The 1,153,433-nt window shown below is 40.1% G+C and overlaps 5 protein-coding genes and 1 long non-coding RNA gene across 18 annotated transcripts; 2 read left to right on the top strand and 4 right to left on the bottom strand.

The window, feature by feature from the left end:
• Positions 1-290: 290 nt before the first annotated feature.
• wnt16 (wingless-type MMTV integration site family, member 16) lies at positions 291-7,445 on the bottom strand. Its single transcript, XM_048548362.2, has 4 exons — positions 7,053-7,445; positions 6,735-6,961; positions 5,065-5,360; positions 291-1,694 (listed from the first exon to the last, which is right to left on the bottom strand). The coding sequence occupies exons 1-4, from the start codon at positions 7,145-7,147 to the stop codon at positions 1,230-1,232; spliced, it is 1,083 nt and encodes a 360-aa protein (XP_048404319.1). The 5' UTR covers positions 7,148-7,445; the 3' UTR covers positions 291-1,229.
• A 15,738-nt stretch (positions 7,446-23,183) lies between these two features.
• Positions 23,184-252,882, bottom strand: cped1 (cadherin-like and PC-esterase domain containing 1). 6 transcript variants are annotated; one of them, XM_048549256.2, is made up of 23 exons: positions 251,697-252,880; positions 218,959-219,133; positions 198,478-198,581; positions 196,261-196,345; positions 188,142-188,298; positions 186,411-186,573; positions 183,291-183,433; positions 171,369-171,441; positions 156,765-156,932; positions 154,686-154,790; positions 154,162-154,331; positions 153,229-153,290; positions 151,644-151,673; positions 138,590-138,776; positions 137,030-137,198; positions 60,027-60,144; positions 57,020-57,156; positions 46,965-47,185; positions 44,678-44,779; positions 40,948-41,035; positions 30,101-30,132; positions 26,501-26,647; positions 24,164-24,278 (listed from the first exon to the last, which is right to left on the bottom strand). In XM_048549256.2, exons 1-23 carry the CDS (start codon positions 251,943-251,945, stop codon positions 24,275-24,277), a joined length of 2,889 nt encoding a protein of 962 aa, XP_048405213.2. In that variant the 5' UTR covers positions 251,946-252,880; the 3' UTR covers positions 24,164-24,274. The 6 variants fall into 6 exon arrangements, with proteins under 6 accessions (XP_048405212.2, XP_048405213.2, XP_048405216.2 ...); XM_048549259.2 differs by lacking the exon at positions 24,164-24,278 and adding an exon at positions 29,048-29,085 and having other exon boundaries at positions 26,540-26,647; positions 251,697-252,881; XM_048549255.2 differs by lacking the exon at positions 30,101-30,132 and having other exon boundaries at positions 23,184-24,278; positions 251,697-252,878.
• LOC125460999 (uncharacterized) lies at positions 243,434-246,434 on the top strand. Its single transcript, XR_007249368.2, has 3 exons — positions 243,434-243,504; positions 244,189-244,292; positions 245,906-246,434. It is a non-coding gene; the product is annotated as an uncharacterized LOC125460999 (long non-coding RNA).
• Positions 252,883-270,777: 17,895 nt separating the features above from the next.
• On the bottom strand, positions 270,778-296,216 carry ing3 (inhibitor of growth family, member 3). Of its 2 annotated transcripts, XM_048549460.2 has the most exons (12): positions 295,949-296,216; positions 295,754-295,825; positions 292,335-292,435; positions 289,452-289,517; positions 285,242-285,338; positions 283,530-283,601; positions 282,911-283,027; positions 278,757-278,920; positions 275,856-276,043; positions 273,136-273,322; positions 272,291-272,329; positions 270,783-272,085 (listed from the first exon to the last, which is right to left on the bottom strand). In XM_048549460.2, exons 1-12 carry the CDS (start codon positions 295,974-295,976, stop codon positions 271,969-271,971), a joined length of 1,248 nt encoding a protein of 415 aa, XP_048405417.1. In that variant the 5' UTR covers positions 295,977-296,216; the 3' UTR covers positions 270,783-271,968. The 2 variants fall into 2 exon arrangements, with proteins under 2 accessions (XP_059508434.1, XP_048405417.1); XM_059652451.1 differs by lacking the exons at positions 295,754-295,825; positions 295,949-296,216 and adding an exon at positions 293,308-294,865 and having other exon boundaries at positions 270,778-272,085.
• A 31,210-nt stretch (positions 296,217-327,426) lies between these two features.
• Positions 327,427-382,022, top strand: tspan12 (tetraspanin 12). Of its 6 annotated transcripts, none has more exons than XM_048549332.2 (8): positions 327,427-327,570; positions 329,991-330,113; positions 331,611-331,693; positions 336,050-336,185; positions 339,214-339,288; positions 359,952-360,059; positions 363,057-363,200; positions 377,042-382,022. In XM_048549332.2, exons 2-8 carry the CDS (start codon positions 330,048-330,050, stop codon positions 377,348-377,350), a joined length of 921 nt encoding a protein of 306 aa, XP_048405289.1. In that variant the 5' UTR covers positions 327,427-327,570; positions 329,991-330,047; the 3' UTR covers positions 377,351-382,022. The 6 variants fall into 6 exon arrangements, with proteins under 6 accessions (XP_048405289.1, XP_048405287.1, XP_048405291.1 ...); XM_048549330.2 differs by having other exon boundaries at positions 327,427-327,716; XM_048549331.2 differs by lacking the exon at positions 327,427-327,570 and adding an exon at positions 329,347-329,640.
• Positions 382,023-389,822: 7,800 nt separating this feature from the next.
• On the bottom strand, positions 389,823-846,424 carry kcnd2 (potassium voltage-gated channel, Shal-related subfamily, member 2). 2 transcript variants are annotated; one of them, XM_048549400.2, is made up of 8 exons: positions 845,700-846,424; positions 844,191-845,411; positions 428,065-428,227; positions 408,451-408,549; positions 404,063-404,158; positions 401,762-401,821; positions 395,553-395,800; positions 389,823-392,481 (listed from the first exon to the last, which is right to left on the bottom strand). In XM_048549400.2, the coding sequence occupies exons 2-8, from the start codon at positions 845,300-845,302 to the stop codon at positions 392,304-392,306; spliced, it is 1,956 nt and encodes a 651-aa protein (XP_048405357.1). In that variant the 5' UTR covers positions 845,303-845,411; positions 845,700-846,424; the 3' UTR covers positions 389,823-392,303. The 2 variants fall into 2 exon arrangements, with proteins under 2 accessions (XP_048405357.1, XP_048405360.1); XM_048549403.2 differs by lacking the exon at positions 401,762-401,821 and having other exon boundaries at positions 845,700-846,423.
• Positions 846,425-1,153,433: the final 307,009 nt, after the last annotated feature.

The following is a 1,153,433-nucleotide window of genomic DNA, read 5'->3' as shown; positions in this document are numbered from 1 at the left end:
AAACAGGCCTAGACTTTTAACCCCTGGTCATGATTTAACTTAAATTCTTTCTTTAAAAAAATGGACTTGTGGTATTTTTCGTTAGCTTGTTATTTTTCACAAATCACTACCCCACACAATCTTGAGCTTTAAGAGAAGTTGGGTAACTGTTACATACAGTCCTAGTTTCAAATAACTTAAAAGGTAATGCATTTGTTCCAAAAGAAATATTTATTGTTTTCCAGTTCTCAAAATACTTCCTGAAAGATAAATCAATGTATCAGAATCACTGAAACACTAAAACTGCCATTTATCAACAATCTACAGAAAACTAAAAGAAAAACAGACAAGTTTAAAATGCTACCAATTCACTCAGTATTTCTTTATATATATTGAACAAGTACAAGATTAGTGACAATCTACATATTTTACAGAAAGAATGATTGACACTTTTATACATGATCTGCATAAGTTAAACAATATTTACAGATAAGCTGTTAGTATGTTTGTTATCCAAAACTAAAGTTCTCTGTACATATATTTTAAAAAAGTATGAAATGCTATTCTTTTAGAACTCAGCATAGCAAGTTAAATTTTTACTTTGTAAGTAATATAACGTTTGATACATAGTTGCCATGCAACTGAAATACAGTGTCATCTCTGAGTAAATGTCATATTTTCATTTCCAACTCTGAACAGACAACAATTTGGAAGATTTTATCCTCCAGAGGTAAATATTATGCCAGGGACTGCAGGCAATGCAAGCTTCTTGGAATCTTTAATTATCTTTAAAATCCTAGAACAAATTTAGTACAACCATTTTATAATAGTTACACTATTGACACCTAATAATTTTCAGATGTTCATTGTGGAATGTTAGCATTTCTACTTTATATTGTTTGAACTGTTATAAATGCTATTACTATAAGACTTCAGTATAATTGCTGTTTCTCTGAGATTTCCTTGTTGCTCTTTTGAAGGCTCATCTAAAATGATTTTAACAATGGTTGTGGTCACTCCAAACAAAATGGCCTTTGATGTTTGCTCAGATCACCGATACAGATAATAGGATATTGGACATATTTTCTACTGAACCGAATGTCCTGTCTATTTAAATTCCTTTCAATTATGCTTGCTCAGTGTTGTAATGCGTCAACTGCTCATTAGAGGTAAATAATATCACTTGACTCTGAATATGTGTTCATTTAGCCCAAACCATTCATGAACTATCCTTGTTTTGTGCTTAGCGGCTACTTACAGGTGTGCACATCAGTCATAGTTTCACATCTCCGACAGCGCACGTAGCAACACCACACAAATTTACAGTCGCACCGTTCCACGTGCCGGACTACATGCGTGTTATATCCCCGGCCACAACACAGCAAGTTGCAACCATCAGCGGCTGGTGAGGTACGGTTGCATTGCCTCCCCCGGGTCCCATGGATCCCAAGTTTCTTATCCTCCACACAATAATTTGGTGACTTTTTAATATGTACCAGATCTTCCCTGTTCACAGGCATTTTCCGCTGCACCTTGTCTTTGCGACGCAACTTTTTCTTTGATCTGTCTAAGATCTGGATGCTGTGCTCGTATTTCTGTTTCAGAAATTGACCGATTTTGTCGAAGGAGGACATGGTCTTCCAACAAGTCTTCACAGCACACGAGCCAGAGACTCCATGACAACGGCAGTTCACAGACATCAATTTGGACACTGCCTATCGGAGCCAAAATAAAGACACATTAGCCACTTGAATCTTTTGAAAATTGCTCAGCAACCCAAGTTAATTAAAACAAACCACTAGTCGTTCATTGTCCATACTTTAAGTCTATGCTTGTACAGCAATTGCCGAAGTTCAAACACAGGAATCACTGGAATTATACTATTAACTAGTAACTATACTATACTATTAACTGCCTCGCTGCTCCGCCACAAAGTAACACTGCTCGTTTATGCTTTGACGTGCTCAGCACACCATCTCTGAACTGTTACTTTTAAAACTATAAACTGGGAAGGGGAGCCTCTGATGTCTAACATTGAAAAGTGTTGTTATAAAATTGTAACATGTGGCATTGCACTTAGCTAGGTTTATATAATACCGAAGTGCTTACTTTAGCTTTAGTATCAGTTACATATAAATTTATTGCAATTGAAAGCCTTTTATCATCTCTAAAGATGTGGGAATGTAAACCAGATTTTTACACATGACATTACTCCAAACCATGAGGAAACGTTAATCCTGTGGCATCAACGCCAAATTAAACCCTAATTTCGGATTGCAGTTGAATTTCAGTATTAACTGTGTGCTCAGTGCTAAACAAAAATGATTTATGCATTGTTACTAATAATGGTCAGGTGTGAGAGCCCACTGTTTATACTTATACTGTTTCAGGTCATTGCAAAAGTCTTACTAATTTCGCTAAACAGCATACTCCAGACTATGTTAATACGATTGTTGATTAATTAAATTTCATTAAAATTTAAGGCGTGAACAATACAGGTAAAACATTTATAACTAAATTAAAAAGCATGTAGCTTTCTGAATATTATCTAGCAAATATTAACAAGAGATTGAATGTCACGTGAAGTCAAAATATTGTCCAGAATTATGAAAACAGTAATGCATTATTGATACTGAGGAATAATTGTGAAACTAATTGAAACATATTTTCAACATGCATTGCCTCAGACAGATTGATCAAAATTAATTTGAATTTTTTAATTCTTGTCTGCCTTCAGAAGTCATAATGCAATTTAAAATTTCAACACATTCAGTCCTGCTGGTTTCATGTTACAACATTGCATTATTTACAATATAACTTGCAGCTATCTACAAGAGATAGTTTTCACATAACCCAGCCTGCTAATTCTCCCTGAATGATACTTGTAACATTCATCATAGAATCCCTGCAGTGTGGGAACAGACCCTTCAGCTCAACAAGTCCACACCGACCCTTGGAGCATCCCACCCAGACACACATCCCTACAACCCACCTAATCTACACATCTCTGAACACTACGGGCAATTTACCATGACCAATCACTTAACCTGCACATCTTTGCTATGTGGGAGGAAACCGGAGCACCCAGAGGAAACCCATGCAGACACAGGGAGAATGTGCAAACTCCACACAGTCACCCGAGGCCATGATTGAACCCTGGTCCCTGGTGCTGTGAGCCACATGCTGCCCTATTCAAATGCAATAATTATAATATCTAGATGTCACGGGAGCCCTGTTAGCCCAATCAAATTATTTCTAACTATGGCATGAACTTGGATTGAGCCTCTGGTTTAGTGGTGAAGGGGTGTAGTCTCACTTAAGACAGTCTGGTGAATGAAACTAAAACATGGTATCTAAATATTGATTTAGCTACCAGTAGGCTATTGGAGTCTGGAAGGAGTAAGCGCTGCATCACAATATATTCCTATCTGAGTCGTCAGTGGAATTGGGCTCCGATTTCAAAAAACAAACTGAGGCAAGTGCCAGGTTAATTTGCAATGGGTGGGTGAAGTCCATTAAAAAAGGACAGGTCCAGCTCTTTAGCCTTGATTGAAGGTCACCAAAAAAAACCCAAAATAAAGAAACCTTGTTGGAAGCACCTTATCAACACTGTTGATGGGATTCTTCCCTGAGCCAAAGAAAGCTGGTTAGTCCTAGGCCTGGACAAGAGTCTCGAGTACTAATATCCAGATGCATAATCCAATGTGGAATGAGTGCTGCATTGTTTATGGCACCAATTTTCAGATGACATATTAAACAGAAGCTTTGTGTGCCTGACCAGATACATGTAAAGGATCCAATGGCACTAATTCAAAGAGCAGGCAAGTTATCCTTTACCTGGACATTACTTAGCTCTCATATTGACGTCACAAAAACTGACATATTGTTTTTTGTGGGAGCTTGCTGTACACAGGCTTGTCACATTTTCCTATATTGCAATAGTTTCAAAAGTACTCCAATAAAAGCAAAATACTGCAGATGTTGGAAATCTGAAACACAGAATAGAGTTCTGAAGAAGGACGTCAGTGAGGCCTCTTCTGGAGTACCATGTGCAGTTCTGGTTGCCCTGTTGCAGCAAGGAAATGATTAAACTGGAGAAGATACGGAAAAGATTTACCAGAATGTTGCATGGAATGGAGGGTTTGAGTTATATAAATAGGCTTTTTTTTTCACTGAAGCATAGGAAGTTAAGGGGTGACCTTGTAAAGGTTTATAAATCATGACAGACAATGGATAAGGTAAATAGCAAAGGTCTTTTTCCTAAGGTGGGGGAGTTCAAAACTAGGGGGCACATTTTTAAGGTGAGAGAAAGATTTAAAAAGGATATGAGGGGTGACATTTTCTAACAGTGGTTAGTGTGTAGAATGAACTGCCAGAGGAAGTGGTAGATGTAGGTACAGTTACAACTTTTAAGAGACATTTGGGTGAGTACGAGTAGGAACGGTTTGGAGGGATATGGGCCAAATGCAGGCAATTGCGACTAGTTTAGTTTAGGAATGTGGTTGGTGTGGATTAGTTGGACCAAAGGGTCTGTTTCCATGCTGTATGACTAAATATCAACTGTTTCCCTCTCCACAGATGCTGCCGGGTCTGCTGAGTTTCTTCAGCATTCCTTGTGTTGGTTTCAGAAGTATTCCATGAGCTGTGAAAAGGTGCCACCTCAAGGCAGGTGGCAACAGTGTGAATGCCAATATTTGGTACCAACCAGTTTATCCTCCATCAAGTAATAAGGTTCCTTTCCTAAGTATGTTTTGTTTTCAGATGGGAAGTCTGCTGGCCCGCTGTTCAAGTCAGTCCTGGTGAGCCTGACATCCCTGAAACCTTATTCCCTCACCTCTCCCCATCCTTCACCTCACCTCTCCCCTCTGAAACCTTACTCCCTCACCTCTTCCCATCCTTCACCCTCACCTCTCCCCTCTGAAACCTTACTCCCTCACCTCTCCCCCTCCTACACCTACCCTCTCCCCCCGAAACCTTACTCCCTCGCCTCTCCCCTCTGAAACCTTATTTCCTCATCTCTCCCCATCCTTCGCCTCACCTCTCCCTTCTGAAACCTTACTCCTTTCACCTCCTCCCCTCCCCTACCTGGCGACCAGCCTCGGAGTTGTGCAGGATCATGGTTTCCCGAGCTTCCTTCTCTCCTGGGAGTTCGGGGCTCGAAGGTTTCTCTGTCGAGTGGATGAACTTCCTGCTGAACGCCACGCCGTACTGGATGTCGTCCGAACAGCCTCCCCAGTGCCAGCCCTCATCGGCGGAGCCGCCGCTCTGCAGGCTCCGGTCACAGGAGCACTCTGTCAGGTTCCCGGCGCTACAGGCTCGGGTCACCGAGTGAACCAGTCCCGCCGCCATCACCGCCTGGATGAAGGCACTCTCCTTCGTACCTGAGGAAGACAAAAAGGACGCGGTAGAAACAAGGCCGTCTCCAGGCTATGGTGACCCCCAAGTTCACCCACCCTTGCCCCCAAAAACCTTGGAACCAATTGGCGGGAGTTTGGGCGTCCCTTCCCGCGCATTAGGCGCGAATAAACTCAGTGGAGCGGAGACTTACTACAATATACGTGTCGGGTGAGCAGGTTACTGTGTTTTCCTGAATGAATATTTAACAAATGATGAATTCTCATCGGTTTGTTTGATGGCTCTGGTTTACATTTTGAAAGGTTTAAGGGAACAAGTGGGCGGCACCCACTTAAAAGAGCTTGACTTAGCCTAACAGATCTTCATTTCCATTTCGCTGAAATATGGTCGGGTGACTTCCTGTCTAAACTCTGCACACAATGCTGGAGAATGATACGGATCAAACATTTCACATAAATTCATTATTCTCTTTTCCCCAGCTTCGGGCTGTGCACTGAACCATAAATGCGGCCTTTCAAAAGATTAGGAGCGACATGAGCAGCAGCTTTTTTTTACTCCCCCTTCTAGATGTAACCGAGCGACTTCGTAAAGCAGTTCGAGCGATTTGTTGTGTATCTGAATAAACCCCGATTGCCTTACAAGCCACGCTTCTCAACAGTAATTGCAATTCATTACGATTTGTGCCAGTTATTAACAACCGATCACAATACTTTATACTAAAATAAGTCATTAATAAAATCTATTTTAATTAGGTAATTGCATTTTGTAATAAAATATAAATTAAAGATGAATAAACCATTAATTTATGTAATGTTTCGGTGTTTGTTGAATAATGTATTTAGGTTTATGGTTTAAAATTGTAATTTTTTTGCAGTTGTGATGCTGATAATTTTCATTTAAATATTATTTTTAACTTTATTCACGTTCTTTATATTTTTTCATGTTCTAAAACGTTTACCTTCAAAATACGGACACTTGATCAGGGTTAAAATGCTGTTGAGAAAGTTAACGGAAACCACATGGAGACTTTCTTGATCGAGCTACAGTATTACCGCAACCTATCGCAGCTGTTCGCTATGCAGAATTACTTATTTGATATTTCACGAGGCAGTTAATAGATTACCCTGAGTATCGTTAAATACAATTACGTCCAAGGTTTGATTTAAAACTAAATGAAGTATTTAGCAGCTGCTTTATGCAATATTACAAGGTCTGAATGGAATTTCGATAAGAGAAAGATTGCATTTTCACTTTTGTAAACAGTAGTTCCACGTGGTTTGTTTCCACTTAATAATCAAAACCAACAGTATCTTGCTGTTCCACTTAACTGTCTGAAATATTGAATACGGATCTCAAATCCAGGTGTAAAGACCAAGTATATGTTTGTACCGTTGACTCACCACTGGTTAGCTCATAGCCGAAGACAGAGTAGTTATTTGTAATTGAGCAGTTCCACCTCTCGTGTTTAAACTGATTCTGGCATTCATAAATACCAATGCGTGCTCCTTCTTTAATGGTCGGCAAAAGACTGGGCTTTCTTTTACATAGATCTTTCTGTTTGTTTGAAAGTGGCAAACCTAGACACCCCATCTTGTCGGTAACTCCACTGGCCGTGGATCCTAACCACCTGTTGTGAGTATATAGAAATGCACATCACTATCAAATAAACAATGTATCACAAACAAACCCGACTCTTTCAATGATCAAAGTTTACTTACATCCAATTTCCTTGACAGTAGTAGGGAAAGCGTATTAGGATTACTGCGAATAACATACAACTCCGAAATAATCCAAAAGAAGCCCCTTTCTCCATGACAGAATCATTTATTATCTTGTGCCAAGCGAAAGTGTCACGGTTGTTAATGTAATTGAGAATCGGCCCAGATTGTTGCAAATGTAAGGGGATTATCTTTCCGACTGGCCTCACTATTCATGCTGTAATCCTGTGAGGGCTTTTTACAAAATAGGATGCGGAGACAGAGTGTGAAATAGATTGAGAATAATAAATTCACAAAGAGATAACATTTGGGGCAAATCTTTGTGAAAGGACGAATTCGATTCGGCGTTGTGTTGCCTCTGTCTGCCAATTTTGTTGTTCCCGCCCACGTACACTTACCATTGGATAAAGGCGAAATTACAGTGAAATAGACCACAATAGCGATTGGTCGGTTATCACCTTCACAAGTGGTGTTTCATGGAGCTGAGCACCCAAAGTTCATTTAACCACGAGGGAGTTTAAGTTATGATGCGGGTGGTAGTAAACATCATCATATCTCCAGTTCAATTACAGTTGGGGTCATTGGTAACTCTCCTAAATTGTGAAATAGATCTCACATTACTTAACACACTCCTGAGATACACACCGCACTTTCCCCGTAGAATCTAATTATTGGAAGCCACATTTTGCCTACCTCGACAATTATTTTAGTGAATAATAATCCTATGCCAACAGTCTATACAGCTCCAGTTTGGAAAAGGGGAACTATCAGTCACTTAAAAGTCTGTCAAAATGGTGAATGAGTGCATTTAATGTAAAACAACTCTCCCTAAACATTGTACAACGTCTAGATGAAAGTGATATGCACAAAACTATTTTAGGAAAATTGCTCCATTCGTTTCTAAATAGTAGGACTGGAATTTGGTCTGAATGGGTTTGGATACAATCCGGGAGTATGTTCTAATGGCTAGGTTGACTTGGCAACATTCTTTTTAACTCCGTCAGCGTAGAATGTTACCTCGGCAATTAAATATCTCGCGTGTAGCGTTGTCATAAGCAATAATCAGTTTTTAATTGGAAATATGTCTTATAAATACTGAGAGAAGCAACATTTGGAAAGTTTGGATTAATACGTTTGCATTTTACATCTACATTTCCATTCTACTAAACTTCCTGATTTAATGTGATCTAAAACGTCGTGTTAACAAATCTACCCGGAATTTGTGAAATATAATAGATTGTTTTCTTCATGGAGCAAATGAAATTGTATTTGGTATATTTGCTTGCCAACATCAGTTTTGTTAATGCATCCGCGTAGTCACTTAAACATTAACACTGCTTTTCTTGTTAATGAAGTGAATGCTGCCTTCGAAAACCTAAGCTAACACTTGAATATCGATTCTGAAAATGTGTTGTTTAAACTACGAAGTAAGTTCGATTGAACGATGTTAGTAGCTATCATATTTGTTAGTGTTAGCTCGGTCAAGTTATTAGTGCAACATCTGTTTTCAACGATATCATTAATAAATATGTATTGTTTGCAAAGGCATCGAACGTTTCAAAACAGTTGGACTTGAAACTGTAAACATAATAATCTTTCAGTAGATAAAAAGAATAACAACAATTAACCCTTCAGTACCCACCTCTTTCCACTTTCTGGCGGAAAGGTGCCGCCGCCGCATCTCTAGCCAATAAGTATTCCAAGTTTGGTACAATTTGTTTGTAGATCTTAGGAAAACAGAAGATTGATTAGATATTTGTGTTAATTCGAATTTTAATCCAAATTTCCTTTTGGTGATGTTTGTGGCCATCTGTTTCTGTGATATACCAGGTGGTTCCAGGGTGATCCCGATTTCTTGACAAATCTTTCCACAGCACAACATCTAATAAATTGCTTAGTGAAACGAGGGGACGCGCCTAGTCAGCATGAAGCGTCTTGTGAAAGTCACTCCGTTACAAATTAGCATGTGAGCTAATATTTTGTATAAAGCACGCTATCACCGTTGGGAATACAGTATTTTTTAAAAAAATCACAGTTGAACATCCTTCTTCCATGTTACTTAACGTGCTTCATTTGTTTTTAACTATTTACATCATATATTTTCCCTCCTAACACTGTGAACCAGGTAGAAACAATTTGGAGATTCCTGTTCCTTTCCAATTAATTACATTTGAGAAGACAGAAATATGTCCTGATGCAGGCGTACAGACAGTGCAGTTAGCTGATTCTACAAACACTTTAGTTTGACGAGTGAATGGTTGGCCAGGGTTAACAGTCTTCCACATCTGACAGACTGACCCCAAGCAGCAGTGGATTTGCTTCCAAAACGTTCCGTTCTTCTCGATGAGCTATTTTGAAAACACCAGAAGTCATAAGCGGAACGCAACACTCGGGTATTACAAGTGAACGCTTAAAATCAATTTAACCTGAAATAAATTCTTTTAAAAAATGACGAGGGGAGGAGAGATGAGGAAGAGAGGTCAGAATGGTGTTTGAAAACAGTGTAGCCAATAATTTCTCAAATGTATTTATATCGGATGGAAAGTTCATCAATTGTATTTTAACGCAATTTTAGCTCCAGATTCTACAGTAGGCGTTATCGACAATGTAACTTAATCAGCCTCTTAAGAAATAGCCGATTTGATTAACCTAAAAGAACTATAGTTCAGTCATCGAAAAGATTATGGTATTATCAAAAAAACTGATTTTGCCATAAACAAAAGCTACAATCGATCAATTATACAGATAAAGTAGACTTTTTTTATCAGATTTTCAGATTTTATTATATATACAGTATATATGCATATTCTATATATATTTACGCCTTGAATGTCACATCTAACATACAAAACTGTGGTAGATTTGGGTGCAGGTTCTTGTGGATAACCCCTTTAATAAGTTACACCAATTAGCGTGAATAAATTTAAAAACAAACAAAGGCAAATATGCGCATATTGGACTTTAACTAAGTCCAATTGATCGTCCACGCCGTTTTCTCTTAAATCTGAATCTTGGCATTTCAGACCAATGGAAACTGAAATCTTCAGCAGTGTCATTCTTTGAGCTGCAATTCTAAATTCCAAAGAACTGCAGTTCTACTTTAGAGTATTTTAAGCACGTACTGGGTTCGTCCAAATGAGTTCAAATGCCAACTCTGGAATAGTACTGTATTAATCATAAAATATTATCCAAACTTTAGTTTTATAATCCTATGTATTGAAAACACGAAAGAGTTTACTTCTTTGCTGCTCAGATATAAATAGTGGAGTTAAGAAGCACATCTTATGGTAGAAGTACATCTTGCCTTTTGTGAAGTAGGTTGCTATCCATTCTACTGAAAAAAATGGAAATTTCTCACTTCTAGACGACTGCATTTCAAAGAATGTCATTTGGGTGTGGATACTTCTAACCAGACTGTTCAGAAACGTTGACTCACATCTGGGTCAGATGGAACCTGAACTCAGGTTCTTTCCAAGAGCTTTATCATCTATTGTATATTTGTAAATTACTTTGCAGTTGATATCAATTCTAATTGTTTTAAAAAGTCGCGTAGGGGGCCTACTGTCGTTTCTTATTTGGCAACATTAGCAGTAAAAGATTAGGTTCTCTATTTGGACGATGAACATTAACTGCAGTAAGTCGTTTGGTAAGGTTATTCTGTATTAAATTCGCGAGAAACTGCCACCCCTACTCCGGAAACGATTATGTGAGCCAAAATCCGATTTTAAGACAAAATGCGCTGCGATAACTGCCCGAGTCTTCCAGTTGAATCTATTGTTTGTAACTAGTCCCTATTAAATAATTATGAAAATCATGCTATATTTTTAGAGCAAGTTGCTAGCACGTCGCTGCCCGCAGTGTAGATTTCACTGACAAGGGTACATCGAATGGCGTGCAGTCCCTGTGGCGTCACTCCAAACCAGCCGTATGTCAATCTATTTAACACCGTGTCCATCCCGAGGTGAATTGTTTTCAGTCACATTTGGAAAGTTTTGTTTCCGTCCAGTGCTTTGACTTAATGTATATCTTCAACAGGAACTGGATCTTTCGGAAACTTTTGCGTGAGTGAATTTCTTTTCTGTCACTCGAATTCAGTAGGCACAGTTTCACAAGTTTTTTTTGTCATGTGTCAATTCATTTCATTTGCCATGTTGTTATTTTGCAAAAAAAAACATTTTTATTGCTATGAACTCAAAATTATAGGTGAACAGCGCTTGAAGATTTAGCACCAAAAAGCATTATCTTAAAAATGTTTCTTAAAGTTTAAGAGCCTTGTCTAATAAATGACCTGATCGTCAAATATTTTATGTAGCAATTACGATATCTGTAAGCAGTGTAAAAGGTTTTAAAAAGGGTGGAATTTGTGTATTGAGTCTAAATTTAATTTTGTCTGTGAAACGGATTCTACTAAACATATAGTATAACAATTTGTCCAGGAAGATACTAAAAAGTCATTTACTCCATGTGCTTATGTTCGTCATGATGCAATTCTAAAATTGTGCTTCGTAAACTCCAAGCCTCATGTGAAATCCACCTACAACGCTGGTATTAATTCCCTCGTTACCATGCTACATTGACTTCCATGGCATGTTAGCTGACTTTGCTAATGGTTCTTTGTGCTCATGTGCCAACCCATCAGTGTTAAAGCAAGCCTCCCCTCGCAATATCAATCCATAGTCCCACTATGTTTGCACACTAACACTTCAGCTCCAACCTGTGTTCTACTAAGTAAGTAATCTCCTAAATACATAGTGTTCCCCCCCCCCTGCAATTTCATGTTTGAATCCCTGCAACAGACTTCTGCCCAGTTCCAATTTTTAAAAAAAATCAAAGTACAAATTATATTCCACATGTCTGAAAAAGTTAAGATAATTCTCCTCATCCTTCTTGACCTTTCTGCAGTCTTTGACACAGTTAACTGCAATATCCTCCTTCAACATCTCCACCAAGGTTCAACGGGAACTGATCTCACTATGATCTGTTCTTGTTTATGTAATCATAGCCACAAAACCCCCTGCTATAATTTCTCCTCACACACTCTTACCATTATCTTTATGACCCACCAAGATCTATCTTTTGCCCACTCCCATTTCTCACCTACATTCTGTCACTTAATAACATTGTACAAAATACTGTTTTTGCTCACATGTTTACCATATCGAGTTCTATCTATTCATCACCCCTCCTGACTTCTTCACTGTCTATAAATGATTGAGCTGAGCAGATATTGCCTCCAACTAAGTAAATAAAGAGTGAAACCAATATTGTTGGTCCCTGCCACATTCCTTAGCAACTATCTCTCTTCCTGGAAACTGTCTTAGACTAAACAAGTTTATTCATAACCTCAGTGTTACCTTTGAGGCCAGGTTAAGCCCAAGACCTTCAGTTTCCACCATGTTAAGATTGCTCACTCCAGACCTTGCCTGAGCCCATCTTCTGCTGAAACCTTTATCCAACTCTTAGTTAGAACAATCAAGACTAGAATCTAACAAAATATTGAACAGCCTCCCATTTGGATCATCCATGAGTTAGCAACAAAACACAAAACAAAAATCCTAACTTGCACCAAATTCCAAACATTGATCACATATGTTCTCACGGATCTACATTGGCTCCTGATTGAACACCTCAGTCATAAAATTCTCATGCTTGTTTTGAAATTCATCTCATTCTGTTCTGTGCCTGTCTTTGCAATCTCCTTCAGCCTCTTGAATGTTTGATTTTAATTGCACTTCTTTGGTGGATGTGGCTTCCTAAACCTCTCTTTGCCTCCTTTCCTCTCATGCCTCCTTTAAAACACTCCTTAAACTTATTTCTTTGACCAGCCTATCTGGGTGGGGCCTCACTTTAAAATTGTGTTTGAAATATAGCATCAAAAACAAGGTAGCATTTCTTCAGAACCACAGTAACATAGTAATCCCACTTCTGACTTTGGGCAGAGAAGTGTTAACTCCTGAAATTAAAATACATTCCATAGTAACTTTTCTCAAAGGATCATTTATATTTGTTTGCATGTCTTTTTTGAAACTTATTTCCTGAGAATAAAGTAAAATATCTTATTGAAATAGAAAGTCATAACATACACCATATACTTTGTAGATTTATTTTCCAAAGTGCATGCATGCGTGTCTTTTTAATATGGTTTAAATGTATATTCTTATGACTGAGGCTGGAGGAGTGTTGCACGGCTCTAGTCCCAGTGCTGTACAAATCACAATATAAAATATAAATACTTCCTGCAGTTACCAAATGAAGAATAACAAGTTATCACAAGATCTATGAACACAATTTCTTAACAAACACAACTAATGGTTTATTATGGAAACAAAACTGAGTCAATAAAGAAACAGTATTTGGTTAACATACATAGACAGTAATCATGAAGTATAAATGTTAATCCTTGCAAAACCACATGTTAGAACAGCCTTCAGGAGAGAAGAGAAAAGTATTCCTTTGCAGAGATTGGCTTACTGTGTGGTGGAATAAACCATTCTGATGAAGAGTCGCTGGACATGATACAGTAACTCTGCTTTCACCCCACAGATGCTGTCAGACCTGCTGATTTTGCTAGCAATTTTTGTCTTTGTGCAGTGGTTATTATTGGAGGTCAAAGAATGTTTCTGAGTCTGTTATGCTGATGTTCTGGCTGGTGTTATCAAGTCTGTAATCATGCACAGTTGTTTTTGAAGACTTACAGACATCGTTTGCTCAGGAAATACAATCTTTAGATGTTCCATTTTTTGAACAACTTTCACCGTGAACTTATCAAGAAGGTTTTCTTTACAGAAATGGAAAAGATCAGTTGGGTGGCTTGTTCTTAACTGGTTTCCCTCCACCCCAACCAGAAAAGACAAGCAGCTGCTCGAGCCAGTCACTGTTCAAAACAGCCCTAGCAGTGTGTAGTGATTGTAATAAGGTCAATCAGATAGACATCAAAGAATATGAGTTCCCTGATTGGGGCTGTTAACCTGGTCCAATCAGGGAGCCATGGCTGACAGATAGAAACATGAGTGTCAGGGTTCTGTTCAGAATGGGAGCTGCCTCTGAGTAGGCTGGACCAGTGTCAAGTATGATGCATGTGTATGTAATGGATAACTTGGTAGTGGGATACCAGCCTCCATGGAGTTATTTCACAGGGGTCTGCAGAAAAGTGAGTAGTTGTTACCAATGAGGTGATTTACAAGAAATTTTGTAAATTTTAATGACCTTTTTTGAGACAAAATAGTCCAGATATTTCCACAAACAGAATGATTATCCATATGCAAAGATGAGGCCAGAGATGTCACCTTGTCACGACAAGACAGACTGCAGGAAATGTCTGCACATGTGCTACTGCTGAAAGATAAGGGAGGAGATGTGGAGCTTTCGGCTCTTACAGGGTTGGGACAAAGGCTATCCTAGGAATGGGGAAAGCATGGTGATCTGCTGCAATGCAGTAAGGTGAAGAATGCCTGGCTGCTTGTTTTGGGAAAGGCGAATGGACGGCTGAAGCTACCAGCTCCAGGAATGGCAGTGGAGAAGGTGGAGAATGCCTGCACTGCAGATGGTATCAATGAGTCCTACCTGGAAGCAAGGTGGTGGTGATGGGGTATGGGGATGCAGTTGGAGGCCAGCCTCCTACATTTCCTAGGACTAACGGAAAAGCTGTGGAAAGATTGGGAAGCTGCATGGAGAAAGTGAGATTAGAGGCAGCTGCTAAGTGAAAATAACCTCCTTTTTCTTCTATTGTACATGCTCATGCAGTTTGATCCAGGCAGTGCCATCTTTAGACAGACAGCTATTTCCTTTTTCTTGAGTGCTGTTAGCTTTCTTCTAGACTTTGCACCACCTGGAGGTGGCATTCAGCCCTGCAGAACTTGAAATAAGTCTGTTTTCCACAATCCTTTCAAAGCCTAACTCCTCCAAGGGCCAATGTAAATATTAACTAGCTTGGTACCAATACCTACATTTTGCCTGTGTAAGAGATAATGACACTGACCAAATTTCGGAGAAGATTGGATGTCACAGAGTGTTGTCACATTGTTCATCCACTTCTGGAGCTGAAACTAATTCAGGTAAATAAGATCAGAAATTGAACTATTCATGAGTTTAGGTGCACCCAATTCACATTCCTCAGGGTATGAATCCATCATTTTAAATAAATTCCTTGCTAAATTTGAAATCCATCCAAATGTTCCATGATGATACCTGGCATTGGAGTGGAAAATGTTTGGTGTTGGGGCTTTGTATTCTATGTATAGTAAAACTTCACTACTGATTACTTTGTAATGTTCAACAGGGAACAAAAAATCAATTTAAAGCTGCAGAAAGGCTCTCGATCTGAAAAATGAACATTGTTTCTTGCCCCAGTTGCTGCCAGATCTGCTGACCATTTTCTGTTTTCAACTCCTATTCACAGAATTTTGATTTGTTTCATCTGAAGGATTAAGAATTGGAGACAATGCTGAAGTAAGATTAAAGTTGAAAATTTCCAGTTATAGTTCCAGCAACTGTACTGCCTTTCATGGTTATGTGAAAAGTGGTCCGGACAGTATCCTTGAGCATAAATTAATGTAGCGTGGCTGTTTGAAAACATTAGATCCTTAAAAGAGTTATACCACAAATCAGATAAAAACTAACACTACTACATTCAATATCTGCAAGGAGAAATCCAACTTCTGGACCCCCATTTTACACCCATAAAATGGGTGTTAATTTTTTGAATTTTGGCGTTTAATTTTTTAATAGATTTCCTATTTTTACTTAGAAAATTGAAGTTCCTTGTAACAACTACATTTTTTCTTGTATAGACTGGCAGTTATCCAAATGCAAACCCACTTGTTTTGAGGTTTTCCATCATGGGAGGGGATCGTTTGGTCCACTGAACTTGTGCTGGGTCTTAAGATCCCCACCTTCATGTTCCTTTCTTAGACATTTTATCCAAATATTCAACATTTTTAAAAAATAGCTTATGAAATCTACTTTGATTACTTTTCTGATTTCTACTGAATAAACTCTCCTTTTTAAAAGCAAAATCTTTGAACATGTTGTTTTGGTAGTGATTGTGAACTTATGCTATCTTTCTATGAACTGACTGGTCTTTGGAAATACATTTATCCAATGACATTTTCATAACTTTTTCTCAGCTTCTGATCCATAACAGTTGGTTTTCTCCCCTTCCATTTCTCATCCTTTAGTGTGACAAAACCTGCAAGTATCAAGGTGGAGGTGAGAGACAGGGCTGGATGGAGCAACTCAAAGAGTTGTGTTGGGATCTCCAGTAGTAAGTGGCAATTGTGATGGAGAGCACTGAGCGGGATAGTTGAATAGTCCCTTTCAGAGGAAAGGGTGCCTTTGCAGGAAGGAAGCCTCAAGGAAAAAAGGATTAAATAGACAAAGGATTTCCTCCATCAAATGTAAACCACAAGCTTAATTCTATGCAAATACTGTGACTTCCTTGTTTAACCTTATTTCAGTTCATGTTTTGTCATGTGCTGATGATAGCGGAGTGAAGAATCTGTGCTTCATGATCTTTGGGCCCTCTGTATGTTTGAATATGTATGATAGGATTCCACAGCACGGGCATCAACTCATGTCAAAGATAACAAGGTGTAGAGCTGGATGAACACAGCAGGCCAAGCAACATCAAAGGAGCAGGAAAGCTGACATTTTGGGTCTAAACCCTTCTTCAGAAATTTTCTTGGCCTGCTGTGTTCATCCAGCTCTACACCTGGTTGTCTCAGATTCTCCAGCATCAGCAGTTCCTACTATCTCTGCAACAACTCATGTCAGATGAGTTTGAAAGGTGCCATGCTGAAATGGAGTGGATGGAAGATGGGTTGAAGCTGAAAATATCTATGAAGGAGGCTGAAGCTCTTCTGGTATCATTGAAGGCTCAGCATTGATGGAGGAAATCAAATCTTCAGGCCCATGAGACCCTTGAAAGACTAGACACTATCTCAGCTTGCTTGTTTCTGTTTAACTTAAAAGTCATACCAGAGACCATTTCCAGTGATTTCTTGAGAAAATTATTACAAAGGAAAGCATTACTCCTGATGCTCAAAACAGTAGAGGTTTGGTCCTGGACTAAAGCAGAGTGTGAACTGTGTGGGTTCTTTAATCTATCTAATTACTATGGGAGCATTGTGCATGGCTATGCATCATTGGCTACCTGACTCCATTGATTCACTGAAGAAATGGAAGAATGAAGGAGTGGTTGAGAAAGAATATGTAAGGTGAAGTTCTTTTGAAGTATCTTAGCACATTGAACCCCAGCATGTGAATACTCCTTTTGCAAAACCAAGCTGAAGCTTGTCTCATCACCTGTCCTTGCTTACCCAGATTTCGAATTTCCTTTCATACTAGAAACTCATACTGGTTTCATTGGCTTAGGAGTAGGGCTATTACAGGCTTAAGAGCAGAAAAGTGTGGTTATCACTTATGCCACTCAAAGTCTCGAGCCAAATGAACATTATCGAAAATTATGCCAGTATGCAACTCCAGCTGTCAAATTTGAGATGGACTATTTCCCAGGAGTTCAGAGGCATTCTAATCTGTGCAGAGTTTGAAGTTTTTACAGACAGCAACCCACTTACCCATTTTCAAATGTCTACCATGCTTGGAGCAACAGAGACCCAATGGCCTGCTGAACTCATTCAGTTTTGATTCCAGATCCAGTGCGGGTCAAGGAAAAGCAATGCAAATACCAACATCCTTAGTCAGTGAATTGACCACAGGACAGAATTCACCAGTGCCCAGCAGGAAGGATGAAGTGGCTGATACAACGTCCATGCCTCAAATCAAAGACAGCATTCTGACCTCAATTCCCTCAGACATTCAAATTAAGATTCAGTGGAGTGTCACCAATGAATTTGAGATGAGATTCATACCATATCTAGACAGGTAGAGTCAGGTGCTATCTATATTGAAAAGAAATCTCAGACAACTTTAGTTGATTGTATTGGCCATCAACTGACTGCATCATTAGTGAAAGGCCAAATATTCACCAATCCAATGCCAGCCGATGAGGGAATCCAAACCAGCATGGAAACTGTTGAGGTGTCAGTAGAGGATCAGGGAGTCCTCTGTTGGCTGGTTCATGACAAGGAGAGATGGTTGAAGTAACGCACAGTGATCAGTTTGTTGTGAAGGGTTCCATCCAGTGTGGTGGGGCTACTTCTGCCCTGGAAACTGGCACAGGGATGACTACATATCTGTAATATTTAACTTTATGTGCTTTTGAGTAAATACTGGTTCTGGTTTCTTCTTTCAAATGTTGATTGTCTGCAGTTTAACACTCCCTAAATCTCTCCATGTTTCTCTTTTTCCCTCTTTAAGACATTCCTAAAATCTACTATCTAACCAGGCTTCTGTTCTAAGGGTTCTTGTGATGCAGTGGTAATGTCCCTACTTCTGAGCCAGAGGCTTGGGGTCAAGTTCCATCTAGAGTTGTACTGCATGGAAACAGACCCTTCAGTCCAACCAGTCCATGCCAAACATAATTCCAAACTAAACTAGTCCTTTCTGCCTGCTCCAGGCCCATATCCCTCCAAACCTTTCCTATTCATGTACTTATCCAAATGTCTTTTAAATATTGTAATTGTACCCACATCCTCCTGTTGCAGAGGTGTGTAATAATACCTAAAAATTTATTTGATGCTCTTGTGAAATAGCTTAGGGTATTTTACTATGTTAAAGCTAGATATAAATCAAAGTCACATTCCAAAGTAAACCTTGGATGTTAATTTCTCCTACTCATTGCCCATTCTAATATATTTACTTAATTTTTCATAGTTTGTCATCAGCTCACCTTGTCTGTCTGTACAAGCTGTAATCTATGATCCTTTGGTCTTTCCCATAATATCTAGTTTCTCTGTCTTTTCCACTTGCAACACATTTTTAAAAAATTTTCTAGAATTAGATTCCTTGCCTGTTGTCTTTTCATCAATTGCTAGTCCATATTGTATGGGCTGTGATTCTGCATTGGGATCTTTTCGTTTTATTATAAACTACGTTCCTAAAAAGGTTGCAGTCTGATGTGTCCAGTACCGGAAGATGACTTCAAAATTCATGAGTTCAAATCATACCATAGAAAGTTAAGAAATTCAGTTCAATAAATTGTCATGAGTAGAATGAACACAAAGACTACTTGATTATTGTAAAACTAAGCTGGTTCATTAACATCCTTCAGTGAAGGCAAGGGAATCTGGTCAACATGGGTCTCTGATCTTACGGTGCACAGCTGACTCTTAATACTCTCAATATAACTAGGAATGGAAAACATGTACTGTCTGACCAATGTAGAAAAGTGTTCCTAAATTATTTCCTATATTGTTCTAGTTGACTGCACTTCAAAAAGGGCTTAATCGGCTGTGAAGCACTTAGAGATGTCCAGTGGTCATAAAAGTTGCTATTTAAATGTAAATCTTTTATTCTTTTCATCGTGTGCTCCAGAGGAAGTGAGAAACAAGATGATTGAAGGTTTGTTTAAATAAATGGGTTTTCTACTGGTTTTCTTAAAGGATTAAATAAAAAGTAGAACATGACTTAAAGAATGGGTTTCAGAGAATAGGATTGAGACATCTGAAGGCTCCTGCACGAATGCTGAAATAGAGGGAGGGAGAACAGAATGCCAAAATTTGAGGATTGGAGGACACTGGCAAATTTGAAAGGTTGCAGAGGTTAAGGTGTGGTGAGGTCACTGAGAGACTTAGAGTTGTGTACCAGACTTCAAATTTGGGAATAGGGGACCAGTGTACTTCATTGAAGTCATTCAATGCCTGAGCTGAGCTACATGTGGCACTGTTTGTGGCAGATTTTAGAAATTAAAACAAATAAATCTAATCTTGACAATTGTTCATAAAATGATGGAAGGAGTCATCAGTGCCATCAGACAACATCTACTAACAACATGATTGCAGATGCTCAATTTGGGTTTTCACAGAGCCGCTGAAGTCTGGACCTTCTGCTCTGTTGCATTGTTCTTTATCTATCTGCCTTTCCCTCCTTTTGGTGTGAGCAGGTGGTCTCCAAAGCTCAATGTCCAGGCAACCATTGTGATGTCAGTGAAGCTCAGGCCTTAAACTGAACCAAAGTTTGCTGAAGGAAAAAATGACTTCCCTAAGCTAACAATGTCTGAGAACAGTACAGTTGGATGTGAGTTTGCTCGCTGAGCTGGAAGGTTAGTTTTCAGATGTTTCGTCACCATTCTAGGTAACATCGTCAGTGAGCCTCCGAAGAAGCTTCGTCGGAGGCTCACTGATGATGTTACCTAGAATGGTGACGAAACGTCTGAAAACTAACCTTCCAGCTCAGCGAGCAAACTCACGTCCAGAACCTCAACCTGAGCTACAAATCTTCTCAAAACTCGCTAGTACAGTTGGACTTTAAGAAGAATGTGAATGCACTAGGAAGAGTGCGGAAGAGCTTTGGAAGGACAGCTCCTGGAATGAGAAGGTTCAGTTATGAAGACAGACTGCTTTTTTTGGAAAAGACAATGCTCTGAGGAGATTTGAAAGAAGCTTTAAAAGTCATGAGAAGTCTGGACAAAGTAGACATGAAGAAACTATGCCTGCTCATACAAGGATCAAGAACAAGATAGCATGTATTTAAAGTATTTGCAAAAGTAGTAAAAGCCTCGTGGGAGAAAAATACTTTTTCACATTCTTGAGTAGTTGAGATCTGGAAGGCACTGCTTGGAAATGTGGTGGGGGACAGATTCAACTGAAACATTCAAGTGGGCATGAGGTAGTTATTTGAGTAGAAACAATGCACAGGGTTAAAGGGAAAAGTGGGTCAGTAGCATTTAGTCATAATGCTCATTCAGAGAGCTGGTGCAGTCGTGATGGGACAAATATCCTTTTCCTTGCACTGGAACAATTCTGTGATTTTGAGTACCTTTGCGACATGGACTGCAGCAGTACAAGGTAGTGACTGACCAGCATCTTGTTAAGGGTAGTTAGGGGTGGGCAATAAATGTTACCTTTGCCAGCAATGCTTATATCCTATGAATGAATAAATTAAAAGCGAAATTTGCAGATGACACTAAACTTGGAAAATCAACAGTCAATGAAAAAGATAATAATAGATTTCAGGAGAACACAAACTGGCAAAATGGGCAAATACGAGCTAGGAGAATTGTATCACAAAGGGGGGGTGAAGAAGATAAGTTGAGTACAACCAATTGGGTCAAATTGCACCACACAACCAGCCCAGCTCTTCCCCTCCACCCACTGCATCCCAAAACCAGTCCAGCCTATCTCTGCCTCCCTAACCTGTTCTTCCTCTCACCCATCCCTTCCTCCCACCCCAAGCCGCACCTCCATCTCCTACCTACTAACCTCATCCTTGACCTGTCCGTCTTCCCTGGACTGACCTATCCTCTCCCTACCTCCCCACCTATACTCTCCTCTCCACCTATCTTCTTTTCTCTCCATCTTCGGTCCGCCTCCCCCTCTCTCCCTATTTATTCCAGAACCCTCACCCCATCCCCCTCTCTGATGAAGGGTCTAGGCCCGAAACGTCAGCTTTTGTGCTCCTGGGATGCTGCTGGGCCTGTGTTCATCCAGCCTCACATTTTATTATCTTGGATTCTCCAGCATCTGCAGTTCCCATTATCACTGGGTCAAATTACCTTCAGTTCTACTGAACCAGTCTGTAATATTCTATCTAATGCTGTTAGACTCACTTTTTGTTTGTTGCTATGCTCATAGGCTAATTTCATTGTTTCCAACTAACAGCTGAATTTTAAAACACAAATGAATTTAATTGTCATCACTGTTCTGTGAATTGTTCTAAAATCTAAGAATTTTCATTTCTACGAACAGTCAAAAGGAAAATAGGTAGATTGAGCTTCAGCCTAATTTGCTCTCTGATCTTGTGTGCATCAATGTGGCACTACAGCCTCTCCTCAATGTATGCCAACAAAGGAATTTCTTGTGATCCCAGGAGAAAGACCAAAATCTTACGTTCCCTAGGATTGATAAGTCTGTGCAGAATGTTTTGGCTACCACTTTCCATTAGCCATTCAGGGGTGATATCAATAAACACTTCTTCGTAGAAAAGGTAGTGGAAATCTGGAACTCTTCCTCAAAAAGCTGTTGAGGTTGTGTCATTTGAACATTTGAAATTGAGAAAAACAGATCTTTATTGGGTTAGACCACTAAAGATTTGGTAATAGAGCAAGTAAATAGAGTTTAAACACAGATCGTTCATGATGAAATTTTCATCCTATTTTCCTTTATCATGGACTAGATCAGTTGCTCCTGTCTATCATTGGTGTATGAGAGGGAGGGTAAGAAAATCAGCCCTTGGAGTTATTCCTAATCAAAATCTGAGTTTCTATGCCAGGTAAGAGATCAAATTAATTGATCTTTGATAGGAAACAGTTATTACCTGTATTTTGATAAACATAAACATAAAAGGTATTTACATTTTTTCACAGCTGAAAGAGAGCAACTGTCAAAGATATACAACCCAGCCAGAAGCACCAACTGTTTGTGCAAATCTTCTACAAGGTCACAACTTGTTGCTGCAAGGTAGTGGAGTTCTGTCACCAGTGCTGGCAGGCTATAACTTCAACCTCTCCTCAACAATGATTGATACCAAGAAGCCACTGCGTGGGCCAAACCTCATCCCAAGCTCTGCCGAACCTCTGGTTTGGCTTCAATGGATTAATCAAACCCCAGATTTCCTTTCCAAACAATTGCAGGATCAAAGGATTGAGTAGTCTTGCAGAACTCAGCAGTTACACTGCATAACTGCCAAACTCCAGTTCCCCTTACCAGGTTCTGCCAATCTCAAGAGAACTCATTAGTGCTACTAAAGTCAGGGCCAATATCTAGTACTACCAAATGTCAGCATTGGTACCACTAGCATCAAAGTACAAGATTGACCCCACACACGAGCTAATCTACTTTATCTAATGCTAATAAATGCATTATTCGTTTTTTCTGGTCCATGATGCAAACTCATATTTTAAAATGTAATGGGTTTACAATTAAATGGACAAATATAGAAATAATCCCAGAATATCACAATAAAGATAGAAGCTGAAATTTTCAGTCATAGTAACGGGTGACATTCATATTATACTATAAATGACATAAATACTCCAATTAGTATGGAACAACATATTCTTTAATTAATCTGTGGGCAATGACAGAGAGATATACTTGTTTATTCAACATGTAACAAGTTATTTTTACAGTTACGTAAAAAGATCCATGATAAAATCCACAAAGTGATTATAACTGGCTTTTAAAAACAAATTATATTCTTTAGTCCAATTTTCCAAATGTAATGATGTTCACTGTATGCCTGTATCACAAAACATTTACCTTCCATCGTACCAGGTGCTTAAGCACTGTCAACTTTCATAGAAAACATTATAAATGCATATAAAAATTATTAAAAGTAGATATACAAAATATCAAAACTTTGTAAACATAAAACATCTCTGTGTGTAAAAAATAATAAGACATTGAGAATGCAGGTTTTTATCCTAAACTACTTTTGCAAGCAAAAAAAAAGGCAATATAAATACAGGAAATGTGAGGTATATATAATTTGATATCTTCAGCGATATCTAGGGAATGTGGTTCCAAGTGAACAATACATATAAAAATAAAACTTATTCAGAAATACTGTCATATAACTGATTTCACAATAATAGTGCAGAAAGTGAATGAATATTGCACCAAAAGGATTAACTGGCTTACTTAAGGACTTCAAGTCTCTTGTGTAGCTTAATCCTCTGTAAAATACTTTGTTTCAGTTACAGCTGCTTATGCAATTCATCTGGCCAGACAATAAGTTACATCAATTTTCAGGCTTTCCATCTGCCATTCGAAACCTCAAATTTGCAGGGGCACATATTGATTTCATAAAGGTTTAAAACGTGTCACATGTCTTTGATGGTAACATTCGTAGCCAATAAGAGAGAAATGAATACATGCCGTGTGGTATTTTGCACTGATCTCCAGGGAAACAGCAAATCTTAAAACTGTCCATTTTTTATAGCTGAGGGGTCATAATATTCAATCTGTTCACACAGACTCTGCTGAGAAAAATTTCTGAATAAGCCTGGTTTATTGGACCAGTGACATGATAGTGTGATTTTAAAACAGGTAAAATGTCCTGTACCACTGACTGTTTGCTACGACTTGAAGTGCCTTTTCCCCCAAAGGAGTAGGTTGTGTGTCTTATTTTTCTGTGAATTGTTGTTTGGGAAAATTCAAACTTATCTACCTAAAAAGAAAGAAAAAAATACTAATTTATATCTTTAAAAGAGCATTTGTTTTTGACAAGTTTAGATTCAATATTTCAAGTCCAAACAGTGCAGTTTTTATTTTGAATCAACCAAATCTGGAACATATTATCCTGACACCAATAAGCCTCCTACTTGGATTTAAAATATCTAATCAGATAGTTAGGTTTTTTTTAAACTTTCAACTGTTGCACTATACCTCTTGTAATAAGACTGTCATTTCCCCTTTGTTCGTTTCTTCATTGAAGCTGAAGCATTAAAATCTATTTGTAACCTTGCTATTTCGGCAATATCTCCTTTGAGGTTATATTGTTTGTCCCTTTGTGGATATCTTTAATTCTTAACTCTCATTTTGATTATTTTATTATCTTAAAATTTTTTAAAAATTATTTTCGTATCATGTATACTTTTTGCCTAACTACTTATCCTTTGGCCTTTTTCCAAAGTTTTTTTATATTCCCTTTTGTCACCTCTTAATTGCCATGACAAAACAGTCATAGAACATAGAACACAGAACATAGAACAGTACAGCACAGAACAGGCCCTTCAGCCCACAATGTTGTGCCGACCATTGATCCTCATGGATGCACCCTCAAATTTCTGTGACCATATGCATGTCCAGCAGTCTCTTAAATGACCCCAATGACCTTGCTTCCACAACTGCTGCTGGCAACGCATTCCATGCTCTCACAACTCTCTGCGTAAAGAACCTGCCTCTGACATCCCCTCTATACTTTCCACCAACCAGCTTAAAACTATGACCCCTCGTGCTAGCCATTTCTGCCCTGGGAAATAGTCTCTGGCTATCGACTCTATCTATGCCTCTCATTATCTTGTATACCTCAATTAGGTCCCCTCTCCTCCTCCTTTTCTCCAATGAAAAGAGACCGAGCTCAGTCAACCTCTCTTCATAAGATAAGCCCTCCAGTCCAGGCAGCATCCTGGTAAACCTCCTCTGAACCCTCTCCAAAGCATCCACATCTTTCCTATAATAGGGCGCCCAGAACTGGACGCAGTATTCCAAGTGCGGTCTAACCAAAGTTTTATAGAGCTGCAACAAGATCTCACGACTCTTAAACTCAATCCCCCTGTTAATGAAAGCCAAAACACCATATGCTTTCTTAACAACCCTGTCCACTTGGGTGGCCATTTTAAGGGATCTATGTATCTGCACACCAAGATCCCTCTGTTCCTCCACGCTGCCAAGAATCCTATCCTTAATCCTGTACTCAGCTTTCAAATTCGACCTTCCAAAATGCATCACCTCGCATTTATCCAGGTTGAACTCCATCTGCCACCTCTCAGCCCATCTCTGCATCCTGTCAATGTCCCGCTGCAGCCTACAACAGCCCTCTACACTGTCAACGACACCTCCGACCTTTGTGTCGTCTGCAAACTTGCTGACCCATCCTTCAATTCCCTCGTCCAAGTCATTAATAAAAATTACAAACAGTAGAGGCCCAAGGACAGAGCCCTGTGGAACCCCACTCACCACTGACTTCCAGGCAGAATATTTTCCTTCTACTACCACTCGCTGTCTTCTGTTGGCCAGCCAATTCTGTATCCAAGCAGCTAAGTTCCCCTGTATCCCATTCCTCCTGACCTTCTGAATGAGCCTTCCATGGGGAAGAAATGAAATTGAAATTTAAGAATGAAATTGTCCCCTGGCATCTTTACAGAGCCGCAGCTGTCAAATGTATAGCTCAGCAAAGAGGCCCAAATAAGACCATTATGATTTATGCACACATAAATAGACTGCCAATCTCTGCTATGCTGGCTGCTTCTCTTGATCTGATCATGCTGCTCTCCTCTCCTGTACTATCCTGGTGCTGAATCACATGTCCAAGAAAGAAGTCACCTTATGTCCAAAGTCAATTTGATGGAGGACTAGGAGATGGAAAAGGACCCTTCAAAAGATTTTGGGAAGTGGAAAGCATTATGGAAAACTGAAGTTCATGTGTTATGATTAAATAAATATGCAGGACCAGATTCTATGGAACCCTTTAATTACTAAGAGAGATTTAAACGCTAATCAGCCCATTAACTTGTCAATAAGTGCAAAAAAGGGGAAATAAATGAAACAAGCTGAAAATTACTGCCTGTAAATTAATATAAAGGTAAATGCACTTAAAATGTTAGTATAGTAGATTGATTTCAAGAAAGCCTCAGGGGAAACGTTACTTAAAAATGCAAGTTTAGTTACCTCATGAAAATGACATGCACACTTTCCCTGAAGAAATTCTTTATGGCGTCCCATAGTGATGCTAAATGTATCAATAACATCGTAACCGTAGTCTTTTGCTTGAGAAAGTATTTCTGTGTTTTCTTTCCACAAGTTTTGTACTTCATTCTGTAATAACAAAAATCACAGGAGATGTCTTGCATCTCTCACATACTAACAAATTGTAGTCTACTACATGACATGGAGGTTCAATCGGGGATTAGTCTAAACTTCTCTTTTATTGAACATTATTGATTCTTTCTCATATTTGTTCTTAGAATGTGGGTCACACTTGTATGGCTATTTTATGGTATCCCTGTTGTTGTCCTAATTTTCTGAAAGACAAGAGTCCTTGAAAGCATCTCAGTACAAACTACTGACTTACAGAATGTGATTCAAGACAACTGCAATTTTGAACCAGTGGTACAAATACATTGTAGGTCATGCAGATTTATAATTTGCTTTCCTGTAATGAAGTAAGTCATTTCTCTGACAAGATCAGTAAGTGAATGCATTTCTTAATTTGAGAAACATTTTCCAAACGTCCTTTCAAAGGAGAGCAATAGTACTGAACTCAAGCTGTATCATGAAACTCTAGAGTATAGTGATCTACATCATTTCTACCTACTACGTTGGGGAGTACCATGATGTTGCCAAGATAACAATTTGGGAACCAATTTATGGACATGAGAGATCTCCTCGAGAATTGGTCAGGATGTCCTCATAGAAGAGCATGGCACCCTTGTATTTATGAACGAGTGGCTGAATGACAAAGGTTTCCCATTGATTGGGCAAATCAGGGTGCAACATGCTGAGTAGTAGAATGCTTGAAATTAGTACTCCCAGTGCCAAGTGTGCATCAAGTGCTCTTTGAGCTTGTCTGGGTCTCATAAACTGTGGTCATCAATCAAAAGATATATAAAGCTCAATTTCATTTGTGTGTTAGCATGGAACAAAAAAGCAAAAGTTCTGTAGAAGGTTCAGCGGAACTTAAACGATAACTGTTTTCTCTCCACAGATATTGCCAGATCTGCTGAGTTTTTACACCAATTTCTGTTTTCGTTTCTGACTTTTAGCATCCGCAGTTTTTTTTTAAAGAAAGAGAGTTCCTCTTGGCTCCATGGCTGTAGCCTGCTGCCAGCCTATGCTTGCTGTCCCACTTTCTGTTCTTCCTTCTGCCCAGGACTTAACTGCAGGCCAATACCAAGTGTAAACCTAATTCTCCAGACCCTCAATTGTTGAACTGTATTAGAAAGCTGGGTTCATATTCCCAGCAACTTAGTGAGCCTTGAGTATATATCTTTGGGTGTGAGTTCTGAGTACACCACCCATTTACTTTTCTGTGCTCATATTTAAAAGAGTATATGTGCGCATATCAGATAATTGTGGAAAAGATTACGAGCCTGAATGTTATTGGAAATTCTGTTTGACCCATACAAGGGTAGCGTTATAGGAAGAGCAGTCAGGCACCAAAAGATTTTCTTTCTTCCATTAAAACTGGCCACAGGGATACCCCAAGAGTATTATATTTTCTTGCATGGAATTCAATAGAAATGACAACATGGAAACAGACTAGCCCTGCTATTTGACATCAATGATTATTTTCCAAAGAAGTTAGTTAACTTCTGTAAGTTGGTTAATTCGTGAAGACTGTGGAGATTTATGATATTAAAAGTAGTAGTACTTTAAATTTTGGCTCTTGTCCCGCAGTACAAGATACTTACATATCTTAATCATGTTATAGGCCTTAAGGTCAACCAAGCGTTTTGCTATATGAAAGGGCAATGCAGTTAATTAGACTTGAAATTCAATCCATTAGTGCTTCTGTTTACCACACCTGCTGCTATATCCCCATTGCAACCTTGAGACTTTCAAAGGTTTGAATCATAATGTCATTAAATATTTAATCTTCTGAAATGATACCTTAGGATTGATTCTGTCAACCTTAACCTTCATAGAAAGAGTATCAAGTAACTTATAAAATGTCCAGGTGGCATGCACAAAATATGCAGTACTTCAAATGTACAGACACATAGAAACTATACTTAAGGATTTCCTCAAAGTTGTCTCCACTTTCTTCTCTGTGGTGTTGTAATGCATTTGCTATCTTGAACTTAGGGAGATTTTGTACTGATTTTGGTTCAACTGTTTGGTATGAAGAATTGTAATTTTTAATATTTGACAATTTTAGTGAAAATCATAGTACAAAATTAAAAGTAAACATCATGTGCTTAAAAGACTACCCATCAATGTTTAGTAGTGTGATAAAATTGAAATAAAGGGCTAATACAGAAAGCCTCTACTTTTGCCTATGAATTTAATGAACTGGTGCAATAGTGGGGAGAAGTCATGTAGTGTTAATGTTATGGTTGGCAATCAGGAGAACCAAATTTATAAAGCCCTGGGATCATACTTCTGAATTTCATCATGGTGGAATTTAAGTCCAATTAATTAATAATTGATTTTTCTTTTATTAAAAGTTCTGTGGTTCATTGATGTCCTTTAACGAAGGAAATCTGCCATCCTTACCTGGTCTGGCTCAGATGTGACAGCGGTCTTTTAACAACCTTTGAAACAGCAAAGTAAGGCATTCAGTTGTATGAAATGGAAGAGTCTCCAGAACAACGTATACTACTGTGTTTTGACAGTGGGGTAGTGCACAAGATACTAAGACTCAGCAGACAGAGTGTGAATAAGTTTTGCCAAATGATGAACAAAGTAAATTTCTAAACAGTAAAGGAACCATAGGCTGCTGAAGAGAACTTGTTTTGAGTGGTGATGCAGAGTTTTAATTTTTTGTTGAACTTATTTGCAGTGTGAACTTTCTATGCTGTCTATGCTTGGAAGGGTCTTGCTAGGTGTCTTCCTTGATGTAGTATTGACGGATAATTATTCAGCCATTTAGTGACCTCCTGATAACACTACATCCCTACTTTAGGATGTGAGTAACCCTAATTAAACACATCATTGCCAGATATCCCACAGCCATTTGGTTCATTTCTCTCAGAAATGATTTGGGCTGTCATGTGCTGAGCTGTATAACACAGAAACTGTTTGATTTGCAGATCACTAATAGCTTCTCACATGCTAATGTTTGAGGGTGTCCTCTCATAAAATCACATTAATGAGCATGAATGAGCTCTAAATGACTGATTGTAAGTGAGTTGAATTTAACTGTGTTTGGGGTATGTACTCCAAAGCAACTATTAGCAGTAGTGAGACAATTTGTTAGAGATACTTACATCATACATACAATTTATGTATTTGAGGTTTCACTTGGAGATAGCCCTGGTGATATTGTATGTTTGCAATACAGATAATTGTTACCTGCACCATTGTTCCTAGAAGGTGACATTACAGATTGTCCCTGAGAGGAAATTTACGAGGATGTTACAAGGAAAGGATAATTTTAGATTGAATACACTGAAGTTGCTTTTGTTGTAATAGTTGAGGAGAGATTTAATTAATGTATATAAAACCATGCAGAGGTTAGAAGGTAGGAAGAGAGGCCAATCACTAGGATAATAAAATATAAAATAATTAAAAGAAGGATTAAATGGGAGTTATGGAGAATTATCTCACCGAGAAGGTGCTGGGGATCTGGAACTTGCAGCCTGAAAGGGTGGTAACAGGAAATTTAACACATCATATTTCATATTTCATCACATTTAAAGCATAAACAGACAAATATTTGAAATACCATATCATAGAAGACAAAGTGAGGGGAGAAAGTAAACTGTGAGGAAGATGCAAAGAGGCTGTAAAGTGAAATAGGTAGGCTAAGTCATTAGGTAAAGACAGATTTAAACTCAATCTACCACTCATGAGCATTTATAATGAGGCTTGGCTGTCAATTGATATATTTTGTCAATGATTATTTACACGAAGTAAAGAGATAACATGTGTTTGTAATTCCTGCTATTGATTCCTTAAATGGTCTGGTTGATTGACACTATTAAAGGATTTTAGTTAATTCAGTTTTTAAAGAAAGTTAAGGTGTTGATTTTTACACTTCTTCCAAACATGCCATTGTGCTTACAGGGTTCATTTGATCTGTACAGAGTGTATACTGGGTGAATGGACTTGGAAAGTGCTATGAGTTGATATTGAAAAAAATGACAGATTATGGTTTGTGGTGTTAAGTCAGTTCCAGCTGGACTAGTCAGAGGGTGTGCGGTGTCAGAGATCAGGGAAGATGCAATTGGGCACAGTGTCAGTGGTAAGCTGGAGGTTGGAGGGGGTCAGTTTAATTGTTAATGAAGAGTTCATTTCTGACACACTCAAGAGGCCATTGGATGATTAGTTAGGCAGAAATAGTGTGCAAGGGTGTTGGGAATAAAACAGGAGATTAGCTCTGGGTGATAATGCTTGTTTAAAGAGTCAGTGTAGAGCAGTGCCTCATTCAGTACTTTAACAATTCTGTGGTCCTGAATTACACTGGGTTTTTAACCCTCTAATCTTTCCTGGGTAACTATTAATCTTAAACAAGTCAGGATCCTTCAAATTTTCTGATTTTAATAGTATCAGAGGATTCTAGATGTGAGGGAATTGTCCACTGGGAAGTTCAACTTTGTAGGCATTCCCATTGACTTATCTATACCTTGGTTCCAAGGTGCAACCTCAATCTACTCTGCTCCAATGACTCTTTTGGCCATTGGAATATCAGGGCCATTATTTTTCAACAACTTTACCTTCCTTTTGTTTTGTTAGCATTTATATCCAGAAAGTTGGCCTGCAGGCTGATCCAAGTCTTTAGCAATGTTTTCTGTCCCTGGCAACTGGGAGGTTATCATCTAACCCAAATGAAAAATTGTCCAATTATCAAATTAATAACAAAGTAATATGAAAAATTACCAATACAATTTTACCACTTGCAATGACAGATTGAAAATAGCATGAAATTATAACAGAAATAATGGGAACTGCAGATGCTGGAGAATCCAAGATAACAAAGTGTGAAGCTGGATGAACACAGCAGGCCAAGCAGCATCTCAGGAGCACAAAAGCTTTTGTGCTCCTGAGATGCTGCTTGGCCTGCTGTGTTCATCCAGCTTCACACTTTGTTATCATGAAATTATAAAACCTAACGCTGAGGATTGCTTTAAGTCACAACACCACAATAAAGTTTGATCAGAAATGCCTTTAGCATTGCTTAAGTGCATTAACCTTCATGGATATCACATTTGTTATGGACATGTTTTTAGATGAAATGGACAAATGTACAAGTATCTTATATTTCTCAAAATAAGAAACAGCTGTGACTAACATGTTGAAGAACAAAAAAAAGTAAGATTCTACAGCTAATGTGACTTATTGTGGATGATAATTAAAAGGTGAAATCACCTTTGTCCCAGTAGCCAATAGGACTCTCTCATTAGAGAGAAGCAGCTGGTGGTAGTTTAATTTGAAGGTCATCATACTTCAGACTTGGGGAGAGGGTGAGAAAGAAAGTCTTTTAGTAACTTCAACTGGTGCAGGATTTGAACCCACTGTTGGTATCACTCTGCATCATAAGCCAGCTGTCCAGTCAACTGAACTAACAAATTCCCAATGAATGGGGTCTATTGACTACTACAAGTGTATTTTTTTGGTAAATTTCTCTTGTAATTGTTGAAAAATACTTTGCTACAGTGATATAAATATTCAACAGTTTTAACATTTTGATATTTGAAAATGATTTTGTTTTTGTCACTGTCTATTTTGTTTCATGTTCTTTGTTTGCCTTTGGACTCTTAGCTAAGACAAAGGATTAAGCAGGTACTTTGCTCCCAAGCTTTTGGTAGTGTTAATTTGAAGCATTATAGAGGAGCACAAAAACGTCAACGGTCAAGATAGGGGAGTTCAAAACTAGGAGCATATTTTTAAGGTGAGAGGAGAAAGATTTAGAAAGGACAGGAGGAGCAACTTTTTTTTATGCAGAGAATGATTAATGTATGGAATGAACTGCCAGAGGAAGAGGTGGATGCAGGCACAGTTACAACATTTAAAAGACATTTGGATAATTACATGAATAGAAAAGGTTGGGGGGGATGTGGGCCAAACACAGGTGGGACTAGTTTAATTTGGGAACATGGTCAGCATACTAGATGGACTGAAGGGTCTGTTTCCACTACTATATAACTCTGACTGTAAAGTAGCCTTAAATGACTGGTCTATTTGGAATCCCTCCACAGAGATACAGCTGCAATTGGGTACAGTAGATTCACAGATCTTTTACACTATTTGTCTGGGGGGTTTATAGGTCTGGGTCTTATGCAAATATTTGAATTCAGAACCTAAGTTCGCAATCCAATTCTGCTGAGTGACTGCTGACCTACTAATTTGAGCACAGAACTAAAAACATGGGATGGCATTATAGCTTTTTTTTGTAAGGTCAAGATCAAATTGGTTTAAGGGTTTTCTCATTCAAATCTCCAAGAGAAGGAAGAAAATGCAAGTAACTGAAACTGTTAATATACCATCTGAAACTCAGTGCAAATATTTCCATGGTTTGAGCATTAATTCTGCATAGCAATGTTTTACTAAATTTTTCTAAAGACCTGCAGACTGTTCTACAGCAATTACCAAGGAAAATAATTGTCACTATGCTGTCAGATTCCTAAAATTTGTGCCAGTAACTTCAAAGACAGAACCCTCTAATACATCATAGCATTCTCCATTTCCCCTCCTGCCCCCACCCCCACCCCCACCCCCACCCCCACCCCCACCCCCAGCACAGTTAGTTTTAGCAGCAAGCCTCTAAAGAAACAGAAAATTGGTTTGTGGAGGCATTTGGTATAAAAACTTAAGTCTTAAGAAGTGAAACAAAACACATCCAGTGTTGTTATTTTTAATGAAGCTGTTTGGGATACTTGGCTTTATTCTACGTTCATATACAATGATGTCTACATTTCAATCACTAGAGGTTTAGTGTGATGTGGAGATGTCACTATTGGACAAAGTCAAGAGTCACATGACACCAGGTTATAGTCCAACAGACTTATTTAAAATCACAAGGTTTCAGATTGCTGCTCTTTCGTCAGTGTGCTGAAGTAACTGTTTATATGTAAAATAACTTGAGTTCAAATGAGTTAAATCGAAACTAACTTTATATCTTACAGTCAGTTGACAAAATTTTTAGCAACCCAAAAAAGTGTTCTATCACTACTATTACATCAGACTATTGAGTTGGTCCACTTGAACATCAATTTGTAAAGAAATGTACTTTTAATTGTGAAGCAAATTAAATAACTGCTAACCTTTCTATCTTTGTAATATTAATTCCAATAAGTCAAAGTTTCAGAACTTTACAGTTTGCTAAGTTTTATCAGTAAAAAAAAATTGTAAGGGTGTGGGATTTTCCTTGCTTGGCTGTAGTGTAAACAATGACAAAACATTTGGGAAAATATGGAATGAAGAAAATAGAATTTTGACATCAAAGTGTTTTTTTGAGGTTTCCCCTCAAATCTTAGGTGGCAACTTCAGAATCTCATCGTTGAGTGATGACTACCTTATTATCCAGCATTTTAATAAACTTTTAAAAAGCCCCACTCACCTTATTTATGCATGACTTTCTAATTCTCTTCTCCTTGCCTGAGAGACAAGATGATGAAAATTGTCGGCATATGAGTCAGAGTGGGCACCTATAGCTCAACAGAATGCATACCCTGCCATCATCCAACTGTTTCTTCAGCAATGAATACAGTGTGGAGCTGGAGGAACACAGCAGGTCAGGCATCATCAGAGGAGCAAGAAAGTTGACGCTTTAGGCCTAGATCCTTCATGGGGAGACCCGAAGCATTGACTCTCCTGCTCCTCTAATGCTGCCTGACCTGCTGTGTTCCTTCAGCTCTACACTGTATTGACTCTGACACCCCCCCCCCCCAGCATCTGACGTTCTTGGTATCTCCATGTTTCTTTCCGAATATGTTCCTCCATGGACAGCATCTTCCTTGATTGTGCAGCATGCAAATTGGCATCATGCCTCCTCGTCAGTCCTTTAGCACTTTACTTAGGTGATCAGGGACACCTCGTACCTGCATTCTTCTGCCAGACCACTTTGTGCACAGGAAGCATCCTGCGGCTCTGAGCCTATTTTCTTAATGCTCACTCACTTTACACTTATGTGGATGTTGCCAGTCTCTGTATACGTCACATTGCTTTCTTAGTGCACGTTCACAGTGTTCAGCACTGACTTACAGGCTGCCAGCCTCTCTACTGCTTACATTTCTTTCTTCATACGTAGGGTCAACGTTGGTCAGTTACAGTCTGACCCTTCTCTGGCTTGCATTACTTTTTAGTGTGGAGGAAAAGACAGACACCTTGTCATGTTGGAGAACATTGAACAGTCACCAGCAGTGGTCATGTTACTGTTTGGCAAAATGTTACATCAATACCACACCTACAACCTGTGCCAGCAGTTACAAGGCAGCACACCGCATGTGAATGACAGAATTGTTACAGCACAAGTAAGGGCCATTCAGCTCATTATGCCTGCACCAGTACTCTTACCTCGTGCCAATCTCCTGCCCTTTCCCTATATCACTGCACACTTTTACTATCCAAATAATCATCCAATGCCCTCTTGAATGCCTCAACTGAATCTGCCTCCATGACCTAGTCCATACGCTAATGACTTGCTGTGTGAAAAAGATATTTCCTCACTTCAAAGTCAAAAAGTTTTACTCCACTACCAAAGACCTAAACAGAAAGTTACTATGGCAACTCTGCTTGCAGCTGCTGTGTCAGCCACTTTGTGTTGTAATTTGCAGTCGACTTTCCATCAAATGTGGACTTTGAGGCCCTTTTGGGGCATTTCAGGTCCAAGTTAGCTTGTTCTCCTGTGGCGGTCAGCTGATAACAAGATGGCCCTCCTCTCAACCCGCAGCTCCAAGTCCCTGTCCACGAAACAATGAGTGAACTTTGCTTTCGTCTGGGCCATAATTGTGAAGAGCCACAGGGTGAAGGCTTTTCTCTTTGGGAATGTCTGAAATAACGTACAATTGGTCTTTAAACATGGTGCCAGTAGTGTGAACATTGAAACACCCTGGCAGTGGTGAGACTGTCAATGCTCCAACTGCTTGCTTCCTAAGAATGACACTGGAGACCACGACTGTATACATAATAAAGTGAAGACCAGAGGATTATTGGGGAAAATTGCCAATGGTGGGTCAGGTGCTATGAATCTCCCTCAACAAAACACTAACTGAAAATGCAGATGTTCTGCACAAACTGATTCAGACCAATCTAGAAACTACAGCTGGCAAAAATAACAGATGAATTTTAAAATATTCACATGAAGTTCTTTAGTTCACTTTTAGTAAAAGTTCCAGTTCATCAAAATAAATTGGCATGCCATGAATGTCATCCTTTTTTGGATCTTAACTTCATTGTTAATACAATTCGCAACTTTTTTTAGACATTAAAAGCATCAATGGGCATGCAGAGAAAGCATTGATATACAGGATCAGCCGTGATCGTATTGAACGGCAGAGCAGGATTGAAAGGCTGCATCAACCATTACTGCTCCTAGTTTCTATGTTTCACTATCAGAAGAATTGCTTTGGCAAAGCTCCAATGCTGGTGTGCAACATAGAGTTCAAAGCTGTGTGGATAGAAGTTGCAAACAGATGGAGCCTTACAGCTCCAACAGAATTAAAAAAAGGGAAAAGTGTTTTGTTGTATTAAGAATGTCAGTATAATTAAACCCATATTTGACTTTGACTTTTACGTTTGCACCAATATTTGGAATCAAGGAATAGGCTTTCATGATATCTTTGAGACTTTGCTGACAATCTTGCAGGGACTGTAGGAAAACTTTTAGTGTGCACGTTTGATCTAATGATCAAAACCAAGCTTAAAGAGCAATAACGGATGCAAATTCTTTTCTTTTCTACATGTTCAATCTAGAGATGACATAAGGCACATTTTTTGCAGGGCCTATAAGTATGCTTAGTAAGATGCAAAAGTTGGCTATGTGGAGAACCAATACTGCCAGCAACAGTGATATGCTTGACTCATTACAATGTACACACACACGGAGGCATGTATACTGACTGTGGATTTAGCTATCTGTGGGTACCAATTTCTAACGGTTGGATGTTTTGTTTTTCATTGTTCTTGGTCATGATAAGTAGGTACACATGTGGAGGATTTCCCATTGGAAAACTGCCCAAATTTGAATAAATGACTCCAGGCTTTTTGGATCTGGGAACTGTGAAAGAAGAGTGTAGAGTTGTTCTGTCCCCACCCTGATAATTGGTTTCTTTAGTTGCTCACTTGACATGCTTAGTATCATAGAGCCATGCATTCATTACAGTGGCTTATATTGTTGTCTTGGAATGTCTTCCATACTTGAAAACCTGTTTCATATCTCGATGTTCTATTTCTGTAATGTTTTATCTGAATGAAGTAATAACAGCTGATATCAATCACAACCTGAGAACTTCACAGCAGTTTGCATCTTATTCTCCAGTTGAACTAGAAACCATCTCAATTGGAGGACAGTATGTTCAGGAGAAATCACTGAGCAGATAACCCATCACAAATGAATAGGAATGCATGGAGATGGCACAGTTTAATTAGACACAAAAGAAGGCTTTGAATGGAGCTAAAGAATGTCTGTCTGCCACTTTGAAGACAAATAATGGCCTTGATCAGGTGAGTCCAAGAGTCGCAGGGTCAAGGTAGACTGAGGCCTGGCTGGTTCTTCCCCAACACCCACTACGCTTGCTCTCACTTCAATGAGAGTTCCACTTAACATCCAGTCGCTGAGACCACCAACTAGTTCATTTTTAATGGTGAAACCAATCCCATGGAGGCGACTTTCTTCTTTGTTTTATTTTTCCACGAGATGGTAGGACTGCCACCATGTTCCTTGAACTGGCCGTCCCCTGAGCACTAGATCTCACTTAAGATAGTAATGTGTGGAAATGTCTGAGATCCTGGGTGTTGCAAACAGTACACAAGTTTTCTCTGTCGCTGAGGGATTGTCTGAGGATTCTGATGTCTGTATGTGAATTCCTTTAATATAGGGTAGACAAAGCACACCAGCTACTACCTGGCCTGGTGGAGTGAGGCCTTGATCCAATGGTAAAGATATCCAAAATGACTGGATATCAGAATTCACTGTGTGAGTCTCTAACATACAAATACACATACTCGTACTGACCTCAACATCTTTCTCAACCTGTACAGATGGTCATTTCCATCCCAGCTCGAAACAGGTCCACGTAGCATGGAGCAGCAAGAGCCACAGATGCATGTGGTATGTGTATATGCTTGTCCCATGTAATTAAAGTGCATTTATAATGGAGTTCTTCACATTTCTTTTACTGCTTCCCATTTTCCCAATGGAAGGAAAAGATAAGTGAAAACAAAACTTGCAATTTGAACAGAGAAGAGTCACTTGATCTCTACATGTTAGTGACATCAAGTGCCATGGGTATAGCACAGGAAAATGGTGCTGAGGAGATCAGTCATGATCTAGCTGAAAGGCAAAATGGACTTGATAGGTACAATGATGTCCCACTACTCTCATTCCCCAGGTTTCATCCAGGTCAAGGCAAGTTTAGCTTACTTCCGATTTTCCATCCTCATGGAACCATGCTATTCGCTAGACACCCTGCTGACATTTGTCATGCATAAGAAATCCATTAAAATTAGGAGGAAAGGCTGGGCTTGCCAAATTACTTTCCTCACCTGTCAGGGCAGACTCACCCAAAGCATAGGCGACACAATCCGATTTCACTACCTTTATAAATTGTAATCTGTCTGCATTAAACAGGCTGTTTGACACACAATACCTCCCTCTGTATTTACTTATTCAACCAAAAAGAACCTGTAAATATCTGTCTTTTAATGAGCCAGATGCATAATTGCAAGTAGTAGAACAATGCCACAGAAATGCCATTAATGTCTTTAAAACAAAGTAAAAGTATATTTTTTAAGTCACACAAATCCTGCGTTAATGGAAAATCTTGCAGAAAGAACTTTTAGCTTGCTAATAATAAGCTGGAAAATATAATTTTCTTTGTGACCTAAAGTAAATTACTTAATGACTAACACAAAGATGCCTTCTGTCACTGAAACCACTTAAAGCTACATATGTATAATCTATATAACAATGAAACAAAAATAGAATGACAGCTAAACTTAATAATTTACCATTGCATTTGATCAGCCAGTGTATCATATATTATGTTGTACTGCTTACTTATTGATAACTTAAAATGAATACTTTAAGGCAACTTAAATTGAAAATGATGGCTTTAATTTGTGAAGTGTGGAACATGGGACATCAGAGGTGACATTGAAAGCATCATTGCAATGCTATAGTAATCTACAGTAACAGATTTAGAAGCCTCTTTGTACTGTACAAACAAAACTCAGATGAACTACAGCTAAACTCCATCCTCTAAAACTGCTAATAGTTTTAGGCATCAGTCATTCGAAAAGTAAAACAAATGAACTCATCATCCTGTAATGTACAAACTTCGCGTTTTCAGTGTTGAGATCAAGTCTAAAGGAACAACAGACTTCCTTATGAGGTGGTATGCCATGCTCTCGTAATGTGGACATGTGATATAAACCCAAAATGGACACTTTCCATTGAAACAAATGGAGTTGAAAGGCCATGTGACATTTTCTTTTCTGCCAATACTCATGGAACTGCAAATCCCTGCAAGTCAGTCTTAAAATTTGGACAATGTTTGACAAAGTAATTGAATGCAACTAACCCTTTCTATGGCTCATGATTTCACTTCTCTGATTAATTAAAATAATGATCTCACATTACAATTTACAGTCTCTGATTCCAAAGCTAAAATCCAGGAAGTGGGTGTGAAAAGCTCTATTTTAGTATGATGGTATGTGAATAAATAATACTTGGACTCCATTTTTTGACAGTAGCCTAGCCATCAGAAACTGTTTGTGAGGATGATGGAAAGAGCTGCTCTGAAAGACAGTGGAATTGAGAGTTATGAAATCACCATAATTTAATTGAATGGTGGAACAGACTAATGGGCTGAATGGCCTACGTCTGCTCCTATGTTTTATGGACTGAAACTGATGAGGAAATTCAACTGGCATTTTTTTCAGAGCAGACAAGGGAGAAACACCAAATCAGTGAAGGAACAAGTTTGCCTAAATACCAATAAGCCGAGATTTTCCTTGATTTTGTGGACATATTTTGGGAGTTTTGGTAGTTAATCATAAGGACTATTTAACTGCAAGAACAAGGCAAACATAATGGTAGACTACAGTAAAGGTGAGGATGGTCAAGTTGGGCCAAAAAGTCTGCTTCCCTGCATGACCTGACACAGATTTTGCATTGCTGTGCAACAGTTGCCCGAAAGCATCAGTGGAATACGTATGGTTTGACTTAGCATTTTCAGTGTACGTTGAACTTGCTAATTTATTGTTTTATATTTTAGGGTCCTAGCAGTACTCATCTATCGTGTTAGGATTGTTCACTTAAATTGTCAACAGTGCAAGATGTATATTTTCTGCATGGTAAATGATCAACTCAAACATGTTACCCCCTGATTTCTATGTGCTTTATTAGGCACTGATAGGGGAGGTATTTTGACTGCTGGAATGCTTATTTTTGTCACAAGAGGTGGCATTGATACAAAAATATCACAAAAGAGTTGAGAGACCAAAAGTTAAGTCATGCCTTAAAGTTCTTCAGTTTTGTTATATTCTTGTGTATCTTTGATACAAGACAGGCTTTTCTTTATATGTTGTGCTTTGTACCTTAAAATTCATGCTCAGTTTGCTATTTTGAGAGGAATGTTATGAAGCAGAGCTTTAAAAGTTGGTTTGAATCTCTGTTACATGTTAAGAGGCTGTCAGAATTTCAAAGTCATGCAAATGCCATAGATATAAATGATTCTGAAGATCTCTGAATGTTTCATAATTTAGACCCAATGAAAACTATGCAAGGTTAAGATGACCTTCAGAGCAAATTAAATGACAAATTCAATCTATTCAGTGAGTGAACCTTTTGTTGATCCTATCATAACTGTACAGACTTCAAAATTTCTGCAACACAGTACATAGGCTAGTGAGGAATGACTTTTCAGAGCTGACTGCCTCCTTGTGTTAGATTCCATAAAGCAAACTAGTTTATCAAGGTATTCGGATAAAAACATCACTGTGTGGGAACAGACTCATTGGCATTCAATTTTACGAAGTTGAATCATGTCATAAAATGGGAACTCAATATTGGAATAATTTACCAGTAATCATTGGTGAGGTTGAATTTTGATAAAACCATTCGTTTACCATTTTTTGAAAAGAAAATCAAAAACATCTGTAATACTGAGAGATCTTCAATATTCATATTTAATTAAGGATACTGATATGCAATTTTCCATTCTTTGAACTTTGCACAGAAATATTTACTTAATTTATTCAAGATTGGCATGAATTAGCACCAGTTTGCTTACCAAAGACAAGGATCTGATTCCATCCACTGGCAGGTGAAATCCCATTCCTATAGATTTTACGATTACAAGAATATTTAACAACTTTTCTCTGCAAAATATAAATTACAACAGAGTTGAAGATTTGAGGTGAGATCAATAATTTAAAAGGTTACACATTTCAGCTGACTTATTCTTCACTCACCATGCCTTTATATTTTGATTGTCCTTGTCATGGAGGAACACCACATTGTTGCTCCGATGCCTGTGATTCTAGATTTACCAATCTGCCCCTCACCATTTTGATATGGGGTTGGGGTGACGAAACTTGTGAGGTGCAGCCAAAGCAAAGCATGTTGCCAGTTATGGAATCTAAATAAGATCCCAATTAATCCTTTAATTACAAATTCATGGAATGTGCAAAGGACAAGGGGACACATATTCCAACCGTTAAGAGGTAAATTGGGACATAAAACTGGAAATGTATTTACACACAATGACAGAACACCAACTTGACTATGTATCCAGCTAATGCCAGGGACTGGGGTCCTTCTGAATGTATGCATCAATTAAGAAGGGCCAAATGGTTTTCCAAAGGTTTGTTGAAAGAAGTATCCATTATGAAGTGTCTTAGTGGAGGAGCATGAGGTGGAGTGGATAGCTAGGAAATATCTGTAAAATATAAGTTAAATACAACACCAACAATAAAGATGGACTTTTATTTATCAAAGTCCAAAAATGAGTATTTGCTTGTGAGCTTGAGATAAATTAGTGCTCACAAAACTCAAAATACAGAACAATGTATGTAGCATAAATCTAAATAGCAACCAAAATATGAAGAAACTTCACAAAACCCTGATCTATCTTAAATAAGAGGAATGCTTACTTGAGTAGCTCTTGTACTGGACTCCCACAAATGCTGCAGCCTATTTCAAATGCCATGATATTGAATGGGGGTTTTCGATTATTATTTTGATTTATCTTTCCTCTGACAGAAATTGAAAAATTTATTATTCGAGATGAAAGTGACCAAGCATGCTACCAATATCTGAAAGGAATTGTTTTACATCAGATGGAATTAATATAAATTCTTCTGAAATGACAGAACCTCTGGTCATGAACATCCATCAAGTTGCTTCCACTCTGCTGCCACAACTTCAATGATTTTCCCGCACACCTCTGGCAAAGTCCAAAGTTCCACAGTTCCTTTATTCAATTTAGTTTTGATACATGTAGCATTATGTCTGATCTTATGCTTTGCAATTATTTCTTAGACAGCGTAAATAGCAATTTCTGACATATACTGACCTGTGCCTTTTGCAAAATCATCTTATTCCATGACTATTCCTACAATCAATTCACTGTTTAAGTACAAACATTAAACTAAATGCTAATCTGCAAGGTGCAGGAAAACTGAAATTAAATTCAGTGCTTGGCTACATAAAAATAAAAGGGATCATTATCAGAAACTTAATAAAGAGTGCACAGTACCCGTCATTACTAGTGCAAAAATAAACAAGCACTTTGTGGTGGAAAAAAAATGTTTGTAATGGGTTCTGATTTGCCACAAATTGCTGTTCAATTTTAATGCTCTGTTATTCGTTTCACAAGAGCTAATAGTGAGATTTTGTTGTGAGCCTCTCCATTCACCACTTTCTGTCTACTTGAACAGTCCAATCATAACTTGCTGCAGTACTGCTTTCTTCCCATTAACCAAATGACCGATTTTCAAATCGAAAGCAAACATCATAATCAACACCTGCTATATTTAAGCTATATTGATATATATCTTAACATGCTACAGCTAAAGTACTTAGACTTGTGGAACCCCACTGGGAACCATATTTCTGTTATTAAAACACATTGATTAAAAGCCTTTGTTTTCAATCATTGAGCTTGTTTTGCATGCCTCTTGCCATTTTCCCTTGAATTGCATGGACATTTAAATTAATGATCAGTCAGCCACATGTGTACTCGTCAAAAACCTTGCTAAAATCCATGTAAACTACATCAAATACACTCCTCTCAATTGGTTCTTCCTTGTACCTTTTCAAAACAAATTCAACCAAGTCAGTGAGTCCCAACTCTCTTTTTCAAATCTGTGTTGAATGTTCTTGATTAATCCACAACTCTAAATGATAACGAAGTGTGAAGCTGGATGAACACAGCAGGCCAAGCAGCATCTCAGGAGCACAAAAGCTGATGTTTCAGGCCTAGACCCTTCATGATTTTGTTAAGGCCTCGTCACGGCCTCTCAACCCTTACTTTGAACAACCAGTGCAAGAATGCTCATAAGCTTCTTTGTCACTAAGATCAGTTGCCTCTCCCATGTCCCTCTCTCACTAGTCTAACTGGCCAAACGTCCCTTTGATGTTGCCTCTGTCCTATTCCCGAACTCTCGCTATTCCTTCTGAGCTCATCTTGCCAATGAGGCCCAACTGCTGTTCACTTGATCCTATTCCCTCTGAACTGCTGATCACCCAACTTTCTCTCCCAGACCCCATTTTATTCAATATTATGAGCAGTTATCAGATGTTGTCCCTCTTTCCTATAAATCTCTTGTCATCATCTTGACTCCATGTCCTTTCTCCAATCTGCTTTTCTCTTGAAAATACTTGAATGTGTTGTTGCCTCTGAAATCCTTTCCTTACCTTTTTTGGAAAATCCCCCCAGTCAGTCTGTCCCCCACAATAGTAATGAAACAACTCTTATCAAAGGCATGTTCTATTGCAAAAGTAGACATTTTCTCTTCAGCTTTCTTGACCTTCCTGTGGTCTGAAACAGTTGAACATACCCTCCTCTCCTCCTCTCGATGCTGTTGCTGGTGCTTGGATGTTAAAGATGTCCCTGGCCAATTAAATACTTTGCATACTAAAATTGAGGTACATATGTATTTTTAGGTCACTGCAGATCAATATACAGAAGTCATTACAACATCAGGGTTTTGATCAAGAAATTAAAACCCCACCCACTGTATGAACTTTCTCTTTCCATCTGCCTAACTAGTAAATATTACAGAAATCAAAAAATTGTAAAGGATTTTTTCCCCTGAAAAATAACAATATCTTAATTGATTAGTTTAATCACAAGTCATTATTCTTTTCGGAGTCTGTGAATTTGTTGTATGGAGTAAGTGTCAAAAGATTCTATTTGCAATGAAAGCAGCAATTCAGAAAATCTTTTGGCCTCATGCATAATGCTAATAAGAGGTAGAATGAGAAGTACTAGGTCTTGTGAATTGGGTTGAACTGGTAATGGATTAATTGATGATGTAATGGCTTAACTAGCTGTTCTCCAATTAGCATTTTTGGATTATGTGTAAATTAAGTGAATAGGTTTGGGTATTTTAATGACATATTAATCTTCAGTAGCAAGAGATCAGTGGAGTGTAGCTGTGACAAGATTTCAACCTCAGGTAGAGTTGAGTCTTGGGTTGTGATTGGATTAAAATTAAATTTGAACAGCTAAATTTCTGTGTACAAATTTACCCTTTTCTAAAGAAAGAGAGTTGTGTTTAATGTGGGACAGCTGAAGCCTTTGACGTATGGCAGTTATGTGGTGTGGCAAGTCCTGGTTGTAATGTGTTCCAAGTAAGCATTTGCACAAGGAAATGTCAAAGTATTCAAGGAAGGTAGAGTAGAAATGAAGGTAGGGATGCCTGTTTTAAACAAAGATAGCAGTGCAGCAAAATAATCCTATTTGCTAACAGACATTGTAAAAATGGAACGAAACCACTTTATACATTCTACATTACCTTTGTAAAACCTTTTGTATAGTGTGCAAATGATATGTGTTTAACCATTGAACGCCACCTACAACCAGAACTGTCTGATCATTGTTTTCTAAAGGATGTGACCTGAAAGGAGGAAGAAACAAGATTCTTAAATTAATTGCATTACAGTGTGTATATTTCCCCACAATTGACTTTGTAATAGTTATAGGATGTATTTACAATTTGATACAACCTTTTTTAAAGGTGAGGCAAAATTAATTTTTCTTGGTATTTTATGAATCACTTTAGGAAGTGGCTCATTGTAAATGTACTGAATGATTTTATTACAGAACTGTATGAACTAGCAGAATCCTAGTTTTGATACTTGGTCTAGATGACCTCATCCAATATAGTGATGTGGATTTTTCACTTGCTTATAATTGACATTCTAGGCCAGGGTTCTCAAATCTGACCAGCATTGAGCATTTGGTTGTCAGATAAGAGAAGATTAGCAAGAACTTGCTGCTCTCCATGATAGCGTGGCTTGCTGTCATTCTCGAGTTTCACCACAAATTAGGTGATATATAACATGACTGTTGAGAATAGCTCGGGAGCATAGGTCACTCTTCAAGAGTGAAAATAATATAAATTAATTCCAATAGTCGCTAGTCAACAACTGCAAAAATTAGAGATAATGGGAATTGCAGATGCTGGAGAATCCAAGATAACAAAGTGTGAAGCCGGATGAACACAGCAGGCCAAGCAGCATCTCAGGAGCACAAAAGCTGACGTTTCGGGCCTGGACCCCCTCTGATGAAGGGTCTAGGCCCGAAACATCAGCTTTTGTGCTCCTGAGATGCTGCTTGGCCTGCTGTGTTCATCCAGCTTCACACTTTGCTAACTGCAAAAATTAATTCCTTTTAAATTAGTAACCAAGCTGTTACCAGATATTATAGTCAATTTTATTGTCCACCATTATATGAACAGTTTTAATATGTTTTGCATTAATCAAGTAGTTTTTCCTTTAGCAGTCAAGTGCTGTGAAAATATAACTTTTCTTTTATCTTGTGCTCTGGACATATTCAAAAGTACATACTGCACTTTAATTATCTGAAATTAGGATAGATGATAAAGAATAAAATGAGTTTCAAAAAACAGTCATACTGCACTCAAAACAATAACTCTGTCTCTCTCCATAGATTCTACCAGACCTGCTGAGTCTCTCTAGTCTCTTCTGTTTTACGATACAAATACATCTCACTATTTTTTGCTAAGTAAAGACACATTTTGTCAAAGATTTTTATCCTCCACTTATCAGGATAAGCTGCAAGAAATACCAGTGTAAAATGAAAATTATGCCACATATGAATCACAGAATCCCCACAGTGCAGATGGAGGCCTTTCAGCCCATCTATTCTCTTCCAATTCTCTGACGAGCATCCCACCCAGACCCATCCCTGCATTTACCATCACTAATCCACATAACATGTACACCACATCTCTGGACTGTGAGAAGAAACCAGAACACCTGGAGAAAACCTGCACAGACATGGGGAAAATGTGCAAACTCCGCGCAGACCGTCACCTAAGGCTGGAATTAAACCTGGGTCTCTGGCACTCTGAAGCAGCAGTGCTAACCACTATGGCAATGTGGCTGCCCTGAGAGGGGAATACTGATTGGTTCATAATTGGACTCTGATTGTTGTAGAATGGAGAATGCAGAAGCTAATCATAAAAAAAAGCTGCATTTCCCAGAGCATCTCTACTAATCATAGTCCACTTGCCAACCTATCAGCACTAGCATAAATTTTGTTTTCCCTTTTAAACTGGTATTTTTTGCAATGTGTCCTGATTACTACAAGAAAAAAAATCTTTGACAAAATTGATCTTTTTCCATAAAAACTGAAGTTTGTACTACTGAAGGACAATGGTTCACTGTTATAGAAAAAGAATTACTGAAATACTGTCATGACCTTTTCTTAACCTGCACTTTTAAAATGTAAATATTATTGAAATTGACTTTTACTTCAAACAGTGTTTCTAGACATTGAATGAAGACCTGAAATTTTTCTTAGTGGCTCAGTGAGTTTATTCACAACTAATTAATCTGCACTTAATCTAGTAGTTAATCCAGGAAGAATGGATTTAATTGTTTATAAGTAGCTTGGCAATAGTCAGTGTTAAACCTTAATTATGAGTAATAGCTATTTGGGTAAGGTGCGGGAGGACGCCCATGAAGCCAAGTCCTGATAGAGTCATTGCACTCATGAGATGAGATGAACAAAGAAATGTGATGAGAGAAAAAAAAATTAGGTCAAGTTTGTAGTACCTTTGAATAAGTTGTTCCAAAGTATTTTCAAATGTAGGTCTTTGCTTTAAATTCAGCCAGAATTGGGGATAATAAGCATAACTAGTGAATGTTTTTCCTCCATTTAAATTGGGATAGAATTTAGTGTCATGAGCTTTATCCCATTCCTGAAGAGTTTCATTCACTTCTTCCATAAGATAATACATCATTCCCCTGTTAGTTGAATCGCCAATAAAAAGAACCTTATGGATGAAAAAGAAAAATGCATCAGATATGATGTTATCAAATCACAGAATTGTTATAGTGCACAGAGGCCATTCAGTCCATCATGTCTGCACTGGTTCACTGAACAATCTAATTTAGTGTCAGCCTCCCGTCTTTTCCCTAAAACACTGCCTATTGATTTCTTTTAAATAATCATCCAATGCCCTCCTAATTGTCTTAATTGAATCTTTCTCCACCATGTCTTCAGGTAGTGCGCTTAAGGCCCTAATTTGTGTTGTGGGTCATTTAGCTCAGGATAGTTTGTGATGCATGTGATACCAACAGCACAGATTCAATTCTTGCCCTAGCTGAGGTTACTATGAAGGTCCTGCCTGCTCAATCTCACCCTTCACTTAAGGTGGGGTGATCCTGAGGTTAAATTCACCATCAATCTTCTCTCTAATGAGAGAGTACCCCTATGAGCCTCTGAGAAGGCAACTTTACTTGCTGTGTGAAAGAGATTTTCCTTATTTTGCATTTGCTTCTTTTGTAAAACACATTAAAACTGTGCTGTGTGGTTCATGACCTGTTTGTAAGTGGAAATAGTTTCTCCTTATCCACACATGATTGAAAACTTCTATCAATCACCTCTTAGCCTTCTCTTGTCTAAGAAAAACAGTCTTCATTTCTCCAATCTCTTGTCACAACTGAAGTGTTTCACTCCTGAAACCATTCTTGTAAACCTTTTCTGCAATCCAATGCTTTCACATTCTTACTATAGCATGGTATCCAAAACTGTACATAATATTCCAGCTGAGATCTAACTAGTATCTTATATAGATTCACCATACCCTCCCTGTTCTTGTACTCGATAGGCCTCTATATGAGGCCCAGAATACTATATGATTTATTAACAGCTATCTTCACCTGTCTTGTCACTATTAATGACGAACGTACATACGTACACAGGTCTCTCTGCTTCTGCATACCCTTTAAAGCAGTACCTTTTGCTTTAGATAATAAAATGTGAGGCTGGATGAACACAGCAGGCCCAGCAGCATCTCAGGAGCCTGCTGTGTTCATCCAGCCTCACACTTTATTATCTTGGATTCTCCAGCATCTGCAGCTCCCATTATCACCTTTTGCTTTAGATTGTTTCTCCATGCTCTTTGTATCAAAGTGTATCACCTCACATCTCTTCACAATGAATTTCACTTGCTATCTTTCCTTCCACTCCATCAATGTGTCTATGTTCTTTAGAAGTTCTACACTGTTGTTCAAAATTTACAATTTTCACAAGTTTTGTGTCATCCACAGTCATCCCCATCAATTATATATGTCAGTAAAAGCAACAGCCTCAATACTGACCCCTTGAAAATCCATTACAAACCATTTTCGAACCCAGAAAATATTCATTTAACCATTACTATTTTCCATATTCCAGTAAATTTTATATCCATGTTCCTACTGTCGCTTTTATTCCATGACCCTCTCTGTAACTTCTTCAAAAAAAATCAGCGAATTAGTTAGACATGATTTTCCATTGACAAATCCTTGCCTGCTTTTCCAAGACAATCCAGGTTTTTTGAAGTGACTATTAATTCTGTCTGAAACAATTGTTTCTGGAAGTTTCCCCATCACTGAAGTGAAACTAATTGTCTGTTACTGCTGGGCCAACATTTAAAACCTTTTTTGAAGGAGGGCATAATGTTTGCAATTTTCCAATTCTCCAGCATACTCCTGAAGTTTGATAAATAATTGCTAATGTCTGTGTAATTTCCACTCCCATGTCCTTTAATAACTTTGGATGCATCTCATCTGATCCCAGTGCTTTATCAACTTTAAGTACAGACAAGTTATAAAAAATCTCTTCCTTATCATGTTTAACCCCTTTCGGTGACTGAATTATTTTCACTCATAAATTGGGCTATCGAGTATAAGAAAAGGGAGGGTATGATGAACCTCCATGGCCTGGGTATCATCAGCGTTGTCAGTTAAGACAAATACAGATTATTCATTTAATACCTTAGCCACGCCTCTTGCCTATAAATATAACTCCCCTAATTAGTCCTTAATTGGCCCTACGCCTCATTTTACCACCCTTTTACTATTGATAGGCTCATAGAAAACTTTAGTATTTCCTTTTTTGTTGGTTGCCTATTTTTTCTTATAATCTCTCTTTGCATCTCATACTTTCTCACCTTGTTTCTGAACCTTCTGTAAGCAGTTAGGTTCTCAACTGTATTTTCTAGATGACACCTGCAATAGGAATACTTTTTCTTCTTTAAATTAATTTCTATTTCCTTTGACATCCAGGGAGCTCTGGATTTGCATATTCTACATTTCCAAGTTGAGGAAATACACATTGGTTATGGCAAACCATCTCCTCTTTGCAGGTAGCCATCATTCGGCTTTTAATTATCCCACAAACACTTGATTCCAGTCTATCCACCCTGGCTCTGTTCTTGCTCCATTGTAGTCCCCTCTCTTCCAGTTCTCTTTTTTGATCACAGTCATTTTTTATTACCATCCCAAATCTTTTGAGGCAATGAACACTCCTGTAACTATTTCCCCAATGTGTCTTGATCTATTTGGCCTGCCTCGTTCCCAAGAAACAGATCCAGCAAGGCCTCCTTTCTTGCTGTACTAGGCACATGCTGTTGTGTGAAATTCTGCTGAACACAATCCAGGAACACTCGACTTTTGCTGCCCCTTACAATACCACTATCCTAATCGATATACTGGTAATAAAATTCCCTCATTGCAACTACTCACCAGTGTTTACACATCTGTAATTTCCTTGCAGATTACTTCCTTTATACTATTCCCACTAGCTACTGGTGTATAGATGGTACCGACTATAATAATCGCACCGTTCCTATTCCTAGCTCTAGCAAAATAGATTCTGACCCAAACCCTCTGAAACATCCTCTTTCTCCAATACGATAATTCTCACATTAAACAAAAACACCACCCTTCCTCCTTTGCCATCCAAAACTGGCAAGTAAAATAACATCTAATGGCTCTTTAACAATGGCATATTTTCAGAAATATGATTGAGGAAGAGCAAACATCTGCAAACATATATCAAAGTGGTTCAGTGATTAGCATTGCTGCCTCACAACACCAGGGACCCAGGTTTGATTCCAGCCTGGGGCGACTATCCATGTGAAGTTTGCACGTTCTCCCCGTGTCTGCGTAGGTTTCCTCCCACAGCCCAAAGATGTGCAGGCTAGGTGGATTGGCCATGCTAAATTGCCCGTAGTGCCCAGGGATGGAAAGTTTAGGTGGGTTAGACATGGGAACTGCTGGGTTAGGGGAATGGGTCTGGGTGGGATATTTTTCGGAGGGGTGGTGTGGACCTGTTGGTTCGAATGGCTGTTTTCACACTGTAGGGATTACCCCCAATAATCATTCACTGTCCTGACTTACCAAGAATGTATTTATCCCCAACTTAAAAATATTTAAAACTTTTCTTGCATTGGAATGCTGTTCGTCAAAAGGCAAAGACTCACCAAACTGACTAAGATTCCTCCTTTTCTCTGTTTTAAATGGACATCACTTCATTTTACGCAGTGATCCCTAGTTCTAGATTCACCCACAAGAGGAAATATCCTTTCCACATCCACCTGGTCAAGACCCATCAAGATTTGATACACTTTAATCATATTGCCTGTTCCAAACTCCAGCCTAGCCTGTCCCAACTATCTTTGTCTCCAGTTAGACGGTCAATACATTGCCTCCAATGCCATTAGCTTTTATTTTCCACAATAAACTTTAATGCGCCACTTTATCAAATGCCTTCTGGAAATTCAACAACATTACATTCACTTGTCCCTGTTTAATCACAAAACATGATATTTTCTTCAAATAATTTCAATAATTTGGTTAAACATGATTTCCCCTTCACAAAATCATGCTAACTTTGCCTGATTACACTGAACTTTACCAAGTACTATGCTATAATGGCTATAGCTTCTAATGTCTTACCAATGACAGGCATCAAGTTACCTGGCTGTAGTTTTCTGTTTTATGTCTCCCTCCCTTTGGAATAAAGGAGTTACTTCAAAGGGAGGGAGACACAAAAGGAAGGTGATGCATTTTGGAGGATCAAATTTAGGTGTAAATGGAAGAATCCTTAGGACCATTAATATACAGGTAGACCTGGGCATGCAGGTCCACAGTTACCTAAAAGTGGCAACACAGATGGCCAAAGTGATGAAGAAGGCGTAAGCATGCTTGGCTTTGTCGGCCAGGGCACAGAGTACAAGAGTTGGCAAACTATGGTCCAGCTGTATGAAACCCTTGTTAGGCTGCATTTGGAGTAGTGTGTAGCAGTGTTGATCGCCACATTACCAGAAGGAGGTGGAAGCTTTGGAGAGAGGGCAAAGAAGGTTCACCAGAATGTTGCCTGGTCTCGAGGGCATTGACTATGAGGAAAAGTTTAAAAGCACTAGGATTGTTTTCACTGGAAAGATAGTGGCTGAGAGGAGACCTGATAGAGGTCTACAAAATTATGAGAAGCATAGATAGGGTGGAGAGTCAGAGGCTTTTTCCCAAGGTTGAAATTTCAATTATAAGGGGACACAGGTTCAAGGTGAGAAGGCAAAAGTTTAGAGGTGTGAGAGCTAAGTTTTTTTTTATGTAGAGAATGGTAGGAGCCTGGAATGCATTGCCAGAGGAGGAGGTGGAAGCAGGCATGTTGGTAACATTTTAGAGGCATCTGGACGGTTACATGAATAGGGAGGGAATAGAAGGATAAGGAATAAGGGTAGACGATTGAGATAACAAGTTGTAGAGCTGGATGAACACAGGCCACGCAGCATCAGAGGAGCAGGAAGGCTGATGTTTCGGACCTAGATCCTTTTTAGTTTAGTCAGGGCATGATGATTGGCTCAGGCTCGGAGGGCTGGAGGGCTGTTCCTGAGCTGTACTCCTCTTGTTCCGTTGTTTTTAAACTCACTTCTTTCTATTCTGAAGGAATCTTGCAAATTAATACCAATGTATCAACTATCTCACCAGCCATTTCTTTTATGTTGAAGGCCATCAGAACCAGGGACTTGTCAGCCTGGAACTCCAACAATTTTGTCAGTAACATGTCCCTGGTGATTGCAGTTTTCTTGAGTTTCTACCTCCTTTTAACTTTCTCAGTTGCAGCTATTTCTGGGATTTTATTTGTAAGCCCCAAAATGGAGATTGATGTAAAATACTCATTAAATTCATCTGCTATCTCTATATTTTCTGTTAATAACTCGCTAGAATAACTTTCTATTGGGCCAACATGCACTTTGTTAACTCCCATCCAAACATCCATTGAAACTCTGAATAGTTGTTTTTATATTTCTCGCTAATTTTCTCTCATATTATAATTCTTCCCTCCTTATTATCCTTTTAGTCAATCTTTATTTTTTTAATACTCTGTCCGATCCTCTGTCTATGAGCAAATATATGCTTTTTCCTTACATGTGATACTTTCTTTAACTTTTTTAGTTAACTACAGATGGTGGGTAATCCCTCTGGAATTTTTTTCTATTGGAATGTATCTATTCCGTGTATTCTGAAATAATCCCTGAAATATCTGTCCTATTTGTATCAATACAGCTCAATTTTGATTAAACATCCTGTCTAATTTTATTTGGATCCAAAATTCTTATTTCCAAAAAGTGTTCACATGTAAAACTTGACCATGTCTAGTACTTCAATTATTAGTAATGTCTTAATTGTTAACAGGATGGAGAAGCAGCTTTTGTTGTGAAGAAAGCCTAATGACTTTGGGATTCTTTTCTTTGGAGAAATGAAAACAAGTTGAGATGTTTAAAGTTTAAAAGCATTGATGAATTAAAAAGGAGAAAACTCATATTAACTAAGCTGAATTTGTGGCCATAAACTTAACAATCACCAAAATAGCACAAGAAAAGGCCTTGCCCTGGATACTGTCCATAAAATTAAAGCTGGAAACAAAATAACAAAATAACAGCAGAGGAACAAGCCTTTTGGTCCATCAAGCCTGTACTGATATATGACACCTTTCTAAACTAAAACCTTCTGCCCCTATGTGGTTTGATCCCTGTATTCTCTGCTTTTTCATGTTTCTGTCAAGAAAGCTCTTAAATGTTGCATTTGCTTCTATCACCTCCTCTGGCAGCACATTCCAGGAACTAGAAATTCCATAACAAATTTTAAAAAGAAACTGGATGAATATTTGTAGAAGAAGAATGTGAAATGGAATGGGCAAAAGGCAGCGACTAACAAAATTCTTTTAAAAAGCTAGTCTGGCACGACTGCTTTCTGCACTATAAGATGATGCTTTCATTGAATTATAGTATTATGTGTAATAATTCCAAAGCTAATGTATTCACCTAACTAATGCACTAAGTACTCAGTACATTGCGAACACTACAACGTCTTATGTCTTTTTCTACCAGATTAGGTTGGAAGTCATTGTGTTTAATTTGTTGTTATTTGGCAATGTAATGAAAGGGGCATTCAGAATATACTGTAGTAAATCAATTCCATTTTTGGAATATACTTGAGATTTCACTGCATAGAACATGCAAAACAAAGTTGTTCCACAGTGGCTTTGGATGGGATATAGGTTAAAATAATTTTATTAACAGAATTTAGATTGTGAAATAAGCCATGTAGTTTAATTCGAGTATGTTGTCCAACCTAAGAACGTTTGTGTATTGGGAAATATATAGCCTGAAACATTCTACTGCTTTATCATATTATGAGATGGAGATGACTTCATATAAACTATGTTAAATCATTATTTGATGACGTTTTTGCATATATATTTTATTTCTCCATTAAACACATTGCCAAATGTTAAATATTTATTAAATACAAGTAGTATTTCACTGAATTACCAAAATTCAGGCACACATGAAACACTACCCAATTGGAATGATTCTATTATAACTTTTATCTTTATTTCTTTGGCAAAGTCAGGTGGTTAGTTTGAATTGCAAGTTGAGAAGACAAGTTAACCAATAGATTTGTGCCAATATCTCATAGTAGTCAATTCTGTGGGAGTCAAAGTGCTCTGTGTGTGAATATTAGAGGATGTTCTGGGATTGCATATTGTTGTAATTTTACGTTTGTGTTAACAGAACAGCCACAATTATTTTATCCATACTCCTCATGAGATACCCAAAATTAAACAAGGCATAAAGCACTTTAATTCACTGATCCAGTGTTAAATCTTTAATGAGCGTAGAAACAAGAGCAGACATTTGAGTACTGTGTCTGAATGCTATTTAAATTAATTTATGAAGACAGGTTTAATTAACTGTTTCAGCCCAATATCATCTTGGCAAATCTACCTCATATTCTTGATAAGATCAATATATCCTTTCTGAGATACAGTGCCCAGAACTACATGTAATATTCCAAATAGGAATTGAACTGTACAGTAAAAATTAATTAGCTTTATGCAAAATAATTTAGCTGACTATAATTATACTCTACAAGCAGAATTTAGCCTAGCTTTCATTATTGTTTGAGTAGGAAAGATCTAAGTCTCCAAGTCAAAGAGTCATGGATTTATATAACACCGAAACAGATCCTTCAGTCCAACTCATCCAAGCTGACCAAGTTTCTCAAACTAATCTAGTCCCACTTGCCTGCATTTGGCCCATGTCCCTTTATACCTTTACTATTCGTGTACCTGTCCAAATGTCTTTTAAATATTGTAACAGTACCTGTATTTACCACTTGATCTGGCAGTTCTTTCCACATATGAACCAGTCTCTATAAGAAAAAGTTGCCCCTCAGGTCCCTTTTTAAATCTTTCTCCTCTCGCCTTAAAAAATGCCCCCTAGTTTTCAACTCCCCCACCCTGGGGAAAAGACCTTTTCTCGTCACCTTATTTATGGCCCTCATGATTTTTATAAATCTCTATTAGGTTGCTCCTCAACATCTTGCACTCTAGTGGAAAAAGTCCCAGCCTGAACCTATAACTCAAACATTCCAGTCCCAGCAACATCCTGGGAAATCTCTTCTGAACCCTCTCCAATTTAATAATATCCTTCCTATAGCGGGGCAACCAGAACTGTACAAAGTACTCTAAACGTGGCCTCTTCAACGTCTCATACAACCTCAACATGCCATCGCAACTCCTATCCTCAGTGGTCTGAGCAATGAAGGCAAGCATGCCAAATGCCTTCTTAACTACGCTGTCTACCTGTGACACAACTTCCAAAGAACTATGCACTTGAACGCTTAGGTCTCTCTGTTCAACAACACTACCTAGGGCCCTAACGTTAATTATATAAGTTCTGCCCTTGTTTGTTTTACCATAATACAATATGTTGCATTTATCCAAATTAAACTCCATCTGCTACCCATCAGCCCACTAGCCCAATCGATCAAAATCCCTTTGTAATTTTAGACAATTTTATTCACTACCACCAATTTTGGTGTCATCTGCAAACACACTAACCATGCCTCTGGGAAGACGCAGCAAGTTACTGCAAGCTACTGTGGTAAAGAAAAAAAGAGCGTTACAGCAGAAGGGAGAATAGAGATGGCATATTTACAGGGAGGAAGGTGTGTGAGTATGTGTTACAATTAAACAAAACAGAAATCTCTGGAATTTGCTACTTGAGTTGGTCTCAGAAGCAGAGACTCAACTCTTCCAAAAGATACCCGCATCTGCACTTTAAGTGCTGTAAGCTGTATAGCTTTGGGTCATGTGTACGAGGATGGAATTAGAAAGAGCATCTTCATTTTGGAATGGAGAAGATAGGCCAAATGGCCCCCTTCTGTGCTCTATCATTTCTATGGTTTCTAAATCTGAAGATAGGGTTAGTGGAGAGATTGTGAATGCACAATTTTACTGCTGCCAGTTTAATTTTGCCTGAACTGATTATACCATTTGGCAGGAATTATCATGAACTGACCAGGGAGATTCTATAAGAGAGTATTAATTGGGTGACAACCATTTCTGAGCACCTGGTTGGTTGTTGGTGAACATGAGTCAAATGATAATTGAGAAAATGGGAAAGAGAGATGCTGCATAATGAATAGTAAACCTCAGTCGTCTTTCATTACAAAAAGACTATTGGTGGTGAGTTTAACCTGAACGTCACCACACATCAGAAAAGGAGAGAGTTTGAGAAGGTGGTACATTCATGGTGACATCGCAAGCTGACAAGTCAGCTGAGCTAACCAACCCCTTGCATGCCACATACCAGTTGAAGGAACTTTGGAATTGTATGTAGTACCATATGCCTGTGGGGTTTGATTTGGTTCAGCTTGTGGTTTTGAAGACTTTGTTGTATTTAGATAAATTTATCTATCATTTGAACATATAAAATTGCATACACATTACGACTGAAAGCGATCTATTGCCTTTCACATCATCTTCTTCATTTGCATTTAAAGATTAAGTAAATTACAAAGTAATATCCTTTATTGAGTAAAAGTAAACTGTTGCAAAGTTATTTCCACTCTCATATGAGCTATTTTCTACATTCATTCAGCAATGAGAACATAACAAACAAGGCCTCATAAAATAACAGTAACACTGCTCTGCTATTGATGCAGTAGGATAAAGCTTTTAGTTTATTTTCTTCTTTCTGTGAATAAATTAACCTCCATTCAACATTGCTCACACCACTGTGATATGTAATGTTTCTATAATAGTAGAATGGATTCAGCAGATTGTTCAAATGTGCAATATTATTTCATTATGGTACAGCTTTCCATTAAACTTTAACTCATTACATGCAAAAATCACTTAGAACTTTTGTCACGTATTATTCTACATTGTACATTCTATGTACATTGTACATTCATGCTTGTAGGATGATTGCATGACTGTATGATGTTGCTAACAGCAATTAAAGCCATATGGGACAAGTCCTTACCTTCCTTCCATTCATACACTGCTGAAGTTGACTTTTAGTCGGTGTAAGGTGTTGACATTTTTCTGGCTGCCATCGTGCCTTCTGCCAATCACAAGTTTGGTTGTCTGAGCAGCTTAGACAAGGGACAACCCACTGTCCTGAAACAGCAGCATAAAGGACCCTGCTGTTATTAAATGGTATTCTTAATTTATTGAAAAGATTGGAATTATTGATGCCCTATTATCGTCTGATCACAGGTAAGAACACACATTAGAATGCTTGTGTTCCATGTTGTTGGACACTGAAGTACTAATTTCACATGTCAAGTCCCTGACCTGAACAATGTTACAGTTACCCCTGATGCCATTTTGCGTTGAGTAATATTAAGGTGTCCTTGGCAGCAGCCTGACGCAACAGTAATTCCACTCCATATGGTACTGAAGATCCTCGGGCCCATTTTACAAGTTTTTTTCCAAAGGCTGACAGAACTGTTGAGTCGAGATAGTAGGAGCTGCAGATGCTGGAGAATCTGAGATAACAAGGTATAGAGCTGGATGAACACAACAGGCCAAGCAGCATTAGAGGAACAGGAAGGCTGATGTTTCGGGCCTAGACCCTTCTTCAGAAAAGAAGAAGGGTCTAGGCCTGAAATGTCAGCCTTCCTGCTCCTCTGATGCTGCTTGGCCTGTTGTGTTCATCCAGCTGTACGCCTTGTTATCTCAGAACTGTTGAGTATGCTCTTTTCAGTTTTTCAGATTTTTCTACTGATCCATTAAAGTAGCCTTGGGACTTCTTCCTTCAATGCACTTTTTTGTTGCAATTGCAAAAATTGCAGGCTTCAGATTCATGAAGAATAATAGATACATAGAAGAAATTACAACAGAGTAACTGATTTATTTCATGTTGTAAGCTTTGAGAATGGTCCTTCTTGTCTTGAGAGTTTGAAAATAGCAAGGAACGTTTTGAAAAATGGTGTTCTACACAGAGCTTCCATTTTAACAAGAGTTGTTTATTTTGTTGTATGACTGACAGGGCAATCAGGCCACTTGACAATGGAATGAATCAGAGTCCCACATCATTTTGATGGTAAGGCCTCATTTATCTATGGTTGGTGAGCTGCCTCCACATTTTCAGACAATAGCTGGGACTTTGCCAAGACATTTTCATCTACTGCGATGTAATCAAGACTTCCAAGTAACACTCCTCACAGATAATCTTGCTGAGGTCAACTGTACCTGCAGTGACACTTAAGCAAGTGCAAATCACTTTCTCAGGGGAATTATGGATAAGTCATAAATGCTGCCTTAGCTAGGATTGCCCACATGTCATGAATGGATGGATGAAGCAAACCAAAGCTGATATTGAACAGAAATGTTTAATCGTTGTCTCAGAGTCTCTGGGATATATGACATAGGTTATACACATGAAAAGTCCTTCAAGCACATAGAACTAATCTGAAAATTAATGGCAAGTATCCCACCACTACAGCTGTTTTCGGATCTGGACAATATCAGTAACATTTGTTTGACGAGCCATAATTGTCACAGTTCACAAAATGTCTGGTAATAACAATGCAGGTTTGGCTGGAAAAGCAAAGCATTAAAGATTACGATAGTTTTTGCAAAAGCCAACAGGTGAACAAACTGAACAGTAAGATCTTTAACAAAGGCAACTTTCATCCTTCCACCTACTAAATAATTTCAATGATCTAAGTGATATTAGCTGAGTCTTATCAATTGTTGCTCCATCTTTCCTATGCTATTGAGCATGTAAGATTTTATACTCTTCAACTAGTCACATGAATATAGCCAACATGAATCTAACCGAGAAAGAGGTTTGCCTGCAATTTCTGCTGAGATTTTCCAGGAAATACCTTTTTTCTTACCTAAGTGGTTTTAAGGATTAAGTATAAAGTGCATTCTGAGAAGAACAGTTTGTGTTGTCAGGGTGCCTCCTTATTCTTTACATGTATTTTAAATTGGTTCTTTTAAAATTCATTCATTTGCACCTTTCTTTAATATGATATGGAGGAAGATATCAGTAACCTTTGTCCATGACATACTTATCTCTGCTGAGAAGAAAGGCACTGAAGACACAACTTAAATTATATATAATAGAACATAGAACATTACAGCACAGTACAGGCCCTTCGGCCCTCAATGTTGTGCCGAACTGTCATACCGATCTCAAGCCCATCTAGCCTACACTATTCCATGTATGTCCATATGCTTGTCCAATGATAACTTAAATGTACCTAAAGTTGGCGAATCTACTACCGTTGCAGGCAAAGCGTTCCATTCCCTTACTACTCTCTGAGTAAAGAAACTACCTCTGACATCTGTCCTATATCTTTCACCCCTCAATTTAAAGCTATGCCCCCTCGTGCTCGCCATCACCATCCTCGGAAAAAGGCTCTCCCTATCCACCCTATCTAACACTCTGATTATTTTATATGTTTCAATTAAGTCACCTCTCAACCTTCTTCTCTCTGATGAAAACAGCCTCAAGTCCCTCAGCCTTTCCTCGTAAGACTTTCCCTCCATACCAGGCAACATCCTAGTAAATCTCCTCTGCACCCTTTCCAAAGCTTCCACATCCTTCTTATAATGCGGTGACCAGAACTGTACACAATACTCCAAGTGCGGCTGCACCAGGGTTTTGTACAGCTTCACCATAACCTCTTGGTTCCGGAACTCGATCCCTCTATTAATAAAAGCTAAAACACTGTATGCGTTCTTTACAGCCCTGTCAACCTGGGTGGCAACTTTCAAGGACCTGTGTACATGGACACCGAGATCTCTCTGCTCATCGACACTACTAAGAATCTTACCATTAGCCCTGTACTTTGCCTTCCAGTTACTCCTACCAAGGTGCATCACCTCACACTTGACTGCATTAAACTCCATTTGCCACCTCTCAACCCAGCTCAAATCAGAAATTTTACCTGTGCTTTACAATGCACTACAGGGATTTCCTGCCGATTATAATTTCTCCGAAAAGTTTCAGTCACATTGTGATGACTACCTACCCTTGGCATCGCCTGTCTTGCAGTTCTGAAGCTGCATCTGAGAAATTGCTGTGAAGTAACGGCTTGACACTGGCTGAATGCCACAAGGTTCTTCAGGCCGAATGATCAATTCACAGTCCTGCATGAAAATAAAGAACAAAATGACTAACTTTCTAGGTTATGTATTTTTAAAAGAATAATAATGTAAGACAGTCTGGTAGCTTAATAATGACTGAGATTAAACCTTTGACATAGATTGTGTACAGCATGCCATTCATGGATTCCTTCATGAACTACCGAACCTTCAAATGGAAAGGTTTCACACATAAATAGATTCTCAAAGTAATGATATTTATTCATGCAAATCTCACCATTAATAGACCTTAGCTAGTTTCTTCACAGAAGATACTCATGCTGTCTCCTTAAATCTATCAGAGCATGAACCATCATGTATGACTGATGTATTCAGTAATCCCTTCAATCATTTCTTAATATCCACATATTCAGCCACCTCGGCCCATCATTTCAACATGAGTTGGTATACTCCTGTCCATTAATATAAAAAGATGGAAAATTATGTGACATTCCTTGGATGGTGACGGTAAGCACAAGGGGGCATAGCTTTAAATTGAGGGGTGAAAGATATAGGACAGATGTCAGAGGTAGTTTCTTTACTCAGAGAGTAGTAAGGGAATGGAACGCTTTGTCTGCAACGGTAGTAGATTCGCCAACTTTAGGTACATGTGACATTGGCTCATGTTCTGCAATATTTCATCACAGGACCACATTTTCATAAAATTATCCCTATTTTAACTTATTGGGTTTGGAATGGCTTAGTTTTTATGGGAAGATTATTTTGAACCCCAACATCTCCTCATGTGTGGCTCTTGGTCAAACCCTATTCAGTAATCCTTCCGTGCAGTGAGTTGGAATTGTTTACACTGTTAAATATGCCCTGTAAATAGTGATTTGTAAATGGGCTCTATGAAGGCAAGTTGTTATTGCAGTTGTGGAATCAGATACCATCGGAACTTCCAAAAGGCGACTGAACATATGTTCCAAAAGAACTAATTTCCAGAGTTATGATGAAAACATTGGAGTGTGAGACAGAGATGGACAACCTTTTCAAAGAGAAAACCAAAGCTCAGAGGGCCAAATGGCTTCCTTCTGTGCTGTAAGATCCTGTGATTGTACTAACTAGGCAATTCATGCTGGCCTCTGGTTGCATTGATAGGTCACCGAGCAAAATTTTCATAGTAGTATTATATCACTTCTTTTCAATTAAATCATTGTCTTCTGTTCACTGTTTCAGTCCAATGTGTATTTCTATAATTTGTTTTGTAAAAATTGGACTTCTAAGAGAGCTTTACAGGATATGGATACTGAATGGACATTGACCAGATAAGAGATAAAGGTAGTTGAGTAGGAAGCAAAAGAATGGCCAAATATGAGTCTTAAAGAGACTGAAGAAGCTATGGGATAAGGTGAAAAAACAGAGTTGTCATCTGTAGGGTGAAGGGCAATAAGCATTTCAAAGGCTGAAATGTGCTGAAACAGATTTTCTGCAGTCCCTTAATCTATCTGAAATTTTGTGGGTGGTGGAGGTGGAATTGTTGGCGGTTAGGGGCAACAGAGAGCAACGGGTGAATTAATGGTAACAAGGGTTTCATTCCCCTATTGGAGGTATGTTACTCATAGTGGGGCAGGTGTAAGTGGAGGTCCTAACCATGCCAGAAGTCTGGCGACTTAAACTGCACAGGTTGATGGTGGGATCAGGGTAAAGGGTGGAGGGGTTGTTGATGGTAGTGCGAGACTCCTTTGTACACCAATAAACTCAGTGGAGACAAATCTCTCCCCTTTGAGATCATCCCGCCCCTTTAACCTTCTCTACTGTGACTTCTTAAACCTAGCCCCCTACACAAGTTGCAAGACTTCAGACTTTGCCTGGGCTCCTCAGCATTCTGGAATGACCATTATTCTTGGTGACACTGTGAGAGCTACAGAGCTGACTGCCATCCGACTGGCTTGGATCTCTCTAAGATGTGAAGGGTTGGAAGTCATGCCTTAAAGAAATTAATAAATACTGCTCCCAGTGTTAAATGTCTGCTTGGAGATGCCATTGGATTTTAGCTGGGAAAGGGAATAGGGAGGGGGGACTACAGCACACAGTGAAGTTCAGCCCTTAGTGGCTAAAGGAGTCAACACATTGAAGAATGCAGGGCGCACTGTGGATTTTTGCTGGTGGAATTTGTGAAGTAGATCACTGATCTCTGATCACTAAGCGGTGAAGTGGAGATGTCAATGTGGATCTTAACTTCAGTTTAGAAAGCTAGAAGCACCTCTACTGAGATCTGATTAACATGGAGTGAAGGAGTATAGGCTTTGCAAATGTAATCACACTGCATTTATTTAGCGGATCTGTTAACTAGCTTTTCATTACCACGTGGAAGAGGTACATAAAAGGATCTAAAATGGGGAGAAAATTAGTGATGAACTGAATATTCAGAAGGCAGGCATAGCACAGCGGCTATTTGTACTTTTGGAGCCAAGATTTTTGCATATCTTCCCTAGCTCTCCAGCACCACAATCCTCTTTTGAGGCAAGCAAAGAATGGAAGATACAGTAAGATAAAGTAGAAGGAGACATTTTGTTCAAACTAAAGGGAATTGAAATTGTCTCTTGTTCTCCAGGAAGTTCTTGTCATAGTCTTGGGATTCGGCCATTAAAAGAGAGAGACTGCAGAGTCTGAAATGATCAAACTATATTTGATAATGGACAGACTGTGCTCACTAAGTTCTCTCATGTTTACAGCTTGCAGACCTCAAGACTGAAAGGTTCTTCTCTTACAGGAGGAGTAATAGTGGTGGGAAAATGTGATATCATGACGACAAGTGTGTCCAAGGAGAGGCATGGCACCTGTGGCAGAAATTAATATAGACATAAATATTATTGGAGGTTGGAACATGAGAAGGTAGACATAATCACAGAATAATTACAGAGCAGGTAGAGACTATTTAGCCCATCAAGATCATGTTGATTTCTGCAATAACAATTTTGCCTGCCCAACATGGTAAAAACCAGAGATAGAAGTGTTGATTCAGCAAAATATGTGCTGTTATAGTTAGAGTTATAAAGTCATACAGCACTGTAACCGATCCTTCAGTCCAACCAGTCAATGCCAACCATAATCCCAAACTAAACTAGTCCCACCTTCCTGCTCCTGGCCCATATCCCTCCAAACCATTCCAATTATTTAAAGTGTCTTCTAAATGTTGTAACAGTGCCCGCATCTACCACTTCCTCAGGAAGTTCATTCCAAACATGAACTACCCTCTGTGTAAAAAAAACAATTTGCCCCTCATGTCTTTTTTAAAATCTCTCTCCTCTCCCCTTAAATATGCCCCCAGTCTTGAAATTCCCCACCCTAGGAAAGAAAAGTACCTACTATTAACACAATATACCTCATGATTTTATAAACCTCTACAGGTCATCCCTCAACCTCCTATGCTCCAGTGAAAAAAGTCCTAGCCCAACCATCCTTTCTTTATAACTCAAACCTCCCATACCCAGCAACATCCTGGTAAATCTCTTGTGAACCCTGTTAATTATATCTTTCCTATAACGGGTCAACCAGAACTAAATTTTTAATCTAACTCACAAACCACAGATCACTTGAAAATACACAACCAAATTGTCTTTGAATTAATCTTTTGAATCAACATGTTCATGTATGATATATCACTCTGGAGCAGAAGGGACTTGAACCCAGCATTCTGATCCAGAGGTAAGGATACTATACAACTGCACCATAACATTGAATTAAGCATTTTCTAATCAACCTGTTCAGAGATGCTATGGGTAGGGATGCTATCACCGTGCTACATTGAGCCCTATTCTCACTGAATTACCCTCAGTTAACATATAACCAGTACCCGTTTCCTAGTTCCATTGGGCCTTGGGCATCCCTGTTAGACCCTGCTAGAAAATAACACCACTCCCTTTCTCTTTCCCTTCATCTTACAAGTTAATTTCTGTCCTCCTGAGGTGCTTACCAAATTGCCTTTTCAAAGCCATGACCAAAACTCTCAGGTGGTGCACCCCTGATCCTGTTATTGACATTTTTCTTCTATAGTGAGAGAAAAAGGATTGAGTGAGGCAAAGTGGGTAATAGTGCTGACACTGCTTAGGGGTAAGGTGATGAGGTATCCTCTGTGAGTGAATAGGCAGCACAGACGCCATGCAGGGTTCATCATTTAGGGATTGAGGAGTGGGAAAGAGACCAGGTAGGACAAGATGTTATGTGCAATTGTGAGAGGAGAAGAACCTGAGCCTTGATGGTGCTGTAGCACAGAGTAAGAGTGAATGTGAAGTGACAGAGAGCAGATGGTGGCATTTACTATGCTGTAGTAGAGGTCATTGACCTTCTTCCTGCATTGCTGGGCTCTCCTTTGGACCATGACGACCATGCTTGGATCAGGCTGGCAGGATCTGGTGGCATGGTCTCCACCAATGGTCCCATAGGAACAGGGCATCCTTCCCATGTACCACCTTGATCACCAGGATCTTGCCTGCCATGTCTGAGGTGAATTTCTGCAACTGTGCTGGACAGCTTCAGACTGTCAGAACTTATCCATGTGTGCTAATGCCTTTTGAGTAAGGTGCCAGTACCACGGATGCTGGTATACCCTGATGTCTCGCTAAAGCAAGATGAAGAATTAGGCTAGCATTGGGCAAGAGGGGTGCTTAGCAGCATGGAATGAGGTGGGTATGGGACACTTACACAAGAAAACATTTTAGGCGGAAAGAAACTCACCATAAAACTTGTTGAAAATGACACTTAGCTAATAATTTAGTGCAGCGAGTATGTGTTACGGGAGTAGCGTTAAGTATAGAGAAACTGGTAGCATCCATGTAAGTGAGTGAGTGCTAAGAAAGCCAGCTAAGAGCCATAACATGCATTCTGTGTAATGCATGAGATGCACATGTGCTTCTGTGCGTACAGTGACCTGGCAAAAGCATGAACATCGTATGTATCCCTGAGTTTCAAGTGAAGAGTTGAAGCGCTGCAGTATTCTGAGAGTTGGTTAAAGATCAGTCATCATGATGTGTTGAGATTGTTGGCTCACTGATGCTAAACTGTGTGGATGAAGATTGGGGTGAATGGTGACCAAAAAGCCTGAAAGGATGTTACTGTAAAGAAACAGTTACATGAAGGCAGGGGGACGAATATTCTGGAAGCTGCAGCTGCCGGGTACCTACTCTGTGTTACATTTCAGGAATTTTACACCATCTACTTTCTTGGGGAAGGACAGGAGAATTAAAGTGGCATTCGAAAAAGGAAGTTGGGGCTTTAATAAGATTCAAATACATGGAAATAAAATAGATACCACTCAATGACAAAATTCTGATGTCACTATTTAAGGCGTTAATTTTGTTTTTGACATCATGAGTCTGATTTTTAAAAATTCTCTCCTGATTTTCCCACCTGTCTCACCAGTGTTCACACCATACTAGGGAGGGGAATGTGTTATCAAATATTACACTTGAGGCCAATGTTCTCTAAGGGTTTGTCATGACTTTATCGCTTTTGTATTCTATTCCTTTGAATATCATGCCCAGGATAACTTACTTTGACTTTTGCAATATGCCTTCAACTTTCAACTATCTGTGCATGTAAACTCTCAGACTCCTCAGTTCCTGTTTCTGTTTGGAAAAGTATCCTTTGCTTTGTATTACCCTTTCTTGCTTATCCTACGAAAATGCATCACTTCAAATTTCCCTGTGCTCAAATTCATTGGCACTTCATACTGCATTCCACTAACCTGTCTTGAAGTCTGTCATTGTCTCTCAGTTAGCACTAATAGTACATTTTTGAAACTGCGTATTGCCTATATTGTAGTATGTGTGTGTAAGGATGTCAAATGCTGAGAAGTGCTTAAGCATCGGCCAATATGATGACACCTTGCGGACCTAGGTTGGAGAACAGCTTTGGACATGAAAGGAATAAGACCTAACACTAAGGTCTCTCTTATAGTCTTACAAACAATGTCTGTAATTTATGGCTAGTTACCATCATGCGCCTTGTTTAAAACATGGATTTATTTTCATTAGAAAAGTGGTTTTCCTCTGCCTCCCTAGACCAGCCAGGCCCTGGAGATCTTTACCAGGAAAAAGGAAGGAGGCAGCACATTTATTTGATGCACCTTTTGCCATGAAGAACTGCGGTGACAATTCTTCATAAATACATATTAATCTAGGTGTTTACATACACATATATCAAGAAAAGCAATAAGCCTTGGAAAGCCCCAAATTTCATTTATTATATCCACTTTCTTTGTCTATACATGTAGATCCCTTAATTTTCCTTATCACTCCTCTTATCTTTCACCCATGAAAGAATTTTGAATACTTTTTATTTGTTTCCATTCTCTTCTCATACATTTCTTTTGCCTATTTTGTTTACTTTTTGCCTTTCCCTTCTAACTGGAATTGAATACTGCTTTTCCAGAGGCAAAATACTAAAGTTGGAAGATGTGCTGGAGGCAGGGGAAACATTGGAGAACAGAGCTGAGGGACTGATCAGAGAATGCCTCAGAAAACTTCACACTGCCTCTGTTGACCAGGTCAGAGGACGGTCATAACAGAAGAAAGTGAGGAATGCTAAGAGGTGGGAATCAATTACATGTGATGAAGTTGAAGTTAACAGGGATAACATGTTATTCACTGTGGAGACCTGAAACATTACCTCCTGACTTGAAGGAGTAGTGGAAGGAGGAATGTGATATAGGAGCCAAAGAAATGGCAAAAGCACCACAAACTTTTTGGGGAGAGGGGGATCTTTGTAAAATAAATTATAGAGAATGGCAAGGACTTGCTGAATTAACTAGGGTGACAGATTTTAAAAAATGCAAGTAAACAAAGTCACCACCTGAAAGTTAAAAATAACAATGTTTTCAGGGGGACCATCATTTTCTTTGTTTAAAACCTTTGAATTCAAATTTTGTGTTTGCTAATACTTCATAAAATACTTCATAAAACTCAGGAAACTCAAATTAAAATATGTCAAACTGCAATGTAATTAGAAGTGAGATCTTTCATAAGAATACCAAATTGTGCAAATGTGTTTTTGCATCTAACTTACACCTCAGAAAAATGCCATTCATGTCAATTGGTCCACACTGGTGTTTAAGTTCGGTTGAAGTGCTGTTTGAAGTATTGCTGTATTGGATTTCTCTCTAATTCTAAATGGCAAGTTGACCAGACATCTTGAATTTTGTAGTAATCATGATGTTAGCCAATATAAATATTAACAGAAGTTTAGCTCTTTTTGAATTTTAATTGCTCAGGCATGAAATACAATGTGGCACATGTAGCTGGACAATTTCGGCAGCAATTTTGAATTTGTTCTTGACACAAGGCCTCTTTTGTTTAGTGATATGTGGATAAATCAGACAAGATGAATCATACTGTGAATCAATTGTGTCAGACTGCAAGTGTTCATTTAGTGTCTAGAGGACTGAGCTTACTATTTTATTTGGAGGAATTACTCAAACTAACATGGACATTAGAAAGTTCCTGCCTTGCAGCCTAACAATTTGCACAGAGCTTCACAGGGTAGCATGAAATTTCTGAACATTCTGTGATTGCTGTCAGCAAACTGCAACAAGATAACTTAACAGGGATTTGCTTGTTCATACTTGTGCACTGCATGGTATATGTGTTGAACACAAAATCAGCATTGATTGTATGTTAGAATTTTCAAGGAATAGAAACATAAACTGAAGTACGTCAGCCATAATCTTGTTGAATTTTGGACTATTTGACAAACTGAATAACTTGTTCCTTCTTATAGAAGGAACAAAAGGGAAATTTATATTCTTATAGAGAAAATATTAATTGTAAAGGCAATTTTACTCTCAGAATACATTGTGTTCCTTTAAAGTTGTTATCCTTTACTTTAATTATATTTTGATCATGATTTGATGGAACAGAGTCTTCATTATCACTTATCAGTTTAAAAAATAAGTCAATGTCTCCATTATTCTTTCTTCATTAAAATTGCCAAACTAAGAAAATTCATTATTGTGAAGATAACATGCAATCTGGTTTGTAGACTTATTAGAAGCAAATAGTAAAAATAATACATTCTGAGAAAAAAAGTAAAAAGAGTATATTCCTTTTGGTTTAAAACATTCTATTTGTACAGCATGCTAATCTTTTCTGATCAAAGAGGTTTCTAATACAAAACGTAAAGTGTAAGAGGGGTACAGCCATTGCTGGAGGTCAGGATATACACATTAACTATCCCACGAAGACATACATTATGGTTTTTGTTAACAGCTTGTGGATTTGTCATGTCATCAACAGGTACTGAAGTGCCATGACATCCCTGTTGCCTTGCACAGAGATGAAACAGCTTACTGTCTAAGGCATGTTTGCAAACTATTATTCATACTAGAGATGTGAACAAGCAAGCTAATGTGACTATTTCCCTCTTTATGGTGACTATTTCTATCAACTCATTTTTTGAAGTCAGATTAAAATAGGCTACAGGCATCTGGATTGGGATCAAAAAGCAATATCCATGAAAACAAAATTGCAGAATAAGCACTTGCAAATGTTGATAGATGCTTCTGTGTTTATTTTAAGTTCATTCACTGCAGTTAATTGTGTATCGAGTTCCTGTTGGTGTTCCAGCACAGTGGGTGCTTATTACAATATTTTCATCATAGTTTTCATGCTGCAGATGCAAGGCTGAAACACTAATCTAAATGTAGTAATTTAAAATGTTGTTCTGACCTCATGAAATCAACTTTAAAATGGTACCATATGATGTTCCACAAACTGGCACTGTAAATATTAGTTCACAACCAAAATTGCAGACTATATAAAACTTCCCTATGGCTGAAAAAAAAGCAAAATGACATGAACGATAAAATGTAAGCTTTCACCCTAACAGTATTTCATTCAATTTAGGTTTAAAAGTAGTTATTTTGAGTGTAAAATTTCCCTTTTGATTATATTCTGGCTTTCTGACTGAATTTTATGAATATTCAACTGCACGTGATGCAAAGCAACTTTTGAGCCTCAAAAGTGTACTGTACATAGTAAAGACATCTGCAATTGCATATCAGAATTTTGTGGGAAAATAGATCATTAAAATAAAATGACATCGACATTTTCAACTTCTTTTAGCCACAGAAACAAAGAATAGAATGTAGATAGAATCTATTCTATAACTGGTGAATTGATTAACTCAGTTATATTTTATCAAATGCTAAGGGTAAGGTAGACGAAACATGAACATTTGCAGGGCATAACTGCAGAATTCCAAACACAGTAGCCAAGCCTAATCAAGACTCTCCTTCCATCTCTAATGGGAAACCTTTACTTGAATATTAAAAAATATTGCTTCCCCTAGGTGTACATTCTATGAAATAAAGAAATAGTGAAGCAACTGTCTTTGATTCACTGCTAATTTACTGTTAATGTGTTTTGTGAACTATCCAAAGCTACATTCTAGTTTCTACATTCTAGAGAAAACATGACAAACATCAGAACAAGAAATCTACCCAGGATAAAAATAAAGTATAAAACATAACATAACTGAAAAAAAAACTCACTAAAACAATTGGATAATGATGGGCTTGTCGGATTCCTTATCAGCCTGTGAAACCATCAGAAAATATTCAAGAGCATCACTGAAGCCTACCATCCATGCAAATTAATGTGAATAGCTGCTGTACATTCCAATATTTTCTCAGGGAAAACACTAGTACTGAATAAGCGTTAGGCAGAAATGGAGCTATTGTCTTTTCAAGATGAATTCTTCAAGGTGCTGTGCTGCTTTTTTGCTATCTTGATGACTGAGGGCTTGAAGTTTGTGTCCCTCAGTATTTTTGAGCAGGTGAGCCACACTTTACCGTTTGCGCATGCCTGTTTCAGAGGGAGTTGGGCAGTAAACAAAACTGGCACTTCAACCTCACCTACAAGATAGCAGTATCTAGCTAATTGGTGCCATGATATAATCTTATTCAGATTATACCCTACAGCCTTCACGAGAAATCCAGCTGCAAGAAAGATGGTCCAACATCAGGGTCCTTTCCCGAGCCAACATGCCCAGCATTGAGGCACTAATCACTCAAAACTAGATCAGCTGAGTGGGACATGTAGTTTGTGTTGCTGACACTAGAATCCTGAAGAAATTGCTCTAATAAGAAAGTGATCATGACAGTATACAATCCAAGGAGGAAAATGGAAAAACTTTAGTGGTATCCACAAATATCCCTGCACCTCATGACTTGTGACAAATTTTCCCTCTGATATTTGTTTCCATTGTGTGGACCTCTGAGGTCCATGAACAACAGCGGTTTCTGGGAATGGAAGCCAATGTATTGTCAACTGGCATTCATGGAACTGCCCAGCAGCTCAACAGCCACGCCGTTTGAATAGAACATTGCTTTTGCCTGACCAAAATGGAAAGGTTCCTCCAACAAACAAAACAGCCACTGATTGGAGCCTGCAGAGGTGAATTTGAGGTATTGGAAGTAATGCAGAAAGTTCCAATCAATAGATCAGTCCGACCCTTTGTTCACCCCCTGGCCTGCTTGTGACAGAGTTTACAGATTGTGCATTAGAGTTATCTCAGAGCCCACTCAACCAGAAAAATTGGACTTGTATTTCGAAGTACGGCTCAGAGGCAGGAATGACATTCCGCGCAACGCACAGCTTTCTTGTTTAAAGAATAAATGTTAAAAGTTAGTGGTGGAATTCAACTGTGTCTGTTGTAATTTAAAGTACAAATTACTACTTTCAAATGTTTCCCATCAAATCATCTTTGATGCTTGAAGATTTATAATGAATTGTAATTAATGTTAAAATTATAATGAATCTTCCTAGCCCTTTAGCTCATAAGCAATGGCGAATGAATTGGGAAGATATGGTGAGAACAGGTGTTGCAAATGGTCAGTCCAGGGGTCTGTTCACTCGGGACACAGGGGGAAATCAATTATGTGGATGAGAGGCAGCAGGCTGCAATGCAGTGGAGACAATATTGTGAAGGGGGGAAGCTCAGGATATAAAGAGTGGGATATGATAAAGCATGGGAATGTTTGGTACGACTATGTTGTATGCCTAAGGCTCAAGGAGTAAAATGAGGATTGAGCAATTAAATAAATAGGTTCGGTGGGAAGTTCAAAGCCAATGGGGTTGACAAGGAGGGGAAAAAGGAACATGTTGTAAGGGGATGGGGTCACCTTGATTGAAAGGCTGAACCTGTCTCTCAATTCATGAACCACTTGCTACCATTGTTGCCTTTCACCCTTATCCAAATTGCAAGTGCATTACTGAAATGAAAATGGTTTCCACCATAAGTGATAGACAGGCCAAGTGTATTTTGATCTGAGGGAGAGGGCTGCACTTTTGTGCTTTCAAGGACAACAGCATTAAACAGACATCCATGCTGTATCAACCAAGAATCCTTGCCATACGTACTCTTGAACACATTATTACAAATCAATCCTAGTAATGGCTTGTGAGGCACATGTAATGTATTGTGGACTGGAAAGTTTTTCATCATCGTTGCCGAAGTACCACCTTGCAAGGTTTAATAGTGCAGGAGTGCACAAGGTGCAGGAGTTACTCCCTTCACAACTTGGAAAATAAAACCTCCACACCATTATCCTAATGTAATGCTGCCTTTGTTGGGTACAATGGGGGTTGATGGGAAGGGAGAGGTCCTCTATATTGCTGTCATACATCCAATCTCCTACTGTACCTGCACCAAAAGGAGTCAGTAACCTAAGCCTGAATCAGGGCAATGATGTAGAAGCATCCTGGTAGATCTCGATGTCCCAATGTTTCAAGGACACAGTTCAAATTACCAATGGATCCAGGCAAAGAATCTGTGGTTGTCTCATTGGCTGCTGCAGTAATGGCTTCTACACGAATGGACGAGGAACACAAGTTGACCCTAATGCTAACCCTAACCTATTGCAAGCCCAGGAGGAGCATCAACCTCCAGGGCACGTGGTATTGTTCCCTACTGCAGAGCTTATAACAGTTGGTGCCCACGTGATGTGGTGAAGGTGCAGGAGAGCCATAGTCCCTTGTCTTCCATGCCACACAGATGAGGGATGGGCAGTGGAACTATGCTCTGTCCATAGGTGGCAGTCGGAATGCCATATTGTAGAATGGCCCTCCTCTATTCAGATTTCCATGCAGATCATTTTTAGGACTTTTTGTGCCATTACTGTCCAGACAGAGGATGTGACTTGATTCTTGGAATCTCTGCTCTGGACAACTGAAGAATACACTGAGGCTATGGGATGGATAATGGGGAGCTGTGAGAGCTGCAGCATTGTGCCAAGTAAGAAGGGGAGAAGATGGTGTTCAGATGGAGCAACACTTTCAGCACCCTGCTGCACAGGGGCGTCAGCTAAAGCAATGCAGGCAAAACTTTCTTGTGAATGTCATTCAAATGAACTAGGCTGCATGAAATCATTTTCCACTGACTGTAAACGCATTGATGCTGCCTGAATCTCTTGTTTAATCTAAACTGCACGGCCAGTTTAACTGTTTGATATTTCCATGCAGTTCATGTTTAATAGAAGTTAACATCATTTTCACAAAATCCAATTTTCCCTCATTCAATTATGACAAAGTTCATGCTCGTGCACACATTGTGGAAAAGATGGATTTTGCTCTGACAAGGTTAGAACATCACATGGAGTGAAGGATGGCAAGCTTCTCTACATTCATAAGTGTAGTTACAGGTAAGGTGCTATTTGCTAACACAGCTGATGAAAATGAACAGACATTTACAAAATTGATAGGTTGTTAATGCAATAATGTCACTAGATTAGTAATTTAGAGCTCGAGAATAACATTTTAAGGACAAGGATTTAAATCCCACCACAGCTGATAGTAAACTTTTGAGTTCGAAAGAAGTCTAGAATAAAAGGTCAGCTTAATCATAGAATCCTTACAGCATGGAAGCAGGCCCATCAAGTCCACCTCAATCCTCCAAATAGCATTCCACGCCAACCCACCCCCTACCCTATCCCTCTAACACTGTATTTTCCATGGCGAATCTGCCTAACCTGCACATCTTCGGACTGTCGGAGGAAACCGGAGCACTCAGAGGAAACCCACGCAGACATGGGGAGAATGTGCAAACACCTCACAAACAGTTGCCCAAGGATGGAATCAAACCTGGGTCCCTGGCGCTGTCAGGCAACTGTGCTAACCTTTGTGCCACCCCTAATGGTGACCATATAACCACTGTCAATTGTCGTAAAAACCCATCTTGTTCACTGATGTCCTTTAGGGATGGCAATCTACTCTCCTTATCTGGTCTGGCCTTCACGTGACTTCAGAACCACAATAATGTGGTTCGCTCTTAACTGCCTTAGAAATTATAGGTGGGCAACAAATATTGGTCTAGACAGTGATGTCTAGTCCTATTCTCAATACAGTTTGATAATCATAGGGACTCTCATCCACAAATAGTCACATGTCTGCCTAAGCAAGTTGCATTGCAGTTGTTTTTCTTTTATATCTACAGGACAGAAAATAACTGTGAAGTCACAATTGGAACAGTCCCAAAAATATGCAAGAAATAAATTATTGCTTTACCACCTCAGTGTTTCCACAGAAATTGTGACTGTTGGTTGAACACTTGAGGTCCTGAGGTGATATTTCATAAACCACAGTCTTTCCCACAGTTTCCAATTACCATGCTCAGATTCATTAGGAAGACCTTGTCATCCTAGCGAAAAGATTGAGCTGTGTTATAGACTGATGCATCTTTGTATTGAAGTGACAACCCAAACTGAGCCTGTAAAGAGCAAAATATTTATTATTTATATTTATGGCAAAGTAGGCAATATCTATAAAGTAGTGTAGCAAACTGCAACTTGATTCTTCCCAAAAACTATGTCATGATGAACCAAAAAAAGGTTACCGTGTATGTTAGTTGCTGTGTAATGATAAATATATAAGTAGCTTTGAAAATAATTTACTTACAACTGATATTTTTTCTTCAGGAAATATATTTTTGAACATCTGTTCCTACTTTCTAAAAATTATATTTATAGAATGGCATTTGTATACTCGCCCAATAACCAAACCATCACAATTATTGAAGCAAACAGTGACAGACTACCCAGATTGTAATAAAATGTAAAACCACTAGGAATAAAAGGTATAATAATAGTTTATGATTATTACCCAGCTGAAACATTATTGAGATAATGGGAACTGCAGATGCTGGAGATTCCAAGATAATAAAATGTGAGGCTGGATGAACACAGCAGGCTAAGCAGCATCTCAGGAGCACAAAAGCTGACGTTTCGGGCCTAGACCCTTCATCAGAGAGGGGGATGGGGGGAGGGAACTGGAATAAATAGGGAGAGAGGGGGAGGCGGACCGAAGATGGAGAGTAAAGAAGATAGGTGGAGAGGGTGTAGGTGGGGAGGTAGGGAGGGGATAGGTCAGTCCAGGGAAGACGGACAGGTCAAGGAGGTGGGATGAGGTTAGTAGGTAGCTGGGGGTGCGGCTTGGGGTGGGAGGAAGGGATGGGTGAGAGGAAGAACCGGTTAGGGAGGCAGAGACAGGTTGGACTGGTTTTGGGATGCAGTGGGTGGGGGGGAAGAGCTGGGCTGGTTGTGTGGTGCAGTGGGGGGAGGGGATGAACTGGGCTGGTTTAGGGATGCAGTGGGGGAAGGGGAGATTTTGAAACTGGTGAAGTCCACATTGATACCATATGGCTGCAGGGTTCCCAGGCGGAATATGAGTTGCTGTTCCTGCAACCTTCGGGTGGCATCATTGTGGCAGTGCAGGAGGCCCATGATGGACATGTCATCAAGAGAATGGGAGGGGGAGTGGAAATGGTTTGCGACTGGGAGGTGCAGTTGTTTGTTGCGAACTGAGCGGAGGTGTTCTGCAAAGCGGTCCCCAAGCCTCCGCTTGGTTTCCCCAATGTAGAGAAAGCCGCACCGGGTACAGTGGATGCAGTATACCACATTGGCAGATGTGCAGGTGAACCTCTGCTTAATGTGGAATGTCATCTTGGGGCCTGGGATGGGGGTGAGGGAGGAGGTGTGGGGACAAGTGTAGCATTTCCTGCGGTTGCAGGGGAAGGTGCCGGGTGTGGTGGGGTTGGAGGGCAGTGTGGAGCGAACAAGGGAGTCACGGAGAGAGTGGTCTCTCCGGAAAGCAGACAGGGGTGGGGATGGAAAAATGTCTTGGGTGGTGGGGTCGGATTGTAAATGGCGGAAGTGTCGGAGGATAATGCGTTGTATCCGGAGGTTGGTAGGGTGGTGTGTGAGAATGAGGGGGATCCTCTTGGGGCGGTTGTGGCGGGGGCGGGGTGTGAGGGATGTGTCGCGGGAAATGCGGGAGACGCGGTCAAGGGCGTTCTCAATCACCGTGGAGGGGAAGTTGCGGTCCTTAAAGAACTTGGACATCTGGGATGTGCGGGAGTGGAATGTCTTATCGTGGGAGCAGATGCGGCGGAGGCGGAGGAATTGGGAATAGGGGATAGAGATGCTGCTTGGCCTGCTGTGTTCATCCAGCCTCACATTTTATTATCTTGAAACATTATTGAACTGCTTTATCTTTCAAAAGTCAACAATATGCTCTTAATTGCCTATCTTTAAAGTGTGAAAAGTATATTCACTTTTAAAGTTCCCTGATACACATTCACAGCCCTCAGAGTGCAAATTTGCACCTTCATGTAGGGTAATTTAGTAGTGCGAAGGGGAAATCGTCAGCTGAGTTGGACTTAGAGAGTTATTCACTCCCTTATAGCCACATCACCAATTAGAATCTGGGCAACAAGTTATATTAAAGAGTTTGTCAATCTGCTTCTAGTTAAGGACTTTGAGTATTCAATTAACGGCCACGATAGGCCTCATCTGACCACTTCTCTGAGTATTCACATTCCCAGCAAATAATAAAGGTTGTTTGATTTACAGCTCTAGCTCTTCAATCTCTGCTACCAATTGCACAGTATTTTCCTATACAAGGTTAAGAGCTTTTAAGTTCATGTCATTTCTACTACTGATATTTTAAAGATTTGCATGACTAACTCATTTATTGCCTTGTCATAAAATAACTTATTTAACAGTGATAAGTCATAAACAAATTGCTGTTTTCTTTTACACATTGTGCTGTCAATATAGTGTTCAATGGCTCTATATAGTGTATACTGGGTAAATGTGCATGGACATGCCATGGCATGGCAAATGAAGCTTGAGGGGTCAATAGAAGCATACATGGAAAACATGGTCAAGCATACTGACACGAGGAGGACTTCTTAACGTAGCTTTCAAAAGATTACCTCATGCACATCATGATTCATGTCAACGCTGGTGTAAGCTACAACTGCCTACAAATCCTGGCCCACTCCATGAAAATTATGGATGAGTAGGACACGTCAGTCCCTGCAATGGAGCTATCAGACTATGAGTATCAGATAACCTGTATTTATATAGCATCTTTAAAAAGTAAAAATTCCAAGGTCCTTCCAGAGGACATAATCAGACAAACATATACAATAAGCCAAAAAGAATATTAAGGTTTGTGTCTTAAACTGTAATAAAATAAATTTTAACAATCATTATACAGGAGGAGAAAGACACAAAAAGGTTTAAGGAGGCAATTTCAGGGTGAAGGCCTTGTTGATGGAAAACACAATCACCTCAGAAGTATAGAAGCAGTCCATGTCCATATGCAGCAAAACCTAGCCAACATTCGGGCTTGGGCTGAAAAGTGACAAGTAACATTCACATCACACAAATGCCAAGGAATGACAGTCTCTAACAGGAAAAAATCTAGCCATCTCCCCTTGACCTTCAATGGCATTACCACAGTTGAATCAACAACCTCGGGGTTACCATTGACCAGAAAATGAACTGGACCATCCATATAAATGTTTTGGTTACAAAAGCAGCTGGGAATTCTGCAGCAAGTAAGTCGCTTCCTGTCTCCCATTGTCGTCTACTACCTACAAACCACAAGTCGGGACACTGATGGAATTCTCTCCATTTACCTGGAGTGGTGCAGGGCTAACAGTACTGAAGAAGCTTGATACTATCCTGTATGAAGTAGTCTGCTTGACTGGAACCCTATCCTCTACTTTGCACGTTAACTCCCTTCATTTGGTAGCAGCTTGTACCATCCACAAGATGCACTGCATATATCCACCAAGTGTTCTCTGACTACGCCTTTCAAATCTGCACCCTCTACCACCTAGAAAGACAACTTCAACAGATACATGGGAATAATCACAAAATACAATTTCCCTCCAAGCCACACAGCACTCTGACTTGGAAATACATCACTGTTCTTTTACTGTTGCTTGTCAAAATCCTGAAATACCCTCTCTAACAGCATTGTGGATATACCTCAACCCCAAGAGTTCCAACAGTTCAAGATTGCAGCTCATCTTCATGTTCTCAAAGGCAATTAGGGTTGGATAATTAACACTGGCTTAGCCAGAAATGCCCATATTCCCTGAATGACTTCCTTTTATAAAAGTGGGCAAAGATAATGGAGGATTCTTACAAGGTTTGAGTTGAAGGAACCAGAGTTCTGGGAATGTTGCAGTATTGGATGACATAACACATACAAAGAAAGGTGAGCCCACAGGATGATGTGAACACAAGAACGTAAACGTCAAACTTTATGGATCAATGAACTGGTAGCCATTGTAGGTTAGCAAGCACAAAGTGAATGGTGCTTGCGTGTTAGAATAAGAGAGGCAGTCATTTCAGGCATTTTTGGGGTAATATCAATATGGATGCCATCTGATCATGCAGACATCATATAGTCTGTATTCTTTTTCCAAGAGCTGGGATTTCATCCACTGACTACGGCAATCTGCAGCTTAATGGGATTCTCTGGTTTTAAGGCATCCCTAAATTTCCAAAAGTGTATGATGCAATACGTAGGATTGAATTGAACTTCATTAGCTCCTGCAGTAAACACTCTGAGTAAAATAAATACAACTACTTCTCAATTGCCCAAGAAATGAAATATATCCTTCATGTAAAATCTCTTCGAAATTGCTACGTTATGTTTGTTCTTAGGAATTTTGTCCTCCCTGAATTCTTCAAGGAAGATAATTATGTGAATAAATGAGCTGACTGGTGACAAGGAGGCATACCTCTTGCTGTCATGGCTAATAATCCCTGTAAAAACTGCCAGTACAGCATGCTGAGAAGTGTTTCATAGAACATGTCCTATCATGCTCAGTGCTCTTCTGGATTTTTGTCTTAATGTGTTCCACATAACTTTAAAACACAATGACATTTTAAGACTCAGTTGTTGGAGTGTGCACTATGTGTGATCTACACAGTTTCAGTTGGCCAAAGAGTAAGTTTTAATTTATTTTTGTGAGCTTGGGAGCAGTGGGAATGGCCATCCTGGCAAGGACCAAGCTGGGAAGTTGCTGTACCAGATCCCTATCTGTGGAAAACATGTTCCGGGTACACATTTTTCCAGACTGTATTCTCGTGAGATCCTGGTGGCCCCGACCTGGTGGACTGCCCTTGGGAAGTACTTGTTTTCCACCAAAAACCTGCTCGTCATCATGTTCATAAGACCTAATCCTCATGTGGAACGTGACAGCCAACTATTGTAACCACCCACGTGAGAATATCTGACCGCCAAGGTCTGATATAAATGATTTATTTTGTTACTGACAGCTCACAAATAAAACCACATCTTGTGCTATCATGGTTAAGTTAATTTTCTAACATTTTCTGAATCAATAAAGTAAATGTGTTTTTGGTCCTGGCAGACAGCTCTGTTTTGTGAACACATTTTCAGAATTTGGTCATGGCATCCCTATGAATGTGTGCCAGAACCTCAATGCCAGAAATGCTAAAAATGAAAAATTAACCAGCACGTCTTTTACAGCAGCTGTTCATTATGTGGAGAGCAGTAGGAAAGATTAATGGCCTATGTAGAATGCAAATTTAAGTAAATCCCTCAGGTTTCAAGACAATGTAGGCCTTTACATTACTGCAACCCTACATTTTGCTTCAATCATTCCATGAATCCTTTTGAACAACAACCTTACTTACTTACTTCCAGTTATCTGTAATATAAGTTAGTAAAGTGGGAGATAAAGTTAAAAAGATAAGCATTGCATTCTTTCTATGAAGGGCCTTAAGAAGATCAGCGCACAGGGCTTTCACACGTGGTCTGATTGGGCTCACAAGCCACTGACTACTTCACACTGGTCCCCAGTCTAACAACCGTCCCACCGTGTTCGAGTTTCCAGCCAATGGCCGTCCCTGCTCTGATTGAGCCTCCAACTGGCTGGCCATCCCGCATGTCTTGGGTCTCCAGCCAATGGCAGCAACACACACACTCCCCCCTCACCCCAGCCCACCACATGAGCCTCCAGCCTGCTCGGGACATGCTGGCCGTCCTCGCTTCGCTTCACGCTTCCAGACCGCTCTACGTCAGAGAAAGCACCAAAAGAGGAAAAAAGGGGGGAAATAGAGAAGGAAACATGAAATAAACAAAAGGACTGGAGGATCTCCAGTTGGAGTGTCCTACTCCGCGGTCACTTTGACCAGAAGCATAGACAAGACCGGTCACTACGTTGCAAATCCATTTTATGTGCAAAGAGCAAAACGCTTTAAGCCACAATAAGCAAAGCTTCATGGAACAGAAAGCGATGATGCTAACAGCAGCTGACTTACTATTAGTAAAACTAAATAAAAAGCACATTCTTTGAATAGAAAATTCAGACAGTTGTAACGTGTCAATATTTTTGAATAATGACATTCTCTATTGTTGTATGGTATGCACCAAGCTATTTCTTTCTCCAAAATTGCTGCAAGCAATGGGAAAGACAGAAAGCAAAAACAGTGTAAAAAACTCTATACTGCTAGGTATTTGGGTTTGCTCTTCGCTAAAGAATAATTGACTGTGTTAAATGTTAAGATTACAACTTAAGATTGTACTTTAGTTTTATAGAGCAAAAGAGAACCATATATATCACTTTCTTTGGAGATTTTCCATCAGCTGAAATCTCCCCTTACATGCCCTTGGAAGTAATCTTACAAGGTACAAATTACATATCTGACCCTCGTCTGCCTGAACATTGTGCCACTTACCATCAGTCAGCAAAGCTCACAAATGTAGATCAAAAGGATCAGATTCCTTCTTCTGTGGGTTTAATCTGTAAGGTTGGTGAGTGTTTTAAAGCAGTGATCCATTGAAAATTTGTATGTCATAATGTTTCAGGTAAAAATTATGGAAACTTACTTAGAACATAAACTTGTGTTATTATCAATGCTGAAAAGAAAGTTTCTCCATTCATAGAGACCATTTTTTGATTCAGTTCTTAGTACTCTTATTTTAAACTGCTTGGTCCATAGTATTGCTCCTTCACTTATATTGCCAGAACATATTTTAGCTCACGATAATACATTAAATTGAATAGGTGTTTAATAATGTTTAATTGTTGTTGTAATCAAGTGTCATGACAAAGATTATGATTAAATGTTCACTTCACAATCCATAAAAACTAAAAATCGATGTTTTATAGAATAACAATTAGGTAGACCTGTGTGCCACAACGGACTGAAATCAATTTGAACACATGGGAATAGATTATATAAAAACTGCTCCAGTAAGCAGATATAAGCTGGCAAAAAGCAAGCTATACACAACACACAATAACCCAACAACTTCAATTTCATTAAGCTGAAATGCTCCCATAAGTATTTGAGTTTTTCTTTCAAAGAAGCACATCTATTTACATAGATTGTTTGCTCTGATCATTTAGCAACCAGCAGATTTTTAATTGCTGTAACTCAGGCAAAATGGATGTGCAACTGGAGTGTTTTGTTTTGCAGACAGATGAAATTTTAACAGCTCCAAAATTCTTGAGCCAATTATTTTAATATTTAATGTGGCAAGTTGTCACTGTCAAGAATTGTTTTCCTTTAAAGAGATGGCAATTCTATCTGCTGGGCAACAGGCAATATTCAGAGCAGATGTAAGGAATCCTCAGTCGAGATTCTCCAACCTTCTATTATGGTGAATCCCAAATTGTTATGATCTGAGACAGTAGTAGTTGAAAGGGAGGAGCAGGAATTTATTGCAATGAGATTCTTAACGCACCTAGAATTTATTAAAGATAGCTTTTGTCTTTCTTTGTCACAACACAGGTTCAATGTTTAAAACATATTACCATGGGTGTTAGAACCAATAATTAGGCATGGGTAATTACTGAAAGACTTGACATATGTCTGTTACAGCTCCTGACATACACATACATTACTGTCACAGGCATTTCAGTGTATGGACTTTTATTAAGCAATGCATTTACGATTGGCAGTGCACTTCCATCAGCTTGAAGCGGCCCCCATTAAGATGGAGTCTAAGATCCTTAAATGTTCATTTCACATGCTATGATGATGTTGTGATGATGTTAGCAACACTTTTCTTAGGTTGGCTCAGTTGCCTCAAAACTGGTTTTTGATACAGAATAATGCCTACAGCATGGGTTTAATTCCTGCACCAGCTGAGGTTACCATGAAGAATTCTCCTTCTCAACCATTCCCCTCACCTGAGGAATTGTGACCCTCAGATTAAACCACACCAGTCATCTCTCACTAATGAGAGAACGCCTCTATGGTCCACTTGGACTATGGTAACTTTTTTACTGAACGCTAACAGTGACATTTTTTATCCCAGAATTTTATAGAAAAATGGGATTGCAGATGCAGCAGGTAATTAAAAAGGCAAATGGAATTTTGTCTGCCATTGCTAGAGGGATCGAGTTTAAGAACAGGGAGGTTATACTGCAGCTGTATAGGGTCCTGGTGAGGTCACACCTGGAGTACTGTGTGCAGTTTTGGTCTCCTTACTTGAGAAGAGATATACTAGCACAGGAGGGGGTGCAGAGGAGATTCACTCAGTTGATTCCAGAGTTGAGAGGGTTGGATTATGAGGAGAGACTGAACAGACTGCGATTATACTCATTGGAATTCAGAAGAATGAGGAGAGATCTTATAGAAACATATAAGATTTTGAAGGGAATAGTAAAGGTGGAGGCAGGGAGGTTGTTTCCGCTAGAAGGTGAAACTAGGACTAGAGGGCATCGCCTCAAATTAAAGGGAAGCAGATGTAGCACTGAGGTTAGGAAGAACTTCTTCACCCGAAGCATTGTGAATCTGTGGAATTCCCCGCCCAGTGAAGCGGTTGAAGCTACCTTGCAGAATGTTTTTAAGGCAAGGCTAGATACATTTTTGAGCAGTAAAGGAATTAAGGATTATGGTGAGTGGGCAGGTAAGTGGAGCTGAGTCTCAAAAAGATCAGTCATGATCTTATTAAATGGTGGGACAGGCTCAAGGGGCCAGATGGCCTACTCCTGCTCCTAGCTCTTATGTTCTTATTAAGTGGAAATGACGGACTCAATGAGCTGAATGGCCTGCTTCTACACTATAGGGATTTTATTATTCTATAGGAAACATTGGATTAGTTGCAAAAAGCAAAATGAAATCAACAATATAAGGTTCGAGCATAGTTAAAATTTGACTGTTCGGGATGTCATGCTGAAAAGCTTGATCACGTTTAAATTATTTCTATAATTACTATCTATTGTTTGGCTTAAGCCAATTGAAGACTAACTGTGAGATGTCATTTCATGGGGTTAAGGACAAGGTTAAAGATAAGACAGCTGCATAACTGAGCCTTGAAATGTTGTGAGAACCTATCATAGAAATTAGCAAACTGAACTAGTTTTACTGCGAGATGACAATTACTGGCCAGTCTATGTTTCCAATGAGAACAACATAAAAGTAATTATTGTCTCTACGTTTGAGGAAGGAGACCCAGAACAGAGACCAAGAAGGATGTTAGTGAAAAATTAACTCATAAATTTCCCAAAGCAGAAGAAATTGATCAATCTGAGTTTTGAGTCCCGCCCTATAATGTATAGATATAACTAAGCCATACTTGACTGGGGTAACGTCCTCGTGTAGCACTGTGGCATACGCACTTGAAAGGTTTTAGCTTTGATAAAATCTTAGAATTATAGAATTGTATGGAGCTGAAAGAAGCCATTCAGCCCATTGTGCTTGCACTGGATCACTAATGAATATTATGATGTAGTGCCATTCACATGCCTTTCCCCCATACCCTTGTATCTTGTTCCTTTTCAAATGATCATCCAATGCACTGTTTTGTTGAATTAAGCTGAGTGTTATCGCAATTTGCCTTGAAATTCCTGCGCTGGGGCAAGAGAAATAAAAATCCCTCATGGATTTTCCTTTATCACTCTAATGTCCGCTATTAGAAAATGTGCATTATCAAGAAAGGACAGAATTGTTATATTTACTACACCCTCTACAATTGAATAGGTGACTTATATGCAGCCTATGAATCTACATATTGTATGGACATGTGGACAGTGTAGTTTTATGAGTCAATAGAATGACATCCATCAGGAATCAATGCTCAGGAGAGAAAATGCCAAGGATTAAAAATATTAAGCACTCAGGAATGACTAGGGCATTGATTCTGAAATGAAACGTAATACTTTGTGGTTTTTTGACTTTCCTTTGCTACTAAAAGTAGGACCAAGTTTTTAAGAAATGACCTTGTGCTTTTGAGACAGAAACAATAAATCGAAAGTAAACATGTATTGAAAAAGATTTCACCTCAGTGCAAAAAAACCCTCCCCTGTTCTAAAATGATTAATTTTGGGAACGTTGTTTGGATTTTAATCTGTTAAAATGTCCCAATTTAGACAGAAACAGTTGTGAAGTAAGACATTGAATTCTATCAATGCATGTACATTCAGCCAAAATTATTCTCATCTCCCCTAACAGAAGAAGCCAGTAACCTCTCTTTCATTGTCCTATTACAAATAAATGATGGTATGTAGGATCAGGCAAGCCAGTCAACCTCCCTTCTTCCTGTCTGTGTCATAACCATTCCCAGGGACTGCTGGGTAGGTTATAGCCATCGGGCATGAGGACAATGGTAGAAATTGCAAAATCTCTTTAGTGAAGTCCAGGGACTCGTGGTCACCCATTTCTAGAATGCAACTTTTTTTGAAAGGAAGGTCTTCTGTCACAATAAATGTTCCTCTTTTTGCACTAATGCAGCAGCATACCAAACATTTACTTTCAGACAGTGACAGGCTAACTCTTTCTGATCTGGAAGACGCCAGCTTACATAAATTCCAACAGAAGAGAAAGGCTTGGAGTGGATTTGGACACACTGAGGGTGGCATATTGGGCACAAATGCTATTGCCAATTATTCTGTCATAGAAAGAAAATTGGGACCACGGCATTCCAAAGAGACAGAAACAAGGTATCTATCCACAAAGATGTGGATAGATATCTATCCTTATCCACGAAGGCAAATTTGTGCAATTAATGAAAACCAAATGGAGATGGTCAAAATCTAAAAACAAACTGGCACCAAACATTGTTTGTTTGTGTCCATATGCTGTCATTCAAGTTAAGCTAACAAACCAATGTAGTGGAGCTTAGAAATTATTGTTTGTAATACTAGCATGCAAATATCTACCTCTTTATCCACAATTTTAGCAAAGATATTAACTCACCTTACCTGCTTTAAAATATATCTGAGGCATGTTATATGAACTTGTTTTGCATTCATCTGCTGACAACCTTCAATTGCAATTTCTAGCCTCACTATTCAAGTCTTTTTTTATTCATGTTAAAACATGCATTTCCTTTGGTTCTTATTGAAAAGTTCTCATGAAACCTTTTCCTTTATGCATTGATTTCAACTTGCCCACTTCATTTCTACTTTGTATTTAGAGGCTGTTATGAAGAAATAATCTTGACTTATATAGATTCTACTGATTTGATTAAATGTCCATTCATAATTTGGCATTTATCATACATCTCAGTTCACACGTCATTTATAAAATCAGCTAACTTCCATACACTCTGTCAATTAAAGTAACTGCACAAAATTTTATAAATCTATGTTCTATCAGTAAAGAGAAATCCAAGGAGTACTGATGAGTCTGGAAAAAGGAATGACTGGGCAGAGGAATGTTGCTTGTGCAGATTGTGTGCAGAGTAGAAAGGAATACTGTTCTCCAGGTCCTTAAAGGGAAATTAAGCTTAAAATACCAACAGGTTATGCTGAAGGCCTTTTTCCAACAAGCCATAATTAGGGGATTTTATCAACTGACAAACTGTATACCACTTCTGAAGGTTTGCTGTTGAAAGGTCCTTGCAACCATCTTGCTGGGAAAATGAGGCATTGACTGTTATGGTGAAAAATAAACTTCAAAGGAAGAGGGACTTAACAAGTTTCTCTGTTGCAGAATGCAAAATGTCATCTTGCTGTTTGTTTAGGAGAAACACATCATTATTATGATAGCTTATATTTTAAGATCACCCCTTTAATCTTTGAATATCCTTTTCATCTTTGAACGTATATTGAAACGGGATATTTTGTAAAGTATGCAAAAGTATCTGAAACCCGTAATGATTTCTGGCTGATTCAATGAACATTGTTGGTAAATTCTGTATGCTATTCATTATTTGCAAAGTGCACTATAGAAACATTGAGGGTTTTGGACAATGTATTGAATATTTAATAAGGTTTGAATGCTGATGGTATCGTTCCTAAAATTTCACTTGAAACTTTAGCAAGGTAAAAGGTAGCATTTTATAATTTATTAAAATGATTTCTGAATTAAGCACTTCACTCTCAAGTGTTATATATATTTTCCAATGTCAGAAACAAAATAAAATGATATTGTACATATTTAAATACGTATTTACAGACTGTTCTAAAAACACATTAAAGAGCCCAACAAAAAGATGACTGCTATATTCACAGGACTTGACTTAACAACAATCTTCTAAAAAATTCCCAGATGTTAACATAGGCTAGACAATCAACACCCCATGTACCTCCTGATTGATATAAGCTGCTACAGAGATGATTGTCTCCAAGAAAAAAAATTCTTACACAACGGAACTGCGAGTTACACGAGTCCTACAAGCTGTTAATGTTTTTTTCATGTACCACTGCAATGGGCCATTGATGGGTGGCTGTAACATTCAGCTTAGACATTCTCTGTGCATGTTTGTAAACTTGTTTGTGATACAACACTATCTACTCCACCATGCCCTGCATCAAGGAGAGTGTTTGGATGAACCTTACTTCTGGTTTAACTTCAACAGGGTGTTGTAATGTTTCTTACAAAGTCAGGGTCCACGAATACTACAAGTGGGAAAATGCAACCTCCCGAGTTTAAAGGAAATAGTTAATTTGCAATCTGACTATGGAAAGGTAGTTTTAAAACTCATAATCTGTCCATGGTACTATGTTTCCTAATTCAGTGTATTTAGAAATTAGTCAGAGAGAAATATCCATCATCTATATTTCAGCTATGTTTAAAAATAAGTTGAAAGAATTAGTAATGGGAGCACCAATGCAGCAAATGAATGTAGGAGAACTCGCTACGACATTTCCAGTAATAGCTCTCTACAATTACCGATCCACAATGTTAGACAAGTTTCCACGTAAAATATTCATTCACTTCCTACTGAAACATCCCTATCATGATGATATTATTCATAACAGCATCAAAGAAAGGAACAGAAATGACTCCACCTTTATAAATTTCCTCTTTGCAAGCAGAATACATGGTGTAGATTTCTTAAAGATATTTTGTGTAATCGGCAATATTTCTTAAAGACACAATAGACTTGTAATATTTTGAGCTGTTTCTATGTGGAAAGACTTTCATAGGCTATCAGAGAGGAAAAAATGAACTAAAGGAAAGAAGCTATCCTTTAAGTTTAATATTAATTTCTTCTTTGTATCACAGATCAAAATACAAACAAAATAATTAATTATGTGGCCTTTTAAATGTGTGCTGCAGAGTATACGTTGAAAGGGGTGATTCTCTGAGGTTTTAATTTTAGTTATTTTAAAACAGTAATATAGTTGAAACAGTTGGAATTTATCTGTTTTTGAATGTGAAGGCTACAATTGGTAATCCGTCGGCATAGACAGGAGGCGAATAAACTGCCAGGATTATAGGACAAGGTTGAGCATCTATTGTTAAAGGTGGACAGGAGCAGAGAAACCACAGTTCCAAGTGGAGAGGAGACTGTGGGTAGAGAGAGCAGTAGGGTCTAAGAACCACCTTCAGAATAAAGTGGCAGCAGGTTCCCCATGAGGTCAATTCCTGGTGTTTGGACTTAGGACAAGGTAACAGTGCCACAAAAAAGCCATGATTTTGTGCAGGCGGTCAAAGTCAGTGAGTATATCGTTATGTAATATTTCAGACACATCAGTCCATGCGTGCTTCACATGACACACTCTCATCCCTCATCCATCCCCAGTCTGGAGAACAATATGACTCTCACTATCCAGGTACTCCACTTTGTCTTCACACACATTCCAATAATATCAGTATTACACCCACTTTTCACAGCTATAGCAGACACATCACCCAAACATTGCACAACACTCTCCATCTCTCTCACAATACAAGGTAGAACAGAAGAGAAAGGAACTGAGCAGAGCTACATGGAAAAAAGACATCTGTTTCTCCTGATCCCTACAGTGGTAATGGTTCTCTACTTGATGGGGTTGGCTGCAACAGAGCAGGTTGAAACCACTGAGAACAGTGTGGATTATAGCATGTTCCCACCATCTGGCATATATCATCTCCTCAAAGAATTCCAATAGATTGGTCACATATAGTTTCATTTTTACAAAATAATGTTGACTCTGCCTGATCACTTTGAACTTATTCAAGTGCATTGCTATAACTTCAATAGCTGCTTCTAACATTTTCCTGATGACAAATATTGACCTGTAGACTCTTGCTTCCTGTCTATCTTCCAGTCTGTTGGTACCCTCCCGAAATTAACTATCTCACTAGTCAATTCTTTTAAGATTGGAGGATGAAGGTTAATCAGAACTTGAGCACTTGTCAGCCTATACCTCCCAACAATTTATTCAGTACCACCTCTTTGATGATTGTGACTTTCCTGAGTTCCTCCCTTCCTTCTACTTTCTGATTTACCTCTACTCCTGGGATGTTATTTGTATCCTCAATAGTGAAGACCAATGCAAAATACCTAAAATACCTGTTCAATTCAACTGCCACTTCCTTATTTTCTGCTTTTAATTCTTTAGTTTCACTGCCTATAACAGCAGTGTTCATGTTTTAACTCTTCTTCTTTAAATATTTATAGGAACTCTTACTGTTCTTATATTTTTGGCCAATGTTCTTTCATGCTCTAATTTTCCCTTCCTTATGAATGTTTTGGCCAATCTTTCTTGTTTTTGCATTTTGTCCAATCTTCTGATTTGCCAAATGTCTTTGCATTATTATACACTTTCTCATTTAGTTTGAAACAATATTTAACATTGTTAGTTAACCACAGATGTTGGGTCCTTCCATTGTTGTTTTTCATACTTGTTGGAATGTTTCTATTTTTTGTATTCTGAAATATCCTCTTAAACATCCATCACTGACATATCCTTTAATCTAATTTGCCAATTCAATTTAGCCAGCTTTGCTTTCAAGCCCTCATAACTTTCCTTACTTAAATTTAAAAAAATATTCTCAGACCTAATCCTCTCTTCATCAAATTGAATTTAAAACTTAATTATTATAGTTGCTGCTGTGTGGAGGCACCTTCACCATGAGATCATCGATGAATCCTATCTCATAGCACAATATCACAATACTAGTACAGATTCCTCTCTGGTGATTAAAATTTGCTGATACACATTAATATATTTTTAAGTATTTATATTGCTGAATCCACCACAATCAGTCAATATCCTAGGATTTACCACTAGGCCAGCCATTTAATTCTGTGGCTGTGATAGCAGTTCAGAGGCTGGGAATTTTAATTGTCATAAGTCAAGAGTTGAGATGGAATACTCTCCAACTACCTGGATGAATACACTCACACTTAAGAAGCTAGACACCATTCAGGACAAACCAGCAACATGATTTGCAACCCCTACCACCACCATAAACATTCACTTTTCCCACCACAAATGCACAGTGGCAGCAGCGTGTACCATCTAAAAGCTGTAGCAACTCACCAAGTTTCTTTCCATTGTTGCTTCCATCACCTAGAAAGCCAAGGACTGTAGATGCATAAAGACACCTGCATCTGCAGGTTCCCCTTTAGCCACACTCCATCCTGAACTATATTGCCATTCCTTCCCCATGCTGTATTCCTTTCCAAAAAGCACAGTAGATTACACCAGAGAATACAATGATTCTGGAAGGCGGCTTGCCCACATTCTCAAAGATAACTAGGGGTGGGCAACAAATGTTGGTCTCACCAGCTACATTTGCACTGTATGAAAGAATATGTTGAAAAAAGTGATATGTGAGTGATTTTTCACTTCATTAATATCCTGTGATGACAGTTCAGAGGAAAGATAGTTCTTTGAAAATTTATATGCAGGAGATGAGGATCTTTGCTAATACCGACTGTATATTTTCAGGGAGATATCTACTGACACAAGATTCATCCGTTTTAATGATTTCCATTGATGTTTTTGAAATGTGTGATTTTTCAAACTAAGTTCCAAGTTACCTAGTCCAAGTGGGGAGACTTGGTTGGACATTAAATTTAGACTAACCTTACAAGAAAAACCTTAAGTCATGAATTTCCAGAGATTACAGCCTCCTTTTTTCCTCATTGGTAGTGAACTCATAAAAGGACTTGGGAAAGAAAAGTGCCAATTCATACTGTCAGATGTAACTCAAAGTTTGTTGATGGCTTGAGGATTATTTCAGAGAGAATTCTAGACTGATGACATTCATTCAGCACAGTGCACAAAATATGTTTGATTTCAAAAAGAGTTTAAAGAAGGAAGTGAAAGTTTCGTAGGAAATAAGGAGAAGTGACTCACTGACTTCAACATGCTCGAGTTAAGTAATATTGAAATTATTTTATATCCACTCAAAATTGTCAGCTTTGACTTTAGTTTGGAAATGATAAAAATCAGTAAACATCTTATAAGAGAAGTGTTTCAAACACAACTGTTTTATGAATTCTGGCTTTCCACAGGCCAATTGTCTGAACAGGATTAAAAATGATCAATGTTTCCAGCTATTGTTGTTGTAGATGCCAATTAGACCCTTGACCCAATGAAACCAGACACTTTATAGAATCAGAATCTGAATCTCAATAAGCTCTCTGCACATTTTTCCCATTCATAGGAAGTGTTCTGTTACCATCAGAGGAAAGGAACTAGGGTTCCTATAACTCTCCACTTGTAATTATAGCAGCCGTTCTTTTGGAGTCTGACTTATAGAGCAAGATTAGAAGATCTCCTATACGTATAGCTATCCAAGAAGAATTTGTAGGTTTTATTGGAAAGAAGTGGCATTAAGGAAAGTTTGAAAGAAAGTGATATCTTACAAACGGAGCTAGCGGACAGCTGCATGACACACTGAGAGATGTATGCTCAAGGGCCACCTCAGTGGCAAGATTGCTGATGTTACAGATTTGCACCAAGAAAGTACTGAATTTCAGTAAAACTGTAGTAAATAGCAGAAAATCAACCTGGATGCTAAAGAGATAAGTCACACAGCTCACTTTGACAAGTCAAAAATAGAAAAAATAATCAGAGGATCAAAATTCAGTCAAGCGAGCTTTAAATAATGAACTTCCCAAGTGAACTGTAGAGGCCTCTCAGCATCTGTTTCAGTGAATGCACTCTGAATCAAGACTTGAACTTCAGAAGACCATGAAAAATTTGTCATGAGACCAATTTTATTGAATCAACATTATTCTGTGGAATTCAAGAGGGCTATGCAATCATTGGAAGTACAACTTATAAACGATAACTGAAAAACTGCCAAAATGTCTACATTGGAGCAAGGATGTTTGCACGAAATTTACTGAGGAGTATCTGTCCAACTCCATAGTTTGCCCAATTCCATAGTTCTTTACTGTTGAAATTAAGGGACCACCTTCTGAACATGTCAATAAGGAAATGACCCTTACTCATCCTGCCCCTATCTTTCCACGACTCTTCATTTGATTTCATACCATCTGTGAAATGTTGCATATTTAATGCTATACATTAGAGTCATTAAATGGGTCATTTTTAGGATCGAAGGCTCGTAGGAATGGGGTATCGCAATTATCAGTGCTCAGGGGCCACAGCTATTCACAATCTATGTCAAATATTTGGGTGTGGGGACGAAATGTAATATTTTCAAACTTGTTGATGACACAAAATAAGTCAGGAAACGTGAGATGTGAGGATGATGCAAGGACATTTCAAAGTGGATTTGGACAGACTACGTGTTTGGGCAAGAACACAGCAAATGGAAATGTAATGTGAATAAGTCTGAAATTATGCCCTTTGGCAGGAAAAATAAATGGGTTTGCAGGTGGTACAGTGGCTAACAAAGCTGCATCATACTGCCAGGGACCCAGGTTCAATTCCAGAGTAAGGTAAATGTGTGTGAGGAGTTTGTAAGTTTTCTCCATGTCTGTGTGGATTTTCTCTGGGTACTCTGATTTCCTCACCAGTCCAAAGATGTGCAGGTTAGGTGGTTGGCCGTGCTAAATTGTCCATAGTGTCTAGTGTGGGAAATGCAGACAGAGAATTGGGGGTGGGATGCGCTTTCAAGGGTCGGGGTGGACTCATGGGCTGAATGGCCTGCTTCCAAACTGTAAGGGATTCTATTGATCTATTCCACATATTTTTTAAAATGTTGAATAGTTGGCGAGTCATGATGTCATGTACATCCTTGTTCATGAGCCAGTAAAAGCTAGGATGCAGGTGCAATGAAGGACAAGGAATGTGAATGGTATGTTGGTCTTTATGGCAAAGTGATTTGAATATAGGGATAAAGATGTCTTGCTGCAATTGTATAGCACTTCAGTAAGACCATGCCGGGAGCATTATGTACAGTTTTAGTCTTTTTATACAAGGAAAGATGTAATTTCCATAGAGGGTAAGCAACAGAGGTTCACCAGATAAATCCCTGAGATGGTGGAATTGTCTTATGAGGAAAGATTGAAGAAACTGAGCCTGTAATAAGTTGAATTTACAAGAACGAGAGTTGATCTCTTTGAATTTTACAGATGTCTTGGAGGGTGTGAAAAGGTAGATGTAGATAGGATATTTCCTCTAATTGTGTATTGAGAACCTGGGACACAGTCCCAGAATACCAGAAATGGTGCAAGCCATTTAAAGTTGAGATAAGGAGGGGTGTCTTCGCTCAGAAGGTGGTGAATCCTTGGAATTCTCTACCCCAGAAGGTTGTGGAAGTTCTAGATACAAATGGCATTGAAGATATGGAGACTTTGGAGAATATGGTGTAGAGGTAGATGATGCTGCCTGGCTTGCTATGTTCCTCCAGCTCCACATGTGTTATCATAGAATCTCTACAGTGTGAAAACAGGCCCTTCAGCCCAACAAGTCCACATTGACTGACAGAGCATCCCACCCAGACTCATCCCCCTATAACTCACCCACCTGATCTACACATCCCTGAACACTATGGGCAATTAGCATGGCCAATTCATCTCACCTGCACACTTTTGGACTGCGGGAAGAAACCAGAGTACCCGGAGGAAACCGGTTGGTCAACTCTTGCTTCTATTTCTTACGTTCTTATGTCAAAATATTTGAAAGTCTCAAAATGATTTTTTAATTATTAACGGGCACTTACTTTCAAGGTTATATTCTTTTTAATTCTTGCAGCCTGTATCTCAGTCTCATCCTATCTGAAGCAGTACTGCATGTGATAAGGAAATAGCAGTTTTATGAATCAAGTTTTACGAATACACTAAAAGCTGACCCTCCATTCACCACTGATTGTTAACTGGAGACACATAAAAATCAAAACAAATTCCATTAAAATTATGGAAGGACACTTATGTGACTGATGGGTGACTAATTTACAAGAAAGTGGAGTCAGTGTCCTTGGATATACCTTAGATCATTAAGTTAAAGAAACATGGAGATAAAAGAAATAAAGTTAAGTTGGTAGAGTTTGCCAATTGGGTGGGTAGCCCAACATTGGGAGGGAATAAATGTCATCAGCATGCTGGTAGGACCTGCCATAGCTTTACTACAGGAACCATTCAAGTGGCCACCCCTGGATTGCTGTCCCTATTGCCGTTAGTCTAATCAGAGAGTCAGGAGTGCCACCAGGAGTGATAACCACTGCTGAGGAAGGCTAGATACCAAGGATGGGACTTTCACCTCCTAGACATGTCCTGAATTGATAGGAATGGGTAAAATTAGCTTTCTGGGGCTGGAATTTCAAACTTAGACCACCATTTGTGACACATACTATCCTCTCCCCAATGGGAAACATGCGGAGGCTGTGACTCCACACACTCATTCTGAGACATTGAGGTTGTCATTATATAGGCCTTGAGAAAACTTGAATTTTTTCTCAAGGTGTGCAGTTTTTAAAATCAGTGGAAACCCCGTCATGTGAAGCAGGGCGAGGACACTGCTAAGGATCAGGAGGCTTTTGACAGTCAAATTCAAATGGCCTTGCCAATGCCCCTTACTTCTGCCACGTCTCCTCCAAGGTCCCTCATATCTCCTTTGACCCTTCAAACCCTTATACTCCCTACCAGAAAAAACAGACATCTGGTCATGCATTCAAATTGCTGGAACTCACACTTTCAGACACGGAAGGGACGACCCAATCTTGCTGTCCTTGGCAACCGAGAAACAAAACTTTGAAGAAACTTACCGGGGCTATGCTGAGGGTTGGGGCTGGGGTTAAAATCATTGGAACTGTAGGAACTATGTTCATCCACCCTTCAATCCTGAGGGAGCTTTACAGGAAGGTTGGAGGCTGAGGGGATGTTTTCTCCTGAGGAAATTACTGGGTCTAAGAGGCATAATATAAAAATATGATGGAGCTGAGGAGAGAAATTCTTTTTTCTCAAAGTGTTATGAATCTTTGGAACTCTTTTCCCTGGACAGCTGTGGAGACACAATTACTGAAAATTTCTAAAGGCAGAGGTAGATAGATTCTTGACTAACAAGTTAGTCCAAGGTAATTGGGCTGTTATTTGGAATGTTAAGGCCACAATCAGATCAACCATGTTCTTATTGAATGGCACAGTAGATTCAAAACCTCCAGCCCTGCTCCTAATTTGAATGTTTGCATACGTGGTTATCAGTCTGCAATTTAAAAAAAAACCTCCCCTGAGCTGATGCTCTGAGTCTGCCTCGATTTAGCTGGTGATAAGGGATCAATCCACCACTGGGAAAAAAAAACAGTCTTTAAGAGGAACTGTACATAAATAAATGGGCTGCTTGATGTCTTAGGATACATGGGGTGTCAAGCCAGCATCTCTCCACCCCTCTCTGCCTCCTGTGGACCAGTAAAATTCATGCTGGTGGGCCGTCACAAATACTCCCCACCCATTCTATCCCAATAGACTCAGAAGATTTTGAAATCTTATACAATCATCCAATTTTGCTTTGACATGTACAATTTACCCTTTTAAAACATTAAACCTTTAACCCCTTTTGCAAACTCATTTGTTTACATATGTTTTGCTTTGTATTATGGGACTCACCAATTCTCAGTTAAGTAGAAACATTTGTCACTCTGTAACCAGATATTAGGTTGGGGATAACAAAGTGTGGAGCTGGATGAACACAACAGGCCAAGCAGCATCTTAGGAGCACAAAAGCTGACATTTCGGGCCTAGACCCTTCATCAGAAAAGGGGGAGAGGGAGACGGTTCTGAAATAAATAGGCAGGGGGGGGAGCGTATCGAAGATAGGTGGAGAGGAGGCAGACAAGTTAAAGAGGCAGGGATGGAGCCAGTAGAGGTGAGTGTAGGTGGGGAGGTAGGGAGGGAATAGGTCAGTCCAGGGAGGACAGACAGGTCAAGGGGGCAGGATGGGGTTAGTAGGTAGGAATTGGGGGTGCAGCTTGAGGTGGGAGGAGGGGATAGGTGAGAAGAAGAACAGGTTAGGCAGGCGGGGATGAGCTGGGCTGGTTTTCGGATGCCATGGGGGGAAGGGGAGATTTTGAAGCTTGTGAAATCAACATTGATACCATTGGGCTGCCCAAGCAGAATATGAGTTGCTGTTCCTGCAACCTTCGGGTGGCATCATTGTGGCACTGCAGGAGGCCCAGAATGGACATATCATCTAAAGAATGGTAGGGGGTGTTGAAATGATTTGCAGCTGGGAGGTGCAGTTGTTTATTGCGAACTGAGCGGAGGTGTTTTGCAAAGTGGTCCCCAAGCCTCCGCTTGGTTTCCCCCATGTAGAGGAGGCCACAAGTGGTACAGCGGATGCAGACTACCACATTGACAGATGTGTAGGTGAACCTCTGCTTGATGTGGAAAGTCTTCTTGGGGCCTGGGATGGGGGTGAGGGAGGAGGTGTGGGGGCAAGTGTAGCATTTCCTTTGGTTGCAGGGGAAAGTGCCGGGTGTGGTGGGGTTGGAGGGGAGTGTGAAGTGGATAAGGGTGTCACAGAGAGAGTGGCCCCTCTGGAAAGCAGACGAGAGTGGGGGAGCTTGGCTATGACTGACGGCACTAACAGTTAACTGGCTTTTGACTATTTTCTCTGATCCTTTCATAAATCTATTATTTTTGTTTATTCATCTATAGCAATGTGGAAGTAGCAGTTTGGAAGCATGCAAGATGCTAATGGAAAATGAAGGCCATTTGGCCCATTTTAAATCACCCATTAAATCAATCTCTAAACCTTCTCCATGTCGAATCCAATGATTTTGAATTAACTGATTTTTAACTTCACCACACTTCCCAGAAATCCACTCCAAGTGTTGTTCACTATCTGTATATAGAACCGTTCTTGGTTCTAAAATGATCTTTTCTTAGTTTTAATCCATGTCCCCTTGACTTGAATATTTACAGATTAATCATTTCTTTAATTAACATTCCCCATGCGTTTAAAATCTTTCTAGTTATAAGATTACCCATTTGATGCCTCTTCTCCCTGACAAGTTGGATCATTCTGCATTATGCCTTGGCCTCACTAAAATGCCACTTTATACAGACAGGTTATAAAATTCTTCTTTATATACCATAATCTGTTCTGTAGATTTGCCTAACATTTTGTGGCCATTGAATTTAATCCTTTCACAATTGATTTTGAAGAGACAGTTTAATTAAATAGTTAGATGCAGGGTTGGAATTAGTTTACTGTGCAAGCAGTAAATAAGTAGGTTGATTTATTTTCCTACTGCTGCATCAATGATATTGCAACAAGACTGCAGGCTAAGCTCAGGAATTAATATTTCTAAGTGTTAAATGGTGATGAAGGAAACTCCTGAGTACATTAATAAAGAGAAATTAAACAACAAGCCAATAATGTGAGATAATAAAATGTGAGGCTGGATGAACACAGCAGGCCAAGCAGCATCTCAGGAGCACAAAAGCTGACGTTTCGGGCCTAGACCCTTCATCAGAGAGGGGGATGGGGGGAGGGAACTGGAATAAATAGGGAGAGAGGGGGAGGCGGACCGAAGATGGAGAGTAAAGAAGATAGGTGGAGAGGGTGTAGGTGGGGAGGTAGGGAGGGGATAGGTCAGTCCAGGGAGGACGGACAGGTCAAGGAGGTGGGATGAGGTTAGTAGGTAGCTGGGGGTGTGGCTTGGGGTGGGAGGAAGGGATGGGTGAGAGGAAGAACCGGTTAGGGAGGCAGAGACAGGTTGGACTGATTTTGGGATGCAGTGGGTGGGGAGGAAGAGCTGGGCTGGTTGTGTGGTGCAGTGGGGGGAGGGGATGAACTGGGCTGGTTTAGGGATGCAGTTGGGGAAGGGGAGATTTTGAAACTGGTGAAGTCCACATTGATACCATATGGCTGCAGGGTTCCCAGGCGGAATATGAGTTGCTGTTCCTGCAACCTTCGGGTGGCATCATTGTGGCAGTGCAGGAGGCCCATGATGGACATGGCACCTACACAGGCCCCAAACCCCACCTCTTCCTCCGGTACATTGATGACTGTATCGGCGCCGCCTCTTGCTCCCCAGAGGAGCTCGAACAGTTCATCCACTTCACCAACACCTTCCACCCCAACCTTCAGTTCACCTGGGCCATCTCCAGCACATCCCTCACCTTCCTGGACCTCTCAGTCTCCATCTCAGGCAACCAGCTTGTAACTGATGTCCATTTCAAGCCCACCGACTCCCACAGCTACCTAGAATACACCTCCTCCCACCCACCCTCCTGCAAAAATTCCATCCCCTATTCCCAATTCCTCCGCCTCCGCCGCATCTGCTCCCACGATAAGACATTCCACTCCCGCACATCCCAGATGTCCAAGTTCTTTAAGGACCGCAACTTTCCCCCCACGGTGATTGAGAACGCCCTTGACCGCGTCTCCCGCATTTCCCGCGACACATCCCTCACACCCCGCCCCCGCCACAACCGCCCCAAGAGGATCCCCCTCGTTCTCACACACCACCCTACCAACCTCCGGATACAACGCATTATCCTCCGACACTTCCGCCATTTACAATCCGACCCCACCACCCAAGACATTTTTCCATCCCCTCCCCTGTCTGCTTTCCGGAGAGACCACTCTCTCCGTGACTCCCTTGTTCGCTCCACACTGCCCTCCAACCCCACCACACCCGGCACCTTCCCCTGCAACCGCAGGAAATGCTACACTTGTCCCCACACCTCCTCCCTCACCCCCATCCCAGGCCCCAAGATGACATTCCACATTAAGCAGAGGTTCACCTGCACATCTGCCAATGTGGTATACTGCATCCACTGTACCCGGTGCGGCTTTCTCTACATTGGGGAAACCAAGCGGAGGCTTGGGGACCGCTTTGCAGAACACCTCCGCTCAGTTCGCAACAAACAACTGCACCTCCCAGTCGCAAACCATTTCCACTCCCCCTCCCATTCTCTTGATGACATGTCCATCATGGGCCTCCTGCACTGCCACAATGATGCCACCCGAAGGTTGCAGGAACAGCAACTCATATTCCGCCTGGGAACCCTGCAGCCATATGGTATCAATGTGGACTTCACCAGTTTCAAAATCTCCCCTTCCCCTACTGCATCCCTAAACCAGCCCAGTTCATCCCTTCCCCCCACTGCACCACACAACCAGCCCAGCTCTTCCCCCCCACCCACTGCATCCCAAAACCAGTCCAACCTGTCTCTGCCTCCCTAACCGGTTCTTCCTCTCACCCATCCCTTCCTCCCACCCCAAGCCGCACCCCCAGCTACCTACTAACCTCATCCCACCTCCTTGACCTGTCCGTCTTCCCTGGACTGACCTATCCCCTCCCTACCTCCCCACCTACACCCTCTCCACCTATCTTCTTTACTCTCCATCTTCGGTCCGCCTCCCCCTCTCTCCCTATTTATTCCAGTTCCCTCCCCCCATCCCCCTCTCTGATGAAGGGTCTAGGCCCGAAACGTCAGCTTTTGTGCTCCTGAGATGCTGCTTGGCCTGCTGTGTTCATCCAGCCTCACATTTTATTATCTTGGAATCTCCAGCATCTGCAGTTCCCATTATCTCTGAAGCCAATAATGTGAGATGGGTAAAAACAGAACCACCAAATCCAGAGAAAGAAAACTAAATTTTGGATGGACCCTTTCTTTTTTGAAAAATTTCCCTTTTTCAGTAAATATTACCCTTCAACCTTAATGTACTGAAAATAGTGACTCATGGAAGGATATTGTTAGCAGGCACAATACTTGACTACCTTGACTAAACAACCATTACTCAGACAAGGCTGTGTAATGCATTTGTATTCAACCATTTAGCTTCTGACAGCCAAAGGTAATTGAACATTCACCTGATATCCACACATGTTCAATTCAAACATCAATCATGAAGTACTTTACCGAAAGAATGGTTAATATATGGAACTTCCTACAATTCCTCAACTGAGAAAAATAGCATAGGTACATTTAAGAGGGAATGAGATTAAATGTTCTGAAATAGTGGATTGGGATCAGCTTTCCCTGAGATTCAGGCTTGTTTCTAGATTTGCTTCCAGATTTCTTACAGCTATTTTAATTCAGTAGTATAAGATTTTTATTCTGATTACAGTTACAATGTTTAAAAGACATTTGATAAGTGCATGAATAAGAAATGTTTGAAGGGACATGAGCCAAGTGCAGGCAGGTGGGACTAATTTAATTTTGTATTTTGGTTAGCACAGACTGGTTGGACTGAAGGGTCTTTTTCTGTGCTGTAGACTATATGACTCTACAAACAAGGTGGAAAAAAAAGATAATGCTGAGAGAATCTGGATGGAAAGACAAGGCCAATGATTTATTACACTGGTACAGATCAGCAGGGCTGATTCTCCTATTTCTGTGCTGTACATTCTATAGAGATAAGGATTGTCCACAAGGAAGCCCAATTAACATGTGGAAACTGGTGCTGTATACTCTACACTAAACTCCAATGCAGCTTTGGTGGCTAAACAGTCAAACACGCAAGCTCTCTCCAACCCTCGTAGATTGTGATCAAACCAGAGGCCACTGAATAAGTTCTTCCTACAACACTATTGTTCTATCTATTTGTTTATCATCACCCATATCCCCACTTTTGAGATTGGCCTGATATTTCACTTTTGAGCTGGAACTCTCAGCTCAGCTTCATTGGAAGCCCACTGGACTTCTCCCTTCCTCTGATTGGTAAATTAACAAACATTGTTGGAAATGCCGTACACCCATCAAAAGAGTTCTGGTTCCATTTTGTATCTCCACTGCCCTCCCAACGCATAACGTGCAGCAAACAACTACATACATATCACTTAACATAGCAAACAGTGTCTTTATCACAGATCAATCAGGAGGATTTCATTAGAGATAACAAAATGTAGAGCTAGATGAACACAGCAGGCCAAGCAGCATCAGAGGAGCAGGAAAGCTGACATTTTGGGCCTAGACCCTGCTTGTGTTCATCCAGCTCTACACCTTGTTATCTCAGATTCTCCAGCATCTGCAGTTCCTACTATCTCAGGAGAATTTCATTAGCTTTTTTCAGTCATTAAATGTCATTAATCAAGGGGGATTATAATCAATGTTTTGGTTGTACAAGAGCCAAGACTTGTACTTTCTCAGTATCATAGCAATCTAGAGCAAGGGATTGAAACAAAGCCTATTGTTTAACTGTGGTGGAACTAGAGTAATAATTTACTCCTTGGTACACATGAATAGTGCAATACTGGTAATGTGGTAAATGTCTCACAGTATTACAAGTAAAACAGTGCTGGCACCTGAACAGTCACTGTGACATAATAAAAGGAAGTGAAATATAGGTAAATATTTTCCTTTGGAAATTAATTCATTATCCAGCTGGTATCAGCTGAATATAGCATTAAAATTACTTGTCTAGTTATGATCACGAATTATCATCATTTTTGGCCTTAAAAGCAAAGAGAATCTGTTACCAATAACTTTTTGGCCACCTGAACACTATTTCAGATGTTCTTGATTTCATTTCTACCAAAGTTGACAAATGTCTGTTTCACACAGCAGGAAATACCTCAATAAACTCCAAAGGTTTTGAGCTCCATTTAACTTTTAACTTTGCTTGCATTTGTCATTGTATAGCTGGTTTAAAAAGAGAAGAGATGCTCTCTGCTTCTTCCTATGATCTTTCAACTTCAAAGTCCTCAATATTTTACTTTCCAGGATGATTTATTGTTGTATTACGTCTTGATTAGCATACCACAGAATAAACATATGCCACACAGCTGATAGAAACACAGAAATTGTTGAAACATACTTTCCCATACATGTTTTCAAACAGATTTGGCACATCATGTCTGGCAACAGTTATTTCGATAAGAATGAATTCTGAAAATGATGAACAGCACAGTAATTAGACGGGAAGGCACTTCAGCACTAATGTGCTCAACATATTTCCCCACTATTAAAACTGACATGTTGGACTTTAGACCAATAGTACTGCTCAGGGCTAGTTTGTGGTTTAGATCTATAGTGTATTTTGGGTGGACAAAGAGCTAACCACTTGGTACACTTGCTCTACCTTGGCCAACAAAAAGACAAATCCATTTTGCTTAACCTGGACTGAGGAAAACATTCCAAAAACCAATAACACTCAATTCCTTAGAGTGGCCTTTAGCAATTCCTGCATGTGATGATGATATTGTTGCATCCCATTTTTGTTGCTTTTCGGCAATCTTAGTTCACACCTCTGGGGCAGATGGGACTTGAACCTGGGCTTCCCATTATGCTGCACTATTGGGTATTTTCTAATCAGCTTGTTTAAAGGTGCTATGACACACTTCTGGAGCAGGGGTGAGACTTGAACCGAGGCCTCCTGGCTCAAAGGAGAGATAGTGCCACTGCAAGACCCTTTTTCCCATTATGTTATAAAATGGGATATAGTCTGTGCATCACCTGCAACCCTTATTTACCCATCAAAACTGTATCAGGTTTCATTCTGTATTTACAAGAATACATGCCTACCTACTTTAAGAGTAATAGATAGAAAATGAATATTGGCTGTGGAAAAGCAATAAATAATATATTTAACTTCTACTCTCTAAATCAAGTATCGCTAGGTTGATTAACATGAATATTAAATTTAGCGCCAAGATCTTCCCACAGCATTTTTTTGGACAGGTCCTCAAAAAGATCATTCTGAAGACTGGACTTGAAACATTAACTCTGCTTTCTCTCCACAGATGCTGCAGATCTCCTGAATTTCTTCAGCAATTTCTCTTTTTGTTTCAGATTTCCAGCATCTACGGTTCTTTGTTTTATTTTATTCCTTAAGAATGTTCACCTTGCATCACAACAAGTTTCTATTTTTCACTGTGAATGAAACCGACAATTATGATCAAAAACGTGGTAGCTATTATGTTATGATTTCAGATCTATTGCAACTAATCACACTCATTCCATTTCAGATGGTGAGAGAGAAAATTACAATGATATTTCATCACATTATATTCTGGGATAAATTTCAAAGTAAGGGGTGAAAGGGCAATTCAGGAAATAATCATGATGCCACTATGAATTCAATTTTGATACATTCACATGATCCTAACAATTTATATTTTACACTTTTAAGTAATAAGCGCATTCACTGTAAACAACAAGCAAACTATTGAATTGATAGGGCCAATTTTCTCGCTCACCACCTAGTGATAATGGTAGGGTAGAAAACTACATTTCTAATGCATCTCCATCTGCAACTGAATTCATCTAGAAAAAAGCCCAGGTGGGTGAGTCCTACTTTGCTCCAAACAGCACTGCCCAAAGTTCTCATCAATGCCACAAAAAACATTAAAATAGAAACAAACATTCAGTCCATATGGGGCAAATTCCATCAATTTTATTCAAATATTGCAGCATTGTCTCATTCCCAAATCAGCAGGAATGACACCAGGACTGACCGTCCAAAATAGAAACAAGAACAGGAGTCCAAGGATGTCAAGGTTCCAAAGGCATTCAGTTCATTTAATGGTCAAGATTTACACAGGCAATGTTGGCAGTTGGATATATGAGGCAATTCCGAGTTTGGTGTAGCTCAGAGACTCCTTGTTGCACACAAAGGATCACTTTGTCCCTCCAGGTCTACAAGGGTGCAACACAGAAGGTAAATTTACAAAGCTAAAGTAACTGTGCCTTTGAAAACTTCAGTGTAATCAGTACCATAAGAAAAAGATAACAAAGTGTGGAGCTGGATGAACACAGCAGGCCAAGCAGCATCTCAGGAGCACAAAAGCTGATGTTTCAAGCCTAGACCCTTCATCTGAGATGCTGCTTGGCCTGCTGTGTTCATCCAGCTCCACACTTTGTTATCTTGGATTCTCCAGCATCTGCAGTTCCCATTATCTCTGATACAACCATAAGAAAAAGGTCCTGTTCATGTAAACGAGATATAATAGTAAAGTAAATGGCTTGGAAGATAGACTTTCAAAGTTTGTGTTGGCTTTAATCTTATACAATTGCTTACAGGTGTTTCACATGACTATCTCGCATGTTCAGTAGTTATTGTACAACATGTAACACTAGGTTGGTGAGGGGGTAGGGGGGGGGCAAGATCTTATTTGCCATTGTGTAACACAGTTTGGTGCAAAGCATGAACTAATCTCACTATTGATAGTTGGAGGTGTTCATCTGCTTGCTGATGGTTTGCTTTTGTCAATGTAGTATTTAATTTCTCTTTGCACATGGATATGTTCTCATTGCCACAGTAATGTTCGAGAGAATACATGAAGCTCATCACATCTTTGTTGTTCTTTCTTTGAATTTTTTGAAAACTTTGATTTTGATTTGTTTTTTTCCATTGTTGTGGATGAGATCTCAATGCCTTTCCACCTAAGTATTTCACTATATTTTATGTCATCTGTTATTTATGTAACACTGCAACCTTATTTCCATATGTGCAGTTTATTTTATTGAATGGCTTTTTGAGTGGCTGAATACAAATACTTCTATTGTCATTCTAATCCATCTCTTAATTTCTTAACATATTGATTCAACTTTTCAAACAGTTAAGTATTTTCTCCTGTTTAATTTTTGAATTGATAATTTATACATTCTGACTAATTTCGCTAATTCTTCACATAACTATTAATTTCTCCAGTAGATTTCTAATCACAATCTGGAGAAGTCCATTTTGATTCTATCTTGAGCCAATTTCTTTTTGTTTTACAAACTAATGCATTAAATGTATTATTTCCCATAAGTTCGCGCATTGATTGAATGAAATGGACAATAACAAGAATATTGAAAAAGTTCACATTATTTGGTAATCCCACCTTTATTACAACTGATTAATTTTTCCAGCCAGCACTTCCAAAATCTTACAATGGATTAAGGGCACATTCAATGACTACAATCAACCTACAAATTTCCTCTTACTCCCAAAGTAAGCAAGAAACTGCAGCACTCGTGTTCTGTTCAACCTTGTGCCATTAGTGTCATATGACAGACACCTATAAAGCAAACTATCTAAAAGATTGCTTCTAAATCCATTATTTAAAATGAAGTTAACCAACGAAACTATACCAAGCTTATAGAATCAGCAAGCTATGTAGTTTGTGGAATGATGCTGGTTGTAATCAAAAAGTTCTTTAAGAATAAAATGTTATGTTTTAAAAAAGCAGTGGAAATCAATTTAAAGTATCAGTTGGCTTGACTGGATTTTTCAACATTGTTTATTAGATCGCAATCTTAAATTGTCTTACACTTTGATCAATTGTCAAAACATAGTTGGTCCATTTCACCAAAATTGCTCAGAGAAAGCAATCTCACAATACTCTCCCAAAGATACAATCACCATTTCTTCATTCCCAGTGAAAAGCTACATTTACAGAGAACATGGGTTGAAGAAATGGCATGATAATATTGTGGTACTGTGTCAGACTTCCATGCTTCTGGAAGTAGCTTTGCTGTGTCTTTGGTATATCATTCTTTGATAATTTTTGATGACTGCATTTAAAAGTAGAAGGGATTGAATTTCAGATCTGGGATATATTGGGTGAGGCGACCATAATGTTGACAAGAGCCCTGACTGATTTCAGTGGATGGGTTTCATTAGCTTTAAATTGTCAATTCACTGCTTGAGGGAGCAGAAGATTCACCAGGACAAAAACAAAGCCAGAGCAACCCGTAAAGTTGGGGAAAGGGTCGAGGAAATAAACACAGATAATGATTAAAATAAAACTCAGCAGTTCTTGTATCATCCGTGGAGAGCAAAATAAAGAAAGTGAATGCAACTTAATGGCATTGGTGGTAGACCCATCTACTGGCTGAACAGCTGATGACAACTCAGTCACAGCCATTGTGTTTTACCACATGATTTACCTATAACACTACCTTAATGCAGGTGTTGAAAATTCCCACCTTCTGCTGGTGAGACTAACATTGGCTGCATTCTAGACCTAGCTGCTCTCAGGCCCAATGGACTTTGAATTTAAACTGCTTAAAGCTTTTGCCAGACCATCAAGCTTCAAACAATGCATGATTGTAGCAGATAGCTCCTTTAGTAGCATTTTAAATAGCTATTATCTGCCAAATGACAGTAGATATTTGATATTGCATTTTGTGCAAGTAAAGCTGTACATCCACATGGAAAACAAAACAGAACCCTATTGGCTCAAACAACAGAGAATATGGATTGAATTCAGCATTGGAAAAGAACACAACTATCAAATAATGTTAAAAACAAACTTCACCTTTTCCTTGGCTCACAAAATATATTCCATCCCCAGGCCAATGAATGAGAAAAGATACTTTTGCCTACAAAATTCTTCTGCTCCACTACAGCCAAGAGAGAAATCATTTGTAGTTTAACTTGCATAATTCTATTTATGCAAAATTCTCTACCTTAGTGACTGGATTATTATTAACAAAGTCCACTTCTCGAAGGTACAGCAACATGATGAACAAGAAATGGTAGGACATGGCCTGTGAACTTATTTTTCTTTTGTGAATAGTTTAAGTGCAGAATACCTTGACAAGATAATCTCTTCCTGAGAAATTGTGAGTGTCAAACTGATCCTTTTGCATTGCACCACATTTTCTTTTTCAAAAACACAACAAGCTCTCTCACCCTTTGTAGGATTGAACTAAATCCTCATAAGAAAGCATTTAAAATATTATATAAAGGATTAAATCATGGTATTTTTCACAATGTCTGATGTGGTTTTAAAAGAAGTCAAATTATTCTTCCCCCTCCGTGCAATATTGCATAAGCAGAAGTAAATGATCACTCAGATATATCTACAGCAAGTGGAAACAGAGGGTGTTTCTATGGTGACTTGGTTAAAAGATTGATTTTGATTTTTGCAAAAAATAAGGACAGAACATATTTCATCTCTCAGATTTGTAAAAATAATCTGAGATATGTGAAAGGTCTGCCACATGTTTGTAAAAAAGCAGGAAACAACCTCTTCACGAGACTAAGTTAGGAATTGAGAAGGTGAATGCCTTACGGTATCTCATATGACACAAAAGACAAACAGATTTCTTGGTATCTTGCCGGAGCTTTTTTATCATACTGAACTGAAGCAGGGATGTTTAATCTTTGCACCATGGCCAGTTAACATTAGTCAAAACTAGTTACTTGGCTTCAACTTTCTGATCTCCTGCAGGACCCACAACACTATCCCCACAAACTCCCTATCTTTCTGCTTCTGTACTTTTACCTTCTTTCTGTTTGTTTATTGGTAGCTATGTCATTAGAGACTTTAGTCACTCACTAAAACCCATCTGTACCTTTTCTCTTCCTTCTTACCCATCTCTAAGTTTCTGAACAGTTTTCTTGTTTTTGGCTCAGTTTATCTTACATTTCTTTGAAACATCTTTCAGCACTTTCATATATTAAAGTTATGATATAAATGTGTGTTATTGTTATTTAGAAGCAGAATGGCATCCTTTGATTGATAGTATAATTAGAATAAATTCTGCATATGCAGGAGTGATTTAGGTTTCTGGTTTTTCTATTTCATTATTAGATATGTTTTGATTTACTCTTACAATTAATATTTTTCTGTCTGGTTCTTGTCCCCTGAAGTGGAAAGTTGTGGTTGACATTTATTATCTATGTATTCCAACCTACCATATGTCCTTTGGTTTTCCTTCAAACTTTCCTCAGTAATGTTTTCCATTTGGCATTTTATTGAGTAGCCGAAATTTTAAAAGTCTAAAGCAAGGTTTGAGACAAAATAATAATCAAAAGACTCATTAGCATGATAGCGATAACAGGAACTGCAGATGCTGGAGATTCGACATAACAAGGTGTGGAGCTTTCCTGCTCTTAAGACGCTGCTTGGCTTGCTGTGTTCATCCAGCTCCACACCTTGTTCTATCATTAGCATGAAAGATTTATCCAGTTGTTTAATGTCTGTTAACTTCTCCAAAAGTGTGAGCTTAGAGTAGATAATTTTGCCCACAACTATCACTTTGAACACTCTCCAAAGCATGTGCAATGTAAGTAATTTCTTCAGCTGCATTAGTGCTAACCAGGCAATGGTACTGACAGAATAGTTTCCTCTAGCTTCTAGCACTTGCTGATCATTTGCTTATTTTCTAACAAGCTGGATTTTGTCTGAGCAGTGACTGGCACCAACCATTCATTTGACTTGCCCAGCCTTTGTGCAATTGATTTACATTCTGCCTCCAACCCATTTCTCCTCCCTTTATCTGCAGCTTCCCCTACCCCTACATCCAGTTCTGAAGAAGGGCAATGCCTGAAATGTTGACTGCTCCTTTCCTTGAGATACTGTCTGCCCTGTTGTGTTCTTCCAGCCTCCTGTTTGTCTGTCCAATAACCTTACCTAATAAGAATGAAGAATTGTTGATGACCAGCACAAGTTTAAAGAAGGAAATACAAGTGAAGATACTAAACTCAATGTAAAATCTGACGCAGAAAGAGAAATAATATGAATAAAGCCAAATGGAATTAAGAGTGTGACATGAGAAGAAAAGGGGGGAAAATCAAAAAAAAAATTATCTGCAATTTCTTTATTTTCAAATACTCCACAATGTATTGAAGTCCCACCATTGTGAAGGGTGCATTTCTAGAGAACACAGCAATTGGCGATTTTTGCAGATGGGTTGATGCAAAGATGCACACTTTTACTCCAAGTAAGCAAGCATTTTATTTATTTGCTTTCAAACCTTGGCTAAACAAGGTATGGAGTTTGCTGTCAGTGAGAAAGTGAACATTGCACAGAGAAACAAATTTGTGGGATGGACACTTGAACAGTGGGACGTTACCATAAAATCTCAAGCATACTCTACACTTGCAAAAATTAATTGTCATTACCAAGGAGGTTATTTCGGAGTAATTAAAAATTTTAACACTAAATGGTGAGATGTTACTGTTACCAGATCCTGCTTGAAAGGATTCACAGGCATAGAAATTCAGGGCGTCATTGCTAGTCTGTCCTCACTCTGTTCTGTGACTGTGGATTGGGTTGTAGAAGGTGTCTGTTCACTTACCAACTTGTTGAAGCATTCCTTTAATACAGTCCTTGGCTGAGATGGAGGTGGGAGAAATGCTCCAGAAAGGCCTTTGATGGGCACAAGCTTTTGCTGAGGACCCTCATCCTTTCCTCTCTGGATATCTTTCCCTCTCCGCTGCCTCTGTTCTACTTCCAACTTGCTGTGGCCCAATACAGACTGAAAATTCAGCATGCATTGCTACAGCAGACTAACTACGGTCAGACAAACCAACTCCTCTGAATCTCTTGTCAAAATCCAATATCACTGCCTTGAAACGCCTCCAAAAATATTTTTAAAAATTCCACTAACCCTGCGGCAATAAAATCAAGCCAACAGCATCTCATCGTATTTGTCGTTACTAGATGAATCCCTGGAATAAGCAAGTTGTTTTAAGAGAAAAAAAATGGATAGGCTAGGCTTGCATCTGCTGGAACAAAAACAAAGTTGCTAGAAAAGGTCAGCAGGTCTGGCAGCATCTGTGAAGGAAAAATCAGAGTTAACAGGAGTTTAGTAAAGCAAAAGGCAACTTGATTGAAACATTTAAGATCCTGGGGGGTCTCAGCAGGGTGGGTGTGGAAAGAATGTTTCCTCCTGTGAAAGGATCTGGAATTAGAGGTCACTGTTTCAGAATGAGAGGTCACCTATGTAAGGCAGAGAACAGGAGAATTTTTTTTTCCACAGAGGACCAGGAATCTTTTGAAACCTCTGCTGTAGAAGGCAAGGGAAGCAGAGTCCTTCAATACTTTCAAGGCAGAGGTAGATAGACTTTTAATAAGCACAGTGATGAGAAATTATCTGGGGTAGGTGTGAATGTGGAGTAATCACACGGTCTTATTGAACAGTGAAGCAGGCTTGAGGGGTCAAGTGGTTTTTAATTCAGAAGTTCCTTTGACCTACTTTGACAGTCAGGAGATTGGGTTGTTTCTTACAGAATTTCCATCCTCTGGTTTGTATTTGCAACCACAATATCTAAATGGCTGGTACAGTTACGTTTCTGGTCAATGGATGTTGATGGTCAACAATTAAGACAGACTGTTAACCTGATCTGCATAATCCAAAATGGCAGATCAAACTTCAAATCAGTTTATAGACTGTTTGATGTTCCAGCCTATGCACTTGACATGTTTCTGAAGCTTGCACCATACAGCATGCTAGCATACTGTCAGTCAGGGCATGTCAGAAGTGTGCTGAAACATTTGATCAACATTTGTTCAGTTCAAGACTTCTGACACTCGTGATGCAATAGAATCCAATTTCATGGGCTTGGTCTTGACTCCTCACGTGCAATGCCATGAGAGATCAACGCATGCATGAATCACATTGAACCTGTCATTTGTCTGCCCTTTGACATCAGCGTTGATATTAGACATTTCACTGTTGCCTCAATGTATGAAAACCTGAATAAAACAAAAAACCCCAAAGAACTGCAGGTGCTGGAAAACAGAAACAAAACAGAAATTGCTGCAAAAACTCTGTGGATCTGGCAGTACATGTGGAGAGAAAGCAGAGTTAATGTTTTGGGTCCAGAGACCCTTCTTCAGAACTGATTTTAGCTCAGAAAATGTCAGTATGTAGAGTGAAAATGGGTTGGGGTAGGAGTAAGTGACAGGTGGAGATGAAGCTCAGACAGACAAAGAAACAGTGGGACACACAAAGGAATGACTAAAGGTCTGGGAGAACAAGAACTGTTACTGGGGTCCATTAGTAGCTGATAATGGGTTGTTTGAGGTAGCAGCCCCATGTAATAACAAGGTCTGCTGTGTGGGGAGTTGGGGTAAGGACATGGGAGTAGGTGTTCAGGCCCTAAAATTCTTGAACTCAATTTAAGTTCGAAAGGCTGCACAGTTTTCAAGTGGAACATGAGACGCTGTTCTTCCAGCTTCTGCTGAGCTTCACTGGAGTACTACAGCAAGCCTGAGACAGAGATGTTGGCCAAGGAACACGTTGGTGTGTTAAAGTGGCAGAAAACAGGAAGCTCAGGGTCATTTTTGTGGACAGAGTGTAGTTGCTCTGAAAAGTAGTTGCCCAGTCTGCGCTTTGATTCCCCAATGAAGGTGAGACCACATTGTGGCAGTGAATACTCTCCATCTTCAGTCTGCCTCCCCCTCTCTCCCTATTTATTCCAGAACCCTCACCCCATCCCCCTCTCTGATGAAGGGTCTAGGCCCGAAACGTCAGCTTTTGTGCTCCTGAGATGCTGCTGGGCCTGCTGTGTTCATCCAGCCTCACATTTTATTATCTCACATTTTATTATCTTGGATTCTCCAGCATCTGCAGTTCCCATTATCTGTGTATCATCTTGAAGGCGTGTTTTGGACCCTTGGATAGTGAGGAAGGAGGAAGTAAATGGCCAGGTATTGGACTTCCTGCGATTGCATGGTAAGGTGCTATGGGGTTGTGAGGAGAAGTAGACCAAGGTATCGCAGAGAGAACGGTCTTTGTGAAAGGCTGACAAGGGAGGGGAAGCGAATATATATCTAGTGGAGGCATCCTGCTGGAGGTGGTAGGAATGGTGGCTAATTACCCTTTGAATGCAGATGCTGGTGGGATGGTTTGAGAGGACCAGGGGACTATCACTGCTGTGGGAGGGAAGAGAAGGGGTAAGGGCTGAAGTGCAGGAGATGGGTTGGACATGACTATTGAATTTCAGAACATCCATGGGTTCCATTAGTTCCCTTTGTCTGAACAGTCTCTTTAAGGATGAGTGGTTGAGCTCAATGCTTAGTTCCATAGTAATGGGAATGAATTGGTATGGAAAATAAAATTCAACTTCAACTTCTCACCCTTCAGTATTACCAAAAATACACTGTGAAGCTACTGAATTCATTTGGATAAATGAAGTGTAGCTTAAAAATAATGCAAACTAACTGGTCTTCAACTTCTGAATCAATTTTATAGACCAACTCACAGACTGTGGAATTTTGACCTCTGGGCCCTAACAACTGGAATATTAGTCAGGCATTAGTCGAGTGAGAAGCTGTTCACTAATAACCACAGCTGCCATTTACATCCACACTGGGAAGGGGAATTTCAACCCCTGAAGGGTGTTGGGGGAGTTGTTTTGATGAAATTGCAAGCCTTTGTGCGTTAGGGAGATTGTCAATGTGGCGATGATGAGAGGAGTCTAAAGGATCAAGGTTTTATCAGAGATCTAGAAGTTGGTTGGGGGAGTTGAGGCCTAGTGCTGAGCAGGACCATCAGAGACATAGCAGAGAAGCCATTTTGAGAACCCAATTACAGTGACTCTTCTGGCAGGCAAGTGGAGTCTCGGCTTATGCACTTACCTCCTGAATTCACCAAGTCCTTGCACTGAGGACTCAGGAAGTTCATATAAGAGAAGTTAAAGTTGAAAACAGAATGACAATATGGATCACAGTCCATTACCATATCAATTCTATGTTCTTGGGTTAGGTTGGTTGTCCTCCCACAAATGGGTGTGTTCAGGAAGGGTTTGGCTGGACACAACTTTTCTGTTGCTTTAACCCTCACTCACCACAGTCTGTTTCTTCCAGTAAAAGGTTCAGCCCAAAATATATAAGTTGTTGCCCAAATTAATGTAAGTAGTGCTCAAAGTGTTATTTTGATATCAAACAGATTCCTATGGACATTGAGATTAGTCTTACATGTACTGCAGTTCAAAGTTCTCACCAAAATGACTCCCGTCTTTCTGCACTCATTCTAAAGTTCAATTCAAACAATATTTGCACACTGAATCAAATCAACATATTGTCATGGTCCTGCAAAATTATGCAAAAACACATGAATTAAATCATACTGAAAGAAAAGTACACTTGCTCTGAGTTCATTTTTTTGATTTATTTTTCTGAAAGACACTAACTATAAATTTCACAGTAGTTTAAAACATGGACAGTGTTTTAACAATGAGTTATGGCATAAATAAAACGACAATGATTAATGAAAGTGTGCAACTTCATATTCAGCTGATTTCCTTCATCGGTAGTAGAACACTCTAACATATAATACTGACTGACGGTTGCTTCCTATTGATGTAATCTGACAGCAGGAACCCTTGCTTCACTTAATTATCGTTTATAGTACTTACTCATTGCTTTGACTATTCTGCAACATTTCAATTAAAAAAAGACTACAGTTGGGTCAAAGTAAAGCTTTTTTAATAGAAATTCTGACATCTTGAATAGCCAGTAAGAAAATTTATGGGATATGCTTGACTGGTCTGGTTAGCATTGTTGAAGTTACTGGTCTTTAAATGATTATGATTGTACTTACATATTGAAAGAACTTGAAAGATTGCACATATCTTCACTACCAAACTGATAGGAATTTCAACCTAACTGGTATGAATTTCAACAAGTGAAATACATTTCAAAATCTCAAAATAGCTGGCTTTCACACTTCGGAAATGATATGTTCCCTGCACACAGGATTAAGTTTGTTCACCAGCCTTTCAATTCAGCATCTAAATAAATTATGGCTTGTTCTTTAATCTGATAATCAAAGATTGATCTACAGTCTTCCATTATGGTTCAAATGATATGTTGAAAATCTCTTGTCCAAATAATGTACAACTCTGTGAGGCAATTTACTTAAAGTATAAAGAGAATTTGATGATGCTGGATTTCTAGTAATCTGATTCTTATTCTTTCCATTTTCACATTTTATAACCACTGGTAGCATCCCTCACCACTGTATGACTATTTTAATTCTGGCACATTCTCAACTGCTCACAGACTTTGGGAAGAAAAGTTTCCCAACTCTTTATTTTGGCAACTTTTGTGCTGGTCTCTTATTTCATGACCTCTGAGCTAATCCTTCTATTCTTCCTATTAGCAAGTCTAAGCAGGAAAACTTCAAACAGCTTCTGATGGGTCACAAGGTTTAATGGGAAGATAGATAATCATCTAAATTACATTTTTGGGGCTGATGAACTAGACAGGACTACAGAGTAATTTTACCAGCTTTCACTCCCAATCAGCAGGGTTTGAGCGACCCTGTATCTGCTGCTGCCTGACTCTCCAAGGGACTGGGTCATACTGACTGATCAGCAATGGCAGCTGCAGAAGCTTTCTGCTCTCACAATATACACTGCAAAGGTCTGACAGACATGAAAGGCAACTGCTGACACATCTCAAAGACCAAAAGTTTTCTTCTGATCAATGTGTCATAATGTGTCCAATGGTTGTTGGTGATGATGATATTCAACTGACCAGTTGCTGCCAATTTTTTGGTAATCTGTTAATAGTTAGGGGCTACTAGAAAGACAGGATCTGCTTACACAACTATCGTGTATTCTCTTGGGAAAGTGTCACTGAATACTGTTCTTCCTCTGAAAGCATCATTGTTTTTCCTGCATTGTATGTGTTAGGATTTAAGCACGATTAGCTAGAATTCCATATTTATAAATAAAAAGTAAAAATTGTCAAAACTGGAGATGACAAAACAAATCCTATGCCATTGATGAAAGGATGGTCAGCCTACAGGCTATAAAATCAATATGAAAAATAAGTACAGGTTAAATTCCTCCAATTTGCCTCATGAAAAACCAATAACTTTGTTTGGCCATACAATGGACAATTTGGTTAGCTCTGCACTCACAATGTAGCTCTAGAATAGTTACCAGATTTGCCACTTTGCACAAGTGCTTAACAAGCGAACCTTGACTCCACCCAACTTGGCTTGACCAAAACCACTCCCACTAAGAAATCTGGAAGTAACAGAAATCTGGAATGGCTTTGGTCATGGGCCTAGCGTATCAAAGTACAAAGCATCCAAAATAAATGAATGCAAATGTTAAAATGTAGAACACCAAAAAAGTGCCTAATATTCATGTTCATTTGTATGATAGCAAAATTGTGTAATGCCAACTAAACTAAACTACACAATTTACTACACTGCCAGAATTTCTAACTTTATGGATCAGGATGATCCCTTTTTGTAATTTTGCCCTCTGTCTGGTACAATGAAATGGGAAGCCACAATTGCCACACTAATTTATTAAAATAAATGAGCACAGCAAGACATTAGTCAATACACGTAGGGTGTGAGAAAGGTGATATTAGGTCAGGAGAGGATCTTAAGAAACTACTGTAATACACATGGGTGAAACTGACCGAGACATAAGAGGCTTAGGCTAGAAATAGAGTGAGTAATATGATTGTTAAATAGGATAGAATCTTATAGGGGCCTGAATGATGTAAGCTATAGTGAGACTTGTGTAAGATTCATGCGAGATATCTGGTGAGGCCTATCTTGATGTTGTGAGAAACCCACAGCATCTATTACATATCTGCTGTGCGATGAGGTGAGTTTCTCACTAGGCAGTGGCAAGTTGCCAATTATGGGGAATTGTAGCTTGAGAAGTGACTTATTGATGGCATAATGTTTACTATTCAACATCCTGTCTTACCAAATGCACTAAACAAATTAGGCATTAAGAATTCTCAACATAAACATCAGGACGGGTACATGGTGACTTCAGCTCATTGCAGGTTGTGAAGAATTTCTCCAGTACTCAGTACCAAAAAGCATCTTGGCACAATCCATGGTCACCAGCCACATTCAACCCTTGTCCACAGACAATGGCATCCAATATTTGTCAATCCCTCAAGATCCTCAGGGCACCTCTCTGATCCATCTGTAGGTCGTTAGGGAGCAAAGACCTGAATTGTAGGGTGCACCAGCAACTAGTGTTGAAAGGCTGCTGTAAGGACATTTTGCACACAGGGACAGGCACCGTGCTTATGGACTGAGTAGGACTGTATCTCATGCCTACTCTCTTGTTCTCTGAGCGCCTCCTGCATGCTTGCAGCATCCAGGTTTTGCCTTGCCTTGCTATGCTTATTAGCACATTGGCACTTCAGCCAGGACCTAAACCATGTCAGTACCTAAAGGCTCTATGTGATTACATCCAGCACAGGGGCTGCAGCAGTTCAAGAAGGCAGCTCACAACCACCACCTTCTCAAGTATAGCTATGCACTGCAATAAATGCTGGCCAGCCAGTGATTCCCACACCCACAAGTAAACAAAAAACATGTACTGTACAGTTTAAAAATAAAGGGAATGACATGTGGATCTGAGATGAGAAGTAATTCTTTCACTTGGAAAGTTGTGAAGTTTTGGAATTGTCTGCCACAGAGGATGATGGAAGCTTGGTCTTTAAGTATGTTTAAAGGTAGAGTTTGATAGATTTCTGATGAGCAATAGTGTACAGGGTTATGTGTTGGGGTAAATAAAAGATCTTGAAATGTTCAATCAGCCATGATCATGTTGAATGGAAGGTCAGTCATAATCGGCCAAATGGTCTACGCGAGTTCCTATTTTCCAGAAACAGAACCAGACTAGTCTTGTAAGTATTTAGGCTCTGACCTGCTGTTGTAGCCAAGGAATCTTGCAGTGAGTAACTCAACTCTAGAGTCCCCCAAAGCCTGTCCTACATCCGTAATGCACAAGTCTGGAGTGTAGTGGAACATTCCCCACTTATTTGGATGGGTGCAGCTTAACCCTGAAGATGCTTGATACCATTCAGAACAAAGGAGTCTGCTTAACTGGTACCACATGCACAGAAATTCATTCCCTTCACCACTGATGCACAGCATCATACCATCAGTTTACCATCTACAGGATGCATCGCATAAATCCAAGAATGGAGGTCAGGTTATGTATGAACTTTCCTTAATAATTCACCAACCCAAGGAAAGACCTAAGTTCCGATACAGATGTGGGAGCCGGGGCATCTTTGCTCAGCCTCATGTTATCTTCCAGTGTGGTCTTATCAACTCTGTGGCCCAAGTAGGTCACTTGGGGTGCCTGGAATACACATTTTTCCTTCTAAAGTGTATGCCCACCTGGAAGAAACATCTAAGGACAATGTTCAAGTTCTTTAAGTGCTTCTTATTGGTCTTCTCTGATAATAGCAAGTCATCTAGATAAATGGCGACCTGGGATAGACCTTGTAAAATGTTTTCTATCGTCCACTGAAAAGTTGCACAGGGTGACAATACCCCAAATGACAGTCTCATATTACTACAACCCTTATGGGCATTAATTGTATGGATATTAATTCCATCTGGGATTCTCATCTAACCACACTAGGGGAGGCAATGAAGGTATATCCGGGGCTCTGGCAGGAATTTTCAAATGTCTCTGGCTACAGGTGAAGTATCAGACAACTGGAGGGAGTTTACGAGATAACAAGGTGTGGAGCTAGATGAACACAGCAGGCCAAACAGCATCAGAGGAAGGCTGATGTTTCGGGCCTAGGCCCTTCATCAGAAAAGGGGGAGGGGGAGAGGGTTCTGAAATAAATAGGGAGAAGATGGATCGAGGAGAAGATAGACAGGAGGAGACAGACAAGTTAAAGAGGCGGGGATGCAGCCAGTAAAGGTGAGTGTACGGGGGAGGTAGAGAGGAGATAGGTCAGTCCAGGGAGGACAGACATGTTGGGGGTGGGGGGCAGGATGAGGTTAATAGGTAGGAGACAGTGGTGAGGCTTGAGGCGGGAGGAGGGGATAGGTGAGAGGAAGTACAGGTTAGGGAGGCGGGGACAAGCTGGGCAGGTTTTGGGATGCCGTGGGGAAAGGGAGATTTTGAAGCTTGTGAAATCCACATTGATACCATTGGGCTGCAGGTTTCCCAAGCAGAATATGAGTTGCTGTTCCTGCAACCTTCGGGTGGCATCGTTATGGCACTGCAGGAGGCCCAGGATGGACATGTCTCTGAAGAATGAGGGGCGGGGAGTTGAAATGGTTCGCGGCTGGGAGGTGCAGCTGTTTATTGTGAACTGAGTGTAGGTGTTCTGCAAAGCAGTCCCCAAGTCTCCGCTTGGCTTCCCCAATGTAGAGGAGGCCACAAAGGGTACAGTGGATGCAGTATACCACATTAGCAGATGTGTAAGTGAACCTCTGCTTGATGTGGAAAGTCTTCTTGGGGCCTGGGATGGGGGCAGGTGTAGCGCTTCCTGCGGTTGCAGGGGAAGGTGCCGGGTGTGGTGGGGCTGGAGGGGAGTGTGGAGCAGACAAGGGAGTCAAGGAGTGAGTGGCCCCTCCAGAAAGCAGACAAGGGTGGGGACGGAAAAAGTGGACAAGGAAGTCACATTGTCTCATTTTAAAAATAGCTGGCAGGGATAGATGAAGAACTTGTAGGCCAATCAGTTTGTCCTCGTGATGGATGGGGAAGTAATTAGAAATGATTCTGAGGGACAGATATATATGTACTCAGAGATCATGGACTAATCAGGAATAGTCAGCATGGATTTCTTAATGGAATGCTATGATTACAAATATGATTAAGTATTTTGAGGTAATAACCAGGAGTGTTTATGAGGATAATGGATTTGATGTGGTCTGCATGGACTTTAATAAGGCTTTTTATTAAGACCCTTCATGACAGACTGGTAAAGCAAGTAAGAACCCATGAGATCCAAGGCAAAGTGGCACATTGGATCCAAAATTAGTTGACAGGCAAGTAGCAGAAGGTGTTGGTACAGGGATGTTTCTGTGATTGGAAGTCCATTTCCAGTGGGATTCTGTGAGGCATGATGCTGGGTCCTTGCTGTTTGTGGTACACCTTAATGATATGGACTTAAATGTAGAGGGTATGATCAAAAGATTTCAGATGATGTGAAAATTGGTAAGGTGATGAATAGTGGGGAGGATAGCCATAAACTACAGGAAGATATGGACTGGTCAGGTGGGCAGGCAGATACTGATTGGACCTGGGTAAAAGTCTGATATATTACAATTGGGGAGGGCTAGCAAGGCAAGGGATTACACTATGAGCAGTAGGAACCTGGAAAGTACTGAAGGTCAGAGGGGCATAGGTGTGCATATCCTCATATGCTTGAAGACAGCAGGGCAAGTGGATAAGATGGTTAAGGTGGCATGTGAGATGCTTGCCTTTGTTAGCCAAAGCATTGAGTACGAGAGCAGGGAGGTAATGCTGAAACTATATAAAATGATAGTTAGACCACAATTGGAATACTGCTTGCCGCGCTGGTTACCATATTATATCAAAGATGTAATTACGGTAGAGAATTTGCAGAGTAGATTCACCAGGATATGGTCTGTGCTGGAGGATCTGAGCTATATAAAAAGATTGGATAGGCTGAGATTGTTTTCCTTGGAGCAAGGAAGATTGAGAGAGGACTTGTTAGAGATGTATAAGATTGCGAGGGACATAGATGGGGTGGATATGAAGAAACATTTCTATTAGTGTGGGGTGTCAATAATCAGGGGCATAGATTTAATGTAAAAGAAGAAATTTGTTTTTGTCAGCCAGAGGGAGGTTGGACTTTGGAACTAAGTGTCATAAAGAATAGTTGAGTCAGAACCTCTCATAATATTTAAATAGTATTTAGATATTTACTTGTGCTGCCATAGCTTCAAAGGGTATGAGCCAAAAGCTGAAAAATGGGATTACTGCGGTCAGATCTTTGACTGTCACAGACATGATGGGTCAAATGGCCTCCTTCTCTTCTGTAAATATCAATGGACTTTTCTAAATACACTTGTGAATGCCTGTGCACCCAGCATTTAAATGAAAACATGTACAATTAAAACAAAAATAGCTAGTGGGGAAGGTGGGAGAAGCTGAAACAATGAAAAAAAAATTGAGGCTGAATCTGACAAACAGGAGGATGGGAATCAGGGCCTGAGTCTGCTGTCATTTATTTATTGGAAAGAGTTCACGATTTCCTGGAGGTGAGACCTATCCTTAATAGGTACCTCATTTACCCTAATGACAAAATAAAAGTGAAGCGTTAAATTTATTTGTATTGGTCAATCAAAGCTAAATTCTAGGATGTATGGAACTATGGATCTGAGAGACCCCGTATTCAGTGGGTGGCACGGTGGCTCAGTGGTTAGCACTGCTGCCTCACAGTGCCAGGGACCTGGGTTCGATCCCACCCTCAGGTAACTGTCTGTGTGGAGTTTGCACATTCTCCCCGTGTCTGCGTGGGTTTCCTCCAGGTGCTCCGGTTTCCTCCCACGTTCCAAAGATGTGCAGGCTAGGTGGATTGGCCATGCTAAATTGCTCATAATGTTCAGGGGTGAGTGAGTTAGAGGGGGGATGGGTCTGGGATGATCCGTGGCTCGGTGTGGACTTGTTGGGCCGAAGGGCCTGTTTCCACTAAGTACGGAATCTAATCTAACAAAAGCATTGCACATTACTATATGATTTGTGTTCCATCAATTCTACATTGGTAATATTCAAAGCAATAGGTTGCTTGGGTAATTTTTTAACTTAATAGTCTTAGATATTATATTTTGACTGCAGCAGTGAGGCTAAATTTGTCTGACCTCCGTCAAAGTATGAAACTGAAAAGGTAATTTCTTCTAGCAAATAAGGTATGTGACCTTTCAGAACTGTAAAGAATTTACAGAATTCTTTCTCAGATTGAGGATACTCCCGAAACAATGTAGTGGAGTACCTCTCCCCTCCGACGTTTCCATCACTTATCTGGTACTTCAAGGCAAATTGGTATTTCAATTTATAATTTGACCAACACATAGCAGAAAAACATTTTGGCTGCAGTGTAACCGTTCTTTTGCATGGGGGAAATATCAAAACCTACATGATTTAAGATATCAGCAAACAGAGTTTATAGATTACATAAGGAATGGTGGGTTCATTAGACACTGATCTGGAATGTTGGAGATGATGAGGAATTTCTGTGGAACTCATTACTGCAGAAGACTGTGGAGGCCAAGTCATTTAGTTTGTTTAAGGACAAGAGAGACAGGTTCTTGATTAGAAACAAAAGCAGAAATTGCTGGAAAATCTCAACAGATCTGGCAGCATCTGTGCAGAGAAATTAGAGTTAATGTTTTGGACCTGGTGGCCCTTCTGCAGAACTGAGACCCTTCTGAGGAAGGGTCACTGGACCCGAAATGTTAACTCTGATTTCTCTCTACAGGTGCTGCCAGGTCTGCTGAGATTTTCCAGCAACTTCTGCTTTTGTTTCTAATTTACAGCATCCGCAGTTCTTCAGGTTCTTGATTAGTAACGGAATCAAGGGTTATGGGGAGAAGGCAGGAGAATGGGATGAGAAACGTATCAGCCACAATTGAATGGTGTAGCAGACTCGACGGGCTAAATGGTCTAATACTACTCCTACATGTTATGGTCTTACGGTCAAAGAAATGAACACTTGAGGTGTATTCTAATATAGCAAAGAACCAGGAAAATCATACTGAATTTTTCCTTTCTGGAATTCCATGAGGACAAATGTCTCCTGATTCATGTGCATTTACTAACCACAACAGGAACTGGAACCTTGGACTTGAAGGGTTGAAATTTGTTGTGCGTAGTAGAGGGTGGGACCTCTACCTATCCACATGATGTTACAAGGTGTTGTTCGTGCTTTCTTGCAGTGGGCAAAATTCATATGTAGGATAGGTTTACAGTGGCACCTTCATTTCTAATTCCTGCATTTGGCACAAGACACAAAAAGGTTGTAAAGGTCAAGAGTACGTGAATACAAGGCAGACAGACAGAGAGTAGTAACAGACATGCAGTTATGCTAAGATGTGGAACATTAGTGCTGATAGCAGTTGCTGGTGCCCCAAATGAACCTGTGGAAGTGTTTGGGTACAGATGAGGGAAAGGAAATGCTGGTTCAAGGAAGAACTTGGCAGCTATGAATGCAAACTTCAGAGAAAAGTGGTGTTGGCTTTATGGTCAGAGGTATCAAAGGAAGTCAATGACAATGTGGCCATCCCACAGATGGCAACAGTATTGCAGAAAAGTGTTTAATGCCTACAGCAAGTTACTCAACCCAAATCAAGCCTCCATGATGTGCAACATCTCCGTCATACCCCCACAGAGTAATTTAATTGATGGATGATTACCCACAGAAAGGATCTCACACCCACACACCCTCCCTTTTCCCACAATTTTCAGTCTCCCATTGCAAATTCTTAAATGCAGTTATGTTAAAAGTGAAAAATTGAGATTGATAGCATGCACTTGAAAGCATTCTCATTGCGGAATGTCTCCCAATACCTCAGAAAAATCAGTCAAATCAGTTGTCTTCACAAAGGTCAAGATCACCAACATTCAACTAAGAGGAGGTCAGGTACATAATTATTCACACAGAGAAAGCTCTTTAACCCCATTGTATATTTGCCTGGAAGGCAGTGGGAGTTCAAGAACTGAAGTACAATTACTAGGAACAGGCTAGTAACGGTTCAGATCAACAATGAGTTGTAAGTTGTTACTTTCTTTATTCTGAGGCCTTGTATTACTTGGCCAATTTATCCAAGTTAATATGAGAATTAAACAACCTTAAGGCATTGCCTTGCATGCAGATCACTGGTAATGATGACCACTTGAAAGGACAGCTCAGCAACTCTGTAGCAACCACTTTAAGAAGCATTTTCACCCATTCTGTATTAGAATTTCAACAACAGCTTTGAGAATTTATTCCAGTAAAAGTAGACTGCAGAAAAGATGTACACTACAGCGTGATGTATAAACACAAGCAAGAAGGAGTTGAAGAGAGGACAAACTTAGATGAGGTTCAAAATTACTGTCCTTGACTGAAGTGGTTGGAAATCTAGATCCTAAAGTCAAAGACAACTGTCAAAGACAGATTGACTTTTCAGAGGCAGGAATCAGGAGATGAGACTAGTCTTGCTGTGCTAGTCCTGCCTCTGTGTTGAGACTAATGAGAGATAAGATCTTCCAGCGATCTAGGCCCTAAAAGGCCTGAAGATGGGTTTGCGGTTTCTAGTAGCAAGCTTTAGGCAGAAATTAAGGCAGACTGAGGACAGAACAGCCCAGGTTAGGAGGTTCACTTCCATTCCCGAAAGGCTTAGCCCGGTGCTGCAAATGCAATCAGCACTTCATCAATATGCAGTTGAGCCTTCTGATCACTTTATAACTCCCTTCACTTCCTCTTATCCCCTCGCACGTTAACCACTTGATGAACAGAATTCACAAGCACTAGTACAACAGTTGAAGCCACTGAATAGCCCACAAAAGTCCCAAAGTAAACAAACAGATTCTTAGACTCTTTAGCTATACAAAAGGAGCTTAGTGTCTGTGAAACAATTAGGAAGTTGGATTGTAGCCAAGAGCCCATGAACCTGACTGAGCAAACAGACACTTTAAACAAGCTGTATTAACAAAGTCAAGCACTCATAATATGATTAGGTGGTTGGAGAGCAGCTGAAAACCCACGGTGGTCCCCAGGTAAAACATAACAACAATTGGAAAATGTGAAACATTTACACACTTACTATGCTACTTAATAAACGGTAATGCACCTTTTTATCCGTTATAAGAACATTTTAACATAATTGAAATGCTTCCACATTTATAATCTTGATTTTTTACTTCAAAGCTGATAAAGTCATTATTCAATGGGTAGTTACTCCTTCCAACCACAGTATTGTCATAATAAATCTGAATGAACGTAGGCACAACTCGCTACAGTATTTCATCATAAACTGTAAAGGAGCCCATCTATTTTACTTACCTTAAAGTATTCCCATCTCCAATCTTTGGTTTGTTATTCCATGTATTTTGTGTAAAACCCAACAGCAGCTAAAGTTTAGCCATTTCTCTGAAGCTTAAGAAGAATTTATCTGGGGTGAGTTCTCAATGACCTCAGAACACTGTTAGTTATCTCTTTTAGGGGATAGGCCAGGTTCCAGGCCATGGTCAAAATACATTGCTAACGTTGAAAAAGGCTTCCTTTTATATGGTGGAGTAAGTGAATAATTTGGAGAAATCTACTACCTGCATCTATAATACTTGGAAGCAGTCTGCCAGCTGGAGAATAGTGCAGTCCAGGACATGTCTGCAGTGATGTGGCATCAAAATAAGGTATTGCATCTTCTGTATTGGCAAATATAATTACTACCATAGATTTGTTGCAAGACTTCACATCATGATATTTCAATACTTAATTGGGATACTCAATGTTTTCACCAAACCAAACCAAGAACACACTCAACTACCAATGGGTTAAAATGTGTTGCCACTGATTTATTTTAATCCTACAATTCATAGGCATGAAAGGCTTGTATTTATATAGAGCCATTTTCAATTTCAAACGTCCAGTGTTTGACAGCTAATAGTGTATTTTTGAGGTTTAGTCACTGTTGTAATGTGAAAACAACAGATTTGTACACAGCAGACTCCCAGAAAGAGCAACATGGGACCAGAAAATCTGCTTTAGTGATTTTGGTTGCAGAACAACTATTAGCCATAACTCTACTCATCAAAATAGTTCCATTGAATGTTTTGTATTAACTCAAGAAGGCAGATAGGACAGCATAAATGGTAGCACTTTCAAAAGTGCAACCCTTTGTTTAATAAGGGGTTAATAGCTGTTGTGCTAATAGCTAAAGAACATCAGTAATATCAGATGATGTCATACCACATGGAACTTGGACCTAAAGGAATTAGGTTCTAATTAGGTTCCTGCTGAGCTATGTCTCTGTAAATAGAGTACACAATTAATAAATGTACATAAGTTTGTACACATATGGTTTTCAGTTCTCATTTGTCAAAGGTGTATTTAACCCAACTGTGATATTTTTACATTCTTTAGTATCGCACCAAGGTGTCAACCCAAGTTTTACACTTCGGTCTCAGGAATGGGTTTGAACCGACAACCTCGTGACTATGAGGCAAAAGTGCAATCAACTTAAATATGACTGACAGATTGTATTGTGACTCTTCTGTACTTTCCCACCAGCCTCCACCGCATATAAAAAAGAGTCTTAAACCAGGGCCCAGAAACTGTTACAAAAACAAAAGTGTGACTCAGAAGGTGCCTCTGCAGGGACAGCAACTTCACTGAAATGAGTCTATTCACTTTGCAGAAGGTTACAACTGCAGGAGTCACAACTACTTTGTTCTGAATGTTCTGCTGTTGAGGGTGGACAACACGTTGAAGGAAGAGATCAGGAGAAAATATTTATTACAAACTGGGCACCAGGAATTGTCAAACTGATCTGAAACAGTGTGAAGTTTATTGAAATAAGCATTGTTGAAAATTGCTAGCTGAACTGTTCGGTTGTGCCTCCCAATCTGAATTTCTAGATTTTTGCTAATGTTTATTAACTGACAGCTCTTTGTTGTAGCATGAGGGTATGAACTTTATCCCATGTTTAGGCATGCAATCATACTCCCATCTGCCCGAGTGACATAGCTGTTGCTATGTTGGTCCTTGCTGATTTTATGCTGAAGCAAGCTGAAAGTAGTATTGGGTTAATTTAAATGAAACGAATGTGCCTCTGATGCTGTGTGGCGTGGGCTGTGCCCAGATTGAGAAGTTTTCCAGGTTAATATCAGCCTCAATGGGACTATTGGAGACCACTTAAAATGCATAAAGGAAATTTATTCTAAATACCCCTCCATGGTGGCTCAGTGGAGAGCACTACCGTTCACAGTGCCAGGGACCCAGAGTTCAATTCCACCCTCAGGCAACTGTCTGTGTCTACATTCTCCCCGTGTCTGCGTGGGTTTCCTCTGGGTGCTCCGGTTTCTTCCCGCAGTGCAAGAATATGTAGGTTAGGTGGATTGACCATGGGTAGGCAGGTTTGGGGGATGGGTCTGGGGGTGATGCTCTTCAGAGGGTTGCCATGGACTGGGTAGCTTGAATGGCCTTCCACAGTGCAGGGATTCTATGATCCATGGAGCCAGAAAAAGATATGTTATTCCTAGTTCCACTATTGTTGCTGCTACTGGCATGTTCTTGGGCTCCTAAGCCCCCTCCAAGACTTAGCTGAGAATCACTGTCTGTGAAGCAGAAACAGATTGGAATTCAATTTCCAATGTGTACCAATTTGTCTCTGCAGATGTGGCAGCTTGCCTCAAATATTAAGAAGCGGCCTAATTCCGGAATAGCATCAGTTCTCTGGTTTCTCTTTCACCACTAGAATCACCATTAACACTGGGCCAAATTTCCACTCCAGCTAACCTAAGGTACCTGTGGTAATATGTGTTCTGTCTTGAACATTCTAATGAATCTCCTAGAAGATAAATTTGCCCTGCCTGAACCTATCAGAGGGATAGTTAGGCTAAGGAAAGCTCCATAAATTTCATCAATAATCACCAACAAAAAGATCAATTATCAGAGACTTTGGGCTAGAAATTCAATATTCAACATCATAGGTTTGACATTTGAAGAGTTCTGGATTTTTAAAAATTTGAATGCACTGTTCCCTCACTCTTAGCAAGTCACTTTTCCATGAGAATTTGCACTTTCCTCGGCAGGTAGCTAGCATCTTTGATTCACTACTTGCACAGTTAGAGCCCGCCATTTAAATAGTAGAGTTCTCACCTACCCCACAAATAAAGGCAGTGTCAACAGCAGAGCTCCTGCTAGATGTTGAGGAGCAAAGTACCTCTGAAATTCCATTGTATATTTTGGTGTTGTAAATGTTTTTGAAGATTTCCATTGTTTACCATTTTTATCTTTAAACCTACTGTTATGAATGCCATAGAGATGACAATTTTTAGAAAGAAATCCAAATTCCCAGGGTCCGACTCGAAAGATCACACAACACGAAGATGCTGTGTCCTAGAGCTTTTGCTGTAATGGCTACACTAAAAGTAACATTAACTAAACATCAATTAGTAGGCTGCTACAGAAAAGATAACTCTCTTAAATTCCAAACATAACTGAAACCCCTATGCCATGTTTATATACCACACCATAGAATTATAATCATTACAGAGACCTGTCCAAAGTTTCTCTCAGCTTCCAATGAACTAGTTTCTCCAGGTTTCACTGAATCATAACATTCTGTGTCTACTGAAAACAATTTCCCTCTGTCTTCTGAGGATCCCGAAACCAATTCTCAAGAGCAAGGTCCATTCTGGTGACTCCTTCACCCAGGCACTCCAACATCAATCAACCAGTGTTTAAACAATCATAGGCTCATACAGTGTAGTGTGTTCTTAGATCTTTACATGTTCTGACCAGAAAATGTGGCCCCAACCACATTCTGCCTGGTGGCTAACAGAGAACATTCTTTCCACTGCTGTTCCTTGCTGTCTCCACTGGACTCTGTCTGTCTCTGTCTAGGGTTTCTGAGTGAGTCAATCTGTGAGTCTATAAGTAAACACAAAGCAGATCAGCTTTGTTGGCAGAGATAATGGGAACTGCAGGTGCTGGAGAATCTAAGATAACAAAGTGTGGGGCTGGATGAACACAGCAGGCCAAGCAGCATCTCAGGAGCACAAAAGCTGACATTTCGGGCCTAGACACTTCATCAGAAAAGGGGGATGGGGAGAGGACTCTGAAATAAATAGGGAGAGAGGGGGAGGCGGACTGAAGATGGATAGAGGAGAAGATAGGCGCAGAGGAGAGTATGGGTGGGGAGGTAGGGAGGGGATAGGTCAGTACGGGGAGGACGGACAGGTCAAGGGGGCGGGATGAGGTTAGTAGGTAGGAAACGGAGGTGTGGCTTGAGGTGGGAGGAGAGGATAGGTGAGAGGAAGAACAGGTTAGGCAGACGGAGAACGAGCTGGGCTGGTTTTGGGATGCAGTGGGGGGAGGGGAGATTTTGAAGCTGGTGAAATCCACATTGATACCATTGGGCTGCAGGGTTCCCAAGCGGAATATGAGTTGCTGTTCAAAAGAGAATCCCCCAGTCCTCACACGCCACCCTACCAACCTCCGGATACAAAGCATCATCGTCCGATACTTCTGCCATCTACAATCTGACCCCACCAAAGACATTTTTCCCACCCCACCCTTGTCTGCCTTCCAGAGAGACCACTCTCTCTGTGACTCCCCTGTCCACTCCACACTGCCATCCAACCCCACCACACCCGGCACCTTCCCCTGCAACCGCAGGAAGTGCCCCCACACCTCCTCCCTCACCCTCATCCCAGGCCCCAAGATGACTTTCCACATCAACCAGATGTTCATCTGCACATCTGCCAATGTGGTATACTGCATCCGCTGTACACGGTGTGTCTACCTCTACATTGGGGAAACCAAGAGGAGGCTTGGGGACTGCTTTGCAGAACACCTACGCTCGGTTCGCAGTAAACAACTGCACCTCCCCGTCGCAAACCATTTCAACTCCCCCTCCCATTCCTCAGATGACATGTCCATCCTGGGCCTCCTGCAGTGCCATAATGATGCCACCCATAGGTTGCAGGAACAGCAACTCATATTCCGCTTGGGAACCCTGCAGTCCAATTGTATCAATGTGGATTACACCAGCTTCAAAATCTCCCCTCCCCCCACTGCATCCCAAAACCAGCCCAGCTCGTCCCTGCCTCCCTAACCTGTTCTTCCTCTCACCTATCCCCTCCTCCCACCTCAAGCCACACCTCCGTTACCTACCTACTAACCTCATCCCGTCCCCTTGACCTGTCCGTCCTCCCCGTACTGACCTATCCCCTCCCTACCTCCTCACCCAAATTCTCCTCTGCACCTATCTTCTCCTCTATCCATCTTCAGTCCGTCTCCCCCTCTCTCCCTATTTATTTCAATATCCTCTTCCCATCCCCCTTTTCTGATGAAGGGTCTAGGCCCGAAATGTCAGCTTTTGTGCTCTGAAGATGCTGCTTCACCTGCTGTGTTCATCTGCCCCACACTTTGTTATCTCAGCTTTGTTGGCACTTCACTTTGAAAACGCTGGTGCCCTAAGCCACAGGGCTACCAGCTCATATTGGCTTACTGGCAGGTAGAACCAGTAGAAGATCACATCATGCATTATTTTTCCTCGAATTGAAAGAGACAATTTAAAATATTAACTGATAAACCTCAGATTTGTAAGAATTTTATAACGTAAGTTTCTAGATACCGAACAGAAGCAATCGTCAAAAATACAGTATTGATTTCATTATTTAGAGCAATTGAACAAACTATTTTTTTAAATAAGTATGTTTCCATGTCTGTTTTCACAGACATTGGTAATAATCACAAAACACTCCATTCATTTCAACACCAGAAGTGAAGATATTTGTCTCAAGTTAAATAAATAGCATTTCAACAAGTTACGTTACACACAAAGTCTATCCCACTAAATTATACATCTTAGAATTAAATTTAATGGAGGTTTTTCTTACATTTTTGTTGGCAAAAATTACTCAAAGTACATTCTTTGTGTGACCAAAATTTGAAACCTAGATTAAAAGAATGTCATTAAGTTTACTACTTTAAGCAGATCAGACTCTCTAATGAAGTGCAGACATTAAAAGTCTGGCAAGAATTTTCTAAACAATATTAACTTTTCCCTCACTGAACTGGATATCTCTGTATAGTTGTTCTCAGTTCATCAGAGGTCACATCAGGTAAAATTGAGGTTTGCTTGACTCACTTGGGAATGATGCGAAGAAATGAACTCAACGTTTTCTTGGGACTTGATATAATTACAGCATTATTTGCAGTTGAACTGACCAAACATGTGACAGAATCTTCCCATTTTTGAACTAAGTCCAAAAATGGGAAAGACTAACAGGGAGAATCCCATGGTCTGTTAGGCTCCGACAGGCTGGTAGAACTTCCTGCAATCTGGCACTTGATTAGTTTCTGATAGGACTTCAAGTGGGATTAGGATCCTGGGTGAGGATTTCCTACCCAAGTATAGCAACTGGCCAATCCAAGGCCAGCTGCTCCAGCACTTGGCAGAGCCATTGAGTAGCCATTTCCAGTACAGCACATCCTATGATGGAAGAATGAACAAGAGAATGGATGCGTGGTATCACAGGTGGGGTTACTTCACAGGTAAGGGTGTGTGGGGGGTGGGTTATATGTGCCAGAAGTCAAGGCAGGTAGGTGGCTGTCAGACACTACCCCTCTTATTTATGTCTTTCCCTTCTACACAGATTATTGCAGACTGAGGGAGCCTCTTCCTCCACCCCAAACTGCATCCCACTCCCCAACAACCTCCTGCCAACTCTTACCAATGATAGCCTCTCTGTGATTGTAACCAATCAGATGGATCTTTTTTGTCTCACCTGGAGTTCAGATAACTGTAGACCTGGCAGGAATAGTCCTTAATTTGTCTCTAATTGACCACTTAAGGGCCTTAACTGGCAGCAAGGCTACAAGGTTATGCTTGTATCTTCGTGCCCAAAACTTAATTCCAGAGGAGGCAAGAGGTGACCTGGTACTAGTACACTGTCAATCCACTTAATTTTAAGTTGCCTTGGAATGTCTTGGAATGGAGTCAGTTTAACTCATCATTTGTACCCTTCCTTGCATTATTTTACAGTATAATTTTAAATGAGTTCACAAGGAACAATTTAACTATCTATCTAATCAGTTTCCATGCTCTTAGATTTTAATCATTCAATAAATAAGCAGCAATAAGAAGACAGCTTATCATTTTATGGGGCAGAGAATAATGTATTTTGATGGAGATTATGCATGGAAAATATCTTATTAGCTGGAATAACACGCTTCCATTTTTCTTTCTAAGATTCTAGTGATTATATGTGTCAACAGTTTCCAGATTGGTTGCTAAGTGGGGCAGCAACCTATTGCTTGCTTTATGTTTGGAAGTAGATAGCATGTCAACAGCTCCATACATTAGCAGGAAGATCAGAGGCCCAGGAGAACTCTGCAAAGTATTGATTGCTTTAGTGAAAGAATAAAGGTGGAAGGAGATGGATGATTAATCAAAAGGAAGGAGCAAAACAAAATTACAACAGCAACAATACACCTACTTTAGAAAATGATTTCTTAAAACAGAAATGCTCTACGAAATAAAATAATAGATTAACATAGTAATCTATCAACATTAAATATTACACAAACATTGAAAGATTTGTGCTGTATCTAGAAGGAATTCTAATTGCATTGTTGTGCACCCTCTTCTACAAAACAGAAATATACCCTTATTGTGAGTGGATGCAAAATGTCATATCTGACCCATTTCTGGTGTCTTTTTAAATAAAACAATTCTGTTCACATAATTTGACACCAATGTCGAGGAGGGGAGGACCTAGTATTATCGCTGGACTGTTAATTCAGAGACCTAGATAACATTCTGGGGACATGGGTTTGATTCCTGCCATGGCAGATGGTGGAATTTGAATTCAATAAAGTATCTGGAATTAAGAATCTAGTGATGACTGTGAATTGATTGTCGGAAAAATCCATGTGGTTCACTAATGTCCTTTAGGGAATGAAACTACCATCCTTACCCGGTCTGGCCTACATGTGACTCCAGAGCCATAGCAATGTGGTTAACTCTGAGCAATAAATGCTGCCTAGCCAAGAACACCCTCATTCCATCAATGAATAAAAATAAACTTAGTATATTATTGTAAGCAATCTATAGACATGTCTTCACATCAAAATATTCATAAGTCTTCTGGGGTGGCATGATGGCTCAGTCATTAGTAATCACAGTGCCAGGGACCTGGGTTCAGTTGTAACCTTGGGTGACTGTCTGTGTGGAGGTTGCATGTTCTTTCTACGTCAGTGCAGGTTTCCTCCGGGTGCTCCAGTTTCCTCCTGCTGTCCAAAGATATGCAGGTGAAATGGATTGGCCATGCTAAATTGCTCTGTAATGTCCACGGATTTGCAGGCTAGGTTAGCTACGGGGATGGTGTGGGATGCATTTTAGAGGGTTTGTGTAGACTTGGTGGTCCAATTGGCCTCTTTTCACAGTACAGGGATTCTGTCTATTAGTTAACTTTAATGTAACATATGAATACGGCAGAAATTTTGGATTGCAAGTTGGGATGCAAACTGTGGGCCACTGGAGGTGGGCTGAAGCCTCCAAAAATAGCGCAGGTTAAAAACACAGCATGATCCCATTCACTTTCTGATCTAATTTCACAGGAGTGTAATCAAACAAATCTCTATACCAAGGAAATTTTACAGAGCCAAAAGGTTGGTCAAAAAAAGTAGGTTTTCAGAAAAAAAACAGAGAGAAGTGAAAAAGTGGAAAGATTTATGAATGGAATTACAAAGCTTACAGCGTGAGCAGCTAAAGGCACAGCTGACAGTAGTGGACAATGGAAATTGCAGCATGTTGAGAAGTCCGGATTGAAGAACTTCAGAGATAATGGAAAGTTGTCAGTTTGGAGGAGGGTGCAGAGATAGGGAGAGGTTGCGGGCATCCAAGCACAAGGGTGAGACTGTTAAATTCTAGTTGTGCTTGATCAGAAGCCAGCATGGATCTGCAAACTCAGGGATGATGGGTACGAGTTATGTAGCAGGTTGGGTTACAGGCAGCAGAATTTTGAATAAGGTTACGTTGATGGAAGGAGAAAGGAAGGGGGCTGGCCAGGAGATTATTCGAATGTAGAAGTCAGAGTTTAGTTGGAAATTAATTAGTCAAGCAAACGGATTTTAAACAATTTCACTAAAAATTGACATTATTATCGTTATTAGAATTATGACTTGAAGTAATATCAGAACTGGAGCAAATGCAATAGCAACACACTTACTGGTGAAAGCATTAACACCTGCTAGCTAATGCCAGTCTCTTCCATAGTTCACACTAAACATCAAACAAAATTTAGATTAAAAAAGTTCCGCCTTAATGGCACTTGATCCATGGACAACTATAAATACCACAGTAAAAGCTTTTGTTGGAGTCCAGTTAAAAGGCATTATTGGAATGATTTAGACTAGCTCACTCAAGCACAATATATCCTCAAATATCTCCTTCAGTGTTATCATTCTTAACACATCTTGAACTAAAACATGGAAGGATTTTTAAGTAGACAGTTTGTAAAATGTGACAAAACTTGAAGGAAGAAAAACATTTGTTGATACAATTTGTAAAAACACTTCAGCATATGTAAACTGACTAATTAGTTTGATCTTTATTGTAATGTATTTGGCATTAAACTCAAAGGTTAATAGTGAAAGAAAAACTTTGCGTAGTATCAGAACTTGTTTAAATCTCTTGAATTTAAAATATTGTTATGAAATTTACAGGCCAAATTTGACAAAAACAGAAATTGCTGGAAAAGCTCAGCAGTTCTGGCAGCTTCTGTGAAAAGAAATCAGAGTTAATGTTTTGGGTCTGGTGACCCTTCCTCACTGGACCTGAAACGTTAACTCTGATTTCTCTTCACTGATGCTGCCAGACCTGCTGAGCTTTTCCAGCAATTTCTGTTTTTGTTTCTGATTTACAGTGTCCACAGTTCTTTCTGCTTTATTAGGTCAAAATTTAAGTTGTAGAAACCTCCACGCAATATTTAAAACAAAAAATGTCACAAAGATAGAAGATAGGAGGAAGCTGAGACCAGAACGAGATATGGGGCCAGGTCTTGCTGCTTATTTTTATTATAAACGTGCAATTGGCCAGTAACAAGTGGCTAGGAAAAAGCTGTTTTGCAAAATGCAGAACAATCCCACAAATTGTTGAAAGATTTGTGCTGCGCAAACTTGCAAAAACATTTCACTCTTAACCTCCGCAAAAGTTTTATGAAGTTAATACGTTTGAACATTCATTTCTAATTAAATGCACCACACAAACTTAAATGCAGTATTAATGCCACAAGCATCCTTTTAAGCATTTGACAATCATTAGTAACTGTTAATCAGTCTCACTTGGCAAAGTGAACAATTTAAACAGTCTAGACTTATTTGTTCTGCTAGTCAGTTGACATTTTTTTTCAAAATAATAAATTTTAAAGCTTAACTTTCTTAATTTACTTTACCACTCTTGCTCCCTCTCTTAATTCAATTTTTCATTCTTTGTCTCACTTTAGAAGTTCCAAAATGTTTATAATCTTCATTGATAACAAAAGAATGAAACAGGGGCCACATAAGCAACGGCCCGTAGCAGTATCAGTCATTCCAGTCTGCATAGAGGCACTGGAAGTGATGCTACATAAATGCATTTCTTCCCCTCTAATTTAGGTAAAAACATTCTGATCAATTCTTGTACATTTCTTGGCAAATAACCATTGTATTGAGACAGGTATTCAAGGAGCAGCACATCTAGGAAACATCATTTGGGATTTGTTCAAAGATAAATTTGCTAGGTGAGTTCTTTCTTTAAAAAGTACTTATCTAAATTCACTTGGGTCAGGTCAAAGCTAATAATCTACCTTCTCCATGTCAGAGAGTTGACTGCAACCTGAGAGAGAGTGAGGAGAAGAAGAAGAAAGAGAGAAGCTATGGAGAGGGAGAAAGAGAGAAGCTATAGAGAAGGGGAGGGAGAGAAGAAAGAGCAAGAGAGAGAAGAAAGAGAGAGGGAGGCTGTATAGAGACAGAGATAGAGAATGAGAGAGAGAAGCTATAAAAAGAGAGAGAAGCTATAGACAGGAGGAGAGAGAGAGAGAAAGAAAAGAAAGAGAGAAGAAAGAGCGAGAGAGAGAGGAGAGAAGCTATACACAGAGAGAGAAGAAAGATAGAAGCTGCAGAGAGAGAGAAGAAAGAGAGAAAATATAGAGAGGGCGAGAAGAAAGAAAGAAGCTATACAGAGAGAGAGAAGAAAGAGAGAAGCTATAGAGAGGAGGAGAGAGAGAAGAAAGAGGGAAGCTATAGAGAGGGAGGGAGAGAGTGAGAAAGAGAAAAGAAAGAGATAAGCTATGGGGGGAGAGAGAGAGAGAGAGAAGAAAGAGAGAGCGATAGGAAGGGAGAGAGAGAGAAGAGAGAGAGAGAAGCTAAAGAGACGGGAGAGAGAGAGAGAGAGAAGACAGGCAGAAGCTATAGAGGGGCAGAGAGAGAGAAGCTATAGAGAGAGAAAGAGAGAGAGAGAGAGAAGAGTGAGAGACAGAAGCTATAAAAAGAGGAGTTATAGACAGGAGGAGAGAGAGAAAGAAAAGAAAGAGAGAAGCTACAGAGAGAGAGAGAAGAAAGAGAAGCTGTAGAGAGGGAGAGAGAGAGAGAAAGCGAGAGAAGAAAGAGATAAGCTATAGAGAGAAAGAGAGAAGAGAGAGAGAAGCTATGGGGGGGCGCAGAGAGAGAGAAGCTATAGAGAGAGAAGCTATAGAGAGAGAGACAGAGAGAAGCTATAGCGTGGAGGAGAGAGAGACAGAGAAAGAGCAAGGAGTTTAAGTTTCTGGTAGGAAAATGGAATACATCCACTATGGAAGAATATTACTTGTTTTGTAGTTTAACATCACATTTTCACTTACTATTTTATAGTATACAATGAGCTAACCCAATCCAATAATTAACAAAATATAAACGTGATGCTATGATTATTATTCACGCATAGTTTTACAGCTTAACTTTTTCTGGAATTGATATACTTCTAACACAAAATCCAGTGTCATTCTGCAACATTTTGAAGCCCAAGGAGATTCACATGAAGAGCATGTTAAAACCAGTGACTGAAATATGGACCAGACTGATGAGACCTTTTTGCTTGCTCCCTGAGCACACAACAAAAATTACGTCGATATCTGGGCAAGCAAACACACCCTCTCGGAAACAGGAATCTAAAGAACTCCTCACGAAAATAATCAGAATACATTAATAAGAATTGTCTAGAATAAAAATTAAACTCATTTTGATTAGATAACAATAATGAGCTTAGCAAATGTTTCCAAACATTCCATTAATGAGACGCTTGGTAACAAGCTTCTGCAGTGTTCATTACTAATTTGGTATAAAAAAAAGTTTTCAGGGCTTAAAGAAGAAAACAAAACACTATGCATGGGAAATGCATAAAGCAGCATAATGTGCTCCTCTTGGAAGCTGAGTTGCTATGACCTGCACACTTTCTGGCTGAATGGCCTTGAACTTAATCCAGGATTACTGGAATGTACCAGCAGAGGGGAAACAACATCCTTTACTTCTGTCTTTGTAACCTTCAGCGTGGTATCAGTTTGCACTGAAACTTGAATATCCAAATGGGATTAAACATGAAAGAAAGCTAGAAAGAAAGACCCTGGATTAGAATTTTAACTGATTTTTAGTGTGAGAAGAGGCCATGTTGCTGTCATTGACCTTTTCCCCTATGCATGATGCCAGTTGTGCTCAGTCAAGTGTCTAAGGAAGTCTCCATCAATTCGCACCATATTTAGCCTTTTGCTGCTGGGACAGATGTTCAGTTACTGAAGAGACGAGTGTGAAACAAGCTGTTCAGTTACACACCAATCCTGCCAGTTTGTGTTACTCACCCTGAGGGAGAAGGAAACGATCCCAGTGCTGAGGTTATAGTAACTGCTGAGGCACTGCTGTCAGTGGAAGCTTTCACCATCACTTGCATACAAATTGCTTTTACACACACACAGCTTAATTTTTTATACAGATATGATAAATTTTAATTGAAAATAGATATTTGCCAGCATTGTGCATGGAAGGATATATCTAGTTTAAAGAGCTCGAGTAATCATATATCAGAAAATTTACCAGAAATATCACAATGACAAAATCTGTAACTTTTCAAAAACACAGAAAATAGCAAATGGTATCTTTGCTAATGCATATGTACACAAAATACCTATTCTTTGAAAAGGATAATCACACATAACAGCAAACTAAATTCTTCTCTTTATGGCATAGAAGTAGCGTAGACAATAAAAGTCACAAATATACAGGGTTGAATCTTCCAGTCCTGGAGATGTGTCTGCCTAGAAACTGGAAGGCAACTTTATGATTACTTTGTTTATTCATTCAACGGATGCTGCTGGCTGGCCCAGCATTTACTGCTCATATCTAATTACACTTGAGAAAATGGTGGTGAGCTGCCGTCTTGAACCACTGCAGTCCATTTGGTGTGCGTACACCCACAATGATATTGGGGAGGTAGTTACAGAATTTTGACTCAGCGACACTGAAGGAATGGCAATATATTTCTAAGACATGATGGTGAACACCTTAGTGGGGAACTGCAGTTGGCGGTAATCCATGTATCTGCTGCTTTTGTCCTTCTAGATGGTACTGAGTGTAGTTTTGGAAGGAGTGGTTTGAGGACCCATGGTGAATTCCTTCACTGCTTTTAGCTTGTGCGCACTTCTGCTGTAGAAGAAATGGATGTGGTGCCAATCACACAGGCTTGCTTTTGTCCTAAATAACCTTAGTGTTCTTCAGTTTTTAACAACACTCGCCCAAATAAGTGGAGTGTTCGCTCACAGTCCTGACTTGTGCCTTTTTGATGGTGGATACATGAGTTACTCACTGAAGGATTCCTAGCCTCTAACCTGCTCTTGTAGCCACTGCAATTACATGGTGAGTCCAGTTTTGTTTCTGGTCAATGGTAATCCCCAGGATGTTGATAGTGGACATTTCAGTGATGGCAATGCTATTGAATGTCAAGGGGCAATGGTTAGATTTTCCATTGTTGAAGATTGTCATAGCTTAACAATTGTGAGGTATGAATGTTACCTGCCACTTGTCAAATCAAGCCTGGTTATGGTTCAGGTCTTACTGCACGTGGACATGGCTACATCAGTACCTCAGGAGTCATGAATGGAGCTGCACTTTGTGCAATCCTCAGCAAGCATCTTCACTTCTGACCCTATGATGGAGGGAAGATCATTGATGAAGCAGTTGAAGTTGGTTGGGCTGAGCACACTAACCTGAGGAACCCTTGTATAGATGTCCTGGAGCTGAGATGACTGATCTCCAACAACCACAACCATCTTCCTTTGTCCTTCCTCCATCTCCCATGCATCTACTTTTTGGGTTTCTTTAGGCAAATCCCAAAGACAGGCAAACAGGTAAAAATTGTGGAAGCTAGAGCACTAATGGTAACATGCACTGTTTGATACTGTTGGCTATTAAGATAATTTTTAAACTTATTCATCTCTCTTCATTTTATTTGAATTGATTTCTAAACCCCTTGAACATTTTTCTCTTGTAGAAATGATAGACAAAATGGTGGTGGATGCTGTATTATCTCAGACTCATGGCAGAATGATTCTGGATGACTGATGATCTGATTTTCCTCTTACTTACCCTTCAAAGTTGTTTGCTTCTGCCTACCATCAACTCCTTATGTCATAGGAGAGAAAATGAAACAGGAGTCGCAGCTGCAAATGTAATCTATCAATACAACACAGTGTCACCTTCCAAAGATTCATTTGTCTACCAAACAAGTAAAACAGTTGCTCACTATCTTTCTTTAAGATTCAAGCTTAAATAGCAACACTTTATTCATTTCAAATTCTTAACACTTATTAATTGTTTACACTTTAAAGCACAGTTGGTGATAAGAATTGGTCAAAAATACACCAAAGTCATTACCTGCACAAAACTGCACATTGTAGCCTCCGTAAGAACAGGCAGACTGGGCCGGCTGTGTCTGTAAACATTGACAGTATATGTTGCTACAATGGTCGGTTGATTGTGAGATTCATCTGATACTAATATATGGATTCTGTTATTTCCAAGGCCAAGAGGATAATTGGCAATGCTGTGGTTAGAAAAAGAGAATAAAATAACTAGTTAGGGTTTGCATTTGTTCCTGTCCAAGGAAGTGAAATGACCCTTTGTTTATTTCATGATCTAGTGTGTGCGTGGCATGACCTTCTTCAGCAAGCATCATCAGTCTTACTAAGAGGGTAACTTGTTCTTATAAGCTATTGCCATTCTTCCAACATATTTAATGCTAGATGGGAGAAATACCTCATGCTATGATTTGCTACTCATGGCTTACATGGGCCAGATTTTCCTCCAAACAAGAGAACAAAGGAAAACAGAATACAAGTCAAAAAATAAAACCCAACTCCACTTTTCAGTCCCACATTCAATTTCCCTTTTATTATTGAGAGGACTAATGGAGGAATTGTGCTTTTCTGCTGCAGTCAAATGCCAGCAGTGTCTGGAGAACCACCCTTCCTTTGTCTCTAGTTCCTTTTAAGCCTTTACAGGGGCTATCACTCATGACAGTAGTTTGAAGAGCACAACAACATTAAGTGGATTCGCTTGGTATGGCCAACCGATCTATCACATTCCCATTTATGCCCACACATTAAATAAATGATTCTTGAAAATTGTGGTAGTGGTCAGCTTCTGGCATGTAGCCATCAAAAGATTGCTGGTTGAGCCAGCAGCTTCCATGAATAGAACAGGTTAAATGAACAGTCAATTAACATTGAGCTGCACTGTGATCAATGTAGAAACAACAAGGGGATTTGTACAAGTTTTGCAGGCAGCTGTCATTATGCAGCACTCATTCAGCTCCCCACTATCAGTAAAAAGATGGCTGCATGGGGACAACACCTGCAATCTTGAGTAATTTGATAACACTTTTCTATAGCCTCGTGGTCCATGATTTGCTCAGGATTAATCAGTCATGGCACCACTGGGACCATTAATGAGAAAATGACAGGGTTATACAGCAAAGCTACAGGTGCCCTGGACTGATCTGGTGTTTTACTACAATATACCCCACATGTAGTTGACCATTTGCATCACTGCAGTGTGCTGCATGTCATCAAACATGCCAATGCAGAAAGGTTCTCAGCTGAAAGAAACTGAGCAACAGCAACTAATGAAGAAGAATCTACTGAAAAGGAGGGAGAAGGAGGATGACGGGCAAACAAATTCTAGTCAGAGGGGTCTGAACTAACTGAAAGAACAACATTTTCAGTCAGCTGCTCTTTCTATTCCCCTGAAAGGTGGAAAATAAAACCCTCTGTTTGTTATTTAGTCAAAGTGAGAATTCAATTACACTCTTCTGCATCCATTTTAGACATTGATATTGTTAGCTGAATAAAGTTACTCAAAATCTTATAATAATGCTTTGAAAAATCAAATTGGGAACTGGAGCTTGAGCACTTCTTTTTCTAATAAGCAGTTTACCTGGGTCCTTTTTTCTCATCCAAGTGTACCTGGCAGTGGCAATTGGCTGCTTCTGCTCTGATCTTCACTATCACCACATCAAAAGGCACTTCAGAATAGTACACTTTGATCTTTGGCGTAAAGACAGGATTCAAGTTCAACTGTGGGCTGGTGAAGATGTGTGTAATGTATGCCAGAGTATGTTTAGCTGTTCAAAACAAAATGCAGAAGTAAATCACTTAACATAATCAGAACATCAGATATTTAAATAAAAAGTGATCATTTAGACAGTTAACTGCAATTAGGTTTGGGTAAGTACACTCAACAAAGAATAATAGTTTGTAGTGGGAATCACTCAGTTTAAGTCAATCTCATACAGAGTCTTGTATATTTATTTGATTTCTTTTTCATTCTTCTACATCCAGAGGTACCTTCACGCACAACTGAATTACTTTTTCTTCACCACCAAACCACCCGTGGTACTTTTCACCCACTATACATCACCACTAAATTGCCACATCTCCAATGATTCAATAATATACATACAGAGTTTATTAAGGGCAATGCAATAACGCCAAAGCTGAGGGAGGCAGGGAGGGCATTAAATCAAAATGGGATGCACAGTGCCTCAGTGGTTAGTACTTTTGCCTCATTGCACCAGGGACTCCGATTCAATTCCACCCTTGGGTGACTGTGTGGAGTTTGCATGTTCTTCCCATGTCTGTGTAGACTACTGCTGGATGCTGTGGTTTCCCCCAACAGTCCAAAGATGTGCAGGTTAGTAGATTGGCTAATGTAAATTGCCCAATAGTGTCCAGGGATGTGCAGGCGAGGTGGATTAGCTGCGGGAAATGTAGGGTTATGGGTTTGGAGGCATGGGATGTAGCGAGGTCTGGGTTGGATACTTTTCAGAGGGTGGGTGCAGACTCAAAGCACTAAATGCCCACATCCTGTACTGTACAGATTCTAAATCTAAATATGATTCTAAATTGGAGTTAGAATGGGAGAGAAGGCATTCCTTCCACTACAGTGCCCACCTGTTTAAAAAAAGCCATGATGTGGAGGTGCCGGTGTTGCACTGGGGTGGACAAAGCCAAAGTCGCACAACACCAGGTTATAGTCCAACAGGTTTATTTGAAATAACAAGCTTTCAGAGCCACTTCAGCTGACGATGGAGCAGCACTCCGAAAGCTTGTGATTTCAAATAAATGTGTTGGACTATAATCTGGTGTTGTGTGACTTCTGACTTAATAAATAAGCATCATGGGTTTGGTGGCAACTGTTTATCTCCCTATCCACCTGACTTTTTTTATGGGTTAGCAGGAACTGCAGGTGCTGGAGGATCTGAGATAACAAGGTGTAGAGCTGGATGAACACAGCAGGCCAAGCAGCATCAGAGGAACAGGAAGGCTGACGTTTCGGGCCTAGATCCTACTTCAGAAATGTCAGCATTGTCCTTTGTTTGTCAGTATGCAGCTGGCAACACAGTGTTTTCCTGGTGGTGGGGTGAAATATATTAAGTAAAATCTGTTCACAATCATGTTAAAATTAAAAAAAACAGGTGATTTGGGTAAGAAAAATGTTGAACTCCTGGGGCCCTCTGGTTAAAAAAAAATCTTGACTTTTCTGTTGTAGCGATAATGTTTCTACCCTTGGATCAGGAGGCCCGGCTTCAAGCCCCACCTGCTCCAAAAGTGTGTAATAACATTTCTGAACAGGTTGATTAGTAAAATGGGTTAAAAAGAGGTAGTTCACCTCCTCCTCCTATCTCCCTTCCTTGTTTTTTGATGTTAGCATTGCCCTTAACAGGCTTTGTTTGTAAATATTCAGTCGACCACATGGGTTTTTTTTTGGTGGCAGAGCAAGAAAAGTACATATAGAACATAGAACATAGAACAGTACAGCACAGAACAGGCCCTTCAGCCCACAATGTTGTGCCGATCATTGATCCTCATGTATGCACCCTCAAATTTCTGTGACCATATACATGTCCAGCAGTCTCTTAAATGACCCCAATGACCTTGCTTCCACAACTGCTGCTGGCAACGCATTCCATGCTCTCACAACTCTCTGCGTAAAGAACCTGCCTCTGACATCCCCTCTATACTTTCCACCAACCAGCTTAAAACTATGACCCCTCATGCTAGCCATTTCTGCCCTGGGAAATAGTCTCTGGCTATCAACTCTATCTATGCCTCTCATTATTTGTATACCTCAATTAGGTCCCCTCTCCTCCTCCTTTTCTCCAATGAAAAGAGACCGAGCTCAGTCAACCTCTCTTCATAAGATAAGCCCTCCAGTCCAGGCAGCATCCTGGTAAACCTCCTCTGAACCCTCTCCAAAGCATCCACATCTTTCCTATAATAGGGTGACCAGAACTGGACGCAGTATTCCAAGTGCGGTCTAACCAAAGTTTTATAGAGCTGCAACAAGATCTCACGACTCTTAAACTCAATCCCCCTGTTAATGAAAGCCAAAACACCATATGCTTTCTTAACAACGCTGTCCACTTGGGTGGCCATTTTAAGGGATCTATGTATCTGCACACCAAGATCCCTCTGTTCCTCCACGCTGCCAAGAATCCTATCCTTAATCCTGTACTCAGCTTTCAAATTCGACCTTCCAAAATGCATCACCTCGCATTTATCCAGGTTGAACTCCATCTGCCACCTCTCAGCCCATCTCTGCATCCTGTCAATGTCCCGCTGCAGCCTACAACAGCCCTCTACACTGTCAACGACACCTCCGACCTTTGTGTCGTCTGCAAACTTGCTGACCCATCCTTCAATCCCCTCATCCAAGTCATTAATAAAAATTACAAACAGTAGAGGCCCAAGGACAGAGCCCTGTGGAACCCCACTCACCACTGACTTCCAGGCAGAATATTTTCCTTCTACTACCACTCGCTGTCTTCTGTTGGCCAGCCAATTCTGTATCCAAGCAGCTAAGTTCCCCTGTATCCCATTCCTCCTGACCTTCTGATGAGCCTACCATGGGGAACCTTATCAAATGCCTTACATATATAGATATAGAATAATAAAGTCTACACACAATGGTGTCTTCATTTTTCTGTCTCAATATATAAAAAAACACAGTTGATTGAGGAAAAAAAAATGGGTAGCTGTTGAGGTCCTCTTGTGGTATGGTGGTAGGGTCCCTATGTTTGAGCCTAAAGGCCCAAGGGTTCATGTCTGATCCACATTAGAGGTGTGCAAGTAACCTCTCTGAATAGGCTGATTAAAAATACTAAGTAGGCAGTTGTTTTTGTGCTCTTGTACTGTAGTCATGATGTCATGTACAGTTCAACTGTACAAAACGCTAGTGCGGCCTCAGTTGGAATATTGCGTGCAGCTCTGGTCGCCCCATTACAGGAAGGATATGGAAACATTGGAAAAGGTGCAGAGGAGATTTACCAGGGTGTTGCCTGGCCTGGAGCGAAAGCCTTATGATGAAAGGCTGAGGGACTTGGGTCTGTTCTCATTGGAGAGAAGACGACTAAGAGGGGATTTAATAGAGACATTCAGGACGATCAGAAGATTAGATAGGGTGGACAGTGAGAATCTTTTTCCGAGGATGATGACCTCAACTTGCACGAGGGGGCATAGCTACAAATTGAGGGGTGATAGATTTAAGACAGATGCCAGAGGCACGTTCTTTACTCAGAGAGTGGTAAGGGCGTGGAACACCCTGACTGCCAATGCAGTTAACTCAGCCACATTAGGGCATTTAAACAGTCATTGGATAAGCATATGGATAATGATGGGACAGTGTAGGGGGAGGGGCTTGGATTAGTTCACAGGCCGGCGTAACATGAGGGCCAAAGGGCCTGTTCTGCGCTGTATTGTTCTATGTTCTATGTCCTTATCTCTGAGCCAGGAGGTCCAGGGTCAAGTCCCACTATATATATATTCTAACTGTTGTGTTCAGAGATGTTATTATACACTTATGGAGCAGGTGTAACTTGAATCTGGGCCTCTTGGCACCACGGTAGGCACTACCATTGTACCACAAGAGCTCTTAGCTCAAGCTACAAAGTGAATTGTGAGATTAATTTTTTTTAAAGCGTAGACTAAGACAAACTGATGTTGAACAAATAGTGCTCTTCCTTCATTATCACTCAGTCAAATTCTTGTAGTTAACAGCATTGTTGGAGCGGGTTTATTAAACAAACTGCATCCTTTATTTATTTGTTTAAAAAGACAGAACACCATCATTTTCAACCAATCAAAAAGGCAATTAGGCTTTGCCATCAAGACCCACATTTGGCATATCATGCATTTAATTTTTATGCACAAGAATGCTACTTAGATTTTCATGCACCGTTAACTTAAAAATATAAGCCTCAATTTTACGCCTTTTAGGAAGTGCAGTGGGTTTCTGACCTCAAAAGTTCATACAAACTAGGGAACAGTGTTGGAATTGGGAGATAGCGGAATGGTTGAATTAGAACATAGAACATAGAACATTACAGCACAGTACAAGCCCTTTGGCCCTTGATGTTGTGCCGACCTGTCACACCGATCTCAAGCCTATCTAACCTACACTATTCCATGCACGTCCATATGCTTGTCCAATGATGACTTGAATGTACTTAAAGTTGGCAAATCTCCTACCGTTGCAGGCAAAGCGTTCCATTCCCATACTACTCTCTGAGGAAAGAAACCACCTCTGACATCTGTCCTGTATCTTTCACCCCTCAATTTAAAGCTATGCCCCCTCGTGCTTGCCGTCACCATCCTAGGAAAAAGGCTCTCCCTATCCACACTATCTAACCCTCTGATTATTTTATATGTCTCAATTAAGTCACCTCTCAACCTTCTTCTCTCTAACGAAAACAGCCTCAAGTCCCTCAGCCTTTCCTCATAAGACCTTCCCTCCATACCAGGCAATGTCCCAGTAAATCTCCTTTGCACCCTTTCCAAAGCTTCCACATCCTTCTTATAATGCAGTGGCCAGAACTGTACGCAATACTCCAAGTGCGGCCGCACCAGAGTTTTGTACAGTTGCAGCATAACCTCTTGGTTTCAGAACTCGATCCGTCTATTCATAAAAGCTAAAACACTGTTTACCTTCTTAACAGCCCTGTCAACCTGGGTGGCAATTTTCATGGATCTGTGTACATGGACACCAAGATCTCTCTGCTCATCTACACTACCAAGAATCTTACCATTAGCCCAGTACTTTGCCTTCTGGTTACTCCTACCAAAGTGCATCACTTCACACTTGTCTGCATTAAACTCCATTTGCCACCTCTCAGCCCAGCTCTGCAGCTTATCTATGTCTCTCTGCAACAGCATCCTTCGTAACTATCCACAACTCCACTGACCTTAGTGTTGTCTGCAAATTTACTAACCCATCCTTCTCCGCCCTCATCCAGGTTATTTCTAAAAATGACAAACAGCAGTGGACCCAACACCGACCCTTGCTGTACACCACTAGTAACTGGTCTCCAGGATGAACATTTCTCATCAACTACCACCCTCTGTCTTCTTTCAGCAAGCCAATTTCTGGTCCAAACTGCTATATCTCCCACAATCCCATTCCTCCGCATTTTGTACAATAGCCTACTGTGGAGAACCTTATCGAATGCCTTGCTGAAATCCATATATACCACATCAACCGGTTTACTCTCATCTACCTGTTTGGTCACCTTCTCAAAGAACTCAATAAGGATTGTGAGGCACGACCTTCCCTTCACAAAACCGTGCTGACTATCCCTAATCAATTTATTCTTTTCTAGATGATTATAAATCCTATCTCTTATAACATTTTCTAACACTTTACCAACAACTGAGGTAAGGCTCATTGGTTTATAATGATCAGGGTTGTCTCTACTCCCCTTCTTGAACAGGGGAACCACATTTGCTATCCTCTAGTCATCTGGCACTATTCCTGTAGACAATGATGAGTTAAAGATCAATGCCAAAGGCTCAGCAATCTCCTCCCTGGCTTCCCAGAGGATCTGAGGATAAATTCCATCCGGCCCAGGGGACTTATCTTTCTTCACCCTCTGTAGGATTTCTAATACCTTTTCCTTGTGAGCCTCAATCCCACCTAGTCTAGTAGCCTGTATCTCAGTATTCTCCTCGAAAACATTGTCATTTTCTAGAGTGAATGCTGTCGAAAAATATTCATTTAGTGCTTCCCCTATCTCCTCTGACTCTACACACAGTTAGGAATTGTCCCTAATTAAAAAAATAGCAGATAAAGAATTAGGTCCCACAGCAAGTTTCAAGTATTTAATTGAGGCTGTGGCTCCAGAAAGACACACAGCAATTTTTCAGACCTCTATTCCAAAGTGGGTGCTTGGATTCCAAACCAAGCTCGTTGTGGACAAGTGGCGGAACAGGCAGAACATCTACAGTACTATCTCAATCAACCCAAAAATGGTCCTGTGCAACAACCAAACATGCAATGGCTTCAATGCAGAAGTAATATTCTACATGGTCAAAGCAGTCATCAACACAGACCAGAAATACTGTATACAGATCCAGATAACAGCTTCATTGCTAAACTGGTATCGTTTGCCAATTTTCCTTCTGCCCAACCTTCAGTCAAATAAACTGGGAATGAATTGGGTAAATTAGCAACAGAGGTTGTCTCTCTCAAACAGAAACTGAGGTGAGAGACTTGATGGGGGGAGCGGTTGTCAGTGTAGTGTGGCTGTGGTTGGGTGATGGTGAGAAGTAACATAATGTGTGGAATCAGAAATTTGATGATGGAGGTATAAGTAGTTGAGACTGGGATAGGTGAATGAACAAAGTACTATGATCCAGTGGCAGTATTCCTATCTCTGGGCCAGACTGCCCATGTCCAAGTCCTACCCATCCTGGAGGTGTATCTTAACGTGTCTGAGCGGATTTAGTAATGTAACCACATCATCACAAGAGTGACACAAAGTCACATGATCTCATTGCTTTCTCTCACTCTCTTGCGGCCTGAAGATGTTTCTTATATTATGTTAATGTTTTACATACCACAGTGTACCCTGTATATATTCTTTAGGAGTACAGCATGGCCAAAAATATTAAAAGCAGGACCTTCAAGGCCTCATTAGCAAGAGAGGTTCTTGCAGCTTGCTGCTTGCAGCAGTACCTCACAGAGAAACTGGGTTGTTTGCTGGGCCATCTCACTTTTAAAGGGACACAGCAGACTTTTATGAGCTATTGCATTTTCCCACTGGCATCCAATAGGTCTCCTGGCCATATATTTTGTCTTAATGAAAAGGAATCTACTTCAAAAAGAAAGGTCGGCATTCCTTGCTATCACTGTAGGTGTGCTCACTGTGTAAACAGTTCCTGAAAAATGTCGGTTGCAATGTGTTGAAATTTTTTTTCTTTTGTGTCCATTAGTGCTGCAGTCAGTAACAAAATGTGTGGGAGCTGCATTACAATATAACATCCACATTTGGCATTTGGACTTAAAGGGACAAAAATAAGAAGTTCTGTTTATTCGAAAATAAATCACTAATGTTCATGTATAATTCCTTGATTTTACTTATGTTGTTTCTAAGACAGGGCAACCATCTTATCACAGAAGTTACTGTAACATCAGTAGAAAAAATAATCAATTAGACTGGCATTCATCTACCTGAAAATCTCAGTGAAAATGTTCCTGCGTCATGGACTGTTGTTGAGGGTTATTAGTGACCTGACCTGCACAGAATTCTGTTGCTGTATGAAAGAGGTCATTGTAAAAAAAGTCTATAAATGTGTGCTGTGTAACAGAATGACTAATCAGCATGACTGTTTGTTGATTTATTAGACTCCAGATCAACCAACTTTCAAGAAGATAGAATTGCTGCTTTTACATTAGAAATAGTAGGCGATAACCTTTTAAATTACTTTAGATAGTGAACAAAAGATAAGAAAGAGTGATCATAAGGAACTAGTCTCAGAGGGTTCAGATGAGGTCATAGTGACAGTTAAGCTTGAGAGGTTTGTATCTACAATCTGAGCACAGAGGAGATTATAGATTTGTAACCAGTCTAATACTATATATTGTGCATTTTTCATTTTAGTGTCTTTGTTTTGGACAACGTGGCTATCTTAAAACAAAGTACTGATAGTCAAGGTGAATCAGATGATAGGTGCACTACCTCACAGTATTAGCACCTGTGATTTTGGTAGGCATCCAAATTGTTAATAAGGTGATAATGCAGATGACTCAGGAGGATTTCCTAAAGACACCAGGTTCATTGATGCTTACAGCGGTACTAGCAGATCTATTAGCAAATAAACCTGGCCATTACTTTTTCAGATCATCACGAGTGCTTAGCCTAATAATAACCAGCCAGTGACTTGGTTTTCTGCTCAATGTGCTTTACAGATATCTCCCAGTCACTGCAGATGATTTTGAAACCAGGAATAAAGTAGCAGCTCAATTTTTAAAAGAAATCGTCAGTTATTCCAATGTTAAAGAATTTGTCACAAAATTTACTTACTAGTATTTTAGCATGTTGATCATTTTCCCCCATGCTCCCCATTTCATAACCCTCAGAAATTTAGTGCAGCACCTATGCCATTGCACACCACAAGTTCAATCACACTGTATATTATTTTGGAATTCCCTCTGCAAAACTGCTTGTTAAGACCGCAATATATTTGTGATTCCAAACTTATCAATAAATAATGGAAATCTATTCATATAAACTGAGCTTTATGTTGAAGCACATTCTTGTATATTGAGAATAGAAAGGAAAATGCTGTAGTTTCACATTTTTGTCTGGACAGAATGTTCAGTGTAGGTGACTCTTTCAGAGTTGCTGTCACCTGATTCCATTCAGGATGATCGGCAGGAGCAAAGCAGAGTTCCCTGAGACATCAAATGCCACCAAAACAGCATTATCCATATCTGCTAATGTGCTTTCCATCATACCTTTGGTTCTATGCACAAGTGACTGGAAAAGACTGAAGACTCTCAGTCCGTTATAACGGCCTGTAGATAGCCTTCACTGAAAGACGGCACTGGCTATAATGATGTTGAAATTCATTAAGTTCATGCCCCCAGCTAATCCAGACAAATGTACGAAATGTTAGCAGTGTCAGACAATTTGAGGCTCTTGATGCAGGTAATGGATACTTTATGCAGGTGGATCAAATTCATCCTCCTTTGAAAGAACGTTATGACTGATTATGCCAATTTTAATGAACTGGAAGCGTTCTGAAAGTGCATGGGATAGTGAGATGCATCCATGTGGTCATATAGACCTATCACCTCAATCACAGTATTATGCATATTAATATTTATTTCTCAGACAGTATCACAATATATTAATTCACATCAACCCGATGTATCGAATTAATTCAAAAGGTGGGAATAGATGGGAAAGATTACCAGTCAAGGACAAACCTAGCTCTTTAACCCTGACTAATAAAGTTCTTATAGCACTGACAGTCAGAGGCAGAGGGGGTAAGCAATGAAGCTTGTGCAACAAATGGATCATTAATAAACCCACCATCAAAGCATTGACATCAGATGGACAGATCTAGGAGCTTGTACAACATAGCACTTTTACAGATCTTCAATATCTTTTCCTGCTACATACTCCACAGCTTTACAGTATAAAACTGAACCATGAACGAGAAGGAAGGCAATTTGGGATAAAAGTTAGATCATGAGGCAAATACTGATCATGCAGATCCAGCTCAAACCACGCACATGCATTACCTAGTACAACGTTGCAGCCAAAAGAAGCCACTCTGTGAGCTTCATTTACCACAATAATTACCTTTAGCACTGATATGTTGTGTGTGGTAACTAACGTGTAAACAATAACCACTTCAAGTTGAATGTCTTGTGAAAAACTGTGCCTTAGCTGGGACTGAGACATTCAGTGGGAATTAGCTGGTGATCCCATTTGCCCATATAACTAATTATAGCCAAATCCATTGTTTTGTTTTAACAAATCCATCCACAGGATATGGGCATCACTGGCAGGGCCAGCATTTCCTGTGAACTCTTAATAAGTCATCTTTATCAATGCAGTTAAATGGCTTGCAAGACCATTTCAGAGTCAACCATCTTGCTATGTATCTTCGGTCACATAGAGGACAGAGCAGGTAAAGATAGCCAATTTCTTTCCCTAGCAGATATCAGTAAGCTAGATGCAGATTTACAATATTCATGGGCATCATTACTATCATACAATGGACCATGAATCAACAATAAGTTACTTACAGACGTATTTAACTTTTAATGACATGTTTTATTTTGAAAAAGACACAGACAAAAGATGACCACAGACCACTGTGAATCCATGGAATTTCACACCTGTAGAGTGTCAGGGAAGCTTCAGACAGAGAGGCTTAAAAGGAAGTGATGAAAAGCAGAAACATGATTAGCTCTCTCAACAGAAAGCTATTGCCTGTGGATGATGTTCCAAATTGCACTCAGGATATGTTAGCCCTTCTACAATTTTACAACAAAAGTGTTAAGATCCACCTGCAACCTCTGGGCTACATGTTCGCCAGCTAATGAGCTGGTGAGGACAAATGTGCCATGACAGTCACAATTTGAGGACAGCCATTCGACATCTCTGTGCTACAGGCAAGAGAAAGAGTCTCTTGTTCTGAGAGCTGAAAGCCAGGCAATTGAGTAAAGTCACCGTCAAGAAGGAAACAGGACAAAAACCTGTCAGCTAACTACACAGCCAAAAATCTTGAAATCAACTGCTTCACTACCAATCTCAGCAATGTTGGCATCATCCAAATTAAAGATGGTAATATTTCACCATTTTCTCTTCATGAAATACAGAAACTGATTAGTGTACGTTTTCTCTGCTTTTTTTTTACTCAGTTCACATTTTGCATGTGTGTCACATTTCACTTTTTTTGTATTTAATAGCTAACTAATAGCTAACACTCTTTCTTTAACTTAAGAAAGCCTGGTAAGTTTAGCTCTTTTTAAAACATGAATACATTTGGATTGAAAATAAAATCCACAAGGCAAGCAAATTAACCTTGCTATGGCCATCGGAGAGAGGAAATGGATTGAGAAGGGAAAGCAATTCACCCTCTCCACTTGAAAACATAACCATTTAGGTGCATCCCATTTGGAATTGTAACAAACTGGGGACCTTCACCTGGTGACTAATTGTACATTACTGCTGCAGAGTTCCCTCAATTTATTGTGCACAGTGGTTTGTTGCCCTGCACTGTCCCTTTAAGTCTGATGTATGGCTATGCATGTATTTTAAAGAGAACTTTGTTATGTGTGGCCTGTTTGCCTCCTGATTGTTGCTTCACTTTATACACACAAAGCTGAGAGTGAACATTGAGCAATATATAACTTTATATTTCATGTTTACCTAGTTAATTGAATTTAAATTGCTCAGGTACCTTTAGGAATGAACAAATGGGCACAAGATTACTAGTCCAGTAACATAATTGCTCAGATACCTTTCAGATTGCACAAACGGCACAAGCTTACTCATCCACTAACATAACCAGTGTGCTATACAGATGATGGTCCTCCCTGTTCTGCGGCACAATTACTATAACCTGCACAAGGATGCTGTTTAGATAAATGCGGAATTGCCCCAAGAGAAAGTGAACTCTTATGGACTGAGTCCAGCCATTTCAAATCTGCTGGGCACTTCCTGACTATATTTACTGACTGGTGGGGGGAGTAGATTCGTAGTCAACAACGATATCAATTCAATCATTTTCACATTGAAGATCATCAAGAGGCTCTTGATGCTTAGAATCAAAAATTAATATCTGAACAGGCATCATGAGAAAGGGGCTTCTGTATTCAGCCCAAGTACATTTGAACCCAGAGATAGTGGGAACTGCCGATGCTGTAGAATCTGAGATAACAAGCTGTAGAGCTGGATGAACACAGCAGGCCAAGCAGCATCTCAGGAGCACAAAAGTTGACGTTTCGGTTTCTGAAGAAGGGCCCAGACCCAAAACATCAGCTCTCCTGCTCCTCTGATGCTGCTTGGCCTGTGTTCATCCAGCTCTACACCTTGTGATCTACGTTTGAACCCAAATCTGATAATCAAATAGATAACTATGTATGTTGTAGAGATGTACAGCACAGAAACAAACCCTTCAGTCCAACTCATCCATGCTGACCAGATATCTTAAATTAACCTAGTCTCATTTGTCAGCATTTGATCCATATCCCTCTAAACCCTTCCTATTCACATACCCATTCAGATAGCTTATAAGTGTTGTAATTATACTTGCCTCCACCACTTCCTCTGGCAGCTTTGTTCCATACATGCAGTATCCTCTGCATGCAAAAAATTCTCCCTTAGGTCCTTTTTAAATTTTAACCCTCCCACCTTAAACTCATGACCTTTAATTTTGAAATCCTTTACTCTGGAAAAAAGACCTTGACTATTTACCTTATCCACGCCCCACATGACTTTATAAACCTTTATAAGATCACCCCTCAGCCTTTGATGCTCCAGGGAAATTAGTCCCAATCTATTCAGCTTCTCCCCATACTCAAACCCTCCAACCCTGGCAACATCTTTGCAAATCTTTTCTGGACCCTTTCAAGTTTAACAACATCTTTCCTATAGAAGTGAGACCAGAACTGAGCACAGTATTCCAAAAATGGCCTTACCAATGTCCTGTAAAACTGTAACATGACCTGCTAACTCCTACACTCAATGCACTGACCCATAAAGGCAAGTGTACCAAAAGCCTTCTTCATCAGCCTTTCTACCTGTGAGTACACTTTCAAGGAACTATGAATGTGCACGCCAAGGTCTCTTTGTTCAGCAACACTTTACTAATTTCTTTCACCATTACATTTCAGGTGCAAACTTATCAAAGTTATTTTGCACTGCATGGGGTTTTGATTAAATATTTCTTCACTTATTAAAAGAAAATCGTTTAAAGTTTCCCTAAATGTAGCGCACAACACATTGTAGTGCAGGCACATCAAATACACAGATGAACTCTGCTGATGAGAAAATATACTCAATCAGTTTTTTGTCTTGCAATGTCTAACATACCTGCCACCAAATGAATTTAAATATATATATATATAGGAAAATGATTGATGATGTTGAATTGATTGACTTGTGAATTGAATAACAGATGAAGAACACATTTACCTGTACTGCAGTTCTTTTGTCTGTACTGACCTGCATAAAAAAAACATTATTAGGGAAAACCAAACAATTATTCATCAGTGCACTATTCAAAGATGTTTCTTTAGTTTCTATATTTCTAGGATTAATACTATCAAATTTTAAGTGAGCATAAAAAAAGAAACTTAGCATTTAAATATACTTATCATGTTTTAGTCTTCATTGCTTTTTGTGGCACAATTGGCATTTTATCATTGCACATGTTTGTGAATTTATACTTTGCCACATTCTCTATAGAAAAGATATTTGAAGACACTGTTTAGACGAAATTTCAAAGATTGAAAGCTGCAAAGGATGTGCTTATAAACATACCATTTAAAAGCAGGACTAGGCCACTCAGCCCCTTCAAGACTACTATGCTTTTTAATAAGATCATGGCTGATCAGACATGGAGCCAATTTCATTTTCCTACTATTACTTTTTAGTTGCCTTAATAGTGAAGAGTCTATTTGCCTCCAATTTACAAGTATTCAATGAGCCAGCCTCCATTCGTCTCGAGGGAAGAGAATTACAGAGATTCCCAAACCTCAGAGAAAATAAAATCCTCCTCATTTCTGTATAAAAAGTTAGTGATCTTTTGTATTTAAGCTGTGTCTCCTAGTTCTATTATCTCCCACAATGGAAAACATCTTTTCAGCATCTACCCTATAAAGTCTCTCAGGATCTGATACATTTCAAGAATACCACCTTGCATTTTCCTAAAATCCAACAGTTGCAGGCACAGTCTGTCAAACCTTTGACATAAGACAACTAACCACCCCATTTGTTAGTTGTGTGGATCTTCTCTGAACTGCCTCCAATGCATCTGCATTGTTTTAAAATAAGGAAATCAAAACTGTACGGTACTTAAAAGTGGCTTCCCCAACATGATATAACTATAGTGAAACCTCCCTACTTATATATTCCATTCGCCTTGAAATAAACAATGACCTTCCATATTGACTCTCAAGGACTAGTGTATTCTTACTCAAATACTTAATTGTTTTAAAATATTTTTGAAATCTGTAATCAAGCGAAAAAAATTGAAAAGGACTTTTAAGGGTTTATATCAATTGTAAAGCGATCAATTATAATCTTCTTGGATAATATGAAATACTGGTCCATGAGACGTTTGTACCCCCGACCTGGAAGCAGTGCCAAGAGCTCCAGGGAAATTGAAAAGATTCCAGATATGTGCCATACCAGGCAGATTAAACAGGCAGAACCCAACTTTGGACAAGGCTGTTGCCTTTGGAAAATTGGCTCCGTTCTTACAGGGAAAAAAACACCGAAAATCTGCATGGAACAGCAGTGTAGCTGCAAAGGAGATCTACATGTGAAGTGGCTGGACCTCTGTGGGGTAGTCTCTGTTGTATCTACTGTCCAATTTGTAATTTATTGACTGGGATTTGTTTGTTAATTTACATTGATCTTTACTTGCATTTAAGTAAAAATTATAAAATTTGAAATATTGTTGGCGGTCTCTTCATTTGAGGCACAGTTTGGCAAATTTAGTTATTTTAACTGGGATCTTAACAAAATCTATTGGAAAAATCAATGGATTCCTTACCTATTTTGTTGTTGTTGTCAAACTTTTCAACTGAGTGAGAAGATATTGCTCTAGTTTGATCCCTATTAAGAAAAATGAACATTGTATAAGAAAACTAGATGACTAGGTTCACTGCTAGCAATATAGTAGATCCTCATATTCTCACAGTTACTCATCTGTGATAAAGGTTGCTGGGGAGAACAACTGAACTACGATGTTCAAAAAACACTGTTCATTTGATGCAGCTTGTCATTGTTCTCTCTTAAAGAAGACCAGTGAGGTTGTAGTACGGGTTCAAACTAACTTTTCATTTGTGAACAAATCAGACAGGAATACCTGAAAACCTTTAGCATTTCAGTCCCTCCGAGATGTTTTCAATGCCAAAACAATGGTAAATCACTAAAGATATCATTATTGACGTTATTCCTGTGCTAGGACCTGAGTGGAGCATGAGCTTCTATCAGCCTCTCAACAGTTTCATCATTAGCAAAGAAGAAATAAAAGCTAATATAAAGAATAAAAAAAATCACGATAAAGACTACAGTCATTATCAGAATATCAGAAATCCTCTTACTTTGCAGTGGAAAACAGAGGGTAAACTTAATCAAGGAGTTATAGTGGAAAAGGAAATTAATACTATATAAAATGAAGCAGGAAACAAATCAGCGAAGGCTGAATATTGTACTAGTTTATTGTACTTAGAATCTAACATCCTGGCTACAGAATGACAAATACTGACAGCAAGTACAATGCTAAATCTTTATTCTCTGTGGCATTTGCTTCCCCATTATTTAAACAGAGTCTGAATCCCAATGACAATGATAGGTCTCTGTCACACACGTTCATCCCTCACAATGGTAAAAAGAAAATTGGATTATACAAAAATGTGTTCTTTGCTGATTTTCTCAACAGTACATTCAAAACAAAGATACTTTCAAAGATTAATCTATTTACCATGTGAAATGATTCAAACTCTTCTGCACATTTGATGCTTGAAACTGGTCATGTAGCATTGAAAATAGCAGGTGCTGAGCAAACACAGATTGTGTTTTAGATGCGTAATCAAAATTGTGATGGAGTGCATATAACATCTTTTGGTATTCTGGATTAATGGATGGGTAAAGCTGTAGAAAAGGACAGGCCATAATAAATAACAAGTCATGAAACAAGAACAATTTTTGACATTTTTACTGTCATTTATAAATATAATTTCCTGCATATTAATTATAAAAACTATAAATCAGAAAGATGAAAAATAAACAAACCAAAACACCCAATCAAATAATTAAGTTTTTGGTTAAAGGATCATAAAAATGATTTTCACAGATTTTCACATATGTCTCAGTGGATTAAAGTGCAATACAGTATCAGATATTTAAAGAATATTTCAGTCAAGTTTGATAATTTTTACCAAACCCAACAAGTTTGATCCAAGGTATTAACATGACCTTAAATAAATTTCCTATCTATTTACATACCAATTCAAATTTTCCTTGACTTTTGAACTCCTTTTGAAAATTAACAATGGCTGTTATAGCTCTTGGAGTCAGACAAAGCTCATGTTTCTGGAAATGGCTGTGATTCTGGAATTAAAATAAACTGATGAAGTGAATTCAGTTACAGTTGACTTGACACAAATGAATACAGCCACAGCTACTACACACAACCGTGATCAGTAGTATTTATTTCAGGTGTTTCAAATACGAAATGTACATAGTTTGAGACTTTTGAGAACTGAAGTTTATGCATCAAAAAGTCCAGAAAGTTCCTGAAGTATTTGTCCCTAAAATCAATTGTGATTTGTACTTACGAATGCAAGCATTCACTAAATAAGCTCACCAAAGGTTCTGAAAGATTAGGCTTATGCCAGATGAATATAAAAATGCTGGACAGTTTTCTCTTTTCTGTTATTTGATCCCAGGATGTACTTACAAAGTTGAAGTGATAAATTGATCTTTATGTATCCAGTTGAGCACCATGCAGTGTAATACTGTACATTCTAACTGTGGTACAAGAGAGCTTCATGTTGGTTGTACATAATGTTGGCTAACGGAACAAAGCAGAACTCCTCCCCATGAATACCTTCCTACCCATAAAAAACAGCAAATGAAGTAATTTTTTTCTTTTGATAAGAAGCCTAATGGAGCAAATTTGGGTTTTTATTATCATAAGCACAGGCTAGAAAAGCTACTGGAAGTTTAGTGGAAAGATTTCAAAATCAGAACTTTTACTTGCAACATTGATGCATGCTTGACTTCAGCTCACTTTATGGTATTTATATTTTTTAATTGGGAGTTTTAATTGGGAGCGCTCCTGTGGCAGAGGCAAAACTGCAGTTGTGCCTTTCCATGGAGCAGGTGTTCCAGACTTGATGTTTAAAAGGTTAAGAAAATTTTTGCTTATTCAAAAGCTCAGTTTCTTTCCAGTCTGTCTCTAACAATCTTTGAGTATACCTCCCCCACAAGGACTACAGCAGTTCAAAATTGCAGCTCACCACTGCCATTTCAAGGTTATTTGGGAATAGGTAATAAATGCTGGCCTTTCCAGTGATATCTCATGAATTAACAAGAAAACAATACTTGTCCAGTAATGAAAATGGAAGTTTCTGGAAAAGCTCAGCAGGTCTGGCAGCATCTGTGAAGAGAAATCAAAGTTAAAATGTTTCGGGTCCAGTGAGCCTTCATCAGATTCAACATTGGGAATGAAGGGCTTGTCATATGAGGGCTGGAAAAAGACTCAGGTCTGTACTCATTGGAATTTAGAAGAGTAAGGGGGCATCTGATTGAAACGTACAGAATTCTGAATGGCTTGGATAGAGTGGAGAGACTAAAAGCTGAGGGCAAAGCCTCAGGGCGAAGGAACAACCTTTTAGAACTGAAATGGGGAAGAATTTCTTCAAACAGAGGCTAGTTAACTGTGGAACTCATTGCCGCAGAAGGCTGTGGGGGCCAAATTGTTGAGTGTATTTAAGACAGAGATAGACAGGTTCTTGCTTGATAAGGGGCTCAAGGGTTACGTGTAGAAAGCAAGAGAATGGGATTGAGAAACAACAAACCCTGATCAAATGTTGCAGCAGAAGCAATGGGCCAGATAGCCTAATTATGCTCAAATATTTTATGGTCTGATGATATTTTGAATCCCTTGGAATGGCCCTTGAATACACCACAAGGAATGTACAAGTGTCCAATGTTGCTCAATGTTGAAACAATTCCTTCATTACCTGGTGTGATAAAATGTAAAACATTTTCTTTTGTGGGTGACTCCAGAAAAGCAGGAATAAAGAAAAGAGAGTCAATAGATGAGGTCATGGTTTTAGGAGGAATTTCTTCACACAGAGAGGTGGAAAAATGGAATGTTCTGCACACAGAGTGTTGAAGCATAAAGCTTTGGTATTGTTAAGGAGAGGCTTGATGCATACATGAAGGGAAGAGAATACGAGAGTTTGTGCTTACGAGGAGTTCAAAATCTAACATATGTCACTTATGAATTACCTGTTTCTCTACTGCATCATCTGTATAACAAAATAATGTTGTCTGAACACAGCTTTAAAATCTTACCTTCAATCTTTCAGATCGATGTATATTTTCTAAAGCTTCATATATTTCACCCAGTGCAGAAGTGCCAGATAGCAACAGCCTGAAAGTATCTTCCAGTATGAAGTCTTTAGTGATGCGATCTGCAAAAGCTATATTGTCATCTGCTTCAAAGACAGGTTGTTGGTGCACCTAAACAAAAGAATATGGATTATTGATCTTACTTCCTCAATCTCTTCAAAGCCTTTCACAGCACAAATATGTAGGTAAAGTAATTGAATATATGTGGATTCCCGACCCACATACTTAAAGCCTATGTTATCCTGATATAATGTATACCAGATCCTTGCCCAACCTGAGTAAATTATTTACATTCACTGGCAAATTTATTCAAATAAAAAATCCTCAAGTTCTGCCAGAAAGTGCAATTAAAACATTCAGTAGCAGTAGCAGAGCAGAATTTCTCAATTATTTTGGCCATTTAATTCACAAATAATTTTTCAGATGCCATTAAAATATTTTTGAAGTCTCCATCATTATTTATGATTTATTCTCAAATCATAGACCACAAGTAATCTTCAACCAGCTTATGGTTAAAGAAGAATTTCAAAATGGCTCTACTATGAATCACAAATAACTGAAATCATAGTTTACAACCAAACTACTGGCATGTAATTTTGTGGAATTTTTAAAGCATTAACCACAATGTGAAAGCAGTGCATTGCTGTCTGTGCAAAAATATTTATGTGCAAGCAGTATACAGTGGTTTTACACCGAAATGTCTATTCATGCAAATTTGTTGACCATAATTACCAAATTCACCTCCCATGCAAAAGACACGACATGCAAGTTTCCTGCATTTATACCACTAATTGCTTGGCTCCCATAATTCAGATACATCTTGGTCTGTTGTATTGAGAAACTGTATGTTCCCACAAAAGCAAAAGGGTGGCACTCCCAAATCTCAAATCCTTTGGATGTGAAGGATCATACAAACTAGAATAAGGTAAGAAAGGGAAGCTTACATCAGTTACTGCAAGCTCAATATTCCAGAAAACTCAGATGAGTTTGGAAAGTGCAAGGATGAAATTTAAAGGCAATTGGGGAAGCAAACAGGGAGATTATAAAAGTATTCACAAACAAAATAATAGAAAACCCAAAGTTGTTTCAGGAATATAGAAAAATAAAAGAGCAGGAGAGTAACTCAGGAAAGAGCAAGCTCAACAGTGGACCAATAAGACAACTTCCATGTGGAATTGGAAGAAGTGCGCATTGGTTCTTTATGAATACTTTGAGTTTGTCTTCATGAAATGGGGATGGTATAACTGAAAGAGGAGGATTCTGAAATATTTTGAAAGAACCAAAATAGTATTAGAGGGTTTTACAACTTCAAATTAGATGAATCATGGCAGATTAATCAAGGCCAGTCTGCACCTTATGTTTAATGAAGAAAATCTTAGAGTGAAGATTGGATAGGCTGTGATTGTTTTCTTTGGAACAGAGGAGGTTGATGAAGAGCTGACAAGCTAATATTAACTTGACATGTTATTATTCAGAGGGACATATTTAACGTCTTTTGTATAAGCACTAGAGGAGATTTGAGGAGAAAATGTTTTTGCTCAAATGTTGGTGAATGTCTGGAATTCACTGTCCAGAAGAGTGATGAAGGTGGAAATCTTCATCTCATTTACAAAGAAGCTGGATGTGCACTTGAAATGCTGTCCTGTACAAGATTGTACAACATGGAAAACTGGCTTTGGCTGTTAGTATTATTCAACCAACAGAGAGATTAAGGAGGCGTGTTCTAGGCCCCAGGTCCTACATGGTAGGGCCTCCCTCCCAGCCTCTTCCTCTAACCTAATTAAGAGTCCACAGACTCGCAGCAAGAAAAAAGGGGGTCGAGGGAAGTGTCTGGTGAGAGAAGTGCACGTCTTTGGCTCTGGAGTCTTGGTGAAGAGGCTGAGTGAGGAGATTACGCCAGGGTGAAGGACATGACTGCCAAGCTGATTCAGTGTGCTTTGTGCATGATGTGGGAGGTCAGGGACACTGATGATGCTTCTTGCTCCTATAGCTGCAGAAAGTGTGAACACATTCAGCTTCTGAAGGAGCATGTTGCAGCACTAAAGAAAGAGCTAGAAGGCCTCAGGCTCATCCGAGAGAACGAGAATTTTCTGGACAGGACCTTCAGCGAGGTCATTACACAGAGGACACCAGAAGAGAGAAGGGAGATGACGATGAGGAAGGAAGAGATAATTCAAGTACAAGAGACCCCGGGGGAAGTACCTCTCACGAACAGGGTGACTCTCTTGGAAACTGTCGAGACAGATGACACTGCCAGTCCGAGAGGCAGACAGGTCTGCCAATCGAAAATTGGCGTGGAGGCAGAGCCGAGGAGGCAGACATCATGCAGAGCTGTGGTAATAGGGACTCCAAAGTGAGAGGGACTGAAAGGGGTTTCTGCGGCAACAGGCGGGATTTGAGGATGTTGTGTTGCCTTCCGGGTGCCAGGATCAAGGACATCACTGACAGAGTGCAGAGAATCCTCAAGGGTGAAGGTGAAGAGCCAGAGGTGGTGGTGGATGTCGGCACTAATGATGATGGGAAGAAGAGGAGGGACATTCTGCAGTGGAACTTCATAGAACTCGAAAGAAGGCTGAAAAACAGGACTTCCAGGGTGGTAATCTCCAGTTTGCTTCCAGTTCCTCGGGCTGGAAAGGGTAGGAACAGGGAGACAATGGACTTGAATTTGTGACTGAGGAACTGGTGCAGAAAACAAGGATTCAAATTCTTGGATCACTGGGGTATGTTTTGCAGTAAGGATAAATTATACAAGAGGGACGGGCTGCACCTTAATAGGTGGGGGACCAGCATTCTGGCAGGCAGGTTTGCCACCGCAACGCGGGTGTGTTTAAACTAAGTAGTTGGGGGGCAGGGGACAAACTGGAAATGTAAGAAGGAAGTTAAAGGGAAACTGAAAATAAGAGAAGTTAGGAAAGACAACAGAATCAACCAAGCAGAAAACTCAAGAAGGGTTCATACAGAATGGTCAGGTGAAATAGGGATTGATAAGAAGGGTGAGGGGAGTAACAAATTAAAAATATTATATATGAATGTACGAAGCATAAGAAATAAGGTAGATGAGCTTGAGGCTCAGTTGGAAATTGGCAAGTACAATGTTGTGGGGATAACTGAGACGTGGCTTCAAGTGGACAGGGCCTGGGAAATGAATATTCAAGGCTATACATGCTATTGAAAGGACAGACTGACGGGCAGAGGGGGTAGGGTGCCCCTGTTGGTGAGGAACGATATTCAGTCCCTTGCGAGGGGGGACATAGAATTCCTCATCTCTATCCATACTGACTCTACAACTCCTGATTCTAAGGGTAGAAAGACCATAATGGGAGTTATCTACAGGCCCCCAAACAGTAGTCTGGATGTAGGGAGTAAGTTGAATCAGGAGTTGAAATTGGCCTTTCGCAAAGGTATTACTACAGTTATAATGGGGGATTTCAACATGCAGGTAGACTGGGAAAAATCAGGATGGTACTGGACCCCAAGAAAGGGAGTTTGTGGAGTGCCTCCAAGATGGATTCTTGGAACAGCTGGTACTGGAGCCTATCAGGGAGGAGGCAATTCTGGATCTGGTGTTGTGCAATGAACCGAATTTGATCAAGGACCTCAAAGTAAAGGAGCCATTAGGAGGTAGTGACCATAATATGATAAGTTTTAATGTGCAATTTGAGAGGGAGATGGGAGAATCGGAAGTGTCAGTACTGCAGTTGAATAAAGGGAACTATGGAGCTATGAGGGAGGAGCTGGCCAAAGTTCAATGGTACAAGACCCTCGCAGGGATGGCAGTGGAACAACAATGGCAGGTATTTCTGGATATAATGCAGAAGGTGCAGGGTCAGTTCATACCAAAGAGGAAGAAAGATCCTAAGGGGAGGCAGGGGGCAGCCGTGGCTAACAAGGGAAGTTAAGGACTGTATAAAGATAAAAAAGAAGTATGACATAGCAAAGATGAGCAGGAAGCCGGAGGACTGGGAAAGTTTTAAAGAGCAACAGAGGATAACTAAAAAGGCAATACATGGAGAAAAAATGAGGTACTAAGGCACACAGGCCAAAAATATAAAGGAGGATAGTAAAAGCTTTTTTAGGTATGTGAAAAGAAAAAAAATGGTTAAGACTAAAATTGGGCCCTTGAAGACAGAAACGGGTGAATTTATTATGGGGAACAAGGAAATGGCAGAAGAGTTGAACAAAGAACAAAGAACAAAGAAACCTACAGCACAGGAACAGGTCCTTTGGCCCTCCAAGCCTGCGCTGATCAAGATCCTCTGTCTAACCTGTCATCTATTTTCTAAGGGTCTGTGTCCATTTGCTCTCTGCTCATCCATGTACCTGTCCAAATATATCTTAAAAGACGCTAATGCGTCTGCGTCTACCACCTCCGCTGGCAACGCGTTCCAGGCGCCCACCACCCTCTGTGTAAAGAACTTTCCACGCATATCTGCCTTAAACTTTCCTCCTCTCACTTTGAACTCATGACCCCTAGTAATTGAGTCCTCCACTCTGGGAAAAAGCTTCTTGCTATCAACCCTGTCTATACCCCTCATGATTTTGTAGACCTCAATCAGGTCCCCCCTCAATCTCCGTCTTTCTAATGAAAATAATCCTAATCTATTCAACCTCTCTTCATAGCTAGCACCCTCCATACCAGGCAACATCCTGGTGAACCTCCTCTGCACCCTCTCCAAAGCATCCACATCCTTTTGGTAATGTGTCAACCAGAACTGTACACAGTATTCCAAATATGGCCGAACCAAAGTCCTATACAACTGCAACTTGACCTGCCAACTCTTGTACTCAAACCCCAGCCAATGAAGGAAAGTTGAATAGGTACTTTGGATCTGTCTTCACTAGGGAAGACACAAGCAATCTCCCAGATGTTATAGTGGCTGAAGGACCTAGGGTAATGGATGAATTGAAGGGAATTTATATTAGGCAGGAAATGGTGTTGGATAGATTGTTAGGTCTGAAGGCTGATAAGTCCCCGTGACCAGATGGTCTGCATCCCAGGGTACTTATGGAGGTGGCTCTACAAATTGTGGACGCATTGGTAATTATTTTTCAATGTTCTATAGATTCAGGATCAGTTCCTGCAGATTGGAGGGTGGCTAATGTTGTCCCACTTTTCAAGAAAGGAGGGAGAGAGAAAACAGGGAATTATAGACCAGTCAGCCTGACGTCAGTGGTGGGAAAGATGCTGGAGTCAATTATAAAAGATGAAATTACGAATTATTTGGATAGCAGTAACAGGATAGGTCAGAGTCAGCATGGATTTCCGAAGGGGAAATCGTACTTGACTAATCTTCTGGAATTTTTTGAGGATGTAACTATGAAGATGGACAAGGGAGAGCCAGTGGATGTAGCATACCTGGACTTTCAGAAAGCCTTTGATAAAGTCCCACATAGGAGATTAGTGAGCAAAATTAGGGCACATGGTATTGGGGGCAAAATACTGGCTTGGATTGAAAATTGGCTGGCTGACAGGAAGCAAACAGTAGTGATAAACAGGTCCCTTTCGGAATGGCAGGCAGTGACCAGTGGCGTTCCGCAAGGTTCGGTGCTGGGACCGCAGCTATTTACAATATACATTAATGATATAGACGAAGGCATTAAAAGTAATATTAGCAAATTTGCTGATGACACAAAGCTGGGTGGCAGTGTGAAATGTGAGGAAGATGTTATGAGAATACAGGGTGACTTGGACAGGCTAGGTGAGTGGACGGATGCATGGCAGATGCAGTTTAATGTGGTTAAATGTGTGGTTATCCACTTTGGTGGCAAGAACAGGAGGGCAGATTAATATCTAAATGAAGTCAAGTTAGGTAAAGGGGAAGTTCAACGAGATCTGGGTGTTCTTGTACATCAGTCAATGAAAGCAAGCATGCAGGTACAGCAGGCAGTGAAGAAAGCTAATGGCATGCTGGCCTTCATAACAAGAGGAATTGAGTATAGGAGCAAAGATGTCCTTCTGCAGCTGTACAGGGCTCTCGTGAGACCGTACCTGGAGTATTGTGAGAGGTTTTGGTCTCCCAATTTGAGGAAGGACATTCTTGCTATTGAGGGAGTGCAGTGTAGGTTCACAAGGTCAATTCCCAGAATGGTAGGACTATCATATGTTGAAAGATTGGAGCGACTGGGCTTGTATACACTTGAGTTTAGGAGGATGAGAGGAGATCTGATTGAGACGTATAAGATTATTAAGGGATTGGACAATCTGGAGGCAGGAAGCATGTTTCCACTGATGGGTGAGTCCAGAACCAGAGGACACAGTTTAAAAATAAGGGGTAGGCCATTTAGAACAGAGTTGAGGAGAAACTTCTTTACCCAGAGAGTCGTGGATATATGGAATGCTCTGCCCCAGAAGGCAGTGGAGGCCAACTCTCTGGATAGTTTCAAGAAAGAGATAGATAGAGCTCTTAAAGATAGTGGAATCAAGGGTTATGGGGATAAGGCAGGATCAGGATACTGATTGTGGATGATCAGCCATGATCATAATGAATGTGGTGCTGGCTCGAAGGGCCGAATGGCCTACTCCTGCACCTATTATCTATTGTCTATTGAATGGTCTCTTCTAGTGCTGTAAAACTTGCATCAGCATAATAAAGATTTCTGGAGTTTGAGAATGAGTGTGTTTTCTCTTCTGAATTTCTTACTGAAACCTGCACAATACTTGATCAAACAGTTGTTAGTCTCAGTGCTTCTGAAATGTTTCAGATACATGTTTTCAGAAGAATAATAGCTGAAATAGTCTTCAAAAGAGTAAATTCCTGTTCTGCATAACAGTGGAAGAAGGAAGACTGATTGACAGTGAAGCACATTAATAGGAGATAGCAGTCCAATCACTATCTGCCCTATTTCCCTTTCTACACTTCTATTCTTTTACAGTGGATTTTGTATTTTAGCAGAGGCAAATGCACTCCACAAGACATTTCAGCGTAAATTTTCATTAGTAAGGTGAGTATAGAAAGCTGTGTACATTTTGATATAGTTTATATTTAACTAGTCTCAAGGAAATTCCACTCTTATTGTGCTTGCAGCTGAGAATGCCCCCTAGTATGCAATGTGGAGTATTGTAATATAGGCAAACAGCTACAACTTGCAATTATATATGTAATGCACACATAATTCTTCAGCACTTCAGATTGTTTCAGATATGTAAAACATGAGATTTTCTTAACAAAAACCTTAAGTGGCACATTGGCTGCGTTGTTAGCACTGCTGCCTCACAGCAGCAGGGACCCAGGTTTGATTCCATCCTTGGGTGACCGTCTATGTTGAGTTTGCACATTCTGCCTATGTCTGTCTGGGTTTCCAGTGCTCCGATTTCACCTCACAGTCCAAAGATGTGCAGGCTAGGTAGATTAACTATGGGAAAAGCAGGGATTGTGTGGAATGCTCTATAGAGGGTCAGAGTGGCCTGCTTCCACGCTGTAGGGATACTATGATTCGTTGCATGATTCCTCAGTCAAAGCCAATATCCTTATACAGCTTTCACTGAGTCAGGCCACTTGAATATATTTCCATTTCAGATAACCTATGCTTTGGTGACCTCTAGTGGATTTAGTTATTTCCTGCATTTTTCCCTTCATGTAATTAAAGTCAGAGCAGTTGGCCACAGAAAATAATCAAGGATTAGGAGTATTTCAGAATCCTGATCCTGCTGATGTCTTACATCCATATGGACAATGGAAGGTAACCAATTAACAAAGCTTTTGTTGTTCAATTAAATGATCAAGGATTATTATGGCCATGGCACTACTTCGGGGGTGGGGAAGAAGCAACCAATCCTTTGGACCTATGATCTTCCACCAGGAGGTCACTACCGAGTAGATGCCAGATTTTGACTTAGAAGGTGGAGAGTTCATTCCGAGGAATGATCTTTTGGTGTTGGACAGTGGCTGTTGTTTGGCACTTTGATTGAATCCATTTGCTGCATATGGTTGTAAATTGTAGCATATATTATTCTTGTCTTTAATGCACAAAATCATGCCCATATTTCTTACAGAATGCATTTACCTTTGTTGGAATGTGAAATCCAGCATAAAAAGGCGGAAAAATACAATAAAAATATGGATAAGCGAGATTAGATTCTGGAAAGCTATCTGAAGATGGGACAGCTCAGAATGCCATCTTGACTCGGGAGGGTTTCAATGACTTTCTAGCTCTCCAATTTCTAAAGCCATTCAATGGGTCTAACAAGATTACACATCCCAGACTCAGGCCTGGGTTGTACTGGTGGCTAAAGCTCACAAAAGTTTTTCGTCTGGGTGCACAGGTGTGTTTTAGCATGTGAATGGACAGTTTTTTGGAGGAAATTTTCCTCTGCACTCCTGATTCAGCATCATTTTCCTCTGGCCTTTCTGCAGGTAAGGCATGCCTAATTCAACATGCACATTTGACTGTGCTGAAGTTAGGTTCCACAATTTTTGTTTGGCAGTGCTGGATTTTGGAAGCCTTCTTAAGCACATCAGGTTACAAATAATTTAGAAAACAAACTGAAAAGTTTGGAATGCTCTGAAAGGTAAATGTAAAATCTTTTAATATCCTCAAAAGTCACTATCAGGGGCTGTATTGTTATGTCAATATATTATTATCATCATGATTCCTCTTAGGAATCTGAAATGTAAAGGAAAGATGAGTTCTGCATGGACTAATACTATATAATTTTTCAGTTGCATTACAGTACTTTAGGAATAGAGGATGTACTATATAATATTAAAAATTTAAAAACAAAACACACCTCCTTTGTCATTTTCTTATACTTAGATTTGATTGGACTAGCAGATCAGGTTGCTTTTGTGTTATTTTCGAATCAACCTGTTCAGAGCTGTTCGTACACACCTCTGCAGCAAGAAGGACTTAAAAGTGAGCTTCCTAGATCAGAGGTTACCACATTACCACTGCACCACACGAACCCTTTAGAGCTCCCACTGTTCAGAGATACATAAGTTTGCAACAGGTGAGACTTCAACCGATGTCTCCTGGCCACAGGAAGGGACACTACTACTCAGCCACAAAAACCGTCAGGGTTTTTATACGAGATAACAAAGTGAAGAGCTGGATGAACACAGCAGGCCAAGCAGCATCAGAGGAGCAGGAAGGCTGATGTTTCGGGCCTAGACCCTTTTTCAGGAAAATGTTTATATGGATGGCTTTTGTCCATTTGGTCCATTTCTCAGGAAAATACCCTGAAATAATCAGAGTCAACCTGCCTGGTTTAAACTGTAAACAAATCCTGGCAGTCAACTGTCAATCATCAGTAATTGCTGCATTCTCAATGCCAACTTTTCTACCAATCAGAGTCCACTTTCCAACCAATCAGCACTCTCCTTCATATAATATGAATGTTGATTATTTTCCTCAAATTGTTCTTCTTATAAATTGTCCTGATGAGTATAAGCCAAAAACTATGACAAAATATATCATTTTCAGCAATTGTTAGCAGGTGAGTTAATCATAGCAGAATAGCCAAACTCTGGCTTGAAAGCCAGTATATTTTATGCAGTTAAATTAGTCAATGGTTACTCCAAGAAGTTGGTGATTTATCAACTCAGCACAGTGGCTCAGAAGATTCAGGAGGTAGGAACAGAGGAGGCTCACACTTGGCAGTTCTCTAACAAGTTTGAGGTTACTGCAACTTGTGTGGAATGACAGCAAGGACTGCAGGGAGGTTGAGAAATATGATCATAGTACAGGGAACCATTCAAGTAACGGAAGTAAAAATGAGTATAGATGTATTAAAAGAGGGCATCTTTAGTGGGACAAATATTATTCCCTGCAGTTGAAAGCATGAGATTAAAATGTTACATTGTCTGCTTGGTGCCATTTTCTCAGGGCTGCAGAGGAATTGGCTAGGGAGGAGAAGTTGCTGTGGTCCATGTGGTTACCATTTACATAGGTAGGACTAAGAAAGAGATTCTGAGGGAGCAGGAGCAGCTAGGGACTAAATTAGATGCAGAACTACAAGGGTAATATTCTCTGAGTCACTTCCTGAGCCACAAAGAGCAAATCAGATTAGAGAGTTAAACTTCTGGTTCGAAAATTGTGGAAGAAATGGGTTTTGATTCATAGGGCATTGGCACCAGTACTAGGAAAAGAAGGAGATTTACCAGCTTTCACCTGAACCATTGTAACAACAATGTCCTGGCAAATGGCAAAAATATGTCTGCAGAGAGTCCGTTATTTAAACTAAATAATAGTGGGAAAGCTCATGTGAGTGGTGATTAGGAAAATTAAAGTGGTGGAGCAATAATGAGGATTATGATAACAACAATACGAATGGAGAGAACAGAGCATTCCTTCAAGGGTGTATTGAGTCAGGGTAAAAAAGGTGATTAAAAGATAGACTTTAAGGTTCTTTAAAAATGCATGAATTAATTGCACTAAAAAAATGTGCTACATTAGCAATTAGAGGGAGTTGCAAAGCGGCCATGACTGAAATCTAAACATTCAATAGGCATGTGCCATTTTGGAAAAATAGACAAGAAAGCGAGGATGCTCTGCTAATACAGGATAGATCAGTACAGTAGTGAGAAATGATCTTGGTTCAGTGGAACAAAATGTAGAATTTCAATTTGATATGAAATCGCAAAGGAAATACTTCACTTGTGAGAGGGTTTTATTGGGCCCTGACGTGACCTAGACTGTGGGACAGAGGATAAATCCAGAAATAATTGCAGTTTTTAAGAAAACTACAGCAATATTTGCAGGAGATTTTAATTTTCAGATTTATTGGACAGATCAAATTGACAAAAACGTAACTGAGGTTGAGTTTATGGAGTGTATCCTGGAGAATTTCTAGAAGAACATATTATGGAGCTAACCTGGGATCAGACTAATTTGGGCCTAATAAAATGTAATTAGACAAAATTATTCAATGATTGCCTTGTAAAGGATTCTTTAGGAAAGAATGGTCATAATAGAATGTCATTCATTTTGATGGTGAGGAATTTGGATCTGAAATTAGTGTTTGTAACTTAAATAAATGCATTATAAGGTATGCAGACAGAGTTGGCCAAAGTTGAACATACAATTAGATTAAATGGTAAGAGAGAAAAGCTGTGGCAGACTTTAAGGAAATATTTCATAACTCTGAACCAAGACATATTTCTTCAAAGAGGGATGAACCATGCATACCTGCATAATGCAGGAACTTGAGGATAGAATTTGTACTGGAAGAAAAGATATACAATGTTGCAAAGATTATTGGGAGCCCACAGATTGAGAAAACAATTCAAAATGATAAAAGTTTAATTAAAAGAATAAAGGTGGGCAAATTAGATTATGAAAGAAAACTAATAGGAAATATAAAACTCACTGTAAAAGCATCTACAAGCGTATAAAAAGGAAGGGAGTAGCTAAACTAAGCATTGATCTCTTAGAAGACAAATTGCGATGGGAACAAATGAATGATCAAAATTTTGATCAAGTATTTTGTTTATGTATTCACAACAGACTACTCACAACCGTGACATCATGGCAATATCACTGGACTAATGATCTAGAGCCCCTGGGGGACGTGAGTTTGAATTCCACCATGACAGATAGTGAAATTTGACTTGTCTGACATGTTACTCCAGATCCACAGCAACATAGTTGTCACTTAATTGCCAGGCTGCTGGTGGATCATGTGACACCCTCATCCCAAAAAGGAATAAATTAAACAGAAAAGGTACTTAGAAAATCTAATATTCTGAAAAGCTGGTAAAGCCCTTGCATCTGACAGCCTGTATCATAATGTCTTAAAGTAGATGGATGTAGTCATAGTGCTTGGTTGTAATCATCTAAAATTCCTCAGTTCTGGATTGGGAGCCAACAAATGTAACACCAGTCTTCAAGAAAAGAGGGAGGCAGAAACTAGGAAGCCACAAAGCACTCCGTCTGATAATTGCCATTGGGGAAATGCTAGAATCAATTAAGGAGATCATTGATTTATTTGAAAGGAAATCAGCATGGTTGAAAAGTTAGAGTTTTTGAGGATGCAGCAATTAAAGTGGAAAAGGAGTAGCCAGTAGATGTACTGTATTTAGATTTCCAAATAGCATTCAGATATGGTGTCAAGTAAAAATTTATTGCACAAGATAAGAAGTCATGATGTTGGAGATGATATATTAACATGGATAGAAAGTTGGCTAACAGGAAATGGGTCACATTCACTTGACAAACATTTAAGTAGTAGAATCCCACGAGGACCAGTGCTGAGTCCTCAACTATTCATAATTTGTAGTCATGAATAGTCTTTTGGTCATACTGAACTTGAGTATTGCTGAAAAAAAAGGAACACTTTATCAGAGATCATGGGAACTGCAGAAGCTGGAGAATCCATAATAACTAAGGGTGGAGCTGGATGAACTCAGCAGGCCAAGCAGCATCTTAGGAGCACAAAAACTGATGTTTTGGGCCTAGACCATTCATCAGAAAAGCTTTTCTGAAGAAGGGTCTAGGCCCGAAACATCAGCTTTTGTGCTCCTAAGATGCTGCCTGGCCTGTTGTGTTCATCCAGCTCCACACTTTGTTATCTTACATTTTATCAGGCGTTATCTGCTTGTCACTTATCAGGACAATTTGAAGAAATATAAATTTAAAGGGAAAAAAAATATTTACACTGTGTGAAAGGCGGGTGGTGATTGGTTGGTAAAATTGGCCTAGGTGTTTCCATGGAGAATGTACCAGTTAATAATGATTAACAGTTAACAGTCAAACTTAAAGTTTTAACTAGACACATTAACTGATTGATCAAGGTATTGCCCTGAGAAATTAATCAACAAACGGCTGTGACATATTTTGTTGAGTTAAAACATGTACATTGTGTGTACATTTTCTATCTGCAAAGAACAGGGCTCTGTTTTAATGTATGCAGCTTCCAGTACATACTAAGTACGCCAGACTGTGAGCTTGACAATTCTAAATTAGTGTCAGTATAATTCTTCACACACTCAGTATTATCCAACAAATATTGCTCATTTGTGGAATCACATCTAATGGTGGATAATGTTGTGCCAACTGTGATGAGTGGCAGAATTTTTAAAATGAGTACAAACAGAAAACAAGCGTTTGTGCATTGCCACTCATTATATATCCACTGGAGGAACATTGTAGAGAGTATGCAATGGGCATTGGAAAGGGTTCTTGTAGAGCAGTGGTAGCATTCCAGCTCTGAGCCATGAACCTCTAGGTTAAGGTCCCACCTACTCCAGAGATCATATGCCTGAACATGTTGATTTAGAAATGTCTGTGATAGGATTCTAACTGACAATTCCACCAAGCATAATCAATTTGTCAACTAATCAGCACTTACCATTCATACAGTGCAAGTGCTGGTTTTGCGCTTAACTTAATATTCTTGTGAGTTATCCTAATGAGTGAAAGATGATACTCTTTGACAACTGTTTTTTCTTCAGCAATACTATAGTAATGACTCAGATAAAATGACCGATTGTATTGTATTGAGACTGGCTGATTATTCAAAGTTAGGTACAAAAGCAAGTTTTGGAGGACACAGAAAATGAGCAAAGTGATATAGACGCATTAAGCAAGGAGGCCAAAAAACTTGCAGACGGGGCACAATGTGGGAAAATGTGAAGATGTCCACTTTGTCAAGAATAGATTAGCAGAATATTGTCTCAATGGAGAGGAAGACAACAGAATGCTGTCTCACAGAGAGGTTTGAGTATTGTTGCACATGAATCACAAAAAATTAACCTGTTGAAACAGCAAGTAATTAAGAAAGCAAATTAATTTTGTCCTGTGCTTACAAGGAGGATGAAGCATTAAACTAGGGAAGGCTTGGTAAAACTGTACAAAACAATAACAAAATTGTACTTGGCATGCTGTGCATGGTTTTGGTTTTCCTAATGAGGATATACTTCCATTGGAGGTAGTTCAGAGGAAATTCACAAGGTTGATTCCTTGGATCAAGCGCTTGGTTTATGAGGAAAGGTTGAACATACACTCATTGGAAGTGATCTTATTGAAACATATAAGATCCCAAGGATCTTCAGAGGGTGGTTGCTGACAGAATGTTTCCTCTTAAGTGGGCATCTGGAAATAGGGGACATAATCTCAAAATAGGTCTCCCACTTGAGTCCGAAGCTTGGAAAAATTCCTTCTCTCAGAGGACTGTTAGTCTTTGAAATTCTTTTCCTCTGGAAGCAATGGAGGCTTGGACATTGATTAATTCCAAGTTGGACTGATTTCTGATCCACATGGGAGTTGAGGGCTATGGAGAACAAACTGAAAGTAGATTTAAAGCCACAATCAGAAAACCCAAGATGTTTTTGCATTGGGGAGCAGGCTTGATAGGTCGAATAGCTTACTGCTGCTCCCATTTCATATGGTTTTATGAAAAGTATCTCGTTACACTATTTTAATCAGGTTATGAATGTAGCACAATCTCTATAACCTGAGTTATATCAGCAACGAAAATGCTACAGAATCCCATTTCATGCAATAATAGCTTTTGTATGCAGCATTTTCAAGTACAAGAAAACTTAGTTCTATTTAACTTTAACAAAAGATTGTAGGAAGGCAGGTTTTTATATAATGTTGACTTGTTCATACCTCAACAATCACAGGGTAGGCAGATGCACCAAAGCCAACATCAAAGGCCAGCAGCTGAAAACATGAACAACATCTGAAAGAGTTAAATTAACATCAGTACATTTAATCAGTACTGTACAAAGTGTACAAAACCAAATATACTCAGAGTTCAAACTACATAGAAAAGTCATGATTTTATGTTTTGGATGATCTAAACACAAGAGTATCTTTTCTTACAGATTGATAAAATGTACTTGTACCACATGCATTTCAATGTATGAATTAGGAGCAGAAGTAGGCCATGTAGGCATCAAGCTGTTTGGCTCATTGCTCATCTGTTAGTGTTACAAGTCCCACATGCCTTTCTATCCCCTATAACCTTTGATTCCTTTGCCCAACAAGCATATATTTACTTCTACCTTAAAAATATTCATTCAATGATATCATCTCCACTGCCTTCTGAGGCAGAATTTTGAAGATGCATAACCTTCAAGGAAAAAAATAACCTCTCTTCTCTGTCCTAAAAGAGTGACCCTTCAGTTTAAAACTGTGTCAGTTAGTTCTGCTCTGACCTACATTAGTAAACATAACTTTGATGTCCACTTTGTCAAGATCATTCAGGACCTTATAAACTTCAATCAAATCACTGCCTGCTTTTCTAAACTCTGGCTGACTAATGTTTCCTCAAAACTTCTGACTTGTCCAATTTAGTAAACCATCTAATGAGCTGTCTCAAATAGATTTACATCCTTGGGTAAATAAGGTGACAAAAATTGCATTTGAGATGGGGTTTCACGTGTATAGTAGAAGCATAGCATGCTTAATTTTATCTTCAATTCCTCTTGCAATAAAGGATCGTACCTCAACAGCCTTCCTGGTTATGTCCCAGCAAGCTAATCTTTTGTGTCTGCACCTTGGAATTCCATTATTCTCCATTTAAATAATACCCTGCTTTTTTTTCTTCCTGCCAAAATATACAACTTCACATTTTCCAACCTTATACTCCATCTGCCAGATTCTTCCCACTCAAACTATATCCATCAGCAACTTTCTTTTGTACTCTCTGCAAATTATTTTTCTACCTGTCTTTACATAATTTGCCAATTTAGCCAATATGCCTTCAATTCCCTCATTAAGTCATAGATACAAGCTGTAAAAAGTGAGGGTCCAGCACAGACCCCTATGGGACCCTGTTTGACATGAGTCCCAAAACTTACTAATTTTATCAACCTTGCATAATACTTGCCATGGCCTCAATCTAGGCATGTATTCACTGTTAAACCTTTAAATGTAGCAATGCTGCAGTGAATGCAATAGGTATCAGTAATCTTGGAAGCCCGAGAACAGCAACTGTCATACAAGGTACTGTTGTTTACATGATCTATAAGTATCTTAATAGCTGCTTTAGTCTTGTGTTATATTCCCTTGGAGCCTGTGTGACTGCAATAAGGAAGACATCAAATTGGCTTGAAAATGGCAGATTGGTCTCTGAGGAGCATTCTTTTCTGTCTCCTTCATCATCAACTGTGTCGGGCACAGATTAATGTCACACAACGGAAGTGTCATTTATGTGCAGCAAACTTTGAAATAGCTCCTGGTTAATGTAATAATAGTAACATTTATATGTTGTATTTTTTGTATTTTTTAAGCCTTCTTACATGGTCCTTCTAATTACACCAGGAAATTAGAAAAATATATAGCAAAGGTAATGGAGTTGCAGAAATGTAGCCTTCTAGGGACTGGATAAGACAGTGGCAACTGAACCATGGAATCGAATGGAGTCTGTTAGAACTATGTTGAGGAACCCTTTAAGGAAGAGTCTATTATAGACATAGCATGTTGTAGTGATGCAAGTTTGATTAAGAACCTTAATGTAAAATATCCTCTGAAAAGTGTGATTATAATAGAACATAGAAAAGTGCAGCACAGTACAGGCCCTTCGGCCCACGATATTGTGCCATGGAATAATCCTAATCCAAAAATAAAATAACCTAACCAACATACCCATCAATTCACTGCTGTCCATGTGTATGTCCAGCAGTCGCTTAAATGTCACTAATGACTCCGCTTCCACTGGCAAATTATTCCATGCGCTCACAACTCTCTGGGTGAAGAACCTCCCTCTGACGTCTCCTCTATACCTTCCTCCTGACACTTTAAAACTATGACCCCTCGTGACAGTCAATCCTGCCCTGGGGAAAAGTCTCTGGCTATCGACTCTATCAATGCCTCTCATGACCTTGTACACCTCGATCAGGTCACCTCTCTTCCTCCTCCTCTCCAGGGAGAAAAGTCCAAGCTCGGTCAACCTCTCCTTGTAAGACAAGCCCTCCAGTCCAGGCAGCATCCTGGTAAACCTCCTTTGCACCCTCTCCAAAGCCTCCACATCTTTCCTATAATAGGGCGACCAGAACTGGACGCAATATTCCAAGTGTGGTCTCACCAGGGTTTTGTAGAGCTGCAGCATAACCTCGCAACTCTTAAACTCGATCACCCTGTTAATGAAAGCCAAAACACCATATACTTTAACAACCTTATCCACCTGGGTGGCAATTTTGAGGGAGCTATGCACTTGAACATCAAGATCCCGCTGTTCCTCCACACAGCTGAGAATCCTGCCTTTAATCTTATATTCAGCATTTAAGTTCGACCTTCCAAAATGCATCACTTCGCATTTATCCAGGTTAAACTCCATCTGCCATTTCTCAGCCCAGCTCTGCATTCTGTCAATGTCTCGCTGAAGCCTGTAATAGCCCTCGATACTATCAACGGCACCTCCAACCTTTCTGTCATCAGCAAACATACTAACCCACCCCTCCACGTCCTCATCCAAGTCATTTATAAAAACTACAAAGAGCAGAGGCTCAAGAACAGAGCCCTCCGGGACACCACTCAGCACTGACCTCCAGGCAGAATACTTACCATCTACAGCCACTCTCTGCCTCCTGTCAGCTAACCAATTCTGAATCCAGACAGCCAAATCACCTTGTATCCCATACCTCCTCGCTTTATGAATGAGCCTGCCGTAGGGAACCTTATCAAATGCCTTGCTGAAGTCCATGTACACCACATCCACTGCTCGTCAACCTGTCTCGTGACTTCCTCAAAGAACTCAAAAGGATTTCTAAGGTATGACCTGCCCCTCACAAAGCCATGCTGATTCCCTTTAATCACACTATGCTTTTCCAAATAGTCATAAATCCTATCCCTCAGAATTCTTTCCAAAACCTTGCTGACCACAGACGTAAGACTGACTGGTCTGTAATTTCCAGGGATTTCCCTATTCCCTTTGTTGAAAAAAAGGGAACATTTGCCTCCCTCCAGTCTTCCGGTATGACTCCCGTAGAGAGTGAGGAAGCAAAGATCTTCACCAGCGGCTTAGCAACCTCCTTTCTCACTTCCCGGAGCAACCTAGGATAGATCTGGTCTGGCTCTGGGGACTTATCAATCTTAATGTTTGCCAAAATTTCCAGCACATCAACTTCCTCAATCTTGATTTGTTCAAGCCTGTTTTCCTGCTCCTCAAAGTTCTCATTCACAACAAGGTCCCTTTCCTTAGTGAAAACCAAAGCAAAAAACTAATTTAGGGCTTTCCCTAGCTGTTCAGACTCCACGCACAAGTTCCCTACGCTATCCCTGATCGGCCCTACCTTCTCCCTGATCATTCTCTTATTCCTCACGTATGAGTAAAATGCCTTCGGGTTCTCCCTAATCCTTCCTGCCAAACCTGTTTCATGCCCCCTCCTGGCCCTCCTCAGTCCACTTTTGAGCTCCTTCCAAGCAAGCCTGTAATCCTCTAAAGCTGTGTTAGACCCTTGCTTCCTCCACCTTACGTATGCTGCCTTTTCCTTTTTGACAAGAAGCGCCTCTGTACCCGTCATCCAAGGCGCCTTAATCTTTCCCCTTCTTACCTGTTTCAGAGGAACAAATTTATACATCACTCGCAACAACTGCTCCTTAAACAGCCTCCACATGTCTGCTGTGCCCTTTCTGTGATAATAGTGAATATTAGCACATAGATTTCACCATTTCTAACATTGATTTGAATCTGGCATCAAGTCAAGGAATTTTGAAGAATCTCTAAACAGTGATGCCATCAAATTGTGTGTGCAGCCAATCACATTCAAGTCTTCTCAGTGACAGCAAGTGAGGGAGTATTATGCAGTGATTATCCTTTGCTTGGAATTGAATTTTACGAGGTGAGATAAACAATTTGCCCATATATATGGATTTTAGATGAAACATCATAATCAAACTTTAAAAAGTGCAGAAAATTTGATGTTCTGAACCTAACATTTTTTTTACCCAAGCCCAAAGAAAATTTTCATCTGTAATTATGAGCTTTGAACTGTGACTACTTTGATAACTTTGCAATAATAAACTAATAGTGCAAAGGCCATGTCATTGGTAGATCAAAGATTTCTCTTTGAATATAGTCAGCTGAGGGAGAATTTCACTAACGTACCCCATGACGACACAAAAAATCATTGACAGCAAGTTTTGGATTTCTACATTTTTAGCAGTATGTGGTTTCCAGAATTTGCCAAAAGTTTTAGAGAAATAGTAACATTCAATGATGTCAATTTTGAAATCGTTACCACCATAAAAATAAATGTGAGTGTGATGCAGCCAAGTCCAAAATTAAGATCTTGAGTTTAAACAAAGCAATGTATGAAAGAATTGTAAGGCAAGTAGACTGAGTGAAATTGGGAAAATGGCTTAAAACATGACGTAGATCAGTAATGGCAAACACTTAAGAGATCAGTAGAGAACCACAATGTTTCCATAAAGAATATCAAATCTGGAGATATTAAAATTATTAAAATATTATTTAGCATGTATTAAACATCAGCATAGAATGGCCAACGATTTGGTAAAGGAATAGAATTTGAAAATGGTTTCAGGAGAAGATAACATCGTAATATCTTTTATAAGTGTGTTAAAAAGAAGACATTAACAAGGTGAATATGGGTCCTTTTGGACACAGACAGGAGAAATTATAATGGGAAATAAAGAAATGGTGAAGACTCCAAAAAATTGTTTTCATTCTAGAAAACAATTAAGCATATTAGAAATTATGAGGAATGAATGGTCTGTTGTGCAAAACTTAAAACAACCAAAGAGAAAACATTGAAGAAACTTGTGGGAATAAAAATGAGCAAATCCACTGGATGTGCTGTTTTATGCCCTAAGATTTTAAAAGAACTGATTGCAAAAATAGTGGATGCATTCATTTGGTTGATCAAGTATTTCTTAGATTCTTGAATGAACTGTGAATTTGAGGATAGCAAATGAACCCCTTTGATCAAAAAAGAGGAGGTGGAGAAAACAGATACCCATTGTTAACTTAATATCATTAGCCAAATCTATTTGTAATGATGTGGTAACATTGGAAAATCACATAGTTAAACAGAATCCAACTGTTAAGAAAGAGAAATCATCTCTGATGGATTTAGAACTTTTTGCTATTAATCACAATATATTAATATATATAAACACCAATGGACTCAAAATGTTAATTCTGCTTTCTCTCCCCAGACACTGCCAGACTGCCTGAGTTTTTCCAGCAAATTCTGTTTTTGTTTCTGATTTTCAGCATCCTTTAAAACATAAACATTGTTTTTGCACTCCTTTCAACATAATGCTGCACCACAAAATTGATGGCCTCTGAAGTGTGGAGTCAAAATAAATTAATACACTCCCTCTGTGTCTCATTGTCAGCATTGAATTGAAGTTCTTGATGTCTCTTTTTCGATCACAAAAATTTCAATAGTGGAAGCTCAATACTGAAAAATGCAGCAGGACATTGTGTAGTTTTTGCAGCACAGAGGAATTAATGATCAATTAATCCATCTCTCGCATAGTTCACTGCAAGTTATTGAGGTGACTTCTGACGCTCCCATCTTCGCCGATCATTTTTTTTCAGACAACTGCTGTCACTGGCATAACAAGGTGTAGAGCTGGATGAACACAGCAGGACAAGCAGCATCAGAGGAGCAGAAAAGCTGACATTTCGGGCCTGGGCCCTTCTTCAGATGTCACTGGCAGTCCTCCAATTGCAAGGTTTTTCTGTGTGGTCAAACTGTGTAATTCACAGTAGGCCATTACAATGTGGATGCTTGAGGATGTTTGTGAGATCTCAACCTGACTTCAACAGTATTTGGTGAGTTCGGTCATCCTGATGGTCCCATGCATATGATTCTTGTTGTTTTCCCCAGGCACTATGGAGTTGCACAGTGGGTATCATAAGCCACATGTGTACCCTTCAGCCCCCAAGCAGTCATACATCCATAACCCTGGAGGGTGGTGGGGGAGATAGTTAACAATCAGATTTTAAATGCAAAATGACAACTATTGATTATCTTGCACAAACTTGCATGATTTTGTTTCTGATGACCTGAGCATTTACAGCACACCTTTGCTGTGAATGTACGGTGGTGCCTTGAGGGCAGGATGAATTCAGTAACTAAGCTCTGGAGAGAAGGAAAGCAGTTTTCTGTCGAGCTGAGTGGGAAATCGGATGAACTGTGGATTGCCGAATGTAAACACGTGTGAAAACTGAGAGATGGAGTTGTTATGATCCCAGCTGATGTTGCTACTGAATGAATCAGATCCCAGAATGAAATCTGATTTCATAAATTAAAACAATATGATCCAATGAGGTGGTTTTCCATTGAAACTTAAGTGTGAAGGCTGCAGATTTAGTTCTGATATCAAAACAGAAGTTTATCATGAAAAAGAAATAAAGATAAAATTACAAACTCTAAACTATTTACACATAAACACAACTCGAACGATTTCAAAGCACATAGGATTTTATCTTACCATATTTTTCCAACACAATCCCTGTAAATACCAGTGAGAGTTTCACTTTCTATCACATCTATAGATTTGACTTCATTGTTTATTTAACCAGTTCTCGGTCTGGAGTATGATTCATGAATCAAGTAAAAGGCTCACAATTGAGCTTAAATTGTCTTCGCTTCAAATAACTCCTTTAGGTTTCTAAACATCACTTCTGGTCTGGAATTTTCAAGCTATACTGAGATACCCTACTTGCTAGCTGGTTTGAATTAGCTCCATTGTAAAGGAGAAATTGTTTTCAACACCCAACTTCAAACAGGTCTTCTGCAAACTAATACAAAACGCTTTCCGACCTGTGGGATTCTGACTCACTCTGTACCTCCCATAGCCCCCACAACTGGCCAAGAAAGAAATGAATTCCTGTTTCTGCTAAGCAAAAGCAAGCTAATGCCTTTCAGTGTTTACTCTCTTTGATCATAGAACACTCACCATGCAAATAAATTCCTATTATCACTTCAGCAGCTAGCCTCTCTCATATACTGCTTTAAAAGTAATGGCTCAAAAGAGGCTGACTAGTTAATTATTAAACCCTTCATTCACAAAAGCTAAAACCCACATGACACTAGTGCAAAATTCAGACTCTAAACTGAATGATATATATTATGTGTATGCACACATACAAATAAATCCTAAACCTTACATCACAACTTGCTCCAAAGCAGAATGAAAATGTTTCTTTAAGATAATAAAGCGTGAAGCTAGATGAACACAGCAGGCGCAGCAGCGTCTCAGGAGCACAAAAGCTGACGTTTTGGGCCTAGACCCTTCATCAGAGAGGGGGATGGGGTGAGGGTTCTGGAATGAATAGGGAGAGAGGGGGAGGCGGACCGAAGATGGAGAGAAAAGAAGATAGGTGGAGAGGAGAGTATAGGTGGGGAGGTAGGGAGGGGATAGGTCAGTCCAGGGAAGACGGACAGGTCAAGGAAGTGGGATGAGGTTAGTAGGTAGGAAATGGAGATGTGGCTTGGGTTGGGAGGAAGGGATGGGTGAGAGGAAGAACAGGTTAGGGAGGCAGAGATAGGCTGGGCTGGTTTTGGGATGCAGTGGGTGGGGGGGGGGGGGAAGAGATGGGCTGGTTGTGTGATGCAGTGGGGGGAGGGGATGAACTGGGCTGGTTTTGGGATGCGGTGGGGGAAGGGGAGATTTTGAAGCTGGTGAAGTCCACATTGATACCATTGGGCTGCAGGGTTCCCAAGCGGAATATGAGTTGCTGTTCCTGCAACCTTCGGGTGGCATCATTGTGGCTCTGCAGGAAGCCCATGATGGACATGTCATCTAAAGAATGGGAGGGGTAGTTGAAATGGTTCACGACTGGGAGGTGCAGTTGTTTATTGCGAACCGAACGGAGGTGTTCTGCAAAGCGGTCCCCAAGCCTCCGCTTGGTTTCCCCAATGTAGAGGAAGCCACACCGGGTACAATGGATACAGTATACCACATTGGCAGATGTGCAGGTGAACCTCTGCTTAATATGGAAAAAGTCATCTTGGGGCCTGGGATAGGGGTGAGGGAGGAGGTGTGGGGGCAAGTGTAGCACTTCCTGCGGTTGCAGGGGAAGGTGCCGGGTGTGGTGGGGTTGGAGGGCAGTGTGGAGCGAACAAGGGAGTCAGGGAGAGAGTGGTCTCTCTGGAAAGCAGACAAGGGTGGGGATGGAAACATGTCTTGGGTGGTGGGGTCGGATTGTAGATGGCGGAAGTGTCGGAGGATGATGCATTGTATCCGCAGGTTGGTGGGGTGGTCTGTGAGAACGAGGGGGATCCTCTTTGGGCGGTTGTGGCGGGTGCAGGGTGTGAGGGATGTGTTGCGCAAAATGCGGGGGACGTGGTCAAGGGCGTTCTCGACCACTGTGGGGGGAAAGTTGCTGTCCTTGAAGAACTTGGGAACCCTGCAGCCCAATGGTATCAATGTGGACTTCACCAGCTTCAAAATCTCCCCTTCCTCCACCACATCCCAAAACCAGCCCAGCCTGTCTCTGCCTCCCTAACCTGTTCTTCCTCTCATCCATCCCTTCCTCCCAACCCAAGCCGCACCTCCATCTCCTACCTACTAACCTCATCCCACCTCCTTGACCTGTCCGTCTTCCCTGGACTGACCTATTCCCTCCCTACCTCCCCACCTATACTCTCCTCTCCACCTATCTTCTTTTCTCTCCATCTCCGGTCCACCTTCCCCTCTCTCCCTATTTATTCCAGAACCCTCACCCCATCCCCCTCTCTGATGAAAGGTCTAGGCCCGAAATGTCAGCTTTTGTGCTCCTGAGATGCTGCTTGGCCTGCTGTGTTCATCCAGCTTCACACTTTATTATCTTGGATTCTCCAGCATCTGCAGTCCCATTGTCTATGTTTCTTTAAGAGGCATTTTTATTACCCAATAATTACTTTAACACTATTTCTATGTCTCAGGAACAATAATAACGGATCAACATTAAGCATATGAGTAACATAGTAACCACAAGTTCATGCCACCACAGCACTGAGACCTTCACATGTGCTCTTGATAAAGTGTCACAATAATTTTTTTTTGCCCAGGCACATGCATGATTTTCAAATTATACAGTTGGAGAGTTAAGCTGCACTGGAGTAAGCATATGTGCTTCTCCTGAAATATCTCCAAGAAAGTCAAAGGATTGTGGTCAATGTGAACAAGAGTCTTTTTTGGAGATGTATTTTTCAACATGTTGCACAGCAATACATGTCTGAAAGTCTCTTTCTCAAACACTGGATATTTTTATTGACAGGCAGCCAGCTCCTTTGAAAAATAACTGATAGTTAGTTGAATCCCCAACTCAGCATCTTTCAGTAAAACAGTATTCATTGTTTGTTGAGCACCTTTCAAATTTTTTTTGGCAAATGCACATGCTTTGGTCATACCTCTTTGAAATTCAAAAATAAACATAGCATAGCCTCTGACCTTTAGTTTATGAATTTTTCTTTAACAAATTTAAATGGTCTTTTCATTTCATGCCCATATATTTATTCAAAAGGATAAAAGCTTGTGGACATTTTAGAATCATCGCTAATGGGAACAATCACAAAGGAAATAACAAGGTGTAGAGGTGGATGAACACAGCAGGCCAAGCAGCATCAGAGGCGCAAGAAAGCTGACGTTTCGGGCCGAGGCCTTTCTTCAACCTGAAACATCAGCTTTCCTGCTCCTCTGATGCTGCTTGGCCTGCTGTGCTCATCCAGCTCTACGCCGTGTTATCTCAGATTCTCCAGCATCGGCAGTTCCTACTATCACAGTAACAAAGGAATTCCCTTATTCCAATCTTAGGACATTCTTGATAATAACCTCTAATCATTGCATCTACTTGCACCTTGCGATTGGGGATGATAAGCAAACTATGTCAATTGTTTTATGCCCAACTAGTCACAAGTTGTATAAATATTTGCAATATGAAAGCTGAACCTTGATCTGATTATGTTTCTTTGAGTAGTCCATATCTTAATAAATTGAATGAACTTTCCCATTATCATTTTTGCTCTATGTTTTCCTAATGGCACTGCTTCAAGAAATCTTGTTGAAATGTCCATAATCATTAAGAGATGTTGATACCCATTCCTGATATTATGCAGGAGACACACATAATCTATCGAGATACTACAAAATGGTACTCCTGAAGAAACTGTTCTTACACTTAATCTCAATCAGGTTTTACCTGAAATGAAACAAAAAAAAACTTTCCAAAGTGTGGAACTCCCTCAAGCTTCTTCTAAACCAAAAGCCTTTCAATGTTTACTTTTCAATCATGTAACTCTCATCATACAAACAAATTCTCCTCATCAATGATACATTGCTGATTATCCTTCCAAATGTTGTTTCAGTGGCCCTGAGATAGTTCCATTAGGTTTCACTGGTCAGCCTGACAGGGCAGGATTGCTCTAAAAACATTGCCGTTCCTAATTTAAATTTCCTGCTGGCTTCAAACAAACAGATGCACGGTGGGAATGCAGCGGTTTGTACTTTCTAATTTCATTGCTTCCCATTATACTTCGGTTTGTAGGCAGAAAAAGCTGAATTATGAATCTGTATAGATGGAGCATGAGAGAAATTGCTCATTTAGTGCACAGTTCACATAAACATTGAAAGTAAGACTTGGCTGCAGGCATTGATATGAATGATGGTTGCTAAGCAGGTTTCAACCTGGTGAAACCACTTTCTGTTCTCCTGGGCTATTGTACTCTTCCTAATGTCTTGGATGGTAATGTGGATTCCATCAGCCTTTTGGAAATCTATCAATTCAGTTAATCTAGGCTACAACTGATACGGTGCTTTTACTGTTCAGCGAACAAGATGATGTCGCTGAGGTTTCCTCACCAATCTGATGCATCTGCGGTGGCAAATTTTCTGGTACATCTAACATTGTTTACATTAGACCGAAAGAATCAAAGACATAACATTTGACAGTTTTTGCCACTTTGACAGCCATTTATTATTAATTACAGGTATTATTTGAGCATGTGGCATACTGTCTCTGTTTAACATGAACACAAAGTAGACTACAGTGGTTACCATCTGGCACTGTTGAAAGTACTTTTAAATCCTTCTCATCCTCCTCCATTAAATACAGTATTAGGAAATCCGTACATAAAATCTCCATCCTAATGAATTAAAAGTGCTGTTATGTGTAAGGTTTTGATTGCAAACACATGAACATTGCCAGACTTTAATGGGCATATTGAACTGCAGTGATTGAGGTACTACACACAAAATGTAGAGAGAGTAATTTATAAGTTGCCCCATAAGTCACATTACGTGAAAATTTATAGTAGTAGTCTGATAAAGATGCTGGAAATCTATTTCCATTGACAAGATTTACAGTAATTTTGAGTGCTAAATTCAATAGGCAGGACATACCAGTATTCAGTCAGTCATTCTCAAATTTCCAGGACCTGACAGCAGATGAGCCATCAACATCTGCTACGAAACAACAGCAACTTTCAGCGTTGTGCGAGATATTTAAATTCTTGTGTGGTACATGATTATAGATCATTTCTAAACTTTAGTAATTGCATATGTTCATACGATCATCAAAGAAGTTCTTGGACTCTAGTTGATCCTATGAACTATTAGAATGCTCACCTTTCTGATGTTCCTTGACTTCTAGTGGAAGATTCAATATTTACTTCGGCAATTAATAGAAGTTGCGTAATTAACATTTTCATGTTCTCATAGGCCTGTACTGAAGCGCTCGTTCCAGAGTATTTTTCAAAATATGCTCGAAGCTGTGAAAGATTTTACACTGGATTATACACCATGTTTTATACATGTGCTTCATGATGTATCAATGCTTAGCATTTCTTTTTAATGTAACTGAACTAAGTTTTTGAACTTACATAATTGTGTATAAAGTAAAGCTTTTAGTATTTTACTGGAGAAAGTATCTCATGATTACCACAGAATCAAAGGGACTGTTTAAGCTTTACTCACTAAGCAGCTATGAGGAAGATGCCCTAGTAATTGTGATTCAAAGATCTTCTATTTGTTTCACCATTGGCAGCTGTGGCTTCAGCACCTAAGGCCCTACATTCCAGAATTCTCTCCTTAAACCTCATCATTTTCCTTTTCTACTTTTTAAGATGCTGTCAAAATATACCTCTTAGAGCACACTTTAGTTCAGTATCTTCAACCATATTGAGATATTATATTTGTCTGTTAACATGCTTGTGAAGGGCCTTAGGAATATATATTTGGAGTCAGTCGTTAAATGTCACTAAACGATTGGGAGATACCATCAAGTGTGATGTACCAAATTCTCAAATTTCATGTAATAATTCTAACGTCTGAAATCACAGAACATATGATGATACCAAAACTTTCACCATCATCCCAAAGCTCCTCCCCATCCAACACATAAGAAATGTCTGGAATGTGCTGCTGGCACTGGTAGTGGAGTCGGATACTTTAGAGGCTTTTAAGCGACTCTTAGGTAGGCACATGGAAGATAGTAAAATGTGGGGTATGCAGGGTAGTTTGACCTTAGTAGGATAATAAGTCGGCACAACATCGTGGGTCGAAGGGCCTGTACTGTGCTGTACTGTTCTATGTTCTAAATGTATTTGTCAGTCAAATTTCATATTATTGCAGTTACAGTGAAAGCACCTGCAGACATCTCGATTTTAATGCTAGTCCACAATATTGTTCAAAGTTGGATGGAATCCTGACGGTAAAAGTCATAAAGGTTACGTGATAGGTACTGACATCTTCCAACAAATGACTGCCCACCCTCTGCTAAGAGTATCGCCATTCATTTCTTCTCTGCATGCAGATTAGAGTCGAAGGGGAACTGGTAATATATTGAAGTCACCACATTGCACTAAAACAGGTACTGCATGCAGTGGAGCTTTAACAGTAGTTTACAATGTTAGCTATTCTGATATCAGTTGGAATTATAGCAACTTTACATTATATTTTCAAGACAGGCATAGATTCTTGATAAGCAAGGGGGAGAATGTTTTTCAGGTAGATGGGAATAGGGACTAAGCAGATCAGCCATGATCTTCTTGAATGGCAGAAAAGGCTCAAAGAGCTGAGTGATCTATTTCTCTTAATTTATATGTCCACATATCATACATGCTCTTTCATTCTCATTAAAAAGCTTGGTTTGGGCCTTCCTGCAGTTCCATGTTCTGGGCACCTGGTGACACTGAGAAGCAGCATCTTTATCACAGTTCAGTCGCTGCTGCAATAGATTGCTACTGTTTTAAATAATTAAGTTTTGGCTTCATTGTTACCAATATAAAATTGCTTAATGTTTGTTACTTTCCTACAGCTGACAACATTTCATCTTGAAATTAATTTCTGCTCATGGAGATGAAGTTGTTTCCCTTTTAATGTGACACGGAAGAAACCAATCTCTGGTTCATCTATGATGAACGTATTCTAAAGATGAGTCATACTGGATTCAACATTAACTCTGTTTCTCTCCACAAATGCTACCAGACCTGCTGAGTTTCTCCAGCATTTTTTGTTTGTATTAAGCTAAATTCCAGCGCAAAGCCAGAAGAGCCAAGGTTATTGATTAGGCTGGACAATTCCACGACATACTATTACATAAACTTAGACAGAACGCTATATTTTTGATGATCTTTAGAAGGGCTGATTTTTTTTAAAAGACAGGGTTTTCCATTTTCTATTTTAATTTACAAATTAACTCCCCTATTTGATTCCATTTTTAAAATCGAGGACATTACTTCAATGCAGTGTAGAGGGAGTGTAACACTGCTGGCACTGCCTCTTTTCTTTTGATGTGTCTCAACTACCCTCACAGACGGATACAAAAGATCTGTAATAGTCAACTGTGAACCATGAGTGCTTGCAGTGTCCAACCCAATATCAATTCCATCACTAGCACCATCAAAACAAATTATTTGTCATTATCCCATTGCTGATTGTGGGATAATACTGAGGGAAATATGCCCTCTTTGCTTTTCTATATTACAGCAGTGACAATGTCACAAAAATGTTGAATTTGCTGCAAACTACTTTAGGATACCTTTGGGTCAAGAAAACTACTGTATGAATAGATGCTTTTCCTAATCTAGTTAAGTAACTTTTTTAGCTTGCAAAACAAGGGTAATTGAAGTACAAGGAATGAAAACCATTTTCCTGAGTCTAGCTTACTGTATTTATTGTGGTTGTCATAGCCACTTTCTTGACCAGGGCTATTAAATTAAACACATGAAAATATTAACTTATTCATTAATAATTCCTTATATTGTGTGCAGTAATTGCTTCAATCAAACTGAAAGTGAATGAAGAAAATATAAGGAAATCAAACCTGCACCGTGTAGACGGGAACATTTACTAGTAAACTATCCACTCTCTGTCCTTCAGTGTAAAGTCAGCCATTTGTTCAATGATCTTCTAACCAAAAATGTGCTATCTTACCATATTTGATATAAAAGCATAAGTAAATGTTACTGGAGTACAAACTGACACAACCAGGACAGAGTACAGCTCATACAGAGACCATTGCAACACCCAATAATAGTTTTGCATCAATTTAAAGACAGACCTCTATAAAAAGAAACAGGAATAACAAATACACTATTCTACTTTACACTCAAGTAAACATTTGAGAATTTGCCATGTAAGTATTCTGTTCATGTTTAGAGCATATTATGCAATGAGTTTAACCTGGCTGAATTGTCCACAATATAGCTACAATTGCATTTACAGTCAAACTATAAATATTTATACCTTGGATACAAAGAACTTCTTATTGGGTTCACTTTGGACAAGTCCTGTTGAATGAATGAATGCTCGTAGGGGAGACAGCGATGTCACTAAAACATACACTTTAAGAATTGCAGAAAGACCATCTATAGGAACAGCCTGTGACTTTCCTGAAAGTGCTGTGTACCTAGGAAGGAACAAAACATTAAAATGAATCTCAGGTAAAACATTTTAAAAAAATTAAACTGGAAATGGGCGACAAATTAATTGGCTATAAAGAATAACTAAGCAACATTTTTCTCATTGAGAGAGAGTTTCCACGAGTAAAATTGCAGACTGGATGCCTACTAAAAATGATTTTTTCTGATAATATTATTTTGATAATTTTTATACATAAGATTTGCAGCTTGGGACATTTTGATATGGGACGTAGAGCACAATATTTAAATGTATATTTAAAGCACGATAGGATTCAAAATAAAGCTTCCTTAATGCTGCTATAAAAATATATCACAGATAGAGTTACATCTTTCAATTTTCACATAGTTAGTTGAAGCTACTGGTTTGTATTTTAAGAATGTAAAGAAAGTGGTAGCGGGGATGCTATCATGCATAAATTACAATTTTTAAGGAAAACATGCATTGCAAAAGGACTGGCATGTAGTTGGCACCATACATCTGGCTGAGAATAATGATGGAACGTGTCCAGGGAATGATAAACCTACACATTAGCTTAACATCAGTAGTAGACAAAAAAAACTCTACCAAAGGAGAAAATATCGAAATTTATAAATCAAAAATATAATAGTGAATGGATAACATGAAATTCAAAAGGGAAAGCTGAAGTTTCATTTGGCCCCAAATACCCTCCATGTCCATTTGCACACTATACATACTAAATAGAACCAATGAACCTTAATACTGAGTGTTAAAAAGCTTTCAAAAATTAATTCATAACCTCCCACTTTCTTATAACAACGTTCACTATCGTTGAATAAAGAGTCTGTATTATTGCACTTGTAAGGTATCAATAGATGAAGCTGCAAGCACTTGAAACCTCCTTATCATATGTAAATAAGCATTGCGAAAATAGCAGAATAGATCAGATGCCCACAATCATCAATAAAGCAGGTTTGTCCTTGGCTTCAGCTGTTTTAATACCCTAATGGATGATTGGGCTTTCAGCCAAGAATGGTAATGAAGCAGCCTCATGTAGGATATTTGAGAGAGATAATGGGAACTGCAGATGCTGGAAAATCCAAAATAACAAATTGTGGAGCTGGATGTACACAGCAGGCCGAGCAGCATCTTAGGAGCACAAAAGCTTTTGTGCTCCGAAGATGCTGCTTGGCCTGCTGTGTTCATCCAGCTCCACACTTTGTTATCTCACGTAGGATATTTCTTTATTTTAAGAAACTGATGACAATTTATTGAATGAAAGCCTGCTTCCTGATTAGTTGCTGGTCTATACCAGTTCTAATGAAATGTTATTGACATAAAACATTAACTCTTGTTTCACTCTTAACAGATGCTGTTCAATTTGCTGCGTGTTTACAGCAGTATTTTCTTTTCTACTTCAAAGCTACTGTATGCTGAAGACTCATGCTAGCAGCTACCTGATGACTCATTTCATAAATGGAGAACTTGAAGGAATATATTACTATCACCTTATAAGACAACTGAATGAAGATGCTGCTCAAAAAATAACACTTTATTAAACTAAAATATTGTTGATTTTCTTCAGATTGCACTTACTGTTTCACATCAATTTCATTGTCTACATCTTGAAGCTTTAGAGGAGGGATGCTTCCATCTGGAGAGAATGAGTTTCCAACCCCAATCCTGTTGCTGATTGTTTTTGGTTCCACATAATAGTCTATGCAACTAGATGGAAGAGCTAAGGGTTGCAGGACTGAAGGACAAAGCACAAAAATAAATTACATGGTGTTTCTTTGGAAGCTATTTTATCAGGCATATTTTCAATCCTGCAGCTATCCTGAATTAAAAATACTGTCATTTATGTTGAAGCAAATCATTTGATGCCCATCAGCAATTTACTAACCCTTTGCTCACAAGTACATAATATTCAGTACAGGAAGTTCATCAGTATGACAAATTTCCAATACAAGGGCAACATAAACCAGTCAATAAATGATCTAGAATCACAGAATAACAGAATGATTACAGTGCAGAAAAAGAACAATTGGTCCAAGATGCCTGCACCAGCTCCATTAAGTACACTGGCTCTAATATCTAATGCCAATCTCCTGGCTCTTCCCCATATCTCCGCACACCAGTACTATTATTACATCATTACTACATTGGATTAGGCTTGTCTTGTCATACAAAACGTGAAACTTTGAAGGGATATGTTAATTGCCTGCTGACAATATTATTACTTTGCTTTGCAATATGTCCCATGCATTGGAATCCAGAAGCTTCTTCAGAGATTAGCCTAAATCACAACAAAGACATCCACAAAAAGAATGAGCAGACTTTTGAACACATTAATGACTTGGAGGAAAGAAGTGAATGTTCTGTAGCCAAATTTGCAGATGACACAATAATTGATGGAAAAGCAGATTGCAAGAGGGATACAAACAATTTACAGTGAGTTATTGATAGGTTAAATAAATGTGCAAGGAATTGGCAAATGGAGAATAATGTGGGGGAAAAGTGAAGTTGTTCCTTTTGGAAGAGTGAACAAAAGGACAGAATAAGTAGAGAAAAAGAACAGAATGCTGCAATGTAGAAAGGACTTGGGTGGACCTGTACATGTAGCGTAGAAAGCTAGCACACAGGAGGAGGAGATAGTCAGGAAGGCTAATGGAATGTTGACCCTTATTCCAAGGAATATAAGAATAGGGAGGTTTTACTGCAAGTGTACTAGGTGCTGGTGAGATCACATCTGGAGCACTGAGAGCAATTTTGGTCTCTTTCTTTAAAAGATGATATTTCATTGGGGGTCATTTACGGATGGTTCATTAGGATGATCTCTGGGATGGCGGGATTGTCAAATGAGGAAAGGCTAAACAGGTTGGGACTCTGCTCACTAGAGTTTAGATAATGAGAGATGAAACATATGAATCATAGAGGATTCTTAAGGGGCTTGACATGGTAAATGCTGAAAGAATGTTTCCCTCGTGTGAGAATCTAGAATCGGGGGGCATAGTCTAAGAATAAAATGGTGCCAATTTAAGACTGAGGTGATTTTCCTCTCTTTGAGAGTTTTAGAGCTCCTTACTGCAGACAGCAGTGAGGGCAGAGGCCTTATTTACAGTTAAGGTTGAGATAGATAGATGCTTGGTCATTAGGGGAATCTAAGAGAAAACACAGTAAAGTGCACACAAAGAATGTTGTGGTCCTAATGTATGACAGAACAAGCTTGACAGGCCAAATGGCCTACTCCAGTTCCTAGTCCCTAAGGTCTTAATGACTTTACAAAATACTGTGCACTTTGTGCATAACAGCAAACTATGAAAATCAAAGGGTGTGCAACCAATTAGGCAGTAACTATGCCAGCCGATTTAATATATAAGGAGCAACAATAAAAATTCACAACTTTATTGTTGTTTGGCACTTTGGGACTACATTATCAAAGTTAGATTGCAGCAGTTCAAGAATTTAAAAGGGCAACTAGGGATGGGCAATAAATGCTGACCCAGCCAGCAACCAACAACATCGCGTGAATGAATCAGGTTTCTTTTTAACCTATTGCCATTAAAAGGAAAGGAAGCTCTATGAAGATTCACTCTGATGCTGTCTGAGAAGCTTACAGGACTACAATTGTCATGATGGGTCCTATATCCAAGGTTGGGCCCAAAACAAAACTCATAGAAAGTAAATCAGTTAGTTCTGATCTGATCTGTGCTGGAAATGAAGAATTCTGACCCACAAAGCAGTTGCTCTTGAAATGTGCCTTTGCCCATGTCTAGCTGTGCCCCAAGTCCCATACTTCAGGAATAAAAAAAATCAACTGCAGATGCTAGGGATCTGAAACAAAAACAAAAACTGCAGGAGAAACTCAGTAGGTCCAGCAGCATCTGTGGAGACAAAGCAAAGTTAGTGGTGTGGCTCCAGTGGCCCGTCAGTTCCTATGAAGAAAGGCCTTTATTATTTATCTAGTTATAATGAGTTTACACACTTAGGTTCATCATGGCATATTTTAGTTCATAATGTCAGAATGTTGGCATATGATGGACGTATGTTGGAGAATGAATCAGGCTCTGTAGTAGCCAGAGAATTCCCCAAATCCAAGAATCATGTGAATTACTGTGATTAATACAGCTTCAATCAGAAACATTAAGAATTAAAAATATCAATAAGTGCTCCACAGACTGAAACATGAGAAAGCAAAGTTAACATTTCGGGTCCAGTGACCCTTCTTCAGAAGAACTGAGGGGCCACTGGAGCCACACCACTAACTTTGCTTTGTCTTCACAGATGCTGCTGGACCTACTGAGTTTCTCCTGCAGTTTTTGTTTTGTTTCAGATCTCCAGCATCTGCAGTTGATTTTTGTTTTATTCTTGAAGTATGGGACTTGGGGCACAGCTGGACATGGGCAAAGGCGCATTTCCACATACAACCTGTAGTACAGTACATCTAAAGATAAAAATTGAGACAGTTAAAGTTCCAGAAATGGAGGGTACTGTATGTCGTTCAAATATTTCCCTTTTGCTTCAATCATTACAGTGTCTTTCCTTTATAAGTTTTAAATTAAATCAAACTCTTATAAATACACAAATGACCTTCTAACAGACAGCCAAGTGATAACCGTGTATTTTTAAACTTCAAGAATGAATTATAGCTTTAGGCAGATGCCAGCAAATATTATCATAATCCTTAACCTAATTCAGAATTCATAATCAACCTCACTACATACTGCTGTCATTTCTTCTTTAGTAGAAAAAGCCTAACAGATACATTTACCACACAGATATTCCGTGAGTAAAAGCTACATAACTCAGGAATGGTAAAGTTCTGAGTGAGTTATGAAGAACTCTTATGAATAGGATAAAATGATATTCCCACACTTGCACACTAAATATTTATAAGTAGCACACTGAATGCTCTATTTATAACACAAGTTAAACACAGAAGCTTTTGCTCCTTGGACCTGGTCATAGGGTTTCAAGATCATGAACATGATCTAACAAGACAGTTAAGATGAAATATATGTGACCGATCAAAGCCTTGTATATCGGGAAGGTTTTTTTTTAACCAGGCATAGAGCTACTGAAAAGGCTTAGTTTGGTGATTAAGTCATGTATGTACAAATAACATGGATATATTTTGAACTTCTGTTATGTATTTTGTTTCCAAACTCCAATATCTTAGATCATAGCTTGAAACAGAGCTAGTGTGTGTGTATGCACCAAAAACGGGCAGGTCATGAAGTCAACAACCTTCTCTGGTTGATTTGATGCACATTCAGCAAACTTTAACTGCATATGTGCAGTGCTCCTGTCCTAATCGCTCACAGTTGAAAATACTGCGCCACGTGTGCTGTAAGTTGGCCGAATTTCACTAAGGGAGACTCAGTGGTTAGGTGGGAAGCAACTGCAAGGGCGCTGGTGAAGGGGCAATGATGGGAGTATAAATACTGGCCTCAACTGAGTACAGCAGATTCCTGCTCCATTGAGTCTCTGGCATTCTCTGTAAGCAGTGCCTCAGTAATGTTACAAGTCTGATGGAAGACTGTTTACTGGAGCTGCTGTGGTTTAGATGGAGATCATATGACATGCGCTTGCTGCCCTGCAAACTCAGGTAGCTGTTGTCATGACGGCCTTGGTGGGAGTTTGAACCTATGTCCTCAACACATTAGCCTTAGCTTTTGGACTACCAGCTCAGTGACATTACCACAGCGCCACCATCACCACTGGACACTTGCGTGTCTTAACTAAAGAGGCACTTGTCTTACACAAGGTGTAGATTAATGCATGATACCAATCAATACGATTAATATCAATTAGCTAGGCATAATCACGATAATCAGGAGCCAGGTACGTCAATTCTCTCTCCATTGGGAATTCATGCAAAACTTTGTTTACCCTACGAATGTGTGACATCTTCAGATTGGGTGCAGCTTAATACAGCTCAATGGTACAGAACCATTATCTTATATAACAGCATCCATCAAAGCGTGATCACTGAGATGGCGTATATCCTTTTTACATGTTTTTGGAATATACCCTTGCTTTCATGTTAACTTTAGATTGCATGAACAGTCTGCAACAAATTATATCAAACATAAATTAGAATTAAACATATGCAATGCTGAATACGGAATGCCCAATTGTGTAGACCTATTATTTTCACTTGGCATCACTATGTGTGTAGGCAGGGCCTGTTGTAGGAGTCAATTAGTAAGTGGGACCTTACTATTAAAACAATGAATAATTCTTTTGTGCTGCAGTAGAAATATTGTTGTAAGAGGACAGAAAGGTTAAAGTCAAAGCCTTCAACAATACAAAGTACAAATACATAGAAGGACTTGAAATAGTTGGGTTTTTTGTTAAATTAATATAGAACATGAGATGATATAGAAGATTTAAGATAATTCATGGATTGGAAGCATAGATAAAAGTTGCCTGCATAACCAAGTGAGTGAGATACAATAACAGCCCATGGATTAACTGCAAGAAATTGAGTACACAGAACTGATGAAACATTATTTCACAAAAGTTGTGAATCCATTAAATTTATTTTTAGAGCCAGTGAGATTGAAACTGTTAACATTTAATGTATAATTTGACAGGAGGAAAAGAAAGAAAATGGGATAAAGAGACATGGAAATAGCTAGGTAAATATGATTTAGACTATTTGGTGCTGTGGAAAATAGGTGTCAACACAGATTGGTGGGGCCAAATGGCCCTGTGTTAGTCTTGCGGTTTCCATATACTTCTAAAGAAAGATGCTAGAAATTGTATTAAAAACAGAGCAGTAGAAAGCATTTCCTTGAGCCTTTTCTCTCCATTTAGAAGGACGGTCAGACATGGAGGAAATGGACTGAAATCTGGCATTTGTACGTTATGGGTGAGGAAAGACAGTCAATGAAAATCATACCAAGGATAATGGGATTAAAATTAAGGCTATGGTAGAGAAGCAGTGGTGTGCCTCATTGCTCGATTTTTCTTCCTGTTTCCATTCTGTCTTGCTTGATTTGGAGTGGATAAATGGAGGAAACTGTGACTGTATCCTGTTGGTATCTATTGCCCACTATTCACCACTCTACTTCATTTGCTTGACTTACTTCAATGTTTTTTAATTGCCAATCAAAAAAGGATCAGTAAATGGACTTTATATTTCTAACCGTTGATGTTATCAAATGCAAGTAGTCATCTACATTCACCCAAAAAATGTAACTCAACCATAATTCCAGACTAATCTCCCCAATTCCTAGTGCTATAGTTAAAGGCCACCTGGACAAGCATTCACACACTGCAAGCCTTGGAGTGCCACTTGCAGCTGAACATTGTGGCCCTTTCATCTTTCCCTGGTCAGCCTGCTTCCCATACACTCTTGGCCAGCTCCCTTGATCCATGCCCATTACATTCTAGCTTTCATCGCTCAATCACCTTCTGTGCCCCCTACAACTTGTGTAACTGCCCCTGATCTCAACCATGCTATGGCACGGATGACTGTTCCCCAAAGAGGATAAAGCAGCAGCTATTCACTCCAAAATCCGGAAAGATATCTGCACATCACTTCTAAGCAGTCATGAGTCTGAAGGCAATTCTGTTTGCGCACATAGAACTTAACTGGAAGGCAAACTTAATTCCAGAAAGTTGGCCTTTTAATGAGCATGCTTGACAGATAGATGCATGTAAAAGAACTTCCTGATACTTGCTATTGGGAAACTAAACCCACCTTTAAAGTGACAAGATCTTAACTGAAAACCTTCCTCCTGCAATCGAGGATCTGACTTTAGCCTTTCACATTAACATCCCCTGTTGCTTTGCTTTCTGCACCTGAGAGAAGAAAATGTTCCACTCTCTATTCTTCCTCCCTGTAAGATTACCCAGTCAATGTTAATATCTATAATTAATAGTCTCAATATTTAATACTGTAGACTCATTCATGTGTAACAATACTCAAGTCGTATAAACTAAATGAAAAAAGAACTTATTAATTTTAAGACAGGTTTGGTAGATTGTTAAAGTAGCACAAATCATTTGGGATGATATTTTCTTCTTGAGATCTTTTCCTGAACATACTGTGACTTCTACCATAGGTGGTACAACGAGGTGGGTACAGAAACTAACTCAGTCAGTAGAGGGATTCAACATCATACCAATCTGATCCACACTGGCCATCCAGCCAACTGAGTCAACCAGCTTAAGGGTCTAGGCCCGAAACGTCAGCTTTTGTGCTCCTGAGATGCTGCTTGGCCTGCTGTGTTCATCCAGCCTCACATTTTATTATCCTGTCAAAAGGTATGACTTGCTATGATTACACACTTTTACATACATTTTGTACCCTGGAGCTATGGATAGTGATGGTAGAGGCTCCAATTTCTTTCCACCAGACGACCGGTTCTGCTTTTACCACCTGCCTTTGGCTCGTGTTGCAAGGATTTATAAATTGATGCTGAACTTGCATAGTGACCTTTCTAAGTCCAAGAGTAGGAACTGAACTTGAGCATTTGGCTCAGAGACAGGGGTACTATTACTGGGACTGTGATGATATTCAGTCAGTAACTGTGGATTTAGCCTGTAAACATATATTCTATGCAAAATATTTACTTTTCAGAGTTTACATTTAAATTTTCCCATTTTAAGAAGAATTAGCCAAACTTATGGATACAAAATGTTGCTTATTTACTGTACAAATAATTCTAGATTCTGAACAAAGCATTTGACTGTGAATAGATAATGCTCACAACTGCAGTTTATAAGAATGGCTTAACAATTGCTGCATTGGATTTATGAATTAATTATAAATGGCTTCACAGCTCTTCAGTTTACTGCAAAGATCTATAAATCAAATCTTCCAGAAGTGTTAAAATAATTATTTGAGGGAAGTGAGTCACAAATGTTACAAAGTTGAAAGCCATCAAAAATAATTCCAACAGAGTCCCAACTGTCTGTACTAATAACACACACGCTGGTAATTATCTATGATCTAGGCCAGCAGGAGTTTGTGTTTTATTGTATTGCAATCTTCAACAGCTGGTTGCAACTCTGGGTCAGGTCTTCCACAATCTTTAATTAATCTTCTGTGTGCACTTCAGGGCAGGTCTGGTTGGGAGTTTGAAACATTTCAGGGCAATTTTTTTGAATCTTTTTAAATCCTTTAGCATAAAGCATAGTGCACAAAATCATTTGTGTCAGGTCAGATCACTGCTTATGCTGATTTTTTATCAACAGCTGTGGGGCCATTTCAGCTCTGCCAGCAATGCAGGCTGTATCCTTTATGGATAAGGAGCTGCAGATCAATTATTATTCATCTATGGTTCTCCACTATAAGGATATCCTCAAGTGTGACAAATAATTGAGACTCCACTGTATTTTTAAACAGAGAATAACATGAAAACAGATTTATTGCACTGCAAACTCACAAGGCGTTTAATTCATACTATAAACTACAAAGTTAAGCTCCAGCATTTACGTATCATCAAAAAGAATATCATTACCTTTTACAGGTCTTGGCTACTAAGACATTACATGTAGTTGATGCAATAATAATGACCGAACTGAAGGATTCATGGCAATGACAAACCGCAAATTATTTCAGTAATTTTATGTAATTCCTAACTAAGAATAATATGTTGTACTTTCGTTGTGATCCAATAACCCTTAAATAGCTTGTTTATTTATTTCAATAACAAAAGTGTACCGAACAAAAAAAAGTCAACATGAGAAAAGTTATTACCTGGCAATCTTCGAGCAATCTCCAGAATCTGACAGAAGCCATCTTTTCTGCAAAGTGTACGTTCTAAACCTGGGATTTTATTTACCTGAAAGTAATTTCACAGCCTCAGCTACTATCGGTTCAACATGTTATCAAACAAGTATTAAGGAAAATACTTTGTTTTATTCTTCCAGATCAGTAACTGATATTCAACACATAGCATCCCAAAAATGAAATGAATAACGTTTACTCTTTGCACTGTCAAGTTATCATTCAATCAGCTAATGAATTGCAAAAATTCAAAGGACTCGTCTTCATATTTCAGTGACAATATCAGATTAATCCTCAAGAGGTTAACTTTTAGGTGGTTGAAGACAATCAAGATTTTTGAAGGTAATTTTAGACGCATGTTTGACTCTGCTTCCAGCCTGCGCAGTGGTAGCAGCTAAAAATACTGTTTGAGAGAAATAAATTCAATGACAAAACATTTCATAAACAGAAAAATACTGTGTTTATTTCACAATAGAGTATACTTAAAATAAAGATAAAGTTCAGACAATAAAAGTAGAACACGGAGGTAATAAGAGAAAGGGGAATGATAGTAAAAATAATTACACTTAACTTCTAACTAAAGTCACTTCTTTTGTACAGGTAAACAGAACTGAAGGTGAGAAAAGAGTGGGAAGGGGTGCTTAGTTTACCTCAGTATCCATGACATCTGTGTTATTTAACATCTCAGCATTTTTAAAAATGTCTTCACTGATATTCATGTCACAGTCTAGGCCAACATTTACTGTATCTCTAATCAAGAGTAAACTACATTGTAGTGAGCCTGGAGTCACATGTAGAATCACAGAGCCTCTCATGTGTGGAAGCAGGCCAGTCAGTCCATTGAGTCCACACTGACCCTCCATACAGCATCCCACCCAGGCCCACCTCCCTACCCTATCCCTGTAACCTTGTATTTCCACTTAACCTACACATCCCTGGACACTATAAGCAATTTAGTTTGACAAATCCACCTAAACTGCCCATCTTTGGACTGTGGGAGGAAACCAGAGCACCCGGTGGAAACCCACGCAGATACAGGGAGAATGTGGCAGGTTTCCTTTGCTAATGAACAGATGAGTTGTTACAACAATCAACAGTGGACACCATTAAACTAGTTTATCTTTATTCCATATCTTCATTAACTTTGAATTTGTATTCAAACATCACCATCTGCAATGGTGGGTTTTGAACCATAACACTAAGACAGGAATCTGGGGTCTTGGATCACGAGTATAGTGACATTGTCTTTACATCACCCCATATTACTGTAACATTCATGATTTTAAAGCATCATGAGGAGTTAGATGAACTGAAATTTTTTTTAAGCTGGCTGGTGCAACAAACCTAAACTCCTTTATGTTCCAGTCAAGAAAAAGTTAAAATTAAACTTTGATTCAAGTTTAATTTTATTCAATGAGGGATTGCTGCCACAGTTGAAATAACCATCAACATCATCAACAAGCCTAATGCTGCCTTTACATTTCATTTTATTTACTAGCATGGTTGAAATCTATATTTCTTCAAAGGAAATGAATAAAGGTTCTACTTGATGACAGAGAAAGTTGTCAGGAGATCTTACAAACAAAACTGATCTGGACTAAACTGAAGACTGCAGTGAGGTCAGTCACTCATTTTTGATACATTCTCACATATTGCTAAAGTAACTGGCTCGCTTACACAACCAGGCAGTGGGTTCCCTCTTTAAATAGTTACATTGGGGTATCATCAGGACTCAGTAGGCCTGAATGGAGGTGTCACTGCAGCATTGCTGTTGGGTTGGACCTGGTGTTTATGAGGCACAAAAGACCAAGCAGGCAAATAAAACTAAGAAAGAGGAAAGGTATCCCTATGGTGTACTTAGGGAGTGCAGGGTTTCTCATTTCCCAATCTAGCTCCCTAACACCTTGCTATTACGTTCAGATTCTTAATCATCACATAATCTGTGTCCAGACTGTCGGTTCTTGCTGTTAGACCCTGATTGCCACACATCCACTCGAAAACAAGCTTGTTTCCACAATTACTACAATGATAACACTTCAAAAATATTCTGAAGGCTGTGAAGTGATTTGAGATGTCTGTTGCTTGTGAAGGGTATGATTTAAATGAACGTTGATTACCCTTGAAATAAAGCATCAGGTTGAACATATTTTAAAGGCACTCTTTAAAATCTAGGCTTGCTTTGATTACCTTCTGATGAAGCTGAAGTTGTGCAAACTCTTCTTTTTGAAGGCATCTGTTACCATTGAGCTTATTTGAAGTAAAACAAATAAGCAAGTCCCAATGCTCAGCTCCTAAAAAAGAATAAAAATCACAGTCAACCCTGCAAACAAATATTCCTACTATACTGAAGAAACAATTGGCATAGATTTTGTGGGCGACAACAACCAACACACAGTTTATTAAACCTCTACCTGTACACAGGCATTTTATGGGCATTTTCATCATGACTCATGTTAATATGAAAGCGCTGGGGACCTGTGCAAACAGTTATATTTCCAGATTAAAACAACTTTATTGCAACATGTAAAGCCCAATGTTAATGCTGAAAAGAATTAGGTCTTTAGTGGATTAAAAATCAGACCCATGAATCAGACCCAGAACATTAAATAGCAATGCCAAAAACGTCAGACAGTGAAATAAAAAGGAAAGAAAGATTGGCTGAGAGGGAAAGAGGCTAATAAAACAGAACACAAGAACAAAGTTCGTTTTTAATTGCTGCAAACCTCCAGTCATAATTGAAAGAGGGAACGTAACAATTTTTTCTTAAAAGTAAAAGGTTGGTTCCAGGTAGGTTGTTTGATAGTAGTCAAAGGCCACTACTCAAATAAATGCAAAATACCTCAGATGCTGTAGATCTGAAATTAAAACAAAAATGCTGAAGAAAGTCAGCAAATCTGCCAGCATCTGTGGAAAGAGAAACGAAGTTAACATTTCATGTCTTGTATGATTTTTCTTCAGAATACTTTGAAGCATTTCTGAAGAATCATATTTTGGAAGTCCGTGTTCACCTCATCGATAGCATTCCCCGCATCATTCTTGGTACCTCTTCAAAGAACTCCTGCAAATTAGTTAGGCATGATTTTCCTGTTACAAATCCACACTGACACTTTTGAATCAACTAACATTTTACCATGCAACTATTAATTCTATCACACTTCCGAATGACTGTTCCCAGAAATGTTTCCACCACCAAAGCGAAACTGACTAGCTTCTAATGGTTGGACTTATTTATACAAGCTTTTTTGAACATGCTGTAATGTTTGTTATTGTCCAGTCCTTCAGCAAAATTCCCACATCCAAAGAAGATTTAAAGGTAAGTGCCTCGATACTTCTATAATTTCCATGCATTTCCTTTAATAACCTTGAATGCATCCAGCCCCAGCGTCGACAGCTTATACAATACCTCCTCCTTATCAATGTTAAACCCTTCTCGTGACTGAGTTCCCTCCTCTGTTACTGTGGACTGATCTGCATCTGCCTCATTAGTAATGACAGATGCAAAGTATTCATGTAACACTAATGGCATATCTCTTGCCTCTATGTATAAAAGCTATTTTTTCAACCTTAATCAGCCTAGCGAGTTTTGAGAAGATTTGTAGCTCAGGTTGAGGTTCTGGATGTGAGTTTGCTCGCTGAGCTGGAAGGTTACTTTACAGACGTTTCGTCACCATTCTAGGTAACATCATCAGTGAGCCTCCGACGAAGCTCTGGTGTTATGTCCCGCTTTCTATTTATCTGGTTAGGTTTCCTTGGGTTGGTGATGTCATTTCCTGTTCTTTTTCTCAGGGGATGGTAGATTGGCTCCAAGTCTGTGTTTGTTGATGGAATTCCGGTTGGAATGCCATGCTTCTAGGAATTCCATCAACAAACACATTGGCTTGGAGCCAATCTACCATCTCATGAGAAAAAGAACAGGAAATGGCATCACCAACCCAAGGAAACCTAACCAGATAAATAGAAAGCGGGACATAACACCAGCGCTTCGTCGGAGGCTCACTGATGATGTTACCTAGAATGGTGATGAAACGTCTGAAAACTAACCTTCCAGCTCAGCGAGCATACTCACATCCTTAATCTGCCTAATTTCTTTTACCATCCTTTTACTATTGATGTGCTTTAGAACCCTTATGTTAGCTGCATATCACATTTGTCATCGAAGGAACTCGAGTTATTTTGTCCAACTTTTCTCTTTTGAGGGAATATACTTTGTCTGTGTACCATTTCCTGCTTGTCCTTAACTTTCAGCATAAATGCCTCTCTGTACTAATCATGTAGTTGTCTGCCTAATGGATATTCTTCAGTGATTCTAGCCACTGCTCAAGGTCCAGTTTATGCAACTTCCTGTACTTTGGTTCATCTGTAAAAAGTGTCCATGACTTCCCACATGCCACAAGGCAGGAATTCCTCTTGTCTGAGCTGTCATGCATACCTTAACAGTAATTTTTTATGTGATTTTACTTTAACTCCACTTACTTTTACTTACTTCAGTCTTAATATTGTATTAATAATTAATAGAAAGTAGGAATTTTCAGCCACACTCAAAATACACAATTATAAATTCTTACTTTCCATGTGCTATTTTAGAAATCTATGTTTTCAAATTTATTGGCGTTTAAACCATCACCAATAAATGCTTTTACAGCAGCCCAAGTGGTTATGGTAATTCATTGAAGTCCCGCCTTGCACCACACTTATGGAGTGGCTTTCCTCTTGCTCTGGGTCACTAACTTATCACTGATGGGGTAAGTCTTTGAGTTTACATCTCAACAGAATACTTAAACTTAAATGAGTGCACTCAAACCACATGGAAGCTAAGCAATCATTCGGACTCTGAATAGTAGATCTTTCTGTGTGTTTAGAGACACTTTCTACTATTGAAAATGCTTCAAACAATATACTGCAAAATTGCTCCTACTAACTGTCATGCTTACCAATCACAACATTCATGTCCATCTCATGGAGCAGGCGATCAGGCATTGATTAATGAGTAACGATCAGCTATAAGGTTCATCACTTGTTAATATTTACATTAGTAGCATCTCAACTATGTGCTAATGGAGATATAGAAGCATAAATGATCTTGGGACAACTGGACAAAACTATGTCCATCTTCTAAAAAGAACGAGGACAAGATAAGGGACCTTGATCAACTGGCCTACACATATTGTGCATAATATAGCTCAATGAAAGCTGTATCAGAACTTTATATGATGCTATGACTATATGCAAGTGCAGAGATGTCAGTGCAGATCAGATGGGGGTGAGATACAGAATGATGCCAACGGCCTGAGTTCAGTTGTTACACAGGTAATTCATTCAGGCTTTGCTTCACCCTTGTGGCATCTCTCAAGCTGTGGGTGGTCTAAAGAGGAGGTGCCCTTTGTGCTTAGAGACATGGCTAGATAACAATGTGAAGACACTTCTCAAATTATGATGCATCATCGGTTCATACAAACTGTCCATTGCAGAATGGATAGCAGCCAGAGTCCATAATGTGGATGATGATTTGGGAGTCAACTTTTCATGGTTTTCAAGTTTCATACAAAAGAAGATGTAGTTGATTATTACTGCAACTTGGAACAGCTTAGTTCTGAAGGACACCTGCAGTCAGTCACAGGAAAGGAACAAGATTAAACTGAGAAAAACAGAAGTCATTCTTATGAGCCAACTTCTTCCAGTCTGACTTTTGTGTCTAGTCACAGTAATAAAAACTGGATGTATTTTAAGGCAGACTAATTCGACAACACCCAAAAACAGAGCTGGGAAGTGGAAGATATTACAAATAGTAAAATGTTTAAAAAATGCTAAGCTACAACTGACAATATTATAAACTCAGCTGTGGGACAGATCTGTTGTAAATTGGAATATATTAATAAATATTTGTTGCAAGTCAAGACTAGCATCAAGTCTTGCAACATATAGATAAAAGAGTCTTTCCTATGCACAAGCTATCGTGGATCCACTTTATACAATCAATTTACATTTTCACAATATTAATCGAAGGGGAATTATTCCCTCCTATTTACTTCTGAGAGACATATTTATTTTTGTATGTCCTGCTGCTTGTTAACGGGTGATATACTAGCTGTTTTAACATGTAGCAAACTTCATAGATAGGGAATTTAGCCAAGTCAGCCGTGGTTAAGTTGGTTCAACTCTACATCTGATGGTGGGCTTAAGTCCTTTTGAAGAACTGCATTCTTAGGAGCTTTGAAACAAAAAACAGAGACACTAATGGCCATTTGGCCCATCGCAGCCACTCCAGCGTTCAATATGGCTGATCCTCTATCTCAATGCCATACTCTGGCTTTCTCCTCACACGTCTTGACTCCTTCCAAATCTACAAATCTACTTCTTTCTTAAATGAATACTTTTTGGTGAAGATGGCGGCAGAGTAAGACGCTCCAGCCAGAGCTCCTCTGCTGTGCTGAACCTTTTCCTTTATCTTTGCCCCTCGCTTATTTTCCTACTTCCTTTCTGCATTGGGAGAACGGAAGAACTGATAAGTCCCAGAGCAGTGGGCAATGGTGAGGGGAAGTAGTCCTGGAGCAGTGGGCAATGTGGCGGGGGGGGGGGAGCGCAGTGAAGCTGTCCCGGAGCAGTGAGCAATGGGGGGGGGGGGGAGATGTGGGAAACAGTCCCGGAGAAGCAGGCAATTGGGGGGAAGCTGTCCTGGACCAGTGGGCAATGGTGGGGGGTGGGGGGGAGCTGTCCGGAGCAGTAGGCAATGGGGGGAGGAAAGAAACAGTCCTGGAACAGCAGGCAGTGGGGTGGGGTGGGCGCAGTAAGCCATCCCAGAATTTACCTTGCAGCAGCTGAGAGCCTGCACGGAGCGGACTGGAGGCTTAGAGCCAAGTGCAGTCAGTTGTAGGACTGGGGTCTGGCGCAGCCGGTAAGACCCCGCATAGACCTGCTGCAACATCATGTTTATTTGGAATTTTTAAAATCTGACTGTAATGTCAATCCTTTGTCTACGTCTTATATCTAACTTATTCCTTGAACATTGTAAAGTAATGCAATTACCATCTTTTTATTCCTTTTTTGTATATAAGATTTGTACTTCGGTACTTAGGTGTCATAACAGACAACATTGTAAAACATTTCACCGCACTCCTGCACTTCTTTACTGGAGTACACGTGATAATAAAGAATATTTTATTCTATATTCAGTGACTCCACGCCTAAAGCTTTCTATGGTAGAGAATTCCATGGGTTCATCATCCTCCGAGTGATTTTCCTCATTTCAGTCCAAAGTGGCCTACATTTTATCCTGACTTTGTGATCCCTTGTTCGGAACCATGCTGGTCAGGGAAACAATGTCCCCACATTCAGTCAGTTCAGCCACACCAGAATTTTATATGTTTCAGTGAGACCCCTCTCATTCTGCTGAACGTCTCTCTTTACAGACCCATTCAATCCAACCTCTCCTTGTACAACAAACGTGCCACCTCAGGAATCAGTCTCATGAAACTTTGCTATGGTCTTTCTTGGTAAATATATCTTTTCTTCTATAAGGAGACCAAGGCAGCACACAACTGGTCTTGCTGCTGTACCCAATGGCCCTGCAATGAAGGCAAACACACCATTTGGCTTCTATTTGCTTGCAAACTTACTTTCAGTGGCCAGCATACAAAGACACCCAACCGTTTTAAATCTCTCTTTATTATGATACTCTACGATTTTGATTTTCTACTGAAGTGGACAACATCAAGTTTATCCGCATTTTATTGCATCTGCCATGTATTTGTCCATATATTCAACAACACCCTGAAGCCTCTTTATGCCTTCCTCATCACACACACCCATATCTGTTTTTGTGTCATCAGCAATTCGTCACTCTCAATTCCTTTATTAAATCATACCACGAATAGCTTAGACCCAAGTATCAAAGCTGCTCTACCCCGCTTCTCATTGAAATATCTCCACAGAGGCCGTTATCCCATCACCAAATCATTATTTATTTATTTATATGTGGAGAGTCCCTGACACTGATGCAGCTCCGTTAGAGCCAGCTCTCAGAGTGAACAGGATGTCTGACACCCCTGTTCTTATCTGTCAGCTAAGGCTCCATGATCGGACAAGATTAACAGCCCCAATCAGGGAACTCTTACTCTATGAGGTTCACCTGGTTGACCCTGGTATAATCACTACAGTTACCAACTTCCATTTCAAAGTGTTTTGTTCCTATTCTCAGTTTCTTGTCTGTTCATCAATTCTGAATCTATACCAGTGCTTTACCACCAAACCCATGGCTTTGATTTTGCACAAAACCTCTTATGGAATTTCATCAAAAGCTTTCTGAAAATTCAAGAGTATCACATTTTCCTTAAATACTTCATGAGTAACACCCTAAAAAAAAACTCCAATGGTTTCTCAGACATGAGTTTGCTTTCAGAATTCATGCTGACTTTGTGCAATACTGTTGGTAGTTTTCAAGTGTGCTATTATCACATCCTTGCAAACAGGCAATGGCCTTTTGCCTCCAAATGATATTAGGAAAAAGTGAAAGAGTGGGTTAGAGATTGCAAGATGGGGGTCATGGATGGTAAGGGGAAAAGGTCAGTTGCAAGGGAGGGTCTAGATTTCAGAGGCACTCCCTGTCACCACCTGGATGAAGTTAATTGGGCCCAGATTGTTTGAGGAGGACCCGACAGCCCTCAGGAGGTGGATTGTTGGAAAGCCTGACTAGTTAACTTGGCAATCTTAAGGATGTGGAGAGCCATCCCATAACTATCACTGAATTCCACTGGGCTCAGGGGGAAAGTGGTTATTGGTTGGCTCACTATTGATCCTAACTTACATCCCACTGTTGGCAGTCTTGAAGCTCACAGCAGCCCCTTTGCCTTAACCAGGGGAGGTATTGCTAGAATGAGGATCTGGATGTAGAACCACTTCCATGATTAAGTGATCCCCGATGCCATGGATCTATCCTTGACAGGCTGGATTAAACCCTGTCCCTCATCTTTCCTCTTATATGGTTTTAAAAGTTCCTGTGAGACTACTCTGAGGACAGCCAGCGAGATATCCTCTGAATCTTGGCCAATATTTCGCTCTCAATATACATTGCACAAAACAAAAGTCTCTCAAGATCATTTTGGAAATCTAGCTGCTGCATTTCATTACAATTGCGACTCCACTTTAAATTAGTTCCTTTAGCTGTCACGTACATTGCAACAACTAATTGCCATGAAAAATCATTGTACAAGTCTTCCTTTTTTAAATAAAACATGTAAAATAGTGGCAAATAGATAAGGTATTTGTTGAACATGTGTCAAAGCAGGGGGTTGCCTACTCAGCTAGCAGGTTTGCAATGCAGTCTGACCCCAACAGCATGAATCCAATCCCTGCAGCTGAGGTCATTATGTAAGTCCTGCCTTCTAAACCTTGCTCCTTGCCTGAGGCACGGTGACCCTCAAGTTAAACTCACCACTAACTGTCTCTCTCTTTTTCTGCGATGCAGCAACTTCTTGCTGAGACTCCGGTGACTTTACCTGTTCATAACCCCATAGTTATTAATTTTCTGCTGGCATGTTAGGTGAGACATCTTGTGTATAACAGCAATACCAATTCAAACAAAATGAAAGCATGTTAATAAACATAGAATGTTAAAGTTGGAAGGAGAATCTATTGTTAACTTGTTTGTCAGCAAATTAGGAACATCATCACTACACCTCCAACAGGTGAGTATCCAAAATTATTTTAATTGCCTTGAGTAGATAGGGTGAAAGATGCTTTAATGTATCAGTTACTTGCTATGGACAGAGTTGTGAAATGTGAAGCACGTCTCCTGCACTAGCCTGGAAGGATCCTGCTACGCAAGTTATTAATACAATTCTAGGCTCACAGCCATTGGCAGGTTCGTTCCAGTCCTCCCAATACTTTGCAAGTCACTGCAGAGCTACACATTTGGTGCTCTTCAGGTACAGTTTCTTTCGGCTATAACTCTCAGTCAGGCAGAATAACTTTCTCCTGTACATGTGAATGGGAAAACATATTCATGTAGTATCTGAGGTTCATACCTCCACTCATCCTCATCTGCCTCCAATTACTACAAATGGGAAGCTATACCCCAGGGGAATACTCTTAATCACACACACATGAACTCAAGATCAAATTCAGTTGTATAATAGTCAAATAAATGATGCACAGTGACTGTGCACTTTGTCCAACAACACCAAAATAATCCATAAGGAGATTGGCTAATATATACAACAAGAAAGACAATGTATTTTTTTAAGGGTTTTTGAGGGATTAACAAGACTTCCCTTACAGCACTCACTTTGTCTTAGTGTTTAGCATCCTCTTTCACATCCCCATTGATCTGGGCTTTCAAAATTTGCACACAATTTGAGCAACAACTATTTCAAAGTTGAACTAACATTCAAAGTGCACATCCCAACAACCAGATTGATTCCTAATGAGCATGCATCATCTTAACAAGGATTTCCTGTGTCAAAGCCCGGTTTCGGTTTTCTTCATTTAATTATACAACAAGTTTGGCAATCTGTAGATGTTTTGATTGTAGCAGGATTGCTCAAAATGAAATAACAGAAATGTTTGAGGAGGGACAGGCAGAGAGAGAGTTATGGATTGTGCACAGGTAATGTGTGGCATCTCTTCTCAGGGGAGGTGCTTAGAATTGGAAGCTACTTTGTAGCATTAATGTGGAAGTTTTCCTCAGGACATTGATCATTTCCCTGGATTGCTAAATGTTGCAAACAGCGTAGGTTTTGTCTTTTCCATTGTCCAAACTGGCTGCTATATTATCAGTTGTGTATCCATCTGTCTTATATAGTGAGGCATCTTTTCCCACACATATTAGTACCTTCAGCACTTAATGATCAAAACAAGCAGTCCTCAACTGGGAAGCCTTCAATTGCCAGCAATGTTCAAGTGCCAACTCCTGGCACACTCTCCCCTCCAGACAATTGGTAATGATCAAAAACTATTAGCTGGTTGGTTTCTTCATGCAACATTTTAAGTGCTGTTTCTTTGAAGGGGATTGTGTCACTAAGCCACAGTATGCCTTTTTATTGTTTTTATCATATTAAGACAGGCAATAATGAATGATTTTCCAAAATGAAACCCAGCCAGAGCTTCTCTGAAATCATTGATAATAGAGCTAAATAGTCTACAAAAGAATAAAACTACATTGGACGAATATGCTGAGATTTTGTTCTTATTTCTTGCGGCTGTTGAAATGAACATTGATACTTTTTATTAGCTTTTGTAGCAAATGTGTTCAGGTAGATGCAAATATTGGTCCTAAATATAATCTCTAGATACAATTGTTTTTACTGCTCCTAAACCAACATGCAAGGACCGACATATATTATGTATTGATTCTCTTGATTATTGTAAAATTCCTGAAATCCATGTTTATAATCATTCAGTTTTCTTTTCTAAAACAGTAAATGTGCCATAAGCTTTTACTGGTTTCAGTAGACTTCCTGCTCTTTAGTAATTAGGCATTAACAAAATTTACTACACAATCAATCAAGCTAGACAAAGCAAAAATGTCAATTATTCTGACTGAGAAGAATTATAAAAGCCCCTAAAGTCCTAAAATATACAGACATGACAATCAGTGTATAGTATAAAACATCTGGTTGTCATTTGCAAACAGCACTAGCAATCCCGTTTAGGAAATAGTTGAATTTCACTGGCGCAGAAACCAGACACAACTCTCTCTGCTGAGGCCATTTATGGCTGAAAGGAAATTCTTTGGAGAAAAGGTCATCAGAAAGATCTAAATACTTTATATAAAGAAACTTGTCAATGAACAGTGTTCAAAAGAAACACAGTTTGGTCTAGGTAAAGCAAAGGTGAATACTTCCACAGAGTTAGGACTTAGAAGTAAAACAAACATTTCCACTGCAGATACGTTTTCTACTATTTCTCCAGAAAGCAAAATAACCCACTCTGCTAGTAATAGTGGGAATGGGGGTTTGGGATGTTGAGGGATGGGGAATCTTTCGGTGATGTTCTTATTTGGTATTAAGTATGAAGTAGTAAAATAAATGATAATTATCAGAACAGAACAATTTTGGCCTTATCCAAACTACTGTATTTTGAGAATGACCAATTTAAACATTGTCATTAACAAATTATTATGAAGGCAGTTTCAATAGGCTGTAAAGAATTTGATATACAGCAGAAGAAACAGAAGTTGAACATATTTGTCTTATAGATGTGCTAAAACTAACTTGCGTAATATATTTTACAGGGTTCATCTTACCTAACTGGAGATCCCTAATATTTCTCATCATGATTAAAAGGACATGCTTGAAGCCTGAGAGAGAATTGAAGGAGATTTAATTCTCTTTACTTTAAAGTTGTTTCAATCAAATTATTGGTAATTCAAATTTTTCAGATAAAGATAATTTTGTGCCAATGGGAGAGCTATGTTGTGCTGAGTGCTTGATAGCTGAAATTTTCTGGCCAGACTTCAATATTGTCTTAAAATGCTTTAGGCATCCTAACCTGGTTCACCTCTACGATTCTGTCTAATACTGGGAATCACTACTGGCCGCTTTTACATTAAAATCAATACATAAGCCTGTGTGCATTCTGTTGTAATATCACTTTGAGAGAACGTGCTAATGATCAAGCAACCAGTATATAAATCATGTGACTAACAGCCATTACCATTCCAGCTTGCAGCATGTAGTACGAAAGCATATCATTGTATTTTCATGTATAAAAAGTAGCTTAACTCCTGTAACAAAACGGCCCGATGAGCAATTCTGTAACATACCTTCAAAATAATCAGAACCTATGTCCCTTTCCCAACTCTGGTGTGAGATTGGTAAGTTTATGTGAGTAAATCTAAAACCACAACACATAACATCTTCTTTCATTGTTTTATGCATCAGCATGAATAATATTTGATGAATATTCTAGTGTTGTTTGCTCAGTCAAATTTAGGATTTCTAGCCAAATTTAATCAAGCCTTTCAAGGTTAAGAAAAAACAGTAACACAAGTAGTACACAAGCCATTAAAAGGAAGAATATAAACAACCAAGGTGCTATCTATAGTGTCAATAAGTGAAATGCAGGACCTCTCAAATTGTGGCATGGAGTAGACAATATTCTTCAAACCATCTATAAGCCAACTGCAGTGTATTTCTTATAAAATATAAAGAGCAGGAATAAGGATTGAATGAAGGGGAGGGAGAAAGTTGAGAAACCTCCCTTTATAGTATTTAAGATCAACTTTGTACCCATGTGGTTTACTATGAGTCCTACACAAATCCACCCACTCCCAACCCTGACCCTTTGTAAGAGATGTGTTCACTTTCAAACTTTTCCACTATTTAATCTTAATTCAGAACTCTAACTTGCTCCAATTCTCTTCCTTTTGGCCTCCAGCCACCAGCCTCTTCTCCCACTCACAGGTCTCTTCTGGCAAGCTTGACTCTCTGGCCTGCTTGTTATCTTTTCCAGTTTCCCAGCATTTGGAAATCAGCAGTCTACTTTTAGCGCACAGCACTTGGTCCTCCAGCTGCCCAACCAATCATGATATTTTAGTCTTTGGCAATCTGACCTCTAGCATCTACCCACTCCTGGCCTCATTTCTCCTAAACGTCCTAGCTCTGTTCTAGTGTCTCACAAAGCTCATTAACATCGCTTGTTTGCAGACAAACTTCGAAGTGATTTTAACAATTTCAAAGTGAAGTACAGTACACGTTTCTAGGAGGTTAGGTCATAAAACAAGGGTGATGTAAAGAGTAGAGTACTGTTCCCATTTCAGTTAACTATAATGGTGGCACAGGGCCACTTGAAAAATCTTTAGGTTCCAACTCCCTAGCTCATTCTGCCTACAACTCCGCTCTTATGCTGTTTAATTGCTCGCCAGTATATTAGAAACCTTTATGGGTGCTTATGAAACTAAAGAAATTTTAAATTGCCTTGAGAGAGAGATAAAGCAAGTATAGGACTGTGAAAGGAGTGGAATAAAGCTACTAGTTCTTTGTAGAAAGACGAGTGATGGAAAGTATGAATAAAGTGCAATAGGGAAAAAGCAACGTAGTTTTGATATTATTAGGAGAGGTATGAAAATAACAGGGAAGAATAGGGACAGGGAGGATGGATCAAGAGTCAGGATTCGATAGCATGTGTTGAGGTGATGAGATCAGAAAGAGGACTGTCATGGTACGGGTGAGGAATATGGAGCAATCTGGTGAGGTATGAGGATAGATAGGTTAATGTATAGTGTTTGATGAAACATGCAAGCGCATCAAGGGGCAGAGTATGAACAAGTGAGGCAATAGAACGGACAATAAATTGGGTGCATAAGATTACAAGGCTGAAGAGAAATAGTGAGGTTGGACAGAGATGGAAAGAGGAAAAGCACAAGGGCCAATGAAAATCATAGAGCAATGACTAATATAGGAGTAGGTAAGAATCATCATATCATAAAATTTTACAGTGCAGAAGGAACCCATTCGACCCATCGTGTTTATACTGGTTCTTGAAAGAGTGACCCAGCTAGTCCCACTCCCCAGCTGTATCCCTGTAACCCTCTAACTTCACCCCTTTCAAATATACATCCAGGTCTCGTTTGAAACCTCCTATGGAATCTGCCTCCACCACTCTCCCAGGCAGCACATTACAAATCCTACCAACTCTCTAGTTAAGTGAGTAAGAACAAAGTGAGCGAAAGTGTATGAGGAATATGATGTGGTGTAAAAATAGGAGAGAGATTAATGGAGGACAGCTTCAGAATGAAAGCTGAGGGGAGGGAAAGAAACAGAAAATTCAGGGATGCAAAAATGAGGAGACAAAGAACAGAACAGCAAACAGAAAATAAAATGGGGGTCCCCAATTTGCAAACACTCAAGTTACAAACGGTCATATTTGTGAATGCAATCTCAAAGAGAGGTATAATTTTAAAGACCTGATGATATGAACATTTCCTGTATTGATGAAAAGCTATTTTATATTGTTCTGCACTGTGTTCCAATTCCTATATGAATTGATCTCTGAATAGAGTCCAGAACTGAAGTTATTAAAGTATGGCAGTATTTGGCCAAAACAGACTGGGTACACGTACTTGAGGATAAATCTACAGCAGAGCAGTGAGAGGTGTTCAAAAGGCACTGGGCAGAGTAGAGGACCAACATGCTCCTTTTAGGGAGAAAAGTAGGAACAAGCAGCCCAGAGAGCCCTGATGTCTAGGAATATTCAGGATTGGATGAAATGGAAAAGAGGAACCCATAGCCGGTAAAAAGGAGCAAAATACTGGAGGCCTGAAACGAATTATAAGTGCAGGAGTGGGGGAGGAAGCCAAGAAAGCAATGAGGACAGCAAAGAGGGGTAATAAGAAAATGCTCATGGCCTTGAGTAGGGAGAATCCCAAGGTATTCTACAAATTTGAAGGGGAAGAGAATAACCAAGGAAGCAGAAGGGCCTATTAGGGACAAAGCGGGGCAGTGAAACCAGAGGACATTAGTACAGTGTCTTTATTTAGAATCTGATGAAAGTACAGAATTTGAGAAGTTGGACTGAAGGAGATTGATATAAGAAGCAATGGTGTTATCGGAGGTTTTGGTGGATTTAAAAGTGGACAAATCTTCAAGTTGAGATGAGTTGAATGCCAGGCTGTTATGGGAGGTGACAGAGAAAATTACAGGGGTCCTGACCCAAATTTTTAAGTCATATCTGGCCACAGGAGTGGTGCCAGAGGACAGGAAGACTTTACTTTACAAAGTAAAGAGTGGTAGAGTTAAACCAGAAAATTATAGACCAATGAGTCTAACCTCAGCGGTAGGAAAACTATGGGAGAAAATAGCAGAGGAGAAAATTAGTACCCATATAGAGAGGAAAGATTTGATCCGAGATTGTCAGCACGGCTTTGTCAGAGGAAGGTCATGCCTAACAAATCTGGTGGGTTTTTTCAAGGAGGTGACTAAGTGTTTGGATGAGGGAAGGGCAGTTGATGAAGTTTATATGGATCAGTGCTGGGTCACATTATTTGTGATATACATTAAATGATGTAGGTGAGAAGGTGGGAGGAATGACAAGCAAGTTGGTGGATGAAAAAAGATTGGAGGTGGTTGACAATGAGAAGACAGACATTAGGCTCCCGAGATGGACAGATCAGTGGCAGATGGAATTCAATCTTGATAAATATGAGGTAATATGGTTTGCAAGAGGGAAAAAGACAAGGGAGTAGTCATTGAATGGCAGGACACCAGAAAGTTCAAAGGAACAAGGGAATCTTAGAGTGCTTTCCCACAGATGCCTGAAGATATCTGGACAGCTCTGCTGACAGCAAATCCATACAAATGAGACATGGAGCTGGGAGCTGGTAATAAAAATGATGGGCGATGCTTACATTCTGAAGTTGTTGAACTCAATGTTAAGCCCTGAAGGCTTTGAAGTGCCAAAGTGAAAAATGAGGTGCTTTCTTTTATTCACGACTATCATCAATATCTAAATAAAAACTGAAAGCACTGCGGATGCTGTAAATCAGGAACAAAAACAAAGTTGCTGGAAAAGCTCAGCAGGTCTGGCAGCATCTGTGAAGAAAAAATCAGAGTTAACGTTTTGGGCCCGGTGACCCTTCCTCAGAACTGATAGCAAATTCATACATGTGAGATTGTTCTGAGGAAGGGTCACCAGGCCCAAAACGTTAACTCTGATTTTTTCTTCACAGATGCTGCCAGACCTGCTGAGCTTTTCCAGCAACTTTGTTTTTGTATCATTAATATCTATTTTGCAAACAATCAAATATTTAGAGCCTGGACTGCATTGCCTGAAAACATGATGGAGCCAGGGTCAACTGAGGCATTCAACACAGCATGAGATGATCGTTTGAATGCTGAGACATATAAAGCTATGGGCAACATACTGGAAAATAGGTTTATTACAGTTAGGTGGTCGTTTTTGACCAGCACACAGTCTTGGTGGACTAAATGGCCTATTTCTGTGCTACAGACCTCCATGAGTCTATAAATAGAAACACTATGAAGGAGGGGAAAGGCATGGGGGCATGACAGTGAGTTACAATGCCATTCAGGAGAACCAGTGCAGACATGATTGACTGAATAGCTTACTTCTGCGCTGTGACAGTTCTGTGATTTTGTGAATTGAATCTGTCTGCTTTGAATTTTCCTGCAGATCCCGAGCCACAGGTGTCAAAACAGAACAGAACGACTACACAGCAGGCAGATGGCCAATCCGAGAAAGGTCATACATTGAGGTAACACAGCTTGTTTGTAGCTCATGCTGCTGCAGTGGAATTACTAAGCTATTATGAAATTGTGGAGCAGAAAATAAAACTTCAAAATGAAGAAACTGGGCAGGGCTTTTACTAAATGGGAAGCTGAAAATAACTGATCAAGTACAGAAAACTGCAAGAGGTAATTAAACAATAATAATATAAACTGAATATCAAGTATTTATATCAGAATATTGATGTAATCCAATCATATTCTTCAAGCAGCAAAGCAGACCCATCATACTGGAGTTAAACAGGTGGAACATGACTCTATTTGTCACCCAGTTGAAATTTAGATATTAAAAACTCTGTAGCCATGAAAGAAAATGGACATCAGATTTCTGTGGAGTGTGCAATGGGGATAGGTATAGAAGGAGAATGCCACTTTTAGAGCATTGCTTACAAAAAGCAATTGTGCTAAGATAATAGTAATTTTAGTTATTTATTACAGTAAAGGTCTTAAAGTATGAAATCTTCTTGGGTCTTTCAGCTAATAACTGGAAATTAAAATTTTATTTTTAAATATTGGTCAGAAAAAATTAAATTATAGATTGCAGTCAAAAAAGATGAGGAATCATCTGATACAGAAGTTCAATGATAAGAAAAGTCAAGACATCTCCTCAGGAATTCAGTTAATATCTTAAAATTACATTTGAGAGATGGGTGATATTTTATTTATTTTTTATTCTTATATTTTACTTCCTTCTCTCTAATATCCTAAAGCTTTTAATTCCTTTTGCAGCGCCAAGTAAAATTCATTCATATTCATTCAAGGCTTGGCAATGAACTCTAGTGGGTTATCAGCTGATGCCGTTTCTATCTTTGCCAGGCATCTACATAATGCATTTTTAATAACAGTAGGATTAGGAACATGAACTCAGATGCCTGAAGAACTGAGATCAGTGTACTTAAAACTGACAGGTGACAATACCTTGAACTTTCTATTCCATAAAGCTCTGAATTATTGGGACATTTTCGGCCTCTAAAAGTACCAAGCTCTTTCACTGTACTCCAAATGTAACACTGGTCGGTGTTTGGCAGACAGGATAAAAACTAGGCCAAGGCTCATACATAGCAGAGCTCCACAATCTATGACAGTATCTGCAGGGCTACAAAGTGATGAGAACTGTCCCCTGCTCCAATCAAATTCAGTGATGCAAGAGGGAGCAAGGTTGCTAGTTCTTGCCGTACTGAAAAAGTTAATCAGTAGCAAATATTACAGAAAGTGTTTTGTTGAAAAACACAAAGATGGTGGATACACAAAGGGATCTAAACCTAGAACATGTTGTAGACCCATGAAGACAGCAAAAATTGAACAGAAATTGGGTGACAGTCTGCGTGGAGTTCTCTCTGTGTCTGAGTGGGTTTCGTGTGGCAGTCCATTTTCCTCTCACACTCCAAAGATATGCAGGTTAGCTGGATTGGCTCTACTAAAACTGGCCCATAATGTCTAGGGATGTACAGGCTAGGTGGGTTAGTTATGGTAAATATGGGGTTACGGGCATAGGGTGGGATTCTCTTTGGAGGGTCAGTACAGAATTGAAGGGCCAAATGGCCTCTATCTGCATTTCAGGGATGCTATGGATTCCATGAACATAAAATGTTTAGTTGCTTAAAAGTTCTCATGCGGATGTAGTATGTTATTGTGCAGCTTCGAGGTGGGTGGTACTGCTCATGACTCAGAAGCAACATATTAACCAGTTTTAACTTGAACAGCAAATGGAGTAATTTTATGTTCTGATTTCCGTTTCATTGCCTTGGAACTGAACATAACAACACAAAAACAATTTTTTTACTCATTTCTTTACAATCCGCTCTACAACCAAAGAAAAATATATTTCTTAATCTTAGACAGGGTGAGTAACAATTCAATCAGTTTCCAAAATAATTATGACAAACATGTGCAATGCACATGTACTGGACTCAAAACCTACAACATCCCATTTTCCAACATTATTTTTACAGCTAAAATCATGAGAAAATGAGCTGAAGAAGTTTGAAACTGGGAGACTGAAGCATCCCAATAAATAAAAATCTGCTTCAATACAGTTAAAAGCAAAATTACAAATGTACAAGTTAAAACAGACGAATAAAAATGGAAAGACTGGACAGGAAACAGTGTTATAAACTGCTTACTGATATTTATCTAACATTTTTCAAAAATTTCCTTTTTATTTTGGAGTGAATTCCCACCCTTGCCCCAAAGGAATTTTAGCAATTAAAGTTTGCTTTATTTTATCCCTACTTGAAATAAACAATATATATTTAAAATCAGCCAAATAAGTTTCACCCCCAAAAAAGAGGGACCAATCATTGAATTTATCCATGGTGGGGAGTGGAGAGGGGGTGTTGAAGAGGGTGGAGGGTGCTTGGTTTCCTTCTCTCAACAAAATGCCTTTAATACTCCCAAAACTCCACGACACATAGATCATTCTTGACCTTTTTGCAGACTTTGTTATTAGTTTGTTCACAATGAGAAATAGCTGCCATTTTGTTCAGATATAGACAATTCAGTTTTAGTTTTTCTTTTCTCTACTGCTCCACTGCAGCTGGAAATAAGAACAAGAATAACTCATATGGAACAGAGTTTATGGTCCTATGATTATATTGGCATTCTGCAGTCAGACTGTCTGCTTTTTGCCCCACACTTGCTTTTATCTTCAGTACATAGCATTTAAACATAAGTGCTTGCTTGCTCACTTTGAAAGATAGCAAAACAAAAATTTGAAGCTGTGGATACTTCAGTATTTATAGGTTTACAAAAACCCTGGTTATGAAGCTTGGTCTGCAGCCAGTAAATATTTGTGAGCAACATTCTGGATAGGCTTGGAGCTTGTAGCCTTTGGGACATATGTAACTACAACAAAGAATGCACTGTAAGTAAGCTCATGTGAAAAGAAAATGTTTGTTATGCTAACATAAACGTTTAGTTGACTGAATGCACTAGACTGAATTATTTTTAAAAATATAACAGAATTGTCGCATCTAATTTGCTGTTGTATAGGGTTATAGAAATTTTTTTGCAGAAGAGAACTATTCAATCCATGGTGCCCCTTACCAGTGCCAGTACCATCCCAGGGCACAATTATTTTCCTTCCCAAGGACTTCTCTTTAAGGCTACATTTAGATTTTCAGAGGCTACTTTTTTGCTGCCACAAACTCCTTTAGATGAATCCACCAATATCTTCAATAATTATCAGTCCCATTAAACTCAAAGCTTCAAGACCCAAGGAATGCACAAATTTCCTAGATGTCATGGTGCTTTAATGGCATAAGACAACAGTTACAAGTTAACAAAAACAAAAACTGACACTTTTTTTTTGCACATGAAAAACTGTAACCCTAAACACATCCTCCACAGGCTGGTGATGTTACAGCTACTCATCAAGCATTTCTCTAATTTTCTCCAGAATGTTAAGATAGATTCCACTTAAAGCCACTTGTGGCAATGTAGTCTATGTTTAAATAACCTTTTGGCAAATGCTCAAATGGTGAAGAGAAGAAGTCATGATAACAAGCCCAGCATACTGAAGGACCGACCTTCTGTAGAAGATTCAGAAAAGAAATGCTGTGCTTTCTGGAGAAATCTCCTTTGGGGGTAATGGCAGAACACTCTCTGCATTGCTGGTTAAGTAAGTAAATACAGAATCTCACAACCCAGGGTAAAAAGGGCTTTGGGAAGTCTGCCACCGTAAGAGCTCCTTGTGTATGTTTACTTTGCACTTGTGATCAACAACTATTTGCACTTATATAGAGTCTTAGCCACTGGCTTAAAGCTTCCTAAAATGCTCGCATGATCGTGAAATGCGTGACTTGATAATTAACTAGTTAAATTGGTACAGTATCACTATGGTACATGCCAAGTACTAAGCCTTTTGCAGGATTTTATTCCTACCTTCTCTGATCTGTCAGGTTTACTCTGGATATCAATAGCCCAAAGCAAAATATGCATATACCCAATTGTTCTTTATTAAAGCAAAATGTGGTAATAACAATAATCACAAGCTTACACATACAATGATTACAAGTAAAAGTGAACAAATGTACATGGACTTCTCTGAGGGTTAGAATGATACAGGTGATCAGCCCGGTCTGTTCCAACCTCTTGTCATTGATCAGGTGACTCCCGCTCTTGAGCTAGCTAATTATTGCTCCGAGGAACATTCAATTATCTTCCTTTCCATGCATGCAGCATGCAAAATCAATACTTGACATGGTCTAGTATTCAGAGATTGATTGATCAACCACAGGCAAATATTACAAGTGTGTTACATCTCCCACAGTAGATTGGCCTCTCACTCATTAGGAGAGCTGCTTGTTTTCTATGGAAGGAGGCTCATCTCTTGGCTTTAACGAACCTTACCCCCAGGCCAACTTGCTTATAAAGACTATTTCCTTACAACGTTCACGTCATCCAATCAATTGTATGATATTCACACAGCTCAATCCTGCAGTCAACTGCTTTGTTTTGCTATCTAACAGTCAATCACCACATCTAGTGCCCTGTATCTGGTTTTAACAGGGCTTGACCCAGACATACTGTGTCATGAATTGAGTCCATATCCTGAGTTATAACACTTAATTTAAATGTCCAATCTCTTCAGAAAACACAGAAAATACTTAAGTCACCATTCAACCAATTGACCTTTCATTATGACAGGCTTCATATGTTTCTTCCCATTTAAGCCACCCTGCAAATTTTGGGTTACTACCTACATGTTCCTTCCATTATACAGTTGGATCGCATCCAGGTTACTCCAGGTTAAATTTTTGCTGACACTTGAATGTGCTTCAATATCAAACAAATCCTGCAAATTGTGCCTCAAAGCTCACTATCAGCACAAGTACCGACTATATTAACTATTCTTGGACTCACCCAAATGGCTGATTGCCTTTACAATGTCTGTAAGGAACTACCCATGTGATAACTCAGCAAATATCTCAAATATTATGTTTAATCCATCAGGTGTAAACATCAGTTCAGGTGCTCAGTAATTGATTCATTACTCAGTAACCGTTTAGCTTTCTTGTACTTTGCCAAAGGCACTTTTGGGTAATCTATGTTCCTGTTCCCAGTTATTGATAGGTTGCATTCTCATACTCCTTCCCTGTGAGAGGCCTTCCTCTTTCTCAGCAGAGCAACTTGGGGACCTCTGAAAAAATTAAATATATAAAAATGCTACATAACTCGGATCAAACAATGAAAAAGGAAATTCTAGAATTGGCTGAAAATGAGGTGCTATTATTTCTAATTTGAACTTGGATTCTGAACTTTATTCCTCTTTCAGCTGGTCTTTGAACTGTAGAGCCAAGCAGACAGATAAAAGGCTTTTCAGCAATGTGTTAAATATGGAACTTCAGGGTTCAGACAGTCGGTTGCTTTAGAACAGGCAAGTATTTCCACTGAAAGCTTGTGCAACAGTACAAAATAAACAGTTTCTTACCATTATATTTGTAGCCCTCTTTGTAACTTGAACTTCCATTAACATCTGGAGATAGGACAAGTTCGTAACCATATTGTACAAAAATTTGTTGATATAGTCGAAGGTCAGATGCACTAATGGAATTATAGCCTCGTAGCACAACTGTTTTTTTGTGATTAATGGCATTAGGTTCAATCTGTGAAAGATAAAGAGTATACGTTTATTTTAAACATTGAACTAAAATTTCACAATGTCAGTGATATCAAGGATATGTGTTTCAGATGAGCAAAATAAGCAAACTTCAAAGGTAAAATACAGTAAGCGATTATTTGGTAACACAATGGACTAGATGACTGACTTTTCACCTTAGGACACTGGGTTTCAACCAGCCCACATTAGCAGAATGAAAATCATCTCACTGTCTGCTGGTTACAAGTGTCTAATCATTGAATCATAGAAAGTTTCATGACCAAAGGAGAAAAATGGTCATTTTGTGCATCTGCTAGCTCCTAGCCCTTGATTCTCACTTTCTATCCATTAATCTACAAGCTTCTCATCCTCAAGTGCTTACAGTTATAGAGTCTTATACTGCACTGAAACAGACCCTTCAGTCCAACTCGCCCATGCCAATCAAATTTCCTAAACTAAACTTGTCCCACTTGCCTGCGTTTGGCTCATATCCCTGTAAATGTTTCCTATTCGTGTACCTGTCCAAATGTCTTTTAAATGTTGTAACTGTAGCTGCATTGACCACTTCCTCTGGCAGTTCATTCCACATGTGAACCACCCTGTCTGTAAAAACATTGCCCCTTGGGTCCCTTTTAAATCTTTCTCTTCTCACCTAAAAAGATGCCCCTAGTTTTGAACTCCAACATCTTAGGGAAAAGATCTGTGCTATTCACCTTATGTATGCCCCCCATGATTTTATTAACCTCTATTGGGTCACCCCTCAACCTTCTATTCTCCAAGTTCGAGCCTATCCAGGTGTTCCTAAATCTAAACCCTTCCTGGCAAACCCCTGGTAAATCTTTTCTGACACCTGTCCAAGTTAACAATATCCTTCCTATAGCAGGGCGACCAGAACTGTACACAGTTCTCCAAAAGTGGCCTCACCAATGTACAACCTCAATATGACATCCCAAATCATATATTTAATGGTCCCAGCAAAGAAGATAAGCAAGCCAGATGCCTTCTTAAACACCCTGTCTACCTATCATGCAACTTTCAGCTATTTACCTAAATCCCTGTGTCTCTCTGTTCAACAACACTACCCAAGGTCCTACTATTAACTGCATGAATCCTACCCTTACATGTCCAATATCAATCTAGATCCAAGATAGTTGGTCAGATAGAAACCAGGACACCTCTTTATGGATAGAATATATTAACGACTTATTTTTAACAACTCTTTCCGGACATCAACCCTTCCCCTTGATGTCTACTTATGCAATTAATTACTGCCAATTTTATGCTTCACTACTTGAGTTACTAACCAGTTCACCCTTTCTGTTGAAGTACAACTTTGAGATATACAAATAATTCTTGAACAAAACAAATGAAAACTAAATTGGGGTGACATGGTAGCTCAGTGGTTAGCACTGCTGCTTCAAAGCACCAAGGACCTCGTTTCAATCCCACTTTCGGGCGACTCTGTGCATGGAGTTTTCTCCCTGTGTCTGGGTGGGTTTCTGCTGGATGCTCCAGTGTCCTCCCACAGTCCAAAGATGTGCAGCTTAGTTGGACTGGCTATTCTAAATTGCACATAGTGTCCAGATATGTGCAGGATTGGTAGACTAGCCAGGGGAAATGCAGGGATGGGGTAGGGGGTTGGGTCTGCATGGGATGCTTGATAGGTCCAATGGCCTCCTGCTTCCACACGATAGGGATTCTATGTTAAACAAGTCGTATATTCTCATGTTTCATGTCCGACCTTTTAATGCGACATACAAGTTAAATTTCCATATTCCACAGAATACAATTAACATTATAGCCCCGCTTTCTTCAAACAAAAATATCAAAAAATAATCTGATTAAAAGTTATGTTTGCTCATTTTATTGTAATTCCTTTTATCATCTATTGTTCTTCGTTGAGGCTGCTCAATCGTTTCTTGGAGCAAATACCTTTTTTGTGATAGTCTGACAACTGGGAAGTGGTATCAACTTAATAAAATGTGAGGCTGGATGAACACAGCAGGCCAAGCAGCATCTCAGGAGCACAAAAGCTGACGTTTCGGGCCTAGACCCTTCATCAGAGAGGGGGATGGGGTGAGGGTTCTGGAATAAATAGGGAGAGAGGGGGAGGCAGACCGAAGATGGAGACAAAAGAAGATAGGTGGAGAGGTAGGGAGGGGATAGGTCAGTCCAGGGAAGACGGACAGGTCAAGGAGGTGGGATGAGGTTAGTAGGTAGATGGGGGTGCGGCTTGGGGTGGGAGGAAGGGATGGGTGAGAGGAAGAACAGGTTAGGGAGGCAGAGACAGGTTGGACTGGTTTTGGGATGCCGTGGGTGGAGGGGAAGAGCTGGGCTGGTTGTGTGGTGCAGTGGGGGGAGGGGACGAACTGGGCTGGTTTAGGGATGCGGTGGGAGAAGGGGAGATTTTGAAACTGGTGAAGTCCACATTGATACCATTAGGCTGCAGGGTTCCCAGGCGGAATATGAGTGGCCTGCCTCCTGTGAGAAAATGGGCAGGTAAACTGCAAATATTGCTTTAAGGCAAATTCTTCAAATTTATTTATCCTGATGCCAAAAGTCATCTGTTCAATATTTTGATCAGAGAAATTAGATTTTGTAAAGGAATACTGTGATGCCTGGCTTGTGTAAACTGTAAATTTACCTGCTTCCCAAAAATATTGCCTTGTCATTTCCCATGTCGAGTTTCATTCAAGCCTTTTTTTTTAATATAGAGAGCTTGCTAAACAATAAGGATATTTTATTTGACATTGTGCTTGTGCTAAAAGTGGTTTACTGCAGCTAATGGTACAGGGAATCAGCACTCCTTTACGTGATTTTATTCCTAAACCTGAAGTGGGCAGGTCTCTCAAATTCTTTGGTCTGATTTCAATTCTTATTATTTAAAAAATCTGGGTATCATTTTAACTAATCCACTCTGCACACTAAATGTGCACCTAGTGTCTAACAAAGCACAAGAAAATAAATCTAGGACTAAAACATTTGTTACTGAGCTGAAGAGTAAGCTAGTGTAATTTCCTCTGCTTTCTCAATACCACCATCTTCTCATTGCAAATCTTTTATGTTGTGTCTAAGCTTGAAAACTTTGTTATTCTATTCAGGACAATTCATTCCATAATGTCATATTTAAAATACATATTAACACTAAAAGGTATTCTGAAACAGTTCCAATTCCTGTCAACTATTAGACTGCAAGAACATTTTAAAAAAAGCAGCAATAGGCCATCTGGCCCATCGAGCCTGCTCTGTCATTCAATAAGATAATGGCTGATGTTTTCAAGACTCAGCCCCACTTACACCTGTGCACCATAACCCTTAATTCCTTTACTGTTCAAAAATCTAACTTTGCCTTAAAAACATTCAACAAGGTCACATCAACTGCTTCACTGGATAGAGAATTCTGCAGATTCGCATCCCTTTGGGCGAAGAAGTTCCTCTTCAACTCAGTCTTAAATCTGCTCCCCCTTACTTTGAGGCTATGCCCTTAATTCTATTAGATTCGACGGTGGTATCCCCATCCTTACTCCTTTTAGCTACGATTCTCCTTTTGTACTGATGTTTGCAACCATATCAGGGTGGTCTCACATTGCCATTAATAATAGGTCACCTATTCTTTGCATTATTGCTGAAATGTCCTACTTGATCCACAAAGATTGTTGAGAATGAATGTTCTCAATTTTTTTTTGATGCTTCCGGACATCTGTTCCAAAAGCATTTGTTTTTTGAAAGTCTAATAAATGTCCTCGTTAATACATGTTCAACAACTTAGCACGAGACAATAATTTAAAGGCATGCATTGAATTAGAAATCTCCAAATAGAATTTTTGCAATTTTGCTAATAGTTGGTTAAATTCATTATTTATTCTTTGGTAGCATGCCATTTCTGATTCCTAAACATATTTAAGCCTGACCACATCTCATATGCAACTAATACAAAATCTTTCTTATGAATTTTAATACATTTCCAAACCTTCCTCATTATTTAATTGTTAAACTTTTAACTCTTAGAATACTTGACACTTGATCTTGCTTCTTGTTGTAAACAAATGCCAAGGCCAAGCCTTGTTTTATTCTTGATAAAGATATAATCCATATCCACTTCATTTTTCATTTATTGTAAGATTTAGATTCACAAAACATCAATGGAAGTCATAATCTGACACTTTGCACTTGGATTCAGCCATTCTTCACCAAAATAACTCTAATTACAACTCGCTGTACAAAATATTAGTTCTAATCTTCACCTTTAAATAACCTTGTCAATCTACATCCAAGCCAATCAGTGAGACTGAAACCAAAATATCTTTCCTTGTGGATGCAGTCTATTAACTGCTTAGTCTTAAAGCTTCTGCCATTCACTCATCCCACCTGTTATCCTTTTTGTCTACCTAGTCATTTAATTCATCAGTTAACCCCAGTCACCTGTCAGTTACTTGCTAGTTTAACATTTAACTCCATTTAAGGTTATTTGTAAAATCAGTTTCCTTCATCCTTTCAGGGTGAGCACTCCAAATCCCAATAATGCTCAACTGACAGTGGCTTTCATCATCTTAAAACTCTGACCAATAACTTCATCTTCAGTTTAAGTGACAAGGACCAATGACACAAAATTGCCTGCAACAACACCAATAAGCAAACTCAAAAGCTGCAGAGATAACCAACATCACACTGCGTGTTAAAACTTGTATTGGTGCAAGGGTGTTGGCCTAAAGTCAGAATTAAACTGTATTATAGCATGTGAAGCAGAGAGATAGGGTTAGAATTTCACTGCCCTACACTTGGCCTGGCAGTGCCACATAATAGCATTACATCACTGAAACTCTGATGGATAAAATGGTGTAAATATTTTGGACACTAGGAAAGATTTTAACCCATTCAAAACCTATCCACTTGAACACCAATAAAAGGAAAAGCTACACACTTTTTAAAAACAAATCTATGGCTAACACCATGAGAAAGAAACTAGCAATATTTTTTTAAAAATTGTGGAATTGAAAAAATTAAAACAAAACATGGTAAAATTAAGCTTTCCCATTTCTTAGAAGAAAACAATAAACTACTGAGATAGAAGGAATTTTGAAATGTGGGCATTGCTGGCTGGCTAGTACTTATTGCTCGTCCCTGGTTGCCCTTGAAAAGATGGTGGTCAGCTGCCTTCTTGAACCACTGCAGCCCACCTGTTGCGGGTTGACCCATTATGCCATTGGGGAAGGAATTCCAAGATTTTGACCCAGTGACAGTGAAGAAACAGTGATGTATTTCCAAGTCAGGAGGGTTAGTGGCTTGGTGGGAAACGTGAAGGTCGTGGTGTTCCCAAGTATCTGCTGTCCTTGTCCTTCCAAACAGAGGTGGTCATGGGTTTGGACGGTGCTGTCTGAGGATCTTTGGTAATCTGCTTAGTAGGATCAAAAGGTAAATATAGATGACGTAGACCATCTTCCTCATCTTCATTCATCTATCCATTGCAACATCTAATTGAATTATAGAGGCTCCTCTATTTTGGGCAGCAGTTTGAACCCAGCAGTTCTGGATATATTTTTTCTATTCTTTATTTATCTCTGTGTGTGTATATATCTGATAGCTGTAATATAATCTCTTCCTGTAAGTTCATAAAGTCTATGCTTCTCCGATCTTACTTCATAACAAAATCTCACAAAGGAGGGAGCAGCATTGAAGATTTTCTCCACATTTTCTCCTTAGTGAGTTGGTTCTCTATGTTCCAGAGTTTAGGATTGAATACAGTTTAAGGTAAAAACTGAAGATAGCAGTTTCATTATGATTTACTCCAATATGTGCTCTCCTATTTTGTCTATACAGTTGTAAATTCCAGCTGGCTTTATTGAGTGCTGTTGAATATTGGCTGGACTTGTTGAGTAACAAGTTTACCAATATTTCAAATTCATTCCCACTTTACCTTTTGTTCACAGCCACGTCAGGATCATGTGTCATACGGGATATTCATTTTTCCAACCTGTCTTACCAAAGGGCCAACGGTCCAAATCTTGTTTTGCTAATGTTAGCCACAATGTTATACATGACCAGCATCAAAATTACGTAAGAAGATCAATGAGAAACTTTACAGGCAACTAGAGCAGAATTTGATGGCAATATTCTTTGTGTCAGCGAGTATCTGTAGAAAGAGAAACAGCTTGGCCAGGGCGCTTACACATCGCTCAGCGTACATATTATATCCTTGGCCAGTCTTGGCCTGAGAATGAGTCATGGTTTCCCTAACAAGAACTATTTTTTCCTTCATCAAACCTGGTCTGTCTGACTTAATCTGAACCAGTTTCAGGCACAGCTTGTGTTAGAGTCACTGTTGATCCTCTACTAGTAATCCAACATTATAACTAATCAGAATTTATTTGATTTTTCCCAAACAACTTCTTCTTCGCAAAGTCTGAAGTTAAAGCAGGACCCCATTAATAAACCTAACCTTTCCACTACTTGACATCTTGACTTGACAAAGGCTGTCTTTTATGAAACAGTGCAGCTAATATTCTACTAGTAATTGTGTGAGGTGTGTCATGATAAATAAAAATAATCACTAGTTTGTGATTCAAAGTTGTCTAACATTTCTTCCAGTTTGTGTCTGCTTTTGTTCAATAAGAGCACACCAACAATTTGTAGTGTGTACACTTCTGCTCTATTTAAAGCAGAATGATATAGTGGAATGCTAATGTGCTTTTAGCTCATTCATTTTCATGAAATGTGAAAACTCTTCTGAACAAAACTGAGGTCCACTATCAGATGACATTTCTTCTCGGACCTATAAACAGCAAGCAAATTACACATTTCTAAAGTTTTGCTTGTTTATAAACGAGCATCAGATACACTCCAACCCACTTGGAATGACTATCGATCACAGTGAATAGCAATTGGCCTTCAGCTTCTGAAAAATAAATGTGCAGTCTCTACCACAATCTAGCTGGCCAATTCCATGGTTACAAAATTACTGATAGTGTTTTTTTTTAATTACACTTGGCACGCTCATCACTGTTTCTCTGTGTCTTCTATGTTCTTAATCTATCTCTAGCCAAAAAGATGCCTTCTTGCTAGATTCTGATAAAGTAACACTCATTGTTGATCATGATGATCATATAGCAAGTGACCAATATCTTTCTGAAATTACAACTTCAGCTCACCACATAACAATCTTTATTAACTGTCAATTCATTCTTATGGATAAATAAAAGACACTGTTTTTAATCCAGTCTCCGTGATGGCCAATCATTTTTGATATAGCTGTAAACTCTTGAGATTGTGGGGTCCCAACGAGTGGCCTTACCAATGCCAGCTGCTTTGACTGGTAAATCATCCACGTATGAAAAGAAAAATACATCCTTCCCGTTGAATTCTATGTTGGATGCAGCTGGTAATCTAGTGTTCAATGACCTTGCAATCATCTGAATGTAATGTAATAGATAGACAAAATCAAAGCTCAGCTCTGCATTTGAGCAGCCGTTAGAGGTGGTACTGAAGCATTTAGATTCAGCATAGCTGTCAATGGCTTATGTTCAATCTTGATTGTAAAACTATGACCATATGAGTATTTATGGAATCTTCAAAAACCGTGCTGCGAGTGTAACTTCAGAAGAGCAGGAAGGCTGACGAATCGGGCCTGGACCCATCTTCTGAAGAAGGATCTAGGCCCGAAACATCAGCCTTCCGGTTTCTCTGATGCTGCTTGGCCTGCTGTGTTCATCCAGCTCTGCACCTTGTTATCTTAAGATTCTCCATCATCTGCAGTTCCTAAAATCTCCAACAGAGGATCATCAGGTTTGTTGTTTGTGGAATTACTTTGCCTGTCTATTATGTGATGCTTACACTGCTTGGGACATAAGCAGTCTAGTGTTGCGGCTTCAGTAGGTTCACACTTCATTTTTAGGCATGCCTTCTTGCACTCTTCTTTGAAACCAAGTTGATTACCTTGCCTAATGGCAATGATTGAATATAGTGTACATCAGGCCATGAGGCTGCAGATTATGTTTGAGCATAGTTCTGCTGCTAATGGTTCACAGACCCTCACTGATGCACAGTCGTGAGTTGCAGGATCTAGTCAAAGTCCATCTCACTTAGCACAGTGATGGTGTCACACAACACAATAAATAGAATTCTTAACATGAAGGTGAAACATGATCTTCACAGGACTCTATGGTAATCACTCATACAGATTCATCTGTCACAGCCAGACTAATGAGGATGAGGTCAAATATGTTTTCCCTGTGCTCCTGAGATGCTGCTTGGCCTGCTGTGTTCATCCAGCTCCACACTTTGTTATCTATGTTTTCCCTGTTGTTTCTTTCAATACCTGCCACATACCTGTTGTAGCTTCTATATCTGTTAGGACTAGGCTAATCATACTGCTGCCAAATGACTCTTGATGATGGAAATTGAAGTCCCCCACCAAGAGTACATTCTGCTTCCATTTAGCACTTCCTTCAAATGGTTTTCAATACGGAGGAGTTTGTTCAGCAGTCAGTGGGAGTGCAGCATGTAGTAATCAACAGGAGATTTTCTTTCCCATATTTGATCTGATGCCACTAGACTTCATGGAATTTGGAGTCAATGTTGAGGTCTGCCAGGGAAATTCCCTTCTGACTACGGACCACTGTGTCACCACCTCACCAATGATGACAATGGGCATTGTATATAAGTATAATTGCACGAAAATGATTATGTCAGGCTTTTGCTTGAACTAGCCGATGTAATATCTCTCCCAGTTTTGGCATTATCCCACCCACATTGGTGACAAGGATATTGCAGGGTCAACTGGCCTGAATCTGCTGTTGAAATTTCTGATGCCAAGGTCAATGACTGACCTGTCTAGGTTCATTCCTAATTTGAGACTTTTTAGCAGTTTGATATAACTGTGGCTTGCTAGGCCATTTCAAAAGGCAGTTAAGAGTCAACTGCATTGCTGGGCCTGGGATCACGTACAGATCCAACCAGTTAAGGATGACAGATTTTGTCTCCCCAAGGACATTAGTGAACCAGGTGAATTTTTATGACAATTGACAATGGTGGTCAGTGAACTTCTAAATCCATGGTGGAATTCAAACCCAGGTGACCCCAGAACATTTCTTGAATTGCTAGATTATTGGTCCATTGATAATATCAAAACATCATTGCCTCCACTTAATGTTTCTGGACATATTGTAGCATACAAGCATTTTCCACCTTCTAATTTCTTTTACACAAACTGAATGCATTGCCACACACCATTGACCAAAACCATGGAGCAAACCCGCTCAAAAGTTCAACGGATACAATAATGTTGCAAGTTTTGTATCAATTTACCAGAATCATTCATTAGACCCAACGAGGTCTGAGCTCAGAAATATTCTGATGGTGTGGCATATTTCTTACTGCTTGACTTTATCCTGGGTATGATGTAACATATCTTTGCCTACACTATGACTCAAATACTCTAAATAATTTTGAAATAATTCACATTTGACTGCCTTTGCCTGAGCTCCAAACAGTAGATCGAGTTCCGGAACCAAGAGGTTATGGTGAAGCTGTACAAAACTCTAGTGCGGCCGCACTTGGAGTGTCGTGTACAGTTCTGGTCACCGCATTATAAGAAGGATGTGGAAGCTTTGGAAAGGGTGCAGAGGAGATTTACTAGGATGTTGCCTGGTATGAAGGGAAGATCTTGCGAGGAAAGGCTGAGGGACTTGAGGCTGTTTTCATGAGAGAAGAAGGTTGAGAGGTGACTTAATTGAAACATATAAAATAATCAGAGGGTTAGATAGTGTGGATAGGGAGAGCCTTTTTCCTAGGATGGTGACGGCAAGCACGAGGGGGCATAGCTTTAAATTGAGGGGTGAAAGATATAGGACAGATGTTAGAGGTGGTTTCTTTACTCAGAGTAGTATGGGAATGGAACGCTTTGCCTGCAACGGTAGTAGATTCACCAACTTTAGGTACATTTACGTCATCATTGGATAAGCATATGGACGTACATGGAATAGTGTAGGTTAGATGGGCTTGAGATTGGTATGACAGGTCAGCACAACATCAAGGGCCGAAGGGCCTGTACTGTGCTGTAATGTTCTATGTTCTATGTTAGAACATAGAACATAGAACATAGAACAGTACAGCACAGAACAGGCCCTTCAGCCCACAATGTTGTGCCGACCATTGATCCTCATGTAAGCACCCTCAAATTTCTGTGACCATATACATGTCCAGCAGTCTCTTAAATGACCCCAATGACCTTGCTTCCACAACTGCTGCTGGCAATGCATTCCATGCTCTCACAACTCTCTGCGTAAAGAACCTGCCTCTGACATCCCCTCTATACTTTCCACCAACCAGCTTAAAACTATGACCCCTCGTGCTAGCCATTTCTGCCCTGGGAAATAGTCTCTGGCTATCAACTCTATCTATGCCTCTCATTATCTTGTATACCTCAATTAGGTCCCCTCTCCTCCTCCTTTTCTCCAATGAAAAGAGACCGAGCTCAGTCAACCTCTCTTCATAAGATAAGCCCTCCAGTCCAGGCAGTATCCTGGTAAACCTCCTCTGAACCCTCTCCAAAGCATCCACATCTTTCCTATAATAGGGCGCCCAAAACTGGACGCAGTATTCCAAGTGCGGTCTAACCAAAGTTTTATAGAGCTGCAACAAGATCTCACGACTCTTAAACTCAATCCCCCTGTTAATGAAAGCCAAAACACCATATGCTTTCTTAACAACGCTGTCCACTTGGGTGGCCATTTTAAGGGATCTGTGTATCTGCACACCAAGATCCCTCTGTTCCTCCACGCTGCCAAGAATCCTATCCTTAATCCTGTACTCAGCTTTCAAATTCGACCTTCCAAAATGCATCACCTCGCATTTATCCAGGTTGAACTCCATCTGCCACCTCTCAGCCCATCTCTGCATCCTGTCAATGTCCCGCTGCAGCCTACAACAGCCGTCTACACTGTCAACGACACCTCCGACCTTTGTGTCGTCTTCAAACTTGCTGACCCATCCTTCAATTCCCTCGTCCAAGTCATTAATAAAAATTACAAACTGTAGAGGCCCAAGGACAGAGCCCTGTGGAACTCCACTCACCACTGACTTCCAGGCAGAATATTTTCCTTCTACTACCACTCGCTGTCTTCTGTTGGCCAGCCAATTCTGTATCCAAGCAGCTAAGTTCCCCTGTATCCCATTCCTCCTGACCTTCTGAATGAACCTACCATGGGGAACCTTATCAAATGCCTTACTGAAGTCCATATACACCACATCCACAGCTCGACCCTCATCAACCTTTCTAGTCACATCCTCAAAAAACTCGATAAGGTTTGTAAGGCATGACCTACCCCTCACAAAGCCGTGTGAATGTATTTGATCAAGCCATGCTCTTCCAGATGGTTATAAATCTTATCCCTCAGAATCCTTTCTAACACCTTGCAGACGACAGACGTGAGATTTACCGGTCTATAATTGCCGGGGATTTCCCTATTTCCTTTCTTGAAGAGAGGAATTACATTTGCCTCTCTCCAGTCCTCAGGTACGACTCCAGTGGAGAGCGAGGATGCAAAGATCTTCGCAAGTGGCGAAGCAATTGCATTTCTCGCTTCCCAAAGCAGCCGAGGACAAATCTGATCCGGGCCTGGCGACTTGTCAATCTTAATGTTTGACAAAATTTTCAGCACATCAGCTTCGTCTATCTCTATCCATTCCAGCATGCACACCTGCTCTTCAAAGGTTTCATTCACTACAAAGTTGGTTTCTTTCGTAAAGACACAAGCAAAAAACTCATTTAGGGCTTCCCCTACCTCCTCAGGCTCCACACACAAGTTCCCTATGCTATCCCTGATCGGCCCTACTCTTTTATGTTCTTCAGCCTGTCGTCATGGGCCTGCCTGTTTGAAGTTGAAGTATGTCGTCTAAATAACACATGACTCTCTGAATTTCTCAAAAAATAGATTCATTATTGCTTGAAAAATTCCATGGGTTTTAAGAAACAATAAATGGTAGCCTGTGAGAATGAACTAGCCCATGTGGATATTGATATTCAGATATGATTTCAACTCATTGTCTCATTCAAACTGCAGATAGGCATTTGTCAGATCTAATTTTGCAGAAGATCTGGCCTTCTGACAATATTAAGAACAAAATCCAGGTCATTTGACAAATTATTGGGTGTATTATATTCCAGTACCTGATTTACAGTTACCATATTTTGCATTTCATCTCATATAAATTTGAACACTCAGAAAAAGCTTGATGCTATCAATCACTCAAAGTATGACTACAAATATTGTTACACATAAATATATGAGAATTACTGCATCTGTACAAGCATTTATACAAGTAGGGAATCCTTTATTGAAAAACTTCAGTAACAACTGATTATTGCATAAAATGTACTTATGCTTTTTGAATACAATCATCATTACAGATTCATTCAGGTCTGTTCGAGCCCTTTGGAAAAAGCTTTGCTTCTTTACCATATTGAAGTTTTTATTCCAAAGGACTCAAATTCAGTGTGTCTACAGGTCCATTCAGATCTGTTTGAATCCATTTTTAAAGGTCTTTCGTTTTCAGAAGTGTAGATAAAGGGTTAGATTAGATTCCCTACAGTGTGGAAACAGGCCCTTCAGCCCAGCAAGTCCACACCACCCCTTGAAGCATCCCACCCAGACCCATTCGCCTATAACCCACACACGCCTGAACACTACGGGAAATTTAACATGGCCAATCCACCTACCCTGCACGTCTTTGGACTGTGGGAGGAAACTGGAGAACCTGGAGAACGTGCAAACTCCACACAGACAGTTACCTGAGGCCGGAATCGAACCCGAGTCCCTGGCACTGTGAGGCTGCAATGCTAACCACTGAGCCACTGTGCCGCCCTGGATCTCCAAACTGCATTAATTTTGATTTGACGTTTTAACATGCATAAAAATGTAACTGATATAAAGATTCAGTTGCGTATCAGGTTTCAGAACAGTAAGCAAAATGGCAAATTTGGCTCAAAATAGGATTTGCAGAAGGTGTGTATTTAGTTGCAATGGATTGGTGAAAACACTGCTAACATCTCTGAGTGTCGAGTGCAAGGCAGAATGAAGAAAGTTTTACAACAAGTTTCTTTTTCTTCAATTTCTGAACATAAACAGTTTTTGTCATACAGCTATGAAAACATAGCTCTGTTTAAACAATCTGCCTGCCAAAATATTATATGCCTGATTCCAGTGTCCTCTGCTCAAGGATTATTATAAATTGTGCTGATGTTTCATGATCTCAAATACTTTCTGTTGAATTGTTCAGAACTTGCCCCTTGACTTTAAAGTTAGCTAATGGCTGAAGATCCTGTATCTGCCTCAAAAGGTGTCAAATTAAGTGGACTGTGTTCCAAAGCTAAGAAAAACCTCTTTTCAACCCTTTAAGTAATCGAGGATAGTGCAGACTGTCAAATACCAATAGGTGTCTGAAGAAGGGTCCAGACCCGAAATGTCAGCTTCCCTGCTCCTCTGATGCTGCTTGGCCTGCTGTGTTCATCCAGCTCTACACCTTGTTATCTCACCAATAGGCTGAATATTTTAATATTATCTGGGTTAGTCAAAAGATTAGATCAGTCAAAAAATAGTCTAATCTTTTGTCACTTAGAACTCACACAAATGGCTGGATTCTAGATTCAACATATACTTCTTAAAAATAACTTGGCCAAAATTTTGCTCAATAAAGAACATTATAGATATACATTTTTCTTGTTGTCCACTTGTACTTACCATCATCATATCTGGCAAACTCTATCCCATATTATTTCTACAGTTTATATGTTCTAAATTGTAATTTATGTTATTACCCATTTATGTAGGCTATAGCACATGGCATCATTATTTGAAACTGGGACTATTTTTTCCATCCATATGTAAAAGAAAATTTAAAATTAACGAAACTTTTTGGGTTTTAAAACTAGAGGAATATATATGAAGAAGAGGATGACTTTATTGTCTTTTTAGTTAATTTGCTTATTAAAAGCAGCATTAGCTCATAATCTTTTGTCACGTTGACTCTCTGTGTCTTTACTTGTACCAACTCAGGTTTCAGCAGCACCCCTGTGCCCACTGACCTTTATTGCATCCCAGTTGAGGAGTAATTCGAATTTAAAATTTTCACCTTGTTTTCAAATGTCTTCATCGTCTGCCCTTCCCGTCTCACCTGTCCCCCCAATCCATATTTGTAACTTGTTTTAGCTACTCAACCTTCGAAAAGAAAGACAGGCCGGAGAACTAAATATTCCCAGATACAAAATGTTCACAGATGATATAGAGGGAAATAGTTCAGGTGTCTTAGTCTGGGATCTGGACAAATCAGATCCCAGACTAACACCTGGCTTGACCTATTATGCTTTGATTTGTATTAATTTACTGATGTTTCTCACTGAAACATAAGCACACAATGCTGCAGTTTTTCTGTAACTATAAAAGAGAGCTTTAATAACAAAATAAATGAACGTGGAATAAATTAAATGATCTACTTATAACACAATTTCAAAGATATTTAAAAACACAGCAAAAGTGCAATCCCAAAACAGTCCTTTATAAAATTCAGGATTGTTCATCCTTATTAAACATTTCACCAGACCCAAAAAGTTAACTTTGATTTTTTTCTTCACAGGTGCTTCCAGACCTGCTGAGCTTTTCCAGCAACTTCTGATTTTGTTTCTTTAATCTGCCCTTCCACCTTCAACATTTTTACTCATATGCACCCAGATCCCTCTGCACCCACACGCTTTTAAAATTGTATCCTTTGTACTGTATAGCCCTTAATTAATTGCAGCAATCCAGCTGCAGGTACATCAGTTAGTGTGTTATGGAGACATTGGTATGTGGGGATAGGAGGAGGGAGCCGGGTTAGTGTTCTTCCAAGAAGATACGGGGAAGAATTGTGAATGAGGGAAGCAAATGCAAGATCAGTTATTGGTACTAACCTGGAATAATATCTCAGTCCGGGCTGTCTAGGTCTACTGGCCATAAGACAAAAAGATAAAGGAGCAGAACAAGGTCATTCAGCCCATCAAGTCTGCTCTGCCATTCAATCATGTTTCGCAATCCTATCCGCCTTCACCCATTAACCCTTGATTATTTTACTAATTAAGAACTTATCATTCTTGATGTTAAAGTCAGTCAATTACTTGGCCTCCAAAGACTTCTGCAGCAGTGAGTTCCATAGATTCACCACCCTCTGACTGAAGGACTTCCTCCTTATGTCGTTTCTAAGTGAGATAAGAAGGCTGCATCCTCAGATGCTAGTCTCTCCTACTAATGCAAACATCTTCTCAATGTCCACTCTTCCAGGCCTCTCCGTTTTCTGGAAGTTTCAATCAGATCCCCCCTCATTCTTCTAAAATCCATCAAGTGATTATAAACAATTGGGGTGAAGTGATTATAGACAGCTGGGATCAAGTGAATTCCTTGAGGCGTATGAGTGTGTAGAGTACACTTAAGAGGGAAATCAGGAGGGCAAAAAGGGGACATGAGATAGCATTGGCAGATAGGGTTAAAGAGAATCCAAAGAGATTCTACAAGTATACGAAAGGCAAAAGATAACTAGGAGAGAATATTAAAGATCAATGAAGCTGTCTATGTATGGAACAACAGGTGGTAGGTGAGACCTTAAACAAATATTTCTCACTAGTATCTACCGTGCAGAAAGATATGGAAGCTAGGGAATTCGGGAAAATAAATAGTTATGTTCTTATAAAGAGTCCACATTACATAAGGGGAGGGGCTAGAGATCTTAAAATGCAAACTATAGATGAATCTCTGGGATCTGATCAAGTATATTGCGGGACATTGTGGAAGGCTAGAGAAGAAATTGTGGCGTCCCTAGCAGGGATATTTGTATCATCAACCATCACGGGCAAGTTTCTGGAAGACTGGAGGGTGGCTAATGTTGTGCCACTATTTAAGAGAGGCTGCAAGGAAAAACTAGGGAACTACAAACTAATATCAGTGGTGGGTAACTCATTGGAAGGGACTCTGAGAGACAGGATCTACTTTGTCCCTGGCAGCTCATTCCATAAAAACATCATGCCCTGTGGAAAGGCACGGACTGCTTAGGTATAGTCAGCTTTGTGCATGGGAAATCGTGCATCACGAAATTGATTGAATTTTTTGAAGAGGTAGCCAAGAAGATAGATGAAGGCAGAACCGTAGACACTGTCTACATGGATTTTAGCAAACCCTTCAACAAGGTTCCACATGATAGATTGGTCAGTAAAGTTCGATCACATGGGGTCCAGGGAGAGCTAGCCAATGAATACAAAGTTGGCTTGATGGTAGGGGACAGAAGGTAGTGATAGAGAGTTGTTGTACAGACTGGAGGCTTGTGACCAGTGGTGTGCTGTGAGGACTGGCGCTAGGTCCCCTGTTGTTCATCATTTATAAACAATTTGAATGTGAATATAGAAGGCATGGCTAATATGTTTGTGGATGACAACAAAATTGTTGGTGAGTAAACAGTGAAGAAGCTTATCTAAGAGTACAATGGGATCTTAATCAACTGGGCCAGTGGGCTGAGGAATGGCAGATGGAGTTTAATTTAGATAAATGCAAAATGTAGCATTTCATTAAGACAAGCCAAAGCTGGACTTAGAAAATTAATGGTAGGGTCCCAGGGAGTGTTGTCAAACAGAGAAACCTGGGCAGGGAGAAGGTACATAGTTCTTTGAAAGTGGCATCCCAGGTAGCCGGGGGTGTGGTGGGGGGAGGTGGTAGTGAAGAAGGCATTTGGCATACATGCCTTCATCAGCAAGAGCACTGAGTACAGGAGCTGCAATAGCATGTTACAGCTGTATAAGACAATGGTAAGGCCATATCTGGAGTACTGCATACAATTCTGATCACCCTGCTATAGGAAGCATGGGCGCAAAAGGATTTACAAGGGTGTTACCGAGACTGGAAGGTTTGAGTTAAAAGGAGAGACTGAATAGACTGGGACTTCACTCCCTGTAGCACAGGGGCCTGAGGGGTGACCTTATTGGGGTTTATAGAATCATGAGGGGCATAGAAAAGATGAATGGCCATGGATGTTTTCCAGGGTAGTACAGTCCACAACTGGTGGGCATAGGTTTAAGGTGAGAGGGGAAAGATTTTAAAGGGACCTGGGGGGGGCAACTTTTTCACTTGGGGGTGGTGTTTTTATGGACTAAACTGCCAGGGAAATTGGTAGAAGTGGGCACAATTACAACATTTAAAAGACATTTGGACAAGTACATGGATAGAAAGGTTTAGTGAGATATAGGCCAAACATGTGCAAACTAGTTCAGTTTATGAACTTAGTTGGCATGAATGAGGAGCTGAAGGGCCTCAATTTGTGCTGTTTGACAATGAGTACTGAACCAGAATGGCCAACCACTACTCATATGACAAACATATCATCCCTGGGATCATTCCTGTAAACTTCCTCTGGACCTCCTCCAATGCTAGCATATCCTTTCTCAGGATCAAAACTGCTCACAATATTCGACATGGTCTGACCACAACCTTACACAGTCTCAGGAATCATCTCTGCTCTTATACTCTGGCACTCGTTAAATGAATGCCTTCCTAACTGGCAACTGAACCTGCATGTTAACCTTAAGAGAATCCTTTGGTGCTTCAGATTTTTGAAGCTATTCCCCATTTAGAAAATAGTCTATGCCTCTATTTGCCCTACCAAAATGCAAAACCTCACACTTTCTCACATTGTATTCTAATTGCTGCTTCTTTGCCCGCTCTCCCAGCTTGTCCAAGACCTTCCACAGCATCCTGCTTCCTTAATGCTATTTGTCCCTCCACCTATCTTTGTGACATCTGCAAACTTAGCAACAATGCCTTAGTTCATCCATCCAGATCATTCATGTATAATGTGTACAGTTGTGCTCCCAAAATTGTCACCTGCGGAACTCTACTTGTCACTGGTTTCCATTCTGAAAAGGCCTGTTAATCCCACTCTCTGCCTTCTGCCAGTCAGCCAATCCTCTATTCATGCCAGTACCTTGCCCCAACGCCATGGGATCTTACCTTATTTAGCTGCTACCTGTGCAGTACATTTTCAAAGGCCTCTGGAAATCCAAGCAGATCACTTCCACGGATCTCCTTTGACTGATATGCTTGTTACTTCCTCAAATAATGTTAATAGATTTTTCAGGCATGACCTCCCATTGACAAAGCTGTGTTGACTCAGCCCTATCTTACCATGCATAGCCTCACAAACAGGATGGTAGGAATGATAGTAAGGAGCGGGAATGGAGGAGGAGCGGTCTGGACTATGACAGGAATTCCACCGAGGGTTTGGGTGATGGGAGTGTGTGGGATTTCCATATTGGGAACCTGAATCCTGGGTGAGGCCTACTACTATTGGCCACTTCATATTGTCAGGCTTTACCCAAAGGAAGTGATACTGTCTCTCCAGACAGTAGGGAAGATCTCTGTCAGCTGATTCTATTTCATTCTATGGTATCTGTGTTTCTCTAATTCTGGTCTCATGAGACCTCTCGATTATAACTGTTCCATTATTAGTGGCTTAGGTCCTAAACTCTGGAATTCCCTTTCTAAGCCTCAATGCTTTTCTCTCTCTCTTTTCTCTTTTAAGAAGTTACTTTAAACTTCCTTGCTCAAGATTTTGAACATCTGCCTAATATCAAATTTATTTGGATTACTATCAAATTTTGCATGACAAATCTTCTGTGAAGAGCCACGTGACATTTTATTAAACTAAAACACTATCACTATTTCTGTATCTTATAACAAATTGAAATGTAACATTTATTTTAGAAAAAATCTCAACAGGAATGATTGTACTGTGAATAGCATCTTTTTCATAAGTTGCTCACCCTAACGACTTCGAACCTAAATTGAAAGTGACCCCAAGTATAGCAGAAGTATATTTGCTTTGTCTCAAATAGGTACTTTTCAAATGTTAACATAGCCAGCAATTTCAATCTATGTCATGAGATCTATTCATGACTGGCTCAAGAACAAAAGTTTCCATTGCACTGAGTATGATGAACTATTTTGGATGCTTGCTTGTTTGTCCTTTAAGCCCCCTAACATTTGCCCACACCGAAGTGATCAATCTCTGTAATGAATCTGGATATGCATATTCTTGAACAGCCAGATGTAACCCCACTGTCCTGCATTCTATCAGAAAACTTTTGTCACTCTCTTTTAAACAATTTTAAATTGTTACTGCATGTTGGTAATATGATTACATTTTGGACCACAATCAAATGTAACAGTGCCCAGAAATTAATATGACTGTCATGCAACAAGCTTGACTGAACTATCCTATGACTGCCACATAAAATGTTTACCAAGTCAATCACTAATATAAGCTCTTACATAAGCTAACCTTATTATTGTAGCATATTTGCTTCATCTGCTTTTTTGAAGTTATCCCATATATGGTGTTTGGTTTCATCTAATCATTATAACATACTACAACAGCTCATTGATTCAACAGATCAGAGTCTAAACAAATAATAAAATCTAACTTTCCAATATATTTCTTAAAATAGTTTTGAAGTGAAAAATTACAGTCTAAAAATAGATTACAATGACATCTGATTCAGTGAATACAATTAAATATTGTTCTCTAAATGACTAAATGATTGAGTGTTGGGTAGTACTTTTGTCAGACTCTTTAGATGTAACAAAAGAATAACCTAAATAAACATTCAACATTAAGTAAACTACAATCGTTTACAGATAAATCTTAGCATGTGTTAGAATCAAACATCTATAGTAACTGATTTAATTAACTATGATTGTTTGAATTTGTAAAATTAGTATAAACTAAAAAAAAACTTCAATTATAGAAATTTTGGTCTATTCTTACACAGCATTGTACAGGGATAGGATACAATTATGTGGTTCAACAAGACTGCTTTCAACTACAGTTTTTATTATTTTATCGCTGCAGGACTCGCTGCCCTTTACTAAATACTGACCTGACTGCTATGGCATTTGACCTTCCATTTGGTAAGCTGGTGTGAAAGAATTGAAACTTTCTTCAAAAATGCTGCATGTTTGAGTTCTGGTACAAGTTTAAATATTTGTCATTTCTGTTTCCCTAATAATTAAGAATCTACTAACTTTGACAAGTTCTAGTATGAAATATATTCAAATTGGTACTATAAATTGCTAGCAAGAATACAAATTCAAAATTACACCCTGAAATTAAAAAAAGCACCATTTTGCAAAGAAGTACAAGAAAATCAATAAATCATGAGAGCACGTGAAGTCTCTTAATCTGCAAGAGTTAAAGTTCAAATGATCTTCAATTATTTCAAGCACCAGTTACAATTCCACTTCTTTTTTAATAAGTGTTAATACAGTGTAGTGGTAGGCTTAAAAAAATGTCTTCCAACCAGACCATTGACAGTCAACTGGACACAGCAATGAGCAATTGAAATAAAACTGAAAAGGACTGGAAAACAGTCCCAAAATAAAACTAGCCCATTTGACGGAAAAGGAGTCCTATAATACAGGTTTATTGATGGTTACTGTCTTGAAGAACCATTTCACTGAGCCACTTGGACATGTTGTTTCAGCATTCTGGAAAGGTACTGAAAGTACCAGGGAATGATGATACAAAATGTAATCTGGAATTCAGAACAGTATTAATATCAGGACTTTCTCCTATTCAGGGGACTTCTCCTTGGACTGGGATTGCAAATGGTGACAGGAACCCTGAGTTCTGCAGGCCAGTCATCATAAAGTGGTATCCCCAACTAGCAGGAAGCAGTGAGACTCATTGTTAAACATACTGAAAATAGGTTCAGTACTCATTAGTTTGCATGTGTTTCTAATATATCTGAAATAGATTACTGCTTAATATATTTTTGCTGCTATATATATATATTTATTGCTTATTCTTTTTCTTTATTCATTCAGGGGATGAGGGTGTTAGACCAGCATTTATTGCCCATCCCTAATTGTCCAGAAGGCAGTTACGAGTCAACCACTTTGCTGTGGGTCTGGAGTCATATGTAGGCCAGACATGGCAAGAGTGGCAGCTTCCTTCTCTAAAGGACATTCATGAACTAGATGGGCTTTACCGACAATTGGCATGGATTCGTGGTCATCATTAGATTCTTAATTCCAGATATCTTATTGAATTCAAATTCCACCATCTACCATGGGACGCCAGAATGTCATCTGGGTCTCTGGATTAACAGTCCAGCAATACTACCACTAGGCCCTTCCCTCCCTATGTACATGCATATAATTATTAACATGCATATATTTATCACTGCTTACATATATATACACACATATATATTTATATAGCCAGAAATGAACTTGTTAATTAGTGTCAGTAACTCATGGACTATTTTATCACATCCCACCAAACCCACTATTAAACCCTAACACAGAAATGTTACAATAATGCATTTTGCAAATGAAGTGCAAGACTACAATTAAGGATAAACAAAGAAATACAACAAAACCCAAACCTAGTATTTAATTTGGAATCTGTTTAATGTGTTGGGCATTAGCATTTTAAAATGTATCAAATTAGTTCAAACTGTGAATGGAAATTATTGAATAAATTTTGCCATCTCATATGTCTTGATGCAGATATCACTTTGGATCTCTAATTTGTTTGAAATTGGCATATTTCATATTCTGGTCAGGATTTGTAGTACACAATATCACATGGAAAAAACTGTTGAGAGGATATTTATTTTACAAGTGAAAGTTATGTCAGGAATGGTTTATAGATGTATCCAGAATAAACATTCCATTCAACAAATCCCAATACAACATTTTATACACACATACAACTTTGAATGACATGTACTACTAGTCAATCCCTCAAGCCACTGTAATGATTAATACACAGCATATGATTACTCACTTCCTCTGAGTCAATGATGTTGTGGTTCTTTAGATTTCCACTTTGTTTTCCTCTTTTTCTCTTCTGTCCTGATCCACAGAGGGCCAAACTCACTTCCTTGACCCTCAATCATTTTTCTTCTTTCTGTTCTATTCTTCGTTTACAAGACCAAGATACCATAAGCAGATATAGGCCATTCAGCCCATCAAGTCTACTCTACCATTCAATGATATCATGATGGTTAATCTCATAATTCTCAACTTTCCTGCTTTGCTCCTAGATCTCTTTATTCCTTTCATGATTAGACCTCTATCACAGCCTTGAATATAATTAACAACCCAGTTTCTACAGCTCTAAGTATTAAAGAATTCCACGATTTCTTTATCCTCTGAAAGAAAAAAAAATCCTACTCGTTTATTTTCTAAATGGGTGACTCTTTTCTCTGAAATTGTTTTCTGGACCTAAAAACCTCAACACTTCTATCCTGTCAAGCCCCCTAAGAATGTTTTATGTTTCAGTAATGTCTCCTCTCATTCTTCTAAACTCCAATGAGTACAAGCCCAACCAACTCCACTGTTCTCATAAGAAAATCTTTCCATACCCAGCGTAAACCTAGTGAACCTTTTGAGAATTTCCTCCAATGCCAGAATATCTTTCCTTAGAAAAGGGAACTAAAACTAGTCACAGTTTGTATTGTACCTACCATCCCTCCATACTTTCGCATTTGAAATAAAGGTTAACACTCTATTTGCCTTTCCTATTAACCTCTGAACTTGATTCTAGTATTTTGTGATTCAAGTACTAAGAGCTCCAAAGCCCTCCATGTTGCAGTTTTCTGCAGTCTTTCCCCATTTAAATGATATTCAGCTCTTCTATTCTTCCTTTTAAACTGTCAACACATCACATGTTTCCACATTCTATTCCATTCGCAAGTTTTAACTGCTCAATTTTTTTATTCACCTGTGGAACGTGGCCATTGCTGGCAGGCCAGCTTTTATTGTCTGTCCCTAGCTGCCCATGAGAAGGTGGTAGTGAGCTGCCTTCTTGAACCGCTGCAGTCCATGTATTGTAGGTTGGACCACAATACCCTTGTGGATTGCAGGATTTTGACCCAGCGACAGTAAAGGAACTGCAATATGTTTCCAAGTCAGGGTGGTGAGTGGCTTGGAGGAGATCCTGCAGGTAGTGGTATTCCCAAGAATCTGCTGCCCTTCATGGAAGCAGTTTTATGTTGGAAGATACTGTCTAATGTTCTCTGGTGAATTTCTGCAGAGTATCTTGTGAATTGTATACACTGCTGCTACTGAGCATCAGTGATGGAGGGGGTGGATGCTTGCAGATTTAGTGCCAATAAAGTGGGCTGCTTTGTCCTGAATTGTGTCAAGCTTCTTAAGTGTAGTTGGAGCCACACCCATCCAGGCAAGTGGGGAGTGTTCCATCTGACTTCTGCCTTGTATATGGTGGAAAAGATTTGGGGAGTCAGGAGGTGAATTGCTCACCACAGTATTCTTAACTTCTGACCTGCTCTTGTAGCCATTGTGTTTATGTCATAATCTGTTTATGCCCCTATGCAGACTCCTGTTTTGTCTTGCCTTACCTTCTAACTATTATCACAAACTTGGTGATAAGTATATCATACAAGTCATTAAGATGAGTATCATAAATAATCGGGGCCCCAACACTTAGCCTTGCAGCACTCCACTAGTTGTAGGATGCCATCCTTAAAATGTCCCCATAATCCCAACTCTACCTTCTATTAATTAGTTGGTCCTCTATCCATCCTAAGATACCATCCCAAACACCAGAAACTCACCTGGGACAAAACAACATTGTATAATGGGCTAAGTAGCCAGGACACATTTAGGGTAGTTTGACTTGTTTCTAACCAATGCTTTAGTAGAGCTGTTGGGTCTTGTCTTGTTTCTTGTCTGGCTTTCTTCAAGCCTCCCTCAGTCTACACTTTTCATCTTTTGTTTTTATCCTAACTTCTCCTTCAGTTGTTGCTAAGACAAGGCTTGTCAGGTCATTAATTCTAAAATCTATATTTGGCTACCTTTCTCTGTTTCACTGTATTTCGCAACCCTTTTGATTTCTGAACTTCTATGTTTGATCTAACTCATTCAGGGTAGAGACTGTGGTTAAATGTGGTCCTCAGCAGTCTCAATTACATTCTCTTTCCCAATCATTTAAGCTTCCCCATTTCCTCATTCTTACAGAGCTACTGGCACCTCATTATTTCACTTCTCACTACCCAGTCCCCTTCCTGTTGCTATATAGACATACTTCATGCTTGATACATTTTATGAGTGAGTTCTTCTCTGACAGCTTTCAGTACTGTAGTGTTTAATTGTATACTGATAAGGAAAGTATGCATAGACTGTTGTCATAGTGACAAGTAAGCAATCAAGTATTATAACGATGTTGTATTTTGTTAGTTACACAGTACTGATCTGATTTACTTCTGATGTGATGTCACAGAGAGACCAGTGGCATTTACATGAAACCAGCTGCCGTGGTTACCATTGACGTTGTCTGGAGACTGAAGTAAGTGCAAAGTAGTTTGTTCATTTACCAGTAGACTGTACATTAGGAGAGTAGAAATATGAGCGAGAATGGTGTAAAGAAATGTTATTCAGCATATTAAAGGAAAGAACTAGCAATTAAATACACAGTTCCACAATTTCAAATGTTCTAAAGTGATTTACAGTTGATGAAATGTCATGACTGATATAACGTTATAGAATCATAGAGTAAGACAACATGGAAAGAGGATATTTGGCCCAAACTGGTCCATGCTGACCATGGTGCCCACTCAGCTAGTTCTACTTGCCCACATTTGCTCCATATCCCTCAGGTCCTCCTTAAATCTTTCCCCTCTCACCTTAAATCTCTGCCCCCCAGTTTTCAATTCCCCATCCCTGGGAAAAGGGCAATATGCATTCATCCTATCTATGCCCCTCATGATTTTATACACCTCAATAAGGTCACCCCTCATTCTCCTACGTTCTGAAGAATAAAGTCGTATCCTGGCCAACCTCTCCCTATAACTCCAGCCTACTAGGCCTGGTAACATCCTTGTAAATCTTCTCTGTGTACTTTCCAGTTTAACCATGTCTTTCCTAAAACAGGGTGACCAAAACTACAGAAGTACAGCTTCACCAACAACTTGTACGACTGTAACATAACTATGCCTATACTCATTTTTTTTGGTTTTTTATTCATTCACAGGATGAAGGCATCACTGGCTAGGTAACATTTACTGCACATCCCGAATTACCCAGAGGGAAATTAACAGTCAACCACATTGCTGTGGGTCTAGAATCACAGACCAGGTAAGGATGGCAGTTTCCTAATTCAAATTCCACCATGTGCCATAGAGGGATTTGAACCCAGGTCCCTAGGACATTTAACTGAGTTTCTGGATTAACAGTCTAGCAATAATACCACTAGACCATCACCTCTCCTGGCCTTCAGTGATCAATGCCTCAAATGGTGACGGTCAGCATGCTAAATGCCGTCTTCAAGTGCTGTCCACCTGTGATGCTGCTTTCAACAAACTATGACAAGTACGGGCATATATGGACATGTTCCGCTTTGCAGAACACCTACGCTCATTTCACATTAAACAACTGCACCTCCCAGTCGTGAACCATTTCAACTCCCCCTCCCACTCCTCAGATGACATGTCCATCCTGGGCCTCCTGCAGTGCCACAACGATGCCAACTGCAGGTTGCAGGAACGGCAACTCATATTCCGCTTGGGAACCCTGCAGCCCAATGGTATCAATGTGGACATCACAAGATTCAAAATCTCCCCTTCCCCCACTACATCCCAAAGCCAACCCAGCTCGCCCCCTCCCCCTACCGCATCCCAAAACCAGCCCAGCTTGTCTCCGCCTCCCTAACCTGTTGTTCCTCCCACCTATCCCCTCCTCCCACCTCAAGCCCCACCCCCATCTCCACCTACTAGCCTCATCCCACTCTCTTGACCTGTCTGTCCTTCCTGGACTGACCTATCCCCTCCCTAGCTCCCCACCTACACTCACCTTTACTATTCTATACTACTCCATCCCCGCCTCATTGACCAGTCTGTCTCCTCTCCACCTATCTTCTCCTTTATCCATCTTCTATCCACCTCCCCCTCTCTTCCTATTTATTTCAGAACCCCCTTCCCCTCTCCCAGTTCTGATGAAGGGTCTAGGCCTGAAACATCAGCTTTCCTGCTCCTCTGATGCTGCTTGACCTGCTGTGTTCCAGCTGTACACCATCTTATCTCCAATTCTCCAGCATCTGCAGTTCCTACTAAACCTGAATAGTAAACTTGCTCTCGGTGGCTAATGTGTTTTCCCCTGTCTTCTCAATGGTACACCCCCCGCCTTATTCAGAGTCTCACCCCCCTGCCAAACTAGTTTAAACTCTCCTGGTAACACTAGCAAATCTAATGTTAAGAAACATAGCAACAAATTTGCATTCAGAAGGCTTTCACAAGACAAATAAAGACAAAATAATGGATTGGATTTTGCTACAATAATAACAGGAAGGCTGTCAGCGATCACCATTATTACTGAGTGGTATCCACTTATACGTAGTTCAACATGGATTTACAGAAGTTATTGTTACTAATAAGCTGCTTGCACACAGCTATAATTTTGCTGGCATCTCCATAGATATCAATTTAGTGGTACAAACTGCGGGCAATAATTTATTGTTGCACTAAAGATCAATGAAAACTTTAGGCCTTGTTCAATCATGAGTAACAATGATTTTAATGGAATATCAAATTACTGTTGAATACCCTCTCTGATCTTTGAAAAGTAATCTTGCAAATAAAGAGTCTAGCCACTCAGAGCAACATTAATGCTGCAATTTGTTCAGAAGATGTCTTTTTGTGCTTTGCTTTTTATATCTTTTACTTAACCCTGTGCATATGTTCAATCTTTTGCAGGCCTGTACATCGATTTAAATATAATTTATATTCCCTGCCTTCACTTCCTGCGCTTACATCAGTGAGAATTCTTCAATCTGATTGCTCAGGCAGCTTTTCTGCTGCCTGTCCTGTTCATAGCCCCATGCATAGAACAAACAGGTGTTGAAGGAGTAGAGATCAGGAACCTTCACTGATAAGTCCATGGAAAGTCTGGGTTTAACTATGTGGCACAAGAATTGTGAAACTTCAGGTCTTTCTATTTTGTTTGGCTTTTGATGGATATATGTTGATCAATTATCCTGTGTTTGTCTTCAAATAGTGGAGTTGCAAATTTTTGCATTCTTCTATTAGGACCGGTCTCAGATGCCTGTTTTGTAGCTTACCCAAAAGGTAAAACCTCTGAAAATTCATGACATTCTCAGTATTGTACCCATGTATCAGCATAGACTATGTGCTCATAGCTCATTGTGAATTCAGTTACACACAATCTTCAGATTAAAATATATGATACTACCACTGAGAAAAGGATCAGGTTAAAACTCTTGCCTTTCATGCACAACTTATTGATATCAATTTTATAAAATGGTTTAAAACTTATCATCAAAGAATCTGCAAAGCTTCCATATGAATTAAAGATAAGTTTTATTGGAACTAATGACATACCTGACTGATCAGTGATGAGCTGAATTCATAAATTCAACCAATTAATTTTCAACAATCTGGAATGAAAAGCTAGTCTCAGAAATTATGTTTATGAAATTATCATCAATTGTTGTAAAATCTCATCTGATTCACTAATGTCCTTTAGGGGATAAATTAGTTGCTGTGACATGATCTGACCTATTTGTTATGTCAGACCCACAACTATGTTACCGACATGACTGTTCTCAAGGACAAACAGGGATAGACAACAAGTTGCTAGCCTTGTCAGCAATGGCCACATACCATGAAATAATAAAAAGATATGCATAGCATAGATGTTTAGTAGTTTCCAGAACTTGCTGGGCACTATACCAACAAAGTTTGAAATTTTCAATTTATATTTATACTAAATTTTCAAACCTAACTGGTCAAAACATTTCTACTGATATCCAGTTTCAGATGAAGATTTGAATTTTGTAATTGTGCCATTTCAAATTATCTGTGCCTCTTTGGAATGAAAGTGTTGGACATTGCTTCAAAATATATATTCTGAAATGGAAACATGCTCACTTCTGTGACTACCTTCATAATAACCCTAAAATAATCCCCTGTTACTGCTCTTTATCTTTTTAAAATATTTTGACATCTTCTAGAAGGCTGATGTTTGTGCAGCAGCAATACAAACAACAGATTAATAAGGCAAAACCACCAAATACTATAAGTTACTTTAGCTTTAAAACCAAATGTCATTAAATTGCATATCTGGCATGATTAGGTTTGAATATTTTATAGTCACATTGCATTCATTTTCTTTTATAATCTTTGGTAGTGAAAGTCTCTTTTTGTGTTTCGCAAAGCACACTTATCCATGATAAGTGTCATGTGGCTATTACAAAGTGATCAATAAAGTTTGAGGTAATACTAAAAGTACACTCTCCCATCTCATTTATCATTAATGTAAATAGTTTACTAATGTTTCTGTGTGGGGTCTCCTTTTAAATAATCATAGGGACTATGTCAATATTGACACATTCCTGGGACACTCTTGTCCTTATTTCCAAGAGATTGTGTCAGCTATCAAACAAAACAATACTATCAGAGAAGACTGTTTTGACACAAACAAGACATTAGTTAGTCAACAAATCCAGAAATCTAATCAAGCTGAAAACACATGACATTGTGAACTCTCATGATCCTTTCACTTATTGCATAAGGCTTAACAAACCCCAACTAGAAATCTAGCTTTGTGAGGTCCTTTGGGTATCCTCTGGCTACTACTCCATCCTCCTGCTGTTGGAACAAGGAAATCTGGGAGATAACATGTGGAAGTATTTGAAGGAGGCACAACAAGTTAATAAGACGCAGATTTAAGATAATTGACAAGTGAACCAATAAGGATTAAAAGATCTTTTTAACATATTAATTATAATGAGCTGAAATGCCTTGTCTGAAATCGCAAGAGATGTAGATTTAATAGCAACTTTCTAAAGAGAATTGAATGCATATCTGAAAATTTAAAATCTGTGGATCTAACAGGAAAGATCGGCATAATGAGAATAATTGCACAACTCACTCAAAAAGGCATAGTGGGCCAATAGCCACCTTCTGAATAATATCATTCTAATGTTACTAATGCAACATCCATAATGGCTTCATTTTTTAACTTACAAAAGATCAATCGAATTGAATATATGCTCTTGAATGCTTTCTTATAAATGTACGGTAATTGGTGTATTCTCATGTTCTTGTTTGATATCTGTTTAAGTAGTGAGTTAACGTTGAGTGCTTTAAGTTCACAGTATAATTCTTGAACCTGAGAGCCAGGAATGTTCTTAAGTCATCAATCAATCTAGCATTTCGAACTTTCCAAATATATTAAGTAACTATTGGTTACATGGTGTTAATGGGTACATATATTGTATAAAAAGTATGTAAACTTGTGTCAAATCTAGGACCATTGCAAATCTAATATTCTCTGCTTCTCCAAAAAGAATACATGTTGAGACAATAGATTTAATAGAGCATCAAAAGCAGAAAGTGCTGAAGGAACTCAATATGTCTAGCAGCATCTGAAGAAGGTGACGCTTCTTCAAAAGTGAGAGCAACTTGAAAATGGCAGTATTTATGTTGATAATGGGGTATGAGGTAAGGACTGAAGTTGAATAGATCACGACGATGCCCAAAGACAGAAACAAAAAAAATGAAGAAGCAAATAGATGGAATGCTGATGACAAGTCAGAAGAAAGAAAGATGCTGAATGGGTGAAAATGAGAAGTGTGAGTAGTTGAAATTGGGTGCTGGGCTATACGTACAGGGTCTGGCAGTGTGGGGACAGGTATTGCACATGGAGGAAGGTATTCACATTCTGAAATCGTTAAATTCAATGTTGAGTCCTGAATGCTATGAGGTAGTTAAGCAGAAGATGAAGTGGTATTCCTCCAGCTGGCATTGAGCTTCACTGGAGCACTGCAGTACTCCTGAAACAGGAATGTTGGTATAGGAACTTGATGGCATGTCAAAGACACGGGCAACTGGAAGCTCAGGGTCACTTTAATCGATAGAACAGAAGTGTTTTGCTGAGTTTGTGCTTCATTTCCCCGGTGTAGAGGAGACTTCACTGTGAACACTGAATACAGTAGAGTACATTGAATGAAGTGCAGGGAAATTGCTACTTCACCTGGAAGGTATATCTGAGGCCTTGGATAGTGAGGACGGAGGAGGTAAACGGCAAGTATTGTAACTTTTCCGATTGCATGGGAAGGTGCCATAGGATGTTTGGAGGTGTTGGGAGTGGAGGAAGTGTGGAGCAGGATGTCCTAGTAGGAGCAGTCCCTGCAGAATGCTGACAAGAATGGGGTGGGGAATATGTATCTGGTGATGGTATCCTGCTCGATGTGGATGCTGGTGGGATAGTAAGTGCAGGAACGCTATCATTGTTGTTAGAGGGAAAGAAAGAGGAGTGGGGACAGAAGTATGGGAAATAGTTTCGACATGGCTGAGGTGACACAGAATCTTCAGTTGAGGAAAAAGGCAGACATTTCTGAGATCCCCTTGTAGACTGTGGCATCATCAAGACAGATGCAGACATGGAGAAATTAGGAGGAAGGAATGGAGTCCTTACAGGAAGCAGGGTGTGAGGATGTGGAGTTCAGGGAGTCAGTACATTTACAATGGATATCAGTGGGTAGCTTGTCCCCAGACGTGACCGTATACATTGCATACAATATGATGTCCTCTACACTGGGGAGATGAAACACAGACTGGGCTTCCAGTTGCCTGCCACTTCAACACACCATCACATTCTCACAGCAACATTTCTGCCACAGGCCTGCTGCAATACTCCAGCAAAGCTTATGCAAGCAGGAGGAATAACACTTCATCTTCTGCCAAGGTACTTTTCAGTCTTCAGAACTCAAAACTGAGTTTAAAAATTTGAGAACGTGAACATCATCCTCCATGTTCATAACCCACCCATACACCCCTCAGGCTTGTTTTGCATGGGTAGCTCCCAGCGGAGCCAACCCAGTTTCAACCATTCACATTTCTCGTTAGCACCCATTCTGCATCAATCTCTCTCCTGCTTAATGTCAGCAATCCTTTTGTCTGCTTTTCTTTTATTTCAATCTCTTTCTCACTGGACATTATCTCTATCTATTCCGGTCACGTCCACACACACACACCCCTTTACCCTTAATCAGCATAAATACCAACCTATCCCAGCTGCTTTCATTTCTGATCAAGGGTCACTGGACTTCAAATGTTAACTTTTTTTCTCTCAGATGCTACAAGACCTATTGAGTTTCTCCAGAACCCTTTGGTTTTCATTCAGATTCCCAGTTCACAGTTCTTTGTTTTATTTTAAATTACATTCTATCCTTTGTACCTCCACCTGTATATTCAAACCTGGTCCATTGTACCAGAAGAAAGAGTTATGTTATATTTGTGATAACACAGCGTGCAGCGGAAGAAACACAGCAGGATCGGAGGAGCAGGAAAGCTGACGTTTCGGGCCAGGGCCCTTCTTCAGACCCGAAACGTCAAATTTCCGGCTCGTCTTACGCCGCCTGGCCTGCTGTGTTCATCCAGTTGCACACTGTTTTCTCAGACTCCAGCTTCGTCAGTTCTTACTATTTCTATGTTATATCTGTGATCCTTGTGTGCTGAAGAAAACTTCTTAGTTTCTAGTTATGAAGAAGGGTCACTGGACTTGGAAAGGTTAACTGTGCTTTCTCTCCACAGATGCTGCTAGACGTTCTGAGCTTTTCCAGCAACTTCTGTATATGTTCCTAAATCCGTACTGTTAATTTAGATCTTTTCTTTAAAAAAAGTTACAAAGACACACTACTTAAAAGGAAGAACGGAGAAGTAATGATGACGAGTTGGGGCTTGGATTTAACTTTTTTTAAAAAGAAGTGTTGTACAAGGAACACAAATGATGAACCGGCGGTTAAGAAGTTTCAGCCAGTTACGGTATGAAGAAGACGGAATTAGAATACCTGTGAACGTTCAGACCTCATTGTACAATTGACAGCAGGGTGCTAGCCTCCGATATAATCAATATCAGCATCTGATACAATGCTGGTCAATTCTTTGAGGTTCGTGAATGTGGCGTTGATTAAAAAGAAAAAGCTACGTGAAGTTGTTACAAACGGTCTGTCGGAAGCAGACTCTGGGCAGAGCTGATCAGGTAACACGACTGCAGTTTAAAATCAGATCACTAACAGATGCATATTCCCCCACTCCGACACACAGACATACATTTGAACTTTTGAACCGGGCCTTGGAACATCCGCTGGTTGGAAGCATTTCATCGTGTCCGCCACTAAAAATAAGCTAAACCCTATCCCTATCAACTCCTAACCCTATAAATTTGATGTGATCCAGCTTTCATCACTTCCTTACTGGAGCTCAGACTCCAACCGGACATAGCAATCCGCCAAAGGCTGAAAGTTTTTACGCTGGAAAACTTCCACTCCAGTCTTAAAAAAACATACCAAAGGAAACACTCGGTTCCATTATTAAAAGAGCAGCGTTTTATTTGTTCAGCCTCCTTTAAAGTCCTAAGTCAGGATAAAACAAGGAAACACGACATGGAGCGTTTACAAACACCGCGAACCTGTGTTTAAGCAGCGAAACAGAGCAGCTGACAGTGTAAAGCGTTTCCCACCTCTGTTAGTTTCAGTGGTACATCCAATGCAGGTAGGCAGCTGGGGCTCCATCCCAACGGCTCGCTGTCTGCTGTCAGTTGTGTTGGTTGAATCCAGGAAGGCGGTTTGAGCAGCAGGCTGCCCGTTCGGAGGCGGAACACTGTCAGTGATGGGTAAACCAGGCACACAGCTATTGCCAGCGCTAGCACCACCGGCCGTGGGGGCCACCGCAAGCGGAGACAGCGAGCCAGCGCCAGGCGGGGACCCATGTCGACAGCAATCCGCACCCCTCTGCCCTGCACCGTCCCTCCCTCACTCCTCCATGGCACGGAACTTGTTTGAGAAACAGCCGGATCCGAGTCAGTGCTCAGTACACCCCCCCCCCCCCCCCCAAAACAGGGGGGAGGCTGCTACCTTAGCTCTGTGTGTCCAGGCTCTCTGGATACGTGGCCGCTTAACGCTCCCTGCAGAATGCTCCTGCAGGAGAAATATAACGGTCCCAACAAGGTCCACTGAGCATCCCACCAATCGGCTGCATCACTTGGCGAGGAGCGTGAGATCCATCCAGGGGCAAGTCTTGGAGGTCCATGTTCAACTGGACCTTCACATGTCACCCACGCAAACCGTCCTCGTCAACGAGTGAAGAGACCAGGGCACATCGCAGCGAACTTTCTTTTCAATTTTGGGGCGGGGCGGGGGGGGGGGGGGTGAGGTTTGGCGGGTTTTCCGTACTCGATTCGGAGGCAAAAGTGCGTTGAAGTCCTCCGAAGATTTCTCAGGTCAGTATTGCCCCGTGTTAACTAGCGCGTTGCGGGCGCTGCTGGGTTGCCCAAGTTTTCTGTCACTGAACTCTTTTCCTGCTCTCAGTTAAAAATTAATCGGTTCACTCTGCGTCATAGAGCTGGGTCCAAAAGAGGTGCTGTTTGCCTGCAGGAAGCAATTCCTAAACTCAGTGATTAGATCCAGTTGGGACTGCCGCTTCATAGCAGAAACAAACTAACTTTCACCGAAGTAGGTTGAGACAGGCAAAGACGACTCTTCCTAAATTGAAAAAAAATTAAGATGTAACTTAATTAAACGAAGAACCTTTTTCTTTGTATTTTGCGCCTGTTTCTGGGATATCGAGTCTCCTCGTTCTTCCCTACAGTCACTTGTTTAAATACTTTCTCGGGCACGGTTTCCGTTAAGTTCCCGAAAAACAAACTCTTCTGGATGACGCCCTGCTCCCGTAAGTGGGTGGGCGGGAACATCTTCGTTCTTTTTAATATTTAAAGTGACAACTTTTATAAAAAATAGATTGCATTCATTTAAATACAATCATGCCCATCGGTATAGTGCTTAAAAACAAGTGAACAATTTGCAATGCGTTAATTCTGTGTGAACTTTCTATTATGTCTATTACATTTAAAATAAATAGGCAGATTTTTGTCCCTTTAATACAGAATATACAGAGAACATGATGGTCTGACATTGTACCATATAACGCAATATTGGACAGTCAGATTCATATGTTCTCATCTCTGGTACACCATATTTGGGCCCAAATGGTGAGAATATCAGTATGGCATCAATTCCAAAAGCAGAATGTAACCGGAGGACAACCCAGTTGGAAAGAGTTTTCAAAGAACTGCAGAGGATGTGGGTGTCTCTTGTAAGGCACCATTTCTTATCTCACCATATCTGATTTGAACTGGTGGTGGTGGTGAGAAACTTTCTTGCTGCAATCTATCCGCTTACGATACCCCCTCAATGCTGTTGAAAGAGGAAATTCTGTGACTGTGTTCCTGCATTGTTAAGAAATGTCAATGTTGTTCCAAGTTAACATGATCTGGGACTCTGTGGCGAACTTGAAACTGGTGACATTCCTGTGCAAGTGCTGTCCTAGTACTTCTAGGTGTTAGAAATTGTGGGTTTGCAAGATGCTGTTAAGTGAGCATGATAAGTTGCTGCAGTGCATCTTGTATAGGGCCACACACTACTCTCACTGTGAGCTGGATTGTGTCCCTGTGGCTGCTTTATTTTGGATGTGTCTAATTTTGAGTACAGTTGCACCTGCACTCATCCAGGCAGGTGGAGTGTATTCCATCACACTCCTGAGTTTTTGAAGATGGACAAACCTTTGGAAGTAACAAGTAAATTAACTATCAATGCAGCTGGTGGTATTCCATATGTTAGCGTGTATGACATGCACTACAGAGACTCAGTTTCAAGTTGAGACAGGTATCTTGAAGTCTATTTACAGATTTAATCTATTATAGACTTACTCATAATATTGAATCCTTTTGTTTTTGATTAGCTGTGAGTCACATCAAGTTTGATAGAGTGATTTCCACTGTGAGGCCAAGCTACTTTTCTCCCATATCTTACCAAATTCACCCCATTAATTGGCATTTCAAACCTTTCCCAGTTGAGTATTGCACTCAATTTCCACCCATCTTACCACATACCATTCCCAGAGCAACTTGCCATTCACCCGAGATCCTGGAATTGCCTGGTATCCCTAGTATCAGTACCAAATGTGAAAGGCACCTGGAGTAGCACTGACAACATCAGTTTGGAGCTGCACTGCAGACTTCCTGATATTTGCCAGGACATGGCAGATGGGGGTAATTGGTTCCCGGCTTTACAGGCATGGTCCAGGAGGTCCTGCTGCACAGGATGTTATACAGACAGGACTTCATCCTCTCTAAGACCGGATGTGGTCCTGTGTAGAGCAGTTGCCATTCCAAGATGTGAAGCATCTGGATAGGATGCTTTCTATGATGCATCTATAAAAATTGGTTAGAGTCTTTACAGACGTGCTGAATTTTGTTAGCCTCCTGAGGAATTACAGGCATTGGTCTGCTTTCTTGATCATACTGTGAATGTGGGTGGACATGAACAAATTGTTTGTGATCATCACTCTCAGGAATTTAATGCTGTCAAACATCTCCATCTCAGTAACATTAATATAGACAGGGGTATGCCCTCTACCTTACTTCCTGAATAGTGTTCAGGCCACCTATACAAACATGGAAAAATAATGGCATTAAAAGAAGTCATGCAGCCCACTGTGTCTGTTGTTGATGATCTTTTTGAGCTGTTGTAGCTGGTCTTCTGAGGTAGCTCACTGATTTGCCCTGCATGGCTGTGACCAAAAAATATGAGCTTGATGTTGAAAACTTTGTGGATCATGATTATATATATATATCCTTGCATAGTGGCAGACCAATGGTCCACCAATGATCTGAAAGGTTTGAGGTGTCCTTCCCATGGACCAGAACTGATTAAAGATGGATAATACCAATACATAGAATTTTGGACCTATTGTACATAATTAATTATCTTGATAAGAAAAAATTTCAAGGGTCAGACCCATCATCAATTGCTAACTAGAAATGAGAAATAATGTATCAAATTAAAACAAAAAGCACATAGGTGCAAAGATAGCAGCCAAAAGATTGGGCAGAACATTAAACAAAATGAAAAATCCAGTGAGAGCTAGTGATTTGGATACAAAGTTGACTTGAAGGTAGGTACACAGGTGGTGGACTGTTGTTTTTCAGACTGTGACTAGCAGTGTATCACAAGGATTGGTGCTTGGTCCACTTCTTTTTGTCATTTAGATAAATGATTTAAATGTGAGTATAGGAGGAGTGGTTGATAAGTTTGCAGATGACACCAAAATTGGTAGTGAAGTGGACAGTGAAGGTGGCTTTCTTCGAGTACGATGGGACCTTGACCAGATGGGCCGATGGGCCAAGGAGTGGTAGATGGAGTTTAATTTGGATATATGTGAGATGTTGCATTTTCATAAGGCAAATCAGGGCAGGACTTATAAAGTTAATGGTAGGGCCTGGAAAGTGTTTCCAAACAAAGAGACCTTGGGGTGCAGGTTTGCAGTTCCTTGAAAGTGGACAGACCAAGTAGTGAAGCAGACATTTGGTATTTTTGTCTTTATTGGTCAGTGCATTGAGTATAGGTTTTGGGAAGTCATTTCGCAGCCATACAGGACATTGGTTCGGCCACTTTTGGAATACTGCAATTCTGGTTTCCCAGCTATAAGAAAGATGTTGTTAAACTGAAAGGGTTCATAAAAGTTTTACAAGGGTGCTGCCGGGGTTTGAGGGTTTGAGTTATAGGGAGAGGCTGAATGGACTGGGGCTATTTTCCCTGGAGAGTCCGAGGCTGAGGGGTCATTATAGAGGTTTATAAAATCATGAGGGGTGAATAGCCAAGGTCCTATCCCTAGGGTAGGGGACTCCAAAACTAGAGGGCATAGGTTTAAAGTGAGAGGTGAAAGATTTAAAAAGCACCAAAGAGGCAATATTTTCACGCAGAAATGGTGTGTGATTAGAATGAGTTGACAGTGGAGGTGGTGGAGGCTGGTACATTTACAACATTTAAAATGCACCTGGATGGGTATATGAATAGGAAGGGTTCAGATATTGGAAGTGGGCCACATGCTAGCAAATGGGACTAGATTAAGATATCTGGTCGGCATGGGTGAGGTAGACCAAAGAGCTAGTTTCCATGTTGTACAATTCTATGAGTGTATGACTCCATGACCAGAACATCGATAAAAGGGGAAAAATTAGAGGGAGAGAAAGTTAAACATGAATATAAAATAAGAGTTGCTACCAATACTTAAAAGATGAAAAGGGTTAACAATGTGAGCATTGGACCTATGTGCGACTGCACAATTTATAATGGAAAGTAAGTAAGTTCCAGATGAATTGAATAGGTTTTTTGTATTCATTATAGATGATACAAGTAACAACCCAGAAGCAGCAATAAATTATAAAATAAAAGGGAGGAACACAGGAAAATCACAATCATCAGAGATGTGGTACTGAGTAAATAGTTGGAGCTGTGAACTGGCAGGTACATGAGTCCCTGTGGACTTCATCCTTGTGTCTTAAAATAATTAGTTAATGTTGGTGCATTAGTTTTAATTTTCCAAAAATCCCTTGATTTGGGGATTATCTCATTAGATCAGAAGATGGTGAATGTAACTGCTTTGTTCAAAAAGCAAAGCAGGAAACTATAGGCAAGTTAGTTTAACATCTACCATAAAGTAAATGTTACAATTTCAATGTAATAATACGTTTTAATAGGGCACAGGTAAGTACAAGGTAATTAGACAATGTTAACAGTTTTGTGGAAGGGAACTTATGTTTTTGATTAATCCTTTGGAGCTCTTCAGGGATGTGATAATGTGCTCTCAATGAAAGAGAACTGGCAGATATACTGCACTTGAATTGCCGGAAGGCATTCAATAAAGTGTGATATGAAAGGTTATTGAGAAAAAGAGGGGATAGCCTATTGGATCGAAGATTGGCTGGCTAACGCAAAGAGTAGGTGTAAATGGGCCTTTTTCAATTTGGCAGGACGTAGCAAGTGATGCTCCACACAGATCAATTCTGGGTCCTCAACTGTTAATAATTTATATAAATTACTTAGATGAAGGGAAGGAAGGTTAGCCAATGACACAAGGATAGGTACAAGAATATATTACAAAGTGGACTCAAGGAGGTTACTGAGAAAAAAAGAGAGGTTGAGTGAGTGAACAAAGGTGTGGTCAATGTGATGGAACATAGAACGTAGAAACAGACCCTTTGTTGTGCCGACCTATTATCCTACTAAGATCAATCTTCCCTGCATACCCTACATTTTACTATCTTCCAAGTGCCTATCTGAGAATTGCTTAATAGTCTCTAAAGTATCTGACTCTGCTATGACTGATGGCAGCGCATTCCACACACCCACCACTCACTGTGTGAAGAACCTACCTCTGACATCTCCCCTATACCTTCCTCCAATCACCTTAAAATTATGCCCCCTCGTAATAGTCATTTCCACCCATGGAAAAAATCTCTGGCTATCCAGTCTATGCCTCTCGTCATCTTGTAAATCTCTGTCAAGCCACCTCTCATCCTTCTTCGCTCCAATGAAAAAAGCCCTAGCTCCCTCAGCCTTTCATCATAAGACCTGACCTCCAGTCCAGGCAGCATCCTGCTAAATCTTCTTTGCACCCTGCCTAAAGCTTCCACATCTTTCCTGTAATGAGGTGACTATAACTGAACACAATATTCCAAGTGTGGTCTAACCAGAGTTTTATAGAGCTGCAGCATAACCTCATGGCTCTTAAATTCATTTCCCCTTCCAATGAAAGCCAACACACCATACGCTTTCTTTACAACCCTATCAACTTGGGTCACAACTTTGAGGGGTCTATGGACATGGACCACAAGATCCCTCTGTTCCTCCACACTGGCGAGAATCCTGCCAGTAACCTTGTATTCCTCATTCAAATTCAACCTTCCAAAATGAATCACTTCACACTTTTCTGGATTGAATTCCAGCTGCCACTTCTTTGCCCAGCTCTGCATCTTGTCAATGTCCCATTGCAACCCACAACAGCCCTCCACACTGTCCACAATTCCACCAACCATCATGTCAACGGCAAACTTACTAACCCTAATATTGTGGGAAAGTCTGAAGTTGTCCATTTTGGCAGGAATGATATACAACCAGGATTTTATGAGAATGAGAATTGTGAGAAATCATAGAGCTCTGGGATAAAGAGGGATATTGTCTTCACTCATGATTCACACAAGGTTAATATACAGATACAACAAATAACTAGCAAAATTAATAGAACATTATCATTGATCATGAAGGGAATTCAATGCAAAGATAAGGAAGTTACAGTTCAATTATACAGAGCACTTGTGAGATTACACCTGGAGTACTAAGTATTGGTGACCTTATTTAAAAGTAGGATGGAAATACATTGAAGGCAGATTAAAGAACGTTTACTAGATTAATAACTGGAATGGGTGAGATGTCTTATGAAGGGAGGCTGGATAAGCTAGGCCTGTATTGGCTGAAATTAAAAGACGAACAGGTAAATTGAATGAAACAAAGTCCTGAAGGCCTTGACAGGGCAGATGTGGAAAGGATGTTTCCTCTAATGGGAGAACCTACAACCGCGGGGTCATTGTTTAAAAGTCAGGAGTCACCAATGTCAAACAGAGATAAGACAACATTTTCTCAGAGGGTACATCTTTGAAACTCTCTTGCTGAAATTTCGGTGCAAGTAATGTTCTTGAATACTTTTAAGGCAGAGGTAGATAAATTCTTATTAAGCATGATGTTGAAAGGTTATCGTAATAGATGGGAATCTGGATTTGAGACTACAATCAGATCAGCCGTTATTTTATTGAAAGATAGACCCAGCTCCAAGAGCTAAATGGCCTGCTCGTGCTCCTGATTTGGGAATTGATTCTGGAATATTGAGTGAGTTCTCTGACAGTTACAGGTCTGGATTGGACAAGGAACGTAATTAACTAAAGTCAACTGCATTCAACTGGTGTTTAACCCTGAGCAAGCCTGAAAAAAGTTACAATGTTAAGAAGTACATATGACTTAAATGTTAATTGCAGTCAAGCAATACTAGATTTTATAAAGAGAGATTAACCTCAATGATTCAGCTTCAGTAAACCCTTACTCAGCAAACTCGCAGGTTTACATTCTGTTCTACCTGCGCTCTTTAGGCATTTGTATCCTGTTTAATATTCCACAGGCTGCAGAAGGAAATCCATTCCTTTAATGTCTTCCTCATGCCTTCCTCAGCTATTAGCCCAGCAAGGTACAGAATGATATTGATGTGTTCGCCTGTATCCTATTCAATGGTAACATGTACACTTGATATCTGCTTCTATGTTACTTTTGTCTTCTTTATGTTAATGTGTAATTTAAATTTTACACTCACTACATGCACCGTTTAAAAGATGTCTGTGCAAATCTGTTTCAGGTAGCTTGTCTTCAAATCCTTCCATGGTCACACCCCTCCATATCTCTTTAATCTCCTCCAGTCACGCAATACTTTAATGTGCCGGTGCTTAACTAATTCTGACTCTTGAGCATCTTTGATTCTAATCATTCCATCATTGGAGGTTGTACGTTGCATTGCCCAGCCCCTAAGATCTGGAATATCCTTGCTAAGGGCTCCTTCTCTCTGCCTGTTTTTCTACCTTCAATACCTGTTATCTCTGTACATGACTTGATATTATTTTATAATGCTCCCCTGAAAGGCCTTGGGACTTTTTGTTATGTTAAATGTACTATGTAAAAGAAGTTGTTGTAAAGTGAAAATTATCAGCATACATGCGATTGTTTAGAATATTGTTAAATATATACTACTCCAATATTATCTCTTAACGTAAAATTCATCATTGTTTCCAGTACTAGCATAAATTAATCAGACATAAGTGTGCATCCTTGTCTCAGTACAACCGCTGATCTGAACAGTCCATTAGGTTCTATTCGGTCTAACAATGTTCACTGGCTCAGAAATAAAATTAATTTCATTCAGGATTTTGTAGAAGACCCTATATTGAATAGCTCATTAAGGATGAATGTGACTTAGGGAAATTCTTCACCAGAAGATCATAAAATGTAGGCCATTTGGCCCAATGGCTCTCCTTTTGTCATTTGATCATGGCTGAAATATTTCTCAACCCCATTCTCCTGCCTTCCCACAACAACTCTTGATCCTTTTAATAATCAGGAAACTATCAATCAATGACTTGGCCTCAACAGACTTCTGAGGCAATGAGTTCCACAGATTCACCACTTTCTGACTGAAGACATTCCTCCTCATCTCAGTTCTAAAGGGTACCCTCCACTCTGAGGACATGCCCTTGGGTCCTAGTCTCCCTTACTAGTGGAAGCATCTTCTCCATATCCACTCTATCCAGATCCCTCAGTATCCTGTAAGTTTCAATGAAATCCACTGTCATCCTTCAAAACTTTTGAGTACAGAGTCCATCACCACTCTTCATATGACAAGACCTTTCATTCCTGGGATGATTCTCATCATGGACCTCCTCTGGACTCCATCTCCAAGGCCAGCAACATTCTTCCTTAGATACAGGACTCAAAACTGCTCACAATATTCCAAATGCAGTCTGACTAAAGCCTTAACGTGGCCTCAGTACGTTCATGCACTTATATTCTATATATTTTTACATTTCATGAAATGTAAGAATTTCAAGAAATACCTTCCTAACTGACAACGGAACATTCATGTTTATCTTAAGGGAATCTTGTACTAGGACTCTGAAGTCCCATTTTTGGTAGCCTTTCCCCATTTAGAAAATAATATACGTCTCTTTTCTTCCTACGAAAGTGCACAACCTCACACTTTCCCACATTGTATTCCACCTGTCGTTTCTTTGCCCAATCTCCTAGCCTGTCCAACTCTTACTGCAGAATCCCAACTTCTTCAACACTACATGTCCCCCCCAGCTATCTTTGTATCATCTGAAAATGTAGCACAATGCCCTCAGTTCTTTCATCCAGATCATTAATGTATTACATTAATAATTGTCCTAACACTGACCCCTGTGGAACTCCACTAGTCATCGATGGAGTTGACCTACTGGATATTGGCCTACTGGATCTCTAATCCATATGAAATAATTCTGATAGCCTTGATTTTAATTTGTAATTTGCAACTTCTTTCTCTTCCTTCCATTCTTTTTGCTTTCTTTTGAATGCGTACAATCTCTGTCACAAACCATACCCCCAGGCTTTTAATGTAGTTTGGGAAAACACACTATGTCTATTTTTAAAAGGGACTAGAAAACTAGGGAAAAAATGTAAAACACCTCATTAATGAACGGCAGAGAAGAACAGTAAATTCAGACTCTCCCACTGATGTTAGACAGAAGAAAATAAAACCCCTCGCCTTGCACACCAGATGTCAGTGACCTTCCTGAAGCAGCGGTTCATTGTGAGCTGAGAAAGTTGACAACATCACCAGCTTCAGCCTAAACAGATCTTGAGATGTCGATACGGAGGGTGATCTGGACAGCTTCTCGCAGCATCATTTTTGCCCTGATCTGTAGCTGCAGGTCCAATTTGAGGAGTCAGCCTGCTGTGGTGTAGGCGGAAGTAAGGAATAATACCCTCCTAAAGACCGGAGGTGAGCACAGCCATCTGTCAAGAGACTTTCTCATGCTGATGTGGACAGCTTCTCCACTTTACTGCTTCTATTCCACCTGGTGCTGCTGCCATTAAGGAAATGCAGAATATAATTCTCATGACTTACAGCAGGTTTTCTGCCCAGGGACTTTCAAAATCTATTTGACTGCTTGCAAAGATCCAGCATCTCTCTCTTAAACTCAAAGTATTTTTAACATCACAGTACATAGTACAAACATTAGCATAGGGGAGGTGATGACCTAGTGGATATATCAATTAATCCAGAGACCATGGTGATGTTCTGGGGACCTGGGTTTGAATCCCACCATGGCAGGTGGTGGAACTTTAATTCAATAAAAATATGGAGTTAAGAGCTTAACAAAACCATTACTGATGTAAAACCCCATCTGATTCACTAATGTCCTTTAGGGAAGGGAACCTGCCATACTTACCTAAGGTGGCCTGCAAGCAACTCCAGGCCCACAGCAATGTAGTTCATCTTCACTGCCCTCTGGGCAGTTAATGATGGGCAATAAATGCTGGCCTGGTCAGCAATGCCCACATCATGTGAATGAATAATAAAAATAAGTTACAGCAGCAAAAGTAAGTCAAAAGAACCTCTGATGAAAGTTGGTTGTGATCCTTCTAAATAGTGCTATGAATGAGATGTGAAGGTATTGCTGGTAGTGGGCTTACTCTTGTGAAGCTAAACATACTTTTATTATGCATGTTTAATAGAGGGCATTAACAGGGCCTTTAAGTTCCATAATGGAAGGTCAAACACTAAATCATTGAGAGATGCTGACTGAAGTGACAATCTGCCCTCTTTACATACTTCCAAATCAGACACTGGATGCTTGGCCTACCATCCTTCCGTACACACTGCAGCATAAGTCAGTTGCTGTTGAGAGCAGATCTCTGCAATTTTCTGCACCTTCACCTTTAAAGATGAACTCTGAAGTTTGCTGCCACAGGATTAAAGTAAAATATGCCATAATAATACATGGTTGTCTGGAAAGAATACATGTTTAGCTTTCTTTGTTATCTGATTCATCCTATACTTGACTGAGAAGAGACAACATATTTTCTTCATTCACACATTGCAGGGTGAATTAGGCAACTTTAAAGTATTGATTCTATTTTGTCTGCATCAATTCATTTATTTATTTTTGTCTTGCCTGGATTTCATTGCACAATTACCAGGTATTTAACCATTAGTCAGATTTATTTGACATCGCACATATTTAACATACAAATGAGCCACTTGAACTATAAAGATTATAGAACTAGAATAGGTGGTAATTGCATAAGAAAATGATTGAGGAAGTTTAAAACAGGGCACAGACAGCATGGAGATTTTCAGGTTTGAGAGACATAAAAAAAGTGGCATCACTGGGAAACAGCCTCAAGGAGGCCAGGAGTTAAAAAACTGCACAACACGGGTACATTTTGAAAATTTTGAAGAGTGACAGGGAAAACATAAACTCGTCAAATGAGATTGGGAGCCAGTGACAACCTTTGGCAAGCAAGAGCAGGTGAGTATTTCTACCGTCCAATCTTTAAAGTAAAAGTTAGTCTTTAGATTAAGATGTTTAAAGCATAGGAATAAAGTTTGGTCCCTATATATAACTAGGGGAAGTAAATGGAAAGAGCCTAATTGAAGGGTAGGTCATGACAAGGTATCTTGGCTCAGTGGAATGATCCTCCCGGATATTTCCAGTCTCTAGCGTGGCCATGACTGCACAAAGTATCTCCAGCTGAAGCTGCTGGGAATCCGTGTTTTGAATGTGGAACTGCAACAGCAGTGAGTGTGGAGTATCTGCAAGGCTAAGCTCTTTGTTGTAATCACACCACAGGTAAAGATTTCACAGGTAGAAAGGAAATGGGTAACCACCAGATGGAGTAACAGCAGCAGGCAGGTAGTGCAGGAGTCCCCATCTTACTGTCTAACAGATTTTCCATTTTGGATACTGCTAGGAGAGTTAGATTTTCAGTGGAATGCAAGTGCCAAGCCTATGACACCAGGAATGTGTCAGCTGCACTGGGTGGGGGAAGGAGAAAAAAGTATATAAGAACAATAGTGATAGAGGATTTGATCATAAAAAGAACAAATAGACCTTTCTGTGGCCACAGATATGACACCAGGATGGTTGCTTGTTTCACTGATGCTAGGGTCAGGGAAGTCACTGAGCAGCTAATGGACATTCTAAAGGTACAAGGAGAACAGCCAAAGGTTGTGATCCATCTCAATATCGATGAGGTAAATAGAAAGAGAGATGGGGTTCTGCAAGTAGAATATATGGAGCTAGGTAGCAAATAAAGAAACAGGACCTTAAAGATAATAATCTCAGGATTACTCCCCCACATGTGCTAGTGAGATCAGAAATAGGAGGGTAGACCAAATGATTGTGAAACAATGGTAAAGGAAGGAGTGATTTAGATTTTTGAGATATTTGGATCGATTCTGGGAAGAGGAGATCTGTACAAGCTGGATATTGTAACAAGCAGATGGGAGCATGAGCATGGAGTAAAGAATGAAGGAAAAAAAGACGGAAATGAAAGAAAAGTATCAGGCAATAGTGAAGGCAGAGGAAACAAGAGATAGTTTTTTTTTGTACGCCTGGCCTATTTGCCACCATGTGTAAAATGGACAAAAAAAGAACAAAGCCTGTGAAACTGCTGTTATTTCAGTGGCAATCTTTAAAGCTGGTGAGCCTTTGGTCACATCAAAAGTCCATCCACTTATTATGCAGATTGACAAGAAGAAAAATCTATTCCCTGGAAATGTTGCATTCTATTTTCAAGCCTGGAATTAAACCATGTTGAGGAGGCTACTAGGGTGATCCCCCCACCTTGCCCATAGCAGGGAAAATCCTGAAATACATTCTTCTGAATTGCCTAATTCCTGTGGCAGCGGAAATCTTGCCAGAGATACAATGTGACCTTAGAGCCTCCAGAAGAACCTCAAACGTGTTCTTTATTGCCAGGCAAATCTAAGAAAATTTGGGGACAACACCAGGATTGCATCCATCAACTTAACTGAACCAGCGATTCAGTAAATTGCACAGCTGCATGCATTGTTGTCCAGAGGTTTGAATGTCCAAGAATTTTAATCCCAGTCCTGCAACTGCTTCATGATGATATGACTGAAACCGTCTTACATGCAAAATCTGAAACAGAGACCTTCAAAATCCAGACCAGTATCCAGCAAGACTGCTTGAAAGCCCCCGCGTTATTTACAATCTACATACCAATGGCTAATCACCTCATAAAAGTTAAACTGCCCTCTGTTGCAAGCTGGTGGAAAACTCTATAATCGCAGTTGTCTCAATGCAAAAACCAAACTGACCACCATTGACATACATTATCCGCACTATGCAGATAACTGCTGTATAGTTGGCCTTTCTACTCCAGATTTGCAAACCTCTCTTAATCAGTTCAATTTTACACACAACTGATTCGGCCTGTCCTTAAATATTGCCAAAACAAAACCCATATATCAATCCAGACCTGCTGAAAGATTCTAGAATATGTTGAGCACTGCCTGTAACTTAGCAGCTACCTGTCTCAAAAGGCCAGTTTTGACAAGGAGATCCAACATTGGATCAGCTGTTCCACCTCAACCTTATGCAAACTATGTCAGCTAAAGTTTAATAATGTAAACTTCTTTAAGTCACAAAAGTCCCAGTGTACAGGGCAGTTGTTATCACTATACTGCTGTATGGCAGTGACACCTGGACTGTGTATCAGCAAAAAAATAACAGCAATGGAGAAACTCCAACTTAACATGTTTCATTTTCTTTGGATTCATTGGGAAACTGTTGAACGAACTCTAGTGTGTTTTTTTTAAGCTAGTTCTATGAGTATTCTGGAAAAAACACCGGCAAACTCGACTACAGTTGTTTGGAAACTTCCTGGATGGCTGAAAAGCATCTCCCCATCTAGATTAAACAGTATGGAGCTGAAGAAACACAGCAGGCCATATAGCATCAGACGAACTAGAAAGTTGACATTTCAGGACATGACCCTTCTAGATTGGAGACCTCTAACTGGTACTTATTAAGTTTTTGCAATTTTTTTTGGTCTGCTGTGGTTTTGCTTTTCAAATGAATCTGTATTGAATCTTCCATTATAAATGTTGAATCTTATTGTGATTGTGTTTTGATTATATCAGAATTAATCAATGAAATAATCGGTAATATCATTAACAATAGAATTGGAATTTTTCCCAAGGATTTCTCTTGTGCATCATTTTCACAGCTGTTGTTTTCATTGAACATTGAATTTCTCGTAGATTGCCACTTCAAAGCCAATCTCTTTGCCCGTTGTTTAAAAGGAAGATTTTATCCTTACTGTACTGATGCCAATGACCCTTGAAATACTAGCTAGGAAAATCCAGATTACAGACTTTACAGTTCAATTGGCAAGCAAATTTGATTGATGGTTATTATACCTGTCAGATACACCATGAATGAGGGGTAAACAGACTGTATTATGCAAATTCTGCAGACTTCACAAAATCTGAGAGAAATTAAGAAAAACTCATTGGTGTTCAGCTGTTTGTTTTGGGAAAAAGTCTGAATAAGGCGTCGAAAAACTGAATGAAAACAGAAATTGAGTTTACATGGACAATATTTTGAGGATGTATTGTTGCAGTCAGGTGGTCTAGTCAACTGCTGATGATGATGGGGAGAAAGGTGTAAAGAACATTTCTTTTTATCTTCATGGTTTTTCTTTCAAAAAATGTGTTGAAAAGGAAAGAACTGTTTTAAAAAAAATCATTGTTTTGAAGAATTGTTGTGTTTTGAAAAGCAGGTAACCTGACACTCATGGCAAGCATTGTGCAGTTGTTTGAGCAAGCAGTCGTTGAAACTTGGGTTAGAGATGAATTGAAGCTAAGGGCTTGAGTATAGATGCAGCTGGGTAGCATCAAAAAGTTGACTGGTCCATGGATTAGTGGCCAGTTATCGATAACTAAAAGCCTGCCAACAACTGTGAAATTGCAGTCAAAGCCCCATTTTAAATCTGGAAAGAAAAGTTTATCATTCCTTCATCAGTTGTTATGATTGATATCTTTAACTAATAAGTCAGAGATCTTTTGTAAGTGACCCACCCTCCTGTATCTCTTGTAAACCAATGGAAGCATCTGGAGAAAGACTGTAAAATGACGTTCTGACCAACATAACAATCATAAGGATCATTTCAGCAATCCATGAATAGGAACCCTGACCAGCCTTCAAAATTGTTTTTCACCATAACCTGTTGTCTATCTGTGTACATATAGAGGAGTTTATAAGGGAATACAAGTTCTAATTTGGAGTCTTACTTGGAATGATGATTATATAACTGCTTAGCAAGTGCAGGAGTCTAATTATTTTTAATAAATAGTCGTTCTTGTTAAGTAACAAGAAACCTGATCTGTTCTATCAAGCTGGGACTATAAAGCTTTAACATTTATGTCAACTCCTCGAACAGTGGGGCTTGATTTATAGCATGCTAGGCCAGAGAGTCATGGCAAAACATTATTGACACAGTGAGCAATTGTGAAGACCACCAACCTGGAAGATTATTTGGATACTTAGTGACATGTATACCAAGTGTTATTTTACTATTTTAGGAACATCTCATGGACCGTCAATAATAGCCACGTTGCGCTTTGAAAAACAGTTTTCTTCCTTTTTTTTCTGATGAAGTGCCTTCTTTTTTTTGTTACTTTTTCATCATTTGTAATTGTTATAGATTTTCATTGTATTCAAGAAAATTATGGTTTTAACACGAGCTGATATTGTCACTCATTCCTATTACATCAAGAATACAGCATTGAACCTAACTGAGGCTCTCCCTCTACAAGGTCTTACTTTCTGAACTTCTGAATGGGAGGACAAAGAATATGCTGCAATGATTTCCTTAAAGCACAGTCCTCTTCATATCAATGACGAGGCAGAGCTTACTTCCAATCTTTCAAAATGGTGACAATTTGTCTATCAAGCTGCACCATGCTTTGAGTTGAAATGTCGTAATGAGGCAGAAGAATAACAGCAGAGAAGGAAGTACAGAGATGAAGAGATGAATAGACTCTTCTTTTTCACTGACATCCTTGCCTGGTTACGACAAAATTTATTTAAAAAGAATTCCTTCACTAGTAGATACTTTTGTTTTAAACCAAATGAATTGATGTTTTAACCATTTTAAGCAGGCTTTCTTGAGTTAACAAAAGCATGAGTTTATTGATTACTAAATATGACAGATAATAATACAACAAACACAGTTATTATTCCTAATCTGTGTGAGCTCACAAAAAATTAACATGTGGATGTCTGAGTCAAATTCTTATTCCTAATCTGTGTTTGCGTCAAATGTGCCCAAAATGTGCCGGTGCGGCTTCCTCTACATTGGGGAAACCAAGCGGAGGCTTGGGGACCGCTTTGCAGAACACCTCCGCTCAGTTCGTAACCAACAACTGCACCTCCCAGTCGCAAACCATTTCCACTCCCCCTCCCATTCTCTTGATGACATGTCCATCATGGGCCTCCTGCACTGCCACAATGATGCCACCCGAAGGTTGCAGGAACAGCAACTCATATTCCGCCTGGGAACCCTGCAGCCATATGGTATCAATGTGGACTTCACCAGTTTCAAAATCTCCCCTTCCCCCACTGCATCCCTAAACCAGCCCAGTTCATCCCCTCCCCCCACTGCACCACACAACCAGCCCAGCTCTTCCCCCCCACCCACTGCATCCCAAAACCAGTCCAACCTGTCTCTGCCTCCCTAACCGGTTCTTCCTCTCACCCATCCCTTCCTCCCACCCCAAGCCGCACCCCCAGCTACCTACTAACCTCATCCCACCTCCTTGACCTGTCCGTCTTCCCTGGACTGACCTATCCCCTCCCTACCTCCCCACCTACACCCTCTCCACCTATCTTCTTTACTCTCCATCTTCGGTCCGCCTCCCCCTCTCTCCCTATTTATTCCAGTTCCCTCCCCCCATCCCCCTCTCTGATGAAGGGTCTAGGCCCGAAACGTCAGCTTTTGTGCTCCTGAGATGCTGCTTGGCCTGCTGTGTTCATCCAGCCCCACATTTTATTATCTTGGAATCTCCAGCATCTGCAGTTCCCATTATCTCTGACATTAGTTATGCAGATGTTTAATCTCTAAAGCCGTTGCTATTTGATATGAAACATGTGATTACATTTGGAAATCTGCAACAATCTCTAGTAATCTTTTCTCCTCTCAAATAGGGTCCAGCTCTGGAGTTTTGCTGAAGTTCGTACTTATGGTCATAACTTTAGACTTCACAAAAGCAGTAATAAACTAATACCTGGTAAATGTATTAACCATCAGTTACATCATTGGAATATTTTGCAGGAGCTCCTAATCCACAAACTAATTTCAAAGCCAATAATATATCCATTTGCAGAAATAATCTGTATTTTATTAGCTACTTTATTAATTATAATGATTTGATTAAAGCTCTTTCCTTGTCAAAACTGTCTCATAATATGTAAAATAGATTTTCACATCAGACTTCATTCAAAATATTATAAAGGCCTTTTTTGCAACAGCAAAGCAGGTAGCATTCACATAGAGAACAGAATTAAGGCATCAGGTTGATATTGTATCAGAACTCAAGTAACATCTCCACAGATGCCACTTGAGCTCTTTTTTAGTTACTTTGATTCTCAGCTTTTGCAATATTCTGTTTCTCATCACTTTTGATGGAGTTTCAATTCTTTATCACTGATATAGTTCATTAGTATGGTTATTTGTTGGTTAAGGAATTGCTTTTTCAATTCTTGAGCATATTTCTTACTCCAAATTCAACCTGTTCACTTCAAATATAAGAGGCAGGACCTGTTCCTTGGATTAGGCTTTTTACAATATTCCAGACCCAAGGTACGGTGTCTACCTCTGAGCCAGAGTTCAAGACGCTCATACTTTAGAGTATGGCATAACACACCTGAACAAATTGATTACAAACAAGAACTATTCCAGACCCAACATCAATTTCAGACATTGCTCCTGTTTACATTTCAGCAGGACGTATTGGTAAGGATTCTGCACTGCATTTAATCATTCTGGCCTTTCACATTGTATATGTTTTTATTCCATTCCTATCTGTTCCGTGCCTCTGTTCTTGTTTTAAACCTATTACGTTCATACATTCCAACAAGCAAAATTTTACCTGGTCCTTTAGCCACAGGTGACAACCACCTGGTTAACTATTTCCAGCTTTTTTGGCTTATTTCAGATTCTCAACATTTATCGCATTTTGCCTTCATAACTCCAAATGAACAGGGGATGGCATAAGTGAATCCCAATTAATTTACATATCTGCATACTAATTTACAACTTTGCTCAGTTGGCCATAGTTTGCATGAAACTGAATTAGTACTAGCTTGAATATATGCATTCTTCTGGCATAGTCATTTTTCTTTTGCAAAAAGGAATTCACATGAGCTAGTGAACTCTGTTCACAGGGCATTAACATTCAAACTCAACAAAAGAAATATCAGCAACATTTAAGATATAAATTTTTTTCTCCACTTGCAAATAGTTATAAAGTACTGGGAAAGCACAGCCAAAGCTCAAAGGGTAAGAACAATGAAGAGTGGGAAAGAAAGAAAAGATCAAAACTAGAAGGTTTTCTATAGATTGAGAAGTTTGGTTCCTTAGAAGTTACCTTTCAGTAAATGGTCTGAAAAGCAGGAATCGTAAAATCTAAAATTCAGTGCCTACCAAAGTAAACATTGTATACTGTATTGTATGCTAATTTATTTCTCACAGCTTTAGCCATAGAATTTAGCAGTATCAGGCTTAAAAAATTTACATTTACAAGGTGGGTGATCTAACAAGAGATGACAAACCTACTTCAGAATAAAATGATTAGACAAAATTACAAAACCTGATTATAAAACCTAATTATGGAACCAGGTTTTTAACAATGACATTAATGCGTCAGCAGTGAATTGAATTGTGAACCTAAGCTTGTCAAGTCATATAGTAATTTTAGACTTGAACCATAATTCTACTATTCAATAGTTTAACTTCAAGTGAAATATAGCTATACGCTGAATGCACTTTCATACATGTAATGAATTGTAATCTTTACAAAAATACCATTTCTTAACTTGCAAGTATAGGGAAATATTAGTGTGAAGCTATTAGTTGTTTTAAATTAAATATTTCTAATACTGTGCATGTCAGTTGGCTTCATCACAGAAGGCTCCAGAAAATAAATGTAAATTTATCAAATAAGTTGTACTGTATGTCACTGTTGACGGCCTTGCTAGCAAATATCTTACATTTGAACAGGATATGGAAAACTTAAGATGATTTAAAATTTCAATTTTATAAAATGTTGTAAGTTTGATTAAGTTGGCACATAAGTGAGAAAAAAAAAGAACAATTAATGTGTAGCCTTAACATAGTTATCAGGAAGTGCCACAGTGTATTCTACAAAAAAAGACTTGTATTTGTAGAATATCGGACATGACCTTAGGACATCCCAAAGCACTTTACAGTTAATTAAATATTTTTGAAGTCCAGTCACTGTTGTGCAGGCCGCAATTTTTCATCTGCACAATTACTTTACAATAGAGATGCATAAGCAAAAACAAAAAGGTTTACACCAGTAAACAGTTGGATTAAACTGCACTGCAACTGTAGTCCACATTGCATTTCAGGTACAAAAATAATGAAATCACACTTCACCGATCATAAGATTTTTACTGGTTAATGTCATATCTAATACAAATGAAAAAAATGCATTTTCCACATACACAAGTCATAATGTTTTTCAATTAGTATCAAAGACATACTGATAACTTTATTCTTATATCATTTATATCAAACGTGCTGCACCAAACATTGAACACTAATGGCAAACTGGCATTCAAATGATATAGAAATGTTGTTCATGTATTAGGACACTATCATTGCCAGCTCTACAAGATTTATTGCCAATATTGCATTTTACTTCAGCCAGCTGAACTTTTAAGTTTCACAGAAGTAATAATTAAACACAAAAGTAAAGCATCTTTAAACAAATATTGATTATATATTTGGTTTTTTTTGCTTCAGTTAGATCGTTTATTATGAGAATATTTGAATAAAGATAGATAGTCATCTGGTGTTTTACACAAAAAAATGCAAAATCCAAGTTTCATCAATAAGCCTTACATTCTCAAATAGGAACATAAATAAGTGCACTGCAAAATGTCACTTATTGCAGTTGATGTTGCTTTCATTCGATGTTCAATTTAAAGTTAGGATGTTTGGACAAAGCACCAGTCAAACTAATTCCTCTGCTTTTGGGGTTCATTTGTGGCGACTGCCACGCCTTTTCATGGCTGCCGTGCATTGTGGACAGTACCATTTTCCTTTTGGAGCTTCTGTCAGTCCAACACATCCATAATGGAACCACTCAATGGGGCACTTTAAAAAGAAAATTAGTTGCTGTTAGAGGCTTCATAACCCAGCTTAATTTTATTATTAAAATGAATTTTGAGATGGATACTTTAATGCATCAAATGCATATTATTCAGTCACTGTATCATCTTTAATTTATTTCTTACTGTAGTTTACAATAAAGTTTTACAGTTTGTGGTGGTTCAAACATTACACAATGTAAAATACTTACATCTTGATTATCACACCCTACCATTTCACCATATGACACCTGGAAAGAAAGAAAAACATACATTTTCAGCTTTGCTTTTTTAACTCAGAGTTAATTGTGGACTACTGAACTATTGGTACCATAACCACTGGTACTGACAATGCTTACTTGGAAGTGACATCAATCTGACTAAACTTTTTATGCTAGGTTATTAAGTCATTGTGGTATTTTAAAACCAATTGTAGCCTGGTTAAAATAAATGATTTACCATTTCTCCAGCTACATTTCTGGCCATCATGATTACAACTTCTCGTGCTGTGCCAAAAATTCCATTTCTGACTAGTTTTTCAGGTGTCCAGCTGCATTCACAACTAAACTCAGTGACACTTATACCTGATGCAAGGTTAAAAATTTTCCTGTCCTTTAGGAATTAGCATTTGATTTTGGATATTCATATCTATTTCTAATACAAGGCAGTACCTAAGTTCATATCTTCAACAAGATTAAATTAATTTCTAGAGGGTCAAAATTGATATATTTGGTCCAAGAAGGAGTTTTTAATCCATTTATGTGTCAGCTACTCCACATTACATATACTGAAGGGGGATCGTTACAGCCATGTCTTCATCCTCAGTACCTGCTACATTTTAAAATCAACTACAAGCTAACTAGTTTCAAACTATATATTCTGCAGACAATGTGAATTCATAATCTTTACAGTCTTCTAAAGATATAAAGCTAAATTCCTTCAACAGTAGTTCTAGCATAACTATACACATCTCTTGGAAACGTGTGTATATTATTTGATGTAAAAATAACAAGACATAAAGTGTGCTCTGCATTTAGCATCTTTATTCTAATCTCACCTGATTGCAGATACAATAACGAGGCTCATTGGGATCATATGTCCAATCCACTTGGTTACTGGAATCAGACTCAGGTAAAGCTGGGGTCTGCTGAGGAATCTCCTGTGCTATTACAGATGAAGAAGAGGAGGAAGATGATGATGAAGATGATGAGGAGGACTGGTGATTTGAGGACTTGTTGCTATTTCTGAGGGAAAAAAAGTTACAGATAGGCATTCAAGCTAAATTATAGATATCTGTACAGTTCATAATTTATTAATAAAGAATGACAATATAAATAAAAATAACTTTCTTAGATGGACAGACAAGGCAAGTAATCAATAGCACAGCACAATTAGACCAAAGCTAATATTGGTGACCACTACTAGCATCTTAAGTATCAAATCTTCTTGGTATTGCACAGCAATGTGATAATGAACAGACTGTATCATACTCCTAAATACAGCTACAGTTGGATCTCAGGCCTTGATAGGCATTCTTAAGCAGACATTTTATTTAATTGTATTGATCAAGAGTAAGCTCAACAAACTCATGTCTCTGCTGAGGCTGTTCACACAGTACAGACAGTGAGGTTTTTTATACTGCAAACATTATTTTTGATTCTGCAATTCAACACTTAATCCTAAAATTATGATGGACTAATATCCCCACAACCATTGAATTGCACCCATAATTATTCAAATGGACTATATTATTTCTTAGTTTTAGTGGGGCAACAGACGTCGTTTGTTTGTCCAAATCATATTAACAAAGCTTGAGATCCAATTTAACATAAATTACGGGTCTTCTAGTTTGGTTGTACAGTTTGCAGATTTTCAGACAAAGTAACGTCACTCTAGTTAGTTTAATTTTATTTTCCTGTATCTTATTATTTATTCCTTTTCAAATATGTATCCAACTTTGTTCTTGTAGAATCATAGTGAGGAGAAAATAACAATCTTTTAAATAATGTAGGGACCAGGAATAATATCTATGCTAGCATCAAAATTAATTATTCTCTTTCATTCATAGTATTCCCCACATTGAAGTGATGGCAAGATTTTCTTAGAGAGCTTAAAATGCAATAAACTGTTCTGCTATGTATCCACGTGCGTCTTTTAAAATATCTCTCAGTTATTTACGTAACAAAATAGTAGAAACAAAACTTTAAACACAAGATTTACAAACAGAATTTATAAATATTAGAGTCCTAAAATAATAGCTCACACTCGGACAAATGCATTTAAACTAAGAAAGCAATAAACAAACAAAATAAAATGCAGAAAATTTGAGACACAATTGACACATTAAAAACATTCTTTCTTTCTTAAAGTAGTTTTGATGGCTTTCCAAATAAATATAACAAATTTAAAACTGATACTTTAATCACCCCACATATATATCGATTATATCCATACAAGCATAACTGATATGCAATTCCAACACGAAGTGCTTTTGTTCAAAAGATTTTAAATTCATGAATTGTGCTAAAACATGATTTTGACATAGTCAGCAGAGAGATTAGTTCAGTAAATTTGTCACGGGTGTTGTTAACCTCGAGAGAGTAAGTCACTTGCTTTTCAGAATTTGAATATTCCTCAAAAGGCTGAAGCTTTCCATGTTGCGCTTATTGGTTCAAATGCAAGAAAACCAAATTTCAAACAAGCATAACAATTCATACTGTAGGAGAAAACAGTTTAGGTAAGATTGATTGGATAAAGCACTGCTGTGAAGAAAGTATAAAGGGAAGTATAGTGAAGACAAAAGGTTTTGGTGAGACATTACTTTCTCTTGCTAGAAAGAGAAGCTTTACTAAGAATACTTTATCCATCAAATATAAACTGCTTTACTTCCTCATAGGAAACTGACAAAAAACATTTTGAAAAGATATTCCATGAATATCTAATGAACCAAATCACTTTCCATTCCTTCTCAACATACAGAATATTTGATCAGTACAAAACAGTTTTTTTAGAATGGCAACAAATCATTTCAGTTACTAAATGCAACATTTAATATGATTTGGTAACTTTGATTTGGTTTGCTTGGAGTGAAAACAACCATTCAGATACTATATGACTGTGGTGGGCCGATTCATGGAAGGGCTTCCTGCCTCATCAGCAATTAAACACCTTAAGTTGCCAACTACTGTCCTCTTCATGTCAACAATGGTATGCAGCCATCATGGGAAGGAAACATAGCATGCACGAATCCTGAAAAGCATACTTTAGAATTGAGTGGGAGGTGATTTTGAAAGGCACTTAGTGGCTGGTTAACTATTCCCTTCTACCCCCAGCTCCTTATTGGTGATCCTAGGTCTGCTGGCCTAATGGCTAGTTAGCAAATCTCAGCAGGCAGCACTTCCATCTCTAGATCTTTGCTCCTGGGAAAAGCCTACTGCTGGATGACTGACGACTATCACAGCCAATCTTCCTGAAAGAAAGCCAAAGCAGGACTCCCTGGCTCGCTAGATGACAGATGAGACCCTGAGTGCCTATATTAAATTTGCTCAGAGAATTTAATTCCAAAGAGTTAAATCTAGACTAACATTTTATTGGGCTGCCAACGTAAACACCCCAAAGAGGAACAAACTTTTGTGACAAGTATATTCAGCAATTAAAAAGGTTTGTTTCGAAATAGTTGATATAAATTATTTTAAAACATGAACACATACTAAATCATTATCCTAGACTAGATATAAAGCAAAAATTGGCGAATTCCTTAACAGTAGAAACACTTACTTATTTTTTCGACCACTGCGTGAATCTGAAGCTGATGTTGACAATGTCTGTGTCAGTGTGGAGGCTAGCGTTGAGGGATATCCTGTAGATTCCCTTGAGATAGAGAACTCTCGCGCAAGTTGGAAGTCATTGTTTTTAAATGCTTCATAAGTGGCCTTTATAGTAGAGGTCCTCCTCCCTTCCTTCATCTTGCATATCAAAAAGAAAATTCTTTATAATTCAGAATTGTATTTTAAGTGCATCACAAATATTTAACTTTTTTTTAAAAGAAGAAATCCTCTCTACTTTCCAATATTTGTAGGAATAAAATGTTCAAAATACTTCAGAGATTATATGATAACAAATCAATAATATTTGTATTATAGTACTCTATCCACAATTTGACCTTGGAATGTGGAACAAATTAACTCTGATCTTGCAGATTAGTCTATGTTGACATTCTCAATTCAAGAATGAAATATGAACATCCTGTAGAATAATTATTGTACGTTTTATGCATTCATCTTCTAATAATTCATCCATAAATAGCTTTAAAATGATGAATTATCAAGCAGTTCAAAAAAAGCTACATTCCTAAACCACACCTAAATTCTTGTAGCTATTTACAACATTTGAATAGCTACGTTACAGTATTCAATTAATTGTTCTGAAAACTTTTGAATTTTAATTCTGAATCAGCTGAAAGTTTCATGACCAAGTATTTATTAACTCTATTGATGAGAATATGTTGAAATTGTCTAGCAGAGAAAATTATAGAAACATCTATGACATTATCAGGATACAAATCTAACTGCACATTACTAGTGCCTTTGCTAATGACTAAAATTTATTTAAGGTAATAAAATATACAAATTGATATAGCATCTTCACGTTCAAAATGCTTTAAATAGCCAATTAAGTACTTTTGAACTGCATTCTTTCTTCTTCCATATGATGTGGGCATCCCTGCCAAGGTCCATATTTGCTGCCCATCCCAAATTGCCCTTGAACTAACTGGCTTGGCAGGGCAATTTAGAGGACATTGCAATGGATCTGTAGTCTCATGGTAGTCAGGTGAATTAAGAACAGCAAATTTCTTTCTATTAATGAATTGAGGTTTTTGCCAGGGTAGAAATCCCATGACCCTACCCAAGAGCAGTGCCTGATGATTCCTTGAGCAGTACATCTTGATTTTTGCATCTACATTTTGGTTTTCGGGCATTTCTCTATGATTTTCACAGAAGAATTTATTAGGTAATGCAATCATATAGGAACATGCTTTTTTCTGTATGTGTGTTGACGTATGAGGATTCTGGACTCACACAAAAGTTGACTTACAATAATTCATCAATACCCTCAATTACCAATGGTCCCTTAAATTTTAAGTCACAACACAACAAAATCATTCATTTCTAAGGCATCACAATATTTAAATTAGCATAAGCCAATAGACATAATTTAACAAACATTTATTTTCAAATAACTGACACACATGCACATCTCCACCTTAAACACACATTCCAGACTGATGAGTTCGCAGCAAATGTATCTCCATCACATATGCACAAAACAAAGATTTTAACTGGGCAATCACTACCATTTTTACTGTGTCTCAGATTTAAATTCAATAACTGATGTTACTGCACCAGAGGCATCCACTTCGTTTTTCTCCATATGGTTAACTCATGAACATAGTTGGCTTTAAGCTGAAGATTCCACATTCACTACAGCTGAGTGATTTAGAGATTTTCTGGCTCTTGGTCAGTTGAATACATCTGTACTGATAGCTTAAAAGCTTTTCTTTCTTTTCAGAATCTCTTTCCCACCCTGTAGTCTACCTCTTCCTGGTCCTTTGCAACCTCCCTCTCCATTACCCCCTAGCATCTTACCTCTTTTTCCCCATCTCACTCTCCACCCATTCACAATGCAGCCACTTTCTTTCCCCCCTCCACTAACCTTTTCCTCCCACTATTTTCATTCCCCTACTGCTCATTGCAACTTCTTTCTTCCAATCACCCACCATGGAGCCTCATTTCCCAACACACACCCATCTGTAGCCACTTCTTACTGCTCCAGCCCCTTGCAGCCTTGTTCTATGCCTCCACACCTTTCTAATAGTTCTACTCCTCCATACAGCCTCTTTCTTTTCCTAAATCCATTTGCCGTCTCTGTCCATTCTACTAACAGCGCTACTTTGTCGTTATTGGGAAATAAATTTTCCTTAGCTTTCTGGAAACATCTGGGGGCAAATCTGTTTGACACACCCTCATTTATTTCGAAACCTTTTTTGTATGATATTTGATAATAGCTTCACAGTCACCATTATTAATACCAGCTTTATATTCCTCTTTTTATATTAATTGAATTTACCAACTACTTAGTGCTAACCAGTGTCCCCAGAGAATTAGCCTGGACCTCTGGCCAGCTAGTTCTGAGCCATTATCACTATGTCACCATTTTTCCCACCGTATCGATACTGGTGTAACATTCTAGTTACAGCATTTGTACACTGCAAGGTCTCACTAACAGCAATGTTATGACGACCAAATAATCTGCTTTTATGAAAAAAAACAAAGAACTACAGATATTGGAAATCAGAAACAAAAATTGCTGGAAAATCTTAGCAGGCCTTGCAGCATTTGTGGAGAGAAAGCAGAGTTAGCATTCAGTATCAGTTCTGAAGAAGGGTCATGGACCCAAAATGTTACCACTGCTTTCCCTCCACAGATGCTGCCAGACCTGCGGAGTTTTTCCAGCAAATTCTGTTTTTGTATCTATTTTTGTGACTCTGATTGAAGGATAAATATTAGCCAGAACATGCGCCATTTGTCTGATATAGCAAGCAGCAAAGAGAAACTGGGATGAAATGAGTGCTGGAGTGTTTAAAACCAAACCAATTAATATTTCTACTATATAAATTACCTGTGCTGTTGCCTGAACAGCTTGGGCTGCTGCCATTGTAATAGCTGCAGCTCCAGGACCTGCTCCTGGAGTTAATGAGGTAAGATTATATGAACTGAGAGGCTGTGATGAATTAATATTGTAGACACTGTTAGAAGTCGATGTTATGTTACTATTACGGCATCCTGAAAAAGACCACAGAAAAACTTGAATTGGTAAACTTGAGACACATTTAATCAACTAACATTTTTTTTCTATTTAAAAGTAACCACACATGATGTATCGTATCATGCGATAACCCTGTTTCTCCATACTTTATAAATTCTTCTTCCACTGAACTGACTCAATTTTCATCCCATAGAATGAATTTAGCTCAAATGTCCACAAACATTGGAAGCATTCCATTGTTATGATTTTGCAGTGGTTATGATGTGAAACTTTCAGTGTTCCATTGAAACTGACAGCGACTTCAGAAATCTGCACAGAATAATGCAGAATTATACGAAAACTTCGACAATGCTGTCATTATTTCAACGTTCCTTCAGAGGATATGCTGTAGAGTTTCATTTTCCCCATCCACAACCAAAAAGAATGCAGCATCTAAGAAATTTGTGAATTGATAGAAGCTTCCAAACTGAAAATCAGCACCATCAATACATTTTAATTTCCTAAAACATTACCATAGATAACTCAGAAGAAATGCTTCAAAGTGTGTTCAAAATATGGAAGGAGTAGTTGAAGCAAATAACAGGTACAATTATGGAAATTTAGGTAAGGACATGTGGAAGAAATTAATAGAAAGATAAGCTGATGGGATCAGAAGAGTGGGAGGAGGCTTGTGTGCTGTGTGAGCCCAGACATTTGGGCAAGTAAGCTTCTTCTGTACAGAGGACTCATTGAATTCAAAGTTCAGATACAGTACAATGATTTTCTTTACTTTAATAAACCACAAGAGATTATTGTGCACAATTGCTTTGTTTTCCAAAGACATGAAAATGTGGAGAAGAATTTATTTATTTCAAAAATAAGAATTTCAATTTAAAGATCACAAATGGAACAATTCACTTCACTTTTGGCATCCTTTAAGTTAATGGACTAACACATGCATGGCGTAAGGGATTATCAATCATTTTGACAATTAATCATACACAGTAGTACAACGAGTAGTGATTTATTATTTTAATACAGAAAACTGGCATCCTCAATAAATTGGTAAAAATTATATACCTCAAATACTGGAAATTTACGTATTATTACAATCTCTGCAACGTCTGAATAGTCAGTTGAGAATGTGAGCAAGATGGATCTCTGCCAGTAACTTTTATTTAAGGCAAAGTCGCAATATTATTTTAGTGATTTATGCTGTAAATAAAGTATGACAGTGACGTATAGGTCCTCTGTATTGCTTTAATATTACTTAGTTTGTTTTTACATAATGTAGTGCTCTTCATTAACCGGAATATTTAATAAACTGCCACACTCCTGGTCCCATGGGTGCCAATTAATAAAATGTCTGCAGTATTTTTCTCTTAGTCTCCATAAGTGGTATGCCATAATAATATGGCTAATGTATGGAAATACTGTATAGAAATTGGAGGATTTGGAATTTGCTTATTCTTATTGACCTTGCTGATCATATTTGCAGTATAGTCCAGGAATCTAATCTCAGTGGTATATCAGTACTATTTTGTTTCATTTAATGTTTATTTTCTCACTATCTGAATAAGAGTTAACACTTGCCAATCTTCTACCAAACAAATACAATTTACAGCTATTGAAGTGAGTAACGGCAAAATCAAGATGAGCAAATTTCAAAAATTGTATAGTAGTCAAGTTTAAATTACACCACACAAGTTGATTCATAATAGATAGTTCTGTTTCAAACGAAGACACCTCAGGCAACACTGAATTTGAGTGATTGCTCAAGAAAAGTTCTTTGACAAAAATTGTCCTCATCCTCTTCTTGCTAAGCTGGCCTCCAAAAGACCTAGATGCGAGGACTATGTAACAAAGTCTTACGGGATGCAGGATACAGCACACCATCAAAAATCTGGAGGCATGTTAGGAATATAGAGACAAGAGTAGGCCATTTGGCCACTCGAGCCTGGTCTGCCACTCGATAAGATCATGACTGATCTGTGGCTTAACTCCCATATGCTTGCCTTGGACCCATATCTCTTCATATCCTTGCTTAATCAAATTTTGTCATCGCAGATTTAAACTTAACAATTGAATTAGCCTCAACTACTGCTTGAGGAGTTCTGTCCCAAAGCTCCATTATTCTTTGTGTGTAGAAGTGCTTCCTAACATCTCTCCTGAACTGCCTGGCCCTAATTCTTAGACAATGACACCTGGTTCTAGAATCGCCAACCAGTGGAAATAGTTCATCTTCATCTACCCTGTCCTTCCTTGTTAATATTCTGAAAACCTCAATTAGATCACCCCTTAACCTTCTAAATTCTAAAGAATACAGGCCTAATTTATCTAATCTCTCCTCATATCTTAACGCCTGAAGTCCAGGTATCATCCTTGTAAACCTGTGTTGAACTCCCTTTATATGGAACCAAACTAGGGGTTTATATAACTGCAGCGTAACATCTACATTCCTATACTCCAGCCCTCTAGACTTGAAGGCCAACATTCCATTAGCCTTCTTGACTATTTACTGCACCTATTCAAGGTACTTTAAAGAGTTATGTACCTAAATCCACAAATCTCACTGGACATTTACTGTATTTAACTATTCCTGTGAGTTAGCTCTCCCAGAACTATCCAGGCAGTGGGAATCACTGTTACTCCTTCCAATGAAGATTGGAGGAGGTAATGTTTCCAGACCTATTTATTGGACCATTGTAAAAAAAGATACATCTCAAAACTAGTGGACAGCTTTCAAGGAAACTTGAAAATTTACAGATATATACGAGGAAATATAAATTAGTTGTCGTTGAAGATATGGATTTGCATCTAAATCCTGGAAGTTTAAATTTCAGTTAACATTGGGAGTATTGGTGATTTTTGTTTTTTTTAAACAATGTAGTGGCTTGTTATTAGAATACTGCAATCTCAACTTCTGTAAAATCTCCTCAGTAAAAACATTCTTATTCAGCTTTGCAGTTACAAAATTGCGCAAGTTGTGTAATTATAATAATGTTAACATATAAAGGTGGAAGTAAGCACTGCACTGAATACCTTCTTTATTTGTGTCAGACTTTTGCTTCATGCCTTTTCTGGTTAGTGCATAGCGCTCACTGTAGATACTTGATATATAGATGATCAAGGGAATCATAAGCAAAAAGGGTAGAACGAACATCTGCTGTCACCTAGTAGTCAGTCTTTGATCCTTACCAAAGATGTGTGCTTGGCTGACTGCAACAGGCTGAATGCATAACGGCTGCTGCTAAGATAATACACATTCATTGACAGAATCTTCTCGGCATGGAAGCTTACCCACTAGACTTTCTTGCACGAGTTCTTGCAAACAAGGGAGCCTGCAGATAAACTGCGCAGTATGTGCTCTATTTACACTATAACATCACTTGATTTTGCCTTAACTCAACTCATTTGTTGCTACAATTCCCATTCCTCTTGAATCTGCATTAAAGCTTAAATCAATGAGTTCTTGGCTGGCCTCCCATATTCTGCCCTCTGTAAACTTAAGGTCATCCAAAACTCTGCTGCCCCTGTCTTAACTTGTAACAAGTGCCATTGTGCTTGCTGACTAATAACTCCCAGTCAAGCAACATCTTGACTGTAAAATTAGCATTCTTGCTTTTAAGTGTCTCCATAGTCCTGCCCCGTCCTACCTCTTTCCCCTCCAGACAACAATCATTGAGGTATCTACACTCCTCTCATTCTGACATCTTGTGCATTCCCAATTGTAATGGCCCTACCAATGTGGCTGTGCCTTTAGTTGCTTTGGTCCCAAGCCCTGGGAATTCTCCCCCTGTGCTGTTCCATCTCACTTTCCATATAAGACACTCCTTAAAACATACTTTTTGACCAAGTTTTTGACCATATGACATAATAATCTCTGTACACAACTCAAAGTCATAATTTGTTTTATACTAATCTGTAAAGCATCTTAGTACATCTTATTACATTATAGACATTATACAGGTATCTGTCGTTGTTGGAAAATGATTTTGTGGTTTTAACTGTTAAGGAATTCAAATTACCTGGCGTATTTTCTTTTGAGGCATCTGATGTAAGGGTAGACAAAAGAGCTTCTGACTTGAATTTCTTCTCAGGAATATGATCTGTTGTATGGTGACTAGATGGATTATATTTACGTTCTGGAAAAATATAACAATAAATTAAATACAGATTAGAAGAGAAGTTCTTTATTTTCCAACGTTTTAAATTTATATAACCATAACCTCACAAGCAAGAAGTTATTTTCTGGATCAAAAAAATTCTGGAGTAGCTGAGTGCTATTTTTGGATAAGTGTGATTGGTGCCAATGGTGAAAAATGAAACACTGATGTGATATGTTAAGTGTAAAGTTCCATTTAATCTAGGTGATCTTCCCACTATTATTTGTGTGGATACTTCAATTTTAAAAAGCATTTGCTAGGATAACATGTTAACTGTTTGGGAAAGGAGCACTTTTCCACTGAGCCATTCACTGTCTGCATTCAACATTTCTAGGATGCATAAATGCTAATTGGTCCAAGTATGTGATCAAAACAGTAACAATCATACAACTTTTTTTTTGAAACAGTCTTACTAACGAGGAACACAAGAAGTAAATCAGCCCAACAGAAACAGCCATAAAACACAGGATGTGGTACTTACTTTCTAATGGAGTGTGAGAGTGAGCATGGTGGTTATTAACTGGCTGAGGTGGATTGTCCAACTCCAAAGATCCTGAAATAAAAATCGGCAAAAATAAGCCAATTAGTTGATATTTTAAACTATAAACAAGTGATCATGGTGTTGAGGTGCAGTAACCTTGAAGGGCTGAATGACATACTACTGCTCCTATGTCTTAAAAACTTACAGTCTTATGGTTTTGTGAAAAGGATATCATGTTTAACCAACCCATTGCAGTTCCTTGAAAAAATAACATACTGTGGATGAAAAAGTATTGGTTGACATGGTATTCTTAGATTTCCAAAAGGCATTTGATCAGGTGCCACATCAAAGGTTATTTTGGAAAATAAAAGCTCCTGGTGCAGGGTTAAAATTTTGACATGGATAGAATATTGTTTCCTGTTAGCTTGCCAGAGGATACACAAAAATAGCTCATTTCTGGTTGGCAAGATCTAAGAAGTGATGTACTACAAGGATTGGAGCTGGGGCCTCAACTCTCTTCATCCAAATCATGTATATAAACGGTAGGGACAGGAGATAATGGAAAATTTGCTGATGACAGACAGATAGGAAAGTTTGCCATTACAAACTACTTCATAATATGCAAAAAGGACACATGGAAGTACAAAAGGATACAGATTGTTTAGGTGAGTGGGAAAAAAATCTGGCAATGAAATATAATGTGAAAAAATGTGAAATGGTCCTTTTGGGCAGGGTGAATGAAGAAAAACATTATTTTTAAATCAGTGAAAGACTGCAGAGCTCTAAAGTGAAGACAGATCTGAAATCCTTGTACATGAATTGCAGAAGGTTAGTATCCAGGTAAAGAAAAATAATAGCAATTCTATTAGCCTATCATGCGGGGAATTGAATACAAATGTCAGGAAGTTCTGCTGCAGCTATGCAGAACATTGGTGAAACCATATCAGGAGTACTATGTACAGTATTGATTCCTTATTTAAAGAAGGATACAAATACCTTGGAAGCAGTTCAGAGACAGCTTACTAAACTAATGCCTGAAATGGACGAGTGTCATATGAGGAAGACAAGACACAAAGCTTCTATCAGCTTGAACTTAGCAAAGCAAGAGGCAACATGACTGAAATATATAAGATGCCAGGACATTTTGACAGGGTTCAGGTGCAAAGGATGTTTCCTCTTGTGGCCTACTTCTACTCCTACTTCATGTTCATATTTATTTACACTAGACTGTAGACAGGACAGTCCGCATGTTAGCTCCCTGCATTAACACGAGTAAAATTCCCAATATCTGAAGTCAATGCCAGGGAAGTAATCAAGGTGTAATATTTGCATGCAAAGTAGGAACTCAACTGCTTAGGTTTTACCATTTTAGTGGTGGATAAATTTATTTGGGGTGTAAAAATGTTTAGAGAATAATATTGCACAAAATGGGACTTTCTGCTGAAAAATTACAGTACAACACTTCAAAGGGTATGAAAAGAAACATATACTGTCACTGCATCTGCCAAGAAACAAGCATCCTATATTACATTATCTGTATAAAAATTGCACCAATAAAGGTTGCATTTTACTGACATCTACTGGCAGTTTATGGTGTTACTGTTGTTACCTACTCATCTCAGCTTAAGTTTGAACACTGCTGGGAAATGTTTTGAATAAGACTTTGAATTCTACAATTAAAGCACAATCCTGCAATAACTTAACGTACTTACTCCTTTCTAATATCTCTGTAATTCCAGCATTATCAGCTTCAAGCTCCATTTTAAACTTGGCAAGTTCTTGATCCAATTTACGTAGATGTCTATCAACCTGGTTAATAAAAATAAATAAATAAACTATGTACTCAATTTCAATACACTTGCCATGGATTATGATAGGTGGCCACATATATTGAACTAAAGCTTAATCAGAAATCCCATCAGAATCTTGAATGCTTCAATCACGGCACCTGTTACAGTTTTAAACTCGAACAGATTGAAGTCTATCCTGTCCAACCTTTTGGCATTTCCACTGAAAGCAATTTCAAAAGTATTGCAGCATACATAGCATGGTGCTTACTTGAAGTAATTCACTAACATTTTACTGCATTATTGTATAAAACATTTGTATTAAACCCCTCCACCATCAATTATCTTATCCTTTTTTGCATTAATCCCTATAGTATATTACTCGTTACATGTGAAACCAGAAAATAGCCATTTGTGCCTACTCTGGCAAAGAATGGTTGTGACATTAGAGAAAGTGATGAGGATAATGTGGTTAATGTCACTGGTGACCTTTCAAAAGGCATTTGACAAAGTGCCACATAAAAGACTAGTCAATAAAGTTAGAGCCTATGAAGTGAAGGGAACGGTAATAGAATAGAAAAGAAATTGGCTGAATGGACAAGAAACAGAGCAGTAACGAACCGCTGCTTTTCAGAACCATGGTTCACATGGTCCCTTGATTTTCTTGATACATATTAATATATAGGCTTGGGTGTAAAATATGCAGACTAAACACAACCGTGAGGTGTGATGAACTGTGAACATCAAAAGTGCGTTTCACAAGATAGTGGAATGAGCAGAAAGGTCAGAGTTGAAATATAATACAGAAGCGTAATTCATTTTAGTGTAAAGAATGAGGAAAGCCCTAAAAGATCAAGGATATAATTCTAAAGTTGGTGCAGGAGCACAGCTACCTTTGGTATATCCCTAATTGTGCACGGATATGGGAGTTAAGTGAATTGCATTTACAGACAGCCAGTGTAGGCATAACAAGCCAGATGGCTTGCTTTTGTGTTGTAAGAGTGAGAAATAATAATGGGGAACCTGGAGATGGAAGAAGAGTTGAATTAATACTTTGCATCAGTCTTCACAGTAGAAGACACTAATAATATCTAAAAATTACAAAACATTCAAGGGCAAAGGAGGAGATGAAATACAATAACTGTTGCTACAGATGAAATGGTGCTAGGGAGACTAACGTGGCTAAATACCGACAAGTCACCTGGACGTAATGGAATGCATCCGAGGGCATTTAAAAAAAAGTGAGTGCACTGATATTAATCTTGCAGGCAGTCTTAGATTTTGGAAAAGTCCCAAAAGATTGCCAATATAACAAGTTTACTTAAAAAGGGAATGAGGCAAAAAAAAGGCAGGCTACTTTGATGTCCATTACACCATGCTGACTCAGTGGTTAGTACTGCTGCCTTACAGTGCAGGGAACCTGGGTTTGATTCCAGCCTTGGGTAACTGTGTGGATTTTATACGTTCTCTGGGGGCTCCAGGTTCCGTCCACAGTCCAAAAATGTGAAGCTTAGGTGGACTGGCCATGGTAAATTGCCCCATTGTATCCAGGGATATGCATGCTGGTGGACTGGCCATGGTAAATATGGGGTTCTGGGGACTGGGTGGGTTGCTGGGTCTGAGTGGAATGCTATTCAGGGGGGTCAATGTGGACTTGATGGGCCAAATGGCTTCTTTCTGTATTGTAGGGAGTCTATGATTCTATTCTATTTGGAAATGCATAATATGATTAAGTAAATCTTTCTAGTAAAGCTCCTTTGCACTCCCTCAAGGGTTTTAACATTCCTTCTTAAATATGGTGCCCAGAACTGAGCACAATACTCCAAACGTGGTCTAACCAATGAACTGTAGAAGTGTAACATCACTTCCTTGCTTTTATACTCTATGCTTCTATTTATATACCCAAGGATCCCACACTCTACAACTGTTACAACTTGCATGGCAACCATTCAGAGAAACATGGACTTGAACCCTGAGGTTCCCTCAAAGTTGTATCATTAAGCCTGTATTGTCTCTCCATGTTTCTGTACCAAAATGCATTACTTCATTTTTTTGTATGGACAGTCATCTGCCAAGTGTCTGTCCGTTTGGCCAACTTGTTAATGTCCCTCTGAAGTTTCTCAGTGTCATCTTCATGATTCACTATTCTCACTATCTTAATATTATTTCTAAATTTAGAGATTTTTCCCTCAACACTCAACTCCAAATTGCTTATATAAATCGATGAAAGCAAACGTCCCAACACTAAACCCTGCGGAACACCACTTTCAACTAGTCTCCAAGTCTCAGAAATGTCAACCTATTCCTTCACTGTTACTTATCCTTTAGCCAACTTCTAATCCATGCTGCCAAGGACACATCAATCTCAAATATTTCTAATTTGTTAATCAACCTGCCATCTGGCACCAAATCGAATGTTTTCTGAAAATAGAGGAGTTGGAATATTAGTTAAGTGGGCAAAGAATACAGAAAGCTACAGAACAGAGGGATTTGGGAGTCCTCATCTATAATCATAAAAAACTTGCCAACAAGTTCAGCAGTTAACAGGAAAGGCAAAGTCAATATTGACTTTTATGGAGTGGAGTAGCTTATGGAGGTTTCAAAATGTAATAAGAGTATGAAAGTAGGCACGGTTTTATCAAAACCATACAAGGCACTAGTAAGACCACAACTGGAATACTGTGAATAGTTTTTGGCCGCCTATCTAAGGAAAGAAACACTGGAATTGGAGGCTGTCCAGCGAAAGTTCATTTGACTGATAACAAGTATTGGAGTAGCTCAGCTGACTGGACAGCTGTTTTGCAACACAGAGTGACACCAACTGTGCAGATTCAATTCCTGTACCAAAGGCCGCCATGAAGGTCCCACCTTCCTGATCTCAACCCTTGCCTGAGGTGTAGTGACCATCAGGTTAAACCACCATCAGTTGATTGTGTGTGTCTCTCTCTCTAATTAGAGCCCAACCAGACAGTCCTCTGGGATAATGGCAGTATGTAATGATGGTTAGATATTTACATTAAAAATGCTGATAAAAGATGAAACAACATGAAACACTATTAGGAAATATATTTCACATCAAAACACCAATGATGAGTTTAAGGAACTATCTTGCCAGAAAAAAAGGAAAAATTCTGCAAAAACCTATGCTCAATGAAAAGCAACTCAATACCAAATCTTATCATGCAGGAAAGCAGACAAGTGCACATTTGTATTGATAGTTTACTATAGATGGATTGAATGGTAACAATATTCTAACAGCTAAATAAACAGATTGCTATTGAAAGCGATATCATATTTCATGCATCTGGAAGTAAAAGTTCTCGATAAAATTTCTTAAATGTTAGGCAAAATTTGGATATCTTGAATTGTGTATCCATGTATAGTAATGAAATAATAAACTGAATAAAAATAGGAAAAACTGAAAACACAAAGCAAGTAAGGTGGCATCTGTGGAGACAAAAAAAACTAAGAAGTAAACTTCCCTCAAAATTAGAAAACAAGAGACATGACAGGACTTAAGCAAGCACTGAGGCAGAGTGGAGTGGAGAATGGTGAATATAATGGAGTGGAGAAATGGTGAATAAATAAAGTCAGCAAGGTGAACAGCAATTGAGATTAAATGACTAAATGAACAACGGTGCGAAGAAAGTGGATGGCAATATCAGAAGAAACAAAACATGGGTCTAGAAGAGGTCTAGATGGCAATATGAGACACATTATTAACAAATGTTGTAGAAAAGAAATGGAGTATTGGTGATGATCTGAAACTGCTTAACTCAATACTGTGTCAGGAAGGTAATTAAGTACCTAATCGAAAGATGAGATGCGATTCCTTGACATTCAGGAGAGCTTCATTTAAACAGTTTAGGCGGCCAAGGACCCATAGGTCAGACTGAGAGTGGGACAGAATTAAAGTGACAGGCGACCAGAAGCTCAGGGTCATTCTTGCAAACTCAAAGGAGGTGTACTGCAAAGCAATCACCCAATCTACATTTGGTCTCTTCAATGTGAAGAATAGTGAAGTCAAGGAAGGAAAGGGAAGAGTTAGAGATACAATATTTTTTGATATTAATGTCAGAGATACTTCCCTGGGTTAGATTTATACACTTAAAACAAAATTTTAGTACCTACTCACCAAATCATAAATTTGATTTGCTAACTGGACTTTCTCATCGGCATCTTCCAAGGCTTTATAATAGTCCTATAAAAATATGATTCAAACGATTAAATATCTAGATAATATATATAATACATATTAAATTAAACTTTAGAAGCAAACGAAATGGTAACCTAGCCACCAGTGCCAGTTATTTTTTTCTCCCAAGTCTTCAGAATGAGTGCAGGGAGCCTTGATGTGAGCAAAAGCCTACATTGTTTTGCAGATTCACTTATGAACTCTACCACAGGGTGCAGGGAATAGCCTGGAGAGTATCAGCTGCACTGCGGAATCACAATTGAGGAGCTGCTCGAAATGATCTTTCAAGCATTGATGGACAGCATTGTCATGCTTGAGACTCTGCAACTCTGCAAGCTAAGGGGATTTTATCCATGTTATTTTAGGTCTACAGGTGGCTCAGTCGTTAGCAGTGCAGCCACGCAGCACCAGGGGCCCGGGTTCAATTCCAGCGTCGGGTGACTGTCTGTGTGGAGTTTGCACATTCTCCCGTGTCTGCGTGGGTTTCCTCCGGGTGCTCCGGTTTCCTCCCACAGTCCAAACATGTGCAGGTTAGGTGGATTGGCCATGCTAAATTGCCCATAGTGTTCAGGGGTGTGTGGGCTATAGGGGGATGGGTCAGGGTGGGATGCTTCAAGGGGCGGTTAGAACTCGTTGGGCCGAAGGGCCTGTTTCCACACTGTAGGGAATCTAACCTAATCTAAGAGTGTCCTGGTTGCTTCAGAAAAGCTTTGCATAGCATGACATCAACATACTGTTGGTTTTCTCTTACCACCATTTGTCCTTTGGGCATCAACCTTAATCTGCTGCAATTCTGACTTCTTGATGTACAACCTTGGGTTATTCTACCAAGCAACAAAAGCTATTTCCTTTTGGTCCACAGGGTCACATAGTTTCTTCTAACGTTTTGGTCAAATCGGTCCTGACAATTATAACTAGTACAGGGGATTTTATTTGATGCTACTCTTCTGAAACTGAGTTGGGTGTGTAAAAATTATCAAGATTGATTGTGAGCTGCTTTTAAGTTTAGACATTTAACTTTTTTCTCTTGGACATTTTGTCCTTGTGATATCTTGAGCTGGACGGATATTTATTACTGTTAAAACAAGTTGTTGATTTGTCTAACAGGCACAAGTCTCCTACATGGATCAATTTAGGTAGACTTTGCTTAGACCTTTGACTCAAACAATACTGTAATCCAGGAGGACTGAGCAGCATACTGGCTCAGTGCTGAGCACGGCTGCCTCAGAGTGCCAGGGACTCGGTTTTGATTCCAACCTTCAGGAACTGTCTGTGTGGAATATACAAGTTCTCCTGTGTACATGTTGGTTTCTACTGGCTGCTCCAGTTTACTGCCACAGTCCAAAAATACACAGGTTAGGTGGAATAACCACAGTAAATGCGGTGTTACAGGGAAAGGGTGGCGGGGGTGGTTGGGGGGGGGGGGGGGGGGGGGGGCAAGTCTGGGTAGAATGGTCATCAGAGGGTTGGTGCAGACTTGATGGCCTCTTTCTACACTGTAAGGATTCTATGGCTCAGTGGTTTGATTTAGGATACCTCTCAATGCTTTTGTACTAGTACTGTGGAAGAAGATAGTGCTTGATACAATTATGCCATGTTGAGCACACCATGACAGTTCCTCCCCAGATATCACAGTCTTGGCCAACCCTACTATTAAAGTCCAACTGAAGGTTAATCCTTCCTTCTTTTGAAATGACACCAAAAACTTCATTAAGGCCAGAATAAAAAACTTTTCCTCAACAACTTGATCAGTTTAAAGGTCGGTCCAGAAGTACAAATGACTATGGTAAATTGATTGTGGCTAACCATGGTATCAACAAACTACATCCCCTCTAATCTTTCATGCTGCTGCACATGGGCCTTGGAGATCCGTGAGCAGTGGTGACTTCCGGAACTGGAGGCTGACTGGCACGAGCAGACCTTCTAGGAGGCTGTGTTGCCACGGAATTTACAGGGAACATTCGTCATGAGCCTTTTGTTTGTATACAGGGATGTTTTGGAAGCACACAAGATCCGATTCCAGATGGCAAAACAAACTCAACATCAGGCTTACTTTCCCAGCAGAACGTCAGTACATAAATCAAGAAATATTACCGAATGCAAACATATAATCTGCTCTGCTAGCATACTTCCATTTTTAAAAAAAGCACGTCTATTATATCTGCTTTAGAATTAAACTTAGATCAGTAATTGCTAAATTAAAAGGCATAAATAAAATGCTTCTAGATAGTCCAACAAGTTTATCTTGTGATCATCTAGGCTGTGCAGTTCAGGAAGATGTGAAGTTCAATCTGTATTAAACAAGCTGATCTCATCTTGCCCTTTAATATTGGCACGAAAACTACCTCTGCAACGTGTGGTTAAGAAAAGCATGCTCATATTCTTATTCCTGGTGTTTATATACTTCCATCCAAGATCACAAATTATGTGGATGTTGCACAAGCATAATGACCTTTTGTAGGCTCTCAATGGCTTGGTAACAATTCATGGTTAAATAGTTCACTGACACTTTCTGTCAAGGCTCAAATCAATAAAATATTTTATGCAAAGAGCACTAGTCAGAGAATGCTTTCAGAAGTGAGAAAGTGAGTGAATTGAAAAAGAAAATGATCAAAAACATGAAGTTTCTCCTCCTATCCCCAAGCAAGATTTGTTACTATCACTACTTAATGACAGGACTGCACTGCTCAAGCACAACTTGTTTCATTGCCATGTATTTGCACGATCCAATTTGTGTGGCTCCAATGTTGTGAATAGACAGAATCTTACAATTGATATTTTGTTGATTGTTTAACAAAATCAAACAAACAAAATAGTACTTGCCTTCTTGATTGCTTCCATCTGTTCCTCTCTCCATTCTGGCTTGTTTTTTTTGGCATTGACAAAGAACTCATTCACCCTTTGTTCTAACTGATCCATTGCATCTGTGGGGGGAGGAAAGGAAATCTGCTATTTTCACAATGTGCATGAGGGTTACTGGAGTTGCCAATCTTGGGCAAAACAGGTTTAATCTACATGAATATCACTGATTTTTCATCATTTTACATGGAACATTTAATTAAAAGGGAAATGAAATTTACGGCCATTCTTATGAGAAGTTCCTTTATCTAAATTCATAAGACTGAGTTTCCTCAGCTCTGCCAATAACAGGACTTCAAGCAAGAATCTAACAATTATAGTACTGTACTTTGGATTAAATTGACCAGTACTTTGATTAAATGATAACTTGACTAAAAATTTTTAAAACGGGCCAGTGTAAATATACAGTCAATGTTAATTAAGAGACCACATAAGAATTTTACCACCTAGTGGCAATGAAACACTTTGATCATGCCGTGTTTCACCCCACCAATCCAAATTTTTTATTACGCTGTGCAAGAATTTATACAGTATTTCAAGTCAATGGCATGATACTTTCTTTTTTGCAGGTTGCCCTGCATCCATCAACTATATTCACAAAAATACTTCAACCAAGGGTTAGTCAACACAATTGGGATTCAGTTAGAAATAAATAAGATAGAGTGTATGTGAGACAAGTAGGTAATGCGGCATTCATTTAGTGTTCCTACTGCCACTAAGCATTTTCTTCTTCAATGTATAGAAAGGCTCCTAGGAATTGTGATCAATAGTGATTTGTATTCAAAAGCAGTGCAATTTTTATTAATATTCCCTCTTAATGTTTTCCTTCACATATATGAATTACCGTTTATTTCTTTCCTCACACTTTTGTCTTGCCTGCACTTTACGTTTTGAGAGCTTCCGAAAAGAAACTTAATAAGTATAAAAGATACTTAACAGGATCAAAAGAAAATTATAGACGAGTAAGGCAATTCAGTCCTCCTGCAGATACTAAAATCCTCCATTTGCAGCATTCAATTCTGTGTTAAATGATAAATGAAGTAAATCTTTAAAGAATTCAGAAACACCAGGAGGTAGCAAAGATTTGTTGTCAGGAAGGCAACATTTAGAATACGTACCAACCGGAGTTCTTAGCAAGTTTTATCAACAACTGAATGGATTGTTAGCAACAATGACTGAAAACATAGCACCGTAATAACTTAATAAATGAAATAACTTCAAAAAGAGGTCGGTATTCTGAAAAAATTATAGTCCAAAAAGCCTATTAGTTGGTTTTTAAAATTTGTAACAGATCACAATAAAAAAATGCATGGCCCTTATATACAGTAAATCTGTGTAGCTCAAATTGTTACAATCAATTTCAAATTTTTAAGTGTTAAGTCTTCTTGTTGCCTTAAGCTTCTTTTTCACTTCCATAAGCTCCTGATAAATGAGCTTTACACAGATCAGTTGCATTTTGCTATATAACTGCATTTTAAGGAGTTGACTGTGATTTTTTTTCTGATTGTATAGTTTCTAACATAGCCAGGAATGAACTTTTATTTAATACACATAAAAATGTTCAAGTGAGACTTTGAATTAATGTGCTAAATAAATCAAATTCAAATGCTTCAATTCAAGCAGTGGTGATCAAAGTTATGAAGCAGAGAAATTATGGTTGGTACCTGTTCTAGCAATAAAGGTAACTGAAGCCAAGTCTCCTCTAAAACAATTTTACTTCTTTTTAGTTACTAGAATGTCCTGATAAATTTTAAATTGCATTTACTCTGCAAGGGCAATTCCACAACTAACTTTAATGGATTTTCTTAGCCTAGTTTTGGCTGATACTTTCACTAATGCTTACCTAGTAAACCATGTATATCAATGCTCAGCAAATTACTGAAAATGCTGAGTGCTTGTAACTGCATGCAGTCTACAAGGTTTATTTGGTCAGAATCTTAATAACTGTTTGTAGATGTGTTTTAATAACAAAATGCCATCAATTTCAATTTTGTCTCACCAGAAACTCTCCATTACGGGTGGAATGGGGTGAAATTAACTAATAATGGAGATATTTGAAAAACGTTCACAGTGACATACCGCAGATTGCTATAAATATAATTTATTAAGCTGGTCAAAAAGAAAAATCTTCAAAATAACTCTCTACTTTTGAAATGTAATGCCATAATTCATTTTGCTGTATAACTGCATTTTAAGGAGTTTACTGTGATATTTTTTGCCAAATAAATCTGAATATCTAGTTTCTAACATAGCTAGGGACAAACTTTTATTTAATACATGTGTAAATGTTCAAATGAGACTTCTAATTTACGTGCTAAATAAAATCAAATTAAAATGGTCCAATCCAAGCAGTGGTGATCAAAGTTTTGAAGCAGAGAAATTATGGTTGGTACCTGTTGTAGCAATAAAAGATAATTGAAAGCCAAGTCTCCTTTAAAAACAACTTTACTTAATTTTAGTTGTTAGGTTGCCCTGATAAATTTTAAAATGCATTATTTCTATTTGATTTACTTTAATTGATTAATGTTTACAGAAAACTAGAGATGAATTATTTTAATATATTTCTGTACTTCAATTCAGAATAACACAAGAATGCAAATATTAAAAACTGAAAACTTAGAAAACCATTCTCGTACCCCACTTTAAAGTATTTCATTATTCAATATATGTGTGCACAAGTGGAAAATGTACAGTAAAGATAGTTTTAAAATACGTTAATGAAATTCAACATTTTAAAGGTTATCACGGAGAAATTGCTACGATATCAGCAGTTACAATGACATCAAAGACTGATGTCGCATGGGGAGATCAGTTTTTTTTAAACACATTTTCAGACCGAGCCACAGAGTGCAATAATGGTCTCACTAAAGGAATTTAAGAAAACATTCGCAAAGTCTATACAATTAATTGTTTATGGAAAAGAAATCCAAGTGCAGCTAAAAAGGGAAGAGAAGTTGCCACCTAGCGCTGGACCAAGTGATGGACGCTGTTGCTATGGTGTACGTTGCTATGACTCTGCAATTGAGTGGCAATAGATAAGTGATCTCAGAAAAGGGAGGGAAAGGAGCTGAAAAAGTAAAAGTAACTATAACAAATTATCGGAATATTATCAAAAATGACTCGGTAACTGAAACTAAAGGTGGTTTTATTTTGGCTGAAACTTTTATTTCCTGGATCTTTTCAAATGTTGCAAAGGCGGAATATTTAGGTTTTGGGTCAAGAGGCATTTGTTTTGAAAAGAAACTGAAAGAGGTAAGGTGGAAGGAGAGAAGTCGCGGGTATCGTAATGTGGCTGTAAGAATGTTCAGTGCAGTGTCCCGGCATTTAAAAAAAAACACGGGTGAGTTGTGTGCCTCTGACATGACTAACGTGGCTCTGCATACTCTGTACTTGTAGGTCCATCTCCCTCATTTCCGTAAACCTGTCGCGCAGATCCATGGGAAGTTGTTCGATCACTGTCGAGAGAGGAAAACAACAGCATTAATGGTGCCTTTTCGCTTCGCTCCGCCCGGCCCTGCCGGGGTGGGGGGGGGGGAAACAATCCCAGCTGTACACGCTGCCTTACACTCAATACTCACTTTCCAAGTAATCCTCCAAGTACAACATTTCGAGTATGGATGGTTTTTGTAAAAAAAACCGGACGATTTTTTTTAAAAAAGGGATGGTTGTTTTTTTTCCTTCCCCCCTAAAATGGTTCCAATATGGCGTCTCAAACCAGCGCCGCTCGTTCGTTTAAAAAAAATGGGGAATGGCAGATAAAAACACCGGCGCCTCGGCTCCGCCCCTCCCCGCCCCGCGCACTCAAATTCCGCACTCCGATTGGTGGGCCGGCGGCCCTTCTGTTTCGTTGGCGCGGTTTTTCCTGGTTCGGCACGCCCACAACAACAAGGTAATGTTGGGAGATGTAGTCCAGGTCTTTCTGTTCGAGGCGGGCAGCCGTCGGCCTCTGTGTTTCTTGAGTCGAGTTAAGCCTGAGCTCCCTGATCGATTATTGAGGCTACGAATGATTTGGGGTGAGGCGGGGTTCGTTGTTCAAGTTGTGCCGGCTCCGACGTGCACTTATTATTTTCTGATTATTGTTTCGATCGTTTGGTTTAAACAATTTAAGACCCGTTTCCGATTACACGGCGGCATGAGCGAGCGGGGCTGGAAGATGCTCTCTTTGATTTGTATGTATCCCGTACTCAACTTCCACGCAACTCAGCAATATCTCTCCATTCACTGATTCATTGCACGGAAGCAAGAAGATGCATCAGATAACAGAGACCCCCATCCTGTTGGTGCAGCTTCTGATCAGAGGGATGTCTAATTTGTTCAGTCCCCTGCTCAACTCCTTTTAAAAAGTCAATCGGGTACCTACAACTGCTAGCCTTGCTGATCTTGATCATAACACATCATTCTTCAGCTGAACTTGAAATGAATGTAGTGTTTTAAGAGTTTTTTTTGGGTACGATCTCCGTAAAGACTCAACTTCTAAAAAGTAATTCGAAGTACCAGATTGATATCTGAAAGGTTGACTCGAGATTTCACATTTTTATTTTTTTAACTGTGGCAAACAGAAGAAATACGCTACAGTATTGAGTGAACACTTTTTTTGTAGCCAGTAAAACATGCCGTTTTACTTTTTATAGGACCTAGAAACTACTTTTTTTAAAAAAAATTCTTTACACAGCTTCTTTAAGTAGTCCTTTCGTAATCTTGTAAAAGCGAAAATACTGCGGATGCTGGAAATTTAAAATAAATAGAGAATGCAGGAGAAACTCAACAAATCTGGCAGCATCTCTGGAAACACAAATAGTTAATATTTGAGCCCAGTATATGTCTTAAGAACTACAAGATGCAATAGTTGAGTTCTGAAGTGTCATATTGAACTCGAACGTTTTTCCCTCCACGGATGCTGCCAGACTTGCTTTACATCTTTTAGGGACTTGGGAAACTACCGGTCACTGTAAATATATTCGTGCAATTATCTCCACTTTCATTACATTTAATCTCTAACAGCCGCGTCACCTTGTCTTGTCATCTGGCAGATTTCAGAACAGATCATATAACCCGTTCAATTTACCGGAGGTTAAAGACACGGTCATCGAACCTCACATTTCCTACTCAATAAATGACTTATTTTGAACCAGTTACTTAGAAAATTTGTGAAATGTGACCTTGGTGCAAAAACCTACTACTTAAGGGAAAAGCATGTTTCAATATTTCAGAGATAGTAGGAATTGCCAATGCTGGGGAATCTGATGTAACACCGTGTGAAGCTGGATGAACACAGCAGGCCAAGCAACATCAGAGGAGCAGGAAAGTTTGACGTTTCCTGTCGAGACCCTTCTTCAGAAATGGGAGAGGGGAAGGGGATTCTGAAATAAATAGGGAGAGAGGAGGAGGCGGATAGAAGATGGATAAAGGAGAAGATAGGTGGAGAGGAGACAGACAGGTCGAGAGGCAGGGTTAGAGCCAGTAAAGGTGAGTGTAGGTGGGGAGTTTGGGAAGGGATAGGTTGGTCCAGGGAGGACGGACAGGTCAAGGACACGGGATGAGGTTAGTGGGTAGGAGATGGGGGTGGAGCTTGAGGTGGGAGGAAGGACAGGTTAAGGAGGTGGGTGAACTGGGCTGGTTTTGGGATGCAGTGGGGGAAGGGGAGATTTTGAAGCTTGTGAAGTCCACGTTGATACCATTGGGCTGCAGGGTTCCCATGTGAAATATGAGATGCTGTTCCTGCATCTTTTGGGTGGCGTCATCGTGGAAATGCAGGAGGCCCAGGATGGACATGTCATCCGAGGAGTTGGGGGGGGTGGTGGGGGTGCAGTTGAAATGGTTCGTGACTGGGAGGTGCAGTTGTTTGTTGCGAACTGAGCATAGGTGTCCCGCAAAACGGTCCCCATGCCTCAGCTTGGTTTCCCTGATGTAGAGGAGGCCACAACGGGAACAACGGATGCGGTATACCACCTCAGCAGATGTGCAGGTGACCATCTACTTGATATGGAAAGTCTTCCTTGGGGATGGGGGTGGCGGGGCGGTATAGGGGCAGGTGTAGCACTTGCTTCGCTTGCAGGGAAAAGTGCAGGGGTTGGTGGAGTAGGAGGGGAGTGTGGAGTGGACAAGGGAGTCACGGAGAGAGTGATCCCTCTGGAAAGCAGATAAGGGTGGGGAGGGAAAAATGTCTTTGGTAGTGGGGTCAGATTGCAGATGCGGAAATGTCGGAGGACGATGCTTTGGATTTGGAGGTTGGTGGGGTGGTACGTGAGGACGAGGGCGATTCTGTTTTGGTTATTATTGCGAATAGGGGGTGTGAGGGATGAGCTGCGGGAAATGCGGGAGACATGGTCGAGGGCATTTTCAATGACTGTGGAGGGGAAATTGCAGTTCTTGAAAACAAAAGGACATCTGGGATGTTTCGGAGTGGAATGTCTCAGGAGCAGATGCAGCGGAGGCGAAGGAATTGGGAATAGTGGATGGCCTTTTTACAGGAAGGTGGGTGAGAGGAGGAATGTTCTAGGTAGTTGTGGGATTTGGTAGGCTTAAAATGGATATCGCTTTCCAGCTGGATGCCAGAGATGGAGACAGAGAGGTCCAGGAAGGAGAGAGAGGTGTCAGAGATTGTCCAGGTAAATTTATGGTTGGGGTGGAAGGTGTTAGCGAAGTGAATGAACTGCTCAAGCTCCTCGTGGGAACATGAGGCGGTGCTGAAACTGTCATCAATGTAACGGAGGAAGAGATGGGGGATAGTAGCTTTGGAAGAGGGATTATTCCATGTACCCTACAAAGAGGCAGGCATAGCTTGGGCCCATGCCTGTACCCATGGCCACCCTCTGTCTGTAGGAAGTGGGAGATATAATTATTAGTTTGCTTTAGGATAGGGTCGAGCAGTTTCAGGGCCGAAGAAAGTATAAGAGGGTTGCAGCGGGAGAGGGATGAACTGCGGTGTACAGACAAAGGCCATGGGTACCCTCATGGGCCCAAGCTCCAAATCCAACGCATCAGCCTCCGACATTTCCACCATCTGCAATCTGACCCCACTACCAAAGACACTTTTCCCTCCCCACCCTTACGTGCTTTGTGGAGGGATCACTGTCTCCATGACTCCTTTGTCCGCTCCACACTCGCCTCCAGCTCCAACATCCACGGCACGTTTCCCTGCAAGCGAAGCACGTGCTACACCTGCCCCTTTCCACGTCAAACAGATGTTCACCTGCACATCTGTTAATGTGATATATTTCAATATTTCGTATTTCTTATGAAGATAGTAAACATTCCAACTGGAATATGACTTTTCATTGACTGAAAATGGGTCATAATCAACTCAGAACAACTTGTTTTTGCTCTGCACAGATGATACTAACATGTTTTCAGCACTTTCTGCTTTAATTTCAGATTTCCAGCAAGTTCAGTATTTTGCTTTTATATCGTTTAGCCATTTCGATGTGCATTTTTTTTTAACATACTTCATTTTGTCTTTATAATGTGGGATTTAATCTCTCCTGAGGTTTTTTTTAAGATTAGATTAGATTCCCTACAGTGTGGAAACAGGCCCTTCAGCCCAACAAATCCACACCACCCCTTGATGTATCCCACCCAGACCCATCCCCCTATAACCCATACACCCCTGAATACTATCAGAGATAATGGGAACTGCAGATGCTGGAGACTCCAAGACAACAAAATGTGAGGCTGGATGAACACAGCAGGCCAAGCAGCATCTCAGGAGCACAAAAGCTGACGTTTCGGGCCTAGACCCTTCATCAGAGAGGGGGATGGGGGGAGGGAACTGGAATAAATAGGGAGAGAGGGGGAGGCGGACCGAAGATGGAGAGTAAAGAAGATAGGTGGAGAAGGTGTGGGTGGGGAGGTAGGGAGGGGATAGGTCAGTCCAGGGAAGACGGACAGGTCAAGGAGGTGGGATGAGGTTAGTAGGTAGCTGGGGGTGCGGCTTGGGGTGGGAGGAAGGGATGGGTGAGAGGAAGAACCGGTTAGGGAGGCAGAGACAGGTTGGACTGGTTTTGGGATGCAGTGGGTGGGGGGGAAGAGCTGGGCTGGTTGTGTGGTGCAGTGGGGGGAGGGGATGAACTGGGCTGGTTGAGGGATGCAGTGGGGGAAGGGGAGATTTTGAAACTGGTGAAGTCCACATTGATACCATATGGCTGCAGGGTTCCCAGGCGGAATATGAGTTGCTGTTCCTGCAACCTTCGGGTGGCATCATTGTGGCAGTGCAGGAGGCCCATGATGGACATGTCATCAAGAGAATGGGAGGGGGAGTGGAAATGGTTTGCGACTGGGAGGTGCAGTTGTTTGTTGCGAACTGAGCGGAGGTGTTCTGCAAAGCGGTCCCCAAGCCTCCGCTTGGTTTCCCCAATAATGCACCCCTGAATACTACGTGCAATTTAGCATGGCCAGTCCACCTAGCCTGCAAATCTTTGGACTGTGGGAGGAAACCAGAGCACCTGGAGGAAACCCACGCAGACACAGGGAGAATGTGCAAACTCCACACAGACAGTTACCTGAGGCTGGAATCGAACCCGGGTCCCTGGTGCTGTGAGGCTGTAGTGCTGACCACTGAGCCACCATACCGCTTTGTGCAGCTTTATAAATGCAAATTATTTTCCTTCTTTTCCTTTATCCTCAATAATTTACTTGTGTTTCCTTTACCTTAATATATTCCAACTTAGATGTTTATTGTAACTTAAGGTTCTTGCAAAGATTTGTAGCTTGGGTTGTGGGTGAGGTAGTTGACTTGCTAGCCGAGCTGGCTGGTTATAGTTCAGATGTTTTGTCATCATGCTAGGTAACATCATCAGCACAGCCTCCAATGAAGTGATGTTCTTCTACTCTGTTTGCTATTTATATGGTCAGGTCTGTTGAGGTGTTCTGTGTCATTTCCAGTTCAGAACCGGAAATGACACAAACACGTCAACAGACTGGATCGTATGAATACTAAGCGGGCTAGGACAACATGGCTTCTTCGGAACCCGCACTGATGATGTTACCCAGCCTGGTGATGAAACATCTGAACTATAACCAGCCAGCTCGGTAAGCAAGTTTATTGTACCTTCATATCATATTAAATGTGCAAATAATTCAAAAGTACCTTGTTGTCTTCATTGTGTTGTATTTAAGCTGCATAATGTGATATAGAAGAATTGTAAATAAACATTTTTCTTCTAATGCTTTGGCTTGGAAATATTATTCAATGAATAAGAACAGAAAATGTGAAAAAACAAAGCAGGTCAGGCAGCATGCGTGGAGTGAACGACTTTAATATTCATTAAGTTGAACTGACAAGGGCAGACTCAGCCCTGTTCACCCTGTAAAGCCCTCCTTAACAATTTCAGGGACTCTTTCCAAAATTTGGAGAACTGTCTTACATACTAATCAGGCAGTATGATTATATTAATGAAATTGTCTGCAGTGCCCCAGAGAACACCATCTCTGGGTATGTGGGTATGTCCTATCCCACTGCTAGGACAGTCCAAGCAGAGGTGGCAGTACAGTAGTAAACCATTGGGAACAAATTGCACTGGGAATCCTCAACCCCATTTTGTTCCATTGTAACAGGCTGAACAGACAAGCAAACCTTTTGCAGATTACCACTCAACATCAGGTTCAACACCACTTGGAGGAAGCAATGAGAGTGACAGGGGTGCAGAATGTACTCTGGGTAGGGGATTTCTGTGTCCATCAGTGACAGCCAAATTGAATAACTCCATATTATCTCAAGAAATGGCTGGAAGTTCTGAATGTCACAAAGGCTATTGACCCTGATGCATTCTGGCAATAATCCTGAAGATGTATGCTCCAGAACTTGGCACACCTCCAGCCAAGTTTTTCCAGTAAAGCTACAATTATTGCATCTACCTGACAAGGTGGAAGATTACCCAGCTATGTCCTCCACACAAAAGACAAGACAACTTCAACCTAGCCAATTATTCCCCCATCAGCATACTTATGATCATCAGCAAAGTAATGGCGGGGGTGGGGGGAGCGGTGTCAGAAATGGTGCTTTCAAGCAGCACTGGCTTAGCAATAAGCTATTTGCCATTGCTCAGTTTGAGTTTTGCCAGGGCCACTCAGCTTTTAACCTTAATAATATAACCTTGTTTCAAACATGGGTAAAGGAGCTGAATTTCAGAGGTGAGGTGAACGTGACTGTTCTTGATATCAATTCTGAATTTGGCCAAGTGTGGCATCAAGGAACCTGAGCAAAACTAGAGTCAATGAGAATTAGGGAAAACTCTGCTGGTTGGAATCATGCCTAGCACAAAGGAAGATGGTTATAGGAGGTTGGTCATCTCAACTTCAGGACATCTCTTCAAGAGTTTGTCAGTGTAGCATCCTTGGCTCATACATCTCCAGCTGCTTCATCAGTCACCTTCCCTCCATCAGTTCAAAAGTTCTTCGATGATTGCACAGTGGTCAGTACTATTTGTGACTTCTCCTCAAGGACTGATGCTGTCATGTTCAAATGCAGTAGAACCTTGGACACAGTCCAGGTTTGAGCTGACAAATGGCATTTAACATTTCTGCTTCACAAATGCCAGGCAACGGCCATGTTGAACAAGAGAAAAACAAACTATTTCCCCTTCACATTTAGTTGCATTGCCGTTACTGTTACCAGTACCAACATCCTAAGGTTTACTATTGACCAGAAACTGAATGTGCTAGCCATATAACTACAGTAACTATAAGAGCAGTGAGGATCCAGGAAACATGTATTGAGTAAATCACCTACTTATTCTCCAAAACCTGTCCACCAATTACAAAGTACAAGTTAGGAGTCTTATGAAATACTGCATACTTGCCTGAATGAATGCAGTTTCAGCATCACTTATGAAAGCACCTAAGAAGCTTGACACCTTTCAGGACAAAGCAGCCCACTTGATTGGCACCCCATCCACAACTGTCCACTTCCCAGTAGCAGCAGTGTTCACCATCTAAAAGATACTTTTCAGAAATTCAAGGTTTCTTAAATAGCATCTTCCGAGTTGACAACTACTAATTTGGTGATAACCATGAAACCTTGTTGATTGTTGCAAAAACCCATCCAGTTCACTAATGTCCTTTAGGGAAGGAAATGGCCATCCTTACCCAATTTGAACTACATGTGACTCCAGACCCACTGCAATATATTTGACTTTTAATTGCCCTCTGGGATAAGCAATAAATGCTGGGCTAGCCAATATGCCCTTATCCTGTGAATGGAGTTTTTAAAAAATCACTTCCCTGTAGAAGGACAAGGCGATAGAAACATGGGAACAACACGCCTGCAAGTTCCATTCCAAGCCACTCACCATCCTGAACTTGGAAATGCCTCACCATTCCTTCAGTATCACTGATCGAAAATGCAGTAAGCAATCCTCTACTCATGTTGAAATATTACCACCAGTTTCTATTTTGCCTATTGAACAACAGATATTTTCTTGTGCTAATTAGGACAGTTTAAAGCAACAAAATAGTATTTAAAAGCTCAACTGAGGGCAAATAATCACTATTAATATGAATGTGAAATTATATTTGATAACATTGCTTATTGCCAGCTTGACATTATGTTTAGTGCTGCTGCTGATATATTCTGTAGTTCAAAACACAAGTGGAAGAATTGAATCAACATGTAATAAATGAAGCAGTGGTGTGAATTTTCTTCATGGTTTTACAATTATGTCTACTTCCATTAATCTATTTTTTTCAAATATCAAACTGGAAGCAGAAATAATCCTTTCAAAAAAGTAAATGAGGAGATTATCTCTTATATAAAAGATGTCTTTTAACCAATTATCTTCCTGTGATCTCAAAATAGTGTTACATCAGGGAAAACCAACAGTCTTTCTTTCCAATAAAACAAAAACAGAAATTGCCAGTAAAGCTCAGCAGATCTGACAGCATCTGTGGAGAGAAATCAAAGTTAACTTTTCGAGTGACCTTTCCTCAGAACTCTTTGATTATGTACATGAATTTAAATAGACTTACCCGTTCAGCATTTAATGCAGAAAGTAAGTCACAATTGTGGCTGAGTACAGCAGTTGATTGAAGGAGAATGCAGAGGAGAGGGACCAGGCCAAGTGGCATACATTCTAAGGAGACAGAAGTGACTTCACCGTCAAACAAGGATTGCAGAAAATTGATCCAGAAGTGGCCTGGGCATGGAGAAGCCAGATCCAGGTTTGGCCTGAAAATATATACAAACTTCACTTTTCTTTTTGTGGTTGATCTTCATATTTCACTGTTTCATACAGAATAAGTAAATGACTCATCATATAATATTGCTCATATAGTTGCATCTGCTCATTCAAAATTGTCACTAAAGACAAACACAGAACTTGTCAGAAATGTGAATATTAATATTGTTCTTGTTTTTGGTTAATTTAGCCTAAGTGGGCTAAGTTTCAGGCTGACTGCAATCAACAGTAAAATCACCAATGTTGACATGCTCCCTTTATTATCTGCTGTTCAGGAAAAGCAAAGTGCTTTTTCTCAAGACACTAAAATTAAAAGATAGTGTTAAAACATTGCTGCTGTTATAAGTAGTTGATACAGAGAAAGAACAAGTGTATGGTAATTCAATGGCTCATGATGTTACTTGTTTAACAAATTAAGTTAGTTGTTTATTTGAATGCTTTTATGTGCTTTTTTGTTGACAACAGATGTCAGATTAGTTTTATCGACCAGAAAACTAATTTAGGCTTGTAAAATTTGTTCCTCAGAATCTCCAGAGATTTCAACAGATGTCATCATAAATGAAGATAGAATTTACTAATTTCTTGCAAGTTTTCATTGATAACATTCTTAGCAATTCATTTACATCCTAAATTTGCATTTGTTTCAATAACTATGTTATCATGCCTAGTAGTTTAGGCTTTTTGATATGATTTCAGCTTGAATGAGACTGTCCCGAAGTAGCCACTTAACATCAGGCCTCGTAAGTGGGATAGCTTGAGGTTGACACATGCCGCAATTGGGAATAACACATCATGCTGGAATTTGCATGCTGTTCTTGTTAGACTTTCTGTCCTTTGAAGGAATGAAAATCTGACTGATTTACTATTTGGATATAATTACTTACAAAATCAGTGATATTAGATGAATGTGTAATACAGTAGCTAGAAGTAGCCCTCAAGGAAATAATTTATAATTTATAAACTTCAGAGCTTGTCTGAATATTGACAGTTCCATCACAATATCTTTAACATTTCCTCACAAAATCCTGGAGCAGTAGTTATGTCTAGATTGACGTAAACGAGTTTGCTGTTAATGTAGAAACCTGAGGTAAGATATGATCCCCTAATCTATACCAATGTTTATGAATGAAGATAAATTACGTCGGGACCCTGTTTAGGAATATCTAATTTACAATCGTTTGTATTTATAAACGCAATCCCATACAAAGGTGTAATTTTAAAGATCTGACATTCAAATGTTCCCTGTACTTATGAACTGCAATTTTATGTTGTCCTGCATTGTGTTCCAGCATGCATACAAATCGACTTGTAAACGGACTCCAGAAAGGAACTGGTTTGCAAACAAGGGACTGCTAGTTTGTACATTTACATAGGATCAGGGAATTGTAGAATCCACAAAGGGTGGAAGCATACCTTTCAGCCCATCGATTCTACACTGACCCACCGAAGAGCATCCCACTCATACTCACCCCCTTTCCCTTCCCTCCATTTCCTACCCTAGACACTATGGGCAATATGGCAAAGCTATTCCACCTAACTTGCACATCTTTGGACTGTGGGAGGAAACCGGAGCTCATAGAACATAGAACATTACAGCACAGTACAGGCCCTTCGGCCCTCGATGTTGCACTGATCTCAAGCCCATCTAACCTACACTATTCCATGTATGTCCATATGCTTGTCCAATGACAACTTAGATGTACCTAAAGTTGGCAACTCTACTACCATTGCAGGCAATCTAGAACCTTTTTATAGAGAAGGCGGAAGAAGTTATTGAAAGACTGAAAAAAAAGGTTTTTTCTAAAATTCTTCATGGTGAGCGGGCAACTTCATTTTCCCAATTATTAATTGTCCTTGAATTGAGTGGTTTTCTTGTCTACTTCTGAGAACAGTTAAGACTCAACCATATTACAGAGGTTATGGACTCATATATAAACCAGGCCAAGTAAGGATGACAGATTTCCCTTCTTGTGGAATATCATGAATTCAGATGGGTTTTTATATCAATCAGTAGCTTCACGATCACCATCACTGATACTTTCAAGTGGCTATCAATTTCCAGTTTTTATTAACTGCATTTAAATTCCACCAGCTGGAATACCAGATGATTAGTCATGACCTTTAGATTACCATCATGGTCTTTACTATCTTTCCTCTGAGTAGTAAAAATGTGCTTAAGGAAAAACTAGCCAAGCATATGAGGGAGAAAGGGATGGTGTGTTATTGTAATACATTTAGAAAAGGAAAGATGGAAGAATGCTTGAGTGGCGCATTAACAGTAGTTGGTCTACCAGGATATTGCCTGTTATGGGGGATTTTAGGCATTAAGAAAGGTTAGGTAGACTGTGTTTGTTTTCACTGGATCACAAGAGGTTGATGGGCGACCTAACAAAAATTTATAAGATTGTGAATGGCATTGGATAGAGTGGAAAGTATGAGGCTTTTTTTTCCCAGGGTGGAGGGGTTAATTACTAGGGACAACAGATTCATGTTGTGAGGGGGGATGTTTAAAAGAGGTACGTTTTTCATACAAAGTGTGCTGAGTGCCTGGAATGTGTTGCCACAGGAGGTGGTGGAAGCAGACATAGTAGCAGTATGCGATAAGCATCTGGATGAATACATGAATGGGAAGAAAATAGAGGGATATGGATCCTGTAAGTAAAGACAGTTTTAGTAGGGAAGGACAAAATGTGTCAGTGCAAGCTTGGAGGGCCGAAGGTCCTGTTGCTCAACTGTTCTTTGTAGTATAGTTGACATACAGTGTAGCCAGAGAAGATCTTTGCAGCTTTTTGACAGCAGTTTGCAAAAATATTTCAAATCACACATTACCAACTGAAGTTAATCCTATATGAAACCATTCCAATGGTGCAGAACTCTGTTTCCGGTGATTTTGGTGGCTGAATGAAGGTCAAAGAGAGATGGTAGGGGTGGATTTTTAATGTGCTAAAAGAAAGGTTGTAGCAGAACTGTCTTTCTGTCCAGTGATAATGGGAACTACAGATGCTGGAGAATCCAAGATAATAAAATGTGAGGCTGGATAAGCACAGCAGGCCCAGCAGCATCTCAGGAGCACAAAAGCTGACGTTTCAGGCCTAGACCCTTCATCAGAGGGCTCTGATGAAGGGTCTAGGCCCGAAGCGTCAGCTTTTGTGCTCCTGAGATGCTGCTGGGCCTGCTGGTTCATCCATTCTCACATTTTATTGTCTTTCTGTCCAACTGTCTTTCTCCCTCTTTGGGCTCTATCCTATCGTTTACTCCCTACCCCACCCACCTCCCTATTTTCTGCAAATAAACTGACGTTTTCCCAGCCACCATCAGTCCTGAGGAAGGGTCACCGGACCCAAGATGTTAACTCTTTTTTTCTCCCCCACAGATGCTGCCAGACTTGCTGAGCTTTTCCAGCAACTTTCTTTTTGTTCCTGATTTACAGCATCCGCAGTACTTTTGGTTGTTATTAAGGTGATAACAGAGCTGCAGAAGTACTATGGATAACCATATGGAACAATCAGATTTAGAACAGAAGAAGTGCCAACTCCTCTTCAAGAGAGTAAATGCATCAGCATGGTGAAGATTTAGGTTTTACAACCGATCTAATAGGACTGTATGATAAGATAAGCTCCCAATACATGTAGGAAGCTGAAGTGTTGATTTAAGACTCCATAGTATTTTCTATGAGCGTGTCTGCTGCACTGTGCCTCCGTGTGCTGTTACACTTAACTGTCTCAATTGTTTGATATGCTGGGACTGAGGGCAATAGTCTTGATCATCAAGAAACCATCTTCCAACTTTTCTTTTAATCAGCCAATGAACTAGGAATTGCCTAAAGATGAAGGTGTCATGAATTGCTGATAAGTGAACAGTGATTTGCTTGGCCACCAGAATCAACTTAGATTTAAATTTTGTATGTTGTTGGGGAGATGCCCCTTTAGGAGAAATGGTCAAGTGCCATGCAAGGTCGGAGTTGGGAGTCTAATCCTGGCAGTGGATTTGTGAGCATCTAAAATAAAGTGCTGCTATTCAGAATTTTAGCTGTGCCTTCTTTGTCTATAATTCCTGATTCCCAGCAAGTTACAAACTTAACAGCTGTGGATGAGTGTGATCCCAACCTATGAACCATATATGTATGCTGTGTTTTTTGTCTGGAGAACATCTTCCCGACCACAGAAATTGCAGTGCGGAATTAAGGATGTAACATTGAGGAAAACGGTGGCAGGAGGACTTGATCTGTGGCTGGTGTCAGTAAAGAAGGTTCTCTCTGGGGAGGGGTCGAAAGTGGCAGTTGAAGAAAAGTGTCCAACTGGGAGCTACCAAATTTGTTGCACAGAGCAATCATGAAGGGACTCAGGATGTGGGTGATGCTAGGGAGGAATAGCATGCTAGCATGCTAAGTGAGGGAGCAGCTGATACAGGACGGGACTTGAATGGCATGAAAACTAAATGGTGGGTCACTTTAGACCAATCGCACCATTCAATGAAGATCTGAAAAATGGACTTTATTCAAGTAACAATTCAATTCATTCTTGGAGATGAACAAAATGGCTGAGAACATCATAGTATTAATTTTCTTAAGTACCATTGAGAGCAAGACCCTCACAATTCTAAGGTGTTTGATACAACCGGACAAACCCATGGAGAAGACATTTCAAGACATATGTGAAGTATTAATAAACTATTTTGCATCCAAGCTGCTGATGGACATAGAATGGTTCCATCTTTACAAACAGGCACATGGCCACTTCAAAGAGGTTAGCGCAACATTGTGAATTCAGAGGGCTTCTCCAAGATACCCGGCAGCACCATTTGGATTATGGCCTCTGACATGAAGCCATCCAACGGAAGCTACTAGCAAGGAAAGACCTGGATTTCTAAACAGCGTACAAAATTGTTACCTCGAATGAGGTGGTTGCTGGTGAAGTAACCCAAAAGTTGGCTGACGATCCCTGGGTACACCAAGTACTGGAAACTTGGCAGACTGTGATACCAAGCACTGAATGCTGCTGATGTAGCAAGAGTGGCCACAAGGAGTCAATATGTTGGACTTGAGAAGCCTAGTGCCGCAGATGTAAGCAAGTGAATCATATTGTCTGAAATTAGTGGGTAGAATTCAACCAGAAACGAAATCCAAAGAAGACAAGTTTGAGGGCATGGCATAAGGTACATGCTACCAGCCAGGGAGTAGACAGGGAGTCAGCCAAGTCTGCGGGAGATGCCGAAGGCCTAGATTTTGTGGAGTTCCCATTAAACCTATTGTTGGTATAGGGTGAGGCTGATTGTTTCTGGGTTCTTCCCAACATAGAGGGGAAAATCATAAAAATAGAAGTGGATATGGATGCAGCAGTGTCTCTGGTTGCTCAATCAATACACAGAGATAAGTTAAAGCTATCATTGAAGTCAGCAAAGATTGCACTACAGACTTAGATGGAACAAATGGTGCCACTAGGGGTTAAACACTGGTGAAAGTAGAGTTAAGGGACCAGTGTTTGGAACTGTCACTTTACATGTAAAAGGTGAATACCTGGCATTATTTAGACAATTTTGAATACGCAATTTAAGGTTGAAATTGGGGATGGTTGATAGATTACAAGAGATCCTGGAAAGTTCATCGATATCTTCAAAAGAACCCTAGGGGAAACAAAAGTTGTTGAAATTCAATTAGAATTGAAGCCAGAGCCTTGTCCTAGGAGTCTGAAGGCACATCCAGTACCATGTGCAGGTAGGACTGGAACAGATGGTGAATCTGTGAGCATTGGAAGCAGTAACTGCTCGTGAATGAGCCACTCCAATCGTTCTGGTCTTAGAAACAGACGGCATGGTGAAGATTGGTGACTTTAAGGTCACTGTCAAATTAGCCCTGAGTGTGGATCAATACCCCTTTCCACTCATTGGGGACCTATTTAGTGGACTGGCAAGGGAAAAGAAATCTTGAAAAATGGATCTGTCACAGGCCTATCTACAGATGGGGGTCGCAAAGGTGTCCCTGCTGTTGCAGACAATGGTGACACATGGGATGTTTTAGCTACAAGGAACTTTCTTTAGGCATCATATCAGCTCTATTCCAGAGGGCCATGGATCAAATAGTAAGTGGATTGCCAGGAGTCCAGTGTTATCTGAATGATATTTTGATTACTGGATCCTTCGAAGAGGAGTATTGGAAAAATCTATAGGGGACCTTAAAAAGATTGCAGGAGCACAACATGGAAGTAAAAATGGTGAAATTCAAGTATTTTTAGAAGCTCCCATGGAGTACCTGAGCTATGTAATCAATGGCAACGGACTACCCAAGGCACCCAAAAAAGATAGAGACCATCATGGATGGCCCGAGAGCAGACAGTGTGTCTTAACTGAGATAATTCCTAGGACTTATCAGTTATTATAGCAAGTTCAACTCATGTCTGGCTACGGTGTTAAAGGTCCTCTACTGGTTGCAGGAAAAAGGCCGGCCGCAGAAATGGACCCCAGACTGTGATGTGGCTTACTGGAAGGTGAAGCAACCCTTCAGAAGGTCCAAAGTGTTAATGCATTTCAACTTAAAGTTAATGTGGTGCTATACCTAATGGGGTTGATGTTGTACTGTCACCAATCTCACTGAATGGAGAGGAAAGGCACATTGTGTTTGCATCGAGGTCGCTAATAAAGATGGAGGAGAATGATCCTCAAGTTGACAAAAAAGGATTGAGCATCATGTTCGGTCTAAAAAGAAATTTACCCAGCGTGACTGGAGACCAGTAAGCAGCCATGTACCACAAGGATCTGTACTGGCACCCTTGTTGTTTTTTATATACATAAATGATATAGATGAAAACGTGGGTGAGATTGTTAATAAAGTTTGCAGACTTTTCCAAGATCGGTAGGGTGGTTAATAGCGAGGAAGATGGTTATAGGTTACTAGGAGATGTAGATGGGTTGGTCAGATGGACAGAGTAGTATGAGGTGATGCACTTTTGAAGAAGGAATAAGATGAGGGAGTATTTAATGAATGCCAGGATGCTCAGAGGACAGAGGGATCTTGGGTAATTATTCATAGCTCCCCGAAGTCAACAGAGCATAAGAATAAGGTGTTTAAGAAAACATTTGTGTAACTTGCTTTCATCAGTTGTGGCATAGAGTATATTAGCAAGGAGGTAATGTTGGAGTTGTACGGAACATTGGTTAGGCTGCAGCTGGAGTACCGTTTGCAGTTCTGGTTACTCCACTATAGGAAGGATATGATAGCACTAGAGGGGGTACAGAAGAGTTCCACCAGGACGTTGCCTTGGATAGGCTTTGATTGTATACTTTAGAGCAGAGAAGCCTGAGGGGTGACCCACTTGAAGTATATAAGGCTCTGAGGGGTATGGTCAGGATGAGTAGGGAATAGTTTTTTCCCTTGGGTAAGGGATCAATCACAAGGGGCATAGTTTTTGGGTAAGGGGCAGGAGATTCAAAGTGGAATTAACAAAAAACTTCTTCACTCAGAGGGTGGTGGGAATCTGGAATTTACTGCCCGGAAGGCATTGGAGGCCAGAGACCTTACAACCTTTAAAAAATATTTGGTTGAACACTTGAAATATAATATACAAGGGTATGGCACAAATGCATGAAATTGGGATTTATGTGCCTCTATTGTTGGTGCAGACTTGATAGGCCAAAGGGTCTTTTCTGTGCAGTATGACTCTATGATTCTATTTACTTTACAGCAGGCACTTTGTGCTTCTGACTAACCACAGAAGCCTGGGAAATTACACTAGAACAGGTTCCAGACATGAGGAGACAGTTGTCTGGAAATTGCCAACCTCCTGAGAGATTGATCATGTCAATGTTGTGTACAGAATGTCTTGCATAGCAGGAGTGTTTGTTTTCCATGTTCTTGTAACTATGCCTGTGCAACCTTTCTATCATTGTATATATGGTGATTAACGGGGCTTGTTTAAAATCAAGGGGGAGGAGTGTTATATATGTAGTTGGGGTGCTGTCCCTTTAAGAGAGCTGTTAAGGTACCTCACAAGGGCAGAGCAGGAGGTTCAGACTAGTACCAGCCGTGGAGGTCCGAGCATCTAAAATAAACAATTTCTGTTTGCAGCGTTACTTGTGCCTTCCTTGTGCATAATTCATGTTTCCCAGTGAATTACAAGCTGAACAAATTTGAAGCATATTCAGTCATTGCAATGCTTTTGAAGCAGAACTTTCAAGCATAGTTTTCCTCAGACATTTTCAGGCAGTTGTGTCGGTGGCTTTAATAATGAATCACCTCTGGCTCATACAAATTGGCTTCATGTTCCTTTTCTCAGTCCTTCCATCTCACAAGAACAGAGAAAGGCAAAAAAAAAGTCTCCTTTGTGACCTCGTATCTGGAGATCTCATTGGAATAACAATAAAAGTTTCTGCAAAACATACCTGGTCAAAAGCATCCAAAAACAAAGGAAGTGGCAAAGAAAGCTGACATGGAATTGTCATAAGCTCAGAAGTAAGGTCTACTTTCATAAATGCTCCAAATAAATTAACACTGGTTTTCTTGGTCCAGCATGTAACCCAATGTGATTCTATGTTTTGCATGGAAAACTGCACAATGCAATTCTGCAAACCAAATCTCAGGAGCCCAATTACTTTCTCATTAAATTAAGGTCTCTAACCATTTAAGTCACAGTACTTTAGACCAAAGTAGAAGCTTTCTAGAAGCTGATGCACAGAATGGATGAACGTTCAGATATTCTTCTCCACATTTCTCAGCTTGGATAATGGCAGCATTATCCTGTGTTATGTATGACTGGGTATCATACTCCGTCGGAGTCATACTGTTTCTCATTTCTTCTGTAATGACTTCACCTGAATTATTTAAGCAATTGCAAGACCAATAAATCTATTTCAAGAACCCATTGCTTCCAAATGTATCTGCCTTTAAGCACTACCAAAGCTCAATATTCTGAAACCCAGATTCCAGTACTCCATCTTTCTGTTAGAGCTCTGGACTTCATCACTTGAACTCAATCCCATTGAAAAGCGAATTGGGTGTCAGAGCTGAGTCTTACGTTATTTTTGGCTGTCAATTTTGGTGAGTTTCAAAGAGGTTTCTCTCTGTAAGGCCTCTCAAGATAACTTGCTGCATCATCCAAGCCCTGCCTCATTAACAAAGTCCACTGTTGTCTTGTATACTCCCTCTCGTGGCTTATACTGGTGATCAACACCAGTCACCTGTTTTCCATAGCCTATCATGCTCCAAATGTTGAAGGGGATAACTCCCATTGACATTGACATTCCCCTGTCATCCATCCTTATGCCACCTTAATACATGCCTCTGCTTTCTCTCTCTAAGTTTGGAGCTCCCTTCCCTATTGCCAATGAGCTCTTCTCCTTTGTCTATAGGGACCTCCCCCCATACCCCCACCCTCACCGTGTTGCCTCCCTACTGTCCAACTCATAGACTGTCAGGTTTATATATGCTTCTGACCTCTAATTGACTTCAATGGACAACATATAACCATGTCTGACCAGACCCCGATTACTGTCTTTGCAGATTGCTGACTGACAATTTTTGATTATCTGTTTGTGGTAGCCCTTGAGAACTGACTGTAGCACATTCCCTTGACTGTAGTCTTGGCCAAGTGGTTAACTGACTGTGTTCAATCACTTGGAGTATGTGCAGATTGTGCTTACGCCTGATGTTACCAAGATTCCTTGACTGGAGTGAGCACTGCCCGGTGGATAGTTTGAGACATGGCTATTTTGTTGAATAAACATGCAATGTACACATGCAGTCGGTGCGTGATTGAAACTCACTGTGTTATATAGTAAATATGCCCCTCTCCACATGATCTGATCCACACTGACAAGCTTGACAAGTGACCTGTCTGTACGTCTGCGTAAAAGTGCTCATCAATATGATAGGGCTGATAGCCTTTAGGCTTTACCTGAAGCACAAATACTCTAACAGGCATTGAGGTAGGTGCACAGCGAATAAGAGAGCAAGTGAGGTGCCTGAGATGCAGCCTGGTCCAATACATGAACTGGGTACATGTGCCTACATGTAACCTGTGCTTTCAGCAGCCTTTCTGAAATAACTCTACAAATGCCAGTGTCCCATCACGAAGTCATCCTTGATTTAGGCATGAACTGTCCTTGACTTTAATGCTGTCTTGTTAGAGTCAGTTCTCAGAGTGTCAGTATCACTGACACTTCCCTTTTTTTATCTGTCAGTCAGGGCTCTCTTATTGGACCAGATTAACAGCCCCAATCAGGGAACTCTACAAGGTTCAGCTGGGTAACGTCATTACTGTCACTACACTTTGAATTGTTGCCACTGCACCCTGAAATGCAGGTCTCGATTCTCTGCAAGTGGATCAGAAAGCTGCCATAAAGATTATAAGAGGTTGGAAATGATAGGATGCAGTGAATTATTTCCTAAATTAAGAAATGTTTCTTTTGACATCTTGAATGATTCTACCAGATTTCATTGCCCTAGCCCATGTTTTTCAGGCTCTTGTAAGTTTCTGCTGTTAGTTGTTATGGGTGCTTAGATAGAAGAAAGGCCAAAGCCTGGATGTGCGTAAATGACTATATATGTTACAGTGAAAGCCAGATCAATTGTCTGATGTCCCAGATACTTAACAGGCTGCTGTTACAAATTCATGGCTTCAAATTTATTCAGACTAACTTTGGGCACTTAACAGGGTGGTCTCTGATTGATTATATTTTCCAAGTTATCGAGGTTAACATTGCAAAAATTCTATGTAGCCTTTAGTACACATTCATATTATTTCCTGCGCCTACTTTTTTTATAGTGTATCCTGCAGTCACAAAAGTTTTTGTGCATTACATTTGATTTGTACATCATTGATGAAGGTGGAAATAGCACAGTTTGTGGGATATTGAATATAAATCTCCCTTGCATAGATTCATAGCTCCTGAATGCCTCAAGCAGAACCAAAGCAAATCAAACAGTCAACAGAGTAGGAGTGAGAACTCAATCATGTTTGGCACTGTTATAAAATGTGATTGCGTGCAACCTTGGTCCATCAGTGAGACAAAAACATTTGGACTTTAGAGGAATCTCCCACAGTGGATTACAATTCACAAAATAAAATGTCATTCTGAAGCTTACAAATGCCACATAAGCGTTCTGCTACTTCTTTCTACTCTGTCCTTTATTTGAAAAGCTGTGAAAATCATGTTAGATGATTTTCAACCAGCAAAATAAAAACTATTTTTAACTGAAGTTTAAATGGAAATACTCTTTATTATTACTTTTGTATAAATATTTAAACATACACATATATTGTTCTAACAACTACATGTTAGTTTTGTCAATGAAATGTTTAGCTTTGAAGCTGATCTTCCAATACCCTTTATTATTGTTAACACAACCAAAATTAAATGAACAAATTAATTATCAGATTCTTTTATGTGAAATCTTTCTGGCTAGTACAGAAACAATAATATGTTTGAACATTGTAACTTTTCTGAAAGGTTCGATGAAGCAACATGTAAATATCAGTCTTGCTTTATTTAATGATTGGTATCCAGATATTTTTCCTTGATGATGCAGTAGGCTGTAAATGTTTTTATTTAATTAAACATTTTAAGCTGAATCATACCTGAAATTGTCCAAGTGTCATTTTTGGCGACTATCATGGAGGGCTTCTCTCTGCAAATCCTCATGTGTTTTTTTTTGTGCTGCCTTCCCAAACTGCCTCATTTACTACCCACTCTTTGAGGACATGACAAAGTTGATTGATGAGGGAAAGGCTGTAGATGTCATATACATGGACTTCAGTAAGGCGTTTGATAAGGTTCCACATGGCAGGCTGCTGGAGAAAGTGAAGTCACATGGGGTCCAGGGTGTGCTAGCTAGATGGATAAAAAAACTGGCTAGGCAACAGGAGATGGAGGGTAGTAGTAGAAGGGAGTTTCTCAAATTGGAGACCTGTGACCAGTGGTGTTCCACAGGGATCTGTGCTAGGACCACTGTTGTTTGTGATGTATGTAAATGATCTGGAGGAAGGTGTAGGTGGTCTGATCAGCAAGTTTGCAGATGACACTAAGATTGGTGGAGTAGCTGATAGTGAAGGGGCTGTCAGAGATTACAGCAGAATATAGATAGACTGGAGAGTTGGGCAGATAAATGGCAGATGGAGTTCAATCTGGGCAAATGCGAGGTGATGCGTTTTGGAAGATCAAATTCAAGGACGAACTATACAGTAAATGGAAAAGTCCTAGGGAAAATTGATGAACAGAGAGATCTGGGTGTTCAGGTCCATTGTTCCCTGAAGGTGACAACGCAGGTCAATAGGGTGATCAAAAAGGCATATGGCATGCTTTCCTTCATTGGGCGGGGTATTGAGTACAAGAGTTGGCAGGTCATGTTACAGTTGTATAGGACTTTGGTTCGGCCACATTTGGAGTACTGTGTACAGTTCTGGTCGTCACATTACCAAAAGAATGTGGATGCTTTGTAGAGGGTGCAGAGGAGGTTCACCAGGATGTTGCCTGGTATGGAGGGTGCTAGCTATGAAGAGAGGTTGAGGAGATTAGGATTATTTCATTAGAAAGACAGAGATTGAGGAGGGACTTGATTGAGGTCTACAAAATCGTGAGGAGTATAGGCAGGATGGATAGCAAAAAGCTTTTTCCCAGAGTGGGGGACTCAATTACTAGGGGTCATGAGTTCAAAGTGAGAGGAGGAAAGTTTAAGGCAGATATGCGTGGAAAGTTCTTTACACAGAGGGTGGTGGGTGCCTGGAACGCGTTGCCAGTGGAGGTGGTAGATGTAGACACGTTAGCGTCTTTTAAGATATATTTCGACAGGTACATGGATGGGCAGGGAGCAAATGGATACAGAACGTTAGAAAATAGATGACAGGTTAGACAGAGGATCTTGATCGGCGTAGGCTTGGAGGGCCAAAGGGCCTGTTCCTGTGCTGTAGGTTTCATTGTTCTTTGTTCACTCACCCACTTTCTTCTTTTATCCCATTTGCCACAGGTAGAATTATCGGATTTGCACGACCCTTTCTGCTACCATCGCTATTGTTAAAGCCCAATCATATACTCAGGTCAAGCTCAACATGGTCCATTTGATTGCTAGTGGGAACCTGCAACTCCTGCTGGATGGGGGCTGCTTGCAGTTACTGGCTATGTAGCACACTTTGAGATGTTGGTGATTGAGGGAGTTCTGGAGGAGTAAGTGGCAAATTAGATTCTCTAGGTTACCACATTGACTTTCATTTTGGGAATTATTGCTGGCTAATCCTTCTGCAGCAGATGGGAAAACAGGAAACTGCATATCAATAAGGAGAGATAACATAGTAATGAGGATACTAATGCATGTTAATAGCCTCATGCTGCCCACTAGCAAGAATCTCTTTGTTGGAAAATGAGATTTTTTTTAGTTTCAACAGCAGATAGCTCCTCACCACTAAACTCATGTGATTGTCCCAACTTCCTTGCCAATGCTCACAACATTCTGAGTTATATCAACCCTTATAATTATAGCTAGTATTCAAAATCTGTAAGAAACTGTATGATTTGCTCAGAAATCTGCAGTAAAATTTTTAATTGAGGGATTAATATTTAACTCGTTTGGGTTTCTTTTCAAAGAAAAAGATACAATTAAAGAAGACCAAGTGCTCCTTCTATCAGCCTTTTGGCTCAATACAGCCTTATTCCTTAGATCCTACTGCAGTATTAAAATTTGGAAACAGGTAACATCTTACAGGGGTGTCCCAAATGAATCAAATACAAATCTTTACTGTTCATTAAATTCATCTGAAATGAATTAATATCAATTAAAAAAACAAAAAAAGTTAATGAACACGTTCAAGGTGAAAATCGTTGCTCAATACGTGACCACAAATTACACAGCTTGCAAAACCCTGTGAATTTGCACAACCAAAAAATGATCTGGTGAAAGATTGACAGTATGATAAATTGAATACAAATGTGTTGCTTGTATTTCTCTGAAGATTTTCTGTAATTAAATCACACTGAAAACACAACATTGTTTGCAATTTTATTACAGTAACTTAGTTTTACAAAAATCCACAAACTGATGAACTTATTCGTAATGGGATTTTGTAAAATCCAGTAGATTAGAAATGGTACTAAAGTTGAAGTCACAATGCATAATGCATGCCACATTTGTATCTAGCCCAGTGCAAATTTTGTCAGATCGATCAGCTTAGCTGGAGACACCGAGGGTTAAAGTTCATCAAAACATAAATTTGGGGCAGGGGTTGCAGCTCACAATCTGCCACTCACAAGCTGTTCCCATTGAGGCAGGTATTATGCAATATTTATATTACCCACTCATACGATTGACTTCAGCAAATAGCCTGGTAACACTGCCTGGCTACACACTTAAAAAAAGAGTCTAACAACTCACAATGTGTTCCCATTAGCCTCCATTTCTTAAAGTCAGTCTTGCCCTGTGAAAGATAGCTGCATTGAATTAGAACATAGAACATAGAACATAGAACATTACAGCACAGTACAGGCCCTTCGGCCCTCGATGTTGTGCCGACCTATCATACCGATCTCAAGCCCATCTAACCTACACTATTCTCACTGTCAGTGTTGTAATTAGAGGGAAAAGAAATGGAAGACTATGGCAGAGAGAGGGCTCTGCAGTTCACAAATATCTCTCTGCAGGTTTTAGTTGTTTAGTATAGAAATGTAATACTATAACTCTTGGCTCCCTGGAGTCAAATGACTTTTGCAAAGAGACACTGATTGGGCATCCATCTTGCACACAATATCAATAAAATTCCAGTACAGGATGAAGGGTCTAGGCCTGAAACATCAGCTTTTGTGCTCCTAAGATGCTGCTTGGCCTGCTGTGTTCATCCAGCCCCACACTTTGTTAACATGATATTGGTTTGAAAGCATAACATGGTGTCAAAAGTGGAGGTCATACTGAGTATTGAGGAGGTATAACTAAAAGAGGGAAACAAAAACATTCAGAGCTGCAAAAAGCACATGGATGATACTAAAAAGGAACTATAGATGCTAGCCACAACTGAAGCACTGTGTGAGTCACATGCCATGACTTTTCTTTCTTTTCCCAGGCCTCGTTGAAAAAAAGCTGATATGAAATAGAGTTGGCAGTTTTTCCACTTGCAGCAGCAAAATTAGGAGGCTGTGACAGACCTAACAATGTAGATCAGCTACAGGTAGCTCTACTTATAACTTAGGGAGAGACTCTTTTAAAACCTAAATCACACTGAAGAGCAGAAAAGAAAAACCGGCTGCAGAAATTTTGAATGCATTGAAGACACATTTTGAACCCTAAGTGAATGTAATATATGTATGAAACATGCTTAATTTTAGGGTTCTTGGTGAAAATCATTGATCAATACCTAATTTCATTAACACAGCTTGAAAAACCCTTGTTTCACCTGGAAAGTGTGTTTAGGTCTTGTACCGTAATGATGGAGGAGGTCAATAGGTAATTGTGACACTTGCTGCAATTGTATGGGAAGGTGCCTTGTGGGGGTGAGCATTTATTAGGAGTGGACCAGGGTGCCACTGTGAAATACTGACAGTGGAGGTAAGGGGAAAATATATTTGGTGGTGGCATCCTTCTGGAGATGTTGGAAATGGTGGAGGACGATAAGTGGGCTGGAAAGTGAGGACAAGAGTTGTTTATCATTCCGGGAAAGAGGGGAAGGAATGAGAATAGAAGTTCAGAAGATGGGTTGCAGGAAGCCCTATCAATCACTGCGGGTTGAATTGTTCAGATAAGGAGAAAAGAGGTCATGTCAGAGACAGCATGGCGCAAGGTGGCATCATCAGAAAACATGCACTGGAGACAAAGAAACTGGGAGAATGAAGTGGAATCCCTGCACAAAGTAGTGTATGAGAAAGTGTAGTTGAAATAATTGTGTGAGTCAGTGACCTTATAATGGATATTGGTGGACAGCCTGTTCCCAGAAATGGAAACACAAAACTCATCTTGTAGGGTAGTTTATTTGACTTGTGCAAAGCACTTGATGGTTAGATTCAATGTCTTTGATAGCCTGATGACTTCTAGACCATGAAAGCGGCTGATTCTTATTGCATGTGGAAGATTTCATCCTCTGTCACAGCATCCTCTTATTCCTTCATAAAGAGAGCAGCATTCATAAGTAAACAATGTACAGCTGTTTACCTTGCTTACATGTCACACCATGGTGGTACACAGGAAACAGAATAACATTCTCTGCAGATGTTCTGGAATGGGTAGATGCATCTAGAGGAAAATTCTTTGAGGTCAAAGGCCAGGAATCCCACATCAAGCATTTCACTTCCTGACTTCCTCAAAACCCAATCCACCACCTACAACGCACAAGTCAGGAGTGTGATGGAGTACTCCCCACTTGACTGGATTAGTGCAGCTCTAACAACACTCAAGCAGCTTGACACCACCCAAAACAAAGCAGCCCACTTGTTTTGCACCACATCCACAAACATTCACTCCCTCCCATTCCGATGCAGTAGAGTGCGCTGTTTAAAAGATGCACTCAGAAACTCACCAAGGTTCATTAGACAGCACCGTCTACACTGACAGCCGCTAACATCTAGAAGGACGATGGCAGCAGATACATGGGAACACCACCACTTTCAAGTTTCCCTCCAATGCACTCACCATCCTGACTTGGAGGAAATACTATCAGAGATAATGGGAACTGCAGATGCTGGAGATTCCAAGATAATAAAATGTGAGGCTGGATGAACACAGCAGGCCAAGCAGCATCTCAGGAGCACAAAAGCTGACGTTTCGGGCCTAGACCCTTCATCAGAGAGGGGGATGGGGGGAGGGAACTGGAATAAATAGGGAGAGAGGGGGAGGCGGACCGAAGATGGAGAGCAAAGAAGATAGGTGGAGAGGGTGTAGGTGGGGAGGTAGGGAGGGGATAGGTCAGTCCAGGGAAGACGGACAGGTCAAGGAGGTGGGATGAGGTTAGTAGGTAGCTGGGGGTGCGGCTGGGGGTGGGAGGAAGGGATGGGTGAGAGGAAGAACCGGTTAGGGAGGCAGAGACAGGTTGGACTGGTTTTGGGATGCAGTGGGTGGAGGGGAAGAGCTGGGCTGGTTGTGTGGTGCAGTGGGGGGAGGGGATGAACTGGGCTGGTTTAGGGATGCAGTGGGGGAAGGGGAGATTTTGAAACTGGTGAAGTCCACATTGATACCATATGGCTGCAGGGTTCCCAGGCGGAATATGAGTTGCTGTTCCTGCAACCTTCGGGTGGCATCATTGTGGCAGTGCAGGAGGCCCATGATGGACATGTCATCAAGAGAATGGGAGGGGGAGTGGAAATGGTTTGCGACTGGGAGGTGCAGTTGTTTGTTGCGAACTGAGCGGAGGTGTTCTGCAAAGCGGTCCCCAAGCCTCCGCTTGGTTTCCCCAATGTAGAGAAAGCCGCACCGGGTACAGTGGATGCAGTATACCACATTGGCAGATGTGCAGGTGAACCTCTGCTTAATGTGGAATGTCATCTTGGGGCCTGGGATGGGGGTGAGGGAGGAGGTGTGGGGACAAGTGTAGCATTTCCTGCGGTTGCAGGGGAAGGTGCCGGGTGTGGTGGGGTTGGACGGCAGTGTGGAGCGAACAAGGGAGTCACGGAGAGAGTGGTCTCTCCGGAAAGCAGACAGGGGTGGGGATGGAAAAATGTCTTGGGTGGTGGGGTCGGATTGTAAATGGCGGAAGTGTCGGAGGATAATGCGTTGTATCCGGAGGTTGGTAGGGTGGTGTGTGAGAACGAGGGGGATCCTCTTGGGGCGGTTGTGGCGGGGGCGGGGTGTGAGGGATGTGTCGCGGGAAATGCGGGAGACGCGGTCAAGGGCGTTCTCAATCACCGTGGGGGGGAAGTTGCGGTCCTTAAAGAACTTGGACATCTGGGATGTGCGGGAGTGGAATGTCTTATCGTGGGAGCAGATGCGGCGGAGGCGGAGGAATTGGGAATAGGGGATGGAGTTTTTGCAGGAGGGTGGGTGGGAGGAGGTGTATTCTAGGTAGCTGTGGGAGTCGGTGGGCTTGAAATGGACATCAGTTACAAGCTGGTTGCCTGAGATGGAGACTGAGAGGTCCAGGAAGGTGAGGGATGTGCTGGAGATGGCCCAGGTGAACTGAAGGTTGGGGTGGAAGGTGTTGGTGAAGTGGATGAACTGTTCGAGCTCCTCTGGGGAGCAAGAGGCGGCGCCGATACAGTCATCAATGTACCGGAGGAAGAGGTGGGGTTTGGGGCCTGTGTAGGTGCGGAAGATGGACTGTTCCACGTAACCTACAAAGAGGCAGGCATAGCTGGGGCCCATGCGGGTGCCCATGGCCACCCCCTTAGTCTGTAGGAAGTGGGAGGAGTCAAAAGAGAAGTTGTTGAGTGTGAGGACGAGTTCCGCTAGGCGGATGAGAGTGTCGGTGGAGGGGGCCTGGTCGGGCCTGCGGGACAGGAAGAAGCGGAGGGCCTTGAGGCCATCTCCATGCGGAATGCAGGTGTACAGGGACTGGACGTCCATGGTGAATATGAGGTGTTGGGGGCCAGGGAATTGGAAGTCCTGGAGGAGGTGGAGGGCGTGGGTGGTGTCACGGACATAGGTGGGGAGTTCCTGGACCAAAGGGGAGAAAATGGAGTCCAGATAGGTGGAGATGAGTTCGGTGGGGCAGGAGCAGGCTGAGACGATGGGTCGACCAGGGCAGGCAGGTTTGTGGATTTTGGGAAGGAGCAGAACGGGCAGCCCTCCGCTCCCTCCGCTCCAACCCCAACCTCACCATCAAACCCGCAGACAAGGGTGGCGCAGTGGTAGTATGGCGTACTGACCTCTACATCGCCGAGGCCAGACGCCAACTCTCCGACACCACCTCCTACCGCCTCCTCGATCATGACCCCACACCCGAGCACCAAACCATCATCTCCAACACCATTCATGACCTCATCACCTCAGGGGACCTCCCACCCACAGCCTCCAACCTCATTGTTCCCCAACCCCGCACAGCCCGTTTCTATCTCCTTCCCAAAATCCACAAACCTGCCTGCCCTGGTCGACCCATCGTCTCAGCCTGCTCCTGCCCCACCGAACTCATCTCCACCTATCTGGACTCCATTTTCTCCCCTTTGGTCCAGGAACTCCCCACCTATGTCCGTGACACCACCCACGCCCTCCACCTCCTCCAGGACTTCCAATTCCCTGGCCCCCAACACCTCATATTCACCATGGACGTCCAGTCCCTGTACACCTGCATTCCGCATGGAGATGGCCTCAAGGCCCTCCGCTTCTTCCTGTCCCGCAGGCCCGACCAGGCCCCCTCCACCGACACTCTCATCCGCCTAGCGGAACTCGTCCTCACACTCAACAACTTCTCTTTTGACTCCTCCCACTTCCTACAGACTAAGGGGGTGGCCATGGGCACCCGCATGGGCCCCAGCTATGCCTGCCTCTTTGTAGGTTACGTGGAACAGTCCATCTTCCGCACCTACACAGGCCCCAAACCCCACCTCTTCCTCCGGTACATTGATGACTGTATCGGCGCCGCCTCTTGCTCCCCAGAGGAGCTCGAACAGTTCATCCACTTCACCAACACCTTCCACCCCAACCTTCAGTTCACCTGGGCCATCTCCAGCACATCCCTCACCTTCCTGGACCTCTCAGTCTCCATCTCAGGCAACCAGCTTGTAACTGATGTCCATTTCAAGCCCACCGACTCCCACAGCTACCTAGAATACACCTCCTCCCACCCACCCTCCTGCAAAAACTCCATCCCCTATTCCCAATTCCTCCGCCTCCGCCGCATCTGCTCCCACGATAAGACATTCCACTCCCGCACATCCCAGATGTCCAAGTTCTTTAAGGACCGCAACTTCCCCCCCACGGTGATTGAGAACGCCCTTGACCGCGTCTCCCGCATTTCCCGCGACACATCCCTCACACCCCGCCCCCGCCACAACCGCCCCAAGAGGATCCCCCTCGTTCTCACACACCACCCTACCAACCTCCGGATACAACGCATTATCCTCCGACACTTCCGCCATTTACAATCCGACCCCACCACCCAAGACATTTTTCCATCCCCACCCCTGTCTGCTTTCCGGAGAGACCACTCTCTCCGTGACTCCCTTGTTCGCTCCACACTGCCCTCCAACCCCACCACACCCGGCACCTTCCCCTGCAACCGCAGGAAATGCTACACTTGTCCCCACACCTCCTCCCTCACCCCCATCCCAGGCCCCAAGATGACATTCCACATTAAGCAGAGGTTCACCTGCACATCTGCCAATGTGGTATACTGCATCCACTGTACCTGGTGCGGCTTTCTCTACATTGGGGAAACCAAGCGGAGGCTTGGGGACCGCTTTGCAGAACACCTCCGCTCAGTTCGCAACAAACAACTGCACCTCCCAGTCGCAAACCATTTCCACTCCCCCTCCCATTCTCTTGATGACATGTCCATCATGGGCCTCCTGCACTGCCACAATGATGCCACCCGAAGGTTGCAGGAACAGCAACTCATATTCCGCCTGGGAACCCTGCAGCCATATGGTATCAATGTGGACTTCACCAGTTTCAAAATCTCCCCTTCCCCCACTGCATCCCTAAACCAGCCCAGTTCATCCCCTCCCCCCACTGCACCACACAACCAGCCCAGCTCTTCCCCCCCACCCACTGCATCCCAAAACCAGTCCAACCTGTCTCTGCCTCCCTAACCGGTTCTTCCTCTCACCCATCCCTTCCTCCCACCCCCAGCCGCACCCCCAGCTACCTACTAACCTCATCCCACCTCCTTGACCTGTCCGTCTTCCCTGGACTGACCTATCCCCTCCCTACCTCCCCACCTACACCCTCTCCACCTATCTTCTTTGCTCTCCATCTTCGGTCCACCTCCCCCTCTCTCCCTATTTATTCCAGTTCCCTCCCCCCATCCCCCTCTCTGATGAAGGGTCTAGGCCCGAAACGTCAGCTTTTGTGCTCCTGAGATGCTGCTTGGCCTGCTGTGTTCATCCAGCCTCACATTTTATTATCTTGGAGGAAATACTGTTCCTTTATGGTCATTAGGTCAAAATCCTGGAAATCTATCTGTAATAGCATTGTGGGTCTACCTACAACATATGGACTGCAGTAGTTCAAGAAAGCAGCTTAGGCTGAATTTTCAGTAAATTCAATGAATTTTCAGCTGAAGTAAAGGAAACAGGAATCCTGAAATATTTGATGAAACGTGCATGCCATTACAGTGAAGCCACAGCTCTTCTAGTGATCTTCTAAATGAACTGAGGTGATTTTCTTCACCTCAAGATCAGAAGGATATTTGTATGATAGGTGGTGGTTGGCTAGCTCAGCTGGTTAGAGGGTGGTACTAATAATGCAATGGTTGTGGGTTCAATCCACATACTGAACTGGTCTGTATGTTTCCAGCCATGAGTGTTATGCCAAATGGATTTGAATTGTAGTGATTGCAGGTTGAATGGGTGTGACTGTAACATTGAATATTTGGGGAAGCACAGTAGCTCAGTGGTTAGCACTGCTGCCACACAGTTCCAGGGACCTGGGTTCAATTCCACCCTCAGGTGACTGTCTGTGTGGAGTTTGCATATTCTCTGCATGGGTGTCCTCTGGGTGCCCTGGTTTCCTCCCACAACCCAAAGATGTGCAGGCTCAATGGATTGGCCATGCTAAATTGCCCATAGTGTTCAGTGATGTGTAGATTAGGGGGATGGGTCTGGGTGGGATGCTCAGAGTGTCAGTGTGGACTTGTTGGGCCAAAGGGCCCGCTTCCACACTGTAGGGATTCTATGATAGCTGGCAAATTTATTTGGTATGTTAGATCTTACTCATTGTTTTTAGCCTGTTCTTAATATCATGAATAGTATTTAAAAATCTATATTTCTTTTGTTTGAGTATACAGTTTGTATCAACTTGTACTTTCCGTTGTGCTTAAGATTGTGTCAAATGCATGGGGAGAATGCCTTACAGCACAAGTCACTCATTGAGACATGGATGAAGGTGTCATCATTTTTATTTCCATTACTTTTGTCCGACACATATGCACATAGAAATGGGTGCTTCTGCAATTTATACTGAATTTTCCAGTTTTTAATCTGATAAATAATTCACAAATAACTATGTGAAGTAGCCTGACTGGCCTGCTAGGCTTTCAAGAAAAGTCAGATTTTCCATCTTTTAAGCCATTGTTTGCAGGATATGTGTTTTAGTCTTCGGTCTAGCTAAAGGCTCAAGGCCGAAGACAAACCCAGAGATTATGTGAAGAAAAAAAAGTCATATCGAGCCAGAGAGGCAAAATGAGGAATAGTGAAAAATCGTGAAAATCTAGACCTTAATATGTGGTGAGTGGTTCTGAAGGCGAGCTTTGCACATTTAATATTGTTAACAAAAATCTCCCCAACCACAGAAAGCAACCACTGGTGAAAGAACTATTACTTTTTCTTTGGGAATTTATCTCCCTTCTAACTGGTAAGTACATATGAAACAAATCTAGGTAATCACCCTGTGTTGGACTGGTTTGTTTCCTTTTACCAGGATTTGTATAATCTGGTAATATAAGTAACGATAGAAACATTCTTACTTGTAAGGTAATTACCTATGTGTTTATACGCTGGGAAATACGTGGGCCCGGCCAACGTTTATCATCCATTCCTAATACTGACGGGACTATGAAAATGAAATTCAGGAGTTCAACGAGTATTACTTTGATATATGGTCATTTTTCTGAGAGGATCAAGATGCATTGAAGGATTTTTTTTTCTCTGTCAAATGGCGACGTTGTTTGGTTGGAGACCTGTATTTTTTCAGCAGAACCACGCTCTCTGTGCTGCGGGTCCAACAGTACATCAATGATAGTCTGTAGGACTGTAAGACCTGGGGACAGCCTTCTGTTTCTGGGAGATGTAGAACTGAGGACGTGGCGCATGCGCAGCGTGTGGGTCCACCCTTTCTGTCAAAGTGGCTGGGTAGTGGGCTGAGATTGTGTGGAGGGACGTGGGGACCGCACTCGGACCAGTATTTACTCTGAAAGCAAAGTGTGCAAGCAGCAGGAGTTTCGCTGTTGATAGAAACGTTGTTGGGAGTTTCCGGACTCAATGTAAAATCGCGCTGCAAACTCGCTGCTCGGGCCGGGAAGACTCGCGCTCTTACATTCACGTTTCACTTTAGTTCGAACTGTGACCTTTTTTTGTACAAATTTTCACGTTTTGTCTTGCAACATTAGCGTTTGGATTAAAATAGTTGGTGAGTGGGGCGCTCTGAGTTTGTTTTCGGCAATGTATACCAGTAACAATTTGAATGTGTACCTTTGGTAGGAGCACGTTTCTACCTATGGTAATGTGTTTGTAACTTTTACACTATTGGTTTGTAGTTCTAGCATTTTAAATTTATCTTTGGCACTGTGGGTTTGTGCCAGTAACTATGAGAGTTTGTGCCTGCCTTTGACACAGTTGATCCCACTATCGTCCTCCTTGGTGTTGTTCCACAGCTGGGTGTTACTATTGCTTTGACCTTATTCCATTCTTACTTATCCAGTTGAGGACAGAAAATCGCCAGCGGTCGCTTCTCTTTCCTTTCTTTCAATTACCTCGGGTGTCCCCTAAAGAATCTATGCTTGGACCCTCTTGTTCTCATCTGGCGGCAGCATAATCTGAAAACACATTCAGTTCCACGTGTCGCTGACCACATTTGGCTTCACCAGCTGCTCTGATCTGCCACTGTCTCCAGATTATCAAGCTGCTTACCAGGTATCCAGTACTGGATGAGCACTTCTTTCAATGAAGTATTAGTAGCCTGAAGCAAGTGATATTTGGTCCCAGTACAAACTCTACTTTGGTCTCCGTCTCCCTCCCGGACAGCTATCTGAGGCTGAACCAAATTGGTATAACCTCTGTGAGGTATTTGACCTTGGGTAAGCCTTCAATCTTCTCATCCACACCACTTTCCCGCCTCAATGACATTTCATCACCCCCTCTCACCTCAATTGTTGCTGAAGTCTGCATTTATGTCTTCGTTATCTCCAGACTTGAAAATTATACAAAAGGAAACAGTCAGGTCTGGGTTCTCATTCTTTGCCAAAATTTTGAGATTATCCGAGACTCTGCTGCCCATATTCTCGCTTGCGACAAATGCTGTTTATTAATCATAATTCTGTGTTCACTGGCCTTTGGTTAGTTACTGCTCAATTTTAATGTTCTCATCTTTGTTTTCAAACCCCCCATGACCGACGCTTTCTTGCCTGTGCAGTGTCCTCGACCCCTACAGTCCACCCAGATGTGTGTCCCACTAATTGTGATCTTTCGAGCATCCTAAATTTTAGTTCTTCCACACTGGTTTTCCTAACTTTAGCTGCCGAGGCTCTAAACTCTGAAAGTCCTTCTCTGATCTTCTAAGACTCTCTATCTCACTTCTCTTTTTGGAGATGCCCCTTAAAATTTTCCCCATTTGACTAAACTTATGACCATCCACATATTTTCTCCTTGTGTGTTTGCTGTCTTTTTTTTGTTTCTGTTCCCCAGAAACGTTTTTGGGCCATTTCATTCTGTTAAAGGAGTTATTACTGATTATAGCTGCAGTATTCTTGGATTGTATCTCTGGCACTGTGAGCGCGCCTGTGACATGGAACATACCTGCGGCGCTGAGAGACCGCAGTACAGGGTCTCTCAGTACAGAGCTTGAGATGAGTTTTATTGAGCGACACACAGTTTGCCAAAGAGTTTCAGTTTGTACTTATGGCGCTGAGTGCACTTGTGACACTGTGGAAATACCCGTGGGACTGCAAATGTTTGTAACCGTGGCACTGAGTTTGAGTTTGTACCTGTGGTTTTGCTTAATAATACAACAGTGAAGATATTGTCATGTTTTCTGGTTTCTGAATCCTAACGGAGAGTTGGGTCGCAAGGCATAGGCTTGGTCAATCAGTAACGCGCCGTACGGGTGAACGTTTGCTAAGGTTATCCATTACCAAATATCCCAGGTTACGGGTTAATCACCCTGTCGAGATTTGTTAAGCAATTCAATGTATCGACCAACTGCAACGTGATTTTTGTTTGCTCTCTCTGGAAAGTCAGCAGAGAAGTTTAGACATTTGGAGAGCGCAGTGAGTGATACAACGGATTAGAATGCGCTGCATCGCTAAAACACTGGAGGTTAAAACTGAAATAAATTGGTCAGTTCTCAAAAATTGACAGTTTATTAGTGTGCGTATAAACTTAACCTGTAAATCAAGATGAATGTATATTTTAATTCTTATCCAAGTTTTGAAGCGCCGCGAAGTTTATTTTAGTTCAGTGAGCCTAAAGGACGAATAACGTTTTTATTTATAACTCATGGTACGTAAATACCACTTCCATTTATTTACAGTGTTGCCGTTTTTATATTTGCAAATCCGAGAATTTCTATACTACTGGGTCGTTGAACAATGATATGCTTTAGAATTTGATTTTTAGACCAAAATAGCGGTTGTTCTGTCCGATGCCCATTTCATTTTGTGACATTTTACTTCTGACTCTCTTCAAGGGGAATGGTCTATTTGTAAAACATAATGATGGGGTCAACCCTCGAACTTCTTACAGAATGGCCAGAGAAGATTCTGTGAAATGTCTTCGCTGCTCCCTTTATGCTTTAAATTTTCTTTTCTGGGTGAGTGTGGAGCAATACCAGACTCCTTTACTATTGCTCATGACTACGGGCCAGCAGTTACCAGTTAGCGCTCTGAACTGTCTTTTATGAGAAATTGACTAAGCGTTAGTAAGGTTGCAACACTGCTGCTACAATCTTTTTTCACCAATATTGAACTAATTGATTTTCGCTTGAACTTTGGATGTTCCAGAGGGAAATATTTGTTTCTGTTAGTTTTAGTGACTAGTTGATAGCTATCTCATGAATGTGTGTGGGCAGAATACTTGTTATTTACATTATGGTTAATTTTTGTGGTGCCCTGATACCATTAGTCAATAATTCTTAATAGAATTGTGTGTAATTTGGAATGAATAAAACGCTATATACCTTTGTAAATTAGTTCACATATTTGTGCAGCTTTACATGATGCACCGAGGCCCTATTATAATAATGAGCCTTCAATTCACTCAATTTGATTGGAGAAGCTATATTTCCAAATAATATTAAACAGCTTTATCAAGACAATATTTTCTAATTTGATATAGATCCTCAAGATTCTGATTCAAAAAATAAAAGAATTTTGGGATTAGTTTTCACAATGTATTTGAACTGCTCCCTAATCTGCATCAGTGTAAAAATTTACCGATCTGATTTTACACTTTTTACAGATTATGAATATATATATTAGTCGTTTTCACAGATTGAAATTTTTTAGTGCTTCCTAATGTACTCTAAAATTCAGTTATTTTATTAGGCATATTCTACATCTTTAATCAACAATGTTTGCAAAGATATAACAAAAAACTGAATATAATTTAACACGAAGCAAAGCTGCATCGTAATGGGTTAAAAAGTTAAAATTTATCTTAAACATCTTTTTTTCTCCCTTTTTTGCACAACTAGATATAAACAAGTTCAAGGAGCACAAAAGTCAAGACTGACACTGCAGTGCTTCACTGTCAGAAGTACTACTTGTCATATGTGGCATTAATCTGACACTATCTCACCCCCCCTCCCCAAAGTGGACATAAAAAACCCGATGATATTATTTTGAGCAGTATGGGCAGTTTTCTGTCACGTCCTGGCCAATATTAGCCCTCAAACAACATCACAAAACAGATTTGTCTGGTTATTATAATTTTGCTGTTTGACAGAATGTGCCACGCACAAATTCTAATATTGAAAAATTGTGCAAGTCTTTATTTTCATAATAACTTTGCCCATAACCAAATCTAAGCTTTGTGAAATAATATAACACCATTTTCAACAGCCTAATTTTTATAAGATGAAATTGAACTATTTCTTGATGTTACAATGAAATACAGTCCCCATTTTTTTAAAAGAAAATGTCTGACTATAGTAATGTATCTATGTCTGCATATTTGTAGCATAGAAATATCCTGTGGTTAAAAGCTGATGAGCAGTAAAATGGAAAACCTGTTGAGCAAAAGGAAATTGCTGTGCCGTTTTAAATATTTACCTACAGAATAGTAAATAAAAGACATGCATATTTTACAGCTGATGTCAGTGTGTGTTCTGGGTGTGTCTGCATGGATGAGAGATTACCTGAATAATGTACTTGTGTTAACGACAGAGACCAGGTATGTATAAACTAACAAAATTAATACATTTTGTTAATAGAGTTACTTATTTGGTTTGTCAAACACGAATCGCACCTACATATTTACAGTGTGGCAGTTGCCATCCAGAAAAAACATCTGAAGAGATCAGATTCTGTGAGTTTCTTCCGGTTTCCTTCCACAGTCCAAAGATGTGCAGGCTAGGTGGATTGGCCATGCTGAATTGCCCATAATGTTCAGGAATGTGTAGGTTAGGCGGGTTCTAGGGGGATGGGTTTGGGTGCAATGCTCTGAGGGTCAGTGTGGATTTGTTGGCCCAAAGGGCCTGTTTCCATACTGTAGGCATTCTATGATCTATGATCTGCATTCCATCAAATGCATGTCCAATGATTTTATTTCATTATCAACTGATATTTAAAATCAAAACTCCCCAAAATGGACTTTTATGATAATTTGAGTAGCGTTCCTTGTCTTCATTTACTTCCCTTGCCATTTTTTTAAACCACATGTTGATCAACTTTACAAGTAATTAAACCTCTTAAAACATCAAATTGCTTTTAATTATTAAGGTGAATATTAGGCATCTGTTTCAAGCAACTTTCTTATTAACAGTATTGATCTTTTTGGGGTGCAGTTCAAAAATATAACGTTCATAATCAAGTCTTATGGCTTGATTCATGGAAACTGATCATATCCAATACTTGACTCCCATCATTTTAAACTCTTTTAACTTGGCTTCAAACATGACAATATTTAGTGCTAAAAGGGAATATATGTCAAAGTTGAGACAGGCTTGTGGCTTATTTTGCATTAAAAAGAAGCTTACGTATCTCAGGAAATGATTTTCATATTTTTGGAGAGCTAATTTTTTTATTCATTCATAGGATGTGGGTGATGCTGGCTCTGCCTCCTTTCATGCACATCCCTAGTTACTATTGTGAAGGTGTTAACAACTGTCCCTTTGCTGTAGGTAGACCTACAATGCTGTTAGGAAAGTTCCGGATTTTGACTCAACAACACAGGAGGAATGGCAACATATTTTCAAGTCTGGATGATGTTTGACTTAGAGGAGAACTCGCAGGTGGCAGTGTTCCAAAGTATCTTTTGCCTTTGTCCTCCTAAATGGTGGTAGTTGAGGGTTTGGAAAGTGCTGTCAAAGAAGCCTTGATGAATTTCTGCAAAACAGAATTCCATGATGGTGATGTTATTAAATTTAAAAAGGCAATGGTTAGATTCTCTGCTGTTGGAGGTCAGTATTTCTTGGCATTTGTGTTGTGTGAATACCACTTGCCACTTAACAGCCCAAACCTGGATATTGTCCAGGTACTACTGTGTTTGGGTGCAGACTGATACAGTTTCAGAGGGATCATGAATGATGTTGAATATTATGCAGTCATCAGTGAACATCCCTTCTTCTGATGTTAAGATGGAGGGAAGGTCATTGATGAAGCATCTCTGAAGATGGTTGAAGTGTAAGAGGATTGTATAGTGAGTCCCTGGAACTGAGATGATAGACACCTCTCCACCCCCACAACCCCAACATTTTCCTTTGTGGCAGATGTGATTTGAATCAGTGGAGAGCTTTCCTCCAGATTCTCACTAACTCCAGTTTTGTGAGGATTCCTTGATGCCACTCTCAATCAAACGTGGTCTGATGTCAAAGGAAGTTACTCTTACCTAAACTCTAAAATTCAGTTCTCCCTGTGCTTGAACTAAGACTGAAACCAGGTCAGGAGCTGAATGGCTCTTGTAAAACCCAAACTGAACATCATTCTGCAGGCTATTACTAAGCAGGTGTTGATTAATAGCACTGCTGATGACACCTTCATCACTTTGCCGATGATCGAAAATAGACTGATGGGGCAGTAATTGGCTGAATAGGATTTGTCCTGCTTTTTATGTACAGTATGTGCTTGGGCAATTTGCCACATTGTCTGGTGGATGCCAGTACTGTAGCTGTTGTACTGTGTGTTTCTGAGTAGCAAATTATTATTTAATGTTAATATACAAGAAGTTCTGATTTGTGCCAAGAGCTCAGCACAAATAATTGTAAATTATCTCCAATTACATTTGTGGTAAAAGTTTGCTACTATTCACAGCTTGCATCCAATATGTCAGATGTGCTTAGATAACTTGACAAACGTTTTTTTTTGCAAATGCGTATGAAATTCATCTTATAAATTATAACTACTAACTTGATTCGTGGTCTTTTAGATGCACAGCCTTGGTTGTTACCAGAGCAGCTTTAGAACAGCCCACAGCCATCACTATACTGGCAGCAACAAGCATCGCAGTTGAAGTAGATAAATGTTTCAGACCTGAAGCAGGGAAAAAAAGATTTGTTGCTTCTTTTTTTGAAGTGGATTTTCTATTGTTCCTCAGATCACTCCATACAATATACTAGCCTTGTGCAGGGCTAGTAGTCCAGTTCTCTGGTTACTGTTATGATTACTTTTGAGCTCACGTCTATGGGGAAGACTGGAGTGGCAAAGCTCCAGATTTCTGCTTCTAGCTGAGGTGTAGTTACTTTAGTCTCGATGGTCTGAGAGACTGCAGATCAGATTAGGGGAAATGTATAGAACATTTTGAAGCTTATCGCTGAATTATGGCACGGTTAGTCTGTTTTCAATGAGATTAGTTTTTAAAGACATTGAAAAAAAGTGTATAAAAATTGTATGCACTACATTGTATTCATTAGCTGAACATTCACTAGGAACAGACACAGCTTAAAACTTTGGCTATAGCATCTTGTGGTACAGTGGCAGTATCTCCACCTCTGGACTAGAAGGGCTTTGAATCTCACCTGCCCTAGAAGTGAATCGTAACATATCTGATCAAGTTGATTAACAATAATTAAACCTGTGGTTGGTTTAAGAAGTATGTGCTTATAATAGGTAACTCGTTTTAAAAAAAAGGCTAAAGATTGGTGCTAATTCTATCCTTTACAAACTGCCTTTCTGAATTAGAACATTTTTCATAATCAAATACCTTGGTTCGCTGTTCAAACTATTCATCAATAGTTATTACGACACATGTTGAAAATAAAAATATTCATTCAATTTTTCATCAAAGAAGGCAACTTTGTTATCATAAAATAATGAAGTGAAGAAATGCATACAGCATGAATGATGTGAACATACTTTTGTGTTATCTATCCATTTGCAATGTTTTCTTTTCGCTTAAACGGTGTTCGCTAGTCATCAGGGGAATAGTGTCATGCCGCACTCAGGTAGCTCACTGGAAATCAAACCCTGTTATTGCAGGACTCATCACAAAAGCTTAAAGATTCTGTGAAAGTATGCAAAGTTTCCCAATCTTGCAACAATGTTTTCCTCTTAGTAGTACAAGTTCTGTGAAGAGTCAATTTGCACCCGTAATGACACTGATCCCTGAAGCAGAGGTCAAGGCTAAATTAAAGTGTGATGAATTTCTAACCTGCCCATACTTTGCTCACCAAAGAAAAAACAAAATATTTCCAAAAGTGAAACAACATTTAAAAACAGATATAAGCTGTTGCCAAGTGAACGTATGAGAAGGTGATAGTAATAGTTCCTCTTATAAAGTTCAATTCTGTTTGTACTGAGAGGCTGTGCAAATGCTGCAATTGATTGCAAAAGTTTTAGTTTAGCAAAGGAAATATTGTCCAAGATTCCTTCTCCTGAGTGCCTTGCAATGCCTCCTGCTGGAGAAGTCTGTGTGTAAGAACCATGGATACGGGCATCTTTAGGACCCAGCCTGTGGTGAAGCGCATACTAACACACTGACACTCACTAATTAGACTCAGATTAAAAATTGATATGTGTACAGAATACTATGTTGCATCAAGAGTCATTGGAATTGTAAACCAACATATGCAGTTGAGTCTGTAAGAGAAACATGACAAACTAAAGAATGAAAACAATCTATTAATATTAGCCAAACTGATGAAAGCTGGAGTAGGGACTGTTGGCCTAATACAAATTTCATCCTTCATGCATCCATATGATGCCAGTTTTCATTGGTACATAATATTTGTTTTCTAGTCCTTCTGAAGATAGTCTTTACTGCTTTCATCTGTAAATCTTGTCCTATTTCTCCGCACTTAATGCCAATTTATAATGTCATAAATTGGCGGATATGTCAAAAATTACATGAACACTTTTAAAAACTTGTAAAAATAACATTGTGATTACAGACTCTTCCTGTTTAATAATGAGATTTGGCAATTTATTTTGTGAGGGATAATCCATAATTGTTGATTATCCAAGTTGCATTATACTAAAGCAGTCATCAGTAGATATCAGGACAAAAACTTACATTTTCATTGTTATGATTGATTTTCAAATAAATGCGATGTATTTTGGTATCATTAACTCAGACTTCAGTTTTCTTTTGCAGGTTGGAAGAAGCATTCATTTTGACATATTTTTCAGTGGTTCACCCCATAATGATTGCTGTGTGCTGTTTTTTAATAATAGTTGGAATGTTAGGCTGCTGTGGAACAATAAAGGGAAATCCATTGCTGCTTGCTTGGGTATGTATGTTTTTAACTTAGCTAAGTGAACATTCAAATGACTTGTGTCTGAAAATATTGGACTGAATTTTTCTGACTCCTGTGATGAACTTGGAGGTGAGGGGACTGGGAGCTGTGACTGCCCAGCTATGTCCCTGGATGGCTTGGGGAAGTGGAGTGACTGCTCCACAGTGCAGCAACTACTGAAGACTCCCCCATGCCACAGGTGGTTCCACTAGAGACACCTTTGGGAAGATTGCAACGCCAGACTCAATCGCAACAGATGTAGGCTTGAAATCTCTTCTTTGGAGTCCTGAGGCTGAGGGGAAAATTCAACCCATTATCTTTGCCACTAGAATTTAATACAGAGTTTGTGTAAATGTAAGATCCCAGATTTTGTGGACATTCGCAAACTGTGGCATGTCCAGTTAATTAGACTGGCTTTTTTTTGGTTAGGGTTTTAAACACTTGCCATAAATATGCTAGAACTTGTGAATTGATAATGGCTCATCGAGCACAAGAAGGCATCTGAGATTTTAGTGAACAGGACAGAACAGCACATCTTCATAACCTTTTCCAGGGAAAGTAAGAGCAAAAATAACTAAACAAGTTAAAAATAATAAAAACTGAGTTTGATCTAATTTCAAAGATCTGTAACGCTTTCCTAACTGAAGGAATAACACGCTACATTACTTTCTTGATTTGAAGTTCTTTAAAAATGATCGTACAGGGAAGAAGGAATGCATGTCATTTGTCAACCAACTTGTGGTGATTTGTAATTCATGGGATATTTGTTCCTCGCCCCAGATTGCTGGACATTTTGCATGTGAATAACACATGCATTGGATGTGAGTTTGCTCGCTGAGCTGGAAGGTTAGTTTTCAGACGTTTCGTCACCATTCTAGGTAACATCATCAGTGAGCCTCCGACGAAGCGCTGGTGTTATGTCCCACTTTCTATTTATCTGGTCCTAGAATCATTTTGGCACTATGATTCTATCATTTATGTGGAGAAAGCTAATTTATGTGTATTAAGTATTATTTCAAGCCATGATTTCAAAATTGTTAGTTACCGGTTCCAAATGGTAATATGTTATGGCACTAAGACACCTAGAAAAATATGTACACTCCTGGTCAACAATGAGGTATTCTGATTCATTAGTGTATATAAGGTTTCACTGACACTTCATCTGTGACTAAGCTTCACAACAGTTTATCCATGAAGATCTATGCCTCCTAGATCTTGGTATTTTATGTTAGCAGGCACTACTGTCACAGATTTCTACCACAGCAAGTAGTCTGCTAGCATTGAAACAGTTGATAGTCCAGAATCTGTATTCTCACTCTTCAGTTTTTTCTAGGAATGTTGTCTTCCTTTTGTTCTGTGCCTTTAATGCCTTGACCATTTTCCTAGTTCCATGATTTCTATTTTTCTGTAAGTTTTCTTTTTGCAGGCCCTGTTTTGTTATTTTTGAGGGCAAGATGTTGTTTGCTTACAATACCTTTAAAAAATGTTCTAACTTGCCACTCTCAACACATAACTTGGACATTCATTGCATTATGTTTCAGTTTGCAGCCACATTTTGTACAACTTAATATGGTTGAATATATGATTCCTGCTCTTTTAGCATTTAGTTGGGGCTTTTAGGGGGGTAATGTGTCACCTTGAGATCTATCATTGACTCTGTCAAGAATTTGTGATGTTTTCTTGCAGTACTGACCAATTTTGGGCAATGGTCTTTGTGTAGTGATCAAACCTAGTTTGATTTCTTTCTAAGTGAGAAGATCTGATACATGTAAGTTGAATGTGTAGCTTAAATTCTGGACCTCAGTGGTTTGTACATTTTTAGATTTTGCTGACAATCTGTCAGTGTACTAAATAAATTTTAAAATGAGATAAAGCATCATTTTGAGATAACTTGCAATATCCAACTAGTCTGCTGTTTTGATATGGTTTAGCTTATGTGTTTTGGGTAGACGGAGTTTTAAGCTCAAATTAGATTCCTTTTGCATGCAACTTCAAAATTAATGTGCTTAAAAAGGAATTACCTTCTCTTCAACTGATACAAGTTTCTAAGTGTAGAGATTATGGGCCCAAAAATCTGAGACTTCTGAGGTTATACGTGGTATTTTTTTCTGGTGTACAAGACTGGAGTTCAGTGCATAAATAACAGTGATAAGCTAGTTCAAATAGTTAAATTCTGGTACATGCAGCTAACATAAGAAATGCCCACCTATGCAGAATGATGCATCGTTGCTAATGGCAGGATATTGAGGGCAAAAGCTGGTGCCGAAAATGTTGGTGGCATAGTACAGCTTGTACCTCTCTAATCTGGCAACCTGAGGACCGGCCTGCGCCAGATGGACAGTTTGTTGACCAAAATAGTCATGTGTCAGTGCCGGTATTTTAAAAGTACCGTGCAACTTAAAATGAGAGAATTATATATGTGTTCTCATTTGCTGCCAGTGCCTTTCCAGCTGCTGTCAGTGATGCAGTGTTTGTTCTGCTAATGATCGTTCTCCTTTGTGAGTGCAGACTGGACAGAGGACTGCAGGTGCCCAGAGGTCTCTGGACAAGAATGTGTTGGATTAGGGAGTTACCATCTTTGGAGTTAAGAGAACCCAATTCTGTTGGAAATTGCTGCCAATTATAAAGCTAAAATTCAGATGCTTCTATGTAATCCTTTTTGGTTTGCTTTATCTGATTTTTGGATTACAAGAAGAAATCAACATTTTGGGTATTAGCCTTCTTCAGGACTGGAAAAAGCAACTTGAGGATGCTGTGGTACAGTGGTAGTATCTCTACTTCTGAACCAAGAGACCCGGGATCAAGTCCAACCTGCTCCAGATGTGTCTCATAGCAATTCTGAACAGGTTGATTTAGGAAAATTACATAATAAAAATTTTTGTAATTTACAGCCACAGAAAATTCTACTGATAATTTGATACATTGTTTAATATCTTTTCCGTCTGTGTGACTCAGCTATTTATCAAATTCATTCAACCGCAGTATTTGTGACATAAAACAAATTCATGTTGTAATTTTGCAGTACTTTGGTATCCTGCTTGTAATATTCTGTGTGGAACTAGCCTGTGGAGTATGGAGCTATGATCAAGATTATTTGGTGAGTCCCAATTAAATGTTTTAAAATGAAATTTATATTAATTACTTGCATTTTAGTAGAACATTTTGTACTTTTCATCTTAAAAAAATGTTTCTTCTTCAGCGACCCCATGGCCCATATCACACAACTTATAGTCACATACATTTTATTCTGTGTTGCACACTGCTTTTGCATCTGTGCTGAGGAGTATGCATACATTTTCAGGAAAGGGTTTCAAGAATTTGGGAGGAAATTTGCAGCATAGTTTAGAAGTATGAAAGTTGATCTTATTGAAATACATAGGATTCTGAGGGAGTTTGACAAAGTAGATGCTAGGAGAATGTTTCCACTCATCAGGGAATTTAAAACTAGGGGCGTAGTTTCAACATAAGGAGTTTTTTTATTTAAGATGAAGAATGGGAGGATTTTATTTCTTCTTTTAAGAGGGTCATTAATCTTTGGGATTGTCAACCTGAGGGAGTGGTGGAAGCTGGCCTATTGAACCCAATCAAGGCTGAGTTAGACAGATTTTTGATCAATAACGGAGTTGAGCATTTTGTGGTGCAGGCAGGCAATTAGGGTCCACAGTCAGCTCAGTCATGGTCTTATTGAATGGCACAACAGACGTGAGACGCCAAATGATCTACCCATGCTCCTATTTCTTATGTTCTTATTGTGCACTTTCGATTCATACCGAAACTTTGGAAATATTTTGCGTTTTCTTTTTCATTTCTTTCATTCTATAACATTTCTCACCTCAGTCTTTTAAACCCATTTTCAGTACTTTTAAGTTCCAGAATTAACAGCTAAGAAAAAGCTTCATCAATTAAATTATACATTGAAATGATTACCTGATAAAATGGTCCTGCATCTTTTTACAGATGAACTACATTTCAAGAAATAGATGCAGCCTTTGTATAAACTGCCTTTGTTGCCTTCGTCACTTTGCATTTCCCCTTCTGCTTCTGTCTGTTCTTCTTAGCTCTTCAGTTTCTCTTGCTAAACACATTTATTTCTCTTTTTTCTTTTGTCCTTTTTTTCAGTTGGGAGGTGGGTTTAGAGTGGCAGGTCAGGAACTGATGGTCATAGGTTCTGTTTCTGGTCATGGTTAGGATGAAAATGTGAACACTAGACCTCCTTTCTAACTTTCACACTCTATCACTTGTACTTCCTCCTATCCTTTGAAATTTTTTGTGATTCTCCATATTGCTTTGTCTTTGTATGACCTACTCAACCCATAATCTTCATCATTCCATTATCAATCACTTACACCGTAATTGTATCCACTGCTAAATGTTTGTGACTTCTTGCATCGTGAGAGGCTACAGGCCCCTTCAATTATCTTCCTTCCATTTGCCCGATCTAATTTACTAAAGCTGGCTTTATTTTCTTTCCTATTTTAGCAAATGTTAAAAAGAATTCAGGTTAGAAATACACTGGAGGACAATTTTGAGCAGTGCTATTTTGGGCAACAAGCTGACAGAGAACGTAATCTGGCCATTGTATAATCCCTTCAAATTGCTAAAATAAAGTATAGGGTAAAAAATGTATTGCTTCATCTTGAGGCAGTGAGGTTAAAATTACTCATTATCTACTTGCTTTCCCTTATCTCTCTATGTGTCTTTCTCCGCATGTCCTTCTCCTTTAGTCTTTTAGTCTCTGCCTGTCTCCTAGTTTCATCAGTGGCAATAATATGAAAGTTAATTTAGAGACTCTTTGTTTTATTGCTGTCGCATTTGACTCCTGCATGTTGTTTTTGGGAGAGAGAGCGCGAGATAATATGAAAGATTAGTGTCTTAAATTTTCCATCGGCATTTTCAATTTCCCGTTCTAACTTTGTGGATCATGCATGAAATTTCTGGAGAAATAGCCTGAACATCCATTTACACAATTTCTCAAGAGATCAATGATCCATTATCAAGTAGCATTAGTATTAGAGATGATGATGAGTTCCACTTGACATCAGCGGAGATAGGCCAAGCATATAAAGAAAGATTAAATTTATAGCAAGAGATGGTATTGGTCATCTAGATACGAATGCAGGAACTGTGAATGTGGAATTCCCATAGAATCTTTGGACACTTGGCACAAAACATGGATTCCATCCCAAATTACAGAGACTACATTATGGTGTAGAATCTGAATGGGTAGCCAATAATTGTACAGGTTTAAATGGGACACCAACTGTACGACAGAAAATTCAAATAATGTCATGTCACACAAATTGCTGTAAAAGGGAGAATGAAGTGTTACAAAAACTTTCCATGAAGAGAAACTTGGCAACAAAATGTAACTGGGATGAATTAGTAAAAATTAGAATATCCTCAAATACACTCCTCATTGTCTTTCGATCTAAGGCCCAGGTAGGAGTTACCTTCTCCTTCTATATCATCTTTTCCAGGTAAGTTCTATATTCAGTGGAAAGTGGTTTCAGATTTGTTTCAAATTGTTGCCCCTCCTGGATATTATATTCTTGCCTTGTGCCCATCCCGCCCCTCATTTTACATTGAAACTTTGAGCCTTATGATAAATAAGAATTGAAATAAGTGAGAATCCAGTTTCACATTGAAGAATATGCAACCTATCAAATACAATGATTTAGTCATTACTCTATGAGATAACTAAAAGCTGTTTTGCTGCGAGTATGTTCACTATTGTTAACATCCTCCATTTTTAATAACTCAATAAAAAAAGTATGTTCATTCTGATCTTAAAACAAACCAATGGCCATGATGTTAAATGTGAACTCTGCAAAAAAAATCGCCATTTTAGAACATAGAACATAGAACAGTACAGCACAGAACAGGCCCTTCAGCCCACAATGTTGTGCCGACCATTGATCCTCATGTATGCACCCTCAAATTTCTGTGACCATATACATGTCCAGCAGTCTCTTAAATGACCCCAATGACCTTGCTTCCACAACTGCTGCTGGCAACGCATTCCATGCTCCCACAACTCTCTGCGTAAAGAACCTGCCTCTGACATCCCCTCTATACTTTCCTCCAAACAGCTTAAAACTATGACCCCTCGTGCTAGCCATTTCTGCCCTGGGAAATAGTCTCTGGCTATCAACTCTATCTATGCCTCTCATTATCTTGTATACCTCAATTAGGTCCCCTCTCCTCCTTTTCTCCAATGAAAAGAGACCGAGCTCAGTCAACCTCTCTTCATAAGATAAGCCCTCCAGTCCAGGCAGCATCCTGGTAAACCTCCTCTGAACCCTCTCCAAAGCATCCACATCTTTCCTATAATAGGGCGCCCAGAACTGGATGCAGTATTCCAAGTGCGGTCTAACCAAAGTTTTATAGAGCTGCAACAAGATGTCACGACTCTTAAACTCAATCCCCCTGTTAATGAAAGCCAAAACACCATATGCTTTCTTAACAACCCTGTCCACTTGGGTGGCCATTTTAAGGGATCTATGTATCTGCACACCAAGATCCCTCTGTTCCTCCACGCTGCCAAGAATCCTATCCTTAATCCTGTACTCAGCTTTCAAATTCGACCTTCCAAAATGCATCACCTCGCATTTATCCAGGTTGAACTCCATCTGCCACCTCTCAGCCCATCTCTGCATCCTGTCAATGTCCCGCTGCAGCCTACAACAGCCCTCTACACTGTCAACGACACCTCCGACCTTTGTGTCGTCTGCAAACTTGCTGACCCATCCTTCAATCCCCTCGTCCAAGTCATTAATAAAAATTACAAACAGTAGAGGCCCAAGGACAGAGCTCTGTGGAACTCCACTCACCACTGACTTCCAGGCAGAATATTTTCCTTCTACTACCACTCGCTGTCTTCTGTTGGCCAGCCAATTCTGTATCCAAGCAGCTAAGTTCCCCTGTATCCCATTCCTCCTGACCTTCTGAATGAGCCTACCATGGGGAACCTTATCAAATGCCTTACTGAAGTCCATATACACCACATCCACAGCTCGACCCTCATCAACTTTTCTAGTCACATCCTCAAAAAACTCAATAAGGTTTGTAAGGCATGACCTACCCCTCACAAAGCCGTGTTGACTGTATTTGATCAAGCCATGCTCTTCCAGATGGTCATAAATCTTATCCCTCAGAATCCTTTCTAACACCTTGCAGACGACAGACGTGAGACTTACCGGTCTATAATTGCCGGGGATTTCCCTATTTCCTTTCTTGAAGAGAGGAATTACATTTGCCTCTCTCCAGTCCTCAGGTACGACTCCAGTGGAGAGCGAGGATGCAAAGATCTTCGCAAGTGGCGAAGCAATTGCATTTCTCGCTTCCCAAAGCAGCCGAGGACAAATCTGATCCGGGCCTGGCGACTTGTCAATCTTAATGTTTGACAAAATTTTCAGCACATCAGCTTCGTCTATCTCTATCCATTCCAGCATGCACACCTGCTCAAAGGTTTCATTCACTACAAAGTTTGTTTCTTTCGTAAAGACAGAAGCAAAAAACTCATTTAGGGCTTCCCCTACCTCCTCAGGCTCCACACACAAGTTCCCTATGCTATCCCTGATCGGCCCTACTCTTTCTTTGACCATTCTCTTATTCCTCACGTAAGTGTAAAATGCCTTTGTGTTTTCCCGGATTCCTTCTGCCAAGCCTTTCTCGTGCCCCCTCCTGGCTCTCCTCAGACCATTTTTGAGCTCCTTCCTTGCCTGCATGTAATCCTCTCTAGCTGAACTTGACCCTAGCTTCCTCCACCTTATGTAAGCTACCTTCTTCCTTTTCACTAGAAGCTCCACCGCTCTCGTCATCCAAGGTTCCCTAATCTTACCCCTTCTTGCCTGTCTCAGAGGGACATATTTACTCATCACTCCCAACAACTGTTCCTTAAACCGTTCTGAGTGTGGAAAGAACTTCATGAATGCTCCCAACTTGCTCTGACACAAGTGGGTTCACTCTCAGGAGAAACCATTTAATTGCTCCGTGTGTGGGAAAGGATTCATTTACCCTTCGCTGCTGGAAAGTCATATACACAGCCATACCGGTGACAGGCCATTCATCTGCTGGAGATGTGGGAAGGGATTCATTCGGTTGTCCAGTTTGCAGATACACCAACATGTCCATACAGGCGAGAGACCTTTTAAATGCTCTGGTTGCAGAAACACTTTTAAAACCTCAGCAGAACTGACTAAGTGCCGATGAGCTCAGACAGATGAAAAACCATTTCCATATTCCCACTGTGGAAAGAGATTTAGGCAGTCTTCCCATCTTGCCATGCATGAGTGAGTTCCTATCGGGAAGTCTCCATTTGCCTGCTCAGTGTGCACAAAGAGATTCACTCGTTACTCAAACCTGTTGATGCACCAGCACATCCACGATAGGGAGTGGGCGTTCTCCTGCATCGAGTGTGAGAAGGGTTTCTCAAATTCATCCGACCTTCTCACTCATCAGCACACTCACACTGGGGAGAGACTATTCACCTGTTCTGAGTGTGAGAAAGGATTCAACCGCACATCCAGCCTTACTTTGCACCAGCGGATTCACACCGGGGGAGACACTGTTCACTTGCTCGGTGGGAAGGCATTCACTCAGTCATCCAACTTTCAGAGGCATCAGCAGGTTCACCAGCAACTGCAGGGGTTAGATTTTGCTGCTGTTAATCATACCCAGATTGAATCAGGTTCGGTCCAAAAGTCGAAGGAGATTGTTGCTGCTGAAGTTAAGAATCCAGAGATCTGGAAAGAAGTTTATTGTAAAGGGCATATAACGCAGTTCCGTTCTAAGTACTGCATTATGTCTTTTTCAGGCACGAAGAGGCAGATTGATAATCTGTTTTGATTTATCTCAGGACTTCCTGCGGACAAGTCCATAACCCATTGGTTATTACTCTTGATAAGCCCAACTTCGTGCACTTCTTCCATTTCCAGGATGTGGTAAATTATGAGGTTATGCCTTCGCCAGGATGAATGAAAAAACTGAATATTATTTAGAGGGAGGTAGACTACATAAAGCTACAGCATAGAAGATTTTGGCGATATTTGAGCTTGAATCACACAAAGTTAGCATCCAAGTTCAGTGGCTAACAATGAAGAATGCTGGCGTTTTTTTTAAAAAGGAAATGGACTGTAAAAATAGGGTGGTATTTGTAAAATTACGCTTTAGTCAGACCACACCTTGAAAACTGCACAGTTTTGGTCCACATAAATCAGGAAAAATATACTGACCTTGGAAACAGTTCAGAGAATGCTCACTAGGTTGTTACCTGGTATAGAAGGATTTTCTTATGAGAAGGGGTTGAGTAGCTTGAGCGTGTATTAGTTGGAATTTATAGGAGTGAGAAATAACCTCATTGAAAAATACAACACGCTTACGGGCTTGTTAGGATAGATGTGGAAAGGTTGTTTCCCATTGTGGGAGAATCTAGGAGCAGAGCGGATAATCTCAGAGGATGGGGTTGTAGAGCCCATGCCACCCAGTCTTTCTTAAACAATAGCACAACATTAGCCACTCTCCACTTGTTTGGGCATTTCACCCATGGCTGTTGATGATGCAAATATCTCTGTTAGGGACCCTGCAATTTCCTCCCTAGGCTCCCACAAAGTCCTGGGATACTCTTCATCAGGTCCCAGGGATTTGTCTGTCTTAATGCATTTCCAGCACCTGCGCTTCTGAAATGTGGACACTCTTCAAGACATCACAATTTATTTCCCTAAGTTGACTAGCATCCATACATTTCTACAGCATGGAACATGCCTTTCGGCCCTAATTGCCCATGCCACCCAGTTTTCACAATTAATCTAGTCCCTTTTGCCTGTGTTTGGTCCATATCCATCCATCCCGATCCCATCCATGAACCTGTCTAAATATTTCTTAAATGGCAAAATTATATTCACTTCCACCACTACCTCTAGCAGCCTGTTCCAGATACTCACAACGCTCTGTGAACAAATTGCTCTTCTGTTTCTCTCTCCTCTCACCATAAACGTTTTATATTATAGTTTTGTATTCCAGAACCATGGGGAAAATTTGTCAGCTATCTGCCCTATCAAGCCTGTCATTATTTTATATAGCTCTATAAGGCCGCTCCTCAGTCTCCTATGCTTCAGTGAAAAAAAGTCCCAGCCTATCCAACCTCTCCTTTTAACTCAAACCTTCCAGTCCAGGTAGCATCCCAGTAAATTCTTTCTGTACTCTTTCTAGTTTAATAATGTCCTTCATGTTGTAGGATGACCAGAACTGCATGCAAGATTCCAAATGTGGCCTCACCAATGTCTTGTATAGCTGCATTTGTTTAGGGTTAGATGTCCCAACTCCAATATTCAGCGTTCTGATCAATGAAAGCTGGCATGCCGAAATGCTTCTTCGCTGCCCTGTCTACCTGTGACCCCTATTTTCAAGGAGCTATGAACCTGTACCCCAGATCACTTTGCTCTGTAACACTCCCCAGGGCTCCACCATTGACTGTGAGAGTCCTGCTCTGGTTTGTGTTACCAAAATCTGAATTAAATTCCATATGCCATTCTTCAGCCCATTGGCCCAGTTGATCAAGATCTCATTGCATTCCTCATAACATTTTTCACTGTCCGCTATATCACCAATCCTGGTGTCATCCACAAACTTACTAACCATACCTCCTAAATTCTAGTGTAAATCATCTGTGTAATGACCAATAATAGTGGTTCCATCACCGATCCACCATTGGTCTCAGGCCTCCATCCTGAAAAACAACCCTCTACCTTCACCCTCTGTCTTTCACCCTCAAGGCAAGAGTTGGCTAGCTATCTCTGGATCCTGTGAGATTTAACTTTACTTGACAGTCTACCTTGTCAAAGGCCTTGTTAAAGTTTCTGTAGACAATGCCTACTGCACTCATCGACTTTCTTGCTCGCCCCTTCAAAAACTGAATCAAATTTGTGAGACACAGTTTACTATGCACAAAGCCATGCTGACTATCCCAAATGAGACCTTACCCGTCCAAATACCTGTAGATTCTGTCTCTCACAATCCCCTCTAAAAACTTATACCTACCACGGACATTAGGCTCACCAGTGTGTAGTTCCCAGGCATTTCTCTGCAGTCTTTCTTAAACAATAGCACAACATTAGCCACTCTCCACTTGTTTGGGCATTTCACCCATGGCTGTTGATGATGCAAATATCTCTGTTAGGGACCCTGCAATTTCCTCCCTAGGCTCCCACAAAGTCCTGGGATACTCTTCATCAGGTCCCAGGGATTTGTCTGTCTTAATGCATTTCCAGCACCTGCGCTTCTGAAATGTGGACACTCTTCAAGACATCACAATTTATTTCCCTAAGTTGACTAGCATCCATACATTTCTCGATGGCACTGACGTGAAATATTCATTTAGGATCTCACCCATTTCTTGTGGTTTTGCACGTAAATGACCTTGTGGATTTTTAAGAGGCCTTCTTCACTCCCTAGTTATTCTTTTGCCTTTCATGTGATTGTAGAATCTCTTTGAATTCTCCTTCACCTTATCTGCCAAAGCCATCTCATGTTCCCTCTTAGCCCTCCTGATTTCTCTCTGAAGTGCAGGTGATACTATTTGTACTCCTCAAGAAATTCACTTGACTCAGCTCTCTGTACATGTTGTATGCATCCTCTGTTTTCAAAACAGAATCTCAATAAATCTGGTTGTCCAGGGTTCCCTTGGACAAAGCCTTACCCTTCACTCTAACAGGAGCATGCTGGCCCTGAACCCTCATTAGCTCACCTTTGAAAGCCTCCCATTTACTAGCCGCCCCTTTCCCTTCAAATGACCTCTCCCGATAAACGTTTGAAAGTTCCTGTCCAAGACTGTCAATTTTGTCCCAATTTAGCACTTCTAACTTGTGGACCAGACCTATCCTTTCCATAGCTGTTGCAAAACTGATAGAATTATGGTCACTGAGCCCAGAGTGCACCCCTGCTAACACCTCTGCTCTTTGCCCTGCCATATTTAAAATTCCCTAAGAGTAATGAATGTGTAAAATTATTTAATGCAGACCATTGTCGAGGCTAGTTTGTGAAGTCTGTTCAATGATGAAGTGAATTTTTCATCAGTGAGGGAAATCCAGGGTTACAGGAATAAGGCAGGAATTCAGGATTCATTAAATGGCGGAGCAGACTCAATGCCCTAATTACGTAATTCTGCTCCTAAGTCTATCGATCTTATGAATGTCACAAGCACTCAAGCAGCTTGACACCATCCAGGGAAGATCAGCCTATTTGATCAGCCCACCATCCGCCATTTGAACATTCATTCCCAAGCCCACAGGTGTACAGTAGCAGCAGTTTGTACCGTTTACAAGACATACTGCAACAACACACCAGATTCCTTGTTATTAACCCTTCAGCTTGAGGGAGCGGCTGTTTTCTGTCTACCTGTCCAAGACCCTCACAATCTCATACACCTCATTCAGTTCTGCTCTTCAGAAAACACCCTGCGTTTATCCAGCCTCCCTTCATAGCTTTAATGGAGGACCATGTTCACTGAAATGAGTGTTAAGGTGAGATGGTGTATGTGAATATTAGGCTTACCTCCTGAGTGCTGAAAAATGCTGCTTATATGAACCAGATACACTTTTCAAGGTACCATGTAGTATATCTCCTTCATTTTTATGCATAATTCAGCTTTGTGGTCCATCTACTTGATGACTCAGTAGTTTGGGGGCCGCTTTGCAGAACACCTCCACTCGGTTCGCAATAAACAACTGCACCTCCCAGTCGCAAACCATTTTAACCTCCCCCTCCCATTCCTCAGACGACATGTCCATCATGGGCCTCCTGCAGTGCCACAATGATGCCACCCAAAGGTTGCAAGAACAGCAACTCATATTTCGCTTGGGAACCCTGCAGCCCAATGGTATCAATGTGGACTTCCCAAGCTTCAAAATCTCCCCTTCCCCCACTGCATCCCAAAACCAGCCCAGTTCTTTCCCTCCCCCCCCCCCCCCCCCCACCCCGGCATCACTAAACCAGCCCGGCTCGTCCCCTCCCCCCACTGCATCCCAAAACCAGCCCAGCTTATCTCCACTTCTCTAACCTGTTCTTCCTCTCACCCCTCCCCTCCTCCCACCTCAAGCCGCACCTCCATTTCCTACCTATTACCTTATCCCGCCTCCTTGACCTGTCCGTCTTCCCTGGACTGACCTATGCCCTCCCTACCTCCTCACCTATACTCTCATCACCACCTATCTTCTTTTCTCTCCATCTTCGGTCCGCCTCCCCCTCTCTCCCTATTTATTCCAGCACCCTCTCCCCATCCCCCTCTCTGATGAAGGGGTCTAGGCCCGAAACGTCAGCTTTTGTGCTCCTGAGATGCTGTTTGGCCTGCTGTGTTCATCCAGCTTCACACATTGTTATCCCAGTCTAGTCAAATCTGTCTCATACATCAGATCCACCATCCCCAGTATCAGCCTGGTAAACCTTCGCTGCACTCCCTCGAGAGCAAGCGCATCCTTCTTCAGCAAAGGAGTCCAAAACTGAAGCCTGGTTGTCTACCCAGTAGCACCATTTTTGATCTGATCCAAACCTTGAAATTGCTCTCCTGCAGATGAGGTTGTATTGAAGAAAATAGGTATCCAGAAGTTTCCACATACTGGAAGTGTGACTCCTGAACTTGGCATGTTGGCTCAGTAGTTAGTATTACTGCTTCACAGCACTGAGGACCTGGGTTCAATTCCACCCTCAGGTTACTGTTTGTGTGGAGTTTGTACATTCTCCCATAGTCTGAAGAGGTTAGGTGGATTAACCATTGGAAATGTAGAGTTGCAGGAATATATTGGGGACTGGTGGGATGCTCATTGGAGTGTTGGCATGGACTGAATGGCCTACTTCCACACTGTAGGGATTCTCTTCTATAAACAGTTCTTAGTGTTCTCAAAATAGCTATCTTATTACTTTAATCAGTTATGCATTGGCATTTGGTTTTATATATTTGATTCATTTGACCAGCAGTTACTTTGTACTTTACACATGATTAGAATAATTATTAGTTATGCTCCACATACTCACTAAATGAATATCTTCTGCTATAGAAGAGAATGAAATAATTCCTGGAGGTTGAAAATGTTAGGAATCAGTAAAGGAACACATCTTTTAATTTCCTTCCTCAATTCCACTAATCATTAAGTTTTCAGAAGTGATTAAACTCACATTAACATATTAAATCACATTAAATTGGTTAGTTCTTATTTCTTTAATACAAAAAGACCAGCTTGCACACTTTTAGCTGAAAGGTAACTCCAAGCAAAATTGCAGCATTCATATCTGAAACAGATTGCCACATAACTGATTTAAAAACTTACCACGAGCATCGGGGCCCTCCATTTTTGTTGGAGGAGCGGTAGCATCGACCAGGTAGTTGCCGGGAAGGTGAGTCAACAAGGTGCAGAGTTGGATGAACACAGCAGGCCAAGCCGCATCAGAGGGGCAGGAAAGCTGACCTTTCGGGCCTAGACCCTTCTTCAGAAAGGTGGGAGGCGAAGGGGGTTCTGAAATAAATAGGGTGAGAGGGGGAGGCAGATAGAAAGTGGATAGACGAGAAGATAGGTCAAAGAGGATGGGGATGGAGCCAGTAAAGGTGATTGTAGGTGGGGAGGTAGGGAGGAGATAGGTCAGTCCAGGGAGGATGGACAGGTCAAAGGGGCAGGATGAGGTTAGTAGGTCGGAGATGGGGGTGGGACTTGAGGTGGGAGGAGGGGATAGGTGCGAGGAAGGACAGGTTAGGGAGGTGGGGATGAGCTGGGCTGGTTTTGGGATGCAGTGGGGGGAGGGGAGGTTTTGAAGATTGCAAAATCCACATTGATACCATTGGGCTGTGGGGTTCCCAAGCGGAATATGAGTTGCTGCTCCTGCAACCTTCAGGTAGTATTGTTGTGGCACTGCAGGAGGCCCAGAATGGACATGCCATCTAAGGAATGGGAGGGGGAGTTGAAATGGCTCGTGACTGGGAGGTGCAGTTGATTAGTTCGAACTGAGCCGAGGGGTTCTGCAAAGTGGTCCCCAAGCCTCTGCTTGGTTTCCCTGATGTAGAGGAGGCCACAACGGGAACAACGGATGCAATATACCACTTTAGCAGATGTGCTGGTGAACATCTGCTTGATGTGGAAAGTCTTCTTGGGGCCTGGGATGGGGGTGAGGGAGGAGGTGTGTGGGCAAGTGTAGCACTTCCTGCGGTTGCAGGGAAAAGTGCCGGGTATGGTGGGGCTGGAGGGGAGTGTGGAGCGGACAAGGGAGTTACGGAGAGAGTGATCCCTCTGGAAAGCAGTTAAGGGTAGGGAGGGAAAAATGTCTTTGGTGGGGGATCGGATGGCGGAAGTGTCGGAGGATGATGCTTTGGATCTGGAGGTTGGTGGGGTGGTAGGTGAGGATGTGGGGGATTCTGTTTTGATTGTTGCTGCAGGGAGGGGTTGTGAGGGATGAGCTGCGGGAAATGCGGGAGACATGGTCAACGGCGTTCTCGACCACTGAGGGGGCGGGGGGGGGGGTGGGGTGTAAGTTTGCGGTCCTTGAAAAACAAGGACAACTGAAATGTTTGGGATTGGAATGCCTCATCCTGGGAGCAGATGTGGCAGAGGCGAATGAATTGGGAATAGAGGATGACATTTTCACACGAAAGAACTGCACCTCCTAGTCACGAACCATTTCAACTCCGCCACCCATTCCGCAGACGACATGTCCATTCTGGGCCTCCTGCAGTGCCACAATGATACTACCTGAAGGTTGCAGGAACAGCAACTCATTCCGCTTGGGAACCCTGCAGCTCACTGGTATCAATGTGGATTTCACAAGCTTCAAAATTTCCCCTCCCCCCACTGCATCCCAAAACCTGCCCAGCTCGTCCCCGTCTCCCTAAACTGTTCTTCATCTCACCTATCTCCTCCTCCCACCTCAAGCCCCACCCCCATCTCCTACCTCCTCCTGTCCGTCCTCCCTGGACTGACCTATCCCCTCCCTACCTCTCAACCTACACTATCTTTTACCAGCTCCATCCCTGCCTCTTTGACCTGTGTCTCCTCTCCACCTGTCTTCTCCTCTATCCATCATCTATCTGCTTCACCCTCTCTCCCTATTTATTTCGGAACCCCCTTCCCTTCCCCCCATTTCTGACGAAGCGTCTAGGTCCAAAGCGTCAGCCTTCCTGCTCCTCTGCTGCTTGGCCTGCTGTGTTCATCCAGCTCTACACCTTGTTATCTCAGATTCTCTGGCATCTGCAGTTCCTACTATCTCTGAAACCATTTTGTTTCAAATGCTTTGTGAAATTCAAAATGAAAAAAATGATGTATATACATAGAAATGGTCAAATAAGAGATTCCAGAATAGCACATAGCCATTTTATCAGAACAGCCTGTCACTTTATTGTAACAGTTCATCAGATTATCGAAATAGTGAAATACAAAATGTTATACACTGCAGAATAACTGCTACAAACATTTACCATTTAATACCAAAGCATACATGTTCTGTTTGTTGAGATTCAGTAACTTGATTTTATAGTGGAGGCTGTAAGGAAATTGGAATGTCAACCTGCTTTATATGACAAATTATCGTGGATAATAATTTTACTTGGTGTTTAAAAACATTTATGAATTCTTCTTCCAACATGACTGTTCATTATATGTTGAAACCAAACAAAAGGAGAAAAAGTATATCACGAAGGGCACAATTGCTAGTTTTGCTAACATACTACAATTTGGACACAGGCAGCTAAAATAGCAGCAGGAAGCCTGGTGTCCTCCCATTGCTGTAGGATATTTTAAAAGGCAGCAAAAGCATTGGCTCAGATGCCCGCTAAGTAGAATTGAATGACAGTTAGGGTAAAAAGCTGTTTTTTTAATGGCCATATGAAGCTACCACAACAGCATTTTACTGCCATTGGAATGACCCCTCGATGCACAATATACCAGCTGTATAAATGCAGCTTCCCAGGACGTGCAGTCTAGAATTTCCATCTTTCCTTTGCTTCTGAGAACTTCATAGCCCACAAAATGGTCCAGCCCAACAGTGACAATGGCCACCACTGTCTCTTCAAAGCCATGCTTTCAGCATTCACCCCTCCATCACCTAGGTCTGCCTGTCCTGGAATACCAAAAGAAAATTAACTCCAGCTCTTGGACAGAGCCTCAACATGGAGGCAGCCTCAGTAACATCTGCCTCTATTGGTAGTGCTGCCAGAGCTGGGGAGGCTACCATCCCTTCGTATGGATCAACAAGTTTGAGAGGAAAGCTTCTTTATGGAATGGAATTCTTGGTAGCGGCTTCCTAATTAGCTGCCACTGATAGTATCTCCACCATGGTTCCACTGTCCACCCATATAGGCTAGGAATGTCCATTTGGACCTTGCAATAAGACTAAGGCACGTTGACAAAATGCCAGCTACAAATTTAATTTTTACACTAGAGAACTTATTTAAATACTTGTGATTTCCCAATAATTCAGAATTGAAAAGCTATGTCTAATATTTAATGATTATTACTGGATCTAAGTTCATTTACTCAGTGTTCCAATTTTTCTGCCACTATATTTCAGTAGCTTGGGCAATCTGTCTGCAGTTTTAATTATTACCACGTGACACTCGTCGGAGCAGCAATACAATTTTAAATGTCAATTGATTTTTGTTTTGGATTATGAAATATAAACTCAGATTCCTAAACTAGTGCAGAGCGTTTCTAATCTCCATTAGTCTTGTGAACTTATCTTTTACTTTTGTTTGGCTGCTTCTTTATTTTATCTGCTCAGGATTTGGCTATTGCTTCATGTATATCCAGCAGTCAAAATTAGTTTGAATAACTTGATCATTTTATAAAGATTTACATGAGAGAACTTTTAAAAAATTAAGCTTTATATAAAGCAGCAACCTTTTATCGACCCAAGTTGATCATTTGCAACATTTGAGATTAAAGGTGGTTGTGGGGCTGCCTGTTGTAACTTAAAGCCTCACAATGGGTGATACAGGGGGAATCAAATTGTTAATAATGTGAGAATCAAACAAGCCTGCCACAAAAACATTTTGCAGGACTCAGGAAAGTCATCAACTGAAGGGCGTGAAATGTTAGGTGCAACAGCAAATGCTTTCCAGCACTGCTCATGCATTTCTACTCTGCCAAATCTTTCTTCCCATCACTCCTTCTCAAAATCTCCACCCACAAAGCTTCTGCTATGATCTCTCACCGTCTCCACCACAATCACTGTCTTCTTCACAATTTTTCTCAATCTTCTTTCCTGCAACCCCTCTCACTCCACATTCAAGCCCCTTTCCTATAAACTCTCACACTGATTGCAGCATTGTGATCTCTTCTATCCATTTCTCCCTTTTGTAGATCTTTCACCCAACAGTTAGTGTATCCTCCCATATTGCTCCCTGCCATCTCTCAGTCCGTTATGCGCAAGTTTTCAGTGATTGCTGAGGAAGGTCCTCAGTTGTCCCAGTCTGCAGCTTTCTGTCGCTGGCTTTCTATCCTGAGCAGTAAACAGCCCCTCAATCCTGTCAGTTGCCATGTGAGGAATGGAGCAAAAGAAGTCTAATGAAGTTAAATTCAGGAAGACCTCTACATTTCTGGAACTTCTGGGCTTCAACCCTGAAAATGTCTACCAAATCCCTCCACACCTTTTGACTGTGTGAGACATCTTAAAATAATAATAGAACTTTTCTAATTGAGAAATAAATTGGAGCAGCGACATGATATTTTTGCAATCTTCATTGAGGACTACAGTTTAAAATTCTCTGATTAAATGGACAATGCAAGTCTCTGCTTTAGATTAGTAGTGCCAAAAGGCAAGGCTTCCAAACGATGTAATCTTGTATGTTGAATCCTATTACCTAATTCGGTGTCTGTATGCATAATTGCCACAAATGAATTTTCAACTCATCAATTTGATGAGAGCTGTGAATTAGCCAGATTCTGAAATTTAACCTCTGATCTGAATTTTCCATAACAGAGTAAGAGTTATTTAAGCCACTAGGATAATGAAAGTTATATTTTTATTCCACAAACATTGTACAAATAGAGTGAACTATTTAATCTTGGCCAATTTCCAACAGGTAACACACAAAATGAGAAGATTGCCTGCTATCTCATCTGTGTCCACGGTTGTTGCCTGGAATGATTTTCCACTTCCATGCATTCTTTAATAGAAATGTGAAAGTCTGCTTTTGTGTCTCTGAAAGCATTCATTTGAAACATTTTTACACCTTTAAAGTTAATGAAGAAACTCTTTAGAAATGAAATGGCGACAGTGAAACAAGCATGCATATCCTTTGCTCCTGAGATGCTGCTTGGCCTGCTGTGTTCATCCAGCTTCACACTTTGTTATCTTGCATATCCTTTGCTGCAAACTTCTGAAGTCTACCATTTATTCTCTGACAGATCTGGGCAGGTATGTGTGTGACTCATAACTCTACTGAAATAGTGCTGGTGGACCAAGTGTTGCAGCAATTTATTGCCGAGTTCATGGTTCAAATTTTATCCCAATTGATGAAACTGAAGTCTTTCATATTTTGACCCCAGAACGAATATCCCAAGACTTAGATTTTTAAAAATCAGTTTGACAAACTTAGCCCATTCATTGTGCATATGAGTGCAAAGTGTGCAAAATGAAACCAAGAATCTCATTGGCAGAGGATAAACTCAGAAGGGTTTGTGTGAGAAGTGGAATAATGCATATTGAAATAGCGGGATACGTTTTGCTCAGTTTGGGGTGAAGGCATTATTTAAAATTAAATGCAGGACCGGAGAAGTGCTCCATTGTTAGTGATTTAATCATTCAAATATTAAGCTGTCTTCTTGTTTCAGCTAGATTTAAAAATCCTCCTTTCTTGTTCATATGTAGAGAGCATAGTTTTTTTTCTGGCAATCTGACTGGTACTTAATCATCAGCCAACATCAAATAAGATATCTGATTTTAACCCCACTGTTGTATCTGGAATGGATGAGGCCAGGGGTTAAAGATGAGGGAGGCCAGGGTTTTACAATGTTTCTAACCCCTTCCTTCCACTTCATAATTCAGGCAAGGGATGACTGGTTAGCTCAAAAGTGAGGTCAAAGGATGTATGGGGGAATGTACGTTTGTGATAAACCACATGGCAAAGTTGTATCCTGATGATGGTATGATGCATAACTGTTTTCACTGTAGGTTAAACACATCCTGCATGGTCTAAACCCACTAGTGAATGCTGGCTACAGGCATAGTACTGGCTAGAGAAGCGTCAGGTAACTTCTGAATCAGTGGATAAAATCACATGAGCGAAGTAAAGCAGGTTTTCATTTGTCTTTGGCATTCATCTACTGTTCTGACAGGGATAAGCAGACTGCATTGTCTTTTGTTAATTCTGCTACTTCACAGGGCACAATGCAATTTTCATTGCTTTACCTGGTTCCTGATCTAGCCAATCATGTGTTGTATGTGTATTACACTTAAATGAACACAAAAATAGATTTATTATAAAACAGAGCTTCATCAAAGGTGATGCAAACATGGCCAATGGACTTTGTTTGAGACATGCAAGTATAAAGATTAACCATGCTTAATAACCATACATGCCCGCACACATCCACAGTAAAGGGAATAATTCATATTCTCTATAAAGAGATGAACACTTTCATTTTGGGAAAAACATATTTTAGTCAATAAGTCTGGAAGATGAAAGAATAAGCTTTGAAATGTACATATGGCTATTGGCCTGCCATTCTATGTAGATGAGTGACACCAAATTTTGGCAGCTGTCTCTGGGATCTTGGCAGAAGCCGCTTGCTCAGTAAATACATTTTCAAGATTTCTTCAGTTGCTCTTCGAGAGGGCATTCAGATTTCACACACTCAATTCATTACAAAGGTGCTTCTGAAATAGAGACCCTGGCTAAATTACTTGTTCTCTGGTAGGCTTCCTCCAAACGAAAATCCCAGTCTACTAGGTGCTTTGCAAATGGAACTGACTTAAAACCCAGTCAAAAAACAGGTGTTTTCCCAAAAGTGAGTTCAAGCAACCAAGATCAGCAATTATCTGGAACCAAGTAGTTTCCAAGAAATGTCTTGCTTTAAAAAAAGTTCCATAATGTGTCTTTTCATTTGAGATAATAGAGAAAAAAATTCCAGATATTTATAATCATTTAAACTTAAGTGCCAAAAATGATTAAACATGAAATCATCATAACTGCACAACTTGGGAGTCAAAATTTACTCATGTTTTTTAACTGGTAATTGCTACAGCTTTTGTTTCACTTATAAGAAATTTGGAATGTAATGAGTAGTGTTTTTATATTAAATATATCCAGTAAATACCATAAGTCCTTTGCCAGAAAAAGTGCCATGCTGAAATTAGTGTAGACTTTTCTGTAAATTGTGAATTTAAACAAATTACCTATTAGCAAATACTTTCTTTTACAATCTATTTAGTTATTCATACAATTGAGTGTAAAATGGTCATAAAATAAATAACAAAATATTTATGATAAAATCTGTTTCTCGATGTCATCAGCATGCAGTGTCTAGCTAATGCAGTATGCATACTGCATATGTTTACACTGATTTCTCACACTGTAACCTTCTGTTCTCACTTACGCCATCTGGTGGAGTTATTGAGCAGATGCCAAACACAAGTTGGCAAATCAGAAAGCAGATCTCCCCAGGCTTTTGACAGACAACTCAAAATTAGGATTTTTTTTTTCCTTTTCAGTTATATTCTCCTTATTACGTGAACGGGGAGATGGCAATCAGCCTATTCTTGTATTCCTTTCAGAACTATTACCTTATTGACAATAAGAGGTTGAGAACCTCTAGACTTGCAGGAGTAACTCAACAGTTCCTTTTTCTCTGATACCTTTCTGTGATGACATATAAGAAGTGAACATTTTCTATATGGAGAATCGTTGCCTTAAATATACATGCTGCTAATTCAGCCTTTGACATGAGGTGGAATTTTCCCCTCCTTGATGTAGCAAGAGTAATGACAAGAAACGTGTTTAAAATATATCAAGAACGAAAAAGAATCAGATTTTTGTTGTCAAGAAAAGTTTTCCCCTTGAGGCTTAAATGATAACTTCAAACTTTCCCTTGAGTGATGACTGGCTTATTTCCATGTGTTTGCATTCAATTAAAACTCCCATTTACTCTATTTTTTCCCCCCAGTTATTTTATTGTCTTCCAATGAGAAACTAAAAGGTCCAAATTCCCGCCATTTAATTCAGTGTGGGTTCCTGGCGGTTGCAGCTTTAACCTAGTCATCTTGCAGACTCCTTTTGGATGCCCTTGCATTCATCATGGTCACCATCCTCCATGACCTTACATATGCATAAATCAGCAAACCACCAGCCTTGCCTCACCATCACACTTGCTTTCAATCCAACTCTGTCACTCCCCAGAACTTCGATATTTTACTTTGGAGCTCAGGGTCACCTATGACTTGCATGATACTGCCAGTTAATTTTGCGTACAAGAAGACCTCCGTCCATGCAGTTTATATCCACACACTCATCTAATGGTTCTGAACTTGATTTCTTAGTTGCTAATTTTGCACTTAATTTGAAAGCTGCTAGTCCCTCTCTGTTTCACATTATTGTCTTAGCCCAAACCTCCTGTCATCAGCATGTGTACCACGTTTCCTAGCTGCTGTCAGTTCTGAAGAGAGGTCATTGGACTTGTTAAATGTTAATTCTGCTTTCTTTCCAAAGATGTTGCCAGACCTGCTGAGTTTCTCCAGCAACTTCTGTTTTTGTTTCTTCCTAACTTCAGCACTGACTTACAGGCTGACAGCCTGTGAAAGTCACGTTGTGAGCTCAGAAGACAAAGACTTTGTACTCGGTTACAAGCTAATGATCTTTGGCTTGCATTGCTTTTTAGTGCAGAGGGCGTGGTAGGCATCTTGTGATGGCTGAAAGCACTGAACAGTCAACCCATTGGTCAGAAAGGGGGGTGAACATGCCATTGAATGGCTTTACATGTGCCAGCAGTTTATGTGGCAAATGCCCTGCATGTACTTGAAGAAAATAGTTATTTGTGAAAAGCAGAGGGAAGCAGTACTTAGTGGAGCGAAGAAGGCAACAGTCAGTCAGGGATACTATCACACGCAGTCAGACGCTCATCCCATTCGAGCTCAGAACATTAAATGTCTGAAAGACCATGACCAATTCTACCAGGGCCTGAGGATTGTGTCTTTGCAGTCCAGGGTTTGGGCCACAGTCAACTGCAAGTATTTCGTGGCTTATGAGTAGACAAATTAGAGTAATTTGAGACATCAGTTTGTGGTCTGTTTGGGCTGTCCTGGTGGTTTGGTCAGTAATGGTCAGGAGAGCAGTCTATGGAATCCTGGAGAAAGCAGGCAATTCAAGTCTGGGGTGACATTTGTTGTGTTGGATCACTGATTGCCCCTCTTGGAAGGACAATTTCAAGCAGTAGGGTTGTACTTTGTAGTGAATACAAGGGAACTAAGGACCCTGGAAGGGAACACTTTAAACAGGCCATGGTTATGTGCCCTCTACATGAAGAGGATGGCAGATGAGTGAAGAGATGGCAATTTTCAAAGATGATGCCTGTTATTACGCATAGACTTGTAAATGTGTGCTCCTAAACCCAGTGCCTGCAACACAGTTTCTGGTTCACATATAGCATAACAATCTGGAATAGACAACATTGAACTTTTTTATAAAGTTGTTGGTATGTGCTATGTGGTTGATATTTTACATTTTGCCATACTAATCCTAAAAGTCACAGTTTAATTATAATGTTGTCACTAAGAGGTCATTCTATATTTCAGGTCACCGTTCAAAGGTCTGACGTGCTTGAGCTGAAGACTAGAATGTCTCATTATGGTATGGCCAGGTACCAGTGGTTAACCCATGCCTGGAATTTCTTTCAGAGGGAGGTAGATTTTACAACTTGACATTAATCTATCAATATGACTGCTAAGTTCACTTCTGTGGTGGAATGCAATATTCTTTAGTGATGTATGTATTAATATGCTTTATAAATTACACATTCGGCCTGGATTGTGCTGCCTGCTAGTGGCACATCCATTACGATCAATTTGGAAGAGTACTGAGTAGAAAACAAAATGACAATTATTTTATGGTAATGGAATCTAGAAGCAGATTTTAGAAATTTAATATCTTTTATGAGAAATGCTTTTGTGAATTACTTTACATTCTTTTTATGTTCAATTTATGAGTGAATGATTAATTGGAATACAGCTGATATGTGTCTTTTACGGGCAAATGATGCTTTTTTTTTAAAAGTTGAAAACATTGTTGTTACATTCTCCCAAAGCCCTAATCATATTTTTGTATTTTTTGGAAGAGTTAAGTGGAAAAAGGAGACACTAAAAACTATTCACTTGTTTTCAACTCCGACAATACCATCTTAAATAGAATAAACTATTCAAAGGAGCTTTACAAAACAAAACTTCATAGCGGGCCACATAAGGAGATATTTGGGTATTTAGTTTTAAGTAGCATTTTAAAAAAATCATTGAGAGGTGAAAAGCCTTCTGGGAAAGATTTCCAGAGCTTAGATCTTTGGCGCCTGATGGTATAGTCACCAAGATGGAGCACATACCATAAAAGAGATTAAGACACCAGAAGGTATCTTAGAGGAGTTCAGATTATCACATGGGGTTCAGCCTGGAGAAGATTGGAGAGATAGAGAAGGATAAAACCATGAAGGGATTTGAAAATGACAATGCAGCCTTTAAAATCTGAGTTGAGAATTTGATTATCTTGATGACAGAAAACTAAATCAGATGTTTTCCCTGTGATTTTGAATGTGCGGCTTCTTTCTATCAACTTCACATCAAATTTCCTGTAAAATATTTAAGTAGAGGTTTACTAATTATGAATTTTTCCAAGGCTATGATGTTATAACAACAGATTGAACTCTCGTTGCTCCTTTTAATTTTAAAAATGACCTAATGAGCTGAACAAAAGAAAAATAGGTGAGCAGTGAGCCCTTGGAAGAGGTTTGGAAGGAATAACTGATGTACACAACTTCCAAGATGTGTTTGATAAAGTGCAGTAAAATAGAGATAACAAGTTATGGAGTTGGGTGAAGAGAGCAGGCCAAGCAGCATCTTAAGAGCAGGAAATGAACCAGCTGTGTTCATCCAGCTCTGCACCTTGTTATCTTAGGAACTGCAGATGCTGGAGAATCCATTATCTCTGCAGTACAACAGGTTTGTCAGCAAAGTTAAAGCCAATGGAATGAAAAGGACAGTGGCAGCACAAAATCAAAGTCTGTTGAATGATTTAGGAACTAGCAGTCGCAAACTTTCTTTTATAGATTGGAGGGAAGTGTCTTTGGGGAGTACACAAGTGTAGGGATTCGGATCATTATTTTTCTTGATCTGTGTAAATGACCTAGTCTTGGGAGTGCAGTGCACATTTCAAAATTTGTAGATGACCCAAATCTGAAATATTATGAACTGTGAGGAGATTGGTAGAGTTTAAGGGGACATAGACAGGCTGGTTGAATCAAAGGGACAAAGAGGTATGTGTGCACAAATCTTTGATTGTGCAGGCAAGATTGAGAATGCAGTACAATGCATGAGAGATCTTGGACAATGTAAATAGGACAGAGAGTATAAAAACAAGGCACTGATAGTGAGCATTTGTAAAGCACTCGCTTGGTCTCAGAGAATTTTCTGCCCAGTTCTGTCCACTACACATTAAAAATGAAGTGAAGGCATTAGAGTGCAGAAAAGAATTGAGGAGTATTCCAAAAACTGAGGGTCTTCAGTTCCATGGATTAGGGAAGCTCAGGATGCTCAACATGAGAAGAAAAGGATGAAAGGAAGTTGATAGAAGTTTTCAAAGTTATGAGTAATATGAGAAGATTAATGGGAAACTGTTCCCATTGCAGGATAATTATCTGAAGAGGGAAAAAGTTGCACTGGAACAGGGAAATGAATGGGGACTGGGACTAGCATGGTTGCTTGTCCAAAATGGACAGAACAGATCTGCTGAAACTTTTCTCTGCTGCAATCGTTCTAGAACATAGAACAGTACAGCACAGAACAGGCCCTTCAGCCCACGATGTTGTGCCGACCATTGATCCTCATGTATGCACCCTCAAATTTCTGTGACCATATGCATGTCCAGCAGTCTCTTAAATGACCCCAATGACCTTGCTTCCACAACTGCTGCTGGCAACGCATTCCATGCTCTCACAACTCTGTGTAAAGAACCCGCCTCTGACATCCCCTCTATACTTGCCACCAACCAGCTTAAAACTATGACCCCTCGTGTTAGCCATTTCTGCCCTGGGAAATAGTCTCTGGCTATCAACTCTATCTATGATAATGCCTCTCATTATCTTGTATACCTCAATTAGGTCCCCTCTCCTCCTCCTTTTCTCCAATGAAAAAATGAAGTGAAGGCACTAGAGTGCAGAAAAGAATTGAGGAGTATTCCAAAAACTGAGGGTCTTCAGTTCCATGGATTAGGAAAGCTCAGGATGCTCAACATGAGAAGAAAAGGATGAAAGGAAGTTGATAGAAGTTTTCAAAATTATAAGTAATATGAGAAGATTAATGGGAAACTGTTCTGATTCCATAATGAATCACTTGAAGTTACTGTTGCATTTGGGGTACCAGGGAATGCAATTTTGCACACATCAAGCTCCCATAAACAGTAATGTGATAAATAATGAGAGAATTTATTTTGGTTTAAGAATAAATTGTTGGCAGTGGGTATCAGAAACTCGCTGCTGTTCCTTGAATACAAACTTTTATAACAATTGAGAAGTTTGTTTTATGTGAAACAAAATATGTAGCATTCTGTTTCACTCAGTTTAAAAAAAATCATTGGGTGTAAAATTTAATCGAAACATTTCAAGAAGCTTAGAGTGCTGCCAATTTTACTTTTTCCAGTTCAAGTGTTGCGGAGTGGCATACTTTTCAGATTGGTTGGAAATGACAGAAATGGAGTGGCCTCCTGACTCCTGCTGCATTAGAGAATTTCCTACATGCTCTAAACAAGTCCTCAATGGGAATCATATTGATATTTATCAAGAGGTAAGTGGGCCAGCTTCTTGCAGCGTTTATTAAATAGACCATAATATCTGGCTAAGCAATGTGGCAAATGGCTCTAAGTAGGTGCATACCTCAATACAAGTGAAGTGCACACTTTCTACATAATCTCCTAAAGGTAAGCTCAGTATAACAATTACACTTAGCTCCAAATGCATATTTCGATAGGTGCTGGAAGTGGAAAATTTATATGTAGTTGAAATTTAAATGTGATGTCATCAAGTCAAGGGAGTGGCTGAATAGGGGAACTCTTTACAGTTTTGGTAAAGCTCCTCAGTTACTCCAACCCAATGGCACCCTTCACTAAGTTTGAAAAAGGAGACAAGCGAGGAATGCTATGTAAATATACAATCTATGAACATGTTTCTCTAGCCAAGTGATCGATCAACCCGGCATCTGTTTCATTTGATGGCTGCCAAAATGGTGGTGGCTGTATGAGGTGATTGTGTGCATCACAGCCCCATTTACCACTCGGATGCATCGTCCAAGTAGGATAGCAGAATGCCTGGAAGAAAGTAGAAGCATGTTTTGAGGCTGTGGCAAACTGTAATGGTCTTTAGCTGTTCAAGGCATTTACTTCATTTTATAAGCATCTGTACTTGCGACAGATGGCGCAGCTCTGCATCTGACTACTTGCTGATCAAAAGTCAATGAAGATGGATCCCTATGGTCTTTGTCAGGTGGCCATACCAGCACCTGCAGATAGCTTTAGTGGATGTAGACAATTAAACATTGCAGTCTATTGATCACCTTGGTGAGTTTTCTTGCATAAATTCTCCCATAGGATGATGCTGAAGTTGGACACGTTTGGATAGCCATTCACAGCAACACGACTAGTAAAGCCTTTACATATCATGCTTATGACATAAGTTTTTATTTTTGTTAATGTCTATTTCCATTTGAAATCAAAGTCTCTACATGTACTAGGCATTTGCCAAAACAAGGAATATGCCTGGGGGTTCTGGCAGATGGGCACACTGCACCTTTGGTGCTGCCTGATTTGTGAGGCATCCATCTGTCTTTCCTAAAAATAAACTCAAATAAAAAGTAATTCAGTGTCAGCAGACGGAAACAAAGTGCATTCGGGGTTTTAAAAGCTAACAGCAGGGAGGATGGTTGCAGTTCAGTGAGATCCCACTAAGACGTGGAACCACCATACTTTGTGGGCTAATGTGCATCTTCTGGTGTCCAAGACATGGATGGAATATAGGGAGAGAGCTGCAAACTGTTAGGGGCTTGGGTAATCTTTTACAGGACTGAGATTTCCAGTTTTCACAAGGCCGAGGATGGGTCAGTGGCAGGTTAGTGATGCCAGGGCAAGGCTGGAATGATTGGGGTTCAGACTTACGATTGGGAATCTCATTATTGCTTTCAGGAAAATGCATAAATGCGCTTCAAGTAACCCCAGCCATGGGCAGTGCCGCCATTCACATGAATGTCTTGCTATGAAAAGGTCATGATGGTGGACTAAGGTGGAGACCAGGGCGAGACATATCCCAGGTTCAGTGCTCTGCAGGAGTTAATGGAGCAGGGTTGGAGGCAAGGTTTTAAAATAATGTGCTGCCGAGATGGATCACTGGTAGATCACCTGAAGACAATACAGCAGTGGCATGGGACAAACCTGGCCATCACACAGCTGAGGAGTTACTATCGCTGAACGATAGAGGAACAGCACCAGCAGCCACAGCCTGTGCTAGGGTAAGATCGAGGCGTAATGGCGATTATGTGCGTTGCCGTAAAACAGAACGTACAGGAGTGCTGCACTGCACCTACCCTCGGCTGAATGAAATGCAGGAGGTGACTCGGAGTGGGCTGAATGTTGTGTCCTATGGAAATTTACTTTTGGAAGACGACCTGCAACTGGAAGGTCTGAGAGGCAGTCGCATTCAGGCTGCTCTGAAGGTCACCGTGGTCCTGAGTTTTTCTGCCAATTGTTCTTTCCAGGGCTCCATTAGGGATTCCTGTGTCTAGTCAGCCACTCTCAACAGTTCTTGGGAGATCACTGCTGTCTTCTGAAGAGGCCATGATTAGTGAGGCTTTCATTGGATGCAGAGGCAGGCAGGCCAGTGGCATTTGTTGTAAAAACCAGTTCTCCATGGCTTCAAGAATACTGAAGATTATTATTAAAATTACAGCTGTTTTTGCCAACAGAATGGGATTCTACTCCATGAATGTGCACCTAAAATGTGACCATACCAACCAAATATTCCAGGCTTGTGCATGTGATCCATGGAGTTCTCACAATTTCCATATGCTGGAACACTTCTCAGATTGTTGTAGTTATTAGTGTCTCTGCTTCATTATAGGGCTGGCCACTAGTAGATGAGGTATACTCCCAGTATACCTAGCTGATGACAGTAGGGATGAGTCCTCTTGTGGACAATGGAGAGAAGCCCAATGCTGCATAATCCTCCATGTGGACCACAATTGCTCATGCTGCAGGCGTGGGTTAAGCTTTCCTGAGAATTTTATAAGGCCAACATAAGGACATATCTATTTTCCTTTGTTCACTTTTTGTTTGTTTTCCAAACTTTTAAAAACAAGCTTACTCTGTTGGAATCCTTTTGAGAATAGAAGTGAGGTCTCGGGCAGACTGAAGGATGTCATGGGGTGGTGAGTCCCTGGACTAGAGCACATCATGTGGAGACAAGCCCCTGTTGTGAGTAGTCAAGGCTCCTTGTGGATTGGAGGTCGTCATGAGGAGGCAAGGTCCTCTTCTGGACTGGAGGTGAGGCCTCCATTTCAAAGCCTGATGTGCTCTGGAGACTAGGTGCTGGCATGGAGTGGTCATAGATCATAGAATTCCTACAGTGTGGAAACTTCAGCCCAACAAGTCCACACTGACCCTCAGAGCATCTCACACAGACTCCTCCCTCATAACCCACCTAACCTACACATCCCTAAACACTACGGGCAATTTAGCATGGCCAATCCACCTAGCCTGCACACCTTTGGACTGTGGGAGGAAACCGGAGGAAACCCACGCAGACACTGGGAGTGTGCAAACTGCACACATACAGTCATCCGAGGCTGGAATTGAACCTGGGTCCCTGGCGCTGTGAGGCAGCAGTGTTAACCACTGAGCCACCGTGCCACCCAAACAACAATTGCTTTGTCCCCAGGTAGTCTTGAGCCACCAATCCTTTGGTTAACAGTGGATTACACCACAGAGACGGACAAACATAGTGCCCTGTGTGAGGTATGGAAGGACTTAAATCGAATACTTTTTAAAAATCTTTTCCTTTATAATTCTTGTGATAGACTTTTTACTTATTATTTTTTGTCTATTTTTATACCAAATATTTAGGTGTCTTGTATCTTAGATGACGCTGTAGGTGGCAACTTGTAAACTTTTCACTGTACTCACTTGACGACATGTGACAATAAAGCTAATTCATTTCAATTCAGTTTGGTTCACATAGAGTGAGGACAAAGAAGCAGGATTTGGCAATCAGACGGTATAGTGTTCTCCACAGCTGTCTTTTACCATGGCTGTCGTAACCTAGCACCCTGTTCCCTTAGTATCCCTATTGCTCTGGAGAGTTTTCTCTTCTAGAAGCCTCTCATATTAGGGGCAGCACACTGGCTCAGTGGTTAGCGCTGCAAGGGACCTGGGTTCAATTCCACCTCTGGGCAACTGGCTGTTTGGAGCTTGCACAGTCTCCCCATGTCTGTGGGGGTTTCCTCCCACAGTCCAAAGATGTGCAGTATAGGTGGATTCGCCATGTTAAACTACCCATAGTGCTCAGGGATGTGTGGGTTATAAGGAGTTGGGCTTGGGTGGGATGGTCCAAGGGTCAGTGTGGACTTGTTTAGCCAAAGAGCCTGTTTCTAAGATTAGGTGAATATATTCAGTGAATACACCACCACTATTCAATGGATGGGACAATTCCACATCTTCCCAACCTCCTGAGAAAATGAAGTCCTTTACATTATTGGTGATGTATTGCCTACCTCTTATCCTGAAAGTGTTTTCTCTGACTATGGAGATTGAGTCAGAGAAAAGATCTTTTCTGCCTCTATCCAGCAGAGCCTTGTCAGATTTTTTTATGTCCCACATAGTCTCTTCTTTCCTGCAATGTAGTGAATAAAGGCCCAGTCTCCTTCATGTTTCCTTACTCAACAATCCACTGTGCCTATAATCAGTCTTGTGAGCTTTAGCTGTAGAGCTCCCACATAGGTTTAACCTTCTCTAGGTAATGAGAACAACATGAGGCACTTATTGTGGATGATGTGAAATAATAAATGAACTGTAGCTGGAAGACCATTAATCCAGCCATGCTGGCACCTTGTGGCGTACCTATGTGCAAGTGAGCATTTATTTATAGAAGACCAAACTATAGATATTGAATAAATAACCATGTCACACAGGTGCCTCATATCTCTTCTTTCTTTGCCTACCACTGGGCACTGCTCTGACATCGACAGCTGTGGTGGTACTGATGCCATGTCTTGTTAATTGTAATGACTTTGGCAGATGTCTGTTGATGGTATGGGGCTTAAAGGTTCTTGAGGGTGCTGCAGATCTCCTGCACAAGTGCATTTCTCCTCTGCCTAACCTATTGGAGGTGATTGGGTCAACGGCAGAGGAGAGGTTGAAAGGGAGGGCATCTCTGGGGTGCCTAGCTGGTGCCTCTCTTCCCTATGGGTCTCCTTGAAGAGAAGGGGTAATAGGAAGAAGGCCAAGTTGTTTTGTCCCTCCCTCGCTTTGCTATTGATTCCCTGCATCCGTGCCTATAGCGGTGGATTGCAGGTCCAAACGCACATCTAGCAACCAATTGTCTTCTGCTGGACTTGGACCTTCAATGTAGTCACTACTCTTTCAATGGAAGCTTCCTGGAGCAATGTCAGTACATAGATCTGGCATTGCCATGTCAGATCTTTGGTCCTCCCAAGCAAGTGATTAACAAGTTCATTGTCCTGCAACTGGTAGAACCAGTGGTTGTACTGTCATTAAATTTTCAGAACACAAAATTACCATGTCAAAGGTTATCGAGGAAGACTTAAAGGGATCAGAATTCTTAAAGTGCAGCTTCTAAATCCAGTGTGTAGAAGAGAGGGGACAGTCCCAGACTTAATTTTGGGTAATGAAGCCAGGCAGGTGATTGAATTATCAGTGGGAGAACATTTTTCAGACAGCAGTCACAACTCCCTTAGATTCAAGGTTGTTATGGAAAAGGATGGACCTGAAATTGAAGTTCTATACTGGGGAAATGCCGACTTTGGCTAAGTCATATCAGATCTCATTTTTAATACAAAGTGGACTGTGAGCCGATAGTTCTAGATAAATCTGTGTCAGAGCAATGGGGCACATTCAAGTTGGAAACTGTGTGTGTATACAGGCCGACCATATTCCAATATAGAGAGAGTGAGACCAACAAATTCTGTGAACTCTGGGTATCAAGGAGTATACAGGATAGGGAAAGGAGAGAAAGGGAAGCTTATGGCATATACCCAAGAAGGAACCCAGCATCAGGAAGGCGTGGACTGCTGACAGCCATCTGCTGCCCTTGCTTCCTGCACCTCTCCACATTAACCCATCCAATAATGTCCCTTGTGCTATTATTGGAAAGGTGTTCTACTGACAGTAGCCACTATCTGTCAATGGAATCCCTCCTCAATAGAACTGCTACACTCTGGCTGGTACCTGGCAGGCAGTGGGACTTCCTTGGACAGGTTCCTTGATCCCAGGAAGTGGCCCACTGCTGTTCAGTTAAGTGCCTGAATGACACCTAAGGTGACCGGCCTTCCTAAAAAGAGGAAAGTCAGAGCCCTTGTCATCTCTGCAGTTAGTGATGAACCCCTGCTACCTCCATTAAGTATCATTTGCTAACACTCTGTCTCTGTGATGCTGCCTGACCTATTCATAGAACTTCAACAATAGACAAGAAGTGTACAAGACTTGATATTGATCTATTTCAGTACACAGCATGGTATCTTTAAGTTGCAAAGCTTAGTTTATATGGTCGGATAAAAGAAGCAGCACAAAATGATCAGAAATGATTGAAAACAATCAAATCAGTAACATTCCATAATACGTGCATGATCCCTCCTTTTTGGAATACTAACCAGGCAGTGCAGACAAACATTTAGCCTCTGGATTCTTCCTCCCTCCATTATCCCCCCCACCTATTGAATCGTTTCATATTCTTCTGCTATCATTCCCTTCTTAGTTTCCTTAAACCTTTCCACCCTTTTACAATTATCATACTTTCAAAAGCTAAGCCTAATGTTACTTAGTCACTACTTCCCAATTTGTTCTTCTCAGCATTAGTTTTCCCTCTCTTGATGCTGATGTTTGTTTCTGCAACAAAATTATGGCCTTCAGGTCTTACTGGTAGCAGCGTGAAGAGCTAAAACCTGGCTTAGCTCAAAACATATTTGATTCAATTTTCAGTAATACGACCATGACTGGAATTTATTTCAATGAAGCTTTTTGTTACTTGGAAAGAAGTAAATCATTCACAACTTGTCAACAAATAAATGCCATTTGCCAAAGGAGGTCTCTTAGGTATTTCACAGTTTATGTAAAAGCGATTTCTGCCAGGAACTAATGAACTAAGCTTTTACATTTCCTTTTTCTTTTTCTCATTTTGTTTACATCGAGCATTGGTTAGTGTTCATATAATAGATGTGAAAATTCCCACGGCAGCATCATAAATACACAGTGGCAAAATAGTACTCATATCTTTGGAGTTCTTTTTGCCCAGTTAGAACATTTTAAAAATAAAGATGGAGCTATACTTTTTTCCAAAAAATACCTTTTGTAGGCAACAATATTATACGTTAAAACAGCTCGAACCTGTTAATGGTACCAGTTAATTATGTGGAGTAGTGTAAACAGATTTATTTTATACTTTGTCATAAATGCAAGTTCATTTTTACAGTTCTTACAGCATTAGATTTCTAAAGCAGTAAATTGACATGGACAGATGAATGTGAGAATAAATTCCAGATTTGCAGAGCAGTAAAACTTGTATTATAACTGTCCCAAAGCCAGATGATTTTTGCAATATCTGACATTTTACGTCAATATAAATACATATTTTTGATAACTTTGTTTGAACTATCATTTCAATTTTGGAAGCATCAGCACCATTTTCTTTGGAGGGGGCTTTTGTTCACATTCCCGTTCAGAGACTGTTGTTGAAAAGCCATTAGTAATGCAGTAAATACTGCTGGAGGCTAGTTAGATGTCAACCACAGCTTGTTTATAGATTACTAAAATATTACTTCAGTTGTTTAAAGGTATGAAGAAAGAACTGCGCTAGAAATTTTTGTCCCTAATTCGTATTAGTGTGCACCATGGCATAGTGATAATGCCATTGCACTGGTGGTCCAAAATCCCAGCTTAATGTTTGTTCTGTGTTGAAATACCATCATGGCAGGTGGTGAAATTTGAATTAAAGAAAAAATGGCACCACTGTTGATTGGTGTAAAAACCTGGTTCACTAATATTCAATTAGAGATGAACAATAAATGCTGGCTTAGCCAGTGATGCCCACGTCTGTGAATAAAGTAGGAAAAGATATTGCCTTAATATTTCTTTACATTGTTTTTTGCACACTATATTTTAACTTCTGGTTTTTATTTCCAGTATCATACCATTCTAGTTTTACCTGAAAGGCAAAGAAATAAAATTTGCTCATTGGGTAAAGACTGTCATAGAATCAATCTGCAAAATGACCTAATTTATGGACCGACATTTGATAACAGGAATTTATTAAATAATGTGTCAGTGGCAGAGAGCTGAGAGCAAAATAGGCAAAATGATTTAGTTGGTGGCATTCAAATGGTTAATTTACTGTGCATAATTGAGGTAGTGACTTATGCACTTTAGAATATTACTTTTTTCAAACACTGGTAACGTCAATGAAATCTGTCAAGCAATAAAATTTGTCTAAGATAATATGAAATCCAATCCTTTGGGAAATAGATCCAGGTGTTTGAAATGCTGTTTAAAGGCTAAGTGTGTCAGAACCTCAGATATCATGCCATCAGAGGTAATTCTGAAATGCCCGCACTCTATTTATTGTGTACTGAAGGTGACAACTAACCTTCAATCTACTTACAAGTGAGTGCTACCAACTAATACAAAAAAAGGTGATTTAGAAAAATGCCATTACTACTGTGTGTGCATTTGGCACGATTTATGATATTTATAATCCAGTATTTCTTTTTTAGAGTTCACATCTGTAGACAAGCATTCTACAAAATGTACTTAACAGGAAATCTATATTTACATTATATTTAGCAGTGCATATTTCGGACAGTGATCTGCTACATTGCATTTAACTTACACTCTGGCTTAAAGAAGACAATATTTGTGACATTTGAGTTGGCATTATTATAATTTATTGTTAAGTGGATAAATCCCTTCATTGGAAGACCCTTGATAATGAGGATGACTTCCTTCCACTTGGGTGTTGTAGATCATGAGGTCATTAAATAATCCAGTGCTAGATCTGCACACTCTGCTGAAGGGGCTTTTGAAGCTGCTAGCATTCCTGGGGTTTTGCAAGGTCTGTTTGCTGTTTGTCCTCAGATTCCATCTGGGCTGTCAGATACTTGATATGGTGGGAACCTTGGGGGCTGTCTCTCCCTGGTTTGGGTGACCTTGGACTAGAGATTCCCATGAGTCAATGTGGATATTGCATTTTATCAGGAAAGCTTTAAGGACGTTTATGAAGCATTTTCTTTGTTCACTTTCTATAACGAAGTGCAGAATGGAAAGTTTGTTTTGGAAGTTTTATGCTAGGTTTGTGAACATTGAGGCCTCTCAATCCAGTTAATTAACTTTGAACAATGTCCCAATGCTAAGGATGTTAACCTGGGAGAGGACATTGAAACTAGAGTGTTAATCCTGCCACTAGATTTTCAGAATGTTGCAGAAGCATCATTGGTGATATTTCTCAAGGATTTTGAGGCACGTTTATACAAATTATCCATGTCTCTGCATACATAAGGACCGGTAACACCACTGGTTTGTAGACCATGAGCTTGAAGTCAAGCTTGAAGTTTTGTTGTTAAATACTATATGGCTGAATATTATCTAGAAGAAAATAAGTCTAAGACCTGTCAAGCGTTTTGAGGAATGTTGTGACACGTGGGAGTTTTCTCATCTCAACCTATTAAACTCTCATTCTGCTGCTGTAACATGCTTCATATCTGATTTCCACCCCATCTCACCATGCAACATTCCCAGGATAACGTGCCATTCAGTAGATATATGACTACAGACTGGCAACCCTTGCAATTGTGCCATTTTTGAAAGGTTACTGCGCACCATGATACGTACTTGCAATTTGCATTGATCCTCACCAGTCAGCATAATCGAACAGCAGGCATGAAGTTATGCTGCCCATGGTATGTAGCCAGCATTTCTGATAGTCCCTACACATACAACCCAGTCTCTCATGTTCGTCACTGTTTAGCCACCAGTCCACACAGTTTACCTGTACCTAGCTACATCTGTCTAAATATCGCCTCTGTTGGGGACAGATGTCAAAGAGGAGTCATCAGCCCTGTGTTCAGTAGCACAAATTGATCTTTATTTGGAATTTTTTTAACCACACTTGAGAGACACCAGAGGCTGCTCCAAAACTGGCTTTCACATGGGGCCCAGTTGCCCCCTCGATAACAGCTCTGATCACAGGAGAGGGTGGTGACACTTTACCTTTCTCAATAAAGTGCAGGATATTTATACCCTTCGTGTAATAATAATTACATGTAACATTGATATCATTGTTCCAACCCCTGGTCTATACATCCAGTTCTATAAGCACCTGATCAATGATGGACACCGTATGGACAACCCTAGGTTCTCTGATCTCATGATGTTTACCATGTAGCTTTATCACTAGTCCTTGGGATCTTGTAATGCATCTCATTAATTTACACTCCAAACCTTGCAGTTATTACCGGAGATACAAAAAATGCTAATTCCTGCTATTTGCTGTAAAATTCAGTTCTAATATGAAATTAGTTATATATAAAAGTTATCTGGATACATCTAATGTGAGAATTTTTTAGTCAACAAGTTGTGAGCAGCTTCTTTATCACCTGACCTTGTAATGTCAAACAAACACTCCCCTCTATCTTGTAACTGCAATTATAACTCCTTCTATTCCAATGCTTTCTGTAAGTGTGTTTTACAGAGGACTGCTCTGAGACAAAATTTATTGCCCCTACTCTAAATATTTCTACACCAACTATTTTACTTAAGATAACATCAATTCAAATTCCATTATTAAGATTGAAGCTCAGTCACTTTTTCCCAGCTCAAAAATTATGTCTGAATTCCTGTGGTTTTACAAGATATCTCTGTCCTCCCCTCTACCCTGGACCTTGGACATAAGATTTCATTTGAGCTGTCTCATTTAAGTTGGGAGCTGCCATTGTTTATTTTCTCAAATTTAAGCTGGTATCCTTTAGAGGTCATCTGCTTACCCATTTGTCTTTCAGTCCTCCTTTACCAATGAGATGGGAGCTCCTCTCCACTATCTGTAGCACTTTGTTTTAAAGGAATCTCTGAACTATAGACGTAGATTGGATTTCAGAATTTCTCAATATTCAGTTACCGAAAGATGCTCCATGATTGTTGGATCATAGTTTTCTTCTGATTCTTGCTTAACCACAAACTTTGGGCTCTCTTCAAACATATCTTATTAGACTGTGTCTTACAGATATCAGCCACTGTGACTTTGTACAATATCTCCCATAATTTAATTTGTTAGTTTCTTTGTTCAATCTGTTACCTTGGGCTTATCATATTCTCAAAGCTACCATTGACTTAATTTATGATCTTGTTTTCTAATGTTGAACTAAACAAGCTGTTTCTGTGACTACAACTAAAAATCTCTCTGCCACCTTTATGCCAACTCCACAGGCAGCCATTTTGTGCTACCTCTAAGTCAGTGCTACTGTGTCCCCAGGGACCACTGTAGGTCCATGACTTGTTGTCCACCAATAGGAGGACATCACATATGGGAAGGCAATCGGATAAATGTAAAACACTAAAGGGCACAAAAATGAAGCCTACTGAGGCTGAAGTCTTACCCATAATACCAACCAGATTTATGAATAAAATGTAATGGTCAACAATTGCCCACTGCAGCCAGCTGTCTTTGATTGGAATCAGGCATGAATGGATTCTGTTGGCATCCACTGTCCTTGTTCTTCCCCCTCAGACACTGAGGAACTGGGAGAATGGGAGCAGTTTTATAAGTCATCACCTTATTGCCAGCACTGATTGTACAGAGCTTAGTACACCAGTATGATGTGGCACATTGTATTTGGGCCATATTGAAGGGCCTTTCCAGACCTGTCCTTGCAGTGAAAATGCATCTTTAGCAATCTTACGGCCATGGTTAAGAAAGGAACAGCTTTGTATCGGCTCTGTTGCAACCTCTGACTGAGGCAAAATGATGTTATGAGCCAAGTGCACAATGGGTAGCCTTTGATCCCCATTTACCAGCCCTGTAACGTCTTGAAACCTCAATTGCACCAGGCACATGGGAGTGCTTAAGGATTGATGAGTTGTAACAATTGTCAGGAGCACAAGTACGCACCTCAGGGAGTGGTAAGTGATCACCGATCACTTGAATATGAATTGAATAAAACCCTCTCCTACTGATGAATTCTGCAGCATTATGTGGCCCAGAGAAGGCTGACAGAGGACCTTCCAGGTGTGTAGCCTAAGATCCATACTTTTATATGCCTTAATGAATGTATTGCTGATAGTTTGGAGCTTGGCGTGTGTGTACGCGCGCATGCAGGTGTTGTCTGTATATTATGGCTTGATGACAGAGATTGGGGTGGTCTTGGTTCTGGAGTGGAGGTGATAAAAGTTGAACGGTTTCTCACCTGTCCTATAGATTAGCTCTGCACCAGCAGGAAGCTTCATGGATACAAGGTGGAGTGTTGCAACAAGAACGATGGAGACGTCTCACGTTGCTGAGTTGAAACAGCCTTGCTTGACCCTAGTTTGGACCCACTACACATCCAATGCATGTACATTAGTGAAGGTCAAGGCTTGAATGCCATCCTGCAGCAGGCAGGGGATGGGATGAATTCCTGTGGGCAACCAAATTTGTGGAGGATGCTTCTAATTCCTCCTAGTTGACAGAGGCGAAGGCCTTTGAGGTCTACAGGGAAACATCAAGATTGGTTTGATGAAAAAGACCAGGAGATCAGATGCTACAAAATCTCAAGTGCAAAGTATTCTTGTATTGGAAACACACTAAATATCAATGAAACAAAATTGGGTCTATAAGCAAATTAAGGCTGAGGCCTAGCCAAGAAAAAGTGTAAAGATCAGCTGGTGGGCAAAAAGTGTGGAGGAAATACAGCATCTTACTGAAAGCCACAACGTGTGAATTTTAATGTCTTTTCTAGATTAGTTAATGGTGTGACCCCTCCCAAAACGTTGATAGCAAAGGTAATGACATTGAATGTCAGGGGGAAATATTCAATTCTGTCTTGTTTGAGCTATTCATTGTCTGGCACTTAGATGGCACAAATGTTACTTGCCACTTATCAGCTCAAGCCTGAATGTTGCCCAGACTCTAATGTATATCGACATTGACTTCAATATGTGAGGAGTGACAAATTGTGCTGAACATTGTATAATCATCAGTGAATACCCCCACATGTGACTTCATGCTGGAGGAAGGTCTTTGATGAAGCAACTGAAAATGGTTGGGTCCAGGCTATTACCCTGAGGAACTTCTACGGTGAACAACCACAATGACCTTCCTCTGTGCTGGTCTGACTCCATCCAGTGCAGGGTTTTTCCTATGATTCCCATTGACTTCAATATTACTAAAGGCTACTTCATACAATAGTTGGTCAAATGATATTTTGTGAAGGACAGTAACTTTCATCTCGCCTCTGGAATTAAGCTGTTTCGTCCAGTTTTTGGACCAAGGCTGTAATGATACCAGGAGCTGAGTGCCTGGATTGGGATATTATGCAGATTTCCATTAGTTAACTCCATCCCCTCTATGTACTTCAGTTCATTTCCTTTTGCTCTGCAAGTTGCTGGAAATACGAGCTGATAATAGCACATCTCGAAAAATAGAGGAACAGCAAAGAAAACAGTAAAGTGAATTTGGCTCAAATCAGGTGCAGAAAAGGATATAGAAAAAGTGACAGGTTAAGATAGAGAATAGATGCAGAAGTAAGAAAAATATTAAATTATACATTTGATCTTTAAAAGTCTTAAGAACTATTTACAACCTACCCAAATGAGACCTTGCAGATTCAATTTTTCTTTTCCTCTCAGGGTGTTAAGATTTCAGCAACATAAAATTTTGTTGTCACAAGGGTCGTATTACTGTTATACACCAGCCTTTCTGCAGTGAATTTAATTTTTAATGTGATTTTTAATTTGAGTACTGCAATTTCTTGAAACATGTGGGAAGCTCAGAGTGAGATTCTACTCTTGCAACTTGAACTTGTGGAATGCTGCAACTTATCCAGTTGCTTTAGTGCTTTGCAAATTAAGGTTCTCATGCTTGCCATAAATTATTAGATAACTTACACACTAACAATGTCTTAAACTCTGTTATTTTGCCAGCTAATTCAGATCCTTAGTGCAGAATATTTACAAGCAGTAATTAGCACCTTGCATACCAAAATGTAAATTGAAAATGAGGCTGTTTCCAATGAGTGCAAACTCATACTTTACTGCACTTTTGATGTTGATGCAGAACACAGAGTGGAACTTCAGAGTGTGTTTCAGCAGAGAAAGAAACCTATACTTAAAAGAGGGTTTTTTTTTTAAAAGGGTTATTTAATATAACATCCTTTTTTTTTTGAAACAGGGCTGTGGACAGAAAATATACAACTTCCTACGTGGCACAAAGCAATTACAAGTGTTGAAGTTTCTTGGGATTTCCATTGGAGTGACGCAGTTACTGGCCATGATACTGACTATTACATTGCTCTGGGCCTTATACTATGACAAAAAGGAACCAAGAACTGGCCAAAGGATGGGCCCAAAAAATCTGAGTGTCCAGCATTTTGCCTGTCATTCAATAGAACTAACAAAACATGTGCCAAAGAACAATGAGCTGAGACAGACACGTGCAGCACACAAGTTTTGTACACACTTTGAAATAGAGGAATTGTAGCTGGTATTGACCACATCAGCTGGATGCTGGAAAGATAGCATGAAAATTTCTTTTACCATTGCACAGATATCACTATAGAATTTTGAAAGGACTTCTGAATTCTGTATTACCGCATCAGACCAAACAAATGTTTAAGAGGCTGAGAAAGAAACTTTTCAGCAAAGGTAATTGGAAAAGGATTTACTTTGATTAAGATATTTTTGATTGCTGCTACAGAAGACATGTACTCTCTTGAGTATCAGTCTCCCTTTTGACCATCTTTACTTGACATTCAATTGATTGATTCAGTGTTGTCTCATGTACCAATATACAGTGAAAAGTGTTGTTTTGTGTGCTATTCAGGCAGATCATACTGCACCAAGTGCATCAGGGTGACATCCATTCATTTGAGATCTTCTTATGTCTTTGCTTCTGACCTTCATTCCAGGACAACAAAATCAATTACTTTCCAGGCATTGATGTTTACCCATTTTAACACCAAAGAGCAGTAGGAATACTGAACATCATCTATCAGTGATGCTCTGATCAATGTAAAAGTTCATTAATTAAATATATTTTACAAGCATTTTGACAGGGTTCTAGAATACTGAAATTATTGTAATGGACCAGGAGTTCTGAGTTCACCAGTTGTTTTTCTTTCAGGAGAGCTCGATTGCTGTGCTTTGAAAATTTTCCTGAAATATATTAATCAATTCAAATTTGTTTATGTTCTGTCTTAACTAAATATTAGTGTAACTGATTAATGTACTATTGTGTCATTTATTGGTGGGTACAAGAAATCACATCATTGAATATTAGTCTCTGAATTTAGCTCACTTCTAATTTTTATGATACCATATCAGAAATTTACATCTTTGTTTTAAAACGATTGTATGCAGAACCTATTTACTTTATGATTACAAAAGTCACATTTGTGATTATGCTGTGTTATTTATGTGTTGTATGTTTCAATAATTTTTAAGTAACGCAAACTGTTGCATCAAACGGCAGCACTACTTAGATTTTCTACATTTAATATTTCAAGGGTACATTGAAAAAAACCTTTGAATTTAATGATTTTTTTAACTTCTGAAATAAGTTTTACAACAATGTTCCTTCATAGTTATACAGTGTTGCAATATGTTGGAACAACCATGTACTCTGACATTGAGTACTAAAATATTGATTTCTGGCCATTATCCTGGTGGTTGAAGTTAAGTCTGAGCAAATGCATATTCATTGGAAAATTTAGTAGCTTTTGGCGAGTGCCTTTGCGTATGGGAGTTGGGATGTTCTGTTGAGTTTGTGCAGAATGTTGTTGGGGCCTCTTCAGGAGTACTGTGTCTAGTTCTGGTCTCCCTGTTGTAGGAAGGATATTATTAAGCTGGAGAGAATTCAGAAGAGATTTACCAGGATGTTGCTGGGAATGGAGGGTTTGAGTATGTAAGGAGAGACTGGATAGGCTGGGACTTCTTTCATTAGAGAGTAGAAGTTGAGAGGTGACCTTAGAGTTTCATAAGATAATGAGGGGTATAGATAAAGTGAATGGCAGGTGTCTTGTCCTGAGGGTGGGGAATTTCAAGACTAGGGGTCATATTTTTAAGGTGAGAGGATAAAGATTTAAAAAAGACATTATGGGCAAGTTTATTTTAGTGGTTCATGTGTGGTGAACTTTAGGAGGAAGTGGTGGATGTGGGTACAGTTGCAAGGTTTAAAAGACATTTGGCTAATTCTGTGAATGAGAAATGTTTGGAGGGATATGAGCCAAGTGCAGACAGGTGGGACCAGTTTAGTCTGGGTTTAGGATTAGTGTGGACTGGTTGGACCAAATGGTCTATTTCTATGTTGTATGATTCTACAACTTTATGAAATTTTAGCAGGTCACGTTGTGAAGCTTTCATGTAGCTACCACTTTATGCCACAAGCAAATTGTTTGCTATTGGAACAAAATGCTGAGAAGGACAGAGCGGTTATAGGAAGGTCCACAAATTAACATATTGACAGCTACTTTTACTCTTAACACTATTTTGAAAATAAACCAATTTTGATTTCATGAAGTCCTAACTCAAGGTTTAAATCCCAAAAGATATAAATTGAGATGGCAGATTTCAACTGCATAAGACAAGGCATAAATATTCTTTGTGAACCTCATATCATTGGTTATCCTTACTTCATAGGAATAATGACATATTATATCTAATTTTTCGTTGGTCCTAAGAGGTAGCAGGAATAGAGCAAAAAAGATAGCACTTTGAAAGGCTTCAGGATTTTTTTTCCCTAAAATTACACAGCATTCTGCACAAAATTTTTGTTTTTATCCTCTTATGGGACATGGCGTCGCTGGCTAGCCAGCAGTTATTGTCCATCCCTAGGTACGATTGAGAAGGTGGTAGTGAGCTGCCGCCTTCAACCACTGCAGTCTGTGCTGTAGGTAGACCTACTATGCCCTTAGGGAGGGAATTCCAGAATCTTGACGCAGTGACAGTGGAGGAATGGTAAAATAGTTCCAAGTCAGGACGGTGAGTGGTGTGAAGGGGATATTACGGGCTTTGGTGTTCCCATGTATCTGCTGCCCTTGACCTTCTAGTTGGATGTGGTTGTGTGGTTTGAAGGTGTTATGGAAGAATCTTTAGTGAGTACTACAGCACATCTTGTGGGCTGTACACACCGCTATCACTGAGTGTCAGTAGTGGAGGGAGTGGATGCTTGTGGATGTGGTGCCAATCAAGTGGGCTGCTTTGACCTGGATGGTGTCAAACTTTCTTGTGTTGATGGAGCTGCACCTATCCAGGCAAGTGGGGAGTATTCGTCACACTCCTGATTTGTGCCTTGTAGACAGTGGACAAGCTTGGGGAGTCAGGAGGTGCGTTACTCATTGCAGTATTCCGAGCTTAAAACCTGACAGTGTACATATATGGCAAGTCCGGTTAGATTTCTAGTCAGTGGTACCCTCCCGAATGTTGATAGTGGGGAGTTCAGGTGATGGTAACGCCACTGAATGTCAAGGGGTGGTTTTTAGGTTGTCTCTGTCTCTGAAGATGGTTGTTACTCAGAATTTGTGTGGCATGAAAGTTAGTCGTTCCTTGTCAACTCAAGCCTGAATATTGCCCAGATGTTCAAATCTAATATCGCTACTTCAGGATCTGGAGGATAATACATGGGCTGAATTTTTATAATTGCAGGATTTTTATCAGGAAAATATATTGTATTTCTGATAGGATCAACAATTAGGGAGGGAAAGAAGAGTCAAAAGAAAGAAATGTACAAACTGCAATAAGTAACTGCAAAAGATTGTAAGTATAGCTATAATGAATGAAAGAATGTGAAGATGGCACTTATGAATTTAAACTCATTTCAGTGGGGTAGCTGGGAATCTTTGAAACCTGGCCAGTACAGGGTCAACCTTAAGAGTTATAGAGTGACAGAATTGTACAACATGGAAACGGACCCTTTGGTCCAACTTGTCCATGCTGACCAGATGTCTTAAACTGATTTAGTCTCATTTGCCAACATTTGGCCCATATCCCTCTCTAAACCCTTCCTATTCACGCACCCATCCAGATGCTTTTTAAATGTTCTAATTGTACTCACCTCCACCACTTCCTCTAGCCCTTGTTTTATACATGCACCACCCTCTGTATGAAAATGTTGCCCCTCAGGTCCCTTTTAAATCTTTCCCCTTTCATCTTAAACCTATGTCCTGTACTTTGGACTCCCCTTCCCTGGGAAAAAGACTTTGGCTATTCACCCTATCCATGCCCCTCATGATTTTATAAACCTCTATAAGATCACCCCTCAGCCTCCAATATTCCAGGGTGAAAAAGCCCCAGCATTTTCAGCCTCTCCTTGTAACTCAAACCTCTAATCCTGGCAACATGCTTAAATCTTTTCTGAACACTGTCAAGTTTAACAACATTTTTCCTATAGCAGGGAGACCAGAATTGAACATAGTATTCTAAAAGTGGCCTAACCAATGTCTTGTACAGCTGCAACATGAAGTCCCAACCTTATATTCAATGCACTGAATAATGAAGGCAAGCATGCCAAACTCCACCTTCACCACCCTGTCTACCCGTGACTCCGCTTTCAAGGAACTATGATACTGCAACCCTAAGTCCCTTTATTTGGCAATACCCACCAGAGTTCTAACATTATGTGTATAAGTCCTGCCCTGACTTGCCTTACCAAAATGCAGCATCTCACGTTTATCTGAATGAAGCTCCCTCTGCCAATCCTTGGCCCATTGAAGAAGGTTATCTCAGAGTACAATTGGATACAGGTTACTGTGTTTTTGATGAGTTGGAGTTTGTATAGGTTCGTATCAGGTAAACCAGCAAAGAAAGCATACTAGAAATCAAGCATTCAAGTGATTATGGCCTGAATAAGAGTTTCAATGATGTAGGGGAGAAGATAAAGAGAAGCCTTTTGAGATGGACCAAATATACAATTAGAGACCATTGATTAGCTGCATCAACAGGAGGACAGGCTATAGTGCTTAGTATTATTTAGCCCCACGTATCAGCTGAAGATAGGTATGTTATTAATTGCAGGATCCAAAAGGCTATCAAAAATGTTTTTTCTTCCAAAGGTTCATTTTGAAGTCGCCACATAACAATGTGACACGGTTAATTATTCCTAATCTAGCTGTCTGAAACAGAAAATTAACTCCTGTAAGTATAGACAACAAAATGTGAGGCTGGATGAACACAGCAGGCCAAGCAGCATCTCAGGAGCACAAAAGCTGACGTTTTGGGCCTAGACCCTTCATCAGAGAAGGGTCTAGGCCCGAAACGTCAGCTTTTGTGCTCCTGAGATGCTGCTTGGCCTGCTGCGTTCATCCAGCCTCACATTTTGTTGTCTTGGATTCTCCAGCATCTGCAGTTCCGATTATCTCCTGTAAGTATAGAGACTTGTTCCTTAATGTTGCAGGTGTTCTTGACTATTTCTTCTCTCTCAGTCCAATCCTCAGTTCCCTGTGTTTCTCTTCCCATGTCCGGTTTGATGTTGAAATCTCAATTCTTATGATGCTAATATCGCAACATTACAATCTGGTTAGTTAAGGAAATCCATGTTGCTTGCCTTGTAAAGCCTGTTTCACCTGGCAATGCTCCAACAATTTACAGCTTAAAATATTGTTAACAATAAATGGGCAAACGCAACTTTAACTAACACTAGGCTGTGTTTGTCACACTGCTGCAGGAGATTTTCGGTCATTGTTTCAAGCCAACATCCCTATTTGATAACCCATTGAGATGAATTAACAAAAACACCATGCTTCCCATTATTAATTAAATTCTTAATATTTGTTCAGGGTATTATGACTTTCCATCCACAGCCGTTATACCTTATTACAGCGTGGTGTGACTTAATTGTCAGCTGATGTGCATTGATGACTCCTCCCATCTCTGAATGTCAAACAGTAGATCAATATTTCAACCTGGACCGGCAATATAAAGATGTTATTTATCTTGTTAAATTTTTATTCCAAATAAAAATCACCACAACATTGAAGAGTAAACTCTGGAACATATGGGTCTGACAAAATAAATTGCATTTTAATTGCACCCAGGTCTTTAGCGTTACATTGTTCATTTACATACCCCTGAACCACTTGAATACCTCTGCCCTTAATGACTTTGCTGACTGAAAGTGAAAGTGAATTCCACTCATTAAATTTTCTGTCATAAGTGACTTACATTTCCTCTGCCAATTTGGGTCTTCATTTTTTTTAGCCCTTGGGAACTTAACAGCAGCTGGTCGACATTGATTTCACTTTTGTTTCAGTAAATTAATAATGCAGCAAACTTTTTCAGAACTGATGTGCTTGCCAGAGGCTTTGCAGCATCCTGCGTGCATTTTGTATGGTATGAATTAATCATTGTTGCATACTAATAATTATTCAATTATTATGCCCCAAACATTAGGTTTGAATTCTTCTCAAGGTGGAACAGCTATGCCTTTGAATCAGAGTTAAAGGGAATACGCTTTGAATTTATATAAGTTTGAATATAGTTACACTGAAGCCTCTTTAGTATGTATAATTAATTGAGCCATTTAGCAGGTTCAGCAAAATAAGGTTTATGAAGTTTTCATAAGCAATAGCACATTTTCTACTTTAAAGTATTGGGTCAGGTGGAGCATATGTAAGTGACTTGTCACAATTATTAAACACCATGCAATGTCGCTGAATGATAAAGATGGCACAAGGCTGATTTGTACTGTCATCAAGAACTTACTAAGGCTTAGCCTGATGTAGATTTAAGATCTACGTAGCCTTCTAGTCATCTGTAAGGTTAATAAATTGGGATACTGGTGGCATTTAGTGAGCTGCAAGATTTTAAACAGTCATAAAGCAAAACTTTGCTAGCTATGTAATATAATTTCTGACATTTGGGGAGAGCCACAGAAATGACTGGAAATTTTGGGTAAAGAGCAGAGAGAATTTCTAATTGATAACTTCTTATTTCATATAGGTTGGAAATGATACAAGTCCATTGTTTGAAAACCTCAACATTTAAGATCTTATTATCTCTAACACTGAAAAATGTTAAGCTATCATATCTATATATTTAGGATTGTTACAAAATGATAACTGAAATCTCTTTATCTGAAATTCTATATGGCTTTTACATTGTTTTCCCTAGGTGTGTGTTCTTTCTACCCTGATTTTTCTCCTGGGGGATAAATGAAGTCTAATACTCTGGCTTATGAACCCTCATTTGACCTTACATTTACATTGCTCTTGTTAATTGCCATAAAGTACCTGAAAAACACAGAATGACACCTATACACAGTGTATAACTTTCCCTTTATAGCTGAAACGTAACTATTTTCATTAAATTATGGAGTATTAAATTTAATCTGTTGATTTTTTTTTCCGTTTGATGAACTCAGCCTAATTTTGCTCATCTGAGTGAAACCAGTATAGATTACAGATTCCTAACAAAATGATTATTCATTCTCAGAATATAGTCATTATGAGAGGCTCACAGTGGTTCATTGCTCGTGGATCTGTGGCGATCATGATGAGCCTCCTCCTTGAACTGTTGTAGGTTGTGTGGTGAAAGTATTTCTGTGATGTTGCTAAGAGTTCGAGTTACAAGACTTTGACCTTGCAAAAATGGAGGAGTTATGACATACACCCATTTCAGGTTGATGGAGAACTTGAGTGATGGTACTCCCATGCAATTCCTATACTTACTTTATGGGCTGAATTCGGGATGTGCTGATGCTGAAGGCTTGATGTGTTGCTGCAGTGGATTCTGTAATTTATCTCTGCTGCTGTTATGATACATCATTGGTAGAGGGCAGTAGCGAAATAGGCTTATCCATCTGGGATTTGCTCAACTGCTGAGGACTGAGAGTTGCTGTGACAAACTTAAGAATTGACATGAATAAGGTTCAGTTGGGAATGATAAAATACAATCGTACATGTATCAGAAGTTAAGTTGGGAATCACAACCTTGTGGCCCAGCCTGGAAGGTGGGAGGGATTCCTAATTTGGAGGTAATCTTCCTCCAGTTAGTTGACCTCAAAGTTATTGAATAATGTCAGAATGCTTCTGTCCAGCAGTAGGAGTACATGACTTCACTGACATGTAACTACTCAAATTCTATTTTTTGGATTATCTCAAGCTGGATGTGGCCTCAGGTGCACTCATCTGGAGGTGTATTTCCCTCACTTTCCTGACTTGAGCCTTGTAGATGTGCCCTCAATGTTATCCAGTCTTGGTGCATGTAGGTATGAATTGTTTCATGTGTGAGGAATTGCTTATTTGAGCTTTACACTGAACAATTATCAGTGAACAATTCCATTTCTGACCTTCATTGTGAAGTAAGGTCATTGATGAAGCAACTGAAGATAATAGGGATTAGAAATCATCTTCAATAGCGAATTCTTTAACAAAAATTGCAATATTAAATGTCTCCCAATAGATAATGTTCTTGAATAGTAATATTCTGTTGGTCTCATTATTGAAGTTAATTTACAAGGTGTCACAACAAAGCTTCAGTTCCACTGAGGAGAAAATCTGAAAGATGCTTTCAGAAACAAAGTAAACATTTGTGTTTATCATCCAAATTGTAAATGATAAGTTGGCTTAGTATAGTAAATTCTTTTGCATAACTCAGAAAATGCAAATTCTTATTATATTTCAGTTTTCTCTACATTCTTGCAATTTGATAAATCAAAAATAGAAGCAGTGGTATGGCTTTTGTCCAATCAAGACTACTCTGCCATCTAACATGATCACGGTTGAGCTTCTATCTTTGTGCGCTACTTCTGATCTTGCCCCATACTCTATGATCAATTGATTTATTATTTAAATATATTCAGTGACTTGACCTCCACAGCTATCTCCAGAGTGGTAGAGAATGCCGCAAGTTCCCCTTCCTCTAAGTGGAGAAATTTGTCGTCATAGTTCCAACTGTTCTCCTGTTCACTCTGAGGCCATGATCACTTCTTGTTCTGGAGCCTCAGTAAAGAGAAACAAGATCTTTGCATCCAGCCTGTCCAGCCCTACCATAATTGCTTCTGTTTCCATGAGATCCCTTCCTCATTCTTGTGAATATAGACCCGTTCAACACTATGTCTTCTCATTTGCCAACCCTGCCACACAGTCTGGTGAAACATTCTGACACTACATTTATGGAAACGAGATGAAAACTGAACACAGTCCTTTAACTATGGTCTCAGCAAGTTCTCTGTTTAACTGCAGTATGACTTCCTTGCTGCTGTATATAAACCATCTTGCAAGGAGGCCAACATACCATCTGCCTTCATAACTTCTTATTACATGCTTTCAGTGGCCGATGTACATCATCAATTTCCGGACCATCATATTTTAGGTATTACGCTGCCATTCTGTTTTTCCTAGCTAAATGAACAATTTCACACATTATACTTTATTGGCATGCATTTGTCCACACACTCAACTAAATTATTCTTAAGTCTCTCTATGTCCTACTGCCATTCTCAATACCACCCAGTTTTCAATCATGAGCAAACTTAGAAGTATTACATTTTATCCACTCATTCAAATTGTTAATATATATTGTGAATACCTGGGGCCTGAGCACTGATCCCTGCAGTATCCCATTTGCCACCATCATCCATTTTGAAAATAATCAATAAAATCATAAGTAAATGTGTGCTTATGGAGATAGGGGTGGGATGATCTTTGGAGAGTTGGCGCAGACAAGATGGGCTGAATGGCCTTTATCTGTGCTAGAGGGATTCTATTTTTCAGAAGTAGGCTATTCATTTCATCAAGTATGCTCTGCCATTCAGTGGGATCATGGCGAATCTGATAATTTGCCAATCCGGTTCTCTGCTTTTTCCCCTTATTCTCTTATGGAATAAAAATCTACCTCAGCTTTAAGTATGCTTCATGACCCAATCTGAATAGCTCTCTGAGGTAAAGCATTCTACAGATTCAGTGATCTCTGACAGAAGCAATTACACCTCACCTCTGTATTGGAGGCATCCACCTTTTCTGAGATTACATCCTCCGGTCCTATATTCTCCCAAAACGAGAAACATCCTTTCCACATCTAACCTGTCAAATCCCCCAAGCAAGTAAATAAGGTCATTTCTTAATCTTCTAAAGTCCTAAGATTGTATATCCAACCTATTCAACTCGGTCTCATCAGGCAATCCCTTCATTCCTGGTATCGGCCTAGTGAACCTTCCCCGGCCTGCCTCCAATGCCCAGTATGGCTTTCCTTAAGGGGACCAAACTGTTCAGTGTTCCCGAGGTGGACTAATGAGTGCCTTGTGTAGTTTAAGCAATACTACCCTATTTTTATAATTCATCCCATTGAAATAAAGGCCAACATTCCACTTGATTTCCCTAATAACCACTGAACTTGCATACTGTTTTTTTTTGATTTATGCATGAAGATTCTCAAATCCCTCTGTGCTGCATCTTTCTGTAGTTGTTCTCTATTTAAATAATATGTATCATCTGTACTTTTTGCCAAAATGCTTTAACTCACATTTTCCCACGTTATATTGCATCAAGCAAATGTTTGTCCAGTCACTTATGTCTAGATCCTTTTGCAGATTTTTTTTTTGTCATCCTCACTCTTTGCCTTACTCTCAGTTTCCTGTCTGCAGCCAGGTAATTGAAAACTGAAAAAACAATCAGATACAAGAACAGTAGAATTATTGATCCCACAAACAGGTGGTTGTTCTGTATGGAGTTTTCACATTCTCCTTGTGTCTGTGTGGATTTCTGCCAGGTGCTCCAGTTTTCTCCCACAGTCCAAAGATGTGCAGGCTAGGTGGATTGGTTGTGCTAAATTGCCCGTAGTGTTCAGGTTAGGTGGGTTAACCATGGGAAATGCAAGGTTACAGGGAGTGGGTGGGGTGCTGTTTGAAGGGTCAATGTGGACTTGTGGGGCCAAAGGGCCTGTTTCTGTACTGTAGGGATTATTTTCTTAAAAAAAAGCAGTCAGGAATATGTATCAACAAAAATACTCTTTTGCTTAATAGATTGGTACATATTTCGGACAATGTACCAAGAAAGGCAATAAAAGTAAGAGCATGGGTGTTACTGAAAATATAATTGGATGTCATGATGAGGGGAAGTTACTGTACTGGAAGAATGAGTTTTTGTGAGTCTAATGACACTGTATTCTAGACTCAGCAGTATCATATAAATTATATTTATGTAACTAAAATTCTCCTGAGTCAACAGACTTCTACCTCTCAATCACTGAGGGAATTTTTCTTTTTAAAAACCATTTTCTCAACAAATTTCAATTCACTTCAAGCATCGTTATTTTGTAAAGCACAGCTCCAATGATAATGGTGAATTCTTTATCACTCACAAATGCATTATTTTTATGTCAAATCCAATGACTGTAAATATAACCAGGCTAATTGACAGTGAACAGTTTTTAACTGCTGTGCTTTATTTTGGCTTAATCTGATATCCATTTATCAATTGCAAGTAAGAATTTTGAGAAACAATCAGGAGAATTATCCGCAGTTGATACTTCCTTTCCTTATCCTGGTATACTGAGGCCAAATGTAAGCAAGATCACTACATGTTAATATTCTTAGTTTAGACTAACTCAACACTGATCTGGAATCAAATATGACTTTTTTTTTACTTTTAAGGCGTAGCTACTACTGCTGTAATATTGATATCTGGGTCATTCAGGTATTTTCTGGCAGTCAGAAAGAGCAATATAAATGGAAGATCTGGTGAGGGCTACTTACATTGTTGAACTCAACATATGACATCAAGAAGCCAGATTTCTTTTCATATAACATTCTTGTAAACATTAAATTTGAGGCATTGAGGACTTTGAGCCAATTTAAAGGATGAAGATGGGCCAATGAGTGACTTTGTGCAAGATAGTGGAGGCAGTGGAGATTTGTATCTATACAAGGTACAGGTTGGATAGTTCAACCAGACAGCATTGGAACTGTGAGGTCTAATAGTGACAAAGACATGAATTTGGGTGTCACGCGATGGTAATGTGAATAGATTTGAAATGAATGCAGAAGGTATTAACTAAAATGGATCCAGAAATATGAAACTTCAGTTATGAGGTAGATTGGAGAGATTGGGTTGATCGCTTTGGAGAGAAGGAGGCTGGGTCTGTCAGAAGTTTTAAAAATCATCAGAAGTCTAGAAAGAGTAGACAGGGACAAACTGTTCCTATTCATAAAAGTATTGAGAATGAGGCAGCACAGATTTAAAGTGATTTACAAATGTCGTAAGTTTGACATAAGAAAACAACTTTCTCTCTGAGTGGTTTGGATCTGGAACACATTGTCTAGGAGTATAGTGGAGGCAAAGTTAATTGAGGCGTTCAAGAGGTTGTTGAATGCTTCTACTTACAAATCAATATGCAAGAGTAGGGGGATAAAGCAGATGAAAAGCTGTTGGTTGTAATACTTGTTGGAGAGTCAGTGTAGTCATGAAAGGTTGAATGGCCTCCTTCTGCACTGTAACAACTTTGGATAAGAGTTTCAGTGGTAAATAGGTTGAAGTATAGGTAGGGACAGGTGATCTAATGTATGCGGAAGCAGAAGGTATTTATGATGATTATATGGGGTCAGAAATCCAGTCAAGATTGCAAAGTCTGTTTCAACCAGAGATCCTGGCCAAGTAAGGGAATGGGCTTGGAGAGGAAAATACAGAGTTAATGGCAAACAGTGAAGATGATGGATTTGGTAACTACAATTTATAACTGGAGGAAATTGAGGCTGGTCCAAGATTTGAGCATCAGACAAGCTTTGCAGCACAGCAGCAGCTGATTTGGTGCAGAGAGGGTGTGGAAGAGTAGTGAATAGAGGTTAGTGAAACCTGTCATCAGTATAGCCAGGCTGTTGCCTAAATAGATAGTTTATGATTGAGATTTTCCTTGTTGCAGAATGTAACTATGGAATATCTTTCACACAAATGACCATATGTTGCATTACACATTAAATATTGTTAGTAGTATTACACAGTTGACAGAAAACACACATGCCCAAAAATTAAAACATTTTAATCTCACTTGTGTACATGGGAATCATTTTCTGTATCATGTGTCTCCATTGTGCCTTTGTTTTTAAAAATTATGTAAAATGCACAATTTTTGATCCCTCATTCTGCTGCATACTTGCATTTTAACACCACAACTTTGTGTATATTTTACAGGTGATGACATTCAGTTGAAACATTCTCTGTATCGCTAAGTTCTATTAAATACATTCTGTTTTCCAGCTGCTCATTTTGTCTGCAAAAACACTTCATTGTTATCTCACATTATTCTTATACTATTTGCCCCTCACAATTTACCTTGGGACAGTTTTACAAGACTTAATCTTTCTGTAGTGAAGAACATGAATGCTGTTGATTTTCAAGCATAACTTCTAGTTACAAGATCGTCCCTTCCAACTGAAGCATGCAGACATTTTATTTCTAGATGTTTAGTTCTCCAGCATAGTAGATGACAAATTATGCTGCTTTCCTAAAGTAGAACTTATGAAAGCTGTTTAAATCCAAAACAGTGAAATCATAGCATACACTACAAATTACAACTACAGCACAGAGCATTGCACACTGCAACAATCATTTTACAATGGAGGACAGTAAATATGACAGATTTCTGAATCACCCTTACGACATCTGAAGGACATTTATATAAAAGAATGTTCAGGAATGAAACTTTTGCATAAGTAATACTTTAGTGTAGGTGAGAAAGTTCCAGATGCAATGTCTGTTATCCTTTACTGTAAGAGCGTTCAGCAAATAATTTTATTTTTGCAATCGGATAGTAATTTGATTTTTAAAGAAGTATTGCTGTATTACTTTGCAGTGCTTCAGCCAGAGACCAATCTAGGAAAATGCTGAACAAAAATGCAATTTTTAAAAAATTTTTCTTTCCAAGCAACCTACCCCATTTAACAGCACGTCAACAATGTTCACATTTGTAAACTATATATATTTGTCTAAATACAACAGCATTACAGAAAGAAAAATAACATGGTGGGAAGTTCACTGCCTTGCCACAGAAATATTAATCATGCAAACTTGAAGATTCTGTCCTTCTAACCTCTCTTTGAAGCAACGTATCACTTGATATTTTACTATTAGGCAGAAAGGGGTAGGGGAATTGATAAACAGGTTTACTTTGAAACATGCTCTGTCTACTGAGCAGTCGCAAGAGTATGGGTCGTGGTTCTCTTTCCTTTGAGCTGTGGCTGAGAATAAAGCATCTTCCTTTACGTCATAATACCATTCAGGGTAATTTCAAGAAAAATGGCTTAACTAAAGACTAAATTACTTAAATACTGGCACATCTAAAATCCCCATTTTTATTTTGAGAAAGAAATCAATGATGTAATTCAGTACCTTTGAAGATACTAACTCAAAAATATACATAATTTTATAGGAGGAAGAACAACTTCCACAGTTGCAAATGATGACAGCACAAAGCTTGCTGAATAACCACCTACTAAGTCCCATATAACTGTGGGAGACCATGCAGAAGGAACAGTCTTAGGCTTGCTACAGCTGCAATGAGAAAAGATAAAATCTGTAATACACATCAACTGCAGTCCACCCATTCAAGCGCTTGCCCAAAAATTGTTCACACTCATTATAAGCATTATAGAACAAGCTTGTACAGGAAAAAGAAAGTATTGATTAAAAAATTGTATTCTGCTCTGTCTTGCTGTGAAGGCTTCAATACAGTAATTTCAATTTGGAGGTTATTATTTTCAAGGTTTTACTGTATTGTAATTGGCTAATATAAATTAATAACCGGAACACATCACAGCAATTTTTTTTTCCATCTGGTCTTAAACAATCTTTTGGTAACTGATGACCATCTATACATAGTTGTCCTCCTGTTAGGAAACAGACCCTGATTTTGGCAAAATATTGTACGTGCTCATTGCTTGAAAAACATGAATGTTATGTATTAAATGCCCCAGGGAAAAAACTTAACATGCAACTCTGTGGTATTTGTTTAAAGTATGTTAGTCTTCAATCCAATATTTACAGTTACTTATAACTTAAATAAATTTATTTTATTTTTGCTGAAATAATTGCTGCTGCGAGGAGGAAAATTTCACTTGTAGTTTCTCCCTCATACACACTTTCCAGTTCATGTGTACTTCTCTCACAAAACAAGTCTTCAGGCAGGAAATGTAGCAAAAGTGGAAATGTCTCATTGTGCTCAACTGCAACGTACTCATTGCAGAGCTTTTGCAAGCTTAATGATACCTCTTTTTGCTCATCTCACTCTCAATGTTACATAACTCTGATGACAAGCTTCACTGATAAACATCTTCAGTGTGATGATCTCTTTTGTCATGGACTTCACAATGCAAAACTATCAGGGAAAACACTCACGTTCTCCTCTTGCTCCCCAGCCTGTGATGCTCTTTTCTACTTCTTCAATAGCAGGAACATAACACAGGTGGTCGGTCATGACTTTCCAGGCTCACATTTGAGTTGATAAGATTTTTACAGTGCTGACACTTTTACAATGTTGGTTTCTGCTTGATCTGGAGAGTCAGACCTGTAATCTCCTTCGGGTGTTGTAGCAGGCGGGCTGGGCATGCTTATTACTGCTGTTGTTATATAGGATTTCTCACAATTTAGTTTGACACTTTCTTCTATGTTTGCATTCAAGCTGGATCGGCTGAAAGAGTAAAGGCTAATTGTTACAGCCTGCAAGGCACTGCCAAATTACAGAACAACATTAAATGAGATTTTTAAATAATAGTTCATAAAAAACTGAAAACAAATTCATACCAAGTCAGATTTTGCATCAGTGTGGCCATTTAAACAGATCAGATAATGGCTCAGTAAACTGTCCAATTTTTTGTTTTAATGTTAAAATGATTCACAAAATAAGTAGTTACGTCAATATAAAATGGTTTTAAAATGTATAATTTTAACAATGTCAAATCAAAATGAACCTCCCAATTATCACAACTGTAATCTTTTCTTTCATAAAAATGACTCTTCAAACTTGAAGTAAGTGATACATTCAAGGCAATGAAAAAAGGAGAAGAAGCTGATGTTAGCTCAACAAAAGAAATGATGGGGTAGATTTTGAACTGGGTCTGTTTGTGGAGACAGCACATGCCTGAACAAAGTGACCCCTGATTGCCAGGGATTGGTCTTCAGGCCTTATCCATATATTCAGGGGGAGCTACTGGTGTCCACTGCCCTTTCTCGGACAGCTTGCCTCATGAAAAAAAACTTTGTCCCACCTGCCATCCAAGTACTGACGTAAGTTTTGGGGTAAGGGGGGCAGCTGAGTGAGAGCAATAAAGCTCGTCAGAACTGCACATTCAAAGCGGCTGCTTCTTCTTGGCTCCATACAAAGGTTTAGAGAGAAATTAATCAATACATTCCTTATCACAAAATAATTTGGAACAAATTTTATATGAAGGCTTGCACCCTTTGGGGTCGGTACTGACAGGATGCCATGACTTAAGCTTGTACCAATTGCAATTATCAGGCTCTGATATTCTTCGTTCTAGCACCTAGGTAATATGAGGAAAGCTCCAGCGACGTCCCAGATAAGTGGACATAGGCCTTTATCTACAGTAGACACACAAAAAGGGCATATTAAAATAAGGTAAAGATACAGGCCCTCTTGCCAAAGTTTCAATTGTAGCAAAGAAGCTGTGCCCAGTTTGAGGGATGCCTGAAAGCATTGGCTTTAGCCACTGGGAGTAGGCTTGCTCGACTTTCAGAGCCTATTTGCGAGAAATGCAATTGCTTCGCCACTTGCGAGGATCTTTGCATCCTCGCTCTCCACTGGAGTTGTACCTGAGGACTGGAGAGAGGCAAATGTAATTCCTCTCTTCAAGAAAGGAAATAGGGAAATCCCTGGCAATTACGGACCAGTAAGTCTCACGTCTGTCGTCTGCAAGGTGTTAGAAAGGATTCTGAGGGATAGGATTTATGACCATCTGGAAGAGCATAGCTTGATTAAATGCAGTCAACACGGCTTTGTGAGGGGCAGGTCATGCCTCACAAACCTTATCGAGTTCTCTGAGGATGTGACTAGAAACGTTGATGAGGGTCGAGCTGTGGACGTGGTGTATATGGACTTCAGTAAGGCATTTGATAAGGTTCCCCATGGTAGGCTCATTCAGAAGGTCAGGAGGAATGGGATACAGGGAAACTTAGCTGTCTGGATACAGAATTGGCTGGCCAACAGAAGGCAGTGAGTGGTAGTAGAAGGAAAATATTCTGCCTGGAAGTCAGTGGTGAGTGGTGTTGCACAGGGCTCTGTCCTTGGGCCTCTACTGTTTGTAATTTTTATTAATGACTTGGATGAGGGGATTGAAGGATGGCTCAGCAGGTTTGCAGATGACACAAAGGTTGGAGGTGTCGTTGACAGTATAGAGGGCTGTTGTAGGCTGCAGCGGGACATTGACAGGATGCAGAGATGGGCTGAGAGGTGGCAGATGGAGTTCAACCTGGATAAATGCGAGGTGATGCATTTTGGAAGGTCGAATTTGAAAGTTGAGTACAGGATTAAGGATAGGATAGGATTCTTGGCAGTGTGGAGGAACAGAGGGATCTTGGTGTGCAGATACATAGATCTCTTAAAATGGCCACCCAAGTGGACAGGGTTGTTAAGAAAGCATATGGTGTTTTGGCTTTCATTAACAGGGGGATTGAGTTTAAGAGTCGTGAGATCTTGTTGCAGCTCTATAAAACTTTGGTTAGACCGCACTTGGAATACTGCTTCCAGTTCTGGTCGCCCTATTATAGGAAAGATGTGGATGCTTTGGAGAGGGTTCAGAGGAGGTTTACCAGGATGCTGCCTGGACTGGAGGGCTTATCTTATGAAGAGAGGTTGACTGAGCTCGGACTCTTTCATTGGAGAAAAGGAGGAGGAGAGGGGACCTAATTGAGGTATACAAGATAATAAGAGGCATAGATAGAGTTGATAGCCAGAGACTATTTCCCAGGGCAGAAATGGCTAGCACGAGGGGCCATAGTTTTAAGCTGGTTGGAGGAAAGTATAGAGGGGATGGCAGAGGCGGGTTCTTTACACAGAGAGTTGTGAGAGTGTGGAATGCGTTGCCAGCAGCAGTTGTGGAAGCAAGGTCATTGGGGTCATTTAAGAGACTGCTGGACATGCATATGGTCACAGAAATTTGAGGGTGCATACATGAGGATCAATGGTCGGCACAACATCGTGGGCTGAAGGGCCTGTTCTGTGCTGTACTGTTCTATGTTCTATCAGACTAGGTACGAAAACCGGGGAAGGCATTTTTTTTGTCTCATCACAGAACTTCAGGCAGCAACTAAAAGAGTCTAATGCAGGTGGTAGTTCCATTCCTGCAAGCATGGCTTATGTATTTGTGTTCAATTGTTTTCCAGAACAAGGTTAGAGGGGAGCCTACACCAGGGCTGTGATTGAGTCATGCAAATGATTTGTGAATTCTCACAGCACAGATTATTTCAAACAGAGGACCATAGCCCTGAATCACAAGAATGACTGACTGCTGCTATTTTAGCTTGAATCTCTAACTAAAATGTTGTCATTAGTTGATCAGAACAGTTTAAATCCTATCAATTACATTTTCTGTGCAAAATGGGTAGACAGCACTTTTAATACCAAATAGGTATCCGTTAACTTCTCACTTGGCATTGGTTTATATAATTTATATTAAAGCTGGTTAAATTAAAAATTTGGATTGTTCAGCTTTGATTTACAAAAAACAGGACATAAAATATTACCTATTGGAGAGTGCACTCTGCTGTACACATCGGATCTGAATGGTGCTGAGCTCCTGTACGCTTCCAGGGTGACTGCAAGTAATGTTGGAATTTGGGAGCCGGAAAGGCTTTTTGCTGCGTCTTGAGCAACATGTTCCTGTTAAACCATGGTGAGATGAGAGAGAAGGGCTGTGCGAATTTGATCGATTTCTTGTGGATCCCTCTAGACAATTCTCTTCGTATGTTTGTTCATCCACAAAGTCATGATTCTAATTAAAACACAGAAAAGGGAACAGAGAAAGAAAGGCATTTTATATTTATCAGTTCTCGGAGAACTTTCACGCTCCACCTCTTTAAACGAATAAGTGAACAAAAATTTTCGGGCCCTCAATGCTAACTGAGATTGTGAGCAGTCTATCCAGCACCTGCTTTCAAATTCCAGTCTTGTTCATCTGGCCATAGAACTCATCCAGTGGTAGAAGCTATAAGGTTCTGTGAGACATGCGCTATTGGGAAATGAATGGCAGAACTGGATGAGATTTTTGGTGAGTCCCATCTTGAGACTGAGATTATTTTGACGCACCTTGGTCGTTTTCTCAAATGGCAATGGCAAGTTCCCAAGTGAATCTCATTATTACTTGCCAAATGCCTTGTTAAAAATCAACTTGCCACAAGTTGCAATTTACCAAACTTACTATATAAATTAGCCATTGGGAAATCTTGACATGGAAACTGCAGCATTTCTTGGTAGGCTCAACTTGCTGCTTGTTCAAAAATGACACCAGACTCTGACATCAGAGGTTCATTCCATGGGCACCAGCAAAACACACACCAAGTCCACAGCCATTGGCACCTGACATGTGCCAACCTTTATCAACTTTCATGTGCAAGTCAGATCCAATTAGGGGATGCTTCTGCACTTAATTATGCACCTCGGGCTCCACCAGCAAACATTATAATGCTGCAGCAAGGACACGGTGCAAACAAGGACAGACTCCGGCACATAAACTGGATCACACTTTATTTCTGGGTACTTCTCTCACTGTCATTGCACTCAGTCACTCTAAGCCCACATAGGTACCTGCAGCATCCTGCATGACATTGCCTTGCCTTTCTGTGCATTGCTGTCTCAGCTAGAGATTCCTGGCTCATATTACTGCTGTATTGTCATACTGTATGGTGGAGACACAAAGCCAGGAACCTTGTCACTGTTGTCAACAGGCCTCGGTCCAGTCAAAGGGCAATTGCCTTCGCTCGGGGGACCCTGCTACAATAAGTCAGGGGCAACCTCTAATACCAGTCCAGATCCTGCTTGGGTGATCAGAGTCAGGGTCCTCCTTAAAAGGAGCAAGGAGCTGCATGACAGGTCACCACCCATCTTGACTTTGCCTGCTCTTTTGTGGGCTGGTTTGCTCCTGGCATGGGGGAGAGGCCAGTATCACCAAAGATAAAAATGGGTGGCAGAGCAATTACAGTTGGTGGAGGCGAGGTGATATCCGAGTGAGTGAGCAGGCACTGCAGAGGTGTGCGTGGTTAGTTACATCACAGTTTGGGGTGGGTGACTGAAAGTGGGGGAGATGTTGCATGCATTTTTGAGAGTGGTAGAGCATGGTGGGTACAGTCGGAGAGTGATTGTGAGTGTGAAGTACTGGAAGGAAGATAGCGGACTTATGCAGATGGAGTAGAGAAGCACTTCAACACTTTTCCTATAGTTCTGGGAATTCCTCCAGACAGCTGAGTGTTCTAACTTGTGTGACAAACTTGGATCAGACTGGTATAGTGTCATTGTCTTGGCCTCCACTGCTGGTCCTGTTGTGGGGGTTGGGGGGGGGGAGGAAATCCCATTTGTGCACAACCCCATCCCGCAGGACCTCTGGGCCTCTGTTTACAAAGCAGGGTTCCAGTTCTATCCTGTATACCATGTGTACAGCAAACATCAGGAACCATGCAGGGCAGCTCCAGACTGACAGTGCACGGGGGCCTTTTAAAGATAGTGCCCGTGCTAGGGTAGCCGGTCAATTCTGTTATTTCCAATGCGTGGTTAGTTATTACAGGAAAGGTGTGTGGTAAGATGGGGTGGAATTCGGATCATGATACTCACGATAAGGATTGAAATGCCAATTAATGCAAGAAGTTTAAAAATTTAGTGATGAAAACTCACTCAGCCTCATAGTGAGAATCATTCTGCCAAACTTACTGCTTACTCAAAAGAACTACTCAAGCCCAAGTCGTTCCAGATCCTGTCTATTCTATGGTTCATTTTTGCACCTTGTATTTTTCTTACTTTTTGTTTGAAATGATAATAGTATGAGATAAGGTTTGAACAGCACTTGTGCTAATTAGTGCTTATTATCCTATTAGTATGAGTTGCTGAATGATTTTATCACACAGCAATTTAGGGGCTGAAACACAGCAAGAAGGCTTCCACAACAAGCAAATTATCAACAATTACCAAATTTGAACACAAAATGTCATACTCCAGCAGCACACACTGGAAGTTTGGCAACTGAGTCAGTAGGTGCCACAGAAATGTCTGGATGTAAAATCCAGTCAGATGTACTAACCATTGCACCCAATTCCTGATGTGTTCTCCAGGGAATGTATCTTAACATGGGAATTTGTGAAATCTACTCTTTACTAACCTAATGGTGATGGATGGGAAATAATGACAAAAAATAAAGCAGTGAAGAGATTGTTAGGTGAAATCATGTGATATGACTTTTGTAACGTTACATTAGTGAAATCAAATTCCTTGTTTTAGTGCAGCAATACCACAGTTTGTAACACATTCTTTTATTGGAAACACAACATGATGTACTGAAGTGTTCAACAATATATCTAGGTAATCATGGTGAGAAAAGTCAATAAAGATCCTGTATTGTTGGAAAGGTAGATGACTGCAGAACGTACCAGCGATTTGAACTTCTACAAATTTAATAATAATAAAACATTCAACAGTAGACAGGCACAGCTACATGATCCCTTAGTCAACCATGGTTCTGACTGAGTGAATCATATTGAAATTAGAATTTTAAAAGGCATTGTTATGTGCTACAGAGCTTATTCATAGATAAGAAATGTAATGGAGTTGCTCATAATGATATCTTTTGATTAGGTGCATTGTAATTTGCAAAGCATAGATTAAGGATATAAAGCATCCATTAGTTGCTGTGCATCAAACACTTAATTAACGCTTAGACTAGGTGTGCCTCAAGAATTCCAGATTTTGGGTCAGGTACTACGATGCTGAAGCTAGTTCTGGTATTTTGGAAAATGTTATTTGAAAGGAGCAGCTTTATGATTGTAATCTTGTTACAACTAAACAAACAGTTAAAAACAAAAAATACATTACCAGTCTGATTTTCCTTTTTGTCCACAATTTACTTAACTCGATTTGTCATTAATATACTATATATTAACTTTACGATAAATGTCTTACTGAATTTTAAACATTTGAACATTTCTATTTATCTATTCCTCTATTTTTAAGTTTTGTTTTAGAGCTGGGATATAGATCCTAAAAACAGGCCTCAAATTCATTGCCAACTAACTGAGATCTTGATTTTTACGGGAGCAGGGTTTTAGAGCACTGTGGAGTGGAGTTGCAACTAAGAAACCCAAAAGCATAGGTCCTTTTCAAATGCATTTGAGCTACTACATGGTGTGTATTATTTTTTCAAGGTTCCCTGCTTTCAAAATCAGCTTGGCTGACAGCTTTGGCTCCTGGCAGGTGAGGAAGATTTCCAGCAGAAGACTCCAGTGGAAGAGCAGGTAGTTTTGAAGGTAGTGGTAGGGTTGAATAGAATATGGTTGTCAGTGAGTTGGAGTGATCAGAGGTGGATTGAAGATCAAAGATAGGAAGAGCCTCAGGGGAGGTAACAGATTGTGGGGATGGGGGAACAATGCTATTAGTCTTAGCTGTTGAACAGGAGAGAATTACCGCTGCTCTCCTAGCTTGCAAACAGTGCTATAAAAGCACTTACATTGTGGATCCAGCCAGTCCAGACTCCTTTCATCTGCTGGGTTTCCTGAGACCTTGGGAACCCAAACAAGAGTAGTAGAACAATGCAAATTTTGGTAAGCTAGAGTCTGTATGGGCTCTCCTTAAAAGTTTTCAATGACTAACCCATGTCCTAGGAACACACGGAGCATCTGTCCTTTGTTTGGTCTGCTTCAGAATCACAAGTGAATTTGAGGTGTTTGGGTTACTTAATTTTTTTTTGCTTCCCATCTGATCCAAAACCACTTGTTAAAATATTTTCCAATGGTCAGTTTACCAGTCAGTCAATACTAGGGATGGCACAGTGTCTCAGTGGTTAGCACTGCTGCATCACAGCACCAGGGACCCATGTTTAACTCTAGCCTTGGGTGACAGTTTGTTTGGAGTTTGCACATTCTTCCTTTGTTGGTGTGCGTTTCCTCTGGGTACTCTAGTTTCCTCCCACAGTTTAATAATGTGCGGGTTAGATGGATTGGCCATGGGAAATGCAGAGTTATGGGGATGGGGACAGGTTTGGGTCTAGTTGGGGTGCTTTTTGGAGGGTCAGTATGGACAGAATGGCCTGGTTCCACACTGTAGGGATTCTATGAAAATTGGCAAGGTCATATTTGTTTCATTGCAAATATGATATCAGCCCAGTTGCTGCATTGAGTCATGATAATTTTGTGCAAGTCATTTAGTCCTTGTTGTCCTTATTGTTAAATAAACTAGACACAGAAGTGATAAATGTGACAATCATGATTCTGATAATGCAGCAAATAAAGATATTTTAACCTGGAATCAGAAACTAAATAAATGAGAAAATAATTAATGATACCCCACAATATTATGGTTATTCAAATAAATCATGTGAAAATTAGACATATTCACATTCCATTGAATCCTTGTAAAACATTGAGAAGTATGGGCATAGTTACATGTTCCGTAAGAGCATTGGTCTCAAAAATCCTTAAAGTAAGATCCATGTAATTGTGTTGGGATTGCACCAACCTGCAACCTCCGAAAGGATCATGCCACAGATTTGCAGGATCCAGTGAGAGTGGCAATGCATAGTCAGGAGGTACAAACACCACTGCAGATAGATCTCTGGCATTCACTGTCCTATGCAGTCATAAAAGCTAATGTCATTCAATTATGAAGGTTTTTGGTGGGGCTGGCACTGCTATTATTTGTTTCCCAGATTCCAGCTATGCTGCCGTACCCTTAGTAGATAAAAGTGCCGAACAAAACCTTTTTAAAAACTGCACCTTTCTTCGATTGTCCAGAGTTCCTGGCCTGCGCTTCACCTGTGGAAACCATTTTAGTCGTTCAGGTGTGCACTTCACTGGGTTTACCAAGCTCCAATTCTTCATTGGGTCCTAACTGGACCAAGCCTACCGGACCTCCCACCAATGGAAAATTCCTCACCCCATGTCCACCTCCTGATGCGATTCGCCTTGCAAGGGTCAAGTAGAGGTTCTAGCCTGTATGAGGCATGCTAGAATTCTCAGAGACAGTGGAGACCCAGCACAACCAGATCCATGCTGTTGTATGATAGGTTTTGCTTTCTCCTGTTAGGGTTATGGCAGATGAACAGCAGAACCTCCAGGTATTTTTGGAAACATTCATTTTGTCCGTCAAGTTCATGATTAATTTAAAATCTATTTACAATGTCAATGAATATAAATGGTTTATTAAGAATACATTCATTTTCTTATCCAGGCACAGACTCAAATTTATCCAAAAATCACCGCCTACCTGTTTATGTAGATATAAAATTATTTTAATTACAATTGAATGTATTCTCAATGACTTTAAACTTTTCCAGTCCTAAGTTTAAAGTTAGGAAAAATTTGCATTCACTTGCCACAATCCCTCCACCAGAAATAGATAATTGTACTTTCAACATTATTAAGGGTGTCAAAACAAAAATCAGTGCATGTTTTAAATGTATGTGGCATAATATTACCTACCAGCTTTAATTTGTCATTATTATTGCCTTATACATTTATCAAGTGGTGGGCACTAATGCTAAGCTGATCAATATTTTCCAGAAAGAATGACACGTAACTTATTAAAACAGCAAAACAAGTCATGGCAGGGAAGCTTTTGCACATTCACCGAATATCAGCACACAACACAGACATTTTCAAACTGTCAAAGCATTAACAGCTGCAGCACAAATACATAAAATGCAGAGTTACAGACACTTAAATTCAGATAGTTCTGACACCAACAATCAAACTGGTACCTTAATAGATGTTGAAGACCGAATTGATAAGAGGGGATCATCCACAAGATAGGACAATCCCTATATGGTAACATGCCAACAAAAAAGAAACAGTAACTAATGCATAATTACAGTTTAAAATGAGTATATTCAAATATCTGAACAAAACAACAGCATCCATTCTGACACCTCCATTAGCTGGGAGTATCACACAACTAGTCACTATATAATGTCTATGTTTATTTGTTAGAAAACCTCAGGGTTAATTAACAAATCATGGCGAGATGAATTTTAAAGATTTTTACAAAAGATTGAGCAAACATGCATAAACACAAAAAGCTATTAAAAGTATATTAATTATCTTTAGAGTGCAAATTTAAGTTTAAAAGTCTTCTATTTCATTCACGTAAGGCAGATGATTTCATAAGAAGGGTCTAGGCCCGAAACGTCAGCTTTCCTGCTCCTATGATGCTGCTTGGCCTGCTGTGTTCATCCAGCTCTACACCTTGTTATCATGTACTGAAGTAATATTTTTAGACAGCTGATTAATTATTGTGTTATAACAATATTAGATGAAAGACTTAAATAGTTGCTACTGAATGTCAAAATTGTAACTTGATATTTTGGCATTTAGCTGACAAAGAAATTTTGAAAAATATAATGAATTGGCACTGGAAAACAACGTCCTCATCAAAATTAGCTACGTTAAATTTCATTAATTTTGATGAGGAAGAAAGAAATAGCCTAATTGATTGATGACTTACAGGAATACTACAAGGAACCTTCTTTAGGTTTCCTTACATAGTAGTTTCTTCAAAATAAACACTCATCACACAAAGTGAGCCAAGTAAATTTATTTCTACTCTGTACAGATTATTTGACATGAATAAGAAATGCTTTATATGCTATAGCTGTCGGGTTTGAATGTATGTTTCTGTTAGGTAACTAAGGTGCATATGGGCTATAACAATAACCTTTTACCTCTTGGTTCCAGATCTGACTGCAATAGCCCAATGCAAAATGAGCTTGAGCATTGTTAATCCAGCTTCTTACTGATGAACCAAAAATAATATTAAATTAGCAACCCACTCAGAGAGCTACTCAGTCATAAAGACTTAAAGTTATAAATTTGTATAGCTACAATAGTGCTGGATAAAGCGCTCAGATTAAAAGTTTAGGCACATTGTTGAAGTAGAATACAGCATGCCTATCTGCATTTCCTCATATCTGACTGGGAAATAATTCATGCTGAAATTAGGTCTCCTAGCACTAACACCCAGTATCTTTATGGAGGTATACATATAAATAAAAATGACGTCTGAGTTCAAAAATATGCAAACAACAAAGACTTCAGACACAGTACTGCAGATAATAAGATCCCTTACACATTTCATCAGAAACCTGAGACATGCAAATCTTTCTTGCAACTTTAGTTGAGCGTTGGCACATACTTTGCCACATATGCAAACATAGATGGTTAATAAAACAGCATGATGCTTTATGAAACATATAAGAATTTTCATTAGGATATCGAAATTTCTACGCATTATTTTTAACACGGACACATTTCCATGAATTTCTTCATTGTATATTTTAACAAAGTCCTTAGCCCAAAGTTTATTTTAATGAAATATTTATATCCCATTGCTTATTCTACTTGTATGCCGTGTTACATTTGAAAGTGTTTAGCCTATTTCTAGAAGAAATGAAACTACTTAAGTATTGCAAAGTGACCACAATAGTGTAACATAAAAAGCACACTGTTCCAGCAGTTGATGCAATAGTTGCAAATGTACTCTTGGAATAACATCCCTTACATGTGCTTTTCTTTTCTGAATTGATAAGTGGCAAGGAACGTTTGGCCAAGCAAATGTCAACCAATGAATGTCTTCAACAAGAGAGAATCTAACCATTGCCACTTAATGTTCAATGGCATTATAATTGCTGATTACTCCTCTATCAACATCCCAAGTGTTTCCATTGACCAAAAACAGAATTGGACTAGCAATATAAATAATATAGAAACAAGAGCTACAACTAAACCCTTTTACATCTTATTTCAAATGTTCTTATTTTGACTTTTCTTTGCTTCCAGAATATTCCCATTGGAGGTGAAAGGCATGATGATGTAGGCTGTATAACAGATTATTTTGTTAAAATCTTTTCAGCAAATGAGCAAATTCATTTTGCAAAACATACATCACAATTTTAGGACAATCTGCTTTCAAACAGAAATGCAAAAACACACAAAAAAACTAGTTCTCAGAGGATCAGCTCATTTCATTTCCACATTTTCATGAGAGCTCAGATGTCATTACTTACCGTAGTTTTTTCCAAACAGTGTAAGAGATGGTGATGCTGCCTCTGAAATGAAGACCCTGACTTGCTAACTAAGGCTTGTTCTTCATCATTAGACATCTAGAAAAAAACATGAAGTAATGAGCTGAAGACATGTAGTGAATTAAAGAAATTCTAAACACTGGTTCAATATAAACAGATGCTTTTACTTTTACTTGTACATAATCTACAAAATACATAGATATCAAATTTCGCTAGGTTAGCGAGAATAAAAAAAGCTATTCTCCACCTGGTGTGTGACATGGAGACATTGGTGAATCATCCATCTCCTCCTCCATGACCAAGACTACAAAGGAGCACAGTTAGAAGACTTCAGGGAGCAAGGATATATTTTCTCACGCTCAAGAAAGTCTGAGGCGAGAGACCATATTACGCAAAAGTAGAAGTAGGCCATTCAGCCCATCAACTCTTAACTGCCATTCATGGAGATCATGACTGATATGATCGTCAACTCCACTTTCCTGCCTTTTATCCATGACCCTTGATTACTTTATTAATTCAAAATCTGTCCAACTCAGTTTGGAATCTTCCAGATCACCCAGCCTTGACAGCTGTCTATGTAAGGAATTCGTTTGTTACCCTATCCTCTGAAGAAAGAATTTCCTCCTTATCTCTGTATTAAATGAGTGGCCCCTTATTCTGAGGCTATGCCCTGAGGTCCTAGATTCACCCACAAATGGAAGCCACTCACCACATCTACACTGTCAAGTCTTCTAGGAATCTTATATGTTTCAATAAGGTCACCCCTCGTTCTTCTAAACAGCAATGAGTGTAGTTCCAACCTACTGAACACCTCCATTCCCAGGATCAACCTCCAAAGCCAGTATATTTTTCTTTTCTTTGATGAATGGAACAAACCTGATAACAATATTTCAGCTGTTGTCTGACTAGTGCCTTGTATAGTTTTAGTGAAATACATTTTTAATCCATTCCCTTTGAAATAAAGGCCAACGTTCCATTCACCTACTCATTATTTAATGAATTTGGATACTAACTTTTTATGTTGAAGATGTCTCCAGTCTCTCCATGTGCACATTTTTGCAGTTTTTCTCAATTTAAACAATATACAGCTCTTCTGTTCTTCATGCCAAAGTGCAAAATGTCACATTTGAGATCTCCCTAATTGACATATATGAGATGCCAAAGGGAATTGGTAAAGTAAATGCAGAAATAATGTTTCATCATGTGGGGCAATTTGGAATGAGAGGTCATACTTCTAGGATAAGGGACAGCAGGTTTAAAACGGAGATGAGGAGAAATTACATCTCTGAAGTGGTCATGAACCTGTGGAATTCACTACCTCACAGTGTAATGGATGCTAGGGACATTGAGTAAATTTACGGAAAACACAGACAGGTTTTTAATTAGTGATGGGTTGAAGGGTTATGAAGAGCAGACAGGAAAGTGAAGTTGAGGCCGAGATGAGATCAGCCATGCTTGTATCAAATAGCAGAGCAGGCTCAAGGGCTCCTGGTTCTTATGTTCCTCTTTCCCACATTATATTCTATCTGCTAAGTTTTGCCCACTCACTTAGCCTGTCTATATGTCTCTGTCAACTGTCTGTGTCATCCTCCCCACTTCATTTTCCAACTATTTTTGCTTCATTTGCAAACTTGGCAAATGTACATTCACTTTCCTCATCCAAGTCATCAATATATATTGTAAATTATCATGGCCCAGCATTAATAATATAGCATTAATCACAGGCTGCTATCCTGAAAGTATCATCCGTATCCCAACTCTCAGCCTTCTAATAGTTAATCAATCCTCTATCTATGCTAATAAACTACCTTCAACATCATGGGCTCTTGTTTCCTTATTCATTTTATTATTAGAAGATCTCAACTCTTGTATTGATTAATTTAGTTGATCCCTGAAGTGGATTGCTTATTTTTTATGGAAGGAAAATAGTAAAAGTCTGGAAATGTATTGCCACTAAAGGTCTCTCAACTGGTATCTAATGTATCGATGTACAGGCATTTGACTTTTTCATGTGCAAAAAGGGAACATAACCCTCAATGAACAACTTACTACAAGTTCTGATAAAGGGTCACTGGGCTGAATCATTAACTCTGTTTTTCTCCCTACAGACACTGCCAGACCTGTTGAGTTTCTCCAACACTCAAACGTTTTGTTTAGTGACAATTTTTTTCTCCTAATCCTGAGCCTTCGAACAGAATATTCTCTCACAATTTAACTGTTTTAAAGCTTGTAAAACTGGGTATCTGATTGTTCACTTTATTTTCTTTTCATTATGCATCTCTTTTACCGATGTATCATATGCACCAGAATTTCACTTTTCAGCAGAATTCCCCTGCTGCTGTATCCTTCCTCTGCAGTAAGTTATTTTTTTTCTATGATTCATCTCTGCTACAGATTTCTCCTCTTGCTGATTAACATCGTTTTTTTGACTGCACCTGGCTGTTTTAAAAATCATTTTTGATGCAATTGCCTGTTAGTGGCTGAACTGTCTGAAGATCTGGAGGTTCTGTTGATTTTAATCAGGACCAAGCATGGATAATGGTGTGAAATTCCTGCCTAATAGCCAGCCAGCTTGATTGCCCAGTCAGCAGGGACTAACGACAGGATGTCCCAATTCGAATGGTTCGGCAATTGTTAGTGAGAATTGCGGGATTGGATGTGGGGGCTTCTTCAAACCGGGATCAAAGTTGGGACGGATGAGGAGAGGGAGCAGATAGAACTAACAGGTCATAACTGAGAGGAAGGACAGCAAGCTAAAGGGAGCTATTCCCAGCAATCACGGCTCTGACCTCGGATCTGATAAATGGCAGTAGAATTGCAGGACGTCTTCTGACCTACAGTTAGATTTAGTGTGCGACATCCGTTATATCAACAGGCCGTGGCTACTGATTGTTAAATGGCCCCCTACCTGCCATTCTTTGGCGTTTCATTTCTGGCCATGTCATTAAAATGGAAGGAAATAAGGCCAAGTCTCTGGGTAGTTTCAAGAAAGAGACAGATAGAGCTCTTAAAGATAGTGGAATCAAGGGTTATGGGGATAAGGCAGAAACAGGATACTGATTGTGGATGATCAGCCATGATCATAATGAATGGTGGTGCTGGCTCGAAGGGCTGAATGGCCTACTCCTGCACCTATTGTCAATTGTCTATTGAAATGAGGTCCAGTTGCTGGATTCCATTGTTTTAACCCTCCACGACCCTCTCCCACTCATTGGTGTGATAAGGATTGGGATTTGGGGACAAGAGGCAGTTTAAAATCAAGGTCAACTATTCAAGAAGCCCATATAATTCATGTCTAATGCTGATGGTAAAGGAATATATTTTGCATGTCAAGTTGTTTTTTGTATTGTGTCATTTTTGATGTTGTTTTGGCTCCTGTGAAAATGATAATTGATAACTGAGCTAGATTAACTGTGGGGTTGGTGGGCGAGAGAAGGTTTCTTGCAGAGAATCAGTCTTCATTGCTATAAATACAGTATATATCGGCTGAAAATCTGTTACTTGCATAAACAGCGCTGTCACCCAGCATTTGACACATGATGGCAGAAGCTGCAAAATTATGCTCACAGATAGGATGGGCTATTGAAACTTTTCTGCGATGCCTGGATGCTAATCTGACCTGTCTCTTTCACGCTGCCATTTGGATGAAGAGATGATCTAAAGAGAGATATCCTGCAGTTAATTACAGGCTAATTACCTGTTGTTGTTTGAAGTATTTCTACATCAATAGTTGTTCAGCTTCTTTGCTGGAGACAGGCTACTTTATCTCAAAGTCAGAGAAACCCATAGGAATAACTTCACTTTTTTGTGCATATTTTTATACCATTGCTGAAATTCTGCCAATGCAGCAGGAGAAGCCCTGAAGAAATTCCCAACTTTCTGGGAGGGAGATATTTATTTTTACTGTCTTTTCCATTTGATGCAATCAACATCCCAGCAAGGATTTAAAACACATGGGTTACTGCCAGCACATACCACAGTTGGAACTACTGCTATGCTCGTAAACTGTATAGCTTGAAGTTGTTCAATGGTTTCCTCTTTTGTAATCCTCCAGCGATGGTCATACATTCATCACACATTGTCAGCTTTTAATAAATTCTAACCAGAACTCCCAGTGAACACTTTCAAAACATACATAAATCAAAGGGGAAACTTGCTAGACCCTATAGGAAAACACCAAACACATTCAAGCCCTGTATTCATGTGCAGGAATTCAGTTTCAGTGAAAGCAGTCTCACTGTTATAAATGAAAGCAAATTAAATATCAGCAAACATGGAAATTGGGTACTACTGGATGATTTTGTTTGGCTCAGTTCTGTTTCCTGAGAAAGGAGGAATGAAATACAACCCTGAGCTCTCACAACCATTACCTGCTCCAGTGAATCACTTAGTAAGCCATTGTGCTTGCTCTGCATATAAGCACTTGCACTCCCACTCTTCGCCACTCGGATTCTTGCAAGTCTGGCTTTCTGTAAAAACAACAACATACAAATCTATCAATAGTGTATCTGCACTTCTTTTCCTTTCTCATTTTATTTCACATTGATGATAGATTATTCATTTTGAAAATTTTTTACCAAGGAATGACATTTGTATGAGGAAATTATTTACTGATTATAATTTCAGATCAGAAAATACTCACCCAAATAAACATTTTAGTCTATGTCATATAAAAAGCCCAGTCTATATATCAGACATCTGAGGCATTATTTTTGACTTAGCTTTATTTACCTGCAACATTGGCTCATTTTTACAAAAATAAAATCACTATTTGTGCAAATATTCCGCCTCATATTTGTTCACTATTTTAACATTTACAAAGATTTACTGGAATTATGTTGAGAGCAAACTGATATGGACTCATCATCCCTTGCTGCAAGAAATATATTTCAATTGCACCGAGACATTTTCCGTTTATCATTTAATTATCTAAACTAGTGGAGATTTCTACAAGTTGGGCCAGGTGAAACTTAGTCCATAGTAACCAACACACATGTTGCATTTCAATCATTCAGTTCATGGCACATCCATCCATACTGAGATGATGCAGCCTATTGTCAGACCATCAATTTCCAGAGCTGCTCAAAGCCATGCTCCAAGGCTACTTACACTAGTTTCTCCCAATGAAAGACAGACAGTCCTCCAATAAATAGCACTGCGCAGGATCAGTAGAAAAATCAAAGGCATATGGAAGACAGGCACCAAGAGAAGCTGAATTTGCATGGACTATTTCATGATTTGTTTATAAATTTGGTTTGGAACGTTTATGTTTTGGTGTCTTTTACTTTCCCATTTGTGGCCAAGTGTTGCCAGCAACAAAAGGCAAGGTGAAGATGCCTGGTGAATGGAGAATTAGAATTATGATTATTCGCGTTGCACCAAGATGAGTTCTTTATGGACAGTCTGACAAGGAAATGGTTGTCTAGATTGACACCTTCCTTCCTACCCATCATATCATGTTCCTGCTTTTCAGTTACATGGTTTAAAACTGGAGGCATGTACTCTCTCCCCATGATGGGGAAGATATGTAGCAAATAGCAGATCACTACAATTCTTGCAACCTCCTCTGCAAAAACACTACAGGGCTTGTTCAAACAGATCCAAGCATTATTTCAGTGTGTAAATGGTTCAATCACATTTTATCTGGTAGTATGGTTATTAGTTTATGTCAATAATGCATGTGTGTGTTGGGGTTGCTCACTGAGCTCAATAGCTATGACATCCTAGGGTAGTCTTTGTTGGTTCAAAGCTACCCTTAGAACATTAATGGAGTAACATCCATTATGGCCACATTATAGGGACAGGTTGACACTGCAGAAACCACAAGATAATGTGTGTGCAGTCAATACCTTCCCACATTGTGGAGAAGACTTCAATCCTAGCACAGAGAGAATTCAATGCTCGACTGAGTACACAGACTCAGTGACCTCTCTTGCAGAACAATGGACAGCAAACTATGAGGTGTTGCAAACAAATCCAGAGTCAGCCTGGAAGAAGCCTGATATTTGTCAGTTCTCTGACCTGATCACTTTTATGAGGAGGGCAACAGGGATTATCCAGGAAATTACAGGCTGGTCAGATTTATGTCACTGGCAGGGAAATTATTGGAGAAGATTCTTAAGGACAGGGTTTACTCAAATTTAGAAAAGAATGGACTTATTAGGGATAGTTGCCCTAACTTTATGTAGAGGTGGTCTTGTCTCACAAATTTGATTTTTTTGAGTAAGTTACAAAGATGATTGATGAGGGTTAAGGCAGCGGACGTTGTCTACATGGACTGTATTAAAGCATTTGACAGGCCCTTCATGGTAGATTGGTCAAGAAGATTAAGACACAAGGGATCCATGGTGAGTTGGTAAGTTGGATAAAAAAACTGACTCGGTCATAAAAGAAAGGGTAGTCGTGGAGGGGTGTTTTTTTGACTGGGTGTCTGCGGCCAGTGGTACTCCAAAAGGAAATGTGCTGGGACCTCTGTTGTTTGTATTTTAAATAAATGAGCTGGATGAAAATTTAGATGATGTGATTAGTAAGTCTGCAGATGATATAAAAAATAGTGGAGTTCTGGATAGTGAGGAAAGTTGTTAAAGGATACAGCAGGATATAGATCAGTTGGAAAACTGGGTGGGAAATGGCAAATGGAGTTCAATTCAGACAAACATGAAGTGCTGGATTTTGGGAAGTCAAATGCAAGTGGAAAGTGTACAGTAAATAGAAGGACCCTAATGAGCATTGATACTCAGAGGGCTCTTGGGGTGCAAGTCCTTAGCTCCCTGAAAGTTGCAATACAAGTGGATAACGTGGTGAATAAGGCGAACGCATGCTTGTCTTCATTCAGCTGTACAAGTTAGCAAGTCATATTGCTGCTGTATAAAATTTTAGTTAGACCACATTTGGAGTATTGTGTGCATTTCTGGTTGTCCCACAATAGGAAGAACGTGGAGACTTTGGAAAGGGTGCAAAAGAATCCTTTTCCCACGTTGTAAATTTCAAACACTAGGGGGCACATGTTTAAGCTAAGATGAGGTAAGTTTAACGGAGATGTGTGAGGCAAGTTTTCTGCTTAGAGGATGGTGGGTGCCTGGAATGTGCTGCCGGGGGAGGCAGTAGAAGCAGATATGATAACAATGTTTAAGAGGCATTTAGACAGGCGCATGAACAGGCAGGGAATAAGAGGGATATGCACCATGTGCAGGCAGATGGGATTAGTTTAGAATGGCACAGACATGGTAGGCCACTGGATCTGTTCCTGTGCTGTACTGTTCTATTTATTAACCGTGAAAGAACGGCAATATAGTTCAAAGCCAGGGTGACGTGTGACTTGGAGGGAAGCCTGCAGATGGTGGTGTCCTGTACTGCTGCTGCCTTTGTTTTCTACATGGAAGAGATCCCAGTTTTGGAAGATGCTGCTGAAGAAATCTGAGAAAATTACTGCTGCACATCGTAAGACTTAACACACCATTCCCCGTGGACCTTTGCAACTTCAGACAAATATAGGAAGCACCAAACATGTAGAGCCTTAGCAGTTGCTAAAAACACTCAACTGCGAACTAGCACGTAGGTAGGTGTTGATGTCCTTAAATAGTACCTTTGGGACTCTTTCCTGCTGCTGAATGCACTGTGTAGTTATGCAAGGTTAAGACAAAGTGTTGGCTGGAATGCTGAGCTCTAAAATGACATCGCTGACATCAAATCAGCATTGCACAAAACAGGCCATTCCAACCTGATAGTCAAACATCAGTATCTACACTCCTCAGAATCCCTACAGTATGGAGGCAGGCCACTCAGCCCATCAAGTCCACACCAACCCTCCAAAGAGCATTCCACCAAGACCCACCCCTACCATATCCCTGTGTTTCCCTAGATACCATGGACAATTTAGCAAGGCCAATCCGCCTAACTTGCACATCTTTGCACTGTGGGAGAAAACTCACATAGACCCTGGAAGAATGTGCAAACTCTACACAGACAGCCACCTAAGGCTAGAATCAAACGTGGTCCCTGTTTCTGTGAGGCAGCAGTGTTAACCACCGAGCAATCATGCCGCCCTATCCCAGTCTACTCATTTCACTCTTTTTATCCATTGTGTACTTGTAGTTTTCTTTAGATATCTTTGCCATTTGCCTCAACAAGTTCCATATTTACAAGTTAGCAAGCTACACATTCTCACCACTTTGAGTAAGGAACTTTCCCATAATATCCTTACTGAATTTATTAGTAATTGTCTTGTTTTATGGTCCTTGGTTTTGGACTGTAATACAGTTTCAGATTTTTGCTGTTGTCACAACTATGCTGAATAAAAACTTGAAGTAGCACTTACAACAGCTGGTTACTTAAAAGTCAAATATAATTGGAATGCAACTACAGTATGGACAAAAATAGGATTAGCTTTGAGAAGGTCCCATTAGTATTTTCCATAAGACAATAAGAGGGGGAAAAACCTACAAGCTTAGTTTAAAACCATATTATATTTTCTTTGTGAACGATTTAGAGATAATGCATCATTTAATGTTTAAGATTAAATAAATCTGTGTGCACATTTATTAAAATTCTTATCACTGACTCTGATATATTAAGCATGCAGATGGCATGTGCATTGCTGTTACTGTGGGCATTTATCTGATCAAATATTTTGCCAAAGGATTTTCACAGATGATTTCTATTTATCTTATTTTACTATGCACCTAAAGCTTACTATAAAAATATGTACTCACATGAAGAGAATATTAGGCCAGCCAATTTGAATATGACCTCATATTTTAGCAAAGGAATCATCTCAATAATGAAGCCGATTAAAGCAATGTTCTGTGAAACTTTCTCCATCCGGTATTAAAGGTTAATAAAGTAATAACATTTTCCAATCATACGCTTAACTTTATTAAATAGTTCTCAGTTTTTGCTGCTCCTGTGAAAAGGATGTAGCACCACTGGGGATTTACAATTTTTCTACTGTCAATGGTCAACTTGGATTTTCATTAAAGCCAAATGTCACAAAAAAATTGAAATGCAGTACAGAGTGACAATAGAAGGCTATGGTCTTATTTCATCACAAATTGTATTAGGTAAAAACAATACGATTGGATCGTTCCGAGGGATGGTCACTGGATCCAAAACGTTATCTCTGTTTTTTCCTTCACAGATGCTGCCAGACATGCTGAGTTTTTGCAGAAACTTTGTTTTTGTTTCTGGTTTACAGCATTCTCAATTCTTTTGGTTTTTATTTATGATTGGATTGTACTTGTCAAATAACTGAAAATTTTTGAAGAAATTCATAGTGTTTGTATAAACTGCTAATACTTTAAAACACTGGTAAAGCAGTGCAAGACTGCTTGAGTTTGAACGCAACTATCACTGACACTTACAGGATCGGAGGGGACCAAAGTATCTGTTCTGTTTACACGAGTTTACAAGAGCAACATGTTTAGTCCCTCTTCCTCCCACACTTTTGTCCATAACTCTAAGATCCTCATCATCAAGTTACTGTCCAAATGCCTTTTAAAATTATCAATGCAATCACTTTTCCCCACCTTTTCAGATTGGGTGCCAGATCCTCACAACTCCAAGTGAAAAGCGATCACCACCATTTTCCTTCTAGGTCTTTAGCCAATGATTTTAAATTTATCATATCCAGTTACTGATCTACTTGCCAGAGAGAATAGTTTTACCTTACCTACTTCATCGAAGATTGTATCATACTGAAAATTATCATCTAAGGTCCTGTTTTAATGAAGGACAGCCCTAAAATTTACCCTCTCCTTTTCCCTGGGAACATCCGGATAAATCTTTTCTTTCAAGAGAAAACAAAGTGTAGAGCTGGATGAACACAGCAGGCCAAGCAGCATCAGAGGAGCAGGAAGGCTGATGTTTCGGGCCTAGACCTTTCCTCGAAGAAGGGTCTAGGCCCAAAACATCAGCATTCCTGCTTCCCTGATGCTGCTTCATCCAGCTCTACACCTTGTTATTTCAGATTCTCCAGCATCTGCAGTTCATACTATCTCTGAAATCTCTTCTTTCCCCATTTTCTAATGCCTCTACATATCGTTCCTTGAGAGTCATGCTGAGATTTGTTCACAATATTCTGGATGAGGCCTAACTTATGATTATTATTACTATTCCCTTTGTCTTAAATGATTTATCACATTGATTGGTTTCCACAATATCGTAATAGCCATGATGAAATATACGAAAGAAGTAACCTAGAGTATGTTTTTCTTCAAGGATCACATCAGGACAACTGTGATTCCACAGCAGTTACTCCAAATTGAAGTGAAAATAGATTCTGAAAGTAATATAAACCAAGTGTAAATGAATAATACATTTTTCTTAGTATTGAAACATCTAATATTCATTAATATTCCATGTCAAACTACCTGTTTGCAAATTGTAAAAAGACTTTGGACTTTTTTTTTCTGAGTGCAGAGGTGCATTTCATTGTGACACTATGATCTTCCTTAGAGAAAATCCAAGTTTCCTGTCTTTCCCAATGCCACTCAATTTTTCTTTGGCTAATCATGCAAATTGGAATGCCTAATGTACAAAATAGACATTAACCCTTACCGAAGTCATGTTTAATGAGGTTGGTTGAGCGGGGTGGGGTGTTGCAGATAGTGGGTGGTGAGGATCAGATGGCAAAAGAATTGGATTTTTTTCCTGAACATTATTTTAACTGGTGCTGCAGCAATTTGGAACCCCTTTAAAACCATGTCAAAGTTTGGATTATGTGGGGAAAACAGGGTCTCCTGAAGATTTGCGAATATTCAGAAAAATTAAGTAGAATATTGTGTTGACACCTTCAAATGTCATTATTTGGTGTTGTACTTTCCTGTAGATGTAATTTTAATGTAGTGATTCATCACAGGGATCTGTCATGAAAAGGGATGCTGACTCTAAGTTGAACAGCATTGTCTTATTATTTATATCTATTAGTACTTGTCTAATGGAGAAAATAACAAAATGTATTAACATTACATAAAGAAAGTTCTCATTTCACATTTTTGTGATTAGATTTAATTGGACTGACAGATCTGGCTTTTTAAAAAAATATCCTACTTCTGAAGGTATAAAAATGTTCTTCCATTGCACCTCTTTCCATTAATTAGTAGGCGCATTGCTTTGAAATAGAAACTTTGTGTGCTCACCCAGTGGAGTCAAATGTTTTTGTCATGACAGCTATTTAATTATGAATGCCTGGTTGAGTTTCAAGAGAATCAGCTCAGCAGGTAGTCTTACTGATTCATTAGAATATAAGAAAAAGAAGCATGAGTAGGCCATTCTGTTCGTCAGATCTGCTCTACAGTTCAAAAATATCATGGCTGATCTGCCCCAGGCCTCAAATCCTCTTTTGTGTTAACTCAGCTCCCTGATATTTCAAGAATTTACCTACCTGCTCTTCAACTAATTTTGGTGATCTAGCCTCCACGTTTCTCTGGGACGGAGAACTTCAGATATTTACTACTCTCTAGGAGAAATTCCTTTGCATCTCAGCTTTAACTGAGTGTCCCTTTATTCTATAACTATGTCTCCTAGTTCAAGGTTCACCCACTGGTGGAAACATTTCACCGTTTACCTTGTTAAACACCTCAGAATGTTGTATGTGTCAATATGATTACCTCTTTCTTCTAAACTCTAGTGAATAAAGGCCTATGCTGTTAGCTACTCTTGATAAGGTAAGACCCTTCATCCCAGGAACCAGCCTATTGTATCTCTTTTACATTGCCTCCAATGCCTGTATGAGCTTTCTTACTGTACACAGTTCTCCAGACACATTTTTACCAATACCCTACACATTTGTAACAAAACTTCTCTATTTTTAATAAAACTTCAATCCTCTAGCAATATAGGTCAAAATACTAATTGCCTTCCTAATGACTTACTGCACCTGCATGTTAATTTTTTGTGTTTCATGCAGGAATGCTCAAAATCCTCTGCATTGCACTTCTTTGGAGTTTCTTTCTCCATTTCAATAAAAGTCTGCCTTTTGATTCTAGCAAAGTACATAACCTCAAACTTTCCTGTATTAAATCAAGTTTTTGTCCATTCTCAGTCTATCTATATCCCCTTGCTTTTGACCTTGTCAAAACACAGTCTTCCATTTATTATTGTATCTTTAATAAATTTGGTTACATTACCCTCTGTCCCCTCTTTCAAGTCGTTAATATAGTTCGTAAATAATGACACCCTAGGCACTTTGTGACACTCCACTAGTTACACCTTTCCAAACTGAAAAAAAATCCATTAATCCCAAGTCTGTCTTTACTTTGGTAACCAAACCTCAATCCATGCTAATACATTACTTCCAATACTGGTCTGACTGTATACCCACATTCCTCACACACACCATCACAGCATCTTGCAAAATGTGCTATGAACCTGACTGCTGTGCGAATAGAGAAAAATGCCTCATCACGTCACACATGGGTTGATTAGACATTTTGTGAGCAGTGAATGTGTACAGGTCAGATTTTCCCAAGGCGAGATGTAAAGTAGGTTTGAGGTCTTCAATCAACAGATTTCAGAAGTAAATTGGCGTCCAAAGATTGTCTATAAATTTTGAATGTTTGTTGCACTTCTCTTTGCAAAGAGGTTTCGTCTGCTGTGTTATAAATTTCTTACATTTACAATGTTATCAATAGTCTGTAGCAGTCAGCTTGTTGTCCTTTATGACCAAATGCCACCACCTCACACCTCCTGGCATGATTCATATGGGCCTTGTGAGAACGCTTAACTGTTAATATTTTACTTTAGTATAGAATTATAAACATTGCTAGGATAACTGAAATTACAGGAACACAATCAAATCTGTGACAATGCTGAATGTGACTTGGAGATCATGCTAATGCAAGTTGGGGTTTTTGGACTGTGAAAATGTTATACATTTTCATCAGCATAGTTTGGAAAGGAATTTATGTGAGGTTGCTCAGAGATGGTGAAATAAGTACTTCAAATTGGTTCCTAAAAATTAAGAATGAGGAGCTGAATTTGACTGCTCTGATCATCTACTGTAACTTCACAGCCTGAATGGTGTTTATGCTTATCTCTTGTGCTTGCTCAGATTTTCCACAAAAATAACAGCAGGTGAATGGTAGCGTTCCAGCAGGAATGCAATCACATACTGCCTCTTTTGTTCAGTGCATACAGAAGAAAAATAATGTCCCTCTCATACCAGAATCATTCAACAACCACAGGATTCTTCTTGCTTCCTGGACTCATCCAGTGTTGAAAAAAAAGTCAATTTTGCTTGCAATTTCTATCCTTTTTTCACCTTCATCTGGTCTATCTCTGACTATTCTCTTCCTTTCCTTGAGTTCTCTGTTTCCCAGGAAAGACTGACCCTAATATGCTGACTCTCATTGTTATCCCAACTACACCTCCTTACGCCCTGCTTCCTTTAAGGATTCCATTCTATGGTTGCAGTTTCTCTCTTTCCATTGCATTTGTTCTGATAATGTCACCTTTCACCAGGCTGCCTCCGAACTTTGTCCTCAAATAAGGATTCCACCCTGCCAAGGTTGGCAGAGCCCTCAAATGTGTCCGACTCATCTCCTGCCCTTGTGCTCTCAACCCTTCCCTGCCCCTCCTTCCCAGAACAATGATAGCACTCCCTTTGTCCTCACATTCCACCCCACCAATCACTGTATTTAGAGGATGACCTCCAAAAGTATACCACGACTAAGCACATCATCCTCTCCCCTACATTGTCATCACTCTACATAGACTGTTCTTTGTGTGCAACCAAGGTTCACTCCTTCATTTCTCCTAATGCCTTTTCACTCTCCACTGGTATGTTCTCATGCAAATGCAGAAGGTGTAACAGTTACCCATCCACCTGTGCACCACTCACTGTCCAAGGCCCCAAACGCACATCCTAGATGAAGCAGTATTTTGTTTGTATTTCTTACTACTGCATTCACTGTTCACAATGCAGTTGTCTATACCCTGACAAGACCTAACGTAGACTGGGTGATAACTTTACGGAATACCTCTGCTCTATCTTTAGGAATGACCCCTATCTTCAACTGTTTGCCATTTTAAAAAATCACTTAAATCCCAAGCTAACATTTCTGTTTGGGGCCTGCTACACTGTTTCAACAAAATAGAACATAAGACAAAGAAATAACACCTCATTTTCTGCTTAGGTTAAATCTGTTTTGCCTTCTACAGATGCTGCCCAATTTGCTCAGGTTCTCTTTCTGTTTTAATTACACAACAATAACAGTTTATGTTGATATAAAAAATTTACTACAGGAAAATATCCCAAGCTGCTTCACCGAAGCATCATCAAACAACATTTACTGCTGAGCTATATAGGATGAGCCAATTCTTGCCACAGACATTGGTTTGAATTATTGCAAAGTTACATAGAGTACTTGTAGATTGAGATGGCAGGAAGTTGGAATTTGGTGTTTATAAAACGCTAAAGGGGAAAGCATTACATGGTCCCTTTAGAAGATGTTGTGCTTTTCTATGCTTAGAGATGTAAAATAAATGTCTGAGTAGCAGGTTGAAGGTTTGCAAGTACACAGAGAGCACCCAAATTGAAACATATTATCGAAAGGCCTTGCAGTGAACAGACTAAGCAGCAGTTTTATTTTGTTATTAAGACAACAAGTTTTTGAACTGAACCAATCCATTTGAATTAGGCACTTAGACACCAAAAGCCAAATAAATTTAAATCTGATGGCTTTGACAACATAGGCCCAATCCTATTGTAAGAAATTTATATATCAACAGGAGTATAAAAGAAGGGGGCAGTTAGACAAAGAGCAAGGAGCTAATTGCCATCTGCCAGAGTTAACAACCCTCAGCTCGCAAAAGACAATTGCCAGCTCTCACAGTCTTCTCTAAGCCTTAGAGAAAGCACTGTCTGAAAACAAAGGTATCACTGACATGACTAGTTAATATTCCTGACAGAAGAATTGAAGAAGTCATTCCTGACAGAATAAACAACAGAGAAGTTACAGAATGTTCTAGTAGACTCGAAACCCACTGTAATTTTCAGAGACTAAATCCTATATTTTATTTTGTTTTATATAAGTGGCACTTGTATTTGTTGGAACAACATATTATTGGAATCTTGCTTTATTCGGGAATAGTTGGCAGGTAAAAAGGCTTTATTCAGTTTATTAATAGTTTACTTAATTTCTTCACTGTTAGAGTTAGATAAATAAATTGTTACTTGTTGATTGTAATGTGAATGACAGGAATTTGTTTTACAAATTACAGGGTGAGGTATGCTTTGGGTGTTTTGGTTTTAGTTCTTGGAGGGGGAGGTCAACCTCCGCTTTATAACAGATTAGGGGTGCATCTCGGAACTGAACAGATTTGAGCAGATTTAAGGAGTAAAAGGTCCCAGCAGATTTAAATAGACCTGGGGCAACTGCCCTAGATCTTTAAATAAAACTTAAGTGAGAAGTGGAAAATCTGTTTAATTTCAGCTGCTTGTTGTTGGTTGAATGAAAAGTCAGGAAATAGCTCTTAACATCGCTAAAGAGGTTCTGGTGGTCAAAGATGCTTCCCAAATTTGCCAAGAAACTTTAGGAAAACAGAAAAAGGTGACACTTTTACAATTATCAGACAGGCTAAAGTTGTATTGAAGTGGGCGAAGCATTTAGCTATTTCAGAGCAGTGGTGAAATGCAGTGGAGTTAGAAAAAAATAAATTGCAGATTAGACAATTGGAGTTAGAAGATAAGGAAAGGCAAAGAAGATTCCTAGAAGAACAAAAAGAGAAGGTAAGAATTGCCCAAAAAGAAGGAAGAGAAAAAGAGAGAGAAGAAAGCGATAAAGAGAGAAACAAAGGAAAAAGAGGAAAAAAAGGGAAAAGGAGACAAAAGAAAGGGAAAGAGAGAGTTTGAACTTCAGAGGTTGGCAATTGGACAGGAAAGTTGATGTAAAAGGATGGAGGAGAAGGAAGAAGGTGGGCTTAGTGAGGAGGATAGTGGTGATTAGCAAACCCATCATGGAGCCAAAGGCCTGGTACTGATATATACAAATATATCAAGATATTAACAAAATTCGATGAAAAGAATGTAAAGCCTTTTTCATTTCCTTTGAGAAATTGACTAAACAGATGAACTGGCCAGAGACTATGTGGGCATTGTTAATTCAGGCCAAGTTGGTAGGCAGGTCTGGTGAGGTGTTTGCAGTACTGTCAGAGAAGGTGTCAGGCAAATATGAAGTAAAAAATGCTATTTTGAGTGCTTATGAATTGCTACCAGAAGCATAGAGACAACAGTTCAGAAATGTAAGAAAGGAACCAGGTCAGATTTATATTGAATTTGAAAGAATTAAATACAGCAACTTCAATATTCGGATGAGAGCATTAAAGGTAGAAAAGAAATTAAAAACTTTCAGAGACAGTATTCTGCTGGAGAAGTTTAAAAACTCACTTCCAGAAGTGATAAGAACTCATGCTGAGGAACAGTAAGTTAAAACAGTGAGAAGAGCTGCAGTGAAGGCAGATGAATACACATTAGTGCATAAATCAAAATCTAGCTTCTGACAGCAATTTCATTCTGTGAGGGATAGAAATTGAGAAAGAGGGAGAACTTTCAATGTAAAATCAAAAAGTAGATTACACTGGGAATAGTTTACCACATGTGAAAAAAGAACTCCACAGGATGGAAAGGAGGTGAAAGACCTCAGGTGTTTCTACTGCAATAAGGTGGGACACACAAAGTCCCAGTGCCAACGGGTTAAGGCAGGCACTGGGAAAAAGGACGTGGTAAGAGAGGCTACACCAGTGGGATTAGTTGAGGCAGTGAAGGAAATCCCAAAGAAGTCGAGGAGTTGCAGGAGAATGTGCAACCTAGTCATGGGCTGAATAGTAAGATAGCGCCTGATCTTTTTAAAGACTTCACCTGTATGGGTAAGATTTACACAGATAGAACAAGGTGAGTGGGTAAAAGAAGTTAAAATATTGAGAGTGGATGAAGGGCCTAGGCCCGAAACGTCAGCTTTTGTGCTCCTGAGATGCTGCTTGGCCTGCTGTGTTCATCCAGCTCCACACTTTGTTATCTTGGATTCTCCAGCATCTGCAGTTCCCATTATTTCTCTCTCCAAAATATTGAGAGATACAGGAGCCAGTCAGTCTCTAATAGTAGGAGCTGAAAATATTTGCAGTCCTTCTGAAATGTTGCCTGAGAGAGTGGTAATTTGTGAAATAAATGGAGAGAGACGTAGCATTCCCCTGTGTAAAATAAGGCAAGAAAGTCCAATCAAGGCTGGGGAAGTGATAGTGAAAGTGATGGAAATATAGGCTATTCTCGGAATACAGTTTATTCTTGGAAACTGCCATCTGCAAGATTTAACAACCCCCAGACTGCAAGAGAGAATTGTTGGCTCTCACAGTCTTCTCTAAGTCTTAGAGAAAACACTATCTAAAAAAAAGTACCAACAGCATGACTCCTTAATATTCCTAACAGAAGGATCAATGGAAAATGCATTCCTGATAGAAGGTTCAACAGAGAAGGCACAGAACATTCTGGTAACCCGGCTGTAATTTTGGGAGACTAAATCCTATGTTTTATTTTGTTTTATATAAGTGGTACTTGTATTTATTGGAACAACATATCATTGGAATCTTGCTTTATTCGGGAATAGTTAGTAGTTAGAAAGGGTTTACTCAGTTTGTTAATAATTTAATTAATTTGTTCACAATTAGAGTTAGATAAATAAATTGTCACTTGTTAATTGTAATGTGAGTGGCAGGGATTTGTTTTATCTAACCACAAGAAATTGCTGAAGAGCAGGTTACACCACTTTTCACATTTCTTTTACAGATTATAGGGCAGGTGCTTCTCTTTGGGTGTTTCGGTTTTAGTTCTCAGAGGTGGAAGGGGGTCAACCCCCACTTTATAACAGATTGGATGTTTTAATTGAGGAGTTAGAGAGGCAGAGAGAATTAGGGAGAAAATGTAACAGTCTTAGGCCCAGGCAGCAAAAGGAATGCCAGGATCTCAGAGGACGATAAGGTTGGAAGAGTTTGCAGATGCCATGTACTTGTCTGATGTCCCATCCACAACACACGTTTACCATGGAGAAACTAGAACCATAGCAGATTACACTCAGGGAGTCAGTCTTATTCAATACCTGTGAACAAAGAAAGTAACTACATTAACTAAATGTGGAGCTGGAAGGAGTAGGCTTTTTCCTCCAAATTCCTTGATAAAAAGCACCTGGATAAGTATGGTTTATCAAAACAATCCGAGGTATTTTATCAGCAAAAGGCAAGTAAACCAAGCCAATAATAAAAAAAATCTGTACAGTGCTAATTGGGAAGATTATGCTAATCCATCACTTGGATGCAAGTTGTTATGGAATTGCAGTACGAAAGAGGAACAATTTTGCACACAGCAGTCTCCCACAAACAGCAATATGACAATCATCAGCAGTCATTTCAACAATGTTGATTCAGAAATAAATATTAGCAAAAGTACGAGAGATACCTCCTCCACTGATTTTCAGAATAGTGCCAGGAGATCTATTAGATTGGACTTCTTTTTAATGAAAGACAGCATTTCTAACAGCGCAGCACCCCCTCAGTTGGGCAATTGTTAAAACCTTTGATCTGGAAACACGACTTATAATTTGTAAGTTCTTTAAAATGCCTTTGGAGCTGATTTACTTAAGAGTGTTTGGAAATGACTTCAAGGGTTTGTATCAATTGTAAGGGGATCAGTTGTAATTTTCTTGGATTATAAGAAATTCTAGTCCAAGTGATCTGACATCCCTTTATCTAGAATCAGTGCCAACAGTAAGGAAGTTAAGAGCAAAGGCTGGCATGCATTAGGGAAAACTGCAGACAGAAAAGAAAATTGAAGGTACAAGAAAGAGCTGGATGCAGAAGGCAATCAGCACACACATGCATAAACAAACAATGCAGCAGGACGCAGTTATAAAACCCATAGCGTGTCAAACAGCAAACTGGACTCTCTCTAGATAAACAGGGTTATAAAACTCTCGGGAAAGCTACATACAACGAAGCTGAAAAGGACTGAAGCCTAAAAGTCGTGTGAAACCTCAGGCATGAGAAAAAGCTCAGAGTTCGTATCAAAGGGCCAGATTGTGAAATGAATCTTATTGATTGGTCAGTTGAAAAAAAACTCTGGAAAATTTTACCATTAGGACTGATGTGACCTGAGTGAAACAGAACTTGTAGATATGCACTTTGCTCGTGATAAGCATATGTGGGACCTTGGAAGGAGCATGGCTGTCCATGAACAAGGCTCGAATGCGGGGCCATTGAGTGGGTAGGTGAGAAATTCTACGTACTATAAACCGAATTGCAGAACTTTGCAACTGCACATGGTGTCGCACGTGAGTAATAAGTCACACACCTGTAGTACCCAAAGTCATATTTCCATTTAAAGTGGACATTTCCTTTTTATTTCAAATGTTATTTGCATGTCAATTCATGGTTAATTTGCATTGGTTGTAATTACAAAAAGTGAAATATTATTTGTAATTTCTTCATTTGGGATTTGGTAAATTTCATTATTTTGATTTAATTTTCCCTTGCAGAGACTGTAACACACTGTAATGGTGGATCTCAACAATTGAACCTCCAGGCATGTACTCAAGGTGTGCCTCAGGCTCAATGACACAGGACTCTACTAGAGAACATTTCTGAGCAGTTTCAGAAAAAAAACATTTTGCTCTGAATAATTAAATACAATATGGTTATTTTTGATTGGACCACCAAAGTAAATGCATTGACATTATTATAGATGAAATGAGAAAATCTGTGAAGTGAGTATATCTGGGCAAAGAAATTCTGAAATAATTGCAAACTTTCTTGGAGTTTTTTAATGAGATGAAAGGGGATTACATGGTTGGATTTCCCAAAGGCATCTGATAAAACGTCACAAACAGGTTTGTCAGCAAAATTGATGTCCATGGAATAAAAGTGAAACTGGCAATACGTTTACAAAGTTGGCTGAATGACAGAAAACAGAATAATGGTGAATAGATTTTTCTCAGATTGGTGGAAAATATTTAGTCAGGTTTTCTGGGGCCAGTGTAAAGAGCACAGCTTTTTGTGATGTTCAGTAATGACCTAGGCATCGATATATATGGCTCAGTTTCAAAATGTGCAGATGACACAAACATACAAGTATTGTGAACTTTGAAGAAGACAGGTTATAAGAGCAGGGAAGTTATGTTGGAACTATGGTTAGGTTACTGCTGGAGTACGGCATGCAGTTCTGGCTGCAGCACAAAAGGAAGGGTGTGATTGCACCGGAGGAGGAGAGGATTTACCAGGATGGCACCTCCGGTGGAATGCTTTATTCTGAAGAAGGGTGGATAGGCATGGGTTGTAGCCTTTGGAACAGAGAAGGTTGCGGGAGGACCTGATAAAGTGTATAAGATTATGAGGGCATAAACAGGGTGGATTGAAAGCAGTTGGTCCCCTCAGTTGAAGGATCAGCAATAAATGGCCTTTCTTTTAAAGTGGAAGATTTAGAAGGGATTTCAGGAAAATATTTTTCACCCAGAAGGTGGTGAGGGTCTGGAATGTGCTGCCTGGGAGGGTAGTTGAGGTGGGTCACCTTACACCTTTAAAAAGGTGTTAGATGAGCACTTGAAATGCCATAACATTCAAGGCTATGGACCTAGTGCTGGAAAGTGGCACTAGTGTAGATTCAGCATAGTTTTGGCAGTACAGTCTTGATGGACCAAAGGGACTCTTCTGTGCTGCATGATTCTATGGTAGTGATAAACTTCAAATGAACCGATGGAGTGGGAGGACAAGTGGCAAATAAAACTTAAAGCAGAGAAGTGTCAAGTGATTCATTTGGCTGGAAACAAAAGAGTACAATTCTAAAGATTATGCAAGATGAAAGGGACATGAACATTTATGTATACAATCATTGAAAATAACAAGACAGGTTGGTAAAGTGGTTAGAACATCTGTGATCCTCGTCTTTCTAAATGGAAGCAGAGAATACAAAAGCAAGAAAGTTATGGTGATTCTGTATAAAACCTTACTTCCGCGTCAGCTGGGCATTCCATCCAAATCTGGCACCACAATTTAGGAAAAGATGTGAAGGCAATAAAGAAGGTGCAAAACAGATTTATGATAATGATTCCAGGGATGAGAAACTTCAGTTACATAGCTAGATTAGGGGAGCTGGAGTTGTTCTGCTTGGAGAAGAGAACATTAAGGGAGATTCAACAGAGAATTTCTAAAATTATGAATAGTCTGGTCAGAATAGATGGGGAGAAACTGTTCCCATTGGTGGCAGGGCTGAGAACAAGAGGGCACTGATTCAAGGGAATTAGCAAAGAAGCATCACTGACATGAGGAAAACTCTTCACACAGTGAGCAGGATGCTTTGGCCGAGAATGCAGAGGATGTAGTTTTAATTGAGGCCTCCAAAACATAACTGGATAATTATCTGAAGTAAGCCAGTTTTCAGGCTTACTTGGAAGGTAGAAGTGTGAGACTAGATTAGTTGCTCTTCTAGAGAGCTGACAGAGATATCACTGGCTCAATCATCTCCATTATGCTGTGTATAAAGATCCTATGCAGATGTTTGTGGACACAATAGAAATCAAATTATCAATACATAAACAACTAATATTTTTAAAAAAACATGTTTTTGTTGTTTGCTGTCAATCAGAATAAAGAACTATGTGAAGTTAATACATTGAATGTTTTTCTTGGCACTGAGTTCCAGGCAATGGATCAAAATTAATATTCAAGCAGTTTTTAGGCTTTATTACAATTATAAAAATGTCCTCTACCTACAAAGATCAGATTTCATTCCTGGAACAAGAATGCCATCCAGTTCCAAAAGATGTTAAAAGCAGTTTATTTCAATTATCTTAATTTACTTCTCAAAGGATTTGTACAGCACACAAAAGGGAGAATTTAATCTCATCATTCTGGGCTGTGTGTGCTAATAAAAAGGGAAATAAATTATGTATGAGTAACTTATTTCATCACAGGGTTAAAAAGAAAATCATGAAATCTATAAATCCAACATAAAAGCAGAAAATGGTAGAAAGGCACAGCAGGTTGATGAGGATCTGAAAGGAGACAGGCGAATGGTTTGGGTGTAACTCTCTATCTGAACTGCAGCAAGTGGGGAACCAAGTAATTGATGGTTGGTTTACCAGCATGAGCACAATCATTCTGATGAAGGTTATATCCAAACTTTTTTTTTCGAGCTATTGAAAATTTAAATGCATTCCTGAGTCCTCAAGTCCTCCTATAAATCATTAAAGTAAAAACTTCTGTTTAATCCTGAAATCAAATTCCTCCTGGCCTCTGCTTTTTTTTAACTCAGACCTCTTGTACTTATCCAGTTTCCTTTGTCTATCAGTGGAGGCAATGCCTTCTGTTGTTAAAGTTAAGCTCTGGTGACCTATCCGCCTTTTTCTCCTTCTTTGTGACACTCTTTAAAACTGGTTTTATGTTTCAGAAATGTAGCCTGAATGAGGGTGTTAGTCAGTCTCAGCATGGGAAGGTGCTTGTGTTCTGGGAAATTGGGACTTTTTGCAGCTAGTTCAGTTTTACTGGCAGTGGCCATCACATTACTGTACTTTTGGCCAGGAATAGTACATTAACCTGAAAAAGCTATAAGAGATGGATGATAAAACAAGGCAGGAACCTCTGATACTACTATTCACCATTAAATATTAAGATGGAGCTTTCAAATACAGCTGACAGGGCAATTGTGTGGTATGTCAATGAGTCACCAATGTGCTACTGTTCATTTTATGGCTGGCAGAAGCTGAGCATTCTCTTTCTGAAATTGGAAAATTAAATGATGAATGGTTTATTCTTTATTAAGAGTTAAAAGGTTTTAAATACTTATAAGGATGAAACTGGTATTCCTATAGTTGGGGCACAACCATATAAATCAGGGACCTGAACCACGATTATCCACATTTACCTGACAATTTTTTATTTAAAAATATTTATTTAAAAAGAAAGCATTTTTTCATGTGATGTGGGGACCGCTGACTAGGCCTGCATTTATTGTCCATCAATAATTGCCCAGAGGTAGTCAACAACATTGGATCTGAAGTCATAGGTAGGGGAGGTGAAGGCCTAGTATTATCACTGGACTGTTAACCCAGAGACCCAGGAAATGTTCTGGGACACAGGCTTGAATCTCATCACGGCCGATGATGAAATTTGAGTTGAATAAATATCTGGACCTAAGAGTCTAATGATGACCATGAATCCATTGTCAATTGTAAGAAAAATCCATCCGGCTCACTAATGTTTTTTAGGGAAGGAAAACTGCCGTCCTTACCTGATCTGGCCTACTTGTGACTCGAGACCCACAGCAATGTGGTTGACTCTTAGCTACCCTCTGGGCAATTAGGGATGGGCAATGAATGCTGCCTGGCCAGTGATGCCCTCAGCCTGTGAATGAATAAAGAAATGTGGGCCATACCAGGTAAGAATGACAGATTTCCATTCCTATACATCAGTGAGTCAAATAGATTTTACAACCATTGACAAAGGTTACATTGTCATCACAAGCTTTTAAATCTAGTCTTCTTTCATCAAATTGGATTTCGCCATCTGCTATGATAAGATTTAAACCCATGTTCCCAGAACATGAGTTTAGGGTTCTGGAGTACTTGTTCAGAGCTATTAGCACCGTGTCACTGCTTCGCCTTTTAGTCTTCTCACCGATTACATGCGAAAAAGAAATGAAAATATTGAAATTCTTTTCACAGCTTCCTTTCATTTGGTTAAATGGAGTTATTTTTCTTGTTGATAAACAATGTTTCTACAGATATTGCAATTGCAAGCACAAAGCTCTTAACATAAGTGAACTCAAAAGAAGAAATGATGAAGCACTTTTTCTGTTGGGAGTTAGCTAATTCAACAGTTGATGATGCCCTTACAAAGAAAAAAAAACAAACATTTGTGTTAGTAACCAGTACAAACAAGACTGAGCCTAGCCATACCATATGTGTGTGTCAGCTGTTATTCACACGTACATTGAATAGAAATGCAAATACCTTCTGTGCTTTGCGTTTATCTGCCCGTTGGTTTTGATGGTAGATGCGGCTGAAGTTTGAGACAATCACAGGGACAGGTAAGGCAATAACCAACACACCACTCAAAGAGCAGATAGAACCAAAAATCTTCCCAGCAATGGTCTTTGGTACCATGTCACCATACCTGCACCAAACAAAACAAATGATTGGGTTTTAATAAAAAGGTAGCTACCAGACTTGCAGAATGATGTTTATAAATAAATGATATACAGTGGATTGTGCCAATGTAATCAATTTGTATCAGATAAGGGAGAAACCAATATAAAAATCAGAATTACAAAAATCAAAATCAATTTTTCTTTTTGTCAAAGTCCTTTTCCTAAATTTTGTTTCTATTAGATCATAGTATAGAATCCCTACAGTGTGGGAGCAGGCCATTTTGCCCATCAAATCCAAACTGCCCCTCTGAAGAGCATCAGCCCAAGGCCCGCCCCCCCCCCCTATATTTCCCATGGCTAAACCCACCTAGCCTGCACCTCCCCGGACACTATGAGCAATTCAGCATGGCCAATCCACCTAATGCGCACATCTTTAGACTGTGGAAGGAAACCCACACAGACACAGAGAGAATGTACAAACTCCACAGCCACCTTTGCCTGGATATGAACTTTGATCTCTGGCACTGTAGGTGGCAGTGCTAGCCACTGAGCCACCATGCCCCCCTTAAGTCCGACCAGCATGTCAAAACATACACACTTGTGTTCATTTTGATTCTGAGGAAATTTTAAACAAAGTTTTGTCAAAATAGAATAGCTAATTTGTGAAAACGTCATTGAAAAGTATATTATTTAATTCTGCACTTCCAACTTTTCACAGTATCGAACTGTAATACCCACTCCTTTGATAATGATCACAGCTCAAAAAGGCATCTTATTCAGCTAATGACCGTTAGAGGGATGCTTGTCGCAGTGTGAGTAAATTGGGAACTTAATATTTCAGGAAACTTGACTTTTAGAAGAGATAGGCAAAATGGAAAATATGAGATAACGGACGGGTTAAAGCCATAAAGAAATGTCATCTTGGAAAAGCAGTGTAGAGAGAACAGTAAGGGGCAACAAAGACTTACAAATAGTTTATATGGCCCTAATAGTAATTGTAGTGCCAGGCAAACTATAAATAAACCAAGAAACCAGAGGCACATGTCGGAAAGAGTAAATATGTATGTAATCTGATGTTAATGCCTCTAATATAAGACACTAGATGTGGATATCCTGATACTGAAGAATTCAATAGACATTTATTATAACTAGCTACGACATACAAAGATTATATTCACAAGCACATCAGTGTCTGTGCTCACATTAAGCTACTAGATTTAAACTGAGCAGCTACTCTCAGTAGCATATTATGTTTCAAGTAATTCCCTGTAATATGGAGTCTCAGATCATCACATAATCAAGTCACATGATATGACACAATAATAATGTCAGGATATGTTTCTTAAGGGTAAATCTTATGTTTTTTTTGGTTGTGAGAGTTACATTGTGCTTTTTTGGAGGGATTCTTGCCTTGAGGCCCAATGAGATTTCTCGTGATAACTTCTGAAACATGCTTCATCAACTACATCTGCCATCCTATGATGTTTCTCACATATGATTCTGCCTCCATTTTACCATATAGCATTCCTGGAACAACTCATCACTCATTGGGTATGTGCCAAAAGCCTGGCCTCCATTGCACTCGTACTTTCCTTAAAATCCCATTGTGCACCTGGATAAGTACTGCCAGTCTGGAGCTGCCCTGCAAAACTCCTGACATTTGTCCCCTGTAATGGGATACAGGGTTGTTACCCTTCTGCGCAGGTCTGTTATGAGTGACGTTCATATTTAACAGTTCTGATGAAGGGTCATTGGACCCAAAACTTTGACTCTGCTTTCTCTCCATAGATGCTGCACTCTGTGTCTCTTAAAGCTATTCCGACATACTGACCATGAGACTTAACACAATAGAAAACATCCTTTCTAAATTCATCTTGTTAAGACTGTTCAAGATCTTATATATTTGATCAAGTCATCTCTCGCTCTTCTCAACTCTAATGAAAATAAGTCCAACCTTTCCTCATGAGACAACTTGATCATTCCATGTATCAACATAGAAGTTTCCTCTGATTTTCCTCTAATGCAGTTACATACTTGCTTAAAAAAAAACTGTGTGTGATTTTTGAGATATAGTCTCATCAGTGCCCTGTATAGCTGAAGATGAATATCCTTACTTTCATTTTGAACTCCTCTCATAGTAAAGGATAACAATCCATTCACCTTGTTTTATGACTTGTTGTGTCTGTGTACTAACTTTCTGTAATGCATGCACTGAAACACTTAGATCTCTCTGTACGTGGAGTTCTGCAGCTGTTCTCCAGTGAAGTAAAACTCTGCTTTTTTATTCTTCTTTCATGATTGTATTGAATGGTGGTGCAATCTGGAAGGGCCAAATGGCCTACTGCACCTATTTCTATGTTTCTGTTTCCAACTCAGGTGAAGGGCTTCAACTTCCCACATTATATTCCAGAGTTTTGCCAACTGACTCAACCATCTCTACTCAACCATATTGGATTGCAATATCACTGTTTCCTCTTCACACCATAATTTCCTACATACCAATTTGTCATGTGCAAATTTAACTAACAATGCTTTGGTATAAGCCATTGATATGACTTATAAAAAGCCGATGGGATACAACACGTCACATCCCATTGCTCAAACTCTCCATTCTCTGCCAATGAATCAATCTTCCATCTATGCTATTTTGGTAGCCTCTACATCATAGCCTTTAACAGTTTTTCCTTGCCAAATGCTTTTTAACAACCTAAGTACAGTGCTATAACAGATTTCCTTCTGCCACAGTACATGCTATTCCTTCAAAATACACCAAGAAATTGGTAAACCACGATTCACTTTCACAAAAGCATGCAGTCTGCTTCTGATAATCTTGAGTTTTTCTAAGTGTGTAGTATATCGTCTTTAATGATCAATTCTAATACCTTCTCCAAGACAGGTATCAAGTTAACTCACCTATAGTTATCTGCCTCTTTCCCTCTTGAACAGAGGAGTTATATTTGCTCCTTTCCAGATCAATTAGACTTTTCCAGAATCTAGCAAATTTTGGAACATTACAGTAATGCATATAGTATCATATTTGTCATCTGTTTTAATACCCTACGATGAAGTCCACTATCAAGAAACTTGTCAGCACACAGTTCCAAAAGTTGCTCAGCATTGCTTCCCTGGTGATAGAAATTTCACTACATTCATCTCCTCCTGTTGCCTCCTCATGGCATTTTATTCTATGTCTCTGCTATAGCACATATAGAAGTAAAACATTTATTGATTTCATCTGCCATATAATAAAGCAAACACGAGGGGAGTAAATTTCCTCAAGTCAGAAGATCTTAAATCAGAACAAAGCATGCTATTTGGAATGAGGAGCGAGTTGACTAAGATATATTTGAAAATAGATTAAAAGATTTAAAGGTAGATTAGCAATGGCATGCATTTAAAGAATCAATCCATAATTTGCAACAAACAAACTTTCCCGCAAAAAAAAAGGAAATCCCTTGGGAAATGTGGCATATCATGGCTAAAAGAAGCTAAAGATAGGCCATGATAAAAGCATATAATGCTGTCATAAAAAGTAGAAAGCCCAAGGACTACAATTCAATGAGGAAGTTGATAAACAGGGATTGTGAGAGTAAACTACAAGTGACAAAATAAATTGCGAAGAAAGTCAATAGATCTGTAAAACAAATTAGCAAAAGTAAACATGAGTCCCTCAGAGGCAGAGGCAAGACAAATTATATTGGAGGAATGAGAAACATCTGACAAGGAAATAAAATATATACACATAAATGTTCTTCAGCCAAAAAAACTGATCTTCCTACAACCTCGTAAATATCCCAGTCAGATAGACCATTCAAGAATATTAACAGTTTGGAAGAATGACAGGTGAACTTATTGAAGCATACAAGATGCTTAAAGGGTTTGACTGAGTACATGCAAAAGGGCTGCTTCCCTCAATGGGAGAGTCGAGGACCAGAGGGCATAATCTCAGTGAAACAGAGATAACAAGGTGTAGAGCTGGATGAACACAGCAGGCCAAGCAGCATCAGAGGAGCAGGAAGGCTGACGTTTCGGGCCTAGACCCTTCTTCAGATAATCTCAGTGTAAGTAGTCACCCACTTAAGACAGTGATGAGCAGAAACATCTTCTCTCAGAGGGTACTGAATCTGTGAAATACTGTACTGAAGAGTGCTGCAGACTCTGGGTCATTAAATATTTTCAAGGCTGAGATAAACAGAGTTTTAATAGGGAAGGAAATCAACAATACAGGGAAAAGGCTGGAAATCAGATGAAAAGATCAACCACGATCCCAATGAATGGCAAAGCAGACTTGATTGGCTGAATTACTTACTTCTGCTCTTATGTCTTATAATCTTATCCTAAAAACTATACGCTGACAAACTTCTAGCTTGAAATGTTATCAGGTCATTTTGTGAGAAAAGAAAACCCTGTATCTTCAAGTAAATGGATTTATATTAAATGGGCATTACCAATCTAGTGAACGGTAGATCATTTTACATTGTTCTTTTAAATAGTGATATATGGATGGTATAATTATAATATTTTTTCTGAGGAGTTGTGCATATCAAAGTATGGTCAAATATGTTTAATAATCCTACATGTGTGTTGTTTCAGATTAAAATGCTCTTTTTGTTGAAGAGATGATAAGATATTGACAACTATTGCAACAGTTTCCAGATATAACCAGCAACATCATTATCAAGTATATCAGATACAACCAATTTTACTTACAAGAGGCTAAAAATGGTCTATTACACCATCTAACAATTCCACAGAATAATTAATCATGTACATGACTTCCTCATAAATAAAGTTGCAGCTCTAATACTGCAGTCTAGTTTTAATTTCCAATTTTATATTCGGTTGACAATCCTAAAGTACTGAAGAAAAAAAATGATTTTGTGTGAAATCTCTAAATACACAATATGACCAAATAAAGCCATTGAAATGACTAATAGCTTCCAGTGGAAAGTACATCATCTGCATTTTAAAAGATGTCTTTATTTGTGCTCATAAGCATGATTATTGCAAGTCAATCCAACTGAGACAAGTTTATTGCAAAATGTGGTATATACCTTTATGTATAAGCTATATCCTTTAACAGCTAATGCAATAATCAACCCGAACTCACCATCTTTTTCCAGGCATTTTAATATAGCCTTTTACTAACATGATGGTAATGTAACATGATGGCCAATGGTCATTCATGTTGGCACTTGCGGCATAAATGATATAAGGTTTGAACTGCCAGATATTTGTATTTCAGCTCTTCTTGACCGGCAAAGATAAATTAAAACATATTTGCTAGTTCCTCTTAGGCCAGACAGCAGCTGAAATGGAGCAGGACATACATGGTGGAAGCTTTCCTCATGATGGTCCTACAATGACAACCTATGTACATCATTGGACCCAAATTAGATTAAAAGTGGTTTGCACAGTTGAATCAGCATAAGGTTGAGAAGGAGAGCTGCATCATTGGTGGGAATAAGCTGGAAGGCGGTCAGATGGAAGGCTTCAAAATCTCTCGCAGATGGGTGGAACTTTCAACTTTGGTTAGCAAGAAAATCACGTCGTACCAGATAAACTATTCGCTTGATACCTCACCCAACTTTCTTTCCTGATAACTGTTTAATGTTTAAATGGGTGGCCAATCTGATACTACTGGATGCATGTACCCATCAAAGCTGAAAACCTTACCCAATAGAAGAATACAAAAGCTGAAACATATGTACTAACAGATTCAAGAGCAGCTTCTTCCCCATTGTTATTGGACTTCTGAATGGACCTCTTAAGTTTCAAATTTAATGCTGACCTTGGTCTATGTATACCTTTCCTGCAGCCATAACATTGTATCCCTTGCCCTGTTCTATTACCCTCATGAACTTTGTATGGTATGATCTGCCTCTGTTGCAAGCAAAACAGAAGTTTTCATTGTCCCTAGGTAAATGTGACAATAATAAATCAAAACAATAATTCACTAACCTATTCTGAGAAGAAAGAAAAGTTATTTGATGTAATGTACACAGTTGCTTATAAATTGTAATTCATCTAGGAATTGTCTCAAATTCTATTAAAAATTGAATTTCATAACTTGGATTGTCAATGAAATAAGCAGAAAACACTTAATTTTGCAATGGTGTAGTTGAGTAAATGGAGGATATATTGCAGAAATGATAAAATTACATTTTGAGACTGGCCTGACCTCATTCGGTATTTCAGGAATTTCACATTCAGTATAATGTGAACTCTCATTCAATACTTTTAAAAATTGGACACAAAAAAGCTGTTAAAATAACTGTCATAAATCATAGGATTTGTGGCATTTGGACTATAGGTAATATCAAGTTGAGTGAATATCTAATCAAATACCGACATCCCCAGCTGCTTGGAAAATTCACATAATTCTCTATCTAAGATGGATCAAAACAAAATGCCTCTGGAGTTTACAGACTACCTATCCCCATGTTTCATACCAGACAAACAGGGGAGGTTGAAACTCAATTTATGGCTAAGGGAAGTGAATGTTGAATATCAACTTCCACCATATCTACAATGGTTTTCCCCATCCAAACAAGACTGAATAAAACTGAGGGGTGTTAACCTGTAACACAAGATATAACATCAAAATGAATACATCTTATCTGGTAAAGCATCAAGCCTTTGAAAAGCTAGCAGAATCATCAATGTCATCTGAAACTTCTGTTTAGCCCAATGGCTCCAGCTTTGGAGAAACAAGCAGCATGACATCAGTCAGCTAATGTACTCAATCTCTTCCAGTTATGATGTCCACGTGAGAATAAACCTCCTAGAAATTTGATTACAAGGAGCGTCACAACCATTCAAACTGTGAACCATTAAATTTAGAAGAACTTCATTTTAAGTAATTTTGTACATTCAAAAATGATTAAAGAAAGCACAGGATGTGTGAGATGTTCATAACTAGACAGTGAGACAGTTGTATTCTGTAAAAGTATCTTTTTGTGTGAGTGAATAAAACTGTACATGTGTAACAGCACACATAATTCAGTTTACGTTGTTGGAATAAATAACCTCTTTTTAAACTTAAGAATGCTTGCTAAAAATTATTTATTTGATATACTCCAAGGGCAAAAAGACCCATGTCCTTCTGCATAAAATATACTAATTGCAGGCACTGAGAGAACACACACATTCTGTGGCAAAAGCCAGTGATGAATTAAGCTTACCAGAGCGGGATTATATTCCATTGTTTATAACCACACAATCTGCAAGGTTTACATGTTACACAATTAATCAAAATAATAAAAGAAAATGGCTGAAGCATTTACGTCAAAACTGCTGGTGTGTGGATTGTGGATGAGTTTTAGCCATAGCAGAAAGAAATATCTTTAAAGGGTCTGCTCTTATCTGCCACGTTATTATAATAAAAAATGGAAATAAAAAAAAATAAAATGGAAAGAGGTACAGTATGTGCCATAAATTCCTGATATAAACCTCCAACTTATGCCATTTGGTTAGGTACAATGACTTGAGGCTAAATATTATCCAAAACAAGTGTTGTTATTCACTGAATGCTTTGAAGGAAGAGTTTTTTTTAATAATGTAACTGTTTGTTTGTCTCAGAATTCCCTAAATACAAACAAACGTATTAATAATGAAGTTTTGGAACGGAACTGAAGTCTAGAGGCAGTGGTGAATGGCAATGCCACCAACTTTACCAACAGCTTCTATTTACAACTATTCTTAAAATAATTTGAGTATTGGAAGATCAAACCTGGACACTTAAACCAGATTTCTTCTTCCCCTTATTCTTAACTGATTAAGACAATGTCTGCTCAAAACTGTAACCTTTTGCTTTTCGATTATTTTGTTATTTAGTTTCAATTCCTAACATAAGCTCACTGCTGAGTGGACAGCCAGATGGATTTTTCTGAGGCTGGAAAGAAAAAAATCATATTCTCTGTGCAGTTTTTTCAAGTCGAGAGAAGGCTCCAGTTGGACAGTTAGCCATTGTTTGCATCAACAGCACATTTTTAAGAAAAAAACCCTGCAAATGAAATGCATTTTACAGTTGATGCTAAGACACTGCCAGACTTTATCTTGAACATTTCTTGAAACAATATGATTTTATGGCACAGAATGATTAAAGTAATGAAAATTCCGACCACTAACAAGTTTATAAATACCAACAATTAACAAAATATATGTTGTACTACTCAATATTAAAACCTGATTGTGTAGTTGAAATTAGAATTTTGAATCTGGTGATAAAATATGAAACATTAACTATTTCAAAGTTATTTTCCATTTACTTCTAATTTTATGGCCAGGATTTTGCAACAGTCATGTATATGAGACTGTTAGTATTCAACATCTGTATAACTGTGAAAATGGCAGCAACTTCCGGCATTGTAAATGTGCAAATAAAAGTGGAAATCCACAGGTTTCTTACAGTGAGGCACTGCTGCTCCACAGCGGGCACAGTTAAGACTTCACAGAAGACAATCTTTAGCAGCCATTTGAACTCACACGAACTTCCCTTTTATAATGTAGCACTGCTACACAAAAACCAAAAAGTTATACATCATTAAATAGCATATAACTTGGTTGTCAATGCAATACACAGCAGCTTCTGCATGTGAACAACGATTCTGGCATTATAAAAGTGATTTCATATTTGTGGAATATCAAAGTTCTACATTATGATACAATAATTCTTTTATTTTTCAATTTCTAACATTTTCCCAAGTGTGCTTTCCAACCTTTATGTTCTGTAAAATGTACAATAAATAATAAACAGTGCATGTTGTTCCTGGTTTGCTGTTGTTCTCAGCAATTTAGCTTATTTAATCACTTGTTGCTGGGTGCTTGGAAATCCTCTAGTTTTGACATCATAATTTAATTGAAATGGTGAAATCCATATCAGAAAGGTCTGTAAATATCCAGATCAGTTACAAGTTCTGTCATTTAGCTGCTGACTGCAAAATGTAGGCCAATAGCTATGCATGGAGCACGAATGGATGTGATGCAGAAGCAGGTTTCATGCAATGTCTTGTCACTCTGAAAATTTGATATAATTCTCTCTATGATAGCTGTAAGTGTATTACGCTTCCTATAATACCTTATTGAACTAAGAAGATGCTAATTTCTAAAACAAAAACATAAATTACAGAAAACCTCAACAGGTCCGGTAGCATCTGTGGAGGGAAATCAGAGTTAATGTGTTGGGTTTGGGTCACTGGATACGAAATGTTAACTCTCCACAGGATTTCTCTCTGCAGATGTTGCCAGACCTGCTGAGATTTTCTAGCAATTTCTGTTTTGTTTCAGATTTCCAGCGTCTGGTGAGGTGCCAATTTCTATTAGCTTCAGAAATGCACAGACTATAAATAGAAATGTGTTGCATTTTGTTTAAAGGAATAGTGTGTGCCACAATTCTATTTTGTATCCATGCTCATTTAAGAAGGCTGTCAACTGTACATTAATATCATATAAATTACATAATGTCATATTATTTTTTGGTATCTTTGATTAACTTATTTTTATGCTGTATGTTTTTCACAGTCCTGCAGCTATCAGTAAATAACTGTAAGCTTTCCTGTGTTTCCAAAGGTTATTGATGCAATTTGTAAGTTCTTCTAGTGTACTGAGGTTTTCTATTACTGTCAATAACTATCACTGTTCACTGATTTTAGTGGAAATTGATTGTTTTACACAAAAGAATTAATGTCACGCATGTATATTTAGCATTACCAAGAAAATCCATTTTTGCCAATGCGTACATGATAAGTTGTTTCAAAATTTTCTAGTTTAAATATTCTAAAGCTGTTATTCAGATTAGTGACAGTAAGATACACAGAGCACTGAAAATTCAGCTAGTTATTAGAAGGATGAATTAGAATTTTAGTCCTTTGAGGGCTTCTACTTACTCTTTTATGCTTTATACTTGCTTCAAGCAATTACAAATGTGTCTCAGGTCAAACATAAATTCTAAACATAACAGACACCACCAACATTTGCATGGAATACTGCGGAAGCACATTACGAGAAAAAACAAGTCATAATCGAAAAATAAAAGTAAACTGAAAAATTAACAGCAGCATTTGTTTCTTCTAATTAGCATGTTCCTATGATGTTTCATAGCTAGAAGCATTTTTTCAGCACCTACTAGCACATCCCTGACAAGATTGCCCACTGATAATTTCAAGTTTAGAGCACTGTTGTGTCATTAAGCTGCTAATTTTGCCTTTACTCAGATTTGCCCATTTAACAGCAGTCATGCACATCATTAAGCTGCTCGCATTGATCACAGGGCAGTTGTTAGATCGAGGGGCATTTATGCAGGCAGGAGAGTGCAGAATGGAGATCCCATTTCTTTCTCAACTCCTCCAATCATGCTTCAGTATGGAAGGAGGTCTTCCTGTCCAGAGGCCAACAGTGGCCTTAACTTGCCATGTAATTGCTTCATCCCAATTTAGGGATATCAGGGCTATCTCATCCTAAACTATCGTTGATCCTTGCTGAAGATTCCTGAGAAATTCTGCTCCTAGTACAAGGGAGTTCTGTGCTATTCAACAAGAGGCCCAATGTTACCTCAGGAAGCGCATGTTGCTCTGAAATAGTATAGGACTTCTAAAAAATGTTCAATGTGGGTTTGCAGCTGGTAGATGTGAACATACCTTGAACACTAAATCCCACGCAACGATTCTGCATTATATGGCATATACATGTCTGTTATACAAGTCTGATTTACCACTAACAGAAACATATGGCCACACTCACTGTGTTATAAGCAGTAGCTTTGCAATTGACTTTAGTAGAAACTGTTAGTTAGTAGCATTGGGCAAATACAGATGTTTGTCTGTATAAATATGAATGGAGGTATTGGTGAAAACTGCATAACTAGGCAGTGAGCTGAATAGGAAAAGTATGTTAGGCATAGTAGCCATAATGGAAATGTTGAATAATTTTGACAAAATGTTAAAAACAGTTTATAAATAAATAATAAAGAATCTAATGAAAAATTCACAGAAAATTCCTTACCCAAAGAATGATCAGAAGGTAGACTCGCTAACACAAGATATAGCTGAGGCAAACAGCATAGTTGTCTTTAAGGTGAAGCTAGTTAATTAAATGAAGAACAAGGGAATATAAAGTTGCATTAAATTTCTATTAAATTTAGTAAGATGGGAACAGTTGCAGCAAAAACACCGGGGCAGACCAATTGGGCTGAATGGCCTTTTTCTGTGTTGTAAAGTCTGTAGAATTCCAAGAATTTGACTAAAGGAGAGACCACCTATTCCATTTGATCTTATTTCTCCTTTCCCCTCACACGCCAAAACAAACCAACTCCAACATTCAGCTCCAGCCTGCAACTCCCACCGGCACTGAGTGGGCAAATGATGACATTTGGGAACTGAAATTTCTGGGTCTCAGACTTGGGTCAGAAGGGGTTGCCAACTGTTTTGGCCCCTGGGCTGATTGTTGTCCGAAATTAAAATCAGATCTGTGCATCTATTTTGACATTACTTCAACAAGGAATATGCTTCTGGGATTGAAAAAAACTCAATGATTCATTCAATTTTCAAATTGAAATCACTTAAAATCTGCTGGTCAATTTCTATTTCCAATTGTTTAGTCAGTTTATGTTATTAATGGTGTCTGGATAGATAGTACTTTAATAATACAATGACTCCTGCAAGACTGATTACTAATAGCTCCCTGGAGCAAATGGCTTTAGTTTCCTGGATACACACAAGGATAATGAATCATTGGCCCAAAGCCTCTGCATCATTATTGGCACAGCAACAGCTTGAGAGCCCCATTGCACCATTTCTTTTCACATGAAATGTTTACATATGTTGTTATGCCCTTTTGTTTTTCACCAGAATGTCATCAAAAATGTTTTCAAGTAATTGGACAATATTTCAGTTTCATCTGTTGAAACCTCTCTTCCGTAATAAGCATAGCTCTACCTCTTATCCAGAAAGTCATAGGATGCAACTACTCTACATTCATGGAAAATTCTGAATGGATGTAAGCTTATATCAAAACATTATGGGTAGAGTGGCCCAAATTACTGCAACTGAGACTTCTGCAATTGGACTGCTGTTTTTGTATTGGAAATATTTTGAGGTCCACAATGTACATAACCAAAGTTATGTCATCAATGATTCAGAAGCACAAAGTCCCTGGAAAGGACCTTGAAAAGAGTATACCAGTTGTTCCCAAACTGTGGGTTATGATATTAGTGTTCAATAAGAGCAGGGATGAAGCTCAGACTGAGTTTTGACACATTCCAGGCCCTTTAAATGTTTGTGTTATTATTTCTATAAGATGGTGCAACATCGTTGCCTGTTCTCCACAGTCCAATTGCTGCAGCCTGTAAACCAGTGGGCGTTCACTTTTTTGAGCAGTTTTAACTGTTGTGGTTGGCAAACAACTCTCTCATTGTTTTAAAATGGGGTCACATTGGGAAAAGTTTGGGAAGTACTTGAGTACACTTTTTTTCTAGATAATATTAGAGGTGGAGCAGCAGAAGCAATAGATTCTGAGAGAGAGGCACAATGTTAGAAAATGGTGCACATCCTTTTACAGTTGACTATAGAGATGGCATTGCACCTGCATTTGCTTTCAGTCGGTTTTCATGATCTGGTACTGGGATATGAGCGCCACACGAAATTTGGCTCATTGCCATTTGGTAAGATTTGGAGTAGAAGTCAATTTGAATTGTAATGTAAATGGAATCGAAGAAAAACTGTGGTTTCCCACCTATTGTAAGAACTTTATTAATTTTCAGCATAATAAATTCAAATTATATATCTGTATAAATCTATCATTAACACAAACCTTTGTAAATTTACCTAAAATAGATATTGTTAAGCTATATAAATTATAGCAGCACCAAGTACTTCCTTTGCTTTGGCTTTAAATGTGGTTGAGGTTCCTTTTTGCTACAGAGGGAAGGCAAAGTAGGAAAAACACATGCATTACATAACAAATTAATTTATAGAATTATAAAACATTAATTATGGTAGCAGGAAATTTAAAAAAGCAGAGAGAGGGCCACTGCACTTCCAACAACTCAGGCACACTAATGCAACTTGCTAGGTTGCATTGTATAGATTATGTTATCCTAGTACATTATTTTTACGTATGACTGTGAAATTCTTATTGTTAAAGCATTCCATATTATTCAAGGCACTTTAACCCAAACCCTCAGGTTTAAGCTGAAATGATGTTTTAAATGTTATTGAGTCTCACCTTTTAATGTCTTTCAGTTTGGCACTCGAGAAACTTTGAAAATCTACTTATTAAAGATTTTAAGAGATGACTCTATAGTTCTCAACCATACTTTGATAGCACAGAGGATATGTACCAATTAGAAACAAAACTTCAACCTTTTGTTTATATTGTTATTTAAAATTGATGCTCCACAAAAAAGCAACTGACTTAGATGTAAACAACCTTTTAAACAAACAATACGTTTATGACTGTATTCATTCACATTGCTGTCCTTATCAACAGTGCTATGACTAATCTTTAACAAATATAATCTTACTTCAAGGATCTACTATTCCTGAGAAAGGAGTGTGTGCAAAATGTTCTCAAAGTCTTCAAAAGCTATTAAGAATGTTTTAAAAACAGAAGTTTCATCACTCACACACATTTAAAATAAACTGAGAAACATTTATGATTAAACAGAACACTTTTCTATTTTTATGTCCTTTTCCTTTGATTTGTTTTTAGATTAAACTGCTGGTGTTGCTGAGATCATCAGATTCTGTCTTGGAACAGTTGCTTATACTGACAGCATGAGCAAGCTGAATTAACAACAGTAGATGCAATTATTAACCCAGGGAGCTTCACAATCTGGTTGTGGGTGTTAGTTCAGCTGCTCAATCATATTGCTGGGATAAATAACCGTGGCCAGCAAAGTTCTCTGATGATGCCAACAGCATTGTGGTTGGGTCATGAATATGTAGAAGTCAACACAAATAGAACAACCCACTCCTGATGTTTTATTTACTTTCTTCTTTTAGGCTATTTAGAAAATAATACAAATGCATAGCATGTTGACAGAGGAGATTATTACAAATTTCAATTCCATTCTAATGAACACTTACACTAAAACAGTAACCAATACTTCCCCTTCAATAAGCTGGTGGACCTTCTGTGAATATATCAGAATGTTATCTATTTTTTCAAATTTTTACCATTTGCAGCTTTACCTGAACATGTGTATAGTCACAATTTCCCACATCACTGACTGATGGATTGTCCAGAGATAAGCTTGGCACTTTTTTATAGGATGGGGAGAGTTAGAAACAAGCTGAGCTCCACAGGATTAAAGTGTAGCACACAAAGGTGAAATGGGAAACTGGAAGAACAATCAATAGTATATTGTTTCTATGAAAACAGACTGCACTTTCCTCAGTCAGGCTGGAATGCATCTATTAGCATTTTTATTATGATCAGAATTATGTGCTAAACTTGTTAGCTGTCATATCAACAGAATTTGATGTTTAACTTATTATCTATGTTAAAACCAATCAGGCCGGAATGTCTTAATGGCATTTAAAATAAATCTGACGGCTATATAAAAAAATCATTGCAGTTATGATCATCTTTCAGATAGAACTACAGAAGTCTTGCTCATTTCATGCTAGAATAAATAATTTTAATGAAATTGAGTGAATAAACGATATGACCTAAGGACTAACTCAAAAGTTAATTTCTTTATCGGGCAACATCAAAGAGAAACCTGGCTCTGCATAAAGACTGAAATATATTCTGTCCCTTGTTCCTTGACAGCATCATGAACGACATATAGATTATTACCACAGAATGTCAAAAACAAGATGCAAGATGCTCAGTTTAGCTCCACTTAGATTAATACCAGGTTGTTGTTTCTTTTCAGATTGCTCCAGGTATCAGTCTTGATTTACTTTTATTGGTCTTTTCTTTAGACACTGACTAAGAGAACAAACCTCAGCAAAATGATACATCCATGTGGAGGAATATAGAACAGTAACATGTGGAGTGGAATCAGCAGAATATTGAAAGATTCCATTACTGGTACTTTATCCCTCTTTGATAATACGGTTGATGTAAGGCAGAAATTTCATAAATAAATTGCAGAATAGTTCTGAAAATGTCATAATAAAGGAGAACATTCTTGAAATCTGCATCTGCCCCAATCTGAATGAGGAACCATTTGGACCTAAAGAAACAGAATTATGATATTCTGCACAGAATGTTAATTCCGCACATTGGGCTGAATCTTAGTGTTCCCTGCTGAGCGTGTTTTCAGTGAGATGAGTGTAGAGTGCACTTAAAATATTGCAGATGACCTTTCTACCGCCTTCTCACCCATCCCTGACCTGGTCTCCATTACACAGCAGGCAGTTGCTGAAATCAGCAGCTCATCCAGCATTTAAAAAGATAATGGGCATTTTAGCAGATTTACAAATGTATTAACTCGAATAATATGCAGCACAAGCCAGAAAACAGTTGGTGTGGGCAGCCAGGTGAGAATCAGGAGGCTGCATTCTTAAAGAACTTTGTTGAAGGGGTGAAAAAGAAGGGAGATTGCATATTTTGAGGGGTGCCCAAGGACATAGCTCCCAAGATATTGCCTGGTTTGTTCCTTCCAGCCTGATCTTAACAACCCAATAAATCCATTCCCCTGCCCACTTCCCCGAACTCTCACTTCCTTCCTGCCTTGAGTCTTAGATACATTGCTTTTCTTCTTGAGGCTTCTTGCAATCCCAGCAGCGCCCACTAGTGAAATGTGATGTTGCTGGGACTTCTACAGCTGATGCCTAATCAGATTAGTTAGTAACTTGAGGGTGGGACCATCCTGACCCCCACCCACTGTGAGGAGTGGAGGCCTGACTATTACCTGCTTAAGGTATCCCTTCACACATTATTGCATCGGGCAGCTTCTTGAGTGATCATCGTCACGGTACCAATACCATCCCAGTAATTTTAGCTCATTATTTGAAATTGAACAATGAAAACCTCAGATATGATGGAAATAATCCATGTTGCTGACATGTCATGCCTTTACATTAAAGGATCACTTGCCTAACATTACGTTTCAACCAAGTGACAATTTCCTCCGATTCAGCTTTGGACAGATCAAAACTATTGTCTGAGGCCTACACCACAAACCTTGTACCCTTGCCAACAATTCTATCCCCAACGCCTTGTATCAATCTAAACTAGTGTTTCTAAAATTAGTTTCTAGAACCAATTTCTAGAACTAGAAGTTCTGAATCCAATATAATTCTGATCATAGTTTCTGAACCCATGTTCTCTCCATCAAGGTCACTTTGCCTCAACTGTATGAAAATCTCTTCCCATTCCAACTGCCTCATCTATTCCTATGTCACTGATGTACCCAACTGTTCTAGTGCTGTCACAATTGTCACTTCCTATATTACATGCTCTGTAAATTTTAGCTCAGCAGAAATGGTTGTCTTTCATAGTTCCAAGTGCAGCATACCCATTACTCTAACCTTGCTGACTTATTTCCTGCTTTAAGGCAAACGTTTAAACCCATCACTTTGACCAGGATTTAGGTAGTTTTCAGAGATAATGAGAACTGCAGATGCTGGAGAATCCAAGATAACAAAGTGTGGGGCTGGATGAACACAGCAGGCCAAGCAGCATCTTAGGAGCACAAAAGCTGACGTTTCGGGCCGGGACCCTCTGTGTTCATCCAGCCCCACACTTTGTTACCTTTATTTAGGTAGCTTTTTGTTTAGCTTGACACCCAGCTTCTGATTACACTCTTGTTTTTCAACATTAAAAGTGCTATGTAAGTAGTCACGTCAAATCATGAAGCAGTAATGCTGCTGTGATCATGTGATCCCTACAAAGCAAAGAATGGAAGAGTCCCTTCTGAAAAGAATAAGATGCTCTGCTGACAATGTCTATAATTTGTTCTGACATGTGTCAAGAATATTGACACCTTCTCCTTTTTGGAATTTGCTGCTACTTTCTCAGCTTTAACACAGAAATCTAATAAGCCATAAGAGACTATTCCTCCCACAGCCCTTTTGTTAATTGGTACAATAGTGAGTTAAATTTTCAATTAACTCAGTTAACAATCAGATGATTAACTTACTATTACATGGTTGAGTATCATTATTCTGTCGTTATTCAAATAAATTGCATTAATTTGTCAAGTGCAAATATTCTGGATATTTTTCTTAAACAATACACTGAAGCATTACAAACTTAGCCCACAGTATAACTGGGACTTTCCAAGCTATATTAGCATATGGTCACAGACATAGTTGCAGTCTTATTGCAGGGACAATTCTACCAATATTTGTATTAATATACTCAGCTGCAGCTAGTTTACACAAAACACTTACAACTATATTAAGTATGTACCACGTAAACAAAACATTTGACTTTTTATGATTTATACCTTGCAAAACCCTTGGGTTTTCTTTGATTTGGTTCTAAAATTAAAGCCCACCTTTAAAGGGTTAGTCATTTCAGTTGAAGCTGCCTCACAGTTGGGGATTTAGGCAATTCAAGACAAACCTTTCATTAAAGAGTCGAAGTGAAGAGAGGGTACACCTAAATACACATCAAAATATAATATGACCCATCTTGCATGAGTCATTTAAGCACCAAAGCTAGTCAGACTTTGAAGCAGTGTTACATGGAGCTCATAGGTCCAAACCTCAGCTGTATAGGAATCATACTTCAAATTCTTTTGAAAAAGTATTGCAAGTGAATAAGTTAATAGGTTTGAACATGTCTGGGGCTCTTCTGCAATGCACTGTATATTTCCAAAAACAGCTCCCCAATTATTCTGACTTCAGAGTTTCTTCTGAACTTTTCTGATGACAGGTTAATAAATGTATGGTGACATCGCAGAAGTAACACTGCAGAAATTCAATTGCAATATGTAAGTATGACATTTTATAGGTATGGTTCTCCATTGAAATAAATAGAAATTTGATCAAAATATATTTATAATCTCCACTAGATAAGATATTTTTAGCTCTTAAAACATTTTTGAATGCTCAACATTAATACACTTCATCGCTATAAACAATATATAACAATGAAGAACTTAAATGCACAAAGAATAAAAAAAAGCACTCCATTTGCACAATTGTTTGTAATTGTTTTAAGATGCATAGAAGAGCAGAGAAACAGGCCATTTGGTCCTAATGTATTTATGCTCAGCTTTCTACTTCATTAACCATATCTGCAGGTTGTTCTATTCCTTTCTCCTTCGCATACTTGTCTGGAATTCTGTAAAAGCATCTCTGCTGCACACCTCAACTTGTCCCCGTAATAACTAGTTGCAAAGCCTAAACATTCTCTGGACAAAGGGGTTTCACCTAAATTGTTTACTGGATTTATTAATGGCAAGCCTTTTTCTGATGAAGGGTCTAGGCCTGAAACGTCAGCTTTTGTGCTCCTAAGATGCTGCTTGACCTCCTGTGTTCATCCAGCTCCATACTTTGTTATCTCTATATTTATGATGCTTCACTTTGTACTTCCCACAACTGGATATATAATTTACCCATACATCTTATTAAACCCCTTCACCATTTTAAAGACTCAATCAGGTAATTGTTTTGCCTCTACCTTATGAATTATTATTCCATTTACATTTTCTTGCACATTATCACTTGTGGTATTCTTTTAACAACATTACTGCATTGCAAGCATTTTGTCCTCTCTATTCACCATACTTTATAAACTAAGATAATACAGCAGGAAACAAGCATCAGTCAGTACTAAATTCTGCTCTGACTAGCAGCTAGGATTTGCAAAACAGCAAATCTTTCTCTTTAATCTTATTCTGCTCCTTTCGCAAAAAAAAACCTCTCTCCATGAATTCAGCATCTTCCTTTCTGTCCACAGTACACTGATCAACAACAGACTTTTCTCTGTTGCAGGGGAAGATGGAGTGCAAAACTGAAGACAGCAAGAACTGACTGGATAAGTTTGAGGAAATGAAAATGTTAGCCATTATGAGAACACCCATTGGTGATGCTGCAGCTAACAGCTGGGCTGAACAATTGAAGATGCTGGTACGCTCATACTTAATCCTCCTCCTCACATCAGAGCTCCTCCTCATTTCAAGATCTCTTCGGTCTTATGAGCTGCAGATGTTGTAAGAGCTCACCTCCAATTTCACCACAATCTTACACTTGTGCGTTTTTTCATTTCAGATGTGCACGATATAGAATATGGGAAGCCCAAGATGGAGCACCAAAAAGAATTGATGATAAAGACATAGCACCAAGCACTCAATTACATATTACTAACTACCAGCTCAGATACTGAGACTGCAGATTTGTTGAGGGATCTGCATGTAATGAGACACTGTGTGCAAGGGTGTAGCGTCCTGAGCAGGGGAAAAAGGTACCACAGGTGTCATCTTGCTAGAGGGTGAGGTCACACACATGAGGACTCAGATGAAGCCGATGTAAACCAGCTTATTCTGTCATTATCACATTGCTGAAAGTGGAGTCTGCTGTGCAGAAATGTGCTTCTCTGTTTTCTAGAAAAATGACCACATTTCAAAAGTATTTAATTGGTTGTAAAGCACTTTGATGCACCTGGTAATTGTGAAAACTATTATATTGATGAGCATCCTTTATTTTCTTTCAAGCAATTATTTTTTCTGATTTCAAGAAAATGGTTTTTAGGTGTCCTGGAAGAAGTATCAATCTCAGCCACACGCAACAAAACGTTCCTTCAGATGAACCAAAGAACATGGAAGGAAAAGGCCGCTGTAAGTATTGGTAATGAAAGAAAAGTACTTTTCAGCTTTATTAGGTATCATAACAACATTGAAAATACCTCAGTCCAAATAAGAGTGTAATCTGAGGCTATAGTGAGAATTTTGTGGCTATTTTTGTCAGTTTTTACCATCTTAAAGAATAACGATATACCATTAATTTCTCATACACTTGGTGTTAAATTTGTAACTTTCAAAGAGAATGTCGATATCATTCTAGCTAGAATAAGGGGTGTCAAAATAGGCCAGGTCTCTGATCCTAATGAAATTGGTCAAAAAGCGACCAAAGAAGTGCAAGCTTTGCTCACTGAGCTCCTTGCTTGTGTTTTTGACAGTTCAGTAGGATGTGAAATTATTTCTATGGACTGGAGGTAGGTTGATGTGGTGCCAATATTGAAAATGTGTGATGACTCAGAACTTGGGGGATTTTCAGATCTATTAGCTCAACTGTATTAAAGACAAGTTTCTAAAAGAGATTGTTAAAAGTGGGCCGTATGCAGAGCTTGACAGAAAAGTTATTAGGTGCTCTTCACATGCTTTCTCTAAAAGGTCGTGACTCACCAAGGTGTGTGAATTCTTTGGAGGTTACTAAACTGGTGGAATTAACCAGTCTCATTGAAATTATACACACTTATTTTGAAAAGCTTTTGACAAGATACTGCACAATAGTTTACCGAATAAGATAGAGTTCTATGAAATCAGTGGGCAGATCTTGGATTATATTAGAAATTGATTTCATTCTTCTTGGCAGAAGGTGGTTATTATAGGGAGTGGTTTTGCTGCAGAATCTATCAGTTATGGTATTCCACAGCGAACAGTGCAAGACTCTATGATCTTCACAAGCTTCATCAATGACCTGGATAAAGATGTTGGATGAACCACCTGTAAATTCACAGACAATTCACAGCTTTATGCAGGCACTGTGATTTCAGTTGAGAAAAATAAATTCCAGATAGATTTGGAGGTGATATGAGAATGGCATACATTTTTACAGATTTAACTTAAATGAATACAGCAGCATACCCATGGATAGTGCAAACAATATTGTACAGCATTCAGAGTTGCAAATAATCAGCAGGAAGACCTAGTTGTCATTTTGTTCTCATATCCAACATTTAGGCATCATGTGAAATTGTGTACCCACTTTTGACCTCCTCAGATTCTAGGTGATGGGGTAATCGCTTGAAAAGATGCAGACGGTGCCACTGGATAGATGTCGAGTTTAAAGCTTTTTGTTGTTAAAATTGGACAGCTGGAGCATCCTAATTCAGAATAGCTCAGATTTGAGAAGATATGATTGCATTCTTAGAAATAATGAAAGGTTCAAACTTGATTGATGTAGAAATTGTTGTATAACATTAATACACACCTGGAGACAGGATCATAAATTAAGAAAACACAGAACCAGATTAAAAAGAAAAAAATGCCTGACATAAAAGTAGTTGTTAATCTTTGAAACAAATTATTGGCCTGTTTGCCTTGCACAACTTTGCTCCAAATACTCACAAAGCAGCTGGGAAATCTCCTGCCTGACGAAGCCTGTACAGAAGGTAGATGTGCCCAAAGGGTCTAAACCCAAAACGTCAGCTTTCCTGCTCCTCTGATGCAGCTTGGCCTGCTGTGTTCATCCAGCTCTACACCACATTATCTCAGAAGGTAGATGTGATTTGGGTATGTTTCTGTGGCCTCAAAAAACTTACTTGATTACCTACAGAAGTCGGAAGAACTTCTCAGAGTTAATCCCATTAAGTTGGCTTTTTCCAGGAGGATGTGTGCCTGGCATTTGGACCACATTTTCAAATGGACCTGGGTCAGGATCTAGTCGGAGCAGACTTTCAAAGTCATAGCCCTGGCATTCCAGTGCCTCCGGGATTGTTTAAAATTTTGAAAGTACTAAAGGAAAGTTAAAGGAACAGGAAACCTACTCGTCACCATTTAATGAGGATTTATCAACTTTCAGTCCTAATAACTACTCCAGTGTAATCATCCTATTAATGCTAATTCCCTTCAACTTCTCTTCTCCCTAGTCACTTGGATCTCTAATTCAGGGAGATTTCTTATATATTTCTTAGTGAAAACAGGCACAAAGTAATCATTTAACTTCTCTGCCATTTCTCTACTTTCCATATAAATTTTCCTGACTCTGCATTCCTACTAAGCTTTTATACTTAATTTTTATGATATTTGTTAGATTGCATTCAAAGCCCTATTCTCCTGTTCCTCATCAATTTCTTGGTCCTCATTTGTTACACTCTATAAATCTCCCTATCCTTAGAATTGCTGTTATTTCTAGCAACCTTATGGGTTTTTTCTTTTAATCTTATACAATTCTGAACTTGCTATGTTAGCCACAGTTGACTGACTTTTTGGTGCTTTTGCACCTTGAAGGAATATATAGTTACTGTAAGTTGTGTAATGTTTATTTAAAGATGATCCATTGCCCATATACAGTCATGTCTTTTAATGTATTTTCAAATCTACTGTATTCAATTTGGGCATAATGACTTCATAATTTCCCTTATTCAAATCTAAAACAGTTGCTTCAGAATGAATTGCCTCACTTTTAGACATAATGTGCAATTACACAATATTGTGGTCCCTCATCTCTGATGTTTCTTTTACAATAAGATTGCTAATTAACCCGCTTCCATTACATAATGCCAGATCCAAAATAAGATGTCCTGTATTTGGCTCCTCATGACATTGCTCCAGGAAATCATCCCTAACACACTGCAGAAACTTGTTCCCCACATCTTCAGCCCCCCATTGGTTTAATTATCCATATTCAGATTGACGTCACCTGTGACAATTGTATTGTCAAGGTAGACACTTCTTTGATCTCTTGCTTTCTCTAATATCTCACACCATCACCCCTATTTGATTGCCTTTCTAAATATTGAATATCTTTGCAAAAGCACCAAAACATCAGTCAACTGTGGCTAACAAAGCAAGTTCAGAATTGTATAACATTAAAAGAAAAAGCCCATAAGGTTGCTAGAAATAACAGCATTCCTGAGGATAGGGAGATTTATAGAGTGTAATGTCTTCCTGACATCATTCCAAGTTGAAACATTCTCAATTCTCGACTTTCCATCAAACTGGGTTTGAGCAATTACACAGTCACAGAGATGTACAGCACAGAAACAGATCCTTCAGTCCAACTCAGCCTCGCCAACCAGATATCCTAAATTAATCTAGTCCCCTTTCACCATTTGGCCCTCATCCCTCAAAACCCTTCCCATTCATACATGCATCCAGATGCCTTTGAAATGTTGTAATTGTACCAGCCTCCACCACTTCCTCTGGCAGCTCATTCCATATACACACCAACTTCAGTGTGAAAGATTGCCCCCCAGGTCCCTTTTAATTGTTTCCCCTGTCACCTTGAATATATCCCCTCTAGTTTTGTACTTGCCCACACTGGGAAAAAAACCTTGACTGTTCACCCTTTCCACATCCGTCATGATTTTCCAAACTTCTGTAAGGTCATCCCACAGCTTCCAAAGCCCCAGGGAAAATTGCCCCAGCCTATTCAGCCTCGCCCTACAGTCCAAACCCTGCAATCCTGACAACATCTTTGTAAAGAGATAGAAAGGTGTAAAGCTGGATGAACATAGCAGGCTAAGCAGCATCAGAGGAGCAGGAAGGCTGATGTTTTGGGCCTAGATCCTTCTTCAGAAACGCTCCAGAGGGAGGAGGGCATTTCTGAAGAAGGATCTAGGCCCAAAATGTCAGCTTTCCTGCTCCTCTGATGCTGCTTGGCCTGCTGTGTTCATTCAGCTCTACGCCTTATTATCTCAGATTCTCCAGCATCTGCAGTTCCTACTCTCTCTGAAACATCCTTGTAAATCTCTTCTGAGCAATTTCAGGTGATATGTTTTATTTTTCAATCAAGTAACACCGAACAACATCGATCTACTTGAAACAGAAAGTTAAGAGCCTTGAAAGACTGCAAATTGCAAAGCTGTACGACAGTCAGTGGGCACAGTTGCCATGTTATGTTTCTGCTGTGTACTGGGTATTATGTTTCCCTCACGCGAAAGGTCCCTGTTGAAGCTGGGCAGAAACAGCATTGTTCCTTTATTCCTGGTCTTGAATATGCGTGGAATTGTACAGCACAGATGGTCATCCATTTTAAGAGTGTATGTGTATGCCATCATACTTTCTGTAGACTAATAGTGTCACATTTGATTTATGTGCGAAGGCATGCCGGTTCAAAGCCAAGGAAAAGCCTGATTTGGTGGTGTCACAGTGCACTATGGATTCCTGATTTACCCTCTTTGTCAAATGCATCTCAACAAAGTCTGCCAGGTCTCAAAGTGTGTGGATCAAAGTCTGAAGACCTCAGTCACGTTTTGTAGTAGCGAATTGTCTTCGCATTTCTAAACACCAGACACATTAGCAATTTATTCAGTCAATGACAGGAATGAAGGAATTTATGGACTCGGATGAACTTTTTAATCCGCGCTCTCCTAGAGTCACTAACATTAATGTGTGCTCCGGAAGAGACAGCCAAACCAGGCTATAACTGAAACTGACGAAATGACAGACAGGCTACAATTTACATTACAACGGTTTTGTTTTTATATCACAGAGGCGATGGAAAAATAAACAGGGAGACAGAGGAAAGCAAGGCTCATGAAGCTCTGGTGAAATAATAACCTTTCTCAATCAGTCAGCAAACTTACTCTCGTAAAGGGTAAGGGTAATACCCGAAACATTGCCTGCTCCTTTCCCCCAGATGTTGCCTGGCCTGCTGTGTTCTTCTAGCCTCCTGTTTGTCTATTTTTCTCTAGTTTGGGTTCCCCTCAGGTTTCCATCCCTGATAGCCTAGAGTAACAAACCACAACAACAGCACTAGCAAATCTCATTGCGAAGATATTAAACCCTGTACTGTTAAAGTGTGTCTCCTCCAACATGACCAAGTCTCACCTGTCCAGAACTGGTTCTAATTTCACTGAAAATTGGCGCTCTCCCTCGAAATTAGTTCTTGAGCAATCGATCGATCAGCCTGTTCTTCTGCTCACTAGCATGTGGCACTGGGAGTAATCCTGAGATTACAGCTCTTGAGGTTCCGCTTATTTTCCTTCCTATTTCCCTGAAATCTGCCTTAAGGACCTCATCCCTCTTTCTACCTATGTCATTGATAGCAATGTGGACTGCAACTTTTGGCGGATGCCCCCTCTCCAGGGAGGTAACACACCATCCTGGAGACATATATTATGCTTCAGAAAAGCCTGCCTGATCCCCTGATATGGAAACCACTATAATTATTCCTCTTCCATTCTTCTTCCTCCCTCCCAGTTCAGCTGAGTCACTCGTGGTACAATGGGTGTGGGTCTGGCTGCATTTCCCTGAGGAATGATCATTCTCATCACTTAGGGGAGGCAATGGCCTAGTGGTATTGTCACTGGACTGTTAATCCAGAGACCCAGATAAAATTCTGGGGACACAGGTTTGAATCCCACCAGGAAAGATGGTGGAATTTGAATTCGATAAAATGTCTGGGATTGAGAATCTAATGAGGACCATGAACCCCTTGTCAATTGTCTTAGAAACCCATCTAGTTCACTAATGTCCTTTAGGGAAGGACTGTTAATCCAGAGACCCAGATAACATTCTGGGGACACAGGTTTGAATCCCACCAGGGAAGATGGTGGAATTTGAATTCGATAAAATGTCTGGAATTAAGAATCTAATGAGGACGATGAACCCATTGTCAATTGTCTTAGAAACCCATCTAGTTCACTAATGTCCTTTAGGGAAGGAAACTGCTATTCTTACCTGGTCTGGTCTACATGTGACTCCAGACCCACAGCAATGTGGTTGACTCTAAACTGCCCTCTGGGCAATTAGGGATGGGAAATAAATAGTCTGTTCAGCGACGCCCTCATCCCATGAATGAATACAAAAACTTTCCAAAATGGAGTACTGAATTGTAAACATGATCAACTCAGGGGACTCCTGCACTATCTGCCTCATTTTCACTCAACTGCCTGCTAGTCATCTGTTCTCTCTCTGCCTTTACACTTCTCTGTGGTGTGATCACATTCCAATACATGCCATCCACATAATCCTCAGCTTCCCAGAGGTATGTCAGTGGCTTCAATCGCTGCTCCAAAATTCAGAGTTCAAACTGTGCAGCCAGTGATACTTCCTGCAGATGTGTTTTTTCAGGATGTATGGTATTCCATAAGTTCAAACATTCCATAGCATGTACACTCCCACTTGACCCTTCTGACATGCCATCCTGTAACACCAGACTTTATATGTTAAGCTTGGAATAAGTATGGATTTACTCAGAAAACTTAACAAGATATTTTTCAGAAAAAGAGATAAAAATGTCTAGAGACTCAAATACAAACTAAATAGCCAACTTTCACTTTAAAGGTTGGAAATACTGAACAAACCTACTCATCTAGCAGCTGCTGCTGTCCCTGGGCTCATGATGTCATGCCAGAGCTGGTCTGATTACACGCAGGCCTCTTGATTTGTCTTATTTTGTCTCAAATTCCCAGTTACTTACTCTGTCTCAGCCTCACTCTGACCATGTGGCTTAGTCTGTCCACTTGTTGTGGGGAACAAAAGACCAATGTATTATCAGTAAGTGCTTAGCAGCTGGACAAGTGAATATTGAGTGAAAAGGATCTTGTTTAAAAGAAAACTGGAGGATTTGCCCAAGTGGAGCAGGGGGAAAAGACCCTGTTCAATCACTGAGAGACATTTGGAACTTAAATACATAACAAAATTGCTGAGAATGTATTGTTACATAAAACATGGTGGACGATTTTCAGTTGTTAAGAAGTTACTGGCGAATGTATTTTTTGTAGCTTTGAGTATTACTTGTGCATTAAACAATGCTAGTGAATGTTGATCAACATTGATTTTAGCTTTTGTTCCAACAAAAGTCTTAAGACTCAAAATCTTGCGGCACAATTCCTTTGCTTTAATTATTAAAAGATTTGGATTTTTTAATAAAGTTAACTCTCTGTAGGAGGCAGCCAGTTCATTACCGATCTATCTTCCATCATAAGGTCAGAAGTGGGGGTGTTCCCAGATGATTACTCAGTGTTCAGCACCATCTATGATGTCTCAGATACTGGCGCAGTCTATGTCCATATGCAGCAAGATCTGGACAATATTCAGGCTTAGCACTGTACTTGCAATCCCAGAAGTTCAAGAAAGTAGCTCACGATCACTTCCTCAAGAGCAATTAGCAACACATTTTGGCCCAGCAAGCAAAACCCATCTCCCATGAACAAATTTAGCGCAACTTATGCTTTTGTATAAACTAGTTGTTTCATGTGCTCTTCACACATCTGCATGTTCATATTTTAGAAGTAAGCATAATTAACATAAAGATTCAAATGAAGCTTAGCTATATTGTGAAACTGAGGAGGCATACTGCAACTATAAGTCTCATGTTACAAAATGGAGTTGAAGCTCAACGATAACCTTCATTCACTGGAGTAATCAATTTGAATGGCATTTACAAAAAGATTAAAATGCTTAGCAAATGAATGGTTATGTTCTCTGATGGGAAAAAATGACTTACAATTGATTACACTGAAGTAATTAATGAGTTTTCAATTATATTAAAATGCAAACATCAAACAGTTCTAAATGATATTACCATCTGCTATTTTAATATCCATTTAGAATTGCAACTAAAAATGATTGCAACAACAATCTAATATTGTGCTACAAATTAGTTACAGCAAATCTTTTGGCTCCAAATCCGAAACAAGGCAAAATGTTTTATTTCTTTTCTTAGCACTTATTCCAATTTGAAACACTACGATATTAGAATATCATCAACATTAAACATAGCATCCAATGGGATTCTACTCTATTAGATTTTCAATCATCTGCAGACAAAAAGATAAAAGGGCAGAATGTGAAATAAAGCCCAAACATGTTTCCATGGCAAACATATGCATCAGCATTGCCACTTGGGGTCTTTGTTATTGATCAAACGACAAGTTATTTTTAGTTACTATTACAGAGCTGAATGTATTCCAAAATGGAAGTAAAAGAGGGCTTATTTTCCTTAGAGGAATAAGTAAGCTTCCTTCAAACTATATTCTACATGGTGTAATCAGAGTAAATATAAGCTGATTAGAAATATACCTCAAACAACTATATCCACCCACTGCTGTCTATAAAAGTGATATGAGACAGAAGGCTAATGCAAATTAGAAATAGAAAAAACACACACACACATCACATAAAAACACATTCTATTATCATCTGTTCACTCATGCATCTGTCATGATTTTATTTATTTAGAAAGCTTGTTTTGACAATCCTGGCAGCAATTCCTGAAGCTTGAAATGCTCCAGAAATAGTTGCAGTGGCTGTAGTGCCGTTGCTGCGCTGACATTATTGTCCCAAAAACAAACATGCAGTATGGCACAGCCAAGATACTTATTAAATTCCAAACCTGAGCAATTTGTATTACTGTGGGTCAGTCTCTTCTGCAAACAACACTATATATTTGACCTGTGACAAGGGAATGGGTGACACTGCAAGGTGGTTTCCTGATTGGAGGGGGCAGGGAAAGGGTGGAATGCACTGCTACTTTCAGGAGGTTTGCAGTCTGCCTGCACTGGCAGTGATTTAACTACGGAGCCTCATTAATGAGCTGCTGACTCCGAGAAAAGCTCGAACAAAAACAGAAGCTGCTGGAAAAGCTCAGCAGGTCTGGCAGTATCTGTGAAGAAAAACATCAGGGTTAACGTTTCGGGTCCAGTGATCCTTCCTCAGAACACAGAGAAAAGTAGACTTGGGGGGGGGGGATACTGGGGAATTCGTTATAAATCAAGGAGGGCTATAGACTGTGACAAGGGTACAGGGTATTTTTCTTGTGGCTCAAGAGCAAACACTTATTTTCCGCTTGTCACCAAAAGGGAAAATAAGAAAAAAACTTGCTGGACAGCCTCTATTTCTTCTCGATGCCCATCATGTTGCCTCTTCCAAGGGGAAAGACTAAATTGTTTTTGCCCCTAATAATGATATTGGATTCCAATTCATAAATGTAACTTAAGACGCCACCAACTTTGGTTGGGTGGTTTTGCCATCAGTCCAGAACTATCCACACTGAAATGTACATTAAGATTGGACAAAGGTGTATACTAGGTGACTTGTTTGCAGTTACCTAACTGGAGCATTTTTGCTATTCACTTTTTTTCTGTTGCAATCTGCATAGAGACTGGATTAAAAGAAATTTGAGTTTACTGTTATTAAGTGAAAGAAATCTGGATCATGGTTTCACGCATATAAACAGAAAAAGACTGTACATAAAAGCTTTAAACAAACACTATTAAATTCACACTATATTTTATTATTTATTAAGCTTTAAACACATTTTACATTTATTTCTAAGAATTTGCTGACATATTGCAGGAACTCAAATGTTTATTCACTTCTCCTGGGACTAAACCAAGATGTGCTACAGCTCTCAGGAATTCACTTTAGTTTCTCTTCCTATTTAGTCTCCAAGGTATGTGATGCCTTGGAATGCTTCCACGAGTTATCTAGCTCAGCAACACTTTAATTTCTTTAAAACATTATGATTGCATACTCCTCAGCTGAAGAATTGGCTTCAATCACATTTTTGCCTTGCGTCTACTAAATCAGAAATACCTCAAATGGCCCCTGGTCACACAGCTGCTTTACACCTATTGGTACATTCTATCTGGGAAACTCTCAAAGCTGCTCCTAAACTGACTGTAAATACATCCAGATAAAAGTCAAGACAAATGTGCATCACTGCCTAATCTATTTCCATAGAAATAGGGCATAACTAGGATGTCTCAACAGAAAATAATTATCTTTTACCTTCAAAACAATCCTATGATTCTGAAATCCATATGAGTAATTTGTAGCCCTAAAGGAGATAACTGCTCTCTTACCTGACCTATTGATTTCCATTAAGACACACCTTATTTCCAAGTGTATTTGACCTTCTTCAAGCCTTGCAAATTACATAATAATTGAAACCGGCCCGAATTACACTCCAACTTCAGAACCTTTACTGAGTTGTTTTGTAATAAATGGTCTACTCCAGAGAAACTTGAAGCTCTAAACTTATGAGTTATGAAATGAGATATTTGCATCAATAGTATCAATTGGCCCAACTGGGTTTCAATTCCCTCCATAATGTCTGTCTGGATATTTATTCATTTATTTGCACATCCTGCTAAGACACTTCTGACTCTAATTGAGTGTGGCAAATGAAGGGCTGCCTTCTGAGCCCAGGACAACAGCAACAAGCATGTACTGAATAATTCTGGGGTCAACTGAAACTTTGGAGCTTCAAAATGAACATTGCGGTGTGAAATAGTAGAATTAATTATAAATGGTGAGAAAGACAAATGTTAAGGTTTAGCAAGCATATTAAACATTTGTCAGGATCTATTCCATTATAATGTCAAACATTCTGTATAATGTTTCTGCCTTTCCAGTGATTATAATTTACCTTTGGCAGTGAATCCATTTGAAAATGGTTTTGGATCATTTGTATTGTGCTATTGTGTATCGTTGGGATGTGTCTGGCAGCCTTTCAACTTTAAAGTTCAATAAAAAGCTCAAAGCCCAATCACTCAATCTCAAGTAGCTCAAAAAAGCTGTCTAGTCCATTATCTTTTTTTGATGATTAGAAGCATCAGCAGTACGTGGAGTTTGGTGCATTTGTGAATGCAAAGAGCTGAATTTTCCCATTTGTTAAAGTGTTGTGGTGAGTGAATTTCTTAGCACCAGGTCTGCTAGGACTGAGGGCAATTTTCTCACACAATCCTCTGCTTTTTGCTTTAGTAATTGTACAACTGAGACGGTGGGCACGTCTCTTGGGGAATCTCATCGCAAGTGAGGTGGAAATGTTTGTTGCTGGTGAAGCTCTCTAGTTTCCACACTTCTGGTGCCATATTTAAAGCACAGCTTCACACCACTTCTGATGCCACAAGCCAGGAACAATAACTAACACTGCAATGCTCAACACCTACACACTTTGTGAGTGACAGTATGGAATCAGTTACAATCTTGCACATCTCTGTATGAAAAGATTCACTTCGTGTATTAGCTCTTCAAGGAAGCAAACTGAAATTCAAGGCCGAACAATGGGCAGCTCAATTATGCAAAGTGTTCCTTCTCGTTATCAAAGAGGATGTTCAAGCAACCAGCAGACTTTGTGCATTCTGAATCAATTAACAGTCACTGATGATGGAAGGGTCAAAAAGAGACTCCTCTCAGACTGTTGGCTATCATGTGGTACTTCGCAACACTTCAAGAGGATGTCATATCCTGACAAATGCCTTAACAGCTAACTAATGTCAGTGCGACGTGATCTTAACGCACTGTCCACTGTTCCTTTCTCCTTAATAGTCATGTAGGACAGAATATATAGATAGACAGTGTAAATACTTTAAAGTGGGATCTTCTGAAGACAGCATGAGTAGAATCAGATTGGATAGCAAGACATTTATTTGGTAAAGCAGAAAATTAGGACTGCAAAGAAAACAAGGTCCACAGGTCCTCTGCACTAAGGAGATTAGCAACAAAATTGCAAACATTTAAACAAAGTCCAAAGCCAGCTAATTCATTTAGCAAGGCAATAGAAATTAGGTTGCTTCTGGCCTCTTGGGCTCTGCAATAACTTGCCACATTTTCCGAGCTACCATCAGTTCTCAGGAAGGTTCAGCAGATCCGAAATGTTAACTCTGATTTCTCTTGCCAGAGCTGCCAGACTTGCTGAGATTTTCCAGCAATTTCTTGTTTATGACTTACAGCATCTGTAGTTCTTTTGGTTTTTATGCAACAAGAGAGAAATTAACTATTATGCTTTGACATTCAAAGGTATTATCTTCGATGAATCCACCGTTGTTAACCGGTCACCGTTGAACAGAAGCTGAACTGGAATAGTTACAAAAATGCAGTGGCTACGAGCAGGTCAGAAACTAGGAATCCTGCTGTGAGTAATTCACCTCCTGACTTCTCGAAGCCTGTTCACCATCTACAAGGCACATTCAGGAGGGTGACAAATTACTTCTCACTTCCTTGGATGAATGTGGCTCTCATAACACTCAAGAAGTTTGACATCATCCAGTATAAAACAACCCACATGATTAATGCCACTTCCACAGACCACCTCTATATATGATTACTCTGCCCATATCTCCTGATTAATATTTTGGTTTCTTGCTTAGTTCAGAAATCTGTGTACTTACCTGGTTATGTTCTAAAGGAAACAACTTCTGCTGCAAATAATTGAAAAACTTCCTCAATGTAGGAATTCATGCTAAGACCTGAAAAGTTTGTTTACGCAGAAGACAACTCTCTCCTTTTCGTGGAACAACGAAACGAAACAGCTGCTGATGCTGGAAATCATAAACAAAAATAGAAATTTCTAAAAAAGCTCAGCAGGCCTGGCAGCATCCACAGAGAGATGTTTTCTAGAATAGTCACTGGACCCAAAAAGTTATCTCTGATTTCTCTCCACAAATACTGCTGAGATTTGTCAGCAATTTCTATTGCTGCATTTTTACAGGACTAGTTGCTGAACGATAAGTTTAAATATAAGTGTGAATGTTGGTGATTGATTGAGCGCTAGTAAACGGGTGAGCAGTGAGTGGGTAAATAGGGTGAGGTAAGTGGGTAAGGTTGCAGATAGGTGAGGTGGTAGGCGTGTAGGATGATAAATGGACAAGGTGGTTGGTAAGTACAGTGGCAGATTGGTAGGATGCCTGGTGGATGAGGTGACGAGTGGGTAGAATGGCAGTCAGAGAGGGTAGGAGATGGATAGAGCTGAAAATAGATATAGAGGCAGGGGAATGAGGTGGATAGGTGAATGAGGTATATAGATGGTTGATCGGGGTCAAAATAATTTTTCTGTTTTGAGGGCTGCTCTTAAAATGTTCTTGAGGGCCACATTTTGCTTTTGAGGGGCTCTTTTCTCTTTTTTACCATGTCCTCCATTTGGTGATGCAGTCATTTATTAAGAATACTTTCTGTATTTGTTGAAATATAGGGAGTTGGACTCACACAAAAGCAGAAATAGACAACACATCAATGTCCCCAAAAGTCATCACCGTTCTGTTTAACTTAAGAGCCACAACAAGGGAAACTTTAATTTCCCAGACACCATAATCTATGTTTACTCTAATTTCTCCAGGTACTGTGTGGATATCTGAGGTTCATGCACAGCAGCAGCTGGAGATGCTTGGTTCCCTATCAGACCATATGTTGCAATCCCAATGAGCCAAACAGCAGGCTATATTGTTTTATGGCTACAGTTGTACATAGTGACCAATGAGAGAAGAAACTAAATAGGGCAAAAACTGCACAAAATTAACAAACTATGCACTGATTACAATAATCACTTCCAAGAAATGACCCTCACCAACTTAATGCTCCTTCAGAAAACACGACTGAAAAGAGGTACAGTTGTGTAAAGATAAGGAGATGGAGGTTAACATCCTATTTTAATGCCTCAATGAATCAATACGCCACATCATCAGGCTACTTAACCAGCTCTCTTCCATAGGTCAGCCTGGGCAGGTTAGCTTTCTAAGGTACATTCACAAACTTAACAACTACTACAGTTCAAAGCAATTGTCAGGTGAAATGGTTTTGGATATTACTGACATGTTATGAAGTGCTACATATAAGTAAGTTCTTATTTCTTTTTTACTGTAATGCCAATGCTCGAGTGTGTGAGCAAATGATCAAGTCAGAGTGAGTAAAGTACCTCAAGAGGACCACTGCCTGCTTCACATGTTTGATTTTTATATTAAAAGCCAAGGTACGTAATGCATCTCTGACGTTCTGATGAAACAGGGTTGCACGAGGATGGTTTGCTTCCCTTTGTCACATGTATACCATAAGAACACTTGAAAGTCAGCTGGCTCTAGTGTGTGTTGGTACTCATGCTGTTGATATGGTTGATTTGACTTTGTTCACACTGTATCAGCTGCGAAACTTATCCTGCATGTGATCTGTGTAGGTCTGAAAAGACGCAAAATGACGCACTGAGTTCAGGGTACAGTGTTGCATTGCTAATTGTCAGCATAACAGCAACTTTAACAAATTATTCACTGCTTTGGGTGTGTTAACTACCTGGCATGCTGTTAATAAAATAAAACAAAGAATTAAATCCCAGAATCAAGCCAGCTAACTCTCAATGCTGTTTACCACCCTCACACATAGGAGTCATAATTGCAATGTTTACTAAGTACTAAGTCCTAAGAGGTGGTCAGGAATATTCTCCAGAAATATTTCCACTCTGTGACTACAGTTCATTTGGAAGTATGTTTGGAATTCTGTTTATACAAGTAAATTGTATTTCTAATGCACACTGATGAAGTTCTGGTGGTGAGGGATGAGCTTGAGGATATAATTGGCTTTAATAAAGCCAAGACTAAAGGCTCAGAATGCTACAAAATGTACCTCTAGATTGTGCAATGAGGCCTTTGACATCATTTAGAAGTGATCGAAAGCAGATGACATTTTGCAAGTTAATACAGTCACTTATTTTTTGTTTTTTACTCTGAAAATGTAAAAAAGAATCAATTAGATTTTGCATTCACCACAGTGACAGTAGGTGTGCCAGGTGTGCCACCACCAGACAAGACAGCTCTGCTTAATCAGTTTCAGTCTTACTTCCACCTCACAGTCATCCCAGCCCATGGCCCCCTCAGTCAGAGCCTCCCCAGCATCCTTACCCTCCCTGGTTCCCACATCCCTAGCCTCCTGGACCTCATATAGGCAGCATCTTCCCTTAAAGGGAGTTATGCAAAAATTGCTGCTGCCATCTTGACAGAAAACAGTCAAAGTAGAACATTACATGGCTCCAAAGAACAGAGAGAAGGTTCCTTGGTACTTGGTCTCGGTCAAAGAATTTGAGAGGAGGAGGGCAGCAATAATTATGTGACGGGTGCAGGTAGGAAACTGAGGTCGGCATTGGGAATAGGGAATTGCACCAGGCTGTTGAAGACCATACCTGTTGTGTGTTGGTTATTTCAATCAGTCACATGTTTTCTTGGAGTTGGTAAACATAGGTAACTGTTCCAAGTGAATTGCTGATCTTCTTAAAATTACCTTTGGAAAACTGACCCACATCTATCTGTCCCTACTTTAAAATCCACACCACAATATGATATATATTGCACAACATCCATGATACCTGTCACATCATCACAGTGGATGCTGCTAACTGCGTTCAAGCAATTATTAATCCTCTCAGTACTTTCCTAGCCAATACACAACAATACTCTGAAGGCGGGATGGGAACAAGTGATCCTGGGATGTCAATTCACAGAGTCTGGCTTGAGGAGTTGGTGGTACTATAAGAGGTACCATGATCATGGGGCTGGTTACAATTAGTGACTGCATCTTCACTCAACATTTTCTACCAAGCAGATCACCAACCTCTCAGGCTGTTTAATGCATCAAGCCCCTGTTACTCTTTCAACAGCAAGCATACCTTCCAGTCAAAATTCAGGCCTAACATTTATATGCTTTAGCTAACTCAAATGCACCTGCTAATGAGTGTGCTCAATTTTCCTTGCTTCCATATACTTTCAAATATTCAACTTCACCAGGAACATCGCTCAAACTCATTGCAAGATGATCAGATATTCTTCTCGCTCGTTTTCAGAACTTTGGAGCTGGCAGTGACAAATCTGGTTGCACTGGGTGTCTCGATTATGATATATTTTTCTCACTGGTGGCCCTTCTCAATTGCCCCGTACCCTCTCCAACTTTTTGGTTTGCAATGCAAAGTCCACAAAGTGTGATTGTGGACATTCTATGTTCCACCACATTTTAATTCCCTCAACATAACCCTCCTCTTGTGATTTCATTTTGTTTTTAGAAGCCCATAAATTGTACAGTCAGTCACCGTAGCCTCAGCAGGAAGGGTAAGAGCAACATCAAATGTTTGATAATGAAACATTATCAGTTTATCTGATGATTACGGCCACCAGCTCAGATATTAGGAAGGCACACTTTAAAGAATAGCCACATGAGGTGAGTAAACAGCCACCAGTAAAATGCAGCATGCAAGCAGGACAAAACAATTCATCCTCCAACTCTCTGGAGGCCAGGATCATAGACAAGTTCTGCGTTAGGGGACTCAGCCGATGATATTGATGAGGTAACCCACATGAGAACACTGATGAGTATATACATTAAGGTTCAATGAAGTATAGAAGAGTTCAACTCCAAAGTGACAGAGGGCATTGCACAGCACTTGGAACCCTTTTCTTCCAACATAGCAGTGATGGGCAAGTCTGTGCCAGCAAATGCAGCAGCTACTAGCCTCTGTCTTAACATTCGCTGCACCACGATAGAATGAATCCAATGCTCAGTTCTGCAATGTAAACTCACATAGATATCAGATGAAATTTCATCAACCTGAAATGCTTCTTTCTTTCTCCACATACGTTGGCCCACTTACCAGGTCTTTCCTGCATTTTCTCCTTTTGTTTCAAATTTTCATCCTATGCACAGGTCTGTTTTTGTGTTGCTTTGAGATTCATGTTTGCTGCCATGTAGCTTCAGACTATTGCCACCATAGCTGCGCATCTCGGTCCTCAAAAGAGTTCTGTATCTCAATCCTCGAAGGAGTATTTAGGATTTCAATTTCTAGTAATCCATCCTCCAATAGATTTCTATGGCTACATGTCCTTGGCTTGTGGTGGTGGTTCTGTAATGCAAAAAAATCTTTTTTTTTTCCTTAGGGCAACTATATTGGTTCTTCCAACATGATTATTCTTGCCAGTGCCCTTACTGCCTCCCAGTTCATCAGCCCAAACAACCACCACACATGCCTGAAGTGAGTCAGTCTGAAACTGGGACCTCACAACTCTGAGCTGCTCAAGGGCAGCCTGCAAAGTCACCTTCACTCTCCAGTCAGACTGCAGCCACTGATGTAGCAATGTGTAAGACTGCTAGGCCAGACAAAGGCAGATTTAAGGGTATACGTGTGGGTGAACAGTCCATTATTGCTTTTATTATTAATGTGTTGTTGCATTAAGATGTCATAAAAAAGTTGGATGCTGTGGGCTTTTACTGAAGATTTTGGTCAAAAGGGTACTATGATGGGAGTTCACACGAGGATGCGATGTTGGGCAATTGTGGAGCAAAGGTGATAATGAATCACATTCTCAGGGATCCAATTTTTAGCAGGCACTCATGGATAACTTAGCTGGAGACATATTTTCCTCTAACTCCCCCTCTCCCCAAGTGACCTTCCAATAAGTGGTGATAATGGTTGTTACATCATAATAGCAAGGACATGGAGAATGCAGCAGAGCATCATGAAGATATGCTCTGGCAACTATTGTAATGCACCCCCACTCCCTGTGTGCTTCAGGCACAAGAAATGGGGGAACCAGCACTCAATTTACACATGGATAGCAGGCAGATCCATCCCCAAAATCACCAAATTGTCTGGGAAAATCCACCAATTGATAAGGACAGGTTTAAGAATTAGGGAATCTTCAAATACGTTTCACACATAGCTATACTATTTAAATTGTACAGATTCCTGTAGTGTCAGAATCACATTCTGACAATATTTTCTGAAATAGCAATTTTTAATAATCTACTGTTTTTATACTGCCTAACACCAGTTCTGTTTTGTTTAGATGTGATTTTATGCATGCAGTCAGAAATGACCACTATATGTGCAAAGATCACACTGAAAGGGCAACTAGGGATAGGCAAGAAATGCTGGCCAGCCAGCGATACCCAGATCCCACAAAATGAATGGAAAAAAAAGAAAGTGGGTGGCTGGGACATTAATCACTAATTGGAGTAACTTGGATTTATGGCACAGAAAATTGCTTTTATCCAGTATTAAACATTTCATTGTAACTTCCCATTACACAAGTAGAAATGTAAATTTTACTATTAGCTTAAGTACAAAGTAGCAGAGATAATGCATTAGTCTGCCTTTAGATGCTATCACAAAAGAAAAAGATAAAGGAAAAATATAATAGCACAAAAGAAATATGATGTAGGGCTACATAAAGGTGAATGAGCAGATGTCCTTTCAAGATGAAAAGGGCGTTGAATTTCTCATATTCTTCCAGTCTTGGATTCAAAAGTTTTCAAACAAAACATTTTCAATGCAGCATATCTTATGCATTTGTCCAAAAGGGGGCACTAAAGTCTAAGCCTGTAGACATCGGCAGTCAAGCTGAACTTGTATGAGCTGTTTTTTTTCGATAACTAGGCATCCTGGAGATTTTCAACTCCCTGAACCATTTCATGGGTTCAAATCTCATGGACTTGGAAGCTTTTAAAACATAGGGCCGTTCCCTGTGAGCACTAGACAAACTTTCCAGATAATAGATCTATTTAAAGGTCATTCTGATTTCAAATCTGTAAGTCCTCATTTGCTACTGCATCAGCTCTGTGGCAATGCTGTTTTGCCAAGAAACAGCAAATCTACTGGCCCCATGGAGCCAGTAAAAATGGCATTACAACCTAAAAGCCCAATGATGATCATGTTAAATTAGTAGAACAGCAGGGCAGAATGGTAGATTGGCAGTTTCCTTTACCAAACCCAGGAAGTCTTCCACTTTTGTAGAAAGTTCTTTTAAAAAAACTGTACCACTTTAACAAGTTGATTTAAACAGTTTTGTAAACTAGGACATGGATGACCTAATTATACTTTTCAAGGATAATTATGAGAACAGTCTGTGACATGTGAACAAGAAACAAACAGTGAATATTAAAACTTAATTAATCCAGGTAGGAACGAATTACAATCCCAACGATTAAAGCAATTTGAAAATCGAATACTTCTTTGACAACAAAGTATATGTCATCTGAGTGCATTTCAAAATGTGCTATAGTGCAAACAAAACAAAAACCAGACATTATCTTTTAACCTGTAACGTTTAGAGAGAATTTTGGTTAATTCCCCTTATTTTGTTACACAATAAGTGTAACATTCAATAATTGTAGGAACTGTTTATTCATTTCTAATTATGGAAAACAAGAACAGCAAAACTAGGTTCAACACTAAGCTGAAATCTATTTTATAAATCATTCTACTTTTTTTCTAACAGTGAACGTATGGATTTCTCCAAATGCAACATGACACAGTCTCTAAATTAGCATTCAGTATGCATTTCATTACAATGAGAACTGGAATTAAAATTGATAAGAGGTTTTAACAAATTGCCCATCTTAAAATCTTAAGGCACAAACCATATCAAATGGAGCATTGTGAGTCACGGACTCCACTGTACTCAAACAATAAAAATATCTGGTGAACATTTTTGTAATCTTAATGTTCCTATACGTTACCTGCAATTACTGATGGGTTAACACACCTTGGTGGTCAAACTGTTTTAGCGATTGTGAGTGTTATAGCTTTTATTCATTTGCTAGCTTAATAGAACAAAGCTAGAGGCAACTGTGACAAAATCTGACAGATCATGAATTTGAACATTGTGTTGCTAGGAGTACAAAGGATAAGAACATTGCAGCAAAATGCCAGCTGAATGTTTCCTCCACTCTGGTTCAGCAGTGCCATGATTAGCTCTGCATCTGTAATTCTGTATCAAGGAACACAGTTCCAGGCAGCAAGTTTCATAGGCAGGATAAGCAGTATGTGAGGTTTTGCTGCTGGCATACTTTGTTGACTTTTTGTTTGATACAGCATTCAGCAGGACTGTCAACATTGAGAAAATTCCTCAGCGGAATTTTTGTATGTACATGCTGGATGTGTTATTGTCACTAGAAATGTCTCTCCCTTTGTGAATATATATTGCTTCATGATGTAGCAGCGCTATGTTCCTTCTCACTGGTTGTTCCTCCATATTGACAAATTGCATCAAGCTCAGTTATCCTATTTGTCATGGCTTATCTTATACCTATTTCATTTTCTAAAGCACATTGTGCTACTATGATTCTTTATCACAGGAACGGATCCTTTATCACATGTTCATAAAATGCACACAATTTCGAGAACAGTGTTAAGCCATACATACAATGTCACAATCTACCTAAAGGTCTGTGAAAGGCACATAATTCCATTATAACAATGACTGCATTACAAAGTGCCACAGTCTAGAGGACCACGTTTAATACTCAAGTTATATGTCACAAATTTTTTATCATGTGGATTGCTGAAACTGTTTTGTGATATGAAATGATTCATTTCTATTTAGCTTTTTCACCTGAGCTGCAGTTTCAATAAATCATCACATTTGTGAGAATAAAAATTCATCAAAGCTTGTCCCACAGTCGTAGATAAATATTAATTTGTATTTACTTAGCACTTTTAAACTAATAAAATGCCGCAAAGTACTTTGCACGAGGATTGCCAAACAAAATGTGATCCCGAGCCACATAAAAAGGTATTAGGATGGAGGACAAAAAGAAACTTAGCTAAAGAAGTATTTCAAAGAGCACTTATTGAAGAAATCCTTTCACAGTTGTGCTCATTGCAGATCACATCACGAGGCTAGCATTTATTACTCATTCCCAATCATCCTCATATGGTGGTGAGTTGCCTTCTTGAACCATTGGAGGACTTGTTTGTAATGGTTTGATACAACAGAATGGCTTGTCTGGTCATTTCAGAAGGTATTTAAGGGTCAACCACAAAAACACATTAAGGGAAAGACAGGTGAGAGGCAGAAAAGTTTAGCAATGGAATTTCAGATATTTGGATAGGCAACTAAAGTATTACCACCATTGGTAGAGCTATTAAAATTCAGGAAAGGTAGAAGGACAGAATTAGAGAGGTGCAAGAAGTTTCAAAGAGTTGTATCTCAGGGGAGGCAACAGAGATAGGGAGGGTTAAAGTTATGGAGAGATTTGAAGATACAGATGTCAATTTTATAAGCGAAGAGCCATGAGGGTCAGCCAGCACTGGTATGATGGATCAACAGGCCTTCGCTGAGCAGTATGAGCAATAGAGTTTTGGGTGACCTCGAGTTTATATAGTGAGGAAAACAGCAGGCCAGCATGGTAATAGACAATTGTAACAGTAATAAAGGCATAGATGAGAGTTTCAGCATCAGACAAAGTGAATTTAAATTGCTACTGAGAGAATGAGGTTGAGGCGATTTTTTTTAACATTATTGGATTACTGGAGTATGCAATGTTTTTCCACAGGTAGACAGCATTACATTTTCCGAGAGAGAGAGAGCCAGATAAATAAGGAGGCAAACATACAGGGTTACGGAGAATGAGCAAGTAAGTAGAATTAGTTTCAGATCGCTCTAGTAAACTGACAAATACATAATAGTCCGCAGTATGGCTTCCTCTACTGCAAACTATGAAAGCTGTATAAACTTTACCTACCGTTACTTTGCTTTTTTTAAACAATATCTTTTAATTTTCAGAGTAGCTGTACAGCATGTTGATGTTTGGTTGCATGTGTAAAATCATAGTAAGGCTAAGTAATTGCCTGAGCAACAATGTGTCAATGATCTGTAAGTCCTTGTTTGTTATGAAAGCATCCAATGATCTGTATGTCCTTGTTTGCTATGATCTGCCTGTACTGTTCGCAAAACAAAGCTTTTCACTGCAATTAGGTATATGTGACTACAATAAATTAAATCTTATCAGTGCAGGCCAACTAGAGAAACTGACATAATAAGGTGTAGAGCTGGATGAACACAGCAGGCCAAGCAGCATCTTAGGAGCAGGAAAACTGACGTTTGGGGCCTAGACCCTGATTTCTGATGGCGGGGGGGTCTAGGCTTGAAACGTCAGCTTTCCTGCTCCAAAGATGCTGCTTGGCCTGCTGTGTTAGTCCAGCTCTACACCTTGTTCTCGCAGATTCTCCAGCATCTGCAGTTCTTACTATCTCTAGAGAAACTGACATGCAGGCAAGACTGTTGCTGCTGTGGAGTTATTGAATAAATTATAATACAATGTTTGTCAACTAAATACATACAAGATGCCTTTAGAATCACAGAATTTTGTAGTGCAAATGGAGGCAACACGGTCAGCTGGGCCTTTGTGAGCTGTTAGTAATGCGTTATCACCTGCTAAAATATTGAGTTCTGTGCCCAAGAAAAATCACTAGTTTTGTTTCTTTTGTGACGTGGGGCAGAAGGATCTTTGAATGTATAGAACAACTGCACTTAATCAAATGGGATGAGCCTATGGAAATAATATTAATAATAATAATTTGAAACCTTTTGAAACCATTACTGGTTAAGTGAGGACGGGGTAAAAAATAACATGATCATCATCCCACAATTGGAAGTTTTAGCTCAGGACAAGTACATGTGGTGCTCTCAACAGTAGAAAGCAAGCATAACCTTTTGAGTATTCTTTTGGAACTACTGAAACATGAACATAATCCAATACTTAACATCTAAATATACAGATTATCTTCATAGTTTTTGAAACTTAATCTTCTGTGACAGCATCTGAACCTTTCTCTTTTTCAAGTATTTTAGATTTTTCACATGTAATGCTTCAGTACACTATGAGATTACAGCTTTAAATTTTACTTTAAAATTTTGAACACAAACCATTAAAATGGCCACTGCTAATCATGTGGCTTTTGCATTTTGAGCTCAAGGCAGTCCTGAGTCAAAGAACTGCCTCATTAAATACAGACATACACTGCCATCAGCAAATTTGTATCTTTATTTATTAACATTGGACCGTCAACACAAAAACTGTAGCATTCCAGCCTGCCCCATTTTTTGGTTTCACCATGGGTAAGATTAATCTCAAGACTTGACAGATTGCATCAACATTTCAATGTATTATCGTAATTGCTATCAACTAACAAGGCTGGTTGCATCTCAAGCTGTCAAATAGTGGGTGGGGGGTGGGAATCCTGACTGTCAAGGTTTAGTTGGGTGTTTTGCTCACTTGTTTAAAAGGCGGCTCAACTCGTGGGCTACCCTTCAGAGGGAGGCCTGTCATAAGTTGTTTCGATCTGACAGTTTTGAGGGCAATGGTGACTATCCTCCAAAATCAACTCCCTAGAAGTGGAAGCCTAGCCCAGCAAGAGCTGGCAGCCAATAGGAAACTTTTTCTGATGAAGGGTCTAGGCCCGAAACGTCAGCTTTTGTGCTCCTCAGATGCTGCTGGGCCCGTGTTCATCCAGCCCCACACTTTGTTATCTTGGATTCTCCAGCATCTGCAGTTCCCATTATCTCTAAGCCAATCGGAAACTCTTAGCTTCAAAGCTTTATGGCTTAAGTGGTCATTAGTTGATAAGAACAGTGTGCATGGGCCTTCTCATCCACAACTTCATTTGGGTGAAGAGGGAAAGTGCAGCATTCTGGGACATCTCCATCCACCCCCATGAAGTTGCGGACCCACGTGCAGGACAAGAGGATTCTACTCAAGATTAACACCCAACCTTTCTTTTGAAAAAGTGCAGTACTTTGAATTCATATGAATCACCTGAAGAAGAAGCTGCTTTTTTTGCCTACTTTGACAACAAGAAGCAGTTTCACAACAGAATTCCATCAGAAAACTGTCAAATCAGCTGCAAGTCATGTGAGAAGCCAAGATAATAAACTGTAATGTCTTGCAAATGGGAAAAGAAATCACCCCAAACTGTCCTGGATTTAATTTCACCTAAGAACTAATTTCCTGGAAATTCAACCACAAGAACCCTCATCACTTTATCAGAGTCCTCTGCTTCACAAGAACTGCAGTTCAAATAAGGCTGTTAATCTATGAAACTAAAGGTCTGCCATATTGAGATAAACATGTCATGGATGCATTGTGTTACTAATTATCTGTATCTAATCTTTGTGTGCATCAGAGCGCATCCAAGTGAGTGAGATGTTGCATTTTGTACACCTTGGATGCATGTGTGATAATAACCATAATTTTTATAGTTATTCTCTGAAATTGCCATCAACTTTAACACTGCTCTGATCTTTCCCACATTCTATAAATTTTTCTTTGTCAAATAGTAATCAAAATAATCAAAGTCTCTTGATACCATCACAGCAGTTCTCATTTCTACTTCCTCAGTGGATTTTCACAGATTTAACATTAGCTTTTCTTTAGAACTCAATGCCCTTTATTTATAAAGCCTTAATCCCACGTGTATTTTTTCCTGTTGCCTGACTACTTTTCAAGATTCATACCAAGATATTGCCTCCTTGGCTCAAACAAAAGATTTTATTACAGAAATTGAGATATGTTGGAATTCAAGAGTACTCCAATTTTGTCAACCTTCTAAAATATTTGGACAACACAGTCATCCAGACATCATCCAGTCATCCAGCCTAACATTTTACTTGATCCATTTGTAAACAATATTGTCTGGTCTGTTTAGAATGATTGTTGAGAGTGTTCTGTACAAAAGCCACCTTCTCTTACAAGGGTAACTGAATAATACATTCAAGTTCAAGATTTACTAATTTGCCTCACTTTGGTTAAGAAACAACGAGCTAAAAATTCAATGTGACTCATGAGCAAGTGTGGCAATCAGGGTTTCAATTACCCAGCATCAAACTGAGGTGCTGCATTTGTTGCCTACTCATGACTACAATTGTGGTTTGCACCTCACTGTTGCTGACTGAGAGCACCCTCAGCAGGGAGCTTTGGAATGTATCGGGTTGTTAACCGTAATTCTTAAAGATAGCCTATGCCTCTTAAAAGTTAAAACTAAAGAACTGCAGATGCTGTAAATCTGAAGCTGACATAGAAAATGCTGGGGAAGCTCAGCACGTCTGGCAGCAACCGTGGAGAGAAAACAAAAGAGTTAATGTTTTGAGTCTGATATGGCTCTTCTTTTGAACTGAAATGAATTGAAAAGTAGTAGTTTTTGTACTTTTGACAGAGGCAGAGAAGACACAACCTTAACTTACACCCATTTTACATTTCTTTTTCTTTTTTTACCACTATTAGCAACCTTTTTGGCTTTGGCACTGGACATCCACAGCATTAGCTCTTCTCAGTCCTCCTCCACCTTTTGCAAACAGGAGACCATGGCCCAGCGGTATTATTGCTGGACTGCTAATTCAGAGACCCAGGTAATGTTTTGGGGACCTGGGTTTGAATGCCACAATGGCAGATGGTGGAATTCGAAATTAATAAAAATCTGAAATTAATAGTCTGATGATGACCATGAATTTATTGGCGATCGTTGGAAAAACCTATCTGGTCCACTAATGTCCTTTAGGGAAGGAAACTGCCATCCTTACTTGGTCTTGCCTACATGTGACTCCAGGCCCACAGAAATATGGTTGGCTCTTACCTGTCCTCTGAGCAATTAGGGATAGGCAATAAATGCTGGCCTAGTTAGTGCTACCCTCATCCAATGAATGAATAATGGAAGTATAAAGATCACCATTTTCTAATCCCTTTTAGTTCTGAAGAAGAGTCATAATCACTTCACAAATATTGCCAGATCTGCTGAGTTTCTTCAGTATTTTGCTGCGTTTGCCTCTTAAAGAGAAGATACCCTCAGGCTAAAGAAGCTGGCAGAATTGTTTATAAAATGTCTTTCAGAGAAGGCAAACAAAAGTGTGATCATGTTCTCTGAGCAGCATTGAAGACATTAGTCCAGCACACGGAACGGTGACAGGTTAAGGGCAAAAGGTTGTGTTTCCGGCCCTTCTAAATTCCTAGTGCCATTCTATTGCCCGTCACCCACCTCAGATGGTTGTCACCAATGTTGATGAGGTGCAGTCAGAAAATGTGTCTTCAAAGCCCAGATGTTCTTAATCAAATCAAAATGTTGTGGATGCTGGGATATTAAACTAAAACAGAACATGTTAGAGATATTCAGCAGAACGGGCAGCATCTGTAGAGAGAGAAACAGTTAATGTTTCTCTTCAGTAACCCTGCATCAAAACTCATGAGAGGTATTTGACCCGAAACATTATTTTCTCTCTTCACAGATGCTACTCCAGCGCATAGTAATTCCAGTGTTTTTTGTTTTCATTCCAAAGTTTCTCAAAGTCATCCTGCAAGGCTATCTGTAGCCCCCTCTTTGAAGCCAGCAGCCTTTCACCATATGCTGTTGCTAAGGGAATAGCACTGCATAGCAGCGTCAGGGAAGGCAAAGCTCCCACACCAAAAGGCACTCATAGATAGTCTAAGCATAATTGTTCACTAATGGCATTGGATGTGCTGTTCTGAGATAGTTTTCTCTGGTCTCTTTTACTTCTGAATTTTGGCCAAGAAAATCCTGTGATGATTCATAGAGAAGGAAAGTGATGGATTATGGAATGGGGAGGTGACTCTGCTTTGCTGCTCATGGCATGGACAGATCATCTACAGCAATAAGGGTAAAGTAAGCATTCACCCCTTATCCCCCTGAGGACTTATCAGAGCCTTGGCAGCAAATGCAAATCACCAAAAATGTGAGGATATGATAAAGCAAGTATAAGAACAGCAAGCCTGACTCCCTCCCAACCTCTCTGTTCAATTATCAACGAATTTTCCCACTCTGACCTTATGATGGAGAGAAGAAGAAGATGAAGCAGCTGAGGATGGTTGAGCCTAGGACACTACCCTGAGGAACTTCTGCAGAGATGTCCTGCGGCTGCACTGATTTATCTCCAAAAGCTACAACCACAACCATCTTCCTTTGAGCTGGGTGTGACTTCAAACAGTGGAGAGCTTTTCCCTGATTCCCATTGATACAAGTGTTCCTCAGCTTCTTGATGCCACTCTTGGTCAAATGCTGCCTTGGTGTCAAGGGCAGTCATTATCACCTTTCCTTGTGTGTTTAGTTCTTTTGTCCATGTCTGGGCCAAGACTGTAGTGTAGTCAAGAGATGCATGGTCCAAGCAGAACGCAAACTGAGGGCCAGTGAGTAGGTTATTTCTGAGTACAAGACTTTTGATAGCACTATTGATGGCACTCACCACTATTTTGCTGATTATTGAGGGTAAGTTGAGTGGGCAGTAAATGATTGGGTTGGATTTGTCCAGATTTTTTGTACAGGCCATACCTGAGTAATTTTCCACAATGCCAGGTAAGACTGTTGGATGCCATTATATTCGCAGTATTGTAACTGTTGGAACAGCTTAGTTAGGGGCATGGCTAATCTGTTAAAATGAAACTATCGAAGAGACAGTATTAATAAGATCTATTCTGAGATTATGGCCCCTGATCCTAGATTCTCCCACAAGGGGAAATGATCTCTTAGCATCTGCCCTGTTAGGTCCTCTAACAGTCTTGTAGGTTTTAATAAGGTCGACTCTCATTCTTCTATATTCCAATGTCAACAGGCCCAATCTACTCAAGCTCTTCTCATGTGACAATTCCTCCCTCCCTAGTGAACCTTCTCTGGATGGCCTCAAATGCTGGCATATCTTTTGTTAAGATAAAGTGACAAAAACTGTTCATTGTATTCCAGCCATGGTCTGACGACTGTCTTGTATAGTTTTAGCAAACTTCTCTATTTTTAAACACTATTTCTTTTGAAATAAAGGCCAACAGTCTATTTGTTTTTAATTATTACCTGCTGAACTTAGATGCAAGCTTTTTGTTATTCAAACACTATTATGTACCTTTCTACTGTTTTCTCTCATTTTTTAATGTCCAGTTACTCTGTTCTTCCTGCCAAAATAGATAACCTCACATGTTCTGCCTTGTATTTCCTCTGTGATGTTTTAGCCCACTGACTTAACATGTTTGTCTTTAGACCACACTTTAGATTCTTTGCGTCACCATCACCAATTGCCCTCTCAGCACTTTTTTCTTATCACCTGCAAACCTGGCTATGGTACTTTCCTCATTCAAGTCATTAATATATATTGTAAGCAGCTGTAGTCCAAGCAGTGTTCTCTGCAGTACCGCACTAGTTACAAGTTACCATCCAGAAAACGCTCCCAAAACGTCAGATTTCCTGTTCCTCTGATGCTGTCTAGCCTGCTGTGTTCCTCCAACTTCACACTGCTATCTCCTCTTTATCCCCACACTCTGTCTCTGTTAGCCAATCCTCTATCCATGCTGATATGTTACTTTCAACACCACAAGTTCTTATTAAGTTGACATTAACTAACATAGTTTTGTTCTAGCAGCAGACGACAGACTTTAATCTTCAGACTGCAGGTTTAAGAGTGGGTGATCATTTTATTCTGGACTACCTTCTTCATCAGTCTCAGTGCCAACATTTTCTCAATTACTAAATGACTGGTTGTGTTTCTGGGAGTAACTTGTGTTGCTTTTATGTTTGAAAATTGTTTCCTCAAGTGGTTTCAAAATTGCCTCCAATCCTGCTGCTGCAGCAACTGTTTACACTGCTGTTAGAAATCCCAAATCATCTATTTTACCACTTCATGTTTCCTGCAACAGAATACCACTTTGTTTACTAATGAGTTTGAGCATGCCATTGACAAGTGAGCTATCACAATGTTGTGGTAGTGTAGTTTATACTGCTATTATCTTCAACAGCTGTGCAGGCAGATAGCCACTCAATTGAAACATTAACCTTTCTTTCTCTTTCAGGTGCTATAAAGCTGCAGTACATTTATTGTTCTGACACTGTTGGACCTAAGGTGTAGTGGAAAAGCAGCAGTCCATCCTTGTGTAGTCAAGCACATGAATTGACAATAAAAGATAAAATTTACTGTAAAATACTGCGTACAGGAAGAAACAATGGACAGCACATAACCTCTAGTAAGGGTAATGAAATAGTCAAGAATGGAACTGAAAAACATCTGAGTGTAAGTACAATCAATCATCCGTATGATATTTTAAAGCAGCAAGCAGCAAAAAGTACCAAATTACAAAGGTAAAACAGTAAAATACAACACAATGTACAGGAGGTACCTCACAGTGAAACTGCACATTAGTCTAGTCATATCTTGAATGGACTACTGGATAGAACAATGGAGGCAGAATGCAAATAAATCCTGTGACAAAGGCCAAGGTAGGTCTGAGTGTTCATGCTTGCCCGTTAGTATCTTGTCAGTTGCCACTACTGGTGAAATTTCAAATGGCAGGAGTCAACAAAACCGTTAGAACTTTTGATTGTTGGAAATAGGAAAATTAAACTAGTTTTGCAAATAGCCTTAGGTTTACCTGAACACAAACAGAAATTGCTGGAAAAGTTCAGCAGGTCTGGCAGCATCTGTGAAGAAGAAATCTGAGTTAACGTTTCGGGTCCGGTCACCCTTCCTCAGAACTGATGGTAGCTTGGAAAATATCGGCTTAGATGCAGAAAGTAAGGAGGCTGATAGTGTAGGGAGTAAATGATAGGACAAAGGACAGAGCCCAAAAGAGATAAGCAGTTGGATAGACAAAAGAGTTGATAACTATCTGGCCAAGAGGGTGAATAGCTGCTAATGGAGGCTGTGAGTGACTAACAACAGATAGTGTGTCATGGCAGGCTATGTGATAACAAGGCCTGGTGTGTGGGGTAGGGGGCTAGGACATGGGAGAGTTTATGTCCTAAAATTATGTCCTAAACATGGTACTCAATTATGAATGGAGCACCACGAGGATCTGTTCTGGTCCTCTTCTATTTGTGACTTTTGTAAATGATTTGGATGAAGGAGTGGAAGGGTGGATTAGCAAGTTCGCGAATAATATGAAGGTGGGTCAAGCTGTGGATAGCGCGGACGGCTGTTCAAGGTTACAAAGGGGCATTGATAGGATGCACAGCTGGGCTGAGAAGTGGCAGATGGAGTTTAAGCCTGAAAAGTGTGAGGTGATTCATTTTGAAAGGACAAACTTGAAAGCAGAATACAGGGTTATCAGAAAGATTCTTGGTAGTGTGGAGGAGCAGAAGGATCTTGGGGTTCATGTCCACAGTTCCCTGAAAGCTGCCAACCAGGTGGATAGAGTTGTTAAGAAGGCTTATAGTGTGTTAGCTTTCATTAATAGAGGCATTGAGTTCAAGAGCCGTGAAGTTATGCTCCAGCGATACAAAACCCTGGTTTGGAACATCTGGAGTATTGGGTCCAGTTCATGTCGCCTCATTACAGGAAAGATGTTGAAGCATTGGAAAAGGTGCAGAGGAGATTTACCAGGATGTTGCCTGGAATGGAGGGAAGGTCTTACGAGGCAAGGTTGAGAGAGCTAGGGCTTTTCTCTCTAGAATGGCAAAAGATGAGAGGTGACTTGACAGAAGTGTACAAAATGATCAGAGGTATAGATAGAGTAGACAGCCAGAGACTTTTCCTGGGGTGGAGATAACTATTACGAGGGGCATAGTTTTAAAGTGAGTGGAGGTAGATACAGGGGAGACATCAGAGGTAAGTTCTTTACTCAGAGAGTGGTGGGGACGTGGAATGCATTGCTAGAGAGGGTAGTGGAGTCAGCCTCATTAGGGGCATTTAAGTGGCTACTGGACAGACATATGGATGACAGTATAAGGTAGGGGTGGAGGTTAGGCATACCTTAGGATTAGGGTATAAGTTCGGCACAACATTGTGGGCCAAAGGGCTTGTACGGTGCTGTACTGTTCTGTGTTATTGAACTCAACTTTGAATCCAGAGGGCTGCAGGGTCCTCAAGTGGAAAATGAGGTGTTGTTCTTACAGCTTGCATGGTGCTTCGCTGGAACACTGCAGCAAGCCAGAGACAGAGATGTTGGCAAGGGAGCAGGGTGGTTTGTTAAAGTGGCAGGCAACAGGTAGCTCAGGGTCTTTTTTGCAAGCAGGATGCAGTTGTTCTGTGAAGCGGTTATCCAGTCTATACTTCGTTTCCCTAATGTAGCGAAGACCACATTGTGTGCAACGAATGCAGTAGACTAGATTCTGGCAAGTGCAGGTGAAGTTCTGCTTCACCTGGAACGTATGTTTAGGATGTTTTGGATAGTGGGGAGGGAAGAGGTAAACGGGCAGGTGTTGCACCTTCGCTGGTTACAGGGGCTGTGGAGGGGTGTTGGGGGTGAAGGATGAGTGGACCAGAATGTCTCTGAAGGAACGGTCCCTGCTGAAGGCGGACAAGGTGGGGGTAGGAGAATATGTGTCTGGTGGTGGCATCTCGCTGGAGGTGGCAGAAATGGCATCTGATGATCTTCTGGATGTGGATGCTGGTGGGATGGTAAGTAAGGACAAGGGGAACCCTATCGCTGTTGTGGGAGGGAAGAGAAGGGGTGAGAGTGAAAGTACGGGAGATGGGTCAGACTTGGTTGGGGGCCCCATTGACAACGGTGCTGCGGAATCTTCGGTTGAAGAAGAACATGGACGTATTGGAGGCTCCCTTGTTGAAGCTGGCCTCACCTAAACATATGTGACAGAGGAGGAGGAATTGGGAGAATGAGGTAGAGTCTTTGCAGAAAGCAGGGTGCGAGGATGTATCATCCAGGTAGCTGTGAGAATTCCTACTCATTTCCTGCCACTATCATCTTTCATTTTCACTTCTTACCTGTGTACAATTGTGTTCATACTTTTTTCCTTTAGCAATGTAAGTTAAAGTCAGTAAAAAGCTCAAAATTTGAGAAGATGAAACTGGTTTCGAAAGAATCATATTGGACTGAAAATGACAGCTCTCCCCACAACACAAGATGTTGTCAAACTTGCTGAGTTTCTCAACACTTTCTGCTTTTATTTCAGATTTTCAGCATCTATTAAATTTGCTTTTCCTTTCCTGGTTAACAATTGCTTCAATAGTTGCCATGCATTATCTTATTGTATGTTGCTTTTTTGAGGTTAGTTGATACAGCCTGTACCTAACTCTTCAGTCTTTATAATTATAATACAAACTATGTTTTTAAGCACAGGCGGTATGACAGAATGACAGTAAATACTATCTTCAGTAGGAAATAAGTGAATCTACCTTTATTATTTTTGTTTCTGACAGTTATCTCTTTCAATAACTACCATGGACATTGATATGATGACAGTGAAATATGTGATATTTCATTGGTATGATCATATGAAATGTCTAATGAGTACAATTTACAGATGAGATGTGCCTTTCATATTCACATTTAATCAGCTCAGCTAATATTGACTGGCCTGATTCTACTATCTCATTATACAATGACATTTTATCATAAGCTATGAAATTACAGGGCCTATGTCAAATGCACCCAGTGCAAATAATGTTTCATATTCTCTCTCATCTAAATAGAGGTAGTGGAGGATTATTACACCACACATTTGAAGGGAAATTGGAGGTCATTTAAAAAAGGCCTCGAGTCTGAGACACTATTAACTCATGCCAAAATGGAACAGTTCCGATTCCTTTGACGTATTCTGGAAGCATTAGACACATATCTCATTGGACATCCACAACATAAATTACATCCTTTAGCACAGTGATGTAAATTAATTAATAATAAAAAAAGAGAAAACATTATCTGTGATTGAATCAGGAGGAAGAGAACTTCAGACAGACAGTAAGAAAAAGCAAACAGTTCAGAAATTAGTATTAGGTTTTATTGTCACCTGTAATCAAGTACAACAGTATAGGAGTACAGTGAAAAGTGTGCAATGTTGCCACACATGAAGCCATCTTAGATACAAAGTACCTATTACAAATCTTAGGTACTAAAATAGGTTAGGTATAAAAATAAGGAAATAAAGAAAAAAGCTGAAAGTTCTACATTACAGTTCTTCATTAGAACAAAGTAGGAAAATAAAGAAATAAGGCTAAAAGATAAAGTTTCTTCCCTCAGCTGGGAAAGCCAGGTTTAAAACAAAACTATGGCAGCTATTGGGAATATCAAAACCAAACTTGCCATTACTTAAAAATATTTTGAGGTTGGTAATGTGATATAAGGAGTGTGATTTATTGACATGTTAATATATTTATCTTACAGTTTGTACTTGAGCTAGTAGCATGTGGAATTTGGACTGTCTTAAGGGATATAATGATTCCATTGTAAGTATTTCTGTTGCTGTGATGATTTTTGTTTAAAAACAGTATGAGACAGTTCCTGTCATGTACCATCGATTGATTGGTTTTATTGTCATGTGTACCGAAATACAGTGAAAAGCTTTGTTTACAAGCAGTACAGGCAGCTTACAGCAAGCAAAAGATGTACAGATCAAAAAGATTTAGAGGCATACAGGTTACATTACAGGTTACATTATTTGAGCCTAGAGTCCATTCAACTAGAAAAAAGCTGTTCCTGAACCTGCTTGTGTGTGTGTTCAGGCTTTTATATATTCTGCCTGATGGAAGAGGTTGTAGGAGATCATTACCAGGGCGTTTTGGGTCTTTGATGATATTTGCTGCCTTTCTGCAGCAGCGAGCCATGTAAGTAGAATCCATGGATGGACGGCTGACTTCTGTGATGGTATGGACTGTGCACACCACCTTCTGTAGTTTCTTACAGTCCTGGGCAGAGCAGTTGTCATACCAGGTCGTTATACACTCAGACAGCATTCTTTCAGTGGTACATCTGCAGAAGTTGCTGAGGGATCTCATGGACATGCAAAATTTCCTGAGCCGCCTGAGGAAGAAGAGGTATTGTTGTGCCTTCTTGAATGTCGCATTTACGTTGGAAGTCCAGGGCAGTTTGTCAGTTATTGTCACTCTGAGAAACTTGATGCTATTCACCCTCTCAACCACAGTTCCATTGGTGTAGATGGGGATGTGTTCTCCTCCTTTCTTTCTGAATTCCATGATCAGTTCTTTAGTTTTGATGAAGTTGAGAAACAGGCTGTTTTCATTGTACCACATCACCAAGCCATCTACCGCCCTTCTATATTTTGACATGTTGCTGTTAGATATCCGTCCCCCTATGGTGGTATTGTCAGCAAACTTGTAGACGGAGTTTGTTTGGAATTTGGCAACACAGTCGTAGGTGTACAGAGAATACAGTATGCGGTTGAGGTTGCATCCTTGGGGAGCTCCAGTGTTGAGTGTTATTGTGGAGGAAGTGCAGTTACCTATCCTCACTGATTGCGGCCTGTAAGTCAGAAAGCTGAGGAACCAATTGCAGAAGGCAAGCAGTTTTGAGATGTAATAAGGTATTTCTTTAATTGAGAAAGTTTATGAGCAGATAAACAGTTTAGCTGTAGTAATTATAATGAGGTCAGTCAGATGGATATCAATGAATGTGTTCCCTGTTTAGGGCTATTAATCTGGTCCAATCAGGGAGCCCTGGCTGACAGATATAAGCAGGGTGTCAGAGGTTCTGTTTGCTCCACATTCTGGCTTTGAGGAAGTTGGATCAGTGTCAAAGACTTACCCTGTGCAAATAAAGTGTGACTTGGTGATGGAATACTGGCCTCTGTGAAATTTTTTTTCAGTGGTGCATTAGGCTTTCTATTTAGAAGGCTCTGAAAGTCAATTGGGAAACACCCATAACTTGAAAAATCTTTGGTTTCAGTTTGTGGAAGTCTTGGCTGAGGCAGATGTGTGAAACCATTGCCCTGAAAAAATGAGATAATTCAAGAGAGAGGCAATACAATTCTCAAGACTGGAAATTGAAGCACCTATTAAGTCAAACTATGAGTGTGATAGAGAAGGAGATCCTTTTTCTCTGGTATTTGAGTACTGTAAAGACACACAGTTGGGATTAATGGGTTTGCAGTTTACTGTGTGTTTTAAAATTTTTTAAATTGTATTGGATGTCAATAATTTGGATTATTCTATTCTATCATATCTCTTGCATAATAAATTTCTATTTAATTGTTAGGCCCAAATCTGCAGCATTACATGCTTGCATTTCAGTGAAAGACCACCTTGTTAAAACAAAAACATATGATTTACCAAGCCAGGGTTTCAGTCAGGAATCTGACCTGCCGAATAATAACTGGCTGGGATCATACAGGATAAACTGTGGTGGTTTGGCGCAGTAATATAAAAAAAGCTAAACGTTTTGTGAATTTGTTAATATATACTTGAGGTTTTCATTTAAATATAGTTTTTAAATAATTCACATGTACATATATATTTTTCATATCTTCTTCCAAGTCTACTACAGTTGTTGTATGTTTCATGACCATTTTAAGTGCACATGTATGTTCCTGTGACATAAGTCAGATCATTGGAGTAATTCTCTGCTTCCAGAGAAGTTGAGAAGAATGGCAGCTTGAGAACTTAATTCATTGAGAATCCACAATCAGATTCACACTGTTGAGATAAACTTTAGCAATTAAGATATATACTACGTTGTAAGGCAAGCCGGTTTTGCCATCAGGTATTGAGAACCAAAACTGCATGCAATTACATCTCATTAATTACACAACTCACAGGAATTAATTAAGCCTTCCCAATTAACTTCTACCCAATTGAGATATTCTACGTGTGATAATGGGAACTGCAGATGCTGGAGAATCCAAGATAATAAAATGTGAGGCTGGATGAACACAGCAGGCCCAGCAGCATCTCAGGAGCACAAAAGCTGACGTTTCGGGCCTACACCCTTCATCAGAGAGGGGGATGGGGTGAGGGTCCTGGAATAAATAGGGAGAGAGGGGGAGGCGGACCGAAGATGGAGAGAAAAGAAGATAGGTGGAGAGGAGAGTATAGGTGGGGAGGTAGGGAGGGGATAGGTCAGTCCAGGGAAGACGGACAGGTCAAGGAGGTGGGATGAGGTTAGTAGGTAGGAGATGGGAGTGCGGCTTGGGGTGGGAGGAAGGGATGGGTGAGAGGAAGAACAGGTTAGGGAGGCAGAGACAGGTTGGACTGGTTTTGGGATGCAGTGGGTGGAGGGGAAGAGCTGGGCTGGTTGTGTGATGCAGTGGGGGGAGGGGACGAACTGGGCTGGTTTTGGGATGCGGTGGGGGAAGGGGAGATTTTGAAGCTGGTGAAGTCCACATTGATACCATTGGGCTGCAGGGTTCCCAAGCGGAATATGAGTTGCTGTTCCTGCAACCTTCGGGTGGCATCATTGTGGCACTGTAGGACGCCCATGATGGACATGTCATCTAAAGAATGGGAGGGGGAGTGGAAATGGTTTGCGACTGGGAGGTGCAGTTGTTTATTGCGAATCGAGCGGAGGTGTTCTGCAAAGCGGTCCCCAAGCCTCCGCTTGGTTTCCCCAATGTAGAGGAGGCCACACCGGGTACAGTGGATACAGTATACCACATTGGCAGATGTGCAGGTGAACCTCTGCTTAATATGGAAAGTCATCTTGGGGCCTGGGATAGGGGTGAGGGAGGAGGTGTGGGGGCAAGTGTAGCATTTCCTGCGGTTGCAGGGGAAGGTGCCAGGTGTGGTGGGGTTGGAGGGCAGTGTGGAGCGAACAAGGGAGTCACGGAGAGAGTGGTCTCTCCGGAAAGCAGACAAGGGTGGGGATGGAAAAATGTCTTGGGTGGTGGGGTCGAATTGTAGATGGCGGAAGTGTCAGAGGATGATGCATTGTATCCGGAGGTTGGTGGGGTGGTGTGTGAGAACGAGGGGGATCCTCTTTGGGCGGTTGTGGCGGGGCCGGGGTGTGAGGGATGTGTTGTGGGAAATGCGGAAGACGCAGTCAAGGGCGTTCTCGACCACTGCGGGGGGAAAGTTGCGGTCCTTGAAGAACTTGGACATCTGTGATGTGCGGGAGTGGAATGCCTCATCGTGGGAGCAGATGCGGCGGAGGTGGAGGAATGGGGAATAGGGGATGGAATTTTTGCAGGAGGGTGGGTTGGAGGAGGTGTATTCTAGGTAGCTGTGGCATCTGCTCCCACGATGAGGCTCTGGCATGGATCTGGGGAGGGTACAGGGCCACCATGATCATTGAGGCATCAATTGTGAGTAAATTTTGTCAGTAAAATGGGGACATAAGTAATGACAAAGTGGTTCGACCAAAATGGGAGGAGGGTGAAAGACATTTGCAAAACAGGTTAGGGAGGTACAGAAAGGGAGGGAGAAGTTAACGGCATGGAATCTGTGACCAACTCCCAGCAATCAGGATTCCAATGGCTATTTAACGTTCAGCATCTGTCTTCAACTTCCACTCAAGTAGCAGGCTTACATTGCTCACACAATTCACAAGGTGGCCATAAAAACACCCAGATGATTGCCCAGTCTGACTGCCTGCCCTGCTTTCACAGTTATATCCATGCCCGGCTATCCATGGACAGGGAGCCTGCAGTGTCCACTGATATGTTCGAAGCCTTCTGTGATCTGTGGGCCCTCATCATCACCCTTCAAAGCAACATTTTAATTTGAATTTTGTTAAGTTAAATTTGACTGCATTAATTTTGTTGCACTGTCTAAGAGGCTGGTTTCATTTTGATTCAATTTAATTTGGTTTAATTTGATTCAATTATTTGAAGTTGCTTTAAAAGAGTAGCTCACTCCACTCAATTGGAAGCTGATCTTATGAAATACTAAGTGAAAGTACATTGTGCCCTGAATAGCATCTCGTCAATCTTGTCAATTACCGCTGAACTCCACAAGAATCAATGGTGTAAGGAACATTTGTCAATATCTCACGTTCCCCATCGGTGATCACAAACAGTCACAAGTACTGCAAGTTTGTGCCATATACAGAAAGCAAAGGGTGGTGGGGGGAATCAGGTCGTTTCATATCATTTTAGGGGCAACATCAATTAAATCAAGATGAGTAATGAGCATGGAATGAGTGGTAATCTAGCAGCAGTAGCTGCCTCCAAGCACCAGTTATGCTGGTAACAAAGCAGCTGTTCTCTCAATGGAGCATATGGTTGTTCAGGACTTGGACAGGGGCAGGACTAACCTGTGTGAAGGCATAACTGGCAGCTTCAGTGGGAAAGATGGCAGTGGTAAAGCACCCCATTAATAGGACTGTTTGCTTTTATTTACAGTTTTCACAGATTTATGGAAATCAAAAGCACCATAGTAGAGATCACCCTGATGTTCCGTTTGTGTTTCTGCAGCTTCAGAGAAATGCACTGTTGTGCGGCTTGCAGATGAAGAATGATCAGCCTCCATGCATCTAGTCTGTATCAACCGGTCAGAATTTTATACATTTCAATCAGATCCCCTTTCATTCTTGTTTACTACTGAACTTAGGTTGTGTCTAACCAACTTCTTCTCATACGACAGTCCTGCCAACCCTGGTATCACCCACTCCCTCTGTGGCAACTGTGTCATCTGTTAGATAGGGAGATACAAACTGCATGCAATATTCAAGGTGCAGTCTCACTAAGGCCATGTATTCCCACTTCAGAACACTAATCTTCTTGCAATGAAGGCCAACGTATCATTTGCCTTTCCATGCTGCTGCACCTGCTTATTTATTTATATTGACATTTGTATTTGGACATCCAGATCACTTTGAACTTCCACATTTCTCAATATATCACCATTTAATTAACACCCTGCCCTGTTTTGTATTTCACAATGTTTAACTTCACATTTATTCATGCTATACTGCATCTGTCATGTGTTTGCCCACATACAACTTGTCTAGATTCCCCTAAAATGTTTTTGCATCCTCCTCACAACTCACAACCCAACATAATTTTGTGTCATCAGGAATCCTGGCAATATTACATTCTATTTCCTCATCCAAGTCTTTTGTATATATTGTGACTAGCTGGGGCCAGGCACAGAACTTTGTGATACAACACGAGTCACTACTATCAGAAAAAAAAGACTAATTTATTCTACCAGAGATAATGGGAACTGCAGATGCTGGAGAATCCGAGATAACAAAGTGTGGAGCTGGATGAACACAGCAGGCCAAGCAGCATCTTAGGAGCACAAAAGCTGACGTTTCCATTTATTCTATACCTTGCTATCTCACCCATTTATTCCCAATCTTTGTTTCTGATCTGTCACCCAATTCTCACCCCATGCCAGTATATTACCTTCAATCCCACAAGCTTTAAGTATGCACACTAGCCTCTTAAGTGAGACTTTATCAAAAGCCTTTTTGAAATCCAAATATATCCACTGGTGCTCTCTTACCTATTCAACTCATTAACATCCCCAGAAAACTTTGGAATATTAGTTGAGCATGATTTCCCTTTCGTAAACCCATGCTAGCTTTGTCTTTCAGGGAGCTATTCAGGGGTCAACAAGGATTCAACTCCCTTCATGTATAGATCATTTGACCACAATAGCCAGATAACGCATATCTACACTAGATATCCAGGGAGCTGTCATGACTCTTAAGTCCTGGATCATTCACAGCTGACAAACTCTTCCAAAGTTCCTGGCTGGCCACCAAGGGATATCCCTTTGAAAGGTGGCTGATAAAACTTTTCAGAAATTCTCAGACGAATACTGAGCAGAGATAGGAGGCTGCACTTCCTCAAAGGCTACTGTGGAACAGACAACAGACCGCCTGAAAATGAGGTTCTGAGCCCCGGACTGGTCAGATGGCACAACATATCCCAGACAAAGTGTTTCAAATCACTGATGTGTTCTGTACCCAGCACAATTTCAGTTGCCAAAAGGGAGTGTGTCGGCACAGCAGGAGATGCAGGAGTGAGAAGAAACCTCAGAGGAGGAAAGGTGAGGATGCTGAGATGAGCCAGAATAACCATCAAAGAGATGAAGAAGACATGACAACATTCTTTCGAACCAGAGAAGCACAAAACAGACTAATAGTGACCTACTTCCTGGATGACTGCTCTGCGCAGAAATTTTTTTTGAAATTCTTATACTTTCATTTATGGAATTGGCTGTCAAGTCTCTGATTGTTGTATTCAATAGTGCTCATTGTTTGAGACCTATTTTATCTTTGTTTGTTCGATAAAATGGTGACATTTTACTTTAACTCAGAGTTCAGATCTCATCAATTCTGAAAAATGCCTGCACACCTTGCCCTGGATAGATGTTAGTGCTGCAGCCTGGTAACACACCGAGTACTTCTAAAAACTGTCCATTCTTGGATAGTTCTGCTAAAGTGGTCCTTCTGTTAAAGACATAGAAGTCACATTAGGAATTGCACTCCCTGGTGAACACAACCAGGTTATCCAACTCCTGAGGCTGCTCCTTATGCATTTCTCCCTCACACGCCCTGTAATATTTTTGAACAATAAATCTTCACAAAACCCTTTCAACACTTGAGTATTCAGACTGACAAAACTTCTAGTATTATGAACAACAAAGCTCTGAATTGTTTCTTCCATTTGGGTCCATTAAGATGAGAGTCTGACTTGTGTAGTGTCCATTGTCTACTTTATTTGCTTAGATTTTCTAGCATGTCTTTGAGAAGCCGAGTAATAGGTCAGACATTTCCTCTTGGATTATGATTACCTAACAGATGTTGCCATCACTCCCAAAAGGTGTGTGTATATAGACAACCAACCGGAGAGTGCTCTGCAATCTCTCACTATTTAGATAATAATGCTTCACCTCTTATTTTCCTGCTAAAATGGCCAAAATAGAACTTTTTCACATTGTACTCCATCTGCCAGATCTTTCCAAATTCACTCAACTTTTCTATATTCCTCTGATCCTGAAGTCCTCTTCTCGAGAAAAGTCGTGAGTGGGCAAAGGCCTTCTGTCCTTTCATCCAAGTCATTTATATAAACTGCAAAGTGGTGAGGCCTCAGCAATGATCTCTGTCTGACATTATCTGTTATGCTTTGCCAACAAGAAAATGACTCATTCATGCCTAATGTTTGTTTCCTGTTAGTGAACCAATCTTCTATCCATGTGAATATGTCACTTCTTACCCCATGAACTTTTATGTTTTGCAATAACATTTGATGCAGCATGTGACTTCTGGAAATCTAAGGATATTACTTCCACCAGTTCCTCCTTATCCACAGCACAAGTTACATTTTCTGGGAACTCTAATAAATTAGGCAAATATGTACAGAGACAGGGTGATAGGTGGGATGTTCTTTGGAGGGTCCATGGAGACACGATGGGCTGAATGGCCTATTTCCGCACTGTTGGGATTCTATGGTTCTATGATCGCCCATTCACAAAATCAAGTTGACTATGCTAGATTACCGTGAAAATTTCTAAATGCCCTATCTTAAAATAGCTTCTAAGATCTTCCCTATAACAGAGGTTAAAGTGACTGGCCTATAGTTTCCTGCTTCTGTCTCCCTCTCTTTTTGAATAAATGAGTTATATTTGCTGATTCCCAATATAATGGAACCTTGTCAAACCTAGGGAAAATTAAAATCAGCATTCCAACTCTCTCACTAGCCACTTCTTTAAAGACCCTAAGTTGAAAACACCAGGTCCCATGGACACGTCCAGCTCCAACATTTTGTTTGGTGTCACTTCTCCAGGTGATTGTAACGGTCCTGTGCTCCTTCTTCCTGATCTGCTGATTACAACTACTTCTGTGTTGTTCCCTGCATCCTCCATTGTGAAAATCAAAGCAAAACTGGCTGTTTAATTCATCTGCTATATCCTAATTTTCCATCATTGATTCCTCAGACTCACTTTCGCTGTGTCTTTGCTGATGATTCCCATGCTGTTTATATCAGTGTCTCCTGAAGTGCTCCGCTACTGTCTCTATGCTGTTGATATGGTTACCTCCTGATGTGGACTGCCATTGCAGGGACTGGTAGACGGAAGGTGGAGAAGCAGGGCAGCTCTGGAGTGTCATGACATGAAACTCCAGGTGCCTGGCTGTTGTTTCTCTTCTGTCTGGGTACCTGCTGGCATCACCCTGACTTCGTGAGAGCAAGGGGATAAAACTGACCTCATCCCTCTCTTGCCTAGCTAATGATGATAAGGCTCTACGGTGAGAGAAATAGATTGCAGGCTTGAGTGTACATCTATCTGGTAGCCATTGGGCATTCTGATGGATCTGAATCTTCAAGGTGGTTGTCACTTTTTTCAAGGAAGCATTCACATGTCACCACAATAGACAGAAGATGGACAGACTCCTCCATTGTTGACTCTCATCAAGTGAGGTCTTCCTGCAGACCTGCATGATGTTCCTCTGCCTACATCTACAGATTGACTGCGTATCATAAAGCTGAGTACAGCAGCACATCTTCTGTAAAAGTCTGAGTAGGTGTTGGTTGCTGGCATAATTAAGGGCAGGATTGCACTGAAATGAGACAAAGAATGGCAACAGGGCCAGACGTCCTTTGTGAATGTGCATAACCATGGCAAGTGGTGAGCCCTTCCTGTCAAGTGAGTAGCAAGCACAGTATCCAAGAATGGCTTACAGTTTGACAATACAAGGTGGCTGTCGGCCCTTGGGTGCATTTAATGCTGAGGCTTGTAAGTGATCATCATTCATGAAATGCCTGTGCAATGGTAGAGTTAGACTGAGTGTTACCCTGAGAGTTTGAGCTAGCAAACAGAAGATGGCGTCATTTACCTGGTGGAGCACAGCAGATTGTTCATTTTCTTCCTGCACTGCACCCCGGTTCACTGGTGGGGTCCTTTCCCACTAACATGCATTACACCTGGGAACAGGCCAGACGATTCGGGAAGGGTCACTGGTTTCCAACCAGTAGAAAAAGCAGCTCCCTTTCTTCCCAGACAGCATCCAATGAAACATTGAACTGAACTTCGAGATGAGCTTCTGCTTCTTTTGGGGGTGACTTCTTCAAGATGGTTGAGATGATCAGTATGGGCTGCTGTAAAGTTCTTTGCTTGCAATAAGTAGATGTTTTGCCAATTAAATGGTGCAACGCATTGCTTGCATTTATAATGAAGTGAAAGCATTTAGTCATGGACCCCAGGCCATAGCAGATATGGCAAGCTTCAACATGCTAATTGTTAACTTCGGAGCATAAAATCCTGTCCTACATTTTGCCTTTGACTTCCCATTTAGAACAGTTTGAATTGCATCAATTAAAAAGGAACAACAATGATATTTCTTGCTCCTGGGTGAGAAATATGAGAGGTCATTTGTACTCTGATAACATTCCAAAAAATTCTCTGCAAAAATGATAATGACTTCATCAATATTTAGTGGTCTGTCAAATGAACTAGCAGTCTCAGTGCACTGACACAATAAAGCACAAGTTTATTGACAAAGGTAATAACAAAGGGAATAGATTAAATAAACTGCAGGCTGATTATTTTATTGGATAAGACTGCATAGGTATAAATAGAATTTGATACAGGTGGAACAGAGACAACTGATTCATTTCCTGTTGTTTTATTTACATAGCTTATTTGCTCCTTCATTATTCATCAAATAAGCTGGCCATAATGTTCAAGTTGCTTCTCTTCCTTCATTTTGCATTCCATTGTTCAGATACATTTTTGAGTATCCACAAGTAGTATTCTAGAATCAAAAATTCAGCTTAGAATGCCACATCATGTGCCAGTATGAAAATAATATAGTACAATTTTCCCTTTCATTTCCCCTGTGTGCGTTGTTACTCTCAGGCATTACTCCCAGGATATTGGTAAACTTCCAGGACTTATAGAGTTATTATTTATGCCACAACCTGTATCAATTGAGTATTGAACTATCAAAGACATTAATTTGATCCTGCCATCATCTCCCCAGCAATGGGATGGGCAGAAATTGGGAATATGTTGCATGGGGAACAAATAAACCATGAACAGGCAGCAGTTCCTGTAAGATGCATGCATATAGATGGTCATACTGCCATCTTAAAGGGACTGTACAGTGCACTGAATGCACAGGGAAAGGGGATTAGAGTGAATAAGAAAAATACACTGAGAATCATGAACAAGGATTGAATTTTTTACTTACTAGCCCAAGAACACTGAGATCAACTTAGGAAATATAACAGGGGTTATATTTAGAGTTCCCAGACTATTTGACATTTTGTAATACATTTCATTGAGCCGTCACAGAAGGAAGAATTCAAAATACAGGAAAGTTAAAATGCTATGGAAAATCTGATCAATAGCAAAGTTGTCATTTATGTTTTCTGCTCTCAGAAGTACTTTTATGATAAATGAATCAGAAGAAATAGACAGAAGTAAATTTGTTCAAACATAAAAGAAGAATGACACAAGAAATCTTTTCTTACTGTTGTTTATTTAGAAAATGACAGTGAAAAACAACATTGGTCAGTTACTACAAAGGAACTGTCAGGACTGAGTTTTAAGTACCACCTGTGTGTGGGCAAACAGACGTGAAGGCCATGCTTTATGGCTCTGTGTCATTGGTGGCATGCTGTCTGCTGGTCCATCTGACCGACCACAATTTGATGGGGCAAGGTATCAGGCATGTGTAACCTGTGCTGGGCAACATTGAAGAACTTAAGCGATAATTATTGTTTGATTGGGGGCCTCATCCTGGTGCCATTCCAATTTAATGGGAAGCAGGAGAGGCTTACACCTAGTGTGTAGCCCTCCATATTTATATTGGCAATTTTTTGGTCTTTGAAAATGGGAAAGGGTGGATCCTCTTTGGACCCTTTATTTATTGAAGAACTCACGCCCCTAACTCTGTTCTTCCAGTTCCATTAGCTTTACCTTGTCCAATATGCCCCAGTCCCAGAGAAAGTAGGAACTGCAGATGTTGGAGAATCTGAGATAACAAGGTGTAGAGCTGGATGAACACAGCAGGCCAAGCAGCATCAGAGGAGCAGGAAAGCTGATGTTTCAGGTGAAGAAGGGTCTAGGCCCGAAATGTCAGCTTTCCTGCTCCTCTGATGCTGCTTGGCCTGCTGTGTTAATCCAGCTCTACACCTTGTTATGCCACAGTCCCTTCTTGCTAGGGCTTATCAGCCTGGTCATAGCAAGATCCCTGACTGTCCTGGTCAATCGCTGATCCTTCCCCGCCTTGGTTTACCTCAAGCACCAGCAGCGGCCAGCATCCCTGGTAAATGCTGCTGGTGTACAGTGTTGCCAGCCTCCAAAATGTCCCCACCTCTATCACATGTGACTCGACACTCAGACACACACACATGCGCGTGCACACACACAACTCAGCTCCATTGTGAAGTGATGACCATGGGAAAACTGCATTTCCTCCCATGTGTAATTTTTGTGGGTTTTGAAAGGTCTTAAGAAATGAGTCTCCTTGGATAGGCTGTCACCACTCAAGAAGCATTCAGGGTGGTTGGGAATGTTCTGAAGGATCTGTTTAAATGTATTGCAGATGTCACCAAAATTGGAGGTGTAGCGGACAGCTTGGAAAGTTACCTCAAAGTATAATGAGATCATCATTTGAAGGGTGAATGGGTCGGGGAGTGGTAGATGGAGTTTAATTTAGATAAATGTGAGGTGCTGCATTTTGGAAAAGAAAATCAGGGTAGAACTTAAAGACTTAATGACCAGGTCCTGGAGAGTGTTGCTGAACAAAGAGACCTTGGAGTGCAGGTTCATAGTTCTTTGAAAGTGGAGTCACAGGTCGATAGGATAGTGAAGAAAGTGTTTGGAATGCTTGCCTTTACTGGTCAGTCCAGTGAGTATGGGAGGTCATTTGCATATGTACAGGTCATTGGTTTGGCCAATTTAGGAATACTGCATGCAATTCTGGTCTTCCTGTTATAGGAAGGATGTTGTGAAACTTGAAAGGGATCAGCAAAGATTTACAAGGATGTTGCCAGTGTTGGAGAGTGACAGGTGACCTTATAGAGGTTTATAAAATCATATCGGGATGGATAGGGTAAATAGACAAAGTCTTTTCCCCAGGGTGGGGGGAGTCCAAAACTAGAGGGCATAGGTTTAAGGTGAGAGGGGCAAGATTTAAGACAGACCTAAGGGGCACTTTTTTTCACGTAGAGGGTGGTGCATATATGGAATAAGCTGCCAGAAGATGTGGTGGAGACTGTTACAATAACAACATTGAAAAGGCATGTAGATAGGTACACGAATAGGAAGGGTTTAGAGGGATATGGGCCAAATGCTGCGAAATGGGGCTAGATTTATTCAGGATACCTGGTCAACATGGATGAGTTGGACCGAAGGATCTATTTCTGTGCTGTACATATCTATGACTCTATGATATATTAAAATTTCATTACCAGATGCTGAGTTGCAATATAAACGTGTTTTAATGCAGTGATTCATCATATAGACCTGTCTTCCAATGACCTGCACATTTACCACCATACATAAGTGTTGTCACGTGTTAGAGCATTTCTTCCATGACAGAACAGACCATAAAGGAAAAAGCAAAGACAAGATCATGTCAATCTCTTGAATCATGTTGTGATTTATGCCTAAAAAAAACTTTTCCTCTTAAAATGTTAAAGAATCCTTGTACCTGCTTCACTCCTTGATTGACAGGCACTTTGCTTGGTTGGTTTTCAGAAGTATAAAACCACCTGCAGCTCTGCAGGCGGTTTATAGATCCAAAACTTTTAGAAGCTGTAATATCAGAATATGCTTTTGATATGATTTCTGATTTGTTCTCAATGTTAAAGGATTGCAATTTCTTTGCCTTGAGTAGTCTTTATGTCCCAGTGTCAACGTTTGTGTGTTTTATTACATTATTCAAGGTTTAATGTTTTATGAATGATTTTGAAATAATTTCAAATAACATTGCATGGTTTCTAAAGAATATACACACTATACACTTGGTGTATAGCTGTGGAAGATACACGCGGGTCATGAGGGATCTGAAGGGCATGAGTTGGATAGGTAGCAAAGGGGCCTTCAAATGATATTGGAGGTGGGCTGCAGTGCCAAAATACCAAAGCATGCCTTCTGATGGACTCTTCTCCATACCCAAGTGAGAAAATGTCTAAAGCGAACCTGACTTCTGTATAAAAAGATGAGAATCCCAAAGTGACACATGTATTGGGATGCGCCTTTAGAAGGCACGAAAGGGCGCAGTTTGAGTTTTTCTAGAATGCAGGAAATCTTCTTCCATTGCCTCCTAATCCCGTAAAGGCATAACATCCACTTTTTAAAGTCTCTCAAGCTTCCTGCTCCCTATTATGCAGGTCCTCCGACTCTGATCTGTGTGCGGTTTTCTGATTCCCTACAGAGCCCCTGCTTGCTCCTTCGCACTAGTGGCAGAAACGTTCAGTCAGCTGGTTTATCCTCTGTCATGTTGCTTAAATCATTGTTTCATAGAGGGAAACGGATCCTATAAATGAAGACAGTTTTAGTATGGAAAGGCAAAATGTAACAGTGCAGGATTAGAGGGCCAATGGACCTGTTCCTGTGCTGTATTGTTCTTTGTTCACAATTTGACTCTTCACCATTAATGTCCTTTCTCCAGTACTTTTTGTTGGCCATGTTTTCAGTCACGTCACCTAATATTTGATGCCATGGTTCAATATATGCTATTCATACTATTTTATTTCTTCTTTTCATATATAAAGCATAATGGAAACACATGATATGTTATGTTACAGATATAAAATTAATATCATATTAATGTTAACATATTGTTGATTTGTGCAACTGAATATGAGATACTTCTTTAGCGCGTATTCAAGATTGTGCTGTTGTAAGAATTTATGTTTAAGCCAGCTGTTTTCTCTTTCAGCTTTGTTTCGGGGGCTATTAACATTTTATCAAGGTGAGTCGTTTCAAAAATCAAAGAGTGAATAGAAGTAAAGGTAATTGAAAACAGCTCTTTCCCAATCCTTAGCACTATTCAAGTAACTAACATTTCTGCTTTAAAATATCTCTGCATTATTAAATTAATTAAAATACTGCATTGAAAATCAACAGGCTGTGGTTGCTGGAAAAACACCATTAATAATTCTGGAAAATATCCAGAATGCCTGGAACTGTCATATTGAAGCAAATGGTTAATGACAAGCTCTGCTGTTTCTTATTATGGGTGAGGAATTACAAATATTGCAGTTAAGAGACCTCAACTGAACTATGCAATTTCTGGAGCAATGCCAGCAGCAAAACCGATAGATAACTCATGATACTGCAAGCTCAATGGAAAGGTCTTCAATATTTTCAACACTTGCTGGTCACCTCAAGAATAATGGAAAATATTGCTTGACCACTAAGAACTCGTCATCACAAACTGATCATTATGCCAGAGATAAAATTTGTTGTGCCGGAACCTGGGAATAGGATGATGTGGAAGAATTCAATTTAAACCAGTGAGCTTGTAGATCACGACTGAAGCAACCATTTGGTCACATTGTTGAGCATTCTATTGTGGAGTTCTATTGAAATCCTGCCAACTGCAGACTGAAATGTCCTTTGGGTGCTGGTGATAATATTGTGGAATTATTGTGGCGAAAATATTACGGTGGCATCTCCACCTAGAAACTTAGCAGTCATCTGAATATGACCCATCTCTGTATAGTATGGATTAGGAATATCGGAAACATAGGAGCGGGGGTAGGCCATTCAGCCCCTTGAACTTGTCTGCCATTCTAGCTCATCACTGATTATCTATCACAAAGCCATATTCATGTGCTATCCCTGTGTCACTTGATGTCATTAGTAATTAGAGATCCATGAATCTCAGTCTTAAACTTAATGACTGAGCGTCCAATGCCTTCTGGAGTAGAGAACTCCAAAAATTCACCACCCTCTGAAGGATGCAGTTCCTCTTTATCTCATTTGCCTTTTGCACTGTAACAGTCCTGTGCTTCTAGACCCCATAACTCAGGGTAACATTCTTGTGGGCCACACAATCATTTATCAGATATAACAGCAACATCGGTGTCATGAGAATCAAAAGATATAAGATTAAAGGAATGTGGCAAAACATCACAACATCACCATAGTGCAGATCATTTTGAGTCTAAGGATAAGGCCCAACTTCTGTTGTAAACATGAAACGTGTTGATTTAAGCACAAAACCAGTCAGCCTGAAAAACCATTGACATAAGTCTGGTTGAGAGGGCTCTGTTGACAACTGTTGTATGAGGTCTGGAAGGGTTAATTCTGAAGTGTGCCTTAAGCACCACCCACTATGATGATGTCAGATGACTTGTGTACGTTCAAATCTTCCTCATGGTCTCTGTTACAATGTCTATCATATCAATGCATACTGTAACTTGTTGTTAATATACAATAAACTACTTCTCATTCAATGGAAGAGTCTCATCTAATTAGGTCAATAAGTGATTTTCCTCTACCACAATTGACCAAGGAAGCCCAGTAGAAGCCCACATTTGGAGGATGTTGGTAACAAACTTATAACATGGGGAGCTCAATTAAACTTCAATATGTGTACAGTGGGTGGCCACGTTTTAAACTGTTTAGGAAAAGCAGCAAATGTGGTGAGCAAAAACATATTCACAGCTTTGAGCAAAGACCAAAGAACAATACAGTACAGGAATAGGCCCTTCGGGCCTCAAGCCGATACTGACACATTTTGCCCTTCCATACTAAAACTGTCTTCGCTTCACTTTACTAAAACTTGACTTAGAGAATCCGTATTGCTCCATTCCCTTCTTTTCATGTATTTGTCCAAGTGCTTCCTGAATGCTGCTATTGTATCTGCTTCCACTACCTCCTCTGCCAGTGCGTTCCAGTCACTCTCCACCTTTTGTGTGAAAAATTTGCCTTGCACATCTCTTTTAAACTCCTGACCCCACCAACCCCACACACACCTTGAACCTGTATTCCCTAGTAACTGAACCCTTCACCCTGGGAAAAAGTCTCATACTTTCCATTACATCCATGCCATTCATAATCTTATAAACTTCTATCAGGTTGCACCTCAACCTCCTGCATTCCAGTGAAAACAAACTCAGTCTATCCAACTTTCCTTCAAAGCCAAAATCCCACATACCAGGCCACCAGAGCTGTTATGGGTCAGAATGCATTGCCTGAGATGGTAAACCATTGGCAAAATATTTGTCATACCGGAGAACTACCACAGATTCCATGCCCCAACTCCTCAAGATAATGTGAGGATGACATTGGAACCTGTATCAAGAGACAACTTTTGGATAACCAAGGATATGCTGATGTCCACTGATATCTCAGCACACTATGATCTGTCCTTTCCAACCAACACAGCAGCTGATGGTTCAGCTTCATAATTTAGGAGCAGTGCTCTTCCAGGAGCAACCAGATAGGTATTGTAAACCAGTCTGTTGTGCATTACCGATATTGTCAGAAACAGACCACACAAAATGCCATGATTTAGCAGAATGCTTCCCTGGTTACACAGGTTTGCCAAATATGTTCAAGATTACATTCTTAGTCTGAAAATGATTGTAGGAAAGGATCACAAACATTTAGTCTTATACTGAATGAGAAGGAACCAGCAAGACTGCCTCCAAGAATACAGAAAATCTGACTCAGTCTCAGGAAGGTCACTTATGGGACAGTATATGTGCAAGGAAAACAAGAGATGATGGTGGAATGAGCTCTTTCGAGTGACAGTCAGCAGCCATACAGTGGTTCACAAGTGCAGTTAAACATAATATTAGATCAAAGGCAGAGATTTATAAAATTGCTAAAAAAATGCTGTCGGCCTAGCGACTGGGAGAATTTTAGAATTTAGCAAAGGAGGACACTGAAGTTAGAAAAAGAGAGAGAGAGAATAGAATATGTATGTAAAACAGCAAGAAGCATGAAAATGGAAGCTTTCTATCTGTATGTCAAAAAGAACGGCATAGTGAAGATGAATGTGGATCCATTACAGGTAGAGACATTATTATTGTTATTTATAATAGGAATAGAGAAATGGCAGAGAAGCTAAATAAGTACTTTGTGCCTGCCTCAGAAACCTCCCTGAAATAATTAAGGCACATTAAGAAGAACATGCAACTGAAAGAAATGAGTATAGCTAAAAAAAGTAGCACTTGTGAAATTAATGGGACTGAAAGTTGATAAATCCAGGGATTAAAGGACCTTCATTTTAGCGTGTTGAAAGAGATGTCTGCAGAGATAGTATGTTTCTGATTTGTCAATTTCAAAATTTTATTAATTCTGCGATGGTGCCTGTGGATTAGATGGTTGCAAATATGACCTCAGTGTTTATGAAAGATGTGAGAGAAATAAAAAGAAATTCCAGACCTATTAGGCTTACATCAGCAATAGGGAAAAAATATAGGATATGCTATAAAGGATGTGATTGCTGGATATTTAGAAAATAACTGATTAGAAAGAGTCAACATGGATTTATGAGGGGGAAATCCTGATGATAAAGTTGATGGAGGTTTTGAGGATATTACGAGCAGAGTCAATAAGGGGGAACCAGTGGATGTGGTATTTTGGTTTTTGATAAAGTCCCACAGAGACGGTTAGTCAATAAAATTAAAGTGCATTAACAAAGAACAAAGAAAATAACAGCACAGGAACAGGCCCTTGGCCCTCCAAGCCTGCGCCGATCAAGATCCTCTGTCTAACCTGTCATCTATTTTTGAACAGTCTGTGTCCATTTGCTCCCTGCCCAAATATATCTTAAAAGACCCTAACTTGTCTGCGTCTACCACGTCCGCTGGCAACACGTTCCAGGCACCCACCACCCTCTGTGTAAAGAGCTTTCCACGCATAGCTCCCTTAAACTTTCCTCCTCTCACTTTGAACTCATGACCCCTAGTAATTGAATCCCCCACTCTGGGAAAAAGCTTTTTGCTATCCACCCTGCCTATACCCCTCATGATTTTGTAGACGTCAATCAGGTCCCCCCTCAATCTCCGTCTTTCTAATGAAAATAGTCCTATCTACTCAACCTCTCTTCATAGCTAGCACCCTCTATACCAGGCAACATCCTGGTGAACCTCCTCTGCACCCTCTCCAAAGCATCCACATCCTTTTGGTAATGTGGCGACCAGAACTGTACACAGTACTCCAAATGTGGCCGAACCAAAGTCCTATACAACTGTAACATGACCTGCCAACTCTTGTACTCAATACCCCGCCCAATGAAGGAAAGCATGCCATATGCCTTCTTGACCACCCTATTGACCTGCGTTGTCACCTTCAGGAAACAATGGACCTGAACACCCAGATCTCTCTGTTCATCAATTTCCCCTCGGACTTTTCCATTTACTGTATAGTTCGCCCTTGAATTTGATTGTCTAAAATGCATCACCTCGCGTTTGCCCAGAATGAACTCCATCTGCCATTTATCTGCCCAACTCTCCAGTCTATCTATATTCAGCTGTAATCTCTGACAGTCCCCTTCACTATCAGCTACTCCACCAATCTTAGTGCAATCATCTGCAAACTTGCTGATCAGACCACCTACACCTTCCTCCAAATCATTTACATATATCACAAACAACAGTGGTCTCAGCACACCTGTGGAACACCACTGGTCACTGGTCTCCAATTTGAGAAACTTCCTCCTACTACTACTCTCTCTCCTGTTGCCTAACCAGTTTTTTATCCATCTAGCTAGCCCACCCTGGACCCCATGTGACTTCACTTTTCCATCATGGGGAGCCTGCCATGGGGAACCTTATTAAATGCCTTACTGAAGTCCATGTAAATGACATCTACAGCCTTTCCCTCATCAATCAATTTTGTCACGTCCTCGAAGAATTCTATTAAGTTGGTGAGACATGACCTTCCCTGCACAAAACCATGTTGCCTATCACTGATAAGTCCATTTTCTTCCAAATGGGAATAGGTCCTATCCCTCAGTATCTTCTCCAGTAGCTTCCCTACCACTGACATCAGGCTCACCGGTCGATAATTACCTGAATTATCCTCGCTACCCTTCTTAAACAAGGGGACAACATTAGTGAGTCTCCAGTCCTCCGGGACCTCACCCGCGTTTAAGGATGCTGCAAAGATAACTGTTAAGGCCCCGGCTATTTCCTCTCTCGCTTCCCTCAGTAACCTGGGGTAGATCCCATCCGGACCTGGGGACTTGTCCATCTTAATGTCTTTTAGGATACCCAACACTTCCTCCTTCCTTATGTCAACTTGACCTAGAGTAAGCAAACATCTATCCCTAACCTCAACATCTGTCATGTCCCTCTCCTTGGTGAATGCCGATGCAAAGTACTCATTAAGAATGTCATACATTTTCTCTGACGCAGCGCATAACTTTCCTTCTTTGCCCTTAAGTGGGCCAAGCCTTTCTCTAGTTAGCCTCTTGCTCTTTATATATGAATAAAAGGCTTTGGGATCTTCCTCAACCATGTTTGCCAGCAATATCTCATGTCCTCTCTTAGCCCTCTTAATGCCTCGTTTCAGATTCGCTCTACATTCCCGATATTCTTGCAAAGCTTCGTCTGTCTTCAATCGCCTAGACCTCATGTATGCTTCCTTTTTCCACTTGGCCAGTCTCACAATTTCACCTGTCATCCATGGCTCCTTAATCTTGCCTTTTCTATTCCTCATTTTCACAGGAACATGTCTCTCCTGCACGCTAATCAACCTTTCCTTAAAAGCCTCCCACATATCAAATGTGGATTTACCTTCAAACAGTTTCTCCCAATCTACATTCCTCAGATCCTGCTGAATCTTGGTATAGTTGGCCTTTCCCCAGTTTAGAACTCTTCCTTTGGGATCCACTCCCATCCTTGTCCATGAGTATTGTAAAACTTATGGAATTACGGTCGCTACTTCCAAAGTAGTCCCCTACTGTAATTTCAGCCACCTGGCCGGGTTCATTCCCCAACACCAGGTCCAGTATGGCCCTTTCCCGAGTTGGACTACATACATACTGCTCTAGAAAACCCTCCTGGCCACACCTTGCAAATTCTGCTCCATCTTGACCCCTAACACTGAGTGAATCCCAGTCAATGTTGGGAAAATTAAAATCTCCCATCACCACCCTGTTTCTCCTTCACCTTTCCATTATCTGTTTACATATTTATATCTCTATCTCATGCTCACTGTTGGGAGGCCTGTATTACAGCCCCAAAATTGTTACTGCATCCTTCCTATTTCTGAGTTCTACCCACATTGCCTCACTGCTTGAGTCCTCCATGGGGCCCTCCTTCAGTACGACTGTGATATCATCTTTGACCAGTATTGCAACTCCTCCACCCCTTTTACCTCCCTCTCTATCCCGCCTGAAGTATCGATATCCTGGGACAATCATGCCCTTCCCCCAACCAAGTCTCAGTAATAGCAATAACATCATACTTCCACATACCGATCCAAGCCCTAAGCTCATCTGCCTTATCTACTACACTTCTCGCATTAAAATAAATGCACCTTAGACCACCTGTCCCTTTGCGTTCATCATCTGCTCCCCAACCACTATTCCCTTTAGTCACACTAACTCCACTATCTAGTTAGATTGGGGTGATATCAGAGTATGAATTGAGGATTGGTTAATAGGAAGAACACTGAGTAGTAATAAATGGGTCTTTTACAGGTTCGCAGGCCATGAGCAGTGGGGTGTCACAAGAATCAGTGTTTGGATCCCAGCTGTCCACAACCAATATCAATGACCTGCGTCTGGAATATTTACAAGTTCACTGATGATACAAAACTTGATGAGAATATTAATCATGAGGATGGTACAAGGGAGCATCAAGGGATTTAGATAGGTTGAGTGAGTGGGCAAGAGCATAGCAGATGAATTACAGTGTGGAAAAATGTCAGATTGTCCACTTTGAAAGGAATAATAAAAGTGCAGAGTATTTCTATTGTCCAAAGGGAACAAGGTTTCCTTATTCACAGGTCACTGAAAGCTAGTCTGTAGTACAACAAACATTTTGGAAAGTATTGTTATGTCAGCCTTTACCACAAGAGGATTTGAGTACAAGAGCAAAAAATCTGTGTTTCAACTGCATAGAACACTGGTACGCATGGATTATTTTGTGCAGTTCTGATGCCCTTGCCGGAAGAAGGACATAGAGGTATTGCAGTGGAGATTCATCAAACTGATTGTTGTGATGGTGGAACTATCAATGAGCAGAGATTGACAAGAATGGGCTTATATTTAGAGTTTAGAAGACTAGGAAGTGATGTCATAGGAACTTAAACATATTCAAAGGAATAAACAGAGCAGATGCAAAAAGTATGTTGCCCCTGACTCTAGGGTCGAGAACCAGGGGACTGCATCTCAGAATAATAGGCAAGTCCTTTAAGATTGAGATGAGGAGGGGTTTTTCCACCCAGGCGGTGAATCTTTGGAATTCTCCGTCCCAGAGGTTTGTGGAAGCTTCGACCTTATGTACTCTCAGGACAGAATTTGATAGATTTTTAGTTACCAGTGATGCCAAGGGATATGGAAGAATATGACATTGGGGTAAATGAGCAGCCATAATCTAAAATGGCAAAGCAGACTTTAGAGTCTGCATGACTTCCTCCTGTTCCTATGTTCCTAACAATGTCTATCATGAAAGGGTAACTTGTAACTAGTTGCGAACAAGCAATAAACTGCTTCTTGTTCAACAGAATAATGTTCTGTAGTTAAATCAGTGTGTGGCGTTCGTCTATCACATAAGAAAGCAGGACTTGTGGACCTTTACACTTAAAGAGGATACTGGCAGTAAACCTGCCATTTGGTGAGGGGTGGACTTGGTTTAACTGTATAAACAACAATAATCGTTGCTAAGATTGCAGGGTGCTATGATTCCAATTCTTGGTGATACTGGATAAGTCTGGCCCTAAAGTGATCATAGCTTAATGGTCAAGATTTTGGTTTCACAATTTGAATACCATGATGGTCAGTAATTGAACATATTCACATGAGGGCTGTTACTGTACTTTTAACAAAAGAGCACAAGGTTATTTCACAAAAGGAAAACAAAACCTTTCTTAGAGAGAAACAAGAAAACTTCAAAATATTTCTCCCAACAATGACCTTTACATGTTAAGAAGTCACACCAGACTTAAAACATCAGCTATGTTTTTCACTCTCCACAGATGCTGCCAGGCTGCTGAATTTCTCCAGCATTCTCTGTTTTGTGCCAAGCCAGCTGAGTTGGATGATGAGCGTCTCAGAGTAATTATGGATGAGCTGTGGCAAGGACGGTGCAAGACAGACGAGCATAATGTACCACAACAGCAGAGCTGGTATGAATAGCTACAAGAAGCAGCAGCAGTAGCAGAAGGTCATTTTGGATTAAGATAAGTCATGTTGGAAGCTGGTAATTACTTTCCATTCAGAGAAATCAGATTCAAGAATTTAATCAAGTGCCGCTTCATCTCGTGACTCCTGAATGTAATTCGTACTTTTAATAATTCTGCTAATCAGAACAGCTTTACAAAGATTTCTATTTGGAAGTATGAATTGCTATATGAAATACAAGAGACCATAGACTTTCTCCAAATTTTGCATGCTGTTATTGTGGAAGTCTAATGTGTGAATGTGTGTTGGCACAATGCAAGTGCCAGCGCTTCATGTTGTTAAATGCTACTTTGCTCACACAGGATAATAGACAGATAGCAGCAAGTTGCAAGCCAGTAATTTAATTGAACCATAATGATGACAAAGTCGAAGTGATTTATGAACGTCAGCAAAGCCCCACGACAAAATTATGGCCCTGAATTCACAAGCAGGCATTTCTTATTCTTAATAACATACTGAAGGTTTCATGATCTGTCTAGTTGCATTTTTAAAAAATTGTTCTATTCATTTTAGAGTGGAACAGTAATAAAGACAACAATGATAGCAGCAGTGAAAGTACTTGTTTTTACAGAATTATCATTATGTACAATGCTCTTTCTCTAGTAAGCTAACATACTGTGTATGCTGATTTATTATTTGAAGTGCTGCTACAGTAAATTCTAATATAAAATCGATAATTCCATTAGAAACAGTTATTAAATTGTATCCATTACAATAATTCTTCACACATATCATTTAAAATAAGTCGCATCCCATGGCGCAAAAAAAAAGCTAATACCAGCGAACTGTTGTTCCAAGTCCAGATAAATGTTATCCTTCAGGCAGTCTGTTTAAATCAATACATGGGCACCTCCTAACAAAAGGGTTAAATATGTTGTTTTTAATTCTCAAGTATTTACTAAACCATTAAACACTGCACACACATTCAATCTTACAGGATGTCCCTTACGGGAACAAATTGAAAATAGAATTACTCAGAGGGTATCTAGTAAAGTGGGAGACTTGTAAACAGCAACAAAGAAATGCAATAGAAGAAATACGACATCAAGAAAAGGAAAATTAGAATAAATATTTGTAAGTGATATTAAAGCTATCACCAAAAGCTTTGCTGAATGTCTTAAGACAGTGTTAAAGGGGAGCGTGAATGTATCAAAAGGCACACAGGTGAGGACAAGATGATTTAAGAAATGGCAAACTTGTTAAGTGAGTATTTTGCATCAGTTTTCAATGCACAGGATAAGGACAAAATGTTAGCGTACAAGGAAACTTGATTTCCAGACTCAAATGGTTCACACTTCAGGTATTAAGAAAGATATTCAGGTGCATTGGTCATACTTTACAAACTTTTCTATGTTATTAATTAGAAAGTTTACAAATATCAGTGCATTAGTTAAGAGGAGACATAAAAATAGAATCAGGTAAAAACAGACTTGGCAATTCAACATCAATATTTTAAATCAATTTGATATCAATTGTTATATTAGATGTGAGATTTACAGCTATAGATTTCTGTGCATACTTATTTCCCTGGTTTCTCTTCTGGACACCAGCCTGATTGTTAGGCTTGGCTCCATTTTGTGCCAGGATCACCTTGAAGGATGGAAATGGCCAACTGCACAATCAGGTAAGCAACCTGCTGCTGTGTTTATTTGAGCATGAACAGGTTATGTTCAGATTGTTGACTTTTAATCCCTAATTTCTAATGTTGCAGCGTAGGAACAAGGAGACCGGGTGTAGGAACAAGGAGACCGTGAAGGCTGGGTTTGGATTTTAAAGATGTTTTTACATCTCATTTGACCCAAACTCTCATGGGAGTTAATATCTCCCCAGAGTCATGAAGAACTAACATATGTATCAGATGATCAAAGAAAATCATCATATAAAAGGATAGATAATGTCTGATTAATTTAAATGGATTCTTTGAGGGTGAGACGAGGGTAATTTAGCTGAATATAAGTCTCCAACATAAACTTCTAGAGAACCAGTATTTTACACAACATCTCCCCTCAAACTTTTATTTCCCTCCAAACTTAAAACTACTTTTACATTTACCTATACCCCATCTCCATTTAAGTTTAACGTTACAAATTCATGCTGTCAGAAGGATTCACATTCTATCAGAATGGGTTCTCTTTGGATTTGGAAAATTAGCAAGTTTTTAGCTTGTGACAGTAGACTTTCATCCTGATTTTCAGTAATTTCTGCACTGCAGGATCTTCTCTTGCTTGGATCCCCTTCACTCAGGAAACCCAAGGGTTTATTCCCTAACTGGAGGACCCTTAATCTCCTGAACTGTCTTTGCAGAGGCACAGAGTTTAAGAGGAGGGGGATTATGCAGGAACTGTATAAACATCGGTTAGGCCATAGCTGGAATATTGTGTACAGTTCGAGAATCAACATTATATTAGGATATGGAGAGCATTGGCAAGGGTGCAGAGGAGATTTACCAGGATGATCCCTGGGCTGGAGTATTTCAGTTATGAAGAGAAATTGGACAGACTGGGGTTGTATTCCTTGCAGCAGAGAAGACTGAGAGAAGTCAAGACTGAGGTGTATAAAATTATGGGGGGCATAGGGAGCATAGACCATAACAAACTGTGCCCTTTGATAGAGTGATCAAGGGCTAGGAGGCATAGATTTAAGATAAGGGACAGAAGATTTAGAGAAGATGCAAAGAAAAAAAAACTTTTTTCACCCAGAGGGTGGTGAGAATTTGAAATTCACTGCCTCTAAGGGCGTTAGAGGTCGAAACCCTCAACAATTAAGAAGTATTTAGAAATGCACTTGCAAAGCCAATGCACACGAGGCTATGGGCCAAGTGCTAGTAAATGGGATTAGAAAAGTTACGTGGTTGCTTTTGACCAGCCTGGATGCTATGAGGTGAAGCAAAAGCCCTTATTTGCGCTGCAGATCTCTACGACTCCACTGTTCATGATAATTCAAGTAATTATCTAAAACCATCATCTGGGAGCTCTATAATTTCTGGAATAAACTGATTCCTGGAGAAAAATGGCATTATTTGATATGGAGATAGCACTGGAAAGTGGCATTGTGTTGGATATTCAGCCATAGTCTAATTGATTAACACAGCAGGCTTGACAAACTGAATAACCTATTCCTATTCTTTTGAATGTCCATCATGGAAGATAATCTGTTGAAGCTAGTACCCTTTTCCTTGCAGTATCCTAGATTATCAGACCAGGCATTTTCTTCTTTTCATGCATGTCCTGAATGTGTGGACATTAGTCTGGCATCCATTGAGTTGCATCAGCTCACCTCCATTTTGTTCAAGCCATTAATCTGCTCTTAATCTACTGATACGTCTACAATTGAAGTATGTAAACAACTCACTTCAATTTGTCTTTTAGGCTATACATCTTCATTTACCCTTCGTAGACGTCTTTCTAGTGAACTGGACACTTTTACATCTTTAGTTGTGGTATTAGTGTACTATTACTCATCCAGCACTATCTGTTTCATAGGTACTGATAATTCTAATTCAAAAGACAAAGGACTGAAATATTGCTCTTGAGCTTGTGTTCGCTCATCATCTGGCAAAGTCAATTCTGCTGTTTCAATTTGTTTAGTGGGCTGTTTTAATGTCTAAACAACTTCAGTTAAAAAGTTCATCAACTAGCTAAGTCGTACTGCTCATTCTTCTCAGTATTTGCTTCTGGGAAACTTTGAGGACTTCTATCATCTGGAAGTTCTTTTGTGATAACAGGAATGGAAAATGTTTTCACAAGTCTTTGACTCAGACTTCTTTCCTATTGGCAGTATGTAACAATACTCTTATGTCAACACAGATAACCTCAATAGATTATTTCTTTTTGGTTCTGTCATGAGTTTAGGAAGCTCAACAAAGTCTTCTGTTACTTACCCTTTTACTGGTTGATTGATAATCGTTTGTTGCTGGACTAGTTGTTCTCTTGGATCCTTTTGCTACCTCAAGGATGGTGCAGTCAAGGCACTCGTGTAGGTTCAAAAGTGAGGAGCATTAATTTTGAACCACACAGATCACATCAAACTTTCTACGCTTGGCGCATATAGTTTCATTGCTGTAGGCTACAACTTCTTTTCACTCAGGCCTGGCTTTTGATCTGATAGGACGGTGACACTTGCCTGTATATCAGGTTAAAATTAATCAGATGTCCACTGATATAAAGAGATCCTGTCAAACTCAAATTAATTGAACCGCATTTGACATTCAATGGTATCACCATCACTGAATCCCCCAAATCAATATTATGAGGGTTACCATTGGCCGGAAGCTGAACTGGACTTGCTGTATAAACACAATGGCTATAAGAGCAAGTCAGATGCTAGGACTACTGCAGCGAGTAACTCACATCCTGACTCCTTGAAGCCTGCCCACCATCTACAGGCCAGAAGTCAAGAGCGTGATGGAATACTCCCCACTTGCCTGGATGAAAGCAGCTCCAACAACACTCAAGAAACTTGACACTATCCACAGCTTGACTGGCACCATTGCAACAACAAAAAAAGCCAAAGAACTGCAGATGTTGAAAATCAGCAATAAAAACAGAAATTGCTGGCAAAACTCAGCAGGTCAAGCAGCATCTGTGGAGAGAAAGTAGTTCTGTGACCTTTCTTCCGAAAACCATATCCATGAACATTCACTCCCTCAACCAGTGACACTCAATAGCAGCACATGGACTGCAACAGTTTATGAAGGCAACTCACTATCGTCTTCTCAAGGGCAACTAGGGATGGGCAGAAAATGCTGGCCCTGTAAGCAAAACCCATGCCCATGCACTAAGCTGTGGAAAGTCAGAAGAAAAGTTTTTGTTGCTCATCTGTCTTTCACTGTGACATTTTAATGAATTTTCACTGCAAAATGCAGTCATTTACCCTAGACGGTTGCCATGTATATGTGTTAATACAATTCTATGGGACCAGTCAGTGATAGTAAGAGCCACGGATGCTGGAGTCAGAGTTAACATAGTGTGAAGCTGGAGGAACAAGCAGGCCAGGCAGCATCAGAGGAGCAGGAAAGTTCACCCTTCTTCAGAAATGGGGGAGGGGAAAGGGAGCTCAGAAATAAATAGAGAGAGGAGGGGTGGTGCTGGGGAAGATAGGTGGGATGGTGATAGGTGAGTGCAGGTAGGCAGTGATGGGGATTTGTCAGCGAGGTGTGAGGAGCAGATAGGTGGGAGAGAAGATGGTTGTGTCAGGTTAAGGAGGCAGGGATGAGGCTGGGGGGGGGGGGGGGGAGATTTTGAAACTGGTAAAGTCTGAATTTAGGCCATTAGGCTGTAGGCTCCCAAGATGGAATATGACGTGCTGCTCCACCAGTTTGTAGGTGGCAACATTGTGACACTGAAGGAGGCCCAGGATGGACATGTCACCCAAGGACTGGGAGGGAGTTTGAAATGGTTCACGACCAGAAGATGTTGTTATTTGTTGCAAACAGAGCACAGGTGCCCTACAAAGCAGCCTGAGCCTCTGCTTGGTCTCAACGATGTAGAAGTGGCCACATCAGGAGCAGCGGATGCAGTAGACCACATTGACAGATGTGCAGGTGAACCCCAGTCTTATGAGGAAGGTTTGTTTGGTGACTTGAATGGAGGTGAGGGGATGGGGTGGTATAGGCGCAGGTGTAGCATTTCCAGCGGTTGCAGGGAAAGGTCCTGGGCATGGTGGGGCTACTGAGGAGTATGGAGTTAGCGAGGGAGTTGTGGTGAGCGCAGTTCCTATGAAAGGCAGATAGGGATAGGAAGGGAAATATCTCTGTGGCTGTAGGGTCAGATTGTAGGTGGTGGAATGGGACTATGGGACTGGTGATTGATAGACATACAGTACATTAGGAAGATGTACCCCAAATTTACATGCATTAGAGCATTGACAAGCACACAACACTTATTATGCCACTGCAAAATAAATATTTAAACTAACAAAATGTGACAAATGCGAGTTAGTTTAAGTGTAGCAAAGTTTCAAACATGAATAAGCTAAATGAGTTTAAATTTGATTTGACAGCTTTAGTTAAAATACACAACTGAAATGTATTTGCAAGCAATCCTGTATGATTAGGATTATGAATAGTTTTTACTTACTTTGCACAGAGATATTTCCAGAAGATTAAATATCATAGATCATTTCAAAACTCAATAATTCTAGATGAAACTTGTACGAGAACAGCAGAAAAAAATCTACTCTGGGGAGGGGTGTCTCTTCAAATTTAAAACACATTCCAATATCATGTGCAAGATTATGGGAGGTCACATGATTTAAACACAACAGGTTTGGGGTACACTTCTGTTGAGATCTGTACCATCTCTAATTCCCACTACCAGTTCTTTAAACACCCACTTCATAAGTCTTAAAACGAGACAAGCTATAATTCCTTCCTCATTGAACCTCAATGCCATCATTTGAAAGACCAAATGCCTGGTCTCAGTGGGTGTACTGGGCATCTATGAGAACTATGGGCTGGGCAACTCACAGCCTTGGGGTGTAAAAGTCCCAAATAATGGAAATAATACATCGTCACTTATTTGGGCAGGCATAACATACAGCAAACATTATTGCTAGCTTGTCAGGGAGTGCCATAAGTGCAGAAGAGCAGGCAGCCAGCAGAGCAGCTCAAAGAATTTTCAGCTACATAGCTCTAGAGCCAGTGTTAGTCCTGCACAAAGTCTAGCTTGCTGTGTTGGCAACTATGCAGGCATCTATATTTATCAATAGAATCTCTTGCATGGGTTAACATCCAAATGGTTTCCATAAGCAGCATGTTTCAATAACATTAGCCATACGTAATATACATGAAAAATGCATATTGGTATATGTATACTGCTGAGGAAAAAATGCAGAGGTTTCATTGGTGCTATAATGCAAATTAGTAAGCTGCAATAAAATCAAATTCATTGCTTTATGCAGTCTGTTCAAATCCAAGGATTCAAGACTACCTTAGATTTATTAGGCAGATTAACAAAATTGAAACTTTCCTTGCTGTGATGGCAAATGAACTGATAAATTTAATAATTGATTGTTCAGATAGGAAGATTTGTTTGAACTGATTGTGACCGTTGCAGGATACAAATGTCACAGGCAATATTGACATGTTGTGGTAAGTAATGTTATTTATAAAATGTTTTCAACACAAAGGGAATCCAATTTTGTCCCATTTAGATCAGATGAAACTACCGAATAATTCATGTTTCACATGCTCTAACAATAGTGCCACTGGTGACTACAAGTCATACAGTAGGAAATGTAAAGAGCAAGCTTTAATAGTGTCTGACTGTATGTTCTCACTTTGACTACGTTGTGCTACAGCCTTTGTTCCATGAAGCAGGATTGAAGATGAATGATAAGGTAAGTGCAATGTATCTTGTAATCTGGTGACTGTAGTAAATATTGAAGCATCTCTTTGTTTGAATCTGTAGACAGAGTCAAAAGGAATATGTGAATCATGCATTGAATTTTCAGATTATGAAAATTTGCAGTTGTCATAAACATTTCTAGTGCTGACACCATTTACAGCAACATCGTATTTCTCAAAGCTGGTACTATTTATGTTGGAAGATTGCTGATGAGCCTTAATTAGCTCATCAATTTAAAGCTTCAGGCTTCTGGTTGCTACTGAGTGGATTGTTATCACTTTACTAAAGCCAATCTTATGAAAATCACAAGCAGGGCGGAGCACATCTGGGAACTGACACAATCTCTTTCTCCATTGTTTTCTTAGGCCCCTATCCCCAAGTTCACCTCTGAGTTCGTGGAAAAATTCTTCCCCAGTTTTTACATCAATGGTCCACAATTGAACCGCACCAAAATATCGTGAAATAAATTAGGTTTCATATACATAGTACCTGAAACAGGCTTGGCGATCACCATGTATTATTAGTCTGTGCTTAATGACAGGTAGCATGCCAGCATATTATAGTGATCCTTTATAACGATGTCAGCACATTATAACGCAGCCAACAGTAAATGCACTATCCATTGACTTTATGTATCAACAGAGGGTCCAAAAGTGTAACCTCCTAGCACAATTTAAACTACTCTATAGATTAGCCTGCACCTCTTAAGGGAGTGGCTGCAGCAGGTCCTAGCAGTCATACAGGAAGTCACTACTCTGAGGGATAGTTCAACATTGGAAAAAGAAGACTTGAGGCTATTTAACACTGCACTTAATGTCTTGATGGGTGTGATGGAGAGTCAGAGAAAAGTCATGTTCGTACTAAGGGAAGGAGATTCCCTAGAAACAGTCAAAAAACAATGGAAGCAGATTGCTTGAAGGTCTTTGCTAGGAGTCAAGTCCCAGCCACTCAAATGCAATGCCACAGACTTTCACTGGCTTCAGGAGTAGTCAAATTCACTGCTTCTTCAATCATTATATACTATCGGCAACATGACTAATCATTGCCACTGCTTAATTCACCATTACCCAATCACCTACTACAATCTCTATTAATCAGGTCTTAAACCTTACTTTGGCTCACCCTAACAGTCAGCATATTGCAAGCTTCACACCTACTTCTCACAGCTTGTGCTCACTGGCAGCTATTCAACCATGGGACAACAAAAATGTGGAAAGTGTTCAGACAGACTTCCAACAAGATGATATGACATAGAACCAGAGACCACAGGATCTAGTTGAAAGAGGACTGAGTTTCTTCATGTCTTCAGGCCTGTTGAACAGATGGTGCTAGCCATTATTAGAACAATCATTGCTGAAGCTAAGGTTAGCAGCTGTTCTGAAACCATAAAAAATGCAAAATTCTGACGCTTAACCTTGCTTTCCACATCTCACTTGCTCTTCATCACAAAATCTCTTCTGATTTACAAGCTGTGAATGGTATAAGTTTGCACTGCCTACTTCCCTCTCCTTTATCTACAACCTTAAGCCTATGGCTTTTCTCTTTCAGTCACTAAAGAATTGTAACCCAGCAAAGCACAGAAGTAACACAAACAAGAAAGTGATGCCGAGTATGTCGTGTTACATCGTATTGATGTAGTGTTCTGCAAACCAAGCGCCACCATTTGTGTTGTTGTACTAAATATTAACAACTTTTAAGGTATGCATAGTAGCTTAATTGACTTGACTTTCAGACCAAGGTTGGTATAAAGCATGGATTGGGTTCTGTACTTAACAAGGATTATTCTTTATTATAATTACTTAGACTAACTACGGTATAAACTATTGGCATACATCACTCCTAACTAAAACTCTATTTGCCTTATACACACACACAGATAGGAAAAAAACAGGTTATTGCAGAGGTTAAAAGAAATCTGGAAAGTCAATTCAGTGTTCTTTGCTTCCAGTTCTGATGTTGAGACGGTCTTTCTTCCGCTAGCCAGACACTTGGTGTTCATTGTCTTTCTCAGGAAGATTCCACGGATTTGTAAGAAGTATAAAGTGACTAACACACTTAGAAAATGTCAGATTTACCAATTCAAAAATCACAGTTCACAGCAAGCTGAAGAAAATGTGACTTTTTTTTCAAGTTTAAACAGTTTTCTTTTAAATGCAGAGAACATGTAAGTTTTTGCTGGGGAGAACAACTGTACACAATTATGTCTTTCTCTCCCTCTCTCTGTGTATCTCTATAATTTGCTTCCAGTTCCAACCTGTTCAGTTAGCTGAAAACCAATCAGCTTCACCTGTGAACAACTCCTCAACTCCTGATTGTATGAACATTGCAGGAACCCACATCCACAAAAAGAGTTTACAATATGTATTAAATTCCTTGCTGTTAAATTGTATAGTAATTCTGGCATTTTTTTAAAAAAAGATTATTTTGCATTGCAGTCTACAGTTATTAAAGAGAAAAAAAAATTGATTCTTGCAATTGAATATATTTGGAGTTAGACTATAAGACCATAAGACATAGGAGTGGAAGTAAGGCTATTCGGCCCATCGAGTGCACTCCGCCATTTAATCATGGCTGATGGGCATTTCAACTTCACTTACCCGCACTCTCCCCATAGCCCTTAATTCCTTGCGAGATCAAGAAATTATCAATCTCTGCCTTGAAGACATTTAACGTCCCGGCCTCCACTGTGCTCCATGGCAATGAATTCCACAGGCCCACCACTCTCTGGCTGAAGAAATGTCTCCTCATTTCCATTTTAAATTTACCTCCTCTAATTCTAAGGCTGTGCCCATGGATCCTAGTCTCCCCGCCTAATGGCAACAACCTCCCAGCGTCCACGCTTTCTAGGCCATGCATTATCTTGTATGTTTCTGTTAGATCTCCCCTCAACCTTCTAAACTCTAATGAATACAATCCCAGGATTCTCAGCCATTCATCATATGTTTGGCCTACCATTCTAGGGATCATCTGTGTGAATCTCCGCTGGACACGCTCCCATGCCAGTATGTCCTTCCTGAGGTTCGGGGCCCAAAATTGGACACAGTATTCTAAATGGGGCCTAACCAGAGCTTTATAAAGTCTCAGAAGCACATCACTGCTTTTATATTCCAAACCTCTTGCGGTTAAGTGACAACATTGCATTCGCTTTCTTAAATCATGGACTCAACCTGCAAAGTAAACTTTAGAGAATCATGGACAAGCACTCCCAGATCCCTTTGTACATCAGCTTTATGAATTTTCTCACCGTTTAGAAAATAGTCCATGCCTGTATTCTTGTTTCCAAAGTTCAAAACCACGCATTTGCTCACATTGAATTTCATCAGCTATTTCCTGGACCACTCTCCTAAACTGTCCAAATCTTTCTGCAGCCTCCCCACCTAACTTCGTATCATCAGCAAACTTCGCCGGACTGCCTCCAGTCCCTTCATCCAGATCATTAATATATAAAGTGAACAGCTGCAGCCCCAACACCGAAAGCTGCGGGACACAACTTGTCACTGGTTGTCACTTATCACTGAGTAGTGATAGATAGATTTCTGGTCACTCAGAGAATCAAGGGATATGGGAACTGGATAGAAAGTGGAATTAGCACTAATGATCAACAATATTAAATGGTAGTACAAGCTTGGTGAACTGCATGGTCTACTTCTGCTACTGTCTCTCACATCACATTGACATTCAGATTCATGTCAGAGCCATACTGAAAACAGTTTAGGCATCACATGTTCTGCTTTGGGAAGACTGTACGGCAGTTCTTGCAATTTGGTACTAGAAGTTAGAAAGTGGTCTGACAGCCTCATGATTATTAGAATTAAGGCAAGTCTTCTGTGGCTTGGCCAACTTTTCGGATGAAACAAAATATCATGTTTTATACTTCAGAAAAAAATGAAAATACAATTATGATAGTTGTACAGAACTATCTTCTGTTAAATTTTACTGACTGCCAAAACTTAATCATCATAATAAATAGGTTCTCAATTCTATGTTACAATGATATTAGATAGCAAACTTACATCTTGATCATTTTCGTTATGTACATAGAATGCTGGCCCACAGATACACATTGCACTGTCCTACTGTTTTTCTTGTAGGTTCAATGAACATTTAGGAGGAGTCACTGAATTTTAATTAGCATCAGAAACTTTGACTGACATTTCTGCTCTCTCTAAGGTACTGAAGCCAGTTGTAAGGCACCAGCTGCTGCCCTGGCTGAGATGAACCAAATCAATTTAGACTAGGAATTGGATTTTTGAAGCTTTCTGATTTAGCCAAGTGAAACCAAAGTCTATGCATCCATTAAGGCACAGGAAAAACAAAGCAAATTCTTTTTCTTGCACCACAGTTTTAATGTATGTTGATGTCACCCATAAAATGAAGGCAATGACAAGAAAAACTGAGCAAGTGTATAATAGGAGTTGATTTCCTGCCGTCTGTTTTTCATCCCACTGAAGTTGAATTTCATTTACATTGAATTGTTTTCTATTTATATTGTTAAATTTGCGTTTATTTGATAGCTTGCAATAGCATGGAGCAAAACAGAGATGCTACGCTGGATTTTCAGTGATTTGGAGGCAAGCACAGGTGCAGCTGTAGGTATAGACTGAACATCGCATCCCTGGAAGGTGACTCTGAATCTCAAATCCCGTGAGACTCATTTAAATTTTAGAAGTGAGGGAATGGGTGCCTGGGAACATTCTTGACTCTAACTAATGGCCTTTTTAAACTCCTTGTAGACTATGGTAATGGACCAAACAGGGCAAAATTTCAAATCTCAATCTGCAAATCAGCAAAATGAAAAGGTCTGCTGCATATTTGTGCACAGCTGTTGGTTTTAGTTTCTATAAATATATGGTGAAAAACAGTGAGACCCCAAGGTGATTTCAAGCTAGATTGTGTGCAATTTCTTTAATTTGCCCATTTGGCTACTTTCTTGGCACGAAAAGGCTGCTGATCCTCTGAGGTGTTGCCTGTTCTCCCCTGCAAGACAGCAGTAGGTCCATCATGGATTCTGTCTGCTTTTGCTGTTTGCACACCACAGGCTATTCCTGCTTCCTAGCAGTGTTGAACACTAACAACTGGGCACTGACTCACCTCTGGCTTAATTAGGACACTTGCGACTCAAGATCACATTGCAAAAGCAATACTGATGAGAGCTAGGACCTGGGAATCATCCAAATATTGGGTTTTTGTTCTGAATTACAAATGAAGTCCCTTATGTTATTTGGGTATTAATATAGCTTTAGTACTTATGTGGTACCCATCTTCATTTCCCAGCACAATCCTTTCCTTTGCAAAAACCTACATTAATTTCAGACCGGATTTATTTAACCACTTCATACCAATTTCATTAGCTTTATTTAAACCACAAGAATTGTTTTCTACCATATTTTCTTTGTATAGCACTGCCATGCATCATAATACAGAACTCGTTCTTGAAATGTGTATGTATGTATAAGTAAGATCGATTTAGTCACATAATTCATTATAAGACTAATTTCACAGCACAGGTTCAATAAACAAAAACAAAATATGCTCAATATTCTGTATGCTTATGGGTTTCAGAATTTTATTTTCTGCTTTCATTCGCCAAAAGCTAAAGATGGTCCTTTCTAATCATCCAGTACGTTCACAGTTTATATAAATGGGCAATGCTGCATTATCTATTGACAGTCAAAAGGAAGGAAGCATCTCCCTCCTGTCTAACTATTAAACATTGTTGATGCAGTAACCTTCGCAAGGCTACTGAAAGTCATGGTCCCTAATGCTTCGGGAGGGCAAATCCAAACTAGAGACCTGAACGTACAGTTATGGGCTGCCATGATTGCTCCTCACTGACTTCCTTTAGTCCTATATAGATTCACTACTAACAATACAGCAGTCACTGTCAGTGCCATTATAAATACATTTAAACTATCAAATATAGTGAAGGTGCCAGAGAATCCAAGAGAGATTTGAGACAACAGAGGAGAGTGGCAGTCTCCTTTGTACAAAACAAAATTGAACTGGCCCCAGTAACCCCTTTCTAATAAGGCAATTTTTAATGATTTTCCTTCTTGACCTTGTGCCCATTATATCATGCTGATGAAGACAATTGGACAGTAGACACTATATTTTTATAAATAAAGCAACATGGAATAGTGATTTCTGTACTCTCTCAAAAATGGATTCCAAAATGTTTGTAGTTTCCCGACAGACAGTTACAACATGTCCAGATGTTATTTAAAAATGCCAAACAGGTTTTCCAGGATCAAATTGACTGCCTGTTGCTGTTTTAGTGGAAGAAATTTAAAGGACAGTGGCTCCCAAACTTGCTGGTTACATGAAAGTAGGGCTTCAAATGAAACCAGTTGTGAGCTATCGTGCCTGAAATAGTGATTAGATAACTATCGTTTCTCAATATGTGTCAGTATTCTCAGCTCCAATCAATTATATAGGTAATGGAATGTATACAAACTGTCATCACATGAACACAACTAGCTGGAGAGCGGTAGACACCCTATCATTCCACAAGAGAATCCAGTAAAGCAGTATGCCAGCATAAAGGAATCACACACATAGTCTATGCAAAACAAAAACTCACGTCAGGCTGTGTAAAGAGGCTACTTTGTTTACTTACAATACTTCTCTGCAGTTACCCAGCCCCAATTTTGTCTGAATAAGTCAAAAACTTCCAACCTCCATCTGTCTTCAAATAACTGATAGAAAGAATTCTTGAGGCCTGCAATCTTTTCCTACCTCCATCTTAAAGGAATCAAAACAAAAGTTGTTGGAAAAGCTCAGCAGGTCTGGCAGCATCTGTGAAGAAAAAAAATCAGAGTTAACGTTTTGGGTCTGGTGACCCTTCCTCAGAACTGGAGTTCTTGTTCATGATTTACCGCATCTGCAGTTGTTTCAGTCTCCATCTGAAAGGGTTGGTTGAAAATAAGTTACTTATTTCTTGTTAGTTTGTTAGTAATCAAAGTGTATGGCACATCTCTAGAAATCATCTTTCCTTGTGTATGTGTGCCTGCATGTTTCCGAAGCGCTATTTTTGCATTAGCGTTTTGAATGTTGTGAAAATAAACATTATCCTTTCTTTTTATTTAAACTTAGCACAAAAGCATGACTTGTATGTTCTTTGATGCGGCAGGATTCAAAAGAATTAAGCAAAATATATCATGCCAAGAAGTGATGGGAGAAAAAGAAAAGTTAACTCACCATTTCTTCCAATTCACAAAAACTCAAACAAATCCAAATTTGACATTTCAGTAGCTAAATGTCACAGACAGGCACAAAGTAGCAACTCTCAATGTAAGGAATACCGAACTCTTTGCTCTGTCCCTCCTTTAGACCAGCAGGTTTGAGATAGACAGAGGCTGCTTCTCTAAACAAGTTATCCCAGTATTCTGATGAAAGGCTATTGATTTGAATTGTTTTACTCTCCTTTGATGCTGCTTGACCTGCTGAGTGTTTTCTGCCTTTTCTGTTTTTTTTCATTTCAGATTTCTGATGTCAGCAATACTTCACTTTGAATGCTATCCTGAAACTCTGACGTAAGTGGAATAATGCACATCAAAGACTAACCCAACTCCAGGTCCCCTCTTGACAAAATTATGACAGGACAGCACTGGAAGGCATACATATTCTTAAGCTTCCGCAGCTTTTGGCGTTACTGTGCTACACTAAGGTGGTGGCCTCCATTGGCAATAAAGCTGTAGAGTAACTGGGATATCAAATATCTCTAAAACTCAAAGATGTATTAAAGTGAACTGTTGGTTTTTCATAAAACAGAATCATGACATTGCAAGCCTTTATTTCCAATATAGGGGAAAGGTTGAGAATGAGATTACTTCATATTAACCTCAGCTGTTGCACAAATTGTGGGACCCTGTTGGTGTCCTTCTGCATTCCAATATATAACATTTCTTAACTTACATAAAATAAGACATGAATTAATTCACTCTAGTACCCTTAATCTTACATTTGAAAATCCCCATTCTAAAGTAGTTTAACTCTTTTGTATGCATGAGTATCAATTTAAAATCTAACAAGTTATTTGTAAGAAAGACAGGAAAAAAAACAACTGGAGCACTCAACTCAAAAGAAAGATAAGAAACATACACCAATCAGCTCCTTTATTTAGGAAAAAAAAACAAACATCTGCCTCTTTCTTTGGCATAGGCACTTTAATCACCACTCTAGTGAAAATATTATTCTAAGACCATAAGTAGAAACAGGAGTAAGCCATTCAGTCCCTTGAGTTAATTGTTCTGACATTCAATATGATCATGACTAGTCCGACATTCCTCACACCCACTCTCCTCCTCTATCTTCCTAAACCTTGATTCCCCCGCTGATCAAAATTCAGTCACACCCTTAAGTAATTACAAAGATACTGGTCACATAACTCTCTGTGGTAAGACATTCCAAAGAAACACAGCCCTCAGAAAATAAGTTCCTCCTCATACCAGTATTGGCACCTATTTATTCTGAGTTGCTCAACTCTAATAATCTAGTGAAATTGGAACTCCTTGAGATGCTCATTTCCAGCACCCTAGTGAGTCACTCAAGTGCAAAGTTGCACTAAGTTGGATACTTATACATGCATCCAATACAAACAGCTTAGTTCAATCAGTTAATGAAGATCCAGTTTCAGTGGTTCTTGATGAGGCTGTTCTTTCCATGCACCCCTTGAAAATAAATGTGATCAAAGCTCACAACAATAGAACTTAAAACTGCAGATTTTCACAAATCTAAGTATTAGACACTTTGTACCCAACAATTGCACACTATTAGTCCATAATGGAGCCCTTAAACAGAAGTCCAATTGGCATCACATGATCTCAACCAACCCTCAAGTTGTTCTGTTTTATCCTTAAAGGGTCTCGCATTTCTCAGTCCACAACACAAAGTGTCCATCAGGTACTTAAATGAGCAATGCTGGATCTTTCCTGGGATTTAGGATCTAGGGACAGAAATTACATCAGCTTCCCTCTCAAGAGCTGCTGTCAATGCCATGAGGAGTGTTCATAATTTCCAGTAATGCACCTAACAGGGACCCAAGATTAACAAGACGCCAAGGCCAAAGCTGATTGGCAGCAAGATTAGAGTCACAGGATAATGATTTCATGGAAATGTGGGGAATGACTTTGAAGCATAGGCTTTTTGTGCTACCAGAAATAACTGCCTATTCAAAGGCTTTAATTGCCATCTGGTCATCCATCAACCTTCTTGCCCCAAAATTAATTTGGCAGAGGTGGGCAGGTGGTGAAGTGCCCTGACTCAACTTCTTTGTGATCAAACGATCCACACAAAACTTCAAACAAATTCATTAATACAACACTGGAATAATAGTTAGAGGATGTAAGATAAATAAATGAAGAGAAAGGAATTAAAGGTTATGCTGGTAGGTATACATGAAGTAGATCATGTCAGAAAGATTGGGCGAAAGTTAGCGATGATTTTAAGAACTAGCACAGGCTAGTCAGATTAACTAGTCTTTCTGCGAAGGAAATTCTGTATAATAGGTACGGTTCTGATTCCTTGCTTCAACTCCTAGTGGGCCAGTTATCAATATACATCACATGTTGTGCTACAAAAACACATCAGGACAGTGAAAAGGTTTCAATCAGCGTGACTAACCAGTCTGTAAGAGCACAGTAAGCTGTGAATGGATATTATTAGCTTGTATCTATTTAAAATCTCTGAAATATATGAACTGCAAAGTTGATGGATGGGGTTTTGGCAGCATCCTGCTGTAAAAGTCTTGGGGTTTCATTAAAATTGTTGTATTTTAATTAGCTGGTGTATATTGCCAACATATTTCTTAAGCCACAGATTATGTGCAATAGCATTTGCAGACAACAGTTGTGTCCAACAGGACTACTTCATACTCTTTGAATTAAAATATTGAAAAAGTAAACAAGCACAATTAAAGCAATTTCCTGTTATTGATTCTTACGTACTGGCTGAATTTCTAAGCAGCTGTTTCTGAATTATAGAGAGAGCTGCATTTAAACCAGCCTTCATAGGAAATGATTCAAGTGAAATGGGGGCATTCACTCAAATGCAACCCTTCAGTCAAGTCCAATTCAGATAATCAGCTCAGACCTCTTAGGAAGTCACATATTCATTCATGCTAAGATATAATATAAAGGCAAAGGTAGCTTTTTTTATCAGTGAAATGAATATAGACAACTATCTACCCAAAACCTATCTACCAAAATTGTGGATAAAAATGCTTCCCTTTCATTGTGATTGTAATGAGATCAGCCAGGTGGACTTCATAGAATTTCTGTGGTGGTGGGGGGGGAGGGAATTATTTCTGTGGTGGTGGGGGGGGAGGGAATTATTTCTGTGGTGGTGGGGGGGGAGGGAATTATTTCTGTGGTGGTGGGGGGAAGAAAACAAAATACTCTTGAGGAAATTTACTCAACTGCTGTCTTTGAGTTGGGGTAAGCATTTCTGGCACCATCCTGTTATTTTGGAAGCTTGAGCTGTTTGGGCCCAGTCTTTGACAGCAGGATCAATGTGGAAAGAATGGTGTTTTTTTTTCCCCCTTGGACAAATGACATTGGGGCAGATGAAAAGTGATGAATAATTCTTAACACCTTGTGGACCTGTTGTCTTTTTGGTTATTGGGGGGCCTAACTTTCCTGAGGCACCAGATATTTAAACCTTGGAGTTGATGGATTTAGTGACAGAATATTACAAATGCATACCTCATTGAATTCTGAGATGCTATTGGTTGTACTTAGTAATCTGTAAACCAGGGGAATCCAGCTGGGATTTTTCACTAGATTAAGATGACTGGTAGAGGCATGTGACTTTATCTGAAGTCTGAGAGGCCATTTAGTCTGTGGGATAAATGATGTAACTAGGCACAAGTGCTGCAGAACTGAAGCCCAACTGGCTTTATCACTTGGAAACTATAGCAAGTGGAGCATATCAGTTTCAGGGTGTTCTGATGGAAGTGGATACCCTTCCCAGTTTAACTGAGCTTGGAGAATACTACCTGGTTGAAGCAGTTGCATAGCCTCTGCAACTGGACATTTCTGAACAGAGATTCTAAGTCAACTCACAGCAAAACACCAAAACAATGCCATGCTTTGGTCAAACAGTTAAAATGTTCTTCAGGATCTGGGCTGGCAAGCCATTGTACTTACTGTGGTACAGAGTTCCATTAGGCTTAATTTGTGTAAGAGAACTCAGGCTTGTATCCAGGATAGTGCACATCCTGGTGAATCAACCTGCATTTGGTTTAGAGCTGTTAAATTGCTTAGCAACATCCAAATCAGAACAAATCAATGTCTGGTTAAATGGTCACCTGGTTACAATGGATCTCAATGAAAGTGTGGACATTTCAGTGATCATAGAATCAGTTGTTAACAAAATTTGCTCTGGACTCCAACCCTTAAGTTTTTTTTGCAAGACCTTGGCTAACCTGAGAAACTATTCTGCAGAACATTCACTGAATAAAGGTACAACTTTAGTTTCAGTATCTTATAAGAAGCAGCTGTTTTAGTTATCACCTTTTGGTAGTAAAAGGCTTGGGCCCAAGCTAAAAGGGGTGAAACTGGTTGAGAAAGACTTATCTAGATTAGACCACCTTTGAGTTAATACTACTCCAATGCCACATGGGGAGGTAGTAGGAACTGCTGACCCTGGAGAATCTGAAATAATATGGTGTGAAGCTGGATGAACAACAGCAGGCCGAGCAGGAAAGCTTGATGTTTCAGGTTGGGACCCTTCAGAAATGGGGAGGGGGAGGGGATTCTGACATAAATAGGGAGACGGGGGAGGTGGCTAAAAGAGAAGATAGGGTGAGAGGAGACACAAGTCAGAGGTGGGGTTGAAGCTGATGAATATAGGTGGGGATTTCGGGGGTGGAGAGAATAGGTCAGTCCAAGGAGGACGGACAGGTCGGGGGAGCAAGATGAGGTTAGTGGGTAGGGGATGGGGGTAGGGCTTGAGGTGGGAGGAATGCTTAGGGAGGTGGACTAGCTGGGCTGGTTTTGGCATGTGGTTGGGGAGGTGAGATTTTGAAACTTAAAGTCCACATTGATACCCTTGGGCCACAGAGTTCCCAAGCGAAATAGGAGATGCTGTTCCTGCATCTTCTGGGTGGTGACACTGGCAATGCAGGAGGCCCAGGATGGATATGTCGCCTGAGGAGTGAGGAGAGGGGGGGGTGATGGGAATTAAAATGCCTCACGACTGAGAGGTGTAGTTGTTTGTTGCGAACAGTGTGTAGGGGCTCCACAAAGTGGTTCCCAAGCCTCTGTTTGATTTCCCTGATGTAGAGAAGGCTCCAATGAGAACAGTGGGTGCAGTATATAACATTGACAGATGTGCAGGTGAACATCTGCTTTGATGTGAAAAGTCTTCCTAGGGCCTGGGATCGGGGTGAAGGTGGGGGTGAAGGGGAAGGTACAGGGGCAGGTGTCTAACTTGGTTTGTTTGTAGGGAAAAGTGCCGGGGTTGGAGGGAAGTGTGGAGTGGACAAGGAGTCACGGAGAGAGTGGTCCCTCCGGAATGCCCACAAGGGTGGGGAGAGAAAAATGTCTTTGGTGGTGGGGTCGGATTGCAGATGGCGGAAATGTCGGAGGCTGGTGCATTGGATTTGGAGGTTGGTGGGGTGGTACGTGAGGATGAGGGTGATGTTTTTTGGTTATTACTGCAAATAGCGGGTGTGAGGGATGAGTCATGGGAGACACGGTTGAGGGCATTTTCGACCACGAGGGGAAGTTGCAGTTCTTGGGGGAAAAAAAAGGATATCTGCGATGTTCGGGAATGGAATGCCTCATCTCGGAAGCAGAGACGAAGGAATTGGGAATAGGGGATGGCTTTTTTTTCTCTGCAGGAAGGTGGGTGAGAGGAGGAATATTCCAGGTAGTTGTGGGAGTCGGTAGGTTTAAAATGGATATCGGTTTCAGGTGGATGCCAGAGATAGAGACAGAGCTCCAGGGAAGGGGAGAGGAGTCAGAGCTGGTTCAGGTAAACTTAAGTTTGGGGTGGAAGGTGTTAGTGAAGTGGATGAACTGCTCGAGCTCCTCGTGGGAACACGAGGCGGTACCAGAACAGTCATCAATGTAACGAAGCAAGAGATAAGGGATAGGGCCAGTGTAGCTTTGAAGAGATATTGTTCCATGTACCCTACAAAGAGGCAGGCATAGCTTGGGGCCCATGCGGGTACCCATGGCCACCACCTTTGGAAACCGATATCCATTTTAAACCTACGAACTCCCACAACTACCTGGAATATTCCTCCTCTCTCCCACCTTCCTGTAAAATGCCATCCCCTATTCCCAATTCCTTCGCCTCTGCCGCATATGTTCCTGAGATGAGGCATCCCACTCTAGAACATCCCAGATGTGGTTTTTGATTAAAAAAAGACAACTTCCCCTCCACAGTGATCAAAAATGCCCTCGACTTCGTCTCCCACACTTCCTGCGACTCATCCCTCACACCACCTATTCGCAATAATAACCAAAACAGAATCCCTCTCGTCCTCACATACCACCCCGCCAACCTCCAAATCCAACGTATCATCCTCTGACACTTCTGCCATCTACAATCTGACCTGTGTACCAAAGACCTTTTTTCCTCCTCCCCATCCTTGTGGGCATTCCAGAGGGGCCACTCTCTCTGTGACTCCCTTGACCGCTCCACACACCCCACCCCCCGGCACTTTGCCCTACAAACAAAGCAAGTGCTACACCTGCCCCTATACCTCCCTCCCTCACCCCGATCCCAGGCCCTAGGAAGACTTTGAACATCTAACAGATGTTCACCTGCACATCTGTCAATGTTATATACTGCATCCACTGTTCTCATTGGGGCCTCCTCTACATCGGGGAAGTCAAACAGAGGCTTGGGGACCACTTTGTGGAACACCTATGCTCTGTTCGCAACAAACAACTTCACCTCCCAGTCACAAACTGTTTCAATTTTGTCCCCTTAACTCCTCGGACGACGTGTCCATCCTTGGCCTCCTGCATTGCCACAAATGATGCCATCCGAAAGATGCAGGAACAGCATCTCCTATTTTGCTTGGGAACTCTGCAGCCCAAGGGTAAGTGTGGACTTCACAAGCTTCAAAATCTTCCCTCCCCTGACCACATGCCAAAACCAGTCCAGCTAGTCCTCACCTCCCTAACCATTCCTTCCCCTTCAAGCCTGACACCCCATCCCCTACCCACTAACCTCATCCCACCCCCCGCCACCATCACCCTCTCCCCCACTCCCCCACCCCCCCAGCCAGACTGACCTATTCCGCCTACATTCACCTTTTACTGGCTCCAATCCCGCCTCTTTGACCTGCCTGTCTCCTCGCCACCTATCTTCTATCTACCTCCCCTTTCTTCCTATTTATTTCAGAATCCCCTTCCCCCTGCCCCATTTCTGAAGGATCCTGACCTGAAACGTCAAGCTTTTCTACTCCTCTGGTGCTTGGCCTGCTGCGTTCATTCAGCTTCACACCGTGTAATCCCGTGTGGGGAGCTATTGCATGTCAATACCAGATCTTGCTTGGGATCATAGTGTGCCAACAACTTAGAGGATGATAGCTTTCAGGAAAGTGAAAAGCAACTATGCCTTCTAGAACATGGCTGTCTCAGTGAAGTACTAGCTAATACTGAAGATTTTTCAGGAAGGTTTGGGGACTATCAAAGGAATCAAGGCCACATTGCATGTTGACCAGGAAGTAATTGATGATTTTGCAAGGCCTGTCCAGTGCCATTTGCCTTGTGGGTAAAAGAGGCAGAAATCAAAAGGCTGGAAAGTGAAGGAATTATTAAACCATTCTAGTTGCAGAATGGGCAGTCCCAGTTGTACCAATCATGAAGCCTGACAAGTTGGTTTGCCGTTGAAGGGATTTTGAACAAATGGTAATTTTTTTAGCTAGACAAATACGCAATCCCTCTGAGGATTTATACGCAAAGCTGGCAGGGGGTGGGGGAGTGGTAGGTGCTGTCCTGCACAAAGCTGGACATGAGCCTCATGTACTTCTAACATCAATTTGCTGAGGATTCCCAGAAGATTGCTACAATTAATACCCAAAAGGGTTTGTCAATGTATGAAACTGCCATAAGGGATCATCATGTGCTACTTGTCAGCAGATGACAGAACATTGTAAAATGTCTACCCCCAAGTGGCTATTTATCTAGATGTGCTAATAACAACAGGGAAGGCCAATATGGAGCATTTAAAGAACTCGAACATAGTTCTCAGATGTTTCTCCCATGTGGGTGTATGCCTTAAAAGGGAAAAATGTGTTCCAGGAATCTTGTAAGATCTACATAGGCTACAGAATTGACAAGGTTGGGTGCACACATTGGAAGATAATGAGACTTCCATGTCTGTACTGGAGCTTAGGTCTTTTCTTGGGCTGGTGAATTATTATGGAACGTTCATACATAACCTGGCATCAACTCTTGAGAGTCAGCCTTGGAAATGATCATGTAGCCAAGCCATAGCTTTCAGGAAAGTGAAAAGCAACTATCATCCTATAAGTTGTTGGCACACTATGATCCCAAGCGAGATCTGGTATTGATGTGCAATGCCTCCCTGTGGTATTAACTCAGGTGGCCTGATGGAGAGGAATATAGCTTACGCATCCAGGACTTTGGCTAAAGCAGACTGCAAATATGTCCAGACAGAGAAGGAGGGTTTGGTCATATTTGGAGTCAGCAGGCTCCTCCAACTAATATTAGAAATATAAATTTGTGGGAATAATGGGCTATAAACACCTACAAGGCCTGCTCAAAGGAGACAATGCAGTGTCGGCTATAGCTTCAGGCTGAATTCAGTGGTGAGCTCTCCTATGTGCGCATAATTCAAGTTGGAACAGCAGCTGGGAGACCAAGTAACAAATGTGGATGCATTGAACTCTCTTCCACTGGCAGACCACCAGTGGCACTGCCACTGGAAGAGTCCATAATGGTTTTAAATCTTCTGAACATGTGTTCAGTCACAGCTGGCAATACCAGAATTTGGACACAATCTCCAGTCCTGGCAAAACTGAAACAACTGGTGGGAAATGGGAGCTGTCACATCCAGAATTGAAATGATTTTGGACTCAGAACAGATCACAGTAGAGGATGGCTTATTATGGGGAGTAAGAGTGATTGTCTGGAGTAAAGTCACAGTCAGACACTGGCTGAACTCCACCAGGGTTATTTAGGGGTGTCCAAAATGAAGATGTTAGTGAGAAGTATGTCTTGCCGACAGGATTGAATGTGTACATAGCCACATGGGGGATACTAACTCACACCCCTCAACCCGAGTGCCAGATACAAATTACTGCCAGCAGCTAGCCCACATTTGTAGGAGTGGCCAGATAAACCCTGGACTCGATCAAACATCCTTTCATGGGCTCAACATTCTTACCATTGTGGACATCCAGTCAAAGCAGCTGGAGGTGCAGAGAGTTCACTTTTCAAACACAGGGATGATAGGAAAACCTGATTGTGCGCGTGTTTGTGGTTTTTTTTTGGCAGCACACGGACTCCTGGAAGTGTTGGTCACAGAAAATGGGCCATCGTTTGCCAGCAGGGAATTTGAGTATTTCCTTAAGTTCAATGGAATCCATCATAGAAGGCTGCCTCTATACCATCCATCATCCAATGGTCTGGCAGAAAGGGCAATGAAAACACTTGAAGGCAGGCTTAAAGAAACAGCCCACAGCTTCACACGACACCAAACTGTCCCAGTCCCTATTTATTACAGGGCCACCGCTCCTGCAAGTACAGGGATAGTTCCAGCAGAGTTGCTTATGGGAGAAAACTCTGTACCAGGTTAAATCTGATCTTCCCAGACCTTGGTAGTGGGGGTGGGGGATGCAGGGGAGAGCTGGTGAAATAACATCAGGAACACCAATGCCAGGCATAAGACTCCATTAAGCAAGAGATTGTTTACTTCAGGCAATGAAGTTTGGTGTAGCAACCACTGGAACAGCCTTGCATGGATAACAGGCATGGCTGCCACAAGTTCAAGTCCAGTGACACAGTTTGGTAGGCAAGACGGTCCTGAACAAGCACACGGGCCATTATGAAAACTGCAAACACTCAATGTCACTGTTTCGATGCCTTTGCTGCCGAAGAGAGGCAAATTTTCTTCTAAGATGCTCTAGGCACAATAAGTGAGTTACACACTGCCCACATCAGAAGCAGAGTTGGAGGAACCTGATCTAGTGCTAAGGCACTCCAGGAGGAGCTATAAAAAGAACTGGGCTATAATCCTCCCTTTCAGAGGGGAAAGGACATGGTGATTGTAACAAAGTCAGCCAGGTTGACCTCACAGAATGAGTTGCCTGATTTGGGCTGTTAATCTGGTCCAATCAGGAAGCCGGAGCTGACAGATAAGAACAGGAGTGTCGGAAGTTCTGATCACTCAGCTAGATCAGTGTCAAGGTCTCTGTGTGCAATTTAAGGGTGGCTGGGTGACATAAAGGAGAATAACAGAGGCTGATATTGAGAATTGGATACAACATCTAGGTACATGTCAAAATGGCAGAAGTAAAGTTCTTCCTCTGACAAGAGCTTAAAATGACCACGTGGATTCTTGATTCAAACATTCTATGCAAATAAACTAATTTTCTCATTGCAATTCATTTCCATATGAATCGTTTTAGTTACATTTGATATATATGAACAATACAAGCAAACACTGATTTATTTGAGGGCTAAACTTCTATTTAAGAAAAGGTCCAAATATTCCTTAAAGATAGCTGCATACTGACCAAAGAATCATACAATTATTTCAGTAATTGTCTATTTGTTTTCATCACTCCTTTCCTTTCATACCATTGCAGTGCACTTCTCTTTCATTGAGTCATCTTAAATTTGTTCATGAGACATGGGCATGACTGGCCAGACCAGTATTAATTTCCCAGAATATAAACAAGAGTCAACTATGTTTTGAATCTGGTGTCAACTGTAGTCCATGCCAGATAAGAATGGCAGGTTTCTTTTCCCTAAAGCACAATAGTGAACCAGATGGTTTGTCTTTTATGACAATCAACAGTAGCTACATGATCAGCATTAGTTTAGTTTTTTTTTAAACAGGTTTTTATCGAATTTAGATTTCACTATCTGTGGTGGGAATCGTCCCCGATGCATTGGCCGACTAATCCAGTGACACTGCCACAATGCTAGTACCTTCCTTAATGATGTTGAAAAGTGAAAATGTACCTAGAAAGGTTTATTGTTTTATGATTAATGAGAAATATGGTGCTTTCATTGAAAAGTATGTTCCTTTATTAACCTTGAGTTGGACTAATCCCACATATCCCTGAGATTTCAGGGTAAAATGAACTCCCACATGAACTTGGTGAAAACACCTGAAAATTACTTAATTGCTTGTCTAATGAAATGTTATTATAAAAACACAGGTATCATATATACTTCTAAAAATAGAATACAGCATCTAATGGAATGGGAAACATTGTTGCTTCAGCAGTCTTAAACATTTATAGCTGGCTTGCTGAGGTTCTCAATTATAACTTCCAGCAAATGTGCCATCCCAAGAGAATATCAACATTTGTTACATGTATAAATACAGCCCAAATACTGTACAGTTTCTTAATCTTAAGCAGGTGGAGTGCTTTCAAATCTGTCTGAAATACTAAACACTAGAAGGGAAAAGTTTGATGCAATGCAGATGACATTGATTCCTTGGAAGCAGGAAGTGCCACAAATCACTAGCTATAAAGTTTTTATATTTATGATTATTGGACAATGTAGCATGGACCATGGCTGCCTGCCCTGAGGAATCTACATGTGCGTTGGTAGGTGATCTGAACAAACTTCTCTCACCGGATACCTTTCTTTGACTCTAAACAAGTCTCATCATCATGAGATACCTTTTGAGAAAAGAATTTCATTATATATTAATACCTTCTGGTGGTTAGCAATAAATCCAAGTAAGGCAAAGCTCAAATATGAAGGAGAATGCAAGCAGGTGTTGTAGGAATAGGAGTAGGCCAGTTAGCTGCAAGAACTTTCCATTTATTTAGATCATGGTTAATTTGTATCTTAAATCAAACTACCTGTCTTAGCGCCATACGCCTTGATAATCTTAGTCTGTAAAGCTCCTGAAATTTTGAAGTCTTGGGACTATCAGCATCTATTGATTTGGAGCAATGGATTTTAGATTTCTTACTGCCTTTGCACAATAAAATCTTTTTCTGATTAAATGCTAGAATGTTCCACCTTTTTCTGGAAATTGTGATTTAAAATCTATCCCTGATACTGCAGCAAGACCGTTTTCAGGTTATAAGCTGACTCCCTGTACAGTGTGTCCAACAGTTGACTTGTGCCAACGTAAGCCATTGACTGACTGCATTCAGGTTTTACAATCGGAGCAATGATGATGGTGACTCATTCTGTCAAATAAAAAATTTCTCATTTTAGCAGACCGTGAGATTTCAGAAAATTTCACAGTGTTTGGAATTTCAAGCTGCACAAACCAGGTAGCAGCAGGAAACTTCTGACTGCACCCTCTACGTTCCTCATTTATACTTGGAGATCCTGCTCTGGGATCTCAGGGGTTGCAGTGAGGCGAACCCTTCCAAGGATAAGAGCAACAGTACAATCTCTTTTAAACAAATGGGCATTCATTGAAGTAACCAAGGAAATCAGTTGCAGAAGTGTTTCCTCCAACCTGCTATCAATGCACCAAAAGGATTTTAGATTAGATTGCCTACAGTGTGGAAGCAGGCCCTTCAGCCCAACAAGTCCACACCGCCCCTTGAAGCATCCCACCCAGGCCCATCCCCTACAACCCACACACCCCAGAACACTATGGGCAATTTAGCATGGCCGATCCACCTAACCTGCACATCTTTTGACTTTCCATATTAAGCAGATGTTCACCTGCACATCTGTCAATGTAGTATACTGCATCCACTGTACCCAGTGTGGCTTCCTCTACATTGGGGAAACCAAGCAGAGGCTTGGCGACCGCTTTGCAGAACACCTCCGCTCGGTTTGCAATAAACAACTGCACCTCCCAGTCGCGAACCATTTTAACTCTCCCTCCCATTCCTTAGACGACATGTCCATCACGGGCCTCCTGCAGTGCCACAATGATGCCACCCGAAGGTTGCAGGAACAGCAACTCATATTCGCTTGGGAACCCTGCAGCCCAATGGTATCAATGTGGACTTCAGAAGCTTCAAAATCTCCCCCTCCCCCACTGCATCCCAAAACCAGCCCAGCTCGTACCCGGCTCCCTAATTTGTTCTTCCTCTCACCTGTCCCCTCCTCCCACCTCAAGCCGCACCTCCATTTCCCACCTACTAACCTCATCCCGCCTCTTTGACCTGTCCGTCCTCCCCGGACTGACCTATACTCTCCTATCCATCTACCTTCTCCTCTATCCATCTTCCGTCCACCTCCTCCTCTCTCTGTATTTATTTCAGAACCCTCTCCCCATCCCCCTCTCTGATGAAGGGTCTAGGCCCGAAACGTCAGCTTTTGTGCTCCTGAGATGCTGCTTGGCCTGCTGTGTTCATCCAGCTTCACACTTTGTTATCAAAGCTTCCACCTCCCCAGTTTCACTGTGAGCACATATCTTAAAGACTTTGACAAGTCGTTGTCAGACCAAAATCTGCAAATTCAGGATTTATTATTAAAGCACCTCAAATATCTGCATAACATTGGCCATTTTAACATGACTAAACCTGACAACACCAAGGTGCTAGTTGGGGGTGTGATGTCTTTTAATTTGCACCTGAGAAAAGACTGGAAGATGAGATAATACAGGGATCTCAAGCCAGCATCAATTTTTGATACTTCTGCATGCCACTTAGCCTCAACTCACCTTCAACCTCCTGTGCTATGACAAGGATTTGTTTTTTTTAAACCTTTCCTTGTTGATGATGAGAAATATTTTTATATTTTAGCATGCAGCTTTCACAATTTTCAAAATTTAATATGAAGTTCACTTGGAAGTGAAGGAGATAATTACCGCGGCTTCGTTCAGTGAAAGGATCCATTTTATTCTCTACAAACCCTGTGAATATAGGTTTAGAAGACCATGCTTCTGGTACAGACTGGAAAAATAAATGTTATGCAGTTAAACAGACTCCTTGAAATTCTTACTTTCTTAATCTGAGATCACAGCTGTTTCTTGGCTGAGTTGTATCCTTGGCCGTATCTTTGAATTCTTGGTGAGTGGTTGTTTTCGTAATTTGCTTTTACACTAAGCACTGTGTACTTTGAGATTGTGAGCAGATCAGACAAAGATAGAGTTCTTCTCACATTCATTTTTCCTTCACTCTGCTTAGCTGCTCAAAGCTGCTGTTGAAATATGCTTCAGTATTGTATTTCAGAACACTGTGTTAAATTGACCTTTATAGCTTCCTAGCCACATATCTTACAACATTAACATCGATATCACCTGCAAATATCAATGTAAAACATCTTTCATCAAAAGCAATTAATATGTATGATTGAAGTCTAAGGCCCAGTACCGATCTCTGGAAACCATATGTTACCATGTCCCCAATTCCTGCAAATAGAAAGTGTGACATTTCTCTCCACACTCATGCTTCATGAAAAATTATCTCACTCTCACAAACTTATCTCCAACTCCATGCACCCTCATTTGTTATGAATCTTGCATGGAACCTTTATCAAAGTTCACACGGGGGAGACGTTGCTCATCACACCTCTTCTCCAAAAGGTGGGTTAGTGCCCCGACCAACATGCAGCAAAGCCTTCCTACAATGTCAAATTGTAGGTGGCAGTTGAACCTCTGCCACTCAGTAGACAGATGCCCAACCTAAAAGACTACCAACCAATCTAGCTTGCCATTTGCTCCAGCTAGATCAACCACATCCCAAATCATTCCTGGATGCTGCTAGGACTGCAAGGAGGCTAATGGAGATGAACCATGGAACCTGGAAGGCCTGAAATAAGTAAGTCCCAAACATTTAGAGCACAAAGAATGGAGGAGGGGTTTTTAGCTGTAGTTTGAAAGCCATTTGGGGAGGAACATCTCAGATGATCCTGTAAAGTGTAGAGGGCAACCCTCCTCCTACTACTTCACACCTTTTTTACATGAGGTTATTTAAAGAATAGCCTTCTGAAATCCATCTGTCTCAATTGGCTTGTTAACTGCTGTACAAGTAACAGTTTTAAAAGATCAGTGCTGAAAACCAGATTAGTACCCATCTAATCTGGTATCACAGTCGGTGGAAAAAAATCAACGAGTTTAGTTCTAGTTTCTGATGTTGTCAGAGACATCTCTAACTTTTATTTGTTTTAGTATTTATACCCAGCTAAACAATGTAAATGTATTCATTGCTATTGTGCTATTAACTGAATTTTAACAAAAGGAAAGTGACTCTTCCACTCAAGATTCACAAGTGGTTCATCCTCTGCCATTGTTAACTGAACAAGCCCTTAGATCCAATGCAGAGGAGACTGGGGGGGAAAACATTGTCAACAATCTCAAAATGACAGTTGTTGTTTGTAGAAACGCTTAACATTGATTAGCAGTGAGATTGTTGCATAAATACCTCAACAAAACAACAGTCCAAAAAAAATCCATGCAATGTTGGAAAACTGAGTTTGTCATTTTAAAAACAATACCACTTTAAGAATACTTGCACAGTCAGTCAGACACTGCAAGTGTTAAAATCCACAAGCCCTCTGCAGATCTCATGGAAATAATAGCAGTATTCCAGAGTTTAAACTTTACTTCAGCGCTAGTCAGGGCACAGTGAAAGATAGTGTGGGCTAGTAAGTGACAAAAATATTATTGTAAATTTAAAATAGTTTTAGATTATTGAAAATAAATAATCACATTAAGAAGAAATGGCAGCAAGAATTTTACTACAAAAATTTAATATCTGAAATTAGGCAAACAGAACACAGCTTGGAGAAAAGTCCTTAAAATAAAGAAGTGCTTGTAAATCAAAATTAAATCTGAACCTGAACAAGTAAATACCCTCTTGTATTCAATATCACCAACAGTTGATGTTATAAATGACCAAAATATAAAATATGACAGACGCTTTAAGTTTGAGCAGTTCTTGAAAATTATTTTAATCTGTACACAAATAAAATTCTTTAAATTTACTCTTAACAGAAAAGTTAAGCATCCATAGAAATCTGCCAATAATTTCATTAATTACCTTTGCATGTTAATAGAAATGAGTGAATATGGAGCTTTAAATTCATAATTCATAAAGATAGCATCGCTACTGAAATCATTGAGTCTTTGTCACATTTGTTACGATTTAAACAAACACATTAGCATAGATGGAAAATTGGCTGGCTAACAGGAAGCAGGAAGTAACTGTTTGCAATTTCAGCTTTGTAAGATGTATCAATGATTGTGATTAAAGGAATGTACGTTGTATTTGCCAAATCTGATGTAAAGATAGGAAGGAAATTTAAGTTGTGAAGAGGACATAAGAAGGCTACACAGGAACAGGAGACAATACTGTATGGAGCTGGAGAAACACAGGCCAGGTACCATCAGAGGAGCAGGAAAGGTGACATTTTGAGTCAGGATCCTCCTTCAGAAATGTTCCTCCATCTCCGTACTGTATTGTCTCTAGACCGGCATCTGCAGTTCTTGCTATCTCTATATGGAAATGGGAGTTGGCCATTCAACTATCAAGCCTAGCCTACTCTCCCATTCAGTACGATTGTGGTTGATCAAACGTTTCAATGCTTTTAAACATGCCCTGCGCACAACAAGCAAATTGCTCAAGGTTTTTTGGCTGAATGTGAAATTTCTGGGGATTTCTCAAGATGATAGTGATTCCACAAGACAGTCACAATCTATTTAACTTCCACCGCAACCCACTCCCCCTCCCCCACCCAAATGCTAGAAGGGTAGCCCAAAGTGAGTCATAGTCCTTTTTTTTCAGGTTTTAGTGCAGATAAGGGGCACCCATGATTATTACCGTCACTTTAAGTGCTTATGATAATGTCTTATAAATACTTACTAGCATATTTTGTTACACACTTCTGGAGCAGTGATGTGGAGGTGCCAGTGTTGGACTGGGGTGAACACAGTCAGATGCTACATGACACCAGGTTACAGTCCAAAAGATTACTTGAAATCTGTGTGCTTTCCTCTCTCAGCACCTGAAGAAGGGGCTGTGCTCTGAAAGTTTGATTTCAAATTTACCTGTTGAACTATAACCTGGTGTCATGTGATTTCTGACTTTGCCCACCCCAGTCCAACATTGGTAGCCATGATGTGAGGTGCTATTGACACCACAAGCTGCTAGCTCAAAGTAGAGAGGATCTCTAAGAAGATCACATATTTTCACAGACATCAAGTTTCTATAAAAAGGCAAGAAAACAGAAGATCTCAAAGATCATGAACCCACTCAAGTTGACCTCCTACACGGACTACACTGAGATCCCCTGTGGTAGCACCGCTCACACACTCCTCAAACATCTTACATAGCAACTCTACAGCAGATGATGCAAGCTTATAACTGAGATAAAGCCCATATTTTCAGCTTGCGTTCAAGATCCAGCAGGATAGCTATGACACACTGCCAAACAGATGAGGCGATGGAACTACCTCAGCTACATGCACACCAAGAACAAGAAACTCCAGAACCTTGACATCACCACTTGTAGTACCCAAGCCTCCCTGGTACTGAAGTTGAACGTGGTACCATCACAAGGAGATCCATGGTCAATTATCTGACCACATCCTTCAACTGTACAAAATCTCAGCCGAGGCCTCCATTTCTGCCCCAAAACCAAAATGGGTCCCATTGGTCTGGTGACAGAGAGAGGAATTCATCAGGCAAATGAGGCTCCAAGAATTCTTACACAAGCCCCAAAATGTCAGCAGCAAGCCCAATGAGACAACTAACAAACCAGAACGGTCAAGAGATCCAAAGGAGTGGAACTGGATGTCTCCAGAACGCCACTGCCCTAGGCTCGACATGTATGCTTAAGCTGTCAGGAAATACATTAACTCCAGATTCATCAGCAGTGCCCATAAAGTAGCACAGAATGTCATCCAGGCACAATGCAACAGCATCCATGCACAAGACCAATTGCAACATTGTCATCAAGCCAACAGACAAAGTAGGAGCCATCGTCACACAAAATAGAATGGGCTACTGCAAAGTAGTATACAGACAATTGAACAACTAGGAACACTGCAGACAACTACCTGCCGATCCAACCAAACAACACACACCAATTTGACAAATCTGATCAAGACTTTTGATCCAGACCTTTTTTAGAGTATCCTATGCATACTCATCCTGCATACTTCTCATGTCGGAGACTTTTACTTTCTGAAGATATAAAGCCAAAACACCTGGACGTTCCATCGTAAATGCAGCAATGGGACCCTGTGTGAGAACCTCTCTGGGTTTCAAGATGCCCTTGACGGCCATTGATCAAGGAACTTCCAGCTTCTGTAGTGACACTAGAGATTTTTTTACACAAAAACTCAGCACCCATGGACCAGTTAAACCAGGAACATTCCTCACCGCAATGGACACTTTAGCACTCTACGCCAGCATCCCCCATGATAACAGGATTGCTGCAAGAGCCCCAGTACTCAATACCAACAACTGCCAATTTCCAGACGCCATCCTACAACTCTTCCGCTTCATCCTTGAGCACAATGTTCTCACCTTCAACAATACGTTCTTCACCCAGCCACGTGGAACAGCCATGTGGGCAATCTTGCACCCCAGTATATTCATGCACAAGTTCGAACAAGACTTCTTTGCTGCACAGGACCTCCAACCAACACTATACACCAAATCCATTGATGACACTTTCTTCCTTTGCACTCATGGTGAGAAATCATTGAAGCAACTACATAGCAATTTATCAACCAGTTTCATCCCAATATCAGACTTAGCATGGGCTATTCTTCAGAATCAGTCACATTCTTGGACATGCATCTCCATCTTAGACTCCTCAGTACCTCACTCTACCACAAGCCTATGGATAACCTCACGATGCTGCACTTTTCTTGCTTCCATCCTAAACATTTGAAGAAGGTATTCCCCACTGATAAGCCCTGCATGTACACAGGATCTGCTCAAATGAGGAAGAATATGACAGACACCTGAAAGTTTTGAAAGATGCCTCATAAGAACAGGATATGATGCTCAACTCGTCAATCACCAGTTCCAACGTGCCACAGCAAAAAACCCAGGACCTCCTCAGAAGATGGACACCAGGATATGACCAATAGAGTACCCTTCATTATCCAGTTCTTCCCTGGAGCAGAGAAACTGCACCATGTTCTTCGCTGCCTTCAACATGTCACTGACAATGAGTACCTCAAGATCTTACCCACACCTCCAATTCTCGCCTTGAATCAACCACCAAACCTTAAACAGACCATTGTTTGCAGCAAACTACCCAGCTTTCAGGACAATCCTGACCACAACACTGTACAACACTGCCATGGCAACCTCTGCAAGGCATGTCAGATCATTGACATGGACACTACCATCACGTGGGAACACTACCCAACCACATACACAGTAGATACTCATGTGACTCTGCCAATGTTGTCTACGCTGCAGGCAAGCTTGCCCTGAGACATGGTACATTGACAAGACCATGCAGATGCTAAGACAATGGATGAACAGACACAGCACAACAATCGCCAGTCAGAAATGTTCCCTCCCTGTCGGGGGACACTTCAGTGGTAAAGGGTACTCAGCCTTTGATCTTTGGTAAGCGTCCTCCAAGGCAGACTTAGATACACAACAGCGCAGAATCGCCGAGCAAAGACTGATAGTCAAGTGCCATTTCAATAAAGGTGGCCTCAACTGTGACTTGGGTTCATGTTGGGCTACAGGTGACCCCACCACACTTTTCTGTATCTGTATGATCTTCCTTGTTGTCTGGTTTTGACAGTATCACCTTGATAAATTATGATCTATCTACCTTAATTTTTATAGTTTTGAATTCGGCATGCAATTCCAATCATTTAGCTTATCTCCAGCACTACTTTTATTTTTAATTTATTGTAATTATCTATCTGCCTCACTTAATTGGATTATAAGTCGTCCCTTGAACAAAAAAAGATCAGTTAACATTTTGGGTCTGGTGGCCCTTTCTCAGAACTGAGGGAAGGTCACTTGACCTGAAACATTAACTGTGAGTTTTACTTCACAGTTGCTGCCAGACCTGTGGAGCTTTTCCAGCAACTTCTGTTTTTGTTCCTGATTTACAGTCGCCACAGTTCTTTTGGTTTTTATAGGTCATCCCCTTGGTTACTGACACTTGACTCACCGCCTGACACTCTTGGTTACCTGCAGAGACTTATCATCTGACACTCCACTTACACCATTTGTATGAACTTTTGGTCAAACTGCCCTCTCTCTCTCTATCTCTCTCTGTGCCTATAAATTCTGGGTCTGTGTGTTCTCCTTTCTCTCTGTACCTGGCAAAGGGGCTGCGCTACAAAAGCTTGTGTGATTTCAAAAAACCTGTTGGGCCATAACCTGGTTTCATGTGACTGCTGGCCGCCGGAGCAGGTGAGATGTAAACCTTCTATTTCAGAGATGGGGAACTACCACTGCATCATAATAACGCTCATATTCCATTTTGCATATTTTGCCCCACATTATGGTTAATGTTAAAGAGCCTGCAGATCAGGAAGACAACATGGAAATGGAAGTCCAAACTAGCTGACCAAGGTTCAGCCAAGGTGCTCAGTCAATATGCTCATCCTATCCACTCATTCACCCTTCAACTCCTTCCAACATCATCAAAATTGAGGTCAGACAAGAAGAGTCGCTGAAGTGACCAGTAATTGATTATTTTTAGGTGGCTCAATTTGGTCGAGAGCAGGTGAACTGCCCTGGCCTTTCCCAACTCCTCGAAAATGATAAATTAGTCAAGGAAAGGCAGGAGGACCATCAAGGAAATTGTCACCACCATCTTTGCCTGTAAATCGCCTGTAAGCCCACTGCTGGGGTCCATTATATCCTGTATATAACATTTTCCTGGTGCAAATGTGATGAACTTTGCTAGTATTCTACGTCACAACTAATATTATGGTGTTTTACAATTTTTAGGTTACAATTTTAAACTTAGGTTTGACAAGTGCAAAACTAATTGACTACATTTTACATAATTACCTTGTGGCCAGACAGCTGCTTCATATCCTTCAGTGAGTCTGTTAGAATATCATCTGTCTAAATATCCAAAGTAAAATAATGAAACTTTCATTACTTCAAAATGGCATTTGGAAATTTATAATACTTAAATATATAATTTATAGCAGCTGCAAATATTATTTAACATTTGTTTTCAAATGTTAAAGTGTGGAATATGCTGTATTTGGTCATTATTGGGACTCTTCTACATATGTTTCCAAAAATAAAACATGATTCTGTAATATGTTCTCCAGCAGATTCTTTTCTGATTTGAGACCATTCAGCTCTGGGATTCAAACTAAATGCTGCTGAACAGCAATCTAAAGGCTAATTTCTGAATTTCACACAGCAGTTGACATTTATTTTGCTTTTCAGTTGGAAACACTAGATCCAATGTCTTACTCTGACAGCTTCTTCAAGTTGCAGCTAATTGCTGAATTCATTACACTAGCTGTTGTACTGTGCCATCTATTCTGATAGAAGTAAGGACTGTATACTATGTTGGCATACCCCGGGGAAGTGGTACCATCTCTAGAGTATGAATTCAGAGACCCAGGTAATTTTCCAGGGATTTCAGTTTGATTTCTGTCTTGGCAGTTGGTAAAATTTAAATTCAATAAAAATCTGGAATTCACAGTATAAGTGATGACCATGAAACTTTTATTGATTGTCAGGAAAACCTGTCTGGTTCCCTAATATCCTTTTAGGGGAGGAAACTGCCATCCTTACTGGTCTGGCCTACATATGACTCCAGACCCACAGTAATCTGGTTGACTCTTAATTGCCTTCCAGACAATTATGTTTGGGCAATTAAAGGCGGCCTGGCCAGCAACATCCACATCTGTGCGTGAATGAATTAAGAAAACTGTCTTCATAATCTGGACACTATTTCCAGAGTTTCTCACTCTGAATACAAAATATATTTATATCTTGAATAAAAACAGCAGAATCTTGGTGTCAAATAGAACAAAAATACAAAGAGATTATTACTCCTGTATTAAAATTCAGACACCAGTGATGACATTGATTATCCTTCACTGTAATTCACAAATCAAGATTTTGGTTCAATGTTAGCAGCTCATGGTTGGATTTATCCTATGCCATTCTATATCCATCCACCTGTAATTTTCAAGTCAGAAATGTCATGGCTTAGGTTCTTACCAATACCAAGACTCAGATCCTTATCACACCTGATTTTGCCAAAGTCCACCATCTCACTGGGAAACTAAGACTGTTCTTTTCGAAATTCTTCACCTCATTGTTGTGTACAATTTCAATATCCTCAATCACTATCATCTTACCTTCACTCTTTGCTCCTTCAGGTCTCTTGATTGCTGCTTGTTTATTGTGTACCTATCTTTTGGAACTTTCTCAGTAAGTCCAATTTGTCATTTCCTTCTCAGCTTTCAAATGTTTCTTTTATTGCTTTTGCTCACTCCTGTCCATCTTTCTGTTCTCTCCTTTTTCTATCTCATGCTTAGTTTCTTCTTGTTATCCATTTCTTACAATACTCTCCAACTTCCCTCTGTTTGGATAAATGCTGCCAAAGTATAAGTTCTTTGTGAAACTGAAAGCATTTAGTAAACTTATTTCTGAGAGTCTATGAAAAGGTAGTATGGATTTAATCATTCACCATTTGTTTCTTTTGAATAACTGATGGTTGGTGCAAGACAACCTCCTCCATTAAAATGGTGCCCAGGTTCCCCTGGATTCCATTTTCAGTACTTTTCTTTGATCACAATTCAAGTATATCCTGATCACAAGCAACATGCTGCTTATTTAGATTTATAAGTGGAGGCTGTATGCAGAATGACCCTAGATAAATCCAACCATGAGCTGCAAGCATTGTACTACAAAAATAATGCTTTATTTAACTGAATTTACTCTTTTTAATATGAAAATTTTGTTAATAAAAACTAAGCAAAGGAACTTGGGACTTGTTTTCAATGTCTTGTTCATGTGATGCTTGGATAATCTGGATAGATGAAGCTGCCTTAAATGTTTATTGGCCAGTTTGCATAAGAAGAAGTAAGAACAGAAGGTTGTGTGAGCCAATTTGTCCCTAAGAGAGATCATGACTCAGCCACCATGTGACTGACCATTTGTTTTCTTTTAAAATAGAAAAGCCTTTGATATAATTGGCAGAGAGAACAAAGCCAAAATTACCACTGGCTAGATGAAGTAGCCACAGTTGAGTTTGAAGATAGGATAGTTTTGGATATTCAGTTAAAATGAACATGCTTTGAAATGAGAAAATCAAACTTGCAAGATCATTGTTTTAGAAAATAGATCTTTTCATTTGTATGGAGGTTTTCCCTTATTCAAACATGCAACACAGATGCCACTGACGATGACAAGAGAAACAGGGGGAAAAAGAATTAAAGATCACCAGATGAGGCGTCCTTTGCTAGAGCAAAAGAGTATCATTCTGAATGGGGTCAGCCACATAATTTGCTAATTCTGTCACTAATCTCTCTGATTTGCCGATGGTATGTGGAAAATAATGAAGTCAGAAGAACTGCATCTTCCCAGAATTCTAAAGATTATTCCAGTCACATCATTTTATCTTGCTTTGCCAAATACATTCATTAGAAATCTGTGCCAGAAGCCATTTTACAATGCATTCACAAGATTACCCTTAAGAACAAATGAAATCGGTAAATCATTTTGATGCTACATATTCAATTGGCACTCAAAGTCTCAGAAATGACCCTTCATCAGTTGAAAAAATTTATATAATTACACTAATATTGCTAAAGTGTATTAGATGAAGTGAATTATTTCAATTTGATGCAAATCATTAGAAATTATGGGTAACACACCTGATTTAGATTGTTTTGCAAGACTGATCACATGGATGTACAAAGTCATAGGTAAACAGAGATATTAGTTTTGCTTTGGTGCAAATGATACGACACCAATCTACTGATGCACTTTTCTTGACCTTGCTGGCTGTGTCTTGTGGAGTTAGAGGAATTACTAACTGCTGGTTTGATGCAAGCGCAGATAACAAAAACCAAGCAACTCAGCAATATTTCATTTCAAATATAATTCATCGACCACACTTCACACTCGCACACAGCCAGATGAGAAATTATTTATGGGATAAAGAACTATTTTAACTTTCGCTTATTGTCCTCTTCCACCCACCATAAACTTGGTGACTCAGTGAACCGGTTAACTGGGAGCTGGATGTTACATGCCCCTGCTGTTTCAGGGGTTTGGTGTATGTGTGGGTGCCCAGTCCACCCATTTTCCATCTATTCCTGAGCTCATCCATATACTACAAAGTGTGGGCGCTCACTAAAATTGGCAGCCTATCCATTATACGCAAGTAAATAATTAAGGGTCAGTTCAGCTTTTGCATTGACCATTCCATTAAACGGTTGGTACAGCTAACTGAGCATGGGATCCACATTCTGTAATGTTTTGCTCCGGGACTATGGTTGGGGCTGTAAGCTAAAAGAAGGGATGGAGAAGGGTGGGAAAGTTTTACGTTGGATTCGGTCCAGACAAGCAAAGTGGGACAGAAACACACAGAGTTTTTATATACTTTATTGAGATAGGACCATTGCTAGTATTGCCAGCACTGCCGTCTATCTTGAATTAGTCTTTGATGTCAGATAAGTGTCAGCTACATTGCTGTGGGACTAGAATCATAAGTAGTCCACACCCGATGAGGATGGTCAATTTCTTGCCTTTAAAAGGCATTAGTGAATCAGAAGGATATTTTATGACAATTGATGATTATTTCAAAATCACTATTAATGAAATTAGCTTTCATCCTGGATTTTTTGGTTTAATTAACTGAACTTAAATTCTACTAGCCACTGTGGTGTGATGTGAACCCTTGTCCCCACAGCATTCGCTTGGGCCTCTGAATAATTAGTCCAGTGTCATGATTATAGTGAGTCCTAGAGTTCATACTGCATTAGTATAGAAGGCCAATGTCGAAAGTTATAGCAAGAAAATTTATTTTTGGAAGCCCTTGCTTAACATCATTAATTAGTACATGGAAAACACATCATTATGCAAAGTAACATTAATGAAAATCCATTTCCTGCTTTTGAACTGATACCAAATGCTGCCTCAATTTTTTTTTAAAGGAACGTTTATAAACCAGAGTTTGGAGACTAAATTTCTGATCTATGATTCAAATTCCTGAAAAAATAATCAGAACATGTGAGCGAGTTAAACAGCATTTGAAAAGTCTCAATGAACAGTGAGAACTATAGGAGACATAAAGACCAAACTTGGTATTTTGTTCTGAAGAAAAAGTGTTAGTATTGTTACGTTGTCTCTAGGGGACCAGTAAAAGCAAATTTGACTGGATTTTATTAAATTGAAAAGAAACTCAATGATGTGAATTATACAATGAGTACAGCGACATGAGGTGAAATCAGTGAGTGTGACATGTTAATATGTTAAAGTGACGTAAAATCAGTGAGTGTGTCATGTTAATATGTTAAAAGTAATTCTATGACTGGGAGGATAGGCCGAACAGTAACACAATTACAGTGGTGAAAGAAACAGGGATTGAAATAAACACATCAGGACAATTTGAGATTGAAACAGAAATTGAAAATTTTCAAGTTCATCCTGGACTAATCAAATTAGATAATAATTGGAACTGCTTGAAAAAAATTAGAATTCTTTTTGTTATCTCCCATAAATCTAACAAAATTACTACAAAAGCCATTACAGAGTCATGGATTGTTTTGTGTAAATAGGCTGGGAGAAACACCTTTGGCTATACATGGTGAAAAAAACAAGGAGTGTGTCATCCACTTTAAAAAAAACTTGACAGGCTCAATCCCGAGAAATAAACTCAAGTGAGGGAAGAGATTGAACTTGTGATGGACAATGACCTTATTGAACAAATATGATGCTATCAGAGGATTTTATTGGAAGTTTGTTTTGAATATCAGTGCTGTAATGGCTACTTTCACAAATGCACTACAGCAAAGCAAGAAGTTTGAATTTGAACAAAAGAAAGTCAATATGTCTTTGGCAACTTGGGCTGAGGGCCTTTAAGGAATACAATTGAGAAAAGTGGTTTTTTTTGATGTTTACTAAAGATCTTTCATAGTTCCATGTGTTTATGCTTAATGGCTGATCACCATGTTTACCAAAATGAAAACATTAAACTTATGATCTATTCAAGGTAGGTTTCACTCTGGGATCTGGCTTGTCTAACAATGATAATATGGAAATTGTCAAAAAAATTCTGCTGTAATTTAAACTAGGATATAGGTATTTTTTAAGTTACAAATAAATGTTGCCTTATTAAATTCTACCAGATGTACAACATTTGTATAATTTTTCTCAAGGGCTGCAGTGATTATAATTAAGGTTACTTTAAAAAGGATGCAACAAGCCAATTACTGCAAAATTTCTGAGGCTTTTAAATTTAATTTAAGACATCTCAAGCCTGCAGAGAGAAAGTTTCAGTACACAATTCCAGCTGGATCATTCACAACAGGAAAACTAATTCGGCACACTATAGCTCTGCAGTGAGACTTCTAGATAAGTAGCGAGATGTTGAAGGAATATTGAAGAAAAGTGCCAATTTTGTGATATGTAGATTAACTGGAGTGATAAATTTCTGTTGTATCTGCAGCCAGTCCAAGCACATATATTGTGGCAATGTTAGCACATGAATGTATTCAGAATGCTCACTGCTACGGATGCTAATGGTTCAATGAAGCAGATTCTTACTTTTTTTTCAGTAAGTTCTGGGTAGTGGTGAAGTTATTGAAAAGCCAGCACCTATAATTTGAGTGATGTATAACTGGAGCCAGTTTACTTTGCTATTTCTATAATAACTTGTTGCCCTGTGGTTGGGTAATGGTTGATTGGTCTTACTGTTGATCCGTAAACAGTGGACATTTGTTCCATGGGTAGGATTGGATTGTGCTGTAGGCATCAAAACCTCACCATTATGGTTAAGTGGGGGTCAGACAATTGTGAGGAACAGTCAAATCGGTTTAATTTTCCCTAAACTGGCTGATCAAAGGCCAGGGAAAATCTCTCAGAATGGCAAACTGACTATCCAAGTTGGAAATCCAACACCAGGACCTCCAGCACTCAGAACCTGTCACTTCAAATAAGTGAGGGAGAGGATGAGGTGTCCAAAGATAGAGGTCCCCTTTCTCCAACCTTTTCTATCAAGCTTTAACTTAAAAGAAACAATCCTCACAGCAGCTGAGTCACTATTGTGAAGGGGGATCCTATTGGCAGGTTGACCTATAACTACAGCTGAAGCAGGGAGGCAGAAACGGCCTGTTAAGACTACCTAGAGTGCTGTATCCCTGGTCTACTGCTAAATGACTGCTCCACATTGTTTGTTAATGCTTCTGGAGGCCAACTAGAAAATTTCAACGGATATGTGACAATGGGCCTTAGGCCATAAATGAAGTCAACTGAAAATGTACTGAATGTCCTCCTGCTCCATCAAACTGCCTTTCTTTGGGGAAAATGGTATGGGAGTTCAATGAAGACACGCCAGTCAGCAACACAAATTTATATGCCTGCCAACCTCTGTGCCTACCTCACTGCGGGCTAAAAATTCAACCATAGTTTCAGCTTCATCCAAGGATTTACAATTTCTTGTGCCTCATCACCATCCTAAGATGATCACAGCCTTGCAGCTGGAGGCTGTGAAGTTGTCTCAAGGTAACTCCTATGGTTTCTCTTACTGATTTCACGGTAAAGAACACATTTAAATTTAATTAACTGCATGAGCTCAATTCAGCTTTAGTAGATGATCGGTTTTGCTATTTCCATTCTGTTTTTATCATGGGCAGCATATCATGTTATGTTCATTATTAGTTGTTCCATAAATTCTATGCCGTTCAGGTGGTTAAATTGAAATATTGCAACTAATTTCTGCTTGATAGTTGGAACAGTTTTCTTGCATCGGGATATGCCTTCGGAAAATTGTTTGAAATGTATTAACATGTAGAGGCAAGGATGTTTCTTTTTTATGCAATCGATTGTGACTTCACAATAAATTTGCAGATGGATGAAAACTTCTGCTACTCTTTTTTGTTCCAAACATATGTTGCTGAAGGCACCACAGTAGTCACTGAAAACAAAATTACCACTTTCATTCAATCTTCACTTCATATCTGACATTTTAAGGTTCCACTTACTTTTCTGGTTTACGGCTTCAAGTGGGAACATCAGACAAGATCTAGAGCAAGTCTATTTTTTACCTTGGGTCAACAAACGATGTTAAAGCAGCCTCAGTATTGCTATGACAACGGCTTCTATTAATCTGTCACTGTCTCATTGTAGTTTTGAGTGTTATGAGTCGAACCTAAGTTGAAATAATATGACTTGAAATTTACACTGTTAAAACCAACATGAGGAGTAAAAGGTCATTAATCAAATGTTTCAATTAAGAGGAGGGTTATGGTGGTTCAATGCAACTGTCTCACAGGAACTGATTTATGTATCCCTACTGCTTCACGTATGCCATAAAACAGGGTGATAGGCAAGCTATTTTAAAAAAAAGTCCATTGGCCAATTGGGACCTGCTTCGATTTTCTAAGTGACCCTCAAAATACCAGTTAGTAGAAGCAGGAGCTTGTATGAATTTTACAATCAGGATTCTATTTGTGCAGCATCTCAATGTAATATTCATGGGCCAATAAACTGGCAGGGTCTGGGAGTGAGAGAGAAGTGAATCAGATTTTTGCAATCTATACATGACTTCCTTCTGACCCAATATGTAAGAAGTCTCACAAGGCAAGTACTGCTGTTTGTACCAGTAGCTGTCCATGTCAATACCAATGACATGAGCAGGAAGAGGGACAAAGTCCTCATGGCAGACTTTCATGAACTAGGAAAGAGTTTAAAAACCAGGACTTTAAAAGCAGTAATCTCATGATTACCCCCAGCCACATGTGCCAGTGAAATTAGAAATTGTAAAACTGAATGAAGCCCATATTCACTTAAATTCATAAGGCACTGGGACCAGTTCTAGGTAGGTAGGATCTACATAAGAGGAACAGGTTGCATCTCAGCAGGACTAGGACAAATACTCTCTCAGGTAGATTTACTGCTGCTGTGTGTGGGGTTGCAGGGTTTTAAACTAGATTGGCAAGGGTACTCAGAGGGAGCAAAGAAAGGAGGAAAGCAAAATGAGTAAAATGAAGTAGAAATGCCATAAACAAAATTAAAAGACTGAGGGAGCAAAATTAAGCATTAAATAGGATCAGAATGCAGAATAAAGGCATATTATCTGAATGAATGCAGCATCAGCAACAAGGATAAAGATAAAAGGGCACAAATTGAGGTAAAGGAATATAATTTAATTGCCATTAAAGACACATGCCTTCAGGGTGACCAAGGTTGGGAACTAAAAAACCAAGGATATGTGTAATTTATGAAGGAAAAAGAGAAGGAAAAGGAGGTAGGTTAGTATTTTTAGCAAGGGTCAAAATCAGTACGTTGGCTAGATCAAAGGGTCAAGATGTAGAATCAGTTTGGGTAGGTGGGAGTTGGTCATAAGACATCAAACAGTTGTAGTAGTGTTGGGCATGGCATAACTCAGATTTTTAGAGATGTATGTCACATGTGTAACATTGCATAAATAGGTAATTTCAGTTTACATGTAGACTGGGTAATTCAGATCTTCACTGAGTTCCTGAAGTGTGTACGAGATGGATTTCTGGACCACTGAACTGAAGATCCAACTGGGGATTGATGCCACACCTCATTGGGGTAGTCCACTGGAAACAAATCACTATTATTCCTGGAATCACTTCACATGTGAAACCTTCACTGAATCAGTTGAATTGTACAAATCTACCGAACTGTCTAATTCTTGTAAAATGCATACTGCATAATCAAAATGTTATTAATCAATAGCAGAAGGAAATATGAACTTAACTTACAATTCTATAACAAACACTCCACCTCTTTTTAAAAATTCCCATACATAGAGAAAAACAGGCTCTCAAAGAAACAATACAGGCTATTCAAGGTGAAAAGAAAAAAAATAAAATATCAGGGTGAAATAGTTTGATAACACCAATCAGGACAGGAGATGTGAGAAGCTTATTTCAGTTCCTTCTGTTCCCTTTCAGTTTGTTGCTGATGAGATGGGTTTGATTGCACACCAATACTGTATTTCAATCACTGATTTAAAATTTTCCCCTTTCCGAATCTCTGAAGGTCATTTTCTCACTGCATCCTTTCAAAAGGCAATTTGCAGATGGAACAGTTAACAAGGAAATGGTGAGTAAGAAAAATTGCAGGGAGATTCTGTTATTTCTCTTCACAAAGGATCAACTGAAGGGACAGACTGAGACACTTTCTCTTTGCAGTTGAGATATTGCTGCTCCATTGTCCACGGAAAGGATAGCAAACACTTATCAGGAACCAATCAAGTGGTTGTTATGCTGTTGAGTGAGTGTGCGTATTGTTTTCGGTTGGCTTGTCCATAGTCCAAGAAATAAAAGTGGTCTTTACATAGGGATCTTTCATATTTATTAATATATAATAAGGAAGGAGCAAGTAGCAATATTGCTGGAAAGGAATGTCATATAGTTCATTTTGAAACCTGGATATTAAATCATAATGAGGAAAACTGAAAATATGAGAGGCTTCTTGGCTATGCTGAATAGGAAGACAGGCGTCGGTTATTATTTAAGGAAATGCAACTTAGTTACAACAGAAATACAATCCTCCCAGGCATAAACATCCAATGAGAGTGAATCAGCCCCAACCAACAAAAGAGATTGTTAAAGATTGTGTTAGATGAAAGGAAGTAACTTAACAGGATGCCAAGAATCAGCAAGTCCGAGGGTTAAGAGCAATTTAGAATCTAGCAAAGAATGGCCAAGAAATTGATAAAGACAAGGAGTTTCAAGAAGCACATAAATGGACTGTAAAATCTTCCTTAAGTAGGTGAAAGTGAGAAGTTTAGCTGGGGAAAATATGGATATATTATGAATGGATAGTAAAATACTAGGGAAACGAAACAGTAATTTTGTGTCTGTCTTCATGGAGAAAGTTACAGAGAATCTCCCAGAAATACTAGGCAGCAAAGGACTTCTGAAACTTGGGAACTGAAAGAAATTAGTTTCAATGAAAGGTAGTTCTTGAACAGCTAATTGGATTGAACATTAATGAAAATCACGATCTAGGTGAGGTGCACCTCAATATTGGAAGGTGAACACATCAACTATCATCCTTACACATTCTGAATTCCAAAACGATTCTTGCCGAGTAAAATGCAGCAAATAAAGTCCCACTATTAAAGGAGGGAGCAAGAGGGAGGCTCCAGAACCATAGACCTGTTAGTTTGAAGTCAGCATTAGGGAAATTGTATGAATCTATATATCATAACGTTTGGAAAATAATGGTAGAATTTGACAGAATCAGCAAGGATTTGTGAACTTAATCTGCACTATCAACACCCTTTCTCCCTCAGCACTCCACTGACCCTCCCACTATTGCATAAATGCTGCCCCCTCCACACTTCACGTCAGCTCTGATGAAGAGTCATCTAGATTTGAACTGTTAGCTCACTCTCTTCCCAAGGATGCTGCCTGACCTGCTGTGTTTTCCAGCATGTTTTGTTTTCAGTAGAGATTCCAGATCCTGCAGTAATTTTCTTCTACTGTAAATTAATAACACGCCAGACTAGACATGCTGAATGACATATTTCTGTTTCTATGTTCCTATGAACTACGGCGGGTAAGAGAACTGTCAGAGAAGATCTAGGAAATAATGACTTCAATATTTGTGGCAATCATTGAGAGAAGTAAGTTTAGGGGAAAAATAACAATATAATACATTTGCTAAAATAGCCAGTCATGAGGGAATGCTAAAGAAAGCTACTGACAGACAAAACAACACAAAATACTATTTAGAGCAGAAATCAATGGGGTTTGGGGGAATACATTCCACTGAAATTAAGAATACAGTGGACTTGGAAGGAATACCCCTTCAATATTCACTTCAACCACTCTACATGTTCTTACCAATCTCCTCATTTTTCTTTCTAGTTTAGTTTCTTCAATTTCTTTCTAATCTTCTATTGAGTTTCTTGATGTTTGCCTTATATTGCTGGCTTTGCGGTATCTTCCCCAAAGGAGGTAATGTTCTCACTGTATCCAATCTGTAAAGTTAATACTTTTAAAGATTTTTAATAAGTCATTGGAACACAGGAACGTCAAAAGACAATATAATATACTTGTCAAACCTTTCCTGATATATATACTCATGTATTTCGGGTATCATCCCTGTAAATCTCATCTGTACCCCATCTAATGCATTTATATCCTCTTTTTAAGGGTGATCAGAATGACATGCAGTACACTAAACAAGGGCTAAAACAATGATTGCTGCAGGTTTAGTACAACTAATTGTTTATGGTTCACATTAGCAGAGGATTTGTGAAAATCCATTAAATTCAATAAATGTAAATCTGTCACATTATCGTAGTCTATACTTGCTTTACAGTGAATACTCCCGCTGCTAGTGATTGCATAATAGTATGTGCATTATGTCATTGGATCAGGTGTATACATAAAGAGATCAGCAGCAGAGAATTGTGTGATAACTACTAGGGTTTATGGAGAAAAACCCTCCACGCAACTCCCTGAGATTGATACTTCACCAGTTTCTGATAAAACTGAGCTCTATCATCTTTAAACCTGCAGCTTCCTCTCAGTATGTACACATATTTCTGTTGGCTGATTGTCTAGTATCTGCTTGTTCCTGGGGTGACGGTCCTTCTCCAAGCAAAATCGTTTCCATAGCGAATGATGTTGTTATGGCACTGTTATTGCTGATTGCTTTCTGTTGCTGAGAACCAGATGATCTTTGAGACTGATGCTGTTCTGTCCTACGTGCAGTTGATCAGATTACTTTTTTCTGTCTCGCTGTTTGTAGTGAAGGACCAGCTTCTCTCTCTATATGTATATGCTGCCCATTGCAATGATGTATCTGATTTTTCATGTTCACCTCATTTGACTGAGGTGACATCTACCTTACATAGGTTCCAAGTTGCCCTGCAGGTTGACTTTTATTGAGAGTGTTGAACATTTGTACTCTAACTGGCTTTCCAAGGCTCAGCTCTGGCATGACTTGATTGTTTCATCTCAATTTTGTTTCTCACACCTGTTACTACTTCTGGCTTCAATTGCTTTATCACAAATGGAAAAGTGCTTTTCATGCAGCACAATGTTAGTTTGTGGGCTTGATTACTTTCGATACCTTCAGTGGTGTTTTATTCCACTCCAGGTTTACTTTATCTGAGGTTGTGGGGGAGTTCCTTGATTTATTTGATTCCTTTAGTGATTTGTTGCTTTAGCCTTTTTGTTTGAATAAGACAGATGAAGTGTGGTGTTGAATTTCGTAATCCTTTATGAAGTGTCTCAACTTTTTTATTCATGAATTGTGGGCCATTGTCACTCATCACAATGTTTGGAATACCATTAAAAAATTGAAGTATGCTTGCAGGCATTCTACAATCTCAATGGGAGTCATTGATGCCTGCCGTTCTAACTCCTAGTGGTGAGAATAGCAATCAATGGTGGCAAGATAATCAGTCCCTTTTGAGAATAATGATGTTTACTTCAAGATTCATCCATGGTCTGTCTGGGATGTAGCATGTCATTCGCAGCCCTTTAGCTTGGAATTTCTCCAATGGTTGGCTTGGGTAGTGACATATCTTCAAGGTTTTACTGGGATCATTTGGATTTAAGCAGAGTCTTAATTTTCAAGGTTTTTTCCACTATTACAGTACTGCTAATCCAGACTGTAGGAATTTTCACTTTCTTGATTACTCTTTTCTTTTCCAATTCTTTTCTGTCTTTTGGGCTGGGCTTCAGGGAGCTTAGAATCTGACAAGCCAGTTCCGAGTTAGTCTCACACTTTCATCCACTTCAAGATGAGATTCATTGTGAAGACATTCAAGACCTGTAAAAATGTCTTTATGCTCTTTTATGACTAGTCTACTGATAGATAGCTTAGTGGCTGGGAAAATTCTGCCAAGCTTTAAACTTGCTTCAGCTAAGATGACTAGATCTTAATTCATATCTGCTGTCTGAAGTTCAGACCATCAATCTTCAAATTGGATGCTCGGCTAAATTTGCTCTTTGAGCATGAGAATCTTTCCATCAAATAGCCTCAACTTGACTTTAAAGGGAGTCATTTTTGGGTCACCATCGAGAGCCACTTTGCAAAGGTCTGCAAAAGCTTATGATGTTGCAAGAAGCACTGGTGTCCATCTGGCACTTCACATTCACTTAATGCTCTCCTTCTGCAGTTATCATTCTAAGAATCATGAACTATTTATCACCTTTAGTTAATCTTTAAAAAAACATTTGTGGGATGTGGGCATTGCTGGCTGGCCAGCATTTATTACCCGTCCCTAATTGCCCTTGAGAAGGTGGTGGTAAGTTGCCTTCTTGAACTGATACAACCCACCTGTTGTGGGTTGATACACAATATCATTAGGGAAGGCATTCCAGGATTTTGACCCAATGACTGTGAAGGAATGGTGACACAGTTATGATGGTGAATAGCTTGGAGGGGAACTTGAAGGTGGTGGCGTTCCCATGTACCTGTTGCCCTTGTCCTTTGAGATAGAACCGGTCATGGGTTTGGAAAGTGCTGTCTGAGGGTCTTTGGTAAATTTCTGCAGTGCATCTTGTAAACAATACACACTGCTACTACTGACGGTCAATGATGTAGGGAGCGGCTGATTGTGGGTATGGTCAGAGCCTGGCATTTGTTTGGTGTGAATGTTACTAGCTCCTTGTCAGCTCAAGGCTGTATATTGTCCAGGTCTTGTTGCAAGTGAACATGGGCTGCATTGGTATCTGAGGAGTCGTGAATGAATGGTCCTGAACATTGTGCAATCATCAGGAAGCATCCCCACTTCGGCCCTTATATTGGAGAGAAGGTCATTGATGAAGCAGCTGAAGATGTTTGGGCCTAGGACACTACCCTGAGGAACTCCTGTAGAGATGTCCTGGAGCTGAGATGACTGACCCCCAACAATCACAACCATCTTCCTATCTTCCATCTAAGGGGGTGGCCATGGGCACCCGCATGGGCCCCAGCTATGCCTGCCTCTTTGTAGGTTACGTGGAACAGTCCCTCTTCCGCACCTACACAGGCCCCAAACCCCACCTCTTCCTCCGGTACATTGATGACTGTATCGGCGCCACCTCTTGCTCCCCAGAGGAGGTCGAACAGTTCATCCACTTCATCAACACCTTCCACCCCAACCTTCAGTTCACCTGGGCCATCTCCAGCACTTCCCTCACCTTCCTGGACCTCTCAGTCTCCATCTCAGGCAACCAGCTTGTAACTGATGTCCATTTCATGCCCACCGACTCCCACAGCTACTTAGAATACACCTCCTCCCACCCACCCTCCTGCAAAAATTCCATCCCCTATTCCCAATTCCTCCGCCTCCGCCGCATCTGCTCCCACGATAAGACATTCCACTCCCGCACATCCCAGATGTCCAAGTTCTTCAAGGACCGCAACTTTCCCCCCAGAGTGATCGCGAACGCCCTTGACCGCATCTCCCGCAACACATCCCTCACACCCCGCCCCCGCCACAACCGCCCAAAGAGGATCCCCCTCGTTCTCACACACCACCCCACCAACCTCCGCATACAATGCATCATCCTCTGACACTTCCGCCATCTACAATCCAACCCCACCACCCAAGACATTTTTCCATCACCACCCCTGTCTGCTTTCCGGAGAGACCACTCTCTCCGAGACTCCCTTGTTCGCTCCACACTGCCCAAGTATGTTTTTCCCTCTTGGAGGGGGAACCCAACAAGAGGCAAAAACATACTTGGCCTCCACCTCACCAATCTGCAAGCTGCAGATGCACCTGTCCATGACAGTATTGGTGAGAGTGACCACTGCACAGTCCTTGTGAAGATGAAGCCCCACCTTCACATTGAGCATAACCTCCATCGTGTTGTGTGGCACTATCACTGTGCTAAATGGAACAGACTTCAAACAGGTCTAGCAACTGACGACAGGTCATCCATGAGTCCTTGTGGGCCATCACCTGGAGCAGAATTGTACTCCAGCATAATCTGTAACCTCATGGCCCTGATACTGAAATTATTATTAATTAATCTGACATTATTAATGATGGAGAGTGACTGGCCAGGATCATCACCTTCCATCCCATCAGCTGCTAGTTTACAGGTTTGTTTTTCTTCTTTCTGGTTAGGCACTTGTGTGTAAAGCGATTCAGCTTCTTGCAGTTAGAATACTGTTTTCCCCCTGTGAATGTGCTTCTTACTATTTTATGTGATGTTGTCCATAATACTTACATCCTGCCCTCTGGCCTTATCTATTCTGATGGCTTTTCTACAGATAATCCTTCATTTTCTCTGGAATGTTTCTCAGTATATCATATAGCTTCGTCTGTTCACCCATTAATATGCTCTAGCTGATGACTGACAGTCTTGGAGCTTCTATGCATGGTGATAGATTTCTTAAGAGTAGCTTATTCTTCTCTCAAGTGACATGCTCTCACTGCAGAATCTCTTTGTACCTAAGACATACAAACAAGGGACAGGATTAGGATAACCAGCCTTGCAAGTCTACTCTATCACTGAAAAAGACAATAACTGACCTGATTGTACTTACAAATCCACATTCCCACCTGCTCACAATCTTTCATCCCGTTGATTACCAAGAGTCTATCCACATATACCTTAAATGTTCAAAGATACTGCTTCCACCATCTTTTAAAGAAAAGAGTTCCAACAGTCTCAATCCGCTGACAGAAAAAAAATGGCTCATCTCCATCTGAAATGGACTACCCCTAATTTTTAAACAGTGATTTCTATTTCTTGATTCTGCCATAAGAAGAAATGGCCTCTACATTGACCTTGTCAAGACCTTCCAGGATCTTATACATTTTGATCAAATTATCTATTTCTCTTCCATTGGATATAAGAAGACAATAAGGATTGCAGATCCTGGAAACCACAGTCTATAGGTGTGAAACTGGAAAAGCACAGCAAGTCAGACAGCATCCAAACAGCAGGAAAGTCAACATTTTGGCCCGAAACCTTCCGTCAGGACTGGGAAGAGGAAGGGGAGCCTAGAACTAAATAGACGGAGGAGATGGGGCTGGGGTGAGAGTAGGTGGGATGGTGATAGGTGGATGCAGGTAGGGGATTACTGTGATTGGTCAGTGGGAAGGGTGGAGCTGAGAGGTGACTGGAAAGATGGACAGGCTAGGTCAGATCAGGAGTGTCCTCTGACATTTTGCCACCTACAATTGGACCCTACCACCAAAAAGATATTTCCATTCCCACCCCTGGCTGCTTTCCACAGGGGCCGTTCATTTTGTGACTCCCTTGTCAGCTCTACACCTCTACATCGGGGAGACCCCGCAGACTCGGGGACCAGTTCACAGAGCATCTGCACGCTGCATGCAACAACCAACCCAACCTTCTGGTTGCCTTCAGTTTTAGTTTCCCCCTCCCACTCTGCTGACAACCTGTCCATCCTTTGCCTCCTCCACTGCAAGAGTGAGGCCAAATGCAAATTAGAAGAAAAACACCTGATATATTGCCTTGGAAGCTGACAGCCCAATGCCCTTAACATTGACTTCACCGGCTTCAAAATCCCTTCATCCCCAGCCTTATCCCATGTCCAGCTCCCACCAACCCCTGCACCCCCAGCCGACCTGACCTAACATGTCCATCTTTCCATTCACCTATCTGCTTCACACTTCCCACGGACCAATCACAATAACCCCCATCTGCATGCACCTATCACCATCTCTCCACCCTTGCCCCAGCCCAAAAATCCTCCCTTTTATTTCTGGGATCCCCAGACCTAATGAGGGATTTCGGCCCACAACACTGATTTACGTACTCCTTGGGTATTGTCTGACTTGCTGTGCTTTTCCAGCCCTACACCTATAGAATCCAACGGATAAAAGCCTAGCATATTTAACTTTTCTTCATAAGACTACCCACGCATTCCAGATATTAGTTTGGTAAACCTTTCCTGAAGTGCTTCCTGCAGATTTATGTCCTTTCTTAAATTATGCTCACTGAGTACTCTAACTACGTTCTCATCAGTGCCCAATATAACTGAAGTATAACCTCCCTACTTTTGTAGTACATTTTCCTTGCAATAGATGAAAACATTCTATGAACTTTTGTCATTACTGCTGTACCTGTATACTACCTTTTGTGCTTCATGTACTATGATGTTCAGATTGCTCTGCATTACAGACCTTGGCAATTTCTCATGATTTACGTAATATGTTTTCTTTTATTCTGCCTGCCAAAATGGACAGTTTCACATTTTAACACGTTATACTGAATTTGCTACAACTTTGGGCACTCAATTGTCACATCTCTGACCCCTCATTCAACCTGTCTGTATCTCTTTGTAGCCTCCTTATGTTTGCTTCACAACTTGCGTCCCTGCACATCTCTGTGTCATCAACAAATTAAGCACACATACCTCGATCCCTTCATCTCGGTGCTTTACGCAAATTGTAAACAGTTGAAGTCCCAGCACAAATCCCTGTGGCCCACAACTCATTACATTTTGCCAACCAGAAAATGGCCAATTTATGCCTACTTTCTGCTTGTTAACCAGCCAATATTTTATTCATGCTAATACATTGCTATCTATACCATGAGTTTTTATTTTCTGATAAAGTTTTGGTGTGGCTCTTTCTTAAATGCTTTCTATAAATCCTAAGTTTTTTTTTACAGGACATTCACTGATTTTCCTTTATTGTCAGCCCAAGTTACTTCCTCAAATAACTCCAACAGATTGGTTAAACATGATTTCCCTTTTAAGAAAACCTGCTTGATTATCTTGAACTTATCTAAGTGCCCTGCTATTCTCCAATAATAGCTTCATGTAATTTCCCTATGACAGATGTTAAGCTGATTTGCCTGTAGTTTCTGCTTTCTGTCTCTCTCCCATGTTGAATAGAGGAGTGACATTTGCTATCTGCCAATCTAAAAATAATCTAGGGAGCTTTGGAAAATTGAAACAAATACATCAACTATCTCACTTGCTATGTCTTTTAAGATGCGAGGGTGAAACCTATCAGGACTCATTTGCTTGTCAGCCCTCAACAATTTACTTAGTATCACTTCTCTGGCGATTTTCCTAAATTCATCCCTCTCTTTCATTTTCATATTTAATTGCTGCTTTTGGAATGTTCTTTGTATCCTCTATAGTGAAGACTATTGCAAAACACCCATTTAATTAATCCTCCATCTCTTCTATTCCAATTATCAATTCTCCAGTCTCAATATCTATACAACCATTGCACACTTCGTGAAATATCTCCTTCTAAAAATATTTATAGAAGCTGTCATATTCTTATTTATATTTCTGGCTAGGTTGCTTGTATACTCTAATTTTTCCTTCCTTGTTTTTTAGTCATTCTTTTCTATTTTTTGTATTATGTGCAAACCACTGACCTGTGACTGTATTTGCAAATATATGCTGTTTCTTCAAATCAAGTGTGCTATCTGTAGCCCTTCTAGTTAACCATAGATTGTCGGACCATCCCTTTATTATCATTCTTAATCATTGGAATGTGTTTATTCTTTGCATTCTGAACCATCCCCTTGAATGTCTGCCACTGGTTCTGTATTGACTTATCCTTCTACCTAATTTGCTAACTCAGTTTAGCCAGATCTGCTTTTGTGCCTTCATAATTGTCACTATTTAAGCTTGAAGTCCTTTCTCCCTAAAATGGAATGCAAACTAAGTAACATTGTGGTCACTGCTACTTAGGACTGCGTTCACTCTGATTATTAATTAAACCTACCTCATTGCACAACCTCTGATCTGGTATAGGCTGCTTTCTGGTTGACTCCAGAACACATAATTTGAAGAAATGAATCGAAAACATCAATCTCTGAGATTACACAGTGTGGAGCTGGAGGAACACAACAGGCCAGACAGCAGCAGAGAAGCAGGAAAGTTGACGTTTCAGGTCAGGATCATGATGAGATCCTCTTTCGTTTGCTCAAACTCACAAGATTAGAAAAGACATTAGAGGCAATTTTTTTTACAATGAGGGTGCTTCACCTATGGAATGAACTTCCTGATGTGGATGCAGCTATGATTAAAACGTTAAAAAGACGTTTGGATGATTATATGAATGGGAAAGGTTCGGCGGGATATTGGCCAGGAACAGGTAGGTAGGACCAGTTTAGTTTGGGATTATGTTCAGCATGGGCTGGTTGGACCCAAGGGTCTGCTTCTGTGCGGTTTGTCTCCATGATCTATCAATACCAACCCATATCCATAGTCTCCTTCTCCACTTGAGATCTGACGGCAAACAAATGCTGTTCAGAAGTAACACTGATATGAGGTTCAAATTATGTTGTTAAGGAATGCAAAATCATCCCTGTTTGGCTTCTCTGCTCCTCATTAAGATCTAGGCTGCACTACAGCTTAAAGCATTCTTTTGCGAGCAGCAACTGCAGGGTCGCTGCTCTAATTTTCTTCAACTTTTTACTTTTCTGTAGTTATTTCTTATTATTGTCCTTCAGAGAGGAAAAAGAAATCCAATTCGGTCTCATTACTTCTATCCAATTCCAACAGTATCAGGGAACCGAATATTCATGCCTATTTGACGGACTCACTAACTCAAAGTTATAGATGGTTGTTTGTTTTTTAACTTATTACTTGCTGCTTCTTTCTGTAGCCGGCTCTCTAAGTGTGAAAATCCACGCATTTTCAATTGCATCATTGCTGACACCAAAATTCAAGTTATGTATTCAATGGCTACTGCAGCCTGCACACAGGAGCACTTGCAGCAGAAGTGTAGTCACATGATTAAGGCAAGCCGGTTAGGACACTAACTGCAATTGCATTTTACTTATTTGTCCATGGAGTGCAAATGTCGCTAGCTAGACCAACATTTGTTGCTTGTCCCAAATTGCTCTCAAGAAGGTGGTGGGCTGCTTTCTTGAACTGTTGCAGAGATTGGGCAAGAGGGAGACCCACAGAGCTGTTAGGAAGAGAGTTCTAGGATTTTGACCCAGTAACAATGAAGGGTTAACAATAAAATTCCAAGTCAGAATGATGTATGGCTTGGAGGGGATCTTGCAGATAGTAGTATCTGCTACTCGCCCCCTTCTGGTTATGAAGCTTGTGAGTTCGGAAGATGCTGTTGAAGGAGCCTTGATGAGTTACTGCAGTATTAACATGTAGATGGTACACACTGCTGCTGTTATGTGTTGGTGATGGAGGGGATGAATATTGAAGATATTGGATGGTCTTCCAATCAAGCGGGTTGCTTTGTCCTGGTCGGTGTCAGGATTTATCAGTATTGTTGGATCTGCACTCAACAGGACAGTGGAGAGTATTCTTCACATTTCTTACTTATGCCTTGTGGGTGGTGGATAGGCTTCAGGGAGAACAGAGAATTCCTGACTTTTGACTTGCTCTTATAACCACAGTATGTATATGGCTGGTCCAGTTCAGTTTCTGGTCAACATAACCCTCAGGATGTTGACAGTTGAGGATTTGGTGACACTACAACTGCCAATCTGGACTGGTTGCAACAAATGCCCTATTTTATATTGCAATTTCTATCATTGCACAACTGTTTAGTAGTTAAAACTTAGCTTTCAAAATTAATTTGCATTATTGAGTTCTTCTGGCTGTTGCCAATTATGCCAAACACAAATGAAATGACATTTATGGAGTCATAGAACCATACAGTAGATCCTTTGGTCTAACCAGTCCAAGCTGACCACTTTCCTAAACTAAACCCACCTGCCTACACTTAGCCCACACTCCTCCAAACATTTCTCATTCATGTACTTATCAAAATATCTTCTAAATATTGTAACTGTACCTGCATCCACCACTTCCTTTGGAAGTTCAATCCACACATGAACCACTCTGTGTAAAAAGGTTGCTCTTCTTTTTAAATCTTTGCCCTCTCTCACCTTAAAAATATGCCGCCTAGTCTTGAAATCCTGACCCTAAGGGAAAGATACCTGCCATTCACCTTATCTATAGCCCTTATGGTTTTATAAACCTCTGTAAGATCCCACAACATCCTGGGTTACACTAGATCAGGTCCCAGAGATTTGACCACCTTTATATTTTCTAAGACATCTGGCCTTTCATCTTCACTAATGCAAACTGTTTTCAAAACATCAATATTTATTTCCCAGAGTTCTCTAGATTTCATTTATTCATTCACAGTAAAAACTGATGTGAAATATTCATTTAATATCTCTCCCATCTTGTAAGGTTCACCGCAAAGTTAACTTCTTTGGTCTTTAAGGGGCCCTGCTGTCTCTCCAGTGGCTCTCTTGCTCTTTATGTATTTGTAGAATCTCTTTGGATTATCCTTAACCTTATCTGCCAAGGCTATCTCATATCCCCTCTTTGCCTTCCTGATCTCCTTCTTAAGAATGCCCTGACACTCCTCTTTACATTGTTCAAGAGATTCATTTGATCCCAGTTGTCTATATCTAATATGTGATCATCATTCACTAGAATCTAATATCTTTATTCATTCATTTTTACCTGCTTCTGCCAGCCTTATTTTTCACTCTGACGGGAACAGAATGGCTTTGAACTCTTTTTATCACACATTTGAAAATCTCCCGCTTATCACACATCCCTTTAACTGCAAATAGTCTATTCAAACAAACTTTTGAAAGTTCTTGTCACCAGCCATGAAAATTTGTCTTATTTCAATTAAAAACTTTAATTTTTATAGATGGTTTATCCTTTTCCCTGACTGTTTTAAAACTAATAGAAATATGATCACTAGACCGAATGTGTTCCCCTAAATCACTTCAGTCACTTGCCCTGTCTTATTACCCAAGCGAAAGTCAAGTTCTGCTCCTGCTCTAGTAGGAACATTTACACATTGTTGATTTTCTTGAATACATTTAACAAATGCTTCACCAACTAGACATTTAACACAATGGTAGTCCCAGACAACATTTGGAAAATTGAATCACCTACTTTTAGAACTTTATTGTTTCTCCATATATTTGAGATCTCTTGACATATTTGTTCCTCAATTTCTGTCTGATTACTGGGGGCCTATGGCACAATCCCATCAAGGTGATCATTCTTTTCTTATTTTGAATTTCAACCATTTTTTCACTACACGATTTTTCAGAAATATCTTCTCTAGTAAGAGCAGTAATGTTTTCCTTAATCAAAAATACCACTCCCTCCTCCTCTTTTGCCTCCCTTTCTATTCTTCATAAGGCATCTGAAACCTGGAACAATGAGCTGCCAGCCCTGTCCATCCCTCAGCCAAATTTCTGTAATAGCAATGACATCCCAATCCCATGTTCACAAACATGCCCGTAAGATCACTTGCACTGAAATAAAGTCAGTTTAATTCTTCAGAGTTACTTGAATCTCTGACTTGCTCTTGTCTGTCTTTTCTAATTAGCTTGTTCTTTTCAGATTCTGAATCCTTCTCCTCTATCTTTCTTTTAATCTGCTTTTTAGGATCTCAACACCCCCCAAAAAAACAGAGTCTACAACTTCCCTTAATATAACTAGCAAACCTCCCCACTAGATCATTGGTCCCTTGCCAGTTCAGGTGAAACCCATCCTCTTTGTGCTCCTGAGATGCTGCTTGGCCTGCTGTGTTCATCCAGCCTCACATTTTATTATCTTGGAATCTCCAGCATCTGCAGTTCCCATTATCTCTTTGAACAGGTCTTTTCTGCCCCAGAAGAGTTCCCAATGATCCAATAACCTGTATCCCTGAACATTACACAACCTTTTCAGGCATTGCTTTATCTCCTTTATCTTCTTATTCCTTCCCTCATTCAAGCTTGGGACCGGGAGTAAACCAGAGATGACTACTTTGGAGATTCTGGTTTTTTTAAATCTTCTACCTAATGTCTTTTATTGACTTTAACTTTCTGCTTCCCTTTAACAATCTGCTTCAAATCTTTTGAGATGTTCTTAATCATGGCACCAGGAAAGCAACATACTATCTTAGATTAAAAATATTTTTCAATGAAAAGGTAATTTGCCATTTTTGAGTGTTCAGATTTTCTTGTAAAAAAAACTTAGAAAAGTAATACATCATGTGTCATTTAGCTGAACTGACTAAAACTGCATGTAGTGCTTGAAAACAACAGTGTAAAAGACAGGAATCAGTCTCTGAGTGATAACAGTGGTGTGAGAGGTCTGCTGATGTCATGGAAGTGGCTGAGGACAGTGGGGGAAGGAAGCTGAGGGCCTCACTTTATAGTCGCAAAATGAGACCAAATGGAAGCAGGATGGTACAAAAGGACTGCCAAGCAGCACAGGTGCAAGTTTCAACTCTGTTTATGCCAGAAGCCATTTTGTGAGGCAAGAGAGAGTGTGTGGGTGAGGAAGGTCACCACCCCTATCAAAAAGTCAAAGGTCAAACCTTGTAGCATTTTCAGCAGGCACATGGAGTTCTGATGCTGTTTTCCCACTGCACTGATTGAGTGGAGATGGAAAAGTCTACAGAAGTGGGACCTGTCCCACTTCTTGTAAATGAGGAAAGAGGAATTTTACACTCTTCAGGGTGCCACTGGAGGCAAACCAATGTTGAGGAAAGTCATTGGGGGAGGGGATACAGGTAGGGAAATGACTTCAAAGAAGTAGCAATTTTGGGCGGGTAAGAATTTTGATAACTCATATCTGTAGTTGTATGTGCTGGCAACTGAGGCCCAGACCTTCTCTCAGTACTAATAAGGAATTGTTAAATTTTTTGAGGAAATGTAGGCTGCTGCAGGGTATCCTGTCCTGGCTCTGCTGACTGAGATAACTGGACCTGACTCTGGGACACCATGTGGCCTTCAACTGGGAAAACTCAATTAAATTGCAGACTAGTAATGCTGTTCTCAGCTCTCTGGCTCTCACTCAACGTTATCAAACTCAGAATTGGCCAAACTGCCCCTTTTCTTCTGACTCTCACCCCTCACAAAGCCAGCAACCCTCTATCTGGGTCACCTAACCCGTCCTGTGACCTTGATTCCTTGCCAACCCCAGGCTTCTGCACGCATTGCTTCCATAGGCACTGATGGAGAAATACTGGCCTCTTTCTGTCTGGTAGTCCTCAATTGGAAGGATTTTCACCCCAAGCATCCTACACCCTGGGGAGAACCTGACACTAGCCTATAAAATGCCTGACAGCACTCAATTTAGCTGAGCCTTCCCCATCGGAGGTGACACAAGCCCTTGCTGCTTCTCCAGTTGGCAGACAAGACTCCCGCTGCCAGCCAACATTAAATTCTGCCCATTGTTTTCTACTACACATTTTGAAGGAATAACTTTCAGTAGGTAGTTGTGAATATGAGAGCATAGTGTGGATTTGTAAACAAATCCTCTGCTGGAAAATACTGCCAGCTGTAACCCTCTGCCTGAGAGCACAGTAGAATCTTTAAGTATCAAATTTCAAAGTGGATTCGTAATTAATTGAAATTTTATATAATGTACCACATTATTCCCTAGCTGCAGCGCAGTGAGATTTTGTTGGTTCCTTAGACACATATGAAATTGATGATGAGCCATTGACTATCTTTGCATAGCAAGAACAATCAATTTTTTTTTATATTAGTTACACTTAAATGTCTTTATTATACTTACAGCCTGGGAGATATTCAGATGTCATCTATACAAAATTTGTAAGTAACACTGGATAACTATAAGTCTTTCAGTCTATCTGATAAGATCACACAGAGTTGACACGAGAGCAAAAACAATGAAGGACAGGATACATTTTTGAGATTGTGATGAAGACATTTTTCAAGGGAGATTACAAGAAGCTTTACCCATGGTATCACATAAATTACTTATCTTTTGATTTTACTGTCCATTACTTGCAGCAGGAAGTTTGTTTTTACCACAATATGTGTACTATATGCAGGAAGACCAAAAGGGAAGTTAGCCAGCATTTTATTAAACAAAGCATATTGTACCCAGAACTGCTTCTCCTACTTGTTAGCAGTTAGAACTAGAATCTCTACATCAATGTAAATACAGTTTAATGAGGTACAAACAGCTAATTGAAGTTGCTTAAAGACTTGAAAAATTGGTAAGTAAGGTAAAGTAAAGATTGGTGAGTAAGTACTTATTGATCTGCCCAAAATTGTCAGCATGCTTAATATGTTACATTTGCTACCTTTACATTTGATTGTTTTCTCCTGGTGTCCTCTGCCTGAGGATAGGTGTTTGGCAATTATTCACTGAACTACAGCAGACAACATGATTTCTGTTTTACTGTGGATTGAGTGCTGAGTTAGCCCCAAAAGTCTATCCCCACCCCAACACATTTGGCTCCGAGGTGCCTGTTATGCAGAGATCAGTGTTGGATTCACCCAGCGAAGGGTTAAGAAATACTATTCACCAATGTACATAGCAGCCTCAAGGATGGTGTTCCACGGAAAGCCCATGTCCTCGAGGGACGCAAGCATTAGATGTACCTTGTATGTACCTACCTACCTACCATCGTCAGTCAGAGGTGCCAGCTATATAATCTGTTTTGGTCATCTTTCAATGTTCCCAGCATCACAGAAGCTCAACTTCAGCAAATAAGAAACGAGTAAAGGCAATGGATGCCGCAAAGATTATAGACTTGCACAACATTCTGCCAATAGTACATAAGCCTTAAATTCCTGAACTAGCCACATTCATAGTGCAGCTGTACACATACAAGTACAACACTGGCATTTAGCTGGGCTCTTCCCTATTGTCAGATATGTCCATTTAGAAAAAAAGTAGGACGAATGCTATCTAGCCACTTAATACCCCATTAGTCTAAAGTTGGTCAACCGCCTGTGCTTATAAATAGCTTAGTCAGCAACAAACAGTTCACTGACACGCCATTCGGGTCCCACTAGGGCCATCAGCCACTGACCACCTTACAGTCTTCGTATGAACATGGACAAAAGAGCTGAACTCCGGAAGTAAGGTGACAATGGTGTCCTGGGCATCAATGCAGCATTTAACCATATGGAGCAAAGATCACAAGCAACACTGGAGACAATGGGAATAAGGGGGGAAATGTTCTGCCTGATACAGATGGTTGAGGGCCAATCATTTCAGTCCTTGGGCACCCTCAAGGTAATATCTCGACTTGGCCATCTTCAGCTGCTTCATCAATTAGCTTCCGTCAGTTATAGGGTCAGAAGTGGAAATGTTATCTGATGATTGTCCAATTTTCAGCACCATTTGCTCAGATATTGAAGCAGTCCATGTCCAAAATGCAGCAAGACCTAGACATTATGCATGCTTAGTTTAAGTAGCAAGTAACACAATCACCAGGCAATGACCTTCTCCAACAACAGTAATAGCAACCATCTCCTCATGACATTCAGTTGCACTACCATGACTGAATCCCCAACCAAACAAAATCCTGAAGGAGTTACCATCGACCAGAAACTAAACTGGACCAGCCATATAAAAACTGTGGCTACAAGAGCAGGATAAAGGCTAGGAGTTCTATTGGCGCATAATTCACCTCCCCATTCCTCAAATCTGTCCATTACCTACAAGGCAAAAGTCAGGAGAATGATGGAGTCTCCCGACTTGCCTGGCTAAGTGCAGCTCCAACAACACTCAAGAAGGTTGACACCATCAAGGACAAAACATAGTGTCTGATAGACACCATCACCTGCACCAATACCCCCTACCACCAGCACCCCCCATCCCACCAACTTCAATACTAACTTCCTCCACCACAAATGGAGAGGAGCAGCAGTGTGCACCTTCTACTTGACACACTGTATGAATGCACCAAGCCCCCTTTTTACAGCAGTTTTCAAACCTGAGACCATTACCATCTAGAAGGACGAGCACAACAGATGCAAGGGAACACCACAACCTAAAGGTTCACCTCCAAACCAATCTGCATCCTGTCTTGAAATCCTACATCATCCTCTTTCCTAGAACTACCTTCCGAATGGTGTACTTACACCACTGACTGCGCCAGGTCAAGAGTGTAGTCGACCACCATTTCCTCAAGGGCAATTGAGGATGGCCATATATGTTGGAATAACCAGTGACTTCTTAAGAAAAACTTGAAAAATGCATTGATAATAAATGGCAGATTTCAGCATAGACCACTTTTCCAGTGGGTAAATCTGATCAATTCATTTCCTGGCTTGCTTGCATCATCTAAGGCTACCATATTTTGTTATCTTTAAATTCTCATTTAAGTGCCTTAATCTACATTCTGCCGGAAAAGGATTGGCAAACAGGATATAATGACAGCTGTCAAGTGAAGTTCATGTGGCCCTTAGCTTACTACTTGAATTCTGATTAAACAATAAAACGTCTCAAGAATAACAATGGGAGACACTTTTTAAAATTTTAATGGTTACAAATATTTTCAGAATTTCAGTAGTGATTATTTCAATTTGTTATTTTAATTCATCATGAATCAAGAATGGAAAGTTTGGATAATTACATTTACTCAACTGTTTAGAATCAGTAAAATTCATCTAAATATATTAAGCAAAGCCATCAATGATTTTGTACACCTTTTCTAAATAATGATCAGTTTTAAAATGATGTTTACATTGGTTCTGACTGTGTGTTATGCAGCACCTTGTATAATGCATCATTGAATATACTGTATTGTGCTGGAGACAGGACAATGTTTAGTGGCATATTAGTGAAAAGTGAAGTCTGAGTTACGTTGTAAAATGAAAAGAAAATGACAGCAACAGACTGTGCAGACAGTGTCCCATCAGTAAAGCACAGTGTGCTGTGAATACAAAGTCATAGTGCCAGCTGCTCTGCGTACAAATCACTCAGGTACTAGATGAGATCAAAAATTCTAAAAATTCAAATTATACTTCTTCCTCGTTTTTAAAAAAAAGTTAGAATTCAAAAACCATTGTAAGATCTGTTTGTTGTCAGCAATTTAGGGATGTTACTAATAATAGGTGCAAAAAGATTTTCATTATTCAAATTCCCAGATATAATCAAAAGGATGTCAGACATGCAGAAATAGAAAACAAAAATCCCAACAAGCTACATTGTTCTTTGAAAAAGACAGCCTGGCAGCAGTGGCCTTCAGTCTTTTCTTTTATTATAAAGGTAATACCTAAGCAATGAAAAGTCATCAAATTCCAAACAATACACATTTGTTTATCCATTAACATTTCTCATTTAAGAGAAAGTTATCATAGATTCCTGCGTTAGATTGCAGAAGAATTAAAAGAAAATTGCAATCATACAGAAACAAGTTGAAGTATACATATCAATAAATATCATGAGAACCAATGTGTACTCAAGCATTTCTTTCCACAATATTATCTACCATATTAATGATAGAGACAGATGCAAATGAACAATATGGTAAAATGGTTAATGTAATTTTTCCCCTTACTGTGCTGATGGTGGTGACACATGTTGAATATATTTCTACAGGGACTGGCAACCTTTCAATAACTCAACAAGTGACCGTACTTCAAATGTGAGCACCTGGATATTTGACAGTGTGAAAAGGAGCCTCATGGCTAAAGCTAATTCTAACATTCTCACATGTATTTTGCGGGATGTATGAGTGGACATAATCAGAAGAGGATATCTCTCTCTCTCTCTCTCTCTCTCTGTCTCTCTGTCAGGGTGATATTGAGGTGACCTATAGTATTTGCATTTAAAATGAATGAATTTAGCAAGGATCAAGCATGAGATGCTTCTAAATCTGTCTGACCTAGCAGCACAGCTGCCTTACCATTTAACTGTTCAAATGTTAGTATACTGAATTATTTTAAAATTCCTATGTTTGCTGTTTCAATAGAAGTCTTAACTTAAAATAAATGATGAACATCAGCAACTAAATAATACACATAGGATTTTCATAAACTCATTACAGGCAAACTCTCTTGCTAGTTCTACATGCAAACTGTTTATTGTCAAGCTTCCCTTTCACTTTAACCTTTTAATATTCTTCTTAAATATTCAATTAATTTTCTTTCAAACGCTCGAATAGCTTCTTGACATATTGTTTCCTCTTTTCAAAGAGATGTGTGAAAAGAAACCTTCAGTGCTTCAAGTACTAGTGATTAATTTCTAAAAGAACCTCACCTACAAACACCATAAATACTGGTCAGTAACCAGAGTCCAATTTCATAGCATGCACAGTGTACTTATTCATTGGGTGATCACAACATTAAAACGTTCAATGCCAATAGATTTTTTTTTAGCATTCTGCACTTTTTTTTATATAAAGAGCTAAGTGACTGAATATTCTGATAAAACCAGATTAGGAAGTGTTAGAGAAATAAATTAAACTAAAACAAAAATCACAAGATTGTTAGAGATAATGGGAACTGCAGATGCTGGAGATTTCCAAGATAATAAAATGTGAGGCTGGATGAACACAGCAGGCCAAGCAGCATCTCAGGAGCACAAAAGCTGACGTTTCGGGCCTAGACCCTTCATCAGAGAGGGGGATGGGGAGAGGGAACTGGAATAAATAGGGAGAGAGGGGGAGGCGGACCGAAGATGGGGAGAAGATAGGTGGAGAGAGTATAGGTGGGGAGGTAGGGAGGGGATAGGTCAGTCCAGGGAAGACGGACAGGTCAAGGAGGTGGGATGAGGTTAGTAGGTAGCTGGAGGTGCGGCTTGGGGTGGGAGGAAGGGATGGGTGAGAGGAAGAACCGGTTAGGGAGGCAGAGACAGGTTGGACTGGTTTTGGGATGCAGTGGGTGGGGGGGAAGAGCTGGGCTGGTTGTGTGGTGCAGTGGGGGGAGGGGACGAACTGGGCTGGTTTAGGGATGCAGTAGGGGAAGGGGAGATTTTGAAACTGGTGAAGTCCACATTGATACCATTGGGCTGCAGGGTTCCCAGGCGGAATATGAGTTGCTGTTCCTGCAACCTTCGGGTGGCATCATTGTGGCAGTGCAGGAGGCCCATGATGGACATGTCATCTAGAGAATGGGAGGGGGAGTGGAAATGGTTCACGACTGGGAGGTGCAGTTGTTTGTTGCGAACTGAGCGGAGGTGTTCTGCAAAGCGGTCCCCAAGCCTCCGCTTGGTTTCCCCAATGTAGAGGAAGCCGCACCGGGTACAGTGGATGCAGTATAGCACATTGGCAGATGTGCAATGTGGTATACTGCATCCACTGTACCCGGTGCGGCTTCCTCTACATTGGGGAAACCAAGCGGAGGCTTGGGGACCGCTTTGCAGAACACCTGCGCTCAGTTCGCAACAAACAACTGCACCTCCCAGTCGCAAACCATTTCCACTCCCCCTCCCATTCTCTAGATGGCATGTCCATCATGGGCCTCCTGCACTGCCACAATGATGCCACCCGAAGGTTGCAGGAACAGCAACTCATATTCCGCCTGGGAACCCTGCAGCCCAATGGTATCAATGTGGACTTCACCAGTTTCAAAATCTCCCCTTCCCCTACTGCATCCCTAAACCAGCCCAGTTCTTCCCCTCCCCCCACTGCACCACACAACCAGCCAAGCTCTTCCCCCCCACCCACTGTATCCCAAAACCAGTCCAACCTGTCTCTGCCTCCCTAACCGGTTCTTCCTCTCACCCATCCCTTCCTCCCACCCCAAGCCGCACCTCCAGCTACCTACTAACCTCATCCCACCTCCTTGACCTGTCCGTCTTCCCTGGACTGACCTATCCCCTCCCTACCTCCCACCTATACTCTCTCCACCTATCTTCTTTTCTCTCCATCTTCGGTCCGCCTCCCCCTCTCTCCCTATTTATTCCAGTTCCCTCTCCCCATCCCCCTCTCTGATGAAGGGTCTAGGCCCGAAACGTCAGCTTTTGTGCTCCTGAGATGCTGCTTGGCCTGCTGTGTTCATCCAGCCTCACATTTTATTATCACAAGATTGTTAGATTGAATTTCAAATACATGTGATTTCATTTGTTCCAACACACTTTCCAAGTATTGGTAAATGGTTACTTGGGCATGGGGCAATTTAGTCACAGGGATAGACTGTATTGGAATTCCAATGCAAAGATTACTATGCATGGTTACAGTGACATTCGCAGGTTATCACACTCAGCTAAGTATATGGATACTACATTGTAATGAACAAAAACCGGCCAGGATTATTAATAGAATCTACAATACATCTCAGGATAGAGTGTACCAGGAGCATTCCTGCATAAATTGCAGCATGTCAATCTAACCATATCACCTCTAGACAATTTGGTGATTATCCAGTATGATTGTATGGCTGGATGCTCTCGCTCAAACTGAACTGAACAGTTAGACAGGTGTCCCTAGACTAGATATTTGCCTATGCTGCTGGGCATCTGGAAAGGAAAGAATTCTATGAACCTGTTACAGTTGCCTACATATTTTAGGAATTCTATTCTGCAGAAAAAGTTTACATTTTGGAAAATATCATGCAAATTAGATATTTGTTTTAAATAAATAAATGTGAACTGATCTTAAGTTTTCAAAAACATTTTTCTAAATGGTTTCACCTTCCTGATTTTAATTTGAAGCAGGCAGAGGAATGAATGCACCTTGGCTGAAGTCTGAACTTCGGTTGAATACCTTAGGCTGGTGGGAATGTCAAGGCCAGCTGATTCAACGTGACTTTTTCCACCACTTCCATTACACATTGAGCAGATTTTGTAAAATAACAGATGCTCTTGTACAAGTAGGGGAGATTGAGGCAGTTGGTCAGAAACCTGCTTGGCAGAGAGGTGAGCTTCACTGAGACTCTTGAACTCAGCCATGACATTAGCATTCTGCTTCCCAGTTTCCGGATCAATCTCAGAAGGAAGACGACTCACATCTGTCAAAGGGAAGATATCTAATTAAAGCAACTGCCAACAGGGTCAGAGTTGCCTATCTGTATGTTGCTTCAGCTACCTCAGGCCTGTTAGGTAGATATGGGAAGGCTATTCTTTGATTCTCTGGCTCCTCCTTGGAGTCCTGCAATTGGATCTGAGAATCTGAAGTGAAATGTTATTTTCTACAAATAGAAGAGGCCAGCCTCTCAAAGAAAGTATGTGTGGATGGAAGTTGCTGAGGATAGTTAGTAGTAGAAGTGTGGTTCCTTTAATGTGGAAATAGCGCCACAAGAGACTCAATGACATTATGAGAGCAGGGAAGGTTGGCACCCTACTTTCAGGCCTAGCCAACATTTGGAATTCCCTACTGTTCTGCTGGCATACTTTGCTGCTCCACTCATTTCTCTCTATCTCAAGACACCCTTGCATTCTCAATTAATATTCACACTGGCACTCATCTTATTGTTATCTTACATATATGCCTCACAGTCAAAGTTCCACAGGGTTTTCCTTTCTCATCAACAAAACTGCTCTGACTCAACTTGAAAGTGGATGAAATGAAGTGCATTTCTGACCTGATGCCACAGTTTGGGGATTTGACCTCTTGTCCCCACATTGAGAGTTACAATTCTGCTCACTGGTATCAAGACCTAGTCACAAACAAAGAAATTACCAAGATATACTTGAACTGTACCCTCACTTCACAAATTACCTTGGGTGTATCTCCCCTCTGCATACATTGGTGGCTTCCAGGTCAAAGCTTAATAAGAAAAATTAAACCTCAGCTAATAGACAACAGAAACAATAGGAAAAAGTAAATTCTCAGAACTAGTTGTATCAGTGATAATGGGAACTGCAGATGCCGGAGAATCCAAGATAACAAAGTGTGGAGCTGGTTGAACACAGCAGGCCAGGCAGCATCTCAGGAGCACAAAAGCTGATGTTTCGGGCTTAGACCCTTCATCAGAGACAGAAACGTCAGCTTCTGTGCTCCTGAGATGCTGCTTGGCCTGCTGTGTTCATCCAGCTCCACACTTTGTTATCTCAGAGCTAGTTGCCAGCGTAGTGCAACTCACTCAGGAAGCAAGGTATTCATTGCTGAGGGACGATGCCGTGTAAAGGAAAGGCTAGCTGACCCAAACAAAAGTCTGGAGGCAGTCACATGGGTGTCCCCTGAGGGGATGGGCTGTTTAAAAAGCCCACTCTAGTACTTTGTGACTTCATCCCAGTTGTAAAAAAAAGCAGAAAAGCCCTGTAGCCCATACCCCTGATCACAGCACACTCTGCCAATGCCTCATTGTAAGGAAACACATATTTTCAATTTTGACGTTATAAATTGAAATGGAAGTTGTACTGCTACAATTGAAATATCAGAAATGCTTGGCAACTTAAGAATCAAGTACTGCTTATTTTTGGGTGTGTGGTACAATGTTGCCTTTAGAAGCAGTGAGAGGTGGAATTCTGGACTGAGAAGCTCCTAGAATCTCTTGAGTTAATGAAATTCTGCCTGTTGACACGTTCCTCATGCCTCTACTCCCTGTGCCAAGGTATGCTCCTGAAACATGCAACTATCATTATAGGCTTCATTGCATCTGTACCATGTGTAGTGTGTGAATGAACAAGAAAGTACCAAACCTCGGCATGAGTTATAATTTTGAACTAGTCTTTCAAAAGGTTCCTTTATGATGCTTTTGATGTGCCACATTCAGAGTCTGATCCATTTCATGAAAATTGAGGAGCAGTTGTTCATGCTATCTTCACAACTGAACCAGCCAGGCCAGGAATGCCAGATGCAGGCTCAGATCCAAACGAGGCTGCATCCTCAAAAAAGACCCTGAGGGGCATATGAGGGAGCCTAGGAATAAGGGTCAGAAATTCTGAAATCCAGTCCCAGCTGCCATATATATAGAGCTTCAAGGTCAACCTGGCTTGGTGAAAATCTAACCCATAATGTTTGCTGATCCGAGTCTGTTGGGCCTAAACAAAAAGGAGAAAATTCAGTTCTGCAGTAGTTGGTATAATACAATTGCTGCTGTTTCCTGCAAGATTATGTACCCTTCCTGTGATAATTAGCAATCCTATCCATTAAACGTATGTGAATAAAAAAAACTGGCAAAACATGTGCCAGTTAGAGAGATGACACAGAGAACTCAAGTATTAGAATGCAATCCAGAGTCACTTCCAAAAGACTTACATCCTGCATAGACACAATCTAACCACCAAGAAATTCAGAACAAAATAACAAACTAGCAATCTCTTTTCAACTGTTTGACAAAAGACAAAAGCTTAGACATGTCCTTTTCTCAGTTGCCAGATTGCCATAAAAATAATTAACAAGAATGTTTCTTCAAATAGTATTATTTTCAATCTTCCATTTCCTATTGCAATTAATTCCTTGGCAAGGCGACCATTCCACTGTTGAAAGCATGTTGCTTCTGTTGTCTTAGCAATTCTGGATACTAGGTTCTGAATGTGTGCTAAACTGGCCAAATTTCAGGAATCTCTGCCAGTTGAATCTGATTCTCCAACAGTTCACTGTGTTCATGTGAGCACAATGAATTTCACTTAGTACCAAAGCACATCAAAGTGTACAAAGTAATAAATTCCACATGATTTGTGAGGTGTGAGTATTTTGCAAAGAAAAGAGAAAGATTTACGTCATATAGATTTTCACAAGCACCAGATGCTTCAAAGTGTTTTACAGCTATTTAATTTTAGTCTCTGCTTTATTACAGGGACCATAACATCAGTGTTGCGCACAACAAACTCACATATAGCAAAATGATAATGGCCAAATAATATGGTTTTACCATGTCGATTGAGAGATAAATATTGGCCAGAATTCCAGGAATAACTCTCCGTTCTTCCTTTGAAATAGCATCCCCTTTTACATCTCACCCAAAAGACCTCTGAAAATAAAGCAAAACTTCAGTATCACATAATCGCATCAAGCTTGATTTTTGTACTCAAACCCAATATCTTGTGACAAAAAACGCAAGAGAGCTACCAACTGAGCCACAGCTGACACACATTTTCGAAGAATTCAAATGAAATGAAAAATATTTTCTGTGAGCATGTGTAGAACATAAAGCTGTGGATAAAGAATATTTCCACAATTTTGCAATACAAGTATCAAATGAAATGGAACCAATTTTGACCTTCAGCTGTAGGTTTGTTCTAATTTAGTTAGTTCTGCCTGAAGACTGCTGAACTACAAATGCAAATGACGCTCCATGTTCTAGTCTAAATCTATTTGCATGAATACTTGTCTCCTGGTGCATGTTCAGATGAGTCAAGAAATTATGTCACTGGTATGAGAGGAAAATTCTTTTAGAAAAATCTAGTTTAAAGAAAAGGGAACAATTAAAGGACATGAATAAAAGTTCAGAAAGACAAATTATGGCACAGTTAAGTGTCTGTTGTCCTGTTTGAGGGTTGTTGAATGGAAGTGGCACTGCTTGAAACGTTCTTGAGGAGTGTTCTCACGGCCACTCTGCACCACTCTCCCATTAGAAGTTTTGCAGCATGCCTACAAAGAAGTTACAGCCTAGTGTCAACTATAGCAGATGTTTAAGTGTTATACAGCATGGAAACAGGCCCCTTGGTCTAACTCGTCCATGCCAATCAGGTTTCCGAAACTGAACCATTTCCATTTGACTGCATTTAGCCCATGTTTGCTGAAATCTTTCCTATCCACATGCCTATCCAAATATCAGGGAGGGAGGAAGGTGTAGAGCGCTGGAGCCGTGGTTTACGAAGGAAGTGGAATCTCTGGTCAAGAGGAAGAAGGCAGCTTATGTTAGGATGAGATGTGAAGGCTCAGTTAGGGTGCTTGAAGGTTACAAGGTAGCCAGGGAAGACCTAAAGAGAGAGCTCAGAAGAGCCAGGAGGAGACATGAGAAGTTGTTGGCGGATAGGATCAGGTTAAACCCTAAGGCTTTCTATAGGTATTTAAGGAATAAAAGAATGACGAGAGTAAGATTAGAGCCAATCAAGGATAGTAGTGGGAAGTTGTGTGTGGAGTCAGAGGAGATAGGGGAAGCACTAAATGAATATTTTTCAACAGTATTCACTCTAGAAAACGACAATGTTATCGAGAAGAATGCTGAGATACAGGCTACTAGACTAGGTGGGATTGAGGCTCACAAGGAAGAGGTATTAGAAATCCTACAGAGTGTGAAAATAGATAAGTCCCCTGGGCCGGATGGGATTTATCCTCGGATCCTCTGGGAAGCCAGGGAGGAGAATGCTGAGCCTTTGGCATTGATCTTTAACTCGTCATTGTCTACAGGAATAGTGCCAGATGACTGGAGGATAACAAATGTGGTTCCCCTGTTCAAGAAAGGGAGTAGAGACAACCCTGGTAATTACAGGCCAGTGGGCCTTACTTCAGTTGTTGGTAAAGTGTTGGAAAAGGTTATAAGAGATAGGATTTATAATCATCGAGAAAAGAATAATTTGATTAGGGATAGTCAGCATGGTTATGAGAAGGGAAGGTCGTGCCTCACAATCCTTATTGAGTTCTTTGTGAAGGTGACCAAACAGGTAGATGAGAGTAAATCGGTTGATGTGGTGTATATGGATTTCAGCAAGGCGTTCGATAAGGTTCCCCACAGTAGGCTATTGTACAAAATGCGGAGGAATGGAATTGAGGGAGATATAGCAGTTTGGATCGGAAATTGGCTTGCTGAAAGAAGACAGAGGGTGGTAGTTGATGGGAAATGTTCATCCTGGAGACCAGTTACTAGTGGTGTACAGCAAGGGTCGGTGTTGGGTCCACTGCTGTTTGTCATTTTCATAAATGACCTGGATGAGGGTGTAGAAGGATGGGTTAGTAAATTTGCAGACGACACTAAGGTCGGTGGAGTTTTGGATAGTGACGAAGGATGTTGTAGGTTACAGAGAGACATAGATAAGCTGCAGAGCTGGGCTGAGAGGTGGCAAATGGAGCTTAATGCGGACAAGTGTGAGGTGATGCACTTTGGTAGGAGTAACCAGAAGGCAAAGTACAGGGCTAATGGTAAGATTCTTCGCAGTGTAGATGAGCAGAGAAATCTCGGTATCCATGTGCACAGATCCTTGAAAGTTGCCACCCAGGTTGACAGGGTTGTTAAGAAGGCATACAGTGTTTTAGCTTTTATTAATAGAGGGATCGAGTTCCGGAACCATGAAGTTATGCTGCAGCTGCACAAAACTCTGGTGCGGCTGCACTTGGAGTATTGCGTACAGCTCTGGTCACCGCATTATAAGAAGGATGTGGAAGCTTTCGAAAGGGTGCAGAGGAGATTTACTAGGATGTTGCCTGGTATGGAGGGAAGGTCTTACGAGGAAAGGCTGAGGGACTTGAGGCTGTTTTCGTTAGAGAGAAGAAGGTTGAGAGGTGACTTAATTGAGACATATAAGATAATCAAAGGGTCAGATAGGGTGGATAGGGAGAGCTTTTTCCTAGGATGGTGACGGCGAGCACGAGGGGGCATAGCTTTAAATTGAGGGGTGAAAGATATAGGACAGATGTCAGAGGTAGTTTCTTTACTCAGGGAGTACTAAGAGTATGGAATGCTTTGCCTGCAACGGTAGTACATTCGCCATCTTCAAGTACATTTAAGTCGTCATTGGACAAGCATTTGGACGTACATGGAATAGTGTAGGTTAGATAGTCTTGAGATCGGTATGACAGGTGGGCACAACATCGCGGGCCGAAGGGCCTGTACTGTGGTGTAATGTTCTATGTTCTTTTAATTGCTGTCCCAGGGCAAAATCTATACCACATCGTGGACGTAAGCATTCTTAGGATATGGCTCCTACTTGATACCTAAGCTTGTGAGAAGGCAGCATGCCATAGTCATTCTCAGATTGTTTTCCAAGCGTCCAAAAATGACTGATTGGCATTTTGGCAGATCTGGCAATTAAGAAACATTGGCTCCTAATCACTCCAGCATGTATAGTGTCAAGATCATCTGTTCATTTTTTTTATTATTTGTTTACATTTTTAGTTCAGAACTCTAAGGTGAAGTTGAGCATTCAACCTCGAAAAGCAGCTTGTTTTAAAACAAGAAGGATAGAATGAAAGACTGCTTCAAAACACTGCTGGTGAGATGTTATGCTCAGGGGCTGACAGCTGGTTGGATGTTGAATAGGTCAATCAAGAGAAAACTGGTGCTGGCCAGCCAACTGCAGAGAATGTTGGAAAACAAAGAAAAGAGTAAACTATCTAAGACTGGGTTTTGGGCAGCAGACTAATTAGGGCTAGGCAATGAATGATGGTCTTGCCATGTCACACCCACATCCCATGATTGAATAAAAAAAAGGCATTTTTGCTTTGGAAGCTGGGCAGGTTTTATTTGGTTTTCGCCTTGCTGGTTATTCTCCCTGTTATTGAATTGTTGAAAGTTCTGAGAAGAGAGCCCTATTCTGCAAGAAAGGAGTTAAATGTCTCCAGAGGTTTACAGAAGCATTGTTGTTTGCATTGACTTTTGACTTCAGAATTCAAGATACAGTCCTAGATAATAAAATGTGAGGCTGGATGAACACAGCAGGCCCAGCAGCATCTCAGGAGCACAAAAGCTGACGTTTCGGGCCTAGGCCCTTCATCAGAGAGGCATATGTGCCTGTAATACAATCCATGGTGTAGCAATTCTATAAAGGCTTGGTATTCATTGTTTAAACAATTACCGAACTGCCAAATTATACTATTTTTATTTTCTTTTCCTAATTTATCCTTCAATTGTGTCTGTCTATTGATCTTTCTGTGAGAGTGGTGGCTTATATTCAAATAAACCTGGGCTTAGATTGTAGATATTATCTAGAGTGTCTTGTAGTTCAAAGTGTGGAGCTGGAGGAACACAGCAGGCCAGGCAGCATCAGAGGCATAAGAAAGCCGATATTTTAGATTGGGACTGTTCTTCAGCCAATGCTTCTTAATTGGCCTGCTGAGTTCCTCCAGTTCCACATTTTGTTATCTCTGACTCCAGCATCTACATTTCTTGCTATCTTCCCTTGTAGTTCAGTTGTGTTCTGCTGAAGTTAAATTCTTAATAATAAACTGTTAATTTTTGTTTAATTCACAGACTTGGTGTCCAAGATGAGTTATTTGTAAAGTCTGCCTAAGAATAATTGAACAATTTTCAGGGTCACCAAATGTTTTAAGTTCAATGTGTTGTACATCAAGTGACAGTGAGGATGATTTGCAATGACTTGCTATTCCTGTGTCATAATAAAAGTAAGTACATTGCCACACTCGTTCTAAGGAAGGGTCACCGGACCAGAAACGTTAACTCTGTTTTCTCCTCCGCAAATGCTGACAGACCTGCTGAGCTTTACCAGCAACTTTGTTTTTGTTCCATAAGTTACAGTATTGCTTTTATTTTTATGCCTTTTATAGTTGTCTCCTGTACTTCTTAACTCTGAGCACTTAGATTTTCCCAAGTCCTATTTACGTGTTCCCCATAAACCAACTTTATTGGTTCCATTTGCTAATTGGGGTTCTCTGAGTTGATGCACTCTGAAGGAGGAATAACACATGCAGAGGGTATCAGACATCTCAGGCTTTCAAAAAGTCACTGTGTGCCTTCTATCCATTTCAACAGCACCAAATTTATTGACAGTGCTAAGATCCCTCGCTATGGTATTAGTTGAAACTTTTGTTCCAGAAGAACAGTCTCCTGCACCAGTGTAACTCTTCTCCAGTGACATTTCTACCATGTGAATTGTTCAGTAAGTGTTATGGTAGCAGATTCTCCAGGAGCTTCCAATCACATGCTGTGCTTTATATGTTGGGTTTTCAGGAGGCTCATGTATCTCTAACTCTCCTGGATGGCACAAGTGTGCAGTGACTGGAATGTTTGGAACCTGGAAGATTGGGCAGTGCTCTTTCCTGTTTCCCTCTTAAATCATGAAAGACTGCTTCACCTGTTTCAGAAGGAAGCTCTGGTTCCCTGGATATCTTGTTCTCTGACCCACATATCCTTCCTCAAAATCGACCAGTTTCTCGGCAAACTGGGTCAGGTCAAAGCACATCTGAGCACAAGCACGATATAATAACTAAGCAAAAAGTGAGTTTCAGCATATTTACAGTATTAATATTCTACAGAATTTGAAATATGGACATAATTTCACATCATTAATTCTGAAAAATCAAAAATTAAGTAAGGCATTGAAGGAGCTAATCAGGAATACTAGCTTGAACTGAAAGCTAATTGGTTTACTAAAAATATTATGGCCCTGCAAACTAGACTCACATTGTAAGTCTGGCAATTAATCTCAGTTAACATATGCAATTAACATGTTAATATTTTTTGCAGAATAACTTTTAAATACTCATTAATCATGAAAGTTACATAGAGAATAGTACTGACTATTAAATTTCAACTGATAGCATGACATTCTATTATTTCGTGAACATATTGTAATTAAAAATTCAAGGACGAAACCAATTTTTAATTAGAGGAAAACAAGCTGGTCTAGAAGTAAAGGCTTTGTTCAGACTTGCTGCTTTTAATGCAGCCCACATCTCGCATCCAAAGACTCTGGATATGAACATCTTTAATAAAAACCAAAAGAACTGCAGATACTGTAAATCAGAAACAATAAACAGAAGTTGCTGGAAAAGCTCAGCAGGTCTGGCAGCATCTGTGAAGAGAAATCAGAATTAACATTTTGGGTCCAGTGATCCTTTGTCAGAACTGAACATTGTTAAGTTTCCCTTACAATGCTTTTCATACAGTAGCCCAAATATTTGAGGAGCTATGGAGACACCACATCTTAACCAGAATGGTAATGTGACCTTGGATCCTGAAATCTACCCATTCTCTCACACATCTCATTTCCACCATGAAGAGAAAGGTGACACAGTGTGAATCAGGCATAGGAAAGTGATGACCTTATCCTGCAATGTGTGATGGACAACGTTTGTAAAGTAGACGTCGATGCTTGGAAAAAGCAGATCAAATGAGTGAAACTGTCAACCTGTAAAGCTATTTGGATTAATGGCGTTTTACATTTTAAAACAATGCAGCTGGCTTGTATCTCTTAGGTGAATAAAATTAGCACTTGCAATTGCTGACGTAATCCTAAAAGCCATCATTATAAAAATCAAACTGCTTTATTATTTTCATATCCTGTCATTATTACACTACGGATGGGTCTGTTTAATTGACAGCTCTAAGATGCTAAATGATTAGTTGCTTTTGATGTGTATTTATGAATATAGTTGTTTCATAAGGGATTAAATACTTAATGGGGATTTCAATATATTGACTGGCATTTTCATCAATGATGTTTTAATGTTTTTAAGTTTACAACAGATACATAGAAATTTAATTTATTTTATCCTACATATCTCCTGAGGTCTGCAAATAGTGCTTTGGCAAAAATGGTGCAAGGTAATGGTAATGGGGTGGCAATAAGCGGCAGAGGAGATATAAGGTGAAATGGAGCTGAGTGGAAAGTCATTGGTCAGAATGGACTGTATGAAGGGCAGGTTGAAAAAGGGGCATACAATGGCATGAAGGGTGTGGGAGGCTAGCGGGTTTGGTTGGGAACCTGGGTTATCATGCATTGACATGAAAGCATCCTGGGGTAACAGGCTCAAATCGTTTCTGCACCCATTCCCACCCAGAACTGGAGTTCCTGCAATTGGGGGCAATATTCCCCAAGGCGTGCATGATGAATGGGAAACTTGCCTGCTTTGACAATGGAAATCTAATCCAGTAGTGCGATAATCATAACAAAGCTAAATATTTTTTTTGTCAAATATCAAATTACATAGCATACATATTTGAAAACCCATAAGATTTGAAGTTACCGACAGTAATAAATAGAATCATACAAATGTACAGCACAGAAACAGATCCTTCGGTCTAACTTGTCCATGCAGACCAGATTTCCTAAATTAATCTAGTCCCATTTTCCAGCATTCAGCCCATGTCCTTCTCAATCCTTCCTATTCATATACCCATCCGCATGCCTTTTAAATGTTGTAATTATACCTGCTTCTACCACTTCCTCTGCATTTCATTTTGGATAGAAAATAAGTATAGCCAAGATACAAAAACAATGAAGGTACATAAATTACATTTCTCTGTGCAAGGCTTTTTATTTTCAAACAAATTTTACAATAAGATGACTGCTTACCATGCTGTACCAACAATGCAGCTCGGAAAAATTAATAAATAATACTACCATCCTGTCCAAAAACAAAATTCTCCAGAATTGTTATACTGCTTGTTAAATCACTTGGCATACTGTTCTACTAACAGGGCAAGACATAGTCTATTGATAGGATAAGGTTTGATTACTCTATCTGCATTAAAGTAATTCTACATTTGAAAGGGAAAGTTGCCTGAAAGGCAAAGGTGGAAGAAGAAAATCAAAATCTGGGTACAGTCCAAAGTGACAATAAGTGTTTGGGATCAGAAAGGAATCAATAAGCTGAATTTCCCCAGATCTTGAACAATGTTGGCAACAGTGAGTCAGTTTAAAAAATATCAGGAGATTGGAAAATGAGATTCTCAATATCAAGAGAATAAGTGTGATATTCTGCCGTCATAGAGATGTACAGCATGGAAACAGACCCCTTGGTCCAACTCATCTATCCCAACCAGAAATTCTATATTAATTTACACCATTTGCCAGCATTTAGCCCATATCCCTCTAAACCCTTCCTATCTAGGTACCTTTTAAATGTTGTACTTGTACCAGCCTGCACCTTCTCTGTCAGCTCATTCCATACATGGTAAGAAGAATATTAACAAGTGATTTGCCAAGAACAGGTCTACATGCATGCATTAATATCTAGGATGGCATGGTGGCACAAGAATTAGCACTGCTGCCTTACAGTTTCAGGGACCCTCAGGTTCAATTCCAGATTTGGGTAACTGTGTGGAATTTGCACATTCTCTGTATCCGTGTGGGTTTGCACTGGGCGCCTCAGTTTCCTCCCACAATGCAAAGATGTGCAGGTTAGGTGGATTAGCTGTGCTAAATTGCTGCGTAATATACAGGCTAGATAGATTAGTCATGGTAAATGCAAGGATGAGGTGGTTCTGGGTGGATCTTCAGAAGGTTGGTGCAGACTAGATGGGCTAACTGGCCTCTATCAGTATTGTAGGGATTCTATGATATCTCATAATACTTAATCTCATCCAGAGTGAGAGGGATAATTGTTTTTTCTATCTGAGCTCTCCTTGTGAGTGATGTGAGACCCTTCAAAGAGGCAATTATATTAATCAAGCATACACAATTCATCTGTACATCTGTAGACATCTGTAATCATAGCACCCTGCATGTGAAGGGCATGCAGTTTCCGACTTCATGCGATACAAATCTTGGTCAGAAGCAATCTTGATCATGTCACTATTCAAAAGTCTATGTAGAGACATTCCATGACCCTCCTTGTCAGAATTCTCTACATCCTACCGTATATGCAGGAGTATGTTAAACTATCATTTGTGTGTGATGCAAATACCGTCTCCTTGCATTACTCAGAATCTGTTCTGTTCCTGACACTCTCCATACAGGTTCCTTACTACGGTGTCCAATGGATCCCAGCACAGCCCGGGATGGGGAGGGGTGGGGGAGGCGGGGGGGGGGGGGGGGGGGGGGGGGGCGGTCATTATCACTGTGGCTGTGATGCTTCAAAGGTGGACAGAAATTGAAAAAGAACAGATGTGCCAGCAAATCCAGGACCCGAAGATACAGGAAGCCCAGAGTCTACTGTCCTCGATGTTATTTCTTTCGAATGCACTGTCACCACAAACTTCAACTGTCCCAGCACAGTGTCACAGAAATGTGCCATCTGTTGATAGGGTACTTGTGATCTGAAGAGGTCATTGTTATTTATCCCAGTGTCTGTTAAGATCTGACAGTTAAATTCTTATACAACTGGCTGCTTTCAGAGATCTACTAAATACATGTGTGGGACCTCTCAATCCTCATCCCACATTTGAGTGCATAATATTTTTGTGGGCAGACTTCTTCAACAGTAATGGGTTTGACCCCATCATTGTACAAGGTCATCTATGGTAAGAGGTATCACATCTTTGAAATCTGTGCCAGCTGTCTTGATTGCTGTCATGGTGCCTATTTCCTTGAAAACACTTATGTTTTTGCATCATTTCAACGACTGGGTGCCTTATGAGAATGGTTACTAGGAGACGAGGACTACCCTCTGCACCAGTAACTGAAGATCTTGTTACACAGCCCCCATGAAGGTTGGATCAGTCCATGGTAGCCTTGCAGTATACTTCTGTCTGCTGCATAATACTACCATACTGTGCTCCACACAACTGAATTAAGTACGGACGTGATGGAAACTGAACAGTTGGGAGAACAGCAGCAGTCTTCTGAGGAGGAAGTTGAGGACTTTGAGCAAAAGGAACATCATCACCTACAGATAGAGCGTTGCTGTGTTGGGCACAAGAAGCTAATGGGACTAATTTTTTTTTGGAAAATCACCACCAAATCACCTGTGTCACTAAGGACTAGATTGAATTTACACCCAGTTCCAACTGATGAGTGCACTGACGATAAAATTGATGTTGTTCGGAACGCAAACAGCCCTTTTGTTCCCGTAGCAGAAGCGGCTTTCTTGCTTTGTCCTTTTTTTTCAGTTTTGTTGTTCTTCAATAAAAGAAAATGAATGCTTGAAGGTTTTACAGCTTGTGATGCTCCCAGTTAGAATAGTGACAGGATGTTGTGCCAAGCTGGGCATTGAGAAAGAGTAGCACTCACTTAGGAAGTGTTCTAACTTTATATGGTGCTTAGGACAGGTATCCTGTGTAGCTTGGCACTTGTACTGCAGTTACCTTGACAGTCAATCAGACAGATGATGTGAAGTGACAATACATTTAAAAACAGAAGCTTGCATTTCCAATGAAGTGTCATCCTGCTGCCTATGTGCCCTCAGAAATATTTCTTTTTCAGTTCCTACCCAGAATGTCGACTGTGAAGGGCTATTCATGATTGGCAGCATTTGACCTAGTCCATACGTTAGCTTTAAATATGGCAACAGCATCAAAAATCCCAGTGAGTCTAGGCAGTGGTGAATGTTTTCGCCATGGCTGAGTGCATGATAGCACGAGTGGAGTGTAATAGAGGTATCATCATTCATAATAATTGGAGTAGCGTAAAATTGTGTGGGAAAACTTGCTGGAGCTCACAGAGCGACTGCCTCTATGAAGCTGCCTAAAATTGACACTCAGTTGATTATGTAAAATTCTACCAAATTAGAGAGTAAGTGCAAATGCTAGTATTCTCTATTTGTAAATAGCCTTGGGTAAACGTCATCTGTATCAATGCATCATTTCAGGCAAATAAGTCTGGAAGTATAAAGAGGAACCAACATGAATCTAGAAATAAAGCAAAGCTTTTATGTTGCTGTTTTTTGTAATAATAATTCCAAAAAAAAATTTAATGAGGTGGATGCATTACTTTAACTAAACAATGAAAAGCTGGATGTGCCGAGGAAATCCTCACTCCCCTCTTCCTTCAAAATCCTCTGTGGAATCATTACCCTCACCAGGCTTTTGTGTATTCCTCTCGATATTTCCTTCTTTGATTTGGTATCTTTTCTTTAAGTAAGTGAAACACTTCGGGTGCTCATCTAAATTTTAGTATAAATGCAATTTGTTGCTAATGCAGACACACTTTATAAGGTGGCTTGGGCAACCTAATTGGTACTCCATTGGATAGTTCATTGGCACTCATTGCAACCTTCATTTGGGTGACAATGAATGGTCAATATGTGAAGAGATGAGAGGTGTTAGAGCTATAGATGGAAATTTAACGGAGGGGAATCATAGAATCCCCATTATGTGGAAACAGACCATTTGGCCCAACGAGTTCACATTGACCCTCAAAAGACCATCCTACCCAGAACCACCCCTCTACCCTACCCCTGTAACACTGCAGTTCCCATGGTGAATCCACATAGCCTGCAAATCTCTGAACTGTGGGAGGAAACAGGAGCAGCCAGATGTATTAAAGATCCAGTTGATGTACATGTAAAAAAACTCAATCTTCTGACAGGTTGTTGAAAGCAATGAGAAGTATTTTTCAATTTTACTCAATACACAATGTTAATTAGCAAATATTTTAAATAAGACAATCACCAAACAGGGTGTCTTTCTCGTTCTTCTGTTTATCGTGTTCTGTTTGCATTTTCTGCAGAGTGGTTTGTACGCATGAAACAAGCTTAAATGGGATATTCTGCAGTGGAAAATATTGTTTATGAATAATACAAACCTCTCATGGTGTTTCTTAATTTAGAATGTCTTACCTAAATATATGAGAGTTCAATTAAATGTGCAAGGCAAGATAATGCAAAGTTTAAATTCTGCGGAATATAATCTGAGTTGAAAATACTTGAAATGTCTTGAAGTCTTCAAGGCAGGGAACCAGTCCTGTCACTGGGGAAGTTGGCAGGAGAAGTACCCAACCATGCCAGCTGTTCTACAGGTATGCAATTAGCTGGAGCGGAGCCTTTTGCCCTTCAATTGGGCACAAGACCCAGCTCAGAAAGCTGTCAGCCCAGCTGATTGGTCAGAAGGTCTTCAGCCCCAGCAGCACTACTATGAGTGGTGGTCATTGCTTGGACTACAAGCAGTCCCACTATCAAGGTGCCAGATAACCAGCACACATGGAAGTCCAGGATCTCACGATGGAGCCGGGAGGGAAGGTTTGGAGTTGACGAGGTTGTGGTTTGAAGGGTAAGTAGGGAGAAAGAACATACAGTGGGACCTTGGGGCAATATGCCCAATCTTGATAGTCAGCCAGTAATGGAGATACTCTCCCTACTCCACACACCTGAGGCCTTAGATTCAGACAGACTGCTGGTCTTATTCTTTATTCCTTAACCTGCCCTTCCAGCCTTGCTTCTTCTCTGACCTATAACCTGCCACGCTGGCTTCAAAGTGAGGCTAGGGTGTAAAGTGGCCCATAAGTGTCCATTAATTCATCTCAGGTGTCTGAACGGCAGGTCACTTAACAGGCCTTCTAGACTTCCATGTCTCCTTTCCCCCTGCAACATCACCCCACTAACAGTATTGTGAACAATTTGGTGGTGTTTTCACACCTGTCAAATTCTGCTTGTGGTGAAACTACATTTCTAAGGAGGTAAAGATACGCTCCTTGTATTTTGATAATTTTAAGAAACGCATCATGAGTGGCAAATTGCATGATTGTTCAAAGTTTATGTGGCTTTTGCTCAACTAAAACTTAACAATGTCTTTTTTAAAACATATTTATGAATTGCAAAACTCTGTGCTGCCATTCTACTTAATTTCTCTGTCTCCATAGTAACTTATCTTATCTATTTATCTTTGCCTCAATAGGGGAATGCCTTCACTGTTCTCCACTTAAAATGAAATCATAAAAACCTGTTTCTGCTGTGAATAATGGACAAAAGACATTTTCTTTCATTATTACACAGAAGTAGAATTATTTACCATGATTTTACAGAACAACTCACTATATTTACGATGATCCTTCGACCTTTGTTGGTATGATGAAGAAAGTTTGATATAAAACTGAGCTACTTTATGTTCCCTAATGCTAAAGTCGACATTGCATTACATTTATATGCCATGTTCCGGTCGTTTTATGTGACCGCTATTTCTAGCTTATTTTAAAGATGGCAGATATTGTAAAACTTAATTTCTACCACACTACCAAGACAAATTATATGTCGAGAGGATTGCACGCCAGTAACATAATTTCAAATTTTTATACAACAAAATCTTAAAGAAATTGCTTGAATTTTCCATGACATTTTTGTTCATTAAGCCACTGGATTTGGATCAGAGAACAACTGTGGCATCAAAATATTTTGATATATTTCCAAAATTAATATTGAAACAGCTGCATCCTTTTCAAAGTCTTAAAACACAGTGTATGTGCACAAAAATTCAAGCAATGGAATTTGACCAAAATTATGCATCACTATGATATGAAATCTACAATATAGTCAGTTTGTTTTAAAATCTTGTTGTTATGTTAACTTCATGTTGGAAACTATTGTTTTCAGATAAACATTGAAATATATTTATTCTAAATAAAGTGTTTATAAATTTTGTTTTACTACCGCAACATAACATACCCAATCTTGTGTCTGTAATATTGTACATAGCTGATCGTATTTGCATTGAACCTGGTAGAATCCCATAAAATTCATTTTGATTTTCAATGTTGATTATTCAGGTTGCCATTTATAAGTGACTTTTTTTGTGTCCTCACCTTTATTTTTCTTTTATACCTGCATGTTGATGTCTTAATTTGCTCAACTCAACTTGAAGTCATTCTTCTCTCTGTTGATTTGCAACATGATAGGAAACTGCCTATTAGTGGTTTTGTTTTGTAATAATAGGAAATCTGTCCTTGCCACTAAATTTATAATCACATATCCAAGGAGCATAACTGTGCTTCGGATCTATGGCTTTAGGAGCAGAAGTATATTCTATTCATTCACGGGATGTGGGCATCACAGGCCATTCCTTGCCCATTATTAATTGCCCAGAGGGCAGTTAAGAGTCAACCACATTGCTATGGGTCTGGTATCACATGTAGACCAGAAAAGGATGTCAGTTTCATTCCCTAAAGGTGATTAGTGAACTAGATGGGTGTTTCCTGACAATCTTAATTCCAGATTTTTATTGAATTCAAATTCCATCATCTGCCATGGCAGGGCTTGAATCTATATCCCCAGAACATTGCCTAGGTCTCTGGATTAACAGTCCAACAATAATACCACTAGGCTATCACCTCTCTGATGGTCTTTATATGTCAACAAACACTTCAGCGTGATCGAGATAAGAAGATTTATAGATAGTTGAGTTGAATGGCAGTTGAATGGACTAAAGAAAATAGTAGAAGGAAATTTTGGGAGTATAAATTTTCTGATAGTTACCATGGTCCTAAGCTGATTCATACTTGCACAGCAGGTTATTCTGTTGGGATTAATTTAGACTGATATCATACCTCAATCTCCAAATCTACATCAGCATCTCATTATTTTTTGCACACCAATTCTTCCTATTTTTAAGGTTTTCAGAACATACCCCTGTAATGCTACATTTCACCTTCCTCCAGAATTTTGACCAAATAGGGGGCTAGTAAGCAAAATGCTCCACATTTTGTATTTGATGCTCAAAATCAAAATTTACATGGCATTTATTTTCATTAATTTTATTTTACAGTGCACTACCAACTAACTTTTACCTTAATCGTCTTCTTATCATACTATCTGAGAAGGAAAGTCATCAAACTGGTTATCTGAAAGGATGATCTAATTAAAGCCACTTCTCTGCTCTATCTGCAAAACCCTGCTTTCATTTTTCAAGATCCAATTCCAAGTGGAAGTTACTCTGGAAATCTACTTGAATCAGTCTTTTGTGCCGAGCGGTGTGAGTTTGCACTGGAGCCCTGTGGCAAGCCTTCTGCCTGGTCTGTCTCTGCACCTGGAATTCATATAGCTACCTTCTGGCCAGCACTGATCAGTTAAGTGGGCACACATGCTTCTTTATGACACTGTGCTACACCAGTGTCACACTGCAGCATATGTTAGCAGTTTATGCGGCAAGCAGATTGCATGTGCTGCAACAGTATGGCCACATGGCTGAAAGTTTGAGGGAAGTATTTTTCTGTCCTGTCAAGGTGCACTGTCATTATACAGAGCTAGTGGCTTGTGAGTCAAGGACATGATCTGAAATCTATCCAAGGGTTTGGTCACAATCAGCCAGGGAATCAGGTTTTCAGGGTCAGGATGACAGTCCAGGAAGTGAGCTGTGGCTAGCTCTGACCAATGACAATGTTATGCTTTGCTGGGTGTTAGGTTAAGAATGGCACTGACTTGGACAGGGTTCAAACATGCTAAGCTGCTAACGACTGTTAGCCTGAGTAATTGCAGTTACTGTGACAGTAGATGGCACTGAGGATGGCATAAAGGAGTAATATATTTATGAATGAGTGATAATGGGAACTGCAGATGTTGGAGAATCCAAGATAACAAAGTGTGGAGCTGGATGAACACAGCAGGCCAAGCAGCATCTCAGGAGCACAAAAGCTGACGTTTCGGGCCTAGACCCTTCATCTAGCTCTCTGATGAAGGGTCTAGGCCCGAAACGTCAGCTTTTGTGCTCCTGAGATGCTGCTTGGCCTGCTGTGTTCATCCAGCTCCACACTTTGTTATAATATATTTATGAATAGGAGTTTCTATTTCTAATGAAGCGTCACCTCTGCCACCTATGTGCCCCCAGAAGCTTTCCTTTTTCATTTCTCTCCCATTATGTGGACTGTGAAGAGCTACTCATGACTGACAGCAATTGAACTGGTGCACAGCTGAGCTTTAAGCATGGTGCTGGTGTCAGGAATTCCAGAAGATCCTAGCAACGGCAAGTATTTGTGACATTGGCAAGTGTAAGAGTAGCATCATAGAGCCATGGTGCAGATACAATGAGATGAGCAGCAGAGAGTTTCATGAGATAGCTCACCAAAGATCACAGGGCCGACACCTCAACGAAACTCCCCAAAACTGACAGATTGCTAATTTTTGATAAAATTCTATCGAAAGTATATTCTTTTTAAATGTTCAACACTAACTAAAGTATGAGGCAATGATAATCTTTACTTGTAAAAGTCAGTGTCTCACTTGCAAAACCTGCAACTTCACAGTCTTTATGTATTAAAATATCAGTTTTCAGATGTTACGTCACCATTCTAGGTAACATCATCAGTGAGCCTCCGATGAAGCGCTGGTGTTATGTCCCGTTTTCTATTTATACAAATCTACAAATCTTCTCAAAACTCATTTATCACGTCTTTCAGTGAGGTTCTAAAAAACAAAAGCTTCTGGAGACAAGACGACTGATAATTCGTTGTCAATGGCACTGACAATGTGACCTTCTTGCTCCAATTTTAACTGTGGACGGACATTTTGTCAAGTCAGAAATGTGCAGTTGATATTTAAAAATCTCCTACTTTGCATTTCAAGTCAATCCAGTCACTTTTTATTTTTATTTTTGAAGCAGGTTTTCACTTTTCTCCTTTAGTAAGACTTATCCAGCCACAATTTTTTTTCACTTGGGATAATAAGTAGACCAGAAGGCTGTAACCTTCACAACTGTCTCAGCTAACAAGATCTGTGTTTCCAACAGCGTGACAATGGTAATTTAACACATGATGTAACAACCTAAACTGACCCTGAAAAGAAAAAGCCAATCTAATCACCTGGACTAGCAGGAATGGACAAGCACTAGATTTTAGCAGAAGAATGGGAGTATTATATATAAATTCAGACAATGCATTTGTAAGCTTGTGGAATGCAAGTTCCAAAACAGGCTTATACCTCTTGAGCAAGAAATTTAATTCAAATCAGACCATGCCAAGGGTGGAATATAAAACAAGTAGATCCAGTAGATCTTCATAAACGATTTAGAATACAGATAAAATTCCAATGCACTACAAAACCAAATATCATTAAAGAAAGGTATGAAAAATGTTTGAATTAAATGGTGAAATATATTCTGTGGCTTACTCCCTGCAAAGCTGGAGACAGAACAGATGCTGTTTACGATACTGTTGAATGGCAAGTGTGGGTAATATTTATACCTTGCATATTTTCTATTTGATTTGCCATTATTTTATACATGTAAGTACATCAGCTACTGAAAACAGTTTCGAAACTTGGGTACAGTAAATGACAGTATGTATTGTATCCACCTATTACAAGCCAACCAATACAGTTCTTCCAACTATCAAAGTTGTTGACTTTGCCTTCTGCCCAGTTTGTCTGTTTTGCACCCACTCATAGTGTGACATCAAACCACATGATAAAAGACCTCATACAAAAATTTATTTGTAAACCTCAGCAAAAATTATTGATTCAAAATGTTATTAGTGACTATTAGAGAAAGGAATTGTTGTTTCCTAGTTTCTAGTTTTTAACCATAAACAAAACTGTAACTTGTTTTCAATTTAGACAATTATATTAACCGTAGATGCGACAGTAGAGAACAAATTGGGGACAGTAGCATAGCTTGTTTTAAATTTATGCTGAAAACTATTTTATCCTAGAGGTTTATAAACTGCATTTAATTTCCTCAGACTTATTTAACCAAACTAGAAGATAATACATTGCAACATGCTTCATTTCTGTCAGGCTGCCTACCATTCTTGTGCCTGTTATGTTTGATAAACTAATTTGACAAATAGCAAAATACATGTTATCGCAGGCAGGAAGAGGGACAAAAGATTCCAAATTAAATCAACAACTTACAATAATTTCCTGAAAAGTAAAATTTGTTTTTAGTCCAGTCAGCTAAGCAGGGTATTAGGTAGTTAAAAGTGATCATTTGACTCGCTTAATGGTGACACTGTCAATATATATCGTCTGTCAAAAACACAGTCAAGTCTTGGGTCTAAAACTAACAACGTCCTTCCTTTAATATACATATTGGGTCTGATGAAGTTATTGGCCCACAATCTCAAGCGACTGTAGCTTTGACACCAGATAAATTCATATGAAGATGGAGTTAAAAGCATATGAGGCCGCTCAAGGGCTTGTTCAAAACAATTGCTTGTTTTTCCCGAACCCAGAAAGAAAAGACCAACACTATACCTCTTCATCTCAAATCTTTACCATCTAGCCACTCATGATCCTGATCCACACACTTACACAAATGCAAGTTGAGCAGGAAGACTGCTGGCAGGATGTTAATGACCCCAGTGGCTAAAATCACAGTGGTGTCAAGCTGCCTTAGGAATCTAAGTGAAACCAACAGTTAGTTACCAGAAACCTCCTGGCTGTTAAAGTCTTGCCTATATTTTTAAAAATTATTCCTTCAAATTCATACTCTGGTCGTAAGAAGAGTGTTAATTTACTTCACAGCTTTGATCTTGCATATCCATTCAACTTCTCCCCTTCCGATTTCATTACTTTTTCTTGGTAATCAACAATAGCTTTTAATTTTGGTTTGAATACTAGACTTGCTAGTGGATCAACTCACCACCCTATGACATGTCACACTCATTTGATGGAAAGGAAAAATGTGCAAAATATAAAATGGGCATATAACAGAATCTATGACAATGGGAACTGCAGATGCTGGAGAATCCAAGATAACAAAGTGTGAAGCTGGATGAACACAGCAGGCCAAGTAGCAACTCAGGAGCACAAAAGCTGACGTTTTGGGCCTGGACCCTTCATCAGAGATGATGAAGGGTCTAGGCCCGAAACGTCAGCTTTTGTGCTGCTGAGATGCTGCTTGGCCTGCTGTGTTCATCCAGCTTCACACTTTGTTATCTTATATAATAGAATCTAATTCAGTTTCCTGCTAAACTGATTTGGTTAAAATCACTTGCACTGTCTGAGCTTATACTTTACTGCTTTTTAATCTTCAAGTTCTGGAAAGTGCCTTCAAAACTTTTTTTTAACATGAAAAACGATCCTTTTTTGTTATTTGGTCTTTAAATATTGGCACTATTGGCAATCACTAGTTCCTCTGAGAAAGTGGTAGCATTATTTAGTTCTTGAATTGCTGAAGTCTGTGTTTGTACCAGCTTAATATGACTGAATAGCTTGGTAGGCCACTAGTAGTTAAGCTTCAATCTTATTAGAGACCAAAATTCTATATTGGATAAGCTTAGTAAGGAGGCATATTTCGTTCTGTCAAGGGTATTAATGAAACATTTCGATTTTTACAGCTTTCCTAGAATTTCAAGGTCATATACTTTAATTTCAGCTTTTTATTTCATTTCATAACAATTTGCAGATCAAATAAAAGATCACCTGGAAATAATGGAAAAAGTTTCTCAATGCATAAGGTATAGAGTAATGAATGTAATAGAAAATATTAGGTCTTAATGGTAATAAATAAACATATGACAACAAAAATCTGTTTTATGAATGATGTGGACTGCTGAATTAAAAAGGCCAAAATCAGTATTATTATACCTCTTCCAAAAATGTTCAGCGTGCAATTATTTTGATAACTCTTTCAGACAGCATATTAAAATCATTCTATGCAAATATGAAATTGCACCTGCTTCATTAACAAGGAGTCATGTCATAAATAAAAACTGGCATTACCCAAGGAGAGCAACTACTGAAGACTTTGAGGACTGCGTCTTACGTATTTTGCGGGGGGGGGGGGGTTGGTGGTGCATATTCAAGTTACATTAAGTTTTTGGAGCTTTTTTCTCACCTTATCTTACTAAAATTACCACATGAATTACCTATCCTATCCTTATTGTGTCTCTTACAATTTCTGCCCCAATTACCATGCACTGTTATCCCAGCAACTTGCCATTCAGCAGATACCTGCCCAAAGCTGGCTTCCTTTGTGCTCATGTCATCTTTGGAAGGTTGCAGTACTCCTGGGCACAAGTTTGCAGTCTGGTGTTGCCATTCACCAGCAATGCCATGGCACAGCAGCCACAAAGCCACACTGCCGACAGCACTTCTGACAGTCGCTCACACATACAACCTGATTCTCTCATTTTAGTTGTCATTCACCCACCAGGCCACACACTTTGCCTGTTCTTGCTCACACTCTGCCTGAACACCCTCTATGTCAGCACTACCTTGTTCCTGATGCCCACTGGAGACCTATTGCTTTTCAGTGTCCTGTTAGAGAACATCCCATATAGGCAGGCAATCGGACAACTCCAACGCAAATGTAACCTTTTATTTCCAGAAGGAAAAGGGAACAGAAGTGATGTCATAAGAGGATGAAATGCACCACCACAATTCCAACCTGATTCTGGCATCATGACCAACAAATAATTTACAGTACACAAATGGTCTGCTGCACCCAGCTCTCGTCTATTGAAAACAGGTGACAATGAGGTTCTCTGTGATGTGTAGCAGCCATCACACCTCAGCTCTGTCATCTGTTCCTCCTTCCAATCTCCATGCTCTCCTCCTTGGAAGACAGCTCTCAATCCCTCAGTTTTTCTGTTTCCAGGGCAACACCCCATTGACTGCTCCGATTGTGCAGAGCACAGAACACCTGGATGATGTATCACACACTGTTCAGACTTTAATGAAAGGACCTCTCAGGCTACAAGCAACAGAAATCCATCTTCTACAGACCTACAGTCTGCTTCATCACTGCCCTGGTCGAAGCATGGAAAGCATTAAACCCGCACCCCACATCAGTCAGGAAGTCGCACAATGGTATCATCAGCAGTCAGTGGATCTTGTCTTCTAGTAACAAGTCATGTAAGGCACTGGAGGCTCAAACACACCCTGGGTACACAGGAATACTCCGGAATGTCAGAATCATGGCAACTGCCGGGTTGTGGGGCACACCCCTTCAGGAAGTGGTAATGTTGATCACAGATCATTAACTCCCGTTGATTTATTCTGCAGTCTGGCCATACAGTATTCTTAGTGTGACATGTGTAGCCAGCTACGTTCCCGAATCCTCCTGTGTGAGCTGAAGCACTGGCCCCCGTCAATGGGGGGAATGAAGTCAGCTAGTGGCATGTACCACAAATGACACTAGTCACTTTCCTCATGCAGGACTGAGAGATCCCACGCAGTTTGCTCATTGTTCCCTGGATTAAGCCAGTCACATAGATGTTCGGCACCACAGTGACATTGACAGCCAGTGGGAGAGGGTTGCCTCCCTTTTCTGCAGCCCTCTGGTCCTGCTCCAGCATCCGACACAGTTCGATGACCACGTCCCAGGGCGTAGTGAGTCACTGGTGGCTGCTCGCAGAAAATGCAGCTGGGGCTGGAAAACTCTGGGCCACCTGCACAGCCCTAGCATCCTGAGGGACCTTACGTCAGTGGCCAAACACAGCCAATGCCCCCTCCCCTGGCAGGCTGGCCGCTCCTCTTCCTCTGTGCTAGCCGTCTGCTGCTGATTCTGAGGTTGCCATCAGCCCTGCTCCTCATGTATCCATCTTTGCCTTCTGAGGAGGGTGATCACAACAACATTTAGCCCACCGGTGTCAGAACAAATCGCTCTTGGTGGAAAGTAGCTAAATTAGGCACAAAAGGAGCGAAAGAGTTTCTGCGACCCCAGAACGGCATTCGGTGGCATACTCTCCTTAAGGGCTGAGCACACGCAGTGAGACATGCCATTCAGTCTCATGTGCCATAGGGCTAGGGTTAGCTGTTCGAGTTTACTTGTCTAGTTTTTTCAATGCCCAGCTTGCTTGTTGAGTTTGGTCAGATAGAGTTCTGATTATTAATGAGGCGAGAGTGACAAGGCCAAAGACAGAAGTTGCTGGAAAAGCTCAGCAGGTCTGGCAGTATCTGTGAAGAAATAAACAGAGTTAACGTTTCAGGTCCGGTGACCCTTCCTCAGTGGCAAAGTGTTAATCCCAGTCGATATGTTTCTAATTGCTGCCTATCGAGAATCTTGCCATGTTGCTTGTGAGAAAACATAATTTCTCTGGTACAATCTTCTTATAATTGCTAATTTCCTTCACCTCCGGCTTGGATCTCTAGTTCTGGGATATTTCTTGTATTTTTCTCTGTGTAAACAGGCACAAAGTCGTCAATCAGCTACTCTGCCGTTTCCTCATTCTGAATTCTCCTGACTCTGCCTGTAATCTGTTTTAGTCAGACATTTCCTTTTTTAATACCTCCAGAAGCTATTACAGTTAGTTTTTAAGTTTTTTTTGCTACATTCATTCATATCCTATTCTCCCTTTACCTAGCCCTATTCAGTTTCTTAGCAATAAAGCTTTACGTCCACAGAATTACTGCTATTTCTGGCATCTTAATGGTCTTTTCTTTCAATCTTATCCAATCCTGAACTTCTCTTGTTAGCAATGGTGGACTGACATCTTTGAATTTTTGCACCTCCATCGGATATACAGTAGCTGTAAGTCGTCATAGTTCTTTTAAAGACTATCTGTTGCCTGTGTTCAGTCATGTCTGTTACTGCATTTTTCCCAATCCACTTCAGCCAATTGGTGCCACATACTTTCATAATTTCCCTCGTTCAAATTTAACACCCTTGCTTCAGAATAAACTATTCCCAGCTTTAAAGATAATGTGAAATTCTATCATATTGCACTAACTCATCTCTAAAGGTTCTCTTGCAAGAAGACTATTAATTAGTTTTTTTTGCATAATATTAGATCTAAACTAACATGTCCTCTCATTGGCTTCTTGATATACTGCTCACAAAAACTTCTTGCACACTTCAGAAATTCATCTTCCACAGCTTTCATATTTAATTGGATTTACCCAATCTTTATGTGCAGATTAAGGCCACCATAACGGTGCTGCCCATGCTAAATGTTTCTCTCATCTCTTGATTAATGCCATGCTTCACACCGCCACTACTATTTGGTGGCCTATAAAAACTCAGACTATACTGTCTGCTACTCCATGTTGTTTCCTAGCTCCAGCCAAACAGTTCTACATGTTTCATGATCCTACATATTGTTGTTCAGATCAGAGATCCTCGTGTACTGATCCAACTCCTTATTATCAGCACAATATTAACTTTTTTTCCACCTTGTCTATCCTTCATAAATGTTGAATATCCTTGAATATTCAATTTCCAGTCCTGGTCACCATGCAGCTATGTCTCTGTAATGGTAATTAGATCATACTCGTGTATCTCTACTTGTGCCTTTAGATCATTTGCCTTGTTGCAAATCTGCAATTAGGTATTGTACCCCTAATGTTGTCATTTTGTCATCATTCCAATTACAAATCATACTTGATGCTCGACTTTGTTTCTCCTGTCTGCTAGCCTGCTGAGCGTCATTTCAACATCAATTTACTTCCTTTCAATTTGGGTGAGCCCTCAGGTTCCCTTCCCCCCAGCCAATCCTTCTCCAGCCACCACCTATCCCAACAGTCCTCACAAATCTCCCTGCAAGGATATCAGTCCCAGCCCATTAAGGTATCATCTCGTACATCTTGTCCCTCTCGTACAAGTCCCACTTACCCAGAAATGATCAAATTCCTCAGAAATCTTATGTCTTCCTTCTTAAACCAGTTCTTCAGTCACTTATGCAATAATTAAATCCTCTTGTTCTTAAACTCAACTACATGAGGCACTGGCTGTAATTCTGAGAATATAGCTCTTGAAGTCCTGCTTTCCTTCCTAACTCCTTGAAATCTGCATACAAAACCTCATCCCTCTTCCTATCTACAGCATTGATACCAATGTAGATAATGACTTCAGGCTGATCTCTCCAGAAAGAAATTCTGCAGCACCTCAATAACATCTCTGACTCTGGCATCAGATAGGCAATACACCATCCTGGAGTCATGTTTATTGCCACAGAAGTAAGTGTCTAATCCTCTAATAATCCCTAATCCCCTAATACCATAATGCGTTTAAAATTCCTGATAAGTTACATTTGGGATTTCTCTGATTTATGATCTATGCCAATTATTTTAACATGTGAATCATCACAAAGACTCTTCCTCCAAGACTGATGGCTAATCTATCACCACGGCATAGGGACTCTTATGGCACAGTGGTAGTGTTCCTGTCTCTGAATCAGAAAGGCTGGGGTTCAAGTCCCATGTACACTAGAGGAATGTAACAACATTTCTGAATGGTCAGTTAGGAACTCCCCATCATTACACCAAAGTTGTGCTTGAAATTCCTGGAAATTTACATGAGCACCTTATCAAGGATAAATGTGTTTTAATTTGTCTTGTTTATACATGAGTATTTAAGATTGACATCAGATAAATGGAGGTGGGATTTTAGAATAGACATAAAGAAAACAGGGAAAATGCTGTATTTTGAGGTGATAGTTGACAAAACTCCTGAAATTATGGAGCTAGATTAAAGCAGAACACCAACATACATTTGGTAATAATAGAACAATTCCTTCAGCATTAAAATAATTTATTCTTTCTCTGCTGTACCCAACTCTAAAAACCTACTGACGGCCCATGGCCCCTATGCATTACACTTAACAAGCTTTCCAAACATGATGCCTTTTCAATTAGGTAACCTACTTCTTTTGTTGCAGCTCAGATTAATTTGCTACTTGGATAATAATATAGCATGCTTTTCAGCATGGAGAAATCAATACTGACTGCAGTTTCCAGGTAAAAATTTGATCCTTGTGAAATGATGGTCAAACATAGTTGCTTTCTGACTGTGATACTGCTATCCAAGTTGCTTATTTTCAGTTATGCTGAACTTACAAACCCAAATCTCTGTGGTTTTCTACTTCCATCTGTTAGCATTCTAGCCTCTGCTCAAGCCTTAGCCCAATTGCTACAGTAGTCCTTATACATGCCTGTCTCACCGCCTCAATCCACTATTCCAATGCTCTTCCAGTCTTTCAGTCAAACTCTACCTAAACATCAACCCACCCAAAATTCTGCCAGCCGTAATCTAACTAGACAAAGTCCTGCTTTCCACTTCACCTGTGCCCTTATTTCCATCCACCTAATGGCACAAAGTTAAATTTCTTTCACAATGTTGAAATCCTATTCAATGCCCTGTACCTTTGTGTCTCATGGACCTCTTCAGTTCTATAACTACATTCAAATTCTATTTCTTTTCATGTCTCCCTTTCCCTTCTCTTTACCTGTGATGGCAAAGCTTTCAACCAGCTTGGTCCAAACAAACTTAGCATATCAACTGTCAATTAACATGAAAATGAAGTATGAAAATCTCTATAGTACATTTTTAAGGGCAGTGAGTGCAGTTACCAAACTTCACATGGTGCTTCATCATAGAAAGTGAACTACAGAATTTAAGTTGTAAATGTGTTGCAAGATAAAAATATCCAAGTTAAAAAACAGCAAATCTGCTAGCAAAACTAAGTCTGATAAACATGATAGAGATAGAGAAAGCATTATACTTTTTGGCTTCAATTACTTATGTAAAGTTATTTTGTCACATGTGTACCATTTAAATAGAATATAGACACTTCTTAATTTAGAACAATGTAACACATAATCGAGGGTGATATCTTTCTAAGTATATGTACTGCAAAACTGATAAAACTGGAATAGATTACAGTTGTACACACTGTTCTATGAGGGCACGCTTTCCGAAGGCGATTTACAAGTGGTTCTTGTTTGAGAAGTACTCATGATTATACATTGTCTAATGGAGATTATTATGAAAATACTACATAAATACAGTCACAACACATACTGTCAATTTTCAAATTCTATGATCTGATTTTAAAACCTAAAATCTATCAAAGGCTAAAATGGTTTAAAGAGAATGAACACTGACTGAAGAAAAGACCATTGATTGAGGCAAGTTCAGGGAACCAAAGGGCATTCAACAAAACTATCTGAACTAAATTTTTCATTTATCTAAGGATATTGAAACCAGTCCACTGAGTCAGGGGTCAAGACACTGGCATATACTGTTTCAATTTTCATGCATCTGACAAGATATCCATTTTGCACGTGAAAGAATTGCTTGCGAATGTCCAGCTTGGACAGACAATGCAGCCACACTCACAGCTACAAAAATGAACGATATTTCCGATTGTGCTTTTCAGACCAGCACAGTAGAGGAAGAATTATGGATTGGTAACAGCAATAACTAAAAGTCTCTCTGTCTGTCGCTCTCAATTTCCTTCTTATCATTTTGAAAACAGAACTTGTGAAAAACAACTTGAAAAAGCAACTATTTACTGAGAATTCAAAGATATCTACAGATATTACAACTGCTAAGGATACAAGAGATCCATCAAATAATTGGTCTCAGGTTAAAATCTAACACCACAAGGACGCTAAGGGTCTTGAAACTGCGTAACCATTATTCCTTCTGTCTATACCAGACATTCTCCTTATAAACTTGTTCCCCTTATACCTAAATAATAAAATTTCAGTTTATTTTACTCAAGAAAACATTGTACTTGACTCTTTAATTTTGACAAAGACTACTATTTTTAATTAGAGTATGATAGCTGCATGCTAAAAGAATAAAAAAAATTGTTGCGACCAACTAAAAGGTTTAAAACCAGAAGAGCCAATTCACCCCTCCTCACTTTGTTGTGGCAGTACTATAAAAGCAAATAAATAGATATAAAGCAATGGAACAAGCTTTTTTTTAGTAATTGTGTTTGAAACATAGCTACATAATCTCATGTCAGAGAGGAATACTAATGGAACTATTTAAACTTCTTAGGCTTTATACAATTTTTGCTTAAATGAATAAAATTTACTCCTAACTATATAAATTGAAATTTATGTTTGGACATTGAATTTCTTATGTCCCGTTATTTTATCAACAAGCCGCTGCTGCTAGGGAGATAGTATTTTCTTCACAATCTGTTATTGTAATGTGTGACATCTCATTCCTGAGAGTTCAGTCTGTGTTCTATGTATTTTTAGGAAAGGAGTTCGAGTCTGATGATTACCTGTACTGCAGTCAGAAAGTGTTGTTGTTCTAAAAGATCCCATAGCATTATTCTGTTGTGGCCAATATTTACCCCTCAACCAACAACAAAGACAGATTTACCTGGTCATCATCACACTTCTGCCTGCTCAACTTTACTGTCCCTTAATCAGTCAATGCTTTTTCTTTATGACACAATTACTTTGCTTGTAAAGCATGTTGGGATGCCCTGAGGCTACAAAAGGAACAATATAAATGCCAGCGATAACAAGGTGTTCAGCTGGATGAACACAGCAGCCCAAGCAGCAAGAGAGGAGTAGTAAAGCTGACATTTCAGGTCTAGACCCTTCTTCAGAAATTTTAGACATTTCTGCAGGGCCTAGACCCAAAACATCGGCTTTCCTGCTCCTCTGATGCTGCTTGGCCTACTTTATTCATCCAGCTCTACACCCTGTTGTCTCAGATTCTCCAGTATCGGCAGTCCCCACCATCTCTGATCAATATAAATGCCAGTTTTCTTTTCAATTTGTGGTCTTTTGCAAGCACAGAACTATGCTTTTAACATCTCAAGGAAGCGCATATGGTACCTTACAGTTGCGAGACTCAGGCACAGACACGGGAGTATCATTTATGAGATGTAAACACTGCTGGCTACACCAGTATTTATTGCCTGTCCCAAATTGCTCAGAGAATAGTTAAATGTAGGCCACATTGCTGTATGTTTAGGATCACACACAGGCCAGATGATACAAAGATGACAGATTCCTTCGACACAGGACATTAGTGATTCAGGTGGGTTTTTATAACAATCAAAGTATGGTTGCTAATAGGTCAGTTTTTTTAAAAATATATAATTCAAACTTCACCATCTGCCATACTGTGATTTGAATCCACATTCTCAGTCTTTTAGCCTGGGATTCTGGATTATGGTCCAGTGACATTACCACTACACCATGGTCTCTCCAAACATGCAAAGGTAAGCCAAAAGGCTTCTTAAAAAGTGATAAATCCATTCATCTTTTGTAAGAAAGTTTTTTGCATTTTCCTTTTGCTTTTTAGTCCAAAACAATGAAGTGTGAAATTCTACAACAGCTCAATCAGTGCAATTTTATCTCCAGGCTACTTTTCAGTGGTAATAGTGTGAGTTAGAAACCCACCTGTTGCTCTAGAAAAGAAATCCAGAATATTTTAACTCTCAAGCATCATTTAGATCTCTCTTACCAGCTTTCTACCTATCCAGCAGGGAAATACCACCACTATCACTGAAACCAGCTAAATAATCTGCACAATTTTAAATGCCCACCAACCTGGTTTTCGCAAGATGGGAATGGTTAAAATTGTAACAATGTCTTATTACAGGGGACATTCTAATGAGGTACCCATTGATTGAACGAATTATGTAACATGAACACAGATAACAATAAGGTACTTAGGTAACAATGAATTTACACTGCTCCACAATACAATGAAAGGTTATCATATTGAGTTGTGATTTCCACTTTAGGTTGACATTTATATCTGTTATTACTTTGCTCAGAAACAACTCAAGTGAGACAGGGAGTCAATGCTCTTTATTGTCTTTCAAATATCATAAGTTCAGGGAACAAAATCAGTTTGAGTTAATTTCAATATTTGCAACATAAGTTAATTAAAAACAATTAAACCATGTAGATTGAACAGGTTGCATAATTACACACAAGTTCAGGAAATCTTAAATTAAACAGAGTGTAGCAGCACAGTGAATCAAGATCATTTACAATGACTGGAATATTTAAGGTGTAAAACCTTTTATTTGAACTAGGATATGAGAGATAAGCAAGCTATTTTCCGACACTGTACAAAACAAAGATAGAACGAAAGACAAAAGACTAAAGCCAGGTATGCTGTTTCAGATTGTATAATGCAACAATAGGGAGCAAAATCAGACATCCAGCAGAAAAATGCATGATATGTTGGCAAAGCAATTGACATTAACACGAGCATTTGGCAGGCACCAATCGCAAATTCCAGATTAGTTCATAATTTGGGGCCCCTCCCCCTTCTAAATGGCAGATTGGTCCTGGGCAGCAGTAGGACATAGAAAGGGGAGAAGGACAGCAGTCCCTGGTCTGCATGTGTCGACAGCATTCTGGTGGAGCTACGAAGAGTACTCTTGCTTCATACAGTTCCAGGTAATTTTTAAAATGTTTGGTGGCCATTTCTTGAGATACTTCCAGAGACCATATCTTGCGTTTTGGTTAATATACTCCACCTCTTGAATTAGGGTTTCATGTAGCCAGAAAGAAGGTGTTCCTGAACCTGCATGTGCATGTGATCAGGCTTCTGTATTTTCTGATTGATGGAAGAAGTTATACGAGATTATTACCAGGGTGCGATGGGTCTTTGATGATGTTGGCAGCCTTTCTGTGGCAATGAGCCATGTAAATAGAGTTCATGGATGGAAAGCTGGCTTCCATGATGGTCTGGGCTGTGCACACCACCTTCTGTTTCTTACATTCCTGGGCACAGCAGCTGCCATACCAGGCCATTAGACACCTAGACGGTATGCCTTCAACGGTGCATCTGTAGTAGTTGGTGAGGCACCTTTTGGACATGCCAAATTTCCCTGAGCCACCTGAGGAAGAAGAGGCATTGTTGTGTTTTCTTGACTGTCACATCTATGTGGGAATTCCAGGACAGGTCATCAGTTATTATCACTCTGAGGAACTTGGTGCTCTTCACCCTCTCAGCCTCAGTTCCGTTGATGTAGATGGGGGCGTGTTCTCCTCCTTTCCTTCTGGAATCAATGATCAGTTCTTCAGTTCTGCTGATGTTGAGAGACAGATTGTTTTCACTGCACCACAACCCAAGTCATCCTTCTCACTTCTGTATTTTGACTCATCATTGTTAGATATCCATCCGCCTATGGTGGTATCGCCAGCGAACTCATAGATGGCGCTCGTTTGGAATTTGGCAACACAGTTGTGGGTGCACAGGGAGTACAGTGGAGGGCTGAGGAGACATCCTTGGGAGGCTGCAGTGTTGAGTGTTATTGTGGAGGAAGTACAGTTACCTATCCTCACTGATTGCGGGCTATGGGTCAGAAAGCTGAGGATCCAATTGCAGAGGGCCTTATATTATGTCATAAGGTGTGTGATTTATATATATATTAGTATATGTACTTCGGAGTTTTTGAATTTTCAAGTAGTGGTATATAGGTTTTCTGTATGTATGAAGGGGTTTAATGATGAACTTAAGCTTCTTTGTGGACATAATATGTGAGATATGTGAATAAGGTAAAGAGTGTAGTGCATTAGGCTTTCAGACTGAAGATCCTACAAGTTTTTTGGAGGGGAAGTGTTTAGCAGAAACAGCCACAGCTTAGGGAAATACCTTTTTTTGTGATAACAAGGTGTAGACCTAGAAGAACACAGCAGGCCAAGCAGCATCAGTGGAGCAGGAAAGCTGAAATTTCAGGCCTAGACCCTTCTTCAGAAAATTCAAGCAGAGGCTTGGGGACCGCTTTGCAGAACACTTACACTCCGTTTGCACTAAACAACTGCACCTCCCAGTTACGAGCCATTTGAACTCCCCCTCCCATTCCTCAGATGCCATGTCCATCCTGGGCCTCCTGCAGTGCCACAATGATGCCATCCAAAGGTTGCAGGAACAGCAACTCATATTCCACTTGGGAACCCTGCAGCCCAACGGTATCAATGTGGATTTCACAAGTTTCAAAATTTCTCCTCCCTCTACCACATCCCAAAACCAGCCCAGCTTGTCCCCACCTCTCTAACCTGTCCTTCCTCCAACCTCAAGCCACACCCCCATCTCCTACCAACTAACCTCATCCCGCCCCCTTGACCTCTCTATCCTTACTGGACTGACCTATCCCCTTCCTAACTCCCCACCACACTCACCTTTACTGGCTCAATCCCTGCCTCTTTGACCTGTCTGTCTCCCCTCTTCTTCTCTGTCCATTTTCAATCCGCCTTTCCCTCTCCCTATTTATTTCAGAACCCCCTTCCCTTCCCGCATTTCTGAAGAAGGGTCCAGGCCTGAAACCAGCCTTCCTGCTCCTTTGATGCTGCTTGGCCTGCTGTGTTCATTCAGCTCTACATCTTGTTATCTCAGATTCTCCAACATTTGCAGTTCCTACTATCACTGAAACATTTTTTTTGTCTCAGCTTGCACATTTTGCAGAAGCTCTGGCTGAAGCTGGATATGTAAAACAGTTGCTCCTGAGAAGGGAAGATGCTTTTGGGCTGTTGCAAAAGATGTTCCCCCACTGTAGTGAGCTTACTTTACAAGTTCTGGACAAGAAGTGTTTGTTTAATTGTTGACGTGATTATTTGAAGCTTAGGAAGTCTAAGTTCACAACAACAACAGAAGCAGAAGTTGCTGCAAGCTCAGCAGGTCTGGCAGAATCTGTGAAAAAAAACATTAGAGTTAATGTTTCAGGCCCGGTGACCCTTCCTCAGAACTGATGGCAGCTGGGTAGTTGCATATAAACTGACATTTTCCCCACTAACTCTGATCTTTTCTTCACAGATGCTGCCAGACCTGCTCAGCTTCTTGCAACTTCTGTTTTTGTTCCTGATTTACAGCATCCGCAGTTCTTACAGTTTTTATAAAGTCTAAGCTCAGTTGTACATGAAGATTCACAAAAGTGCAAATTAAAGCCACAGTTAAATAAAATCTGATGATGTAATAGAAAAGAAAATTCTCTCTGGTGGGGTACTGCAAAGTACCGTTGTTGGCATTAATAGGATTGCATTTTGCATTTTGAAATCTTTAAATCTGTATAATATGCAAATTGTTTGGCTCATTCTATTGTAACTTAATTTCTTTTATATAACAAACTTCTCATTTTATTGTTAAACCTGGTTCAATAGCAGTGCATGTTTGCGATTCAGTGAAAAACCACCTCATTAAAACCAAAAGGCATCAGACAAATTTCAGTCAGGGATCTGACTTATCAAATAATAACATCAGCTGGGACATAACAGTAGGTAAGAAGTCCTATACCTGTTTCAGACTGGCACCTAGCGACATGTCTAATACTGAACTGGTTTACTTACAGGGAAAATCACATGTTGGAGGTTTCCACCTGTAATGTGCAATCATTTTGCAACAAAATATACATGAAGACAAATAAAACTTCTCTTCCAGTTTATTTAATATTTTGTGAAATTTTTTCTTGTACATCTTCAAATGAGCACCTAGTGTTTTATAACATGGTTTTAATGTGACAGTACTGGAGTCACCAGTGTCATGCACATCAGCCCAGCAGCAAAAGTAACACCAGAGTAAACTTGGCAGATTTACGGAGGAAGTAAATTTACTTTCACCTTCCAATGTAGCAAGAGTTCCTCAAGGGTTTCTTCTGGCTATTCAAGGGTCATAATGTAGGTAACGGGTGTCCTCAAAATTTGAAGCAGTGTAAAAATTGTTTTGTTTTAGTACAAAGAAGTTGACTATATTCTTCTGTGGTACAAATTAAGCTGCTTTTGATAGCTTAAGGTTACAGTGGAAATAAATGTGAATTGCCTTGATTCCTTGCATGCCCTTTTGCTGGAAATTGCCTGACTAATAATAGAAGTCTAGTAAATTTATATTGCTTAAAACAAGCTGATAAATATTACTATGAATATAGAAACTCCCATCCCTGAAGTCCTGGTTTCACTGCTGGTCTTATACTATTAGTCAATATGAATGGTCTCATACTATTAGTCAATATGAATGGTCACATATTATTAGTCTATATGAATGAGTCTTGTAGGTATTTAGCAGTTCTACTCCAAGGTCAGCCAGCATTTTGCAGTTGTAACGACAGTGAAACAATTAGCATATGCTATCATTGTACCTGTGAAATTGATAGCAACTTTAGGAGACAGTAGGTATCCAGTCAAATATGGAAATCCATAAATTTACGCCAGCAAGTTTATGCCTCTCCAGTGGGTGTGTTTTTGGGGTCTCTTCCTGTTGGCAATCAATTGGAAATCACCGTACTGATGAGAAGTTTGTGTCTTCTGAAGAGGTTACAACCCATTGAATGAGGTGTATCTGAGCATTTATTATCTGTATGGGCATGTTCAGTCCATGGTTACAACTAAACAATTTCACTGACCCCAGAAACATAATGTTAAATGTATTTAATGTCATTGTGATAAGAAATTCCACGTTTTAAAAACAATATTCTTTAAGCATTCTAATGTGATCCCAATCATTTAGTCCAACTCATCCATGCCGACCAGATATCCTAAATTAATCTAGTTCCATTTTCCAGCATTTGGTCCATATCCTTCTAAGCTCTTCATATTCATGTATCTATCCAGATGCATTTTAAATGTTGTAATTGTACCAGCCTCCACCATTTCCTCTGGCAGCTCATTCCATACATGTACCACCCTCCATGTGAAAAAGTTACCCCTTAGGTCCCTTTCAAATCTTTTGCCTCTCACCTTAAACCTATGCCCACTAGTTTTTAAGTCCCGTACCCTGGGAATTCCCTTGACTGTTCACTCTATTCGTGCCCCACATGATTTTATACACCTTTATACAGTCACCCCTCAGCCTCCGATGCTACAGGAAAATAACCCCAGCTTATCCAAATTCTCTGGATAGATCAAACCTTCTAACATTGACAAAACCCTTGTATATTTTTTCTGAACCCTTTCAAGTTTCACAACATGCTTCCTGTGGCTGGGAGACCAGAATTGCAAGTAATATTCCAAAAGTGGCCAGCCAATGTCTTGATTTATTTCCATCTGCAAAATTGAAAATTGAAAATTGAAGAATCTTTCTTTCCTGGTTTGTTCTTTGTGAAAATCCATTCCTTTTCTAGTTTACAGCTCCAAAACTTGGAAGCAAATTCAAACACTTTCTGAATTCTGGTTCGTAAAACAGTACTAAGGCAGTAGGAGAGTCAGCAAAAACTTTATTACTGCAGTAGCCTGCAGGATCATTAAAGTAATAAAAGAATACAGCTGGAGCAAGAAGGAACAGGATGAAAACAGAATAGCAAGTTAAAAACGGATAAATTTTCAAACATTAGCTTGTGAAGTACCACTGCCAGAAACCACTTTGTAGACTTCATCATATATCTGTAAATTAGAATGACTACTTTTTAAGTGAAATGGCGCGATAGATAGGATGCTCAGCAAAGTAGCAGGATGGAAAATATCAGCTGTGCAGAGGAGTGAGGCAGTCTATGTTCTACAATTGACTCTTAATTGCCCTCTGGGATGGGCAATAAATGCAGGCCTGGTCAGTGATGTCCTCATCCTGTGACTGAATAAAGTACAAAGTTGTACATATAGACTATAAATGCAATGGAAAATATATGAATGCATATCACATCACTGAAGTGAGTTCAGACACCGTTTATAAATCATACAATAACACTGTTCAGGAATGTCAGTTTCTCATACTCATTGTCTCTATGGCCCAGTGTTTATTTAGCCTTCTGAAAAAATAAATTGGTAATAGTACTTGAACTTGCATGTACCACAGAATAGCTTTACACTTAATGGTACCTTCTTTTATGGGTGATCTGTCTCCAGTTGGAATGAAAATGCTGACTGGAATTTTAAACATACTACATCTTGGTTTATTTCTCAGTAAATGTTAAACTGTTCTTGAAGCTACTTGTTACAGGAATAATTAAGGTTTTTTGACAACATCAGTGTTGGTTTACACTCAATCACAAACCTAATTGGCAAATTCTCCCAGATTCCAGTTGAATTAGTTTGTTGAGCGAGGTTTGTGGTATGCAGTTCACCATGGCTCAAAGCAACTTTTCTGATGCAATTTTTCACTCTGCACTTCACTAATTCAGTAACTAGGCTATTGGCTGCCTATCTCAAGGAACTGTGATGTGTAGGTACTGGTGTTAGACTGGGGCGGATAAGGTCAGAAGTCACATGACACCAGGTTATAGTCCAATATATTTGCTCCAAAACCAAATTTTTAAAAATTCATTTATGGGATGTGGGCATTGCTGGCTAAACCAACATTTATTGCCTATTCCTAATTTCCCAGAGGGCAGTTAAGAGTCAACCACACATTGCTGTGGGTCTGGAGTCACTTGTAGGCTTGACCAGGTAAGGATGGCAGATTTCCTTCTCTAAAGGACATCAGTAAAACAGATGAGTTTTTCCAGACAATTCACAATGGTGTCATGGTCATCATTAGACTCTTAATTCCAAGTTTGTTATTAAATTCATCTGTTATGGCAGGATTCAAACCCAGACACCCAGAGTCTCTGGATAAATAGTCTAGTCATAATACCACTAGGCCATTGCTTACTCCATAGGACCTATGGGACTATAACTGGGTTTGTGTGACTTCTGACCATATTTCAGGGAACCACATAGTTTCTGGCATAGAAATGTTCACCACTTTTCCAGCTTTCATGCTTCTGGCCATAAGACCACAAGGTATAGGAACAGAATAGGCCATTCAGCCCACTGAGTCTGCTCCACTGCATGACTGGTATATTTCTCAACTCCATTCCTCTGTTTTTACCTCATAACCCTTAATTCCCTTACTAATCAAGAACCTATCTTAAATATGCTCAATAACAACCTCCACAGTGCTTTGCAGCAATGACTTCCACAGAGTTACCACCTACAGGCTGAAAAAAATTCGTCCTCATCTCAGTTCTAAAGGGTCACCACTTCACCTTGAGGCTGTGCCACCAGGTGCTAGTCTCTCCTATGAATGGAAAGATTAGCTCCAAATCCACTCTACCCAGGCCGCTCAGTTTTCTGTATGATTCAAATACCTCAGCTTTCTAAACTCCATCCAGTACGGAACCAGAGTCCTCAACTATTCTTCATCTGAAACGCAACTCATTCCCTGGAATCACTCTTGTCAACTTCCTCTGAACCCTTTCCAATGCCAAAACATCTTTTCATAGATACGGGCCCAAAACTATTCACAATATTTCAAATGTGGTCTGACACAACATTATACAGCCTCATACAACAGTACATTCTGCTCTTGTTTTCTAGCCCTCTTGAAATGAATGCAAACATTGAATTTGCCTTCCTAACGGCCAATTGAATCTGCATGTTAACCTTAAAAGATTCCTGAACTATAACTCCCAAGTCTGTGCTTCTGATTCTGGCACCATAGTTAAAACACTAGTGCACTGCTGCACTACTTCAGGTGCTGCAAGCCATGGATGACCCATCACACTGTGTTGCTGGAATCTCAACATGCAACGTATGACTCAAAGGAAAGGAAATATCTCTGCTTTGTGGACAGGGACCTGGGGAAGATGTTGAATGGGGTGGTGGAGAGGAGGGCAAACATTTTTCCAGCTGACAGTCATACCACGAGACCACGCCACTGGACACCATTTGCAGTCCAGGTCAATGCCGTGAGTGAATCAGGTTAGCATATAGGAAGAAGGCCACTTTTCTCCTGCCCTTCACAACAGTAAATGCCATCATCTTCTCCCTGCTACTTCAGACTCACAGTGCCATGTCTCAGTATAACTCTGCCACTTCACATACACTTCATCAAGGCTTATGCACTATACCTGTTAGTGTGTACCAAGTCCACACAATGGGTCTCACTGCAATTATCCTCCCAAACTAATAACCTTCCCTGCCCTCTGCATTTTCTACTCACTTACTGGTGCCAGCTCTCCTGCCAATGCATCAGCACTAAATGCCCCTCCATCTTTCATTTTGGGAGATGAAAGTGGGTGGCGGTGCTTTTACTTTTGGCACAGGCAACAAATGGTCCTGAATAAATGAGCAGGCAGAACAGAAGGCATCAAGACATCACTCGCCTCAACCACTCCACCCCTCTCACCCACTCCAACCTCTCCACCGCAGAACGTGCAGCCATCCGCTCCAATCCCAACCTCACCATAAAACCTGCGGACAAGGGAGGTGCATTTGTAGTATGGCGCTCTGACTTCTGCATCGCTGAGGCCAGACGCCAACTCTCTGACACCTCCTCCTACTGCCCCCTGGATCATGGTCCCAGCCCTGAGCACCAAACCATCATCTCCCAAACCATCCACAACCTGATCACCTCAGGTGACCTCCCACCCCCTGACTCCAATCTCATGGTTTCCCAACCCCACAATGCCCGCTTCTATCTCCTTCCCAAAATCCACAAACCCACCTGCCCTGGTCGACCCATTGTCTGCGCCTACTCCTGCCCCACCGACCTCATCCCCACCTATCTGGACTCCATTTTCTCCCCCTTGGTCCAGGAACTCCCTACCTACATCCGTGACACCACCCACACCCTCCACCTCCTCCAGAACTTCCAATTCCCCAGTCCCCAACACCTCATTTTCACTATGGACATCCAGTCCCTATACACCTACATTCCCCATGCAGATGGCCTAAAGGCCCTCTGCTTGTTCCTGACCCGCAAGCCTGACCAGTCCCCCTTCACTGACACCCTTATCCTTTTCGCCGAACTCATCCTCACCCTCAACAACTTCTCTTAAAAATTCCTCCCACTTCCTACAGACAAAGGGGGTGGCCATGGGTACCCGCATGGGCACAAGCTATGCCTGCCTCTTTGTAAATTACGTGGAACAGTCCCTCTTTCTCACCTACACTGGTCCTAAAACCCACCTTTTCCTCCGTTACATTGATGACTGTATCGGTGTCGCCTCGTGCTCCCATGAGGAGCCCCAACAGTTCATCCACTTCACCAACACCTTCCACCCAACCTTAAGTACACTTGGACTAACACTAACACCTCCGTTATCTTCTTGGGCCTCTCTGTCTCCATCTTGGGCAATGACCTAGAAACCGATATCCATTTCAAGCCCACCGACTCCCACAGCTACCTAGAATACACCACCTCCCACCCATTTTCCTGCAAAAATGCCATCCCCCATTCCCAATTCCTTCGCCTCCACCACATCTGCTCCCAGGATGAGGCATTCCACTCCTGTACAGCTCAAACGTCCTCGTTTTTCAAGGATCGCAACATTCCCCCCACCCCACATTCGTTGAGAACACCCTTGACCATGTCTCCCGCATTTCCCGCAATTCATCCTTCACACCCTGTTCTGCAATAACAATGAAAAAAAATCCCCTTGTCCTCACATACCACCCCACCAACCTCCGGATCCAACGCATCATCCTCCAACACTTCCGCCATCTGCAATCTGACCCCACCTCCAAAGACATTATTCTCTCCCTACCCTTGTCTGCTTTCTGGAGGGGCTACTCTCTCTGTGACTCCCTTGTCCGCTCTACACTCACCTCCAGTCCCACCACGACAAGCACTTTTCCCTGCAACCGCAGGAAGTGCTACACCTGCCCCTACACCTCCTCCCTCACCCCCATCCCAGGCCCCAAGAAGACTTTCCACATCAAGCAGATGTTTACCTGCACATTTGCTAATGTGGTATACTGCATCTGCTGGACCCATTGTGGCCTCCCCTACATTGGGGAAACCAAGTGGAGGCTTGGGGACCGCTTTGCAGAACACCTACACTCAGTTCGCAATAAACAACTGCACCTCCCAGTTGCGAACTATTTCAACTCCCCCTCCCATTCCTCAGACGACATGAACATCCAGGGCCTCCTGCTGTGCCACAATGATGCCACCCGAAGGTTGCAGGAACAGCAACACATATTCCGCTTGGGAACCCTGCAGCCCAACGGTATCAATGTGGACTTCACAAGTTTCAAAATCTCCCCGCCCCCTACCGCTTCCCAAAGCCAGCCCAGGTCATCCCCGTCTCCCTAACCTGTTCTTCCTCTCACCTAATCCCCTCCTCCCATCTCAAGACCCATGCCCAATTCCTACCTACTAACCTCATCCCGCCCCCTTGACCTGTCCGTCCTCCCCAGACTGACCTATCCCCTCCCTACCTCACCACCTATACTCACCTCTCCACCTATCTTCTCCTCTATCCATCTTCGATCCACCTCCCCCTCTTTCCCTATTTATTTCAGAACCCTCTTCACCTCCCCAATTTCTGATGAAGGGTCTAGGCCCGAAACGTCAGCTTTCCTGCTCCTAAGATGCTGCTTGGCCTGACTGTGTTCATCCAGCTCCACACCTTGTTATCTTAGAACAGAAGGCATGCAGGGTTATCGATGTCAGGGGTTGAAATGGGTGAGAATGAGTAGGGAAGATGTTGCAGGAAAATAGCGAGAGTGGTAGAGCTTGGGCCTTTGTGGGAGGTGGGCTCAGTAGCAGAGATAGAGTGATTGTGAGATATCAGAAAGAAGGTTGTGGACGTTCTTTGACAGAATGAAGAAGGACATGACCATTCTTCCTATTGTGCTGCGTATTCCTCCAGATGGTTGAGACTGTTTTAAGCTGGGTGGCAACTTTGGACCAGGCTGGCATGGTCTGGTGTGGTGGTATCCATTGCTGGTCCTGGGGGAAGAAGTCCTAAAATCCTTCAGATCTGATCTGAAGGGTCACCTGGCCTGAAATGTTAACTCCGCTTTCTCTCCACAGATCCTCCCGGACCTGCTGGGTTTTTCTAGCAATTTTTGTAATTGTAATTAGCTTGGTAAGATATGGTGAGAGAACTCAGTAAGCCTCATGGCAACAAACCCCCACCAAAAACTCAATGCAACTCATACTTAACCAAATAATGTAAGCTTCAAACCTTAGAGTCTATCATAAAGGATGTACAACAAGGAATTTCGAAATACATGTCATATCAAACAGAAGGACTATGGCTTCATGAATGGAAGATCTGGCCTAACAAATTTATTGAACTGTCTGAGGAGGTAACAAGTTGGATACAGAGGAAGCAGTAGATGTAATGTTTTTGGATTTCAGAATGGCAATCTGTAACTAGTGCAGTGCCAAGACCACAATTATTCACAATATATGTTCATGACTTTGACGATGGAAGTGAATGCGTTAATGGCAAGTTTGCAAATGACACAAAAATAGGTGGGAAGGCAAGTGGTGAGGATGATACATAGAATCTACAGTGACTAGATAGATAAACTGAATGGACAAAAAGTTTGGCAGATGTGAGAGAATGTGAGGTTATGCATTTGAGCAGGAATAATATAGAAGCTGAATGTTACTTGAATGGAGAAAGAATGCAAACAGCTGCAGTACTGAAGTATTAGCTTTAATTGTTCGTTCAAAACACCTCAACTCTCTGAACTTGTCCCACCAGTATTTGGCAGTCTCTACCACATAAATAACTAGATGATAAGAAAATACAGGATATTAGGAACATAGAATATGAACAGCTTGGTCCCAAATGCTGATCAATGTCATAGCTCAAAATTTGCCAAATTGAGAATGAGCGATTTATTCTTACTCTCTATTTTTTTTTTCTGTTAACCAAATCTCAATACATGCCAGTGTATTATCTGCTATACCATACCATGTTATCTAAGCTTGTTTATTAATCTGCTGTGTAGGACCTTATCAAACACCTTCTGAGCATCCAAAGGCACCACATCCATTGGTCTCCCCGTATCTGTTTTGCTAGCAACATCCTCAAAAAGTCTAACAGATTTGTCAAATGTGATATCCCACTTGAAAAGTTTTTGCTTTGTTCAAATATATCATTATCTTTTCATTGTTCAGTAACCACATGCATAATAATAGGTTCTAGTTCCGAATATTAATGACAAGCTACTCGGTTTGTAGCCTGCTAATTTCCATCTTCCTCCTTTCTTAAATAATGTAATTACATTTGTAATCTCCCAATCTGCTGGCACCATTCCAGAATCTACATAATTCTGAAAGATGATCACCAATGCATTTACTACCTCTATTGCTAGAATTTCCAATACTATTAGTAGTTTCTTTCAGAACCTCATTATCATCAGTCTTTTGGGTCTCTATTCTTTCTGGGAGATTTTTTTATCATGCTCTATGGAGAAAAATGGAAAACAATTATTTAGCTTCTCTGCCATTTCCTTGTTTCCTATTCAAACTTCTGTCTCTGCCTGTGATGGACCTCAGTTGTCTTCATTTTTTTTTCTTTTCTGCATATCTATAGAAGGATTCACAGTCTATTTTTATGTTTCTTATTTCTTTACATTCATATTCGATTCTCCTTTCATCAATTTATTGATTCTCCTTTGCTCAATTCTAAAATATTCCCAATCTTCAGGCTTACTACTTTTTGGCAACTTTATGAGCCTGTTTTTTTTTGTTCTAATATGTTCCTTTGGTAGTCACAGTTGCATCACTTTTCCTGTTGACATTTTGTCCTTAAGAAATGTGTGCTTGTTGTCAATCATATATTCTTTTTTAAAATGCTAGCCATTGCCTGTCTATTACAACTATTTTAACATATTTTCCTAGACCACACAGCCACTCATATCTTTATAGTTTCCACAGCTTAGTTTTTAAGATCCTAGTTTTGAATCAAACTAGTCAGTTCTGCTATATCACGCGTTTCTTCAAAATGAATTAGCTTTAAAGTGATTGAAAAATTTAGACCTCTGTTTGTGGAACATGAAATGTATGGCCCCATTAGTTTTAATAGAATGGCTATTGTGCGATTTTCTTATAATGTGAAATTGCATGAGAATGGAAATATCGTGTTATATCAGAACCAACTATACATCACTTTGAAACACAACAAAAAATCCTATCAAGTTGTTGGCTCTCTTCCCCAAAGGTTCTTTTCCAAGAAAATTATTAATATGCCCTTTTTCATTGTGTAATCCAAGACTTAAAACAGCCCATTCCCCCAACATACTGGTCTAGAAAATGCTCTTTTATACGATCCAACAATTCAATGTCTATAACAATGGTGCCCATAAGATTTACCAAGTCTATATGTTGACTGAAGTCATTTGCCTTGTTACATGCACCTCAAGCTTCCTGATTTGAGCTCTACATTATGGATCTCAGATATACAGGTAGAAGTATTCAGGAGGGCAAGAAACACACTTTATCCCAAATAGCCGTAGCTGTATATGTGTGCTTTCAGAAAGGCTTTGCTAACGTATCAATAATCACATCAGAGAATACCAATACAGTACTGCTTCAAATGAATTTGTACCCTATTTCTATCAATGGTGATTCTATAGGAAGTCTAAAATTGGCTTAGAATTAAGAGGCAAAGAACAGTGAACTGATATTTTTCAAACTGGACAGAAGTATGCATTAGGAACTTGTATTAGGACCCAAGCTGGAAGTATTCAAAACCAGTGTTTATTGAAGGGATTACCATAAGCTTCACTGGGAGATTTGAGAAAAAATGATGTGGCAAGGGCAGCCATGCTAAATATCACTCCAAGCCTTAAAATGCCCCCACCTGATTTGAACTGCATCTTTTTTTAAAATCGATACTGCTGGCTTTGGCTTGTGGCTCTGTCCTGTGATATAACAGCAAACTGCCTATCAGCACAAAGGTTGTGATGACAGCTCATTGTTTCCCTGAGAAAGGAGGTCCAAGCATCAAAACTAATTGTGGCGCAGACTAAAGCTATGCCATCCAAACAAAGCACATTCTACTTCAAAATTGTCTGCAGCAATTTTACTTTTAATCGGAAAATGTTCTATCATTGATTGAATCAAATGAACCAACAACATGGAAAAGCGATCAAAATGCTTGGCTAGAGCCATTTTGTCTGCATTCTTATTCTATTACTTGCACACAAAGTGTATTTGAATCAATGACATGCACGCATGGGACATAGCTAAGACAAAATGGTGAACTGATGACAGCTAAGCAGGACCTGAAGACAAAAACATTATGTGACTGATATCATACCATACCAGTCTTTCATCCAGGTACAATGATGAGCAGATACTTACAGTAAATTGTTCACTCAAGTACTCCAAAATAAAAGCATTGATAAGGACGTTATCTATTCAGTCATTTTATAATAAATTAAGCACACTATATATTTGCTTAAAACTTTTAAAACATAATTTGTTTCTTTCCCAATTACAGTTCCTAATATCCTGACTTTCCTTATCATCTGGTTATTTATGTGGTAGAAACTGCCAAATGCTGGTGGGACAAGTTCAGAAAGTCGTGGTGTTTCGAACCAACAATTAAAGCTAATACCCTTTCAAAATTATTACTCTGTATTTTACTAGGTTTTTTTTGCCTATGTTTTCTCTGTCCCATGACAGTTTCACAAGAGCACCCCAATAATTGTATGAGCTGGTACCTTCTTCCACTTGCTTAAAAATAATAATTTGCTCTTTTAAACAGAGGACATGATTTTTTTTCAGTTAGGGGTTCATTAAGTTTTGGAATTTTTGTCCTGAAAAGATAGTGGAAGCAAAGTCTATGAATATTTTAAAGTAAAAATGGATTGATCCTTGGTAAGCAATGGGTGAAAGGTTACTGGGAGCGGGTGGGAATGTGGAGTTCGAGTTACAAACAGCTTAGTTATGATCTTATTAAAATGCACAGCAGTCCTGGGGTTTAGATAGCCTCCTCCTGCGACTTGTTTGTATGTGTATATGGAGTTCAGATAGATCAATGTGTAACTCCTAAGGTGCACAAAGGTGTTAAGTGAATCATCTGCTTGTCATCAAAAAAAAGCAGCAATTCTCGAGTAGTCTTTTGTTCTTTCTTTTTGCCCCATTTTCTACAAACACACAGAATGTTACAGTACAGAAGGAGACCATTTGAGCCATTGTGTCTGTACTGGCTCTTAAAAGAGTTACATAACCAGTCCCATTCTCCAGCTCTATCTTCAAAGCTCTTTAAATTAATCACTTTCAAATATATACCTACCTCTCTTTTGAAATCTCCCATAAGCTGTTTCTAATTCTCTCCCAAGCACATTCCAAATTCTAAAAACTGAGTAAGTAAGTCTCTCCTCATCTTATTTTTAGTTCTCTTGCTGACAATCTTGAAATTGTGCTGACCCTAATTACTGACATACCAACCAGTGCTTCCAGAATATCCTTTTTTAATTTTGAACGCCTCAATAAAGTGATCACTTAAACTTCTCTGCTCCAAGGAGAATAAGCCTAATTTCTCTAATGTTTCCTTCATCATTCTAGTAAATCTCCTTTGCTGTCTTTTCAGGGCTTTAACATCCTTCCTTAAATAAGGTGCCCATAACTGAACACTACTCCAAATGCGAGGCTGGATGAACACAGCAGGCCAAGCAGCATCTCAGGAGCACAAAAGCTGACGTTTCGGGCCTAGACCCTTCATCAGACATCTCCAGCATCTGCAGTTCCCATTATCTCTGATACTACTCCAAATGCGGCCTTCACCTGATGAAGGGGCAGCACTTCAAAAGCTTGTGATTCTGAATAAACCTGTTGGGCTATAACCTGGTGTTGTGTGACTTCTGACTTGGTCCAAATTTCAAGAATGATTTAATGGACCTGTCAGAGATATTGACTGGAGAGTGACTGAGAAACTTACGTTGTCTGCAGGAATGTTCAATGAAATTGACATTTAAGTGGCCAGTAGTGGAGCTTCCTGCAATCAAAAGCCCTGGGGAATGGAAATGACACATTCTAAAAGCTGTTAGCCAACCAAAAAGTGTAAACACATTTGCTCAGTAGCGTCACTGGGAAGGTAAATAAAAACAACAAATGCTGGAGATCACAGTGGGTCAGGCATCATCCATGGAGCGAGAGATAGCTGAAGTTTTGGGTCTAGATTACTCTTCATCAGAACTGATGTGAAGCGTGGAGGGGGGCAGCATTTTTGTCATTGGGGGAGATGTGGAGTGCTGGGGGAAAAAACATGTTGACAGTTCAGATTAAGTGATCGGAATGTGAGAATGGCAAAACAATGGTATGTTGAACTGTAAGGAAACAAAACAGAAATTGCTGGAAAAGCTCAGCAGGTCTGGCAGCATCTGTGAAGGAAAAAACAGAGTTAGACAGTCAGACTTGAAAGAACAGACAGTCCCAATGGGGTGGGGGGAGGGGAGAGAGGACATGGTGACAGAGAATGTAACGAGTTATGTTAAAAGAAAGGAAAGAAATGGGAGAATGTAACAAGCAAAGCTTCCCATCACCGGAAAGGTGGTAACTGCTTCAGGAACAGCAGCCACTGGAGATTCAGCCTTGAGGAGTGATCCAGGTTCCCCAGTAGTGAGAAGAGGTTTACAGGAGGGGGACTTTGAATAAAGGACTACCACACAGCAGACCACAAACCATCAATGGGCTTGTTTGTCATAGTCCACACATGGGGACAGGCCCACCCTCTGTTGGCGTTTTATTAATGGCACTGGGAAGAGGCCCTTAAGTAGTCAATAGTTGCCCAATTTAGGGCCTCAGTCAGAAGTGGGATGGGAAATCTGACCATGGCGTTCCCACCCTGGACTTAATTGTGGCCATTCTCCCACTTGATTAATTGCTTTCCTGACCTCCAAATATATCACAAGGCAGGACATAACGTTTATTCCACACAACTCAATTTTCCTTTCTCACAAGATCTGTCTGAAGTTCCAAGGAATAAACTATTTTTTTACAGCATTTTTCTTCATCACTCACCTTTGGAACCACCTCTATTTCCTACTAATTGACATATTTTAATCCACCATATTAATTCTGTACTGCTAAGCCACTACTGGCATTGTAGGAAGAAGCAATCTCATTAGAATGTATGACAGTCTTGGTTTTTTACTATTTAAAATATGTGTCGTTTCACACTCAATTAACTAGTCATGTACCTGTGAATACTATTTAAAAAGAAAGCAGGTTATTTTTTATATATGGTACATGTATGGAATTAATAATTGAAAGGCATCCCATTTTCTGTAATATTTTTCAATTTGCTTTACGGTGATGAAACCTTTCCTTTACAATTACTTAACTGAAACATAAAGAACTTCAGTTCAATTCTTCCACATATTTTATAGTTTGAAGCATCCAAGGCCAATGAACACTGAAAGGTAAGCGTTTGAATAAAACAGTGCAGTATATTATACATTTTTTTATTGATGTATATGTCAGCCTTTCTTATTTTTACTGTGGATTAATTGTTCATATCCTTATCTACCTCCCTAATTTTTAACTATTTATATTTAGTCTTAGCACACTTTCTCTCTTTTGATTGCGAATATAAAAAGACAGCAGAAAGGGGCTAAAATCACTTGGACACAAACAGGAATACAGGGATTTGGATGTAAAATTAAACTCTGTGCTGTCCACTTACTTTAAAGTACTCTTAAACAGTCTAGACCAGAAACCAGATGATGCCAGGTTATGGTCCAACAGGTGTATTTGAAATCACAAGCTTTTAGGCCACAGCAATGCTCTGAAAGCTTGTGTTTTCAAAGAAACCTGTTGGATTATAACTGGTGTTGTGTGATTTCTGACCTTGTACACCCTAGTCCAACACTGACGCCTCCACGTCTTGGCTACTTAAACAATCTAGTCAGACATGCTCAAATACATCTCCGGCACCTCTATAATTTGAACCCAGACCTTTCGCGTCACAACACTCTCTAAACTTCCAGTTAACGGCTGAATGCACTGACCAATTGTATCACAAAGACCAATGCCCTGCTCACTTCATTGTTTTCAGTGTCCTGACAGAAATGATTTCTGAAGAAGGGTAAGACCCGAAACGCCAACTTTCCTGCTCCTCTGATGCTGCCCGGCCAGCTGTGTTCCTCCAGCTCCATACTGTATTGTCCCGTGCTAGTGTCTGGATGGATGCAGGATGAAACTTGTGATTAATTTGCACTTGAAACAGCTTGCATCTCCTAAAGGGCTGTGCACTGTGGCTGGGGCAGGTGCCAGTTCAGGAGGTGCTGTAGTATTGGTAAGCTGAAGGACAGCACACGAAAGATAGTGGGCTCCAGGATTTTTGGATACTGCACTGAAGGTCTCAGTAGAGAGGTTTAAAGGAGCAAAGATGTCCTGTATCAGAAACCAACAGTCGGAATCGTTTTATTCCCAAGAATCTTTTTCAGTTTTTTAAAATTACTTCTCTTTTTAAGATTACATTTTGAATTTTGGAGGCTCCTTTTTCATTCTAATTAATTTAATTATTAGGTGACGCAGCCATGTAATTACAATGTTTCTCTGTGTGAATTGAATATGGGATATTTTGACTCTCTCAGAAGCAGAATTGGAAGAATTTATCAATATACTGAATCACCACTCCTCCATTAAACTTATTGTCATAGCATATAATTCCTTTGACAGTGCAGCATTTAAATTGGCACAATGGGCATATATTAACAGCAGAAGTCTTTTTAAAAAAATGACTGAGACACACTTATACACACAAAACAGCCGTCACTCTAAACACCCCTTCTATGTCTTGTGAAGTCGCAGCTAATGTATTTCCATCACATTTACATATAGCTAGAACATTTTAACTTGGCAGTCTCTAACCCTTTTACAGCATCCCTGATCTCAATCCCAGATTCAAAATTAACAATTGACACATTGGTTCATTAGTATAACACCCACTACATATAGTAATTCCTGAACATATTCATTTTCAAAGAATTTTTTACCTTACTGGTCTAAGCGTTTCTGACTTGGAGCTAGGTGAATATTCCTTTTCTGACAGCTTTGCTGCCTCACTATGCTCCCTTTCCATTTCCAACCTCCATTGCCCACCTCTGGTAGCTTTCTTGTTCAACCTGACTCCTCACCACCAAAGAGAGCTTCATTTTTCATCTCCTGTTCAGCCTCCACCTTCCCCACTCCCTTACAGCCCCTTTCTTGCAACCCCATTCAGCTTCCTTCTCCATGCAGCACTCTTTTCCTAACCCCATGCAAATTCATCCAACCCACAACGTATTTGGAACACTGGCCAGGAGTCCCTTTAGACACACCTTCAGAAAGCAATGGGAACAAATAAGCATGGAGATCACCATCTGGAGTCAAGCATCAAGGGTCTGGATGCAATGTCACAAGGCAGTCAATGAATTCACACAAGTTGTCAAGATCAGTGTACATTTCTTTAAGTGAGATATTCTACCAACTGTACACTCAATCTCAGGTACTGCTCAAATCATCACACCCACCTAACTCACCTGACAAAGATCACTGGTAATTAGGATTTATACCTGACATGGATATGTTTTACTGCATTCTCACACAGAATGTAACAAGCTTCATACCCACATCTTACAGATTGAATCTACAGCCAGACATTTAACCAGGACGCTAGCAGATTGGATAATGTTCACTGATACAGTATTCTGCAATAGAATGTGAAATGTAACACTCAGTCGAAGACAGCAGGAGTCAGGAAGTGAGCACTGCCTGTTCTAACTCTTGTGAAGTAGACAATGATGACCATTAATATGGGTGTCCATTGCAGAGACTGCACTAATCTCCGGAGTTGAAATTGTTGAAGATGATAGAAGCTCATAATACATCCTCCTCACATTACACCCTCTCTTCTGATTTACAGGATGTAGGCTTCAGATGATGTACTTGCACTTTTTACTTTTTATACACCAACCCACACAACCACTTTACTATTGTGACTTTCTCCTTTCAGATTCCCAAACAATGGAACCTAGTCAGTCACAGACGCACAATAGATGATGGATATGCTCCATCACTCGACTTCACACAAGCAGCAACCAGCTCAGATATTGACACTACTTCTAACTTAGAGGGTGGAAGGGAATTACAATCAGCTCACGGTGAGACCCCACATATAATTTTCTCGTGGTAACAGCAGGAATAAAGCATGGGTGCCAGCATATTGGTAAGGTAAGGCTGCAACAGAGAACTCAGATTAACATTTAGATGGAGAAGCCGATTGAAAAAGGCTGCTGGTTAATCAAACCAAATTACTTGGTGAATTGTGAAGTTTGATCAAAGTTCTGTTGTTAATGTGAAGGAGAATGGAGAAGTCCAGCATCAATTTGGTACTGGGCTTTGTAAAGAGCTCAAATCCTCCCTGTCTGGTCTAGAAGTAGTGCCAATTCTCCTCACAAGAGAATCCTCTCATCTTAACAATAGACTTTGTTGCAAGATGTTTCCATTGATAGGAGAGAGTCAGACCAAAGGGCCCAGTTTTAGAGTAAGGGGAAGGCCTTCTAGTTCGGAGATCAGGAGAAACTTTTACAGCCAGAGAGTGGTGAATCTACGGAATTTACTGCCACAGAGGCTGTGGAGGTCAGGTCATTGAAGATATTTAAGACAGAGTTAGATGGATTCTTGATTGTCAAGGAGATCAAGGGTTACAGGGAAAAACAGGAGAATGGGGTTGAGAAACTTATCAGCCATGATTGAATGGCAGATTAGACTTTTGTTCGCACAACATCGAGGGCCAAAGGGCCTGTACTGTGCTGTAATGTTCTATGTCTATGTTAATCTCCTTTCCAAATATATCCTTCCTTTGGCAAGAAGACCATAATTATACTCTGTACTCTTAGTGAAGTCTCAAACTCTAGATAATTACAACAAGACTTTTCTTTCTTATACTCAAACCCCTTTCAATAAAGGCTATCCTAATTCCTAAATACTTCTGTAATTCTCACTGTGTCATTGTGATTACTTGCTGTGACGTGTAAACAGGCACCCAACTCTGCAGACCAATATGTACTAGTACCTTGCATTTTAAGAAATATATGGTATTCTTCATATCAAAGTGGATACTTTCACACTTATCTCCCCACATTACAATCAATCTACCATATTCTTGCTTGAGTTAGAACCTTGTTTTTTTAAAAGATCTCGTCAATTTTCACAGGCCAAATGAACACAGCGGATCAGGCATCATCATTAGAGCAGTCGAGTCGATGTTACATTAAGTCCCTGTTTCCTTTCTCCTTTCTTTCTTGAACACCAAGGTTACACTTGCTACTTACCAATCAGTGCCATTATTCTGGAATCTATGAGATTGTAGATGAAAAGAAACTAATTTGTCTGTATCATCTTTTTGAAATCCGCTGGTGCAGTTATCAAATTGAGAGGGTTTACTGGTTTTTCATTCTTCAGTTTCAATTGTATCTTTGTTTGCCACAACTTGTAGAATTTACTTTTTGATTTTCTACTGTGAACATTGTCCAAATATTGATAAAACTGTTTTAGAATTGCCTCATTCTCCATTATATTTACTCCTATCTCTGTCTCTAAAGAATCCTGTTTACTTTTAATTCATCCCTTCTGGTTTGTGAAAGGTCTCACCATCTGTTTTTTATATTTGTTACAAGTTTACCTTGATGGTCTTTATTCTCAAACTCCATCAAAATTCTGGGTATCCTTCTTGGTCCATCATTAGTAAGTAATTTTGTAAATTCATACTCTGAATGAGGGATGGTCACCAGGTCGGCGCAACATCGAGGGCCGAATTGCCTGTTCTGCGCTGTATTGTTCTATGTTCTATTTCAGCTAGTCCTCTGGATTAATGACATGTAAAAGGCTAATTAAAATGCACTTTTGGGTCTAAACTGCTTGTGGATCTCTTTTAATCCATGAGTGTTTTCTCATTTTATGCAACACCTTAACATGTAAGGAAGCATACTGGGCTGGACCAGGCCACAGTCATTCCAGTGAACCTAGATGCTCCATTCGATATGAAATTTCCCTTACAACTGTTTTAGAGCCTCAAGGAAGGATGTAATTCTCAACATAGGGAGAAAATGAAGACAAAAATAAGGAAAAACATGACAGGTGTTCAGGTTTACCTTTAAAAAAAGGGGTGATCATGAAAACATAGAATCTGTGCTGGAATTATATTTTTTGGCTTTAGCTATTGAATGGCAAAGTGATTAACAAAAACACATGCTTGTTTGGGAATTATTTGAGTCACACCTGTACACTAGGAAAACATCTACGTATTTCACCTGCAAAGATTCACTCTTTAAGTTGAAAGAAATTCTCTGGATCTATTTCCTCCATTAGCACTGATTCTCAGCATATCATCTGTGGGTAGAGTGCTTTAGACACAAACCATTGAAATTCCCTGCAAGTGAACAATTTTCCAATTGGCCAAAAACCCAATTGGAATATGCATTACTGTAACAAATCCAAGTGCTTCATCTCAGACGTCAAAGCAACATAACAAAAGATTTATCATTACACACATCTATTTCAAAATGTAGTCAGTCGTATTTTTAATAGTTTAATTGAAAATTTTGAAAGATTAAAATATGAAAAATTAAGTCAGTTGCACTTCCAGATACACTCTAAATGAATTTTACATGAAAGCACCTGGTATTATTCTTTTAAGAGGACATGCTCTGATGGAGATGCAGTACTGAGCTTTAAGCACAATGCCTTCAATTTTATTACATTGTGGCACTGTTGCAGAGCTTGATTTATGGTTTGAGAACTTTAAACCTGCTTTCATTAATAATTTTGGCATTGTGCATGGCGAAGCTATGTCAATCCAGCTGGTTATGTAGCTATACTGAGGAAGAATGGGCCTAATCAGCCAAAGTTATTAAAGTGAATGGGACGATATTTATTTCAAGAGCAAGACCCAAGTTATCAATAAGACTCCATATGTGATCAGCTTTGAGAGAGAGGTGGGAGTGGGGGATGGGAACATTCTGAGCCAAACTCATGTTCGGCATTATAGTACTACAAAATAATGAAACAGTTATTTTAGTGCACTGTTATCACAGTGTGGAGCTGGAGGAACACAGCAGATCAGGTAGCATCAGAGGAGCAGTAGAGTCGATGTCACATTAAGTCAAAGCCGACTTTCCTGATCCTCTGATGCTGCCTGGGCTGCTGTGCTCCTCCAGCTCCACACTATATTGACTCTGACTCCAGCATCTGCGGTTATTGCTGTCTCCATTTTAATGCGATGTCTTTAGAGTTTAAGGTAAGTATGGTTAGAAGTAGAATTGATACAATGACTTTACGTGAAGTTCTTACTTCTGTAGCGACAACAGAAGCCTGAACAATGTCATTCAAAACAAAGTAGAAACATATATTGTTTTCACTACTGGAATTGAAGTTCTAGGAGGGCTCTCCTAATCCATCAGCAGAATTTAATCAGATTTGTGGAAAGCCTAGAAACATGATATGAATTACCTTCGCAGTTTCTTCAGGTTTTTATGGATCTTCTGGTGACATTTAATGGAGGAAATGCTGCAGCAGAATTAATGTCATTGAACTAATTAAACCAAAAGCTCAGTCTAATGCCCAGGCGCATGGGGTTGAATCCAAACACAGCAACTACTGGAATTTAAATTTAACTGATTAATAAAAATCTGGAATTGAAACTTATCTTGATCTCATGAAGCTATCACCAATTGTCATAAAAACTCATCCGGTTCACTGAAATTCTCGAGGGAAGGAAATCTGCTGCCCTTATCTGTCTAGCCAATGTGTGACTCCAAACTGATAATATGCTTAGTTTGGGGTCAGCTCCAGACCAATTCCTGAACATCATTACATTCTTGATCCAAACTGGGACAAAGGAACTGAATTCCAGAGGTGAGATGACAGTGACTGCCATTACATCAAAGTTGCACTTGTCCAAATATGTCATCAATGAGTTCTATCAAATCTGAAATCAATGGGAATTGAGAGAAAAAGAATCTTGTCTGGTTGGGGTCATTCCTGGCACAAAAGGTGGTGATTGTGGTTGTTGGGGGTCAGTCATTTTAACTCCATGACATTCATGTAGGAGTTCCTCAGGGTAGCGTCCTACACCTAACCATACTCAGCTGATTCACCAATGACCTACCTACCATCATCTGATCAGAAGTGGAAACTTTTGCTGATGACTGTGCAATGTTCAGCACCATTCCTAATTCTTCAAATACTGAAGAAGTCCATGTCCAAAAGCAGCAAGGTCTGGACAATATCCAGGCTTAGACTGAAAAGTGGCAAGTAAGATTCATACTAAGCATGTCAGGCAAAGACCAGCTCCAACAACAGACAATTTAATAATCATTCCTTGAGACTATGCGGTGTTACCATCATTGAATACTGCACTAGGAGCATCCTGGGGGTTACCATTGACCAGAAACTGAACTGGATTAGCTGTATACATATTGTGGCTACAAGAATATTTCATTAGCTAGGAAACTTGCAGTTCAACTCCCAACTCCCCGGAACCTGTCCACTACTTACAAAGCATGTCGGTCGTGGAATATTCCCCAATTGTCTAGATATGTGTAGGTCCAACAGCACTGAAGAAACCTGACACTGTCCATTTTAAAGCAGCCAGTTTGATTGGCACTATATCCACAATCATTCCCTCCACTACTCACATTAAGTAAGGGTAGTGTGTATGATTTAGAAGAAACACTGCAGAAATTCTCTCAGGCACCTTAAACGGCACCTTCCAAACCCATTGTCATTACCGTCCAGAAGAGCAAGGGCAGCATGGGAACATCAGAATCTTCAAGTTACCCTTTAAATCATTTACTGGTCTGACTTGGAAATATATCACTATTCCTTCAGTATTGCTGTGTTAAAATCCTGAAACTTCCTCCCTTATTGCATTGTGGGTCTACCTAAAGCAAAAGGACTTCAATGATTCAGGAAGCTCACCACCATCTTCTGAAGGGCAACTAGGAATGGACAATATTGCTGGCCAAGCCATCAACACCTGCTTCCCATGAACGGATGTAAAGAAACTTAACAGCATTCTACCACAAGTCAGCAAACTACCAGTTTATGAGTCAGCAACAAAGGCTTACCTTGCCAGTGATGTGCAGATCCCATGAACGAATAAAAACAAATTATCCTAGATGATGAGGCAAAACCCTGTAGAAATTATTTTAGATATTGTTGTCAAAATATCTAACACACTTATATGACATATCTGTAGCTATCTTTGTAGTGGCTAAATGTCTCCATGAAAAGAGTAGATAAAAGAATGTAGTAGGGAAATGTCAAGTGCTTAGTTGAGGCTATTCATGTCAAGCAGTTGTGGCAGTTATTATCAAAATAAATGTATGAAAAAAAACCAGAACACATGGTTCAAATATCATTAATACTACCATATTAGAATAACTTCATCGGTTTTTAATGACGCTTTGGTTTAAATCAAGTATCAACAAATTAAATCACAATTTGCAAATTACTTTAGGGCATGTTAAACAACCTAGTTTTAACACTGACAATCTATAAAAAGCCTCGATTGTATAACATCCAATTACCAGTTTGTTTCCAGCGCATATTTTACTTAGTGCTATTGACAAATGTAGCATTGGCAACAATGGTTGAAGACATTCCTTGAGCTTTTTGTGTCCACTGACTACATGTATCTACAAGTGGTACTGCATTTACACTCTAAAAATTCAGTCCCTTTATTTGAGTATGTTAACTTGGACAAGGTCAAGGAACCAGGAGACCTCCTAGGCGAAGGCAAAGACAGCAAACCAAGGGAAAGAAGGAAAACCGACCAAATGGAGGATATTTGCAGTATGTGGGGAGAACCCAGAGGTGAAACTTTGGCAAATCAAGTAACTACAGTCATAGCAATTCATTGAAATTACATCAATAATTAACATTAACAAGCAAAGACCTGAAAAATATTTAGTATCTTCAGTATAAGCTAACAAAGTATGGAGCTGGATGAACACAGCAGGCCAAGCAGCATCAGAGGAGCACAAAAGCTGACGTTTCGGGCCTAGACCCTTCATCAGAGAGGGGGATGGGGTGAGGGTTCTGGAATAAATAGGGAGAGAGGGGGAGGCGGACCAAAGATGGAGAGAAAAGAAGATAGGTAGAGAGGAGAGTTTAGGTGTGGAGGTAGGGAGGGGATAGGTCAGTCCAGGGAAGACGGACAGATCAAGGAGGCGGGATGAGGTAGTAGGTAGGAGATGGAGGTGCGGCTTGAGGTGGGAGGAAGGGATGGGTGAGAGGAAGAACGGGTTAGGGAGGCAGAGATAGGCTGGGCTGGTTTTGGGATGAAGTGGGGGGAGAGACGAGCTGGACTGGTTTTGTGATGCAGTGGGGGTATCTTCAGTCTCTTTTCTGTAACAGTACTTAGCTAAACCCTCAGTCCATTTTATTCCACCCATACCATTCCAGCACTTACTCCATTTCACACATCCTATGCCATTCATTACCTAATGCTGTTTACCCACTCCCAGACACATCACACACAACACTCCCTCATGCTGACTGACTTGCCCTAAAGATAAAAGAAGATTTGCGTCTATTGTGGCTCTTGCTTCTTAAAGCATCTCACATGGAATTAATTACTTACAGAACTACACCAAATAAAACGTAAACTGTGACACAGCAAAGTGCTACAAACTACTGTAAAAAGTTTTACAAACTGCAGTGAACAATCACATTCTTAAAATTACCTGAATGGCAGAGATTAGAAGAAACAAACATGGTTGTGGGCACAGGATCTTAAACAGTATTGCATGGACCTTGTATTCAACATTCAACAACTGAATGTTACAACAAAATATTTAAACATCTACTGAACCAACTGTCATCCTACAGGCACGGGCAACTTCACCAAATGTGAAAAAAATCCACAAAGCAAGGCCCACAAACCTGGCAGCAGCTGTCTTTTCTTTTAAAAAAAAATCCTTTTTGCAGTTTAGTGGAGAAATGATTCCCTGAGATTATTCTGTAAATCAATGTCAGTGGTCAGTAGGTTTCTCTCCTGTGTGTAGTTTCCTGTGTCAGTTGGTTTGCACCTCTCTACGTTGCCTGTCACATATTAGATTGGTAGAAATTTCCTCCAGTTAAATAATGGAGAGAAAGACTGAAGCCTTTGTGGCCATTAACAACAACGATATCCCTCCTCTTGGTCATTTAGGTGTCCTTTCCCATCATGAGTTAAGTTCAGTCTCATCTTCTTTCCATCACCAAAGCTGTTAAATTCCACTCCATAACATCAAAAATCTTAATTCTCTTCAGTCTTGGCTTATCTGCTGCTAAAATCCTCACCTTTGCTTTTGATACCTCTTGACACAGCTTTTCAATGTTTTCCTAGCTGACCGCCAAGCTTCTGAAACCTAAAGCTTATCCAATATTCTTTTGAGATACTTATATTCTGTCCTGCACAAAGTCCTGCTCGCTGTCATCCCTAAAATTGTTGAACCGTACTGGTTCCGGGTCCAACAATGCTGTTATTTTAAAATGTTCACCACTGTTTTTAAGTTCCCCTATTATTGTAGCTTTCTCCGGCTGTGTAACACTGCATGATTTTTTAACTTCGCCAATTTAAGCATTCCAGAACAAAGAACAATATAGGAACAGCACTTTTGGCCCTCCAAGCCTGCACCAACCCATTTTCATCTTCTGCCATTGGTAGCCGTGCGTTCAGCTGTTTTGACCCTAAACTCAGGAATTGCTCTCCTAAGCTTCTCTGGTTCACTGTTTCTCTCCCGTTTAAATTAATAATTAAATTCAATTTCCTAGACCAAGCTTTTAGGTGCCTACGCCAATAGGGGAGTGGCTGGCCAAGTGGTATTGTTAGACTATTGATCCATAAACACAGGTATTGCTCTGGGGACCCAAATTCAAATTCCACAATGACAGAAATTGAATTCAATTTAAAAAAAAACTCTGAAATTAAGAGTGGAACTGAAACCATGAAACTGCTGCTAATTGTTGGGAAAAATCCATCTGATCTACCCATATTCATTAGGGAAGGAGACTACTGACCTTACCTGGTTTGGCTTACAAAACCCCAAAAATGTTTCAGTCTTAATTGGGATGGGCGGTAAATGCTGGCCGAGCCAGTGGTCCCCACATCCCAGGAATGAATATCAAAAAGAATCTCCTCCCACCAATTCTGTTTTCATCATAATGCTCCTGTGAACCACCTTGGGTCATTTCCACTGTTTATAGGTGTACTAGAAATATAAGAACGGGAATTCACAATTCAGCTCGTTCATCCTGCTTCCACATTCATCTACCTCAACACAACTATTCTGCATTATTTCCAAGTCCCTTAATGACATTAGTTTCCAAAAAATACAGTGATTTCTGATTTGGGCATGCTTAGTAATTGAACTTTTACAATCCTCTGGCATTGAGAATTCCAAAGAGTCAGGGAAATTACTTCTCAACTCAATCTGAAATGATCAAACCCTTTTTCTGAGGATGTGCCCTGGTTCAGGCTCACTGGCTAGAGAAGCCATCTTATCGACGTCGACTGTCACACCCTGTAAAAATTTTATCATTTTCAACAAGATCACCTCACATTCTTCAAAACCTGAGTGAATACAGACTCAGTGTCCTCAATCTTTCCTCAGAAAAACAATCCTGCCAACTCAAGGAATAATATGAGAACCCGCTGTTACATTCCGTGGCAAGTGTATCCCTCCTTGGATCTGGGGATTAATGCTGTGCAGTACACTCCAGGTAAGGTCTCTTGAAGGCTCGAGACAACTACAGCAGAACACCTTTACTCCTGTATTTGATTTCCCCTGAGTTGAACACCAAAATACCATGATTCTTCTTACTGCTTGCAGCACCTGCATGCTAGCTTTTACTGACTCTGGAACAAGGACACCCAGGCCCCTTCAGTACCCAGGCATCCCAAACCCCTCAATTTATGAAATATTCTGCTTTTCTGGTTTTCAATCAAAGTGAATAACTTCAATTCACATTCCATCTGCCATGTTCTAGTCTATTTACTTTTCCTGTCTTAAGTCCTGCTGAAGCCTCCTTACATTCTTCTCACAACTCACATTCCCATGCAGGGATAACAAGGTATAGAGCTGGATGAACACAGCAGCCAAACAGCATCAGAGGAGCAGGATAGTTGACATTTCGGATCTAATTGACATTTCGGACCCAAAACGTCGGCTTTCCTGCTCCTCTGATGCCGCTTGGCCAGCTGTGTTCATCCAGCTGTACACTTTGTTATCTCAGATTACCCAGCAGTAGCTGTTCCCACTATCTGTCACATTCCCATACAGTTTGGTGTCATTAGCAAATTTGGAAATATTATAATTGGCCTCCACGTCTAAATCATTTCTATAGATTGTGAACAGCAGTTATTTAAATGGAGGCATTTTGCTTGTCTGTAGCTTGCTCTAGGAAATACTTTTCTCATGTTCTTCAATTTAATGCACTAGTCTGATGTAATTCCACAACTTCAGCACTAAGCTGGCCAGTCAGTTCTCTCCTTGTCAGATTCTTAGCTGCTTGAGAGAATATGTAATAAGAAAAGGCTAATAATCCCTTGCAGTTTGCAATGTTACTGATTCCCTAAACACAAAAAAGTATCTATTTAGAACTCACTTGTGCATCTTAAATGTCCTGAAGCAGCTTACATTGAATTAGTTATCTGTTGCAGTTTTCTGAGACGAAGTGAAAATGATTTCGTGCACAGCAAGCTTCCACAAACCACAGTGAGGCATTTAAAATTTGCAGCTAGTAACGATTTCCCTAAAAGAGTATGATAACAAATTTGGATTTTATTTTCAATAATCAACTCCATCCTGGCAGCAAATTACATTGAAAAAAAAGTTGCCTCATTGCCAGTGTGTGTGCCAGGCACTGCTCAACAGCAAACTCAATCCTTAAACTGTATAATTAAACAGTCTAGACAGACAGATACAGTGCTTGTTATAATATATCTAGTAATCTTCAGGCTTCCTTCCAAATTTAGTACAGCAAATTCACTGCCAATAATCTAAATCCCTAATATCCTAACTCTTACTTGTACTATTCCTGTAATCTATTAATACCCACACTGTAACTACAACCTGTAACCTGAAGGCACTGACCAAGGTGCTGTTAGGTTCCTAAGTCAATGCCACTAATACCAGGCCACACCTGACAGACCAATTTTAACAAGACCAAGAAATCACACTAAGGGCAACAGTCACTGGAATAAAATAGAATAGTAATTTATTGTCATGTATATTTATGAAAACACAGCAAAAAGTGTATAAATCATTATAATCTGGCGCCATTTTAACCACAGAATTTTTTTAAAAACTGAGACAAAGTTAAGACAAAGTTCACCTTCAGTTGTGGAATTACATCAGAGTGGTGCATTAAATTGAAGAACATGAGAAAAGTATTTCCTATAGCAAGCTACAGACCATTTCTGAAGTGGTTCTGGGCTGCTGCTGAAGCCACTCTGAGGCTGCTTGATGCTGCCAAAGTAAAAGGATTTCCGGACTGGACCTCCCACGCCGACACCAAAGCTACCGCATCACCACCATAGCCGAACCCACTAAGTCACCAATGGCGAAGCTGCCGCACAAGCTGAAGCCAATTTAGTCGTCACTGAAGCCACTGACGTCACATAGGAGACATCATCCAAACTCATCTCAGCATACACTTTACAAAAACATTCCTCTATTGGCCAATAGAAACATCCAAAGATGTTTCATAAATTGAGCAAGAGGATAGTTTTTAATTATTCCTTTGCATCTATCTTCACAAAACAGAGGGATGAAAGCAGACATTGTAATTAACGAGGAAGAATGTGAATTATTGGATAGTGGAGGAAGATAGTAAGGAAGGAAACATTAATCATTGTTGAAAGTGGATAAATCCCTAGGCCTGGATGCATTGTATCCCAGAGTGCCACGAAAAACAAGGGAAGAAACAGGACAACCTACTGCGAAGAAACAGTGGAGGCTCTATTCATTATTTCTCAATTTTCTTTGGTTAGAAACATTTTCTTTGGCTGTAAACATAGTGTTAACCCTGTATCATTGTTTAAATAATGGAGGAAAGGATACCACCAATAATTGTAGGTGTTATTTAATCAAGAGCTCAGGATGGATATGTTAAGAGAATGTTGTGTCTCAGTAGCAACTAAATTTGTTGAAGAGGTAACTGTGGGTCAATAAGGTAGCATGTTTGAGTAAATTCTAGCAAGAGTTTTGACAGAATCCCATATGGCAGAGTGCTCAGAAAATGAAAAGTTCATGACATCCAATAGAAACTGGCAAATTGGTATGAAACCAACTTATAAAATGAGAGTACTATGAGGCCTCTGGTCACCACATAATAGGAACTATCAAGTAGCACTAAACAGGAATGAAGAATTTCAGCTGCAAGGAAAGATTGGATGGGTTCAAACTGTTTTGGCTTAGAGATGATTTAATTTGGTTGTATAAAATTAAGATGGGGTCTAGATAGAATAGATAGCAAGGAGTCAATAGCAGAGGCCAATAAGCAGGAGCACAGATGAAGAAGTAATTGGTAAAAATATTAGAATGGAGGAGGAATCCCCTCATTCAGACACTGGTAGGGGACAGGCATTTAAAATAAATGTGCCTCAAGAAGTTTGTATCTATAGGGCTACAGACGGAGAGCTGGAAGGCAGGATTAAAGGACAGTGTTTTTTTTGGTTGGTTTGGACATGATGGGTGCATTGGACTCATTCTATGCTATAAATCTTTCTATGCTTTTGTGCTACAAGGGGGTGACATACATAGCCCCCTCTCTCTTGCCCCAACACCCACTTCCTCCTTTTCGCTCCCTCACCAGAACTTTAACCCTGATTCCCAGTGTATCTCTCTTTTACTCTGTCTCCTCCACACCTCTCCACCCCCACCCCACAGGATTCCTCTCTTCAACAGTCATCAGGTTCCTGTTCTCCATCTCCCTACCAAAACTGACAGTGAGCAATGTTTTAACAAACACAGCAAATTATAGCATCTTTCAAAGGGATTTTAATCATTTTAAGGTACTTTCTCCCCTAAACTGTCAAGCTGACTTACTCTCCCCAAGGTAAAATTTGACACTTCAACCATACCTACAGTTCTGCTTCATAGTTCTTCTATGACTACTGACTTGTTTTGTTATGAATACTGTGAACACACGGTCTAAGGACAATTTATTACAGAATACCATTACACATTGTGTTCTAATGGAATAGTGCTGTGTGGGATATCTGGAGAGCCTCAACAATCTTATTTTTAAATACTTCTGTCTAATGCACTTCAGGGCTCTTCGCCCCATTTAAAGTCCCTGACTGCAATAGGGTCTCATTACGGGTTAAAGCTCCAGCTTGCATCAAAAATGGCTTGGGGTTGCAGTGGTCTCCACAGTTACTCAAAGCAACCAGAAGCAACTTAACTTCAGGCAAATATCATGAGCAATAAATCTCAGCCGGTAGCTGTTTTATCCAGCTCATACGGCTGTTCCAGAAGCCAGAGATCTTGCTGAGACCTGTGCATTAAGAACTATAAGATGATTAAAGACCGGATAAACAAAATTGTGACAAATTGTCAGTTATTTTAACCACAGATGTGAGGAGTCAGTGTTATTTCTTTTGAAAAGATCTATACTGTGCATGGAATAGCTAACAAGAGGATTGTAAGAAAACTGCAACACCAGTTGTGCTTTTCACTGCAGTAAGGGACATTTACAACACATTAAAACATTTGAATTACAGTTATTTGAAAGGACAGCATACAAACTGGTGCAAATGCAGCTCTACGGGGGAATTGCAATATCCTTTTAAATCTCTTTTAGTCATCAGAGCCTCCTGTACTTGTCATTCTTCTTTACTGCATTATTGTGGTATCTTAGATCAGCAGTTTATTTGCTGACAATAACTTACAAATTGATGTTTACAGACCTGTTTTCGACTTTTGCAAAGGAAAATTAGCTTTCTGATATAGATTCCTCGAAGTATGATTTTCCTGAACCCAGCACAGTACAAGAACAGCACACCCAAAGTCTACTGCACCCTATACAAGATGATGCAAAATGTAGCTTGGTGCACAATGCGACCCACATGGTCTGTTCGTACTATGAATGTTGATCTGTCATCAACGATTCAATAACTGATAGGGCAATGTGCCAAGAATAGGGGCAGAAAAAGAATTTAGCTGTAGCTGTGACTATTGATCACATATCATTGGAAGTCAGCAGCTGCAAAGCTCCCAAGCACTGAAATTCCAGTAGCAAACATGCTAACTCTTGAAGATTTGTGTGTGAGATGTAATTTCAAGTAAAATTAAGCTTCATACATGATTTTGAGACTGCTATGGAAATTCAGCATTTTTGACAGGCATTTCTAGTGCTTCTGTTCGACCTTTAATGTAACACTATTACAACAGAGAAATTGTTGACAAACTTTACCATGTAGCTTGTATGTGTGAAAGGCAAAAAATAGTATTTTAATACTATTTTATCTAATACTATTAATACTATAAATAGTAATTCATAAAACTGCATTGTCTAGTAAAACTAAATTTACAATTTTGTAGGTGAACATGAACAGCTTTAATAATTATTTACTAGGGATATTAGAAGCCTGGAGACTCAGGGAGGTGATAGCCTAGTGGTATTATCACTGGACTGTTAATTCAAGGACCCAGATAACATTCTGGGGACCGGGGTTCAAATCTCAACATGGCAGATGGCGGAATTTCAATTCAGTACAATATCTGGAATTCAGGATCCAATGATGACCATGAATCGATTGTTGGGGAAAAACCCATCTGGTTCACTAATGTCCTTTCAGGAAGGAAACTGCCATCCTTACCTGGTCTGGTGTACATATGACTCCAGACCCACAGCAATGTAGTTGACTCTGAACTGCCCTCTGGGCAGTTAAGGATTGACAATAAATGCCGCCTAGCCAGCGATGCCCTCACCCTGTTAATGAATAAAGGAAAATAAAATGTGTTCTGACATCACTGTGCCATAGATCCTTCCATACATGCTCAGCACTATTCTTAGAGTGAAAGTATAGAAATGTTTCTACTCAATACCCCCCACCCACTCCACCAGCAAGCTCTTTATAGAACTCTTTTCGATAATCATCATTTAACTGTGAACCTTTAACTCCTTCGGCCCCAACCCTCCACCAGCAACCAGGGCCAGCAACAAGTCTCTTCTGCTTGAGATGGTACTCTCTGTTCTGGAGTAAAATGTGTAGGGTGTATGTGCACCCTTATCATTGTATGGGAAGGTGAGCTCAGAGTTCAATTGGGATCATAGCTTCTCTAAAGTGGATTTTCAGAAAACTTCTGTGATCTGTTCTCTTCTAGTCTCTTAGGCTTGATAACAATATGTGACTACTAATAATTGAGCTTTTAGGTCAGCAGATAGTATTTGAGGTTGTTAGACTCTTCCAATTCTTGTTTAACTTAGAGCTTGATTTAATGCATAAATTTAAGCTTTGCTGACAGGTGTCTCTAGAAGTTCGACAACCTGGTCATCTAGTTTTTGACTGAAAAAATATCAATTACATCTATGGCTTACTGCTGAGACTCAATTGTAACATCAGTTGCCATTTACGCAGCTCAACAATTTAAGGGTGTTGGAACAAAAACAGAAAATGCTGGAGAAATTCAGCAGATCTGGCAGTAGCTATAGAGAAAAAAACAATGAATGTTTCAAGTTCAGTAATCCTTCGGCAGAGTTCAATATTAACTCTGCAGGTCTGGCAACATCTCTGGAGTTAACATTTCAGGTCGAATGGCCCTTCCTCAGAACTGATGCTGCTAGACCTGCTGAGCTTTTCCAACAACTTCTGTTTTTGTTTCTGATTTACAGCATCCATAGTTCTTTCATTTTTTTTCATTCAATGTTAACTCTGTTTTTCTCTGTATAGATGATGCTAGATCTGTTGACTTTCTCCAGTACTCTCTGTTTTTGTTTCAGAATTATAGCATCTGCTGTTCTTTATTTTCACTTAAGAATGTTGAATACTGGAATGACACAACTTAGGTTTAACCATCTCTTTCTCTCTGAATAGTTTTAATTTAGCTGCTAGCAGTTGTTGAACAACACTTAATGGGCTGTTTCTACAGTGTGAGATTTTTCTCCAAATGTGTTAAGTTTTTGTTGATGTTCACTGTGTGCGATAGCAAAGATGTGTTACACACAGCTGACTTCTGCATTGGATCTGTGAGAACTCTTTCATGCTTGATTGAGGATCTTTTTAAACTCCATAGACTGAGGCATCTCAGATGTTTTACTGAATTTGCTGGCTCAGGAATGTTTTGATGCTTGTTTTGATTTGAAACTGAACCAGACTAATTGACGAGGTGCAAGCTTTCATCCTGAACCAACACCTTAGCCTGAAAAGGCACTCTCAAAAAAAGGACGCTCTGGGAATATAGCCAGGAATCACAGAATTGGGTCTCAGCTGTAATTTGTAAAGGGCTCCCAAGTGAAAATCTGGCCCATTGTTGTCGTGTATAGGCAGATGCTTATGTTCTTCCCCACTGCATGCTTAGGGGGAGGGGTAAACGTTGGCATTTCATTGAGGAAAGTGTTCCTGCCTCTGCCCCAATTAAGTTCATGGTTGGAAGGCTTGCAGGCTTCCCCACCCATTCAAAACTGATGCTGTTTTATGCGACCAATTGATACTTAATCTCTTTGCTTCTAGCATAAAGGCAACAGCGGATGGAGGGTGTTCACCATATGACATTCACACACAAACAAATCCAGGTCTGTTTTATTCACGGGCTCTAAGACGATTCCTTGTAAATAGGCACCCAGTGTGTGATCAAGGGACCTGTCATTGGGGAGTGGGTGGGAGCTGAAAGCCATGCACTTTCCTTCCTGCCGAGATCCCTCACTCTCTCTGCCTGACCTCCTCACCTTGCGAGCCATTCTGGCCATGACTCATTGAGTTCCTTTTCGATTCAAGGCCTTGGTTAGTACTTTCAGCAGTTACCAGTGGTGTTGCTGAATACAGATGGGTTACTGTCTTTTGGCAGACCAGATGGCCACCTCCAGCCTGGAGAAGGCCCACTGCTAGCCAGTCAAGAGCCTGGGTGGCATTTAATTTGGTAGACGTTCTCTAGAGGCACTGTGGCACACTCACTGGCTAGCTCCACATCTTTCATTAAATCCAGCCCTTTGTGAGTCTGTTTCTTACTATTTCTATGTACATACCTCTCCCACTTTATCTCTTGTATCTCTACTTGTGTCTCTCCCTCTATGTCTGATTGAGCATCTCACTTTCTCTTTCTGTCAGTCATATCCCTATGGTTGGTGGTTCTCTACTTTGGTGTCTTGCTCCATGTCCTCAGTCACTCATGATACTGAAATTAACCAGGCAACTTCAGTGATTCTAAGGTGTGAGAAGGCAGATGTTTAAAAAAATAAATAAAGCAAGCAACTTTACACAAGTTTAAAGCAGCCAATCATACACAATTTTGGTAGACTCTTGCCTATAGAGAATAGTCAATCGAAACAGAATATGCCTCAGAAACCTACCTTATTCAACAACTCCACAAATCAGAGATACTGGGTGAGTAATTATGACACTCTGTTGAAACAGAATGCAACAACTGATAACAGTGAGGGTTCTGAAAAAATTCTTTCAGAACATATTTTCAGATGCAGTTTTGGTACAGCTCTGATCTATTATAGATTAAATAAACCACCAACTGGCTGTAAGTTGGATGTTAAGCAGTCATGCCAGAAGGCACATTAGTAGTGCTGCATATCTACCTTAAATGTCTCCTTGTTCATGCAAAGAAAATTGCATGCATTACCAATCACGTTGTGTGTTACCTAGATTATTTACTAAGCATGCAAATGTTTTTATGCATTAGTAGTTTGTTACTCTCAGCACATTCCTTGCACAGTTAGTCTATAAATCGTGCGGATATCTTAATCGTATGCATACACATTTTCATTGGGCAGTTCATCTGGGTGATATTTCTGTCCTGGGATATGTAGGAACCATGTCATTTGTTGTTGCTGTTCCATTTCTGTTTCGATGGTGATGAGGATCTCTGGGGCTGATAGTCGACTTGTGTTTCGTGCAGATGGTGAGTTTGCATCTTCCTGATTGGTTGCCTGCATTTGAGGAACAGTTTGTCTAAGTGTGTGTAGACCATAGTTGTGATGCAGGATCAAAGCTGCCTGGTGGGATGACTCTTGTGACAGTATTGAAAGTTTGTCGCCTGATGTCACCTCAATCCTCAACTCTGACAATGGTTGAAAGTCTTTCAAAGTTAAATTTGACTGTCTGCAATTTCACCTTGATTTTGTCTTTCATGCCATTTACTACCTTAATTTCAGGATTTTTTTGCTATTGAAAACATAATTCAAGTGTGGGATGCATCAATCTTTTGTACTGGATTACTTTCCATGCCCTCAGTCGGTGTGTTTCTCTACCGAAGGAAAGTCACAGATGCAATTTGTGGCATTTGCTCAAGGTCTTAATCAAAATAATCAATTATTTTCTGTTTTTCTACTGTTGCAAATGTGTCATAATCACCAGCAATGGCAGAATTCTTCACCTCAAGGAGTTCAGGTCGACATCATGCACCTACAGATTTGACCAGATCTACGGAACAAGACGGATGAAATTACATTGCTTAGTCCAGTCTACATACCACCAAGTAGCGGGAACAATGTATACTGAATCAAAATTCAAGAAATTAGAGACAATTGCCAACATCACAGGGTGGTTACGATGGGAGGCTTTAGCTGAGTATAGGCTCGGATGTCAATGTTGTTAAACGCTGAGTTCTTTGATTGCATTCAGAAGAATCTGCAGTGTGTGTTCAGTCCAGCTCAAGAACAGGTACTGCTGAACCTTGTTATTGAGTCAAGCAGATCAAATGCCAGTACTGGGACATTTAGCGGGCAATGATCATTGTATCACGGAGTTTAGGATAACAGCGTAACAAAGTAGAGGACAATCCAGAGCAGGACAAATTAACTGGAGGTTCAGAAGGGAGATGAAAAGCTAAATAAGAGAAGCAATGTGTGTTGATGAAATAAGAACTGGCAGTGAATATAAAAGGAGAATCCTAAAGTCTCCTACAGATACATGTATAATAAAAGTTAGAAAAAGGAGGAATAGGGCCGATGAAGGACTAAATACAAGATTTACACTAGAAGCAGAAGGAATGGCTGAAGTTATAAATGAATATTTTGTGTATGTCTTTACTGAGGAAGCAGATGTTACAATGGCCATGGTGACAAAGGGGGAAACTCAGTCTCTAGAGGGTTCAACATTTATAAAGAGTTGGTATTGGATCAGATGTTGACATTTTCAGTTGAGAAGGCACCAAGACCACACAGCCATACAGTACAGATGCAGACCCTCAGTCCAACTCATCCATGTCAACCAGACGTCCCACTTTGACCTAGTCCCATTTGACAGCATTTGGCCCATAACCATCTGAACGCTTTCTGTTCACAGACCCATCCAGGTGCCTTTTAGGTGTTATTACTGTACCAGCTTCCACTAGTTCTCTGGCAGCTCATTCCACACACGCACAACTCTCTGTGAGAAATTTGCCCTTTTTATCCCTCTTAAAATCTTTCCCCTCTCACCTTAAACCTATGCTATCCAGTTCTGGACTACCCCATCCTAGGATTGGCACAATGGTAGTGTCCTTACCTCTGACCCAGAAGGTTCAGGTTCAAGTCCCACCTGCTCCAGAGGTGAGTAATTGCCAGTGGAGGTGGTGGGAGCAAGCACTTTAGCAACATTTAAGGTATACTCTTGTCAGGCACATGAGCAAGAGGCAAACAGAAGGTTAGAAACCTCACATGGGCAATAAATAGAGGATAAATAAGGATTAGAAGTAAGTGTATGTTTGTTATGTTGTATTGTTTTGTACTGTAGGTGAAAGTTACCTTTACACTTTATTTCAGGAGGCAGTCACCTCTGATTTGGTCAATGGTCAGTGACAAGAGAGTGTGACAGCAAGTGAAGCAGGTACAGGGATCTTGAATATAGGAGTGGAGAAGCCTCAGCTCTTTCAAGTTTGAGGTTCTGGCAGATTTTATATGCAGAAAATAGGGAGGGGGGATGGGGTAGGGAGTAAATGATAGGTTAAAGGATAGAGCCCAAGGAGAAAGAAGAACAGTGGATAGACAAAGGAGTTGATAACGATCTGGCTAGGAGGTGAAGAGTTGTTAGTGAGGACTGTTAATGACTAACAAGAGGTAGTATGTAATGGGAGGCTATGTGATAACAAAGACTGGTGTGCGGGGCAGGGGGCTAAAACATGGGAGACTTTAGGCCCTAAACTTATTGAGGAAGGATCACCAGACCTGAAACGTTAACTCTGTTTTCTCCTTCACAGATGCTACCAGACCTGCTGAGCTTTTCCAGCAACTTTGTTTTCGTTCCTAAAATTATTGAGCTCGATATTGAGTCCAGAAAGCAGCAGGGTCCCCAAGCGGAAAATGAGGTGTTGTTCTTCCAGCTGGTATTGAGCTTTGCTGGAACACTGCAGCAATCCAGGGAACCGAGTGGTGTGTTAAAGTGGCAGGCAACTGGAAGCTCAAGCGAGCTGAGCAAAGGTGTTCTGTGAGGCGGTCAAACAGTCTACGCTTCATTTCCCCAATGTACAGGAGACCACGTTGTGAGCAGCAAATGCAGTAGACTAGATTCTGGGGAGTGCAGGTGAAGTGTTGCTTCACCTGGAAGGTATGTTTGGGCCCTTGGATACTGGGGAGGGAGGAGATAAATGGGCATATGTTACTACCTTCGCTAGTTACAGGGGAAGATGCTGTAGGGCTGTGGCAGGGTGTAGCGGATGAAGGAAGTGTGGACCAGGGTGTGCCAGAGGGAATGGTCACTGTGGAAGGCAGACAAGGGAGGGGAGGGGAATATGTGTTGTGGTGGTATTTCATTGGAGGTGGTGGAAATACCATCTGATGATCTGGATGTGGATGCTGGTGAGATGTAGAGTAAGGACAAGGGGAACCCTATCGCTGTTGTGGGAGCGAAGAGAAGGGGTGAGCCCAGAAGTGCAGGAGATCGGTTGAACCCAATTGAGAGCCCTGTTGACAATGGTGCTGGGGAATCCTCAGTTGGGGAAGAAGGTGGACATTTTGGAAGCTCCCTTGTCGAAGTTGGCCTCATCTACGTGACAGAGACAGAGAAATTGAGAGAATGGGATGGAATCTTTACAGGAAGCCGGGTGTGAGCATGTATAGTCCAGGTAGCTGTGGGAGTCAGTGGGTTTATAGTGGATATTAGTAGCTAGTCTATCCCAAGAAATGGAAACAGAGATGTTGAGGAAGGGAAGGGAAGAGTCAGAGATAGGCCAGGTGAAAGTGAAGGCAGGGTGGAAATTGCAAGTGAAATTGATGAACTTTTCGAATTCTGGACAAGAGAGGGAAGCTGCACTGTTGATACTATCGATATATTGGAGAAAGAGTTGTGGTCTGAATAGGACTGTGATAAGAAATGTTCTACGTACCCCATGAAGAGTCAGGCATAACTGGGGCCCATGTGGAAAGGCATGGCTAAGCCTAACACTTGAAGAAAATGAAAGGAGTTAAAGCAGAAATTGTTGAGGGTGAGGATGAGCTCGTCCAAGTGGAGAAGGGTGGTGGTGCGAGGGGACAGTTCAGGTCTTGGCTCCAGGAAGAAGCAGAGAGCCCTAAGACCCTCCTGGTGGGGAATGGACGTGCAAAGGGATTGCATGTGCATGGTATAGAGGAGGTGGCTGGAGCCGGTAAACTGGAAACTTTGAAACTGCCATAAAGCGTCAGAGGAGTCACAGATGTACTTGGGCAGGGATTGGACCAGGGGAGAGAGGACTGAGTCAAGATAGGAAGAGATGAAATCTGTGGGGTAGGAGCAGGCTGCAACAACGGGTCTAACCGCATAGTCCTGTTTGTGGAATTTTGAAGGAGGTAGAAGTGAGCTGTGCAGGGCTGAGGGTCTCCCAGCTTGGAAGCAGAGGTGGGGTGTGGGGAGGTCACCGGATAAAATGAGAGCTGTGCCATTTTATTTTAATTTCTCTTACTAGCAGGTACAGTTTCTCTCTATCTTCTCTACCGAGACCTCTCACGACTTTAGAAACCTCAATTAGATCTCTTCTCAGCCTTTTCCTCTCTAAGGAAAAAATTCCCAACTTTGCTGATTTATCTCCTTAATTAAAGTTTCTCATCCCCAGAACCATTCTCATAACCCTCTTCTCCAAAGCACTCACATCCTTCATAAAATTTAATGCCCGGAACTGTACACAATACTCCAGCTGAGGTTTAACTTATGTCTTACATGGGTTCAGCATTACCATCCTGTTCTTGTACTCTATGTTACCATTAATAAAGCCCAGGGCACTGCACGCTTTATCAAACATTATCACTATCAAACATTATCACTATCTTTTCTGCCATCTTCAATAAATTACATACATATAAACTCAGGTCTCCGCTCCTAGAGACCCTTTAGAGCATAAGCCTTTATTTTATGCTGTCTCTTACCTGTGAGGTTTCTATCGCTCTGTTCGCCTCCTGTTCCTGTGTCTATCAACATATGATTTAAACATTGCTAATGTGCCTGCTTCCACTGGCAGTGCATTCCAGGCACCTACCACCGTCTGTATGAAAACGTTTCCCAGCAATTCTTCCCTAAACATCCCCCCTCTCATCTTGAAGCTGTACCCTCTTGAAGTTGACCTTTCCACCCTAGGAGAAATTTTTTGACAGTCTGCCCTATCTGTGCACGACAATTTTGAAGACTGCTGTCATGTTGCCCCTCAATCTCCGTCTTTACAGTGAAAGAAACTCTCCTCATAACTAAAACCCTCCAGACTAGGCAACATCTGGTAAATGTTCTCTGCACGATCTCCAAACCATCCATGACCTTCTGGTAAGCTGGCAATCAGAGCTGCACACTATATTCCAAATGTAGCCTATGTAAAACTTCATACAGCTATAACATGACTTGCCAATTTTTATATTTGAAGCTGCAGCTGATGAAGGGAAGTATTCTTTATATCTTTTTGACCATCTTACTCATCTATGTTGCCACTTTCAAGGATTTCTGGAACTGTAGGCCCAGATCTTTCTGTAAGTCAATGCTCCTAAAGGTTCTGTCATTTATGATATAATTCACTTCTGAGTTTGATCTTCCAAAATGCATCACCTTGCATTTGTCAAAAGGAAGAAGGTAGCTTATATAAGGTGGAGGAAGCTAGGGTCAAGCTCAGCTCTAGAGGATTTCAGGCAGGCGAGGAAGGAGCTCAAAAATGGTCTGAGGAGAGCCAGGAGGGGGCACGAGAAAGGCTTGGCAGAACGGATTAGGGAGAACACAAAGGCATTTTACACTTATGTGAGGAGTAAGAGAATGGTCAAAGAAAGAGTAGGGCCGATCAAGGATAGCATAGGGAACTTGTGTGTGGAGTCTGAGGAGGTAGGGAAAGCCCTAAATGAGTTTTTTGCTTCTGTCTTTACGAAAGAAACGAACTTTGTAGTGAATGAAACCTTTGAAGAGCAGGTGTGCATGCTGGAATGGATAGAGATAGAGGAAGCTGATGTGCTGAAAATTTTGTCAAACATTAAGACTGACAAGTCGCCAGGCCCGGACCAGATTTGTCCTCGGCTGCTTTGGGAAACGAGAAATGCAATTGCTTCACCGCTTGCGAAGATCTTTGCATCCTCGCTCTCCACTGCAGTCGTACCTGAGGACTGGAGAGAGGCAAATGTAATTCCTCTCTTCAAGAAAGGAAATAGGGAAATCCCCGGCAATTACAGACCAGTAAGTCTCATGTCTGTTGTCTGCAAGGTGTTAGAAAGGATTCTGAGGGATAGGATTTATGACCATCTGGAAGAGCATGGCTTGATTAAATGCAGTCAACATGGCTTTGTGAGGGGCAGGTCATGCTTCACAAACCTTATCGAGTTCTTTGAGGATGTGACTAGAAAAGTTGATGAGGGTCGAGCTGTGGAGTATATGGACTTCAGCAAGGCATTTGATAAGGTTCCCCATGGTAGGCTCATTCAGAAGGTCAGGAGGAATGGGATACAGGGGAACTTAGCTGTCTGGATACAGAACTGGCTGGCCAACAGAAGACAGCGAGTGGTAGTAGAAGGTCTGCCTGGAAGTCAGTGGTGAGTGGTGTTCCACAGGGCTCTGTCCTTGGGCCTCTACTGTTTGTAATTTTTATTAATGACTTGGATGAGGGGATTGAAGGATGGGTCAGCAAGTTTGCAGACGACACGAAGGTTAGAGGTGTCGTTGACAGTATAGAGGGCTGTTGTAGGCTGCAGCAGGACATTGACAGGATGCAGAGATGGGCTGAGAGGTGGCAGATGGAGTTCAACCTGGATAAATGCAAGGTGCTGCATTTTGGAAGGTCGAATTTGAAAGGTGAATACAGGATTAAGGATAGGATCCTTGGCAGTGTGGAGGAACAGAGGGATCTTGGTGTGCAGATACATAGATCCCTTAAAATGGCCACCCAAGTGGACAGGGTTGTTAAGAAAGCATATGGTGTTTTGTCTTTCATTAACAGGGGGATTGAGTTTAAGAGTCGTGAGATCTTGTTGCAGCTCTATAAAACTTTGGTTAGACCGCACTTGGAATACTGCGTCCAGTTCTGGTCGCCCTATTATAGGAAAGATGTGGATGATTTGGAGAGGGTTCAGAGGAGGTTTACCAGGATGCTGCCTGGACTGGAGGGCTTATCTTATGAAGAGAGGTTGACTGAGCTCGGACTCTTTTCATTGGAGAAAAAGAGGAGGAGAGGGGACCTAATTGAGGTATACAAGATAATGAGAGGCATAGATAGAGTTGATAGTCAGAGACTATTTCCCAGGGCAGAAAAGGCTAACATGAGGGGTCATAGTTTTAAGCTGGTTGGAGGAAAGTATAGAGGGGATGTCAGAGGCGGGTTCTTTACACAGAGAGTTGTGAGAGCATGGAATGCGTTGCCAGCAGCAGTTGTGGAAGCAAGGTCATTGGGGACATTTAAGAGACTGCTGGACATGCATATGATCACAGAAATTTGAGGGTGCATACATGAGGATCAATGGTCGGCACAACATCGTGGGCTGAAGGGCCTGTTCTGTGCTGTACTGTTCTATGTTCTATGCAAACTCCGGCGTTTTTTTTGTCCAAAATCTGCAATTTATCCATATCCTGTTGTTTCCTTTGACAATCCTCCTCGCTATCTGCAACTCTGTCAATTTTGCCTTCATCCGTAAACTTATCAATCAGACCACCTACATTTTCCTCAATATCATTTATATATATTACAAACAACAAAGGTCCCAGCACTGATCCCTGCAGAACATCATTAGTTACAGATCTTCATTCTGAAAAGCACTGTTCCCCCACCGCTACTCTCTGTCTTCTATGACCAAATCTGTTCCCATTTAGCCACCACACTATCCCATGAGACTCTAACTTTTGTATTAGCCTGGCACAAGGTACTTTATCAGATGCCTTACTAAAATCCATGTAGACTACATACTCGTCTCTTCCCTCATCAATCATTCTTGTCACTTCCTTAAAAAATCTCATTTCCTCCCTACTGCATCGCAATGTCTGCCTCCTGGCCTTCAGCTCAAAATCTCTCAGATGAAGCTCCTCAAGCTGCAGACACTCAATACAACTGTGAGTACTGAAGATTGCTGTAGCATGCAGAGGTATCCATGTCCTACAGTCAATGCATATCATCAGCCCTGCCATTGTTATTGTATTAATCAAATGTATTTATTTTCAATTATCTTATAGTCACCCAAATCTCATTACTCATTTAGCTCCTGGGGTCACACTTAAAAAAAAATCTGCATTAAAAAATCTTTGTATTTATGCTGTTTAAAAGACTGTGAATCAGTTCTGCTAAAGCAGAGCAACCATCTTATCTTAAACTAGTTAGCTTATTAACTTGTTATAGCTGTGCTCAACAAACTTGCAGATCTCTGTTTAAGCCTGGAAGAAACTTAGATCACTATTTCTAAACGGTACTTTTTCGTTACAGAGACAAAGTTGCTGGAAAAGCTCAGCAGGTCTGGCAGCATCTGTGGAGGAGAAAACAGAGTTAATGTTTCAGGTCCGGTGACCCTTCCTCAGAACTGAGGTTAGTTGCTCAGTGTTAACAGAAATTAGACTGGAGAAAGAGAAAGAGAGAGTGAGAGAGTGAGAGAGTGTCCTCCTAAGATGCCTCACTCGCTGAACTCCTACATTCACAGTCACTGCATTATTTGTACTACTGGTCATTTATATGCAGTACAAATAAAATATAGGGCATTTTTAAAATACACGTGCAACATTAGACTTTAACAGAGTTGAATGTACACACGATAGATGAAAACTATAATTAGCATATAAAAGCAGAGTTCATGAACTTTTTAATGTCAGCATTGTCAATGCTCTGAGAATATTTTTTTCTAACCGCAAAAGGGTACAGTGGATGAAACTGCTCATGAAGTGTAATGCTGATTAAACTGATGTCCCTACTAGGTGGGAGAAGAATACTCACTGTTCAATTTAAGAAAACGACACCTGAAATAACTTGTTACAGTTGCATCAGAATTTTACAAACATTCTGCATAATGTTTATGGATTTTCACCAGTAAATTCAACATCTATTCAAAAGGCAATATTATAAATTCATCAATTAACACAATTAAGACACTGTAATAATAAACTCTGAATGATCTGGCATGTTTTATGATACCTAACAGAAATTGTGCCTTCTGTAAGTGTGCAGTACTAAGACATGAAACAGATTGAAAATTAACATTCAAATGATGATGTAGCACTTCCAGGGCTGAGGAATGTTGGCTTATGAAGCTGCTACTGCTAAACAAAAATATTTTTCATTCAACCCTGTCCCAATATGCAACAGTCATTACAATAGAGCATCCAAGTTTTATAAACATTTTCCTTGATGGGAACATGTGGCAGTGGTTACAAACTGAATTTCACAAGTTAAAATATTGTTCTACTGCACCAATCAATAAGCAACCCATTATAAATAGGATCCATAATCAAATGGTTCACACTCGGTAAACACTATCAATTCATTGATATTTGATCTTTATGCATATTTCGGGCATTTGACCTAAAAGTCCCATATGCAGCATTGTAAAGCAATCATTATCTGACAGCAGGACATGCTATGTATAGTAATGCAGCAGTCATTACTCATTTATCTCACATATGGAGTTTTATAAGTGATGCATGTCTCCCACATAAATGATGCACGCATCCAGAATAAATATTTTATCATATATGCACCAAAATTAGCCTTCATGTAGTGTTTACTGTGTAGTGAATGGATTCAGAAATTTTTTGTGATACAATATGGGAAATAGCTAAATAATCTTGTAACAATTGGAATGGGAGGAAGTAAGCACAATGTTTCAGGGTTCCTCTATCAGGAACCTCTTAGCGATGTTTACTCCCAATAACGGCCACTTTGATGAGTTCACCACTGTTTACTCAATTACTTACTCAATTTGTGAGTACATTTTCATTCTGGAAAGAAAGAGGAGCAGTTTCTTCATAAGAAATGCTTGGCAAGACTTCATTCATATCCAAACACAATGTTAACAACAACCTGCATTTATTTCTCACCTTAATGTAATGAGACATCTAAACACAACACAGAGCATAATTTGATCAAGACATTAGGGCAGAGAAAGGCTTCAAGGTTGATCATAAAAGAAAGGGTCAGAGTTGGGTGCAGGGTATTATAGGGCAGGGCTCTAGCAGTGGAAGGAACAACTGATGGTGTGCAAGAAAAGTGGGAAATCAGGAAACATCAAAGTTGGTGGAAGACAGTGTCCTTGGATGGTTGTAGGGCTGGAATTAATGTAACTTCTAAGTAAAAGGTATCCAAAGTATACCTCAACCCCAACAACAATCATTTCTTTCCATTACACTGTATTCTTTAAGGTGTCAAGCTAAGGCAATGCCCTTTAAAGTACTGTATGCGTATTTTTATCATTTTACTGAAATTGGCATGACAGAAATTTTATTCAGGAGATAATTTAAAGATATAAATTCTGATTACATCAAAAAAGTAATATTTGTAGATTATGGTTTACTTGTCTCTGTTAGTTTAGGGCAATGATAGGGAGTTGAGAAATGCAGGTATACTATATTGGACAATGTTTTATTTTTGTGGTGGCAATGTGCATCACAGTATTTTGTTTAGAAAATTTTAAATACTTGCAAAACATGAGATTTCCAAATGGAAACAAACTATCAATCCAAATAGCCACTAAGCTCTGAGCAGCCGCAATAAAAGACTGGGGCTACCTTTTTACCTTTACCTACTGGCAATATTCCCGTATTTTCCCTGCACTTCTACCAAAATGAATGAGCAACTCGAATTTTAGACGTTTGATTTTTTTAAAGGAAAATGATTTTTCGTTTATTTTCATACCAGAATTATGCATTCAGATGAGGTGAGTAGTCCCAGAGCTCCCAACCTTTAACAATATTGCCCTGAAATGTGTGCTTGGAGTACAGCACATCCAAGAAATGACGTTCACTCAATTTGTTCTCTTTTCAGTTCCAATGAAACTGGCATCAATTCAAGATTTCTCATAAACACAGAACAATAGTTGTGCCTTTTTTTGATAGAAATGCACATAATCACCTATTGAAATACAGTTTACATTTGAAAGTAATAATAATAGATGTGACACTTCATAAAAATTATACTGCAATTATCTGTTGAACATCAAATCATTCCCAAGACATGGATTAAAATTCATTTTTTAAAAAGAGGTTTTTAATGAAAGGTTACAATTACATGGTGCAAAGGTGCATTTTTGCATAATGCCATGTGTTTACCTCTCTAATCAAAAATGATACTTAATACTTGAATTTTCCATGTGATTTCTGAAAATAACTTTTAGCAGATTTTCAACAATGGCTCCTTTTCAGCCGGTCATCTGGGGTTATTCCAAAATAATACTTCAGTACTCATAAAATGAACTTTCACAATTCAGTACAAACACAAAACATAAAAATGGCTTTGCTGCTGAGTTCAAAAGTAGGTATTTTTGACTCTTTTTTAATATGCATACATCTTTTTGAGCAGAAATGCAATACGAGTGGTCTTCTGATTGTAGTTGAAACTTTAATTTCTATGCTTACTTTTTTGTTTGATCTTCACTCCAAGCATTGGTTGGTGCTAATGGTGACTATCACCCTTTCAATCTGCAGTGTATCACATCTACATCAATTAGAAAAGGACATGAGTGGTGTTGAATGACATGAATCGTTACAGTTGTGATGTTTCTCATTGTAAAGTTTTGGAGCAGATCTGTAGCTTGGGTGTTGAGGTTGGTTGGCTTGCTAAGCTGGTTTGTTGTTTTGCAGATGTTTCGTTACCGTGCTTGGTAACATCCTCAGTGCAGTCTTCGATGAAGCTTTGGTGTGTTTTCCCATCTGGTTTTTAAACTCTGGGGTCCATTGAGATGGACTGCCTCACTTCCAGTTTTCCTTCATAGTGGAATATTAATGGGATTGAGTTCAATGTGTTTATTAATGGCATGCTTCGTGGAGTGCCATGCTTCCAGGAATTCTCATGCTTGTCTCTGCCTAGCTTGTCGCAGGATCTTGGTGTTGTCCCAGTTGAAGTCATGGTTCTACTTTCCATGTGGATTGAGATGAGTGAGTATTGGATCTCAACATGATGAAGCATGAGTTTTCTGACTGACATGGGAACTGAATCCCCACTGAAATGTCAATGATAATTTCATTGCATGTACCTCATTACACCTGCACTTAGGAAACACACATACATGTTGCAGAGACAACTAGAGTTACAGTGAGCTAGGGGTGCAAAAGAAAATGCTTTGGTTTAATAACCAACATTTTACACTTCCTCAATAAAACAAAGAACCAATGATTATTAGAGATCTTAAAAAAAACAGAACTGATAGGGAACATAAGAACCGGGAGCAGGATTAATCATGGCTGATCTTGTCATGGCCTCAACACCACCTACCCACCCTCCTAGGTTGTGACCTTAGATTCCTTTACTGTTCAAAAAATTATCTATCTTAACTTTAAAAACATTCAATGAAGAAGCCTCAACTACTTCACTGGACAGAAAATTCTACATATTCACAATCCTTTGGGTGAAGAAGTTCCTCTTCAATTCAGTCCTAAATCTGCTCCCCCTGATTTTGAACCAAGCCGTCCTGTTCTAGTTTCGTCCACAAGTGGAAACATCCTCCCTGCTTCTACCTTATCTATTCCCTTCATAATTTTCGTATGTTACTATAAGATATCCCCTCATTCTTCTAAATTCCAATGAATATAATCCCAGTCTACTCAAGTCTCATCTCCTAGACCAACTCTCTGATCTCCGGAATCAGCCTTGTGGTTCTCCTTCCGCAACCCCTCCAGTGCCAGTACATCCCTTCTTAAGCAAGGAGACCAAACCAGTACATAACAAATGTGGCCTCACCATCACCCTTTACTGCTATAACATAAGCACACTGTTTTTAAGAGATAATGGGAACTGCAGATGCTGGAGATTCCAAGATAATAAAATGTGAGGCTGGATGAACACAGCAGGCCAAGCAGCATCTCAGGAGCACAAAAGCTGACGTTTTGGGCCTAGACCCTTCATCAGAGAGGGGGATGGGGGGAGGGAACTGGAATAAATAGGGAGAGAGGGGGAGGCGGACCGAAGATGGAGAGTAAAGAAGATAGGTGGAGAGAGTGTAGGTGGGGAGGTAGGGAGGGGATAGGTCAGTCCAGGGAAGACGGACAGGTCAAGGAGGTGGGATGAGGTTAGTAGGTAGCGGGGGGTGCGGCTTGGGGTGGGAGGAAGGGATGGGTGAGAGGAAGAACCGGTTAGGGAGGCAGAGACAGGTTGGACTGGTTTTGGGATGCAGTGGGTGGGGCGGAAGAGCTGGGCTGGTTGTGTGGTGCAGTGGGGGGAGGGGACGAACTGGGCTGGTTGAGGGATGCAGTAGGGGAAGGGGAGATTTTGAAACTGGTGAAGTCCACATTGATACCATATGGCTGCAGGGTTCCCAGGCGGAATATGAGTTGCTGTTCCTGCAACCTTCGGGTGGCATCATTGTGGCAGTGCAGGAGGCCCATGATGGACATGTCATCAAGAGAATGGGAGGGGGAGTGGAAATGGTTTGCGACTGGGAGGTGCAGTTGTTTGTTGCGAACTGAGCGGAGGTGTTCTGCAAAGCGGTGCCCAAGCCTCCACTTGGTTTCCCCAATGTAGAGGAAGCCGCACCGGGTACAGTGGATGCAGTATACCACATTGGCAGATGTGCAGGTGAACCTCTGCTTGATGTGGAATGTCATCTTGGGGCCTGGGATGGGGGTGAGGGAGGAGGTGTGGGGACAAGTGTAGCATTTCCTGCGGTTGCAGCGGAAGGTGCCGGGTGTGGTGGGGTTGGTGTTTTTAAACTCAATTCCCTGTAGCAATGAAGGACAAAATTCCATTTGCTTTCTTAATTCCCTGTTGCACCTGCAAACTAACCTTCTGTGACATATGCACAAGGACACCCAGATTACTCTTCACAGCAGCATTATGTAACTTTATACCGTTCGAATAATAGTCCCTTTTGCTGCTATTCCAACCAAAATGGATGACTTCACATTTATCAACACTGTACTCCACTTGACAGTTTAAGTGAATGGGCAAAGGTCTATCTGTTTCCCTCTGCAAACTTTCAGAGTCCTGTGCACACTTTGCCCTACCACTCGTCTTAGTGTCATCCACAAAATTTGACATGCTACATGTGGTCCCAACTCCAAATCATCTAAGCAAATTGTAGAGTTGTGGTTCCAACACTGATCCCTGAGGCACACCATTAGTCACTGATCATCAACCAGAAAAGTGGTCATTTATCTTCAATCTTTGCTTCCTGTTAGTTAACCAATCCTCTATCCATGCTAATACATTGTCTGTAACACCATGCACCCTTACTTTATGCAGCAGCCTTTTGTGCAGCACATTGTTGAATGCCCTTTGGAAATCTAGATAAACCACATCTACTGAATCCACATTGTCCACTGTTCTCATAATGTCTTCATAGAATTCCAGTAAATTATTTAAACATAAACTCACTAGGTCTAGTAGCATCTGTGGAAAGAAAACAGAGTCAATCTTTTGAGTCCAGTCACTCTTCTTGAGAATGGTATCTCATATTCTGAAGAGGGTTACTGGACTTCAAACGTAAAACTTTGCTTTCTCTCCAAAAATGCTGCCAGCCCTGCTGGGTTTCTCCAGCAAATTTTATTTTTGTTTGTAAATTTCTTTCCAGTTTAATAGCAGGGTATTGGTGGTGTGGGATGGTTTTCTTCTCATTGGTTCACAAGATGTGGGCATCACTCCATAAACCAGCATTTATTGATTACTCCTAATTTCTCTTGAGGAATGGAGGGAAGGCACCTTCTTGAATTATGAAGTTCTTCAAATGTAGATAAACTGATAGCACACTTAGCCAGTGAACTTGGCATTTTGACCCAGAAACAGTGAAAGAGCAGTGCTATAGTTCCAAATCAGGGTGATGGTGGTGTGGTGATGGTGTCCCCGCAGATTTGCTGCCTTGGTACTTTTAAGGCACAGAGACTTCGTAGATTTTGGAGGAGTTAAGACATAAGTTACTTGCTGCAGAGTTCCTAGCCTCCGCTCTACTCTAGTACAGACAGTACGATTGAGGTTGTTCAGTTATTCAGTAGTAATCATCCAGGATGTTCACAATGCTCTTGTCAAGGGGTATAGTTAGATACTCTGTTGCTGCAAACGGTCAGTGCCTAGCATTTCTATGGCATAAATGTTGCTTGCCAATTAACTGGCCTTGCTTGAATGTTTTTCTAGTCTTGCTGCACTTGGAATGGGCTGCTTCAAAGCCAAATTGTTGCAAATGGTGTTGAACATTTTGCAATCAGTGTCAAATATCCACAGTTCCAACCTTAATGTCAAGGGCAGGTTACTAAGGAAATGGGTATATGGTGGGACCTTGGACAGTACCCTGAGGAACTTCTGCAGTGTTGTCCTGGGAGTGAGATGATTGTCCTCCCACAAAAATAACCTCTACCTTTACACTCAGTGCAACCACAACCAGTGATGGTGGGGGTCAGTCTGTTTCAGGGAAGAAAGGTAATTGTGGATGCACTTAAAAGTAACATCATGAATGTTTCATGGGAATCGGATACTACTGTGAGTTTCTGTTCCTCCTTAATGTGCATGTGCTGTGTACATGCATGCATCACTGTGATCCTGAAGCTGGTCATGAACCATAAGAAAAGTGATGGAAGCTATAAGCTCTAGAAAGCAAGGCTTCAATTAGTTGCATATTTAGTTTGACTGATGTGTCTGGTGTCCCTTGCGGTAAGTTGGAATGAGCCTAAGGTACAAAATTTCAGAGCTGAAGTGATCTAGGCTATAATTGGTAGTTGTGTGCCTGGTTTGGATTTTGGCTGTATGTCTGTTTGTACAACATGGGAGAACTCCGTCACTACATTCTGTGGTGCAAGACAGACAAAGTATATGAAAGCATCAAACAGCATCAGAATAGAAAATACTGTTAAAATGCAGAATTAAAGGTGCATTGTCTCAATGCATGTAGCATTTAGAAAAAGGTTGATGATTTGAGTGCACAAATTGAGGTAAATTTGTGTGACTTAATTGCCATTGAGGAGATGTGCCTACAGGATGACCAGGAGTGGGAAATAAACACTGGAGGATTTTTAGCATTTGGGAAGGATTGACAAGAGATAATACAAGGTAGGGCTGCTCTTTTCATTGGCATCAAGATGGGTATATTAATTAGAGAGGGTCTTAGATCAAAGGATGAAGATATAGAATCATTTTGGGTACAGCTAAGAAAAAGCAAGAGGCAGCAAAAAATGGTGGGACTGTTTATAGGGCACCAAATTGTATCTGAAATATTGGGAATAGTATAAATCAAGAAATTAGAGATGCATGTACTGAGCACAATATAATAATAGGCGACTTTAATTTACATATTGGCTTGGCAAACCTCATCTGTACTAATGCAGTTGGAGGATGAATTCCTGGAATTGGGTTCTTGTGCAGTACATTGAGGAGCCAATGAAAGATCAGTCTATTTTTGATTTAGAGTTGTGTAATGAGAAATTCATAATGAGAAATGTGAATCAATTATTTCTGAAATTAGGATGTTAACTCTGATGAAAGAAAATTATGAAGGTATGAGGGACAGGTTGGATGTGGTAGATTGGGAAAATCTAGTGTGAGTTTTGATAGGTAATGGCTAATATTTAAAGAAATGCTACATGATCTACAAAAAAAAATTCCTCTAAGGAATCACTAGCCAATTTGAAAAGTAAATGACATGTGACAAACATAAGAAGTTAAAGACTGCATTAGATCAAATTGAGCAGTTTACAGGGAAACTTGAAAAACTGGTAAGCCTGAGGATCGGGAGCAACTTACGAGCCAGTAATGGAGCACTGAAAAACTGATTCAGAAAACAAATGAGAAGATGAATGAAAATTGACAGAACCATAAAGGCTGACTGTAAAATTGTCTTTAGGTATGTGAAAACAAAAAGATTAACAATGATAAATGTGCATCCATTATAGGGAGGGATGAAAGAAATTACAGTGGAGGACAGGAAAATATTTGGGAAGCTAAAGTCACTTTATTTGTACTCTCATGAAAGAAGATGCATAAATTCTCCTAGATGTACCAGAGACAAAGAACTTGTGAAACTGAGGAACTACAAGAAACTCGTATAAGTAAACAAGTAGTATTTAAAAGGTTGACTGAAATGAAGGTCAACAAATTCCTGGACTAATCATAACATCCCAGATTGTCAAAGATGTGGCGAGAGAGATAGTGCATGTATTGGTGATTATTTGGAAAAAATCTAAAAAAAAATGTGTTCCTACAGACTGGAATAATGTAAACCCACTATTTAGGAAGGGAAGAAGCAGAAGAATGGAGAGCGACAACCTGTTAATTTGATGTCAATAGGAGGGAAACTATTAGAATCTATTATTAAGGATAGGATAACAGGATATTTAGAAAATCATACTGAAAGTGGGCAGAATCATCATGGATTTACAAAAGGAAAATCATTTTTGATAAACTTATTGGAAACCTTTTCAGGATATTACTTGTCGCATTGATAAAGGGAACCAGTGAATATGGTGCATTTAGATTTTCAGAAGGCCTTTCATAAGGTACCACACAGGAAATTAGTAAATAAAATCAGAACACCTGGCATTGGAGAAAATACACTAGCACAGACTGAAGACTGGGTTGGTATTCCCTCACGTTTCAAAGAATGAAGGGTGATCTCGTTGAAACTTGCAAAGTACTTATACAGCATGACAGATGGATATAGATAAGGTGATCCCGTAGCTAGTGAGTCTCATGATAAGGGGCGGGCCATTTAAGATTCATCTGAGGAACAACTACTTCCCTCAGAGAAGTAAATTTAATAATCAATATATTTCTGGAGACTAATGACATCAAAGAATAAGGGGATGCCATGACCAAGCGATATTCAAGTAGATGATCAATCATGATTTGACTGAATGATGGAGCAGACCCAACAAAATGAACTGCCTGTATTGTTCCCATATGTCTATGTTATTAAACCTGATTGTAGACACAATCTGTTCTCCTGAAAAGTCCATGTCAATCCATCTTTATCTCTGTATTTGGCTGAGAAAATAAAAGAGAATGTCTAAAGGTGGGACATGAATTAGAAATTTTGAGTCTGAGTATTAAAATAAATTTAACATGTAATATTTGGAATGCCTTGAAAATGTCATGTTTAGTACTTTTAGTTTCATTTTGATCTTAATATCATAATATTGAAACAACTGGAGTCATTTTCATCTTCCCTACTGGGTGATAAACTGGCAGAGCATATCACTTGCCTGATTCTAATTTCCACTGATTTTGAAATAAATTCATTTCAGGCAAATTTTACAAAGGCTAGTAATTCACTCTACTCTGTCAGATTGACACCAAAGTGGTGAACATGACAATGAAGCATATGCTGCTCTGAGCTAGCATTGTGAAGAGAACTGATCAAAGGAAAAGCAAATAAAAGCATCAAATATGACAAGAAAGTGGAGAAAAATAAAACACAATTATGTTGAACTGAATGACAATGAGTCAAAAGAGAAAATAGCAAAAAATGGAGAAAAATGCACAACATGAACAATCTTATTCTTTTCTTATAGTGGTACAATGGCAATTCACAAAAATGACAAGAAAATCAATCATCATTAAACTGCACCTCCACAGAATCCATTCGTATAAGAATAAAGCTACAGGGATTATGCAAGGCATTAAATCTAATACTAATTCAATTGACACACAAAGTTTTTTTTTGTTTGACAATATCAAATTTAAGAATACTAGTATATACAGCCCTGATTAAATAGCAAAATAAAAATTAGGACCTGTTGCATGTGATTCAGAAAACAAAAGCAGGTTAGCAACCTGTGACCCGTGGGGGTCTACAATGATCAGTGCTGTGACTGCAACTGTTTACAGTATATCTTAAAGAGTTGGAAGAAATAAGCGTAGCCAGACAACACTAAAATAGGTGTGAGGCTGGAAAAGCACAGCAGGTCAGACAGCATCTGAAGAGCAGGTAAGTCAACATTTCTGGCCGAAACCCTTCATCAGGAAGAGTTCCTGACAAAAGGTTTCAGCACAAAATGTTGACTTACCTGTTCCTTAGTTGCTGTCTGACCTGCTGTGCTTTTCCAGCCTCACGCCGACAGACTCTAGCTTCCAGCATCTGCAGTCCTCATTGTCTCCAAGTCAATGAAATAGGTGGAAAGGCAAGTTGTGACAGAGAAAACAAATGCTTACAGACAAAAAAAAATGGTAAGTAAACGAGCAAGAAGTTAGCAAATGGAAAATAATGTGAAATTGTTCATTTTGGAAGGGAGAATTAAAGAGCAAAATATTATTGAAACAGAGAAAAAAATGCAGAAGGCTGCAACACAAAGGGAGGTTATTTGTGCATGGAACACCGACAGCTAGCACATGGGTTTAGCAGGTAATCAGGAAGGCTAATGGAATACTGGTCTTTATTTCAAGGAGTCTGCAGTATAAGAGTAGGGAAGTTTTACTGCAAATGTTCAATGTTCTGGTATGACCACATCTGGAGTACTATGATCAGTTTTAGTCCCCTTATTTAGGGAAAGATATTTCATTGGAGGCAGTTCAGAGTCAGTGCACTAGATTGATCCCTCGTATGGAGGAAGTGCCTTACGAGAAAAGGCAAATCAGTTTGGGACTCTCCTCACTGGAGTTTAGAAGAATGAGGGGTGATCTCATTTAAACATACAGGATTTTTAAAGGGCTTAACAGGGTAAATGGGTTTATGCTCAGAAGATGTTTTCCCTCATGCACCAGTGAAGGAGACCATAATCTCAGAATAAAAAGGTGCTAATTTAAGACTAAGATGAGGAAGAATTTCTTCTCCCACAGGATTGAGAGTCTTTAGAACTCTTTGCCACAGGGAGCTGTGGGGTCAGAGTCCTTGCTGTATGTTTAAGGCTGAGATAGATTGATTCTTGATCAGTGGGGAAATAGACGATTCTGGGGAAAGGGCAGGAAAGTGGATGTAAAGAATGTCGGATCAGCCATAATCCTATTGAATGGCAGAGCAGGCTTGAGGTGCTGAATGGTGTATTCCTATTACTATTTCCTGTTGTTTTGTGGTCTTGAATAAATACCTTTTAAATCAGGTTCAATAGCTAAATACATTAATATCATTTCCAAAATGTGAAATAATCAAGGGCCTGAAGGAGATGGTGCAAATAAACATCATAACGGTCATTAAAGAATTAGGTACAAGACAGACTATTGGGGCTAAATCCAATAAGGGCCTTGGACAGGTTGGGTTGCATCTTAGGATTTTAACGGAAGCAGCTAAATAGATAATGGCTGCATTAGTAGTAATCTTCCAAGAAATCTCAGATTTTGGTTTCATGAAGGGAAAATAACCCCTGACAAATTTAACAGACTTCTTTGAGGACGTAACTAGCAGCATAGATAAAGGGGAACTAGTTGATGCAATATATTTGGATTTCCAGAAGGTATCTGATAAGGTAAGACATATTTGGCTATTTGATAAGGCTCTGTGGTGTTGGGTGGACAGAGAATTGTCCAACTACAAAAGACAATTGGAACAAGGGGACCATTTTCAGGACAGCAACTTAGAACTAGTGCAGTGCCAAACGGTCACAATTCTTTGCAATATCTATTTCATGGCCTGAATGAGGGAATAGATATGCTATGACCAACAACAGATATGACCCAAAGTAGGTGGAAAAGCAAGTAGTGTGGATGACACAATGAGTCTGTAGAGGGATACAGACTGGCAAAAACATGTTAGATGAAATATAATGTGGATATATGTGAAGTTATGCACTTCAGCAACAGGAAAGGAACAGAAGAGTATTATTTAAATGGACAGACTCTGCAGAAAACTGCAGCACTGTTGGATTCGGGGTTCTTGGCATAAATCTCAAAAAGCTGGTAATTAGGAAAACAAGTGGAGTATTTGCCTTTACTTCAAATTGAATGGAGTACATAAAAAGAGAAGTCTTGTCAAAACTATACAAGCCATTGTCTGACCTCACTTAGAAAACCAAGGCATGGAGGGATTTTCTTATGAGAAATGGTTGAGTACGTTGGGCCTGCACTCATTGGAGTTTAAATAAATGAGAAGAGGCCTTATTAAAACAGCACAGATATTTAGGGGTCTTGACAGGGTAGAATGTAAAGAGGTTGTAACCCTTTTTGAAACAGTCTACGACTAGATGGTATAACTTATTTGTTGAAATTTCTGACAGAGATGAGGAAGAATTTCTTCTCGTGAAATGTTATGAATCTGTAGAATTCTCTACCATACACGGCTTTTCAAGCTGGGTTGTAAGTATTTTCAAAGTTGAGTTAGACAGATTTTTAATCAAGAGCTATGAGCAAAATTCATGGAAATGGAACTAAAGATATTGATCAGCATTGATCACATTAAATGGTGCAGTAGATTCAATGGATTGAATGATGTATTTCTGTTCCTATCTTTAATGAACTAAGTCTTTTTGGTGGATGAATTTATGTTGCCACTGCATCAAGTAAAAGCTTTAAAATGACCATTAATGAAAAAGTTCACTTTATGAATCATGTCTATTACTGGCTGAATTTTGAGCATTACTAAAGAATGAGCAAGTCATGTGTGAAAAAATTAACTGGGTAGCTCAAATTTCAGCTATTGCTCAAAATTGCATTTTAAGTACATCCAGATTATGCACTAGAACTCAAAGATATTTTTCAACATTTTTATTGCCGAGAAAAAACAGATGCTCGACCTGCTCTTGCCTAAAATGAAAAGGAATAGCTTTGACTGGGGTTCAAGCTAAATATAGTTCTGAATTGTTAGTCCATTTGGGAGCTTAAACTCAAATCAGGAGTAACTGCCCAAATGTTTGAGGACGTGGGCCCACCATCCGTGGAAACAGTGTTGTGTGAAAGATTAATCTTGGTCTTCTGAGATCTATGAGATGAAGAATAAAAAAATCTTTCTTGACTCACTCCTGAACATAGCCTGAAAACATTTTACCACCATCATCTATTTATTAGCTAATCTACCTTATTTCAACATAAGACTGCATCATAAATAAAATTTCTGCTTAGTCTGCAATGCAAAAGCTCCGTAGGTAAAACTGCAACACAATAAATAGGTACAGATCTGAGAAATAGATTTCAAAATTAAATTTCAGCAATTGATAATTTAAGTTCTTTGATGAGATTCAGGGTAAATTTGCTGGATATGCAAGTCATAAAGAACAAATGAACTGAGCAGGTATCACAATTGAGCAAGTCTTTTATTACTTTATTGTTTTTAGCCAGGTGAGATTATAATAAGTAAATCAAATGTTTGATATGAAATGTTTGTACAATTTGCTTGGATGCAAGTTAAAGGTTTCTGGGTTGAATTCTTAGGACATCTAAAGATTTATTTACAAACTTTGGATTGCTTCATCCAGCAAAATTAATAACTTGAAAAATTACATATCCAAGGATGAGCAACCTTTTCATCTGAAATTTAATGGATAATTCTGAGAAATTACTATTTGAAAGGAAATTGATAGTAAGAAGCTGAATAGTGCACATTTGCTTTAAAATGTTATTCTTGTTACTATTGTTAGCTCCAATGGTAATTTATGAGTTGCAGTCAACAACTGAATAAAAGCTTATTTACCGGCACTAGATGACATTGTTTCTCACTAAATGAATATTTACAGCTGATTCTCCAGTTTGGCATTTGAACAGCAGTACTGGGGTGCACTGTTTAGAAAACTAAACTTTAATACATAAAGGAAGAAAAATTAGTATTTACTAGTTCATTATTTCCCTCCTAACAGTCCCTGTGACCTTTACTAGAAAGGTACATTGAGGAAATTGCCTCCTAAAAGTCCTTACTGGTAGTAATCAGGAATTAATTGTAACAGCATGCCTGCTAGTCCAGTTAGGTTTCAGAATTCTGATTTCAGGGTGGGGATAGGGTTGGGTAAAGGCAATTCTGTTGGATGTCAGGTGATGGTTACATCTCTCTTGTCAGAAATGGTTGTTGCCTGTCCTGGCTGTGCTGTGAAGTCAGTTACCACTGTTCACACCTAGTTCAAACATTGTTTAACTGTGGTTACACGTGGATATAGAGTGCTACAGTAGCTGACCAACTGCATATAACAGTACTGAACGCTATGCAATTATTAGCAAATATTCTCACTTCTGGTGTTAATGTTGGGGGCTAGGTCATTAGTGAAGCATACGGTTGAGCCTAGGCTACTACTCGAAAGAATTAATGCAGTTAAGTGGAGATGGTTGGCATCCAATAAGCACAACCATCTTCCTTTATGATTTGTATCATTCCAGACAGTGGAGATGTTTTTCCGCTGATTCACATTGACTAGAATTTTGCTCGGGATCCTTGATGCAAAACTGGGTCAAATGCTGCCTTGACGGTGATGACAGTCATTCTCACCTCATCTCAGTTCTTTCTCAAAGGTGTATGTAAAGTCAGAAGTCCTGAGGCCTTTGCAGAATCCAAACTGATCCAAACATCAATGAGTATATTACTGTGGAGTAAGGCTGCCTGATAGCACTGCCAATATTACCTTTCACTATTTTGCGGATGATAGAGAGGATGTATTGAATTGGTCCTGTTTTTTCTGAAGAAAAATATTCTGGGCAATATTCCATATTTTCAGACAGATACCGGAACGTGGCTGTACTGTAAAAAAAATGATTAAAGATACTAACTCTACAGCATGATTTCAGTACTATGGAAAAATTGCTGTTCATGGCCCTAAGCCTTGCAACATCCAGTACTTTCAGCCTTATACTTGATACCAGGTAGAATGAATTGAATTTTCTGGAGAACCTCACAAATAAATCAAATATTTTTGTTGTAAAGATTTTGGTAACATTTATCTGCTTTGTGAAAGGTTATATCATATAATATAGAATGAAGACATTTTCAACAATGACTAAATCAACATTCACCATTTGCATAACTAAAATGAAGCCACATTACGATGCTGAAAAGGCTTTATGGCTTAATCTAAAGTGAATTTTCAATATAATTAGAAAGGCCATCTACTTCAGACGGTAACTCTGGGTAGAATCTCTCAAGCACCTAAATCATGTGGGCAATGGTGAGTCGGTTGGGAAAATGTGAGAGATCAGCAAAATGAGATTCTCGAAGTTGAGAAAACAAAAAGCAAATTTTCTGCCCAAGGTTTTAATGGAGAGAAGAGAATCTTGCCCATGAGTGATGAGGGGTCATTTTGCGTCCATTAATTATAACTTGAAAAACAAAAACAGAAATTGCTGGAGGAACTCAGCAGGTCTGGCAGCGCCTGTGAAGAGCAAAAAGGGTTAAAGTTTTGAGTCCTGTGACCCTTCTTCAGAACAGTTCAGACCTAATTTCAGAACTATTCGCATGAAGGGCCACTGGACTTGAAATGTTAACACTTTTTTCCTCCACAAATTCTGCCAGACCTTCTAAGTTTCTCCTGCAATTTCCGTCTTCATTTGTTTCAGATTTGTTTCCGCAGTTCTTTGTTTTATTTTAAATATTACCTGATGTCTCCTCATTTATGAGGAGTTCACTAGTGTGCCAGTCAATAGATAGAATTTAGATGGCAACAATTCCTGACAAGTAAGGCTGAATGGGTATCTGCCTGTACCTTCTCTAGATACGCATCTCCAGCAGCATCCCCAACCCCACAGGGTTAGTCACCATCTGCAACTTCTGTCCATGGAAATTGGTATTGTTGCAATCCTTACGTTGCAATGTGAGAGTGGGTTGCACGCAGGGACAGTATGCATCTCAAAGCAGTTAGCTTGCTTTCTTAGCACTCACTGACATTGCGCCTACTTGGATATTCATAGCGTCACTGCCTAGCCTTTTAGTGATGACAGAGAACCCAGCAGCTTGTCATGTTTGGCAGCAATGAACAATCAACGGCAACTATGGTCAGTCATCGTCTATTCCTTCTTCACTTACAAAAGTGGTGAATTGCCCTAAGTGAACGAGGAAGAACCAGAGAGTGTAAGAAGAGGTAGTAGTTTGAGGGGACGGCATGTGTGCTGTGCTTTGCTCTAGACATTGAACTGATCTGAATGGCTACTTCAGACCAGGCAGACAGAGTGTGACAGAGTGTCAAGATGAGTTTTAATTATGACTAGAAGGTCCCAGCACCAGCAAGCTGTTGAACACAAAACAGTGAGAATGGCACCATGGAGGCAATGAGGTGCGCAGTGGAAAACTGCATGAGAACTCACAAGGAAAAAAATCCTCCATGAAACCTCCAGAAATCGGCACTTAGCTGGTTAAAATTCATTGCTCTTTCTCCTTCCACAAATACTGTCAGACCCACTGAGCATTTTTTCAGCAATTTCTGTCTATTTTTAAATATAAGAAGAATGCTTGACTAGGCGTTCTAAAATGGAGTGGATTTAAAATATGTTATTTTTGCTATATGGAGGAATAGCCCATCAATATAAGGTGAATTCTCAGCAGTTAACTGAAAATCTGCTCCATCACAATTGCATGGTTTCCTTTTACAAATGGCTTGTAATTTTACCAATTTCAAATTACAGAGTCTTCCATTCTTGAGGATAAAAAGAATCCCACTATTAGTGTGGTGCTTTCTCTACTGCAGAGAAAAAGAAATGTTTTTGTCAGTAGCGAAATTGCAAAATTGCATGGGAAATTTTCTATCAATAACACATCAAGACTAAGTCAGTAATTTAATGTTAAAGCCTGCATGAGTTAATAAGTAATCAGGGCTCAAGAGGTTCATTATTGCGATCAAAGAGAACTTATTGCTCTGTTGACCTGCTAATGGCTGCTCAAAAGAGAGCAAAAGCTTCCGAAGCAGTGTTTTAGTTGTTGTCATTAACTGAATAAATGGATCATATTTAACAAACTCAAGGCAACTGTTAAACCACAAGATGCAAGAGAAGCTCGTCACAGAGCATTGGTGTATGCATTTCGAAAATATGAAATAGATGAGATAGGGTCCAAAATCAGGTTGGAATCTTTTCTTCAGTGATAAAGTTTGGCCAAGGCACCACGACAAATTGCCTACTCTTCCTCAAATATGCCTGAGAATTTTTATATCCACTTGAGAGTTAAGACAGAGGTTTAATTTAACATTTCATCCAGAAGATGGCATTTTTGACAACATAGGCCTCCGACAGTTTTGCAGTGAGTTGCGACCTGAGAATATGTCCTCAGGTCTCTGAGTAAGGTACTGGATCCAAAAGGTGCTGACTGCAAAAGTCAGAGTGCTTTTACTGAACCTAGTTTGACAGTCAATTAATATTAAGTTATGAGCATGAGTTTGGAATCAAATAACCTGGGAACATTTATACGTAGTCAAAGGCCTAAATTTTATAGCCAGTGACAAAGTAATGGCATTTGCCACTGATCTCGACGAAAATTGCCTAACAAAGATTTAATGAGCTCTGGGCACAGATTTAACTTCTTTAGTCATTCATTTCAATCTGGCAGCTGCTATAGAAGATCTCTGACATCCACAAAAAGTGATGTGATCAAGCCAATTAAAGATCCAATCAATATTGAAGACTTTTAACAAAAGAGTGAGGAAACATCAAGCAGGATTTGTCATTCATTTTTTACATTTTTATAAAATGTTAGAGATTTGGAACAGACACAAGGGATCAACAAAGAAGTTCAATTATCATAAACATGCTCGCAAAAATAACTTATAATTTAAAAGTGTATTAGATTTGTATGGCGGAATGGAGCAATTTGAATTCCACAATTACAACATTACTTTTTAAAGGCCATAGAGATTGTTCAGCGCAAATAAGACATAGTACATTGTTAAAATACCAGTTATTCCTCATTCAACAAAACTTAACTTCTCAAGAGCTCTTCCAGTGAAAAACAAAGCATGGAAATGAAAATTCACATTAATCTGGTGACTTCTATTTGATTTCCATCTTTGAGGACTTCAACAGCACATCCTGTAGATGAATAAGGAATCACTGACAGCAATTTCTATACTTCTGCATTTAGCTGCACAAGTTAAAACTGCAGACATTGCTGCTAGCTTTACAAAGTAATAATTGACTTTTTATTTTGGGCTAAATTTCTCCATTTCTCTTTATTTTCCTGTTCAATTTCCATTCATTAAATAAGCAAATTAACACTACACGATCTGCATTTTCTGTCATACCATCTTAACTTCGAACAAAGCTGTCTCCAGCAAGTATGCATGAAAGGCACAGATCATCAATTGCACTAAAGTATTGATTGCTACTAAATAGGTGAATAGACTTCACATAAACACTGGTATTACAAAGTTTGTCCCGCCCTCCTAAATGCCCATATTTTTCACAATTGCACAACAATCAGGCAAAACATCTTAGTTTTTTTTAAAAGCAGAAATTCGCATTAAGCAGATTTTTGTAACAAAATAGGAACAGGAGGAGACCATTCGGCCCCTCAAATTTGTTTCATCATTCAATGAGATCATGGCTAATCCGTGGCCTAACTCCACATATCTGCGTTTGGCCAATATCCCTTAATACCTTTGCTTAACAAAAAAATTACCTATCTCTGATTTAAAATTAATGACTGCCAATTGTGGAAGGAGTTCCAAACATCTATCACCCTTTGTGCACAGAAGCACATCTCTCCAAAACAGTCTATCCCGAATCAGACTATGCCCCCGGTTCTAGATTCCCCAACTAGTGAAAACAGTTTATCTTTATCTTCCCTGTCTTTTCCTGATAATATCTTAAAGACTTGATCTGCTCTTGGCCTTCTAAATTCCAGAGGAAACAGGACTATATTATGTGATCTCATAATTAAACCTCTGAAATTCAGGCATCATTTTTGTAAATCTATACTGTACTCCCTCCAATACCAATATATCCTTCTTAAGGTGTGGTGTCTAGATTTGCTCACAGTGCTATAAGTAAATAGAACAAAGAACAAAGAACAAAGAAAATTACAGCACAGGAACAGGCCCTTCGGCCCTCCAAGCCTGCGCCGATCAAGATCCTCTGTCTAACCTGTCATCTATTTTCTAACGGTCTGTGATTATTTGCTCCCTGCCCATCCCTGTACCTGTCCAAATATATCTTAAAAGATGCTAACGTGTCTGCGTCTACCACCTCCGCTGGCAACACGTTCCAGGCACCCACCACCCTCTGTGTAAAGAACTTTCCAGCATATCTCCCTTAAACTTTCCTCCTCTCACTTTGAACTCATGACCCCTAGTAATTGAGTCCCCCACTCTGGGAAAAAGCTTTTTGCTATCCACCCTGTCTATACCCCTCATGATTTTGTAGATCTCAATTAGGTCCCCCCTCAATCTCCATCTTTCTAATGAAAATAATCCTAATCTACTCAACCTCTCTTCATAGCTAGCACCCTCCATACCAGGTGAACCTCCTCTGCACCCTCTCCAAAGCATCCACATCCTTTTTGTAATGTGGCGACCAGAACCGTATACAGTACTCCAAATGTGGCCAAACCAAAGTCCTATACAACTGCAACATGACCTGCCAACTCTTGTACTCAATATCCCGTCCAATGAAGGAAAGCATGCCATATGCCTTCTTGACCACCCTATTGACCTGCGTTGTCACCTTGAGGGAACAATGGACCTGAACACCCAGATCTTTCTGTTCGTCAATTTTCCCTCAGACTTTTCCATTTACTGTATAGTTCGCCCTTGAATTTGATCGTCTAAAATGCATCACCTCGCATTTGCCCGGGTTGAACTCCATCTGCCATTTATCTGCCCAACTCTCCAGTCTATCTATATTCTGCTGTAATCTCTGACAGTCCCCTTCACTATATGCTACTTCACCAATCTTAGTGCAATCATCTGCAAACTTGCTGATCAGACCACCTACACCTTCCTCCAGATCATTTACATACATCATAAACAACAGTGGTCCCAGCACAGATCCCTGTGGAACACCACTGGTCACAGGTCTCCAATTTGAGAAACTCCCTTCTACTAGTACTCTGTCTCCTGTTACCTCGCCAGTTTTTTAATCCATCTAGCTAGCACACCCTGGACCCCATGTGACTTCACTTTTCATCATGGAGAGCCTGCCATGGGGAACCTTATCAAACGCCTTAATGAAGTCCATGTATATGACATCTACAGCTTTTCCCTCATCAACCAACTTTGTCACGTCCTCAAAGAATTCTATTAAGTTGGTAAGACATGACCTTCCCTGCACAAAACCATGTTGCCTATCACTGATAAGCCCATTTTCTTCCAAATGGGAATAGATCCTATCCCTCAGTATCTTCTCCAGTAGCTTCCCTACCACTGATGTCAGGCTCACCGGTCGATAATTACCTGGATTATCCTTGCTGCCCTTCTTAAACAATGGGACAACATTAGCAAGTCACCAGTCCTCCGGGACCTCACCTGTGTCTAAGGATGCTGCAAAGATATCTATTAAAGCCCTCGCTAGTTCCTCTCTTGCTTCCCTCAACACGCTGGAATAGATCCCATCTGGACCTGGGAACTTGTCCACCTTAATGTCTTTGAGGATACCCAACACTTCCTCCTTCCTTATGGAAACTTGACCTAGAGTAAGCAAACATCTATCCCTAACCTCAACATCTGTCATGTCCCTCTCCTTGGTGAATACCGATGCAAAATACTCGTTAAGAATGTCACCCATTTTCTCTGACGCAGCGCATAACTTTCCTTCTTTGTCCTTAAGTGGGCCAATTCTTTCTCTAGTTACCCTCTTGCTCTTTATATATGAATAAAAGGCTTTGGGATTTTCCTTAACCATGTTTGCCAGCCATATCTCATGTCCTCTCTTTGCCCTCTTAATCCCTTGTTTCAGATTCGCATAGCTTTGGCTACTTCATGAAATAGGGCTGGGCTTATGAAAACAGAAATCTAAACTCGTTACTTTTTACTTCGTGTAATTACCCTAAGGTAGTTTTGGTTTTGTGGACCTTTGATTACTCTTTTCCAGACATAAGATTAAACATGTTGAACACTGGTATTTAACCAAGGGAATGGAGGAAAGTCCAAAGTCACCTTTGATGAAGGGCCCTGTGTTATGAGACACTTAAATGGCAAGAACTCAGGTCGGACATCCTGTAGGTACAGTAAGTGATTACAAAGGCAAATGGACTGTCGGCATTTATTATTAGGGAAATGGAATGTAAAAATAGGGAAGTTTAATTGCAGTCGTACAGGGCCTTAATGAGACATCATGAGTACTATGGGCAGTTTTAATTACCTTATTACAAAAGGAATATATCTACATTAAATGCAGGTCAAAGATGGTTCACTCAAACGATTCCTGTTATGAATGACTTATGAAGAAAGGTTGGGCAAATTGGGCCTATACTTGTTATATGTGTGGCTTTAAGAGGTGTATTTTAACCTTTCTTCATAAACAAATGGACAAGACAGAGGTGGGAGTGGTCTGGCAAAAGCCACCAAAGTAAACAGCTTGTGAGACCTTGGGGTTTTTGTTTTAAGTTGGCACAATAGAAGCAGCCTAAATGTGTGCGGTCAATCTCCCACAGAACCAGGATTTTTAGTTTTAGCTTTCAGCACTTGCTGGGCTCTCGAAGCTTCACATAGAAGCTCTTATTCGTCTCTCGATTACAGCTAAAAGCTGGGGTTCTCTTCCCAATGCTAAAATGGCATGTGAGATAATCTATTTTACTGAATTTGCCTTTGCCAGGAGTGTGTCTATACAATGTTACTATACTGGAACAGTTAATTTTAGGTCGTTAATATATACATAATTTTGTTAAGCATTTTGACAGTGTTACAATTAAGTCAATTTTTTTAATTTTTATTTTGTCTGTGTTTTGACTGTAGTATAAATATGAAGTGGGTTTTGCTTAAAGTTGAGTAGTTTGAACATTGAATTGCATCTGGAATGCAATGCCTTACACTTATCTTTAAAATAAGAAAAGTTAGGGTCAAGACTTTGTTCTCAATATATTTTGAGGGGTTTTGGTCTGGTCCATAAGAGAGTTCAGAAGAATAAGTAATGGCTCATAGATGTTTACAGCACAGAAGGAGGTCATTCAGCCTACTGTGTCCATGCCAGTGAAGGAAGATCTGACTGTACAAATTTCATTTTCTAGCTCTTGACACATACCTCCAGATGCCACAGTAATGCAAGTCAATATCTAACTGCTGCTTAAATATCACAAGAATTTCTGACTCAACCATCCTTACAGGCAGTGAGTTCTAGACTCCTGCCACCCTCTGGTGAAAATATTTCCCCTCAACTTTCCAAGACTTCTGACTCTTACCTTTGTGCCCAATACCTGTATTGACACTTCTACTAATTGAGAAGGTCCACTCTATCTAGACACTTTCATTACCTTATACATGTTTTCAGGTCCTTTCTCAACCTTCACTGCTCCAAGAAAAACAACTCCAACCTATTCAATCTTTTCTCATAGCTCAGACTCTCCAATCCAGACACCATTCCTGCTAAATCTCCTGTGCAAACGCAGCCTTCCTATAATGTGCTGGCCAGAACTACATGGGTTACTCCAGCTGTGGCCGAGACAGCATTTTATACAGTTCCAGCACAACCTTCCTGCACTGTATGTTGTACCTCAGTTAATATACAAAGCATCCCAATGCCTTTTTCACAACTTTATCTACCTGTCCTGCTGCATTCAAGGATCTATGGATATGCACACCAAGGTCCCTCTCTAATCTTCAGGACTTAGCAGGGTCCTACCATTCATAGTGTCAACCACTAACTTGTTAGCTTTCCCTAAGAGCATTACCTCACACTTTACTGAGCTGATTTCCATTTGTCACTGCTCTGCCCACCTGGTCTGGACCATAGATATCATCCTGTAGTTTAAAAATATCCTCCTCGTGACTTACTTCTGCACAGGTTTTGTGTCATCCGTGAACTTCTTTATTGCATGTCTACATTTAAGTCTGAATTTTTAATGTATATCATTACACCACTAGAAACAGACTTCCAGTCACAGAAATATCCCTCTACCATCACCCACTGCTTCCTGCCTCTCAGCCAACTTTGGATTCCATGGACTCTTTTGTATTGACAGGTCTATCGTGAAGGACCTTATCATTCACCCTGGCAAGGTCCAAGTAGACCACATCAAATGAATTGTCAAATTTGTCAAACATGTTCTTCACTTAAATGCATTAATCTGATTAGTCTGTCTTTCTCCAAATGCAAATAAATTCTGTTCCTCAGAGTTCTTTCCAACATCTTCCATGCCTGCAAGGTTAGAATGTCCTGGCTGTAATTTCATGATCCATGCCTTCCTCTCTTCTTCAATAGGATAATGTTAGCAGGTTCCAGTCCTTTTGCAACTTATTGAAACATGCAAGATTTTGAGGACACTTAAAAAGGTTGCGAGCAGGAGGATATTTCCTCTTGTGAGATACATTAAAACTAAGAGACACAATTTAAAAATAAGATATTTTCTTTTTCAGACAGAGATGATGGAAACAAATCTTTCAGTGGGTCACTAGCCTATGAAGGCTGAGTTGAATTTATTCAAGGCTGAGTTAAGTAGACTTTGACAGACCTCAGAATTAAAAGTTATGACAGGCACTTAGGAAAATGGAGTTGAGACCACAACCAGGTCATCCCTGATTTATCGAATGGCAGATAAGACTCATGGATCCTCACCTGGAATTTGACCCCGAGTAGAATATCAGAGGTTAGGTACAGTGCTCCGGTACTACTGAAACTAAAGATTAGCTCACGCAATGTAGATCTGAGATTATAAATATCTGATCAGTAAGGTTTGGATACTGCGGTAACCTAAAAAATCTAGGGTGAAACTAAACATTGTCTCTTATTGCAGAAACATGTCTTAATTGCAAGCTAATGTCTAAGCAATTGATTTTTGCTGTTATAATAAGAGTAACGGAGAGAAGAGCCTGAAGTTTCACTCCCTGATTGGGAGAGCAGAGACAGGATACCTCCTAGCTCTGCAAATCCATCCAGGGAATGGTAGGCACAGATCTTTAGATTTTCACTGCAGGGTGGTAAGCTCCTTAGCTGTCACATCTGCGATGAAGGAATGCTGCCAGGTATGGATGTGGGAGAACCAGAGGCCTGTCTCTAATCAGCAATGTGGGAAAGATTAATGTCAAAAGAATAAAGCCAAAAATGGCTCTCCACCTACACTCCCAACACCTCCCTCCAAACACTATCCTCATGCCACATGCATGCCACCTTTTACACTCCATCTACCCCATAACCCCTTATAACTTCTATGCCAGTTTCTGCTCCTCTATGCCCTTTCCGTATCCTCTCATACTCCCCATTTTAGCCTATGTTTTCTACATAGCCTCATAACCCCTCGTATTCTTAATGCCAGTCATTTTCCACTATCCACTCTCCTCCATAACTCCTCAATCCGCCAGTCTATGGCCCTTCCCCCTCTGTCATAACTGATATACTTTTCATGCCAACCTGTGTCCATCACCCAACTATGTGGCTCTGTTGGTTCCTATACCAACTTAGAGGCAACCCAGGTCCCCACCTTAGATCTTTTACCTGCTATGCCAACTCACCAACATCCACATCGAGCAGACCATGTGAAAATGATACACATGCACATCTACTTTAACTAGCCCAAAGCACCCCTGACCTTTACTAAAGAGTTAAACTACATCTCCCTAAGAATACATTACCTTCACCAAAGTGCAGCATACCTTTGGTAAAGGTATCCTGGAACCAGACACGTACCTTACCTCTCCAGAAAGGCATTCTGACTATCCAAATGAATTCATAAGGTTCAGGCTTCCTTTTATCAGGTTTAAATCCTATGCTTCAACTTTTAGATACTTAGCCTGTTAAAATCGGTCTTCAGTGGAAGCAGCAGTGCATGAGTGACTTCAGAGAAAAAAACAGGAGTCTCAAAGAAATGGGAATCGCTCTCTTCAGGGGTGGATGTTAAGAAGTTCTGAATACTTTTTGCTGGGTGGGAGAGGTTTTCCGACATGGTGAAAACTAGGGGCAAAATCTGGAGTGAGAGAGATGGGGACTTACATTCCATTATTCCGGACTGGTTTGGAACTCACATCTCAGAGGTGAAACCACAAGTATATGGTTTTTAAGTGCTGCTTAGTTTTTAACTTAACTTTTTGTCTAAATATACTTTACTAGCAATGTATCTTGCTGTGAAATCATTCATAAAAATGAAACAAAACATTAGCGTTTACTGGAGTATTTCATATCTGAATCAATAGCAACAACTGAAAAAAACAAAATCGTACAAGTTAGTGTTTTATATACTGTATTGATGGGTTCTTTTGATAATTTTGTATCGTGTACAGTCACTGTAAACTTTGGGAGTAAGAAGTAACAGATTTTGAGACCAATTTTATGTCAGAGGAAAATAATGACACATTTTAAATGACAGGTTGGATGGATGTAGCCTCAGAGATACATAGGACGGTCATAATCTTGAAGTAGATGCTCCCATTGCATACAACCCACCACCCTAATTCCTTAGTGATAATGGGAACTGCAGATGCTGGAGAATCCAAGATAATAAAATGTGAGGCTGGATGAACACAGCAGGCCCAGCAGCATCTCAGGAGCACAAAAGCTGACGTTTCGGGGGCCTAGGCCCGAAACGTCAGCTTTTGTACTCCTGAGATGCTGCTGGGCCTGCTGTGTTCATCCAGCCTCACATTTTATTACCCTAATTCCTTACTCCATTTCAGCAAAGTTAAATTTAGAAAGTGGCTTCTGAAACACACCTGCCTGCCCATGTCATCCACATTATGGCACGGACAACATAATATTCAGATCGATTGGTTTGTTAACAAGCTCAAGGCCCTATTAACTATTTGATCAAAAATGGAAGTTGTTTAGACACTGGTATTTGAAATTGCTTTCCCAGATCTTTCCAGCTCCCTTTCAAACCTGCTTCTTTCGATTGTTGAACTGCCCTGGTCCATTTTCCCATTTTAGAGGTGACATAAATGCAATTATTGTTCCAGTTTTTATATGATACAAAAAAAAACTCATACATGTTGTTTATCTTCATTTGCAAATCCCTGAGTAGAAGGTTTACCATATTTTATATAATGCTCTGGTCAAATAAAACAACTGCTGTACAGTATTATCAAAACTCTATATTAAAATACATTGTAGTAGATATTATGGATGGAAAAATAGATGGGAAGGACAGAAAAATTGCATATGAATGTATTAGCACTGGACAATCAAGTTAACATTATTGTAAATTTGATGTAAAACTATTTTTTGCATTAACTTAAATCTAAACTTTTTTGATATTTAGTCCTTCAATGCTTTCATTTACAATGCCCCTTGAATCGTGGGAAAAAATCAGAAGGAGAAAACGATGATTAATGATTTCATAAGGCCAACTGCAAAGTGCAAAAAAATGTACAAAGAAGCCACATTGCCTTGTTCACTTGTACAAAAGCATTGAGGTTGTATGAAAGAAAATGCTAACCATTAGCTTTTCAAGTTAGTAGCAATCCTTTCACTGTGAAAGCTCTCAGCTCTCACTTTCTCCTGAGACTTGCCCATAGGAAAAAAAAACACTAATGCTCAAGCAATATCAATAGCACTCTCATCAATCATTACTGGTCTTGCTCTCCATAATCACATAAACTGTTGAGCACCACACGGTAATTCTTCTAGACAAACCTCCTTAGTCATGACAAGGTCATGGTATCAAATTCATGAGCATCAGTAAGGCAATCTATGTGTGCTTAAACATAATTACTTGCAGCTGGCATCAAGTCGATGGAAACCTTCCAACAACAGCTGCGCTTGCACTGCATTTTAAAAGTCATTTCTTACATTTGAAATTCTGAATTGAGCAAAGTCATCTATAAAGAAGATACTTCTTCATCTTATAAATGCAACTGCAGAAGAACTTACTCTCATCTAACCTTTTTCAATTAGTAGGTGACAGCTGACTTCACCTGTCTGACAAATAAATATTGCAAAAATACGAGCTTAATAAATAAATTAGCTCTACCAGTTTTGTAAATAAAACATATTAAAAGGCACACCACACTTGGAGAGTGGGTTTTGAGGTTAAAAATGTAGGGTGAGGATAAAAACCTCACCGTTACTGATGTATAAAGTGGACAGTAATTTCTAACAAACATGCAAACACAATGAAATGTGGAAATTAGGAATTTCTTGTCTGAAGTGCCTTGTACCTCCAAAAGTTCCACAATAACAGAATTGTGTGATCTAACACAGCATTCAAGTAGATGGAACCAATGTGAAGCTGTTGTACTTGATAGTAGCAGTTGTTGTGTATCTCTTTTCATAGTGTGAGGCGTTCTAATTGCTGCTAAACAACTACTTGGGCAGAAAAACCATCAACTGTGACATCTAAATCCATCAGGGAACATCAAAAGAAATAAAAGAGTTTCTTCTAGATTAAACTACTTTCCTTTAACATTTTCTGTGCTTTTATTTTGGTTTGGCACCTGATTTGACATTGGATTAAATATTCTGAGATTTTCTGGTTCAGACTCTGCAAGGCTCATTGACAATTCTTCAGTTTGTTTGGTTAAGGTCATACAAAGATTTGCACCGTATTCACATCGATTCCTGGGCGTTGCACCTTTTTCAAGGGTTGGATGGCCAGAAGTTGTAGTGGAAAAGAAATTTAAAAAATGAGAAATACTCACACGTATTTAGCACCTTTCATAAGAGCACAGAATCTCAAAGCACTTTACAGCCAATGAAGTGCTTTTGAAGTGTAAACATGTAGTAATTTACGAAACACAGCAGCCAATTTGTACATAGCAATCTCCCACAAACAGCAAGGTGACAATGTATAAATGTTCAGATTTATTTCATAGAGAAAGATCAGTGGCCAGCTTACTGGGATAACTCTCCTACTGTTTCTCTAAATAATGTGATGAAATGCTTTGCATCCACCTGAAGAAGCAGATCGCCCTTGATCTATTACCACAACTCAAAGACAAATTTTACGTTTGCTGGCTAAATCTGAGTTGTGTTGTGTTTTCTGGAGGGTTTCCCACCATAAAGTCAAGCGTGTGCTCTCATCGTACCTTAGCAAATTTGTTTAATGAGTTACCCACTCTGCCCTGTGGCATCTCCTATGTCAAATTTCTGACCCATCTTACCACATACCCTTCCCCCAACAACTCATTGCTCAGCGGATGCCCAAAGATTGGCATCCCTCACACATGCACCATCTTTGAATAGCCATGCCCCTGGACAAGTGTTGACGATCTGGCATGTCTCTCAATAGCAATGCCGCGGCACAGTAGTCACAAAGCCATGTAGCCCACAGCACATTGTTGGCACAGTTGACACTAAAACACACACAAACCCATTCTCTTGTCCTTGTCACTGTTTAACCACCAATCTATGTGCTCTACAAACCACCAACCCCATGCCCCAGGTACCTTCTGCACAACCACCCTCTATGTCAGCGCTACCCTGTCCTCAGTGCTCACTGCAGACCTACATCTTGTCACTGTCAAGTAGGGGCACATTGCATACAGGGGAGCAATCAGGAAATTTTAAACAAAAATGTGACCTTTTATAAACGCAACACAGAAGGTAACAAAAATGAAAGCTGGACATTGCCTCCAGAATGCCCACCAGTTTTAGGCATCATGACAAGTACATAATTGTATGCTATATCCAGCTCTCATCTATTGGAAGCAGGCATCTCTACAGCTGAGTTTTTTTATGGGTAACATGAGCTTCTTCCACTCTATAAACGACCTGGATCTTCTCAACCTTCTCCTCTCTAACGAAAACAGCCTCAAGTCCCTCAGCCTTTCCTCATACAACCTTCCCTCCATACCAGGCAACATCCTGGTAAATCTCCTCTGCACCCTTTCCAAAGCTTCCACATCCTTCTTATAATGCGGCGACCAGAACTGTACGCAATACTCCAAGTGCGGCCGCACCACAGTTTTGTACAGCTGCAGCATAATCTCATGGTTCTGGAACTCGATCCCTCCATTAATAAAAGCTAAAACACTGTATGCCTTCTTAACAACCCTGTCAACCTGGGTGGCAACTTTCAAGGATCTGTGTACATGGACACCGAAATCTCTCTGCTCGTCTACACTACCAAGAATATTACCACTAGCCCAGTACTTTGCATTCCGGTTACTCCTACCAAAGTGCATCACCTCACACTGTCCACATTAAATTCCATTTGCCACCTCTCAGCCCAGCTCTGCAGCTTATCTACGTGTCTCTGTAACCTACAACATCCTTCGTCACTATCCACAACTCCACCGACCTTAGTGTCGTCTACTGTAATGTTCTATGTTCTATGTACTGTCCTCAGCATCCTCCTCCACAGAAGAAGATGGCTCGAATTCACTCAGTTCATTAACATCTATGACACTGCCTCTTTTCCTACGCAATAATGTAGAGCACAACATGTGCCAGGATGATGTGGCACATTCTGTCCGGACTACACAGGAGAGATACAACAACAAGCAAAGCAGTGGGAAGGCCTTTTCCCCAGTCCTATACTCTGTTCCACCACGGCCTGGGGCTTGGACAGCATTACTTCTGCATTCTGTTATTTAAATGGTGCCATAATGATGTCATGAGCCATGGTCATAGTATGTTGTCCTTGACCCCCAGTAATCAGTCTTGTAAGACATTAGGTCCCTCAAGTGAAGCAACTACTCGACAGTAGTCCATAATGTATAAATCCTGACTGCTGCCAGGGCACACACCTCCAGAGATAACAAAGTGTGAAGCTGGATGAACACAGCAGGCCAAGCAGCATCTTCAGAGCACAAAAGCTGATGTTTCAGGCCTCAACCCTTCTAGGCCCGAAATGTCAGCTTTTGTGCTCCTAAGATGCTGCTTGGTCTGCTGTGTTTATCCAGCTCCACACTTGTCATCTCGGATTCTCCGGTATTTGCAGTTCCCGTTATCTCTGATACACACCTCCAGAAAATGGTATTGGTGAGCACAGATCATCTGAACATTAATGAATGGAACCTATTCCTATTGATGAATTCCACAGTCATGCAAAACAGCCCTTTTATCCCCACAACTACAAAAGCTTTGTATCCCTCTGCATATCAGACATGTGCAGCTGATAGCATCCTGCATCTGCAGGGACCTAGCTACATTTCTAATTCCAATTGCCCAGGCTGCAACACTGACCTTGTCATGGTGGAATGAAATTAACCTGTGTGTAACCTTGAACACATGACATTAGACTCTGTCCTGATATACCACTGAGATACCTCGTCGAAGTCAGCTGTTGCTCTCTAGAGGGAGTCAGTCACGTAGAATTTCAGTGCTGCTGTGATGTTTCATTCCTGTAGCTCTTAGGTCACACTCCAGCATCTAACATAGATCTGTCACTGTGTCCTAGGGCATGCAAGGCCTGCATCAGCGCTGCACCTCATTCAACCTCAGGAAATGGAGTTGGATTTGAAAGCCTGGGGTCCCCATTTCCTGAGGGGTCCTGCAGCTATAATGTTTTCTTGTGCTGCTGTCCTCTGCACTGGCCTGCTGTTTCTGCTGGGCTTGCTGGTGATCCTGCTCATCCTGCATTCGTCTTTGCTTTCTTAAGTATGGTGCCCCAGTGACCAACATTCCACTAGCGACAGGTTCATCACCTTTAGGGGAAAGGGCTAATTTGGGCACAGAAGGAACAGAAATGTTTCTTAAACCTCAGAATAGTAAATGGTGGTGAACCTTGCAAATTAGAGATGAGCACTCATTAGTAAACAGCGAGACATGTTAGGCATGGCTAAGGTGGGGCGGGGGGTGGGCATGACTGCATTGGACATCCACCTGAGCATAAAACTGCCCAAGATGCTGCACTGGTTCAGCGAGGACCACTTCACTGACAAAGGGTTACCTGCATCACAACACCACCCTCCCAATCCTATGTTCACATCAGTCACTGAACCGAACCCTGCAGTCAGCACATCCAACTGGGGCACTCAGATTGCAGAGGAGGACTCAAACTTGTATGCTTCTCACAAGATCCTTGGAAGCTGCTGTAATATTAGTTTTGCCCTCAACCAGCTGTACACTAGTATATTATTGATGTACCTTGGTTCAATTTGCAAGCATCAATGATATGTGTGTTAGTGCCATTGACCAGTATCCAATCACTAAGAATTTATTGCACATGAAACAGGCAATGCAATGATTTGAAATGCAAAGTATCTGCACTTTATGCTTTGGCCTATGACATGATGATAGAACTGCACCAAACGCTGTGCCTGAGGGCTGTAGCAGTGGAATGTCACACCACCTTTGGGTTTTGGACTCGATGATGCACTGGTGTCCAGCAAAATTTATTGTGGTGCTTTTAGTTATCAAACTGTCACTCTGCATACCTTAGATTCAGTTTTAGACACTTTCTAGAGCATTTTTCCTGTACAGAAGGTAAAGTGGTAGTGGCAATATAGAACACTCTGAACATTGCCTCATTCCCCCAGTATGGAGACGTGCCACATTAAACTGTGTGTGTCACTGTCTTCCTTGTCCCTGAAACACAACATTAGACCTTGCAGGTGCCAACATCACTTCTTAATGCTCCCTCAATGGAGGCCATGGTGGAGGTCACAGCCAATAACTTCTCTCTTCCTCAGCCTAGAATACCCTCTGATGCAGTTCCAAATAGACCTCAGTTGTGTTGAGATTAACCCCCAACACCCACACCACTGGGGCAGCACAGTGGCTCAGCGGTTAGCACTGCTACCTCTCAGTGCCGGGGACCCGGGTTTGATTCCAACCTGAGGCGATTGTCCATGTAGATGTTGCACATTTTCCCCGTGTTTTGGCCATGCTAAATTGCACATAGTGTGTAGGTTTGGTTGATTTATTCATGGCAAATGCAGGGTTACAGGGAAAGGGTGGGGGGGATGGGTCTGGGTCAGAGGCTCTACAGAGGGTTGGTGAGGGCTCGTTGGGCAAAATGGCCTGCTTCCACACTGTAGGGATTCTTTGATTCTTATCCCCACAACTACAAAAGCTTTTGTTTTCCTCCTCCAGCCATGACTTTTCCACCCCTTCTAAGTGTTCCCCAACTACCAGTTCTCCCTAAAATCTTTATCAATTATGACAAATATCCAGGACTGTTTTTGATTGTGACCATCTCCATCAAAAAATCTGTGAACATGACCAACCAAACCTAACTGTTACACTCACGGCTTCCCAATTAGTCCTTAAATGGGTTCCCTGGCCTCTTATGCTGGATCTATTTTACTGACTGCTGAACACTGCCCAAACTGCACTTGGCCAGATCCCTAGTATTGAGGGTGCCTTAATGACAAGTACAGGAGCAGTGCACCACTCTCTGTACTACATCAAAATACCAGTCTAAAGTTCTGTTCTCACGTCTTTGTGGATGACTGGATCTCATACACTTTTGACTCAGAGATTTGCATTTAACTCGCCGTGCCACGATCGACACATTGAAGTTTCTAGGTTAGTGCAACATTAAAAATTGGCCAACTGTTCATTCACCACTGACCACAATATCTAGCCTGACAGTTAGCACTGATATAATCAACACAGCAACACATGAAAAACAAAGACATTTCACTAACAAAAACAGAAGTTGCTGGAAAAGCTCAGCAGGTCTGGCATTATCTGTGATGAAAGAAAGTCAGAGTTAACGTTTCGCATAGGGTGACCCTTCCTCAGAACATTTCACTGTCTGATGAATTAACATTATGGGATAATGGGCAATGGGGAGACAGTAGGATGATATGACTAATATTGTCAAGAAATTGTCATGATGAGCTGAATAACCTCTTTGTGTAACTTTTCATACTAGATCTTTTCTAACCAACTTACTCATAGATGTTATGATACACCTTTGGATCAGGTGGGACATGAACGTGGGCATCTTGGCTCAGAGGTTGGGACACTAGTATTGTGGCATGAAAGCCCCTAACATGTCATTCTATCATCTGTAGAGACTGATATAAACCTTGACATATTTCATCTGTGAATTGACCAGTGTGCACCTTTCATAATAAGACAGAATTACATTGAATTGGCTTCAAACCAAAACAATTCATGAAAAAAAGGGGTTGTATTGACAAAAACACAACCACACTTGTCTGGGTTCTCTGATCCAATAATGGCAAATAGCTTGGAGAAAAACTGTGACATGGTTTAAAAAAGTCTATAGCATTTCTCCTGCGTCTACTGATCTTCCTCTGAAATTACAGCGTAAGATTGAAAGTACACCATGGATCTCTTGTTCTCAAAACATAAATGTAAAAGGACCATTTAAGTTCTTGGGTGTAGAAATTCATTTTGAGCTGTTATGTAAAATGAGCACTGTTAGATCAACTTCCTTTTATATTAGTGCCTGATATTCAGTTCCACTGAATGCACATACACACACAGTACGGTTTGAAAGAGAAGCAAGTACTCTTTTAAATAACTCATTGGAATCAAAAAAGAATGTTAGTTTCTAAAAAAAGATTGGTGTGAGTGCTATAAAGGTATTTTATTAAATGTTCACTGGTAGTGCTGCATCTTTACTGCATTCTATGCAGTGTAGCAAAGAACAGTGCTCTTTGGGTTATGTTGAGACTATTGATTGTACAGAAATTCTTTAGTGAAATTACACTTGCAAATTCATATGACAATAAAACATAAAGTACATTCCAAACATGAATTGAATGGTTTTTGTGTATACTACACTCCAGCATTATTTTTATTTTCACCACTCTTAAATCTTTATGTAAGGTCACAAAGCAGTGGAATACTCCCAAGGTCCCATTCTGATGGGCTGAAGGTACACCAAGAAGGATCTCTCCCATTCCTATCTTGTTGTCCATCAGCAACCCACAAAGCCAAAGCTGCTGTGTGTGTGCGCATGTGCGCTTGTGCGGTATTGACCCCGTGACTTCAAATCGGCAGTGGGGGTGTATAAAGTCCAACCCAGGTATGCAAGTTGACTAGAAAATCTCAGAAGACACAAGCATCCAGCTGAATGAAGCCCCTTGTGAGTCTGTCAGTCCCCTGTGGAATTAGAACACACCACAAATGCAGTCTTCTATATTTTTAGGGTTCCCATCGATGATTCTTTTCCCCTTGGAGTGTCATTTCTGTCCTGTGTGATTATCAAAACTAAAAGAAACGAAATCTCTTCTCTGGACCCCATACAAATTAGTCCGAACTACAATAACTGTAGGGCTCAAAAAATGTAAACTGCCTGATTTTTAAAAGGTTACTCATGCACAAGTTCAGTATCATTCACAATTTGTTTGGAACAACACACAAAAAAAACCCTTGTAGATTAATAATACTCAAAGTTGCCTGTGTTACATTCTGCTTGGTATTAATCATTTCCGTGATTAATTAATGATCTGTTCATCAACTACCACCATTTTGTTTATAAATTTAATTTGCTGCACGCTCAGCTTAATTCATATTGACCCCACTTCTGAGAACACCAACCTTCAAGTTCAATGGCAGCCAATCTTGTTTACTATAGTTCTTTTATGTAAAACTACATAGCTACATTACATCAAGCCAATCAATCTAAAACCACAGCATGTTCCCTTGAGATATTTGTGCCTTTCGCTAAAGATACATGCTTCACTGGCCAGAAGATTTATTCAGTTCTCATCAATAAAATAGCTTCTCACTGCAACATTACAACAAGCAGAAAACAAAGCATCCAAAAATAACCTCTCCACATACAAAATGGCTAATCAATTAATAGGTAGCAAGCAGTCTTTGATCTATATACATATATATCTGAGTGTGTATGTGTACATACACACACACATGGATTTTGATTACTTTTATGCTCTATAATTTTAAAGTGTGTAATTATTGTTGGTGGAAACATAACAGTACAATAATAAATATTACTCACAAAAACACATCAGGAAAGCTGTGTTTCTTTCTAACACTGGGAGGTTATATTAGGTTTTAAACTTTGGTTTTATACAGTGCAAATTATTCAAAGGGGTAGTTCAGCAATCCTACAAACAAACAGCAGCAGTAGGTCATTCAGATACTTAGGTCTGCAGCACCATTCAAGAAAACCATGGCTGATCTGACTTTAACTTCAAATCTGCATTTCCCACGTAAACCGCTAACCTTTGAAGAGAGATAATGGGAACTGCAGATGCTGCTGATGACACAAGCTGCTGATGAAGGGTCTAGGCCCGAAATATCAGCTTTTGTGCTCCTAAGATGCTGCTTGGCCTGCTGTGTTCATCCAGCTCCACACTTTGTTAACCTTTGAAACTTTGCTTAACAAAAAGCAATCTACTTCTGCCTTAAAAATATTCAAGGATGCTGCTTCTATCACCCTTACAAGGGGAAATTCAAAGACTTACGACCCTCTATTCCACTGCATTCCACTTCATCCCTCTTTTAAATGGGAGGGCCAAGATTTTATTAGCTTTTCTAGTTAATTACTCTCCCTGCATATATTTTCGTGAAATCAACAGAACACCAAGATCCCTCTGTATCTCTGAGCTCTTCACCCTTTCATCATTTAGACAATATGCTTTTTTTCATTTTCATTCTCCCTTACAAACAGAACAATTTCAAATTTTCTCCATCATATTTCATTTGCCTCATTTTTGCCCACTCATTTAACCTACTTATATCTCTGTCTTTACGTCCTCTTCACAATGTATGTTTCTGCCAATTTTTGTGTCATCCACTGCATGAAAAATTACAGCAATGTGAGTTTTTTAGGTGGTACCTTTCTCCTGAAAGCTCAGTACCTAATGCCAATGAAGCATGGAAGTCACCTGCAGTAACCATGTTGGAAAATGAAGAAACAGGGACAAGATTGGTTCAAGACCTTCCTGCCAATAAAGCTAGCAGGGCAGATCACCTGACTTACACTGTCTCATAACTTTAAAGCACGGAACAATCTCACGTTAGCTCAAAGCAGTTGTGCAAAAGACTGCAAGATACTAAGCCAATAAGTACTGGATCAATCTATGCAAAGAAATACAAACTGTTGCTGACAACAGTAATATTCACACTGTGTATCAAAACAGCACTCAGCTCCCACATCAACAAAGTGGATTCTTTGATATTGACAGATGGAAAAGTACTCACTGACAGGAACAAATCTATTGGAGAGAATAGTATAATCTATACTCACATAAGATGGATAGCTATCTCCCTACCTGTGCTTGATAATCTTCTACAGCCACTTACCATATATGACTTTGAGCTCAGAAAGGCCATCGCTGGCCTTGCAATGAGGTAAGCTCCTGGGATGTACAGCTGAGCTGTTCACGCATGGCAAGTTGCAGCTGAAGCCATACCTTCATGGTCTCCTTCTCTCTTCCTCAGAAGCTTCCAAACACTTGGATGGTCTGCCCCATGTTACTGTCAAGTTCTTCCCATAACTCAAAATAGATGGAGGTGGGAGAGTGCTTGGGTTGGATCTCTGCTAGGCAGTGTGCAATTGAAAGAGTGTTGATTTAGGGGTAATAGGAGGCAACCAAAGAGGTGCAGAGGGTGAGAGGAAGCTGCAATGGGGATTGTAGCAGGGGGAGTGGGAACAAGAAGCTGGCAGAAGGAGGGGGCTGCAAAAACATAGGAGGATGCAAAGTAGTGGGCTTAGAGAAAGAGTGGGGTGGGGTGAGAGGAGAAAAGGGGATGATAGGAATGAGGGCAGAGCGAGGCTGCAAGAGATGTGGGATTTAAAGGGGGCTGCAAGGGGGTAAGCACAGAAGAAAGAAGCTGCAGGAGCGATGGTGATAGACAACAAGCAAAGATAACTTAATTTTTAGCAGGCGTTGCCTTTCCAGAATCGGCCTGTTCATTCATCATCAGATCTCACTAAAGTTCTGAGGCTGGTTTCCCATCATTTCTCACAGATGGGAGGATGCTGATCACAAGCCCAATTTAAGTATATCCTTGAGTTTCTTATCTGTTTCATGCAGGAGCTCTAACTGCCTATTTCAAGGTTGTCTTGGAATTTGTTTGGTCACAAGGATGCTGAGAAGTTTTATTTTGGCAACAGGGCATTAGGAAGAAAAAGATGTAGATCATTATCTCATGACTAGGTGGTCAGCACTACAGCCTGACAGCGCCAGGGACCCGGGTTTGATTCCAGCCTCAGGTAACTGTCTGTGTAGAGTTTGCACATTCTCGCCATGTCTGCGTGGGTTTCCTCCGGTTTCCTCCCACAGTCCAAAGATGTGCGGGCTAGGTGGATTGGCCATACCAAATTGACCGTAGTGTTCAGGGGTTTGTGGGTTATAGGGGGATGGGTCTGGGTGGGATGCTGCAACGGGCGGTGTGGACTTGTTGGGCAGAAGGGCCTGTTTCCACACTGTAGGGAATCTAATCTAATCTAATCTAATCTACTCTCTCACTGGTAGAATATGTAGAATTAGTTCTAGAAATTCATACCTAGAAAGATTTCCAACGACACGCATTTTCTCTCAACATCAGTAATTCAATTGTGGGACATGGCACTACTGGCTGGCTGGCAGGCAGCATTTATTGCCTGTCTCTAGCTGCGCTTGCAAAGGTGCTGGTGAGCTGCCTTCTTGAAGCACTGCAGTCTACCTGCTGTAAGTTGACCCACAATACTTATAGGGAGCGAATTCCAGGATTTTGACCAAGCAATAGTGAAGGACCGGTTGTATGTTTTCAACTCAGGATAGTGAGTGACTGGAGTGGAACTTGCAGGTGGTAGTGTAGCCATGTATCTGCTCCCTTGACCTTCTAGGTGGAAGCGCTCATGGGTGTAAAAGGGGGTGCTGTCTGAGGATCTTTGGTGAATTTGTAGTATTGGTAAAATTCTTGCCTGATTCTGTGACACTCAGTTATGTTGTTTATTACTTCTAATTTAGGAAGGAATTTAGGAATGTGAACATAAACTATTTTTGAAAAAGCCACATGTTTGACTTTGTGAAATGAACAGAGTTTGAAAATTGGCAAATTTAATGAACATGAACACACACCTAAGTTTGAAAATATGTCTATAACAGTCATGAGTAGTTTTTAGTCTTAAATCTGCCTAGGGGAGGAATGTGTTCCAGTTTTATACAGCTGGTATAGTAAATCAATGAGAAAATATACTTTGGATCTATGGACTGAGGTATTCAGATTTGATATGACCACTGAGCTCAAAAGTTATTTGTTCTAACCAGGTCTTTTGTCAAGTGCTCCCATTTTTCTTCTCCAAGTCTTATTAACATTCTCCTGTTTACAAAATATATTTCGAACAATAAACTGGATATTTGTTTACTCAGAATGATTAATTGTCATTCATTTTCCACAAAGCTTACCTCTTACTCTTTACCACAAAGATCTTTGTATTGAATTCTACAAGTTCAATGCCGTGCGGTGAAGTAAATAAAGGTAACTTATCTCAGTTTCCTCTTGAATATTTTCTCATTTGCTACCCATACAGGCAGATTAGTAAGCCTCATGTGCTTCGAAAGAAATATTTTACAATCTGTCATTCTGTGCTTAGAAACTAATACCTGAATTGCAAATCAAAAACTCTCTATGTAACAAAAGATTGCATCATGAAAGGGCAGAGAAAAAGGCATTTACACATGTATATTATAAACTAGAGGGAAAGCCTTGTTGGCTGCTCTGGAATCAGTGTTAGTTTCAGAACAACACTGTCAGAAAACAATTACATGGCAACATAGAGGGGGAGAAAAAGACACTTAGAATTGAATTTATTGGTCATACGGAGCTCCATTTTGAGGTAGATGAGTCAAGACCAGTCTGCGTAATTACAAATTTAAGTAGCTTTTTCTTTAACTGACTAGAACAGTGTATGCTATAAGATAGTTTATGAAAAAAAATGTAATTACATGTATAACAAAGTGTGAAGCTGGATGAACACAGCAGGCCAAGCAGCATCTTAGCAGCACAAAAGTTGATGTTTCGGGCCTAGACCCTTCATCAGAGAGGGGGATGAGGAGTGGGTTCTGAAATAAATAGGGAGAGAGGGGATACGGACCGAAGGTGGATAGAGGAGAAGATAGGTGGAGAGGAGAGTATAAGTGGGGAGATAGGGAGGGGATAGGTCAGTCCAGGGAGGACGGACAGGTCAAGGAGGCGGGATGAGGTTACTACGTAGGAAATGAAGGTGCAGCTTGAGGTGGGAGGAGGGGATAGGTGAGACGAAAAACAGGTTAGGGAGGCGGGGACGAGCTGCGCTGGTTTTGCGATGCGGTGGGGGAAGGGGAGATTTTGAAGCTTGTGAAGTCCACATTGATACCATTGGGCTACAGGGTTCCCAAGAGGAGCTCGAAAAGTTCATCCACTTCACCAACAGCTTCCACCCAAACCTCAAGTTCACCTGGGCCATCTCCAACACATCCCTCACCTTCCTGGAACTTTCAGTCTCCATCTCAGGCAACCAGCTAGAAACTGATGTCCATTTCAAGTCCACCAACTCCCACAGCTACCTAGAATACACCTCCACCCACCCACCCTCCCGCAAAAATTCCATCCCCTATTCCCAATTCCTTCACCTCCGCCGCATCTGCTCCCAGGATGAGGCATTCCACTCCCCCACATCCCAGATGTCCAAGTTCTTCAAGGACTGCAACTGCCCCCCCCACCCCCCGCAGTGGTCGAGAATGCCCTCGACCGTGTCTCCTGCATTTTCCGCAACACATCCCTCACACCCCGCCCCCGCCACAACCGCCCAAAGAGGATCCCCCTTGTTCTCACACACCACCCCACCAACCTCCGGATACAACGCATCATCCTCCAACACTTCCGCCAACTACAGTCCAACGCCACCACCCAAGACATTTTTCCATCCCCACCCTTGTCTGCCTTCCGGAGAGACCACTCTCTCCAGGACTCCCTTGTCCGCTCCACACTCCCCTTCAACCCCACCACACCCGGCACCTTCCCCTGCAGCCACAGGAAGTGCTACACTGGCCCCCACACCTCCTCCCTCACCCCCATCCCAGGCCCCAAGATGACTTTCCACATCAACCAGATGTTCATTTGCACATCTGCCAATGTGGTATACTGCATCCACTGTACCCGGTGTGGCTTCCTCTACGTTGGGGAAACCAAGCGGAGGCTTGGGGACCACTTTGCGGAACACCTTTGCAATAAACAAATGTACCTCCCAGTCGCGAGCCATTTTAACTCCCCCTCCCATTCCTTAGATGGCATCTCCATCCTGGGCCTCCTGCAGTGCCATAATGATGCCACCCGAAGATTGCAGGAACAGCAACTCATATTCCAGCACAGGGTCCAGGATTGGAAGCTGAAGATCAGTAGCTTAGTGCAATTTGGATCAAGAAAACAGGAGGTGTATCATATTGCCACAGTGAGTTTGGAAAGGACATGATGTAAGATAGAACAGAAACTAGATAAAGATACAAGTCCAAACTTCCCAAAATTGGTCGCAACAGATTTGTCAGGCAATAATCAAACCAAAATTGTGTTTTTATGTTTGTGTTTCTTTGCAGCCAGATTTCTGAGGCTGTGTCTAGCTAGACCTTGCCACAAGACAGCAAAGCCAACCTCTGCAGCCCCCATGGAGCTGGAAGATATAGGAATGGTCCATAAAGACAGCAGCAGTCAGAGATAATATAGAAACATAACTGCAATGAAACAGTTGTGGGTATTATATAGTTGTTCCTTTTAAACATTTATTTTTATTTTTCTTCTTCTGGTATTTTCTGAAATAAGGGAATAAAATAAACAATTTATCTAAAATCAGAGATCTGCTAAAAGACAAAAGTCAAGCAAAACTAACAAATCATTTAAACTCCAGGAGTAATTCCGCGCTCTAAAAAATGAAACTGTGCTCACAAAGAGGTCAGACCAGAGATAAGGCTATAATATTGCAGCTCCAATGATTTGGTTCTGGCCAAGTGCTGAACAGCATGGCTGTCAAACTGACAGATAATAAGTACTTGGCCCTGCCCTCACCACTCTACCTCTTGCAGATGGATCTATCCATGTCAGCACCGACAGAACTGATCCTTGCATTGTCCTTGTAGAGATTAAGATATGTCTTCAAACAGAAGACATCCACATGTTGTGTGACACTATCATTATGCCATATGGGATAGGGTCAAAACAGCTCCAACACGGCGAGCAGCTGCAGCAAAATTGTTTACCAACATAATCTGTAGCATCATGACTTGACACATTCCATCACTTCCCAAATCTGTCTCATCGAAGAATGTTGAAAAGCATGACAAAAAAAGTAAGAGGTGCTTACCATCTTAACTTACAACACAGGGCTGCACATATAATAAACTGCAAACTAAACATTTCCAAAAAGATTTCAACAATCCTGTGATCAACAGATTGGATTTATGTTCTGTAGCTGTTTGTTTTACTTTGTGAAATTATACATCCATTACCATGTGCAGTTTTGGTTGCCAAAGAACTGCGTACTTGCATTGGAGACAAGTAAGTGAAGATTCACCAGGTACAATTTACTCAACCATAACTTATCTTTATATATGGATTTTAACACAGTAAGACATCCCAAGTTGTGCCAAAGATGCATTATCAAATAGAATTTGGCACTCAGCTACAATAGGGCAAAAATTTGGTCAAACAGAGCCTTAAAGGAGGAAATCAATCTAGAAAAGTATAAGCAGAAAAAGACAGGGAGTACTTTTCAAATTTTTTCCCAAATTTTGAGCCTTCACGCCATCTTGCTCCTATTTTCTCTTTCATTTACCAACCATACCACTTCCCCCATTTCACCAAGACTACCACTTTGCTTCCCTTCACCAAACCTCTCATCTGTCCTGCATTTCACCAAGGCTCTCTCTGATTTTTCTCATGGGCAGCTGATGAAAAGGCAGGCAAAATGAACATCATATCTTTTCACAGGCTGTTACCCAGTCAGAATTGAACTTCAGGGAGCAGTCAATTAGGCCATGTCCCCGAGTATAAGACGATACAAGCTTTGTAAAGGGGCCTGACAGAGATCAGGGATGAGTCTGAACCTCACATTAGCCATTGTTGCTTGGACTTGAAGACCTTGCCATGAAATCTCACTGGGGGTTGTGACCCATGGTTTGGAAGGCCTTGGCTTAGGATCTCAGCAGCTGAAGGTATAACCTCCATCATTGCAGCAATATATTTGGATATGCTCATTAATACACATTATGTTGGTAGAGTCTGGAGACACACTTCAGAAGATCATTTCGCAATGGCATCCAATACCCAGAGCTTCAAAATGTACAACAGTTAGACAGACACTTAATTAGAATTGATGGCATAATGACTTAAAATATTAAGTATTGACCAAGATAACTGAACAAATTTTTGGAATTAGGAAGGCAGATTTACAGACAGAAAGTATGTACCCACGGCAAAACATTTTTTATATACGTGTATTTTGATGAATACTTTATTCATCACTGCTGAAGATAGCACAAAAGCCAAGCCCTTGTTTTTATAGAAGATAATGCTGTTTGTCAGATCAGTGGAAATTCTAATAGATACATTAAGCAAATAATTCATTCCCATCACATACATATTATGTTGGCTATAGCCAGTCACTACATTTTGTTTAGCCATAACAACAGTTCACTATTATGAAAATATAATTGCTTTATTTTTGTCACAAATTATGCAGTAGCTTTCTGCCTTATTTCACTGGCAAATAACTTGATTGAACAATTTTGTGTGCTTTAGTGTTTGATGTTGACAGTAACAAAAACTGCACTAAACCAATGATGAAAACTGATAGAAATATTAGAAACTGTAATAAATTTAATAGATGACATTGTGTCTAAATATTTCCTTTGGATTTGTGCACAATTATGTCAGAAGAGTTGCTAGCTTTTCCTAGCTGTAGGAGGCTATTCATAAATGGTATGTACATAACGCAATAGTCTCTGCTGGATTAACTGAGTTACAAGTTTCAATAATGCTTTGGATGACAGGAAATTTTCAAGTAAATTTGACAATTGAAATGTGACAAGTTTGTACATTTTCTCAAATATGTTCACGAAATCAAAAAATTGGAGGAACAATCCTGTGTAATCATCACAGGCCACGTCCTTTCTGGTACCGATTCGAGCAGCCAAATGAAAAAGCCATTTGCCAACTAGTCAGACTTTTCAACACCTGCTCTTCACCAGGGTGTGCAAGATTATTGCTACAAATTGTAAGACTTTGCTGGATGGCTATTTATATATTCAGATTTGATGAATATCAACTGGAATTCCTCACATCAAAGGAGTAGCAGAGTTCTGGTATACTAGGACAAGCAATTATATCTGTTAAAATTAAAGTGGTAGTTATGTCCACGGCAAAAAATACATTTGAAGAACATAATTCAACACAAACGCAACACTTTAACATGACCAAACCACAGAACTTGAGCAAATGTGCACATAAAATTAGACTGCCCACTTGCCCCATTCCCTCCACTCATTCTCAAATCAACTTAAAATCCATGTTGTAGATTACTTCAACATTCAAATCTAACTGACACTTAAAATGATGAACAAAATATACCTGTGATGTATTTATTTCAGAAATTGATAACTTCTTTAAGCAATGCCTAACTACAAGTCCCTGACATTCCGAAACAACTTACTCAGAGATGCTAAACTCACTTCTGAGATTTGAATCCCAGAGTCCTGGCTCAGAGGTAAGGATACTATCACTGCACCACAGGAGATCTGGGAACAAGCAAGATACCTTTTTACATCAAATTGTTGTGATGCATTACGACATACCTTTAGTATAGGTAGAACTTGAAACAAGACCTTCTGCGTCACAAGAGGGCTTAAAAGGAGTCCCTTATATTTTCAAATCAATCTGTTCAGAGATGTTATTACAGGTGGTCCTTGAACATAGGTCCCTATGCTTTTAAGTAGGTACATTATCACTGCACAGCATTAAAAACAAGTCCTTCTATGGAATGGTGCAGAGCGCTTACAGCCATTACACAGAAATATTTACACTTGTTTAATTTAAACACATTCTTGGTTTGGTCAGAAATGAATTAATGGTGGTAATTTTCAACTTCCATCCTCTGATCTTAATACCTGAGACCTTTCATGGGCTAAAGGATAAACATTGGCCTAAAATAGTCGCAACAATCATCTAATCACACACTGAGGCACCTTCAAGAAACCAATATGGAATCAACGAAACTGAACTGAAATGGCCATGTTAGCTAAAACCATAAGCAGTCAAATTATCCAGGGATCAGAAACAGGCATTTTCAGTTTCAATGGGCTGACATGTAAAAGGTTAGCTCTGAAGTATCCAGCTTGGAGAGATGATGAGGCTAGACTCAATAATACACAAAGTAACCCAAAGTAAACAGCTGTTTTTGAGTAGCAGAAAGGAAGGAAATATGAAATGGAAATAGCAAGAAGAGGAAATCACTTTATCCTCTCGTTTTCTCCTTATCATCTCGAAAACAGCGAAAATCAGAGAAGCACCATTTGCCGTAAAGTCAACGATATGCACAGATTTCACCACTGCTGAAGATTCAAACCAACCATTAAACTATTGTGGTCTCAGGTTAAAATTTAAAACCTCAACGACTTTATGGAGTTTTAACATGCCATAGATTTTATTTTACTGTCTGTATCGGACACCATCTCCTTTTTAAACTTTATACATGTGTTTGTGGGATGATGCTTCATGTTGCATTTCATTATTTTTCTTGGGGTCAGTAAGTGATACAACTCCTCTTTCTGTCACTCAAGCAAACCTTGCATCTGGTTCCTTAATTTTGACTAGGATGACGTTTTAATTGAAACATGATAGCTGTGTGCTCAAAGAAAATAAATTATTTGTTGTGACAGGGGTTTGAAAAGGCAGGGAGGGAAACTAATCATTCCTCTTCTCCAGGTTGCAACAGGTGGGATCTTATAGAAGTGTGAGTAACATGGGCAATGTGAGACATGAGGCAGGGTTGGGCGAGAAGTCCAGCGAGGACTATATAGCATGGGAAGAATGGAAGAGCCTTGGATGGGAAGAAGAGGATGGTGTAGGAAGAATATCAGAGGAAGGATGCAAAGGCATGGAATCTAGATGGCAGCGGACAGAAAGGAAGACACAAGAGCACGGATATCAGGAATGGAATCTGTGGAAGGGAATGACATTTGAATATTGGCAAAGGATGGATAATCTAGTTGATGAAATTCTTTTTTCTTTCTTCATTCACAGGATGAGGGCATCACTGGCTAGGCCAGGATTTATTGGCCATCTCTACTTGCCCAGAAGGCTGTTAAGAGTCAACCACATTGCTGCGGGTCTGGAGTCACACATAGGCCAGACCAGGTAAGGATGGGAGTTTCCTTCCGTGAGGGACATTAGTGAAACAGATGGGTTTTCCTGACAAATGACAATAGATTTGTGGTCGTCATTAGTTTATTAATTCCAGATATTTATTGAAGTCATAATACCACTTGGCCTCCACCTCCCCATAAATAGAGGGAAGGCATGGGTTTGAAATAGCTTGAAAGGGACAGAAATAGCAAGAAATATGAATGGCATGGGATGGGGCAGATGAAATGATGCAATTGGTTCGGCATAGTTATTTGACTGCAAATACTTTGCTGGCAGAATAAAATGGCATTGTATGGGGATGGCATGGAAGGGAGGGGATGCAATGGCAGAAATATGCTGAATTTGACCTTGAATGTATACCAGGTCTAGGCACATTGTAATATAAAATGTACTGATACTAATCATTAAATGAATGGCACAAAATTAACCTTCTTTGCAGCGACATTTTTGGTGACATAAATAGTCGGTACAGACGTTCATCTCACTTAAACCATCAGATCCGATTTGTTCACTTAGGATAAAAGTCAACTATACCTTCATTGTGCAAATACTGATAAAAAAAGTTCATGGAAATTTTGAATAAAATAGTCTACAGTTACTCATCAGATAAAATTTTGAATATGATTTGAAAATCAAAACAAAATTTCCATTCTACTTCTTAAAAAGCATATCAATATGACAATGCAAGGCTCTTGCTTCTAGCATGTGTACGCAGAGATAGGTTCTAAACCGCAAATAGGCACAAAGAACAGAATACTGCATAATCTAAATGCATTCTTAATGTATTACCTGTCTTGCACAATCCGTCACATGATAACATGCAAGTAGAGACACTAGCTGCTGACTGTCAGCTGGTCCTCGACCTTGGTGTTGTACTATGTACGTCTGGCTTCAATTCATTTGATTCTGTCAAAATTTAGGGAGGTATTTTGTGTGACAGAATAATTATCTTTGCAACTATGTCAAGCACAGAACAGTAGATTTATAGCAATGTTTTGCTCTGAATGCTAATAGCAGCTGCATACTTTTTGTTAGTTCTGCCTGTGTCACTGAAGAAAATATATTCTCCAAATAAGTGTTAGATTTCATTAATCCATATATTGAATAAACATTGACAAGATAAACACTCGACAGAATAAAGGAAAACTGGACTTTCAGGTGCACCAGGACAGAACTTTAGAATTGTGAAGGGCAGGCTTAGAACATAGAACATAGAACATAGAACATAGAATATAGAACACTACAGCACAGTACAGGCCCTTCGGCCTTTGATGTGGTGCCGACCTGAAATGTACTTAAAGTTGGCAAATCTACTACCGTTGAAGGCAAAGCGTTCCATTCCCTTACTACTCTCAGAGTAAAGAAACTACCTCTGACATCTGTCCTATATCTTTTGCCTCTCAATTTAAAGCTATGCCCCCTCGTGCTCACCGCCACCATCCTAGGAAAAAAGCTCTCCCTATCCACCATATCTAACCCTTTGATTATCTTATATGTCTCAATTAAGTCACCTCTCAACCTTCTTCTCTCTAACGAAAACAGCCTCAAGTCCCTCAGCCTTTCCTCGTAAGGCCTTCCCTCCATACCAGGCAACATCCTAGTAAATCTCCTCTGCACCCTTTCCAAAGCTTCCACACCCTTCTTATAATGCGGTGACCAGAACTGTACGCAATACTCCAAGTGCGGCCGCACCAGAGTTTTGTACAGCTGCAGCATAACCTCATGGTTCCGGAACTCGATCACTCTATTAATAAAAGCTAAAACACTGTATGCCTTCTTAACAACCCTGTCAACCTGGGTGGCAACTTTCAAGGATCTGTGTACATGGACACCGAGATCTCTCTGCTCATCTGCGCTACCAAGAATCTTACCATTAGCCCAGTACTTTGCATTCCAGTTACTCCTACCAAACTGCATCCCCTCACACTTGTCTGCATTAAACTCCATTTGCCACCTCTCAGCCCAGCTCTGCAGCTTATCGATGTCTCTCTGTAACCTACAACATCCTTCTTCACTATCCACAACTCCACTGACCTTGGTGTCGTCTGCAAATTTACTAACCCATCCTTCTACGCCCTCATCCAGGTCATTAATAAAAATGACAAACAGCAGTGGACCCAACACCGACCCTTGTGGTACACCATTAGTAACTGGTCTCCAGGATGAACATTTCCCATCAATCACCACCCTCTGTCTTCTATCAGCAAGCCAATTTCTGATCCAAACTGCGATATCTCCCACAATCCCATTCCTCCACATTTTGTACAATAGCCTAATGCAGGGAACCTTATCAAATGCCTTGCTGAAAACCCAATACACCACATCAACCGGTTTACTCTCATCTACCTTCAGTTAGGAAGGACATTAGGAAACATATCTTTAAACAATGGGCAATCAACTGCAGAAATAGGTTTCCAGAATACAAAGTTTAAATCAGTTTGCTGGAATTGTAAGAGACAATTATAAATTGGTATATTCCCTGAGAAGCTGAGTATCAGGAGCATTTTCTACTATCACTTCTGATTACAAGCAACCACAGCACTTTACTTTTGTAATATTAACCTTTATTTGTTCAAACAGATCATATCGATTGGATTTAGCTTAATAAGAAGCCAAATTGATTCCATCTGATCTAATTATTAACTTAGTATCATGGCCAGATTAAAACAATAAAATGATAAATGATAAAATGAGATAAAGCAGTGTAAGGAATAAATCTGGAGGAAATGTGTCTGCCTTGAGTCATTAAGACTCAGTCACTGAACTGAAATTTAGAAATGCTTGGAAATATCAAGTAGACAGAGGAATTCCTGGATTGTTAAATTTAAACAATAGGGACAGCCCAGATTGAGGAAGTGGTAAACACAACTGCTAATCTAAGTGGAGTGCACTTTGGAAAAATTGAGGAGATCCTCCTATTACTGGTATTATTCAAAATGTGCAATATACGCATGAGGGCAAGGAGCAAGGTCAGAAGGAGGACAACCAGAATGCACAGTAGAAGGATTACTATGAATAAGGAGGATGGAGCAGAGGGAAGTAGTGGAAGGCCCCAAGGGAAATGATAAGGTATTATGTAAAAAGGGGAATAGATTACAACTTCTGGAATCTTGAATGAGAGCTCTGAGGCTACAGTGGCCACCTGATTGCAGATTAGAAGCATCTCAAGGTGACTGGAGAGGGATTTGGAAAGGGTAGGACAGGCAAATGCAGTTTTCGTTGTCTGCATTGGAGAAAACAATATAGCCTGAAACAGGGAAGACATCCTGCAGAGGGAGATTCAAACATTTTAGCAACTAAATTATAAAGTAATATCTTGGAAGTTTGGATTGTGTGTTTTGAAAATTGTCAAGAAAGTGGCATATTAGATCAGTTGAGTATGGCTACAGGTCTAATATAGGAGTGAGGATTCCTCTTAATAAGACACTGGCATGAAGAATGGGACAGAAATGAGCAACGTTACTGGGATGGCCTCCATCCAAATTCAATGGGACCAGGATCTAGTAGACCTGCTTTGGTCCCAGCTGTACCTATATCTTTTTGGTGTATGTGGAACATTCCGCAGTCCGACACTACCGTGGACCCAACCCGTAACTTTTTCTCTGATGCCTTGATGATATCTTTGATAGTGCTTCCTGCTCATGTCTGGAATTGGAATAAAATAATCAGTTCTGCTTCCAATTTCTACCATTCTCTCACCTTCATCTATTCCTCTCTGACTTTTCACTCCCTTCCCTGACTTACCTGTTTCTATTTCTGATGATAGTCTGTTCACCATTATCCACTATAAGCCTACCAATTCCCAGTTACCTTGACTGCACCTCCTCACAACCTGTTTTCTGAAGGGATTTCATTCCCCTGTTTATGCCACCAGGCTGCCTCTGACATTACTTCCTTCCTCAACTGAAGATTTCCCTTGCAATGTGCCTCAGACGTGTCTGACTTCACGCTTCGGCTCTCACCCTTTCCCCTCTTTCCTAAAACAATCATTGTCCTTTATTTCCATCACATCAGTCTCCGCATTCAAAGGATCATTCTTGTCCATTTCTGTAAGTTCCCAGGTTCTTCGGACCATCAAAAGCAGCAATTAAACATATTTAGAAAAGGTATGGTAGTAAAAAAGGGGAAGTAGCTACGGGAACTAATGTAATGGGAATAGAAAAAAAATTAGTGAGGCAGAAATAGAATCAATGCGGACAGAGATAAAATATAAAAAAGTATCAGTCACATTAATATGGATCATTAGCAGATAACCCATTCTCAAAAGGGAGACTGAGGAAGAAGTGAGCAAACAAATTAAGGGAATGGGCAACAAATAATAAACCTAACAGATGCTAATCACCCCAAAATTTATCAGCGAAAAGAGGTGGGTAGATGGAACATGGAAATGGAGTTTCTTTAACATCTCTGACCCAAAATGTATAACATCTAATAGGGAAGATTCACAACTCGATCTAGTAATGAGGAATGAGCCAGAGCCAATTAAAGTAGAGAAATCTTTAGCAATCATGATCATAACATAACACAGAGTTGGATAATAATTGAGTTCAGTGGAAGAACAAAAGTTCAGCCAATAGAATAGAAGATGAGAACTTTGAGAAGCTAAGAATAAAACTTGTGAGAACAAAACAGACTACAACATTGGGAAACTATTGTGTGGAACATAATTTAAAACAGGTTTCAACAGAGCCCAGAAAAAAATATTCTACTAAAATACAAGAACAAATTAAATACTACTAAGACATCATGCCATCACAATCCACTTGGAACGTGTGCTGACACTTGAGCTCACCTACTCCAGGGGTCATCACAAAGGATTATTGTCAAAGTACTCAAAGTTCTTAATGTACCTGCTAAACGAACTCAGGGTAACAGAAAACACTGATCAGGTTTGAGTAAGTAACAAACAGTTCTATTTATTACCAAGAAATTAGCACAAACTAAAGGAAAACTAAATGTGAATTATTAACATATAACTCTATTCATTGAAATTCAAAACACCTTCCTATGCCTCTTTATGGACAAAAACATACAGACACAGACAGACAAACATGGGTGGAGGAAACAATACTGGGGAATCACAGTACAGATGCACCCATCTACAGGATTTGATGAGGTGTTCCTTTTGCATCCCAAGACTTTCTGTTCTCCAATCTCCTTATTTCTGGTGCCTTTCATTTTTTTTGTGGCAGGCAGAGGACATTCGGCACACTAACAGCAAAGTCTTTCAGTTCTTGTTTGCAGGCAACAACAGTTGGTGGGAGAAAATATCCATCTCTGTCCCAAGTTTGGTTATCGCTCTGCAGAGAGCAAGAGCGTCCTTGCCTGTGCTGCAGTCTGGAGGCTTCTGCCCCTATTTTATAAATACTCAGGCTATTCTCCTGTCCAGCAGCAAAACAGAGAGCTGTCGTTATGCTGATTACTTCTGGCATCTGTAAAGAAACCTGACTGCATAAACCAATCAGCAATCTGTTGCTGGGCAAAGCTCACTCCAAACGCAAACACGCCACACCATATCTGTACTGGCTCTTCGAATGAGCATCATGACTTCGTGTCAGTCTTCTTCCCTTCCCCTGTAAGTAGTATTTCTAATTAATGGTCATTTAATGCTCTCTTGAATGCTTTGATTGAACTTGCCTTAACGACACATCAATACAGGATCTACATTTCCAGACCTGAACCACTTATAGAGTCATACAGTCAGAGATATACAGCACGGAAACAGACGCTTCAGTCCAACTCTATCTTGCCGATTAGTTATCCTAAATAAGTTTAGTCCCATTTTCAGCATTTGGCCAATATTCCTCTAAGCCCTACTCATATACCCATCCAGATGCCTTTTAAATGTTGTAGTCTTACCAGCCTCCACCACTTCCTCTAGCAGCTCAACCACACACGCACCACCCTCTGCATGAAAATGAAGCTCTTTGGGTTCCTTTTAAATCTTTTCCCTCTCACCTTAAACCCATACCGTCTAGTTTTGGATTCCCCCACCCAAGGGCAAAGACCTTGCTGATTTAACATATCCACACCCCTCATGATAGGAAAAGCTTTTCTCCATCACACTTGTCTCTTCTGAAAATCACAGTAAATCGGTGATCTTTCATTCTTGATTCATTTACAAGCAGGAAAATGTCACCCTGTCCACTCTGTCCAAATTCCTAATTATTTTGTAAACTTCAATCAAATATCCAATTAGGAAGATAGGATAAAAATTAATTTATCAACATCTATAAAATAATATAGAGAAGTACTGGGGGCTGTTATGGTGCAGAGGTAGAATCTCTATCCTTGGAGTGAGAAACCTGAGTTCAAGTTTCACCTGTTCCAGAAGTATGTAATAACATCTCTGAACAGGCTGATGAGAAAAATAGGTAGAATGAAACATTCTGCAGGCACATACCAAAAAACAGAAAAGTTGGTATTGATATCGCATATTTACCAAGGTGATAGATTAATTAGACATTACAATAGAATGCAAGATTATAAAATATAATTTGAAATATATACAGTTAAGTACAAAATAAACTAAAACATCTGGTTCAGGTAGATTGTATCTGTATATTCTAAACTAATATGGGAAACGGACAGATGTACTATTATACCATTTGCTAACCTGTTACAAGAAAGGCAAGTTGTGCCCATATTTAAGAGGGAAATTAGAACATGTCCATGGAGCTATAGATCAGTTAGCTTAGCATCAATATAGAGAAAAACATTGGAATCCCTATTAAAAGCAAAATGCAAGAGTAAAACAATGACTTAATGTATTAATAAAAGGAAAATATTGTTGTATAAATTTCATTGAATTGAGGCAGTAATAGTGAGAATAGACTCGGGCAATAAAGTATCTCCAATTTATCCAGCTTGTCAAAAGGCCTTCATTAAGGCTAATGACATACTTAAGCACAAGAGCTGAGATTGCAGAGTCAAGGGATGTGCAGCAGAAAAGATATCTGGCTGACTAGGAAGCAGAGTTAATGTTAGCATTTCAAAGTGGCAGAAGTTAGGATATGGGGAGTCATAAAGATTAGCGGCACCACTGTTGTTCACAATTTATAATAACAATTGAGACTTTCAAATTCAAAAAAATACTTCTAGATTTGTAGAAGACATCAAATTGAGAATTGTCAATATTGAGGAAGGCTGCAGCAGTTATAAGATGTAAATAAATTTGCATAAATTGCATATGTATACCAAAAACGATTCAACACAGGTAAGTGAGGTATTACATTTTGATAAGAAAAACTGAAATCTAATTTAATTAAAAGAGCAAAGGGATCTGGAAACACATTCTTACAAGTGTGCCACATGTCAATAAGTCTGGAACAAAAGCAAACTAAGTGATACAATTAATTTGGAAAGGCATGGAATTGAAAAGATGTTACACTAAACTGTTATTAAATTTTGTTTAAATCACATTTGGAATGCTGTGCACAGTTCTGGTTACTGTACTATACAAATGATCTATTAGCATTGCACAGGGTGCATAAAGGATCCACTAGAATGATATCAGACTATAAAGTTCTACCCATTAGGGAAAGATGAGCAGGTTGGATTTTTTTTCCCCGTGACAAAAGGAATGCTGAGCAATTACTTGTCAAAGTCTTTAAACTAATGTGAATGTTTTGATAGAGGTCACACGAAGACAATGTTTCCACTTTAGTAGAAGGACAAAATGAAAGGCCATCAATGCATAATAGTCACCAAAAGATAAAATAAAGAATTCATTAGAAAAAACATTTTGACTCAGAATGACAGTGTGAACCTCACTACCATAGGGAATAGCTGAGGTGAATTGTGTATTTGCATTTAAGGATAAGGTGGATAAGTCTATAGGGGAGAAGAAAATAGAGGGCTGTACTGAAAGAACTAGAAAAGAAGGAACAGTAAGATATTTGAGAGAAGCACAGGTGTCAGAATGGACCAATTGGCTGAATAGTCTATTTCTGTGCTGTATATTGTATGTAATTCTATGTAGCGGGAAGAAGGTGGAATTGGCATTCTGAAAAGATGATATCAAATAAACAGGAAGGCTACTTTTTTAAATTGTAGTGATTATTCAAAGCTGTCAAAAATGATTTTATGTGCAGTCTTGCACTTTGAGGTTTCTCTCCACCTCAGTGGACAAAGTTGCATTAATGCATTAATACATTAATAAGTTATGCATTTTGAATCACAACCTCCTATGATGATAGATTAGACAGAAATGAAAGTCATCTTATTTTAAACAGAACTGATTTAAAACTAAGTCAAAATACATCTATCCTATGACAAACAGTCAGTAACCTTGCAGCATTGTTGTTTAACACAATTTATAAAACATGAACACAATTAAATAAAAGATTAAACAGTCTAACCAATAATACAGCACCAAAAATGCAATGCAAATTGAGTTTATATGCACAATACCAAATCACAGGTGCTTGATATTTGCTAGGGTCTTGTTTTGAGTGCCTACCCAAGGAAACAGGTACTTAGAAATGCATTCCTCGGACTATTACTGCTCTTGTTTCATTACTTACTGGATCTGAATAGCATAACTGAGCAATGTTAATTTAAGGTCTGTATGCATTTGATAATGAAGTTCTTGCCTACTAATTGCCCTGGTAGATGGTTGACATCATTTAATTTTATCTTCTTTGTTTATCATCGTATAATAATTGTCTGCTTTAATTAAACTGTGCGTCTAATCATTGATGTACAGCAAACATAATGCATATATCAAATATCTTACCATTTACCTGAAGAAATGAAATACTATTCATGAACAAAGAGGAAGGACTGTGATAGTGTAAACTTCAGAATTTTCAAAATTGTTCATAGATTGAAAGAAGCAACAATAACTCTGTCTGGAATAAACTGTTAAAGGACAAGGACAAACTTATACAGGCACTGAAACCAATTAGCCATGCCTGGGAAAAGAAGGAATCAAAGCTACATAAACAAAACTGTTTAACATCTACTTGTTAAATGGCTGCATTATGCCACAAGGACAACTGACTACCCTGCAGGAGAACTTAAGGAATTAATGACAGGAAAGCTGTGTCTTCAAACAGACAATGCCAAATGCAACAAGGAACAAAGAAGCTACTACTGATAAGAAGGCAAAGTGTGCACTTGATAACCCCGGAGGAGTGGTTAACATTTTGGATAACAAATCTAAACAATGATCAATAATGCCACATCACAAGCTTGAAGGATGGATAATTGTACAAGAATTCAACTCCAGAATTTCTCTGGAACAAAACTCCAGAGAACAAAATTACACAAGGATCAACCCCTGAACATATCCAGAGACAGACACCGTTGGTTGGAATCGTAGCTAAATTCTATTAATCAGGTGTTAGCTAAGTTGAGTTGTGAGGTGTAACTTGCTTATCTAAGGGGTCCTATCTTGCTTGCTACACACAATAAAGACTAAGTAACTGTTTCAGTATTTGATTGTCTGTGCTATTTCTTAATAAGTAGCCACATTAAAGGTAGCTTGTGATAATTTACACTCAACAAGAAGATTGACAACTGGATTCAATACTATTTTATGCAAGTATGGTAATATTATCTTAACATCTCCTGCTTAATTACAGCCAGCATCTCTGCATTTTTGCTCTTTGTTGCTTGTTTAAAATAAACCTGTGCCCCTAGCTGAGCTATGAAACCCACAGCCATTTCACCTTCAAGCTTTCTTACTTCTACTACGATACATACAATGTAATATTACTGACCTTCAATCTTACCAAAGAAACATTTTTTGAAAACTTTGTCCTCTCCAGGCTGAACATCTCCATTGCCTGCGTGTCAGTTACCCACACCCTATTATGCTCTAAGTCTCATTTAACCACAACTTCTATCCATGCTGAACTCTACTGACTCCCCACTTCTCCAGCAAACAAATTTAAAATTTTTTAAACCATGCATGAGGATTCAACATAAAACTAGTTAAAGTATGGGAAATGATGAAACACATTATAGTGTGAAAATAAGTGATCTTTGTAATTGTTCATTAATGGGTTAAACAGGACTTTAAGATTGAAAACAAGGTGGATTGGATCTGCCTGGAAGGGATGCAATTAGTGGTAAGAAAATTAAGTCTGTGATGAGACTGCAGAAACTGGCTTCATTCCTGCCAATATTTGATTTGATTGGACTGAGACAAGCAATTTGATACCAGTGAAGTACTGGAACAACTTAGAGAGGTAGCAGTGAAGGAATGGAGATTGTGGCATGGGCTTCCTATATTAAACTGGAGAAAATATGTGAATACCAAAGAATAAGCATTACACCAGCAATGTAAAGAAATAAAGAAGGAGTCTTGTACAATGATGGTGAGATAAACCAAAATGTAATTGTGTACGTTTGGAATCTGTTGTAACTAATGATGGCAACATGGTGATGAAAAATAGGAGGTAGGCAAGGATGGAGAAGGGGTGGGGTGGATTCCAGAAGTTTCAGATCAGCTATTTCAGATAACCACTGGCTAAAACAATATGGATAAGTATAGAATTGATAGGAATAATCCCATTCAACTGGATATCAGAGGGAAGGTTTTGAAGAAGATTAACATAGTAGACCACAGCAAAGGCAAGCCAGAGACTCAGGAGCTGAGCAGTTGATAGATTTGGAATAATCACAGTGAAGGAAGGACTAATGATGCTTCTTTATTTGGGAGTTTTAAGCCTCCACTATAATTCTCTTTGGGAGCCACACACAGTGCATAGGAACAGAGGAACAGGAGTAGGCCATTCTGCCCTTTGAGCTTGTTCCACCACTCAGTGAGGTCATGGCTGTTCTGTGGCTTAACTTCTTACACCTGCTCATGGCCCATGTGCCTTAATACCTTTGCTTGCCAAGACATTGACAACCGATCCAGCGTTTACTGCTGTTTGTTGAAGAGAATTTCAAACATCTATCATCACGTGTAGAAGTGCTTCCTAACATCTCTCCTGAATGATGTGGCCCTAATTCTCAGACTATGCCCTCTAATTCAAGAATCCAAAACCACTGGAAATAGTTTATCTATATCTCCCCTGTCTTTTCCTGTTACTATGTTAGATCAACTCTTAACTTCTAAATTCTAGAGAAAACAGACCTAATTTGTGTGATCTCTCTTCACAACTTAAACCCTGAAGTCCAGGTATCATCTTTGTAAACCTACACCGGACTCCCTCCAAGGGCCATATATCCCTCCTAACGTGTAGTGCCCAGATCTGCTCACAGAACACCAAGTGGGGTCTAACCAGGGTTTTGTACAACTGCAACATAACTTCTACATCCTTGTACTCTGGTCCTCTAGCTATAAAGGGCAGCATTCCACTGGTTTTATTGGTAGTTTTCTGCACCTGTACCCACAAGTCTCTGCAGCCATCCTCAATATTTATCTTTATACCATCTGGAAAGCACCATGATCTATCTTTTTCAGTCCAAAATGGATAACTTCAAACTTGTTTACATTGAATTTGTCTGGTAGAGCTTTGCCCATTTACCTAATCTATCTATGCTCCTTTATAATTTTATGCTATCATCCACCCTTCTACAATATCATCCAGCTTTGTGTCATCAACAAATTTGGATATATGGCTTTCTACGTCATTATTCAAGTTGTTATTAAATAATGTGAACAACTAAGGCCCTAACACAGATCATTGTGGGACACTGCTGGTCAGATCCTGCTAATTTGAGTATCAACCTGTTATTCCTAAATTCCTTCACCCGCCACTTAACCAGCTAGGTCAGTAATTTGCCCTCAATTCTGTGAGCTTCTACCATAGTTAACAGTTTACTATTTGGGACATTATCAAATTCTTTCTGGAAATCCATATAACCGACATCCATAGACAGTCCCTTATCTACTACCTTAGTAGCTCTTCAGAAAAATTCAGCTTGGTTTGTCAGGCATAATCTGCCCTTCATGAATCCAAGCTCCCTCTTCCTGATCAATTGAAAATTTTCAAGGTGTACAGTTACCTTATCCTTGACTATAGACTCCAACAATTTCCCCACCTCAGATCATACAAATGAATCACAGGATCCCTATAGTGTGGAAGCGGGCCATTCAGCTCATTGAGTTGACACCGACCCTCTGAAGACCATTCCACTCCTGTAGCCCTGAATTTCCATCGGCTAACCCATTTAAACTGCACATCCCTGTACACTATGGGAAATTTAGTGTGGCCAATCCATCCAACTTGCACATCATTAGATTGTGGGAGGTGCTAGGCCAACTGATCTTAAATTGCCTGATTTTCCCCTTTTCCTGTTCTTAGAAATTGGAGAGAATGTCGGTGGTCAGGCTTACAAGGAAACAATCAGACATTTCACTCTCTGTGGTAAAATCAATGCAATAGAGAAGCCATAAGACATGAAAGTGAGATTTAAATTTAAATTATCTGGATTATTTATCCAGGCTTCTGGATTTCTAATCCAGTAAAATAACTACTATGTTACAGTATCAGAGATAATGGGAACTGCAGATGCTGGAGATTCCAAGATAATAAAATGTGAGGCTGGATGAACACAGCAGGCCAAGCAGCATCTCAGGAGCACAAAAGCTGACGTTTCGGGCCTAGACCCTTCATCAGAGAGGGGGATGGGGGGAGGGAACTGGAATAAATAGGGAGAGAGGGGGAGGTGGACCGAAGATGGAGAGTAAAGAAGATAGGTGGAGAGAGTGTAGGTGGGGAGGTAGGGAGGGGATAGGTCAGTCCAGGGAAGACCTGGACTGACCTATCCCCTCCCTACCTCCCCACCTACACTCTCTCCACCTATCTTCTTTACTCTCCATCTTCGGTCCGCCTCCCCCTCTCTCCCTATTTATTCCAGTTCCCTCCCCCCATCCCCCTCTCTGATGAAGGGTCTAGGCCCGAAACGTCAGCTTTTGTGCTCCTGAGATGCTGCTTGGCCTGCTGTGTTCATCCAGCCTCACATTTTATTACTATGTTACAGTACACTTATTAACACTATTCCAATAGCAAGAGTATTCTTCCCAGTATCCTTCCTTAAGATACCCTGGCCAGAAGCAGATTAGTTGGTCATTGAAATAATTTGTCTTTGTGGGATTTTTATCTGGACAAAAATAACCACCTACATACAACAATAATTATAAGTAATTCTTTTGGTATCAGAAGGATATGAAATGGTCCTATACAAAAGGTAATTCCGTCTGTCCTGCATCTTTTGATACTTTATAAAGCCTTGCTATGGAAGGATAAGAATGAGTGAATTCTGCCACCTGGCTCGTAGTAAATTGAATCCATAGTTAAGTACAGATGCTACTATTCATCAGAGTTGAAGGTCAGTAACTGGCATTTTCCACATGTACATTAGGAATAAATTGTTATGTGATTTATCGTTACATTAAGATGTGACTGTAGTGCTGCTTTGCCCACAGAGTAATGATATAAACTTAGTAGCCAGCACTATTAACAATGATAATTCTGTGTACTTGTAGCTGTCGGGTGGATATCATCACGGTAATCTTAAGGTGTAGGTATAATTGACTGCAGTAATTCAGTTCTGTCAATTGAAACAGTAATCATTATTTTAATTTGCAAACATCCAAATGAAGCATATCCATGTGAATGCAAGGCTTTCAAGCAGTGTATATGTTTCATTTATTTAAAATTAATTCACTGTGATCCAATTCTTTGAAGGGGTAGAATTAATTAAGGAATGGCTTTGTGAATACTTGAAATCCCTATTTAGAAGCTTATGATCTGCATAATTCGATATTCAGGCAAGGCTGTCATAGATAGGAGATACTTGCTTTTAGGGCAGAGTGAGAAGATAACAGAATACTGCATTAAAAATGGAATATGTGCCATTTGTTCTACACAACATACTAATGCATTGACAGAAGCTTCAAGATATCCTACAGTCACAAACAATTGCTACATAACATGAATAAGTAGGATAATGTGCAGCTGCTAGAGTTTTTAGGTGCACAGGAATGTCATACTTACTTCCAAAAGGGAGGCTGATTTTAGCACTATGTAGAAATGTAAATGTAGAAATCAGACACAGAAATACACCAATGTTTCACTCCTGATCAGAAAATGGTTGACTCCATCACCTACCCATTATGGAACACAATTGATTTTAATTCCACAATAAAATAACAATTTGACTAGTTTTATAATGGTCAGACAATTTGTCCTGCCAGATTGTTTTGCAGGCATTGAAGCTGAAAATTTAATCCCAAGATTCCATGTTTTTCTAAGTGCAAACAAATATTGAGCAAAAAAAAATTTCATTGGACAAAAGATTTGAAGCATGTGCAAGCATTCATTTTATTTTGCACATTTTCAATCTTTTTCCTTATGGTTCTCATATCCAAAATTTATGGCTATGCATAATGTTCATATCTACAAAATGTGTCCTTCTATAATTTCATTAGAAGAGTATTCACATCTGCTCAACCAAAAGACACATGCACTAGTACAAGCTTTCATATGTTCACACTGAAATGCTTTCCTTATGTCCATACTTGAATTATTGATTGAACCACATCATTGTAAAAGTAAAAAAGGCTGATATAGATTTTAGAAACAGATGGAATGAAATTCATAGAAGTTCCACAGTGGTGCAAGAAAATCATTTATCAAGTTACTGCCCAGGTGAAGAAAACAAAGATTTATCCCATTGCCTTTTAAAATTCCAATTGCTTGACAGTCAATAATAACACAGTTAAAGGCAGTGTATAGATCAAATAAACCACAAATTTAATTCAGATTGTATAACATTTTTAGTAAGCATAATCTCAACATTACACTCTAAGAAATTTGCATTTAAATACTTAACACTTTTACATGCAATTACCATGTTGTTGTTTTGTTGTGGGACAGTGGGAATGCACTGTTCACTTAAGAAAATTAAATGCCTTTTTTAAAGTAGTTGGAATAATTTGAAAATGTTGAATATTGATATGTAGTACCACATAGGATAATTTTGACTGCATATTTTAAAACATCAATTTAACTTCTCAGTGGAGCTACCAAATAAAATTAAAATACTCAGCAGGTCAGACATTGCTGTGGATCAGGACTGGAACAGACTTTATGCTTTTATGATGTTTCATCAGAACTCAAATAAATTTAAGATGTAACAGGTGATCAATAATGAGTTGAAACAGGATTAGGTGGAAAGAAAAAGAAAGAAATTCAATGGGCTGATAGACTGCATGGTAGGCATAATGAAATTATGAAAACCATTATGGTACAAAGCCAAAATGTGTGAAATGGGTCAAATAAAGAAGGAAAATACAGGATTTAGAATAGTTGAAAATTGTGAAGTCAGATTACTAACAACTGCCATCTGAAAAAAAATATAGTATTGGTCATGACATGAAATGTTAAAATCAATGGTGACTCTGGAAGGTTGTACATCACCTGATCAAAGATACAGTGCATTAACTGAGCATCATTCCGATAGTGCAAGAAACCACAGGCACAGAGATCAGTGTAGAAATCAAATGCAAAGTGTGACGAGCAACCACGACTCAAGGTCAAATTTGCACACTGACCAGACATGTTCAACAAAAGCAATCATGCAATCTGTGTTGGTGTCCTCAGTGTTTTTTTCTCCTATTCATTTGTGGGATGTGGGCGTCACTGGCTGGCCAGCATTTCTTGCCCATTCCTAGTTGCCCTTGAGGAGGTGTTGGTGAGCTGCCTTCTTGAACCGCTGCAGTCCTCATGCTGGAGGATGACTCACAATGTTACTGGGGAGGGAATTCCAGGATTTTGATCCAGTGGACCAGTGAAGAAACAACAACATATTTTAAGTCAGGATAGTAAGTGGCGTGGAGGGGAACTTGGAGATGGTGGTGTCCCCATATGTTTGCTGCTCTTGTCCTTCTAGATGGAAGTGGTCATAGGTTTGGAAGGTGCTGTCTGAGCATATTTGGTGAACGTCTGCAGTGTATCTTGTGGATGGTGCACACTGCTGTCACTGAGTGTCCGTGGTGGAAGGGAGCGGATGCTTGTGGATGCAGTACCAATCAAGTGGGCTGCTTTGTCCTGGGCAGCGACAAGATTCTTGAGTTTTGTTGGGGCTGCTCTCATCCAGGCAAGTGGCGAGTATGCCATCACATTCCTGACTTGTGCACTGTAAGTGGTGGACAGGCTTTGAGGAATCAGGAGGTGAGTTACTTGCCACAGTATTCCTAGCTTCTGACCTGCTCTTGCAGCCACTGTGTTTATGTGGTGAGTCCAGTTCAGTCTCTGCTCAATGATAACCCCCAGGATGTTGATAGTGGGGGATTCCACGATGGTAACACTACTGAATATCAAGGGGCAGAAGTTAGATTGTCTCTTATTGGTGATGGTCATTGCCTGGCATTTGTGTGGCACAAATGTCACTTACCACTTGTCAGCCCAAGCCTGGATATTGCTAATTGTCACTTGTCAGCCCAAGCCTAGATGTTGTCCAGATGTTGTTGCATTTCAACTTGGTCTGCTTCAGTATCTGAGGAGTCACGAATGGTGTTGAACATTGTGCAATATCGGCGAACATCCCCACTTCTGACCTTATGACAGAGGGAGGGTCATTGATGAAGCAGCTGAAGATGGTTGGGCCTAAAACATTATCCAGAAGAACTGTTGCTTGACCAGTCTGTGAGGCAGCTCTCACATTTTTGGCACTAGTCCCCAAATGTTAGTAAGAAGGACTTTGGAGGGTTGATACGTTGTTGGTGTCTTTTCTGGTGCAGAGGTCAATGCCAGATAATCTGTCTGGTTTCATTTCTTTGATATAAATGGATGCAGCTGAAATGGCCAACTGCCTCTGAGAACCAAACATGAAACTTAAGCCAACTCCAGAACCGCACTTGCAGAAACAGTTCATGCAGTATTTGGGTACTAGATTTACAATTTTCGTCCTTTTTGCCATGTGAAAGAGCGTCTCCAATATTTTGAAAATCTGTGCCAGCTATCTGCAAATTTCCATACATGCACAACAAGGGAAAACAAAGTTATATTGATTAAAATTCAATATTTCAGACTACACTTTGAGAAAAGCATGCTCATTCATAAAACCACATTTTGATAGGACTTGACAAACTTGAAATTTCTTGACAGGACTTGAAAAGTGTGACACTTCTTAATGGGCTGACAATTCTTCATAGGTCTGACACTTCTTGGCAGTTGTAGCAGGTTTGACACCTCTTTAAAGTTCTTGACAGGTATGGCACTTCTTGATGAGCTCTGACATTTGCTGACAAGTCACTGAACTTTCTGACAGGCTTGACTCTCCTTTAAGGGCTTTACAGAATAGTAAGGGTCCATGGGACTCAAGACGGAGTTGCAAAATGGATTCAAAACTGTTTGAGAGACAGGGACTCAAGATGGTTACAAATGCTTTCTTTGTTGTTTGTACTGATGTAGTGAGCTCTGCCATTACTGAGAATAGGGATACATGGAATGCGGAACCTCCTCCTCAGTTGTGAAATTGTCTATCACCATTCATAAAAGGCATGTGGCAGGGCTGCTTTACTAGATTGATAGCTTATTTTTCGAGGTATGCTTGGTGCTGCTCTTGGCATGCCTTCCTGCATTCTTTATTGAATCAGAGTTTAATTTTATCAATGGAGTAGATGCAGGGCCATGAGATTACAGATGTGGTTGAATACAATTCTGTTGCTGCTGATAGCTCTCAGTGCCTCAGGCAAGCTGTATTTTAGGTTCCTCAAGCTGTTTATAGGAACAATCGTATTTAGCACAGTGGTTGTGTCACACAACACAAAAGAAGGTACCTTCAATGTAAAGACCAAATCTTACCTCCACAAAAGCTGTGTGGTAGTCATGTCCATCAATACTGTAATGGACAGATGCTTCTGCAACAGATAGATTGGTGAGAACAAGGTCAAGTAGAGATAATAAAGTGTAGAGCTAGATGAACACAGCAGGCCAAGCTGCATCTTAGGAGCACAAAAGCTGATGTTTCGGGCTAGACCCTTCATCAGAAAAGCTTTTCTGATGAAGGGTCTAGGCCCAAAACATCAGCTTTTGTGCTCCTAAGATGCTGCTTGGCCTGCTGTGTTCATCCAGCTCCACACTTTGTCAACAAGGTCAAGTAGGTTTTTCCTTTTGTTGGTCTTGTTCCCTCACCACCTGCTGTAAACCCAGACCAGCAGAAATGACATTTGGCACTTTGACAGCTCTACATGTAGTGGTGCTACCAAGCTAATGTTGGCAATGGACGTTAAAGTTCCCCACGCAAAGTAGCTTTGTCATCTGTGCCTTTGCCATCCTTTGCCAAATGGTGTTCAACAGAAAGGATTCATCAGCCAAAGTGTAAAGAGTCATAAATGTTAATCAGCCTGAGGTTTTACTCGCCATGTTTGACCGGATATCATGAGGCGTCTTGGAGTCTGGAGTCAATGTTCAGGTTTCCCAAGATAACTTCATCCCAATTATGTACTGTTGTGCTGTCACCTCTGCTGATTCTGTCCTGCCATTGGAACAGGATATATCCAGGATGGTGCTATCTATAATATACAGTTCTGAAAGTCCAGCTGTGCCAGGCTGTTGTTTGACCAGTCTGTGGCACCTTTCTCTCAAGGGTAGCACAAGGTCATAGGAGTTAAGGAGAAGGACATTGCAGGGTCCACAGCATCCCGGGATGTCATTATTTTTTGTGTTGTCTTTGTCAATGGCTGGTGATTCATCTAGCTTCATTCCTTATAAATGTTTTGTTAGTAGATTGGATACAACTGTGCAGCTTGCTAGGCCATTTGAGGTCTTTTAAGAGCCAACAACATTGCTGTGGGTGCGGAGTTACAGGTAGACCAAACCAGGTATGAATGCCAGATTTCTTACCTTCAATGGCATTAATGAATCATATAGGTTTTTTTTACAGCAATCAACAATGTTTCATAGTCACCACTTCTGAAACCAGCTTTTGATTCCAGATTTATTAGTTGGATGTAAATTCCGTGGTAAAATTTGAAGCTTTGACCCCAAAGTATTAACCTAGGCCACTGATTCCTATGCCAGAACTACCTCCCTCTTACTGTGGATTTGATTCAAAATTGGCCTAGTTCTTCACATCCATTGTAAAATGAAAGTACAGTTCAATTAGTGTAAAATTAATGTGTCCGCACAAATGGTTAAGCTTAAACTTATTCAATGGGATGAGAATTAATGTTGTTATAATTATTGGTATTAGTCTCAGCTGAAGAACAGATAATTTCCAGGTGTTAGAAACATCCCAGATGCCTGTCTGACTCCAACATTTAGCATGCTGCCTAAAAAAGCAGGAATTATATAAATCGCTTGGAGAATGACTGTGACAAAATTAAAGCATTTTTGTCTCCGTCTACCCATCCTTACTTGCATATGCAACAATTTAAAAGCCTGCTTTACTCAGAATTCCCTGCTGGGTTTTCAATGAGGTGGGCAGCAGGAATCATGATATTTTTCAATTTGGCTAAACCTACCTTGAAGGGCATAATTTTAATTCACAGGAGGGTAGGTGCTCTTTTGACATGTGGCTTTATGCCCACATCCAAAAATTTTGAGACAGACTGGTGAAGGAGAAGGCAAGGTTAAGAATTGTCTTCAGGGTCCAAGGCCCTAAAGCCCTTAAACAACTCAACACCCCTCCCCAAGCATTTTTCACCTGTCTGAAATATTGCTGAATATTTAAATACATTCTCAATGAATTACATAGTTTAATTCTTACTACTGCATTTACAGTACATCTTTTCTCTATATCTCCTACACATCAGCCTCCAAGCCTTTGACTTGATTCATCTGTGGGTAAGGAAAATTTGTGATAAATTTCAGAAATACTCGGTAAAGCAGTAAGTTTTCTTTATCTGTGCTGGCTTCCATTCAATCAGAGATTCAATTGATTTAACGGCCTGATCACATGACTCTCAATGGATAATACTTACTGAGGGGTTGATTGTAGTTGGAACTGCAGGAAAATTAGGTTACTTATTTTCTGACAACAGTATCTAGATTGGACAATGGGCTTTTAAAAAATTTGACACTGTTCACACATAGGTAGCTGTTCTGCTTAGGAAGAAACTTGTTCCAATGCAGTACTGTTGTTCATGGTTCAGTTCTCAGATAAGAATACATATACTTTGGCTTGGAAACTATTTGATTTGATACTTGATGTGTTATTTAGACTGCAGCACATCTTAGGGATGCAGCTCCATTTCTTACATTGTTGAAGTAAAGCCAGACAGTTATGGCTTTGCTGATGTGTGATTTTGGAACTGCTCCTGTGACAAGTTACTGTAGCATTAGATTGTTTCGCTTTTTTTGTTGAAGTTGTCACAAATTGCACATTTATCAGATGAGTGGTCCGTTTCTTTTGGTTGAATGAGTTATTGTGCTTTAAGTAGTCAACATTTGTTGTAAAATGTTCTGCACAAAATAGATGTTTTGGAGTATAATTCTCTGGAGTAATTCTCTAGACTGTCAATCTACTGCTATTTGGACTGCTTGTTTTAGTGTTAAATCCTCTTGATTGGAGTTCAAAACTAGATTTATCTAACAGGCTCGTAACAATTCTGCCATGGGCGAGTTCCTGATGGAAGTTTTCACAGATGCGTTGTTCAGACAGTCTATACAAGTTGTTAATGAAGTCATTGACAGACTTTCATATTTGCCTTTCAGACCCTTCATGATAACCCGTAGCACTTTGATGCTCTTTTGCCCATTGCACACTCTCTGCAGAAACAATGAACCCAGAGCAACAATGCCGTGCGTGCAAAAAATTACAGAATAGCTACTCATAACATTTTAATAAAAAAATCAATAAACCAGACCTTTAAATAATCAATAGCAGAAATGGTAATAATTTCAAAGCTCTTTATCTTGTGAAGATAAACATTCAGCCATTGAAAGGACCAATCTAAGAAAAATAGCAGCTAATCAAGCAATCTAGTTCTCTCTGTGTACGCACCTGTTTCATAAAACTAATCAAAGTCTGGACTCCTAGCCAAGCCTTATTATGCAGGCAAGCCTGTTTAAGCAAGCTACAAGCTGATTTTTAATGAACAAGAAGCATTGGTTGGGGCATTGTGGTGATGTCAGCCTCCAGGATTCTTATTCCCGACAAAGACCACTGCTATCCAGCTGGTTGGATTTTCCTAAAAGGTGATGTGGGGCAGTCACCAGGTCTCTAGCTGATAGGAGAAAACTCCCATTTCCTCAACTAAAGTCTGTGCTGGGATAGCACAGAGAGTGGCTAATTATATCAGGATTTGGCACCCCTTCTGGATACAGTAGCGATAAAGAGAGATTGAGGAGTAAGTTCAAACACTCTTCTGTGACAGGATGACAAGTCAGCAGTAGTGGTTTGGTTCTTCCTCCATCAGCTACGTTCGGGGAAATTCTGGATTCTGGACTGGCAGTATTTTTTGAATCTGTTGTCACATAAATGTTAAAATAAAACAAAGAACAGTGAATACTGAAGATCTGAATCAAAAATAGAAATTGCTGAAGAAAATCAGCAGGTCTGGCAGAATCTGTGGAGAGAGAAACAGAGTTAACATTTCCAGTCCAGAGATAATGGGAACTGCAGATGCTGGAGAATCCAAGATAATGAAACGTGAGGCTGGATGAACACAGCAGGCCCAGCAGCATCTCAGGAGCACAAAAGCTGATGTTTCGGGCCTAGACCCTTCATCAGAGAGCATGAAGGGTCTAGGCCCGAAACGTCAGCTTTTGTGCTCCTGAGATGCTGCTGGGCCTGCTGTGTTCATCCAGCCTCACATTTCATTTCCAGTCCAGAGTCTGGTTCTGAAGAATCTTCATTGAACTCAAAACATTAAATCTGCTTTCTCTCCACAGAGTTTCTCCAGTAATTTCTGTTTTGTTTCATATGAATATTGTCTGTTCAAGATAAGTAGAGTTTGGCCTGACACACTTCCTGGTGGGTCTAAGTAATATACTGCAAGAATTAGCAAGATTAATGAGATAATTTTCTGACCTGGGTAACAGGGGAAAGACAATGGATGCAGGTTGTTTTCCACAAACATAAATGAAAAAGGACAATGTAAAAGTGACTTTGCAATAAGGTGGCTGTCATGGTGCATGGGACATGAATTATTTGTTGTGAAATGCAAGTGGTCAGAAATTTGTGGGATATAAGATTTAATGCACATTCCACAGTTTTGCTGGATTACTTTCAAGGCAAAGGATTACATTTTGCAAAATGTTATTTTCTGGGAGCTTTCACCTATCTTTGATTGCCTCCCTCTGGAGACTGAATGAGTTGGATAGAATCCATAACAGGACAAATTGTGTAAGGCAGTGTCGAGAGGACAGGCTTAAAAGCATTTCTTTGTTCCATATGCCTATTTAGTATACTGTAAGCCATAAGGCAAGTTTCATAAACAAGGTGATGCTTGGTACATGAAGTGCAATTGAAAGGTCATTATGGGCATGAAACTAAATAAAAGGCAAGTAATGATCAATAGAGCCTGTGTGTCAACCAACATAGAAAATGTTTGCTGGTAATCATCACTAAGCAATCACTTGGACAGATAAAACACAAATCATTGCATTACTTTTCAGCTCTAAAACTATGAACACCAACTGGAAATTCTTGTCAGCAGTAATTTTCATTTCAAAAAGTCAAGTAATGTAAGATAAAATTAAAGTGTTTTTAAGAGCCATACAGGGCGATAAGAAGAAAGGCTTTGCAATGGATATCAAGGACAACACTGAAGGTTTTTTACAAAATTATTAAGGGAATGACATTGACTAGGAATACCATATACCCTGAAAGAAAGACATAGGGAGGGAAGGTTAATAGAGGCACCAGGGTCTCAGCCACTGTTTGGGAAGCCACATACTCTGCCTCCTCCTAAGAAAACCTGCCATATTATGTGCTGGTTAGGCAGCTGAGAGATTACCAGTCGGCCATTCACAGAATCAGGGTCCTTCGGCAGGAAGCCCCACGGACTGATAGCTACCAGCCAATCAGTGCCCAGCAGCACCGGAAGGGGAGCTGATGCTGCTACAGCAAATAGACCCTCCATGCAGAGGATTAGCGGTGGAGGGAATTGGTCTAAAGTCAGCCTGTGAAGGCTCTAGCAAACAGGAATGCAGGGAAATCTGTAAATCCGCCTGGAGGTTGATTCCACACTGGCCTACCACTAGGACAACATTAGGGTAAGCCAAGTGTCAGGAAATGACCAATTCAAACAAGATAGAATCTATCCATCTACTCCGACTTTCAACAGCATTATTTATCATTGCTGATTAGCATTTATCAGAAACTGAATGAGACCAGCCATATAAATCATGGCTACAAGGCCAGGTCAAAGATTGGGAATGCTGTGACAGGTAACTCAACTTCTGTCTCCCAATGCCTGTTCATCATCTGCAAGGAAGAAGTCAACAGTATGATGCAATATTCTTCACTTGCTTGGATGAGTACACTCCAACAACACTGAAGATGCTTAACACCATCCAGGGTAACAGTCTGCTTGGTTGGCACCCCACCCACCAACTTCGACATTTTCTGAGGATGATGATGTCAGCTTGTACGAGGGGGCATAGCTACAAATTGAGGGGTGATAGATTTAAGACAGATGTCAGAGGCAGGTTCTTTACTCAGAGAGTGGTAGGGGCGTGGAACACACTGCCTGCCAATGTAGTTAACTCAGCCACATCAGGGGCATTTAAACAGTCCTTGGATAAGCAGATGGATGATGATGGGACAGTGTAGGGGTATGGGCTTAGATTAGTTCGCAGGTCATCGCAACATCGAGGACCAAAGGGCCTGTTCCGCGCTGTATTGTTCTATGTTCACTCACTTCACCACCAACATACAGGGAACAGTATGTACTATGTATAAGGTGCACGGCAGCAACTTAACCCAGCTGTCAACACCATCCTCCAAACTCAACCTGTACCTAGCAGGACAAGGGGAACAATGCAAAGGAGCATAACAAACTGCAAGTTCTCCTCCAAGCCACTACCAACCTAACTTGAAATTCTATCATTGTTCCTTCACTGTCACTGCATTAAAATCCTGTAACTTGCTTCATAATATTACTGTTTCTGTACTTACGCCCCAAGGACTGTAGTACTTCAAGAAGGCAGGTCACTACTATGTGTTGTCGGAGGTGTTGAGATCTAAACGGATTAATGTTGAAGACCGTAATATGTGCCACCCAATAAGATGATGTCATACAGACATGAGTGGGAGAATAAGTCTGGGTCTCAAAGGAGACTTACCACCTCGGTCTACATCATGGTCTTTCTGAGACAGAGTGGGTGCATTGTTGAGTAAGAAAGTCTAAATTTTTACTTTGGTATGCACGAACGTAATTTAAATTGTATCTGGCATTATTCTGAAAGCTAGAGTTGTAAACTGCCACTTGAAAGCTGCCAGTTCTTAATAGGGATTTTACAAGGATTGCCATGAATGTCCAACTTAATTAAGAATGAGCTGAAACTAGAACCTCATTAAGTGGATTGAGTAGGCCTTTAGGAGTGGAAGAATACAGAGGTATCTGAATTAGTGTGGCTTACCATTTGAATGCTACTTATAATAGTGTTAAAGCTGAACATTTCAGCATGGTAAATGTAGGAAGAGAAAGGGATGTTTGGTTGATTTTGCATAAACTTTTTCAGCCCCCAGGAATTAATTCTTGCTCTATAAGAGATGAAGCTGGTTAATTGATGAGTATCTGGTAAGTGATTAAGGTTTATTCTAATCCTAAAGTGACAGATGAGTTGGAAAGGAATTTTAAAAAGAGTGGATCAAGAGGCCTATTTGCAGTGAAACTAGTGGCGGACTAACATCATTGATTACAATGTGATACAAGTGCAGAGAAGGCAGCCGACTGATGAGTAATAAGTAGAATGCGTAGAAGTTTCTACTCTTCAAAGTGTAAGTAAGGTCTTTAGTTTATTTTTGTCTCTAGTCTTTGTTTTCTCTTCTCAAAAAAAAGCTGCTAGGAATAAGATGAATACTGATATAAAAAAATGTGTATACAGCAGGAGAGATTTCTGCTCCATGAAGAAGCAGCAGTGCTGTAAAGGGCATGGATTCAAGAGCATTTAAATGATTAAAATGTAACAGCAACAGCAGGATGGTGATGTGTTGCTGCTGCAGTATGTGGGAGTTGCTGGATACTAATATGATCCAGAGCAAACTCTGGTTCTCTAGTCAGTGTCTGTAACACGAGGAATTTTGGATCTGAGTTAAGGAGCTAGAATCAGAGGTGTAGATATTGTGCCTCCTGAGGAGGAAGTTACTTGGACACTTTGCTCTCGGAAGTCGTCACGTGTCTCAGATTAGGTAATGCAACTTTTCTGTGTGATCATGGGCAGAAGTATTACAGTGCAGGAGAGATAGCATTTGAGGAGTTTTGCCCCCTGCATCTTGACAGGGGTTATAAGGTTCTTGTAAGCTGTGTAGACTAGAGTTCAAAGAACTGAACATGGCACTATTATACAGGTGGTCATTCAAATGGAAGGAGGAAAGAGGAACCTCGTGTTTTGGGATCAGTATAATCAAGGGAACTAATACCTTTCTTTGTAGCCACGAGCATGAGTCCCAAAAGTCACTTTGTTTTCACAGTGCCAGGTGAAGGACTCAGAGGAACAAAGCAACTGAAAAGGAAGGTAAGCAACCCCACTGTCAATATCTATATCCGTACCAAGGATATGGTCATGACTAGAAGGGTTACTGCTGAACACTTTTGAATAGCGTAGGAGCTAAGTTATTATTACTACTTGAGTTGAAGTCAAACTGTCATAGGGTAACTATAATCAAGGAGTTAAATTCATGGCTGAAAGCAGTGTGACTGGAGGAATGGGTTTCAGTTCATGTGGCAGTGGAAGTAGTACAAGGGGAGAAGGGAGCTTTTCTAGTGGGACTGGTTTTGCTTGAACCATGGTGAGGCCATTGTCTTAGTGATTTGAAAACAAGGTTTTCAGGGAGGTTTTACAAAAAGGGAACACGTATTCTTTCAAAGCAAAAGGGTGTGGCAGCATTGCAGGGCAGTTATTTAGGTAATTATACCCACAGTGAGGCAGGAAGGGTCAGGGTGTACAAACATGAAAAGAAACTACACAGGATAAAATGCAAAAAAGGCAAAGTTAATGGCTCTTTACTTAAATGCATGTGGTATTTGTGAGAAAAAAACAAATGAATTAACCACACAATTAGAGGTTAATGGATATGATCTTATAGCCATTACAGTGAGAGAGTTACAAAGGAGCCAAAGCTTCTAATATTCAGGGGAATCTAATCTTTTGAAAGGAAAAGCAGGAAAGAAATTATGGCGGTGTAGTACCAGATGGAAGAAATGCTATCATAAGAAATGATCTTGGAATGTAAGGTGCAATATCTATTTGGGTGGAGGTAAGAGGTGAAGACGGCACTGCTGGAAGTAGACAATGGATCCCCTAAAATTAGCTATACTATAGGACAGAGAATAAATCAGAAGATAATGAGGATACTTGTAAAAAAAAATTAATATTGGCTGATTTTAGGAAGTATTGGGGTAGCACACTGTAAATTGAGCCCTGCTATTCCTGGAATTGTACCATATGTTAAAGCTTTTTTTAAAGCACATACTATACCGCAATTTACTTGACTTTTATATCAAGGTTGATAGAAACCATGGACTAAATTTTGGCAATAATAAAGTTATGATTTATTTCATGTGACTAGACTATAGTTACAGGGAATCAGTTATAAACTATTGACATAACACCAACAAACTAAAACTCTAATCCCCTGATAACTGCCCCCTTCAACACAAAGGGAAGATAAGTTATGGCTGGGAGATATAAAAACTGACAACTCAGTTCAATGGTCTTTCTCAATTGTGATGTTCAGATCTTCAGCTGGCCATGCCCTTGATGTTCAGTTGTCTTTCACTGGAATTTTCCAGTGATTTTTGTAAGAAGTACAGATCAACTGATTCACTTGGAAAATGAATCTGAATGATCAATTCAGGAGTCACAGGTGACAGCAAATACTGCAGGAAAGATAACTGGTTTTCTTCAAGTTAACACTCCATTAAAATTTAGCATTTCATTTGCACATGAGAAATTTGGCTCAGAAACAACAGTGCTAAACTTCAGTTTGGGTAATTACAGAGAAGTGAGGGCAGAGTGAGCTGGAGTGGACTGAGAAAGGAGTTTAGAAGAAAATAAGATCCATGAACAATTCAACAAAATATTTCATGACTGTTCTAATAGAAATATTCCAGTGTGGAAGAAGGATTCTAGGAAGGGGATATGTCAAATATGGTTCATCTTGCCAGTTAAGGATAGCACCAAATTGAAATGAAAAAACCCATAAAATATTGCAAAGATTAGTGGTAAGCCAGAGGATTTTGAAAGCTTTGAAAACCAATAAAAGACATACAAAAATGGTAAAGAGGATTAAAATAATTTTTGAGGATAAGTTGCTAATAACGTAAAAATGAGCAGGAAGGGCTTATTCAAAAGTATAAAATACATGGTATCAGAGGCAAAGTTAACTTATTCTCCGTACAAAATGAGGCTGGGGAAATAATAATGGGGAACGAGGAAATGGCAAATGGGAAATACTTTGCATCAGCCTTCACCATAGAAGACATGAACAGCATTCCAATAATACTAAATAATTAATGGGTAAATAGGGGAGAAATAAACATAAAAGCTATCACTACAGAATAAAGTGCTATAAAAACTAATGGGGCCATAGGCTGTTAAGTCCCTGAACCTGATTGGTCGCATTTTAGGATATCCAGTGAAGTACCTACTGTAATAGTGATGCACTGGACTTTAGACTTTGGAGTAGTGCCATAGGACTGGAAAACTGCCAATATAACACTTATTCAAAAAGGGAGTGAGCCAAAAAAGAAGGTAACTATAGGTTAGTTAGTTTAATGTAAGAGTATACTAAATAGAAACCAGGAGTAGGCTATTTGGCCCCTCAAGCCTATTAGCCAACACCTCAATTATCTCCGCAACTACTTTCTTTAAAGCCCTTGAATGCAAGCTATCAGGTCTTAGAGACTTTCCTGCCTCTAATTCCATTAGTTTGTCAAAAGCTTTGTCCCTCGTGATAAAGACTGCTATGAGGCCTTTCTTCTCATTAACGTCCTGCTTATCAGTTAGCTTTGTGATGTTTATAATTTCAACTTGAAGACTGATGCAAAATTTTTGATCAAATCATCTGCCATTTCCGCGTCCCCATTTTTAATTCACCAGGTGTATCTTCCAAGGGTTCCATATCTGTCATTGGGAAAATGTTGAAGTTTGTTATAAAGAAGAAAATAGCAGAGCATTTAGAAATACATAATGTTAATCAAGCAGTGTCAGTACTGTTTCATGAAGGGAAAGTCATGCCTGCCGAAACTTTTAGAACTTTTTGAGGAGGTAACAAGCAGGATAAGAGAAATCAGTGGATATTTTGATATTTTGAGCATTTCATAAGCTACTGCACATAGACTTCTTGATAAGTATCCAGGCTAGTGAGGGGATATTTTAGCTTAGACAGATGATTTGGCTAAGTAATAGAAGAGAGAGAGAGAGAGCTGGGATAAAGATCACATTTTCATGATGGCAACCTGTAACTAACTAGTGAAGTGTCATGGCGATTAGTGCGGGGTTGTAATTTGCCAATGAGATTTTAAAAATGGTAGGGTGGCAAGTAGTGAGGATGATACAAAGAGCCTACAGAGGGATAGAGATCAGTTAAGTGAATACAACTTGGCAGATGGAAAATAATATGGGAAAAGGTGGGCTCATGGACTTGGTCAGGAAGAGCAGGGGAGATAAATATTATTTAAATGGTGAACGTCTGCAGAAAGTTACAGTACAGAGGGATATAATCATTAAAATTTGGCATATGAGTTCAGTAGATAATAGGGAAGGCCAATGGACTATTGGGCTTTATTTCAAAGGGAGGATAAAAATAGGTAAAAATGCACAAAGGATTCGTTAGATTATACCTCATATACTGTAATCAGTTTTGGCTACATTATCACTGGAAAGACATGCTGGCATTAGAGGCAGCCCAGGAAGGTTCACTAGGTTGACCTCTCATGGAGAGATTTTCTTGTGAGGAGAAATTATGTAGATTAGGTCTGTACTCATGGAAGGTAGAAGAATGAAAGGCAACCTCAGTAAAACATATAAGATTCTTAGAAGGTCTGGCAGGTACAGGACAGGATAGATGGCAGTTGTGATCCTTTTGGGAAAGTCTAGCAGCAAAGGGCATAATCTCAGAGTAAGGAGTCACCCATTTAAGACAGAGATGAGGAGGCATTTCTTCTTTCTGACTGTATGAATCTGTGAAATTCATTATTGCAGAGGGTTGTAAGGGGGTGGATTGTTATGTATATTCAAGACTGAGGTTGTCAGATTTTTAATCAGTAAGGGAATTAGGAATTAACGTGGAGAAGGCAGGTCAGTGGAGTTCAGAAATATCAGATCAGTGTGATCTAATTGGTTGTTAGAATTGAACTGATTGCCAAACAGCCTACATCTGTTCCTATGTCCGAAGTGTAGCGATGTAATTTGCAACTAATTACTTTAATGCAATAAACTACATTTTGTTTAAGACAAGAACCACTTGTCCTAGGAATTCCAAGAAGTTTTCCTCCTTGTCCCCAGACTTGTCAGGCCTTTCCAAATGCAATCTAAAGGGAGGAAAAAAAATCTATTTGATTCGTCTGTCACTAAGGTGACTCTGATGAGAATCCATCACACAACATGGTGAACAGTGGTGTGGACTTAACTGACTGCTCATATAAGATCACCTTTTCAAGGGCAATTATGGATGGGTAATAAATGCCCAAAGTCCTTCACTACTGGATGAGCATTTATTATCCATCCTTACTTGCCCTTGAGAAGGTGGTCTTGTAAGCCCATTAACAAAAAAAGAAGAAATGCCTTCTTCCAGACAACCACACTGGTTCTGCAGTTACAGAAATTCTAGGTCATTTGGAAAATGTTATTGGGCCTACTTTGTTGGGCTGATTTAGACTCATGATGAGTCTAATCAGCTAAGGATTATGAATGGAGGGGTAACTCTGTCAATGCTGATCCTACCTTCATAAAAATGTTTCACGCTGGACTGGAGCTGATGACCTGGAACATTGGCTGGTGGCCTAATTTTTAAGTCATGACTGTTTCTAATATCAGCCCTGAAGGGTCCAAAAACCTACAGTAAATCAATTATTTCCTTTATTTTTTTGTTCAGTATTTTATATACATCTCTCCTAAAGGCAAAAGGTCCAGGGTCTTCCAGTCTTACTATATATTTCAGACGTCTGACCTGAAAGGGAACATAGAAGTGGTCCCAATCTGAATTTCTGTGAACTGATTCCATGACCTGGATTTTCATCTGCAAATTCGCTATGGAAGTTCTGCCTCTGGCAACTCCAATTTTAAAGATGTCTGCCTAAATGTCATACATTTGGTCAACTGTGCAGAAGCAGACTGGTCAGAAGGCCTAGTTCCATGTGCTTGCACTACTTTGAAGTTTTGAAAAAGGAATAAAACTTTAAAAAATCTTCCAATCCTGATGCCTTTCAATTCACCATCCAACACTCCCCACGCACCACCCTGCAAACTCATTCCACCACATTGTATTCCTAACCCTCATAAATCCCCATATCTTCCAAGTAAACTTATGCAGGAATACCAATTCCCTTGGTCCCTTATACCCTCCATACGATTCTATGCCCATCTATCCATCTTCATGACTCTTTACAACCACCATTACAACTTAGTACCAATTCATTTCAATCCATGCCCCACCCACTACACTTTATGACCTTCCACCTACCATGTCAACTCACCTAGCACCATCACAACCCACAGAGATGAGATAAGCTAAAGTTTCACTAAATAAAGTTCAATGTGTATATTGCAGAATTCACTTATTTACAAAAAAAACTTGCATTCATTAATAAAACCACTACATTTGCATTCTTTCAACTGCATAATGCCTTATAAAAACAAACATTTCATTCAAAACAATAATCCTTCTATCAATGAGCTTTGGAATATATTTACAGTCCTACTTCAAAAGTCTACACCCACTTGAGGCTGCCAAGCAAACTGTGAAATAGCAGGCATTCTATGGTGATAATGGGTAGTTGTGAAATCAATCATATATTCTGAAATAACTCCACGAAGGCCAGTAACCCGTCACCAAATCACCCTTTCTTTACACATGCAAAGTACATGACATTGACCATGCTAGTTCAGAGCCAGCCCCTAGAGTGAGCAGAATCCCTGACATACCTCTCCTTATGTCAGCCAGGGCTCCCTGATTGGACCAGGTTAACAGCCCCAGTCAGGGAACTCATTCTTTGAGGTTTATGTGGTTGATCTCATCCTAGTCGCTGCATGCCTAGTAATGGAAAATCTAAGGCTTATGTCAACAACCAATTTAAAATTGCAAACACTTATTTTAAACACTCCAGATTCATTTTTCAAAGATTTAAAGGCTAGAATTTTAAAATGCCTTTTTAGCTCCATTTAACGGTTTCCTTTGGCAGGTCCTCTTGCCAGCTTCTTGTGACACTTTCCACAGTTCCTCTTGATGGTTTCTTTTAATGGTTTTAAACACTGATTTTGATGGGACCAATGATCATTCAATCAATATGATTGTGAGACTTTTACACCTATTTTATCATGTTCACCTTTAACAAATCTAAATGCCACCTTACCTCTCATTCTCTTTCCAAAAAAACGATACTTTACATCTCCATCAATGTTTCTTATGGGCTAGGATGAACAAGGTTGGATCTGCCTTGCACATGGTGTCCCCTTTCAGTCTTGTCAACCTTTTTTAATGAGTTCATGATGTGGCGGTGACAGTGTTGGACTGGTGTGGACAAAGTCAGAACTCACAGGATACCAGGTTACAGTGAACAGGCTTATTTGAAATCACAAGCTTTTGGAGCGCTTCTCCTTCACCAGGTGAAGTCACTACATCCGATGAAGGAACAGTGCTTAGAAAGCATGTGATTTCAAATAAACTCATGGGACTATAATCTGGTGTTATGTGGCTTCTGACAATGAGTCCGTGGTAGAGGTTTTACCTCTTGGAAATGCTGACTCCCTCTCACCACTATTCCTGTTAATCCTCTGGCAGGAGTCACAGTAGAGGCACGTAAATGCTATCCCGCAGTAAAATTTCCCAGCTTTCACAGTGCAGGATCGAGCCTGAATGCGAATAACTTGCATTGATGCCTACACCCCGACTTCCATCCCAATTTATAATAAGCCATTACAGGTAAATTCTTTTTTTAACAGGTCATTAGATTGGAGATATACTGCAGTAGGTGAAAACCAGTATGACATGTTGGGATGATTCAGTGCCTCCTGTTGGGTAGTCTCAAAGCACTCAGTAAATTCAAATGAAATCAGCTTCTGGCTCTTATGTTCTATGATTACTTTTGTTCTCAACAAACTGACACAAAGCCGTTTTGCATTAATCCAAAAGATGGTCATGTTAACTGACTTGGGAAATTTTGTCTCAAAACTTGACAGTGTTTGTTCAGGCTGATCATATAAATAAGAGTCAGCCAACCTGTGTATTAAGATTTTGCAGGGATTTAAAAGATGGAGAAAAAATGAGCAAAAAGAAAAACCTTGGTATTAGTGATCTACAACTTTTAACAGTAACTTACTGTTATAAACCGCCTGTTATGATTCATGTGAAGCACATGGAAAGGATCATTGTAAATAATGAATAAAGAAACCTAAAAACTAAGGGCAGGAATAGGCTCTGCAACACCACCACATCACACCCCCCACCCCTCCACCTCTCGTCTGTGCCACCATTCAATAAGATTACGCCTTTGTTTTACTTCAACATCACTCTCCTGCCTCATCCGTCATACAGCTTGTTTCTAATAACAATGTACCTGGATGCCCTTAAGATGATAGTGATGATCTGCTTTCTTGAACAACTGCAGTAGAAATGAAGGGAGTTTCAAGACTTTGGAACCCAGTGATGACTTAGAAAATAACTTAAGTATTCAGAAACATCACACAATTAATCAATCAACTATATTATTTGGAAAAAAATATGTTCAAGGGAACTGATTAAAATAGGTGAATGAAGGGCGAATGAAGAACTAGGGTTGATGAACTAAAATTACTGCTCAGAGATGCTCAGAGCTGCACTGGGAGAGTCATTCAGAGGCTGCTGACAGACAATCTTCACTTGCTCTGCCCACGATTGTGGTGCCCACATTTTCAGTACCATTCGAATAACTTGAAACCTGTGCTCTAAAGCTCACTATTTTCATTTGTTGGCACATGAAATATTTTTTCAAAAGTTATATTTCATCTCATATCCGCAAGAGTAAATCAAGTGATTTAATTGTTGTACATTAAAGTGGTAATAAAGTGATAAAATAATCCAAAATGACTGTGGTTGTTTGAAATCAGAAATAAAAACAGTAAGTTCTGGAAAAGCTCAGGACATCTGGCAGCATCTGTGGAGGGAAATCAGAATTAAAGTTTCGGGTCGAGTGACCCCTCCACAGAACTGAAATAAAATAAGCCTTTTATCTGTGAACATACATTAAATAATGATGATCAGCATTTATTCATCCCAGTCTTCATATCAAAATAAGTAATGCTCAACATAAAAATTAAATTAATCTGTTCTGAATATGTTAAAGTTGGTAAAATTGTCATAAACATCAGAAGAATTTATACTTCTCTAGAGCTTCGATTTTTTTTTCTGTCTATGAGTAAGGCTTTGATCACTTTAAAGCCATCCAACATTTGATAAGCAAAAGTCATTGGCTATGACTGAAAGGCAGTAACTGCTAATTTTAACAGAATTCATTGTTTAAAAATTTCTCAGTTGCAAGCTCTCATTTCAAAATAATATAAGGAATATGCTACTTCCACTGTTGGCAGAAAATTTATCTTCGAGCACATAATTCTACCGTACAAACAATTTCTAATTACCTCTAATTCAAAACATTCCCAAATGTAAGCAAACCACAACCAGGACATAGACTGTTTCCAGTTACTGGTCTCCTAATGTTTACCGCACGGCTGCTAAAATCACACCTTGTGAATGAAACATTTTTTCAGCTCTAATCACATTTTTCCAATTCCTATAGAATTCTTCTATTAATTTTGTTTGGATTGAATTGCCGAATGAACAAGTTAATGATGTGTCGTACAGCTCATTAACACACTCATTCAGCAATTCAATGCAATTTTGGCTCTTTTCATATTCAGTTTCTCAAAGTTCTGATTCAAGCATATTGCTTCTTGGCTCAGGAGTCACACATTTATCAGAAGTCAACTGCACACCCAAATGTTTATATATTAGGTTAATGTGATTTTATGTAGTTTCCTGAAGCAGACTAAGTTTTTGAAATTCATGATCTTTTCAGTTATAGTAAATTGCTAAAGGTATTACATGAAAATCTGAGATTTTCGTATGTTCCAGAACATTATGTATCATAATAGCCCTCTCGCATAAATCTCACTGAAGCTATAATCCACTTTTTCTTCAACATGTTTAGAGGAAGTTGAGGATTTTCTTGTCATAGTTCCATCACTTAAAATTCTTAAAGCTACAATTTAACCTAACCTGCTTGTGGGGAATGGAGCTGGCTTAGATCAGACACCTGATTCACACTTACAGATTTTAATATGAAATTGGAAGTTTCATAAATATAGAATCTGATGCAAGTTTAACTTGTTCTCTGGAGTCACGTGCCAGATAAAAATCAGGGCTCAAATTTAATTTTAAGTAATACATTTTCAGTAAGGAATTAAGGATATTCTGACGAGTAACCAATCTCAGGTATACAGATAAACATATTTAGTATACATTTAATTTTTTAAAGGCAAAGGGATCAAATATATTCAACTCTGTGCCATCATTATAATTTCTATTGGAATGAAAATTTTGCCCTCCTAATGTTTAAATACAAGATTCTCTTGAGCTTTGCAAATAATAAGCTCAACATTAGTGTTACATCATTGAGGTATCTCGGAAATTATTAACGTCCCACTTTCTCAAACTCAGCCTTTGCTTGAGCATGGTGTCCCTCAGGTTAAAGCACCAGCAGTCACCCCTCTCTAATCAGAGGGCAGCCCTATGGTCCTCTGGGACTATGGCGACTTTATTTATGCAGTTCTAATGAAGGGTGTAAACCTGAAATGGTGTCTTTCCTGCTCCTTTGATGCTGCCTTGCCTGCTGTGTTCCTCCAGCTCCACACCATGTTGATTCTGACTCCAGCATTCGCAGTTATTGCTATCTCCAACTATCTTAGGAACCCAATGAAGCAAACAAATGTCCAGGCAAGCGAACAAGTCCAGCAACATCTGTATTAATCTTTTATAGGCCAATTTTGTTGAAGTATAAATCTGTGTACTGAAATGTTTCTAGATTTGACCATGGCTTAGAATCTTGTTGTGGGCCTCAGTTACACAGTTGTACTGTACGGAACATGTATATCCTAACAGTAACACCGCACTTCGGATAGAAAGGCAAATCAGCAGGAATTCCAACCGATGACATCATTCTGTGAAGTTCAACATCATTTTAGATAATTTTCCAAATTAATGGTACATGTTATTGTTGTTGTCATTATTGTTAGACTTCTGAATGTCAGAAAGAACAACAGTTCCAAAGAAGAAAATTACGTTTCAAATGTTAACTCTACTTCTCTCTCCACTGATGCTACCAGATCTGCTGAGTCTGCTTTTACAACTGTGTCTTTCTCCCTTCAAAGTAAATTCTTTTGTGGCTATTTTCAGGGAATAGTTTTCGCATTAACAATTCTTTCCCCAACCTGTCCAAATTATACTCAACTAAAATAAACTAAGGATTAATATTTCCTCCTGCATAGGTGATCAAGATAAGTGAGGAGCATTGCTGATAATAAAGTATATAAAGAAAAAAATAGCTTTGAGCTTGTTACACTTATCTGTTTGATGGTCTTAATGAAATGCCTAAACCCATTGACATTGCACATTTGTCTGAAGATGTCTTGTTTAAATCCACACTAGATTTTTATTCAAATTAACCATTTGAAAACATGCACTAAGTTTAGGATAAGAGAAAGTGAAACGGTTGGAAGCTAACTAAGATAAGCTGCAGGAGAAACTGAAGAAAAATGTTTGGACATAAGGCAGACAAATGGCAGGTGAAATCCACTGCGGAAACATACAAATTGATTCAATGGGGATAACTGGGGATCCCTTCCAGAAGGAAAATAATGTACATTAATTTTTAAGAGAGATCTGGAAATATATTATCTCAATGATGCTGGGTGGTTTTGAGTGAAGTTAGTTAGATGTTGGGATCTGCTGAAATTTTACGATTGAACTTAAATAGTATGACAGTCCTGCCACTTTATAAATCATTGATGCTTCTATGTTGTGCACTGATCACCACAGGACAAAATGGATAACAAAGTTGTTTAAAGAATACAAAAGGGAGAAACTAGAATGCTGGAAAGTGTGGAAGGATTGGCAAGAAGTTATATAAATGAGGTATGTTCTCGCTGCAAAACAGGTGAAATGATTATTCTTCTCATGGTTTTTGATAGTGTTGAATGTGTTGCCTTGTCCAAAACAGTAGAATTAGAGGACATAGCCTGGACTGAGGGGAAATAAATGGGGGGTGAGTTCAAAGCATAAGTTGGCTCGGTGAGTATGGCAGGCAATGGGGTGTTTGACATTTGATGTAGCAGGTATAAGTTGCCACATGTGAGGGGCATAGTTGATGTAGGTGGGGCATTGTGAGTGTGAAGGGTAAGGTGTGGGGGATGTAAAGGCTGGAGGGTTGAATTTTGTTTTGTTAAACAAATTCAGCAATGGCAACGCTGTTCAATGATATTACCATCACTGAATCCCTCTATGTTCTCAGGGCTACCACTGGCCAGAAACTGAAATGCACGAGTGACAAGTTCAGGGACTAGGAATTTTTCTTTTAAATTCATTCACGGGGTGTGGGCATCACTGACCAGGCAGCATTTATTGCCCAGAGGGCAGTTGAGAGTCAACCACATTGCTGTGGTTCTCGAGTCACATGTAGGCCCAGGCCAGGTAAGTATGGCAGATCTCCTTCCTTAAAGGACATTAGTGAACCAGATGAATTTTTCGAACTATCGACAATGGATTCAGGGTCGTCATTAGACTCTTAATTCCAGGTATTTATTGGATTCAAATTCCACCATCTACCATGGTGGGATTCAAACCTGGGTCCCCAAATCATTATCTGGATCTCTGGATTAACATTCCAGTGATAATGCCACAAGACCATCACCTCCCCTGAGGGGGACTAACTCATCTCCAGACTCTCAAATGTCTGTCCATCATCTACGAAGTGCAAGTCAGGGGTGTGATGGAATATTTTTCACTTTCTTAAATGAGTGTAGCTCTAAAAACTTGCTAAAAGCTGAACATCATGCATGACAAAGCAAACTGCTTTATTGGACCCCATCCACTACTTTCATAGTTCACTCTCATCACCACTAATGCACAGTGAAAGCAGTGTGTACCATCAACTATGGGTACTGTGGTAACCTACTAAACTCCTTCAACAGCACCTTCTGAGTCTCTATCCAATACAGTTTAGAAGGATAAGACCTTTAAATGGAACATCACCACCATGGCAAGTTCATCTTCCAAGTCACACATCTTGTCAACTTGGAACTGTAACGCCATTCCAAAACTACTGATAGGCCCAGGAGTTGGGAGTGACAGATCCCATTGATTTTAACCCATCGTCAGAAGTAAAATTGAGCCAATTTTGGGGATTGATGTTTTCCAGCCTCTATGCTCTTGTCTCAGAAGCAAAAATTCAGGCCTGTCTGTATGCTACTTTAGCTTCTATTTTAACTGAGTCATGATTATTCATTTCACCATCTGAAGATTTCAGTTAATTGGAAAGATAATCATTGCTTTTAAGCCCACCATTTGCTGTCTGTGAGAATATTATACATTGATTGACTGTTTGCCCTATTTTTGGAAATCATTTTGAAATCGGGGAGGCGATAGCCTGGTGGTATTATTGCGAGACTTTTAATTGAGAAACTGAGCGAATGTTCTGGGGATCTGGTTTCAAATCTCGCCACGGCAGACGGTAGAATATGATTTGAATAAATATCAGGTATTAGGAGTCTAATGATGGCCATAAAAGCATTGTTGAATTTCATTGCTGAATTACTAATGTCCTTCAAGGAAGGAAATATGCATCCTCACCTTGTCTGGCCTACATGTGACTCCAGACTCACAGCAATGTGGTTGATTCTTGACTGCCCTCTGAAATGGCCTAGCAAGCTGTATCAATTGTATCAATGACAACTGGGGACCAGTATTAAATGTTGGCAAGACTGCAATGTCCGTGTCCCATTAGTGAATGAAAAAAAAATTGCTGTATGTTGATTCTCTTGCCTTGCGCCAGATTAAAAACTTTACAGCATAGAAATCACTTAATCTTAGTGAACAGCTTTTTTTAGGGCACTAGTCAGTTCTTTGCCACTGACTACAAAATCCCATTTATTAAAAATGATTCATATTGTTTAGATGTGTGTGTAACCAATACACAACTGATGAAATTCACATGTAGAAATTCTTATCAATTATAACACACTGGGAACGACCTGAGTAGAATTATTATTATAATAACAGCTAACTATCTTTAGATAATGTCACTATGAGAATAAAATGAACAATGTGACACTTTAATTACATTATACATTCCCACGACTAATTTTCTTTACATTCTGCTTCATTCCACATAATCTTGTGGTATTATTACTAGACTGTTAATCCAGAAACTCAGCTAATGTTCTGGAAACCAAGGTTCAAATCTCACCATCGCAGATGTTGGGATTTGAACTGAATAAATATTAGGAATTAGGAGTCTAATGATGAACATGAAACCGCTGTTCGTTGTCAGAAAAAGAAACATCTGGTTCACTAACATCCTTTAGGGAAGGCCTGGTCTGGCCCTCCATGTGACTCCACCTCCACACCAATGAGGTTGGCCTCCAACTTCCCTATGAAATGGCCCAGTAAGCCACAAAACCATAAAATCATCACAAAGCCTCAACGAAGAAATGAAACCAGACGACCTGACGTTAGCTTAGGCATTTGGAACCATTGCTAAATACGGTAATGGCAAAAAAAATGGCAACCTTGCAAAGTCCTCCTTACTAATATCTGGGGGCCAGTGCCAAAATTGGGAGAGCTGTCTCACAGAATCATACCTTGCAGACAATGTTCCAGACACCAGCATCACCTTGCTTCTATGCGTCCTGTCCCACCAGGAGAACAGGCCCTGCAGAGGCAGCAGATCCTTGGTAGACAGTCAGGAAGATACTGCCCTGGAGTTCTCAACACTGATCCTGGACACCATGAAGTCTCATGGCATCAGGTCAAACACTAACAAGGAAATATACTGATTATCATGTACTGTTCTCCTTCAGCTGATGACTCTGTGCTCCTCCACAATATCCATTACCAACAATGGCTTGGCAGCAGCACTACTGATCATGTTGGTCAGGTCCTAATGGGCGCTGCTGCTAAACTGGGTCTGTAGCAGGTGGTAAGGGAACCAAAAAGAGGGAAAATCATATTTGATTTCATCCTCACCAATCTGTCAGTCACACATGTATCTGTGCATGACAGTATCGATAAGAGTGACCACGGCACAGTCCTTGAAGAGACGAACTGCTTTCAGATTGATAATACCTCGTAGTGTGGCACTTTCCGTATGTTAAATTGGACAAATTTCAAACAGTTCTGGAAACTCAAGACTGGGCATCCATGGAGTCTTGTGGATTGTCAACAGTTGCACAACTGTACTCCAGTACAACCTGCAATCTCATGGCATGGCATACCCTCCAATCAACTATTACTACCAAGTCAGGGGTCAACCCTGGTCCAATGGAAAGTTCAGGAGGGCGTGTCATGAGCAGCACCAGGCATAGCTAAAAATGAGGTGTCAACCTGGTGAAGCAACCAGACATGGCTACTCATGTACCAACAACATAAGCAGCAAGTGACAGACAAAGCTAAGCAATCCCACAACCAAAGGACCAGATCTAACCTTTGAAGTCTTGCCACATCCAGTCGTGAATCACAGAATCACAAAATCCTTATAGTGTGAAAACAGGCCATTCGGATCATCAAGTCCACGTCAACTCTCCAAAGAATTTCCCACTCTGACTCACCCCCTAACCTATCCCTATAACTCTGCATTTCCCATGGCTAATCCACTCGTCCCTGGACACTATGAGCAATCTAGAAAGACCAATCCACCATACTGCCACATCTTTGGCCTGGTGAACGGTGGCAGTCAATTAAAGAACTCACTCATGGAGGAGAGTCCACAAATAATCCCATTATCAATGATGGGACAGTCCACCATATCAGTGCAAAAGATAAAGCTGAAGCATTTGTGACAATCTTCAATTGGAAATGCCAAGTAGATGATCCATTTTGGTTTCCTCCAGTGGTCCTCAGCATCACAGATGCCATTTTTCAGCCAATTTGATTCACTCCATGTGACATTAAGAAATTGTTGGAGACATTGGATACACAAAAGGCTTTGGGCCCTGACAACATTCCAACAACAGTACTGAAGACTTGTGCTCCAGAACTCGCCACACTCCTAGCTAAGCTGTTCCAATATAGTTGCAAGACTGGCATCTACCTGACTGTGGAAAATGGCCCAGAAATGCCCTGTACATAAAAAAAATGCAGGACAAATCCAAACCAGTCAATTACCACCCCATAAGTCTACTCTCGATCATTAGTAAAGCGATGGAAGATGTCATCAATAGCACTATCAAACAGCACCTACTCAGCAATAACCTGTTCACTGATTTCCAGTTTTGGCTCCAACAGGATCATTCAGCATCTGATCTCATTACATCCTTGATATAAACATGAACAAAGCAGCTAAATTCCAGAGGTAAGGTGACAGTAACAGCTCTTGGCATCAAAGTTGCATTCAACAGAGGGTAACATCACAAGGAGCCCTAACAAAACTGGAAACAATAGGTATCTTGGGGCAAACTCTCTGCTAGGTGGAGTCCTAGCTGGCATAGAGGAATTTGGTTGTGGTTGTTAGAGGTCAGTCATCTCAGCTCCACTCATCTCTGCAGGAGTTCCTCAGGGTGGTGTCCTAGGCTCAACCATCTTCAACTGCTTAAGGTCAGAAGTGGAGACATTTGCCAATGATTACACAATGTTCGGCATCATTTGCAACTCCTCAGATGCTGAAGTAGTCCAAATTCAAATACAGTAACACCTGGACAATATCCGGGGTTAGCTGACAAGTTGCACTACACAAATACCAGGATATGATTTTCTCCAGTAAAATACAATCTAAACACCATCCATAAGGCATAAATCAGGATTGTGATTGAATACTTCCCACTCACCTTCAATAACACTCAAAAAGCTTGACACCATCCATGACAAGGTAGCTTGCTTAACTGGCACCACATTCAGAAATATTCAGTCACTCCAGCACTGATGCTCACTATCTACAATGTGTACTATCTACAAAATACACTACAGAGATCTGTTAAGGATCTTTCAACAGCATCTTCCTAACCCACTACCAACTGGAAAGACAAGGCAGCAGATATATGGGAATAACCCCTCTTGCAAGCTCCCCTCCAAGCCTCTTGCCATCCTGACTTGGAAATATATTGCAATTCCTTTATTGTCACTAGATCAAAATCATAAGTTTCATCAACATCATCGTGGGTCTACCTGCAGCATACACACAACAGTGGTTCAAGAAGGCAGCTCATTACCACCTTTTCACGGCAACTGGGGACAGGCAATAAATGATGACCAAGCCCAATGAGTGAATTTTAAAAAAAAGATTAAAATTGCATAGCATTAACACAGATTGGCCTCAGACCTTAGCTCAAATACACCTGAGAAAGGTTACTTGACCTGAAGTGTTAACTCTAATTTCTCTCCACAGAGTAGTAAGGGAATGGAATGCTTTGCCTGCAACGGTAGTAGATTCACCAACTTTAGGTACATTTAAGTCGTCATTGGATAAGCATATGGACGTACATGGAATAGTGTAGGTTAGATGGGCTTGAGATCGGTATGACAGGTCAGCACAACATCGAGGGCCGAAAGGCCTGTACTGTGCTGTATTCTATGTTCTACAGATGCTGCCAGTCCTGTTGAGTTTTTCCTCAATTTCTGTTTTTTTTTGCATCTAATATATTACATTGATTGCCCCCAGATAACTATTGTTTCCAACTGTTCAAACATTCAACAATTAATCTTAGAAATTTGAATTGTTTTGAAGTAATCAACATCTGATTAAATGTATTACTGACCCTTGAAGGTGGTCTCTGAAAAATATATTATATAAACACTAAATATTCTGCCCTTAGTTTTATATTTGTTTGAAGGCAAATTTCAAATCAATGTGCCAACACATTTATAATGTTTAGCTCAATATTCCAATGTTCATAATGCAGTACTGTAGTCTTCCCTTTCAATACAGTGGGTATATATATTGGAATTTTAGCCAATTTGAAGGAAATCACAACAGGTGCAATTATTACAATAAAGAGATTTGTGTCAACAGAGTTCAAATGTGTAATCAGAACAGCAGAATTTGAATGTTGCATCAAGTCTGTTCTGTGCAATACTTCATTTGAAAGTGTTTTGTAATGGCTTCAAATGTACAATGTCCAAACATTTTTGCTTCCAACCTTTATGAATGCAAATAGAATTTTGTATTTGGTCGTTAACCCCTACATCTGATGTTTCAAATCAGATATGAGAGAAGTTCTCAATTGTCAAACATATTTTTAAAAATGAATAAATGTTAGACTTTGGACTACACTGGACTAGGGATCATTAAAACAGAGAGATTTACACAAGCATGACATAAATGTCAAACCTGCATTAGGTTCAGAAGAACCTTTGTCTCTTGTAAACAGACCCCACATTCCCTATGACCAAAATTTTATTCTAATAGTTAAACCTGGTCATACAAATGTCCTGGGGCATTAAAGTGAGAAAGCGCTCTTGTATGCAAATTCAGTTCAATTGTGCATGTGTCTTCACTTAAGTTTTCATTTTTTTGGGAAGAATAGAAGTTAAATGAAATTAGACCCAACTAGGTTTCTCTGCAAATAATACTCTGTATCGCTGAAAAATAGAGACATGCTGCCAAAACTTTTGTTTTGCACTCATCAGGGCAGAACTGTAAGAATACCAAAGCTCAAGGAGAACAGCAATTTGCACAGCATGAAAAGACAGTGTTAACTGTTTGGCACGTGGGCTCTGACTGGCAGAGGCTTTGCCATTGCAAATGCACTAGGAACTAGTAACTGCCAAACTTTTGTTTGAATTCCCCAGTTATAGAATCATAGAGTCATTTAGCATTGAAACAGACCCTTCGGTCCAACTCATCCACACTGACCAGACATCCCAATCTTATCTAGTTCTATTTGCCAGCAGTTGGCCCATACCTCTCTAAACCCTTCCTATTCATCTACCATATTCCTTTAAATGTTGTAATTGTATCCACTTTCACCACTCTCTGAGTGAAAAATTATTCCAGAGGTCTGTTTTAATTCTTTCCCCTCCCACCTTAAACCTATGCTCTCTAGTTTTGGACTCCTTGTCTTAGGAAAAACACCTTGGCTATTCAACCTATCCATGCCGCTTATTATTTTATAAATTTTTATAAGGTCACACCTCAGCTTCTGGTGTTGAAGAGAAAAAAAGCCCCAACCTATTCAGATTATCTCCCTACAATTTAAACACTTCAGTCCCAAAACATCCTTGTAAATCTTTTCTGCACCCTCTCAAATTTAACAACATCCTTCCTATAGGAGGGCGACCAGAATTGTATGTAAGATAATAAAATGTGAGGCTGGATGAACACAGCAGGCCCAGCAGCATCTCAGGAGCACAATAGCTGACGTTTCGGGCCTAGACCCTTCATCAGGGATACCTGCTGTGTTCATCCAGCCTCACATTTTATTATCTTGGATTCTCCAGCATCTGCAGTTCCCATTATCACAGAATTGTATGTAGTATTCTTAAAGTGGCCTCACCAATGTCCTGTACAGCTGCAACATGATATCCCAACTCCTATACTCAATGTTCGGACCAATGAAGGCAAGTGTGCCAGATGTCTTCTTCACCGCCCTGTCTACCCTCAATTTGACTTTCAAGGATCTATGCAGCTCCTCCCATAGGGCCAGACCATTACCTGTATAAGTCCAGCGCTGGTTTGCATTATCAAAATGCAACATACCACATTTATTAAAATTAAACTCCATCAGCCACTCCTCAGCTCATTGGCACATCTGATCAAAGTCCTGTTGTACTCTGACAGAATCTTCTCCACTGTCCACCACACTACTTATTTCGGTGTCATCTATAAAATTACTAAGGAAACTTCCTATATTCATGACTAAATCATTTAAATAAATGATGAAAAGCAGTAGACACATGGTCAACCACTGTTTACAAGCCTTCAGTCTGAAAAGTAATCCTCTACCACCACCCTCTGTCTCCCATCTTCAAGCCAATTTTGTACCCAATTGGCTAGCTCCCCCTGGATCCCACATTTTATAATCTTACTAACCAATCCACCATGCAGCACCTTGTCAAACACTTTGTTTCAGTCAATATTGACGACATCTACCACTCTGTCTTCTTCAGTCTTCTTTGTCACTTCTTCAAAATACTCAATTAAGTTAGTCAGGTATGATTTTCCATGCACAAAGCCATGTTGACTATCCCTAATCTGTCCTTGCCTTTCCAAATGCATGTAAATAATGTCCCTCAGAATCCACTCTAACAACTTACCCAATATTGAAATCAGGCTCACTGGTCGATAGGGCCCTGGCTTTTCCTTACCACTTTTTAAAAAAATCACGGTACCACATTGGCCAACTCCAGTCTTCCAGCACCTCACCTGTGACTGTCGATGATACAAATATCTCAGCAAAGGTCCAACAATCTCTTGAGTGATAATGGGAACTGCAGATGCTGGAGAATCCAAGATAACGAAATGTGAGGCTGGACGAACACAGCAGGCCCAGCAGCATCTCAGGAGCACAAAAGCTGACGTTTCGGGCCTAGACCCTAGTCTAGGCCCGAAATGTCAGCTTTTGTGCTCCTGAGATGCTGCTGGGCCTGCTGTGTTCGTCCAGCCTCACATTTCGTTATCCAACAATCTCTTCCCTGGATACCCATAAGGTTCTGGGAAACACGTGATCAGGTCCTGGGTGTTTATCTACCAATATGTGTTTGCGATCTCCAGCAATTACTTTTCTATAATATGGACACTTTTCATGACATCATTATTTATTTCCCAAGTCGCCTAGCTTCCAAGTCCTCCTCTGCAGTGTGGTACCATGATTTAGTGTCTCACCCATCTATCGTTCCACATATAGATGACTACATTGATCTTTAAGACCCTACATACTTGATTGCCTTTAATGCACCTATAGAATCCCTTTGGGCTCTCCTTAACTCTATTGGCCAAAACTATCTAATGTCCCCATTTTGCCCTCCTGATTTCCTTCTTAAGTGTACTCCTATTGCCTTTGTACCTCTCTAGGGATTCACTCAATCCCAGCTGACTTTACCTGACATGCACCTCCTTCCTTTTCTTGACCAGACCTCAATTTCTCTGATCAGGTAGCTACTAGGCTTGCCCTTCCCACCAACAGGAATGTACTGTCTCTGAACTCTTGTTATCTCATTTTTAAAGGCTTAACAGCCATCCTTTTACCTGCAAATTTCTGTCTCCAGTCAGCCTTTGGAAGTTCTTTAACAATACTGTCAAAATTAGCATTACTCCAATTTAGGTATTTAATGTTTGATCAGTTTTATCCTTTTCCATAACAATTTTAAACAAATAGAAGCATGATCACGTGCCCCAACGTGCTCCCCCACAAACAACCCAGTCACTTGCTCTGCTTTATTTCCTAAGGAAAGGTCACATTTTGTTCCTTCTCTGGTAGGTACATGCACATATCAAATCAGAAAATTTTCTTGTACACACCGAACAAATTTCTTTCCCTCCAAGCCCTTAACACGATGGCTGGCCCAGTCTATGTTTGTAAAGTTAAAATCTCCTACCATTACAACGCTATTATTCTTACAGCTATCTGAGATCTCCTTGCATATTTGCTTCTCAATTTCCCACTGACCGTTGAGGGGCCTATACTACAATCCCGATAAGGTGATCATCTCTTTCTTATTTCTCAGTTAATGGGATGTATAGTCCACATATCTGGCAGCACACCACATTGAAATTCATGTACGACACCACTCGTTTGTGTAGGAAGTAGAATGCTATTTGGCTTGAGAGCAGCATCTTTTGAACGGAGATTACCATTCATTTTGCTACTGTTTATTAGCAGCGTGAAACAGCCAGTTTCACCTATTGCTCAAGCTCTGAGACAGGTTATACAAGGTAAACTAGGAACTTTTCTGGATTGAAATTGCCAGCCTTAGGCTCATTAATGAATTTGCATGGTATACAAAGCAAACAATTATCTGCAGAATGACTTTGCAAGCTTGCACAGGGTGAGCAAATGTCTCAGGCCCTATATGTGAGGCTGTTGAGAAGGCCAATCAGATACTACATAGAACTTTAGGAAGCCCAATGGATATACTGTCCTGTCAGAAGTAGATTTGTCGCAGACAGAGTACAGAACCTATTCCCGACTAGTACATACAGGGCTTCTGCTATGACACGATAGTTATGTTCCTGCACAACATCATGTTATGGAAAATTGCGCTATAAAAATAACAGGGCCTGTGGGAAAACAGGGGTCAGGGGCAGGCCACCAAAAAATATCACTCAAAGTCACTCCAATGCCTAACACAAAGGATAGCACAATTGGAATAAATGTTCAATTCATATCTAACAGTGAAATAAAATTAAATTTAACACCTTATCTTGAAAAAAATGTCAAGATGAGTTGATGGGGGAGGAGATTTTGAGGTTGCTCTGATGTGAATGCAGGGGCTGAGGGTCATCAACATCATCATCATCATCATCACCTCCGCCTTCAGGTGCAGTTGTGGTTGCAGTGTTAAGGAGAAAAATAGTTAATCCAGAAGTGGATGGCTGTGTTTCATTGTCTTCTGACTGTTTCTTGGGGTTGGCTTAAAAAAGACATCCAGATTTTGCTGCTTTGCCCTTTATCCTCTTTCATGAACAAGCTGTTCAATGGGTACCAAATAAGATCTTATTCCACAAACTGCCACTCTGCTGCGTTCTGCATTGTAATCGTTGGCCTCTAAGAGCTGCAACTGCTTCTCAATTTCCCTCAGGATAGAAGATAAAACAGAAGTTGGAAAGCTCTTGTAATACTGCATCCTGGACTACTTCTTCATCTCCAGCTTCCACTTGCCTTGTAGTGACAAAGTGTGATGTTGATGGGTACTCCTCCATGCACCAAAGGAATCGTGTTATAGCCAACACAAGTTCACGTTTTAGAAATAGCTTTCTCCCATTCATCAGTTGCGTTATAGCCAATTCGCTTTGCCAGAACACGTGTTATAGCAGAACGCCCTGTAGAGGGAAAGAAGCTCATTTGGCTGCTCATTTCCATTTCAAAGGTGAATTTGAGCACATGATAGAGCCCATTACGTTGTAAGGAAGTTCTTACATTGAGCTGCAGATTCAAGTATAGCAAATATATCATCCATGTATTGGAAATACGCAATGGATAGGAGATTAGGAGGTATTTAAACTAAGATGCATTTTTCATGGAAATAATCAAAGATTCTGCTGACAGCTGGACCTAAAGGAAATGCAATGGCACTACCATCTATTTGGGGATACGTGGTATGATTAAAACTGAATTAAACTCACAAATTGCTAAGTTCATAAGTTTCATTAATACAGATTCAGACAATAACAGCATGTCTGCGTAGCCATGATATAGCAAAAGGATGCAAATATCCATCGCATTCCTCCAGTGGTGATTAAGTGAATACACTAGAAATATCAAACAAGTACATGGACATAGCATTTCTATTGATATGCTAGCCCAGTACGATCCTCAAAAACTATGTATGTGGAAATATCACTCAGAAATGGCTGCAGTGACTCACACAACTATTTTGTCAATTTATGTTGCACAGAACCAGTCAAAAATAAGATAGGAGATAAAGGGGATATCACTTTGGTGTGTCTTAGGCAGCTCATACATAACTGACATGATTAATCATGCAGGAAAATCCTATGATATATATTACTAAGCAAATCATCACATGTGTAAATATCCAGTAAATACTTTTATAAATTGCTTTGAGCAAGACTGCGCAGACGTGTTTAGAGTTGGCTCTAATGGATACAAATTTTGACCCATCATTGAGAATGGTGTGCATTTTGTCAATACAGTCATGCTTGTTAACATAATTATTTCAGTCCCTTTGTCAGGCTTATAGATATATATGTGCAGGTTGGTCTTCAGGCCCTGCATGATAATCGGATATTTATATGCGTTTGGAAAATGGTCAAGACATTGTATATCTAGCAATGTGCATATGTTAGATGTACATTCTAGGACTCTGTCTTCTTCTGACACTTGTTGTGATGGGTGGCTGAGAATACAGCAATTCAAATTCAGCAAATACTCTTTCTCATTTCATTTGGGATGAAGGCACTAAAGGTAGGCTGTGCATGAAAACAAAATCCTCTCTTAGGGAGCATATGATCAGAAAGATTTACCGCACATCATTCAATGCACTTCCACTACGTGACTTTACAGTATAGGCATGTTTCAAACAGGTATTGCATTCAATGTGAACCGAAAGAACTGTGGATGCTGTAAATCAGGAAAAAAAACAAAGTTGCTGTAAAATCTCAGCAGGTCTGGCATCATCCGTGAAGAAAAAAATCAAGAGTTAACGTTTTGAGTCCGGTGACCTTTCCTCAGAACTAAGGAAGGGTCATTGGACCTGAAACGTTAACTCTGAGTTTTTCTTCACCGATTGCATACGATGTAGTCATCTATTCAGGCAATATTGTAGCACAAACAGTTCAAATCAAACCCAAAAGAAAATTGCATACCTTAAGCATAATGTACAGCCATATCAATTTGTACTGTTCACTACAAACAGATGAGTAATGTGACATATGAAATTCAGAGCTCATGTAATACCAGGTATGAAAGTTGCATATCCCAACTACTGCCAGAAAATATCAAATAACACATCCCTCCAGCTGTTTGCAATAGCTGAAGTACTAATCATACCGAAACAGTTCATGCTTGTAATACTCAAAAAATTAGTTGTGGTTCTACAATTACACAACATCTGGTAAATAATTACAGTTGTGCTCTGAATTACTCAACAATTTAAGGTCATTTAAAAATTCCTCTGAAAGATAATGTAAGAACAAGGAACTTGGAGTGTGAATGAAGCAGTTATTGGAAAATGTCCAGGATGAGAATGAATCAGTAGAATAGCCAATGGTTTGAAAACTTAAGAGAGTGGTCAGTTATGTTGAAGGAGACAACACAATGTGGAGCTAGAAGAACACAGCAGGCCAAGCAGCATCAGAGGAGCAGGAAAGTTGATGTTTCGGGTTGTGACCCCCGAAACATCAACATTCCTGCTCCTCTGTTGCTGCCTGGCCTGCTGTGTTCCTCTAGCTCCACCCTATATTGTCTCTGCCTCTAGCATCTGCAGTCTTGTTATATCTCAGTTATGTTGAAGAAGTTGTGTGGAGCTGGCACCCTCTGTAATAATGATGGGCATCCTCTGATTTGGATCAAAATTGCAAATATAGTCCAACCACTTTAATGTGTGTACAATACAAAGCTTAGCTTAAAAAAATGTCATTTTACTCAATCTTGGAGTAAACCATTCTTCAAGTTGGTGTTGGTTGGTGTTTCTAGAACATCAAGGGAAATGTTATTGTACTGGTATTAAGTATAGAATAAAAAAAACACCTTAGGGTACTTCTTGAGCTTCTCATAACTTTGCCCTCACATTCCCTCCCCCATTAAAAATAAAGACAGAATCCCCCTTATCCTCACGTATCACCCCACCAACCTCCGCATCCAACATATCATTCTCCGCCATTTCCACCACCTACAATACGATCCCACAACTAGAGATATATTTCCCTCCCCACCTCTATCTGGCTTTTGTAGGGACCACTCTCTCCGCAACTCCCTCGTCGACTCCACATTCGCCACTAATCCCACCACCAACCCCACCACTCCCAGCACCTTTCCCTGGAACCAAAGAAAGTGCTACACCTGCTCCTACACCTCGCCCCTCAGCTCCATTCAAGGCACAAAACAAACCTTGCACATTAGACAGGGGTTCACCTGGACATCCGTCAACTTGGTCTACTGCATCCACTGCTACCGATGTGGTCTCCTCTACATCAGTGTGACCAAGTGGAGACTCAGAGACTGTTTTGTAGAGCACCTGTGCTCTGTTCATGAAAAATGACAACACCTTCCAGTTGCAAACCATTTTAACTGCCCCTCCCACTCCCTGGGCGACATGTCTATCCTGGGCGTCCTCCTGTGTCTAAATGACTTCTACAAACTGGAGGAACAGTAACTCATATTCTGCCTTGGGAGCCAACAGCCCAATAGCCTAAATGTGGATTTCACCTGTTTTAAAATCTCCCCACCCCCGGCCTTGTTCCATGTCCAACCCTCCCTCTCATTCCCCACCTTGTTGACCTGACACAATCTGTCCATTTTCTCTCCCACCTATCCGCCAGCCCCACACTTCACTGACCAATCCCCCCCCAAATCCCTACCTGCACACACCTATCACCATCCCATCTACCTTCCCCAGCCTCACCCTTCCTCTCTCTATTTATTTCTGAGCTCCCTTCCCACTCCTCCTCCCCATTTCTGAAGAGGGGTCCCAACCCGAACTGTCAACTTTCCTACTCCTCTGATGCTGCCTGGCCTGCTTTGTTCCTCTAGCTCCACACTGTGTTATCTCTAGCTCAGGGTATATTGGTTGCTTATATGGAATTCAGAAGGAGCTTGTAGTAGGAGTAGGAGAAATTATATTATGGTTGTAAAAATGGAGCAACAGTGTGTGAGAGGCAAAGTAGCAGCTGTTTTAGAGCGTTGGAATAGCAACTGCACCTGAGGGAGAGGGAATGTATTGTACCCAAACCAAGAAGGTAACATTTCTAATGCATGTACCAGTTGACCCATATGACACTGTGTGATAAGAATCAGACAATTTAACCGACTGTACCAAGTATTCTCTGCGGAGATTTGTACTGTTAATGAAAATTATTTAATTTAGATTCCACAGTACCTGTCTTTTGAGACATGTTGTATAAAGCAAGATGATGTTTAAGTTTCAATTACCAAATGATTGTCAATTTAGATAAGAAATTGTTGAATGAAAGTCTTTATTCCCCAAAGTATATTGAAGATTTCTATTTATGAATGGGGTAATTTTGTCCTTTGTGATGTCGCATAAGTTTTAAATGGAAGATTAAACTTGCAATTCTTACTTGACTTCAATGGAAAAAAGAAACTCAAAAGGTTGAAGTCAAGAAACAATTTATGATCACCTATTTTTCACTAATGCATGTTGTCATGATCTCTCCAGGTTTTTTCAAAATTAATTCCAAATGGAATTGAGCATTTTTGGTCAGAAATTATGGGACCAAATCTGACTTTTGAATGGATGATTCAGGGAGTGCACCGGTCTGTTCCAGTAGCAAAGGAGCCACAACGAACTTTCCCTTACAAAATAAATTCAGAAGTGAGAACTGAATCATAATGAGCACCAAAAGAACTGCTTTTGTTGGAAATCAGAAACAATAACAGAAATTGCTGAAAAAGCTCAGCAGGTCTGGCAATATTTGTAGAAAGAAATCAGAGTTAACATTTCAGGTCAATGAACATTGCTGCTAATGACGCCCCAAACTGTTGCCAGACCTGCTGAACTTTTCCAGCAATTTCTGTTTTTGTTTCTGATTGCAAACTTCCTCTCCTAAACAGCAAGAGGGAACCAAATGGGTGTTTAAACAATAATTAATACTGATCATGTGCCATTAAACAGCTTTTTCATCTTTTGTTTTCAAACGTTATTGAATTTCAGTTTCATCTTATGTCATGATGGCATTTGAACTCTTGACACCAGACCGTTAAGCCTAGGGCAACGCCAATATCCCGCCTGGTAAATGAAGATGTATTTTTTCTTTTAAATTTTAGGTTCTGGATGTGAGTTTGCTCGGACTTCACCGGAGGCTCACTGATGATATTACCTAGAATGGTGACGAAATGTCTGAAAATGAACCTTCCAGCTCAGCGAGCAAACTCACATCCAGAACCTCAACCTGAGCTACAAATCTTCTCAAAATTTTAGGTTCTATTAAGCCATACACGGTATTTCTACTCTTGGGGTATAATTTTGATTTTTCTGAAAAAAGACGGTCCTGTGTAACCCAGCCCTGCTTTTACAATAATTCCTGTGGTACCTCATGATTCACTTAAAGTAGTAAATCTCAGAAAAGAACTACAACTTTAAGTGAGCAAAACCAATCCTTTCTCAAAGGCAATCACAGATAGGCACTGAATGTTGGCCTTGCAGCAATGCTCACATCTCATGAATGAAACAAAAAAAAACTCTGATTTGCCTGGCCTCAGTTACGTCCAAAAATATGTTCCCGGCAAGCCTGTCAAGTTTCAGTCACAAGGCTTTTGTGCGCATGTGTGTGTGCATGCATGTGTTTGCGGGGGGCGGGGGAGGGGAGTTGTTAGCAAATGAGGTTAATGGAGGGAAGCACACATTTGCATCGGTTCACAAAGATAAATTGCAGTGCTTCTTTTTTTGGAGACCCAGTCAGTGGTGGATAAAGCACTGGTATTGGATAATAACTTCTTCCTAGTGCCCTCTTGAATGGTATTCCAGTTCCACGCATATATTGACATTTTTTGCACTTTAAATAGTTCTACTGCAAGAACTGGAATGGCACTGTAGTTGACCAGCATTACCCAAGTAACAGCAGAATCGGAGCAGTATGTTAGCTCTCCCATTTTCAGAACATTCGAGCCCTAGTTCTGTCTGATGGGAAGTTTCAAAGCCTATTCTCCAGTTTCAAAACTGCAAATAGCAACAATAACATGAATATGATGTCTCTAGAATATCAATTCACAAGAATTGCATAAAATTTGCCTTATTTTCCAGCATAAGTAGCTTATTCCTCCCTAAATGATGTACAAAGGACCCTGTATCACAGATGGTAGATAGCTCCTCAGAAAGCACAAATTAATTTTGTCTCTCCAAAGTGAGAAATACTTATTGAAGAACTGGTGTACAATATTGTTAGATGTACTGTCCAAATCCCCTCAGAGAAGGACAATAAATGGAGCAAGATAAAGCATACTTCAAACATGCTAACAGCTAAATGCAATTTGGAAACCCAATGATTGCTTTAGTGGTTTCGTTCTTGCACTGTTCATTTTGGATTTGAGTGTTGAGGGATGTTGATTTCAAAATCACATCTGGTGCACACATCAATGTCACATTTTCATTTCCAAACTGAACTACGGTAAGAAATATGTTTGCTACTTGAAACCAACAAATTGAATAGCAGCCCACTGAGAGATGTAGAATAATGTTACCATACTATGCTGGTTTTTCATTCAGAAATAAAAAAAAGCTTGTCATATGTAGGGTGACCTGTTAAGCATTTGAATAATCTCTTCTTTGCTGAAACACTGAAGAAACAATTTAAATGACAAATGTGTCTCATTTTCCTGAGGTACATTTTCTTTTCTCAACTGTATGCTATCATTTGTGTTGCAACAATTTCTGCTTTTCCTTTCGACAACTAGCATTCTCTACTAAGTAGCAACGGCAATTGGTCCAATTATACAAAAACCGTAATGAATGTGCAAACCTACTTTCCTGAAGCGATACACCACAAAAATCAATAGAAAAGCTGAAACATTTCCATTTGCTCCGAACTGATATCAGGCAGTCCTTTTTCACGTTAAATGGACACAAATTCATTACAGGGTGCAGGAAAAATTCTTGGAAATGCAATATTCTCGAGAATAGTTCCAAGGATGGAGAACTTCAGTTATGTAGAAAGATTTGTGAAGTTAGGGATTGTCCTTGGACAGGAGAATGTTGGCAGATGATTTGATCAAAATCATGAGTGATCCTGACAGGTTAGATTGGGAGAATTTTTTCCATTGGTTAAAGGTTTGAGAATCAGTAGGTACAGATTTAAACTGGCAAAAGAAAGAACAGTAACATGAGGAAACTTTATCTTACATTGCAAGTGGCGGGGTCTCGGCCTGAAACGTCAGCCTTCCTACTCCTCTGATGCTGCTTAGCCTGCTGTGTTCATCCAGCTCTGCAGCTTGTTATCTATAGAATGTATTGCCTGTCCAGTTGGTGGAGGGTGGCTCAATTGTGAACGTCACAAGATAAGTGGTTCATTTTCTGAAGAGAATACAACTATTAAGGAGCTACACACTTGGACCCCTAAGTCTCTTTGTTTGGTAACACTGTACAGGGCCCTACCATTAAATGTACATGTCCTGACTTGCCTTATCAAAAAGCAATATCTCACATTTATCTAAATTATACTCCACATGCCACTACTCAGTTCAATAGCACATCTGATCAAGCTCCCACTGTACTCTGAGACAAGTGTCTTCGCTGGCCACTAAACCATTTATTTTGATGTCATCAGCAAACTTACCAACCATACTTCCCATATTCACATCTAAATCATTCATATATAAATTATGAAAATCAGTGGACACAGCACCGATCCTTGTGGTACACCACTGGTCACAGGTCCCTAGCTACCCTCTACCATCACCCTCTGTTTTCCTAGCTTCAAGCCAATTTTGTATCTAGTTGGCTAGCTTTCCCTGAATTCCATGTGATCTAACCTTACTAACCAATCTACCATGTGAAACCTTGTCAAAGACCTTGCTGAAGTCCACACAGACAAGGTCTACCATGCTGCCTTCATCAATCTTCTTTGCCACTTCTTCCATCAAACATAATCGAGTTAGTTAGACAAAGTTGCCAACACACAAAGCCATGTTAATTATCCCTAATCAGTCCTTGCCTTTCCAAATGCATATAAATTCTGTCCCTCAGAATCCCCTCCAACAACTTACCCACCACCGATGTCAGGCTCACTGGTCTACAAATCTCTAGCTTTACCTGATCACCATTCTTAAATAATGGCACGACATTAGCCACCCTCCAGCCTTCTAGCAGCTTACCTGTGGCTGTTAATGATACAATAGCTCAGTGAGGGGCTCAGCAATCTCTTCTCTCATTTTCTACGAGGTCTGGGCTACAGGGATTTATCTATCTTTATGTGGTTTAAGACCTTCAGCCCCTCCTCCTCTTTTTGAGACACCACTATTTATTTCCACAAGTTCCTGAGCTTCTATGTCCTGCTCCACAAGAAATACAGAAGCAAAATATTTGTTTATCTGGAGTAACTCCATGGAGGCCGGTATCCTGTCAGTGAGTCACGTTTTATTTACATTTACATAATTCATGGACTCTGACCAGCTAGCTCACAGCCAGTTCCTACACTGAGGAGAATCCCTGAGATTCCTCTTTATATCTATCAGCCAGGCCTCCTTGATTAGCCCAGGTTAGCATCCCAAATCAGGGAACTCATACTCGATGAGATTCATCTGGCCAACCTTTTTCAGTCACTACAGTATCTCACCCACCTCCTGTGGTTCCACATATAGATGGCCACACTGATCTTTAAGGGGCCCTATTCTCTTTCCTAGTTACTCTATTGCCCTTAATGTATTTGTAGAATCTCTTTGGACTCTCCCTAACCCTATTTGCCAAAACTATCTCATGTCCTCTTTTTGCCTCCTGATTTGCCTCTTAAGTATACTCCCATTGGCCTTATACTCATCCAAGGATTCATTCGATCTCAACTGTATATATCTGACATTCGCCTCCTTCTTTATCTTGACTAGATTTTTCTCATCATCCAGCATTCCCTACACCTATCAAGCTCTTATAAATTTCAATTAAATTACCTCTGACTACTCTGAGGAATTGAGTATAGGAGCAAAGAAGTCCTTCTGCAGCTGTACAGGGCCCTGGTGAGGCCGCACCGGGAGTATTGTGTGCCATTTTGGTCTCCAAATTTGAGAAGGGCATTCTTGCTATTGAGGGAGTACAGCATAGGTTCATGAGGTCAATTCCCAGAATGGCGGGACTATCATGTGTTGAAAAATTGGAGCGACTGGGCTTGTATACACTTGAGTTTAGAAGGATGAGAGGGGGTCTGATTGAGACGTGTAAGATTATTAAGGGATTGGACAATCTGGAGGCAGGAAGCATGTTTCCGCTGATGGGTGAGTCCAGAACCAGAGGACACAGTTTAAAAATAAGGGGTAGGCCATTTAGAACAGAGTTGACGAAAAACTTCTTCACCCAGAGAATGGTGGATTTATGGAATGCTCTGCCCCAGAAGGCAGTGGAGGCCAACTCTCTGGATCCTTTCAAGAAAGAGACGGACAGAGCTCTTAAAGATAGTGGAATCAAGGGTTATGGGGATAAGGCAGCAACAGGATACTGATTATGGAAGATCAGCCATGATCATAATGAATGGTGGTGCTGGCTTGAAGGGCCAAATGGCCTACTCCAGCACCTATTGTCTGTTGACTATTCTAAACTTGAGAGGATACAGGTTGAGTCTGCCTGGCCTTTCCTCATACGACAACATGCTCATTCCAGGCATTAGTCCAGTAAGCCTTTTCTGAACTGCTTTCAATGCACTAACATCCTTCTTTTAGTACGGTGACGAGTACTGTTCAAAAAACGCCAGGCGCAGTCTCACCAATGCCCTGTATAACTGAAGTGTGACCTCTTTACGTACTGTATTCAATTACTCTGACAATAAAAGATTATACATTTAGATTTCCTGATTACCTGCTGTATCTGCATACAAACCTTCTGTGATACATACACTGTAACACAAAGATCTCTGCATCTCACAACTCTTGCCACCTCTCACTACTTGGATAATGTGTCTCTTTTTGAAACTGAATGCCAAAATGGACAATTTCACACTTTCCCACATTATATCCCATTTTCCAGATCATTCCCCACACATTTAACTTATCTATATCTCTTTGTAGGCTCCTTAAGTCCTCTTTACCACTCATTTTCTTGGCTATCGTTATGTCATTAGCAAGTTTAGTTTCATACCGCAGTCCCTTCATCCAATTCATTCATATAGATTTTGAAGAGATGAATCCTCTAGCACTGATCTCTGTGGTACATCACTTGTGACATCCTCTCAACCCAAAAAAGACCCATTTACTCCTAGTCTCCACTTTCTGTTGCAAGACAACCTTCTAGACCATGGGCTTTTATTTTCCACAATAACCTTGGATGTGGCAAGTTATGAAATATCTCTTAAAATGTACATATAATGCGTCCACAGATTCCCCTTGGAACAACTTACTTCTTCAAAGAACTCCAATAAATGATCTTCCTTTGAATGTTGGTTTGACCTGATTACCCTGAACTTATTCAAGTTCACTATTATAATGTTTTTAATAATAGCTTTTACATTTTCCCTATGACAGATGTTATCTAGCTTGAAGTTCCCTCCTTTTTGCCGACCTCCATTTTTGAATAAAGGAGTTACATTCAATATTTTTCAATCTCAAAGAACCTTCCACAATTCTAATGAATTTTGGAAAATTAAAACCAATACATCAACTATCTCATTAGCTACAACTTTTAAGATGCTTGGATGAAATCAAGATTCGAGGACTTGTCAACTCGCAGTTCCACAATTTCCTCAGTACTATTTCTCTGGTCATTTAGTTTTCTAGAACTTCTCCCTCTCTTTCATATCCTGATTTGCAGTTATTTCTGGGATTCCACTTGTAGCCTCTCTCATGAAGAACAGCACAAAATATCTGTGTAATTCATTTGCCATCTCTCTTTTTTCCATTAGTTATTCCAGACACATTTTCTATTGGACCGACACTTAGTTTGTTAACTCTTTTCTTTCTTAGTTTTTACGTTCTCAGCTACAATGCTTCAAAACACCCTCTCTAAGTCAATGCTACCCTGTTCCCAATGCCCACGGTAGACCAGCACTAACTAGTAAGAGAACATCACATACAGGCAAGCAATGGATCTTTTTCAAACATGAGCTTTTATTCACAGCCAGCAAAAGCAAACATAAACAAAATGTTTAGAGGTTGCGAATCACCCCCAATGCAAATGTTGGCATGATGACCGATGATTATTTTACATTCAAAGATGCACACTGCTCCTATCTACTGGAAGTTGTATCAATCAGGTCCTATTGGACTTGTAGCCTATAATGCAGCTGAGCTCTGTCATGGAGAAGGATAGCTTCCCCTTCCTTAATCTCCTTAACCTCCTCCTCGGAAGACTGCTTCTGTTCCCCCAAACCCTCAGCGTCAAGTCCCACTCCAGTGGTGTGTAATAACATTTCTGAACAGGTTTATTAGAAAATCTATATTACCTCATTGCCTGCTTCAGTTGGTCACAGCACAGCATGCCATGATAATGTAGCACACTGTCCAGACTGTGCTCAAATCCTCCCTGCCACAACCTGACAGGCTGGTCCAAGCAGGAGAATTGCATCTAAGCAACCCTATTGTCTGCATTACACTGGTTGAGGCATAGGCAGCAGAGGCAGTATCAGCAGAAGCTGTGGCCATTTCCCGAATGCGGGTCAGATAAGAAGACAGATTTCAGCAATAGGTCCAGATACTCAAGGACATCCAGGACCTTATTGAGGCCAGGCTGATAGACACTAGCTCGAGGGACTAGGGGACATGTTGGAGAAGGGATATGGACAAAACTGTGGGGAGGGGCCAAAATTGACCAGAGGGACCTAGCAAGAGGCACCACCCTTTAAACTGGCCAATATTAATCACAGATAACACACTGGATTCCTCCCTCACCATTCTCAAGTACAACTGTGGTGGATCAGGATCAGTCCAGAGAATGGAGGGAATTTATGTATGGAGTGGGAGGTATACTTAACGTATATTTTGCATTAGAATTCACAAAGGAGAAGGGCATGGTGGATGGTGCGTCTCAAAAGGGTACGGTGATATTTTTGGCATGTTAATATAAAAAAGGTGATGAGTGTTTTGAAAAGTATTAAGGTAGACAAGTCTCCACAACCCGTTGGGATCATTCCCAAAACACTAAGGGAGGCAGATGAGGAAATTTATGGGGCCATGTATGAATTCTCTGCATCCTCTTTAGTCATAGGAGAGGTCCCAGATGACTGGAGAAGAGCCAATGTGTTCCTTTGTTTAAGAAGAGCAACAGAGTTAAACCAGGAATTTACAGGCTGGTGAGTCGTTTGTCAGTGGTAAGTAACTCATTGGAGAAGGTTCTTAGGGATAGGGTTGCTCATAGTTGGAAAAATAGGCAGCTTTTATTTGCAGGTGTCACAAACTTGATTGAGTTTTTTGAGGAAGTGACAAAGATGATTGATGAGGGTAGGGCGGTAGACATTATCTGTATGGACTTTAGCAAGGCCTTTGACAAGGTCCTCCATTATAGGCTGATACAAAAAGTGAAATCACAAGAGAGCTGCAGTGAGCTGATAAAATGGACACAGAACTGGCCTGGTCATAGAAAACAGAGAGTAGTGGTGGAAGTTTTTTTTTGAATGGAGATCTCTGACCAGTGGTGTTCCACAGGAATCCGTGTTGGGACCCTTATATATACCCTGTGTATATATATGAAGGTGGCCTGATTAGTAAGTTTGCAGATGACACAAAGAATGGGACAGCTGTGGGTAGTGAGTGAGAAGGATTGCCAGGGGATACAACAGGATATGTACATGCTGGAGACTTGAGTGTAGAAATGGCAGATGGAATTTAATCTGGACAAATGTGAAGTGTTATATTTTGGAAGATCTAATGCAGGAGGCAAGTACACAGTAAACTACCCTCAGTAGCATCAGCACACAGAGGGATCTTGGCATACAGGTCCATAGTTCCCTGAAAGTGGCTATACAAATAGATAAGGTGGCCAAGACGTCATATGGCATGCTTGCCTTATTGGTTGGGGCTTAGAATGTAAAAATTGGCATGTAATGTTGGAATTGTATAGAGTTTTAGTTAGGCTACATTTGGAAAACTCTATAGTTATGGTCACTACACTACCCAAAGGGTGTGGAGGCTTTGGGGAGTGTATGGATATGGTTTACCAAGATGTTGCCTGGTTTGGAAGGATTAGTTATGAGGAGAGGTGGCCATGGGCACCCGCATGGGCCCCAGCTATGCCTGCCTCTTTGTAGGTTGCGTGGAACAGTCCCTCTTCTGCACCTACACAGGCCCCAAACCCCACCTCTTCCTCCGTTACATTGATGACTGTATCGGCGCTGCCTCTTGCTCCCCAGAGGAGCTAGAACAGTTCATCCACTTCACCAACACTTTCCACCCCAACCTTCAGTTCACCTGGGCCATCTCCAACACATCCCTCACCTTCCTGGACCTCTCGGTCTCCATCTCAGGCAACCAGCGTGTACCTGATGTCCATTTCAAGCCCACCGACTCCCACAGCTACCTAGAATACACTTCCTCCCACCCACCCTCCTGCAAAAATTCCATCCCCTATTCCCAATTCCTCCGCCTCCGCCGCATCTGCTCCCACGATGAGGCATTCCAATCCTGCAAATCCCAGATGTTCAAGTTCTTCAAGGACTGCAACTTTCCCCCCACAGTGGTCAAGAACGCCCTTGACCGCGTCTCCCGCATTTCCCGCAACACATCCCTCACACCCCACCCCCGCCGCAACCGCCCAAAGAGGATCCCCCTCGTTCTCACACACCACCCCACCAACCCCCAGATAAAACGCATCATCCTCCGACACCTCCGCCATCTACAATCCGACCCCACCACCCAAGACATTTTTCCATTCCCACCCTTGTCTGCTTTCCGGAGAGACCACTCTCTCCGTGACTCCCTTGTCCGCTCCACACTGCCCTCCAACCCCACCGCACCCGGCACCTTCCCCTGCAACTGCAGGAAATGCTACACTTGACCCCACACCTCCTCCCTCACCCCTATCCCAGGCCCCAAGATGACTTTCCACATTAAGCAGAGGTTCACCTGCACATCTGCCAATGTGGTATACTGTATCCATTGTACCCGGTGTGGCTTCCTCTACATTGGGGAAACCAAGCGGAGGCTTGGGGACTGCTTTGCAGAACACCTCCGCTTGGTTCGCAATAAACAACTGCACCTCCCAGTTGCAAACCATTTCAACTCCCCCTCCCATTCTTTAGATGACATGTCTGTCATGGGCCTCTTGCAATGCCACAATGATGCCACCCGAAGGTTGCAGGAACAGCAACTCATATTCCGCTTGGGAACCCTGCAGCCCAATGGTCTCAATGTGGACTTCACCAGCTTCAATATCTCCCCTTCCCCCACCGCATCCCAAAACCAGCCCAGTTCGTCCCCTCCCCCCACTGCATCACACAACCAGCCCAGCTCTTCTCCTCCCCCCACTGCATCCCAAACCCAACCCAGCCTGTCTCTGCCTCCCTAACCTGTTCTTCCTTTCACCCATCTCTTCCTCCCACCCCAAGCCACACCTCCATTTCCTACCTACTAACCTCATCCCACCTCCTTGACCTGTCCGTCTTCCCTGGACTGACCTATCCCCTCCCTACCTCCCCACCTATACTCTCCTCTCCACCTATCTTCTTTTCTCTCCATCTTCGGTCCGCCTCCCCCTCTCTCTCTATTTATTCCAGAACCCTCACCCCATCCCCCTCTCTGATGAAGGGTCTAGGCCCGAAACGTCAGCTTTTGTGCTCCTGAGATGCTGCTTTGCCCGCTGTATTCATCCAGCTTCACACTTTATTATCTTGGATTCTCCAGCATCTGCAGTTCCCATTATCTCTTAGACAATTCTGGTTTGTTTTCATTTGAACATCAAAGGATGTGGGGTGAACCAACAGAAATTTGCAGAAGTATGACAGACACAAATCGAATGGACAGTGGGAATCTATTCCTCAGGGAGACATGTCAATTACTTATTGTAAAAGATAAGTTTAAGAGAGTTTAAGAGAGGCAGTTTTTTTTAAAGCAGAGGCTGGGAATGTTCTTCGAATGAGCTGCTAGAGAAGGTAGTGGAGGTGGTTCCAATAGCAACATTTAAGAGGCATCTTGACAGATACAAAAATAGGTAGGGAATAGAGGGACATGGGCAGAATACAGGCAAAAGAATTTTACTTTAGGAAGGCATCATATTTTGGTGCAGTTTTGGTAGGCCAAAAGGCCTTTATCAGTGCTGTACTGTTCTTTGTTCTTTGGCTTGGTCTTTAGACCCTGCAAGTTCGCAGCTAGTTTTATAAAGTGTTGGGATACATTCAAAATAATTTAGAAAATAATAATGACTACATGACTGATTAAGAAAATGAAATGTTTACAAACAATAGTCAGGGATGAAAAACAAGAGTAATAACACATTTGAAAATTTGTTAAATTGAGGTGACTACAAGTTTGAACAATTCACATGACAAATAGACGGTACTGGGGTGTATGAAATGGGTAAAAATTGTTCAATATCAGACTATATGACAATTATTACCATTACAAACAGAATATTGGAATGTGTGAGCTGACCCTTCAGATGCATGTTGCACTATAGAACTAGCTCAAATTTTAGAAATTGCTGTTGCCATTAAGTTTCATGCTGATATCAACCAAGGGGGATTGTGAAACAGATGTTGTTACAGTGGTATAGTGTTTTCTTATTGCTCATCTAACAGTGAAATCAGAATTGCTAAAAGACAAAACAATGCAAGTGTTATGTACTTAATTTGTGTAAAACCACAATTACCATGATATATTGGAGCAATTCAGAGACAGTACCCAATTAACAGACTGATGTGCTTATCTCAGACAAATGGAAAAAGCATTATAAGGATTGGACAGATTCCACTGAGAAAGCTATAAGGGTGAATATTTATTTTTTCATACTTTGAACATATTGAAGACTACATAAAATGCTTCAATGTCAAGTGACTTGGCAGCAAAGCAAAACAAAAAGGGTTGTCTGTGATACCAGATGACACTGATATACTGTCAAGTCAATATACCACAATTCTTTCTCCAGCAGTTTGTCTACCTGGTAAAAACAGTACAGATATGCCTAAGAAGCCTGAATTTTAGTTGGAAGGTATTGACAAAGGTGAGCAGCTTCTTCAGAAAAGTCACTTCAAACAAACGGCCACGAAATTAAACATGCATTTCAAATATTTAACATCCCAGGCTTGTACAGGTGCATATATAACAGACATGTGGGGTGTTGAAGATTTAGCTTGTTTTTGCCTACAAATATGTTGAGGATGTCTTGGCTACATTATTCAGCAAAACAAAAATTCTCGTCACTAATTGTGAGGACTGTGTGATACAAAGACAATTCCACAAGAGATACAAATGTTCCCAGTAATCACACACATGTAGGCCACTGACATAGGTCTCCTGTTTCACGAGCACAATGTTGAAATGTATAAATTTTTTACCTCAATTATAGACATGGTGGGTCCATACTGTATGCAGGGAATCGTATTTGACAGTGCTGATCAGGCAACTTATTGCACATGATTTCATCAGCATCCATAACTCCAGTCTAAAATTCCCAGGCAGTGTGCCCTCATACTTTCTGAAAGCAATGTTCACTGGGGTTTGCACCTACATGCAGAATCATAAGATATGTCATGGTGTGAACTGGAACCAGGCTTGTCAATGCCTGCTTTTCTGAGAGTGGTATAATTCTCACGCCATCACTATTTGAAGAGAAGAGTAGAGTGGAAAGAAGCCTTAAAGGAAAGCAAGTTTGTACAGTAATGTTTCATGACAAGTATACATGAAATAAGGATGGATGCAAAGTGCAACTGCACAAAACGTTATGCTACAAGCAGGGTCAGACAGCACTATGCTGGTATGTTGAAGCAAACCTTCCAAAGGCCAACTTAATACTCCTGTTAAAAACTGAACTGTAACATTAGATCCTAGATGCACAATTTCAATACATATGAACTGTTACAAATAGGTGAGGAGAGAAATTGACATCCCCCTTTTTAATTACCTCGCCATCAATTGCAACAATTTTATTTTAGCATGCCACACTTCAGTTAAACACATTTTGTAAGAAAATAGACAAACAATTTTGGGTTTAAAGGAGAGAACGTCTGGTATAGACAGGGAGAGTAAGAGTTATGCAATTGAAGAATTCTCAGAGGCCTGAGGTGTTTGATTTTAACCTGAGACCACTGGTTAATGGCTGTCTTATATCCTCAGCAGTAGCTGTATCAGTAGAACTTTTAAGTTCTCAGTGGATGATTGTTTCCTAATTTAGTTTTCACTGGTTGCTGTTTACCAAGATGATGAGAAAAACAGGCAGTGAAAAACAGTGCATTCTAACTCATCATAAATGTGTTTCCCTCCTCCTTGCTTTACTCCTCAAAAGCAGCTGAAATATAATTCAGTGTATATTCCAGAGTTGAATTCCATTGTGTTTCAATGCTGCTTAACCGGTAAGCAAGCCTTCCATTACATAAAAAATGAAATAATCACACGTAATTGAATTAAACAGGAGATGTAAATTTTTCAATGCTAACTCAGTTGCCAGGTGACAGTGCCTTTGAATCAAACGGTAATTTCAGTTCAGACAGCTTCATTTATTCCACATGGATTTCATGAAGCTTGCCTGAACCTGTGGCAGGTGACCAATACAACAATTGCAGGTCCACGTTTTTTCGACTTTAGAAGCATTTAATCCGAGAGGTCCCAGGTATAACAATCAGATGATGGAAGTTAAAACTGATTAGCTCATATTTACACTACTATAACAATTACCCACCAAGAAGAACAAACAAACAATATTTCTCCTTTTTGCTTATAGTGAACATTCTGTCGCAAAGTCAATATAGAATAACTACAAATATTGGGAATGACAATACCAACACACATTCACCATTTTCATAATAACTTTGGTTCAAGCCCTGTTAGCAGTCGGGTTTGTTCCTTGGATCATGACACTTCCGAAATTTCAACTGCCCACTTCGATAAATCATGTACCAGAACCAGGCATTTTTAAAATGGTTAGGAATTGTATAAATACCACTGTTAGGCAGCACAAAGGACATGCATGCTCAAATAAGTTATATGGAATATCTACTATACATCTTTAACAGAGCGGAGATTTAACAAGTGTTAAATACAAATAAAATGCAACATTGGTAGTATTTGGTTATTGTATTAATTTGAAATAGTCTCTGTTTAGAATTAGCCTAGCTGCAGGACAGGAACCATTTTGTTGTGGGTTCAGCTCTGTTCAGAGAGACATGGTGCCTCCGGGAAAAGTCTTTGCGTTAGTTTTTTCCACTTACAAGTTTTATTTATTGGCTGTGGATTTCTCCACTAATCGTTTCCTGCCTGTGGTTTCTTCACATTCAAGACCACTTTCCCCTGTATTACCTTCTTACTGATATTAAAGGAGCTAGGCATGTCCTGTCCCTTTACTTATACCAGGAAACCTTCCTCCTGATATGATCTGAGTCCGAAGATTCTCCACATCAACACTGCTATCAACCAAAGCTTTCTTCATTGTGGCCTGGGAAATCTCCTTGAAATCACTGATGAATAAGTGTACATCAGATCAAATGTGTATCATTGCTCCTTTACTCCATACAGTTGGGATTATGGACCCTAACCTATAAGATTAACATTCCTGACTTTGCAGCTCTGAATACTGTAACAATTTTTTTCACACTAAACAGTTGAGTTTCCCCTACCTTGCTAGGCAAGTGCTTAACTCCGTCTCAATTACAGTTTTAAAGCTAACATGATAAGTGATTCCTGCTTGGAAATTGTCCATCCCACTGTGCAGAAGAACAGCCCATATTTTAGTCTATAAACTGAAAACAGCAATATTAAGAATGAAACAGCAGGTGCAAATTCTCTCAGAAACTTTTACTAACTTGCAATTAATCTGAAATAACACATCAATTCATAGATATATAAAACTTTTGCAGCATCACACTTACAGAACAGCATGTACTTTAGTTATCATGAACACATATGCCTGTGATAATTAAGGGTCAGAAGCCTGTAGCACACAGGAGTGGAACAAAGAATGGAGTGATCAACTATGCTGAAGGTGGGAGGGAAGTACTGAAGAATCAGTAAGAACAAGTTGTCAGTTAATCACATAGGATGTCAATATACTGGGCATAATTAATTTTGGAGAATTCAACAACCACAACCACTTCCATCTAAAAGGGCAAGGGCGGCATATATAAGGGAACACCACAAGTTCCCCTCAAGTCATTCATCATCCTCACTTGCAAACATGTTGCCGTTCCTTCACCACTGCTGGGTCACAATCCTGAAATTTCCTCCCTAAGGGCATTTTGGCTCAACCTACAGCATCTGGACTGCAGCAATTCAAGAAGGCACCTCACCATCACCTTCTCAAGGGCAACTAGGAGTGAACAATAAATGTTGGCTCAGCCAGCAATGTCAACATCCCATGAATAAATCATTAAACACAGTAAATGGTGGCAAAGAAGTACCATGAGTAAATATTTTCAAAGGCCTCTGAGAAAAGGAATGGCTTGGAAATTGGGTTGCTAGTTAGTTATGATGGAGTGGTGTAATATATGATTTTGTAGGAAGGCAAGGTGGTGGTGGCTCTGAGACCCATTGATATGAAACTACAACGATAGAGGTAAAAATAAAATTAGGGAGCAAAATGTTTCAAAGAAGAGGCTATTGAGCTTTATATTGAAACATGTCACACAATCCTTTAGGGCAGAGGATAGGTAAGAGAGAGGTATAGGAAGCTACACATCATGGCAAAATTTTGAGCAAGGTTAGGAATAGAAGCAATAGGAAAAAGAAAGAAGATGGAGGAAGTTATGTGAGCAGCCATGATCTGAAACACAAAACCATTCATGAATTTGCCATGTTTACTATGAGTAATAAGGTGTGACACTAAAAAGGGGGAAGTCAATGATTAATACTGCAAATTATTTTGGGATTGTTCCTACCCTCTGGAATGATCCAGAAGTAGCGAGAATATTTGGTGACTGACATGACCACAGGCCAGGCATCAGCACGGTGTGGTCAGTCTATTAAGAATTTATACAAATTTGATTATAGCCCCCTTTTAATTTTCAATTATTTCGATATTAAAAAATAGCCAGCAGAAGAGCTGAATAGTATAAACAAAATAAAAGTTTGTTTACCACAGAACTTATTATTGCAAATTATTTAACAACAGAGTGATTAAGTTATTAGCTAATAAATTATTATTGCAGGCTTTGACTTGATTGAAGAATCAGAAGCCCAGTGATTGATAACTTGAGGCCAGACTCAGTACCTATGCTATCTTCTGTAGATGAATGGTTCGAGATTACTCTCACAGGTGGAATGGGCAGAACAAATTCTGGGAGATAAAAAAGGCTCCTTTGCGTTAACACGCGCAGCATTGTAAGCTGTGATTTTGTGAAAGTTTGGTTCAGTTCAACAGTCCTCAATGCCTTCCTCTGTCTCCATGTTGAGAAGCAATGACTGAGTCAAACTATTTATTTATCATGGTCTTACAGACAGGCATTAAGACAGTGTAAAACTAAAAACGGCTGCTATTGCAAAACTGTGGAATTGCACTTCCATATTAGGCGTTGGCTCAGTAGAGATCTGGGGCACAGGCCCACTCACTTTCTTGTAGTCAAGGTAACATCCTGTCGTTGACGGGAGATTCAAACCCACATTTCCAGCGATACCTGGTGCATATGCAGTGCATGGTTTTACTCACAAAACGAAACACTGAAATCACATTAGATGAAAAGGTACTTCCTAAGTATCACATATCTAAGTTTATCCCTGGAATTGTTCATTAAATTTCAAAAGTTCACTTTGTTTGACTTTTTTCTTGAGGCAAGTACAGTTTGGTTACAATACCAGCTGGATCCACAAGTGCAGTCATTTGATTTCTGGGAGCCATTCTGTAAATTCATTGTGTCCAACGAAAGACAAATCATCTCACTTTACAAAATACAAAATAGTGTAACTGCACATTTGTGACAGCAACAAAGAAGAGGCAATGTTGCTATTTGAAGTGATGAGCCCAAATCTGGCTGTGGTTGGTCAGGCTGGTGAAATGCAATATTTCTGTAGTTCTGTACCCTGAATTATACTCATTGACTTTCATGAAGGCGCTGTAATATTCATTTGTGGAATTGACTAGTTAACTTGTTGAGAAGGCAAACAAAGCATGAAAGAGGTAAGCTTATTCCACAAACAGAATGTAATCATAGGAAGAGAAACAAGGTGACAGTAAACATTATATACAAGATTTATTTGAGGTAAGTTGGGTGGGAGTCCAAATGTTGGAGTAGATGAGAAAGAAGAGGGTAAAAAAGGGTCAAATAAAAATGAAATTATCAATGACAATAAATCACTCAGCATGAGTTGGTAATGACAGAAGGGAGGAGAATTTGTTGAGATATGCATTCAAGGATTAGAGTCATGCAAACTGAAAATACACTTTAAACATATTTGCTTAACCTTAGAGAACAATAATACCACCATTCCACTGCCTCTATTGCACATAATGATAAAAAATACCAACTATTTCCTTAAGTTCAATACATATTAATGTGATAATGGGAACCACAGATGCTGGAGAATCCAAGGTAATAAAATGTGAGGCTGGATGAACACAGCAGGCCAAGCAGCATCTCAGGAGCACAAACGCTGATGTTTCAGGCCTAGACCCTTCATCAGAAAGGGGGAAGGGGTGAGGGTTCTGGAATAAATAGGGAGAGAGGGGGAGGCGGACCGAAGATGGAGAGAAAAGAAGATAGGTGGAGGGGAGAGTATAGGTGGGGAGGTAGGGAGGGGATAGGTCAGTCCAGGAAAGATGGACAGGTCAAGGAGGTGGGATGAGGTTAGTAGGTAGGAAATGGAGGTGCGGCTTGGGGTGGGAGCAAGGGATGGGTGAGAGGAAGAACAGGTTAGGGAGGCAGAGACAGGTTGGACTGTTTTTGGGATGCAGTGGGGGGAGGGGAAGAACTGGGCTGGGTTTGGGATGCAGTGGGGGGAGGGGACAAGCTGGGCTGGTTTTGGGATGCGGTGGGGGAAGAGGAGATATTGAAGCTGGTGAAGTCCACATTGAGACCATTGGGCTGCAGGGTTCCCAAGCGGAATATGAGTTGCTGTTCCTGCAACCTTCGGGTGGCATCACTGTGGCACTGCAGGAGGCCCATGATGGACATGTCATCTAAAGAATGGTAGGGGGAGTGGAAATGGTTCGTGACTGGGAGGTGCAGTTGTTTACTGTGAACCGAGCGAGGGTGTTCTGCAAAGCGGTCCCCAAGCCTCTGCTTGGTTTCCCCAATGTAGAGGTAGCCACACCAGGTACAATGGATACAGTATACCACATTGGCAGATGTGCAGGTGAACCTCTGCTTAATGTGAAAAGCCATCTTGGGGCCTGGGATAGGGGTGAGGGAGGAGGTGTGGGGGCAAGTGTAACGGAGGTAGAGGTGGGGTTTGGGGCCTGTGTAAGGGCGGAAGAGGGACTGTTCAAAGGGGGTGGCCTTGGGCACCTGCATGGGCCCCAGCTATGCCTGCCTCTTTATAGGTTACGTGGAACAGCGGAGGCTTGGGGAACGCTTTGCAGAACACCTCCGCTTGGTTGATATTCCGCTTGGGAACCCTGCAGCCCAATGGTATCAATGTGGACTTCACCAGCTTCAATATCTCCCCTTCCCCCACTGCACTCCAAAGCCAGCCCACTTTGTCCCCTCCCCCCACTGCATCACACAACCAGCCCAGCTTTTCCCCTCCCCCCACTGCATCCCAAAACCAGCCCAGCCTGTCTCTGCCTCCCTAACCTGTTCTTCCTCTCACCTATCCCTTCCTCCCACCCCAAGCTGCACCTCCATTTCCTACCTACTAACCTCATCCCACCTCCTTGACCTGTCCGTCTTCCCTGGACTGACCTATCCCCTCCCTACCTCCCCACCTATACTCTCCTCTCCACCTATCTTCTTTTCTCTCCATCTTCAGTCCGCCTCCCCCTCTCTCCCTATTTATTCCAGAACCCTCACCCCATCCCCCTCTCTGATGAAGGGTCTAGGCCCGAAACGTCAGCTTTTGTGCTCCTGAGATGCTGCTTGGCCTGTTGTGTTCATCCAGCTTCATATATATTAATGTGTTCTGCTTTCATGTGTGAAGTGCCAGGAAAGCATTGCAAGAATGATTTTTCTGCAGAAATATCACTTATCCTATCTGATTGTCAAAAGGATCATAACATAGGATGATAAATCTATAATATGCTACCAAAATACAAAAAAATCCAATAATTGTCAGTTGGCAAACTAGAATAGACAAACTATAAATTATGTTTCTCAATATTCGTTTTTAAATATTTCTACATTTGAAGCGATTTTGTTTTTATTTCTCCTAGCACATTATAAAATACTTATTACAAGTTAAGTGTATTTTCTTTTATCAAGGTCAACTTAACATTAGCCATAACTGTATTGTAACTGCACAAAAGGCTTCATTTCCCCATCCTCGTTTCTGAGGATAGGGCCATGAACTTCCACTGGATTAGTCCACACTCGTACACACGTACTACAGTGGTTTGGCACTGACATCTATACTCTTACTCTCACTCTTACTGCCTGTTATCAGATACATTAGAACTATTTACAGACTGTCAAGCAGCTTGCTTGGCCACTTTATGAATGTATGTTTAGTTAGCAGTCAGAAAGGCAAATGCAAAATTAGAATTCACTTCAAGAGGACTAGAATACAAAAGCAGAGATGTACTGCTGATGAGTTGTAAGGCTCTGGTCAGACCACATTTCCAACATTGTGAGCAATTTTGGGCCCTATGCTAAAGAACAGATGTTCTGCCCTTAGAAAGAGTCCAAAGGAGGTTTAAAAGAATGACCTTAAGAATGAATGGCTTGTCATATAAGGAGCAACTGAGGACTGAATAGAATTTTGAAGAATAAAGGCGGGGAAGCTCATTAAAACTTGCAGCATACTGAGAGGCCTGGATACAGTGGATTTGGAGAAGATGTTTCCACCGGTAGGAGAGACAAGAACTCAAGGGTAGAATGAAGGAATGACCCTTTAGAACTGAGATGAGGAGGAATTTCTTCAGTCAAAAGTTGGTGAATCTGCAGAACTCATTGCCGCAGAAGGTTGTAGAGTATATATAAGACAGAGATAAAGAAGTTTATGATTCGAGGTTCTGTTAAGAGATCAAGGTTATGGGAGAAGGGAAGAGAACAGCGTTGAGAAACAACAGCCATAACTGAATGAAAACTGAAAGAACCTCGGATGCTATAAATCAGGAACAAAAACAGAAGTTGCTGGAAAAGCTCAGCAGATCTGAGGAAGGATCACCAGATCTGAAATGTTAACTCTGAATTTTCTTCACAGATGCTGCCAGACCTGTTGAGCTTTACTAGCCAGGATTCAATGGTGAGGAAGACCTGATGGGCCAAGTGGCCAAATTCTACTCATATCTTATGGTCTTACTGACCAACAAGTCCTGGTATGAGACTCAAACATGGAGTTTCTGATTGATATATAGGGATGCTACCACCATGCCACGACCACCTCTTTATGCATCTGTTTTCATAATAAAAATTATGACAAAGGTCAGTTCCTAAGACGGTAAGAAATTTCATAGAGTCGTGAACATAGCTCAGTCCATCATACAAACCATGCTTCCATCCACTGGCTCCATCTGTACTTAGCCCTGCTTCGGGCAAGTAACCAACATCATCAAGAACTCCTTCACACTCTCTTCGTCCCTCTTCCATCAGGCAGAAGATATAAAAGTTGGAATACAGGTATAAACAGATTCAAGGACAGCTTCTCCCCCGCAGTTATTAGGCTTTTGAACAGACCTCTCAAATATTAATTCTGATCTCTCTCTCTCTGCACCTTGAACACTGTAGCCTGCACTCTGTTCTGCTACCTGATGCCCTTTGTATGGCACGGTCTGCCTATATAGCTCGCAAAACAATATTTCTCATTGTATCTCAGTACATGCGGCAAAATCAGTCAAACTCAGATGTTCTCAGTATACAATCCAACGGTTCAAAAAAGATATGAGATCAAACAAGCAAAAATTATTATTATATAATGACTTTTACATCATCTATAGATCCTGCCAATATGGTTATTACTGCAGAAAAATTTATTGAATTAATTTCATTCTGGTGTTTAAAATAGAATGCGGAGTATCATTTAGTCCTTTCAGAGATTTACATGATAGATGGAAACTTCTGAAAAAATTCTGCTTTTTAATAAATATTGAATATACGGCTGCTCTGAATGTGCCATTGATAAATGCATTGCAGATTAGAAAAGTAATAGCTTTGATTGTCAAAACCAGAAGTACTGCAGATAGTGTAAACCAGGAAGAAAAACAAAGTTGCTGAAAAAGCTTTTCTGAAGAAGGGTCCCGACCCGAAACATCAAACCTTCCTGCTCCTCTGATGCTGCTTGGCCTGCTCTGTTCATCCAGCTCCACACCGTGGTATCTGCTGAAAAAGCTCAGCAGCTCTGGCAGCATCTGTGAAGGAAAAAAACAGTTAAAATTTTGGGTCTAGTGACCCTTCCTCAGACTGTCCCACTGAGGAAGGGTCACCGGACGCGAAACGTTAACTCTGTTTTTTCCTTCACAGATGCTACCAGACCTGCTGAGCTTTTCCAGCAACTTTGTTTTTGAGCCTTAATTTTCAGTCTGTATTGAATTTGTTTTTATCAGCTGGGAGATAGAAGACCATTTCTGTTCATATCCTTGTATCACGTAACAACCACATTCCCCTTTCAAATGTATTTTCTTCAGCAATCCACCACTGGGAAAAAGAAATCACTCAAAACCCAATATTTAAATTTTCCGTTAACTTCAGTTCTGAAGAAGACTCATATTAGGCTTGAAACATTAACTTGGTTTCTTTGTGCACAGATGGTGTTGTACCTGCTAAGTTTCTCCAGCACTTTATGCTTTTAAAGTAGAAAGTAATTTTGGAAAAAGTACATATTGGTCATACTGGGTCTCCATTTTGAGGTATGCAGTCTATGTCATTCACCAGTTTACTGTCTTTTCCCCATCAGGGGACCAATACATGTTGGACAAATTTCATAAAACTGATGTGAATTAGTCTGAGCTCAATGTAACATTTTCCACACATCAATCAAACAATCAACTCTTCTTTGGTACCAACCATGATTCCATTTTAAACATTACAACTCAAGGAGACTCAAAACAGCTCTTTCTATCTTCGTTTTGTACTAGACACTACCCCCTTTTTACTTGGGTCCACACACTCATAGGTGCTAAGTCAAAGGCATGAAAAGATCATTTTTATTGGGTTTTGAATGTCATTAGCTAGGCAAGTATTTATTGCCCATCCCTAATTGCTCTGGAGAAGGTGGCGATCAGCTGCCTTCGTGAATTGCTGCAGTCTTTGGAATGTAGATACACCCAAAGCTTTGGGAATGGTACTTTCAGGATCTTAAACTAGCAATAGTTCCAATTCAGGATAGTATAGGGCTTGAATAGAGCTTGCAAGTGAAGCGTTCCCATTCTTCTACTGCTCTTGATCTTCTCTGTGGTAGAAGTCAGGGGATTTTGGAGGTACTGTTAAATGAATCTGACTGAGTTACTGAAGAACAATCATATAGATGGTAGATACTGCTACCACTGTGTGTCAGTTGTTGTTTAAAAGGAGCTTTGTTTTTCAAAAACAGAGGCGATGAATTTAAGAATGCAGAGCCAAACACATGTGGACAATGGTGCCCCTCACAAGAAGTGCTCAGTGAGAGCACTGATTAGAAAAAGGCATCAGAAAACTGGAACGTAAAAACATCTGCAATAGTAATTACAACTGGTCGTCTAAGAAATCAACTAACCAACTGCGACAAAATAAAATCAAAGCTGGAGAAACTTAGCTGGTACAGCAGCATCTGTGGAGAGTCAAATGGGGCTCACATTTTGAGTCCAATATGACTCTGCCCATGGTTAAACCTTACAATGCAAGACCCTCAAAGCACTCTTTTATCTTCCTATTGTACTAGACTATTCCCTTCTAACTTAGCACTTGTGTGTGTGCAGCCCCAAGTGACTGCACGAAGGTCACATGCTTGACAGCACATCATTAGTTTTCCCCAGATTAACAGATAACCAACTTGTTCTTTCTTTAACTGAGGAAAACCTTAAGATTGGCTCCATACTCACAAAGTAAGATTAATTTCATAACATTTTAACTGATGCTTCTAAAAAGAACGTAAACCTTTGTTGCGAACAACCAAGTTGGTTGAAGAAGAGCAGAGGCAACTTACCTCTGCTCACCTGATCATAACAACTTTTAAGCATAAATTCAGTGGAGGAAAGCCTTGGCAAATGTGTGGATGATGGCAGTCCACACCAACTTGAGATATAGTTGCAATTCAAAAGATAAACTCCATTATGATCCTGTTACAGATTGTTAACATTTTAAGAAGAAATCCAAATAACCAGGAAATAGCCAACAGAAATATGCCAGGTTTTCATGTTTTTAATCAGAGACAAACTCAACTGTAACTTAAAAATGAAACAAAATAACAAGTGAATACTATTTACTTAGCTTGTAAAGACTTAAGTGATTAACTCAGTTTGACTTCTATTTCTCTCCAAGAGTTCCATTATGTTATGAAATCTTACAGGTTCAAATTTTTTGTGATCAACTCAAAAGATACATCACTAGTCTCTGGAACTCTTGGCTTCTCGAACAATTGCTTTATCAAATTCACAACTTTTAATTCCACAGATTAAGCATGGACCTCCCTGTGACTGCTGTGCAGTGAAAACATCAGAAAACATTAAAATGAAACAAAGAAATGCTGACGCTGAAGATCTGAAACATAAACAGAAATTACTAGAGTAACTCAGCAGGTCTGGTAGCAACTGTGGGAAGAAAGCAGAGTTAGTGTTCTGATGAAGAGTCTGTTGATTTAAAATGTTAAGTCTGCTTTCTTCCCACAGATGCTGCCAGACCTGTTGAGCTTCTTTGAATATCAGAAAATATTCTTGTTTTCCGTGAGTCATTTGCTATAATCTCAGACCACAACCAAACTTTTTAATTCAAGATCTCCAACTACAAGGTTAACTTCCTTTTAGTAAGCATTACTGAAGAATGCTTCCTTTTGTATTCTTCTAAACATATCTTTCATCCCTTTCCCCCATCCTAACTTTGACTCATTACGAATACCAACTGTCACTCAAAGCCTGTATCCTGGAGGACAGATCTAACTTTTACTCTTTTTCAGGTGTAGATTAGCTTTACTTATTGACTACAAAGCAGTTACAAACTATGCAAGAATTAAAGTTGACGCCACCTCCTAGCTGCTTTTCTAAGTAGTAACTGGGTGTCTACTGCATTCACATAACTGAATTCACAGAGCTAATTCAAGACAAAGAATCTCACTCAGCTCCACTCATTACTCTGGCTGTGTGAAAAACATAGGTCCCAGGAAGAAATGCAAGTTAACTACCATTTAATTCCAGAACCTTTCATAATTCTGACATCTTTTAAAAAAAACTATATTCATCAAATGTCATTTCTCCTGTACTTTAGCATTCATTTTGCACTAGCACTTATTCGTTTACATGTCGTTTTGGTTCCCCCTATCAATCACATTAGAAAATGTTTTCTTTACTTCACTCTTTTATGTACAGAAATGAATTTAACCAATTTACTAACAATCTAGAGCTGGACAAAGACAGTTGTTAAATTAATCACTGGTACCAAATTGTGTTGGAACCTTCAATGGTGAAAATGGTTATCAGTGGAGTTGTATAGAATGGGATAGTGCACCCAAGATCGGCAAATGTTGCAATGCAAATAAATGTGTTAAAGCATCACGTGTATTCAAGTTTGAAGATGGGGTTCTTGTGGTGCAGCGGTAGGTCAATACCTCTAAACCAGTAGACCAGAGTTCAAGTCCTACCTAATCTAGAAGTATGTCATAACATCTCTGAATAGGATGCTTAGGAAAATATCACAGGTGAATGATTGGACTCTTGCAATGCAACAGTACTGTCCCTCCCACAATGCCAGAGCACTCAAGTTCAAGTTCCAACTGTTCCAGAGGTGTATTCTACATGTCTGAACAGGTTCATTAAAAAGATCTAACATAGGTGAGTACAGATTAAAAGGACAAATTGATCACTCACTAAAATTTAAGTGAAATCTTAGGATGATCAGGCCAAACTGAAAGGGTTTTACAATCTTAACTCTCAGTATAAATCTACAGCCACAACAATATAGTTATCGACTGTATACCCTTCTGAACATACCTAGCTGCTACCCAAGGAGGATATTCTGGTTTTGGAGACCATTTAGGGAAAGGTACAACTCAAACTCCTTATTCTAATATCTTCATGTTTTGGTAGCAGATGAGGTTCTTTGAGTTGGAATTCACTGGATAGATGGAAACTTCGAAAGTATTTCAAGAATTTTAAATAATTAAATACATCTGAATTAGAATTAGCTTTATTGTCACATGTATTCCAATGGGTACAATGAAAAGTCCACATATCACTACTTACTGAACCACGTCAGGTACAAAGATACTGAGGTACATATTCTTAACTACAAATCCTTAGGGAAAAATTAGAAAAATAAAGAAATACAAAGTCCAGCATTATAGATCTTCACGCCATCTTCGGTACTGAAATACAAAATCACAGGAATAAATAAAAATAAAGAAAATTAATAATATAACATTGGTGGATTCATTGTTTAAGGTGATGTAGCCCCACTCAAATGAGGAAAGCAGGAGTGATTGTATATAGAAGTATGGATGACCAAAACACTCTCGTCATTGCTGTTGTTATAAATCTCATGTTAAGATTTTCATGTTCAGGGGTTGTAAATTTAAGGTAAAATTAAGGGGGCAGTGGATGTTGTCTATATGGACTTGGGTAAGGCCTCTGACAAGGTCCTGCAAGACAGGCTAGTCATGAATGTTAGGTCGCATGGGATCCAGGGAAAGCTAGCTAATTGGATTCAAAATTGACTTGATGGTATGAATCACAGGGTGATGCCGAGGCCAAACGCCAACTCTCCGACACCATCTCCTACTGCCTCCTCGATCATGACCCCACGCCCGAGCACCTAACCATCATCTCCAACACCATTCATGACCGCATCACCTCAGGGGACCTCCCACCCACAGCCTCCAACCTCATTGTTCCCCAACCCCGCACGGCCTGTTTCTATCTCCTTCCCAAAATCCACAAACCTGCCTGCCCTGGTCGACCCATTGTCTCAGCCTGTTCCTACCCCACCAAACTCATCTCCACCTATCTGGACTCCATTTTCTCCCCTTTGGTCCAGGAACTCCCTACCTACGTCCGTGACACCACCCAAGCCCTCCACCTCCTCCAGGACTTCCAATTCCCTGGCCCCCAACACCTCATTTTCACCATGGATGTCCAGTCCCTATACACCTGTATTCCGCATGCAGATGGCCTCAAGGCCTTCCGTTTCTTCCTGTCCCGCAGACCCGACCAGTCCCCCTCCACAGACACCCTCATCCGCCTAGCCGAACTCGTCCTCACCCTCAACAACTTCTCTTTCGATTCCTCCCACTTCCTACAGACAAAGGGGGTGGCCATGGGCACCCGCATGGGCCCCAGCTATGCCTGCCTCTTTGTAGGTTACGTGGAACAGTCCCTCTTCCGCACCTACACAGGCCCCAAACCCCACCTCTTCCTCCGTTACATTGATGACTGTATCGGTGCCGCCTCTTGCTCCCCAGAGGAGCTCGAACAGTTCATCCACTTCACCAACACTTTCCACGCCAACCTTCAGTTCACCTGGGCCATCTCCAGCACATCCCTCACCTTCCTGGATCTCTCGGTCTCCATCTCAGGCAACCAGCTTGTAACTGATGTCCATTTCAAGCCCACCGACTCCCACAGCTACCTAGAATACACCTCCTCCCAACCACCCTCCTGCAAAAATTCCATCCCCTATTCCCAATTCCTCTGCCTCCACCGCATCTGCTCCCACGATGAGGCATTCCACTCCCGCGCATCCCAGATGTCCAAGTTAGAACATAGAACATAGAACAGTACAGCACAGAACAGGCCCTTCAGCCCACAATGTTGTGCCGACCATTGATCCTCATGTATGCACCCTCAAATTTATGTGACCAAATGCATGTTCAGCAGTCTCTTAAATGTCCCCAATGACCTTGCTTCCACAACTGCTGCTGGCAACACATTCCATGCTCTCACAACTCTCTGTGTAAAGAACCCGCCTCTGACATCCCCTCTATACTTTCCTCCAACCAGCTTAAAACTATGACCCCTCGTGTTAGCCATTTCTGCCCTGGGAAATAGTCTCTGGCTATCAACTCTATCTATGCCTCTCATTATCTTGTATTCCTCAATTAGATCCCGTCTCCTCCTCCTTTTCTCCAATGAAAAAATTCCGAGCTCAGTCAACCTCTCTTCGTAAGATAAGCCCTCCAGTCCAGGCAGCATCCTGGTAAACCTCCTCTGAACCCTCTCCAAAGCATCCACATCTTTCCTATAATAGGGCAACCAGAACTGGACGCAGTATTCCAAGTGCGGTCTAAACAAAGTTTTATAGAGCTGCAACGACTCTTAAACTCAATGCCCCTGTTAATGAAAGCCAAAACACCATATGCTTTCTTAACAACCCTGTCCACTTGGGTGGCCATTTTAAGGGATCTATGTATCTGCACACCAACATCCCTCTGTTCCTCCACACTGCCAAGAATCCTATCCTTAATCCTGTACTCCGCTTTCAAATTCGACCTTCCAAAATGCATCACCTCGCATTTATCCAGGTTGAACTCCATCTGCCACCTCTCAGCCCATCTCTGCATCCTGTCAATGTCCCGCTGCAGCCTACAACAGCTCTCTATACTGTCAACGACACCTCCGATTCTTCAAGGACCGCAAATTTCCCCCTACAGTGGTCGAGAACGCCCTTGACCCTGTCTCCCACATTTCCCGCAACACATCACTCACACCCCGCCCCCGCCACAACCGCCCAAAGAGGATCCCCCTCGTTCTCACACACCACCGCACCGACCTCCGCATACAACGCATCATCCTCCGACACTTCCGCCATCTACAATCCGACCCCACCACCCAAGACATTTTTCCATTCCCACCCTTGTCTGCTTTCCGGAGAGACCACTCTCTCCGTGACTCCCTTGTTCGCTCCACACTGCCCTCCAACCCCACCTCACCCGGCACCTTCCCCTGCAACTGCAGGAAATGCTAAACTTGACCCCACACCTCCTCCCTCACCCCTATCCCAGGCCCCAAGATGACTTTCCATATTAAGCAGAGGTTCACCTGCACATCTGCCAATGTGGTATACTGTATCCATTATACCTGGTGTGGCTTCCTCTACATTGGGGAAACCAAGCGGAGGCTTGGGAACCGCTTTGCAGAACACCTCTGCTCGGTTCGCAATAAACATCTGCACCTCCCAGTCGCGAACCATTTCCACTCCCCCTACCATTCTTTAGATGACATGTCCATCATGGGCCTCCTGCAGTGCCACAACGATGCCACCCGAAGGTTGCAGGAACAGCAACTCATATTCCGCTTGGGAACCCTGCATCCCAATGGTATCAATGTGGACTTCACCAGCTTCAAAATCTCCTCTTCCCCCACCGCATCCCAAAACCAGCCCAGTTTGTCCCCTCCCCCCACTGCACCACACAACCAGCCCAGCTCTTTCCCTCCACCCACTGCATCCCAAAACCAGTCCAACCTGTCTCTGCCTCCCTAGCCTGTTCTTCCTCTCACCCATCCCTTCCTCCCAACCCAAGCCGCACCTCCATCTCCTACCTACTAACCTCATCCCACCTCCTTGACCTGTCCGTCTTCCCTGGACTGACCTATCCCCTCCCTACCTCCCCACCTATACTCTCCTCTCCACCTATCTTCTTTTCTCTCCATCTTCGGTCCGCCTCCCCCTCTCTCCCTATTTATTCCAGAACCCTCACCCCATCCCCCTCTCTGATGAAGGGTCTAGGCCCGAAACGTCAGCTTTTGTGCTCCTGAGATGCTGCTGGGCCTTCTGTGTTCATCCAGCCTCACATTTTATTATCTTGGGTGATGATTGAAGCTTATTGTTTGAACTGGAGGCCTATGACTAGTGGTGTGCCATAAGGGTTGGTGTTGGGACCTTTGTTATTTGTTATTTACATAAATGATCTGGATGTGAATACACAAGGCATGAATACTAATTTTGCAGATGATCCAAAATTAAGAGGTATTATTGATAACGAATAAGGTTATCAAAAATTACAGAGGGATATTGATCAGATGGGGAAGCGGGTTGAGGATTGGCAAATGTACTTCAATATAGATAAGTGTGAGGTGTTGCATTTTGGAAGTCAAACTAAGGTAGGGCTTATACAGTAAATAGTAAGATTCTGAGAAGTGTTGTGGAACAGAGGGACCTAGGAGTGCAAGTATATAGTTTCTTGTAAGTGGCATCACAGGTGGACAGGGTGGTAAAGAAGGCATCTGGTATGATGGCCTTCATCAGTTGAGGCACTAAGTACAGGAGTTGGAATGTTATGTTACAGTTGTATATGCCGTTGGTGAGGCCACACTTGAAGTATTGTGTACAGTTTTGGTCACCTTGTTATAGGAAAGACATGGTTAAACTGAAAAGTGCACAAAGAACATTTATGAGGATGTTGCCAGGAGTAGTAGGCCTAAATTATGGGGAAAAGTTAGCCAGGATAGGACTTTATTCCTTGGAGCGTAGGAGAATGAGGGGTGGCCATGCTGAGGTGGATAAAATCATGAGGGGCAGAGACAGGATGAATGCATATAGTCTTTTTTTCCCAGGGATGGGGAATTGTAAACTAGAGGTTTAAGGTGAGAGGGGAAAGATTTAAGAAGGACCCGAGGGGAAAATTCTTCAATAAGGTAGTGGTGCATACATGGCATGGGCTGCCAGAGAAAGTGGTTGTGGCAGGTACAATAGCAACATTTTCAAAAAATTTGAATAGGTACATGGTTGAGAAGGTTTCGTGGTATATAGATCAAATGTGGGTAATTGGAACTAGCTGAGTAAGCACCATGGTCATCATGGGCCAGTTTGGGCCAAAGGACATCCATCCTGTATTACTTGCCAATTCTATGAGTCTTACGTGACCTCTGTGACATCTGCCTTACAGTAAACCTGGGCAGTTTCACTGTCAGCGATCAAAGGAAGGCTTAAATTATTTTACTGGGAAAGAGTTATTGGCAGCATTTTTTGTGTTAACAGTGGACATTCAGAGTCTGCAAGATCCAGAAAAGTGTTGAGAATGTTATGTTGTAAACAATTGAACTTTAATCTGTCCATTTAAGTAGATGTGGACTCAAAAGGGTAGTTAATTAGTATTTATACCTGGGTAGAAGGCCCGTATGATTCAGTATGTCATAGGAAAGAATGCAGATGAAGGCATTTTTAAAGATCAGGTTACAGGTTTTTCTAGACTACCACAGCCAGTATTTTGGATTTTAGTATCTGGATCAAGGCAAGAGGCAGCAGCTCAGAACCAAACTCTACAGTCCAGAGCACAGGAATAGTAATCAAAGCTCCTGCTCAAATTTAAAACACCAAATTTATAGTAAGTTAAAGAGAGGCTGGAAGAATTTCCAACTTGGACTGGAGGGAGAGTCTCAGGCAAAAAAAAATACTCACCATCAAAACTGTAAGTTTGCAACTTACCAGGCTGAGGAAAGAACGGAAATAAACCCTGAATCACTCTAAGAATCACTTGAGACTGATACTGGGAAAATGGAATGCATAGGTAAAGGACTGTATAAAATATGCCTGTCAAATGTTTTTTGTCAGTTGGGCGAAAAATAAAAAAATACAGTTATAGGTCCTACTGGTTAAAGTATGAGTTAGTGGCAGACATAATGTTTAGTCAATACAGCTTTTACTCTTTTTCCTATAACATCAAATCTTGGCATGTCATTCTTACACCTATTAACTGGAAGTTGAATTTGAAGTTATCATTGTCTACTAAGTTGTAACACAGTTGTTCACAAGTGTTAGGTGCATTTCTGTAAAACTAGAATGTCACTGAAAAAGAAATTTATGACATTGGGGAATAAATAATAGATTTGGAACTGTTGCAGCTGCTGTCATTGAAACTACTATACTGTCTTAAAGAACATCACCTTAAAGTTACAACGCTACATAGCTGTCTGGATGTTTACATTAGATTTTGTGGCTCCAAAACTTATCTTTAAATAAGGATAAATGCATTAATCATTTAAATGAAAGCACTGAAATTGACAAACTGAAAAAAAAAACAGATTGAAATTCATATGTAGCCTTGTTTAAAGAGGAGGACTCATTCTACGCATCTATTTTCCCCTGCCTTAAGAGACAGTATTAAAGATTGTGACTTTATTCAGCTTTTTGTGAAGCAGTCTACATAGAGTATTAATTTCATAACAAGTGAATTATCTGATGTGTAGTCATGAATATTACCACCATAACTTTAGCAAAGAATAAAATGTGCATCAGACAGTCAAATTATTTTCTATAACATTCAAACTACAAGTACTTGTTCATGTTCTGTCAATAAACCTGCTTGAGATAACTTTAGTTAAATATATGATTAGTGCTTTATTAAGTTTCTGTAACTCTTTATGTAATCCCATTATCTAACATTAATAGGAACTCAACAGTAGCAGATTTTATATACATAGTCAATGAACACATTTATTATAATAAATTCTGAATGGTAATCTATCACTGCTATCCACTCTATGCAGAATCCCACTGTTTGAAAATTGGCGGCATTCTGTAAACCAATATTATAATATAATGGAAACTGTCAGTTACAACAAAGCATTATTATTGGAATGTAATTAATCTTTGAAAACCCTAAATTTTAAGGTTGTCCTTTATATTTAGATTTGTTTCAGTTCAAATTTGAGCTCAATCCAGTTTCAAAAAACAAATTCCCAGTGGCTCAGAAATGACTAGTTGATTTTATTTCTTTGATATGATTACTGAGTCAGATATTGATTAGAGAAATATTTATTTGAACAGACGATACACTGAAAACTTTTGACATTAGGAGCAGAATCTTGTGGTTGCAGTGGTGACATTTGATCCTGTCACAGTTTTTGGAGGACATTTAAATTATGCAAGTTGACTTGCACCCCTTTCTTACCTCCCAATTCAGGGAATGAATGTCCAAAGTCAACTTTCCTGCCCTGGCACCAATTAAGACCTAAGGGCTAATTAAAACCCTCAGCCTGTTGTTGCTGGTTAGCTGGAAGTTGGGTTGGGCCGTTCAATGTCTGACTGAGGGTGTAGATATAGGGAAGAGGGTGTTTACTTAAATCCACCTCTCAGACCTTACTTCCAAACCCCTGCCTCCTCTCCCCATGACCCCACCTCTTAGCCCTTACTTCCAAACCTCCGCCTCCTCTCCCCATGACCCCATATCTGGAAACAGCCTTCTTGTCCTACTTATTGATCCTTGGAATCTAGGGTTGCTCTTCTAGCAGCATTCACTGCCTCCTCAGTGGTCCTTCCGAATGGAGAAGCAGCCAGTCTCTGAGTGACGGGCATTTCCTGGCAAGTGGACTTCCAATGCTACGGACTTAATTGGAGAGGAAGGTCCATGGTTTCCTCATAACCGCCTAACAGCACAGATGCAGGATACCTTAAAATAAGCAACATGTGTCTCTTACCAGTTCGCCACCTGGCAATGGCAACCATGCCACACACAAAAATTTCTGCCAAGGTCCAGTAATTCCATTGCATGATCTAGACCCATTATGACGTAAGTATGCTGCAGGTAGACAAGGTATTTTTCATAATGTTATAATGATCAAAGCGTCCAACAAGTAGAATTCCTCTTTTACAAAATATTCTCTCTTGTGACATGGACATTGTTGACTAACCAGCATTTATTGCCCATCCCTAGTTGCCTTTGAGAAGGTGGTGTTGAGCTGCCTTCTTTAACCACTGTAGTCTACGTGCTGTAGTTAGACCACAATGCTGTCAGGGAAGGTTTGCCAGGATTTTGACCTACAGACAGTGAAGAAATGGCAATATATTTCCAAGTCAGGACAGGAATAGAAGGTGGTGGTGTTCCTGTGTATCTGATGTCCTTGTCCTTCTAGATAATAACGGTCATGGGTTTGGAAGGTGCTGTCTAAGGAGCCTTGGTGAATTTCTGCAGTGCATCTAGTAGGTGGCACACAGTGCTGCTACTGAACATTGTTGGTTGAGGGAATTGATGTTTGTGAATATGGTGCCAATCAAGCAGGCATGACGTCAAGCTTCTGAGTGTTGTTAGAACTACACCTATCCAGGCAAAATGGGAAATATTTCATCATATTCCTCACCAGTGCCATGTAAATGGTGGACAGGCTTTGGGGAGTCAGGAGGTGAGTTACTCGCTGAGTATTCCTAACCTCTGATCTGTTACAGCCATTGTATTTATATAGTGAATCCAGTTGAGTTTCTCGTCAGTGCTAACCCCCAGAATTCTCATAGTGAGGCATTTGGGACGGCATTACCATTGAATGTCAAGAAGCAATGGTCAGATTATCTCTTAGTGGAGATGGGCACTGCCTGGCATCCGTGTGGCACAAATGTTACTTGCTACTTGTCAGTCAAAGCGTGTTTAGTGTCCAGCTCGTTATTTTTGAACATGGGCTGCTTCAGTATCTGAACAGTCATGAATAGCCACTATGCAGTTCTAAAATCAGTAAAGTTGCTATATAGTAGTTATTAGTATTTTTAAAAATGCAAATCACCCCACTTAACTCTGTATCTCTTGCTGTACTATACTTCCTACTCCATTTAGATACACACAAGAAAGCATGTTGTCAACATCTCCACCGCTGCAATCAATTAGTGCATGAACTGGCCAATACATTTAATTTTTTCTAATATTTTGTCTCATCATGCAACACCCTATTCATGGCCATTGCTAAGGTCAGGGAACCTTCACGTAACAAAAGCAAGTTTGAGCGTTGATTCTGGCTGAGATTAAAACTGGTTTCTCTGCGAAGAGGATTTAAACACAATGCACTTGGAAAAGAAACTACTTAAAATAATTAACCCAGCTAATAATTAATAATTTACTCATTGGTCACATGAGTTCACTTCTTTCACTGCTCTTTGGTGGTGAGATTGGTTGCTTGGATTATTTTGCAAAGCCCTAGTGTTTGGGATGATGTGTCTACAAGGCGGAGATAGTGGAGAACAAATAGGACACAACATTGATTCTGGACACCTACACTTCTGGGCGGTGACAAGAAGGGCAGTTCTATTTCAAACAGCTGCACAACAGAAGTTCTTAAAAAGAAGAAAAAAAAATAAAAATTCCTTTCTTTTTCGACCTCTTCCAGTCCCTTGTGCTCTTCATCACTCAGCCAGGCAGTTAGCCAAACTCACTGCAGGCTCTAGCTAAGGCCACTCAGTTAATTTTGTAATCAACTTCTGAAGACATCAAGAAAATCAGGAAGAGGTGAGGAAGCAGCAGGACAAGGACAAACCTGTTCATCGTCATACAGCAAGAAATATGAAGATTCAGCAGACCTGCTGGTTTTCCAGCTCTAATAATTTACACAAAGCTCCACTGCTTAATAATTCTTCTCAATCTCCTTTAATCTTGTATTTGTCCTTCAATCAAACTATTCAAACAATTTCTATCCATTGCATTTTATCAGTGCTCTGACTGGGGAAAGGTCCTTAGCTCATTGTTTACTGATTGTTTACTGACCTTGAGCCAAACTTTTTGTGGCAGCATTTGTCACTGATGATTTGCCATTATCTTCCACTTTTAGGGGTAATGTGACAAATCTACTTCATTCAGAATGGGACTTAAATTTACACTGTTGGTATTATTTGAAGTCAAGCAATAAACATCTAACCAACTGGGTTAATTGGTCCAAAATTTCCATATCAGTGATAATAACAGAAGACAGTGGAAAGAGACTGGCTGCTTGTTTAAAAACCATGTTTCCAGGAGTTATTCGCAGCTTCGAAAGCAAATAGGGATTACAGATGTATGAGAAGCGATGGGTGGAATCGGATAGGGTCCCAAATGACATGGGCTATGACAAAACATCTAGGAGAATCATGCAAGAAGTCCAGTGAGGCATTTCTTGACATTGGGACTAACCCGCTGCATTTTCCAACTAGGTTCCAGATGTGGAGGAAAGATTTTTGTAATAGGTGAGATGCCTATGAAAGGGGATGATTGCTTGATAATGGTCTCATTAATATGAAGCTTCTTATCCTACCACCTACCACAAAGAAACTAAACACTGAGAATTCGTGACATGAAAGTCAGAACAGATACCTGGCCTTCCTAACTAGCTGCTTGCTCCTTTGGACCGTACCCTTGCACACTGGCAACAACATCTCAGGATTTTGGCTGCACTTACCTCCTCCACACTCCGCAATCCACAATACTGGCATTACACATCTGCGAGGTTCTCAGGACCTTTTATGTCACCTCTCCTATCCACCTACAGTACATATCTGCCCATTAAAGCTGCATTTCAGGGCACAAAGGAAGCTGGCATTGAAATGCATGCAGGAACAAGCACTCAACACTCAGATTGTACCAGGCTGTATCTTATGGCTGCTCATTTGCTCTTTTGTAGCTCAGTCAGCTTGAACCTATATGGATGCTCACAGCATCTTTGCCTTGCTTTATCTTGCCCTTATGTGCCTTCTGCTGTGTGGTTCAAGAGGGCAGCTCATTGCCACCAACATCACAGGTGTCTGGAGGCATCTACTACAGCTTGATTACCTTCTACCCTAACAACAGCCCTTGCCATGCAAAACAGTCACTCAGAATTAATATGTTATCCAAAAAAAGTATCAATGCTACCTCAGCATAAAGTAACTGCCATGAACTTCCTTGCACTCCTCAGCTCCACTACACTGGAGCACTCCAAGGACTATTCATCTTGTATGTCAGGATATGGTAACTGCAATGTTGTGGCTTGTAGACCTTCCAAAATCACCAATCATGAAGATGAGGTGTTGAGTAAATGTGCATTGCTCATCTGACTACTATAGACGTGAGAAATCATATGATGTAAATCAAGCCCCAATGTACTTTCATTCAGTACTTCATGAGATCAGGTTCCAACTGCATGGTGAGAGATACGTAGCCATGCTATCTATGTGAGAATTGAAGTTTGAAGCTGAACAGTGAACAATTACTGAACCTCAGATTACTGGAATAAACTTTACTTGAGGACACAGTAGCCAGTATCAACTCCATCCCATTTCAGAAGAAATGTAACTCCGTTGTCTCAGTTTGGGTGTAGCTTTCCTGAAATTGCACTTCGGTATTTAGGATGACACGGCAAGCATCAGAATTTGATCTCAAACAGTGATTTGTAGTGTCCTCCTGCAATCGATGACCTCTCTCCCATTCTTCAAAACACCCACAATTTTGCAATGTCTTTCCCCAGCAACCCTACAACTCTGATTTCTCTCCACAGATGTTGCTGGACCTGCTGAGCTTTCCAAGCAAATTCTGTTTTTGAGGGTCAACTGACTGACCAGCAAAGTCTGAATTTATTTTGCATGACTTCCAGTAAGCCGATCCCCCAGACTGATTGGGCAGCAAAGTGGTAAGCATTGTTGCCTCACACATGACCAGGGACCCAGGCTCGATTTGAGCATTGGCAACTGTCTGCATTGAGTTTACATGTTCTCCCCATGTCTGTGTGGATTTCTGCTGGGTGCTCCAGTTTCCTCCCAAAATCCAAAGATGTGCAGGGTGGGTGGATTAGCCATGGGAATTGGAGGGTTAAAGGGATATAGCTGGAATGCATTTTGGAGGGTTGGTGCAGACTTGATTAGCCAAATGGCCCTCTATCTGCACTGTAAGAATTCTATAATTACGTGAAAGGGGGGTGAACTCTGGACTGAATTAGTGGCCTAATCAATGGTAGGCTGTGGAATAGATATGACCCAGGCCCTAGACTGGCTGTGGCTATATCCTCTGACTGACATGTTCACCAATGCTCTGATAAGTATGGCTCCCTTTTCTGTTCACACATCACTGTGATCTTCATCCACAAGTACTGTGTGTTTACTTACAAACACACCACACTTGTTGCTGATGCAGAACCATGTCCTTCAGCCTGATGCTGATTTATGGCTATCACCTTCTGTTTTGAGATAGCCCCCGCGGCCACAGGCTTCAGCACTGAGCTGCCACGTCGGAGGCTCCAGCTGCTGCTTGATGGCATTGTGGGTGTACCTACATCAAACTGACCACAGAAGTTCAAGAACGCAACTCACCAATGCCTTCCAATGGACTAACTGGAATATGCAATAAATGCTGGTCCAGGAGCATAGTGCACATTCCCTGAATGAATGAAAAACGTTGTCAACACAAACTCAAGATGCTTTTGATTTTCTGCGCTAAGTCGGTGCTTCTGAAAGATAAGCTGCAGTGCTGCCCTCCACTGCGTTCTGCGGTAGGTCAGGGACACATGCTATCTGGGTTCCCTTAGATGTGTGTTAGGCAGATGTAGACCTTTCAGCAAGAGTGAAGGCAATGGCATTTACAATATCTTGCTAGGACAAAAGGCAAACAACTTATGCAGGCTTGAGGCTAAATATTTGTGAGGTACATACTTATAAGAGATTCGGAAGTTTACAGCACAGAAGGTCACTCACCACATCATGTCCGCACAGGCCAACAAGATCTGACTTCATTATCCCATTTTGCAATTCTACGTGATCAAGATTCTGAAGTGATGATTACCTTGGTTGGGCAAAAGCTAATTGGGAAGGCTGAGATAATTCTAGTGAGAATAGTAGTTAGACAGCTGCAAATATATCCCAGTGGGGCTATTGACATAAAAATGGGAAGAACTTAATTGCTACAACTTACCTTGACAGTGAGAGTCTGATTGTTTGGGCTCTTGTGAAATTAAGTTCTCACATCTACTACTTTTCTTACTTGGGAGCAGAAAATCACACATTCTACTCTGCTAAGCTACCAACCTAACCTTTCCTGTTGACCAAAGCTCCACCTGATCGCTGATTCTGGGATTCTTGATTTTTTGGTTCAAAGCAGTGATGTTTGCAACTTCATCTCTTGGCTCTCTTCCTCACCTTATGTACTGCCTTGTTTTGCAGAAGATTGACAGTTAGTGAGTGGTGGTTAAAAATGTTTTGTGTTCTGATCCTAGTGTGTAAATTCAGAATGCTAAATGTCAGTGTCCCTAAACTCAAGCTAAACCATTTCTATAATAGCAGACTGTTTAGAAACAAATAATATGATTAAGCAGAGTCAGTGTGATTTCATGAAGGAGCTGACAAAATTACTAGAATTGTTTGAGGCAGGATAGATAAAGGAGAAACATTTGATGTAATATATTTAGATTTTCAGAAGGCGCTTGATAGGGTATCATATATCAGGTTACTTTATAAGAGCCCAGGGTTTTGGAGATAGTATATTAACATGGGCTGTAGAAGACAGGGAGTCGGGATAAGAAGTACATTTTCAGGGTGGCACCTTGTAAGTCATGGAGGGCCACAAAGATCAATGCTAAGGCCACAATATCTATTAACTGCATGAGGAAAATGAATGCACTTTAGACAAATTTTCAGATGTCAAAAATAGCTAGGAAGGCAAGTCATGAGGATAACACAAAGTGTTTGTAGAGGCATGCAGACAGATTATGAGTAGGGAAAACGTAACAAATGGAATATAATGTGGGAAGGTGTGAGGTTATGCACTTTGGCAACAAGAATGTAGGAACTGAATATTATTTAAATAGACAAAAAGTGCAGAAGGCAAAAGAATATGGGGTGTGTAAATCCTTGTCCTAAATCAGAAAAGGCTAAATTCAGCAAAATTCAGTGGGTCATAGGTTAGGAAAATGCAAAGTTAGCCTTTATTTCAAAGGGAATGAAATACAAAAGCTGAAAGGTTTTGCTAAAACTACATCAGGCACTTGTCAGATTACACCTGGAAAACTGAACAGTTTTGGGTCCCTTATCTGAGGAAGGGTATACTTGCATTGGAGACAATTCAGAGAAACCTCACTAGGATGACACCAAGTATTGAGGGATGGTCATACAAGGACAGTTTGAATATGTTGAGCCTGTACTCATTGGAATTTAGAAGAGCGAGTGACAATCTTATTGAAGTATACAAGATTCTCTGGGACTTGACAAAATAGATGTCAAGAGATTGGTCCCCTGTAGTACTGAAAGGCATAATCTCAGAAAAAGAATTTTAGACAGAAATTAGGTATAATTTCTTCTCACAGAACGTAGTGAATCTATGGAATTCATTATTGCAGAGGGGTGTTGAGATTGGGTCGTTTTGTATATTCAAGGCTGAGATTGGCATATTTTGATCAGTAAGAGAATCAAAGGTTAAAGGGGAAAGGCAGTAAAGTGGAGTTGAAGGTTATCAGATCAACAATGATCTCATTGAATGGCAGAGCAGACTCAATGAGCTGAATGGTCTACATCTGTTTCTTTGTCTTACGGTCTCTACCCAATTGCTCTACGTCCTCGTCGTGTCTCTCTTTATCTCCCCAACACAGACTTTTCCTACCTGCCTCTCGAATTTGAACTGAACCATTACTCCTATATCTCTTTGATCTCAGTGCCACTCACCAGCAAAATGTCATCACCAAGTCTCTCTCATTCTGGCATCCCAGCTCAGATATGCGACAAAAATACACAATTCTGTTCTGACAAAAGGTGATGTCTAAAACATCCACGTTATTCACATGTTGCTCCTGACAAGAATAGTTCTAGCATTTTCTAAATTTTGTTTTCAGATTTTGTGGTGTATCTTTCCACTCCTTTCATCCCGAGTCTTCAGCCATCACACATTTCTGAGATGTTTAAAGTCACTTGCTAACAGTTTTCCCCATCAAGGTCTCTACTATGACATTACATATCAACATCCTGACCAAAATCTACCCAAATGATACTGACTCCTTTGCTTCACAATTGCCTTCTCATTGCCTGTGAAAATTAGAGCTACAGTGGGAACATAGAACCCATCTTTCAATCTGACATTAGCCCAGTCATCTGCCCTATTCTACATACAATCATTTCATCCCTGGCGTTATTTAAAATCTGCTTCTTCACAGCCTTCTTAATGTCTTCCTCACTGTCATAGCCACAATTGTCTCTGGCCTTTGTCTCTGCGTAGAATAATTCCATCACTTCAGTTCCTAAAGGTAGGCCACCCTCCAATTTCTTTGCCCTCTTTGCCTCGCCAACCAAATGGTCAGGATGCCTAATTCCTAATTATTATTCAGCAATTACTGCTTGCAAGTTCCTGTGTACAATAGATAAGGTTAAGTTCAAATTCAACTGTCATGCCATTTGAGTCAAACAACCCCTCAAAGCTAACCGTTATGCTTCCATATGAAAAAATGAGGGTTGACAGCATCCAATGAATCAAATTGCAAGTTGCCTACAGAAAAGTAAATTGGAGAGTGTTGATTTCATAACGTTTTCTTCACTTCAACTGAACACCTATTTTCCAAGCAATGTACTTGGTGTGGGTTTCTTTAAATCCTTTAAGTGGAATGATAAACTAGCCAAATGAATCTTCTCTGTTAACAAAAAGAAATGCTAAAGAGCAATGAGTTACTGAAGTAGGTTGAACAGTGACTCACAACTAGAAAATGCATAATACCTTCTTGAAGGAAATTCATCATATAAGCAAAAAAAAACTCAGGAATTCAATTTTTAATCCTGCAGAGACTGAATTTGAACCTCAGGACCTAAAGTCCATCTTCAGTAACACAACCTGCCAGTATTGCATGACTGCCTGTTAACATCAATGGAATAGAATATATGATGTCTATATAACAGGGAGTTAATGAAATACAGCACAACCAAGACAAACATCTACCACTTTTTCATATTTAACTATTTCTCTTTTAGTTAAAGCATAAAGCATGGTTCAGAACTAGAATATAGTGAAATAAAACAAAGAACTACAGATGCTAAGAATCTGAAAAGAAAAAATTGCTGGAGAAACTCATCAGGTCTGGCAGCATCTGTGGACAGAAAACAGAATTAACTTTTCACGTCCAGCAATTCTTCTTCAAAGCTCCAGTATATAACGACACAGACCCAGAAATGATATTCTGTTTTGCCTTTAGGGCTGCTGTTATATTGCAAGGAAGCCAGCCAAAAATGACAGATTGATTAAAAATTTCAACTTTTCGGACTGCTTGTTTCCTCACATCTTTCAAAACATTGCTTCAAACTTGGGTGGAGCTATTATTTCAACCAAGCAAATTCAACACATCTTTTCATTAAGATGTGTCCTCAGCCATCATATTATGACCAACCCAAGTTAAACTTCCAGGTGTGTCAATGTGTACAAAAACTGCTTCATCTTGAAGCAAATATAGTTGGAAAACAATATCATCAGATTCTTCAAGGTTCAAATTACCACTCAGATTTTTAAAATGTATATTTTAAGAATATTGAGGGGCCATTACATTACAGGCAAATGAAAATGTACGCTATCACACATATTTTAATTATATGCAAAATGGAGAAGGAAAGATGATTTGCTTTGAGATACATTACATTTATGTTGCTGACTAATGGAATATACACCAAAACACTAATTTCCACTGTAAATGTTTCTAAATATTGCTGCAAGAGATATAAACAAGAATACTGCATTCCTAACTAAAAGGTCAAACTTAAATCTTAATTTTAATTGATATATTAGTTACACCTGACAATCTAAAAATCTGAATTGGATACAATTTTAGCAATATTCCAAATATCAACTTATGGTTAATATGGAGATTATATACGAGAGTGGAAGCTAGTAACCATGAGCCTGTTTACATTGGTGCATTTACATGCAATTGAATATAAAAAGTTCTGTTCAGTAGGCTCTGAATGCTAGTGAGATATTTGATGTCAACACAAAAAAATTTCAAACACCATATCCCCTTTGCTGCCAATAAGCAAAGAACTGACCATAACTAACCAGCCCATGTTTACAAAATTCACAACACAGTGTACAACATTAGATGTGTTTCTGCAATAGGACAACATTTGCTGAGGAATCTTGAATGTGCAAGGATTATGTAGACAACCAATTTTGGATTGTCAGCATTTTTATGCTATTAGAAATTTAAAATCTGCACTGGAGTTTAAATCTGAAGAAGGGTTCTGACCCGAAACATCAACTTTCCTGCTCCCCTGATGCTGCCTGGCCTGCTGTGTTCTTCCAATTCCACACTTGTTATCTCTGACTCCAGCATCAGCAGTTCTTTCCATCTCTGAGTATATACCAGTAAGTTATTTTTTGTTAAAATTGAATGTGAAAATGGATGTTTTAGATACTTAAGAAGTTTTATCCATCTAAAAAGACAAAACCGCATGAGTGCTGGGGTTTCAATAAATCCTTCTCACTGATGGATTTAAAACTATAAACGATAATGCATGATTTGAATGTGTAGTTGTAAGTATTAACTGTTCCATAGAATGAACGCTTGAATGCTGAAAGCCATTTCAACTAAAATATAATTTTATTATTTACTAAAACAAATTGATACATATAGACAGAATAATTGAATGATTATTAAATGTCAGCTATCGAATTCCAGTTGCCCAGAAACCAGCAATCTCCAAAGATTGGTCATTTTTATGTCTGGGCACCTCTCAGCATTTGTATAAATTATCCTGACTGTTTGTATTCATTGTTTGAATTCACCAGTTGATCTGCAATGAGCTCTTCACAATCTAACACATTCAAGGCAGATTGGAACCTTCACTGAAAATGCCTAAGTTAAACAAGATCTGAAATTTTTCTGAAGAAGGGCCTAGGCCCGAAACATCACCATTCCTGCACCTCTGACGCTGCATGGCCTGCTGTATTTATCCAGCTCTACACTTTGTCATCTCTGAAATCTATCGTAGGTTTGCATGTGTTGGGTAATGAGTAATCTAAAGTCTAAGAAAGTCCAATATCAAGTATAGCCTAAGTTATGAGGGTGCCAGATTTGAAAGGTTGTGCTTATATCTAGCATATTGAACTCATGAGAAGGGAGTACAAATAAAAGGCTTGTAATTTTGGCAATCATTATTTTTTTCAATTTATGGGCTTATTTATCAATTGAAGTATTATACAAGTTCTTACATTTCATAACTTTATACAGTGAGAATGTCCAAATTGAGTGTTGGGATTTGTTCAAAATAATGCATACACAAGATGCTAAAACCGTAAAAGAGAAAGAGATACCTACAATGCTATTAGAGTTCAGCCGCTGGAGACAGTCCATTTGTTGTTGACATTTCAGTGATTTATTCCCAGAAGCCTATAAAAAAATCAGTTCTGCTGATGTCCTGCTTTTCTTTGACACAAAGCACTACCAGATTTATTGCTGTATTTATACTTCTTGATTTCACTATGTCCAAAACTGGCTTTGCAGTTGAGAATCTGAAACTTTTGCTAGCATTCATTAATAGGTGCAAATATTGCTTTCTACATCAGTTATTCACATATATCCTGAAAGAACATATTTTAATGGAAGCTTTGAATATGCTTAGATTAAACTGCTTCCAGAATGTTGCAGTTTAAGTCTAAAATTATTGGTACTGTATAATGCTATGATCTCCATGGAGACTGACAAACCAAAGAACCAATTTTATTAAGTGATTCCAATGAGTAAACCAATGGATAAGATTTTACATTTAATGCTTTTAACTTTAATGATTTAGTGAAAATTAGCAGAGATTAAACATGAATTAAAGGAAAATTATGATCAATATAAACTACTAATTACACGTTAAATAGCAGATCCAACAAAGACAGATTTTATGGATTTACTAGACAATCCATTTAGTGCATATGGCTTTCATTTAGATGGGAGATAGAGGCAAGTGGTAACATCAATATGGTAAAATCTAGAGATCTTTACTAATGCTCTGGGGACACGGGATTAAACCACACCCACAGAATTTAAATTCAGGCAGCTAACAGAAACTCAATTAGTGACCATGGAACTGTCATCTATTGTTGGAATAACCCAACTAATGCACTAAGGAAGAAAATCTGCAGCCACAAACTGACCTACCCAGGTGATGCCAGGCCAACTGCAACCCGGTTTACTCTTAACTGCTCTACATTTGTTTAATAGAGTTACAATAATTGAGAAAGAGCTTGAAAAAACAGGTAGACTTACTAAGATGAACAAATAAGTGACGGACAGATCTTTCTTGTAAGAAGGGTAAGATACTCACTCAATTAATTTTGAACTCATTCTAAACAGATTAAGCTAAATATCTGTTTCGATCTTGTGAACAATAAAAGTTAACAGACTGACTAGTCTGAAGTTAGTGAGATGGGAGAATCTTTAGTAGGCCTCACATTGTCTTACTGCAAAAGAAAGTAACCAGCCAATTAGCATGGAAATAGTGGGAAAGTAAAAGGAACAAGGTACTTCAAAAGCACATAAATTAAAGTTTTAGTATGAGAACAGCTGGAGTTCTGTAAAATTCTCCAGAGGACTGTATTGTGTGTATGTGGGTGGTCCCTGCAGAGATTAAAAATATTTTGAAGATTGCTATAGTCATAAAGTAATACGCACAGAAACTGACATTTTGGTCCAACTCGTTTACAGCAAACAGATATCCTAAACTGATCTAGTCACATTTGGCCCATATCATTCTAACCCCTTCCTATTTGTGTACCCATCCAAATGCCTTTTAAATGTTTGTAATTATAACCGTCTTCACCACCTCTTCTGGCAACTCATTCCATACACACACTGCCTTTTGTGTGAAATCGTTGGCCCTCAGGTCCCTTTTAAATCTTTCCCTTCTCACCTTAAACCTGCAGTTTCAGACTTGCCTACCTTGGGAAAAAGACCTTTTTTCACTCTATTCATGCCCCTCATGATGTTATAAGCCTCTATAAGGTCACCCCTCAGCCCCTGACAGTGCAAGGAAAAAAGCCCCAACCAATTCTGCCTCTCCCTATAGCTCAAATGCTTCAATCCCAGCAACATCCTTGTAAATTTTTCTGAATCCTTTCACGTTTAACAACATCTTTCCTACAACAGGGAGACCAGAAATGAATACAGTGTTCTAAAAGTGGCCTCACCAATGTCCTGTACAGCCACAACATGATGTCCCAACTCTTATACTCAATGCACTGACCACTGGTTAGCAGGCCATATGCCTTCCTCATCATCCTGTCTCCCTGCGACTCTACGTTCAAGCAACTGTGCACTTGTAACCCCTAGGTCTCTTTGTTTGGCAACACTCCCTAGGGCCCTATCATTAACTTTCTAAGCCCTGCCCTGATTTGCATTGACAAAATGCAACACCTCACATGCATTTAATTTAAACTCCATCTGCCTCTTGTCGGTCCATTGTTCAAGGTCCCAGGTATAGTCTGAGAAAACCTTCTTCCTGGCCCACTGTGAAATCAAATTTGGTATAATCTGCAAATTTATTAACCATACCCCCAGATTCACATCTACATCATTTTTATCTCTTGGAAGAGAATCTTGGGAGAAGTACAAAGCAAACTGGAAAATGAAATTTTGCAGCAACATTCAATTAGTTACAGTGAGGTATTTGGATTTCTTTTGAAATGTTAATTGTCTTAAAAAATACAAACTTTGAAACCATAGATTCCATCAAAAAAGAAGATACATTTGTGGAAAAATGTTTTTTATGCATCTCAATTACTTTATATGGTCACTTTGTTATGAATATGTGGATGTAAAATGTACAACAAATTTAGCAAGCATGTTATGTACCTAATATCACACATTATACTTAGCAAAAGTATAAAAAAATTATTTTTGTAATCATAATTCTGAAATTGTTGTTATAAAGTGCCGTCCTAAATTAGGACTTTAGATTTGGCCATGATTTTCCACATGAAAAAAATTATGGATTCATAATTTACAAGAAAAATGATAGAAACTTCATCAGATTTTTACTTTAACTTCAGCAGAAAATCAAATGAAACTCTACAAACCAGTATACATGTATTTCTCCAAAGGGATGGTAGTTGATAGGGAGAATTACTCAGAAAATACCTGGCATGAGAGTTCACATTTCATGTTCTGGTTAAAAACACAAAAATGAAGAGTTTTCCTGGCAATGGCATCTTTTGAGAACAACTCACCCAGAGTCAAAATCGAAAAAATCATGGAAATTTATATACAAATTACATTTTGAGCAAATCGTGTTTGTACAATGTTTTACACTCATAGTTAACTCTCCCCATAAAACTGGTCATACATCCAGGGTGAAATAATAAGCACCACTAGAAGATGCCACTTATTGTGTCTGTTTGCAAGTCTTAAAGAGATTCTAAAAAATAAGCATTTTGGGCACGAAGTCACTATTAAAACATACTTCGAAACTCACTATTGTACCTTATTATAATTAAAGATTGTCCACAAGTTTTTTAAAAAGAAATCTCCAATTACCAAAAAATCGTGGTATAGATGATGAACTAGACACTGTTTAAAATGTTTATTTTTGTGACTAAACCATTTTGAAATGTATTGATCAACACAGTCTTATCACACTAAATATGTGAAAAAAATTTTATGTTTTTGAAAGTTCATTCTCAACACTTGCTCAATTGACTGAATCACAGCATATTTTACACTCAGTGATATGGAGATACATTGAAGGAACCATTCAAGAAACACCTCAAAACAAGTATAATTACAGAGCGTCATCGGAGCAGCTGGAGGCATGGAGCGGAGTGGGCTGGAGATCCGAGCGGAGCAGGATGGCCAGGACAAAGCATATCTGACCCAAATGGGACAGCCATTGGACTGGAGAACTGAGCAGCAGAAAGCCAGTGGGCTGGAAGCCCGAACGAAGCAAGATGACCAGCGTACCCAGAATATGGACAGTTGCTAGACTGGGGACCAGATTTTTCCAGCCCAGTCAGACCACTTGTAGAAACTTCCAGCGCTGATCTATTGCTGGCCCTTTATAGAAAGACTGTAGTGCTTATCTTTTTAACTTTATTTCTTAGTTTTCTAACGTATACTATGAATAACTGTAAAGTAATATAACTCGTTTTTCTTTATTTCCCTATTTGGTATCAAAGATTTGTACCTAGGTACTTTGTATCTAAGATGGCACCATATGGGGCATCATTGTCAACTTTTCACTACACTTTTGTACTTCAGTACTTGAGTACATGTGACAATAAATCTAATTCTAATTCTAACAATTGTAGGTGCAATTGACACCAGGATTATTGATCGAACCCCTTTTGGAAACTCTACCAGAACAAGTGCATGGTCCATTCCCAATAGCAACTAGCAATACCAAGATTGCCTCAGCATTTTCAGACAGCCTTAAGTGGTCAATGTGTGGGTAGAAAATTGAGAATAAATAATTGAGACACACATTCAAGTAAGAAATGATCTGTGGCATCAGAAACGTCAAAAAGAAAACAAAGCTTAAAACATCATCATTCATTTTATAAATTTCATGTTGCAAGCAAAATGTGTTCATTTCACTTTTATTACAAAAAGCCAATTTTCTTTTACAGCTATTTGCAGGCTTTGAATGTGTTAAATACTCAACTATTGCAACATAATACATACTGTAGAGATGTAAATGTCATAGTTCATTATCTTTCCTTCTTGAATTAACCTGGATTTCTATTGCAAACGTAATTATAGTTGCATAGTAACCAGAATGTTTTGAGAACAATAAATAGGGTCTTTCCTTTTATTTTTATTCATTCATGGGATCAGGGTGTCACTATCGAGACAGCATTTTTTGCCCATTCCTAATTGTCTAGAGGGCAGTTATCAGTCAACCTCATTGCTGTGGGTCTAGAGTCACATGCAGGCCAGACCAGGTATGGATGGTAGATTTCCTTCCCTAAAGGGCATTAGTGAACCAGATGTGTCTTTTCTGACAATCAGCAATGGTTTCATGGTCATCATTAGGCTCTTAATTCCAGATTATTATTGAATTCAAATTGCACCATCTGCCATGGTGGGATTTGAACCCAGATCCCCAGAACATCTGGGGTTTGGGTCTCCGGATTAACAGTCCAGCAATAATGCGACTAGGCCATTGCCTCTCCTATGTTCCCCAAAACTGCTTAGAGCAGAAAAATAATGTGTTGATTGCTACCTGTGCCCACGTGCCAGTCAGTGCAGAAATGAAAGAATAGCCAGGATGAATGCGTGGCTTGAGAGATGGTGTAGGAGGGAGGGGTTCAGATTTTTGGGATATTGGAACTGGTTCTGGGGAAGGTGAGACTATTCCAAATTGGATGGTCTATACCTGAGGCGGACTGGAACCAATATCCTTGGGGGTGCTTTTGCTAATGCTGTGGGGGAGGGTTTAAACTAATATGGGAGGGGGATGGGAACCAAATATTGGACAGAAAAGAGGTAGAAACGAAAGCCTGTAGGGAACTAGATAATGGAGTCAGTGTGACTAAAGGGAATAGTAGTCGGGGAGCAGATGATGAACACAAAGGGACAGGTGGTCTGAGGTGCATTTGTTTTAATGCGAGAAGTGTAGCAGATAAGGCAGATGAGCTTAGGGCTTGGATCGGTATGTGGAAGTATGATGTTATTGCTATTACTGAGACTTGGTTGAGGGAAGGGCATCATTGGCAACTAGTTGTCCCAGGATATCGATGCTTCAAGCGGGATAGAGAGGGAGGTAAAAGGGGTGGAGGAGTTGCAATACTGGTCAAAGACGATATCACAGCCGTACTGAAGGAGGGCCCCATGGAGGACTCAAGCAGTGAGACAATATGGGCAGAACTCAGAAATAGGAAGGATGCAGTAACAATGTTGGTGCTGTACTACAGGCCTCCCAACAGCGAGTGTGAGATAGAGGTACAAATATGTAAACAGATAATGGAAAGGTGTAGGAGAAACAGGGTGGTGGTGATGGGAGATTTTAATTTTCCCAACATTGACTGGGATTCACTCAGTGTTAGGGGTCAAGATGGAGCAGAATTTGTAAGGTATGTTCAGGAGGGTTTTCTAGAGCAGTACGTATGTAGTCCAACTCGGGAAGGGGCCATACTGGACCTGGTGTTGGGGAATGAGCCCGGCCAGGTGGTTGAAATTACAGTAGGGGACTACTTTGGAAATAGCGACCACAATTCTGTAAGTTTTACAATACTCATGGACAAGGGTGGGAGTGGTCCTGAAGGAAGAGTACTAAACTGGGGAAAGGCCGACTATACCAAGATTCCGCAGGATCTGAGGAATGTAGATTGGGAGAAACTGTTTGAAGGTAAATCCACATTTGATATGTGGGAGGCTTTTAAGGAAAGGTTGATTAGCGTGCAGAAGAGACATGTTCCTGTGAAAACGAGGAATAGAAATGGCAAGACTAAGGAGCCATGGATGACAGGTGAAATTGTGAGACTAGCCAAGAGGGAAAAGGAAGCATACATGAGGTCTAGGTGACTGACGACAGACGAAGCTTTGCAAGAATATCAGGAATGTAGAGCGAATCTGAAATGAGGCATTAAGAGGGCTAAGAGAAGACATGAGATATTGCTGGCAAACGTGGTTGAGGAAAATCCCAAAGCCTTTTATTCATATATAAAGAGCAAGAGGGTAACTAGAGAAAGGATTGGCCCACTTAAGGGCAAAGAAGGAAAGTTATGCACTGAGTCAGAGAAAATGGGTGACAATCTTAATGAGTACTTTGCATCGGTATTCACCAAGGAGAGGGACATGACAGATGTTGAGGTTAGGGATAGATGTTTGCTTACTCTAGATCAAGTTGACATAAGGAAGGAGGAAGTGTTGGGTATACGCAAAGTCATTAAGGTGGACAAGTCCCCAGGTCCAGATGTTTTCCTTCAAAGATTTCAGGAAAATATTTTCTTGCAGAAAGAAAGGTGCAGATTATTAGATGTAAACCAATGTTGGATATGCAGAATTTCTCATTATGTCCTGTTACAATAAGATCTTCGCGTAACTTAAAAGTAGCATTTTCAACATAAAGTATCTGTGGTTCTCAGAGGGCTAACCTCACAGAACATCAGGGCAGAAAGTGGGGACTAGAAGTCAAATGTGAGATCTGTCGCAGAATTACAGTAGACAATCAAACTTAGTTTAATGGAATGAGAAAATATTTGGGACCCAATTTGGCTTCAAAATTAACACTGTTGGCAGACTAACTTCTGAATCTGTACCCTAAGACTTTGAGCCTCATTTCAGTATATTTGGTGTCAGTCACATCTCCATTAACAGCTTGGTGGTTTTATCATTTCATAAGATTTTGATCACTTATCTCAAGGGAGTCGTCTTAACAGATGTGGGAACACATCAGCAAGAGTAGAAGCCCTGTGCTGTCAAGCTGGAAGAATATCACTGCTTCTCCTTGTAGGGTCAAACAAATCAGGTAAAAGCCTGAACGCATTTCTGGAAGTTATAATGCTTGGGTCAGTGTTTAAATTTGAAGTTACCTAGAAAATTGTTCAATGTCAAATTAAGTTGAAAGACACAAAACCAAATGAATGAAATGAGATAACACGGTGTGAAGCTGGATGAACACAGCAGGACAAGCAGCATTAGAGGAGCAGGAAAGCTTGGCGTTTTGGGTCGGGTCCCTTCTTCAGAAATGTCAAGCTTTCCTGCTCCTCTGATGCTGCTTGTCCTGCTGTGTTCATCCAGCTTCACACCGTGTTATCTCAGATTCTCCAGCATCAGCAGTTCCTACTATCTCTGAATGAAATGAGATTTACTTTGACAATTTTTCTTGTTATATCTGCTCGGTGATGAATGATGAACTATTCATAATAAAGTAACTCAGCAATGTTTTCCTCCTCACAAGCTCAGAGACTGGACAAGATCAAACCTTCAGCCTCGTCTTTGCTACCCATGGCATCCCTCTCACCCCACCATAATTGCATTCTTTGGGCATTACTTGCATTTATCGTTGTCAATCCCTAATTGTCCTTGAACTGACTGTCCTCTGAAGTGGTCTTGAGGGCCAATTAAGAGTCAATCACATTGTTGTAGTCTAGAGTCAGGTGCAGGGTACGAATCCTAAAGCCACCAGTATAGGTGGTGGTGTAGTGGTAATATCACTGGATTAGGAATTCAGCAACACCAGCCTAATGTTCAGGATTTAAATCGTGACATGGTGAAATTTGAATTTAATAATAAAAAAATCTGGAATCCAAGATTAGACATTGTTGATAAGGAAGGAAATCTGTCATCTTTAACAATATCCAACTTCTTGTGCTTGATGCTTAATTGTCCTCTGAAATGGCCTGAGCAAGCCATTCAGATCAATGGACAGTAAATGCCAGCCCAACAAGTGATGTCTACATCCCATGAACAAAATGTGCAAAAAAGAGCATTAATCAACCAGATTGGTTTGTGCAGCAATTGACAGTTGATTACATGTCATCATTAGGTCAGCTCATTGCTGGGATGATCGCAAGTGTTCCCAGCATACCAGATTCTTTGCCTTGCAACTGGTCAGTCTGTCAATTTGACTGGATATTGAGCAGGAAATGTAAAAATAAATTACAATCAGGCTTCTAGCTTCAACATGTTCCCTAGCTATTTTCACCTTAAACATAAAGTGCTCAGACTGCTTCATGGAGTGCTCTGTGATGGTACCCTAAAAACACATAAAAGGCAGACCAAAAACATCATGGAACAAAGTTACATAGAACAGTGTTCACTACAATCTTTTATATAAAGGCTTCCTTTGTCTAATAGAAACCTAAACCATTTCCTTTCTCTTTATTCTTTATGATGGATTACCAGGTCAGAGAATATAACCAAAGTACACCTTCAAAAGTGGTATGCTTTTAAGTAGCAAAATTTAAAATACTAATGTTGAGATTTTTTTCATTTATGCCTCATCAATAGTATCAGATTTGTGTCCCAAAGTGGAGAATCATCTGCTGATTGACCAATTCAATCATACCTTTAAGTGCAAATGGAAAGGATCACAAGGAATCAAACTGTATTTATCCAAGAACAAAAATATTCTTACATTAGACAATGAAGACTTGAGTCAGTTCACCTGCTTCAAATAATCATACAATTATAGGTGATATGATCCCACAGTCATAATATCAATGGTCTAGTAATGCTAGTCCAGGTTAATGCCCTGGATACATGGATTCAAATCTCACCATGACAGCTGGTGGAACTTAAGTTTAAATAACAACTTAAATAATGTTGACTGGTTCACTAATGCCCCTTAGAAAACCTGTCATTCTTAACTGAGGGAAGGGTCACTGGACCTGAAACATTAACTCTGATTTCTTCCCCACAGATGCTGCGAGACCCACTGAGCTTTTCCAGCAACTTCTGTTTTTGTTCCTGATTTACAACATCCGCAGTTCTTTCAGCTTATATCCAAAGTTGGCTTTACTCAAAATTTAAATTTCAGTGTCACTGATTCAGTAACCATATTTAATATTTGACATAATCGAACATGAAAATTCCACTTTAAGCAAAGCAATATTTTGTGAAATGTTTGAAACAAACTAGGGCATGTTGAGAAGACATTTAATACAACGTCTGTACCATTTCTTGCTGCAAAATAACCTTCATCATGAAGTATAATTCTAATTGATTTTTATGAATAGTTTAAGTATTGGCCACAAGTCGTGCAGCAGATTAGAGAACAGAGTAAAGGCAGTAATTTCATTACCACCAAACCCGGAAACCACTCCTAGCCTTTTTGGATCAACAGACTGAGAATAGTGAAACATTACAGCATGCAGAGTGTCCAGCTGGATGAACACAGCAGGCCAAGCAGCATCAGAGGAGCAGGAAAGCTGACATTTCGGGTCTGGACCCTTCTTCAGAAAACATTTTTTACACCTGATTTCTGAAGAAGGGTCTAGGCCTGAAAAGTCAGCCTTCCTGCTCCTTTGATGCTACTTGGCCTGCTGTGTTCATCCAGCTCTACACCTTGTTATCTGTACACCTTGTGGTCTCAAATTCTCCAGCATCGACAGTTTCTGCTATCTCTCTAGCATGCAGAGGGACCTGGTTGTCCTTGTGCATGAATCACAAAAAGTAGGCTTGCAAGTGCAGCAGGCAATTAAGAAGGCAAATGGAATATTTTCTTTCACTGCTATAGGATGCAGTTTAAAAATAGGGAGATTACACTGTGGCTGTATACGGTGCTGGTGAGGACACACCTGCAGTACTGTTTACAGTTTTGGTCACTGACATGAGAAAGGATGTTCTGGCAGTGGAAGGGTTGCAGGGGAGGTTCAATAGGTTGATTCCAGAATTGAAGTTACCTTATGAGGAGAGATTGAGTAGACTTGAACTATGCTTATTGGAATTTAGAAGAATGAAGGAGGAATCTTATAGAAACATATAAAATTATGAAGGAAGTGGATAAAATAGAAGTAGGGAGGTTGTTTCCACTGATGGGTAAGACTAAAAGTGGGGGCATAGCCCCAAAATAAGGAGGAGCAGATTTAGCACTGATTTGAGGAACTTCTTCACCCAGAAGGTTATAAATCTGTGGAATTCCCTGCCTATGGAGCAGTTAAGGCTACCTCGTTGAATGTTTTTAAGTCAAAAATAGACAGATTATTGAACATTACAGGAATGAAGGGTTATGGTGAGCAGGTGTGTAAGTGGAGCGAATCCACAAGAAGATCAGCTATGATCTTATTGAATGGTAGAGCAGGCTCAGTGGGACAGATGGCCGATTCCTGCTCCTGTTTCTTATGTTCTTATTTTCTTTACAGAAACATGTGGATTATTCCATTTCACCCAAAATCATGTCAACTCCTTGCACAGAACATGGGCTGCATATAGACTATAATCAAATAAGTGAACTTGTGTTGGCTATAAAGTGATTCCATTCTCCATGCTGGCATCACGTGATCATTTTGCAGACTTTGTCATGCAGCACATTCTATGAGAAGCATAGTACTTCTTCTTCCCTATCAAGTCACCTTGACATATTTTCACAGTAAGGCATTAAAATTTACTTTTATTTCATTGTTAGATACGAATTAAACATTTAATCAAACTGTGCTTTTCTTTGTGCTAGGCTTTTCAGTGATTTTTCAGTGACTGTGAGTGATATTTTTTGATGGTCTGCCCCTAACCCCACTTTTCCCATAGGCCCCATTATTTCTACAGTTGAGATTTTGTGCAGGAATACAACTATCGCATTATAGCAGAACTGACTGTATAAGTGTAAATTTGCAGGGAACATACAAGCTATTTGTAAAAGCTTCTACAAGTACTTGAAGCAAAGAAAAAAAGTTAAGAGAAATGTAGGTTGTTTGGGAAATTGATGGGACTGACAGCCAAAAAATCCCCAGGGCCCAATAATCTACATCCCACAGTACTTAACAAAGTACCCTAGAAATAGTAGAGGTTTTGGTAGTCATCTTTCAAGATTTTATAGACTCCACCATTGTGACCAAATCCACAGGAGTATCTTACCTCTTAAAAAGGTAAACTGGCCATGCAAAGAAATGCATGAAGTTCAATCCTGTTTTTACTAGGTTTAAGCATTTCAGGTTTCAGGTCCCAAAGCCACTAAAATTCCACTTCCGAGGCCACTGACAATTTAAATGACCAGCTGTCTCGGTGAGCCATCCATGTCTGACCTTGTTCCCACCCCTGAAAAAATGAAAAGTGCTGTGTTTGGAAATGGAACTTTCAATTTCCAGACATATCTGCCATTTTTGCCACAATACCTAGATTGAAAGTAACAATAAAACTTGCTCATGAAGTATACATTCTGAACTTTTTTTGTACACTTCAGAACAGTACACCTGTACAATCATTTCCAAGTATTACTTCCTTTTTAAACTGGGTTTTCCCTCTGCTTAGTAACACAAGACGAAAATCTAAACTGCAATCTGAAAAGTTAAACTTCGTCTACCGGATGTGAAATGTAATATTTTACACAGTGCATTTAAGGAGCATTTTTAGGCCACTGGAATACCAGATCATTCGCCAGGGAAATGGGATTAAAATAGTTCACTTGATGGTAGCAATATTATGGCAACATTATCACATATGCTATCATTTCCAAGATAAAAAGACTGATCCTTTTTTTAAAAAAGTTTATCATTTACATTTGCTTTAATAAGTTTACCAGAATGTTGCCTGGACTGGAGGGCAGGTCTTATGAGGAAAGGGTGAAGGAACTAGGGGTTTTTCCATTAGAGCGAAGAAGGATGAGAGGTGACTTGATTGAGGTTTACAAGATGTTGAGAGCATAGATAGAGTGGATAGTCAGAGGTTTTTTCTCAGGGCGGAAATGACTATTAAGAGACGACATAATGTTAAGATGATTGGAGGAAGGTACAAGGGAGATGTCAGAGGTAGGTTCTTCACACAGAAAGTGGTGGGCAAATGGAATGCGCTGCTGGCAATGGTAGTGGAGTCAGATACTTCAGAGACTTTTAAGTGACTCTTGGATAGGCACATGGGGGATAGTAAGATGTAGGGTTGGCAGGGTAGATTGATCTTCGTAGGATAATAGGTCGGCACAATATCATGGGCCAAAGGGCCTGTACTGTGCTCTACTGTTCTATGTTCTAGGTAAATGTATGTACCAAAAGCAATACTGAAAATTAAATTTCTGAGCACTTGTTTACAGATTGGGTCACTGATGATTAATTTTTTTCATCATTTGTTTTCCAGATTTTACATTTACTTTAAGCAATCATCTCTATGGCAATAGACAAAACAGATTATCCAGAAATTAGTGGAAAGAACTTGAACATGAAGCAACATAAATCACATCAAAATTAGGCAACAGCATCAGACATTCATGAGCTGTAATGTATTTGAAATACTGTACATAAATTCAACTCTAGTTAACTTTGAAAGCAATGACCTTGTACTCGCACTACCGAGCCTTTTATTAAAACTAAATACTGCAATGAAACTATTTTCTTTAAAGCAAGCAGTGGGAAAAAAATCAGAAATTTACTTGAATTACCTTACAGCAAAACCAAAATAAGCAACTGACACAGTTCAATTTAATGGTCACTAATTACAAAATATTTAAATTTTATAATTAAGTCACGATATAAATGAAGTGTTATTTCCATATTTTCATGCAAAAACATTTTTAATCATTGACAAAGCATTGACAGATCGTCAAATATTGTTATGGCTAGAGGTAATTGGCCCCACATTCAAAACAATTACCATAATAGCAATTGCAAATCGAAAACATGGGCAAGAATGGAGAATCAACATAGCAGATTTGATGCATTCAACAGCATAGCCTGGCAAGTTCCTCTGAACATTACTATCCAAATCAATTTTTTACCCGCTGTCAATGATGCTAAATGATGCTCAGTGTTTTTTGAGCTATTGCCACAATTTTTCATGTAAAACTACTGGCATTATTTAATAAGGTTTGGAGCTGGATGAACACACCTTCTTCAAGGGTCCTGACCCAAAATGTCAAGGCTGCCTGGCCTGCGGTGTTCTTCCAGCTCCACACTGTTATTTACTACTGGTGTATGCTCATGTCTTTTATCCCTTGGGTGACGTTTCTTTGATGTAATATTTTAGGATGTTTCCTAGATGCTCCGGTGATATTCTTTTTGTCCTGCCACTCTGAAATATTTACAGTTCATTCCTGGAACTCAGCTGGTTCTATCAGGATTACAGAGTGTGTGGGATGTACCATAAGCAGTTTTTTAAAACTGGAATCTCCAGTGCAGCTTTTAAATTTCTAATAGCATAAAAATGCTGACAATCCAAAATTGGATGACTGCACAACTCCTTGCACATTCAAGTTTCCTCGGCAAATGCTGTTCTATTGCAGAAACACATCTAATGTTGTACACTGTGTTGTGAATTTTGTAAACACGGGTTGGTTAGTTATGGTCAGTTCCTTGCTTATTGGCAACGAAAGGGATGTTGTTTGAAATTCTTTGGGTGAACATTAAATATCTCACAGTATTCAGAGCCTACTGAATTATGGTGTGTGTATGGAACAAAATAAACTAAAATTATGCCGCCTCATAACAGTCATTTCCACCCTAAGAAAAAGTCTCTATCCACTCTATCTATGCCTCTCATCAGTCACCTCTCGTCCTTCTTTGCTCTAATGGAAAAACCCCTAGTTCCCTCAACCTTTCCTCATAAGACCTGCCCTCCAGTCCAGGCAACATCCTGGTAAACTTGTTAAAGCAAATTTAAATGATAAACTTTTTTTTAAAGGATCAGTCTTTTTTATCTTGGAACTCTTAAAAATGATAGCATGTGTAATAATGTTGCCATAATGTTGCTATCACCAAGTGAACTATTTAAATCCCATTTTCAATTACATGTACATGCATCAATGTAAACAGGTTTATGGTACTAGCTTCCACTCTCATATATATGTCAGCTTTCCTGCTCCTCTGATGCTGCTTGACCTGCTGTGTTCATCCAGCTCCACATTTTGTTATCTCAGACTTCAGCATCAGCAGTTCCTACTATCTCTGGCACGTAATTAGCAATTTTCACAAGCACAGTTTTCTCCAAAGCATTTTACAGCCAATGAAGAACATTTGAAAATGCAACTACTGCTGTGGTATCAGAAATGTCGCAGCCATCACGCAAACCAGATTTTATAAAACACAATGTGATGATGACCAGATTATCTGATTTTATGATATTGATGTTAAAGAGGTTTATAAAATCACGAGGGGCATGGATAAAATGAATAGCCAAAGTCTTTTCCCCAGGGTAGGGGAGTCCAAAGCTAGAGGGCATAGGCTTAAGGTGAGAGGACAAAGATTTAAAAGGGACCTAAGGGGCAACGTTTTCATGCAGAAAGTGGTGTGTACACGGAATGAGCTGTTGGAAGAGGTGGGAGGCTGGTACAGTTACAACATTTAAAAGGCAGCTAAAGGAGTATACAAATAGGAAGGGTTTCAAGGGATATGTGCCAAATGCTGGCAAATGGAACTAGATTAATTCAGGTTGGCATGGGTGAGCTGGATTGAAAGGTCCAGTTCTGAGCTTACACCTCTAATGACTGAAGAATTATTGAGATAACACCCCTGATCTTCGTCAAAATAATACTAATGTAACTGTTGCATCCAACTTGAGTTGAGAAAGGGATCATTTACGTTGTGTTGTCGAGCAGCCTAATTTTGGCTCATGAACAGAAAATACATGACAGCGACCAGGCATCCTACAATGGGAAGCTTGGATAACAAGTCCTCCGGGCTCTTTAGTCTCCCACCTGAACCCAACAGGATGCCCAGTCAATCCACAGGTTGGAATAGGAGGCTGTCATCTGTGACCTGGTAGAACAGTTCCTGTGGTTGCAAGAATGGTCAGAAGACAATTCAAGCTTCTTTCTGGAATCTAGAGGTAGAGGAGCATATTTCGTCCAAAAGGAAATTGTTTTTATTATTCAGTTATCTTTTTAAGCAATCTCAAGATATGGGTGAGTTGATACAACCAGCATTCATTGCCTATCCTCAAATTCCCTTGAGAAGACAGTAACATCTTTAAAAAAGGAGGCAATGGTCTAATCGTATTATCGCTAGACTGTTAATCCAGAAACCCAGACTCCAGATGCTCTGGGGACCTGGGTTTGAATCCTGCCACTGAAGATGGTAGAATTTGAATTCAATAAATATCGGGAATTAACAGTCTAATAATGACCATGAAACCATTGTCGGTTGTCAGGAAAAACTGATCCGTTTCACTAATGTCGTTCAGGGAAGGAAATGTGCCATTCTCACCAAGTCTGGCGTAGACATGACTCCAGACCCACAGCAACACAGTCGACTCTTGACTACCCTCTGAAATGTCCTAGCAAGCCACTCAGCTATAAAGTCCCACAGAAATGAAACAGGGTAGACCACCTGGCAGCAGAAAAGACAATGGGAAAAACAGCCTTGTCGACCTTGCACAGCCTTCCTCATTAACATCTGGGGGAGATGCCAAAATTGGGACATCTGTATCACAGACTAGTGAAGTAACAGCATAACTTGGTCATAATCACAGGATCATACCTTACGGATGTTGTCACAGATACCACCTCTGCTGGATATGTCCTGTCTCTCTGGCAGGACAGATCCAGCAGAGGTGGTATACAATCTGGAGGCAGATGCTCTGTCAGTCCTCAACATTGACTCTGGATCCCATGATGTCTCATGGCTTCAGGTTAAATACATGCAAGGAAACCTCCCAATTACCACATACCATCCTCCCTCAGCTAAAGAAGCAGTACTCCTCCATGTCGAACAACATTAGGAGGAAGCACTGAGGATGTCAAGGACACAAAATGTGCTCTGGGTGGGGGATTTCGACCTCCACCACCAAGAGTGGCTTGACAGCAGTACTACAGATTGAACTGGTCTAGTCCTAAAAGACATAGCTGCTAGACTGGGTCTGCAACAGGTGTTGAGGGAATCAACAAGAGGGAAAAACATACTTGACTTCATCCTTACCAGTCTGCCAGCTGCAGATGCACCTGTCCGTGACAATATCGGTAAAAGCGACCAGCGCACAGTCCTTGTGGAGATGAAGTCCTGCCTTCATATTGAAAATAGCCCCCATTGTGTTGTGTGGCACCACCATGCTAAATGGGACAGACTTTGCACAGATCCAGCAAAACAAGATCGGACCTTCAGGAAGTGTCATCAATAATGGTATAATTTTACTCCAGAACAACCTGTAACCTCATGGCCTGGCATATTCCCCACTAAAACATTATCATCAAAGCAAGGTATCAATCCTGGTTCAATGGAGAGTGCAGGGAGGTATGCCAAGAGCAGCACCAGGCATATCAAAAGATGAGATGTTAACCTGGTGAAGTCACCAAACACGACTAATTGCACACGAAACAACATAAGAAGTAACAGACAGAGCTAAGCGATCCCACAACCATCAGATCAAATCTAAGCTCTGCAGTCCTGCCACATACCAGTCGTGAATGGTGGTGGACAATTAAACAACTCACTGGAGGAGGAGGCTCTACAAATATGCCCATCCTCAATGATAGCAGAGCCCAGCACTTCAGTGCAAAAGATAAGGCTGAAGCTTTGGCAGCAATCTTCATGAAGTGAGAGTGATAGCCCTTGGCATCAAGGCTGCATTCGACCAAGTACGGCATTAAGAAGCCTTAGCAAAGCTGGAATCAATGTGTATCAGGGAGAAAACTCTCTGGTGGTTAGAGTCATACCTGACACATAGGAAGATGGTTGTGGTTGTTGGAGGCCAATCATCACAGCTCCAGGACATCTCTGTAGGAGTTCCTCAAGGTAGTGTCCTAGGCCCAACCATCTTCAGCTGCTTCATCAATGAACTTCCCTCCATCTTAATGTCAGAAGTGGGGATGTTTGTGATGACTGCACAATTTTCAGCACCATTCACGAATTTTCCTCAGACACTGATGCAGTCTGTGTCCAAATGCAAGACAAGTGGCAAGTAACATTTGTGCCACCCAAATGCCAGGCTACGAGCTTCACAAACAAGAGCCAATCTAACCAACACGCCTTGACATTCAATGGTGTTACCATCACTGAATTCCCCACTGTCGACATCCTGGAAGTTATCATTGATCAGAAACTCACCTGGACTCACCACATAAACACATTGGCTACGCGAGCATGTCAGAGGCTAGGAATACTAGAGCAAGTAACTCACGTCCTGGCTCCCCAAAGCCTACAAGGCACAAATAAGGAGTATGAAGGAATACTCCCCATTTTCCTCAATGAGTGCAGCTCCAACAACAGGCAAGAAGCTTGGCACATTCAGGACATAGCAGATCACATGATCGGCACTGCATCCACAAGCATTCACTCCCTCCACCACTTTGGCTCAGTAGCAGCAGTGTATACTATCTACAGGATGCACTACAGAAATTCACCAAATATCCTCAGACAGAATCTTCCAAACCCATTACCACTTCCATTTGGAAGGACAGGGGTATCAGATATATGGGAACACTACCACCTTAAAGTTCCCTCCAAGCCACTCACCACCCTGGCTTGGAAATATATTGTCGTTCCTTCTCTGTTGCTGAATCAAAATTCTGGAATTTTCTCCCCAATGGCATTGTGGGTCAACCCACAGCAGATGGACTGCAGTGGTTCAAGAAGGCAGTTCACCTCCACCTTCTCAAGGGCAATTAGGAACAGGCAATAAATGCTTTCCAGCAGCAATGCACACATCCTACAAAATGAATCATTTAAAAAAAACACTGGTCTCAGTGTAGTGAACATACTCACAAAATGCCACATTAACATTTTTAGTTTATTTGGTTTATTTAACATACCTGCGCGGCCTACTACATTGACAGCAGTTAAGGGTTGAACAAATTGTGGATCTACAGTCAGATATAGTCCAGATGGGTGGCATGGATGGCAGTTTTTGTTTTACTGTTCTAGACAAGGCCAAACTTCCTCAAAATATATTAAGAGGATAACTTATACCCTAAACTTTTTCTTATTTTACATCTAAGTGTAAGGCATTGTGTTTTGGATATAATTTGACTGGTCAAGCTAATGGACTTTCAGCAAAACACACTTTGTTTTTATGCTACAATTAAAATACAGACAAAATAAAAAGATTTGGCTTAACTGTAATTCCATCAGAATGCTTAACAAAGTAATTTTAACTACTACTAATTAACGGCTCCAATATAGTTACATCCTATAAACACCCCCTTCGTAAAGGCAAATTCAGTAAAATAGATCATCTCACATGCAATTCTAGCAGCAGGAACAGAATCCCAGCTTTTAGCTGCAACAGACTGGAATAAGACATTCCACATCCAGCTTCAAGACTCCAGTAACTGCTGAAAGCTAAAACTAAAAGTCTTGGTTCTGTGGGAGCTTGACCCCACCCATTCAGGCAACTTCTATTGTTCCAACTTTTAAAAAAGCCCAAGGCTTCACAAGCTATTTACTTTATTGGCTTTGAGAAGACTGCTCACTACCTCTGTCTCAACATTTATTCACAAACAAATTGGGACCAAATGCATCTTTTAAAGCCACAGTATCCTCACACCTTCCCTTTTCAACAAAATGAATCATCAATGTACAAAGATAGCTTTGTTTCTGAAAACTTTTGACCTTAAACTACTAGTACACTATAATGCACATACATGACACTGACTCTAAGCATGTAAATATTCATTGCTACAGCCCATTTCAGTCCGTTTTTCTCTCACCACCGAATATCTTTGCTCATCAAAGTTGGTACAACATGTTGGCATCTATATTCTCTTGTCCTATCATGTGTATAATTTTCAAATTGAACGGCTGCAATAATAAGTTCCATCTAAACTGTCCAGAACTTTTATCCTTAAATTTTTCCAAACACTTTATGGGGTTACGATCAGTATATATAATTGTCTCAGGCACATTACTGGCAATATAAATATTGAAATGTTGCAATGCCAACACTAAACTCAAGGTCTCCTTCTTAATTGTGGAATATTTCTGTTGAGGATTATTCAATTTTCTGGAAAACACCCAATAGGTCATTCTATCCTCTCATCGTCTTCTTGGAAGAGTACAGCACCAATACCCACATCTCTCGCATTGATAGCCACTTTGAATGGTTTTGCATAATTAGGTGCAATTAGCACTGGGGAAGTGGCTACAGTTTGCAGGCTGTCGAATGCTTTCTGACATTCCTTCATCCACTGAAATTTTCTGCACTTCTTCAATAAGTCAGTCAGTGGAACAACCATACTGCTAAAATTCACTATAAGCTTCTGATAAAAAACAGTCCCAGATATTTCCCTCTTCACTGATGGTATGAGAACCTCATCCCCAAATATCCTTTGTTTCCACATCCCGTGGGACCATTTATCCATGTTCAATGACATGCTGAGGAACATAACATGGTCTTCTGCGATTTCACTCTTAGCCAGGTATGTCACCACGCCCGCCTCCTAAAGTCAATCGAACAACTTCGACAGATACTCCAAATTCTCCTTGCACGTGACTAAATATCAGCTGATCATCGATATACACCACACAACTAGGTAATCCAGAAATGACTTCCTTGGTTAGTCTTTGAAATGTGGCTGGTGCATTTTTCATTCCAAATGGCATAATTTTCAACTGGTACACACCATCTGGCAGAATGAAAGCTGAAATTTCCTTTGCTCTTTTGGATAAAAGTATCTGCCAGTATCCTCTGAGTAAGTCCAACTTTGAAATATAAGTTGCTAGTCTCACTATTGCAATGCAGTTTTCCAAACCTGGAATTGGATATGAATCAGATTTTGTAACTGCATGGACTTTGGCGATTGTCCACACATTATCATGGGGTGTGACTGTCCACACATTATTGTTTGGTACCATCTGGTTTGGGACAATTACTATGGGAGAGTTCTATTCGCTGCAACTCACTTCGATTACGCTGTCCTTGAGCATGCATTCAATCTTTTTTTGAACCTGTGCCAACTTTACAGGGTGAAGTCTATATGGACATTGCTTAATTAGAACAGCATTTCCTATATCTACATCATGCATAATCAGATTAGTACTTCCCACTGTATGCCCGCATACCTCCCCATGTGATTGTAATAATTCTTTCAGGTCGTTTTGAATCTCCTCTGGAAGGTAACTCAATAATTTATTCCAAATTTGAGAACTTCCTCATTGTACAATTTAATTTGAGGGATGTCCAATTCAGAATCATTTGAACTTTGGTTCTTCACTCTGTGTTGTAGCCAGTACCATATTTCTCCCTTTGCATTCCTTCCTTATCAAAATATCTTTTGAGCATTTTCACATGACACAATCTGTGAAATTTCTTTCTATCTGGTGCTCTTATCAAATAATTCAGCTCACTCAATTTCATTTCGTCCTGATGAGGTCCATTAACTTTGCTTTTAAAGGTTCACCTACCACAGGGAATAATACTAATGTTTGTCTCCACGAGCAAAATTGCAAATTTTTGATTTCTTGTCTGCTTCAAGTTTCATCATATGCTGTGCTACTTTCAAATGCTGTCTAGCCAACTCACCCACTCTATTTAATCTTTCCTTAAAATAAGACATACTGTTCAAATACGTGGTCTCTGAGCTCTGAATTACCAATTTCTCTTCAATTAATTTCAGTGGCCCTCTCTCGTGCCCAAAAATTAATTCAAACGGACTGAATTAAATTGATTCATTAAGTGCATACCTAATTGCAACAAGTATAAATGGAGTTCCTTTATCCCAATCCTCTGGATAGACCTTACTACAAGACCTCTATGTAGTCTTTAAAGTTTAATGCCACCGTTCTAATGCTCCCGGCAATTCTGGATGGAAGGAAGTGTACTTGAGTTGCATTATTCCTAAGCTATCTGTAACTTCCTTGAATAACTTTGATACAAAATCTGACTTTTGATCCGATTGTATTTCTGTAGGTAGTCCATATCTCATAAAAATTTGAGTAACTCTTCTACAATCCTTTTAGCCATGATACTACATAATGGAATGACCTCTGGAAATCTAGGAGGCACATCCATTATGGTCAACAAATACGGGATTCCCACTTTTTGGTTTAGTTAGGCATCCTATGCAATCAATTAAGACACTTGTAAAAGATTCCTCAAATGCGGGGATGGGTTTTAAGGGTGCTAGTTTTATCACTGCCTAAGGTTTTACAATTATCTGATGTACATGACACGGCAAAATTCAACCACATCCTTATGCAGGCCAGATCAAGAAAAATTTTTTTTTTGCAGTTTTGGCTTGAGTTTTCTTACTCCTATGACCTCCTACTGGTAATTCATGTGCTACCCGCAACACTCACCAGTGCTATGGTAATACAACTTGATGAACTTCTTCCCATTTCTTCTCTGCCTGAATATGTGATGGTCTCCATTTGCTCACCAAAACTTCACTTTTAAGATAGTAACATTCAGGAATGCATTCAGATTCTTCTTCTTTGTATGCTTTTTGATACAACTGCTTTATATTTTCATCTTTCTGCTATAATTCAGCTAATTTTTATGAGCCAAAAATAATCCACTTTGTCCTCCACCTGTCATTTTATTGTCTGAATCATTTGATCAAATATAGTCTCTGAAAATTGAATGTCAACTTCCTTATCTTTATTCTTTGATTTCTCCTTCTGTTTCCTCCTGTGGCTTTGTGACCTTGTTACCACACAGTCAAGAAAAATCACAGGCTAAACTTGATGGAATACTTCATTTGCCTGATTTTCCATTAACAGTAAGTATCACCCTCACCTATGATCCTACTTCATTACAGTGAAAACACCAAAGCTTTTTTTAATTCTCTTTCCCCCTCCTGAGTTTCCTTTTTACCCTGTGATAAACTATCTCCTTTTCACTTACCACCTGATTTCCAAGATTTCTATCCTTCACAGATTGAAGTTGATGTCTGAAATAATTGACCCTTAACAGTGGCACATATTTGATCTATTTTCAACGCCTTTATCCACCCATCAAAATTACTTTGTTTGATCCTTTCAAATTCAATGTATGTTTCACCAGGTTCCCTCCTTAAATTCCTAAAACACTGTCTGTAGGCTTCTGGCATTAGGTCATGTCCACTTAAGATGGCTCTTTTTCACCAAACTTCCCAGACTTCTCTTCCAATAGTGATTCCAAGTACCTCACTAGCTCTATCTACCAGCTCTGTTTGAATCAACAATATGCACATGGTCATCGCCCACTTGATTGTTCAACCACTTTCACAATGAAATGGAAAAGGCTTCAACATCATTCTCATCAAACTTGGCAATGCTTCCACATATTTAAACAGATCCCCACCAGGTCTTTGGCTATGATGGCATTGCTCTCCATTACTCTCTCATCACCACTCCAACCTTTCTCGTCTACCTCCACTAATTAAAGTCAACTTTGAGTTTCAGTTCCAACTCTGAATTTCAAAAACTCTTTCTTTCTCCCTCTTTTTCCGAGGGGTTTTCTTTCCTTTACATTTTTTCTGTCAGGGCTAATCTTTCCTTTATTTTTTCCTCTGCTAGACCTATTCTCTCTTTCTGTTTTCCTTCTGCTTTCAATCGTAATTCAAACTGTTTCATTTCCTTTTCATGTTCAAGCAGCTTCATTTGCAATTGAATTTTAGCCATTTCCAATTATTCCAATGGCATTTCTGGTAATATTGCTGCAGTAAAGATTCTGGTTTTGTGGGAGCTTGACCCAATCTAATGAGACTGCTTCTACGGTTTCATCTTTACATAAAACCCATGGCCTCACAAGTTGTTTACTTTATTGGCTTTGAGCAGACTGCTGACTGCCTCGGTCTCACCCTTTCTTCATGAAAAAGGACAAAATACACTTCTTAACGTCATAAGTATTACCACATAAGTAAAGCAAAGCTAACTGGCCGCAGCCATTTTAACTGCCCTTGCACCTCATTTGGAACTGAGGGACTGTGTTCATCTTGGCTCTACTCTGTGCTCAACTTTTATTTCCTCTCACTTTAATGGGATGACTCAGACATGTAGTAGAGAGAAGAGCAGCATAAATAAAATTAAAGTAAATTTTAGTGGATACACTCAAATTATGGTTAGCAATGCAGATTTCATCATCTCTCATCATTGAGTCTCAGGTTCACTACATGTTCATTAAATAGGACCTAATTCTGACTCTAATAAACCTTAGTACCCTTTCTGTATGGCTTCATTCAAAACTATTTTCCCATTTAGTTCATAAAAGCAATAACTTTGTTCTTTTTGTTGAAGCCATTTTCTCCATAATGAATTGTAGACAAATTATGCATTTTTATCTTACAATGTAAATGACATTTTTTCTGCAGCACAAAATACACACAGTGAAATTCACCAATACAAAATGTCACTACACAAGGCTAAATAGAATACTATACTAAAAGAAATAGCACATAATGCAAATCAAGGTGATCAGGAACATGCTGCTTAACAAAATGGCAGTCTGCCCAATCTGTTCAATTTAATTAATTACAACCAACTACCGAACAAACAATTCAAAATCTTGAGACCAGCTCAGCCTTGCTTTAGTTCACATAAAAAGAATTTCTAACTCCTTGAATGCTGATGGTTGTTATGTCATTGGCAAAGGCATTCATTATATGGCAATTCTGTAAAAACATTCATGGTTCAACGGTTACCTTGCAGGAGACACTAACCATTCTGAATCTTTACTTTGAACATGGATCTCCAGGTGCAAATTCCACTGTCTGGGATTCAATGCAGATGGATGAGAAATTAAATAGGAAATCATAAACATTTCAACCCTTGGTTCAGTTATAAAAAGTGGTAACTGGAACTGGAAGAAAAAAACTCCATGTAATAATAATGAAAATGGGAATATAAACGACTATTACACTAAAACATTCTCTAACGGCTAAATTTTTCTGAGGATTACATTAATCCAAATTTAATCAAAATGTTACATGAAAATAAGTGGAAGAATTCTGAGTCTGTATTTCATGTTTCACCAGTTTTGCTTGTAAAGCTTCTGAAATTCTCACAGTGATGAGGTCCAGCGTCAGCGAAAACATGTCATGAAACATAAATGCTGCAATACCCATTTTTGGCTATAGAGGGTGCTCTGTTATAAACCTCATATTACAGTTTTACCATTAGTCTATACAAAACTGGAATTTTTGAAATGTTTGACCCACCCAAGTTCAAGACCTTTTAAAGTGAATACAGAGCTTCACCTACATTTACTCCAACATGGTCTATTGCATCCACTGCTCCCGATGTAGTTTTCTCTACATTGATAAGACCAAACATAGAAAAGGTGACCATTTCATTGAGCTTTTTCGCCTGGTCTGTACCGGCCAACCTAACCTCCCAGTTACTGCCCAATTCAACTCCCCACCCCACTCTCCCACCGACATGTCTGGCTCGGGCCTTCTCCAGTGTCACAGCGGCTCGCAACCCAAATTTCAAGAACAACACCTTCTTGTCTGCCTGGACATCCTACAGCCCTGAGGACTCAAAACTGAGTTCTGCAATTTCAAATAACCTTCCCAGCCATCCTCCGGCTCCCCTTCCAAACCCACCTCCTCCCTTCCATTCCAGCTACTGACTCTCCCTTCCAGCCACCAAACAGATTCATCCCGCCTGTCGAACAACCAGGTCATATCTACCACAAATGTCCACCTATCACCACCATGCTCTCTCCACCTCTCATCCCCGCTTTATCTGTGGTCCCCCTATCCCCACATACAGTCCTGAAGAAGGGCAATATCCAAAACATTGACTGCTCCTTTCCTCTAGATGCTGCTTGGCTTGATGTGTTCTTCCAGGCTCCTGTTTGTCTACCTAAGTTTCATTCGCGCTTGGTAAAGCAATTACTTGGTTTTAAAATCCCCATCCTAGTTTCCAAAACCCTCCATAGCTTCCCCCTTCTCTTTCTCTGCAAACTCCTCCCAATCCACAACTCCCAAAAATATCAACGTTCATTCAATTCTGGACTTAAGAATATCTCCAATTTTAATTGCTTCACCAATGGTGGCTATACTTTCCTTTGCCAAGGTCCTGACCTCTGGAACCCTCTCTGCCTCTCCACCTCACTTTCCTCCCTTAAAAGACTTAAAACTGTCTACATTTGGTCATCTGACCTAATATCTCATTATGTGGCTTGGTGTGACATTTTTGTTTACAATGCTGCTGTGAAGCATTTGGGATATTTTGTCGTGTTAAAAGTGTTACACAAACATAAGTTGTTATTACGTAAAAACATCACTAACAATCCTTCGATTTTTAACACCATTGTGAAATAAGCAATAAACTATTTTGTTTCAATTACATATTAAGTGTCAAATTATAAACTAACATTTGCTCCAGGATACCTGTCTGGACTGTGAGCTGACTCCTTTTTTCATCTCAGGCACGATGGGCCAGGTCAATTATGATGGAACTACAAGTCAGTGTAATTCATTACTCACTCTTGCCAATGAACTCTATCTGTAACAACTTTCTTGATTGAAATTATTTTATTATATTGAGTTCTTACTGCAAAAAATACAATAATTTCTAAGAACTGGGTGATGAACTATAAAATGAGAAACAGTTTTTAGCAGTGTGTACTCCAAAGCCCTGTAATAGTTCAGATCATTATGCATTATAGATAGTCTTCTTCACCCTCTGTCATCACATCATCAACCTCATTTTATCCCCTATGCATTCTGTTGAGCGTAACAATAACTCTAGACAGCAAAGATTGAAACTCAATCAACCACAGTGAATATAAGTACTTCCTTCCCCAACTGATTACTGTATTTGCATAAATGTTGCCAGAGTAATGGAAAACATTCAACATAGCTACAGTTTTCCCTTCTCTAGCAAATTAATGTATATGGATACTGTAGAATCAGAACGTTATACTGAACAGCATATCTTCCAGCTCATCACCAGCATCATCTTCAAAAAGAGCCTTCTACTTTGTCTTATCATTTCCTTTTTCCCCATTCATTTTAAATATATTCATTTCCAAATATTTGTCCGTTTCCTCTTTTCACGTTTGCCTGACCTAAACATCTGCAACTACTGGATCAAAATTTGGGCCTCATGCAATCCCATACATGAACTGACTTCTGATCCTTCTGGGTTTCAAACCATGAGGAATTCTAGACAGAAGTCATTTATGAACCTTCATTCCCGCACTTTGTTATACAGAGCTAGATTCTGCTAAAGGAATAGTCACATGAGAGTATTATTGTCACCATGAAAGAGGCAAATACGCTGCTTCCTTCAGCATGGCGACATGACTTATCTTCTTGCTGCATCCATCAGGGCACTTGCTGTTGCTGGAGAACTGGTTGAACCTCACTGCCCACATCTACTAATATGTTCAGTTTTCCACAAGAAATGCGCACGTCTAAACAAAATGACTCACAGCCCTGGAAATATTTACCACATCCAATACATCTACATTAGCAATTTGTTCAAAACTTTATTTTGTTATAGCCACCTTAAGGAACGATTTTAGGAACCAATATGTGGCCTCGATTAAAGGTTTAAATCTGGGAGTTTTTGACTGATTGATTTCACAGACTCTGACATTTAAGAAAGTTTCAATGCCAACATAACAATTTCATTTTTCAAATGTTACAGCAATTTTCGTTTTGAAATTAGCGGAATTATGCTTTAATTAAAATAATAAATGTGAATGGTTGGAGTGGGGATGAATACAAAGAGTAAAATAAAATAAAACTCATTTTCAAACAAGAGGATCGCAGTGCAATACTCTGAGGCAGGCATTTTGTGCTGCTTGATTATTTAATTATTTTCAGTATGAAGCCTAGCACAGAACATGCTGCTGAATGGCTGCATATTTAATACACTCGCAGCAGCATGCACAACTAGCAGGATGAACAGCTGGTCTGGTCTTTTTAAATAGATGTGCTCTTAAAGGGGATCTGTACTGAAAATTTCTCAGCAGCACCTGGCTAGAAGGAAAAGCAAGCAAATGGAGCAATAGGGAAGAAAGCGAGATCCTATGTTTTTTGAGGTGTTGTTGCATGTATTAATGATGGTGTGCAAAGAAGATGTGGCAGGAAGTCCTCAAAAAACACCGTGAAAAGTGAATAGGAGCAGGTGGCCAGGGACAGTAACTCCCAAAGTCTAGCACTGAGAATCTGGCAGCAACGTTACAAAAATTTCAATGACCTCACAAACATGATCAAGGTCACTGAACGAACGTTCATGACATCTCCTCTGCTCAATGCACCAGACCTTTGTCATTTACTGATCAGCAATCAGGATTCATGCCTAACTTTCAGAGACTCCATCTCAGCCTCAGGTACATACCAATGTAGCTCACAGGTTCCATACACCTTCAACCATTCAGAAAAAGAGCAGTTAACAGTTTTGCATTTTGTTGTGCTTTATACAACCACAACATTTCTCCAAGTATTCTTGAGCCACTCAAGTACTTCAGAAGTATAGTCATATTGTTTTACAGGCAATATATTCAGTTATCGCAAACACATCATCCAATCCCATGAAACATAGTCACTGATATTCTTCAGTCATTTGTACAACAAGTGGCAGTAAACCAATGAGTGTCCTCAATAACTGAACTTCCAGTCAACATCTTTGCTGCATGGAATGGTCTGTAACCAAGGCATTGCAAAGGATGACTTACACCCCCTTCCTTACTCTGAAATCCCACTTCATCCCCAACCATCAAACTACTTCACATCATGTGTAAACTGCAGATAGCATGGCAATGGACATTTCCCATCCAACTCATCCCATTCTGCGTTCCAGAGCCCAAGATGTGTTGGTTGGCCAACTACTGCAAGCTCAGAATGAAGGTTGAGAGTTAAACCAGATCTCTGGTGAAGAAACACCATCACTTGTTCTGGCAATTCTAGCATCCAATGTAGATACTTGTACTATACCAATTTGAGAGTGTAATTCAGTCAAGATTACCACATGGTGACTCAAAAGGCAGACCATACAAGACTTGTATGCCAGCTACCTGGAGTGTTGAGAACACAAATGAGTTCTGATGCAGACGGATCATGAGAATTCTGATAGGTGGCATGCAAAATGTTCATGGCATGCACACCAGGATGCCTGGTGCACTGCGAGTGTCACCAGAGAGTTTGTTCACACTTGGAGAGCATACAAACAATCCAACACCAACAAAGTACAGGGCTTTGGAGTCTACCCTAATCAAACGGGAAAAGTGCTTGCCATTGGAAATCAACTGCACTGTTGTGGCATCTTGTGGCTAACAGCTTATCCTGTATTACTGCATGAGCAGAAGTCACCCAACATCTCAGTACAATAACTCAAGCTCAGAAATAGGACACAAAATTGCTGTTTGTTGCCTTTCAAGTCCAGCTTAAAGGCACAAAGGCTTAGACTTCTATAAGCGTGGTTGCAGGTGCCATTACTCATTAGGTGCACAATCCTTCACAGTAATCCAGCAACAGGCTGCAGATAGTTCTCCTATAACGCGATAGTTGCGTTCTTGCATAATCTTGTGCGATAGAAAATTGCCACAGAAAATCGTGTTGTAGGGAAATCGCTATAGCTTTAGAAAATCACTATACCCATAAAGCAGAAAGTCGGCATAATTCAAGCAGTGTCCACTATCCATCAATCATGTTACAGCCAATTCACCTTAACAAAATATGTGTTTCAGCAGAACTACCTGTACTTGGATTGTGAAGGCATAGTCCCAGTAAGTAGTACTAGTACTGTTGTACATATCCTGCTGTTCTTTATCAAAATGGAAGCATGTATCCACCCAGTGCTGCCACACCACCAGTGCTCTTGCTGGTACATCTCCACTAGCCTATCAAGGTTGTTGCCATCAATACCAAGCTGGTGCCATCAAAGCGTGGGCCTACAACATCCAGAGCTGCTTGAGATCATCCTGCAAAATTAACTGCATTCTTCTCAAATGACAGTTGCAATTTACCAGGAGCCATGCTTTAACCACTGGCATAAACTGTGAAGAAAACTAGCACAACCATAAAGGCACCTGCAGGTCTTGCTCTACGGTAAGTAGTTAAATTTTGTACCTTTCATTATTCACACTTTGGGCGAGGCAGTTGCTGGCTGGGACAGAATTTATTGCCCATCACTCACTGAGAAGGTGGTGATGAGTTGCTTTCTTGAAACACTACAATCTATTTGTCGTAGAGCAGATTGATAATGCTATGAGGGAGAGAATTCACAGATTCTGACACAGCAAAACTGAGTGAATAGTAATATATTTCCAAGTCAGCATGGTAAGTGGCTTGGAAGGGAACATATTATATATCTACTGCCCTTGTCCTTCAAGATGGAAGTGAAGCTGGAAGATGCTGTCTAAAATAATTTTTGGCAAATTACTACAGTGCACCTTGCAGATAGTACACGATGCTGCTGCTGAGCCCTGGTGCTGGAGGGAATGATGTTTGTGGGTACGATGTCAATCAAGCAGGGTGAACTTGAGTGCTGTTGGAGCTGCACTCCAATAGTTTCCAACTATTTCTTGATATCATGTCAAGTGAATCAAATTGCTGAAGATTGACACTTGCAATTGGGAAGTAGTCCATCGCAACCTTGACTTGTGCCATGTGAATAGTGAACAGGCTTTGGGAAGTCAAGAGGTGGGTTACCTGTTGTAGAATCCCTAGTCTCTGACTGTCTCTTGTAGCCACTGTATTTATATGGCAAGAACAACTGAATTTGTGGTCCGTGTTAACCACCAGAATGTTGATAATGGGGGATTCAGTGATGATATTCCCATTGAAGGTCAAGGTGCGGTGGTTAGGTTGTTTCTTATCAGGGGTAGTCATTGCCTGCCATCTGTGTGGCACAAATGTCATCTGCCACATTTCAGCCCAAGGCTAGAAACTGTCTACGTCTTGTTGCACTTGATTATGGACTGCTTCAGTTTTTGAGGAGTCTCCAATGCTACTGAGAACTGTGCAAAGGTTGGCGAATATCTCTGCTTCTGACCTTATGATGGAGGGAAGGTCATTGATAAAGCAGCTGAAGGTGCCTCAGACATAACCCTGAAGAATTCTTGCAGAGGTGTCCTGCAGCTGAGATGACTAGCCTCTGCAACCACAACCATATTCTTATGTATGAGTCAGTGCAGAGTTTTTCCATTGATTCCCATTGTTCCAGTTTTGCTAGGGCTCTGACATCACAGTCAGTCAAATCCAGACTTGATATCAATGGCTGTTACCTCTGGGATTTAGCTCTTTCGTTCATGTTTGAACCAAGGCTATAAATGAGGTTAGGAGCTGATTGGCCCTGCGAGAACCCAAACTGGGCATCACTGAGCAGGTTATTGTTGAAGAGATGGTACATTATAGCACTGTTGATGACACCTTCCTTCATTTCACTGATGATCAAGAGTAAACTGATGGGGCGGTATTGGCTCGGTTGGGTTTGTTAAGAGTGATTCATTAGGTGTGTGACACATTCTGGAGCCCAGGTCTTCAGAACTATAAATTGTTGTCAAGGCCCATAGCCTTTAAAGTATCTAATGTTTCCAACTATTTCTTGATATCATGTCAAGTGAATCAAATTGCTGAAGATTGACACTTGTGATTCTGGGGACCACTGGAGGTAGATGAGATGGATCATTCATTCAGCATTTCTGGCTGAAGAGTTTTAAGAATGCTTCAGCCTTATCTTTTGCACTGATGTGCTGGGTTCTTCCATATTTATGGAGCCTCCTCCCCCAGCAAGTTCATTTCATTAGAAATATTGTTACATAAAGTTTTTCTTTTTGTTGGTGGTGGTTTTTAATTGTGAATGGTGGCCAAGAGAATGACGGAGAATGCTGGAAGAGCTATGGGGAGGTGGTTGCATGGTATGTCATTTCTAATGAAACAAGATATTTTTATAGCTCATCTAAAGCAAAAATGTCCTCGGGATTAAACAACAAAGAAAGAATTATGGGTTCTAGAAATGAGGAACAAAATCAGAAATTTATGGAAAAAATCTCAGGAGGTCAGGCAGCATTTGTGGAGACAAAGCAGAGTTAACATTTTGGGTTCAATGAACCTTCAGGTCAGAACTCTCCATGCTATCCCTATTTCTCCTCATTCTCTTCGGGTAGAATTTTCCATACTTCAGCAAGTGGAAACATTTTCAGGTTACGATCCTCATCATAGCAGTGTACCTTCCAGTTCAATCTCTCAGAAGGCAATCAATTAAGAACAAGCTTCCAGAATCAACATTAAGTATAAAGCTGAGGACAAACTGAGGAGGTGGGCGGTTGAGTCATTGCTCAGGTACCAGCAGTCTTCCTTGTTTCCATGTCAATCTGCTACTAAGGAAAAGGCAGAAAAATGAGACACAGTCAGTATCATGAGAGAGACAGCCACTACTAGCAACATCTGCGACACCAGCGTCAGGAGCTCCTTAGGCAATGGTAAGCTTCTACTGGAAGACATCAGCCTTGCTTTTTTTTCCAATTAAAATTTACAAAGCATAAACTTTCATGCTAGTAAAATTTGTTCAGCCTTGGTGGATCCATTGACATGAAAACAGAGAAAGTCAATGTCCTTGACCTTGTCCTGTGGTGAAATTGCTGAAAATGGAACAATTTAGTCATTGTCTCTTTGATGCAGAACAATTTCCTCTTTGAGATGGAAATAGAAATAATGCTCCCTAAAAGCCCTGAATGGGTAGGGAATTCTATTTAGAAGGCTCCTCATCTCTCACTCTGCACAATACCTCTATCCTGTTGCCTTGCCCTTTTTCCTAGTCATGCAGAAGCCGAAGGGTCTTCAAGTACAGCATCCATTAAACAAACTTCCTTCTGAAAGACCAACCAACTTCGCTAACCCTATCTATGTCAGTACCCAGTACCTGTTTCTTGAAAATCAAAAGCTAAAACTCCTCCGTTAATACAAAGTACAACACTTCCGTGAACTCTGCAACAGCCAAAATAAATTAAAAAGTACCTCAACAGGAATAAAACCAAGAACTATGGATGCCAGCAATGCAAAACAAAAACAGAAATTGCTGGAGAAACTCAGCAGGCCTGACAGCATCTATGGAGACAAAGCAGAGTCAATGTTTTGGGTTTAATGACCCTTCAGCAGGAAGTAGGATAGTTAGGCCTTAAATAATTTCAGTGGGGTCCCTCATGCAGTTGTAACATGTGCACATTCACCCAGGAATAATTAAATCAGTTAATCGGACCCACATGCAAAGCAATGGATCATTAGCCAAATCAATATTCAAGGTTCGATGTCATAATTCTACATACTATGTAAGCTTCCACATGGCACCATCGCATCAGTGCACGTCAGTCAGAGCAATGTCAGATAAGCCTGGAAACCGTCTAGCTTGTATTTTCTGGGTTTGGAGTTTGTGCAGATCACATGGTGCTCTGCTGCTAAATTTCAGAACAAATAATAGCAATGAAATGCAATGTAGTTGAAAGCTTTTCAGTTTCATTCACTTTATTAGGTTGTAGTATTTAAGTTGCAATGCGTATCTACTCTGTTTGATGGAGCAAAATACTTTCACTTCACAACTGCCGGACAAAATTAGTTTTTTTAAAAATCAGAAAATAGGGCTTCAAATTTAAGTGGCCGTAATTTTACTTTGTGCGCTGGGGAGTTTTGAAACTTGTCCTTTTTTTTAAGATTTGTGAGATATTGTTGAAATATTTCCCTTCAGGGAAAGGAATTCATTCTAAGTAAAATAAAGTTGTGGCATGACACCAAAACTATGCAACTCAATTCAAATCTTTATTAAAATCGAGATACACATGCTCTTGAAAAAAAAATCACTTTTGGCAGTTATAAGCACAAGATAACATTCACATGGGCTGCCCGAATGTTGTTTTGGACATGAAATAAACATATTTAATAAAATATCATAATTTATTTACATATTACAATGAAACAAAGCCATACAGAAGTCTTGTGTTAAAACCGATAAACAAAAAGAAATGAAATACAAAATTGGATAAACAATTATCATACATATTGGACTTCTTCCTCTGAATCATATTCTTTACTGTGCTCTCTTCAACAAAAACAGATAATATTCAAGGAAGAAATTTGCCATGAATTCTTCCTTATTATGGCAAGGTTTGATAGGAGGGTGGAACATCCTGATGGTGGGTGTCTCCAGAACCAGCAGTCACAGTATGAAGATTTGGGCTAAATGATTTAGGATGGAGATGAGGAGACATTTCTTCACACAAAGAGTGGTGAGCCTGTGAAATTCATTAGCACAGGATGTAGTTGAAGCCAAAACACTGAATGTATTCAAGAGGCGACTAGGTACAGTACTTGGAGCAAATGAGGTCAAAGGTTCTGGGGAGAAAGCAGGATTAGGCTAATGAGTTGGACGACCGGCCATGATTGTGAAGAATAGTGGAGCAGGCTTAAAGGGCTGAATTGCCTTCTCCTGCTCCAATCTTCTATGTTTCTATCAGGTGCTATCTTTGGTGGTGAGAGCTGGCATGGATTAGAGTGGAGCTAAGAACATTTTGTTTGATTCTGTTCTGGATGGGTAGATTAATTAATAGTCCCCTTGACCTATGTGTAGTGGAGATTATGGTAATGCAGGTTGAGCCGGCCTTCCAGCAGAGAATTCAAGGTAAGTACAGTTCAGCAAGTTTAGCTGGAATTGAGCTGAAATGTACGATGGATAGAGGAAGAGCACTAGAACAGTTGAATCAGAATGTGACAAAGACATGGAAAGGGTTTAAGCATTTGGTGAGCTGAAAGGGGTAGGCATGGTAAATATTTCATGGTGTGGAAGTCGGTTGTATTTGTGACAGACAGTACAGGAGGTTCAAAGTCCAGTTTGGGGTCAAATAGGATACAAAAACTGTTAACAGTCTAACCTCAATCTGAGGCAGTAGCCAGGCAGAGGGTACCAAAGTTTAGGATAGTGGTCTGACTTTTTGTCCTTGATGACATTATTTGTATATGTTGAAGAAAAACACTTTGACTATGAGTTCATCAGGCAGCAGTCAACATGTAGCATCCTCAAAACCTTGTGGGAAAGGAGAGATTCATCCTTGAGCAGACTGAGCCATTTTGCAGAATGCTTCTTTGCCAGAACTTTCCAACAAGCAGCAAGACATAACTTGGCTAGTGGTGAGACAGGCACTACCTGTGAGAGATCCTTCAATAAGCACTTGGGCTCTCTGCACCACCAAATCAGCTGCCAGGTAGGGACAGACTGTCATTCATCTCCTTCTTGACTGTCCCATTGCAAAAGAAGATCTGGAGAGAAATGCAGTGGTTTTTATTGAGGTTCGTTCCAAGTAGTTTCTTGACTCAGTGATCAACAGTCTGCATCGATTGCCCCTGGAAGACCATCAACTCAGTGAAAGACACTCTTTGGTCTGCCTGAAACTTGTTTGACTTCCAGTAAAAAAATTTGACCTCTACTGAGTGTTGCAGACTGACACATTCCAAAGTCCAGGACTACTTGCTGAGGGACAGACTAAAGCCTAGGGTATCTGGGGAAATACTACTGCCTGAGACCTTTCTACCTAAGTACAATGAGGGTCCATACAGTTATCAGACCCTCCTTTCACCTCAGAATGTATGTAAGTCACGTCCTGCATGAGTAGGCAGTTTCTTTGCTTTAGTAACTGCAAGAAAAGTCAAATTTCAATGTTTGCTTTCTCTTTACATGCAAAAACTGGACAGAATTGTTTTGGTACCTGTGTATGCACATAAAAACATTTTCATGAATAGGTTTAGTTTTGCAAATAAAAAATTGACCAGAAATTGAACTGAATTAGCCATGTACATACTGTGGTTATAAGAACATGTAGAACCTGTCCAGCATTTACAAGGCATAAGTCAGGAGTGTGTTGGAACACTTCCCTCTTGTCTGATGAGTGCAAATCTAACAACACTTAAAAAGCTTGAGGCCATCCAGGACGTAGAGACTGCTTGACTGGTACCACATCCATAAACATGCACTCACAGGCACTTAGTAACAGATGTGTACCATTTACAAGATGCACTGCAGAAATTTACCAAAGCTACTTAAGACAGCACCTTCCAAACCTACTTCTAACAATCATAGCAACATGCTGGACTGAGCTGTATGGTATACAATTCATAAAAGAAAATTTCTGATTCTACAGTTTTTGACAAAACACTATATCTTGGCTTGAGTAGAATTTCACTTTCAACTCTATTTCAGGTATCCTCGAAATGTTATGATTAATGTCCTGCTCTCCATTTTTCTCTCGTTAACACAATTTTGGAAGAAGATTATCTGACATGCAGGCAACATGTCAAATACAGCAGAACAGAATGATGTATGTATAAGTATGACTTTAATAGCATTCATGTTGGTTTACTGCAGCACTTCAACACATATTTCTTCATCCTGCCATTGCATCTTCAGGAGACATTTTAAGTGCCATTGTGTGATCGTTTCACTGTTTCATATGGTAACGTCAAAGAATCCAGTTTTCACAGCCATATGAAGAGTAGTAAACACACCTACACTGAACACCCACTGTCTGTAATATACAGATCATATTATCAAACACAAGTAAAAACTAGATTAATATGACACTGGCTTTTATGATGCAAGTGTTGACCTTGTTGTCCAACGATACAATAATATGCATAAATTTGACCACTGCCTTTAATTTCATGCTACTGTCATGTTCATCGTTAAGCCTAGCTTATGGCAGTCCAATGTGTTACATCAGCCTTTTATTAAGCAAGTCCATCACAATACATTGACTTAAGTATTGTCAAATAAAATGCAATCATGACAGCTGAAAGATCATTAATAATATTGTCGGTCTGTGTGTCGATATTCAAGTCTACGGACAATCCTACTGTAGATAAAAGTCTGGAATATAGTATAAAGGAATTAAAAACTGGATAGTTAGAAAAAAATGATAGGATTGTGCAATGTGACATTGGAATTATGCAAGGCAAATCATGTTTGATGAAGCTTTTACGGTATTTTAAGGTTTCAGCTAGCAGAGTAAGGCGGGCAATCAATGGATGTGGTTTTCTCATAGTTTCAGAGGACTGTCAATAAAGTCCTGGGCAGGAAATTAGCTTGCAAAATTGGAGAACATGAGATTGGGATCACATACTGGTAGGATTAAAAGTTAGTTGATGAACAGAACGCAAGGAATAGGAATAAACAGGTCCTTCTAAGGTGGCAAGCTGTTACTCGTGGAGCACTGCGAGGTTTGGTGCTTGAGCCTCAACTACTCACAATCCCCATCAATGACTGGATTTGAAGACCAGAAGTAATATTTCCAAGTGTGTTGAAATACAAAACTAGGTAGAAATGAGAGTTGTAAACAAGATACAATGTGATTTAGACAGGTTAAATGAGTGGGAAAAAATGACAGATGGAATACAATGTGAGAAAATGAAAAGTTATGTACTTGGTAGGTTTGGTAGCTTTTAAATGGTAGGAGGCGGGGAAGCATTGATACACAGTGATCTAGGCGTCATTTTTTATAATTCAATTAAAGCACACATGCAGGTTCAGCAAGCAATTATGAAGTCCAATGGTACACTGGCCACGACTGCAGCAAAATTTGAGTACGGGGCAGAGAAGGCTTGCTGAAATTGCTTAGAGCTATGGCGAGACTGCATCTGGAACATCACGTACGATTTTGTTCTCCTGACCTAAGCAAGGATATATATCATTGGAAGGAATGAAATGAAGTTCACTCTGCCAACATTTGGGAAAGCAGGATGGTTCTTTGAGAATAACTTCAGGATATGGAGCCCATATTCTCTAAAGTTTAGGAGACTGAGCTCATGTTCTAATTGGAACTAAAGCAGGGAGATAATGAAGGATATTCCCACCAGCTTTGAGGTGGGGTGGTGGGGATGGCATTTCAATGTACAGCAAGCTCAATTAACCAAATTACCAATTCTTGGTAACAAAGTGTGAAGCTGGATGAACACAGCAGGCCAAGCAGCATCTCAGGAGCACAAAAGCTGGCGTTTCAGGCCTAGACCCTTCATCAGAGAGGGGGATGGGGTGAGGGTTCTGGAATAAATAGGGAGAGAGGGGGAGGCGGACTGAAGATAGAGAGAAAAGAAGATACGTGGAGAGGAGAGTGGCTTGGGTGGTGGGGTCGCATTTCCCGCAACACATCCCTCACACTCCGCCCCCGCCACAACCGCCTCAAGAGGATCCCCCTTGTTCTCATGTACCACCCCACCAACCTCCGGAAGTGACCCCGCCACCCAAGCCGTTTTTACATCCCCACCCTTGTCTGCCTTCCAGAGAGACCACTCTCTCCGTGACTCCCTTGTCGGCTCCACACTCCCCTCCAACACCACCACACCCGGCACATTCCCCTGCAACCGCAGGAAGTGCTACACTTGCCACCACACCTCCTCCCTCAACCCCATCCCAGGCCCCAAGATGACTTTCCATATTAAGCAGATGTTCACCTGTATACTGTATCCATTGTACCCGGTGTGGCTTCCTCTACATTGGGGAAAGTAAGTGGAGGCTTGGGGACCACTTTGCAGAACACCTCCGCTCGGTTCGCAATAAACAACTGCACCTCCCAGCCGCGAACCATTTTTACTCCTCCCCCATTCCTCAGACGACATGTCCATCGTGGGCGTCCTGCAGTGCCACAATGAATGCCACCTGAAGGTTGCAGGAACAGCAACTCATATTCCGCTTGGGAACCCTACAGCTCAATGGTATCAATGTGGACTTCACAAGCTTCAAAATCTCCCCTTCCCCCACTGCATACCAAAACCAGCCCAGTTCTTCCCCTCCCTCCACCGCATCACAAAACTAGCCCAGCACATCCCCTCCCCCCACTGCATCCCAAAACCAGCCCAGCCTGTCTCTGCCTCCCTAACCTGTTCTTCCTCTCACCCATCCCTTCCTCCCACCTCAAGCCGCACCTCCATTTCCTACCTACTACCTCATCCCGCCTCCTTGACCTGTCTGTCTTCCCTGGACTGACCTATCCCCTCCCTCCCTCCCCACCTATACTCTCCTCTCCACCTATCTTCTTTTCTCTCCATCTTCGGTCCGCCTCCCCCTCTCTCCCTATTTATTCCAGAACCCTCTCCCCATCCCCCTCTCTGATGAAGGGTCGAGGCCCGAAACGTCAGCTTTTGTGCTCCTGAGATGCTGCTTGGCCTGCTGTGTTCATCCAGCTTCACACGTTGTTATCTTGGACTCTCCAGCATCTGCTGTTCCCATTATCTCTGATACAATTTTAACCTCACTGCGAAGCCTCTTCCAGGGATGCCTAACCTGAAGAAGTTACCCTCCTCTCTCTGGACCAACTGAAAGTATTCCACTGGTCAGACAGCAGTTCTGGAGCGATGAAGAGTTAACATTTCAAGTGAATTATCTATTGTCGCAGCATTTGTAACTTGAAATCTTAACTGTATCTCTCTATATTTTAGGCTTCTAGCTGCTGAAGAATTTACATCTGCATGCTACGAGAGAATTGTGCTGGAGTTTAATTCATCTTATGAGATCAAGAAGCCAACTCACCATCAGATTCTCAAGGTCAATTAGGGACAGGTAATAAAATGTTGGCCAGTCAGCAATATCCAGGTACCACAAGTGAATTAAAATAAAAAGAACACCCAAACTTGCTTGGCAGATTCCAAATTAATATTAAAAGGACTCAGTTGCATTAATTAAACATAAAGGATTGCCACTGTTCCAGATACAGACTTCAACTAAAGTGATTTCTGAAGATTTGATGGCTACTTACATTTTATTATTTATTCATTGGTTCAAATACATACTTTGGAATTATGTATTGCCAAGGCATTGTGAGCCTCTGCATTTGACAAAGTACTCAGAAAAAGTGAGTGAAACAGGAACTCCTGGAAAAAAGTTTCCCACGGCTCACTGGAAGGCAATCTGGGTTTCAAATTCTATTGCGGAAAGCAGAAATGCTAAGTTCAACCTCAAAAGAAATCTGATTTTGGCCTTTCTGCAATGTACTTGAAAGCAGTATGCAGACCTTCAAATCAAGTCCCAGGAGCTCCACAGCTGCATCATGACATAAGCCTATCACAGAAACTTTTCCAAATTTAATGCAGTATCATTTTAGGAGGTTAATGGTTATATAAATTGGGCATTGGGTTTGCTTAAAACTCCATCCTCTAAATGGTGAGCTAATTAATGCTGCCCACCTACAGTGGTTCACCTAGGCAACACAAATAAGGATACCAAGAAGGTTTACATCTCTGATACTGGGCAAGTCCCTGATTGCCTTTGCCCACTGTTTGGCTGGTTTAAGTTGATCCAATGACTGGAGTATCTATCTGTCTTGATCATCTATGCAATGATCTGCCAGATGTGAACTGCCTGTTCATTGTACAGTACAGTTAATTTTCACTATCTGGAATCACCGAAATGAAAGTGGCACTGTTTCTACTGCAAACAACAATTCACTTCAGCATAAAAATATAAATCCACTTAAAAATGTTTCTATTGACTTATAGTTGTGAAACTGCTCTTCCCATTTGGATTAGAATCTAGATAGGTGCATTACAAAGGACAATGATTACAGCTGAGGTGAACTTACAGTAACAGCTTAGGTATTTACCATCCACATGGCAAAGTGATTGGATTTCATGACCATCATGGTCATATTATGTTGTTTGTCACAACTATTCATTGTTACTATATTGTGTTTTTAAAAAGTCAATGCTGTGCTTATTTTGTTACTGCTGCAATATTATTCTTCTGTAAAAGACAGGAAATTCTACACCCCTACCCGCAACAACCAGGTAACTTATCAGTAGAATTCTGGAGAGTTCTAAAAAAACTCCATAGACTGTGCAGAGACAGAGGTCATTCACCCAAATGTGTATCCCATGTGATGACCTTTAACTTTGACCTGAAAGTACTTGAAGAAAACATTGTAACTTCTTTAAAAGACAAGGCACACAAGTCTTTTTGTACTCTAATTACCAGTTCCCATTCTTTCCCCTCATCCTTCTACTCCCTCGTTCCTCATATATGCATCAATTTCCTCTTAAATTCATTGCAGGGGCAAGTTCTACATTCTTCCGTGCTTCTGGAAAGATATTTATTCCAATAAGCTGATCTCTTTGCAGATATATTTAAGCCCCTTCAGTCTAGACTCCACTGGCTAATATTCAGGAAACATATTCATGAAGGTTTAATCACAGAACATGACCATGTGAGAGATGATCACATGATACTTGCTGGCAGTCACTGCATGTTATTATAAAGGTTAAGCATGCTGTAGTTGACTGTCTTTGATTGTGATTTTGTTGCAAAGACGTTCTGAGAACCATAAGGGAACCTGCAAACAACTGTTGTGAAAAGGTTTACTGTCCGGTTCCTGCTCAATTCCCACAGATTAAGTGCCCAGTTTTCTTAGCAATTTTCTAGAAACCCACCAGAAGCAGCCAGAACCACCACGCAAATTGAAGCAACCCAAGATCCAACCACGTAATTGAGATGGCAATCTAATTCTAATGCTTACAAAGGATATTCAACGCAGGTTTTTGGGCATCTTATACTCATTCTCTCTTCTTACGATTACACGTTTCCCATTTCTGACAAAGCAATTAACCTTTGAGCTATTACTCATGTATCGGTGATAGCCTTTGCTATTAACTAACCCACATTCATTACAACTAATGGATCCAGTTGCAAAAGAGAAATAGGAGAACAATCCTCTTATAGGTTCAGCTTAGGCAGTCCCTCAAAACTGAGAATGACTTTCATTCGCTCCAGAATTACGGATCTTGAGAGGAATAAGCAGTTCAATGTCCAAAAAAGCAAATCAAATGAGCTTGTAATTACTAGTTAATGTATTTTTTGCCATTCAATTAAGCTTTCTAGCTACACTCTCAAAAAAATCGTATCATCTGAATAGCCTGACTAGTTTAAGATTATGATTTCTTGTCATTTATTATTTTTCTATAAAAGTGAAACTTGCATGCAACTTTATTACTCGAGGATTTTGCTTTTTCTCATTACAGCCAATTACTCATCACTGCTAAAATTCTCAGTCTAGAAGGAAAATACAACTGAAATATGTGGAAATGTCATGCATTGTGCAGACAAGAGTGCACAAGGATCTTATGATTCATTCTAACTGCACAGATGTAAAGTGATTAATCGCTAATAGTCTATAGCGCAGAGTACAAGCTTATTATAATTATTCTAATCACACAGATTAACTCTTGTTTTTTTTTCTGCGTCAGGTTCCAGTAATAGCATAGGCAAAAGTCAGAACTATAGACTTACAGATTTCCTGAGAGCATAAAAGAGAATTAATGATAGCTTAAATGATAACATTAGCTGATGTTTTCCCCTGTGAGTGACTGGAGTAATTTTACCACCAACAATTCTGTTTTTCATAACCTGCAGTGGAGACATTGCCAAATTTCAACTATATTCCCTTCCTAGTCTCAGGATCTGGGAGGTAATAACAAAGCTCACAGCACAAACAGTTGTCACTCAATATCTGGAGTGTTGCAAAGAAATCTTGGACTGATACAGATCAATGTTTAAAGGGCTCAGTGAGTCTCAAAGCTGTCCAGCATTGCCTTTGAACAGAATACTCGAACTGCTGAGGTTCCATCCTGGCTCCGTAGAGCACAAATGTACTTTCCCTTCTTCAGAGAGCACAGCCCATCTTCCAACCATTGTAACTCCATAATTGAGCTACCAGTAATTCTCCATCTGAAAGGAGCCCGAACAAAGAGGCTCATGCCCTGGTCACCTTCACAGCCATTAGCTGTGTCATTCACAGTGTGCTCTGAAATGTTTAACACGCTGTTCCGCATGAGATTCAGGTATTCTTTGAAATTCCTGGACGACATGGGATCCTGCTGAAAGCCCTTCCACTCCTCCTCCATCCTTGAGCAGCTAGTTCTCCTCCTGATTTCCTTGGCTTATTTTCCCTGGATTGCTGCAGACCAGAAGTAATAGAACCTACACCTTACATGGTGCATGTGGCATGAAGCAGAATCCGCAGTGTTCCCTTTGAGGTTCACTAATTTAAATGACAGTACAAGCCACTTAATACTTCTACTAATGAAACAATCGCCAACAGAAATCAATCAGCGACTAATCTGTTAGTGGTTAACGACTCCACTAATGGGAGTGGGGGATGGGTCCTTTCTGCGGCTCAGCATTGCAAGGTGATAGACTATTAGTTGCTAACGTTGGGGTTGAAAAATTGCCTAACTGGAGTCAGTTCAGTTGTACATGCTAACTGACATCATGAACTACATACTTTGTGTTCTTCTAGTGCAGAGACGCATTATTGACCTAATAAAATGGTACCCAAAATGCCTTGCACCAGAGTTGTAAATGTCCAGTGCATATGCCATGTCTGATGCAAAATAGGCACCTAAAGAATTGAAACTGGTGTTGAATTCTGAGGTCTTTATAGTCTCCAGCATCAAATGGCATGCTTTAGAGTGAAATTAGAAACAGATTATATAAACACTGGCAAAAATACAGTTGTCACTCAAGTAAAGAAACATTAACATTCCATAAACTAACCAAACATCAGAAATATCAGAGCGCTACTAAAAACTTTACTACACTAAATTTGTCACAAAGTGGTCATTCAACCACAAGGAATGGAACGTTATCAGCTCATCCCAGACAAAACAAGAACACATGAACAGCTCTGTGTAGTTACAGAAACGGCAATATAGTTGTACTTAATTTAAGCAGTTACACGTAATATGTTAGATCTCAACATGCAGTGCATATCGTGTTTATTTGCCAATTGAATTCAATGCTGGCAACTCTATAAATTAATCCGCATAATTTATGGATTAATTCACCAACATGAGAATTTTTTTAACATACATATTTATTGAAAAGTGAAGACTAAGTATATTTTATATGCAATATATAGCTTATTCATACTGGGTTTTATCAAGCCAGCATAGAAAGAGGCAACCATTCTGAGGTTTTTGACTTAACAGGCTCAGCAGCAATACCTATATAACATTATATAACATCAATGTAATGCATAATATATTAAAAAAATCACCCAGCGTTTCACCTCCTCCAGAATGATACACAATACTTGCTGTTGCCGGGATAGCTGTCACTGCTGGGCATAATGAATCTTTGTGGTGAAGTGTCATAGCAACTGTAATTGAGAACCCTCTCTGCTATAGGGGGAAGACAAGGGTCTAGGCCCAAAACATCAGCCTTCCTGCTCCTCTGATGCTGCTTGGCCTGCTGTGTTCATCCAGCTCTAAACCTTGTTATCTCAAACCCTTTCTGCTGAAAGGTTATGGCATTGATATAAAGACATTGGTTGGTTACATTAACAGCATTGTGCACCTGAAAGCACCCTGCCACCCATTGATAGCTTTGTGTCCTGTCCAACTCATGTTTGCTTTCCAAAGGACACCTGATGAGGTTGTTGGTGCCAACAAACATAGCATATGTCACTTGCTTGGTGTGCAGTTTAATCTGTTTGATGTGGCAATTGCCTCCCACAGTGCTTTGAAAGGCAGCACGAATGCTTCATGGAGTGGTAACCTTCACTTCAATCGTATAAGTTTCCTCTTCAGCAGGCCACATGATTCAATAGCAGCATATCCTGTGATGAGGTGGCAATGAAGGCAAGTCTCCTCTGACATAATCAGATATATCCAAAGTGGCTTTTAGCAGAAGTCAGAGTGTAACATGTTTTAACATATTTCAAAATACTAGAGATCGTTAAAAACGCAATGATGGACCCTCAGCTTAATTGTGTGACCGTTTCAGGACTGTGACCAGCATGTACTGGTGTGGTGCAATTTCCGGATCACACAAATAAAGAATATCGAAGCTAAGCATCACCGAAGTAAATTGCAAAAATGAATCAACTTCCTAGTAAAGCCAACTGATGCATGGAATGAACTGCAAAAAGAGGGAATAAAAGTGTAACAAAATCAGCTCAAGTGGAACCCACAATTAACTGTGAAGATGTTTACTACAATAAGCCAGATACTGGATTTCCCAAATAACCAGATTTTATGGGTAAGGTTCATGCTATGGGTAGAACCTACAGAACGAAATTCAGTGAGGGATCTTTACTTTAAAACACTGAACAAAGCTATGTATTTCAATCATGTCTGTAGCCACAATTTTGCGCCTCAAATCACCCACTAAAAAACAGAAGTTATCAAATGGAGGTTGGATCCTCAATCCATTGGCAGGTAAGCAACAGGGCAGAACTTCCATCCGGTCATGATTTCATTGACATCTGCGGAACAAATGAGAAGCAACAGCACGTGGGGAAGAAATGAAGAGAACGCTATATCAATAGGATTAGATTAACCAGAGCGGACAGAGGGCGGTGCGTAGCATAAACATCAGCATGGAATCACTGGGCAGAATAACCTGTTCTTGTCATGTAAATTTATGTAATACTAAGTAAGCTGTTCTCATAATTTATGTGGAGGTGGGTTTATTGTTGTGAACCATAAAATAAGACTGCAAGACCATGAGATGTAGGAGCGGAAATAGGTCATTCAGCCCATCAGGTCTGCTCTGCCATTTGATCACATTTGATATGTTTTTCAACCCCATTCTCCTGCCTTCTCCCTGGAACCTTTGATCCCCTTACTAATCATGAACTTATCAATCTCCATCTTAAATGCACTCAATGACTCAGTCTCCATACCCTTGGTTCCACAGATTCAACACCATCTAGCCGAAGAAATTGCCCCTCATCACAGTTGTAAAGTGTCATCCCATTATCCAAGTTTGTCTTTATGGTAGAAACATATCATCTACTTCGACTGTATCCAGGCTTCTCAGTCCTCCGCAAGTTTCAATGAGATTCCACCCCCATGCCCACCCACCCAAAATTTTTCTAATTTCCCTTGAGTACAGACCAGAGCCCTCAACTGCCCCTCACATAAAAAGCCCTTCATTCCCAGGATCATTTTTGTAAGCCTCCTCTGGACACCCTTCAATCCAGCATATCATTCCTTAGATAGACAGCCCAAAACTGCTTGCAATATTCCAATTTCAGTCTCTCTAAGGCCTTATACATCCCCAACTGTACGTGTCTTGTTTTCTAGTCCACTTGAAATGACTGCCAATATTGCAATTGCTTTTCTGACTGTCAAGTGAACCTGCGTTAACCATAAGAGAATCCTGAACTAAGACTCCCACATGCCTTGATTCTTAGATTTCCCTTTTTACAAAATAGTCTTTGCCTCTATTCTTCTACCAAAGTGCAGAATCACACACACATACACGTTTTATTCCATGTGCTACCTCTTTGTCCACTCTGCTGGCCTGTCCCAAGTTCTTCTGTAGCCTCCCTGCTTCCTCAATACTATCTATCCCTCCACCTATCCTTGTGCCATCTGAAAACTTTGCAACAATGCTCTCAGTTCCTTCGTCCAGACCAATAATGTATAACGCGAATAGTCGTGGTCCCAAAACTGACCCCTGTGGAGCTCGGCTAATCACCAAACGCCGTCCTTAAAAAGACCCCTTTATCCCCATTCTCTGCCTTCTGCCAGTCAGTCAGTCAATCCTCTATCGATGCCAGTACAGTGTCTTAACACCTTGGGCTCTTATCTTATTTAGCAACCTCTTGTAGTGCACCTTGTCAAAGGCCTTCGAGAAATCCAAAAGTATCACATCCACTTGTCTTTATGGTAGAAACATCTTATCTACTTCCACTCTAACTTGCTCATTACCTCCTTGAAGAATTCAGACAGCTTTGTCAAACATGATCTTCCTTTCACAAATCCATGCTGACTCATCCCTCTTACCATGCACTTCCAAGTACCTTTGATCCCCTTACTAATCAAGAACCTATCAATCTTTGTCTTAAATATACTCAATAACTTGGCATCCATGGCCTTGTGCAACAATAGGTTCCAAAGATTGGCCACCCTCTGGCTGAAGAAATTACTACTCATCTCAGTTCTAAAAGGCCATCCCTTCACTCTAATGGAAGAATGTAAAATTCAGTTGCATCATTTGATCAAGGGGACATTTTTTGGCAGTTTATAGAAAATTAAACGGCATATAGGTGAAAAGAACTGTCCTTAAAACTTAGATTCCTTTAACTCTTCTAAGAACAGTGCATTACTTAAACAGTTTTAAAACTTTTCATCTAAAATTTCAAGTTGAGATTTTTCAAAAAAATATCATCTTTTTCAAGTGTGGGCACTGGATAACATTTTTTCTCCTTGCCTAACCAGCAGGCAGGAGGGCTTATTTCCAGACAGAAATGTGCACACATTTCTAGCTAGCATTAGGAAATAAATAAGCTACTACACATTTCAATTCATATGCCCTAAAGTAAAGAAAAACATGAACATTTAACACAGAATCACACATGGTATGAAATTTACGAAATGTAAAAATGCTTTCGTCAGCTTTAAAATCATGACCAACATCACAGGAATGATCCATGATTTCTAAAATGATAAAAGTTTAGAAATTCAAAAAACTGTATGTAGAGGACATTACATTAAAACTGTGCTAATGCAAAAAGGTGAATTAAATTTCAAAATAGTTTAGACCACACTAAAGAAAGTCATCATACAACCTGAAGAAATAATGGAAAGAAAGTTAATCCAGAAGTCATAGCTGTTGACCATTTATTTCATTCTCAATACCTTTCCACCACTGGGAAAATTATAAGAAAATGTAAGACATTTTACAAATATTTTCTAAATTATCAATACATCCAACCAAGTCTGTAAAAATCTAATAGTGCACTTGCTTCATGTCTGTGGCAGCCTGTCTTCATTTCTCATCTCATGTCATAATTCCTCCGTGTGTTTTTCTCCTTGCACAGAAGTTACTATTATCCAGATCTTCCATATTTATGAGGCTAAAATAACCTTAGCAAAATACATGGAGGTACAATACAGCAAAATATTTAGTGCAGTGAAAGAATAATCCCAACCAATGAATGCTTACAACCCTCATACCCACATCCCAAACCTTATTCTTTCATTTTCAGTTCTTAGTTCTGTTACATACATTGTTATGACTCTTCAATATCATGGCTATTCATGCTTACAGAGATAATTTTTTGGAACCTTCAATCTTAATGTAATATTTTTGATACAATTCTAAATACTGTTTATATTCACTGTAGGATTATTTTAGCTTTTGACATTTCCAATAGAATCTTTTTCCTGTCTTCTGTAATTGTATGCATGCCTGATATATGCATTCAGAAGATTACATTAACATAATATCATGCATAGAGAATATATTTTGCATACTGCAATGCCTATCTACAACAGAAATTGAGTGAGACTAATGTATAACGCTTCCACATATCAGAGTTCTATATTGATATTTTTAAATAAATTAGTCTGAACAATTAATAAAAAAGAAACTTCAGCTGTATGACTTCAAACTAGTAAAGTTTGTAGATCAAGTAGAGCTTTCAATATAACTGTTCAGAATTTTCAGTAGGCTCAAAATTACTCTGATCCAACTATCATCAACTGTTTCAGTAATGTACTGCACTGGTGTTAAAGTTTGATTATTGCTTTGCTGAGGCTATTTGAAATTGATGTAAGTTCCATTGACATTTTAATTTCCTCTGTAATCAGTTAGCATGAAAGTTACTGTAAGGAAGAAAATTATCCACTCCTCAAAGGTTTCTAAAAAGTTTAGACTCTTGCATGAAAGGCACATTTGGTATTTGTAGGCAACCAAGATGTGACTGCACCAAGCCAATCTGTTCTCTTAAATACTTTTGTCATCGATGCTGCTGCACATATATTCACTTCATCTGTATAATTACTAAGCTGCTTACCACTGTGCTGGTTGTGTTTTATTGCTTTGTCGTTGATCTGCTTGATGAATGCCTCACAAATTGTCAGAAGTGGGTGGGGAAGAAAAGGAAATCAGACAGTCCTCTGGCTTATCTCAGTCCATGTAACTGGAATATTATTAGACAATTACACAGTCAATAAAAATACATTAATTTGATGTTCATGGAAGTGTGTGCACTCATACACTTAAAGTTAGTATCAAGACATAGTGCAAAGTGTTTTCTAACTTACACAACGCATTTCATAGAATCCCTACACTGTGGAAACAGGTCCTTCATCTCAACAAGCCTACACCAACCCTCAGAGCATCCCACCCAGACCAATCCTCATTTTACCCACCTGATCTACAATCCCTGAATACTACAGGCAATTTGGCATTACCGATCCACCTAGTCTGCACATCTTTGGACTGTCAGAGCAAATCGGAGCACCTGCGGGAAACCCACACAGACACAGGAGAACGTGCAAACTCCATAGAGACGGTTGCCCAAGGGTGGAATTGAACCCAGGTCCCTGGTGCTGTGAGACAGCAGTGCTAACCACTGTGCCCCATAGTCCCCTAAAATAAATCCCTGCAGGTAGAATTATTTAACCCCAACTCAAAATCAAAGCTAATAATAACTACCTAAAATAAACAATTAGCCATCATAATTCCATTGATAAAGGAGATTGACGCCTAAACAAAATTCAAATTATTATTGAAGTTAGTTGGCTCGCCAAGCTGGTTTCTTATTTCACAGATGTTTCATTACCATGCTGGGTAACATCTTTGGTGCAGCTGATAATACAAACAATAATAGATACATAATAATACAAATTATTATGTATGACTGCAGGTCAGAAAAGGCTGACTGATATTCTAGTCAGAATCAAAGATCGGCTCACAATACATAAATGGAGGACTATCATCAGCATGAAATAAGACGAATTCTTGTCGGCTACAACCGTCTATCAATATCATGGATAATGACCGATAGCAGAAGCAATGCCACTGGTGGATAAGTAAAAATAGCCAATGTATAAATGCAGGATAACTAATTGAAGACAGAGTTGAGGGAATAAATGTGAGTTAACCTTCTCAGTTGGAAACTTGAAGGATCATTTCTCCACTTATTCTGCATGCAGCCTAATTTTAAATTCCACTGATTTCTGTAAAAATGTAAATGCAGAATGGGTGATAAATTTGATTCCATCTGCTTCTTACAAAGTGGGGTTAGTTTAAAATGACCCTTAGGGTCTTAAAACCAAAGCAAATTAAGGAGGCATCAAGACAAGCTAAATTATTAAATAAGGTAGCAGGAACATGAACCTAGTTATGGCTACTGTTCAAAGGAGGAGGAAGAAACTTATCTTGTTCAAGTAATTAAGAGTTATAAATGTAAGAGCTGTTCCTTTACAGTTAAAATTTAGACAAAACAAATTGTCTTTGTTGTTTTTATTCATTTGGTGAATTATTTTAAAATGTTTTACATACAGGCATCTTTATGCTGCTTTTTATACAATACTATTTCCCTGGCATCTGCCAAAAATAGTTTCACCTTACTGTTTTCTTTCATTATTTAACATTTGTTCCTCACAGCTGCATAAAAATGAATGAAACATTATCATCTGGACCCGGCTTCCGCTAAGCCACCTATAACAGTGCATAACAAGTACGTGCATAACACACACTTGAATCCTACATAAATTCTAAGACCCGGACTTGGATTTAACTTGAGCTTACAACCTTTTGACTCTAAGACAGGAGTGGAAAACTGAGGAAGTTAACACTTAAATAATTTTGATCACTTAACATGTCACACTCAAAATCACTCTGAAAAGTCTTACCGAAGACCAACAAATAAACAGAAAAATGAAGACACACTGGCTACATGTTTACATTCTGAATTGTTGTTTTCATCAAGGTTCAGAAAGTCTATGGTGGGAATTGAACAATCTTTATGTCAGTGTTATCTTCAAACATTTTCAGGCTAATCAGGAACAGCCACATGAACCTTTATCGTCTCTGGCCCAAAAGCATTTTTTCTACCTAAACATCATACAGAAAACATCATTATATCAGTGATTTTTCACCTATTCCACTGGACCTATTTTATTTCTTTCCCTGGACAAGGTTCTCAGTGTATGAAGAATCTTTGGAATTTTGTGTTATGGCCTAGACCTATTAATAATGGGGCTGAGAAAGTTCAAACTCATTTCCTGCTGGACTTCTATAGCTGGGGAAATTCTCATTCCAACAACAGGATTTATTAAGTGCAAGATTAGATAACATGGTGTTTACTTAGTGTATGCTTAGAGCCACTAAAATTTTCAGTGAAACAAACTTTGCACAAATGTGAGAAACAACATCTAGATTGGAATAAATATGTCATTGTTAGGAGAACAACACAATGAACAGACTCAAGCATGGTGTGCTTCACATCAATTGTAAACTTTGATTTTGACTAAATACCTACTGTAGAGAAACAGCATCCCTGTATCCATCCTCTTAGTAATGGCAAAGGTTCCAAACTTGCTAAGTTGAACAGCCAAGTCACAATTTTAGATTCGATAATTTAGAATGGTATCTCAGTCTACTTTATTTACCAATTTTTGTAGAGAAAAAAAGTTGACACATTCAAAATATGCTTATAGAAATATAAATCTGTGATTTCTCCATGCACGTGGTAACTTTGTCGTATTATTTTTGACATAAAGATAACAGTTCTTTGCTATTATCTTTTCAAAAAATAAGTAAAGTGAGATATGTTTCAGAACTACAATTCATTAATGGAATAAACTACAAAATTGTCACAGTGTCCACTTTCAAAAGCATGCACAGTATCTATCTATTTGGTTTTGCCTCAGTCTTGAAGAGTAATTGGATTCCTTTCCCATTGACATATTGCAACCTGAAAATCTGGGCAGATGTTTGGACAGAAATAGTGAATGCTTTGATGATATTCACTGGTTTTCACTTTATAACAGTGAAGTCTTAATTTTATCTTGTTGTAAAACAACTCACATTAACTTCTTAGGTAATAAAATGTGAGGCTGGATGAACACAGCAGGCCAAGCAGCATCTCAGGAGCACAAAAGCTGATGTTTCAGGCCTAGACCCTTCATCAGAGAATCTCTGATGAAGGGTCTAGGCCCGAAACGTCAGCTTTTGTGCTCCTGAGATGCTGCTTGGCCTGCTGTGTTCATCCAGCCTCACATTTTATTATCTTGGAATTCTCCAGCATCTGCTGTTCCCATTATCTCTCACATTAACTTCTTGCAATTTTTATTGACGATTTCTCAATGTGAGCTTCATTTTAGCATTGTGGATAACTACTTGAACCAGTAACACAGAATTACAAAGGTAACCAGGTTTTTACTTATGACAACAGAATCATGACATTAACATTTTCAGTGAAACAGCATGAATTTGGCAGATCCAAACGCATACTACGACTAAACATTACCATTTATTCATTTGTTATTGTTATTATTGTACAGCCAATACATACTAACAACACATTTTGCTTCCTAACAAACTATCACGAGATTCGGTGCACCGGTCCAGGACAGTAAAACTTACTGCTACTAGAAAAACATAAAGGTATTCTTTTCATTGATTCACAGCTGCAAAAAGGAAGAACTATGTGACCGATTGGATTCACATTCTGAGCAAAGCCAGATGCAGTACTGCATATTAAACAGAAATACGTTATATTTAATTACCATAAGCCAGAAAAAGTAGTGACGATTTATACTTCAATTTTCAATAAGAAACTTGGGAACAGTCAAAATATAAGATGGTACAACAATCTAATAATAAACACGAGTTAATACTAAAGCACTTCAACTATCTATTATTAATAATGGCATAGCTTTGGGTCATTTTTAAACTCTTACATATAGTGAAACAATAGAAGTGAACATTTCAACCATTCCATCTTGTCCATTTTAAACAACTGTTAATAATTCAACATTTTACCTGTATGCCTACCATGTTGAATACCACAGACAGCGAACAGTTCAATAAGCCTCCCTGGACTGCATTTTCTCACCTACGGAATCTATTTATTCTGTCATGGTCTGAATGAGCTAAGAGACTGGTATATTTTGCTATGCTCAACCATTCTAGAGACCAAATAAATGCAAAGCATGGAAGATCACTCACTGCTTATACCTTCTTTTGCAAATGAACAAATACAAATCAATGACTCACCTAAGTCAAAAGTGACAGTTAGAACTGCCATGTTTTGCCATCTCTTGATGGCAATCTTGAAATACGTATCATTCTGTGGCTACATAGGTAACCGATATGTCAAACTATGCACCATTACCTAGGTAACAGGCTAGGTAAACTTTCTGAAGTTCACAATACTTGCTGATAACAAAGTTTATTTTTCTCATGTCATTACATTAGAGAAAATTATGCATGGAAGTACCGAAAAATCTGATAAATCGCTTTGTATATCTGACATACTCTATTAAAGAAATTATTCTGGGAGATATATTTTGGTACAAATACGAATTGACCACAGACCATGAAAATCATTCGGATTTTCCAAATCTGATCACTATTCAGTGACAATGCTGGAAAATATACATTCAATCATGGGAGGGGCTGACTCAGTCACGAGAACCCCATGAGAAATTGTCATCCAACTTGTAGACTTCCACACGTAGAATGGTCCCTTACGTGAGATCTACAGCACTGTCACTCATGTACTGAAACATCAGTATAAACCTTAGAATACAAGAAATAGAAGCAGGAGTAGTCTGTTCAGCTCCTCAAACCTGTTTCCCAAATCAGCCAGGTGATGGATGACCTTTGAACTCAGCTAAGTTTTCCTGCACTTATTCACATCCCTTGATTTTCTTAATCGCCAAAGATTAAGATTTCCATCAGTTCAACATCTGAGCCATACAGCTTCTTCACTGTAGACAATTTCAAAGGTTCTCAATTATTTGAGTGATGAAGTTTTGCCTCATCATAGTCCTAAATGGGGAATCCATTAACAAGATTCAGTGACCACCAGTTTCAGGCTCCCAGCTATAGTAAATATTGTACTCATTTTTACCATCTCATGGTTCTTAAAATTATGCATATTTCAATAAGATCACCTGCCATTCCTTTAAACTTAAGGGTATACAGGTTCAGTCAACTGAATCATTCCTTATAGGGCAATCCTCACATCCTAAAAATCTGTCTCATGACCTTTGTTGAGCTCTCTCCCAGATAAATATGTGCCTCTTTAGGTATGGAAATCAAAACTGTATAAGGCATTGAAGGTGTGGTCTCAACATAGTCCTATAAAATTGCAGTCAGACTTCTCCATTATTGTCTTTTTCTGACATAGGTAGACAGATCTTTGATTAACAAGAAAGGTCATGAGGAGTAGGCAGGCATGAGGAATTGTGCCACATGATGATCACCTATTATTTTACTCAGTGGCAGAGTTGGCTCCAGCGTTTTCTTTTGTTCATAATTAGTATGCTTTTGTATTCAATCATATTTGTAAGTATGGCCAACAAACCATTTGCTTCCTTAACTATTTGCTCAACTAGATGTCAATATTTGGGTGCAAAGCCACTCAGACTCCTCCAAATACCAACATTATACAGCTTTTCAACATTTAAAAACATTTCTACTTTGCTAGAAAACATGGCACTTTATTGTAATGTACTGCTTGAAAAAATTCAAATACTTCAACCATTCCTCCCTTAACCGCCCTGTAAGTTACAAACTCAAAAAACTCTAATACACTTGCTAAACATTCAAATCAGGTCATATTATTATACATTGTTATAATTTACAGGCTGTAATTTATTTATACGTCTTGTTACCACGTTCTTATGAATAGATTCAAGCACTGTCCCGATTACTGATGTAAAGCTAACTGTCCCTTAGTTCCCAGTCATCTCTCTCCTTTTGTGAATAGCAGAGATGCATTTGCTGCCAACCAGGGAAAAAAAAGGGATAGCGGCAGGAGGGATATAAAGCTGGTGGGATGACAGAAAACAGAAAGTAGTGATGAAGGTTCATAAAAAGGCATTGGAGGAAGGCATGTAATAAAGTTACGCAAGGTTTGATACCACAGCAACTGCTTTCTTTTAAGAATAGAAACATACTCTGCAAATGTGGGTGTACACAGCACAATTTCAAAATGTAAAAATGATAAAACTTGGAAATATTGTGAATTGTGAGGAGAAATTTCAGAATGCAAGAGGATGTAGACAGGCTAATAGCATGGTTGGGCCCATAGTAGATTAAATTTAGTAGACATAGGTGTGAAGTGATGCAAATTTGTAAAAAGAAGTAAAGGCTATACAAAATAGAAGCACAATTTAAAAGAAGGCACAAGAATAGAAAGACCTGAGGATATACATGCACAAATCATTGAGGTGAGGAACATGACTAAAAAACGTAAGGAATTCTGGACTTCATAAACTGAGGTACACAGTGCAAAAGAAATTAAGTTATGATGAAAGACATAAAATTCTAGTTCAGCTTTAACTGGAATGCTGTTTCCAGATCTGTGCAGTGCAGTTTAGGAAGAATGCAATGGATTCAGAGAAGATGCAGTGAACTCTGAGAAAGTAATTCCAGGGACAAGTGACTTCAGTTACATAGATAGATCAAGACTCTGGGGTTATTCTCCTTAAAGAGAAGGCAGAGAGAAAATTTGATAAAATTGCTCAAGGTTATAAACAACGTAGACAGGAGATAGACAGGAAGTGTTCCCACTGCCAGAACTGGCAATAAATAGAGGGCACAGAGTTAAGGTGCCTGGCAAAAGAATTAACGGTAGCATAAGAATTACTTTTTAGTAGTAGCAGGTGCTTAAGTTCTACAGCACTACCTCAGAATGTGGAGAGTCAGGTGCAATCACTCTTCTGATTCAATCAAGCCAAAATAAAAACACGTTACTAGGGTTGGATAGTTTGAGCTATAGGGAGAGGGTGAATAGACTCGGGCTATTTACCCTGGAGTGTCAGAGGCTGAGGGGTGGCCTTATAAAGTTTATAACACTGGGTATGGATAGGGTAAATAGACAAGGTGTTTTCCCCAGTGTGATAAAAGTGCAAACCTAAAGGATGTAGTTCAAGGTGAGAGGGAAAAGACTTAAAAGGGATCTAAGGGGCAACTTTTTCATGCAGATGGTGATGTGAGTATGGAATGAACTGCCAGACAAAGTGGTAGAGACTTGTAGAATTACAACATTTAAAAGGTATCTGGATGGGTATATGAATAGGAAGGGTTTAGAGGGATATGGGCCAAATGCTGGTAAATGGGTCTACATTTATTTCAGATATCTGGTCAGCAGGGATGAGCGAGACCGAAGGGTCTGTTTCCTAGAAGTACATCTCTATGACTTCAGTGTTATTAGTAAAGGTGAGGGAGTTGTTAATTACCAAAGAGACAGCATTGAATGAGAGGTCAAATGGCTTCTTTATGTTCTGTAACCATTCTATTACTCCATAAATTATAATGTTTCCATTTCTCCTTTTTTTATCTTTAATGGACCCATGTTTATTGTAATCTGTTCCTTTTAAATACCTGAGAATACCTGCATGTGTGAATAGTCAACTGTACAAAATTCAGTACAACAAATGTAATATGCATACATAATATATTTTGTTTTAAGTAATAATGTTATCTCTACCTCCCTCTGAAAAATACTAATGAATTTAATGAATAAGACTTTTAAAAGTTACAATCATATTGATTAGATAACTTCATTGAAATATTCACTTTTCATTGCTTCCCAATGGTTTCCGAGTCAAGACTGCTGTGGAGCTTATCTTTGAAATCTAATCAAGTCTATCCTCACATACATGGCCCCTACCATCCAATATTTTGTTGGATGTGCCATGTACTAAAGCTACATTTTAAGCTTCCCAAACCATAACAGCAGAATCATTTCAATCAAAATATGTGCATGTTTGATCTAAGCTGGGTCATGTTTTGTAAACTTTCTACTGTTCTTTTTAAACGTTATAACTGCACAAGTACTTTGTTTACAAAACAGAAATCCAAGTTTATAACTATTGCTCGCAAACAGGCTTAATGCAATATGTGCACTGAACTATAGTGGAATCTCATTTATTTGCACTCCAATTGTCGCCTGTCCTAATTATCACTAGAATCTTTGCTGCAAAGTTTGTGTAAGACATCACCTCAGCGCCAGGCCTATTAACACCTGTCTCTTCCAGTCTGTATAAATTAATTTCACAGCCCGAGAATAAGAAAATGCAATGTGGGAACATCAAAAGAAAATAATTCAGAAGTGCTTGAAATTGTACAGTCACATTTAAAGAAAACGAAGAAAGGTACCATTTGGAAAAAGGGGATGGGACGGCTAAGAAGTAGAAAAGGAAGGCGTGCTGCCAGCTGGAAAGATGAAGAGGCAACAGACTTAAATGTAGTGAGATTTGAGGAGCAAAAGGAGGAAGGAAAAGAGAACATGAGCAGATAGAATCATAGAGTCATTACAGTGTGGAAACAGGTCATTCAGCCCATCAAGTCCACACTGATCCACCAAAAAACATCCCACCCAGACCCACCCCCCTATCCTATCCTGTAACCCTGCACTTCCCATGGCCAATCCATGTAGCTTGCACATCCCTGGACACTATGGGCAATTTAGAATGGCCAATTTTTGGACTGTAAAAGAAAACCAGAGCACCTGGAGGAAACCAACACAGCCATAGGGGGAATGTGCAAACTCCACACAATTGCCTGAGGCTGAATAAAACCCAGGTCCGTTGTGCCCTGAGGCAGCAGTGCTGACCACTGAGCCACTGTGCCGTCCTGGACATGGAAAAGAAAGATCAACCAGCAGTGTGGCATTCCTAAGTAAAATGGGAGAGGGTATAAATGATATTAGTGTTGCCTTCATTCCCATGGCCATGTTTTTACTAGGTATGATTGACCAAAATGTCTGATTCTCTTCATCCACTTGGGAAGATGTCTGTCCTCTTAGCCTAAACAGAGGTAACTGGGACAGGCTGACATTTTGTACACCAGTGTTCTCATGTTTTACAGATCATCAACATCTGTTGAGTTCAAAGAAAACAACATTACTTTGCTTAAAAAAACTGGTTTTAGCTTTATACACCAACATATCAAAAGTGCTGTGCTACCTCACACCTTCCTTTCTAAGTAGAGTTTCAAACTTGCTGGCAACACAGTGCTGTGAGGTTGAAAAATTTAAGTCATCTCTAAATAATCTTTTAGAGTTACAGTAATTCTGACATTACTGTAACTCTAAAAGGTTATTTAGAGGTGACTTAGGTTGCAATGTGAAACTACGAACAAAGATCAATTCTGCAGGGAAACCTTACGTACAGATGGGTAGGACAGGAGGGAAAGACTCCATGTTTTCAAGATGATGTCAAGGAACCAGAGTGAAATAATCTAACAAAAGTTTAGATTTCTTCACCTTATAGCCACACTTATAAGGATTGTCACTGCTAGCAGATAATTAGAATTTGTGATTCATTTCACACCTTCTCCATACTGGTTTCCAATGCAAGAACATAAAGTTCTGTCCAAGACTGGCCGATACCACCAAGGACTGGCTCCAAACACACTTCGTATGGGCTGCCCAGTCCTCGAGACTGACTTGACAACCTCTTCTACCCGCGGGAACCACTCAATAATCGGCGACATCCATTCCCCCTCCTCCAGCCCAACACAACGAGACGCAGCAGGAGAGGGATTGGGGGAGATGAAACAAAGAAAACAGACAAGTGGCCTAGAGAAGCACTTACCCCAGGGTGGTCATGGTGACGATGGTGTACCAGAAGGCGGCCGGGATGCTGGTGAACTTGGTGGCGGAGGAGCCCTTCTCGGCGTAGAACATGACGGTGGCGAAGATGATGATGGCCATGGTGAGGGAGAAGAGGAGGAAGCCGAGCTCCGAGGCGCAGCTCTTGAGGGTGTAGCCCAGGATGCGCAGGCCCTGCGAGTGGCGGGAGAACTTGAATATCCTGAAGACGCGGAAAACGCGCAGGGTGACGAAGGCGCCGCTGACATCCTCGTTGTCGGTCATGACCAGGCCGATGTAGTAGGGCATGATGGCGACCACGTCGATGATGCTCATGACGCTGCGCACGAAGCGGTAACGGCTGGGGGCCGCCACGAGGCGGAGCAGGTACTCGACCGTGAAGATCATGACGCACGCTGTATCCAGGCAGAAGAAGGCCAGGGCGTAGCGCTCACCGCACGGCAACTCCTTCACACTGCCCGGCAGCGAGCCGCACGGCACCGTCTCCACCACGTTGGCCATCACCGACACCGCGATGAAGAAGCCCGTCACGTAGTAGAAGACGAGTGCCAAGGTGCTGGTGTGCGGGTTCTCGAAAGCCCGCCACACCTTTTGGCGGGCGGTCATGGACGGCAGCCGGTTCTCGCTGCTGATGTCGTCCTCGGCGTCGTCCATGATCCGCTCGATGTTTTCCCGCTTTCGGTCCTTGTATTCTTCGTAGCAGCAGTCGCCGATGATCTCCGGGATGATGCCGAAGAAGGAGAGCTCCTCGTCGTAAGCCGAGATGCACTCGTGCCTCGGGTAGTGCAGCTTGCCGGTCCGGTAAAAATTCAGGATGCTCCTGAAGATGTCAGGGTCCCGGTCGAAGAAATACTCGCGGATCTCCTCGTTGTAGAAGAAGTCTTTCTCCGAGCTGCCCAGCAAAGTGTCCGGGTACCTCTCCAAAGTGCTCCTCCACGTCTGGAAGCGCCTGCCGCTCACATTCAGGATGACCAGCCCGTCCTGGGGCCGCTTCCTCTCGCTGGGGGCGGCGGGCATGGGCTGGCTGGCCACCGGCATCCATCCGATAGCGGCCGCCCGGGCAAACGGGAGCCAGGCGGCTACTCCCGCTGCCATCGCTCCGATACTTTACTGCCTGCCTGGCTGGCTGGCTGGGAGGGTGTCACAGGGAGATACAGGTCGCTTCCCCGATTCAGAACCACGCTTGATGCCGCACGCCTGACATCTAGAAAGATAAAGGAGGCAACCCAATGTAATTTTGCGATCGTGTTGAAATAAAACAAAAACTCCTCGCGGCGTACCCTTGCCCGGTCTCAAAATATTTATTTCGCAGAATTCCCCATCTCTTGTGTTTTCCACTCTCTCACATACACATGCACACACACACACACACATTTTAACCCGTAACCGTCTTATTATTGCAGTTGTGCTCCTACACGGGCATCAACTTAACAGCCAAACAGAAATTTACCAGGTGTTATCAAAAGAATATTTTAACTGTTTGTTGTCCTACCTCTCTGAAGAGTCGGCCACTTGTCTGATGCATTCAGATTTCGGTGCTGTATCACTTCAATCCACTACACGTTAATGGACATATGTATAGAAAATACGAAGAACCTGAACCGGAGCCGTGACAGGAGAATCCCTCAAATAGAGCTTTTCAGTCCACCAGCAACAAGTTCAGGAAACGTAATCACGCTCGACGATCCAGTAGCGATACGAGACCTCAACATATTCCACTTCTCCACTCTTTGCAGTACAGTACCTCTAAAAGAAGGCGAGATCGTTTGCATATACATTTATACACAGAATATAAGGAGCCACTCGCAAGACTGAGGGCGCAGTTGAACTTCCTTGCTCTGAGATCGTGTGGGTGGTTCATAACCATCAGCTATTGTGTTCAATGTAAAATCAAAACCTGCAGGTTTTTTTAAGGATATACAGCTTAGGTTGTAGTGGATATGAATTGGAGACAGAACTTGTTCAAAATAGCACTTTGTTGAAACTGGAATGAGCAGAAAATTTAACCTCAAAAAATTATCGAGAGTTCATTCTAATATCCGGCGCTCGTCGTTTAAAGTAAGTGTTGTGGTCCTTTGCCGTCGAATCGTTTTCTGTACCGTTTACAAACAAATAGGGAAGAGACGATTGTGGGAGAACATTTCAGCCGTTCGAAGACGCGTTTCAGCTTTCTCAATTTATCGGAGCATTCAATCCTATTTCCTTTGCTGCGAGCCCACGTCAAATAGTTCGCCCTATAGAGGGCGACAAAATTCAGGATAGAGGCTGAGCTGTTTGAGAATGGCAAACATAACCAAAACTGTTGTATGTAAGAGATTCGGGAGATGATTAAAGAGGTTGGTGAGGCCTTAACATTATACCACATTTTTCAACATTTCGTCGTTTTAATTTCACAAACACGTCAAGTTTTTTGAATTTAATGATAAAGTGCTTTTGTGGTTGATTGTGGATGAAATCACTTCAGTGAGAGATAAGCAAATATTAGACGCATTATTGGTAGAATTAATAAATAAGGTAATTTAAGACTAGTGGAGATTGTGTATAGGTTGCCTCTTAGCAGCTATGAAGTGGTAGATTAGATAACAGCAGAGATTAGACAAACGTAGCAAAATCTTTTATCTTCCAGGTCAATAAGAAAAAAAATGTTGCAAAGGTTGTGAATTTCTTTAATGTGTCTTGGATAAGTTTCCTAATTTAAGATTTAGTAATAAGTAACCATTCAGATTTAGGTAACACAGCCTAATGATGTGTGAATATTTTATCTAATGTAGATCATGTTGTGATATCATTCAATTTAATGATAAAGGCAAAACAGCTCATCAGTTTCTAAGTTACAGTTACGCTGACTTCAATGCGATAAGCAAAACTGTCATCAGTGAACTTAGCAAATCCGTTAGTAGCAAATATGATCTGAAATCAGTTGGAGGTATTTCAAAAATAATAGATGATGTAGAACCAATTTAGAACTCCCTAAGAGGAAAGATGCTGAGAAAGAAAAGACCAAAGACAATGAAAAAAAACAAGAAAAAACATACGCAAATCTTGACAAATGAGAATGTAAAACAGAATGTAGAAATATTACAAAAAGCATGAAAATAAACTTACAAGGAATATCAAGGTTAACTCAAAAATATTGCATGGGAATTAGAAGATCATCTGGGGATGTGAGAAAAACTGCTAATAGTAAAATGAAAATTAGGAAATGGCAGACATATTGAGTAATTACTTTGTGTTAATATTTACAGGTGTGATAGACTTCAGCATGGTGGACGTCCCCAGGTAATGAATGTTTGATCAGACACAACTTTATATCACTACCCTGGAGACCAGAATTTTTCAGCTTGTCAGAAGCACCAGACTTTAGGGCACAATTTGAGATACATAACAAATGGTGCTGACACTGATTTCACACAGGATACAGGACAGATATTAAAACCACAAAATCCAGAATTGTCACCCTGAATAAATTGGTATCATAAAAGAGGGATAGATTCCCAATATCAGATGGCTTCTAAGTTATAATTTTAAAGGAAGTGAGACCACTGTCAATTCGGGAACTGTTCTTTTACATTGGAAAAGAGTGTGTACCATTTCACCTTTTAGGAAATGTGAGAGAGGAATGATAGTTCACTTCACCTGTCATCTGTTGTTGGGCTATTCCTAGTATCTATAATTAAGGATTTAGTGAATGAACAAATTGAAAGTTTTCAGCTGATCAAACCCTCAGTTCCTTCACAGGTCAGTTTCTGAACAGGATAGCGATCTAGGCCCAAACCTCTTTAGCTGCTTCATCAAGGACCGTCCTCCATCAGAATGTCAGAAGTGGGCATAGTCACCGATTATTTCACAATGTTGATCATAATTCGCAAGTCCTCAGATACTGAAGGAGTCAATATTCAAATGCAACAAAATCTGGACAGTAGTTAAGCTGACAAGTGGTAAGTAACATTTGCACACCACAAATGCCAGGCAACTGTAATCTCCAGTAAAAGACAATCTAACACTACCACCCCCACCCCCACCCTGACATTCACTGGTTTTACTGTCACTGAATCCCCACTATCAACGTACTGGAGGTTACCATTGACTGGAAACTCAATTGGACTCGACACATTAATAGAGGTTTCAAGAGTTGGCAAGAGGCTAGCAATACTGCAGTGAGTTACTCACCTCCTGAATCTCCAAAGCCTGTCCACTGTTAACAAGGCAAAAGTCAAGAACGTGATGGAATACTCCTCACTCGCTTGGATGGGTGCAGCTCCGACAACACTCAAGAAGCTCGACATTGTCCAGGACAAAGCAGCCCACTTAATTGGCACCACATCCACAAACATTCATTTCCATCACCACTGATTCTCAGTAGCAGCAGCATGTACTATTTATAAGATGTACTGCAGAAATTCACCAAAGATCATTAGACGCACCTTCCAAACCTACAATTCCTTAAAGTCATTCAGCATGGAAACAGACCCTTTGGGCTATATAGTCCACATCAACTATGTTCTCAAACTAAACTAGTCCTACCTGTCTGTGTTTGGTCCGTATCCCTCCAAACCTTTCCGATTCATGTATTTATCTAAATGTGTTTGAATATTGTAACTGTACCCGCATTCACCACTTCTTCTGGCAATTTATTCCACACACTAACCACTTTTTGTGTAAGCATGTTTCCTCTTGTGTCCTTTTTAAATTTTTCTCCTCTCACCTTAAAAAATGATCCCTAGCTTTGAACTCTCACACCTTAGGAAAAGGCCTTTGCTATTCATCTTATTGCTGCCCTTCATGATTCTCCACAGTTTCTTGAGGTCACCCATCAACTTCCTACATCACGTTATGGATTTACCAGATTGATACCTCAACTCCATGAGTTAAAACACATGTACAGATTACATAACTAGTATTCCATCAAATTTAGAAAGCTTTAGAAGGCGATTTGAGATTCTGAGAATATTACAGGGAATAGACTAGATGGTTTGGGAGAAATTATTTTTCCTGGTAGGGAGATCCAGGGGGTTTGGGGAACACACTTACACAAAATGGCAAAATGATACTTGGTCATTGTTAAATGTTGGGTTGATAGGTTCTTGTTTACCAATGGCATTAAAAGATTGGACAATCAGCTATAATCTCACATAATGGTGGAACAGGCTTGAGGGGCAAACTATGTTCTTATATCCCTTTGAACTCAATTGTATTTTTTCAATAAAGTAGGTAAACTTGTACTCATTTGGTGCTTTTCAGTCTCAGAACATTCCAAGGAGCTTTACAACCAAGCAGAGAAACTAAGTTGAATACAGCAAGATCCATTAACAGCAGGGGAGATGTTGGCCTTGTGGTACTATCACAAGACTATTATTCCAGAGACCCAGGTACTGCCCTGGGAATCTTTGGTGAATTTCTGCAGTACATCTTATAGATAGTACATGCTGCTGCTACTGAGAATCACTGGTGTTGGGAGTGAATGTTTGTGGTTGTGGTGCCAATCAAGTGGGCTGCTTTGTCCTGGACAGTATCAAGCTTCTTGAATGCTGTTGGAGCTGCACCCATCCCGGCAAGTGAGGAGTATTCCATCAGATTCTTGACGTGTGCCATCTTGCCATAGCAGATGGAGAAATTTGAATTTAATAAAGTATCTAGTGTTAAGGGTCTACTGATGTCCAAGAAACTGTTGCTGATTGTTGGGAAAACACCATCTTGCTCACTAATGTCCTTTAGGGAAAGATCCTCACCTGGTTTGGCTTACATGCAAATTCAGACCCTAAACAATATGGATGATGCTTGACTACACTCTGGGTAGTTAAGAATGAGCAATAAATGCAGACTTATCCAGCAATACCCACACCCCTTAAATGGATTTAAGAATGACTAGATAATATGTTTTGGACAAAGTTCCCCAACAGTTATTAACCTGAACATATATCTTTCTGTAGATGCCATCCTATCTCCTGGAATGCGCTTTCCAACCTTAGTTAGCCCACAAAGTCCAGCTACATCTTCTCAATCCTATTGCAACCAAGCTGTTGGTGACTCATTTTGCCTTACTGGCCCCCATGTTAACTGGTACTGTTAACAATTCCAAATGTTTAGATAATGCTCTACAACCATCCCTCATTGCCTGGCAACAAATGCCACTTTTCAACTTCTCCGTCTTTCTTTGTTCAACTGAACTGTCTTTGCTTGGTACATTTATAATTTACCGAATCACAGCCAAATTATCATGTACGATGGCTCGTTTGTCCTCTCCAAAGTCCTTGAATGCATAATTACATCCCAATTCTTTGCCAGTGTTCCCACAACGCCATGTTTGTATTTGTCTAATTCAGGTTTCCAACACAACCAAATGACTGAAACAACTCTTGTGAGTCATAAATGAAATTCTTTGTAACTGTGATTATAAATGTCACTTCTCATCCCTCTCAACATCTCTGCTGCTTTCACTCCCAATGACTCCTGTATTCTCCTCTAAGGTCCTTCTTTCTTTGTCCAACTGAACTGTCTTTGCTTGGTACTTTTCTAATTTACGTAATCACAGCCAAATTATCATGTGCAATGGCTACTTTTTCCATTCTCACTGCTACATCTGGAATTGCCCAATGATTGATTCTTAGTGCCTTTCTGTTTCTAATCTGTATGCTAGCTCTCTCTGTGATATCCAAAAAGCATAACTGGTTCCATGTTCCAACAACATTTCCACCTCTTTGAAGCCCTGAAATGTTTCTGATTTATCATAATGAACAACAATATTCAACACTGGATGAGCAGAAACTTCTTCCAACTAAATAGTGGAAGGATTGGATCCATTGACTCTGATCTCTGCCACAAACTCCATTTCTACCCAAAACTTTAATGTCTGATAACTATTTCAAGCTGAGTAACACCATTTTCAGCAGTGATACTGTGTTTAGTACCGAACTAAGTTTCAACCACATATCTGCATCATCCCCAATTCAGTTTGACTCTGATCTTTCCTCAGACTTCAGTGTTGAGATCCCTATCCATGCTTTTTTATCGTCTTGACATTTCTTAGCTCCTTCATCCCTGCAACTCTTTGAGATTGTTGTGCTCACATTTAACAGTGCTGCTATCAAGTACCTTGCCTCTAAGCTCTGAAATTGCCTCTCTAACTCGCTCTTCCTCTCTTTCCCGGTCTTCTTAAAATGATCCTAAAATCCTTCTTTTAATCTAATTGTTGGTCATCTTTTCTGAATTCCCATTCTGAGCCTTGAAAAATGTGAAAAATGTCAAATACTTTTTGTTGACATAGCTATTGTTAAGAACCTTGGGACTTTTACTATATTAAATATGCTTGAAAAACCTAAGTTTTTGGTTGAGGGATAAATGTTCATGGAAAGAACCATGGTAGTGAATAACAATTACAAACACGGAAACATGTGACTATCATAAGAAATAATAAACACGTTTTGTTTAGTTTATGTAAGATTTATGAAAAGCTGATATGAAATAAGGACAATTAAAAATCCCATCACATTTAAAAGATCAGACATCATTCTGTTAAGTGTCAAATTGGTTTAAAGTTAACTGAAGTGATAGATTTGTTGAGGGACCAAGATTAATATATGGTTCTAGTTATATATGTTTTATATTAACATTTTCAGGCATGCCACAGATTCTTTCAATATTTAAAAAATCTGATGAAAAGATACATTTAATCTGAATAGAGTTTGTAGAAATTTGCTTTAATTGTTGTTAATAGAGACCTGACTGAAGTGCAGTGAAATAGGAATTTGAACAATCTCAGAAGAACACAGTGCAACTTTCTCTTCCCATAAGCAACAGGTACTTGTAAAGAATCCATCTTACAGTCTAATGTTTTAAACTTTATTCTGAATAACTGTATCATTAAATCTTAGCTGCATGGCCTTTAACGAATTAAAAAATAATCAACAATATAATATTGAGTGACATCAGACTGCAACCAGACTCAAAATTTATTTGAAAGTATTTTGCTTCAATTGAGGAGCTTTGTACTTGTAAGTTCAGTGAAGTGCTTTACTAAAGTGACATCCTATTCCAAATGGGTATTTAATTTTGCTGCATTGGTAAAGCATTTATATTGCACATAATATGAGAAACATTTTATAAATATCTATTCAGATCTGTACAACTTTTTTACACCAAGTTATAATGGGTTTTAGAACTGTCTATTCAAATATGTGTAACATTTTTTATGCAAAGTTGTAACAGATTTTAGAGATATCAATAAATCCATTGTAATTTTGTATTTAAAAAGTGGTACAGTGAGAAACATAAGATGATTAATAACTCAAGTGCATTTGGCATCAGTTTTAAAGAGTAGTACCTTTAACCAGTCACCATTTTGCATAAAGTACAGACTGTAATTTCGATAACGTGTGTTGTAAGGCAGAAATCAAATCCCTCTAATAACTAAAACCAAAACACCCAGAGAGGCATACCTTGCCCTATAATCTGTTTAAAGAGCCCCCCCGTCTGTTATAAAGGAGTAGTTAAATGAGAATAAAATCCTGATGCTCTCTTTGTAATCAACAAGTAACAATTTATTTATCCAACTGTTAACAGTGAACAAACTAACTAAACTATTTTCAAACCAAATAATCCCCTTCTAATTACTTATCCCTGAATAAAACAAGATTCTAATGGTATACTGTTGCAATAAATATAAGACCCAATTATATACAATAAAATAAAATTAAAATTTAGTCTCTCAAAATTACAGCCAGATTATGTCTTCCAGAATGTTCTGGTTCTTCTTTGACAAATTCTCCTGTCAGTAGAGAATTCTGAGAGATAGTATTTATGATTATTTGGAAAAGCACGGTTTGATTAGAAATAGTCAGCATGGCTTTATGAGGGACAGTTCATGCCTCACAAGCTTTATTGAGTTCTTTGAGGATGTGACAAAACACATCGACGAAGGTAGAGCAGTGGATGTGATGTATATGGATTTTAGCAAGGCATTCATTAAGGTTCCACATGGTAGGCTCATTCAGAAAGTAAGGAGTCATGGGATTCAGAGAAATTTGGCTGTCTGGATACAAAACTGGTTGTCCAATAGAGGACAGGGTGATGGCAGATGGAAAACATTCAGCCTGGAGCTCGGTGACCAGTGGTGTTCTACAGGGATCTGTTCTGGGACCTCTGCTCTTTGTGATCTTTATAAATGACTTGGATGAGGAAGTGGAAGGGTGGGTTAGTAAGTTTGCTGATGACACGAAGGTTGGTGGAGCTGTGGACAGCATGGAGGGCTGTTGTGGGTTGCAACGGGACATTGACAGTATGCAGACCTGGGCAAAGAAGAGGCAGATGGAATTCAGCGCAGAAAAGTGTGAAGTGATTCATTTTGGAAGGTAAAATTTGAGTGCGGAATTCAGGGTTATTGGCAGGATTCTCAGCAGTGTGGAGGAACAGAGGGATCTTCAGGTCCATGTCCATAGATCCCTCCAAGTTGCTACCCATGTTGATAGTGTTGTAAAGAAGGCGTATGGTGTATTGGCTTTCATTGTCAGGAGAATTGAGTTTAAGAGCTATGAGGTTATGCTACCAGTCTGTAATTCTGGTTAGACCACACTTGAAATATTGTGTTCTGTTCCAGTCACCTTATTATAGGAAAGATGTGGAAGCTTTAGAGAGGTTGCAGGGGAGATTTACCAGGATGCTGCCTTGACTGGAGGTCAGGTCTTATGAGGAAAGTTTGAGGGAGCTAGGGCTTTTTCATTGGAGCGAAGAAGGATGAGAGGTGACTTGATAGAGGTATACAAGATGATGAGAGGCATAGGTAGAGTTGCTAGTCAGAGACTTTTACTCAGGGTGGAAATGGCTATTACGTGGGGCCATAATTTTAAGGTGATTGGAGGACGGTATAGGGGAGATATCAGAGGTAGATTGTTTGCACAGAGAGTGGTGAGCATGTGGAATGTGCTGTCGGCAGTGGTAGTAGAGTAAGATACTTTAGAGACTTCTAAGCGATTCTTGGATAGGCACATGGAGGATAGTAAAATGTTGGGTATGCAGGGTAGATTGATCTTAGTAAGATAATAGGTTGGCACAACATCATGGGCCAAAGGGCCTGTATTGTGCTGTACTGTTCTATGTTCTATGAATGCCATGTCAATGAATCTTTCTGTCAGGAACGCCTTCTTCGTTGAAATCGTTCGTCAGGTACATTAACTATTTGTGCTGTAAGTATCTCTAATTTAGATGGAGCTTACTCTAAGACTTGGAGAATTCTGTGAGAGCCAGTGATTCTTTCTTTTAGAGCTGAGAGCTATTCTCTTTGCAGATGACAGTTGTTGAAAGTTTTGACAAAGATCTGTAGCTCCGGTCACGAATGAGGTTGTTGACTTGCTCGCCGAGCTCGGTGAGCAAGTCAACGACCTCAGATGGTGGTTGGCTCTCCCGTGATTTTTCAAATACCCTCATTTTTGTGTCCTTGACAACATATCAATTTCTTTTAACAGGATTGGTCCTAAGTTGTCAAAACTATTCGATTTAAATTTAAATCAGAGATAATGGGAACTGCAGATGCTGGAGAATCCGAGATAACAAAGTGTGGAGCTGGATGAACACAGCAGGCCAAGCAGCATCTTAGGAGCACAAAAGCTGACTTTTTAGCCTAGGCCCGAAACGTCAGCTTTTGTGCTCCCAAGATTTAAATTTAATCAGATTTTGGTATCTAAGGGCCTGGTTTAAATAAAATGGCTGAATTCAAAAACCTGCTGCCTTGGAAAAAATGCTGCTTTACCTGCTGACAGTACAGCCTGTTAATACAAATGTTTCAGTTCAGGTATTATGTGTACCTGCAAACCACCAGACCCTTTATGAATCTCTAAGCATAGAAAAAGAATATCACCTTTAAAAGAGACCATGCACTGCTTTCCCCATGGCATTTTACAAACACCATACTTTAATGTCCTGCCTTCCAATCCATAAACTCTACCCAACTTTGCAACACAAGATTATTTAAGCTTGTCTTAGAATATAATTAATGTGTAATTTATATTTGTCTTATAATTGACATATACACATAAATGATTTAACAATGACGTTGACCAATAAATCATCCTTTTCATATCTTAATTGAAACAACTTGCTGGGTTTCAAATATATGCTTAAATGGTACTTCTTAGTCTTTTAGATGTTGCAGGTTAGCCATCATAAAGTTAAAACTACTTATAATTATCTTGAAATGGAAATGATATATTGCTTGGCAATGATATTTTCCTTGATGACAATTAACAAGTTAATTTGAATGCTGCTGCATCAAACCCATGCAGTGAATGTTAATCAGCTATTGTTAATGAGTTAAAAAAATGTTATTTACTTGCCAAACCCACATTCGTCTGATGGATAAATGTAATTGTAAATCTTTTCATAGTAATTGAAAATGCCTCTGCTACCATGTGTTAATTCTTTCTAGGCTCACTTTTACACTCAACGTTAAACTAACAAAACCAAGTACAGATTTGTTTCTATGGTTACCACTGTACACTAATTCTCATCATTAGCAATATGGTGTGATACTGTAAAACCAGAATGCTGAAAATTCTCAGCAGGTCAAGTAGCACCTGTGGAGAGAGGTACTGTGTTAATGTTTCAGTTTGATGACATTTTATTAGAACTCAGAAAACTCGGGGATATATCACGTCATGTAGCTTGTTACATCTCAAATTTTGTACACACCTCTGATAAAAAGGTTATCGACCTGAAACATTAAGTCTGTTTGTTTTGAAATTGATACTGTGCAACCAGCTGAGTCTTTCCAGCAGTTTCGGGTTTCCAACTTGGGTAGGGCTTTGCTTGTATATTAGCAGTACAAAGGTATAGAATCAATATAAACAGTTTCTCCTAACAAAATGTTAAATGGAAAGTGAAAAAAAAGTCAGACAAGTGATTGCAAAAAAGAAAACACTCTGCAGCACTTAGTGAAATACACTTTAATCAATTAACTAGGAATTGTCAGCAAATTGATGGACTATACGGTAACCAGTAGGGGCCTCAGAACTTAGCATCAGAAAGAAAGAACGTTAAAAAAACCTTCATGGAGAAAAAGTCTTTTTACCTAATTCAGGTTGTACATGAACAGATTAATAAGATATAAAGTTTATGGAACAGCAAAGTGCTGCAGCTGCTGAAAGTCTGAAACAAAAACTAATTGCTGGTAATACCAATTCATTGAACGTCTAGATGAGAGAAAAGCACAATATTTCACATAGATGACATGTCTCTTAATACAATAAGTGCAAATTGCAAACAATCCCAGTAGAAAAGTCATAGGTGTGAATAAAAACATTGAAATCGAAGAAAATCTCTTGCACATCTTTCATTTGGAATTTTCTACCTCATGGCATTGTGGGTCAACCGACAGCATGTGGACTGCAACAGTTCATGAAGGCCTCACCGCCACCTTCTCAAGGACTACTAGGGACAGGTAAGAAATGCGGGCCAGCCAGCAACTCTCCCATCCATGTCCCATGAGTGAATTAAAAAATCCTTGAACTTCTGCTATATTGTATGCTATATATAAGATTATTGTCTCTATTTACAATGGCTGTTGGTACTTATAGAGAAAGAGACCATAATAAACTTTGAGGGTACATTTTTATGAAACTCCTCTTCAAAGATGGGAACATCTTTAGTCTTGGTTCTAACTGCCTTTTCAGAAAGCAAATTCACTCTCTCAAAGTAGACTATGAAGCACTGTCTCTTCAAATGGAAATCTAGAAGTTAAAGAAATTTTGATTTTCCATTTCTTTGAGTTCACCAGTTTTTCCAGGACCTTTTTCATTGGATTGCTCTCTTGCTTTCTTCACTCTAATCATTCCAGCAAATACTTCTGCAGCAGAATGAATAACTTTGTTCTTCAGGATTGGGAGATATCTAGACTGTTGGTGTTATTCATCCTCGAGTGTAATGTCAAAAATGTGAATATTTTTGAACACCTGCTTGTTCGTTTATGTCCAATAGATGTGTCAGCATTTGGATCATTAGTGACTGTCAGGATGAAACTATTCACCATATCTGTTTGTGAATAATGAAGATTCTGTAGAGACTGTTGCTTTTTATGTTATTTATTCTTGATTGAGAACTGAGTTGGAAAAAAGACTATTTTAAAACAAAGGATGGAGGAAGGAATTACCATATCTTTTAAAAGTTGTTAAAACTCAATTTAAATCACATTAACACAATTGCTTTGTGGAGGTTTAATAGGAAGCAGCCCAGCACCAGGTGATATTTCCAAAGTGAGTTTTGGTCAGCAATAGATTGCTGATTGGTTCGAGGATATGGGACCAGGTGTAGGTGCCAAAGTTAATCAGAATGACCACGATTATCTGATTGGTTCCTGGGTGGCTGAGCTTGTGGGAATGAATAATACAATGAGAAGCTTTGGACATCCAGAAGAGGATATGGACTCTCCCTCATTCTGTCCAGTGAAAATATCTGAAGATTCTTTTTAAAAAGCCAGTGGGTTTCTTCCACTGCTGCTTTTAACAAATAAGTCAGCAACTTTATCTTTTGTGAAGCAGTGAAAGAATCTGAAAGAAAAGATCAGAGAACTATAAATATAATTGATATTTATAAGAAAGAATAGTGTCATCATTCAGAGGCATTGTTTGGTTTACTTAAAGAATAAGGGAAATGGAGAAAATCCTCAGTATACCAATACAGATTATCTCCAGACAAAATAAACTCAAAACAGTGTTCTATATTTCGTTTGGCTGTACCTCAAAAGATAGTTCTTCTTTTGGAACATGTTAGATTAGTGTAAATGTATTCAACTTCTTGAACAGAGCAGTGATTATAGAAGTTTTTGTTTATCTCAGTCAAACAAAAGATGGATCTCAAGCCACAGTAGTAGGAGCCTTTGGTCATAAATACCATCAAGCTTTTGCATAGATATATCCATTTGCTGTCTTTTAAAATCTCTTCTTACACTTGCTTATTGTTGCTTTCTTACAGCCATATGCTCCAATCAGATACTATAGACCTTTAAGTCAATGATCACTTTGCCATAATCACTGTAATCAGATAAGTAAATGCATAGTAACTTTTTATATTAATATTTCAATTAAATTAAAACAAAACAAAGAACTGTGTTTGCTGGAATTCTGAAACTTCTTCAATATTAAGTATCATCAATTGATTAAATAATCGCACAATTTAGTGATTGACAAACCTGACAGCATACTTTGAAGAAGTTGCGGATAACAAAAAATGCCAAGAATTGCAGAAAAAGTATATAGACTTACGGAATGCCTTGATGCAATACCAAATGGGACACAATCAAAGAAGATGCAGAATGGGATAGAACATTTTAGAAAAGCAATGAGTTAGAAAGAACAAGCTCAAGACAACGTCTGTGTGTGTTTGGAAATGCTCCCAATCAGTGTGTAATAAGTGATTTAAAACTAGTGCTGGGGAAATGATGTCTAAATTTGCAGACCATAATAAAATATAACAAATAATTTTGAAGATCAAAGGAAAGTGAAGGTATATTGAGAAGATGTTGCAATTGGAAATCAATGTCACTATATTGTTTGAAAAAAAGTTGAGAAATATAAAAAGGAATTTAGGATTGCAGTGTGACAAGACATTGAAAGCAGCTTTTCAGGAACAGAACAGTGTAAGAGAGCTAATGGAATACCGAACAGGGAATTAGGAATACAAGAAACAGCAACAGGCATAGACTCATGGAGTGATACAGCATGAAACAGACCCTTGGGTTCAACTCATCTGTATTGACCAGGCATCCCAATCTGATCTAATCCCATTTGCCAACATTTGGCCCCTATTGCTGTAAGTGCTTCCCATTCATATCCCCATCCAGATGCCTTTTAAATGTTGTAATTGTACCAGTCTCCACCACTTCCTCTGGTAGTTCATTCCATATTTGCACCATCCTTTGCATGAAAAAATTACCCCAAGGTCTTCTTTCAGTCTTTCTCCTCCCACCTTAAACCTATGCCGTCTAGTTCTGGACTCCCCTATCCTGGGAAAAAAACTTTGACGATTTGTCCCGTCTATGCCCTCATGATTTTATAAACCTCTATAAGGTTACCCCTCAGCCTCCAACACTGCAGCCTGTTCAATCTCTCCACATAACTCAAAACCTTCAGGCCTGACAACGTGCTTGTAAATCTTATTACAGCCTCTCTCGTTTCACTAAATCATTCCTATAGCAGCTGTCCGTGCTCTTCTAGGTGGTAGATGGCGCAGAACTGGAAGGTATTGTTGGAGAAACTTTGGTGCATCATGCAGATGGTACACGCTGCTGCTCTGTTGTGCTTTGGTGGTGAAGGGAGTGAATATTGAAGTTGGTAAATGTAATGTTAGTCATGTGGAATTCTTTGTCCAGGATAGATGGGGGAAGTTACTCAACACTGAATTCCTAGCCTCTGACCTGCTCTTAATGCTGTAGTATCCATATGGCTGGTTGTGTTCAATTTCTAGGCAATATTAACGGCAGCAACCCAAACCCCACTCCAGAATTTTACAGTTTGATCATAATATGACTTTTCTAATGCATTCTTAAGATTTCAAGAACAGATTCCAGCATATTCCTGTCAACTAATTGGCCTGTAATTCCCACTGGTCTGTCTCATTACTTTCTTGCATAGAATGGAATCCCTACAATGTGGAAACTTGGCCCATCAAATCCACACTGACTCTCCGAAAAGCACCCACCTGGACTCACCCCCTACTCTATCCTTGTAACCCTGTATTTCATAAGAACTAGGAGCAGGAGTAGGCCATCTGGCCCCTCGCGCCTAGCACGCCATTTAATAAGATCATGGCTGATCTTTTTGAGGCGCATCCCCACTTACCCGCCCATTCACCATAACCCTTAACTTCTTTACTGTTTAAACATTTATCCAGCCTTGCCATAAAAACATTCAGTGAGGTAGCTTCAACTGGGCAGGGAATTCCACAGATTCATAACCCTTTGGGTGAAGAAGTTCCTCCTGACCTCAGTCCTACATCTGTTTCCCTTTATTTTGAGGCAATGCCCTCTAGTCTTAGTTTCACCTGCTAACGGAAACAACCTCCCTGACTCCACCTTATCTATTCCCTTGATAATCTTATATATTTCTTTAAGATCTCCCCTCATTCTTCTGAATTCCAATGATTATAATCCCAGTCTACTCAGTGTCTCCTCATAATCCAACACTCTCAACTCTGGAATCAACCGATTGAATCTCCTCTGCACCCCCTCCAGTGCTAGAATATCTCTTCTCAAGTAAGGAGACCAAAACTGCACACAGTACTCCAGGTATGGCCTCACCAGGACCGTATATAGCTGCAGCATAGACTCCCTGTTTTTAAACTCCATCCCTGTAGCAATGACAGACGAAATTCCATTTGCCTTTTTAATTACCTGCCGCACCTGCAATCCTACTTTCAGCGATTCATGCACAAGGACACCCAAGTCCCTCTACACAGCAGCGTGCTGCAATTTTTACCATTTAAAACATAGTCCATTTTGCTGTTATTCCTACCAAAATGGATGACCTCACACTTATTAACATTGTACTCCATCTGCCAGACCTTTGCCCACTCACTTAGATTATCTGTACCCCTCTGCAGAATTTCAGTGTCTTCTGCCCACTTTGCTCTACCACTCACCTTAGTGTCATCTGCAAATTTTGACACACCACACTTAGTCTCCAACTCCAAATCGTCTATGTAAGTTGTGAACAATTGCAGTCCCAACACTGATCCCTGAGGCAAGCCATTAGCCACTGACCGCCAACCAGAAAACACCCATTTACCCCTACTCTTTGCTTTCTACTCGTCAACCAATCCTCTGTCCATGCCAATATATTACCTGTAATACCATGCAACTTTATCTTATGTAGCAGCCTTTGGTGTGGCACCTTGTCAAATGCCTTCTGGAAATCCAGATACACCACATCCACAGGTTCTCCATTGTCCACCATGCAAGTAATGTCCTCAAAGAATTCCACCAAATTAGTTCAACATGATCTACCCTTCAACACCCATGCTGGGTGTTCTCAATGGGACAATTTATATCCAGATGTCTTGCTGTTTCTTCCTTAATGATAGATTCAAGCATTTTCCCCACTACTAAAGTTAAGCTAACTGGCCTATAGTTACCTGCTTTTTATCTACTCCCTTTTTTAAATAGTCACTTCACATTGGCTGTTTTCCAATCTGCGGGAGCCACCCCAGAGTCCAGTGAGTTTTGGTAAGTAATCACTAGCGCATTAGCTATTTCCCCCATCACCTCTTTTAGTACCCTGGGATGCATTTCATCAGGGCCAGGAGGCTTGTCTACCTTTAGCCCCATTAGCTTGCCCAGCACTGCCTCCTGAGTGATAATGATAGTTTCTAGGTCCTCACCTGATATAACCTTCTTACCATTAATTTTCAGCATGTTATTTGTGACTTCCGCTGTGAAGACCGACACGAAATAGCTGCTCAATGTCTCGGCTATTTCCTCGTTCCCAGTTATTAAATAGGCCGTCTCATCCTCTAAAGGAACAATGTTTACCTTCACCACTCTTTTACGATTTGCATATTTATAGAAACTTTTGCTGCCTGTTTTTATATTCTGAGCTAATCTACTCTCATAATCTGTCTTACTTTTCTTTATAATATTTTTCGTGGCTTTCTCTTGGCCTTTAAGGGTTTCCCAGGCTACTAGTTCCCAACTACTCTTTGCTTTTTTGTATGTGTTTTTTTGCCTTTATTTCCTTCGACATCCATGGCAGGCTCTCTCTTTTCCGACAGTTCTTCGTTATCACTGGAATAACTGAGCACTGTGAAAAATTGTTTTGAAAGTCCTCCACTGTTCCTGAGTTGACCCACCATAAAGTTTTTGCTCCCATTCTACCTTAGCTAACTCCTCCCTCATTCCTTTTTAGTCTCCTTTGTTTAAGCACAAGATATTGTTACTGGATTTAACCTTCTTACACTCCATCTGTATTTTAAATTCGACCATACTGCGATCGTTTCTTCCAAGGGGATCCCTAACTGAGAGATCATTCATTATTCCTGTCTCATTACACAGGACTAGATCTAGGACAGCTTGCTCCCTCATAGGCCCTTTGGCCCTCGATGAAAAAAGAAAGAGGAATAATCTGCCTGTACCGCACACAAAACAAAACTTTGCACTGTACCTAGGTACATGTGACAGTATTAAATCAAACATGAAACCTGTCGCTTGATCCTCTAAATCCCTTTCCCTTATTCCCACTCATTCTTTTCCCTCCCTGTAGCCCCTCCACCTCATTCACCTCACCTATTCCCCTCTCCTCCCCATTCCACTCCCACATTCCCCATTTCCCTGCCTTATTCCCACTCCCCAACCTGATCGCCCTCACCACTCCCCTCCCCCAATTCCACTCTCTCATTACCCTCCCTCATTCCACTCCCCACTCCCACCCCCCTCCCCACCCTATTCCCCACACCCATCCCCTCCCCCACTCCCATCCCCCTCCACTCCCACACTCCCATTTCCATCTGGCTCACATCCCCCATTCCCCTTCCTCATTCCACTCTCCAACCCGATCCCCTCCCTGACTCCTTGCCCCCACTACCCCCCCGTCCCCACTCCAATCCTCAATCCCTCTCCCCACTCCCCTTCCTCATTCCACTCCCCAACCCCTATCCCCTTCCCCCTCCCCTTCCCTCTCCCTATCTCCATCCCCCTCCCCTTCTCTCTCCCCATCCCCATCCCCCTCCCATTCTCTCTCCCCATCCCCTCCCCCCACAAAAAAGCCCCTGTCCTTCTAACCACCTCCCTACCCATCAGCCAATTATCGTGGATACATTCTATGAACATTCTATGAACCCCTCCTCAAGGCTGCCATGACCGACCTGGTTTGACCAATGGAGATGTAGACTAAAATCCCCCATAATAATTGCTGTACTATTTTTACATGCATTAGCTCTTTCTATGTTTATTACCCGCCCCACCACGATATCATTATTTGGTGGCCTATCGACCACACCTATCAGTGACTTCTTCTCCCTGCTATTCCTAATTTCCACTCAAATGGAATCAACCTTTTGTTCAGTAGAACCTGTATCATCTCTCACTACCGCCCTGATATCATCCTTAACATTCAGAGCAACACCATCTCCCTTACCTTCCTGTCTGTCCTTCTGAACAGTTTGATACCCCTGGATATTTAACTCCCAGTCATGACCATCCTGTGTAATTATGTTTCTGTGATGGCCTCTAAATCATACCCATTTGTGATGATTTACACCGTCATCTTATCCACCTTGTTTTAAATGCTCCGAGCATTCAGATAAAGTGCCCTTATGCCAGTTTTTGCACCTTCTTTTTGGGTGCTATTACTTCCATTACTAACAGCTCTTGAGTTGTCCTTCCCTTTAACTTTTGTCCTAATTTTCAAAGGAGTTGAAACTTCTTCATCACCTGCTAACCTGCTGCTTTGCCTTACATTAATTGTTATTCTCCCTCTGTGCTCACTTCTCCCTACCTCCCTACTCACTAGTTTAAAGTCCTATTAACCACCCAATTTACCCTTTTCACCAGAAAACTGGACCCAGCCCTGTTCAGGTGGAGCCCATCCCAGCGGTATAGATCACTCCTGTCCCAGAACTGATGACAGTGCCCCATGAAAAGGAAACCCTCTTTCCCACGCCACTGTTTTAGCCACGTGTTTATTTCCCTGATCGTCACCTCCCTGTGCCAATTTCCACGTGGCCCAGGCAGCAATCCAGAGATTAGGACGGTTGAAGACCTGTTTTTTTCAATTTTGTTCCTAGTTTCTCATAGTCCCGAAAAAGGTCTTTTTTTTAAGTTCTGCTTATGTTGTTGGTACCTACATAGACCACAACAACTGGATCCTCCCCCTCCCTCTCTCGTATCCTCTCAAGCCGGACAGAGATGTATCGCACCCTGGCACTGGGCAGGCAGTGCAACATGCGGCACTCTCTATCCTGCTCACAGAGGACACTGACTATCCTCCTGATGATGGAATCCCCTACAACTACAATCTGTCTTTTGATCCTCCCTCTTGAATGGCCTCCTGGACCATGGTGCCTTGGTCAGCTGACTTATCCTTCCTGCAGCCCTGTTCCTCATCCACACTGGGAGCAAGTGCCTCATACCTGTGGGACAATATCAAGGGCTGCGGCTCCTGTGCTCCTGTCTGCAGGGTCCCTCTACCTGCCTCACTCGCAGTCACACACTGCTGTCAATGCCCACCGATCGAATTAACATTACTTAATCTACCAGGTGTGACTGCCTCTTAGAACACAGCATCCAGGCATTTCTCCCCATCCCGGATGTGCCGCAGTGTTTGGAATTCGGATTCCAGCTCATACATTTTGAGCCAGAGCTCCTCAAGCAGCCAACGCTTGCTGCAGATGTGGTCACTGCCGTTGTCAATGGGATCAGCTAGCTCCCAAATCATACAGCTACCACACATCACCTGGCCTGCCATCTCTACTCAGTTAATTATTTAAAATTAATTAGTTTTTTTTAGTTTTGCAGTGTTCTCTGAACTAGTAAGTTTACTCCGTTACATACTCAAATAGACTCCGGCTCCGTTATATACTCAAACAGACTCCGGCTTTGCCTTCCGACCTGTTCCCGGAGGATTTGGCGTCTAGGTGACCACCCTACCGCTTAAGCAACTGAAAGGCCACAGTCATATGAGGTAAGACTTATATATTCGAAAAGTTTACCTTCCCAGGCCGTCCTCATGCTTTTTCCTGGACTCCCACCGCTGAAACAACTAAAAAGCTAATTGGCTTTGGCTAATCCACCTCACCTACACAGCCCTAGATACTGTGGACAAATTTGCATTGCCAATCCACCTGACCTGTACATCTTTGGATTTTGGAAGGAAAGCCCACACAGACACAGGAAGAACATGCAAACTCTACAGAGACAGTCACCTGAGGCTGGAATTGAACCCAGGTCCGGGTCACTATGAGGCAACAGTACTAACTACTGAACCACCATTCCGCTACATTTGCTAACAATCGATCCCTGCTCTGGAATTGTAACCAGGCCATATACATCTGTAGCTAAATCTTTTAGGGACTTAGGGTGTGGGTCATCAGTATGTGTCAAATTTTAGTCTGTTAACATAATGCAAGGTCAGTGAGGCTGTTTAGCAGTAATTATAATCGCAGTGTGTCATTAAAAGCCATGCTATATCTTTTTTAACAATGTTTAACTTCTTTAATGGTTATAAGAGTACATTTTCATCAGTTCAATGTTTGCAGTCTGAGAGCACTTCAACTATCCACCCTATGAGGGGCTTTGAATCAGTCATAGCAATGTTCAATTTCTATATTAATTTTTTTATTCTTTCATGGGATGAGGGTGTCATTGGGGAGGGCAGCATTTATTGCTCATCCCTACTTGCGCAGAAGGCAGTTAAAAGTCAACCACATTGCTGTCACATGCAGGGCAGACAGTTTCTTTCCCTCAAGGACATTAGTGAATCAGATGGCTTTTTCCTGACAGTCAACAATACTTGCAACTCTTAATTCTAGATTTTTATTGAATTCAAGTTCTGCCATCTGCCATAGCAGAATTCAAACCTCAGTTCCCTGGATATTACCTGGGTCTCTGGATTAATAGTTCAATGATAATTCCACAAGGTTAGGTCATCACTTCCCCATGCAATTATACATGTGCAAACATACATGTTGCAGTTTGTTTCAGAGGAGCAGTGATGATGAATGCTGACATCTTCACCACCCTTATGATTGCAAAATCAAGGCCAAAGTACTGAGATTTAATCCTCAATTATTCTTTGAATCTTTGACAATCTTTATTTTTTTGCAATTTGAACATTTTACAATCGTTCATAGTTTGACCTTGGATTGCATTTCTTACTCAGGCTTCGAGTTTTTTAGCTGAAGAGAATTCTCTGAATCAGAACGTTTGCATTACATCCAATTTACCAGGACACATTAGAAGAATTTTCATTCAACCTAGAACAATATTACTATTGAGTTTCAACAACATTTATCTGTTTTTTAAAACATTGTCTCATGAAAAAGCTGGAAGACAAAAATCAAGCATAAATTTTGTTTTCTCTCTGAAGAGGAGAGATTTGTCACTTTGCTTAACTCTTTTGCTGCAAATATTTTGAGTCCCATATTGCAAACTATATTCATTTCTGAGCCTTAGTTCCTTATGTCTTTGAGAGTTTTTACATTTGTCCAACTCTAATTAAAATTCATGGCACAGTCATCGCAGTGAACAGAGGATCTTTTTTTCATTTAATTATTCAGCAATTGGTCCTGTCCTGTGCCTCCACAAAACCCTTGTTGTCTTTGAAAGCAACAGAGTAACACTCTGATTGACTTGTTTTGGGCTTAACTATGAAAATAATGTACTGAGCAACAATATAACAAGCAGATAATAGAAGTATAACATGAATATTTATAGTATTGTTACCCTCTGGTAGTTCTTCTACAAGACTTCAAATATATTTATTTCTCGCACTGATTCCAACAAATATCATGACTTTGACTGGCACATGACAAGATCGCTTGATCAGACTGCTAAGCTCAGATTCAGTATTTATGCAGCATGGTGGCTCACTGGTTATACTGCTGCCTCACAGTGCCAGAGACCCAAGTTCAATTCAAGCCTCAGACAACTGTCTGTGTGGAGTTTGCTTATTCTCCCTGTGTCTGCTTGGGTTTCCTCTGGGTGCTCCAGTTCATTCCCACAGTCCAAAGATGTGCAGGTTAGGTGGATTGGCCATGCTAAATTGCCCGTAGTGCCCATGGATATGTGGGTTGGGTGGATTAGCAAGGGAAATGCAGGGCTACAGGTAGTAGGGTTGGTTAAGTCCGGGTGGGATGTTGTTCAGAGAGTTGGTGTGTACTTGTTGGGCTGAATAACCTGTTTCCACACTGTAAGATTTTATAGATATAAGAACAGGACACAAGTGATGTGATATTGAAAGGTTCAACAGACGTACAGTTTTAGAAAGAAAAATTCTGCCAGACAAGAAATGACTGTTTATTTAAAGCCTAAGAGCCCAATCACAAATTTGTAGGCTTATAATGAAATATAGATCAGAGCTAATGATGGCAGGATTCCTCCTTTAAAGGACATTAAGAAACCAGCCAAGTTTTAACCACAATTCAGCAGCTTAATAGTCACTTTTTGACACCAGATTTTTCGTGGTTTTCCTTTAAAAACAGATAGAGAGAGAGTGGCTTGGAGAAAACGTCATTGGGCTAATAATCCAGGGTCCCAAGCTACCATTCTTGGAACATGATTTCAAATCCCACCATCACAGCTGCTGGAATTTATCCAGAATTGAAAAATATTCTCAGTAATTATACCTATGCAAGTATTATAGGTGGCCAAAAAACAGTCAATTTGTTCACAAATGACCTTTTAGGAAGGAAGTTTGACAGCCTTACTGGGTCTAGCCTACATATATCTCCACTGCCACAGCAATGTGTTTAGCTCTCTACACCCACTCCAATGGCCCAGCAAGCCACACTGTCAAGAGCAACGAGAGATGGACAACAAATTTGACTATATCAACAATGCCCACTTGCAATGAAGGAATAAATAAGAACAAAGAATTCAAGCTGTCAGAACTCCATGATGGAATGTGGACTCTCATTCTTTAGTTTATTAGTTTAGTGTTGTGGATTGTTGATGCACAATCGAAAGATATTTGAAAGGAGGAATAAAAACAAAAGTACTTATTGCTTTCCATCTCTTTAGGGGTATCTATTATTCATATTAATATACGTTATTGTTATTTTAAACCATGCTGGTAAACACATCTTAATGCTTTAGTAGCTGACGTAAGAATGTCATCAAAAACAATTTTATAAATTTGTCTTTTCCCTATGTGATTTTCTCTGTAGTTTTTATTCCCTGTCCTGACTCCCTTCTCTTAAATCCTACAGACATATTGTTCAGTGGATGTCAATCACTCTCTGGCATCTTGTCCAAATTGCTATTAGATGAAGTTGGAGCTTGCAATTTTGCTATGAGGAACATCGCACCCATGCTTGATTCTACTCTTATCTAATTTTTGTACATACAGAGAGACAAGCTCTCAGCAGGCGTCACCGTGTAGCAATCAGAAAGAAACCCTGGATAAATTTACAGGGGTTAATTTTGTTTCACTTAAGTTAGAGCAGATGACGCTGTTGTGGTCTAATAGTTGCAACACCAACACTGGCACTGAATCTGAACTCCTAATGATCCCTTTGCCCTATTCCCGGTAGTGTTATGACAAAGGCCGCATAGTTCCTGAAAATTTCCAGCAGTGAGATCCCAAGTAGAGTAAGAAATTCTTATTGCTGCCTTTGTCCCAGAAAATCTTGCATTTCCGGACTTTTCATCTTCTCATTATCATCTCACATAAGAATAACATGTGTCTCGGTACTGCCTACCTCCAGATGTTCAACCCTTCCCAGGACCGTCGGCTGTTTGTGAGTTTTGGAATAATGCTTGTTGTTTACTGGCCTAATCTAAATAAGATCTGGTACCCAGATTAGCGTAGCCATTATTGCAAGCAGTTGGATGGATCCTGTGATAATGAGAACTGCAGACGCTGGAGAACCCAAGATAACAAAGTGTGGAGCTGGATGAACACAACAGGCCAAGCAAATCCTGAGATGCTGCTTGGCCTACTGTGTTCATCCAGCTCCACACTTTGTTATCTTGGATGGATCTTGTGATTACTCCATCTACTGCCCACCCAAATACAAAATCAATATTAACAATAGTGAGCAATTTAAATATGAAATGTATCTTGCTATCTTATTTTAAAAAAAGGTACATGTACAGCCTGATTGATTTATATTTACATTAATTGAAGACATATTTTAGTGCAGCTTGGTCTCTGTTTGACTGGAATGGCATCAGACCTGGATGCCAGGCGTGAGCCTGCCTTAGCCATCTGCAGGATCCCCAGCTGCATTTTTCAGGGAATGGGGTGAGTGTTAGATAAGTAATTCATTGCCTTGGGGTTGTATCCCTTTAAAGGGCGGTGACCTGCTTTGAGGAGCTTCTAGCTAATCAGAGGACTGATTGTTCAGACTTGTCACCAAGAGTGATAGCCACTGCTGGGACTTCAACTGAAAAACAGATGTCATGGAAGTTTTCATCCTCCTAACCAGGAAATGGCTTCTGGGGTGATGGGAGTAGTCAGGAAGTTGGTGAAGATAGGCAAAACTGTTAAAATGGGGACAATCAGTGCTGGTGACCATCTATCTTTGGCTTAAAGGCTGTCCAAACAGGACAGCCCTCTCCTATGCCCACAATGGAGCCACCATGGTCAACCTATGGCTTTTCCCTCATCTATCATCATATATTAATAATGGAATAACATAAGGCTGAATGGTCTTTCTTGCATGGTTCTCTTCAATGCACTGTTCTGGAGAGTGCATAAATCCAGTGACAAAAGAGGTATGTCTAACTTGCTGAAGTTAAAAATGTGTATGTAACCTTTTTAGCTAATGTAGAATACCGAGATATAACAGAAATTTTTTTCTGGATTATTCAGCCCTGCAGTGAGCCTTCATTGATCAAAACTCATTTCAATCCAGCACACATACTGACATCTTTGCATGATTAATATTGAAATTAATACAATGATATATGAAGCCTGAATTGTAATCTTTTGGATTTAAATTCTCAATAAAGGGTGTCCGGAATACACTAACACTATCAATACATACAACATTTAAATACTTTTTAATGAGGAATCTGTATTTTATTGCATCTAGAGTAATATTATGCCAGAATATTCCACACCTAATCATTATTATTGATCACATTATGATGGGGATAATGATAATACATAAATTTTAATCACAACCGATGTGTTAAAAGGGAACAGTGTAAAATATAGTGCAGCAGAGACCTCTGTGGATTATCTCCAATCAGTAATACCAGCTGCCCATCAAGCATCAACATCTTAAATGAAAGCTGAGTAAGGATGGCACATTGACACACTAACTAATCTTTAACTATAACTCAGCAACGCAGAGCCAAGCAAGGGACAGAAGAGGAAAACCCCACCCATGCGACCAGCTCTCCAGAAGACACCTGAGGAGAAACAGCTTGAAACCTCAAAGGATGTATTTCAGCCCATCTGTAACAGTACAGAGACATTCACTTCAGTGAGTAATACGTCCAGGACAGGCTCAGGATCATAATCACACAGCACTGACATAGGAAGAAGAAGACCATAAGATGGTAAGACCATAAGACATAGGAAGAGGAGTAGGCAGTTTGGTCCCTTAAGCCTGTTCTTTCATTCAGTAGGATTATGGTTGATCTGATATTCCTCATAAACAGTTTTCCTGCCCTTTCTCTGTAAAGTCTTGATTCCCCTACTGATCAAGAATATATTTATCTCAGTTTTAAATATGCACAAGGACTCTGCACCCCGAAACCACAGCCCTCCTCCCCCAACCTGTGCTCTCTGTGGCAAGGAGTTCCAAAGATTCACAATTTTTTATTAGAAGAAATTCGGGCACATCTCAATCTTAAATTGGTGCCCCTTTACTCTGAGAGTAGGTCTTTTAGTCCTGGACTCTCAGATGAGGCGAAACAACCTCTCAGTATTTATTCTGCCAAGCACCTTAACAATCCTTTCGGATTTAGTAGGAACTGCAGATGCTGGAGAATCTGAGGTAACAAGGTGTAGAGCTGGATGAACACAGCAGGCCAAGCTGAAGAAGGGTCTAGGCCCGAAATGTCAGCCTTCCTGCTCCTCTGATGCTGTTTGGCCTGCTGTGTTCATCCAGCTCTACACCTTGTTACCTTAACAATCCTGTTTTTTTAAAATATGATCACCAGTCATTCCTCTTAACTCTGGTGAGCAGAGTCCCAATCTGTTTGATCTTTGCTCATATGGTAATCTCTCCATTCCAGGAAACATTCTAGTCAACCTTCTCTGAACTGCCTCCAATGAAATGATATGCTTTTTAAATAAGGAGACCAAAACAGCTTACAATACTCCAGATGTGATCTTACCAGCACCTTGTGTAGTTGCAGCAAAATGTTCCTACTCTGATAGTCCAATACCAATGAAGTAAGGACCAAAATTACATTAGTTTTCCTGCTTACCCACTGCAACAGTGTGCTAGCTTTATATAATTTGTGCACAAGTGCTCAGATCCCTTGGTGTTGCAGCTTTCTGAAGTTTTTCTCCATTTAAATAATATTTTGTTCTTTTGTTCTCCCTTCCAAAATGAACAACATCATCCATTGGTTTCCCTCTATGCACTCTGGTTGAGTCTCCTTCAAAACATCTTTTTAGTCTTACTTTCTGGATTCTGAATTTATTCCATTCATTGGCGCAATCACTGACTTCCATGTTTTTATATTCTCTGTCTTTCAATTTAATACCGCTCATATCTTCCTTGTGTAGCCATGGATGTTTATCCCTCTCTTAGAACCTTTCCTTCTCACTGAGATATATCATGAATTACCTCCTGAGATGTCTTGCTATTGCTTGTTTACTGTTATTCATGCTAATCTGTCAATCCAGTTCTTTAGCTAACTCTCATTTCATTGTCATTCCCTTTATTTAAGTTAAACACAGTTGATTTTGGCTCAAGTTTCACACACATGAACTGAATATTAAATTCTATTATGTTATGATTACTACTTCCTAGGGGATCCTTTGCTCAGGGGTCATTTATTAAACCTGCAACATTATCGTTATTAGATCCAAGGTAGCCTGTTCCCTGGTCGGCTCCATGAGACATAATGCTATAATAAACCAACTCTGACGGACTCTATGAATTCCTTGTCACATTTACCCTCTCCAATTTGATTAACTTAACAGAAGATTGAAGTCATCCATAATTTTTGCTCAAGCCTTTTTACATGCCCCTATTATTTGTTGATTTTTAGCCTTTCTTACAGTGAGGCTGTGATTGGTAGTGTGTACACTACTCCTACCAACGTCTTCTTTCCCTTGCTACTTTTTAATCTTCAACAAAATGGACTCTACATCACCTGAATCTAAACCATCTCCCAGCACTGCCCTAATTTCATTTCTTATGAATGGTGCTTCCCATCACCTTTTTCATCTGTCTCTCCGAAAGGTCAAATATCCCTGAGTGTTAAGCTCCTGGTTTTGATTTCCTTGTGACCATGTTTCCACAATGGCAGTGAGATTTCACTTACCTCAATTTGTGCCATCGCTTTGTCTATATAATACCAAATGTTTCGTGAATTAAGATACAAAGCCTTTAGGCTTTCTCTATTATTGAGTTTCCTTACACTTTTATGGTTTCTTGGTACAACATGATGTTAACACATTCTGTCTCTTCCTTTTACTATCTGCTAAATATCAACCCCATCACTGACTGTAATCCTATCTTCTCTTGTACCTTTAATTTTATTATTTTCAATGCAACTGAACATGCATCCCCATCCCACCCCACCCCCCCCCCAACCTATCTACAAAGCCCTATCTAATCTTTAGTGGTGCAATTCACCAGGACTCTGGTCCCGGCATAATTCAGGTGGAACCTGTCCCATTGGAATAGCTCCCTCCTTCCAAGTTACAGTTGAGATTTCTGAGTCTCAGGGTTATTTGGAAACAGACATCTTTGGAGTACAGTACAGATGATGAATCTCTGGACATGGTTATAAAAGAGCTGGTGAAATGCAGAGGTAAGCAGGGGAATGTCTAGCAGAGGTGTCAGGGAAATTGTACAGGTCAGAGTCTGCCCACGCTCTTACTGAAATCATGTCTTCAGTATACAAGCCCATGGCTGCCTGCATTGACCAGGTAGCAGGTGTCATGGAGAGCCAATAACTGTCAGTTATGCAGTGGGACATTCACTCCTTTATTTTCATTAGTTGGATCAGCATCAGGGAACTGAGGGACCTTGACCATGCCTAATTGGCCTCATCCCTTCAAGGGTTATACAGGGCAGAAACACCAAGAAATTGTCCTCTCAAAATGCACTGGAGATACTCTTCCACTTCACTTCTACCAGGATGTAACTGGCTCTAGAAACAGTCTGAGGTTATCAAGCCTTTACCACAGCAGGCTGAAATCCTTTAGACTCCAGGGAACACCCACCAAAGTCATCAGGGGCAAGATAGCAAAGTATTCAGCAGGTTTCCACAAACTTAACTATAGCTGCTGAGAAGGTACTACATTTTGCCGCAAGGAATAGAAAGATTAAAGAATATTGAAGTCGTTTTAGTTACATAGGTGTAAACCTATGCAACACTATGCTGCAAACAGATATAACATTTTCATATGCATCCCTTTGGTCTCATTCCACTGTTAAGACTTCTAACTGTTAATGGTTTCATTGTAGACTATGTTGAAGTATAATGGTGACCCTAGACACTCACATGCACGTAAGATGCAGCAATGCAAAGAGCTCCAAGATTTATATTTATGGCAGTTCGCTGGGAAAATCCTTTACTCTGAAAGTTGGAATGTAAGCTATGGTTGTACTTCAGGAGTAAATCAGCATAGAGCCAGACCTCTTCATTTTTATTTGATATGTGAATGGTTCTTGTCAACTAAGTTTTGTATCATTAATTCACAGCCCCCATGTCAGCCTCAATCACTCATGTTGATGATTTGATCAGCAATTTGAAATGGATCTTATTAATACAATGGGAGAAAAATAATATACAATGTTGGACAACATAGTATTATAACGGTTTACAGTTATAAAACAAGCATTCATTTGAGGGCAGTAACATTTAAGCCTCTTAATTGCCTTTAACTTTTAGGTGACCACAAATGATCCTGCAAAATTATCCATTCTCAACTATAATTGATATCGCTTAGTGCAGGTCTGTTTATCTCTTCTCATTGCTGTCTGGCTTTTTTACAATCATCACCACTAGCATTTGGTCCCTCAGCATGCCAATCAGATTTCCCTTCTTCCTCATCTAAGCAGATAGGTGACTGTTCCATCTCCCACTCTTCTAACTTCTCACCGCATGTTTGGTCTAGATTATGCATAATGCATAAACAATGACTAGTCAAGAACCCTGTCCAGCCAGTGCTGGAGTGCTCTTGAGCAGCCAACGTAATGGGAGGCTATTTGTTTATCCAATGATACTCCAAGTGGACGTGTGTGTTGCATTTTAGGGCTGTTCACTTTCAGTTGAATGATTTCTCACTGGGGTCATTAGCCAGCCACGCTCAGGGTACAGCTTGTCACTGGCTCTCCTCCTCCCTGATGCAGTCATGTGCAACAAATTTGTGCTCCTTATCTTAATGTTTCTTTGCGGGGACTTGCCAAGTAACACAATGTGAATCTACCCGATCATCATTACTCCCTGGGAAGCAGCTAAGCAGCCAGTAGCCATTGGAATGATCTAGCCAGCATAATGATTTCATTGCTATGTCGTTAACTTTCAAATGCAGGGTCGTGGGATTGATTTTGCATGGCTGATTGTGTATTAACTCCTACTTTCAACATCCCCAAACACAGCCAATAGCTTTGCTGATGAACCTTCGATTCCATTCTTTTGAAAAGCTTATAATTGCCAGAACATGATAGCTATTTGTCATTTTAATGCCGAATATGCCTTTAATGTGTGGTTTATCTTCAAAGTAAAGTCATTAAAGTATTGCTTTTACAATCTGTTTTTCCAGTTTATGTTTTGATTACTTCTTTTTTGGCTTGTACTCACCTTGTCTCACCATGTGCAAACAGTTCTGGACCTCCTTGCTTGCTCATTTCCAGACTCCTCTCTTGTGAATTGACTTTTGCTAAGATGATAGTGGTATGCTTTACTTTTAATTAATCTCCCTGCCATGTCACTGTTCCTCCTTTTGAGTACAATTTCACCCCCAATACTGTGGATGGCCTTGTCATTTACCCTATCTTTCCATTTTTCTGCATCAATCTTCTCTTCTTAATATTGGTCCCTTTTATTATTTCCCTCAACATTTCAGCTCTTTTCCTGATACCCCCCCTTCCATTGAGATATTCTGATGCTTAACCTTATCCTTAAACCCACTTTTAATTAGTTGTACAGCTTTACCTGACATTCCTTTGGTAACCATTTTTATTTATGCCCCTTTCACATTGCACCTCCGTTTAGGTTCATACTTCATTTAACTCCTTTTTTAAGCTAAGAATTGTTCTAATGAATCAGTGTGACTACCTTGATTGGGCAGACTAATGGCTCCAACAGCCTTCTTTTCTAACATTGTAATCATTCTATTGCAGTAAGCCTAACAGCTTATAAATGTGACTTCTCATGACCTGCTGAATGTAAACAGCCGTCACTCCGAACACTGGAATGGTTTAAAAATGAAATAAACCTAATTGTGCATAAATATGCCTTCTCATGAGCAGCTAGACATAAAAAAAACTTCAGCCCTAATACTCATCTTACTACTGCCCTGGATTCTGCAGCATTCTCATCATTAACATTAGCAATGAAATGGCTTGATTCTGAAGAGTCAATTAGCAGATTAATGGTTTACTCGTTGGATGTAGGAGGAAGCTGTCAGATATTCATCCCATGCGTATAGTCAGATTTGTGAACAAGTGTTTCCTGCTGTTGCCAACAAAATTGTACCTATCAACATAATTCATAGTAATCATTTGTGACAGACCAATGAATGCAATACAGGTTCATGACTAAGAATATCAGGAAAACTTACCTGTCTGACAGGTTCTGAGGACTTAATACCAGAAGTTTAACCCACAGTCGAGAAACAGAAATTTTGCCTTCTGAGATCTGTGGTGAGCCCTAAACATTCTGTCCACAGATTCTCAGTGAATCAAACTCAGACATCCTGTGGATATGGAGAGAGATACTGCTGCATGAAGATTCACCTGTTGCTGTAAGGAAGGTATGTTGGACAAAATGAATTCCCAACTTGAAGAGCTGGGCCTTATAGAGATTTTAAAACCAAAAAGTTACCAGACAGTGTCTTGCTGCTGAAATTGGATCCTGTTATGTTTAGGAAGATTGGGAGAAGGGACTTCTAAAACTAATACTCTGAAAGTCTTGTCCCAGTGTTGCAGGAAGATGACAGCCTGTCAATATGCTGGGAAGAATTCAGGATTTAAAAAACAGGACTCGAGCATGCGGTGGCCACTAATACACTCGATGCCTTTAGAGAGAGATGCGGGCACTGAAGGGTGTGGAGTGCTTTATTTTCGTCTGTGATCCCACTGTCTCCATGTCACCCTCACCTTTAGCTGCAAAATCAGAAAATTTCTGGAAAAACTCAGCACGTTAGGCCACATTCAGGTCAAATGACTCTTCTTCAGAATTGACCTTTTGGTGGTTAGCATTGCCCTTGATAGGCTTTGAATGTAAACATCCAATTGGCAATGTGGATGATTTGCTAGTGGCAGTTAATAGATAAGGAAAAAGTGCCATGATGATTTGTTGATGGGATAAAAAATATTCAGTTATGTGTTAGACTATTTATGGATTATAAAACAAAAGAAACAAGATTACATTTTAGTTGAGAATATATCATAACTTACAAATGAAGTTCTTTTGATAATACTAAGAATCTAATGTATGTTTTGTTGTTCAGAATGTGAGTTAGCTGACTAAATAATCTTTGCTTAATGTTGATTTTAGTTTTTTTTTAGATAGGCCACATCTTAAGTGTTGAAATTCTGGTGTAATTCCTTGAAGTCAATCTCTAAGAATTCAAATATCATTTCAAAAGTTATCAGTCTCTATGATAATTGCAACACATGGATTAAAGGAGGAGATCCATAACACAGGTGACTCATTTCTTCTGTATGCAATATTTTCAACCCTGCCAATTACTGGCCCATCAACCTATTCTCAATCAAATAAAGTGAGGTGATGGAAGCTGTTATCAATACTGCTATCAAGCAGCATCTGCTCAGTACTAATCTGCTCAGTGATGCCCAGTTTGGGGACTACCAGGGCCACTCAGCTCCCGACCTCATTATAGCCTCGGTTCAAACATGGACAAAAGAGTTGAATTCCAGAGGTGAAGTGAAAGTGACAGCCTGTGACATCAAGTCTGCATTTGCCCGACTGTGGCATCAAGGACCCCCAACAAAACTGGATCAATGGGTATCAGGGCAAACTCTCCAGTGATTGGAGTCATACCTGACACATAGGAAGATGATTGTGGTTGTTGGGAGTGAACCATTTCAGCTCCAAGACATCTCTGTAGGAGTTCTTCAGGGTAGTGTCCTATGCCCATCCATCTTCAGTTGCTTCATCAATTACCCTCCCTTCATTATAATGTTAGAAGGGGAGGAGTACACCAATGATTGCACAATGTTTGACAACATTCATGACTAGTCAGATGCTGAAGCAGTCCATGTTCATATGCAACAAGATGTGGACAATATCCAGGCTGGAGTTTGGGTCATATTCCTACAAATGAAAGATTTATAAAGGGGTTACAAGCAACTTTATGATGCTGTGGAGGCATTTGACATCACGAAGAGTTGTAGGATGCACTGTGGATTTGGAGATTATCACCCTACTGTTTCTCTCAGAAACTGAAAAGCCAAAAGCCACAGTTGTGCCTATAGAAGATCTGAAGCAGTCTAGAATTTGCCTTCTTCAAGCTGAGGTAAGCTATTTAAATCAATTAAGCCAAACATGTGAGTAATATTCAACTAAAATAAAGTTGCTTTTGAAAATGGCAAAAACATTCTTCTGCTTTTAAATAAACAATTTCCCTAATGCTAAGCTGTTACTACTTCACCTGTGTTTGTGCTTTTTAAAAAATATTTACAAAACTAACATTCAAACAGAGAAAACAAGGTGTAGAGCTGGATGAACACAGCAGGCCAAGCAGCATCAGAGGAGCAAGAAGGCTGACGTTTTGGGCATAGACTCTTCTTCAGAAATCATTTCTGAAGAAGGGTCTAGGCCCAAAACATCAACCTTCCTGCCCCTCTGATGATTCTTGGCCTGCTGTGTTCATCCAGCTCTACACTTGGTTATCTCACATTCTCCAGCATCTGCAGTTCCTACTATCTCTGTAACATTCAAACAGTTTGGTTGAAAATGAAAACGATCTTTTATTCTTGAAAAAAAACCAAAATATTTTACTATAAGTAATTACATTCCGTGCAATTGATCTGAAATTCAGTACATTACAAAAATGTATTACATTTTACCTACATACTTTGTTTGAAAATTGGGATGATACATCAAACATGATGTATGGATGTGCAGAAAGAAAATGTAACTTTGTGATCTAAACTTTGGTAGAAACTTTCAATGTTATAGAACATGAGCAATAAATCTCAATAATGCAATAGCCTGCATAAGAAAAAGAACCATTCCATCTTTTGTCTGTCTTTGTATAATGGGGTACTTCAGATGAAATTGCAGACAGGCACTAACTCTTTGACTTCAATGTTACAAGCTTTTTATTTCAAATAACAACCTTTCTTGTGGTAAAGCCAACTCAAAAAAAGACAAAAGGGGCTTTGAAAAGGGGTTGGATATATTTGCTACTATTTAAGTTTGGAAAACTCCATTTTCCAAGAATGATCAGTTTCTAGGTCTGCCCCCACTACTGTCAATATTATCTTTTAAAAAGTAATCTTCTGGTTAGTTTTCATGTTGTTTGTAGTAGCTTGCTGTATGCAAATTGATGGCTGCATTTCCTCACATTACATATGTGGCTATATTTCAAATGTACTTTATTGACTGTGAAGTGTTTTGGAACATTGTAAGGTGATGCAAGACACCATATCAATTGGTCATTCATGTTTATCTAATTATATTAATTCAAAATAACAGGATTCCCAGACAGTGAATCCATGGAAAGAAAAACATTACAATGCTGTCAGTGTGAAGTTTCCAAAAATTATTTGAATTGTGTAGATGTGTATTGGAAAGGTGCCGAGCAAAACTGTGAAGTGTAACACAATTGCAATCCCATTTTATAAAGAATATGTTGTTAAATTTGCTGGATGTAGCACAAGAGTCTTTCTCCATAGGGAATGATTAACATCTTCACCAGCAGAGAGATGCAGATCTTCTTAAGGCAGGTTGTCCATTTATTGTATACATTACTGATCTTTAATCATTGAAATCGTTACAATAATATTTGGGTTAACAGTCTACCTCATTAGATTACTCAAACAGTCAGGACGAAAATCTACCCAAAGTGTTCTGATTTTGTTAAATTCTCAATCAATTTTAAGCTGCTGCAGTTGCAACTTTAGACTGGGTTACATTTGGAGACTTTATCTGGTGATGCACTTAGAAAATTAGATGTAAAAGAATAAGTGAATAGTCATGACCAACAGAAAGTACTGTGTCTTCTCCCAACTTGCTCCCATATTTCAAGTTACATTGAAAAGTTAGAAGAAAATCAGAAACAAAAGTCAGAAAGAAATCGCTGTGTAGTCTTGCTGAGGGTAGCATAAAGACAACGATAGTTTATCACTCAAGCAGTTTATTACTCAATTGTGTTTTTTTGGTTCTTTAAAGATTGATGAAAGCAATGACAGATTTAAGGGAGTGGAGGGCTTAGGAAGATAAGAGAAAATATGGCTACATTCAAACTTTTGATATGATTCACACCTACTCATGTGGCATGGTCAGATCTTTTGTTTTGGTGTGTTCCTCTGAAGCACCTTGAGATGTTTTGTGATGTTAAAGACACTGCAAATAGCATATTAATTGTGTTTATGATAACTCTGACAGTTTTGAGTTGACTCCTGTTGGCTTTCATGACTTCCTACAATTCTTCATTCAACTAAGTTTCTGTTTGCAGACCACATTCAATTTATTTTGATGACCAAGTTGCACTACGATTTCCAAATTTTCTGAAGAAAGTATCAAACCTGAAATATCAGCTTTCCTGCTGCTCTGATGCTGCCTGGTTGCTGTGTTCATCCAGCTCTATGCCTTGTTATCTCAGACTCCAGCATTGGCAGTTCCTACTATCTGTTACCTATTTCAATGTGGGATGGGTTATTATTAAATATACTGATTAAAATAATTAATTAATCCAATGAATGGAAAGTCATTATGGTAAGTTATTTAATTTGTGAATTCATTTAATTGAATTTTAACATTTTGTATTATTGCAGTCCATGCAATGTTATTGTTGGGGGTGGGGGGGAAGGGGGGAAGTTCGGGGATTTTGATGCAGCAATAGAGAAGAAATGACAATGTAGTTCCAGCTAGGGATGGAATATGCATTGGAGAGGAATTTGGTGGTGTTCCCTTGTATCTAATGCCCTTTAAGCTTCAAAGTGGTAGAGGTTATGGCTTTGGAAGGTCTTGTCTAAAGATCTTTGGTGAATTGTTACAGTACATCTTGTAGATGGTACACATTGATGCCACTGTGCATCAATGGTAGAGGAAGTGAATTACAAAGATGTTAGATGAGGCACCAATCAAGCAAGCTGCTTTGTCCTTGATGACAATGAGCTTCTTAAGTGTTATTGAAGCTGGACCCATCCAGACAAGTATTCTATTACAGTCCTTACTTGTGCTTTGATTGGTATTGGGAAGATTTGAGGTGATTCATTTATCACTAAATTCCTAGCCTTTGACCTGCTCTTGAAGCCATCGTATTTATATGGCTCATCCTGATCAGTTCACGGTCAACAGTCAATCTCAAGGTGTTGATGGTATGAAACTCAGCCATGGTAATGTCATTGACTGTCAAGAAGTAATTTTTGGAGATGGCCATTGACTGGCACTTACGTGGTGTGAATGTTACAACCACTTGTTAACCCGATAGGTGTAGATCTTGCTTTATTTGGGCTTGGACTGCTTCAATATCTGAAGAATCGTGAAGGGTGATTTACATTGTACTATCAACAATAAAGATCTCCATCTCTGACCTTGAAGGGAAGGTCATCAGTAAACAAAAACAAAGTTGCATCTGTGAGGGAAAAAAAAGAGTTAATGTTTCATGTCTGGTGACCCTTCTCCAGGTCATTAGGAAAGTTTGTTGGACCTAGTTCACTAACCTGAGGAACTCCTGCAGTAAAGTCCTGTGGCTGATTGATTGATTTCCATGAATCACAGCAAAATTCCTTTTTGCCAGGTATGTCTCCCACCAACACTAGATTTCCTTGATTCCCATTGACCAGTTTTTTTTGGACCCCTTGATGACAATTGTCAAATGCTGCCTTGCTGTTACGAGTGACCCCTCACTGTCTCCTCAGTTCAGCTCTTTTATCCATGTATGCACCAAGGCTGTAATGAGGTAGAAGCTGCATGGGCCTGATGGAACTCAAACTGAGCATCAGTGAACAGGGTAATGCTGGGTAAGTGCTGTTTGACAGCACTTTCAAAGATATTTTCCATCACTTAGCTCAAGAGTGAGAGTAGAGTGATGAGACGTCAAATGGTTGGGTTGGATTTGTCCATTTTCTGGTGGTCAAGACATGCTTGGACAATTTTCTACACTACTGTGTAGATATCAGTATTGTAACTGATTCTAGAGCACATCTTTCGTCTGATTGATAGTATATTCTTAGCTCCTAAGGCTTCTCCAATAACCATTGCCTTCAACTGTTTCCTGATGTCAAGTGGAGTGAATTAAATTGGCTGTATACTGAGATAATGGGAACTGCAGATGCTGGAGAATTCCAAGATAATAAAATGTGAGGCTGGATGAACACAGCAGGCCAAGCAGCATCTCAGGAGCACAAAAGCTGACGTTTTGGGCCTAGACCCTTCATCACTGAAATCTGTGATGCTGGGGATTCTGATTCTGATCTCTGCTGATCAAAGTGGATCATTCCATTGACACCTCTGGCTGAAAATAGATAAAAATGCATTAGCCTTTCTTTTGTAATGATATGTACAGCAACACCCACCCACCCCCGCCAAACCACCTTACCCATCATTGAAAATGGTAATATTTGTAGAGTCCCCTCATCCTGATTGGCTGCCACTGTTCATGACTGGGTATAGCAGGACTGCAAAGCTTAGAACTTGACTGTTGTTGTGCGATTTCTTATGCTCATCCATTGCATGCTGCATAAATTGCCAGATTGATACCTAGTTTATTGGTATACACGGTGCTGCTCCTACGGCTCATTGAACTGTTGGTGATCTGCTGGCTGGGTGTTAACGATAGAGTAGGGGATGTAGTTGATCATTAGGTTACAGTTTATAGTTGAATACAACTCTATTTTATTGTGATAGTCTACAGTGTCTCATGTATGCCCAGTATTGAGTTGTTAGGTCAGTTCAAAATCTATTCCATTTGGCAAGATGATAATGCCATGCAACATGATAGCAGGATGCCTTAAGTTGAGAGCAGGACTTTCCTTCTACAAGGACCGTGTTGTGATGATACTTACTGATACTGTCATGGACAGATGCATCTGCCACAAGTAAATTGGTGAGGTCATTTCATACCTTTATTGGGAAACACAATTATATTAACATGTACAAACACAACTAAATTAAATTTTACACAACAAATAAACACTTCCTACATAAATGTATTTCTACATAAATTTCCACATATGAGTCAGAACCTTTCCAAGAAAAGTTGGTTGAATTTTACCTTTTTTTGATTCAGGATCAATTTTGTTGGATTTCATGAAAGGATTCTCTTTGTGAGGCCTATCAAGTTATCCCAGTGTGATTTTTTTAAGTAAGCCTACTTCATGAACTGCCAACCCTGCTCATATGTTACCCATCTCATATGATTCTGACTTCATTCTACCACTTATCAAACCTGGAACAACTTGCCCCTGCCAGGATATCCCAGAAAAGAACAGTAACCCTGGCACTAGGGTCATCTTTAAAAGGCTGCGGCACACTCGGACAAGCATCATCTGTCTGCAGCTGCCTACCCACTGCTCCAGTCTCTCACTGTGCTTTTGTAACTATTGCCTTTGTCCTGTGATCTCTCTGAGTAAGTGAAAGTTAACTGAGACAGAGAGCACGTAGTGCATGACAGTTGCCTGAAGAGGGTGTGAGGTGTGATTGAGTGACAGTGCTCATGTGCAGAAGGCTATAGGTGTCATATCAACCAGTGTCTTTTCTGCTGTATTTTGCCAACAGCCAAGTTGGGGCCTCTTCCATCGGCATCCACCTTCATCTATTCTCCTTCACTGAACCTGATTCTATGTAATTATCAATGTGCTTATGACTGCTGTAGGGTAGAAGTGTAAGATGCTGACTCGCAACTTTCCCAGTTATTCCCAAGTCTTTGGCAGTGCTGGAATCTTGTAACTTAGTATTTGGGTTCCAGGAGTAGTGTTCTCAACTATATTCCTCCCTATTTCTTGTGTCTTTGTGTCCAGTTCACCAGCGATGTTGTTTGTGTCAATTTATTTTGTGCAGTAATTTGTGAACTGGAACAACGCATGCATCTCAAATGGATTATTATTTTGGAAGCAGGTAATTTCTAGCTGGTGAAAAATAGCCTGTTGTAAACTAATCTGGTGTGTTGTATAAGCCCATCATGTTCCTTGTTCTGGCAAAATTAATTGATATTCAACATCAATGCCAAAAACTAGCAAAGCAACCACAATAGTTATGCATTGCTGGTAGGTTCCAGTGGGCCATTTCAGCCATGTCACTCCCCAGTACACAGGTCAGCTCTTCCCAAAAAATCACAACCAGTCACAGCCAAAGTTGGCTCATGAAACTGGGTGTGAAATGATTTCTGGTTGGACTTCCCAGGTGTTCCTACATGTATCGGTTATGCTGGTGAGAAACGGCTTCCTCACAGTTGCAGGTTTGAATAGGTTTCAACTGATTTTTCCATGTTGGCAAATCTCTGCTTAGCCATTTCAATTGAAGTACCCATATTTCACGATTGAGGAAGTGTTCATTACTTATGCAGATTATTTGCCATTTTGGATACCTGGGAATTATGAAAGCAACAAAAATATTTTACCATTAATACTGCTTGGCCCTAATGATATATTATTTTCTGGAAATTTGTTTCAAGTAGAAGATAATTTTGAAAGCTAGTCACTAATTTGGTCAAGTTTGTTCCATTATACAGTGTTGCCAAAGACCTTCCTTTATTAATGCAAAGAGCATAATTTGACAAAGCACCTTTATAAATGCTGTGCAATTTTCACAAGTAAGACATTTTATAAGAATTCTTCCTATTGTGTGATGCAAAGCTACACAGCAAAATATGACCACCTTTGTTGCAATAGTAGTGGAAATTGCAAATACTAGCAACGAAACTGAGCAATCAGAATTGATGAGATGGGGAGATGCCAAGATGGAATAGAAAATTCTATTCTAGCGAGTTAGCTTAGAGCATGTTTCAGGCTGTGACTTACATGGCGTTCATATGACTTTGTAAATCATTTGAGTTCACCCGTCATGTAGTCTTACAGTTTACATTTTTACCTAAGCCCCTGAAGCAGTGTAATATGTTGTCAGTCATTTTTGCCAATATATGCAATGGAAATTTCATGATACCTTCATCAGCATTGTAAAACAAACATTTTTGGTTCCATTTACTTTTCTGTTTCTATATAATTTTAAACATGAGATGAGCGATAGATGTTGAGAATAAAAACGGATAGCTTGAAGGAACCATTGAGCTGAAGTAAACTATTGCAGATAAGGGAGATAAACAGGAAAAAAATATTTTTGAACATGAAGCTAAATATATTATTTAGTTAGCAAATGTATGTTCAAAGCTCAATCATTTCCAATTAACATTGCTATCCGGCACTCTTCCTGTTTAATATATTTTATTGCATTACATATCTGAACAGAGCTTGCTTAAAGCAATTTAGGTGCAGAATAATAATGATTGGAACACCATTGGGCTGGTGTATTGTAGGAATTAATTAGATTTAATTAATATATTCAAGAGTCTTGTCTCTATGAATAAAAAAGTATGAAGCTTGATCTGTTCAAATTCTCCAAGAAAACGATTTGACCTTGTGGTCATTAATAGGATGCCATAATAGAAATAGAGTGTATATTCAGTGTTGATGGAAAATGTGATTAGAAATGATAAAAAGAATAGCCATTTTCTTGGTGATTATGCTTGTTGTTGCAAGATTTATATTTAAAAATAACAGCATAGGAATCTCATTTAGGAGCATTGGTTCTCATTAATCCAAAACATTTGACTAATCATTTGCAGTAGACTCACTGAATGGAGTCTGATAGAAAAAGATTTTATTGAGAGTAGATATCAACACAGACTTGTCCTCAAGGGGAGATTTCTGTGGAGACAATGTGGAGTAGATGACCAGGTAAGTATATGTTGACAGAATAATTTTAAAAAGGGGTTTTAAACAGACTGTAAAAATGAAAGGCCATCAAGTTATAACAGAATGGAGAAATCAGTCATGCTTTGGTTAAATACTGGGACAGGCTGAAGGGGCTGAATGGCCTATTCCTGATGTTGGGCAAAGACAGCTGTGTGATGGCAAACTGGCATTGAAGCCTAATTGGATTGAAACTTATTTTGGCTTTTTGAAATGCTAGGCCTTTGAGTTCATTTATTATGGCAAGACAGTAAGACATGTGTATGATTAGTGGTTTCTTGAAAATGACAGTCCAGGATAAACCGATGTGTGGGAAATGTCTGCAGGAGGGCTTAATTGAACTTCTTGAGTGTTAAGAAACAACTGAAGACAAGCTGCACCATATTGAAAAGAAAGGAGAATTCATACAGTGCACCTTTCCTAAAGAGGTCACTCCACTACCCTGGATGGGAGATGACTGAAGGGTCAGTGAATAGGAGGTCTCAAAACTAAGCAATGCAGGAGAACATTAGGAGGGTTTGGAAGGTATCTGATAAGTAAATGATCAGTGCCATGAGCAACAAGGAGCACCCAGCTCAGGGACTGGTCACAGCTGCAGGACCCTCTGGATGCATGGGCTCCACAGGAAAAACAACATTTTCTTGCCATATTCTATTTCTTGGAGATGAGTGAGATGCAGTGTCAGCATGGCCTGTGTATGTCCAACGACACAATGACAGATTTGTACAGGATGTTAGAGTGGGACCTGAGGGTTGCTGGAGTTGAAAAATATCCTCTCCCAGTGACTGTCAAGATGACAGCTATTTTGAACTTCTGTGAGATCAGCTCCCTCTAGGAAGTGATGGGTGATCAGTGTACAATCTCTCAGTCGTGCAGCCACACATGCATCAGGACACTGCCAGATGCCTCGTGAGTGAGCCCACACTAGTTTATTTTGTCTCTCATACAGAGGCCAGTGCTGCAGCTTGAGTGGTGGGATTCATGAATAAAGCCGGTTTCCCCAAATGCAGGGTGCTATAGAGTGCACATGTGTTGCACAGACAGAGCCATCTCACAACACTGCAGAATTCATCAATAGAAAGACATTCCATTCCATAATGTTCACGTGATCGGTGATCGCCATTACCACTTGCTGGATGAGTGTGCCTATTATCCTGGCAGCTGCCATGGTTTCTAAATCCTGGAGCACTCTCATGTACCTGGAGTGTATGAGAGTCCACGTACCTAACAATACTGGTTAGAGAGCAGGGGGAGTAAAGGGCTACCCACTGCAATAGTGTCTCATGATGCTATTGTGCAAGCCCCTGACTGATGCAGAGCACAGACACAATGCTACCCAGACTTTAACCCAGGAATGTAGTGGAGCAGGTGTTAGGATGGAAGATGCAGTTCAACTGCTTAGACCAGTTTTTTGGGAGGGTGAGAAGGTGTCCTCCAGTATAGTCCAGGCAGTGTTCCACATCATCCTGTTGTGATATGCTTTGCATAACTGAAGCAGGCAAAAAGGCGGTTTTGGATGCTAACAAACTAGAGGGATGACAGCAGTCTTCTAAGGAGGAGGATGAAGACTTAGAGGGGAGGATGCTGTCCTTGTGTATGACAGAGCTCGGTTGTACCAGGTGCTAAAATTCGGACACAGACTGGCCTGAGATTGACACTCATTTCCAGTCAATGAGAATTGGGTGAAACAGTCCATTATGGAATGTTTAATATTCATTGGTCATGATGCTTGCATTTGATTTGCATTGTGAATGGTGCCCAGCAACCTCTGTTCATTTAATTAGTTTTATTTTGGTGGCTGCAAATAGAAGTTGTTTTTTTTTAATTGTTTGATTGCTTGCCTATGTGTGATATTCCCCAACCGGACAATGGCAATGTGAGGGTCTAAAAGGAGCACTGGAAACAGAGTAGTGGTGACCTAGAGAAGTTATTCATATACAATGTAGCTAAGGACAGGTAAACTGTGACATGATAGTTAAACAGCAGCTAGCATGAGTGAAAAAGGTTCATGTACAAGGGAAATTCAGCCATGCCAGCTCTCTGTCATTAGCAGTTGGCTTTGTGGCTGGTATAAGATTACATTACTGGTGAGGGTCAATACTGAATCGCCAATACTTACCTGGGTGCACAAAGGCATTTTAAAGATGGCACCAACATAAGAGATACTGGTTCCTTTGGTCGATAACTGCTGAGTGGAAAATTATTCTGGGAATGGTGCATGCTAAGATAGGGAGGGAATTAAGAATAATGGATGCTGTAGGAGCGGTGTAGGTAGTTAATGAGGCATATGGTAAGATACAAGATATCCTGATAGGTTTTGTGATGAAAAACCTTCTAAAAATCTCAAGGTAATTCTCACTTAGCCAAAAAACAAAATACAACCCTCAGTCTCTAATTCAGCATAGGCCTGCAGTTGGATTGATGCATGAGCTGGAGTAAATGTCTCAAAAAAGCAGAAGTATTTCCATCGCTGTAAAGGCTCTTGCAGTCGATAATCTGGAGGTATAACACTCAGGTAAACTTGAAGGTAGAGTAAGTTAAGGGAGAGAAAATCATTCTTTCTCTTTCAAGATATGGCACATAATCATTTGGCTGCTTATTGGACAACAAATGGCTTTCAAAGGGTCTCTCTTTCTGATGGAATTCTCATGGGAAGTGTGTTTGAATTTTTGCATCTTTTTGGATTTAAGCAAAGTTTGTTGCTATGTTATATGCCCCTTCATGAAGTGCTGAGCCAGGGCCCATAAAAGGCATTGCGCTAATTTAATCAGCAGTCCGCATTCTTCTCTCACCTGCAGTTTTAGTTAGTCAAGTCCTTTTGTGTTTGATAAGCAAATCAACATAGTACAATTAAGGTGTTGATGTATTTCATTTCCATTTGTCTAATGCATAATGGGTTTTGTGGATCCTTTGTGACTGACAACTGTTTTCAAATTGCTTTGGGAAGAAAATTGAGTCAATATCAGTCTGGAAGTTGACATTTTATTTCTTCTTTACCAAGTGGAACCTGACAGTGTATTTATAATATCTAGTAATCATAAGGCTGAAGCTATTTCTCCAGTGACATGGATTAAACATGGCAGCAGTTTGCTTTTAAATTTAATTAATAAATCTTTAATTGAAAGCTTGTCACGGTAATAATAACCATGAAACTATCATTGTTGTAAAAACCAATCTGGTTCTCCAGTGCTCTTTAGGGAAGGAAAGCCGTCCTTATCCACTCTGCTCTGTATGTTGCTCCATAGCTACCCTCTGAAGTACCCCCAACAAGTTACTCCATTCAAGCGAAATTAGGAATGGGCCTTGACAGCAATGCTGACATATTACCAAAAATTAAAAACATCCAAAAACAACGTTCAGTAATTCTTAAATAACAAGGTGTAGAGCTGGATGAACACAGCAGGCCAAGCAGCATCATAGGAGCAAGAAAAGCAATCCTGTGGCTAACTTTCTAATGAAAAAAGTCCTTTTTAGAATTCCTACAGTGCAGAAACAGGCCCTTCAGCCCAACAAGTCCACAATGGCCCTCAGAGCATCCCGCCCAGACACAGCCCCCTATAACTACCTGATCTACACATCCCTGAATAATACTGGCAATTTAACTGGCCAATCCATCTACCTTACACATCATTGGACTGTGGGGGGAAACCGAAGCACCTGAAAGAAACCCACAGACACAGGGAGAATGTGCAAATTCCACATAGACAGTCACCTGAGGGTGGGATCAAACCCAAGTTCCTAGTGCTGTGAGGCAGCAGTGCTAAATCATGAGCCACTGTGACGCCCCTTTTAAAAATATAGTTCTTAAAGATTCACAATATCTTCATACCAATATTGGCATGATGTAGTAGAATGCTGAAAAGATATGAATCAGGCTGAAAGTCAAATACGTTGATCTTTACTGTGAATACAAGCATCTGTAGGGATTGCTTTGTAGTGCAACTTCTGTCCATCTGAAATATGGTCTATTATGTCAAAGGAAAAATGGCTGTTTGTGGAGAATGCCAGACTTGTGATTTCCTCAACTTGGCCTGGCTTCCATCAGCAGACTGGCAGAAAAGAGAAAATAAATAAATACTTTTTAAATGTGTTACTGTTGTAACATACAGGACAGTGGTATTGTGATAATGTCATCAAACGAATAGTCAGAATGCCAGGTTAATGTGCTGAGGACATGGGTTTAAATCCCACTATGTCAGATGTGAAATGTTAATTCAATAAAAAATCTGAAATGAAAAGCAACATTTATGGAAGCCATTTAGCTATTGTTGATTGTTATAAAATATGGAGATCTGCCATTCTTCTCTGGTCTGTCCAACGTGTGTCTCCAGACACAGCAATGCTCTCTGGGCAATTAGAGATGGGCAATAAATGTTGAATTAGCCAGCCACACTCTCACGCCGTAAATGATAATAAAAACACAGTTGCTAATTTGCACACAGCCAGTTCCCACAAAGGGTAATGCAATGACCACATTGTTTAGATTGAGGACACAATGACCATGGATGCTAAAGATAACTTCCCACTCCTCTTCAAAATAATGTCACTGAATCCATAGAGCTGCTTGTTTTTATTCCTGCCTGATCTATATTTCTGTGATGTCTGGAGAGAAATATCATCGGGCAAGGTTTAAAACAGGCAGCTGACCTCATCCCATCAGTTAGGTTGAAATTATCCATTTCACTTTAAATGACAATATACTTTAATACCAACAACATTGTAATTTCCTCTTTTAAATGCATCAATCCTATTTCTTTTTGCGATAATGCTGCATCACTTGTGGATGTGTACATATATATTAATTGCAGTGCTAGTGGAGCATCACGGTTTAAATTATATGGGATTATGCAACCTATCTTACTAAAGATGACAATAAATTATATTAACCGATTAATTACCTGCCTGCAATAAATTCCATTTTAGAGTGATGCTTTTATAATCATTTCTGTCCAATTTCCAACTTTTTATCATGCAAATCACATGTATTTATTTTGCCACCTGAATTTTTAAAAATTAACATTACAATTATAGTATTTTCAGTTGTGAAAGCCAGCATTTTACATTATTGTTTTCATCTTGAGCTAAGTACAACCTACCATGAGACCATGGTTTCAACCTTGGCTAGGCAGAAGACTTTTTTAATCATTCATGCGCAATATGCACTACTGACTGGGTTAGCATGTATTGCCCATCTCTAATTGCCCTTGAACATGATGGTGAGCTGCCTTTGATTGCAGTCTATTGCTGTAGGTAGACCCACAATGCCATTACTGAAGGAAACAGACAGACAGACAAACAGGCAAGGTATAATAGGTTACAACAGAGGGGAGAAACTGGCAAGACCTTGTTCTCATTGTTGACACGGTGCCTATAGGTTTTCTGCCTCAATTATTTTTCTCAGGATGCTTCTACTGTTGGTGTGAGACACAGGTGACTAGTTCCCTTTTTTAAAAAAGTCTCTGACTTATCAGTTGGAAGATCCATCTTCCAGTAACTGTTTCAGGATCGGTAAACTCTTTTTATCGAGTTTACACCAAACATCCTCAGGCAGCACCTTCCACAACCATGGCACTTCCACCTGGAAGGACAAGGGCAGCAAATGCGTGGGAACACCAGCAATTGCAAGTTCCCTATCAAGCCACTCACCATCCTGACTTAGAAATATATCACCGTTCCTTCGCTGTCACAGGGTCAAAATCCCTAAGGGCGTGGTAGGTCAACATATAGGAGGTACGTTGCAGCAGTTCAGGAAGGCAGCTCACCACCATCTTCTCAAGGGCATCTAGCGACAGGCAACAAATGCTGGCCAGCCAGCAACATCCACATGGCATGAATAACTAAAACAAAATGAATTTTGACTGTATAGAACAGAGAAGAACTTCTTTCTTTTTCTTTTTGTTTCCATTCCTCCTTTATCTGCCCTTTTTTTCTTAATCTCTTTCCCCTCTGCCTTTGTCTCTTGCTCTGCTTATCTCCTGCTCTCTTTCTCTATTGATCTCTCACATTAACTTTCTCCCATCTCCAAGCTGTTCAGTTATGGAGACAATCAAGCACACAGTTGTTGATAGGCCATAATGTCTTTATGTTTCTAAACTGGTCACTAGTCCATAGAGCAATCAACTTCTTGTTACCAGCAAAAGCTGCATCTATACATCCCCTTGGTTCCAAATTGTTTACAATTCAAACTTCATTACTGCCTTTTACTGCAAATAATTGTTTCCATGATTCTCGCCCAGGTGTCAGGTTAGTTGCATTTCAAAACTGTTCTTTCTCATTTCAGTTCCCAGTTTTTAAAACACTCAACAAAATTATACCATCCTGACAAAGCAGCTGTAGTCAATTTCTGTAGTGCATCTAGTAGATAGCATTCATTGGTGCCACTGAGCATCGGTGATGAAGGGAATGTTTGTAGATGTGATGGTAATCAAAAAGATTTGCTATTGTGCTGGATGCTGTCAAGCTTTCTGAGTCTTGTTGAACCTGTTTTCATCCAGGCCAGTGAGAAGTATTCCATTACATTCCTGACTTAAACCTTGTAGAGAACAAATAGGTTTTGATGAGTTATGAGGTGAGTTACTTGCTGCAGGTTTCCTAGCTTCTGAGCTGCTCTTGTAGCCACCATAAGATTTAACAGCATGGAAGACGAGAGGATTATTTCCCCACCTTGTGGGAGAGTCCAGGACTAGAAAACATCATCTCCAAATAAGGGTTCACACATATAAGACATAGATGAGGAGGAATTTCTTCTTTGAAAGTTGTGAGTCTGTTAAATTCTTGACCACAGAGGGGTATTGAGATTGTGTTATCAAATATATTGAAATCTGAAATAGCCAGACTTTTAGTCAGTGGATCAAGGGTTATGGGAAAGGCAGGAAAGTGAGGATTATCAAATCAGCCATGGATATGCAGCAGGTGATAAAGAAACCAAATGGTACGTTGGCCTTCATAGTAAGAGAATTTGAGCACAGGTGTTGGGAAGTCTTGCAACAATTATGCAGGGCTCTGGTGAGACCATGCCTAGAATATTACATGCAGTTTTGGTCTCCTTATTGGAAGAAGGATGTTTTTGCTATAGAGAAAGTACAGTGAAGTTACCAGATCAATTCCTGGGATGGCAGGACTTGTGTTTGGGAGAGTTTGAATTTGGTGGGATTATATTCACTGGACTTCAGAAGAATGAGGGGAGATCGCATTGAAACCTACATAATTCCAACAGGACTGTACAGGATAGACGCAGGAATGGTGTTCCAATGGTAGGGGAGTCTAAAATCAGGGGTCACAGATTAAGGCCCATGGGGTAAACTATTTCAGAGTCTGATGAGGAGAAATTTCTTCACCAAGAGAATAGTGAGCCTATGGAATTGGCTACTACAAAAAACAGTTGTGGCCAAACCATTTCATTATTTCAAGAGAGTTCGATAAAACACTTGGAGCTGAGGAATGAGAGATAATGGGAACTGCAGATGCTGGAGAATTCCAAGATAATAAAATGTGAGGCTGGATGAACACAGCAGGCCAAGCAGCATCTCAGGAGCACAAAAGCTGACGTTTCGGGCCTAGACCCTTCATCAGATGCTCTCTGATGAAGGGTCTAGGCCCGAAACGTCAGCTTTTGTGCTCCTGAGATGCTGCTTGGCCTGCTGTGTTCATCCAGCCTCACATTTTATTATCTTGGAGCTAAGGAATCATAGGATATGGGGATAAAGTAGTAACAGGCTATCAGCCATGTCACTTTGAATGGCAGAGGAGGCTCAAAGGGCCAAATGGCCTATTCCTACTCTTATTTTCCATATTTCTATGCCAGTGTACTGGAAGAGCTTGGTTAGGGGTGCAACAATTTCTGGAGCATAAGTCTCCAGCAGTATTATTAGAACATTATCTGTGCCCATAGCCTTGATGTATCCAGTGTTTTCAATATTTGTCTTGATATCACATCGAGTGAATCAAATTGGCTGAAAACTGGGATTAAATCTCATGCTGTTAGCATCACCCTTTTCTATACCTGTACCCATTCATGTTCATTATGCCAACTGAACCCTGGAAGCATCTGATTTGCTGTGGCAATACGTACTCTTCCATGCATGGTGCCTTGCTTTAAGCCTGGAGCCTTATACTATGACGGTCAATAAATACTTGGCAGAAATTTGAAAATTCCACTATTGGCACAAGCATTGGTACCTTTTAAGAATTGAGGAGAGACTGGATATTTGCAAGGGAGTCCCAACTAATTTTAAAATTAAAGAGCTATCTGATTTTGTTTTATATTAATGCACTTAAGGTCAGAAGAAAGTGGTTTATTGGCAAAGTAAGGAAATTTCTCTAATTGAGCTGTGGGAATATCAAATTTGCTGATTCTTAAGCCCACCTATTAACTCTTGGCATGAACAGTTAGACTGCAGGGTGCATCAGTGTTATTTAAGGAGATCCTCAGTCACATTCCAGTATCTCTCTGGTTAGTCTTTATTGATCTTTGGGCTGAATTTTGAGTCTTTTTAAGTGGGACTATGAGTAAGTGTGAGTTACATTTTTTCTGGAGCGATCCTTGCTGCAAGGCCTAGTGAGATTTCACACTGTACTTTTCCAAACCCACCTCATTAGCTAACCGCCCCTCATCTCCAATTTTAGCACCACCTCACAAAGTGCCTTTCCTGGAACAACTCACTACTTATCAGATATCCATTGAAAGACCATCCATAACATGTCTAAAAGGCTACTGTGCCCATGGAGGACTGCTGTCATTCCAAAGCTGCCTGTTTGGTGAAAGATTGAAGCTGAATATGGCAAGGAAGGAGATACAGCCGCCATTCTCTGACATGGGCCTGGAAGTCCTGGTCAGGAGGCTGGTGCAAAGGAGAGGCATCCTCTTCTCCAAGGATTGGCTGAGTGGGAAATGCCTCCAAAGCCTGACAGCCTGGTCTGAGGTTGCCATTCAGCTCAGTATTGTCTCATCGGTGGGGAGGAATAACCAACAGTGCTGCAATAAGGTCAGTGACCATCTCTGTTCTGCCGGAGTAGGTGTCACATTCTCCCCTCTGCTACCTCAGACTCCCTCTGTCTCTGTTACTACACCCATATTCCAGTGAGGCTCAGATTCTGCAACTCTCATTATTGCCTGCAACTCCTTTCCTCGCTCATTTTGACTCCTCACTCCTAGAGAGGAAAGAATCCTGTCCCTTGCAGGAGAAGACCAGAATTGCTCCTGCAGGAATGCCAAGATATCCATGTTCCACCAGGAATTACTGGCCCCACAGGACTGTGTCCAATACAGTGTGTCGGCCTGTGTGTCATTTTGTTTCCCTTTGAAGGGCTTCATAGTGGTGGGTTCTGCAGCCACCTTCCTCACAGATCAAGGCATTTATCCCCAGCACTCAGTGTGTGCTGACACTCAAGTGTTTTCCCCGTTGCAGAGCTGTGAGTGTGACCAAATGAGCCATGGTTGACACCAGCCTTCAAGAGCTACTATCAAAATTATTACAGCTATTAAACTATTTTTCTAATCAATCTGTTCAGAGATGTTATTACATACCTCTGGAGCAGATGAGACTAGAACCTAGGCCTCCCAGTCCAGGGGTTGGGACATTTCCAGTGTGCCACAAACTGGGCCTCTATTATTGTACATCCCACAGCAGCATTCATAGTTGGCTGTATACACTATGGCTGACTGTGCTGTTTCTATGCCCTTATCAAAAACTCTAAACAAGTTTGTATTGGCTTTCTGCATCCCCTGTGACTCTGTGTGCAGGCACAATCTCAGGTATTACAATGTACTTAGAAATTTCTAATGCACAGCCATTAGTCCTTGTCTAAAGACCAGACTTTTAAAAGGTCTAGGATGTAGGCTCACCCTGTTATAAGCGCGTCTCTGGGCAGTCATGTCTCCATATTTTTATACCCATGATCTTGTACAGTCTGGCTATCCCATGGTAAATCCTCTCAGAAGGCCTTCAAAACTATGTGGGGTGCCAGTTTGTGAGATCATGTTTCCAGAGAAAGTGTCATGATGGCCTTTCTTGCTCCAACTGGGTTTTCTTGTTTTGCTGTACCTGGAAAGTGGAGAGGGCTTGACAATTAGTGGCAAGGGTAAACTAATTGATGAGAGATAGTTTTCCTCTAAATTGGATAACTGGCATCAGATTTTCTAGAATCATAGAATTCGTACAGGGTGTAAGGAGGCCATTTGACCCTTCAAGTTTACATTGACCCTCTGAAGAACATCCTACCCAGACCCAGCCTCTTACCCCATCCCTATAACTCTGCATAGACTGTGGCTATTCCACCTAACCTACACATCCCTGGGCACAATGGGCAATTTAGCACAACCAATCCACTGAACCTGCACATCTTTGGATTGTGGGCAGAAACCAGAACACTAGGGGGAATCCCAAACAGACAGAGGGAGGATATGCAAACTCCCCAAAGATAGTTGCCCAAGGCTGGAATTGAACTTTGGTTCCTGGTGCTGTGAGCCATTGTGCCTAAAGCTGACCTTAAGCCTAACCAGCAAGCTACCAATAACAGACATAATGGGAACTGTAGATGCTGGAGAATCCGTGATAACAAATTGTGGAGCTGGATGAACACATAAGATGCTGCTTGGCCTGCTGTGTTCATCCAGCTCCACACTTAGACCCCAATAACGTGCATGAGTAGTGCTGGAAGCTCCCTAACCTGCATCAAATGAGGCACCAGCTTCAGTTGTTGAATATCTATCTTTGTCATTGAATATGACTTTTGATTGTGCCATCCATTTCAACTTGGTATCCAGTGTCAGAAGAATCACTTCTCCAAAAATTTCTTTTTCAACTTGATGCAACTCCATCCAGGCCACATACTGAAAGCAATTCAGCAATCTTCCAGTTTTGTTTCCCATTAATGTTGAGTTTATTATTTGTGATTTTGGTAGCAGAGAGATTCTGACTGCACTTCATTAAGGAATGCTTGTTAGATTGCATCAGAATCAGTCAAACTGAGCAGAATATGTTGCATCTGCCACATGTCATGGACCTGCTCCTGCCCCACTCCTCCCCTGCCAACTCATGCCCCAGTCGTTGTGGAATTTGGCGAGCTTAAATTGAATTTTATGGCCATAAAACTGGTATGTTAGGGATACACATATAGTGTACTTTCATAAAACAATATCCCAGGACTAGGCATGCCAGACAGAGCAATTTCTCCCTATTTAAATGAATAAAATTTGTGAGGGGGTGAAGTGGTAGTGCTGCAAGGAAATTGGGGAAATGGAGTGATTGTAAGGGGAATTGGGAACTTTGGTAGTACATAGAATCCTTTCATCTGCAGTAACACCCCAATGCTCTCTCCTGTCTGCACAACTTTTGTCAAGGAATTACAGTAGTTTAATAATAATTAGTTGCAACCTTCAATTAACATGCAATGTGACAGTGAGGTGCTAAAATGTAAAACAGGTAATTTTACTCTATTTTACAATCTTGTGTTAATAATTAGAGCCTCTTGATTTTCTGCTCAACAAAATGAGTCAAAGAGGGTGAACAAAATAATTAATTAACGAATACTGTTCCCGAGGACCATTCATTTTAATAAATGTGACTAATTTTGTGGACATTGTTTTGGCAGGATGTTTTGAAGATCTCTTTAACCAATTATTAGCAAATTACAACAAAGGACGTCCTTTCCAACATCTGTAACCTATTCAATGTCCTATCTTATTCATATTCTATGATGGCATGCTGTTCAAAGTAACCTGTAAGAAGGTAGCAGAACAATAATTCAGTCCCTTGACATTTTAAATCAGCTGCTGTCTAAACCAATTTGTAATGCATTGATAGAACAGACACTGAACATATTGCTTATTACCTTCATTACAGACTACCTTCATTATTCAAATAGACTTCATCAGCAAAAGCAGTGGATTGTGGAATGAATACAATTGGCAGTTGTCATCTTAGGTGCACAAGACTTTGTATCTAAGTACTTTGGATCCAAAACGTAAACGTCTCAGCATTTATTTTTGGAACTGTTTGCTAAGGATTATAGTTTTGGCTAAGCCACTGCATGGATTTATTGGTTACCATTTGACTAGGATTTGAGTGTTAAGGATACAATGTGCAATCAGTATTTTTCAATTCCATGACTCTTGGCTTTGTGCAGTTCACAGCAAATCACTTTGTAATGTCAGTATCACCAGGCTACATTGAATAGCTTTACGTTTGTGCAGAGTGTATCATCTTTCTTGTTAACTGTCATGATTACTTCAATAACATAACTGTTAACTGATAGTAATGGGTTTATATAATTTTCAAGTGCTTTCGTATGTGTAAAATGAATATTGCTGTCATTTGACTGCCATTTTCACCATTTGGAAACATCACTTATTTCTGCTAGTGATCTAAAAACCCACACTGTGTAACATTTAAATGAATAATAAATGAATATGACTAATGCCTCTATTACATGTCTGTCACTTCTAGAGAAGGTGACTTTGGTCAGGAAAAACACATTCATGCCATCTTTCGCTCCCTGTATTCACAAAGGCCTGGAAAATCCATGATCCGAGGGCTGTTTTTTGAATGCTTTATGAATGGATGGGAATTGCTTTTAGGAGATATCAAGTTATGTCATGTCCTTTCTCTCTTCCCCCTCAAATATTTCAGCTATTGAGGGAAAGATACACAGTGATCCTGTCACAGATTAGTGTATATATATCACATTCTCATGCAACTAGGGAAATGAATCATATGTAGAGATAACAAAGTGTGGAGCTGGATGAACACAGCAGGCCAAGCAGCATCTTAGGAGCACAAAGGCTGACATTTCAGGCCTAGACCCTTCATCAGTCTTCCATTTGCACTTGAGCATTGCAAGGCACACCTGTGAACTCCTAATGCCCAGCTTTGCAACTATCAACAGACTATCTAGAGATTAAATGGAAAGTTTTGGTAATGATATTATTAACATACCTTGAAATGATTAGAGAATTAAAATTTTTAATGTGTTATCCAAGCACCTTGCAAAAAAGGTAAAGGAAAAGTCCAGCACTTACAGACAAGTGAATTTGAGAAATTCCTACAAACAATAATGTGGGACAGAGCTAGCAGTCATACAGATTAATGTGAATTAATTATGGAAAGCCATAATTTTTCCTGAAGTCAAAATTGAGTTTAACTCATTTGCTAGAACTTTTTGAAGGGGCAACAGAGGGTTACCCTCTGAGAATAATGCTATTATGTGGTGTTCACAGACTTCCAAAAGAGTTTGATACAGTGTGACACAACAGACATGTGAGAAAAGGTATTGCCAGTGGAATGAAAGAGATAGTACCATCATCAATACAAAACTGGATGAGTAATAGGTAACATTAGTGGTCAGTAGGTATTTTTCATGTGGAAGGAAGGTTTGTGGTGGAGCACCCCAGGATCAATATTGGAACCTTGGCTTTTCCTGATTATATTAATCGTCTAGGCCGGGGATTGCAGGGGCCAATTTTCTAGCTTATGGACCAGATGAAGTGTGAGCTGCGAGGAGAACATTGACAAGTTAGTGAAATAGGCTGAAAGATGGTAGATGAAATTCAATGAGGAGAAGGGCGAGGTGATGCATTTTGGGAGAAATATCTAAGAGCAGCACAAAATAAAGGGTACTACCCTAAACAGAAATAGCATGTGTATATGTGCATAAATCATTAAGGATTGAAGGACAGGTGGAGAGAATAGTTAATAAAGCAAACTGTATCCGAGATTTGATTAGTAAGGGCCTAGAGGACAAAATTAAGGAAGATTAGAAATACTGAATCTGCATAACATCTGCTAGTTAAATCTCAGCTAAAGTACTGTGTGCAGTTATGGCCACAGCATTTTAAGTGAAATCAAAGTGAACTTTGAGTTCATTAAAGAGAGTACAGATGAGGTCTACCAGAATGGCTCCAGGGATGGAAAACTTCAATTAAGTAGATTGGAAAATTTGAGACTGTTTCTTTAAGAGGAGATGTCTAAGATGAAATTTGATTAAAGATTTCCATATCATGAGAGATCTGGACATGGTGAGAACCTGCTTCCCACACACCCCTCCCCCCACCGTAGTAGGAACAAGAATTCAAAAACATACAACTTCCCTGACCCAGCACCCTGACACCTACATTGAGCCAATTGGGCATAACACAACACCCCATGACCCGTGCACCCAACTCTACCTGACCAGACAGTCCCAAAACTACGATAAGCCCCTATCCACTTAGCTGCTACTCTATCCTCCAGATGTGGAGCTAAAAGGGATGGGACTGTTGAAAATCTAACTAAATACCTGGGGCTTGCGGAAAACATGATACATTCCTTCAGTGATCAATTAAAGCTGGCCAGAATTGAAATAAAAGAATGGCTAGAGAGAAATTTACACGGGAGGGAAGAGATCTAGTTATGGAAAATGCAAGAGATAAAAATAAGTAAACTCAAAATGGAACATGAGTTTTGATTGCATGAAATTAAGTTGATGAGGAGGGAGGCTAACTCAGAAGTAAAGCCTTTTAATATTGCTTTCATAACAAATTTTCACTTAATACCTGAACTGAATGAGGATGAATGGGAGATTTACCTTGTGTTGTTCAAGAAAATTACCACAAATCTGAATTGGCCAAAATACAATAGACTGTGCTCCTGCAAATTGTTTTTATAGCGAGGGCTTTGGAAGTGTTCTTATCTCTTTTAGAAAAGCATTTGCACACTTACGAGGGTATTTAAAACTTAAAATCAATTGGTATAGGAGACCTCCAGGCAGAAATGTAGAATTTTGAGAAATATAATAGGCCAGATCTGTGTTGATTTTTCCAGGGCATGAGAGATGTTGTTCGATGTTGGTTGATGAAGGTGGTACCAAATTACGAGCCTTAGGAATTTGAGACTGGGGAGGGATTCAATCATGTTGGAATTACGGTCTTACCAGAAGACCACAAAAATTGTAATAACAGACAACTATGAGTTAATTCATATAATCTGAAACTTAACCCACTTTGCTAATTTCCAGAGAAACTATAAGAAGATCGATAATGTGAAGACGTGGATCCCTGCTGACAAAGGTGGAAAAGATAAAGCCCTGGGACCTTCTCAGGTTAATAAAGGTGATGGTGCAGAGGACAGGTTCAAATCTGTTGGCAGGACTGAAATGATGCTTTATTCCAATAAAGGGCAGGTGAAATCTAGATTAAAACCGTAACTGTTGAGTTGGTGCAGTCAAGCAGTGTTCCTCCAGCTCATCCTGACTAATAAATTCATAGCAATCAAAGATTCTCCCCTGTGTTTATTGACATGCTGCATCAGGGCTTTGGAAAACTGTGAAGATTTTACTCAAAACTAAGAGTCACGATGCTCACATGATGTGGCAGGTAGATTCTTGGGAGTGGAGAAATAGGTATGCGACTGGTCATAGATGCCCGCTGACATAGCATTCCCTTAGCTAGTTCAATGAATGCTACGGTGTTAGTTCCTTAGGTTGGTAGAAGTTATTTACATGTTCCTCTGAATGTCGTCGACCTGAAATGCAGCATAATCATCAGTCCTGTTACAGATGGTGCACTTTGCCCATTGAAGGTGCAGATTTTTTTAAACAAGGAAACAGTGTGGTGTATGGATGAAGACATTGGCATCTATCTGAATTAGCTTCAAGTAACCAAGATCAAAATTATCTGGACCATGTAGTTTTCTAGAAATGCCACCTTAAAAGTGTTTCAAATATGCAATTTCAATGATGATATTAAAAAAATTCAAGCGTATGTCCGCAAAAAAATGAAGCCATTGTAACAAGCAGGTCTGTCTTAGATAAAACCTGACTGCTATATTGGATCTGAAGAGCTTGGCTCAGACTGCATGTTCTGAGGCATGGGCTGTAAAGGTCTCTCAATGTTTATACATCAATGGTGACATTTTAGTATGGGTGTGGAGACCTCCTCAGAGAGAAGGATTTCCCCTGACATGGCTGGGCATGAAATATTGCAGTGCTATGGACTATTAATCCAAAAATTCAGGCTAATGCTATGGGAATACAACTTCAGAAGATAGAATTTAAATCCAATTAACTAATAAATGCCTGCAACTCCAAACTAGTCTCAGTATTGTGAGCAGGAAACCGTCATTCCTGTCCTGGCCAGCATGTGACTCTGGACCCAAAGCAATGTGGGTGACTGTTAACTGCTCTCAAGAGCAAAAAAGGAATAGGCAAAATAATCCTAGCCTTTCCAGAGATATCCATGTTAATACCTTTAACATCGTCACCCACTAGGGGTGACACGGTGGCTTTAGAGGTTAGCACTGCAGCCTCAGCGCTAGGGACCCAGGTTTGATTCCAGCCTCAGGCAACTGTCTGTGTGGAGTTTGCACATTCTCCCCATGTCTGCATGGGTTTCCTCCGGGTGCTCCGGTTTCCTCCCACAGTCCAAAGATGTGCAGGCTAGGTGGATTGGCCATGCTAAAATTACCCATAGTGTTCAGCGGTCTGTGGGTTATAGGGGGATGGGTCTGGGTGGGATGCTTCAAGGGGCGGTGTGGACTTGATGGGCCAAAGGGCCTGTTTCCACACTGTAGGAAATCTAATCTAGCAAGTAAACCTAACCAGTCAAATCTATTTTTATGAAGAAGGGTCCGGACCTGAAACATCAGCCTTCCTGCTCCTCTGATGCTGTCTGGCCTGTGTGTTCATCCAGCTCCACATCTTATTATCTCAGAATCCAGCATCGGCAGTTCCTACTATCTCTCGGTCAAACCTATTGACAGCCTAAATTCTCAATAAGAGAGATTTCAGATTATCACTGTGACTTAGTAGGTGTTACTAGCTATATATGGATCCTAGCAAAACTATCCCAGGATATAACATATCTTCAAGTATCTTGTTGCAGGAACAGGTTTTCTAACCAATATCATCGCATAATATCCTAGAATTCTTAAGGCAGGATTATCTTATCTCTATGTGGGTTCTTAAGGAATTAAGAATGAAATTACAACGTTTGAGTGCTTGCTTATGTATAGCTACTATAAGATTCACTTCTAGACAACATTATATATGTCAGTACTATATCACAGAGTATATGACAATGAAATATAGTTATAAAAAGGTAATTCTACTTGAAACTTGCATCCAATATGCAAATCTACCTTAAGAAACACTTAGATATTCAAAAATACATTATATTCACAGTCCGGTATCTTCAGATAACTTTTGGCATTCTATTCCCCAGAGACAAATGGGGAATTGAACATTGAATATATTCAAGGCTGAGATAGAGAGGATTGGGAATCGGGGGTGGGGGTTTGGGTTTGGAAGTGGAGTTAAGGCCATAATCAGATCAGTCATGATTTTATTGAATGGCAAAGCAGGAATAATGCTCAGATGGCCTACTGTTGTTCTTATTTCTTATGATATTATAAAAATAAATTCCCCACCTTAAAATTATACATTGACGCCATAAAATAATGTTGTTTAAGTATTTAATGAATAGTGCACATTAAAATACAAAATATTTAAAACTTTGACATTTTCTCAAAATATTAGATGGACTTACTTTCAAGCTAAGAGTGATTATTAGGATTTTGGTCTCCTGTTGGCCTTCTAGTGAATGCAAGGCATCTTCATTTGCTACAAGGGCGGGTATATAAAAAGGTTACTGTATCACTGAGCTGGCATCAATAATGACAGAATGTGAATGCCTAGCTGTTCATCACATAAAGATACATCAATAAATTTCGATCTTCTCCAGAGATAAGCAAAGCCTTCAATACAGACACCTTAGGCTAGATTTCAAATTTGTTTCAAGGTGAATTGTAATGGAGACCCAGTCACATATCTGAAACCTAGAAATAAGTGCAGCTCATCCACCAATGATTTTATAACTGAATCTGTGTATTAGTATAAGACTTCTGAGATGCAATTTAAAACAATTTGAAATTAGGAAATGCCAGGTGGAACCTAGAAGGTCAAAGACTCCAATTAAAGATGCCTCCCTCAAATCACTGCTGGGTACTGAGAGATATAATGTTTCCAAATAGCAGGAGCTTGTCACCATCTGGACAATTAGGTTCATGAGAAATCCCTGCAAAGCATTTCTTTTCTAAATAACGACACCCAACAAGTCTGTGACTGACTATAACTTTGAGTCTTCACTTAATTTTTAAACTCAAATCTATTTTAACACAACTTGTGATATGATTTAGTTACAAGAGGCTGAGAGATGACATGTTGGGATACTGTACCTGGCCTTTCATAACTACATTTCTTATTGAATGAAGCAAGTTTGAAAGTGAAGCAAATAATGGCAATAAGCATCAATTGAATCTCAGGCACATAAACAGGCTGTTGTGAGAACTAATCATGTGAATAGAATTCTAGAATCCCAGATAGAAGACAGAAGACAATAGTCTTTGCAATCCTAGGCAAGACAATGAAGGCTATTATGTTTTCCTCGCCTTGGTGTAAAGAACATGTATTTTTATTTCGTGCTTTTAAAAAGGGGAGAGTGAAATGAGAAAGACTGATTTAAAACCCAATGTTTGAAAGGAAGGCTGCAGTTTTGAAAAAGCAAGTAACCAGACACCCACGGCAAGCATTGTAAAATTGCTGCCTGTTCAAGCAGTTTGATTTGAGGATCATTTGGGTATACAAAAGTAACTTTTGTTGTCAACAAGAAGTTGATTGGCCTATGGACAAGTGACCAATTATTGATGCAAGAAACCTATTGCCTGTCAACATCTGTGTGATTGGTTCTCAGGGAGCTGAATGATTTGGAGCTGTGAACAGGGTACAGGGAAGGAGAGAGGGAGAGGGAGAGGGAGACCGAGACCGAGACCGAGACCGGGACCGGGACCGGGACCGAGTGAGGGACCGAGTGTTCAAAACCCACCGCAGACCTGGAGAGGACCAATGTATCGTCCTGGCGACAATCGCCGTAAGCTGTGAATTCCAATGGTTAAGTCAGAAACGTTTTAATGGTGGGTTCGTACCAACCAGTGGAAGCATCCAGAGAAAGGTGCCCGAAGTAATGGTCTGGGTAACAGAAGAATCATCGGGATCATCTCAACAATTGTTCCTGGAAACAAAGACTTTTGACCTGTCTTCCTGGTTTTACTCCTCTCTCCATAACCCATGTTAACCTGCCAGGGTGTCTGGTCATGTGTATAAGAGAGACTTTATGAGGAGATTAAAGCTTTAATTAATATTTGCTGATCATTTGTAACTGTTTATCTGCAACTGGAGTCTAATCACCAGTGATAAATAAGTACTCTTCTTCAGGACAGAAATCCGGTCCATGCTTTTTATCAATCTGGGTCTAAAAGTCTGGTGTCCTGAGAAGTTTTGCATACTTTTATTGAATCTTTAACTTTTGTGATGACTCCTTGCCAGCGGGGCTCGATTTCCAGTGTGCTTCAATGAAACATGACATTGGTCAAGTATTAATGTGGTATGTACGATCTAGGAGTAACTTCTTTATAAATGACTGCCAGGGTTAACTCTCTTTATTCACTTTCTGCTGTAGATGCAGTGATGGGCAGTTCCTTTTAGCAGCGTGTTGATATTACATTAACTTCCATTACTAAGAACTAGACATGGATGGTGAGGTATGGTAGATACAGCACACATTTATTGCAGCTTCTTATATCTACATTATCTATTCCAATCACAGGCAAGCGCCTCCAGACAGATTGAGAGCGACACCTCTATACCATCAGGTCACATGCCATGATACAGTGGTGATATCGTGAGCATGTCTCTGAAAGATCTTATTGCATGATAGCCGTGAAACATAACGCAACAGGCACCAGCTTTGAAACATCAGCATGCTAGTCAGGATCTGAGAATACAAAAATATAGTTAACATTATGAATCATGAGGCATTGATGGGCAAGTGACAATACATCTCGTACAGTTGGGCAAGGGGTGGGTTAAACCAGCTTCCATTGAATTTTCTGTGTCACAAGGTATTGGATAAGGTGCTCTGTGCTCTCAAGGTGTGGAAGTTTTCACCCAGGAGGGGCTTGCCACCATTTCACAAAAACACATTTCTGGAGGGATGGGTTGGAAGCATCACATGTATATGTCATATTGATATGCCTGATTGTAGCAGGAGCATGGCCATTAGATATAGAGACCCTGCTTCCAATTGTAATCCTCTTGTGCTTTGATAATACCACCCAATAAAAATGGAATAAAGACACAAAGTACTGGAGAAACTCAACAGGTCTGGCATCTGGGGATAGAGATATAGTGTTAAAATTGAGTCCAACATGGCTGTTCTTCAGAGCTTCAAAATTAAGTTTAGTCTATGCGTTTTCTGACCAATCTATCCATATACCACTGACACTGTCATCATGTAATGTCATGTATCTCCCTTAGTCTCAGCAACAATTCTCCATCTAGCAGTGACATACTATTACACTTGTGGGTTGCTTTTTTTTCTCTACTTGCAGAAGAGACGTCCATGCATGAGCATGAGTTACTACTTACTACAAATCAACAAACCCCAGCTCCATGTAAAAATTAAGAACTGTTAACATTTAACTCTACTTGACAAAGTTCTAATTCCTATTTAAATTTCCCCTTCACACACACACACACACACACACACAAATAGGTGCTGTGTGTGAAGGGAAGGAATGGGAAGGCAGTTTAATGATCCTTGTTCATTGGGTTGTTGGTATGATTCTCGTGCTTATCAGAATGCAGCTTCTCCGTCTTCCTTCATATCTTTCACTGGTGTGTAGGTCCTAGGAATTTATTTGTTTTCAGTCCCATTAGTTTCTCTAGCATTATTGTCTATTAATAGTAGCTTTATTTGATTCCTTTTCCCAAATGACCTTTGCTTCCCTTGCATTTCTGGAAAGTTATATGTGTCTTCTTCTGTTGTTTAATTGCTCTGTCATTTTTGTTCTCTATTATCAATTCTCCCATTTTGGACAGTAAGGAGTCTACATTTGTCTTCATTATTCTTTTTTTTCTTTTTGCCTACTTATAGAAGGTTTTGCAAGAAGCACAAAAATGGACTGTAAGTTTAATCTCATTCTTTATTTTTCCTCTCTTAATCGGTCTCTTCATCCTCCATTGTATTCTAAACTGCTGCCGGTCCTTATGACTCCTTTTTGATTCTAATACTAGCCTTAATTTCTTTGAATGGTGGGTCACTTTGTCAGTTGTGTTCTTTGGCCCAAAAGGAGTATGTGCATTCACTCCTTAAATATTACCCATTGCCTATTTACTGTCATTATTTAAAACATTAACTTACCCAGCTTGTCACAGCCAAATCATCCTTCATATCTTCATAGTTTCCTTTGTTTAAATTTACGACCTTACTGTTGGATGAGACTAATTCACTTTCTATCCCAATGAAACATTCTAACGTATTATGTTCAGTTTTCCCTAAATGGGTAATGGGAATTTCTCAAAAAAACTTGATAATTAAACCCTTCTAATTTTATGAAATCAAATCTAGCATTGCTTGTCCTCAACTTGATTCCTTAACTTTGAAAAGTTTATTGTACAAACTGCAACAATTCACCCTCACCATGGTGTTATTGCTAAAGTCTGCACAGTCTTTATATAGATTAAAATCAGCCATGGTTATTGTAACACTTCTGTTTCATTGAAATCAAAATACCTGTTTAATGCCACCTAATACCTCATAACTATTCTGGGTCCTCAGGAAGGGTAACCAGATCCAAAACATTAATTCTGCTTTTTCCTTTACAGATGCTGCCTGACCTGCTGAGCTTTTCCAGAAACTTTGTTTTTGTACCTAACAACTATTGTTTAGAAGCTTATAGATGTTTCTACTAAAGTTTTCTACCCCTTTTTGCTCCTTACATCCACTGAGACCGATTCTACATTGAGATACCCTGCTCCAATATTTTTTCTCACTGGTTGTACTGATTCCATCTTTCATTAACAATGCCACCCTCCCCTTTCCCATTTTGCAACTCTTGGAGGTTCAGTTCCCAGCCTCAGTGACCCAGAAGCTTTGTTTCCATAATCACAGTCATATCAAGTCCATGAACATAGGAGTTGTAGTGGACAGTGAAGAAGATTGCCTCAGAGTACAACAGGATCTTGGTCAGGTAAGCCAATGGGCCAAGGAGTGGCAGATGAAATTTAGTTTAGATAAATGGGAGGTGCTGCATTTTGGAGAGGCAAATCAGGGCAGGATTTATACACTTAATGGTAAGGTCCTGGGGAGTTTTGCTGAGCAAAGAGACCTTGGAGTGCGGGTTCATAGTTCCGTGAAAGTGAAGTCATAGGTAGACAGGATAGTGAAGGCAGAGTTTGGCATGCTTGCCTTTATTGGTCAGTGCATTGAGTAGAGGTGTTGGGAGGTCATGTTGCGACTGTAGAGGACATTGGTTGGACCAACTTTGAAATACTGTGTGCAATTCTGGCCTCCCTGCTAAAGGAAACATGCTGTGAAATTTGAAAGGTTTCAGAAAAGATTTACAAGGATGTTGCCAGGGTTAGAGGGTTTGAGCTATAGGGAGAGACTGAATAGGCTTAGGCTATTTTCTCTGGAGCGTCGGAGGCTGAGGGGTAAACTTATAGAGGTTTATAAAATCATGAGAGGCATGAATAGGGTGAATAGCCAACGTCTTTTTCCTGGGGTGGGGGAGTCCAAAACTGGAGGGCATAGGTTTAAGGTGAGTGGGAAAAAGATTTAAAGGGGACCAAAGGGCAACATTTTCACACAGAGGATGGTGCATGTATGAGATAAGCTTCCAGAAGAAGTGGTGGAGACTGGTACAATTACAACATTTAAAAGACATCTGGATGAGTATAGGAAGGGTTTAGAGGGATATGGGTCAAATGCTGGCAAATGGGAATAGATTTATTCGGGAAACCTGGCTGGCATGGATAAGTTGGACCAAAGGGTCTGTTTCCAAGCTGGATGTCCCTATGACTCTATGTGCTCCTGCATAAACATTTTCAAATTGCTGTACGTCAGCTGCAAATCATTGGGATGGAAACCGTTGTGTTTTAACAATGCTGTTAGATGATTTGAGGTGACAATAATATTCAGAAATAGGCCATTCAGCCCATCTAGTCTGCTTCACCATTCAATGAGATAATGCCTAATCTGATTTTGCTGCTCCATTTACTGCCTTTTTGCCATAACCTTGATTCCCTTACCAATTTAATAACCTGTCTATCTCAACATTTAATATTGTCTTGACAGCTCTGTGTTGTAAACAATTCCACAGATTCACTATCCTCTAAGAGTGCACTGATTGTAACATGCTTGCAGTTGATGATGCCCTTTGCCAGTTGGAAACCAGCCAGAGCTGCAAACCAAACCACTCACTGATTCTGACTGGCATCATCAGAGGACAGGTTGACATTGCTTCTTTGCCAGGGCTGGAAACTACCAGCCAACTGTTTTGTGTATTTGTGAGCCTTTTGATTATGTGATTTTATAAAAGTCTCTTGCACACTCTGGAAGGATTCAGAGACACAAAAAAGGTTGAGGATTGTGTTGATTTTCTCAGCTACTGATAATATGTCCTTGCCAGGTTCAGTTAGTAGCAAGTGTCACTCCAAAAGTTGTAAATATCCAGCCTCATCTGAGACCCTAAGTATTTTGAAACATATTGAGGAAGTTTAGCTGCAACTTGCTGTGTGTTGATGTCCCCTTTCCTGTGGCAGTGCAGGTCCGTGAACAGTAGGCAGTTGTTGGTGAAGGTTAAAACAACATAAGGGATGCTGGAGATCTGAAACAGAAATTGCTGCTAAAACTCAGCAGGTCTGTGAGCATCTATAAGAAGAAAGCAGAGTTAATCTTTTCAGTTAACACTCGACGTTCTCATGAAGAACCATTGGACTCAAAAACGTTAAGTCTGCTTTTTTCCCACAAATGATGCCAGACTTGAGGAATGACACCATGCTAATCTGAGAAATCAGAGCTGCAATGTGAAGATGTTGCCTTCAAAATACGTAAAGTAACCTCCCAGCTGAAGTACTGTCAACAAACTGTCTTGCACACATCCAAAACATAAGTACTCAACATGTGTCAACATTTTAGCTTCAGCCTCCTCAAGTGCTTCCTTCTCACTTTGTTTTCTCCGGTGTCTTTCAGCCAATGTTAAACTCCAGGGCCATATTAACATTGCTGTAATTGAGTGACTAGCACATTGAAATTGACTATTACTTCTCTCCCAGGGGATTTATAAATAGCCTAATGCATGCTTTTAACAGTCAAAGCCAATAGTTTCAAGCCCTCTTCCCGACAGGTTCATATTTTTCCAGGCTTTCACCTCCCTACTTATACTCAAACAACACATTCACCCATATTCCCATCTTCTGGTAAGATGGCAGTGGAGTAGGGTGGCTGATCCTGGGCCTAATCCACTCTGTCCACTTCTCTTTTTGTTTCTTTTCTTTTTTCTCTCTACTTTTTTGTTTAGCGGCGATGGCATCAGCAGTGAACCCAGCCTGCGCTCAGAGCGGTGGTATTAGAGGTGAGATCCTGGTGGCTTCTATATCAGCAAGGCGGCGCTACTGCCTAATCATGGCTGCTGTGGTGGAGGTGAGTTTGGGCCCAGTATGAGATTGGTGTCATGGGCAGCAGCTGAATTGCCGAAGTTGACCTGAGGCTGACTCATGGCAGTGGTGAAGTTAAGTGTGGGCCAGTGTGGTATCCAGCATCAATGGTGTCTCCATTGAAGTCCAGCAAGGATGCATAATGGTGAGTGCTTTGATGGGTGCACGATTGTGCTGAAGAGTGGCAGCTTTCATTCCAGCAGTAACTGTAAAGCTGAACAGTTTTTTTCTTTTTTTCTTTATTTTTCTGCCTTCATCTTCTATATATTTGTTTATTTTTCCATGTTTTAATATGGCATCTGAGAGTCGTGACACTGTACAGCACTTTTCACTGTACTTTGTAACGATAACAAATCAATTCAAATGTTAAAATCACTCCAATTTATTGGAGAAAACCAGCAATTTATTTTTCTGACAAAAAAACCAGAAACCTATTGCATGGAACATGTAGTTCAACATATTTATGAGTTGGTGCAAGTAGATAGTTTATATAAATAGTGCGGCTTTTGAAAGGAAATACTTTGTATGAGCAATAGTGATGAGTATAACAATTGAAGGCTGCAGGAACCTGCATTCACATGCATAAAGGAACTTCAAGCCTGGTTCATAGGAAGCTGATTAGGTATTAATTTGTTTAAGCCAGTGACTGCTGAAATGGGGAACTGTTGCATTATCGATATTTTTGTACTGTTAGGTGAAGGTACTAAGGTAGAAATTGGATCTTCTTGCCTTTGTTGTTGGCATAATATGGGTATTAGAGGACTAATTTCAGGAGCCACTGCCCTACGTCAAAGGAAGCCTTAAAAAAAGCCTGATGTAAAAGTTGGGATTCAAACTCTTTCATAGGCATACAAGGACCAGAACATGGTTGAGATCTCCTCACGTGAATTAGTATGCAGCAGGAGTAACAATGACCAATTAAAGGTAAGTTTTTCTTTGAAGTACTCCTCTGAGCTCAGCAGCATTTCCGTCTGCAGCTGCCAGGTGCGATGAGTCTCATTCACATTGACCTCCATTTCCACACACTCCCAGCAATCACTGCCAGTGAAACAGACAGCCTGAAATTCATGGTTGCAAAAATGTCAGCTGCCTGTGGAGACAAAAACAACATCAGTATCAATCTCAGATTGGGAGATGAAGCCATTGCTATTGTGGACATGTTTGCCGCTTGTACACCTGAAACTGTGCGCCAATGTATTTCTACTCCAAGTTTAAAAAGAATTCCCGTTCACCTATGGCTTAACTATGAGCAATAAATGCTGGCCTAGACAGTGATATCCCACAACTAATGAATTAACAAACTGCTAAAGGTATGAACATCTGATTGCAATGACGACGATTATTATACCACTGGACTTTCCTGTTGTACAATTAGATATCTGGTCTTACAGTTGTGCCCCCTAAATCTCAGACACTGATCATTGTTTGGGAGTGAGTAGCTTAGCTGTTGGTGACAGATTAAGGTAAATCTTCAAATCTGTAATCGTACAGACACACTGAGGGATGTTTGGAATGAGAAATTGAACAAACAAAAATCATTATGGTGCACCGGGAAATGTTATTTTGAGATTGGGCATGAGGCACACTTTTGAATGGAACCAAAACAATATTACTCCACATTTGCTTTCCCTAAACGTGATCTGGAAGCATTTCATTCTGATACAGGTCATTGTGGAAATCAACCATTCAAAAATCTAATATTGTGCAAAATATAATAACCTGAAGATGAAAATTGTAACAATTTGGCAAATGGTAACAATGAAAGCAATTTAAAATAACACCAATTTTATGAGAAAAGGCTGCTTACATGACATAGAAGGGTCTGAATAAGGGTCTAGGCACGAAACTTCAGCCTTCCTGCTCCTCTGATGCTGCTTGGCCTGCTGTGTTCATCCAGCTCTACACCTTGTTATCTCAGATTCTCCAAAATCTGCAGTTCCTACCATACGTGACATAGTTCTGTGTGTTACATCAATAAATGTATTGCATCCTTAACTTCATCACTGGCTATAGCAAATGACTCATAACAAAAAAACACAATTCAAATCTCAATAGATATTCACTTAAACGCAGTTAGTTCACCATGTGATAATAGGGGTATCACTAGATAGGTATATAAAACTCTATAACAATTTGGTTTGAGGGCAATAATGGTATATAAAAATAGAGTATAATAGATTTTTCAATCTTTATAAGTGGAGAATAACAGTATTTTATGCTAGGCACTTAAAAAACTTTAAGAGTTTTAACAATAATTTTAAAAAATCAAGTACAGTAATGGGTTGTTTTCATAATACGGTAGAAACATGATTGTTTCTTTCTACTGCTTTTAGCAACTAATTACAACATTAATATTTCTAACTGAATAATGAGATTCATGGTCAAATCCTTCACAAATAATAGCTTCAAATCTAATATTAGAATATAAACCCACCTCCGTATAACCATATCATCTACTTCTAAATTATTTGCCTATAGCTTCACTATGGTCAGAGAATGACGAGGATTTTCTGTTTCTTCACACCAAACATTTTGCAATATTCTGCTCAATAAAATTAATTAATGAAAATTGTAGTATACATATGCAGAAAATCCCAACCAGAATTTAACATTAACCAACAATTTTAAAATTACACCGTCATGCTATATATGTGCCTCACTGCACTTTCCTACAAATCAGCCTTAAAATTGGCCAGTAGTGAGATTGGGCTCTGTGTTACATGTGCCATCTTATTAGCACTTTATTTTTCACCCAGTAATGCTGCTATTCAGAGCAAATATCATCTTGCTCAGGGTACTCGTGTGGGATTATGAACATTTCCCGCAGATATGAAGGATATGTTGATTATATTGTTAGTCAGCTTGGAACACTTTAAGATTACTTATTGCCTTCTCTTGAAATAAGCAGAGCAACATGAAGGACACTTTGTCTCCCACCAGCACGATTTAAAGGATCATCAATAACGTGCAGGTTATTTGCTAATTATTTTCTTCTGGCTGCATTTGAGTATGTGGAAGTGCTGATATCTTGATGGGTTGGTTAGAACTACATGAGAAATACTAGACTATTCTGATCTCTGAGCCTGTTCCACAGTTCAGTGAGTTCATGACTGAACTTCTATCTGATACTTTTAATGTCTAGAGGTTGAGTTGTTGGGGCCTGTATTTATTGGAATATACAAAAATGAAAGGTGTCCTTATTGAAATCAACAAGATTCTTAGAGAAATTGGCAAGGTCGGTGTGGAAACACACAAAAACAGATATTACTGGAGAAATTCAGTGGGCCTGGCAGCATTTGTGGAAACAAAACAAAATCAATATTTTGAGTCCAGTAACCCTTCTTCAGACGTTTCCTTCTTCTGGACTTTGTTGCTTTTTATGCTCTGGACAGTTCACTGTTCCATTATTCTTTCTGCCGCAAAGTCACTCTGAAGGTTGCTTCTGAGAGCAAGGGCTACTTCTGGCTGGGTCATGGCTCCACTCTGTAAGATAACCTTAGGGCTGGCATTGCCATGCTGAGGCAACAGTTCCACTGCCTGCAGCTTTCTCACTGAGCACTTCAGCGCTTGCAGGAATGGGTGTATTATTTCAAACTGGTCTGCTGCAATTTCTACAATTTGTCCATCATGAGCCTACGGTCCTTATAAACAAGGATCTGGAGCGTTTACATTCCACATGGACTGTCCATGAGCACCTTACACGAACCTAGTTTCTGTAAACACAATCCTCGATCCTCATTGTACAACAATCATTTGACATTTTTCTATCACAGACAGTGCTCCTTTCATCAAAAACCTAATGAAAACATATCCAATGTAACCACCAATATTTTGTCCAAATAGTCATCTTGTTGCACGCCTGTCTCATAGGTGTGTTTGTCTGTCTTAATGCTCATTTTCACCACAGTTGCTGAGGCAAGGCAGACAAAAAGCTGCTGATTTTCAGTGTGGGAACTAGTAGATGGCAGCCTTAAGCAGTTTTGGACTTACACGACTTAGCTTTGGACTTCACCAGGTGGAGGTAGATGGCGACAGTGTGGACTGGCTGGCTGACCATTGTAAAATTATGTCCCACGCCAAAAATGACTTTATTTTATCAAAAGATAACGAAGAACTAAAGATGCTAAAAATCTAAAAAAAAACAATATCAGCACGTTTGGCAGCATCTGTAGAGAGAAAGCATAGTTTTACATTTCAAATGCAGTGACCCTTCTTCAGAACAGAGTTGAAACCACAGAAAAAGTTTAAAAAGACTGACAACAATATTTTAAGTGTGACCTAACTAGCAGTTTTTAAAGATGGCTGAACATTTACATGGTTCACTATGCAAATTATGAAGCCTTCTAAAAGGAACTGTGCTGTCTCAACATAAGCTATTGGGGATAATTCATCATCCTAAATGAGGAAGCATAACCCTTTCTGTGAATTATTCACAAGCATCTAGACATGATCTGTTTATTTAAGTGATGTGCATTGAGCTTTTAAACACTATCACTTTGGACCATGGATACCAGATGAGACTAGCCATTAATCTAGTCACTTTAAATAAAGGACCCCTGGAATGAGAGTTAAAGTAAAATCAGAAGAGCTTGAAGAAACTCAGCAGGTCTGGCAGTATCTGTGGCGAAAGAGAAAAAACAGCGTTAACGTTTTGCATCCAATATGAGTCAGCTTTAGAACTGAAAAACAGTAGAAATGCAATAGATTTGTGTCTTGAGGAACACAAAATGGACTCAAAATTTTAACTATGTTTTCTCTCCACAGATGCTGTCAGGTGTGCTGAGACATCCTGGCAATTTCTGTTTTGGTTTCTGATTTCCAGTACCTACAGTTCATAGAATCCCTACAGTGTGGGAACAGGGCCTTCGGCCCAACAAGTCCACACTGACCCTCAGGGCATCCCACCCAGACCCATCCCCCATAACTCACCTAATCTATATATCCCTGAACACTATGGGCAATTTAGCATGGCAGTCCACCTAACCTGCACATCTTTGGAATATGGGAGGAAACCGGAGTGTTGGTTAACGTGATAGATTTATTGCTGTTGAAAAAGAGAGTAATGCAAGTTGAAGAAAAGAGAAGCTCAGGGAAAAATTTAAAGTGTATGAGGGAGTTTAGAGATCAAACATGTCATAGCACAAACGGAAAAGACCTGGCGACGGCAACAGCGAAGTAATGGCCCAGAGTAGATGTTAACAGAAGAATAAAGGTCAGCTCTGATGGATAGCAAAAGTCATGAGAGCAAGATACACACTCTCAGCAAAGGAAGTGAATCAATTCAAGTACAGAGTTCAAGACCTAAAGTTATTGAACTCCTTTGGGCTGAATTTTCCCAGAAATTTCAGTGAATTATACGGAGGGATTCTGTCCATGAGGCCTAGCAAGATTTCTCATGTTATCACCCTAAACTTGTCTCACTGTCTATGTACCACATCTCTATGGTGTCTTGCTCATTGTATTTTCCCTCTTGCCAAGGATAGATGCAGAAATATTGGAAATAAAAGCAGGATTAGGTCATTCAGTCCCTCAAGCCCTCTCCACCATTCATTGTGATCATGTCTGATCCAACTCAATAGCTTGTTCCTGCATTTGCATTTCCCCCCATTTCCTTTGATCTTTAGTGCAATACTCAACTCCTCCTTGAATGTACTCAAGGGACCTCCTGCGATCTCTAGTGCCACAGCCATCTTTTAAGCCCAGCTATGCACCCAGTCAAATCCAGAACTGCCCTTGACCATACAGAATGTGTGAGGTGAACCAAACACAAATGTTTCCAAGTCACATAGGTGGCATAGCTTACATTTCACTGCACGTAGAATAATACATTTATATAGCTATCGCTATTTAAAAACCAACTTACACATCTTTTCCATCCTTAGCTTTATCCCATCTTAGGAATGCTTAAGCAGGTGCCATTCCTTCTCCAATGCTTAACATCATCTCATACTGGAAATCCTTCAAACAGTTCAAAACATTCACCTTTATTCAGGAACAGTAGAAGGAAAGAAAATAAAACACAATTAGATAGAAGACAGATAACAAGGTATAGAGCTGGATGAACACAGCAGGCCAAGCAACATCAGAGGAGCAGGAAAGCTGATGTTTTAGGCCTAGACCCTTCTTCAGAAATTGCTGCTTGGCCTGCTGTGTTCATCCAGCTCTATAACCTTGTTATCTCAGATGCTCCAGCATCTGCAGTTCCTACTATCTCTGAAACAATTAGGTAGAAGTTGTACTTTTCTCTAGAACCAGAGAGGTTTGGCTTTTGAGCACCAAGACATTTAAATTCAATGTGTAGTCACTGCAGCCAGTTAATGTCTCATGGAATAGGGTTCCAATTTAAGGCCCTCTTATGACACAATATTAGTGTACCTATCCACAGACCAGGAGACCTGGATTCAAGTACCCTCAATCCAAAAAAAGTGTAATAACATCTCTGAACAGGTTGATAAGAAAAATTGGTTAAACAATAAAAAAAAGTCAGGGTGTCAATTAAATTCTGCCTGGCTTGTTTTGATCAATGCTGCTATGCTGTATGAGGCTGAAGCTGATATTGTTCCTGCTCAATATCCTCATTGGAAGACAGCAGTTGCTCACCCAACTCTTCAAAGATCATCACATCCTGTCATTGCCTGCTCCAGTTGAGCAGAGCACAGTTTACTAGAATTATGTGGCACACTGTCTGGACTTTAATGCAAGCAGCTTACTCCAGACCAAAGAAAACATCAAAATCTCATCTTCAGCTGGCCTATCATCTGATCAGTCTGAGTTCTCATTTATAAATGGAATGTATTGTATCTGTACTCGACCTCAGTCTGGAGGTGGCATAATGAACACATTAACCATGGTCACAGAGGGTAGATCAGATGAGCAAGGTGCATTGTCACTGCCATCTGAGGATCCAGGTGGGCAAGGTTTGGTGTCACTGCCATCTGAGGATCCAGAAGGGCGAGGTGCATTGTCACTGCCATCTGAGGATCCAGGTGGGCAAGGTTTGGTGTCACTGCCATCTGAGGATCCAGAAGGGCGAGGTGCATTGTCACTGCCATCTGAGGATCCAGGTGGGCAAGGTTTGGTGTCACTGCCACCTGAGGATCCAGATGGGCAAGGTGCATTGTCACTGCCATCTGAGGATCCAGGTGGGCAAGGTTTGGTGTCACTGCCATCTGAGGATCCAGAAGGGCGAGGTGCATTGTCACTGCCATCTGAGGATCCAGAAGGGCTAGGTGCATTGTCACTGCCACCTGAGGATCCAGAAGGGCAAGGTGCATTGTCACTGCCATCTGAGGATCCAGAAGGGCAAGGTGCATTGTCACTGCCATCTGAGGATCCAGGTGGGCAAGGTTTGGTGTCACTGCCATCTGAGGATCCAGAAGGGCGAGGTGCATTGTCACTGCCATCTGAGGATCCAGAAGGGCTAGGTGCATTGTCACTGCCACCTGAGGATCCAGAAGGGCAAGGTGCATTGTCACTGCCATCTGAGGATCCAGAAGGGCTAGGTGCATTGTCACTGCCACCTGAGGATCCAGAAGGGCAAGGTGCATTGTCACTGCCATCTGAGGATCCAGGTGGGCAAGGTTTAGTATCACTGCCATCTGAGGATCCAGAAGGGCTAGGTGCATTGTCACTGCCATCTGAGGATCCAGAAGGGCTAGGTGCATTGTCACTGCCATCTGAGGATCCAGGTGGGCAAGGTTTGGTGTCACTGCCACCTGAGGATCCAGATGGGCAAGGTGCATTGTCACTGCCATCTGAGGATCCAGGTGGGCAAGGTTAGGTGTCACTGCCGTCTGAGGGTCCAGATGGGCGAGGTACATTGTTAATGCAATCTGAGGATCCAGATGGGCAAGGTGCATTGTTACTGCCATCTCATGATCCAGATGGGCAAGGTACATTGTCACTGCCATCTGAATGATCCAGTTGGGCAAGATACATTGTCACTGCCATCTGAATGATCCAGATGGGCAAGGTGCATTGCCACTGCAGTCTGAGGATCCAGATGGGCAAGATACATTGTCACTGCCATCTGAATGATCCAGATGGGCAATGTGCATTGCCACTGCAGTCTGAGGATCCAGATGGGCAAGGTGCATTGTCACTATGGTCTGAGGATCCAGATGGGCAAGGTGCATTGTCACTATGGTCTGAGGATCCAGATGGGCAAGGTGCAGTATTGCTGCAGTCTGAGGGTTGTCTTAGAACCATACCAGATGCTAGGACCCAACAAGGCGTGAGTGGCCATCCCACCTCAGAACTGATCAAGGCGATAGCAACATCAAATATTTATGCAATGCCCTTCTTTTAGATAGCTACAAAGGATCTGTGAGCCGTCTCTCAATTTTCAACCCCCAAATGTTTTAGGGCTGTTACTGATGCAATTGTCTACTTCACTTGCTCATAATTAGTACAATGCAATCGCCCAGACAACAAGCTTTGGTAATCAAGTTGTCTTCATCAAAGTGCAGAGCATGCTGTACTGTACACACATTGCATTGAGAGGTCCACTCATAACACAGGTGAGTTCATCAATAGAAATTAGTTCCATTCCATTAATGTATAAGTAATATGTGATCGTAGGTATCACATCTTAAAAGCCTGGCACGTGAAACTGTAGAGGATGTTTGGATGCTTGTACTTGAGTTGTTCTTGAACTCTGTTGTTCCTGCTTTATTTCGAGAGCTGGGTGCCTGTCAAGGGTGGTACCTGGGAGGCAAGGTCAGCCCTCTGTATGTGTTCATTATGCAACCTCCTGACTGAGACCAAGAACAGATACAGTGTCCTTAGATTGCTGTGACAATGCACCTTGCCCATCTCGATACGCAGACTGCAGTGACATTGCACCTTGTCCATCTCGATACTCAGACTGCTGTGACAATGCACCTTGCCCATCTGGATCCTCAGACTGCAGTGACACTGCACCTTGCCCATCTCGATACTCAGACTGCAGTGACACTGCACCTTGCCCATCTCGATACGCAGACTGCAGTGACACTGCACCTTGTCCATCTCGATACTCAGACTGCAGTGACACTGCACCTTGTCCATCTCAATACTCAGACTGCAGTGACACTGCACCTTGTCCATCTCAATACTCAGACTGCTGTGACAATGCACCTTGCCCATCTGGATCCTCAGACTGCAGTGACACTGCACCTTGCCCATCTCGATACTCAGACTGCAGTGACACTGCACCTTGCCCATCTCGATACTCAGACTGCAGTGACACTGCACCTTGCCCATCTCGATACGCAGACTGCAGTGACATTGCACCTTGCCCATCTCAATACTCAGACTGCAGTGACACTGCACCTTGCCCATCTCGATACTCAGACTGCAGTGACACTGCACCTTGCCCATCTCGATACGCAGACTGCAGTGACATTGCACCTTGTCCATCTCGATACTCAGACTGCAGTGACACTGCACCTTGCCCATCTCAATACTCAGACTGCAATGACAATGCACCTTGCCCATCTCAATACTCAGATGGCAGTGACAATGCACCTTGCCCATCTCGATACTCAGACTGCAGTGACACTGCACCTTGTCCATCTCAATACTCAGACTGCAGTGACACTGCACCTTGTCCATCTCGATACTCAGACTGCAGTGACACTGCACCTTGCCCATCTCAATACTCAGACTGCAATGACAATGCACCTTGCCCATCTCAATACTCAGATGGCAGTGACAATGCACCTTGCCCATCTCGATACTCAGACTGCAATGACAATGCACCTTGCCCATCTCAATACTCAGACTGCAATGACAATGCACCTTGCCCATCTCGATACTCAGATTGCAGTGACAATGCACCTTGCCCATCTCGATACTCAGACTGCAGTGACACTGCACCTTGCCCATCTCGATACTCAGACTGCAGTGACATTGCACCTTGCCCATCTCGATACTCAGACTGCAGTGACACTGCACCTTGCCCATCTCAATACTCAGACTGCAGTGACACTGCACCTTGCCCATCTCGATACTCAGACTGCAGTGACACTGCACCTTGCCCATCTCAATACTCAGACTGCAGTGACACTGCACCTTGCCCATCTCGATACTCAGACTGCAATGACACTGCACCTTGCCCATCTCGATACTCAGACTGCAGTGACACTGCACCTTGCCCATCTCGATACTCAGACTGCAGTGACATTGCACCTTGCCCATCTCAATACTCAGACTGCAGTGACACTGCACCTTGCCCATCTCAATACTCAGACTGCAGTGACATTGCACCTTGCCCATCTCAATACTCAGACTGCAGTGACACTGCACCTTGCCCATCTCAATACTCAGACTGCAGTGACACTGCACCTTGCCCATCTCAATACTCAGACTGCAATGACAATGCACCTTGCCCATCTCGATACTCAGACTGCAGTGACACTGCACCTTGCCCATCTCAATACTCAGACTGCAGTGACACTGCACCTTGTCCATCTCGATACTCAGACTGCAGTGACACTGCACCTTGCCCATCTCAATACTCAGACTGCAATGACAATGCACCTTGCCCATCTCAATACTCAGACTGCAATGACATTGCACCTTGCCCATCTCAATACTCAGACTGCAGTGACACTGCACCTTGCCCATCTCAATACTCAGACTGCAATGACAATGCACCTTGCCCATCTCAATACTCAGACTGCAGTGACATTGCACCTTGCCCATCTCGATACTCAGATGGCAGTGACAATGCACCTTGCCCATCTCAATACTCAGACTGCAGTGACAATGCACCTTGCTCATGAAGGACAATATGCATTTGGCCTCCTGTGCATCCTGAGGAGCACCATGAAATGCTTGTCCATGGCTCTTTGACAAAGGGACCTTATTCCAGTGAATACAGCACATGATCTATCTTGCAAATACACTAGGGGATTATAAGTGCCGTATAATTACTGATATTTTGTTCTCTCACCATCACATCATCAAGAAAGTCAGTGTTGCATTTAAGTGCATGTTGGCAAATGCCTAACAATTAACGGTGAGACAAAATCAGTTCCATGCCCGTGTGTACTGTATGGGATCTTTCTCTTTTTCCATTGTGGCCCTCAAGTATCACATTCCATTGTGGCCCATCAAGTATCTTCACTCTGCAATGACATGGTTAATATTTCTTGTGACCACAATTTGCATGCCACACAGATGCACGCTACACATACTGTCATTACAACTGATTTCATATCATAGTGTCCCAACAGTGTGGAAGCAGACTGTTTGGCCTGTCGAGTCTACACCTACTTTCCGCAGAGCATCCTGCCGAGACTTACTCCCCTACGCTATCCCTATTTCAACCTGTATTGTGAAAGTGTCTGCTCAATGCATTTTCTCCATTGATAAGGTTTTTTTGCTCTTGACAACTAGATTATCCTTATTCCTGTTCTTATGAGATTTTTCCAATGTTCTTGCCAATACTTCCTCCATTCAATGACTGGGTAGATTCTGCCGAATGTTGAATTCAAAAGGCTGCAAAATGCGTAAATGGAAAATAAAGTGCTATTCCTCATGTTTGCATTGGCCTTCACTGGAAAACTGCAATAGGCTTAGGACTGAGGAAATGTGAACTTGAGAGTAGGGGGCTATTTTGAAATGCAAGTGACCCTAAAGTCTGTGACAGACTTGCAGACTATTCGGGGATGTTTCACTTAGTTGTTACCCAGTGACACGTTATCTCCCCAGATTATAGATAATCATACATTTTAATCCATGTGCCCTATTTTGGGACTATTCTATTTCGTCTCCAAAATGCCCAATGGTCATATTTTCCAAGTAAAATCTACCAGAAATAATTCTTTTTGAAAAAAAACTTTATTTTAAAGAGTATTTCTGTCAAATCTCGCATTAAGTCTTTTTGGAGCTATTTTAAGAATATAGAGTTGAATATTTTAATCTGCTTTGCTTTTAGATACCCTAAATTTGTTGCAAAGAATTGTTTTCTTGTTGTGCAATCTGGTAGTAATTTACAAAACCTTTGATCAATAACTATTTCTCTGAGAGATGTGCATATTCCACTTGCATGATATCACAGCTTGAAAATAACTTTCTTGGTCTATGTTATTCATCATCATTAACATTTCAGTAAAGATATTATTAATACAGCAGATTCTTTCTGCATGTAATCCATTGAACCGAAAAGATTCTTATTCAGATTGCGTATATTTGTCCATTGTCTGAATTCAGTGGGGCGCTTAACTTCTGCTAAAACAAATGTAAATGAGTGAGGCACAATTAAATACCTCGACTGTTAAAATGCGCAGTTTGTCAGGACGGTATCTCAATATAAGGTGGAATGGATATGAAATCCAGACCAATGCATGGAGCAAAAATTTGTGCGAGGTATTCAATTTTAAATTGCAAACAGGCTTGTATGTCAGGAATGTATTGCATATTTATTACAAGTTATGTGCAAAAAATGAACACACTCTTGCTTAAATTTAGTTTTTATGGTGTGATATTGAACCCTACACTATATCATACTCTTGATTATGTTAACAATTTTGATCTCAGTTTGGTTTTGGAATGCTTTTGAATTTTCAACATTGGATAATCTTTAGAAGGCTAAAAATTAGTGAATTATGCGATGTAAAACCTACAGTAAGTGAAAGTTACTTCAAGTGGAATATTTAGTGCAAGCATAACCTTCATTTTTAAAAATCTAAGTGGTTTTTGCCAAGCTTTCGATTCTATATCTGGAGTGGATAATCAAACTGGTAATATTTGTACAACACAATAATTTTGTAGGCATACTTTATACTTCTGTTCTATATCCCATTTTTTGCAGCAAGATATATGAGCCTTTTATTTAACTAGTTTCTTCCTCTGGGTTCAACCTATCTGTTTTGGAATAATTTCCAAAGAGATCTGATGTGTGACTCTAAAAGCAATCTCTTAAGTAAGTTTCACAGGCATGTAGATGCACGGATATACAGATTAACAATGGTCAGAGCAAGGCAAGAGCACAACAGATCTATCATTAGTTTTGTAAGTGTCAGTCCACAGAATGAAATCAAACCTGGGCAAAATAGTACAGAGATCCATTGCACTGCAAGCGATCTTTATCATTTCTTTGACTAGGTACACTGATAATGCTTTATTGTTTCATTCCTAACAATGGCTTGAATAGTTGAATTTTGAATGGTTCTCAGATTAGGGACAACAGAGCCCCGGGAGTCTGCAGGTGGCTTTCAGGGATCCTATAATGCGGGAGCTACACACAGGTGGGTGACATGGGTATCTTCCCAGGTACCATTGTAAAGACTAGTTCTACTCCTGCTCTCTTGGTTTCTGTCAGGATCTTGCATTAAGCCCAAGGCTTCAGGGCTTGTTAGAACTATTTTACTTGCAGCTGTCCCTTTGCCACTACTCTCTCTGCACTGCACGACTCCCAACTCAGTCCACTCATTCCCAATGCTCTAATAATTATTATGTGTTCATCTCTCCCCACGTTCCTGTTCTCCTCAGGTTCCTGCCAATGATGGACAGATTCTGCAGCAAAAGCCAGGTATATCCATCTCACTGACATCTGTAAGTAAAGATCTTTTCTCTTCAAAGAATTACTGAAACACCCTTAATATTCCAAAAATCCAAAATATGAGTATTATGTAGTGCTGTATCTTTTTTGGGCTGCCTGTGATTACCATTTCATTTGAAATTGGCCTTTCAACTAAAATAAATCAGAACCATTACTTTAAAGGGTACGAAAGAAGCCATTTTGTTTCATAATGTGGGAGAATCTGTTAAGAATCGTCCGACTATGCACATTAAAACAGTCCAGATAAATTATAGCTCATGACTTAAAAGAATTTTTTTTTTCCTGAAGCAATACCCAGCTAGGAAATATGGCTGAGTAGTGATGTATGACAATTATATATGTAATACTATGGTATTCTTCCAAAAATTAATGGATAAGAAGGAAATCATAATGTCTAGCTCGTGATGGTGAGTCTAATATTGCAAGCTATATTTTGTCATAGTACAACAGCACATTACTTAGAACTCTTGGCAGGCAATTTTGAGGATTAGGAATTAAAATAATAAAAAAGACTATCTGATGTTACATATATAAGAACATAGAGTTGAAATATGTTATGGGAAAATTGGGGTGGATTTGTCAAGATAGTATTGAGGGTTGTTAAAGGTTGACAGCATCACTTGACCCTAAATATGATTATATTCCTAAAATAGGTCTTATATTACAGCTGTTTTGCACCTTTTGATGTGAACAAATGATAGTTATAAGCTTATCTTACTGATTCTAATAAACGCTTTCTTTGCAGTTTGGTGCTATTACCTACAAAACCATGACAAAGATGATCACGTTTGTCATCTGGTGTTTAGTAGCCTTTTGGTGAGTGTGTGGGTGATTGCCAAGCCTGATCTGTGCGTGGAAGTTCCTGCTGTAAATAGGAAGACACCGCAAATGTCTGAGTTTTAGGCAAGTACCTGGCTTGGCATTTCCTCTCTCCCTCTGATATGCACTTCCTTTCAATGGAAGCCTCATTTTAATCAGTTACACTGGGTGCAGCTATCCATGCAAGCTTCTCATTGGACTTGAAATCAGAATCAAAACTCTTTGATGAAGACTTCGGAGAGCTCTTGTGCTTCCTTTGACCACCATAAGAATGCATTCCAGACTCAAGCTCTCCTTCGACGATTCACTTTGGTAAGCGAGTGAAGGATAATATGGCAATATGACTAGCCTAAATCAATGGTGACGACTCAATGCGTTGCAATGCCTGTCATCCTGGCTCTGGTGAGCACCTCAATGTTGGGTATTTTGCCCTGCCCCCTGACCTTCCAAAGCTTCTGAATAGAGCTCAGTCAAAGTGGTTGAACAGCTTGGCATGGCACTGGTACAAAGGCAATCCCTAAAACACATTTAGAACAGAATAGACAAGACTTCGGCAGACAGACCTGCTCCCCTTCATTCCCAGATTAATATCTGAAGTTAGTTGAAGCTTGTTTTGCAAATTCTGTGTTTGTCTCATTCACAGTCTTGGCTAATTAACAAAGCGTGTTCCTGAGGTCTGTGATCTTATCCACTGCTGACAGGTTCTGGTTATGGACTGAAGCTCTGCATTTGAAATTGGGCTCCCGAGACCAGGCTGATTCAAAGTTCAAAAACTGTGAAAGGCTGTTTCCCAGAGTGCATTGGAGGCAAAGTCATTTAATATTTTGGGTGGATGGAATCTCAACGTACAAAGAGAGTTAAAAGTTATTATTGAGGAGACGTAGGAAAGTGGAATCATGGAGTCATAGAATCTCTACAGTGTGGAAGCATACCATTCAGCCCTTTGAGTCCATACTACCTGTTTGGAGAGCATCCCATGCAGACTCATTCCCTTACCCTACCCCTCCATTTCCCATGGCTAATTCACCCAACCTACACATCCCTGAACACTATAGGACAATTTAGCATGGCCAATCCACTTAACCTGCGCAACTTTGAACTGTAAGAGGAAACTGAAGCACCCGGAGGAGACCCACAGAGAAATCGAGAACACGATTAGTTTAGCTGCAATCTTATTGAATGACATATCATACTTCAGCTCCTAATTCATTTGTTCATATATGTGCTTATATGTTCGATAGTCTGATGAGGATGGAGAACAGTCCATCTGAATGATGAGTATGGACAGCTTGTTAAAGACCTAATGAATAACCTTAGACATGAATAACTGATATTGGGAAGTTAATAAAATGTATGCAAGTTAACTTAGAAGATCAGAGGTGCAATGTTTCTTGGGAGGATAATAATGATTGGGTAGACATGAGACAAGGAAAAGATTTGGTTTGATTTATTGTAGTCACATGTACTAAGTTCAGTGAAAAGCTTTGTCTTGCCTGCAATACGGGCAGATCATAGCAAACAAGGACATAAAAAGCATAGAATGCTTAGACAGAGTGAGGCATACAGGTTATACTGCGCAGGAGGTATAATTGATCAAAGGACAGAAGGCATCTGTGATAGCACAAGAGATTAATATTATTGGATAATATTATAAGATAATATTATAAGTGCGTTATCATTGTTTGATGAAGATTTTGGGGTAATTAAAAATGTAGCAAAAGTTTATGGGCCTGTCAATAATTCATCTTGGTGTTCTCCACTAAAGGATGTATTGTAAAAGATTTAGGAGACTTCTTAAAATTCATTTGTGGGACGTGGATGTCATTGGCTGGCCAGTGTTTATTTCCTGTCCTTAATTGCCCTTGAGTAGGTTCTGGTGAACTGCCTTCTTGAGCTGCCATGGTCCATGTGCCAGAATTTTGACCCAAGAACAGTGAACGAAAGGTGATATAATCCCAAGTCAGGATGATGAGTGGTTTGGAATGGAACTTGTAAGTGGTGGTGTAACCATGTATCTACTGCCCTTATCCTTCTAGATGGAAATGATCATGAGCTTGGAAGGAGCTTTCTAAGGATAAGTGGTGAATTTCTGCGGTGCATCTTGTAGATGACATACACTTCTGCTACTGATGTTAGTGATGGAGTGAATGGATGCTTGTGGACATGATGCCAATCAAGTGGGCTGTGTTGACCTGGATGATGCCAAGCTTCTTGAGTGTTGGTGGAGCTGCACCCATCCAGGCAAATTGGGAATATTCCTTCACACTCCTAACAGTGCCTTGAAAATGACTAACAGGTTTTGGACACTCAGGAGGTGAGTTACTCGCTGCAGTATGCCTAGCCTCTAACTTGCTTTTGTAGCCATTGTGTTTATGTAAAGAGTTCAGTTGAATTTCTAGTCATTGCTAACTCCAAAGATGTTGATATTGGGGTATTTGGTGATGTTAACACTATTGAATATCAGGGCAGTTGTTAGATTGTCACTTATTGGCGATGGTTATTCCCTGGCATCAATGCAATTTGAATATTACTTGCTACTTGTCAATATAATTGGATATTGTCCAGATCTTGTTGCATTTGAGCATGGAGTACTTCAGTACCTGAGGTGTCATGAACGATGCTGAACATTATGTATTCATCGGTCAACATGCCCATTCTAACGTTATGATGGGGGAAACATCAGGTGATGATGGATGGGCCTCGGACACTACCTGAAGAACTCCTGCAGAGATGTCCTGGAACTGACATGACTGATAACCAACAATGACAACCATCCTTCTCCATGCCAGGTAAACTCCAACCATCAGAAAGTCTTCTCCCAGATTCCCATTGACTCCAGTTTTGCTAGGACTCCTTGAAGTGACCTTGATGTAAAGAGCTGCCAGTCTCACCTTACTTCTGGAATTAATCTCTTTTGTCCATGTTTCAACTATGGCTGTATTGGAGCTGAGTGGCCCTGGCAGAATCCAAACTGGGTGTCACTGAGCAAGTACTCCTTGATAGCTGTCTTGATGACAAGTTCCATTACGTTACTGATGACTGAGAGTAAACTGATGAGTTAATAGCTGACCGGGTTGGATTTGTCCTGCTTTTTGTGTACAGGACATATTTGAGCAATTTTCCACATTGACGGGTCGATGCCAGAGTTGTAACGGTACTGTAACAGCTTGGCTGGGGGAGTGGCAAGTTCTGGAGCATAAATCTTCAGTACTATTGCCGGAATATTGTCAGGGCCCATAGCTTTTGCAGTATTTACTGTTTCTTGATATCATGTGGGCTGAACAGAATTGATGAAGAGAACGCCTCATGGATGCCCAGTCTTGAGTCACTAGATCTGTTCAAAATCTGTACCATTTAGCACAGTAATAGTGCCACACAACATGCTGGAGGTTATCCTCAATGTGAAGGCAGTTCTTTGTCTCCAAAAAGACTGTGCGGTGGCCAGCCTTGCCAATACTGTCATGGACAGATGTACCTGCAGCTGGCAGATTGGTAAGGATGAGGTCAACGATGTCTTTCCCACTTGTTGGTTTCCTCACTACCTGCTGAACCAGTCTAGCAGCTATGTCATTTTGAACCCAACCAGCTCGATTAGTACTGCTGCTACCTGGCCATTCTTGGTAGTGGATAATGAAATTCCCCACCCAGAGTACATTTTGCACCCTTTCCACCCTCAGTATTTCCTCCAAGTCGTGTTCAATATGGGGTAGTACTGATTCATCAGCAGACTGCAGTAAATACTGGAGAGAAATTCCCAAAGGTTGATCCTTCCAAGATTTTTAATCTGTAGCAGTTCCTGCGTAACTGTTCGGAGATGGCATTCCCCTGAAGTCTCTGATTTTAAGTGTTTCCTTTAGAGAGTTCCAGACACAGGAAAATCATTGATCAATAGTTTCAACTTCCAAGGAAATTCCCTTGGAGTTAGCTGTGTAGGGTAGTGCGCAACCCTAGTGTACGCTGCTCTAAGGACTGTGTGGACATTGGAATATTTGGGCCAATATTGATTTTCTTTCAGAAATGCATGTGCAAAGCTGCATGTTTGTTTTAGGTGTATTGTATTCAATCAGACTGGAGATATTAAATAATCTATTTGCATAAAAGGTATATATTTTCAATTTCAAAAGTGAAATAAAAAGACTGAAAATGATAGAAATGTGCAGCAGGTCAGGGAGTATTGAGGGCAGAAAAGAACTAAAAGGATTTTCTGTGATAGTGCATAACCATCTTCTATTCAACTGCAAATTATTCCCCTTCCTGTTTAATGAAGTGCACATACATCTTAGCAGTGCTCTCAGCTATATCTGTTCCATTTCATGCTTTGCTGTCTCTTGCATGCTCCTTCGAGAACACTCTAGGTTTCCCCTTATCCTTACTTTCCACTTTACCAGCCTTCACTTCATTTCTGCCATCAGCACCACAAAACAAATATTCCCTGCCATCTCCTTACAGCAATCCTAAAGCAAACTCCATGATATCCTGGTCCCACTCCTCAATCACATCAAATGCTCTCTCCCTTTCCCATAGTATCTTGTGTACGTATTAGACAGGAAACATCTGCCCTTGCCCCCCCTCCTTTAGCATGCAGGCACTCTCCTCAAATGAGTCTTCTACTTCCACTTTTACTGCTTCTTGAGATGTAAACTCCTCAACACTGAACAAGTCAAATACAAATTGGATCGTTGATGCATGGAACACCTCCAGTGAGTCTGTAAACACAAATTTCTGGCTGCTTGTCATTTTAATTCCCTGGCCCTCTCCCACTCTTATTCTGGCTTCCTATATCAATAAATGATATGCAACGAAGCTTGAGGAACAGCAGCCTATCTTTCCATTTGTCACTTATACAACTTTACAGATTCAACATTAACTTGAATCTGTTGAATTCATTATTGCTGCTCCCATTTGTTGGGCAGTAGCTGCTGGTTATGATTCCTCTCTTGCTTCTTGTGCCTTCTTTAAACCTACCTTTTGTTTATTTGAGTGTCCCATGTGCTTCTGCCTTGCATCAACATCCCTTTCATCATTTAATTTGTCCCAACTTCCACCCTATCAGCGGGCTACCTTTTTGTTCATTCCTCCAATTCCCTTCGCCCTGCATCAGTATTTGTTTTAAAGCTGTTATATTTCTAACCTTTTCCAGCACTTGCGATGAGACATTGATCTGAACATTAATTGCATTTCTCTCTCTCCATGAGTGCTGTCGGGCTGCATATTTCCATATTGTTTTGATTCTATTTTATATTTTATTCCTGGGTGCAATAAATAGATGGTCGCGTATAGACTACTATCCTGGATGTATACAGCTGCTAAGACTATTAAATTTGGATCTGACAACTGTTTGAATAATTTGGCTATTCCTCATTGGCTTGATCTAACTTTGAGACTAAACGCTGTTTAGACAGTACTCGTAAGCTCAATGCAATATCACTCCTTAATGCCAGAGAGAAATTTGTGCCCAGCTTGAGAGAATATGGAAGTTTGTAAATTCTTTATTTTTAAAATGTGTCAATGAGTTGACAGATGCATTAGCAAAGTGCTTGGCAAGATTCATTTAGTGCTCCAGATTTCCATAGAACATACATCAAACCAAAATAGATTTTCACAGTTGCTAGTTTTTCCAAATATAACCAGGACAAAGAATTATGGTGCAGATTTATTCATGTTCCAGTCAGTAAATCAAATGATTTTCAGAAACAGGAAACAATATGATTTATTACTAGCCAGGTAATCTCTGGTGGCATTAGTATTATCAATGTAGTGGTCGAATTTTGTTGCTAAATCTATATACCTTGCATTCAGAAAATTTGGCCTTAATACATTAATTTTAAAGTGCCAAGTGTAAAACATGAAGGAAGTTGTTCTTGGTTGTGGTATAGATGTCTCACTTCAAAGAAATAATTTACGGCATGGGTCTTGCATGAAGGGATATTGACTACTTTAAAGATTTTCACACTTTGACAATGGTTTCAAGCAAAACGTTTGAATCGTTACATAAAGAACACCCAGTGAGTCAACTAAAGGAAAAGTGACGTACAACCACTCATATAGGCCTTTTGGGAGATTGGATGGTGCAACGAGTTATATAAAACTCTGATTTGCTCAAAGATCTATATTTGAATTCTATTTGCATTGATAGAATCGAAGTTGCTCTGCTCTGTAAATTAAGCATTCTTTGTGAAATGAATTATCACGTACAAATAATTACTAAATTGAAAGTTATGCAATGAAGTAGTTAACTCGCTCAGAGAACGATAGATTATGCTGTAAAAGGAAATATATATTTCGGGAGTTGAGGTTAATATATTATAGTGGTGGTGAAGAAGCACTATAATGTATCCAACATATGTCATACTGAACTAGGAATATTTGATTCTAGCAATAGGTAAAGTAAAGCAGGCAAATGTTTGATTCTAGTTTCAATATCTATTTTTTAATAAGGTATAAATTCCCTTTCATTCATTAGATAATATAACTTGCCTATTTTAAAAGTGCTCACACCAAGCTGTTGCTACAAGCTAAGCGAATTGTAAAGCCACGTCTGCTGTACATTGCATGTATGGTCAAACTACAGCTCCATCACTTTCAGTAACATCCAGTGAAGTACTGCGTGTATTTCTCGCTGAATGAAGTCCTTGACATGACAATGAGTTGAGTTTAATGATTGCTTGGGAGACCCTGTCCATCAGCTGAAAAACCACTGAAAACTCCCTGTTTTATTATGTCTCTCAGGTAGTATGCAGTGTACCTTTAAGAGACATACTTATGATACCATTGTATCAGAACATGTGACCTGATGGTATAAGGTTCTCCTTAACTGGAGCCATTGAAGCATGACAGACTGATGGAATTGTGCTACTGTTTTCAACTATGTAGCTTATCATTAGTCCAGACAGTGAAGGGCCTGTGACTGTACCATTTGTCTATACCAGAAGCTGTAATAAATAGCTGTTAAATCTTTGAGTACTACATTACCATTTGGTTATGTGGGAGCCATCAGAGTATAGCCTTACCAGGTGCAAATACCATGCTGGAGACAAAAGGGACAGATCAAACCTTCTGCAGAAATTTCTGGGAGTCCTGATGGGATTAATTCTCTGTCAGGCAGTCCGTGCTTGCTGTCAAGATACCTGGGAGTTTGAAGATGAGGAGCCTCCCTCTGAGAGATTCTGAGCAATCAAAGGACTGGCAACATAAGCAACATTGCAGAGACTGCAGTCGACACAGGACTAGAAAAAGCCCTGGAAGGCTGGACGGAGAGATAAGTATGGAAGCCTCAACAGGGCCAGTTGGTTAGGTCCCAACAAAGGCTGGAGGGAATGGTACGGAAGGCAGGGATTGGAAGGGTGATTTAAATTTAGTTGGCTACAGGGTGTTTGATCAGGAATGCTCCGTCCCCTGACAGATTGCTTCACATGACATTGGATCTTCCTCACTTCCATGGATATTCAACCAGGATAAGGCCACTTAAGCACTTCAATTATCTTACAAGCAGGAAGAATATCCCTGACCTTTGCTGCCACTGAATTAATTGTAGGGGATTGAGAAGGAGTCTGCTTGGCCGTCCTGCAATTGATTAAGTGGTCACACTCTACTCCCACCTCCAACTCCAGACACCACCTCCTATCCTGCTTTCAGGGATTTGGGATTAATATATTACACCCAGCATAATCCTGGAGTTAAATAATCCTCAGTGATGTTTGTCTTGCTGTAGATTCAGACCATTGTTTGAACTGCAGCTGTATTTGTGTAAAACAAATATCACATCTTGAGCTCCCGAAACAAAGGCTCCTACCGTCTGAATAAATTTCTATGCTGTGTTTCATGTATGTTGTTTTTTAGTGTAAATATATTAATTGTTTTGCATTGGCATTGGCCAAGCATGTTTGTTATAGCTCTATTTTGTTTGTATTTTATTCCTATCTTCCTTAACTATTATTTTCATCCATCTGTATATTAATGCCATAATCTGGCAGAGGTCGCGAGCTGAATAAAACAAATAGTGCCGAGAATAAATGTCCTGAAGTAGCCCGAAAATTCATGAGACTTTCTACGAAGAGTTAAAATATAGAATTTGAAGCACATGCAAATATTAATCCATTTCAAGTCCAATTCATGGCATTTAGTATTATTGCATCATGGATTTCTAAAACAATTTTGCAAATTATTATCTTCATGTTTCCAAGGAGACGGAATGGTGTAGAAGATGTTTGAAAATGTATTAGTTTATGAATAGGTATTCAATGTGTATAATGATTTCAGTTGTTACATGTTCACAAATTTGTTAAAATCTACGGAATGTTTCTGGTTTAAAATAAAATTCTGAAAATTAGTGATACTGAGCAACAAGAATACTGATATTACAACTGTTATTCTCAACTACATTAATTTAGTACCTGTAATTAAAATGTTAATGAACTATTGCTAACAAAGACTATTTTTGTCAGCGCTGCAATCTTTTTATCATATCATGACTGCAGGTGTTGTATCAGTATTGTGTTAGTGCAAGGACATAGGCAAAGGTTCAGCATTTGAGGCATGTAATTACCAATGATTTATGACTTCAAAGCTTCACCTCAAGTGGGTTTCTGCTCAGATGTCTTTAATGTTTAAGTGAGAAGTTCGAAAGATCCCTCAAACAGATTTTGTGCAATCTAAGGTTTGTGACAGACCTTGAAAAATATGTGTGTATTTGTATGTGTGTGAAAGTGAAATGGAGTATGAATGGGAAGAGAAGAGGAAGGGACAGCTTGTAAATTTACAATGTCATACAAGATCATGTTGATTAGGATTTTTATTCTTTTTGATAGAATTTTGGCAAAATAGGATATGTCATCATTCCAGTTTTAAAGAACTGGCATCTAACAGTAGCCTGCTGGGTGATTTGGAGGGGACTCTGTTGTATGAGTTGTTAGGCATTTCAAAAGGAGTAAGAGATGCCCAGAAGCAAGCATGAGCCGGAAGCTCCTCGGAGCTGGAACACTAGTCACACTTAGGTTTCAAATGGGTGTCAACAAACTGCTGGAGTGATTCTAATTCAAGGTTCAGCTCATGAGCGAACAGATATCAGAGAGTCCGCGATTAAAATTGGAATCTCTGGTGGGCAAGGAGAAACCTTTGAAATAATGGCAGAAAAAAATTCTTAAACTTAGTGGAATACTTACAGCTCAGAGTGAGCATTGCCGCTATTGCAAGTGGAACCATTCAGCCCTTTGAACCTGCTGTCCCATTCTATATGATTATAGCTGATCATCAACTTCAGTCTTGCCTTTGCCCTGTTCCTTTTCATCCTTCAAGAACTATATTTATCTTCTTCTTTAAAACTTTCAATGTTTTGGCCTTAACTGAAGTCTGTGGCAAAGAATTCCACAGAATCATGCTTCTCTGGGTGAAGATTTTTTTTTGTTTTATTCGCATGTGGGACGTGGATATCGCCGGCTGGTCAGTATTTATTGCCTGTTCCTAGTTGCCCTTGAGAAGTTGGTGGTGAGCTGCCTTCTTGAACTGCTGTAGTCCATGTTCTGCGGATTAACACACAATGTCCTTAAGGAGTGAATACCAGGAATTTGACCCAGCGAGAGTGAAGGAATGGTGATATCATTCCATGACAGGGTCGTGACTGGTTTGAAGATGATCTTGCAGCTCGTGGTATTCCCATGTACCTGTTGCCCTTGTCCTTCTAGATAGAAGTGGTCATGGGTTTGGAAGGTGCTGCCTGAGAATCTTTGGTGAATTTCTATAGTGGATCTTTCAGACAATACACACTGCTGCTACTGAGTGTCAGTGGTGGAAGGAACGGAAGCTTATGGATTTGGTGCTAATAAATTGTGATCAATTTCTCTGTCCTGGATGGTGTCAAGATGTTTCTTCCTGGCTGGAGGTCCGTCACTGGTGGTGTTGCACAGGAATCTGTTCAGGGACCTCTGCTGTTTGTGATGTACATAAATGACTTGGATGAAAATTAGACAGGTGTGTTAATAGGTTTTCAGACAATACAAAGATTGGTGGAGTTGTGGATAGTGTGGAAGGTTGATAAAGGATACAGTGGCATATAGATCATTTGCAGATATGGGTGAAGAAGCAGCAGACGAAGACTAATCCAGTTTTTGGTAGGACTCTGAACAACATTGACATTCAGAGGGATCTTGGGGTTCAAGTTCATAGCTCCCTAAAAGTGACCACACAACCAGATAGGGTGGTAAAAAAGTCATATAGCATGTTTGCTTTTATTGGCCAGGGAATTGAGTACAAGAGTCAGGATGTCATATTGCAGCTTTATAAGACTTTGGTTAGGCCACACTTAGGCTATTGCATTCAATTCTGGCTGACACATTACAGGATGGATGTGGGTGCTTTGGAGAGGGTGCAGAAAATTTTACCAGGGTGCTGCCAGGATTAGAGGGTACGAGCTATAAGGAGAGGCTGGAAAATCTCAGGTTGCTTTCTCTGGAACGGTGGTTGAGGGGAGACTTGATAGAGGTCTATAAAATTATGAGATGCATAGATAGAATTGACAGGCAGAATCTTTTTCCCAGAGTTGAAATGTGTAATACTAGGGGCATGCATTTAGGGTGAGAGGGTGTAAGTTCAAATGAGATGTGAGGAGCAGGTTTTTTACACGGAGTGGTAGGAGTCTGGAATGTAATGTCAGGGCTGGTGGTTGAGGCAGATACAATAGGGGCATTTAAGGGACTTTTAGATAACATGAATATGCAAGGAATGGAGTGATATGTACGAAGGGAAGGCAGAGGGTTTAGTTTAAATTGGCATCAAGTTTTGCACAACATCGTGAGCTAAAGGGCCTATTCCTGTGCTGTACTGTTCTATGTTCTATGTTCTAAGATTCTTGAGTATTGTTAGAGTCACACTCATTGGGGCAAGTTGGAAGTATTCCATGATACTCCTGATTTGTGCCTTTTGAATGGTGGATAGGCTCTGGGGCGGGTCAGAAGGTAAATTACTCACTGCAGTATTACTAGCCTCTAACGAGCTCTTGTGGCCACATTATTTGTATGGCAATTGGGAGTTATCAGTGACCAGTTGTGTTTTTGGTCAATGGTAACCCCCAGGATGTTGATTAGTGGGTCGTGGCTAGATTGTAACTTAATGGAGATGGTCATTGCCTGGCACTTGTATAGCACAAATGGCATTTGATACTCCTCAGCCCAACCTGAATATTCTCCGACTGTTATTACGTTTGAACATGGACTGCTTCAGTATTTGAGGAGTGGTGAATGGTGCTGAATTTTGTGCAATCACTGGCCAGCTTCCGCACCTACAATGCACAAATGTCATGATGTGGAGGTGCCTGTGTTGTACGAGTATGGACAAAGTCATAGGTAACACCACAGCAGGTTGTAGTCTAACGGGTTTAGATGGAGGGAAGGTCATTGATGAAGCAGCTGAAGACGGTTAGGCCAAGGACATTACCCTGAAGAATTCCTGCAGAGATGGCCTGGAGCTGAGATGACTGACCTCCAACAGCCACAGCCATCTTGTAAAGTGCTAATTATGACTCCAAAACATTATTAACTTGTCCTTATCTCAGAACTAAATGGCCTACCCCTTATCCTTAGATTATGACTCCTGGTTCTGTACTCATAGTCTTCAGGAACATCCTTCCTGCATCTACCCTGTCTACCTGTGTTAGAATTTTATAGGTTTCTGTGAGATCCTTCCTCATTGTCCTAAACTCCAGTGAATATGTTTCTAACTGACCCAATCTCCCTTACTATGAAAGTCCTTCCATCCCAGAAATTGGTCTTGTAAACCGTTGTTACACTCCCTCCATAGTCAGAATACCCTTCCTGAAATAAGGCGATCAAAACTACACCCAGTACTCCAGGCGTGGTTTCACCAAAGTCCTGTACAACTGCAGCAAGACATCCCCTCCCCTATACTCAAATTCTCTCACTATGAAACTCAATACTACCATTTACTGCCTTCACTGCCTGCTGCACCTGTATACTTACTTACAATAACTGGTGTACAAGGACATCCAGGTCTTGTTGCCTCCCACCATTCCCAATCTATCACTGTTTAGGTGATGATCTACCCTTTTGCTTTTGCTACCAAAGTGGTTAACTTGACATGTGTCTGCATTATAGTTCATCAGCCATACATTTGCACACTCACTCAACATGTCCAAATCACACTGAAGTATCTCTATATCCACCTCACAGTTCACCCTCCCACTCAACCAGGTGTCATCTGAAAATATTAAGATATTAAATTCAGTTCCCCACATCTATATTATTAATATATATTGTGAACAACTGGGGCCCAAGTACTGATCCCTGCGGTACCCCAATAGCCATTGCCTTTCACTCAGAAAACAATACTTTTTTCCAACTCTTTTTCATCCTGCCTGCCAACCAGTTCTCTATCCCTCTCAGAACTCCATCTCCTTTTAATTTTATGTCAATCTCTTTTTTAGAACTTTATTAAAAGCTTTCTGAAAGTCTAAGTAAATTACAATCACTGGCTCTTCCTTATCAACTGTACAAGTTACATTTTCTCAAAATTCCAAAAGATTTGTTAAGCATAATTTTCCTTTTATAAATCCACACTAACTCTGTATAAGTGATAATGGGAACTGCAGATGCTGGAGAATCCAAGATAATAAAATGTGAGGCTGGATGAACACAGCAGGCCAAGCAGCATCTCAGGAGCACTGATGAAGGGTCTAGGCCCGAAACGTCAGCTTTTGTGCTCCTGAGATGCTGCTTGGCCTGCTGTATTCATCCAGCCTCACATTTTATTATCTCTAACTCTGTATAATCCTGTTTGTGTTTTCCAAGTGCTCTGCTATTCAATCTATTTATAACTTGGATGAGGAAGTGGAAGGGTGGGTTATTTAGTTTGCTGGTGACATGACAGTTGATGGAGTTGTGCAAAGCATGGTTACACAGGTCATTGACAGGATGCAGAGCTGGGCAAAGAAGTGGCAGATGGAAGTCAACCCAGAAAAATATGAAGTGATTCATTTTGGAAGGTCGAATTTGAATGCAAAGTATAGGGTTAATGGCAGGATTCTTGGCACAGTGGAGGAAAAGAGGGATCTTGAGGTCCATGTCCATAGATCTGTCAAAGTTGCTACGCTGCAGCTCTATAAAACCTTGGTTGGATCACGCTTGGAATATTGTGTTCAGTTCTGGTCACCTTATTATATGAAGGATGTGGAAGCTTTAGAGAGGGTGCAGAGGAGATCCACCAGGATGCTGCCTGGACTGGAGGGCAGGTCTTATGAGGAAAGGTTGAGGGAGCGAGAACATTTTTCATTGGAGCAAAGAAGGATGAGAGGTGACTTGGTAGAAGTGTACAAGATGATGAAAGGCATAGATAGAGTGAATAGCCAGAGACATTTTCCCAGGGTGGAGGAAGGTATAGGGGACGTGTCAGAGGTAGGTTCTTTACACAGTGAGTGGTGGGCATATGGAATGCGCTGCCAGCAGTGGTAGTGGAGTAAGATACTTTAGGGATTTTTGAGCAACTCTTGTATTGGCACATGGATGATAACATAATGTAAGGTATGCAGGCTAGTTTGATCTTAGTAGAATAATAGTTCGACACAACATTGTGAGCTGAAGGGCCTGTACAGTGCTGAACTGTTCTATGTTTTATGCTCTATTATAATGAAGTATAGCTTTATCCACTACTACCAGTGTTGGGGAAACCTGTCTGTAATTACCTGTTTTCTCTCTATCTCCTTTTTTAAATAGTTAATAATTACATTAGCTACCCCCCAATCAATAGGAACTGTTCCAGAGACTATAGAATCTTGAAAGATGAGCACCAATGGATCCATTACTTCTCTGGGCACTTCCTTAAGTACTCTGGAATGTAGACTATTAGGTCCTAGGGATTTGATGGCATTCAATCCCATCAATTTCCCCAACACAATTTCCCTGCAAATACTGATTTCCTTCTGTTCCTCTCTCTCACTCGATCCTGTGTTCCCCAATGTTTTTGAACCATTATTTGTGCCCTCCTTTATGAAGATAGAACCAAAATACGTATTTAGTTAGCCTGCCATCTCTTTGTTCCTCATTATAACTTTACCTGTTTTTGATTATTAGGGGAAGCTCACTTGTTGCCATCAGTCTTATTTCTATCCAGAAACCTATAGAAACTTTTACAATCTTTTTGTACATTTCTTGCAAGCTCACTTTCATATTCAATTTTTCCTCTCTCATTCAATCCTTTTGTTCCCACTTACTGAAATCTAAACAGTTCCTGATCCTTGGGTCTGAATCTCTTTTTGGCCAATTTGCATGCCACTTCTTAGAAAATAATATCATGCTTAATTTCCCTTGTTAGCCATTACTGAGCCTCCTGACCTATTTTATTTTTGCACTAGATAGGAAAGAATAATTGCTATAGTTCCTCCATACACTATTTAAATGGTTGCTATTGTCTATTGACCATCATCTCTTGAAGTAATGTTCCCCAATTTATAATAGGCGATTTGTGCCTCATACCATTGTAGTTTCCTTTATCTAGGTTCATGCCCTAGTCTCAGAATCAACTATGTCACTCTTTATCTTAATGCCTCATACGAGATTGCCAATTATTGCTTTCTCCTCGCACAATACCCAGCCTTGTTGATTCCTCAATGTACTGATTCTAGAAAACCATCTTGTACATGTTCCAGGAATTCCTCCTATATGGCATTGTTACAAACTTGATTTGCTCAACCTATATTCAGACGAAAGTCACCCATATTTGCAGATGTGCTTTTACTGCCTGCTTCTGTGGTATCCTTATTAATGCCTTCCCCAATGTTACCAGTTAACAGTTTGGGAATTTATATCCAATACCCACTCTTGTTTTCTGCCCCTTGGTGTTTCTAAACTCTGTCTATACATAGATTCCACTCTACCAGAGGGAATAACAGTCCTCACTATTGCATGAATGTTCTCTTAATGAGCAATACTACCCCACCTCATTTTCCTCTTTTTCTGTCTTACCTAAAAACTGGATATTCAGCGTCCAATCCTAATAATCCTCTCATCACTTCTTTGTAACTTAACTATATCACATCAGTTATGTATATTTGCTTCTGACTAATTCATTCACTTCATTTTAAATAATCTGCACATTAAGGCACAAGGCCCCAAGTCTAGTCTTCTTAATCTTTATAGTCCTTGTTGCATTAATTTGCATTGTCACTGAATTTTCTGCCTATCACTGTTCCTATTTCCCATTCTGCCTTATGTTTTAGCCCTTGTTTCTCAGTCTACTGTCTCCCTGTATAGTTTCCCATCCCTCTACCATTTTAGTTTGAACTACCAGAACCCACACTAGCAAATACTTCCCCTAGGTCTTCATTTCCAGCCCTACCCAGGTGTGACCTAATGTGATAAAAGAGTCTAGCCATGAATTCAAGATGTAACAGAATTCAAAGTTGGTCCAAAAATGAAACAAATTTTAACTACATTACTATTCATTGTTCTGCTGAAGTTGAATGAGACATTTTCTTTCCAGGCCTTTGTTGATAAGTTGATGTGAATTTTATATATTTATGATGTCCGAATTATATTGATTTTAATTTGGCAAGTGGCAAAGAATGAGTAATGCCCACTTTTTATTACCTTTGGTCTTTCCACAGATATTTTATGGGCTTTTGTATTATGATTTTCAATAATTAAAGAGCCAAACTAGCCTCTACAAACCTCTGTGAAAAAAGAAAGTAAAAGTTCACACAGTCTTTTTGATAGAAGAATCTTGACAGAGACATTCAGAGCAAATTTCACTTCGTAACCTGATAGGAGTTTTTTTTAAAGGTAGCCTTTTGGTAGTTTCTAACAAACTCTTAAAATGGGGTTTGCCTGCATGTTATAGAGTCATGGTGTTATAGAGTCACACAGAATGTCCAACTTGTCCATGCTGACCAAGTTTCCCCAAGTAAACTAGTCCCATTTGCCCATGTTTGGCCCATATTCTTCTAAATCTTTCTTGTTTATGTACCTGCCCAAATGCCTTTTAGATGTTGTAACTCTTTCCTCCATCCACCACTTCCTCTGGCAGTTCATTCTACACATGAACCATCTTCTGTGTGAAAAGATTGTCCCTCAGGCCCCTTTTGATTCTTTCTCCCCTCACCTTAAAATTATGCCTCCTAGATTTGAACCCCCCGACCCTTGGGAAAAGATTTTTGCTATTTGTCTTGTCAATGTCCCTCGTGATTTCTGTAAGGTCAGCATCCTATACTCCAGGCAAAAATGTCCCAGCCTAATTAGCCCTCCTTATAACTCAAAACCTTGAGTCCTAGTATCAGCCTTAGGGTGGTATGATAGCTTAGTGCTTAGCACTGCTGCCTTATGGTGCTAAGGGCCCAGGTTCAATTCTAGCATTGTCTGTGTGGAGTTTGCATATTCTCTGTATGGGTTTCCTTCAGGTGCTCAGGTTTCCTCCCACAGTCCAAAGATGTCCAGGTTAGGTTGTTTGACCATGCTAAATTGCTCTTAATCTCCAGGGATGTGAATCTATTTACACACACTTTAAAAATATTCAATATCCCTCTTCTACACAGCACACTCCAAAGCAAAGTTTTCTGTACAGTAGATACAAAATTAGAAACTTTAAGACGGTAGAGTCTGGGGGTGCAGAAATTATTTCCAATCCATGTTTTACTTTGTTCTCTTGTTTGCCTAAGCCATTTATTCTGTCCACACTTATCTTTAGCTGGTATTCCAGTCATTCCCTCGCTAATGCATTATATCTAGGGTGTGACTGGCATTCAAAACTCAACAAACAATTGGGATTTAGTCTGATGTTACAGCTGTGTCTTTAGGTATATGTGCAGTATCTGCCACACTGTTAGATTCAGGCACAATCCAACTTCTGGGCCAAGCTTCTTCAAGTAACAATTATTGTCGTAGGAATGTGTTTTTGCTTTTGAGGATTTAACTTACAAATATTGTTGTTCTCCTTCACTTTTATGTTGGTATCTGTGTATCAACCTGATGAGAGGGTAGTGCACAATCTGTAACAAAATTCCAGCTCAGCCACAGAAAATCTCAGGGATTATGTCTTCTTGAGGAACAGCTCACAGTCACTTCTCAGCAGTTGTGTAACTGCATTATTCAGTCTGATAATAATGCATGAAGTAATGCTATCTCTGGAATCTCTACTTTCTTGGAACTTCAATGCTACTTGTACTGTGAAATGTTCCAAATGCCAGGTAGCAATGATATCTTTCAAATGAACATAAACATTAAAAAATATTGTACACGTTCTCAAGAGTGTTCATGAACATTATGATGTAATCAAAGACCCAGTGGGAATCATACAGATATTTGTATTGATTTGGCCTGACTTCTCTCAACAAAGTTACCAGCTTCTGCACTATGTTTTTCAGAAACCTTTACTCTTACCGGCAGACGAACAATTTAACAGGCTTTGGGTTTGAATTCCAATCGCCAAAACACCTTGTAATTTTGTAAGCCAAGCATCAAACACATTCAACATTGATAGCAAAGTAATTCCCAAATGAACAAAAAAGCCTTTCAAACAAAATAGTTACTTTGGCAAATAAAAGCAGTTGATATAATAATCCCTTTTTATTTAGCATTTCAAACAGCTTTATAATGACTCGATTATGCAGTACCACTTAAGCAGAGTAAAATTCAGTTTATAAAATTGTCGTTTCACTTGTTCAATGTTCTGTCAATTTCTGTGAAATAGTAGATTTTTAATCCTGTCAGTGTCATTCCTGAAGTTAAGTAGATTGTGATGTTATATTTTAAATACAATTTAGTCATTTCTGTTGATGATGAACTCACATTATTACAGCATAAGTAAAATTTCAGAATCTACAAAAGGTAAAGAAAGGAAGGATAATGACAATCAAAATGATTAAGCAGTAGTGGCGTTAACTAAGGCATTGTATAATGGTTATCAGACATATATCAATTATACTATTTTTTGAAAATCAATTGATTCAAAATGAAGAAAAACAGGACTTAACTTCATAATGTAAAATCAAGGTCAAACAAATAGGTCCAAGAAAGCCCAAGCTAACAATCTAAGTTGAAACCACGTTAAGATGGGTACCTAGCTGTAATAGAGGATGATGTTCCCTTTTGTTATATGGAAATACCAACAGTGGATCTGGAAAAGAAAATTGATTGTACAACTATTGAGCATAAGGGGTATTTGAGAGGCAGCTCTAAAGCAAACTAACCCGGTCTACTCAGTAACAAAGTCCAAAGCACAAATCTACCTTAGATAAAGAATTTTAAATTAAAATCATGCTGAATTTAAACTCCAATCTTTGTGTACAATGGTCATGGACTGATGGAAAATCTAGTCATAGCGTTGTTAATGATGAAATCTGTGAATCTGCACGTAAATGGAAAGAGAATCTGATTGCTCAGTGTTGAACTCTAAGAGCAGTTGGCTTGCCATACTTTACATGTCTCAGAAGAATCTTTTCCTTCTTTGTGCTACTCTGGGGTGCTTGCCTTGTACATTCATTCCTTTCACTAGCTAGACCATTATATAAGCAACATTTTTGATATTCCTAATTGTGGAAAAGTATGAAAAAGAACATTTGACTGCTGTATCAACGTTAACCATCTGCTTGAATGGAAAGGATGGAGGAATTATCCTGAGAACTGTTTTTGCACAGAAAGGTGTTTTAATATCATGAAAGAGTTTTATAATGTGGACTTGAAAAGAATATGTTTCCATTTTTGGGGAGAACATTATAATCAAAGTAAGATATTCATCAAGAAGTCAAAGTGAAATTCAGAAGTAATTTCTTTGCACAAAAAGTTGTAAAAATGTGGAACTCACTATCACAGGGAGTAATTGAGGCAAATCATATAGGTACATTAAAGAGGAAGCTAGGTAAGCATAGAAGAGAGGAAGGAATAGGAGGTTATATTTATAAAATTTGATTTAAAAAGACAAGTTTGATTGAAGCATTAACGCTGACACTGGGCTGAATGGCAACATAATTGTGGATGAAGGACCCTATTTGGCAATCTAATATAATTAATTAAAAATGATCCTTGAGGCTCCCTCTTTGTAGAATCCAATTCTTTCATATGTGACTACGACACTTGGCCTACCATGACTTTCTCTGGATGTTTGTTCCACATTAAAATAGCCCTTCACACAAAATATATCCATCCTAAAATTACCAAATAGTTGCATGACTCTCAAAAGTATTGTGTTCGTGATATTTTCATGCCGTTATTCTTATGAATAAAATGAATAAACAGTGGGAGATGTATGAGATCAGAACTCGTACATGCGCTTGTGGTTTTATCCTCGGTTTGTCCCAGGTTTAGAAGTTAGCATGATTTGTGAGAAAATGAATGAAAGATAACCAGTATCACAAAATAAAAAACAGATACAATGGCAGTCATAAAGAAAAGGTCAGACCATTTATGATTAAGATGAGGAGGAATTTCTTCACTTGGGGGTTGGTGAACTTTTGGAATTCTCCAGGCCAGAGGGCAATGGAAGCTCAGTCATTGAGTATGTTCAAGATTGACATCACTAGGTTTCCAGATATTCAAGAGATTATCCGATGAAGAGATCAAATGGAAAATTACTTTGAGATAAATCAGTCTTGCTTTAGTTGAATTGTAGAGCAGTTGCAAGGGGCTGACAGTTCTACTCCTGTTTCTGTTTCTTATATTCCAAATTAATTCCTAAAACCCAATTGTTCAAAAAAACTGTGAAATACATCCAGAAAAGTAGAATATCTGAAAAAGTACTTAATTGAATATTTAACCTGACTGCCAAACTTCTTCGGAAATAGATTAGATTACCTACAGTGTGGAAACCGGCCCTTCGGCCCAACAAGTCCACACCGCCCCTTGCAGCATCCCACCCAGACCCATCCCCCATAACCCACACACTCCTGAACACTATGGGCAATTTAGCATGGCCAATCCACCTAGCCTGCACATCTTTGGACTGTGGGAGGAAACTGGAGCACCCGGAGGAAACCCACAGAGACACAGGGAGAATGTGCAAACTCCACACAGACAGTTACCTGAGGCTGGAATTGAACCCAGGCCCCAGGTGCTGTGAGGCTGCAGTGCTAACCACTGAGCCTCTGTGCTGCCCTCACTGGAACTGCAGATGCTGGAGAATCTGAGATAATCTGCTGGAGAATCTGAGATAACAAGGTGTAGAGCTGGATGAGCACAGCTGGCAAAGCAGCATCAAAGGAGCAGGAAAGCTGCAATCTGAAGAAGGGTCTAGGCCCGAAACATCAGCTTTTCTGCTCCTCTGATGCTGCTTGGCCTGCTGTGCTCATCTAGCTCTACACCTTGTCATCTCGTTGTGCCAAACTTCTTGATCAGATTATATAGTTACCTAACTCCATAAAAATGGTTCAGTCTCTCATATTGAAAAGCAGTAAGTATGATTGGAAATGCTCATTGTCTTTATGGAGGACCAACAGAAACTAGCAAGTACATGCTTTGGTTGGATAGTGTAAGGCTGTAAGATGTAGGAGCTGAAATAGGCTGTTCAGCCTATTAAGCCTGCTCTACTATTCAGTGAGATCATAGTTAATTCTATAATCCAATATCTTTCAGTTATTCTAGAGGATTGATGTAGTCCCACAGTATCTCAGAAATGAAATAATCAATCGATAGACAGCCCAGGACTTGAATGGCTAAGGCTGAGACCAGAATGAGTAACCTTTGAGCAGACAGGTCCTATGGCACTTTCAGGACAGGTTAAGCACAAAGCATCTGCACAGAACATGGGCAGGCAAAGACAAGCTTGACTAGCACTCCAGGTCCCTTCTATGACCATGGAGAGGACCACGTATGCTCTTGTCATATCGGGAGATGGATGGCGAGATTAGGCCCAGCATCTTCCATATGTGATATTTTGAATCCCAGTAGATGCAATGACCTTAACCTTGAAGATTGTTTGACTTAAGGCAAGAGAACCTTATGGACGGATAAACAGAGATGGGTAAGGAGGGACACCTGCTGGCTATTCCCTCAACAAAGACTCGATCTGGCCCAGCAACAGAGTTCTAATCATTTGGAGAGAGAGAGAGAGAGAGAGGATGACAATGTGTGAGACCAACCTCTGTCAAATTCTTCAGAACTGATGACACATCCTGGCCAAATCTAACTGCACAGGTAATACCTAGTCCTAGTCTTGTAGCCAGTAATAGTTCAGTTAAGGGTTGCAACAAAGACTTAGTGTTGTGATTGGTAGAGTAACTAATATAATTATTGTGGTTATATCACGAAAGAAAAGGGTTTTAGATAATATTCGGCCACACCACCCCTTATGTGTCTTTAGTGTATTTTGTGAATAAAATTGCATTCAATTGCAAGTTGACTCTGACCCTTTTGTTTGTCCCACAAATATAGTACCCGAGTAAAATGAGTTTAAATAAAAACTGGCGGAAGTGTGCAAAGCAGAGATGACACATTAATATGGGAAAATGTAAGAATATAGTGACTAACAAGAAGATCCTCTATTTCTCTACCGCGCAGATCAAAGCAATCATTATTTACTATTTTACCTATGTAACAGATGATACTTAAAATCAGGCAAGCAATAGCACAACCTATGACTGATTTTTGTCAGATGTACAAAAATGCAGAGAGACAGATAGCAAGATATCCGTTCACTCTTCACTGAGATGTTAAAGGAACTGAGAGTCAGAAGGATGATATTGTTTAAATTAATTAGGGCTGTTTGGACAAGTATGTCCATGCGTTACATATGCAGATAAGTTTATGTATCAAAGTAGAATATATATATGCTGGTCTACATTCAACTTAACGTTTCCATAGGGGTCAGAAAAGCTGTTTTCTAGCATGGAACAGTGATCAATGATGTCAAAAAAGATTTAAATGCAGATATGGTACATTAGGTTTCCTCCATCTGGCAAACTCTTCAACTTCAGCAATCTATGCTCTTCAACCAAGGTCAATAGTGAACTCATTTGCAAAGCCCTGTTTGCTTTTCACTTTAAAACTGAGCCCCGAAGCTTTTGTAGCAAACTGACAGATTTGCAGTAAAAAAAATTGCATACATTTGTCTGAAAGCATCAACTTGGTCAATTTAAAACATGAGGTAGAGTACAACCTGTGTCGCGTAAATAATATGTTAAGTCTTTTATCACTACCATTGGTACTGAATCGAAAGTTACACCAAACTGAGAAGCATACTATCAAAGGTTGTTCTGTTTCATCAAGGAGTGATTGCTTTCAACAAAACAGCCAGATGCTCCTTTGTTACATTAAAGCGGAGAGTCTGAGGTCAGCACAGTGCCAATATATTCAAAGCTTATCTCACAGCTGTGATCATGATTTTGACCCTCTGGTGGCTTTGTAGCCTAATAACATTACTGCTGTCACATCAATGGTCTCAACAAATTTCACACTCATTACTTTGGATTTACCATGCCTATAGGATGATATTCCCATCTGTGAGGTTCTGAAATCCAAAAATCAAACAACATTGTGCCAAAGCTGGTATGTGTTTAGTTTCTCTGGTTAGAATATGAAGTTTAGTTGGATAGCAACAGCATCTACAAGTATGATCAGTGAAGCAGGTTCCTAATTTTAGGAGGGTATATTTTAAAAACAATGTAGTATAAACACAAACAATTGAATACACATTTACTCAGGCAATTTGAATGCAATTCAAGATTGACCAATATTAAATCATTTGTCAGCATAAGCAAAATAATTTTTTAATGGAAAACTATCCATCCTAACAGGCATGGAAATCAAATGTTCAAAAAAGCTCACTTATGCTCATTACAAGAGGCACCTGTTCCTGGATGGAGCTAGGTCAAAAGTCACATGACACCATGCTATAGTCCAACAGGATTATTTGAAAACGCAAGCTTTCGAAGCTCAACTCCTTCCTTTGGCATCGTGTGAGAGACAGGGTATAAGTCACAGAATGGAAAAGCAAAGATGTCACTTCTTGTGTACATTGATAAAACCTTTAATTATCTTAGGACAATGACTTGAGAGGATCTGGATTTTTGCATTATAGTCAGGAGTCGCCTTCCTACCTAATTAAAGATTCAACAAGGGGTGGCTAGTTTTAGGGCTGTTACCTTTCTGCTTATAAATTCTGTGTTTTATACCCTCTCTACACTATGCCTGAGGAAGGAACTGAACTTTGAAACCTTGCATTTTCAAATAAACCTGTTGGGCTATAACCTGATGTTGTGTGATTTTTGACCTTGTCCACCCCAGCCCAACACCAGCACCTCCACATTATGGATTGAGCTACACAATTACAAGCAGGTTTGTAGAAAACAATCACCTTTTGACCAACTATCTTCATGGTCACAACACATATCAGAGTTTTGAGGAATCTCGCATCTGAGTCTATGGCACTTTTCTAAAACTGTAACTTTGACAGCTACTGTGGGGGTTGTGGATCAAGTAAAGATTACACGATTGTTCAATATTCCAAAACAGCACAGAAATGTGAGCAGCAACAAATAATGAACAAGCTAGTCCAGTATGTTTAGTGCAGGTGATTCCTCACTGCAAAACAATTTTTATGAAAATAGAATCGCTATAAAACAATAATGTTCATTCATTGTCTATTAATTTTACTCTTCTCCAAACTTACAGATGAAATCTGCACTCATTGAAGAACATTCTGTGAGCACTCTGCAACGTCTGGTAGGAGCTACAGTTATTTTTCTGCAATAAAATACAGAATTTGTGAAATTATTTGATCAGCAATGTCAAGAAAACAGAAGCCGGGCTGATAAAGTGATGATAAAGATTTCCTTTCCTTCCATGAGATGGAATCTTCCCATCTCCTGAATGACTTAGTTGTGATAAGAATATTAGCAAGGTTGGTTGAGATGTTCAGAGAGGAGTGAATCGATGTTGAGACCAAAATATTCCATTTCCCCAATCAACTGTGGAACAAGAAGATGAAATTCATGCAAGTGAGTGGCAAGTGCTTCTTTGCATGTATTAGCATGTACTAACATCTCATTATGACATGGTCTCAGCTTATTACTATGCAGTTTCCCATTGTCCTACCTGCCAGATGGAAACTAGGTGCTGTAATTTCTGACATTAAAGTCATAGCCATTACCTGGTGACTCCTGCTCAGCAATTGCTTCTCTGGATCTCCATCTTGCCCAGTCAGCACTAGAATCTCAGGGCATGTTCCATAGCAGCAATTCACAAAAAACTCTACAGCAATGGATATTGGCATCCAACATGATCCGGCCTCAACTCATCACCAATCCACTTCATTTATTCATTAACAGGATGAAGGCATCACTGGCTGAGCAGCATTTATTGCCCATTCCTAATTACCCAGAGGGGAGTTCAGAGTCAACCACATTGCTGGGGATCTGGAGTCACATGTAGGCCAGATGACAGCTCCCTTCCTGAAAGGACATTAGTGAAGCAGATGGGTTTTTCCCCAACAACGGTCATGGTCATCATTAGATTCTTAATTCCAGATATTTTATTGAATACAAATTCCACAATCTGCCATGGCAGGATTTGAATCCAGGACATTATCTAGGTCTCTAGATTAATAGTCCAAAGATAATACATCAGGCCATTGCCTGTTCTGCATCTCAATGCCACACTTCACAGAGCACTAGCACCTTTCACTGCAGTTCCTCTACTAGGACTCTTTGTTCTCACAGACAGGCATCCAACTCAAGAATTGGATCTGACTACATCTCAGTGCTCCTCGCTTGCCTTTTTAGCACTTGCTCTGCACCTACAACAATGATGACTGTTTCCATTCTTCACCCTGAATTATGAATTGAAATCAGCACTGTACAACCATTAATGAACATCTGCATACCTGAGGTATGACAGTTAATAAGGATACCATTGTTACGTTTCTACTTATCAATGACTGTTCCACCTTCAACGCTATAATCCCGAACAAACTAGCTCATGGCTTTACCCTCTGCAACTGGATCCTCACCCTCCTGACCCACAGACCACAATTAGTGAAGATTGACAACAGTGCTTCCAGCAAAATAGTCCTCAATGCCATTGCCCTGCAAGGATGTGTATTCAGCCTCCTACTGTACTCCCTGTATGCTCGTGACTGTGTGGCAAAATTTCATCTGAACTGCAGCTACAAGTTCTCTGATGGCCCTACAAATATAGGTGGGGTATCAAACAATGATGAGTCAGAATACAGGAAGGAGACAGAATACATGGTGTTGTGATGCAAAGATAACAACCTCTCCCTCAATGTCAGCAAGACTCGAGAGCTGATTGGCTACGTGAGGAAGAAAGAAGGAGGACATGCTCCTGTCTACATCAATTGAGCCGAGGTGGAGAGGGTTGATAGCATCATGCCCCTAAGAGTGATGGTAACCAATAATCTGTCCTGGTCCTCTCATGTAGATGTGACAGGCAGGAAAGCACAACAACACCTCTTCTTCCTCTGGAGGCTAAGGAAACAAAATACATTCATAAGAAGCCTCACTAATCTCTACAGATGCACTGTAGAAAACATTCTATCTGTGTGCATCAGGGCCTGTTAGGACAACTGCTCTGCCAGGACAGTAAGAAATGATAGAAAGTTGGGGTCACAGCCCAGACCATCATGTGAACCAACCTCCTATCCATAAACTCAGGCTACACTTCTCGTTGCTGTTGAAAGGCAGCCAATATCATTAAAGACACCTTCCAGCCCAGTTCTACTCTCTTCCAGCTTCTTTATCAAGCAGAAGATACAATAACGTAAACATGTGTACCTACAGGTTCAAGAACAGGTTCTCCCCAGCCGTTATTAGACTGCTAAATAAACCTTTCACATTTAAATCTAATGTTGATCTTGATTTTGTTTACCTCCTGTGCAGTTGTGGCCTTGTATTCCTTGTTCTGTTTAAACACCCTATAATCTGTATGTCCTTGTATGTTACGATCTGACCATACTGCACACAAAACAAAACATTTCACTATACTTAGTTAGCCTCATTTTATACGACGATCACCACCATCAGTCGTCTTTCTCTAAAAAGAGAGCAGCCCCATGGTCCTCCGTGACTATGGCAACTTTACTGAAATGCCAATATTGTAGCTGTTATGTAATTGCTTAAGTGCATGCTAGTTGAGCTTCCATGTGCTCTGAACAGAGATGAATAAATGAAGAGTATAGATCAACTAGCATCTTTAATGTCGTAAAAATTCCTAAGACACATCAGAGTCATTAGAATACCAAGACAGTATTCAGAAAAGAATTGATACCAACATCAATTCTCAAAGTGAATGCATTTGAAATCTCTCCTGCTTTCTGATAGAGTGTTTCGAACTCCTTCTGGCTTAGTAAAGAACACAAGTCATCTCCCGTCCCACTGCTTTTGCATAAACATCTCCTGGGAGACTCCTGAAAAAAAGTCTGCTTTCTAGAAAGATATTTTTCTCTTTCACCTTAGAAACAAAATAAATCACAAGGGAATGCCACCTCTTTTTTTGTTTTAAGTGGTGCAACCTCACTTTAAATAGGCTTTTGGATAATGGGCTGGAAATGGTATTCCTTTTGCCAATCATTGAATTTCCATTCGATCAGTGCTAAAGTGAGAATGAGGTTTAGGAGATGCAATACCTTCTGAATTATTTTGGTCAACGTGTTAAAAACAGATGCTCACTGGGTGGAGTATTAATAAGGAATGCCTTCTGGAAGCTTGAATTTAGCACACACTGCTGATTACTATGATTTTTGAATCTTCTAGAACACAATAAACCAACATGCCGTTAAATACAGTTTTTTTGGAACAGTCAATGTGATCACATGTCCCCACTTCCACTGACCACGAGGGATATCCTGGTTGCCACAGAATGCTATATTGCAGCATGGTGGAGAAATTGAGGGGAGGGATGCTCAGCTCTTTTGATGTGGCACTGGAGGATCTGCTGGAGTAAATGCAGGATTGAAAGTATCTCCTGAACCAGTGGGGAAAGGATGGCATATTACTTTCTTATGCATTCCTTGCAAACCTTGGTGCTGCTTTACCCAGTCACTTCCTTTCAATTATTGCCAGACCTTGATGAAACCCAGATGGAAATATTCATTTTCTTCTGGTGAAATAATAAGAGGGAATACATGGGCTTCATTGTCACGAAGATCAAGATCATTCAATCATATGCTTCAGCTGCACCTGCACCTTCCAGTTACTCAAGTCAAACTTCCTGTAATGTTTTCTGCTATCATAGTACTGAACTCACATTTTCTTCTATTTCCTCTCTAAAAGCATTTTACTGTGAGATTTGCCTCTTATTCCCTCAATGCAATTTACACTAAATTACTGCAAATCTAATACCTCGTTACGGTGTCACAGGAACCAATATTGTGACCAGTTGTCTTTCTTCAGATGTTGTCCCTGTCTCCATTAAATCTGTCTGAAAAAGATACAACTTTAACCAAGACAGATTTCAATTGATAATGGGCAGGTGCTGAAAGATTATTTAGGGGTAGGTGGGAATGTGGAGTAATCTGGTCAATCAGATTATCTCCAGAATATTGATCATGGAGGATTCAGCGATGATAATGCCATTGAATGTCAAAGGTGATTGTTCGCTTTTTCTTGTTGAAGACGGTCATTGCCTGCAACATTTGTGCTGCAAGTGTATCTAGCCACTTGTCAACCCAAGACCTGAAATTGTGCTGCTTCAGTATCTGAGGAGTCACAAATGGTACAGAATACAGAGTAATCATCAATGAATATCTTCACTTCTGACCTTATGACATAAGGAGGTTCATTGATGAAGCAACTGAAGATGGCTGACTCGAAGACAGTATCTTAGAAACTCTTGTATAGATGTCCCAGAATTGAACGACCAACCACCAAAACTCACAACCATCTCCTTGTGGTCAGCCCTGTCTCCACCCAGCATAATAACTCACCAAGCTGTTTTTTTATTCATTAGTGGGATGACAGTGTCGCTGACTAGGCCAGAATTTATTGCTCACCCCCAATTGCCTGGAGGGTGGCTAAGAGTCAACCACATTGCTGTGGATCTGGAGTCACATGTAGGCTAAACTGGGTAAGGGTGGTAGTTTCCTTCTCTGAAGGACATTAGTGAACCAGATGGGTTTTTACAACAATCAATAATGGATTCATGGATATCAGTCGATTCTTAATTCCAGATATTTATTGAATTCAAATTCTACCATCTGCTGTGTTGGGATTCAAACTTGGGTCTCCAGAACTTTATCTGGATCTCTGGATTAAGGTCCAGAGATAATAGCACAAGGCCATTGCCTCCTAATTGTGTATCGTATCCAGCATATCTTCCTGCAGTGGAGCTACAATATCCAGCTTGTCATTAAGTACCAGTAAGTTGTCTAGGGTTCTGTAATGCTGTTGTTGCTCCAAACAGGTCCTCATGACTGATCTACTGGGTCTTTCATCTGGCCCCCTTTCAACACGATACTGACTGTTAGCAACATAATCTGAGTCCTTCTTCTATCCATTCATGGCTGTTTGAGCTTATTTTGGCTTGTTAAGTATGCACTCAAATTTGTAACAAATTTTCTCATCATGTGTTGTAAGGCTGCTGTCTGTTTCTCTGAAGAATGTATCTCCTCTCACGTGTAACTGCCTTGTCTCATGAGAGAGAGTTGAAACCTTTGCACCACTGAAAGCACCCTTTCCAACTTCTTCTCCTTTCATCGAGAGACCAAAAGATTCATGGTAAATTTCCACGGGCACTTTTATGACAAGGATTTAGTCTGAAGATCTTTTGAAAGCCCAAGTGATTGAGAAATCTACGACTGCATAATATTTTCCCATCTCTGACAATGCCCTAGAGACAACATGTAATGGTTTCTGACATATGACTGGTTGCTCATAAAACAACATTATTCCTAAACCTGAAACTGAAGCATCAGCAGCTACAATGGTTGGAATGGATGGATTGTAATGGCTAAGACATCTGTAGATGATCTTTTGGAAAGTATCCACCTGTTGCACATTCCAAAGGCATCATTGCATTTTTTGTTTGTGAGTTTCCTCGAAGGTTTAGGCATATTTGCCAAATGAGGCTCCAGTTTTGACTATTTATTTACCATCCCTAAATATGTTTGCAAGTCATGAACTGATTTTAGAGTGGCCAGCACCTTGACAGTTTTTGTTTTCTGTGGGCTTGCTGTTATTCCATGAGTATTAACAATGTAAATTCCTTGTAAATTCACACCTGTCACCATGGAAGTTCCCTTTAACTTGTAGCACTATATCAATATGTCATTATCAACATGTCATTCATGTGGTTTATTCTGTCTTCTAAACCTTGCAGAATATTGGACATACCTTTGAAAAGTCTCAGGGGCTGAGGCATTCATGAATGGCTGTTTGTTGATGCAAACACTCCCAAATGGAGATATAAATCTGTTAAGCTTCTGATTTAATGCCCAGTGTAGAAGCAATTCAGCACTATTTTCTCCAAGGTATCTAATTCGGGGTTATGTTGGTTCAATCTTTGAAATGAAATATTCCGTGCAATATCATTTCTGCTGCTATTTCTAATGTGATTGTTTAATTTTCTTACTTTAATGTATTTTAATTCAATGGTGTTTCAATGATGTTTTATGCCAGTTGATTTGAAGATTTTTAATATTGCATCATATCAATTCTGTTTTACTCTCTTTGCCTCAAAGACTTTTAAACCTGTGTATAGCAATGTTATTTTATTTTCCTTATCTTAAAGATGTTTTAAATGTGTAGTATATTAGTGTTGCTTCCTTGTACTGGTGGCCACTTTTGTCGCCAAACTTGAAGTTTACTACCACCTTTTGTCTAAAATGGAGGTTTCCTACCTTCTGCAGCTAAAATTGAGCTTTTCTATTTCTTTGCAAGCAAAATGAAACATTTTCCACACTTCTGGGTCTAATAAATAATCTTAATCCTTCTTTCCAATTTAGCCAACTAAATCCTGCTACCTACAGTGTCCAAGGTGAATCTCATTTGCTTATTAGCTTTCCCCAGTTGATTCATGCTGCTTGTAGTGCTTCTAATAATTCCCATTACCTTGCAATCTGATTAAAGATTCCTATTCACTTTTCAGGCTTTACTATATGTATCCCAGTTTCTGTACTATTAATTGCGGATGCATTACTCTTACTGTGGCCTCAATATTCTTCTTGTTTCTTCTTCTATTATACCATGCCTGCTTAGGTTTCTAAATTTTACATTTATTTCTTTAATTCTGGCTTTGCAATTCTCACAATGTTGAGACCTCAGTTCAGATTGCTTCCGTTGCCCTTGATTCCCCTTCCTGTACTTGTGTCTCATGGTGTTTGCCCACTATGTGAGCAACACTCTGAACTGTAACTACTACCATTTTTTAAAATTTCTAGCTTTTTCAGCCTTGTCATTGCACAATTTATCCTATGAAGTTTTTCACTTGCCCATTTGGAATTTTAACTTTACTCATGGAGCTTCCAATTCCATTTATTTTCTGTTGCTGAACCTTTAATTGGGATTGCGTCTGTAGATCACCAGCATCTGAGACAATCTGTAACTCTCAGGTGTGACTAGTGTGTCAGCTCCATGAGGCTTCTATCTCATAGTTGGCTCTATTATTCTTTTTACCTGGCCTGAATTGCTTTTTACCCTGCCTTGTAGAATCTTGTCATGAGACTTATCAGCTGCAGGATATCTGTGATAGTCACTCCTAAAGCTTTAACTGGAAATGTTTTCTGGATTTATTGGATCATTGTATACAGTTAAATTGAATTACAACCCATACTGCTGCTTACAATTTCATTTGAGCATGAAATGCCAACCACTACCATCTTGTGGTTGAGTAGGTTGATGCCACTATTTTCTAATAAGAAGATTACTTTGTCCTGAACAAGATGTGGCTTATTGCATCACAGCATTCAGATACAACTTATATCAGTAAGGTAAACATTGTTATCAAAATTATTGGGATATCTAGGATAACAAGTCTGTCTCCCAAAAGATCCAAACTTATTCTGCCTTTCCCACCCAGGTCCTAATTACATCATCAGATGGTGACACTTGATGGAGTGTTCGGTTTTATCCCTTTTAGAACCAAAACCAATGCAACAGACATCTCACGGGACTGCGGTGTTTTGGGGAGCGTGCATGTAGCACTCCTGCTCCTTAGCTGACACACACTGCTGTGAAGGCACATATCTTCTCTCCAAAGATTGTCTTGCTTCACTTCGGCTGTCATTTCCTAAAGCCTGGAAAACCCAGTTGTATCCACTGTAAAATCTGAAAAATAGGTTCAAAGGTTGCACGAATCGTAATACTTAAGTTTCTCCTGGGAGCACATGAAGGGCTATCAGTTCCTTGGATCACTTCCTTAAAATACAGAAGTGAGAAGACTGGGAGTGTGTTGAGCTCAAAAAGTCAGCATTTAAAATAATTTGTGATGCTAAAATTCAACTCCAAAACTCAGCTGCGGTTAACCCATCCAACGTTAAAATCAGGACCATGGGGGTGAAATCTATTTCAACCAGAACATGCAACAGGCTCACTGTGAATAGGCAGCCAGTTTTAAACCACACTCACTTTTCATTTCCATTAGTTGGCAACTTCATAATTCTTTATTAATCTTTTATAAATGAGGAATAACTTATCGGCTGAAAGAACAACGTTGCTAATATTTGCTGACTATAACTTTCATGCAAACTTTGCTGAAATGCAAAGCTCTTGGGTCCAATATGATGAGGCACTGTGGGCACAAATTATCAGGACAGCTGAGTAAGATAATGTCTATATAATATCACAGATATTTAATCGTCCCATGGTGATATATTTAACATTGTGGGTAGGACAAGTAAAAGATTTGTTGGCATAAAAAATTATTGTTTTCTTGCCTAATGCAGTAACAAATAAACTTGTAACAAGTGGGTAGTAGATTTAGTTTTTAATGGTTACTCCAATGCAGTGTCAGAGCTCTACAATGTAAACAATCAAGGAACAATGACTAGAATATTATTATATTTAAATCCATTGAGCAAACAACAGCCATTACAAAATGTTGGTGCCATGCATGAATAGAGCCTGATTGGAACAGATGGCAGAGAAAAGAGCACCAATAGATACAGTGTATTTGGATTTCCCATAGATGTTCAATAAGGTGCCAGATAAAAGGCTACCGCACAAAGTATGAACTTATGATAGAACATAGAACATAGAACAATACAGCGCAGAACAGGCCCGTCGGCCCTCAATGTTGCACCGGCCTGTGAACTAATCTAAGCCAATCCCCCGACACTATCCCATCATCATCCATCTGCTTATCCAAGGACTGTTTAAGTGCCCCTAATGTGGAGGCAAATGCAATGTTAGTATTCATTTCAAGAGGACTAGAACACGGCAAAAGAAATGTACTGCTGAGGCTGCGTAACACAGTCAGGTCAGAATGCATTTGAATACTGTGAGCAATTATCGACCCTGTATCTAAGAAATAATGAGCTGGTATTGCAGGAGTTCCAGAGGATGTTCATGAGAATGATTTGGGTATGGAGGGTTTGTCATATGAAGAGCACTTGAGGACTAGTTACTAAGAGGCCTCGATATAGTGGATGTGGAGATAATGTTTCCAATAGCAGGAGAGACTAAGACCCAAGGTCACAGGCTCCAAGTGAAGGGATGACATTTTGAATTGAGATGATAAGCAATTTACTTTTCGGCCAGAGGGTGATTAATCTGTGGAACACATTGCCACAGAGAACTATGGAGGCCAAGTCATTGAGTGTATTTAAAAACAAGTAGTTAGTTTCTTGGTTGGTAAGAAGATCAAGGGTTGTGGCAGAAGCAGGACAACGGTGTTGAGAGAACTATCAGCCATGAACAATGTGCCGTTTGGCCTGATTCTGCTCCTACGTTTTATTCCAGGCAATTACCATCACCAAGAGACAATCTAACCACAGCCATCGAAATTCAATGCATTACAATCTCTGAATCCCCCATTATCAGCATTCAGGCGGTTACTATTGACCAAAATTCAATTGGACTCACCATATAAGTAAAAGACCAAGTCAGTGACTCAGAATAATACAATAAGCTACTCACCTCCTGACTCCCCAAAACCTGACCACCATCTCCAAATCACAAATCAGTAGTGTGATGGAATACTCCCCAGTTGGATGAGTGTAGCTTCAACACTACAAGAAACTACGCACTACCCCAAGCAAAGCAGCTTAATTAATTGGCAACACCCACGCCGTACACCACGAACGCACAGTCACAGCACAGTGTACTATCTAAAAGGGGAGGGTTGGTTAGTTCAGTTGGCTGTACAGCTGGTTTGCAATACAGATCATGAAGGTCCACCCTCTCAACCTCTCCTCTCGTCTGAGTTGCAGTGACCCTCAAGTCAAGCAACCACCAGTCATCTCTATCTTTCTAATGAGAGACTATATCTTTAGTATCTGCAAGATCCCATGACAAAATTCAAATATCCTTAGACATCACCTTAGAAACACACCATCACTCCCATCTAGAAGGACAAGGGCAGCTGATACATGGGAACATCACCACCTATAAAGGTCTCCTCCAAGACACTCATCATCCTGATTTGGAAATATAACATTGTTCCTTCCATGATAACACTATGTGAAGCGGGATGAACACAGCAGGCCAAGCAGCAGAGGAGCAGCAAAGCTCGACGTTCTGGGTCGAGACCTTCCCTCAGGGAAAAAAAGTCTTTTTCAAGGTAGCAACCAGTGACTAGTGATGTTTATTTTCCTGAAGAAGGGCCTCGACCCGAAACATCAAACTTTCCCACTCCTCTGATGCTGCTTGGCCTGCTGTGTTCATCCAGCCTCACACCGTGCCATCTCAGATTCTCCAGCATCGGCAGTTCATACTATCTCTGTAGTAATTGTTCCTTCGGTGCTCTTTACGTCAAAATCCTGGAACTCTCTTTTAAATGGTATTGTTGGTCTATATACAGCACATGAGCTGCAAAGGTTCAAGAAGAGAGCTCACCACTATCTTCTCTAGAATAACAAGGGGCTGACAGTAATACTGGCTAAGCCATCAAAGAAGCTAAAAGCTCCTTTGTAAACAAAGGGATTTCTTGATGGAATCAGCAAGTCTGTAGAAAGCATTGTTATCTCTATTATAGATTTGGCAACTGGTGAAATCAAAATTCAACTAATAAATCCAATCTCAGCAATTGTGATCTTGACAACTATCAATAATTATTAGAAGAACCCATCAGGTTCACTAATATCCTTTGAGTAAGGAACATGTGCCACTCCCAACTAGCCTGGTCTCCACATGTCTTCAGACACTATGTTGGATAATTCTTAACTACCCTCTGACATTGAGTAGCTTGCTACTCAGTTTAAGGACAATTAGGGATGAGTAACAAATGCTGGCCTTGCCACAGGCAGCCACATCTCATCAATGATAAAAACATAACAGGTCATAACGGAGTTGTAAAGCAACTGTGGAGGAGAACAGAGCTATCAGTGTGTTTTTAATTTCCCTTTGGATGTCACTGGGCAGGAGTTGGAGACCTTACAATGCAGTTGCAGAGAAGTTTAAAATTGGTCCCAGTTTGTTTGTTTGTTTGTTTGTGTGTGCCATCATGACAAAAATGGGTTTGAGGATTATAGCCAAATATTTGTGATTGAGCTTTATGGTACTTTCTGATAAAGCACACATAACCACAGACAAAATGGTTAAATTATTGTAACCTGTTTTCTTAATATAGAGTTTATTTTCAATTAAAATCCACAATTGTGTGGCATAAGTTCTGCCACTTCATCAAGAGTTTGAATTGCTTTTCAAAATGAATGGTCTCTGCAGAAATTATAACAAAAATGGTCAGAATTGAGGATGTTCACGATGATTGCTAGGTGTTCAAAGCTATTTGCACTTCCTCAGATAATAAAGCTGCCTGACCCTACGAGGGCATTTCAGCACAGGCTGATATTTGACAAGGAGAAAATAACATTTGCACAACAGTTGGAGGTAGGAGACAGAGGGTGATGGCAGAAGGTTGCTTTTCAGGCTGCAGGCCTGTGACCAGCAGTGTGTCACAAGGATTGGTGCTGGGTCCACTGTTTTTTGTCATTTATGTAAATGGTTTGGATGTGAACATAGGAGGTACAATTAGTAAGTTTGCAGATGACACTAAAATTGGAAGTGCAGTGGACAGCCTAGAAGTTTACCTCAGAGTACAACGTGACCTTGATCAGATGCCAATGGGCTGAGGTGTGGCAGATGGAGTTTAATTCAGATAAAGGTGAGATACTGCATTTTGGAAAGGCAAATGAGGACAGGACTTATACGCTTAATAAAATGGGAGGCTGGATGAACACAGCAGGCCCAGCAGCATCTCTATACGCTTAATGATAAGGTTGTGGGGAGCGTTGCTGAACAAGGGCACATTGGAGTGCAGGTTCGTTGTTCCTTTAAAGTAGAATCACAGGTAGACAAAATAGTGAAGAAAGCATTGGTGTACTTGCCTTTATTGGTCAGTGCATTGAGTACAGCAGTTGAGCGGTCATGTTGAAGCTGTACAGAACACTGCTTTTCCGATTTTTGGAATACTGCATTCAATTCTGGTCTCCCTACTAGAGGAAGGACGTTGAGAAACTTAAAAGGGTTCAGAAAACATTTACAAGAATGTCAGCATAGTAACAAAAAGTCTTAAATTACTCATGTTTTTAAGTGTCTAATACTGCAATGTGGATTTGGAGAAAAAAAAACCTGAAATTATGGCCAACGAGGAGTCAGAGCACCAAATGTTCCATTACACCCTGTTTTGATACAAACTATAGTTTGCAATTAGAACAGTAACAACAATAATTGGCTCAAGAAAAGTGATCCAAGCATATAACTGTTTTGGAAAATTAACTACTTTTGATCAATGGGAAATGTTGTAAATGTTTATTAAAGGTCATTAGATTTGTGCACAGGTTCATAACCTTGGTTTAAATATTGCAAGGCTACATCATGGAGGGGGTTTAAGAACTGTTGTACATTAGCTTGGTCTCACACTTGACAAGGAGGTCATATTTTATCATGGGACGCCACTCATAACCAATGCATCCCAGCAAAAATATGAAATAAGGCATTTGTTAGGAAGTTAGTATTTATGTGGGGAGAGCATTGCCAGTGCACAGGTCATTTCTCCTGATTTAGGGGCTGTCAACAATAACAGAGATGGCTAAAGAAACATAAATTGGATTTTTAAAAAAAAATACAGTTTGAGTTTGCTCTAAGAAATCAATAAAAATACTGATCAATATTAGAATCCAGTATTAAAACTCAAAGTAATTGTCAAGAGGACAAGAAAACACCTTTGTTAGGAACCTGTTTTCGACAAAGATTAACACCAAGACAGGTAGGTATACACGATGTCAAAAGGAATCTCAAAATGGATAAGAAATGGATAGTTCAAATGAGTAAGTAAAAATTTGGCAGACCAAGTATAACACGGATGATGTGCATTTGTCTGCTTGGCAGGAAGAACAGAAAGGCAGGATAAGATTTAAATGAAGACTGACTGCAGAACTCTGATGCACGGAGTCAGAGTCATACAGCACAAAAACAGATCTTCTATGTGGTCCAAGCAGTCCGTACTGAACGTAATCCCAAACTAAACTAGTCCCACCTGCCTGCTGCAGGCCTATAACCCTCCAAACCTATTCATGAATCCACCCAAATGCGTTTTAAACGCTGTAATTGTATCTACATTCACCACATCCTCAGGAAGCTCATTCCATACACACACCATCCTCTGTATTAAAAAAATTGCTCCTCATGTCAAAAATGTTTCATCCCTCACCTTTAAAATGTGTCCCCTAGCTTTGAAAACCCCACCCTTGGGAGAAGTCAACTACCATTAACTGCATTGATACCTCTCATTATTTCATAAACTTCTTTCAGGTCATCTCTCAACTTCCCACACTCCAGTGAAAAAAGTCCCAGCCAATCCAGCCTTTTTTATAACTCAAACCTGTCATACTTGCAACATCTTGGTAACAAGGTGTAGAGTTGAACGAACACAGCAGGCCAAGCAGCATCAGAGGAGCAGAAAAGCTGACGTTTCGGGCCTAGACCCTTCTTCAGAAAATGAAGATCTTGGTAAATCTCTACTGAACCCTCTCCCACTTAATAATATCCTTCCTAATACTGGGCCACTAGAACAGGAGACAGTATTCCAAAAGAGACCTCTCCAATGTCCCCTACAACCTCAGCATGACTTCCCATCTCCTATACTCAAAGGACTGAGCAATGAAGGCAAGCGTGCCAAATGCCTGTATAACCACATTATCTATATTTCAAAGATTTACGTACCTCAACTAGGTCTCTCTGTTCTGTAACATGACCCAAGGCCCTACCGTTAATTGTATATAAATGACATTATTTGAATACAGGCACGGCAACAGTCCTTCAGGACCATTAAGCTCACTCATTAGACAGAGAGATGAATAATGATGGCTTAACCTAAGGGTCACCGCGCCCTAGGTGAGGGGAGAGATTAAGAAGAAGGAATCTTCATAGTAACGTCAGCCAGTGCAGGAATTGAATCTATGCCATTGGCATCAGTGCATCACAAACTAGCTCTCCAGCCAACAGAGCTAGCCAACCTCCACTAGTAATTATGAAGGCAAATGGAATGTTCTTGTTTATTGCCGAAGAGAATTTAAAAGTAGGACATTTTTACTGCAGATATACTGAAATATTTGTTACTACTGACCAGAACTCAACTGGGCTTGCCACATAAACACAGTGGCTATATGAGCAGTTCAGAGGCAAGAATACTGCAGTTAGTGACTCACCTTCTGATTCCCCAAAGCTTGTTCACCATCTGCAAAAGCACAAGTCAGGTGGAGTGTGACAAAATACTTCCCACTTGCCTGGATGGGTGCAGTTCCAACAATACTCAAGAAGCTTGAAACCATCCAGGACAAAGCAGTAGATTGCGCATCCACGTGCATCCACTCCCTCCATTACCCACACTCAATAGCAGCAGCACTATCTAGAAGATGCACTGCACAAATTCAAAGATCCTTTGACACCTTCCAAACCCATGACGACTTAGAAGGACAAGGGCAGCAGATACATGGGAACCCCACCAACTGCAAATTCCCCTCCAAGTCACTCAACGTCCTGACTTGGAATTATATCACTATTCCTTCACTGTTGCTGGTTCAAACTCCTGGAACTCCATTCTTGAGCTCATGCTGGGGTAATCTACAGGACAGGGGCTGTAACAGTTCTAAAAGGCAGCGCGTCATCACCTTCTCAACAGCAATTAAGCCAGGTGTTAAATGCTTGCCAGCCAGGAACACCCACAGCCCACAAGTGAATATAAAAGCAACATATCCAGACTAGTCATATAGTTTTAATTTAAATTATAGCTGTTTTAGAAACAATTCAGAGAAGGCTCATTCACCCGATCCTTGGATTGTACGGTTGGGGGCGGTGGTGAAGTAAGACAAATTATACTTGTTCATGCTGATTACAATCATCCCACCTCATATTGTGATCATTTGACAGGCATGGGAAAGGCCTCAAATTTGCAGTAGAGTTAAATTAAGTTTGATAGACTTGGCACGTCACTTTGGGGGCCAAAGCTGAGTGTCTTGGTTTCAAGACAGTCTGGTTGAGAAGCCACAGTCAAAAACTGTCTTCAACCTCAGGATTCTGTAGAACTTTATTTCTTGCATGATAACACTATAGACAACCAAACATGGTAATATATGATAATAATTTCTGAACTTATTCATTATACTGTTAAGACACAGTACCCTGAACTCTATCAATTTTCCATCTTTAACCTATATGAATAGCTCCACTCACACTGTTCTACATATGAGCCAAGGAAAATGGATTTATGACTTAATTATAAAGTTGCTCCAGAGTCCTAAACACTTACAAAATAAATGAGTAAGTGAGCATGTATAAAGGAAATGCGCTAATCCTTAAAGTATAAGGATTGATGGCTGAATCAGCAGTAATTAAGAGCACTTGATCGTGAAAGAATACTGGTCTGTGATGTGTTACTGCAATTTCTTGCTATTCTTGATTATAACCAAGGGATTTAGATAGGTACGGGTATTGCGACTAGTTAAGATTTATGATGTTCAATTTATCTTTACAATTAAACAGTCTTCAGCATACAAAGCTTCTTGCAATTGGAAAGTCTAGTTCAAGAGGTTATTAGAGTATATCCATTAACTTCTGTTAGGAGCAAACACAATTGTGGAAATTTGCACACTGTAGAAATAATTGACAGTTGTCACTGATTTCTCAATACCCAATTCCCTGACAAAAGTTTTTTTGGGGGTACGGATACCGTCACTTCTTCAGCAAAAGAGAAATATTCTGAGATTGATAGTCAACTACAGAGGGTTAAATAAGGAGCAAGGACTAAAATATTAATGTCAGGTGGTGGGAATCAATATAGTGTTTCCAAATTTGCAAATTATGTAAACTTTAGTGAAAATATGAGCTGTGAGAAAGATATAGACAGGCTTAGTAAATGAGCAAGATCATGGAGACGGAATATAATGTGGAGAAACGAGATATTATCCACTTTGACAGCATTAACAAATATTCTGCATATCTGTTTAAGAGTGTTCAGCACCAAGTATTAATGTAGACAGTGGATTGGAAAGTAACAGAAAACAGAGAATTCAGATAAATGGGTGATTTATCAAATGATGAACTTTAATTAGCAAACAGGGATGAGTGCTGAAACCTTAGCTATTTAGGAAGCAACGAACATTGGAATTAGTAGCAATGGTATGTCATTTGGACCTAAGAGCTTGCTTCGCTAGTCAGGAGATTACAATCTGTTTAAAGTCTCTATTCCACTTTCTTGTCTGCTTCCCATAACCACAGGCTCTATTGCTTATCAACAATCAATCTGACTCTACCTTGGCTAACTCAATGAACCAATTCCAACTGCTGTTCTTGGGAAGGCAGTTCCACATGCTAACATTTCTATCATTTTTATGATCTGTGTCAACGACCTGGAGCAAAGACCAACTATTGCAGCTAAATTTGCTGATAGTATGAAGACAAGGAGGGAAGCAAGTTACGAGGAGAATATGAAACAATTGTTAAGGATATAGATTGATCGAATGAGTAGCAAACGTTTGGCAGATAGTATATAATTTAGGAAAAAATTTGATGCACTTGGAGGGACTCATAGTGTTATAGAGTCATACAGCATGGAAACAGACCCTTCAGTCCAAACAGCCCATGCCAAACATAATCCCAAACTAAACTAGGCCCACCACATGCGCCTGGCCTATATCCCTCCAAACATTTCCAATTCATGTACTTATCCAAATGTCTTTTAAATGTTGTAATTATACCCATTTTCACCACTTCCTTAGGAAGTTCATTCCACACGTGAACCACCTGCTGTGTAAAAAAATTGCTCCCATGTCTTTTTTAAATCTCTCTCATCTCACCTTAAAAATGTGCCCTCTTGTCTTAAGATCCCCCATCCTAGGGAAACGACAGCAACAATACCATTAACTCTGTCTATACCCCTTATTATTTTAGAAACCTATTAGTTCGCCTCTCAATCTCCTATGCTCCAATGAAAGAAGTCCCAGCCTATCCAGCCTTTATTATAACTCAAACCTTCCATATCTGGCAACACCCTGGTGAATCTCTTCTAAACCCTCTCCAGCTTGATAATATCCTTCCTATAACTGAGTGACCAGAACTGGAAACAGTATTCCAGAAGAGACCTCACCGATGTCCTGTACAAACTGAACGTGATTTCCCAACTCCTTTTTTGAAAGGACTGAGCAATGAAGGCAAGCGTGCCAAATGCCGTTTTAACCAGCCTGTCTACATGTGATGCAATCTTCAAAGAATTATGTATCTGAACGCTTAGATCCCCTGTTCTACAACATTACCCAGGGCCCTACGATAAATTGTATCATCCCTACCCTTGTTTGTTGTACCAAAATACAATACCTTGATCTATCCAGATTGAACTCCATCTGCCATTTTCAGCACATTAACCCATTTGATCAAGATCTCTTTGTAGACTTAGAAAACCTTCTTCACTGTCTACTATGCCACAAATTTTGGTGTCTCTGCAAACTTACTAGCTATGCCTTCTATATTCTCATCCAAATCATTTCTGTAAATTACGCTACAGAACACTTTGGTACAGAGGGATCCAAGTGACCTCTTGCAGAAATCACACAAAAAATTCAACATGTTGGTGCAGCAAATTATTAGGGAGACAAACATAATGCTGGCCTTTATTGCAAGTAGAATAGTGTCCAAAAGTAGGGAAATCTTGCTGGAACTGTACAAACCATTGTTGAGACCACTCAGAGCAAAGCATAACAGTTTTAGTCACCTTACTTAAGAGGTAAATACATGCATTGGAAGGACCTTTGAGAAGGTTCACTGAGCTGATTTCTGGTATGAAGGGTCTGGCTTAGAATAGTAGATTGAAAAGTTGAGTCTTTACTCATTGCACTTTGGTAGAATGTTGGGTGGTGTTATTGAAACTTGTAAGAGGATAAAAACAGAAATTGCTGGAAAAACTCAGTATCTGTGGAGAGAAACCAGAGTTACGTTTCAGGTGCAGTGACATTCTTCAGAACCAGGCCAGAAAATGGTTGATTCGTGCAAATTCTTGGGTTTGGGAAGAGAGGAGATTGAGCCCAAAAAGAGAGAAATGTAGTTGGACAGACAAAGGAGTTGGTAAAGGTTAGTTTGGGAGAATGAATAGCTGTTAATAGACACTATTAATAGCTGACAGTGGGTTGTGTGTGGTAGCAGCCCATGTGATGAGAAAACCTGGTGTGGGGGTTTGGACCGAGGACCTGGGAAAAAGTGCCTTAAGCTTTAAAATAGTTGAAATTCATATGAAGCCCAGAAGGCAACAGAGTTCCTGAGTGGAAAATGATGTGCAGTTCTTTCAATCTGCACTCAGTTTTACTGGGGTACTGCAGCAAGCCTGAGACGGAAGTGTTGGCCAGGGAACATACGATGTGTTGAAATGGCAGACAACTGTAAGATCAGGGTATTTTTTGCAAATAAAACAATGGTTGTTCTGCCAAGTTGTTACACCAGTCTGCACTTTGTTTCCCAAATGTAAAGGAGACCACACTGTGAGCAGTGAATAGAGTAGATTAGATTGAGTGAATGGATGCAAAATGCCGCTTCACCTGGAAGGTGTGTTTGGGATAACAAAGTGTGGAGCTGGATGAACACAGCAGGCCAAGCAGCACAAAAGCTGATGTTTCTGGCCTAGACCCTTCATCAGAAAAGCCAGATTACTTGAGTTTGGGGTGGAAGGTGTTGGTGAAGTGGATGAACTTTTCAAGCTCCTCTTGGGAGCACGAGGCGGCGCCGATACAGCCATCAATGTAACGGAGGAAGAGGTGGGGTTTAGGGCCGGTGTAGGTACGGAAGAGGGATTGTTCCATGTAACCTACAAAGAGGCAGGCATAGCTTGGGCCCACGCGGGTACCCATGGCCACCCCCTTTGTCTGTAGGAAGTGGGAGGAATCGAAAGAGGAGTTGTTGAGGGTGAGGACGAGTTCGGCTAGGCGGATGAGGGTGTCGCTGGAGGGGGACTGGTTGGGCTTGCGGTACAGAAAGAAGTGGAGAGCTTTAGGCCATCTGCATGGGGAATGCAGGTGTATAGGGATTGGGCGTCCATGGTGAAAATGAGGTGTTGGGGACTGGGGAATTGGAAGTTCTGGAGGAGGTAGAGGGTGTGGGTGTGTCACGGACATATGTAGGGAGTTCCTGGACCAAGGGGGAGAAAATGGAGTCCAGATAGGTGGGGATGAGGTCAGTGGGGCAGGAGCAGGTGGAGACAATGGGACGACCAGGGCAGGCGGGTTTGTGGATTTTGGGAAGGAGATAGAAGCGGGCGGTGCGGCGTTGGGGAACAATGGGGTTGGAGGCTGTGAGTGGGAGGTCACCCGAGGTGATGAGGTTGTGGATGGTTTGGGAGATGATGGTTTGGTCCTCGGGGGTGGGGTCATGATCCAGGGAGTGGTAAGAGGAGGTGTCGGAGAGTTGGCGTCTGGCCTCAGCAATGTAGAGGCCAGTGCGCCATACTACAACGGCGCCTCCCTTGTCTGCGGGTTTGATGGTAAGGCTAGGATTGGAATGGAGGGAGCGCAGGGCTGCACATTCTAAAGGGGAGAGGTTGGAGTGGGTGAGAGGGGTGGAGAGGTTGAGGTGATTGATGTCTCGATGGCAGTTGGAGATGAAGAGGTTGAGGGAGGGTAGGAGGTCTGGGAGGTGATGTCCAGGAGGAGGACTTGTGTTGGAGGCGGGTGAAGAGGTCAGTGGAGGGAGGGTTAGGCTCATGGTTAGAGAAGTAAGCGTGGAGCTAAAGGTAGCAGAAAAACTGGTCAATGTCCAAACGTGACTGATATTCGTTGATGTGTGGGTGGAGGGACTTGGATGTTGAGGAGAGAGGAAGTAAACAGGGAGATGTCACACCTTCTGTGATTGCTGGGGAAGGTGCTGTTGGCTAGCGGGGATGTGTTGGGAGTGAAGGGTGAGTGGATCAGAGCGTCATGGGGGAAATGGTCCCTGCAGAAGGCTGAAAAGGGAGGGCCAGGGAATATGTATCTGGTGGTAGCATCCTGCTGGAGGTGGCAGAAAATGCAGCTGATAACCTTCTGGATGTGGATGCTGGTGGGATGGTAGGTGAGGACAAGGGGTCCCAATTGGTGTGATGGGAGGGAAGATAGAGGGTGAGGGCCAAAGTGCAGGAGATGGGTTGGACCTGGCTGAGGACCCTATCAACAACAGTGCTGAGGAATCCTCAGTGGAGGAAGAATGTAGGCAAAGTTGGTATCAACAGAACAAATGTAATAGAGATGGAGGAACTGGGAGAATAAAATAGAATCTTAACAGGAGGCAGGGCATGAGGATGTGTAGTCAATGTAACCGTTGGAGGTGGTGGGTTTGTAGTGGATATTAGTGACCAGTTTATTCCCAGAAATGGAAACAGAGATTTCAAGGGAGAGAAGAGAGGAGTCAGAGCTGAACCAGGTGAAGATGAGAGTAAGGTGTAAATTAGAAGTGAAATTGATAAACGTTTCCAACTCTGGACGACAGACGGAAGCAGCACCAATGATAGCATCAATATACCGGGGAAAGAGTTGTGGATTTGGTCCAGAGTAGGACTGGAACAAGGAATATTCCATGTACCCCACAAAAAGACAGGCATAACTGGGGCCAATGTGGGTACCCATAGCCACTCCTTTGACATGAAGAAAGTGAGAGGAGTTAAAAGTTGTTCAGAGTGATGACGAGCTCAGCCAGGTGGAGGAGCGTGATGGTGGAAGGGAATGGTTCAAGTGTTTTCTCCAGGAACAGGTGGAGAGGCATGAGACCATCTTGACTGGTGATGGATACGTAAAGGGATTGCACATCCATAGTAAAGAGGAGGCAACTGGAGCCCGCAAACTGGAAATTCTGAAACTGATTTAAAGTGTCAGAGGAATAATGGATGTAAGTGGGAAGGGACTGGACAAGGGAGAAAAAATTGAGTCGAGATAGACATGAGTTCCATGAGGCAGGGGCAGGCAGAAATGATGGGTCTGCCTGGGTTGACCTGTTTATGGATTTTAGGAAGGAGGTAGAAGGGGGCTGTATGGGGTTAGGTGACAATACCCTTGGGGACAGTGAGGAGGAGATCACAGGATGAAATGAGGTTACTGATCATTGTGGGCACAGTGGCCTGGTGTTCCATGGTGCAGACATGGTCCAGGGGGAGATAAGAAGAGGCATCTGAGAGCTGGCGCTCAGCCTCTGCAATGTAGAGGACAGTAGGCCGGACAAAAAATAATGCAACTCTTGTCGACAAGGTTTAATTACAGAGTCAGGGTTGGATCTGAAAGCATGGAGTCAGCTCAGAGGGAGATAAGTGGGTAAAGGGGGGGGGGTGCACAGAAACTGAGGCAACTAGTGTCCTGCTAACAGTTCTCGATGAACTGAGGAGGAGTTTCTTCTTTCAATAGTTCTTATCCCCAGTGAGTTGCGGAGGCTGGGTCACTGAATTTATTCAAAGTTGAGTTGGACAGATTTTTGTTTGACAAGGGAGTGAAGAGTTATGGAGGCCTATGGGAAAGTGGGGTTAAGGTACCAAAAGGTCAGCCATGATAAATGGCAGAGCAGGTTTGAGTGGTCACTACTCCTGCTGCTATTTCTTATAATCATATGTTAATTCTGAGTGGAGACTGTGGACTGATGAAGCCCTGCAAGGATAGAAACATAGCATTTAGGAGCAAGATTAGATCATTTGACTTCTCAAGCTTCTGCTGCCATTCAGTTAGAATGTGGCTGACCTTCTACCTTAATGTCATTTTCCCTCACTACCCCCCATATCCCTTGATGCTTTGAATCAATGTTAAGGCCAGTGCTCTTCATTACCATTATCAATGCACTGGAAGAATCATTGGCAAGTTTAAAGAAGCTAAAAAGATTTGTATAGGTGAAGGGCCTGTACTGTGCTGTACTTTTCTATGTTCTATATAACATATATTCATATCTTAACAATGTAAAGTATATTACAGCAGATTTGATGAGACTCCAGTCTGGTAGATTTCATTTAATATAATGTATCCTTGTGGAAGTTGTTTCATGCAGTGAATGGAAGTTTGCAATCATGATAGAAAATTTTACTAATACCAGTTGTTTGATTTTAAGTCTTTTTTTTAAAGAATCTCAATTCAAACCCTTAAGCTGCAGTCACGGGCCTTGAACTTATATTTGCCATTTCACTAGGCCTGGACATTTGGATTATTAGTAACATTCCTAGCAATATTCAGTTCTTGTAGGTCAAATGAAGTGGAGCACTCACGTATTGATTTCCCTTTCTTCTATCACCAGAAGTGTTTTCCTTTGCAATATGTCCTTTCCTAAAGGTCTTCCTGAATGCAAACTTAGATGTTGTGGAAATGAAGTCCACATCCTACAACTCTATGATTTAGGATATAGCAACTTCATAATAAACGTTCCTGGTGTAGTGTAACCACTCATGGTTAAAATGAGATTGGTCTGTCATACAAAATTTGATAAAATTGCAACTATTACATTCAAATACATTTATATATAAGACAAAAGTGCAGATCAAGGTAACAGGAAACCATGTTCATTTGCTTGCCCAGATATTTTGTTGTAACTCAGGTGGTGAATCACTCAGTTTAAAAGTTAATCTTTCCAGAATCACTTAAAGTAGCCTTAGAACATGTTGTATAACCTGATACTCAGTTCTACAGTTATAAAGGTGCACTTATTCATTGTTGGATACTGGATAAGGTTTCTAGTTCTGGTGATCCACTTTTCTATTATACAAATGGCTCGGACATCAATACGTTATTATTTAAGTGTGCATTCAGGATTCTGTACAAGCTAATGGCATCGCCATTAATCTGCAAAGGCAAGGCAAATCATGATGGATCAGGACTTATAGAGTAGTCTTCTTGTCATATTCAACTATGCTATTACACAGCATTGCTAAGTGCATGCTATTAAGCATCTGATTTACATGCATATTTAAAACTAAACATGATCTGTAAATTCTGCACTGCCACCCACACTACAATCCCTTGCTTTGATAAAAGCATCATGGATTGGAGTTCCCCTGAATCTGCAGAATAAATGCATTAGAGTGGAATTTTTCCAGCTCCTAAATGGCATGGGCAATTGTGAGTGATTTGGGAAATAGAGCAAATATGGTGGGATCAGAGTTTTGACAATAAATGTTTTGATTTAACAATAAGGGTCCAGTAATGAGTTTTGAATCTCACTGAAAATGGTGACTAGCTTATTTCTATTCATTTGTATTTCATTGTTAGCCACTCTCGCCCCTTCCCTATGTTGTTCACAAATTTCCCATGTGATGCTGAGCAGTTAAGTGGCACAAGTTCCCGATGTAGAAGTCAGAGTGGTTACCCGGTAAATGCAGCTTGGTATTTGCTTCCAGACCTTCAGCTTAAGGTGCATTCACCCAACATCTCATTAGTAACAGGCAACAACTACCTTCATTCTTCATTCAGAAACGTTGGCACTGTCAAAACACCAATCTTGCCACATCACAGTGGACTTGGAAACTCATGGGCATTTTTACACTGCAGTGCTCCCGCCAGATTGCTTTATGCATAGGGACACACATCCAGCTCATTCATTTTATAGATCTTTTTGAGATTACTTAACTGTTACTCACTTTGACCTTACTTGGGTTCTCATAGCTTCTGGCTTGCCCTGTCTTTTAGCACATTGACACTTTAATGAGAACTTATAGGGTTATAACATCTTTGGGTTGACTTGCTTTTCAGTGCAGACAGAAAGACAAATGATTGCCAGTCAAGGACAGTCAAGGCATGGACATATTGCTGTAGGGCACCATTCTCTGTCAATATTTTAACAGCAGCCTTGATCAGCAGCTTACATGACTAGCACACCACATGTGCTTCAACCAAATGGCCACATCTGAAAGTCAAAGGCAAACAGTCCATAATTGAGTGAGTGTGGGTTATGGTCAGTCAGGGGTGCAGCTAGACTCAGTCAAGGGCTTTGTCAATCTCAGTCCAAAGGTTTGATCTTTGCTTTGAAGCCAGTCAGACAGTTGGTATGACCAGTGTCCTGGGACCCATGTCCTTGTGATTTAGGGATTGGGCTAAAGTCAGTTTTGCAGATCAAGTCCAACCTGTCTGAGGATTACGGGTAAGTTGGTTGGGGCACTGCAGAGACATCAATCTGGGGTCTGTGCCATCTCAATTGGGTCTGTTTTCATAAGCCAGTCTTAGGTGCAGGCCATAGGTGGTGCTGGGTGTTTGAACTGTAAGCGTCAAGGGGGAATATCCACGCATTGTGGTGAAAAATGGAGAACTTAAGTGTGGATGTGGGCTACATCAAGCTTGATGATAGTTGTATAATGACAGTGAATGGGAGCAACTCCAAATATAAGGGTATATATAATCTGATGTAGCCGAGGAGGAGCATTGGGTAATGCTGTGGGGGTGGAGGGAAGATTTTGAAGTGACTACCAATCTAGCTTCAATGGGATGATACTGAACAGCTATAGCATCGTAGCAATGGGGTAAGCAAAGACTTGAGAGGAAATTGGGGATATAAGCCATTAAATATATTTTTTTTAATCTTCATTAGTGGAACATTGGAATCTGTGGCTGGCCAGCATTTATTCTTCACTCCTTGTTGCCCTTGAGAAGCTGGTGGTGAGTTAATGGGTTTGAAAGGAACATGTGGAGCTTGAAAGTTATGGGGTTGACAGAGACAGGTGCACAAAATCGAACATGAAAGGTAGGGTTTACGGCAATCTCGACAATTAGGTACAGCCTATAACTCAGTTACAGGAGTGCAAACTGGATAAGATGCCTGCTTCTACCAAACTTCAGCTCTGCAATAAAGGAACTAAAATGTCTGCCAACACATTCATAGTACGCAGAATAAGTCTCGTTCATTTTACTGGGTTTAGATGGTCATCATCCATCCTTGAAAGAGTATGTACTTTCTTGTTAAGCGTGTAAATAGAATGAACTTTTGCCTCCAGAGAAGATTGCATTCATGGATGATCAAGGAGCGATATATATTAGATAACTGTGGAACATGAGTGCTGGCATGGCCCTAATATAAGGTGTTCACTTTCGCTTTATTTTCAGTGACCACCTCAGTAAATTACTAAATCTGGCTACATTTGTGAACATGCGATTAAAAGATGCCTAATGTCTACTGTGATAAAGAATGCTTCTCAGAGATGTTCAATACCTTGCCAATATAACTATCTTCTTTTGGGATATCTGAAGAAGTTGCTTAACCAGATTGTACACCAAAAATAACAGTTGATCAAATGTGTGACAATTGAAAGTTATGTATATTTACAGATATGGAAGTATATTTGCAATGATGTGTCACCTATCTGCCATCAGACTATTTTTTTCCCTTACCTTCTCACTACATTTAAGACCAGGGTCACAGTTGCAGTGGAGAGAATCTGCTCTGTAGTGAAGCCTGTTAGCCTGGAAGATTTGAAGGGACTACACCAGTGGCACTTCTAGCTCGAAGACCCAGACATGGCCAGAGGGTCCTGCTTAGTTGCAAGCTCACACTCCTTGGCTTCAACAGCTATAGGTTTTGCTATCACAGCCAGGTTGGAAATTGAGGGACCTGACATCTGGTGACCAGAACCTTCTGGACGTCATGTGCATGGCTCCTCCTCCGTCTGGGTGCCTGCTTGCGGAGGGCACCTGAAGTGAGGTTGAGTTTCCTTGTCCCTCTCTCATCTTGCACAGATGCTGAGCAACAATGGCGGTGGCAGAGTAGGCAGGTCCCAGGCTCTGTTTATCTTTCATTTCTTTCTTTGTTTATATTTTCTCATGCTTTTCTATTTTCTTTACATTTTTTAGTTCATTTTTCTTTCTCTTACCTTCGGGTGATTGCTCAGTCATGGAGGTGACAGTACTGGGGTCCAGAGTGTGGCGGTGGCTGGGGTTCAATGTGGGATTTTGGCACTCGGCGATGAGATGGCTGGTGAGCGGGTAAACTCTAGCAGTTGGTGGCATTATGGCATTGTCAAGGTCTAGAATTGTTGGGGTGGGGCGGCTGGTGAGCCTGGGTAGGACTCTGGTGATTGGCGGCGAGACAGCAGCACAGGGGAGATCGAGCCCAGAGCGGGAGTGAGATTGAGCCTTCGTGGGGAGTGTGAGCCAAAACCTTCACGGGGAAAAGCCCAGCATCGAGCGTCTACAAGCTCATGACTAAAGGATTGTAATGTTGAACTTTTAACTTTTTCTTTATCTTTCTCCTTTGCACCTAAGATTTTGTATCTAGGTACCTTTGTACCTTCGATAGCACTGGAGAATGGTAATTTTCACTGTACTCCTGCATCCCTGTATTTGAATAAACACAATAATAAAATATGATTCTCATTCTAATTCTAATTCTAGTCTGCATTCATTTCTGGCAGCCACTGATCATTGTGCTGGACTTGGCTCTCCATGAAGACAGATAGACACAAGTATGCCAGACGCAATATGGTATTGATCCTGTTGGTGCACTCCTCTAACAATTGATCCACATTATTGATTGTCTCTGACAAACCTGCCTGCCTCACCAGTCACTGTGTGTGCACTTGAAGGAAGTTATTTATGGTCAACGTCACCTCATGCCTGGGCCTGAGCAGGTCACTAGATGATGTGGTTTTCTGAGTGACAGTCATCCTGGCATTTTCTTTCCTTGACCAACTACAGAGATGTGACCATGATACACTCACCAACATGTGCTCTTGGCTCCAATCTAGATAAAGAACTCAAAAGTCTCTGAGATGGTAGAGGGCGGAAGCAGCTTTGCTAGCGCAGCCTTTAAGAGGTCTGTGGCTTCTTCCTCGGAAGTGGAGGAGAAACTGATGGACTGAGTACTGGTCTCTTTAGGAGGGGGTTTGTATGCATGCCACTGTTTCCTTCAAAAAAAAGCCATAAGTTATGCAATAGGGTAGAAGGTTAAGCATTTTGAGAATAAGTTAACAGTGGCGGTAATGGCAGAACAATGAACCTTACCTGAGTATACAGGACATAAAGGATTATGGACTGATGCAGAAGGGGTTAGTTTCATTCAGTGTCATGCTCAGCACAACACTGTGTGCCGAAGGGCTGTTGCTGTGTAGTTCTTTGTTCTACGTTCTTTCCGCATTGCTTCAAGATGGAGATCTTGGTATCTGCACCTGAGTGTTTATGGCCCACTCCAGTAATCTTGGGGGCCTTCTCCTCATTGGCAGCATGGCACTGAATGGCAGCCAAACCATTATCCAGGTTAACAAAGTGAGGAGCTGGATGAACACAGCAGGCCAACCAGCATCTCAGGAGCACAAAAGCTGACGTTTCGGGCCTAGACCCTTCATCAGAGAGTCTAGGCCCAAAACATCAGCTTTGCGCTCTGAAGATGCTGCTTGGCCTGCTCTGTTCATCCAGCTCCACATTTTGTTATCTCGGATTCTCCAGCATCTGCTGTTCCCGTTATCTCTCCCCTATTATCCAGGTTATGTGACTTCTCTTTCTGTAATGTAACTAAAGGAGTGGCTGAGGATAGAAGAGCTGTTTGTTAGTGGTGGCACAGGAGCAAGAGAACTGATGAGTGAGTAGGAAACACAAAAGGAAAGATTGATAGTGTAGGAGTTGGGTAAAAGTTGTTGATGTAAAAGATGTATTGTCACACCATCTCTGTTTTCATAAACTGAAACTTATCAAGCAATTCATACATTTTTTGCAAGGTTCTCTATGTTGATCGGCAGGTATTGTCTACATCATGCAGGGCACTGAACATTGTTGTGTAGGTCATTATGACATTGAAGTTTATTAGATGTTGAGTTGAGAAGCTGCATATAATAATGAACGTTATAGCCCATTAGCCTTGCAGTGCGGTAGAGGGCAGAAGATCATTAACGTTCTTCTGGTAACTGCTAGGCCCTTCTTTTTGTTTGCAAACTAACACTGACCTGGGGTGCTGTGTGGATCCAGGCTGGTCTTGGCCTCCTTTTCTGGTCCACAGGAAAGAGGACAGCCCTCTTCTTCATGACACCATTGCCCAGATCCAAATCCCTTCCTACAACACAGGGTGTCAGCTTCCCTTTCACAAACATACACATGTAAATTGTCAAGCAGCATTTGAAATAGTGCACAGTGGTGATTTAAAATACAGCAGTCATGATGAGAATGATGTAAGATGTCAGCAGTAGTGAGCACTTGCACCTCTACTGAACAAGAAGAATGCTGCGGAACCTGGATAAATAATAATTATGATGAGCAGAAGAAGATTGTGTGAATAATGTCAACATGAGCCACAATTGAAAACCCTACATGAAATGCCCAAAAATAGTTCTTTGCCTAACAATTCAAACATTCAGCCCATATTCACTCAACTGAGGGTTAATTTATCAGCTCCACTCTCGTTACTGAAGACTGAGTTACATTTCTGAGGCATTTCTTTGACCATTTTCACAGAGACACACTGTGTTGTAATTAGTGTTATAAAATTGAGAGGTCATAATCTTAAAGATGCCTGCTTGAGTACTCTAAATATCTTTAGAAAAAGCAATCAGCAGAAATGGTGTTTCGATTGGGAATATCCCCTTTTAACATCATAATGGAAGCTAGACCAGAGACATGAGGTATTTTCAACATGACTAACAAAGTAAATACCGATACTGCCCCAACAAACGTACTGGCCCCACATGAGTTCTGATGCATTGTCACACCATCTCTGTTTTCATAACCTGAAACTTATCAATCAATTCATACATTTTTTTGCAAGGTTCTCCATGCTGATTTGCAGGTATTGTCTACATCGTGCAGGGCACTGAACGCTGTTGTGTAGGTCATCATGACATTGAAGTTTATTAGATGTAAACATATATGATATAATTGGGATTACGGACACACAGCAATAAAGGGACCAGTGATAGGAACTAAATGTCCCAGGGTATTCAGTATTTAGAAAGGACAGGCAAAAACGAGACGATGGTGGAGCAACATTGCTGGTTAAAGAGGAAGTCAATACAATAATGAGAAAGGATATTAGCTCTGACAATGTGGAGTCTGTGTGGGTAGAGTTGAGAAATACCAAGGGGCGTTAGTAGGCGCAATATGTGAACCCCCAAACTGCAATGGTGATGTCGAGAATGGCATTAAACAGGAAATTAGACATGTATAGGATAAGGGAATATCCGTGACCATGGGTGATTTTAACCTAACAGACGGGGAAAATTAAATTAGCCACAAAACAATAGAGGAGGAATTCCTGGAGTGTATATGGATGGTTTTCTTGACCAATATGTGGAGGAACTGACTAGAGAGCAGGCCATCTTAGACTGGGTGCTGTGTAATGAGAAGGGAATCATTGCCAATCTAGCTGTGCGAAATCCCGAAGGGAAAAGCAACCATAATATGATAGAATTTTTTATCAAGCAGGAGAGTGAGATTACTGATTCTGAAACTAGGGTGCTGAATTTTGATAAAGGAAACTACGAAGATATGAAGCATGAGTTGGCCTTAATACATTGGGGAGAGTTACCTAAAGGGATGACAGTGCTTAGACAATGGGAAACATTCAAGGAATGCTGGGGGGATCTGCAACTACTGTTTATTCCCGTCTGTCACAAAAGCAAAATTGGGTAGGAGGCCCAATACATTGCTAACCAAGGAAATTAGAGATAGCATCTGATCCAGGGAAGAAGAATACAGATTGGCCAAGAAAAATAATAGATCTGTGGATTGGGAGCAGTTTAGAATTCAGCAAAGTAGGATCGAGAGATTGATTAAGAAGGGGAAAATAGAATACGAAAGTAAGCGTGCAGGGATCATAAAGATAAATGTTAAGATTTTCTAAAGGTATGTGAAGAGAATAAGATTGGTAAAGACAAATGTAGGGCCCCTACAGACAGAAACAGGGGAATGTATAATAGGGGTAAAAGAAATGGTTGAGGAACTGAATAGATACTTTGGTTCTGTCTTCACAAACGAGGACATTAGCAGAATTGTTGGAGGATGCAAGGTTTAGTGAGAGGGGAGAAATGAGGGAGATCAATATTAGTAGAGAAATGGTGCTGGGAAAATTATTGGGATTGAAAGCCAATAAATATCTAGGGCCTGATAATCTACATCCCAGAGTATTTAAGGAAGTTGCTCTAGAAATAGTGGATGCATTGGTGGTCATCTTCCAGATTCTACACATTCTGGAACAGCCCCTGCAGATTGGACGGTGGCTAATATCACTCCAATATACAAAAAAGGAGGTAGAGAGAAAACAGAGAAGTATAGACCAGGAGGCCTAACATTGGTAGTGAGGATTTTAGAGCAGAGCATTTAGAAAGCAGTGGCATGATCAGACAGAATCAGCATGGATTTATGAAAGGGAAATCATGCTTGACAAATCTGTCGGAATTCTATAAAATGTAACTAGTAGAGTTGACAAGGAGGAGCCAGTCGATGTAGTATATCTGGACTTTCAGAAGGCATTTGGCAAAGTCCCACATCAGAAATTATTGTGCAAGATTGAAGCACATGGGATTAAGGGAAATATATTGAGATGGATAGGAAACCAGTTGGAAGAGAAGAAACAAAGAAGAGGAATTAATGGGTCCTTTTCAAATTGGCAGGCAGTAACTAGTGGGGTGCCACAGGGATTGGCTCTGGTACCGCAGCTATTCAAAATGTATATTAATTATTTGGATGAGGAAGCAAAATGTAGCATCTCCAAATTTGCAGATGCTACCAAGTTGGTTGGGAGGGTGAACCGTGATGAGGATGCAGAGATCCTTCAGCATGATCTCAACTAGTTGGGTGAGTGGACAAGTCAATGGTAGATGTAGTTTAATTTGGATAAATGTGACATTATTCACTTCAGAAGCAAAAACAAGGTGGCAGATTACTGCCTGAAGGGCTGTAAATTGGGAGAGGGGAGTGTGCAGCGGGACCTGGGCTTCTTTGTGCACTAGTCACTGAAGGTAAGCATGCAGGTGCAGCAGATGGTAAAGAAGGCAAATGGTATATTGGCTTTCATTGTGAGAGATTTTGAGTACAGGAGCAGGGGTGTGTCATTGCGGTTGTACAGGGCCCTGGTGAGGCCATGCCTAGAATATTATGTGCAGTTTTGGTCTCCTTTTCTGAGGAAGGATGCTCTTACTCTCAAGGTTGTGCAGTGAAAGTTTCCCAGGCTGATTCTGGGGATGACATGTGAGGAGAGATTGACTAGATTAGATTGTTTTCACTAGAGTTCAGATGAATGAGGGAGGACCTCATAGAGACTTATAAAATTCTAACAGAACTGGATAGGGCAGATAGAAGGGGTATGTTCCTGATGGTGAGTGTGTCCAGAACCAGGGGTCACAGTCTGAGGATTCGGGGCAGACCATTTAGGATGGAGATGAGGAAACTTTTCTTCACCCAAAGAATGGTGAGCCTGTGGAATTCATTACCTCAGGAAGTAGTTAATGCCAAAACAGTAAATGTATTCAAGAGGTGACTAGAAATAGCACTTGGGGATGAATGGGATCAAAACTTATGGAAGAACGCATGATTAGTCTATTGAGTTGGATGATCAGCCATGATTGTGAAGGATGGTAAAGCAGGTTCAAGGGCTTAATGACCTCCGCCTGCTCCTATCTTCTATGTTTCTACATTTCATTACAGTCAGCAACTGTAAGATGGGTGAATTAAGCAAAAAGCAACATCATCCTTCTATTCCAAATGTTCTGCATCTCTGCAAATAAAACTTTGAGCTGGAGAGTTAACCTGAGTGGATGCCTGAATATGGGGAGCAGGATGGCGACTTAGCACTAGTTCCAGAATCAGATGAACTTTGTGAATCTGCAGATGCTTCAGTGAGACACTTATCTTGAAAAGAAGGTGTGATGCCAGATGAGGGAAGTGCCCATGTTCTTTCTGGCAGGCAGCTCGAGATGTGTTTTTTCTTTCCTCATACTCCTTCATTTCCTTCACTTCTTAAGCTCTTTGCTTCATCCCGGCATTTTCCTGCTTTTTCTTTTCCTCCTCAGCAGCTTTCCTGAGCTGCAGTGGGGTAACGTCAAAAGAAGACGAAGGTTAAAATGGTTGAGCAGCTATCTTTGGGAATGCAGTCATTGCGGAAGGAAAGGGACAGGCTTGGTGGCTATTAACTGAATCTCAGGTTCTCAACTTACATGTCATAGTTGCCAGCTACCGAGACCAATGTCACTTCGGCAGTGGGTCTATAGTCATTGTTTGCACTGTCTAGATATATAATTTATTTTAGTTGATTGAACTTCCTTTCCTTAATTTTCCAGAAATGCCATGTTGGTCTAATTGAGCTTAGATTTCTTACCCTAATTCATTTTAAAGTCTTGGCATGATGTTGGTTGTTTTGAACGTGTACAGGATATCATGAACAATTTGAAATAGTCAGGCTGGTTTCCAGTATATAAAAGCAGCATCAAAACAACACCTAAACGTCACAGACACCTTTGATTGCACGCAGACATGATGATGTCAATACCTTGTAGTTCAGTCATCTTGCTGCACAATTCACAGTTGCCTATTTTGCAAGCAGCTTAAACTGCCAAGTCACTGAGCTAAAGAAAGTACTGGTAGAAATGAGGGGAGCTGCAAAAGGAGGGGACTGTGGGAAGGAAGTTGAACCTGAGCTAATAGTTTTGAGAGATGGATAAAGAATTTTTCCAGCTTCTGAGACCAGTCTTTCAGCACCTCAAAGACCACACTTATAAAGCAATATTGCAGTTTGAGCATCAATGTGAGGTCATTTGATAATGCTCCAGACGCCCTGCTGGTGTGATGGTGAGAGTGGATAAGCTCATTGCCAATACCTTGGGCTCCAGTATGCATCAGAGCCCTGTTAGTCCTATTTACCATCCTTGGAGACGCAGTTGCTACAAATAATACAGCAACTTGCCACAATTGGCTGTTGGCAAAAGAAAATGCATCAAACAAGCAAAAGAAAGTTTAAACACATAGGCTCACATAAAGCAAAATGGAAAACAAGATTGAAATACAGACAAAGCCCTCCAAAACATAATTGCTGCTAACCAGGAAAAATACACAACATATCTTTAAAGTGAGACTTGTTTTAACTTCAATTTCTGTTCCTAAAAGTGTGACAGCTATCGACATAACTTCATGTGTTTTTTACTTGTTTAATTAATCTCATCCTATATGTTATGTGACTACTCAGCACATTTTTAAATCCTGCTAAATCCTGCAAGATCAGAATAGATTGAAATGCAGATCTATGCTTACTTTCCTCCCCAGATCTGAAGTGCATCTGTATGGTATGTGCTTACAACTGAAATTTCGGCCCTAATGTGCTGATTTATGGTAACATCCAGTCACCAATGAGACTTCTTAATAACATTTTTTCATTAAATAATGGAAAAAGCCATTAGCTAAAATGAGGGAAGTACTATGCTTCCTTGCATCTGATATATATGTGTATAAATTATGCAATACAGCTCCTACAATCCATTGCATTTTCAGTCATATAACTTTATGGGAAATGCCTATTAAAATTACCCCCAATGAAATTAAGGTGCAGTATCGTATGGTTCAAAAATGCAACAATGCTACCTCTTTTAGAAATATTCCCCTTGCTGAATTGTATTTGTTACATGCTATTATAAGGATGTCAGGGAAAATATTGTAATGTGGACTGAAGTTGACATTTTAGGTTGCTTGATTCCATTAATAGGAAACTATTTTTATCCATAGAATTGTCCCTTTCTGCACTTCTGCTTTGACCCTTCAGCTGTGAAAACAAATGCTTCAATTTCAGTTTGGATGTGTGGTATCCTAGACGTTTTGTGCAGTGATGTGTACAGCATGTGTGCAGTGAGATTTCTTACTAATATCTGACAGTCACATTCTGGAATATGATTATTTGTAACAGTGAACACACATTTTGGAATTCAGGGTGTGTGTGTGTCTATGGTTAAATATAATGGCACAAAAATTCCTTAGTTATCCAAGAGGAAGTTGTGCAACTTTGATGACAAATGGAGCCACTGAGTCCAACTTCAGACGGCATTGATCGATGATACTCAGCAACCTTTTCAGGATGATTAATCTCAAATTCAAGTATCTTTGAGTATCTTCCAGTCAATGGCTCTGCACAAGATACTGCTACAGACCCTTTTACACACCTCTCTATTAATCTAAACAGAAATCTTCCCAAAGTTGAGGTCGCTCACGCAAAGGGGCTGAAGGCAGCAGTCCACTTTCTTTTACACATAGTGCTATTAATGTGACAGAAGTTCTATAATTCTACATCCAATTCCAATGGAGTTTCCTAATGGACAACTTAAGGGCATTGACCCAGAATTTCTGGCCCCAATCCAGCAGGTGATCATATGAAATCTCTGATTTTTCTGATTTTTTTTTAATTCTTGCTTGAAAGGGAGTTCTGTTTTTATGAAAGGTGTAACAAGGTTCACTGGGATGATCCTGATATGGAGGAGTTGCTTTATGAACAAAGGATAAACAAGTCAGGATGCTGATCATTGGAATTTAGAAGAATTAGAGGTGATCTCTAGCATGTAGGAATATGAAAAGGATAGATATGGTAAGTGCTAACAGGATGTTGCCCTTAAAAAGGGAGAGTCTAGGATCAGAGGGTATAGTCTTAGAGTTAAGGAGGGTCAATTTAAGACTGAGATGATGAAGAATTTCTTCTCTCCGAGGTTTGAGTGTCTTTCGAACTTTTTGCCTCAGTATGCTTTAGGGGCAGAGTTCTTGTGTATGTTTAAGGCTGAGATATATAGACCCTTGATCAGTTGGGAACTCAAGGGTTTTGGGAATAGGGCGGAAAAGTGGATGTGATGAGAGTTGGATCAGCCATGATCCTATTGAATGGTGGAGAGGCTTGAAGGGTCGAACTACCTACTCTTGTTCCTATTCCTATCATTTTATAGTTTTACGACAGTCTTCAATTTCTTTGTGGAGACACAGAACAAGCAACAGAGCTCTGAGGCATATATATTACAACAATGCAATGCAATTCAACAGAATTGATGCAGTTGTAACTTTTTTCAGTATAGTAGATGAAAAAGGCTTGCCAAGCAAATGTCCCTTTAATCATTCACGAGACATCATTGGTAACAGCAGCTTAAGGATAAAGGAGTTGGAATAATGCACAATTTTGTTTCAGCTTCAATGAGCTTTGACTGAAACAACTTGGAGCAAATTTATGCAATTGAGATTGTATTTTGCCTTCATCACTTTCAACTGTTCCAGCCTAAAGTACTTCCCTGGGTGATGACACAATCCCAGCTTCTGCAAATGAATCTCCAATTTATCATAGTAATAATCTAAGAAATACCTTGACATGACATCTTCAATGATAGATTCTTTGGCTCATAACTGTAAAATCATGGTCCTATGGCACCCAGTTTTTTTCAGTGTTGCGGATGTCAATTAGGCAGTGAAATAGAGATAACAAAGTGTGGAGCTGGATGAACACAGCAGGCCAAGCAGCATCTCAGGAGCACAAAAGCTGACGTTTCAGGCCTAGACCCTTCATCAGAGAGCTCTAGGGTCTAGGCCCAAAACGTCAGCTTTTGTGCTCCTGAGATACTGCTTGGCCTGCTGTGTTCATCCAGCTCCATACTTTGTTATCTTGGATTCTCCAGCATCTGCAGTTCCCATTATCTCTGAGGCAGTGAAATAGTTTTCCCACAATGCTTACACATTCCTGTCTGTTGTGATGATGTTATCATCATATCCATAAGCAGCATATAGCACATTATGCTATATGTAATAGAAAGCTCATGATGCCGGGCAGTTATAATCCTGATTTGACTTGAGCATTTTCATTTTCAACCTCTGCTCCACCAAACTCCTGCTTTAAAACTTACAATTTGAGTTCAGAACAGGAAATAGTTCCCACTTAAAGGAATTGTCAACTACTTCCAGGTTAGTTGCTGTTTGATTTCTATTAGTTGATACTGAGTTTGTAGAATTGTTGTGAGTTTTCTACCATCATTTAAATTGGTGAAAACATCAGGGAATGATATTTTGTGTGATGGAGGCGAGAATGCCATCGGATAATAGGAGCAGAATTAGCCCATTTGGCCCATTAAGTTTGTTCCATCATTCAATTATAGCTGACATGTTTCTCAACACCATTTTCCTGTGTATTCTTCATAACCCCTTATCCTCTTCATAATCAAGAACCTGTCTGTCTATATCTTAAATCCATGTCTTAAATGCACTCAATGACTTGCCTTCCCGATCCTTCTGTAGTAATGATTTCCATGGATTCACCATCCTCTCGCTGAAAAAAAATCCTCCTTATCTTAGTTCGAAAGGGTCATCCCTTCACTCTGAGGCTGTGCTCTTGGATCTTAGTCTCCTACTAATGCAAACATTTTCTCCATGTCCACTCTATGCAGGCTTCTCAGAATTCTGTAAGTTTCAATGAGATTTCCCCTCATTTTTCTAAACCCTATTGAGTACAGACTCAGACTCCTGAACCTCTCCTAATATAGCAGGCCCTTAACTTCCAGAATCATTTTTGTGAACCTCCTCTGGACCTCCTTCAAGACCAACACATCCTTATTTCAATATGGCGCCCAAAACTGCTCACAATATTCCAAATTCATTGGTTCTGTAGATCACTTTTATTTTTTATTCATTGAGAGGATGTGGCACCACTGGCTATCACAGCATTTATTGCTCATCTTTAATTACCCTGGAAAAAGTGGTGGTGAACTAGTTTCTTGGACCGCTTACAAACATGTTCATTGGCTTTTTTTCCCATTTATTCTTTGTGGGATATGGATATCACTAGCAAGGCTAGCATTTGTTGCTGATCTCTAATTACTCTTGAACTGAATGATTGGAAGTGCATTTCAGAGGGCAATTATGTATCAGCTATATTGCAGTGGTTGATACATATAGGCCAGACCAGATATTGCAGAGAAATTCAGCTCAGGCAACACAGATGCTTATATATGGAAAAGGAAGAGGAGATGGGGAATGAAGGGCTCCAGGCAGCTCTTTACTGGGAGCAATTCTCTTACCTCAGCCTCATGGAGGAAAAGAGCATGGGATTTCTCTGTTTTAGGTATCATACTATATTCTGTCAGCTATTTCCAGCAGACCTATACACCTTCAGACAAGTATGAGGATAGTGCAATCAATGGTTGCAATATTAAGTATGAGCCATGGATTAGATAACAAGGATTTAGAAGTAATAATGATATGTTTCTCATTGATACTGATGAGATCGAGACTAGTGCTCCAAAAGATTGAGGGTTCCCAGATTCTTTTTTAAAACTTTCCCTTTCTTTAAATGCCCGGATTCTTAATTTTATACAATTCGGAGCTATTCAGCAAGTTTGTAAAATCAACACGTTGCCAGCCCACCTCTGTTTTGAAAAAATAATTCTCCTGTTTATTACAAACTTTATATTTTAGAACTAAAGTCTCCTATATGATATTTGATTCTGAAAGGTTTAAAGCATGATAATGTTGTATGAATGGGTGGGAGCACAGCTCTGGATCAGTTAAGGAGACAGATCCACTGACCGTGTCTCTCACAGTCTTAGTAAAACTGCCTAAAATGCCAATGTGATTTAAACTTGATTGCTAGCTTGCAATGAACTACATCTTGTTTAAGACAAGAACCTCTTCTCATTAGATCACACAGTGCTACAAATAGACCAAACTAGTCTGTAGATCCCAAACTAAAAACACCTTGCACTGACAAAGACTCCTGTTAACTCATGCAAGATTATGGGCAGTGTTGAAGATTCATCATATAACATATAAAGGTATTTTGCAGGATTTACAGAGGTGTTATCATTGAATGAATGAATTGAATGCACAGTTATAACCCCATTTAATGACTCCAATTCTAAATCTTAAATGCAGAATTTAATGAGATAGTACAATGCAGTTCCATGGGGCAACTGATTTTAGTTCACCTAAATAATCAGCCCTTATTGAGTGAACATGGATGGTGTGTGATTGTTTATTTAACTTCATGCTATCATGGCTTCATGTTATCCTGTCATCATTCAACATCCACAATTTATAATTTCAATGGTGTTGGTATGAAGTATGCAGCAAGTACGTTTTCTCTAACCCCTATCTCAACCATCACTTCCTGCACCACCACTGCCAATCGAATTTCACCAAAACCACGTAGAGTGCCCCTACCACCAATGCTACTTGTAATCAGCATAGATCATAGAATAAGCTCTGGACAATTCTCAACTGTAGGAGAGAAATGTTTTACCTTCTGCTGCACATATTGACTGAGGAATTGGGAGTTAAAAGGTACCCAATGTAGGCACCCTATCGGCCTGGAGAGTTACTTATTACCTATTGAAGGGTGCTGTTTACTACTGGAAAATCCATGGGCTCGATTTCCAGCCTCAGTAAGTTAACTGATTTTAATTCGAGTGACAGAAGGTTTTTCTCTAGACTTAAAGGTGAGGCATGAAGTATGATAGTGTTACATGATCCATGGAATCATATGTCTGAACAAGAATCAGTGCCTTCAGCATTATAGGGATGGTAGTAAATTAGCTCCACTTTATAATGAAAATCAAATGCTGTTTTAACATAGAATGCCTACAGTGTAGAAACAGACCCTTTGGCCCAACTAGTCCACACTGAAACTCAGCGCATCCCACCCAGACCCAACCCCCATAGCATACAAATCCCTCAACACTACGGGCAACTTTGCATGGCCAATCCACCTAACCTGCACTTTTGTGGACTGTGGGAGGAAACCAGGGCACCCAGAGGATCCCATGCAGATGTGGGGAGAATGTGCAAACTCCACACAGACAGTTGCCGGAGGGTGGAGTTGAACCTGGGTCCCTGGCATTGCGCGGCAGCAGTGCTAACCACTGAGCCACCGTGCTGCCCGTAAGAATAAGCCATTCAGCCCGCTGAGTCCAAGTGACCTAATCCACCTGGCTTACATGTCCCTGGGCAATTTAGCATGTCCATTCTACTTAACATGCACATCTTTGGACTGTGAGTGGAAACCTGAGCACCCAGAGGAAAGAGATACGGGGAGAGCATACAAACTTCAGACAGAGTCACCTAAGATTTGAACTCAGGTCCCTGGCAACCACTGAGACACTATGCTGGATTGTTACCAGTACTGTGAGGATGTCCTCAGGGAAAGCAGAAGCACAGTTTCCATGCACAGCTTATGTGAAATTGTCTTGTGTACATTCAATAAAGCGTCATTGAACTGGAAATAAAAATAATTAAAAATATTTTGAAAGCTATTGTAGTTGACTCTCGAATGATGAGAGATGTGTGTCCATGCTGAGTAATTTGATGAGATCGTTTTGTTTGTGCTATATTTGTATTTGCAAAAGGGCAGAAAAAAACATCAGGAAAGCTCCAATTATTATACTCGACCCATGTTCAAATCTTGTCATGGCAGATGGTGGAATTTGAGTTCAATTAAAAAAACTGAATTAAGAGTCTAATGCAGACCATGAATCCATTATAGGTTTTTGGAAAAAAGACCCATCTCATTCATTAATGTCCTTTAGGGAAGGAAACTGCCATATTACCTGGCCTGGTCTACATGTGACTCCAGGCCCACAGCAATGTGGTTGACTCTTAACTGCCTAGCCGGTGATACCCTCATCTTGTGAGTGAATAAAGAAAAAAATCTCAAACAAGCCCCAGTTTCGATGTAAATGGGGCTCAAAGATCTAGGACTTTTATTGTGGTATTAAACAAATAAAAACCTTGTGATTGCGTTGCTCCTCAGGTTCAGTTGTAATGATCTGTTGACAGGCGTACTTTTCTAGCTATTTAATCTCTGTAATAGACTGCACAAAAATGCCCTAATCAGCCAGTTCAACTTACAGTAAATTATTAAATACTGCTGTCCCTCGTGTTCTGTGTGTGTATACTAATACCAGGCTGGGAACTGTCAGACAATACTGCCAAGTTTAGCTGAAATGAATGAATGAAAAGGTATCATGCAAGGAAATGTGATGCCACTGCCCAAAACCAACAACATACATCAGCAGAATATTCACTTCCAACTGAAAATAACTTACTCACCATAAAGGCAAAACTCACTTTGGACATCACACTGATTGCTGTGAAATAAATGTAAGCCGTATTGTCTAGAAGAAATCTATTGCCCTTCTCGATTATAGTGAAATAATTGACTTGGGACCCATTTTGGCTTCAACATCACTAGGCTAAAAGAAAAGTTAGAAATTGCAGCAATGTGGAGATTGGAATATCTTTTGAAAGAAAGATAAACAAATGTAATGAAATAAGATTTCTTTTCTTCGTTCCACCAGAATGGGAATCCTTCACCATCTTCAAGCATCTTCAAATCAAGCTACTAGGAAATTCACAGAGATAGATTTTTCTTTTGCCTGATGCGGAATGAGCACAGTCTCCTTTGTGAGATGTGTTCCACTTAAGTCCACTTAAGGAATTTTTGGCACAACTTCACAGAAATAAAGCTTTAACCTTCAGGTGGGCACCATATACTGCTGAAGTTTTAAGCAACAAGACCTGTGCAGTCTATTTATATAGAACATTGTGACTCCAGTCAGGACATGCTAGGATTTTGGCCTGACATATACTGACAAGGTAAAGGCCACCTATCTTGAGCTAAACAGGAAGCTACCAAGCCAAAGTGACCTATCTTTCCAGGTCTGATGCGTGATCTAGGCTGATTGGTTTATTGCTAATAGTGGTCTGGAATATTTTGGACCCATTTGACTCAAGTTTTAGGTTACAGATTTTACTACTTTGATGTGGCATTTTATTGTGCTTCTGGGTGTGCAGTTTTAATCTGTGTCTGGATGGGTGCAAGTCAAGAACTGCTAAAGTTTCCTTTTATTATCTCAACTAAAGTCTCCCTGCTTGATACCACTTTAGCCTGTGAACTAAAGTCCAGCAGGAAGGCTAAGAATATGGATTAAGAAATAGAAGTCCCCTGTGACTCACAACTAATAATGGTTTTCAAAGACATAACCCTACACTTATGGCAATTTTTATATTACTAATTAACTTGTTTAATACAAATAATATCTGGGTTTGGAGCTAAGGAGTGGGGATAGAAACTTTGACAGAAATGTTTTTTTTATTTTTAGCCCTACCCACATTTGATGTGCTCTGGTTTTCAAATCAAAGCCAAATGTGACTGCTAACAATTTTGCATTATAATTTAGGCTTTTTGCCAAAAGGATGTGTGCAACAGGTTTCTCCATGTTGAACATGGACATCTGAGTTCAAGATAAATTATCAAGATAAATTAATTAAGAGAGCATTTAAGAAATCAATTTTTGAAGTGATGAAGTAATGGATCTGGATTGCAGCAGTGAGGAGAACTGCTATAAGCATGTGGACAAATTTCTGGAGGTTTAAATCAAGGCATGGAATGTAAAATCTGCTGAAGGACATACAATTGACCTAGATTTCAGTGGACGTCACTGGGTTCAACTGAAATGCTAGCAAGGGTAGTTAATGGAGTTGAAGCCAAAGGCATTTGCAGATCAAACAGTGTGGTTGCATGCTTGTTTAAAATGAGTTGTAGGACATTAGAACTCATGAGAATTGGAATAAAAATGTTCGGTTTACATCCGGTTTAATGAATTAAGTCATGCAATGCTTGGTACAATTTGCATAGCTTATTAAATTCCTGAAGCAGGTTGCTTGACAGTTAAAATTCCTCCAGGTCACCTATACCAACAGCCAGTTACTGGATCAAAGGTATTGCTGTCTGGTTCAGATATTATGATTATATAAATAATTTGCCATGTGTTCTAATTATGATGTGAGGGAATAGGTGCTGGTGGAAGGAGAATGGCTAAAGTATGTTCTAAGTACCACAATAGAGTGACAACTGAGTATTTAAAAACACAGCATGCAGTGTGTATCAAAGCTAAGGGACTGACAATTAATTTTAAAAAATTAAACAACTTATAAAAACATATTTGTTAACTACCTTCACTGAGTTGAAATGCTTTAGTGGACAGTGCTGATAAGTATAGAGTACAGAAAAATCTGGATTTGTACTGCTTGAGGCAATGGCATATGGAGATAGCAGGTATTGTAATGACATGACATCCAACTCACCAGGTCCACAGTTATTTTACATCACTGTGTCGGTTCCAGGTGGTGGAGATGGAAAGAAGTAGGGCAGCAAAGTAGGATGTATTTGCCTACAGCAACCTTCCAGGAGGCAGTCTTTTAATTGGTCTCCTCTATTTATGGATTTCTTTGCTATATTCTTTACTACCTCCCAAAATGCTTCGCATCAAATGAATTACTTTTTAAATTACTTTTTATTCATAGTTGTTATTCAGTGGTGTTGGCGTGTTACTGGACGCTCAGGAAACCTGAGCTGCTCATGCAATTTTTACATGCATGTCTTAATCAGGAGCTAAGGGTAGTGGTGCTGGAGGCTCCAACTTGCTTTCCTTCACTTTAGCTGACCAGGAGTCTCTCCTGCTGTTAGTGTATTCTCACTGCTGCAATACAGATTTGCAAGTTGAGATTGGCCTCCTCAAAAATCCTGACCGCATATCTTATGTGCCCTCTATTAACAGGTTCATTGCTGCATGATTGAGTGGGAAGCTACCACCATTCTCTGCGCCCCTCCCAGATGCTACCTTCCTGAAACTAGGCCAGAGACTGGAACATAGACCTATTTGTAGAAATTACCACTGCTCCCACCTCCAACCCTACATCCATTTCCATTGGGGAAATCTAACTCACAATGTCTTAAATGGACATCCCACCTTGATAGGCAATTAGCTTAGCTATAATTGATTTTAAGGGCACTGGTAAGTAAATTTGTTTCTTTTTATTTTAGTTTTAGTTGACCATTGTTTTCTCCATTCTTATGTGAGAAAACACTGTCACCAATTTTTCTTTGATCCAGGCACTCTTGATTGGCACTAATCAGTTTTTCAACAGGAACTCTTCTATCTGAGGATGAAGAGTTGGGTGTACAGACAGCTGGCAGGGAAATCAGCTGTACCTGTGTTTTGTATTCAGCTGTTGGGTGCTGAAGATTGTGGGAGCCAGAACTCACCTTGGTGGGAAATAAATGGGTGTTGGGCTACCAAGATTCCTCTTCTCAAAGAAAGTTATGACTGCAGACCTGATGGCACTATTTAGATAATTGAAAGTCTGCTGAATAGTAATGTTAGTTGTTCTTTGGTATCCATCTTCATGACAATATATAGGATTTTTACTGATGTTCCATGGAAGAGGGCATTTCATATTGATTAGCAGTGCTGCAGATTGGCAACATTCACCAAGCTAACCACCATATTTTCAGGCTATAGCTGCTTTCACCACTGACACAGTGGCAGTTGTCTGCAAGATGTTCTTCAGTAACTCACCAAAGTTCCTCCAACAACATCTTCCAAATGTTGGGCCCCTAACACCTAGAAGGACAAAGGCAGCTGATACCCCATGGGAAAGCCACCATTTACAAATTCTACTTCAGTCCACACCACATCCTGACTTAAAATTGTTTGGTCTACGTCATGGGGTCAAAATCCTGGAACTCCTTTCCTAACAGCCCTGCTGATGCTCCTACACCAAATGGACTACAGTAGCTCAAGAAAGCACCACAGTCACCATCACCTCCACCAGGACAATGGGGAATGAACAATAAATGCTGGAGTAGCCATCAACATCCACATCCCATGAATAAATTAAAGAATATCTGGTGATAATAATGAGAAACAAACAGCAGTTGGTTAGTAGGAAGACAGAAGTAGAATTATGCCATCTCTTGTCAGGCCCTTCTGCTGGTATAGTAGAGCAAGGAATTGGCAATTCTAGTGACAATAATAGCAACAAATGGGTAGGTGGCTTTAACTATTCGCAACTGCCCCACAATTCAATTATAGAATCCCTAGAGTGCAGGAAGAGGCTATTTAGTCCGTCCAGCCTGCACTGATCCTCTGAAGAGCACCTCCCCAAACACAGGCCTCTTACATGATCGCCATAACCCCACATTTACTATGGTTAATCCACCTAGACTGTGCTTCACAGACAATTTAGCATGGCCAATCCACATAACCAGCATATCTTTGGACTGTGCGAGGAAACCGGAGCACCTGGAGGAAACCCACATAGGCCTGGAGAGAATGTGAGAACTTCACAAACGCAGTCACCCAAGCCTGGAATCAAATCTGAATCCCTGACACTGTGAGACAGCAGCGCTAACCACTTAACCACCGTGCCACACTTCAATGGAGATAAAAAAAATGGTGTGAAAGCAAGGGTCTGCCTCAGAACCACTTCATGTGACCACTAAGCAGAGGGCTGGACATAGGATTTCTTTAGTCAGCTCATGCCAGTAGCTTGTATAGCTTGTCTCTAAAGGAAAACCTAAGTCCTTCTCTCAACACCCACCACAATAGTAATTTTGGCAAAGTTTGATGATAAGTTGGATTGCCTTCAGTGTCTTTCCAAAACATTATTTTTTAACATATAATTCAGGTATTTTATTAATAATTTTAAGAAGTCATTCTGTATGCATCTACACTGCATGCATCCCATGGCTTCAGTATTTGTAATATGAAAAATTGAAAAGCTACCACAAGTGTATGTCCTTAAACATACGATACCTAACATGGATGAATAGCCAGATGACTTGACATTTTAATTTTTCTACGTAAAGAAAAAATATTATTGTGTCAGTTTATTATTTTCTGTCGATTCTCATTGCTTATATTGAATTCTATTTGTTTATAGCCATAAAAGAGTTGAATATACAAGTAAATTGTATGAAATATGCAGGAAATTCAGATATCAAAAGATATTAGGAAAATGGACACACAAATAAGTTAGGTTTCAGGCCTGACATTCCGATTACTCTCTCAAAACTAATTCAGACAAGTTATTTTCACAGGATTCGTCCTGCTTCATACATCTACTGCTTTCTTGATTTATGTCAGTGTTATGACTGTTAATTTGAGCTGTACTCTTCACATCTGTTAATCCTTTGAAGCAGTTTTTTTTAAACCAGTGGGACACATAAATGTTAATTTAATAAGACAAAAAAGTATATGCAGCATAACAATGATTTGGCCGGTTATGGATTCAAGTTATGACAATCATGAATTCTGCCCAACAGCGAAGTTCAGTCTACTGAGGAGTGATTAAAATAGTGGTCCATCTGTTTTGTTTTGTGGACTTGGCTTATGGCTCTCTTTTCAAAAAGCAGGATATTGAGCTGAGAGAAACATAATGAGCTGGATTTTAATGCGCAGGAAAGGGTAGAAATGGGCTGATAACAGATTTACCTGTGATTTGGCTGAGGTGGATTGGACAGGACTGCTCAAGTATAAACTACCTGCTGGAAGGAACTAAAAGTTGAGATTCTTAATGGCATAAAAATAAGAATGGAGCTGCCAAATCTAGACCCCATGGTTGTTGAGAAAAGTACAGAGGACTACTAAAACAGAATAAAAAAAGCTAGTAGTCACAAAACAAAACTCAATATTGCATATAGCCTAGAGGAGTAAAGAAGGCACAGGGATCAAGTCAATCAAATGTTAGGGGACTTGGAATCCTTGAATATGAATAAGTCACCAGGGCTGGGTGGATTGTTCCCTAGGAAGTTGAAGGAAATCAGGGAAAAAAACATAGATACTCTGAGAATTATTTTCCAATCTTTACTCCATGGTGCCAGTGAACTGAAAGAATGTAAGTGTGGTTCTGTTGTTTAATAAGGGTGTAAAAGAAATGCCAAACAATTGTAGGCCAGTTAGTCTTGCTTCAGTAGGGCAATTTGTTAGAATCAATGCTGAGAGATCAGACAAACTGTCACTTAGAAAGTCATAGATGAGTCAAGCATAGTCAGCATGGCATTGTTAAGGGAAGGTCATGGCTTATAAATTTGATTGAATTCTCTGAAGAAGTGACAACGAAGGTCAACGAGGGAATGCAGTGGATATTGTCTATATGGATTTTAGAAAGGTGTTTAATAAGATCCCATATGGAAGATTGATCCAGAAAGTAAAAGCCCTGAGATACAGGGTAGCGTGTCGAATTGGATCCAAGGTTGACTTAGTCACAGAAAAAAAAGAGCAATAGTCGATGGCTGCCCGAGCAAATGGAAAGCTGTTTTAAATTGTGTTCTGCAGGACTTGGTGTTGGGACCTCTGTTTGTTTATTATATTAATGATTTAGGTTTGAATGTGGGGGCACAATTGGGAAATTTGCAGGTGACACAAACATTGCCCATGTGGTGGATAGTGCAGAAGAAGCCATAAGCACCAAAACAATAGAAATGGGTTGGTGGAGTGAGCAGCAAAGTGACAGATGGAGTGTGGTAAGTGTGAGAAAATGCTTTTAGGGAGGTCAAGTAGTAAAAGGGAATATAAATAAATGGCAATATACTGACAGGGTAGATGAAGTCAAAAATTTTGGTGTAGAAGTGCACAGGACCCTAAATGTAGTAGCACAGGTTGTAAAGAAGGCAGATGGAATGCTCTCCTTCTTTGGAAGAGGTACAGAATACACAAGTAAGGATGTAATGATGAAACTGTATAAAACACTAGTGAGGGCACAACTGGAGTATTGTGTGCAGTTCTAATCCCCACATTACTGGAGGGATATAATTGCTTTGGAGAGAGCGCAGAGAAGATTTAATGGAATGGTGCCAGGGCTGGAGAATTGAAGCTACAGGAGAGATTGGAGAGGTTGTTTTCCCTGGAACAGAGAAGGCTGAGGAGTGGCATGACTGAGATAAACAAAACTTTCTGGGAGTAGAGATGGACAGGAGGAACCTGTTTCCCTTGGCAGTAAGTTAAAAAACTTGGGGTTATGGATTCAAGCAGAAGGGTTAGAAAGGAAGTGAGGAAAATCTTTTTTTACCCAGAGTGTGATGGATTTCTGGAATTCACGGCCTAAATTATTGGTGGAGGCGGGGACCCTAAACTCTTTCAAAAAGAACCTGGATTTGGACATTAGGTCTGTAAGCTGCAGGGTAATGGACCATGTGCAGGAAAATGTGATTGGAGAGGACATCTGAGTATCTTGGGTCAGCATGGGCAAGATGGGCTGATTGCCACCCCCCCTTCAATTTATTTATGTAGTATATTGTTTCTATGGTTCCATAGTTTTAAATCTGGAAGCGTGTGAAGTGCATCTGTTTGCGACTTTTTAACACAGACCTTACATTAACATATGATTTCTGGGTTTCTTAACTAACATGTGTCAGTCAGTGTGGTAATGACTCACATGACACACTCGCAAGTTCTCAATTGGAGGTGGGATGGAGAGAAAGTTAAGTGTTTCTGTAGAAAGTTGAAGATCAAAGAAGTCAACCCACTTTTGTCATGTGTCCATTGGTGTACAGCTGGGGCTTGTGAGGACTTTGACAGATATACTGTTCCCAAGCAACAGGAGGAAGAACTAAGCTGTGGATTCAAGAAGGTTTGGTTGGAGATGGCACAAGATTTCAGCAGACCCTATTCTGCCTTTTCAAGCTTAGTCTGGCACATCACTCTGTTCATACACTTCCTCACATCCCCAACTGATCATCAACCATCAACACCTCACTAATTTTAATCAAGATCACCCCTTTCCCTACAGTTACCCTCAACAAATGTTTGCCATCCATCTTCTCAACATATTCCATTACTGTTACTCATATGTCTTTTTTCCTTTCAGGAGATAGGCGCACAAAGCATGAAGGAAATGGGGAATTGGAGTTGACCCTTCAATCACTTCATACCTGTTGTGTGCAGTTTTGGTCACCACTTTACAAAAACAATGTAATAACTGTTCTGGAGAGGATACTTACCAGAATATTTACAGATCTGGGAAATTGTAGCAGAGATGAAAGATTAATTAGATTGGCGAGAAGGCAAAGGAGAGATATGATTGAAGTGTAAAGGTTGGGAGGAACTTGCAGAGATTGGAAGTTAAAGTCCTTTTTCCCTTAGCAGACTGATCAGTCACTAGAGATTATATGTTAATATATTTGCTAGAAAGATTAGAGGAGAGATGAGAAACTAATTGTTAACGCAGTGGGTCACTGCCTACCCCCTAAATCATTTAAAATTGATGTCTAGTAGCCTGCAGACCAAGTATTGGAAATGGGAGTTTAGGAGAATGAAGGGCACAATGAATAGAACCCATTAGTGTTCAGTAGATGAGGGGTGATCTTATTGAAACATATAATATTCTGAGGGGTTTGTCAGGATAGATGTGCAGAAGTTGCTTCCACTAGTGGACGAATCTCAAACTATGGAACATTTTTTCAGAATAAAGGGGCCTCATTTAAACATGAGATGTGAAGGAATTTTTCTCCCAGGTTGTAGTAAAAGTCTGGAATTCTCCATCCCAAAGACTTGTCGATGCTAGATCACTGAAAATTGTTAAGGAGCATGTAGATAGATTTTTGAAGTCTTATGGAATTGAAGGCTATGAAAAGCTGGCATAAAATAGGAGTGATGTCTGGGGAAGTTCAGCCATGATCTAGTTGACTGATGAGATGAATGGCCTATTCTACTCCTATTTCTATGTTCTAATGTAACATCAGTCATATTTTTAATTCGGTATAAATTGTCTCCAGAAAGTCAGTCAATGGCATTGCTTCAAGTTGTGAAGAAATTATGATGAACAACATCGATGTTTCCTGGGAATTTTGATTTTTACTGAATTTTGTAGCTCTACATCAGCTGCGCGTTGATTAAGTAGAGGCTTTTGTCATTGGTGAACTAGTCTGGGTGATCTGGGAAGTGTATGGATTACTATATGTAAAATATGGCTACCATGTTGAGTTAGCAATATATCTTTTTTCACTAGGCTCCAATATCCATCACCACAACTGAACCTCTTGAAGCTTCAATGTTCTCACATGCTTTGAGGAGTTCGGCCCTTGCTGGTGCCCGGTAAGGTGTTCTGTGAGTTATAGCTTTCTGTTGCTCCCCTCTGCCCTGTCAAGCTGCAAGCATCTAAGCAGAAGTTTGATGTTGGTCCAGGTCTAGCAGCTGATGAACATCCTGGACCTTATCTGAGGTCCTAGTTACAAAGCATATGCAGCACTAATACTAGTCTGATAGATTAGAACATTTTCAAACTGTGTAATACTGTGCAAAAATCATCGATTACGAACGGTAAGATAGAGGCCATGCAGCCCATCGAGTCAGCACTGACCCTTCCAAAGAGCATCCCACCCCAGACCCTTCCATCTACTTTATCCCCATAACCCCACATCTACCATAGCTAATCCACATAACCTGCACACCAATGCACACACCAGGAAGTTTAGCACTGCCAATCTAACCAATGTGAACACTTTGGACAGTGGGAGGAATCTAGAGCCGCTGGTGGAAACCCACATAGACACGGGAAGAACCTGCAACCTAAAGACAAACAGTCACCCAAGGCTGGAATCAAACCCGGTTCCCTATCACTGCAAGGCAGCAGGACTAACCACAGGGCTATCATGCCAAGATAAGACTGTGAAAAAATCCTTTCATACAATTAGTTTGGAAAGCAACTGTAAGAGCTAAGTTGTCATTGCCATACTTCCCTGTCACATCTTTCAAAGCATTAAATGGTCACTTTGCTGACATTTTCTTTTCACCCAAAGATTCCAGAAAGCCCTGAAAACTCATAGTCCAATGGTAAACACCAAAATACACTGATATCACTATAGTTTAATGATTAACACATTGAAATTAACAGCCTACCTCATTGAGATATCTTGCGCACATGTTGCTTCATGTTTGAGTTAAGACGCTAAACTCTGTTGAAACTGATGCAGACCAGTGCACTCAACTATGCTAAAACTATCCGTCCAAGTGAAGCCATGCATGATATAATCTAAAGCAACTATTAAACACTTTCTTTCTCCCTGTGATGTGCTTCCTTGTTTTTTTGAGGATTTTATGAACTCAAATTCAACTACTGAACAGGTTTAAGAACACTGTAGTGAATTTTCAATCACATTTTATCAAATTCATTTATATTTGATGTCATGTGAAGGTCATCCTCCAGCAGGTAGTCGCTCACAGATTGTGAGCCGATGAAAGCTGGTGAGGAAAATAAAAGGGGAAGCAATGGAAGTGTAAAGAGAGGAAGCAACCACAAACTGAATAGTGGAAGAGACAGAAGCTGAGGAAAATGAAATGAGTGTGACAGACAGATACAGGCCAGGCACAACTGAGTGGGAAAGGAAAGAGGCTCTATCTTAAGTGAAACAAAATTGAATGAGAAAGATTAAGCAGGTTGTAAAATGTGTACCAAACAGCAGCAGTGTCACGTTTATAATTTGATGATTATGATGATTGTTCACAATTTTGATCAAATGAAAATGAATTTTGTTCAAAGTGAAAAAGAGGTCCTTATTCAGGACAGCAGCAGTTTCCAGGTCTTCCTCTCAGAGTGGTAAGATGCCCAGAAGCAGTTGAGTGTCCTATTTTACAAAGTGAAGACATAATTCATCATTTCCTCCACCCCAAATAATACCTTTGGCACATTTGAGAATCTTACACAAGTGAGGAAAATTTCTAAAATAACCTTTAATTTGAAGATTTCACTGTTGAAACCATTGCCTTTAACCTTTCATCATTTATCAAAAAACCAGAAGATTTCCACACATTTATGAATACAGTTCAGCACGTCAAAGCAATGGTAAAACTAAATACAGCCTAAAATAATGATGCAAATCTTGAAACATTGAAATATTGAAATCTTGTAGCGAAGAAAGTAATATGTTGTTACATGTAAACTAACTCATCCAGTGACAATCTAGTGGAATCACATAAATCACCCCTTTTACAACCTTCTGGAGGGAGATTAACAAAGACTGTGATTTGGGGACAGGTGGGTAATGAGAAGCACCAAGCATAGGGAAGGGCATAAATAGAGAGGAACTGATTGGGAACATGATGGTTTTAGGGGAGAGGCTGAATATGGTCTTATAATGGCTGGCAAGAATGTTGTGAACCAAGGAGAACTACATTCGGATAAGTGAATGTGAAAAATGTACTTCTTTGTTGACAAGCTCCAGAGGTTCCTGAAAGGGCATCTCATTAAGCCACCTTAGTATTAAGTAGCTGAGTTCAGCAAGCTGAATTATTTAGCCCGTAAGTGTCTGCCTAAAAAGAAGTCCCCATCAATAAGGAAAGCCACTAGAGAGAAATCAGCAGAAGATTCTAATAAATCATTCAACATCATAGAATGAGTTGGTTCAGTCAAGTTGCCGGTGAGACATAGCTTTTGACAGCTGGAATGAGGACTGCAGAAGAAGAGCATCAGGGCAATATAAAATGTCAGACAGCCAACGATGTATCATGCAACATCTTGAACTTCACACACCTCTGCAAAATTGGGTCAGCATAGTATGACAAAAGTGAAACCCTTAAAAGTATTGTTAAGGCATTATGTTGCCTTCATACTCATGCCAAATTATACTGCAAGCACATTGCAGCAACAGATCATGGACAACAAACAAATCTCAGCCAGCGCAGGACTAAAGCTTGGGCTGGTAACCATCAATATAGCGAAAGAGATTTACGATGTGTAATAGCACATTGAACCATTGGCTGTGGAACACATCCCAGATGTGTACAGTAATTTGTCCACATGGTTAGAATGTTTGCGAGAAGAATATAATCCCAAAGTAGGTGAGAATACAAGACCAATTCAACACCTGCTGAGGAAGAGTCCAGCTGTTCTTAAGGCCAGCCTGAATCACAAAACAGACAAGTTAGAAAAGGAGAAAATAATCAAGAAAGTGACAACTTCTACAGAATGGATTAGCAGCGAGTTAGCAGTGAAACAATCCAAAAAAACTGAAAGCATGTATTAAGCTTAAGGATCTAAATAAAACCCGAACGAGATCTCACTGTCCATGCCAACCACCAAAGGAATTTTGTAAAACTTACAAAGGCAAAAAAATCTTCATCCACTGGATGCAAAGGATGGTTACTGGCAAATGTAGCTGAAAGCAAGCAGCAGTTTTCTAACGAGACGCCCTTTGAGAGATGCAAATATTATACTTGCCTTTTGGTGTTTCCACTACATCAGAAGAATACCAACACTGACAGCATGAAATTGTGATCTTCCTGGCGTGAAAATTACAGTGAATGATCTGCTAGTTTATGGATGTGGTGACACACTGGAAGAAGCCATTGCCGACAATGATCAAAATGTAGTGTGACTGATCAATAGAGCTTGCCAGGTAACCCTGAACAAGAAAAAAACCTGCAAGAGGTTTGAAGTCAAATGTATAGGCTGCTTATTAAGATCAAAACGTTTTGAAAATGTGAGATCTGTGGCAGTGATGCAGTAACCAACAGAAGTAAAGGCTCCGCAATAATTTATTAGATTTTGCAATTATTTGGCAAAATTCTTGCCCAATTTGCCAGTGTGTCAACAATTATGCCAACTCACTGCCAAGACCGTGCAGTGATAGTGGGGCATAGGCTAAGAAGCAGCATTTACTAAAATCAAGCAACTGGTGATGGCAACGCCAGTGCTGAAAGAGTGTGTGACATAAATGATGAAAATGAAACCCTGAAAAGTGATGTCAGCAAGACAGGAATTGGAGAAATCCTAATGTGCAAAGGATAACCAGTTGCATTTGCATCCAAGGCATTAACAGAAACAGAGAAATGTTTTGCTCAGATCAAGAAAGAGTAACTGGCCATTGCCTTTTCATCAATATTTATTTTCTTCAATACCTACTTGGGAAATGAAAAGTGACAGTCAAGTCTGTTCTCAAGACACTTCAAAGCAGTTTCCTTATGCTGTTACCATCTGGTCCAAAGCATTTTCAAAGAATGTTGCTTCAGTTACAGAGATACCAACAGAATGCTGGGCATTTCAGAAAGGGAAACAAATATGTACTGTAAACATGCAATTGAGAGCTGCACTCCCCAAGAAGAATATAAGGGGTTGGTGCAAAAGAGTATGAAATCTGCCAGACTGAACATGAAGCAGCAGCTAGTCATACTCTGGAAGCATTAGTCTAACAGAAGCAATGAGGATAATTGTGATGTACCTTCCACAAATCAAACAAACTGCACAACTAGATACAAATCTCCATGTGTTGCAAGAAGTAGCAATAAGTAGATGGCCCAAGAACACATCTGTTGTTTTAGGAGTATATTGAGCATACAGAGATAAATTGATAGTCAAAGGTGGCATATCGTCCTCACAAAGTAGTCATTATCCCAAAACAGCTGAGAGGAGAGAATTTAAAACGCATCATGCAAGCCACAAAGGAACTGAGTCAAACTTGAGGAAGGCAAGAAATGTGTTGTACTGGCCAAAAATGAGCAACAAAATCAGACAGTGTAACACTCGTCATGAGTATCAAACTAAGCAAGCTAGAGAGCAGCTGCTGACAAATGATATGCCAGACAGACAAAGGATGAAGCAGAGAGTAAAATTTACATTCACAGTTATTGATTATTTTCTCAGTGTAGGCTACTATTCTGTCTATTAGAGGTGGAATAGCTGATTTAGTGACTATAGCAAAGATTGTCTAAATGTCAAAAAGTACACCTCAGCTATTATGATATTCCCGACATTGTCATAATTGACAATGTCCCTAAGTTCATGAGTGAGGAAGTCAGTTGTTTCATGAATGACTGGGAAATTTAACACTGTGCCTCATCTTCATGCCATCCCCATTCAAAAGAAGATAGACTGATGCAGCAATGATAATCGCTAAAGTAATCAAAGAAATCAAGCTAATCCTGCACAGATGTTAACAAGGCAATCTTTGAGTGAGAGGTCACATCTACGAAAGAGAAGTAGCCCAGCAGCACCACTCGTGTCACATCAGACACAAGATATTCTTTGAATAGCAAGGAAGGTATTGAAGCCAGAGTTAGCTACAGGTATAAGTGACAAAATCAAGGTGAAATATTGGAAAACTAAATTTGATTTTGACAAGCCTGCTAAACAATTGCCACAGCTGAGCACTGGAAAGCCAGTCAGGGTGCAAACCATCAAAGCATTCAACAAAACCCTGGGCAAGTGACACCTTGGGTGTTGCATGGAACAGTTATCACCTTGACCTTATGTGGTCAAAGTTAACGACCAGAAATACCATCATAGCAGCTGGCTCATGTACCGACTGGAGAAGCTGTTGCTCAGTTGCAAGCAGCTGATTAGGAAGGTGCAAATGCACCGTCTACACAGAACTCATATCAACCATCAGACCCAGAGAGAGCAACAGAAATGAAACAAGGGGAACCACCGTGGAAACAAATGGCACAGGACTGTCCCTCCCAGGGAACCAACATCACGCATATTTGGTGAAGATTCATGCTTTTTTAATACAAAAAGGAGCGTTTGCATTGAAAAGCAATCATGCACAAATGTGGCCTCTAGACTGCCTCAACCGTGAAGGATGCAATCTTAAACTCACTTCAATAAAGCCTTTACTTTGAGCACAATGCTGCATGTACACTCAAAACAACTTCCATTCAATGAAGTGCATCAGTGATTTTTTTTTAAAGTGCTGGAAAAACAAACAATAAGTACACTGCTTCACCTGGAATGTTTGTCCAGAGCATTTGACAGTGAGGATGGAGGACAAAAATAAGCAATTGTTACATCCCTGCAATTGTTAAGTGAAGTCTGAATTGTTAAGAGTGATGGAGGAATGCTCTTGTGGCGGGAAAGGCCCTTGTGGAATAATAACAGTGGAAGGGAGGCTAAGATGAATTTATCAGTGACCTGCTAGAGCAGGCAGAAATGGCAGAGGATAATCCTTTGAATGCGGTGACTAATGGGTGGAATGAGGTAAAAGACAACCCTGTAGCTGTTCTGGGAGGGACTGATAGGTTTGTGGGAAGCAATGTGAGCGATGTGTCAGACAATGCTGAGGACCCTGACAGCCACAGTTGGGGTTTCCTCAGTTGACGAAAAAGGAGGAAATATTGGAGTTTGAAAGATGACATCATCAGAACATATGTGACGGAGATGGAGAAACTGTGAGAATGGAATGAAATCCTTGCAGGAAGGGGAAGTGTAGTAAAGGTAAGTGAGGGAGTCAGTGGGTTGGCAGTGGATTTTGGTGGACAGCCTATCCCTAGAAATAGCAATAAAGTATTTAAACACATCACTAATTTGCATAAGGGCTGAGAGATCACAGTTTAAACATGCAGATGACGGTAATGTCCTCAAAGTTGTTCCTTCTCAATAGATATTAAATTACTAAAAAAAGTAATGGAAACCTCATTTACACAATAAACTGCATTATTACTGCTCTTCCCAGAGGTTTCCCCCAGCAATGTGGACTTATATCTAAGAAATTGTCTGGCTGTAGCTTCTTCTTTCAAAAACAAAAGGAAGCTGCGAAATGATGTAGATGCAGCTAAAATGCGGCATATAGAATTCATAGCAGTAACTGCAAAATGTCTAAATGGCACCAGCAATTATAATCTGACTGGAAGTAGGCTCAGTGATACAGTAAGCTGAGGAATTTGGAACATGCTCACAACATATTAAAGGAGGATCCTCAGATTAATAAAGTTGTGAAAAGAAATAGTGAATGGAATTCTTGTTTTCATTTTCAGGGCTGTGGAATGAAAAGCTATGAGATAATGGTAATCCAATAGAAAACTGTAAGAACTCTGGAGACCAATTGGAAAAGAACATCCTTGGGTCTACTTTAGCTTTTCATTAACCCATCTTTCTTAATCAAACTGTTCAGGAATGTTCGGGGACGGGGACGGGGATGGGGACAGGAATGGAGACACTACTCCATCACTGCACCACAAGACCCCTCCTGGGTCTGCTTTATATGGGGATCGGGTGATGAGTTTCAGATGGGCAGGCCATTGCCTGTCACCTAAGGAACTTGTGCGCTATGATTTTCACACGGAGATTAATTATTGATTCCCAATGGGCCTTGTAGGCATTATCACAAACATTATAAGATCTCAGCTCGTGGGCTGTGTACAATGACAGACTTTGTGAGCCCTTAGGGAGGGTATAATATGGATTCGTTTGTGTGTATGGAAATGCAAACATGTGAAAGGACATGACAATTGATTTACTTCTTTCTTGGGAAAGCACTGAATATTGGGCAACATGATGGAAATATTTAAAAGAATGAAAAGTCAGCACTGGGTACAAATAAGTGAGGATGTACTGAGGCTAATTTACAATTTGAATGACCTACCTGTTATAGAATCTGTGAAATCAATGGAATGAAGTTAATACCTATTGCAAAAGGGACAATTCATTCAATTTGCTCATTGCCAGGATGACAGTGAAGTTCAAAATTAATCTCACCTTCTCTGTTGATGATCTCTTGAAGTATGTAAATAGTTGTTGATTGTGCAAGAGCTAATGTTGCTTTGATATTTGAATCTTCCATTAAGTTTTTATCATGTTTGCAAACAGTGGGAAGCATTTAAAATATTTATAATTTATTACTTTTTACCACAATCAACATCTGTACAGTTCAGAGTGATTGGAATAAAATCACTAAACACCTTTTATTCACCTTCATACTTCTTGAAGTTGCAATATTTATTATTGCAAAAAAATTTTCTTCCTTTGTCAATCTTTTAACAACATTTAAACATCAACGTTCAGTAATTGAATGCAGAAAAATGACTTAGAACATCTTGCTCAGGCTTTGTTTTCTTATCTTCTAACAGCGACTGGGAACAATGCATTTAAAATAAAAGATTCAACCCTGCATGAAAGTTGCTATTTTTATGCATCTAATGGTGTAAAATTACTTGAATAAGAGAACTTGAATGAAAAATGATTAGTTATTTTTTCACTGATATCTTGAATAAGTGAATGTGTGAGAGTTGCAGGTGACTATGGCATTGCCAATAACTGCATAATGTTCTGCAGAGAGTGTGCAAAGAATTTAACCCATGATGGATTGATTGATTGATTGATCATCACAAGAATAGAGAAGACATGCTTGCAGAAAAGGTTAAGAATCATAGAATCATAAAATAATTTCTCATGGAAACAGACCCTTTGGTCCAACTCATCCACACTGACCAGACATACCAACTTTATCTAGTCCTATTTGCCAACATTTGGCCCATACCCCTCTAAACCCTTCCTATTCATCTACCATATCCCTTTAAATGTTGTAATTTTATCCACATTGTCTGGCAGCTCATTCCATACATACACCACTCTCTGCGTGAAAAATTATTCCAGAGGTCTGTTTTAAATCTTTTCCCTTCCCCCTTAAACCTATGCTCTCTAGTTTTGGACTCTCTTCCCTCGGGAAAAAAACCTTGGATAGTCACCCTATCCATGCCCCTCATAAACTTCTCTAAGGTCACCCCTCAGCTTCTGGTGTTGAAGGGTTAAAAAGCCCCAACTTATTCAGATTGTCTCCCTATAACTTAAACACTTCAGTCCTGAAACATCCTTGTAAATCTTTTCCGCACCCTGTCAAATTTAACAACATCCTTCCTATAAGACGGCAACCAGAATTGTATGTAGTATTCTTAAAGTGGCCTCACCAATATCCTGTACAGCTGCAACATGATATCCCAACTCCTATACTCAATGTTTGGACCAATGAAGGCAAGTGTGCCAGATGTCTTCTTCACCACCCTGTCTACCCTCAAGCTGACTTTCAAGGATCTATGCAGCTCCACCCATAGGGCCATACCATTAACTGTATAAGTCTTGCCCTGATTTACCTTATCAAATTGCAACAACTCATTTATTTAATTTAAACTCCACTCCTCAGCTCATTGGCACATCTGATCAAAGTCCCATTGTACTCTGGCAGAATCTTCTCCACTGTCCACCACACTACTTATTTTGGTGTCATCTATAAAATTACGAAAGACACTTCCTATATTCACGTCTAAATCATTTAAATAAATGATGAAAAGCAGTAGGCACAGCATCGATCCTTGTGACACACCACTGGTCCCAGGACTTCAGTCTGAAAAGTAATACTCTACCACCACCCTCTGTCTCCCATCCTCAAGCCATTTTTGTACCCAATTGGCGAGCACCCTCTGGATCCCACATTTTATAATCTTACTAACCAATCTACCATGCAGCACCTTGTCAAACCCTTTGTTTCAGTCAATATTGACGACATCTACCACTCTGTCTTCTTCAGTCTTCTTTGCCACGTCTTCAAAATACTCAATCAGGTTAGTCAGGCATGATTTCCCATGCACAAAGCAATGTTGACTATCCCTAATCTGTCCTTGCCTTTCCAAATGCATATAAATATTGTCCCTCAGAATCCACTCTAACAACTTACCCAACACTGACATCAGATTCGCTGCTCTTTAGTTCCCTGGCTTTTCCTTATCACATTTAAGAGAGATTCAAGAGTTTTAATATGGCGGCTTCAGGAGATGAATAGACTTTCAAATGAGGGCAAGGTGTTTTGAATTCACTGTGCTTAGGATGGGGGAGCTAGTGGAGATCAGCAAGAATGATGGTGTGGAATCGAGTATAAATTAAAATGCAGAAAGTTGATTTTGTATAAGCTATAATTAAGATGGAGTGAAACTCAGGAAGCTGCTAATAAAAACACCACGCAGTAGTCACAATTTGAGGCAGAACTGTGTATGGATGTTTCCACAGCATAGGACTGACTAAGGTACCGTTTCAAAGCCGGATGTGTTTTTTTTCAGAAGATGTGCAGGTTGGAGCTCAGCTGAAGATTTAACAGGATACTGAGATTTCACATCAACAATTTCAGTCTGAAGGAGCAAATATAGGGAATAAAACGAAGAGCAGGAGTGTGGAATTTAAGATGTGTAATGAGATCATAGGGACAGAGTACAGTGAGAAACAAGTGTCCAGTCAGGAGTTTAGTGCAGATTGAAATCTCTTCAACAAGTTTTTCTCAAGTTATGATTTAGATTAAGAGTCAGATTCTGGATTACAACTTTAAAATTGCAAGTTTGTTGAGAACGCTAGTTAGCAGGAATTGCATGGCACTGACATTTATCTGCAATTAACTGAAAGCGCTTGCTTGAATAGATATTAATAACAGTAGCAGGGAGCTTACTAACACTTGCAACTTGGGGTGAGTCATCAGCTACTACGAAAGTAGCAGATTTATTATCACAGTATGTGGGATGATGAAAACTGAGTGCAATGAGGAATGAGTGCTGAGTTGGAAAACTGGCAAAGGTATGGAATGAAATACTCTCCTTAATACATTTTTGCCTTCAGCAGCAATCGTGGAGACTTTTGATTTCAAACTAGGAGGCTGTAACTTGTTACTACCTTAAGTTGTATCAAAAAATTCATCAATTGATGAATTAAATAAAGCATATTCGACTGACATGGTAGCAATGGTCGTGTGCCATGATTGCAACATGTGGCCATCTGTAGAACACATCACAATGCTGGATAACCAAATCTGTTAGATGTGTCTGTGACTTGAGCAACTTTGGCAGACAGAGGCTGAGTTGCAGACATTGTGGAGCACCAGTTATAGGGAAAGGTAATCGGACACATATTTTTCAAGAAGCAGAAATACTCCTTAGCTTAGGCAGTACTTTGGCGATGGTCAGTAATCAAGGACAAGAGGTTAGGACCCTGATTCAAGCACGTGCGATGATGCAGCAGGTAACGTTAGAAAACCCTCAGCTCTTGACAGTGACAGACAGGTCTGGAAGTGCTTAAAGTGTAGATGACAAGATGGACTGCAGGATTTTAATGTAGTCTGAACAGAGTTTGGAGCCGAGTTCCATTCATACTTCTTAGTGAAAAGAAATGTATATTAGCAAGGGACAGTACAGTTACTGGTGTATACATACTTTAATGGGCATGATATTATAGCCATTACAGAGACATGGTGACAAGAAGATCAAAGCTGGGAAACAACTGTTTGGGGTGTGTGACTTTTCAAAGGGACAGGTAGGAAGGAAAAGGTAGTGGGATAGCTTTAGTTGTTATGGGATAGGATAAATGCAATAGCAAGAAGATATTTTTGATTGGAAGATTTCTAATCTACATGGGTAGAGGTAAGAAATAACAGGGAAAGAAGACACTGTTTGGGAGTAGTCTAAAGGCCCCCCCTATTATACAATAGAGGAGCAAACAGAGGTTAAAAAAAGCATAGATAATGGGGAACTAGAAGATGTGATATATTTGGATTTCCAAAATGTGATGGAATAGATTCGATAAGGCAGAACACATGAGGCAACTTAATAAGACAAGAACCCATAATGATGGAGGTAGCATATTAGCATTAATAGAGGATTGGCTAACTAATAGAAGAGGACAATTGGGATAAATGAGATTTCTTTTTCTGGAAGGCAACCTTTAATGAGTGGAGTGCTTCAATGATCAGTGCTAGAGGCACAATTATTTATAATAACTATTAATGACTTGGATGAAGAAAATTAATGTTCTATTTCTAAGTTTGCAGATGACACAAAAATTGAGTGGAAAGGCAAATGATGAAGAATACAATACATAAGTTAAAAGTGCATACAGCTAGGTTATGGATTACTGGTTTATATATATCTAGGTTAAGTGAGTAGGCAAAAACTGGGCAAGTGAAAAGTAATGGCAGGAAAAATATGTGAACTGGCTAATATTGGTAAAAGATTGCAGAAAGCTGCAATACAGAGTGATTGGGAGTCCTTGTACATGAATAACAAAATCCAGCATCAAAGTTAATCAGATAATAGGAAGGCAAATGGAATGTCACCCATTATTTTAAAAGGAATGCATGTATAAGAACAGGAGACTTCTACACCAGTCAGACAACAATTGGAATACCAAGAATATTTTCCTATCTAAGGAAAAATATACTGGTATTGGAAACAGCCCAAAGAAGGTTCACTAGGTTGAGCCACGAAAGAGTGATTTTCTGAAGAGGAGAGGTTGAGTAGATCAAACCTTCATTTATTGGAATTTAGAAAAATAGGTGGTGATCTTTTTGAAACATTAGGGGGCTTGACTGCATAGATGTGGAAAGGTTTTCTTTTCCTCTTTTGGGGGAGTCTAGGACATAATCTTAATAAGCTGAGTACTGATTACCTAAGTAAGTGACATAGTTAAGACAGAGATGAGGAGTATTTTCTTATGTCTAAGGAAAATGAATCTGTGGAATTCTTTACTGCAGAGCATTATTGAGGCTGCGTTATTAAGGATACTCATGACTAAGAGAAACAGAGTTTTAATCAGTAAGAAACCAAGTGGTTTGGGAAAATGCAGCCAAGTGAAGTTGAGGATTATAAGATCATCCATGATCTCATTGCTGGGCTGAGTGTCCCACTTTTGCTCCTATATCCTTTGGTGCTAAGGATAAATGGATACAAGAACACTACTGAGTTTCAGATGGCCTGATTCTGTCTTTTCCCCTTTTAATGTGTGGAAAGAAGATATGAATTGATCTCACCAAGCTTCGACTGTATGATGACGACCCCTCATCCAAACCAGAATGGCTGTTTCAAGCTCAAGGTACTAAACAACAATGTAAAATGATTGGAGTCAATATACACATCAGAATTTCCTTTTTTAAAAAAACTTTGTACTTATGGAAATCACATAATGAGGAAGCTATTTTGTTGTGTGCTTGTAAATAAATGTGGAGCTGGTCTCCATCTAGAGAGTTCGGCCAGAAAACCATTGAATGAGCTAAAAGTCAAATAGCACAAAACCTTTTATGTGGGAGACACTAACAGAGAGAACGATGCCTCCATTCCCCACCCTACCAACCAGCTCCAATTCCAAGCTTGCCTGAGAGTCAAACCTCTTGAAATTTGATTCCGAGAAAATTCACAGCTTGTTGACAATTGTCTGCTGTGTAAGACATTCACTGCAATTTTAAAGCATCAAGTTAATCTATGAAACAACAGGCCTTCCATAAAAGATTGGGAGAATTACTTTTTTAAAGTTGAAATAGTACTTTAACTTCACCTATATCTAAGAATTCTGTGTGTTGGAGTGTCTGTGAGCTGAGCGAATGATGCTACATTTTACAACCCAGGGCAAGTGTGTGCATCATTTAAAAATGTACAAAAACCTTGCTTCTGAACTTAGATAATCGAGACACACAGTCCAGTAATAAGAAAATATACATTTCTTACATATAAACCTATTGATTACAAGCACTAAAAAACACATTCTACCCATAACAGTGAAAATATCTTCTTTGGTCAGAAGATTAGAATCTTCTTTAAAAAAACCTGAAACTCACAAATGCTAATGCTCAGAGAAACATGGATGTGCTCTTACAAGAAACTCAGAATGTTAGCTCTTGCGTAGAGCCAACAATTAAGAAAGCATGTTTGTCCTTATTGTAAAGGGAATTGGAATAAAAGAATGAAGAGGCCGTGCTACAATTGCATAGGCTTTGGTGAGACTGCACTGGAATAATGTGGGCAGTTGTGGGCTCCTTATTTAAGGAAGGCTGTACTGCATTGAAGGCAGAACTGAGAAAATTCAGTAGATTGGTCTCTGCGATGAGAAGGATGTCCTATGATGAAAAGCTAAGTAAATCGGGGCTATGCTTTCTGCAGTTTAGAAGAATAAAAGGAGATTTCATTGAAGCATTTAAGGTCCTGATTGGGCTTAGGTTAGACAGTGAGAAGTTATTTCCACTGGCTGGGGAAATCTGGAACATGTGCATAGTCCCAGTGTAAAGTATTGGTCACTGAGGACTGAGGTGAAAAGAAATCTGTCCACTCAGTGGATTGTGAATCTTCAGAATTTCCTGCATCAGTGTTTGGTGGATGATTCATAAATTAATATACTAAAGTATGATATAGACAGATATTTGGCCCCTTCAGAATCAAGGAATATGGGAATTGTGCAGGGAAGTGCTTTGGATCATATTGAATGGAGGAGCAGGCTCAAAGGATTATCACCTTATCTCGCACAGGCTGGCTTCCTATAACATGACTCTGACTATCACCAACGTGCATATGGAGCTGACTGTCTAAGTAAGGATGATGCTGACATGGGCAACACATGGATGGAGTCAAAGACGGAGCCTTATGCACACATCAGACATCTAGCTAGAGATGGGGTGAGAAGGCATTACTGAAGATGTGATGGTATCATTTTGACAGATAAGCATTTAGCCAAAAGTAGACAATGTTATGTCAGTGCACTAGAGAGGAATGAAGCCAATGCATTGATTCACCATATTGAATCCAGTCAAAGTAGAAGAACAGGAGGAGGACTTGGGGGAGAACACATTATGTTTGTGGTCACAAAGAACAGTGTTGATTATTTTATCCATTCACATTTCAATTCTTTTGGCCAGGTGCAAAGCAGGCTGAAGAGATTTGAACAGGAAGTGATGATAGACATGTAGTCTAGAATAATTACATTTAAAAAAAATCAAAAATAATTTGCCTTGTTCTCTGTGCAAATGCTGATTGATCTGCTGTGTGTCTCCAGAACGTCTGTTTGTTATAGATTTTTAATATTTCCAAAATGAGTGTTGCCAATGCTGAAGACACAATACCTTACTCATATTTGTGCTCTGTTCTAGTACCAAGGACTTATAAGCAGTCAAGCTGTACTTTAACTTATGCATCAAGCTTCTCACACACTTCATAAAACAATCCCACTGTACTACTGTAACCTTTACCCACTTCCACCTCAGCCCCTCTTTGTGAGCTTACTTTGTGCGAGCACATAATTCTGGGTAGCACTTTATTATAAATTTGTACACATTACAAAATAATTTATTGAGTATCGTTGTAGTCAGGAAGCAAAGCAGCCTCCCATATCATTGGTCTGGAGTATATTAAAACTAATAGCCAAAGGTGAAAGAAGACTGCAGCTCATGAATCACAATGTTATTTGATCACAAACTATTGATACAACCCTGGCAAATTATAATTACTGGAAGCTACTACTGATAAAATCTATTTATATCAGGACATAAGGCTTGTTGCAAAGTTTTAAAGTAATTGATAATTTGTTAAATTTGCAATGAACTACATTAGTAATTGTAATCAATATTTAAACATCTTTTGCAAATTTACATATTCCCATTACTGATGTGAGGGATTTAGTCATATTCAATTAACATTTTTTTTAAAAGCAACTGCTCATTTATAAGACGTGATACACTGAATTAAAAAGAAATTACTAGTTAAAAGGTTAACAGGTCAAACTGTAAAAATGTCATTTGTATAGGAGCTGGGGAAAAGGGAATAGTCCGAGAAGGCAATAGGGAGGAAGAAGTGTTAGAGAGTGAAAAACGTGGGAAGAAAGGTGAAAAAGGGAAGGAGTGATGTCAACTGAATAAAGGACAGTTTATTCATCAAAGGCAGAGCAAAGGAAGAGTAACAGAATGGTTGTTGATGAATGGGAGAGTCAAAGAAAGAGGAGTAAAGGATGGAGGAAAGATATCAAGAAGTGTGAAATGAGAGGAAAAAGAGGGAGGATGATAAAAACAGTGACAGGATATAGTCAAAGTCACCAAAGTCCAATGGATCATTTCTAAGCTCTGTTGCCATGCCACATCCAGTTGTGAATAATGGTGGACAACTAAGCAACTCACTGAAAGAGGATGCTCCACAAATACCCCCATCCTCAATGACGGAAGAGCCCAGCATATCAACGCAAAAGATAAGACAATAGACAATAGGTGCTGGAGTAGGCCATTCGGCCCTTCGAGCCAGCACCACCATTCATTATGATTATGGCCGATCATCCACAATCAGTATCCTGTTCCTGCCTTATCCCCATAACCCTTGATTCCACTATCTTTAAGAGCTCTGTCTATCTCTTTCTTGAAAGCATCCAGAGAGTTGGCCTCCACTGCCTTCTGGGGCAGAGCATTCCATATATCCACCACTCTCTGGGTGAAAAAGTTTTTCCTCAACTCTGTACTAAATGGCCTACCCCTTATTTTTAAACTGTGTCCTCTGGTCCTGGACTCACCCATCAGGCTGAAACTTTTACAGCAATCTTCAGCTAGAAGTGCTGAGAGGATGAGCCTTCTCGGCCTCGCTCCAGTGGTTCCCAGCATTACAGATTTCAGTCTTCAGCCAGTCTCCATGTGATAGAAACAATTGGAGACACTGGATACTGCAAAGGCTATGGGCCCTGACAACATTCGGGCAATAGTACTGAAGATTCGTGCAGCAGAACTTGCCGCTTCACTAGCCAAGCTGTTCTAGTTACAACACTGGCATCTACCCGACAATGTGGAAAATTGCCCAAGTATGTCCTGTACATAAAAAACAGGCCAAATCCATTCCAGCCAATTACCCTCCCATCAGTCTACTGTTGATAATCAGTAAAGTGATGGAAAGTGCCATCAACAGCGTTATCAAGTAACACCTGCTCAGCAATAACCTGCTCAGTGATGCCCAGTTTGAGTTCTGCCAGGGCCACTCAGCTCCTGACATCATTACAGCGTTGGCTCAAGCATGGACAAAAGAGCTGAATTCCAGAGGTGAGGCGAGAATGACAACTCTTGACACAAAGGCTGCATTCGACCGAGTGTAGCATCAAGCAGCCCTGGCAAAACTGGAATCAATGGGTGTCAAAGGGCAAAATCTCTGGTGGTCAGAGTCATACCTAACACAGAAAGATGGTTGTGGTTGTTAGAGCTCAGTCATCCCAGCTCCAGGACATTTCTGCAGGGATTCCTCAGGGTAGTGTCAAAGGCCCAAACATCATAAAGTCAGAAGTAGGGTTGTTCACTGATGATTGCACAATATTCAGCATCATTCATGATTCCTCAGATGCTGAAGCAGTCTGTGTCCAGGCTTGGGCTGATAAGTAGCAAGTAACATTCGAGCCACACAAATGCCAGGCTAATACCATCACCAATAAGAGACTATCTAACCACCATCCCTTGACATTCAAGTGTGTTACCATCACGGAATCCCCCACTATCAACATCTTGGGAGTGATCATTGATCAGAAGCTCAAGTGGACTCACCATATAAACACAGTGGCTACAGAAGGAGCGGGAGCATCAGAGGAAGTGACGAGGACCAGAGGGGCAGCCGGGAAGGAAAGCAGTGAGTATAAATACTCACCCTTCGACACCAACGGCCTTTTTGAGTGCGAGCAGCAGCGGAGGCAAGACGGACCCGGAAGACTGCAGCTAAGGTAAAGCAGTTTATTTTTAAAATTACTTACCGGTAGCGGGCAGCGGTGTTTTTTTTTCCCTCTTTCAGAGAAGGAGCGGGAGCATCAGAGGAAGTGACGAGGACCAGAGGGGCAGCCGGGAAGGAAAGCAGTGACCATATATATCAGCAAGGCGGCTTAACCCGAGACTCTACAACTGTAGTGTCTCCCACCCGCCCTCCTCCTCTAACCTAGTTAATAAGGTAAGGTTCATTCTAAACTTTCTCTATTGAACATAAGTTTGTTATTATTACTTGAAGTAAGCTTTCTGCTTTAGTATTGAGTGGGTGTTCAGATAAGTCGGGTATGGATGCTAGGGCAGTTGCTTGCTCCTCCTGCAAAATGTGGCAGTTGGGAGATGTGGCACACGTCTCCGCTGGCTACATCTGCGGGAAGTGCACCCAGCTACAGCTCCTTGAAAACCGTGTTAGGGAAATGGAGCTGGAGCTGGATGAACTACGGATCATTCGGGAGGCAGAGGGGGTAATTGAGAGGAGTTATCGGGAGTTGGTCACTCCTAAGGCTCAGGACGAGGATAGATGGGTTACAGTTAGGGGGAGGAAAGGGGACAGACGGACAGTGCAGAGATCCCCTGTGGGCATTCCCCTCAGCAATAAGTATACCGTTTTGGATACTGCTGGGGGGGTTGACCTACCAGAGGAAAGCCATAGTAGTCAGTTCTCTGGCACTGAGCCTGACACTGTGGCAAAGAAGGGAAGGGGGCAGAATAGAAAAGTACTCGTGGTAGGGGACTCGATAGTTAGGGGAATCGACAGGAGATTTTGTGGGCAAGATCGGGATTCCCGGAAGGTATGTTGCCTCCCTGGTGCCAGGGTCCGGGACGTCTCCGATCGGGTGTATAAAGTTCTGAAAGGGGAGGGTGAACAGCCAGAAATCGTGTTACATATTGGCACAAATGATATAGCCAGAAATAGGTTTGAGGATATAAAAAGTGATTTCAGGGAGTTAGGATGGAAGCTGCAGAGCAGGACGAACAGAGTAGTGTTCTCTGGTTTACTACCGGTGCCACGAGATAGCGAGGTGAGGAACAGGGAGCGGGCGCAGCTGAACACGTGGCTACGCAGCTGGTGTAGGAGGGAGGGTTTCAGATATGTTGATAATTGGGATGCCTTCTGGGGAAGGTGGGACCTGTACAAGAAGGACGGGTTGCATCTGAACTGGAAGGGGACCAATGTCCTGGGTGGAAGGTTTGCTCGAGTAGTTCGAGAGGGTTTAAACTAGTATGGCAGGGGGGTGGGAACCTGAGCTGTATACCAGAGGTGAGCGTTGATGCAGGTGAGGCAGTAGCAAGAGGTAGACCAGCTAGTGGGAAGGATTTTCCTGGGAAGGAACCAAGGGATCGGTTAAAGTGTGTTTGCTTTAATGCAAGGAGTATCAGGAATAAAAGTGATGAACTTAGAGCATGGATCAGTACCTGGTGCTATGATGTTGTGGCCATAACAGAGACATGGGTTTCTCATGGGCTGGAATGGTTGCTGGATATTCCAGGGTTTAGAACATTTAAAAAGAATAGGGAGGGGGGAAAAAGAGGAGGGGGTGTAGCACTACTAATCAGAGAGGGTATCACAGCTACAGAAGCTTCCATTGTCGAGGAAGATCTGCCTACTGAGTCAGTATGGGTGGAAATTAGGAGCAGCAAGGGAGTAGTCACCTCGTTAGGGGTTTACTACAGGCCCCCCAATAGCAGCAGGGAGATTGTAGAAAGCATAGGTCGACAGATTTTGGAAAAGTGTGGACGCAGTAGGGTTGTTGTAATGGGTGACTTTAACTTTCCTAATATTGATTGGAACCTCCTTCGAGCAGAAGATTTGAATGGAGCTGTTTTTGTAAGGTGTGTTCAGGAGGGTTTCCTAACGCAGTACGTTGACAGGCCGACGAGGGGAGAGGCCATTCTAGACTTGGTGCTCGGAAACGAGCCGGGGCAGGTATCAGATCTTGTGGTGGGAGAGCATTTTGGTGATAGTGACCATAACACTCTCTCATTCTACATAGCTATGGAGAAGGAGAGGATTAGGCAGAATGGGAGGATATTTAATTGGGGAAGAGGAAACTATGATGCGATTAGACACGAGTTAGGAAGCATGGACTGGGAGCAGTTTTTCCATGGTAAGGGAACTATAGACATGTGGAGATTGTTTAAGGAACAGTTGTTGGGAGTGATGAGTAAATATGTCCCTCTGAGACAGGCAAGACGGGGTAAGATAAAGGAACCTTGGATGACGAGAGCGGTGGAGCTTCTAGTGAAAAGGAAGAAGGTAGCTTACATAAGGTGGAGGAAGCTAGGGTCAAGTTCAGCTAGAGAGGATTACATGCAGGCAAGGAAGGAGCTCAAAAATGGTCTGAGGAGAGCCAGGAGGGGGCACGAGAAAGGCTTGGCAGAAGGAATCCGGGAAAACACAAAGGCATTTTACACTTACGTGAGGAATAAGAGAATGGTCAAAGAAAGAGTAGGGCCGATCAGGGATAGCATAGGGAACTTGTGTGTGGAGCCTGAGGAGGTAGGGGAAGCCCTAAATGAGTTTTTTGCTTCTGTCTTTACGAAAGAAACGACCTGTGTAGTGAATGAAACCTTTGAAGAGCAGGTGTGCATGCTGGAACGGATAGAGATAGAGGAAGCTGATGTACTGAAAATTTTGTCAAACATTAAGATTGACAAGTCGCCAGGCCCGGATCAGATTTGTCCTCGGCTGCTTTGGGAAGCGAGAAATGCAATTGCTTCGCCACTTGCGAAGATCTTTGCATCCTCGCTCTCCACTGGAGTCGTACCTGAGGACTGGAGAGAGGCAAATGTAATTCCTCTCTTCAAGAAAGGAAATAGGGAAATCCCCGGCAATTATAGACCGGTAAGTCTCACGTCTGTCGTCTGCAAGGTGTTAGAAAGGATTCTGAGGGATAAGATTTATGACCATCTGGAAGAGCATGGCTTGATCAAATACAGTCAACACGGCTTTGTGAGGGGTAGGTCATGCCTTACAAACCTTATCGAGTTTTTTGAGGATGTGACTAGTAAGGTTGATGAGGGTCAAGCTGTGGATGTGGTGTATATGGACTTCAGTAAGGCATTTGATAAGGTTCCCCATGGAAGGCTCATTCAGAAGGTCAGGAGGAATGGGATACAGGGGAACTTAGCTGCTTGGATACAGAATTGGCTGGCCAACAGAAGACAGCGAGTGGTAGTAGAAGGAAAATATTCTGCCTGGAAGTCAGTGGTGAGTGGGGTTCCACAGGGCTCTGTCCTTGGGCCTCTACTGTTTGTAATTTTTATTAATGACTTGGACGAGGGAATTGAAGGATGGGTCAGCAAGTTTGCAGACGACACAAAGGTCGGAGGTGTCGTTGACAGTGTAGAGGGCTGTTGTAGGCTGCAGCGGGACATTGACAGGATGCAGAGATGGGCTGAGAGGTGGCAGATGGAGTTCAACCTGGATAAATGCGAAGTGATGCATTTTGGAAGGTCGAATTTGAAAGCTGAGTACAGGATTAAGGATAGGATTCTTGGCAGCGTGGAGGAACAGAGGGATCTTGGTGTGCAGATACATAGATCCCTTAAAATGGCCACCCAAGTGGACAGGGTTGTTAAGAAAGCATATGGTGTTTTGGCTTTCATTAACAGGGGGATTGAGTTTAAGAGTCGTGAGATCTTGTTGCAGCTCTATAAAACTTTGGTTAGACCGCACTTGGAATACTGCGTCCAGTTCTGGGCGCCCTATTATAGGAAAGATGTGGATGCTTTGGAGAGGGTTCAGAGGAGGTTTACCAGGATGCTGCCTGGACTGGAGGGCTTATCTTATGAAGAGAGGTTGACTGAGCTCGGTCTCTTTTCATTGGAGAAAAGGAGGAGGAGAGGGGACCTAATTGAGGTATACAAGATAATGAGAGGCATAGATAGAGTCGATAGCCAGAGACTATTTCCCAGGGCAGAAATGGCTAGCACGAGGGGTCATAGTTTTAAGCTGGTTGGTGGAAAGTATAGAGGGGATGTCAGAGGCAGGTTCTTTACGCAGAGAGTTGTGAGAGCATGGAATGCGTTGCCGGCAGCAGTTGTGGAAGCAAGGTCATTGGGGTCATTTAAGAGACTGCTGGACATGCATATGGTCACAGAAATTTGAGGGTGCATCCATGAGGATCAATGGTCGGCACAACATTGTGGGCTGAAGGGCCTGTTCTGTGCTGTACTGTTCTATGTTCTATGTTCTATGTTCTAAGAGCAGGCCAGAAGCTAGGAATGCTGTGGCGAGTAATTCACCTCCTGACTCCTGAAAGCCTGTCCACCATCTACAGGGCATAAGTCAGGATCCTGTTAGAATACTGTCCACTTGCCTGGATGGGTGCAGCTCGACACCATCCAGGACAAAGCAGTCTGCTTGACTGGCACTACATCCTCAAACATCTACTCCTTCTACCACTGACACTCAGTAGCATCAGTATGTACTATCTACAAGATGCACTGCAGTTATCAAAAAAGATCCTCAGACAGCACCTTCCAAACCCACGACCACTTCCATCTGGAAAGTCAAGGGCAGCAGATATATGTGAGCACTGACAACTTCAATTTCCCCTCCAAACTACTTACCATCCTGACTTGGAACAGTATCATCATTCCTTCACTGTCACTGGGTCAAAATCCTGGAATTCTCTCCCGAATGGCATTGTGGGTTAACCCACCACAGATGCACTGTGGCAGTTCAAGGAGGCAGCCCATCACCACCTTCTCAAGGGACAACTAGGGATGGACATGAAATGCTGCCAGCCAGTGACGCCCACATCCCATGACTGAATTTTTCAAAAAAAGTCCTACCGAACCATTAGAGAGAGATGACTGGAGATGATTTATACCTAAAGCGAAGGGAGAGGTTGAAAAGGACACAATCTTATTGAATGGCAGAGCAGGCTTGATGGGGCAGATGGTCTACTCCTACTTCTATTTCTTACGTTCTTATGACAGTCCCTTATGGTAACCTTAGCTAGTGTAGGAATTGAATCCATGCCATTAGCATTACTCTGCAACACAAACCAGCCATCCAACTTGTTGAACGAAGTGAGAGTGAAATGAGAAAAAAACAAGAAAGGAGTCAAGTATTTAAAAGGGGGTAGAGAGAAAGTGAGGAAAAAAATGATGAATAAGTGAAATAAGAAAAGAAAAAGGTGAAGGATAGTAGTGAAAGGCTCATTGAATCATAGAAACATGCAGTACAGACTAAGTGCTTTTGCCCATTGAGTCTCTACTGCCAATAATACATTAAATCTACACTAGCCCCACCTTCCAACAGTAGGCCCATAATTGTGAATGTTATGACACTTCAAACACTCAGCCAAATACTACCTAAGCCCACCTAAATTACCCTCCCAGGCATTTTATTCCAAAACCCCTACAATCCGCTGGATGAAAAAAAGTCTTTCCTCAAATACCATCTGCTTCTCATATGCCTTTCATCTTAAAATGATGGTGAGGAGGGGGAGAAGGAATAGGAAGAGCATAAAATGAGGAAAAGAGCAGACAGTGAAGGAGGTAGGAGGAGTGGGAGGGGAGGAAAGAGGAAGGGAAAGAGAGGGCAAGGGGTGAAGGGAAAGGATATGTTAGGGGAACAGAAAAAAATGTTTTACTGATTTACTGAATCAATAAGAGGCAGCACAGTGGCTCAGTGGTGAGCAGTGCTGCCTCACAGCACCAGGGACTGGCGTTTGATTCCACGCTCAGGCGACTGTCTCTGTGGAGTTTGCACAGTCTCCCTGTGACGGTTTCCTCCGGGTGCTCCGGTTTCCTCCCACAGTCCAAAGATATGCAGGCTGGGTGGATTGGCCATGTTAAATTGCCCTTAGAGTTCAGGGATGTGTAGATTAGGTGGGTTATAGAGGAATGGGTCAGGGTTGGATGCTCCAAGGGTCAGTGTGGACCTGTTGGGCCAAAAGGCCCATTTCCACACTGTAGGGATTCTATGATCTATGATGATGATAAAGCTTACTCCTACCTACTTAGGTGTACAGCCAAATAAACCTCCTGTTAACAAATCTATGCAATTCCAATTAATGTGTACACGTTTGCATCTCAAACGCAATAGACTTACATCAAATCAGTTTAAATGACACATCATACTTTTATTAGTGGGTTATACTAGAAATACCAGTGACATGGAGCTATATCCAACACAGATACCCTTAATTGATGCCCTATATACCCAATTAGAGATGGGCATCTGGAGAATTGAGAAAGTGATAATTGACTTAGTGTTCTGGAATCCACCTTATCACTGGATCTGACTGATGTGGGGAATGCACCTGCGCCAGACATTGCACCGTTCACGTCAATACCTCAAATGAAATAGTACCTGTAATGTTGAAAATCCTCCCAAGGTGCTTCACAAGAGGTGACCTCTTTAATCTCCTCAACTCACAAGAAACAAAGTATATCTTTGCATTAACAGTTCTCACTACCAACCTCACTGCTTCATTACTTCATTGAAGAATAGTGAAACCACTCACTGAACTTTTATATCAATAACAGTCTTACAATGCAGACTAAAAGCTGCAAAAAACTGATAGATTGAAGTCTTAAATGTAATGAAGGTAATAATTTCATTTCCCGGCAGTTAATATTTCAGTGAATCATTGTGTCACACAAGTGATCAACACAGAATGCTTTCTTAAAAAAATTATACATTACTCTACTGTTCCTTCAAGATGTTCCCCTGATGACTGCAGAGGTAAGCTGCTGTAGGCTCACATGGGAATCCTTATGATGCCACTGACTAGTGATTGTAGGACACTCAAACTTGGCAGGATTCCAATGCAGAAAGCAGTGCTTCATCTTTTGGGGCAGTCTGACCCTGCTGGCTTTTAAGTACAGGGCACTTTGGTCCCCCCGTCTTCCCAAACAGAAATGTTGTGGTTTCAACATCCAACCCAAAGCATAGCAATTGTTCCAGCTTCATCAAAGTACTAGTGACATGAATTCTTTCTGTGTGGCATACCTGCAGCACTTAGCCATGGTAACCTGCAAAAATATTTGTACATCTGCATCCCTGCTCAGTTAAAATGGTCTTTATTTTTAACAAGTTCAGTATGAGACCCAGCAATTATGTCTTTTGTCACAATTCTTCTCCCTTTGTAACTTCATCTTCCTACCACACTACCATCAGAATGTGGTCCACATTATCAGCAGTCACAATTTACTCACAGGCATAAATACAACAAAAAAAGATGTCTAACAGCATGAAACAAATATCCAAACTGGCCAAGTATCATACAATGCAGCCATCATGTATGCAGAGTTAGTGATCTGTTGAAAGGTGTTGTGAGCATCCTTTATGTTGATCCAAGTTACAGACAGGTAAACTCTGCACTTCATGCCGTCATGGGGAGCAGTGTTCAAAGGAATTGTGGCTTGGAGAATTAGGGCTTCATAAAGCTGTAGTCTTATCTGTAAGCTGCATTCACTTTGGGATAATTTCTCCACTGGCAGCTTCAAGGAACTGAATTGACCTTTCAGAGTCAGCAGGCTGTTCAGCTGATATCTCCATCACAGGCAAGTCTTTTGAAACAGTTGCATGCCATGCTATTATTATGTACTGTGCAAAATCATGAAACTCCAGAAATAATTGTTTTTAATTTATATGTAAATTGTGCGAACAGTGTTTGCTGCACTAACCTGATAATGTCATGGTCATGTCTTATTACAACAATATCAATGAGGTGATGAAGCTGAATGGGCATTGATTGGCAGCTAACTAACTGGGGATAGGAGATCCAGACATTCACAGAGCTAAACCAACAGTGGAGCATTAAAGCTGGGAAATCAACCTGGGAGTTGGAACTATAGAGAGATTGGCAACCGGCAGGAAGACTTTCTGCAATTAACAGTGTCTTCCAAAGCAGTCTTCTTAATGATCTCTCTTAATGCCCTCTTTAATTCCACTAGATGCAAACCAAAACATCAAAGTCTGATTTGGGATCCTGATGACGAGTAAGGCTTTACTTCTTTTAGGCTGAGTGCTGCATTCCTGTTTCCAGGCCTGTCCTGAAAAATGCAATAAATTGATGTCAACGGGACATTGGGTGTTCAATATGGCAATAAGTGCTGTACTAACAAATTGATGCATTGTATCCCTTAAAATTAGAGTGAAAATTGCCGTCATGATTTTTAAAAATTTGCTTCTGGGATGTGGGGATTGGTCGGACACATTGACTGCCCATCCCTAATTGCCTTTAAGAGATAGCACGCTGCCTTTCGGGATATTACCAATCATAGAGACCCTTTTCTTACAACAGTGCAAACCTATCCATTCTAAAATGAGCCTCTTGTAGGCATGGGAACTGATTTACTCTTTATACCTTTCAAGAGTTTCTGACCTGACTATAGTGCTGTAGAAACTATAGCTGAGAAAATCAGCATTATGTTCACTGAATGCTACTACTTTGATTGGAGCTATTTCTTGTAAATCATTTTTCTGTCATTATTTCACATTCTTTTATATTATTTTCTTTGAAATACTGATCCAGATGTTATTCATTCTACGTTATATTCTCTGTCCCAGTCAACATTGTTTGAAGAATTTCATATCTCAATAATCTACTATGTAAAAAAGATTTTTTAAACCTCCACCTTCAGGCTGACAACATTCTGATTCAAGTGTTCTTGTTAATTTTCAAAACCTTGATTAAATTGATTCTGAATCTTCTCTCTTTCAGTGAAAAAGATCCCCCAAGTTCTAAATTTCTCTTCACACTTGTGACTTTTCTTTAATGATGATATTCGAGTGCATCTTTCTCTTTCTCTCACATTGCTCAAATATCCTGTTGCCTCACATGCCCAAAAATGAGGGTAGAAGAGATCACCCAAGTACAAACTAACCAGTGTTCAAATTCAACACCACTTCCTTCCTTCAATTTTTTTAATATTTAGAAGCCAAAAAGGGCATTCAATTTTTATGTCCTTTTGCTACTTGCTTACCGTCACATTTAACAATAGGGAATATAGTCAATGGATGACCCTGCAATAGCAGACCAGCTCATTGAGTTTGTCCTAGATTGGGGAAACAACAGGAGCCTGGTTTGCCACTTAGAAGCAGCTTTAAAAAAAAACACTCGTCAATCATGCTGAACCAAAGTCCACGTCATCTGCTCCATGTAGTGAGCTCTGTTGGAAAAGAAAACAGAATGTATCATCTGCAATGATCTGAAAAAAAAAGCGCCAGCAACATGCAGAATGCGGCAGTGCTGATCACTGCATGGTCTCAGGACTGGAGAAAGTATAAAGGGAACTGAAACAATGTAGCTCCCAGCTCATACCTAGTTGATTCAGATCTACATAAGAGTCATCAGCTCAAACCCATTCCCAAAAGTGTGGAGCCTGACAAAAATCATTGCCATTTCAAAACATGGAATAGATTACCCACTAACTATTAACTGATTTTTTTTTTACTTTCTGTGTGCAGAAAGATCTTTGAGCATCTTATTTTGCAACACATATCGCTGAAAGAAAAGATTATTAAATGGATCCGAGTCCACAAAAAGATCAGCCATGATCTTACTGAGTGGCAGAGTCGGCTCGAAGGACCGAAGAGCCTAGTCCTGCTCCTAGTTCTTATGTATGTTCTTGTGTCAATGTCATCTGTTGTGAAGTGAAAGGTGGGTAAATGTACCCTGGCCAACCTTGAACAGTTTGCAGAAATTTTCTTTAACTCAGGCATGTTACACAGTGAGTTAGATAAAGGGAACAAAGTCAGGAGAAGGTCCAACATAATTCTATTGAACACTTTATCAAGGACAAACAACAGGCTATTATTGTGCTTGAGTTAAACTCAATCTCTCTACAGGACCTTCACTGAACAGTCTTATATTGCCAAGTTTGCCATCTCAAATCCACACGAGCTATCTATTTCTGCCATGTGCTAGCGTGGATTATCTATACTCTGCCCACAGGTCGCTACTGCTTTAAGTGAACAATATGTCTGAAAGGACTGGTAAAAGCCAATCAGTAAGGCTGGGGCAGCCTGTTCCTTGGACTTTGAGGGTTAGCTGATGTTTCAGGATTTGCAACTGTTGATTTACGCTTCCTTTCTTGTCTCTGGTCCTTGGGTTGTCTCACCAAGTTATTTCTAGGTCTGGCCAGTCGAGTGATGCTTGTCAGGAGTTACAAAGAGCTGGAGATGCTGTTTGGCTCAGCTGCCAGTTAAAAGTGCTCTCTGGTGAAGAAGGTGCAAAAAGCAGAGGCAGCTGGGGCTCCAGGTTGTTTATTTCATGCACCTAGTTGCTCCTTTCTGAGTTATTTATTTGAGATATTTATTGTCACATATGTCTAGAAAGATATAGTGAAAAGTGTTTTGTTGCCACAATCTGCCATCATTTTGAGTTACAAAAAGAGTGAAAATAAATTACATAAATAGAGTTCACCTTCTTTACCAGGGTTCTCAAACATAGATCCACAGCTTCTGCAAGATCTTTGCAAGGTGTCTTGGGCCCCAAGGAGTCCCCGCACCTGAAACATACCACAGCAAGGAGTCCACCACTGTGGGCACGCTTCTGCTATAGCGACCCATGCCACTCCACCAAGAGTCCCTGCACCAAGCACCCCAACAGTTCCAGTCGATGACCAGCTCTGGGCCTCCCACAGCCAGGAATCCTCTGTCTGGCCACCACCACCGGCACGGACGATGACCCGCTGAGCCCTGCTCTGTCTTCCCCATGACGTCAGAAGATGAAGAAAAGAAAAAGAGAAAGAGAAAGACAAGGATGCAGCTGGCCTGGAGCGGACAGCTCAAGAACCTGAAAAGTACCTACCATGCCAGCACCACCATCTTGGATCTCAAATATTCCGTGGCCAATGTCAAATCCTAGCAATGGGCAGGTTAGGAAGTATCAAGGAGGTAATTACTTTCCATATTTGGAGGTGGCAGAGCATGGTTTTGAACATTCAGCTGTCAAGTGCCCCCATGTTACGCTATGCTTCAGGGCCCCTACTGAGCCAGCAAGTTTGCATGGCATTCTTCTAACAGACAGCTTCACTGGAGGTATAAACAACAGGTCACTCTGAAAACAATGTGGCCGTTTGCTCCTGGCCAGGCAGTTCCAGGTCTGTCTGGTTTCCATGGGAAGTTGATTATCCAAGGCTGGGCTGCAGGAACAGTGTCGGTTCTAGCTCTGCAGTTTGTAAGTTGCAGAGTCCAGCTAGGCTTAATCTTGGCTTCCACATTTCAAGTTTCCATTCCATGCTCATGAAAAGTTATCAACATTTCTGTAAACAGACTGAAGGTCAGGGGTCACATGTCCAAGCTTGTCCTGAAAAGGAACAATGCATGTGATCAAATTCTGCACTTAGCACCAACATTCAAAATTACTTCCAAAAGAACCTGAAGGCAGATATAGTGCTACTGGACTTTATAGCTGTCTATGATACAGCATGGGACATTGACCTGGTCCTGAAGCTGCACAGATAGTTTCACATTAAGTTAGGACAATTATTGAAACACTCCTTTGCAACAGATGATGGAGAGTTTTCATTGGGCAATGATATGGAGGTGCTGGTGTTGGACTGGTGAGGGCAGGGTCAGAAGTCACGTGACACCAGGTTATAGTCCAACAGGTTTATTTGACATCACAAGCTTTCAGAGCACAGCTCCTTTTTCAGACAAAGTCACCTAATGAAGGAGCAGTGTTTAGAAAGCTTGTGATTTCAAATAAATCTGTTGGACTATAACCTGATGTCATGTGGCTTCTTACATTGGGCAAGAGAGAAGACTGGCCAATAGGCTACCATACAGTTCAGCGCTAGACCCAATGTTATTCAACAATTGCAACAAAATTTCTTGTGGGTTCACCAATGCTGACCACATCTGTTGCACCACCCAAGCCACTTCCTCCTCCACCTTGAACCAGACCTTAATGAAGATGTCACAAAGCTACCAGACCACAGTATCGCATGGTGTCTCATTTTGAATCCCTCTAACATCCTTCATTTCACCGTCACAATTCCAGTGCCAGAAAAATGATTGGCAGAACTAAATGGATGGCCAGATACAAAAGTATGATCTGAACACAGCACATTTGAAAATAATTCCAAAAGGACTTCTGGGAGCTTCTGAGAAAAACAGCAGCAAAGGCCAAAACCAAAATCAACCTACTAATTAAACATAGATAACACGGTGTAGAGCAGGATGAACACAACAGGCCAAGCAGCATCAGAGGAGCAGGAAAGTTGATATTTCGGGCCTAGACCCTTCTTCAGATGATTCTCAGATTCTTCAGTATCTGCAGTTCCTACTACCTCTCTACAATTTAAACATGCTGGAACATCACTCAGGGAGGGAGGCTTGCTGCTGCAACAACATCTGGATTTCATCATTTCCCTGTCATATGCTGCAGAAGAATATTGTGAATTTGTTGACAGGTCATCACACATACATCCTGTTGACACTGAATTGTAATTAAGGATCATTATTTAAATATCACTCCCCTACACATCTGCTAAATGTTGAAAATCTACAAACTACTTTAAACAGTCCATGCTGCATCTTACTTGGCCACTCTGCGATGCCCTGTTCAACTATTCCATTGCCACTTTCCAGCTTGGAGTGCAAGGTCCATTAGCAAATATCTGTTGGATCAAGGAATGGGAAGCATTGGAAATCATAAACAAGTTCCTTGGAACAATTCGCATCTGTTGACTGGCAGGTTTTGAACTACCACAGCAAAAATAGTCCTTGCCAAACAGGTTCAGACAAATCAGAGTCCTTAGACAGCCAATCTCCTCTGCAGGGGTATTAGTGCAAACACCATTATGCACATGTAGGAAGATGCGAATAATGTTGCCCAATGCCAAGGAATGTGCCTTCTATGGGTTAAAAGATAGACAAATCATTTGAAACTCAGGAATTGGGAGGCAGTCGCTTGGTCCCAGGGATTTGCATTCACCAAATAAATTGATTTTTTTCTAGAATTCTAGATGTTGCCTTTTCAGTTGTTCATGGGAAACTATCTTGCATTGTTCCTTTTTACAAAAGATACTACATGAAATTTTGTTGCATCTCCCACATGACAAGATGGTGACAGAGGAAGGCACTCCAGCCAGAGCACCTCTGGTAGCTAATTCCTTCTCCTTTCTCTTTCTTTTATAGTCTTTGCAGCAGTCTTTCTTTACCCACTCAACTTTTAACTTGTTAAATTATCTTACCTGGAGAATGGAGGCGAGATGAAGCGAGATGAGTCCCAGAAAGGGGAGCAGAGCGATGTAGGCCGAGTCCCAGAGAGGGGAACAGAGAGAGCACAGACCGAGTCTCGAAGCGGGGAGCAGAGGGATTGCAGGCCGAGTCCCGGAGAAGGGAACAGAGAGACCGCAGGCCGTGTACCGGCGTAGTGAGTAGAGTGAGCATGGGCTGAGTCCTGGTAGTGAGTTGCTGGCTGGAGTCTGGAGTAAGGAGCACAGCGAGCATAGTTGGAACTAGGAGATGACTCATGACTGGAGCCTGGAGTAGGAGCAGGGAGAGCATGGGCTGACCGGTAGGAATGAGTCCTGGAAGTGTGCCCAGGACAGAGGGGAGACCTCATGTTCTGAAGCCCAGCAGGCGTGGATTCTGTAGAAAAGGACTCTAACTTGAGTACTTTAGAGACACTTTTCATTCTCATTCTGGACTTTTAAACTATGTACTCCTAATCTAATCTTTTTTTCTACTATTTCAATTCTGTAGCAACACATAAAGTATCCATACCTAGATACTTTGCACCTAAAATGGTGCTGAGAAGGTGACATTACAAATTTTTCATTGTACTCCTTCAAGTGAACATGACAACAAAGGCTATTCTATTCTGTCTATTGTGCTGATTTGAGAAACAAATATAATGCCATTAGATGCAGATTTCTTGGTGCAGCAGTAGTGTCTCTCCCTCTGAGCTTGGGATCCAGGACCAACTCCTGTCATTTCTAAAAGTGTGTCATAGCATTTATCTAGGCAGGTTGATTAAGAATACCTAAAAACATGTTAGAAGCAGTTTAGAGAAGACTCATGTTACTCAGCTCAAGGATGAAGATGATATTGCATGAGGAAATATTGAATGGCTTGGCCCTATATCTGATGTAATTTAGAAGACTGAGGGTTGATCTGACTGAATCACACAAGATACTGAGAGGATATGATGTGATGGACACCAGGAGGTTGCTTCCTTCTGTGCAGGACATGAGGGAACATAATTTCAGGAGCATAGTCCTCTCTTTTTTAGGATGAGGTGCTTTTTTTTCAGAGGAATGTTAGTTTGTGGAATTCTTCCCCTCAGAAAACAGTGTGGCTGTGTCATTGGGTTCATTTGAGGCTGAGTTAAATAGATTTTGATACATAAGGAAGTGAAGGGTTATGGGGTCAGATGGAACCATGGAGTTGAGACCAGAATCAAATCAGCTACGACCTTTTCAAATGGTGGAGTCCACCCCTACTTCTGATTCCTGTGTTCCTAATTGGCTATCGGCTTCCCAGATCATTTGCAATTTTGCTCCCAGTTTACTATGGCCCAATTTATCATTGATGAGCAGTAAAATACTTTGACTATGTGCCCGCTCAGTTACAATTGCCCAGCATGCTCTCAGGAATTAGGTTAACTAAAATGATGAAATACAAACCATGCTGTATATTGCTTGGGATGTGATTTGATATATTGGTTTGAATATTGTTTCTGTTTTTGGCTGAGTCTGAGTTGCATTGGTTTTTCTTTGTAGGGTTCCTTTGCCATGAGGTCTTGCTCTATCTTACCAAGCTTGCCACATTAATTACCTACCCCATCAATGTGGTGCCCTCATATTCAATCTTGCCCCCATTTTACCAAATGGCATTCCAAGTCAACTCCAAGTTATATCTCCCAAGTTTCCAGATGACAGAAAGCTGGATGGGTGGGTGAACTGTGAAGAGGATGCAGAAATTCTTCATTGTGATTCAAACAAGTTGAAGGAGCAAATTCATGACAGATGAAGTACAATGTGGATAAATTGTGAGATTTTCCACTTTGTTAGCAACACAGGAAGGCAGATTATTTTCTGAATTGCAATATATTGAGAAGAGGAGGTGCAAAGGCACTTGGGTGTCCTTGTACACCAGTCACTGAAGAGTAAGCATGGAGATACAGCAGGCAATTGGTATTTTTTAAAAATATTTTCATGAGGTGTGAGCATTGCTGGCAGGGCTCTAATTGCACAGGGGACTGTTAAGAGTCAACTACAATGCTGTGGGTCTGGAGTCACATGTAAACCAGACTAGTTAAGGATGGCAGTTTGGTTTCCCAAAGAGCATTAATGAACCAGGTAGGTTTTTCCAATAATCAGTAATGATTTTATGGCAATTGTTAGACTCTTAATTCCATATACTTTAAGGAGTTCAAATCTCATCATTTGCCATGACAGGATTTGAACTCATATCCACAGAACATTATCTGGGTCTTTGGGATAATGATCTAGCAGTAGTACCAGTATGCCTTTGTCTTTCATAGTGAGAGGATTCGAGTATCGAGCCGGGGATGTCTTGCTGCAATTATGTAGGGTCTTGGTGAAATCAAACTTCGATACAATGTGTAATTTTGGTCTCCTTATATGAGGAAGGATATTCTGATGATAGAGAAAGCACAGCAAAGATTTACTAGACTGATTCCTGGGATGGCGGAACTGATATATGTAGAGAGATTGATTGTTTAGGAGAAAGAAGGGTGATTCCATTGAAGTCTATAACACTGCCACAGGATTAGCCGGAGCTGCAGTGCAGGAAAGATGCTTCTGATGACTGGGCGTCTAGAATCAACATCACAGTCCAAGGATGTGGGATAGGCCGTTTAAGACTGAGATGAGGAGAATTTTTTTCATTTATAGAGTGGTAAGCCTGTGGAATTCTCTCCTATAGAAAGGGGTTGAGGCCAAAATATTTCATGTTTTTAAGAAGGAGTTAGATATTTGATTATTGATTTTGATTTGATATAATTTGATTTGATCAAGTTCTTCAGGATGAAAGGGATCAAAGGGTGTAGGGAGAAAGTGGGAATAGGGTACTGAATTGGACGATCTGCCACAATTACATTGAATGAAGGTGCAGGCAAAATGACCTCCTTCTATTTTCTATTTTTCCCTGTTTCTGACTTGTTACTTAGTGGATATCCACTAAAAGAGTGGTATCTTTAGTACCCACATCACCCTTTAAAGGGCATTGTGCATCCAGATAAGCACTGGCATTCCCAAGCTGCAACATCTGATCAAGGGCATGTTCAGAAGATGTTAGAGAAGGGGAAGATGGAACCACGATTCTCCAATAAAGCCCTGTACAATTAAATAATAAAGTGAAGGAAGGCCTTTTCAATTTTTAATAAGTACTGGTGACAGAAAATTTTGCAAGATATAGTTTGTGTAAAATTTAATTTTTAATTTTTCATTCTGCAATGTCAACAATCACTTTGACCTGCCAAGAGCAAGCGTTGGAGTTGGACAGGAACAAAAAGGTACAAAGCAAATGTACTATTTCAGAAAGACAATTGCTCTTCTGATACAACTTAAGAACTTAAACATACACAACTTTTGCAGATTGCTTTCACAACGGTTTTAGAGAAAGGATACTATTAAACTAGAAAGAGTGCAGAAAAGATTTATTAGGATGCTGCTTAGACCGGAAAGTTTGAGTTATAAGGAGAGATTGGATAGTCTGGGACTTTATTCTCTACAGCGTTGGAGACTGAGGGATGACTTTGTGGAGGTCTAAAAATCATCAGAGGCACAGATAAGGTAGATAGCCAACAGCTTTTCTCTATGTTAGGGGTGTCTAAAACTAGAGGGTATAGTTTTAAGGTGAGAGGAGAGAGATACAAAAAGATCCAGAGGGGAAATTCTTTCCCACAGGAAGTGGTGTGTGTCTGGAATGGGCTGCCAAGGTAGTGATGGAAGCAAGTACAATTTCATCATTTAAGAACCGTTTATACAGGTATATGGATGGGATGGGTTTGGAGGCAAATAGGGCTAGTTTAATTGTGAAAACTGGGCGGCATGAGCAAGTTAGGCCAAAGGGATTGTTTCCAAGCTGTAGATCTCTATAACTCTCTGACTCTTTCAGGTTGAAGGCACAAGTATATGGGAATGGCACATGCTGCCATTTCTCAGGATGTCAGCACATCCCCTTATTTAGCACCTTCACAGTTTCACCAAGTCAACTGTGTCTGTAGTATGTACTGTTGCCTGCAACCATCAAGAAACATCAGGTTCAAGCCCTGAAAATCATTAGCTATGGGAAACTTTGTAGAAGCCATCTTGGGATTATTTCTTCGGATTTGTGCAGTATATCAAAAGTTTAAGACTGTTTTGTTTAAAGAGAAATAATATGGATTGATTGAGCAATGAAATAAAGTCAATTGTGATCAGAAATAATGGGAATGGCAGATGCTGGAGAATCCGAGATAACAAAGTGTGGAGTTGGATGAACAGAGTAGGCCAAGCAGCATCTTAGGAGCACAAAAGCTGACATTTCGGGCCTCGATCCTGCATCTGAAAAGCTTTTCCTGATGAAGCGTCTAGGCCCAAAACGTCAGCTTTTGTGCTCCTCAGATCCTGCTTGGCCTACTGTGTTCATCCATCTCCACACTTTGTTATCTTGAAACAAAGTCAATTGTTAAGTTTTCCTTTAAACAAACTCCTTTATCATGTGTGGTAATTTGGTGTGCACTGGTTTTATCAAAGATTCAGAATCAACAATTTTTTTTGTTATTGATCCATGGGATGTGGGCATCACTGGCTGCCAGCATTTATTTCTCATCCCAATTTTCCTTGAAAAACAGTGGTAGGCTGCCTTTTTGAATTGCTACAGTCCACAATCTGTAGGTTAACCCACAATGCCCTTAGAGAAGGAATTCCATGTTTGTGACCCAGTAGTAGTAAAGGAACAGTGATATATTTCCAAGTCAAAATGGTGAGTAGCTTGGAGAGGTACTTGGAGGTGGTGGTGTTCACTAGTCTGTGCTGCCCTTGCCCTTAGAGATTGACGTGATCATGAGTTTTGAAGGTGCTGTCTAAGGATCTTGAGTGAATTTCTGCAGGGAACCTTGCAGATAGTAAACTACTGAGTGTTGGTGATGGAGGGAATGGATTCCTGTAGCAATGAATTGATCTTCTGAAATATGATTTTTTTTGGTCAGGATCTTTGTGGCTATCAACAGAATTGCTGAAGGATTTTCTTCTTCTTAACCCTTCAGTTTCCAAAGTGAGATATAATTTGTTGTTTGTCAACAGCTTACTGATCAATAAAGTAGAGATTGGCTCCTTTGTACAAGTTTATAACACGTCATGCTGTCATGTAAAGATGCTAATTTGTTTGATCTGGAATCAACACCATAATACAACAATTATTTCATCAAAAAATTCCGGCTAGTTAGTGAAATGTGATTATTGCTCAAGAATTCCATGCCAGCTCTCTTTAAATAAACTGCATTTTCCCATGTGACTAATCATTTGCCTCAAATTATTGTTTCTTAAGGCTTTCTAAACACCCAAGATAAACAAGGGTTGGTCTCTTACAGGCAGCCATAATAGACAAAGTAGGTCAAATGGTCTTCTTCCATGCTGTAAATATTCTGTGTTTTCGAGTCTCTTGGCTCAACTTTTTAACATCAGCTGTGGTAACGCTCTTACTTTTGATGCCTAGGTTTCTGGTTTCAAGCCTTGTTGCAGGATTTGAGTAAAATAATCAGGGCTGCCACTTAGTGACAGACTGTTGGTGGCAGTGCTGTTGTGTTGAAGCGATTTTAAATGGAAGTCAAATCTGTCATCTTGGGTGGATATAAAGAAACTAAAGATGCTATTTTAAAGAAGAGGGTAGTGGTGTTTGTCTTTTAACTGTGGTTGAATTTAATCTGATGGCCTTCAGTGACTATTGGATGCTCTGATTCGAAATGCTGATCTGTTCTCAATCTCAAGGCCCTTTTGCATGGTGTAGATGGCATATTCAGTGCAAGAATGAGACATCATCTCTATAAAGCCTGTGTCATAGTTGCTTCAACCAACACCTACAAAGGTACACCTGTGACAGGTAGGTCGGTGAGGGACAGGTCAAATAGCTATTTCGTAAACCATGATTCTGACAGCTATGTCCTTCAGTGTTCAGTTAGCTTTATTCTTAGTGGTGTTACCCAGTTAGTGATGGAAATTAAGGGGTAAATCTGTGTTCTTGCTCTTCTCAACATTTCTTCCATGTTGAGTTCAACAAGGAGTGCTGATTCAACAGCTGAGAAAGAGTGATATGAACTAATAGCAGGGCATTTCCTTGCCTTTGTTTAACCTGATGTCATGAGACTTCATGGGTTCTGGTATTAATGTTGAGGATTCCTTAGAATATTCTCTTGTCCATACAGATGCATGAATTCGGAGTAGGGTAAGTCACTTAGACCCTTGAGGCTGCTCTGTCATCCAAGAACATCATGGTCAATCTGGCAACTCCAAATTCTCATCTACTTCCAGCCACCTTTCACCCTCTCACTTAACGTTCTATCTACTTTTGCCTTAAAAACATTCAAAGGCTCTATTTTTATCAGGTTTTGGGGAAGACAATTCCAATTGTTTTTTCCCACTTGTTTTACCTACTTATATCAGTCTGCATCCTTATCACATCAGCTTCACAATGTATGCTCTTACCCATCGTTGTGTAATCTGCAAAATTAGTAAATTTGGCTTCAATTCCCTTGACTAGGTCATTAATATAAATTGTAAAAAATTGAGGGCACAACATGGACCTCTGTGGGACCCCACTCATTACATCCTACCAACCCATTTATGTTTAATCTGTTATCCTCTTGATAGCTAGCTAATCATGTCAGCAGGTTAATACGTTACCCCCATATCATGAACTTACTTTCTGCTATAAACTTTCATGTGGAAACTTGCCAGGTACCATTTGAAAATCCAAGTATAGTACATTAATGAGTTTCCTTTTATCCACAGTGCAAGTTACTGCTTCAAAGAATTCTAAGAAATTGGTTATTGGGTTTGTTGACTCATCCTAATTATCTTGAGTTTTTCCAAGAGCTCAGTTATAGCATTGTTAATAATCAATACCTACGCTTTCACTGCAACAAATATCAAGCTAACTGGCCTACAATTTCCTGTTTTCTGCCTCCCTCCTTTCTTAAAACAAGGATTATATTTGCTATTTTCCAGTCTCTGGGGATCTTTCCAGTACATAATGAACTTTCAAAAAATGAGAGCAATGCATCTACTGCCTCATTAGTAACCTCCTTTGAGAACCTCGGATGAAGTCCAACAGGACCTGAAGATTGGTCAGCTTGTAGCTTTATTAGTTTACTCAATATCACTGCTCTTGTGATTATAACTTCACCAAATTCCTCTCTTCCTCCAACCTCCTGATTTATGCCAATCATTGGGGTTTCTTTTCATATCCTCTGCAGACAAAGGAAACGTATATTCATTACATTCATCAATTCTTTACCAATCATTAGCTCCCCACTGTCACTCTCTAGAAGACCAACACACACTTTATTTACTCTTTTCATTTTTAAAAGCCCTTTAGAGTTTAGAAACTCTTGCTATTTGTTTTATGTTTAGTTAGCTTCATCTGATGCTTTGATTAACATTATAAATTTCCATCATTCTTCATATTCTGACCAATTATTTAATCTGCATGTCGATTAATTTTTTTCCTTTATTCATTTGTGGGATATGGGAGTCACTGGCTAGGCAATATTTATTGTCCATCCCGAATTGCCCAGAGAGCAGTTCAGAGTCAACCACGTTGCTGTGGGTCTGGAGTTACATGTAGTCCAGAACAGGTAAGGATGACAGTTTCCTTTCATAAAGGACATTAGTTAACCAGATGGGATTTTCCCCGAAAATTGATAATGGATTTGTGGCCATCATTAGACCCTTAATTCCAGATTTCTTTTTTTTAAATTCAAATTCCTCCAGCTGTGGGATCCGAACCCAGGTCCCCAGCACATTACCTAGGTCTCTGGATTAACTGTCCAACGATAATATCATGAGGCCATCGCCTCCCCAGTCGCCAATTTATATTATTTTTACATAAGATTGATGCATTCCCCAACTCCTTTAGTCAATTCCAGGTGGTTGTTACCCACTTTAGAATTTTTATTTTTAATATAAATGTACTTGTTCTGAATATTCTGAAATATATCTTTATGATCACTTTACTACTTCTTATCTGATCAATCTTCTATCTTCACTCCTTCTCTTATCCCAGTTTACTTCAGCCAGTTCAGCTTTCATGCCCAGTTGCTCTTATTGAAGTGTAAAATGCCATACTTAAATCAGCTCTCCTCCCCTTCAAACTGTATGTGCAGTTTAATCATATTATGGTCACTGTTACCTAAAGGTGCCTTTAATGTGAGGCTATTAATTAATCATGTCACATTGTATAATACTACATATAGCATAACCTGTTCTCAGTCAGTTCCAAAATGGCTGCTTTAAGAAACTACCCTGAAAACATTCAATAAACTCCTCATCAAAGTTACTATTGCCTATCTGTTTTTTCCAATTTATATATATATTTGCCTTCTATTCATTTGTGGGATGTTGGTGTCACTGGCTGGCCAGCTTTCTTGCCCATCCCTAGTTGCCCTTGAGAAGGTGTTGGCGAGCTGCCTTCTTGAACCGTTGCAGTGCTCCTGCTGTGGGTTGACTCACTATTAAGGAGGGAATTCCAGGATTTTGACACAGCAACAGTGAAGGAATGGCAATATATTTCCAAGTCAGGATGGTGAGTGGCTTGGAGTGGAACTTGGAGATGGTGGTGTTCTTATACGTCTGATGCACTTGTCCTTCAAGCTGGAAGTTGCCGTGGGTTTGGAAGGTGCTGTCCGAGGATCTTTGGTGAATTTCTGCAGTGCGTCTTGTAGATAGTGCACACTGCTGCTACTGAGCATCGGTGGTGGAGAGAATGAATGCTTGTGATTTGATATATCACTCACGATTATTGTGATCCCTTTCTTACAAGCATCTATCATTAATTCTGATGTACTTTTTCCGATGTAGCGTACATCTTCGCTTAAATAAGGGGACCAATACACAGTACTCCAGATGTAATCACTTGAACATCCTGTGTGACTGAAGCATAGGCTTATTATCTTTTTATTCACTTTCCCTTACAATAACTAATTCTTTACTACTGCGCTATCACCTGCAGCTTTGTTCCTCTGGTGGGACAGGATATATCCAAGGATGTTGATTGAGTAGCCCACATTATCAGATGTAAGGTATGATTTGAGGAGTATGGCATGTCAGATTGTTGCTTTATGATGAGAAGTAGGGGATTTTAGTAAAGTTAGTTACACACAGGTGGTGAATATCTGGAACCCACTGCCTGAAAGATGGAAGAGACAGGAAGACTCAATGTGGGCACTTGAAATGCCATTGGTAAGGGCCAAAGAGTTCAAAATGGGATTAGAATAGATGAATTCTTGATGACTGGCATAAACTCAATGGGCTGAAAGCTTTGCTTATGCTGTAAACACTCTATGACTCTTGTCTGTGGAACAGTTCTTTAAATTTTGTAACATGATCCAGGATGTCACTGCAACGACATTGCAGAATCAAGAAGGCACAATATGATTTTGTTCTTTTAGGTGCTGAAAGTGATGTCTGGTTTTATTCTTATTCAAGTTTTATATACAGTTTGATACGACTAACTGGCTTAGGATGTTATTTCAGAGAGCATTAGGACTCAGCTACGTTGCTATGCCTCTGGATCACATGTCGCCAGGAGTGAGTCAGGACAGTATGGTGAACCAGATGAGTTTGGTCAACTGTATTATTTATTTATTTTACTTTATTTATTTTACTTTTTACTGTAGATTTACTTGTTAAATTTAAAATGCCCAACCACTACAACGACATTCACATTCTGGTCTCCAGGCCATTAGTCCAGGTCTCTGGATTGGTAATCCAGTAAAATTGCCATAACACTACCATTCCTTTAGGAAGTAAATTCAAAACATCAGCAATGACCATGTGCCAGATTTGAAGCAACTAATTCATGTTCGTCTCAAACAGAACTTAATGTAATAGACTGTTTGTAAAGGCAGCAGTGTAAAGCAAAGGCATCTCCAAATGCCTTCATCATAACATTGTTTGGGTACTCAGTCATGTGAATGTGCCAGCCACTTGTAGTACTGAAGCTGGAACAACATAACGTTCTGTCAGAAAAAAAAAGCACGTCCATTTTAGTGCACTCAATGACTGCAGCTGTTCAAAAAGGCAGCAAGCAACCACCTTCTCAAGGACATTTAGGGATAAGCAATAAATACTGGCATCATCAGTAATGTCCACATCTTATGAAGAAGAAAGCAATGATTCAGTTGTTACTTGTAGCCCCAACAATTTTTGGCAGATGCCATTCCATTTAAATGTACTTTTGATTCTAAAGTATGACAGACGAAACTACAAATATAACATAAAATACCCAATGATGTAATAGGAGTTTGGCTATTAACACCATAGCATAAGTATACTACTTAGCTTTATTTCCACTGGCATCAACACTTTGATATAACTGTAGATCTTCCATATTATGTTTGGCATCAGTTTTGGTATCAGATGTTATACATGTTCAAAGAAGAAAAGGTTTTAATATTGTACTGATAGTAATAAACATATATAGTTACAAAACTGGGGTTACTTAGTTTAATTTGTTAGAATGTGGTTTTCAATCATGCCAACAAGGTGGACTCAATTCCATACTGTCTGTTGTCATTCTTGTAACTGGCTTCTTCCAAGTGCCTGTCGTGATATCATGGCACAGAAATATGTCATGATTAATGTGCCATGGCCGACTATGAAACCAATAGGAATAATTATCGTGACTTTGCTTGATTCTTAACAAATGCAGATGTAGTCTTGCGCTGTGGATACAGTGCCCATCTTCCAGCAGCTTGTCCTGCTATGCTGAGCTTCTGTTCAGTCTCCAAATCAGTACTGTTTTCCATTCAGTATTCTTATTCATTTACCCACAGCGAGAAGAAATTGGTTTGTGCAGAAGAGTTTAAGTCACTCAGTTGTATCAAACTGGGCCACCAGGCATTGATGTAGGCAATGGAAATGACAATTGGATAGGGAGCAGTTTGGAACCAGCAGAGGTGGTGGCACAGTGGTTTATATTTGAGAGGAAGCTAGCCTGCAAGTCCTCAACATTGATACCAGATTTTATCGAGACTGATAACATCAGGCCAAACATGGGCAAGAAATTAGTGTGTTTAAAATTGTAGTCAACCACTATCTGCAACTTCATGATAGTCTCTGTTCTAGATCCTGCAAGTAGCCCATTCCTAATTCAACAAAGGGCTTATGAGGGACTGCCAGGAGCAGCAGAAGGAATCCCTAAGAATGAAGTGCTTTTGCTCGCTATTCATTTTTGCAGGATGTGGGTGTCGCTGGTTGGCCAGCATTTCTTGCCCATCCTAGTTGCCCTTGAGAAGGTATTGGTAAGTTCCTGAACTACTGCATTCTTCCTGCTGTGTGTTGACTCACAATGCTATTAGGGAGGGGGTAACTACAATGCATGTCAAAAAATAGAACCGGCATGGGATCCTGTAATCAACTGATCAGCTCTGCAGTCTGCCTTGCACATCCAGACCTGAATGGTGGCATACAATGAAATGACTATCAGGAGGTGGGCTCTATCTTCAATGTTTGACACTTCAGTTCATCCATGCAGAGGGTAAGGTGCTTATGTCCATATTCAGCCAGACCAAGATAACTCACCTTGGTCTCCTTTCACAGTCCCCAGCTTTGCAAATGCCAATCCATAGCCAATTCAATATACTGCAAGTGAGATCAAGAAAAACTGAAGGCACTAGACACTGCAATGGCTATGGGCTCTGCTAACTTTCTAGTAGCTGGACTGAAGATATGTGCTTCAAAACTAGCTGTGCTTCAGGACAAAGCAGCCTGCTTGGTTGGTACTCCAACCACTACCTACGACATGAATTCCCTTCACTCTAGGTACTCAATGCCACAATGTGTACCATCTAATAAATTGTTTATAGCTACTTGACTGTGTTCCCTACATGGCACCTTCCAAACCTACAAAGTTTACAAGCTGGAAGGACAAGTGCAGTAGATGAATAGTAGCATGTCTACTTAAAGGTTCTTCTCGAAGCTATGCATCATCCTAACTTGAAAATGTAGCATCACTCCTTCACTGTCACTGCGTCAGAATCCTAGATTTTGTGGGTGAAATAACACCATGAAGACCTGTATCCCGTCACCAAGTTACTTTTTATTTATACATGCATAATACTTGATTTTGGCCTGGCTTCCTCAGAGCCAGCTTGCAGATTAAGCAAAACCCCTGATACTCCATGTTATGCTCCTCTTGCTCAATGTGGGAGCTCAGGGACGCAGCTGAGGTCCCTGACTCCTGCACAGGGAGGAAATGTGTCCAGCTGCAGCTCTTGTTAGACCACATGATGGCTCTGGAGCCGCGGGTGGACTCACTTTGGCGCAAGCGCGATGCTGAAGAAGTCATGGATAGCACGTACAGCAAATTGGTCACACCGCAGATTAGGAATGCTGAGGGAGAAAGGGAATGGGTGACGAAAAGGCAGGAAAAAAAAGCAGGAAGGCAGTGCAGGTGTCCCTGCGGTCATCTCCCTCCAAAACAGGTATACCATTTTGGATACTTTTGAGGGAGATGGCTCATCAGGGAAAGGCAGCAGTAGCCAGGTTCATGGCATCGTGGCTGGCTCTGCTGTACAGAAGGGCGGGATAAAGAGTGGAAGGGCTATAGTCACAGGGGATTCGATTGTAAGGGGAGTAGGTAGTGGTTCTCTGGTCGAAAACGAGACTCTTGAATGGTATTTTGCCTCCCAGGTGATGGATCAAGGATGTCTCAGATCGACTGCAGGATGAGGAAGGGGGAGGGTGAACAGCCAGCTATTGTGGTGCATTCAGGCACCAATGATATAGGTAATAAATGAGATGAGGTCCTATAAACAGAATTTAGGAGGTGGGAGCCAATTTAAAAAGTACGACCTCAGAAGTAGTAATCTCAGGATTGCTACCAGTGCCACATGCTAGTCAGTGCAGAAATGAAAGAATAGGCAGGATAAGTGAGTGGCTTGAGAGATGGTGCAGGAGGGAGGGGTTCAGATTTTTGAGACATTGGGACCTTTTCTGGGGGAGGTGGGACTGTTACAAATTGGATGGTCTACACCTGGGCAGGACTGGAACCAATGTCGTTGGGGTGTTTTTGCTAACGCTGTTGGGGAGGGTTTAAACTAATATGGCAGGAGGATGGGAACCAATGAGGTTAATGGACAGTAAGGAGGTAGTAACTAAAGCCTGTAAGGAACTAGATAATGAAGTCAGTGTGACTAAGGGGAAGAGTAGGCAGAGAACAGATGATGAATGCAAAGGGACAGGTGGCCTGAGGTGCATTTGTTTTAATGTGAGAAATGTAGTAGGTAAGGCAGATGAACTTAGGGCTTGGATTAGTACCTGGGAGTATGATGTTATTGCTATTACTGAGACGTGGGTGGGGGAAGGGCAAGATTGGCAACTAAATGTCCCAGGATATAGATGCTTCAGGTGGGATAGAGAGGGAGGTAAAAGGGGTGGAGGAGTTACATTACTGGTCAAAGAGGATATCACAGCTGTGCTGAAGGAGGGCACTATGGAGGACTCCAGCAGTGAGGCAATATGGGTAGAACTCAGAAATAGGAAGGGTGCGGTAACAATTTTGGGGCTATACTACAGACCTCCCAACAGCGAGTGTGAGATAGAAGTACAAATATGTAGACAGATTATGGAAAGATGTAGGAACAACAGGAAGGCGATGATGGGAGATTTTAATTTTCCCAACATTGACTGGGATTCAATTAGTGTTAGGGGTTTAGTTGGAGCAGAATTTGTAAGGAGCATCGAGGGGGGTTTTCTAGAGCAGTATGTAAACAGTTAAACTCGGGGAGGGGCCATACTGGACCTGGTGTTGGGAAATGAGCCCAGCCAGGTGGTTAAAGTTTCAGTAGGGGATTGCTTTGGGAATAGTGACCACAATTCCGTAAGCTTTAGAATGCTGATGGACAAAGATGATAGTGGTTCTGAAGGAAGGGTGCTGAACTGGGGGAAAGCCAACTCTAGCAAAATTCGGCAGGAGCTGGAGAATGTAGATTGGGAGCAGCTGTTTGACAGTAAATTCACATTTGAAAAGTGGGAGGCTTTTAAAGAGAGGTTGATTAGAGTCCAGGACAGACATGTCCCAGTCAAAATGAAAGATAGAAAGGGCACCAGGGGGAACTATGGATGACAGGTGAAATTGTGAGACTAGCAAAGAGGAAAACGAAATATACATAAGGCCTAGGTGACTGAAAACAGAGAGAGTTTTGGAAGAATATCAGGAAAGTAGGACCAATCTGCAATGAGGAATTAAGAGGGCTAAAAGAGGTCATGAAATATCTTTAGCAGACAGGATAAAGGAAAATCCTAAAGCCTTTTATTCATATGTAAGGAGCAAGAGGGTAACTAGAGAAAGGGTTGGTCTACTCAAAGGAAGGAAGTTACATGAGGAGACAGAGAAAACAAGTGAGATTCTTAATGAGTGCCTTGAGTTGGTATTCACTGAGGAGAGGGACATTACAGATGTTGAGATTTGGGATAGATTTTTGATTACTCTAGGTCAAGTCGGCATAGGGAGTGGGGAAGTGTTGGGTATTCTAAAGGGTGTTAGGGTGAAAAAGTCCCCAGGTCCAGATGGGATCTATCCCAGGTTACTGAGGGAAGCAAGAGAGGAAATAACTGGGGCCTTTACAGATATCTTTGCAGCATCGTTGAGCACGGGTGAGGTCCCAGAGGACTGGAAACTTCCTAATGTTGTTCCCTTGTTTAAGAAGGGTAGCAAGGTTAATCCAGGAAATTATAGGCCAGTGAGCCTGACTTCAGTGGTTGGGAAGCTGCTGGAGAAGATAGGAGGGATAGGATCTATTTACAGTTGGAAGAAAATGGGCTTATTAGTGATAGGCAGCATGGTTTTGTGCAGGGAAGGTCATGTCTTACCAGCTTGATAGAATTCTTTGAGGAAGTGACAAAAATGATAGATGAGGGAAGGGCTGTAGTTGTCATATACATGGACTTCAGTAAGACATTTGATAAGGTTCCCCATGGTAGGCTGATGGAGAAAGTGAAGTCACATGAGGCCCAGGCTAGACGGTAGAAAACTGCTGGGAAACAGGAGACAGAGTTGTAGTGGAAGGGAGTTTCTCAAAATGGAGAACTATGACCAGTGGTGTTCCACAGGGATCTGTGTTGGGACCACTGTTGTTTGTGATATACATAAATGATCTGGAGGAAGGTATAGATGGTCTGATTAGCAAGTTTGCAGATGACACTAAGATTGGTGGAGTAGCAGATAGTGAAGGGGACTGTCGGAGAATGCAGCAGAATATAGATAGACTGGAGAGTTGGGCAGAGAAATGGCAGATGAGCTCAATCAGTCAAATGCAAGGTGATGCATTTTGGAAGATCCAATTCAAGAGTGAACTATATGGTAAATGGAAAAGCTCTGGGGAAAATTGATACACAGAGAGATCTGGGTGTTCATGTCCATTGTACCCTGAAAGTGGCAATGCAGGTCAATAGAGTGGTCAAGAAGGCATTCGGCATGCTTTCATTCATCAGACGCGGTATTGAGTACAAGAGTTGGCAGGCCATGTTACAGTTGTATCGGACTTTGCTTCAACCACATTTGGAGTACTGCGTACAGTTCTGGGTGCCACGTTACCAAAAGGATGTGGATGCTTTGGAGAGGATGCAGAGGATGTTCACCAGGATGTTGCCTGGTATGGAGGGCACTAGCTATGAAGAGAGGTTGAGTAGATTAGGAATATTTACATTAGAAATACAGAGGTTGAGGGGGGACCTGATTGATTTCTACAAAATCATCAGAGGTACAGACAGGGTGGATAGCAAGAAGCTTTTTTCCCCAGAGTGGGGGACTCAATTACTAGGGGTCACGATTTCAAGATGACAGGGGAAAAGTTTAAGGGAGATATGCGTGGAAAGTTCTTTACGCAGAGGGTGGTGGGTGCCTGGAACGCTTTGCCAGCAAAGGAGGTAGAGGCGAGTATGATAGCACAATTTAAGATGTATCTAGTTAGATACATGAATGGGCAGGGAGCAGAGGGATTTAGATCCTTGGAAAATAGACAACAGGTTTAGATAGAGGATTTGGTTTGGCGCAGGTTTGGAGGGCCGAAGGGCCTGTTCCTGTGCTGTAATTTTCTTTGTTCTTTGTCCTTTGCTCCTATTTATATCTGCCAGCCAGGGCTCCATGATTGGACCAGATTAACAACCCCAATCAGGGATCCAGTATTCTATGAGATTCATCTGGCTGCCATCATTCCGATCACTACTGTTTCTATACCTCAAGGAATGCTGTGTTTAAGAAGGGAGCTCACCACAACTTTCTCCAAGATAATTAGGGAGGGACAATAAATGTTTTAATAGATGGTAATGTCTATATCCTGAGAATCAGTGCAAAAAAAGTGTTGGATAATGCCAATTTGAATCTTTAAGATCCCTTATATCATGAGAGACAAGTTGTTGATGTACCCACTTTCTCTTCTTTATGTATTAGATTCAAGTTGCAGTGAGTGCTCTGGAACTGGTGTAAACATATGTTGAATGAAGAATACGACTGTCAAGTATCATTGCCACTACCAAAAAGTGCCAAAAGCTCAGAGTTTCAACTCACTGATTGATATCTTTTGTCCAGGGAGATGCATGCAATCAGAAATATCACAGGGAAAATATGCTTTGTGTCAAACTTTATTCTTTACAGCCAGCTTCGTATGCAATATTGTTCATCATGATAAAAACATAAAACAAGTAAATGAGAGCAACTTTTTATCAATGTTTAATGTGCTTATACAAATTTTAAACATAATTCAGTTCCTTAGAAAATATTTTATGACATTCAAATTATTAACTTCTTGTAAAAATTTAGATAATTGCTACTTAGTCTTATTTTGGATACACATTGACCTACAAATTGGATGGTGTTTCCAATATAATGGAGAGGAAGCTCATTGTGAGTAGGATCCATGTAATATTTTTGCTGATAGTTCCAATAACTTCCTGGAATATGTCACGTAAAGACTGCCTGATATACAACAGGGAACAGGTGATACGATAATTTTAAGACCTAGAGTCAGGATTTCATAACTATCAGTGAAAATATTTTACTTGTCACATTGATTTAGGTCAAAAAGCAGACTTTTTTACAGGTTTGGATTTCCAAATAGTGCATTTTTTTCATCTTTGAAGGTTTACCAAATGAATCTGTGTTTTACCTGCAAAACTACTTTCAGACATTGTATCTAATTTATTTAACCACAATTCACAAGACTGTCCTGGGTACACAGTGCAAGTCACCTTTGAATGTATTTAATTGGCCAATCTGATTGCTTGTTCAATCTTTGAACCGTACCTTTGTATATATTTCATTGGAACATACCTCTGTCTAATGCTGGACCTACAAATGGTCATCACAACTCATGGGGGCTATCCCTTGTCAGCAGTCAATCTGACTTTAGCTGTTGAAGTTAACCTGAGAAACTGCATTGACAGGGTTTAATAATGACAGCTGTAAATTCCTAAACAGATAACCCTGCCAATCATTGCAAATGAGCTGTATATTAGGAATGGAGACCTTTGAGGTTCACATAAATGTCAAGGCTCACAGTGAATAACACTGGTAGTGTTGAGGAATTCAGCAATTCTATAAAATATGACAACCTCTGACTCATTGAGGTGGAAGGAATTTTGAATTGTCTACATTGTTACCCCGGCAAAGAGGTGATTAATGATGTAAGCTATGGAGAATTCCATAATTGGCTGGAGGTCCCCAGGGACTGTATGGAATAAGCCTGTGGTATAAATGTTGAATGCTACGGTCACTTTCTCTGCCACTATGTGGGCTGTATGTGCTGTGAACATCAGTGGCAGTCGGGTTGGATCAGCCGAGTTGCTCTAAAGTTTCAAAAGTGAACTGCAGCCTCTTGAGATGGAGCTCCACGAAAAGATCTTAGAAAGTGTCAGCGCCGGATGATTACAGTGAGATGACCTGACTCTCCTCTGAGTTGGCCTGTTTAGATCGTTTCAGTTTTCTACTGCTCCTATTCCTTTAGCACACAAATCACACAAAGTGGTGTTTCCACTGAGAGGAGCATTATGCTGATTTCAGACAGTAATTATGTTGAAATTGCAAACCTTTCTCAGTATAACAGAAGGCTTCTTTCCAACAAAACAATATGTACAATGCATCTCAACGAATTAAAATTTTCTACAAGTCAGTTTATCCAAGTAATTTCACCTTCATGAATGTGCCCTGACAGGCAGAAACGTTATGCATTTGTTGAGGCGAGCCAGAAGGCAGACGTCAGTGGAGTTGAGACATGCAATGTCATCCCATCTTAAATCCAGCATTTCCTTGTTGTTGTTCATCTTCGATGCACCCAGAAAATAGACATAAATCATGGCAGAATTTTCCTTATGTTTATACATGAGAAACCCTCACTTTGGCAAGGCATGCGATGACTTACACTGGAATGCTGAGGCCAAATGGTCTTATTTAGTTGGTTCGACATCTGCACTACTGCTAATTTGTGAAGAAAAGGTTTCAGAAAACATTGTGAAAATGTTGTTGAAGAAAGAACTTTCGTTGGGTTGAATGTTAAGGGCCATGCAGTATTCTCTGGCTGCAGTCTCAGTGGCTGCCCTGCTACAACCATTTTGGGGCCACCCTGATGCGATTTTAAGGTAATTAGGCAAGTGTGTGGTCAGCAACAGAGTTTCTGGGTCCTGCAGGGTGACCCAAGAACTACTGGTCAATCAGGATTGGCAACAACTGCTCGTGCTGCAGCACTTCCCAGCAGGAGAATCCAAAAGCCAGCTAGGAGAGGGTATGGGTTGTAGACGTCTATCAGGCAGGCCTCCATGAGTGGACAGCAGTAAGGTTAAATTAAAGAACAGTATCTTCAGGTGGGTGTGACCTCAACTGCTTTCCACAGACATCCAGTCCCTTCACCACTGTTGCCCTGTAGCAACTTTTTATACCATCTACAAGAAGCACTGCAGAAATCTAGCACATTCCAAACCAATGACCACTGTCAACTGGAAGAACAGAATATATGTGGGAATGTCAGCCCCTTCAAATTATCCTCCAAGCCATAGACCATCCTGACTTGGAAATATATCACCATTCCTTCAGTGTTATTGAGTCAAAATCTTGGACTTTCTTCCCTAACAGCATTGCAGATTTACCTGCAGTACATGGACTGTCACAGTTCAACAAAGCAACTCGCCATCACCTTCTTAAGGGCAATTAAGGTTGGGCAATAAATGTTGACCCAGCAGCGATACCCATATCCCATGAATTAATAAAAACAACAAAATTGAATAGCATGACCGTCAATTGATTTTGGTGTATGGACTCTTGCCACTGATAATATCACAGTGAAGTGGAAGCTGGTGCCCCCTACGGACCTCTATTAGGAGTTGGGAAGATGACGGGCTCTTTGCCCTGTACCTTCTTGTCCCATTTTATGGTCCCCTGCTTCCCAGCCTGTCTTTGGGAGAGTAATAAATTCCATTCATTGTTGTTGGATTGCCAGCATAGCTAAAAAAAGGTCTTATTTGAAAGTTTAGTCACTATTTCCAAAGCAAATGCTAATTCTCTATAATATATTGTAAGGCAAATGCACCCATATGTATATTTTCTGCACTAATCTAAATATTAAGGCTGGTATTGTTATAACAAAATCATCATTAATATGCCAAATAATTTATCATAAGCCTCCTCTTTTTCACCTTATCTAACATCACTGATTCCAATCCTTTTCTGTAGACAAATTCACATGTTTAATGTAGCAGCTTCTCACTAGAATACTGCCTGAGAAGCCAAAACCTTAAATGAAATGAGATGTTATTAAAATGTTTTATCCCATGCCATTTAAAAAAAACAATTCCTCTCTGCATCATGGTTCTTGCTACAATTGTCAAAATTGGTACTAAATAAAAGTTTTACAGTACATTAGGTCTGGGTTAACCAATTTTAATAGCGGTTCACTGTATGGAGAAATGTTATTTCCAGTTGACATTTTTTATAATGTTATGTTTCCTAATCACATTTTAGCAATAGATTTTAGAGTTGGTACAGGGTCAGACTTTTTTTAAACCTTTGCCTGCATTTCAGCCAATTTAAATTTAGACAACACACATTAGTGAATCACTAGGCTGCCTACTGTGGAACACCTGGAAAGAGAGGCAAACAGTAACAATCCATTGACCTAGTTCTGTCATTGTCCTTTAGCTACAGAACACAAACTATATGTTTTTATATTACTCTTTCATGAGAGATGGATGATGTTAATAGCACTGATCTTCCAGTATACTGGATAAAGTGGGTTGCAGTCTCTGTTATACATATTTCATCACTTTTTCGTGATTCTTATCCTGCTGAAACATATTGTTAGTTTTTCCTATGCACTTTATTATTCAATGAAACAACACAGGAATGCTAAGAGGAAATAAGGAAACAGTAATAATAGGTTGACGTCTCCCCCTTATTGAAGTTACAGTGAACACAGTGAATAAGTATAAATGAAGTTGCTGCACCAGTGTGAAATGAAACAACTTGCATGACATAAATTTTGAAGAATCTTCAACCTTTTCTTAAGAGTTCTCTATGTATTAGAAATGCATCTCTGGAAGAAATGTGGAGACCTGATGTATTTCAATGAAAGATTAAGTATGGAAAATGTAGTGCATGTTGTTTATATAGGTTTTCAGAAGAATTTTAATGGTAACAATATACGATACCATTTATAAAAAGTAAGGCATGCTCCTTAAATTGTGCAAATTTTACCACTTCCCATACCTTGAGACCAGGAGGCCTTCCATGAAATTTCAGGAGCATGGTAATAAATGAAATATTATCATATTGATTGATAAAAGAGGCTGTATCCTCTAGCTGAAGAATGCAGAACAGAGTAGCATCATCTTAACATTTGAGCTAGATCATTTTAGGTGTAAAACAGGAAACAAAAGCTGGTAGAAATCTAGAATTTGTTGGTGATCATGTAGCATTATTGCCATTGGACTAGTAATCCTGAATAAGTAATCCAAAAATCCAGCTAGCTCTCTGGAGACACGAGTTCAAATCCCAGCACAGGAAACAGATTTGAGGGATGGAATGGTCTTCGCCTATTTCTTTGGGTAGTGATTAGCTCGGTAAAATAAAAGCAAAAATTAGGAAAGGAGATAACAAGGTGTAGAGCTGGATGAACAGAGCAGGCCAAACAGCATCAGAAGAGCAGGAAAGCTGATGTTTTGGATCAAGCCCCTTCTTCAGAAAATCTGAAATTTCCTGAAGAAGGGTCTCGACCCAAAACGTCAGCTTTCCTGCTCCTCTGACGCTGCTTGGCCTCCTGTGTGCATTCAGCTCTACACCTTGTTACCTCAGATTCTCTAGCATTGGCAGTTCCTACTATCTCTGTAACAATTAGAATAGAATATTGTTTTGTGAAATGATACAATATGGTGTATACCAATTAAAAATGCCAGAACCTCTTCAGGATCCATGTATGAACAATATGTATCTAGAGGTAATAACTTTGTTGATGATACAAAAACAGGAGGCATGGTAAAATCATAAGACAAACACAGGCAAATGCAGGCCAATCAGTCTCATTATCATTCCATGAAACTTATTTAAATTGATTCATGAAGTTTAAATTTGCTGATTAGCTACTGCAACCTAGTAATGTTAATCATATGGCTCGGAGAGGAGTGTTGGTTCCTGGTTCAAAATTCCAGAATTCCCTCCACATGCACACCAGTCCCAGGTGGTGATGTTTATGTTAAAAGTCTCAATACGACATTTTCAGAAAAGCCAGGGATGGTCATGAAGTTTTCTCATTGTGGGAAAGATGAAATCTAGAGTGTATCAATATTTTAAAAAGTTCACTGAGAAACTATTTTCACACAGATAGTGGCAAGAATATAAGTTGCAGTACCACAATAAATAGTTCAGACAAGCAGCATCATGTCTTTGAAGTGGAGAGTTGAAAATCACATGGAAGGAATGAGAGATTATGCTATTACAATTAGTTAAAGAGAATGGGAAGAGGATTGCATGGAGCACAAATATTGGGTGCAAATATATAATCCAGCAGGCCATCTGGAATGTAGACTTCCAAACGGCATTCAGAAAAGTGACAAGTTACTAATTAAACCCAAACTGTCTGAATTCAGCACAAACCTGGGAATGGATAAGAAATCAGCAGAAAGATAAAAATAATGGGTAATATTGGTTGGGTACAGTAAAAAATATCAAGTTGGGGGGAGTGGTTTAGCTTTTTGAATCACTACCATTTTTAAGACTTCCATTTTACATCAAATTACATTCAGAAATGCAATGAAAACCAGTCAGATATATAGCTGATATCGAACTGGAAGGCCAGTGGAATCAGAGAAGTTGGTCCTTAACTACAGAATAAGTTTGTTAGTAGAATGAAGAAGGATTGTACGTAGAAAATAAAATGTGTGATATTCATACTTAGAACATGCTGTTAAAATACTAGAGGATGAAGCTGAAAGAGAATTAATTTTGTCTTAATGTGATATCATAAAGTGGTGGATATTAACAGATTAGCTGTCTGTTCTGCATTTTCTCCAGTTTTCATTTCTATTGACTACCTGGCAATTCAGCTCCCAGCAAAGCTTAAAAGACTGTTAATGCTCGGATGTTGTTGTGAAAGCCCAGCTGCAGCATCCCTGGAAGTGGCTTTGCTCTTCAAGTAGACTGCGGTGTGCTGATGAGATATTTTTAGCCATAGTCCAGGCCTTTCGGATCTGGATATAACCACTTGAGAGGTGCAAGCAGTTTCTTTTCACAACAGTGCCCTTGAAATCCTCTTAGGCCTGCTTCACGTTTTCTCCAATTTGTAATAATACAAAATAATGAATACACTATGGGGTGAGTCTCATCATTTTTGGCAAAGTGTCAATTTTGTTGAATTTTACTGAAGGTTTCTTTCCATGAAGATTAGTAAAATTTCTTCTATCCCAAGCTCACCCAATTAACTATCCACCCCACACTTACTATACTCCCCCCTTACATTACTAGCCCAATTCTACCATTTTGCAGTAATCAGAAGAAGTCACCACTCATTGGGTACCATGGAATAGGCTGGCATCCCTGATGCCAGTACAACCTTTAAACACTGCTTGAACAGCGGGTCAATCATTATCATTGCAGAGTTGCCCTTCACCAGCAATGGAATGGCACAACAGCCCTAAAGACACACTGCTCACAGTATGTAGCTGTTGTAGCTGACAATTTCTGGCACATGCACCAGGCCTGGCAGCTTACTTATCTTTAGCTTACTCTACCATCCTCTCCAGCATACTCCTATTCAGCTCCTACTGCCCATGGGGTGATCATTATTGTCAGGAAGGATTTCAGACATTCCTACAGTTAGCTTTAGTTCACGGCTATCTAAAGTGAACAAAAACAAACTTGACGGAGGCTGTATTTCATCCCACAGAAGAAAGCGAGCATGATGATGAATGATTATTTTATATTATATGGTTATTGGTGCAGCCAGCTCTCATCTACTGGAAACGGGTGCCTGTCAGGCCCTGTCTAATTTGTAGCAGTTGACACAACTGAATTCTGTCATGTACCAGGAGAGTTTCCTCCAGCTTATTGGCCCCATTCACCTCCTCAGAAGGCTATTCCTGGTCAACTAGTTCCTCATCATCGAGCACATTGCCTTATGGTCTGCATCAATGAGAGGGTTGCACATTGGTTTCATGACCCATGAGTTGTAATGGGCAGGGTTAGTCTCTTAGTAACCAGCCTTGTAAAACACCTGGATCTTTAACTGCGTGTGGGACACGAGAGTGATCCAGAAAGTAGGAGGCGTAGCAGCAATCAGAACAGTGGGCACACAACTTCAAGTAGAGTTAATGGTGTTCACAGAACAGTGGAATGGAATGGAAGCCCTTCCTATTGATGAAAACTGCAGTCTTGAGGAATGGTCCTCTCTGTGAAATGTGTGTGCAGATGATGGTACCCTCTTCTTGGGGGAAACTAGCTGTGTTTTCATACTGGACATAGCCCAGTTCCCAGCCTGTACTCAGATGAATCTGCTAAGACTGACCCAATCTGATGAAGGGCCTAGGCCCAAAATGTCAGCTTTTGTGCTCCTGAGATGCTGTTTGGCCTGCTGTGTTCATCCAGCTTCACACTTTGTTGAAGTCTCAAATTATGTTAGGAGTGGGAGAGTATTCACATAGGGGGTTCTGGTACCTTCAGTCCAGAGGCTGGGCCATGATAGCCATTCACTTGGGTCAGTCTTAGCCGATTCATCTGAGTACAGGCTGGGGACTGGGCTATGTCCAGTATTTCAGGGTCCATGACAAGAAGTCAGAGAATTGCTTAATGCCCATCTGGAGCAAAAATGGGGTCCAGTCCTTTCCTGGGGCTGTCTATTAAAGTTAGCCATTGAGCTGGACTGCAATCAGTCCTCAGGGTCCATACATTGAATGGTGAAAGGGGCTTTGATGTTGGCATTGGGGAGATCGTGTGGTCCATGCTGTTGGTGGCAGGGCATTTCAGAGTAGGAGAGAAAAGAAGAAGCATGTGCTGAGGTGGTGACAGGGGACAAGGTGAAGTTTGTTACTGGTGTCTTCCAGGGAGTGACAGCTTACTTGTGTGGGATCTCTCAGTCGTTCACCCAGAAATATGTCAGGATGGAGACCAATGCCACCCGTGCAATGTCAGACTGGTTAATTTTATTTCCCAGTCCTGAGATCAGTGCTGCAGCCCAGACAGTATGAAAACATAGGTACATTATCTCTGATACTTTGAGACTTGGCCATTTTGATTGAAAAATAATGCAGATTGTTTGTAACACGGGTTTTTTTATTTTCCTATCTATGCTTTCAGTTATTAATATAGATACCATAGTATGGCAACTTAAATACTTCTCACTGTATTCTTTTTGAAAAAAATACAAGTAACAATAAATTACTATATACCCTATAAATATATATGCTGTGTGTATGAGACTAATCCCTGACTGTGCAATAAAGGAACATGTCCATCACTAGGCTTATCACTAATGACAAGCAGCTTGGCTCTGTATGAGTTATAAACAGCAAATCAATGAAGCAGTGCCAAAGGCCATTGTGCTAAAAGCATGGAATGCCAAGACAAAGCAAGAAAAGTCAGGGAAGTTGTGAGCATGCAGTTAGATGCTAACTAAGTGACTGAGCAACCCTGAGACGCAGCCTGGTCCAAACTGTGAGCTGGCTGCCTGATCCTGCTTTTGATGTGCTCTTGCAGCAGTGCTTCAGTGATAATTGCTGGTGTGACCTGAAGCATAGTTTTAAACCACAGAAACATCCTACAAAGGTGATGGATTTGAGACACTGACAGTTGATGGATGTCAGTGTCTGTGGATGTGAGTTGCATGCAGTTAGTTCTTTGGAGCAGGCCTTGAGATGTTATAGTTGCTGTTCAAGGTGGTGACTTGGAGGACCAAGCTACTGCCTGACTTTCATGGCGGAAATTGTCAACGTCTAGTTTCCTCATTGCAAGTAGCAGAATTGGAATCTGCATACTGAGATGAAATTTGTTGTTAATGAGTTTGCTAACAGGCAATAACTTTCCTTAATGGCAATCTCGTTGCTGCTCCAGAGAATCTTGTCTTAATGCCAGGATCTCCCTTTGATAAAGCAATGAGTTGCCCCTCATGTTGAGAAAGGTTTTGCTCAATCTCCTGTGTGATTTTCCCAGATTTTTTACCAGAACTCATATGATTCAGGGATTTATGTGAGTCTACCTTGCATGTTTTCACTTGAATAGGTTACTGTGTTTGAATTGAATAAAATGACTTCTAAATGTCTTCCTCCATCTTATATTGCAATATTTGATGAAACATTACCTTAAGCAGCTTTATTTTTAGAGCATGACTGGCATTGTGTCTATGTACCTATTACCTCTGCCTGACTTCACAATCAGAGCCGACAGTCTATTCTAAGATTTTAAAGCATCATTTTATTGCTTTTCAACTCAAAGCTGTTATAGTAACTATTTAAGGGTAGGTGGTTGGCCTCATGGTATTATTGCTTGACTGTTGCTCCAGAGATCCAGACAATGTTCTGGAAACCTGGGTTTGAATTCCACTGTGGCATGTGGTGGAATTTTAATTCAATTAAAAACAAAAAAAAATGAGATTAAGTATCTAGTGATAAATATGAATCTGTTTCCAATTCTTGGGGGGAAAATCTCATCTGGTTCACTGATATTGTTTAGGGAAGGAAACTGCTATTCTTATCTCGTCTGGTCGACATGCAACTGATTGACTCGTAACTGCCTTTTGGGCAATTAGGGATGGACAATAAAGCTAGTCTAGCTGTGATGCCCTCATCCCATGAATCAATCTTTTAAAATGTGTAAATATGCACCCATTTGAAATGTAATTGTTCTCCAAGATCCTCCCTATTTAAAAAAAATCAAAAATGTGACAACATGACAAGATTTTAAAAATGCCCAATTTCTGTGAAAGACGTACAGCTTAAGGAAACTTGACAAAATAGAATTGATTATCAGAGGTAGTCTCACGGTGACATGCAGGCAGATTGGAAACTTCAGAACTAGATAACACTGCAATCTATCTTCCCAGTTCCAATCGTCTGTTCCCTCAAAAATGAATCTAATTCTCTCAAATGTTCCACACAATGTGCCTCTAACAGCTGTCTATTCCCTATATTCACTCCGACTCTGTAAAGTAGAAAAATCTAAGTTGTCCATACACTTACTTTTTTTTCTGAGAAAAAGCCTGTATCCTCCAGGAAACCCAAGCATTTAAGGCTGGATTATATTTTATTACTGAATAACAATGGAGAATTTGATGGATTATGTTATCTAAGTTTTGCACCTACATATAAAGTATTGAGGTTCGATTTATCTTTTTGCTGAGGAATCTTGAATGATATCTTCACTAAAACTTCTTAGGCGAGCTGCCAATTCCACAATCTTCAACTTTTTTCCTCATAGCTCAGATTCCTTAAGTGGGTTGATGCAGTGAGTATGGCTTGACAGAACATTCCATTAGATTGTCAAAATAGGTACTACATTATTTGTGCTCACAAGATAAATACAATTTATAGGGAATGTATGATATACAGTTGTCATAAGAATGGAAGAGCAAAAAATAAGAAGTGGTCATTGTGGAGCTAAAATAATATATATTGAAGAATGACCCAAAGATTTGGTTACTAGTGAGGTGTTCGGGCAATCCGGAAGAGGGGGTTAAATCTTACACATACCCTAACAAAATTGTGTACAATTTTGTGTGGAACACGATAAGGTTAATTTTTACTTTTCTCATGGTATGCAGCAACTGATAGAGGATAATGTTCCCTATTGAGTTCAATGCAAAGAAAAATAAAACTGGTTATATATTCGGCAGCAAATGATTATCCATTTTTCAACTGCAATGTTTAAGTCAATGCATTTAAAACTGCAATTTTTTTCACTGTACAAAACTGAAAGAGTATTTTCAAAAAAGTTTTAGTATTTTGCTTCTGTGAAGCTTAAAGGTCTAATTAAGCATTGTGTCCACATGTGATGCATTTCAAGCCATTGTAATTAGTTTCTGTGCGTGTGTGTGTGTGGGTCTGTGTGTGTGTGCGTGCGTGCGTGCGTGTGTCTATGTGAACTACTTAGGCATGATGGGCAGGCTTTTGTGCTCAATTAATTTTGATCTTTGTTCAATTTTGTATTGAATAATGGGTAATGGTTTTGCTTTACAGTTGTGTTTTTAGCTGGGATTGTAACAAGAATGACCTAGTTGGTTTATGTGCCAACAAAATTAGTTAACTGGTTAAAACAACTGCTCTCTTTGAAAAAAATGAGCATTCCTATAAAATGTGATACGCAACCTATAGTTACAAAGTGCAAAACATTGCAGAAAACAAAGGTAGACAAACAGGAGGCTGGAAGGAAACAGAGTAGCTTTTTCACAGATGTACTTTGTGCGCTAAAATCCCTGATTTTGTGAGGCTTTATAGATGGCCCCAGTAATATTAGAGGAATCCTGACTTCACAATTTTGCTTTAACTAAGTAAAGTCAATCTCTATAGTTTTGTGCTGATTGATTTACACTGATGTTCTTCCATCTGATTTTGCTTTCTCTTCTGACTGTCTGTGTGCATCTCTCAGACCTGTTCATTCACTCTGGTTGGATAGACATTTCGTAATCATGGTAAATTAACACAAAGCCAAAGATGGATGATGGATCCATGAGGAGATGATTGAAAGAATAGTTGAAAGAGGCCTTGACTGAGAAGTTGTAACATGGACATATGATATTATTCACAGTTGGAACAGACAAAATGCAGAATGGTAAGGGTACCATGGTTTAGGGCTGAGAAAATTCCTGTACTCTTATGAATCTTTTGTTGATTCAATTATGAATCTGGAGCTTTACTCCTAAGTCCAAGAGTCCTAAGGCTTCTGCTTCGCTATCAAGTAATTGAGAAAGAAATTGAGCCACATTCCTGCGCAGTTTAGTACATATTGTAGGGAGGCAGAGGGTGATGCATGATAAAGAAAATTTGCAGGGGGAGGGGGTGGTGGGAACGAACAGCCAAAAATCTTGCAAAATGGGAACCAGAGGCTTAAAAGCTAGATTGGTCAAGGAGCTGTTCTGATAATTGAATTCTCTCATTGAATATTGCTGGCATAGTGAGAGAAGACTGAAGAGGGTGTTCTGCAAAGCACAAGCATTAACTTTAACTATCATTCAGCATGACAACAGGGACCTCAGGGCATCAGAGGAAAAATGAAAAGACAAAACTTCCACCTTCCAACCAATATTATTTTGCATTTAGATTGTCATATTCAATTGTTGTTATGTAATACGGAGCTGTATAATCAGAGCAATACTTTGCTTCCCTGTAAATTAAGAAAGATAAGTAAGTAATAGTAAATGTCAAAAGGCAAAGGGTTTAAAAAATTGATAGCTCCTAAAAGCATGCGCAGAAATCCCGAATGCATGATTAACCTGAACTCATTCAAAGTGCTGTGGAGTTGTGCTGCTTGCTAGGCTGAATGATCGTGGCATTCGGACCAGCATTAACTGCACAACAGAAAGGTTGTTCATCTTAGCAGAGGTCCCAGATACATGTGAGACCAACATTACCTAAAGCCAGTCTGTGCCTCTTAAACCGAGGAGTACATTTTGGCTGCAGTACATTGCAGAAGAGCACCTAACCTAAAGAACGTGTAAATGTAACACAACATGATAGAGTGCAGGCTCTGATTTTCTAATGCAATGTTGCTGGGACCTAGTATGGGAGGTGAACAGGAAGATGAATGTCCTGTATCCTCTTGATGCTGGGAGTGGGATGGGAAGGGGTGTACCCAGAAGGGAATTACAGTGGGTAACCCTGGATATCTATGCAAACTATACCACAGCAAGCACTTAGATGCACTCATATAAGGTATTAAATAATCAATTATAATTTGCCGACTTCAAATGTCATGTTTCTAGAGCTGATCCACTGATCAAAGACACTACCTTATTCTTATTTGCCCTATCCCCAATCCTTTTTAATCAGCATGAGCACTCTTCTGACTTCTAGACAAGCCCTCACTAGTAGGATTCATACTTTGAATAAATGCCAGTTAATCATGCATTAGGGATTCCTCCCCTCTATCCTTTGATAATCAATATTTCTCACTTATTGTCCTTAATTTATAAGAAAGCAAAGGTATTGCTCTGAATGTATAGCTTCTCATTTTATGACAACAATTGACAATCTGAACGCAGCAGCAATGGAATAGATCCTTTAAAATTGTCACTAATTGGCTACTTAAGGACCATAGCTGACAACAAGGCAGGGTCATTGAATATGAAAGTGGAAACCCACATAGATATGATAGTTAAGAAGAGTCGGAAGTCAATTCTGAGGCAGTGTCACCGGACCTGGAAAGTTAACCCTGATTATTTCTTCAAAGATGCAGCCAGTCCTGCTGAGCTTTTCCAGCCACTTCTGATTTTGTTCATAGTGGAGAAGGTGTTTGGTATGCTTTCCTTTTTTGGTCAGTACGTTGAGTATAGGAGTTGGGAGGTCATGTTGTAGCTGTATGGGACATAGGTTAGGCCACTTCTGGAACACTATGTTTAATTCTGATCTCCCTGCTATAGGAAAGATATTGTGAAACTTGAAAGGGTTCATAAAAAAATCGCTATGCTGCCAGGGTTGGAGGGTTTGAGCGATAGGGAGATACTGAAAAGGCTGGGCTATTTCCCCTGGAGCATTGATGGCTGAGGGGTGACTTTATAGAAGTTTTTAAAGTGATGAGGAGCGTGGATAGGGTGAATAGTCAAGGTCTTTTCTCCGTGGTAGGGGGGTCCAAACCTAAAGGTAGATGCTTAAGGTGAGAGGGGAAAAGTTTAAAAGGGACCGAAGAGGTAACTTTTTCCATGCAGAGGGTGGTGTGTGTATGGAATGAGTTGTCGGAGAAAGAGGTGGGGGCTTGTTGAGTTACAACATTTAAAAGGCATCTGGATGAGTAAAGGAGTAGGAAGGGTTTAGAGGGATTTGGGCCAAATGCTGGTAAATTGGACTAGAAATTTAGCATACTGGTCAGCACAGACAAGTTGGACCAAAAGGTCAGTTTCCGTTCTGTACATCTCTATGACTGTATGACTCTATGGACCTTCCTGTTCAAAACTTAAATACAGCAGAGGTGGGTAAATAGGGAACAACACCATCTTCCTGCCTCAAATCTCATCACCAGGAGCAGCAGAAGGTTCTGTCAATGTTTAATTCCAGAAAACCGGTCAAGATTTGAACTATAGCCAATGCTCATATGACTTTATATTTATTAACAGAATTACACATTTAAAGCATACATCTGTTTACCCAATCTGTCTATTTTTAAAATATTTTTAAATCATTCTGTACAAACACGTTATGACACGGATCTGGGACAGATGGGATTTGAACATAGCCTTTGTGGCTGAGATATATGGGCACTATCACTGTGCTAAAAAGAGCCCTTCTGTAGATCTCTATGAAAGGACTCAAGGGCTGAATCCCCAGTTAATGCCTGCCATCTATATATTGCTTAACACAATGAATACACAACTAATACCCTGTACCATAGGGAAATCTGCCATTCTGACAACGAAATGGAAATTCTACCCCTGGTTTTCACTGTTCAGAGACAACACACTGAATTCCCTTCTCCCAAGATAATGAGCGTCTGGCATTTCTCAGATGCAGCAGCGGACAGTGAACTGGGGGATGTTAAACTAGTGGCCTGATCCAGTTGAAAGGATTGGGACATGAAGAATTTCGGGATAAAGGCTTCTGTTGACGATCTTTCTTTCTCTCCTCCTTCTCTCATGGCAAGCAGCTTGTCCTCTTCCTTATTGCTTCTGCCTCGCCTGTCTCCCTTGCTTTAGTCCAAGAACAATGGCAGCTGTTAGACCCATGATAGGAGACAGTGGTATGCCCAGGATATTTAAAGACACAGCCAAGATCATCAGTTGAGGTGTTCAAGATGGTTATTTACATGGAAATAATGTGCAGAGTTCTGGTGAAAGGACAGGAGAATGACACTAAGTCCTGACACTCAGAGTGTTGCAGTCACAATGGGCCAATGCCTGACCCTTCAACAGCATTGGCTGTTGTTCTTTTTGCTGCTGATCACATGGTCGGCTATACAAGATTAAGTGAAGTCATCAGTGAGGGCAGTAAGCAATAGTACCGAATCAATGTTCAACTTGATTGGCATTATTATCTGCATAAGCTGGCCATAGATCTGAAAGCCTCATTAAGATGGCTTTCATGTGGACGGTGATGGAATTTTGTATGTGTGTGGCGTGGATGCTATTTTGTTAGCAAGACACTATCCAATCTGAAACTAGAGGCACAGAGTCCAATTGAGCAGCCATTTTTTGGGCAATGTTCTCCAGTTGTGTCCTCAGGCTACTCAAAACTTCCATTATGAAGGACAATAATATTCGACGCATGAACATGTACAATATTTATTATTTACCATTTTCCTTTATCTCATCCTTTTTGATGTTGAATTCTTTTCTTCTCTATGCTGTTTCTCCTGGGTGATGCTGCACAAATTCATCGCAAGTGTCTGGCAACCTGCAGAATTTTCACCTTTATGATTTCCTCAATCACCCTTGGGTCTGCGATAATCAGCATTCATACTTCAAAAACAAAACCAAAACATGACAAATTTGTTTTTCTGACAACTCCTCCTCATTGAATTTCAGTGAACGTTTATATGTTTCATGACACAACAGAAAGAACCAAGCCAATAAGATCTCTTGGATATTCGTAGCTGAATTCGATTTTGAGCCTGAAATCCCACCTGATTGAAAATATTCCCAGAGAAGGCGTCTGATTTTCCTCCAACATTGAGATTGGCATCACATACAACAATTGTTGCTGCCCAGTGTGTTGATCTTGCTGTTGCTGATTAACTCTGATTTTCCTTGCATTTCTAATTAGAACTACTGCCACATGCCTGGTGCTGAATATGGAACGACACAGTCATTTTTCTTTATCGGTAACTTGATGAGTGCATTTGGTTCAGAGCATTTTACTTTTGTGTGACAGGGGTTTACTTTGACATAGCAGTGTTTTTAAGCATCTTCATCTTGAAAATGAATGACACATTTTGAAGTACAATATTCTTAATATCTTCTCATTTTCATACATAATGTAGAAAATATCAGTTATGAGCCAACTTATTCCAGATATAAGCCTGATGCCTTATACCATGACTTCAGTACAGTAAAAGAAATAAACTCTCATATTTTCATTCCTAGTACTCAGCATGGACTCAAACTCTTCATAGCCTCAGTGTAGACTTGACTTGTGCCCTCGAGGTGAACCCCAATGTGGTCTGGGTTGGAAGGAATGATATTCTGAATTCTTATTTCTTTATTTTTCTAATATATTGCAGGATTCTGCTCTCCCCCACTCCCCGCCACCGAAGAATCAGTGCCTAGGTACCTTGGCCCCTAAGATAGTACTGTAAGTGGTGACATGTAGACTGTACTCTCATACATGTGACAATAAAGCTAATTCTAATTCCAACTAGGTGTCCTGGGAGGGACTACTTTCAGGTAACATGCAGTGGGAGGTTTTCAAGGAAGAAAAAGTGAAAATACAGGGCAATTATATATGGACAAAAGGATGAGACCAAGACTAGAAGGCCAATAACTCTGGATGTCAAGGGATATAACAGTTAAGGTTAAGAAAAAAATGAGACGCTTATGACTGATTGACATGAGGGCTCAACATAACAGAGTCCCTAGAGAAACAGAGAAAGTGTGGTAGGATTTTAAAAAGGAAATTAGGAAAGCAAAGAGAGTGCAAAAGAAAACGCTTGTGAGTTTAAAAACAATGCTCTTTTAAATAAATGAAGGACAAGGAAATAAATAGGGAATGAATTAGGGACTCCTATTAGGGAGTCAAGCGATAATTTAGGTGTGGACTAGAACTCAGACGTTGCCATCAACAGTGCTTTCGAATAGTACATGCTTTTTTAGCAATTAACCTGCTCAGCGTTGCTCAGTTTTGGTTCTGCAAGGGCCACTCAGCTCCTAACATTGTTGTAGCCTTAGTTCAAACATGGCCAAAAAGAGCTGAATCCCAGAGGTGAGGTGAAAATGACTGCCTTTGATATCAATGCCACATCTGACAAAGTTATTGCATTGTGATGCTCTAGCAAAATGGAGTTATTAGGAATCAGCAGAAATGCTTAGCTAGTTGGAGTCCTACCTGTGACAAAGGAAGGTTATTCACCTTCTAGACATCACCTCAGGGTTGTATTCTAGGCCCAACCATCTTTGGCTGCTTCATCAATGAACTTCCCTCCATCATAAGGTCAGAGGTCAGGTGGTTTGCACATTATTGCAGAATGTTCAGCAGCATTTGCAACTCCTCAGGTACTGAAGCAGTCCATGTCCGAATGCAGCTAGACCTGGACAACATTCAGGCTTGGCCTGAAATGTGGTAAAATAACATTTGAACCAAACAAATGCCAGGCAATCACCCTCTCTGACATGACAGAATCTAATAATCTAACATCGAATTCAATGATTATACTGACACTGAGTCTACTATGATCAACATCCTCAGAATGACCATTGACCAGAAACTGAACTGGACTAGCCATATAGGTACAGTGGCTGCAAGAGCAGGTCAGAAGCTACGAATCCTGAAGTGAGTAACTCCTGACTCCTCAAAGCTTGTCCACCATTTAAAACACAGTCAGAGGTATTATGGAATACTCCCCACTTGCCTGGATGAATGCAGCTACAACGGTACCCAAGATGTTTGACACCATCCAGGAGAAAGCAGTATATATGACTGGCACTACAATTAAATGCCCTGTCCCTCCACTCTGTATCAGAAGTGTGTACCATCCACAAGATGGACTACAGAAATTCACCAATGCTCCTTAGGCAGCAACTTAAAACTCGTGACTACTTCCTACAGAAGGATAATGGGAGCAGATACACGGGAAAAACATTGCACATAAGTTTCTCTCTAAGCCACTCAATGGCCTGTTTTGGAAATTTATTGCTGTTCCTTAGTGTTGCTGGGTCTAAACAATGGAGCTCCTTCCCCAACAACACTTCAGGTTTACCTCTTCTCGAAGGACTGCACCATTTTAGGAAGAAAGCTTATCATCACCTTCTCAAAAGAAACTAGAATTGGGCAATAAATTGTGGCCCAGCCAGCAATGCCCACATCACATGACTTAACCTAAAAAAGACATACGCACTGTCCTCAATTCATACTTTGCATCTATGGAAAAGAATGATGCAGGTATAGACAGGAGGTGGAGGACTGTGACACAATAAAAGAAATTAACATAGGGACTGAGCAGGGACCAATGGGTTTAGCAGTCTTGAAAGTGGTTAAGTCTGTAGGCCAAGTGAGATGTATCCCAAGTCCGTGAGGGAGGCAAGAGAAGAGGTGCCAAGAGCCATGACAGTAATTTTCAAATCTTCCGGAGCCTTGTCTGTGCCCAGAGACGTTGAGAAAACCATTAACATTTCCCCAATATTCAAGAGAGAGATAAGAGGAGGCCAGGAAAATATAGGCAAGTTAATCTAACCTTGGTGGTAGAGAAATTATTAAGGATCCTGCAGAACAAACTGAATCTGCATATCGAGAAACTCAGAACACTCTGGGGTAGTCAACATGCATTTGTTAAGTGAAGACTCTGTTTGACAAATTTCAGCAATTTGTTTGAGGAGGTAACCAGGATTATTGCTAAGTATAATACATTTGACATGGTTTACGAACATTAGCAAGAAATTCACAGATGACATGTTAAATATTTATTTCTGGTAAGATAGCGTAGAGCAGGGCTTCTGAGCCTTGGACTCATCTACTCTATCCGCTTTTCTTTATATTTCTTTTCTTTTGTTGTCTTTTCTTGTTTTTTTTTTCCTTTTTTCTCTCTTTTATTTACCTCTTGCTGAAGAGCACGGTGACGGCGATGACTTCAGTGGTGGTGCGTGAGCCCAGCAGCATGGACTCACGCAGGTTCAGCAGCACAGGTTTTCACAGTGATTTCAGAGGTGTTTATGTTCCTGGTAGCTTCTGCCTTGATGAGGCACTGGCTCATGGCTGCTAGGGTCGAGGTAAGTTAGGGGTCCTGGCCATGTATGTGTCTAGCACACATTCATGGAGACAGCAGTGGAGGCAGGTTTGGGCCCACTATGAGACCTGGTGGCATCTGCATCAGCAAGGTGAGCCTGGAGCAGATTTGGAAGAACCTGGAACATATTGGTTGTTAGGGTTGTCAAGTCAGAAACTCTTATAACATTTAAACAGAATTTAGATAACCACTTGTGTTGGCATAGCCTTCTAGGGCTATGAACCAAGAGCTGGAAGATGGGATCAGTGTATACACATCCTGATTGAGTGGCACAGACACAATGAACAAAATGGCCTGTTTCTGTACTTTAAACGTCTACAATTAGAGGTGGAATCTCACAGGGGCCTGAGTAACATGGACTATGGGGAGGTGTGTGGCAGTAACATTTGAGAAGTTCTCCAAGTCCTATCTCAAAGTCTGAAACAACTCGCTGCTTCTTTTATGCACTTGAGTGGCAAGTTGGAGGAGGATTATGGTTTGTTAAATGCCCTATTAGTGCCACAACTTGTCCCATTAATATTCAGTTCCCGATCTTACTGAATACACCAGCCAAGCTAGATTCTGGATGTGGAAATCAACGTGGGTGCCCGGAAACTTCAGTGCAGTCAAGTGGCAAGCTATCTTTCATGATGCTCAGATAGCATCTCTGGGCATGATCTGCTAGCACGAGCTGCATTCGCTCCTACATGGACAATGGCATCTGACATTTGCAAACCCCACATGACCATCCTGGTCACTCTCTGATCCACTTGCAAGCCTCTTAGGAAGTATAGATGTGCACTTCAGGTTGCAGCAGCAACTTGCTTTGGAACGACACTCTGGGCACAGGGACAGACACCCAGCTGATGAATTGGATGAAGATGCATCTAGGGCTGCTCATTTATTCTTAGTGCTCACTCATGTAATACCTACTTGCATGCTACAACCATTGTTGCCTCATTTTGCCATGCTGAGCCATGCCAGTTAGGGCTTTAGGCTTCAGCTGAAGCCTAATGTCCATTAGTACTGTTGAATGGTTGTGCTCTCCACACAGACAGGCTGCTTTTCAGAGGTGTGTGTGTGTGTGTGTGTGTGTGTGTGTGTGTGTGTGTGTGTGTGTGTGTGTGTGTGTGTGTGTGCGCGTGTGTATGCACGTTCGCGTGCAATCCAACCACCTGTTTGGTAAACATACAGCACATTTATTCAACCAAATTGTCATGTTAGAGTGTGGGCGGGGCTCATTCTCAGGCACTGTGCACCTGAGGCCCAGCACTGTTAGGCACAGACACAGTTTATGTACCGCTATGGGACCTGGGCACAGTCAGTTACCCACCTAGGCTACTCTCAGAGAGAACGCCTCTCAGACTATGGTCCAAACAGCGGGCAATGGTCAGTCCTGTATGGCCAACACTAGCAGTCAGGGAAACGTATATCATCAGACGGGGAGCTGTAAACGCAGCAGTCAGGGGTCTGGTAAATCCTGTCTAGGGGCTGTCTGAAGTCGGTCAGAGGCAAATACAACCCTAAGGCTGTGTCCAATGATTGCTTTGGTGGCTGCATGAATGGGCTGCAAAGGGATGACTGCCAAAAAGGAGGGAGTAGTCGATATTGGTGATGGAAAACAGAGGCATTTTTTGAGGCGGCAGCAAGCTGATGATGGGGGCAATCTTAGGGTGTATGTGGGTGGGGGAAAGAGTGCATTGGGTAGATAGAAGAGCATTTGAGGGTATTGTAGCCTACAGAAAGGGTATTTTTAGCAGCGAACATCATTGTGGCCTCCACGGCAAAAAAGTGTAGAGGACCAAGGTAAGCATCATTTAGGTGTTCAGTTGGGGCTCGAGGACAGAAGAGAATAATGTGCTAGATCTTGACATGGGTGGAAGAATAGAAATAACCCGTTGGGATAGTCTGAGGTAAAAGGGAACATGAAAGATCTTGGGAAAGTATCCGATGACCAGGTGGAGTTCAGTGCTGACTGTGTCCACTAAGAGCTGCTTAGTGGACTTTCCATCACCCTCTGTCCTCTAAAGGCAACGTGCAACAGGAAAATGGCTCAGAGAACATCCAGAATGAGTAGAATCTGCGTCAGTCAGATGGGTGAATCTGCTGGGCATGAAAGACAAATACAAGTCATGCCTGACAAACCTGTTAGAATTCTTTGAAGTGGCAACAAGTAGGTTAGACCAGGGAAACCCAGTAGACGTTGTCTATCTAGACTTCCAAAGGCCTTTGATACAGTGCCTCACAGGACGTTGCTGAGCAAGGTGAGGGCCAGTGTTGGGGCCGCAGCTGTTCACCTTATGTATTAATGATCTGGATGAAGGGACTGGGGACATTCTGGCGAAGTTTGCCGATGATACAAAGATAGGTGGTCAGGCAGGTAGTACTGAGGAGGTGGGGAAGCTGCAGAAAGATTTAGACAGTTTAGGCGAGTGGTCCAGAAAATGGCTGATGAAAGTCAATGTGAGTAAATGTGAGGTTTTGCACTTTGGAAAAAAAGAATACAGGCATGGACTATTTTCTAAATGGTGAGAAAATTCACAAAGCAGAAGTACAAAGGAATCTGGGAGTGTTGGTCCAGGATTCTCTAAAAGTTAACTTGCAGATTGAGTCCGTGATTAAGGAAGCGAATGTAATGTTGTCATTTATCTCAAGAAGGTTGGAATATAAAAGCAGCGATGCGCTTCTGAGACTTTATAAAGCTCTGGTTAGGCCCCGTTTAGAATACGGTGTCCAATTTTGGGTCCCACACCTCAGGAAGGACATACTAGCCCTGGAGCCTGTCCAGCGGAGATTCACACGGATGATCCCAGGAATGATAGGTTTAACGTATGATGAATGGCTGAGGATCCTGTGATTGTACTCATTAGAGTTTAGAAGGTTGAGGGGAGATCTAATAGAAAATTACAAGATAATGTATGGCTTAGAAGGGGTGGACGCTAGGAAGTTGTTTCTGTTAGGCGGGGAAATTCGAACCCGTGGGCACAGCCTTAAATTTAGAGGGGGTAAATTTAAAACAGAAATGAGACATTTCTTCAGCCAGAGAGTGGTGGGCTTGTGGAATTCATTGTCATGGAGTGCAGCGGAGGCCGGGATGTTAGATGCCTTCAAGGCAGAGATCGACAAATTCTTGATCTCACAAGGAATCAAGGGCTATGGGGAGAGTGCAGGGAAGTGGAGTTGAAATGCCCATCAGCAATGGTTTAAATGGCAGAGTGGACTTGATGGGCCGAATGGCCTTACTTCCACTCCTATGTCTTATGGTCTAAGACACAGGTGACTAGAAAGGAAATTTAGCTGGAGTTTGCAATCACTTCATCATCCATTTGCAATACATACAGAGTGAATGTGCCTCGGCTTGAAATGCTAGTAAAAAGTGATTTGTACTATGTCGTTTGTACCAAACCTTGCAAATTGAGTGTTGGTATCATAATGACCCTGAAGTTAGCAACAATAATTTAAAAAAGGTGTCAGTGCCAGCCAAAGTCAATCCATTGCTTGTTCCAACTCCAGGGATGCCATGGTGGCTGAGACCATTGTTCCTTATGCTTGTATCAGAGATAATGGGAACTGCAGATGCTGGAGATTCCAGGATAATAAAATGTGAGGCTGGACGAACACAGCAGGCCAAGCAGCATCTCAGGAGCACAAAAGCTGACGTTTCGGGCCTAGACCCTTCATCAGAGAAGGGTCTAGGCCCGAAACGTCAGCTTTTGTGCTCCTGAGATGCTGCTTGGCCTGCTGTGTTCGTCCAGCCTCACATTTTATTATCCTATAATCCTTATGCTTGTGTTTACTTTTAGTAGCTGTGAATAAAAGCTCATCTTTGGAACGGTCTGATTATTTGCCTGTATTTGATGGTCCCAAATTGGACAATGACACATTATGGGTCTCTAGTATTGTAGAAAGAAAGATAGAGACCTAGGGAAAGGTACATACAGGATGGAGCTAAGACAGATAGGCTATGAGAGCTGGTGGTTAAGCAGCAGCTGGGGTTAGAGAATGGATTTGTATGTGAAGGGAGGATCAGTCATTCCGGCAATGTACCATGAGCATGGGCTTTGTGGCTAATATGTCATTACATTGTGGGTGAGGGGCACACTGATGCAAGCACAAGGAATGCCAATCAGTTGGTAGATATCTGCTGAGTAGCAAGTTGCTCTGGGAATGCCACATGATAAAATGGAAAAGGAACTGGTTGCAAGGGATGCCTTGGGATATGGTAGGTGGTTAATGAGGTGAGTTGGCAAAATATCAGGAGAAATCTCACTAGGTCCTGTGGTAATAAATCCTGAAATAAAAAAGACTCTTGATGTAATTAGGATATAAGATTCAGCCCTTTGAGTTTACAAAGCAAATCCCCCCCCATATCTTAAAGGTTGTAGTATTTCTGTAGCTAGCATTTTCTTTTGCTTTTGAATTTATACTGTTTTATATTTGATTTTGCTCCAGTTTTTCTGTTGGAATATGTTTGCTTCTATTTTTCAGCCTCATCTGATCTTTTCCTTTCCATACTTTATTGTTTAGTCATTCATTTTATCAATTAGATTTCTAATTTTAAATTGCTTTACTGATTTGCTCGATGTTTATTTATTTTTGTTTCATTTCCATCACATAAGTCTGTCTTGCTATTCAATTGTAGTGCTTATTCCACGACGTTATTTCATCAAAATAATTTGGAGTATTTTTAAAACTGTGGCTGGAAATAGAATTGTCAAAAGTAAAAATGTTTGATCTGTTAGGAAACAGTAGACATTAAGCTAACTTGTACCGATGTTAGAAAAGAATAAACAAAGCAATGTTCCTGGAGCAGACAGTAGCATCATTAATATCTATAGCAAGTTCCTCTGTCAAAGATGCCTCCAAATATTTATTGCATCCAAAGTGGGTATGCTGAGCACTGCCCTTGGGACTACTTGACTAGATTGATGGAAAGAAGGTTCTGAGAGCATCGATAGCGCTCATTCTGCCCTCCCAGTCATCAGTGCACACTCAGATCCAGCATCCAACACAATTTCTGTGGCTAGAATCTGCCATCACGATAACTTCCTTTGTCCTCTTTTCAATTTACATGCTCTCTCAATCATCTCAGTTTTCCTACATGCACGTCCGGGAAAAGGAAAAAACAACAAATGGGCTTGCATCAGTGATTCAGCTTCCAGAGAAGCACTGAGAATTTAGAAATCCTGAGATACAGACTCAACTCCATAATAAAAAGCCAGTGATATCATAGCATGGACAAGTAAACTTCAAAAACTGTGTCAGTTCTTGTGTTTTTCACATCTCTGACTTTTTATATGTATCGTGTACCTTTCTGCCTCCTTTAAGTTTACCGCTGGGGAATGACAAAGTCGACCATAATGAATTTAAGTCCTTCTGAAGGATTTAACCAACTTCCATTGTGCCTTTTACCCAGGCTCGTTAAAACAGGCTCTCAGCTGCCTCACCTCACATTATGGCATGTGCAATATAATATTAGGATTAATTGCTTGTTAACAAACTCAATTGCCTATTAATTGCCTTCAGAAATGCCCCCTTTCAATGCCCATCAGCCTGCATTTTCATGGCAATCGGGTAGGTGTACCAGAAGCAGGGGGCTAGCCTAGTGGGTTTTTTTTGCATGCCTCCCCAGCCAAGTTGGGACTGATGGGGTATTTAATGTCTGGCTAATAATGCAATTTTCTGACAAGACTGTCAGCACTTCTGCAGTTTTGTAATCTGAAATTTGCTTTGAAGTTGGAGTTGACTGGATTTTTCTATTTCCATTCTCAATAATCAAAGTACTAAACATTAGCCTTGAAAACTATCTTTAGACCTGAATAATTGCTTGATGTGCTATTAATCAATACTTCTTTATCTTCTAATTTAACTATGTTCTATAAAAGAAATACACATTATGGTTTAAAAAGAAAATAGTAATTTTGTTGTAATTGAATGGCTTACCTCTGCTCCTATGTTTTTTGCAATTTTGTAAGTATATTCTTATTTTGTTTTTAATCAGTAAGGAAATCAGAAGTTATGGGGAAAAGGCAGCAAAGTGGAGTTAAGGATTATCAGATTAACCATGATCTTATCGATTGCCAGAGTGGACTTGATGGGTTGAACGGCCTGCTTCTACTCTTAACGGTTTATGGTTCAATTAAGTGATGTGGGTGTTAAGATTGTTGTTCTTCCAATCTGGACCTGATTTACCAGTGTGTCCTTATAGGATTAAAGTTAATCTTTCCGGTTTTGTCTATGGGTATGCAAAATTAGTTCTAAATCTCTTTGTTCAATTCTGCATTATTGTCTGTTCAATTAACGTACACATCTATAGGTAAACAGAACCTGCTTGCTGCTCTGTATGAAAAACCTCAGCCTCAAGGATAAGAGGAGCCATAAAAAGCAGCATCTTCCACTGAGTTCCTCTGCTGTTCAATGTTTCATCAAACTGACAAAATCAAAGACTCTGAAGATTACTTGATCTTTCTTGAAAATGCCTTGGGTTCTTTACAGAGAATTAGAATTGGAAAGTTGTCATATTCCTCCACACATTAAAATGAAGGAATTGGCTATTAAAATTTTAAGAAAAAGGATAATGTGTGCGGTCAGTCATTAGACAATACACTTATACTGTAACACAGGCCATGTGGTTATCTTCAGCACACACATGCTATAAGACTAGACATGTCATTCTCTTCAATATTCTTTCATATACTTCATTCTTCCTTGTATGTGCTTTGCTGTTCTGGTAAAATAGACAAGATCTTTACATTAAGGACTTCAATCTATTAAGTCAATACATATGTGTTCAGTTGAATTAATGACTTCTAAATTATTTTAAACAACAAGTGTATGCATGTCATTTCTGTGAGACCAAATTGGAATTTGGAAGCTCTATAAACACGTTTTGTGACATTTTATGAACACATGCTTTTGATCATTCTGTGGAGGTTCCAGTTTAAATATTATTATTTTGTTGCACTTGAAACAGGTATTGGAGGCTGAATTTGTTACTATTTTTCCTCACCCGTTTTTTTCCAAAATGTTTTTGTGTTTTTTTTATTTGCTTGCATTAGGTTTATTATAATCTTACATGGATTGATAAATTAAGCAAGTTATATATATTTTAGAAAACAAAATACTGAAACCTGGAGGGCATATTAATGATTTTGTTCAGGCAAATCAGAGTTCTAACATTAAACAATTCTTGTGGCCTTGCACATTGCAAATGAGAGAATATGGTCTTTTGGCAAAGTATTCCTGTTCCTTTAACATTAAAGGTAAGTTTAAAAGGATTTGCTGATTTGTTTTTCTATCTTCCACATTGTTTTTAAGCCTTGTTGAAGAAGACACTATAATATCTGTAAAAGCAATAGTAAGCTCGGTCTACACAAATTTTGCAAATGCTGAATTTAAAAACAGCGGGTGGTTGATCTTCCCTGTTGTATGGGAGCTGAGCTGGGCGTTTGGGTGAGCAATCTGCCCTTTCCCTCTAAAATCTGACCCATTTTTAATCTCCAATTATGTGGTCAATTCTGCCTCAGCACTAAAGTGGCCAAATCAATGTAACAGTTGTGAGCACCCATGGCTTTAGCATCTCCTTTCTTTACCAAGTGAGCCTAGACTCGTTCACTGAATGTTTTGCATTCTTCAGGAGATTATACGTTGGGGGCGCGGGAGTGGAGGGGTATGCTGGTAGTCATAAGCATCAGGATGATTATCATCAGGCTCTTATTGTCTTGTTGGTAAAAGATCCAATGGTATTTTCTCACAGAAAGGATTGAAATTATCCCATGTCCTGCCAGTGTTTATCTCTTAACAAATATTATTAAAATAATTTGGTCAATATCATGTTGTTATTTATGCGGCTTGCTGTGTGTGAATTGAGTGAAGGACTTTCAACATTACAACAGCAACTGCACTCTAAAAGCTGCAGCACATCCTGAACTAATTAAATATGCTATAAAATGTAGTCTTTCCTAGCTACTGGAGAACTATTGGGGTCAGACATAATGAACCAACTGGTTTTTGCATCTGAGACAATGGGAACTGCAGATGCTGGAGAATCCAAGACAACAAAATGTGAGGCTGGATGAACACAGCAGGCCAAGCAGCATCTCAGGAGCACAAAAGCTGATGTTTCAGGCCTAGACCCTTCATCAGATAGGGGGATGGGGTGAGGGTTCTGGAATAAATAGGGAGAGAGGGGGAGGAGGACCGAAGATGGAGATAAAAGAAGATAGGTGGAGAGAGTATAGGTGGGGAGGTAGGGAGGGGATAGGTCAGTCCAGGGAAGATGGACAGGTCAAGGAGGTGGGATGAGGTTAGTAGGTAGATGGGGATGCGGCTTGGGGTGGAAGGAAGGGATGGGTGAGAGGAAGAACAGGTTAGGGAGGCAGAGACAGGTTGGACTGGTTTTGGGATGCAGTGGGTGGAGGGGAAGAGCTGGGCTGGTTGTGTGGTGCAGTGGGGGGAGGGGACGAACTGGGCTGGTTTAGGGATGCGGTGGGGGAAGGGGAGATTTTGAAACTGGTGAAGTCCACATTGATACCATTAGGCTGCAGGGTTCCCAGGCGGAATATGAGTTGCTGTTCCTGCAACCTTCGGGTGGCATCATTGTGGCAGTGCAGGAGGCCCATGATGGACATGTCATCTAAAGAATGGGAGGGGGAGTGGAAATGGTTTGCGTCTGTCTTTTTTGTATGACATGTTTGTTATGTGTTTGAATATTTAGAAACAAATGCCAAAGCCTAAAATAAATCATTCTTCAGTGTAAAGGAACAGTATTCCATCATAAGTTGATGTAAGATTGCAACTCTTTGCCTGACAATATGAAAATAAACCCTAAAAGGCATATCATTACATGATTTAACATAACTCAATTGCAATTGCTAATGCTTTCGTTAAAAAAAACTCCATATAATATTCAGTAAATCAAAAACCACATTATAAATTGGAAGGGTTGGGTCAAATATAGATATCCCAGTGCCTTCACCCAGCCAGTCACCAGCACAGGCACTACTAATGTTTCATCCACACAATGACTAATGCATAGTTAATTTTTCATTTGCCAGATGCCTTCATATAGTCACCCAGTATTCACCCACACAGTCACTGACCTATTTGCTTCATTTTTGCTGATTTCATTCCCTTGAAATAGCGACAAGAATGCATGACAAGAAAATCAATAACTCTGCAACCAAGCCTGCTCTTTCCATGGTAATTTTATCTTCATGCATTTATTCAAATCCATTCTGGGGTAATTTTTGCGTAAATATTCTCTCCTTCTCTAAGAGTTCGGCAAACATTTCAATCGGCATTCAGTCCTGAGTGAAACTCGTTTTAAATTTGCACTCAATTCTTCCCTCGAATGCACTGACTTGCGTTGCATTGTTTTTAGGTTGGCTCAACTGTCAGAGTATCGAGTTTTTCGACATCCATTATTAAATGAGGTCACTTGATAAATAGTAAGCAATGGTGAGAATGCTGCCTGATTTCTCCCTTATCCCTAGCTCACGCTGGCTCAGACCAATTGTAATGCTGATCCTGACACCTTGGCTGAGTTAAGCCAGTTGGAATATTTGTGTGCAATTGTTCAATGTTATCCAGAAGAGCAACTTGCAATGTTGTTTTCTCATTTTGCTTTCCTAACCTCAAATTTCAGCCTTCATGCAATTTCAGAACGATGGAATTTTGTCACTATATGCTTGACCTCTTAACCTCACCTGAGCGGGATCCCAGTGTTAGCATGGCACATGATTTAGGCTGGCATTTCTGTACAGTACTGGAATAAAAAAAGTATTGCAGTAAAAGACCCAATTGCACTTTTCAAAATGAACCAGGGGAGCTTATTCCTCAAATGAAAATAGACACAAAAAGTTGTTCTCAGGGTGTGGGCAGTGTTGTTAAAGTAGACATTTGATACCCAGAGAAGATGATCGGTATTCTTCCTGAACTATTGCAACAAAAACCAGTCACGTTTATTGACAATCCAATGGATTTTACCTAGGCTTTTAATTTGGAGATATTTTTCAATTGAGTTCACAATATGAAGATGACTTGGTGGGAATTAGAGACTTTTGGCTTATTAGTTCAAGCATGTAGATTGCTAGACCAGTAATATAGTTATTACCCTGCTCTATCCAAGAATTGTTAGAAATTTCTCATTACTATTTGTGGGACCTTGCTGTTTGCACATTGTACCATGCATTTCCCAATATCACAAGATTGAAAATAAAACTCCAATAACTCTGATTCACTTCCTGATAATCTGTGGTCAGAAGAAATGGTACAAAAGTGCACATTATGTATCCATGTCCAACATAATGTTTGATTTTGAGGGATGGAGTGTTGTCAGATTGATTCTGACATGGGGGAGGGGATTGAGCTAACACAGTTTTCGGATGGGTGATGTGGGGGCGTCAGCTCTTGTGTGGAGATTGTTGGGTATCATAGATAGACGCATAGATAGGGTGGTTGGGCAGAGTCTTTTTCCTAGGGTGGAAATGTCAAATACTATGGGTATATGTTTAAAGGTGAGAGGAGACTGTTTAAGAGGTATGAGAGGCATGTTCTCTTATGTTGAGGGTGGTGGGTACCTGGAACATGCCTACAGGCCAGGTAGTAGAAGCAGATTTGATAGCAACATTTAAAAGGCATTTCGACAGACGCATGAACAGGTGGAGAATAAAAAGGGTTCTGGGCCACATACAGGTAGATGGAATTAGTATAGAATCGCGATTGAAGTGTACGTTGTGGGCCAAATGGCCTGTTCCTATGCTGTACTGTTATTTTTTAAAATAAATTTTACCAGGTCACCTCTCAATATCTGACATTCCGGTGAAAACAGTCCCAGCCTACCCAGCCTTTTCCTTTAGCGTAAACCTTCCATACCTGGCAACATATTGGTAAATCTCTTCTGAACCCTGTCCAACTTGGTAATGTCCATCATATAACTGGGTGGGCCGAACTAGACACAGTATTCCAGAAGAAGCCACGCCAAAGTCCTGTACAATCAAACATAATGTCCCAGCTCCTATACTCCCTAAGGTGAGGAATTTCAAGACTAGAGGGCACATTTTTAAAGCTGAGAGGAGAGATTTTAAAAAAGATATGAGGCAAATGTTTTACACAGAGGGTGGTTCGCATGTGGAATGAACTTCCTGATGAAGTGGCAGATGCAAGTACAATTATAATGTTTAAAGACATTTGAGTGTCTATATGAATAGGAAAGGTTTGGAGGGATTTGGCCTGGAGCAGGCAGGTGGGAATAGCTTAGTTTGGGATTATGATCAACATGGACTGGATGAACTGAAGGGTCTGATTCCATGCTGTATGACTATGTTCTATGAGTCAGTGTAAATGACTGGAAGTGGGTATGAGCATTTTCTTGGTGGGAGGTGGAGTGTGAGAGGTGGTCAGCTTTATAATTAACTAGGAGTCACAACTGGCTTTAATTGCTGGAATCTTTCCTGGCTAATTTCTAATCTTATATCAGTTGGAACTTTGTAAAAACTCTGACTCAGAGTTCAGGGGATGTTTTTGAAGGATTTTAGACACCAAGTAATTGCCTATGAGAAGTTTAAACTAATGTGACTAGAATTTGAGGATATATCTGGTCTCTCAACTGTCAGGGACTGAAAATTCTGGATGAAAATTTCTGTTCTTCTTGGGTTGTTAACTTCACTCTCTCATAACAAATAGGTCTCACCCTGGCTAAATAGAGGTAGTGACTCATCTCATCTCAGTCCCACCAGCACACAAACACACAGGGTGTTTAGAAAGATTGATACACACTGGAAAGCATGTTTCAGAATTGCATGAATAGCAAACAGAACCAGTGCCAACTGCAGCCACTCTTTTACACAACTGAGGGAGAGTCCCAGTGATATTCAATGTTATACAGGTAGTGAGTTCTTTAGGAGTTATTTGCAAAGTGAGAGATGCAGGAGAAAGAGTGGGATGATCTGTATCCTTTTATGACCTTCTACACTAACCACTATTCTACCAATCATTCTATTGTCTGCAAACTTACTAACCCATCCATCTATCTTTTCATCTCGTTCATTTTATATATACCACAAACAGCAGAGGTCCCAGTACAGATCCCTGCAGAACACCAATAGCCCTGGATCTACAGCCCAAAAAAGTCTGTGGACATCTTGCCAGACGATGTTTGCTTCCAGAAGCAAGTGATGGAAGAAACCATTCAAACCATGGGTCGTACCAGGTCTCTGGCACATGAAAGCATGGTGTCATCCATTGAGAGATTGGTGAGGCTTATGGAGAGTCACACGCAGTAAGTTGCTCAGTGAAGCTAGAAAGTATGCACTGGCCTATATATCCATGAGCTGTGAGTCCAATGAACACCTTGCTAGGTTTTCAAACACTTCTAGAACACAGGGAAGGGCATACGGTCCTCCTAAGGATAGGAGAGAAGCTGCCAGAAGCTCAGAGGCTCATCTCAAAGCATTCTTGTTGTCCTTGCTCCATTTAGTGGTGCCAAAGTTTTCAGAAACTGCGACAGCAAGAATTGCAGATGCTGGAGCCTGAGATAAGAACCCTTTCAGAAACTGATTTGTTTTATGTAATGTCAAATTTAAACTGTTGTAACATACCTCTAAGAATGTTATGATTAAAATATTTTCTGAAAAAAATAGTCAACGCTGTGGTGAAAAGGGCTCCTGCATAGATACAGCTCTCGACCCAGAGAACATAGGTCATAGGCATCTAAAGCAGCAGAGCAGAACAGCACGCAGAATGCCTTCAGTTCAGCTGCAAGCACTGAAACAGCGCAATGAAGGAGCACCTGCCAACATTTGTGATCAAATCCACTTAGTCACACTTGGATCACATTGTATAATATACTCCAAGACAATGTCAAAGCTGTGCAATGAAAAATCTGGCGTTGCTTTAGATAGTGCCTTGAGTGCTTGCTTCCATGATTAGGTGGACTTTTGACAATGAGGCCTCACTGGTCTGATCAATGCGCTGCTATATGAATGGCCTTGTCTGCTGGCACAAGGCATCCGATCCCTGCTCAATGCAATAATTGCGACATCCCACAGCTGTCAAGGAGGATCCCTGAAATAACCCTGGGTGCAAGGTTTAAGGGACATAGAACTTCCATTGGCCAGTCACCAATTCCCACTGGCTTCCAATCCTCCTCCAGCATTGTACAAAATTCCAATACCACCTTGCTGAACAGAGGCTGTCTTTGTTATAGTGATGTTTCAATACCTACAGGTCTTTGTCAGTAAACTCTCATAACCAGGTAGAGCCTCTAATCATGACCATCTCTTCCCTCCTTGTCCACATCCATTTTCACAACCTTGAACCCACTCCTCCTTTTTGAATGCTGCAGTCCTGCACCTGTCAGCCTCTCACATTCTTCTCCTCACTGGGCCATGATTTTTTATGAAGAACCATGATCTTTGATTCGCTGCTAATAAATTGGAGGTGTGTCTATCAGAAGGATGGCTGCCCCTCAGTCATTCAACAGCTAATTTGCTGTTAATGGATGTGAGGTAGCAATACTGACCCTTTGTGTTGGGAACCTTCACCACAGACAGCTGCCAACTGACCAGAGACTGACTGCTCCCTATTACTATCAACACTGCTGGGAGTATTGGTCACTTTTAGTATTACATTTTGAGCTTGAGGAAAGGAGCTATGCTGGATTAAGATGTGTAAGTGGTTGGGAATCTTTTTGACCTTTGGTGAGGGAGAAATGGTCTCAGTGTCTGAGAAATGATTGACAGGAGGTATACAAGAACATGAGAGGCTCATGCTCCTCTGATGCTGCCTGGCCTGCTGTGTTCCTCCAGCCCCACACTTATCTCAGACTCTAGCATTGACAGTTCTTACTATTTATGAGAGGTTCATGGCCAACGGGGCTGGGAAGAAGAAATCTCACCACCACTCACACCTACACCCACCCCCCAACTCCTCACTTCCTAATTCAGCTGGCTACTCGGAGTGTGTCTCTCTCCCAATTTTTATGAAATCCTAGTGGATGGATACGGCCCCTATGTTGCTCACCGCCATTCCTCTTGGTAAAATTGCACTTTAAAGATGGTGGGCAATTCACCTGCTAGATTTTAGCATGCTCCCATGCCCTACCTCACCTCCAGCGTGTATAAAATCCAGCACTAGGTGTCAAAATGAGTGTGAGACTCATTGCTAATTGAAATGGTCACGTTGCAACACCTTTTCAGTTGTCTAATACTTGAAGCATGAGTTGTACATCAGAGACCCATCCCATAATTCACTTGCCTCTACGTGGCCATTGGCAGTGACCCCAGCTTCTCCCTCTCACTCTTTAAATGCTTCTCATACTTCTTGTGATGAAAGGCTGCTGCATTAAGTGGCATTCATGACCTGTCGCAAGTTACCTGCTCCCTGAGCTTGTAGCTGGTGCACCACTGAATTTCAATGGATCCATGTCCCCTGGCAACATTTAGAAACTTGTTCAAAATAGTCTTCAATTCATTTCTTAGCAGGTTTAATTGCTTTCTCACTGTCACAATGCATGCTCTTTGCCACAATGAGCGAGCATCCCTGGAAAAGCTGTCTAGTATCAGGCTTAAATTTTGATATTTTACAATGTCCACCATCTCCACTTCCACCATCCAGAGCTGGTACTTTGAAAACCTTACGCACAAATGTAACTCAATCCTAAATGTTTCTCTGAAGAAGCGAATAACCAAAAATCTCTGAAAGCCACATCAAAAACATTGTAAAATTCAGTATTTTTAAATATGTACAGATATAGATTAAGCAAAAAACAAGTGTTCCAATATAAAACCAGTGAGCTGCACGGACATCTGTGAGTCTGCATAAAAACAAAGCAAGTTGTAGATATTTTGAATATCCTGTTCACATGGGACTCGAACCTAGGCCTTACTTCTCAGAAACGGGGACACTACCATTGACTCTCTATCAAAGCAAGGTGTAAGGTGAATATAATTTCGCTGACACTAAACTCAAGAAGTTGTTCTTGGAATTTAAGGAGCACCTCAAATCAAATAATTCATAGATATCACAATTTTCTAGGTATTGGCTGGCAGAAATTTAGCCCGCATGGAGAGTCCATTTTATATTGCTCAAAATGTTAATGTCTCTTAACTGCACTGTTCCACACTATCTGGTGATGAGTGAACAATAAACCAGTGCAGTTGGATAAAGGGATCTGTCGGAGCAGAGATCAAATAAGTAACTTCCTGAGACTCCATGTCTAGGGTTAGACAGGAACTGATGGCCAAATGCATGTTGGGAATTTTCCCATAAGGTGCACCTTCCTGTACATATTGCAGTGAATTTTTACGAGGGAGCTTAGACCTCATATGGCCCCACTGAAAGGTTGGTTAGTACCTTGTTGATTTTAATGTCACCTGTAGCCCAGTAGCAACAACATCCTTGGGGGGGTGCCCGAAATGAGCAAAGTGTGGGACTTCTGTTCCTCAGGGACAGGGGGACTGAGTAGAGAGAGGCATCTCACCCCTCAAGAGCTGCCAACCAATCTGATTGGTCAGGTTAGATGGTTGGTCAGATCATTTGGCTAGATAGCTTGTTTGCAATGCAGCATGATGCCAATTTCTGGCCTGGCTGAGCAGCTCATCAAGGACTATATTTCTCAATCTTTCCTCTCACTTGGGACATGGTGACCCTCAGGTAAATCCTCCACTAGTTGTTTCTCTCCAGTAAGAGAGCTGCCCTATGGTCCAGTGGCTTTACAGTTAGATTTGGGAAGAAGAGGACAAAAACACCCATTGTGTGATTTTTCATAAATAATGAACTGTAGCCTTGGTAAGAGGGCACTAGTGATATGGTCAAGTTGCCCTCCTCCAATATCACCCAATTATTCAGCTCAGTGGAACCTCTTGCATTCAGTCCACTATTACATATTGCTAGACGATCTGTACCATCGAACCCAATAGAAATTAGAATCAAGACGTATGCAATAAGCAAACTTGTAACATCCATTTTAAGTAATTACACAAAAATAATATCTATGCCATTGAGTTATTAACATTGGAAAGGAAAAAAAAATAATGTTTTGGGTGGGGGCACATTTTGCATTTTATTTTTGATTAGCACTATTCAAAGCTTTTTATGATTAAGAAGCATTATTTGTCATGTTTTAAAACACAGCAATGTTCACTGAGTGAACATGGAACATTCTGTCATTCTTCAGAAATGCTGTGATCTGTTATTTAAAAAAAAGGTTATCTGTAACGCATCTAAATCCAAAGTAGCCTAAAATTGGATTCTTCCAGTAAACCTTATCAGCTTATTTCAAATTATTGTTTTAGATCTCAACTTTAAACATAAGTCAAACAAATTCAAGAGCAATGTGAAAATGACAAAAGCAGCCAAAGCTTCCAGTGATTGTACATGCCAGATCTGAAGGCTGGTGCTTGTGTTTATAAAAATGCTACTTTGAAATTTTCTGACAATAATTTTAGTGTGGTTTATTTTGCAGCATTTCCTTTGTAGTCCACTGTACTTAACTGCAAACAACGAGAGACCATTCAGCCCAATGTGTCTGTGGTGCTGTTTGAAAGAGCTGACAAATTCAACCTCCAAGCTTGTTTCTCAGAAATCTTAATGTGTCCTATTCAAATATGCATTCAAATGTATTTTCAAGACTCCTATAGAATCTGATTCTAGTGGTGTGTTTCAGGTATTAGTAGGCACCACGGAGACAAGCAAATCCTTTTATTTCCTCTCTAGTTGTTTTGCCACTTATTTTATGTCCATATTCAATAGTTTTGGGCAACATAGTGTTACTGGTACTAATGTTACAGAAGCCTAGTAGCCATGCTGGGTGATTTGTGCCAAAGTGTCTGTCACAGTTAGCGCATGTCCAAAAGGCCCATACTAATCTCTCAGCTAAACATGCATTCCGTAGCTTAAGATCACTTAAAAAGCAGGGTATTGTGACTTTCTAGGATAGTATTATCAGAACACTCTGAGGAGGGATCACCGGAACCAAAATGTTAACTCTTTTGTTTTCTCTTCGCAGATGCTGCCAGGCCTGCTAAGCTTTTCTAGCAACTTTGTTTTTGTTCTGATTTACAGCATCTGCAGTTCATTCGGTTTTTAACTCAAAATAACAATCATCATTAAACATAGAGAATGATGAACCCCTACAGTGCAAATAGAAGCCATTCAGCCCGTTGAGTCTGCTCTGACTTTCCAAAAAGCATCTCTCTGTATCCCCATAACCCTGCATTTATCATGGCTAATCCACATAGCCCGCACATCCCTGGACACAATTGGGAAATTTAGAATGGCCATTCCAGTCAAGCTGCACATCTTTCAACTGTGGGAGGAAACTGAAGCACCTGGAGGAAACCCATGCAGACAGAGGAGAATGTATAACTCCACTCAGACAATGCAGTCAATTGTGATAAGTTGTTAACTGACCTACATTAGGTAAACGTGATCATGAGTCTTCTAAAATCAGCATCTTATCTTTAACTCTTTGGAAAATCAAGAGGTGACTGTTGGTTGGAAAAGCTGTAAGGCCACCTGATGTGTGCAACCATTAATCAGAGCGGGCCATGCGGGCAGAAAGCATGGAGGTGAGGAAACAACATGAGTCAATAGGAATAAGCTTGGGACAATTGCAACGTGTGACCCACATAATTGGAAATGCTGTTGAATCCATGGTTAGCCAATGATCTTTGGTTACCAAGACATCTGCTAGAAAACAATTTCTCCCATTTGCTGTATTTAACTCCTCCACGATTTTGAATATTTGGACACCACTTAACTGTTTCAGATCTAAAAGAAACAATCCCAACTTTTCCAATCTCTCCACACAACAGAAGCCCATCATCCTGGAAATGCTGCTTTACACCTGTTCCGAAATTTCAAGTATGCAGCTAAACATAATGCTCCAGCTGAGGCCTAACCTTTTTGTACAAAATTGACAAAGTCAACTACCTTGTACGGTTCCTTAACTCCATTAACAATTTTCCATTGCAACTTTAAAGATTTATGAACATATACCCTTAGTTCCCACTGTTGTTGTATTCCTTGCAAAATTGTATAATTCAGATTATATAGCTTCCATGTTGTTCATCCCAAAGTTCTTCTTTCAATTTAGAAAGAGAGTTTAGATAATTTTAGATAAGATCAACTTGGTTAATCTTCATAGTAAATGGAAAAGTCCTAGGGAAAATTGATGAACAGAGGGATCTGGGTGTTCAGGTCCAATGTTCCCTGAAGGTGACAACACAGGTCAATAGGGTGGTCAAGAAGGCATATGGCATGCTTTCCTTCATTGGGCGGGGTATTGAGTACAAGAGTTGGCAGGTCATGTTGCAGTTGTATAGGACTTTGGTTTGGCCGCATTTGGAGTACTGTGTACAGTTCTGGTCGCCACATTACCATAAGGATGTGGATGCTTTGGAGAGGGTGCAGAGGAGGTTTGCCAGGATGTTGCCTGGTATGGAGGGTGCTAGCTATGAAGGGAGGTTGAATAGATTAGGATTATTTTCATTAGAAAGACAGAGATTGAGGGGGGACCTGATTGAGGTCTACAAAATCATGAGGGGTATGGACAGGGTGGATAGCAAAAAGCTTTTTCCCAGGGTGGGGGACTCAATTACTAGGGGTCATGAGTTCAAAAAGTGAGAGGAGGAAAGTTTAAGGGAGATATGCATGGAAAGTTCTTTACACAGAAGGTGGTGGGCGCCTGGAATGCATTGCCAGCGGAGGTGGTAGACATTAGCGTCTTTTAAGATATATTTGGACAGGTACATGGATGGGCAGGGAGCAAATGGACAGAGATCATTAGAAAATAGATGACAGGTTAGACAGTGGATCTTGATCGGAGCAGGCTTGGAGGGCTGAAGGGCCTGTTCCTGTGCTGTAGGTTTCTTTGTTTCTTTGCAATGAAGTCTCACGTTCACCACAAACTAACCGGCTAAAATACTTCAGGTTCAGCAGAGGACAGCATGGTGGCTCCATGGTTAGCGCTGCTACCTCCCAGTGCTAGGGATTCAGATTCAATTCCACCTTAGGTGACTGTGTGCAGTTTGCACATTCTGTGTCTGTGGGTTTTCTGCTGTTGCTCTGGTTTACTCCTGCAGTCCAAAAATGTGCAGTTTAGGTGGATTGACTGCTAAATTACCCATGGTGTGCGGGCTAGGCGGATTTGCCAGAGGAAATGCAGGAATAGTGTAGGGGGTGGGTCAGGGTCAGATGCTCTTCAGAAGGTAGGTGTGATTTGATGAGCCAAATGGCCTGCTTCCATACTATAGTGATATACCTCATTGATTCAATGAGGTATTGGGCTATTGAGTTAGTGATTCATCATATCAGATTTTATCAACATGTAAAAGTGAACAAGTAAAGAAAATCAAAGCAGAAAACAAAAGACACAAGAGTTATATTTATTAGAAACACAAAACAGCATCCAACTGGATCCTAAACATAGCTTTTGGAAAGAAAACCTCTTTCTTCCAGACGAAACACCTTAATTTTCACATCAATAGAAATTTGATTAATTCTCCCTGAAAACTAATTTAAAACACTTTTAAATCAAAGACTAAGTCTAAGGCAGGCCAAACATCAACTAGCATCAAGATCCTTAGGGAACTTACAAACCAGGTGCTAAGAACCCCTATTTTGAAAGCTCCTCTGGGCCTAATCCCATTAATTAAAAGCTGTTGTTTAATTTCAATTTGTCAATAATGTAGTAATGCCTAATTTAGTTGAACATTTCTGTGCATATCTGATCTCTCAATTGAAGGCAATGGAGTGTCTCATCATGTTCACCTTATCTGGAGAATAGGCTTGATATTTTTATTACCATATCTGTATTTTCTAGGCAAGGATAATTGAGACACTTGAAGTCCCCTGCTGAATTCTTTCAGTCTGTTCTGATTATATACTTTTTTAAACATGCGCAAGTGGCTAATAATGTTATTGATATTTTTAAAAACAACATAGTCCTTAATTTACTCCTGATTATCAATTACTTTTCTTTCAATTAGAGTCTTACTGAGGTGCATCTCTTAATCAATCATAATCATTGCTGGCTTTTACTCAAGTTAATTTGTCATTGTTCTGAAATTAAGAATGGCTGTGTGCCAGCACAAGATGGCTTCATTCAAAAATAGTATAGGAATACAAAAATAGCTTGGTTCCCCAGTTAGACTAGTAAAAAGCATGCTTTGTGAAAAGAAATGAAAATATGCAGAGTAATTAAATTTTAAATTGAAATCTGAAACTCAAGATTACTTAAGTTGTGTTATGTCAGATGATCAGTATTTCTGTATATCTTTAAAAGTCATGTTCATAACTTCAATAACTCTATGATTGCATGTGACCTGGGGTATAAAGGTCTCATACACCATCTTATCTAGAGATTACTTCAAATATGAAATGCTACTGAAAGCATACTGCTGGTGTAATCAAATAGCTTAACTTTAGCCCGAACAAATATGTACCTGTGAATGGAATATTTGCATATAATTGCCAGCTACAATAAATGTCTGTTGGGATCATCAAAGCCATGGTATATCCCAGTCTAATTTCTTTTGTCATTTGAGATACCAAAACAGATGTCATATAGGTAAAAATTCTGCTGGAGGCAAAACCCACATCAACGTCCTTATCTCTGTGCCTTTGTCCACATGAGATTGTATATCCTGCATCTGTCTATTTCACCAGTCTGTCTATTACACAGATAAAGAGAGTGGTGAGAGATTACTCACTTTGGGCATTTTTGGATGTGGTGCTATCCAAGACTCAGCCATCATACTTTAACTTCAAAATGAAAAAAACTCAGCCAGAATTAATATTTTGAATCAATAATAACACTTCTTGGAATTGATACATTAACTATATTTCTCTTTTTTTTGATGCTGCTCGAGCTTTTGAATTCGTCCAGCACTTCTTGCTTTCATTTCTGAAAGAATGATGACAGATTCAATAGCTTCTTGATGAACATTTCATGCTTTGTGCCATGCCCAGCCACGTTTTTGTGCAATCAAGATAGTTCTCCATTAAGCATCACTTCCTACTTCTTCCTATTCCCTAATGAACTCCCTGTTTGCAATGAACTCCTTTCTAAATGCTGGAGACAGCACACTGCAGATCACCACTATGGCTGAGCTTCTTGTGGTAGATATTATAGGGCATGACATGACCTATGTGAAGGGACTGGAACAGTGTCTTCAGGTGGTCGATGCCCTGTTCAGTGGCTGTCCTGATGAACAGTTCGCATTGGTCACATTGGACCTATGCTTCTGTCTGGGCCTTGCATACAGGGTGTGTAATCATCACTGGATGTTGCTTGAAACCAATTTTGAAGGGTCAGATTGACGATCTGAAGCAGATTAGGCTGCTAGAGCACAAAGGCAGCATGATAGATGCCAGGAAAATGTACATAAGCATAGAGTAAGAGTGTGGAGCTGGAGGAACACAGCAGTCCAGGCAGCTGCAGAGGAGCAGGAAAGCTGTTGCTTCAGATCAGGACCCTTCTTCAGAAATGGGGGAGGGGGCTCTGAAATAAACAGGAGGGCTGGGGCTGGGGAAGGCAGGTAGGATAGTGATAGGTGAGTGTAGGTAGGTAGTGGTGGGGATTGGTTAGTGAGATGGGAGGAGCAGATAGGTGGGAGAGAAGGCTGACAGGTCCAGGAGGTGGGATGAGAGGGAGGGTTGTTCATGAGATGAGGCTGGGTGGGGGGAGATTTTGAAACTACAAAGTCCATTTTGAGACCATTGTGTTGTAGGGTCCCAAGGCGGAATACGAGGTGCAGAATATGACAAATGACAACACCTTCCAGTTGTGAGCCACATCAACACCACCTCCCACTCCCTGGATGACACGTCCATCCTGGAATTACTCCAGTGTCACGATGACACTACCTGGAAACTGAAGAAGCAGTACCTCATATTCTGCCTTGGGAGCCAACAAACCAATGGTGTCAATGTGGACTTCACTAGTTTCAAAATCTCCCCCCCCACCACCCCCAGCCTCATCCCATGACCAAACCACCCTCTCATCCCCACCGCCTTGACTTGTCCATTTTCTCTCCCACCTCACTGACCAATCCCCACCACTGCCTACCTACACTCACCCGTCACCAACCCACCTATCTTCCCCAGCCCCACCCCTCCTCCCTCTATTTATTTTAGAGCTCCCTTCCCCCTCTCCCATTTCTGAAAAAGGGTCCTGGCCTGAAACATCAGCTTTCCTGATAGTCTGATGCTGCCTGGCCTGCTGTGTTCTTTCTGCTACACACCGTTATCTCTGACGCCAGCATCGGCAGTTTTTTACCAGCTTTCATGGAATAAGTTCTTGTTGAGATGATAAATGTTGAGAAAGTGGAAGGCTGTCAGTTAATGCACCTGGTTGGGTGGTTGCTGGGTGCCTTGAAGTCCACATGGACATAACCAATTATGCCCTGTACTGATAGAAGCCAGTGGTGGAGGTAAACTCTGTTGCCCCCTGACCTTGCAAAGCCATGAGTACCTGTGTCAGATATGATTGTATGCCTCCAACTTTTGCCATCTTCCAGCAGGGTGCCTCTGACATAACATCCTTCATTGTCAACCATTGACTTTCCCTGCAGTGGATGATATGGCCTTCAGCCACCCAACCTATCTCTTATTCCTCCAGTCTTAGGATTCAAAGGGAAATGCTCCAACAACTTGTGTAGGATTCCTCCACAAAACAGATATTCCCCTCCCCTCCATCCCTCCAGCATTCTACAGAGACTGTGTCCTGCTGTGACTCTCTGTTCCACTCCTCCATCACTCCTATTGATTTTCACCTTTTTGCATCTTCATTTGCACCCACTTTACATCCCTAACTCTCCTTTACCACCATTGTAGCTTTTGTTTTGCTTTTTGGTTCTGGACACCTTCACTATCTGTTCTACTCACTCTTCCTGTCTCCGACTGAAGCACAAAAGTCACCATTTTTGAACCTTTTTCACTTCTGAAGAAGAGTCATATCAGACTAAAAATTTTAAATCTATTTCTCTCCACAGACCTGCTGAACTTCTATAGTACTTTCTATTTTTATATATCTGTGAGTTGAGAGCAAATTAAATTGTCGTCCTTTTAGTTCTTATATTCAGCGTCAGATCAAGGGAGCAGCAGCAATTAGGACCTCAGGAGTTGTTCTTTCAGTATTTGTTTCTAAAGTGTTTTGAAATAATTGAAAGAATGGGGGTCTTGTCAGTATAGAGGGACTCAATTGCTCACGGATTCCTGATATCTTCCTGATGCCTCCCTCCACTGGGGCAGATAATTAAACTTCCATTATAATCTTCAAACTCATTCTCAACAAGATACTTATCCAGTTTCTTTTAATAGAAGTTAATTAATCTTTCATTAGATGCCTCTGAAAGGGATCGACTTCACATTTCCATTACCCCTAATACTGCCTGAGGAAAGATATCTTTCAGCTCATTCACGATAGCCTTCCAATTCTCTGCCCACAAATTAAATAATCTGCCTAATGCATATTATCGCATTTAGCAAATTCAAGAACAAGATCACTTTCCTTTAAAAGAACAATTTATAGAAATACATACAATATATAGCATTCCATAAGTTAGACAAATCTTGCCCATTCTATTTACCTTGTCTCAGCCTTTCACCATATCTTTTGATGCCTTTTTAATTTTCATGCACTTATCTCATATACTGTGCAAGTTTCTAAGCCTTTTATTAACTTTTAAAATGTCAGTTCCATACTGACGCTATTCCCGTGAAATAAATAAATTTTGCTTCTTTTCTCTGATGGATTGAGTAGTCACTGTTTCCAATTTATGGCCCATGGATTGGACTCTCCTGCAGTAAAAACTCAAAATTTGATGTGTTTGGGTCAGTTGGGAGGCTAATAAGTTACAAATCTGAAACAGGAGCCCATCCCAACTGAAACCCACCCAATTACAATTTTAATGGAGATGCAGTGGAGGACAGAGACAACTTGACAAATGGATAGAGGATTGCAGGGAGTGGGTAATGATTACTTATTTCATGTATAAGCCAGGACAGTCAGAATTTTCACACTGGTGGGTTACAGGCACCGCAAAACTTTATTCAAAATGTATATTACAATTCCTACGTTTCAGGTGCCTTATATTATCTAGGTGTAGAGCTGGATGAGCATAAGAGGCCAAGCTGCATCAGAGGAGCAGGAAAGCTGAACTTTTGGGCCCAGACTCTTCTTCAGAAGGTTCCAGACCCAAAATGCCAGATTTCCTGCTCCTCTGGTGCTGCTTGGCCTCCTGTGTTCATCCAGCTCTACACCATGTTATCTCAGACTCCAGCATTGACAATTCCTATTACCCCCTTATGTTATCTGTTGCTTTCCCAAAGTTTTACATATGCATTCTCTGTATTTTAGCCAAGGCTGACAGGACTGTCTAATCTACAAGATTTCTGATATCATCTTGCTTTATGTTGCATTCTTCCTCCAGTTTTATATATCTTTGAATGTTGGTATTGAATGACTTATCCTTAAAGCCAAATCTTTAATGTAAATGATGAATAACTGAGGCCCCAGCATTGATCCTTATGCAACATTGCTTCACTTGTCTCAGGTGCTCCAATTTTGTGAATTGAATAAAATTCTACCTTCACTAGCTGAACATTAATCTGATTGATTAGAACCTGCCTACTTTTTAATTCAATGTCACAGGAGAATGTGAATTTTGCAGTAAAGAAATCAATCAGGCCTGTTTTGAACCCCACATTTGAAATAAGATGCCTGTTCCAAAAGTAGCTGCTGTGCTTCCACAAGTATCTTATTAGTGAAATGGATTTCATATTGCCAGTTGAAGCTCTCAAAAATTGTGGGAGGGGAATTGGATCAGGCAATGGGATGGGGGTGGTAAGCTGAGTGGCAATAATGTGAACTCAGGAGAGGATTCCAACCTAGGAAGCCGAGAAAATGGTCCTTTGCTTAATTAGTTTGCTTTGTGCCCAAAATATAGGAGTCACATAGCCCAATATTTATCTGCACTACCTGGCAATCTGTTCTGCAGGCAGGGAAGATTCCAATCCATCCTACATCCCAAATTACTACTAAAGTGAACAACTAAACAGTGCTTTAAAAAGTGATTTCAAGCCAGATAAAATAACTCAACAGCTGGTGTTATATTAATATTATTTGGAGTTTTCTGACATTTTCAAACAATGAAAATGCATATGAATAAAAAGAAACATTTTCTTCTCTAAGTGAGAACTGCTGATCCTAGAGTCAGAGATAAGACAACACGAAGCTGGAGGAATGCAGCAGGCCAGGCAGCACCATAGGAATTGATGCACATACACTTTGCTGATGCTCATGTAATAATGGGATATAGGGTCAAGAGTGATCTGTGGACTTTTTCAAAAAGAGAAATGCCTAAGTTAACTAACACTGTGAACAATTGCTATGGTTGGAGCCTTTGGGATAGACTTTGTTGATGAACAATTACAGACAGCAAAAATGAGTACTTTCCTTATGTTTTCCTCTTGATAGAATTTGGTAGGTGTGATGATTGAACTAGAGTTCACAAACTCAAGCACCACCTCCTGGAGGCAAATCTTCTGATCAACTATCTTCCTGCTAGAGCATTTCAAATTTGATCCAACTGTGGTTTCTTGGGCAGAATATTCTTCTTGTTTATTGTAAATCCCTGATCCATGGTCATGTTATCAACATGTGCTTTATCATTGAACAAAGAAAATTACAGCACAGGAACAGGCCCTTCGGCCCTCCAAGCCTGCGCCAATCCAGATCCTCGATCTAAACTTGTCGACTATTTCCCAAGGATCTGTATCCCTCTGCTCCCTGCCTATCCATGTATCTGCCCAGATACACCTTAAATGATGCTATTATGCCCGCCTCAATCACCTCTGCTGGCAACATGTTCCAGGCACCCACCACCCTCTGCATAAAGAACTTCCCACGCATATCTCCCTTAAACTTTTCCCCTCTCACTTTGAATTCATGACTCCTAGTAATTGAATCCCCCACTCTGGGGGAAAAATCTTCTTGCTATCCACCCTGTCTATACTTCTCATCATTTTGTAGACCTCAATCAGGCCCCCCCGACCTGTGTCTTTCTACTGTAAACAATCCTAATCTACTCAATGTCTCTTCATAGCTAGCGCCATCCATACCAGGCAACATCCTGGTGAACCTCCTCTGCACCCTCTCCAAAGCATCCACATCCTTTTGGTAATGCGGCAACCTGAACTGTACGCAGTATTACAAATGTGGTCGAACCAAAGTCCGATACAACTGTAACGTGACCTGCCGACTCTGGTACTCAGTACCGCATCTGATGAATGAAAGCATGCCGTATGCCTTCTTGACGACTCTGTCGACCTGCGTTGCCACCTTCAGGGTACAAGGGACCTGAACACCCAGATCTCTCTGTTCATCAATTTTCCACAGGACTTTTCCATTTACTGTAAAGTTTGCTGTTGAATTAGATCTTCCAAACTGCGTTACCTCGCGTTTGCCAGGATTGAACTCCATCTGCCATTTCTCCGCCCAACCCTCCAAACTATCTATATTCTATCCATATACATGAATTTCCATAATTTGTGTAAAATGGCAAAGTATGCAGCTAGTTGTATAACTCTAAACCATTACTTTCAATGATTAAGTGATTAAGAGTTACTTTAAAATATCCTAAAATAGGATGATGTTAAGTGTGTCAGGATTGTTTAGTCACTGCATTTCTGATAATAAATTAGTTTTCAAGAGCCTTAGGAAATTAAGAAGAAATTAGTCACCATTTTGTCTTGCTTTTGCTAAATACAGTGAAAAATGAGCTCTTAAGGATTCCCATTTCTAAAAGTTGAAAACACAGTCAGGAAAATAATGCGTCATGATTTTTTTTTCGGTAACAGCACAGTGAATCTCCCTTACCATTGCTCACAGTGGCTTAGAGAACACAATCTTCTCTTCCTCTCCCTGTTGGGTTTGTGTCAATGGTCAATGTATCTCCTTTTGGCTCTCTTCTGCTTAAGTGACTACTTTTTTAAAAAAAATATCATTTCTAGTTTTCTTCTTTTGTCAATTTAAAAAATTTTCTTCTTTGTTTCTAAATGGGAGATCATGGTGACATTGCAGAATATAAATCGGATGAGGTTGCAGGTCACATTTTCCCATGACAGATGTAATAAAAAAATACGGTTCATTCTTACTATCAGTTTTACCACTTTCTGTTGCCTTTGTCTCTTTATGTTTCTCATCACATGCACTCTAATCACATTTAGATTCTGAGAGAGCTGCCATCTTCTTTACTCTCACTAAGATGTTTTGTCCAGTCCCTTTTCCTACTGTACAATTGTCCATCATGAAAAATTGCTATCCCTTATTCTCATCATCTATGGTATATTCCTTCAATTTCCTGTTTTTTTTCTTGACATCTGATCCACCCCAAACATCAGCCTTCCTAGTGTCCTCTCTTCCCTTCCTCAGCCTTATTCTCTAATGCTGTCTTCCTCAGCTCTCATTGCCCTTTCCGATCCAAAACTCCTGCACCTTAAACCAGGTCTGCTAGTGTTTTTCTATTAGCATTCACTCTTGGCTTCCATCCTGCTGAACTCTCATGATCTGCTACCAACCTGTTGCTTAAATTAGTAACATTATGATCATTGATTATTAATAATATGCCTCCCACTCACTATATTTTCAATTAACATTTAATTTGTTCTAACTTTTGCTTTTAAAAATTTTATTTCTCTGATTATCTTTCAGTCTCATCTCAGGATTCTGCCTTGTAGGTTAAGAGTTCCCTTTCTCAAATGCACAAAGCTTGTGGATTTGGATACAAAAATATTTAATATTTCAAATGCAAGCTGCACAGTCTGTTTTTAATTGATTTGGAATTGGAAGGGCGGCAGGCAACCAACCCACATCCTGGAGGCAGGATATGCATTTTAATATTTTAATGAAACTACTGCCTCTGATTTTATTTTCTCCAGATTGAACACCGCATATCTAATTGACTGATTCTTCTGAACCTCAGCACTTTTAAAAGTCTGCTTCATAGAGAAGGTCACTATTCTAATCCCAGTTGCTGTCATTACTGGACAAGTCAGAATCCAGACTGAAATGCGGCTTGGTAGAATTTTCTTTCTCATTTTAATAAGGTGGTGTTTCAGTGAAACACAAGTTCACAATGCTACAGGTGGGGTTTTAACAATTAAACAAGAAATGGGAAAGAAAATGAATAAATCAAATTATTTGCATATGACAGGAGTTAAAAATATTTCAATACACATGGTACAGTACAATTCCATTAATCTTCTCAACTCTCCTTTTACAGTACTCAGAGATAATTCACTTCTTTATCTCATCTATAGAATATTAAATTTAACTGAGGTTTTAATTTCCAGTCTTAAGAATCCGAGAGCGTCTTCCTTGGATCTTCCTATTACCAAGCCCTACAAGAGACAGAATCTAACCATTCCCCTTTGATATTCAATGGCATTATCATCACTGAATACCGTCCAACATCAATATCCTGGGTGCAGGGAGAGGGTGATATCATTCAAAAGAAACTGTGCTGAAAGAGTGATGTAAATATTGTGGCTGCAAAGCAAGCCAGAAACAAGGAAGCATGTAGAAAGTGACTTGCATCCTGACTCCCTAATGGCTGCATACCATCTACAAGGCGCATACCAGGAGTATGATGGAATACTGTGCACATGCACGAATGAGTGCAGCTCTAACATAATTCAAGAAGCTTGACACCATCCAAGACAAAGCAACCAGCTTGATTAGCACACTCATTCCCTCCATCACCATCATTCAGTAGCAGCTGTGTATACTAACTACAAGATGTGCTTCAGGAATTCAGTCCTCAGAAGGCTCCGTAGAAAGACAAGGGCAGCAAATATTTGGGAATGCCACTCACCATTTCGACATAGAAATATATCATCATTCCTTCAGTGTCACTGGGTCAGAATCCTGGAATCTAAGCTCTAGAGGCATTGTGGGTCTACTTAAAGCAATCAGACTGTATCAGTACAAAATGGAAGCCCACCATTACCTTCTCAAGAGCAACTAGGAATGGGAAATAAATGTTGGCTGAGCCAGTGATGCCCACGTCCTATAAATTATTTTAAAAGAGTTTAGATTTTTCTCAGTTTCAAATAATAACTTAAGGGTTTTAACCAAACACTTCTGGTCTTGGACTTCGAAGCACTAAACACATTATACTGATATAATCCTTTTTTTTACATATCTTACTTCTTGAGGAGCAATAGCTTTTCATATCTAGCTTCATCTAAGACCTCTGCAAAACCAACTGAAGGCCAAAAGCTTTTTCTGAGCTGTGGGTATTTCCCTTAATCAAAATGAAATGTAATTTACAGGAATTTTGAACCGATACCCGAGACTGATTTTTTTTTCTCATGTATACTCTCACAATGAAAATAAAATCCCAGTCCAGACCTGGAACTGTCTCATACATTTTTTTAAAAAATGACTATGGCAACAGAAATAATTATAAGTTAATCACCAGACCTCTTAAGACACACAGAACAAAGCCGACATGCCTCTAGTTCAGATCTAAACTATAATTGATTTTTAGACACATCTATCATATATTACATGCCTTACCTCATAGTAGGCAAATAGATGCAGATGTGCTTTCTCCAAACCTCCCTATGCTAATCTTCTTGCCGTTTTGAACTTGGCCTCCTTGCCTGTGATTGATAACTTCCACTTCCCTACTATGATCAGAGTCTTACAGAAAAATCAACACTTCCCTGTAATTGGATACCCCCCTCTTCCATTCTGTAATCAGAAATCCCCACCATCTGATGGTGAAAACTATCAGAATTCCCCTATAGTCAGACTCATCCATCACTGGACCCCCGCCCACCCACCCAATGACATGCAAACTGAATGGATACCCCGATTAAATCAGATTCCCTACGCAATTATTCCAATGTCATTGGTGTTATTCTGTGATTAGATCCCCCTATCCTAATTACACCACCACCCTGTTAAGACTCACCGCTCCAATTGGATCCTCCTGATTTTAAGGGCTGCTCTTCAATGATCACTAATCTCCACATCAACTACATTGTTTGGATCAGAGCGTGATCACTGCTCTTTGCCTCCCACCTAAGATGGGACCCCTCCTCAGGATCACCAACAAAGAGTTTCCCACCTCTCCAGCAGATCTGTTCCCACGATCACCTCTCTTGCAGTCATCCAACTCCAAACTTATGAATATACATACACCTGACTTGTTACCTTCTATCCCCCATTTGATAGTAAATCAAACTCTTCAATTGGTATCTGGGCAAGGATCTATGAAAAAAGAAATGCACAGAATGGAGTCAAAATTTTGGTGGCATCGAAACACCACAATCTTTGCAAACCAAAATTCCACCCACACAGCTAACCTGAATATTTTGCCCAAGCAAAGATCAGGGCCTAATTCTGATAAAACTATGAAGAAGTGCTCTTGATGTTGAACGTGCCACAATAAATCCCAAGGTATAGCAATAGCATTAAAAGAAATACTCCTTAAAAAGGAAAATTAGATCTCATCCTTCAATCTTCACAAAATTTATTTATAAAACATACACAATAAACATTGAATGAAAATTTCAATTCCCAAAATGTAATGCTTTATGCGGAGATTTAATCAGCATAATATGCACATGAGTAAGTTAATTTGTTAGTAAGATAATGCAAGAGAAAGTTTCTGAAGAAAAGTTCAATGTTTATTGATTCTTAATATGGTAATTAATCAGGCGAGACTACTGCAACATTCCCAAAAATGTGTAATTTTCCAGCTCATATGAAGTAGTATGCTGACATACTTTAGGATACCTGTGTCAGGCCTAATCTATAATTAAATGACATCAATCAGCTTCACTGATGACTATTCCATCTTAACCCATTCTGAACTTTGGGTTGTGAAGTATTTTTCATTTTGTATGATTCATGCATGTTGGTTGGTTGTGCCAAATAGCAGGAAGAAAAATAGAGCCAAATTCTAACCAGTTTGTGCTAATTTTAAGCTCATGCTTGCAGTACAGTCTTACTGACGGCCAAAATATGCTGTGAAATTAAATGTCTGATTTCATCTACACTATTTATAATGCATTGAATTTCTTGAGAGGCAATTTGGTGGATCAAAGGCAGCATGGCTGTCGGCAAGTGTAATTTTACTTTCAATCGAATCATGCTTTTAAATGATTCCAATTACTCCAGTGCGGCCTTCAGTCTACAGTTAGGTCACGTAGTATGGGTATCCAATAGCACAGCACACCTGTTTCGCTTTAGCATAGCCCTTGAAAACTTCATTAACTGGCTCTGGAACCTCTTCTTCTGAAGCTTGAACCACTCCTTTAATGTGTGGATGGGGGTTCACACCTCTAAAAGGGCTTCGTCTTTTTCCTTGTCAATTTCAAGCCGGGCATCCAAGGAATCACTGCTAAATGATGAAATGCTCAGCACAGCCTTGGTAGCGTACATTTTTAACAGTTAAATAATTATTCATTCTCTCACACCAAGAGAAAGCTAAAGAAGTTCCCTTGTTTATCAGCATCAACCATTTAAAAGTTATTACCCTCTCCACCCTTTACAAATTCCAGCTAACAAACACTGGTGCTTTCCATGCACAGGAAAAAGCAGTTGAAATTAAAACTGACCTTCCTTGTTGATAGTAAAAGCATGTATGCCAATTGGAAATGTAATTCAAATTGTAATGTCATTGAAAAATCAGTTATCATGTAATTGTTGTGTAACTTAACAAACTAGACACTCCTTTCAGCTTCTGTGTAAAAAAAATCCTTTAGCTTGTAATGTACCTTCCACATACTTAAAGGGAAGTTTATTGCAACCTGTTTAACCGTAACTAACATGTCAGTGCTATTGTGGATGTATCATAAATCATGTGCTCTTATCCAAAGTTGAAACTTCTGTAAAAATTATAATTGTGTCAAGTTCTTAGTTTGTCAAGCAAGACTTAATTGACTGTCAGATAAAGTAACACGAGTAGTGCTTGGTCAGTACTGTATTCTTCATAGTGTCTATTCAAAAGGATAGATTTTCCTTTTGTCAAGGATCAGTCTAAGTCACAATTACAATCCAAAATGGCACAGTGTCCAAATGACAGCAAAGAACAGCCAGACAAATTAGTTGCTCACATCACCCAATAAATCCTGGTCACAGGTTGCATAAGGTGTCCTGCCGTCAGTCTCACATGTCTGAGAAGCAGAACATAATAAGGATCACGTGAACAAATTAGAAGAGTGGAGAAAAATGAGGATTAAATATTTAGTTTGTCACTGCAAAGCTGGTCAATCATTAAGCCATGTGATAGTTTGTAAACACATTTCTGTGGATTCATTTGGATCATTTTGTGTTTTGTTCTGTTAACACAAAAAAACAATATGGTTGTCTGTTGTACCAACAACTGTCTTATGTAGATTTAGAAAAACTTAAGTGATGTACAACTGAGTTATGTTATCTTACACAATTTGACAATTGATCATGAATTACAGTGTCTGACATGTGGCAAGAGGAGATCATTCTTAACATCATTTTTCAACAGTGTTGGTAGCCACATGTGCCAATTTGCTGTCATTCCTTCCATTCCACCCACTTAGTGTATAATTTAAGTTTCATTATCATATAATGCTAGTTGTGTCTGTCCTCTGTTCCTGCTTCTTCACATTTGTCCATATAATTTTTTTTCCTTTTCCTTACTCATGTGGTTGTAAATGTCCTGGAAAGCTTTTCTATACAAAACACCCTTAATAAGCTCATGTTGATTCAAAAAGCTGAAGTCCTTTAACTAACACGCATTGCAATGCTGAAAATGTTGGTGTATCTGAGCACTTATATTTTGTGTGAGTTTGTCTTCACATACATGGCATTAATGTAAAATGGTGACTATAAAACATATTTTGTGAATGATAGTTGTGAGATTTTGAGAAGAAGCATTTCATTTCTATCTTTACATTTAGTTTTCAATCTTCAGGCAATCATCCATTAATTTTCTGATTGTTATTCATGTCTTTTTTACATCATTCATTATGCCACAATCTCATTGAACGGCAGAGCAGACATGATGGGTTGAACATCCTACTTCTGCTCCTATGTATCAGAGATAATGGGAACTGCAGATGCTGAAGAATCCAAGATAATAAAGTGTGAAGCTGGGTGAACACAGCAGGCCAAGCAGCATCTCAGAAGCACAAAAGCTGATGTTTCGGGCCCAGACCCCTCTCTGATGAAGGGTCTAGGCCCGAAACATCAGCTTTTGTGCTCCTGAGATGCTGCTTGGCCTGCTGTGTTCATCCAGCTTCACACTTTGTTATCTGCTCCTATGTATTATTGTTTATCATCTGAAACTCTTCTTCAGTGAGGCCAACAGCTGCCCTAATTCTGCTAGTCGTTATGATCAGGTGAAAAGTGTTGAACATTTCCCCTTTTTATCACCTTGTCATTGAGTCACTGCAGAATTGCTTTGTCGAGAAAGGATATAATTCTCAAATCATTGAGTACTTAATCACTTACCTGAGGTTAGGTTCTCTTGTGTTTAAGAAAGGATTGTGTTAGCTTTATTACATCCATTGAAACTAAATATTTTAAAAAAATGTACCTGCATCTCACAGACAAATAGAACACACAGAGGTAGGAATGATAAAGTGACCAAATTAATTTCCATTGGAGAAAATGTGTACAATTATTATATGTTGACTTGGCAGTTTTCAAACTGAGTTTGCTGATCCCAATGTTTCTGATTTAATGTTGTAGGCAACTGAGTTAATGCATTTCTACAGGTAGTGGTGATGGGATGGATTTTTTTAAGAAATCTTTTTGGAGCAAAGCCCCAACTGATTGGAAAGGGAAGGAGATGGGATAAAGTCCAGTTGAATCTTTTATTTCGAGTTGCTAGCCTTCTGTTCTATTGAAATTACATGTACTTAAAGCAGACAAAGTGTTGACCTCTATGACACCTTCTCCAATTGACCAGGAATTTGAAAATAATTATGGATTTCAATTGTAACTTAATTAGATCAAGCCTGGAAATTCCACATCTTCGTTGGGTCTCATTGTTTCAGCCATTCGATTTGATGGTTTGCCTTCATCCAGCTTTTTGAAAGTTCTGCTAATGAATATGAAACATGGCTCAAACCTATTCATTGGAAGTCATTATCTTTGAAGGGTTATTGTAAAGATGCCATGTTATGATCGCAGAAGATCTAAATAGTTATGTTCTGATCCTGGACCTGACAACCAAATTTATAATAATGATCTGGCTAGGAACCATTAACTTTATATTTTTAAAATAAATGAAGTGTGCAATCCTGGGTGCTCAGTAAATTAATAAAACCAACAAACTTCACAAATAAAATTCATAGTTATATTTACTTCAATGCTGATTGTAAGGCTAATTCAGCTAAATGTCAATATGCAATCACTCATATTGGAATAGGAAGCTATAATCTAACTGACACAGTAGACACCAGGTGTGGTGGAGTAGTCTTATTGAAATTGATGTGATAATTGCATTAGCTAGTTCACTGGTCAGTAATCACTGAAAAAGCTTTTAAGCATCTTGAAAAATCCAGTGATGAATATTATATGGTAGAGGTCTCTGGCCAGGCTAAATAACTCTTTCAGAGCCTTTCACTTCACCGATCTCTTCATTTCGGATACTGTTGACAATGACTATTAAAAATAATTACGTTTTATTGTGAACTTTTGCAGTTGCTGATGTGAGATCACTGACCTTAATTTTTATATATTTATCTAGCCCATCGTATTTACTCAATTAGCTATGGAAAAAAAAATTAACTTGTGAGTTTTGTAAATTATTTTTGTAATCCTCATGACATTTATTGGTGATGTTGCTTAAGGGCATTATGGAATATTGGTATGGATCTTACACTGAATTAACACCCATTTTATGGCTGATTTGGGAACCAAAGAAAGGAGATGATATTCTGAAAACCTAGTTCCAAATTCATCTCAAAAAATTGTAACTGCATTCTCATCTGAAAAAGTGAACAGTTAGGTCATCAATCAATTCAAGGGACGTGGCTAATCAGTCCACTACAAATCTGCTATGAATCCACCACAAACTGTTTCTAACTCAAAACAAGTAAGAGCTGATCAATGAATGCTGCCACTTTCACTCAGCTCAGTTTAAAGTATATCTTTCTAAAAACAAATATCTTCATGGCAATACTTTTATTTTGATCTTTTCAAGAGTGGGATGATGAATCCATGGAGGAGGCTAGCCTTTATCTAACTTCTCTTGTCAATGCCCCCCATCATCTTTCTCTATCTATATAGAGACTCCTCTTCTCGTAGAATTATGTTTTCTGTGGTGATGCTCCTCCTTCAGTTTGCATTCAGAAGCATTGTTTGTACTTCTTCACACAATTGTTCACAAAACTCCTTTTGTTTTGTGTGGTACTTTCTGGGGTGGTGGAGATTACATCCTCTGTCTTTGTCATTTCCTACCAGACACTCTGTAGCTCTGGTTAATAGATCTCCTGTCCTTAATTCCCATCAGTAGGTCCCTTTTGATTCCATTTTCTGTCAACAATACTGTTGCTGACTCATTCAGAGGCCTGGGGAGCCCTAACCTGCTGTAGGAATCTCCAAGGCTACACAGTATCTCCGATATGTCTCACTAAGAACTGATGCTATGTATTAACATGATGGGGGTGACCTTTACTAGTCATCGTCAGCAGCGGTCCCTCGCAGACAAGGATGACTCTCTTTCACACTCAGGGTGGCTGTACAGACTAAAGTGGCTAATGAAGGCTCTGTTATACGTGGGGGTAGGTGGTGGTCATAGGAATGGGTGGGTGGGCATTAGTGTTGCAGAATGCTCCTTTCACTGTTTTTGCCCTGCTTCCAGTTTTCCCTGACAGCAAGTCTCAAGGTGCTTGACGCCTTCCTGGATGCGCCTCCTCCACTTTGTACAGTCTGGACACCAGTGATTCCCAGGTGTCTGTGGGAATGCTGCACTTTGCCTGTGAGTCCTTGAGGGTATCACTGAAGTGCTTCCTCTGTCCACCTGGGGCTTGCCTGTCATTTCTAAGTTGGGAGTACAGCACTTGCTTGGGGAGTCTCGTGTTGGTCATGTGGACCATACGCCCAGCCCATCGTTGCCATTCAAGGGTGGTCAGTGCTTTGATGCTGGGGATGTGGGTTAAGAACACCACTGTTGGTACATCTATTTTCCCAACAGATTCACAGGATCTTGCGCAGGCAGCTTTACTAATAGATGTGTATTAGGACCACCACTATACACGGTCATGTAAAATCTCAATCTTGTAAGTAAATTGCAACAGACTTTATTGAGCATTAGTATTTTCAATAGGTGTTAACAGAGGATACCTTATCTGAAGCCCCACATAACCAGGCTTCAGTTCAGTGTGATCTCACAACACTCGTAAATATGTCCTCTTGAACATGCTCAGTAGCGATACTTAGAGTAAAATTAAAATTGCTTTGATGCTACACCAACTTCTCGGGGCAACTAAGAATAGGAAACAAATAATGTATTGCTATCAATGCCCAAACCCTGAAAATGAACAAATAAACGCGAGCTGCACCCTTTTAAATTGTATTCTCTGTCCTCTTAGCACCAACCAGCTAATGATAGACAATTTTAGGATCTCAAAATTGCCTTGCAAAATGAGCCAAGTTTTTGACAAGAAGTTGCAGTGATTTGGAAGCAGCTTCACAATGAAACCTGTTGCAAAGCTAACGGTGGTGAATTCAAGGCTTCCAATTTTGCTACTGAATATGGATAATAAACATAGTTGGTTTTAATGGACCATGAGACGGCAGTTTTAAAAAGTGATTTGAGTTATTCAAATAAGAAACTTCCTTGTAACTTGAAAGTTCAAATGTATGAAAGTCTTCCCAGTGCCTGCTGCATTAGAACTGAAGCTAATCAAATTATTGATCATTTGAGAAAAAGTATTTCAGTTATCAGAGGTCCTCATGAGTCTTTGTGCCAACTAGTAAACGGGATTCAGTTTCTATCCTTCATACGATTGACATATCTTAAAGAAGAGCAGAAAGTCAAACTACTTCATTATTTGCTAGCACCTTCGGTTTTACTTTCTCAAATTTTAGTTAATACTTCTAATTTAGAGATTCTCATTCACATAGTGCAATTCATGACTTCCAAACAGTCCAAAATATGTCACAGCCAATTAAGTGTATTTGGAGTATGTAGTCCCTGGCCTGGATGTAGGGAACAAAGCAATCAATTTGGACCCTACAATCTCCTGCAACAGCATTCGATAATGACCAATGTGACATTTATTGAGTAATAATTGTTATCCAGGACACTTGGAATAAAAAGGAAATGTTGCATTTATTTAGCACATTTTATGACCACTAGACATCTCAAAGTAGTCACAACCAATTAAATACCTTTGAAGTGTAGCTACCGTTTGTAAGAAACAAAGCAGCCGGTTTGTGTAGCACAAATAACAATGTGATGATGACTAGCTTTATTTTTTAACTTTGTCAATTGAGAGATAAATATTGGACATGTCATCATGGGTAATTTCCCTTATCTTTTGCAAAATGTTGCTGTCTGATCTTTTACATCTACTTGAGAGGGCATTTGTTGTCTTGGTTTACTGTCTTGTGTAAGATGGTTTTTCTGCCATTTGTGCCCTGGAGTGAGGGAGTCATTGCCCTACTTTGACCAATAATGCCATGGGATGATTTGTGTCTATCTGAGAGGACAAGACCAGGCCATTGATTAATATCTGATCAGACATACAGCACCTTTGCCAATACTGCAGCCACTCAGTATTACACTGGAATGTCAGCATTAATTTTTGTGTTCAAATCCTGGAGTGGGTCTCTAACCCACAATCTTCTGACACAAAACTAAACACACTACCAAGTGAATGATAGGTACTCCAGAAGTACCTTGATTTCCTCCCCCAATTTACTTTTGAAGAGTTGAATATCTAGTCCCACTACTAATCTGTTTTCAAGTTTACTCATGAGGTTGTGATAATGACTTTACAGAAGATAATTGCGTACAAATAATGTGTTTTTGTTTCAGTCAAAAATATTCTGGCATCTTTTCCAGGTAGTATCCTTTCTGCTGTTATTTTACTGTGGAGAATGGCAAAGAGGCATGTCTCAAATATACTTCAGTTGGAAAGGGAATTCAACCTTACACTGTTGATATTATAATATAGCTTTACCAGCCTTCTGAGTTAATCGGACACTGTGTCCCCTCCCACCCTCTGTTCTGGCATAAACTATGCTAAACTAGGAAAACCTAAGCTTCCAGAATTTTTAATACTGGTAAGATGCAGGTACCAAATTAATAGTTATTACTAATCCAATTTTCAAGTTCAATTTTATCAACATTCAACTTAGCTTTTACTAATACTCAGAATCTGGCAGGCAAGAATACAGCTTCATCCATGTACAAGCATTATGTCAGAGTGTCAAGGCAAATCTGAATCCTTCCAAAGCCTTGCAAATTATGAAACTGCATACGAAGTATTTCTTAATTATGACTTTTAAAGCCTTTTCATCTGTTTCAAATATTATCCAAGTTTCTTGCTTTATTGTTTTTATTCATTCACAGAATGAGGTTGTCATTACCTAAGGCAGAATTTATTGCTCATCTCTAAAAGGGCAATTAAGAGCCAACAACAATACTGTGGGTCTATGCCAGCCGAGGTAAGAAAAGAACCAGACGGGTTTTCAGACAATTGACAATAAATTCATGGTCTTCATTAGACTCTTAACTGCAGACATTAAATTCAAATTCTACGATCTGCCATGGTGGGATTCAAACCTGGGTTCCCAAAAGATTAGCTGGTCTCTGGATTAACAGTCCAGTGATAATATGATATTTGCAATAGTGTGTCTGCATACCATATAATCTGCACAATGTATATAGCATCCATGCATTTATTGGTCTTGTAAATAAACATCATTGGTGATTTTGGCACATAATATATAATCTTACAGCATGGTCTTTTCAAGCTTTGCAATTGACGGCAGTGCATTGTTGACATCCTGCGATCCAGCGTGAAATACTGCAGTAAATGAGTAATTGTTTATGCTGTGACACTTGACTTCAATTTTATAGCATGCATAAGGTATAAATTTTAGATCACGCAGTTTCCTCTTATGGAGGTTTAGCAGGAATACAGTATGGACAGAACTGAAATTGTAACCATGATGCACAGCCAGTTGGAGTTAAACTACTTGTTACATATAGCACTGACCTCAGTGTTCCATGGCCAGTTTAATTTTTAATGTTGAATGACAGCTGGTGAAATTATTCATTCAATATTTATTTTACTAGCGGTCGAATGCAGTTTTCTTGATTTTGTGCTAGCATTAGAAGAATAATGCAAGTAGATTGAATCCGGAGCAATGTGAGGCTTCCTACAAACTGCCTCTTAGTTTCAGTCCACTTAGGAATCTAATTGATGGCTGAACTTTTAAAGTTATACTGCCACTTCTATATCAGTACAAGTTAGAAACTGCTAAGTAGGGATTTGTACATAGTAATATACTGGTATTGTTAAACTTGCCTGAAAAAAAAACTCAAGCTGAACTAACCTTAAGATTTTGTTGACTATATTACTACCTAACTATTCTGAATGATTCTGGTTTCTACTATGTCTGTCATAAATAAGACTGCTTTGCAGTAGAGCTTAGAGATATGCACTGAATGGGAAGAATGTGTCAAAGTCAGCTGCATACTTCAATAACAGCTGCTCTTTCCAAATGTGAGGTTAGTCTTTACAACATACAATATAGGTACGCTGAAATAATGCAATGTGACTGAAAGCCTTTACCTAAGAATGATACTCTCATTTTATACATAGCTTATGTATTGTCAAATTGCTGTGACACAAATTTCAACAGTGTAAATATTTATACTTTACCCAGGCCTACCTGTCAGCTGACAAATATGCAGTGAAAGTGCTTTCACTTTGACGAGCGCATTGAATACAAAAGGGTAGAAATAGCAGATAGCTCATCTAATTGTGAAATAAAAGAACGTGATCCTGTCGCAGTTCAATACACAGGCAGTATCTCTTCCAGGAGATGTGCACTTTGGGTGCTAGCAACCTATGGAAGCTTTTCAACCTGGTTAGGCAAGGAGAAGCTTCGAGATGTGCCCATTGTTGTATGGGCATGCCAGCTCACGGCACTGCGAGAACTACTTTTAATGATCAAGGATGATGCCTGTTTAAGTGAGGGGATTTACATGGTGGGTCAAGTTGTAGACAGTGGGAGGGCTGTTCTAGGTTACAAAGGGACATTGATAGGACGCAGAGCTGGGCTGAGAAGTGGCAGATGAATTTTAATGCTGTAAAGTGTGATGTGATTCATTTTGGAAGGACAAACTTGAAAGCAGAATACAGTGTTAACGGAAAGATTCTTGGCTGTGCGGAAGAGCAGAGGGATCTTGAGGTTCATGTCCACAGCTCCCTGAAAGCTGCCATCCAGGTGGATAGAGTTGTTAAGAAGGCATATGGTGTGTTAGCTTTCATGAATAGAGGGATTAAGTTCAAGAGCCGTGAAGTTATGCTCCAGCTATACAAAAGCCTGGTCGGCCACATCTGGAGTATTGTGTCCAATTCTGATTGCCTCATTACAAGAAAGATGTGGAAGCATTGGAAAAGGTGCAGAGGGATTTAACAGGATGTTGCCTGGAAATGTGGGGGGTGGGGGGGGGGTTCTAACAAGGAAAGGATCAGAGAGCTAAGGCTTTTTGGTTTAGAATGAAGAAGGAAGAAAGGGGACTTGATAGAGGTGTACAAAATGATCAGAGGTATAGATAGAATGGACAGCCAGAGACCTTTTCCTTGGGCAGAGTTAGCTATTATAGTTTCAAAGTGGGTGGAGGTAGATATAGGGGAGACATCAGAGGTAAGTTCTTTACTACGAGTGGTTTGGGCCTGGAATGCATTGCTGGAGAGGGTAGTGGGCTAGGCCACATTAGGGGCATTTAAGCAGCTATTAGGTAGACATATGGATGATAGTATAAGGGAGTGGTGGAGGTTGGATAAGCCTTAGGATTAGTGTAAAGGTTAGGCACAACATCATGGGCTGAAGGGCCTGTACTGTGCGGTACTGTTCTATGTTCTATGGCCTGCTTGGTCTGGTGTAATAGAGGAAAACCACTTCCCACTCTAAACTGAAGAGTCTCTTGTAGTTAACAAGACATTGTTCCTTGTATCTTAGCAACTAGTTATAGGTTACATTGATATGATCAATTTTGCTGCAGAGACTTTGAAGAGGACTGGATGTTCACTCTTACTTTTATGAGCCCTGAAGATTTCTGTCCACAAGCCTATGTGACATCATCATTATGGCATACCTCTGTGTTTTCAGACTAATATACAACATCTTCCTGCAAGCCTTTTTATTATTATTATTTTAAAACATATTTTGTGTATAAAGTGACATTTACCACTTCTCCAAAGCCTCTGATTCTACAAATTTGGAAATTTGAATATTTCACTCTTCTCTGAGAACATGTTCTCATTATCAAGTCAGAGATAGTAAGAACTGCCGAAGTTGGAGTCAGTGATAACACAGTGTGGAGCGGGAGGAACACAACAGGTCAGACAGCTGCAGAGGAGCAGGAAAGCTGTTGTTTTGGGTCAGGACCCTTCCTCAGAAATGGAGGAGGGGGAATGGAGCTCAAATATTAATAGAAAGAGGAGGGGTGGGGCTGGGGAAGGTAGGTGGGATGATGATAGGTGAGTGCAGGTAGGCAGTGGTAGGGGTTGGTTAGTGAGGTGGGAGGAGCGGATTGGTGGGAGGGAAGGTAGACAAGCCAAGGAGGCGGTGATGAGAGGGAGGGTTGGTCATGGGATGAGGCCATGGTGGGGAGATTTTGAAACTAGTAAAGCCCATTTGAATTTGAGGTTGGGGTGGAAGGATTAGTAAAGTTGATGGAAGTGTTCAAGTTCCTCGTGGAAGCGTGAGGCGGCGCCAATACAGTCATCAATATAACGGAAGAAGAGGTGGTGTGTAGGGCCAGTGTAGCTTTGGAAGAGGGCCTGTTCCACATATCCTACAAAGTGGCAGGCATAGCTTGGGCCATGTAAGTTCCCATGGCCACCCCGTTAGTCTGCAGGACATGGGAGGAGTTGAAGGAGATGTTATTAAGAGTAAGGATGAGTTCGGTTAGTTGGATGAGGGTGTCTGTGGAAGGTGACTGGTTGGGCCCACACCCCAACCTCAAGTTAACCTGGACCATCTCTGATGCCTCTCTCTCCTTCCTATACATCCCTGTCTCCATCTCTGGTGATCACCTCAAAACTGATATCTATTTCCTGCCCACCAATTCCCTCAGCTGCCCAGACTACACCTCCTCTCACCTACCCTCCTGCAAGAATGCGATCCCCTATACCCAATTCCTCCACCTCTACCACATCTGCTCCCAAAATGAGGTGTTCCACTTCCGAACATTCCAGATGTCCTTGTTTTCAAGGACCGTAACATCCCCCTTTCAGTGGTCGAAAATGCTCTCGACCGCATCTCTTGCATTTCCCGCACCTCTGCCCTTGCACTCACTCCCTCCAACAAAAACAAAGTCAGAATTCCCCTTGTCTTCACATATCACCCCACTAACCTCCAGATTCAACGTATCATTCTTCACCTCTTCCTCCACCTGCAATCTGACCCTACAACCAAGGATATATTTCCCTCCCCACCCTTACCTGTCTTTCATAGGGACCACTTCCTCTGTGACTACCTCATCCGCTCCACACTTCCCACAAGCCCCACCACCCCCAGCACCTTTCCCTGCAACCGCAGGAAGTACTACACCCGCCTCTACACCTCCCCATTCACGTCCATCCAAGGACACCAAAAAACCTTCCACATCAGACAGATGTTCACTCGTACATCTGCTAATGTGGTCTATTGCATCTCCTGGTCCTGATGTGACCTCCTCTATATTGGTGAGACCAAGTGGAGGCTCAGAGACTGCTTTGTGGAACACCTATGTTCAGTTCATGACAAACAACAATGCCTCCCAGTCGCGAACCACTTCAACTCCCCCTCCCAGTCTCCGGACAACATGTCCATCCTGCGCCTCCTCCAGGGTCACAATGACACCACCTGGAAACTGAAGGAGCAACACCTCATATTCCACCTCGGGAGCCTACAACCCAATGGTGTCAATACGGACTTTACTAGTTTTAAACTCTTCCCACCCCCAGCCTCATCCCATAAACAACCCTTCCTCTCATCCCTACCTTCTTGGCCTGTCCATCTTCTCTCCCACCTATCCGGTCCTCTCACATCACTGCCTACCTGCATTCAATTATCACCATCCCACCTACCTTCCCCAACACCACCCTCCTCTCTCTGTTTATTTCAGAGTTCCCTTACCCCTCCCCCATTTCAGAAGAAGGGTCCTAACCCAAAATGTCAGCTTTCCTGCTTCTCCAATGCTGCCTGGCCTGCTGTGTTCCTCCAGCTCCACACTCTGTTATCTCATTATCTAGTGTAGTGATTGTAATGAAGTCAGCCAGGTTGAAATCATAGAATATGAGTTCACTAACTGCGGATATTAACTTGGTCCAATCAGGGAGACCTGGCTGATAGATGTAAACAGGATGATCAGATATTCTATAACTCTGAGGGAGCTGGATCAGTGTCAAGGACTATTTACAATTTTAAATAAAAGGTGACTTGAAGATGGGATACCAACTTCTGTGGAGTTATTTCAGCCAATTATTTGCAGGTGGAAGAATGCTAAATTGATTGTCAGCCTGGCATCTGTCAGTTCTTTGGATTACCATGTTCCATATTTATTTCATTCCAATCAATCAGTGGTGGTCAATTAATCCGTAATGGGGTAAGGCTCTTAATTTCCTTTGGATGAGTCCTTCAGCAGTGCAAACAATATTCGATCTCTGTTGTTTGGCGGCTTCTTGATGGACCATACTTCTTTTGATCAGATCATGACACATGTTGCCCCATCCTAAATTTGGCAACCATTTTGCATGGTAGTTCCTATTACATTGAATGGGCTGTTGTGCATGATTGGACTGTTTCTTATCATGTATGCCTTGGCGCTCCTATAGGTTTGAATGCAGAGTCAACTTCTTTGAAGGATGGGAAATGGAGTTTTCAGGTTCCTGCCCATCAACAGATATGTATGTTAGCGAGTTTTGAGAAGATTTGTAGCTCAGGTTGAGGTTCTGGATGTGAGTTTGCTCGCTGAGCTGCAAGGTTAGCTTTCAGACATTTCGTCACCATTCTAGGTAACATCATCAGTGAGCCTCCGACGAAGCGCTGGTGTTATGTCCCGCTTTCTATTTATCTGGTTAGGTTTCCTTGGATTGGTGATGTCATTTCCTGTTCTTTTTCTCAGGGGATGGTAGATTGGCTCCAGGTCAATGTGTTTGTTGATGGAATTCCGGTTGGAATGCCATGCTTCTAGGAATTCTCATGCATGTCTCTGTTTGGCTTGTCCTAGGATGGATGTGTTGTCCCAATCAAAGTGGTGTCCTTCCTCATCTGTATGTAAGGATACGAGTGATAGTGGGTCATGTTGTTTTGTGGCTAGTTGATGTTCATATATCCTGGTGGCTAGCTTCCTGCCAGGTTGTCCAATGTAGTGTTTGTCACAGTTCTTGCAAGGTATTTTGTAGATGACGTTTGTTTTATTTGTTGTCTGTATAGGGTCTTTTAAGTTCATTAGCTGCTGTTTTAGTGTGTTGGTGGGTTTGTGGGCTACCCTGATGCCAAGGGGTCCGAGTAGTCTGGCAGTCATTTCGGAAATGTCTTTGATGTAGGGGAGAGTGGTTATGGTTTCTGGGCCTGTTTTGTCTGTTTGTTTGGGTTTGTTGCTGAGAAATCGGCGGACTGTGTTCATAGGGTACCCATTCTTTTTGAATACGCTGTATAGGTGATTTTCCTCTGCTCTGCGTAGTTCCTTTGTGCTGCAGTGTGTGGTGGCTCGTTGGAATGTTACAGGAAATTAACACCAGCGGTACATAACACCAGCGCTTCGTCGGAGGCTCACTGATGATGTTACCTAGAATGGTGACGAAACGTCTGAAAACTAACCTTCCAGCTCAGCGAGCAAACTCACATCCAGATATGTATGTCCCAACATCCGGGGCATTAGCTCAGGGCTGGAAAGAAACATGTAGTGGGAGGGGGAGGATCCAACAGTCACAGCCCAGGTAAGTGCCAAACAACATGGCGAGAATTAAGAAACAACGTCTGATGAGCAGCATGAGGCACAGGGCACTAAATTAAAAAGTGGAGACTCAAAGGTTCTAATATCTGAATTATGAGCAAATTGGCATAGAACATATAAAATGAGAGAGATGAAAATGTGACTCAAAGACTGGTATGGGAGAAGTGGTAGTTAGTTCATGGACCACTGCAACTACTACTGGGGAGAATGGGATGTGAACTTTTTGGACAGTCTTTAATTAAGCTGTATTGGGGCCAATGTGCTTGTGAACTAAATAACTAGAAAGGACTCAGTGTTTAAACTAAATGTGGAGCGTGAAGGTTCAAATGTGGAAAGATGTGGTATGTCAAAGAGTGTTCAGAGAGCCAACTGGTAAAATCAGATCACCAGTAGCAGCTTGGATGAGGAGTTCAAGAAAACAATTGTGATAACTTTCGAGAGCTGCATATTTTCAAACTGACCAGAGAGCAGGTACCTGCATAGTATTTCTCTGCTATTGATGCATGTGGACACCCAGGTGTAGTGCACCAAACCACTCTGAAGTTTCTCTCCATTTTCATAATATGTTACTTTTCTATTCTTTCAACCAAAATACATAATCTCACACTTAACAACATTAAACTTCATCTGTTTAACTTTTGCTTATTTATCTGACATAACCATACCCATCTATACATGTTATTCTTCATTACAGCTTACTTTCTCACCTACTTTAATGTTACATGCAAATTTGGCTATAGCACTTTCTATCCCAACATGAAAGTCATCAATATAGATTGAAAATAATTGGGATCTGAGAATGGAATCCTATAGTATTCCATAATTGCATCTTACCAATTTAAGTCTCTCTACTTTCTGTTGGTTATCAAATCCTCTATCCAACTTAATATATTACCCCAAATCCCATAGCATCTTACCCTGTATATCAACCTAACGTGTAGCACCTTATCAAATGACTTCTGGAAAGCCACATATACTACATCTACAGGAACTCCATTAGCCACCTCGCTTGCTCCACTTTCAAAGAACTCTCAAATTAGTCAAACACAATTTACCCTTCATAAAATCATGCTGACTCTGACTAATTGCATTTTGAATTTCTAAATATCCTGTTATTTCTAAATATCCAGTTATTACCTCCTTAATAGATTTTAACAATTTCCCAAGGACACATTTTAAATTAACTTATCTATAGTTTCCTACTTTCTGTCTCCCTCCCAAATTCTAGTGAATAGAACACCCTAATTATAGAATTCTAAAGCATACAATAAAGAAGAGGCCTTTTGGTCATCATGTCTGTACCAGCAAAAATATACTGGAGCCCCCTATATTAGTGGCACACTAGGCCCATAGCCTTAAATGTTATGACACTTCAAATAGTCATCCAAGTACTTTTTAAAGGTTGTGAGTTTTCCCAACTCAACTACTCCGTCGATGGTGGTGCATTCCAGACACCCCTAAGTGGAAACTATTCTCCTCAATAGTGTTCTAAACCTCCTGTCTTTCACTTTAAAAGTATATCCCCCTGTTCTTGATTCTTTGATTAAGGGGAGCAGCTACATTATGTCCACCCTGCCCATGCCTCTCATAATTTAATACACTTCTGTGAGGTCTCTCCTCAACCTTATCTGATCCCAAGTAGACATCCCATCTCTCTTCATTTCTGAAGTGCTTCATCCCAGGCCCTGGTGAATCTTCTCTGCATCCCTATTGATGCAAGCACACCCATTTTATAGTGTGGTGACCAGAGACTACACTCAGTACTCCGGCTGTGGTTAACCAAGGTTCTGTACAGCTCCAACATAACCTTTCAGTTGTTATAATCCATGCCTTGGAAACAGACTCCACTGCAGCTTTGGAGCATTTCTGACAAAAACCTTTTTCCTTGCACTTATTTGGTTCAAATGACACAGTTGGATGAATGTGGTTTAAGAAGAAAAATAAACAATAGTGAATTACTATTAAACATTTAAGGACATTGTTGTACAGTGCAATTATTTTTGGGGGTTGTTTACGGTGATTACTTCTACAGGGCAGGTGAAAATGAATGTGTGGCTGTTGTTTTGAAAGTCGTAGCTGGTTAATGATAATTGAATAATTAAAGGAAGAGCATAAGGCGGCTGTCAACTATGCAACAAGTACAGTTCTCATTACATTCAAACCACTTACATGTAAAAAAATTGATTACTCCTTTTTTTAAATGGAAGCATGACAAAATTCTGTACTGAACTATTACTAATTTAAAAAGAATATATACTTGGATACCTTGCTGTTCACACATCAAAATCCAGATTATGTAAATTCAAGGAGAATCTTAATTTACAAAAGTTGTCATGTGAAACGTATACCTAATTAATTGACAAATGGCTGTCTGCAGTCTTGAATATTTCATGAGACAAATGGAGAAAAAGTAAAAACGAAAGTTAAGATTTGCCTAATTTTCCTGAATATTTCAGTTTACTACCTCCAGAGATATATGATTTATACATATTTGGCTAGGTGTTATGATATTTATATCTACAATACATGTTCAGATTTGTTATAGTTCAATTGTTACTTTTTTAAACAAAGTATACATTACAACATTATGAGCAAATGGCTTAGAATAAGAAATCTGAAATTTTAAGCAGTCAATTGACAAGTCAAAATAAAAATTTATATTTTAAAATAATGTCAATAAAACATATTTATCAATTCTTAATTTTCACACCAACACTCACAGTTTTGGCATTTATTTTAGGAGGACTTGAATGTAAAAACAGGGATCTACTTCTGAGACTCTATAAAGCTCTGGTCGAGCCACATTTGGAGTATTGTGTGCAGTTTTGGGCCCCATATCTCAGGAAAGATGCACTGGCCCTGGAATGGTTTCAGAGGAGGTTCCCAAGAGTGAAAAGCTTAACATATGAGGAAGGTTTGGGGACTCTGGGTCTACACTCAATGGAGTTCAGAAGGATTGGGGGAGATCTAATTGAAACTTACAGAAAACTGAATGACCTGGACAGACTGGATGTTGGGAAGGTGTTCTATTGGTAGGACAGGCTAGGAACCGAGGGCACAGCCTTACAGTTAAGGGAATGCTTTTACAATGGAGATAAGAAGAAACTTCTTCAGCCAGAGAGTGCTGAATCTAAGGAATTCACTGCCATAGAAGACTGTGGAAGCCAGGTCATTGAGTATATTTAGGACAGAGATAGATAGGTTCTTGATTGTCAAGGGAATCAAGGGTTACAGGGAGAAAGTGAGAGACTGAGGTTGAGAAGCTTATCAGCCATGATTGAATGGTGGAGCAGACTCGATGGGCTGAATGGCCTAACTTCTGCTCTTGTGTCTTATGGTCTATAGTGGATTATTTTGAGTTCTTAGGCTGCAGACCATACAAAAAAAAGACCACATTTATTGTCCACCTGTAGTTGCACTGACAATATAATGATGAATTTTCTCCTTGTACTAATGCAGTGTTAGTGGTGATGTATTCCCACAATCATATTAAGTAACACATTCCTGAAAAGTGATCCAAACTGAGAGAAGAGTGCTTCAGATATAGTAGGAACTGCAGATGCTGGAGAATCTGAGATAACAAGGGATAGAGCTGGATGAACACAACAGGCCAAACAGCATCAGAGGAGCAAGAAAGCTGATGTTTAGGGTCTAGACCCGAAATGTCAGCTTTCCTGCTCCTCTGATGCTGCTTGGCTTGCCGTGTTCATCCAGCTCTACACCTTGTTATCTGAGAGAAGAATGCAATCTTTTTTTCAAATCACGATGGTGTGGGAGACTTGAAAAGAAATGTAAAGGCAATTATGTTCTCTTAACATGTTTGATCTTGACTTTCACATTGATGGAGATTTTAACAGAGTGAGTTACTGCCAAATAAATCCCAGTGCATTACTATCTTGCATTCTGTACATCACATTAACTATGACCGCAGATGATGATGGTGTGAGAGGTTGGATATTGAGTCCTGTGGCAGGGCTATCAAGCCAAAACAAACAAATTACACAATCCTGGATGAAGTCAAGCTTTTATTTTGGCTAATATTGCATCCTTCTAAGTGAGTGGTGAGTAATTCCATCACATTCATGAGTTGAGCTTAGTGGATGGTGGAGAACCCTTAATTGGTCAAAGAGTTAACCATTTGTCAGGGTGCACACTGTGTCTGGTCTCTTGTTATATGTATGATGAAGGTGTTGTTGGCTCAATGCAATTTTTAGCTGTGGTACCAATGAAGATTAAGGAAGAAAGATGGGCTTTCTCTTGTTTTGTGGTAATTATTATCAGGCATTTAAATGATAGGTAGGACTTAATTGCCAACGTAATTTGGACAATGAAACAACTAACCAAAGAAAGAGGCTCCATTAATGATCCCTTCTCACATCAATGCAAAAGACAAGGGTGAGACACTTGCATTCACTTTCAACCAGACGTATTAAGTGGAAAATCCATCAGCGCTTTCTCCATAGGTCCCTAGCATCATAGACATCAGTCTTCAAAAAATTTAATTCCGTCCATGTGGTATCGAATACTACTGAAGTCATTGGATACTGCAATGGCTATGGGCCCCTGACAAAATCCAGCAATAGTACTAGGGATCTGTGCACCACAACTTGCCATACCCCCATGCAACCTACCAAGCCTAGCTGAGTTACAACATAGGTATCTACCTGACAATGTGGAAAATTAGCCAGTCACACCCTGTTCAAGAAAAGCAGGGAAAATTAAACATGGGCAACTACAAACCTCTCAGTATACCCTTAATCATCAGTAAAGTGAGAGGAAGTGTCATTGATAATGCTGTTGAGCAGCATATGAAAAAGAAAAACCTACTTCCTGAGGCTCAGTTTAAGTTCTACCTGGGCCAGGCCTCATTACAGGTTTGATATAATATGGTCAAAAGAGCTGAACTCCAGAGATGAAATGTGAATCATTTCAACATCCATTTGACATAGATTTGGCATCAAGGAGGTCAAGAAAAACTGGAATCAATGGAAATCAGAGGGTAACAACTCTGGTAACTGAAGTCATACCTAGCAAAGAAGAAGATGGTTGTGGCTATTGGAAGTCAATCACCTCAGTCAAAGGACTTCACTGCAGGAGCTCTTCAGAGTAGCCCCCTACACTCAACTAACCATCTTCAGCTGCTTCATCTTTGACCGTCCATCCTTCAAGATGTTGGAAGTAGGGATATATCCTGACGGTTGCATGATGTTCAGCATAATTCATGTCTTCTTAGATGGTGAAACAGGCCTTGTCAGTGTGCAATGAGACCTGGGCAGTATCGAGGCTTTGGTGAATGGGAGGCAAGTAATATTCATGCCTCTCAAGTGCCAGGCAATGACCGTCCCCAACAAGAGAGACTCTAACCATAACCCCTTGATGTTCACTGGCATATCTAGCACTCTATTTTATATTCTGAACATCTTGGAGATTACCATTGACGAGAAACTGAACTGGACAAGCCATGTAAGTACTGTCGCTATAAGAGCAGATCAGATGTAAAAATTCTGTGGTGAGTAACTTGCCTCCTGACTCATCAAAGCCTGTCCACCATCTACAAGGCACAAGTCAGGAGTGTGATGGAATGTTTTGCACTTGAATGTGTGTGGCTCCAATGATACTCAATAAACGCTAAACAAACCAGGATGAAGCAACACCAAGGATGAAGCAACTTGTTTGATTAGCATCTGAACATCACCTTCAACATTCATTGCCTTCTACAAAGTAGGACCAGTGAAAATCATCTACAAGTATCAGGGACCTGTACCACTTAAAAAGACAAGGGCAGCAGATACCTGTGAGTACCACCCTTGTTCCACTCCAAGCTACACACCAGCCTGCCTTGGAACTATGTTGCCAATCCTCCACTGTTGTTAAGTAAAAGTGCTGTAAGTCCCATCTTAACAGCATTCTGTGATAATGGGAACTGCAGATGCTGGAGAATCCAAGATAATAAAGTGTGAGGCTGGATGAACACAGCAGGCCAAGCAGCATCTCAGGAGCACAAAAGCTGACGTTTCAGGCCTAGACCCTTCATCAGAGTCTGATGAAGGGTCTAGGCCTGAAACATCAGCTTTTGTGCTCCTGAGATGCTGCTTGACCTGCTGTGTTCATCCAGCTTCACACTTTATTAACAGCCTTCTGTGTGGCTCTAAATTCCAAGGACAGCAGAGGCTCATGAAGTAAGCTTACCACCACCTTCTCCAGGGCAATTAGGTTTGGGCAATAAACATTGGTCTAGTCTGTAGTGTCTACATCCCATGTGAAATTTAAAAAAACACTGTAAACAGCCTTCTAAAAATTGATAAACCTACAAGTTGTTGAATATTTGTCATTTTCATGCTATGGGTGTTGTAATCAATTGAGACAGTCCAAATGTATTTCCAGTAGCACTATTTAGAAACTCAGAGCCTGGAGGGAAATAGATTTCCAGCCCATTAACTTGGAATGAATTTGTTTGCAGAAACGGTAGGGCAGTTTTCTAACCCATTGTAATCTTAAACTTTTCTCTGCTGGGGACAATTGTGGGCTGATATTTTTTAACTCTCGAAGTCTCAGAGAGCAAACTATAAAAGATAGTTCAAGAAAGTTCAATTTAAATGAAATTACTAGAATAAGTGGGGTGATTTTTCATTAGTCTATAAGTTGGTGACAACAAACAACAGTATGTCAATAGCTTGTATTCAAATGGTAAGAAAGCCTGGAAAGGGGTAATATGCTGCTGATTCACCCAGTGATAAAAATCCAATTATCATGTCTTCTTGCAACAACTTTCTTATGTGTAGAAGCTCTTATTGTATAAAATGTTCTTTAATTTGCTTATAAAAGTGAACACACACAGGGAAAATGACTGAATCCATGGAAAATAAATAATTAGTTGGCATCAATAGAGACAAAATTCAGCAATTGTGCATTTGGGTACTTGAAGAGTATTGATAACTGAAAATTTTCCATGGTCACATAAAATAAATATTACAACATTGCATTTCCCCTGACCCACTTGACTTTCTATTCCTGCAAGTCCAGGGTGATGAAGCACAGTGCAGAACACTAATCTGGATGAATGAATACAGCCTTTCTCTGGATATACTTACAATCTCTAGAGAAGCTATAGGTTGCTGACTTGGAGTGTGGCAGATGCATTGTACCAGTGTTAGATTAATATGATCAGGGCTAACAGTGTCTAATTTTAAACAGTTTCTACAGGCTTTCTCATAGTATTCAATACATCTTCACAATGATCATATTCTATGGGAGACCTTATACTGAGTAAAATATTGATTTTATATTTTTATTATTTTGTTCACAAAGTGGTACAGATTTGTAAATTAGTCATCACTGCTTGCCAAATATTACCATGCTGAAAACTATTTGATGAAGAGTTATGTAATCTTTTGAAATGAAATGTAAAGTAATGGTAACTGGCATAATAATATTAAAAAAAGAAACTTCTTATAACGCTTACTGTTAAAAGTTATAACAAACTGTTTTGCTTTGCCACTCAGTGAATAGAATGCATTTTTGCGAATGGATTGGATTTTTCGATCATGCCTGCTTGATCTACATGTCACACTCAACTATATGCTACACCACTAAATCCCAGTCACATCCCTTCAGGCTCTTCAGGGATACAAACAGTTTTCTGGTCTGTATCTCATTGGTGGATCTGACATCTGTTGGCTTGCCTTAACTCAGTCAGGAATTGTCAAACCACAATGCACCTGTTACTGATCTTTCCCTATCCTGGCCCCTGCTTGCCCTGATCATTGTTGCTTTGTAAAGGATGGGCAAAAATATTTCTGCTATGACAAGGAAAATGGGAAACTGCTGCACTTATAATAGGAGACTCTTGCAGAATACCTGGCATTATTTGAGCCTTATTTCTTGACTCACTTTTCCACACTGGTCAGAAAGAAGCTTATTAAAAAATGTCTTAATTTTAGAAAGATATATTGAATTGTACACAGAATTTGTTTAATATGCGCCATAAGCCACTTAAAGGCATTACACCAAAATTGCAAAATGTTATTAGTTTTCTTGGCAGAGTTATTGGTATTCTCTATTATATTCTATGCAATATCCTTGCCATGAACATGTTGCAACTGCTGTTGTGATTGATAACTCCTGGCTTATCAAGGAAGGTTGTGAATTAAAGCTGATACACCGATTGAAGCCTATTTCTTCACATGAATATAACTCACTGAATCTGAAAGGTTTTCCTAAATGTCAATGTGGTGGTAGGAATATTCCTGAGCCTCCCTATCACAACATACTGAACAGCAGGTGTTGCCATGGCAAGTAAGGACCCACTGTTTTCTGAAGAAGGGTCCCAACCTGCAACGTCAAGCTTTCCTGCTCCTCTGATGCTGCTTGGCCTGCTCTGTTCATCCACCTCCATACCGTGTTAACCCACCATTTTTTGTTGTGTCCTGGAATGCAGATGCCACTGGCAACAACAGCATTTGTTGACCATCTTAATTGTGCTTAAGTTGAGGGGCAATCAAAAATAATTGGATCTAGAGCCTCATGTAGGTAATTTGCATAGGGTATACAAATGCGGGTGTAACAAGGGCACGGCTCCTGTGCCTCAGAGCTCCGTGCTTCTGAAAAAAGGTTGTCTGTCTGCTTGACACTGATGGTAAGAGTAACAGGTTCCCTTCCCAAAGGACAATAGTTAAACATATGGGTTTTTACAGCAATTGACGCTGTTGCTGACCAGTTATCAATTCCACATTTTACTGATTAATTCAAACTAAATGCCATGATAGGATGTGGAAAAAGTTTGACTCAATTATATCATAGATATTGGTTCTTGCTTCTCAGCTGAAATCCCATCTCTTAAAAGGGCTTGAAGTGGAATTAGAATGGTCTCCTCCCCAGCCCTCACACACCTTTGCCTCCAGTTTGCACAGGTAGTGGACTTAATATCTGAAGTTATTTTGTAAATTAGACCTTGCCTGAGTGCAGCATGAAGCATTCTTCATCCTGGACAACTAGAGGACTCTTCAACTAATAAGTAAAGAGTGACACATTTCTGACAAACTGAAGATGCACCCATCACATTGGACTTAATGGAAAGACAATCTGTAATACAATGTCCACGCAATAATGAGGCCCAATATTAATATTGCCCAGCTTACTGTAGTAGGTGAGTTTTGAATTGCTGCCACAGCTCACCAATGGAGAAGTGGTCCACAATTAAAATTAGGACAATCAAGTCAGGGAATTGGATAGTTGAACCCTGCAATTTGTGATCAGATTATTAAGTTTAGTGTAAAAGAAAGGTTGTTTTGAAATTATTTTGAAAATGTCCAGCTATAAGACAAGCCAGTGTGGGGGTAATTCTCTGTATTAGCTGTTGATAAATAATGATTACGTATTTTTTATTTAATGTTTCTGCTTTATCTACAATGCTTTTTTGGATAGGAACTTCTGTTCTGTAGTCTAAGATAAGATTTGCAAATTAAAATTTCTGTTTCAAATGGTGAGAGAATCAGATAATTTCTCAACCATTAGCTGGATATCGAAGTTTGTGCTGCATTATCGGGAGAAGAAACAATTCTCTAACAGGATTAATATGTGGTGACTCTAATTACCAGAAGGGGTGAAGAGGGCAGTGATTATGGAAGAAGCTTCTCAGAAGAAGTATAAAGAGTAACAATGCAAATTTCAAAGAATGTCTCTGGACTGCAAATTAATAGGTGTAGCTCCATCTTGAGTGGCACTATGGGGACTTACTGCTGTTCCTGGGGATCTTAATATGCTCTTGAATGCTTTGTGCACAGCCTGCATAGCATCGCTGGATGTTAAAGACACTATGCGTGCTGGAAGACCTGGAATTCTGATGCCACATCAGCTGGCAGACCATTGTGACTCCTAACTTCCACAATTGGCCAACTTGAGTCCAAATCAAATCTTTCTGTATAACTTATTAAAGATCAGATGTTCGTTGGAACATGGGATCTAAAACAATGCTAACTGAAGGTGAGGAGTTTTTGAAGAACTCTTGTTGATGAAAAGTTTGAATAACTTGCTGGGTTCTCGAAGGTGATTTTTGCCATTTTTTGCTTCAATCAATAACCCAAACAAAAGTATGCAATAAATTATTCAGGTAGGAAGAATAAGGAGATGTAATACAAAATAACAGCACAATTCCATTAGGGATGTTGAAACAAAGAAACCTATATACAAATCATTGGAGGTTGCAGTGATAATTAAGAGAGTGGTTAAAAAGGACATGTGGGATATTGGGTTTTATATATAGGTGCACAGGATAAAAATGAGGAAGGATGGTGATAAGAGAGGTATGCTGCTCTAGCTTTAATCTTCTGCTTGTCAGGACAAACACAAGAATACCACATTTGAAATGATCACAACAATTTATATTGTAGAGAAAACAATGTTCAGTGATTGCAAATGAACTCTGATGTTAAAAGTCAAGGCATTGCCATAAGGAAAGCAATGGTGAACTTTTGCCCCCCTAAGCTGCTGGATAATTGGTAGAAAGATGCCATGCTTGCTGCTTTTTGTCATTTGTATAAATGATTTGGATGTGAACATAGGAGGTATGTTTAGTAAGCTTGCAAATGATACCAAAATTAATGGCATAGTGGACAGCGAAGAAGGTTACCTTGGAGTGCAGCAGGACCTTGATCAGATGGACAAATGAACAAAGGAGTGGCAGATGAAGTTTCACTTAGATAAATGTGAGGTGCTGCATTTTGGAAAGGCAAATCAGGGCAGGACCTAGACACTTAATGATAAGGTCCTGGGAGTGTTGCCAAACAATGAGATGTTGGGGTGCAGCTTTATCGCTCCTTGAAAGTGGAGTCACAGGTAGACAAGGTAGTGAAGAAGGTGCTTGGTGTTTGTTTTTATTGGTCAGTGCATTAGTATGGGAGTTGGCAGGTCATGTTGTGGCTGTACAGGACATTAGTTTGGCCGCTTTTGGAATATCACATTCAATTCTGGTCTCCCTGCTATGGGAAGTGTGTTGTGAAACTTGAAAGGATTCAGCAAATATTTTCAAGGATGTTGCCAGGGTTGGAGGGTTTGAGCTATAAAGAGACACAGAAGAATTTGGGGCTATTTTCTCAACAACTTTGGAGGCCAGATGTTCCAAATAGAGGTTTATAAAATCATAAGGGACATGGATAGGGTGAATAGCTAAGGTCATTTCTCCACAGAAGGTGAGTCCAAAACTAGAGGACATAGGTTTAAGGAGCGAGTGAAAAAATTTAAAAGGGACCTAAAGGGCAACTTTTTCATGCAGAGAGTGGAGTGTGTATGAAATGAGCTGCTAGAGAAAGTGGACAAGGCTGGCACAATTGCAACATTTAAAATGCATCTGGATGGGTATATGATTAGGAAGAGTTTAGAGGGATATGAGCCAAATGTTGGCAAATGGGACTAGATTTATTTAGGATATCTGGTCAGCATGGATGAGTTGGACCAAAGAGTCTGTTTCTGTGCTGTAATTCTAAACTCCTTTTGTTTGCAGAAAATGAATTTTTGATTATGAATTCATATTCCTTCTAGCAAGTGTAAATGAGTAACATTGTGAAATTACCTTAAATTGCAGTGCAACTACCCTCATTCCTGGGAAGATTATTGTTCTTCATTTCAGCAGTCCAGCTTTCTTTTAATAGCGTTTAAGAAGAGAAAAAAGGTTGGACCATGTACTTTTCAAACACTCCTGCCTCTGCCTCTGCAGATTGCAATGACCGCAAGCAACATTTAAGGGAGGAGTGCAGAGCAGCAGCCGCAGGTTTAATCATTCAGATCTGGAGGATGCACCAAAATCACATGTTCCCTCCCTCATTCTGAATCGGTGAGGGCTGGATGCAAATTGTGGCTATTGTGTCCAAAAAGAGCACCTATCTAGTATTCCACTGACAAATCTTATACAAACTAATGAAATAAATAGAAGAAAATATAAAAGAAGCTAATGTGAAAGTATTATTTGGGTCTATTAGTAACAGAACAAATAAAAACGGAACACAAAATGATATGGTTGGAATAAAGTATTTTTCTTGCTGGAGAAAATATTTGGATCAAGAATGCCATAATGATACAGAAATAAGCAATTCCACGGCCTGTATTAGGATTAGGCAGATTGCTGTGAAGAGGACGTAAGTGAAATGCATTTTGATCCATTTATCTGTGAGAACAGGAGGTACTCAGCCACAAATCCTGCCCACAAGTAAATATTGAAAGAAGGTTTGCTGATTAAGAAAGTAAGTGTGGAGGCTGAGATTATGCATGGGAACAGAGATGAAAGATCGTTCCAAATGAAGAACGAAAATTTAACTAAGACTATGAAAAACAACAAAAGTTTAAATCAGACAGAATCACGAGATCTAAAACAGGAGATGTGAGCATTAGGTATAAAAGGAAAGAAGTGAAAAATGCTAAGGAGCAACAGTAAAAATTGAGGTTTCTTCATATGGTTTAAGCTATAACCAATTAGACGATGGATTACACAATTAATAGTAGATAGCAAAAACGATAAACAATTGGTCTATTTCCAAAATTCACTTGGATTGATTTACATTAGGAACACAGGAACAGGACTAGGCCTTCAGCCTGTTTAGTGAGATCGTGGATGGTTTGTGACTTAACAACACACACGTGACTTTGGTCCATATCCCTTGATACCTTTGCTTAACAAAAAAGTAAACTATCTCAAATTTAAAATTAACAACTGATTTAACATTGTCTGCAATCTGTGGATGAAAGTTCCAAACCTGTACCACCCTGAATCATCTGTCCCTAATTTTTAGACTTCGCCTTCTAACTCTAGAATCTACACCCAGTATAGATAAAATAGTTTATCTACATTGTCTTTTCTTGTCTTAACTTGGAGACTTTGATCAGATCACCACTTAACCTTTAAATTCTAGACAAAAGAGGTCTAATTTGTCTCATTAATGTGGTTTAGTTATACTTTACTGGCATTGAATACTTACATTAGTGATTAAATTGGGGTGACATGATGGCTCAGTGGATAGCATTGCTGCCTCACAGCACTGAGGACCCAGGTTCAATCCCAGCTCTTGGGTGACTGTCTGTGTGGAGTTTGCATGTTCTCTCTGTGATTACATGGATTTCCCCCAGGTGCTCTGGTTTCCTCCCATAATCTGAAGGTATGCAGGCTTGGTGGATTGGCTATACTAAATTGCCTACTATATTCCGAGATGTGCACATTAGGTAGGTTACTGGCAGATGGGTCAGGGTGGGATGCTCTGAGGGTTGGTGTGGAGTTGTTGGGCTGAAGCACCTGCTTCCACACTGTAGGGATGCTATGAAAATAAAAACCACATCAGCATTCACATTATAGTACCATGGTTTCTGATTTTAGAGCAAAAGCAAAGCATTCAGTCTAAAGCCTATGGAATACATTACTTTTGTATAGTTCTAAATCTAGTGTCAGCTGTTGAGTTATTTTTCTCTGATGCATTAAAATCCAAATCACCAGGCCACATCTCCCATACTGATGCATTCAGTGAAATACAATAATATTTTGTGGCCACGTGTAAGGTAACTTCAAGCTGTTTCTGGCATATTTTAGTGTAATAGTAACCAAATTCTATCACACTAATGGTGGTAGTAGTCTTAATCTGTGCATTCAAGAAAGGAAAAATAAGGTATTTCTGCCAGTCTTCTATGGAATCCGAACGACCATAGTGAGTACCTGTATCTTGTGCACAGCTACAAAATGAATGAGGGGAAACAAAATAGGCACATACGTTTGCTCCTTCCCATAGCCTAAAAAAAATTCTCCTATCAGGCATCCTAGTCAGTTCAATAAGTCACTTATTAGGGTTGAGTAATGATAGATAAGAAAATACATCAGATGTATTTTTGCCATTCATGAAAGTAATTGAACAACATCACATTATCAGTGTGAACAGCTTCCATGGCCATTATTAATCCTCAGTAGTTGCATCCTGCAGGTTAGACGTCTGTGCTCTCTCCAAGACTTAAACTATCAATGTTCTGCAGAATATTTGATCAACTATCATTCCTCTTTCTTATAGCTTTCAATCATTTTCAAAAACAGGTATGTTTCAGTTAAAATACATCTACTTTGATTTATATCACAATGTTCATGCGCATAACTTTACACAGTTATTTTGAGAGTTTTTTTTGCTAACTCAGCACTTCGTGGCCACATAAGTAATAAGCACTTGTCATTCTTCAATAGGTATTGAAATCATTTTTCAACAATGCAAAGCAGCTGTGTGATAAAAGTTTCATATTGTGGTAGGAATCATCTTGACATAATATAAACTTATGGCAGTGTACAATTTTTTGACCAATTACAGTGGTACTAGTTAACATATGTCTTACCTATTCCAGTGTTGCTCCATTAATCACTTGTAGCCAGAAGTTAGAAATTTATTATTTTATGCCACAGCACATTACCATCTGGAGTGTTCCCAAAGGAGGGAATCAAGAGTCCAGGCAAAGCAATGAATTTTCTGTCTCTAAATTTCAGGTTTAAAACTATTGGCCGGAAATACACACATGTGATTCATCAAGTTTGATAAACGCTTAAATGACTCAAAAATCAAGAGTTCTACAGGAGTCATTGCCTTTTATACTGGTTTTGCTTGCATCACGAACAGATAATTGAAGCCTTGGAAGTAATAATGATTGCACTGGGACATGACTTGATGGACTAGCGCGTCAGAAAAGATCAGGACCGACTGACATTTCTAGAAACAATATTCATTCATTTTTGATTGTCATCCTTTTGACATGTTGCTTGAATGATTTATTGTCCGAACAAAGTTTCACTTGTACTTTTAAATGATGAGTTTGATTCAGATAATTTTGCTTCATTTTAATGTATCTGCACGCATTTCAGCAAATTCAATCAAGTCAAATGATTCTTTATTTTTAAACAGAAGTGGCACTACAGGTCTATAGAGAAATGTGCTGTGAGATAATTAAAATATTTAAGACCATAGGATATAGGAGCAGAGGTAGGCCAGTCAGGCTTTTGACTGCTTCACCTTCAACAATGTCATACCTGATCTGATAATCTGATAATCCTCAACTCCATTTTCTTGCCTTTTGCCTATAATCCTTAACTCTTACAGATTAAAAATGTACCTTGAATGTACTTAATTGTCCAGCCTCAACATCCTCCATGGTATAGAATTCCACAGATTTACAACCCTCTGAGAGAAGGAATTCCTCCTCATCACTGTCTTAAAAGTGCAACTCCTTATTTTGAGATTATGCCCTCTGGTTCTAGATGCTCCCACAAAGAGAAACAAGCTTTTTATATCTATCCTGTCAAGTCCTATAAGACTCTTGCATATTTCAATAAGGTTATCTCTCATTCTTTGATATTCTGATGAGTTCAGGGCCAATGTAATTGACATCTCTTCATAAAACAGTTTCATTAAATTTGGTTTCAACCTAGAGAACATTGTAAGGACTGCCTGCAATACCAACACATCTTTCTTTCAATAAGGAGGCCAAAACTGTTAATGGTATTCTAGCTGAGGTCTGACTGGTGCCTTGTATAGATTTAGCAAAACCTCCCTATTTTTACATACCGTTCCTTTGAAATAAAGGCGAACCTGTCATTTGCATTCCCTATTATGTACAGAACTTGGATACTAGCTTTTTGTGATTTGCATTTGAGGACTCCAAAATCCCTCTTCTGCAGTTTTCTGCAGCATTTTCCCCATCTAAATGACATTCACCTGTTCAATTCTTCCTGCCAAAGTGTATGACCTCACATTTCTCCACATTATGTTTCACCTGCCAAACTTCTGCCCTCTTACATAGCCCATCTCTATCCCTCAGCAGACTCTTTGTATCATCCTCGTCACTTGCCTTCTCAACTACTTTTGTTTCATCTGCAAAACTTGGAATAGTGCATTTACTTTCCTCATCAAAATTCGTTAATATACATTGTAAATAATTGTGAACCCAGCAATGATCCCTGTGGCATGGCACAAGTTTCAGATCACCATCCTGAAATGTTCCTCTTGACCATAGACTCTACCTTCTATTAGTTAGTTAGTTAATCTTCTTTCCATGATAATATTTTACCTCCAACACGATGGGGTCTTATTGCCGGGAAAGGGGAATTTGTATGGGGACATGGCAATCAGAGTGGAGGAGAGATTTGTCCCAGGCTGACTGTTACCATTTCTTTGTCTGCCTAACTGCTGTGTTCTCTTTCTGGGCTCCATCCCCACCTATTCCTTCACTCATTCCCCTCTCCCTTCCGACCTATCCTTCAGTATATGTAACCCAACCTTTACCTAGCTATAATCAGTTCTGAAGAAGGATCATTGGAGTCAAAACATTAGTTCTGCTTTCTTTACACAGATTCTGCCAGACCTGCTGAGTTTCTCAAGCAATTTCTGTTTTTAGTTTGGACTTGTGGCATTTGCAGTTCTTTGATTTTTTTGGAGGAAGGGTTAGTTGAATAGTTTCATAGTCATTCAAATGCTCAACCAGATTTCAATCTTACTGAATTTCCTTGTTAACTATTAAAATAAATATATTGGAACACTCAGAAGTCTCCAACTCTCTGTCCACAACAGGTACTTTTTTCAGGGTTTTCAGACATCTGGAAACTGGCTATTAGATATTTCTACTTCCTGGACAATTTCTGTGGAGTCAGTTGCATGGAGATTCCCACATTGTTCCGCCACACAATTCCAGTCTATTTTACAGAAACAACTAGCTTCCAATTGGAAGACTTGGACTTTTGACTTTGGTGCACCTGACCTAACTGACTGCATGTTCGTATCCAGAAAACAGCTTGATTAGGAATTTAAGATATTCCATTATTGACAAAAACAAACTTTACAACCACGAATTATGTTAGTAAGGCTTCATTTTGGTAAAGCAAACTACCTCTGTTTTTCAATTGCTTAGAAACCATTCATTAATTTTTAACAATTGTGACTTTGATCCAATTAATTATTCTACAACTGATCTAACTAAAAGTACTTCATTATTCATCGGTGACCTTTGCAAGGATTGTGTGATAAAAATGACTGATGCCTGTTAGACTGACAGCATTAAGTGAACTAAGTAAAGATGAATAATCGGTGAGCGTTTTATGCTTGATCATGATTATATGTGTTTGTGCATCAAGAACTCCGTAAATTACTACGAATAACAGATAGAATTGAATGTTGTTTGGATCAAATATAAATTTAGCAGGGTCTAATTTAATCAGTTGGGATGGTGATAACAGTAAAGTGCAGAATGTATTTAATTAGAAATAAGTCAGATAAAACATTTAGTTGTCAAATCTGAAAGACACATGTAGTAAACTACACCAGAGCTCTTCAATGAAGGTGAGAGCTTGATAGATTATTCAGACAGGTTGTTGCTGGGATGTATGTCAAAGGCATTATCACTTTGCTACAAAGGCAAATACTGCAGATAATGGAAACCTGAAATGGAAACAGAAATTGCTAAAAAATATCAGTTTACATAGACAGAGAAACAGAATTAATGGGCAACCTTCTCAGTGAGAAGGGATAGTTTTGGATTATAGAGCTTACTCTGCCATTCAGAATGATTGTGATAATCTTCTATTTCAACATCATTTTTCTGCCTGTCTCTTCATACTCTTTGATGCTTTTAGTATCTAAAATATTAGCAATCTTGCTTGAATATACTCAATTTACCTGGCCTGTATTGCTTTCTATGGTAACAAATTTGTAGGTTTACCACCTGCTGAGAAAGGAAATCTTTCCATGTCTCAGTTTCAAATGGCTCACTGCATGTAGATGTGGTTTTTATATAGCTGCAGAAAGGCAATCCTCCTTCTAAACTCAAATCCACTTGCAATGATGTCCAACATATTTGTCTCGCTAATTGCATGCTGCAGCTATTTGTTTACTTTCATTGACTGGTGTGCAAGAACACGTAGATCACCTTTTATGTCCAAATTTCCCAATATATCATTGTTTATGTAATAGTCTTCTTTTCTTCACATCAAAGTGTATAACTTCACATATATCTGCACTATGCCGCACCTGCCATGTATTTGTCCACATACTCAACTTGTCTAAATTACCCTGAAGTCTCCTTGCATCCCCCTTAAAACTCACAATGCCATCTAGTTTAGAGCCATCAGCAAACTTGGAAAAATTGCATTTGGTTTCACCCCTCCAAGTCATTTCTATCCATTGTGATAAGCTGGGACCCGAGCAGTAACTCCTGCAGAACACCACTCGTCACCACCTACCACCCAGAAAAGATCCACTTATTCCAAATCGCAATTTTCAATCAGCTAACCACTTCTCATTCCTTGCCAGCATATTATCATCAAACCCATGTACTTTAATTTTGACAATTAGCCTCTTGTGTGTGACCTTATCAGAAGCCTTCTTGAAATCCAAATATACCATATCCATTGGTTCTTTCTTTTATATTCCATTATTAAAATCTGTAAAAAAACTCCAGTTAGGCATGATTACCTTTTCATAAACCCAAACTGACTTTGCCTAATCCTGTTAATACTTTCTAAGTGTTCTATTGTCATGTCTTCATAATAGAAAAGAATAACTGAATAGCATCTCCCTATTTTTGTTGTTCGGCTGAATAGTCTGTAATTATTTAGTTACAAACTGGTCTGGGTGGAACTCATTCCATTTGGGTGGGGTCAATATAATGGCACTTTAGAAACCTGCTGCTGGACAATGGCCAGTTCCTGGAATCATTCCATTACTTCTGGGTTGATTGGAGAAGGAAGAGGAGAGGCTTCTCCTCCTAGAGGCTATGGTGGGATATGGATAAGTTTTCCTGTAGAGGCTGCTGGCACTGTGGCCATTAACAAGTTCAGGCAATAGACTGCTGACAAGGCTATTGTCCCTGACTGGCTGCCCCTCTTTTACAGTTATGTCTGTTCTCGAGTGTTCATTTAGTTGGATCATGTGGTGTCTACATGCAGATGCCTTGAGAGCCTGGTGGGCACAGCAAGGGTTAAGGTACATCATCACCCTGGATAATGCTCTTTGATTTGAAAATTTTCTGTCAATTGTTAGCTTCTAATTTTGTTACCATCAGTTTGGTTTTGAAAGGGAAGAAACTATTCACTTCACTCCCAGTGCAGCTGTCAGGCAAGTAATTAAAATATTTAAATATCTCATTAATTTGGCTTTTACCAAAGTTTTAATAGGCAACTGGCCTATTTCACAAGCTACCAGCAATTTTCTGGGCTCAGCAAAATAAGTCTACAGTGATGAGTGCTGTTTCAATGAAACTCACAACTGAAGAAGTATTTCTTTGGTGAAATTGAAGAGTTGTGGCCATAGTCAAGTGAAAGGCTGCTTTTCAAAACACTTCATGTATGAGTAGCTGCTATTACTGACTTCCAAAAGCTTGGCCATCACCTGTCACTCTGGCTGCTTTGCACATTTACTTTCACCTACACTGCCCCATTACTTATCCAACTCAGCTCATTCTTTTGATGAGGAGCAAGAACAGTAGCAGCTACAGGGGAGGGGTTGCTAACTTGCTCTGGTCTTTCCTTAGAATAATAAGCATAGAAACATAGAAAATAAAATCTGGAGTAGGCCATTTGTCCTCCCAGCCTACTTTGCCATTCAATATGATTATGGTTGATCATCCAACTCAGTACTGTGTTCCTGCTGTTTCCCCAGAACCTTTGACCCTTTTAGAAAGGAGAACTATATCTAATGCCTTCAGGAAAGCATTCAATGTTTTGGCCTCAACTACTTTTTGTGGAAGAGAATCTCACAGACTCACCACTCTCTGGGTGAAGAAATTTCTCCTCATCTCATTTGTCAATGGTCTACCCAATATCCCTAGAATTGCTTTTTGTTTCTCAGATCTTGCTCCTCTTTAAACAATGATTACACTGTTACACCTGATTCTGGACTGCCTGGTCATGAGCAACAGCATCCTGCATTAAACCTGCTCAGTCCTGTGAGAATTGTATAGGCTTCTCTAAGGTTCCTCCTCATTCTCCTGAACTTCAATGAATACAGTCCTAACTGATCCAGTCTCTCTTCACATGTCAGTCCTGCCATTCTAGGAACCAGTCTAGAAAACCTTTCCTGTCTCAAGCTAAATTGTGTCATGTGATGTACAATCTACACGACACAAATGATTTGACAGCGTATTAATCATCACACAATGGGGGCCCATAAGAGTTGTAAATTGCATAAGCGATCTTGCATACAGAATATACTTTCAAGATAGGGTAGTCCACATGGGCATTTATATTTTAATGACTTCCCAGGGACATGAGTTAGTTCGCAATCTACACAGAAATCACGAAAAGTCATTTGACTCCCTGGACTCCACATTGGGTCTAACTAAATTGCTTGTATTCCATGCTGCATTTGATTCAGAAATAAAAATGTCCATCATCTTCATTCTTTTCCCAGGAATAAGACAAGCATGTGACACAGGAAACAGGTGAAGCACTGAATGTACCTTTTATCAGTAATTGCCATTTCCATATATCTAAAATAACATTCACCACATGATAATATCTTATTAAAAAGCATTTCAGAATAAAAGTATTAAAATCAGCACTTGCCTTTGAGTGCTTCCATTAATATTTATTCGAGAATCTTCAGCTCTGTCAAAAACCTACATTTGAACTTGTTAGGCCCAGACTCTGACTGTCAGCTGAGATAGATATTATAGTCCGAGCATGTGTAATGTACAATTTCCCAGGGTAGATCAGTAGCATTTTGACAAACCAGGATGGAAACATACAGCTTCAACCTCTTTGCTATATTTATGATCTCCACGAAGGAAGTCGAGTGGAAAAAATAACTTCAGTGAATATAAATCTGCATTATTCTCTGAAAAGCTTACTCCCAGCCCAGTGGTAAAGCCAAATTATAAATTTGACCAAAACTATACTTCAGCTTTTGAGCTTTTCAAAATCAACTCAATATAAACTACAGGTTGAATTTTAATAGGTTTTCAAAACGAACTCTTAAAAGTCATGTATTTTGACTTCAGCAAGTGTATCGAGTTAAAAGGTACAAAAATGGACGGTCAAAACTCCAGGGTAAGAGAGAGAGAAATAAATGGACAAAGACACAGCCAAGGAGAAACAGAGTAAGAGAGCACTTCTGATATCTATTAGACGAATAACATAGGGGTGAACAATGTAATTCTAAAATACGTTTATTTTAATTTCTAAATTCAATTTGGACTTAAAATGACATAAAATTCCTGCAATCAAAGTGAGAGGAAGGCAAAATATATGCCTGGAGGTGAACCAGGAATGTGGGATGAAATCTGGTGTCACATGCATTTTATCTCATTTGCTATTAGTTTTTAAAATATAATCCCCCATTTTAAAAAATGGGTGTTAGTAGGTTTCCTGTTGATCTGATTGGATTGTCAGTCTGGCAGAATAACCTCTGTAAGGTTCAGGCCTAAGTGGTTGTAAATAACATGCATTAATTATTTTAAAACAGCAGTAATACATTGTAAAGACCTTGTGTTTTTCTTACTTCTTTGGATTTCTAATTGAGAACTAAAATGAGGAATGAAATGCTTTAAAAAAATCATGGCTTGCTGTATGTTTTGAAAGCAAGAAACCTGACACTCACTGTGGGCACTGTTTTCGTAGCTGTACAAGCAGTGGATAATGTGTTGTTGGAGATGAACTAGAGCTGAGGGATTACATACAGATATAGCTTTAGCTGGTGCAAGTTGTTCATCGGTCTGTGGACTAATGACTAGTTATTGATGACAGAGGCCTTCTGCCTGCCAGCAATCATGTGACTGATTCTCATATAGCTAAGTAACTTGACGCTGGGAACAGGTACAGAGAAAATCACAGATTTCCACCAATTCAGGAGCTCTCCCTAACGTCAAAGCCATTTTAAGCCTGAAGAATATCAATTTGTCTCTCTTTCAGAAATTGCTGTTTGTTCTGACTTTAAGTTGCTAGATCAGAGACTTTTTATTAGTGAACGAACCACCCTATGTCTCTTGCAAACTAGTGGAAGCATACAGAGAAATGTGACTGAGATGTTCTGACCAGCTCAAGAATCATACAAATCATCTGAATTACCCTTTTGAACAGGAAGCACTGAACTGTTTTCCAAGCTTTCTGCTTATAACATCCATAATTCTTTTCCTGACTCTACTTTGTCATAAAGTAGAATTAAAGAATTCCTACAGTGTGGAGGCAGGCCATTTGGCTCATCGAATCAAATCTCCGAGAGGCATCCCATCCAGACCTATCCTACCCCTGTAATCCTTCATTTTGCATGGCTAACTCTGTAACTTACTCTGCACATCCCTGGACACTACTGGACAACGTAGCACAGCCTATCCACCAAAACTGTACATCTTTGGAGTCTGGGAGGAAACTAGAGCACCCAGACAAATGTGGGGACAATGTGCAAACTCCACATAGACAGTCACCTAAGGCTGAAATTGAACCTGGGTCCCTGGCGCCGTGAGGCAGCAGTGCTAAACACTGAGCTGCCAGCATGATTTCTAGTGCGCTACTCCAGTGAGGAGTAATATTATTAATTAACAAGTGATTAGTACAACGCATTTCCCCTGAGAAATCCCTTCAAGTTGATCAGATCTGACACCTTCCATAGGTTAACAATACAAAGAAAAGACATCCAACTATTCTGACAGCGTTCTAACCACTGGAATGGCCAGGGTTAACCCTCATACTGAGCTATCTCACATTGAGTACGAAGATAACACTATTTATTATGCAGGATGAAATTGTTTGGATGCAACACTCACATACTGGAGCATTGATACCTTTTCAAGAATGACTCAGTCTTCTGCCACTCAGGCAGTTAATGGACAGGAGACCTTTCCCTGTGGTCAAGGACACGTTCCAATCCAGCTAACAGAGGCTAGGAATACTGCAGAGAATAACTCACCACCTGACTCTCCAAAGCCTATCCATCAACTACGAGGTACAAGTCAGGAGCATGATGGAATACTCCCCACTTGCTTGGATGAATGCAGCACACTCACCACCCTGAATTAGAAATACATTGCCATTCCTTCGCAGTGGCTGGTTCAAATCCTGGGATTTCCTCCTTAAGGACATTGTAAGCCAACCGACGGTTCATGGATTCCAATTGTTCAAGTGCACAGCTCATCACCAGCTTCTCAAAGGAAACTAGAGATAGGTAATAAATGCTGGCTTAGCCAGTGATGCCACATCCCATAAGTGAATATAAAACATAGCAGATAGTTGTCTATTCAGTACTATCCTAATTGTTCCGTTAATTGGCCAGTTTCAGTGCTGAGCAGGAGTCAGTTCCTTCATTTTAGAGACTCTCCTATTCTGCAAAGGCATATTTACCATTTCAAGTTTTTTTGTTGTTCAGTGACCAAGTAAATCTGAGATCTTTTGTTCTGGGTCATATATAAAATACACTACATGCCATTCTTGGGCTTTTGTACGATCTTATCAACATTCGGGTGGGTCAAATTTGCAGGTTTTTGGGGTGATGCGGGGCAGATGAGCAATGCCTCTGCTCTCTCTTATTGTTTTGTATAATCAACGGCACGTGTGTTCCAGAGAATACTATCAGTGAACTGATATTATTTCCATTTTCCTGACTTACACTAAAATTTACATTGTGTACAGGAAAATATCTTCTGGTGAATTTATTCCAGTTCATTCTAAAAAAAAACATTTGTTTCAAAGATCCCATCTGAAGATACGATCTTTCTGTTTCTATCTTACATCCTGAATCACTCGGTCTTGTTCAATTTTACACATCCCATTGTTACAACTGAGATGGGAGAAATGCACCATTTCTCTTTAATCCCACTACTCCTTGAGTGACAATTTACATTCAATTGTGTTTCCCAGTTGCTGATTTGGATAGTTGTATGCTTTCTCAACATTAACCTTCAAATAAAAAAAACAACAAACTTTCTTAAACCAATAGCTATTTTATTACACACAATTTGTAGTGTGAATATATAAATGTTTAACTATTTATTTAAGCCACAGCACACACAAACTGAGAAAACAAAATCTCTCTGCAGGTATTTACTTTGGAGAAAGTAAACACTTCTGCCCAATAATTGTTAGGTCTTGACAGCAAAAAGCATATGGTACGGAGTATTCAGATGACTATCCAGCTGACATTTTGGCACACAAAGACAGACCACTCACTGTTTTCTCTGGGATCTTTGCAGATGCAGTTATTTTGGAAACATCAAGCCAAACTCCTTCAGATGCTTTTCATGATATGGACACATTCTCTCTCTTGCTCGTGCACAGACATACACCACACACGTAGTCTCTGTCTCTCTCTCGCTCTCTCTCTCTCTACCACCGCACACCCACTCCCCCCCCAACACACACACACACACACACACACACACACACACACACACACATTTACTCTCTCTCCTCCCCCACACACAAACACCAATCAATGTGAATCTGTATTTACAGATACATTCTATTTTGTTCAAAAAACACAATTTATAGATAAATCAGTTAGTGTGGTGTTTTAAAAATTCCTACTTTAAGGTAGGGACACTCACTAACACCTGAAGAAGAAATAAAACCAGTCTGACTCCAAAGTAAAACACAAACAGATTCTAGATGAGGCCTCACGCCTAACATGCATTGCCTGACCGAAAATCTCTTCTCTTCTTCACACTGCTAAAGCCTTCAGTTCTTTCAGGGCAGTGACTTGAAAAAAAATTCAGGGACTTACAAATACACATTAATCAGTTAAAACCTTCTAACTGACTAAAGATTAAATAGCATCTTAGGTTCTTTCATACATTCTCATCAGTTATGTCACCCTTTGATCTTTTACTTACAAATTCTGTGTCTGATGCAATTTCTCTCACTTAACACCTGAAGAAGCAGCAAGGCGCCGAAAAGTTGTGTTTTCAAATAAAACTGTGGGACTATAACCTGGTGTTGAGTGATTTCTGACAGATGCTTCACATCAGAGTAACTTGATTGGTGGTTCAGATACCACACTGGACGCACAAGTCTTTTTCAGGAACAGCAGAGAGATAGATTGTGCAGCCTTTCTCTCAGCAGGTTTTATTTTTCCCGCAACTGATATCCAAAACAATATCTAAACAAAACAGCCCGTAAAACCCAGGCAGGTCATTTCTCCAGAATGGCTCCAAGAAATTGGCTGAAATCATGCGCGTTTCCAAACAAAAACAAATACAACACATTCTTTTCATTGACCTTTTTGTAATACAAAACTCCTTTCAGATTTCCACAGAGTATATGAAATAGATCAATGTTTTTACAAGCCTTCAAGCTTAAAACCTCAAAAGAATTCAAAACAAAACCCTTATTACACCATTATTTACCATTTTGTCTCATTTATGAGTCCAGTGCATGAACTTTACTATCTAATAAAATATTGAGTTCAAAAGTACAGCTTAAACCTTCATACCTGGGTCCAGGTTATGAAAAAAGTTTTGCTTGTTTATTTAGAGGACCATTAGTTTGCCAAATGATTGATCTTGACATATTTCATAATTATCCAAAATTCAAACAACAGTATTACAGTGTTTTCAGACTTTGCCAAACATTCAATTTTATTCCCCAAGACTTTCCTCCATGATAAACGGCATTGGAAAAAGAGCATCTAATCTACATTCTGTCCTTTTTATGGAAAGTTGATTCATTTCTTAAATGTTAGATAGATCCTCCTTAATGGGGAATATGCCACGCCAACTTAATTCAAACTTGAGAATCAACCAATGCCCAAGGTTGTGGGATATTACATTAGAGTCAGAAATGTTTGCCATTTCCTCTCAAGATAACTCCCATAGCTTCCCTCACTCAAACATCAGTTTCAAAAAGTTGTAAATAGCACTGAATGTCTTGCAAAATTTTGATTTGTACCTAAAGTTTTTAGTCCCATTAATCACCAGGCAGGAAAAGAGTTTTGTCATGTTAAATAAATAATACGTATTAGTGGAAAGAAATAACTTATTTGTAAAATTATAAAATATTTCTAGATTTAAATATATTACTTTGTGTAAGCTTTATCTGGAGATGCTGAACAACCAAGAGCCAAATTCGGTTTTAGTTTCCTTTCCCACGATTTTGCTACGGTGCCTTAAGAATTAAGTCATTTAATATTTTCAAGAGATCGCTGGACTGTTTCCACAGAGATGGCAATTTCCAATGCAAACAAATCTAATATGATTCTCTCCTATCTGAAATTGGAGTACTCATTGCACAATAGCTGGAATAATGTTGTGAAAACAAAACATAGACAGATAAAATGATCAAAATGGCTTGTGTTTACAAAAATCCAATAAGTTATTTCACTGATAGTAGGAACTGCAGATGCTGGAGAATCTGAGATAACAAAATGCAGATCTGGATGAACACAGCAGGCCAAGCAGCATCAGAGGAGCAGGAAGGCTGACATTTTGGGCCTAGACCCTTCTTCAGAAATTTCATTGCTCTTTCTCTTCTTTCTTCGGGCACCTTTTAAATGATTGCAAAAGTACTAAAAGCTGAAGAAAAAAAGTAGCATTCAAAAACAAAATCAGTGTGACATTCTTTCACATTGAAAAAGAGAGAGAAGATCAGCGGTGGCACTAACGTATGGAAACAGGCTTTTTAAAGGAACAGGAAATAGTTTCTTTTCTACTGTCAGAAGTTGCAGAAATTGAGTCTTTCCCATTCTTTAACAGGTCATAATTAACATATTAACTCTCAAATCAATGTTCAATTTCGAGGGATTGCTACCTTGGCCTCTTCTTTATGTAAGAGAAGTTATTTGTTATCTAGGTACCCAGGTGTACTTTTTGAAACCTCTGAAACAGGTCAATCTCATTAGTCTGCAAATTCTTCAATGGCTCTGGAAGTTGAGAAATGGCAAGGGGAGTTTTTTAACTCTACACCTGGGATCATGCTAGGCTGTATGAGGCAATCAACCATTAATAACACCATTCTTATTATGTCACCTGATCTGCTGAACAAGCTTTTATTCCTGGCGGGTAACCCGACCAGGGCCTGAGAGGTATATGACTCCACGGACCACCTCATCATGAAGTGACTGCAGGAAGATTCAATAACTTTGATAAATTAACAAGTTATCCTGTTCTTCTCTGCTAAAAGCTAGAATGATTGTAACGAGGTTAGCCAGGTGGACATCATAGGATATGAGTTCCCTGATTTAGGGAAGGTTACCTGGTACAATCAGGGAGCCCTGGCTGATGGACATAAACAGGAGTGTCAGAGGTTCTGTGCATTCTGAGAACTGGCTTTGAGGAAGGCAGACTAGTGTCAACTATGCATGTATAGCTAAAGGGTGACTTGGTGATGGGATATCAGCCTTTGTGGGCCTACTTCAAAGGCCATTAACCTTCCCTGCTAATGGCTGCTTGAAATAATTTTAATCTAAGCGGCCTCACTCAGCAGCCCTGTGGTATCTAAAGGGGATGGGGTGGGGGTGTTTCTCTTTGAAATGCATTTATCTAGATGTTTATTGCTACAAATGGTTTTACAGGAACTAATTTAAGAAAATATTATTTAGTACAGGTTCACTTTGGGCTGAATATTCGCAGTTTCTAAATGACATGGGCCATATGACTTGATTGGACAAACATGGTGAGATTGGAAGAAATGAGAGTCTTGACATGAAAATAAAAATCCAATTTGGAAATCAATATATGAACAGTGAGATGAGAATCCCACTAGTAGGGATGCGAGGACCATATGTATGCCATTAGTACCAAATTTTACCCAAGTGATATGCATTTTTCATATTCTCCCACGTGTCAGAAAGACCTTAGATGCATTCAATTCCTGACATAAAAGTTAAGGTTGGTAAGTAGTGACTACAGCTTGCTGCTTGCTCCATGGGGCCTCCATCTTGGAAACCAGTCCCCAGTGTCATGAGTGATGCCGGATGATAGTGACCACCTGCACCCCCTTCTCCCACTTCCTCAGAGATTGGCATCAGACATGTACCAACCTCACCACATCATCATGGTACATCTCAAATTACTTACAATCCAGATCTGCATTGCAGCACTGCCCTTTGGAACTCCCACACTGGCACCTTATAGTCTCATGCTACTGTCAGGGTAGTTTGCATATAAGAACAAGCACCCTCTCATGGACTGGACTGAGGCGCATCTCAGACCTCTTCGTCTGCTCTCCTAGAGTTCATTCATCACATTGTACCAACCTGGATTCCCTCATAACATCCCTGTCTTGCCTTCACTTGTCTTTTTGAGCTATGCCACTTCATTCAGAAGTTAAAGGCTCACAATACTTCGGTCTTGCCTTACTTTTTAGCATAGTTTTGGTGGTCAGCAGTGATCAGTCAAGGAAGTGGGCCTGTTGCTGTATGGAACCATGCAACATCAGCCTCACCTCTACATCATGAGCCAGTAGCATAAGTGGTGATACACACTGCATGTACCAAAACCAAATAACTATGTCTCAAAGTCTAAAGGGAGTAGTCCTCAGTCAGTGTTCAGCCATGGATCCCTTTATAGTAAATCAATGGCAGCACCTAATATCAGTCCAGGGACTTGGACACAGTTAATTGGTTGCTTGGGGCAATCGGGGTTGCATATCATGACAGGCTGGGAAGCAGTCTACAGTCAGTCCTGCAGTGTAATCAGTCTGAGGAGTAGGTGTAAGTCAGTTGGAGAGCTGCACATATATCAGTCAGGGATCCAGTCTGTCAACAATCAGGGCCATCCAAGCCATTCAGGGTCAGAGGCAGGGTGTAAGCCATGATCAGTACTGAGGATCTGCTCAGTGGAACTCAAGGGTGGTTATCAGGGGTCACTGCTGGGATTGGAGGCAGCATGCTGGGATGTGAAGAGGAACAGTACTTTTTTAAAAATTCATTCACAGGATGAGGGTGTTTCTGAATAGGCTAGAATTTAATGCTTATCCCTAATTGCCCAGAGTCAACCACATTGCCCATGGGTCTGGAGTCACATGTAGTCCATAGAAACATAGAAAAAGTACAGCACAGTACAGGCCCTTCGGCCCACAATGCTGTGCCGTGGAATAATCCTAATCCAAAAGTAAAATAACCTAACCTACATTCCCCTCAATTCACTGCTGTTCATGTGCATGTCCAGCAGTCACTTAAATGTCACTAATGACTCCGCTTCCACGACTACCACTGGCAAACTATTCCATGCGCTCACAACTCTCTGGGTGAAGAACCTCCCTCTGACATCTCCTCTATACCTTCCTCCTAAGACCTTAAAACTATGACCCCTCGTGGCAGTCAGTCCTGCCCTGGGGAAAAGTCTCTGGCTATCGACTCTATCCATGTCTCTCACTACCTTGTACACCTCAATCAGATCACCTCTCTTCCTCCTTCTCTCCAGAGAGAAAAGTCCGAGCTCAGTCAACCTCTCCTCGTAAGACAAGCCCTCCAGTCCAGGTAGCATCCTGCTAAACCACCTTTGCACCCCCTCCAAAGCCTCCACGTCTTTCCTATAATAGGATGACCAGAACTGGACACAATATTCCAAGTGTGGTCTCACCAGGATTTTGTAGAGCTGCAGCATAACCTCGCAGCTCTTAAACTCGATCCCCCTGTTAATGAAAGCCGAAACACCATATGCTTTCTTAACAACCTTATCCACTTGGGTGGCAACTTTGAGGGAGCTGTGCACTTGAACACCAAGATCCCACTATTCCTCCACACTGCCGAGAATCCTGCCTTTAATCCTATATTCAGCATTTAAGTTCGACCTTCCAAAATGCATCACTTCGCATTTATTCAGGTTGAACTCCGTCTGCCATTTCTCAGCCCAGCTCTGCATTCTGTCAATGTCTCGCTGACGCCTGCAATAGCCCTCGATACTATCAACGGCACCTCCAACCTTTGTGTCATCAGCAAACATACTAACCCACCCCTCAACCTCCTCAGCCAAGCCATTTATAAAAACTACAAAGAGCAGAGGCCCAAGAACAGAGCCCTGTGGGACACCACTCAGCACTGACCTCCAGGCAGAATACTTACCATCTACAACCACTCTCTGCCTCCTGTCAGCCAACCAGTTCTGAATCCAGACAGCCAAATCACCCTGCCCAGAACAAGTAATGATAGTAGCTTCCTTCCCCAAACAACAGTACTGAACTAGATGGGCTTATTTTTCTAACAATCAACAATGGATTCACAGTCATTATTAGATTCTTAAATCCAGATATTTATTGTATTCAAATTCCACCATCTGCCATAGTGGGATTCGATCCCAGGTTGCCAAAAGTTTACTTGGATATCTGGAATAACAGTCCAATGATAATACCATGAGGCTATCACCACCCCTATATAACTGTTAAAAATGGAAAGCTCAATTGGTGGGAACAGGGGGCAATACTTATTGGAGGAGATGGGTTATTGTTGGTATTGGCGGAGATGGAGTGGGTTATCATGGTTGCTTATGACCACTCTGATTTTGATGGGGGGGTGAGCAGTGCAACATGATGACTGCCACAGCTACAGCAGGACTGGGGCTCAGCAGTAAATTGGGTGAAAGTGTTCTCTTTTACTCAAAAACAGCATAAGCAAAGAAAAAAAAACAAACTGAACAAAACTGAATTTTTTTTTCTCTGAGAATATATAAGACCTTTTACCCTTTTGATTGACATTGAGTATATACTCTGAGTGATCTCTGCACATAGCTCACATCAATCGGTACTGGGTATCAATTAAGTCCTGTCTGCTTTACTGCATGCAGGCTGCACTGTTCTATAATGTTGAACATGATGTTTCTCTCATTGTCCTTACCTTCCTCCTCAGAAGACTGCTGCCAATCTTCCAACTTCAGCGCCCATCACTTTTCCTGTTTGATTGCTCCAGTTGAGCAGATCACACCAGGCCGGGTTTACACTTCACATTCAGTCTGGAGTGTACTACAAGGTACTCCCAGCCAGTCTAAGCACAGGAATCTCAATTTTAGAAGACCTGTTTACTGCTGCAGCATAGCCACTGGAAGAATGGCTGCATTTTATCTGTGCTGGGCCTCAGTCAGGGGTTTACATGAACTCATCAACCATGGTTGCAGGGGATACCACTTGAGAATACTGAAGAATTTATCCACCTCTGCTTTAAAAAATATTGATGAGGTATCCTCTAACTCACCTTGGGGAAGAGAATTCTACGCATTCATGATTCGTTGAGAGAAAACAATTCTCCTCATCCCTATGTTAAATAGGAAACCTTTATTTTTAAATAGCATCCCTAGTTCTAGACTTTCACAGAAGTAGAAACACTAAGTTAAATTTTACCAGAAATTGCCAGTGTGTCAATTTTAACAATTTTCATGATCGCTCTCTCTCTGTGAGGCCTAGCAGGATTTCTCATATTGTTCTTCCCAACATCTTCCTTCGCTCATTCTCACCCATCACAGGCACACTTTGCTGCGAACCCTACATACACTTTAAAACTAACTGAGCTCAGGGATCACAGCCTAGTCTGCAGGGAGCAGTCGGAGAGCCGAGCAGCAGCACAGAGTGAGTATATAACTGACTGAGCATGGGGATCGCGGCCTAGTCTACAGAGAACAATCGGAGGGCCGAGCAGGAGCACAGAGTGAGTATAAAACTGACTGAGCTTGGCGATCACAGCCTAGTCTGCAGGGAGCAGTTGGAGGGCCGAGCAGCAGCACAGAGCGAGTATAAGTCTAACTGAACTTGGGGCACAATGCAGCTGTGTGTGGGGGGGGGGGGGATAAAAAATGGAGTGATGTCACAGGGAAGCTGTGGCCTGATTGGATGGTAGAAATTTTTCATTAAACAAAGATGTATTAATAAATTAATTAACTCATTAATAAATTTATATAAATTAATCAACTAAGTAGCGATAGCTGGACAGGTGATGTGTCGTAGCTGTATGATTTGGGAGCTAGCCGATCCCATTGCGAGCTGCAGTAACCACATCTGCAGCAAGTGTTGGTTGATTGAGGAACTTTAGCTCAGAGCTGATGAGCTGGAATCTGAGCTTTAAACACTACAGTGCATATGGGAGGGGGAGAAGTACCTGGATGCTTTGTTTCAGGAGGCAGTCACACAGAGTAGGTTAAGCCCTTCAACATCAGACAGTGATCAAAGACAGAGATAGTAGGAACTGCCAATACTGGAGAATCTGAGATAACAAGGTGTAGAGCTGGATGAACACAGCATCAGAGGAGCAAGAATGCTGATGTTTTGGGCCTAGACCCTTTTCAGAAATGGGGGAGGGTCATTCTTCATTTCTGAAGAAGGGTCTAGGACAAAATGTCAGCCTTCCTACTCCTCTGATGCTGCTTGGCCTGCTGTGTTCATCCAGCTCTACACCTTGTTATATCAGTGATCAGAGACAGCAGGGTGTGATTGCAAGTGAGGCAGGTAGGGAGATTCTGCAGTCAGGAACAGAGGAGCCTCAGCTCTTGACCTTGTCCAACAGGTATGAGGTACTGGCTCCCTGTGAGGAGGAAGAACAGGGCTATAGGAAGGATGAACCAACTGACCACTGCACCGTACAGGAGCCATTCAAAAGACGGGAGCAAAAAGACAAGTGGTAGTTGTAGGAAATTCTATAATCAGGGGATTGCTAGCATCTTTCATAAGCAGGGTGGAGAGTCCTGCTTGGTGCGTCGTCTGCCTGGTGCCGGGGTAAGGGATATCTCTGATTTGGTTGAAAGGATATTGGAGCAGGAGGGGAGGATTCAGTTATTGCAGTCCATGTTGGGGCAAACAACATAGGCAAAGCTTGGAAGGGGGACCTGTTTGGGGATTATCATGTGCTAGTTACAAGATAGAGGAACAAGACCTCAAGGGTTATAATCTTCAGATTACTACTCAAGCCATGTGCACATTGACTTAGGGATAAGAAAATTAGGGGAATTAAACACGTGGCTAAAGTAGTGGTGTGGGAAAAAAGAGTTCCATTTCATGGGGCATTGGCATTGGTTTTGGAATAGGAAGAATCTGTACCTTTGGCATGGTCTCCACTTAAACTGATCTGGAACCAATGTTCTAGTGAGAAGGATAAATAGAGTGGTCACTAGGACTTTAAACTAGTGAAGTGGGGAGATGGGAAGGGGAAAACGACAGCAAGTATAATAGTAAATTGAAAAGGAAACAACAGGTTAACATTTATGCAAATGAATTTAACTACAAAGAATACTATGAAAGAAGTTAAGAGGAAGGAAAACTCAGGAGATATTAATAATGGAGATGTTAGAATTCAAAAACAGTGTTCAAAACCTAGCACAAAGGCTTTTCCCTGAATGCTAATAGCATTCAAAACAAGGTAGATGAGTTAACAGCACAAGTCACGGTGAATGAGTATGATTTAGAAGCCATTACAGAGATGTGGTTGTAGGATGGTTACGCCTGGGAAAGAAAGTGACTGTTAGGTGCTGTCTATAGGCCACCAAATAATAACATCTCATTGGGGCAGGCAATAGCCAAAGAAATAACTAATACCTTTAAAAATGATACAGCAATTATCATGTGAGATTTTAATGTACATGTCAATTGGCCGAACCAGGTCAGTCAATACAGCCTTGAGGAGGAGTTCATCAAATATATCCACGATAGTTTTCTTGAACAGTATGTAATGGAATCGATGAGGAACCGATCCATCCCAGATCTGGTCCTGTGTAATGAGACAGGAATAATTAATGATTTCATAGTTAGGGATCCTCTTGGAAAGATCGATCACAGTATGGTTGAACTTCGAATACAGATGGAAAGTGAGCAGATAAAATCCATTATCAGGGTTCTGTCCTTAAACAAAGGAGACTACAAGAGGATGAGATAACAAAGTGTAGAGCTAGATGAACACGCAGGCTAAGCAGCATCTTAGGAGCAGAAAAGCTGACATTTTGGGCCTAGATCCTTCATCAGAAATGGAAGGGAGGAGTTGGGTAAAGTAGACTGGAAGCAAAGACTTTATGGTGGGATGGTTGAGGAACAGTGGAAGACTTTCAGCGCAATTTTTCAAAGTGCTCAGCAAATGTATATACCAATGAAATAGAAAGACATAGAAAAAGGGGTGACCAGCCATGGATGTCTAAGGAAATAACGAAGGCTGCCAAATTGAAAGATAAGCCTTATAACATGGCAAAGACCAGAAGGAAACGAGATGACTGGGAAAACTTTGAAGGTCAACAGAAATGCACAAAATAAAACTATAAAGAAACGTAAGGTAGATTATGAGAATAAACTAGCTCAGAATATAAAGATGGATAGCAAAAGCGTCCACTAGTATATAAAATGAGAAAGAATGACAAAGATATATATTGGTCTTTTAGAGAATGAGAAGGGATTTAATAATGGGAAATGAGGAAATAGCCAAGGGATTGAAAGGATTTTTTTGTTGGTCTTCATGGTGGAGGACACGAATAACATGCCAGTAACTGAATACAAGGAGACTAAAGTAGGTAAGGAGATGGAAATAATCATTATCGTGAAAAAGGTAATGTTGGGCAAGCTAATGGAGCTAAAGGTAGAAAAGTGTACTGGCTCTGATGGAATGCATCTGAGGCTACTAATAGAGATAGGGGGAGAAATAATAAATACACTCGTGGTAATTTTCCAAAATTTGCTGGACTCTGGGCCAGTTCCAGTAGATTGGAAAACAGCAAATATAACACCTTTGTTTTAAAAAAAAAGGTAGACAAAAGATGGGGTATTATAGATCAGAGATAGTAGGAACTGCAGATGCTGGAGAACCTGAGATAACAAGGTATAGATGGATTAACACAGCAGGCCAAGCAGCATCAGAGGAGCAGGAAAGCTAACATTTCGGGCCTAGACCCTTCATCAGAAATGTTCAGTTAGCTTAACTTGTGCAGTGGGGAAGATGTTTGAAACTATTATCAAAGAAATAGCAATTGTCCCATTTGGCAGATGAAGCATGGGTTTATGAAGGGCAGGTCATGTTTAATGAATTTACTGAAATTCTATAAGATATTAGGAATGCAGTGGACAATGGCGACCTTGTAACTATGGTATATCTAGATTTCCAAAAAGCTGGTACATAAGATAAAAGTGCACAGCATTATGGGCAATGTATTAGCATGGATCGAGGATTGGTTAACTAACATGAAACAAAGAGTAGGGATAAATGAGTGCTTTTCTGGTTGGTGATCAGTGACTAGTGGTATGGCCCATGGATCAGTGCTGGGACTGCAACTGTTTGCAATGTACCTAGATGATTTGGAGTTGGGAACCATGACTAGTGTGTTTAAGTTTGTGGATAACACTAAGACGAGTGGTAAAGCAAAGTGTGCCGAGGACTCTGAAAGTTTGTGGTGGGATGTAAATAGTTTAATTGAGTGGGCAAACATCTGGCAGATGGAGTACAAAGTTGATCAATGTGAAGTCAACCTGCTCCTGGTTCTTGCGTTATTATGTTATCTGTGATGCTTCCTTACCTCACCATCTTTTTCCCACCTCTATCAGCATTAACTGTTGTACCAGCTATTTTCATTTCACTTAATCCTTCACCAGGTCGCATGCCTGGAGAAAACAGCCCACAATAGGGTTTAAGAGCTAAGACCTATCATATGTCTCCTCATCTTCAGAGAGGACGAGATCCTTGCATTACTGAGAGAGGATAGTGGTCGCTCGTGTGACTGTGACCTCTGTTTTATAACTCAGTCTCACTTATGTGTCCAGCTGTCAAGAGAGTAGCCCTGAAAGACATCCTCTCCGTCACCTCTGAGAAAGATCCCTCCGAATGCCTTCTGCACTGCCCACCAGCTCAGATACTGGCATCACCAGGGATGTTTTTACTAGGTTACTGACACTTAGAGGACTGCTGGTATCTGCTCAGCCCCAAGCAGGAGAGGACGCCATTCATTACTTCATCAAATTTCACAAGCAGATGCAGGGGCAGCAAGCTGAGTTGTTGGAAGCATTAGGCAAACTGACTGAGGTAAGAGGACTACACTACTGTTGTTTGTAAAATGCTACGTCTAGCATGTGAGCATCTGGCTGCCTCCTCAGATGGGCAACTCCCATTTAGAGCCACTCAGTGTCTGCTGGATATGTACAGGCCTGTACTCTATCACTCTAGCCACTTGGTGTTCAGCATCAATGCCGGGGCAACAGAGGAACAAGGGGCTTTGACTTCACTCCTGGTACTCCTCATGAAGAATACTAGGTGGTGCCAATAGGCACCCAGCAGGAGCTACATGCAGGTCTCCCAGAAATTTCCACTCAGAAGATGGTTGGAATTGCTGACTCCACCCTGCCTGCCACACTCAGGCATGTTGGACGTCAACCTAAGAAGGGTATGCTTCCATTTTGGCGAGACCCACTTAGCATGCCTGAACATTTAGCCACAGCTGTCTGCCAGCAGCCTGACCACAGTTCAAGGCCAGCAAGCTCCACTATTCCACATTGGGGAAACCAAGCGGAGGCTTGGAGACCGCTTTGCAGAACTCCTCCGCTCGGTTCGCAATAAACAACTGCACCTCCCAATCGCGAACCATTTTAACTCCCCCTCCCATTCCTCAGATGACATGTCCATCATGGGCCTCCTGCAGTGCCACAATGATGCCACCCAAAGGGTGCAGGAACAGAAACTCATATTCCGCTTGGGAACCCTGCAGCCCAATGGTATCAATGTGGATTTCACAAGCTTCAAAATCTCCCCCTCCTCCACTACATCCCAAAACCAGCCCAGCTCTTCCCCTTCCCCCACTGCATCACAAAACCAGCCCAGCTTGTCCCATCCTCCCATTGCATCACAAAACCAGCCCAGCTCGTCCCTGCCTCCCTAACCTGTTCTTCCTCTCACCTATCCCCTCCTCCCACCTCTAGCCGCACCTCCATTTCCCACCTACCAACCTCATCCCACCTCCTTGACCTGTCCATCCTCCCTGGACTGACCTATCCCCTCCCTACCTATACTCTCCTCTCCACCTATCTTCTCCTATATCCATCTTCAGTCCGCCTTCCCCTCTCTCCCTGCTTATTTCAGAACCCTGTCCCCACCCCCCTCTCCGATGAAGGGTCTAGGCCTGAAACATCAACTTTTGCGCTCCTGAGATGCTGCTTGGCCTGCTGTGTTCATCCAACTTCATACTTTGTTACCTTGGATTCTCCAGCATCTGCAGTTCACATTATCTCTGAGCTCCACTATGTTGCTGGCTTGTTGCTTCCCAACTGTGGACCTTGGAATTGCACCTAAAAGTAGGGGCAGGGTAAGAAAGAAAACAACCTTCTGAGGGTGCATGGTTGATACTTCCCTGCAAATACGCTTTCATGTTTGTGAGCATATGTTCCCTTTTCATCAGCACCTATACGAGTGGATGTCATTTTAGATGCAACTGCAAGAATGACGGTGTAAATGCATGACATAGTGTTCTAACCCTGTCTGAGTGACAGTTATGCCCATAGTAGCCAGACTTGTATGGGCCTTTGACAGGATTGAGTGAGGATGCATTGATTTCTGTGAAGGTTTCCACCTGTGTGTGTTATTTATTAAGGATCATGACTTGTATACAAAGGTAATAGCTTAAGGTGCCCTTGCAGATGGAATTATAGAGGGAAGGCTAACCTTAGCAATTTCAAAAACATTTACAGCCTGTGAAAGATGGCTTCAGGTAACTCAGTTCCATTGAACAACGTTGACAAGGAAATCCTTTCTGTGTTGCTGTGGCCAACACTGCTGTGCTATAGAATGCTGAAGATGCTATTCCAGCTGAAGAATATCCTCATGTTCTCACTTTGTACAATGCTGCAACTCTCAAAAGTCTCTATCAGTCATCTTTTAGTGCACCCTCCTGTAGTTTGGAACAGAGATTCTGAGGCTCAAATGGCATCCTCTGTTTGGATAGTATTAGAACAATGTCCTGGAGATGACCTGCAGGAAAGCTTGATGTTGAGGTATTACCCTATGTCCCTTGTTGGCCCCAATGGCAGAAGGCACTGCATTGCAGATATATTGGTCATTGTGACTTGGCATTATGACTTCCACTTCTGGATATAGAATAGCACTGCTACCCCTCTCTCATTTGCACTGCATTCAAGGGAAGACCAGGGACTGAGCTTCAGCTTCCCAGGAGTAAATATCACCAACGATCTATCCTGGTTCATCCATGTTGAAGCAGACAAACGTCTCTACTTCCTCAGAAAGCTATGAAAATTCGGCTTGTCTGCAATACTCTTACCAGTTTTATAGATGCACTATAAAAGTATCCTATCTGGATGCATCACAGCTTGATACGGCAACTGCGCTGCCCAAGACTACAAGAAATTACAGAGACTTGTAAATGCAGCCCAGTCCATCACAAAAACCAACCTTCCTTCTACTGAGTCCATTTGCATTTTCCACTGCCTTGAGAAAGCAGCCAACATAATCAAATGTAGCAGACTTAAAAATGGACCTGTCATATTTTAGAGTTGATCTTGCTCTGAACATTCTCTACAGCTATAACACTATGTTCTTCATTCTGTCCTATTACTCTGATGTACTTATTTAAGTTATGATTTGTCTGGTTGACCCAAAACAATGCTTTTCACTGTATTTCAGTACACATGGCAGTAATAAATTAAATCTAATCTCTTGCATCTTCACCGTATCATGAAGACATCGATGTGTATAAATTCTGTAGAGACTAGTTCCACACTGTCTGGAATTAAATGCTGATCCAGAATTTCCAAAAACACATGCTCTTCATCCATTTGTGAAGCAGTCCTTTGGGCCGAAGACAGAGGAATGTCTCCATCTTGTCACTGTGCATTGTTATCTTGATTCAGATGTCTGTTGTTTTAGCCATAGCATTTAGTTCTGTCTTCCAAAGTCCCTCATAAACATCACCATGGTGGCTGCCCTTACAATGACCTGCATGTTAAATCACTCATTTACATTTTGGCAACCTAAAATTGAAACAGTTATACCTACACTCTGTTTCCTGTTAACTAAACATTTCTCTGGCTAAATTAATATTTCAATTATTAATATAAACTTTAATTTAATGTTAAGTTAGTTAATTCACTGTTTCTAATTTAAACTGCATTGAGTAATTGTCAATACGAAAGTTAGCGTGGTAACCTGGTGGATTCAAAAGAAAGGAGCAGGAGGATGCCATTCAGCTCTTTGAGCCTACTCCACCATTCCCAATGATCACGGCTGCTCAACCAACTCAGTAGCCAGTTCCCACTTGAATACTCTTTGATCTCTTTTAGCCCTAAGAATCATATCCAGTACTTTCTTGAAAAGATTCAATGTTTTGGCCTCGATTGTCCTGTGGCAAAGAATTCCACAGGCTCACTACTCTCTGGGAGAAGAAATTGCTCCTCATTCTAAACGTTTGTGTTCTACCCTGCTTCCTTAAACTGTGATTCCAGGTTCTAAACTCCATGGTAATTGGGAACATCCATCATGCAATTATCCCATCTAGTCCTGGTAGAAATTTATAGGCTCCTATGAGATCGTCCCTCCAGTGAATATAACCCTAACAGTTCCAGTTTTATTTCCTATATTAGCCATGCAAGAACTGATCTGGTAAACTTTTGTTCTCTCCCTCCATAGCCATAGGTTCTGTCCTCAGATAAAGAGCCTGAAACTACACACAATACTCCAGCTGTGGTGTCAACAAGACCTGTGCAATTACAGCAAAACATCTCTGTTCCTGTCCTCATATCCTCTCGCTATGAAGGCCAACATATCATTTGCCTTCTTCACCATCTTTCAGTGACTTCTGTACAAGGACATCCAGGTCTTGATGCTCCTCCCACTTTTTCAATCGACCACCATTCAGATAACAGTCGGTCTTCCTGTTTTGCTACTGAAGAAGATAACCTCACATTTATCCACATTATACTTAATCAGCTTTGCAATCGTCCACTCGCTCAATTTGTCTGAATAACACTGACGCATTTCTGCATCCTCCTCTCAGCTCACTCTCCCATTCAGCTTTGTGTCAACTGCAAGACACTAATGGACATTAAACACCAACATTTCATGGCATTTACCCCATGGGCAGTGACTACATTCCTTTTCCTCTGGTCTACCAGGATCTCCAGGTAAATTCAGCTAAACAGCGTGTCACTTTCTCTTTGATCGATGTGTCTAGGTGGCTGACAGGAAGTATGCAGAGTGGCCACATTCTGCTAACACTTGACTGGGTGCATGGCTGAGCTTTAAGGATGGCGCTGGTGCCAGGAGTCCCAAGATGTCCTGGCAATGGCTAACACTTCCAGCTGTGACAATGGGAGAATACAATAAGTGTGGCACTAGAGGGGTGTGGTGCATAGGTAATGAGGCATGCTTTGAAGGGTAGTGTGAGAAACTCACTGGAACTCAGAGAGAAACCTTCCCTGAAACTCCCCAAAATTGGCACACGATCAATTTCTGATAGAATTCAGCCTGATTTCCCCAAGTCACAAGCTCAAGCACTGTTCACATCATATTCCAATCAGTTCAAAATCAACAAGATGAGCTGTAAGAGTGAAATTTTTGGATCTAGAGCAGATACAAAGGCTGTTATTGGCGACTTGCCAGTTTCCCTATCCAGTTCTCAGCACGAACCACGAGGGCATCCTGAGCTTATCAGGTTGCTCTGTACTTTTCCTCCTGTAGAGGCAAGCAGCTGTCAGCATCATTAAGAGTCTTATTAGCCAAAGTGAAAAGAGGCCAGATAGGATTTTCCTGTTTCTAGTTATCTGACCTGTGGGAGGAGAGGTTATGCAAATTAAATGCCTGCAGGCAAGATGTGAGTCCATCATAATAAAATGTGAGGCTGGATGAACACAGCAGGCCAAGCAGCATCTCAGGAGCACACTCAGGAGTCCATCATACAGGTTTACAGATAATCTCTATCTCAATATGGGTGTAGCTATAAGTAAACTGCAGAGGAATTACCTCTCCACAAGCACCCCATCTGTCTCACTTCTTACCAATACGAGTGGTCTGATGACTGAATTCCCATTTTATTTAAAGATGAAAGGCATTTTTGAGAGGCATATTCATGTTACTTATCCTCTACTGCAGCCTGCTGCTCCCTTCAAGCTGAAAGTTTCTGCTTGTGCCTCTAGCTTTGAAAACCTGCCTGTTGTTATTAATCGCACAGGAAAATAAAACATCTCCACACCAATTAAGGGGCACCAAATGAAAATCCTGAAGAGTCAATGTTTGCCTTAGACATGGGATCAGGGCCCAGAAACATTTCAAACTCTTATTCCCTTCCACTGGAGGGAAAGTCCAGCAATTAGAATCTCTAAAATAATGCACATGCATATACAAACACAGATCGAGCAATTAACATCATGCTAAAATTAAAATAACATACACGTTATAAAATAAATGGCTTAAAATGGATTTCACATCAAATACATGGTTGCAGAGGTTTTAACAGCCTACAACTCTGTTAAGCATCTGTTGCTCAGCAAACCTCACCGTATTCATATTTCCCTTCACACAGAGACACCGCAGATAATGATGCCTGCCGTCTCCTTTTATCCTGACTCATATGGGTCTCATCATTACTTGGGTAGTTGTTATATGTCAAGAAATTCTGGATGTGGACTGAAGCCTTCCCCCTCCCTATTTTGTGATCAGAGATAAGGGAACTGCAGATTCTGGAGAATCCAAGATAACAAAGTGTGAAGCTGGATGAACACAGCAGGCCAAGCAGCATCTCAGGAGCACAAAAGCTGACGTTTCGGGCCTAGACCCTTCATCAGAGAGCTCTGATGAAGGGTCTAGGCCTGAAACATCAGCTTTTGTGCTCCTGAGATGCTGCTTGGCCTGCTGTGTTCATCCAGCTCAACACTTTGTTATGCCCCTCCCTATTTTGGTTGTGATTTTACTTTCTAATAGCCTGGGTTAATTCTATAAGATTTACCTCTTTCCTTGAAGAATTATTCAAGAAGTTGGTTTGAAGTGTGTCTACTTCAATGCCAGAAGCGTCCGGAATAAGGTGGGTGAACTTGCAGCATGGTTAGTACCTGGGACTTCAATGTTGTGGCCATTTCGGAGACATGGATAGAGCAGGGATAGGAATGGTTGTTGCAGGTTCCGGGATTTAGATGTTTCAGTAAGAACAGAGAAGATGGTAAAAAGGGGCGGAGGTGTGGCATTGTTGATCAAGGACAGTATTACAGTTGCAGAAAGGATGTTTGGGGACTCGCCAACTGAGGTAGTATGGGCTGAAGTTAGAAAGAGGAAAGGAGAGGTCACCCTGCTGGGAGTTTTCTATAGGCCTCCGAATAGTTCCAGAGATGTAGAGGAAAGGATAGCAAAGATGACTCTCGATAGGGGTGAAAGAGACAGGGTAGTTGTCATGGGGGCTTCAACTTTCCAGATATTGACTGGGAACACTATAGTTCGAGTACTATAGATGGGTCAGTTTTTGCCCAGTGTGTGCTGGAGGGGTTCCTGACGCAGTATGTAGATAGGCCAACAAGGGGCGAAGCCATATTAGATTTGGTACTGGGTAATGAGCCTGGCGAGGTGTTAGATTTGGAAGTAGGTGAGCACTTTGGTGATAGCGATCACAATTCTGTTATGTTTACTATAGTGATGGAAAGGGATAGGTGTATACCACTGGGCAAGAGTTATAGCTGGGGGAAAGGCAATTATGATGAGATTAGGCAAAATTTAGGGAACATAGGATGGGGAAGCAAACTGCAGGGGATGGGCACAGTAGAAATGTGGAGCTTATTCAAGGAAAAGCTCCTGTGTGTCCTAGATAAGTATGTACCTGTCAGGCAGGGAGGAAGCTGTAGGGTGCGGGAGCCGTGGTTTACGAAGGAGGTGGAATCTCTGGTCAAGAGGAAGAAGAAGGCTTATGTTCGGATGAGATGTGAAGGCTCAGTTAGGGCACTTGAGGGCTACGAGGTATCCAGGAAAGACCCAAAGACTGAGCTCAGAAGAGCCAGGAGGAGACATGAGAAGTTGTTGGTGGATAAGATCAGGGTAAACCCTACGGCTTTCTATAGGTATTTAAGGAATAAAAGAATGACGAAAGTAAGATTAGGCCCAATCAAAGATAATAGTGGTAAATTGTGTGTGGAATCAGATGAGATAGGGGAAGCACTAAATGAATATTTTTCAACAGTATTCACTCTAGAAAACGACAATGTTGTTGAGGAGAATACTGAGATATAGGCTATAAGACTAGGTGGGATTGAGGCTCACAAGGAAGGGGTATTAGAGATCCTACAGAGGGTGAAGATAGATAAGTCCACTGGGCTGGATGGGATTTATCCTCGGATCCTCTGGGAAGCCAGGGAGGAGATTGCTGAGCCTTTGGCATTGATCTTTAACTCGTCATTGTCTACAGGAATAGTGCCAGATGACTGGAGGATAGCAAATGTTGTTCCCCTGTTCAAGAAGGGGAGTAGAGACAACCCTGGTAATTATAGACCAATGAGCCTTACCTCAGTTGTTGGTAAAGTGTTGGAAAAGGTTATAAGGGATAGGATTTATAATCATCTAGAAAAGAATAAATTGATTAGGGATAGTCAGCACGGTTTTGTGAAGGGAAGGTCATGCCTCACAAACCTTATTGAGTTCTTTGAGAAAGTGACCAAACAGGTAGATGAGAGTAAATCGGTTGATGTGATGTTTATGGATTTCAGCAAGGCGTTCGATAAGGTTCCCCACAATAGGCTATTGTACAAAATGCGGAGGAATGGAATTGTGGTAGATATAGCAGTTTGGATCGGAAATTGGCTTGCTGAAAGAAGATAGAGGGTGGTAGTTGATGGGAAATGTTCATCCTGGAGACCAGTCACTAGTGGTGTACCGCAAGGATCGGTGTTGGGTCCACTGCTGTTTGTCATTTTTATAAATGACCTGGATGAGGGCGTAGAAGGATGGGTTAGTAAATTTGCAGACGACACTAAGGTCGGTGGAGTTGTGGATAGTGACAAAGGATGCTGTAGGTTGCAGAGAGACATAGATAAGCTGCAGAGCTGGGCTGAGAGGTGGCAAATGGAGTTTAATGCAGACAAGTGTGAGGTGATGCACTTCGGTAGGAGTAACCAGAAGGCAAAGTACAGGGCTAATGGTAAGATTCTTCGCAGTGTAGATGAGCAGAGAAATCTTGGTGTCCATGTACACGGATCCTTGAAAGTTGCCACCCAGTTTGACAGGGCTGTTAAGAAGGCATACAGTGTTTTAGCTTTTATTAAAAGAGGGATCGAGTTCCGGAACCAAGAGGTTATGGTGAAGCTGTACAAAACTCTGGTGCGGCCGCACTTGGAGTATTGTGTACAGTTCTGGTCACCACATTATAAGAAGGATTTGGAAGCTTTGGAACGGGTGCAGAGGGGATTTACTCGGATGTTGCCTGGTATGGAGGGAAGGTCTTACGAGGAAAGGCTGAGGGACTTGAGGCTGTTTTCATTAGAGAGAAGAAGGTTGAGAGGTGACTTAATTGAAACATATAAAATAATCAGACGGTTAGATAGTGTGGATAAGGAGAGCCTTTTTCCTAGGATGGTGACGGCGAGCATGAGGGGGCATAGCTTTAAATTGAGGGGTGAAAGATATAGGGCAGATGTCAGAGGTAGTTTCTTTACTCAGAGAGTAGTAAGGGAATGGAACGCTTTGCCTGCAACGGTAGTAGATTCACCAACTTTAGGTACATTTAAGTCGTCATTGGATAAGCATATGGACGTACATGGAATAGTGTAGGTTAGATGGGCTTAAGATCGGTATAACAGGTCGGCACAACATCGAGTGCCGAAGGGCCTGTACCGTGCTGTAATGTTCTATGTTCTATCTTATGGGCAGGTGGTATAAGCTTCATCCCTTTCTTTTGCCTTTTCCTTGCCTTCAGCTTCAGTACTTTGTTTCAATGGCATATATCAGGGTTTGCTATTTTGCCAACACTATATTAATTCCCTTTTGTTGATTGAGAGCCCCTCTTGAGGCAAAGATTAATTTGAATATGTTTCTTCTCATCTTCACTTTATTCAAATCATCATGCTACCATTGCTGCCGATTTTTTGGATATTCTTGTAACCCTCAGCTTGAAGATAACATTGTAATCTGGCTACGTTCATGCTTTCTTTAGTTCGCTTGCTCTTTATTAGTGCTTTCAAATGTTGGATGTGATTGCTTTTGGTTGGGTGTTTTGATTTAATTGGATTTTCAAACTTTGCGGGCAATCACTATCTGCTTTTGATTATTTCTTTAGTTTTACAATTTGTTGTTCTTTCCTAATTGCAGACACAGCTTTTTCTTTTATAATCACCTCACCTCAAGTTAATGCTTTAAACAGTTCCCCAAGCCAGTCTATGCTTTCTGGTTTTTCAATTTATGCATGACAATAAGGATTTTCCAATCATGTGTAAATGACATAAATTATCTGGTATGCACATTTTTTTTGACTTATAGGATTGGCTAAACGATCAATAAATTTGTAACAACTGAAATATTCTCTTGTAGTTTTAGTCTGCTTGTAGGGCTATCTACCATTTACAACTTGGCTAAGCAAGTTTTTTTCCCCTGAATATGCAAATTGGAGCTAGTTAATCTATTATTGTTTGTTATTTTTATACTGATAACATGGATCTGGCAGGAAAGCCATCAAGGAATGGAATTTCCTCTGGATATGCATTTGTATACTATTATCATGTAAGAGGGACAACTGAAAGGGATACATCAATGCAAAATGAAAATTCATGCCTAAATATGTCCCTTTTCTTTTCCAACTACTACTATAAGATATCTCTTTGTTTCAGATTCAGTGGATTAAACCAAATACACCTCGGAAGGGTTCTATTTTTGGACTCATGGGTCAGTGCA

The sequence above is a fragment of the Stegostoma tigrinum genome, chromosome 18 (genome assembly GCF_030684315.1).
Source record: "Stegostoma tigrinum isolate sSteTig4 chromosome 18, sSteTig4.hap1, whole genome shotgun sequence".
NCBI classification, from domain to species: Eukaryota; Metazoa; Chordata; class Chondrichthyes; order Orectolobiformes; family Stegostomatidae; genus Stegostoma; species Stegostoma tigrinum.
Note: the sequence above shows the minus strand (reverse complement) of the source record. Positions and strands in the feature narration are given on the sequence as shown.

What these genes read in the sequence shown, in the direction of transcription:
- wnt16 (XM_048548362.2), bottom strand. Translation starts at nt 7,147, where the DNA reads ATGGAGAAAGGGGCTTCTTTTGGATTATTTCGGAGTTGTATGTTATTC. An exon ending in CGGCTATGAGCTAACCAGTG is followed by an intron (nt 5,361 to 6,734) that starts GTGAGTCAACGG and finishes TGTCTTCCTCAG; the next exon opens with GTACGAAGGAGAGTGCCTTC. An exon ending in ACTCCGAGGCTGGTCGCCAG is followed by an intron (nt 1,695 to 5,064) that starts GTAGGGGAGGGG and finishes TGGCTCCGATAG; the next exon opens with GCAGTGTCCAAATTGATGTC.
- cped1 (XM_048549255.2), bottom strand. Translation starts at nt 251,945, where the DNA reads ATGGGTCCCCGCCTGGCGCTGGCTCGCTGTCTCCGCTTGCGGTGGCCC. An exon ending in TACCACTGAAACTAACAGAG is followed by an intron (nt 219,134 to 251,696) that starts GTGGGAAACGCT and finishes TATCTTTCACAG; the next exon opens with ATTGAACCTAATGCCATTAA. An exon ending in GAATCAGATCCTTGTCTTTG is followed by an intron (nt 26,648 to 40,947) that starts GTAAGCAAACTG and finishes TTGTTATTACAG; the next exon opens with AATGAAGTACAAAACTTGTG.
- ing3 (XM_048549460.2), bottom strand. Translation starts at nt 295,976, where the DNA reads ATGTTGTACTTGGAGGATTACTTGGAAA. An exon ending in GATGGACCTACAAGTACAGA is followed by an intron (nt 292,436 to 295,753) that starts GTATGCAGAGCC and finishes CTCCCCCCACAG; the next exon opens with ATGCAATGGATCAGTTAGAA. An exon ending in CTCTCACACTCCATTAGAAA is followed by an intron (nt 283,028 to 283,529) that starts GTAAGTACCACA and finishes ATATTTTTCCAG; the next exon opens with AACGTAAATATAATCCATCT.
- tspan12 (XM_048549329.2), top strand. An exon ending in ATCCATTGCTGCTTGCTTGG is followed by an intron (nt 336,186 to 339,213) that starts GTATGTATGTTT and finishes GTAATTTTGCAG; the next exon opens with TACTTTGGTATCCTGCTTGT. An exon ending in ATATTGATATTTATCAAGAG is followed by an intron (nt 363,201 to 377,041) that starts GTAAGTGGGCCA and finishes TTTTTGAAACAG; the next exon opens with GGCTGTGGACAGAAAATATA.
- kcnd2 (XM_048549400.2), bottom strand. Translation starts at nt 845,302, where the DNA reads ATGGCAGCGGGAGTAGCCGCCTGGCTCCCGTTTGCCCGGGCGGCCGCT. An exon ending in ATAAACGCAAAGCACAGAAG is followed by an intron (nt 408,550 to 428,064) that starts GTATTTGCATTT and finishes TTGTTTTTACAG; the next exon opens with AAAGCCAGACTTGCAAGAAT. An exon ending in ACTGTTTGGAAAAAACTACG is followed by an intron (nt 401,822 to 404,062) that starts GTAAGTAATGAC and finishes GTTACCATATAG; the next exon opens with GGATTGTCCTATCTTGTGGA.